The sequence below is a fragment of the Schistocerca cancellata genome, chromosome 2 (assembly GCF_023864275.1).
Source record: "Schistocerca cancellata isolate TAMUIC-IGC-003103 chromosome 2, iqSchCanc2.1, whole genome shotgun sequence".
Classification (NCBI taxonomy): domain Eukaryota; kingdom Metazoa; phylum Arthropoda; class Insecta; order Orthoptera; family Acrididae; genus Schistocerca; species Schistocerca cancellata.
In genome coordinates, this window is record NC_064627.1 from 147,798,064 (window position 1) to 148,951,496 (window position 1,153,433).

The window sequence follows — 1,153,433 nt, forward strand, 5'->3', positions numbered from 1 at the left end:
GATCTTTATCCGCAATTTCCTGTCGTATCGTACCTTCCGCGTGCAAGTCGCAGCCTCCTATAGTTCCACCCACGTCCAGGAGAACGGTGTGCCACAGGGTTCTGTTTTAAGTGTCTGCCTGTTTTTAATAGCCATTAACGGGCTCGCTGCGGCCGTGGGAAATTCTGTCTCTGCTTCCCTGTATGCTGACGACTTCTGCCTTTATTACAGCTCTACTGGCATTGCAGCTGTTGAACGTCAGCTACAGGGCGCTATCCGTAAGGCGCAGTCTTGGGCTGTAGCACATGGGTTTCAGTTTTCGGCAGCCAAGACCCGCGTTATGCATTTCTGCTGGTGCCGAACAGTCCATCCTGAGCCGCGGCTTTATCTTGCTGATGAACTCCTTGCTGTGGTGGAGACCCACAGGTTTTTGGGTGTGGTTTTCGATGCCCAGTTGACTTGGCTGCCTCATATCCGGCAGCTTAAACAGACGTGTTGGCGACATCTAAACGCTCTGAGATGCTTGAGCCACACCCGCTGGGGCGCCGACCGCTCTATCCTGTTGCGGCTCTACCAGGCGTTAATCCAGTCCCGTCTGGATTATGGGAGCCTGGCTTATGGCTCAGCGTCCCCATCTGCGTTACGGGTGCTGGACCCAATTCTCCACAGCGGGATACGCCTTGCCACTGGTGCTTTCCGCACCAGCCCTGTGGACAGCGTACTAGTGGAGGCAGGTGTACCTCCACTGCGGTTCCGGCGCCAACGTTTGCTGGCCGCTTATGCTGCCCATGTACTAAGCTTGCCCGGGCATCCAAATTATCTTGTCCTGTTCCCGCAGTCAGTCGTCCATCTGCCAGACCGTCGGCCCCGGTCGGGTTGTCCGATCGCCGTACGCGTCAAGGAGCTTCTCTGTGGGCTTGGGTTTTTCCCTGTTCCACCTCCTTTCCGGGCGCCTCTGCGTACACCCCCGTGGTGTGTTCCTCGCCCTTGCCTTCAGCTCGACTTGGCACAGGGCTCAAAGGATTCGGTCCCTCCAGAGGCCTTCCGCCGCCGCTTTTATTCCATCCTGGCCACGTATCAGGGCTCTGGAATTGTTTACACCGACGGTTCGATGGTTGCTGGTCGTGTCGGGTATGCGCTAACTCTAGGGGACCATTCCGAACAACGGTCCTTGGCGGCTGGCTGCAGCGTTTACACTGCTGAGCTAGTCGCCATCTTTCGAGCCCTAGAGTATATCCGCTCCTGCTCAGGTGAGTCCTTCGTTATCTGTAGCGATTCCCTGAGCGGTTTACGAGCTCTCGACCAGTGTTTTCCTCGTTCTCGTCTGGTGATGGCTATCCATGAGTCCCTGCATACTCTTGCGCGTTGCGGCCGCTCTGTGGTCTTTGTGTGGACCCCCGGTCATGTCGGTATCCCGGGCAATGAACATGTTGACCGCCTGGCGAAAGAGGCCACGAGTAAACCATCTCTGGATGTTGGCCTCCCAGAGGCTGATTTGCGGGCAGTCCTCCGCCGAAAAGTTTTTGCGCTTTGGGACGCTGAATGGCGCGATCGGATTACACCCAATAAACTCCGTGCCATTAAGGAGACAACGACTGTGTGGCGGTCCTCCATGCGAGCCAACCGCAGGGACTCAGTCGTCCTTTGTCGGCTCCGCATTGGCCACTCCCGGCTAACACACAGTTATTTACTGCGCCGGGAGGACCCTCCTGTATATCGCTGCGGGGCGGCTTTGACGGTGGCCCACATTCTGTTGGCCTGCCCCCTTTTAGCTGTGGTCAGGCAGACATTTGCGCTGCCTGATACGCTCCCTGCCATTTTATCTGATGACCCTGTTATGGCTGCCTTAGTTTTACGTTTTATTAGGGCAGGGAGTTTTTATTCTTTCATCTGAGTGTTTCTGTTTCATTTTATTTTTTGTGTTGATTCTGGCCTTTGGCCTATGATTTTAAACTGATCTTTTAATGTGTTTCTAAGTGGTTGGCTTTTCCTTTTTTATTTCTATGGTCGGCCAACCACTGTCACACTCTGTGTGGTTTTAGTTCGTTTTGTCTTGTCTCCGTTTCTCTTGTTCTGTATCGTCTGTGATCTATTCTGTTCCTCGTTTTTATTCTCTGTGGGTGTTCTTTGTATTTGGAAAAAGGGACCGATGACCGTAGCAGTCTGGTCCCTTTCATCCCCCAAACCAACCAAAACAGCAAAGTAATATTTGAAAACAAACTGTAAAAGTTTCTCCTTGACACCTCCTCCTATTCCGTAGAATAATTTCTTTTATTGTAATGAGTAGTATGTGATACATAGAGATTAATAATGCACCTGAACATAAAAGAAAGGTCATATGTGAATATGGTACTCAAAACAAGACAGCTGGAAAAAAGTAAGTAAAATGTTTATTATATTGAAAGTAATCACCATAACACTTACTCCATGCAAGATGATCACTGCCAAATGTCCCAAGTTGCCTACAGAACTATGATTGTACATTCATGGTTCCATAGGCATCTGCAAACATTTTTCCATGAAGGGTTTGACTATGTTATCTCATAGTGGGATAAATGTATTAACAGTTATGGTGATTACTTTTGAAATAATAAATAATTTTCTCACATTTTTTCCATCTATCTCATTTTCATTTGACTGCCCTTTATAATTATTTATTTGAATGTAAAATGATTGTTCCACATCCTTACAAATTTTTGTGAATATGATCCATTGAACAAGAGACAACTAAACAACTATAGGAGATAAACATCAGCTATTGTTCCACATCATTGTACATTCATCTTCATTTGTTCCACATCATTGAACATTCATTTTCATGATGAGATATATGGAACATTATGAATATATGAATGCTATATGTTTCCATAAAACTATCATGTAATGTAAGGCATGGAACATTAACTCACAAGGCAGGCAGTTGGTACAGCCTCAGGTCAAATATGCATCCTGGAGTAATGACGATTTGTCTGGTATGCCTGATGTCCCGGAAATCATTTATTCACTCACCACATTCCTTAAATATGTACAACAAATCAAGAAATGCCATAAAGAGGAGGAGTAAAACTGTTACTAACTACCATATTATATTTGTTTCTACACAGTCTATAAATGAACTTCGAATAGACAATATTCTGTCAGAAATATTAAGATCCTTAACAAATGAACCTCCTCCTGATATGCAGGATATGTAAATCAGGTAAAATAGTTTCAATCTTCAAGGACAATGTATTAGACTCAATACGTAAGAAAGTAGATGCTGACATGAGTGAGTACTACACACCATTAGTTTTATAAGATATGGTTGCAATATGCCAACACAAATTATCACATAATAATGGAACAATTGGCAGAAACTAACTTGAGAGAAGATCATTTTGGACTCGGGAGAAATTTAGAAACATGCCAAGCACACTCAAACCAACAATTATATTAGAAGATGTGTCAAAGCAAGACAAACTTACCTTCATAATATTTGTACATTTAGAAAATGCTGCCACTCCACCACTGGTAAAGTTTGCAGCAGCCACTTGAAGCTGGCTGACAGTTGCCAACACAGCTGCCGGGTCTTTACAGACAGCATTTGACTTCACAAACTTCTTTGTTTCATATTACTATCATGTTTGTGGCTTTAAGCTGTTATCTAATACATCAATGTTGGGTATAAGTAGTGTATTGAACAACTAATACATGAAACCAATTCAAGTAACACAAATTTGGTTTTATTCATAAACCTCTGAACAATAATGTAAATAAGCCTCTCGTGACTCCACAGGTAACAAGACAAAAGAATCATACAAAAGATGCAACAATAGTGATACACAGAACAAATGATGTGAGTGGTACAAACTAAAAGGCTTAACGAGAATGAGGGAGTCCTGCTCCAAGCATATATGGGCACGAGTCACCGGTAGACGCGACCGATGGTCTTTGTAGTCTGGTCCCTCCAACCCCCACAAACCCACAGGTAGACACCACAGTGGAGACTGTGCCATGTGTGCATTTCCAACAGGTGGCATGCACTGGTACAGTTGCTGGTTGATGTAAGTACACACAAGCTGCGACACTATGCTCAGCACACTCACACTCACTCACGTGCACTAGTAGCAAGATACAGCACACCTCTCCCTCATGCAAATAGGGCACCCAAGGGATGCCAGCGTTCCCGATTAGAGACACATCCATCAGATCCGAAGTGGTGGCAGCCGGTTCCAATGGCAATAGTAGGATGATTTGCCAGGCATGTACCGGAACATAGAACCAGAGCATGCGGAGACGCGGGCACGCTCCAGGCCAGTGGGCCCGCGAGGCACCCGACAACAGAACTGAGGAGGATGATGCTGTCACCACCTCTGCATCATCATCATCAGAAGCAGGCAGGTCCCAGTGTGGAGTAGGCAGGGCTGGACCCACTAGTGATGATGGATGAGGTGATGATGGTGAGAGGGTCTGTGGACATGGCCGGACCAGAACAGCAAGCTCTGGCAATGGAGCCGACGTGTGAAATGGACCGGTGCCCGGCACCAGGAAGCTCGAATCCAAAGGCGCTGTATGCGGAGAAGGCAGCCAACAGGAGGGGGCTGCATCTACAGCAGGTGATGACAGGCTTGAGATAAAGAGCAGTGGGACAGGCTGCAGTTACGGGGGCTGCACCTGCGAACCAGTAGCTTCCGGCAATGGACAGGGGCACAACTGATCAAAAAGGCATGCCACCAGCTCATCAGATGTATAGATGTCACAAAGACACTGTCTGTGGCACTGGACAACGATGGCCAGTATCCACTTGGGCTGGCAACCAAACCCTCAAGCTCAAACCAGTGATCCCAGTGCAAAATGTCCAGACAAACATGACAACAGCAGGTGCAGCACAGGCTGCAGAAGGTGGAAGAGTGTGCATGGCTGCCGGCTGTGAAGCAAATCACCCAGAATCCCTTCCCCCCTTAGGTGTGAAGGAATAGGTGCTCAGAAAACAGAGAAAGTCGTCTGCCAAGATTGCACAACAAACTTTTTCATTTGGGACTTGAATGTACAAGCTGGTCATCCTCCCTCTTCATTTGATTGATGGTGGAATAGCAGATCCATTACATGACAAATGCTGTGATGGGAACAAAACAATTGAAAGGTGTGAGAAACGAACTGTGGTCCATTATCGAACAAAACAATTAAACGTGGTCCATTATCGGAAAATAAGGTACAAGACAGTCCCTCAATAGGTAAAACCTTTGAAAGTGTACAAATAGCGACCTCAGCCGATGTTGACACACACAAGAGAATGTAAGGAACCTGAGAAAATGCATCCACAATCAAGAGCCAATAGGAATTCAAGAAGGGACCCACAAAGTCTACATGAATGCATTCCCATGGCTGGCGTGGAGTGGGCCAGGGGGACAGTGATGCCGTGAGAGGTGCATGTTTTCAGGCACACTGTTCACAAGCCACAACGAAACAGACAATTTTGTAATCAATCCCTGGCCAAAAAACATGTCTCCTAGCTAACAGTTTAGTGTGTGAAACTCCCCAATGGCACTACTGGAGAAGGCATAGAACCTCGCACCATAACACAGCATAAATGACTCCTCTGGGAGAGTGGTCTTCCATGGACAACAGCCATACACTACAAAAAACAGAGAACCGATACGGTAAGGAAAAATAGTGCCGAAGGGGGTCAAAGCCTGACCCAGCTGTTTATCTGCCCATCCCTGTTGAGGAACAAACCAAACCGCCTGGCAGAGATCTTTGTTGGTGGCAATGGCAGCTGCTATGAGTGAGCTTGTAATTGTGAAACCTCAATTGCGGCCTGCATTTCAGTATCAAGGAGGAAGCAAAGCAATTCTTCACAATCAAAGTTGGGATCAGGACCTACAGGAAGGTGGGAAAAGACATGTGCATTCACTTACTTCTGAGTGCAACACACGCTGATCTGACTTTCTTGATAACTTTTATCTGTGTATTGATTTAGCTCCATAACATTATTTTAATTTTTCCCTTAACAGTTACATTTTTTTGTAATTTGTTCTTGTTGGTGGTGGATAAAGCATAGATAAATCGACATTTGATTGTCCATTATTAAGTACCATGTGCACTGCCAAGACTAGGATTTAATCATTGAATTTGGCAGCCAGTTGTTCCAATATGTAATGATTTTTGTTGTGGGCATTGTTTGGTACCTCTCTTTTATTTACCTCACTTTTTTACTTCTATTTTGTTGAATAACTATACATATTGCGACACAAAGGAATTATAGACATAGGCTGTGAGCAGGCATTGATTGAAATTGACGGGGAAAGTTGAAAATTTGTGCTGAACCAGGATTCAAAGCTGGATCTCTTGCTTATTACGCAGGTGCCCTGACCACTAAGCGATCTGGGCAAAGCAGTCATTGCAGCTGCACACTCTAGCACACCTCCCATTAGACCCAAATTCTCAACTTATCCATACACTACTAATGTTGTGCCCATTGACCATAAGAGATCATTGGCCATCTCGCCTTAATTATGGTGTCTGTTCTTTCAGAGATGCCCGAATGTTGTATCATTAATATTTGACCATTAAGGCCAAGTATTGTTTTTACATCAAAGTCATAGAATGTAGTAGGATCTGTAATGAAATAGTCACTGGCTGTTATATTTTGCCGTTCCACATTTGCAAGCAAGTAAATATGTATTCGGCAGAAGTGTGTATTAAGATATTATGTGTAGTAGATAACTGCCTGTATTGAAGAGGTCTTTCTAAGGATCTTGGAATTCTTAAACTCACTTCCCAGTAGATCCTTAATGTTCTTACTAACGAGTCACTTTGTCAGTACACGGCAGATAGCACCCTGCCTAAAGTTACAAAAATGCTGTGTTTGAAGTGTCAGATAAAAACAGCAGTTGCATGGAGTAAGAGGTGGAGCAATAGCTCTGCTCAAAGTAGCTGTTCATTTATTCATTCATTCTGTCATAGTGTTCCATAGTTTCCATCAAGAATCAGAACCTTCAGGCATGTGAAATGGGTCCAGTTATACATAAAAAAGCCAAAGTCTATATGAAAATTATTTTTTATGCTGTATATTGTGATTGTGCAAATAATCATTCATTTCAAACTGATTTTTACTATCGGCATCAAAAAGCATCAACAAGTGAACATACTGGGAAGTGAGTGTAAGAATTCAAATATCTTTGGTAATAATCTTACAGCCTACTTCTGCTGATTAAAGAGTTTTTATGTATTCTTGTGCACTGGCCCAGAAGATAATACTGCAAGAGAACAGAGAGTTAACATATGCAAAATAAGCCAACACTATTGTTTTTAGTTCACCACAGTGAGAGATGCTGTACTTGTCAGATCAAAACATGCTGAGCTGACCTCCTTCGTTAATTCACCTATGTGTTGACTCCATTTTAATTTGTTATACCAGTAGAGGCTCTGCAATGCTTCTGCAAGGGCTCCCCCCAAAATAACATCAACCTAAGGTACAATGCATGTTGAGTCTTTTCAGACACTTCAGAAAAGTAACTCTTATAAATAACATGGTTTTATAAAAGTTATTTTTTCTCTCAGTATGTAATAGCTGAAAATGAGGTAACAAGCAGCTTAATAAATCTGCAGTAATGTTAAGGACAAAAACTACAAACAAAAGAAATTATCTTGTATGAGAAAGTGTGTGGTCACTCTATACTTGCTCTACACATGCATAAAATGGCCATGCTGATGCTTTCTCCCTCCCTCCCCCAACCTCCCTCCCTCTGTCTCCCTCACTGCTCACTGTCTTATCTAAACATGTTGCAAACATTCCATTATTCTCTCTACAGCTCTCTCTCATCCACAAAAACACCTCGAAGGATTATGTCACTTTGTTACTTACGCTTCACTGCCCAGGGCTATATAAAGCCACACTACACAGCACAGAATACAGTTCCTTCTCGAGTTTGCAATTGCAACACACAGTCCACTTCGGCACGGGGAATCTGTACACCGGTCTCGGACCACTGTATGTTCGATTTGTGTTTGTTATTGACTACAATGGTAACATTCATTATCTTGTGGTGACATTATTCTATGTGTGTCATATTGTATAATCAAACTGTTGATTGTAAGAGATAGAATGGACCATTGGCTTTAAGGTGTTGCATCAAAGTCTTATATCAAGGTTCAAAGTTGGTCCGGCTGCAGGATGAGGTATGAACCTCAGACTTTCCAGTCAAGATTGTGAGATTCAATAAAGTAATTAATGACTTCAGGTTCCATGGTTTCAAGCAGTAAATTATCTAATGACTCACTAAAGGTGGAAAAAGAAAAGCTGTATCAAATCTAACAACACTCCATTGTATTGATTCTAATGAATCACCTCTCTGCAGGTTATGTAGCAAGCTAGTTCTGAATAGTTACACAATACCTGCTAAAATGTGCTGACATTTAGATATTATACACCCCAATTTTAAAGACAAGAATGAAGAATTTTTTGTGTGTTAGGAAGAGTAATTACACACTTCAAAAAGAGTTTTGCGTCACTCCGGCTCCCAGAACTCCTGAATATAGATGTTGACTGTGGATATGTATCACAGACACAGTCCCTTTGAATGTTCAGAGATGTCACTAAAACAGCCCAAAGATGTAAACAACCATGCTTGAGCAGCGCCTATTAGACAGAGGGGGTCCGACAGCTGGTCAATTCCAGTCATTCCACCAGGAAGGAGGTACACAGCTTGTGTTGACGTAACTCAATCATGCCTAGACGGTCAGTACTGCAGTTCGATTGCATCCACATTATTACTTTGTGCCAGGAAGGGCTCTCAACAAAGGAAGTGTCCAGGCATCTTGGAGTGAACCAAAGCAATGTTGTTTGGACATGGAAGAGATACAGAGAGACAGTAACTGTCGATGACATGCCTTACTCAGGCTGCCCAAGAGCTACTACTGCAGTGGATGATGACTGCTACCTATGGATTATGGTTCGTAGGAACCCTGACAGCAATGTCATCATGTTGAATAATGCTTTTCATGCAGCCACAGAACGTCGTGTTATGACTCAAACTGTGCGCAATTGGCTGCATGATGCGCAACTTCACTCCCGACATCTATGGCGAGGTTCATCGTTGCAACCACTACACCAAGCAGTGCAGTACTGATGGGCCCAACAACGTGCCGAATCTATCATGAAGGATTGGAGAGTCGCATATGCCTTCAACCAGACAATCATTGGAGACGTGTTTGGAGGCAACCTGGCTAGGCTGAAAGCCTTAGACACGTTGTCCAGCAAATGCAGCAAGGTGGAGGTTTCCTGCTGTTTGGGGGTGGCATTATGTGGGGGCTGATGTACACTGCTGGTGGTCTCGGAAGGCGCTGTAAAGGCTGTACGATACATGAGTGCCTCCGACTGATAGTGCAACCATATTGGCGAGGCATTTGTCTTCATGGACAACAATTCGCGCCCCCATCGTGCACGTCTTGTGAGAGAGTTCCTTAAGGATAACGACTTCACTTGACTAGAGTGACCAGCATGTTCTCCAGACATGAACCCTATTGAACATGCTTGGCTGTGTCAACATAACAAATTCATCTTGAAAATGGATTAAGTCAAATGATGTTGCTGGACTGGCTCTCTTGCTGATAATTGCACAATATTCGTATATACATTCACTTAAAGACGAGTTGCATATGTGCACATCACTGCCAATGAACACTAATAGAAAAGAAATTTTTAAGTGATTTACATTTTAAAAAAACGTATTGTTTGGAATGGTTGTCTCAATATTTGTGCAGATGGGCCAAAACAGTGACTAGTGAAACAACAGGAGCAGTATCGTTAATGTAAAGTGAAGCGCCAAACTGTAGTTACAGCCATTGTATGCTGCATAATCGAGCACTCCCGGTTAAGATGATTTAACGATATGTAAAATCATTTCTCGCAGAAAAGGTAAAAATAATAAATTATGTGAAATCGTGCCCATCTTAGTGCCGATTATCTTCAATATTGTGGGAAGATGCAGACATAAAACCCTACTGCTCCACACCGAGGTTAGACGGTTGTCTTGGGTATGACCTTAACTAGATAATTTGAACTATGAGCTGAATTACAAGCTTTTGTGAGTGACCTTTTTTTTCTTTTTAATTAAAAGATATTTGTGCAATGTGACTTGGCAGTTATGACTAGCTTTTCTGTCAGATATATTTGGGAAAAAATCAGTGAATTAGACCTGTCTTTGAAAGGAAAACACAGAGGTTTTCAATATTAATAACAAAATAACTGTCTTAAAGAATAGATTTTTTATTGTTTCTGTTGGCAAGAGAGAACTAGAAAGCTTTTTTTAACACTGAATGTGCTAGTTGGTGTGACAGCGGAATTACCAATAAAAATATTTCAAGAACTGGTCCAGCGCCTTCATGATATGTACACAAGACGTATTTTCCTGAAGAGCAAAATACAAAAAAGTGAATTCATAGGTTCAGAATCCTTTTGCACCGAATTCGCAGAAACAGAAAATTTGTTGAACAAAATATGTGACTCATTTTTAGAAATGACATCAGATTCAAGCATGGAATCATTCAAAGCATCACTTAATGGTTCTTGATGCAGGGTTCGTGATGAATATTCACAACGTACCACACAGGCTCCAACTTCTTCTACTGTTTCTGACAACATACTTACGTGAAACTGTATTCTTAGCATCTGTAGCTACAAAGACAAAATTCTGCAGTAGATTGGACATTGAAGGTGATGTTTGTCTTCAGCTCTCTTCTGTCAAATGTGACATTAGACTGTTGATCAAAAATAAGAAAGAGCTTCAAACCTCCCAGTAAATGAAAACAATTTGATCAATTTACATTGGAATCAATACAGTGTTTTTTGTGTATTGTATTATTCTGTGTTGTTTTGTATATTGTTGTAGAAGTATTAGTGTATAATGTGCTATCCAAAGACGAAGTTGACACTCACTGCGGTGGCCGATGGGAGCGACTGTGAATGGGAAATGCCTTTATGGTTACTCCCATTAGCCACTGTGCTGAGTGTTACCTTTGTTTGCGTGAGCAGTACTGATTTTTTTATGGTTTTTATTAAATAATAATAATTAAAGAATGAACCTAAAACCAGCTTTTGTTTATTTTAGGGCTCCGTAAAATATTTAGTATTTCAAAAGGGTTTTGTCGGCAAAAAAGTTTAAAGTTGACGGTCAGGCCCAAGGAATTTTTCATGCAGTGTTTCATTTAATGAGTGACTGTTAAAGCCTACTTCTAATATTATTAAGTTTTTGTCGTGTGTTCAAAACTGCATAATATAAGACTTTGTGAGTTTAAGTCTCAGAATGCTTTCAAAGTAGTGGTTTAGCCTTATGTTTCACCCATACAGCTCAGCAACTTCTTTTAACAAGATGTTGCCATCATGGTTACAAACTAGTGATTTGGCTGCGTGATCAGCTGCGCCATTCCACTTCCTCATGGTTGGTCATAGCAGTTAAGCCACTTATAACCTTGCACACTCAGCTATTCACCACCTAGCTACAACAGCAGCTGTTCCCTTTCCAGATTACTCTTTGTGTGTTCTTTTGTGGTTTGATTGTTGGTCACGTGTTTTTTTTAGTTAAGTTTATTATTTTTTATGGCAAAATCCTTTCAATGTATGACTTTCGTGTATATAATCAGGATGTTACCTTACATTTAATAACCTCAAAATAGTCTCAAGTCTTTCCTCTATTAATATACTACTACTCACTTGTGTATTTTTCTTTGTTAGAAATGGCCACAGTGCAACACATAATTCACCAAAATATGAGATAGGCATTCTAAACCAGCTGCCTAAATTGATAAGTTTTACCTTAATCCCATTGAAAATGTAAAAGAAAAGTCTGTATTTTACACAAATTATTAGCATTGCAGGAATCTGGCACTTCTATTCAGTGTCTGTATTCTACTTCCAGTAACACAGCAAAAAACAGAAGCTCCTCATGAGTATTGATTTCAAAACTGGCTCACGTGAGAACACAGCACTCAGCAGAGAGATTCAGCCTTGCAGTTCAGTAACATGGCCAGCAGTTCAATTTCTTGGGTCTACTGCAAGGTACATAGGTATTTCAGTTGGTCAGCTGCACTGCTGAACCACTACAGCTAATCTGCTGCAAATTAGGTGTAGGTGTGTCCAGCTATCATCTGAGCTGTGTCTTTTAAGCTTGAGTGCACATCCATGAATTGTTTCATTGTGTCACCAACAACATTACAGTTTTTGAACACCTGTTAAAAGTCATTGGAGGATCACTTACATAAGTTGTGAACAAGAGACAACCCAGTATTGAGTCTTATGGTACCCCACAACCTATGTTCCCCCTTGTTGAAATTAGGTATAAGTACAACACGACCAATAGACTGAATATGGATTTATTCCAAGAAAGCATTAACAACTTGAACACAGTATTTAAGTAACATTGAGCAGGAACCAATTAGGTACATAAGAGCTGTAGCAATATACATAGAGAATGGAGGCCGAGCATTGCTAGACTGGCGCCCCAGGCAGGCTCTGATTTTATCTTTTTGACAGACTCTTTTTATTTACAATCTGCATTTTATATCCTCTCTTCTTTGGCCATTATCAGCTGTTCTGCTGTCCAAATAACGAAACTCCTGTACTATTTTTACTGTCTGATTTCCTAATTGAATTTCCTCAGCACCATGTGATTTAATTTAACTACATCCCATTGCCCTTGTTTTACTTTGTTGGTGTTCATCTTAACCTCTTATTAAGATGCTATCCAGTCTCTTCAACTACTCTTGCAAGTCTTTTGCTGCCTCTGATGGAAATATTGGTGCATGTAATCAGCAAACCTCAGACTTCAGAATTCCAGAGTGTATTCCAGGCAATATTGTCAACAGCTTTCTATAAATCTACTAATGTACTAAATGTACTTTTCCATTTCTTCAACCTACCTTTAAATAGGTCTAACACTTAAGATAGGTTGTATTGTCAGTATTGCCTCACACGTTACTACATTTCTCCAGGACCCAAACTGATCTTTCACAACATTGTCTTCTGGCAATTTTTTTTTATTTTTCTGTAAATGATTCATGTAATTGTCTTGCAAAAATTTCTAATTAAACTGATGCTTCAGTAATATTGACACTTATCAGCACCTGTCTTCTTTGTAACTGTAATTACACATTCTTCTTGAGGTCTGTTGGTATTTCACCTGTCTCATGTATCTTGCATATTATGGAGAATTGTTTTGTCATGATCAGTTCTCCAAAGGGTCTTAATAATTCTCAAAGAAGTAATTTAACACATGTCCCTTGTTTTCACTTGGGTGTTTCACTATTGTCAAATTATTCTCTCTGTCCCATATTTCCCATTTCGTCTACTACTTCTTCCGTTTCCATCCACAAACTATATCACTGTATAATTTGAAGATACTTCACAACAGTATGCCTATAATAGTGTTCGTATAGCAGTGAGAGAAATTTCATATAAAGGTTTTTCCATAGTTTCACGAAATAATATTGCAATCGTGTTGTGCCTGTATGGAGCTCATGAAAGCTAACAGTTACTAGATGACTTATATTTTAACAACATCTTGTTGTGATGGTTCTGTCTGAATTCCAAATCACACCACCTGACATATACACTGTGTGGCCAACTCATCTGACTTCTGGCTGCTTCTGGTAGATTGCAGCCAGAAAATATTCTTCTCAGCTGAAAGTCTGGCAGATTTCTCATATTGATGTATTTCAATAACATAAACACAAATAATTTCATTAATGTAATTCACATTGTTATTAAAATGTTGACATTCAAACAGGAAATTCCATTGAGTTAATTTGGATGGACTTTTAAGAACACATAACTCCAGTATTCTGGTTATTATTGCCTACTATGTGGCTGACACAATAACAGACTGCAGCAGACCGAAATGGGTTGCTTGAATAAACAATCTCATTTGGTTGCAATACAGTATGGAGTGCTACAACAGCCATTCCTATTATCAACAGTACACTGGTAACAGTCTCTTAATTGTTTCCATTGCATTTATTTAACTCTTTTCCAGTTCAAGTAAGAATACAGTTTTCCTAAATGTGTGAACATTTTATTAAAAAATGTCGAAGAAACCTCCATGCACATGACACTTGAGAGAAGAATGGTAAAAGAGGAAGATTAAGTAGGTGCCGACAGATACAAAAGTGTGATGTTTTTGTCAATGCTTTCTCAGGGTGAAGTATTTAGTACTGAGGTATCATTCTAAATCCGATAAGCAAGTGATAGGGGCTAAACCATTTTCTTGTGTTAGTATAAATTGAATTTTCAGCCTAAAGATCCATTAGTCACATCAGCTAGAACTGAGGCCGGAATGACTTTATTTGTGAGTATACATTTTGCTATGTGGTGTGTTAATCGTCTCAGTGAGCTGAGAAAATGTGTTTCCAAATAAATGATCAGAAAATACAATGCACAAAATGCTGTGAAGTGCTAAAACATTTAATATATATGTTCCCGTACAACTAAGAGGATTGATAAATCCTAGAATTTACTTGTAAAACCTAACATTTACCTTCATGGTGTAGTAATTGTCCGAAATTTCTTAGTATGTGCATGTAGTGCTACTTACTGTTAAGGTAACATATTAACTTGCATTCTGGCACAATTAAAAGTCACTTGCACATTAGCAGAGTCTTCATTATAAAAAGAAAGAGAAAAACACACACACACACACTTTCATTTATACAAACAAGCACATCTCATGCACACATGGCAATCCTCTTCGGCCTTAACAGTAAGTAACAATCTTCTTTTACCTTGCATTGTTGATATTCCAATCCACACTTTTCAATATTTGTTTCAAACTTTTACCAAGAGATGTTGATAAATCTTGGGATTTATCTCTGTAAACTGGCAAAACTGTATTCATTAATAAATAATCTTAACATTTATTGAAATAGTTTTTATTGACTATTCTTGCATTCCGTGTTACAATTTGTGACAAATGTTATAGTTCGACAAAAAAGTTATAAAAACAATGTTACCTTGTGAATGTTAATCTTTGTTACAACAGTGTTGACTGTTTCGGGGTTTATAATAAAATGGAACTCGATTTGCACAAGCATTTTTTAGTTGAAATTTTTTTAAAATAATTGCATATTTTGAACAAAAGATAGTTTGGCAACCACTTCTCGTACACTAATTTCATCTCTTTCTACTTTTTAAGTGCTGATAAAGTTTCCTTGCACAATGTTAATTGGTTCCTAGTGTACAGTGACTTCACTTTGCCAGCTTTAGTACAAAGTTGATAACATTTTTCATCCTGAATATTTATCGCCATTGGTATTATTTTCCATCAGTTTTTGTCAGTCTGCATCTGGTACTTTAATTCTTACATTCTGTCCATCTGAAGATTTTTTAATTTTGTTACATGAGGCTGCTTTCATTTTTTTGTTTGCAATTGAAGGTTACTTTGACAGCCTCTTGGATCCACTTCAATTTATTAACACTGTTTGAAGTTGTGAGCATCTCATTACAACCATCAGCTGGTGCTGGTGTCTCAGTGTTACGTCATCAAATCCTATGTCTCTGGTTCTTCTTCACCTGCTGCAACTGTAATTTCTACCTATGCTCCTTCTGTTCCAATATTTGATTCACTGGAGCCAATTCCTTGACTGCCATCTTCCCATTCTTGAGTCAGTTGTAGTGTTTAGCCTTGTTTCCAAATCTTCTTCAGTGTTTATATTTTCTTATTAAATCACATGGAACAACTAAGTAGACAATGACCATTTTTCATGGGTTTGTGTAGTGGACATCTGATCCCATCCCTTCATGATAAGCTCTATTTTTCAATACATGTACATACCTTAACCCTTCAAACCATTGTCTTTCGATTGATCACTGAGACTGACTGTGCCTCGGTTTTCTGTGGACTATTTATACCATTTGACAATGCACATAAATTTTGGATGACTACATTACAAAACTATCTACCATTATCGGAATGAAGGATAATTGGGGTACCAAAAGTGATGAAATGCTATTTCATCAACCCTTTTCGAAGTTAGCGGAGAATAACAAATGTTGTCAAATGACTCTACAAGTACAAACATCGGCTTATTGTTCGGGTTTTCCTGCATGTCGATTAAGTCAATTTGGCATCATGAATTCATTTCAGTGTGTATGATAGATTTCACCGCAACACCCCTTTCCATTGCTTTTTTTCCCCCCCTGACATGGTTCACATAACCTCAGATAAGTAACTACTGATTCGGCAGTCACGTTCTTGTACTTGATTCCATTCCATAATCACCCAAATTTGGCCACCATGCCCTAAAGCAATGTGGGTCTCCAGTGTTGGGTTAAACAGTTCATGAAAACAAACTTCAAACTTGATAATGAATTTCTTCTTTTTCAGCAGACAACAGTGCTATGAGTTTCTCTTCACCTTCAATGTGAAGAACATTATATTACTTCAAATTTCCGTTGGGAAGAGATTTTTTTTGTTGGCAATGGTTTTTGCATTTTTCACGTCACTTAACAGAATGTTACATCGCTTAGCAGTTACATAAAAATTGTTGTCCATATTCAGCGATTCATCATTTGTTCTGGTGCAAAGCTGCACAAGAAATAACACCACTAAAACACGTTACAAAGATGACAGCACATGTGCGCACAGTACTCAACACAGACTGGAGCTACATAGTGGTGAGTAGACTGAGAATAAAAGATTGCCAACAAAGAAACTTGTCTGAACCTACACAGTGGAGGTGGGAGCCTTCGATCCAACTTTTACCAGTCTGTGTTTGTAAATCCTAAGATTTACCAACATCTCATGGTAAAGTTTCAAGTCTATGAATATAAGAAATTTCAGATTGTTACCATACCGTGTTGGTAAATGTTGGGTTTTACCGATAAATTTTAGGATTTACCAATCATCTTACTTCTACAATAACATATCTACACTTTAAAATTTTGTTGCAAAATTATGTTAGTGATAGTTTTTGTAGCGTATTTGCAGACAGGAGCACTGACATTATTATTATTATGAAACAGCTAGGTATTTGTATTCTGTACTTCTCGGAAAACGAAGGGTGTGAAGTTTCAACATTGTTGGAACTGCTAGAGTTAATCAGGAGATGCAAAAACAAATGTAGGTGTGAAACCATATTAGCTGACTGTGAACTGAATCTGCAGAAAATGTGTGGTGTTGGCACAGATAACAGATCTATTATGGTGGGAAAAGACAACAGAGTTTGTGCTCTCCGTTAAGTGAGAAATTCCACACCTACCATATAGTTGGCCCTTTGTCAGGAATTACCAGCCCGTTTGGATTCATTTTTTCCGAGACATGCAATTGGTTTCATTGCTCCTCGATAAGGCTAAAAGCCTACAATGACCTGTGTAATACATTTTATGATAATACTACAAATCGCTGTAATGATGGATCTCAATTGAGCCCATCTGTGAATGTGTACTTAATCAGTGGGAGGCTCTAACTCAGTAGTTCAGGCAAGCCTCACTGAATGAACAGTGCTGTACTACTCAGAAACTATATAAAATTTAGAAAGATGATAACAACTAATTGTTTTTCATATTTCTGTGTGACCAATTCTATGACAGTGCAACATAGATAACAAGGTATACCAGTGTGGATCTGCTGACCCCACTGTTGCAAGATCTAATTATTTTAATCAGAATACTTGCAGATATGGTAATCATTAAAGGGTCTCAGAAGGATGCCTTTTTGAATGCTAAGAATTTTCTTCATCACAAGCCGCATGTGGGCTACACTTTTGAAAATGAGCAGGAATTGTATAGACCTGAATAGTGTGGTACTGGTGGGAATTCCAAAAATTTGCATTAACTTTATTGAACACCTTGTCAGTAGTCTCCAACCCTGCCTCACAAAGAATGTTGCAGTGCTATGCGCAGTGTCCTCTATAGCACCAGAAAACTACTTAAGAACAGAAGGTGCAATATAACATCATTAGCTTTGGAAACAGGTATCCGACCCGCCATCATATATCAATTTATCGTAGATCGCTGGAAGAACGTAAAGTACCTAGCGACTGGAAGAAAGCGCAGGTCGTTCCCATTTTCAAGAAGGGTCATAAATCAGATGCGAATAATTATAGGCCTATTTCGCTTATGTCAATCTGTTGTAGAATAATGGAACATGTTTTGTGTTCTCGTATTATGACGTTCTTAGATAATACAAATCTCCTTCATCATAACCAACATGGATTCCGCAAACAGAGATCATGTGAAACTCAGCTCGCCCTATTTGCCCAAGAAATTCACAGTGCCGTAGACACTGGCGAGCAGATTGATGCCGTATTCCTGGACTTCAGGAAGGCATTTGATACGGTTCCGCACTTACGTTTAGTGAAAAAAATACGAGCTTACGGAATATCGGACCAGGTTTGTGATTGGATTCAGGATTTCCTAGAAGAAAGAACACAACATGTCATTCTTAACGGTTCAAAATCTGCAGATGTAGAGGTAATTTCGGGAGTACCGCAAGGAAGCGTGATAGGACCTTTATTGTTTACAATATACATAAATGACTTAGTTGACAACATCGGTAGCTCCATGAGGCTATTTGCAGATGACACGGTTGTCTACAAGAAAGTAGCAACATCAGAAGACTCGTACGTACTCCAGGAAGACCTGCAGAGGATTAATGCATGGTGCGACAGCTGGCAGCTTTCCCTAAACGTAGATAAATGTAATATAATGCGCATACATAGGGGCAGAAATCCATTCCAGTACGATTATGCCATAGGTGGTAAATCATTGGAAGCGGTAACGACCGTAAAATACTTAGGAGTTACTATCCGGAGCGATCTGAAGTGGAATGATCACATAAAACAAATAGTGGGAAAAGCAGGCGCCAGGTTGAGATTCATAGGAAGAATTCTAAGAAAATGTGACTCATCGACGAAAGAAGTAGCTTACAAAACGCTTGTTCGTCCGATTCTTGAGTATTGCTCATCAGTATGGGACCCTTACCAGGTTGGATTAATAGAAGAGATAGACATGATCCAGCGAAAAGCAGCGCGATTCGTCATGGGGACATTTAGTCAGCGCGAGAGCGTTACGGAGATGCTGAACAAGCTCCAGTGGCGGACACTTCAAGAAAGGCGTTACGCAATACGGAGAGGTTTATTATCGAAATTACGAGAGAGCACGTTCCGGGAAGAGATGGGCAACATATTACTACCGCCCACATATATCTCGCGTAATGATCACAACGAAAAGATCCGAGAAATTAGAGCAAATACGGAGACTTACAAGCAGTCGTTCTTCCCACGCACAATTCGTGAATGGAACAGGGAAGGGGGGATCAGATAGTGGTACAATAAGTACCCTCCGCCACACACCGTAAGGTGGCTCGCGGAGTATAGATGTAGATGTAGATGTAGATCCTGTCTAACTTAGAACTCTAGTGGGAGCACGTGACAGACATAGTTGGATTGTGGTCTGGAGTATTGGTAAATAGAAGCCTTTTAGTGAACTCTACCTCTTGACAAAGATACTTCTAGTGCTGCCTTGGTCATATGCAAGCTTAGAGAGGTGCTTTATTAAAATGAATAGTGACAAAAGTTCATATAGGAACAGGATGGTAAGAGATGCTTTAGTAAAATGAGTATTGCCAAAAGTTCATATAGGAACAGGATGGTAATATATTAATTCTGTTCCGATGATTTGTGCTGGCGGTGTGTGCTGTCAAAACTTTCAATTTGAAGATACAGTTCTGAAAAAAATAGGTAAGATTTGAAATAATTGAATAACTGCATAAATTTATAAATGTTTACCATTTTCTACAAATAATTGAATAATTGCATAAATTTATAAATGTTTACCATTTTCTACACTACCATGCTTTGCACAATAAATATTGTGTGTTCAGTAGTTACCATCCAAGCGTATGGCAAGAGCAGGAGCATTAGCAGTGACAACCTGAGATCCCCAACATAACATAATTCGTGGAAAAAGAAATGGCTGATCCTGAAATACCCGTATTCACATGTTACACATTGGAAAAATATTACTTTGACATGAAAAAGTTAATGATCAGTAGCCTAAGAGAGAGATTATGCAAACAAAAGAACAGTGTGCCTTCAATATTCAGTATTTAGTATTTTATACAGCGTGAATCACCCAAAATTTGCACCGCAAATATTGCGGAAATGGAAAGTGATATTGATGTGTGGTGTTCACAGATTATATTGGTAGTCAGGGGTTTGTATTCTTCGCCGATTAACAGATTGTAAAAATGCTTATAAAATGTATTTCTTGTGCAAACATACACCTTTTTTAAATGGAACTCTGCTTATTGACATGAACAGACTAAAAGTAGGGTAAATTAGGATGTCTGAACAGACTAAAAGTAGGGTAAATTAGGATGTCTGTGGTGGTTGTTGGAGGATTCTAGTGTGAGTCATTAATGAGATATTGTATTTTGAAAAGTTTCCACACCAACTGCTTGTGCCATTCAACCTGCGCAGTTGTTAGGCATGCTATTGTAATGTTTGCTGACAGTGTGCTGCATATTCCTTGAATGCATTGCAGCTTGCTAGTCAGCTAGTGTGTGACAATCCAAGTAGTAGGTCACAAGTGGACGATATGATTTACCAGTGCAAAAAAGGCCTACAGGCTCACAGCATATGGAAAGTGTAGGAAGAATGCAGTTCGTTCTTGTACAGTGAATGCGACAAGATATCCCAATAGATGTCAACCATCGTGGCAGTTATTTATCAGCCTCATCAACCAGTTACGTGAAAGTTGTAGCGTAACACATAGACAATGTAACAGAAGGAAAAACAAGTGACTGCAGAAGAGGGGAAAATTAATATTCTTGCCGCTGTTGCAGTTGATCCGCAAGTTAGCTCTTGCGCAATCACACGAGGAAGTGGCATGATTCGGGCAAATAGTGTCTTACACATTCTTCATCGATATACGTCCCATCCCTATTACATCTCTCACCATCAAGAGCTGCATGGAAGTGATTATGAGAATCATGTTGACTTCTGTACATGGGCATTAAGACAGGATACCCCAGATGTATCTTGTTAAGTGAGGAAACCACAGTTACCACGTAAACCTCCGGCCGAAGTGGCCGTACTGTTCTAGGCGCTGCAGTCTGGAACCGCGAGACCGCTACAGTCGCAGGTTCGAATCCTGCCTCGGGCATGGATGTGTGTGATGTCCTTAGGTTAGTTAGCTTTAACTAGTTCTAAGTTATAGGGGACTAATGACCTCAGAAGTTGAGTCCCATAGTGCTCGGAGCCATTTGAACCATGTAAACCACCGAAACAGGTGCAATTGGTCTGTTGACAGTCCCCCTTTGGCTTCGTTAGGTGGAACGTCAGTGTCCATGGAGTGTAAACGTGTGGTGTAGGATATTGAACATTCAGCTCATAGGCCTGTTTTTCATAGACAGAACACTGGACACACTAAAGTATCAACCTCCTAACAGACCATCTTTCACGGATGCTAGAAGACGTTCCTCTACAGACTAGGAGCAACCTGGGGTGCCAGCATGATGGCTGTTCAGCCCATAGTGCATGAGCTACTACAACATGTCTTCACAAATTGTTTCAGAATGTTTGGTTTGGACACAGAGGACCTGTACCTTGGCCGGCCCATTCCACGGATTTGATGCTTGTAGACCTTTTTTTCTGTGGGGAAAGCTGAAAGACACTGTCGATAAGGACATACCAACTACACCAGACGACATGCAACGACGTTTTACTGCAGCCTGTTCAGACATCTCCGCTGAAATGCTTGTGCACCAGTTGTGCCATGCTAGCACTTGTGCACCAGTTGTGCCGTACTAGACCGGAATTGTGTATTGCCACTACTCATGGTCATTTGTAACATACACTGTGATGGTCATTTGTCGCGTTACTGGTCAGAATCAACATAACTAATTTATGCACTTGTGTTGTTCTTTTGTTTGTGCTACCACAGATATGTACAAATTCGGTGTGGGAACTTATCAAAATACAATATTTCGTAAACGACTCGCCTTAGAATCTTGCAACAAACACCACTGTCATTCTAATTTACCCTTCTTTTAGTTTGTTAATATCAGCAGACAGTTTTCCATTTCAAATAGCGTATGTTTGCACAAAAAATGCACTTTATAAGTATTATTGCAATCTGTTGATTGGCTGACAATACGAGCCCCTTGCTACCAACCCATTCTGTGAAAACCACACATCAGTAGCACTCCCTATTTCCGTAATATTTGCGGTGCAAGATTTTGGTGGTCCGCCCTTTATCTACACCGGGTGAACGTTAATAAACACCGACAAACTGTGGAGATGGATTCCTGACTGGAAATGGTGGAAAAAAGGTCATGTCAACATGTGTCCAGAAATGCATCATTGCCACAGTAGATGGCGCTAATGAATGATAGTTCGTCTGGACATGTACCTTGTGTATTGCAGGCAGTGTGATTCACACAGCATACTGTAAGCAGCAGAATGGTCCGGTATTCGTGTCGAAAACAAGCCGAGACGGTGTTTGTATACAGCTAAGCAGATGGAAATGGTCAAGAGGCAACATGGCTCTACCAAAACAAGTACCCTCACAGACACCAATCATATCACAGAACATTTCACGTGTTTGTGTGATCATAAGTCCTTTCAGACAGACAAACATGCAGGGTGGCAGCGGACTGTGTGTACGCTAGATTTGGTGGACCAAATTCTACAGGATATTGAGACGAACCGTAGTATAAGCCCCACCATCATGGTTTAAGCCAGTGTACGATTATGTGTAACATGCATGACAACCGCTACTACTCCTGTTACCTGCGACGAATGCAAGGATTACCAGCAGCAGATTTCCCTATACCGGAAGGATTTTGTCAATAGTTCTTGCATCAGACCATCATAATTATGGTATTTCTGTCATAAGTCCTCTTTACCACTGAAGCAACCTTTACCACAACTGGCATCATCAATCCGCGTAATCGTCTTCTGTTGGGTTACAGATAGGGCACATGGTCAGAGGAACTTCATTCATCAACTCCCTCTACTGTGCCAACGACATATTTCCAGACACATGGTCATAGGATTTTTTCCCCTCCATTTCAAGTCAGGAATCAGTCACTGCAGTTTGTCGTTATTATTAAATTATTATGTATTGTATATACCAAAAAGTAAGCATGTTCACCACATCAGTATTTTTTTTTTCTGGCCGAATTCTAGCAGATTTTGTAACTTGTTTAGCCGACATACGTCTGGCAGAGTTGCCAACACTTCATATGCATTATTTAGCACTGTTTTGTCTTTGGAAATCGTCATCTCTGCGTTTAACTACCCGCTTGTGTGCTCTACAGCGAGCCTTCAAAACGTCGAAGTGACTGTTGTAGCTTTTTATCTGTGCAGTAATGAAGCCTTTCGACAGAAAATATAACTCCCGCAGAAACAGTAGTGACAGGAGGAGAAAGGCTCGACAACTAAATTATTGACCTCTGTTGTTGAAGTCCAATGTCACGCCCATACAGACGGTGACAGTTCCTGATCACCGCATAATGTGTATTCTCCACTCCCCTGCAAATCCACCCGCCTTTGTTCCGCATACTGTAGTGAATTATGGACGCTGAAAAGAGCACATGCAAATGGTTGGTCTGCAACTACTATGGTATCGGGAAAACCATCTATTTTACTACATGTATTGTATTAGTTAGGTATCACACTTAACATTTCTTTTACTTATTTTACCTTTTTATTTTACTTATTTTATTTGAACCAGGCCCGTTATCGGAGTAAAAAAAGTACGTCATTATGCTGTAATACACTTCATTTAAATATTACTTCTCGTGATACCGGCACTGGCTTTGATACCCGGTGCAAGTTTCCTCAATCTGTGCAACTTTCACTGCAGTTGGAAACAGACGAAATCATATGATCAACGCTTCGTAAATGACAACATAAATTTAAACCGACATCTCAAGACAACTAGTACACTCGAAACTTGTGATATTTTTTCTGTTAGTAGAATGATGGTATCTGTATTTTTTGTGCATTAACTCTTTGATATCTTTAGCACTTCGTTTTATTTAAAATGAGACTGGGTCTGCGCGAATGTCTCCGATAATATACCTTTGCAATTTGACATCATTCTGACCAATGGTGTTATTTCTACAGCGTTTTGAAAGTTTAACTTTAATTGTAATTACCCTGTAGTATCGAGCTTGTTTGAACAGCCACGTGACAGTTGACTCGCACGGCGTGAGTGCAAGGGATGTGCAAGGAACTACGAACTAGCCGCAATAATAAGCCAAGTCTCTGCTTAAAATTTGACAGTTTCCTGAAACACTGGAGAAAATAACATGTCGCTTGGGGTCTGAGGCGATCCTCGGTTCGTATTAGCTGCAGGCGTAGGTGGTGAAGACTGCTGGCCTCTCGCGCTGGGTGCAAGCAGAACTCCCAGTTTGCAGCATCGTTGCCAGAGTTGATCGGGGTCCTTTGGTTTGGAGTCGAGTGGAGGGTCTCAGCCAGAGTCTTCGTCGACTATGCAGATTTCTAGACCTGCATTATCATGTGGGGATTTGTAGGACTCCTCTTCATAGGTCAGGGGTGCACTACACAAAGGAAGCCGCTGCACGGTTAGCAGAGTACTTGTGGAGTGCACATGAGGGTTTTTTTGGGCTAGTAGGCAGTAGTTTGAGGTGCTTTGATGAACACTCGCCAGTCGAGATGCAGCAAGGGAGATCAAACGGCGTTCAGAACAGAGATTCTTTAACTGTCACAATTTTATCAGTAAACTGTCGAAGTATTCGTAATAAAGTTCCCGAATTTACTGTTCTCGCGCTCAAATTATTCTTGGGACCGAGAACTGGCTGATGCTCGAAGTGGAAAGCTCTGAGATATTTAGCGAGTCATGGAACGTATATCGGGAAAACAGATTAGAGGCCGTAGGCGGGGGGAGTGTTCGTTGCAGTTGACAAAAGTACTGTCTGTATTGAGGTCAAACTTGAGTGTGATAGTGAAGTCATGTGGTCGTGTGTAACAGGTGTAGGTGAAATCTGGTTAATTGTTGGATGTTTTTACCGGCCACCCGGTTCTGCCGTGACAGTTATAGAGTCATTCAAAGAAAGTCTACGGTTAATAGTGCATAAACATCCAGATCGTGCAGTAATGGTTGGAGCGTCGACTTTTAACATACCCAGTGTAGACTGGGATGTCTTATGATTCATTGCGGGGGGGCACAGACAGACAGTCATGCGAAATACTTTTGAACACGTTTTGTCAAAATTGTCTGGAGCAGCTAGCGCGACAGTCCATACGCAATGGAAATATCTTAGGCCTTGTAGCCATTAATAGGCCGGGCCTTATCGACAATGTCAGTGTAGAAACAGGGATTAGCGATCATGATGCCATCATAGCAACTATGGTTACGAAAGTTAATGAATGAGTCAAGAAGGCTAGGAGAGCGTTTCTACTGGATAGAGCAGATAAGCTGTTATTAACAGTGAATTGGTATCACTTAATTCTAGTAAGATGGATGTAGAGGACTGTTTGGGCAAAGTGCAAGCAGATTGTAAATAGTGGTCTGGAGAGTTACGTGCCTAGGATGGAAAAGACTCACTATGGTTTAATAATGAAATTCGGAGGATACTGAGGAAGCAGAGGGTGTTGCACTCTCTGTTCAAAAGGAACGCATAAATGACAAGCAAAAGTTAATTGATATTCGTGCGTCTGTGAAAAGATCTATGCTCGAACCGTACAATGACTACCACCGTCACACGTTAGCAAAAGATCTGGCAGAGAACCCGAGAAAATTCAGTGAATTTTAAATCGGGTCTAAGGCTTCCATTCAGCCCTTCGTTGAGCAGTTCGGCATGGAACTTGAATATAGAAAAACGAAAGCTCAAGTGTTTTAAATTTCAAATTCAAGAAAACGTTCACACAGGAGAATCGTACAAACATACCATCATTTGATCATCGGACAACACTCCCGTATGGACGACCCAATAATAAGCATACCTGGCGTAGAGAAACAACTGAAAGATCTGAAAGTAAATAAATCACCAGATCTGGATGGAATCCCAGTTCGATTTTACAAAGAGTACTGTGCGGCATTGTTATCTAGCTTGCATTTAGCGTGAATCTCTCCCCCTGCGCAAAGTCCCAAACGACTGGAAAAAAGCGCAGGTGACTCCAGTATATTAGAAAAGTAAAAGAACGGACCTGCAAAATTACAGACCAATACCCCTAAATTCTGTTTGCTACAGAATCGTTGAACATATTTTCAGTTGAGTATAATAAACATCCTTGAGACTGAGAACCTTAGGTCCACGAATCAGCATTGTTTTAGAAAGCATCCTTTGTGCAAAACTCAGCTTGCCCTTTTCTCACATGCTATACTGAGAACCATGGATGAAGGGCACCAGGCAGATACCATATTTCTAGATTTCCGGAAAGCAATTGACACGGTGCCCCGTTGCAGGCTGTTAACGAAGTTACGAGTGTATGGAATAAGTTAACAAATATGTGAGTGGCTCGAAGACTTCTTAAAGAATAGAACCCAGTATGTTGTCCTCGACGGCGAACGTTCATCAGAGAGAAGGGTGTCGTCAGGAGTGCCCCAGGGAAGTGTGGTAGGACCGCTATTCTCCATACACGTAAATGATTTGGCTGACAGAATGGGGGGCAGTCTGCGATTGTTTGCTGCTGATGCCGTGGTGTATGGTAACGTGTCGAAGTTGAGTGACTGTACGAAGATATAAGATGACTTAGACAAAGTAGGAAGATCAAACCTGTAATGCTCGCATGTAGTATTACTAGTGTCCTGCTTGACATAGTCAGGTCGTCTAGATATCTTAGCATACGTTGAAAAGCGATATGAAGTGGAACGAGCATGTGGGAATTGTGATAGGGAAGGCGAATGGTCGATTTGGGTTTATTGGGAGACTTTTAGGAAAGAGTGGCTCACCTGTGAAGGAGACCACATGTAGTACGCTGGTGTAACCTATTCTTGAGTGCTGCTCGAGTGGGATCCGTACCAGGTAGGATTGAAGGAAGATATCAAAGCAATTCAGAGGCGATCTGCTAGATTTGTTACCGTTAGATTTGAATAACAGGTAAGTGTTACGGAGATGCTTCGGGAACACAACTGGGAATCCCTGGACGGAAGGCGACGTTCTGTTAGAGAAATACTATTGAGAAAATTTAGAGAACCAGCATCAGAAGCTGACTGCCAAATGATTCTACTGCCGCCAACAAACATTCCACGTAAGGACCACGAAGATAAGACATGACAAATTAGGGCTCGTGCGGAAGCATACAGACAGTCGTTTTTCCTTTGCTGCATTTGCGAGTGGAACATGAAAGGAAATGACTAGTAGTGGTACAGGGTACCCTCCGCCACACACCGTACGGTGGCTTGCGGAGTATCTATGTAGATCTAGATTGTGATCCTACCAATGCACAGGCTCCTGTGGTGTTTGAACAAATTTATAATACTAATCCTCATACAGTAGTGGTGTGTATGGATATATAAACATGTATGCTGAATTTTGAGTAAAAACGACAGACAAAGACGAAAATGTTGCCCTCCAGAAAGTGTTACTTGAATGAACCATGAATAATATTTTATTTGTTTATGAGAGGCGGTAATAATGATTAGCAGCTAGGTTGCAAATGAGCGCCCCAATCCCTGTTCACATAGTAAAGTAACATTACCATATTTTAATCATTCTGAAAACAAATTGGCAACATTCAGATGAAACAATCAAGACAGTTAATCGCGAATTAAGTGCCGAACTGACGAAATATATCGTATAAAGTGACTAATTTTTATCGCGAGAATAAATGACAGTTGTAAGATCCATCTTGGAGATAGTACCATCAGACGTTACTAGATCGAGGCACAAGCGAACACTCGAGATTTGGACAGAATCATGATTGCAATTTTTTATTTATTTATTAGTTGCCGTTGTTACTTATAACCTTGTTTCACAATTTATTTTATTATTAAAATCCATAATGTATTCAAAAAAGGCCAAGACGGGTCGTTGCGATAGTACCAACGAAGATGACTAGATCGCAGGCCAATCAAAAGACCGAACAGTACGCGAGATTTCCCGAATTGTTGCGTAAACTGTTAGAACAGTTCGAGTTGTGTTCAAATCGGCCCTACTAGTTAAGTGGAGTTGGAACGCCCTATCCCGACAATGTTAAATTTAGTGACTTGGCTTCCCTGTATTTCAGGAACCACTGTAGTTATGGACATGAAACTTTAACGGGACATTAAACTGTATGTTCTGAGCCTACTGAACAACAAGGTGTACAACGTTGCTTCCGCCGTTTGCCTATAGGTGGCGACAACGGTAAGTAGCGGTCGAAAGAAACAGATCGCAGACGTCAGGCAGTTAGCTTGGACCTCGGTCAACATAACCTCATTCAAACATTAGTCGATTTGTGTCTGCATCATAAAGTTGTTCTTGATTGAAAATTTCAGTTTACGAGCCTAACTCTCATCATTTGCGGGAAGAGTTACTGTTTTATTTCAGTATGAAGAAAACAGCGGCTAAGTCTAATCGAATGCTCTCAAGTACGTATGGTAAGGACGCTGTTAGTGAAAGAATGTGCCCTGAGTGGTTTCAACGCTTCAAGAACGGTGATTTTAACGCCGTAGACCGGCATAGTGGTGGAAGAGAGGACGTTTTCGAAGATGCAGAATTGGAGACATTGCTGAGTGAAGACTCGTCAAGCTCAAGAAGAATTGGCACGATTGGTGGGAGTGGCACAGCAAGCCATTTCAAAACGTCTCAAGGCTGTGGGCATGGTTCAGAAAGAAGGAACTTGGGTCCTGTGTGAGCTGAAACCAAGAGACGTTGAACAGCGTTTGTGTGTTTGTGAGCAGTTGCTTCAGAGGCAAACACGGAAGGGATTTCTGCATCCTATGTGTGACTGGGGACGAAAAGTGGGTTCATTACGATAACCCTAAACGCAAAAAATCTTGGGGATATCCCAGCCATGCTTCTACGTCGACGGCCAAACCGAATATTCACGGCTCCAAGATCATGCTCTGCATTTGGTGAGACCAGCTCGGCGTCGTGTGCTATGAGGTGTTAAAACCAAGTGAAACAATCACAGGTGCTCGTTATCGAACGCAAGTAATGCATTTGAGCAGAGCATTAAAAGACAAACGGCTGCAATACAGCGAGAGGCACGATAAAGTGATTTCGCAGCACGACAACGCTCGACCCCACGTTGCAAAAGAGGTCAAAATGTACTTGGAAACGTTAGAATGGGAAGTCCTACCCCACCCGCCGTATTCTACAGACATTGCTCCCTCTGACTATCACCTGTTTAGATCAGTGGTACATGGTCTGGCTGAGCAAACGCCTCCGATCTCATGAAGTAGTCACGGATTGGATTGATTCTTGGATCGCTTCAAAAGATGAACAATTTTTTCGACGCGGGATTCGCACACTGCCCGAAAGATGGGAGAAAGTAGCGGCCAGCGATGGAAAATACGTTGAATGATACATGTGTAACCAATTTGTTTCATTATAGCCTCAAATGTTGGGGAAAAACGGCTGGAAGGATAGTTGTACACCTTGTACAATAATTGCATTTCAACTACCGCTTTCGGAAATACAATTTTTTAATTACATGGTTAAAATTTTGTGTATTTTTTGTACGTTATCGTAAATAATTGTAATTATACGTAACATTATGTACTTCTTTTAGTTCAGTAGACTCAGGATATGTATGTTATTACTCCCTGAAAATTTGGGGACTCTACTCGAAGTGGTTTCTGAGATTTAGGGAAAAATGCAACAGAAAATTTAAATTTTCAGGAACGACTTGTAAAGTTTCAAAAGACTGTAACTCACTTAATATATGCTTATTTTTTATTTTTAGTCACTCAGAAGCACCCTGCACCATACTATATATCATCCTCTTGATCTTTTTCCAAGTTTTTTCTTCTTTCTGGACTCTTTCGTGGCCAACTGCTTTCTTCTTTCTGGACTCTTTAGTGGCCAACTGCGCAGCATAGTCTGCTTTACCAATGCGAACCTTGTCCATTCGTTCAAGTTCTCTGATGCAGTTTGCTCCAGGATAAGTTCCCATATGCTGAAGCACTTTCACCCTACCAATGTTGCCATCGTTGAAAGCAAATAAGACACGCGCCCCCCCCCCCCCCCACTTTAATGTCTTCATTCCAACAAAAACATTTTTTGGTAAGCGTGTCCATATAAGATTACTGAATGATTCATTTGGATTTTGAATCTGACCATGCAGACACTTCTTCAGAAAATCAGGGTTTGCCAGATCTCTGTAAATAGCTTTTATGATATCCGTGACTGCTGCTGGGATGTTTATGGCTCTATGAACTGGGAATTGTGATAATAGCACCATGAATCAAGTCCAGGAGGGCAAAGGTGGTGTACTGGTTTTTCATCATTTGACAGTCTGTGGTAGAAGGTAGCACATACTGCCAGCTTCGTTTTCAACAAATCCTCAGTATTATTTCCAATGGCCATCCCATAATACTGCTGTAGTTCATCAATCATTTTGTCTGTCAGCCTGCCTCTTATGGTTTTACCATCAGAAAGTTTCTTGTCTCTCAAACTTTGTTTCAACTTCCTCAACCTGGTGCCCATTCTCTTCTGGACATGACGTTTATAACACAGCAGTCAACAGCCTTCTATATAAAAAATCAGCGATTTGATTAAATCGTGAAGTAATGCATGTAAAAATTTTAGCATTTTCAACCAGTGCCGATTATATTTAATAAAATAAAATACTTCCCATGTGAGTTTATAAGTGATATCTACATCATTTGTTTCGGAAAATTGCAAATTTTATAATGAGATAAAAATCCGAAAATGTGAAGAACAAAATTCCGTTCTAACTCCCTTTAAGTGTCGCATGTGCGCAGTTGGTTACGTGTTCTGTGTCGTGCCGCCCACGTCAGTTTCCAATCCTGCACCACATTCTGCGTTACATAAGTTATGCACAGAAATGCATTGGGCGTTTCTATCCGAAAGTTAGGTACCTCAGAATCTGCCCCGACCGTAAACTAACATGGGGGCTTTAATTTTTTTTCCACTTTTCATTCCCTTCTCTGAGGGAGAAGGGCGGGCTGTTCGAGAGCTTGCTGTATGCCCTTTTCAGCCATAGGGTTTCACATTTTATTTTTATTTTACATTTATGTATGTGATGTGATTTAGTGCATATTTCATATTGATAATACGATTTTGTATCACATAATAGTATGATTTAAATATTTGCTTAATGCATTGATATTTCTGAAAATACTATTGCTTGATTAATACATTTCCTACAATTTAATAGTTGGAATTTTTAGATATTTTTATACAAGATATACATCAGGTCAGTTTAAATTTTTGAGTGATATTTGTATGGGATATATATAGGGTCTTATTTACTACTTACAATTTTAGTTTAATAGCTCCTAGAGAGTTTCTTGGTTGAATTTGAAATATATTTGTACAACATATACGTAGGGTAATATTTACAATTTTTTATATATATATAATTTTTATATAGTTTCATAGCTCCTTGAAAGGTTTTTGGTCTAGTTTGTAGTGTTGTGTGTGTGTGTGTGTGTGTGTGTGTGTGTGTGTGTGTTTCAGTTGTCTGTTCTCTCATCTAGGTGGGGATGAGTGGTGGAGTTGGCTGTCAGTGGTTCCAGGATTGGGGCTAAGTCTGGGAATGTTTCTGCAGTGTTTAGGGCTGTTGTACTGGAGGGGGTAATGTATTTGTATTTCGGTTTTCGACGGGTTCTGTGGTTGGTGGAGATGAGGTCTTCCGTGTCAGGTCTTTTGTTTAGCGCATGGCTGCCGTACCGCGCTCGAAGCTTGACCAGCCTGGTTTATAGTGGTTCAGCTTGAATTGTTCGGTAGACTTAGTTGCTGGGGGTGGTGGTTGGGAGTTTGCCGATACTGCATAGGAGTCTTCTCTCTGTGCTTATAGCCTATTTGCTACTTGAGCGTGTATTCCACCCAGGGGGGCTGGTGCATACTCCAGTACCGGTCTGACGAAGGTTTTGTAGGTGCGGACTGCAGTTTTTGTGCTGCAGCCATGGATGCGGCCTTCTACCTGTCGGATGAGGTGCTGTCTTTGTCTGGTTTTGTTCGGTAGGTAAGTTAGGTGGGTCTTCCAGTTTAGGTGTTTGTCCAGATATACCCCCAGATATCTGGCTGTATCGTTGAGTCTTAAGGGTGTGCCCCATCGTGAGAGTCTGATGTCGTCTTTATTTTGTTGGCGTTTTTTGGTGAGGTGTCTGTGTCCGAAAAGGACTGTCTGCGTTTTTTTTCGGGTTTGGTCGTATCCTCCATTTCTCCATCCACGTTTCTAGTCGTTGGAAGTACGACTGTGTCTTGCGTTGAATGGTTGTTCGTAGCTCCGTCACCCAGTAGGCCGTGTCGTCTGCATATATTCCTATCCTTTCGTTCTAAGTTGTTACCGTAGGTACGTCAGCTGTATATAGTGTATGCAGGGGGGGGGGGAGGACCAGGTGCCCCCCTGTGGAACACCGGCATGTGAGATGGTGGCTTCCGACGAATGATTTGATACATGCACTCTGCACCCCTACAGTACGCAAAGCCAGCAACGTTGGCAAGACATTGTCGCTCTATAACATTGTCGCTTTTGTCGGGAATAGAATGACAGCGCTTGACACCATTTGGTAGTCAAGTGGTAGTCACTCAGTACCTAGCCGTTCGGTCGAATTGGACCGACAAGTCCCTTGCAGCGACAGCAGATGGCTCCCAAATCGAGATATGAGGGGCACATATGATATTAGCACCCTCCCCCCCCCCCCCCCCCATCCACAGACATGTCTGCGCTCCCACCATTCATCATCGTTGAGTTGGCCTCGTCTTAAGTTACTTCGTCAAGCAACACACAAGGTTGTTAATCCTTAGCTCAGAAGGTAAAGTTTCTGTAACTAGATTTAAGACGCAAATTCTGTAAAAAAAATTTAATTTATACAACATTTATTTTTACAATTATTGAGGTGTTCTTTTCATACCCCTTAATGATTTTGTTGGACTAAATAACGCAGAAAATCATATTCTTTTGTGCGATTTTTTATTTAAATTGTATGTGTAAAGGAACTGTTAGAGAATTGAATTTTACATTCCGAAAAATTATAGGCTCTTGGTAGAAAGTGAATTTTCACACAAGGCTACGGTACAGAGATTAAACTTGCACATAAAAATTTCCCGCAGTAGGTACAGAAAGAAAGTCTACAAAACTGACTTTCAATGGTCGGATCTACATCATTGTCACCAATGAGAACACTTTTACGTATTTTATTGCAAAACAGAAAAGCCCTCATCATATTTGAATCGGCAGTTGGAAGAAGGAAATAACTCCATAAACCTGTTTGTTGGGAAATTAAAAAAAAGCTGTATAACTTAAGCATTTTTCATTGAACGAGGGTTTTTTTCACATACAGGACAACATTTCCATCCGTTTGCAGTGTTCGGACAATTTCCAGATGATTTACTTTGACTCGTAAAATTAAAAAAAGTTGGTGGATTTGTTTCCTTCTTCCAACTGATTGAAAATGTTACTAAAAATAAAGACGTAAGTCAATAATGTCTTTCAAATTTTGTTCAAAATTGTAAAAACATAACACTGTTGGCTATTGGAAAAATGTATATAGTTGAAAAGGGCACCAATTATTTGACCCCAAAAAGGCGCAGAAAGTTTTGGAGAAAAAAACTTGGACACAAAAATCAATCATCGTGATCAGCTGGATCTGAGGTGGTAGGTCAGGCCATTAATTTCTCGCAGAAGTCTTTCTTTTCTGTGGGTATATCTTCTCTACGTCTTGCATTTTTTTTTTTTCTCATTTATGGGCATTTCTCCTGTGTATGCAGAGTCTGTAGGAAGCATTATTTCATCCAATAACTTTGGTTTTGAAGGATAAATCTTGTCTGAACGATGCCATCAATGAATTCGGAGGCTATTACAGAACCCTTCGACACTCGTAACCCGTTTTTACAGACGCGCGCGGGGAGCTGCGAAGCGCCTTGTTACAGAGTTGACAAGGGGGCTAGGGCCACGCCCACCTCGCTCGTCCCGGCGCTGTGGTCCACGCCACGCACCTGCCTCCCTCGCAGTCGACCTTATGGGAAAGAGCGTCGCAGCTCCAGCCTCTTACCGCCGCCCTGTGACCGGAATTCCGCCGCCGACGACTCGGAGTGTGCCGGCGCTCTTATATCAGTTGAATACTGAAGGTGTCTGTGTTTAGAAATACAAAAGTTTGAATGTTTGTCAGTACTCTCCGTTGATTTCTTGAAGGACTTTGGCCACCAATTCTTATAGTTCACGATTTGTTCTGAAGTCACCTTTCTCACAGAATATCCAGATTCTCTCGATGTTTGTATCAACTCACAGTACTCGTCCGGAGTGTATATTCTGTCCATTTTCCTAATCTTACGCTTGGCGGTACCAAAGATCCTATCACACTGCAGGAACGAATGTCCACGAATAGGAAAATATTGGTGAATTGTAGCAAAACGGCAGAGTGATAACAAGGCAAGTAGAAACCTGACGACAGTAATATTTCGGTTTTGTCCACCGCAAGCGTCGCAAAAAATGTGAAGTTCTTTTACAGTTGGACCCATGTCCTAAATCTTCAGCCAAAGTAGGCTACATACCTCATCAGGGCGTCCTTTAGCCACACCTTCTGGATATGTGTAGAAATTTGCTGATCCTGTTTTCACAAAACGTACAACCAAACTTTCTTAGATAGAACGTCCCTTCACCGGAATTTTCGGCAGTGGAAGGTTTTGCATGTAGTCAAAGACGAGGCACCTTACATTCTTTTTTTTTTCATTGCATGGATGCAACACTTCTTTTTGTTTAGAGTAAAATTTCTTGGCACGACGTAAATAGACCATCTTTTCAGCGACTGGGACACGTTTTGCGGTGTCGTTGAGAACTGGTGATTTGATCTTTCGTTTCCAAATCCCCACATGTGCTACAGACGTCAATTTGGAGCCTCCAAAATCTATATCCGTGGTTCTCATTATAATATTTCCGATAAAAATCGTATTTGACACCAAATGCGTAATGCGGATATTTCTCACAAAACAGGCGGTGCAAAGATTTTATGTCCAACTCAGCACTTTATATTTAATTTCCTTGTTGCAGGAATGAGAATGGTGTATTGGGAACTCATTTACATGATCATCAATGGCACCTAGTATTTGTGGAGGTAACACATTACCCCGGTTCATATGTTTACCGGGCATATCAATTGCAGATTTTCCAGAAACAATTAAAGTAGTCAAACGGAAAAGCGCTTTATTTTTGATGGCATATAAAACGGAAAATGCACTTCTACGAACTTGAATTCTTTTGTTGGCATTGTTCAGAACGAAGAAATCGAAAACGTTGTCTCGTTTCTTAGGGTTTTCGTTCTTTGAACGGCGGCGTTTTGGATCACGTCGCATTATCACACCCATTAGGAATGTATCTTTTTCATTTTTGTTTCGTCCATCATATAAATTGTCTAGAAAATATTTCTTCTCTTCAGGAGGGAAGTAGTCTGTACATTTCAACTTTCAAGAAAACGAAATGTTGTGGTGTTTGATTTTGCAAGAATAGTATTACCTGTCGAGGTACTCACATATTGTTGACCAAGAAGACGCTGCCTCTTCTGTACTTCACGTTTATAGCAGTGAACATTGCGAACTCCATTTCTCCGCTTGTTGTTAAAAAGATATCCAGCAGATGGAGCAAGAACGAACTTGTTCCGTGCCCTGCTGCAATGTCTTGGCCATACGTGGCAGTAGTTGGAAGACAGAAATAAATACAGTCTTTGTTTCCTTCTTCCAACTTCCTGAATATTCAGACCTGATTTTCAGGGCTTGATGGGTTGGTTTTCGTTCCTTTCTTGTATTCTACAGTTGCGTGTACCCTTTCATGACTCAAATTCGGCAAAATCTCGATTTATTATTTTCGGTGCTTATTCCCGTCTTCCAACCACCGATTCAATTCTCCTGAAGTTCTTCCTCAGAATGATACTCCGCTAACATAACTGTGGTAACTGGCTATCGTAAAATCATCGGAAGTTTCATTTGCTAGAGAACTATTAGTAGCATTGTACCTCAAGAGTAACATCTGTAATCGATATTGTAGTGCTGTTGGAGAAGGATTCAAGAGGAGATGATCAGGTTGTCTTATCTGTGAGAGCAAACAGTTCCAATGTGTCAAAGGTTCAGTTGTGCATTTAGAATATATTTAATATGCAGTGGTGAAGGTCAGAAAACAGTCCGAGTAACGAGCAAACAACCGTCAACGTGTCGTTCTGTAATGAGAGCAAACCATTGGTACTGCCTAAGAGCGTTTTAAGGCACATGGTGTACATTACCCTCGATATTCTTTGTTGAAAAACCTTGTGTGTCCCATAACCGTATGGTAATGTGTCGTATCTTCGGGAATTCAAGATGCTAAATGCGTCGCTCGCAATATGACGCTAAAAGATCTGTGCCCCAAGAGTAGCATACTCCCAAGGGCACCCTCTTCCTTCTCCCCCCCCCCCCCATCGGCTGCTCCTACCCCCCTACCTTCTTTCCTCCCGTCCCCACCCTCTCCTTCCCCCACCTTTTCTCCTTTGGCAGGTCCCCGGACTCGTACACATACAGTGAACGTTCGCGCGCCTGAGATCATCGCCGCGCCGGAGATCATCGCCATCGGCTTTTTTGTGCCATCATGTTAGTGCCTTAGTATTTCACCGCCCACGCTCCATCGTTCACGTGTGTCATTTCAGTCGCCTATGTGCGTGTACCAGTGCTGAACGTTTATTATTTTACTACGCCTGTGAACGGCTCCATGTTTTTTTACTTTCTGTGTCTACTGTTTTTTGTCCATTTTTTTTCTATGTCTTTCTATGTTCTACTTGAAATATCTGTGGCCGAAGAGCGGCGTAGTATTGCCGCTGCCGGCTTCCTTGTATAAGGTGTTAAAATGACAACAAAGGAAAAGAATACCATTCGTAATAGACATTTTTCTTCTCTGGGAGAGGAGATGATTTAGAGTATATTTCATCTTCAGTGGATGAAGGGTTTGAAAGCCGTCCGACCAACGAGCAAGCAGTCGTCATTGCGTAGCTCTGGAATGGGAGCAAGCTATTGCTTCTGTATAATACTATACTGAGAGGCCTCTTGCATACCTTGCTCAGATACGGTAATCCGTGATTAGTCATTTCACTTCGTTAGATTTGAATTAGACCGGGTCTGCGCGAACGCAGTCCCGACTACCAAAAATTATGCACCCGAGTTACCCACATTAGGGGTAATCGCAGGGGTCAGCCCAACCGAAGTGCAATGGAAGAGCCTCGTCCTGGAGGAACCGCCTTCATGATCACGGTATCCCCTGTGCCAGGTAAGTATGCTTTGCTTTTCAAAAACTCGGTCCTTTATGCCATACGGACCGCATCACACGAATCGAGTGTGTAGCATTGTTCACATTACGTGGGGCCACTCCTGCAATGCACAAAGCCGGCAATGTCAGCAAAATATTTTTGTCGTCCTACAGCACTGTTCGTTTTGTCGGAAATGAGATGACAGCGCCTGAAGACACCATTTGACAAAAACTGCAGTGCCTCATCTCGGAGCTGTTCAGTTGAATTGGGCTGACTAGTCCCTTGCAGCGACAGCAGATGGCTCCCCAAGCGCTCACATGGCGATATTTGTTGCCCCCGCTCTACACTACCTGTCAACTGAGAAAATGTTGAGGGTAAGTTATTAAAGTCTGTCAATCACGAAGCCAGGCGCGTGATGGAATGTCTTGCCTGCTTTGTATGACGAACAAAGTGTACCTGCGCTTCCTCTATTGCACAACACTGAATTTCCCATCGTTTTCTGTAAGTTTTGCGGTTAAAAGGGCACAAGTTGGTACGAAATAAAGAAGTAGCATATGAAGAATAGTTGATTCGAACATTTTTCTTCATTGTATTTAGACAAGTTTTCCTGTCCGTCACTCACGATCATCAGTATCAAGAAGCAATACGCTGCTTCGAAAATAATTGTAGAATAATATCCACTTTCCCCAAAAATTTCGTTGACATCTATTATGTTTATAGGCTATTTACAAAACCTTCACTAACTATTGCGTCAAACACTAAAACGATGTTTTCCCATATCAACCAAGTGTCTTTTTTTCTGCAATTGAAGATCATGCTGCGTAAATTGACTTTGCCAGTATTAAGAATTTATTTGGCAACGAAATATCCCTTTGGGTTTGTAATTACATAAGGTATTTATAATATGCATGTTTCTTCTAAAGTTTGCACCTGTCGCTGTGTTGATCAACAAAATAATTATCTTGGGCATAATGATGATTTCTTTTATTTTACCACATGCAGTTGTAAAAAGTGTGAATACATTTGCAATAAAATAGTCCATAATGTCATAAGTTTCCGTGTTGTGAAGCATACTCTGTCACTATCACCACAACACACTTAGGCAGCACTCAGATATTACTCAGAACGTCATATGGCACGATAAAGATAATTTCATTCTTAAATTTTAAAACCTAACAGTAAAAGAATATATTTTAAAACCATTTCCATATTTGCATTAATATTAATGTAAAACTAAAAACTGATTATAAATAATATTCTAGTTTCCCTTCCAAGACCAAGAATAAATGAAATTTTCATTGAATCCACATTTGAGCAAGCAACATAAAGTTGTCCGCGAGATAAGTATGATCTCATGCTCATAGTGTAGTAAGTAATCAATAACTCTCCCTCCGAACAGTTTCAAACACATGATTGCTTTACAGATAAGTCTATTCGTTAAATATTGATGCTATGCATGTAAGTGAGAGAAGTTTAGAAAATGTTTGAAACTACATATAAAATTTTTTGGAAATCTCTTAATTCTCTCATTATCAAACACTAGTTGAGTATAGTCTGACTAACTCGCACTCCGTTTTAAGCAAAAGTTAGTTTTTGACTCATTTCATTGTTGATGATATCATATGTCCCAAACTACGCATGACACAATGTTACAATTGTATATGCACTTTCAGTGGTAGAGGCAGATGGGGTAAAGTGGCCACTCGAAAGCAAACTTAATTTTCACAAAACCATTGGAATTGATAGAAATTTTTGAATCTACATGTTATAAGGTATCACACCAAATATTTTTCAGTAAAAAACAAAATAATATATAGGAAATTTGTGCATTTTTCTGAAGGCTTACATGATAAACTTTTTCCTCTTTATATTGGGTAATGTGTCTAGTGTTATCACAACAGCATCCCATGTTTGTTGGTCCAATTTCTGTATGTTTGTATAAATTAATGAATTCTGACAACAATGATGGACTATATTAGAACTAGTTTGACCAGTTCTCGACACAGGCTGCAGGGCTGTTCAAAGTAAAAAATACGCAGTGTTCATTTTGTTGTTTGAATCTTGTTTCTAATTTAGTTAGTTTCTGGGGATCATTTCTGTAATTAATCATAATGATGTGGAGTGAGTCATTTTATATTTACATTACACGCTGGTACATAAATTTGGCTCGCTGCAGTCTGACCATTAACAATTTTTTTTGTTTTATTTATTTTATTTTCTTTAAATACAGTTGTGAGTTAGTAATTCCTACCCGTGATATCTACCTATGATCTACACATTACAAAAGTAGAAATTCTACTTCGGTATAGGATGAGTTGACAGGGAGAAACTTTTTCAGTATGTATTTTTAATTTTTGTGTGTGTGTCAGACGTTCTATTTCATTGGGTTAGTGATAAAAAAATTTTGTGGCAGGATTGTGCTTCCTTATTATGGCACAGACAACCTTAATGTAAAGTATTGAATGTCATTTTTTCCCTTTAGTATTGTAATTATGTACATCATTGTTCAAGAAACTTACAGAAATTTTTGACTGATGAACACTTTGTCTTAACAATGAGTTACCCCAGAATATTAAGCCATATAACATTACTGAATGAAAATACACAATATGTGTCAACTTACTGATTTGTCTCTCTTCAAGATCTGCAATGATTTTAAGTGCAAATGTGGCTCAAGTAAGTTGCTTTAGGAGTTCCAAAATGTGGTTTTTCCAGTTTCAGTATGGAAACCTACAATTTTTGAAGTTTCCACCATAGTTATTATTTCCTCAACATGTGTTACACATATTGGTGTAGCACCTTAGGTGTACGGAACTGATTTTTTTAAAATTGTGAATGAGACCATTCACAGAATACTGGTGTATGATACTTTCAAACACATTTCCATTCCTCCTGTTGCTGTATGAATGAATGAATGAATGTATGTATGTATGGATGGATGGATGGATGGATGGATGGATGGATGGGTGGGTGGATGGATTTGTTGTAGTACTAATGTTACCTGCAACAAGAACTAATTTTGCTTGTATGTTATATGGAAGATCATTCAAATATATGAGAATCGATAGGGGACCCCAAGATTGAGCCTTGGGGTAACCCAAACATCATCATTTCTTCCCAGTCAGAAGTATCTCCCTTGATTACATTGTTTGAGTGTCTGACTGCAGTTTTCTGTATTGTTTCTGTTAGATATGACATTATCAATTGGAAGGCTATTCCATCAATTCCATAAAAACCTCAATTAATCCCAGAGAATATTGTGATTCACACAATCAAATGTGATAGATAGGTCACAGAAATACCAACTGGTGCTATTTTGTTATTTAGTACTTGGAAAAGTTGGCTAGTGAATGTATAAATGGCCTTCTCAGCTGAGCAAATCTTCTGAAATCCAAATGTGATTTACTGAAAATGTTGCTGTTGCTCAGGTAGGAGACTATTCAACAAAAATGATGTTACTGATGTATTACATATTTCAGAGAAGACGATACATACTATATGGGAACAAGTCTTAAGTACTCTTTAGGAAACGCCATCAAATCCAGGTGACCTTTTAATTTTGAGAACATATATTTTTCTTCATTTCAGAAGGAGAGATAGGTGATACACCCATATGATTGAATTTTATAGAAGTTTTTGTTCGGCATACGCCATGGATTTTTCTTTTGCACTGCTCGTTTCTAAATTTTTTGTTACATTTAAGAAATGATTATTCAAAATATGTGCTACTTGTGATTGATCACTTATAGCCCTTCCATTTAAATTCATATTGATGTTATTTTACAATGACTTTTTTTTCAAATTTTGATTAGTTGTTGTAGTGTGCAGTGATTCCAGGATCTTTACTTGTTCTTGCCGACATTATATATATATATATATATATATATATATATATATATATATATATATATATATATATAGAGAGAGAGAGAGAGAGAGAGAGAGAGAGAAACATTCCACGTGGGAAAAATATATCTAAAAACAAAGATGATGTGACTTATCAAACGAAAGTGCTGGCAGGTCGATAGACACACAAACATACACACAAAATTCAAGCTTTCGCAACAAACAGTTGGGTCATTCCACGTTACAGAGACTTTGTGACAAAAAAATTAAAATGACAATATTACAAATATAACCTTAAAAATGCAAAGTTAAAAGTATATTTGTTCATTGCAAAATAATCATGAATATGAAGAAAATAAATTTCTAGCTTCACTAAGTGTTTAAAGTGCACTACTCTATGGCACCACAGAGAGGTATGTTTTATGCTATTTCCAGATGAGTATTAGTTGTGTTATCTATGGCTGATTGTTCTATTGTTGCAAAGAATATTGAAGTCAACTTTGTTATAGCTCATAATAATTCGTTTTGTTGAAGTAAGCTAATTGCATTTCTTCATTTTGTTAGTTTTATAATATATATGTCGCTTGTAACACCCGTAACAAAAAAGATACAAAAGTTTAATTTGTAATCTAGTAAATTTGTTCTGTACAATACCTTTCTGTAAAAGTGAGGTTATGCACATGTTTTACAATATCATACCATTACATGGCATTTTGAAATCTTATTTAACACTCTTAGAGCTGTTACGAGTGTTACTAATTTTTGTTTCGGGTGTTACTTAATACATACGTAACACCCGTAACTTGAATTGGAAGGTATTATGCCACCTTCATCTTTAGTAGGCCTAGGCCCTACATTTAAATTATAACCAAAGGGTATTATTATGAATGAAAAAAGTTTCTAACTATGTTTATTACATACAAAACAGTTTTAAGCATGAAAACTAAAATTTTTATTCCTCTGCATACATTTGTTTAAGCACTACACCTACGTTGTAAAAGTTAGAGCATTAACCTGACTCAACTGACGTTCTCCTAAAAAGTTAATTAAGCCCAAAATTCTTTAGATTAGATATAGTTTATGTTTTCCATTCTAACTTTTCCAAGAACAACAATATTGCTAACCTCAGTTTTAAATTTTATGTTATGCTTATCGAGGCAAATTCTAGTCATTCATAAGAGCCTATGTTTAACAATTTACTGTGCTGGGCAGTTCAAAAATAAATATACTTTGTCCAATCTATGTAATCTTGAGAGAGACTTTGGATTGACAGTTGAGTGGTATTTTTTTGCCAGTCCACATGGTAAAGGAGCCATGGATGGCATTGGAGGTGCACTGAAGAGGAGCGTGTGGACAGCTGTTAGATATAGGAAAGTTATTATTAACAACACAATTGACTTTTATGACTACACTCTGAAGAATTTTTCTAAAATTAAGGTACTATGGGTTGATAAGATAACAGCAGAGCATAACATTCCTATTTTGGATGAAGGGTGGAAAAATTTACAAGTGGTTCCTCAAATCCAGGGCTGCCATCACTTTTGTCCTTATAACCCAACTGATTTGCTGGTTTCAAAAACAGCAGAGTCATTAATGACAAGGGTGTCGGTATTTATTACTGAGGAGGCCAAAGTTAAAACATTATACGCAAAAAGATGCATAAACTTCTATGAAGTGTGCAGTTCTGATGATTCTGATCAGGAGACTGTTTCACTCTCTGAATCACAAGACAATATTGGAAGTGCTTGTGAGTTAAGCCTAACTAATAAAATTGGAAAGTCTGATTTAAAATTTGGGTTATTTGTCTTGGTTGACATTCCAAGTGACAAAAGGAGCCAACCCTATCCAAAATTTGATACTGTTACTTGGGAATCTGCCAGGGTATGAAATGAAATGTCGTGTGACGAGGGCCTCCCGTAGACCGTTCGCCTGGTGGAAGTCTTCCGATTTGACACCACTTCGGCGACTTGCGCGTCGATGGGGATGAAATGATGATTATTACGACAACACAACATCCAGTCCTTGAGTGGAGAAAATCTCCGACCCAGCCGGGAATCGAACCCGGGCCCTTTGGATTGACAGTCTGTCGCGCTGACCACTCAGCTACTGGGGGCGGACATCTGCGAGGGTGAGGTTGACAAAGAGGAGGATGTGAAAATAATGTTTCTGAAGTCAGTAGGAAAAAGTAAAACACTTTTTAAACTAGATGAAACTGATGTTTGTTTTGTGAAATTCAGTCAAGTACTATCTAAGGTAACAACACCAGAAATCAAACAACAAGGTAACTGTTTGTACTATGAGTTCAATTTTGAGTTGGATGTTGCTGAAAAAGATTATTAAATGAAGTTTTTAAACCTATCAATAATAAGAAAACATTTTTGTCATAAATTTATTAGGCCTACAAAATGAGGTAAATGTAAGTAATGATAACTTGGCCTAGTTGTACTATAAAATTGTAACAATATTTTTTGTGTAATAAGTAGCTTTATCCTTCAAATATGTTTCCTTAAGTTCATACTTTTATTCCAAATAAACTACAATACCTCTTTTTCTTTTTATGCAATTGTAAGAGGTAGATTTATTCCTTCAAGAATCAAATCTGATGCATCTATGTAACACCCGTAACAGCAAAAAATATATATATATACTCAGTTATGATGTCAAAAAAAATAAAAATTTATATTTCAAAATAAAATTTGGGGCAATACCTCGTAACAGTTGTTTTACAAGAATAAAAGTTTCATCAAGTTTGCAGAAATTAGAGAATTTCCTAACTCCTAACAGGGGCCAGGTCTACTTTTGGTAACACCCGTAACACTACTTTTTTTATTAATAACCAGAAGAACAATAAAACAATTCCAGTATCAACATTTCTAACATGAAATATAATGTAAGCCTTAAAAGTTTTCAATATTAAATTCAATAAATATTTTTCCTTACATTATTTTTCCTGATTTTAAGGTGTGTACATGTAACACCCGTAACTATGGAATTGCCCAGTTGCTTCATCAGGAAAGAGGGAAAGACGAAAGGATGTGGGTTTTAAGGGAGAGGGTAAGGAGTCATCCCAACCAACAAACACTGTCTGCCTGTGTCCATTCATGCGAATGGACAGTTTCTTTCTGGTAACCGCCCCCCCGGTGTAAAACCTGTCCTATGCACCCTCCCACCACCACCTACTCCAGTCCTGTAACCCAGAAGGTGTACACGATCAAAGGCAGAGCCACATGTGAAAGCACCCACGTGATTTACCAACTGACCTGTCTACACTGTGAAGCTTTCTATGTGGGAATGACCAGCAACAAACTGTCCATTCGCATGAATGGACACAGGCAGACAGTGTTTGTTGGTAATGAGGATCACCCTGTGGCTAAACATGCCTTGGTGCACGGCCAACACATCTTGGCACAGTGTTACACTGTCCGGGTTATCTGGATACTTCCCACTAACACCAACCTGTCAGAGCTCCGGAGATGGGAACTTGCCCTTCAGCATATCCTCTCTTCTCGCTATCCGCCAGGCCTCAATCACAGCTAATTTCTAATTTCAATTTGCCGCCGCTCTTACCTCACCTGTCTTTCAACAACATCTTTGCCTCTGTACTTCCGCCTCAACTGACATCTCTGCCCAAACTCTTTGCCTTTACAAATGTCTGCTTGTGTCTGTACGGATGTGTGTGTGTGTGTGTGTGTGTGTGTGTGTGTGTGTGTGTGTGAGTGTGAGTGTATACCTGTCCTTTTTTCCCCCTAAGGTAAGTCTTTCCACTCCTGGGGTTGGAATGACTCCTTACCCTCTCCCTTAAAACCCACATCCTTTCGTCTTTCCCTCTCCTTCCCTCTTTCGTGATTTCGCAACCGTTTGTTGCGAAATCTTGAATTTTGTGTGTATGTTTGTGTTTCTGTCGACCTGCCAGCACTGTATAGTAACACACTGTATAGTAACCAAGTACACCTAATACACGAAACCAATCCAGGTAATATAAACATAGCTTTATTCATAAACCTCCGTACAGTAACAGAAATAAGCCTCTCGTGATCACACATTATGAGACAACGGGTGTGAATGGTACAACTGGATAAACATAGAGACAGTCAGCACTGCTCTGTACAATGGCAGACAGCGTGGTGAAGATTACACTGTGTGCATGCCTCCCACACCTGGCTTCCAGGGGCTGGCCTGTGCTGATGCAATTGGTGGCCAATTCAGATACATGCACAACAACAACACACTCGGTGCATGCGCGCGCTCGCGCGCGCGCGCGCACACACACACACACACACACACACACACACACACACACACACACACACACACACACACAGTGCTGAAGGGGGAGGTGGGGTGAAGTGCTGGGCAGGTACTGGAGCATAGGGCTAGAACATGGGGTCATGCGCACGTGCAAGGACAGTGGTCCTGCATGTCGCCCAATGACAGCACTGGAGAGGAGGATGACATCGTCATCTTTGTGTCATCAGCAGCAGGCAGGTCTCAGTGAGGAGCAAACAGGGCTGGATCCACCGGTGATGAAGGCTGAGGCAGTGATAGTGAAGGGATCAGTATAGGCAGCTTGACTGCTACAGCAGGCAGTGGTATTGGACCCAAGCCTGGTGCCGGGAAGCAGGAACCCCAGGGTGCCGCACATGGAGGAGGCAGCCAATGGAATGGGGGCTCCACAGCAGGCAACCACAGACTTGAGACAGAGGACGATGGGTGGGCTGTGGTGATGGGGGCTGTACCCATGAACCCTTCCGATGGCAAGCGGAGGCGCAACTGATCAAAGTGGTGTGCCACCTGCCAGTAGGCCATATGTATGGTGTGAAGAAGGGTCCAAGGCAGCAGACGACAGTGGCTGATAACCACTTTGGCTGGCAACCAAAACCTTTCACCCACACCTGCGATCCTGGTGTGAAGCGGATGGATGAACCCAACCACTGCACGTGCAGCACAGGTCACAGAAGGTGGAGGAGCGTGCATGGCTGTCAGACATGAAGGAACTCAGCCAGGCTCCGCTTCCCTGGAGGTGTGAAGTGAAAGGTGCTCAGAAAACTGAGACGTGCATCATCTGGTGAAGAAACCACAACAAACTTATTCATTTGGGACTTGGAATGTATGCACTATTCTTTCTGCCTCGGCATTTGGTTGAGGGTTGAATGACAGAGTCGTAACATGACAAATGCCACAAAAGATATGAGAAATGAATTGGGGCCCATTATTGGAAATTAAAGGTTGAAGGCAACCCCGCAATAGAAAAATTCCCCCAAAAGCATATGAATTGAGACCTCAGCTGACATAGACACACACCAGAGAATGTAAGGAAACCAGGAAAATGCATCCACAACCAAGAGCCAATAAGAATTCAAGAAAGGACCTGCAAAGTCAATAGGAATGCATTCCCATGGTGGCAGGGAGTGGGCCAGGGGGGCAGGGACCCTGGAGCTGCCTATTGTCAGGCACACTGTGCGCAAGCCACAACAAAATCAACAGTTTTGCCATCAATCATTTGCCAAAAAACAAGTCACCCAGCTAACAGTTTAGTGCATGAAACTCCCCATTGGTACTGGTGGAGAAGGCATAGAACCTTGCACCATAACACAGGCGGAATGACTACTTTGGGAGAGAGGTCTTCTGTGGACAACAGCAAAACACATCAAAAACAAAGGGGAAATACTGTAAGAAAAAATAGTTGTGAAGGGGTCCAAAGCCCAACCTGGCAGTTTACATGAGCAGCCTTGTTGAACAAACCAAACCACCTAGCAGAGAACCGGTTCAGCGGCAACGGAAGCTGATGTTCACGAGCTCATAATTGGGAAACCCTCAACTGCAGCCTTTGTTTCACTATCAAGATGGAGCAAAGCAATTCTTCATAATTAAATTTGGAATCAGGACCCACAGGAAGGCGGGACAAGGTGGCCACATTGGCCAAATATGGCTTTTGTATTTGTAGTAAGACAAGATCAGTGCCCAGCATTGTAGGTGGTGTGCTGCCTGGTAAGGCAAGGAAGTGCGAGGGTTAAACAAGGAAACGAAGTGTTTATGGTCAGTAATAAGGTGAAACTTGGTGCCACACAAGAAAAATGTAAAATTTCTGGAGAGCATAGGCAATAGCCTCTTTCTCCAGTTGAGAGTAACACTGCTGGGCAGGAGTTAGAGATTAAGAGGTGAAAGCAACTGGTCCTTCAGAGTCGTTGGCACTTTGGTGCAGCAGGACTGCTCCAAAGTGGGACTGTTAGGCATCAGTCACCAAAACTATGTGCTGGTCCAAAAAGAACATAGCTAAACATGGGGCCATGAGTAGTTTAGATTTCATCATTTGAAAAGCATGTTTGTAATCTGGTCTCCAGCAGCTTGCATAACAAGGCATGCTACAGGTGGGCCAGTGTGAACACCTCATGCAGGAATTTATGGTAGTAGACTGTCTTCCCTACAAAGACCTGAAGCTCTTTCGTGGACAAGGGGCGAAGCAGAGACATAACATCAGAGATGTGGCCTGGTGGAGGGCTTGTGGACTGTACTGTATAAGACAGAAAACAGTGCACAATTTTTTCAAGTGATCAGCTGTGAATGAGCCATGACAACAATAGCATCCAGATAATTAATGCATCCCTGGGCAAAGCCTTTTTTCGTAAGCTTCCCAATCCTCAGCTGAATCATCATATTGGAGAAAAAGTGAGGAGTGCACTGGTGTTATGGTACACTGTCTGTTAAGGGAAGCCGACAAAGTGGTCACTGCTGAAATAACCTGTTGAATCAGTGGCGTCCATACTGATTAACTTGATGAAACTGCACTTACAGACTTCATATGCGGAAACCGATCCAAGTAACACAAATATGGCTTTATTTATAAATCTTTGAAATAAATCTCTTGTGAATGCACACATTACAAGACACAAAACATGGGTGTGAATGGTACAACTAGGTGAATGTAGAGAGGGGGGAGAGAGAGAGAGAGAGAGAGAGAGAGAGAGAGAGTCACTGGTAGATAGTGCGGCCTCCCACAAGGTGGCGTCTAGCAGCTCGCCTGTGCTGATACAGTTGACAGGCAATTCAAATACACACACAAGTGGGGTGACACCACACTCAGCACACACACTAATAGCAGGATGAGTGTTAGACACCTATCTTATTTATCATACTTATTACTCAATCATCTAATATCCTGAAGAAATCAGCTAACCTTGGTTGTCAGTGCAGTCTTAAGCATTTTGTGGGGTTCTTCTGTTACTGTAAGTTCTTTCACAACAGGCTGCATGAATCCTGCTTATAACCTAAAAAAAAAGGTACCCATTGGGAACCAGTAACAACAGGGATCTTTCTTTGCATGATGGTGCCCCCCCCCCCCCCATACACTTTCTGCAAGAAGCTCAACCGACCTGTCTTTTCCCCTCTTATTCAGGTTTAAGCTGTGTGTAGACTATCACCATCTCCCAATTGTAGTAACAGATGCTGCACTCAAATGCAGCTTTATTTCAGTCAGCAGCAGCCTCCTCAACTCTGTGTTCATAAGGCTCACAACTACGTTAACCGGGGGCTGGTAATAGCAGTCCAGGACCTCGGTAAAACTCACACTTCTATGTGAAGTCGCTACTCCTATTTCATATATACATTGAAGCACCAAAGAAACTGCTATAGGCATGTGTATTCAAATACAGAGATATGTAAACAGGTAGAATATGACACTGTGGTCGGCAATGCCTACATAAGACAACAATTGTCTGGCACAGTTGTTAGATCGGTTACTGTTGCTACAATGGAAGGTTATCAAGAATTAAGTGAAGTTGGTGTTATAGTCAGCGAACGAGCGATGGGACATAGCATCTCCAAGGTAGCGATGAATTGGGGATTTTCTCATATGACCATTTCACGAGTGTACCATGAATATCAGGAATCTACTAAAACATCAAATCTCCAACATCGCTGTGACCGGAAAAAGACCCTGCAAGAACAGGACCAACAATGATTGAAGAGAATCATTCAGTGTGACAGAAGTGCAACTGTTCAGTGCTGGGCCATCAACAAGTGTCAGCATGTGAACCATTCAACGAGACGTCATTGATGTGGGCTTTTGGAGCCAAAGGCCCACTCGTGTACCTGTGATGACTGCACAAGACAAAGCTTTAGGCCTTGTCTGGGCCCATCAACACCTACATTGGACTGTTGATGGCTGAAAACAAGTTGCCTGGTCGTACGAATCTTGTTTCAAATTGTATCAAGCAGATGGACGTGTGTATGGGTATGGAGACAACTTCATGAATCCATGGACCCTGCATGTCAGTAGAGGAGTGTTTTCAAGCTGGTGGAGGCTCTGTAACAGTGTGGGGCATGTGCAGTTGGAGTGATATGAGACCACTGATATGTCTAGCTATGGCTCTGACAGGTGACACGTGGGTAAACATCCTGTCTGATCACCTGCATCCATTCATGTCCATTGTACATTCCAATGGACTTGGGCAATTCCAGCATGACAGTGTGACACCAGTGTGCTGATGATGCAGTTGTGCACTGGAAAGTGCTGTTATTGGGAAGTCATAGAGTATTTGCAGAAAGAGTTGTTCAAAAGTTCCTTATGATGTAATGAAAGAGAACTCTTAATTAAATGTGGATAGATGTAAGATAATGTCTACAGCAAAGAGAAAGAACTGATAGTGCCTGACTGCAAAGCTAGTGTGACATCTTGAGTACATCAGATTGTGTAACAAGTACTTCAGGAATGGTGAAAATTACACAAACATCAAAAATCATGTAGCACGGTGTTACCATTTGGAATCCAAGAAATACTTCATCTCCCTGGGTGCCTTGACCCTGGCTTTCAGGTTATCTGAGAAAAATGAGAGTTGGGTTTTGTATGATTGATGTTTTCAGAATCAATGCTGGTTAGCATTAAGGAGGTTGTAGTGTTCAAGATAGCTCTTTATGTTTGAATTCAGAAAATGTTTGGCAATTTTGCAGCAGATAAATGTCATATTTATTGAGGGTAAATTTGTGGATCACTTCTGTTCTCCTACTTCGAGACAGATGTGACCTGTGCCTTTTTTCTTTCTTTCTTTTCAATTCCTGGATGCAGTTGTTTGTTCAGGGGCCAGTGGTACATCACAGTTGAGAGGAGGGCCTAATATATTTGTGAATTATGGACAGAATCTTATAGGGACTCCGTTGGACCCAGGGATGTGTTCAGTTTTAGCAGATTCAGTTGTTTCATAACTTTATTGACACTTATATTTGTATATCACTCATCTTTGCAGTGGTGTGAGACATGAGAATTAAACTGGTGCAGTCAGTACTTCTGGATTTTCCTTTGTAAAAGGCCATTGAAAAGTGGAGTTAGCATTTCTGCTTTCACTTTGGTACCCTCAGTTTCAGTTCATGCATCACCTGTGGGTGTCTGAACACTAATTTTTACGTCAGTGATAACCTTTACATAAGACAAGAACTCCTTTGGGGTTTGCAGGACATATTACAATGAGATCTTGCTACAGTAGTCACTGAATACTTCACGAATTGCCCATGTGACAGCCAAACACATTTCATTTATTACCACTATGTCTATACTCTTTAGAGCTCTTAGTCATGGCAAGAGTCTTGCCGCACCCATGGGAGAGGAGTGTACATTTGGATATCTGTGTAGTTGTGCATGTGAATGCGTTTACTAACTAGAAAAAGAGAAAGAGCCAGAAAACTAGTGTGAATGATATTTTCTATTACTTGTTTCTGTGCTCCACACTTCAATCTGCTGTAGATGGGCCCGCATCTCGTGGTCGTGCGGTAGCGTTCTCGCTTCCCACGTCCGGGTTCAATTCCCGGCGGGGTCAGGGATTTACTCTGCCTCGTGATGGCTGGGTGTTGTGTGCTGTCCTTAGGTTAGTTAGGTTTAAGTAGTTCTAAGTTCTAGGGGACTGATGACCATAGATGTTAAGTCCCATAGTGCTCAGAGCCATTTGAACCATTTTTTTGCTGTAGATGGGTGGTTGCCTCTCCCATATTTTATGTTTTGCTCCATTTAGGAAGTTCATTTATTGATGTCTATAATCTCGGACTGTGTTTTACAACTATTCTGCAGTAGTCTCTGTATTTTAAAGTTTCTTTGCAGAGAGAGACTGTTTGTCCTGAAGCATCCCTCTACTATGAACTATTTTACTAGGCACACATCTGGCCAGTGCTTCCACATCTACATTCATAGTTTGCAACCCACAGTCAAATGAACAACAGAGGATACTTCCCATTGGGCCATGGATTAGGGTTTCTTCCCGTTCTATTCACTAATGTAGCAGTGAAAGAATACTGCTGAAATGCCTCTTTGCATGCAGTAGTAAGTTTTCAACATTGTCTTCACAGTCAATGTTTAATAGTGAACTCAGTAAGCTGATAGCCATGGGATGGTTTTGTGTGTGTGTGTGTGTGTGTGTGTGTGTGTGTGTGTGTGTGTGTGTTTCCCCCTGAAGTGAAGTGCTCAGTTTTAATATTTCTGAACATTTAAAATAAGTGCCAATTGATGTACCACTGGAAATCTTAACAAAACCTTAATAAAAATTTATACAGCTTTTTTTTGTACTTAATTATAAACAACTGTTTCATCTGCAAAAACTCTTAAGATTATTATTGATATGTTCTGTTGGTTCATTAATATACAGTAAGAACAGCAAGGGTCCTAAAACGTCCCCTGAAGCCCATCTACATGTGTTGTTAACTCTCCATCCAGGATACATGCTGCTTCCCCCATAACCAGAAATCCTCAGTCCAGTCACAAATTTAATTTTATACCTCATTTGAATATGCATTGGTCTTTATTTTCTAGAATCAACTGGGCAACCCTCCGTTGCGTGCCGCAAATGATAAGTTAAATAATTATTCGGGACAAGCTATCCCTGTGTTAGGACAGTGCAGCCTTCTTGCAACATACAAGGGACAAACAAAACTTGTGTCATTTTACATACTTCATTCTTTTGCTGCAGTGAACTTGTTTGGTTTCGATTTATTTCAGTTGTTTAACTTGTCTATAGTAAATCAGGTCCTATCAGTGAACCAGACTGTGCCTTCAGCCAGTGTTTTTTGTGTATGTGAAGAATTTGCAGACATTTTTTCACCGTGCCTCGGTTGCGCTAAGAACTATAAAGCACATTTGGAACTGAAAGTAAACGCGCAACCGAAATTTTTCAGAGCGTGCAATGTTCCGCACGCATTGCTTGATGAGGTCGCAAAAACATTACACGATTTGGAATCTCAGGGTGTAATTGAACGTGTACAGGCTTGTCTCTGGGCATCACCCTTAGTAATTTTGCAAAAACCTTCCGGAAAATTGAGACTTTGTGTGGACTTCAAGGCAACAGTGAATCCACAACTAGTGACAGCAACTTTTCCTTTACCCCGCCCGGAAGATCTTTTTGACAAACTGTGCCCCGGTAAATATTTTTCGAAGTTGGATCTAGCAGATGCGTACTTGCAAATACCGGTGGACGAAGAATCCCATCGCGTTTTGGTGGTTAACACGCATCTTGGTTTGTACCGATTCAAACGACTGCCATTCGGGTGTGCATCCGCCCCTGCTTTGGTTCAGCAATATCTACAAACTGTTTCTGCGTCGGTCCCTACTGCAGCAAACTATCTGGACGATATTGTGATTTCCGGAAAGACGGAGAAGACCATTTAGCCAATGTCAGAACATTATTTTAGGTCTTGCGACAAAATGGTCTTCACTTGCAGAAGGACAAATGTGTGTTTTTTGCTCGTGATTTGCCATATCTGGGACATGTACTCAATGCTCAAGGCATACATCCCAGTCCAGAGCACCTCCGTGCCATACAAGACTTGCCTTCGCCGCAGAATTTGACGCAGCTACAGAGTGTGCTGGGAAAAATAAATTACTATCATCGCTATGTGCGCCACGCCTCTTCCATTTCAGCTCCGCTTCATCACTTACGCCGTAAAGGTGTTCTGTTCGTCTGGACGACGGAATGCGAACGCGCCTTTCGCCAGTTGAAATCGGCGCTGATTTCCAATACTTGCCTTATGCCATTCGATCCCCGGAAACCCCTTTTGTTGATGGTGGATGCATCGGATTTCGGGATCGGTGCTGTGCTTGCGCACAAAGATGGTTCGCACGATCGCCCTATTGCCTTTGCGTCCAAATTGCTCTCATCTGCGCAAAGAAATTATTCACAGATCGAGAAAGAAGCATTGGCTCTTGTCTTTGGTGTCACAAAGTTTCATGATTTCTTGTATGGTCGTCACTTTACCATCATCACAGACCACAAACCTTTGACATCGCTTTTTCATCCGACCAAGCCTGTACCTCCACGTACAGCGCAGAAATTCATTCGCTGGTCTATTTTCCTCTCGCAGTACTGCTACGATATCTTGTATCGGTCCACTGCTAAGCACGGAAATGCCGATGCGTTGTCCCGTTTGCCTGTTGCTGAGGATAGAGCATTCGATTCCTCTGAACTTGCTTGCATGTTCATTGATTCGGAAACCGATGACGTGGTAGAATCGTTTCCGATTGATTTTCGTCGTGTAGCTACAGCCACAGCTGCTGACCCTGTCCTTGCTACCGTTTTGTGTTTTGTTGCTACGCAATGGCCCTTGTCAAAGTCACGGATCGAGGATCCGTTGGTTCGCCGATTTTTTGCTCACAAGGAGAGACTTTTTGTATGACGTGGTGTTTTTCTGTTGCGTTCTGATAATGATCAGTCCAGGGTCGTGGTCCCACGTTCGTTACAGTCCTCTGTCTTACAGCTTCTCCACCAAGGACATTGGGGTATAGTGAGAACGAAACAACTTGCTCGTCAGCACTGTACTTGGTTCGGAATCGATGCCGTGATTACGACTATGTGCTCTTCTTGCATGGTGTGTGCCGAACAACAATCAGCACCACCGCGGAAATTCTTTGCATGGCCGAAAGCCACTTCCCCTTGGCAACGCTTACACATTGATTTTGCTGGTCCATTATGGAATGCTCGATGGTTGGTTCTGGTCGATTCCTTCAGTAATTTTCCTTTTGTTGTTTGGATGTCTTCCACGACATCTTCTGCCACCATCCAAGCGTTATCCGCTATCTTGTGCATTGAAGGTCTTCCACAGACTATTGTTTCCGACAATGGCCCACAATTCATGTCCGCAGAATTTCAGTCATTCTGCAAGGCCAATGGTATTCAACATCTGACGTCCGCGCTGTTTTCGCCACAGTCAAAAGGTGCCGCTGAACGATTGGTCAGGACTTTCAAGTCACAGATGTTGAAGTTGAAAGAGTCGCATTCTCGGGAGGACGCGTTATTGCTCTTTTTGTCCTCGTATCGCTCTCAGGCCCGAGATGGTCGCTCGCCGGCTGAGTTGCTTCACGGTCGCCCTCATCGAACCTTGATGTCTTTACTACATCCGCCGCATCAGGTTCCTGTGCAGCGGCAGCCACCTGCTTTTGCCCCAGGCGACGTTGTATACTATCGCAACTATCGAGGTTCACAGCGTTGGCTCGAAGGGTGCATTCTTCGCTGCCTCGGTCGTGCGATGTATTTGGTTTTGGGTGCCTCTGGTGAGGTGCGTCGGCATCTCAATCAGCTGCGCCTCTGTCATCACACAGGATCTGCTGCTCCCCGTCTGCTTTCAGCGGCGGTGCCGTCTGGTCAGCGCCCTGGGGACCCATCTCGTGGCTCGCCTCAGCCCCATGTGTTACCGACGCTGCCTTCCATTTTGCCCCATGGCGACGCGCCGCCGCCGCAGCCTGTTCTCCCGCCGGCGACGCCCGCACTGGACGCGTTGCTGCAACCGCCGGGCGCCTCCCTGGGTCACGCGCTGCCGATCACTTCCCATGAACCGTTGTCCTCCGCCATGGACTTCTTGCCCGCTCCGGACCACATGGCGTCTTTGCCCGTCGGGTGCCCCAACCCGATGGAGGTCGACCCTTCGGCCCCTCCTGTCACTATACGGGCGCATACGCCGCATGTTGGCGTGCACCCTGGACTAGGTTTTCAGGGGTTTCCTAGCTCACCTCGGACCGAATGGCAGGGTGCGGGTGGCACAGCCTCGCCTGTTGTTAGGCTCCCCACCTATTTATTAAAAACTTAAGCAAAATTGCGAAGCCGCTCCACAAGTTGTTAAAGAAAGGAGTGGAGTACCAATGAGACGAATGACAAAACAATGTGTTCGAACTGAAGGAGAAATTGATAAATCCTCCACTACTTCGTACCCAACTTTTATGAAACTGTTTATTGTCACAACAGATGTTAGCAACGCAGCTTTTGGGACAGTATTGTTGCAAGGAAAGAAAGTTGGTAAAGACTTGGGTAAGAGCACTGAATAAAGCAGAACTAAACAATAGCACTACTGAAAGGGGATTGCTAGCTATAGTATATGCAGTGAAACTGTTCCGACCGTACATATTTGGATGAATATTTACAGTGGTAACTGACCATAAGCTGTTAACTGGGATATTCAGTGTAAAGGGCCCAAGTTCGAGACTACTGAAATGGAGACCAAAACTCGAAGAATACAATCATGAGGTAGTATACAAACCAGGGAGGTTAAACAGTGATGCAGATCCTCTGAGCAGAATAAAGTCTGAAGAGAAGGAAGACATAGAGGCGAAACAGAATCTGGAGACAGTGTAGCAGAAGCAAGTGGGAAACGTTATCCCGTGAATGTGTGACAAGCATAGGTGTCACCAGAAATAGAAAAGGAAACAGATAGTGAAGAGGAAATTAGTCTTAAGGAGAAGGAGAACATACTTAAAGAAACACACAATAACCCCTTGGGAGGGTACCATGGAATGTTAGGACATTTAGGACGTTAGAAAGAATAAAGACTTACAAGCAGTGGCATGGAATGAAGCACAATATTGAAGATTAAATTCGGAGGTGTTCATCCTGTCAGAAAAATAAGCGCATGCAACTAAAAACGAGAATGCTTTTAGAAATTACTGTCACAGCTAAGTCAGTGTTTGAGATATGTTCAGTGGGCACTGTAGGTCCTCTAGGCTTATTAGGTTCAGGTAAGAGATACTTATTAACATTTCAGGAAGATTTAATTAAATTTACCCTAACAGTTCCACTTGAAAGGCAAGATGCCAAAATAGTAGCCAAAGCATTTGTGGAACATACAATATTAAGAATGGAATTCCATCAGTTCTTTTAACAGACCAAGAATCTAACAGTGCTGTGGAAAGAATTCACAGAACATTTGTTAAATATGTAAGGCACTTCGTCACAGGTGATCAAAGTTCATGAGACAAGTGGGTATCTTGCCCAGTTTTCGTGTTTAACAGTACATCACACAACAGCACAGGGTACACTCCATTTGAATTACTGTACAGGCGGAATGTAAATATTCCAGGAGTACTGCAACAGGAATCAATGCAAGTAAGTTAAAATTACAAATCATATGTTAATAGGCCGCGAGAATTCGAGAGAATCAGTAGTAAAAAATAAAACTAGCATAGAACAGTATGAAAGGAAACAAAATGTAAAAGAACTCAAGGTAGGAAATAAAGTGTTACTCTATGATGAATCTGTTGTGACTGTGCCCTCATGTAATGTTTGTCGTTCCTGGCTGGATGAGGAGATGGTGGTATGATAAGTTGGTTAGCTGGTTTCCACTCACAACAACACAAAATGCACACCTGGTTAAAATATACTTTATTGCAGGAACCAGTTGAGTATTTAATTTCAGTTATGTCCAAGCTGAAGTTGTTTGGTTAAATGACTAATGTTCCTTCACAGCTAACTAGGGAGCGAAGCGACGAGACTATCATTGTGGAAGACTAGCACAGTGTGATGTATTGAGGTGCAATGTGAACTGAGCCTCGATGCGACATACTGAGTTATGGAGATTGAGACAGAGGCAGCAGTGGCATATATGCATGCTGCCCAGGGGGTGTTAGCAGTGTGTAGCCTGGGGGCGTGTCTTGGTCTTCTCTTATCATAGGCATGCTTAATTCAGTGCCTGCTATGCAGTGTTTTCAAGTGCTGACCAGTATGCTGGTGAAGGCGTATGCCAGCACAGAATTGGTAAGAAGTGGTAGATCTAGAAAGCTAGATTCACTGTGATGAGGGTCATGTGGAATAACAAAGGTTGATACTTCGAATGTAGTTATAAAGATTAAAAGAAACAAAGGTACATGCAAACAGACTAAAACAATTCTTTTAAATTTCAGGTACGGCAATCAGGTGAAGAATTATCCAAGTCGTCATAGTGATAGCAACATACACCAAATCTGCATCAGAATATGCATTGAATGTCTTTCAAATGACATAATTTCCAAGTTCTTCAGGGTTATACTATGATAATATAGGACAAATAAAGAGATACAGCACTGCTTTGGTAATTGTTACCTATGTAAATTTGGATTCCATAACAGAAAGCATTAAGACAGCAGAAAGATACGATAAAGCAGTGGTACAAAGGTTCAGAGACACGTTACAACAATTAAATTTAGGTTTAATAGTGTGTTGTAATATATCATGTAGAGAAAATTACAGGTCTGCAGTGACTAGTACAACAGCTGACAAAGCACAAGACAAGAAGAAAAAGAGAAATCTTTAACTTTACAGGCTAGGTAAGTAAAATTATACTTTTCAGTACATTAGATGACACAGATGCAACATATTACAAGGAAAGAATAGATACTATGAAAATAAACTCATAAGGACTACTGAGGTTGATAAAAGTGCAAGTGGCAGTGATAAGAGCCACAGTGGCAGGTGTGAACAGGACTGTTTATACATTAGAATCAAATGAACATCTCAGAGACTGATATTGAAAGACTAGAATGTTTCATGAGAGCATATGTAAAAGAAACCAACATGGGATTTAAACAGGTAGCTCCCTTTGTAACAATAACAAAACAGGTATTATAGTTGTCAGCATTATTTGGCCAGATCGAGGAAAAATACAAGTAGATGGTAAATGCCATTGTAAATGCACATAAAGGCATACCACAGCCTCACATTATCTATCCTGTCCAAATTGTAAAGTATTTAAGTTTCATACATGATGAGCTAAAAGATGTAAAGTTTCCTGGTCCTGTAGCTGAAATATCAGGTTATATACTATTAAGAATAATTGACTTCACTGTTTTCATTTCTGCTAGTATATTATGATATTTAATCAACATACCATTGATATATAACAACAATTTTAACTTTTGTTTAAAGCACTTACACTACCGAAAGAGATGCTTGAAATGAAAGGAAAGTATGTGTACATACAGCTAGAAAAAGAGTTCTTGCTGATAGAGGAGTCCAAAAGGCAATATACAAAACTTTCAGCAGAGCAGTTAAACTTCAGAGAATTAAGTAAAAATAGGCGACTGTGCATTGTTATCAAGTTTTGATCATGTAGAGTGTGAAGCAAAATTGTTGCAACAGGTGAGAGAAATTATGAAAGATTGGGTACAAAGAACAGTTGCATTGAATCAGAGCATTTAAACAGTAATGAATGGTTATATATAGCTCCAAAAGAAGTATTAATCATTTTATGTGGGAGAGAAGCTTCTAAGGACACAGATTGTGGAAAAATACACATACGAAACACTGTTGTGAAGCAGTATCCTGAAACCAGTTTGGCTCAGAGACATTTCAATAGAGAAACTTACGTTGTAGTTATTTATAAAAGGTGTGCAAAGAACCAAGATGAGTCAGTATCATTTAGAAATAGATGTTAAGATGAAAAGAAATTGTAAAACTTAAGTAAAATGAAATTGTTAAAATAAAACAGTAAAAGATGACAAAATAAGTGAATTAAATGTACCCAAGCAATACACAAATGTAAAATATGAAATCAAATGTCTGTGTCAATGTTAATTATAAATATCAAAGTGTTAATGTCAATTATCCATGTTTTAATGTAAATGTGTTAATGTCAACATGCTGATGTAAATATAATTCAACCAAAATATGTAAAAGAAGCAAAACAAATGCAAAATGTATAGCATTTTTGTCAGAGGTGAATAAAAAACCTCATAATTGGTGCTACTCTGAAGAGTAATACCAATTCTGCTGGCAGGGAAGGTGTTATTACCATAGTCTGAATTACATTGTTAATAACAAGGAGACAACACAACAGGTGTGGCAAGAGGAGCCACAGGCCCTGAAGCAGGCTGACCGATGCCACGCTGATGGGCAGCTGTGTTTGATTATGAGGTAAAGGCTATAAATGCACAAAGAGGGCTGTGTGTACTTCTGATAACAGGCTCCTTGATAAAGATTGGAATTGAAGTTAATAGGCAAACAGCATTTCTGGTTAGAGGGGGGGGGGGGGGGCTCTGATGATAACAGCACTACGTCTTGAGAAGCCAGTACAGGGTTTAGGATCCCAGTGTGCGACCGCATTAAGATAGGTGTCCCTACTCTTCCACCGAGCCTCTGAAGAATTTTGCACATTTCCAGCCAATGAGGAGGCAAGTAGCCCTCGACTTTACGTCAAGGTAATAGCTGGGGTTCGAACAGGGAAAGTGGACAAAACTCGGCAGCAAGATATTCTGAAGTGAGGTGCTGTGGAAAGCAGCTGAGAGAGCCAGAGTTCATTGCAGAGTTAGCAACTGAAACTGATTTAGTCATGGGGGTGTTTGTCATTCATTGTCTCTGTATCAGACTTTGCCGCTTAGTGGAAATGTCTCAGCCAGAGCAGTTAGGATATTTCATTGTATTTCCGAATAAACCTCTGATTGTTAAACATTCATGACAAGTTATCACCCAGCGTTTCTACCTTTCACACCAGAGATACTTATTAGCTAGGTCGCATGTCTCCCTCTCATTAAGGCCAACTAGCTAAGGTGTGGTTTTGAACTGTATCATCCAACTTCAAATAAAACCCACGTTTGGGACACAACAAACAGCCATCTGTCCAATGGCCTGTGGTGCACTGCAGTTGCCTTAACACCAGTTTTTGGTATCATTTTTCATGCAAGTTATACTTTGACCACAATGGCACGCGAACAATTTTCAAATGTAGCTATTTCAGAAATGCTTCCACCCATGGGTTGAAAGTCTCCAAAGGAAATTATTTACAAATCACTTGTGCAACAGGTTTTAGAATATTCCTGAGGACTAAAAGGGGATGTTGAACGTATAGAGAAGGGTTGCACGAATGGTCACAGGTGTTTTTAGCTCATGGGAGAGTGCCACAGAGCTTCAGAAGGAACTGAACTGGAAGTATCTTGAAGATAGACAAAGTATCCCAAGAAAGTCTGTTAACAAAGTTTCAAGAACCAGCTTTAAATGACATCTCTAGGAATATACTACAGTCCCCTACGCATTGCTTCGTGAGGATAAGATGTGAATAATTACTGCGTGCACAGAGGCATTCAGTCATTCTTCCCATGCTCCATATGTGAATGGAATCGGAAGGTACACTATTAATGGATATAATGAGCTGTACCCTCAGCCATGCACCTCACAGTGGTTTGCAGAGTATAGATGTAGAAAGTCAATGATCATGCAGTTTGCCACATTAGATACATCACTCTTTTTCCACATTACAACAACTGTACTGTTTATGAATTCCCCCTTACATCATTTATATACCCTGCACTGCTAGTTCTGCCACCTGCTGTCTGAGTAGTTATTGCAAGTTGACGTCGAACATAGGCTGTGGTCACATTAATGTGACTGGACCGTATTTTATGATGATGAAGGCAATTAAGGGGAAGATAGGGGAACCAGGCTTGTTGTTTCTACAGTCATGCCAGTGTAATGGTTATTCCTGTGTTCTCAAACTGACTGGAAGTATTTAATCTGTAGGATACTTGATCACCAATTATCACACTCATACTTTTAGGTATGTGTTAAGTATAGTAAAAGGAGTGAAGTTTTATGCAAAGTAATCAAGAATCTCGTCAGATGCAGTACTGATGACGTTGAGAATGTGTTGCCTGCAGTGAGGCATGATGAGATGGAAAAGGATGCCCTTTTTTGGTGATGTTGCAGTCAGGTGAGAAGTAATGGCGAGTTGAAGTATTGAGGATTTATTGTGAGACGATGTGATTGTTATAATGTGTTAGGGTTTTTTGTGGTTTGTTATGATGATGATGATGATGAGGTATTATGGCAGGCTAAGAGATATTGTGTATTACTGAAACACCAGTATTATGAGAAACATCAAGATGACATTATAGTTATGGATTAATTGTTATATATAGTGTATTGTGTTGATTGAGTCATTTGGGATGTATTTACAGAGAAGTGCTGAGGTCCCATGGATACTGAGAAAATGATAAACATATATACATTCAGTGTTACCCATTGGTACACTTCACTACATATTAGCACACACACGATCAATAGAGATGAACCGGAAAATGAACAGAACGGCATGCGGGGAGGGGGGGGGGGGGGATTTAAAAACGGGCAAAGATAATATACACATAGCTCCCCACATATCAATATCATTTAAATGGGTTTGACCAGCTTAACAACCCCACTTCAAAACATTTAAATGATTTTCATACAAAAAATACCTAGACCCATACAGTTCTGAAAATCATAATGTTTTTCTTTCCTCAATCCTTTCGTCATTATATCAGCTGTTTGCAAGTTAAGAGTTTTCATAACTTTATTGGACACAGTTTCCTTATATAATGATATCAAACATCAATGTGCTTAGACCTTTTATGATTTAAAGGATCAACAGACAAATTCATGACACCCTGATTATCATTAAACAATGTGACACACATTTATTAAAGCTTATCAGTTCATGAAACAAGTTTCTTAATTAATGGCCTCCTGACGAGCTTCAGAAAGAGCCATATACGCAGCCTCTGTGCTAGAAAGAGCAACAGTTTTTTACTTAGCACTCTACCATGACATTACAGAACCACGTAGTTTAAAAATCAAACCAGTGAATGATTTTCTGTCTAAAGAACAATTTACCCAATCTGCATCCACATAACCACGTAATTCTAAATCTAGCTTCCTTCAGATATTTCAAAATTTTCGCTTAGCACAATGTTTTTCAGTATAAGAATTATACACAATAAACATACAAAAACTAATGGATGCAGAATTATTACGAATATTAGAAGAAAGCGATTCGGAAAGGAATTGGCCAGTGGGGAGGACGGGTGGGAATCCAGTGAAGAGTCTGACGGAGCTGAGTTTGCTTTAGATGAGACTGTAGAAACGGCTGTGGATCCAAGTGACAGGGTAAGGGCAGAAGGAGTGGTAACAAGTGGTAATGTAGCTGATACAAGTGTTGCATGGGAAAGCAAGCCAGTTGGAATGGTAAATTGCCCGTGTATAAAAAAATGAGGGTCTGCTAATTCAACTAACGGGAAACCCACCCTTAGATTATTTTCGTCTTTTGCTGACAGATGAATTTCTATTGAAAGTTGTAGAAGGAACAAATCAAAACACAACTGAATTATTCCTTTCTGTGGGAACCAAAGAACATTCACAAATAAATTGTTGGAAAGATGTGACATAGTATTTCACGAAATCGTTTTCTTCTAATTCTATGTGCATTGCATTTTTCTGAAAATCCAAAACAGGGTAAACCAAAACCATCTGACAGGTTGTATAAAATACATCAAGTTATCAATTTTTTCAATGAAAGGATGTACCAAATGTACTATCCTGAACGGGAACTGTCACTGGACGAATCAATAATCCTTTGGTGTGGAAGATTACTTTTCCACCAATACATCAAAAATAAAAAGTACAAATATTGCATAAAGCTATATATTTTGACAACTCCCACTGGAATGGTCCTAAAATTCACAGTATACACTGGCGTGTTGTACGATTTAGGAGGAAGAGGCCATGCGCAAAAAATTGTTCTTCATTTACTGGATGAAAAGTTGAATGCTGGTCACCACATGTACATGGAAAATTACTATAATAGCTTTGCATTGGCTAAGTTGCTCCTGGATAAGAAGACTCACTGCAAGGGAACTCTGAAGGTGAATAGGAAGGATACACCCAAGGAAATACTAAGGCAAAATTACGAAAACGTGAAGCCATTGCCAGTTTTGCGGAAGGAGTTATGGTAGGTAGGTGGCATGATAAGAAGGAGGTTTGCTACAATTCTAATGCATTTACAAAAGAAAGGTGTAGAAATCTAAGTCCTTGGCCATTGTAAACTACAATAAATTTATGTCAGGAGCTGATCGGCATGATCAGATGTCATCACATTGCTTTCGGAATGAAAAACCAGCCTTTCGGAACAAAAGCCCATACACTGGTACAAGAAACTTTTTATCCACGTTATGGAAATGATACTGACAAACACACATGCCCTACACAATAAATATTCTGGCACAAAAATGCCCCTCCAAGAATTCAGACTCAGTATTATAAAAGCACTATTGCTACAAAAGCATGTAGAACGGCCAGTCAGAAATCCCCAACATGTTGTGGTAAAACAAGAATCAACTGGAAAATCAAAAACACCAAGAAAAAGGTGCAGATCATGTGCCAGCCGAGGACAATGAACAGACATGATTTACGAGTCCGCAGATTGCCCAAATAAAGCAGGGTATTGTGATTCTTGAGTTTCTCCCGGCGTATTTGATAATCAAAATATCCACGGGTGTGCTGCCGGTCTATAGTGTCCAACGGGCACAATATTTCGGCGATCATACATGTCGCCATCATCAGGTGAACTGACGGACTGAGCTCCTGTGAACGTGCCGGCACGGAGATCCGTACGCTATGGCTACTCAGAGAGGGAACTGGGTTCGGTCGCGGCGGCAGCCGATTTAAATACCCTCCGCCCGCGGCGCGCTCCCTCCGCCGTCCGCGCCACGGTCGCGCGGTGGAACAGATTGCGATGGCGTCTGAGATGACGTCGGTGTGATGGCTCTGTCCGCCGTGGTTGTCACAACTATACGTTTGCTCGATTTACTCTTCATTAACCCAATCGCTGGTTCCCAAGCCTTGCTGAGATTATAGCCACAGTCACGATTTATGAGGTCGTCATTGGTGCGAATTTCGATGGCCTCTCTAACAACGCTGTCCCAGTATCTCGACGCCTGTACCAGAATTCTCGTCGGTCATACTCCATCGCGTGATTTTCCGACAAACAATGTTCAGCGACTGCCGACTTGCTCGGATACATCAGTCGAGTGTGCCTCTGGTGTTCACGGCATCGATCCTCGACGGTACGCATCGTCTGACCAATATACGACTTGCCACATTGACACGGAATCTATTACATGCCGGCCTTCCTCAAACCGAGGTCATCTTTGGCGCTCCCCACCAGTGCACGAGTTTTATTTGGAGGTCAAAACACAGTTCCGACCTGGTGTTTCTTCAGAATGCGGGCGATTTTCTCCGAGTGCGCGCCTGTGTATGGAATAAATGCAGTGCCTACCTCCTCCCTCGTGACTTCATCCATCTCAACAGGTTGTGCTGCAGTGGTTGGGCGGAGAGCACGTTGAATCTGCCACTCTGAGTACCCATTGTTTCGAAATACAGTTCTCAGGTGTTCCAATTCCTGGGGTAGACTCTCTGCGTCAGAGATAGTGCGCGCCCTATGTACTAGAGTTTTAAGTACCCCGTTCCTCTGTGAAGGGTGGTGGCAGCTGTCTGCGTGCAAATACAGATCAGTGTGCGTTGTCTTCTGATGCACCCCATGACCTAGGGTGCCGTCAGCCCTTCTCTTGACCAAGACGTCAAGGAAAGGTAATTCACCCTCCGTTTCAGTCTCCATAGTGAATTTGATGTTGGGGGTACCCTCGTAATACCTGACGGGAATATTAAGTAATTATGTGGGTAAATGCCCTCATCACATCCGTAATTCCGTGGATTTTGTTAAACGCCTTGATAGCTTCAGGTTGGATGAGTCGGATATCATGGTGAGTTTTGACGTCGTTTCCTTGTTTACGAGGGTACCCCAACATCAAATTCGCTATGGAGACTGAAACAGAGGGTAAATTACCTTTCCTTGACGTCTTTGTCAAGAGAAGGGCTGACGGCACCCTAGGTCATGGGGTGCATCGGAAGACAACGCAGACTGATCTGTATTTGCACGCAGACAGCTGCCACCACCCTTCACAGAGGAATGGGGTACTTAAAACTCTAGTACATAGGGCGCGCACTATCTCTGACGCAGAGAGTCTACCCTAGGAATTGGAACACCTGAGAACTGTACTTTGAAAAAATGGGTACTCAGAGTGGCGGATTCAACGTGCTCTCCGCCCAACCACTGCAGCACAACCTGTTGAGATGGATGAAGTCACGAGGGAGGAGGTAGGCACTGCATTTATATGAAATTTAGGTATCTTGTCCACATTTCATTATCAACATTGTGTAAAGTATACGCCATGGACTTTTACCTGTGCAAACTCTTCAAAATTGTGTGCAATGGTTTACTACATTTAACGCTGCACAATAACTGCGTTGAACATCGAAACAAAATTAAGTCATTTATGGGGGGAAGGTATCAGTCAAGAAGATGTGTAAAAAATCAAATTTTTGGGCCAAATAGTTCTTGTTAAGGGGAGTTGGAATGCCGGAAAATGGAAAAAATTCACATTTTCAGTTTTTAACCTTATAACTTAATTTGAAATTTTCTGCTTAAAATGGTGCAAAATTTGTTAAGAAATTCCAATTGGAAGTATTTTTATTTAATTTTTCAAAATTACATGTGCGCCCAGCAAAGTTACCCATCTTGTGATTTGTACACATTTAAATCTTCGCATTTCCGAAAACATTACATATAGAAGGCTGTGGATTTCACTCTTCAGTTGTAGAATCTTTGATCCTTCCATAGGTACCATTGTTTTTACGACTAGCTGTGTTTATTGTTCAGTTTTTGATCTGTGAGTGTTTGTTTTGAGCCTCGAGTTTAGTTTGTCGCTCATTTGGAGTTTGTTATCTGTCTTGTTTTGACTTTCAGTGGTGAGTGCGTAGTTTCTACGATGCCTAGGAGTGCATCATTATTTAAAAAGCGAAAGTTTCGCGGTAATAGATTTACAAATAACGTTTGTTCAAGTGATTCTGCTTCAGCACCTGTTGATGCTGGTGAAAGTTCTGACGTTTGTACAGCTGAGATGTGTGAAGGAGACACGCCCACCAGTGCATCAAAAAAGAAGTTATCAAACTGTGCAAGTGAAATTACAGATGAAGCTTCTAATGAACAATATGTTTTAGTCGACTTTCCTGTTTTTACTGAGTTTATGAAGAAATGTTTGTGTTGTAATCTTTGTGGAGGTTCTTTTGATATGAACATAACAAAATCTATAGGACTTTCCTGCAAAATTGCTATAGTTTGTGCCAGTTGTGAAAATGAGACCTGTTTTTGGAGCTCTAAAACATGCAGTAGCAATTTGTTTGAGAGTAATATCAGGCTAATGTATGCAATGAGAGCAATTGGTAAAGGACATACTGCTGCTCAAACATTTTGTGCCATAATGAATCTTCCACCTCCACCTGCTAAAATTGACAATTACACTGAAGTGATAGGAGATGCTGTTCAGTCTGTAGCAGATTTATCAATGAAAGCTGCTGCCAGTGAAGCAAAATATATAAATGAAGGAAACCCAGATATCCCTGTTGCTTTTGATGGAACCTGGCAGAAAAGGGGTCACACATCCAAAAATGCTGTTGCTACTGTTACTAGTGTGGACAGCGGTAAAGTTTTGGACTATGAAGTGCTCACTAAACATTGTTACCATTGTGCATCTGGTAAGATAGAAGCAGCTCACATATGTAGCAAGAATTATGAAGGTACGAGTGGAGGCATGGAGGCTGCCGCTGCTGTGAAAATGTTTAGCAGATCAGAAAAAGAACGGGGAGTATTTTACACAAAATTCCTTGGAGATGGGGACTCCAAGGCATACAAAAGTGTTACAGAATCCATGCCATATGTCAATAAGACAATAACTAAACTAGAATGTGTCGGTCATGTTCAGAAACGAATGGGCACTCGTCTAAGGAAACTGAAACAGAATCTGAAGGACAAAATTTTGTCAGATGGTAAAACCATTAGAGGTCGCCTGTCAGATAAAATTATAAATGAATTACAACAATACTATGGTATGGCAATAAGAAATAATGCAAATAATTTGCAGGAAATGAGACAAGCTGTATGGGCCACATATTTACATCGATCATCAACTGATGATAATCCTCAACATTTTGCTTGTCCAGATGGTCCTCAGTCATGGTGCAATTATAGAAAATCTCAAGCTACTGGGGATCCTTATCACCATAAAAATTATATTCCATTGGCTGTTATGGAAGTAATTAAACCAATATATAGAGACTTGGGGCATCCTGATCTTCTGCGAAAATGTCTTCATGGTTGTACCCAGAATCAAAACGAGTCGTTCAACAACCTCATTTGGACTCGTGTACCTAAGAATGTATTTGTTGGGATAAAAACATTGAAATGGGGAGTCAGTGATGCTGTTATTTCATTCAATGATGGTCATATGGGTAGGCTAAAGGTCATGGCAAGGCTCGGCATTGCTCCTGGTATCAACACCATCAGAGGTCTTCAGCTTCTGGACAGCGTGCGAGTAAGGAAGGCTCAGTATGCAGCTGAATTTAATACAAAAAAAGCAAGGGCAGCAAGGAGAAGAAAGCTTCTAGGTGAAGAAGAAGAACTAGAAGATGACCCTGATTACTCTGCTGGACACTTTTGATAATAGAATAAAAGGTATTTGTGAATTTTCATAATAAATTACTTTAATCGCATTTTCTGGCATTTGACATTTTTAGTGTTACATGTACCTTTATCTCATAAACCACTCAACCAACAACATTCAAATTTTCAGAAATGCTGCAAAACAGTTCAAAGAGGCCACTGAACTAGAATCATGACAAGAACTGGCTTATTCTCTGAACTAGGGAAGTTTATGTTATACTTTTTCCAATAAAAAATGGCTTAATGGTAAAAAATTCATAAATACTATACCAACAAAAAGAAAACATTGGTTCTAGTTCAGTGGGCTCACAATATATGCTGAAAACCTCTGCCAGAATTTCAAAGTTCTGAAGATAATAGTTCCAAAGAAAAAGGTACACAAAGTTAGCAAATTTAACATTGGCGAGATAGGGCATTCCAACTCCCCTTAAATCGAATGATAAGTGTGTCAAAGCAGTCGGAACACCATGTGTCTGCACAGACGAGCAGTGCAGTGATGACAAAATCGCGTACAGCGCGGAATGCGGGGAGCACGTCTTTGTAGCAGCGAAAGGGTTAATGAACAGACAAAGCACTACAAATTTCAAAAAATTACATTCAAACGAAAGTAAGACACTTCGACATTGTTTTTAAATAAAGAATATTAAACACCGCACAAGTTTTGAACTCATAACCTTTCGATTGGCAGCCCAACACCTTAACCGTTACGCTAACGCAACTCGTATGGCATTAAAACTCCTTGAGGACTCAAAAATGTCACTCAAAATACCGTCAAACAGTGTTGCTATAACTATGAATTACTCACACTTCTTCGAAGTACAATAGGAAATAAACAATTACTGCTTTTCTTTATTGCGAAAAAGCGGTTTGTGAGATTGATACAAACACCTTTCCTTGCTATCGCCTGAATTAGGAGGCTTATTGCTTGTTTGGTTTAATTAATTAATAGAATATGAAGTAATTGGTATAAAGAATGCTTTTTCCAAACTTTCTATAAAAGAAAGTCTGCTATCAAGACATTGCTTTTGTTCTATTACTTTATTTACGACTGAACGTTTCTAAAACTGAAGACACTCGTCCATGCTCTGCACTGCATTCGAGATCTGGCAACATCGTTCTCTGTTCATTGGCTGACTGTGTTTTGTGACGTCAGATGCACAGAACGAACCTAAACTCGGCCACCGTCATAAATGATGCGCACTATAGTTCTATTACAGCTTCTTAGCCAAGATCACTTGTGAACAACCTTTCTTGTCAGTTAACAGCTTCAGTCAGCATGAACGCATTCACACAATGTGGAGGTAACATTTAATAGCAAAACTATTTTACAACATACCTTGACAAAAGGTTATTATATGTCTTCTATACCAGCTGTACAAGTACGCTCGGTAAAAAATTGGTAGGTATGTGATGGACAAGATGAACAATGCATCAGGAAGTCAAGGTTAAAACCACAGTATACAGAGAACAAGACCAATTGCATGTACCCGTACCACACACTGCTGTGTACTTCATTGCAGCCAGGGCACTGCTAGACTGGCAGGTAGTGGCTGGCACTGACTGGAAAATTGACAGTTGGCACCCACATTCATGTATTTTAATTACAGCACGATGCCTGTTACATGTTGATAAGATTCTGAAATGCCTTTTTTTAATCATTGTAAAATAGTTATTTAAACAGAAGCTAAAAATTATTTTTATTACATTCACTTGCACCCGGCATTATTAAGGCACATTGTATTCAGAAGTCAACAAATGACGTGAAATCAGTAGCACTGGCAAAATATCACTAAGCTGCAGTGGTCGCAGCCTATAGAGATCAGCTTGGAAGAAGCTATCATTTCGGGTTAAACAATTTCCAGCACAAAATTTAATATTTTGTTTGGTCTAATTAACAAAGACAAAAGCTATCTATTGTATTAATTTACTGAGCAAGCCACACATCAAACATTCACGCTGGGTTACATATACAGTGAGGTAAGTAATTCACGACGTGACAAAAGGTAACATCATTAGATACTATGTAGGTGTTCCCTTGATTTCAAAACACGTGCAGTATGCCGGGGAAGCTGACATCTACACAGCTCATTTCAGAGTTAGCTGTCTCATGAAGTACGAAATATTTATTGTCAAAATATCTATGGAGTGAAGTAATAGCAGATTGAGTCGAAGTCCTAAGAGTAGAAGATGGCTAATCTACTGTAAGTAAATGCATACTTCTGTCAGTACAGAATGCAATTTTAATAGGCAGACCTATCGAAACTGACCATTAAGATAACTTAGGCTATTTTTACAACCTATTTATGTCTGTGAATCTTACTAGGGAGCTGATATTGTAGGATATCAGGCGCTATGTTGAAAAATTTTATGCCCGTAAGTCCTACCTGGTTGTTAAATATTATATTGTTGTGTGTTGTTTCTTATAAGGCTAACAATCAGTGAGCCCATTGATTCTCTTACATTGGAACTGTTGTACAAAAGAATGCAGTCCGTGAAAGTGCTGCATTAGGCATATGCCTGAGCATCTTGGATCATGCCTGTTGAAACTTTCTGAGTTAGATTACCATGACAGTTAATCATATGAGATCGCTAACATCGGCATCCAGTGAACTAACCAGTGGAATGAGATACATGTGGACAGCCACAAGAAATGATTTAATGACCAGATAGATTTCACTGATAATACATTTTTCAATGTATATCATGATATCCTACAAGTTAAGTTACATTCCATAGTGAAATCCCTTTTCCTTACTTTTTCCTAATAGGCTTCATATTTATTTTTTTTACTCACTGTTAAATGCAGTTCCTACCAATCAATATTTCCTTGAGCCAATATGTAGATTATGTGCTATGTCAGTGTGTAGTAACACTTAATGGTTTGTAATTGTTTGAGATATTTAGGAACTAATAGTAACCAGGATCTGTATGTACTAAGCTGTATTGGAATATCCCTCATGTACCTCTAATTACAGTTATATTAGATGCCATATGACACACGGCAGAAGCAGTTGTAAGCCTTGAACTTATGTATCAGGTCCTATTTCCGACACATTGTAGTACTCGTAATATGTCACATTTCGATAATAAGCAGTTGAAGATTATGGTATCAACCACATTTGTTTAAAAACATTATACATGAAACAGATTTTATGTTGATTTTGTCCAACCATATCTAATTCCGCAGATTAGTTCACTGGATACGTATATTAGCGATCTCGTATGATTAACGTCCTGTTAAGCTAACTCGGTTCCATAAGTTTCAAGGCAGGATCCAAGATATCTAGACCAATTCCTACACATCATCAGCCATGCAGCATGTTCAAAGGGAGCCACATTCGTTTTATCATGATTCAGACATAATAGAATTAAGGGTCTCACTGATTGGTAGCCTTATAAGAAACGACAAACAACATTAAAATACTTTACAACCAGGCAGGACTTACAGATTAAAAAATTTGTTAATTTAGCCTCTGATATCCTATAACATAGGCTCCCTAGTATGATTCACAGACATAAATAGGTTGTAAAAATAGCATATGGTATTTTAATGTTCAGTTTCAATAGGTTTACCTACCGCAATTGCCTTCATACTTACATGTGTATGTATGTAATTACAGTAGTTAGCCACCTTCTACTGTTACCAAACATATACTTCAAGCCACACTGTTATTACTCCCACCGAGAGAGGTGGCACAGTGGTTAGCACACTGGACTCGCATTTGGGAGGACGACGGTTCAATCCCGTCTCCAGCCATCCTGATTTAGGTTTTCCGTGATTTCCCTAAATCGTTTCAGGCAAATGCCGGGATGGTTCCTTTGAAAGGGCACGGCCAATTTCATTCCCCATCCTTCCCTAACCCGAGCTTGCGCTCCGTCTCTAATGACCTCGTTGTCGACGGGACGTTAAACACTAACCACCTCCTCCTCCTCTGTTATTACTCCACTCTATAGAGATTTTGACAGTAAATATCCTCTACTGTATGTGGTACCTAGCACTGAAATGAGTCACGTGTAGTTGTCAGCTCCCTCTGCAAACTGCACATTTCTTGAAATCAGGGGATCACCTATTTTGTGCCTTGTGATGTTACAATTTGTCGACTCATGAATTACTTATCTCACTATATACGTAACCCAGCATATACTTCATAGTGCCATACGTGTTGCTTGCTGAGTCATTAATACAAGAGATATGTTTGTATTTGTTAACTATATAAAAACAATATTAAATATTGTGCCAGAAGTTGTTTAACCCAAAAGATACGTCTTCCAAACTGATCTCTAATGGCTGCAACCACTGCAGCTTAGTGATATTTTCCCAGAGCTACTGATATTGTGTTCAGTGAACCAGTACGTATTTTGTATTTTTGTATGTGCTATTTGCTTAGCAGATTAATACAAGAGATCATTTTTTGTATCTGTTAACCAGATAAAATACAGCATTAAATTTTGTGCGAGGCGCTGTTGAAACCACAATGATGGCTTTATTCCAGCTGATCTCTACAGGCTGCGACCTTCGTGGTTTAGTTACATGTTCCCACTGCTATTGATTTCAGTTCATTTGTTGGCCTATGGAGATAATGTGCCCTAATAAGGTGCAGTGGTACCCCTACATACATAGACATTGGGTGACACATCTTTCCACACTCAACATGTTTCGGACATGGCATTTTCTTTCTTATCAACTAATGATGATAGGAGTTGTGGGCAGTGCAGATATATGCAGCTCATGGGGAGATACTGTTAACAGAACGTTATAGATGAACATTTTGTGGGTGTGTTATGCATCTTGCATGTGAATCTAATTTCTTCAGTACCTAGAGTTTTTTATGTTTTTCATATTCCTTTAACATGTTGTTAACTCATTGACTTTAGCCTATCCATTAATGTCATTGTGGCGAGTCTATATTTTTCAGTAGCAGATCCCTTTGACACAACATAGCCACAGATTGTACGAGGTGGAATCTAAAATTTTTCAGGACTAATGCTGCCATCTGGAAAGTAAGAGTAGTAGATCTTTGCACCGCTAGGTAGCGAGAGCTGCATATCTGATGAGTAAGTGTACAGAGTGGCATTCAGATGGGAGGACGCATTGCGTGTCCACAGTGTTTTCCGTAATACTCTGTGTTTGGTGTGTGGTGATTTTAGATGGATCCGTGAACAGAGCAGCGCGTATGTATCAAATTCTGTGCGAATCTCGGGGAAAAGTACTACGGAGACCCTTGCAATGATTCAACAAGTATTTGGGGGGAGAACATGAGCCGTATGTGTGTGTTTGAGTGGCATGCTCGGTTCAGGGCGCTGTACAGACATCGGAAATGATGCTTACATTGGAAGGTCCATTAGCTGCACAACGCCAGACATTGTTGCCAAACTTCAGCAAATGGTTCATGTCAACAAATGTTGACTGATGAATTGGGCATGCTTCGTGTCTCAGCAAAATTTATGCCAAGGATTTTGGCTGCCAATCAGGAGGCACAGCGTATTGAATTGTGCACGGACCTTCGTCAGACCACATCTGATGATCCAACCTTCTTGTCATGGGTTATCACCAGTGACGAGAGCTGGATTTAACAGTTATGACCCAGAGACAAAGCAACAATCGTCCCAGTGGAAGAGCCTTTTTCTTTCATACCAAGGGAATTATGCACAAAGAATTCTTCCCTCAACCAAACAGTGAATTCCGTATACTAATGTGATGTTTTGTGACGGCTCCATGAAAATGTGCAGCAACGACGGCCCGAACATCGGCGTCAAGGGAACTGGCTGCTGCATCACAACAACATGCAATGTCACACGTCCTTGCTCACCAGGACCTTTTTGGCAAAAAACAACATGATGGTTGTACCCCATACCCCACCCACCATACTCGCCAGATTTGGCGCCTTGCAACTTCACGCTATTCCCAAAACTGAAACTCATGTTGACAGGCTGTCGGTTCGACACTCTAGAGAAGATTCAAGAAGCATTGCTGGCGGTGATAAACACCCTCAAAGAACAGGACTTCCAGAAAACGTTTGACCTGAGGCAGAAGCACTGGGACCGGTATGTACGTGCAGATGGGAATTACACCGAGGGTGATGGTGACCATTAGCCCAAAGGTAAGGTTTCCAACAGATGGCAGCACCAGTCCCGAAGATTTTGGATAGCACCTTGTAGTTCTGATATGGGCGGTCTCACCATCTAACTATGTGAATTGAATGTGCACCCGCTATCACTGTAATTATTTTATTATTTGCATACATGGTAATTAATTAGGTTGTCATCTTCAGCATAGATGATACAGCAGAAGCCCACCTTGTAACTTCTGCATATTTTTATAATTTTACAATGATGTCTGAGATTTTTATATGCTACAGAATATTGTCATACAGCAGTTTATTGTATATCAGTTTGTAGAAATTGCACCCAGCTGTAAAGCAGCTTCCCCATAGGCGAACTTGTGCAAGTGAAGGTAATAACAATTACTTTTAGCTTCTGTTTCAATAGCTATTTTAAAATAATTTTTTTAAAAAAAGTGTTTAGGAATCTCTTATCAACCCGTAACAGGGATTGTGCTGTAATTGAAATACATAAATAATTTAAAGTAAGAAGTAAATGAAAATGCTAGCAATAGCTGCCAGTGTTAACTGTCAATTTTCTGGCCAGTGCTGGCCACTAACTGCCCGTTTAACAGTGCCCTGGCTGCAATGAAGTTCACAGTAGTGTGTAATGGACATGAGCATTTGGTGAATCATCAATACACTGTGTTTTAAATGTTGACTTGCTGATGCATTGTTCATCTCATCTCTCATATACAGGGTGACACATGGGAGACAGATGGTTTTAAACTGCCTAGTACTGAGGGCGTGGTGGTTGGACGTGGTCGTGGTGGGGATAGTTCTGATTCACACAAGACGCCATTTCATTTACTCAGTCACTATGGAATAGTGGGACTTGCAACATCTAGTGTTTTTCTATGACAGTTTCATGAAAAGTCGTGAGTCTATTATTGCTACACACCGATTGTTTCATGTGCGGTTTCATGTTGGTCGACATGAAGCTGTTCCGAGCCGTAACACAGTTCTCAGATGGGTGGAAAACTTCAGATCAACTAGAAACATACTGGATAGAAGCATCCTGGCCTAAAAAGACACAGAGTAACGACACCAGAAGATGTTGAATGGGTAAGGCAAGCGGCAGTCAGAAGCCCAGGACGGTCAGCTAGACGTCATGCTAGTGAGTTATGAATCAGTCGTGAATCAGATAGATGAAGTTTGCATAAAGAATTAAAATTCCATCCCTAAAAAATTCTCATTGTCCAACAACTTAAGGAAACTGATTTTGCTGTACGAGAAGACTTCGCTTACAGAATGCAAGTGATTTTGGGATAGAATGAAAATGAAATTTTATTGATGAGCGATGAAGCTCATTTTCATTTAAACGGGACCGTGAATAAGCAAAACCTATGTTACTGGACTCCAGAGCATCCACACCTTATCCGCCAGCGTCCTCTACACTCAGAAAAAGTAACAGTCTGGTGTGCTCTTGGCTCTGTTGGCATTATTGGACCTCATTTTTTTTTTAAGAGAACGGGACCACAGTTACTGTTAATTCGCTTCGTTACATTCATATGCTTGAAACATTAACTAAGAAGATGACTAATCCTTTTAAAATGCATTAGGTTCCAGCAGGATGAGGCATTATCGCACACCGCAAACACTTCAATGACAGTTCTTAGACACATATTTCCTGGCCGGATTATCTCACATTTTGGCAGTGTTCCTTGGCCTCCCAGGTCTCCCGACTTGTCAGTATGTGACTTTTTAAGAACTGTGTCTATAACCAGAAACCACGAAATTTGGAGGAGTTGAAGAATGCAATCATTCAAGAAATTGCTGCCATCCCTGCAGAGATTTTAGTCCATGTGATGGAGGTTTTTGAGAAGAGACTTGCGTCCTGCATTCAAAATGATGGACATCACCTTAACGACATTATTTTTCACAAATAACTTTGTTAACTAAAATGGCAAATAATGAGCTTTGATTTTGTGTAAATAAACATGCATTAATTTTAAAGTTGGCTGAGTATTATTTCATTAAAAACTGTTCGTCTCCCATGTGTCACCATGTACTTGGCAAAGTTTTTAGAAAGAGTACTTGTACAGCTGGTACAGAAGACATGTAATAATCTTTTATTGAAGTATGTTGTAACATTGTTTTGTTATTACACTTTTATCTCTATAATTTCACATTGTATGACTGCATTCACAGATCTGAAGATGGTAACCATGCTTCCTGAAGCCAGAATTTTGTACAACTTTTACTTCATTGTAAATAATACAAAATACTGGCACTGAAAGCACCATGCCTTCTCGAGAGATTATGTAAGTGACTGCAGCTGCAGCCACAACTTGGGAGTGCAGTTATGATGATTTATCAGGTGATTCATGCAAGTTGTTAATGGCAGTGAAAGTGTGAATTAGGTGACAGGAGTAAACAATGACAATTTGTCAGTATATTAGTGTAGGATCTTTTTATTTCAAAAAAATTATCTTGCAAGTATTGCTTAAGTATTCAGCATTGTCCAAAAAAGCAATGAAACCAGTACATATGCAACAAACAAACATAAACAACCGTGAACATCAGCTTTGAATTATTTAAGTTAAGTAATAATTATAAAAGTAATTGTTCCTGCTCTAAAACTTATATGATTAGCAACACTCACTTTTTCTGTCAAGGAAAATGCATTCTATAAATAAAACTTATCACTAAATTTTTAAATGTTGTTTGAGAGTAGGAACATTATGAGTTGCATAGCAGATCGTAATATTTGTCATGCAATTATCTGCAGAATTAATGTAATGACAATAACAGTGAGCTCAGATGTTATGTTTGTATAATCGCTGCTCATGAAATGAGAACTATGTTAACTCAGATTGTTCAAACTGGTGGGAGTTACAAGCAAGAGCTATTTTAATATCGATCTTGAGGTGTATTTTGCAAACAGCATTAGATTATTTAATTGTAATGTGAGGAATTTTTAATGAATCAGATAATATCACATCTCTTCCTTTTATCCAAGAAGTTTATCATAACTCAACTGCTTGGTACTAATAAGAGTTAGGCGTTTTTAGTTCAATTTTCTGCTTGTTCTTGTGGGAAACATGAGCAAGTACAGCAGAGTAAGTGTTCCTATTCATGCATCGATTTGTAGTGGATGCTAGCTTATGAAGGAGGATGAAGTAGAATGAGCTTAATTAGAGGTATTGCTCATAAGAGTTGACAACGCCACTCTGATATCTATCTCTAAGGCAGTCAGTGATAGATTGACTATGCCACCATTTTAATGCCATTCAAGCAGTTAGACAATGTAACAACACCTAATTCATTCAGCACCAATGACCACTCTGATCATACAGTGTTTTTGTCATCTGCTCACAATGATTATAATATTATTTATTTACCCTTATTCATCAAAGTATCATCTCATAATAGTATAGGAGCTCTAGGAAAATCTATGTCATAGTGGCTGGACATAGCAACTCCATCCTCCTGGCTGCACTGCCTCATTCTATAAGACCCTATTGTATGATGTTCCTTGATTCATACACAATTTGTTTCAGGTAACTTGCAATATAAAACATAGTTTTGTTCTTCACTGCTGCACACCCTAAGAACACCCACTAATGACTCCTGGACTGTTTACGTTAACTCGCAATACAAAACATAGTTTCACTCTTCATTGCTGCATACACTAAGACACTCACTGATGACTCTTTGACTGTGAAAATGTTGCTGTGCTGCTTGTATGAGCTCCAGACTTCATTCCCACAATATTCGACTATGCTCCTGAATCCATAGAAATTACTATCATTGATTTTATATCTTGACACATGATTTTCTTGTGAAATCAGAAAAACATCATGTATTAATCCATAGTGCCCAATTTACTTTTAGTTAACATATATACTGTATTTTTGGAAAACTGTGTCCTGCCAACCAAATTTATGGAAATATGAGGAAATTTTGTTCACTTGTTAACTAAATGTGAAATTTTTGGCCGTCTTCATTTGAGAACACTGGGTGCTTGGCAGTTGTTTTGTCATTACACTGCGTACTAGGAAAAAATACAGGGGATAAAGAAATTGGTTATAATGAACTCAACATTTTAATACTTTTATTTATTTTCCAATAAGTAACATTTACAAAAGTTTTAATCTAAAAATTATCCAAAAATGAAATTTCATGAAGGCCTGATATGATAATTGTGACAGCTTTCCATACGGCACAAAACATTACACTTTCCACAATATGTTCTCAGCTTTCCTTTGCAGTTCTCATACTGGTATTGGCTTTGCTTTTCATGCTTCTGAATGTCATGCAGCTTCTGATCATACTGTATACCTGGTACATTAATCCTGGAAGGTGAGAAGTTTTGATAGTCTTTCCTTAGCTGGCCTCCTTTCAAGACCTTTCTTCAGGTATGTTCTCAAAATCTGTCTTATGAATTCTTTCACACATGTCTTGAAAGCCAAGTATACATTCAAAACAGTCATATCTACCATCCTCGTAAAAAGTCACCAGTACGACTTTTTACCATGCACTGCAATGGTATGTTCCTCTATTAGCCGTTCGTGAAGATCGACGCCTCATATGGAATTCTTGTTTATATAGTCAATCCATTTAGTTGTGGGACTTTTTACCATGCACTGCAATGGTATGTTCCTCTATTAACCGTTCATGAAGATTGACGCCTCATATGGAATTCTTGTATATATAGTCAATCCATTTAGTTGTGGGACACTGGTCTTTTCTTTTTGGGATGAATTCCAATGCTGGGTTTTGACTGTTGGAAGTACTGTGTCGAAATTAGTTGCTAGTGTAACACACTCGTTGCCATTCTCAAACTTCCTTCTCTCTGTTATCACTTTTATGTTGTAATTTCATGTACTAGCACATTCCATGACCTCAGAGATTTGCTCCTCAATTTGGTCCTATGGAACTTGATGTGTAAATAAATAAATAAACAAAATTGTGGCAATTCTCCTGGGTTTTCCTTTGTAAAGGAGCATTTGAAAACCGAGTTAAGCATTTCAGCTTTTGCTTTGCTACCCTCAATTTCAGTTCCTGTCTCATCCGCTATGGACTGGAACTAACTTTGGTGACACTGACTGACTTTATAAATTATTATTTCTTTGTATTTTGTGAAGTGTCATTTGACAATATTCTGCTGTTGAAGGAATCTCGCATTGCTCTCTTGATAGCCAAACATGTTTCATTCAGCATCTCTCTATCTATAGCCCTATGCTTTGTTTTACACCTATTATGTTCATATCTACCTATAAATTCTTAAACCAACACCAGTTAACAACCGCACCACTTTCTGCAGGCTTTATGGCCACCTGTCTTAGGTTGTGAAAACAATTCACATAATATGTTGCCTGCACTTGGATCCTATATGCTTGTTTGCTTGTAAGCTATCTCATAAGAACATTTCATTCTTCCTCAGTCCTGATAAACCACACTGTACCCTCACTGAGCACAGCGCCTATCTCAACAATGCAGCTGGGATTGAGGTCCAAGGGTTTCCCATATGCCTTCCCATTCTTCAAAAACATGACTCGTAAACTGTGGATCATTGCAGTTAAAATTATTTTCCGTTTCCCAACATTTGTGAAGTAATTACGCATACAGTTCATCCATGTCTTTATGCTTAGTAGGATACAGTCTAATATTTTGACCAGCATTCCTAAACCACATGAATGTACATAACACATTCCCTACCCATCGGTAAAGGACTGTAAAACTCTGATGCTGTTAGATTACGTAAACCTTGTGGTAAAATAGGATACATCCTGTGATTAATACTATTATCTTTCTTAAATTTTTGACAAATTTGACATGTTTGTATCAATTTAATTATCTTCTTACTTAGCCCCTTATTCAAGTGTTTTATACATTTACATATACCAAAATGACCATAGCCTTTATGTATGAACATACCAACTCAGTTTACATGCTGAGGAAGACATAGCTTCCAATATTGTGTGTGCATTTCCTCTCCAAAATAACAGTCAGTCTAAAAGTGTCCATAATTGTTATTATGGTGGTAATGATCCTTTTTCATACTGTTGAAGATTACTTTTAAAACAATAGCCCTCCTGTATTCCTTGTCTCATGTGTCTTTCTAAGTTGCCTACTTCATTTGTGTTGTAGTTCAGGCTAAAAAAAAATCAATTGCAAAGGTTACTCCAGGTAACCTTGATAATGCATTTTTTGTGTACGCTGAACTGGTAAGGAGACAGTACCCATCTCATCAATCACCTATGCAGCAATCTACTTTCCATTAAAACAGTAAGTGCTTGATGATCAGTATGTACTATTAATTGTGATCCCCAAAAAACACTTTTATATACGTGAAACGATGCCTAATAATTCCTTCCTGGTTCTTGTATAGTTTTATTTCATGGTTCTCTAGGCTTCTTCGTGAAAAAGAAATGGTTCTGTGTTCCCCAATTTTGGTATCCCCCTGAAATAATCCTACCACTATACTATATTCTGATGTGCCTGTTCATTCATTACCAGATGTCATAATATTTGAGCACTTACTAATGCATCTTTTATGTTGGGAAAGGCTTTTGCAGTATTTTCATCCCAAATCCAAGTCACTCTTTGCTTTGATAAAGGAAGTCAGTACAGATCTTTCATTACTAGTCCCTGCATATATTGACAATGCATCTAGTCCCAAAAATGAACATAACTGTTTCACAGTATGTCTTCTTCTTCAGCAGTGCTACAGCCCTTGGTGAACCTTGGCTTCTTCAACAATCTTCCTCCACACTTCTCGGTTATTTGCTACTCTTTTCCACCGCCGGACTCCCATACTGGTGATATCCATTGTTATGTCGTTGATTCATCTTCTTCTAGGTCCCCCTTTTCGCCAAGCTGAATGTGTAACGTCCCCTTAGAAAAATTTCTGAATTACTGTGCTGATAAACCTCTTACATTATTTGCTTTTCAAACAGCTGAGCAAAACTGAATGTACTCAAACATTCACTAAAGTGACACACAATATTCTTAGCGCAACGCAATCTGACTTTCAAAAATCCCTACAAAAGAATGGCCCTGACTAACATTAACCTATACCTTTCACAAATCACTTACCTCACCAAATATCTTCGTTACTCGAACTACTGCAATACAGCGAGCACCACTACTGCCAGCTAAATAAAAGATTCAAACTACTGAAGGCACTAACTACTGATAGGCATAGTTAGCAAATGAAAGATTTTGATAGAGAACAAACAATGTATCTACCTTAATAGTGTTGAAAAATCATAATATACATAGCAGTTCATGACATCCAGTCTTACAAATTTCAAAACTCCACCATTTCTCTCCCCACATCCACCACTGCTGGCGGCTTACCTCCAACTGCACAACGCTACGCACTGTTCACATCCAGCTGCAGACAACAATGAAAACTAGCCACAGACTGCACACAGCACACCCAGTGATTTTCATACAGAGCGCTACGTAACGTTGCCAATAAGAAAACATAAACAGCCTACTTACATAGCCCCCATTCTCCCCACAAAAAATTTTACAAATTGTTTTGGGCAGTGGCCAATACAGATTTGAAAAAAATTTTCATAATTACAATAACAAAGAAATCAAATGCACACACTTATTGATACAATGTTGGTCAAAAGCTACAATTTACTCACAGTCCATAAAGACAGTCCTGATCATTCATCACAGTAAAATTGCAGTGTTTTTTTTTTCTCCCTCAAAGTCTGAGCAGTAAAAGAGAATGCACACGGAAGTAGTAGATTTCCATGCAGTCTTGAAGAAGTAGTGTTGTCCTTCCAACGGAAAGACAGTGCTGACTCTTGACATGCAGACAAGTAATGGGCCACAACAGAGCAAACCCACAGCAGAGTCAGTCGAAGTTTTGAAGAATATTGGTAGGTAGGTCATCACAGAGCAGACCCACTATAGTCCTGGTAGAGATTGTGGTATTGGTGGGCCACCAGAGGTGCAGACCCACTGCAGTCCTTGTAGAAATAATGGTACTGGTGAGTCAGCAAAGGTGTAGACCCACTGTAGTCCTTGTAGAAATAATGGTATTGGTGAGTCAGCAAAGGTGTAGACCCACTGTAGTCCTTGTAGAGATGGCCAGCAGCCATCTGTTGTGACTGCAGGTGCACAATCACCATTGAAGAGTCTTGCGGATAACATAGCAAGTCCATAACCACCACTTGTGCACTCACAAAGTTTTTGGAATTGTCCTTAGAACCAGCAATGCTGTTATCCAGTCCCTTGCTGAATTATTAACACACGTGCAAACACTAACAGTCCCTACTTCTCACATATTGTCCATATACTATGACCAACAGAAACGTGTGCAGTGAAATGGAACTTACAAGTTAATAATATGATGAACTGGTGTCAATTACAATTTTATAACATAAGGATACAATTACAAACGTACAAAATACATCATTAAAGAACATAACAATACAGATAACATTTGTAGTACAGGCTTTACAAAAGAATCGAAATAACATATACATCAGTGTTACAGGAATTATGACATGAGTACATACATAAAAGATCAGAATAACTTTCGAAACATTAACTTCACACATGAGCATTAAAACAGAACAGACTAAATAATGTCTAAACATCTTTACAAAGAAAATAACATATTATCAGAAAAATTCTACAACATAACTCTTATTAGCTAAACACATTAAGACAGGAAAAACACAAATTCACATAGTGTAATAGCACAAAAATACAGGACAGGGTTTGTTTTCAGTTGACATTTGGTACTGCAGTCCACCCCAAAACTTCATTCCGCATATCTTTCCTCTTATTTCAACATTTGTTTCCACCAAAAATATTCTATCCAAGCATGCTTTCTGTATTTAGATGTTCACACATTTCTTACCTCATTATTTATTTTCCATTATCTTACCTCATCATTCATTTCCAAGAAAATCCTACGTAAACCTGTTATCCCTAGACCCTACTTTTTTTGTTCATATCCTCTTTCAAAATACTTTTTTGGCTAAACCATTTTCTTATAGCTTCTCAATGCATTTCTTCCAATTCATCACAACTTGTTCTCTTATATGGCCTACCCCATCTTAAACTAACTTAAATCTACTGAGCTCAGATGCTAAACTAATGGACGAGGCAATGCAGCAGCACAAAACAATTAACACAAACAGCAATGACAAAAAAATGCAAATTGGCAAGCAAGCAGCAATATTACAACTAATATAAAGCAATGAGCAGCAAACAAGAAAAATAAATCAGTAGTAAAACTGGCTTAACAGAGTAATGTAAAGTGAAATTTAGTAGCACTATGCCTGGCAAACAGCAGCAGCAAATGCAATAACTTACATCTAAACATGACATAGCTCAAGCAGAAAAAAATATTACACCAAAGACAACAATGCAGACAATATTCACATCTTAATGTCTATGTAATTAAAGTGGTGCACCACAACTTATTCTACGAGAATTATTACCAAGTGGTTGAAAAGAAAATTATGCATGCAAATCCTGTGAAGGAAAACGATTATTTGTGCTCTTTTTTTCTAAGAAAGTACATCATAAACATATTCTTTACTGGGTCTGTAGACAGAAAATAGTGATATTAGTACATCTATTAAATTTTATTTTAACCAATGCTGCAGTGCAGCTAGAAACATGATATTAAACAAAATGAGCAAATATATATATAAAGCAACATATGAAACGTCATTCAGTAGGTAAATGGCGTCTCCAAAGGCAAAAAAAATTCTCTCAACTAGAAAGACAATAGATGTAAAATGTTTCTCATCATTTCATTAGGCATTTTAGTAAATATCATAAATTAAGATCTCCACAGTGTAATCATATGTTTTCAAGTTTGAGCGTGTTGTATTTGCGATGCTTTGTACGAAGGAATGTCAATAGCGAGGATAATGGCCCCTTTTTTTCTCCACCTGTGCCTCTGAAAGGCACACACTAATGGCTTTTTTCCAGGCGACTGTCGTGCAGCTGGGTGCCCACGACTCGTTACGTGAAGGTGGTCACTTAACTTTCTTACTGAAATATTTACGACACCAGTTCGCATTACAGTGACAGTCTCATATAAAAAATTTCACAGGTCGAGAATTTGCGTTGCAAATGTGTAGAAAAAAATGCTATGAATATAATAGTGTGCAAAAAATTTTCGCCTGCATTGTAATACATTCACGCATTTACACACATTTCATAACTCTTAAAGTACGATTCTTGGTTTCCAACATCCATTTTCACAAGTCAGAGTCCCTAACGGCTACTCATTATTCCTTACCTTATTACACATATACATATTCGTCGACACTTCTTCAATATTTCATCTTAATAAATACGTAGCATAATCAAATTCCTCATATAACATCAGCTTATTGATCATAAACATACCTCAACAGCATAATACACATCGTCGTCGTAAAAATAACATCATAACACCTCAGTCAAATCTCAAAAACGTCATAGCTTTTTGCAATAATGTCAAAACCTAAAAAGAATTCTCTGCTCATTTCAATAGTGTCATCTACCTCAAACGTACTTTAAAATCATGCTCCCTTACCAAATACATCATTCAAAGCTCTCATAGTATCACAATGGTTCCAAAAAAATATGAACAGTTCACAAAGTACAGACAAAATACATTTTCATAAGTGTGAAGTTACCCAACTGTGTAATTGCGTAAACATCTGTCACTGATGTAGTAAAAAAAAAAAAAAAATGTTTATCCCTCAGTTAAATGATCAGATAGCTGTGTAATTTGTGTGTTAGAGAAATATGGTACCGATGTGTAAAGTTGTATAAGCAAATACCACATTAGCTAGGGCTCCTTGTGCTTGTCAAACAAATGGTACACAAAGTAGGCATGTACCCCCTGAGGATTAATGTAATTATACCCTCAGGTGTTACAGATTACAGCAATGGAATGAAATATATCACGGAAAACCTTTGTATCATTGTAATTCAAAAATATTTAAAAATAAATGTTTTAAGTACAAAATTAATCACTCAAACGCGTTTCCTGTAGCACTAAATTGTGCGTCTTGTTGTAACATAATCTCTGTCATTACTTAACGGTAAAAAATGTGCCAAGTGTCGTAATTGTTGTCGTCCGTAAGCAAAGTTCTGTGGAAGACAATGTACTTACCTCATGATAAGCAAAAGTGAAATACTTTGCGTATAGGTATCTTACTTATTATGCTTATTGCCGTGATGAACAAAGTACTGTGCTGTAACGTATTGTTGTGCTACGGAAAAGGCTGTCTCATTGTAGCTATACCACAAAAGTTACTACTAGAACATGTTTTACTTTCCAGAATAATACAGAAAAACAGTGCAGATATAAAACAGATACAGTGCAAAAGCAATAATATGAATTGTGTCACTCATTAGTAGCGTCGTGATATAATCGTGTAGCTGTCAAAGAAACCAAATACTAAGTCATCTTTAATCTCACAGAAAAGTACTTCAAATAAAGAATGTCTTTTCAACTAAACCAAAATGTTGCATTAAAATCTCATTAACAGTATATGTTCCAAGTATGTAAGCCGTATATTTGTTACGTAATCGTGCAACTAACAAGGAAAAATGTACAAATAACAACACTGTGTCGTCTGTTCACTATAACAATGCATTCGTAGTTACTTGTCTAAGTTCCCTAGGTTCTTGACTGGATAGTTAACTTCAAAACATTATTGCATGATAACAGTTTCAGAGTGTGACAAATTATACTAGTAGCGTGAAGTGAAAAATTTTATAGGAAAGACTAAGTTAAAAGGCGGATTATCTCTCAATAAATGGTTTTACATGTGGAATGTGGTGCAATCCTTTACTCTTCCTAGTGGACAGAGTTTAAACTTCAAAGCAATTATCATGTTGTATACGTCGGTAAGGAATCCTGGAATTTTTCTCAATGTTAGCGTCTAAGTTATTTTTCTCTGAGCCAGCCGGCGCACATGGCTGCCTCCGGTGCGAGTCATTGTCTGTCTCTTTGTTGGCGCGTGTCGTTATTGGGATTAGGAGACCTAACTTCTACAAATTCACCTTGACGAGAAGGCCCTGCCCTGTTTGAAGCTCGCCAGTTCTGATGGAATTCAGGTCTGTCGTTTTGTTGGTAGTTTACATAGTTTCTTGTTTGTCGGTCATGTGGTGGAGAATTTCTCCCGGAATCATAACTGCGTGGTGGACCGTTGTGTCTGGAGTTATTCTGTCTCCCTTGATAATAATTATTTTGATTCCCATATTGTCTGTTTCTATGGTTGTCTCTGTCACATTCATTACTATGGAAAAGTGATCTTTCTCTGTAATCTGCCAACGGTTGTCATACGGGTGGTGTCTGTTTTGGTCACGATTTGTGTTGTGAGAATAGCCTTGTCGTGTCCAGTTATTACTTCTTTCATCGCGGAATTGCGACGGATGTGATCTGTAATTGTTGTGTTCCTGTTTCCGTGTTCCGTGATTGTCAGTGTCAATTTCCAATTCCTGTAACAGTCCCTGAAAAGCTTCAGTATCATCTTTGCAACGTCCTGCCAAAATAATACGTCGTAAATGTTCAGGTAGTTTGATTAAGCAAATGCGGATGAGTTCTGAGGGGCTGTATGGGTTTGACAGGTACTGATTCTTGTGCAACATGTCTTCAAAATATTTCACAAGACTGGAAAATTCAGATTGTTCGAAATGTTTCATCATTATGATGCTATGTTTTACTCGGTCTTGTGTAGCTTGAGACCAATATGCTGAGAGGAAGGCATGATAAAATTCTCCTTCACGGTGGCAATCGTGAATGACCGATTGCATTCTTACAGCTGGTTCATTCTCTAAATAGCCACACATAAATTCTAATCTGTGCTCTAATGACCAATTGGGAGGAAAACAATGAGAGAATTGATGGAGCCACGCTTGTGGATGAATGTCGTTGCCAGAATTCTTAAATGTTTTAAATTTACGTGTAGTAATGAACAGCTTATAGTCAAAATCATCATGTCTGCGAGTCACATATCGGTCATTGTTACGTCGTTTCGGCGGTTCCATTTCAAAATTCGTTGCACCTTGCCAATTTCTTTCATAATTTCCGAAATGCGCTGTGTTATTATTTTGTGGCTGTTCCGTATTTCTATGTCCCTCTTCCCATATTGGAGCGCGAGTGTCCTCTGAAATACGTAATTCTTGTATTACCTGTGTCAGCTGATCTTGTACTTACCAGATTTCTCTTTGGTGTTGCGTATTAATTTGATTCTGATTTTGTTTGAATTTCCTAATTTGTTCGCACTCTTCTGTGTCATAAGACTACCGGTTTTGTGTCATTCAGATTATCATCTACCTTCGTAGATAAATTATTTAGCTGATCCGAAAGTTCAACTACTTTCTCTGATAATGAACTAATTTCCTCCATGTGTCTTTCTGAACCAATTTTCAGAGTATCTACTGTGTCCTTTAAGTTTTCCTGAGTTTTTGCAAGTTGCGTAACCGAATCGGTAGATGCAACTGAGTCAATTTTAGCTTGCAAGGTCTCATGATTTTCATGAACAATAGTTTGCAGTTCTTTTATGGCTGTTTTGTGATTCTGTAATGCATTTTCATGCCGCGAAAAAATAGGTTGAAAATGCTCACAAATTTGTATTTTTACGTCATTACAGACTTTTTGACATTTCGATTCAATGTTATGTAACTCAGTAGTTAAATCTTAATGTGGAAGATTTTGTTCCATTGTGTCTAGCTTTTGAAGATTTTGTCCCATTTGTTTCTGATTTTGTTCAAGCGTTGTGTCTAACTTTTTTAGCCTTTGTCCCATTTGTTGCATTAACTGTAATAACAATGCCTTTTCGGCAGTGAATTTGCACTGGCAACATTCACATTTTGACAAGTAGAGAAAATGTGTCTTGACTTATTTGAGAAAACGGTGAGGACCCAAAACCTGAATCTACAGTATTTGCGAGATTGTGTCTTGTCATTTCGGATTCCTGAGGCGAGCTATTGCCGACCGATCGAGCGATAATGCTTCCCTGTTCACTAATTGTTTCACTGTCTACGCCATTATTTGCCGCCCGCTCCATTTCCCTATGCACAATTAACAAATTACTAGTTTGAACATTAGTTAATTCATTACACGGTGGCGCTAACACACTGTTTTCGTCTTCACTGTCATTTCTCAGTTTACTTTGGAGCCTAGTATTACGTTTTTCACACGCCATTATTGTCACAATATTTCACACGACAACACAGGAAACGCACAATTTGAAGAGCAAAATAAGAAAAGACATTAACATAGCACTGAAAATAATATCTAGTTAATTGCAAGCGCAGCTGCGAAATACTTGGTGCGAATCTACATGCATGCCACAACTGTTTTACTGTACAACAATGAAAGACTGCAACTACAAAGGTGATTCTCTCTACAATTATGCGCTAGCAATAAACAATAGCTACACTAATGACAGAAACTACAAGAAAAAATCAGAAGATTCCAGTGAGGCATCCTCGGCTAAGGGTCGACATATGTAACGTCCCCTTAGAAAAATTTCTGAATTACTGTGCTGATAAACCTCTTACATTATTTGCTTTTCAAACAGCTGAGCAAAACTGAACGTACTCAAACATTCACTAAAGTGACACACAATATTTTTTGCGCAACGCAATCTGACTTTCAAAAATCCCTACAAAAGAATGGCCCTGACTAACATTAACCTATACCTTTAACAAATCACTTACCTCACCAAAAATCTTCGTTACTGAAACTACTGCAATACAGCGAGCGCCACTACTGCCAGCTAAATAAAAGATTCAAACTACTGAAGGCACTAACTACTGATAGGCATAGTTAGCAAATGAAAGATTTTGATAGAGAACAAACAATGTATCTACCTTAATAGTGTTGAAAAATCATAATATACATAGCAGTTCATGACATCCAGTCTCACAAATTTCAAAACTCCACCATTTCTCTCCCCACATCCACCACTGCTGGCGGCTCACCTCCATTTGTGCAACGCTACCCGCTGTTCACATCCAGCTGCCCAACACTACAATGGCATCAACAATGCAAACGAGCCACAGACAGCACACAGCACACCCAGTGATTTTCATACAGAGCGCTACGTAACGTTGCCAATAAGAAAACATAAATAGCCTACTTACAAATGGATCACACCTTTCATCATTTTCTTTGGAATTATATCCTCTGCCATTCTCTCCAAGTGTCGTAGCCATTGTATTCGCTCTGATTTCACAAATTTTACTATGTCCCTACTCTTGTAATTCGGCATTGTAGCGTATTCTCCAGCCTTCTTCCTCCCTTATTGGCCCATAGATTTTGCATAGTATTTTCCGTTCAATGGTTCTTAGTGCATTTTTATTGTATTCTGTCCACATCCATACCCCTGACCCAAATGTGATAACTGGGCGGACTAGGGAATTATATATTAGCATTTCTGTTTTTCTTGTAACAAGGCTGTTTCTGAAAAGTTGCGTATTTGCAAAGTAAGCTGTTTCCTGCTTGTATTCTTTCCCTTATATCCTTTCCAGTAGTGTTATAATTTGTTTTTAGAGCTCTCAAGTAGTTAAAAAGAGGACACTCCTTTGAAGTATTTCCCATTGATGTTTAGGTTTTTAAGGGTTCTCCTGGTCTCAGATTGTGACATTACCATATATTTTGTTTTGTTTTCATATACTATGAGGCTAATTTTTAAGGCTTCTGTTTCCATTACCCAGTATTTTCTTGGAGTGTATTGATATTTCTTCCTACTGTAGCAAAGGCATCAGCGTATGCACGTATCTGGCTAGTTTTCATAAATATGGGGCCTTTTTAGTTGATTTTATTTACTAAACCATGCAGGGCTATATTGAATAGGACAGTGGAGAGACTATCACCTTGCTTCACGACTTTATTAAAGTCCCTCCCTGCCCTATGTTGTGGGACACACTTCGTCTGGCTCCTCAGTTGAGACCAATCCAGCTTGGGTGACTCTGCCAGTAGCTATTCTACCGCCAGCATAGCTCTCAACTTCAGTGAAGTACGCAAACCCTTCTGCCTTCCACTGAAGGTGCCTACTATAAGGCGCTGTCCCCTGGTTAGGGTTTCACAGTATGTGGTTCCGAACAATCTCTAATAGCTCTTTAATTTTTCATGGTCTGGCTTTATACCATTTATTCCCACTAGACACCCTAGAAACTGTAATTCTTCTTGGCCAACTTGTGACTTTGTTAGTTTTGATAGTTATTCCTTTTTCATAGAATTTATGAAAAGTCTTAGTTAACATGGTACAATGCTCCTCTCATGTCTTTGATACCAATAAAATATCGTCTACATAAATTAAAAGTTCTTTCAATAATCCACCCCCAACAGCTTGATCAAGAGCTCTAAGAAATACTGAAACTGAAATATTTAATCCAAAGGGTAATACCTTGAATTGATAAGGATTTCCATTGTATAAAAACACTGTGTATTGTTTATAATCCTCATTTAGTTTTACCTGCCAATAGCCTTCTATCAGAACCACCAAAGTAATGTATCTTGCATGTTCAAACCATGTCAATAATTCATCGATATTCATGGGTCTATCTCATTCCATTTCTATGTGCCTATTTAGTATGCATGCATCCAGCATGAGGCAAACCGAGCCTTAGCTATCTTAGCCACTAGTAATTGATTGTTGTTGTTGTCTTCAGTCCAAAGACTGGTTTGATGCAGCTGTCCATGCTACACTATCCTGTACAAGCTTCATCATCTCCGGATAACTAATGCAACCTTTTTAATTTTTCTAACCTACCTGCCCATTTAAAGGATCTGACATTCCACCCTCCAATCTGTAGAACTCTGATTTTGTTTCTCCTGATAACGACGTCCTCCTGAGTAGTCCTCATCTAGAGATCCGAATGGGGGACTATTTTACCTCCGGAATATTTTACCCAAGAGGATGCCATCATCATTTAACCTTAAAGTAGAGCTGCATGCCCTTGGGAAGAATTATGGCTGTAGTTTCCCCTTGTTTTCAGCTGTTCACAGTACCAGCACAGCAAGGCCAATTTGGTTGATGTTACAAGGCCAGATCAGTCAATCATCCAGACTGTTGCCCCTGCGACTACTGAAAAGGCTGCTGCCCCTCTTCAGAAACCACGTTTGTCTGGCCTCTCAACAGATATCCCTCCGTTGCGGTTGCACCTATGGTACAGCTATATGTATCGCTGAGGCACACAAGCCTCCCCACCAACAGCAAGGTCCATGGTTCATGAGGGGAATGAATTGTAATAGACACTTAAACAATGTTCTATTATTTGGTTGTCTATCATTTTGTTTATTTTTTCTTCTACTACTGATTTCAATCTTATAGGTACTGAGTAGGGTTTACAAAAAGGATGGTTCTCTGTTTTTGATCTTAAAACTGCATATGGAGCTACCTATGACACCTGGGTTGTCAGGAGAAACTGCTTCATAAGTACATAAAATTTGATATAACTCCTCCTTTTGTAGCTCTGTTAACACATCAGATTCATTGCCTTTTTGCTATATATTATCGAGAGACATTTGGTGTAAAGATTTTGTACCATCTTCATCTAATATTTTGGCACTATACCACCAAACATAACTTAGTAATATGCTTGCGTTGCTTACTGAAGGATTAGATTTAAAAGGTTCTGCAACATGATAATTATCTAAGCTATACTTTAACAAAGATGTACAAAAATCCAAAATCCCTCTGTACCTAAACCGCCAGCCTACACCTAATACTATTTGAATATTTAAATTAGGGACTACACATAATGTCTATATAAAGGAGCATATTCTTGTCCTGGTTTTTTGTTTAATTAATTTACCTTTTCTATCAGTAACTCCTACCATATAAACACCTGTAACTGGTAAAATAGGAAATAATTCCTTCTTTTTGCATGTAGTTACCAACTCTTCAGAGATCAAAGCAATCTCACTACCTGAATCAGAATAAATTTTTACTTTCTTATTCCCCATTTCTCCACTTACTATAGGTTTTGGTTTAATCTCCTCTGTTTGCTTATCCTCTCCTAACAACCATTCTGTCATGGGTATTTTATGACTATATGCAACCAGTGCATGTAACCGTACATCCTGGATTTTGGTCCATGATGAAGAATGATCTCCAATTTTCGTAATTGTAATGGAATAATTATTCTGAACTGTGTCTTTACTAGCAATAGTTATGTCTACATTTTTAGAAGTTGTGTTTGTGTTAGACTGTTCTTGAGATACAAAAACTTTTGAATGTATATTGTTTCTGACATTGCATCTTGTCTTGTTTGTGTTGTTAAGCACTTTACAATAATTAGTTTCTCTGTTCTTTACAAATTGACTACAGAAGTAAAAATCTTTAACATTTGTCCACCATCTGTATCATATCTCATAGTGCAGTAGCCATCTTATTAATACCTTGACTAAATGTGCTTCATCTAACGGATAATCTATTTAGCTTTCTTCCGAGGTGCCATTCGGTGTACTTCTTGTAAGTACCTCAAGAACTATTGTTATGTTTGGATCTAGTAGTTGAAGCGTTAATTTTTCCTGCATACTGGGTGACCATTACTTAGGTTTAAAACTTTCCTAGAAATCTTGACAAGATTTAAAATCTTTTGAATGAGTAGTTCCCCATTCAGCTGTGTCTCATGTTAAATAACCTAATGCAAAATCAATTCCGTTGAGGTCATCCCACCTGTTTGGTGATGATTGTGAAAATACTCTTAAAAAGTATACTGACACACTTCCCCATCTGGCTTAAATTTGGAAAACTGTTTTGACAAATTTAAACCACTCCCAATCTGCAAATCCTCCAAAAATTCGTTAGATACTCCTATATTGCCAGTAGTTTGTCTACTCTATAGTGGTTTTTAGTTTCTTCTAACATATCCTTTTGAAATTCCTGCAGTATTATCCACAGAAGTGGTGTTACTATTGGTTGATTCAGTGGTCTCATGTACTTTCTGTTCAATGAATGCTTGTAATCTTTCTTCCAAACTAGTCAAGGTAGATTCCTGGCTTAACACCCTATCTTCCTCTACTCTCTCATTCGTGCTTGAAATTTTGGTGCGCACTGATTTAAAATCTTGATTCACAGCTTTGCAGTATAACTTACTCATGACATACTACTGTATTATTATTATTATTATTATTATTATTATTATTATTTATTATTATGACAATGGTGAATGGTCAACTTCGGTGTGTTGGGAGAATTGTAGTTAAGTGTGGTTCATCTGCACAGGAAACATCAAATAGGACACTAGTGTGACCCATTGTTGAGTGCTGTTTTGAGTGTTTGGGATATGCACCATGTCGAATTAAGGGAAGACATAGAAGCAATTCAGAGGTAGGCTGCTGGGTTTGTTATCAGTAGGTTTGAACAACACACGAGTAGTATGGAAATGCTTTGGGAACTGAAATGGGAATCACTGGAGGGAAAATGACATTGTTTTCGAGGAGCACTATTGATAAAATTTAGAGAACCAGCATTTGAGGCTAATTACGGAACAGTTCTACCACGGGGGTGAAAGCTATATGGGAGAAGAGGCAACAAGACAGGTAGTTCCTTCCAGACCACTAGAGGCGCTATGGGTCAAACGAAGCTGCAATTGACCAATGAGAACTGTCCAATGGCGGTTACTGATATTATATCGTCTTGCTCTGTACTGAAGTCCACGGTTACAGTCGTCTTTGTATATGTTTCGTATTTACATACTACTCATCTTCATTATAAACAGGTTTATTACTTTAAATTTCATAAAGTTCACTGTGGAACTGAAGAGATTTCCTGCAGAAAAAGTGCCCGCAATTAATCCTATGGTAAGACGTTTAATTTTCAGTAAATAATCTCGTAGCCTATAAATGAAATGTATTCTCTTCTGTCGTGAATGAAGCTGTGTGATTTCTGTTTGCTTACTTAAATAACTTTGATATGTCAGTAGTAGTTTTATATGATGAAGAATTTTATGTTTTTCAGAACATTCAACACAACAAATTGATGTAGAAATACTCCTTTAAATTCCCTGGCTTTTCATATGGATATTACGTCGGTTCAATGGAGAAAGTTAGGAACAAGCATTTCAACAGATTTCCAAAACTACTTCAAGGATTGCTTCTGAAGCGGAAAAGTGTTTGTAAACTGTGACCTGATGTGAATTGTGCTACTTATTTTGTTTGTGAAGATCATTTTTTCGAGGAAGATTTTATGAATGAAACTAGGCATAGGCTAAACAGGGGTGAGTTTCCAAAACATGTGGCAGGTGTTCCATGTGAAATTGTTAATATCAGTAGTGAATCAGATGAAACTGTCGCTCATAGTGAAATTTTTATTGTGTGCTTAACAAATAAAAAGTAAGTTTTGTTTTCATTTCACTGTTTTTATCCACCTTTCCTATTTTTTGTACTTAATATTGATGTCTTCTTTTTGTGTTGAAGCGTTTACAGTTGTGAGATGTAGGAACTTTTTTACGAAATTAATGGTCAGTAGTGCACGTTTCCTGGGCAATTACTCAGAAATTACAGTCCTGAAACACAGTTGTAATAAATTTTAGAGTTCTTCATTAATTAACATTGTGACAAAGATTTCTTAATTGAGCCTCTTTAACTCCAATTAGTCTCTTAATAATAGTTTTTTTCTTCCATTGACCCCACAGCTTATAAGATGTCAAAGTATGACATTATTCAGGAGTATTTGTGGTCCAATTTATATGCAACAATTTTTATTTAGCTTGTAACAGTTATTTAGACTACCAGCTTGTTTCGACTTACTGTCAGTTTCAAGTATTGCGTCTAGTTTTTGTAATGCACCAAACGTCCTGGAGCTCTTATATGTTGATAGAAATCAATATAAGTGTGTCAGTTTGCAAGTCGATTCTTGATGTTTGCGCCTGACAGTTGCTGCTCAAGAAAAGATCATAGAAGCAGTGACTGTCAGGCGCAAACATCAAGAATAGACTTGTAAATTGACACACTTATATTGAATTCTATGAACATATAAGAGCTCCAGGATGTTTTGTGTGTCATAAAAACTAGATGCAACACTTTAAACTGACAGTAAGTCGAAACAAGCTTGTAGCTTAAATAGCTGAAGCTAAATAAAATTGTTGCAGCTAAATTGGACTACAAATATTCCTGAATAATAGGTTGTCACTGCTGTCTTGGAGTGTGCTATAGTTGTGCTTATATTATTTTATCATGATGCTAGCCGAAATAATTACATAGCACACCCAGAAAACTGAGATAAAAACAAAAAACAAACAAACAAACAAAAACAAAACAAAAAACCAGCGTACATAAGCTAGGAGGGATGCAACTCGCAATGTTTATCCTTTTTTTGTTCATCTCCATACCACTAGAGGCGCTACTATCGGTCAGTGTTGCCCTCTTTTAACTCGGGAGTTGCACTTCTCTTTTCTTGTTGTTCTACGAGTTCTACTGCCACCAACATAAGGGTGCTGAAGATAAGGGCAGAGGGATTACGGCTTGTACGGAGTGTACAGACAGTCATTTTTCCCTCACCCTGTTTGCAGGTGTAACAGAAAAGGAAACACTAGTAGTGGTGGCTTGCAGAATATGTATGTAGATGCACATGTATGTACCTTTGATGGCAGATTTTTCGTTGATAGATTAACTTTACGTTCTAATTCTGTTATTTTATTGTCCTGTATGTGAACTTTGACATAAATTCGGTCTTAATAGCCTCTTCTACTTTCTTAGTAATTTGTTCCTAGCATCTTGCAGCTCGTTATTAATGGTTTTCTCAGTCTTATTATTAACTCCCTCAACCGTATGATTAATATTTTCCATTTGGCAATTAATGGTTTCTTCATCTTATTATTTCTGTTCTCCTACATTAATGATAAATTTCCATTATTTTCCTTTTGTTTACTGTTAATGGTTTCCTCAAGTAATGTTCTATTATTGCCCATTACTTTTTTTTACTTTTGTCCATTGATTTTGCAAATACAGTCATTACATCAACTTTCTCCGCATTAGTGGTCATCTTGTGAGTTAACACAGGCATACACTTACACTTCAGTTAGCTTACTACTAAGTGGTTAACAATAAAATCAACCTTCAATACAATATCATTAAGTTTTGTTAGTTACAGGCAACAGTTTATATCTGAACTAAAAAACAATTATATTTCTCACTGATTATTTTTTTTTTTTTTTTTTTTAAGTTAGGTGTGAGTTGGTTGCAAACTGCCACTACATTGCCGACTTCTGCTTAGCTATAAGTGACTCCTGATGCAATCGCAGCTGAACTGGGAACGGAGTCGATGGCTGTGAGACAAGTGCCAATGCATTATGCACTGATTGCAACCACATCAGTTACCTTCCTCGCCAACCCTGCCCTAATCTCTTAACGTTTGCGAGGTCTTTTCGAAAAATTCCAGAATGTTCGTAATTTTGTGCCAATGGTGCATCAGAGCAAAATGTGGTTGGCATCCGTGCACATATCTGTGTTTAATGTGTACCTGCTGGTCTTTCATTGTTGTATGTCTGTTAGTTATTGTTCAGTGCTGTATTGAGTAGAACATTGAAACACAAAGTTTGCGAATTTTTGAGATGGTAGAGTTGGAAAAGTAAAGTGTTTGATTAAATTTTGCATGAAACTCCAGAAAACCTTTACAGACACACCAAATAATGCAGGAAGCCTACAGTGGTGAGTGCTTAAGCCATACTTGGTGTTAGGAATGGTCACATGGTTTACAAATGGCCAGACAGAAGTTAAAGATGACCCTCGTTCGGGACGCCCTTCAACGTGTACCGGCGACACTCATGTCAACAAAACTGTGTGTGCCAATTGAAGACTGACTGTCTGAGAGATTGTAGAAAAATGTAACATTTCAGTTGGATCATGTCATGAAATCCTGACACAGCATCTTGCTCATGTCAGGAATGTCAACAAAATTGTGTGTGCCAATTGAAGACTGACTGTCTGAGAGATTGTAGAAAAATGTAATGTTTCAGTTGGATTATGTCATGAAATCTTGACAGAGCATCTTGAAATGTGTCATGTTGTCGCCAAGTTCGCCCCACAGCTCATGAGTCAGGACCAGAAAGACCTTCGCCTCACAATCTGTGAAGAGCTTTTGGATCTTGCAAATGAGAACAAGATATTCCTTATGAGAATCAGAACTGGTGATTATACATGGGTTTATGGTTATAATGTTGGTACCAAGGTTCGGTCTTCACAAAGGGTTGGGATAGGTTCTCCAAGACCTAAAAAAGCTTGTCAAATGAGGTCAAATATAAATGCCATACTGATAGTTTTCTTTGACTTTGAATGGTTAATTGATCATGAATGCATGCCACAGGGACAGACTGTTAGTTGATGGTACTATTGGGACATGTTGTGACACCTGCGACAAAATGTGAGAAGGAAATGGCCTGAAATGTGGCAAGACAATTCATGGCTCTTGCATCACGATAATGCACCCGCATGTCCATCTCTGTTGGTGCAGGACTGTTGCACAACAACGATATCACTGTGCTGCCTCATCCTCCGTACCCTCCAGACCTGGCCCCTGCAGACTTTTGTTTTGTTTGCAGAGTTGAAAACCCTGTTGAAAGGACAAAGATTTGCAACGATAGAACAAAATTGGCAGATGGCACTTCACTTGATCCAGCAAGAGGTGAACCAAGACTGCTTCCGGAAGTGGAAATGGCTTTGGGAGCGGTGTCTCAATTGTAGAGGAGAGTATTTCAAAGGAGACCATGCACAATAAGTAAAAGGTAAGTGGAGAAAAATTTTGTGGGCAAAGTTCTGGAATGTTTTGAATAGATCTCATATGTGAATGCTTGGTGTCTGTTCGTTCAGACATTTTATTCAGTAAATGGCGAGCTTCTCAGCATCATCGCTTCTTTTTACTGGTCGTTTGCCACATACAGGGAAAAAGATGGGTTCACAGTGGCATACTTAAGCTGCTGTCTGTGCTTGGTACATTTTTACCGTGTCGTATCTGTCAATTACCTTTATAAATCTGACTGATGGATGGTCATCTTTAGAAATTGTTCTGGCAGTCCAGCTTCTCCGTCCCACCACCATGTATGAACCTCTTTTTCTTCTGGACTTCAATCCTTGGTGGATGATGCTGATATGTTAGATCACAATGACTACTCCAAGCTACAAAATAAACTCCGGCACTCATCTGCACTTCTGTATATTTAAAGTCTTCAAGTCTCTCAGTGACATGTCCCAATGACTGTAACTCAAAATAGTTTAACCAAACAGTAACACAGTCTGATACAGAATGTCTGACCCTTAGGCTGTGCGTAAGAGTTCTTTTTAATATAAAGCTGATTCATTTGTTTTGGGTCCCTATCGACATTATTGGTACTCTTACTCCAAGCCGTCCATGATAACACCAATGGGAACAATGACCTTGCTGTTTGGCCCTTCCCCCAAATCATCCAACCTACCAATACCACCAAGTCAGAGTGCAAAAGCATACATATAGCCTCTTACAGAAAGTGAACGCTACTGCTCATCATTGCCCTTGCTGTTATGACCCAACCCAGACGAGGGTGCCCAGTGTATTGGCTCCTTTCTTATACACTACTTAACAAATATCTGCTATCTTGATCATTTTTAGCTAGTACAAATACCCAAAGTGGACCAGAGTATGTGATAAAATGCTGTGTTACACTACAACTGCATCACGGCTTTGACATTCATGTTTGGATATTCCTGATCTCTGGAATTTGTCCCTCTTGCTGCTTCTTTTCTGTGTGATGTTGTCATTGTGTGTGTGTGTGTGTGTGTGTGTGTGTGTGTGTGTGTGTGTATGTGTGTGTGTGTGTGTGTGTGTGTGTGTTTGTGGATTTGGGGCTTGTGAGTTTTCCTGCACTCTAGATATGTTAGATGTATTGTGTCTGTTATTTATTGTTAAGTCCCATAGCACTCAGAGCCATTTGAACAATTTTTGATCTGTTATTTATTTGTTTTGATTGAGCCTATGTGCCCCAGTGTGTCATACCCATTATTCTTAGCTATTTGTATTGTTGCACTCAATTATTTTTCATAGTTTCTCTTGTTAAAAAAAATCATTTTTACACCATATAGCATGTGTCTGAGTGCAGCATACTTCTGGTTGTAGTAATGATTAGATGTGGAATTTACTATTGTGTCTATGGTCATTGGTTTTGCAAAAATATTAGCGTAATGTTAAATGTTTCTTTAATTACTGTTTTGTCAAGAAAACTTATTTGATCTTCTTTTTCGAGTGTGAACTTTATACCATTTGATGATTTCAGAAAAGAAGACAAAGTCACTGGCTTTTAAAGGAAAACATTCTGTGCAGACAAGAATTGTTATTAACAATAGAACAAACCAAATATTTTAACTATTTAGGTTGGACACAAATTTGCAATGTTTGGGAATATATATGGAACACTAAACTGATGTTTAAAAAATAAGTCAAGAAAGAAACAAGATTGAAATTTTATAAGAAATGCCAGTTTTTTACTGATGTGAATCATGCTTTGTAAGTAAACGTCATGAAACTTTCATACAAACAACAGAGATGAGGTTCTAAGGGCAGAAAGGGATGCACATAACCCATCAGATTTCAAAATTTGGTATATATTTAACATTGCTGATAAAAGATACAAAAATAGGACAAACTGGAATGAACAGCTTAAAAGAATGAGTGGAGAAAAGGTTACCTCTCCAAATAAGAAGATTTAAGCCAGTTGTTAGAAGAAATAGAGGAAGCAAATGGACACCATAACAGGCAAAACAAAAAAGGCCTAATGCTTGAAGAGCAAATGATTATGATGAATTATACAAAGATCTTGAAATCATAAAGTTCATTAAAATAAATCATCTGAAATGGGTGACCATGTTTGTCACATGAAACATGAGAACCCAATAAAAACAGCACTGCTGGAAAACTCAACAGGGCAAAGAAGCAGGGGAAGACCAAATATTTGATTCTTAGATGATCCATAAGAAGATCTAAAAATTATTGGTGTCAGAGGAGGGAATACAAGACTCTGGACAGGGTCGAATGGAATTATGTCCATCAAGCACTTTGGAGGGCCTGTACAAAAATTCAGTTACGATTAGTGAAATAGTCTTGCACTACATAGAATGATGTCACATTCAGAAGCTACAATGTACAATAAATGCAGGAGAAAACCAAGTCCACAGCTAATCATTCCTTGATTCAAATCTAGGTCCACTTATTGTATAATACTAGTATAGTGTGCCCCTGTAGGCTGCTATCTCCCAAAAAATATGAATGAAAAGCACTAGATAGAATGACGTCACATTCAGAAGCTACAATGTACAATAAACGTAGGATAAAACCAAGTCCACAGCTAATCGTTCCTTGATTCAAATCTAGGTCCACTTATTGTACTACACAAGTTTAGTGTACTCCTGCAGGCTGCTTTCTCCTCAAAAATATGAATGAAAAGCACAAAGTGACAGAAAAAATAAGTATTTTTATTTATACAATAATTTATAAAGGAATGCAAAAACATCTAGAGGTTTTAAACCAATTAATGACAAATTTACCTTAACAATATGAAAGGTAAAGACATACATTCATTTTTATGTGATAAATATCATTAAAATTCACAAATATGTGGAAAGTTTTTGCAACAGTATCTGAATAGCCTCCCAACACAATATTGAAATCTGACTAAATTTTCAACATTATAAATGTCAAGTGCAGCAACACTGCATTGGGAAAGCATCCATTACACTTATCAGTGCAGGCATGTTTGAAATCCTGCTCTGCTGTTTACAGTGCAAAATATGGCACAATGTAAAGCTTTCTACATGACTTTACTGGAGAGAACACTTGTCCAGTTCAAAGAAGAATCACTCCTCTGGTGACAGTCCACAGGGTCTGAGAAACTCCTGGCCTTGTTCGTGAAACCATTTATTGGAAACTGAAAAATAGGATATTATTTTTTTATCCAGATTGCATACACATGACAAACGGGAAAATGAAATATTCATGTGAACAGTCATATTAAAAAGTAAAATTTTAATATAATTGTGCACTTAAAGAAATCAGGAATAAGTACAGGGAAAAAGGCCTTTTATTCTTCCTAAACCATTCTTTCAGTCATATAAATGCCTTCAGTAATTTCACCAGTTTCCTTCTAAATCATGATTATTACAATCCATAAATCAATATCATTTTATTCTTGCCTTTGCATTGTATTCCCAACTCAGTATTTATCAAATGTCAAACTATGAATTTGGCCAAAAGTACTTGATAGCGACATAATTGTAAGATCTCTAAGTTCAACATAGTATTCTATATGTATAACGAAGATCATCTGTTTGCTTCTTTCCAGTTCATACAAATCTACAGGTTTATTCCACTCTTGAAGAAATTTTGCAGACTTTATCTTCAAGACAAGAGGTGGCTCATTGTCAACATAACATTTTGTAATCTGACTTGAAATGTATATGTATGTAACACACTGTCAGAAAAAATTAGTATACCTGGAAAGATGACAACGATTTTGATCCGCTGACAACAAATTCCACCTGGGAGATAGCACATGTACTGATAATGGTTTCAACATCATCTGCCAACAGATAGCATAGTGGCACAGCTACCAGAGGGCCATCGGTGACTACACTTTAACAGGGAATGCTGACATCAGAAAGCTGAGCATGGCACAAACTTGTGAAGCAAACAGGCAATCATGCCACAAAGATGCACTTGTGCTTCCAACAGCCTATTGAGTAAGATTGAAGGGGGTCCAATTGTGGCCATCCAAATGGCGGAATGGTCCATTCAGAGAATTGCCACACAGATTGGAAGTTCTGTGTCATTTGTGCAGTGATGCCGGTATCAGTTTTCACGTGAACATTCTCACACTTGTACATACAATTCTTTATGTCCACACAGCACAGACTCTGCCAGGGTCATCATATTGTAGGGGCATCAGTGGCAGTTCGTACAGCTATCGCAGCACAGATAAGGCTGCTTACGAGCTCAGTCATGTCAACATGAACTGTTGTGAATCAGCTACAGGCATGCACCCTCTAGGCTGTTTTCCACTTACACCACAGCATCGCATGGCTCAACTGGTGCTCTCAGAAGATCACTTATAAGATACAATGGCACAGCATGGTCTGCAGTGGTGAAAGCAGATTCTGTCTGCACAAATGTGATGGTCATTTGTGTGTACGACGTAAACCTCATGAGCGCTGTCTCATAGAATGCATTCATCCAAGACAGACAGGCTCCACGCCACGCTTTATGGTCTGAGTTGCAATAGACTACAACTCCAATTCACCTTTGGTATTTCTGGAGGGGATGCTACACAGCACTCAGTACATGCAGAATGTTGTTCAACACATTCTTTTGCTATTCTTGCAACAGGACAATGATGTGCTGTTCCAACAGGGTAATGCTCACCCACACACTGACCTTGAAAGTCAACATGCTCTACAAGATGTGCAGCAACTTCCGTGGTCAGTACAATCTCTGGACTTGTCTCCAATCAAGTACGTGTGGGATACAATGGGATGAGAAGTGACTCGTGTGACCCATCAACCAGCAACTCTTTACAGAACTATATGAATAGGTTGATCATGAATGGTACAAGGTATTCCAAGACAGTATTCGCCATCTGCATCAGCGACTGGACACCAGAGTCAGTGCCTACATTGACACCTGTGGAGGCTGCACCACATACCAATATGGGTATTGCAACATTAGCCGACACCTGGTACCTCACACCACCTTATGCTATTGATCTGTAAATGTAATCATTTCATGTACTCCACATGCACTGTTGCAGCACTAGATCTTGAGTAAATTGGAGACCTCTAAAGGGTGTACTAATTTTTCACTGGCAGTGTGTAAGGGTGAACATTAATAAAACCTACAAACTGCAGGGACGGATTACTGACTGGACATAGAGGAAAAACGGTACTGTGAACATGTGTCCAGCAATGCACTGTTGTCACAGTAGAGGGTGCTGATGATGACCATTCCTTTTACCATGTGCCATGAGTTCCTTGTGTTTTGCAGGCTGTGTGATTGATGCAGCATACTGTAAGCAGCAGAATGGTCTGGTATTCATGTCAGGAACAAGCCGAGATGACATTTGTGTATGGCCAAGAAGATGGAAGCAGTCGAGAGACAGCACAGCTGTATCACAACAGGCACCCTCAAAGACACCAACCACATCACACAACATTTCAAGCCCTTTTAGAGTGTTTGTGTGATCATGGGCCCTTTCAGGCAGGGAGGTGGCGGGCTGTGCATACACCAGATTTGGAGGACCAGGTTCTACAGGATATTCAGACGTATCCTAGTACAAGTTCCAGGCACATGGCCTGCCAACATGGTGTAAGCCAAAGTATGATTATTTGTATCATGCATGACAACCACTACTAAACGTGTATTTGATGCAGCTCTGTACTGTTCCCGGATGATATGTTGTCGTTACATGCACGTCATCCATTTCCAAACAGTGTTGTAGCACAGTGGTTAGCACATTAACTTGTCGTGTGGAAGGTTAGATGTTCGAATCTGGTAAAGTACAGCAAATTTTTTTCACTCCTAAATCCAGCCAAAAGCCTTTCATCATTACTTTTATGCAATTACTTGATTTCAATGTATTTTTTTATTTCTACTACTTTGCCAGGTCATTTTCATTATCGTAATGGCTTTTTTATTTGCTCATATTTCTCTATCATTCCTTTTTTGGTTGTAATCTGCTTGTATCACCTATAATCTACAACCAAGTGCCAAACAGAACTGCTCATTGGTTGATAAAGCAGCAGTTTGTGTAGCCAGTATGAGGAGAGTTTCAGGTAAGAAACAGAAATTATACTTTGTTTTGTAGTGTTGAAACTGAAATTTTTCTGTCTTGAATTTGCTTGTAGAGGTTAGTTACACTTGTCGTGAACAAAGTGATCGTAAAACTAGCTCTGACACTGATTGTTGACCCCTGTTTTCTCAGATACATTGTGTGGTTAGGTTAGGACACAAGTTTAAATTCAGGGCCACACAAGGCATCATCTGCCGCAGTTCAGTCACTACTCGCTTACAATCAGTCGTCGACAGAGAATCTTACATTTCTGTCATAGCTTATGACGACCACTTCCAACACTGCTCTGTGTTACACATTAACAGTATTTGTGAAGTCACCATCATCTTTGTATGTCAACTATAACCAAGCGGTAGCTGGCAGTGGATGTGGCAACACTGCAGCGGCTGATGACAGACACCAACTGTCAAGCCATTTTAATCAGACCATATATGATGTAATGTTATGTTTATTCATTCTATTGATAATTCCTTCTTTCCTTTATTCAAACTTCTGTTGATTTTAGGATGGTTTTGGTTACCTATCCCACCCACCCTTTTTTCCTAAATCTTTTTTTTACAAACTGAGATGAGGAAACAAACTGGATTATCAATAATTGTAATCTGTAATTTTTAGGTCATCATTATTGTGGTCTTATGTTCGAAGACTGGCTTATTGCTGCTCTCCACCCTAGTCTGTCCTGGGGAAGTGTCCATTGCTACATAATTACAGCAGCCCTCACCCATTTGAACCTGCTTACTATAGTGAAGTTTTAATATGCACCTACAATTTTTACCCCTCAAAGGTCCCTCCCTTACCAAACTGATGATTTCATGATGTCTCTGGACGTGTCTTTTCAAGTAATCCCTTCTTTTAGTCAAGTTTTGCTACAAATTTCTTTTCCCTAGACTTGAATTCAGTACAGTCTCAATATACCCACCTAATCTTCTGTAGCCCATATTTCAAAATCAATATTCTCTTCTCGTTTAAACTGTTCCATCATCCACATTTCTCTGTCATACAAGACTACACACTATACTCCACACAAAAAAATACCTCCAGAGAATACTTCCAAACACTTAAATTTATATTTGATGTTATAAAATTTTTCTTTTTCAGAAAAGTGTATCTTGATAATGTGAAAAATAGTAAATTGCACAAGGCTTCGGAATCTGCATTTTATTCTAAGTCCCCCAGTAAGTGGCTGGACAAGTCAGTCGGAGGAAGGCAACAGCATACTACCGAGTAAAGCACTACGGTGTTCAGACCAACCTTCGGATTAATGATATTTATTAGTTTTTTACTTTGGCCAAAATAAGTTATTTTGCTGCCTAAATAGTGAAACTTAGCTCCTACCTACAGTGTCTCATTTCCTAATTAATTTCTCCAGCTACATCTAATTTAATTTGACTACATTGCATTAACCTTGTTTTACTTTTGTTGATGTACATCATACAACCTGTTTTCAAGAGACAATCCATTCCATTCAACTGCTCTTCCTTATCCTTTGTTGTCTCTTGACACAATTTTGCATCCTCAAGAAATTCCAAAGTTTTTATTGCTTCTCTATGGATTTTAATCACATTTCCAAATTTTTCCTTGGTTTTGCTCAATGCACAGAGAGACAACCCTGCCTCACTCATTTCTCAACTACTGCTTTGCTTTGATGTCCTTTTAGCCCTAATTGCAGCCTCTTGTAGACAACCTTTATCCCTGCTACCTTCTGAATGTCAAGGCATGTATTGCAGAGACAATGTAAAAAGTTGAAGCTATCACAACCTTTTATATAAAAATTAATTTAGTGTCCATGTTATGAACACACAATTTTAATGCAATGGCACAATTATTATGGAAGGGAAAGCCTACCCCATTTAGATCCTGTGAGAACTGGGCATGCTGCATGTCTTGTGAGATAATCTCCTTCTCCATTCTTGTGCAGATTGTACCAAAAGGCAGCTGTGCCTTTCTTAGGCCACAGTGCCACTTTTATTGATGGAAATACTGTGCCACCACCCTGAGGCACATCACTCATCTGCAAAAGAAATATAATGGAAAGATTACAGAGAAACCTGTTTACTGCTATTGATTTCACAGAAATCTTTGGACACAATTCTTGGAAAACATCCTTCATGTAAAAGTGATTGTCAACAAGTCTCACTGTTGACAGCCACTGCAAGTCTTCCCTTCTCTTTAGACAGAAATAGTGGAACACAGAAGTAAATGCCACATTAAACAGCATATAAAAGGGCAATCAAATGAAAATGAGACACTCTGTTATTTCAAAAGTAATAATCATACTTGTTAACACATGATCCCACTGTGAGACAAGGTGGCCAATGCCTTCATGGAAAAATGTTTGCTGTTGCCTAGATACCCATGATTGTACCCAGGTGTGCACCTCTTCATCCAAAGCAAATTGACAGCCATGCCCATCTTTCTTCAGGTCTATAAAACGATAATAATTGATGGGGAAAGATTGGGACTACATGAAGGATGTGTGGGCCTGCACACTTGTTGCCAAGGTTGCTTCAACTATGGTGCACCAGTTTTGCACCATACAGTCCCGATATCTCCCCATGGCATTAATGCAATGGCACAATTATTATGGAAAGGAAAGCCTACCCCATTTAGATCCTGTGAGAACTGGGCATGCTGCATGTCTTGTGAGATAATCTCCTTCTCCATTCTTGTGCAGATTGTACCAAAAGTGCAGATTGTACCAAAAGGCAGCTGTGCCTTTCTTAGGCCACAGTGCCACTTTTATTGATGGAAATACTGTGCCACCACCCTGAGGCACATCACTCATCTGCTGAACCTGAAGAACGACATCTGTGGTTGTCTATTTGCTTCAGACGAAGACGTACATGCATGGGTACAATCATGGTTCTGTAGGCAACTGCAAACATTTTTCCATGAAGGCAATGACCATCTTGTCTCAAGTGCACACATATATCTAAAGAGATGGGAAGAAGAATTTGCTCTTACCAACAATTGAAGACTTGCAGCAGCAGTTAACAATGAAAACATGCAGGAACAAATTGCTTCAGAGACAGTATACACAGATGTCTTCATTATGAGGTCTGTAATTTTATTTTAATGGAGAGAATCTTTTAATGAATACTGCATTTTGATATATTGTTATTATGCATCAGATATTAATTAATAGGAAAAAGTGTAGACCTTACATACGTAGTCCATTTCATTGTTTTCCAGCCATGGAAGTAATTTCACCTAGAATTCACCGTAGAATAAATGGAATATATACGCAATTCAGTTTATGTATTGTTTCTAGGGTCTAATAGAAGCATTTTTATTTTTTATTTATTCACAATGGAATATGCAGAGCAGGAGAGAGAGAATGTAATTTAAACTTTTGTCCAGCATAACATTTTACATATTCAACAATTCCTTAATTTAATTTTGGTGCTTTGTAAACCATTGTTTGTCTTTCACAAAATGTTAGGAAGTATACACTTTATGGAAGAAAAAAGAAAAGAGTAGGGTGTGTAATGTAGCATTGACAACAAGGATATTAGAGATGGAACACAAGCTCTGATTGGCAAAATTGGCTGTCTTATCAAGGAACCATTCTGACGTTTGTCATAAGCAGTTTTGGCAAACAACAGAAACCTTAAATCTGGAGGAGGCTGGATGGGAAACTTATTAGAGTCCATGTACCTGAATGATTGACACCTTTCTGGACCAAAGTAAGTGACTTTAAAATCTCTGTGAAGATTATTGTTCTTCCATGGTTCTTGGGTGTACTGTCACATCCAATCATCAAAAGTCTACAATATTTCAATGGATTACCAATCTTCCATCTGGCTCAGTTGTCCACAAAAATATCATGAATTTTCAATGTATCAGATCCAGTAGTACACCCAAGAACCATGGAAGCAGCATACATACGAGGAAAGCATCAGGTCACAAGATTATTCTTATTTCTAGTACTGATTCCATGAACTGTGAGCTGTTGGTTTGAAAAATAGATATATATTTTAATGGCAAATTTGATTAAGGAATAAAATATTGGCAAGCAGTGGTTAGTATCCCTTGTTTCCTAAATAGGCCTCTGCAAGATGTTCTTGAGTTTTACCACTTACAATTCTTATAACACATTTTTGGACCTGGAAAACTTCAGTTCAGCTTCACGAGTTATCCCCTTTAAAATACATCAAATGACATTATGAAATGAAAGTACGCACAGTATGCTACCACTGCCCTCATGGTTGCAAAACCAGTATCTTACCAACTGGAGCACAATCCTCAGCTGCAGAACAGAAGTTCTTTAAACAATGTTAATACAAGATTGGTATCCTTTAAATTAACGAGAGAAATCTCAGTCTAAGCTCAATTAAATTAAATCATCCTTATTTCCACAGAGATGATTATTACATTCTTCAACACTCACTTTTCTTAAATGTCTAATGTTCTCTGAAGTATGCAAAGAGACAACACCAAAGACCACCAAAGATAATTATGTTACAAAAAGGTAATTCTGGAAACAATTGCACCAATAAACAGAGCCAAGCTATAGTTACAGAAATAAGTAGCTTGTGACCACTTTCATCTGTTCCATACAATATTGAATAGAAAATGCTTATCCTGACTGTCAGAGAATCCATTATCTTTTAATATGCTTCATTTATCAGTGTCATTATATCTTGATAATAAGCAGTGAGTAATGTTTTCTAGGAGTAGGACATACTTACATAGTACAACACAGTAGCTATTCTGTTTCCAGTCCCCAGGCTCTTGAATGCATTTGTTTCTTCTCTCTGAAAATGTAAAACAAACTTTTTAAGTCTTCATAAACAAGACAACTGGCAGGAGAGCCGAATAAAGAAGTAGGAACATAAGAATGGCCTAGAAACCTTCTGGTAAGCCAAATAATGTTTTCAAAACCTAAGTTTCCAACATGTCTTGAATGTACTAACAATTCCGACTGAGGCGTAGATGTTTAATGTAAAAAAAACCATTTGAAAACAGGAAAAGGGGGAATGCAAAGTGGTTAGTGAGCAATGGATATACACATATTAAGAATTACTAGGGGAGACAAGAAATCAAACAAATGGATAAGCTGAAAAAGATTTAATTATGACTTTAACGAATATAAAATTTTGTGGTACAATGGGAATTACCCTCCACTATACCCATCTCAGTGGTATACAGAGTATGGAAGCAGATGTAAACAGAAATAGATAGGATATGAAGGCAGACATTTAATAGATAGGTGAACCAAGAAAGCCCCTTGCTGGATTCCAAGGCATAAAAAAAGGGTGAGCTGTCAATATGTTGGAAGGTGGACAAAGAACATACAGAAACAGAATGGGTGTGTATTGCTGAACACCAAAATGTCTGAAGCAGCTGAGAGGCGGCTTTCTTCCAGTGATGGTCTTCAAATCATTGACACTGATCATGAAAGTGTTAGTAATCATCAAGACAGAGACAGTCCAAACAGAAACAGTTTCTCAAATGTGAATAGGTCCAATTAATATTATGATTATAGAAACTACAGGAAGAAAACAGTAGGCATTATATGTCAACATAAGATTCAAAAAAAGTTTATTTGCTTGTACGTACCCTTGCGAAATCAAAGTGAGGCTCATAATGACCACCAATACCATAATTGACCACCTGTAGCTCTTCTGCAGTAGAGATAGTAAGAGCTGCCATATCTTGTGCTCTCTGATTGACGGCTGCCACATGAGGGTGTTCTTCATCCTTGAGCCAAGCTGACTTACTGATGCGGTAAGTAGCTGTCTCCAGTTCGCCTGTCTTATAGTTTTGCACAGTTGCTCGCCGGAACTACATATGTTAAACGAAAACAATTACAAGTCATTTTTCAGAATCACACAGAAATTAAGTTGGTGATGCTTCTCTTACATCAGAATCATACATACAAATTGTGTAATGTTAAATTTATACCCCATACTAAAATTCGATATTAGATAATGAGAAACACAGACAGTGGTAGTTTTGCATACACTAAATTTGTTGTTAAATATTTAGTTTGTTGCATAGACTGAATGTGAAGAGATCTTTATGGAAGTGTAACAGGCCAGAACAATATCATACAGTACACATACAGAAATGAATGAATGCTCTTAAACCTCTACATTTTCCATCCATTTTAGTCTTCAGCATAAAGCCTGATCTGTCATAGTTCTCTACAATAGGCTATTACATGTAAGTCTGTTCCTCTCTACAAAACTACTGAAACCAACAGCCATTGTACTGCAACCTACAGTCATTAGAACCAGTTCACTGTATTGAAGTGTTGGTCTTTCTCTGTACAATTTTAACCCCACACCTTTCCCTCCATTGCCAAATTAACTATTACATGGTGCCTAATGACAAGTTCTTAAAACTTATAATTTCTTCTAGTTAAGTTCTGCCAGAAAGCTCTTTTCTCTATGATTCATCTCAGCACTCCTTTGTTAATTACCCAATCTGCTTGCCTAATCTTGAAAATTTTTCTGAGACCATATTTTAAAAGCTTATATTTCTTCTTGCCTGGACTATCTATTGTCCACATTTCACTTCTACATAAGGCTACACTCCAGGCCAATGCTTCAGAAAAGTTTCCTAAACACAAATTTAAATTTAATGGCAACATAATTTCAGATTCCCTAATAGAACTGTACATTTAACAGTAACATATTCCCCCTTTTCAGAATAACTTTTCTTGATGTTATCTCTCTGCATTTTAAATCCATTCCTACTTTTCCCATCATCAGTTGTTTCGCTGCCCAAATAGCAAAACTCTTCTACTACTATTAGTGACACATCTTCTAATTTAATTCACTCAGCATCACTTGGTTTAATTATATTTGTTTTACTTTTACTGAAGTGTATCTTATATCCTCTTTTCTAAACAGCATCCATTCTATTCAATTTCACAGTCACACGCAGGTCTCTGTAGATGTTCAAGATAACCTTCCACCTGAAATATTTAGTCCCTTATAACTTCGGAATTTCTGTGTCTGTTTTAGTCAACAATGTCAAAAGTTGTATAAACAGCATATAAAATAATTGTTTATCTACATCCCTACTATGCATGCCACTTTACAGTGTATCCATCACACTTATTTCATGAGATGTGTGTGGGAAGAAGTCAGATGTTGCCTGGCTCTCCTCGGAATTAGGGACAGTTCGAGAACATTTTTCCGTACAAGCGACTTATCATTTGGCGGTTTCCTTGCCCCCTTTTCCTTCACAACTTTACCTCATGTCTGTTTCCATTAATAATTGTGATATGCGCTGCATACAAATCTTGTACTTGGTTGGCCCTGCTGCCCCTCTCAGCTTGGTGCCCCAAGCATCTGCTACTATACTAACGGTGGTACATCCTGTATAGAAATATTAAAGCTGTGGCACCTCTGGCATCCGTCTCAGGTACGCGCCCAAAGCGGCCGATGTGTCACCTGGGTCACTGGCCATACTTCATTGTATGCTTTCAGAATTTCAACACAAACCTCTCCATGATACACAACACAGCAATGTTGAAGAATTCATCAAAGAAGTTTTCTGTTAGCCACTTCTTTTATGCATAAAGTACATTTCCTTAAGATTCTTCAAATGAGTCTCAACTAGTTGACTGATTTTCCTTAACAGGGTTCCCACCCTTTTCCTGATCTGAAAATTAAAGCCTTTTTAGGGCCTGTGAACATATGTGTTCTAAAGAGAAAACCTAAAGAAAAAGCTGCAAATTTAAGATAAAATAAAATATTTACTAGTCCATATAATTTTTCAATTTAGCTAAACCAATTAAAAGATATTATGAGTCACTTTAGACAACTAGCAATAAAAATTCTTACAATCTAGCAGAAAGTGTCAGACAAAGTCAATTTCAGCATCTGAAGACAAAAGCAGAGAGCAACTAAAATTACTCAGTAAATAAGTCAATGGCATTGGGCTCTGATTATAAACTGAACCGGTTGCATGTGAATGGAATAGAAAATAAAGCTAGAAAGTTTTAATTAACTGGTTATGGTGATACATAATAGCAACTGTGAAAAACATGGATTCTTAATTAACAGTTCAGCATGTTGCAACAATAATGATTCATAGTTTCATTTTTTGGCACATACAATGTTGTTTCCAACAGATTTCATATTTTTAAAATAAATTTTTTGCCCTGCAGTGGAGTACATGCCAGTACAAAATTTATTTCTGAGGGGAAAGTTTTGATTTGAGTACTGATCTGGCCCACAGCTTTAATTTTGTCTGAAGTTTCAACACAATCTCAATATTAATTACTTTCTCTTGTTATTCTTATGGCGCTCAAGAAAAAAGCAAAAGAAAATTTTAGTGCACATCTTATTTCATTTGTGACTTACCCTAGGTTGTGCAGTTTGTTTGATGGTCGCAATCTCTGAATCGTATATGACATCATGATAGATTACAATTAATGGTTTCAAGTAAGCTTCTTCCATCTTTAATCTAGCGAGTCGCAAGAAAGGAATGCCATTATCAACATAGCGACAATGTAACTTGGCAGCCACTGATGCTGGCAAATCCACTTCACCACGGCACAGCATCTCATACAGATCTCTTTCTGACAATTCATCTTCCTGTACTTCTAGTTTTTCTTCTGATATAGCTGGCTAAAATGGATTGAATTTAATCATATGAGTCCAGGGATTCATTATTTTGTCACAACACAAAACATGTGTGACCATGCAGAAACTTACAGTTGCATGAAAAACCAAATCCAAATCTCTTAACCATGCAACATATATCTTCAATATAAAAATCCATTTTTAAATCTATTCACACTTTAACACCAACATACAACACAAAAAAAATTACATCAGTGTCAACAAAAACTACATGTGAATGATGTTTATAATATGTATACTTGAGAAAAATTTGATACATGGTGTGTAAGTATAATGAAATTGAAATCTGTCACTATTAGAAACCATGAAAATTCAACCCTTTCATGATACCTGCTCAGCATGAATAGATCCTTGTCCATCATCTCCCTTACGTTTCAAACTCTCACTGTTTTCTATGTCACGTAAATAGTATGCTTTGTTACCAAGGGCTCTCTGATGACCAGGGACTATTTCCAGTAACTCATTTGTCAGTGATAATGCCCTTTGCACATTACCTATAAGCAACACAAATATAAAAACACACATTGATTACTTTTTTCTGCACAGTATACAAACAACTCAATAATTTTGTGGTTCTTAATCACAGTTAATAGTTTTAAAAAGAACCTTAGCATTTGTTAAAGTAAAAAGAAAGAAATAGCAGAAATAACAGCTGCTGTTCTACATGAATTTAAATAAAAAAAGGATAGGTGCAAAAAAGGTAAGAGAGCTTTGAAATATAAAAAAACAGGTCACAGCTAAAGATTGAGAAAGGTGAAACAATGACATCATTCTACCAGCATTTTCTTTTTTTAATTTTAAATTTCTGATCTGATTTGATTATATATAGAAAAGAATTTCCGATTAAAGGATGCATATAACTGTCACAATTATTATGTTTCTCAATCAATATATAGTTCCCTCAAGAAACAAAAAGTAGCCTGTTCTTTGAGAGCCCCAACGTTTCAATCACTCACATCACATAATATTTATTTCTGTCTGGCAACTGCACCACTATACACTGTGGGAGTAGAGGAAATGTAGAGCCACAGTCATAAAGTGGCTTTGATGGAAATTAATGACACCTGAGAGACACCTTGCAACAATGGATTGATTACGGCAGTGACAAAGATGGAAAACTGCTTTCACTAAATGTTAGAATACACAGTCAAGAAGTTTGTGAAATTTATTTGCAATTGCAGAATCTTTCTGAGATTAGCTGCATTTGGTATGAAGGATGTGCGCTCAGATAGCCAAAGTTGTTAAGGCAAGTGCAAGATCATCATCAGTGTCTGTTTCTTAAGAGAGTCGAGAAAGGCTAGAATTATAACTGCATGCATATTACAATATTTTAATATAGAGCAGGAAGAAAAATAAAATAGAATAATTATGTGGAAAATGCCACAGAGCCATTACCTTATTGCATTAGACCTTTGAAGTAAAATAACAGAGTGAGGACAGTGAACAGAGATTCGTGCCAACCACAATTCAGAGGACTACAAATGCTACCACAACCTTCCCTCTATGTTAATGCCTGTCTCCTCTCAATGAAAAAGTAGCCGAAGGTTAGCTTTCAGAAGTGCTATCCACAATTATGAAACAAAGACCAGAAACAATACAGATTTAGAATATCTTAGTTTAAGGAGATGCTGAAATAGTTTGAAATGTACCAGCATAAAGCTGTATAATAAACTATCCTTGACTTACTATACCAACTGCTTTGAGCAGTATTTTAACAACATATAAATCAAGAGATGTGTTTGAGATAGAAGAACTCTGTAATAGGAACGTATCCTAAATGTGATATGTAATTTTTAGTGTAAAATCTCGTTACTGCACACCAGCAACAGTGCAGTTATCAAAATGCTTATCCTGTACATAAAGAATGGTTGATGAATAAATGATGACAAACTAAACCAAAAAAGTACTGCAGTCATAATGGTAGTGGTATGAGGGTTGGGACAGTGTGGCATATATATATATATATATATATATATATATATATATATATATATATATATATATATATATATAAGAAAACATTCCATGTGGGAAAAAATATATCTAAAAACAAAGATGATTTGACTTACCAAACGAAAGCGCTGGCACGTCGATAGACACACAAACAAACACAAACATACACACAAAATTCTAGCTTTCGCAACCAACGGTTGCCTCGTCAGGAAAGAGGGAAGGAGAGGGAAAAACGAAAGGATTTGGGTTTTAAGGGAGAGGGTAAGGAGTCATTCCAATCCCGGGAGCGGAAAGACTTACCTTATGGGGAAAAAGGGATGGGTATACACTCGCACACACACACATATCCATCCACACATATACAGACACAAGCAGACATATTTAAAGACAAAGAGTTTGAGCAGAGATGTCAGTCGAGGCAGAAGTGCAGAGGCAAAGATGTTGTTGAATGACAAGTGAGGTATGAGTGGCGGCAACTTGAAATTAGCGGAGATTGAGGCCTGGTGGATAACGGGAAGAGAGAATATATTGAAGAGCAAGTTCCCATCTCCGGAGTTCGGATAGGTTGGTGTTGGTGGGAAGTATCCAGATAACCTGGACGGTGTAACACTGCGCCAAGATGTGCTGGCCGTGCACCAAGGCATGTTTAGCCACATGGTGATCCTCATTACCAACAAACACTGTCTGCCTGTATCCATTCATGCGAATGGACAGTTTGTTGCTGGTCATTCCCACATAGAATGCATCACAGTGTAGGCAGGTCAGTTGGTAGATCACGTGGGTGCTTTCACACATGGCTCTGCCTTTGATTGTGTACACCTTCCGGGTTACAGGACTGGAGTAGGTGGTGGTGGGAGGGTGCATGGGACAGGTTTTACACCGGGGGCGGTTATAAGGGTAGGAGCCAGAGGGTAGGGAAGGTGGTTTGGGGATTTCATAGGGATGAACTAAGAGGTTATGAAGGTTAGGTGGACGGTGGAAAGACACTCTTGGTGGAGTGGGGAGGATTTCATGAAGGATGGATCAAACCTCAACCACCTCTCATTGCACACAAACCCAGTCTCTCCCATGTACTTAATCTCCCACTTCCAGCTCCACTCCCTCCAAAACCTCAAAATTCCAATCAACACAATCTGGTACCACAACACCCTAATTCAGTAGTTAACCTTTCCTCCAAACCTCTCTCCTAATCCGAAACCTCTGTCCTATCCAAAGGCCTCACCTTCAGCCCCACTCCCAGATTCAACCAAACAGCCCTCGTCAAAGATTTACTGTCCTACAGTCGTACTCTCTGCTGGAAGTATCACTTTGCCACGAAGAAAAATGATCCTAATCCTACCCCTAATGATCCAACTTCCCAAGACACTATCCAAATTGAACCCTGCCTGGAACAGTTCCGTCCTCCGTCACAGCGGGACCCACCTCCTCTTCCTCAAAATCACCCTCTCCAAACCTTCCAGGAATTTCTGACTTCCAGCCTTGCCTCTCAATCCTTCTTAAAAAACCTTAATCCTACTCCCAACATCACCACTGCTGAAGCCCAGGCTATCCGTGATCTGAAGGCTGACCGGTCCATCGTCATTCTTCCAGCGGACAAGGGTTCCACGACCGTGGTACTTGATCGTCGGGAGTATGTGGCTGAGGGACTACGTCAGCTTTCAGACAACACCACATACAAAGTTTTCCAAGGTAATTCCATTCCTGATGTCCAGGCAGAGCTTCAAGGAATCCTCAGAACCTTAGGCCCCCTACAAAACCTTTCACCTGACTCCATCAACCTCCTGACCCCACCGACACCCCGCACCCCTACCTTCTACCTTCTTCCTAAAATTCACAAACCCAATCATCCCGGCCGCCCCATTGTAACTGGTTACCAAGCCCCCACAGAACGTATCTCTGCCTACGTAGATCAACACCTTCAACCCATTACATGCAGTATCCCATCCTTCATCAAAGACACAAACCACTTTCTCAAACGCCTGGAAGCCTTACCCATACCCCTAGAAACCATCCTTGTAACCATTGATGCCACTTCCTTATACACAAATATCCCGCACGTCCAGGGCCTCGCTGCGATGGAGCACTTCCTTTCACGCCGATCACCTGCCACCCTACCTAAAACCTCTTTCCTCATTACCTTAGCCAGCTTCATCCTGACCCACAACTTCTTCACTTTTGAAGACCAGACATACCAACAATTAAAGGGAACAGCCGTGGGTACCAGGATGGCCCCTTCGTATGCCAACCTATTCATGGGTCGCTTAGAGGAAGCCTTCTTGGTTACCCAGGCCTGCCAACTCAAAGTTTGGTACAGATTTATGATGACATCTTCATGATCTGGACTCACAGTGAAGAAGAACTCCAGAATTTCCTCTCCAACCTCAACTCCTTTGGTTCCATCAGATTCACCTGGTCCTACTCCAAATCCCATGCCACTTTCCTTCATGTTGACCTTCACCTGTCCAATGGCCAGCTTCACATGTCCGTCCACATCAAACCCACCAACAAGCAACAGTACCTCCATTACGACAGCTGCCACCCATTCCACATAAAACGGTCCCTTCCCTACAGCCTAGGTCTTCGTGGCAAACGAATCTGCTCCAGTCCGGAATCCCTGAAGCATTACACCAACAACCTGACAACAGCTTTCGCATCCCGCAACTACCCTCCCGACCTGGTACAGAAGCAAATAACCAGAGCCACTTCCTCATCCTCTCAAACCCAGAACCTCCCACAGAAGAACCACAAAAGTGCCCCACTTGTGACAGGATACTTTCCGGGACTGGATCAGATTCTGAATGTGGCTCTCCAGCAGGGATACGACTTCCTCAGATCCTGCCCTGAAATGAGATCCATCCTTCATGAAATCCTCCCCACTCCACCAAGAGTATCTTTCCGCCGTCCACCTAACCTTCGTAACCTCTTAGTTCATCCCTATGAAATCCCCAAACCACCTTCCCTACCCTCTGGCTCCTACCCTTGTAACCGCCCCCGGTGTAAAACCTGTCCCATGCACCCTCCCACCACCACCTACTCCAGTCCTGTAACCCGGAAGGTGTACACAATCAAAGGCAGAGCCATGTGTGAAAGCACCCACGTGATCTACCAACTGACCTGCCTACACTGTGATGCATTCTATGTGGGAATGACCAGCAACAAACTGTCCATTCGCATGAATGGACACAGGCAGACAGTGTTTGTTGGTAATGAGGATCACCCTGTGGCTAAACATGCCTTGGTGCACGGCCAGCACATCTTGGCGCAGTGTTACACCGTCCGGGTTATCTGGATACTTCCCACCAACACCAACCTATCCGAACTCCGGAGATGGGAACTTGCTCTTCAATATATCCTCTCTTCCCGTTATCCACCAGGCCTCAATCTCCGCTAATTTCAAGTTGCCGCCACTCATACCTCACCTGTCATTCAACAACATCTTTGCCTCTGCACTTCTGCCTCGACTGACATCTCTGCCCAAACTCTTTGTCTTTAAATATGTCTGCTTCTGTCTGTATATGTGTGGATGGATATGTGTGTGTGTGTGCGAGTGTATACCCATCCCTTTTTCCCCATAAGGATATGTCTGCTTGTGCCTGTATATGTGTGAATGGATATGTGTGTGTGTGTGCGCGCGAGTGTATACCCGTCCTTTTTTCCCCTAAGGTAAGTCTTTCCGCTCCCGGGATTGAAATGACTCCTTACCCTCTCCCTTAAAACCCAAATCCTTTCGTTTTTCCCTCTCCTTCCCTCTTTCCTGACGAGGCAACTGTTGGTTACAAAAGCTAGAATTTTGTGTGTATGTTTGTGTTTGTTTGTGTGTCTATCAACTAGAGATGGGCAAAACTGTTCTTTTCAGAGATTGGATCAGAACTGTTCACTCCCTGAAATGAATTAGCTCTTTTTCATGACTCACCACTCATTTACAATAGAAAGTAAATGGAAGGCACATTGCCCTTTAAATTTGGTTTATTCCAGTACTATACCTGTATTTTGATCTTATTTGATCCTATTTTGAAGTAACACAGATAATGAGTAAGAATTTTGTATTGTTTATTGAAATTTCCACGATATGACAAAGTTTTTGATTATTGATTTATTTTGCACTATCGTGGTTTTTTGGGTGATCGGAAAATGTTGTAACTTGAGATTTACATTAACAATATATTTGGCTATAATGTATTAAAATTTCATTAACCTCATACAAATACATCGCAAGCCATATATTTTTAAAGTGAACGTTTCCTTCCAAAGACGCCTAAAATCGCAAAATCCGTACCAGAATAAAAAAAATATAAATTTGACTGTAAAACGGAAGTGCTGCATATAGCCTTACGCAGAATAAAACAAGGAAAATATTGGTGTATCACATTTTGCGATACGTTTATCGGTTCGCTCGTAATTAAAGCGTAAATTCGAGTGTCCATAATAAAAATCTTATAGTAAGAGGAGTCATCAGGAACCTAATCTAATCAGTTTAAACAAATAAAAATAAAATAAAAACAATTGATGTATACATAACATAATAATGTCAGAAAAGACTGGAAGATTGGAATGACTCCTTACCCTTTCCCTTAAAACCCATATCCTTTTGTCTTTCCTTCTCCTTCCCTCTTTCCTGACGAGGCAACCGTTGGTTGCGAAAGCTAGAGTTTTGTGTGTATGTTTGTGTTTATTTGTGTGTCTATTGACCTGCCAGCGCTTTTGTTGGGTAAGTCTCATCATCTTTCTTTTTAAATATAACATAATAATGTAATATACATAGCGGTATTACTACGAAGAACAATATCCAGTAGAGACGGACTCCGATGCAGAGGCGCTGAGTCGAGTAGGTCGAGCCGCGAGCTGTATTACTGCGTGAGCTGAGACCGCAGAGACCAGCCGTGACACCTGAGTAGCTTTGCTCAACGCTCTGGCTAGAGTCGAGACGGTGGGGCGAGCGTTGAGCGGGCGAGTTCCGAGGGTGGGGGTAGCGGTGAACTCACCCGCTCTGAGACAAATAGTTCGTTCCCTTGCGAGCGGGTTTTTGCAAGTAGTTCCTATGTTATCCGCTAGGTGGCTCTCTGTCCTGTTGCTCGCATCAACTGCCCAGAGGGCAGGACGTGCGACTGAAACGATCGCCGACAGAGAGCGATGCGAAGTTACGCTGCGCCAGACACTGCAGGTGGCAGAGGACGCACAGAGACGGCACGGCATTTGTGAAACACAAAATCCAATGGGGCACTGCACAATGCAGGCAGCCAAGGTAGAAGCAGGGCAGAGGCCGGCGCTGGCTGTGTTGTGTGGCGTGCACTGTGCTCTGACCAGTAGAGGCGCTGCTGATATACTCCGTCTCTCTCTCTCTCTCTCTCTCTCTCTCTCTCTCTCTCTCTCTCTCTCTGCCGTGGGAAACGTTTGGAGCTACCGTTCTTTTTTTCTGAATCACTGATTGTTCACTCCTTTGAAAGATTGAACTCTATGAATTAGTTCAAGAGCGGATCCCCCATCTCTACTATCAACGTGCCAGCGCTTCCGTTTGGTAAGTCAAATCATCTTTGTTTTTAGATATATTTTTTCCCACGTGGAATGTTTCCTTCTATTATATATGTATATATATGTCTGAGTGTCAAAAACTAATTGGAAGGGAGTGATTGCATGTAACACATAGATCCAATTATTTCTGTAACACAGTAAATTCAAAATCACATTCACGAATAGCACAGATTTCAGATCTGAAAACTGATTTCATTATTGCCTTCAATATGAAATAGATTTCTGCAAAAGTATGAACCTCCCTTTGTCACTGAGTGTCAGTGACAAAAACTCAGGCGTAGATGGCGGGACAGGAGAAATCAAATTTCTTCGTGTAATGACTGCATGAGGATCTTAGCTTATTTTAGTGAGACTCTTGTGTATGTCATTTTCATCACCAGTTGTCCCATATGACACAGAGGAACCTTCTCCCTCTACTGCATAACTGATGCCCATAAGTTGTTCACAAGTTGACTTGCTGACAACAATGGTACTTTGTGCAATCTGATTCAGCAATACAGCAAATCAGTTTTAGAACAGGTTCAGTTAAAGGTCACTGTAAAAAATTTCCATGAATAATAAACTACTGCATAAAATAAGATGGTCCAGGGAAAACACAGAGATGTAAATAGGCTGGGGCAAATAGGACAATGCCCCAAGGCCCCCAGAAGCTATGCCCCGGGGCCAGCGATGACAAGGATCTCCCTGACGCCTACAAAATGAAAGAAAAGTAAACGAAAATTAATATGGAACAAAATGAAAAACAGGAAATATGGCAGCTATCAGCATATGTTCATGCGATAATTCACAGAGCAACCATCTCCACTTCAGTGGGCATCGGACAGCATCGATCCCACTGCCAACAGCTATTCACAGTTATGACTTGTCTCTGTTTGCCACATGGGGCACAGCCACCAGAGAAAGGCATTGCTGCAAACTCTGCCATGCATGGTGTCCACACAAGTGCCTTCCTAGCATCAGCCTTCACTATGGCCATCTATTTATGTGGCTGCAGCAAGCTGTTTGGTCTTTTTTGTCTTCGCTTGCAGTACTGTACAGGAACCGTTCTCTATGTATGAAACTATTTATTGTGATACTGGATTTATTCTTGTGGCTTGTTCTTTTGGGTTGCGTGCTATGTTTGTGACGCTTGTGTCAAACTTGAACTGTAAAATATATCAGTAAGCAGATTTGCCACACTATTATTTATGTTGTGAGTCCCACGAGTCCCAACATAAGTGGCAACAACACTGGTCAAACATACTGGACCGAGCATAGCATCAACTGCCATCCAGCTTGTGTACTGAAGTCATTCTTCAATAATTCTTGCAATAGCAGTTGGAAGGACAAAGCTGCTGGGAGGCCCCCATGACCAAACTGCTTTCAAATCAGACAGCTGCACATCCACTACCATTTCTGCCATACAATGAAATCCTGCCATATGATGAAACAGCTGAAGAAAGGGATGCATATGAGAAGTAGCTACAGCAGCATTTTGCTCCATTTAAGGTTACAGACCCCACAACAGTTAAATTGCTCATTTTGTCTTGGATTCTGCACAAACCTTTCAGCTGCTTTGCAGGCTTGCCCCCATCACTGATTTGGCACATCTTGATTTTTATGAACATTGTGCTCTCTTAAATGACCATTTTCACCAGCACTGCCATGTTATATCATCAAGAGTGGAATTCCATCAATGTCAAAAACAGCCCAACCAGTAAAACCAAGCTTAAATACTTAGGCTCAGTAGAAAGTGCTGTTCCATTACACCCAACTCTGAAGGAATGATATGCAGAAGTTATGATATGGGATGCCATTATTCACACATCCCCACCTAGGAACTACATCAAAAAATCATGCAATTTGATGATCCCACATTGGAAGAGGTACTAAAATTGGCTCAATCGTTCGAAGTCTCCCAGGCAGCTGGCCACTATTTAGAATCTTGGGCAGTCACTTCCAACCCAGGTTATGCATACAGCTTAGCCAACAATTAGGGAGTAGCTGCCGTAAAACATAAACACTGCCACCCTCTAGCTGCAACTTGCAAACAAGTGGCGAAGTCTCATCCCAACTGGCGCACACTTCCATCATGGCCGGACTGCTTTCGCAAGCATTGGCAGGATAACTGTCCCAAAAGGTGGGCACAATGTGTCACTTGCAATAAAAGATGCCCATTGCCTGTCGAGCCTCCTCCCTATCGGCAGGAATACATGGGTATTAATTTAATCACATCGGACTGTCAAAATGCAACGGTGGCATCTAAGAAATGGTTCATTACATTGCAATGTGCAATGTGAACTTTCCTATGGACCTCCAGCTTAGTGCACTATCATTAGAACAACTTCTCTCCACCTAGTGATATATAACAAGCAACAGATTCTGCTCAAAGGCCAATTTACCATTGTGGTGGTTCACAGTAATGTCATTACACACCTCACCTTCCTTGTAGACAGCGCAAAACATGACAAACATTTTCGGTTTAGATGCCTTTTCTGGTTTTGGGTTTGCCATCAACAATTCAGTGAACCTTGTCTCCCACCAAATACCCTTTAAGGCGTTAAAAGACATTTGGAATGCATGCCCAAACGTTTTTTCCGGAGCCCTCAGAAAAGGAAAGAACTTCACAACACATATCACATTAAAACAACCGGCACGCCCTCTTTCTTTCATACTTGGGCTGTATGCAGTAAAAGATGAGCTGGACAGAATGACAAACCTTGATGTAATTGAACCCATTTCTGTCAATGACTGAGCAATGCCTTTGAAAACTTTGGCTACGTAGTGATTTTAAGGTCACAGCCAACTCAGACTGAAATCGACACTTAACCAATTCTAAAGCCAGAAGAACTCTTTGGCACACCCTTGGGTGGGCAGTATCTTTCAATAACTGATCTAACCGAATGTTATTTGCTGCTGCTTCCTGATGAAGAATCACAAAAGGTACTGGTTGTCAACATGCCGCACAGAGTTTTATAATTTGAAGTATTTGGATTTTTGTACAGCTAGTGCCCCAGCGCTTTTTCAACCATTCCTTGAATGCCTGTGTACAGGTGCATTAATTAGTCAGATAATATAGTCAGTGAATCACAATGGAAGAATGTTTACAGAACCTTTGGAAATAGTTCTACACTCTACACCAGCCTGAAATATAATCTGAAAACTTCCATGGCCTTTCTAGTCAGTGGAAGATCTTTGTTACATCATCTGTCAAGACGGACTTCAGCCCACAAAAAAGCATGTGGAAGTGGTGCAGCACATGCCCACCCTTCCAACTTGAAGGAGCTACAGTCTTTCCTCAGAAAAACCTCTTATTATTGTAAATTCATGGACGAAGATAGATTACCTGAACCTTAGGAAGAAAGGCATCTCATTTTCCTGTTTGGCAGACAGCACATGGGCATTTCAGACCCTCAGAGAGGCGCCTTGCCTCGCCACTTTCCAGCCAGGGAAGCAACTGATGGTGGCTGCCGAAGTGTATGAAAGGGGCGCCTGGTCACTGTATTAGCACGTAGTAATGCCAAAACCTCTGAACACACGATAACGTATGCATCTGAAACTAACTATGCATCCAAAATTCCCAACACTGTACAGAAGAAGTAATCCCAGACTGAAATGGAAGCACTTTTGATCATATTTGCATTAAAAAAGTTCAACATTTTTCTCTATGGTGCCAAGTTCCACTTAATCACTAATCATAAGCCCTTGATATTGTACAGCCCAGCTGCTAAGCTGCCTGATCGAACAATCCCCCAGCTCCAGTAATGGCCTCTTTTCCACAGCAAACATAATTGTGAGATACATTTCCGAAACACTTCTCAGCAGACAAATTCGGATGCCTTGTCTCACCTCCCGATGGGTCCTGATCCAGAGTTCAATCAAGATGATGTACTTGGTTTCCTATTAGATGATGAGGCCCAGCAAGCTGTGGATGCTTTCCGATCACCAGATACCAAATCACGGGAACCATGGGCAATGATACCATATTACAGCAAGTGCGTTGCACCACCTTACAGGGATGGCCAGACCCAATCTCCTGTCAGAACTCTAACCACCTTTATCACTATTTTCACCTCCATCATAGGCTCATTCTTGTGAAAGGTGTCATTTTGTTAACACCAGACCAAAACTCTCCATGGGTGATGCTTCCAGAACCCCTCTGGCTGAATATCCTGTGTCTCCTGCAACATGGACACTGGAGTGTATGTCATAGCCAGTTGCTATCCAAGAGCTAAATGTACTGGCCTGGAACTGACAGGCAGATCGAGTGCCTCATCTACAGTTGTCCTAAATGCAAAGCATAGCAGGCAGCGCCTCATACATCATTGTCACTCTGGCCAGCTCCCTTGGAAAAGGTACTCACTAGAATTTTTGTCATATGAGGCCTTACCCACATGACTGCAGTTCAGCATGCAGATTTTTCACACTTTCTTCTGGCATGGCATTCAACACATCACGTCACCACAATTCCACCCCCACTCCAGTGGGGAAACTGAGAGACTGGTCTGCACTTTCAAAATCACCTGTGGATGACACTTTAATCTTTTTCTGAGTTCTTACAGGGCTACACCCATTGGAAAGAAGAGTCTAGTGGAGCTTATCTATGTCCACCTGCCTCATATGCTCCTACACCTCTTGCTGTTGACACCAGTTGTGCCACACACTCCACCATGTCAGTGCTGCATGCTGGGCACCCGCATGTGAGTGTGGGATTTTGAGAATCAGGACAAATGGATCCCAGTGGTCATCCAACAGCCTGTTCACCTAGGGTGTGGGTGACAGAACAGTGACCCACCATCAAAACCCCTTCTGCCTTTGGTGGGAGTGACCTTCCCTCATCACAATCTTGGGTGCTCTTCACAGTGATACCACACGACATTCCTCTACTTCCTTGTCTCTTTTCTTCCTCACTTCAGCTTGATAGTGTTTTCTTCTTCCTTCTCCTCTGCAATCCAGCATGCCACCTCCAGTTATGCACTCATTGCTCTCCCTTTCTAAACAACCCCATGAGACCAGACATTGGCAGAGCCACAGCATGAAACATCACCAGACTTTCTGAGCAGCATATCCAGTTGGGGCACACTCACAGTTTTGAGCCAGAAGTGGAAATGGAGTGCCCTCCAGGGCCCGGGCTCACCTGTGTGGGATGATTGGGAGGCAGTTGATGGGCACTGGACATCATCGATACCACCACCACCACCAGCTGTTCACAGTAACAACTCATCTTCTTTTCTGCCTCTGATTCTGCGAGGCTCAACCAATGGAAAAATTCACCCTGCTGCAAAATCTGCCCTGCAGAATGTCCACACAGATGCCCCCTCTAGTGCCATATGCACCAGGCTTCAATACGGCCATCTATTTATGTGGCTGCTACAAGCCGTTCATTGTTTTTCATCTTCACTCACAGTACTGTACATAGGTCATTCTCTATATATGAAACTATTTGCTGTGATACTTGTTGTTTTGGACTGTGTACTATATTTGTGACACTTGCATCAAACTTTATCTGTAAAATATAACAAGTAACCGACTTGCCGAACTATTATTTATGTTGTGAGCCACAGCACCTCACAAATGTCTTCAGAATGTTGATGGTCAACTGCTGTATTCCGGAACTAATCCATTAAATGTGTACGAAACAGATTTTTGGATGTTCAGATCACAGACAGCTGGTGAGATATTTATGGGCACTTCCACCAGTGCACAACCTCAGGAGGAAACAAGCACACTGCTTAGTGTACGAAAAATGTCCTTGAACTAAACAGAAAATGATTATGATATTCAAATAAACTTGACTATGATCACTGTCAGCTTTGCTACTTGTTTCCTGGAAAGAGTGTTGCAGGATCTCAGATTGTATTTAGCAAAGAGGGAGTAAGAGACTGAAAACTTGTATTCTAAGTGATTTGAAAGCATGAACATCAGCAGTAGGAAAAGACAGATTGCTGCTTACCATAAAGAAGAAACGTCAAGTTGCAGACATGCACAATTAAAAAGACACTTAAATAAAGCTTTTGGTCACAGCCTTCATCAGAAAAGGAGAGACACACACCATTCACATTCACATACATATGCAAGCACACATGGCCACCAATGCCAGCATCTCAGGGTGTGTATGTGTTAGAGAGAGACAGAAGAGAGATTCCCACTTTTGTGCAAGAGGACTCATATGGGCATCCAAACAAAAGATGGTCTTTGTACCCTATTCCACCCCAAGAGCAGAAGTGTGCTTTCATGATGTGTAACCCGTGCAATTGTGTGTAGAAACACACCTTAAAGAAGCAAGGCACTGAAAAACTTCCATGGAAGTTCATCCAGACTTGGATCTCTGTCCAAATTATAATACCTAACATGGCAGTTTGTCTACATAGTAAACAACTATATTACCAATAAGCCCAGAACATACGTAATACATGTATGAAGGTGCAGAAATAGAGCTCTTAGTATCACCATGAGTTCTGCCACCAGGCTGTCAAATTTAATGCCAAAATTGCACTGGAAAAGTTTGCAGGTTTGGTATACACAAAATGTTTTAATAAAATTTATAGTCCCCAAATAATTAAGGTGGATTAATCTTACACTTTTTCTTTGACTTTATAGACAACAAACAAATGTTTTAATGAAATTATGCTACCTGTAATTTCCTTGTTAACTTTGTGAACATAATCAAAAACGTAAGCTTACCTTGCATATATGTGGAGAATGCCAGATACTCAAGAATATCGGATCTCACAGCTGTTTTGTTGTATTCTTCTTCAAGCCTCTCAAGAGCTTCTTGCATCCAAAGTACAGTATGATAAAAGTCACCATTATTGTATGACTGTCGACCCAGTTCAAAGCAATCACCAGCTGTAAAACATAATGCTGGTATGAGCTTACACACACTTTCTTCCCACATTCATCAAAATGATGCCATTAATCCATTTCTGAAAATTCACTAATATCAAAAGCAAGTGCACTGCTGTATCAGCTGTACAAATGTTACAACAAATGTCTCTCAATGATGATTGTTTGTCTATATGACCTGTCTCAGAACACATACTGTAAATGTCCCCCATACTTCTTACTGAATTTCATATGCAAATTTCCTGCCTTACCTGCACATTTTCTAGGCCTTTTTAAAGTACATATTGTACTTGTCACAGAGATAACTTTGAATCTAGATACAGTAATCAGGCAATTTGTAGAAACAGTGGTTGATAAGGTACATTTCTAACTGTCTGTTGATTTTTGAGGAATTGCTAATTCTTGGCTTGATGTCTGATAACCTACTCAAGAATTTTGTTCCACTATACAAAACACCACAGTGATCCCACACTAGAAAGGAATGGTAATATGAAAATTATTTTCATGATTTTTATTGTTCAGTTGAAACAGATTATTATAATAATAATCATCATCATCATCAATAAATGCCATGTAGCAATAAATGTGCTGGAAAGTGAATATAACAATTCTTAGATCTTTGAATATGTGCAGTTATCTACACAATATCCTTAAATATGTTATTTGCTTTAGCTGTACAAAGTAAGAACGAAAGTACAACAATGCAAAATTAGGTCATCTCTGTATCTTCATGTAGCATAATAAGAGACAACTTGTAAGAGTGAAATACACTGAACTGAGCTTCTTGATTGAATTACCTGTGTGTTCACCTAACGTTAACTAAATATCAAGCTGGATGCCAAGCTTGCATACTGCGTATAATTTAGTCTATGACAATGAAAATCTGTTACGGTACCAGCTGTTTAGTTCTGTAATATGAGTCCTTGTTAGATATGAAAAATAAAAATTGTTTACTGTAAACATTTTTCAGGCATGTTCAGCTACCATCTGGTCTGAGTTTGATATGATTTAGTTAGGGCTACTGATTGGTATGCTTGTGTCATCACTGAACACTAAATATTATATCTTTTGAAGAGTACTTTAATCATAGAAAGGCCATTATTTAATGTTAGCACAGGAATGGACCTTGTAGGATGCAGTATCTTACGAAACCCCTCTGTTTCCTGTGATTAAGGGAGGTTATACACCATTCATGTAAGACATATTTCAACAATATCCTTAAACTTTTTGTTTACGAAGCAGATTTTTATGATTCACTCAAAGATCTTGGCAATATTTCTGAATACACCAATACGATAATTTTTCTTGTTTAGATTTTCATTCATTTTGAAGTTACAACACACTTGAGATATACCTATGTAACTCGATGCTTTTGTGAAGGACAAACATCACATGTGAGCTTCTCATACTGTATCAGGTGGTCAATTATCTCTCAGAAAACTGGATCATGTGACGAACACTAGCACTGAGGATGGCCACATTTGCAGATGGACATTAAGTAGCTTAACAAAATGTAAATAATAACTGTATCTTTCAGGAGTACTAAGGGCAGTCAGGCCATATTTATTATTACAATTATGAATGGAAATTGCAATACAAGGCAAAAAATGATACCAAGATTCCTTTAACTATTTCTGAAGTCTTGAATATTTGCTCTCCTGTTTCACTAGTTTGATTGGAAGGAAACTTTTTCTATCTTTTATTAAAAATGTAAGAAAATTAATTCTGCGGCACATTTTCACTCAAAAGTACAGAGTGTTCAAGATTTACTTCAGTTAAAATGTTGCTACTTGATCAATTAGCAAGTTTGAACTTACCAGACATTTCTGTACTGTACTGCACACCATTCAGTTCTCCACGAGCCACAGATGATGTGTCTAATTTATATGTATCTTGCAGTCTCATTAATGCCACAGCAGCTCCATTTAGATCCTCATCAGATGGGAACTTTAACACGTTCCTGTATTGTGTAATATTTTCAACAAATCCTGAAAGTTGAACCTTGCATTTAGAAAAACATTTAATGCTTTGAATAATTCATATACCATATCTCGCACATTTAATTTATAAAAATATAGTTTTAATAGGGAAACACTTCGCTCACATAGAACATATGAAGGTATTTTTGTGTTCATTACATACAGTGTTCTTCAAGTTATAATTTCTCGAACTTTCTGTGCACAATAAGGTATGGTAAGTGGCATAAAAAATGACTGCAGTCAGGACAGACATGCTAGAAAACAGGAGATACTAGTTTCAACAATAAAGATACCATGATGTGTTCAAACTGAAACACTGAAAAATAATGAAGAGTTAATCAAACCTGAAGTCTCAGATGATACCTTTTATTTCATTTGTCTAGTAAGGATTGATGCATACTACACGTGGTTTTCTCCCATACCCATTATCACATGTGTATTGATAAACCTACAGTTCACTACACCAAACTATTAACAACGACGAGTGAACATACCTGAGCCAACATCGTCAACCATTTGTGCTTCCACAGCTTTCCAGTCAGTAGTCAGTCGCTTAACAAGAAGATAAGCATTGATAGGGTTTGATAAATAACCTTGAATATCACGACTTGCATCTTCATGCTCCTTTGCATATTCAGCATAATGCCTGTAAAATATTAGAAATGGATTGAATTAAATGCACAAAATAGATAGATGCAGATGAAAGCAACAAAAATGAGATGACATGAAATTATATCAATACAAAAAGTTTAGAAATGCAGAAATGTACCTAGTATGTTGTGATAACTGAAAATTTGTGTCAGACTGGAATTCAAAGAGAAACCAAGAAGGAAGACTGGAGCTTAGCATCCCATCAACAATGAGGACATTAGAGAGTGAGAAAAACTCAAGATTGGGGAAAGGATAGGCAACGAAATTAACTGTGTCTTTTTGAACAGAACATTTCCAGCATTTTCCTTAAGGAAGTTAGGAAAACCATGGTAAACTAAAACCTAAGTGGTTGACAGGGATTTGATCACAATCTTTTCAAGTGCAAACCTAGTCTGCTAATAAGCTGCCACCTTGGTCAGTTGGGTCTCAAATAGGAGGAAACATCAGTGACAATGAAAGTTTGTATATATGAAGATGGTATCTGTTCTTTCGGACATGTCCGAAAGAACAGATACCATCTTCATATATACCGTATTTACTCGAATCTAAGCCGCACTTTTTTTCCGGTTTTTGTAATCCAAAAAACCGCCTGCGGCTTAGAATCGAGTGCAAAGCAAGCGGAAGTTCTGAAAAATTTTGGTGGGTGCCGCCACAACTAACTTCTGCCGTCGAATACATGTAGCGTGACACAGGCATGCTTTGTAGGCACAAAGATAAATACTGGCGCCAAAACCTCTGCGTCAGTAAATAAATTAAAAAAAAAAAAGAGAAAGGTGGAAGACGAGCTTTTTTTTCTCCGCCCCGAGTTTCGACCACTGCATTTTCATACATTATCCAACGAAGTAAATACAAATTCAGTATTTTTCATCTTCGAATGTAGCACAATTTCAGTGTACTACGAAAATCTGACTGGCAAGACTGTTTGGGATGTTTGTCAATATGGCCAACTCTACGTTCTGAATTTTTTCCTATCTGTGAGAAGAGATGGTTGCTAATAGGAACCTGACGAAATTTGAATCACATACAGTATTCTCTTCACCATAAGAATAATACGAATATAAACATTTTGCCATGTATTCTTTTGTGTTTGCTGCTATCTGATTTAAATCCTGTCTGCCTAATAAACTACGAAACTAGAGTGAGACAACAGCAAACGCGGAAGAATATACGTATCGTGTCATGTTTATATTCGTATTATTCTTATGCCTAATAATGATACAGTCTGAAATGAAGCACGGCAAGTGACTATATTTTTAAATCTAAGATGACTCTAATTTCTGTGCAGAATTTGATGTAATAAAGAAGCGGCCGCAAAGATTTTCAAACGGAGAAAAATTTTCGCCTAACTCTCGTTCAGAACATGTTCTATCATACGCAGTCTATTATTTGATTCTTGTTATCATTATCAAAGAAAGCAGCAGTGTAAGTAACAACAAATAGCAGTCTCTTGCCATTGTTTCGCTAATGAGACGATTCCTCTCTTTTTTTTTTTTAATTGTACGCGGCGGTAGCACGCACAAAAGCAAGCCATGCCGCGAGCTGCGACAGGCCGTAAACACACACTATCAGAATGCGACAAACAATGCATGACACAGTGCAGTAATGCATTTTCAGCTTAAGAGTGACGCAAACACCTATAACAAAGAGAACGGCACTTATCAGATCAAAGCAAAATAAGCAATCGATTCAAACCAGACGAAGCACGTGAAAAAGGAAGGGTACCCGTATAAATACGGACGGAGCGCCTGACGCATAGCAATGGCTATGTCGTAAAGCTTAACTGCTAAGCTTACGACTCGAACCAAACTACTGTAGCTGTATTGTCATTCATTCGACCTAAATTGTGTCTCATATTACAATGGACCAACTTTGTTTCGATTTGGAGGTGTGGCCTAAAACTTTTCTCTCCCCTTGAATTTCGAGTCTCAAATTTCAGGTGCGGCTTAGATTCGGGAAATTTGTTTTTCCTTGATTTCGAGTCTCATTTTTCAGGTGCGGCTTAGATTCGAGTGCAGCTTAGATTTGAGTAAATACGGTAGTTAAGGCTAACTGGCCATTGACCTTTTTCTTCTGTGCTGGATGCAAAATTGCCCAAACTCTTATGGGACTCGGTAAGATTGTCTGCCGCGAGTAATGAATGTAATGGGCACGGACACTACAAATGTAGTGAGTGGACAATAAGTTGGGAATGTGGGTCTCACGGGGGGGGAGGGGGGGGCATCTGTCATGTAAGCAGGAGATCCTGGGTTTGAGTTCCTGTCGGGGCACACATTTTCAACTGTCCCCGTTGATGTACATCAACACCTGTCGACAGCTTAGGGTCTTGATTTAATTATCATTTCAGTGAAAGTTTGAGTCAGTACCAGAGGTGGCTTCACATAGCATGTTAGGTGACTGTACATGAAAAGCAGGAATATGGGTTTGAACCCCATTTTAGCACAGATTTTCAAGTATCATGACATAATTCAGTTGAAATACAAGTACTCAATAAGAACTGTGATCACTGTGAAAAACTGTCATTCTAAAATCTCATTTACTGCAAATTTTGCTCATACAAACATGTAGTTAAGTGCTGGCATAAGTAGTACCAAATGTTCAGCAGCTTTTAACACACACGAAAACTGTCTTCAATACACAATTTTCTTCAGCAGGAATAAAGCTCACACAAATCTGATACACTTGGACACAAGTTAACATCTACAAACATAGTTTTTCTGCTTCAAGCTAAAGTTGTTCAGCAGGTTTCTATGAGATCAGCATGGACAAAATTTTCACTTAGCCACAACTTTTGCACAGACATTTCCTTCAGGAAGAATTAGAATAAGCAATTTTCAGTTACAGGATATGATTGTAATGTGTCTGAAAAATTGATAGTACATTTTTTTTGCCCCCCAGATCTAAGAAAGCAAAGGCAGCTTGGATGGGAAGTAGGGAACTCTTCCGTTGTCATCATGGTGGTTCTCCAAAAGTAGTGGGAAACTGTAGAAAAAAGTGTTTATGGTAATGTTCTATATTGGGCCTGGATTTATGTTGTGAGTGGGGGAAAAATTATATTTCCATGTGTGAGACCGTAAAAAAGCCAAGAAATCTTAGATAAAAGCATCTCACATGATGTCAGTGTTGAGATCAAATCCTCTGGAGAATAGTAAGACCACACAAACAGACAGAATCTTAGGAGATTTCTTTGGAACTTTTATTGAAAGGCTGCTAAGGTTGATTAGACTGCAAATAAAAATTATAGCTTAGAGAGCGCAGAGCATTGGAGAATGTTATGAAAATCACATATTAGCCACACAGTACTGAATATATAGTTATCAGTGCAAGCTGGACTGAAGAGTGTTTGAGGATCAACTCTCTTACATTCATTTTGGAACACAGCCAGGCAGGGGAGGGGTGCAAGTAAATATGAGAAACATGCTATCTAGGGTTTGCTTTGATTCCCCCCCCCAATACCTGAACTAGCATCTTGACAACAGGAATATAGCCTGAGAACCATCCCTTGAAGATTCTAGGTTATGATTCATGGCGTAAGACCCAGAAAACCCCATGAAATGCTAATGGCATTACCACAACATGTCTGCCACTGATCACATTTATGAAGAGGATGCCCCCCCCCCCCCCACACACACACACACACACACTACTCATACTGACGAAATTCCTCTGACCTCAGATGAAGAGAGGATTGCTCTCTTCTGTTGACATATATGTTGGCCTTGGGCTCTTAATTCTACTTCAAGGGGTGCTTCACAGACACATTTAGATGGGTATGAATTCAACAAATATATGTACAATTAATGTGTGTTATTACAATATCATGTGATGTTCACGCAAGAAAGAATGTGGCACTACAATGTATGTCATACATGTGCAAATACTTCTGGAATGAATTTGATTTGGCCCACGTCACTATAGTAAATGGTCAGATATAGAAATAAATAAATTTATTTTTCAAATTGTTTTGTGGAATTTCCTAATGAACAGTTGAATCATGATTTGCCAGGAAACATACCTCTACAGTGTAGACATTTCACCACAAAACTTTCACATCTTCTACTACCTTAATATCCACATGTATCATTTCATGGCTTAAATATTTTCACAATAGACCCTCTAGCCTCTAAATGAGAGAAATAGCTTAACAGCGATGTACATTTTTTTCTCCCTGTAAACAACATTTAAACTACATTTATTGATGACGATGATGATGATAATGATGATTGCTGTTTTACGGGATAAAACTACCAGGTCATTGGTTCCTTCAATGAAAAAAATTGTCCATAAACACATGCATTGAGTCACACAGTTACAAAAAAAAAAGTTTTATGTAGAATACATTTTGAGATAAATGGTCCCACTATCAGTAATATGTATTTGTAAAGAGAACATACAATATCACCCCAAGTTTTTCATGTAAGCAACACGAAACATTGAAATATGAATCGTGGGAAAGTTATATTAAGCAATTATTCAAACACCTGCAGCAAAAGTAGTTCAGCTGGACTTGAACAGCGTAATGTGAACATATTTGTTATACATGTTTAGGCTACTATGTAAAGCTACCTGATTCTGAGAAAATGTATTATAACCATCAGCTGTTCACTATAAATCTATATGTCTACCAGTTTCGGACCATCATCACTGGAGGCAAGGCACTAACAGATCACATGAAATCATATTACATGTTTCTTATGGGCTCATATAACAACAAAGTTATTGTGAAAGTTCAAAAACAATAGTAAAGAGCACCATTTACAGTATTAACACAGTTTCACAGTGATTGTACCATCACTATCATAATTTTGATGTTGTATGAGCCCATAAGGAACATGAAGTATGATGATCTATTTTCACCTTACCTCTTGTGATGATGGTCTGTGACCAAAACCAGTAGATACAAGTTTATAATGAACAGCATAATGCATTTTCTCAAGTACTTAACGTCTGCTGGGTGTCAGTTAATCAAACTGTTAACTACCTGATTGTGTGCTGATACTTAGCCACATATAGAAGTAGTAGTGCAATTATGCTGCTGGCATTTCACTATTCTAACAGTTTTTAGGCTGTTTAACTTTTACAAACAATAGTTGTTGGTACCTCCTGAGGCGCTGCATCTTCTCCTCCTGTGCCTCAATGTAGCCCTCGAGTGTGCGCATCAGCACGGCCTCTGTCTCTAACAGCTCCTCCATGTCAGCAAGCGCCGTAAACAGCTCTGCCTCCACCTCCCAGTTGCTGGCCAGCAACACCAGGAGCAGTACCGACACAGAGGCTCGCATGGTTGCAGCCATGCCTGGAACAAGAAAGACATCACTGACTGAACTGTCTGTCACTCATGGTGAGCAATGTTGCACATAGCAGCCTGCAAGCTGTGAGATTTAGGATCAGTTGCATAAATGAACAAAAGTTAACATTACTCAATAAAATGTGGACCTGTTTTCACTGCTTAGCTGTTCTGAAAAAAATGGAAGTAAATGTTTGTTGCTTCCTTCTGTGAATCTGTTAACTGCATGACATAGTTGAAGTTTACAGCAATTTGTGTGCCACAGTGTGATCAATTCAGACTTCTTTTACGACAACATTAAAGTCTCTTGGTTCAAGCTGCACCGGAGTCATATTGATGGGGTGGTGAGACAGGCCCCCTGTGAGGGAGCAGGCACAGAGGGGGTACAGTAAATGACTGAAAACAAAAGCAAGAAAGAAAGCCAGTTTAAGAATTAACCGGGAGATGTATCTGAGTTCTCAAAACCCTCCTGTTCCTATCTTCTGCTAAGAACAAGGAGCAGTTCCCCAGGACCACAAAGTAAATGCACACCGTTGTCGTACAGTAATTTCTACAGTGTTATCTTGTCCCAGCACTCTAATACACAAATTACTACCACCAAGCGGACATCTACCACTAGCACAGTAAGTGGCAAACGATGTGCTTGGTTCACATTGCTGTTGTCTACACACCTCAGTTAAATTCCGCAATGTGTTCGATTCATCTTTCTGTTGTCTACACAGCTCACTTAAATTCAACAATGGAGTTCTCGGTACTACTTGACTATCAAAACTTGGTGAGATGGCGCCAAAGCCGATAAGCTATTTGAATCAAGCTGTTCAACTTCTGCCTACTGAGGAGAAAAGTTGGAGGGCTTTTGTAGTTTACTTGCTCTTCCAGCCAGTATTTTTGCCGCTCCAAATTTTGGTTGATATGATCTGCTGTGTTGATAAGTAATACACTGCTGGAAAAAAATTTGTACGCCATTTTAAACATTTCCAGTTCACTCAAGATTGTTGCAACAGTGCATATATGGAGTACATGAAACGATTACATCTACAGATCAGTAGCTCAAGTGGTTCTGAGGTACCAGTTATTAACCCATGCTGAAGCCTCCACAGGTGACAATGCAGGCATTGACTCTGGTATCTAGTCAGCCGTACAGATGGAGAATACTATTCTGTGATACATTACGTCACACCTGCTCAACTTGTTCACATAACACTGTAAGAGTTGTTGGTTGATGAGTCGCACAAGTCACTTCTCTTCCCATCATATATTACACGTGACTGAGTGGAGACAAGTCCAGAGATTGACCAAGTGGAGAAGTCCGGAGATTGTAATGGCCAGGGTAGTAGCTGCACATCTTGCAGAGTACACTGAGTTTCAGTATGTGGGCGAGCATTATCCTGTTGGAAGAACACATCATCTTCCTGTTGCAAGAACAGCAAGAGGATGGGTCTAATTACATACTGAGCATACCGAGTGCTTGATACTGTCCCTTCCAGAAATGCCAAATGTGAATCAGAGTTGTAGCTTATCAGTCCCAGACCATAAGACCTGGGATGGGGCCAGTGTGTCTTAGACAAATGAACTCTATGAGGCAGTGCTCACCAGGTCACATTTTAGCTGGAAAAAAAGCATAATTTGCATGCAGGCAGAATTTGCTTTCATCACTGGAGGTCACAGTGCGCCATTCCATTTTCCAACTGATTCTTTAATGGCACCTGTCTTGTTGTGCACATCAATGCTACGGCATGAGTCGATGCTGTGGAAGATATATGTGTGTCCACAACCTCGTCTATGGGTGTGAGGATGTTCATGTTACCACAGATACTAGTATCATTGCATAACTGAAATACCATGTCCAACTTGTGTGGCAATTCTCCAAAAGCACCATCCCACCATTCAGAAGGCTTCAATTTGATCCCTTTCAAACTTACTCAGTTGGCTATAGGAAGGACAAGTGTGCCTCCCTGGTGTGGTTGCCTGTTTACTTAACATACTTGCATCACACTGAGCCTTCTGGCTGTGAGCATTGCCTATTAAAGGGTAGACACAGATAGTGCTCTGTAGCAATGCCACTACACTATCTGTTAGCAGATGATACTGAAACCATATCAGTACATGTACAATGCCCCAGGTGGCATTTGCTGTCATCGGATCAAAATTGATGTGATCTTTCCAAGTGTACTATTTTTTTTTCCAGTAGTGTATTACTTTGTCATCATGTCTATAAACATCTACACTAAACTCCAAGTTAAGTCATAGACAGTGATTGTACTCTGTTCAACTACATTGAACCATTATGTACTTGTAAACTAATGTATACTTTCACATTGGTCATCAGTTTCACTGCTCAAGTGTCTGGTGTCCGAAGACGAATGGAGCAAGATCTTATTTACGTATTAGGCATTTTTTTGTTATTCCAGTGTGCAATAATCTCTGATACATGCTACAGTAGACAGACTTGTGTTGCTTTCCTAATCACTATGCTAAATATTTAACCCAAGTAGTTCTTTTATCAAATCTTACTTGAGAGTACGTTTTGCTGTGCTTCATTTATATGAAAGCAAGCTACAGAATTAAAAAATTCGCTAAATCTCTGTAGAAAAAATCGCAGGACGGGCGTTTCACCGATGGGGCGGGGGCGGACAGGTTTGGCAATTCTGCCACAGGTACAGTATCACCTCTGTCAAACACAAATGATTTTCACTTGTAACAGTTATTCAACACACGAAGTATGAGTATTACATTTAATTTAAATGAAATTGATTATTTTGAAGAATGTTATTTCTTATAGAGAGAGAGAGAGAGTGTGTGTGTGTGTGTGTGTGTGTGTGTGTGTGTGCGCGCGCGCGCGCGCGCGCGCGGGGAAAAGATGTCAAGTTTCACCATGGTTCAGACTCCACGTTACACTTTTGTCCCCCTACAACTGGCTCGGTATGTCAGTTCAAAAGTGGGCGGAAGACAAGTTCATATCTGCTCCAGTAGGGTAATGCCAGCTGAAGTATTATGGTGTTCAAACCAACCATTGGGTTGGTGACAACTTTATTATTTCTATAATGCCAAATGACAATCCACAGTTCACGAGTGGTCAATAAGTCTGATCAGACGTGTTCAGTCTGAGGATTTTCCTATGATGGTATAGTATTGGATGAGGGTCAACTTATTCTGTAGGTAGTGGGACACTTTAACGGGAAGTTTCGATGAGTCCAGCATCCAAAAGTCGACATTAAAGGTGAAAAGAGTATTTCTCTAAAGGTCTGTTGTCTTTCGTCATCTTAGTCTGAAACTGAAGCTACAGTCAGCCGGTAGTATTACATGATAGAGCTCACACGGAACAACGCGGAAAGCATTCTCGTTCTGAGTCCTGGGAGATTCCATCTCTCTGTTTTGAAGGGAGCGGCCACCTCAGTTGAATTACTGGCTGTACTGACATAACCTGTTGAGATGACTTCCTACTCGCCAGCTGTATAGTATACCAAGTATGTAGACTGAATGAATGGAACTATCCCTATTCTCAGATAGTTAACGGTCGCTGACGCTGAATTTCATAGAACGGAGGACAGGCTAGTTTCTCAAACTGTGCTTCAGAGCACTTGGTGATCCACGAAACAGTTCCACGCGCTCCGCAAAAAGTTAAGGATTTTTTACTGAAATTATTATTTTTTGATTATTAAGAAAGAAATGGGGCAAAGATCTCAACAAAGCGCCTTTTTTCGCCCTTGAGCGGCGTGTAGAAAAATATCGAGCGTAGAAGAGCAGAGAATAATATTTTACTGTCTGCTACGTGAAACAGGTATTGTACAGAGATTAGTTGGTGTTCCGTTTTAACATTTTCGCCCGTCTGCTCCTTGGAACGAAAATAGCGGAGGGATACACAGCGCATACAGACAATTCGAACCGCTGCCAGAATGATACATACTGTAGGCCAGACTCAGTGTCTCGCCTGTGTGTGTGTGTGTGTGTGTAGCAGCAGACACACAGGCGAGACACTGAGCAGCGAGACGAAAGCCGCCTCTAGTGTGTTTCATTGCATACGAATCTGCTGTTCACGTGTTTCTGAAGTCAGTAGTTGATTATCATTTTTTCTAGCGGTTCAGTACTGAGAAATCGACGGATTAATTTTAAAAAGGGTTATATCTGCCAACTCTCCCTATTTCACACTTTTTCTTCCGCCTCCCGGTTCAACCAGATATAGAATAGACTCACTGTGCAAATTAAAACAGTCTCATCCTTTTCCAAAACCAAGTAACAGCTTGTAACAACGTCTATAAATACCTGTTCTGCTGAATTCATTCTTTAATCTTTCGTTTGCGCGATTTTTTTTCTCTCCGTGAAGTTCTGTGTAATGTGAAATTGGAGGATACAATAAACATCTGCTATGATTAAACTTAAATGTCTTGTATGCTTAAATTGTGAAACTACCTTGCGTCGTCAATAATACTGTCATTTTATTTACCAAACACAGTACGTATCTCGACATAAAATTTAATGCTCCGCCTTGAATTGCACATTTCAAAGGTGCTACGTGATTCAAAATGTGAGAACCCCTGATCAAAAGGATGTTCAAGAATTTACATCACATATAAGCTTTATTGGCTGTTTTCCTGCGGTGAATACTTGCGTCGAAAGTGCAGAATTTCCACTGAATTTTATTCCATATGCCGTTAATGAATATAAACATACAAAATAATAGAACTTTATGATGAACCTATCTATATCTGAAAGCTAAAAGGTTTGTTCACTGCGGATGTGCTAAGCACTTTACAAAACTCTATTCTGCATATCGGATTGTGTCAGTCATAAACACTGCCGCCAGGTAGTCATTCAGTTGCTTGCGTGTCCTTGCTAGGACTATACCCCGTTCCCTCCCCACCACCTTTCATTTGTCTTCAACCGATGATGTCTGAGTTTTCTAGGCGTGCAGCTCATTTTCGTGACAGGTCTGTGCAGCGAGCGAAAAAGAAGATCAAGACCGTTGTACGGGAGCGTGTTGTCTTGGGTGGCACACGCAAGGCCACGATCATTCTCATGTCAGCTGATTACAACAGAACTGGTATAAATGATATTGGGCGAGGTGTGCATTGCACGCGATTTCCAACTGTCAAAAAAAACCTCATTAATAATACTGTTTGCTGCCAGTCACATAGAGATGACTAATTCAATGGTTTACTACCGTGCTAGCTTCTTTGGGCTTGAACCCAGATACAGGTACCGTTATTCAAACGGTAAGTTACAAGTGCCACACCGGACGGTATTGCACTGCATGTTTAGGTAATCGGTCGCCTCCCATTCGTCCCAAACCCCTTTTTGTTACGTAGAGCGTGCATATGCATTCCTTTGAAAGACAAAACTTCCGTATTTTGTTTCAACATTTACATGTCTTATTCTTTACACTGAATATTAAGTTTTGTAATCATCATTTTTTTCTTCTGTGATTATTTTCTCAGTAAGTGGCACAAGATGTTAGTATCAGTCCTGATTTAAATTATTTAGTGCTTTATCTTCGCTAAAAATACCTCTGTTTTGGAATATAACCACCCCCTACGCCTGATTCTTTGAAGAAACGAGCTCATATATATATATATATATATATATATATATATATATATATATATATATATATATATATATATATAGACATTGGTTCCATTAGTTCGGAATACTCACCTATAGACTAATGAAAAAGTGGAAAACAAAATTAGTAAACTAAAATAGTGATAAGCTCTTTATATGTTCATTCAAGACCTTTAGCTCAAATAGTGCATAGTATCAAACCCTTTATTGTAGGCTTGACCATAGCAAAAGTAAGTTATAAAAGCAATCATTAAATTGCAATTTAAAATGTAATCTTATACTAATATTAGAGTATTAAGTTTGCGATTTAAGAGTCGAGTATGTTACAATAGGGGTGGACAAACTGCGGTTCAGCCGGCAGGAGTGGCCGAGCGGTTCTAGGCGCTTCAGCCTGGAACTGCGAGACCGCTACGTTCGCAGGTTCGAATCCTGCCTCGGGCATGGATGTGTGTGATGTCCTTAGGTTAGTTAAGTTTAAGTAGTTCTAGGTTCTAGGGGACTGATGACCTCCGATGTTAAGTCCCATAGTGCTCAGAGCCAAACAGCGGTTCGCGGGCAACATGCGGCCTGGTAAATGTTTTTGTGTGGCCCGCCACGCGAGTCAGAAATACCGAGATTTCCTTCCCATGTGCGACCCAGGATTTCCACTGGGACGGTAAAGTCAATAGGCATGTACACTGTGCATCGTAGAACGATGACAGTTCGCGCACGTCGATGCATAGAGGAAGCCTGCATTGTAGACGATTCCAAACGACAATTGCGGCACGCGCATGGCGTGCTTTCCGCTTGAAGAAGCGAATATCCCGCAAATTACGTCTCTCGCTTGCTTCTCATGTATTTATCACTTACAAGGGAACCTCCCCATCGCACCCCCCTCAGATTTAGTTATAAGTTGGCACAGTGGATAGGCCTTGGAAAACTGAACACAGATCAATCGAGAAAACCGGAAGAAGTTGTGTGGAACTATGAAAAAAATTAGTAAAATATACTGAGTAGTCCATGCGAAGATAAGCAACATCAAGGACAATGGGTGTCACGGAGCGCCGTGGTCCCGTGGTTAGCGAGAGCAGCTGCCAAACGAGAGGACCTAGGTTCAAGTCTTCCCTCGAGTGAAAAGTTTAAATTTTTATTTTCAGTTTATGTGACAAACTCTTATGTTTTCATCACTTTTTTCGCAGTGATTATCACATCCACAAGAAAACCTAAATCGGGCAAGGTAGAAGAATCTTTTTACCCATTCGCTAAGCGTACAAGTTAGGTGGGTCGACAACATATTCCTGTCATGTGACGCACATGCCGTCACCAATGTCGTATAGAATATATCAGATGTTTTCCTATGGAGGAATCGGTTGAACTATGACCTTGCGATCAAATGTTTTCGGTTCCCATTGGAGAGGCACGTCCTTTCGTCTACTAATCGCACGGTTTTGCGGTGCGGTCGCAAAACACAGACACTAAACTTCTTACAGTGAACAGAGACGTCAATAAACGAACGGACAGATCATAACTTGGCGAAAATAAAGAAAGTAAAATTTTCAGTCGAGGCAAGACTTGAACCAAGGACCTCTCATTCTGCAGCTACTCACCTAACCACGGGACCACGGCGCTCCTTCTGTTGCAATAGCCTTGATGTGCCATATGTTGCGCATGGATTACTCAGTTTGTATATTTTACAAATTTTTTTCATAGTTCCACACAACTTCTTCCTGTTTTCTCGATTGATCTGTGTCCAGTTTTTCAAGGCCTATCCACTGTGCCAACTTATAACTAAATCTGAGGAGTTGCGATGGGGAGGTTCCCTTGTTAGCACCACAATCAGCGTTGACAGTTCGCAACAAATGGAATAGAAACTCACTAAACAACTCGCTACGATCACGTTTAATGCGGGCTACGGCATTAACATAAGAGCGCGCTCACTATACTTCTGAACGCCCATTGGCTTTCGGAGAATGCTTGACGTAGGTGCACAAAGCAAGCCTGAAGTCGACCGCCATCGCTCGTGACTCAACAGCACAGAGTTAACACGACGCGGTGGGAACGACCACAAACGCATTTTCCGTTTACTTACTAACGTGCAGTCAGATCATACTGAGCAAGATATATTTAATGCTATGATATTACCTAACTTTTACAAATCTTTGTTTGCTGAAACTATATTTGGGTCTAAATATATATTGTGAACAATTTTTTTCTAGCTTTTAAGAACAACAAGGGTAAATATAGGCCACTAGATACTCTTTGACAGAAATTAACCTGCAGGCTGTGATGAGAATCTTAATAAGGAGTCTCACTGATGATGTAAAAAAAAATGTAGAAAAGATCGGTAAGATACATCTCTCTAATTTAATTGATTTTAAAATTAAATGTCCTTGAAGCTGTAGATGACATGAAACTAGCACAATAAATAAACTGATTAAAGCCGTCAGTATTTAATTTAATTTATATTTATTGGTTTTTATGGAAAATGTATACCTTTCCTAAATTGTAAAGTTAACTAATGAATGCAATCATTTTAAAAGATGCAGCCCTGCGCTAACCTCAGTTTTCGCAATGTGGTCCCCGAGCCAAAACAATTCACCCCTGTGTTACAACAAACAGTAAACAATAAACTATTTTCGCTTTATTATTTTGTGAAGCTGTAAGCGAGAAAAGTTCAGAAAAGGTTTGAAATTAGGTTTATTTAAAGTTTGTTGGAAGTTGCTAAGTGCTCCCGTTATGAAACACCAGATGAGTATAGTCTGGACAGTTTGCGAGCTGTTACACTGCCTTAAGAGATGTACATAATTTCTAACTTTAATACTTGATTTACTGTGTTAGTCCTTCGACGTAAAGTTAGATCTCGTAATGAGCAGATTATGAAACCATTTGAAAATTTTAAATTCAGTAACAACTATATTAAACTACTGTATATCAAAGTTTTGTTGTCCAGGAAGCCGTTAGATAGGTAACCTGCATTTGGATGGGGTAACCATTTTCAGCACCCCGTAGACGGTCAACAATATTGTGCAATATTATTGAAGTTCTTCCAAAACTATTCAATAAGATTGTGGTTTGGAATGTTGACGACAAAGACGCTGCTGCTGTGATAATTAATCTACTTTGTTGTAAGGAGAAAAAACAGTGGATGAAACGTTGGGTCAAGGAGCGTCAAAGATCACTCACGAAAACTTGTTGAGAGAATTGAGATTGGACGAAAAAAGTAATTATCATAATTTTTTGTGTATTGATGGTACAATATTTGATACATTACTGGAAATTGTTGTCAACGTACATGGGCGTCCCCGCAGATAGATATACTTGCCGCCCCACCTCCCCCAACCAGCCTCCACCACTGCCTCCCATGGAACCTGGAGTGCGGTGTTTTTATTCATAACAAAATTCTTATATGCTTCTAGAAGTGATTTCCCATGATCTCGCTAAACAGCTCGTTTAGCCAAATGTAGCGCTACGCGGTTGATCGCTGTGAGACAACGCTATGGTTTCAGCAATTGCTGTGAATCGTTTTGTTTGTTGTTTTAAGCATCGAAGTAATGTACGTGCAACAAATATTGAGTGTATAACCATCAATTCTCTGGAATATAATGCTTTTTGTGTCACCTATAAAATTTATGGCATGATACGTCTCAAAACTGACCACCTCATTTACATAAAAAACGGCAGTTTTAGAGTCTTCCCCCCTCCCCCCTCCCCTCTTTTCCACTGGATAAATTTCTGCGCACGTCTATATACCCATGATCAAGAAACAAATACTTTCATGAGAGACGTAAATTCCACCACGCCTGCTTTTACTTATTGTGCTACAATATCTTGCTACTCGCAGTAATTTCGAAGATGAAATTTACACGTGCAGTTTCACCTTCAAGTGTCTGAGACATAGTTATTGGGACGTGTCATGCAACAACATTATTGAAGTTCTCCCAAGATTATACGATTATACTCGTAGAGGGGGGGGGCAGCTATATATATTATTTATTTATTTTCGTTACAGCCATCTATAGGCAACGTTTACACAACTACCCTCACTTTCTAAAGTTCTATTCCTTCCTGCGTCAAGCGAACGTCTAGTTTTGTTCTATAAAAGTCTTCAATGGACGTACTGTTTCATGTTCTCAGCAACACTTGTAATTATAAAAACAGCTCACTACAACTACAGCGCAATTATTAGGTTACAAACGATGCAGTCACTTCGGAGGTCTGCGAAAATCAAGTTTTTTACAGTGTCTGAGAAATTTTCCGATTTAAAAACGTGTTTTGTTGTTTTTCTTTTCAGTCTCGTTGATTATACAGAATACATCCGTCGGAAGTCATATCTCACTATGTTATGACCGGCCATTAGACACCAGTACAGGATGACAGCCTGCTCTAAACTTTTGGATGCGATTCCGTCCTCAGCTATGCAAAAGCATGACGCTCTCGTATGTTTTCTAACGTCACGTACGCAACGGCTCTTTCATTTCTTATATGATCCATTAAAAAATTATGTATTTTATCTTTACTCCAGTTGTTCTTCAGCGTACGAACACACGTTTTTCAGGGACTCTTAATAAAGATTTTGTTGAAACTAAATCAAAAGCTTTGCTCGCAACTGTATGAGGGGGAATCAGATTATACGAATTGGCGGGGGACGTACACATACTCCTAAAATGAGTTTGCTCATCCTGTATGGAAATTAAAAAGTTTAATAACGCGTTGTTTCACGGCTAACTTAAAATCAATAAGCCGAAGCCCGCATATTATACCATTAATTAATTTTCCAGGAATTTCTACTCCTATGGTGCGACCTTCTAAACGCTAATTACTGGAAAACTTAAGAGCGTCAATGTTTTTTTATTTGCATGATATCTCAATATATGTGGTAGCTACTACCCTTGGCTTCACATTTTCGAGTGGTTCGTGCTCACTGAAGACAAAGCAACGTTAAGTTATTTACTCCACGCGGTAATAGCGAAACGAAACAGCACTTACCGAAAATGCTCAAGTGATCTCAACTAGCCAACAATATTGCCAAACATGGTCGAATCGTTGCAAGGCATTCATCAGATTGCATGGAATCTGCGAGCGATTAGCAATCCATCGCTGCGACATTCGATCTGGCTCCCGAGATATCTATTAAACCCTGCAAATAGACTGATTGCGTCATCTGGCGACAGACCGATCTGATTCGTCGCTAATATCTGGGTCCCTTTAGAACAGGATTTTTCTTACTGCCTTGGTCTAGGAACGAACGACACTCGGCTAACTCACATTCAGAGGAGAAGGGAAGTTTCGAAAAGGGGGGAGGAAGTAGGAAGAGAAATTAATCTTTACAAGGGAAACGACGATGAAGTTTGTTTCGACGCGTGTGGCCATTCAGTATGCCAGCGAGCCTAAATTTATTTTGTTGTGTGGGCGCGCGCGCGTCGTTGGATGATAGCGCTTTATCGCCAGCCTTGTGAGTATTTTCGTTCCGAATTTCGGATCGCACCAAACCGGACAGAAGCGCTTATCCCTGACAGAAGCGCTTGGGCAGTCTTGAGGTCAACGGACCAAGCAACTGCTCGTGGAAAATTGTTGCACTTTCGAGTACGTTGAGAATTCTGACATTTGATACGCGACATCTCTCAGTGCAGACTCCAGTTTGAAGATTTCGCCCGCAACCTGCGTTCTTTGGCCCGCGACAAAGCGAAAAAAAAAAAAAACACTGGACCGACCCACAAAATTGGGTTAAATGAAGGGCTAACTGCGAAGAGAGCGGAGCAAGAAGCAACACAACATGACCTCCATTTTCGACAACTGACGCAAAATCAACATCATAACTAAATTCAAAAAGAGCATTACGAGAAGAATGATAAAAACGACAGCTTGACACACGACAACAGCGACTGCGAGAACTCGTTCCCTTTTATGTACAGTCAGAATTCACCAAATTTCCTCACGATCGCCCTGTCTATCTGGCATGAAAAAACAGAGGTCTTTGGAAACAGAACACCGAATTTTTGCTTCAACACTTAGTGCGGCAATAATTTAAGTACACTGACCTAACTTCGCAAAGAAACCTGAATTACAAGATGGTATTGTAGAAAAATTAACATCGACAGCTAAATACTTCACGTTTTAGGCCTCTAAAATTTGATTAAACTTCATCCAAGACTGTTTTTATCCGTACAGCTAACAACAATCTCTGGAAAAAACCGCATGGAAATCTCCGTGAATCAAAATCTAGATAAGGCAGAAGAACCAATGTCTGTGAGCCTTGTGTAAGTTCGATTATTGTACATGGTCTCCTTAGAAATACTTTCCTCCAAAATTGATACACCGCTCCCAACACCGTTTCCACTTCCGGAAGCGGTCTTGGTACGCCTCTTGCTGGATCGCGCGAAGCGCTGTCTGCGAATTTTCTTTTATCTCGTCTGCCGTTGCATATCTTCGTTCTTCCAGTGGTGTTTTCAACTTAAGGAAAAAAAAAAAAAAAAAAAAAAAAACTCCGCAAGGGCCACGTCTGGAGAATACGGAGGACGGGGCAGCGACAGTGATTTTGTTTTTTGTGCAATAATCACGCCGGACAGAGACGAATGTGTGGGTGTGTTATCGTGATGCAAGAACCATGATTTGACTCGCCACATTTCTGGCAGTTTCCTTCCAACATTTTCTCGAAGACGTCGCAACACGTCCCGAAAGTACCATCGATTAACAGTTTGTCCCTGTGGTACGAATTCATGATGAACTAATCCTTTAAGGTCAAAGAAAATTATCAGCACGGCTTTTACATCTGACCTGATCTGACGAGCTTTTTTTGGTCTTGGAGAACTTTTTCCGACCCATTGTGAAGACTTGGTCTCAGCATCATAAGCGTAGAGCCACGTCTCATCAACAGTTATGATTCTCTTAAAGGTACATCTCGTTCTCATTTGAGCGATCCAAAAGCTCCTCACACACTGCGAGGCGGTCTTCTGGCCTTGACTCAGTATGCCGTGGAACGAACTTGGCGGCAACAATATGCATTCCAAGACGCTGTGCCAGAAGTTCACAGTGTGATCCAAATGAGATGTTACACTCCTCTGCACCCTCTCGAACAGTCTTGGATTGGCACGCTCAGTTTCGTTGACGTTCCTGGAGCGTCGTCGGTAAACGTCGAACAGAGTCCTGACCGAGGGTCATCTGTAACTTCCGTCCAGCCATGTTTAGACACCGAGCACGACTTCCATCTCTGATGTTTGTCAGTAAAGATTCTCTTGAGTTTCACGCAAAATTTAATGCAGACACTTTGCTCCTCCAACTCTGCCAGTTCGAAATTCGCAAACTGTGCGACACAACGTTCTACTGAATACGTCACTGAACAGTAATGGGCAGACAAACAACAATGAAACTTCCGGCAGTTACACATTAAACACGTGTGTGCAGGGATGCCAGCCGCATTTCGTTCCAACACACTATTGGCGTGAAATTTCGAATCTTCTGGAATTTTTTGAACAAACCTCTTTAGTCGCTGCTGGTGGGAACTAAATCACAAGACGCAATTGACACTTAACGAAGTAACAAAGTAACGCACAAAAAAACTGTGCAGTTTCTTCCGAAAATATGTAAGAACATACTGACTGATGGACCCTAAGTGAAGACGCTAATAACAAAAAAGTTACACAAAGAACTATCTGATAGCAAATCCTTCTCAAACAGAGGCTTGTACTTTCCACTTTAAAGTACAGACATGCGTCCCTCGAGCTCGGAAGGAAATTCAACTGTAGCAGTACGTCAAAATAATTGGTGATACTGTGGATCGAGGTCTGACTTACAGGAAGCACAGTGTTGGCTAACATCTCGTCAGCTACAGGATGAAAACAAAAAACAGGAAACTGAGTTAAATACAATACTCTTATACTCTTTACCGGTGTAGCAAAATAACATCACTGGTACTGTGTTGTGTAGCAGCGCGTGTCGTGTTCCGAGATAAATGCGAGGCAGTCGAAGTATTTTCGCTGTAAACAATCCACTCTGCTCTTCAGCTGGTACACAAATACGCACGAACTGCAAAAACGCAGTTAAACGAAAGTGTGGCTGTCGCGAATGTGCAATAACTAGCTGAATGGAACCCGCTTCTTTTGTTCTTTATTTCCATTTGCTTTCTGAAATGGAAAAAAGTGCAATGAATCATGTCATTCAAAGTTTATCCACATAAGCTACACTTTATAATTTCTTTCAGTTCAAAGACGAATAAGTTTTGTGGTTGTCCGTGCGAAGAAAACGATTTTGTTAAATTTATTCCGTAACAGCACAATTTTGTCATCGTGGTTTGATAATAGTGATATGGTCATACTATACTCTAACCTTAACGAAACTGTATTCTTTTAAGACTGAATGGTTATTGAAAACGAGTGGAAATCGTGGTATGAATACTGGCTCGCCTTTCTCTTTTTCGGTTAATATTTCCTCTTCAATGATATTGTTCAAAAGCTTTCTTGCGAACGCGTACCGGTAGCATAATGAACTTAAGGAGTTCCGCTTGGAAGTTGACACTTTTGTCTTGATTACTCATGGCATCAGTGGACTGAAATATATTTTCTCCTCTAGTTTGATATTCTGTAGACGCTGATATGCTTCTTGAACTAAGTCATTTTTTCTTTTCTAAAACTATTCACTCACATAATTAATCTTTGCTTACATAGTTTCTCTTTACAAGGGGATACACCTTTTCGATGAGTTGTTCCTCTGTCTTTACAGCACAACTCTTCGGTAAGACGTTTTTGCCGGAGTGCGGATCAATGCGACAGTGCCGTTCCAAGTTGTATTCTAGAACATTCGATAATATTCTAGAATATTCGAAAACATTCGTTAACATTCAAGGATATTTGTAAAACTTCGAGAACAATAACAAACAATCTCTACAACAGATACCACCGTACAACCACTGCAGTGCACAACAGGGAAGCGCCAGAGAAAAAACCAGTAATTGACGGTGGATGACTCACAAACGGTCTTATGGTACCTTCACACCGAAAACCAACTCCAACAAACAAAAACATACAACAGTTGTTAAGTTCGGCAAACTTGCAACTGTTGTGAGTTTGGCAAACTTACAACTGTTGACAACAGTTTAAAACTCTTGTAAACACACGTTCAGCGTTTTTATCTTTTGTTACAGAAAAGCAATGTAAATGGACTCTGACTGTGAAGATTTGCCATTTGTTATGGTGGGAGATGATGCTTTTGCTCTTTCAGAGTACATGATGAAACCATACGCAGGATGGCAAGAGAACGGCAGCCAGGAAAGAATGTTTAATTACCGAATATCTCGCGCTAGAAGAAGTGTGGGGATTTTTTTTGGAATATTGTAAACAGTTTTTCTGTGTGTTAGAACAACTATGCACTTCAGTCCTGAAAAAGCAACCTTAGTGACTTCTGCACCTGCGTCTTTGCACAGTTTTCTTAGAAGAAATACAGAAAGTGCACAGTTTACTCCCCACCTGGCAGTTTTGATATGGAAGATCCAGAAACAGGCAGATGTTCGGATGGCAGTTGGACGATATCTCAGCAAAATAAATGTCTTCAGAGAAAAGGGAGGCAGCGCAGGAAGAACCGCAAAGAATATAATTGCAATGTACTTTGTATCGGATGTTGGCAAAATGAAATGGCAAGAGAAATATGAATGAATACATATCGAGTGGGAAGACAAATGTAATTAAAAACTTCCGAACAAAACCCTTATAGCTTTAGTTATTAACAATGTAAGCCATTAATTTGCAAACTACTTCGTATCAGATTTTGACAAAATGATATGATAAGAGAAATAGATAAATTCCCGTGAAAACAGAGTTGTAATTACATAATTTCCGACTAACAGTCTTACAGTGAGTTACACTAGTAAATGACATTTTACTTACGATCGTAAATATTTTTCTCACTGGCTTGTTCACGTCTCCCAAATAATTCATATGCTCATAAATTATCCATTTCGGAACGTAGATCTCAGTTGACCCAGACCCACTTTTAGTTTTGACCATTTTACAATGCTCACCATTGTACTGTGTTTTCATATTTGCCCATTTCCTTTCACGCTCCACAAGTGGTACACCAGTTTTATCCTAAACTTCTTTCAACAAATCTTTCCTTTTATATCAGTCTTTATATGCAGAATCGGAAGAATCCTACAGAGATTTCCTCATTTCAATTTCTAACAAAAACTGAATTGTTGGATCTGTTGACGACTCGTGAGTTGCCATTGTCGAAAGAACCACAGCAGACGAAGAAAGAAACACAGCAGACGACACGGCAAATGCGCATGCACAAGTCACACAACTTTGCGTGTTTTTGATCACTGACCATAATCTACAAACTCGAGGCAAAACTTTCCTCAACTACTTGTTCAGACTCGCGACTGCAGACAACAGTTCAAAACTGAATCGAACTCTGAGTTGAAAACACTTGTCAACCGAGTTTGTTGGAGTTGGTTTTCACTGCAAAGGTTCCTTAAACAATACTCAGTTCATGGAACAAAAAAACTCCTTGCTCTCTTCGCAGAAGAAAGATGTCATAGTGAAAGTGGTGTCCTTATTACAATCGATTGTCGTTGTAGTTGCTTACTTCTTTTTCAATGTCAGAGAGCTGCTGAACTGTCTACGAAAGAAAGGTGAAAGGGCATTACTTCGAACTAGTTACCATAACGTCAGCTTTGAAATCCCTGTCGCTTTTACATGAGGCTAGCTGGATGTCTTTTTCCTGTTCTTAGACAGACAGGATAATTCTCTGCTAATGCGCCAGTGTGCCCGCATCTCGTGGTCGTGCGGTAGCGTTCTCGCTTCCCACGCCCGGGTTCGATTCCCGGCGGGGTCAGGGATTTTCTCTGCCTCGTGATTGCTGGGTGTTGTGTGCTGTCCTTAGGTTAGTTAGGTTTAAGTAGTTCTAAGTTCTAGGGGACTGATGACCGTAGATGTTAAGTCCCAAAGTGCTCAGAGCCATTGAAACAATGCGCCAGTGCCACCTCTTCAGAGTACGCTCTCCAGAAAAACGTAATGTGAGGGTTTCGCAAACGTTTCTGTCAACTAAGAGTAATGACTAATGAGTTAACGGAACTGAAACGTTACGAGAATAATCAAGCCTAGGGCACGAAATATTTCGCCTTGGGACTAAGAACGCGGTGAAGTCGCCTGATAATGGGTGCAAGAATTAAGAAAAATCAAGACACGTTCATAGGATCTGTCTAAGATGGTGGAAGATGTTCAAAATTAGTTTGAAAATAATCGAGAGAGAAGAAATAATTAAGAAGAGATAGCAATGAGAAAGTCTCAGAAAATGAAGCAGATCTCTGTTGGAGGGGAAGAAAACTGCTGCTTTATACCGTGAGGTATGTAGTCTTTCGCCCCTACTGTCCAATTTATGTTTTGAAGAAACAATCACGGAATAAAAGAAAAGTCCAAGAGTGGGATTAAAATTCAGGGGGAAAGGATATCAATGATAAGATTCGCCGATAACGCTTCTATGCTCAACGACGGCGAAGAAGAATTACAAGATCTGCTGAATGGAATTAAAAGTCTAATGAGTACAGAATATGGACTGAGAGAAAACGGAAGAAAGACGAAAGTAATGAAGAGTCGCAGAAATCAGATTAGCAATAAACTTAACATCAAAATTGGGGACCACGAAGTCGACGAAGTTAAGGAATTATGCTAATTTGGAAGCAAAAATACCACGTGACAGACGAAGGATTGAGGTCTTAAAAAGCAGATCAACACAAGTAAAGAGGGCATTACTGGCCAAAAGGAGGAAAGTAGGAAGGAGGGTTGGCTGGTTGATTTGGGGGAGGGGGAGCCAAACAGCGCGGTCATCGGAGCCATCGGATTAGGGAAGGATGGGAAAGGAAGTCGGACGTGCCCTTGCAAAGGAACCATCCTAGCATTTGTCTGGACGATTTAGGGAAATCACGCAGAACCTAAATCAGGATAGCCGGACGCGGGTATGAACCGTCGTCCTCCCGAATGCAGGGGCGGAGGAAGTATAACGTTCCGTCAGCTGTGCACTTTTCAAAGGAAACTAAATCTGGGTAGCCGGACAGAGATTTGAACCGTCGTCCTCTTGAATGCGAGTTCCGTGTGCCAACCGCTGCACCATGGGCGAAAGAAGTCTATCCGATAAGGACGCCTCAGAGAATGTACGTTTGGAGAACCAGAAAAGAGGAGGTGAAAGTGAGATGTGATGCTACAGAAAGACACTGAAAATTACTTGGACTGTTGAGATAAGAAATGAGGTTGACTGCAGAAAGGGACTTTGGAGAACACTGACAACAAGAAGGGACATGATAACACTGTAGGACACGTGTTAGGATGTCGGGGAATAACTCCTATGGCACTAGAAGCAACTGCAGAAGGCAAAAACTGTAGCGAAAAACAGAGAGTGGAATATATCCAAGAAACAACAGGATTCTGGAGGACTTCGTGATAGTCAAAAGACTGATGACTCAAAGAAGTGCAAAGAGGTCACTGGCCATTTCTTTCATGACGGAAATGCAATAATGATCAATACAGGGTACATGAGAATAGGTACTGGGGAGCCTCTCACCGAGAAAACTGCGTTGTTTTCTGGCTGCGCCCACAAAAAGAGTACACGACAAACTACCAATAACTGAACGTTTCACGCTGATAGTTCGAATCGACTTATTCTACATCTACAGCCATACTCCGCAAGCCACCTGGCGGTGTCTGGCGGAGGGTACTTTGAGTACCTTGTTTGTAGAGTGCCTGGAGTGTCTGTGTTAACTGACTGATTTCATATGCGACTCACTGATATTAAAGCCACAGTGTACTAGGAGTCTGCATTTTGTGAAGTGCACCACTTCTCAACACCTAAATCGGGTTGCCTAGTTTTGTACCAATTTCAAACCTCATCAGGCGGCCACAGGCAGCAACGGGTTCATGTTCGGCGTTGGTGTAGAACAGTTCTAGTACAGTTCGTAGCGACAGTTCATAGTGGAGATCAGCCCGTGAGACTTAATCTACAAGTGGAGTCGCTTCACATAGGTACAAGTGTTTACTACAAGGATTGATTTAGGTTCTGCCTAGGACGGACATAGTCTTTTTGACAAGCCACTGCTTAGTTGTTTCTGTCCAAGAGCACATCCAACGAACTGCTGTACATCTTATGTATTGTGTCACTAATTTGTTGCACTGTTACAGTTCTTCCCCCCCACCTCGGAGCACGTAACCCTAATATCATGTGTGCGAGCTGTTGTTCTACCCAGGCGACCTGTACACAGCACATATATTAAAAATATGTAGCGTATGTTCGTCCCAATGTTCATTAGAGTACTGCGTAAGAATTCGAAGCAGATCGGTCAAGAATTTTTATACTAATGTTATACCTTTCGGACATGTCCGAAAGAACAGATAACATCTTCATTATATATAGTTAAGGCTCACCGGCCATTTGACCATCCTCTTCTGTGCGGATGCACAAACAGTGCCCGAACTCTTACGGGAATCGGCAAAAAGCTGCGAGTAATGAGTACAATGGGCAGGGGCACTATGAATATAGTGCGGGACAATAAGTTAGAATGTGGGTCTCACGGGAGGCGTGCCAGAGGTAAGTCCCTGCAGTCGCAATATCCTCTGTGTCGTCGGTGGCTCAGCTGGACAGCTGGCACGGTAGCTCAGCGTGTACAGTCAGAGGGCTGCTCGCCCTCTGTAATAAAAAACTGAGTCGATCAACTTGAACGAATGTCTTGTGACGTCCGCCTAGACCATACGCGACGAACAACACGGGAAAAAAAAGAAAAAAAAAGGAGGGCACATAGAGCGCGTTGCCATGTAAGCAGGAGATCCCGGGTTCGAGTCCCGGTCGGGGCACACTTTTCAACTGTCCCCGTTGACTTATATCGATGCCTGTATGCAGCTGGGGGTATTCACTTCATTGTAATTTACATTTTTATACAGATACGGAGTGGAGACTTGACTACTAATCTGAAGCACTGCAAACAGTAGAAATGGGCTTCTGGACAAGATCAACAAGAATTTCTATAAAAGAGAAAATAAGAAACGACGAAATAATAAAGAGAAAGAAAGTAAGAAAAAGAATACATGACGTGATCGACAGAAGGAAGTTACTTACAATACGGGCATGTAAGAAAATGGAGGAAACCAGAATACCGAAAATCATTCTTGAGTGGGAACCGGAGGGAAAGAAGAGAAGAGGAAGCCTTATGACCACCTGGCTCCAAAATATACAATTAACGATGAGAAGACCTGGGCAGAGGAAGAACATACACAAGATCGAAACACCTGGACGGACATCCTGAGGAGATAAATTAAGATATTATGTGACAGATGTAATAATTTCCGGGTGTTATTTACAGCGGAGAAAAACCTTTGTATAGAGGAAAATCTCAATAAATAAAATAAAAATACAGATTTACCCTATAATTATTACATACATATTTATATAACACATGTGGCGCTCCAGCTGGTATATAAAACCACGCGCGTACTCAAATGCAACGTTGTGTCAAAATTTGAAAGCAATCGGTGAAGAGCTTTCGGAGGTATACGGTTTTGAACAAACATTTACAGGTAAAAATGTAAATGCCGTGTGAGTAGGGCCTACCGTCGGGTAGACCGTTCGCAAGTCTTTCGATTGGACGCCACTTCGGCGACTTGCGCCAGCCGGGAATCGAACCCGGGCCCTTATGATTGACATTCTGTCGCGCTGACCACTTTTTTTCATTCTGTTCGTTGTGTTTGGTCGTTGCGGACGTCACATGAGATCCGTTCAAGTTTGTTGTTGATCCTTTGACTCAGTTTTTTTTTTTATTACAGAGCCCTACCAACTCTCTGACCGAACACGCTGAGCTACCGTGCCGGCACCACTCAGCTACCGGGGACGGGCATTTACAGGTTTATTTATATAGAAGAAGATAAACAGCAGATCCCAACACATTTCCCTGGGACACACCTATAATTACATCTACCTCCACCGATGACTTCCCATAAAAGTTATCATACTGCGTCCTCAATCCAGTCAAATTTAGTATGTCATACGTCGTATTTTCGTTAGTAAGCGTTGAAGAGGCAATGAGTCACACGTTTTTCTAACGTCATGACAGAACAACAAGAGTTGCGATTCGCATGATCGATTTTTTCGTAATGCTGGTTGTCTGCCATGGAGGACGCCCATTCTGAATAGCAAAGAATTTGTAAGCGCTACGATCCGTCCCGCACAGAATAGGCAGTTGCAACTGCCCGGAGCAATCGACACGCCGCACCGGCCACCGTGACGTCAGAATTCAATTAACGAGCTACCACGCGCGTGCCTGACAACAGCGAAACGGCCATTAGCTTCCGTGGAACATCGGCAGAAGATCCGCTAGAGCAGCCTTCAAAGCCAGAAGAGCGGAAGCAGCGACACACCTGGCCAACTGCTCAGTGGCAGAACTGTAAACAGGCGGTGTTCCCACAATGCACCCGGAACTGATTCGGGCGAATAGGTAGCGGGTGTACCGGCGCAAGCCGTAAGGGCCCATGAATTCGATGTAGGTCATTACACAGAGAGCTCAAGTCGAGATAATCGACCGAGTGATATCTGAAGAAACCAACCCCTCTAGCACGGTCCCCAAGTTGTTTTGAAACACAGGAAAAGTATGGTAGGACGGAGATTTGACAACTGCCCCTTCCCAGTACGAGAGCACTGTTTTGACCACAGAGTAGTCCCGTTCACTTAGATGGCCGATATCAATTACTTGCCGAATGATTTTCATCACAAAGGAATCAACCCAACATCACACTGCGAGTGCACCAACTGTACAGAAGGTGAAATGAACGACATTCTGTTCGCATGCACAAAAATCGAAGGGATTGGATGAGTGTTTTGGCAAAATCTGTACCGCCTGAGAATAGAATTTGCCACAAGTTTTCGCACTGTAGTTTCTTTAGTCAACCCACTTTTCTTAAAAAAAAAAAATACAATCTGCCAAAATACCCATGTAACTATAACACATCATTTAAAATTAGTAACCATTGCTGAAGTGCGTGTAATATGATTGTAAATATTGTCTAAACATGCAGTAAAGAAATTGTATCATTATTACTTATTTATAATCTTATGCTGTTCTCGTCTTTTTTTTGTTTTGTGCCAAATAAGTGCTTTTAAATCTGCACTTCCATACTTACTTATCACATTATTCCATCACCGTATTTCATTTGCTGGCCAGAAAGCCCTTTCAATAGTCTGATAATTTTATTGATCTCAATTTCTATGTGTCCATTCATGTGTTTCATAAAATGATATTACGCTATCGCCTGCATATTTTAGGCAGAGACCAACCAAATAAATAAATAAAAATAAAGTGATAAGGATAGAAGCCGAGACCGGGACTTGAACCTGGATCTCCTGCCTACCGTTTTTTTTTTTTTTTTTTTCGTTGTGTTTGATCTGGGCGGACGTCACAAGACATCGGATTAAGTTGATCGTTGATTCCTTGAACCAGTTTTCTTTCTACGGAGAGCACGCAGCAGTCCTAACCACTACAGTACCGTGGCAATGTGGCTCACACTCCTGCACAGACTACTCTAGCCGAATGCACTCCCTAACACAAAGCTCAATTCACGCCGTCAGTCCATATTTCCATTCTTAAATCGTTTGTTTGGTCATGTACAATATTCTCAAATTGAATCAATTGATTCAACAGAGTAGTGCGAAAAGTAATCGTGAAAATGTTGGTCAAAATATAACCCTGTTTGTGAGAAGTGTGGCTATTTATTTAGCAGCGCAACAGAGAGAATTTGCGGAAGCGTTCCAGGAATCTTCACCGCAGTTGTCGCCAGGGAGGTGACACAGAAGTTTCCGGACCACCAAAGGTGATACTACTTTCATCTGGCGGTGTTTTGGGGTAGGCAAAATATTGCCCTGTTATATCGGCCAGGGACGCAACTTCCCGCTAGTGTTGGTATAAACAACAGCAGAAAAAGAAGGAAAAATACACCCCACTAGGAAACATGGACCAATAAACTACAGGTGATTCCTTACAAATCCAGCACAATGTATAATACAGACAGAACAAAATGGCTAGCCTAAGGACAAGGGAGCTACCGTAGCTATTTTACAGCCGTCCATTTTCAGTAAAAAAAAGAAAAAAATCAGTGTGGTTTGTGCCTTAGATATAGCCGACACGCACCGCTGGAGAGCACTACGGACGCACTTCATGATGAGGGGCACGTTGCTTGTGATGCACCAGCTCGTTTCTAAGCGTGCACTTACTGTGGCGGAAAGCACGTTCGTCGTGTTTCACGTTGACAAACACGTCCCGTATGAAGATGGAATGAGGGTATAATGAATATTTATAAGGGATTCTCAGATGGAAGCCCCTTTGCCAGAACTGAGTCTTGCTAGCACGATCATGGTTTTTCGTTTGCTTTTGTTTCAGACAGAAGGGGTTTCTTGTACCAACAATAGCAGAGCGCGTGCATTTTGTGGTACTCGTTAACGCTAACGAGATGCGGTAAATTGCAATACCCTGGCGCGCCGCTCATCACAGAGGGATAATTACGCACCCTTCGCCGCTAATTGCAGCTTTCAACTAGCATCAGAAAACGGCTGCAAGAACGGAAGGTATCAAAATGTTTGTTTTGTCGTCGCTTTCCTGCTGATTGCAAAATAAGGCTCGCATCACTGTTTTGTAAGAGAGCATAAAATTATGCTATCCTCAGATGTTTCTGCAACTGACATTCTTCTTAGCAAAGAAAATAAGGATCTGTCCTTCTAATCACTAAGTCCGTGTTAATCTCTGACAACGTTCCAGGTTACAGGATAGGAGACAATATAATGTACACCACCGTAATTGACGAAGCAGAAATATCTTTCTTTAGCGTGGAGGGAGTTTCTAGCCGGCGGACAGGCTTAACTAATTTTGAAAGGAAGCAGAGTTTTACATCTAGAAAACCATGAAAAATACAAAATAAACTATATCTGATTTTGGAGATGAAGTAAATAAATTGGGCAAATAGCGTTACAGCTCACTCAAAAGTGATGATAATATAATTTTTTTCTCCGTGCTGCGCTTCAGGAAAATCTTTGCAATTATTGAACTAATTAAGCTATTCACTAATTAGTGAACTAATTAGCCTATCTTCAATACTGTGTTGTTATTTTAAATCGTAGAATACCTGCAATGAAATTCAATTTCCCCCATTAGTTTCTGATTTACGACAGCAAATGAAAAACTATGTGTACAATTTTCGGAATTTAACAAGGGAAAACTATATGCAGATTTACTGGAAACGTATTAAAATGAGTAGATAGATCTGTTCCCTCTACGCAAGGGCCGAAACGTTATTTTGCGATATTAGTAATCGCCGCTGGAATTAACGTTCGATATTAGTCATTTGTGGCAGTCATTAATAACTGTCGGTTATCTGTGTTGCGGTTGGTTGACAGAGAACAGAGTGAGGAGATGTCATATTCCATTTCATCTATCTGAAGCCAGGGTAGCGGTTTCATTATTATAACTTGTGCGCAACGAAAAGATATTTCCAGCCACCGATGCATTAAAGAGCAATAAAGAAGCTTGTTCTTCTTTGTATGATTTCTTAAAACTGCAGAATGTGGTATATCGGTGTATAAAAGTGCTACCATTCTGGTACCTTACAGTGCCAGTGCAGATGAATGTCTTAGCAAGTATTACCCGTGAGAGACTACTAAATCAGTATAATTACTATAGAAAGTTTCAGAAAATAAATGGTGCAGTTATGAATAATTCGGAGGAGTAACCGTGCGTAAATATCTGTAGGTTGTGGTCGTCTCTAACTATTATGCAGTGTTTATGTTGTGGAATCGAAGATTTAAATTTCTGAATGGTATAAATTAATTTTCTGAACTGACGATGGAACATCGTCCAGAAGCTTCAGGGCAGTGTTGCCGCATTACATCTCGATGCATGTGCTTTGTAACACATTTGTGGCTAAAGGAATATCAGAATTGCAAAACATGATAATTACGATAGTAATTACAAAAATCTCAGAATGGGGCCCGCATTTTGTCACAATAATTATGAATAAGCTGCCTGTAAACAGAAAATATGAATATGAATTTGCAACAGGGTCCACAGCCAAAGCAAGTTTTCTAATTGAGTATGTAAAATACTGTTTGTCGTAACTTGGATTAGATTATCCTTTTATTTTGCATTTTCCGCTACTTCACAGTTTCAGCTGTGTAACCATGTTTAAGTACGCTGAGGTGGAAAAAGTCATGGGATAGCAATGCGCACACGTACAGATGGCGATAGTATCCCGATACACACAGTATAAAAGTGCAGTGCATTGGGCTGTCATTTGTACTCTGGTGATTCATGTGAAAAGGTTTCCGACGTAGGCCGCACGACGGGAGTTTACAGACTTTGAATGCGGACTTATAGCTGGAGCTATACGCACGGGGCATTTCATTGCGGATATCGTTGGGGTATAACCTCTCACGACGGACAACGCAGTGGCCGACGGCCTTCACTGAACGACCGACAGCAATGGCGTTTGCGTAGTTGTCAGTGCTAACAGACAAGCAACACTGCGTGAAGCAACAGCAGGAATCAATGTGGGACGCACGACGAACGTACGTATTAGGACAGGTGCGGCGAAATTTGGCGTTAGTGGGGCATGGCAGCAGACGACCGACGCGAACGCCTTTGCTAATAGCACGACACCGCATGCAGCGCCTTTCCTGGGCTCGTTACCATATCGGTTGGACCCTGGACGGTTGAAAAACCGTATCCTGCTCAGATGGTTCATATGGCTCTGAGCACTATGGGACTTAACTTCTGAGGTCATCAGTCCCCTGGAACTTAGAACTACTTAAACCTAACGAACCTAAGGACATCACACACATCCATGCCCGAGGTAGGATTCGAACCTGCGACCGTAGCGGTCGCGCGGTTCCAGACTGTAGCGCCTAGAAGCGCTCGGCCACCCCGGCCGGCCCTGCTCAGATGAGTCCCGATTTGAGTTGGTAAGATCTGATGGTAGGGTTCGGGCATGGCGCAGACCCCACGAAGTTACGGACCCAAGTTGCCAACAAGTCACTGCGCAAGCTGGTGGTGAACTGTACTGATACGGAATGGAGTGGCTCTTATAGTCGAACTGAACCGATCATTGACTGTGAATGATTATGGTCGCCTACCTGGAAGCCATTTGCAGCCATTCAACGATGGAATTTTTATGGATGTTACCGGGCCACAATTGTTCGCGATTGGTTTGAATAACATTCTCGACCATTCGAGCGACTGATTTGGCCACCCAGATGGCCCGACGTGAATCCCATTATGGACGCCTGACTTAATATTTCTGCATGGGTCTTTCAACGGCTTACTGAGTCCATGCCACGTCGAGCTGCTGCACTATGCCACGAAAAAGAGGTCCGACACAGTATTAGGAGGTATCCGATGACTTTCGTCACCTCAGTGTATGCAGTAAACCCATCAAACGGATACATTTGGGTAAAAAAAAAAGTACACTTAAAAACCGCTCACGCATTAGGCGTTACACGTGTTCCGATTGGCCGACTACTGCCCACAAGGTAGTACGAGGAGCGATCTATGGTCGTGGGACATGCGATCAACAAGACGCCAAGCCTTTCAGCCGGTAATGCCAGTAGGTGAATCTTGATCTTCTTCATTCAAGCAGCTCCTGATGTGTCCTCACGAGGCTGAGCAGACAGCGTTCCTGGCCTTCCTATTTCAGAAAAGAATCTGAGGAGGTATCGCGACTCGAGTCTGGGTCCTTCCACACCGAAGGCAGCAAAGTAAATCTTTTTTTTTTTTTTTTTTTTCGAAAATATTGCATTTATTCACAAACAGAGATTTTATCTTTCGCACTGACTTTAAATATTTCATTTCAATAAATTGTGGAAATGGTAAAAACTTTTCTTTTTTTCATTTATCGTTGAGGATTTACTTACTGTATTTCATTCATTGTGTCTTGTTAGAAGTCGTTTATGGACTCCCATACCTTGCTGAAGACGTAGTTTATAAAACAATTTATCGACGACGGAGGCGGACGACATATTTGACATATAGTTAAAACTTCCGTTGGTCATGCATCATTAAAATATTTTGCGGTGGCATGACGCCTACTGTATTTTAAACAGGTGCCAAGATATTCAGCTGCACTCACTTTGCATTCGGTAGTAAGATACCAGAATGGTAACTAGCCGAAAGTGGTCCAGATATGTACTTTTTATGGGTAATACTATATAGATGAAAATGGATACACAGCCGAACCTGCTACACAAGTTAAAAATCAGGCAATTTTTTCTGCAGTATGTCGAACTTGACTAAGACGGTGAAATAAGTCATCAGATGGCTGCCCCTTAACCGTTTGGAGAACCGAGATGAGAACTGAGAACTGTCAAATGTTCGAACTTACATTACCTCCACAGAATTACAATTTAACTATTAATAACTTATTCAGCATTTCAAAATGTGGGTTATATCACGAAACTGGAAATAACAACGGGTATCACTTATATTAAGTAATGTAATTCGCACTGGTATAACTACACTGCAGTCCACGTGTATCATTACGGAAAGAATCGTTTATTACCACGGAAGCAGAATATCTTAGAATCACCCATCGCGAGCCCTAAGTACGCAGTTCATCAAACAGATGGCGTGCTGTATCGGCAGTTATTAGAGTAACTTTAAGAAAATAATTTTCAAACGTTAGTGAGTAGACAACAGCACAGCCGAATAATCTCACCAGACAGAATGTTAGTCACAAACTTAAAAAAAATGGCTCTGAGCACTAGAGGACTCAGCTGCTGAGGTCATTAGTCACCTAGAACTTAGAACTAGTTAAACCTAACTAACCTAAGGACATCACAAACATCCATGCCCGAGGCAGGATTCGAACCTGCGACCGGAGCGGTCTTGCGGTTCCAGACTGCAGCGCCTTTAACCGCACGGCCACTTCGGCCGGCTCACAAACTTAAAAGAGCACACTGATCGCTACGCAGTTCTAGACGTGGTGTATAACTGATACGGGACGGCTATACCACCCCGTGCCGCTGCGTTAAGCCACCGCAAGTGGCGTGGTACGTGTTAACCGGTTGTATGGAATCAGCGCTGTAAAATGGGACGACGTGACAGCGGCAGAAGAGACGTGTAGTGTTTGGACGTGGTCAGTTTGCCGTATTTGTTGGTGTTCGACGTGCACTGTCCAACATGTCTACCAGGAACGGTGTCCCACTTGCAACAAAATAATACGGCATAAGATCAGTGAACGTACGAAGATTCCAACAGACAGGGCCCAGAGATGAGTGCCCCTTCTTGTCGATGACAACCGGCTTCAAACCCGACAGGAATTGCTCCTGTCAGTGAATACACGTCCATCTCAACCAGTTTCCGAGCGAACATTGACAAGGGAACTACCCAGAATGGACACTCGGAATCTGGTACCTCGTAAAATGTAAATGTCGTGTGACTAGGGCCACCCGTCGGGTAGACCGTTCGCCTGGTCTGGCTGTACGTTTTCAGTGAGTCAGACAATACACACTCCGTCTTCAGGCCACAAGTGGCCCATCGCGACCATCCAACCGCCGTGTCATCCTTAGCTGAGGATGCGGATAGGAGGTGCGTGTGGTCAGCACACCGCTCTCCCGGTCGTTATGAGGGTTTTCTTTGACCGAAGCCGCTACTATTCGGTCGAGTAGCTCCTCAATTGGCATCACGAGGCTGAGTGCACCCCGAAAATAGACAACAGCGCGTGGCGGCCCGGATGGTCACCCATCCAAGTGCCGGCCACGCCCGACAGCGCTTAACTTCGATGATCTGACGGGAACCGGTGTATCCACTGCGGCAAGGCCATTGCCGTTCAGACAATACACCCTGGAATATAACTGACTGGAGGCATGAGGTCTGCTCCGATGAGTCGGATTTTGTCTCTTTTCAAGTGATGCAAGGCGTCCAGTGCGCCGACGGCCTAATGAAGTGTTGAACCAGCAATCTTTGGAGGATATACATCAGCCCGGAAGTAGTTCTGTCATGTTTTGAGAGTGTTTCTGTACCACGACTTGACCCCACTCATTCAAGTTACCATGCACATGAACTGTGTGGTGTAATCATACCGGAGACATATTCTCAATTCTTCGGTGCCGATGGGTGTCGGTAGTTTCATCTTATATTACAGAAGTTCGTATAAAAGTATACCAAATAAAATTCATTATTTCATGCATATCTACTGACGTCTTATGTATTTAAACTAAATTTCTAAGTTTTAAGATAAAATCTTGAAGTTTTTTTATCAAATAAAAAATTTTCAATGTAAAAAAAACTTTTAACGCTTAGACCGTTCCTTAGAATTCGTTAATCACTCGTTCCGTTCATCTTGATGAACCGTTCCTTTGGACCTGTTAGTTCGCGAACGACCCATCTCTTCTGTAAACGTCTCGCTTTGGCCATGTTCACTACCGAGGGTTGGTCGGCTGGCTAAACTAGTTCTTCGTCGGCTCTCCCAACCCATTTTTGTGTTGCCTCGTAGAATATTGGTCCAAAGATTTTTCTGTACACTTTATTTTCGAAGAGTGAGTGTTTGTGCTTTTCTTTTTTTGGTCACTCTCCATGCTTCGGCTCCGTAAAGCAGTATTGGCCTGATGATTGCTTTGGAGAGTTTCAACTCAGATTTCCTGGTTAAGAGTTTGGAGGATAGAAAGAAGCCTTTGGAGGGAAAAGTAAACTTTGGTTAGGTATTTCACTTGTTTTCTATTGCAATAATTCATATTCACACCAAGATATTTGAAGTTGGGATTGTCTTGAAACTGCAGTTTTCTACGTGAAGGTTATGACGTTGTCCTGTAGTCATACTTTCCGTTCGTATATTCATGTGTTCTGCTTTTTCTCAATTAATTTTTAAACCTGTTTTCATGACCGTTTATTTAGCTTCTTGAACAGCGTTTCAGTATCACCACTGTTGTTTCCTATCAAAACTATGTCATCTTCACAGGCCACTGTATTAGGTTGTTTTATGTGATGTTTCCATTCGTTGTCCAATCCGTTGGTTGTGATGGTGTTACACGGTATTAATGTTGTTGTGTCGTGCAAAAGTTGGTGCCTCACGACGGCACCACATTTGCTGCCAGACGCAGCAACGAATCGGAGACGGCGCAAATACGCCCCCATGTGTTTCCTTACGCCGCCTCATCCTGAAATTTATTTGTGTGTTGTGTGTCGCTCAGCCCTGTCTCTATAACCAGCGACCACTCACCTGTAACCATAGTCTTAGCGCAGACCCGGCTGCGCGCTAACAGGACAATTAACTTAATATCAAGTTACAGACAACTGTACTCTGAAGTGAAACTATCATGCTGTAATGAACAAAGTGTTATATATGTAACTAGCAGCGACAGTATCAAATTCACATCATCTGTGAGGATAATACACTCCTGGAAATGGAAAAAAGAACACATTGACACCGGTGTGTCAGACCCACCATACTTGCTCCGGACACTGCGAGAGGGCTGTACAAGCAATGATCACACGCACGGCACAGCGGACACACCAGGAACCGCGGTGTTGGCCGTCGAATGGCGCTAGCTGCGCAGCATTTGTGCACCGCCGCCGTCAGTGTCAGCCAGTTTGCCGTGGCATACGGAGCTCCATCGCAGTCTTTAACACTGGTAGCATGCCGCGACAGCGTGGACGTGAACCGTATGTGCAGTTGACGGACTTTGAGCGAGGGCGTATAGTGGGCATGCGGGAGGCCGGGTGGACGTACCGCCGAATTGCTCAACACGTGGGGCGTGAGGTCTCCACAGTACATCGATGTTGTCGCCAGTGGTCGGCGGAAGGTGCACGTGCCCGTCGACCTGGGACCGGACCGCAGCGACGCACGGATGCACGCCAAGACCGTAGGATCCTACGCAGTGCCGTAGGGGACCGCACCGCCACTTCCCAGCAAATTAGGGACACTGTTGCTCCTGGGGTATCGGCGAGGACCATTCGCAACCGTCTCCATGAAGCTGGGCTACGGTCCCGCACACCGTTAGGCCGTCTTCCGCTCACGCCCCAACATCGTGCAGCCCGCCTCCAGTGGTGTCGCGACAGGCGTGAATGGAGGGACGAATGGAGACGTGTCGTCTTCAGCGATGAGAGTCGCTTCTGCCTTGGTGCCAATGATGGTCGTATGCGTGTTTGGCGCCGTGCAGGTGAGCGCCACAATCAGGACTGCATACGACCGAGGCACACAGGGCCAACACCCGGCATCATGGTGTGGGGAGCGATCTCCTACACTGGCCGTACACCACTGGTGATCGTCGAGGGGACACTGAATAGTGCACGGTACATCCAAACCGTCATCGAACCCATCGTTCTACCATTCCTAGACCGGCAAGGGAACTTGCTGTTCCAACAGGACAATGCACGTCCGCATGTATCCCGTGCCTCCCAACGTGCTCTAGAAGGTGTAAGTCAACTACCCTGGCCAGCAAGATCTCCGGATCTGTCCCCCATTGAGCATGTTTGGGACTGGATGAAGCGTCGTCTCACGCGGTCTGCACGTCCAGCACGAACGCTGGTCCAACTGAGGCACGAGGTGGAAATGGCATGGCAAGCCGTTCCACAGGACTACATCCAGCATCTCTACGATCGTCTCCATGGGAGAATAGCAGCCTGCATTGCTGCGAAAGGTGGATATACACTGTACTAGTGCCGACATTGTGCATGCTCTGTTGCCTGTGTCTATGTGCCTGTGGTTCTGTCAGTGTGATCATGTGATGTATCTGACCCCAGGAATGTGTCAATAAAGTTTCCCCTTCCTGGGACAATGAATTCACGGTGTTCTTATTTCAATTTCCAGGAGTGTAGTTGTTTTCAAAGTTAAGCATTTACCATTCTCAGGTGTTAATAACTGTTAATAATGTGTTTATGTGTTGCAATATCTACTCGACTTCCTCATGAAGTACTATGTATTGCTACAACTCGCCACGAATGTGGTTCCTCCTAGGACGGTTTCAACATTTAAAAAGGTCTTCTTCAGAAGGACAATATGGCTAACTGGATTACAAGTTGCTGTGGCAGAGGTATATTAAAACATAGCCGAATGGAGTCGTCAAAGCTAAAATTTCACTTCCATATTAAAATAAAACATGCACAACATAGTTGTTTTCATATGGTACTTCCTCGCCCATGTACAGTGCACTAGCGTCACTTACACAACGCTTGCGCTAAGGAAAGCTTCAGACAAGAGGGGGCACTAGTAGTATGCCCAAGGAGGGTGCGCGATAATGACTGAGACATTAAAAGGAAGATCATATTTAGCTGTCCACATATTTAAAATTAATTACGTCGCAACAGATAGTAAGTTACCATCTAAAAGAAGTGATTGTGGTAAAAACAGATTACGTAAAACTGATAGTGCAAACAGAAACAACAGCAAAAGGAACTAGGGTGGGAAGAGGGAAAGGGGGGGGGCGTGAAAGGGGAGACGAATGGGAGTAGAGAGAAGGAAGGAAAGGGGGGGGAGATGGAGGCAGATAGTAGTGGGGGACGGCAAAGATGGTAAAACGCGTATAACTCTAAAATACGACATATTTGAAAAACTGTGAACATCAAACCTCTAGAAACATACGTCACATCATAACAAAGAAGAAACACAAGTATCACTAGCATCAAAAGGCGAGGAAAGTGACATGTCCTACAGTCATATGGAAGATCGAGCAATTTCTCTGCTACTTTAACGAAAATAGGCCTCTGAAAATATCCAGAAAATTTCTATTTTTTGAGTTGCACCTGTTAATTTAAAATGCATCCATCCTTGTGAGTAGAATGTTTAAAAACCTGTAATTCTTCTAGCAAGTCAAGCCCTTAGCCTCTACTTTCTTTATGCAAACCCAGTGATGGGGGTGAAATTTTACAATTGACGACGCGTTACCGCTATATTTTAACGTTGCCGCTATATTTTTAACGTATCTCTGTCACAAGATGTAAACTAGTTAAGCCTGAATTTGTATTTGTATTCGTAAAGAGATATGATTTTGCCCGTATATATACTGGTACACACACACACACACACACACACACACAGTGTGTTTTCACTTTTAACTTGCTTAGGTTGCCCATATTTTCCTTCTGAAGAAGACGTTTTCATAAACGTCGAAACTATGGTAAAGGTGTTTTAGTAAACCTTCCAATTTGCATCTGATTGGTTGTTTACTGTTTTTACAAGAATATTTTATTCTACGGTTGCTGCTCCAGCCACGTAAAAAAAATTTAAAAGCATTCAAAGTATTTGTTACGGGCTACATTTTCTTGTCCAGCGGTTGACCTTCTTCAGAAGATACAAATTCAAACTTCTTATGAGATGTCAACGTAATTGTACTATTTCCTTAGCGTTTCCAGAAATTTCTCCTACCGTACACCATTGGTAACACACTTATGAGAGTAATTTAGTTGTTACATCTGTGACGAGTTGCGCCAAGATGAAAGCAAGAAAATAGCTCGCGGAGCGAAATTAGATGCGTTTTGAATTCACTGGCGCGTTTGTGGAGGTTAGCATTCTGTCCGTGTATTTTGCGATTGTGTCTACATGTATTGTTCTTAACGACCAATAACAAGCGGCGGTACTTCACTCAAGTTATTTGCACGAAACGGCAACGTCGTGAATGAGGAAAATTGGGTTACTCTGCCTTCAGACAGTTACGGCGTACTCCATAGGCTTAGTATAATTAGCACAAAGTGAAGACTTGAGGAATCAGAATGAAAGCTGAAGGGAAAGTCCAAAGGTCAAAACAAAGTTATCGTGACTGTGAGGGAAGCAATTACGTTGCGAATTTTCCATCTGTTTCACTACAGAAATGTATAAATGAAAGTTTTGGACAAATGAGAAGAAAGTTCGACTGCAGCTATTACAGTTCACAAACGACTTGCAGATCAGCTTCTACGAAGTGCACAAATGTTTCCTCGCAAAACAATTCGTGACAATCGTAGGTAACTTTCGTGCCCTTTGCGTTCGAAGAGTCATGTGGGGAAGTATTATTGTGACATTGTGAATTCCTGTGAGAAGCACAAAGATTTTATAAATGTTAGAAGGAATGTTGTTTTCAGAGGTCGGCAAGATACTTACAACATACAATAATCGTCTCCGACTGCCATTAGAACTTACCAAGGTTAGAAGCATTGCACAGAGCAGAGACATGTAACACATCTGAGAACTCCACAGATGTTCTGTGATTGCCAACTTTTATATACAACTAAACGTACTGAACCTTGTTAAAATGGTATTAATTTTCTTCCTTGTCGGTCGGTTCAACAGTATTCGATGCAGATGCATCTCTCCGCATGCCTTCATCAGCTTGCCTTGGTCACCATCGCGTTTTGCTACAAAACTAGTTCCTCTTCCCTGTGATTTTCGTAATACCTGAATACATTTTCCGCAGGTATATAATAAGGCAGTATCGTGCACCAGGAAGAAAAAATGCAAAGATTACTCCTTGATCAAGTGGAGAATCTCACATTAATACTCGGTTCAAAAATGGCTCTGAGCACTATGGGACTTAACATCTGTGGTCATCAGTCCCCTAGGACTTAGAACTACTTAAACGTAACTAACCTGAGGACATCACACACATCCATGCCCGAGGCAGGATTCGAACCTGCGACCATAGCGGTCACGCGGTTCCAGACTGAAGCGCCTAGAACCGCACGGCCACACCGACCGGCTTAATACTCGGCTAATTCTATGAAGAATGTTTTTATAGCCTGTCCGCAATATTTCTGAATAAAACAAAACTGTTACATAAATTAGCAATATCAACTACGTTGATCCCTCGCAAACATTGCTCAACCAATTTATGCAGATGATTCCAAAAAATCTGGAAAATTAGCAGACGGTAAATGATTCTAAATTGGATACTTTGAGAAAACAAAGGGCCTGAAATAAATATTTACTATTTTATTGATATAAACAACTTACACCTTCCAGTAATTATTTTTCGATTGCGACCGTCACTCCGAATTCATGCATTTACAATGGTTCACGCAGTTTGTCTGCCCTCTGTCAGATTTCGATAGTCTGTTGTACAGCGAGAGGAACAGCTGAGATCGTACAAACTAATTACTCTGCGCTTTCTACGTGAGTTTGTGATCTCTGTTGTGGACTGTTGTTTCCTCGTATTCTACCGATAAATCTAAGCTTACCATTTGACTTGATGGCGATGACTGCACAAAATTACGACTTGTCACTTACGGTGAGTTTAAATAAGGTATCCGATTTCATAGCTCCCAAATCTGAACAGGAACTTAGGCTCACTTTCCCATTTTCTCTCTACTCTAGTTCATTCGAAAGAGTTATATTGACTGTAATTCGTATTTGATTATACCTGGAAGCTTTGGAAAGTTATCGAGACTTGTATCCCGAAAAGCTATGAGACTGAAGCACAGCAAAAAATAACATAGGTTCTATAAAAGCGATTACACGCGTTGATTGACCTCCGCCATGCCAACCAGGACGGATTCCGAAAACAGCTGACTGAAGCCCAGCTCTGTCTCCTCTTGAAAGTCGCGGATAACGCAAAGAGATAGATGTACTATTTCTTGACTTCCTAAAAGCATCTGATGTTGTACCAAAGCAACGTTTGTTAATGAAAGTTCGATTACATAGTCTTTCAAACGAAATTTGTGATTTGATCGAGGATTTCTTAGAAAGGAGAACGCAGCTCATTATCTTGGATGGAGTCATTGGAAGATGTAGAAATAACATATGTTGTGCCTCGGCAAAGTGTGTTGGGACCCTTGATGTTCATGTTGTATATTAACTGCCTGCCACACTATAGTAACCTTGAACATTTTGCAGATGTAGTTAACTGTAATGAAGTATTGTCTGACGAAAACTGCACAAACACGAAGTTAGTTTTCAAAGTTGTACAAAGAGTGACAACAAGCTAAAAAATTAAATATGTGCAGTAGTTCAAGCCACCGTAAACTTGTGCATTTCATAGAATACAGAAGAGTAGAATCCTTTGACTACAATGCCAATGATTCACAATTGGAACCGGTGAAATACCTGGGTGTAATAATCTGTAGCGTCAACAGTAGGCGAGAAAATAGTACACTTTGTTCACCATCTGAGCACACAAAATGCAGACACTTTAAAACGGAAATTGTTTACAAAATATTCGTGCGAACCATCCTAGAATGCCGTCCAAGAGTGTGGTGCCCATATCAAAGAGGATTAACAGCGAATACTGAACGACTGGAGACAGTTTTGTTGACCCATGGGAGACTGCCACGGAAATACTGCAAAACTTAAAGTAGCAGACGTTTAAGGATACATACCGACTATCTCGTGACAGCTTGCTTATAAAATTTAAAAAACCAGTCAAGCGAGGCATCTAGGTATAACCGTCCCCGTTCCCTCCTCCCCCCACCTCAACGCCTGCCGCAACTTTATTAGAGATATTCTTCATCCCCCTATCCCCTTTCTGTCACTCCCGCATGGACCGCGAAGACAAGACTTTTGAACTACATTCAGTTTCATCGAAGCGCAAAACACCTCATTTTATTGCACTTTTGTAATTACACCAACGATCGTTATTTTTGCTGAAGTGTAAAGGATTATTTGCAATAAATTTCATTAGATTTACGTACTGTGATGCTGTAGTTAAAACATACGTCAGTGGATAGCACTTCGTTCTGCAATAATACTTTCTGCCGAATGTGTGTTATCCTTGGCTATAACTCCATGACATTGTTGAATGAAAATAAGCAAAGTATACTGTGTTACTGATTGACCTCTGTTTCTCTCTCACAGCGTGGCCAAGGTGTAGGAAAAAAAAGACAGCAGCAACAAAAATCATCCTTTGTTGACGAAGTGCATTTACGTTATACTCTACACGTGGATCCTTACTGAAAGTTTCATTGTTGCACGTACAATTGTTGGTAGAACTGTTCTACCTTAGATCACTGTGACAAACTTGTAGAACTGACACTTAACACAAATTAGTTCTTCTTCGCAGTACTAATAGTAAGTATCCTAATTTTGGCCGTCACACCTCATTGTGGATCGATTCAGTTATGCATTCACAATCTTCAATTAACTAACAACAATCATTTGTTTGGTCGTAAAATTCATGCCCGTGAGAGTATTAGCTGTAATCATCCTATGTACATAAATTTTATAAAATAACCAATGTAACACCAGATTTATTATAGCCTTACACTGAAAGTGAAGAATGAATAAGTAACTAAAAATAAAAATGTTTGACCCCGACGTGATTTGAACACGCAACCTTCTGATCTGGAGTCAGACGCGCTACCGTTGCGCCACGGAGTCGGATGCTCAAACTCTCTTGAGCAAGCGCTTAAATATATTCAACACGTGTATCGTATTTCCAGTTGAAATTTCCTTTATTAATATTTTATAACGTATTTCAGTGTGCGTCTCCTTAAAGTTTTTCATAGTTGATGTACAATATATCTGCACAATAACGCATCAACGGATACAAATGTCTCTATTTCACAAGTCCACGTCTACGGATTTATCCCGCATTTATAGTCAGTTATTTGTGAAGAATGATTTGTTAACAAGGTGCGAATCTTGGCAACGAAGGATTCTAGAAATGGCTGAATCAATCACAAAGCACAGTCCACATGACGTAATGGCGTGAAGGGCACACGTAGCAAGTCAATCAGTTGCAATTTCGCATTAACATTCTTTGGTGTCCACAAGTGGTGTCCACGCTGCTCTTCCAACCTAACCCTCACTATATGTCAGATGAGAAAAGGGGGGAAGTTGGCGCGAGTGTTGTCACAACTGATCGCTGTTCAACATCCTGGGGTTTCCACAGACAAATTTAATATTCGTGCTAACATTTAAACTTTTTGCAACCCCACTGACACTGGAAAATTCAAAAGCAGTTCAATTCGCGTTTACATAATAACACATTCATATTCGAGGTGATTGCTCTTACCTTACTGGTGTGTTGATCACCAAAGAAGACACTCTGCAGGATGGGTGACGGGAGCACCTGAATCGACAGAAATAGAATAAACTAGAGTGATATTCAATAAGCACTACCTGTTCGTTATCATGATTAGTTAGCGGACAGCACTGTTTTATTGCGTCTAAAATGACAGTAAGACGTCAAATTCTATTCCACATAACTTTCAACAACCGTTAACAATATTATTCTGCTGCCAATGTACACACAATAAACACACTGTTGTCAGCTTGCTTAAGTTGGCAGAAACTAAAAAGCGGTCAGTACCCGTCGAATTCACTCAACAGACCAAAGTTATCTTACCTAGCTCGTTCTTAGAAGCTTTTTTAAGAAGTCAACTTATCACAATGAGCGGTGGCATTTAAACAGTCATTCTTCCAGCGCACCATATTTGACTGGAACGGGAAGAAACCGAAATATCTGGTACCATCCAATGCACCGTCGGCCGTTCGCTCCACAGTGCTTTGCAGAGTACGTACGTATGTATGTAGATGTCGGTAGTAGATATGGCTTTTTGTAACGTGTCTCATATAACTCTTTTCTCAATTAAATTGGTTAACAGAACATGTAGTACACATACTTTCTGTTCCCACTCCGAACGCCTCTCGTTTTAACGTAGCTTGTCACGCTTCTCGTTTTAATGTAGCTTGTAAGCGTGAATGTCTTTAGATTAACTCACGCGGCTGACATGTAGCAGAGATCTCATGGAGTTGTTGACGGATGGTTGTGCTAAAATCATGCCTTTGGTGAGAATGTATCCGTTTGTTGAGATAGACAACGTTCTTGTTCCATCGCGAAAAACGTATTGCTCATCTATCTCTGAATGCCCGAGCAAGTTTTACTGTGGTGTAATGATTCTGTATAATAATAATAATTATTATTTATTCATTTCTATCGACTGAAACGAGTCTGTGGTAGTAACTGAATGAAAACAGTCTATATAGTCGGTTGTAATTATGCATACTGACTGAATTATTCATTCTTTCTACTGAAGTGAAACCAGTCTGTAGTTTTTCTGGCGATTGAATCATGTATTCGTATCTTCAACTGAAATCACGCTTTAATGATCTGACTGAGTGAGCTACACTCATTCATTCTTCTAAGTAAAACCAGTCTGTGGTACTTAGATTAGTTGATCCAAAGCAGTGGTATATACCGACGTACGCATACCCCCGTAATGGTAGCCCTATCGCCAATGATACGTGAAGATATCGCAGAGGGTGCGCCAGAGGTAAAATAAAGATTATACATTTTCATTTAATTATGTACTGAATGGACTAATTCTTCTTATCATAACTGAAAACTGAGTAATATATTGTTGTGAACAACGTTATTCTAGGGTAATTAACACGTAAGAAACTAAGCTGATGTAATGTTGGTACGAAGTAGACCATAAAAATTGCTTAGGGCAGTGATCGGGCCGCATGCGCGAATCAAGTATGAAAGCGGCCCACGATTCTAGGCCGTATTTTATAATGATATGCACCTAACAACTAACAGCCGAATAAAAAAAAAGTCAATTAACGTTAACAACGTCTTAAGAGTGTAGTTTTCCTGCTCAGTAACAAACACAAATACTTAGAGAGAGACAGTAATATTTAACGATGTACTTAATTTTCATTGACGCTGGTAAATTCTGCCGCGTACTAAGTTGGTCAGTGACAGAGGGTAAAGTAGTGGCCACTGAGTGGTTACATGATGTTCGTCTTCCAGTATCGACAACTCACGACTTGCGCGACACATACTGGTCTACTGCTATGGTACATATTTTGACACTGAAGTAACATGGATTGGTCAATGTGCTTCACACACACAGTCACCTGCAAACGCGGTATTTGTTTGTAGCAATGATCATGTCAATATATCAACTCTGTTGTGATACAATTGAGGGAAGAAAAAATACAGTTAAAACATTAGTAAACATTTCTAATCGCGTTTCCTATTGCAAAATGCATTTAGATACAGGTACAATTACTGTTATAATCAGTTAATAATCAGCTCACACAGATTACACAACACGTTATCATGCGATTACAGTGTGGCTGCGTTGCGCGTGGTGGCACTCTGAGCAGAGAACGGTAGACATGAAATGTTCCGAATAGGGCCGACTTTTAACGGTGAGCACCTGAGGGCAGGCAGTAAATATCACGCCCTTATTCTAGCTACTCTACTGAGAGCTCATAACGCACTGATATGTTGCTACAAAAACCAATTCTAGCTACTCTACTGAGGGCTCATAACGCACTGATATGTTGCTACAAAAACCAATCACAGCTAGAAACTTGTACATAATGCGAACGACAATCAAATAATTTATAATCAACGACGGTAAAATACTCTCTACTAAAGTTGAATGAAAGCAAAATCCGCAACGGCAGTTTATTGTGTTTTCTCTGTATGACGACCGTTTACATACCATGGAGGTATATCTTCAGGTCATGTAAAACTAGTACTTCGTGTGCCACGAATAACAAGGTACAAGTGCGCATAAAAACATGTCCCTCCTCAATAGAACCTTGGATGAAACGGCGGATGGACGTCCGATTCGAACCATGCATGATGGAGATGTATTACAGATCATGCACCTACATCTACATCCATACTTCGCAAGCCACCTGACGGTGTGTGGCCCAGCGTACCTTGAGTACCTCTATCGGTTCTCCCTTCTATTCCAGTCTCGTATTGTTCGTGGAAACAAAGATTGTCAGTATGCCTCTGTGTGGGCTCTAATCTCTCTGATTGTATCCTCATATTCTCTTCGCGAGATATACGTAGGAGGCAGCAATATACTGCTTGACTCCTCGGTGAAGGTATGTTCTCGAAACTTCAACAAAAGCCCGTACAGAGCTACTGAGCGTCTCTCTTGCACAGTCTTCCATGGAGTTTATCTATCATCTCCGTAACGCTTTCGCGATTACTAAATGATCCTGTAACGAAGCGCGCTGCTCTCCGTTGGATCTTCTCTATCTCTTCTATCAACCCTATCTGGTACGGATCCCACACCGGTGAGCAGTATTCAAGCAGTGGGCGAAAAAGTGTAGTGTAACCTACTTCCTTTGTTTTCGGATTGCATTTCCTTAGGATTCTTCCAATGAATCTCAGTCTGGCATCTGCTTTCCCGACGATTAATTTTATATGGTCATTCCATTTTAAATCACTCGTAGTGTCTACTCCCAGATAATTTATGGAATTAACTGCTTCCAGTTCCTGACCTGCTATATTGTAGATAAATGATGAAGGATCTTTCTTTCTGTGTATTCGCAGCACATTACACTTGTCTACATTGCGATTCGATTGTCATTCCCTGCACCATGCGTCAATTCGTTGCAGATCCTTCTGCATTTCAGTACAATTTTCCATTGTTACAACCTCTCGATATACTACAGCATCATCCGCAAAAAGCCTCAGTGAATTTCCGATGTTATCCACAAGGTCATTTATACACTCCTGGAAATTGAAATAAGAACACCGTGAATTCATTGTCCCAGGAAGGGGAAACTTTATTGACACATTCCTGGGGTCAGATACATCACATGATCACACTGACAGAACCACAGGCACATAGACACAGGCAACAGAGCATGCACAATGTCGGCACTAGTACAGTGTATATCTACCTTTCGCAGCAATGCAGGCTGCTATTCTCCCATGGAGACGATCGTAGAGATGCTGGATGTAGTCCTGTGGAACGGCTTGCCATGCCATTTCCACCTGGCGCATCAGATGGACCAGCGTTCGTGCTGGACGTGCAGACCGCGTGAGACGACGCTTCACCCAGTCCCAAACATGCTCAATGGGGGACAGATCCGGAGATCTTGCTGGCCAGGGTAGTTGACTTACACCTTCTAGAGCACGTTGGGTGGCACGGGATACATGCGGACGTGCATTGTCCTGTTGGAACAGCAAGTTCCCTTGCCGGTCTAGGAATGGTAGAGCGATGGGTTAGATGACGGTTTGGATGTACCGTGCACTATTCAGTGTCCCCTCGGCGATCACCAGTGGTGTACGGCCAGTGTAGGAGATCGCTCCCCACACCATGATGCCGGGTGTTGGCCCTGTGTGCCTCGGTCGTATGCAATCCTGATTGTGGCGCTCACCTGCACGGCGCCAAACACGCATACGACCATCATTGGCACCAAGGCAGAAGCGACTCTCATCGCTGAAGACGACACGTCTCCATTCGTCCCTCCATTCACGCCTGTCGCGACACCACTGGAGGCGGGCTGCACGATGTTGGGGCGTGAGCGGAAGACGGCCTAACGGTGTGCGGGACCGTAGCCCAGCTTCATGGAGACGGTTGCGAATGGTCCTCGCTGATACCCCAGGAGCAACAGTGTCCCTAATTTGCTGGGAAGTGGCGGTGCGGTCCCCTACGGCACTGCGTAGGATCCTACGGTCTTGGCGTGCATCCGTGCGTCGCTGCGGTCCGGTCCCAGGTCGACGGGCACGTGCACCTTCCGCCGACCACTGGCGACAACATCGATGTACTGTGGAGACCTCACGCCCCACGTGTTGAGCAATTCGGCGGTACGTCCACCCGGCCTCCCGCATGCCCACTATACGCCCTCGCTCAAAGTCCGTCAACTGCACATACGGTTCACGTCCACGCTGTCGCGGCATGCTACCAGTGTTAAAGACTGCGATGGAGCTCCGTATGCCACGGCAAACTGGCTGACACTGACGGCGCCGGTGCACAAATGCTGCGCAGCTAGCGCCATTCGACGGCCAACACCGCGGTTCCTGGTGTGTCCGCTGTGCCGTGCATGTGATCATTGCTTGTACAGCCCTCTCGCAGTGTCCGGAGCAAGTATGGTGGGTCTGACACACCGGTGTCAATGTGTTCTTTTTTCCATTTCCAGGAGTGTATATGTTGTGAATAGCAACGGTCCTACGACACTCCCCTGCAGCACAGCTGAAATCACTCTTATGGGACTGATGACCTCAGATGTTACGTCCCATAGTGCTCAGAGCCATTTGAAATCACTCTTACTTCGGAAGACTTCTCTCCATTGAGAATGACATGCTGCGTTCTGTTATCTAGGAACTCATCAATCCAATCACAAAATTGGTCTGATAGTCCATATGCTCTTACTTTGTTCATTAAACGACTGTGGAGAACTGTATCAAATGCTTTGCGGAAGTCAAGAAACACGGCATCTACCTGGGAACCCGTGTTTATGGCCCTCTGAGTCTCGTGTACGAATAGTGCGAGCTGGGTTTCACACGATCGTCTTTTTCGAAACCCATGCTGATTCCTACAGAGTAGATTTCTAGTCTCCAGAAAAGTCATTATACTCGAACATAATACGTGTTCCAAAATTCTACAACTGATCGACGTTAGAGATATAGGTCCATAGTTCTGCACATCTGTTCGACGTCCTTTCTTGAAAACGCGGATGAACTGTGCTCTTTTCCAATCCTTTGGAACGCTACGCTCTTCTAGAGACCTGCGGTGCACCGCTGCAAGAAGGGGAGCAAGTTCCTTCGCGTACTCTGTGTATAATCGAACTGGTATCCTATCAGGTCCAGCGGCCTTTCCTCTTTTGAGCGATTTTAATTGTTTCTCTATCCCTCCGTCATCTATTTCGATATCTACCATCTTGTCATCTGTGCGACAATCTAGAGAAGGAACTGCAGTGCAGTCTTTCTCTGTGAAACAGCTTTGGAAAAAGACATTTAGTATTTCGTACTTTAGTCTGTCATCCTCTGTTTCAGTACCATTTTGGTCACTGGGTGTCTGGACATTTTGTTTTGATGCACCTATCGCTTAAGACCAAAATTTCTTAGGATTTTCTGCCAGGTCAGTACATAGAACTTTACTTTCGAATTAGTTGAACGCCTCTCGCATAGCCCTCCTCACCCTACATTTCGCTTCGTGTAATTTTTATTTGTCTGCAAGGCTTTGACTATGTTCATGTTTGCTGTGGAGTTCCCTTTGCTTCCGCAGCAGTTTTCTAACTCAGTTGTTGTAACACGGTGGCTCTTTTCCATCTCTTACGATCTTGCTTGCAAGGTTCGGAAGGAAGGAAGGGAGAGTGGGTTCAACGTCCCGTCGACATCGAGGTTATTAGAGACGGAGCACAAGCTCGGATTGTGTCACGGATGAGATAGGTAATCGGCCGTGCCCTTTCGAAGGACCCATCCCGGCATTTACCTGGAACGGTTTAGGAAAATCACGGAAAACCTAAATCTGGATGGTCGGACGCGGATTTAAACCGTCGTCCTCCCAAAGCCAGCCCAGTGTGCTAACCACGACGCCGCCTCGCTTGGTATGGATTGTTCGGATCGGATTCGATGTGCCGTTTCATCCAAGGTTCCATCAAGGAGTGACAAGTTTTTATGCGCACTTGTACCTTGGAATTCGTGGCGCATTGAGTATTAAGTAGACTTGAAGATATATCTATAGGGTATGAAAACGGTCGCCATACAGTGAAAACACAATAAACAACTACTGCGGATTTGGACTTTCACTCAACTTTAATGTAGACTATTTTACCATCTTTGATTTAACATTATGATTTACATTGGATAACAAAGAAATAACAACAGTACCTATGCGGCCTGTGGTGTCGCCCCGCAATATCAGTATTGGCTCTTGTCATTTCCATAATAATAAAATAAGCAAATCTGAGAGTTGTAGGTGAATGTGCTCGTAAATGGGCTTGAGTCCTGAAACTTGTCGCACTTAACGGCAGAATAAAACAGCATTCTACAGCCGAGATGAGACACTTGTTTTACATATTAACGGCACCGCCACAGTGGCAACACTTAAATGGACCCTATATGCAGATGTCGACGCTGCGAAATGTAGAATGCTGACCCCTCTCATTCGTTAAATCCCTAGGGGAAAGAGATGCTTCGCGAAGCTCCAACAGCCAAGAACTTTTCTCAGCACTTGTTCTCACCCGCACTCGGATATTGCCCCCGGAGGCGCTGTGCGCTGGTGAACACAAGTGAGGCAGAGCTTAAAATACTCGCGCTTCCGGTACACATCGCGGCGTTCAGCAAGGAGACGCCGACTGCTCGCGTCAGTAGGTGTGTGCTCAGAATACTGCGTTGATGCCTCAGAATGTGACCTACCAACCACACTACTAGACACAAAATCAGTATCAAAACATCAGACTGCACATCCAAACTGGTTAAAAAGTTATATGACCCAAAATTTTCATCTGCTACAGACAAAGCCGAGCAAATTTTGCTAACGCCATTCCACCGTTTATATTTAACAATATATTGCGTGCGTTGGGAAACATTGATTATGTAACAGTAACGATGGATAGCTCAAACAGTCCCTTTAGTTGCACACGCCAGATCACTGTTATTTCCACCTTTGGCTTTGTGATCTTTAATATCACCCTTTCCTCTATGTGCAACGAAAATTCTCCAGTACGTGCGCAATAAACACGTTCATTGTTAACTGCCATTACACAGTTTCGAAAATTTATACTCTTGTAGCAAGTTAACGTTAAAAACGCACCTTTTTTCCTTATTGCTAAACGATACGACAAAAAAACGAATAGCGATAAATGACCAAAAACGTGTAGACAAGTTACTTCACACACGAAGCAAGCATAAACACACTGACCTTGTTCTGTCGCCAAAATGATTAAACGAAACGTTTTGGCGGAATCGATAGCTGACGCCTCCCCTTCGACGTTATCTGCTGTGTTTGCTTTAGCGGATGATGTTGCACCTGTATTGCGAAGTTACGGATACGTACCGCACAGAATTCGGTTTACGCATACAGGGAGAGAAGTTAAATACCAACATAATGGCTGAAGTAAGGAAGGCATTAGAAGCTCCAACGAAACAGCTTCCCGTAGCTTTCAAACCTCAGCCTTAAATTCAGCTGCACAAAACAGCTGCACAAGAATGGAAAACAGAGGGCTACATGAGAACTGCAAAGCAATTTAGAAACTACGAACACTGGAGGCAGTAATGCAATGGTGAAAGTAGCAGAAAAAGAAAGACTGAATTGCATATCAGTGGAAAACCTCGATCAGAAGGAGCAGCTCACTGAACGAGGCTTTCAGAAGTTCACAGGTCTTTTTCGTACATCAACAGTGGACCCTGAATGAATCTTGGATGAGCTAGCTATTCGCATATGAATCCCGCTTTTATAGACAGAGAAAGGAACCCTAGCGAACGAGGAATGTTGAAAGCATATACAACGTATCAGGCTAAAGATGCTATTGTGGGATAAAAAATGCCTAACCAGACGTAGCGGTAAAGAACGAAAATTTGTAAGAGATTAACGGGAATGGAACGGTTCTGCTAGTGTTCTCTATAGAACAAGCTTGAGAAGCCGCACCTGATCAGCGATTGTCGATGCAGTTTACATTGTTAAGAGGCATGTGACGTACATCGTATTTTGATATGGGTTAAAGGATTGTGGAGCGCGCGTCTGTAAATTAAAAGGTGAAATAAAAATAACGTGCATCATATGCATTGGTTTTGTAATAGAGTATACAGGGTTATTACAAATGACTGAAGCGATTTCACAGCTCTAAAATAACTTTATTATCTGAGATATTTTCACAATGCTTTGCACATACATATAAAAACTCAAAAAGTTGTTTTAGGCATTCACAATTGTTCGATTTGTGCCCTTTTAGTGATTCGGCAGACATCAAGCCGATAATCAAGTTCCTCCCACACTCGGCGCAGCATGTCCCCATCAATGAGTTCGAAAGCATCGTTGATGCGAGCTCGCAGTTCTGGCACGTTTCTTGGTAGAGGAGGTTTAAACACTGAATCTTTCACATAAACCCACAGAAAGAAATCGCATGGGGTTAAGTCGGGAGAGCGTGGAGGCCATGACATGAATTGCTGATCATGATCTCCACCACGACCGATCCATCGGTTTTCCAATCTCCTGTTTAAGAAATGCCGAACATCATGATGGAAGTGCGGTGGAGCACCATCCTGTTGAAAGATGAAGTCGGCGCTGTCGGTCTCCAGTTGTGGCATGAGCCACGCGTGAAACTTGCCCGCACGCGTTCAACCGTATCTTCGCTCACTGCAGGCCGACCCGTTGACTTCCCCTTACAGAGGCATCCAGAAGCTTTAAACTGCGCATACCATCGCCGAATGGAGTTAGCAGTTGGTGGATCTTTGTTGAACTTCGTCCTGAAGTGTCGTTGCACTGTTATGACTGACTGATGTGAGTGCATTTCAAGCACGACATACGCTTTCTCGGCTCCTGTCGCCATTTTGTCTCACTGCGCTCTCGAGCGCTCTGGCGGCAGAAAGCTGAAGTGCGGCTTCAGCCGAACAAAACTTTATGAGTTTTTCTACGTGTCTGTAGTGTGTCGTGACCATATGTCAATGAATGGAGCTACAGTGAATTTATGAAATCGCTTCAATCATTTGTAATAGCCCTGTACTTAGACTAAGCCTATCTAACATACAGCGCGACATTACGTTTCATTACGTATAGCTAGTATCTTAAGGCCGTCCGCACACGGAGCGACTGAAAAGGAACGCAAGGAGTTCCGCAAACGGTGCGATTCTGAAATGATAAACTGCAGTTGCTGTGTGGGAGCTTGAAGAAGAGGGAGTATTATTATTTGTCGCGTATTCGGCATGTCGAGTACAGTTATAAGCGCAGAGGAAGATATGCTTCTTTATTATTATTACACACGAATGAGAACACGACGAATATCTTTGATTCATCTGTAGATTCAAAGAAAGTACAATTTTGGTAAACATTTTTGGAATACAGTGATCCATAGCTTATTATATTTTAACTAAAGTTCAGTCTTGATCACAACACTTATGTCTCAATAACATAGGTGACTGGTTTCGGTTATATTTATAAAACCATCTTCAGACCCATGGTTTCCTTGGAGGATGGTAGGCCGAGCTCTCCTCAGCTGATCATCAGTTGACTTCGTGGCAGCTGAGGAGAGCTCCGCCAACCATGCTACAAGGAAGCCATGGGTCTGAAGATCGTTATATAAATATAACCGAAACCAGTCACCTATGTTATTGAGACATAAGTGCTGAGATCGAGACTGAACTTTAGTTGAAATATATCAAAGAAAGTACACTAATAAAAAAAAAAGTCTCAAGACCATGAAGGAGGTATGCGAGATAAACGAAAGTTGGTAGGTGTGTTTCTACATCTGACCTCAAACTTGGCGCCAGTTGCATAAGAGTGGCGGTAGTAGCGCCACTATGAGGATACAAACCAGGCTTGCTTTAAATACGCGCTGTAACGGTCGTGAGAGATGGTTCCGTCTGAGATTGGACGTGGTGAGCTGATGTTAGCCAAAATCCCTTTAAGATGACAAAGACGCCATTATCAACACTTCACTGAGTGCTTCTGCTATACTGGAGCGAATGTTAGGAATTTAGCCACTGCATATGACTGCTAGCAGCGGTGGTTACAGATATGTACTGTAGCAATAAGACCGGGCTCCGGACGGCCACATGGCACTACCGGGAAGGAAGACCATCGTGTTCAGCGAATGGCTCCTGCGCATCGTACTGCACCTGCAGCAGCAGTTGGCACCATTGACACAACGAACTGTTACAAATCGGTTACTTCAAGGGCAGCTCCGAACCAGACGCCCTGTAGCGTGCTTTCCCCTAACCCCAAACCTCCAACCATTTGCGACTTCATTGGTGTCACGCGAGAGCTCCCTGGAGGGCAGCGCGGAGGTCTGTTGTGTATTCTGATGAAAGCTGGTATTGCCTCGATGCCAGTAATGACGGCGTGTTGGTTAGATGGAAGCCAGTTAAGAGCCTTCAACCAAACTGTTTGTGTGCTAGGCATACTGGACCTACACCGGCAGTTATGGTCTGGGGTGCGATTTTGGAGTACAGCAGGCGCACCGTCGTGGTTGTCTACATCCATACTCCGCAAGCCACCTGACGGTGTGTGGCGGAGGTTAATTTGAGTACCTCGATCGGTTCTCCCTTCTATTCCAGTCTCGTATTGTTCGTGGAAACAAAGATTGTCGGTATGCCTCTGTGTGGGCTCTAATCTCTCTGATTTTATCCTCATGGTCTCTTCGCGAGATATACCTAGGAGGGAGCAATATACTGCTTCACTCCTCGGTGAAGGTATGCTCTCGAAACTTTAACAAAAGCCCGTACCGAGCTACTGAGCGTCTCTCTTGCAGAGTCTCCCACTGGAGTCTATCATCTCCGTAGCGCTTTCTCGATTACTAAATAATCCTGTAACGAAGCGCGCTGCTCTCCATTGGATCTTCTCTCTCTCTCTTCGATTAACCCTATCTGGTACGGATCCCACACTGGTGAGCAGTATTCAAGCAGTGGGCGAACAAGTGTAGTGTAACCTACTTCCTTTGTTTTCGGATTGCATTTCCTTAGGATTCTTCCAATGAATCTCAGTCTTGCATCTGCTTTACCGACGATTAATTTTATATGGTCATTTCATTTTAAATCACTCGTAATGTCTACTCCCAGATAATTTATGGAATTAACTGCTTCCAGTTCCTGACCCGCTATATTGTAGCTAAATGATAAAGGATCTTTCTTTCTCTGTATTCGCAGCACATTACCCTTGTCTACATTCAGATTCAATTGCCATTCCCTGCACCATGCGTCAATTCGTTGCAGATTCTCCTGCATTTCAGTACAATTTTTCATTGTTAGAACCTCTCGATATACTACCGCATCATCGGCAAAAAGCCTCAGTGAACTTCCGATGTTATCCACAAGGTCATTTATATATATTGTGAATAGCAACGGTCCTACGACATTCCCCTGCGGCACACCTGAAATCACTTCGGAAGACTTTTCTCCATTGAGAATGACATGCTGCGTTCTGTTATCTAAGAACTCTTCAATCCAATCACACAATTGGTCTGATAGTCCATATGCTCTTACTTTGTTCATTAAACGACCGTGGGGAACTGTATCAGACGTTTTGCGGAAGACGTCTTGCGGGTGGAGAGGAAGGGAGACACCAGGAGGTGAGGGGGATCGAGGCGGCGGACAATATATAGTGTGCGGATGTGTTCAAGGAAAAGGAGCGAAAACGTCCTCCGTTTCGTAATACATAGCGTACTGTAACTATTCTGCGCATGCGTCTAAAACTTGATAGATGAACCACACTGCCCGCCGGCAGCGCCCTCGCTGGCGGAATAGCGGAATTCAGTCCCCCTCTGCGTTGCTGTTTGCCACGGCCGTCGACGCACTCTGTCGACGTCGATTTGAGCAAATCGTGGAGATGATGGGATTCCATGCACTGTCCAGCTGGTAGCCGCTGTCACGGTTTAACAGATTTTCCGCCAGTCGTATTTCTACGGATTCTTTAATAATGGAGTCCCAGAAGGATGTTGCTGTGGACAAAATGATTGTTTTCTCATACTCCATTGAATGTCCAGTAGAAATACAATGTTCAGCAATAGCGGACTTGCTTGGCTGCAAAAGGCGGGTATAACGCTGATGTTCAGTGCAGCGTTCTTTCACGGTGCGTGTGGTTTGACCTATGTAAGCCATACCACATTGGCACGGTATCTTGTAAATTCCAGCCTTTGGTACAGATTGTCCTTAACTGATCCCACAAGGTCCTCAATCTTCGATGATGGGCGGAAAACCACTTTTACCTGAAATTTTCGGAGGATTCTTGCTATTTTAAACGAAGTGTTGCCAACGAAAGGAAGAAAAGTTAAAGAGGAGAACATGCCGGAACCGTATTAACCGACCAAGTGTAAACAGGCACGGAACTCAGTGCCACAGACCGACATCCGGTACCTGCACAAGACAACGCATGTACATTTTCATGTTTGCTGTCAATATTCTGGTGGTTACACCGGTATCACTGTACCTGCATATCACATTTGCACTGCCTTATATCGCGCTTAGGTTAACCTGTGAACTCAACAGCGTTTATCAGTTAAGTACGTAACCTCGACAAATGAATTTCAGAAATTTCATTGCTATACATTAATGATTTCTTGGATTTTGGATTTTTTGTGTCAGTGTAGATACACAACTGGCCATTAAAATTGCTACACCAAGAAGAAATGATAAACGGGACAAATATATTATACTAGAACTGACATGTGATTACATTTTCACGCAATTTGGGTGCATAGATCCTGAGAAAGGAGTACCCATAACAACCACTTCTGGGCATTGAGTCAGAGACTGGATGACGTGTACAGGTACAGGTGCCCATGCAGCTTCAACACGATAGCACAGTTCATCAAGAGTAGTGACTGGCGTATTGTGACGAGCCAATTGCTCGGCCGCAATTGACCAGACGTTTTCAATTGGTGAGAGATCTGGAGAATGTGCTGGCCAGGGCAGCAGTCGAACATTTTCTGTATACAGAAAGGCCCGTACAGGACCTGCAGCATGCGGTCGTGCATTATCCTGCTGAAATGTAGGGTTTCGCAGGGATCGAATGAAGGGTAGAGCCACGGGTCGTAACACATCTGAGATGTAACGTCCACTGTTCAAAGTGCCATAAATGCGAACAAGAGGTGACCGAGACGCTTAACCAATGGCACCCCATACCATCACGCCGGGTGATACGCCAGTATGGCGATGACGAATACATGCTTCCAATCTGCGTTCATCTCGATGTCGCAAAACACGGATGCCACCATCATGATGCTGTAAACAGGATTTATCCGAAAAAAATGACGTTTTGCCATTCGTGCACCCAGGTTCGTCGTCGAGTCCACCATCGCAGGCGCTCCTATCTGTGATGCAGCGTCAAGGGTAACTGCAGTCATGGTCTCCGAGCTTATGGTCCATGCTGCTACAAATGTCGTCGAACTGTTCGTGCAGATGGTTGTTGTCTTGCAAACGTCCCCATCTGTTGACTCGGGAATCGAGACGTGGCTGCACGATCCGTTACAGCCATGCGGATAAGATGCCTGTCATCTCGACTGCTAGTGATACGAGGCCGTTGGGATCCAGCACGGCGTTCCGTATTACCCTCCTGAACCCACCGATTCCATATTCTGCTAACAGTCATTGGATCTCGACCAACGCGAGCAGCAATGTCGCGATACGATAAACCGCAATCACGATAGGCTACAATCTGACCTTTATCAAAGTCGGAAACGTTATAGTACGCATTTCTCCTCCTTACACGAGGCATCACAACGAAGACTCACCAGGCAACGCCGGTCAACTTCTGTTTGTGTATGAGAATTCGGTTGGAAACTTTCCTCATGTCAGCACGTTGTAGGTGTCGCCACCGGCGCCAACCTTGTGTGAATGCTCTGAAAAGCTAATCATTTGCATATCACAGCATCTTCTTCCTGTCGGTTACAGCACGTCAAAAACCATTTCTTAATTTTAATTAGGGCTGGATTTACGTTTGTGTGAATGTGTATCCTAGGTGAGAACTGGCAAGCACAGTGCTTTTGCGGAAAGGACGTGTCAACACAGTGGCGACTGACAGCACCAGGATTTCACCGCCTCCATCATCAGCGTATTATGGATAGCGGAAGCAGTCCAGCCCGATCGCTGCCAAATGTCGGCTACTTTGAATTGGTCTATTGTTATGGAGGGGTACCGACAGCGTTTCTACCGCACTCCGCTCGAGCACGAAATACGTAAATGGGTCGGTGGACAGGATGTACCCAAGGAACACACCGTACGGGTTGCGGAATAGAGGCGTAGAAAGATCAACGGCGGGCATGACTCACAGGACGTGGCCACTGCAACTCAGGATTACGCAAGGAGGAGGGGGAGTAGGAAGAAGCGCGGGATGCGCCAAGGCAACGGCAGCTGCAGCAGCGTAGCCCAGCTAGTAGACCTTATTAAAGGGGCGGGCGAGGCAGCGACGTCGCGTCGCGTTGCGGTAACGCGCATTCCGCGCGGCTGGAAATGCCGGCGCGACAGATCTGGCCGCGCCGGCGCGTCCTTGGTCTATCTGCGGCCGTGACTCACAGAGGCTGCGGCCCGGCCGTCTCGGGCCGGGGCAGAGACGAATCCGCGGGTCGTGCCTGACGAAAGCCGCCTGCCGCACGACGCCGCTTTCCCCCGCCCACAGCGCCTCCTGCACAAGACCGGCTGCCGTTGCACAAGCCCAGCCTTCGCAAATCGTCGGCTCGTAACCAAAGATAACAGTTATACCGAGTGCCTTCGCCCAGCCTTCGCGAACCGTCGGCTTGTAACCAAAGATAACAGTTATACCGAGGGCCTTCGCCCAGCCTTCGCGAACCGTCGGCTTGTAACCAAAGATAACAGTTATACCGAGGGCCTTCGCCCAGCCTTCGCGAACCGTCGGCTTGTAACCAAAGGTAACAGTTATACCGAGTGCCTTCACAGATATCTGACAAGTGCCACGACTTTTTAATAGTGGGAGCACGCAGGCAAAGAAGACATTCCTTGTTAACGAGTTACATGTTCCATAGACCATCCGAACGGTTCCTTTATCGAATTGATGAGGAACGAGTCAGTTAACAGGATATACGCTACAGGCCATTAAAATTGCTACACCACGAAGATGACGTGCTACAGACGCGAAATTCAACCGACAGGAAGAAGATGGTGTGATAAGCAAATGATTAGCTTTTCAGAGCATTCACACAAGGTTGGCGCCGGTGGCGACACCTACAACGTGTTGACATCAGCAAAGTTTCCAACCGATTTCTCATACACAAACAGCAGTTGACCGGCGTTGCCTCGTGTAAGGAGGAGAAATGCGTATCACCACGTTTCCGACTTTGATAAAGGTCGGATTGTAGCCTATCGCGATTGCAATTTATCGTATCGCGACAATTCTGCTCGTGTTGCCCGAGATCCAATGACTGTTAGCAGAATATGGAATCGGTGGGTCCAGGTGGGTAATACGGAACGCCGTGCTGGATCCCAACGGCCTCGTATCACTAGCAGTCGAGATGACAGGCATCTTATCCGCAAGGCTGTAACGGATCGTGCAGCCACGTCTCGATCCCTGAGTCAACAGATGCGGACGTTTGCAAGAAAACAACCATCTGCACGAACAGTTCGACGACGTTTGCAGAGCATGGACTATCAGCTCGGAGACCACGGCTGCGGTTACCCTTGACGCTGCATCACTGACAGGAGCGCCTGCGATGGTGTACTCAACGACGAACCTGAGTGCACGAATGGCAAAACTTCATGTTTTCGGATGAATCCAGGTTCTGTTTACAGCATCATGGCCGGCCGGTGTGGCCGTGCGGTTCTAGGCGCTTCAGTCCGGAACCGCGTGACCGCTACGTTCGCAGGTTCGAATCCTGCGTTGGGCATGGATGTGTGTGATGTCCTTAGGTTAGTTAGGTTTAAGTAGTTCTAAGTTCTAGGGGATTCATGACCACAGATGTTAAGTCCAATAGTACTCAGAGCCATTCTGAACAGCATCATGATGGTCGCATCCGTGTTTGGCGACATCGCGGTGAACGCACATTGGAAGCGTGTATTCGTCATCGCCATACTGGCGTATCACCCGGCGTGATGGTATGAGGTGCCATTGGTTACACGTCTCGGTCACCGCTTGTTCTCATTGACGGCACTTTGAACAGTGGACGCTACATTTCAGATGTGTTACGACCCGTGGCTCTACCCTTCATTCGATCCCTGCGAATCACTACATTTCAGCATTTGCAGGTCCTGTACGGGCCTTTCTGGATACAGAAAATGTTCGACTGCTGCCCTGGCCAGCACATTCTCCAGATCTCTCACCAATTGAAGAGGTCTGGTCAATGGTGGCCGAGCAACAATACGCCACTCACTACTCTTGCTGAACTGTGGTATCGTGTTGAAGCTGCAAGGGCAGCTGTACCTGCACACGCCATCCAGGCTCTGTTTGACTCAATGCGCAGGCGTATGAAGGCCGTTATTACGGCCAGAAGTGGTTGTTCTGGGTACTGATTTCTCAGGATCTATACACCCAAACTGCGTGAAAATGTAATCACATGTCAGTTCTAGTATGATATATTTGTCCAGTGAATACCAGTGTATCATCTGCATTTCTCCTTGGTGTAGCAATTTTAATGGCCAGTAGTGTATATTGATCAGCCAGAACATTATGACCACATTTGTAATGTAGTCGGTATGGCCGCCTTTTGCATGGGTAACAATGGCGACGCGTTGTGGAATGGAAGCATTGAGCCGTTGGTAGGTCGCTGGAGGGAGCTGGCACCACACCTGCACATACAAGTAACCTAATTCCCGGAAATTCCGGGGAGGGGTTTGAAGAGCTCTAACACCACATTCAATCACATCCCAGATGTGTTCGGTCTGGTTCAGATCCGGTGACTTGGAGGGCCAGCACGTCAATTGGACCTCGCCACTTCGTTCCTTGAACTACTCTTTACACCGCTGGCCTTGTGACATTGCGCATTATCTTGTTGAAAAATGCCACTGCCGTCGGGAAACGTGAGAGTCATGAAGGGATGCACGTGGTGTGCAACCAGTGTACGACATTCCTCGGCCGTCATCGTCCCTTGCACGAGTTCCACTGGGCCGTGGATACGCACGTGAACGTTCGCCAGAGGGTAATGGAGCCGCTGCCAGCTTGTCTCCGTCCCGCAGTGGAGGTGTCAAGGAGTTGTTCCGCAGGAAAACGATGCTTTCGCGCCCTCCCATTGGCGTGACGTAGAAGATAACGGGATTCATCAGACCATGCAACGCTCTGCCACTGTGCCAGCTGCCAGTTCCGACGATTACGTGCCCATTTCAGTCGTAATTGCCGACGCCGTCGAGTTGACATTGGCCGTCGAGTTGACATTCAGATCCGGTGACTTGGAGGGCCAGCACGTCAATTGGACCTCGCCACTTCGTTCCTTGAACATGGGTCGCGGCTGCGGTGTCCAACCGTAAGGAATTTTCGGCGCACCGTGTGTTCGGACTCTCTTGTGCTTCGCCCAGCATTAAAATCTGGTGTTAGTTCCGCCACAGTTCGCCGCCTGTCCTGTTTTACCAGTCTGCCCACGTCCGACATCTGTAATGAGGGGTAGCTGCCCAACCCCACCACGTGTGGACGTGGTTTCATCGCGTGAGAAGGCACTCACCACAACACTCCTTGAACACTAGACAAGTCGTGCAGTTTCTGAAATCCCCTTGGCGAGTATCCAGGTCCTCATAATCTACCCTCGGTCAAAGTCAGACAGATCGCGCACATTCCCCGTTCTACACACGCATCTACATGCACCGCGCGCGTGTGTCTGGCTGGCAGTCATTCCTTGCCAGTTGACGCCGCTATCGTCTGGATTGGTTTATATTAGCTACAATATAGCAGGTCAGTAACTGGAAGCAGTTAATTCCATAAATTATCTGGGAGTAGGCATTAGGAGTGATTTAAAATGGAATGACCATATAAAGTTGATCGTCGGTAAAGCAGATGCCAGACTGAGATTCATTGGAAGAATCGTAAGGAAATGCATTCCGAAAACAAAGGAAGTAGGTTACAGTAGACTTGTTCGCCCCCTGCTTGAATACTGCTCACCGGTGTGGGATCCGTACCAGATAGGGTTGATAGAAGAGATAGAGAGGATCCAACGGAGAGCAGCGCGCTTCGTTACAGGATCATTTAGTAATCGCGAAAGCGTTACGGGGATGATTGATAAACTCGAGTGGAAGACTTTGCAGGAGAGACGCTCAGTAGTTCGGTACGGGCTTTTGTTGAAGTTTCGAGAACATACCTTCACCGAGGAGTCAAGCAGTATGTTGCTCCCTCCTACGTATATCTCGCGAAGAGACCATGAGGATAAAATCAGAGAGATTAGAGCCCATACAGAGGCATACCGACAATCTTTCTTTCCACGAACAATACGAGACTGGAATAGAAAGGAGAACCGATAGAGGTACTCAAGGTACCCTCCGCCACACACCGTCAGGTGGCTTGCGGAGTATGGATGTAGATGTAGATATCGATAGTAGGTCGGTGGCCATAACGTTCTGCCTGATCAGTGTATACAGAATGTCTCTCGTAAGAGTCGCCAGGCGCATTTTCTCCCGTGTAATAGCAGATATTTGCAATTTCGTTTTTGCATTGTGTAGCCGGAGTGAGACGAAACAAACAATGGTCATCACGTCTTTCAGGTGACGTCCAGCGTAGACGGAAGGCGTCGTCGGTTTGTTTCCCGTTACAAAGAAAATGATTTTTAAAGCGTAATTTTACGTGTCCATTCTACAGACCGCTTCGCAGATTAGTATAGCGCGATATTTGTTTTATGGTTAAGTATTAACAAGGACGGTAAAGTACTGGTTATTCTTCGTGGTTCAAAATGGTTCAAATGGCTCTGAGCACTATGGGACTCAACATCTTAGGTCATAAGTCCCCTAGAACTTAGAACTACTTAAACCTAACTAACCTAAGGACATCACACACACCCATGCCCGAGGCAGGATTCGAACCTGCGACCGTAGCAGTCCCGCGGTTCCGGACTGCAGCGCCAGAACCACTAGACCACCGCGCCCGGCTATTCTTCGTGTTTTATTGTCCCTATTACTACACTAGAAAACGCAAATATCGTACTAGTCCTACTCATATTGCACTTACACTTAAATACCAGACTTTTTTCTCAGGCTGTACCAGTTTTTAAATAGAATTTCGTCTTCGGAACAGAAAGAGTTGCCTAAGAGAAACATCTAAAACTTGCTTTTCTACCTATCAGTCTGTTTGATACGGCAAGTGATCAAAAATTTCCCTCCCATTCACGGTGTGATATTAAACGGTTATGATAATTTTTACTTCTCTTGCCCCACAATACACGCCATTCTTGAACAGCACTGATCAAAATTTCAGCCATTTTGAGATGAAAAACACACTGCAAATCGCGTCCACTTCGCGCGGAAATAACAAACAATTTGATCGCGTCCGCTTCGCCAAAATTGGCGTCGCACAGTCTCACAGTGCGCGCTCACACAGGACAACTTGACCGTTGGCCATTGTTTGATATTTCCGCGCGGTTGCCGCACCGCAGAGCGTTCGAAACAGTTCGCTCACTCAGGACGCCGCCCTAAGGTGGGCCGGGCCAGCCACCTGGCGACAGTGATCCATCATCCCAATGAAGTTCGCGCTGCGCCTACACTAGAAAGCTTCGCGTAAGAAAGGGCAAACAGCACCCGTAGACAGAATAAGTATTTTGCTATTCGGATAACCAGCGATTCCGTTAGCGAGAGTTCGGATAATCGGAGTTCTACTACACAAGCTATACTATCGCCATAAGTGTGCTTGTCTGTTCTATTCTCATAAAATTCATCATTTTTTTGTAATTTTAATTTTTGTAATCTTATGGTTCTGACAGCAAATTTTAAAAAATCCAAACAACGCAGCTATTCTGCCGGGCTAGGGCAGTGCCAGCTAATTCTGTAGTCTCCAGTGAATGATTATGTGTCTGGCGTAACGAATGAGAACTACAGTTAAGGTATGACACGTTGCGAAGAGGGGACGACGCAGACGGAGGAAGTGGGGGGCGGGGGTAGGGGAGAGTATTTGCGAGCACCAGAACCGGGACTTTAGATAAACTACTCTCGCAAAAGATTTATTGCAGCAGGTGCTCAGCGAACATGAAGATACCTGGATGCCGCCGACAAAGTTTCCGGGCAGCGGCGTCGAGACCTCCGTAATTGGAGTTGCAAACGACTGGTCCGCCAACCGCATCGTAAATTGTGCACGCGACTCCTACAAGGCACCATTCCCAACACAGCAGGAGAACCCGTGCGCCAACTCCGGACGCAAAATATCGCGTGTGTGACTCCGCAGCAGGAGGGTCGTTTGATATTTCACGGAACACCATCATCCTTGCTCTGTTTTCCCCCTTGCTTTTTTCTTCTCGTTTCGGGTAGGCCACCCAGGGACCTCGATATACGAGGGTCGTTCTGAAAGTAATGCCTCCTATTTTGTTGTGGTGACTTTGGACGTCCGCGCCAGATGACACTGGTGTAGTGCACGCTTGCACGTGCAATGCTTGAACCTTCCTCCTTCATTTGCAGTGTGGTTCCGTTGTTCTGCGGTAGCTGGCGTCAGCAGAGGAGTGTCCCAAAATGGAGTCTCATACGGATGCGCCTGTAGAACAGCGATGTGTGATTGAATCCCTCACTGCTGAAGAAATTGCGCCGATTGATATCCATCGACGCTTGCTAAAAGTGTATAGAGAAGATGCAATAAAAGTGAGCAACGTGAGGCGACAAACTACGGCCCGGTCGACCCTGCACAGCTGTCATCCCTCGCAATGAAGAGTCTCGATCAACTCATCCGTGGTGATCGGCGGGTATCGACCAGAGAAATGTGTGCAAAGCTGAATATCGGCTGTACAGCCTTGGAAACATTGTCGGGTTATTTCAGTAATCGCACAGTCTGTGCGAGATGGGTCCAGCGGATGCTTGGAAAAAAATGAAATGATCTCCCATGCTTCTTTACAGAGCGAGGGGAGCGATGCGGGAGACCCGCACCGCCTTACTAGGCAAGGTCCTAATGGAGGTGGTTTGCCGTTGCCTTCCTCCGACCGTAATAGGGATGAATGATGATAATGAAGACGACACAACAACACCCAGTCATCACGAGGCAGGTGAAAATCCCAGACCCCGCCGGGAATCGAACCCGGGACCCCGTGCTCGGGAAGCGAGTACGCTACCGCGAGACCACGAGTGGCGGACCCAGCGAATGCTTACAGAAGATCGAAAAACTCATCGAACAGGTATTTGTCGGGACCTGACGGACCAATATGAAGCTGAAGGTGACAATTTTCTTAATAGCATCGCCACCGGAGATGAGAGATGGTGTCACCACGGAATCAAAAAGACAGTTCAACGGAATGCCGATATGCGAATTCTCCGACGAAGAAGAAATTCACGACATAGCCGTCCGCAGGCAAAGCGATGTGCACAGTCTTCTGGGATAGCCAGGGTGTGGTGCTTTTGGATGTCCTGGAACCTGGACGTACTGTCAATTCAGCACGCTACAAGACGACACTGACTATGCTGAAAGACCGAATTTCCAGGTTATGGCCGGAGAAGAAGACCAACTGTCACCTGCAAAATGATAATGCCAGTCCCCACACCAGTTTTATGACCACGCACCTCACTGCAAAATTCGCATGGACTGTCTCACCATATCCACCGTACAGTTCCGATTTAGCGCTTTCAGACTTGACTGTTCTCAAAGCTACATCTACATCTACGTGATTACTCTGCTATTCACAATAAAGTGCCTGGCAGAGGGTTCAATGAACCACCTTCATGCTGTCTCTCCACCGTTCCACTCTCGAACGGCATGCGGGAAAAACGAGCACTTAAATTTTTTCCGTGCGAGCCCTGATTTCTCTTATTTTGTCGTGATGATCATTTCTCCATATGTAAGTGGGTGCCAACAGAATGTTTTCGCAATCGGAGGAGAAAACTGGTGATTGAAGTTTCATGAGAAGATCCCGTCGCAACTAAAAACGCCTTTGTTTTAATGATTGCCACTCCAATTCACGTATCATGTCTGTGACACTATCTCCTCTATTTCGCGATAATACAAAACGAGCTGCCCTTCTTTGTACTTTTTCGATGTCATCCGTCAGTCCCACCTGATGCGGATCCCACACCACACAGCAGTACTCCAGAATATGGCGGACAAGCGTAGTGTAAGCAGTCTCTTTGGTAGACCTGTTGCACCTTCTAAGTGTTCTGCCAATGAATCGCAGTCTTTGGTTTGCTCTAACCACAATATTATCTATGTGATCGTTACAATTTAGGTTATTTGAAATTGTAATCCCTAAGTATTTAGTTGAATTTACAACTTTCAGAATTGTGTGACTTATCGCGTAATCGAAATTTAGCTGATTTCTTTTAGTACTCACGTGAATAACTTCGCACTTTTCGCAGCTGTAAGGAATTGGATGGCCTCAGCTGCTTCCGATTTTTACAAGAGCGCCACGCAGGCTGTGGTTCATCGTTGGCAAAAGTGCATAACGAATGGTGGTGACTACGTGGAAAAATTATAGTCTGTAGGTGATATATTGCTCTGTTTAGCCGTGTTGTTGTTATTTATTTATGTCCTGTAGTGTCCATGAATAAAAATAGGAGGCATTACTTACGCAATGACCCTCTTACAACTTTTTCGCTCAGGACAGACCTCGATCTACGACAAGTAGTTGCGGACTCTGGCCGCGATGTTCTTTACTCCCTGGCAGGATAGAACAGGTGTGTCACGAAACACGTTTTGCTTCTGCTTCCATCCAAAAATACCCTTGATCTAAGGCGAAATCCACCGTTAACTCATGTAAATATTTTGCAGTATCTGTCAGCCGTGGTGGCTTCACCATGCTGTATTTCCAGTGCTCCGGAGCAGAGCTGGTCAGTCTCGAACGGTTCGTTCCTCGGTTATGCCTTAGACGTCGCAACCTCGTCTGTTATGTTTTTCCAGTCTGAATTTTGAGCTCCTGGTTGGGCGTTTCCCGTATTTTACCAGGTCTTTGAATTATCCCTACACCGTCCGTGCTGCCTTTGTCCCTCCTGATTTTCCAACTTATCTGTTGGTTATTTATTTGTTGGTTACTTATTTGTTGGTTCTTTTCCTTTCACGATTACAGCATTCCAGCACCTAATGAGTCTATGGATGTATGAGTGACCAGTAGTGCAGGAGTTTGGCGTTGCATGACAGACTTCTAATCAGCTAGTACATTGCCTTCAGCTTGCGTTATGTTTTATTGAATAGAAAACAATACTACTTCGTCGACAAAAGAACTCACGTAGTGTTTGGACTTGAATCGAAATAAACCTGATTTAATTTTTATCTCCATAAGTAAGAGGGAGAATCTCTTGCTACTTTTTGTCAGTTGATTCATTCTTCTCTTGTTAGCTGCTCTTATGGTCTCCTTCTTGCTTTTATCTGTACGGACATATTGTCCATGTAGGTCTTACTGAATAATAAGTAACGATAAATGAAATTCATTGTATTATGCTTCTTCAATTTAATGTCAACATTGCGTTTTAATAGCTCATCTCCTGGACCAAGCGGTGAGTTTTTGTGAATAGAATTAGCCAGCTTGGTTGATCTGGTTCAGACGTCATTGTGACCATCTCATTGAAATACTAGGGCTATTCCGAAAGTAAGTTCCGATTGATCGCGAAATGGAAACCACTTTGGAAATCAGAAATGTTTTATCTGCAACAGTTAGCTACAGCATCCAGCCACTGCTCTACATAGTCACCACTCCGACTTAGGCATTTGTCGTAGCATTGTACCAACTTTCCAGTACCCTCGTCATAGAAGGCAGCCGCCTCTGTTTCCCGCCAGTTCTCTACGCTCATCTATAGCTCGTTGTCTGCGCGAAAATGTTGTTTTCATAGCCAGTAGTTAGTGTGAGCAGAGATGAAACGCAGGGGGACCAATTACGGGCTGTAGTGCGGGTGATTAAACACTTCCCATCGAAAACATTACAGGAGCATTTTCATTGCCCCTGCAGATTGCGACCGAGAATTGTCACAAAGTAGGAAAAGTATGACAGTTCTGTAATGTCGGCTGCATAACATCTGCCGAAATCTCTCACCAGCACCTCATACTTGGCGGGAGAAACAATTTTCTACGCATCTCTATGTGCTCACCATGCGCTCAGAACTGAATAGAGCGAAGTGATGTAACGGACAGGCATACTAGAGACACTGTCGAACACATAGGTCTATGTGCAAAGCTTTATTAGATTTTCACAGTGGTTTCCATTTCCTGACCGATCGGAACTTACTTTCCGAATATCCCTCGTAATACTATTATATTTATTACGGGTACATAAGACCTGCTTGTTTCATCTTGGAAGTTCGATTTCCCAGTGCGAACAGTAATTGGAGGATTTATAATTTAAAATTTCACGGTCACAGGATTTTAACTAAGCCAATTAATTCCAGTTTCTTATTACGTAGTTACAGCCGTGAGCGAAATATATTTTACCGTAAAACATTTGTGACGAACAACTTAAAAATAGTCTTGTTTGATGTGATCTGAAACCATTATTCTCTAATGAATCGATCCGACTTTGGACATTATTTAATCTGAAAGATTTTTCGTATCTCTGCTCCGCTCAGATCGCACATAACGGTCGTTACAATATTCCAATTGTTAGTGCAGTTTCTCAGAGCCTGCTGCCAGTGGGCTATTGCGATTTCGCTCTGTTGTAGTTGTGGAGTACTGTTAAGAACATAAAGGTCTCCTCAACCCAGAAGGTTGGTTTGAAATCCTCGGTGCTTTACTATGCATGGTCCTGTTGGAGCTAGTAAGCCCTTCAGATTTTTGAAGGAACTTACTCAGGCAGTTACACGGAGCCAGTACTACCAACCACGTTGCAACAACGCTTTCTTCACGTACACAAATCATTTTCAGAGGCGAAAGAACGGTTAAGTTAAAAAAAAAAACAACAACCCTCATAGGTCCTGATGTGGATTGAAACCGTCTCGTCCTCACCCATTTAGCGACCGAAAAAATGGTTCAAGTGGCTCTGAGCACTACGGGACTTAACATCTGAGGCATCAGTGCCCTAGAACTTAGAACTACTTAAACCTAACTAACCTTAGGACATCACACACATCCATGGCACAGGCAGGATTCGAACCTGCGACCGTAGCGGTCGCGCGGTTCCAGATTGGAGCGCCTAGAACCGCGGTGAAAAAGATTATAAACAGTATATTTAAGCGATTAAATAACTAACCGTCAAGTGGGGTTTTCCAGCAGTTTATCCTCAGCTGACAGACGAATATCGGGATGTGAAATTTTACCAACCTGTAAAAAGAAACACATTATCAGTCTAGAGAAGTTATATAACAAAAACAAGTCAATATATGAAATAAACTGTGTCTCAAGAGAAAAAATGCAGAATTTCTGTCTTTAATTTCTGTCAACTGTCACAAACAAATTGTCTTCAGGCTATCAATTTCGGTCCATTATGATCATCCTCAGATCTGTCACGAAAAAGAAACAGAAAACAACTGCTAGACAGTCTGTATCTGTAAACAATAAACTATAACATTATAAAACGGTACTAACTTCATGCCTATTTTGATTTCAAAACATTTCCACGGAGAACCTCTCATACTGGCTTTTGATCTGGTTATGGACATCTACAGAAATTTATTGAAGGGAGGAGAAGGGGGTTAGGAAGGGGCAAGATTCTACAAATTTGTTTCTATAGCTGTGACAGTAATAATTAAATTTTACAGGAGGTACAGAACATGTATTGTAAATATTTATTGTATTTAGATTATTAGGACACCTAAAAGATACACATGAATCATTAGCATGTTCGCAATAAATCTTTTTATAATATTAAGTCGATTATTGATGTCGCCTTTTTTATCTCAGCGTTGTGAAATTATAGTCTCATTACTTCTCTGCGTTCGTAATTCCTACAACTTACCAAAAAAATGACCAAGAAGTCTCAAAATAAAGGTATAAAATATTCACAAATGGTAATTTTATTCACATCAGTAATGTCAGGTTGATAGGGAAAACTCAAAATCAGACATACGAAAACAGCAGATCAACTGCAAAAATTCTGACGGACAAAGAAGATTAGCCAGTTATGACGTGCAACTGGCTAGAAGCTCTCAGAAATGGAGGTGGAGGACGCAAAGCTTTGATTCTATGTACAAACTGTTTAAGAAATACATTTACAAACTTCGGGGTATACTCATAAATCTAAAATAAGGAAGAAAGGCAAAATGAACATTTTTTTCCAATTTTCCAACATTTTGAAGTTGTAAAGAAAGTATAAGGTCAATACATTCAAAGTAAAAATCCCCAGCTGAAGTCTTTAACAAATATCCAAAATAAGGCTAAACAAACAATAAATGAATATTTTATGATAATATCGATACAAGTCAGTCTGTTGCACTCATTGTATACTCGATGGCAATGTGTTGCTAGGGGGACATGTTTACATTTGGCACTTGTGTAATTTGATGTCAGTCTACCCTGAACGTTTCACCTGTGTCGTGCTGAGGCAACAGTTACGTGTTCCATTTAACCATGGAACGATATTCATCTTATGAACAGGCAAAAATGGTTTTTATATGAGTACAAGCATATGGTAATAAACGAGAGGCTGAAACAAAACGCTTTTTCCGGCAGAAAACACTTGCTTCATGCAACCTTAACCTGGTATTCACCGTCGCTTTACCGATATACGAATCGTAGCGACTGTGAAGATCACAGTACTTCTGATCTAGCTCGGCAACGAAAAGCTAGAAGAGACTAAACCTGCGATTTCGTAGAATCATAATCACTTCTAGGAATGGATGAGAATTCTGCACTGAATAAAAATTCTGTGTTCCAGATTCCAGACAGGGGCACGTGCCACCTCTAGCGGGCGCCTCTGCACCTGGTTTGCTGGACTTAACTCTTTCACACATACACATTGCTATTCACTCTTCATGTCTTTTCAGAGAAATGGCGCAGTACTTTTAAACATAATTGTTTTTTATTTCAGCGTTATAGCTGCATAAAAAATTACCTCATGGAACCATTTACTACTGCTAAATATGACTGTGACCTGATAAATTGATGATATACATAATTATCGCCTTTGGACAATGTTTGAAACAATGGTTAACTGATTATACGCATTGACTTATATTCTGTAGTTCCCTTTGAATAAATTAAAAACTTTTTTCGTAATAATAAAATTTAACTGTCTCCAGTTAGTTACGTGATGTGCAACAGAAGAACAATGAAAGCCTCATGTGCTCTCGGCAAGCAAATTCAGTCTAAGGTAAGAAATGAATAAAATTTGTCAGCCGGCCGTTGTGGCCGAGCAGTTCTAGGCGCTTCAGTCCGGAACCGCGCTGCTGCTACGGTCGCAGGTTCGAATCCTGCCTCGGGCATGGATGTGTGTGATGTCATTAGGTTAGTTACGTTTAAGCAGTTCTGAGTCTAGGGGACTGATGACCTCAGATGTAAAGTCCATTTGAACCTTTTTTTTTTTTTATTTGTCGGCCATGAGTAATTCCACCGTATTCAAACGTTGCAACTGACAGTGAGTTAAGACAAACAATATCGTAATCTCCACAGCAGTGTGGTCCGTTGTGTACACACGCTGAGGTGACGAAAGTCATGGGATACCTCCTACCATCGTGTCGGGACCACCTTTTTCCCGGCATAAAGCAGCAGCTCGACGTAGCTTGGACTCAAGATGTCGTTAGAGGTCGCCCGCAGAAATATTGAGTCATGCTGCCTCTACAGGCGTCATTAACTGCGATAATAATAATAATAATAATGAGCGTATGGCATTGGTGGCCGGGAGACCCCTCACGGTGCGGTTCGGCCTCCGCTCCACAAGTTCTTTAACGCCACTACGGCGACTTGCGAGTGAATGAGGATAAAGACACACAACACCCAGTCATCTCGAGGCAGAGAAAATCCCTGACCCCACCGGAAATCGAACCCGGGACCCCGTGCGCGGGAAGCGAGAACGCTACCCTAAGACCACGAGCTGCGGACATTAACTGCGAAAGTGTTCCCTGTACAGGATTTTATGCACGGACTGACCTCTCGATTATGTCCCATAAACGTTCGATGGGGTTCACGTCGAGCGCTCTGTGTGGTTAAATCATTCGGTCGAATTGTCCAGAATGTTCTTCAAACCAATCAGCTCGGTGACAGTGTGCATTGTTACTCATAAAAATTCCATCGTTGTTTCGGAACATGAAGTCCGATAATGGCTGCAAATAGTCTACAAGTAGCCGAACTTAACCATTTCTAGTCAATGGTCGGTTCAGCTGGACCAGAGAGCCCAGTCCACACCATTATGGATCTACCACCAACTTCAACAGAGTGCCGCGCGGAGAGGCCGCTCGGTTTGAGTCGCCATGTCACGGATTGCGCGGCCACTCCCGCCGGAGGTTCGAGTCCTCCCTCGGGCATGGGGGTGTGTGTTGTTCTTAGCATGAGTGAGTTTAAGTAGTGTGTAAGTCTAGGGACCGATGACCTCACCAGTTTGGTCCCTTAGGTCACCAGTTTGGTCCCTTAGGAATTCACACACATTTGAACAGTACATTGTTGACAGCTTAGGTCCATGGCTTTGTGGGATCTGTACCACACTCGAACCCTACTATCAGATCTTACCAACTGAAATCGGGACTCACCCGACCCGGCCATGGTTTTCCAGGACACTGCGTCGGTCGTCTGCTGCCATAGCCCATTAACGCCAAATTTCGCCTCACTGTCCTAACGGATACACCCGTCGTACGTCCCACATTGATTTCTGGGGTTATTTCACGCAGTGTTGCCTGTCTGGTAGCACCGACAACTCCACGCAAACGCTGCTACCCTAGGTCCTTAAGTGAAGGCCTTCGGCCACAGTGTTGTCTGTGGTTGGAGGTAATTCTTGAAATTTGGTATTCTCGGCACGCTCTTGACACTGTGATCTTGGAATATTGAATTCCCTAACGATTTCCGAAATGGAATGTCCCTTGCTTCTAGATCCAACTAACATAACGCGCTCAAAGTCTGTTAATTTCCGTCGTGCGGCCATAATCACGTGGAAAACCTTTTCACAAGAAGCAGCTAAGTACAAATAGCAAAAAAAAAAAAAAAAAAATAAAAAAAAAAAATAAAAAAAAAAAATAAAAAAAAATCAGTCCCTAAGCTTACACAATACTTAATGAAAATCATCCTAAGGACGAACACACACACCCATGCCCGAGGGAGGACTCGAACCTCCGCCGGGATCAGCCACACAGTCCATGACTGCAGCGCCCTAGACCGCTCGGCTAATCCTTCGCGGCGATCAGGTTACACTTTTGAAGCATTGTTTGGTATTAGAAGAAACAGAAGGGATAGTGAAAGAGGAGAGGATTGAAATGAAAGTGGCAATGGCTCCTAGGAAAAAAAGCAAATTTCAACAGACAACTCTGTAGACAAGGGGACGGAAAAATGGCGGGGAACGAAGGGTTGATGGGACTGAGTTGGAAAAGAGATAGCTATTGTGATAGAAGGTGGACCATTAGCTGCTTCTTGAAGTTTTGAAGGATTTTAATTGAGAAATATTGTTATAAAGTTGGGTTCCTGATGAAGAAAGTGATTTAGAGAACATGGCAGTATTGTGTAGTGGCAGAGAGAAGATTTTACTTTGTTGAGAACGAATATTTCTGCTGTGTTGCTCAGATAGCAGCTACTGGGTTGAAGATAAATAGGAAGGAGTGCAGTGATTGAGAAGACGATGCAGCAAACATGGGCTATGATAATTTCTACGCTTATTGGCACGTAGCCATGAAAATTCTTCATAGGCAGGACTGACATGGTCGAAATAGCGTACATCACAAATGTATCGCACACAAGCATTCATCACCAATTCTAGCCGACGTGAGGTGTCATACGAATGTCCATGGAGAATAAGGTGACCATAATCAAGGATGGGGAGTATTAGTGACTCTACGAGTTTCTGTTTAAGCTCGAGGAGGAAATACTTTTTTATATTTCTGTGATGAATGATGTGATGCTGACACTTTCTTACTGGCTGTAGTTGTGTGTTTAGTCCAGTCTAAGTGATAGTACAGGAGTATCCCCAAATTGTTTGAAGATGAAGTAATGTGATTTCTGTGCTGTTTAGGAGTAAGAGTGCAAGAAATTCTCTGAGTTGTGGAGTGATAAGTCTTTTGTGAGTGACTAAGTTTGCTTGCCTTTTAGATGGGTTAAATTTCAAACCTTTGTACTGCGCCCATTCTGATACAGCAGTTAAGTCAGCATTTATGTTCTGGATGGCTGTGCGCAATTTTTTTGGGCTTGCACTTAGATATGACTGGAGGCGATCATCATATAAACGATATTTGCAGTGGGAGATAATATTTGACATATCACTAACATACAACCAGAAAATTAATGGCTCCAATACTGATCCCTGTGGGGCACCTGATACTACATTCTTTTTTTTTTATGACCGCTTTGCGGGAGAAATCTGGCCAGAAAAGCGACGCAGCTGGGAGGAACATCTGCAAGTAGACTATTGGGAGGAACTGGAAACGTGGTCACCTGATCAGATTAGCGAGACCGAGATTGACATTTAGGCTCCGCAACGAGGGGCGGGAAGGAGGGAGTTAAGTGTGTAGTTGGACCATGCATAACAGCCTTTACTCTGGTGGCTGTTTTTTCCCTACGAGTAATGTAAATAAGGCTTGCAGCGGTTTGACCTCTCAACAGAGAGGATGTTACACCCTCAATCCGTGCCGCTCGAAGGATTTAATAGCCCCTTAAAACAGTCTCTCCGCGTCGGTGAGACTAAAATACTCTCACTTTTTTTACTTGTCTCAAAGTGGAATGCAGCCTGTAGCGCTGCTCTGGTGTGTCATCATCCACATGGGCGAGGAGTTGTAAACTACACACACAGACGCAAACAAGCTAGCGCTGCGTGAGATTCGCCAGCGAGGACGCATTATCGAAACCAGTTCAGACCGGACGCCGCGCCGGGGCGACCAATGTTGCTGTGTTGAGAGTGGTGGCTCAGCCGCATGCTGAAACTCAAATCACTCTGTTGAAAGGGGAAGTAGGCCGAAAAATACTCAAGAGAAAGTATGTCCGCCAGCGAAACATTTTTTCTAACTATGGCCTCCAATTATAGTAACCAAACGTTTTTTACCTCTATGTCTTTGATGAAGTCTGCCTGCGCAGCTGATTGGTGGGTGTGTCTAGGGCGCTGTGTTAACAGAGGGTGGTCTTGAGGCGCTGTCGAGAAGGTCCTTAGTTGGTCTTTGCTGAAAATTGTATACTTACGTTTCGAGAGTGAATCGTTAATAAGGTGCAGTTTCAGCTCTAATGGTTGTGCTACTTCAGCATTTCAGAACCACCTTTCAAAGCACATGTGGGTCTCGCATAGGACACAGCGCACAGTTCACGATGATAATGCGAGAATTGCCCCAATTTAATCCTCGCACCACAGTAAAGGTGAGTGAAATAAGTATTAGTGTCAGTGGTGTTGAGAAACAGCTGATATCGTTAAAACTGAACTAAGCTCCACGGCCTGATGGAATCCTTATCAGATACTGTAGTGAATCTGCGGCTGTCTTAGCCCCTCTATTAACTATAATCTATTGTACATCACTCGAACAAAAGACCTTGCTCAGTTCTTGAAAGCAAGCATAAGTCACATCTGTCTACGAGAGGGGTCTTAGAAGTGATCCACAAAACCACTGTCGTTGACATTGATTTGCTATAGAATCTTAGAACATATTCTGAGCTCAAACATAATTTCTTGATTTCAGAAAAGCATTTCACCCAGCAGCGCACCTACGTTTATAGTCAAAAGTACGATCATATGGGCTATCAAGCAAAATTTGTGACTGGATGGAAGATTTTTTTGTATGGAGGACGCAGCACCTTACCTTGGATGAGTCATCGTCAGATGTAGGAATAACTTTTGGTGTTCTCCACAGATCTGCGTTTGGGGGGGGGGGGGACGACGACCCTTGCTGTTCCATTCATATATTAATGACCTTGCGAACAATATTAATAGTAACCTCAGACTTTGTACAGAGGATTCAATTATTTATGTACAGTCAGATCTCGATAAGATTTCACAGTGATGCAAGGAGTGACAACCTACGTTAAATGTTCAGAAAAGTAAAATTGCGCATTTCAGAAAACGAAAAAAAAAAAAAACAACATAGCAACCTATGACTGATATCAATGAGTCACAGCTGGAATCGGTCAACTTATACAAATAGCTGGATGTAACACTTTGTAGGAATATCAAATGGAAAGATCACATAGGGTCAGTCATAAGTAAAGCAGGTACTAGCCTTTGGTTGATCGGTAGAATACTGGGGAAATGCAATCAGGCTACAAAGGAGATTGCTTACAAATCACTCGTGCGACCATTCCCGAATATTGCTCAAGTGTATGGGACCCGTATCAAACAGAACTAAACGGGAATATTGAACAGAAAAGGGCAGCACGAATGGTCTTCAGTTTGTTTGAGCCATGGTTCAAATGGTTCAAAGGGCTCTAAGCACTATGGGACTTAATTTCTGAGGTCATCAGTCCCCTAGAACTTAGAACTACTTAAACCTAATTAACCTAAGGACATCACACACATCCATGCCCGAGGCAGGATTCGAACCTGCGGCCGTAGCGGTCGCGCGGCTCCAGACTGTAGCGCCTAGAACCGCTCGGCCACTCTGGCCGGCTGACCCAGAGATGTTGAAGAAAGTGAATTGGCAGACTCTTGAAGATAGACCCAACTATCCTGAGAATGCCTACTTACAGAAATTTCAAGAACCAGCTTTAACTGATGAGTCTACAACCCCTTACGCATCATGCTTATAGGGATCATGAGGACAGGATTAGATTAATTACAGCACGCACAGAGGCATTTAAATAATCATTCTTCCCGCGCTCTATACGTGGATGGAACTGGAAGAAACCCTAATAACTGGTACATTGGGACGTATGCAGAGTGTAGATGTAGATGTAGACACATGGCCGCTGCGTATTCCGGTATCGGCCCCACGAGCGTCTTGTATACGATGGATCCAAGGCCCTCTGAGTTTGTGCTCTATTTACCCAACGCACGCGGCATCACACACTTGAATGTGGAAGGAAGAGTAGTCCCTACCAAGGAACTAGTTGCAGCTGTGAGATCTTTTGCAAGCATACAGCAGCCATATAGATGCGTTGCAGGGCTGTTTAGTGTTAGGTGATAGGTATGGCAAGAACAGACGGGAACACAATTTACCAACAATTTACAACGCTGTACTACTACAAGTTTTACAATACTTACCTGGAGTATGAAGATACATAGTTCAATTTTCACTTCCACTGATCTGCAACAAACACTAGCTTTACTTGTACGAGGAACGTTCCTAAAGTAAGTTTCGTCATTGTTTTTCACACGGAAACTTTATTGCCAAAAACAAATACACCATGGCACCATGAACTATATACCTTGCACTATTTTAGACCTAATTGCAACCGACGTTGAGACATTTGTCGTAGCGTGAAATCAGTTTGAAGATCCGCTCTTATAAATCTCGGTGCCCAGAGATACAAGAAACTGCCGCACAGCCTTATCGGCCTTAGCACTGGCTTGGAAGTGACTTCCCGAGAGTGGGGCTCACATGTTGAAGACACTTTTCGATAACACAAGACGTCATGGAGCATGTGATGGGCCTGAACACGGCCATTACGCAGAGTGGGTGCCACGTTTGCGCCGTTATGTTCCCGTCCGCTAACAGCGTGTCCTGTACTGTAGCAATGTTGTTTCCATTCGTGGATGTGGAGGGACGCCTACTTTGCCTTCATCCTCCACACAGTGCCTTCCTTCTCTGAACATGCAACACCAGCCACCAACCATTCGACGGGATTCGCCATACACAGTCTGTAGGCTTTCCTGGATGACAGGTACACTAGTCACACGTGCCCATTCAAACCGCACTTTGCGACCACGTTGTCGATATACGTCCGTCTGTTATCGTGATGTGTACTTGAATAACTGCCTTCATCCTCCACACAGTGCCTTCCTTCTCTGAACATGCAACACCAGCCACCAACCATTCGACGGGATTCGTCATACACAGTCTGTAGGCTTTCCTGGATGACAGGCACACAAGTCACACGTGCCCATTCAAACCGTTCTTTGCGACCACGTTGTCGATATACGTCCGTCTGTTATCGTGATGTGTACTTGAATAACTGCCTTCATCCTCCACACAGTGCCTTCCTTCTCTGAACATGCAACACCAGCCACCAACCATTCGACAGGATTCGCCATACACAGTCTGTAGGCTTTCCTGGATGACAGGTACACTAGTCACACGTGCCCATTCAAACCGCACTTTGCGACCACGTTGTCGATATACGTCCGTCTGTTATCGTGATGTGTACTTGAATAACTGCCTTCATCCTCCACACAGTGCCTTCCTTCTCTGAACATGCAACACCAGCCACCAACCATTCGACGGGATTCGCCATACACAGTCTGTAGGCTTTCCTGGATGACAGGTACACTAGTCACACGTGCCCATTCAAACCGCACTTTGCGACCACGTTGTCGATATACGTCCGTCTGTTATCGTGATGTGTACTTGAATAACTGCCTTCATCCTCCACACAGTGCCTTCCTTCTCTGAACATGCAACACCAGCCACCAACCATTCGACGGGATTCGCCATACACAGTCTGTAGGCTTCCTGGATGACAGGTACACTAGTCACACGTGCCCATTCAAACCGCACTTTGCGACCACGTTGTCGATATACGTCCGTCTGTTATCGTGATGTGTACTTGAATAACTGCCTTCATCCTCCACACAGTGCCTTCCTTCTCTGAACATGCAACACCAGCCACCAACCATTCGACAGGATTCGCCATACACAGTCTGTAGGCTTTCCTGGATGACAGGTACACTAGTCACACGTGCCCATTCAAACCGCACTTTGCGACCACGTTGTCGATATACGTCCGTCTGTTATCGTGATGTGTACTTGAATAACTGCCTTCATCCTCCACGCAGTGCCTTCCTTCTCTGAACATGCAACACCAGCCACCAACCATTCGACGGGATTCGCCATACACAGTCTGTAGGCTTTCCTGGATGACAGGCACACTAGTCACACGTGCCCATTCAAACCGCACTTTGCGACCACGTTGTCGATATACGTCCGTCTGTTATCGTGATGTGTACTTGAATAACTGCCTTCATCCTCCACACAGTGCCTTCCTTCTCTGAACATGCAACACCAGCCACCAACCATTCGACGGGATTCGCCATACACAGTCTGTAGGCTTTCCTGGATGACAGGTACACTAGTCACATGTGCCCATTCAAACCGCACTTTGCGACCACGTTGTCGATATACGTCCGTCTGTTATCGTGATGTGTACTTGAATAACTGCCTTCATCCTCCACACAGTGCCTTCCTTCTCTGAACATGCAACACCAGCCACCAACCATTCGACGGGATTCGCCATACACAGTCTGTAGGCTTTCCTGGATGACAGGTACACTAGTCACACGTGCCCATTCAAACCGCACTTTGCGACCACGTTGTCGATATACGTCCGTCTGTTATCGTGATGTGTACTTGAATAACTGCCTTCATCCTCCACACAGTGCCTTCCTTCTCTGAACATGCAACACCAGCCACCAACCATTCGACGGGATTCGCCATACACAGTCTGTAGGCTTTCCTGGATGACAGGCACACAAGTCACACGTGCCCATTCAAACCGCACTTTGCGACCACGTTGTCGATATACGTCCGTCTGTTATCGTGATGTGTACTTGAATAACTGCCTTCATCCTCCACACAGTGCCTTCCTTCTCTGAACATGCAACACCAGCCACCAACCATTCGACGGGATTCGCCATACACAGTCTGTAGGCTTTCCTGGATGACAGGCACACTAGTCACACGTGCCCATTCAAACCGCACTTTGCGACCACGTTGTCGATGTACGTCCGTCTGTTATCGTGATGTGTACTTGAATAACTGCGGACACAGCGTTCTGCTGCTACTCTCCTCTTCTTCGGCTGTGTCATTCGTTCTCCGCTGACTCCCCTTCCGTCGTTGAACTAGCAACGTGTGTGCATTCATACGGCATTTGTTTGTGTCACCTGTTTTACTATCTCCTTTTTCAAAAACAATGATGAAACTTACTCTCAGAACGTCCCTCATTGTTTGCTCCTGTGGTTTTCAGTCCAAAGACTGAATTCATGCAGCTCTCCATGCTACTCTATCCTGTGCAAGCCTCTTCGTCTCTGCAACCTACATCCTTCTGAATCTGCTTAGTGTATTCACCTTTTGGTTTCCCTGTACGATTTTTACCCTCCACGTTTTCCACCAATACTAAACTGGTGATCCGTTGATGCCTCAGAACGTGTCCTACCAACCCATCCCTTCTTCTAGCCAATTTGTGCCATGTATTCCTCTTCTCCCCAGATCTATTCAGTACCTCCTCATTAGTTACATGATCTACCTATCTAATCCTCAGCATTCGTCTGTAGCACCACATTTAAAAAGCTTCTATTCTCTTCTTGTCTAAACTGTTTATCCATGTTTCACTTCCATACGTGACTACACTCCATGCAAATACTTAAAGAAAAGACTTCCTGACACTTAAATCTATACTCGATGTTAACAAATTTCTCCTCTTCACAAACGCTTTCCCTGCCGTCGCCAGTCTACATTTTATATCCTCTCTTCTTCGAATAACTACGGACACGGCGTCATCAGTTTTTTGCTGCCCAAATAGCAAAACTCATCTACTACTTTAAGTGTCTCATTTCCTAATTTAAATCCCTCAGCATCATCTGATTTAATTCGACTACATTCCATTATTCTCGTTTTGCTTTTGTTGATGTTCATCTTATATCCTCCTATCAAGACACTGTCCATTCCGTTCAATTGTTCTTTCAAGTCCTTTTCTGTCTCTGACAGAATTACAATGTCATCGACAAACCTCAAGGTTTTCATTTCTTCTCCCTAGATTTTAATTCTTACTCCAAATTTTTCTTTGTTTCCTTTACTGTTTGCTCAGTCTACAGATTGAATATCATTGGGGAGCGGCTACAACCCTGCCTCAATCCCTGCTCGACCACTGCTTCCATTTCGTGCTCCTCCACTCTTATAACTGCCATTTGGTTTCATATAATGCCCAGTTTGGGTTTTCTTGGAGGCGACCGTAAATGAGTACAAAGACATTCGCCGACAACGTCTGGTACCGTCTGACGATTGCCCAACGGTTGGCTTGAGGTCTTATCTGCTGAGTGGAGTCGTGTGTTGGCTTATATTCTCGTTTAGCAGACTATCTGTGTGAGAGAAGGCTGATGCGTAACGTAAGTTATTGTCGAGTGCCCCCTCTCCAGAGTCTGTCCTTAACTACGTTGCGCCTGAGTTGTAGGCCAGGGAACTCAGCGATCTTATATGTAGGCTGTGTAACGTATCTTATGGAGGACACAACAGGTTGCGTTGAGCGTTAGATCGACACCCCCGGGATAACAAGGCCGCCCAGCAGCGTTAGTGACGTCACACTAAGCGGCCCATAGCCGACGCAGCAGTCCACGGACACCTCCGTACAGACGCGCCTGATGCTAACGATCTTCTGTCCGTCATACAGAAAGGAGCGAATTCGAACCGAAGACCAAATTATATATATTCTTGTAAACAGCATAAAGGTTCATGACGAAATACCGATTACATATACGGGCAGGAATAAGTTTAATCGATTGAGGAACTTTGCCACTATTTTATAATTGTCAGAACACTATTTAGCTTTAAAACTCGCATACAGGTGGTGACAAATGCCAACTGACAGCAGGACTTAACATTTTCAAGCTATTACACTGAAAGTAAATTATCTTAAACACTGTCATACATAGCAAAACCCTCACAACTTTCGTTTACAATAAGGTAACAAGAGTTCGCTTTATCTCATAAAACACATGACTATTGTGAATTTACTCATATGTTCATGGTGACAGCTCTTTTCAAGAATTTTTACAAATACAGTAATAAAGAATGGAAACAAAAGATAGATGTCAAATATTCTCCTTTTAACATAGACATCACTGAACACAAGATTCTGTCTTGCACTGTGATACTAAGGGTTCCTTTAAGAAAAGCCTGACAATTTGAAGTTCACTCTGCTATTGAAGATACACTTCTTGAAACAATATTAAAAATGTTATGAAAGGTAAGGAAATGAAAAACAACCAAGTGCATTACATGTAAGAATGTGAGCAATAGGCTGAGGCTCTCTTTACTTACCATTTTCAATCTCTCTACAGTTTATTTCCTTTTCCACGTAGAAATCACCAACTGCAAGTCTCATTATTGCTGTCTGTTACTAACAAAGTGCTTTTTTATTTAGAAAACCTGAGAATTGGATGTTCATTCTGGTACTGAAGATAAACACTTTTCAGAGGGGATCTAGAACCTATTCCTGCCAGTGTATGTAATCAGTATTTCGTTATGAACCTTTATGCTGTTTACAAGAATATATATAATTTGGTCTTTGGTTCGAATTATAGTTCGCTCCTTTCTGTATGACGGACAGAAGATCGTTAGCATCAGGCGCGTCTGTACGGAGGTGTCCGTGCACTGCTGCGTCGGCTATGGGCCGCTTAGTGTGACGTCACTAAGACTGCTGGGCGGCCTTGATATCCCGGGGGTGTCGATTAGATCAAGTAGGGCCGTGCGTGGTAGCCGTGCGGTCTAGGGCGCCTTGCCACGGTTCGCACGGCTTCCCCCGTCGGAGGTACGAGTCCTCCCTCGGGCATGGGTGTGTGTGTGTTGTCTTTAGCGTAAGTTAGCTTAATTTAGATTAAGTAGTGTGTACGCCTAGGAACCGATGACCTCAGCAGTTTGGTCCCATAGAACTTACCACAAATTTACAAGATCGAGTAGGGTCGGTCTCGAAAATATTTGTCACATCAGCTGATGTTATATTTGGGCGTCCCGTTAGAAGAGTATCTAGCAGTGGCACTCCACTGTTTGGTCTCCCCACACTGGTACTGCCATTGGCTGAGGGTCACCCAGTTGTAATCAGTGCTGTGAGCTACATCTACATGTATGGTGCACAAGCAGAGTGGCAGAGGGTACTTTGTGTACCAACCATTGTCAGTCACTTCCTCCCTTTCCTGTTCCATCTGCGAATGGTCGTTTCGCAAGGAGTACGGACCAAGACCTATAATGTCGACAGGATTATGCTGAGCGAGTGTGGGGAAGAGGATATGTTCAGCTTAAGAGTGGCAAGAAAATATTATTCCCGGAGGGACATTTATCATCTAGAAATAGAGAATTGTCTACCCAGGGCGGTGGCAGCTCAGTCGGGCCAATAGATGCAGACCCCATCGGTGGTAGCAGGTGCGAATGGTACGGCTCGTGTGGCAGCCGTTACGTCACGGCCGGTCAGTGCCCCAACGCACCGTAGCCGACGCGGTCGGCAGCAATCTGACCTCCAAGGCGCTTTCGTTGATGCTGAAGACGTGAGACGAGGAGACTCGTCCTCCAGAACTCTGCTCTCATACTCGTCTGCCCAAACGCGAAACTTGCGACTTGCGATATAAGTCTCCAGGATTTTTTTCGCGGTAGTGTGCTATCGTGTACCTGCTATCCGCTGGAATTACGTAAGATGGAAAGAAAGAAGGAAGAAATACCAGAATATAACAACGAGGAGGTCATAAGAGATCAAAAGCTCACGTTCGACAAGGACGAGGAATGAAATCTATAAGTATGGAACCTTTGTATACCAAAATACGAGTCCATTTCCTTAACGATTGCATTCGGTTTGAGCAAGAGATGTGAGGCAGATCTACCAGTTCTTGCGGATAACACTAGCCGACAGTAAAACACGATCGTGAACAGAAATAGAAGCTACCCTGCAAAATACACTCCTGGAAATTGAAATAAGAACACCGTGAATTCATTGTCCCAGGAAGGGGAAACTTTATTGACACATTCCTGGGGTCAGATACATCACATGATCACACTGACAGAACCACAGGCACATAGACACAGGCAACAGAGCATGCACAATGTCGGCACTAGTACAGTGTATATCCACCTTTCGCAGCAATGCAGGCTGCTATTCTCCCATGGAGACGATCGTAGAGATGCTGGATGTAGTCCTGTGGAACGGCTTGCCATGCCATTTCCACCTGGCGCCTCAGTTGGACCAGCGTTCGTGCTGGACGTGCAGACCGCGCGAGACGACGCTTCATCCAGTCCCAAACATGCTCAATGGGGGACAGATCCGGAGATCTTGCTGGCCAGGGTAGTTGACTTACACCTTCTAGAGCACGTTGGGTGGCACGGGATACATGCGGACGTGCATTGTCCTGTTGGAACAGCAAGTTCCCTTGCCGGTCTAGGAATGGTAGAACGATGGGTTCGATGACGGTTTGGATGTACCGTGCACTATTCAGTGTCCCCTCGACGATCACCAGTGGTGTACGGCCAGTGTAGGAGATCGCTCCCCACACCATGATGCCGGGTGTTGGCCCTGTGTGCCTCGGTCGTATGCAGTCCTGATTGTGGCGCTCACCTGCAGGGCGCCAAACACGCATACGACCATCATTGGCACCAAGGCAGAAGCGACTCTCATCGCTGAAGACGACACGTCTCCATTCGTCCCTCCATTCACGCCTGTCGCGACACCACTGGAGGCGGGCTGCACGATGTTGGGGCGTGAGCGGAAGACGGCCTAACGGTGTGCGGGACCGTAGCCCAGCTTCATGGAGACGGTTGCGAATGGTCCTCGCCTATACCCCAGGAGCAACAGTGTCCCTAATTTGCTGGGAAGTGGCGGTGCGGTCCCCTACGGCACTGCGTAGGATCCTACGGTCTTGGCGTGCATCCGTGCGTCGCTGCGGTCCGGTCCCAGGTCGACGGGCACGTGCACCTTCCGCCGACCACTGGCGACAACATCGATGTACTGTGGAGACCTCACGCCCCACGTGTTGAGCAATTCGGCGGTACGTCCACCCGGCCTCCCGCATGCCCACTATACGCCCTCGCTCAAAGTCCGTCAACTGCACATACGGTTCACGTCCACGCTGTCGCGGCATGCTACCAGTGTTAAAGACTGCGATGGAGCTCCGTATGCCACGGCAAACTGGCTGACACTGACGGCGGCGGTGCACAAATGCTGCGCAGCTAGCGCCATTCGACGGCCAACACCGCGGTTCCTGGTGTGTCCGCTGTGCCGTGCGTGTGATCATTGCTTGTACAGCCCTCTCGCAGTGTCCGGAGCAAGTATGGTGGGTCTGACACACCGGTGTCAATGTGTTCTTTTTTCCATTTCCAGGAGTGTAGATACTTTGATCACGAAACCTTCCCCAAAAATCCCTATTTTCTATAGTTTCCAAGATGATGTGGCTGGATGTTTCACTACTAGTTACCGATAAGCATCATTTTGACATTTCTGAAACTGCAATCAAAATTCCACATATTATACTGCGTGATGTTTCTTTCTGGTAATCTGAGTATATTGCCGTCAGCAGTCGCGCATCAGAAACTACAACTTGGTACAGACAGAGTAATTAACAAATCACTTGTCGTATCCGTCAAAACCCAGAGCCACATAAAAATGTTAGCAAGGGCACTTTCAAAGACCGGGACAGCACTTCTCAGCGCCTACTCAAGAAACAGCGGAGGAGTTTGTGGTGGTCCGAAATACTGACTCTGTTAAAACATGAACGTCTCAATAACGTTTTCATAGGTATCCAGACGGTAGGCTGGAATTCCGCTGTAGTTTGTAGACAATGGCAGAAAACTACAAGGAACTAGCGGAAAATCTTCTGCATTGCTATGATAAACTAGGGTGTAACATTTGTCGAAAGTTGAGACATGTTCCATACCCGCTGGGAGGGAGTTCCGAAAACTAGTGCTCTAAGTGACAAACTTGTTAAAGGTTCCCAGCATATTTTTGTTTTCGAAGGGCGACATAGTTCCACAACTGGCTTAGTATGAAACATGTCTTTACTCCTTCTAACTGCAAAGTTTTTCTATGTCAATATGTTGTTGTTGTTTTCAGTTTTGTTGTCTTCAGTCCGAAGACTGGTTTGATACAGCTGACCTCGCTACTCTTCAACTATTGCAACCAACATCCCTTTGAACCTGCTGATGACGATGTCTTGTTGCTACAGCATCTGCCCTATCAACCAATCCCATCTTTTCGTCAAGTTATGCCATAAAATTCTCTTTCCTTAGTTATATTCAGTACTTTCCCAGTTCCTCGATCTACTCATCTAATCTTCAGCGTTCTTCTGTAGCACTAGATTTTAAAAGCTTCTATTCTTTTCTTGTCTGATCTGTTTCTCGTTCACGTTTCACTTTTGAACAACGCTATACTCCAGACAAGTATCTCCAGAAAAGACTTCCTACCACTTCGATTTCATTATATATTAACAAATTCCCTTTTATTAAAATGCATTGCATGCTATGGCCAGTTTGCATTTTATACCCTTTCTACTTCCTAATCTAATTCCCTCAGCATCGCCAGATTAAATTCGAATAATTCCTTTATCCTTGTTTTTCTTTTATTGTTTCATCTTATAAAGTGCTTTCAAGGTACCGTCCACTCCATTCAACTGCTCTTCCACGTCCTTTGCTGTCTCTGACAGAATTACAATGTCACTGACAAACTTCAAAGTTTTTATTTCTCCTCCCTGAACTGCAATTCCCTCTCAAAATTTCTCTTTGGTTTCTCTTACTGTTCGGTTAATGTACAGGTTGAGTAACATCGGAGATAGGTCGCAAACTTGTCTTAACGCATAAGCTCGGATACAAGCCACACTGGTGAACGAAGCTATGCTAGCCAGGCAACTCAGAAAGTTGCAAATACTGGGAATAGTCACCAAGAAAGGAAACCAAAGCTATACACCTGTGGCGGTCATTAAAATTGCCTTTTGAAGCTGCCTGCTAACGGAATTGATTCGAACACAGCCACATTATTTAGACATCTTCTGTACACCATGAGCTGCACTGGAAATGTTTTATTTGCGAAAACCGGTTTTCGGATTTATAACAATCATCAGTGGCATCTGATACAGACGAACAAACAATTGTATGTGCATCGATTTCTACAGAACGTAACTGTACAGATATAGCAGTAATATAAGACTATTTGCATTCTGCGCTTCTACAGCAATTACATGCTTGTCGGTTAATACGACAGGATCTGAAATGTTTTCTATGAAATAGTACACAGTTTGTCATGTACATGACGACCGTCAAATTTCAGCAGTGTCAATACTTGATAATGTTTGACGTAACTGTTACATAAAGTAAACATGGAACTTACAGGTCAAGGTGTCTACATTACCTGCCTTTTGTTATTTCTAAAATCATATTTATATATGTCTATGACATGCATTAATATAACTATGTAACTTAAAATTTCTGACAATTGACATGTGAAGCTAGAGTATACAAGAGTTATAAGATTGCAAAATAATCCAACATATCACGTGAAATTAGACATTTTTATGTGCAGGACATAAACTCCGAACCAAAATTATTCGGTTAAAACACTGCTGAAAGTTTGCATACACATCTTATTCCATAACTATGTTTGTCCAATAAGTATCTTGTATAGTCGTGAATGAACAAGCAGAGTTACGGAATAAAATGTATGTACAAACTTTCAACAGTGTTTTAACCGAATAATTTTGGTTTCGAGTCTATGTACTGCACGTAAAATTGTGTAATTTTCAGTGATATGTTGGATTATTTTGCAATCTTATACTTTTTGTATTTTATACCTTGACATGCAAATTGTCATAAATTGTAATTTACATAAATATATGTTGCATGTCACAGACATATATAAATATGATCTTAGAAATGACAAAATACAGGTAATGTAGACTCCTTGACCTGTCAGATCCATGTTTACTGTATATGATACTTATGTAACATTATCAAGAACTGTCACTGCCCAAAATTTGATAGCAGTAACGTATATGACAAACTGTGTACTATGTTACAGGACACATTTCAGGTTCAGTCGTATTAACTGACAAGCATGTCATTGCTATAGAAATGCAGGATGTAAGTAGATTTATATTACTGTTACATATGTAGAGTTGTCATTTCGCAGAAATCGATACACATACAGGTGTTTATTCCCTGTATCAGATACCGCTGATGATAGGTTATAAACCCGAAAACCGGTTTTGGCAAATAAAGTAATGCAACTATTGGTGTGCAGACGATGTCTTTTAGTAAGTATTTGAAAGCTGTTGAGCACCAAGCATTCAAGATTTTTACATATTACTTAGAGTCTTAACAGCTGCATTACCTAAGAAGCTTTTATAAAAATTTTAAAACTAACATGGCAAATTACTGTTGATATTTGGTATCTGCAAGCTCGAAGACTCATTACTAAATACTCAGTAATATGCGTTTAGTTTTATTCATATCTTGCAGTAATGCACGTCACTACTCAAAACACAAGAAGTAAGATTAATTACCCCTTCAGTCACAAGTTTCTGTATATAATTAATTAAGCACACGATGCATTTCGAACCCTGTGGGTCCATCATCAGGTGCAAATCGTTTTAACGCATTTACTTCCTCTCTTGATCTAGGTGATGTGAAAAGAATGCTCTTTATTGCGAGAAAATTAGATGTTAAGTTTCGAAATTCACGAATCATATGACAGAAAATAAGATACGTTTATAAATGAGATGTCTTACCTAGCATATACAAAAAAAAAAAAAAAAAAAAAAAAAAGCAGAAGACTGGCAGGACTTTCAAAACCTGTTTTCAAGAATGCACGAATGCCTTCAGACCTTTTTAAAATAACAATCACTGCGCTGCTTATGCTGGAAATTAAACACATTTATCAACAGGACAGAAAACAAAGCATAATTCAATCGTATGAAACACGAACATTTATGAGTGAAGGTGTTCTTATTCAGACTTACTGAATATCCTTTTTCTTTTTTGGAAATTATTTAAAATATGGCCACCAAAAATAGGAACTCGCCTCTCTGCTGTACGTTCAGCGGAGAGCATTTCATCAGTCATTTTCTGCAGTTTTTTATTTTTGGTGACTAAGATAGAAAAAAATTGTCTAATATTCTTTTTGTGAACTTTCTTTCTTTGTAAGGTCTGTATGCTTTTGAAATATTAAAAGCCAAGAATAAGCCAGTTTGGTTGTAAACTCTGCTTCCTTTATTAACATGGACATGATTTTATTCTGACCTTTTAAATTTCCCTTCAACGTTGTCAGTTTAGTTCTCCTTACATGTGAATCAACAGGGAAGTCTTTGCTGAAACCACTGCGGTTGCTGTCATGATGACGTTTCAGATTATTGTCTTGAACTGTAGCAATGTCATCTGACACAAAGTATACACTTGTTTATCGTATCTATTTCAAACGAATTCTTCTTCCCAAAGTTTACTAAACCTACTCTCTTCTTCATATTTATGATTCTTACATAATATCGTAACTGTCAGGGCACTAGCAACAGTCATCATTTTACATCAACGAAGTTACAGCACGGAGAACAATAAGCATGTTACTCGTACAAGAGTAACTCACTAACTGATCTATTAGATTTCGAGAGCGCAGGCGTACGAACTCCGGTTCTTCAAGTGATATTTTGACCGTGCAGCTTTCGGCCATCTTCCGAGTGAGTGCTGTAGCTTCTGCGTAACTTAATCAGAAGACGACCGAGAGGTACACGGCCGCAATATCCCTTGAAGATGTGGAGTTCCTGCAGCTGCACGTCCGGAATCTGATGGATCAGTCAATACATCGCGAAAATATGAAGACGAATACTAACTGGCTATCAATGCGACAAGAAGGTTACGCATTGACAGCATTACCAACAACAGCTATGGTATGTTGAGGCGAGAGCCGTATGCGGCTCGCAAGCCGCGTTGTGGCCACTACCTACATCTGTGGTTCCCAACCTTTGTTAGGCAACTTGCCGATCAGTATACGATTGGCTGATAATTCGACGTTTCCAAATGTCTTTCGGAGAAGCAGGTGAACTTCAACTGACGCATGAAAACGGTTGAGTTGAAAGCGTCCCTCTCCTTTGGGAACGGTATGAAATGCTGGCGCAGCATACCGCAGTAACGCGCGCCAGCCACACTGCACGTCTTTGGTCCTTTAGCGCCAACCTGTTCAAAAAAGAATGGGCTAATGAAGGTAACCGTGAAGCCACACCATACGATGACACGTTCACGATACACAGGAACTTCATGCACAGTGACTGGAGGTGAAGATCCTCACACTCGGCAGTTCTGTGTGTTCACCTCTTCCGTCAGAGAAAAATAAGCTTCGACTGACCATAGGATGGTCCAGGAGCAGCCCTCGTCAACTTCAATCTTGCAAGAAAGTGAAGAGCGAAGTCAAAACGTCGTTGTGTGCCCTGTGGTGCAACCTTCTATACGATATGGGTCTCGTACCGTTTGAGAATAGTTCGAAACATCTTCCGTACAGTGGACCACGGGATGTTCAATTGTCCTGGCAAAGCAAGCGCACTGCCTGACGATCGGTAATTTCGCGCAGCGTTGTCTGCCATAGCAACAGTGATTTCATCAACCACTAGTGGCAACCGGTCGTCGGCCTCTTCCCAGAGCGACGTCCAGTTCTCCAGTTGATTCGAACTTCTTCATGATGTTCCGCACAGCAGGTGGAGAAAGAGGGACCCTTCCGTAATCCTTTCAGCCGGCGATATTCTCGAAGTGCAGCTGCAGCGTTACATTTGTTTTGATAACAGAGCTTCACCAATAATGCCCTCCTCCTTTTGTCCCAGCTCATATTGACACGTCAGCAAGAGCACTGTGACTGGTCAGGTGTGTGATACTGAATCACGATGACTGATCACGGCATCTGGCGGCCATAGTTGGAAGTGGACGCTGTCGCTGTGACACATGGCAATCATGTGCCCCATACTCTGCACATTAATGCTAACAAGTTGTAATATTTCTGGCTTAGTCAGCCATCATATTAGGCTCCAAGAAGCTGTTCCCAGAGCAGTGGAGATGCAAGAAGTATATAGATGACGAAATGTAATGTGAGGTACCTGTGACAGATGTTAGATTCGGTACCATACCAGTGAGAAAGACCGCCTGCATAATGCTACTGTTCTGTGATTGGCTGCTGTGTTCGGAGCAAGGGCGCCAAAACGTTAAAGTATAGTAATTAGTTAAACTACTCATTGGAATGACTTCACTTTTTAATATAAATATCTCTCAACAGTTGACTATCAATCAGCCATTTTAGAATTATTAAAAACAATTTAAATCACAAACAAAAGACTGACGAAATTGGAGACGAAGCACTTCGGAAGCGTTCGGGTCACGCCTTTTCTGGTATGGCGCGCGAAGTGTTTCGGGCTGTTCGTCACTCTGGATTAGGCAGTCGAGAATAACAGACATGTTGTCTGTCGTAGGATGTTTTTCCAATTTTTATTTAAGTTCGTGTTCGTCACTCTGGATTAGGCAGTCGAGAAGAACAGACATGTTGTCTATCGTAGGATGTGTTTCCAATTTTTAATTAAGTTCCTATTCGTCACTCTGGATTAGGCAGTCGAGATGTACAGTCATGTTGTCTGTGGCAGGACGTGTTTGCCACTATTAGTTCAAATGGCTCTGAGCACTATGCGGCTTAACTTCTGAGGTCATCAGTCGCCTAGAACTTAGAACTAATTAAACCTAACTAACCTAAGGACATCACACACATCCATGCCCGAGGCAGGATTCGAACCCGTGACCGTAGCGGTCACGCGGTTCCAGACTGAAGCGCCTAGAACCGCACGGCCACACCGCCCGGCTCGTTTGCCAGTATTCAGTATTAAAAGATACACTCCGGTAGTCATGAGCCACAGACACGTGTCACAAGTAGTGTAAAGATACATTTTCGTAAACATTGTGTTTGATCACGTACTTTGCTGTATCAGAAGGTGTTGTGCAAAGACTTCTCGTGTGTCTATATTAAAATACGCGAGTGGCATCCCAAAGAAGTGATACATTATTTCAGAACAGAACCTCGCTAAAAGTCAGTTTCAGCCTCAAGATACAGAACCTACGACCTGCGTGCTGTTTTCTGCGCTGGGGACATCAACTTGAAGACAGCAGGTTAGTGAACTATAACAGAACCTTCGTATTCCACACAGTGCAGTGGAAACAACTAGGCGCCTCACGTGTACTGCATGCACAGAACGAATGTGCTCAGTGACACGCCATCTGCAGGAGGATGATCGTTATTAACACCAACAATCAATTCATTCTTCCTCTCTTGCTGTAAAGTTTCGTACTCGCACGGTAATTAGTTTCCATGTTATAACGTGTTAAATAGGGAAAGTTTAGTTGTAACACCCAGTATATTGCCCTTTGTAAAGTTTTGTCGTTTATACAATCACAATGAACCACACGCTTTCGATAATGAAGCAAAGTAATACAGAAAATAAGCATTTGATGATGACCGATATCTTGAAAACAATGCGGTACATAGTTTACAAAATACGTAATTACCATGAGTGTAACTTCTCGCTCTACGTTTTATAATGACACTAGTGGAATAAATAACCGATATTCGTTTCTCTTCACTCACCATTTTACGATGGCAATGGCGCGATTGCATCCAGCTCCCCGTAGTAATTGTAGTCGAAATCAGTGTCAAAACCGTCTTCATGGTCGTCACCACAAACACAAATCAAATGAATGTCCTTGCCCACAGTTATGCGCAAGAATGACCTTCGAGCCCTAACAATATGCACCTTTTCTAACAAGACTTTGCGTACGTCTAGCGCTTTGTATCGAAAATCCGTACTTTTCAGTAAAAATTTTTGTGACTTTTCCCACACCTGAAAACTAAGTTTCTTTCAACGGGACTAACAACTCTGCTACTGTAGGATGGTCTTCTCTTCTGTAGTAAGCATAAATATACCTGCAAATTGCACCCGTCTTGAAAGAGTCGAAGTCAGTGCCACGGTGAGGCAGCTTTTTCTTCTTTCCAGGAGTCGCTAAAAATATATTATCTGATCCAGACGGCTCGAAATCGTTACGGCTGATGTCAACATCTCTCAACTTTTGCAGTAATACTCCCTTGCTTACATCTGTTCTTGCACTAACGCCAAGAGTTTTTGATGCGTGTTACATTACTTTACGGTAGGAAGTGATGACTGTCGGTGAATACTTGCGTATTCTTTCTCTGCAGGGGTTCCTGTAGTAACTTCCGTGCTTCGCTGCCTAGCGGCACATCTTGACACAATGGATTGTCACTAGGCAAAATAAGTTTTTTTTTCGAGTATCAGAATTTTCTAAACCACGGGAAGCAAAGCACAGTCCAACGCAAGCACAGCGTAGCAACCACACACGATGCAAGTTGTTTACGTTCACACCAAACAAAGCCGGCAACGCGGGAACGTTGACGTCACGACCGGCAGAGATTACCATGCTGGGATTGGTTCACGCCCCACGCCTAACGCCCCGCGCTTCTCTTTCACTTGTTAAACTGCTACGCTGCCAACTTGAAACGCGTATGTCAAGTGCCAAGTTTCAGCGACCTTGGTGTAAGAATCCGGTGAGAATGTACTTGGTGTGGTATTATTCGAACTACGATTTCGTTCGTGTGCTGCGTTTAAGTGGTGGCCGATGGACGGTAATTCAACGGCTAGGTCATGGCTCCGCAGTAAAAGTTCACCTCCAGAATCATAGCGGTCGCTAGTTGTACCATCGGTAGCCAATATTTGACCTAGTTCTATAAAGTGGATCACGCCCGGGTTCCCGGGTTCGATTCCCGGCGAGGTCAGGGATTTTCTCTGCCTCGTGATGGCTGGGTGTTGTGTGCTGTCCTTAGGTTAGTTAGGTTTAAGTAGTTCTAAGTTCTAGGGGACTGATGACCGTAGCAGTTAAGTCCCATAGTGCTCAGAGCCATATAAAGTGGATCTGCTCAGACTCCGCGTATTGTAAGTGTTTGTGGATTAATGATACTTCTATCCATTATGAGGTATTCTACATATGGTACTTGAATCCACTATGAGGTAGTGTATTCTACGTATGATAGACCATAAGGCCCTTACCTACCAGGCCGTACATTAGTACTGTGGATATTGATTTTACTGTTGTGTATGTGCATCTTAAACTGTGAAACCGAGCGGGCCTACATGTTTGGGGCCGCTCTGCTTAGTAACTTGCTTCCTTTTCGCGGGAAGATTAAAGCGCAAATTAGCCGGAAGAATAGTAACGAATCCGTCCTGGGGTGGGCTTGTCCAATTTTAAAAGCAGTGTGAGCGAGCCTACTTAAATTTTCTGGCGCTTTCTGCTACTTTTGTGCGCTCGCTTCTCTCGCGTTAAATTTTGTCATTAGTCTAACCTGACGTCTTTCTGGAGCTCCTCCTGGTTCAAATGGCTCTGAGCACTATGGGACTCAACTGCTGTGGTCATAAGTCCCATAGAACTTAGAACTACTTAAACCTAACTAACTTAAGGACAGCACACAACACCCAGCCATCACGAGGCAGAGAAAATCCCTGACCCCGCCGGGAATCGAACCCGGGAACCCGGGCGTGGGAAGCGAGAACGCTACCGCACGACCACGAGATGCGGGCAGCTCCTCTTGAGTCATTTACTATTCCTGAGAAGGAAAGACAGACAACATCCTAATTATTCATTGCGTTCTTCATTGCGTTTTTAGCCCGCGCCGGCCGGTGTGGCCGAGCGATTCTAGGCGCTTCAGCCGGGAACCTCGCGACCGCTACGGTCGCAGGTTCGAATCCTGCCTCGGGCATGGATGTGTGTGATGTCCTTAGATTAGTTAGGTTTAAGTAGTTCTAAGTTCTAGGGGACTGATGACCTCAGATGTTAAGTCCCATAGTGCTCAGAACCATTTGAACCATTTTTTCTTAGCTCGCTCACCTGGAAATTTTGTTTCATCGATGTGTCCTAAGCTGAATTGACACCCGACATTGCGATCGGATCCTTAAATAGGTATTTAATTGTGATGTGTATTTGTCAGAGAGTGTGCAAATTGAGGGGGATCACTGCTGTCAGCTGCTGGTGGACATTACGCGGAATCAGCGGCGATACCGCTTTTATCCAGTAACTGCCCTTGTTGACAAAGGTTTATTTTAACTTTCGTACAGATCCTGGAGCACTTCATATTTCCTTTTCTGTGTTTTTGATCAGTAATATTAATTACCGTTCGTGCAAAGTCTAAAAACTGCTGAATAATCCTTGTTAAATTGCATTCAGTTTGGACGTTGGTGTGCCATTGGCACTTCAGAATAGTTGTTTAATTGTTATTTCAAAGCTCTAACGAAGCCTAGAGGCTCGTGTTCTGTATTAATGGAAATATTGTTATCACTACTGAAATTGTTTTACATATTCTCTGCAGGTAACATTTCAGTCTTGTTATGTTGATTTAAATAAACTGTTTTATGTATTTTACGAATGGCGCTAAATTTTTTATTTGGATTCAATCCTTCCAACCCTTGAGCAATCAAGAAATTGCAGGAGGCGTACCAGGCTCTTTTTCTGCATTAATAAAATATTGTCATTTTTGTAAACACTCCTTGCCAGTTTTGTAAAGGCCTCGTCGATACTGCTGAGGAGACCGAGTTGCCACCGTTGTTACGGTAGGCCGCGTCTGTGAGTTCGCGAAGCGGCTTCTGGTGCAGTACACCGCTAAGACAACTTCTCCCTATCGCTATTGTACAGCTATGCCTCGGGTCAGGTAACAGGGTAGGAGAACGAGGGTTCTACAACACGCCGACAAAATGGTAACAAAGTCACAGTTACTTTAACTGTTTACTTATCTTTGTGACTAGTTGAATAAAGAAATCTGCAACACTGCCTGTAATATAACACAAAAAGGCCCTCAATGCCAAAGTGCAAACAATCGTAGATAAACTTCACAGTACATAGCAAAAGCAATTTACAACTGTCTGTTCACTTCTAAGAGTTCACTAAACGACGTTCCCTGCCTTTGTCCTAGGCGCTTCAGTCCGGAACCGCGCGACTGCTACGGTCGCAGGTTCGAATCCTGCCTCGGACATGGATGTATGTGATATCCTTAGCTTAATTTGGTTTAATTAGTTCTAAGTTCTAGGGGGCTGATGACCTCAGATGTTAAGTCCCATAGTGCTCAGAGCCGTTTGACCCAGTCTTTGTCAGCCCTGGATGATCTATAACCAAGGGGGCGAGAGCTGCTTTTCTATCTTCCGAGTAGGTTTCTGTCCGTTGTCGTCCAGTCATTGGCGGATTTTACTCGGCCGAAGCGAAGTCGATTCTTCATCCTCAGCGCCGCCCGTGGCGATGGTGGAACTCACGCAAGTGGCGAGTCTCTATGGCTCTGTCACCAGCTCACATCTTTGCGCCGGTGGTGCTTTTGCAGTGCCTGTGTGTTGTTCGGACGACACAAGAGTTATCACTGCTGAAATTGTTTAAGTATTCTCTGAAGATTACATTTCAATCTTGTTACATTGTTTCAAATAAATTATTTTATGTATTTTACGAATGGTGCTTGATCTTTATTTGGATCCAGCCCTTCCAGTCCTTGAGCAATCAACATATCGCAGGAGACGTACCAGACTGTCCTCTGTTTTCCGATGTGCCAGCTTAAGCGATCTATCAATACTGGCTCCTTCGAAGCGTTGCGAAATAGTGTTGCGTTGTGTAAGTCAATTGAGAAACAAATGGTATAAGGAGCATGTTTAAACGTAAACTTCTTTAAACTCTGCTTTCGTCAGTCCTTCTCACTCCCGTGTGTTAATCCCCGTCGGGCCAGCTGCTGATGGGAACGACATGAACGCATCCGTGGGTTGGCAGTACCGGCCAAGAAACAAGTGAACATTCCCTCCTCTCACGATTCCACTAGACGCGTAGACTATGTGATTCTTTCTCGGCTCCTCGCATGCCCTTGGAGACAAACCGCCTTCTTTCCGCAGAAGCACGAAAAAGGCTATATGCCAACAACAGTATCGATTATTGTACGAGAACTTTTCGAGCTCTGTCGGTCATGGAATTTGAACAGTACCGCACGGAATTAATATTAGTAGCAGTGATCATTGATGAAATATAGGGAGAATCAGGTAGTCAATGAGGGAGCAGGGACGATTAAAAAAAATGCTATAATACGGTAAAAACTAAACTCCGTCCGAACAGGCCTTGGAAGGCCCAACAGTACCGACCGGTCGCCGTGTCATCCTCACCCCACAGGCGTCACGATGCAGATACGGAGGGACCTGTGGTCAGCACACTGCTCTCCCGGCCGTATGTCAGTTTACGAGACCGGAGCCGCTACTTCTCAATCAAGTAGCTCCTCAGTTTGCCTCACATGGGCTGAGTGCACCTCGATTGCCAACAGCGCTCGACAGACCGGATGGTCGCCCACCCAAGTGCTAGCCCAGCCCGACAGCGCTTAACTTCGGTGATCTGACGGGAACCGGTGTTACCACTGCGGCAAGGCCGTTGGCCTATAATACGGCAGATACCGGGAAATGCGGTAGAATAGGTTACCCCATCATCATCCGGCATACAGCAACCAACTGTAGATGCCACAGCGGGCACTGGTGTTTAACCTTCCGCAGAGAACTGTAGTCTTCTCGTTTTTCATATGCCGCTATTGCCAAGAGTCCCGTAGAAGACACTTGGGACGAATTACCAGTACCGTAAGCATATTTAACTCGGCACGCGAGGGCTTGCATAAGAGCAGTCACTGGAGAAGAGTGAGTCCGCTTGCGTCACCTGAACGGCACGGCATTGGCCTTTTTAGCGCGCCGTTACTGGAGGCCGCGACGCGCGGCAGATGCGCCGTCTCCGGAGTTGAAGGCTGTCGTTGGCACGGGGTGGTGGAGGGGGAGGGAGATCTGGACGGCCTCCAGTGACCCCGCAGTGGGCGTTCCAAGAATGGTCTGCGACCGGTTTACCTGCCGCGGCGCGACCGCTGGTCCAGCTACTCGCGCCGCCTCCAGTTCGCGCTTTCTGGTCGCTGAGCACAGCCGGTGCAGCTCTGGCAAAATCAGCAGGCCAAGTGCCTTCACAAGCCTACCACAAATTACTCTATGAGGCCTTGTACTACCCAAGGCTGACTTGAATCCCTGCCAGCGTGGCAGCAACATAGTAAAGGAGGAGAGATTAGCGTTTAATGTACCGTCAATGACAAGGTCAGTAGAGGCGGAAACACAAGATCGGCAGCGTCCACATCAAGCGAAACAACAATTTGCTTTAATAGAGTTAGAGAAACCACAGAAACATAAATGTGGTTGGCCCGACGGGGAACTGAACCCCAGTCCGAGACCAGTGTGTTAACAAGTGGCCTATATCGCTGTGTATGGGCTGTTGTATTTATTGAGATACACTGACATCACCAGTGACCACCACGAGACTGAATGCCGCCTGGTGGTATGGTGGGGACATGATGCACTTAGGGAAGTTGTAACAATGGTTCCAATGGCTCTGAGCACTATGGGACTTAACATCTGAGGTCATCAGTCCCCTAGAACTTAGAACTACTTAAACCTAACTAACCTAAGGACATCACGCACATCCATGCCCGAGGCAGGATTCGAACCTGCGACCGTAGCGGTCGCACGGTTCCAGACTGAAGAGCCTAGAACCTCTCGGCCACTTCGGCCGGCGAAGTTGTAACACCTCGGTTCAGTTTACAGTGATAAAAGCTATAGAAAGAATAATTTAAAATTAAGAGTAGAATTTTTAGAGGGGAAAATAGTGTGGAATCAGCGTTCGGTAATTGCAGATCAAAATTATAGTATATCAGCAAGTAGTTTAACGTCTAAGCACAGCAAAGCCACGGAAGGCAGTGACGTTAAACTCTTGTGGTGGAAAACCTATAAAAAGGCCTGATCGTCATTATTGCCGCCTTTTTTCCTTGATTGTTTCGTTAAAGCGCGGGGAACCCGTGTCAGTCAGCGAGACAATAATTAGATTGGACTTTATAGTGTTAAGATTCACAATAAACTGTTAGAATATTACGGAGATTAAAAGCGATGTAGTGTACGATCTCTGACTGTTGGTAGCAACGGAGTATTAAGGGGATTTTAGGACTTTAGTGTTAGATTGGAACTTTACGGACATACAGACGACATAAACTCAAATTATCTGCTGATACGAGTGAATTCAGAGGTACCGGTATTCAGATATTAACGTGTGGACTTTTGAAAGTGTCGTGTGCCGTTAGTTGCGAATCTGGACGTAGAGCGCGTGCATATCGGCATTTGCGGACCATTTAGATTCCTGACAGGTTAGGAACCTTTTAAATAGACCATCATCCATCACCATCTTAATCCTTGAATATAGAGTGAAAGTGAAATACAGGAGTGTTGTACTTATTTCATTTACCTAGTACTAATCAGTGAAGCTTTTACTGGACCAAAGCTATTCAGCAGTAAATCAGCACCATCTAGCGGAAACCGTAGGCATTAACTAACACGTTAACTGAAGTGAACGTTTACGTGTTTTACAGACTGCTTAATATGAACTTTTGTGACTCTTTGACGTCCCCACCCCTCCGAAAGGTAGCGCAGGCTGTCTTAATCATAAAAGGGAAGAGTTTTAGCCGGGCAAATTACTAAATAAAAGCGATATTTACAAGACTCGCAGTAATAGCAAAACACAAGGCCCGCACCTCATCGGAGAGCCGTCACTGTCACGTCGGGAAGTAAAGCCGGAAAACCTACCGACGATACGTATCCACGAGCAGACGTCTACGTGGAGTACCTAAAAAGGGAACCACAAGAGAGTTGGGGATGCTTCAAAGTTCACTGTTCACTCACATTAATGTGACCATCTGTCGAAAGCTTGAATAACTTCCTGGGAGAGAGTCAATGAGGTTCTGGAAGGTACTGACAGGAATGTGGCCCCATACCGATTCCAGTTTTTGAGTGTCTGAACTGGCAGTGTCAGTAAATTACACTAACTATGAACTAACAAAGGTAATACTGACATTATTTGTACTACTGCAGTTGCTGCCACTAATAGATGTAACAATAATAATAAAAATAAAAGTATTAATGTTAATACTAACAATAAATATGACATTAATAACACTAATCATAATGATAGAAATAAGCAGAACTTACAGGTGTACAAAATACATAAAATAGCGAGTTGTGGGAAAAGGAAACTTAAGGAGACTGCATCGGCTAAGAATACTGGGAAGTGAGGTAGACAGGTCGGCAAAAGGGATGACCAAAGGTTAACGAGTGCGTAAGGGGACAATGATAATCCTTTGCGTACGGCGGTAATAGTAATCCTCATTGTTGCTTTAGCATATATGTCATTACCTGTAATTTGAAGCTGGGGATATTATTTAGTTCTCTAATATAATGCGAGAAGTTGTTCCAGAGTCGGTTTCCCGCTACTGAGATGTACTTCGAGAAGGTGGCTGAACGATGGAGTGCGATAGAAAGGATTTTGCTCTGATGGAAACGGGTGTTTCTGCCATGCTGTTCAGATAAGAGCGTTATAGTCGATGAGAGATATGTGGGGCAGTGTCCACTGGAAAAAAAAAATTAAAAAAAAAGCCCAGAGGGTATGGAAATTTCTGCGCTTATCTGCACGCATTCAGGACAGCTGTACATATGATTGTCAAATATGATCAAAGAGTCGAACACTGGCATTCGTAACCAGTTCCTAACGCCGTGAGCTTTCCTGAGAAAGGCCTTGCAAGATAACACCGCTGTAATCAATTAACTAGACGGGTAGATGGCTACACCTTGTTGATCGGAACTGGTGCAATCACCTAATACATAAAGGGAGAAGGGGAAGAAGAATTATAAAAAACTGACGGAGTACATCGAAAAAGTTCAAAGAAAGGCAGCACGTTTTGTATCATCGCGAAATATGGTAGAGAGTGTCACAGAAATGATACAGGATTTGGGCTGGAAATCATTAAAAGATAGGCGATTTTCGTTGCGACAGAATCTTCTCACGAAATTCCAATCACCAACTTTCTCCTCCGAATGCGAAAATATTTTGTTGACACCGACCTACATAGGGAGGAACGATCACCACGATAAAATAAGGGAAATCAGAGCTAGTATGGAAAGATACAGGCGTTCATTCTTTCCGCTCGCTATGCGAGATTGGAATAATAGAGAATTGTGAAGGTGGTTCGATGAACCCTCTGCCAGGCACTTAAATGTGATTTGCAGAGTATCCATGTAGATGTAGATTAAGCGGTCTAGACGGTTTTATTTAGAAAAAATGTCTCTTTTGTTGGTTCTATGCCACTGAACACTTTCGGTGTACGCCATTTGTCGGGGTATGGTGAGCCCCACTTTTTCCATCAACGCCTCCGCGACCACTTGTTACGTGAAGCAAACGACTACCAGTCTGTGCGTCGCTTGAACCCCCCTGCGGGTTTGCGCCGGCGCGGAAGAAGAGGTTCCCTCAAATAACAGCGTGCTAATTGCGACCCGCCGCAGAGATCCGCAATGAGAGGTCCTTTGCAACGCGTCGCTGGCCCATAAAGCGAGCACGTATCGGCGCTGCCACTGCAGTTATTGGGATCTGCAGTGGTCATTACTGCGCGCGGCGATTGGATTCCGCTGAGACAAGGGGTGGGGGTGTCGGGGAAAGGGGAGGGGGGGGGCGAAAGGGGGCGGGGCAGGATTGCTGTGTGCTGCCGCGCGGCTGACAATTCTGGGCGTGCATTTCTGCTCTGAAAGTTTGTCGGTGTATAAATCACGCCAGAACAGTGCGATAAACACTACCCTTTAACGATCAAATACAATTACACTATTCACAACGGCTAAGACAGGAGTAGCCAGTTTGTATTAAACAGTGTTACTATTCCACGTATACAATCCACTGACTCCTCCCCCCTCGTATCTCCCCACCACCATTTTTATGCCCATCAAGTTCACGACTTCCTTGCAAATCGAAGACAACTTCGTAATTTAGCAACAAAATTGTCTAAGTAAAATATTGCATATCAAGGAAGAAGTGAAGGTATTCATTCACACTATAAAAAATGGAGATAATATGTTTAATGCGATAACTGAATGCAAAAGCTCAAAATTCTTCAGCAGCCTCCAGCAGCTTCTAATGCAATGCGTTTAAGGTGTGCTCAAATGGCTCTGAGCACTATGGGACTTAACGTCTGAGGTCATCAGTCCCCTAGAACTTAGAACTACTTAAACCTAACTAACCTAAGGACAGCACACACATCCATGCCCGAGGCAGGATTCGAACCTGCGATCGTAGCGGTCGCGCGGTTCCAGATTGAAGCGCCTAGAACTGCTTGGCCACACCAACCGGCTAAGGTGGTGCCACTGTGAAACAAATGACAATCAAACTTTCAGCAGCGCGAGTGTCGCTGAAAAGAAGCGATAGTCGACAGTCATCTACACACTATAAGGCCACCCTATTGTACGAGGTATGTCCAAAAAGTAAATTCCGTTTGGTTATATAAAACAAGCGTGTGCAGATACAGAAAAAATAGTTATTGTACAAAAATCTACAACTGTTAAACTACTTTTTTACATAGCTTCCGAAATTTTGTAGGCACTAATCATAGCGTGGTACAAGTTTTTGTACGCCTTCTTCATAGAAGGTTGCCGCCTGCGTATTCAACCATGTGGTAACATGGGACTGTAAGGAGGATGATCAAACGCGTCCCAGTGAAATTCCTGTAAGAGTTGTTTGGTCACATTCGAGGTCAGGTGTTATCGTGGAAAAAAACAACACCTTTTGACAGTAATCCTCGGTGCTTTTTCTGTATTGTGCGGAGCAATTTCTTAATGGTCTCGCAGTAACCATGTGCACTGATTGTTTGGCCTCGTGGTAACAAATCAATCAGCAAAATGCCTTATGTATCCCATAAAACGGTGCACATGACTTTTAGAGGTGTAAAGATTTGCTTAGACTTAACCATTGTTGGGGATGAAGTGTGCCTCCATTCCATTGAGTGCCCTTTCGTTTCAGGGGTGCCGTACGATACCCAAGTTTCATTCCCCGTGACTATTCGAGAAAGAAAACCATCGCCTTCTTCATTGTAGAGTGTCAAAAACTGAAGTGCACTGCCAATCCGTTGTTTTTTGTGTTGTTCAGTAAGAATTTTGGGTACCCAACGTGAGCAGAGTTTTCGAAATTTCAGTTTTTCTCTAACAATTCCATGAATTATTGATCGTGAGATTTGCAGAACTTCCATAGCAAGTGCACTAAGTGTAAAGTTACGGTTGTGCTTGATCTTCTCTTCAATTGTGTGAACCAGTTCATCAGTAACCACAGACGGGTGTCCGCTTCGTTCTCCATCGTGCACTTGACACCTCCTTCATTGAACAGTCTGACCCATTTTCTAACCATTGAATCACTCATTTTGTCCGTAAACCTCGCAGATTTGCCGATGAATTTCCTTTGGTTTAACTTTCTTTGCATTTCTGCAGATCTGATTTCTCATGCGGCGGCGTTTTCAATTACGAATGACATTATAAAGAAGCACTACAAAGCACACGTCGGCAGCAGCGATCTGAAAATGGCATACATGTGTTCTCCTTGATTCAGAATAACTGCCGCGCATGCTCGGAACTGCGATCGTAGCGCTGCCGCGGATAAAAATAGAAACAGAACTAACTTGTGGACGACCCTCGCATTAAGTATAAAGCGTGTCCTAGGAGGAATGGACCAAACTCAGGGGTGTGACAGCAACGATGATCCGAAGTAAAAAAGTATAGTAAACATGGGCTCTAAAATGCATGCCTTAAGAGCTTCACTACTTCTTCATCTTCGATACTATGAAAGAAATCTCTTCTAACGCAAGCTCATTGATTTCCATATTTTGGGAGGAGATAATATGGCCCAAAATACTGAAAAATTGTCTAGCAAAAAGGGCTCTAAATTGCATACCTTAAGAGACACTTGAACAGTAGAAGAGACGTGTTTCACATTAGCGAAGATAAACAAGTGCTCGTCTTAAGCAATCAGTTCAGAGCCCACGTTTACTGGACATCTCTCTCTTATTATCGTCCATACCGCCACCTCTCACAATATGGAAAGCACAGAGCTTGCAGTAGAAGAGATTTGTTTCACAGTATCGATGATGGACAAGTGCTCATAGTGTTAAGGTATGCATTTTAGAACCGACGATTACTAGACTTTTTGGCTTCGAATGATGATTCCTATCATATCCCTGAACACTGAACTTTATTCGTGGGACACCCTATATACTCTTTACACCTATGTAGAAAGCCGGCCGAGTGGCCGAGCGGTTCTAGGCGCTTCAGTCTGGAACCGCTCGACCGCTACGGTCGCAGGTTCGAATCCTGCCTCGGACATGGATGTGTGTGATGTCCTTAGGTTAGTTAGGTTTAAGTAGTTTTCAAGGGGACTGATGACCTCAGATGTTGAGTCCCATAGTGCTCAGAGCCACCGTATGTAGAAACGTCTGGTGCAGTGAAATACGCCCAGGTCAGAGTCAGACTAAGCACTGCAATAATGTGATGTTACACAACACTTCCGCCAGTTTGCAAACGAAGCCAATCAAGCTTTTTGAGATCATAAACGTAAGTGAACAACTGACATATTAAAGGTGTATCATACGATTATCGCACCATAACAACTGAGCCGTGGCGACTCGGTTTGACTACCTCTGGCACCGGTATCGATAGTCACCTCCCTTGTGACTTATCTTTGGTTTTCCTGGTTGACGTGTGGAGGCTCGGCGCGGCGGAGGGAGTGGTGAACAGCACGTGACGGATGGGGGAGGCTGGAGAAGCAGTGCCAGGCGGCGTCGTTTGATTGGGCCGATTCGGGATGGACAATGCATGTGCCCAACCGGATCGCCGAGCGACTTGTCATATGTTGGGCAGCCGCTAAAGAAGGTGACGAAGGTCGGGCTCTGCTGACGGGGGCCTCCTTCTGTTATTTGAAAACGAGTTAAAATGATACAGCCTATGGATCTTCTGGCCCTCTGGTTTAATTTTTAAAGGAAAATTGGCGCAATATTACTGTCTTATTCAGTGAATAATATGTATTTGTTTGTTCTGCAGTATGCCTTGGCTTGAGAGTGGCCAATGTTTGTTAGTGCGTCTTCTTTCAAAAATGGTTCAAATGGCTCTGAGCACTATGGGACTTTACATCTATGGTCATCAGTCCCCTAGAACTTAGAACTACTTAAACCTAACTAACCTAAGGACGACATAAAAGTTTTCTGGGTTTGGTACCGCGTCATAATGTAAAAACTACTGCTATAGAAAAGCCAACGTTTCGGCCACGATTGCAGCGGCCTTCTTCTTAGACCCAGAAGAAGGCCGCTGCAATCGTGGCCGAAACGTTGGCTTTTCTATAGCAGTAGTTTTTACATTATGACGCGGTACCAAACCCAGAAAACTTTTATGTCGACTGACTCTGGCCGCGGAAGCCTACGCAATTATATTAACCTAAGGACGTCACACAACACCTAATCATCACAAGGCAGAGAAAATCCCTGACCCCGCCGGGAATCGAACCCGGGAACCCGGGCGTGGGAACCGAGGACGCTACCGCACGACCACGAGCTGCGGACTGCGTCTTCTTTGAAGGCACCTGATTCTGTTAATTGGTAAACCGCTTGTGTGCACCTGCTTGGGGTGCGATTTTATGAATTGAAGTGGTAACACCGGTGAGTGGCACTGTACCCGGTGGTAATGTCATTGTACTGGGTATGAATTTGAAATCTAATTGTGATTCAGTAAAGTGTATTTATTCTAACCAACGTTGATGTGTTTTAGTCATAACTGAGTTGCGTAGGGCTACTATTGAGTGAAATTTTCTGCCTTGCTTAAGGGTTAAACTGCAACTGCTCTGTTTGTACCTGCGCCTTCTTACTTACATGTACTCGCTTATCATCTTACCTAGACAGAGTCGTATGTATTTACTGTGTACATCAAAATCCATTTTAATTACCTCTGTCAATCTTGGCAGTTTCCCTTGATCTGATTAAAAGCCTCGTGAAGGCGTATATATATATATATATATATATATATATAAATAATTGGTGTTTTGCCCTGAAAGAGGGCAGTTGGACTAAACTACATGACTAGTTCCTTTTGCTGCCTTCCTTGCTGCCCAAACTTCCCTCATTCACTGTGTTTCTGTTTCCGGTCCTCTGTCCATGCTTCTTGTTGGCTTTGTATCTTCGGCTTCATCTTGATTGCCTTTTTAGCTGCCCATATTTCTTTCATCTTCTGGCTGTGAATTTGCTTGCGTTCTTCGGTCCATTTTACGCCTGTTCGTTTGTCACAGTGTATCTCATGTAGTTTACTTTTCTTAATGATGTTTCTGAATTTTATTCTGTCTTTTATTGTGTCTGCTGTTATGTTTAGTTGGTTCAGGTCGTTTTTTACCTCTGCCACCCATTTGTTGTTTCTAGTGGTTACCCAGTCAAAGGTCTGTTTGGCCAGTCTGTGTGGTGGCATTCTGTATAGGTGTCCATAGAATTGTAGTCTGAGTTTTCTAATCTTTTCTGTGATTGATCCATATTCCATTGTTGTTAGTTGCGCGGCTACTAACCGCTCCGATATATATATATATATATATATATATATATATATATATATATATATACGTTAGTTTATTTAGGTTTGGCTGTAACTAGTTGTTTTATCTTAGGTTACGAGTCGTATTCTCTTTGCTTAGGCGAGGCTCATCATTCGTGACTGTATCTCGTTATTGTTTGAAGGTGCTACCTCACGTGTGATTTATGTTCAGCTGATTGCTAAACACGTGAGTCTACCTCGGTGTTTGCAGCCGTGACTTCTGGGCCGCTACCTTGGCGGCATCCCGCCCAACGCCCGAGGTCTAAGTTATTGCCGCAGGAGGGCTTTGCCGCTTCGTCTGCCACACCTAGCAAAAGTTGAATAGTTGTCTTGTTCCTTGGAGCTATACCTGCGTTGAGCGACTGCCGCGAGGGTTGTAGGCTGTGAAATTTGGCGCAATTAGCCCCTGAACTTTGTAAATTACGATTCAGATTTTATTTTTACTGTTATAAACTCAGATGTTTTGTGTTTATTGAATACTGTTTCCTTTTGCTTGAATACTGTTTCCTTTTGCTTTTGAATAGTGGTTCCTTTTACACTGTTTTACTGCTCATAACAAATTTCCTAGTAATGTGCAGCAATGTACTATTACACGTAAAACTGTATAACGCACCACCTGTTTTTTTTTATTAATATCAGGCAGTAGGTGTACAAACATGCAATAAATGAAATGAAAGCCCCTTCCCTCCAAATACCCCAATAGCCATTCCATCACCAGATGTTAATTTAGATAAAGATACTTTAAGTGACATTTATCTGTATGCATAAACGCTCGATTGGCAAATCTCAGAAGTTGTCACTTTTTATGTCACTATAATTCTGATGGTTTCCATGTTATTAATCTGGAATTTAATTAATCAGTATATTTTACTTAAACAAATGTTGTTGTTGTTGTTGTTGTTGTGGTCTTCAGTCCAGAGACTGGTTTGATGCAGGTCTCCATGCTACTTATCCTGTGCAAGCTTCTTCCTCTCCCAGTACTTACTGCAACCTACATCCTTCTGAATCTGTTTAGCGTATTCATCTCTTGGTCTCCCTCTACGATTTTTACCCTCCACCCTGCCCTCCAATACTAAACTGGTGATCCCTTGATGCCTCAGATCATGTCCTACCAACAGATCCCTTCTTCTAGTCAAGTTCTGCCACAAATTTCTCTTCTCCCCGATTCTGTTCGGTGCCTCCTCATTAGTTATGTGATCTACCCATCTAATCTTCAGCATTTTCTGTAGCACCACATTTCGAAAGCTTCTATTCTCTTCTTGTCTAAACTATTTATCGTCCATGTTTCATTTCCATACATAGCTGCACTCCATACAAATATTTTCAGAAACGACTTCCTGACACTTAAATCGATACTCGATGTTAACAAATTTCTCTTCTTCAGAAACGCTTTCCTTGCCATTGCCAGTCTACATTTTATATCCTCTCTACTTCGACCATCATCAGTTATTTTCCTCCCCAAATAGCAAAACTCCTTTACTACTTTAAGTGTCTCATTTCCTAATCTAATTCCCTCAGCATCCATTTAATTCGACTACATTCCATTATCTTCGTTTGTTGATAACGACGAACTATCTAATGGATCTCCCTTCCACGTGTTGATCTTTGATCCTTTCCTATCCTCTGTTACCAGGGTTTCAACAACTGATGCAAAACTATTTCCATCCCACCTATGCTGTGGTATCAGTCACAATAAATAACGAGGCACAGCTCTTCATCTACAGACGACGCCACCGGACACTGTTTTCTGGCCCACACTACCACGTTTATTATTTTAACACTCCGTTCCCAGCAACTAATTTAATTTTCTTTTGAAAATGTTCAAATGTTTGTGAAAAACTTACGGGACTTAACTGCTAAGGTCAACAGTCCCAAAGCTTACACACTACTTAACCTAAATTATCCTAAGGACAAACACACACACACCCATGCCCGAGGGAGGACTCGAACTTCCGCCGGGACTAGCCGCACAGTCCATGACAGCTGCGCCTAGACCGCTCGGCTAATCCCGCGCGGCAATTTTCTTTTTAACACACTGTTTTACTGCTCATAACAAATCTTGCAAGTAATGTGCAACAATGTACTATTACACGTAACACTGTATAACGCACCAACGGTTTTTTTAAAATATTAGGGAGCAGGTGTATAAATCTGCTATAAATGAAATGAAAACCCTTTCCCTCCAAATACCCCAATAGCCATTCCAGCAGCAGATGTTACTTTAGATAAAGATATTTTAAGTGACGTTTATCTGAATGCATAAACGCTCGATGACGAGCAGAAGATACCTGAAATGCGATGCAGCATCTTCCTTAAAGAAATGTGTCTGACAGCAGAAACATACAAATAATTATCTTGTATCATGTTGATGGTAAAATCTTCTGAGTCGTTAAGATGCGTCAAATTCCCCGTCACACATTTCCAATGGTCACTTTTGGATCCCTGTACTAGGAAGGAGTGTTCAGTCAGCCGGCGACACCATTGGAGTCCTGAAGAATATCCCATCAGAGGATCGAAACGTGGAGCATGGAAGAAGAACGTGATGAGGCTTAACGACTCAGGAGAGTTTACAATCAATGAAAAAGGCCACGAAAACCAGCAGACATGAAGTTTTCCCGGTGTAATCAGTATTCCACGAAGTTCCGGAATTGCAGCCGAATGAGGTTGAAATCTTGCCACGATATTTCGACTGACAACCATTCAGCCGTCTTTTACACTGGAGATTGCCAGAATACAGAATGTTGTGCCACTGTGTCAAAACCTATAACTGCCAGACCACAATCACAGTACGAGGAACGTCCGCTGAACGTGATCACCACTCTCACTTTTCGCAGCCCAGTAATCAGCCATAGCCGAGCACTGTTTCCGCACATGACATTCTGTGGACTATTCTGCCACGGAATTATTGGCCCCGACGAGATCTTTCAGGGGTTCACTTACAGACGAATCTGTGGAAGACGTTTGCCAGAGGATCTTATTAATCGTGATGGCAGCTTTCAACTGGATTAGGCGTGCGAACCGATGACTTCTTTAATATCTTCAGAAAGAAAATATTTTACGCCTAGCGTCAGTTAATTTTCTTGTGTCGGTAGCTGAATTGTAACTATATGGACCCACAATTCGACAGAGGGAGGCGGGAGGGCTGGAAGTGCATGAATCACCAGATGGACAGCGAGAGCGAGAGCACCAGCAGCAGCACAGTACTGTTTGTATAAAGCGTTTATTTTGCATTTTGTTTACGACCTTCCACTAAGGAAGGGATTCTATTTGTGTTTATCTGCTCTGCATAGTAACTAACAGTTATTGATAAAACTTTACGTAGTTTTCGTGTTAGATTTCTTAGTGTTTTCTTGATCGTTTAGAACAGAAAGCGCCCTAAAACCGTCTTTTGTTTGTTTCGCGGCCGTTAGCCACTAGTCACTTGAATCAGCAGTTGTCTTGTGACAGCGAGAGCGAGAGCACCAGCAGCAGCGAGTACTGTTTGTATAAAGCGTTTATTTTGCATTTTGTTTACGACCTTCCACTAAGGAAGGGATTCTATTTGTGTTTATCTGCTCTGCATAGTAACTAACAGTTCTTGATAAAACTTTACGTAGTTTTCGTGTTAGATTTCTTAGTGTTTTCTTGATCGTTTAGAACAGAAAGCGCCCTAAAACCGTCTTTGTTTGTTTCGCGGCCGTTAGCCACTAGTCACTTGAATCAGCAGTTGTCTTGTGACAACCAGAGCGAGAGCACCAGCAGCAGCGAGTACTGTTTGTATAAAGCGTTTTTGTACTTATTTGCTGCGCTTAGCTTTTAAATAGTTTTTCTGGGAAAACCTAGCGTAGTTTTCGCGTCTCGTATTTCAGTGAGTGTTTCTTGATTATCAGAGTAGCTCATCAGAAGATTATCTTGGGAATTTGTCACCGTATAGGGTAGGGTAAACATAGTCATGTGTAGGGACTGTGGTTGTTGTGAGCGGACGCAAGGAGAATTGGCCACTCTTCGGGGGCAGGTGGAGGCTTTGTCTGTTAGGCTCATCGAGCTCGAGGCGCAGGCGTCGGCTCGTAGTGGCGTTGGGGCAACTGTGGTGAGACCTATGCCTACTTCGGTGGCCTTGGAATCACATGGAACCCCTGATGTCGCTGCGTCTTCCGGCAGTGAGCATCTTACCGGTCAGCCATCACTCCAGGGTGAATGGCGGACAGTGGTGGGCTCTCGCGTGCCTGGCCGAAAGGCGAAGGTGGGATCTGGCCGCGTGGCAGCTGCCTTACCCCTTTCCAACAGGTACGGGGTGCTTCCTAGTGGTGATGACATCGTTTCCGAGCCACCACAGGATGCCTCGCCTGTTGGGCCAGTGGCCGATTCTCCGGCAAGGTCCCGACAGTCACAGAGGGCGGGCCTATTAGTTATAGGGAGCTCCAACGTTAGGCGGGTTATGGAGCCCCTCAGGAAAATAGCGGGTAGGTCGGGGAAGAATGCCAGTGTGCACTCGGTGTGCTTGCCGGGGGGTCTCGTCCGTAATGTGGAGGAGGCCCTTCCGGCAGCTATTGAACGCACTGGATGTGACCGGCTGCAGATAGTAGCACATGTCGGAACGAATGACGCCTGCCGCTTGGGTTCTGAGGCCATCCTTGGTTCCTTCCGGCGGCTGGCTGATTTGGTGAAGACAACCAGCATCGCACGCGGAGTGCAAGCTGAGCTTAATATCTGCAGCATAGTGCCCAGAGTCGATCGCGATCCTCTGGTTTGGAGCCGTGTGGAGGGTCTAAACCAGAGGCTCAGACGACTCTGCGACTATAATGGTTGCAAATTCATCGACCTCCGTTATTGGGTGGAGAACTGTAGGGCCCCCCTAGACAGGTCAGGCGTGCACTACACACCGGAAGCAGCTACTAGGGTAGCAGAGTACGTGTGGCGTGCACACGGGGGTTTTTTAGGTTAGAGGGACCCCCCCCCCTTGGGCGAAACGATAAAATACCTGACGGCTTACCAGAGAGGACATTATCATCGTTGATAAAGAACGTCCGTCCTCAGAGACCAAAAACAGGAAAAGTTAACGTAATATTGGTAAACTGCAGGAGTATCCAGGGCAAGGTTCCTGAATTAGTATCTCTTATTGAAGGAAATAGTGCGCATATAGTATTAGGAACGGAAAGTTGGTTAAAACCGGAAGTGAACAGTAACGAAATCCTAGACACAGAATGGAATATATACCGCAAGGATAGGATAAACGCCAATGGTGGAGGAGTATTTATAGCAGTAAAGAATTCAATAATATCCAGTGAAGTTATTAGCGAATGCGAATGTGAAATAATCTGGGTTAAGCTAAGTATCAAAGGTGGGTCAGATATGATAGTCGGATGCTTCTATAGACCACCTGCATCAGCAACCGTAGTAGTTGAGCGCCTCAGAGAGAACCTGCAGAACGTCGTGAAGAAGTTTCGTGATCATACTATTGTAATAGGGGGAGACTTCAATCTACCAGGTATAGAATGGGATAGTCACACAATCAGAACTGGAGCCAGGGACAGAGACTCTTGTGACATTATCCTGACTGCCTTGTCCGAGAATTACTTCGAGCAGATAGTTAGAGAACCAACTCGTGAAGCTAACGTTTTAGACCTCATAGCAACAAATAGACCGGAACTTTTCGACTCCGTGAATGTAGAAGAGGGTATCAGTGATCATAAGTCAGTGGTTGCATCAATGACTACAAGTGTAATAAGAAATGCCAAGAAAGGAAGGAAAATATATTTGCTTAACAAGAGTGGTAGGGCACAAATCGCAGAATATCTGAGTGACCACCATCAAACGTTCATTTCTGAGGAAGAGGATGTGGAACAAAAATGGAAAAAATTCAGAAACATCGTCCAGTACGCCTTAGATAAGTTCGTACCGACTAAGGTCCAAAGCGAGGGGAAAGATCCACCGTGGTATAACAATCATGTACGAAAGGTACTACGGAAACAAAGAAAGCTTCATCATAGGTTTAAGAGTAGTCGAATCATAGCTGATAAGGAAAAGCTGAACGAAGCGAAAAAGAGCGTAAAGAGAGCAATGAGAGAAGCATTCAACGAATTCGAACATAAAACATTGGCAAACAATCTAAACAAGAACCCTAAAAAGTTTTGGTCATATGTAAAATCGGTAAGCGGATCTAAATCCCCTATTCAGTCACTCGTTGACCACGATGGCACCGAAACAGAGGACGACCGAAGAAAGGCAGAAATACTGAATTCAGTGTTCCGAAACTGTTTCACTGCGGAAAATCGTAACACGGTCCCTGACTTCAGCCGTCGCACGGACGCCAAAATGGAAAATATTGAAATAAACGATATCGGAATTGAAAAACAACTGCTATCACTTAGTAGCGGAAAAGCATCCGGACCAGACGAGATACCCTTAAGATTCTACAGTGATTATGCTAAAGAACTTGCCCCCTTTCTATCAGCAATTTATCGTAGATCGCTGGAAGAACGTAAAGTACCTAGCGACTGGAAGAAAGCGCAGGTCGTTCCCATTTTCAAGAAGGGTCATAAATCAGATGCGAATAATTATAGGCCTATTTCGCTTACGTCAATCTGTTGTAGAATAATGGAACATGTTTTGTGTTCTCGTATTATGACGTTCTTAGATAATACAAATCTCCTTCATCATAACCAACATGGATTCCGCAAACAGAGATCATGTGAAACTCAGCTCGCCCTATTTGCCCAAGAAATTCACAGTGCCGTAGACACTGGCGAGCAGATTGATGCCTTATTCCTGGACTTCAGGAAGGCATTTGATACGGTTCCGCACTTACGTTTAATGAAAAAAATACGAGCTTACGGAATATCGGACCAGGTTTGTGATTGGATTCAGGATTTCCTAGAAGAAAGAACACAACATGTCATTCTTAACGGTTCAAAATCTGCAGATGTAGAGGTAATTTCGGGAGTACCGCAAGGAAGCGTGATAGGACCTTTATTGTTTACAATATACATAAATGACTTAGTTGACAACATCGGTAGCTCCGTGAGGCTATTTGCAGATGACACGGTTGTCTACAAGAAAGTAGCAACATCAGAAGACTCGTACGTACTCCAGGAAGACCTGCAGAGGATTAATGCATGGTGCGACAGCTGGCAGCTTTCCCTAAACGTAGATAAATGTAATATAATGCGCGTACATAGGGGCAGAAATCCATTCCAGTACGATTATGCCATAGGTGGTAAATCATTGGAAGCGGTAACGACCGTAAAATACTTAGGAGTTACTATCCGGAGCGATCTGAAGTGGAATGATCACATAAAACAAATAGTGGGAAAAGCAGGCGCCAGGTTGAGATTCATAGGAAGAATTCTAAGAAAATGTGACTCATCGACGAAAGAAGTAGCTTACAAAACGCTTGTTCGTCCGATTCTTGAGTATTGCTCATCAGTATGGGACCCTTACCAGGTTGGATTAATAGAAGAGATAGACATGATCCAGCGAAAAGCAGCGCGATTCGTCATGGGGACATTTAGTCAGCGCGAGAGCGTTACGGAGATGCTGAACAAGCTCCAGTGGCGGACACTTCAAGAAAGGCGTTACGCAATACGGAGAGGTTTATTATCGAAATTACGAGAGAGCACATTCCGGGAAGAGATGGGCAACATATTACTACCGCCCACATATATCTCGCGTAATGATCACAACGAAAAGATCCGAGAAATTAGAGCAAATACGGAGACTTACAAGCAGTCGTTCTTCCCACGCACAATTCGTGAATGGAACAGGGAAGGGGGGATCAGATAGTGGTACAATAAGTACCCTCCGCCACACACCGTAAGGTGGCTCGCGGAGTATAGATGTAGATGTAGATGTAGATGGATGCACCAGATGGAGCAACATTTGTAGAGGGCGCTAAACTCGACAGAGGGCGATCATGTAACGCAGGGGTTCCCAACAAAATTTTCTCGATGACCCCCTCATCGAGCATGATTGGTACCTTGTCATATCACAGTACCAAGTACCTAAAAAAGCCAAATTAAGTCTTTTTATACGTTTTCTATTTTTGGTACTTAGAAAAAATTGACATATTCATTATTGAAAAAGTATTGAGCTTAAAACTTTGTCAATTTAGCCATCATTGTTTTTGTTAAATTTTTTATTATTGCTCAAAATCTTTGTCTTCAAATTTGGGTGTTTAGTATAACAGACTTCTTAAAAAATAAAAATTGAGTATCATACGAAATTTTTTTTAATTCTAATAGCATCTTGCGGACCCCTCTGGCATTGCTCGCGGACCCCTGGGGGTCTGCGGACCACGTGTTGGGAACCACTGATTGTAGCGCAACCCATGCGCAAGCGCCTCCATGTTCATTTTTCGTATAAACTTAGCGAGGTGCACTAGGCATTGCCCACTATAAAACACTCACCTGATGGCCGAATGGTTGTGAGCCGAAATATCGTGCCAAGATGTCGACGACATCCGGCTGCGATCCCAAAACTTCACGGTTTGTACAGTACATGTTTCGTCGCAATGACAAGCACACATCTTCTGTAGCATTCTCTGAGAAAGTTTTGTAAGCCCGTCAGTTGACCATGTTTAAATAATACGGGGCCCCAAAAAAGAGTCACCACCAATGCTAATCAGATGTGGAGGCAGAATCTTTATTAATAACGTCAATCTGCTGAGTGTCGTAATTTACGATCTGATCACAGTGAAACTGTGCCTCACCCGTAAGGAGCACAGTTGCACTTAAATAATGTTTAACACGTTGTTGAATAAACCATTTGCAGAATATACCCGTGTAAGGAAATGAGCTGGTGATAGTGCCTGTACGTGCGTGTAAATATCCTTACTATGGGCACAGCAGGGCAGCACGTACACTCGCCAGACAGTTGTGCCGTCATCGTGATGTGTTTCGCCTACTTGTCTTACGCTGACACTAGGGTCGCCGAGAACTGAATGAAGAGCTGCCTCATCCATTTGCTGTGTCGTCGTCCTTGTACGCCTATCATAGTCGCAAACGGCGGTCTCAAACGTCCCATGCTGTCTGAAACGATGATCGTTCTTCTATTCTCCCGTAGCGGCACTTTCCCTTCTCTGTGTAACTGTAAAGAAAGAATGAACGACACAGACGAACACAGCAGCTCGTGTACTGAATCGGAGCTCTTTTAATGCGGGTAACCGCAGCATGGTGTCGATAACTAATAAAAATAAGCTTGCAGCATGCTCCTGCATCTTGTCAAGTCGTATAAGTATTCACGATGATACGGAACGAATACATTAAGTTAACAGTAGACAACTCGACTAAGGTCTTATTTTCCTTTCAGGGATTCGGGGAGTGCATCGTGTCTTTTAAGGAAGCTGCATAGAATACTCTTGTTCAATATACACTCCAGGAAATGGAAAAAAGAACACATTGACACCGGTGTGTCAGACCCACCATACTTGCTCCGGACACTGCGAGAGGGCTGTACAAGCAATGATCACACGCACGGCACAGCGGACACACCAGGAACCGCGGTGTTGGCCGTCGAATGGCGCTAGCTGCGCAGCATTTGTGCACCGCCGCCGTCAGTGTCAGCCAGTTTGCCGTGGCATACGGAGCTCCATCGCAGTCTTTAACACTGGTAGCATGCCGCGACAGCGTGGACGTCAACCGTATGTGCAGTTGACGGACTTTGAGCGAGGGCGTATAGTGGGCATGTGGGAGGCCGGGTGGACGTACCGCCGAAATGCTCAACACGTGGGGCGTGATGTCTCCACAGTACATCGATGTTGTCGCCAGTGGTCGGCGGAAGGTGCACGTGCCCGTCGACCTGGGACCGGACCGCAGCGACGCACGGATGCACGCCAAGACCGTAGCATCCTACGCAGTGCCGTAGGGGACCGCACCGCCACTTCCCAGCAAATTAGGGACACTGTTGCTCCTGGGGTATCGGCGAGGACCATTCGCAACCGTCTCCATGAAGCTGGGCTACGGTCCCGCACACCGTTAGGCCGTCTTTCGCTCACGCCCCAACATCGTGCAGCCCGCCTCCAGTGGTGTCGCGACAGGCGTGAATGGAGGGACGAATGGAGACGTGTCGTCTTCAGCGATGAGAGTCGCTTCGGCCTTGGTGCCAATGATGGTCATATGCGTGTTTCGCGCCGTGCAGGTGAGCGCCACAAGCAGGACTGCATACGACCGAGGCACACATGGCCAACACCCGGCATCATGGTGTGGGGAGCGATCTCCTACACTGGCCGTACACCACTGGTGATCGTCGAGGGGACACTGAATAGTGCACGGTACACCAAACCGTCATCGAACTCATCGTTCTACCATTCCTAGACCGGCAAGGGAACTTGCTGTTCCAACAGGACAATGCACGTCCGCATGTATCCCGTGCCACCCAACGTGCTCTAGAAGGTGTAAGTCAACTACCCTGGCCAGCAAGATCTCCGGATCTGTCCCCCATTGAGCTTGTTTGGGACTGGATGAAGCGTCGTCTCACGCGGTCTGCACGTCCAGCACGAACGCTGGTCCAACTGAGGCGCCAGGTGGAAATGGCATGGCAAGCCGTTCCACAGGACTACATCCAGCATCTCTACGATCGTCTCCATGGGAGAATAGCAGCCTGCATTGCTGCGAAAGGTGGATATACACTGTACTAGTGCCGACATTGTGCATGCTCTGTTGCCTGTGTCTATGTGCCTGTGGTTCTGTCAGTGTGATCATGTGATGTATCTGACCCCAGGAATGTGTCAGTAAAGTTTCCCCTTCCTGGGACAATGAATTCACGGTGTTCTTATTTCAATTTCCAGGAGTGTATATTAATACAGAGGGGTCCAATAAAATGTATCCACTGTTTAAAAGTCCATAACTGGCAAACTAATTGACGCAGTTGTCTCATCTTTGGCAGTGTAATAGTTTGTAGTTCCGGCAATCGCCACACAAGCGTTGTATTGCGTTGTTTTGTTTTGTCAGATGACAGTCGCCAGATAGTCAGTGTTTTGTTCTTAGTTGCACCTAGTTACTGGAGTAAACATGGCTGGCGCAAGGCTTACATTCGATGAAAGGAAGTCAGTTTTGAAGTGGTATCTTAAGTACGAAAACATTAATGTGGTTCAACGGCAATGGCGAAATGAGTATCAAACAGAGCCACCGACACGTTTAACGATTCGTCAAATTCGAGACAAATTTGAAGCAGAAGGCTGTATTAAAGATGTACACCAACAGCAATCTGGACGACCTTCAACAGTAACAAGTCCAGCTAACTCCCGTCGTGTGTTACAACAATTCACTCGCTCGCCACAGAAGTCTGTGAGACAGTGTGCCCGTGAAACTGGAGTGAGTCGCTCAAGTGTTCGGCGAATTTTGAAGACAGCAAAGTGGAAGTGCTACATCCGACGATTGCTACGTGCAATGAACGAGGACGACTCAGATCGTAGAATGGAGTACTGCGAGCGGTTTATTAACATGGTGCGCAACGAGGAAGAATTTGTAGAGATGACTGTGTGGTCTGATTAGGCACAGTTCAAACTCAATGGTACAGTAAATCGCCACAATTGCATCTTCTGGGCCGCCGAAAATACGAACGTCCATGTAGACAAAGCCGTGAATTTGCCAGGAGTAAATGTGTGGTGTGGGTTGTCTTACCGGGGTTTGATTGGGCCATTCTTCTTTGACGGCACAGTTACCGGTGAGGTGTACCTTCATAAGCTTCAGACATCCATTTTACCTGCCATACGAGACTTGTATGGAGACGGAAGAGTTTACTTTCAACAAGATGATGCCCCAGCCCACTACCAAAATCGTGTTAGGGCGTATCTCGACGAAAATCTACCAGGAAGATGGATAGGCCGTAGAGGTGCTGTGGAGTATCCACCACGTTCCCCAGACCTAACTCCTCTGGACTTTTACCTATGGGGAACACAAAAGGACGTCGTTTATCGATAAAAGCCACGCACATTGGATGAACTTCGAGAATCCATCGTACATTCATGTGCAAATATCCAACTGTACACGTTGCTGCAGTTCGGCGGCATCGTTTGAGTGTGGACGTTAATGGTGCTCATTTCGAACACCTACAGTGATATCTTTAAGTAGGACTTTAAGCTACACTTTCACCAAAAATTAGACAACTCCGTCAATTAGTTTGCAAGTTATGGACTTTTAAACAGTGGACACATTTTTTGGACCCCTCTGTATACAGCTCTTTATACAGTTCAAAAGGTCGAGTACTTTACTGGTCGGAAGTGGTGGATACAGTCCTCAAGAAAGTGCAGTAAGTGTGGCAGGCATCCCAAACACGAAGTGTTATTGTGAAACTCTCTTGAGGTGTGAAGGAAAGGAAGATTAGGATATAACGCCAAGATGTATGTAGTCAACATAGAAAGGCTGTATTTGTTACAGCAGTCTGGACGAGAGCAACAAACAAACTGGCCACCATATTTTGTAACGTTAGGCACAGCCAATATTTAACTTAGGGAGATGCAACATATGTTGGAAAATCGTATAATTTTGTGGTCAAAATATAATTTAAAGGTATTCTTGTTGGCAATAAATTATGCTCAGTGTATGTTCAGAGCACAATTGTATTAACTGTAGTAATGAAAACAGCTGGAATGTCATACTTTAGCGAAATATCAGCGTCTTTTCTCTTCTAACATTTCTTATACGTGACTATGACATTTTTCTAACTTCCACATCGTATATTCGTTATCTTCAGGGTCATCTGGTAATCAGGCAGACAACTTTATTAAAGTACACCTCACTACTGCAGCTAGCGAGTCTCAGTGTATCTACAATATATCTGTTTGTTCAGAGAAGAATTACGTGTTAAAAAGTACTATGTCTATGTGTGTGTGTGAACATTAATTACGCTCACCTTTATATATTTTTAAAGAATTATTTTGACAAAAAGGTTCTAACACAACCATAGGTGACCAGTATAAGGCGGGAACCAGTGGCGGCTTAATGAGCGTAGGTATTTATGCTTATCTGGTCGTAGGGATTCTGGTAATTGCTCTTTTCCGAGAAACAAAAATCTTAACGCAATACGACATGACAGTCCTTCCTTCCATTAGAAATGCCGAAAGCCACATAAAAAGTCACGATGCTAGAACAAAAAACTCTAGCTCGCTTACCTGGAATCCTCGTCTAAAGTAACGGTGATTAATCCTTCGAATCGCGTATTAATATCTATCGTATGTTTTCTCTGTAAATACCAACGATCTACATAAATATATCTATTTGATAAATAAATAAGACAGAACTTCCTCGCGACACGTCATTCAAGTCAAAAGTGTAGTAACTGTAAGTAAAAGTTACAAAGAAATTTGCAAATATCTATATGGTAAGATACACCGGTAATTACACAAGTGCACGTGTTTATGTTATACTGAAGTCACCGGAATAATGCAACAAGTATAACGTCGCAAACATCGCGCTTGAGCTGCATAGTACACAGCAAACGCACTTCTCAGTGAGAATTATTTGCCGAAAAGCGTAGTGCGGGCAATAATTAAAGAAAAATCGAGACAGGTAGCGACAGAAGTTATTGTATAACAAACGAAATTGTACAGCTCCACGTTAGCAGGCAATTGGTATCACCCAACACGACCTTGCAAAAAGGGGCGGCGAAGTTTCCAATTTCCTTCAAATATGGCGGCGCCTTGGACATCCTATGTTGTTTATATAGGCTGTTGGCACAACGTTCTGTCGACGACGCACTTACAAGAAATGGAACATATTGACTGTTTATACAAAAATACGGAAGCAAATCATTCGTGTCTAGTTTCACAAGAACCATCACCATTCGTTCGAATCAATTTAGGCAAACCATGTAAAAATAAAGCTTGGGGGTAGGTCTTCACTTGAACCGCACTCCTCCCAATCACATGACGTCACCTCTCTAGGCGGCTTTTGGATGTGTGCAGAAAATCAAACAGTGTACAGGCAATGCGGAGAGCAATCAAAAAGGCTTTGTAACGTTTTCCATGTTGACCCTTATTTACAGCACGCTGATTGTAATATGCATGGAAAGTTTCAGTGATAAACCAAGTGAAAAATAAACATGCACTGGCATACTGAATATAACATTTTAGACAGTCTGCTTCTATCTCCTAAGTACATGTCCAGAAAATGGAGTCTATGAAAAAACAGTTTTTTGTTACATGAATATCATCCATTTCCAGCAGCACTTCTCTTTCAGCTGGCAGGTCATGTCTTTCTGGGCCGTAATGTGAACGCAAGAGTTTTTAATGTCCTTCATTGTCTTCCTCGCCTACACTGTCGTAAAGCACTATATGTTTCGTTTATTGCTTTATCACTTTTCTCCCGTTGTGATATTCTCCAGTAGCGAAGTCGAAACGACACGGCCTCTCTTCATACTGATAACCTGAAATTCGTGACATTTGCGCCAAGTTGCCATATGGTTAAAAAATGTCTCTGTGCACTATGGGACTTAACTTTTGAGGTCATCAGTCCCCTAGAACTTAGAACTACTTAAACCTAACTAACCTAAGGACATCACACACATCCTTGCCCGAGGGAGGATTCGAACCTGCGACCGTAGCGGTCGCGTGGTTCCAGACTGTAGCGCCTAGAACCGCTCGGCCACTGCGGCCGGCATGCCATATGGTACCTTCCTTTCGTTTTGCTTTGCAACGCCCACCAACGAACACTACGGGAATGCATACTTCTCTCAAGGAAGCGTCGAAATACACAGCTGAAGTGTTAGCAATTTGCGGTCTCCCAGCTAACCAAGTCATATGACTTTATTTTAGCACGTTTTTGGGTAGTGTAAACTTTCTTTCTTAAAATTTTCGTTGCCAAAAAACGGGCAGTAAGAATAATATAATCGGTAATAACATCAGTATAATGACAATAACAAAGACAATATAAATGGGCTCGCGAGAATTTTTTTTGTTCTTTGATATATTAATACACAGACATGGTCGCAGCTTTAGTAATGAAATTGTGTCGAAAGTCACATGGTAAAAGAACCATAATTTCAAAGTAACTCGTACCGGATTTTTTTTCAAAAGTCCCTCGACACCCAGAACAAACCTATCCTTTCCACCACAGATATTTTAAACAATCTAATTCCCAAGTATAAAACGGTATCAAACCTCTGATTACTATACGAATGAGTTAATATGTTAAATATTTAACGTTAAGTATGTACAATCTTCATTGTCTTTGGTGTTATTAGTTATGGATTGTTGATCCACATAGTAATGCAAAAGTTAAATTCAAAATGTTTAGAAAAGATTTGAAATTATTTACTTTTGAATACATTATAGGAGTGACAGTGATCAATGTGTTACAAATATTTACTATCATAAACAGTCTTGATCACAATTTATTTATTACGGTGACCGGTTTCGATCGACCACTACTGTGGTCATCTTCAGACCAATGAGTAAAAACCTCCTTCTCCTGGAGAATCACTACTGGATCCGTATAGTCTGGATAATTTGCACTTAATTTTCAGAAAATCTAGTTTTTCACATGGCTCATTGTTTATGACATCATTGAGTCCTGAACTATAGTAGTGATTCTCCAGCAGAAGGAGGTCCTTAGTCATTGGTCTCGAGATGACCACAGTAGTGGTCGAAATTGGTCACCGTAATAAATAAATTGTGATCAAGACTGTTTTTGATAGTAAATATTTGAAATTATGTTTAAAGTTTATTGGAACTCGCCAAGTACTCTCATTATCAAACACTGGATCCGTATAGTCTGGATAATTTGCACTTTATTTTCAGAAAATCTAGTTTTTCACGTGTCTCATTGTTTATGACATCATTGTCTCCTGAACTATATGCTATATGACTTTCTAATTTTCCAGGTGCTTTCAGTGTTATATGTGCATACTGTCAGCAAAATATGTTTGCTCGTAGAATTAGTACGAAAGAATGTAATAAATTAAAGCGTCGTACCTGATGCTGGTGTTTTACTGAATGAACAGCGAAAATGTAGCCAGCGAAAATGTAGCAAGCGGCAAGCTTTTATCCTTTCGTTATTTTGTGGGAGTTATCACCGAGAAGCTGAAGTTTGAAATTATGAGCAAAATTTGTTCGAAGTCGCTGAGTGTGCTCGTTCTCAAGTACTGGATGAGTATTGTCTGTGTTATTTGCGCATTGTGTGTTGTATGCTGACTTCTCTCATATACACAGTTTTAACGATGATGCTTGGGTTACTGTGTTAAACATTTTACGTAACATTATACATTTTAATGCGTGGATTAGACAGGTTTTTACATTCCTAAATTCGGTCAGTACTTTACATATGGCAACGGCCCTATCGACCATACGCTTGCTATAAGAGCATTTATTTGTGTCGAGTACACTGTTTGACATTCGGTATTGATGTTCGTCCTAGCTGTGTCTTTCTGCATTTTATTTCGCCGCATAATTCTGCGTCTTCCTCTTCGACTCGTTTCATCTATTGTTATGCAGAAAGCTACTCTCGGTCACTCCTTCATTCTTGCTACATGGTCTGCCCAGTTCAACTTTCTCTTATTTAGCACTTCGACGATATTACGGAGTTTGTACAGCTGTCTCAATCCTTCAGTTTTTCTTATACTCCATATTTCATGTTTTTCCGTAACATACAGATCCAATAATTTTCCTTAGTATTTTTCTTTCGAATATTTACAGTTTTTGATCATCTTTCTCTCTAAATATTAATGCCTCACAACGTATAATGTTATCTTTTACATAATATATTATACTTCTTAATGAGTGGATCATGACAAGATTTTACATGTGGCAAGGCCCCTATAGGTTGATACAAGCGCATTTAGAAGTTAGTATAAAATGTCCTCTTCTTTAAGTTTTTCCAAATACTTAAAAGTATTTTGTTTGCTGGTCCTGGATGGGCATTTATTTGTATATTAGTTCCACTGTTGTTCCTAAAAAGACTCCCTAACTAACTGAAGAGGTCAGCTGTCTTGAAACTGAATTCATCTACAGCCAAAGGTGTATAACTCGGATTTGCTTACTTATAACCATGTAGTCTGTCTTTTATTTACCAACACGTAATCCGTTTTTCTCAGTGATTTTTATAATAGCTCTGCTTCATTTAGACTAACTGTTTTCGAGCTGCATATTAATGCTACATCACCTGCACAGGCAAGTCTAGTAATATTCACCTCCTGCATCTGGATCCCTTGTGAACTAATTTTAATAAAATCTCTATCGATTTTCTCTAAAACGAGGTTAACTAAAATAGGTGAAATAGCGTCCCCTTTGTGTCCAGTGTACACCTTAAAATTTCCAGTTTCTCGTATGGGTATCTTCGGTCAATAATTATGTGAATCATTGAAAATCAAATTTTTGCTGCCTGACGCAGCCATTGGGGGGCTGGCTAACAGTTTTAGACGTTCAGTAATATAGATATTTTGTTTTCTGGGCAAAACAGGAGCAGTTTGTTTAAAGCTCAGAAGGAATCAGTAATTGCCATCGCTCATCCTCCAATAATTTCGAAACTAAAATTTGTCCTCTGAAAGAAGTTCTTGCTGAAGAAAAGTCGAGCTTCCCCTTTTCTCCCGTGTGCTCATGCGTTTTCCTTTTTATATCCTTCACTGCTACGACATATACTGCAGCGGGAGCACAGAAATTAATAATTGCCGACTTCCTCTTGACGCTCGACGCCGTGATAACAATAACGATGCGCGCCTTAATGGTGCGTTTCAACACGCACGATTTTTCCCAAAAGCTGTTACGCGCTCTATAAGGGTCGTGTGAACAGCACTACTGTTCAGTGCAAAACCAATCGCTTTCGCAGTCTTCCTCGCCCGAAGATGACGAGTAGCGAACTTGTTGAAACGTTGCTTCGACACAACTCATTCGCTCGCTGGATACAAAGAGACGACTTCATACGCCCTCCTTTTTCTCCTGAAAATCTGCGCTTACGCCGGCTACATTTTGCTGCAATGTATGGCCACAATATTGTTGGCGTCACTTTTACTGCGATGTATGGCCGCAGGAGTGTAGACGCCATATTTTACTGCAACGTGTGGCCGCAATAGTGCAGACGTCAACATTGGTGTAGTGTAGTTGCAACACACGCCAATACCGTGATATGGCCCGGAGCCACTGACTGCTGCAGAGGTAGCAGACGAGGTATGGCCGAGGTGGTCCAGGCATTGTGCACAAAGGGTGGAGAATATTTGGCAGAGAATATCTGGTATGGCCAGGCCATATGAATCTCTCACCTTGTCTGTAATTGATTCCCCCTCACTCTCAACCGTGCTTCTTCATTTTCGCGCCCAAAGCACTGCAGTGCCAAATCACATAATCTGAGCAGTGAAACAATATTAGGTGGTCTAAGCCGCTGCAGTCATGGACTGTGCGGCTGATCCCGGCGGAGGTTCGAGTCCCCCCTCGGGCATGGGTGCGTGTGTTTGTCCTTAGGATAATTTAGGTTACGTAGTGTGTAAGCTTAGGGACTGATGACCTTAGCAGTTAAGTCCCATAAGATTTCACACACATCTGAACATTTTTTATCGCTTTTATGAAATCATAGTTCTTTCATTGTACTAGTGACACAATAAAATATTATCATACACATTTAATTCATTGAGTTGCACGATAGTGTTCCAAAGTCTAGTACCAAGAGGCATATCCGTGAGAAGTATACTTTTAAAAAGCTTCATAAAGCTTGTGCACAAATCACCAGTAGGTAAAAAGCAAAGAGTAATAACCGATCTGGTTGTCAACTAGTATACAATTTTTCGTAGTGGTTTTGGCCTTACCAATTCTTGGACCAATTGCTGTTACAATAAATTTAAATCGTATTTCAATATTCTGGAAGAAGTGGATATCCATCATCATTTCTTGAGTTAGTGTCGGAGACAGTTCGGTTACTTAGAAAAGAAAACATCCAAAAAGCCCGATTTATCTTTAACTTCATAAATTTATTCGTTGAGCAGTGCAAATGCCGTAGCGTCTTATCAGTTCTAGTAGATCACTTTCATCTGTTGCGCAGCAGTAGTGTGGCTCATGTAAACACTTCTGGGCCGGAAATACATTACTGTAGACATTGCCGGGCGACACTAACCGGCAATATTGCTGACACTTGGCTGCATTTAGTGCCGAGATGTGGCTACATTGTCAGCAATGTGCTATTTCTATTGCACATGTGTATGATTATTTTTTTCCTATTACTTTTTTTTGTTTTTTTTTTCTGTTTGTGATGGGGCTTTGGGTGTTTCTTTATAAGGGCAATGTTGCCAGGTTCAACAGCCAACTAGAGATAGGTCACTTCCTGGCAAATTAAAACTGTGTGCCGGCCCGAGACTCGAACTCGGGACCTTTGCCTTTCGCGGGCAAGTGCTCTACAATCTGAGCTACCCAAGCACGACCGCAGGAGAGCTTCTGTAAGGTTTGGAAGGTAGGAGACGAGATACTGGCAGAAGTAAATCTGTGAGGACGGGGCGTGAGTCGTGCTTGGGTAGCTCAGATGGTAGAGCACTTGCCCGCGAAAGGCGAAGGTCCCGAGTTCGAGTCTCGGTTCGGCGCACAGTTTTAATCTGCCAGGAAGTTTCGTATCAGCGCATACTCCGCTGCAGAGTGAAAATCTCATTCTTGAGATAGGTCGTTCGCGAACTAACGGATACAAAGGAACGGTTCACCAAGATGAACGGATCGAGCGAGGAACGAATTCTAAGGAACGGTCTTTCGTAGTTCACTTCGGTCGCGGCTTTCTACTTATAGTTACCGAGAACGGGAAGCGGTCGGTCTCGTTCCCGAACGGCACGTCGGCCGGTCTCGCTCCAGCCTGTCTCGGTATCGGTCTCGCTCGGCCGGGCTCGTCCTTCTTCGCGTGGCCACTGGCAGTTCCACTGCCGACTGCTCATAGTTCAGTATCGAGTTGTTGTTCGTTTCGTTCGCTTCGAAAGTCTGTTCTGTTTAAAACCTGTTTTGAACTCTGAACTTCAGGTTCTTTTCGTATTCTATTCAGCGGCCACGACCGGTAATTAAAATGTATTTTACAATTACGTAAATTACATAAAAATTACGTGGTATGTAATACATACAACTTTTCGGGTAACAAAACGACGTATCACCTTACTTCACTATTTCGATAAACAGCAGAAGAAATACTTGTAACAAGGCAAGATTTTTTTGTTATTACACATGCAAACACGAGTGGTCATTTTCCGTCTTTTTTTTTTATCCAAGGTAAAACAGCATGTTCATTGTTATGGAAGGCAGACCGACTTACAACCGAATGAAGCCCGCGCTTCGTAATCGTGTGTATGGTGCCACTTTTTGTAAAGAGAATATGATGACTCCCTCAATATTATTTCAGTAGTACGGGGTGGCGCACGAATAATCGGCCCCGAGTACTAGACTGCTCATTGGCGCTTACCAATCGTCATCTATCGTTTCGAAGTTGTTCGCATTACCTTATTTGTTATTTCTCCACTGCCTATTTATTACATGTTTACCTATTCTGCTCGTAGCGGTCAACAAATCGTGCATAATTGGCGAGCAGTCTGTACTCGGGGCCGGTTTTTCGTGCGCCACCTTGTATTATTTCACTGCGATCGGCCACATAACGCTACAGTTGGCTAAACGAGATGTTTTGCAGAATCACGAAAATTACAAGCGTGTGAGAATTCTGTTATGAATAAAAACTCTGTACTCCAGGGGGGAGGCAAGTGCCCCCCTCTTGGCGCCTTCCATCTTCAGTCAGCTATGCTACTAATTTGCAATTTTTCATAAGAACCATATACCAAGCACAATGAACGGTGAACGAGTAAAAATGAACGGTTCCCAAAAAAAGAGCGATCACCAGTGAACTGGTTTCCAAGGATGAACGACTTTACCCACTCTACAGCCAACGTCCAGTCCCCCTGGCTAGCCGGCCGCGGTGGTCTCGTGGTTCTAGGCGCGCAGTCCGGAACCGTGCGATTGCTACGGTCGCAGGTTCGAATCCTGCCTCGGGCATGGATGTGTGTGATGTCCTTAGGTTAGTTAGGTTTAAGTAGTTCTAAGTTCTAGGGGACTGATGACCACAGCTGTTAAGTCCCATAGTGCTCAGAGCCATCCCCCTGGCTACAGGCAACTTGCCAGATGGGCCGACTCGGAAGCTCCTCGAAGCACCAGCTAACGCTTCGCCGCCACCCGGCCTTGTGTGGGCCCACGCGTGACGCAACGTCCGCATGTGTGTGTGTGTGTGTGTGTGTGTGTGTGGTCTTGCGGAGGCCGCAGAGACTTCCCCGCCGTGACGTTAGTGCCACGTTTCGTTTCGCGCCGGGCAGCGGCCGACATTCGCCCCAGTGCGCTAGGCACGTACTCCGTCAGCTTTGCCTCCTACGATTATTGGCCGCCTATCAAAACAATTAAAAGTACAGGCTGTCAGCTTGACGACTTCTACACACCAGTCAGCATGAGGCGTTTACTGAGCAGTGGCTCGAACATGTTTCCGGAGAGTTGAGCAGGTGACTGAGCGAACGTACGTTATAACTACCGTTCGCGTGTTAGGGCAGATGTTAGACGAACCTGTTTGTCCCTCGTAAACACATTCCTTACGAAAATATTACCACTGGTCACAACAGTACGTTTATGACAAGATGGATATAAAGACTGTGATGTTTCTCTACTCACTGGTACAATGTTGTTGAGTGTATGAACTCATCACTTAGTCCAATCACTGTTCGAATCACTGCGCTGGTGACTGAGCGAACGTACGTTGTAACTACCGTTCGCGTGTTAGGGCAGATGTTAGACGAACCTATTTGTCCCTCGTAAACACATTCCTTACGAAAATATTATCACTGGTCACAACAGTACGTTTATGACAAGATGGATATAAAGACTGTGATGTTTCTCTACTCACTGGTACAATGTTATTGAGTTTATGAACTCATCACTTAGTCCAATCACTGTTCGAATCACTGCGCTGGCAGTGTTATTACCCGCCTGAAATACATTTATCGATGACAATTACTGCAGTTAACCAACCTCACGGAATCGTGGAAACACGTACTAGTTATGATAATAGTAATGGTTTTTGTTCTTGTTGTTTTATTCATTCGTTGATCGCTTAGAAGCTATCAGGCGGGTCGTGATGTAACAGTTAAAGAACAAAGAATGTAAATCATATACAGGGTGAGTCAGTACCTATTGCCACCTAGAACAACTCCGAAAGTATGATAGTAGCTGAAAAGTTTGTGGGACAAATGCTGCATAGGACAACGGGGACATAATAGGAGGTTGGTGTTTTGTTTCTATGTGGGGTCGCATCAGAGATATGAAGGTCATCTTTGTTTTTTTTAAATGAGATGCTAGAGTTTGGTACTTCTTTTCTGATAGCGGCTATCGAGACGAATCCAGTGATGTGTAACAATAAGGTCAACGAAGGTCAAAAAGGTGGCATGAACGTCCATTCACAGAAGGTGTTCGAAGTGATGACCATTGGCATCAATGCAGTGCTTCAATCTTCTTACCATGGACTGAGTGGTATTCTTTATAACTTCGTCACTTATCCTTACAGCTGTATTATTGTTCTTACAGTTCATAATGCTACCGATTTCAGAGTCTTATTGACTTCGTCTATAGACACCTGCTACAAATGCATGGCTTGGTCATCTTCCGCGGACTATATCTTCCGGAACCTTATGTTGTGTGTTCATCGACTGAAAGTGAGCTCTTTCTAACAGGATCAGGCCGAAAAGGTCCTCAGAAGACAAATAGCACAATTTTTTTGGTCAGTACCAACGAAACAGTGTGATTCGATGGCTCCGTGTGAAATTACACATCCAAAGGTTTTGGGTTCAGTCTCCAGTCGATCCTAGCGTATTTTATTCTGTCAGTCGCTTTTTCCCCTCTCTCAATGCTTTGTTAATCAACCACTAGTCCACCGTTCATTGCCATGTGGTTGTATACCATCCTCACTACCTTCGTGGTGTACACCTAGCCACTGGCTGAGGCTGTGAGAAAAGTCTCTGAACACACTTCTTCTGCTGTCCTATGACAAGACACAACTGTCATAGCCACAAATAGAGCAGAGCTCACGCGCTTACTCGGCGTATTGCAATGCACCGAGCCAGTATTTCGTTCACAGCAGAACAGCAATTACCCTCTTACGTATGGCCAGACAGGTGGTAGGAGGAAGGAGCCAATTATCTGCCTACGTACATACTCTGCAAACCACTCTGAAGTGCATGGCAGAGGGTACTTAGCATTGATTTCTTCCTGTTTCATTCGGATATAGAGCGAGGAAAGAATGACTGCTTAAATGCCCCTGTGCGCACTGTCATTTTCCTAATTTTTGCGGTCCCTTCGGCAGTCGTACGTACGTGGCTAGAGTTTATTTCTAGATTTATCACTCGATATTGGTTCTTGAAACTTTGCAAGGATGCTTTCAAAGAGTAATTGGCTATCTTGTGAGTCAAAGGAACCTGTGACCATTCTTACCGTCCTTCAGCATCCCCTGTTGGTCCTATTTGGTATGGGTCCCATACACTTGGGCAGTATTCTAGGATTCGTTGCAATGAGTGTTTTACTACAAAGGGAGCGCCACCAGCTGCATGGCTGCCATGTACCGTTTAGACACCACCAGCCCATGCCAGGTCGATGTGAAAGCCCATCTGCCTTAGGGCTCTCCATGGTACCATCTACACGGCTTCCAAACAAATCTGTTCGAGCGTTTTCATATTTTTCCCCACGTCAAGTGAAACAACAGTTGTCTCAGTGAAAAATGAAGCCGAAATATGTGACAATTTGCCCTTAGGTGCACGAGTGATCTGAATAAAAGATGCCGCCCGGGGTAGCCCCTCGTCGGAGGCTCGAGTCCTCCCTCGGGTAAGGGTTTGTGTGTTATCCTTAGCGTAAGTTTAAGTCAGATTAAGTAGTGCGTAAGCTTAGGGACCGCTGATCCCAGCAATTTGATCCCATAAGACGTTACCACAAATTACCAAATTTGTATAAAAATTGAATACTATGTGTGAGCTTCAACGTAACATTAAACAATTCTGTATACCTGTTACAGAAACTTAGGACTGAAGTGATTTACCATGCGGGTGATTCTGTTTGCGTGTGATATGATTTCATACTCTGGTGTAGACACGAGGCAGTTTGTAGAAAAGTAGGACATATCGCTACAACAAGAAGATAATCGCTACATTCATTTTGAATTGATCTGTATAAAACGAAACATACTCCTATGCGTTCTCACTGGTAAATGTTCAATTACGCACAATGATGCGTGAGAATACTGTACTAATATTAAAGATGTTCACACACATTCCAATTTCCAGTCCCTTAGTTGATTTCGTGCGAGTAGTTTGAAATGTGGGCTAGATTTGCGTTGTGTTTCCTCAAACAAGTTTTTGTGCTTGTTCATAAGGATGTTTAGCAACCGCAGGTTTACCTAGATTCAGCGGCACATCAGCTATAGGAATCTAGATAAAATTGCTGTTGACGAATACAGTCTGACAATGGCTGGGAGTTTGCTGTGCTGGGCTGATGCTCCTCCCCATCCTTTCCTAAAAATGGTTCAAATGGCTCTGAGCACTAAGGGACTTAACATCTGAGGTCATCAGTCCCTTAGACTTAGAACTGCTTAAACCTAACTAACATATGGACATCACACACATTAATGCCCGAGACAGGATTCGAACCTGCGACCGTAGCTGCAGCGCGGTTCCGGATGAAGCACCTAGAACAGCTCGGCCACGGCGGCCGGCTCATCCTTTCCTAATGACACGGTGTGGCAGAGGAAGACACGGCGGTCGGTCAACATCACTCGTTCGCTATATATTTATCTGTGCCAGAGATTCACAAACTTTATGTAGGCGCTAGACGTGCTCAATTTGAATCGCTGTCGTTTTCGGATACGACTCGCTGGTTGCTAAGAAATACACTATTGGCCATTAAAATTGCTACACCACGAAGATGACGTGCTACAGACGCGAAATTAAACCGACAGGAAAAATATGCTGTGATATGCAAATGATTAGCTTTTCAGAGCATTCACACAAGGTTGGCGCCGGTGGCAACACCTACAACGTGCTGACATGATGAAAGTTGCCAACCGATTTCTCAGACACAAACAGCAGTTGACCGGCGTTGCCTGGTGAAACGTTGTGATGCCTTGTGTAAGGAGCAGAAATGCGTACCATCACGTTTCCGACTTTCATAAAGGTCGGATTGTAGCCTATCGCGATTGCGGTTTATCGTATTGCGACATTGCTGCTCGCGTTGGTCGAGATCCAATGACTGTTACCAGACTATGGAATCGGTGGGTTCTGGAGGGTAATACGGAACGCCGTGCTGGATCCCAACGGCCTCGTATCACTAGCAGTCGATATGACAGGCATCTTATCCGCATGGCTGTAACTGATCGTGCACCCACGTCTCGATCCCTGAGTCAACAGATGGGGACGTTTGCAAGACAACAACCATCTGCACGAACAGTTCGACGACTTTTGCAGTAGCATGGACTATCAGCTCGGAGACCATGGCTGCCGTTACCCTTGACGCTGCATCACAGACAGGAGCGCCTGCGATGATGTACTCAACGACGAACCTGGGTGCACGAATGGCAAAACGTCACTTTTTCGGATGAATCCAGGTTCTGTTTACAGCATCATGATGGTTGCATTCGTGTTTGGCGACACCCCGGTGAACGCGCATTGGAAGCGTGTATTCGTCATCGCTATACTGGTGTATCACCCGGCGTGATGGTATGGGGTGTCAGTGGTTACACGTCTCGGTCACCTCTTGTTCGCATTGACGGCACTTTGAACAGTGGACGTTTCACTTCAGATGTATTACGACCCGTTGCTCTACCCCTCATTCGATGCCTGCGAAACCCTACATTTCAGCAAGATAATGCACGACCGCATGTTCCAGGTCCTGTACGGGCCTTTCTGGGTACAGAAAATGTTCGACTACTGCACTGGCCAGCACATTCTCCCGATCTCTCACCAATTGAAAACGTCTGGTCAATGGTAGCCGAGCAACTGGCTCGTCACAATACGCCAGTCACTACTCTTGATGAACTGTGGTATCGCGTTGAAGCTGCATGGGCAGCTGTACCTCTACACGCCATCCAAGCTCTGTTTGACTCAATGCCCATGCGTATCAAGGCCGTTATTATGGCCAGAGGTGGTTGTTCTGGGTACTGATTTCTCAGGATCTATGCACCCAAATTGCGTGAAAATGTAATCACATGTCATTTCTAGTATAATATATTTGTCCAATGAATACTCGTTTATCATCTGCATTTCTTCTTGGTGTAGCAATTTTTATGGCCAGTAGTGTAGATTACAGAAACTGCAGGCTCTTTCTGTCAACTTAATTAAACTAAGCATACACACTGCCTTGACAAAAGTCATGGGGTACCTCCAAATATCGTGTCGACCTCACTTTGCCCGGCGTAGAGCAGCAACTCGTCGTGCGCTGCAGAAATATTGAGCCATGCATCCTCTGTAGCCGTCCATAATTTGTGGAAGTGTTGTCGTGTGGGATTTTGTACACGGACTGACCTCTCGATTATGTCCCGATCTGGGTCACCAGATCGTTCGCTCGAATTGTTCAGAGTTCTTCAAACCAATCACGAACAGTTGTGGCCCGGTAACGTGGCGTATTGCCATCCATAAAAAATTTCATCGTTGGTTGTCAACATGAAGTCCATGAATGCCTACAAATGGTCTCCAGGTCGCCTAAAAAAACTGTTTCCAGTCAACTATCGGTTCAGTTAGACCACTGGACAGCCCACACCATTGTGGAGCCACCACCAGCTTGCACAGTGCCTTTCTGAAGGGTACTTGGATCCATGGCTTCGTGGAGTCTGCGAAACACTCGAACCCCACCGTCACCTCTTACCAACTGAAATCAGGATTCATCTGACCATGCCACGGTTTTCCAGTCTTCAAGGGTCCGATACGACCAAGAGCCCAGGAGAGGCGCTCCAGCCGATGAAGTGCTGTTGGCAGAGGTACTCGCGTCGGTCGTCTGCTGCCATAGCCCATTAACTCCAAATTTCGCCAAAATGTCCTGATAGAAACATTCGTTGAACGTCCCACGTTGAGTCACCCAGTGAATTTCAGTTAGTGTTGGCTGTCTGTTAGCGACTCTGCGCAGTCACCGCTGCTCCCGGTCGTTAAGCCGAGCGAGGTGGGGCACTGGTTAGCACACTGGACTTGCATTTTGGTCTTATGTCAAAGGTCGATCACAATAAAGTGTTCAGACACTCTGTGACCAAAATGGTAATGAAACAGAGGATGACACACTAAAGGCCTAAATACTAAATGCCTTTCCAAAGCTGTTTCACAGAGGAAGACTCCACTGTAATTCCTTCTCTAGATTGTCGCACAGATGACAAAATGGTATATATCTAAATAGATGACAGAGGGATAGAGAAACAATTAAAATCCCTCGAAAGATGAAAGGCCGCTGCACCTGGTGTGATATCAGCTCGATTTTACACAGAGTACGCGAAGGAATTTGCGCCCCTTTTTGCAGCGTTGTACCGTAGGTCTCTAGAAGAGCGTATCGTTCCAAACAATTGGGAAAGGGCACAGTCCATCCGCGTTTTCAAGAAAGGACGTCGAGCAGATGTGCAGAACTATAGACCTATATCTCTCACGTCGATTAGTTGTAGAATTTTGGAACACGTATTATATTCGAGTATAACGACTTTTCTGGAGACTAGAAATCTACTCTGTACGAATCAGCATGGGTTTCGAAAAAGACGATAGTGTGAAACCCAGCTCGCGCTATTCGTCCACGAGACTCAGAAGGCCATAGAAACGGGTTCCCAGGTAGATGCTGTGTTTCTTGACTTCCGCAAGGCGTTTGATACAGTTCCCCACAGTCGTTTAATGAACAGAGTAAGAGCATATGGACTATCAGACCAATTTTGTGATTGGGTTGAAGAGTTCCTAGATAACAGAACGCAGCATGTCATTCTCAAAGGAGAGAAGTCTTCCGAAGTAAGAGTGATTTCAGGTGTGCCGCAGGGGAGTGTCGTAGGACCGTTGCTATTCACAATATACGTAAATGACCTTGTGGATAACATCGGAAGTTCACTGAGGCTTTTGCGGATGATGCTGTAGTATATCGAGAGGTTGTAACAATGGAAAATTGTACTGAAATGCAGGAGGATCTGCAACGAATTGACGCATGGTGCAGGGAATGGCAACTGAATCGCAATGTAGACAAGTGTAATGTGCTGCGAATACACAGAAAGAAAGATCCTTTATCATTTAGCTACAATATAGCAGGTTAGCAACTGAAAGCACTTAATTCCATAAATTATCTGGGAGTAGGCATTAGGAGTGATTTAAAATGGAATGACCATATCAAATTAATCGTCGGTAAAGCAGATGCCATACATATTTATTGGAAGAATCCGAAAACAATGATGATGATGATGATGTTTGATTGGTGGGGCGCTCAACTGCGTGGTTATCAGCGCCCGTACAATTACCCAATCTTTGCTCAGTCCAATTTCGCCACTTTCCTGGATGATGATGAAATGATGAGGACAACACAAACACCCAGTCATCTCTCCGAAAACAAAGGAAGTAGGTTACAGTACACTTGTTCGCCCACTGCTTGAATACTGCTCGCCGGTGTGGGATCCGTACCAGATAGGGTTAATAGAAGAGATAGAGAAGATCCAACGGAGAGCAGCGCGCTTCGTTACAGGATCATTTAGTAATCGCGAAAGCGTTACGGAGGTGACAGATAAACTCCAGTGGAAGACTGCAAGAGAGACGCTCAGTAGCTCGGTACGGGCTTTTGTTGAAGTTTCGAGAACATACCTTTACCGAGGAGTCAAGCAATATATTGCTCCCTCCTACGTATATCTCGCGAATGAGGCCTTGAGGATAAAATCAGAGACATTAAAGCCCACACAGAGGCATACCGACAATCTTTCTTTCCACGAACAATACGAGACTGGAATAGAAAGGAGAACCGATAGAGGTGTGGTGTCACAGCCAGACACCACACTTGCTAGGTGGTAGCTTTTAAATCGGCCGCGGTCCGCTAGTATACGACGGACCCGCGTGTCGCCACTGTCAGTGATGGCAGACCGAGCGCCGCCACACGGCATGTCTAGAGAGACGTACTAGCACTCGCGCCAGTTGTACACCCGACTTAGCCAGAGATGGATCACTGACAACTACGCTCTCATTTGCCGAGACGATAGTTAGCATAGCCTTCAGCTACGTCATTTGCTACGACCTAGCAAGGCGCCATAGCATTTTATATTGAGATTATAACACGTGCCGTCAAGAGCGATGTACACCAATTGTGGATTAAAGTTAAGTATTATATCAACTACGTACTTTATTTGCTACTATTAATTCCCTTAACTGTTCCAGACCTCACGCCAGTCAGCGTGTAATTAGACGCGTGCATTTCGGCCTCCTATAGCAACACAGTGTTGGCTCTTCTGCCAACACTTCAAGAGGTACTCAAGGTACCATCCGCCACACACCGTCAGGTGGCTTGCGGAGCATGGATGAAGATGTAAATGTAGATGTAGACGACGGTTCAAACCCGCGTCCGGCCACCCGGATTTAGGTTTTCCGTGATTTCCCTAAATCGGTTCAGTCAGATGCCGGGATGACGCCTTTGAAAGGGCGCGGCCAACTTCCTTTTTTAATCCCATGGGACCGATGACCTCGCTGTCTGTTCCTCTCCCCCAAATCAACTGATCGGTCGTTAAGTAAAAGCCGTCGGCTACCACGTTATTCATGGTGACAGGTAATGCCTGTAATTTGCTATTCTCGGCATACTATTGACAATGTGGATCTCGGAATACTGAATTCCCTAACGAAGAGGTATGTCCCATGCGCCCAGCTCCAACTACAATTGCCCGTACAGAGTCTGTTAATTCCCGCCGTGCGGCAATAAGCAAGCCGGAAACATTTTCACGTGAGTCACCTGAGTATGAATGACATCTCCGCCAGAGCACAGACCTTTTATATCTTGTGTCCGCGGCACTTCCGGCATCTGTATGTCTGCATATCGCTATCCCTTGACTTCTGTAATCTCAGTGGTTTGTCTCTAGTAACTGCCTTTCCAGATGAGAAAACGAATACATAGCACCTTACACATCGATTACGATTCTCGCCCTTGCCTGGCACTCAATATCGTTTCTCATTTGAAGAACGTTTTTCAGTGTGTGAAGGTACGTAACGAATAAGCAGCAATGCGCGTATTTACTGTTTAACACCAATTCTTATTTTATTTCTACACTACTGACCATTAAAATTGCCACACCAAGAAGAAACGCAGATGATAAACGGGTATTCATTGGACAAATATATTATACTACAACTGACATGTGATTACATTCTCACGCAAATTGGGTGCATAGATCCTGAGAAATCAGTACCCAGAACAACCACCTCTGGCCGTAATAACGCCGGCCGCGGTGGCCGTGCGGTTCTGGCGCTGCAGTCCGGAACCGCGAGGCTGCTACGGTCGCAGGTTCGAATCCTGCCTCGGGCATGGGTGTGTGTGCTGTCCTTACGTTAGTTAGGTTTAAGTAGTTCTGAGTTCTAGGGGACTTATGACCTAAGATGTTGAGTCCCATAGTGCTCAGAGCCATTTGAGCCGTAATAACGGCTTTGATACGCCTGGGCATTGAGTCAAACAGAGCTTGGATGGCGTGTAGAGGTACAGCTGCCCATGCAGCTTCAACACGATACCACAGTTCATCAAGAGTAGTGACATGTGTATTGTGACGAGCCAGTTGCTCGCCCACCATTGACCAGACGTTTTCAGTTGGTGAGAGATCTGGAGAATGTGCTGGCCTGGGCAGCAGTCGAACATTTTCTGTATCCAGAAAGGCCCGTACAGGACCTGCAACATGCGATCGTGCATTATCCTGCTGAAATGTAGGGTTTCACAGGGATCGAATGAAGGGTAGAGCCACGGGTAGTAACACGTATGAAATGTAACGTCCACTGTTGAAAGTGCCGTCCATGCCAACAAGAGGCGACCGAGACGTGTAACCAATGGCACCCCATACTATCACGCCGGGTGATACGCCAGTATGGCGATGACGAATACATGCTTCCAATGTGCGTTCACCGCGATGTTGCAAAACACGGATGCGACCATCATGATGCTGTAAACAGAAACTGTTCATCCGAAAAAATGAGGTTTTGCCATTCGTGCACCCAGGTTCGTCGTTGAGTACATCATCGCAATCGGTCTCGTCTGTGATGCAGCGTCAAGGGTAACCGCAGCCATGGTCAATGACTGTTACATCTCGACCAACGCAAGCAGCAATGTCGCGACACGATAAACCGCAATCGCGATAGGCTACAATCAGACCTTTATCAAAGTCGGAAACGTAATGGTACGCATTCTCCTCCTTACACGAGGCATCACAACAACGTTTCACCAGGCAACGCCGGTCAACTGGTGTTTGTGTATGAGAAATCGGTTGGAAACGTTCCTCATGTCAGCACGTTGTAGGTGTCGCCGCCGGCGCCAGCCTTGTGTGAATGCTCTGAAAAGCTAATCATTTGCATATCACAGCATCTTCTTCCTGTCGGTTAAATTTCGCGTCTGTAGCAAGTCATCTTCGTGGAGTAGCAATTTTAATGGCCAGTAGTGTATTTAAGAGAAGATTACTTTGCACAGTGACTTACGTATACGTTATTTTACATTTTGCAGTGAACCGTCAGACAGGATAGGCAATCACAATACGTATGTTACTTTTTCCTGTGAATACATATGCACATTATAGCCGGTACCTGTAGTTGGCACTGCACTGACGATGTGGTTGTTGGGGTTTTTTCGACCTGTAATTGAGCAAGATATCGGTAGAGGCCAGGCCAGTACTACGTCGTTCACGGCACTGCCAACCTCAAGAGAAATACGCCGTAGCCGTTACGAAATGCTTTGTGTACTCCGCTTTGCTTTGAGATGTGTGTTGCTCGTTACTTTCCTATTTTGTGTTGAGTAAAGGTGTTAAACCTGATCTATCATGGGGTTCGAGGGCGACTCCAATGACACAAGAATGGACTGGCGATCGCTGTGACCGAATGTCGTGTTCTGCTTTCCGTAGAAGCACAAATAACAAGTGCCAACTCTGCGAGAGGTTGGTTGGTTGTTTTTTTGGTAGGTAATCGGTACCATCGGATCAGGGAAGGATGGGGAAGGAAGTTGTCGGTGACCTTTCGAGGGAACCATCCCGGCATTTGCCTAAAGTGATTTAGGGGAACCACGGAAAACCTAAATCAGGATGGCCAGACGCGGGTGTTAACCATCGTTCTCCCGAATGCGAGTCCAGTGTGCTAACCACTGCGCCACCTCGCTCGGTCCTGCGAGAGAGTTATGCCCCAGCGCTGCCCTTCTATCCCTGCCGTTTTCGGTCGTTCATGATCGGTCGACTGACACGCTCCAGCGTCCGCACTATCTTGTAGTCTCCACCATTACCTACGCTCTCGCTCGTAATAAGCGAGACCGTGAAGAAACGTGCTACTCTTCTTTGGATCTCTGACTCCTGTATTAATGTTACATGGTAAGTTCCCAGACTGACGAACAGTACTCGTATATCGTCCAAACATGTATTTTCAGCCATGTCTTTCGTGGGTGAACTGTGTTTGTCGAAGATTCTTGCAATGAATCTCAGTCTGGTCTCTTTTTCCTTACAACTGTTTTAACATGGTCGTTCCATTGGAGATCATTCGGGAACGTTACTCCCAGATATTTTACAGTTCTTTCCGTTTCTAAAGTTTTATCTCCAATACTACATTCAAACAGTAATAGATCCTTTCGCCTATTTATGGGAGATAGTGTCGGAAGTTCCATGCGGCTTTTCGCGGATGATGCTCTAGTGTACAGAGAAGTTGCAGCATTAGAAAATTGCAGCGAAATGCAGGAAGATCTGCAGCGGATAGGCACTTGGTGCAGGGAGTGGCAACTACCCTTAACATAGACAAATGTAATGTATTGCGAAGACATAGAAAGAAGGACCCTTTATTGTATGATTATATGATAGCGGAAAAAACACTGGTAGCAATTACTTCTGTAAAATATCTGGGAGTATGCGTACGGAACGATTTGAAGTGGAATGATCATATAAAATTAATTGTTGGTAAGGTGGGTGGCAGGTTGAGATTCATTGGGAGAATCCTTAGAAAATGTAGTCCATCAACAAAGGAGGTGGCTTGCAAAACTCTCGTTCGACCTATTATTGAGTATTGCTCATCAGTGTGGGATCCGTACCAGGTCGGGTTGACAGAGGAGATAGAGAAGATCCAAAGAAGAGCGGCGCGTTTCGTCACAGGGTTGTTTGGTAAGCGTGATAACATTACGGAGATGTTTAGCAAACTCAAGTGGCAGACTCTGCAAGAGAGGCGCTCTGCATCGCGGTGTAGCTTGCTGTCCAGATTTCGAGAGGGTGCGTTTCTGGATGAGGTATCGAATATATTGCTTCCCCGCTACTTACACCTCCCGAGGAGATCACGCATGTAAAGTTAGAGAGATTCGACCGCTCACGGAGGCTTTCCGGCAGTCGTTCTTCCCGCGAACCATACGCGACTGGAACTGGGAAGGGAGGTAATGCAATGGCACGTAAAGTGCCCTCCACCACACACCGTTGGGTGGCTTGCGGAATATAAATGTAGATGTAGATGTAGACCACGCAGTATTTATTTCCGTTCCGGGACAGTGCCAGTTCCTGCACTGAAATGTGCCTCATGCAGATTAATGAACCTGCGAATAATAAGCCAGATTGCGGATGTTTTAATCAAGACTTTTCCCACAATTATATGGGAAAACGTTGGTCAAATTGTCACAGCCCCAAGCTTGTTGAACCACAACACAACGATGATACTGTCGTGGGTGAGTTTTAGTTATGTGAGGAATCTCTTTAAGACCAGAAGAAAATAAAAAAAAATTCTGCGTCTCATCTGGAAGATCTGATTCTAGAGTTATGTTCAAGGCTGCTCTTGGTTTGCAGTAAGCAAATTAGATTCATCAGAAAGAGACGAGAAAGAGTCGATTTATCATGTGTATTTGCAAACTAGCTTGTCTGTCTCGCCATATGCGTTAGCCTCTGCATCAAAATGCTGCTTTAAAATTCATGAGTGGTGAGGACGCCCTTGAAAAGACAAATCTGTGCTTCAGGATATGATGATGGAGAGATAGCGTCCGACTGCATGTCTACAGCTCTGCCAGTTGTAGTGAGAACCTAAGGATTTCACGAAGTTATAGAAAACAAAAAGGACGTTGTCGACTGAAGGGGATACGTTGTTACATTTGTGATAGTGTTGTTTTCTAGTTTTGAAACATAAAAGTCAGGTATGAAAAACACGACGATCTTGAGGGGATGGATCAACGTTTGCTTTCGAATGACTGACAAAGAGATTCCACACAGGTCTTGAGTGCAACCAGCGCACTGATATGTAAGGCTTCCCTGATCGGCTTCTGTCATAAGACTTAATGAAAGTGCAGGTGCGTAAAAGGCACATGAGTCGAAAGGCACTGCTCGACAGAAGTAAAAGACCGGTCACGACGAAACTTCGTCACTTGACTAAGCTCAGTTTGTAGACCCTTAACTACTGGATTCACTAGTTTTGAAACGGTGTCAGGCGAAAGCCTTTGGGCAGCTATTGTGTCTTACTACTGCCGTCCTGAGAGATCTAATAATAACAACACTATATGGAAATTTGAGCTACAGAATCACAAAACTGAACCAATAATTCTGGGAAGGAAATCCATTGCAGACGAATTTGCAATCTTTTCAGAAAATCTGACAGAATCAGTTAGTTAAATAACTCTTTTGAAAAGAACAGCGAATAGTACTCATTTCAGAATTTCAGCTAAAAAACACGTTAAATATCAAAAATACACAAAAAAATACAGGGTGGTCAGAAAGAGACTGAAATGCTTGTATGGGTAGATTATGCTGAGAAATAATTGATAAAGATTCCATACGTTGCGCCGTTTCTAAGATAATTAGCATTGTAGTTAGCCAATTAGGCAGTTGCACGCGCAGTTCAAGCGGTCCGGCAGACACAATTTATCTCAGTTATTCTCATAGCGTGGCTGGCAGCGCACGAGATAGTTCAGCCTGTGGCTCGGATTCGTTTGTTACTACCAGCCCATGTCCAACTTTTGTATCGCTCTCTTGTTCGATTGATCGATTTTAGGAAACCAAACGAAGAACACGTTTGGCGACAACGTCTCTAGCGGACCGCTTGAAATAGCGCTCGCAGAGGTTTTATTGGCTAACTTCAATGCTAATTAACTCGCAAATGACACAATGTCTCAAATTTTTTTCTTAACTATTATTTCTCGGCACAACCTATCCTGCTACACCCTTAAAAGCTTTTCAGACTGTTTCTGACCACCATGGTTATGAGACAGTTAGCTAAAATAGAGCAAGTTAGTAGACTCAAATATCTTGTAAAACCATACAGCAGAACGCACTAGAAATATTTGCAGTAGATGTAAGAGTTAATAAAATGGAAAGGGCATATGGTCTGACAAAAAATATCTACAACAAGAAACGCATATCTTGGAAAACTAACTAAAATGCTATACCAAAATGGTAATTCCAGACTGTTTACATGCATATGAATGGTTAGCTATGAACTACAAGCTGGATGCTTTATTAAAAAAATAATGGTTGCAACACAAACTGTTTACATGCATATGAATGGTTACAACACAAACTACTGATGCTTCAGAAACGAGAACTAATGACGATACTTACAAACTTACAAAACTTACACAGAAAATACCAGAAGTAATGGCAAAACGAAGATTAATCTTCTTCGGGCATATCTGCTTTAAAAAAAAAAAAAGTGAAGAGGTTAACGAAACAAATATTCCCGTATTTCTGGAAAAATAAATCGACGATAGCATGGATTACGAAAGTAAGAAAAGAACTAGCAAAAAACAACATCAAAGAGCCGAAATAACAAGAAGAAATCTTCTTAAGGATAAAATACTAAATTTTAGAAAGCTTTCTAGACAGAGGAAATAAGAAATTGGGAACAACACCTACAGAAGAAAGTGAAATACATGGGGAAAAGATGAAGTACTCGAAAAATACGAAACAATAAAGCGAGTGAAGTTGTCACGTGATTATAGATTTTAAAAAAGCCACAGTGTTTGGCACCCCTTTAATCTGGCGTTTGATGCTCTTTGGCAATTGCAATGTATCAACAGTAAGATATAAACGAGTAGTAAAGCAAAGAAAACGAAAAATTAAAAATCGATATCCAATTTTTTTCAGCCACTGAATTGCTTTAGAGCCGGTCTGTCGCAGTTCCTCCAGAAATCCGGCAAAAGCACGCAAGGTGCAGTCCTGGACGATATGTGGCACCTCGCTGCAGCCACGACTTTGATGCCTCGCCACCCCAGATGTGCATAGTAGAAGCTGTTTTCCGTGTCCCACATGTGATACGACTGAATTTTTGCCAGGTGTCGTAAGAAAGGGTCAAACCTTGGAGTTTGATAGTATCGTTTCCGATTCGCAAGAAGCTTTGATGGATTAAAGACAACAGTTCCGATTTCTAGACAGCCTCCAGCTTGAAAGCGCTAGTTAACTGCCCCATGTCAGTCCCCCAGGCTTGTTAATGAGATTTCAATGGGATTATGAAACCTTCCTGAATGTTTCCATTCGTGGGAGTGACTGTTTTTTCTGAATTTTTGTCCATAAACAAACGACAGTGATGCTGCCTCGCACCGTGTGCCACTGAACAGGAGTATTTAGAAATGTGATAGGTACAATGCGCTTGGCTGGTCGAAGCTGAATGTCCACTAGGCGGAATTGGGAACTTCTCAGTAATCAGCTGATGAATAAATTTAAGCCAGTGCTGCTCTCAAAATATTTACATCTGCACTCCAATTACCTTTACAATAAATTGTTGCGGCTTTTCTCTTTTTCAGCAATTTTCTGAAGATGGTGCCAATAGGTAAGTGATCCATAGTAACTCCTAGGCATTATAGACTGGTGCTGCATTGCAGTATACTGCAGTATACTGTCTCTGAATATTACCTGCAGACAGTTTGCATATTTGTTGCTCAGATGGAGTGCTATAACTACTGTTATCAGTGGTATCCAATAAGGATACGATCTTTAGTAATGAAGCAGCCATTGTCTATTGAAAGTCGTGTAGTTCTGTCGCTGTGTGTTGTTTCGAATTGAGTGATGAAGTATTTCTGGATACAGCACAATCTCTACCGTACCTATGTCCTCTCAGGTAAGCATTCGGTACTTCCATGAGTCTCATCTGCTTTGGAACTGATACTCGGTATAAAGCCAAAACGCCCATTGTACTGCCAACACTGCTTGCAGATTAACACCATCCAGTAGTCGATGTCCTGATCAGAGCTTGCTTCCCCCACTTCGAAAACCCCCTTCATCTTGTCAGTCATGTTCTGACAGCGAGGACAAATACAATGAGGCATCTAGGACAGAATTATCTCCTCCATGCCAATCAACATGGACTCCGCAAAAATCAGGCATCCTGACATTATGAGAACCAGAGATCAAGGCAGTCAGATAGAGGCAGAATCTCTTGACTTCCGAAAAGCATTTGACAGTACTTCACCAACGATTACCTACAAAAGATCGAGCCTATGCGGTACCAAACGGACTGCGGATTTCTTGTTAGGGGAGGATGCAGCATGTTATCTTGGATTGAGAGTCATCTGAAGGTGTAGAACTAACTTCAGGCGTGCCTCAGGGACGTATGTTGGAATCTTTGTTCTTCATGCTTTGAATTAATGACCTTTAATAAGCATTCTCCAAGTTCTTGCATGTAATGCAGTTATATAAATGAAGTGATATCTGAATTAAGCTGCAGAAATATCCAGTCATGCCTAGATACGATTTCAATGTGCTGTAAAGATTAGCAACTTGCTCCCTAAATGTTCAGAAACGTTGAATTGTGCATTTCCCAATATGCAACAAAAACATTGTATCGTATGAGATGCAATCTACATCTACATCTACATTTATACTCCGCAAGCCACCGAACGGTGTGTGGCGGAGGGCACTTTACGTGCCACTGTCATTACCTCCCTTTTCTGTTCCAGTCACGTATGGTTCGCGGGAAGAACGACTGTCTGAAAGCCTCCGTGCGCGCTCGAATCTCTCTAATTTTACATTCGTGATCTCCTCGGGAGGTATAAGTAGGGGGAAGCAATATATTCGATACCTCATCCAGAAACGCACCCTCTCGAAACCTGGCGAGCAAGCTACACCGCGATGCAGAACGCCTCTCTTGCAATATAATGAACCACAATGGGAAACAGTTCACTGATACAAATACCTACGTCTAGTATGAAATGGAACGATGACATAGACTGTTGTGGGTAAAGCTTTGGTTACTGGTAAAATATCGGGAAAATGCAATTTGTCTACAAAGTGGTTACGAAACACTCGCGCGATCCATTCTATAATATTGCTTAAGTGTGTGGGTCTCCTACCAAATAGGTTAACACTGGATAATGAACGTATACAAAGAAGGGCTGCATGAATGGCGACTGGTTCACGGGAGATCGTCACTGAAATACTCATGAACGTGGGCTGGCAGACCCTTGAAAAGAGACGTCAGTTATGCCATGAAAGCCTAACAAGGTTTCAAAAAGCAATATTAAGTGAGGACTGTAGGAATACATGAGCCACCATTGTATCGTAGGGAAAGTGAACATTAGATGAGAGCGTGTATTTGAGCAGATATTCTTCCCACGCTCCATACGCGATGGAAACACTAACACGTGGCACAGTGGGTACTGCACCCTTTCGTGCGCTCCACAGTGGTTTGTTGAGTATGGATGTTCCTCCTCAACTTCTTCTCCAAACCTGTAGCTTCTGCTGGGATCTTCCTCAACAGGCATATGATGCCCCGAGTGATTGGACTTGTTGGAAAAGCAGTGTCAACCTCTCCTGTCAAAGGAGGTTTCCCCCTTTTTTTCCGAAGAAGGCGTCCGTAAGGGGGAGAATTGTGGGGGGGGGGGGAGGGAGGGGGGAGGTTTGCGTCAGGTAAGAGATCTCCCTGTAGTCTATAGAGTACAGAATTGTTATTCATTACACAACCATTGTACACGTCTAGATCTGATGTCCTGTGATTCTGCTAAAACTGCCGTTTATCCAGTTGCAGCATTACGTGGCTGATCACTGTGAGACAATACTCATTTACATCAAAAAATGGTAATCTTGGAGTCTTGGCGCCCCTCCCCGGCTTGGACCACCGTCACTGGATAGGAAATGATACCTGGTTTTCAAAGAGAGGGGCAATGCCGTGCCGGCGAGGTGAATTCCCGGTAGTTGTTTGTATTCCTCACGCGCCTTGCCTAAGCAGTTACTTTCTTGAAAGCCACAAATTCGGAGGTCAGCAGTCGTCATCTCGTTCGAAATTACTCTCATCCTTAGAGAACACGATTGTTTCTCGGAATTTTCGGGGGCACGAAAGCTTGCAGAAATGTATACAAATAAACAATTTTTTTCAGCCTTCAGTTGCAAGGTAATTTTACTCGTTTACCTAGGTTTCGATTCCAGTAATGGAATCTTCTTCAGAACCTGTTTTCAGGATTTTATACACTATGTCCATATATCTGTTAGCTGCTTTACTTGCCTCGGCAGGTACAAATTTACAAATCTTTAACATATTGCAGCGTGTCAGCAACTGTGAAATGTACAGCAAATAAACAATTTTTTCAGCCTTCAGTTGCAAGGTAATTTTACTCGTTAACGAGTAAAATTTTACTCGTTAACGAGTAAAATTACCTTGCAACTGAAGGCTGAAAAAATTGTTTATTTGCTGTACATTTCACAGTTGCTGACACACTGCAATATGTTAAAGACATTAACGCTCTCAAGTTCGGTACTCGTACGGTAATTATTTTCCGTGTTATAACGTGTTAAATAAGGAAAGTTTAATTATAACCACCGAGTATTTAAACTGTTTTAAACAACAATACAAAAGCGAATGAAGCGTTTCGGAGACTGGCGAAGTGTCGCAATTGTTTACCCCCCCCCCCCCTCACTCTCCTTCTCTCTGTCACAAGCACACCGCTCGTTTAATTTTTGGCCCGTTCGTGCTCGCGCGTTCAGTTGTTGAAAGTGTTGAAACTGAGTAGTGCAGCCAGAATTTTAGATGGCGCACTCACTGCTCCATAATGGAAATTCGTTCTGGAAGCAATTACCTTGCTGTTTATCTCGATTTCACGTAATTAGTCTCGTACACAAAAATTTTGTTTCATTTACCCCACAGCAGACAAAAAAATTGGCCGGGTGCAAGTAGAACTCACGCACTGATGTTTCTGTACAAACTTAACTATGAACAGTTCATCCATTCCACGAATCCAGAATCTCGACCATTTATGCCTATTATCGACATTGATAGTGGCAAGGTATCGATCCCAGGGATTTCAAGATTTTTGGCGAATGTTTGTATTTCAATAACATAAAAATGACTTAGTCACGCTAGCGGCAGGTGACTATTATAATAATAATCAGTAGTTCTCCATTCAGGCTGACTGGGTCGCAATGGTAAAAGTCAAACATCAGACAAGGAATGACTTTATTGCTCATATGATGAGTTTCGGGTTTTATCCATTATCAAATATCTAGGAGCGATTACTGCACGCACAGACAACAAAATGACCCTATTAGAGTTCCGTTATTACCGATTGAGGTATGGAACCTTAAAACATGATCTTCAAAGGTTGAGTATACAAGTATATCGCTAATGTCATTAACACGATTATTCTCCGTTTTATTGTCTCCTTTTGGGAAGGAACCCGCCGGGAAAGACGAGCTCGTTGACGCGCCGCTTCCGGGATTCGCGGAGGCAAAACTATCCGGATCGAATACGCCGTGCGGATTAACGATAAAGACTGGTGAGGCGGCCAGTTAGGACGTGGTTTTTCTAGGCGGTTTGTAGGTAAATACCGAGTTGTTATCAACGTGAAATACACTCTACGCAGACATTAAAAAAGAAAACTATTGACCTGATGGAATTACATTTTCATGGAGACATATTGGGCCTCAACTATATGTTCGATAAGAATAGAAGCTGAAGGAATGAATTAAGATTTGTGCAAAAGCTGGAACTCGTGTCGTTTCAACTCGCGTCTCCTGCTTAATGGGCAGAGGTGTTATCCACTACACCACCCTGGCTTTATGGCTAACAGAGCTGCATGAATTACCCTGGTCTAATGCCCTGCCTAACACAAACTTCAATTCACACCTCAGCCCATGTTGATTTTCCCTTCTTAAATCGCCAGTACTGCTGAAGTCCTCCGATTTTGGAATAGCATTCTAACTGTGTACATAATGAGGAAATCCTGCAAGACACTGGGGTTCAAGTTCCAGTTGGAAAATTTTAAATAATTACTTCAGCTTCTGTCCATAATGAAGATAATGTTGAGGCTCAATATGTCTCCAGGAACATGTAATTTCATCAGATCAATAGATCACATGCACCTGAAGTACAGCCAGGATTTCGCTATTATATAAAAAGCTGGGGTGCTGTTCCAATATCGGATTGCCTCAGCAATACTGACGATTTTAGATGGCGAAAATCAAGATTGGCAGAGGTGTGAATTGAGGTTTGTGTTATGGAGAGCGTTGGACTAGAGTAGTCCTTGAAGCTGTGTTATCCAGAATGCCAGGGTGGTGTAGTGGATAGCAAATCTGCATAGTAAGTAGAGACCTGGGTTCAAATCCTGGCCTTGGCAAAAAAATTTAATTCATTATTTCGGCTTCTATCCCTAACTAATTTTAGAACACTTTCTCAAACATAGGATTTAAGCTAGACACAGATGGATGGTAGTCCACTTATTTCATCTTGGGGGGGGCAGTGGTGGTATCAGAAGGGCATCCGGCCACAAACAGTCCTTAAAATTACCAAAATCCATATAAACATGCAGATCCTGCAGAGAAACGGAAAAAGATAAGGGAGAAGAAGAAAAAGAAGAAGAACAAGATGAGTTCACCTTGGGGAAGGGACTCGATAAAAACCGCAGAGAGAACGAGCAGGTGCACCGTAGCTGTACCTGCCAGTGAAACCAGCTCGTGGTGTATCCGGCTGCCAGATTCTGGGAAGATGACCTTTAGCTACGCCGCTCGGTCAGGCGACACGCCATCTGGCTTCCTCCTCTACCAAGTCACGTACTGCGGCGCCGCAACTCTGAATCCAGAGGACGTGCCTCCTCAGAGACAATGGTGCGGTGCGCACGCTACCCAGCTGCGCACAGTCTCGGCTTTGAGAAGGTCGGCATTGCATTCAGTGTGCACGTAAGAAGTCACTACCAGGGACCAGGTGTCGGGCCAAACGCTAGAGCTATGATGACACATCTGCCCTTCTTTGTTTGGCAAGTTCAGTACATGTTTTCCCTACTTAGACGGAGTCTTTTCTTAGCACCGTTTGTCATCTCCGTATCCTTAACTCCACTTTGTCGTGATTCTATACGTCAGCAGTGTCCCCAGACACCGCATCATATCAAACACACTGCTGGAACGTGTTGTGTTCTCGTATTACATCCAGAAGCATGCTAGTTCGCTATCCTGTGACTTTGCGTGCTCCAGAAACAAGTGTAGATGTAAAATAATTAGACAAGTAGTGTTTCTCTGACCGTGTATTCTTCACTGGGTTAAGTCCGTACTAACGAATATAGTTTATGTAATGCTCTATTATCTATCTCTATAGTAAACTGAAGTCACCCTCAACGTTTTTGCGTCTGTACGTGAAGGGTAACCTCTTATCAAGTATTATAAGGTTTTTGGTATAGTTGGTATAGGGGCATGAAAGGGAAGCAGTGGTTGGGAAGGGAGTGAGACAGACCTGTAGCCTATCCCCGATGTTATTCAATCTGTATATTGAGCAAGCAGTAAAGGAAACAAAAGAAAAATTTAGAGTACGAATTAAAATCCATGGAGAAGAAATAAAACCTTTGAGGTTTGCCGATGACACCGTAATTCTGTCAGAGACAGCAAAGGACCTGGAAGAGCAGTTGAACGGAATGGACAGTGTCTTGATAGGAGTATATAAGATGGACATCAACAAAAGCAAAACGAGGATAATGGAATTAGTCAAAATAAGTCGGGTGATGGTGAGGGAATTAGATTAGGAAATGAGACACTTAAAGTAGTAAAGGAGTTTTGCTATTTGGGGAGCAAAATAACTGATGATGGTCGAAGTAGAGAGGATATAAAATGTAGACTGACAATGGCAAGGAAAGCGTTTCTGAAGAAGAGAAATTTGTTAACATCGAGTATAGATTTAAGTGTCAGGAAGTCGTTCCTGAAAGTATTTGTATGGAACGTAGCCATGTATGGAAGTGAAACATGGACGATAACTAGTTTGGACAAGAAGAGAATAGAAGCTTTCGAAATGTGGTGCTACAGAAGAATGCTGAAGGTTAGATGGGTAGATCATATAACTAATGAGGAGGTATTGAATAGGATTGGGGAGAAGAGAAGTTTGTGGCACAACTTGACTAGAAGCAGGGATCGATTGGTAGGACATGTTCTGAGGCATCAAGGGATCACCAATTTAGTATTGGAGGGCAGCAAGGTGGGTAAAAATCGTAGAGGGAGACCAAGAGATGAATACACTAAACAGATTCAGAAGGATGTAGGTTGCAGTAGGTACTGGGAGATGGAGAAACTTGCACAGGATAGAGTAGCATGGAGAGCTGCATCAAACCAGTCTCAAGACTGAAGACCACAACAACAACATAGTTTTCACTAATAAAAAGACATATTCATGAGGAAGGTTTGTGTGTATAACTTATAATTATAGCAATGATGACTGTTTAATATATGTATTGTTATCTGTTCCATATTTAACTGGCGTTTGGAGTGACATCCTGTCACCATGATGGGAGTTACAAGTTGGTCAGCTACAGAGGAGGTGGTATCTAGTGGGAAAAGCGGTAAAATACAAAGCCACTGCAACTTCGGACAGCACCGGAGCTTGACCGGAATATATACATATACAAGATGATTCAGCTGCCCGTACTGCTCGGTTTTATGAAACCTGCAATACTTTCAAACACGCCGCACAAGACTTTCATATTCTCTCGCTTGCTACACCCAAACTATCAGTTCTACAGAAAAAATGAACTGGACGTTTTTGTAGGAAGTTTAATGTGGTTTAATTTTCTACTGTGATACGTTTCCGCTAGAGGCTGTAGTTTCGATCATTCAGGAAAAACGTACAAAAGTGACCTCACTTTAAAGGGTTTTTTTCTCGAATAACTCGAAAAACGTGGCCTCAACAGAAAATCCATCCCTGTGCAGAATTTAATTACATTAAATTTCCTACAACAACGCCTTGTTCACTTTCCTGTAGAACTAATAGTTTGCGTGTAGCGACGAAGAGAATATGAAAGTTTTGTATGTGGTTTTTGAAGGCATTGCGGGTTGCATAAAACTGATCGATGGTGGCAGCTGAGTCACCCCGCCATGTTTTTCGGTCTGTAAATAAAGGCTAATCTCAGGAACTACAGTAGGAATTCTGATATGGTTTTCAGTAATAGATAGACTGATTCACGATGTAGGTTTGGGTTCACAATTTACTATCGCTAACCTAGACAAATCGTTTAGTTGTACTTACTTAGTGCTACCGGTGCAAAGCCTGGGTCACTAGTACAGGATAAACAAGTGAAGACTGAGCATGGTGGCCCAATGATTAGCACACTGGAATCGCATTGGGGAAGACGACGGTTCAAACCCCTGTCCGGCCACCCTGACTTAGGTTTCCATGATTTCCTTAAATCGCTTCAGGCAAATGGTTCCTTTGAAAGGGCATGGCCGACTTCCTTCGCCATCCTTCACTAATCAGATGGGACCGATGAACTCGCTGTTTGGTCCCCTTCCCCAAATCAACCAATCAACAAATGTGAAAACGAAGATGAGTGAAAATTTTAATTTTTTATTTTCAGACAATTATTATCTGTCCGTCCGTCCGTCCATCCGATGTGAGGTAACTGCGCCGTAGTATGGGGACGCTACACCTAAACAAACATCGAAATACACGTCCTTTCGTCTACTAATCGCACGGTTTTGGGGTGCGGTCGCAAAACACAGACACTAAACTTATTACAGTGAACAGAGATGTCAATGAACGAACGGACAGATCATAACTTGGCGAAATTAAAGAAAGTAAACTTTTCCCTCGTGGGAACCAATGACCTCTCGTTCCGCAGCTGCTCACGCTAACCACGGGACCACGGCGCTCCTGAGCTCACATTATCCTTGATGTTGCTTATCTTGCGCATGGACTACTCAGTTTGTATATTTTGCTTATTTTTTTCATAGTTCCACACTACTTCTTCCTGTTTTCTCGATTGATCTGTGTTCAGATTTTCAAGGCCTATCCACTGTGTCAACTTATAACTAAATCTGAGGGGGGTGCGATGGGGAGGTTACCTTGTCAGAGAGCATTTCGCATTCGATTCGAACTTGACCGCCAAGGTTCTATTCCTGATAGAGAAACTACCCGAGTTTGGTTGTCAGACTTTAGAGGATCAGGTTCTGCACTGAAAACAAAATCTACTGGACGGCCTTCGACTGTAACAAGGCCAAAATTGTGACGCGTGTGTGAGCACCATCCAGCAATCTCCAAAGCGCTCAGTATTTAAACATGCAGCTGCCTTGCAATTGCCTAACAGGACTGAAAGAAGAATGCTGCAGAGAGATTTCAAATACTCCCATACTAAATGATGGTTACCCAAGAATTAAACGACAGAGATTTTGAAACTCGCAGAGCTGTTTGTCACACAATTCTTCAGAGCATTCAGCAGGCGTTGGTTTGATTTCTTCTCAGGTACTGTAAATAAAATTTCAGCTACTGGACAGCAGAAAACCCTCATTAACTTCACTGTCACATGACAGAGACCTTCCTCCGACTTCAGTAGAACCACTTTGCTGGGGACATGTAGAGGGAGCTGTTTGGATCAAACAAGACGGAGCCACAGCTCACACTTATCGGCATTATCTAGAAGTTTTGAGATAGTTGTTTCTTAGACGTCTTCGCTCTTCGCGAGGACAAACCGCATCGCCCCCAAACTCACCCGATTTATCATCTGGCAATTTTTTCTTTGCGGACACTTGAAGACTTGAGTGTACAATAACCGCCTCACAACCCTGTAAGCACTAAAGGAGGCAATCACCCAGGAAGTTGCTGCCATTCTATCGGAAATGGCACGAAGAGCTATGGTCAGCTTTTGGGAAAGGCCCTGTCAAGTTGTTAACAATGGAGGACGCCATTTACCGGATATAACTTTAAAAACTAGCTAATGTAAAATGACGTAGTATTCGTAGTCCACAAATAAAAGCATTTTCTCTGAATCTTTGTTTGTTTGCTTGAAATTACTTTTTGAAATATGGGAGGTGTCTTTGCCGCACACTGTGCCTGCCAACTTTCTGGATTAATCGTGCTACTGGCCAATAAAATGACTTTCGACATTTTTGGGACTTAAATTGCAGTTCTTTCAAAGAAAATGCCTTTTTCATGCTGCACATCGAAATTTTTATTTTTATTTGTGCACCCAGACGCGTTTCGCCTTTTTTACAAGGCATCTTCAGTGGGTGTCCTGAAATATTACATGATTTGTCCTTTTTACACATAGGTTATGGTTTCACATCTATGTTATAGATGTTTTTTTTTACGAAATGGAAAGGTACTTACAGGTAACTTCTAATTCACTGCATCTAAGCAAACTGCTTTTCCTCATCTGGCAACCAGGTGGACATCTTAAGAGTTCACTGTTTTCGTTACACATCACTGCAGGCGCCATCTTTTTAATACAGAGATTCATTTGTTTTTCTAAGTGTTACGAACTGTTTTGTGAATGTATGTATGTGTGTGTGTGTGTGTGTATTAGAGAGATTTCTCCTTCTTCTGACCTTTTTTTATTTAAAAACAAAATAATAATAATTATTTTTAAGAATAAAAAAAGGAGAAATTTCTCTCCCTCTCTAATACACACACACACACACACACACACACACACACACACACACACACACATACACACACATACATAAAAACATTCACAAAACAGTTGGTAACACTTAGAAAAACAAATAAATCTCTGTATTAAAAAGATGGCAGTTGCAGTGATGTGTAACGAAAACAGTGAACTGTAAGATGTCCACCTGGTTGCCAGATGAGGAAAAGCAGTTTGCTTAGATGCAATGAATTAGAAGTTACCTGTCAGTACCTTTCCATTTCGTAAAAAAAAAAAACATCTATAACATAGATGTGAAACCATAACCTATGTGTAAAAAGGAAACGGGAAATTTCGAAGTAACGTGATTTCCATGAATAAATTAATAAAACTAGTAATTTATTAACGAAAGTGAATGTATTCAGTATGCCATTATTCAGTATGTCTTTACAATCAAAATGTCCAAAAGTGTCTCTTTACTTTTTAAAGATGACATCGGAAAGATGTGCTCCCATTCGGCGTTCACACTCTAACAGCCTGTTATGGAAACTCTGGAATGCGCGGTGTAGCAAATCTTGGGGAATGGCAGTGATTTCGTTTTCAATGTTCTCCTTCAGTTCATGGATTGTTGCGGGACGTGACCTTGCCTTTAAGATATCCCCACAGGAAGAAGTCGCACACACTAAGAGCAGGGGATCTCGCAGGTCATGCAATGTCACCGTTACGTGAAATAATGCGTCTTCCAAACAATTGACGAACGGCTGCCATCGATTGTCGAGCAGTGTGTGACGTGGCTCCGTCCTGCTGAAACCACATGTTTTCGACGTTAAGATGAAGCTCGTACAGTCTCGGTATAAAGAATGTTTGAAGCATTTCAACATATCGAGCGGATGTTACTGTCACTGCACTACCATCCTCACGTTCAAAAAAATAAGGGCCGATAACACCGTGACATGATACAGCACACCATATTGTGACCTTGGCGCTATGTAGTGGTCGCTGGTGAAACTCACAAGGATTGTCCTGTGCCCAATAACGAAAATTCTGTTTGTTCACGAATCCGTTCAGGTGGAAATGGGCTTCGTCTGATTTCCATAAGTTACCAAGGAAATTCGCGTCCTCGTTGATTTTAGCCAATATCTGGCTACTAAACTCCATACATGACGCTGGGTCTCGTTCATGTAAGTGTTGCACAATCTGCAACTTATAGGGATGGAAGTCTAATTCGTGCAGTATTCTTTGTCAGCTTCGTCGTTTAATACCTAGCGAAGATGCATGCCGTCGAACGGAGCGGCGAGTACTTCTCTCGATGGCAGCTCTAGCAGCTGCAATGTTCTCTGGGGTACGTACCGTTGGAATGTCACCTGGAGGTTTGTTTTTCAAGGCAGATCCTGTTTCTTCAAAATTATGCACCCACGTTGTAACCGCATGCGCAGATGGGACACGTCCATGACGCCCAAGCTGGTAATGCTGTCGAAATGTTCTCTGCGCGGCAGTCGCACTATCACCATTTTTGTAAAACGCTCTCACAGCTACTGCACGTTCCGCACCAGTCCAGTTCTCCATGATTACTAAATGGCAATGCGTTCACATCAATTGTGCAAAGTTTCGAACATCTGCCGGCGCTACAGTGCTGCCAACTGTAAAGTTCAAAATTTCCCGTTCCCCTGCGCCACCCTGTATTTCAGGACACCCACTGAAGATGCCTTGTGCAAAAGGCGAAACGCGTCTGGGTGCACAAATGAAAATAAAAATTTCGATGTGCCGGATGCAAAAGGCATTTTCTTTGAGACAACTGCAATTGATATACAGCTGCTGCGAAAATGGCCACTACAAGAAAAGTGTTTTTGGGACTAGCATGGTTTTCCATGTCTGTACTTCATTTGTTGTTCGGGAAATACGCAGTTCATGCACTAGGGCCAGAGGACCACCAACAATGAAGTTCTGTCAATGGCCAGTCATCACTACCTCATAATGTATACAGTGGCCACGGAAATAAAAACATGGAAACATTTTTAACGGTGAACTGACAGCACTTAAATAAGATTATAAGCGAACAGCTAACTAAAACTGACAGCTCCGAAACTTTTGTCGAATGTGCTCTCTCTCGCCAAACGAACGGACTCAGCAATCTTCTGTGCTTTCCCGATTACGTCACATGAAGACGACCGTTGCGTGGTTACCAACGACAGTTCTGCTGCCACGCTAGCTGAGTTGGCAGTTAATTTGCCTTCTTTTGACACATTTGACGTTGGAGACTCAACCAGTTATCTCCAGCAGCACGAGGCGAAACATCAGACAGAAAAAAAAACGACTTGGAGCGCTGCCAAAACAGAGAAGAAAAAAAGGAACTATTTATCACAAAGGATATAAACACCGACCACGCAAGCTGGCGCAGTTTGGTTATGTGAGGGGCTTCAGTAAGTAAGTTACACGTTATTAAGGCAAGCGAAACAACGTGTATTGAATGCTGCACTACATATCTAAGTCACGGAAACGTGACACTATTTTTCAACACAGTCACGGAAACGTGACACTATGTTTCAACACAGTCTGTAAAACAACGGTAAGAACGTTCTACTAAGTTCCCCGATTACCTGGACATTGTCATCCACGCTCGATGTCAAAAGGCTTCTTTCACCCACGACAGAGCAGAAATTGTGTCGAATTATTGACACCATTTCACTGCGGCTGGACGCGAAACTGCATTTCGTCCATTTACTGCCAGAATTTCACCGAATATCAGTGTGCAGCTTTTAAGTTTTTTCTCGCAAGACTCGTACTATCCTGCGTACTTCATCTCTGGAGTATATTTCCAGTTGCTCGCACCTGTTACTCGTACCGCAACACAACAGTGAAGGAAATCGGGAACTTGCACTGTCTTGTGACAATGCGGTACTCTCATTCGGCAATGGTCTTGGCGACGACATGTGTAACTCACTTACAGAAGTCTCAGCGTCACTAACCGCAAAGCGCGTCGTAGATCCGTTTACTATCGACTGACACAGGCTTCAACTGTCACCTGTTATTTAAATACCTTTTATTCTTTTCTACGATAAAGCGTTTACGGGCCATAATCAGTGGTATGACAAATAATGATAATAACGTAGAGACTTGATGATGCTGGAGTGAACCAGCAAAACCGGTAACATTTAAACAGAGAGATATCGAGATGCGATTCGCATTGTTATTATTATTTATCATATATTGTATTCATTAGCTGTTCTCCCACTTGATAGCCGGCCGCTGTCGCCGAGCGGTTCTAGGCGCTTCAGTCCGGAACCACGCGCTGCTACGGTCGCAGGTTCGAATCCTGCCTCGGGGATTGTAACATTATGTGATTGTCTTATCATTTTAAATCATTCACTAATCGAGCAGTCGCTCGGCAACAGCTACAGTTAGCAAATAATGTTGCGAGAATGTAAAAGGTGAACGACCTGTGACGTAACTTGTTTATTGTCGAAGCGCCGTCAGAGATGCAATGAGTTATTGACTTTGAAAACCGCGGCGCGAAAAACGGACAGAAGAAGAACACTTTTACACATTTTTTTTTTTTGAGGTACGAGATATTCTCGATGAACAGTTACTCATTCTTCTCTTGTCTCCTGTAACTTGTGTCGGACGCGCATGTCTTGCCGCCGTATTATTATTGTTAAAATTACTATTGTTCTAGTGTAAAGTAAATGTGTAATACTAAAAGTGCCTAGCAGTAGATTTATTGTGCGACGTGTATGTGAAAACGTCAGAGGAATTGTTTTCATTAAGAGAAGTGCCAGTCAAAACGGCATCCATGTTAAATCCGTCATTGCAGTGTAAGTTTGTCTATTACTTGCCATAAATTTAGAGTTAAATGGAACTGGTGTATGGACTATTCATTTACTATAGAATCTATGTCGCACTTCTTCATGAAATTATTTAATTTTCTATATGTTTCTGCCAAATAGAGAGTTCACAGTCACGAATTCTTTCGTCGAGTTCGGACGGAAGTTGCATGCGGCGAAATATTTTCTCCGCGCCATATTCTACTGGTAAATGCATGATAAACTACGGTCCCTTAGGAAATTCATGTTGAGCTATCCAAAATAATTATATTTTGAATAGGCATTTACTCTCCTCTGCAATGCAACTTTCGACTGATCAGACGATCCAACAAGAAACAGCCGCACACGGTCGGCGTTCGCAAATATGTTTCCACCGCTGATTATAGCTATATGTTACAGCACAAAAGTAACATATTGTTATAATTAGAGACTACGAACGGGGACATTTATAACTGTATGTTTATGTATACACATTACGTAAACATATCGTTATAGGATGGATGTTTATGATGTCCTTAGGTTAGTTAGGTTTAAGTAGTTCTACGTCTAGGGGACTGATGATCTCAGATGTTAAGTCCCATAGTGCTTAGAACCACTCTCCCACTTGAGGCTGAGGATGAATGAAAAAAAAAAAAACCACGCGTATGACACAACTAGAAAGTCCAGTCACATTAATGTGAGCGCTGACTACGTTCGACGTCAGTCGGCAAGAACCACTCACAGACGACAGGTGGGACCACTAGCAGAGGAGAGTGTATAAAACATGTCGAAAGGGACGCGGAAACAGCGAATTGGGTCCAAAAGGGCTGATCATTGGCTTTCGACCCAAGGATGAAAGCATTTCCGAAACGGCAAGCTTCAAAAATGTTCAAATGTGTGAAATCTTATGGGACTGCTAAGGTCATCAGTCCCTAAGCTTACACACTACGTAACCTAAAGTATCCTAAGGACAAACACACACACCCATGCCCGAGGGAGGACTCGAACCTCCGCCGGGACCAGCCGCACAGTCCATGACTGCAGCGCCTTTCACCACCTAATATTGTTTCGCTGCTCAAATTATGTGATTTGGCACTGCAGTGCTTTGGGCGCGAAAATGAAGAAGCACGGTTGAGAGTGAGGGGGAATCAATTACAGACAAGGTCAGAGATTCATATGGCCTGGCCATACCAGATATTCTCTGCCAAATATTCTCCACCCTTTGTGCACAATGCCTGGACCACCTCGGCCATACCTCGTCTGCTACTTCTGCAGCAGTCAGTGCCTCCGGGCCATATCACGATATTGGCGTGTGTTGCAACTACACTACACCAATGTTGACGTCTGCACTATTGCGACCATACGTTGCAGTAAAATATGGCGTCTACACTACTGCGGCCATACACTGCAGTAAAAGTGACGGCAACAATATTGTGGCCATACATTGCAGTAAAATATGGCCGGCGTAATCGCAGATTTACAGGAGAAAAAGGAGGGTGGATGAAGTCGTCTCTTTGTATCCAGCGAGCGAATGAGTCGTGTCGAAGCAACGATTCAACGAGTTCGCTGCTCGTCATCTTCGGGCGAGGAAGACTGCGTACGGGGCCCGCATCTCGTGGTCGTGCGGTAGCGTTCTCGCTTCCCACGCCCGGGTTCCCGGGTTCGATTCCCGGCGGGGTCAGGGATTTTCTCTGCCTCGTGATGGCTGGGTGTTGTGTGCTGTCCTTAGGTTAGTTAGGTTTAAGTAGTTCTAAGTTCTAGGGGACTGATGACCATAGATGTTAAATCCCATAGTGCTCAGAGCCATTTGAACCATTTGAACTGCGTACGGGCTGCACGAGAACATGGACTGTATCAGGTTTTCGCACGGTAAGGCCATGCATCCTGCTGTACGGCGCTGAAGCGATTGGTTTCACACTGAACAGTAGTGCTGTCACAGGACCCTTATAGAGCGCGTAACAGCGTTTGGGCAAAATCGTGCGTGTCAAAATGTATCATTAAGGCGCGCATCGCTATTGTTATCACGGCGTCGAACGTCATTAGGAATTCGGGAGTTCTTAATTTCTCTGCTGCCGCTGCAGTACATGTCGTAGCAGTGAAGAATATAAAAGGAAAACGCATGAGCACACGGGAGAAAAGGGGAAGCTCGACTTTTCTTCTGCAAGAACTTCTTTCAGAGGACAAATTTTAGTTTCGAAATTATTGGAGACCGCTCGACTAATCCCGCACGGCAAACGGCAAGTTTGCAAACCGTTCGCGTGCCGCGTGTTTCAAGTGTACCATTGATGATAAAATGGAGCTATCCAAAACTGGTGCCGACGTAAGTGTGGTATTACAGGCCGTATATGACAGAGGTGAGCGAAGGCTGTGGAGACGTGTACGGGGGAATAGACGTGCAAATGTCGAGCAACTGGCCGCCCAGGTGAACCAAGGTGCTACCAACTGTCTCTCCTCAAGGACCGTTCAGCGAACGTTTCTGCGCATGCGCCTCCGTAGAAGAGGCCATCTTCATGCACCCATGCCGGCTGCTCTTATCGGCAACGAGGGCGAGAATTTGCATGCCAATACCGCAACAGGACGACGACAGAGTTGCAACAGGTGGCCTTTTCGAATGCATTGTGTTTTATGCTCCATCGGGCAATAATCATCAGAGGGGTTCAGGCCAGAGAAGGGAGAATTATGATGTGGGGAATGCTTTGTGGCTTTCCACGGGCGATCTAGTCATTGTGCAAGGCACCATCGGTCAGCACAAGTATGCATCCATCCTTGTGGACCACGTCCAGTCCTACATGCAGAATGTTTATGCTCGGCACGAAGGCATCTAACAGCCAGACAATGTGACGTGTCACACAGCTCGCAGTGTATGAGTGCAGTGTATGAGATTACCGTACTCCCCCGGCCACCCAACTCCGCAGTGGAGACTCTGTGGGAACACCTTGATGGGGCTATTCGCATTGTGGATCCTTGACCGAGAAACCTAGCACAGCTGGCCACGTCACTGGTGTCGGCATGGCTCCATATCCTTGTCGATACCTTCCGGAGCCTCACTGACAATCTTCATGCTCGTCTCGCAGTGGTCCAGATTCAAATGTCTCTGAGCACTATGAGACTTGACATCTAAGTCCATCAGTCCTCTAGAACTTAGAACTACTTAAACCTAACTAACCGAAGGACATCACACACATCCATGCCCGAGGCAGGATTCGAACCTGCGACCGTAGCGGTCGCGCGGCGCCACACTGAAGCGCCTAGAACCGCTCGGCCACAGCGGCCGGCTCGCAGCGGTCCGCACTGCGGAACTTGGTTATTCAATTTTGGGAGGTGATCATATTAACGTGACTGGACAGTGCATAAAAGGCTATTTGTTCCTGCCACTTCCCAGAGAAAACGTCTCCATACCTGAGGGTACTAATGAACGAGTGTACAGTAGAGCTTGATACAGAAGTTGCCGGTTAAGATCCAGGTGTTGGAAGAACTACTCAGCACTCATATTTGTCCGGCAAATGGAAGAGAAATGATGACTACCAGTCACTTATCACCGTACTTTTCGCCAATATTCGGATGCAATACAAAACCTATCCGCAGTGTCTCATGAAGTGAGGGCATGTTAGTGTAAATGCTGATCCGCCAATAGGACGGGGACGTTAACCTAGGTGGCTCGACTGGTGCCATTCGACAGGTTGGTTCAAATGGCTCTGACAAGGGAACCTCTCCATCGCACCCCCCTCAGATTAAGTTATAAGTTGGCACAGTGGATAGGCATTGAAAAACTGAACACAGATCAGTCGAGAAAGCAGGAAGAAGTTGTGTGGAACTATGAAAAAAATAAACAAAATATAAAAACTGAGTAGTCCATGCGCAAGATAAGCAACATCAAGGAGAATGCCAGCTCAGGAGCGCCGTGGTCCCATGGTTAGCGTGAGCAGCTGCGGAACGAGACGTCCTTGGTTCAAGTCTTCCCTCGAGTGAAGAGTTTAATTTTTTTATTTTCAAGCAATTATCAAAGTTCAGCCACTCACACATAATCAACTTCGCTCTCCAAAATTCCAGGACATGTTCAGATTTGCTTGGACATATGCAGGATTTGACGGTCTACACACGGAAAAATTGGAAAACGTTAAAAATATATGTTTTGACAGAGCACAGGGAAAACTGTGCGACTGTGAAACTGTTGCATTCGTTTGCTGCAGTTTATGTGACAAACTCTTCTTATGTTCTCATCACTTTTTTGGGAGTGATTATCACATCCACAAGAAAACGTAAATCGGGCAAGGTAGAAAAATCTTTTTACCCATTCGCCAAGTGTACAAGTTAGGTGCGTCGACAACATATTCCTGTCGTGTGACGCACATGCCCTCACCAGTGTCGTATACAATATATCAGACGTGTTTTCCTGTGGAGGAATCCGTTGACCTATGACCTTGCGATCAAATGTTTTCGGTTCCCTTGGAGAGGCACGTCCTTTCGTCTACTAATCGCACGGTTTTGCGGTGCGGTCGCAAAACACAGACACTAAACTTATTACAGTTCACAGAGACGTCAATGAACGAAGGGACAGATCATAACTTTGCGAAAATAAAGAAAGTAAACTTTTCACTCGAGGGAAGACTTAAACCAAGGACCTCCCGTTCCTCAGCTGCTCACGCTAACCACGGGACCACGGCGCTCCTCAGCTTACAGTCTCCTTAATGTTGCCTAGTTTGCGCATGGACTACTCAGTTTATATATTTTGTTATTTTTTTCATAGTTCCACATAACTTCTTCCTGTTTTCTCGATTGATCTGTGTTCAGTTTTTCAAGGCCTATCCACTGTGCCAACTTATAACTAAATCTGAGGGGGGTGCGATGGGGAGGTTCCCTTGTGAGCACTATGCGACTTAACTTCTGAAGTCATGAGTCGCCTAGAACTTAGAACTAATTAAACCTAACTAACGAAAGGACATCACACACATCCATGCCCGAGGCAGGATTCGAACCTGCGACCGTAGCAGTCACTCGGTTCCAGACTGTAGCGCCTAGAACCGCACGGCCACTCTGGCCGGCTCATTCGACAGGAATAGACTATGTGTCAGCACTGGCTTTTATGCTCTTATCACTAACATAATCATCATCATGATCACGATCATCGCCATCGTAATCAACAATAACAACAAGAAAACCAATAACAACAATAACTGCTACAAGATAAACGGAACATCACACTACATGCAAGTCAGTTACACTATTTAGTCGAGACAGTCACAACTGTGACACGATTTTCACGCGTCGCGACAGAAAGGTGTCATTCTAGTCAGCGAAAAAGGACTTCCCATTTAGGCTGCTGACCTTGCTCTTTGGTTTGTCCCAGCCAACAATACCTCATGAGTATTTCTTTTTCGATTACCTCACAGAAAACTGGCATTCTACGGATCGGAGCGTGGAATGTCAGATCCCTTAATCGAGCAGGTAGTTTAGAAAATTTAAAAAGGGAAATGGATAGGTTAAAGTTAGATACAGTGGGAATTAGTGAAGTTCGGTGGCAGGAGAAATAAGACTTTTGGTCAGGTGAATACAGGGTTATAAATACAAAATCAAATAGGGGTAATGCAGGAGTAGGTTTAATGATGAATAAAAATAGGAGTGCGGATAAGCTACTACAAGCAGCATAGTGAACGCATTATTGTGGCCAAGATAGACACGAAGCCCACGCCTGCTACAGTAGTACAAGTTTATATGCCAATTGGCTTTTCAGATGATGAAGAAATTGATTAAATGTATGATGAGATAAAAGAAATTATTCAGGTAGTGAAGGGGGACGAAAATTTAATAGTCATGGGTGACTGGAATTCGCTAGTAGGAAAAGGGAGAGAAGGAAACGTAGTAGGTGAATATGGATTGGGGCTAAGAAGTGAAAGAGGAACCCGCCTGGTAGAATTTTGCATAGAGCACAACTTAATCGTAGCTAACACTTGGTTCAAGAATCATAAAAGAAGGCTGTATACATGGAAGAAGCCTGGAGATACTGACAGGTTTCAGATAGATTATATAATGGTTAGACAGAGATTTAGGAATCAGGTTTTAAATTGTAAGACATTTCCAGGGGCAGATGTGGATTCTGACCACAATCTATTGGTTATGAATTGTAGATTAAAAGTGAAGAAACTGCAAAAATGTGGGAATTTAAGGATATGGGATCTGGATAAAATGACTAAACTAGTGGTTGTACAGAGTTTCAGGGAGAGCATAAGGGAACAATTGACAGCAGTGGGAGAAAGACGCACAGTAGAAGAAGAATGGGTAGCTCTGAGGGATGAAGTAGTGAAGACAGCAGAGGATCAAGTAGGTAAAAAGACGAGGGCTAGTAGAACTCCTTGGGTAACAGAAGAAATATTGAATTTAATTGAGGAAGGGAGAAAATATAAAAATGCAGTAAATGAAGCAGGAAAAAAGGAATACAAACGTCTCAAAAATGAGATCGACAAGAAGTGCAAAATAGCTAAGCAGAAATGGCTAGAGGACAAATGTAAGGATGTAGAGGCTTATCTCACTAGGGGTAAGATAGATACTGCCTACAGGAAAATTAAGGAGACCTTCGGAGAAAAGAGAACCACTTGTATGAATATCAAGAGCTCAGATGGAAACCCAATTCTAACCAAAGAAGGGAAAACAGAAAGGTGGAAGGAGTATATAGAGGGTCTATACAAGGGCGATGTACTTGAGGACAATATTATGGAAATGGAAGAGGTTGTAGATGAAGATGAAATTGGAGATACGATACTGCGTGAAGAGTTTGACAGAGCACTGAAAGACCTAAGTCGAAACAAGGCCCCCGGAGTAGACAACATTCCATTAGAACTACTGACGGCCTTGGGAGAGCCACTCCTGACAAAACTCTACCATCTGGTGAGCAAGTTGTATGAGACAGGCGAAATACCCTCAGACTTCAAGAAGAATATAATAATTCCAATCCCAAAGAAAGCACGTGCTGAGAGATGTGAAAATTGCCGAATAATCAGTTTAGTAAGTCACGGATGCATAATGCTAACGCGAATTCTTTACAGACGAATGAAAAAACTGGTAGAAGATCAGTTTGGATTCCGTAGAAATATTGGAACACGTGAGGCAATACTGACCTTACGACTTATCTTAGAAGAAAGATTAAGGAAAGGCAAACCTACGTTCAAAATGGTTCAAATGGCTCTGAGCACTATCGGACTTAACATCTGTGGTCATTAGTCCCATAGAACTTAGAACTACTTAAACCTAACTAACCTAAGGACATCACACACATCCATGCCCGAGGCAGGATTCGAACCTGCGACCGTAGCAGTCGCGCGGTTCCGGACTGAGCGCCTAGAACCGCTAGACCACCGCGGCCGGCCAAACCTACGTTCCTAGCATTTGTAGACTTAGAGAAAGCTTTTGACAATGTCGACTGGAATACTCTCTTTCAAATTCTAAAGGTGGCAGGGGTACAATACAGGGAGCGAAAGGCTATTTACACTTTTTACAGAAACCAGATGGCAGTTATAAGAGTCGAGGGACATGAAAGGGAAGCAGTGGTTGGGAAGGGAATGAGACAGGGATTTAGCCTCTCCCCGATGTTATTCAGTCTGTATATTGAGCAAGCAGTGAAGGAAACAAAAGAAAAATTCGGAGTAGGTATTAAAATCCATGGAGAAGAAATAAAAACTTTGAGGTTCGCCGATGACATTGTAATTCTGTCAGATACAGCAAAGGACTTAGAAGAGCAGTTAAACGGAATGGACAGGGTCTTGAAAGGAGGATATAAGATGAACATCAACAAAAGCAAAAATGGAATATAGTCGAATTATGTCGGGTGATGCTGAGGGTACTAGATTAGGAAATGAGACACTTAAAGTAGTAAAGGAGTTTTGCTATTTGGGGAGCAAAATAACTGATGATGATCGAAGTAGAGATGATATAAAATGTAGACTGGCAATGGTAAGGTAAGCGTTTCTGAAGAATGGAACTTTGTTAACAGCGTGTATAGATGTAAGTGTCAGGAAGTCGTTTCTGAAAGTATTCGTATGGAGCGTAGCCATGTATGGAAGTGAAACATGGACGATAACTAGTTTGGACAAGAAGCGAATAGAAGCTTTCGAGATGTGGTGGTACAGAAGAATGCTGAAGATTAGATGGGTAGATCATATAACTAATAAGGAGGTATTGAATAGGATTGAGGAGAAGTTTGTGGCACAACTTGACTAGAAGAAGGGATCGGTTGGTAGGACATATTCTGAGGCATCAATGGATCACCAATTTAGTATTGGAGGGAAGTGTAGAGGGTAAAAATCGTAGAGAGAGACCAAGAGATGAATACAACAAGCAGATTCTGAAGGATGTAGGTTGCAGTAGGTACTGTGAGATGAAGAAGTTTGTACAGGATAGAGTAGCATGGAGAGCTGCATTAAACCAGTCTCAGGACTGAAGACCACAACAACATCACTAACATAATCATCATGATCACGATCATCATCATCATCATCATCATCATCATCATCATAATCAACAATAACAACCAGAAAACCAATAACAACAATAACTGCTACAAGGCAAACGGAATATTATACTACACGCAAGTCAGTTACACTATTTACACGAGACAGTCACAACTGTGACACAATTTTCACGCGTCGCAATAGAAAGATGTCATTCTTGTCAACGAAAGAGAAGAACTTCCCAATTAGGCTGCTGACGTTGCGCGTTGGGTTCTCTCAGCCAACAATGCCTCCTGAGTATATTCTTTTCGATTACCTCACACGAAAATAAATACAGAAAAGCAACGGTGTCATTTATTTTATAAGGCATGTTTCCTGTACTGCAGATGATAATCATATTCACTAAAAATGACAGTGATTCACTTCAGTGAGTATAGTATACTCTTTTCATCCCATATTTCACACCATAGCAACTATATTTCTTGTCGGAGAGAGAGCTTCAGTTTCAATTGAATCCAGTTGCTGCTGTAATGAGGAGAGATGATAAAATCTCGTTTAATACTGTCTTGGAATAAGTCTTCAATGTCGCTTTGTGTGCGGTGCACATCGCAAACAAGTCTAACAGAGCTTTCGTTTCTCGGTAAAGGTGGGCTACGCTATTCAGTCTCGTCCAATGTATAAAGCGATATATGGCTGAAGGCAGATGCCAACGATTTGTTGGAACAATTTCAAACAACTGTGTATCACGCATGAAAGAAGCCGCTTCCAGAAACTTCGTTCTAACAATTCTTGTTAATCAGGCTCCGACTTTTATCTAGTAGGATTTTTTTTTTCCATACTCCGCAAGCCACCTGACAGTGTGTGGCGGAGGGTACCTTCAGTACCTCTATCGGTTCTCCCTTCTATTCCAGTCTCGTACTGTTCGTGGAAAGAAGGATTGTCGGTATGCCTCTGTGTGGGCTCTAATCTCTCTGATTTTATCCTCATGGTCTTTTCGCGAGATATACGTAGGAGGGAGCAATATACTGCTTGACTCTTCGGCGAAGGTATGTTCTCGAAACTTTGACAAAAGCCCGTACCGAGCTACTGAGCGTCTCTCCTGCAAAGTCTTCCACTGGAGTTTATCTATCATCTCCGTAACGCTTTCGCGTTGCTAAATGATCCTGTAACGAAGCGCGCTGCTCTCCGTTGGATCTTCTCTATGTCTTGTATCAACCCTATCTGGTACGGATCCCACACTGCTGAGCAGTATTCAAGCAGTGGGCGAACAAGCGTACTGTAATCTACTTCCTTTGTTTTCGGATTGCATTTCCTTAGGATTCTTCCAATGAATCTCAGTCTGGCATCTGCTTTACCGACAATCAACATTATATGATCATTCCATTTTAAATCACTCCTAATGCGTACTCCCAGATAATTTATGGTATTAACTGCTTCCAGTTGCTGACCTGCTATTTTGTAGCTAAATGATAAAGGATCTATCTTTCTGTGTATTCGCAGCACATTACACTTGTCTACATTGAGATTCAGTTGCCATTCCCTGCACCATGCGTCAATTCGCTGCAGATCCTCCTGCATTTCAGTACAATTTTCCATTGTTACAACCTCTCGATACACCACAGCATCATCTGCAAAAAGCCTCAGTGAACTTCCGATGTCATCCACCAGGTCATTTATGTATATTGTGAATAGCAACGGTCCTATGACACTCCCCTGCGGCACACCTGAAATTACTCTTACTTCGGAAGACTTCTCTCCATTGAGAATAACATGCTGCGTCCTGTTATCTAGGAACTCCTCAATCCAATCACACAATTGGTCTGATAGTCCATATGCTCTTACTTTGTTCAATAAACGACTGTGGGGAACTGTATCGAACGCCTTGCGGAAGTCAAGAAACACGGCATCTACCTGGGAACCCGTGTCTATGGCCCTCTGAGTCTCGTGGACGAATAGCGCGAGCTGGGTATCACATGACCGTCTTTTTCGAAACCCATGCTGATTCCTACAGAGTAGATTTCTAGTCTCCAGAAAAGTCATTATACTCGAACACAATACGTGTTCCAAAATTCTACAACTGATCGACGTTAGAGATATAGGTCTATAGTTCTGCACATATGTTCGACGTCCCTTCTTGATTAAGGCAAAAGTGAGTGTGAGTCTCAAAGAAAAGTTACACACGATTCTTCCCGAGTTTATTAGTACAGGGTGTTGTAGAAATTCTCAATAAACGGCAATGGAAGGCGCAACTATAGACCAAGGTGACAAAAGTCATCGGACACCTCCTAATATAGTACTGGACCTTCTTTTGCGCGACGTAGTGGAGCACTCGACGTGGTATGGACTCAACAAGTCGTTGGAAGTCCCTTACAGAAATGTTGAGCCATGCTGCCTCTATAGCCGTCCATAACAAACCTACTACACCGATCGGTATGAAAGATACAGAATAGGGCCCCTGGCCGTCCCATTCGGCTCTTACTAATGTCTACTGACAACACCATTCTGCTCGCTTTCCTTTATACTGGCTGGTCCGCCTCTAGTGGTCTATTCCGCCCGAATAACAGAGCGGTGTTCGGATATTTTTGATCAAATAATGTATAGGTCACGTAATTACCATGGCGTTGAAATTGCAGTAACTGACATACTGATCAACATCGACAGTCTTTCTATCTGCAGACAAAGTGTAGAAAGTTTAACAGCCATTGAATCTTATACCAAATCATTCACCTATGCATGTCTCTGAATAAAATTGCCATCGGTATACTTGGTCTGTTCACGTCAGGTGCGGCCGCTGCTAAGCGGAATCACGCGTTGAGTCCTGGGCCAGAATTAATGTTCTTTGCGTCACACCACCACTAACGGAGAAAGCGAGTGGGAAGCACCCAGATAATAGTTTGTAACGTCAGCCGAAAGACAAGCAACTACGGAGAAAGTGACATTAAAACACACGGCCTACAAAGCAAAGGGAAGAAGTAAATGTTTGTTTACTCCGTAGCCTAGAGCTTACCATGAATCCATTATGTTAAATACTAGTCTACAGACAAACAATGCGGGTGAAAGCGTTATTAACATACTCGACCTACACGTAACGCTTTTAACAACAATAAATTTTCCTTTTCTGGGAGGTGGAGAACATACGAAGGCTATTCGGAAAGTGAGGTCCTATCGGGAGCGAAATGGAAACCGCGGCGCAAGTCCGACGAGGTTTTGCATACATGTGTTGGACAGCGTCTGTGGTATGCTTGTCGATCGCGTCACGTCGCTCTTTTCGGTTCTGAGAGCACAGCCAGCACGTAAAGATGCCTGGAAAATAGTGTCTCCCGCCAGGTATCAGGGCCTGGTGAGAGATTTCGCCATACGTCATGCAGCCCTCGTAACGTAACTGTCATGCGTTTCCTTCTTCATGACAATAATTCTAATCAGCACACTGCAGGGGCAAGGAAGACGCTCCTGTAGCGTTTTCCATGGAAAATCTTTGATCGCCCAGCATACAGCCCAGACTTGGCTCCCTCTGATGTTCATCTCTGCTCTCACGAAGCGCTGGCCATGAAGACAACATTTTGGCACTGTGTGGATAAGTAGCTGGAAGGTGTAGCTAACTGATGAAAACAAAACGTTTTTGATTTCCACAGTGGTTTCCATTTGGCGACCGATCGGATCTTAATTTCCGAATAGGCCTCTTAATTATAGCACGTTCATTCTATTGCTCGTTCCACAGACACTTAGTGACAACGCATCGTTGAATGTAGTACATGTGATAAAAACAAATTACAGAATAAATATTGCACACAAGAAATTACATAGTTTTAGGGATATGGAACACGCAAACACGATTGAAAAAATTTCTATTTACAAATTTTTATACAGCAGCTGCCATAAATATGTGAATACAGTTTATTTACAACAGTTGACGGCTGCTATACCCAACCAGTGTCAAATGAGACGAATGAATATTGACTCCTATACTGATCACGTTGTTGCACCTTAACAGAGCAGATGTTGACGTTTCTATAGAACTCACATAATCTGACGTCAGCAGCTTCTGCGAAACAGTACGATGATGGAGAGGACGGACTTGGCCTTTGGTAAATCCTTCCCACTTTCTTTAATCTGCACCTTGCTGGTAGCTGAACGTTTTTGATAGCTACAAGTGATTGAGTTCCAGAGCAATATTTGTATTTATGTAGAGTGTTCTTTAATCTGCACTTTATTGGTAGCTGGACGTTTTTGATAGCTTCAAGTAATTGAGTTCCAGAACAATTTTTCTATTTATGTAGATTGTTCTTATTTGTAGTACTGCTTTCGGGAAATTAGTAATCTGTTGAGAAATGTACCCTCCACCACACACCGTCAGGTGGCTTGCGGAGTGTGGATGTAGATGTAGATGTAGAAAAATGGTATACTGAGAAATAAGGACACTAAGAAGCAGTATTTACGCATCAAATACTGTCTGAGCTGCCTACGTTTGAATTCACATTACAGATAATTCATACAAATAAAACAGTTGTTTATTTTCCCACTATTCGTTTCGATGGCTCACACCATTATCTTCAGGTGGACAACTATTTAGTGCCACAGCTAATGTTGGTGATGAGTACAGATGTCTTTCAACAGTCGCAGAGCAAAGGCAGTGTAGGTTATTTTGTGTCTTTTGAGGGACAATAGAGTTGTAAAGGGTCTGCATACTGTTGCCTAATGTATGTCCTCTCCCCTGACCCTGTAAGTACAATTCATTGTCAGAAATTCATGTTTTTTAACCTCTAAAGAGCCTTTTCTAAATCAACAACTTTTATCATTAGAAAAAGACGCAAAATAACTTACACTACCCTCGGTCTGCCACTGTGAAAACACGTCTATACCAGCCATGTAAACAAACAGTTCTCCACCTGACGATGAAGATGTGAACCATCGAAACGCATTGTGACAACATAAACAAGCGACTGACGCAGAAACTGTTTTATTTGTATCTATCAACAGTCGCAGCATTCATAATGCAGTTCCTTATGGACGAAATATTCACAAATAATTCGTATTACGCACTTATGAGTAGGGAAAAATATATCTTGAGGACGTATCTTAAAATGTAATAATCATGGAATGAATGCAAACTACGCCAGCTTGTTTTATTTATTTTTATCTGGCCTCTCTCTGATTCCGTTCGTGAAATTGATAATAATTCAGCAGTTCCATATTATACTCCTCCCTACAACTTTTTTTATAAAGTTGTAATCTTAAGAATTTCCCGCTGTCAGCCCTTTCACTAGACATTTCTGGTACACGCAGAATTAACTACTCCAAAGAAGCTGCAAATATTGACATCTAACTAAAAAATTATTTTCACAAACTGCGAAATGGTCGCATTTGAACACAACATGATCCACGAGGTATATAACTTTGTTTCCAGTGTAAGATGACAAAATGTTGTCCCCAGATATCGACTTCAGCCAATGACCATCCTCACATCTGCGTCTATAGTCCGAATAACGCTTCAACAAAATCGAGAATTGAAGCAAATTGACGTCTTTACGAAAAAAATACGCAAGCCCTTTTAGCCATACTTGAAAAACTAAACACATATGGTCTACCAAGATCGCAGAATAACAGGAAACATCACGTGAATGGCATGGGTAAATATGATCACAGTTCATGGACTGAGAACAATATATAGTAATTAGGAACGAAGGAATTATTGCTGAAGAGATCGAGTAAGGACTATGTACAATAATCGGCTTACTACTAGATCATAAACATTCAGAGAAAAATAAACCCAGCGTAAGGAGATTCGTTCATTGTGGAGAATAATAATATCAACACGTTATTTATCGAGTGTAACAGTTCATGGGATGCTAGATGTACTGAAAAAGATCCGTCCTCACGCTGAACGCATCGCTAAGACCAACTGTCAAACGACGATTCCCACCATTATGCTCGGCATGGTCTTGCATCTGAAATAAACGACAAAGCACATTTCAAGGCGCAATGTGTGTCATACAATTAGCATGTGAGCTGTTCTTTCGACTGTTAATCAAAGGTAAACTACTTCCGTGCATAAAAACACAAGGTTTAATAAGAGAATAATATCCAACTCATTTGGTCAATACGAAACTGATTTAATTCTTGAATCAGGTATAACCGTAGCCTGAGTGAACTCATACAACGCATTTAGGACTTGCTTACACTACCATCCAGCGAACACAACAGTTTTTAAATATTTATGACGTCTTCAGATATAAGACTCATATACTGTATCAACTTATCACGACTGATATTCGCATTTTTCAGTTGTATTCTGTCTCTCACTTGAAGCTCTAAGGCATCGTCGATTATAAGTTATTTTCTAATGAGTAAATAGGAGAGACACTGTAATTTTAAATCCAAACGCACGTTCAGAGGTACACGTCATCTGAGAGTATTTCATTAGGAGCGTATATCATGTTAAACCATTAATGACGAGCTTGCCTCTTGAAAGCTACCGGCAAGTCTAGAATCTGCACAGCAGTCTAAGAACAACGGTTGTACAGATTCCACACATATATTGCATTATTGTGCAGCGAAAGCATAACGATACTGTAACAGATGAAAGAAGTTTCGTCTCCTTCATTTTCATTAACTATACACTATAATGAGGTACGGATCGACACGAGTTCCTCTCTGAAGACAAAGAAGATCAAGTTGAAACTTTTAAAGTGAAGTTTATCTCCTCAAAAATTGCTGTGGCGGGAATGTGACTATGTATGAACACATAGGAAACATATTATCGATGTCGAGTTTTGCACGTCCGTCTTCAGACGACAGTTAGTAACTGAACGATAGAATGTTCTCGAACACCGTCGGAAACCTAACACCGTGTCTCTTTCGTCGCGACTGCTACGAGGACGAAAGGGAAGCCGAAACGCTTAGCGAATAAGTAAGGAACACACTGGCTCACCGCCATCAGAAGCGAAAGGTGGCTGCGGGTGAAGCGTCCCCCCCGCCGGTCACTGTACTAGGCAATTCGCAATAACAAAAATGACAGGGAGCACTGCAATCATCCCGCGTAAAATTCGGCGGATACTCTGCTTTTCAACTTGGCGTGGCTGTGTCCCGTTCACCAGCATCGATAACCACCTGTCAGCTAGGATCGAACAGCGGACACTCGAGTACAGCGCATGCGCAGAAGCTCAGGCCTGTGCCGCCTACCTGTTGGTCAGATCGCGCAGATGAGCTCCACGAGAGAAACGGACGCCGGCGTGTAAGAACACAGCCTCCGCGGGCACGCAGACACGAGCCGACTGATGAGCCGCTGGCCTGTGCAGCTGCTGCACCAGGCGGTTTGGTCAAGGGGCAGTGCGGGGGGGGGGGTGAGGAGGTGAGCGGGAGAGGGGAGAGGGGACTGGGGAGGGAGGGGGAAACGGGGATGGCACAGGCCGGAGAAAGCTCAGGCAGGATGCTGTGTGCGTTAACTCGCGCTCTGTTAAAAGCGGCCGTCTAGATAAGGACACCCGGGGCGCGTGTTTTATGGGTGCCGCGCCCGCAGTCTCAGCAGCTACCGGCGACGATGTGTCTTGGAAGACGGTCACGATCTGAAGACTCACATTACGCAGTGACACGACGGGAAAGCGGGGCGAGAGGTCCTCATTTTCACCTGCACACCCGGAATGCACAGCACAGACCGATACGAAGCATACTATAGTTGACCGAACTGCATCCTTTAATGCCGTAACTTCAACACCGCTTCAGTTATTCGACTTAGAGCGCATGAACTTACACCTGTAAATTATTTCTATATCTCCAGCATGCTGGAGTTGAAACAGGTATGCAGTTTCTATGTGGTTACAGGAACCGTCTTAAATTGCGTGGGAGGGTTTTATTTATTTACTGATGACTTGTTTCGGACGGCTTGCCCATTTTCAAATCATCTTGAAGGAAAAAAGACAGTGGATGTTACGATACATAGCAATTAAGACTAAGTATCTTACGGTATCCCCGTAAGATTTTGACTATGCTACAAATATAGCTCCATTCTTATCCGTCATCTGTCAGAAATCATTGAATCGGCGGGAAGTTCCACGGGACTGGAAGAAGGCCCAGGTCATAGCAATCTATAAAAAGGGTAGAAAATCGGAGGCGTATAATTACCGGCCAATTTCACTGACATCGATTTGTTGTAGAATCATGGAACATATTTTGTGTTCAGACATAATGACCTTTCTAGACTCTGAGAAGCTCATTTGCAGAAACCAGCACGGTTTTAGGAAACAGCGGTCATGCGAGACACAGCTGGCCCTCTTTGTGCATGATATACAACAGACTCTAGATACTGGCTCCCAGGTTGATGCCATATTTCTCGACTTTCGAAAGGCGTTCGACTCAGTTCCGCACTGTCGCTTGCTGCAAAAAGTGCGCGCTTACGGTCTATCCAATGACATTAAGCGGTTGGATAGAAAGTTTTTTAACAGACAGAGAGCAGTATGTCGTCCTGAATGGGGTAAGTTAAACAGAAACAAGTGTAACTTCAGTTGTGCCCCAGGGCAGCGTAGTAGGTCCTCTGCTTTTTACGATCTGGTTGATGGTATTGACAGCGGCATTAGACTGTTTGCCAATGATGCTGTAGTCTACAGGAAAGTAGTATCACACGAAAGTTGTGAACAAATCAATGAGGATTTGCAGAAAATAAATGCGTGGTGTAATGACTGGCAGGTATCTCTCAATATTAGTAACTGTAACCTACTGCGTATAACAAGGCGAAAATCCCCATTAATGTATGAGTACAAAATAAATGATCAGTCTTTGGAAGCGGTAACATCAGTCAAGTGTCTGGGTGTGACTATTCGAAATTATCTCAAATGGAATGATCAGATTACACAAGTAACAGGTAAGGCGAAAATAGCTTACAATACGTTAGTTCGTCCAATCTTAGAGTATTGTTCATCTGTATGGGACCCTTACCAGTTAGGTCTGATTCAAGAGATTGAGAAGGTCCAAAGAAGAGTGGCAAGATTCGTTACTGGTACATTTAGCCATCGCGAGAGCGTTACAAGTCTCATAGAAAGTTTGAAGTGGGACACACTTGCAGATAGACGACGCGCTAAACAGAAAGGGCTGCTCTCTAAATTCCGAAATCCAATCTTCACCGAGGATGTAGAGCATATATTATTACCACCACTTGGTGGCTAGCGGAGTGTATATGTAGATGTAAAAAATAGCAAATCAGTTCGAAGGCAGCTGACAGGCTGTGTACGTACATAGCAATGAACACTTCACAAGACTGCAAAACTGTTCTAAGATAGATAACATACCATACACGTAAGTCTCGCATTACAACCAGAGGTGCATGTAAGTTACTGGCCACAAAACATGTAAACGTGACGATGTACAATGTAGCGTCCAGATATGAACATGGCTTTACGTCAAAACGTACACTGATATTGAGGGGTACCTGCAGCGACCATGTAAGCTAGGCCATAGGCCACTAATGGCAACGTTCGTGAAAGAGTTGGGGATTTTTATTCCAATAGACATACAGTTAACAAAAATCACCGGTAAAATACAGTCTCAACAAATTGCGAACAATCTACATTACTAAAGCGTTGCAAAATATAAAAATAGAAGTACATCAGGTACTACGACGCCACACGCGGCGTACTCTTAGACTATCACAAAGGGAAACAAGAAAAGAACTGCCACACCAGTAATTCATGAGGCGCCCTGTGGAGGTTCGGTATAAGTTCGTGAAACACCCTTTAGTTCAAATGGTTCAAATGGCTCTGAGCACTACGGGACTCAACTGCTGTGGTCATAAGTCCCCTGGAACTTACAACTACTTAAACCTAACTAACCTAAGGACATCACACACATCGATGCCCGAGGCAGGATTCGAACCTGCGACCGTAGCGGTCGTGCGGTTCCACACTGTAGCGCCTTTAACCGCTCGGCCACTCCGGCCGGCCACCCTTTAGTTGCTTCTTGTGAGGCAGTGGGGTAGAGGGACTCGGGGCTCGCCTGCTTGGCCTTCAGTTGGAAGACTGATGAAGGTAGGAAGTGCTGGACAACAGTATGGCAATCTACCGCCCCTCGCGTTTTTCCCCTCGCCTCCCCCTCCCCCCCCCCTCTACACTTATGACACCCCAGACCACAATTTGTTTCATAATACGGTTCTGTCATACTTATGCTGGGTACAAACATAGGATATTTGTTCTTAATCTACTTCATTTAACACTAATCATTAAATTTATACTATTAATGCAGTATTTCTAATGACAGCGATTTTTCCATCCGGTGAAATGCGGATACAGTTAGTCCTAGAGAAAATACGAATAGGACCGTTCCTGTAGAGTATTTAATGTAGTTCAAAGTTCTGCCTGAAAACAGTTTCCCTAGAAGCTGCGGTTTTCATGATATTAAAGAAAAACGTAAAAAAATGAGATTTTAAGGACCCCTGCACTTTAACGCTCACACCCTACCGGTCAGGATTGTTGTTCATGACTCTCCCCCTACCACTGTACACGAATTTGTGACTATACGAATTTTTCTCCGAATCGTTTTTCTACATCTACATCGTCGGTTTGCAGTATGGTTTTGGAGCATATACTGTATTTAAACATTATGAATCACCTCGAAGGGAACGATCTGTTGATACGTAATCAGCATGGTTTCAGAAAACATCGTTCTTGTACAACGCAGCTAGCTCTTTATTCGCACGAAGTAATGGCCGCTATCGACAGGGGATCTCAAGTTGATTCCGTATTTCTAGATTTCCGGAAAGCTTTTGACACCGTTCCTCACAAGCGACTTCTAATCAAGCTGCGGGCCTATGGGGTATTATCGTCTCAGTTGTGCGACTGGATTCGTGATTTCCTGTCAGGAAGGTCGCAATTCGTAGTAATAGACGGCAAATCATCGAGTAAAACTTAAGTGATATCAGGTATTCCCCAGGGAAGCATCCTGGGACCTCCGCTGTTCCTGATCTGTATAAATGACCTGGGTAACAATCTGAGCAGTTCTCTTAGGTTGTTCGCAGATTATGCTGTAATTTACCGTCTAGTAAGGTCATCCAAAGAGCAGTATCAGTTGCAAAGCGATTTAGAAAAGATTGCTGTGTGGTGTGGCAGGTGGCAGTTGACGCTAAATAACGAAAAGTGTGAGGTGATCCACAAGAGTTCCAAAAGAAATCCGTTGGAATTCGATTACTCGATAAATAGTACAATTCTCAAGGCTGTCAATTCAACTAAGTACCTGGGTGTTAAAATTACGAACAACTTCAGTTGGAAAGACCACATAGATAATATTGTGGGGAAGGCGAGCCAAAGGTTGCGTTTCATTGGCAGGACACTTAGAAGATGCAACAAGTCCACTAAAGAGACAGCTTACACTACACTCGTTCGTCCTCTGTTAGAATATTGCTGCGCGGTGTGGTATCCTTACCAGGTGGGATTGACGGAGGACATCGAAAGGGTGCAAAAAAGGGCAGCTCGTTTTGTATTATCACGTAATAGGGGAGAGACTGTGGCAGATATGATACGTGAGTTGGGATGGAAGTCATTAAAGCAAAGACGTTTTTCGTCGCGGCGAGATCTATTTACGAAATTTCAGTCACCAACTTTCTGTTCGGAATGCGAAAATATTTTGTTGAGCCCAACCTACATAGGTAGGAATGATCATCAAAATAAAATAAGAGAAATCAGGGCTCGAACAGAAAGGTTTAGGTGTTCGTTTTTCCCGCGCGCTGTTCGGGAGTGGAATGGTAGAGAGATAGTATGATTGTGGTTCGATGAACCCTCTGCCAAGCACTTAAATGTGAATTGCAGAGTAGTCATGTAGATGTAGATGTAGATGTACATAGATACTCCGCAAGGGACCGTAAGGTGCGTAGCGGAAGGGTGACTTGTACCACTATTTGTCATTTCCCCTCCTGTTCCATTCGCAAATGGAGCGAGAGAAGAACGATTGTCTGTACGCCTCCGTATGAGCCCTAATTTCTCGTGTCTTTACCTCCGTAGTCCTTACGCGTGATGTACTGTTATGTTGGCGGCAGCATTATCGTTTGGCAGTCAGCTTCGAATGCCGATTCTCTAAATTTTCTCAACAGTCTTTTGCGATAAGAACGCCGCCTTACCTCCAGGGATTCCTGTTTGAATTTCCGAAGCATCTCGGTAACACTTAAGTGTTATTCGAACCTACCGATAACAAATCTAGGAGGCCTCCTCTGAATTGCTTCGATGTCTTCAGTCCGACCTGGTAAGGATCCCAGAGTCCTATATGCGGTATCCTTCGCAGGTGAACCAGTCTTTCCTAAAATTCTCCCATTAAACCGAAGTCGACCATTTGCCTTCCCTACCACAGTTTTCACATGGTCGTTCCACCTCATACCGTTTTGCAACGTTACGCCCGGATATTTAAAAGACGTGACTATCTGAAGCTGGACAATAGTAATACTGTATCCGAACATTACAGGTTTCATCTTCCTACTCACCCGCATTAACTTACAAAAAATGGTTCAATGGCTCTGAGCACTATGGGACTTAACATCTGTGGTCATCAGTCCCCTAGAACTCAGAACTACTTAAACCTAACTAACTTAAGGACATCACACACATCCATGCCCGAGGCAGGATTCGAACCTGCGACCGTAGCAGTCGCGCGGTTCCGGACTGAGCGCCTAGAACCGCTAGACCACCGCGGCCGGCCATTAACTTACATTCTTCCGCATTTAGGGCTAACTGTCATTCATCACGCCAATTGGAAATTTTGTCTAAGTCATCTTGTATCTTCCTACGGTCGCTCAGCTTTGACACCTTACAGTACACCACGTTGGCTGGACTGTTATGAGGAATGTAATGCACATAAAATATGATTAAAGAAATGTGAAATGTACATACGACCTGTGACACAAACTGACATCCGTCACCTACACAACACGATGCGTACATTACTTAAGAGAAGAAGAACTTCTTGGCAGAGAACGTTATAAATCTACAATAAAGTTATTTTATAGCGATCTCGACTAAGAAGTTGTTGTTCTCCTACGTAAAGATCGCCCCTTCCAGCTCAACATGAGTAAACTAATGCCAATGCATGCACGTTTGCATGCTTGCATTTAACAGTCAGGCAGTTACACCAGTCACTAATGTACCAGCATTTCATATTTGCAATGGCTTATCTTGCGCTTATTCTAACCTTTGATCTTCCAATGTTAATCACTTAAACGCGACTATTTTACCTAGACAAAAGTATTCCAGAAATTTTATTAATCTACACTAGCATTTGTAGACTTAGAGAAAGCTTTTGCCAATGTTGACTGGAATACTCTCTTTCAAATTCTAAAGGTGGCAGGGGTAAAATACAGGGAGCGAAAGGCTATTTACAATCTGAACAGAAACCAGATGGCAGTTACAAGAGTCGAGGGGCATGAAAGGGAAGCAGTGGTTGGGAAGGGAGTGAGACAGGGTTGTAGCCTCTCCCCGATGTTATTCAATCTGTATATTTGAGCAAGCAGTAAAGGAAACAAAAGAAAAATTCGAAGTAGGTATTAAAATCCATGGAGAAGAAGTAAAAATTTTGAGGTTCGCCGATGACATTGTAATTCTTTCAGAGACAGCAAAGGACTTGGAAGAGCAGTTGAACGGAATGGACAGTGTCTTGAAAGGAGGATAGAAGATGAAAATCAACAAAAGCAAAACGAGGATAATGGAATGTAGTCGAATTAAGTCGGGTGATGCTGAGGGAAATGAGACACTTAGAGTAGTAAATCAGTTTTGCTACTTGGGGAGCAAAATAACTGATGATGGTTGAAGTAGAAAGGATATAAAATGTAGACTGGCAATGGCAAGGAAAGCGTTTCTGAAGAAGAGAAATTTGTTAACATCGAGTATAGATTTAAGTGTCAGGAAGTCGTTTCTGAAAGTATTTGTATGGAGTGTAGCCATGTATGCAGTGAAACATGGACGATAAATAGTTTGGACAAGAAGAGTATAGAAGCATTCGAAATGTGGTGCTACAGAAGAATGCTGAAGATTAGATGGGTAGATCACATAACTAATGACGAGGTATTGAATAGAATTGGGGAGAAGAGGAGTTTGTGGCGCAGCTTGACAAGAAGGGACCGGTTGGTAGGACATGTTCTGAGGCATCAAGGTATCACAATGTAGCATTGGAGGGCAGCGTGGAGAGTAAAAATCGTAGAGGGAGACCAAGAGATGAATACACTAAGCAGATTCAGAAGGGTATAGGTTGCAGTAAGTACTGGGAGATGAAGAAGCTTGCACAGGATAGAGTAGCATGGAGAGCTGCATCAAACCAGTCTCAGGACTGAAGATAACAACAACAACAACACTAATTACATTGTGGTGTTGCTGATTTTCCCGTCGTGTAATTTCTTAAGAGAGCAGATAGCTTGATCCTGGGTAAACCACTAAAATAGTACCGATACATCAGCCTTGTAATCACAGCTCTCTCAAACATAAGTAACGAAAGTTAATAGATCTTTCGTGTGTTTTCACTTTCAATTAACGTCACAAATAAGATCTGCACTTGCTTAATTGCAAGGTAATTTATTGTTCTTTTCCTTTTTAATAGAAACAATTACAAAGCTTGTGCTAATTCAATCTTTTCCCGCCTGATGCAAGCACCTGATGAATTTATCGGCTTTCTCACGTCCCCAGAGGGAGCTTTGAGTGCTTCGACAGTTTTTTTACGAATTATATTTGTTTTCCTTCAGCATTTGTGCTGTCGATCTCTTGGGTCCCATAAGTACGTGCAATATCTACATTCTTCCGCCAACAACATTATATTATCTTCCGACACCCCATCGCTGACGCAACTCGTGGCAAGAACAACAAAATCAGACAAGGCAGCAGACGAAAGGTTTCTGTACTGTTAGCGCAGAGGCTTACAGGACTTGAACTTCCTTACATTGTTCGCTAAAAGACCGACAACGAGCGGAATACGAGCGAACACGAACAGCGCACGGCTGAATGCAGTTTGCTCGTGTTACCACCAGAGAGAATTCTAGTTCGCTGTTCCTCACGTTCGCTTGTGTTCGCTTTGGTTGTGAACTAGCCTTAAGCGGTATTACACTATCAAATTTCTTTGTCAAAGATTTGATCAAAGATGTGATCAAATATTCAGTCAAATATATTTGACAAACATCTTTGACGTAGCGCTAGAGGGGTATTACACTGTCATCATATTTTTCGTCAAAGTTCAAGATAGCTGACAACAACAACTTGTTATTAACCGCAGCAGTTGCGTGTACCACAATTGTACTGTGTGCACTTGCGGATGAGAAGCGGGGGAAAAAAGGGAAACATACCTTGGTGAAGCCGTGGGTTTTACGAGGAGACGATAAAAGCACTCAACAAGACTTGTTACGTGAGCTTATAGCGGAGGACGTCAAGTCGTACATCAATTACTTAAGAATGGATGAGCATACATTTTTGTATGTGCTCAGTGAAGTGTGTCCTCATATCACAAAGCACAATATTTACTTAAGAACTGCTACATCTGCAGAAGACAGGCTCACTGTAACACTCAGATTCCTTGCTACAGGAGAGGGTTAGGTTATGTTAGGTCAGGTCTCCAATCTCCTTTATCCGTTTTTGTATTCATGGTGCCTCACGTTGTCATGCGCCTCATCAGCTTCATACATCTCTATTAATTTTGTAGTTGTCGGCACACACCAATTATATTTACCGGCAATGTTTATAAAAACACTATAGACGACAGAACGCTGCAGCGATGCTAGCTAGCGCTCCATGTGGTAACATGGCACATTGCAGTGAACAGGAGACAAGCGACTTCTTTGATCAAATCTACAGCGAGGTCCTAGATTTGATCAAATATTGGACGACATTTGACAAAGTTCCCTATTACACCATCAAATACCTTTGACAAAGAAATTTGATAGTGTAATACCTGCCTTAGGAACATCGGAATCCTCCCAGCTCAGTGACTCCTCCCTCCCTCCCCCTCCCCCCCCCCCACTTCACAGGAGCGTCCCGGGCGTAAACACGATGGTACTGCCACCTTGGCCGGAATTCAGGTCACTCTGTCGTGTAATACTTCGATTGTTAACGCATCGTCGCTTTTCTTAAGTCATGACAAATACTTGCCTACAGAACAAATTAGTAGAAATACGCGCAATTATTTCGCAGCGTCACTATGCGTTTCGTGATGAGCGCACCCTCTCTCCGTTTCTCTCGTCCTCTATCCCGCAATCAATATACGCTCCCTTCCGTTTTCTCGTACCGCAGGCTCACTATAGGCTCTCTCGCAGCCTCCCCCCCCCCTCTGTCACCCCACCCGCAACTCCCCCTAACCCCCCCCCCCCCCCCCCCAGATCGCACGCTCAATATCCGCTCCGTCTGCCTTTGTCGTTCATTTCTTGTCTATCGTCCCCTCGTAAGCTCGTGACTCACTTGTTGCGATTATTTTTTGCCTTTAGCCTTTTTGTTACAGTATGCATAGGATTACGAGTGCAATGGGAATTCAAATGTTGAATGCAGAGGTGAGAGCGGCGAGGTGGAAAGAGTGCTTTGAAGGGGGATGGCTGTTTGATGGCGTGACAGAAGAAACTGAAGTCGATATGGAAGAGATAGGGGATCCAATACAGGAGTCAGCATTTAAAAGAGCTCTGGAAGAACTGAGATCAAATAAGATAGAAGGGACAGGCAGCATTCCATCGGAGTTTCTAAAATCATTGGAGGAACTGGCAAACAAACGGCTACTCAAGTTGGTGCGTTGAATGTATGAGACTGGCTACATATCGTGAGAATTTCGAAGATAGCGAGAGCAGCTAAGTGCGAAAACTACTGCACAATCAACTTAACAACTTATGCATCCTAGTTGCTGACAAGAATGATATACAGAAGAAAGGAAAACAGAAATGAGGATCTGTTAGAAGGTCATTTTAACTTTAGGGAAGGTAAAACCACCAGAGAGGCAGTTCTCACTTTGCGCTTGATGATGGAAGAAGACTGGACAAAAATCAAGGCACGTTCACAGGATTTGTCAACCTACTAAAATGGTGTAAGATGTTCTAAATCCTCAGAAAAACAGGAGTAATCTGTAGGAAAAGATCGGTAATACACAATACGTAGAAGTACCAAGAGGGAGAAAGAAGATTGGAAGACCATGAACGGAGTGCTAGGATTAAAAAAGAGGGTAAGACAGGCATACATTTATGCCACTACTATTCAATCTATTCATCGAAGAAACGACGACGGAAATAGAAGAAAGATTCAAGAGTGAGATTAAAATTCATGGTGAAGTATATCAATGATAAGATTCGCTCAGGACATTCCTATCCTCAGTGAAGGTAAAGGAAAGCTACGGTTTCTGATGAGGTAAAGAAAAATTACGGTTTCTGCTGGATGGAATGAACAGTCTAGTGAGTTCAGAGCAGGGAGTGAGTGTAAACTGGGGAAAGATGAAAGTAATGCGAAGTAGCAGAAATGAGAATAGCGAGAAGCTTAACATCATAATTGGTGATCACGAAGCAGTCAGAGCTGTGGAATCCTGCTACCTAGGCAGCAAAATAACACATGACAGACGAAGCAAGAAGGACATAAAACGCAGACTACACTGGCAAAGAGGGCATTCCTGGCCAAGAGGGGCCTGCAAGTACCAAATACCGATGACAAGACTTCAAAAATAAATGTTATTCAATAAAATACGTATACAAATCAAGACACAGGGAAGAAGCAAGCCCTACACCTGAGAGGTGGCATCCCTTTACGATGCACACAGTGACTTGCCCCCTCTCATATTCATATCTTACTCTAAGTAATTCGATTTGGGGAAGTATGGCTGAGTATTGTCATTACAAGGCTAGTATTGAGAACTCAGAAGATATGAATATTTTCCTCTCTAATTGCATGTGGTGAAAAGTTGCTATTGCTTCACACAGCGTCTCTCGTCACCCGGGTGGTCCGGTGACAGGCGGGTTCTGCTGATCTTGAAAGGGTTAAGCCGACAGGTGTGAGGGAGTCGAGTGGATGCTGTCCAGATGCCGACATTGTCATAAGAGTGGGGGCGACACGCCCACAGGGGCCTGAAGGAGCGGCTGGGGCTAGAGATTCCGTTACTACGCAGAAACTTAGTGAAAACACTTTCTGACGGGCTACCAACGAGGCGTGGGAATGACTTGTGTTCCCAGGCAGTCTTGGCGGGCAAATTCCCACATTTTCTGCAAAATCATAACTGTGATTGGCTTGCTCAGGGGATAGCTCCGTGACGCAGCAAAATCGGCACAGAAATTGGCGGCAAGTATCTCCATTGGTGGAATAGTAGTGCTGGTTTTCGAGTTGCTGATTGGAACGTTTAACCACGGCCACTATCATGTGGGCGGGAGTGTTCTGCGTTCGGCTTGTACGTGTGCTCTTCAGAGAGTCGGCTATCGCCTTTCGGTCGGAGTAGGTTACAAGACTGAGCTCTCGCTGCTCTGGACAGCCTGCCTTCCGTTGGCTATCTAATATACTTTCATTTAATTGTAACTGTTTGACGAAGTTGCTGAAGTTTTGACTTCAACGTAACTTTCCGAGTACAGCTGGCAATTGAGCGTTCTGCATACAAGCGGCCTATGTTGTCTGTCTTGAACAGTTTTGGCTAAAGTTGACTGTATCGGTGTTACTGTGTGACTTCGCTTGTTAAAATCAATCACTGTACCGTCAGTGATTGTGTGGTGGGCCTTCTTTGTCTCCCTCAGAGGCGCATTTGTATTGCTAGGAAGTCTTTAGTCTGGAACAACCAGACCGGGATAATTTGTTTCGAGCTATACTCACGACATTATCATCACCACGACGGGACGTCGAAGCAACCAGCCATCGCCTCCGGTATGCAAGATCGTGTCCTTGCATTTAAGAAGACAGCTTGGTAATGTATGTCCGCAGCACCGGCAGATTAGGGAATTTAGCTGTGTGACCATCAGAGCTCAGCAGAACGCGCCTGTTCCCGTCTTTTCTAACGTGGTTCTGTCTTGGGTGTTCATTGTCTGAGTTCTCACTACAGTAGCAGCAATTAATGTTGAGTTGGCTGGGTGTTTCTCTTAAGATTTGAGTTGCAAGGAATTGGCTCCACATACCACTTGGTCATAAATGTCACAATCTAGTTAATGGACATCTTCACCTTCACAGCATTTATTTGAGTATCCAATTTGACGTATTGTAAATGTTTCATGTGTTTTGTTTATTATTTTGAGTTTAGTCATAATAAATCACATTGTTATTTTGGACAGAACTTTCATTGTGTTGATCGGTAAATGCAGGTGCCAAACTCTTTTGTACTCCACTTGCAGGGTCGATTAGTCAGTTCGCGTTTCTTCTTAGTCCATGTGCAACAGCAAAAGTCGGAGTTATAAAAGGGGGGGGGGGGTTAAAGCATCATTTCCATATGAAGATTGTAGAAGAATTTAGTGTTAAATACAATGCTAGCCCCGGCACCTCGCACACCGAACAAAAGAAAGAAACAGTCCAGTCAAATACACACACACACACACACACACACACACACACACACACACACACACACACACACGGAAAACCAGAGAAAAATGAAAGAATTGCCACGGAGCAGGTAGTATACCAATTAGACTGCAAATTGTGTACCTGTAGATGACGGGTAGAACTTTAGAAAAACAGTACAAAAAATACGTGCAGAACATTTAATAAAGCTTGGCCATGAGCCATGAAACATGGAGCAAGATATGGAATTTAATAATAAACAACCAAATTACGAACCTGTTTACATTACAGTAAAATTTAAACATACAAAATGATCTTGTGAGGAATAATTAATAAATGACCAAATTAACATAGATAATACAGTAATACTCAAGGGTCTGGGAATAAATCGAATCTGCCAGACAAAGAAGGCAGGAAAAATTAATGTGAACTATCTGGTGTTTCCTATTGATCCGTAGAATTAGAAAATTCACAAGAACTAACCACATAAAGCAAACCCTTGGAGAAGATTGCCAGCCAAACAGGACTCGGGATTACAGTGCAAGAGACCAAATCTGTGACAAACAACAAACATGAATCAAATTTCCTTCAAACAAATATAAGTCAATTGAAAATGTCTAGAAGTTCAAGTATTTGGTGATAGTGTATAGGAGAAGAGACCAGATAAAGTAGCTGTTGGAGACCGAATCCTAAGATGGAAAGAGCATCTGGATTGACGAGAAATATCTACAAAAAGACGCGAATGTCCTTAAGTAGCAAAATATGGCACTACAACACCAACGTCAAGACATGAAGTCTCTGCTATGCCTCAAGATGAACCGCACATGGAGAAGTATAAGAAAAACCATGGGCGCAGTTTTGATATAAGACGAACTGAATCTGAGAAGTGATAGAAGTCAACCAGGACGTGGAAAGAATTTGGGGGATTGTGCGGAAAAGGAAGAGGCTCACGGTTTTTGCACGACTGTACAGAACAGATGTTGAACCATCATTGGCAGGAAGAAGGCACTACAACGTGGATTAAGGAAGCTAGGAAAGATTTAAAAATGTCGAACATCACAGAGTTTCAGATGTTGGAAACACGTCCATTTAAGAGCAAAGAGCAAAATTTGGAAGCATTTCGAGGGAATGAAGACCAAAGCAGTGTGGACAAACTTGGATAGAACAACAAAGGAAAATCAGCGGAAACATGAAAGATTACTGGAGACATGGGAAACTCAAGAGGAAGACATAATGATATGGCGCATTCCTAACTGATCATTTCGCTTGTAGTATCAAAAGTTTCTTCATTGACTGTGTTAGTCACTGAACAGTAACGAACTGAAATGTAGAACAGGGTCTTACGCTACTGGCCATTGAAATTGCTACACCAAGAAGAAATGCAGCTGATAAACGGGTTTCATTGGACAAATATATTATACTAGAACTGACATGTGATTATATTTTCACGCAATTTGGGTGCATAGATCCTGAGAAATCAGTACCCACATCAACGACCTCCAGCTGTAATAACGGCCTTGATACACCTGGGCATTGAGTCAAACAGAGCTTGGATGGCATGTACAGGTACAGCTCGCCATGTAACTTAAAAAAAAAAAAAAAAAAAAGGTTCAAATGGCTCTGAGCACTATGGGACTTAACTTCTGAGGTCATCAGTCCCCTATAACTTAGAACTACTTAAACCTAACTAACCTAAGTACATCACACACATCTATGCCCGAGGCAGGATTCGAACCTGCGACCGTAGCGGTCGTGCGATTCCAGACTGTAGCTCCTAGAACCGCTCAGTCACTTCGGCTGCCCATGCAGCTTCAACACGATACCACAGTTCATCAAGAGTAGTGACTGGCGTATTGTGACGAGCCACTTGCTCGGCCACCATTGACCAGACATTTTAAATTGGTGTGAGATCTGGAGAACGTGCAGGCCAGGGTAGCAGCCGAACATTTTCTGTATCCAGAAAGGCCCGTACAGGACCTACGCATTACCCTGCTGAAATGTAGGATTTCGCAGGGATCGAATGAAGGGTAGAGCCACGGGTCGTAACACATCTGCCGTCAATGCGATCAAGAGGTGACCGAGAAGTGTAACCAATGGCACCCCATACCAACACGCCGGGTGATACGCCATTATGGCGATGACGAATACACGCTTCGAATGTGCGTTCACCGCGATGGCGCCAAACACGGATGCGACCATCATGATGCTGTAAATAGAACCTGGATTCATCCGAAAAAATGACGTTTTGCAATTCGTTCACCCAGGTTCGTCGTTGAGTACACCATCACAGGCGCTCCTGTCTGTGATGCGGTTTCAAGGGTAACCGCAGTCATGGTCTCCGAGCCGATAGTCCATGCTGCTGCAAACGTCGTCGAACTGTTCGTGCAGATGGTTGTTGTCTTGCAAACGTCCGCATCTGTTGACTCAGGGATCGAGACGTGGCTGCACGATTCGTTACAGCCATGCGTATAAGATGCCTGTCATCTCGACTGCTAGTGATGCGAGGCCGTTGGGATCCAGCACGGCGTTCCGTATTACCCTCGTGAACCAAACAATTCCATATTCTGCTAACAGTTATTGGATCTCGACCAATACGAGCAGCAACTACGCGATACGATCAACCGCAATCGCGATAGGCTATAATCCGACTTTTATTAAAGTCGGAAACGTGATGGTACGCATTTCTCCTCCTTACATGAGGCATAACAACAACGTTTCACCAGACAACGCCGGTCAACTATTGTTTGTGTATGAGAAATCGGTTGGAAACTTTCCTCATGTCAGCACGTTGTAGGTGTCGCCACCGGCGCCAACCTTGTGTGAATGCTCTGAAAAGCTAATCATTTGCAATCACAGCATCTTCTTCCTGTCAGTTAAATTTCGCGTCTGTAGCACGTCATCTTCGTGTTGTAGCAATTTTAATGGCCAGTAGTGTATTAAACAATAAGACACGCAGACTCCCCACAACTTACCTACTGACTACAAGAAAAAGACACCATAAATTGACATAGAAACTAATATTAACGACTTTCTCCAGCCAACAGCCCCCCCCCCTCCCCCCGCGCTACCATCCTTTTTCCGCCAGCGCGTCAGTACAGCTAGCAGACACGCGGTTACACTACAAACAAACGAAAACTGAAGACTGTATTGCCACAAGCACAAACAAAAGACGACAGGACACCCTGCGAAAGTTGGCAGTACTACCGTTAGCAGTAAACATACGACTTCTTTAAAAAACACTCAAGTGACACACGTGGAGTTGGATGTAATGGAATGTATACTGTACACCAGTGTCCACAACAGGCCATCCTGGACTGCAGAGGATAACTAGTACAGGTACAGCGAACACAAAAAATTGTAAAAAAATATGTGCTATAAACGTTGAGCACCTGTGTGCTGAAAGTTGTTTTCAATCTAACAGTCATTTATTCCATCATTGCCGAGACGACGATCGTTAGAGAAGCCATTCAGAACTATTTAGCGGATAATAACGGTGTTTCAGAAGGCTTGAAAGACTCATCTAAGGAAATGGGTCGTTTCTGTGCGTATGTTCTCGTTATGACGCCACGACCCCCGTAAAGTGGGAATGTCGGGCGGTTGCAAACTCACGTATGCGGCCGACACTAATTGTCGCAGTAAAACTAAAGGATTTGTAGTTCGGCCTGACGACTCAGTCACACGTACGTGAGCGTCACTCCTTCCTGAACACTGACTGAGGCATATATGTTAGCATGGCAGATAAGATTATGAAGCCAACGTGTAACTTCCGTATGTTTCCACTTTACAACTACACGACACCCAGCCGCACTGTCAGTTGCGCACGGAAGCGACAATGTTCTTCCGGCTTAGCGTTTGTGATAGCGATAGCTCGCAAACATTGCTTTGCGTGAACAATGGTACATACACAAAGAAGAAAAGTAGATGACAAACGGGTATTCATAGGACAAGTATATTTTACTACAATTGACATGTGATTACATTTTCACGCTATTTGGGTGCATAGATCCTGAGAAATCAGTACCCAAAACAACCACCTCTGGCCGTAATAACGGCCTTGGTACGCCTTGGCATTGAGTCAATCAGAGCTTGGATGGCTGCCCATGCATCTTTAACACCATACCACAGTTTATCAAGAGTAGTGACTGGCGTATTGTGACGAACCAGTTGCTCGACCACCATTCACCAGACGTTTTCAAGTAGTGAGAGATCTGGAGAATGTGCTGGCCAGGGCAGCGAACATTTTCTGTGTCCAGAAAGACCAGTACAGGATCTGCAACGTGCGGTCGTGCATTATCCTGCTGAAATGTAGGGTTGCGTAGGGTACAGCCACGGGTCGTAACACATCTGAAATGTTACGTCCACTGTTCAAAGTGCCGTCAATGCGAACAAGAGATGACCGAGACGTGTAACCAATGGCATCCATACCATCACGCCAGTAAGGCGATGACGAATACACGCTTCCAATGTGCGTTCACCGCGATGTCGCCAAACACGGATGCGACCATCATGATGCTGTAAATAGAACCTGGATTCATCCGAAAAAATGACCTTTTGCCATTCGTGCACCCAGGTTCGTCGATGAGTACACCATCGCAGGCACTCCTATCTGTGATGCAGAATAAATGGTAACCGCAGCCATGGTCTCCGAGCCGATAGTCCATGCTGCTGCAAATGTCGTCGAACTGTTTGTACAGATGGTTGTTGTCTTGCAAACGTCCGCATTTGTTGACTCAGGGTTCGAGACGTGGCTGCACGATCCGTTACAGCCATGCGGATAAGATGCCTGTCTCGACTGCTAGTGATATGAGGTCGTTGGGATCCAGCATGGCGTTCCGCATTACTCTCCGGAACCCACCGATTCCATATTCTGCTAACAGTCATTGGATCTCGACCAACGCGAGCAGCAATGTCGCGATACGATTAACTGCAATCGCGATAGGCTACAATCCGACCTTTATCAAAGTCGGAAACGTGATGGTACGCATTTCTCCTCCCTACACGAGGCATCACGACAACGTTTCACCAGCCAACGCCGGTCAACTGCTGTTTGTGTATGAGAAATCTTTTGGAAACTTTGCTCATGTCAGCACGTTGTAGGTGTCGTCACCGGCGCCAACCCTGTGGGAATGCTCTGAAAAGCTAATCATTTGCATATCACAGCATCTTCTTCCTGTCGGTTAAATTTCGCGTCTGGAGCATTTCATCTTCGTGGTGTAGCAATTTTAATGGCTTGTAGTGTAACTATGCGATTCCTTTCTACATCATCTATACGTCATTTGATGTTCTGTGCAATAGGAAAAGTCGTCTTGTGTAACGTGCAGTGTACCTCATACGCATTGCTCCTCAACCGTATGTCTTCAGTAGCATTTATGTACGTATCTTGTCAGTGCAGGATGATCTAACGAAATAATCCAAACAGGATGGAAATAGTCGCCACCACCGTAGTCGAGGTCGCTAACGCACCCTTGTTGCGTTGGTACTGAACTCAGAGGTAAGCTTGTTCAAATCCTGAAGGTGATAAATTTTCAGTACCGGTATTTGGCTCGCGAGGAGAGATGGGAGCAAGAGGTGGCGGAATAAAGTCTTCGCGCCAATGTCCTGAATTAAATTTCAAACCTCTCCGCAGAGTCTCCTGAAGGAAGGGCATGCGACATTGGTGATGCTGATCTGTCCGTCGGATGGGCACGTTAAGCTCGGCGACTCTGGAGACCGAAAATCTCCTCTGTGGGAACCAACATGGGTTCCGAAAACAACGACATATGTAACCCAGGTCGCTGTGTTCGTCCAGAGACCCATAAAGCAGTAGATACAGGCGTCCGGATAGAAGCCGTGTTCCTTGACTTCCGGTAAACATTCGTTACTGTTCCGCACTGCCACCTAATGAACAAAATACATGCGTACAGAATATCAGACCAACTGTGTGATTGGACTGAAGAGCTTTTGGCAAATAGAACACAGCATGGCATTGTGAACGGAGAGACGTCTTCAGATGTAAAAGTAGCTTCGGGCGAGCCGATGGAGAGTGTTATAGGATCATTACTTTTCATAATATGTATAAATAACCTAGTAGATAACGCTGCAAGTTCCATGAGGCTTTTCCCGGATTATGGTGTTGTATACAGTTAAGTCGTGATTCTAGAAAATTGTAGTGAAACGCAGGAAGACCTGTACAGGATCAATGCTTGGTGCAGGGAGTGGAAAATGACCTTCAATATAAACAAATGTAAAGCACTGCGAATATATAGCCAGAAAAACCCTTTATTGTATCATTACATAACTGCAAATCAATCACTGGGCAGTTACTTCCATAAAATATCTAGGAGTATGCCTACAAAACGATTTGAAGTGGGACGTCCGTATAAAATTAATCGCAAGATTTAAGTCAGATTGAGATTCATTTCCTCAGGAAATGTAGTCCATCAACAAAAGAGGTGGCTTAAAAACACTTGTTCTTCCAATACTTAAATAGTGTTCGTCAGTACGGGATCCACACCAGATACGACTGACAGAGGAAATAGAAAAGATCCAAAGAAGGAGAGCACATATCGTTACGGGTTCGTTTAGTAAATGTGAAAGCGCCATGCGGACGCTCAGTCAACTCCAGTCGTAGACGTTCCAAGAGACGCGTTCTGTGTCATAATATACTTTTAAAGTTCCTACGAGTGGTAACCAATATGTCGGTTCCTCCTCCGTGTTGTTGTTGTTGTTGTGGTCTTCAGTCCTGAGACTGGTTTGATGCAGCTCTCCATGCTAATCTATCCTGTGCAAGCTCCTTCATCTCCCAGTACCTACTACAACCTACATCCTTCTGAATCTGCTTGATGTATTCATCTCTTGGTCTCCCTCTACGATCTTTACCCTCCACGCTGCCTACCAGTAATAAATTGGTGATCCCTTGACGCCTCAGAACATGTCATACCAAGCGATCCTTTCTTCTAGTCAAGTTGTGCCACAAATTCCTCTTCTCCCCAATTCTATTCAGTATATCCTCATTAGTTACGTGATCTACCCATCTAATCTTCAACATTATTCTGTAGCACCAAATTTCGAAAGCTTCTATTCTCTTCTTGTCTAAACCAGTTACTGTCCACGTGTCACTTCCACACATGGCTACATTCCATACAAATACTTTTCAGAAAGTTCTTCCTGACATTTAAATCTATACTCGGTGTTAACAAATTTCACTTCTTCAGAATCACTTTCCTTGCCATACATTCTACATTTTATATCCACCCTGCTTCGACAATCATCAGTTATTTTGCTTCCCAAATAGCAAAACTCATATACTGCTTTAAGTGTCTCACTGACTAATCTAATTCCCTCAGCATCACCCAATTGAATTGGACTACATTGCATTATCCTCGTTTTGCTTTTGTTGATGGTTCAAATGGCTCTGAGCACTATGGGACTCAACTTCTGAGGTCATTAGTCCCCTAGAACTTAGAACTAGTTAAACCTAACTAACCTAAGGACATCACAAACATCCATGCCCGAGGCAGGATTCGAACCTGCGACCGTAGCGGTCTTGCGGTTCCAGACTGCAGCGCCTTTAACCGCACGGCCACTTCGGCCGGCTGCTTTTGTTGATGTTCATCTTATATCCCCCTTTCAAGACACCGTCTATTCCGTTCAGTTTCTCTTCCAGGTCCATTGCTGTCACTGACAGAATGACAATGTCGTCGACACACCTGAAAGTTTTTATTACTTCTCCATGGATTTTAATTCCTACTCCAAATTTTTCTTCTGTTTTCTTTACTGCATCCTCAATATACGGGTTGAACAACATCGTGGACAGGCTACAACCCTGTCTCACTCCCTTCTCAACCACCGCTTCCCCTTTCGTGCCCCTCGATTTTTGTAACGGCCATCTTTTCCTGTACAAATTGTAAATAGCCTTTCGCTCCCTGTATTTTACCCCTGGTACCTTCAGATTTTGAAAGACAGTATTCCAGTCAACATTGTCCAAACCTTTCTCTAAGTCTATAAATGCTAGAAACGTAGGTTTTCCTTTCCTTAACCTATCTTCTAAGATAAGTCGTAGGGTCAGTTTTTCCTCGCGTCTTCCAACATCTCTATGGAACCCAAACTGGTCTTCCCCGGGGTCGGCTTCTACCAGTTTTTCCATTCGTCTGTCAGGAATTCGCGTTAGTATTTTGCAGCTGTGACTTATTAAACTGATAGTTCGGTAATTTTCACCCCTGCCAACACCTGCTTTCTTTGGAATTGGAAATATTATATTCTTCTTGAAGTCTGAGGGTATTTCACCTGTCTCATACATCTTGCTCACCAGATGGAACAGTTTTGTCATGACTGGCTCTCACAAGGTTATCAGTAGTTCTAATGGAATGTTGTCTACTCTCGAGGCCTTGTTTTGTACAGTATCATATCTCCCATTTCATCTTCATCTACGTTCTCTTCAATTTCCATAATATTGCCCTCAAGTACAAAGCCCTTTTCCTCCTCCGTATAACTCGAGAAAAGAGCAGCAAGATAAAATTAGAGAGATCAAAGCTTAGAGTCTGACCAGCAATCGTTCTTCTCGAGAACCATGTGCGACTGGAACAGGAAAAGGGGGAAGTGACACGGTGCACTAAGTACCCTGCACCAAAAGTTGCAAGATGGCTTCCAGAGTAAAGATGTAGATGTAGACACCACAAACCTAACACTGCACTGTATCAGCACTCATCCATACGCCATAGATACACACAAGACACTTCGTCACCGGGCAGGAGAAGGAAAATGGCAAACGACCTCCACTAGGTTCTAGCTCAGGACGACAATACAGGATTCCTGGATCTGTTCCCCAAATCATTCCCTGAGTATGGGGCTCTGTATTATGTTATGGATGTAAATAACATGTTTTATTTGATAATGATCTAAGCCGGAACACCGATCAGATAACAAAATTATTTAAACCCAACACAGGCCCTTCTACGCAGATAAGATGTCGTTCATGATATGCGTATTGTTCCATTTTTGCTCTGATGTTGCATAATATGATTTCAGTTCACAAGAATTCCATTTTAAAAGACGAACATGAAGTATTATAGAATTCTTTTGAAGCTCCTTGATAAAACCATGACATATTACGAATGACAAAAAAGACCATTATGTATGTTACCCTGTATAACACAGTTTGTGTTTTTTTATGAAAACTATTGTAAGAAATTGCATCTTTGTTACGGATAGCTATAGTCAGCCGATGTTCGTCGGGAGTGTGATCGTTCAGATCCGCGTACGACCATCCACATTTAGGTTTCCCGTGATTTCCCTAAATCGCTCCAGGCAAATTCCGGGTTGGATCCTTTGAAAGGGAGCGGCTGATTTCCTTCCCCATCCTTGAAACCATCCGAGCTTGCGCTCCGTCTCTCATGATTTGGATGTCGACGAAGTTTTAAACTCAAATCTTCCCTCCTTTTTTCAATTAATATTCGTGTTAACTCTCTCCGCCCTGAACACTTTCACGTAAATGGTAAATGAAACGGAATTACCTGGATATTTTGACCTGTTAGCGTCGACTGAAAACATGAACGAGAGAAATGTGTTGCGTGGAGTCTGCACAAACATTGCACGTCAGTTGAAAACTTGTGCGCCCGCAAGAGGAAGTAAGAGGAGATGGGCTGGGAGAGGCAGAAGGAGGGTAGAGTGGAGATGAGGGTATTTTATCCCCGTCTGGATTCTGCATCTACACACTTCCTATTTATAATTAAATTTTTCATGCGTTTCTTGCAGTGATTGTCAGGGGTTTTACTAAACCGCAGATTTTGCGCTGCTGAGCGAAAGAGGAAATCCTATGGCTTTGGCAATTACTATAGAGTTTGGATTTATTTGGTTTCAGACTGTTCAGTGTGTGAGGGTAGAGTACCCTTCATAGCTGTACCCTTACATAGTATCGATCATACGCTCTACGCAGCGATCATAAACTAAAGCGAAGACTGCAGTGCAATCAACAATTTGCGGGTGGGTGAGCGGGAGTCGAGTGTTAAAAGAGTCTGTGAGTGGAAGTCGGGTGTGCGAGAGGCTTGAGACGGTTGCTCGGTAGCGAGGCCGGAGATTAGTGGCAGAATGTAGATGTGATGGCACACAGTATTTGATTTCTGATGATTGTTTATAAATGTTGGTTTTCAAAAGGGTGTTTTAATTAATAAAATCCAGTATTTGAGAAAGGACCTATTGTCATTTAGTATGCCGGCCGCGGTGGCCGTGCGGTTCTAGGCGCTGCAGTCCGGAACCGCGTGACTGCTACGGTCGCAGGTTCGAATCCTGCCTCGGGCATGGATGTGTGTGATGTCCTTTGGTTAGTTAGGTTTAATTAGTTCTAAGTTCTAGGGGACTGATGACCTAAGATGTTAAGTCCCATACTGCTCAGAGCCATTTGAGCCATTTGTCATTTAGTAGTTTTCCTTAGATTTCACAATAACAGAAGGACACGACAATGAGTTTGATGCAAAGGAGCTATTACTGATTATGCTAAATTAATTAAATATAACTTCATCTTCAGCGTAATCGATGCGAAACTTGAGGGGGGGGGGGGGTTATAAGTAGATATTACGCCGTTTCCAAGGCGCGGCGACGGCTTCGGCGCTATCACATAACTAAGGCGGATGATCACCTTGACAGAACATTGCCCAAATAGAGTCCTCGTGTTTCGTCTCTCACTGAGCTGTAGTAAAGGGTCGCTCCAACACAGTGGCATGTGTAGTTTGGTGAAAATTCCAATAAGGACATTAACTTGGCTGCAGCATAACCCTGCAACGTCCGTCCCAAATTCCTATTAGGGTGTCCGTTCCCCAAGAGCCACAACAGTAGTTAATCGATTGTCTGTGGACAAAGAAGATCCCTAAAGGCTTGCTGAGTCTACATTCAGTTGTACTCGGCGGATCTGTTGTAGTAGACTGAAAACACATCCGTACACCCATGGACCCAAAACGCATCAATCGAGAAGAGAGGACCAAAGTACGAAATTTCAGAATAGAAACGATGCCCTCTGCAGGAACTGTGGCCTTTTCGAAGCTTTCGGGTTGGAACGTAGCGCAATATGCAGTCACAGAGTTACGAATCCTGCAGTCCACGGCTCGACAATGATGAGTCAATGATTTTCAGAAAAAACAAGTTCACAAGAAAAATTGACACTAGAGTTATTAGAACCTAAGTACTATAGTAGTTGACGGGGTACATATAAGAAGTATATTGGGTGGCATCTGACTAGGTGAAAGTATTTACACTCATGCTCATAAATTAAGGATAAGCTGATACCTGGTGAAACAAAGCTTTGGTTTTTTTTTCCTTTATTGAATTTCGATTCCCCCCGAAGGGGGCGGGCTGGCAGCAGCTTAGTACGCTGCTCTGCGGCCTACAGACTTTTTAAAACGTAATGAGAAGATGAAATGAAATGAAATGTGCGACGAGGGCCTCCCGTCGGGTAGACCGTTCGCCTGGTGCAAGTCTTTCGATCTGACGTCACTTCGGCGACTTGAGCGTCGATGGGGATGAAATGATGATGATTAGGACAACACAACACCCAGTCCCTGAGCGGAGAAAATCTCCGACCCAGCCGGGAATCGAACCCGGGCCCTTTGGATTGACAGTCTGTCGCGCTGACCACTCAGCTACCGGGGGCGGACAATGATAAGATAAGAAACAATAAAAGCAGGCGATAAAACGGTGACTTAAATTGTAAAACGGCGGAAAATTGTGGAAAGATAAAACATAAAGCAAAGGGTTGGCAATGCTAATAAAATACACAGGAAGCAGACAGGTAACATAGGAGACAGACAATTAAAAAACATGGCGACAGTCTGGTTTCTGTTCGCAAGAGATATAAAAAATCACACCCAGCGACAGTATGTTGTCTGTTCGCAACACTTCGGAAAAGACACACAACACTGAACACTCACAGTAAACACTGCACTAAAATGTCGGCACAAAGATGACACACCATAGCCAAGGGCAGATGCGGGGGGGGGGGGGGGGACCTGGACAGATGAGGGGGAAAACAAGAAGGGAGGAGAGGGAAAACGGAAGGGGGGGAACCAAAGCAGGGACTCATAAGGGGGGGGGGGGGGGCAGGGCAGACGCGAGAGGGAATGGGAAAAGGCAGAGGAGGGAAATGAAAAAGGACTCAGGGCAGAGAAGGGGGGCAGAGAAAGGGTAGGTGGGGAAAAAAGAGGATGGAATTGGGGGGAGAGGGAGCCCAGGAAAAAGGACGGAGGAAAGGAGGGGGGTACGCTCTGGTAGGCGGTTTGCGGTAGGCGGTTTGCGGCTTTAAATCACCTCGTGGTATGACTATGCGGTGCAGCTGACCTGCGGTCGTCGCACGGTGGCGCTGGCGGCAGTCCACATACGCAGAGGTGTGTTGGTGCATGTCAGAGTATAGTGCAGCGAGTAAGTCTGCAGACGTTTTCAGACGTGCTAATGATGACTGTGTGTTGAAAATGGCTCAAAGAACTCATATTGATGACGATATGAGGGATAGAATACTAGGGCGACTGGAGCCTGGTCAAACATAGTGGGTCGTAGCACACACGTCACAGATCTGTAAGTCCACGGTATTGGTGATAAGTTGAGAAAACTGTTCCGAAACACATGTGCTACAAAACGCCACTGTTTCCTGCGCATGTACCCCGACATCGGTATGGGATATGATCACCATGCATACGTACACAGGCTGCACAACAGGTTGGCATACTGTGGATCAGGTGGTAGAGCAGCTGCTGGGGTATAGCCTCGCATTCTTGCACCAGTGCCTGGCGGAGCTCCTGAAGTGTCGTAGGGGTTTGAAGAAGTACAGAGATACGTCGACCGAGAGCATCCCAGACGTGCTCGTTGGGGTGTAGGTCTGGAGAACAGGCAGGCCACTCCATTCGCCTGATATCTTCTGTTTCAAGGAACTCCTCCACGATGGCAGCTCGGTGGGGCCGTGCGTTATCATCCATCAGGAGGAAGGTGGGATCCACTGCACCCTTGAAAAGGCGGACATTCTGGTGCAAAATGACGTCCTGATACACCTGGCCTGATACAGTTCCTCTGTCAAAGACATGCAGGGGTGTACGTGCACCAACCATAATCCCACCCCACACCATCAAACCACGACCTCCATACAGGTCCCTTTCAAGGACATTAATGGGTTGGTATCTGGTTCCTGGTTCACACCAGATGAAAATCCGGCGAGAATAACTGTTCAGACTATACCTGGACTCGTCTGTGAACATAACCTGGGACTACTGTTCCAATGACTATGTACTGTGTTCTTGACACCAGGCTTTAAGGGCTCTCCTGTGACCAGGGGTCAGTGGAATGCACCTTGCAGGTCTCCAGGCGAATAAGCCATATCTGTTCAGTCGTCTGTAGACTGTGTGTCTGGAGACAACTGTTCCAGTGGCTGCAGTAAGGCAAAGCAAAGCTACCTGCAGTACTCCGTGACTGTCTGCGGGACTGATGGTGAGATATCGGTCTTCTTGAGGTGTTTTACACTGCGGACGTCCCGCACTGTAGCACCTTGACATGTTTCCTGTCTGCTCGAATGTTGCCATAATCTTGAGATCACACTTGTGGCCCACGGAGGGCCCATGCTACGACCTGCTGTGTTCGACCAGCCTCCTAGTATTCTACCCCTCATAACGTCATCAATATGTGTTCTTTGAGCCATTTTCAACACACAGTCACCATTAGCACGTCTGAAAACCTCTGCACACTTACTCGCTGCACCGTACTCTGACAGCCACCAACAAACCTCTGCGTATGTGGATGCTGCCAGTGCCACCGTGCGACGACCGCAGGTCAGATGCACCGCATGGTCATACCAAGAGGTGATTTAAACCCGCAAACCGCCCACCAGAGCGTTGCTTCACCATTTATCAGCATTATCCTTAATTTATGAGCATGAATGTGTTAAGAAGTGACGCTTTGAAAATAGTTTTGTTCAATTTTAATTATGCTAGAGAACATTAAATAATAGAGGGCATATAAAGAAGGTGTGCTCCGATGTAAAGTTTTGTGAGCAAGCAAAGTGTTACAGATGGCATCACTCTTGAATAAGCATCTTTTTTAAAGGTGATTTCTGTTTCTACACTATGAGGAGATTAACATAATGAAACTACGCTTCAGTTGCCAGTAATTTCTTATTCATTACACAACCAGTTTCGAAGCCTAAAGCGTCATCCTCAGGTGCCACCAAATAATTATGGAAAATAAATGTGTGGCAGTCGGGACAGTAAGTCGTGAGGGATGACACCCACGGCAATTAAAGGCAATTAAACCAGCAACCAGGGCGCCCAAATCGACAGCAAGGCATTTTTTGCTAGTTACTTTTGTTGCCATCAGACAGGATTTTACCCATCATTCTAATATTTTTTCTCTTTCAGATTGGCAATTTTCTGTATAAATCCTATTCGTAAATAAGTACAAAAATTTTTTGTAAATATTTCGTTGGAAGAAGAATGCAGTTTCAGATAAATGAGTAAACAAGTAGGCATTCATATTCACTTTAACGATATACAAAGATGAAATTAGCATACAGTAAAGAAATATGCTTACTATTTAGATAGCAACATACCTTTAAAAAATACTGATTGCATACACATTAATCGTTTGCGAAGTTTCGTGAACTTCTTGTTAATTCTAGTTCTTGGGACATGTCACTTTTAGAATTTTGCCTCCTCTTGCATAAATTTCTGCGAAAGTCCATGGTTGGAAGCAAGGCAAGGGGCTTAGTTCGGCGCGAAAAAAAAATAAAAGCCACATGTGCACGAACATGCGGAGAACATCTTCCGAGGTGAGTCGACTCACATAATGAAACTACGCTTCAGTTGCCAGTAATTTCTTATTCATTACACAACCAGTTTCGAAGCCTAAAGCGTCATCCTCAGGTGCCACCAAATAATTATGGAAAATAAATGTGTGGCAGTCGGGACAGTAAGTCGTGAGGGATGACACCCACGGCAATTAAAGGCAATTAAACCAGCAACCAGGGCGCCCAAATCGACAGCAAGGCATTTTTTGCTAGTTACTTTTGTTGCCATCAGACAGGATTTTACCCATCATTCTAATATTTTTTCTCTTTCAGATTGGCAATTTTCTGTATAAATCCTATTCGTAAATAAGTACAAAAATTTTTTGTAAATATTTCGTTGGAAGAAGAATGCAGTTTCAGATAAATGAGTAAACAAGTAGGCATTCATATTCACTTTAACGATATACAAAGATGAAATTAGCATACAGTAAAGAAATATGCTTACTATTTAGATAGCAACATACCTTTAAAAAATACTGATTGCATACACATTAATCGTTTGCGAAGTTTCGTGAACTTCTTGTTAATTCTAGTTCTTGGGACATGTCACTTTTAGAATTATGCCTCCTCTTGCATAAATTTCTGCGAAAGTCCATGGTTGGAAGCAAGGCAAGGGGCTTAGTTCGGCGCGAAAAAAAATAAAAGCCACATGTGCACGAACATGCGGAGAACATCTTCCGAGGTGAGTCGACTCACATAATGAAACTACGCTTCAGTTGCCAGTAATTTCTTATTCATTACACAACCAGTTTCGAAGCCTAAAGCGTCATCCTCAGGTGCCACCAAATAATTATGGAAAATAAATGTGTGGCAGTCGGGACAGTAAGTCGTGAGGGATGACACCCACGGCAATTAAAGGCAATTAAACCAGCAACCAGGGCGCCCAAATCGACAGCAAGGCATTTTTTGCTAGTTACTTTTGTTGCCATCAGACAGGATTTTACCCATCATTCTAATGTAGTTGAGAACGAAACGTCAGAGAGAAGAAGTTCGACAGTTCGACCACGGCAACTTAGTCCGGAAGTGTTTACTGATGAAGACGCCGGCCGTGAAAGCCTACATGGGATGATTCGAGTCAATAATGTTTTGGTCCACCTCTGACCTTTATGCAAGCAGTTATCCGGCTTGGCACTGTTGCCAGAGTTTCTGGATGTTCTCCTGAGGGACATCGTGTTAGATCGTCAAAATCCCGAGTGGGTTGGAGGGCCCTGCCCATAACGCTCCAAACGTTCCCAATTGGGGAGAGATCTGGCATCCTCGCTGGCCAGATAGGACTTGGTGAGCAGGCAGACCAGAAATATCGCCCTGTGCGGGAGTGCATTAACTTGCTAAAATGTGAGCCCAAGATGATTGCCATGAAGGGCAACAAGACGGGAATTGAGTGTCGTGGACGTGCCGCTGTGCCGTAAGGGTGCAGCGGATGAGAACCAAAGGCGTCCTGCTATGAAAAGAAACGGCATCCCAGACCAGACCAGGCCGTATGGCGGGGAACTGAGCCCTGATGACTGGCGAAAACTCTGGAGACAGTGCTGGGATACCAACCTCACTGTCGCCTGCCATACGGCCCACAACCACGAATGATGGTCTCGGGTGTCATTTCTTTTCATACCAGGACGTCTCTGGCTTTTATTCGCGGCATCCTTAACACACGTAGCTGTACATCAACAATATTCTACGCTCCCCTAGATGGCAAGCCACCCTGGACTTACATTTCAGCAAGATAATGCCAGCCTGCACATGGGGAGAGTCTCTACCGGTTGTCTTCGTGCTTGGCCAGCAAGGTCACCGGTTCTCTGCCCTTCTACGAACGTTTGGAGCAGCTCGGGGATTTGAGGATCTAACACACCAGTTGGGCAGAATTTGGCACGCTGTCCCTGAGGAGACATCAAACAACTCTACCAATCAATGACAAGTCGAACAACTGCTTCCATAAGGGGCAGCAGTGGACCAACGCGTTATTGACTTTTTCAGTTTGTGAAGCTCTTTCTCTTGCATAAAACATAAAACTTTTCTCAAATGGCCGGCCGTCGTGGCTGAGCGGTTCTAAGCGCTTCAGTCCGGAACCGCGCTGCTGCTACGATCGCAGGTTCGAATCCTACCTCGAGCATGGATGTGTGTGATGTCCATAGGTTAGTTAGATTTAAGTAGTTCTAAGTCTAGGGGACTGATGACCTCAGATGTTAAGTCCCATAGTGCTCAGAGCCATTTGAACCATTTTTTTCTGATATTGTAATAATTTGTTTGTCTGTAAACGTACATCACATCTATCGATTTCCGTCCCATTCGGATAATTCCATCGTGGTGCGTCGGCTTTTTTACCTTATTTCTTAGAGTGTATTTTTGACCAGCAAGAGCATAATTGTCTACTATTTGCTGTGTCTGTCTTTCGGTGTACAATGCAGTCTCCTTCATGGATGCACGCATGAGTGCAGGATGCGGACTTTCAGTAACAAAAATGGGGTTTTGGTCGGTCCTGGAGCCGTGCTCGGGTAGCCGAAATGATTAAGGCGACCTCTTGGGTTAAGCGAGAAATCCAGTTTCGGGTCCCGGTCTAGCACAAATTTTGATTTGGCACTAAAAAATTGTGCAGCTGCACTCTAATCTTATACGCAATTCCGAATACATTTCTTCTAATGTGGTTGTCATAGCTGCTCGTGAGTTTCCTGCCTAACCCTCGGAAATCGCGACATATTGGGAAATAAACCGCCAAATATTTCACATGCAAGAATACAAGTGTCACTACTGCACATTTCACTCGCAGCAATGTAAGCTATACTCTTAGATTCCTGTCTAATCATACCCTCGGAAATCGCGAAATATTTGGAAAAACAGCCAAACATTTGTGACAAGCAACATAACAAATGTCGCTGCCGGTCGTTTCACTTGCAGTAATTTCATCTTTCGTTTTTTAATGAGACTGAAGTCAAAATTCAAATGGCTCTGAGCACTATGGGACTTAATATCTGAGGCCGTCAGTCCCCTAGAACTTAGAACTACTTAAACCTAAGTAACCTAAGGACATCACACATATCCATGCCCGAGGCAGGATTCGAACCTGCGACCGAAGCGGTCGCGCAGTTCCACACTGAAGCGCCTAGAACCGCTCGACCACAGCGGCCGGCAGACTGAAGTCACAAAAGCGAAGAAACTCATTCCCGAGATGACGCGGTCTTCTACGTAAATAACACTGACTACAGCAGAATATACTTCTATTACAGTAGCAAAAACGTCAGACTCCGTCAGAAACGCGAGGATGAAAAATAAGAAAATCAGCTTATAGCGGGACGCCTTTGAGGGCGTAACATAACGTTTATAACAATGAGACCACAATGAACTGGAGCAACTCTCAACGATATTTTCATTCATCTTAGTATGCCCTGAAGGTTTTTACGGCCAATATGTCATTAAATGACATTTATTTATAACAAATCGTACCAAGAGTGCCATTGTTGTGATAAATCTTTAACGACCCGTTGTCTTGAAACTGGAAATACCGGGAATAAACCAGCAACGTAACTTTTAAGGGCAAGTGATATTGCATTCTGCTTCTTTGCGATAGGTGTCACAGTTCAGATGGACCCGATTTTTGGTAGTTTTCGGTATCATACGGCACTTTATAGTATTACAGAGCCTGACGTACATTTTTGCACTGATAATCTTGCAAAATGACTTGACAGTACGCTAGTACTTTTGCAAGTGGCCGAAAAACACCGAATTTCCCACACATTAGCGATTATATCCCGGCTAATTCCTCCTTTTTTTCCTGCTATTTCTGCGTATTTATTTTCTCGCTTTTGCGACCTAAAGCACAATATTTCTTACTGGTGACACTTTGAAGTATTTATTTAACGCATTTTACGTACTTCCTCCCAGGTTATTAAATAAATAGTGGACTGAGTAATCTATATACATAATCGACAAGTCACTGATAAATGCATGCAGGATAGTATTTGCTGAAACAACTAACCATTGCCTTTCCTGTTCCACTAGCAAATTTACGAGAGGAAGCGATTGTTTGTAAGCTTTTGTACGAGCCGTAATATCTGTTATATAGTCATAAAATCGTAGAAAAATAGGTCTACAGAATCAAGCCTTAATTACAATGCGTCTAGAAATTTTTAACATATACAGTGTCTCTTACTAATATGATAACTGTAATTAGAGCTAAATGGTATGTACCCATGAAAAGTTACTATCCCTCCTTTCACATATTTTTCTCTGCATCCGTAGCAAATGGCTCTGGTTCTGAGCACTATGGGACTTAACATCTGAGGTCATCAGTCCCCTAGAACTTAGAAATACTTAAACCTAAAGACATCACACACATCCATGCCCGAGGCAGGATTCGAACATGCGACCGTAGCGGTCACGCGATTCCAGACGGTAGCGCCGAGAACCTCACGGCCACACCGGCCGGCCCTGCATCCGTAGCAACAACAGTAATTCACCATCGCTACTACACTATCAACAAACGGTGGAACACAACAAAAACTCTTGATATTATAAACTTCAAACGCTGCGGAAAGCACACACGCACAGCGAAGTCCCGAGAGCACGTGACAATCCTGGTTTAATGTTGACAACATGCGCAGAACGCAATGCTCACTCCGGAGATATTTACTCTGCGGATTTTCCCGTTCCGCCATTTTAAAACGGCAAAGAAGTGTGGACAGAGAGATACCTAAGGACTGCCAGGCTGCCAGCACTGCTTTCAAAATGCCACCCTGCTACTCCATCTGAGTCCTCTGCTACACGTCGGATTTACGTGAGTGCCGCTGAGAGTGTTGAGCCCTTCTTTCAATAACTCGCGCTTACGCTGGGAACAGCAAAGTGCGTGCCCAAGCTTTTGCCTGACCCCCCCGGGGATTATCGAAACGTCCGCTTGGGTGCGCGCGTGATAGTAGCAGGCATGCGGAAGACAGCAGGTGCTGGCCACGTGCCGGCGGTCTCCAAGCTCCGCAACACGTGCGGAATGCGACCGCGAGCGATCAGCCGGGCTCGGCAACGTCGTACCCACATGTCTCGGACGAATTTCAGGCGCCCAGAATCACCGTAAGTACAGGCTACAGACAACGCTCAATCGGCTCTTGATCAATACGGACCACCACATTACGTAGAATTTTCTGCGTCAATACTTCGCCAACGGCCAGAAAGCGGCTGTGGTTAAAGGCGCGCAAGGACAAAAGAAATGCTATCCGTACCACATTCGCAAGTCCCTTACCCGCGTCAGCGGATATTAAAATTACGTAAACCACTTTAAGGCCGGGGCCACAGAAGCGGAATATTTGCGAAACGGCAACTGCATGGGAAACAGACGCACCGCTATGGCGCATAGGGTAGATGCAGGCGGAACGTCTGCAGCTGCGCAATTTCGCCGCCTGCCAGACGCATCGCTCATAGCGAGACGGAAATCGCGCAGCGGCGGCCGTAGTGCTATATGGGCCACGAGAATAGGGCAATTCACATGGGCGAAGCGGCGGGCGTGCGAAGATGAACCCCAGACAGCAGTCAGTGTTGGGAACGGAGCTGCCAGTTGACAGCAGGAAGTCTTGCGTGTTCCGCTGCGTATGTGGGACCATAGAGTGACTACCACAGCCGGCCGTTGTGGCCGAGCGGTTCTAGGCGCTTCAGTCCGGAACTGCGCGTCTGCTACGTCGCAGGTTTGAATCCTGCCTCGGGCATGGATGTGTGTGATGTCCTTAGGTTAGTTAGGTCACATAGTGCTCAGAGCCATTTGAACCATTTTTGACTACCACAATGGGTCTTCTAGACGTGGAGAAAATCGACAGGGAGGTAATGGAGGTGGAGAAAAGGCCGTGTATTTGGTGTATACGGACGGAGAAGTAGAAGGATTGAAATAAGAAAGATACTGCATGGCATGAAATCTATGGTGCGTTTTATTTATTTATTTTGTGGACTACATTGGACCACTTTAGTTAATATTATGAACTAGGTTCTTCTGTTTTTTGTTGACCCAACACTTTTTCATTCTTTCACATCGTGCCCTTTTCTCCTCATCCGAAATCACCCTTCCCATTCTCTGTTTTTAATTTTTGTTAGTAGTGTGATATGTTCATCTTGAAGTATCTTGAGTGCGTCTGTCTTACCTTTCAAATCCTCCATCGTAATCTGTAATTTGATCATGTTCTCCTTGATCTCTGCGATCCATCTAATACCAGTCTTACCATTCCATATCGTCTCAATTATTTACCTGCTAATTATGTTTTCTGTTGTCCTCATCAAATGTTCTAGGAAAGAGATCCGTTTCTTTTTCATTGTACTTGTCACTGGTTCTATTTCTTTATAAACTGTTTCATTTGAAGCTATTCTCCAAACTCCATCTTTTTTGTATTTTTTATTATTACATGCTCTCTGTTTCTTTCTATTTTGAGTTATCTGTCTAATGCTACAGTGTTGGTTGTTTTAATATAGTTTCGCTAGCATATGTTATTTGCGGCTATTTGACTATTTTGTTGTGTTTCAGTTCTGTGACTATTGAGAGGCATTTTTTGTTATATGTCTTCTTGGTAACATGATGAGTTTTAATGAATTTATCCATTCCACTTCGCCATGATGGTTTCTCATTCATGTTGTCTGTTATTATTTCTGCAGTGCATTATTTCATGAGTTCGCAGATCATTCAATTACAGAGTGAAAGATCTGTTGGCAAGTTTTTCATTTCACTTCTTCATTATTGTAGTGGGGGTCGTCGTTGCTTCACGTCCGTGCGTTTAACATCAAAGTGCCCCACACGTCGGGGGTACCAAGAAAGGAACAACGTTGGCCGCTGGACCCTAAGTTTTCCTTCAGGATATCCCAGCAACTGGAAGATACAGCAACATGACTCAAGCTCAAAATGGCCCTCGCCAGAGCACCGTTTTAGACCTCGACCATACATTAAGAGTTTTACAACTCAATACAGGAGTAAGCCGATCAAAAAGTGAATATTTAGCAAAATTACTGTCCAACCACAGGGTGGATGTTATCCTGCTGCAAGAGACTCACTGCGAAAATGAAAATCAGCTCTATGCAAGATTCCAGGATATAGCTTGCTTTTAATGCAACTAGTCACAGAAGTTATGGTACTGCAACGTACGTAAAAAACAACACAGATGAAGCTGAAACAATAAGTACAAATGTGAACAATAACATGTTTGCCTCCAAAATGAAGATCGCAGGCATTGAAATTACAAACATCTATAAGCGTCCATCACAGCTTTGGATCTCGAACGAGGACATCCAGAACATCCAACATCCAGCTGTAATCGTCGGAGATTTTACCAGCAAGAGCACCTACTGGCGACACGATTATACCGACAAAGAGGGCCAAGACGTGTCAGAGTGGGCCGATGTTGAAGACCTCTTTCTGTTGTACGATGCCAAAGAAAAGGGTTCCTTCCATTCTGTTAGATGGAACAAGGACTATAACCCGGATCTATATTTTGTCTCAAAGAACTCATCCGGAGGACCTCTGAAGTGCAGCAGGAAGATTGTAGACAACTTCCCACGAAGTCAGCACAGACCACTACTCGTCAAAGTCGACATGGAAGTGCCTGCCATCAGATCAGTCCCATTGTCACGCTGGAACTTCACCAAAGCCAACTGGTCAAAATTCACTAGCGAACTGGAACATGATATACAGTTGATCCCATCTAAAATACAAAATTATAAGAACTTTACGGGATTAGTATGTGCCATCGCAAAGAAACATATACCAAGAGGATACAGGAAGGCTTATGTCCCTGGCTAGAATCTAATATGTACTCTAAGGTCATGGGATAGCGATATCCGCATAAACAGATGGCCGTAGTATTGCGTACACAAGGTACAGGGTGAGGCAGTGAAACGGCACGATTTTGTAAAACCACCAAAGATTTATTTACAAGTAAAGTCATAATAGTTGAACATGGATCTCAAGTACAAGAGTGGAAATTAAAGATTTAACTTAAAAACAATCATTTTTTAAATATGGTGTCAGTGAGGTGTCGTCCTAGGTTTTGCACACATTGTCTAAGCCTGAGATGAAATTGTCCCATGACGTTTCGTAGCATCTGTACTGGAATGTTGTTAATTTCCTGTCGAATTCGCTCCTTCAGGTCTTCTTTTGTTCTTGGTGGATTTTCCTGGAAGACTTTGCACTTGAGGTAGCCCCAAAGAAAAAAGTCTGATGCCGTCAGATCTGGTGAACGGGCAGGCCAGGGGAAATCGCCATTCCTGCTGATTAGACGTCGTGGAAATGCAAGTCTGAGCAATTCCATTGAGACATTAGCAGTATGGCTTGTTGCACCATCTTGCTGGAAGAGTGTTTCAGCATCTGGATCATGTCGATCAATTCCAGGCAGACCAAAAATGGTCAACATGTCAGCATAACGTCCAGAGTTTACCGTCACTGTGTTGCCATCTTCATCTTCAAAAAAATAGGGCCCCACGATTCCACGAGATGACATTGCGCACCAGACTGTTACTTTTTCAGAATGGAGAGGTTTTTCATGAAGTTCGTGCGGGTTATCTGAGGACCAATATCTGAAGTTTTGCTTATTTATGTACCCACTAAGATGAAAGTGGGCTTCATCACTCATCCATAAGTTATGCACTCTTTCTTCATTTCGTTCAATAACGTTAAGCATTGACTGGCAAAAGCGTATACGGTTATTGTAGTCATTACGTTTAAGGGCTTGCACTACCTGAATTTTGTATGGATGATAGTGAAGGTCACTCTTCAAAATCCGTCTTACTGATCGATTGCTGAGACCAAGTTCTGCGCTGTGCCGTCTCGCGGATTTTCGCGGACTTCGTCCCAACGCTTCGCGCACACGATTAATGTTCTCGGGTGTCCGGATTGTTTTTGTGCTGCCGCCTCTTTTCTTTGTTGTGCTAGCAGTAGCTTCAAAGGTTTTAACCCAAAGGAGAATGGCTTTCCTTGATGGCACGGGAGCCCGTGGCGGCAGGTTGAATTCATGACGAAAGGCGCGTTGAGCACCAACCACACTATCCGCGTTTTTGTAATATGCCTTTACGGCATATGCACGTTGCGCACTCGACCAACGCTCCATGGCTACTGAAACTTCCACCACTCTAGACGCCCAAGGTCACTTCCCCCACTCTCGCAACCCCCCTCCGCGCCCGACAACCACTATCGAAATCGTGCCGTTTCACTGCCTCACCCTGTATAAAAGGGCAGTGCATTGACTGAGCTGTCACTTGTACTCAGGCAATTCATGTGAAAAGGTTTCCGTTGCAATTAAGGCCGCACGACGGGAAATAACAGACTCAGAGCAGAATGGTAGTTGGAGCTGGACGCATGGGACATTCCATTTTGGAAATCATTAGGGAATTCAATATTCCGAGATCCACAGGGTTAAGGGTGTGAAGAGAAATACCAAATTTCAGGTATTACCTCTCACCACGGGGAACGCAGTGGCTGACGACCTTCACTTAACGACCGAGAGCAGCGGCATTTGCGTAGAGTTGTCATTGCTAACAGACAAGCAATACTGCGTCAAAAAAGCAGAAATCAATGTGGGACGTATGACGAACGTATCCGTTGCGACAGTGCTGCGAAATTTGACATTAATGGGCTATGGCAGCAGACGATCCGACACGAGTGCCTTTGCTACCAGCACGACATCGTCTGCAGCGCCTGTCCAGGGTTCGTGATCATATCGGTTGGATCCTAGACGACTGGAAAACCGTGACCTGGTCAAATGAGTCTCGATTTCGGGTGGTAAGAGCTGACGATAGCGTTCGAGTGTGCCGCACACCCCACGAAGATACGATCCCAAGTTGTCAACAAGGCACTCTCGAAGCTTGTGGTGGCTCCATAATGGTATGAGCTGTGTTTACTGGGTCCTCGGATCCAAATGAACCGGTCATTGACTGGAAATACACTGCTGGCCATTAAAATTGCTACACCAAGAAGAAATGCAGATGATAGACGGGTATTCATTGGACAAATATATTATACTACAACTGACATGTGATTACATTTTCACGCAATTTGGGTGCATATATCCCGAGAAATCAGTACCCAGAACAACCAACTCTGGCCGTAATAACGAACTTGATACCCTGGGCATTGAGTCAAACAGAGCTTGGATGGCGTGTACAGGTACAGCTCCCCACGCAGCTTCAACACGATACCACAGTTCATCAAGAGTACTGACTGGCGTATTGTGACGAGCCAGTTGCTCGGCCACCATTGACCAGACGTTTTCAGTTGGTGAGTGATCTGGAGAATGTGCTGGCCAGGGCAGCAGTCGAACATCTTCTGTATCCAGAAAGGCTCGTACAGGACCTGCAACATGCGGTCGTGCATTATCCTGCTGAAATGCAGGGTTTCGCAGGGATCGAATGAAGGGTAGAGCCACGGGTCGCAACACATCTGAAATGTAACGTCCACTGTTCAAATTGCCGTCAATGCGAACAAGAGGTGACCGAAACGTGTAACCAATGGCACCCCATACCATTACGTCAGGTGATATACCAGTATGGCGATGACGAATACACGCTTTCAATGTGCGTTTACCGCGATGACGGCAAACACGGATGCGACCATCATGATGCTGTAAACAGAACCTGGATTCATCTGAAAAAATGACGTTTTGCCATTCGTGCTCCCAGGTTCGTCGTTGAGTACACCATCGCAGGCGCTCCTGTCTGTGATGCAGCGTCAAGGGTAACCGCAGTCATGGTCTCCGAGCTGATGGTCCATGTTGCTGTTCGTGCAGATGGTTGTTGTCTTGTAAACGACCCCATCTGTTGACTCAGGGATCGAGGCGTGGCTGCACGATCCGTTACAGCCATGCGGATAAGATGCCGCCATCATCTCGACTGCTAGTGAGATGAGGCCGTCGGGAGCCAGCACGGCGTTCCGTATTACCCTCCTGAACCCACCGATTCCATATTCCGCTAACAGTCATTGGATCTCGACCAACGCGAGCAGCAATGTCGCGATACGATAAACCGTAATCGCGATAGGCTACAATCCGACCTTTATCAAAGTCGGAAACGTGATGGTGCGCGTTTCTCTTCCTTACACGAGGCATCACAACAACGTTTCACCAGGCAACGCCGGTCAACTGCTGTTTGTGTATGAGAAATCGGTTGGAATCTTTCCTCAAGTCAGCAAGTTGTAGGTGTCGCCACCGGCGCCAAGCTTGTGTGAATGCTCTGAAAAGCTAATCATTTGCATATAACAGCATCTTGTTCATGTCAGTTAAATTTCGCGTCTGTAGCACATCATCTTCGTGGTGTAGCAATTTTAATGGCCAGTAGTGTAGTTATGTTCGGCTACTTTGAGGCCATTTGCAGCCACTGATGGACTTCATGTTCCAAACCACAATGGAATTTTTATGAATGACGATGTGCCATGTTTCTGGGCCACAGTTCTTGACCACTGGTCTGAAGAACATTCTGGGGAGTTCGAGCGAATGATTTGGCCCCAAGATCGCCCGACGTGAATGCCATGGAACACTGTGAGATATAATCGAGAGGTCACTTCATGTGCAACATCGTGCACCGGTAACACTTTCGCAATTATCGACGGCTATAGAAGCAACATGGGTCAGTATTTCTGCAGGGGACTTCAGCGATTTCTTGGCTTAAAAACACTATGGGACTTAACATCTGAGGGCATCAGTCCCCTAGCCTTAGAACTACGTAAACCTAACTAACCTAAGGACATCACACACATCCATGCCCGAGGCAGGATTCGAACCTGTGACCGTAGCAGCCGCGTGGTTCCAGACTGAAGCGCCTAGAACCGCTCGACCACAGCGGCCGGGCGATTTCTTGAGTCCTTGAACGTCGAGCTGTTGCGCTATGACGGGAAAAGGTAGGCATCCCACGACTTTTGCCACCTCACTGTACGTCCAACAAAGAATCGAGAACGTTTGGTGTAGGTGCTACTCTGAGATGAGATTGCCACGAGAGAGGCAGTCGTTTAGGTCCACATCAAAGAGATCCGAAAACTGATGGAAAAAGGAAGGCTATGGTGCGGAACTGCATTCCAGAAATCAAGGAACACCGTTTCATGCGAGCTCCGCTAGTAGGATAATGATGCGGAAGAGGGTAGGTACTTTTGCGTCATAGAGTAGGGCTCCGTAGTATGAAGTTGCGGCACTGCGGAAACAGCGCTACCTCCATTACGACACATGCCGAGCGCACCCACACACACACACGTGCGCGCGCGCACACACACACACACACACACACACACACACACACACACACACACTTACACATTCACCTGCTGGCTTCGCAGTCGCGCGCGGCATTTCCACTGGAGCGCCAGCCTGCTGTGGCTTCATTAAAAGGGCCGCCTTAATAGCGGAGCACTTGCAGCTGCCGTGGGAGAAGCGCAGCTCCCAAAACGCGCGGCGCCGTTAATTAAAGAACGGGCCAGCGAGCAGCGGGGGAAGTGGAGCACCTGCCGGGCATCCTGCATCTCACGCCCCGGCAATCCGTGTCATCTCGTCGGGTCGTGTCGCGTCGTATTGCGTGCCGGTCTCTCTTCCTGAGGACCCGAAAGTGCGCGTCCTCACACTGCTAGGGCTCTCGGAGACGTTTATTGCGCGGGGACGCCAGTGCTAGGTAAAAGGGGCGGAAGAGGTCGGTGCTTAAGTGGCTGATTGGCAGTGAAGAGGAGCAAAGAACGAGGCCACCGGCACAGAGCTCGTTGCCACGTTTAGTGTTTCGCAGTGGGGATGAAAAAAAAAAAAAAACCACCAGTTAAAACAGATACCGGCATTTTTGTTGTGAACAACCGGTATTTTTCGATGTTTATCAGGTATCAGTTGTAACAGATTTGAGTGAAACTTCCTGGCAGATTAAAACCGTGTGCCGGGCCGAGACTCGAACTCGGGACCTTTGCCTTTCGCGGGCAAGTGCTCTACCATCTGAGCTACCCAAGCGCGACTCACGCCCCGTCCTCAAAGCTTCACTTATGCCAGTACATCGTCTCCTGCCTTCCAAACTTTACAGAAGCACTCCTGCGAACCTTGCAGAACTAGCACTCCTGAAAGAAAGGATATTGCGGAGACATGGCTTAGCCACAGCCTGGGGGTTGTTTCCAGAATGAGATTATCACTCTGCAGCGGAGTGTGCGCTGATATGAAACTTCTTGGCAGATTAAAAGTGTGTGCCGGGCCGAGACTCGAACTCGGGACCTTTGCCTTTCGCGGGCAAGTGCTCTTACCATCTGAGCTACCCAAGCACGACTCACGCCCCGTCCTCACAGCTTCACTTCTGCCAAGTTCGCAGGAGAGCTTCTGTAAAGTTTGGAAGGTAGGAGACGATGTACTGGCAGAAGTGAAGCTGTGATTTGTTATTAATAACCGGGTGTAATGGTACTTGAATTACGTAACCATTTTGGCACCTCACCTCAACCTCTCGATACCAGCAATATTCTACTGTGTTTCCGTAGAATAGTTAACATATTTCTGTGACAACATTCAGATTTGATTTCATTAATGTAGAGGTACTTTGATACATCGATATGTTTATATTGCAATGATATTATTCTTATGTGTATTCTTTCTTTTGTCACTATGATCTTTGACGTACTTGTAACTCTGATTTTTGGGCGCGTAAGCGGTTATTAGGGAGTCAAGTCTTGGCCGTCATGTTGAAAACACGAAAATTGTAGTCAGTTTATGAAATGTGAACTTTAACAGTGAGGAAGATATTTTCAAGTATGTTTTATATTGTGAAGTGATGGTGCAACAAAAGTAATAGAAAAAATAAATGGTTCAAATGGCTCTGAGCACTATGGGACTCAACTGCTGTGGTCATAAGTCCCCTAGAACTTAGAACTACTTAAACCTAACTAACCTAAGGACATCACACACATCCATGCCCGAGGCAGGATTCGAACCTGCGACCGTAGCGGTCGTGCGGTTCCAGACTATAGCGCCTTTAACCGCTCGGCCACTCCGGCCGGCAGTAATAGAAAAGAAGTGTAACTTAAATTCGGAGTGATGATTACTTATCACCATTGTCCTAACTTGCAAAAGTTTAATCTTCAAGAATGGTTTATGAAATACATCTATAAAACTTTTGAATATCGCAGAATAACACCTAGGCCTCTTTGCATCCGAGCTTGGAATCATCACCACCTAGATTTTCGACGATTGAGCCATGAGTTCACAACGAGACCAGCGTGGGAAACACGAAAAGATGAGTGCCTAGTTTATCTATTATTTCATGAAATGACTTTATTAACTGTGCTCTAATGACACCTGCCACATAATATAACTTTGTTGTTGCCCGAAAATGCAATATTCAGCAGCGTGAGCAACACTACAATCATAATTAATTTTTCACCTTTGTGATGGCAGGGTTGTTAGACGGGCAAAAAACAGCTCCATCAATTCGGCAAAGAAATGGTGCTAAAATTTTTGATTTCTACATAACACTCCTTTAAGAAGCGTAATTTTTATTCATGAAATTTCCATTGTTTTGAAACGTTCATTATTATAGAAAACGGGGAAAACGATCAGAGCTATTTTAATAACAATTGCGACAGGAACGAGAAATAAACACGTGATATAAGAATCGATACAGCACTGCTGAGCCAGTAATGTATCTGTTGTCCTTTGTTACCCAGAAGCAGTGACCCTTTTATTTTCTGCGAGGGGAGTCTAATATGTATACCAGACTTATGACTTGTAGCCCAAAAATGTTTATCGTTGGTAGGACCTTCTGTGTCTTCTGAAGGATTGGTATCGGCTCTGAATGATAATCTTTCTGATAAAAGGAGGCGACTTACAGATCAACACATTATAGGAACGAGTGTTTATAAACATATCGGACAATGAATATGGACCAATGGATTAATTCATTTCTGAAATTTTGCCTGTTGCCATGTAATTGTTCTTGGCAAATGTTCTATTTTGTCTGCTATCTAAATTATTCATTTGAATTTTTTGAAAGAGCGTTTTTAGTTTTCAGTTGTATTCAAATTCTTGTAATAAAGTAAATAAATATATGACACTACAAAACAGGTTATCATTCAAAATTACGAAAGAAAAAGAACGCTACAAATTTTACACAAAAGCTTATTATTGGTCTTCCATTTCTATAAAATAATAGAGAAAGAAACAAAATTAAGGCAGCAGTTGTAAGTCAAAATTTAACCATTCATTCATTCGTTATAATAAAAATAGAAAGCTGATCTGATGCCTGTGTCTACATAGCATGCCTTTGTCTGATTGTAGCCCTTGGAAACGTACGACTTCACACGAAAAAATAGTTCTCCAATCTCAGTGTTCATCCTTTAACAGTGACTATTCGTAATGCCCAAATAGTAGTATGATCCGCCATTACAACATGATTTTTAAGCAGAGTTTCAAATAATTAGAATCAGTAGGAGAATACTGCTGATTTTTTTATGGCACCTTAATTACTTTTTGAGAAAAACAACGAAAAGTTTATGGACTACGTTTTCTTTATGTACCATCTGATTTTCATCCGTTTCCAAAACTCAACGAAGGCTTTCGAGGACATCACCTTGACGGCGATGAAGCGCTGCAAGAAAACAGGTCGTGGCTCCGTCAACAAAGTCAAACATGCAACAATTAAGATACAAACAAACTGGCTTCTCGTTGAGAGAAATGTGATCTTCGCCAGGGTGATTATGTTGAGAAATAAATATGTAGACATGAAGAGTAAAGACGTAGAATGTCAATAACGTTTGTTTTATTTAAACAGCCTTAGCCCTCTACTGCCTACCGTGACTCTGAAGTCACGTCAAATTTCATCATTATATTTCCCATTAGGAGCGTTATTCCTTTCTCGACCAGTGTGACTTGAGTGCTACAATTTGGCTACTTTTTATTTACGTTCTTTGCACAGACACAAATATAATATTGTCTTTGGTAGGTAGCATTGAATGTAGGGCTGCACTCATTTGTCAGCTTCCTGTGCTAGTTTAGTTATTATTTACAGTGATTCTGTTTTCGTTTTTAAAGAAACAAAAATACTTATTAATAAATGTAAGTATCATTCTTCATTATTAAAACACTGCAGCTCATCTAATGTTGCCTGTTTATGATGGAATATAGGTCCGTTTCTCTGAAGTAACGTTGAGCAATAATGGAATCATAAACCCACTTTGTTACAGAGTAATGGATCCCAGAAATTTTTATGGAAAACGGAAAAAAGGTGAATATGAAGTTAGGCCTATTCCTAGGTATGAATCAGAAGGTTCTGTCTTAGCTTCAGATAGTGAGGACGATTTTGAGATAGCAGAAAATCGTCAAGGTAATATAATTATAGCCGAGAGTGATAATGGTAGTGTACAGGACAGTGATAATGGTGTACTTGTACGTAACGAAAGTGATAACGAGAACTTAGTGATGAAGTTCAAGTCAATAATGGCCGGAGACGTACTACTCATCGTATTATTCGTCCTGTTCAACCATGGAAGAGTTCTCTCCCTTGTGCACCGGAAGAGCCTCGTCAACCTGTTACCTATTTCAGGCAGTTGTTAGAGGAAAAAATTGTGGAAAATGTTGCTTCTCAAACCAACTCATGCGCACTACAGAAAGACATTTCGAAACCAATGAACACTGATAAAAATGAAATTGAACAATTTTTTGGTTATTGTATGCACATGTCCATTTATGGACTTCCATCATCTCGTATATACTGGAAAACTACAACTCGGACTCCAGTTGTTGCTGAGATAATGAGCCGCAATAGGTGGCAGCAGCTAAAATTAGGACTCGATTTCAACAATAATGAAAATATAGATCCAGCTGACAAATTGTATAAGATTAGGCCCTTTCTGGAGCCATTGGTTGGAAATTTTCAAAGTATCCCCATGAGTGAAAAGTTGTCAGTAGACAAACAGATGATTCCTTTCAAGGTAAAACATAGCTTGAAGAATTATGTGACAAGTAAACCTAAAAAACGAGGTTATAAAGCACTTGTCTTGAATGATACAAAGGGAACTGCACATAATTTAGAGATATATACAGGGAATCTGAAGCATGACCCTTCCTTGCCTGATGTTGGTGTGAGTGGAAACGTCGTTCTTCGCTTGGCTTCTGTGATACCTAGACACCTGTTTCACAAACTGTATTTTGATAATTGGTTCTCAGGAGTTCGGTTAGTAGTTGAACTGGAAAAAATAGGTATTCAGTCTTTAGGAACTGTGAGACCTAATCGGCTCAAAGATTGTACGTTCACGTCTGACAAAGAGAATGAAAAAAATCGGTCGAGGGAGTTATGAGGGCCATTTATCTAGAACTGATGGCGTTACGTTTGTGTGCAGTAAAATGTTATGACAACAAACCTGTTTATGTGCTCAGTACTTTTTCTGGTGCTCATCCAACATCAGTAGCGGAGAAATGGGACCGTACAAAGAAAGAAAAAATAAATGTTGAATGCCGCAGTATTGTTCACTATTACAGTCAATGCATGGGTGGTGTTGATCTGTTGGACTCGCTGATAGCATTGTATCGCATCAAAATCCGGTCGAAGAAGTGGTATTTAAGACTTGTATTTCACTTGCTTGATCTGACTGTAGTCAGTGCTTGGCTATTATACAGAAAGGACTGTATAGAGTGTAAGGTGGGAAAACTAAATCAGCTCAGCCTGTTGGACTTCAAAGCTACTGTTGCTGCTTGTCTTTGCAAACAGAATAAGGACGGATAGAGAAAAGGGGGAAGACTTAGTAGTTCGTCAATTGAAACTGCAATTCACTTGAAGAAGAAAATTGGATCAGCTGCACCACTACCTGAAAAAGAAGCGAGGAAGGATGGAATGGGCCACTGGCCTCAGTTTTCAGAAAAAAGAGGACGTTGCGAAAAGCCAGGATGTAATGGTGCACCAAAAGCGTTTTGTACAAAATATAAAGTGAATGTTTGCTTTACACCAAACTGTAATTTTTTTATTTTCATACTAAATATTTCATAACAGAAGCTAAAAATAAACCTGAAAAATGATGACACTAAAATAAATTGTTAACTTTGTATTTATTAAAATTATTGTATTGTCTGTATTTTTGCCTGTAATTAATTGTTATCCCATTATTCTTTACTTACTTCCAATTTTATTGTAACATGCAGGTGCATTCTTGTCTTGTAGTAGAAATACTCCAATATTCTTACAAAATTGAACAAAAAGTTCAACTACCCACTGTAACCTCAGAGTCACAGACCTATTTTGAAAATATAAATAATTTTAAAAACAAACATTCACCTTATATGTGTTAAATATATTATTCTTTAACATTTTGTGCACATAAATATTTTTTCTACAGTAAATAATAATTAGGACAGTAGAGGGTTAAGAGTTTTCACGCAGAAAATTCGGTAGCACTACTTTTCAGCCCACCCTCGTAAATGGAGCTAATTTCACAACATTGTTTCTACATTCGTTTATAGGTTAGGGAGACACATGGGTTGGAGCTGTAATAGTTGCAACCATTTACTTCCAACTTATGTAAAGTACGAGGTCTGTCTAAAAAGTATCCGACCTTTGATTTTCCCGTGCAAAATAGAGGCAATAGCGCGGCGCCACTGTACACAGTAAAGGAAGAGACTATTATGCACATGCGTGAATTTTGTCCCCGCCTTCCATCGCACCAGTCTCTGCCTGTCGGTCGCTGAGTAAGGTGTTACACAATGTGTTCGTCGGATTACCGATTCTCTCAAGATGACTGAACGTGTTGAACAAAGATACTGCATCATATTTTGTCAAAAGCTTGGTGATTCTCAAAGCGAAACAATTCATAAGATTCAGCAGGTGTTTGGAGAAGATGCGATGGGTGTAACACAAATTAAGGAGTGGTTCAACCTATTCAAAAATGGCCGCACATCAGCGGAGAGTGACCAGCGTTCTGGCAGGCCACAAACTGCTCGAAGTGCATTTGTTGTTGAGAGAGTGCAAAATCTGGTGATGACAGATCGTCGTTTGACCGTGCGGAAGATTTCCTAAGAGGTTGGAGTGAGTAAAGATTCTGCACATGCAATTTTGCGTGATGATTTGAACATGCGCCGTGTGGCTGCGAAATTCGTGCGCAAGTTGTTGTCGCCCGAAAAAAAGGCCCTCCGTTATGAAGTTGCACAGGACCTTCTGGACACCACCAACACTGATACTGGGTTTCTGAATACCGTGATAAATGGAGATGAGTCATGGATGTACTGGTACGACCCAGAAACAAAAAGACAGTCGTCGAAATGAAACCATCCCGAATCTCCAAGGCCGAAGAAAGTGCGGCAGGTGCGAAGCAAAATCAAGGTGATACTGACTTTTTTTGATGTCCGTTGAATTGTGCATCACGAATATGCACCGGAAGGACAAACAGTGACAAAGGAGTACTATCAAGATGTTCTCCGGCGACTCTGAGACGCAGTTCGGCGCAAGAGACCAGACATATGGAAGGCGAAAAACTGGCAACTGCATCACGACAACCCCCCCCCCCCCCCCTTGCAATTCATCCCAATTGACCCAAATTTTCTTGGACAAACATGGAATTACATCCGTTCGCCAACATTCCTACTCCCAGACATGGCTCCTTGCGACTTCTGGTTGTTTCCAAAATTGAAGACGCCACTGAAAGGATCCAGTTTTGAGAGTAGAGAAGAGATAATGCGGAACACGACGACGGAGCTGAACACCATTCCAAAAGATGACTTCCAGAAGTGTTTCCGGCACTGGAAGGATCGGTGGGCTAAGTGTGTGCGTGCACAAGGGGTTTACTTTGAACGAGAGTAGGGTACCAACCCCGTCAGGTATTCGAAGTATTTTTTCTTTCTTAAGGTCTGGTACTTTTTAGACAGGCCTCGTAGATGCACGTTTCAGAGTTTTACTGCTCTTAAAAGCAGTCAGTAGCATTGCATATAACTCGCTGCCAGCGGTATGGAAGTAATGTAGTAGGAGACCCTTAGCAGCGCCACTTGTAATAATATTTCGAGTGGCGGTCTATCACCCGACGAATCTTTGTAACGGTTCTGAAGCGAATGTCACGAAATGCTCCCTTCAGTTCAGGAGTCAAGTTGAAGTCACAGGGCTTAAGGTGGGAGGGTGCTGGGTGGTACAGTACTTGCCAGCCCCATCGGTCGAACAAATCAGCCACAACCTGTACTCGCATTCGGGAGGACGACGGTTCAATCCCGCGTCCGGCCATCCTGATTTAGGTTTTCCGTGATTTCCCTAAATCGCTCCAGGCAAATGCTGGGATGGTTCCTTTGAAATGGCACGGCCGACATCCTTCCCCAATGCGATGAGACCGATGACCTCGCAGTTTGGTCTCTTCTCCCAAACAACCAAACAGCCTGTACCTGATGAGCAGGTACTACAAAAAGTACCGCCGCTTGTTTCTCCCAGCTGGTCTCAGGCTGTTTTCCAAAAATGAACAGCTTAGAGAAGGAAGCGGCGGCAATTTTTGTAGTACCTATCCATCATATTGCAGGACAATGCTTGGACGCAAATGGCACGAGTTTTGGCTGATTTGTTTAACCGGTGGGGCTGGGAAATGCTGTATCACCCACCACACTGCCCGGACTTCATCCTGATTCCTAAATCGAATGAAGCGCTTCATGGCATTCGTTTCAGAATAGTTAGAGATTCGTCGGGCAATATACCGCTTATCAACCCAACTGGCGCTGCTAATGATACTCTGCGACTTCCAAATCGCTGCCAACGGGTGTACACAATGCTGCTAACTGCCTTGAATGGCAGTAAAACTCTGAAACATTTATCTATTTTGTATAAGTTGTAAATAAATGGTTGCCACTATTAAAGTTCTAACGCTCGTATTTATTAATAATATTCCATCTTCAGTCACAATATTTTTATTTTATAGTTACAAGTTTTTTATTTTATTTCGTCGTTCTATGTAAATGGAAATAATACGATATACAGTACTCCATGACATCACTGTAACACAGGTTAAGTATGCGCCATTTGGGTAAGGTAGCACTCTCATAAACATCTTAAATCGTTCAAAATGTAAGTGGAAACGTGTAAGTTTTTCACCAATGTAGAACACGAATTTTATGATTTCAAACTCAGATAATATGTTACAGTAGTTTAGTTCTCACATTTCTCTCTTTAACCCAGTCGGAGTAACTTTTCTCTTTAAATCTAACAACTGTATCGTTCTGTTACTCTCAGATGAAAAACTGAACCCCGTTATGGCCAGACTTGAAAACCTCTGGCTCCGAAACGCATTGAACAGTACTCAATATGCAGGGTGATTCAAAAAGAATACCACAACTTTAAAAATGTGTATTTAATGAAAGAAACATAATATAACCTTCTGTTATACATCATTACAAAAAGTATTTAAAAAGTTTTTTTTCACTCAAAAACAAGTTCAGAGATGTTCAATATGGCCCCCTCCAGACACTCGAGCAATATCAACCCGATACTCCAACTCGTTCCACACTATCTGTAGCATATCAGGCGTAACAGTTTGGATAGCTGCTGTTATTTCTCGTTTCAAATCATCAATGGTGCTGGGAGAGGTGGCCCAAACACCATATCCTTAACATACCCACATAAGAAAAAATCGCAGGGGTAAGATCAGGGCTTCTTGGAGGCCAGTGATTAAGTGCTCTGTCACGGGCTGCCTGGCGGCCGATCCTTCGCCTCGGGTAGTTGACGTTCAGGTAGTTACGGACAGATAAGTGCCAATGTGGTGGCGCTCCATCCTGCTGAAATATGAATTGTTGTGCTTCTTGTTCGAACTGAGGGAACAGCCAATTCTCTAACATCATTCTGTAGTCCAGTTACAGTAGCACCTTCGAAGAAAAAGGGACCAAAAACTTTATTGGCTGAAATGGCACAGAAAACGTTCACCTTAGGCGAGTCACGTTCATAATGAGTTGTTTCCCGCGGATTCTCAGTGCCCCATATACAGACATTGTGACGGTTGACTTTCCCGTTAGTGTGGAAAGTTGCTTCATCACTAAACACAATCTTTGAAACGAAAGATTCATCTGTTTCCATTTGAGCAAGGATAAAATCACAGAAATCGATTCTTTTAATCTTATCAGCTGCAGACAGTGCTTGAACCAATTTCAGACGATAAGGTTTCATAACTAACCTTTTTCGTAGGACTCTCCATACAGTTGATTGTGGAATTTGCAGCTCTCTGCTAGCTCTGCGAGTCGATTTTCCTGGGCTGCGAACAAATGCTTGCTGGATGCGTGCTAAATTTTCATCATTCGTTCCCGGCCGTCCAGAACTTTTCCCTTTGCACAAACACCCATTCTCTGTAAACAGTTTATACCAACGTTTAATACACCACCTATCAGGAGGTTTAACACCATACTTCGTTCGAAATGCACGCTGAACAACTGTCGTCGATTCACTTCTGCTGTACTCAATAACACAAAAAGCTTTCTGTTGAGCGGTCGCCATCTTAGCATCAACTGACGCTGACGCCTAGTCAACAGCGCCTCAAGCGAACAAATGTACAACTAAATGAAACTTTATAGCTCCCTTAATTCGCCGACAGATAGTGCTTAGCTCTGCCTTTTGTCGTTGCAGATTTTTAAATTCCTAAAGTTGTGGTATTCTTTTTGAATCACCCTGTATATTATAAAAGTAGGTGTACAATGTGTGTGCCGCTAAAACAGAAATGAGTCCCGGTCCGATCTAGGGAGTTATATTGTGTTGTAGCCCTCTATCCCCCATCCATCAAGAAGATTCTCGTTTTTACCTCAAGGGCTTGCTTTTTAAGATATAAGGGCTGGTAAGTTTCTCCCTCTAGAAATTTCTGGAACATTTCAGAACATTCGAGAGTGTTCGAAAACATTCCAGAACAGTCTAGAGCATTCGAAAGCATTCCACACCATTTCAGAATGTTCCAGAATGATTCGGGCTGTTCTGGAATGCTTGGGAACAGTCTGGAACATTCGGGAAGATTCCATAATGTTCGGAAACATCCCGAAACGTCCCAGATCATTGTGAAACATTCTGCAACACTCCCAAATGTTGTGGAATGTTCGGACCATTCGGAGCGTTTTGGAATTCGCCGCTGGAGGGGCTACCCATTGGTAATGGTAAATAAAGCAAGACCTTTCGCGCGTACGAATGTCAGTTTCTTATCAGTGACGAAGATGGGAAGTGAAAAAGTAGTGCAGTGAGTGAATAAAAACAAACAGCGAAGTGTGATTAGTCAAAGTGATACAACGAATGGATATAAATCGAAAATAAATTGTGAAAAGTATGTAAAGTGTACTTAGTGTATTGGTTAGTAAAAAGTTGGCTTGATATGTATTTTAGACAAACCCCAAATATAAAAGAGGAGGAGATCTTTCCAGTTCTGCAGCAAAACGACAAAAACAAAAAACCGCGAGAAAACGAAACAGACGAAGAGCGCGAAGCACCTTTAAGTTCCCAACGAACGAGAATGAGCACCGAGAGAAGCAGACAAAGCGAAGATAAACGAAATGAACGGATTTAAGAATCAAGAATTACGACACAATCTTATAATAAAAGACTACCAGCTCAAGTCAGCCATGAAAATATCACGCCGGCCGCTGTGGCCGAGCGATAATAAAAGACTACCAGCTCAAGTCAGCCATGAAAATATCACGCCGGCCGTTGTGGCCGAGCGGTTCCAGGCGCTTCAGTCTGGAACGGCGCCACTGCTAACGGTCGCAGGTTCGAATCCTGCCTCGGGCATGGATGTGTGTGATGTCCTTAAGTTAGTTAGGTTTAAGTAGTTCTAAGTTCTAGGGGACTGGTGGCCTCAGATGTTAAGTCCCATAGTGCTCAGAGGCATTTTTTGAAAATATCACCCTACTACAAGCGCTGATGAGGACAAGTAAACTGTACAACCTAACAAATGAAGCATTCCACTACGACCCCACGAAAGAATATAACATACACGTCGTAATCGTAAAAATATATAACATATGCCAATTTTGCAACGCGAAAATATTCAGTAGAGAAACATCACGATTCTGTTTCATGACTGGACAAATTCGATTACCAACACTGGAAGCACCTCATCAGGAATTTTTACATTACATGAGCGGGAAAACTCCAAATCAAAACACTTTCTTCGAAATATAAAAGCGTACAACGCCTGCTTCCAAATGACTTCTTTCGGTGTCACTTCAATCAACACTAACAATGATGAAATCGATTATGTTTTTTTTCCATCCAAGGACAAATCTATCACAACATGGGACCATTACTACTACTACCCAACGTAGACCATAAATTTATGCAAGTATATTTCATCGGAAATGTTGTTACTGTTGTGGTCTTCAGTCCAGAGACTGGTTTGATGCAGCTCTCCATGCTACTCCATCCTGCGCAAGCTTCTTCATCTCCCAGTACCTACTGCAACCTACATCCTTCTGAATCTGTTTAGTGTATTCATCTTTTGGTCTCCCTCAACGATTTTTACCCTCCACGCTGCCCTCCAATACTAAATTGGTGATCCATTGAAGCCTCAGAATATGTCCTTCCAAGCGATCCCTTCTTCTAGTCAAGTTGTGCAACAAATTTCTCTTCTCCCCAACTCTATTCGATACTTCATCATTAGTTATCTGATCTACCCATCTAATCTTCAGCATTCTTCTGTAGCGCCACATTTCGAAAGCTTCTATTCTCTTCTTGTCTAAACTATTTATCGTCCACGTTTCACTTCCATACATGGCTACACTCCATACAAATACTTTCAGAAATGACTACCTGACACTTAAATCTATACTCGATGTTAACAAATTTCTCTTCTTCAGAAACGATTTCCTTGCCATTGCCAGTCTACATTTTATATCCTCTCTACTCCGACCATCATGAGTTATTTAGCTCTCCAAACAGCAAAACACATTTGCTACTTTAAGCGTCTCATTTCCTAATCTAATTCCCTCAGTAATACCCGATTTAATTCGATTACATTCCATTATCCTCGTTATGCGTTTATTAATATTATATCCTCCTTTCAAGACACTGTCCATTCCGTTCAGCTGCTCTTCCAGGTCCTTTGCTGTCTCTGACAGAATTACAATGTCATCGGCGAACATCAAAGTTTTTATTTCTTCTCCATGGATTTTAATTCCTACTCCGAATTTTTCTTTTCTTTCCTTTACTGCTTGCTCAATATGCAGATTGTATAACATCGGGGAGACAACCATGTCTCACTCCCTTCCCAACCACTGCTTCCCTTTCATGTCCCTCAACTCTTATAACTGCCATCTGGTTTCTGTGCAAATTGTAAATAGCCTTTCAATCCCTGTATTTTACCCCCACCTTCAGAATTTGAAAGAGAGTATTCCAGTCAACATTGTCAAAAGCTTTCTCTAAGTCTACAAATGCTAGAAACATAGGGTTGCCTTTCCTTATTCTATTTTCTAAGATAAGTCGTAGGGTCAGTATTGCCTCACGTGTTCCAACATTTCTACGGAATCCGAACTGATCTTCCCCGAGGTCGGCTTCTACCAGTTTTTTCATTCGTCTGTAAAAAATTCGTGTTAGTATTTTGCAGTCGTGGCTTATTAAACTGATAGTTCGGTAATTTTCACATCTGTCAACACCAGCTTTCTTTGGGATTGGAATTATTATATTCTTCTTGAAGTCTATGGTTATTTCGCCTGTCTCATACATCTTGCTCACCAGATGGTAGAGTTTTGTCAGGGCTGGCTCTCCCAAGGCTATCAGTACTTCTAATGGAATGTTGTCTACTCCCGGGGCCTTCTTTCGAATTTCAGTGCTCTGTCAAACTCTTCACGCAGTATCATATCTCCCATTTCACCTTCATCTACCTCCTCTTCCGTTTCCATAATATTGTACTCAAGAACATCGACCTTTTATAGACCCTCTATATACTCCTTCCACCTTTCTGCTTTCCCTTCTTTGCTTAGAACTGGGTTTCCATCTGAGCTCTTGTTGATGCAAGTGGTTCTCTTTTCTCCAAAGGTGTCTTTAATTTTCCTGTAGGCAGTATCTATCTTACCCCTGGTGAGACAAGCTTCTACATCCTTACATTTGTCCTCTAGCCATATCTGCTTAGCCATTTTGCACTTCCTGTCGATCTCATTTTTTAGACGCTTGTATTCCTTTTTGCCTGCTTCATTTAATGCATTTTTGTATTTTCTCCTATCATCAATTAAATTCAATATTTCTTCTGTTACCCAAGGATTTCTATTAGCCCTCGTCTTTTTTTGCCTACTTGTTCCACTGCTACTTTCACTATTTCATCTCTCAAAGCTACCCATTCTTCTTCTACGGTATTTCTTTCCCCCATTCTTGTCAATCGTTCCCTAATGCTCTCCCTGAAACTTGGTACAACCTCTGGTTCTTTCAGTTTATCCAGGTCCCATCTCTCCAAATTCCCACCTTTTTGCAGTTTCTTCGGCTTTAATCTACAGTTCATAACCAATAGATTGTGGTCAGAGTTCACATATGCCCCTGGAAATGTCTTACAATTTAAAATTTGGTTCCTAAATCTCTGTCATACCATTATATAATCTACATGACACCTTCCAGTATCGGAAATGAAGAAACAGATATTGATCAACGATGCACGAACATCAGTGGATTGTCCGCAGCTCGTGGTCGTGCGGTAGCGTTCTCGCTTCCCACACCCGGGTTCCCGGGTTCGATTCCCGGCGGGGTCAGGGATTTTCTCTGCCTCGTGATGACTGGTTGTTGTGTGATGTCCTTAGGTTGGTTAGGTTTAAGTAGTTCTAAGTTCTAGGGGACTGATGACCATAGATGTTAAGTCCCATAGTGCTCAGAGCCATTTGAACCATTTTAACATCAGTGGATTAGAGGAGAAGTTGTCCGAGATGTACATAGGATATTACACGAATACAAGAAACTGACTCACATATTCAAACCAGCACTAGACCGAATGATTTCCGATGACTATAAATGCACCCCGGATAACAAAATGAAACACGTTGTTTATAAACAGGTATTGTAAAGTGTTAGAATATGGTCTCAATAACAAATTTTTACCTCTTACACTTTAAAGTTTATGCTTTTATTCCAACTACCACGCGCAATCCCATATCATCTCCGCTAAAGGTACCCCAACTAGTTATAAAATAAAAATATTGTAACTAAAGATGGAATACTATTAATAAATATAGCTCTAACCTTGAATTGATTTACAGTAAAACTTCGTTTATACGTTTTTCAACGGACTACAGAAAAAAAGGTATAAGTGTGAATCACGTATATATGAAATATAGCACCATATTATCAAATTAATTGGTAAACACAAATGAAAAGTCCAGTAAATAAAAAGTTACATTCTAAAAAACGTTATATAGCCTTACTAGGTACCATACTTAAATAAAGATATAAAGAAAAATGTAAACTTCTACACAGAAGAAAACGTCATTTCGTAAAAAAGTGCGTAATTTTTGCTTGTTTTTTCTTTGACATGGCAATAGCGTACAAAAAAAGAAAAATGGCTCTAAGCACTATGCGACTTAACATCTGAGGTCATCAGTCTCCTAGACTCAGAACTACTTAAACCTAACTAACCTAAGGACATCACACACATCCATGCGCGAGGCAGGATTCGAACCTGCGACCGTAGAAGCAGCGAGGTTCCGGACTGATGCGCCTAGAACTGCTCGGCCACAGTGGCCGGCGAGCAAGATCATTCTGTAGGAATAATATGCGTTGCTCACACACGATCATCCTGTAGATATCTATTTAAGGAGTTGGGCATTCTGACTACTGCTTCACCGTATATTTATTCCCTCATGAAGTTTGTTGTAAAGAATCCACTACAGTTCAAAAGGAACAATGACGTACATAACTACAATACCAGTAGGAAAAAATGACATTCTTTATTTCACGTTAAGATCGTCTTTAGCACAAAAATGTGTGCACAAAATTTTTGATCCTTACCCAGTGATGTAAAATGTCTGGATGCAGTCATATGAACAAATTAAATTACGACTGACTGTAAAACGACTCGTTCCACATCGTTACGATCCATTGTGCAAAATCAGCCATACAGCTAACTAACCAACTAACTAATTTTATGGATTCAGTATGTTACCAACGTGACAAAGTTGTCTTTTTCGCCAGCGTCCTGAAAACGTCACTCTGGCTCAATGCTAGCTTGGAAGCGTAATCTTTTTGCTTGGCGATACACTTGGATCAACGACTACAGAGAGATAACTGAATTTACCGTCATTGCCTAACCAGCCTTTCTTTTTCTTTTTGTTTTATAGTCAAATGATACACACGCAGCCGCCTTTGATGTGGCACAGTTTGTGAAAAACTTGTACATCACTAAGGCTGCGTCACACAGAGTCGCTTTAACGAAACGTTGGAGTAAAGTTACGCCCCGAAAACGAAACGTGGGCTAGCTATTGGTCTAGTCATTCAATAGTTCGAAAGTAAAATGTGTGTAATTAACGCTGTGATAATCGACGAGGTCCCTTAGCGTGAATAACGTTCAGCGTTCTTGCCACCTCCGAACTCCGAATGTCGGGCGACCACACGAGACAATAAGAAAAATTGAAGACCTGTAAGAGCCAAGCAAAAACACGAATGGATACTATCTTCGGAGCTTGTTAGCCTACTGGCGAAGACAGTGACAACGTGAGCTTCAGGAAAAACTATCAGAAGTGATTGCAGAAAATAAAAGCAAAGAAAGAAACGATGAAATTAAGAACAAGCCCAGTGGCCATCGCAATGGACAGACGTATGTTTCCAGAATGAGATTTTTACTCTGCAGCGGAGTGTGCGCTGATATGAAACTTTCTGGCAGATTAAAACTGTCTGCCGGACCGAGACTCGAACTCGGGACCTTTGCCTTTCGCAGGCAAGTGCTCTACCATTTTTTTTTTTTTTTTTTTTTTTTTTTGCGTTTTGTTCGTTATCGATCGTTGTGTTTGGTCGTTGCGGACGTCGCAAGACATCCTGTTCAAGTTCCGTGGTTGATCCTTCCACTCAGTTTTTTTATTACAGAGGCCAACCGGCTCTCTGGCCGAACACGCAGAGCTACCGTGCCGGCAGCTGAGCTACCCAAGCACGATTCACGCCCCGTCCTCACAGCTTTGGCTCTGAGCACTATGGGACTCAACTGCTGTGGTCATAAGTCCCCTAGAACTTAGAACTACTTAAACCTAACTAACCTAAGGACATCACACACATCCATGCCCGAGGCAGGATTCGAACCTGCGACCGTAGCGGTCGTGCGGTTCCAGACTGTAGCGCCTTTAACCGCTCGGCCACTCCGGCCGGCCCTCACAGCTTTACTTCCGTCAGTAACTCGTCTCCTACCTTCCAAACTTTACAGAAGCTCTCCCGCAAAAGGCAAAGGTCCCGACTTCGAGTCTCGGTCCGGCACACAGTTTTAATCTGCCAGGAAGTTTCAGACGTATGTTATCTACATTATATGATCAATCAATCTATTAGTGGACATTAGTATGTGAACTATCCACCTTTCGCCTTTACGACGGCTTGAACTCTCATGGGAGTCACTTCCAGTGAGGTGTCTGAATGTGTTTGGAGGAATGGTAGCCCATTTGTTCCTCAAGAACCGTAACCAAGGATGGTCGACCTTTTAACTCATCTCAACGGTGTTCCGTTGGAGCCACAACTAACTACAAAACACACATCCATACTTTAACAGCACCTCCTCCCGTACTTCACCGTCGGGAATACACATGTTGACATGTAACATTCTCCAGGCATCTGCCAAACCCTTGCCACAGGGTATAGTGTGATTCATCACGATAAGTCACTCGTTTATATTCATCCACTATCCAGTGGCGTTGCACTTTACATTGCCTCAAGCTTAACTCAAAATTGGCATCAGAAATATTAAGCACTCCGTTTTAAGGCCACAAGTGGCCCATCGGAACCATCCGACCGCCGTCTCAGCCTCAGTTGAGGATGCGGATAGGAGGGGCGTGGGGTCAGCACACCGCTCTCCTGGTCGTTAGGATGGTTTTCTTTGACCGGAGCCGTTACTATTCGGTCGAGTAGCTCCTCAATTGGCATCTCGAGGCTGGGTGCACAACAGCTAACGGCGGCTGGATGGTCACCCATCCAAGTGCCAGCCACGCCCGACAGCGCTTAACTTCGGTGATCTCACGGGAGCCGGTGCAGCAACTGCGGCAAAGCCATTGCCCGCGTCAGAAATATGGGGATTATGAAAAGGTGCTCGACAACTGTACCTCATTTTCTTTCTTCTTAAGCACAACTATTTGCTAGATGGACTGCTGGTGACTCTTTGCAACTCACGAGCGATTCTTTCCGTCCATTTCAAGCGATTTTTCCAGCCATCCTCCACAATGCTCGACAGTCCCTATCTGTCAGTTCATCTGCTGTACCTGGTCTTGGTGTACCTGTGGTTGTGCCTCCGCGTTTCCACTTCATAGTCGCACCACTACAGTCGATTTGGGCAGCTTTAGGAGGGTTAAAAAGTCCCTGATGGGTTTGTTACTCAGACAGCACACAGTGACTAGTCCACGTTCGGAGTCACTGAGCTCTCGTGGCCGACCCATTCTGCTGTTTCTGCTTTCACAGGGTGGTCCATTGATAGTGACCGGGCCAAATATCTCACGAAATAAACATCAAACGAAAAAACTGCAAAGAACGAAACTCGTCTAGCTTGAAGGGGGAAACCAGATGGCGCTATGGTTGGCCCGCTACATGGCGCTGTCATAGGTCAAACGGATATCAACTATGTTTTTTTAAAAATAGGAACCCCCATTTTTATTACATATTCGTGTAGTACGTAAAGAAATATGAATGTTTTAGTTGGACCACTTTTTTCGCTTTGTCATAGATGACGCTGTAATAGTCACAAACGTGTAAGTACGTGGTATCACGTAACATTCCGCCAGTGCTCACGGTATTTGCTTCGTGATACATTACCCGTGTTAAAATGGACTGTTTACCAACTGCGAAAAAGGTCGATATCGTGTCGATGTATGGCTATTGTGATCAAAATGCCCCACGGGCGTGTGCTCTGTATGCTGCTCGGTATCCTGGACATCATCATCCAAGTGTCCGAACCGTTCGCCGGATACTTACGTTATTTAAGAAAACAGGAAGTGTTCAGCCACATGTGAAACGTCAACCACGACCTGCAACAAATGATGATGCCCAAGTATGTGTTTCAGCTGATGTCGCGGCTAATCCGCACATCAGTAGCTGACAAATTGCGCGAGAATCTGGAATCTCAAAAACGTCGGTGTTGAGAACGTTACATCAACATCGATTGCACCCGTACCATATTTCTGTGCACCAGGAATTGCATGGCGACGTCTTTGAACGTCGTGAACAGTTCTGCCACTGGGCACAAGAGAAATTACGGGACGACGACAGATTTTTTGCACGCGTTTAATTTACCGAAGAAGCGTCATTCACCAACAGCGGTAATGTAAACCGGCATAATATGCACTATTCGGCAGCGGAAAACCACGATGGCTGCGACAAGTGGAACATCAGCGACCTTGGCGGGTTAATGTATGGTGCGGCATTATGGGAGGAAGGATAATTGGCCCCCATTTTATCGATGGCAAGCTAAATGGTGCAATGTATGCTGATTTCCTACGTAATGTTCTACCGATGTTACTACAAGATGTTTCTTTCTGTGGGGAAAGTCGAAGTATATTTGCTATCGTGATTAACCGACAAGGCCTGACAACAATGCGTCAGCGCATTGTCAATGCATGTGCGAACATTACGGAAGGCGAACTACTCGCTGTTGAGAGGAATGTTGCTACACGTATTGCCAAATGTACTGAGGTTGACGAACATCATTTTGAGCATTTACTGCATTAATGTGGTATTTACAGGTAATCACGCTGTAACAGCATGCGTTCTCAGAAATGACAAGTTCACAAAGGTACATGTATCACATTGGAACAGCCGAAATAAAATGTTCAAACGTACTTACGATCTGTATTTTAATTTAGAAAACCTACCTGTTACCAACTGTTCGTCTAAAATTGTGAGCCATATGTTTGTGACTATAACAGCGCCATCTATCACAAAGCGAAAAAAGTGGTCCAACTAAAACATTCATATTTCTTTACGTACTACACGAATATGTAATAAAAATGGGAGTTCCTATTTAAAAAAAACGCAGTTGATATCCATTTGACCTATAGCAGCGCCATCTAGCGGGCCAACCATAGCGCCATCTGGTTTCCCCCATCAAGCTAGACGAGTTTCGTTCTTTGTAGTTTTTTCGTTTGACGCTTATTTCGTGAAATATTTGGCCCGGTCTCGATCAATGGACCACCCTGTGTACTGATTACACAATACTCCCTTCCTGCTCGTATACTGGCGGGTACGTCACTTGTGGTATTTAACAGTAGATTCCACAATACAAAGCGGTTTTGTAATACAGGGTGATTCAAAAAGAATACTTCAACTTTAGGAATTTAAAACTCTGCAACGACAAAAGGCAGAGCTAAGCACTATCTGTTGGCGAATTAAGGGAGCTATAAAGTTTCATTTAGTTGTACATTTGTTCGCTTGAGGCGCTGTTGACTAGGCGTCAGCGTCAGTTGATGCTAAGATGGCGACCGCTCAACAGAAAGCTTTTTGTGTTATTGAGTACGGCAGAAGTGAATCGACGACAGCTGTTCAGCGTGCATTTCGAACGAAGTATGGTGTTAAACCTCCTGATAGGTGGTGTATTAAACGTTGGTATAAACAGTTTACAGAGAATGGGTGTTTGTGCAAAGGGAAAAGTTCTGGACGGCCGAGAACGAGTGATGAAAATGTAGCACGCATCCAGCAAGCATTTGTTCGCAGCCCAGGAAAATCGACTCGCAGAGCTAGCAGAGAGCTGCAAATTCCACAATCAACTGTATGGAGAGTCCTACGAAAAAGGTTAGTTATGAAACCTGAACGTCAACTACCCGAGGCGATGGATCGGCCGCCAGGCAGCCCGTGACAGGACACTTCATCACTGGCCTCCAAGAAGCCCTGATCTTACCCCCTGCGATTTTTTCTTATGGGGGTATGCTAAGGATATGGTGTTTCGGCCACCTTTCCCAGCCACCATTGATGATTTGAAACGAGAAATAACAGCAGCTATCCAAACTGTTACGCCTGATATGCTACAGAGAGTGTGGAACGAGTTGGAGTATCGGGTTGATATTGGTCGAGTGTCTGGAGGTGGCCATATTGAACATCTCTGAACTTATTTTTGAGTGGAAAAAAACCTTTTTAAATACTCTTTGTAATGATGTATAACAGAAGTTTATATTATGTTTCTTTCATTAAATACACATTTTTAAAGTTGTGGTATTCTTTTTGAATCACCCTGTACTATTGATGAGATGCTGTAGACACAAGCTGCACAGAAACGTTTTGTACTACTCTTATATCTACAAATATGTGTTGTTAACATTCGGATGGAGCAAGCAGAGAAAGAATAAGCCGTATGAAGCTAAAAAAACATAAAAAACTTTATTGTGAAATAAAAAACAAAGCTATAATCAAAACAATGGCAGTGCCATCGACACTGGACATCTCTGTACATCTGTGAAGTCAAAATCTGGTGACTGCTAACTTTAAATAATGTAATGTCTCATCCCGTGCTCTGTAACATTCTCGGTCTGCGCGCTGTTCACAAACTGGTCGATACGTTGCTGTGAGCCTGTTCCACTTTGCGGTGGGCGTCCAGTGTATGAGGAGGGTTCCTCTGAAGACGCAGTTTCAGTTTCAGTTGGCCTAATCTCGCTCATTCGAGATCAGGTCAGCAGATGCCACAGGCTTTTCCATTCAGTTGACTCCTGTGCATCGAACAAGGTATTCACGAGTTGGATGCCGTGAGCCTCGCGCATTAGCCTCTTGAAAGAGAAACTCGTTGCCGAAATGTTGACTTCAAGGCTAGACAGTAGGTGGGAGGATACTGTCCAGTTCTAAAACTACCCTGGATGCCGATGAGGAGAGTCTGGCATCCGTACAGGAGGCGCCCCAAAATGAGACAGACCCACTTCCCTGTCGAACTCGAGGCACGTGCGTTGGTACCAGGCCATCTCCATCCTCTTCTACGATGACTAGCAGACGTCGGAGAAACTCTGATTCACAGCTGAAAAAAGCTCATCATCAATGGTCCAGGTTCCTTTCCAGATGTTCCCTTGCTCACCTTCTTCGTGCAACACTGTTGTTTGTAACGGACGCCTAGGGGTCACATTCACAGTGTAAGGATGAACTATGTTGTACTCACCAAACGGTCTTGCCGTCGACGATGTAAATGTGGCAGAAAGAGTAGTTTCTGTTCATTGAGGTGTCTTGCTTACATGCAGCAACTATGCAGCCTACTCACTGGCCCAAATAGTGTTAGACAACGTTTATAGCATAACGATGGTGACACACACAGTGGTTACGGTTACTACAAGCCACACCACAAGTTGGGAAACGGGGCCAAATTTCTAGTAGTTTACTTTCGGGTTGAGATTTTCACGAATGTTTTATTCGTATCTTACACATACTAGCAGTACGGCAATAAACAGCCTTTTAAAACACGCCGCTAACGGCAATAAACAGCCTTTTAAACATGCCGCTAACGGCAATCAAGTAATTTATAGCAATACAACAATTTTTAAAAAAATTAAAAAAAAAACACAGAAGCTAGCAACAGGGCAATAAACAACCTTTTAAAACACGCCGCTAACGGCAATCAAGTAATTTATATCAATACAAGAGTTTGAAAAAACTTTTTTAAAGAATATTAGTAAACAGGCTACTAAAGTAAATGCAGAACTTTGTTAATACAGTACGGTGAGGTAGTGAAGCTACCAACACGGCGATTAAAAAAATTAAACAGGTCTCAGCAAACACACGATTAATAGCGATAAAAGGAATTTACAAACTTGGAGGAATTTAAAAAATTTTAAACAAAAGTGTCCTGGAATATCATTAGAACATAACAGATATGATGGACCCCTGTAACACGGCCACAAATCACCCACTCAGGGATGCTCGGGCTAGACAGAATACTGACCAATTTAAATACGCCCGTAAACACAATTGCCACTCTCAGGCTGATCATTGCACCGACTTTAAGCCAGCGAAAACTTGTTATAAGATAGCTTAACTTGCTGACAGAATTAGAGCTAACCTCGTGCAAGGAAACATTACACCACACAGTCCTGAATGAGCGACCACATGATCAACCAACAAGAAACATGAATTTACTCATAACCCAAGACAGAATAGCGAAACAATTAAACTGCCAAAACTACACCTCCCATCGGACAGTAACGAGAGGAGGAGGGAAGGTCACTGTCTTCAATTACACCGATGCCAGCGACAGGAAACGCGGTCGCCGGAGGCCACAAGGCAAAAGAGACCCTGGTTACACAAAATGATTGCTTAATGATTAAACTTTCCGCGAGCTTAACTTGCAGTTATGCTCGAACAGGCAGTACACGACCTCCGATGGCAAGGATCCACGCATCCGACCGCGCACGCGTCGCCAGCGTACCCGACACGCCACGGTCACGCGACAACACGTTCTGTCACCGGAGTTCACGTCTTCTCTGCAACGTTGACGGGCAGTGACCGCTCCTTCATGGTAGGTGTCTCCTTTTAAACTCCAGTGTTGAAACGGAGGATTTAAAGAAGCTTGTTAACGTCCCACCAAGGCGAAATGAACAGCAACTACTCGTGGGGCGATTCTGTATACAACCAACACGCGGGGAGCTCTTCCGCCAACTCGACCCGCTCGTTACACACAACCGGCATACATCACGTGGCGACTCGGTACAACCGACCACGCCTCCTTCGCGCTGCAGAGCCACACTGCCCTCCCGTGTCCACCACACTTCCTGCGCGCAACGCCCCTACTTCCTCGCCACCACACGAGGTTACAACCGGTCAAAGATCTCACTTCCTGCATAGCAGTTTCCTGGAAGCAAAAACGCAGATATCGATACAAGAGGGAAAAGACAACCAAGCAGCCACTTAATGACAGATAACGTATGAAACAAACATGTCAGGGGAAGAAAAGGAAAACCAATGCAATCTAAACACAAGGTGTAGCACGAGTCGATACACGGCTCAGATGGCAACACAGATTTGCAACAATCTACAGGAATTTATTAATGGAAATTTTATAGTATTCAACTGTAGTATGAAGACTGCGTGGCAGAAGGTCAGTGCTCACTCGCACTTAGACCTGCCTTTAGCTCTGATCTAGTCCTGAATCCAGAGAATGATAAGTATGAACACTTGTAGAATGTCCAGCTGGCTGTTTTTGGCGTCGACTATAGACTGTAGACACTGTCGTAATGTTGTCATGTGGTGTGTATTGTACTGTGTATTGAACTGGGGACACAGAAACGACGGAGAGGCTTCGTCCCGCCGTAGCCCTCAGTGGTTCACAACCCCACAACAGGCCACAGAAGTCATTCACCCCACCGCCGCCTCACACCGAACCCGGGGTTATTGTGCGGTTCCGCCTCCAGTGGACCCCCCACACCCCCGGAAACGTCTCTTACCAGACGAGACGAGTGTAACCTCAAATGTTTCCTTGGTAGAGTAATAATGCTGTACGCGTATGTGGAGACAGTGTTTGCGCAGCAATCGCCGACATAGTGTACCTGAGGCGGAATAAGGGGAACCAGGTATTCGCCGAGGCAGATGGAAAACCGCCTTAAAAACCGTCCACAGGCTGGCCGGTACACCGGACCTCGACAGTAATCCGCCGGGCGGATTCGTGCTGGGGATCGGCACGCCTCCCCGCTCGGAAAGCAGCGCGTTAGACCGCGCGCCTAGCCGGGCAGGCTGGAATGTGGTACTGTTGATACTGTGCGATGTTAACTGTTGAGTGGAGTTGTATGTCCACTTATATCGACATTTTCGGATGGATTTTCTCTTGGGAACTGAGTGAGGTGTGGCGGAAGCACAAAATTGTCCTGTGATTGTACACCCTCTGCTCGAGGCTCGCCTTAACACAGCTGCCCCTGAGTGTTAGGCACCTCCGTGCTCTTCTATGTAAGACTATGGTCCATAATTTCTACAGGATTGCGACGAATAATCCGTTGATCACGGGTAATACACAGCCCAGTGGCATTAATGCGACCACCCCCTATGTTCGACGTCAATGTGCAATAACCATACACAGAAAACAGGTAGCAGCACTATCAGTGGAAAGTCTACAAAGCACCGGGATGCAGAAAACAATCCGGTCCTTGTGGTAATGCAGAAACGGTGTGATTTATCTGACTTGCAAAAGGAGATGGTTATCGGCGTCCGGTTCAAATGGTGCAAATGGCTCTGAGCACTATGCGACTTAACTTCTGAGGTCATCAGTCGCCTAAAACTTAGAACTAATTAAACCTAACTAACCTAAGGACATCACACACATCCATGCCCGAGGCAGGATTCGAACCTGCGACCGTAGCGGTTGCTCGGTTCCGGACTGCAGCGCCGGCGTTCGGGCCAGGATGGAAGCAATTCCAAAATGGCTGTTCGTAAACTCATTCCGTGCTGACTTGGTTAAAGTATACCATGCATGGCGAAATGGCGCTATCGAAAAACGGTGTCAAGGCTACTGCGGCGCACCACCAGCTATAGATGGCAGGGTGAACGACGGCTGCGGAGATGTGTAAAGGCGAGTAGTTGTGCAACTGTAGACTGACTGACTGCCCAGATGAACCAAGGGACTACCAACAGTTACTCCTCAACGACCGTTGCTGCATATGGTCTTCATAGCAGGCACCTGGTTCATGCACCTATACTGACTGCTGTCCACTGGCGACGGAACCTAGAATTTCCACACCAGTACGTCCACTGAGTAGGTGGTCTTTTCAGATGAACCACCTTTTATATTCCATCGGCGTGTAACGTCTGAAAACAAAAACCCTGCAACAACAGTCGGAAGAGTTCGGGTCGGAGGAGGGAGCACTGTGATCTGGGGAATGTGGCATTCCCTGGGTGATCCCGTCATTCCGTGAGGCACAGCGAATCCACACAACTCTGCATCTATGCTCGGGGATCATATTCACCCCTACGTGCATTTTGTTTCTCCTCGGCACGATGGCTTCTACCAGCTGGACAATGCAACGTGTCACAGAGTTCGCAGTGTACGTGCGTGGTTCGAAGAAGAGCAGGATGAGTTTACCGTACTCCCCCGGCCACCAAACTCCCCAGGTTTAGGCCCAGTCGATTTGTGGGACCACCTCGATCGGGCTGTTCGCGCTGTGGTTCATCAACCGAGAAACGTAGCGCAGCTGGGCACGGCACTGGAGTCAGCATGGCTTCACACGCCTCTTGGTGCCTTCCAGAACCTCACTGACACTCTTTGTGCAGGTCTCGCAGCAGTCTGTACTACAAAATGTGGTTATTCGGGCTTTTTACAGGTGGTCACATTACTGTGACTGGACAGTGTATCTGAAGACTTTTCAGTTCCAACAAATTATTGGGTCGCTGATATCTAAAATTATTTCCATACAGGACGTGAAATACCACAGAAATAATTCGAATTACTGCAGCACTTTGTTTGTCAATTTACAATGATGAGCCAAAACATTATGACCACCTATTTAATAGCTTGTGTGTCCGTCTTTGGAACGAAACACATAACTGATCCGACAGTATGTTCGTAGATTTGCGGAGGTATGTGACCTTAGATGTCTACGCACAGGTCATGCAATTCGCGTAAATAACGGACCCCTGATTTGCGTACATCTACATCTACAGGGTTACTCTGCAATTCACACTTAAGTGCCTGGCAGAGGGTTCATCGAACCATTTTCATACTACTTCTCTACCATTCCACTCTTGAATGGCGCGTGGCAAAACGAACACTTAAATATTTATGATGTTGCAATCAAGGCCGAATCTCCACAATGTGTCGGGAATGGTACCCCTAGACCAATAAAATATCGTCATGTCAGGTCAAATGGCGAAGCCATGGTGACAGTTTTCTTTGACTTTGAAGGATTAGTTCATCGTGAATTCGTGCCACAGGGACAAACTGTTAATCGATGGTACTATCGGCACGTGTTGCAACGCCTGCGAGAAAATTTGACAAGGAGACGGCCTGAAATGTGGCGAGACAATTCATGGCTCTTGCATCACATAACGGACCCGCACATTCACCCCTGTTGGTGCGGCACTACCGCACAAAAAAGCGAAATCACTGTGCTGTCTCATCCTCCGTACTCTCCAGGCCTGGACCACGTAGACATTTTTTATTTCCAGGATTGAAAACGCCGTTGAAAGGACGAAGATTTGCAACGATAGACGCATGGACGTGTCCCACCAACGCTGCACTGTGACCTGAGATTGGTATCGATGGCCTCCCGCGTGATTTACAGGGTGTGATTAAAAAGTTTCAAGACTTAACTCAGAACTATGGCCGGTACACCGGACCTCGACAGTGATCCGCCGGCCGGATTCGTACTGGGGACCGTCACGCCTTCCCGATCGGAAGGCAGCGCGTTAGACCGCGTGGCTAACCGGGACCATCCGACCGCCGTGTCATCCTCAGTGGAGAGTGCGGATAGGAGGGGCGTGGTGTAAGCACACCACTCTCCCGGTCATTATCATGGTATGCTTGACCGAAGCCGCTTCTAATCGGTCGAGTAGCTCCTCAATTGGCATCACGAGGCTGAGTGCACCCCGAAAAATGGCAACAGTGCTTGGCGGCCTGGATGGTCACCCATTCAAGCGCCGACCACGCCCAACAGCTCTTAACTTCGGTGATCTCATGGGAACCGGTGTATCCAATGCGGCAAGGCTGTTGCCACATTTAAGTAAAGCGGACTAAAATTCTTCAAAATATGATCCTTCAGCATCAACACAGCGCTGCCAGCGCGTCTTCCACTGTTCGTAGCCCTTCTGGAAGACCTCGGGCGTCATGCTGTCAAGGGCTCTAGTCGAAGCCTGCTGGATGGCGTCGATGGAGTCGAATCGCTTCCCTTTTAGGCCTGTCTTGATTCGGGGAAAGAGGAAAAAGTCACTTGGAGCCACGTCGGGGCTGTAGGGTGACTGGGGCAGTGTTGTCACGTTGAACTTGACCTAAAATTCGGCGGCGGCGCGCGACGTGTGAGCGGGCGCATTGCCGTGGTGGAGAATCCGGTCGCCCTTGATCGCCGGGCGGATGCGGCGAACTCGATTCCTCAAGCAGCGGAATACTCACACTACGACGATGGTCATTGTTTAAAAGTTCCCGCACTCTCTCCACATTTTGATCCGTTCATCTTGATGATGGCCTCCCAGAACGGTCGTCTTCTTCGACATTCCCGCGGCCATCTTTGAAACGTTTGTGCCACAAGAAAACCAATGCATGGGACATGGCTTCTTCCTTAAAGGCCTCTTGAATCATACCGTGAGTCTCCGTGGCGGTTTTGTTCAGTCGCAAACAAAACTTAATCGCATAACGCTGCTCCAAGTGCTGCTCCACTTCCGCCTCTCTCATTTTTCGACCGACGTCTATGACACGCACTCATGCTGCAAGCGCTGCGCACTTTCCAGGGTTCTGGAGGCAACTGACGCAGCGTCAGTTCGTTCCTTGAGACCCCCCCACTACTTCCCACACCCGGCGGAACCGGTCCGCGCGCGCTCACCTACTCAGAAATGAATCAGTCTTGAAACACACCTTGTATGAGTCGTTCTTTGGGTAGCATGAAAAAAACGGACTACAGCCAACAGAGGGGCAACATCGTCGTGACAGCGAAGCAAGTTTAACTACAGTTCGTCAGGTGTTCCGTCGAAACAAAGGGGCGATACCTAGGTTAATGGAAAAGAACCAATAAACCCCCTGTTCTTTCAAGAAACTAACTTCCATGTATAAAGCAGCTTCAGACTTCTGATTATGTGTTAAATGTTTGACATGAAGCATGTAAGCGAAAAAAAGTTTAGAAAACGCTTGAAATTTTAGTTAAAGTTTGTTGGAATTCGCTAAGTGCTCTCATTATCGAACAGAGCATGAGTACAGTCAGGGCAATTTGCATTTAGTTCTAAGTAAAAGCTACACTACTGGCCATTAAAACTGCTACACCAAGAATAAATGCAGATGATAAACGGGTATTCATTGGACAAATATATTATACTAGAACTGACAAGTGATTACATTTTCAAGCAATTTGGGTGCATAGATCCTGAGAAATCAGTACCCACAACAACCAACTCTGGCCGTAATAACGACCCTGATACGCATGGGCATTGAGTCAAACAGAGCTTGGATGGCGTGTAGAGGTACAGCTGCCCATACAGCTTCAACACGATACCACAGTTATCAAGAGTAGTGACTGGCGTATTGTGACGAGCCAATTGCTCGGCCACCATTGACCAGACGTTTTCCGTTGGTGAGAGATCTGGAGAATGTGCTGGCCAGGGCAGCAGTCGAACATTTTCTATATCCAGAAAGGCCTGTACATGACCAGCAACATGCGGTCGTGCATTATCGTGCTGAAATATAGCGTTTCGCAGGGATCGAATGAAGGGTAGAGCCATGGGTCATAACACATCTGTAATGTAACGTCCACTGTTCAAAGTGCCGTGCCGTCAATGCGAACAAGAGGTGACCGAGATGTGTAACCAATGGCACCCCATACCATCACGCCGGGTGATATGCCAGTATGGCGATGGCGAATACACGCTTCCAATGTGCGTTCACCGCGATGTCGCCAAACAAGGATGCGACCATCATGATGCTGTAAACGGAACCTGGATTCATTCGAAAAAAAAAAAAAGACGTTTGCCATTCGTGCAACCAGGTTCGTCGTTGAGTACACCATCGCTGGCGCTCCAGTCTGTGATGCAGCGTCAAGGGTAACCGTAGCCATGGTCTCTGAGCTGATAGTCCATACCGCTGCAAACGTCGTCGAACTGTTCGTGCAGATGGTTGTTGTCTTGCAAACGTCCCTATCTGTTGACTCAGGGATCGAGACATTACAGCCATGCTAGTGATACGAGGCCGTTGGGATCCAGTACGGCGTTCCGTATTACCCTCCTGAACCCACCGATTCCATATTCTGCTAACAGTCATTGGATCTCGACCAACACGAGCACAATGTCGCGATACGATAAACCGCAGTTGGGATAGGCAACAATCCGACCTTTATCGGAGTCGGAAACGTGATGGTACGCATTTCTCCTCCTTACACGAGGTATCACAACAACGTTTAACCGGGCAACGCCGGTCAACTGCTGTTTGTGTATGAGAAATGGGTTGGAAACTTTCCTCATGTCAGCACGTTGTAGGTGTCGCCACCGGCGCCAACCTTGTGTGAATGGTCTGAAAATCTGATCATTTGCGTATCACAGTATCTTCTTCCTGTCGGTTAAATTTCGCGTCTGTAGCACGTCATCTTGGTGGTGTAGCAATTTTAATGGCCAATGGTGTAAGTTTTACAGGCACCGCAATGTTCATGAACTCAAACCTCCTGAATCACGTATCGCATAATAATTTTGGAGGGATATTCAGTGGTGTCTGTCGATAGCTTCTGTAAAATGTGTTGTCAATAGAGTTTGTAGTAAAGAAGTAGTAAACTAAAACATGATGCCTCATGCAACAATTTTACTGCGTGAACACCGAAAATTTAGTAATCGATAAACCTTTTCCCTTTCATAATTTTGTGGACTGGGGGAGTGTATCACAGAGAAAAGCTTTCGTAAAGTTTGGTGCAAGTCACAAATTGCTCTCATTCTCCAGTACGGGATGCATATGGTCTTGGTTCTAACGCACGGTGAATTACGCTGCCTAAAGACAAATACACAATATTTTACCGTGATTCCTGTCTTACTATGTGAAACCTTTAACATCATATTATACCTCTTAATGAGTAGATTAAGACACTATTGAGCCGCGCGTGGCTCGTGTTCATGCCGTTTATTCCTTGTCATCTTGTCTTTACCATACTGCTACCTCATTTCTTATTCGATTTACTGGCGTCACTAAGTTGCTGGCTTCCCTGCCCATGAGTGGCAGCACAGCGTTTATCGATAAGAGCATCATCGTATTATCTTTGGAGCAACCGCTAGTATTTCCCGGTCGTCGTGTGTCGGGAGTTCAGTCGTGATGGAGCACCAGTGGGCCGGATGCGAGTACTCGCCCGACCGTTTCCGGGCCCCTTCAGTTGGTCATCTTGCGTGACGTGGGTCGGTTCCTTGCTGGTGCGGAGATGTTGGGTGGCCAATGGCCAAGTGTTCCCTCTGCATGTTTGGGTCCGAGCCAGTATCTCTGGGTCGGCATGCGTCTGAAGGGAGTCGGGACGCAGCACCAGTGAAGTCCAGACAGCCATGACTCGCCCAGCTGTTGCCGACGCACATTACTTGAGTGGGATGACCTTGGTTGGTCGTTCGGTTGGTCATCTTATCAGACGACGTGTATTTGGTCATTGACAGTTTCTGTGTTTTCTGTGTGTGTGTCGATTTGTGATTCGTCCTTGTTATTCCACAGTCACTGGTTTTCGTATTGTTCGAGTTGTTTGTGGAAGTGTTTCCACAGAACCGTCTGTAGCTTGCGTTTTGACTGATCGGTTATTGTAACGCTGCCTGCTTGTTGGATGCAGTGAGTCGGACGGAGCAGCAAGCAAGTCTCCGCGGCCGCTGGCGGTGTGCACACGCTGTTGGATCGTGAGGCGCTAGCTGTGAGAGCGACAAGTTCATTGCCCACTGATCCTGGACGCTGAAGTTGAGTGATCAGCTAACCTGTTACGAAACCTCAACTATTCTGACATCTCTTCGTTCATTTGCGGATTGTTGCCTCCTCGGTCATTCATGCTAGCTGGGGGTTGGGGTTGGGTTGTTTGGGGGAAGAGACCAAACAGCGAGGTCATCGGTCTCATCGGATAAGGGAAGGATGGGGAAGGAAGTCAGCCGTGCCCTTTCAAAGGAACCATCCCAGCATTTGCCTGGAGCGATTTAGGGAAATCACGGAAAACCTAAATCAGGATGGCCGGACGCGGGATTGAACCGTCGTCCTCCCGAATGCGAGTCCAGTGTGCTACCACTGCGCCACCTCGCTCGGTCATGCTAGCTGCATCGTATGATGTGTTGGAGTCAGCGAAATCTTGCAGCCGTCTCCCTATATTGTGATTAATTATTAAATTGACTGTTATTTATCAGTGAAGCGCACCAGCAGTATTTTCTGCCCTGTGGCCGTAAACGCTCCTGTTACTTGCCCTGGTCGTTAGGGTAGTTTGTAGGCAGAGTGCCTTTTCCTCGTCGTGTTATTACTGTCCAGCACAGCATATAGTTCACAGCCTTTTAAGTTGTATGGTTCATACTTGCTTAGAGTGGTTATTGTTCCCCTGGCTGTTTTTAGACGCCAATTTCTGAGGTCGCAGTGCTGTTCGTATTCTCGTCCTCGGCCGGTATTCTCCATCGTTATGCTGTTGGTCGGGCGGAAGGAAATTGGTTAAATTGTTGGTCGGTCCTTGGACCGTCTCTAGTTTGGGTTGCCATCCGATTACCTAACTTCAACTCTTGGCTGCCTGTCTCACCTCACCTTGTGTTTGAGCTACCTTCCCAGTCCGACCCTTGGAACGCTTCTGAGCACCACTTGTTCTGTTTGTTTTAAATGGTGATTTTCATTTTAGTTGAAGTATTGTGCAAAGCCTATGGCCGCGTATTATTTCAGTTTTTTTAAAAATTTCACATCAAGGCCTTCAGCTGTGTTAAATTAAAAATGTTGAGCATTGATTGTTTTAGAAAAAAAAATTGTTCTTAGAAATTGTTCTGTCTGAAATTGTTTGTAACCCAGGCCCTTAGTCGTTAGTTGTTCCATGTGTTACGTGTGGCCTTCAGCCGAGGATTTGCGTGAACCCCTTAATAAGGTTGGTTCAAATGGCTCTGAGCACTATGGGACTCAACATCTTAGGTCATAAGTCCCCTAGAACTTAGAACTACTTAAACCTAACTAACCTAAGGACATCACACACACCCATGCCCGAGGCAGGATTCGAACCTGCGACCGTAGCAGTCCCGCGGTTCCGGACTGCAGCGCCAGAACCGCTAGACCACCGCGGCCGGCCCTTAATAAGGCCTTCAGCAGTGTGTATACTCTAAAGGAAAAATTTTAATAAGAAGTAAGGGGTTTGTTCTAAATTATTTGACTTGTTGTTCAAGTCTTCAGCCTTTGTATCAAATTTGGTTGTGGCCTTCAGCTGCGAAATAAGTTAATCAGGCTTTGGCCGTTCTGTTGTAAGTTTAAAAGAAATTTTCTTGCTAAGGAAAAAATATGTTTATTAATGTGCCTTAATTATAGTTGCGCTTCAGATGCGTAGTGTAGGCCTTCATCCGCTAATTGTTTTCACTGCATGTTTTTTTTTTAAAGGAGAATTTTTACGTTCTATTTTTAATTGCTTTTGATTTCTAAGCCAGGCCTTCAGCCTTGCTTGTGTTTGCTGTATAGTTTTGGGCCTTCAGCCCAGAAAGCATTTAAGTTTTCTTTAACTACGCTTTCAGCCGTATTGTTTGATTGTGATCCTTAAGTCAACGTGTAAATAAGTGGTTTTTAGAAAAATAAAGTTGTGTGTTTGATTGTGCAACTCACAGTAACTGTTCACGGCCCCATCCACAACCTTAACCTTATCTTGTGCGCTCTCTGACTACCTACCAATCAGGTCTCAACGATTTTAAATGTTTAAATTCGGTCAGTAATTATATAAAATTTAGACAATCAAATTTTATTCCCTCTGGAAGCAGTTACATACGCACCCTGCAGCTGGTATTGTGTGAACTGGCCTGTCTTTTAGAAATACAGATGTGCGAGGATAATTCGAGTAGTGAAGTCAGCCATAAAAAAATACGTTCCCTAGAAAAAAGTTTTTATAGGTGGTTTGTTTTTATAGGTGGTTTTATTTTCCTACAAAATCTACATCACTTTTTCATGCACTATGCGAGCAATCCAAGGGGTTTGCAGTTACAACCGCTCCATCAGCCACCGCGCCGAGTGGCTCCTTGAAACGCGTGAGGCCGCTCACTTTTACGCACTTTTCGTAGCGAACCAGTTAACAATGACGCTTTTCAGTCTCTCCTCGTCTTCGAACCGTTGTTTATCAAGCGATTAATGACTCTTGTAAACAATCACAAACTCTCTGAAAGACGTCAAACGCAAGTCTTCGTTTGACGGGTTAACAAGTACAGGAAAACTGACAAATTGTTTTATTGTGTACAGGGGTCTTCAGATCATAGATACATACAGACAGCACGCTTGAGGTTTAAAAAGTCACGTGACGGATGGAATGAATCCGAGCTTCTGTCATTACACACTATGAGGTGCTATCAGTCACATTTTTTAGGATTTATAGCTGAAATAAAGCACTGATTTTTAACGCTGGTGTGACTTCTTGTTATTGGTATTACACATATAGTCCAACAATTGACCTAATTTCTCCGAGACTACCAGTATTAATCTGATGGTTACGGTTTTAACAATCGGCTACGTGCAAGCTAAGAAAGTTTGAAACATTGTGTTAACTGTTCTTTCCACGTATGGTACTTATGACAGTATTTTGATAATTCTGGTAAAAAATCAAGAAAAATGCATGTTTCTTAAACAACTCACCTTACTGGAATGAGATTTTCACTCTGCAGCGGAGTGTGCTCTGCTATGAAACTCCCTGGAAGATAAAAACTGTGTGTCGGAGTGAGACTCGAACTCGGGACCTTTGCCTTTTGCGGGCAAGTGCTGTCCCAATTGAGCTACCCAAGCCCTGCTCACGCACCCTCCTCACAGCTTCATTTCTGCCAGTATCTCGTCTCCTTTACAGAAGCTCTCCTGCGAACCTTGCAGAACTAGCACTCCTGAAAGAAAGGATATTTCGGAGACATGGCTTAGCCACAGCCTGGGGGGTGTTTCCAGAAACACTACTCGAATATGCCTCGCACATCTGTTTTTCCAGAAACACCCCGCAGGCTGTGGCTAAGCCGTGTCTCCACAATATCCTTTCTTTCAGGAGTGCTAGTTCTGCAAGGTTTGCAGGAGAGCTTCTGTAAAGTTTGGAAGGTAGGAGACGAGGTACTGGCAGAAGTAAAGCTATGAGGACGGCGGGTGAGTCGTGCTTGGGTAGCTCAGTTGGTAGAGCACTTGCCCCAGAAAGGCAAACGTCCCGAGTTCGAGTCTCGGTCTGGCACACAATTTTAATCTACCGGGAAGTTTCAACTCACTTTAATTCTCGACATAGTTTCATTTGAGGGGTATACATTCGGTTCAGCGTTCCTCTAGCTGTTTCATCCCATCGGCAAAATAGGTTCTGTCGCACTCTGCAAAATACACGTTGACTACAAAAATCATTTCTTCATTTGGCGAAAATTTCTTCTCATCAGGCCAAAGTTTTAAGTTAGGGAAAACTAAGTAGTCACCTGGGGTTAAGTTTGGTGGATAGGGTGGATGAGGACCCAGTTCATGCACTTTCCCCAATGCTCTCGCTGATGTGTAAGATGGTGAAAGAGCACATTTTTTCGTTGCGCCTTGGTTTTTATTCAGCCAATGGAAGTTTCAGACGATCCAGCAATGAAGTATAATGGGGTCCAGTTATGGTTCTGCCTTTTGCCAAGTATCTATGAAGATTATTTACTGGGAACCGCAAAAATCAGTGGCCATCACCTTATCAGACACACACTGAATACATGCGTACCATTACGTCGTCTTTTCAAACGAGTCCCGGTTAAGGATGGCGGTTATCGCTGAATCAGCTGTTTTCGTTTATACCGGTTTCTTACTTCTCCAATTTACACGACTGCTAAAACCGCCCAAAATAGCCGTTTTATGAAATAACCTATTTTCCATTTCTCATTTCATTTATTAGCAGTAAAGGCTGAAAAATTCTAATGAAGGTGAAGGAAATCTAGACTGGCACTGAGTTGTGTCTGTAGCAGAACTCGATCTTACCGTCTCCAGCAAAGACGGCAGATTAAAACTATGTGCTGCTCCCCGACTCGAACTTACGACCTTTGCGTTCCGCGGGCAAGCGCTTACCGACTGAGTTACCCAAGCACAACTCAGGATTCGTCCTCACAGGTTTACTTCCGCCCGTACCTCGTCTCCTACCTTACAGACTTCATAGAAGCACTCCTGCGAAAGACCGCGCTAGCTTTATTGCCCGAAATTAATAGCACGTCAATAAAATCACAGGTATGTCAATCAAATTTACCTTCGTTTCCAAGGAAAGTTGTGGATGGTTTCTCCTTATTTTATGTTATAAGTTTGTTGTGCTTCCTGCAGTTTTTAATCTTTTAAAGCAAATGGAGCATTGTACTACACTTCTACCACACTTCGTAAAATACTTCCAGATGGTGCCATTCTTCAATACAACCCATGTCCGAGGTCGACGGTGAGAGCCTAACGAACAGCCCAGGGCAGGTCTTGCACACTGCACGTATTCGCGAACGGTCTGACAGGGCACGCCACACAGCAACAGATACATTATTGCCTCAGCAAACGCTGGAAGGATTCTTATCTCACGTGTCTGTTGTTAGTTTCTCACATCTGGTGTTACAGTGGGGGATGCTACTGGGTACACAACATTATCACTTATGGTTTGTATAGCTGGCAATCTGGCCAACAAGTGTTTCTCCGGCGTTGTGGTAGGTGGATGTGACTTATCTTCGAGGTCTCCGTGACGTTACCTTTTCACCAACATAACCAAAGACCGCTTGCTTCCCACGCTTCCCTGAAATGTGTAAATGCTTATTTTAAGGTTTGTCTTTAATTATTTTGAATAATTGTTTGGGCCTTCAGCCGTCAAGATATTGCAAGTTTTCTTAAGATAGTTTTTTGTTGTACTGTGTAAATTCTTGTCTTTAAAGGTTGCCTTTTATTATGTTGAAGTATTATTGGGCTTTCAGCCGAGGAATTAATTTAAATTTTCCTTAATATGGCTTCTAGCCGAGATTTGTAAATGCTTGCCTTTCAAAGAATTTCCTTTGCTGATCTGAAATATTATTTGGGCCTTTAGCTTAGCAGATATTTTAATTTCACTTAAGTAAGTCCTTCAGCCGTTTCTCTAAATCCTTGTGTTTTTAAAAGGAATTATTTAAACTTTATTATTGAGAAGCTACTTGGGCCCTCGCCGGCCGGTGTGGCCAAGCGGTTAAAGGCGCTACAGTCTGGAACCGCGTGGCCGCTACGGTCGCAGGTTTGAATCCTGCCTCGGGCATGGATGTGTGTGATGTCCTTAGGTTAGTTAGGTTTAAGTAGTTCTAAGTTCTAGGGGACTGATGACCTTGAAGTTAAGTCCCATAGTGCTCAGAGCCATTTGAACCATTTTTTTTTGAACTTGGGCCCTCAGCCGTGAATTGATCCTTGTTGTTTTAAAGACAAAACTGTACATTGGTTTTCGAGGAATAAAGTTGTGTGTTCTTGTGTAACTAAGAGTAACTGATCTTGGCCCCTTTCTACAATCAGGTTTCAAGTTTCGCGAATCTTAACAGAATAAATAACAGCATAAAATTCGTCAGGTCTTCTGACTGCGAAACTCTATGCTTGAAAGAATCGAGTTTGGATCGATCGTCAATATAATTAGTTTTAGAGTAACGTTCACAAAAGTCGCTTTTCTTTCATTGCCCTTACGGGCACGTTTAAATTAATAGTGTTAACGAAACAGCTAACTACGCTGGTGGCGTAATAGCCCACTCAATGGAAACCAAAAAAGTCGAATATCGAAAGTCGTCCGTGCGGTCGGAAAATTTTGTACAGCGATGAAGCGATTGGCACGAACAACATACTACAAATCCTGACTGGAGAGGGATAAGCGTGGGATGGAAGTGCGTTTGAAGGTCACCTTTGTTCGCTTTCCTTGAATGATTCGGAAACCGTGGCCACCAGCGAAAACCTAGTACAAAATTGAAGTACATTAAATTTTCTATTAAAAAGTCCTGTTCACCTTTTATGTAGACGTAATAGCTTAAGAAAATCTCGTACGTGGTTTTTCAAGGACAGATATAATATCGCGGGTTCCCATAAAACAACATCGGTAGGGGCAGCTGAATAACCCTGTATATAAAGTGAAAGAATGTATGTGAGAGAAACTATTTCTCTGATGGTTTAAATGTCCTGCTATTGTAGTTAAAACGAACTGCGGGAAAGAAAACAAAACTGCACATTTTCACAGCACAGCATTTTCTTTCTCGCAGTCGGATTTAACAGAAAACCTGTACATTCTTGTTTAAGAAAATATATAATTCACATCTGTCCGTAAGTTTAATTAGAGTATCTTGTAAACATTTGAAGTAAATCGGTTGAGCCGGCCGGTGCGGCCGAGCTGTTCTAGGCACTTCAGTCCGGAACCGCGCTGCTGCCACGGTCGCAGGTTCGAATCCTGCCTTGGGCATGGATGTGTATGATGTCCTTATGTTTAAGTAGTTCTAGGTCTACGGGACTGATGACCTCAATGCTAAGTCCCATAGTGCTCAGAGCCATTTGAACTAAATCGGTCGAGAACTTTTCGTGGTTTTTGGTAAGAACGTTGAACAACAACTTGTCTTTGTAGAGTAGCCTACACTGACACAATCACAAAAACCAAAATATGAAGATGATGACTGTAGACGCGCGGAATAGCCGAGCGGTTTGGGGCGCCTTGCCACGGTCAGGGCGGCTGCCCCCGTCGGAGGTTCGAGTCCTCCCTCGGGCAAGGGTGTGTGTGTGTTGTCCATAGCGTAAGTTAGTTTAAGTTAGGTTACGTAGTGTGTAGGCTTAGGGACCGATGCCCTCAGCAGTTTGGTTCCTTAAGAATTCACATACATTTGAACATTTGACGACTGTATGACTGAAACCGGGTGTAATGTGAAATGTGCTTCTGACTGTGTCAGTCTCTCTCTCTCTCTCTCTCTCTCTCTCTCTCTCTATATATATATATATATATATATATATATATATATATATATATATATATGGAAAAAAGAACACATTGACACCGGTGTGTCAGACCCACCATACTTGCTCCGGACACTGCGAGAGGGCTGTACAAGCAATGATCACACGCACGGCACAGCGGACACACCAGGAACCGCGGTGTTGGCCGTCGAATGGCGCTAGCTGCGCAGCATTTGTGCACCGCCGCCGTCAGTGTCAGCCAGTTTGCCGTGGCATACGGAGCTCCATCGCAGTCTTTAACACTGGTAGCATGCCGCGACAGCGTGGACGTGAACCGTATGTGCAGTTGACGGACTTTGAGCGAGGGCGTATAGTGGGCATGCGGAAGGCCGGGTGGACGTACCGCCGAATTGCTCAACACGTGGGGCGTGAGGTCTCCACAGTACATCGATGTTGTCGCCAGTGGTCGGCGGAAGGTGCACGTGCCCGTCGACCTGGGACCGGACCGCAGCGACGCACGGATGCACGCCAAGACCGTAGGATCCTACGCAGTGCCGTAGGGGACCGCACCGCCACTTCCCAGCAAATTAGGGACACTGTTGCTCCTGGGGTATCGGCGAGGACTATTCGCAACCGTCTCCATGAAGCTGGGCTACGGTCCCGCACACCGTTAGGCCGTCTTCCGCTCACGCCCCAACATCGTGCAGCCCGCCTCCAGTGGTGTCGCGACAGGCGTGAATGGAGGGACGAATGGAGACATGTCGTCTTCAGTGATGAGAGTCGCTTCTGCCAATGATGGTCGTATGCGTGTTTGGCGCCGTGCAGGTGAGCGCCACAATCAGGACTGCATACGACCGAGGCACACAGGGCCAACACCCGGCATCATGGTGTGGGGAGCGATCTCCTACACTGGCCGCACACCACTGGTGATCGTCGAGGGGATACTGAATAGTGCACGGTACATCCAAACCGTCATCGAACCCATCGTTCTACCATTCCTAGACCAGCAAGGGAACTTGCTGTTCCAACAGGACAATGCACGTCCGCATGTATCCCGTGCCACCCAACGTGCTCTAGAAGGTGTAAGTCAACTACCCTGGCCAGCAAGATCTCCGGATCTGTCCCCCATTGAGCATGTTTGGGACTGGATGAAGCGTCGTCTCATGCGGTCTGCACGTCCAGCACGAACGCTGGTCCAACTGAGGCGCCAGGTGGAAATGGCATGGCAAGCCGTTCCACAGGACTACATCCAGCATCTCTACGATCGTCTCCATGGGAGAATAGCAGCCTGCATTGCTGCGAAAGGTGGATATACACTGTACTAGTGCCGACATTGTGCATGCTCTCTTGCCTGTGTCTATGTGCCTGTGGTTCTGTCAGTGTGATCATGTGATGTATCTGACCCCAGGAATGTGTCAATAAAGTTTCCCCTTCCTGGGACAATGAATTCACTGTGCTTATTTCAATTTCCAGGAGTATATATATATATATATATATATATATATATATATATATATATATATATATATATATATAGGGAATGTCCTGACTGACTCATCATCACCCAGCTCAAACCGCTATGGATAGAAACATGAAATTTGGATGTTGGGTGGATCGGGTTCGACTCCCGGTCGGGGAGTCCCCCTTGTCCCCCTTGAAGTATATCAACGCCTGTCAACAGTGTAGGGTCTTGATTCAATTATCATTTCATTTTATACTGTAGGCGTCGTTTAAGAAAAGATTTTTCGAAATACCAACACTAAGGTGGTGAAATAGCGGATGAGTTTTTTTTCGCTATTAACGCAATTTCGGAGCTAGATCTACAAAAGTGGTATTTGGTTTCTCGGTCGGAAATAAAGAAATAAGTGTTTCAGAATTTTTGGGAATTTAACCCTATGGGGGTAAAATAGCGGAGGAAAATTTTTTTTGAAAATATATCATTATTAAAGAGCTACTAAAGTATTTTAAAGTTACACCAATAAACACTGCTATTTGACTTGTCGGTTACAACTTAAAAAATATATGTTTCAGTGTTCTGACAAACTGAACACCTAATGGGTGGAATAGGGGATGAGATATGTTGTGAAAATATTTTATTATGGGAACATTTTAAAGCTAAATCAATGAAAATTTAAATAAGGCTTCTCCGCTAGAAATAAAAAATACGTGTTTCACTGTTTTTCGAAATTCAACCCCTTTGATTGTGAAATGAGGGATGAAAATTTTTTGGAAGTATTTCACTGTGAAAGTATTTTTGAAGCTAAATCTGTAAAAATTTGTATTTCGCTTCTTTGTTAAAAATAAAACATGCATGTCAATGTTTTTGGAAATTAAACCCCTAAGAGGGTGAAAAGTTTTATGAACATATTTGCTTGTGAAAGCATTTTTAAAACTAAATATTTGAAAACTGATGTTTGGCTTCTCGGCTGGAGAAGAAAAAAAAACGTGTTTTACTGCTTTTGGAAATTGAACCCCTAAGGGAGTGAAATATGGTCAGACTCATTCATTGCCTCATCATCGCCCTGCCCAAACCGCTAAGGATAGAAAGTTGATGTCTCATGAGGGTGTGGATCTTATACTATAGGCATCGTTTAATAAGGGATTGTCCGAAATTCCACTCACTATTAAAGGAATTTTGAAGCTAGAACTACGAAAGCTGGATTTGGTTTCTCAGTCAGAAAACAACAAAAAAAGATAGGTACGTGTTTAAGAATTTCTGGAAATTCAGCCACTAAGAGGGTACAATAGTGCAAGAAAGTTTTTTTTGAAAATAAATAATTACCAAGGAACTCTTAAAGGATTTTTAAGCCTGCATCTACAACCATCGGTATCTGACTTCTCGGCCAGAAATTTAAAAAAAAAACGTGTTTCAGTGTTTCTGAAAATTCGACTCCTAAGGGCATGAAAATTTTTAAGAAAATATTTCGTTACATTAGGAATTAACTTCTTGGTTAGATATAAAATAATATTTGTCAGGGGATGACAGTTGCTATGGAAATGTCTCTACAAGAACGCAAAAGGCATGATTAACTCCAGCCAAAAGAATCGGTTTTCGGTCAGAAGCATATACGGAAAATACCGTGCTTACATGGCGTTAATCAGCGTGAAAAGCTTAGAAGATGTTGCAATTAGTGAACAACATAAAAATTCGATTAAAGAGAAACAAAAAAAAAATCTCTACAGGCCATACAGTCTACGGGAGCAAAACAGCGAGCGCTAAGCTAATAACTGAATAAAGGAACTTATGTCGGTCATGATTTCTGAAAACTAATTTTCCATTAGTTGTTTTCACGTACTTTCTCCGCGTTTACTTCTAGGATGCGCAATGTAGTACAACCTACACATTTAAAGTAACACATTTCTGCATGTCACGGTAGTTAACTGCTGCATTGCAGCGGCATGTCCTGCATGCAAACATAACATATCGAAGGCTATAGTGTAATCATAATACACTCCTGGAAATGGAAAAAAGGACACATTGACACCGGTGTGTCAGACCCACCATACTTGCTCCGGACACTGCGAGAGGGCTGTACAAGCAATGATCACACGCACGGCACAGCGGACACACCAGGAACCGCGGTGTTGGCCGTCGAATGGCGCTAGCTGCGCACCATTTGTGCACCGCCGCCGTCAGTGTCACCCAGTTTGCCGTGGCATACGGAGCTCCATCGCAGTCTTTAACACTGGTAGCATGCCGCGACAGCGTGGACGTGAACCGTATGTGCAGTTGACGGACTTTGAGCGAGGGCGTATAGTGGGCATGCGGGAGGCCGGGTGGACGTACCGCCGAATTGCTCAACACGTGGGGCGTGAGGTCTCCACAGTACATCGATGTTGTCGCCAGTGGTCGGCGGAAGGTGCACGTGCCCGTCGACCTGGGACCGGACCGCAGCGACGCACGGATGCACGCCAAGACCGTAGGATCCTACGCAGTGCCGTAGGGGACCGCACCGCCACTTCCCAGCAAATTAGGGACACTGTTGCTCCTGGGGTATCGGCGAGGACCATTCGCAACCGTCTCCATGAAGCTGGGCTACGGTCCCGCACACCGTTAGGCCGTCTTCCGCTCACGCCCCAACATCGTGCAGCCCGCCTCCAGTGGTGTCGCGACAGGCGTGAATGGAGGGACGAATGGAGACGTGTCGTCTTCAGCAATGAGAGTCGCTTCTGCCTTGGTGCCAATGATGGTCGTATGCGTGTTTGGCGCCGTGCAGGTGAGCGCCACAATCAGGACTGCATACGACCGAGGCACACAGGGCCAACACCCGGCATCATGGTGTGGGGAGCGATCTCCTACACTGGCCGTACACCACTGGTGATCGTCGAGGGGACACTGAATAGTGCACGGTACATCCAAACCGTCATCGAACCCATCGTTCTACCATTCCTAGACCGGCAAGGGAACTTGCTGTTCCAACAGGACAATGCACGTCCGCATGTATCCCGTGCCACCCAACGTGCTCTAGAAGGTGTAAGTCAACTACCCTGGCCAGCAAGATCTCCGGATCTGTCCCCCATTGTGCATGTTTGGGACTGGATGAAGCGTCGTCTCACGCGGTCTGCACGTCCAGCACGAACGCTGGTCCAACTGAGGCGCCAGGTGGAAATGGCATGGCAAGCCGTTCCACAGGACTACATCCAGCATCTCTACGATCGTCTCCATGGGAGAATAGCAGCCTGCATTGCTGCGAAAGGTGGATATACACTGTACTAGTGCCGACATTGTGCATGCTCTGTTGCCTGTGTCTATGTGCCTGTGGTTCTGTCAGTGTGATCATGTGATGTATCTGACCCCAGGAATGTGTCAATAAAGTTTCCCCTTCCTGGGACAATGAATTCACGGTGTTCTTATTTCAATTTCCAGGAGTGTATGTAGAAGCACTTAGTATTAGAAGAAGATGCAAGCTAATACGAGCCGGTCGTGCATAAACTGATTGCATTCTGCTTTGAGAACGGGTAGTTTCGTGACTGCGTGCTCGTTACTTAGCGCAGGGCCCCTAATCATTTACCCAGAATTTTGTACGCTGTTGAAATGTGATTTTCTTTAATCGACTGAGTTTACTATGTCAGGTTAAGTGCAGTTCCCACATGCTGGTTACAAATCAAATGCGAAGGTACTTAAAAAAGTACGAGTAACTTAGGCATTATTATGGCAGGCCAAGTAACTTTTATCGAGTGCTGCACCACACTTCATAGTGACACAGATACAAGGCACTATTTTGCAACATAGTTACCTTGTCCCTGTAAACAACCGTCGGAGCGTTTTACCAATTGCAGAATTCCTCGACGATAGAAATCCGCTCCTTGGTCATGGAGCCATTCGAAAACTGCTGCGTGAATGTCTTCATCGTTGGAAAATCTCCCCCCCCCCCTCCCTTCCCCGCCCAGGTGTTCTTTCAGCTTGGCGAAGTGAGTGAAATCGCTTAGTGCAAAATCTCCACATCTCGTGAACAGTATCAGCCACGTCAGTCGCACCTCGGACAAATTGTTGGCACCAGTTTACTACTGCTGGACGCAACGTTGCACATGGTCCATATAACGAGCTCCTCGTCCAGGCCGTGAGGGCCCAAGCGGATGCTGTACGGAGGGGCATGTGGTCGGCACATCACACTCCCAGCCGTTTTGCCGACTTTCCAGACGGTGGAGCCAGATACTCGGGCAAGCAGCTCCTCAGCTGACATCACGAGGCTGTTTGCACACCGCATCAGACATCTTAGCAAGAAAAAATCGTTCGCAGTATCGACCAATTTGGATCATATACTAAATATGACCATGAGTCTGTGTACAATTTTCGTACTGTCAAGCGTACTTCAACTTTCTAGTGTGTTTCCAACTGTAGTACCTTTATTTGTATTGCAGCAGAACTGTTTCTGCAGCAAATCCAGAACGTATACGAGTACGTCCTCTTGACAATGCGCCACTCTTGTTACGCAGTGGTCTTAGCGACTTATGTGTAACTTACTTTCTTAAGTCCCTACCTGCGAAACACTGTAGCAAGGCAACAATACTTTCCACAACCTGCAAACGAAATACGTTGAAATAGGCACACTTTCAAGCAGACTTATTAACTACGACCTTTAATCAGAAATGTCATCATTTCATTAGTGTCGTCTAATTTATCTTTTAGATATCATGAAGCTGTCAAGAAAAAGGAACGAAATGAAAGATAACAACAGTTTTTATTGTTATGCGACAACGCAGTCAATATTAATGTAAAGAAATTTCTTCTGAAGCCAAGATCGCTAACTATTATTTATTTCATGATGATGGGTTTCGACAAAAGCTTCCAGTCGTCTGCATAGAGAACTATCAACTTTTTCTTCAGAAATTTCAAGTGCATACATATGAATCACGTATCGGGAACACATTCAGCGTCAGTAGATCGTTTGGTCAGTGATAATAAGATGAAAATATAAGATACATTAGCGCCAGCACATTCCCTGAAGTGACATACGTGTAAAATCTCACATCATAAAACGACATCAAGGTAGGACTGAACGCACGTGCAGCTCAGGGCGGAGGGTGTACTTGCAGAAACTGTCAATAGGTGGCACTAGTAAACCTATACATCGTTTTACTTATACCCAACATATTAAGAAATTTACTGGCATCAACGTGTAATATAAACGATGGGAAATACTATTTCGGATCTAATATGAACCAACACGGTATTATTAACGAGTTACTGACAGTTTAGTATAATTATCAGCTGTAACTTATTTTCTAAAAATTGATTAGAACAGTATCCGTGAGCAGATGAACAAATATGATAATTTTGCCATCGACAGTTGTTGTGTACATAGTTCCGTGTAGTCAGCGCGTACACAACTTCCCCACTAGAGCGCGCCCCGCTAAGCACAACAGTGCAGGCGCAGCGCTTGTCCGTCTCCGCACTACGAGATGGCGCTGCCTTAGAGACGGACCAAATTCTGCTTCCGCCGATCGGCGTATTAATATGTAACGCAGCCAATGAGATCGCTGCTAACATAGAACCTTTTCTCCTCGCGGACCACACTCGCGCAGTGATACCTGAACGCGCGAGGCATTATAACGAGTGTACAGACCTCCGATTAGTCAGTCTGCCTTAGTCTGCATTTGTCTGCACCTGTCTGTACCAGTCTGCATTTGTCTGTACCAGTCTATAGTCAAGTTTCAGTCTGCACCTAAGAAGATTATCATATTCCTGTACATAGCCATGAAGATAAATGTATAGACACTTTGTCAAGTATCAGAGATATGTGAAATAAGATTAACGTACCAAGACCAAAGGAACTTCAGATTGTCAATTGTAAACAGCATCCAGAATCAAGTTACGTAATGTCTATGCTATTTATTATTTTAATAAATGTGTGTGAAAATTAATCAAGTTCTGTTTAAAGTTGGTCACCGTCAATCTGCTACTCTAAGCGTGCAAGTGGCATTTCTATCGTCTGACCTAACGGCAGAAGATAAACACGCCACCTTAAGACCACGAGACATATTGCTGACACTCGCCTACTTCATTAGATCGACAAGTCAAATAATCTGATGGTGTGTGTACTGAAGGTCTTACAGTATGCACACCACAACAGTTAAGGCCAGGTTCATATGTATGCGCTTTAAATTTCCGAAGGTATGTAATTTATTTTATGATATACTACCCAAATTCTGGAAAAAGTTCTTTTACAGTGTTACAAAATTTGCCTAGAAACGTAATTTATCATTTGTTACGTTTGTAGTCCAGAAGATGACAGAACGCTTGTGTCGAAACCCGCCATTGTGAAATAAATAATATTAGCGATCTTGGCTTCACAAGAAATTTTTTTCCCATTAAATCGACAGAGCGCTCCTGTCACATAAACATGTCTAACCTATATGCAGTCAATATTGCAAAAAATTAAAAAGAATTTCTTTTTATTCATAGCCATTCAGTGCATTGCATGTTATCTTCGCAGGGAACTAAGATGCTGTTCACCATTCAACGGAAAAGTTACAGCGGAAACACTGAAAGGAAAAATAAAAAAAAGACTGCGTTCTTCTGTTACACATTTACACATTCCACCTGCGCGACCTCATATGGTTCGTCACACTTCAAACATATGCTGAACTCCCAAACAGCTCCATATGTAACATCTAAAGTATCTTTCATTAACATTTGAATGGGATTGAAATGTGAGAAAGGCGTTTCAAAACAGATCATATTAATTTGGTGGTGAAAGAAGATGAAAATGAATGAGTATACAATTATGTCGACCCGTTTATGCGTTAAAACTGTAGTATTTTAATCTCACACGCATGAGCCTACCAAACTACAGCAGACAAGAAGGGATATTTCAACACCATCAATATTGAATTCATCGACTCAAACTCACGTTCAGGCAAATTCAGTTGCCACATGAAATGTGCCACTGATGAGAATCATTTTATCAATTACTGTGAAAACAAAGTAAATGTTTCAAATGGTTCAAATGGCTCTGAGCACTATGCGACTTAACTTCTGAGGTAATTAGTCGCCTAGAACTTAGAACTAATTAAACCTAACTAACCTAAGGACATCACACACATCCACGCCCGAGGCAGGATTCGAACCTGTGACCGTAGCGGTCGCTCGGCTCCAGACTGTAGCGCCTAGAACCGCACAGCCACTCCGGCCGGCGTAAATGTTTCACTTATCAATGTTGTCTACACTGAAGCGCCAAAGAAAGTGGTATAGGCTTGCGTATTCAAATACAGAGATACGTAAACAGGCAGAATATGGCGCTACGGTCCGCAACGCCTATATAACACTACAAGTGTTTGGCGCAGTTGTTAGATCGGTTACTGCCGCTACAATGGCAGGTTATCAGGATTTAAGCGAGTTTGAACGTGGTATTATGGTCGGCGCACGAGGGATGGGACACAGCATCTCCGAGGTAGCGATGAAGTGGGGATTTTCCTGTACGATCATTTCACGAGTGTACCTTCAATACGAGAAATCCGGTAAAACATCAAAACTCCGACACCGCTGCGGCTGGAAAAAGATCCTGCAAGAATAGGACCAACGACGGCTGAAGAGAATCGTTCAACGTGACAGAAATGTTACCCTTTCACAGATTGCTCTAGATTTCAATGCTGGGCCATCAACAAGTGCCAGCATGTGAACCATTGAACGAAACATCATCGATATGGGCTTTCGGAGCCGAAGATCCACTCGTGTACCCTTGATGACTCCACTAAACAAAGCTTTACGCCTCGCCTGGACTACATTGGATTGTTGATGACTGATTACATGTTGTCTGGTCGGACGAGTCTCGTTTCAAATTGTATCGAGCGGATGGACCCTGGATGTCAGCAGGGGACTGTTCAAGCTGCCGGGGGTTCTGTTATGATGTGGGGTGTGTGCAGTTTGAGTGATGTGGGACGCCTGATACGTCTAGATAGGACACTGACAGGTAACTCCTGCAAAGGCATCCTGTATGATCACCTGCATAAATTCATGTCCATTGTGCATTCCGACGGACTTGGGCGATTCCAGCAGGACAATACTACACTCCACAAGTCCATAATTGCTACAGAGTGGCTCCAGGAACACTCTTATGAGTTAAAACACGTTTGCTGGCCACCAAATTCCCCAGACATGAACATTATTGAGCATATCTGGAACGCCTTGCAATGTGCTATTCAGAACAGATCTCCACCGCCTCGTAATCTTACGGATTTATGGGCAGTCCTGCAGGATTCACGGTGTCAGTTCCCTCCAGGATTAGTAGAGTCCATGCCACGTAGTGTGGCGGCACTTTTGCGTGCTCGCGGGGGCCCTACACGGTATTAGGCAGATGTACCAGTTTCCTTGGCTCTTCACTGTACACTCATGCTCATAAATTAAGGATAATTGCAGCATGTGGTGCCACACAACTTGGCACTACACTAAACTGGCGCTAATAGCATAGGCACATAAGGAACACACACGACACAGTTCTGTAAGTCCACGGTATTGGTGATAAGTTGAGAAAACCATCCCGAAACACATGTGCTACAAAACGCCACTGTTTCCTGCGCATGTACCCCGACGTCAGTATGGGATATGATCACCATGAACACGTACACAGGGCGCACAACGGGTTGGCTTACTCTGGATCAGGTGGTCGAGCATCTGCTGGGGTATAGCCTCCCATTCTTACACCAGTGCCTCTCGAAGCTCCTGAAGTGTCGTAGGGGTTTGAAGACATGCAGCAATACGTCGACCGAGAGCATCCCAGACGTGCTCGATGGTGTTTAGGTCTGGAGAACAGGCAGCCCACTCCATTCGCCTGATATATTCTGTTTCAAGGTATTCCTCCACGATGGCAGCTCGGTGGAGACGTGCGTTATCATCCATCAGGAAGAAGGTGGTACTCACTGCATCCCTAAGGAGGACATACTGCTGCTAAAAGATGTCCCGATACACCTGACCTGTTACAGTTCCTCTCTCAAAGACATGCAGGGGTGTACGTGCACCAATCATAATCCCATCCCATACCATCAAACTATGACCTCCATACAGATCCCTTTCAAGGACATAAGGAGTTGGTATCTGATTCCTGGTTCACGTCAGATGAAAACTTGTCAAGAATCACTGTTCAGACTATACCTAGACTCGGACGTGAACATAACCTGGGACCACTGTTAAAATGACCATGTACTGTGTTCTTGACACCAGGCTTTACGGGCTCTCCTGTGACCAGGGGTCAGTGGAATGCACCTCGAAGGTCTCCGGGCGAATAAACCATGTCTGTTCAGTCGTCTGTAGACTGTGTGTCTGGAGACAACAGTGGCTGCAGTAAGGTCCCGAGCAAGGCTACCTGCAGTACTCCGTAGCCAACTGCGGGCACTGATGGAGAGACATTGGTCTTCTTGTGGTGTTGTACACTGTGGATATCCCGTACTGTAGTGCCTGGACACGTTTCCTGTCTGGTGGAATCGTTGCCATAATCCTGAGATCACACTTTGTGGCACACGGAGGGCCCGTGAAGCGACCTGCTGTATTTGACCAGCCTCCAGTCGCCCTAGTTCAAAAAATTGTTCAAATGGCTCTGAGCACTATGGGGCTTAACATCTGTGGTCATCAGTCCTCTAGAACTTAGAACTACTTAAACCTAACTAACCTAAGGACATCACACACATCCATGCCCGAGACAGGATTCGAACCTGCGACCGTAGCAGTCGTGCGGTTCCGGGCTGAGCGCCTAGAACCGCTAGACCACTGCGGCCGGCAGTCGCCCTAGTATTCTACCCCTCATAACGTCGTAATTATGTGTTATTTGAGCCATTTCAACACACAGTCACCATTAGCATGTCTGAAAAAGTCTGCACACTTACACGCTGCACCGTTCTCTGAAATGCACCAACACACCTCTGCGTATGTGGACTGCTGCCAGCTCCACTGTGCGACGACCGCAGGTCAAATGCACCGCATGGTCATACCCCGAGGTGATTTAAACCCGCAAACCGCCCACCAGAGCGTTGTTTCACCATGTATTAGCATTATCCTTAATTTATGAGCATGAGTGTATTTCAGAACCACTACGTCGAAGAAAGGAAGTCTGTACAGCTGATGGCTCAATTGGAGTCCACCTGGGGCGAGGGGGGGGGGGTGACAAATAACAATACAGAAAAGAACAACAACTAACTGCGGTAACGGAAGACACATTTCTGGTTGTGCGGCATGGTTGACGTTTTCATTAGTCTGCATGACCGTCGTACGTTGTAGACAAAATACCGTGCAACTCAAGGGAACCATCGCACTGGCTCAACATCTGGAAATATATCTGACGTCTTAAAATCGGCAATAATAATTTTATTTTCAATGTATCGTACATAAGAGGCGATCAAAAAGTTTCAGTTCAAAGACCGTACAGTCCAGAATCGGTATGCCAATCAGGTAAAATTGCCGCGAGCACTGAGGCAATCATCCCATCGACGCACCAGCTTGAAGATACCTTCTTGCTAAAAGACCGTATCCTGCTGCGTGAATAAGTCCGTAGCTGCCTGCTGCACATCCTCGACTGACTGGAATCGTCGGCCCTTTTTCCAGAGACTGAAGACTTGATAACAGCATGGGGACAGATTAAGACTTCAGGGCGGGTGCTGGAGTGTCTCCCGCTTGAATTGGTGCAGTTCTGCGTTACGACATTTGCGATAAGGGGACGTGTGTTGTATACTAGAGATGGATCGTTCGCGACCTAACCGGTACAAAGGAACGGTTCATCAAGATGAACGGAACGAGGGAGAGACGAATTATAAGGAACGGTTTTTCATAGTTCACTTCGGTCGCGGCTTTCTACTTGTAGTTCCTGGGAACGGGAAACGATCGCTCTCGTTCCCGCAGTGGCACGTCGGCCGGTCTCGTTCCAGCCTCGGTCCCGTTCCCGTCTGTCTCGGTCTCGTTCTCGCTCGACCGGACTCGTCCTTCTTCGCGTGGCCGCTCGGCCCCTCGTCGCGGTTCCACTGTCGACTGCTCATAGTTCAGTATCGAGTTGTTCGTTTCGTTCGCCAGCGCACGCAAAGTCTAGATCTGTTTAAAACCTTTTTTGAACTCTGAACTTCTGGTTCTTTTCGTATTCTATTCAGCGTCCACCACCAGTAATTAAAATGTATTTTATATCTGCGTAAATTAGATAAAAATTACGTGGTATGTAATACATACATCTTTTCAGGTAACAAAACGGCATATCAGCTTACTTCACTATTTCGATAAACAACAGAAGAAATACCTGTAAAAAGATTTTTTTGTGATTACACATGCAAAGAAAGTCTGCACGGCACACACGAGTGGCCATTTTCCGTCTTTTTTTGATCCGACGTAAAACAGCATGTTCAATGTTATGGAAGTCAGCGCTCCATAATCGAGTGTATGGTGTCACATTTTGTAAAGAGAATATGATAACTTCTACAGTATTATTTTAGTGGTGCAGGGCGGCGCATGAAAAATCATCCCCGAGTACTAGACTGCTCATTGTCGTCTATTGTTTCGAAGTTGTTGTTTGCATTAGCTTATTTGTAGTTTCTTCACTGCCTAATTACCACATGTTTATCTATTCTGCCATAGCGTTCAACAAGTAGTGCGTAATTGGCGAGCAGTCTGTACTCGGGGCCGGTTATTCGTGCGACACCTTATGTTATTTCACTGCAGTCAGCCACATAACGCTACAGTTGGCTAAACGAGAGGTTTTGCAGAATAACGAAAATTACAAGTGTGTGAGAATTCTGTTATGAATGAAACTCTGTACCCCAGGGGGGATGGCTAGTGCCCCCTCTTGGCGTCTTCCATCTTCAGTCACCTATGCCACGGTCCGCCCCCCGGTAGCTGAATGGTCAGCGCGACAGAACGTCAACCCTAAAGGCCCAGGTTCGATTCCCGACTGGGTCGGAGATTTTCTCCACTTAGGGACTGGGTGTTGTGTTGCCCTAATAATCATCATTTCATCCCCATCGACGCGCAAGTCGCCGAAGTAGCGTCAAATCGAAAGACTTGCACCTGGGGAACGGTCTACCCGACGGGAGGCCCTAGTCACACGACCTATGCTACTAATTTTCAATTTTTGATAAGAACCATTGTAAGTAGGCTGTTTAGGTTTTCTTATTGGTAACGCCACGTAGCGCTCTGTATGAAAATCACTGGCTGTGCTGTGTGCAGTCTGTGGCTAGTTTGCATTGTTGTCTGCCATTGTAGTGTTGGGCAGCTGGATGTGAACAGCGCGTAGCGTTGCGCAGTTGGAGGTGAGCCGCCAGCAGTGGTGGATGTGGGGACAGAGATGGCGGAGTTTTGAAATTTGTAATACTGGATATTATGACCTGCTATGTATATTATGATTTTTCAACACTATTAAGGTAAATACATTGTTTGTTCTCTATCAAAATCTTTCACTTGCTAACTATGCCTATCAGTAGTTAGTGCCTTCCGTAGTTGGAATCTTTTATTTAGCTGGCAGTAGTGGCGCTCGCTGTATTGCAGTAGTTCGAGTAACCAAGATTTTTGTGAGGTAAGTGATTTGTGAAACGTATAGGTTAATGTTAGTCAGGGCCGTTCGTTTGTAGGGATTTTTGAAAGTCAGATAGCGTTGCGCTAAAAATATTGTGTGCCATTTTAGTGAATGTTTGAGTACGTTCAGTTTTGCTCAGCTGTTTGAAAAGCAAATAGTGTAAGAGGTTTATCAGCACAGTAATTCAGAAATTGTTCTAAGGGGACGTTTCATATGGCGACCCTGCCAGGATACCTCACTGGAATCTTCTGATTTCTTCTTGTAGTTTGTGCAATTAGTGCAGCCTTTGTTTATTGCTAGCGCGTAATTGTAGAGAGAATTTCCTTTATAGTTGTAGTTTTCCATTCTTGTACAGTAAAACAGTTGTGGCATGCATGTAGATTTGCATCAAGTATTTCGCAGCTGCGCTTGCAATTAACTAGATATTATTTTCAGTGTTATGTTAATGTGTTCTCTTATTTTTGCTCTTCAAATTGTGATTTTCTGTGTTATCGTGTGAAATATTGTGACAATAATGGCATGTGAAAAACGTAATACTAGGCTCCAAGGTAAACTGAGAAATGACAGTGAAGACGAAAGCAGTGTGTTAGCGCCACTGTGTAATGAATTAACTAATGTTCAAAGTAGTAATTTGGTAATTGTACATAGGGAAATGGAGCGGGCTGCAAATAATGGTGTACACAGTGAAACAGGTAGTGAACAAGGAAGCATTATCGATCGATCGATCGGCAACACCTCGCCTCAGGAATCCGAAATGACAGAACACAATATTGCAAATACTGTAGACTTAGGTTTTGGGTCCTCACCATTTTCTCAAATGAGTCAAGACACATTTTCTGCTTGTAAAAATGTGAATGTTGCCGGTGAAAATGCAGTGCCAAAAAGCATAGAGAAACAGATTCCAGACACTAATACATTATTATTGCAATTAATGCAACAAATCGAACAAAATCAGAGACAAATGGGACAAAGGCTTCAAAAGTTAGACACAATGGAACAACACCAGAAACAAACACAGCAACAGTTAGACACAATGGAACAAAATCTTCAAAAGTTAGACACAATGGAACAAAATCTTCAAAAGTTAGACACAATGGAACAAAATCAGAGACAAACACAGCAAAAGCTTCAAAAGTTAGACACAATGGAACAACACCAAAGACAAACACAGCAACAGTTAGACACAATGGAACAAAATCTTCGGAAGTTAGACACCACACTTGAACAAACACGTGAAGATTTAACTACTGAGTTACATAACATTGAATCGAAATGTCAAAAAGTCTGTAATGACGTAAAAACACAAATTTGTGAGCATTTTCAACCTATTTTTTCGCGGCATGAAAATGCATTACAGAATCACGAAGCAGCCATAAAAGAACTGCAAACCATTGTTCATAAAAATCATGAGACCTTGTGGGCTAAAATTGACTCAGTTGCATCTACCGATTCGGTTACGCAACTTGCAAAAGCTTAGGAAAACTTAAAGGACACAAAAGATTCGATTTCAACACAAATGGACACTCTGAAACTTGGTTCAGAAAAACACACTGAGGAAATGTGTTCACTATCGGAGAAAGTAGCCGAACTTTCGGATCAGGGCACTAACTTATCTACAAAGGTAGATGATGATCTGAATGACAAAAGACCCGTAGCCTTTACTGACACAGAAGAGTATGAACAAATTAGAAAATTCAAACAAAATCAAAATCAAATCAATACACAGTACAAAAGAGAAATCCGGGAAGTACAAGATCAGTTGACGCAGGTAATACAAGAATTACATATTTCAGAGGACACTCGCGCTCCAGTACGGGAAGAGGGACACAGAAATATGGAACAACCACAAAATAATAACACAGGACACTTCGGAAATTATGAAAGAAATTGGCAAGGCGCATCGGATTTTGAGATGGAACCGCCGAAACGAAGTAACAATGAGCGATGTGCGACTCGCCGACACGATGATTTCGACTATAAGCTGTTCATTACTACACGTAAATTCAAAACATTTAAGAATTCTGACAACGACATTCATGCACAAGCATGGCTTCATCAATTTTCTCATTGTTTTCCTCCCAACTGGTCATTGGAGCACAGGTTAGAATTTATGTGTGGCTACTTGGAGAATGAACCAGCTGTAAGAATGCGATCGGTCATTCACGATTGTCACAGTGAAGGAGAATATTATCATGCCTTCCTCTCAGCGTATTGGTCTCAAGCTACACAAGACCGAGTAAAACATAGCATCATAATGATGAAACGTTTCGAACAATCTGAATTTTCCAGTCTTATGAAATATTTTGAAGACATGTTGCATAAGAATCAGTATCTTTCAAACCCATACAGCCCCTCAGAACTCATCCGCATTTGCTTAATCAAACTGCCTGAACATTTACGACATATTATTTTAGCAGGACGTTGCAAAGACGACATTGAAGCTTTTCAGGGACTGTTACAAGAACTGGAAATTGACACTGACAATCGCGGAACGCGAAAACAGGAGTACAACAATTACAGGTCACATCTGTCACAATTCCGTGATGACAGAAATAATAAATGGACACGACAAGGCTATTCTTACAACGGAAATCGTGTTCAAAACAGACACCACCCGTATGGCAACCGTTGGCAGAGTAGTAATAATTACAGGGAAAGATCACCTCTCCGCGGTAATGACTATCACAGAGACAATCAGAGAAACAGACAATATGGGAACCAAAATAATTATTATCAAGGGAGACAGAATAACTTTAGACGCAACGGTCCAGTGCGCAGTTACGACTCAGGGAGAAATTCTCCACCACGTGACCGACAAGAAAGAAACTATGGAATCTATCGACATGACGACAGACGATATGATCGTAACGACAGACCTGAACTGCATCAGAACTGGCGGGATTTAAACAGGGCAGGGCCCTCTCGTCACGGTGAATTTGTAGAAGTTAGGTCTCCAAATCCCAATAACGACGCGCGCCAACAAAGAGACAATAGGCAATGACTCACATCGCTGGCAGCCACAAAAAGTACTTATGAAACTGATGACGCAGCTGCCGTAGCTAGTAATTACGTAAAAATGGAAGACATTAGGGACATCTTACTCCAGGAACACGACGTACAACTTAACAACATTGCATATCCTGTGATTCACATTACTGTAAATGACGTAAAATTTACGGCAGTACTTGACTCTGGCAGTCCCATTTCAGTAATTAGTGAAACAGCTTTTAGCAAGTGCAACAAATCGAACGATTGCCCCACACTTCCATTACGTAAGATTAAATTACAAAGTGCAATCTTTGGAAAAAGTGTAGATGTACGCCAACAAACCAATTTGGAATCCTTTTGCCAAAGCCACAGCTTCTCTATGAACTTTCTTATTGTTCCATTATTGTCAATGGAAATTATACTGGGAGTAGACTTTTTGAATGAATACAAAGCAATCTTAAGCTTTCACGATGCTGAAATAAGTTTAGAGGAAGAAGGTAAGTCAATAGCTTTGAAATTTGAAGACTGGCTCTCAAACCATGACGAGGAAATTAATCGGCTTTACCTTCTGTTAGATAACAGTTCGGAATTTTCTACGGAACTAGACACTAACAATCACTCTTCAAGTACTGACAGGGATGACATCGACGGCATATTTGAAATTAATGAGTTAATTCAGAATAAAATTCAAACAATTGAGAATTGTAATGACACTGATAGGCAGGACCTTTTTGAGATTTTACAAGCGCATTCCACAGTTGTTACTCACAAAACAGGAACAATCAAGGGATTTCAATACCAATCTCGTGTTCGTGAGCATACTAAATTTTGTGTTAGACCATACGTAATTCTAGCACATTATAGGGACCGTGTTAGAACAGAAATACAATCTATGCTTGACGAGGGCCTTATTGAGCCTGCAGTAAGCTCATACAACAATCCGTTACATGTTGTTGAGAAGAAAAATGGATCGATCAGGCTTGTCTTAGATTCGAGACAAATCAATACTATCATTATTCCTGAAACAGACAGGCCGCAAACGTTGGAAGAACTTCTTCAAAATTTTAATGGTGTAAAAGTGTTGTCTTTCATTGATCTCAGATCCAGCTTCTATCAGATCGAACTTCATCGAGAATGTAGAAAATACACAGCTTTCCTTTGTTTCGGCGTTTGTTATCAGTTTCGGAAACTTCCTTTTGGTTTGAACATTTCTTCGGCAGCATTCATTCGCGGGCTAAATTCCATACTACCTGAGTTCTTAAAACGTCACATCACCTTATATGTGGACGATATTCTAATAGCAGAAGCTTCATGGGAACAACATAATCGCATCCTCAACAGTTTGTTACGTATTTTTGCAGAATCTGGAATTACAGTTAACTTGGAAAAGTCTGAATTCGGTAGGTCAAAGGTGAGGTTTTTGGGACATATTATTTCTTCTGAAGGCATTCAGCCGGATCCTGAAAAGTTAGAAGCAATCAGAGCCATTCCAGTTCCAACCACAAAAAAACAAGTCCGCAGTTTTCTAGGTCTTGTAAATTTTTACCGTCGTTTTCTGAATATGCAAATTCTAGTTACATCAAAACTTTGTTCTCTCACTGGAAAAAATACTATTTGGAACTGGGACGAACAAGCAGAGTTGGAATTAAATTCTTTGAAAGAATCGCTACTTAACGCGCCAATACTAGCTGATCCAGATCTGTCACAAGATTTCTGCCTTAGCACGGATTCTTCTAAAGTCGGTCTTGGTGCACATTTATTTCAAGAAGCCACAGAAAATGACACTACTGTTCAGAAAACCATTGCTTTTGCTAGCCGAGTGCTAACAAAATCTGAAAAAAATTATTCCGTTACTGAATTACACTCCTGGAAATGGAAAAAAGAACACATTGACACCGGTGTGTCAGACCCACCATACTTGCTCCGGACACTGCGAGAGGGCTGTACAAGCAATGATCACACTCACGGCACAGCGGACACACCAGGAACCGCGGTGTTGGCCGTCGAATGGCGCTAGCTGCGCAGCATTTGTGCACCGCCGCCGTCAGTGTCAGCCAGTTTGCCGTGGCATACGGAGCTCCATCGCAGTCTTTAACACTGGTAGCATGCCGCGACAGCGTGGACGTGAACCGTATGTGCAGTTGACGGACTTTGAGCGAGGGCGTATAGTGGGCATGCGGGAGGCCGGGTGGACGTACCGCCGAATTGCTCAACACGTGGGGCGTGAGGTCTCCACAGTACATCGATGTTGTCGCCAGTGGTCGGCGGAAGGTGCACGTGCCCGTCGACCTGGGACCGGACCGCAGCGACGCACGGATGCACGCCAAGACCGTAGGATCCTAGGCAGTGCCGTAGGGGACCGCACCGCCACTTCCCAGCAAATTAGGGACACTGTTGCTCCTGGGGTATCGGCGAGGACCATTCGCAACCGTCTCCATGAAGCTGGGCTACGGTCCCGCACACCGTTAGGCCGTCTTCCGCTCACGCCCCAACATCGTGCAGCCCGCCTCCAGTGGTGTCGCGACAGGCGTGAATGGAGGGACGAATGGAGATGTGTCGTCTTCAGCGATGAGAGTCGCTTCTGCCTTGGTGCCAATGATGGTCGTATGCGTGTTTGGCGCCGTGCAGGTGAGCGCCACAATCAGGACTGCATACGACCGAGGCACACAGGGCCAACACCCGGCTTCATGGTGTGGGGAGCGATCTCCTACACTGGCCGTACACCACTGGTGATCGTCGAGGGGACACTGAATAGTGCACGGTACATCCAAACCGTCATCGAACCCATCGTTCTACCATTCCTAGCCGGCAAAGGAACTTGCTGTTCCAACAGGACAATGCACGTCCGCATGTATCCCGTGCCACCCAACGTGCTCTAGAAGGTGTAAGTCAACTACCCTGGCCAGCAAGATCTCCGGATCTGTCCCCCATTGAGCATGTTTGGGACTGGATGAAGCGTCGTCTCACGCGGTCTGCACGTCCAGCACGAACGCTGGTCCAACTGAGGCGCCAGGTGGAAATGGCATGGCAAGCCGTTCCACAGGACTACATCCAGCATCTCTACGATCGTCTCCATGGGAGAATAGCAGCCTGCATTGCTTCGAAAGGTGGATATACACTGTACTAGTGCCGACATTGTGCAAGCTCTGTTGCTTGTGTCTATGTGCCTGTGGTTATGTCAGTGTGATCATGTGATGTATCTGACCCCAGGAATGTGTCAATAAAGTTTCCCCTTCCTGGGACAATGAATTCACGGTGTTCTTATTTCAATTTCCAGGAGTGTAGAAGCTTTAGCTATCGTTTGGGCATTTAACAAATTCCGTTTCTTTCTTTCTGGTAAGCACGTAAAAGTATACAGTGATCATCGTGCATTACAATTTCTTATGTCTTCAAAATTAAATCATGATAGGTTAAAACGTTGGCCATTGTTTCTGCAAGAATTCCACTTCACAGTAGTCTACATTCCCGGCAAGGAGAACATTGTTGCGGACGCACTGTCACGCGCACCGGCTGGGCTTGAGAAAAGTAACACAGAAGGCAATCTCGAGAAAAATTTCAGTACTCTTTACATTCAGAAAGTCGCCTTTGAAAACTTCATCACCACATCTTTAAATGACATTGCTCACGAACAAGATAAAGATCCGATTTGGAAAGACATCAAAAGTAAATGGCATGAAAAGACACACACTCAGATTCGGCATTATTACCTGGTTAGAAACAACATACTCTTCAAACGCTGCACTGTTGATGACAAGCTATGGGTACTTTGCATTCCAGACGATTTTGTTAATAAGCTCATTTGGTACATTCATTTCAGCTACGCACATTTTGGTCCACGAAAATGTTATCATATTATTCGAACGACTTGTTATTTTAACAATATGGAAAAGCGAATTCGAAGAGTCTTGTCTATTTGTAAACTTTGTCAAAAGGCGAAACCATCTACTATCTCACATCGTGCTCCGTTGTTTTCTATTACTCCTTCTAAATAAAAAGAATTTGCTGCTGTTGATCTCTTGGGACCCCTTGTCAGAACATCGAATGGATTTTCGTACGTTCTAGTCGCTGTTGAACTTACTTCAAAATTTGTTTCTTTCACTCCGTTACGTAAAGCCACTGAACGGTCTGTATCCAACGCCTTTGTTAAAAATTTCTTACGTGAAGTTGGCCACGTTGCTAAAGTCATTTCAGATAACGGACCGCAATTCAGATCTGCTGTTTGGTCACGCATGCTTCGGAATCATGAAATCAAACCTGTTTTTATTTCATTGTATTCACCACATTGTAACCCCTCCGAACGGATTATGAAAGAAATCAATAAGCTTTGCAGACTTTATTGTCACAGAAAACATCAGCACTGGGACAGATATTTACACTTATTTCAAAACGTGCTGAATGAAATGCCTCATGACTCCACTGCTTTACCACCTACTCTTGTACTGAAGAATGAAGAACCACCGAACAGAATCAGAGAGCTTGTACCATTCCCGAATACACGTAAACTTCGACACAAAGACATAATTGATTTGGCTCTTAAAAATATAAAATCTGCAGCAGCCAAAAGGAGAAAACTACACGGTAAAGCAAATGCAAAGAAATTATATATTGGTCAGAAAGTTCTCATTAAAGCTCATTCATTGTCACATAAGAAGAAACACTTGAGTCACAAATTCTTTCTAGTTTACAATGGACCTTACAGAATCCGACGTATACCACATGATAATTGCGTTGAAGTTGAAACTCTGCGTACTAGGAAGAGTAAAGGTTTACACCACATTTCACATGTAAAACCGTTTATTGAAAGATAATCTGCTTTTTAACTTTGTCTTTGCCATAAAATGTTTCACTTCACGTTACTAGTATGCTTTAGAAACTGTTACCATGCAACAATGTTTGAAGTTAAATATCCAGTCAAGAACCAAGAGAACTTATTTAAACAGAAATTACGAATGCATTGTTATTGCGAACAGACGACACAGTGTTATTGTGTGTGTACATTATTGCTTGTTAGTTGCACGATTACGTAATGTAATATTAGTAATTTTCGCCTCACAAACGTTAATATACGCTCAATAGTAAACGCCTGATGGCCTAAAGTTATCGAACAATTGTAAAGTAAAAGAAATGAACCATCGCATAGCAGCGACAGAATCAATTATTCTTTATCTTTGCCGTTCTTGCGCGGTGCCAGTAAATCTCTATGTACATGTATCGATTAATGGTTAAAAAAGAATTCTGTTGTTTCAAGACAAATGAGGCTTTTGGCGCCTCACCTTTTACTGTTGGTATTCCATGAGAGGCGGATGCGGACTTGCTGTGTTCCGCAAATGTATTTTATATTCTATGTGAAAATATTGAGTGAAAATGCTAAATGTTATTTTTTTCAATCAGAAAGCATGTAGATTCTTGTAACTGATTACGAACAGACAGCATCAAGAGGACATTTTGACTGTTATGTATAAAGTATTTAACCACTATGGTCATCTATTGTAATGTAATATGAAAAGGTACGTAGCATTAAAAAAAAAACGTGTGTTAAAGATAAGTGTGCTTATTTTCGTAAATTAACCTTGATGATTCCATCTCCTTATTTACCTGAATGATAATTATTTTGTGTTACTTCATCATCAGAAATTACGATCACGCTGATGGGCCGAACGCAGCATGAGGCAGAAGGAACATTATCGTTTTCCTATTATTTCTGAACCAACTTTTTTGTGTAGTGTTGCATTTCTTTCAAAGTCTATAAATCTTCTGGTCCCTTAGTGTTGATCTGGATATGACTACATCGCGACTATAAAAATGCACAGAAATGATAATGTTTCTTCCAAACGATCTCAAATATATATCAATATGCTGCTCTTATTCAGGTATTTAATGCTCAACGTATGTTATTATAATAGTGTAATCAATCCCTGATTCTGTTGCCAAGTGGCCCACCAAAATATTCACTTTATCGACATTAAAAAAAAGTAAAAAATTCGTTTTATTTTCGTCCCCCAAGAGCAACGCTACAGTAACGACTATAAGGCTCACATACTTAGAACTTATACTGGTACTGCTAATGATATTTTAATGCAACATTTTGGTTTACTTGAAAATACATTCTGGATTTAAAGTACTTTCTGTGAAATACCAGATGACACAGTGGTTAGTTTATGTGACAGCTACACAATTATATCATGACGCTACTAATATGTGACACAGTTTACATTGTTGCTTTTGCAGTGTATCTGTTTTATATCTGCACAGTTTTTCTGAATTCTTCTGTAAAGTAAAACGTTTTAGTAGTAACTTTTGTGGTATAGCTACAAGGAGACTGCCTTTTCCGTAGGACAACAATACGTTACAGCACAGTACTTTCTTCATCACGGCAATAAGCGTAATAACTAAGATATCTATACACAAAGCATTTCACTTTTGTGTATCGTGAAGTAAGTACATTGACTTCTGCAGAACTTAGCTTTTGGAGGACGATAACTACGACACTTCCACAGAGATTATCTTACAACAAGACGCACAGTTTAGCGCTACAGTACACGTATTTGAGTGATTAATTTTGCACATAAAACATTTATTTTTAAAGATATTTGAAGTACAATGATACAAAGGTTTTCCGTGATACATTTCGTTCCATTGCTGTAATCTGTAATACCTGATGGTATAATTACATTAATCCTCAGGGGGGTACACACTTACTTTGTGTACCATGTGTTTGGGAAGCACAAGGAGCCCTAGCTAATATGGTATTTGCTTATACAACTTTACACATCAGTACCATATTTCTCTAACACACAAATTACACAGCTATCTGATCATTTAACTGAGAGATAAACATTTTTTTTTACTACATCAGTGACACATTTTTACACAATTACACAGTTGGATAACTTCACACTTATGAAACTGTATTTTGTCTGTACTGTGTGAACTGTTCATATTTTTTTGGAACCATTGTGATACTATGAGAGCTTTGAATAATGTATTTGGTAAGGGAGCATGATTTTAAAGTACGTTTGAGGTAGATGACACTCTTGAAATGAGCAGAGAACTTTTTTTTAGGTCTTGACATTATTGCAGAAAGCTACGACGTTTTCGAGATTTGACTGAGGTGTTATGATGTTATTTTTATGACGACGATGTGTATTATGCTGTTGAGGTATGTTTATGATCAATAAGATGATGCTACCATATATGAGGAATTTGATTATGCTACGTATTTATTATGATGAAGTATTGAAGAAGTGTCAACAAATACGTATATGAATAATGAGTAGTGGTTAGGGACTCTGATTTGTGGAAAAGTATGTTGGAAACCGAGAATCGTACTTTAAGAATTATGAAATGTGTGTATATGCGTGAATGTATCACAAAGCTGGCGAAAATTTCTTGGACACTGTTATATTTATAGGATTTTGTTTCTACAGATTTGCAATGCAAAATCTTGACCTGTGAAATATTTTTATATGAGACTGTCACTGTAGCGGAAACTGCTGTCGTAAATATTTCCGTAAGAAACTTAAGTGACCACCTGCATGTAATGCGTCGTGGGCACCCAGCTGTGTCAGACGCCTGGAGAAAAAGCCATTAGTGTGTGCCTTTTCAGAGGCACAGGTAGAAAAAAAAAGGGAGGCCATTAACCTCGCTATTGACATTCCTTTGTATCAAGCATCGCAAATACGACACGCTCAAACTTGAAAACATATGATTATACTGTGGAGCTCTTAATTTATGATATTTACTAAAATGCCTAATGAAACAATGAGAAACATTTCACGGCTATTGTCTTGCTAGCTGAGAGAAATGCCATATGGCTTGCTTTATGTATTTATTTACTCATTGTGTTTAATATCAAGTTTCTAGCTGCACTGCAGCATTGGTTAAAATAAAATTTAATAGATGTACTCATATAGTTATTTTATGCCTACAGATCCAGTCAATTATAAATTTATGATCTACTTCCAAGAAAACGAGGGCACATAAATAGACATTTCCCTTCACAGGAATTGCATAAATAATTTTTTTACGATTTGGTAACTTATCTGCTAGAGCAAGTTACAGTGATGCATCACTCTAGTGTCAAGATGTGACATAGGTATTAAACATGGCCATTTTTACTGTAATATTTTTTCTGCTTGAGCTTTGTCATGTTTAGATATAAGTTACTGCATTTGCTGCTGCTGTTTGCCAGGCATAATATTACTGAATTTGACTTTGAATTACGCTGTTAAGCCAGTTTTACTATGGATTTATTTTTCTTGTTTGCTGCACAGTGCCTTATATTAGTTGTAATATTGAAATTGCTTTGCCAATGGGAATTTTTTTGTCATTGCTGTTTGTCTTAATTACTTTGTGCTGCTGCATTGCCTCGTCCCTTAGTTTAGCATCTGAGCTCAGTAGATTTAAGTTAGCTTAAGATGGGGTAGGCCATATAAGAGAACAAGTTACGATGAATTGGAAGAAATACATTGAGAAGCTATAAGAAAATGGTTTGGCCAAAACAGTATTTTGAAAGAGGGTATGAACAAAAAAAGTAGGGTTTAGGGACAACAGGTTTCGGAAGAATTTTCTTGGAAATAAATGATGAAGTAAGATAATGGAAATTGAATAATGAGGTAAGAAATATGTGAACATATAAATACAGAAAGCATGCTTGAATATGATTTTTTTTTGGTGTAAGCAAAGGTGGAAATAAGACGAAAGATCTATGGAAAGAAGTTTTGGGTTGGACTGCAGTACCAAATGTTACACTGAAAACAAACCCTGTCCTATCCTTTTGTGTTATCCCACTATGTGTTTGTGTACCCTTGTGTATTTGTTTTCTTCCTGTCTCTGTGTAGTTTCATAGAATTTTTTCTTCTTCTAATACTAAGCTACATTCACTATGATGAGGAATACTGTTATCCTCAAATATAATTGGCATTAATAATATGTCATTTACCTTGTAAATATGCTTAGACATTATTTATTCTGTTTTGTTTTAATGCTCATGTGTAAAGTTGATGTTTCGAAAGTTATTCTGGTCTTTTATGTATGTACTCATGTCATAATTCCTGTAACACTGATGTATATGTTATTTCGATTGTTTTGCAAAGCCTGTACTACAAATGTTATCTGTATTGTTATGATCTTTACTGATGTATTTTGTACCTTTGTAATTGTATTCTTACGTTATAAAATTGTAATTGACACGTTCATCATATTATTAACTTGTAAGTTCCATTTCACTGCACACATTTCTGTTGGTCATAGTAATGCACAATATGTGAGAAGTTGGGACTCTTAGTGTATGCACGTGTGTTAATAATTCAGCAAGGGAGTGGATAACAGCATTGCTGGTTCTAAGGACAATTCCAAAAACTTTGTGAGTGCACAAGTGGTGGTTATGGACTTGCTATATTATCTGCAAGACTCTTCAATGGTGATTGTGCACCCGAACAGTCACAACAGATGGCTGCTGGCCATCTCTACAAGGACTACAGGGGGTCTGCATCTCTGATGGTCCACCAATATCATTATTTCTACAAGGACTACAGTGGGTCTACACCTTTGATGACTCACCAATACCGTAATCTCTACCAGGACTACAGTGGGTCTACTCTGTGAGGACCTACCTACCAATATTCTTCAAAACGTCGAATGACTCTGCTGTGGGTTTTCTCTGTTGTAGCCCATTACCTGTCAGCATGTCAAGAGTCAGCACTGTCTTTCCGTTGGAAGGACAACACTACTTCTTCAAGACTGCATGGAAATCCACTACTTCCGTGTGCATTGTCTTTTACTGCTCAGACTTTGAGAAAAGAAACGGCAGTTTCACTGTGATGAATGATCAGGACTGTCTTTATGGACTGTGAGAAAATTTTAGCTTTTGACCAACATTGTATTAATAAGTGTGTGCATTTGATATTTTTCTTACTGTAATTATGAAAAAAAATTTCAAATCTGTATTGGCCAGTGCCCAAAACAATTTGTAAAATTTTTTGTGGGGAGCATGGGGGCTATGTATGTAGGCTGTTTAGGTTTTCTTATTGGTAACGCCACGTAGCGCTCTGTATGAAAATCACTGGCTGTGCTGTGTGCAGTCTGTGGCTAGTTTGCATTGTTGTCTGCCATTGTAGTGTTGGGCAGCTGGATGTGAACAGCGCGTAGCGTTGCGCAGTTGGAGGTGAGCCGCCAGCAGTGCTGGATGTGGGGACAGAGATGGCGGAGTTTTGAAATTTGTAATACTGGATATTATGACCTGCTATGTATATTATGATTTTTCAACACTATTAAGGTAAATACATTGTTTGTTCTCTATCAAAATCTTTCACTTGCTAACTATGCCTATCAGTAGTTAGTGCCTTCCGTAGTTGGAATCTTTTATTTAGCTGGCAGTAGTGGCGCTCGCTGTATTGCAGTAGTTCGAGTAACCAAGATTTTTGTGAGGTAAATGATTTGTGAAACGTATAGGTTAATGTTAGTCAGGGCCATTCGTTTGTAGGGATTTTTGAAAGTCAGATAGCGTTGCGCTAAAAATATTGTGTGTCACTTTAGTGAATGTTTGAGTACGTTCAGTTTTGCTCAGCTGTTTGAAAAGCAAATAGTGTAAGAGGTTTATCAGCACAGTAATTCAGAAATTGTTCTAAGGGGACGTTTCACCATTTACCAAGCACTCATGAACGAGTAAAAATGAACGGTTCCCAAAAAACAGCGATCATCAGTGAACTAGTTTCCAAGGATGAACGAGTTTGCCCATCTCTATTGTGTACACTCATCGGAGTCTCGCTGCGTTACATATACGCTGCAGCAACGGCCTCAAACGGAATATTTCTGATCAACCCTTATAATTATTGACCGAATTTAAACATTTAAAATGCCGTCGTAATCTCTTAAACATTTAACACTATAAGTCAAATATTAAAGATGTGTATAAGTCTTAGGCGGCGTACTTCACGGCGTGTAAATTACCTATTACTCAATCATCCAGCGCCTGCCAATGAGAGTCTTACTGATTTTCAAGAAACTTTAAACATAATTTCAAAGATTTTCTACATTTTTTCTCTCCTAGAGCCCCACATACAACCATTTTGGTTTTGACTTCCACATTGGTGTGTGGATGAACAATCGGCAACTAATAAAAGGAACATAATTAGGATTCTGCCCCTTAACCCATAAAGGTATTACATGCTTAACGTCGAGTATTTAACTCGTCAATACATTCGTATACCAATCTGACATCTGAAGCTGTTGTACACTTGGGAGTTCGAATCCTTAAAGAGTGAGGGGTAGGGATTAATGGTCTTATTCGAATCACGCTGGTAGGACGTCAGAAATATCAACAAACAGAACAGGCGTGATGCCTCAACTCTCACCTATTATACAGAGTAGTTTCACGTACGACGTAGGCGCTGTCTCACGTGTTTCGCAGATATTTAAACTAGCGTACGCGGTGACCACCGCATGACGCTCTAGGAAATTGCTCGGACTGTGTAGCAATTTGCTACTTGGGAGCGTTGAGAGGATGGTTGGAAAAAATCGAACGAAACCACCGGAAGGCATCACTCGTGAGCTGCAAAGTGCTCCCAGCAGTCCAGCTACCACGATGACTGTACGTAGGCAGTTAAACATAATGAGGTACAGTGCTCGAGCAGATCCTCAAAAGCCAGGTATTTTTGCAGTCAGTGCTGAGCGACGTTTGAAGTGGGGTAAAGAGCGACACCACTCGTCAGCGGATAACTGAAAACAAGTGATTTGGAGTGACGAATTACGCTACACCCTGTGGCAATCCGGCAGAAGGATCAGTGTTTGCCAAATGCCTGGAGTACATCTTCTGCCATCATGTGTGGTGCCAACAGAGAAGTAAGGAGGAGGTGGCGTTACGGTATGGAGATGTTTTTCGTGGTTAGGGTGTGGCCTCCTTACTACTCTTAACAAAAACGGGGGAAACATATGAACACAGTTTACAGTTTTGTGCACTGACCACAGTAGCGGAACCGTTCGGATACGACGCTTGTATCAGCGTGACAAAGCACCCTGTCATAAAGCAGTATCTGTGGGGCAATGGTTTCTGGACAGTAACATTCCTCAAATGAACTGCCCTGCCCAGTTACAGTCATAATTCCAATAGAACATGTGACGGCACGTCACATAAATATTGACATTTTTATCGGTTGTAAACCGCAGTTAAAGTATTTTATGAATATAATTAGTGTAAAAGGTATAGTTAATGTTCTTGAAACAACTGATATGCAGCGATAATTTAAGAGTAGCATCTTTATTTAATGTCTATGAAAATAAAAAAGGATCGAAAGAGACGCGATTGCACGACCGAGGAGGAAGGACGTATTTTGTTGTAGACACACTGTTTTGTTTCGCTATACGGAAGGCAGTCATTGAGAGGCTACACATATTTTGTGTAAGTTATTCGTATTTATTGCTAAAATAAAATTGTTATTATTATCACAAAATGAATTTCTTTGTAATAGGTGTCACCTCAAATGCTCGCAGTGGCTAATTATTTTTAATAAGCATTTTTTCAGTAATTTGCGCTGCGATAAACTAATCTTCCGATGCAGCCTCTGGTCGGCCATTACGCGCCGAAGTAATAATTTATTTTTCAAAGTGTTAACAGTAAATGTAAATGCGAGAGATTTCGTTATAAGAACCTTTTTAAATTGCAACAGATAATTAATTTACGTTAAAGTTCATTTTTTAAATTATACAAATTCCATGAGTTCAGTAAGTTTTATCTTGGCCGCTCCACGGCAACAATCGAAATTCTCTCGAGCCTTGCTTTGCAATCAATAAATAGAAATTAACAAATTTACATTCAATTCAGTTAACGGCAACTATATTTCAGTCATCACGTTCAAAATCTAAAGTTGGTACATGAATAACAGCGGCCCTTCAAGAACTCGTTTCATATTTACTTATGCACGTAAGTAAAAGTGATAAGAAAAGATAATATCCCTGAGAGAAAGAATCATGCTCTAACAAAAGAAAAATTCATGCTGATAAATTATATATATATATATATATATATATATATGTATATATATATATATAATAATTTTTATATATAACGTAACAAATGGCACCGACGTCACAAACACTTCTGCGATGAGTTAGAACGACTTCGCTCCAAACCGCAGCGTCCAACTTCACCGTCATCTATGGTTTCGTCTCTTGAGGAAAAATGGGCTGCCATTCGCCCACAGACATTCAGACACTGAAAGTGTCCCCAGCACAGTTCAAGCTGTCACAAAGGCAAAGTGTGGACACAGCCCATATTAAAATTCACTAATAGCTGTCCAAAGCTTTAAATCAGATAATGTATATTGTTCAGATTCCTATCTAGAATTGAAAAATGATCGTTCCAATAATTTGTGTTGCACTAATTATACACCAGACTACTGTTCTGACATAATGCAAGGGCGCTGTATTTCCATCTTTTCAGAGATGGTTGCGAGATTCGGCTGTCCAGTACAGAATGTCAAATCAAACACCTTTCAGCCCTTTCTTTCTTTCTTTCTTTCTTTTGCTACTGCCTTTATCCCGCATTGTGCGCAGGGTTGGCAGGGTTAAGGACGGAATTGGCATGGTTAAATTTAAGAGGTGGCCGGATGTCCTCCCTCCCGCCACCCCATACCCCCTGGGACGGAAGTAGTGCACCCCAGCTGTCTGCATCTAGTGTAAATCGTAAAATGGTGTGAATGTGTTTCAAATGTTTGCGAGTCGTGTAACTGAGGCGGGACGTGAGGACCAGCCCGGTATTCACCTAGTAGGATGTGGAAAACTGCCGAAAAACCACATCCAGGCTGGCCGGCACATCGGTCGTCCTCGGTAATCCGCCGAGCGGATTCGATCCGGGACCGGCGCGCCTACACGAGTCCAGGAAGCAGCGCGTTAGCGCTTTCGGCTACCCTGGCGGGTAAACACCTTTCAGCCCTCTAGTTTCCGAACTAATTTCATTGGGCTACCAGGTTCGGCGATATATTACGCCATCTTCAGACCCACTGACTGACGTGTAGGAAGATTCCACCTTCCGCTCAGGTCAAAATAAGAGCCATCATTCAAAGATTGGTATCTGTAGATTTCTGCTTGATACAGCGATCACTATAGTGTGTGAAGTGATCGATGTATTAAGCAGAAATCTACAGATACCAATCTAGGTTAGAATCCTGCCTGACTGACGTGTAGGAAGATTCCACCTTCCGCTCCGGTCAAAATAAGAGCCATCATTCAAAGATTGGTATCTGTAGATTTCTGCTTGATAGAGCGATCACTATAGTGTGTGAAGTGATTGATGTATTAAGCAGAAATCTACAGATACCAATCTAGGTTCGAATCCTGCCTCGGGCATGGATGTGTGTGATGTCCTTAGGTTAGTTAGATTTAATTAGTTCTAAGTTCTAGGCGACTGATGACCTCAGAAGTTAAGTCGCATAGTGCTCAGAGCCTTTTGAACCAAGCCAAAATAACAGTTTGCAAACTAGAGGGCTGAAAGGTGTTTGATTTGACATTCTATAATGCATGGATTGTTGACGTAACTGATGAGAATTTCCAGAACGCGATTCCATTACATGTACCGCGATAAATACTGCCCAGCTTCATCAGAGGGAAAAATAACAATGAAAAAGACTACGGTATTTCGGGATGAATCTCTTCATCACGCACAAACTGTAATAAGCAGTTGCAAGTAATGACATACAGGAACAGTATTTGGATTATGTGGCCGATGCATTAGCGTTACTCTGTAAGGTTTCAGTTTGAGTTCATGAACAACTGTCCGCAGCTCGTGGTCGTGCGGTAGCGTTCTCGCTTCCCCCCCCCCCCCCCCCCCCCCCCCCCCGGGTTCGATTCTCAGCGGGGTCAGGGATTTTCTCTGCCTCGTGATGACTGGGTGTTGTGTGATGTCCTTAGGTTAGTTAGGTTTAAGTAGTTCTAAGTTCTAGGGGACTGATGAGCATAGATGTTAAGTCCCATAGTGCTCAGAGCCATTTGAATCATTTTGAATTTGAACAACTCTGAGAGCAGTCTGAAGTGGTAAATGGGGCCACGAGTATCTCGCACTTCTTTTCAAGGTGGCTCCTAACGCATGTATGTTATTCTCGTCTAAAACTGAAACGCCACTTGCGACACTATCCCAGCAACGAGCTGGAGCATCAGGCGGTGTTCAACGCCGCCCTACGGGAAGTACTGGCTCCAGCGCAACGCCTCAGGCAGTGGTGGTGTCGTACGCGAAACACGCTGCACTTTACGTCAAGTTTAATTTCCACTACGCTGCTCACGACCGATGTCGCTTTAGCGTTATCTCTCTACTGAATAATGGCAGGTGCGTCTATCTGTAGCTTCATCTCACCGCTGTGTACAACGGACGAGGGCATACAAAACAAGCGGAGAGACAGAGAGAGAGAGAGATTGAGAGAGAGAGATTGAGAGAGAGAGATTGAGAGAGAGAGAGAGAGAGAGAGAGAGAGAGACAGGGACAGAGAAAGAGCGAGCGCTGTCCGTGACACGACAGCGAGTGAAACCGCGGGCGTGACTTATTAATTCCAGTTGGAGGAAATGCTAAGCAGCGGCATTAGCAACCAGCCGCCGCCGCCGCAAAGAGTTACTAGGGGGAAGGCCGAATCCGGGATGCAAGGTGGAGTGTCTCTTCGAGGAAACAAACACTCTGACTTACCACGAGAGGTCGTACCCTGCTGCACACCGATTTCAACGAATTTCAGCACACTAGGCGGGAGACAATTGAATGTCAACACGCTTCGGTTAGAAAAACACATCGATGTCGAAGGCCATGGCGCTTCGGAACAGGTGAAATCGTTAAAAATCCTCGAAATAATCCTCTTTTCTACGATACACTACGATCTTCAACCAGTTGTGAACTTTAGACTTCATGTTTCCATCTTCTTTTCGGTCTACGCATTCTGCAACACCCCTAGGCTTATGTCTGTTTATTTACTTCCATCATGCTGGTTGGCAAAAGGCAACAACCTCCTTACGGCAAGAAAGGATGAATGAATTGATTGTTGGTGTTAATAACGATCATCCTCCTGCAGATGACGTGTCACTGAGCACATTTGTTCTGTGCATGCAGTACACGTGTGGCGCCTAGTTGTTTCCACTGCACTGTGTGGAATACGAAGGTTCTGTTATAGTTCACTAACCTGCTATCTTCAAGTTGATGTCCCCAGCGCAGAAAACAGCACGCGGGTCGTAGGTTCTGTATCTTGAGGCTGGAACTGACTTTTAGCGAGGTTCTGTTCCGAAATAATGTATCACTTCTTTGGGATGCCACTCGCGTATTTTAATATAGACACACGAGAAGACTACATGATCTTAATACAACACCTTCTGATACAGCAAAGTACATGATCAAACACAATGTTTACGAAAATGTATCTTTACACTATTTGTGGTACGGTCTGTGCCTCATGACTACCGGAGTGAATCTTTTAATACTGAATACTGGCAAACACATCCTGCCACAGACAACATGACTGTACATCTCGACTTCCTAATCCAGAGTGACGAACAGGAACTTAAATAAAAATTGGAAACACATCCTACGACAGACAATATGTCTGTTCTTCTCGACTGCCTAATCCAGAGTGACGAGCAGCCAGAAACATTTCGCGCGCCATACCAGGAAAAGGCGTGACCCGAACGCTTCCGAAGTGCTTCGTCTGCAATTTCGTCATTCTTTTGTTTTTGATTTAAATTGTTTTTAATAATTCTAAAATGAGTGATTAATAGTCAGCTTTTGAGAGATATTTATATTAAAAAGTGAAGTCATTCTAATGAGAAGTTTAACTAATAATAATAACTATACTTTAACGTTTTGGCGCCCTTGCTCCGAACACAGCAGCCAATAAAGAGCAGTAGCATTATACAGGCGGTCTTTCTCACGGGAATGGTACCGAATTTAACATCTCTCACAGGTACCTCAGACCACATTTCGTGCATCTCCACTGCTCTGGGAACAGCTTCTTGGAGCCTAATATTATGGCTGACTAAGCCAGAAATATTACATGCTACGATTCATTAACATTACAAAATCGTCACAGTTGCACACAAGTTTGTTTTTATTTAAATGGCAACCAGTTTTGGACTTTTGTAAACGCTATCAAACCACATCACAGTTTCGATATGTCGCTTCTCTCTGGCACGAGGACGAGAATTGATCTTAATGCTAGGATGGCGAGCAAGGGGTTCATATAATTCATGATCTCCTCCAATACTATACAAGAAGAATTTTGTTGGCGGGTCCTTAGCTGATAAAGAGTATTTGTTTTGGAAATAGATGTTCCATAGGCAAGTACTCTACCATATGAGCTACCCAAGCACGGCTCACGACCCGTCCTCACAGCTTCAATTCTGCCAGTACCTCGTGTCCTACCTTCAAAAGTTCACAGAAGCTCTTGTGCGAACATTGCAGAACTAGCACTCCTGGAAGAAAGGATATTGTAGAGACATGGCTTAGCCACAGCCTGGGGGATGTATCCAGAATGAGATTTTCACTCTGCAGCGGAGTGTGCGCTGATATGAAACTTCCTGGCAGATTGAAACTGTGAGCCGAACTGAGACTCGAACTCGGGACGTTTGTCTTTCACGGGCAAGTGCTCTACCATTTGAGCTACCCAAGCACGACTCACGACCCGTCCTCACAGCTTCAATTCTGCCAGTACCTCGTCTCCTACCTTCCAAACTTTACAGAAGCTCTTCTGCGAACCTTGCAGAACTAGTGCTTCTGGAAGAAACGATATTGCAGAGACATGGCTAAGCCACAGGCTGGGGGATGTTTCCAGAATGAGATTTTCACTGTGCAGCGGAGTGTGCGCTGATATGAAACTTCCTGGCAGATTGAAACTGTGTGCCTGACCGAGACTCGAACTCGGGACCTTTCACCTTCTAGTTTCGGGGTCGCAGCCCCATTTCCAAGCAGTCACTGCTGCCACTAACCAAATCGTCAGGCTGGGATCCAGAGTCACCAATGGTCACACACAGGATAATTTGTGAATGCGGCTGTTGTTATTTTGGAAGACGGAAGTGTCCCCAGCATACTTATCATGAAGATTCTCCAAGAAAGGGCTACATTTGGTCACCGGCAATGTTTAAATAAACACCCTGATTAATTATTTTCGTTGAAATCCGTAATATTTCGTTGGGCAGCGACCGCTGGACTTTCAGGAAGGAAGAACAGCGCTCACCAGCGAACAACCTGAATTTTATTGCAGATCAGTTTCAACTATGGAATAGGCATCACCAGTGCATAAAACATCTAGTGTCGTCACATTGGCATGAAGTTTAGGTGCAGCTTTAATGCGGAAATATATATAGCGATAATTATAAAAGATACAGCCAGTGGAAGCAAAGTAGTCGAAGTTTAATACAATACTGAAAGCTTTCCAGGTTTGTATCAGACTTCGACCACTTTGGCTCCACCGGCTGCATCTTTTGTAATCAGGTTTGTATCAGACTTCGACCACTTTGGCTCCACCGGCTGCATCTTTTGTAATGAGTGCTAATGGATTAGTGCGTAAGTTCATAGCGTTTTTCCATAAGCTAAATTTCGACAACACATACACGTAACGGAGACTTGAACCATGAATAAGATATGCTCCTTCACTCTTTACAACAGGCGGCCAACGGTGACGTAACTTTCCGATTCCGCGACTGTAGAAATCACGTGGTTTTGAGGCGAAGAACTCGTCGAGCAACGTTCGGAGCGCATTTTCATCAGCAAGGGAAGTTCCTTGACGGTTGTTTTAAAAATGGCTCTGAGCACTATGGGACTTAACTGCTGAGGTCATCAGTCCCCTAGAACTTAGAGCTACTTAAACCTGACTAACCTAAGGACATCACACACATCCATGCCCGAGCGGTTCCAGACTGTAGCGCCTAGAACCGCTTGGCCACTCCAGCCGGCGACGGTTGTTTGACAGACAGCAGAAGAGGTGGAAATCTGAGGGCGAAAAATCAGGCGAATGAGGTGGGTACGGAATGGAATGACTACCCAATCCAAGCCCTGTACGGTGTTTTAGAATGCAGGCGGGCGTTATCGTGGAATAGCACCACTTCACGCAGTTTTCTTGGTCGTTGTTCTTGGACTGCGTCTGCAAGACATCTCATTTGCTGACAATAAATCTCAGCAGTGATGGTTACACTTCGGGGAGCAATTCGTAGTAACCACACATTATCTTCTGTAGATGCGCGCAGGTTTCTGCAAGGAGAGTTGCTGCTTTATTTGCCCTCAACCATCACTTTTTTCCTTATTTTAGCATAAAGACACCATTTCTCGTCATAAGTAACGGTACAAGATGATAAAGGTCGGTGGGGTTCACGAGGCAATTGATGACGTGCATGCAGAGGTGCACATACGGTCACCAGGAGATTTTTATGATATTGACTCAGAGTATACGGTACTCATACACCCGACGTTTGGACCTACACCACTGCATGCAAATGTCCACTGTGGTGGAATGACTCTGAACGTCTTCCTGAACGTGGAGAGTCACTAAAGTCAAACCACTTTCTTGCAGTGCTCTGTCCAGTGACATTATCCCCATGCACGGCGCAAATGTTTCTGGTTGCCTCCGGTGCTGTCACCCCTCTATTGAACTCAAACAGAAGAATATTTCGGAAATTTTCCGATTTCTCCACTTGTCACTCCATTTCCTAGCGTCCACAGCTCCACTCGCTGTCTCTAAATGATAAGATGACAATACGTGAACTCAAATGGTAACAATGAGCTAGAAATAAAAAAAAATACAGTCGATAAATAAACACAGAGCAACCGGAATCCATACGAAATAAGGACGCTATGAACTTATGCACGCCCTTAATATACACTACTGGCCATTAAAATTTCTACACCAAGAAGAAATGCAGTTGATTGGACATATATATTATACTAGAACTGACATGTGATTACATTTTCACGCAATTTGGGTGCATAGATCCTGAGAAATCAGTACGCAGAAGAACCACCTCTGGCCGTAATAACGGCCTTGATACGCCTGGGCATTGAGTCAAACACAGCTTGTATGGCGTGTACAGGCACAGCTGCCCATACGAAATAAGGACGCTATGAACTTATGCACGCCCTTAATATACACTACTGGCCATTAAAATTTCTACACCAAGAAGAAATGCAGTTGATTGGACATATATATTATACTAGAACTGACATGTGATTACATTTTCACGCAATTTGGGTGCATAGATCCTGAGAAATCAGTACGCAGAAGAACCACCTCTGGCCGTAATAACGGCCTTGATACGCCTGGGCATTGAGTCAAACACAGCTTGTATGGCGTGTACAGGCACAGCTGCCCATACAGCTCCAACACGATACCACAGTTTATCAAGAGTAGTGACTGGCGTATTGTAACGAGCCATTTGCTCGGCCACAATTGACCAGACGTTTTCAATTGGTGAGAGATCTGGAGAATGTGCTGGCCAGGGCAGCAGTCGATCATTTTCTGTATCCAGAAAGGACCGTACAGGACCTGCAACACACGGTCGTGCATTATCCTGCTGAAATGTAGGGTTTCGCAGGGATCGAATGAAGGGTAGAGCCACGGGTCGTAACACATCTGAAATGTAACGTCCACTGTTCAAAGTGCCGTCAATGCGAACAAGAGGTGAGCGAGACGTGTGACCAATGGCACCCCATACCATCACGCCGGGTGATAGGTCAGTATGGCAATGATGAATACACGCTTCCAATGTGCGTTCACCGCGATGTTGCAAAACACGGATCCGACCATCATGATGCTGTAAACAGAAACTGTTCATCCGAAAAAATGAGGTTTTGCCATTCGTGCACCCAGGTTCGTCGCTGAGTACACCATCGCAGGCGCTCCTGTCTGTGATGCAGCGTCAAGGGTAACCGCAGCCGTGGTCTCCGACCTGATAGTCCATGCTGCTGCAAACGTCGTCGAACTGTTCGTGCAGTTGGTTGTTGTCTTGCAAACGTCCCCATCTGTTGACTCAGGGATCGAGACGTGGCTGCACGATCCGTTACAGCCATGGCGATAAGATGCCTGTCATCGTGACTGCTAGTGATACGAGGCCATTGAGACCCAACACTGCGTTCCGTATTACCCTCCTGAACCCACCTATTCCATATTCTGCTAACAGTCACTGGATCTCGACCAACGCGAGCAGCAATGTCGCGATACGATAAACCGCAATCGCGATAGGCTACAATCCGACCTTTATCAAAGTCGGAAACGTGATGGTACGCATTTCTCCTCTTTACACGAGGCACCACAACAACGTTTAACCAGGCAACGGCGGTCAACTGCTGTTTGTGTATGAGAAATCGGTTGGAAACTTTCCTCATGTCAGCACCTTGTAGGTGTCGCCACCGGTGCCAACCTTGTGTGAATGCTCTGAAAAGCTGATCATTTGCATATCACAGCATCTTCTTCCAGTCGGTTAAATTTCGCGTCTGTAGCACGTCATCTTCGTGGTGTACCAATTTTAATGGCCAGTACTGTACGTATTTCTGTATTCAAACTGGGGTCTGCATGCAGCTGAACTTCATGTCAGTGTGACGACACCAGGTTTTTTTTGTGCACTGTGGATGACTATTCTGTAGCTCAAATCGATCTGCAATAAAATTCAAATTGTTTGCAACTGACTGCTGTTCTTTCTTCCTGAAAATCGTGGTTAATGTTCACATTGTCCTGAATGAGGGAGTTGAAGTCATGACACGAAATGCCTACACGTCACAGAACCAGCCCCAGTCAGATCAACAGTCTACACGCATTACGAGTTATATTTGTCACTGGGTCATTGGTGCACTGTACGCCTTGCATCATTTGAAGAAGGCAAAGTGGAGATACGTCGGACCACGCTAGTAGCATCCATTCAGATACTGTCCAGATTCTGCATTGTTTGGCTCGATGAAGACGCGCAACTTCATGTGTCACTGTGAGCAATGGCCATTTGCAAAGTACTCGATCTCATTGTCCGTAGCACGCAAGTCCTTTCGCAGTGTTCGGTGGGAAACTGCTTGAGACGGATCTGCATTCAATGACAGCCGCAATTCCTGTCGCAATTGAAACCGATTGTCCTTGACGAGGCTTTACGTTCGTCTGCGATCACTGTGACTTAGGAGCTTTTACGACCACTTCTCTTACGCCATGCTAATGGTACATCATTCCCAGTAGACACATTGGACAGTTGGCACTGATACACCGACAAATCGGGTAACTTAATTCACTGACGTGTGGGCACGTCCAAACACGACAGCTCCTTTATGCCATTCTGTCATGTCCACACGTCAACCATCTTACTACGCTCGTTCTGTACAAGCACTGGCGCATACACACCACCTCATTGCCGTGACTTATGTCAGAGGTGGAATGTCACATGGCCACCTACGTTTGATCGTCTGAGCGACGTGGCGCTTCAAGTCAGAATCTCTATGATGTTGTTGTAGAGCAGCGAAATCGGAATGTCAGAAAAATGTAGGACGACTTGCTGAGCATAGATACATGTGCAAGCATCAGCTGTCGACCCTCAGTGTAAATAAATGTAACATACTTGAGGTAAGTAGGAAGAAAGAGCTATTAATATTTAAAACTTGGCGACCAGTTACTACAAAATATGGTTGGCGTAAGACATCAAAAAGTTCGCCCCTGGGACGATTTACTGGTAAACAATTCATCCAGCTAGCTCACAAATGTTAGGTAAACCGATTCTTAAGTATTGCCTGCCACTGGTAGTCCCTTACCCGGTAGGATTAACACAAGTGGCACACAATATACGCTGCCTGACAGAAAAATTGAAGCATCCAGGAGGAGAGAAAGAAACGAAACGTCCCGTGTTAGGGAGGGTATGTGATATTATTTCAGTCACTGCAAAATCCAGTCAAATTTGAGCCCGCTTATTAGTACCACATTACACTACCTCTGGCATGGGTTCATGCACTTATTCGCTTGGGAATGGTTACTAAGGCCGTTGTAGTCCATTCTATGACAAGCTAGGCTGTAACTGTTGTAACTGGACGTCGATACACTTGGGTATAGTTGACGTTCCAGCTGATCCCATACATGTTCTATAGGAGACAGATCTGGTGATCTTGGTACCACGGGAGTACGTCAACATTCCTCAGACATTGCATAGACACATGTGTCGCGAGCTGACGAGCATTGACCTTTCGAAAAATGGCATCACGATACTGTCACCTGAGAAGCAACAAATGAGGACGCACACTTTTCGTGGCGTACCGTTCTTCCGTGAGAATGTCCTCAGTAACTACCAGCCGTGACCTGAAACATTAACATACGGCTCACCAGTACACGACGCCAGGAGTAAAACCGCTGTGCCTCTCCAAAATATTGGAAGAAGGCGGGGCTCTCCCAAGGTCGCCGCAAAACTCACAGGCGATGGTCATTCACGAAAGTGCAGAACCGCGACTCATGACCGGTTCATGCCATCCGGTCAGAGCAGCACTTCAAACGCTGCCATTTGTGTTGTGGTGTTAACGGCAGCGTACGCATGGGGCTGTAATTGCCTAGCCCGACTGGCTGCTAGTCTCTGACTAATGGTGCACATTACATAGAATGTTACATTACTGTTATCGGATGGTAGGTGTAGATCTGAAGATTTACGATTTGCTTGAGGCATACTACAGCGACACGTGTTGAGGTGGTAACACATGGCCGACTGGAACCTTGACTATGGTATGCCTGCCCTTACGTTGCCTTGCAGTTCAACGTCGAGCCATTGTTACACCGAATGTTCCACAAATCTAGAAATTGCACGATTCGAACAGTCGGCTACACGGAGTCCCACAGAGAGACCACTCTCAAACTCTTGTCAGGTGCTGATAATGCTGTCTCAAACGGGCACGCACCATCTCCATGTCTATCACAGTGGTCACTCAACATGTGACGCCGTTCACGCACCATACAGATATACCAGGCCTGGTAACAACACTAAACACGAAGAACACTAATGAACTTTCGTGGTCCTTCTATCTCTCACAGATAATCACAGCCCTGATCATTTACAGACACACAAATATGGTGTGTACGTTTACGAAGTTGCTTTGATATCCGACCATGTCTTTTAGGTGCTTGAACTTTTTTTTTTGGACAGACAGTGCACAAAGAACATAACCGTGTATCGCGATATTAGAAAGCGCGAGAGCTTCACGGACATTTTCCCATCGCTCTAGTGGCAGACTCTACAAGAGAAGAATTGTGCATCATCGAGAGCTTACTATTAAACGTCCGAGAACGTACGTTCCAAAATGAGTCAGTCACAGTCTTCTAGATGATGACGACGATCATCATCATTGACATCAAGCATCTGGCATTCACTGTTAGAAAAAGGCCTTTTCTGGGCTTTCATATTCTTGAGAATGCGCAACTTTATTTCTCCCCTAATTTCATATGCGCACCATTCATTAAGTCGCCATCTCTTTTATTATCTCTTTCAATCCAACAAAGAAATTACTTGATCCATCTACTGACCAATTGCCTGGTCACATGTGCTGATCAACAATTCATTTTCATTACTGTCATGATTAGATCTTCTGCTTCAGTCCGTTGCTGATGCATTCGTTTTCCAGCCTCTATTAGCAATTCTCAAGAGGAATCTCTCAAATACTCACAGTTCCCCTTCCACTTCTAAATATTTTTCGCATTAAATGCCCATCAGTCACTGCCATACATCGGAACTAGTAATATACACCGAATAGAATGCGTTTCAGAGTCATCAAACTCAATACTATGAAATATATATAAAGATGGTATCTGTTCCTTCGGACATGCCGAATAGAATGCGTTTCAGAGTCATTAAACTCAATACTATGAAAACTATATATATATATATATATATATATATATATATATATATATATAGTTCAGGCTCTTCTTCTGTGAAGATGCACAAACAGTGCCCGAACTCTTACGGGATTCGGCGGTAAAGCCGCGAGTAATGAGTATGATGGGCAGGGACACTATGAATATAGTGCGGGACAATAAGTAGTTGCGAATGTGGGTCTCACGGAAGGCGTGCCAGAGATAAGTCCCTGCAGTCGCACTATCTTCTGTGTCCTCGGTGGCTCAAAATATGGTTCAAATGGCTCTGAGCACTATGGGACTTAACTTCTGAGGTCATCAGTCCCCTAGAACTTAGAACTATTTAAACCTAACTAACCTAAGGACATCACACACATCCATGCCCGAGGCAGGATTCGTAGCGGTCGCGCGGTTACAGATTGTTGCGCGTTTCCAGACTGTAGCGCCTAGAAGCGCTGGCCATCCCGGCCGGCTCGGTGGCTCAGATGGATAGAGCGTCTGCCATGTGAGCAGGAGATCCCGAGTTCGAGTCCCGGTCGAGGCACACATTTTCAACTGTCCCCGTTGACTTACATCAACGCCTGTGTGCAGCTAAGGGTATTCATTTCACCGTAAAACTATATCTGACCAAAATGATCCAGACACCCCTACGTACCGTTCAGTTGGCCACCACGTGTCATGAGACGCGGATCCGCCAATATAAAAGGAGACAGGGAGTATTGTGTTGTCTGTAGAGAAGCAGTAACAGAAGAATGAGTCTGTCAGGAAAACTCAATGACTTCGAAAGTGGTCTAGTTATTGGATGTCAACTGAGTAACAAATAGTCTCCGCCTTTTTTGGTGCAGATTCTCACTTGGTAACCCATTGTTTAGATTGTTGTTTCGTCTCAGGAGTATAGTAATGTATCCATGTTTCATCCACAATGGCCAAACGACGCTTAAAATCCTGTAGATTCTTCCTGAACAACTGCAAACCATCCTTGCAACACTTGACACGATTCCGTTTTTGGTCAAGCGCGAGCAATAGCGGAACCCATCTTGCGGATAGCTTTTTCATGTCCAAATGTTTACGCAAAATATTATGTACCCGTTCATTCGAGATGTCCACAGAACTAGCAAACTCACGCACCTTAACTCTTCTGTCATCCATTACCATATCATGGATTTTATCAATAATTTCTGGAGTCGTAACCTCCACAGGGCGTTCAGAGCGTTCAGCATCACTTGTGCCCAAATGGCCACTCCGAAAATTTTGAAACCACTTATAAACTGTTCTAATCGAAGGTTCAAAGCCACCGTAATGTTTATCAAGCTTCTCATTAGTCTCCTAAAGCGTTTTGCCTTTCGTAACGTAACGTTTAATCACCACACGAAAGTCTTTTTCGTCCATTTTTTTACAATCACTCGACTTTCTTGATTCACACGAATGCTAAACACAAAGAAATCGACCAATATGGCTTAAACTTGGTGTGCGTTCTTTCCAAAGATGCTACTAACTAAACATGACCTCGATACGCGCCGGTGGTGCCATCTCTCGGACCTTGCCCGGACTTTTGAAACGCTGCTCGTATATATAGCGTTTCGGCGGGGGGGGGGGGGGGGGAGGGGGTGTCAACAGTAGAGTTGTTGTGTTTTGGTATTGCGGAAACGAAGCGATTTATCTTACATCCCCCTTGGCATGATCTTTAGCTTTCGGGACAAGGGTGGAAGCGTTTCCGGAAGGGCTAAGACTAAACTGTTCGCGTGCCGCCTTGGTTAAAGTATACGAGTACCATGCACGGCAAAATCGCGCTTTCCAAAACCGGCACCGAGGCAACTGTAGTGAGAGAAGTAAACGACGGCTGCGGGGATGTGTGCTGGCGAACAGACGTGCAACTGTTGAGCAAGTGACAGCCCAGATGAACCAAGAGGGTACCAACAGTGTCTCCTCAAGGGTCATTCAGCGAACATTGCTGCGTATGGGCCTCCCCAGCAGGCGCCTAGTCCATAAACCCCTGTAGACTTCTGTTCATCGGCGACGAAGACTGGAATTTTCACGTCAGTATCACAACTGGATGTTCACTGAGTGTCGACAGGTGGTCTTTTCATATGGATCACGTTTTATGCTCCACTGGAATGAAAGCAAGCAGCTTGCAGCCATTAGGGTCCACACCAGAGGATGAAGCTTTATGATCTGGGGAACGTTTTCGAGGCACTCCCTCTCGACGGCACAGTGGATCAACACAAGTGGGCCGCGTGCAGCTCGCGTTGATGCCGTTCATAGCTTCGCGTCTTGTAATAGCGATAGTGCCGTCTCGTTTTCTTACAAGGGAACCTCCCCATCGCACCCCCCCCCCCCCTCAGATTTAGTTATAAGTTGGCACAGTGGATAGGCCTTGAAAAACTGAACACAGATCAATCGAGAAAACAGGAAGAAGTTGTGTATAACTATGAAAAGATAAGCAAAATATACAAACTGAGTAGACCATGCGCAAGATAGGCAACATTAAGGATAACTCGAGCTAAGGAGCGCCGTGGTCCCGTAGTTAGCGTGAGCAGTTGCGGAACGAAAGGTCCTTGGTTCAAGTCTTCCCTCGAGTAAAAAGTTCAATTTTTTATTTTCAGACAATTAACAAAGTTCATGCATAATGAACTGCGCTCTCCAAAAGTCCAGATGTTCAGATTTTCTTAGACATATGCAATATCTGACGGTCTACACACGGAAAAATTTGAAAACGTTAAAAACATATGTTTTGACAGAGCACAGGGAAAACTGTGCGACTGTGAAACTGTTGCATTCATTTGTTGCAGTTTATGTGACAAACTCTTATGTTTTCATCACTTCTTTGGGAGTGATTATCACATCCACAAGAAAATCTAAATCGGGCAAGGTAGAAGAATCTATTTACCCATTCGCCAAGTGTACCCCGTTAGGTGGGTCGACAACATATTCCTGTCATGTGACGCACATGCCGTCACCAGTGTCGTATAGAATATATCAGACGTGTTTTCCTGAGGAGGAATCGGTTGACCTATGACCTTGTGATCAAATGTTTTCGGTTCCCATTGGAGAGGCACGTTCTTTCGTCTTCTAATCGCACGGTTTTGCGGTGCGATCGCAAAACACAGACACTAAACTTATTACAGTGAACAGAGACGTCAATGAACGAACGGACAGATCATAACTTCGCGAAAATAAAGAAAGTAAACTTTTCACTCGAGGGAAGACTTGAACCAAGAATCTCTCATTCCGCAGTTGCTCAAGCTAATCACGGGACCATGGCGCTCGTGAGCTCACACTTTTCTTGGTGTTGCTTATATTGCACATGGACTACTCAGTTTGTATATTTTCCTTATTTTTTCATAGTTCCACACAACTTCTTCGTGTTTTCTCGATTGATCTGTTTGCAGTTTTTCAAGGCCTATCCACTGTGCCAACTTATAACTAAATCTGAGGGGGGTGCGATGGGGAGGTTCCCTTCTTAGTATGTTTACTGGCGCCACTACGTTTAGTCGCCTTGTCTGTCCGTGAGTGGCAGCAGCAGAGCTTATCCATAGCGCGTACAGTGGTACAATCTTTGGAGCGGCCTCTAGTATTTCCGGGTCGTCGTGCGTCGAGCGTGTTGAGTTGGGAGGGAGCAGCAGTGAAGTCCAGACAGCCAGTACCCGCCCGACCGCTGGCGACACACATGCACAGTCCGCGAGAGTTCACGGCCACGTCAAGGACCGGATTCAGCGAGTTTTAGTTGAATGGACCACGATATTCGAGTAGCGCAACTTTCACTTGTGTGTGTGTGTGTCCGCCCGTCGAAGTGACCTCATGGCAATAAGTGGTCACTTGACGATTTATACGGGGATCTTTCTAGTGCCTGACTTGAGTGGCGACGACTGTTGGTTGGTCGTTCGTTCGGTCGTCGCAGCGGACGACGTGCATTTGGTCTTCCGACCGCTTCTGGCTTCTATGTGTTTGTGCTGACTTATAATTCGTCCGTGTTGTTTCACAGTGACTGGTTTTAGTATTGTGAATTGTTGGTGGAATTGTTTTCCCGGATCCGTGTGTATCTTGTGCTTTTGAATGTGCAGTTATTTTAGTGCTGTCTGCGTACTGGGTTTGGCGGAGAGTTGCGAACGGACATCAGGTCGGTTGGGGGCGCAGCAGCGGGCTGGTCCGTGCAGCGTGAGGGCAAGCGGGGGCCGCTGGCGGCGCGCTGCCACTGCCGGATGGAGGAGGGCCAGCTGCGAGAGCGACGACTTCGTTGCACACCGTACCCTGGACGTTTGAGTGAAGAGTTGACTGCTAATGCAACCTCGACTATTCTGAGAGCTCGCCTTTGGTCTGAGGGTTGTTGCTCCCAGGGTCGCTGAGCCTGGCGGCAATGAGGGAAGCGTTTCGAGGCGGTGAAATATTGCAGCCGTCTTTCTCTATTTGTTATCCATCATTGAATTTAGTATTATTCTTATTAGCGAAGTGCGACCAGCGGTATTTTCTGCCTTGTGGCCGCTAACGCCCCAGTTACCTTCCCTTGAGGTTAGTGAACTTTTCCGGCAGTGTACCTTTCCTCGTCGTGTTGATGCTGTCCGACATGGCGTGTAGTTCGACAGCCTCTTGTATTGTACTGTGCATTTCTTTTTTTTTGGGGGGTGGGGGTGGGGGGTGGGGAGGGGGAGGTCTACCTTGGTTCCTTGGTTCTAGTGTTTCCTCCAGTCTTGGGTGTTTTCTGAAGACATAGTGCTGTCTGTCCCTTCGACCTTGCCTAAAAATATTCCGTCGTTGTACCTGTGATCGGACATTATGCGGATTGGTTAGTCAGTCGGTCAACACTTAAGCTGCCCCTAGTTTGAGTTGCCATCTTGTTACGTGATTACAACTCTTGGCTGCCTGTCTCACCTTACCTTATGTTGTTACCTTCCCAGGCCGACCTTTGGAACACTTGCTGAGAACCGCTTGTCCTGATTCCTTAGATTGTGATGTTTGTTTTAAGGATATTTGTAATTTTCTAATTATTGTTGGTGTGACCCGCAGCAGAGCAATAATTTCACTTCTTTGGTAATAAGCCCTTCAGCTGTGTCACAGTAAGTTTTATTAAGGCAACTTGTTTTAAAAGCAAGAGATCTATTTTAGAAGTGCTATTTGGAATTGTTTTCCTAACTACTAAACCAGGCCTTCAGCCATTTGTTATTTGAAATTGTTTGTGGCTTTCAGCCGATTAATAATTTTACTTCTTTTATAATAAGGCCTCCAGCTGTGTTATAGTTTGTTTTAAAACGAAATATTTATCTCAAATTGTGCTATTTGAAATTGTTCTTATGACTTCTATTTCAGGCCTTCAGCCGTTTGTGATTTGAAGTTGTGTGTGGCCTTCAGCCGAGCAATAATTTCACTTCCTTCATAATACAGTCTTCAGTCGTGTTGCAATGTTCTTTTTTTTAAGAAAACTTGTTTCAAAAGCGAGCTATTTGTTGAGATGTGTGCTATTTGGAATTGTTTTCCTGACTTCTAATTCAGGCCTTCAGCTGTTTGTTATTTGAAATTGTTTGTGGCCTTCAGCCGAGTTATAATTTCACTTCTTTTATAATAAGGCCTTCAGCCGTGTTACAGTTTGTTTTAAAACGAAGTATTTATCTTAATATGTGCTATTTGGAATTGTTCTTCTGACTTCTAATTCAGGCCTTCAGCCGTTTGTAGTTTGAGGTTATTGTTCGTGCCCTTTGGCCCTAAAATTGTGGAATTTTTGGTGATAAGACCTTCAGCCGTCATACAGTCAATTGTGTTTTTTTAAAAAGATTGTTTTAAAATTTTAATGTTTTTAAACAATGTTGACATATTGTTGTGCAACCGAGAGTAATTGATTACGGCCCCATCCACAATCGTAACCTTATCCTGCCCCATTCTGAGTGACCAGCTCTCAACAAGTATGCATCTACCTTTGGTGGCCATGTCCACACCTACACGCAGTTTGTCTCCCTGGCATCTACCAGTAGGACGATGCAACGTGTCACACAGCTCGCAATGTACATGCGTGGTTCAAAGAGCACGAGGATGATTTTATCGCACTCCCCTGGCCACGAAACTCCCTGCCTTTAAACCCAGTCAAGACTGTGGGAACACCTCAATCGGGCTGTTCGCCTCAACGATCGTCGACCTAGAACTCTAGCGCACTGGCCACAGCACTGGGTCGGCATGGCTCCACATCCACTTCGGTACCAACAGTTGGTAACTTTTCCTGCACGTCTCACAATCGTCCGCGCTGCAAAAAGTGGTTTCTTAGGCTTTTGACAGGTGTTTACGTTAATGTGACTGGACAGTATACATGACGGGCAAATGTTTAAAAGACATTCTCAATCGAGCAACTCTTCTGTAATCCAGAAATGTACATCTGTCAGTTAATGTCCGTACAAAGTGGAAGCCATATGTTTACTTTGTATATGAACACTAAAGGCAGCGACAGACTAGCTCAGCAATACTTCAGCGCTTGCACAGACATACATGCATCAGAGAGAAAGTGATAAAACAGTGAGGTATGATGTGTACAGTGTAAGGCGTCCAGTTTCTCACTCACCTTTCTCCTTTTCGTCGGTCCTCGGAACACCGGCCGCTGCAGCTGCAATCAAAGGGCAAACCTTTTAATAACGCAGAGAAGCGGATGCAGTCTGGAAATACCGTGACAACCAATGAGTAAATACTCGACTGCTAACACGTCCTTGCGTAAGAAACGTGGGGGAGAAGGAAATGTTTGCTCAGTCCACAAGCTCAGGGAAGCGGCTGTCACACAACATGAGGCAGCGCTTTTCGCAAACTTGCGACGACGTCGCACCATCTCAGGTACCAGACTGAGGTGACAAAGAGCCCAGAACCACGCCGCAGCACAGGGCACGTTGCAGATTTCCACAGTGGAGCATCCCCCAACCTCCGTGCCATTTGCCGGAGAGTGAACCCTATCGCGCGTTTGAAATATGTTTCAAAGTGTGTCGCCAGGCACATTAATTACCTAGACACTAGTGCATATTGTAGCGAAAGTGATTCCGAAGAGATTAAACCATCGAATTTCGAACGTGAAAATGCCTACACTCACTGCGCAACACAATTAAAGGGCAACTTTTTCGAAACGTCTTAATTGTCTCCCATTGTGACGCTACGTTTGAAATTTGGCTCAAAGGTGCCTACAAGCTTCCTCTGTAAGGGAGCATTAGGGTGAAGCCCTGCGACGTTCCGCACGGGCTCCATGACGCCTCAGACAGCAAGGTGTCGACACATGCGAAAAAAGGCCAGAGCTTAGAAGCTCATGCGAGGTGTAGGGTTAGTTAATTATGTCACACTGCCATAAAATTTCAGCACAATTCTCCCAACGCCGCCGTGGACTTGATGGAAAGATTGTCACAGCCGTGACGCCCATTGTCTAAAATACACGGTTTTCTTACACATTAAAGACACACTGCCGCTCAGAATGGACACGAAAATGTCTTAAGGGGTGGCTTAATGGGCGTCAATCAAACCATCCCTTCTCTTGGCCGAAAAGGACAGTTCGCAGCGCGATAAATAACAGGGCATAGTTCTTGACAATTCTGGATACTGCTGTCACCTGCTGGACACTTCAACCGTTCTCTATCTCAGGTCAGCAACCCCACTGAATGTGACCGCACTCCTTTGCATTGCAGTGCACCCGCAGTTTTGCTGTGGTGTACAGAGTGGAACCGTTAGGGAGCGTTCAAAATTATTCGACGAAATTTGAACGTTTCGCGCCCTCCTGTGGCGTGATCACGGAGGGGTGTGACATTGAACACATGCATGGATACAACGGCAAAGGGCCCCTCTAAGACTCGACGCCCCCCCCCCCCTCACCCCCTCCGAGTTCAGCAATACCCTTAGTGGCAGCTACCCACATTTTTTGAGAATTTGAAAAATGTGCATTTACAAAGAAAACCTGCAAAGTAGCACTTCGCGCCTGCAGACAGGCAACCTCCTGACACTTTTAAGATTCCAGTTACCTGCCTGGAGTGGTCCTTTGTTTTACGCACTGTATTTAGCTCAGAACCGTAACGATGTAACATTTAATCATTTGAGAGCTGGAAAAGCATATTTCAACACCAAAATTAATTTAACAGTCAAGTTTGCAGTTAGTAAACCAAACTACAAAAAATATAAATTACAAAACCTTATGAATATCTCTGTAAAATAATTCAAACATTTGTAATACTGCTCAGAGATAGTTTTCTGATCAGTTAGATTCAGAAACCTAATGACAGATGCCACAGTGCACTCAGTTTTACAGATTGCAACATAGGAAAACAAGTAAAATTGCCAAACAACATCTATGAAAACACAAACGCCAGAGTACGGCCCCCGAAAGATACACTGACAGAAAAAGATCGCAACATCAAAAAATTATCAATTTCCAGTAATGAAAGTTCAGTAATACAGTTCTATAGGTAACATACTTAAGTGATTAACACTGCAAGGTCACAGGTTAATGTGAACGCGAGATAAGCCACGGTAAACGTGAAATAATGATACAGGAGTAACCGGTGTAACTCCCAGAATGTTGAATACAAGCATGCAGATGTCCATGGATTGCGTTGTACTGGTGCCGGATGTCAGTTTGTGGGATGGAGTTCCATGGCTGTTGCACTTAGACAGTCAATACAGGGTCAGTTAAGGCTGTCTATTGATGGCGTTGGAGTTTCCAGAATGAGATCTTCACTCTGCAGCGGAGTGTGCGCTGATATGAAACTTCCTGGCATATTAAAACTGTGTGCCCGACCGAGACTCGAACTCGGGACCTTTGCCTTTCGCGGGCAAGTGCTCCACCATCTGAGCTACGGAAGCACGACTTACGCCCGGCACTCACAGCTTTACTTCTGCCAGTATCTCGTCTCCTACCTTCCAAACTTAACAGAAGCTCTCCTGCGAACCTTGCAGAACTAGCACTCCTGAAAGAAAGGATACTGCGGAGACATGGCTTAGTCACAGCCTGGGGGATGTTTCCAGAATGAGATTTTCACTCTGCAGCGGAGAGCTTCTGTAAAGTTTGAAAGGTAGGAGACGAGATACTGGCAGAGGTAAAGCTGTGAGGGCCGGGCGTGAGTCGTGCCTCGGTAGCTCAGATGGTAGAGCACTTGCCCGCGAAAGGCAAAGGTCCCGAGTTCGAGTCTCGGTCGGGCACACAGTTTTAATCTGCCAGGAAGTTTCATATCAGCGCACAATCCGCTGCAGAGTGAAAATCTCATTCTGGAAACATCCCCCAGGCTGTGGCTAAGCCATGTCTCCGCAGTATCCTTTCTTTCAGGAGTGCTAGTTCTGCAAGGTTCGCAGGAGAACTTCTGTAAAGTTTGGAAGGTAGGAGACGAGATACTGGCAGAAGTAAATCTGTGAGGGCCGGGTGTGAGTCGTGCTTCGGTAGCTCAGATGGTAGAGCACTTGCCCGCGAAAGGCAAAGGTCCCGAGTTCGAGTCTCGGTCCGGCACACAGTTTTAATATGCCAGGAAGTTTCATATCAGCGCACACTCCGCTGCAGAGTGAAGATCTCATTCTGGAAACTCCAACGTCATCAATAGACAGACGAGTACAAGATAAATGGCCAGTCTTTGGAAGCGGTAACATCCGTCAAGTACCTGGGTGTGACTATTCGAAATGATCTCAAATGGAATGATCAGATTACACAAGTAACGGGCAATGCGAACTCTAGATTGCGGTTTATTGGTACAGTCCTGAAGCGAAGCAGTCCTTCAACAAAGGAAATTGCTTATAATACGTTAGTTCGTCCAGTCTTAGAGTACTGTTCGTCTGTATGGAACCCTTACCAGTTGGATCCCATTCAAGAGATTGAGAAGGTCCAAAGAAGAACGGCAAGATTCGTGACTGGTATATTTAGCCATCGCGAGAGCGTTACAAGTCTCATAGAAAGTTTGAAGTGGGACACACTCGCAGATAAACGGCGCGCTAAACGGAAGGGGCTTCTACACTAAATTAAAAAATCCGATCTTCGCCGAGAATGTAGAGCATTATTATATTATTACCACCAACAAATCGCGTAATGATCACCATTCAAAGATAGGGGAAATAAGAGCTCGTACTGAGGCGTTCAGACAGTCGTTTTTCCCTCGCGCGATCCGTGAGTGTAACAGATGGGGGGAATCTGACTTTGGCACGAATTGTGCCCTCCGCCACACACCGCTTGGTGGCTAGCGGAGTTCATATGTAGATGTAGACGTAGATACGAAATCGCACCCCAGACTGTAACTCCAGTTATAGGTCCAGAATGTGTAAAACGCTGACAGGTTGGTTGCAGGTTTTTAAGTGACCTCTTTCTAACCAATAACCATCACCTAGGCAGAACCAGCTCACATCAGAAAACACAACATACCTCCACCCTGCCCTCCAACGAGCTCTCGCTTGACACCACTCAAGTAGCAAATGGCAATAGTTCTGGGTGAATGGAATGCGCGCTACAGAGCGTCCAGCTCGGAGCTGCCCTCGAAGTAACCGACTGTAACAGTTCGTTGTGCCACTGTGTTGCCAATTTATGCTCAGATTGTTGCTGCAGATAATGTACGATGCGCCAGAGCCATACGCCGCACACGCTGGTCTTCGGTAGTGCCACGTGTCCATGCGGTGCGTGGTTCTCTTGCGACCGTGCATTCTCGTCTACAGTGGCTACACTCCTGTCAAGTCATCGTGCAGTATCGTAGAAGGAACATCCAGATCCTTGTAGCCCTATTACACGAACTCTTTTAAACTCAAGTGAGGTGCTGATAATGGCGTCTTTGTCGCCTTAAAGGTATTCTTTACTAACATGAACTCACCACGTCCAATCTCAAAGGTAACCAACGCTCATGATAGTTACAGCGTGTGTTTGAACCAAACGCAATTTGCATCCTCATAGCGGCTTCACTCTTATGCGACTGGCGAAATATTTTAATAGACACCATCTTTCAGATGTGGAAACACGCCTACCAACTTTCGTTCAAGTCGCACAACTCCTTCGAGGCGTTCAGATTTTTCTTCCCGACTGTGTATGTAAAGATACGTATAGACATGGCGGCTGCCAAGTGGTTTACAGCGAAAATTGAAATATGCGGTGACACCATTTACCATTACTACACAGGCAGATCACTGCGTCCGACTATTAGCGTGGGTCATGCTTCAGTTGTTCGCTCACACTGAACAAAACTTATTGGCAGTCGAATGGTGTAAGTCTAAATGATCATGGGAGTGAGGTCTACTACAACCACCAGATAACGGAAAACGGAATAGATTTATGGTTTACGAAATGCAACGTTGTGATTTTCTGACAATGGCCTTAAAGAGTGCATCACAAAGAGGAAACGTGGATGCTGGAAATGAATGCAACTGGCTGATAATGCGTCATATCAGATACGTTAAAGCGCATGGAAGATTGCTTTTTACAAATAAATCCTCAATAATAAATCTGAATTTGTGGAGCTCCATTTGAGACAAGGGTGTATTTACAGACACAGTGCTGGATGCCGGTCAATGAGCTTTGTACCGTGTCAGTTTCTGACAGTTTACCTTGATGGAAAACTCGTCACAGAAGTGAAGAAAGAACAAGGCAGAGCTATTCAGCTTAATTAACCACTTGCCAGCATCATTTCTTTCTCAGCTTGAAATGTGTGTGTGTCAACGTTTTAAACAGTGACGGACAATTTGATGAAACTATAACATCAAAATAAAAACTTTGACTGAATTTTATTTTGTGTTGACAAAAAATAATGGTTCTGATTTTTGAGCATAACCACTTGCCAGTGTCATTTCTTTCTCGGCTTGAAATGTGTGTGTGTCAACCTTTTAAACAGTGACGGACAACTTGATAAAACTATAACATCAAAATAAAAGTTTTGATTGATTTTCATTTTACGTTGACAAAAAATAATGCTTCTGGTTTTTGAGCATGTTTTTGAACTTTTATTTAAGGCCATTCCCCTTCCCAAATCATTTTTTAAGATAATGATTTTAGAAAGTCCTAGTTTTGAGGTTCTTAAAATCTTTCAACAATAGATTCATACATTACAATATAAAGTTTACTTTTACAAGTTATTGCCGTGACAAAAGTTGCTCAAGATATGTGTAACTGTGACCTGCAAATTTTTTTACTCTCCAGGCAGTTGAATTTCGGATATACCCCACTTTATAGCCAACTCGCTATTACAGTGGGAAAAAAGGTTAAGTCGGCAAACAGTAGCGGTAGAGAAATGGTGTGGCTAAGAATCAGATCATGAATGTTTGAAGTTAGTTGCTATGGAGCTACGTTTATGGGAAAGCGTGTATTTGATAAAGTCAATGAAAATAAAATTACACGAGTAATTTTTGGAATGGCTTTCAGTCTTTGCGGAGGGAGAGCTTTATGGGGAAGTAGAATTACAAAGTTGCTTATCTGTGCGTGATGGATGATGTCGTCCGATGTCTTCAGCAGATAGGTGGCAGCGGCAGCGGCAGCGGCGAAATTGCAGCAGGTCCATTAACGTCAAACTACAGCCCCCTGACGCAATGCATCACGCATTTGGCTCTGATAACATTCCTCCGTCTACTCGCACTGGATATAGCCTGGACAGAAGCAGCTGGTAGGGTACTTTATTTACGTTCGCATTTGCACTGCGGTGACATTTCTGCCAGATAATTAAATTATTACTGTTGAGTTCACAATTTTCACAGTGCGCACAATCACGTCAATTAGCCGAACATGAGAACGCAGCTTGTCCATTTTCGCCACACGTATCACACCGACGAACTCACTGTCTGCCGGATAACATACATACACAGAAAGTCGTTTAAATGTTTAAAAAAATGGTTCAAATGGCTCTGAGCACTATGGGACTTAACTTCTCAGGTCATCAGGACGCAAGGAACGGACTGACAAAGCAGCGATTATTGGACTTCGCCATGTACAAAAGAAATATCATCTGTAAGTCATGCATTTATTGTGTACTTGTCAATGAATGACCATTCGAAGCAAAAAAGCCCAGTAAACGTGGGCTCTAAAATGCATACCTGAAGACGTATGAGCACTTCTTCGTCTTCGATACTGTGATACAAGTCTCTTCTGCTGCAAGCTCTCTTGCTTCTATATTTTGGTAGGGAGTAGTTGGACCAAAACAATAAGAAATTGTGTAGTAAACATGGGTTTTAAAATCCATAGCTAAGGAGCTACTAGCACATATTCAGTAGAAGAGATGTGTTTCACAGTAGCTAAGATAAAGATCACAGCTCTTCAGGTACGCAGTTCACAGCCCATGTCTGCTGGATATTTTTTTCTTCCTTTGGTTCATACTATATCCCAAACTATGGAAAGCAAACAGCTTGCAGCAGAAAAGATTTGTTTCATGGTACCGAAAATGAAGAAATGCCTTTAGCTTCTAAAATATGCATTTTAGAGTCCTTGTTTACTAGCCTTTTTTGTTTAGAATTCTCATTTCTGTCACACCCCTGATTACTGATCATTCCTCCTGGGACACCATGTACGTAACATTGTAGTACGTAAATCAGATATTGTTTAACCTGTTGAAAAGTACTGAAAGTAAAACAAAATCTTATTCTTTATGGCAGCTGGTGAACATCCCACTTTCGAAGCATTGGTGTGTGTGAAACATTCATTCGTGCTAGAACAACAACAAAATACCTAATACACTATGAAATCAAAAGTATCCGGACACCTGGCTGAAAAAACTTACAAGTTCGGTGCGTCCTCCATCGGTGATGATGGAATTCAATATGGCGTTGGCCCACCCTTAGCTTTGATGTCAGTTTCCACTCTCGCAGGCATACGTTCAATCAGGTGGCGGAAGGTTTCTTGGGGAATGGCAGCCCATTCTTCACGGAGTACTGCACTGAGGAGAGATATCGATGTCGGTCAGTGAGGCCTGGCATGAAGTTGGCGTTCCAAAACATCACAGGGGTGTTCTACATGATTCACGTCAGGACTCTGTGCACGCCAGTCCGTTACAGGGATATTATTGTCGTGTGACCACTCCGCCACAGGCCGTGCATTATGAACAGGAACTCGATAGTGTTGAAACATGTAATCGCCATCCCCGAATTGCTCTTCAACAGTGGCAAGCAAGAAGGTGCTTAAAACATCAATGTAAGCGTGTGCTGTGATAGTGGCATGCAAAACAACAAGGGGTGCAAGCCCCCTCCATGAAAAACACGTCCATACCATAACACCACCGTCTCCGAATTTTACTGGTGGTACATCACACGATGGCAGATGACGTTCACTGGGCATTCGCCATACCCACACCCTGCAATCGGATCGCCACATTGTGTACCGTGATTCGTCACTCCACACAACGTTTTTACACTATTCAATCGTCCAATGTTCCTTACACCAAGCGAGGCGTCGTTTGTCATTTACCGGCGTGATATGTGGCTTATGAGCGGCCGCAAGTTTTCTCGCCTCCAACCTGTCATAGTATCTGCAGTGGATCCTGATGTAGTTTGGAATTCTTGTGTGATGGTCTGGATAGATGTCTGCCTATAACACATTACGGCCATCTTCAACTGTCGGCGCTCTCTGTCAGACGAGGCCGGCCTGTACGCTTTTGTGCTTTACGTGTCTCTTTACGTTTCCACTTCATTATCACATCGGAAACAGCAAACCTAGGGATGTTTAGGACTGTGTAAATCTCGCATACAGACGTATGACACAAGTGACACCCAGTCATCTGATCACGTTCGAAGTCCGTGAGTTCCGCGGAGCGCCCCATTCTGCTCTCTCACGATGTCTAATGACTACGGAGGTCGCTGATATGGAGTACCTGGCAGCAGGAGGCAGCGCAATGCACCTAATAGGAAAAACGTATGTTTTTGGTGGTGTACGGATACTTTTGATCACATAGTGTACATAACTACGAGGGTTATTCGGAAAGTAAGGAACGTTCGGTCGCGAAATGTAAACCACAGTGAAAATCCGATGAAGTTTTGCACAGGTGTGTTGGGCAGTGTCTCTATTATGCCCGTCGATCGCGTTACATCGTTCATTTTAGTTCTGAGCACACAGGGAGCGCATAAAGATACATAGAAAAATAGTGTTTCCCGCCAAGTACGAGGGCCTGGTGAGAAACTTCGCCTGAAGCTATGCAGCCAACATTACATAATTGTCGTGCGTTTTCTTGTTCAAGACAATTCTCAGCCGCATTCTGCAGGGGCAATGAAGGTGCTCCTGCATCGTTTTCAGTTGTAAATGTTTGATTACTAATACAACCCGTACTTGTCTCTCTCTGAGTTTCATCTCTGATCACATAAACCGCTGACTATGAAGACATCATTTTAGCACCGACAACGAGCTATAGGAAAGCGTAGAGAATTGGCGGAAAGCACTGGCGGCTGCCTTCTATAACGAGGGTATTGGAAAGTTGGTACAACGCTACGACACACGTCTAAGTCGGATCGGCGACTATGGAGATAAGTAGCTGGGAGTTGTAGCTAAGTGTTGCAAATAAAACAAAAAAATGGTTCAAATGGCTCTAAGAACTATGAGACTTAAAATCTGAGGTCATCAGTCCCCTAGACTTAGAACTACTTAAACCTAACTAACCTAAGGACATCACACACATGCATGCCCGAGGAAGGATTCGAACCAGACCGCAACAGTTGCGTGGTTCCGGACTGAAGTTCCTAGAACCGCTCGGCCACAGCGCAAATAAAACAGTTTTCATTTTCTCTGTGGTTTCCATTTCGCGACCTATCGTTCCTTACTTTCCGAATAGCCCTCGTAAGGTCTACATCCAGTGGCCTTACGCAAACATATGCTTGAGCAATGCAACTGATGACCAATGGCAGAGCCCAGTTATTTTACACGCGCGTTCAACACAGATGAGCAGAGTATATAAGCACTACATTGGCTTTCAGTTCGTGTGTTCGTGACTACGAGCATGCTAAGACAATCACGACTTCGTGTTCCTCCGGCTACATTATCGGCAGGTGGCATGGGCACTTTCACGAGACGATGTATCTGTCACCAACGAAAGAGTGCACTTGGAGTTCAAGCGAAGATAAAGGCGACAGAGTGCGTGAGTATTTCGTACGGAGCCAGCAGCAAGCGGTGTGTGGAGCCAAGCGACTGTTGCAACAGGGAGCAGAGTTCTTTGGCAGCGAATGCATTGGGCGGGGTACAAACTGTAGGTAACATCCACCAGACGACCAGTGTAAAGAATTTATTTTAAATTTTACATCATGAAATCCTCCTCGTCATCAGAACTTTTGGCACCACAATCACTTCCATTACTTTCTCACTCCATTCTCTTACTCAGCGCCCGAAGAGCCCTTCATACAGTGGTGAATTACGCTGAATTCTTCGGTCTTCTTGTCGATCCATGATCGACTGCTAGCACTAGATCTACATGTTATCGACTGCTTCAGCTACGACGATCTTTGTTCATCATAATAAAACGTGGTTCTGATTTAATATAGCAGATACTTCTGGCTATATCAACAACTTTCTTGAAACTGTACATGTGCAGGGAAGGGGGAGGAAGTTTGCGGCATCCGGCTTATTACGACAATGCAGTGGAGGTCGAGCAGTCAGAACATGTGAGTGGGCATCCAGGGCTGCCGTTAAATGACATAACAGGAAATTAGGTAAAATGGAGAGAATATATTTAAATGTATGACGTAAAATGGAGGGGTAAAATGGAGAGAATATATTTAAATGTATGACGTACAAGCCTCCCCCCATGAACCATGCACCTTGCCGTTGGTGGGGAGGCTTGCGTGCCTCAGCGATACAGATGGCCGTACCGTAGGTGCAACCACAACGGAGGGGTATCTGTTGAGAGGCCAGACAAACGTGTGGTTCCTGAAGAGGGGCAGCAGCCTTTTCAGTAGTTGTAGGGGCAACAGTCTGGATAACTGACTGATCTGGTCTTGTAACACTAACCAAAACGGCCTTGCTGTGCTGGTACTGCGAACGGCTGAAAGCAAGGGGAAACTACAGCCGTAATTTTTCCCGAGGGCATGCAGCTTTACTGTAAGGATAAATGATGATGGCGTCCTCTTGGGTAAAATATTCCGGAGGTAAAATAGTCCCCCACTCGGATCTCCGGGTGGGGATTACTCAGGAGGACGTTGTTATCAGGAGAAAAAAAAAACTGGCGTTCTACGGATCGGAGCGTAGAATGTCTGATCCCTTAATCGGGCTGGTAGGTTAGAAAATTTAAAAAGGGAACTGGATAGGTAAAAGTTAGATATATTGGGAATGAGTGAAGTTCGGTGGCAGGAGGAGCAAGACTTCTGGTCAGGTGAATACAGGTTTATAAATACAAAATCAAATAGGGGTAATGCAGGAGTAGGTTTAATAATGAATAGGAAAATAGGAATGCGGGTAAGCTACTACAAACAGCACAGTGAACGCATTATTGTGGCCAAGATAGACACGAAGCCCACGTCTACTACAGTAGTACATTTTTATATGCCAACTAGCTCTACAGATGACGATGAAATAGATGAAATGTATGAGGAGATAAAAGAAATTATTCATATACTGAAGGGAGACGAAAATTTAATACTCATGGGTGACTGGAACTCGACAGTTGGAAAAAGGAAGAGAAGGAAACGTAGTAGGTGAATATGGAATGGGAGTAAGGAATGAAAGAGGAAGCCGCCTGGTAGAATTTTGCACAGAGCACAACTTAATCATAGCAAACACTTGGTTCAAGAATCATAAAAGAATGTTGTATACATGGAAGAAAGCCTGGAGATACTGGGAGGTATCAGATACATTATATAATGGTAAGACAGAGATTCAGAAACCAGGTTTTAAATTGTAAGACATTTCCAGGGGCAGATGTGGACTCTGACCACAATCTATTGGTTAAGAACTGTAGATTAAAACTGTAGAAATTGCAAAAAGATGGGAAATTGAGGAGATGGGACCTGGATAAATTGAAAGAAGAGAGCTTCAGGGAGAGCATTAGGGAAATATTGACTAGAATGGGGGAAACAAATACAGTAGAAGAAGAATGGGTAGCTTTGAGAGATGAAATAGTGAAGGTAGGAGAGAGTCAAGTAGGTAAAAAGACGAGGCCTAATAGAAATCCTTGGGCAACAGAAGAGATATTGAATTTAATTGATGAAAGGCGAAAATACAAAAATGCAGTAAATGAAGCAGGCAAAAAGGAATACAAACGTCTCAAAAATGAGATCGACAGGAAGTGCAAAATGGCTAAGCAGGGATGGCTAGAGGACAAATGTAAGGATGTAGAGGCACATATCAGTAACGGTAAGATAGATACTACCTACAGGAAAATTAAAGAGACCTTTGGAGAAAAGAGGACGACTTGCATGAACATCAAGAGCACAGATGGAAACCCAGTACTAAGCAAAGAAAGGAAAGCAGAAAGGTGGAAGGAGTATATAGAGGGTCTATACAAGGACAAAGTTCTTGAGGACAATATTATAGAAATGGAAGAGATTGTAGATGAAGATGAAATGGGAGATATGATACTGCGTGAAGATTTTGACAGAGCACTGAAAGATCTGAGTCGAAACAAGGCCCCTGGAGTAGACAACATCCCATTAGAATTAATGACAGCCTTGGGAGAGACAGACCTAACAAAACACTACCATTTAGTGAGCAATATGTATGAGACAGGCGAAATAACCTTAGACTTCAAGAAGAATATAATAATTCCAATCCCAAAGAAAGCAAGTGTTAACGGTTGTGATAATTACCGAACTATCAGTTTAATAAGCCATGGCTGCAAAATACTTACAAGAATTCTTTACAGACGAATGGAAAAACTGGTAGAAGCCGACCTCGGGTAAGATCAGTTTGGATTCCGATAAAATGTTGGGACACGTGAGGCAATACTGACCCTACGACTTATCTTAGAAAATAGATTAAGGAAAGACAAACCTACGTTTCCAGCATTTGTAGACTTAGAGAAAGCTTTTGACAATATTGAATGAAATACTCTCTTTCAAATTCTGAAGGTGGTAGGGGTAAAATACAGGGAGCGAAAGGGTATTTACAATTTGTACAGAAACCAGATGGCAGTTATAAGAGTCGAGGGGCATGAAAGGGAAGCAATGGTTGGGAAGGTAGTGAAGCAGGGTTGTAGCCTATCCCCGATGTTATTAAATATGCATATTGAGCAAGCAGTAAAGGAAACAAAAGAAAAATACGGAGTAGGTATTAACATTCACGGAGAGGTTCGCCGATGACATTGTAATTCTGTCAGAGACAGCAAAGGACCTGGAAGAGCAGTTGAACGGAATGGACAATGTCTTGGAAGGAGAATATAAGATGAACAGCAACAAAAGAAAAACGAGGATAATGGAATGTAGTCGAATTAAGTCAGGTGATGCTGCCGGAATTAGATTAGGAAATGAGACATTTAAAGTAGTAAAGGAGTTTTGCTATTTGGGGAGCAAAATAACTGATGATGGTCGAAGTAGAGAGGATATAAAATATAGACTCGCAATGACAAGGAAAGCGTTTCTGAAGAAGAGAAATTTGTTAACATCGAGTTTAGATTTAAATGTCAGAAAGTCGTTTCTGAAAGTATTTGTATGGAGTGTAGCCATGCATGGAAGTGAATCGTGGACGATAAATAGTTTAGACAAGAAGAGAATGGAAGTTTCCGAAATCTGGTGCTAGAGAAGAATGCTGAAGATTACATGGGTAGATGACATAACTAATGAGGAGGTACTGAATAGAATTGGAGAGAAGAGAAATTTGTGGCACAACTTGAACAAGGGATCGGTTGGTAGGGCATATTCTGAGGTATCAAGGGATCACCAATTTAGTGTTGGAGGGCAGCGTGGAGGGTAAAAATCGTAGAGGGAGACCAAGAGATGAATACACTATGCAGATTCAGAAGGATGTAGGTTGCAGTAGGTACTGGGAGATGAAGAAGCTTGCACAGTACAGAGTAGCATGGAGAGCTGCATCAAACCAGTCTCTGGACTGAAGACCACAACAACATGACGTACAAGGGGCGAGCCTACGGTTGGAAGTTACCACGTGTAGGCCAGTCTAGTAGGTCGAACAACTAAATATGTTTGCAAAGGAAGGGGAAGCGGTTCATGTTAACTTACGTCGGTGGCCGGTCGTGGAACGCAGAGCCAGAGGCTTTGCCTCCCAAGAAAACGTCTATTCTGCTCGAGGTCTGGTTCACAAGAGAGCGAGGCAACTTTATTCTACACTGCGGCACGCTCCAGCGGCCAAACACGTGACCTGTATCCGACGCACGCTATTGGCTAAAACCGATGGCGTGAATTCACTAGCAATTTCAGCGTAGAGCTCAAGGCGTCTCTTGTCAGCAGTTTTAACAGGAGAGTTACCATTGATGTGTTGGCCACCCAATTCGGAGGGAGGGGGGGGGGGGGGACGATGAGCTCTGTCACATCCCAGACGTGTTCGTTCGGTTTTAGATATGGCGAGTTGAGGTGGCCACCACATCAGTTGTAGCTCACCATTCTGTTCTGCCTCGGTTCTGAAAGACAGGCAACTTGCGGCACGTAGGCACAGCGTAAGTTGCTCTGGAAGAAAACTTGTAAAGATTTTACTGGCTCTTTGAAATAAATTTTTTAAATCAATTCCCTAAAATATTCCTTGACTGGCTGGCACCCTGTACAATATTTTCTACTGAGAACTCTTTGGTTTCCACATTTCTGGAAGCGGTTGTTTGGGCCACACCAAGAAAAACAAATATCCAGTAAATTTGGACTCTAAACTGCATACCAGAGGAGCTACGGACACTTGTTCAGTAGAAGAGATGTGTTTCACAATAGCGAAGATGAACAAGTGCTCACGACATAGCTCTGTTTTTGTGTATTTTTAAACCCTTCTATCCTCAAGCCAAACCGCTTCCATCAGTATGTTATAAACATCATTTACTTGCGAACGTAACCGATAATTGTGAGTGTATCGCAATTCAGTTTGGTTGCGTAGAATCTTCTTTAATATTTGATTTCAGTGTAATTTAAAACTGTATAAAAGATAATCTGATTCAAAAGACATTTTGTAATTCTGACGTATGGCTTGGCTTATTCCATAATAATGACGTCACACGCCACGATTACAATTCAGATGCCTCAGCTGAAGGCTTGCGGTGGTGGGCAGTTGCTACAGTACGGCAGTACCGACTGCTGGTGATTGCTATGGAAGCAACAGCCGTGCGCCACTTCAGATGGCTCTCCCAGTGTTTTCGTTTCTGAGCAATGGCGTGGTGACAACGCTGATTCGAATGGCTCCGAGCACTATGGGACTTAACATCTGAGGTCATCAGTCCTCTAGACTTAGAACTACTTAAACCTAACTAACCTAATGACATCATACACATCCATGCCCGAGGCAGGATTCGAACCTACGATCGTAGCAGTCGCGTGGTTCCGGACTGAAGCGCCTAGAACCGCTCGGCCACAGCGGCCGGCTGACAACGCTGATGACGGCTATATTCGAGTGTAGCAGACAGCAGTTTTTATTTGTGCTGGAGGCTAAAGACAAGAAAACATTACGTTAAGTTGCTGATTATCGGCTTTCACACCTTTAAGATTACTTTAGACATCATACGCAGTCGTGGACCTAAAACTCTGGACGAAACGACATTAGTAAGACAGTATGTCCACAGGTGTTGTCAGTTTGAGAAACTACGGTTGGGGGTTCCGTTATTATACGGCAGAAAGTAAACATATGAGCTCTAATTTCTCTGGCTTTCCGATCGTGGTCATTCTGCGATACTGATCAGCCAGAACATTACCTGTCTAATAGCCGGTATGTTCACCTTTGGTATGGATAACAGCAGTGAAGCGTCGTGACATGGAAGCAATGGAGAACATTATGACTGCCTATCTAATAGCCGGTATGTTCACCTTTGGTATGGATAACAGCAGTGAAGCGTCGTGACATGGAAGCAATGGAGAACATTATGACTACCCATCTAATAGCCGGTATGTTCACCTTTGGTATGGATAACAGCAGTGAAGCGTCGTGACATGGAAGCAATGGAGAACATTATGACTGCCTATCTAATAGCCGGTATGTTCAACTTTGGTATGGATAGCAGCGGTAGCAGATCGTGGCATGGAAGCAATGGGGCCTTGGTAAGTCGCGGAGGGCAGTTGGCACCACATCTGCAGACACCAATCACCTAACTCCCATAAATTGTGGGGTGGGGGGCGATGAGTACTGACACCACGTTCAGTCACATCCAATATGTGTGCGATCGATTTGAGATGTGGCGAGTTGGGGGAGGGGGGGGCACCACATCAATTGTAACTCACCACTCTGTTCCTCGAACAAACCCCTCACGCTCCTGCCCATGTGACATGGCGCATTATCTTGTTCCCGTCGGGAAACATGATTATCCTGAAAGGATGTACGTGGTTTGGAACCTGTGTACGATATTCCTTGGCCGTCATGGTACCTTGCACGAGCTCCACTGGAGCCATGGATGCACACGTGAATGTTGTCCAGAGAATAATGGAGCCGCGGCCAGCTTGTCTCCGCACAGCAGTACAGGTGTCACGGAGCTGTTCCTCTGGAAGATGACGGATTCGCGCCCTGCCATCTGCATGACGAAGAAGGTATCGGGGTTCATCAGACCATGCAACGCCCTGCCACTACGCCTACGTACCGATGGTTCAGTCGTAGTTGCTGATGTTATGCTATCAACATTGGCACATGCGTGGGTCACCATCTGCGGAGGCCATCGTTCGGAATGTTCGGTCCACTGTGTGTTCGGACGTTACTTTTACTCTACCGAGCAATAAGGTCTGACGTTAGTTCTGCCACAGTTCTCCGCCTGTCTTGTTTTTTACTTGTCTGTCCAGCCTACGATGTCTGACATCTGTAATGGAAATGCTCGCGCTTGCAGAAATGCAAAGAACTGAGACTTGAATACAACTAATGTAGTGGGACGCGAAACTGAAGCGTCACCCATCCACCAGTGTCAGCCCAGTTTGCAGGTGAATATAAGTTTAATTTAGTTTTTTTTCTTATGTATTTTTGTAATATTTGTAATGGTTGTGAATTGTCTAAAGTTTTGTATTTATTTTTTATGTTTCATGTACGGAGAGGGCGGCGCAACGAACGGAGACAGCATCTTCACTGCCGGGACCAGAGAGAAAATTGCTGGCCACTATACGTCGCGGGTCGACAGCCAAAGAGCAACAGAAGATCCTGAAACGGAGTTGTTGCGTCGTGCTTCTAAAAAATGGAAAAAAATAAGAATTTGTAATGTTTGTACAACAATGACGTCATAGAAAGTTTAATCATGTTGTAAATAGTTAGTTCTGTCTTGTCAAGGCTCAGGTTCACGTCTTTATGTAGTAAGATAACAAATTAGTGGATGGTACAAAAGTTGAAATACGTGTTCCGAGAATTTATTTATGAAGAATTATGTGCATGAATTAATAATATATTTGACAAGATTATTAATTTTTGACAACATTCATCGCGAGTTTGAATCTCGAAAGTTTATTCAATGTGGTTCTAATCTTTATTAAATCAGATAACGTGCATTAATATAATTTCTGAGGAGAAACAAACGACATCTAAATTGAAAAAGTTTGCGCAAACCAACTGGACTGAGTGACGTAATTCGGCGCATACGACTCAAATGATGTTTTACAGTTTCGTTCAAGAACCATTCTGAGACAATTTAAAAAGAATATAAATAATTTTGAAGTGTGTTGTAACTGACGTAGGTGACGAAGTCTACACATGGTCATATGTCAAAAGAAAATCATTTATAAAGAACTTACGTCGTTACACTACACTAACCAGACTGGCCCAACCCAACAACGTCTGGACGTGGTTTCATCTAGGTTTCGCCACGTGTTGAAGAGACTCACCACAGCACTCCTCGAACACCTAACAGTTCGAAAATTGCTCGTGCCGAGTCTCCGGGCCGTCACAATCTGCCCTCGACCAAACTCAGATAGATCGCGCGCCTGCCCCATTCTGCAAACGGGCATTACACTCACTGATACTACATGCACCGTGCGTTTTTCTGACCAGCAATCATTTCTCATCATGTGACGCTGCTATCGCCTGGAGGGGTTTACATCGATAGCAGGTCGTTGGTCATAATGTTCTGGCTGTTCAGTGTATGTGCGGGAAAGTAAAAAGCTTCATCTACTCTTCTCGGAACGTATGCTCTCGGAGTTACGACAGAAACACATTTAATAAGCGACGTCTCTCTTTTCTGCTACTGGAGCTTGAGGAGCACATCTATAACGCCCTCGTGTTCAATGAACGACGAAACACGCCGCTCTTCGTTGGATCTCCCCTGTCTCCTCTCTCTATCCCTTGTGACAAGGTTCACAGATAAACAAGTACACTACTGGCCATTAAAATTGCTACACCAAGAAGAAATGCAGATGATAAACGGGTATTCATAGGACAAATATATTATACTACAACTGACATGTGATTAAATTTTCACGCAGTTTGGGTGCATAGATCCTGAGAAATCAGTACCCAGAACAACCACCTCTGGGCGTAATAACGGCCTTGATACGCCTGGGCATTGAGTCAAACAGAGCTTGGATGGCGTGTGCAGGTACAGCTGCCCATGCAGCGTCAACACGATACCACAGTTCATCAAGACTAGTGACTGGCGTATTGTGACGAGCCAGTTGCTCGGCCACAATTGACCAGACGTTTTCAATTGGTGAGAGATCTGGAGAATGTGCTGGCCAGGGCAGCGAACATTTTCTGTATCCAGAAAGACCAGTACAGGATCTGCAACATGCGGTCGTGCATTATCCTGCTCAAATGTAGGGTTTCGCAGGGATCGAATGAAGGGTAGAGCCACGGGTCGTAACACATCTGAAATGTAACGTCCACTGTTCAAAGTGCCGTCAATGCGAACAAGAGGTGACCGAAACGTGTAACCAATGGCACTTCATACCATCACGCGGGGTGATACGCTAGTATGGCGATGACAAATACACGCTTCCAATGTGCGTTCACCGCGATGTCGCCAAACACAGATGCGGCCATCATGATGCAGTAAACAGCACCTGGATTCATCCGTAAATGACGTTTTGCCAATTCGTGCACCCAGGTTCGTCGTTGAGTACACCATCGCAGGCGCTCCTATCTGTGATGCAGCGTCAAGGGTAACCGCAGCCATGGTCTCCGAGTTGATAGTCTATGCTGCTGCAGACGTCGTCGAACTGTTCGCGCAGATGGTTGCTGTCTTGCAAACGACCCCATCTGTTGACTCAGGGATCGAGACGTGGCTGCACGATTCGTTACAGCCGTGCGGATAAGATGCCTGTCATCTCGAGTGCTGGTGATACGAGGCCGTTGGGATCCAGCACGGCGTTCCGTATTACCCTCCTGAACCCACCGATTCCATATTCTGCTAACAGTCATTGGATCTCGACCAATGCGAGCAGCAATGTCGCGATACGATAAACCGCAATCGCGATAGGCTACAATCCGACCTTTATCAAAGTCGGAAACGTGATGCTACGCATTTCTCCTCCGTACACGAGGCATCACAACAACGTTTCACCAGGCAACGCCGGTCAACTGCTGTTTGTGTATGAGAAATCGGTTGGAAACTTTCCTCATGTCAGCACGTTGTAGGTGTCGCCACCGGCGGCAACCTCGTGTGAATGCTCTGAAAAGCTAATCATTTGCATATAACAGCATCTTCTTCCTGTCGGTTACATTTCGCGTCTGTAGCATGTCATCTTCGTGGTGTAGCAATTTTAGTGGTCAGTAGTGTATTACCACAGAAAAAGTCGAACTAGCGTCTTGTAAGCCACTTCTTTCCTTATGATTCCTTCAGTAAACCTCTGTCTGTCATACAGTACCTGATCAAAAGTATCCGAAATCCTATTAACGGGGTGTATCCAGCCTTTGCCTTTTCAACTCTTTGAACTCTAGTCGGCGCACTTACAGTGAAGTCTGAATGTCTGTGGGGAAATGGTACACCATTCTTCCATAGGAGTCGAAATCAGACAGGGCAGTGATGTTGGACTTCAGGGTCTGTAGCGAACGCGACGATCCAACTGATTCCAAAGGTGTTCCATTGAGATCAGGGCGGAACCACGGGCTCGCCAGTCCGTTTGAGGAATGTTATGTCGACCAACTATTGCCACACAGACGCTGCTTTATGACAGGATGCACTGTCCCGCTGATGTAATCATCATTTGCGAACTGCTACTCTACTGGAAGCAGTAGACAATGCTGCAAAATGTGTTTATTGGCTTCCAGATTTGGCGGTTTTTGAATGCAATCAGACGGTCACACACTAACCACGAAAAACACCCCACACTGGCACTGCTAGTCCCCAGACCAAGGGCCGATCCATTGCTGGTCTCTAGTTCCTCTTCCGGGTACTGCGAGAGAATTGAGATTAACGTCATGATACTTTAACTTACTGCCTAGTGAGCACCAAATATACAGTCATGTTCACAAAAAACAGAACATCTTGAACGACCAGAGATAGGACGTTCATACTCACAGGACATGTACATTAGTATGTTTTGCAGAAATGATTAGCGTTTGAACCACGTCGGCTCGCGTGTTCTAGGCAAACATCGATATCGCGGTGCACATCGTCTATTGGTAAAACGTGCCTGCGGTTCTCGTTGTCGTTATAAACCGAAGGTAATGGATCAGTGTGCACGATGCCTCGCAGATGTATGCGCGAACCGTAGCGTCAAATCAGTGAGTTTGAAAGAGGGCACGTTATTGGAATTAGAGAATTTGATAATTCATCTGGGAAGTTACTGCTCGTTTGGGGCGAAGTGTTTCGGCAGCGCAACAACTGCGCCCAGAATGGCCCACAGAAGGCCGTAGAACACGAGGAGATGGGTCAGCTCGCACTACCCATACCAACATCCCCCCCCCCCCCTGACCCCACCACCACCACCCGTGAAGTCGACACCTCATCCGAATGGCAGGGCTGAACTGCCTCTTCCTCGGCTCTGGCGCAACTGTGGAACACATCGTACACTATCAGGGGTACAGCCCATCGCCATTTATTACGGCATAGGTGCCGTACGCATCGTCCACTTCTCCGCCTACCTTTGACGAATATGAAGAAACCAAAAACATGATGGACGCCAATGGTGTATGGAACGACGTCACTGGGGACAGGAATGGCATCGAGAGTGTTTTCGGACGAATCCAGGTTATGTTTGCTTGAAAATGATGGCAGTATTTTGATTCGCCGCTGACAGGGCGAGCGGCTTCAGAGACACCGTATTCGCACAAGACATACAGCGCCAACTTAGTGCCTTATAGTGTGGGGTGCTGTTGGTCACAACAAGAAATCACAGCTGGTTCATGTCCAGGGCAATTTGACCAATGTGAGCTACTTGAGTGACATCCTGTGACCCGTCGCCGTACCCTTTCCGCGAAACACTCCAGACGCCATTTCTCAGCAACATAATGAATGAACACACGTTGCTGCACGAAGCCGTGTCTTCCTGGTGTCATAGGATGGCAAACCCTTTGCCCTGGCATCCTGGATCACCAGACTTGTCGCCAATAGAAAATATGTGGGATATGGAGAAATGATGGGTGCAGCACTGTGATCCCTTGCCAATCAACACAGATGAACCTCAAACCAGGTGAATTCAGGACGGACGTCATTCGTGACGTATACGCGTCGATGCCATCAGGCATGGAACAGGGTATCAGGGCCCACGGCGGACCCTGTGCCTACTAGGCAACAGGAAACATGCGAAACCGAGGTGACTGAAATGCTAATCATTTCTGCTGAACATACTAATGTGCACGTCCTGTGAATATGAATTTCCTATCGCTAGTCGTTCAAGGTATTCGTTTTTTTGTGAATATGAATGTACAAACACTTCCTCTTCCTTAGTGGCAAAATATCCAACGAGGAAAAATCGATATCATTTGTGGTTTAAGCCAGAGGAGAGCTGCCTGCTCAAAGGATCACTCCACTCCTTCACCCTTCACGACAAGTCGACCATTGGGAGCCAGGCGTAGGTTACGTGGAAGAAGGTAGCGGAAAAGGCGTTCTATTGTAAGGTGGGCGAAAGCAGTTACATGACATTTGCCGTGGGCTTGGATTTGCAGCCTCGTACGTATGCTTCAACCAGTCACGTAAAGCGATTTCGTGTACGTGTCTATGACAACGCCTCATTGTTGCCGCAGCTCTATAGAAAGACTATTGTTTCGCCTGCAGCCGTTTTCGCTTAGCAGCTCAAAGCAGGTAACAGCGTTCCCAGCTGCCCATGGGATTTTGTTTCGCCGACTTTACTATAGACGCTAGGCATACCTGCAGAGCCATTTATGGAGTGGCCAGACGTCAGACGGCGTGCATTTCTTTTCCAAACTGCGCGGGAGGGGGATGGTTTAGATACACACAGGGCTTACTCAGAAGTGACATCAAAATGATGCGTTCTCAGTGCGATAGACGCCAAAAAGATTTTGTGTTATAACTTGCACTGTGCTATTTCAAGGCAAAGTTGTCTGGAAGATGTATCACAAACATGTCATCCTTAGTACGATTTCTCAGAATTGATTGTCAGTTAATGAAGTACAGATGGTAAAAGCCTTTGAGACATACTATGATGAACAACACTGATGTTGAAAGTCGTACGTCTTTGGCGTATTGTATTGGTTAAGAACGTGGATTACAGAATCGAGGGAAGTAGGTATGCGTCCTGTAATACGGTAGTACCTTTTTCTAATTAGGGTTTCTAACACATTAAGAGGCTTTCTTTCGAATGTACACTGTAGCGCCAAAGAAACATTCAAAAAAATGTTCAAATGTGTGTGAGATCTTATGGGACGTAACTGCTAAGGTCATCAGTCCCTAAGCTTACACACTACTTAACCTAAATTATCCTAAGGACAAACACACACACCCATGCCCGAGGGAGGACTCGAACCTCCGCCGGGACCAGCCACAAAGTCCATGACTGCAGCGCCTCGACCGCTCGGCTAATCCCGCGCGGCAAGCGTATTCAAATACAGAGATACATAAACAGGTACAATACAGCGCTCCGACCGGCCACGCTTATGTAAGACAAGTGTCTGGCACAGTTGTTAGATCGGTTACTGCTGCTGCAATGGCAGGGTATCAAGATTTAAGTGGGTTTGAACGTGTTGTTATAGTCGGCGGATGAGCGATGCGACACAGCATCTCTGAAATAGCAATCAAGAGGGGATTTTCCCATGCAACCATTTCACGAGTGTACCTTCAAATCTCCGACATCGCTGCGGTCGGAAAAAGATCCCGTAAGAACGGGACTAACGACGACTGAATACGATCATTCAACGTGACAGAAGTGCAACCCTTTCGCAAACTGCTGCAGATTTCAATGCTGGGCTATCAACAACTGTAGCGTGCGAACTATTAAACGAAAATGGGCTTTCGGAGCCGAAGGCCCATTCGTCTGCCCTTGATGACTGCACCACACAAAGCATACGACTCGCCTGGGCGCGCCAACACCATTAGACTGTTGATGACTGGAAACGTGTTGCCTGGTCGGGTATCGTGTCAAATTGTATCTAGCGGATGAAAGTGTACGGGTATGGAAGCAACCACATGAATCCATGGACCCTTTGTATCAGCAGGGGGACTGTCCGAGCTGGTGGAGGCTCTATAATAGAATGGGGCGAGTGCAGCTGGAGTGATATGGGACCCTTGATATGTCTAGATACGACTCTGACAGTTGAAACGTACGTAAGCATCCTGTCTGATCCGCTGCATCCATTCTTGTCCATTTTGCCTTCCGACGAACTTGGGCAATTCCAGCAGGACAATGCGACACCCCAAAAGTTCAGAACTGTTACAGAGTGGCTCCAGGAACATTCTTCTGAGTTTAAACACTTCCGAGGGCCACAAAATTCCCAGGATATGAACATTATTGAGCATATCTGGGATGCCTTGCAACGTGCTGTTCAGAAGAGAACTCCACCCCCTCGTACGTGTCAATTCCCTCCAGAACTACTTCAGATATTAGTCGAGTCCATGCCATGTCATGCTGCGGCACTTCTGTGTGCTTAGGTGGTCCTACATGATATTAGGCAGGTGTAAAAGCTTCTTTGGCCCTTCAGCTTAATATAAGTACGATCCTCAGTATTCGATGTTATTTCCGTATAAAAACACGCTTTCCCAGGAATGAATTCCTTCGATTTTACGACTGACGTCTGATTAGAAAACGAAGGATGAAATTCCTGCAAGTGAAATGAGCAGCAACGACATTCATACTCCTTGTTTGTCTCAAATATTTGGCTCTTTATTTCCGAATGTGCTGCGAGCGTGTGGTTCGGCAGGAACCAAAGAGGACAGCTTAAATTGCTGCGAGTGAAATATTTAGCTGTTTCTGCGATTTCCGAGGGTCTATTCACCCGTAGGAGAAGCTGGTGTCAGTGTCACGTTAGCATTCGACAAGTGTGCTGCACATTTGTGACACACACGGGCGGCTTACTCGTCATTTTGACGTCACTTTCGAGTAAACTTTGCGTGTATCCAAAGCGTCCCCTTGTTAGACATAGAACTACGTAGCCACAGAATGTGACGCGCTGTCGCCTATCGACAAACAAAACATTGATCTGGCAAGCGAAATCTAAGCAGCGATTTTAGCTTGTTATTTGGAACGTTGCTCAAGCGCATACCATACATTTAATGTGGAGCATACTGCGGTCTGGTATGAAGCTCGGTATACGTCAGACGACAAGAATAGTGAAATATTAGCCATTTATGTAATAGGAATAGGAACTGAGCAGATAAAACATATATGTTCATTTTCAAGTCATTGTAGCTTTCCCTGCTGGGATACTCGTATTTTAATGACTCATTTGTACTGGGTAAATCCAGAAAACGTAAAACGCGAACATTTAGAAAAGTTAAAACACAAAGAAACACAGAAACAATTTCACAGTAGCTCATTTTAGAAAACGAAACGTCTATAGATGACCAAGAAATTTGCTCGCGTGTGCTGCTCATGCAGATGTCCCGATCTGTCTCACCCGAGAGCACACACTCCATCTTCAACCCCACTCTGTCTGAGCAGGAGGAGGACGAAGGGCCTCAAATTGCGCAAGCGCCATATGTAGCTTTATTTCACACATCCCAACAACATAGGTCAAAAGCAAAACAAATTATTACTATTATTTAATTATTTTTGCATAGTGAAGATATAATATATTAATATATGGCACAAATTATCAGCATATGGACGGATGCAGAAAGTTTTGCTGATTTTCGTCATTCAGGTTGCCACGTACTCGTAACTTACTTAGTTCCATAATCGAAAAATGCCTTTAACGCACATAGGTTGTCTCCTCATTATGGAGACGTTGAAACCCTTCCCGAGAAAAACAACGCAAACTCCTGGACAGGTATGACGTAAAAGAATTTCTCTTTTAAACGGGAATTACATTGCAGATCGACCCGTTCCATCTGCAGACGCACAGGGGCTCTTCGATCTGAAATCGCAAACGGTTTCGGAAATTGCTCAAAAACAGATGTAAGACTTGTAGAGTCCTCAAACGTTTAGAAAGCTATTCCTGTAATTCTTTCGACGCCACAACGGATTGTTCAAAATTTGTGTTTTCGTTAACGCCAGTGAGGTCAGGCAAATAGACGGTATTCCTCGTCAGAAGTTGTCCCTTCCACAGTGCGATTTTCTTTTTAAGTACGCCGCGCGGTCTAGGGCGCCTTGTCACGGTCCGTGCGGCTCCCCCCGTCGGAGGTTCTACATCTACATCTACATCTATACTCCGCGAGCCACCTTACGGTGTGTGGCGGAGGGTACTTATTGTACCACTATCTGATCCCCCCTTCCCTGTTCCATTCACGAATTGTGCGTGGGAAGAACGACTGCTTGTAAGTCTCCGTATTTGCTCTAATTTCTCGGATCTTTTCGTTGTGATCATTACGCGAGATATATGTGGGCGGTAGTAATATGTTGCCCATCTCTTCCCGGAATGTGCTCTCTCGTAATTTCGATAATAAACCTCTCCGTATTGCGTAACGCCTTTCTTGAAGTGTCCGCCACTGGAGCTTGTTCAGCATCTCCGTAACGCTCTCGCGCTGACTAAATGTCCCCATGACGAATCGCGCTGCTTTTCGCTGGATCATGTCTATCTCTTCTATTAATCCAACCTGGTAAGGGTCCCATACTGATGAGCAATACTCAAGAATCGGACGAACAAGCGTTTTGTAAGCTACTTCTTTCGTCGATGAGTCACATTTTCTTAGAATTCTTCCTATGAATCTCAACCTGGCGCCTGCTTTTCCCACTATTTGTTTTATGTGATCATTCCACTTCAGATCGCTCCGGATAGTAACTCCTAAGTATTTTACGGTCGTTACCGCTTCCAATGATTTACCACCTATGGCATAATCGTACTGGAATGGATTTCTGCCCCTATGTATGCGCATTATATTACATTTATCTACGTTTAGGGAAAGCTGCCAGCTGTCGCACCATGCATTAATCCTCTGCAGGTCTTTCTGGAGTACGTACGAGTCTTCTGATGTTGCTACTTTCTTGTAGACAACCGTGTCATCTGCAAATAGCCTCACGGAGCTACCGATGTTGTCAACTAAGTCATTTATGTATATTGTAAACAATAAAGGTCCTATCACGCTTCCTTGCGGTACTCCCGAAATTACCTCTACATCTGCAGATTTTGAACCGTTAAGAATGACATGTTGTGTTCTTTCTTCTAGGAAATCCTGAATCCAACCACAAACCTGGTCCGATATTCCGTAAGCTCGTATTTTTTTTTCACTAAACGTAAGTGCGGAACCGTATCAAATGCCTCCCTGAAGTCCAGGAATACGGCATCAATCTGCCCGCCAGTGTCTACGGCACTGTGAATTTCTTGGGCATGGGTGTGTGTGTTGTCCATAACGTGAGTTAGTTTAAGTTAGATTAAGTAGTGTGAATGTTTAGGGACCGATGACCTCAGCAGTTTGGTCCCATAAGACCTTACTACAAATTTCCAATAAGTTTTTAAGTGTCTCCGCTTTCGCCATGAAATCAGAAATAAGTTGCTCCTCACCTTGCAACATTTTACTGGGGGCAACCTGCAGTCAACTCTCTTTCACATGCGAGCTCTGCGATCTATAACGGATATTCTAATTTTCGTTCTTGCTTTCCTTTTCCGTTCATAAACAATAGCGGGTCTTGAATCGAAAATTCGTTCCAGGCACATTCTTTGGCTTATCCAACGTACCTGGCAGTAATATACAACTTGACCATACTGTTCGTTCAGTTCTACCAAAAACTGTTGCAACTGAAGATGCAATGAAGCGTACGACTTCAGAAAATTTACTATCATGGCACCGATTCCATCATGTTTCAAACTCTGCATATTTAACACAAAGTTCAACTTGATGTATAGAGCGATGAAGCCCGTATAAATCGTCGGATAATTTTTAGCTCTTTCATTATCAACAAAACCTTTAAATTCTTTCTGCATGCTGCTGTAATGATATTTCGTAGCAAATTTACGGTACCTAAGTAACAGATTCTGATCCTATTTCTCTCTGGTTCCCATTCATCTTTAAAGAATTGTGACGACAGATCTCTAGACTGTCTTCTTTTGCGCACACACCCACTGGACCTGTGAACTTCCTTTGTACCATGAACAAATAGCGAAGGGTAAAAACAGCGCTTACACCACGATCCTGCCGAACTGAAGAAAGTCGTGTGGACCAAAACAAGCCGCATCAAATGCTGTAGGAAAGTGTCGCAGTGCAGTGATAAACGAAATGCCGATCTATTCCAAGAAACCCCGAGCAAAGCTGAGGCAGACCGAACCTCAGATCGCACGCGGACAGCACATTGTGGACGAGTGAAATTTGCACGCTGTGGCCGATCCCGATTTATAGTTTCTAGACTGACATGCACGGATCGGTCACATCAGTGTGACCACCGCATATATTCAACGTCGACGTGTGATAACATCTCACTCACGGCAGGTGGCAGCACTAGCAATGGAGAGTATATGAAGCGTATTGGTGGGGAACGCTGAAAACAGTGCCGGCGTTGTAGTAATGCGGAAACGGAGATATTTGGTAGACGTCCGTAAGGACATGATCATTGGCTTTCGAGCCAAGAATGGAAATATTTCCTAAAGAGCTAAGTTTGTAAACTGTTCGCGTGCTGCTTTGGTTAAAGTAGACCGTGCATGGCGAAAAAGCGCTATCCAAAACTGACACTGAGACAACCGTGGTTCAACACGAGCCGTACATGGCAGGAGTTGACGACGGCTGCAGATATGTATACAAGCAAATAGATGTGCAACTCGTAAAGAAACTGGTTCTCTACTTCTGAAAAAAAAAACCTTTTAAATAATAAAACATGACCTATACAAGGAATCTGACTACCCCTGTTAGTCATGGACGAGAAAAAAAATTTGGCATAGTCTTTGTCAGAAGGTGCAGAATCTTATGTGGGGCCAATAAGACGTCAATTTTAATCTCAATATAGTATGCCAATGTTTTCACAATAAAAAAATAAATTAGGTAATTCAGTACAATTATTATATAGATGCGATAAATCACTTTAACGGGGGCCAGATAAGCAATTAAAGTCAATATAATTCCAGTAAACATGCAAAAGTAAAAAAAAAAGATTGTAGGGGCCTACACAGACATCGCACATCTGATAGATGACCACGAAATACGTAATTTTGTTTTGAAGCCAATGAGAAAATAGGTGCAAAAATACTATTGGTCAGTTTTCAAGCAGTAAAAAAAAATACTATTGGTCAGTTTTCAAGCAGTAATGGCGGACAGCATCAGCTGGTAATATACGTAATTTTATGGTAGCTAATTTTACTGCGCAAGAAAATAAAATATGTACTCCCTCCAAAAGAAGTTACACTCAAACATTACAATAAAATTATGATGAGCACCAAAATATCTGAGAAGAATTTTGAATGAAAATTATTAATTGAACTTTAATTTGGCGGGTTTTCAACACTGTCAACAAGACGAAATAATGGAAAGAATATTTATTGGAACTAAACAAAATTCAACCTTGATATTGTGACACTATTTTTAAAATAGATAATTTAACTGCAATTGTCTTTAATTTTGAAATGAGAGAGAGTGTAATAATTTTCTTTTAATGTCTTAACTGTTGCTGCAGGCAGTGCGATGACGTCAGCGGTGGTCCGCGCGGCCGATGTGTGAAGTTAATCCTAGTTCGTGTCGTGAAGATAATGATGGATCCTCCTGTTTCATTAATATTCCAGTTACGGCAGTGGTCCACGTCTCCATTGTAATAGAATCAGCTGGCAGCACTGGCGCGATAGTAATAGTTCCAGTGTGTGCGTTGTCGTTACGTGCGCGACGTTTTATTATTAAAAGTTTATTAATCACGGGGTGGGGGTAGGTCGAAATTATGCAATGTCTTTAGTATTTACGATATAATGCTGGTTAATGGCAATACTTCGCACAGTTCTTTCACCGTGTTGCCACAGGAAAACAGTCACATGTGTTTATCACTATAACAGTCCGTTAAACATCAGTTCAATTTACGTCGTCGTCTTTAAGACAGTTTGTATGATGTAGTAAATGTTTCTTTATCAAATCACAGCACTGTTCTTTTACTTAACATTTTGGTTTGTTCCACTTTCACGCAATTCTAACAGTTAGTGTCTCCACACAACAATGGTGTCTGGTTCACTGCTAATTGTCACATGTTCACACAGTATGTAGAATCGTCACCGCAAACACTCGATATACTTTTCAGGTTTTACTGTTCACTTAATAATGCACGACCTCCTATTAACACAGCCGACGCACTGTAATTAATTGTTCCTCCGCGTATCACCGTCTTTCACGCCGAACTTTGCAACGTTTCTCCACCCGCGAACCGGCCACGATACCACAACAACTCGCACGCTCTCTATCGATAGTCATTCGCTCTCTCTTTGACACAGTATTTCTCCTAGCCTAACCAAAGATTTACAAAGCATATAAAACCAGAACATTCGTATTCGTACAATATGAAATATAAAACGGTAGCAAAATGAATGAAGAAACAATGTGACGTATTAACAAATAAAAAATAGTTGAAATAAATGATACATACGTACTATGACAAAGTAATGCACAAAAGAAAAAAAAATATTATCGACTTTCTGGGAAAACAATGTCTTCACAAACTGTAGAGGAACTCATCCGGATGAATCTGAGCTTGTGTTGGTTCGTGCACCCTTGCTGACTGCTGTTCATTGGCGCAGAAGGTTGCAATTTGTACGCCAGTACCATAACTGAAGTCCACTAAGTGGCCTTTCCAGATGAATATTTGTAATCCATCGGGTAAATGGCCCTTCGCGTGAACGGCATTAAACGTTTTAGAGCAAACACCCTGCATGTGTTATGGTCTGGGGAATCTTTGCGTGGAATTCCCTGGGTAATCTCGTCGTTCTGGAAGGCACAGTGGATCAACACAAGTTCACAACTACACTACTGGTCATTAAAATTGCTACACCACGAAGATGACGTGCTACAGTCGCGAAATTTAACCGACAGGAAGAAGATGCTGTGATGTGCAAATGATTAGCTTTTCAGAGCATTCACAAAAGGTTGGCGCCGGTCGCGACACCTACAATGTGCTGACATAAGGAAAGTTTCCAACCGATTTCTCATACACAAACAGCAGTTGACCGGCGTTGCCTGGTGAAATGTTGTTGTGACGCCTCATGTAAGGAGGAGAAATGCGTACCATCATGTTTCGAACTTTGATAAAAGTCGGATTGTAGCCTATCGCGACTGCGTTGGTCGAGATCCAATGACTGTTAGCAGAATATGGAATCGGTGGGTTCAGGAGGGTAATACGGAACGCCGTGCTGGATCCCAACGGCCTCGTATCACTAGCAGTCGAGATGACAGGCATCTTATCCGCATGGCTGTAACGGATCGTGCAGCCACTTCTCGATCCCTGAGTCAACAGATAGGGACGTTTGCAAGACAACAATCATCTGCACGAACAGTTCGACGACGTTTGCAGCAGCATAGACTATCAGCTCGGAGACCATGGCTGCGGTTACCCTCGACGCTGCATCGCAGACAGGAGCGCCTGCGATGGTGTACTCAACGACGAATCTGTGTGCACGAATGGCAAAACGTCATTTTTTCGGGTGGATCCAGGTTCTGTTTACAGCATCATGATCCGCATCCGTGTTTGGCGACATCGCGGTGAACGCACATTGGAAGCGTGTATTCGTCATCGCCAAACTGGCGTATCACCCAGCGTGATGGTATGGGGTGCCATTCGTTACACGTCTCGGTCACCTCTTGTTCGCATTGACGGCACTTTGAACAGTGGACGTTACATTTCAGATGTGTTACGACCCGTGGCTCTACCCTTCATTCGATACCTGTGAAACCCTACATTTGAGCAGGATAATGCACGACCGCATGTTGCAGGTCCTGTGCGGGCCTTTCTGTTTACAGAAAATGTTCGACTGCTGCCCTGGCCAGCACATTCTCCAGATCTCTCACCAACTGAGAACGTCTGGTCAATGGTGGCCGAGCAACTGGCTCGTTACAATATCCAGTCACTACTCTTGATGAACTGTGGTATCGTGTTGAAGCTACATGGGCAGCTGTACCTGTACACGCCATCAAAGCTCTGTTTGACACAAAGCCCAGGCGTATCAAGGCCGTTATTACGGCCAGAGGTGGTACTGATTTCTCAGGATCTATGCACCCAAATTGCATGAAAATGTAATCACGTGTCAGTTCTAGTATAATATATTTGTCCAATGAATAACCGTTTATCATCTTCTTGGTGTATCAATTTTAATGGCCAGTAGTGTATCCTTGGCGACCATGTCCAGCCCAACCTGCAGTCCGCTCTTCCCCAACACGATGGCATTTACCACCAGGACAATGCATCGCGTAGCACAGTTCACTGTGTACGTGCGTGATTCGAAGAGCACACCAGGACGAGTTTACCGTACTCACCTGGCCACCAAATTCTCGTCGTTTATACCCAATCGAGTATTTGTGGGACCACCTCGATCGAGATGTTTCCACCAGCGATTCTCAACCGAGAAACCTCGCGCAGCTGGCCACGGCATTGCTCCGCATCCTTGTCGACACTTTCGAAAACCTCATCGACTCTTTTTCTTGCACGTCTCGCAGAGGTTCGCACTGCAAAAAAGTAGGTATTCTGGCTTTTGACAGACGGTCACATTAATGTGGCCGACGTTGTTATTATGCTACGGACCTCCAACAGCGCCGCCCACACTGTTCCATCCACAGTAACCCCAAGGCAGGTAAACACGTGGCGTCCTTAGCACTCAGCCAATACCGGTATCACTGTTCGTCAGCCCCACCTCCCTTCCTCTCTCTCTCTCTCTCTCTCTCTCTCTCTCCCCTCTCTCTCTCTAAGTAGGCTCTCTAGGCTCGGAAGTCTTGGTGCGTGCGGGCAACTGCCGCCGCTATCACCACAGGCCCTGCTGACCTGACTCTGCTTATCGCCCCCCCCCCCCGCCCCGCTCACCTTCACCGCCGCCGCCGTAGAGGGCAGCCTATGCGCCGCACCTGTCGCAGAGAGCCCCCTCGAACAGTGCTGTGTTCCAGCTGGTGCGGTCGATAGGAATACAAATTACTCGATGATTTCTTAAAGTAGCAGTTTCAACATACTGGAGTGCAAAATTAAAGCAACAAACCCCTATGTCCCCGTAATGTGTCTGAGAACCGATATAATTAAACAAACTGTCAACCGATGTCCGTACGATCGCGTTCCGCACGGAAGCCATCCGGTCAACGGACAACCACGCCAGCGACGATGTCAGAGCACTCATCAAACGGGGTAATATTTGTCGCGTAGTCTCATATCCACAATAACTGTGTACGCCGTCACAGATAGGAAGAACGGAAGCAGGGCAGTCGCAAACTGATATGGCCCGATGGCTTGAAGTGAACCGTGCTGTTGTTTCTCGGATGTGGGAACAGTTGACAGAGACCGAAACTGTTTTCCAAAGATCAGGGCAGCGCCGACCACGTGTGATATCAGAAAGAGAAGACTGTTTTTGGCTGTAAGGGCAAAACGGAACCGCCTTAGTACTGCACGACAACTGGTATTTGACCTCGCTGCATCCACTGGACGTGTTGTATCGAGGCAAAGGGTGTAAAGAAGACTTTGGCAGAGTGGTCTTTATTGTCGGAGACCTGCAGCTGGTGTACCTCTCACGCGTCTTCACAGAGCGGAAAGTTTAGCTAGAGTGGAGCCGTCAACATACCACCTGGACGCTCGAAGAGTGAGCCAATGTTCTTCTCACAGATGAGTCCCTAATTGGTCTGGACAGTGAGTCTCGACGGATTCACATCTGGAAGGAACGTGGAACTCGATTTCAGGGCACAAACATTGGGAAAGAGACCGATAACGAGGAGGATCCCTAACAATGTGGCAAGGGATTATGTTGACCACTCGAATACCTCTTCATGAAATTGTACAGGTGAATCGGCGAGGTTTAACTGCTGTTAGGTATCGTGACAATATCTTGACACTTCATGGGGGTTTTTTTGCGAATTGCTGTGGGCCTGGACTTCGTATCGAAGGACAATAATGCTCGACCTCATAGAGCGTGGGTTCTTGATGTTTTCCTGGAAAGAGAAGATTTTGCACCCATGACGTGGCCTGCTCGCTCTTCTGATTTGAATCCCATAGAGCATGTCTGGGATCACAACGAAGACGGGTTGCGTCACGTCAGCATCCACCAACCACTTCTCATGAGTATGTGACAAGCACATCGTAAGGGATGGGAAAGAGCCACCGTGGTACAACAACCGAGTTAGGAAACTGCTGCGGAAACAAATGGAACTTCACAGCAAACATAAACATAGCCAAAGGCTTGCAGACAAACAAAAATTACACGAGGCGAAATGTAATGTGAGGAGGGCTATGCGAGAGGAGTTCAATGAATTCGAAAGTAAAGTTCTATGTACTGACTTGGCAGAAAATCCTAAGAAATTTTGGTCTTCTGTCAAAGCGGTAGGTGGATCAAAACAAAATGTCCAGACACTCAGTGACCAAAATGGCACTGAGACAGAGGATGACAGACTAAAGTCTGAAATATTAAATGTCTTTGTCCAAAGCTGTTTCACAGAGGAAGACTGCACTGTAGTTCCTTCTCTAGATTGTCGCGCAGATGACAAAATGTAGATATCGAAATAGATGACAGAGGGATAGAAAAACAATTAACATTCCTTAAAAGAGGAAAGGCCGCTGGACCTGATGGGATACCAGTTCGATTTTACACAGAATACGAGAAGGAACTTTCCCCCATTCTTGCAGCGGTGTACCGTAGGTCTCTAGAAGAGTGCAGCGTTCCAAAGAATTGGAAAAGGGCACAGGTCATCCCTGTTTTCGAGAAGGGACGTCGAACAGATGTGCAGAACTATAGACCTATATCTCTAACGTCGATCAGTTGTAGAATTTTGGAACACGTAATATGTTCCAGTATAATAACTTTTATAGAGACTAGAAATCTACTCTATAGGAATCAGCATGGGTTTCGAAAAAGACGATCGTGTAAAACCCAGCTCGCGCTATTCGTCCACGAGACTCAGAGGGCCATAGACACGGGTTCCCAGGTAGATGCCTTGTTTCTTGACTTCCACAAGGCTTTTGATACAGTTCCCCACAGACGTTTAATGAACAAAGTAAGAGCATATGGACTATCAGACCAATTGTGTGACTGGATTGAAGAGTTCCTAGATAACAGAACGCAGTATGTCATTCTCAATGGAGAGAAGTCTTCCGAAGTAAGAGTGATTTCGGGTGTGCCGCAGGGGAGTGTCGTAGCACCGTTGCTATTCACGATGTACATAAATGACTTTGTGGGTGACATCGGAAGTTCACTGAGGCTTTTTGCGGGTGATGCTGTTGTATATCGAGAGGTTGTAACAATGGAAAATTGTACTGAAATGCAGGAGGATCTGCAACGAATTGATGCACGGTGCAGGGAATGGCAATTGAATCTCAATGTAGACAAATACATTTCTGCGAATACATAGAAAGAAAGATCGTTTATCATTTAGCTACAATATAGCAGGTCAGCAACTGGAAGCAGTTAATTCTATCAATTATCTGGGAGTAGGCATTAGGAGTGATTTAAAATGGAATGACCATATAAAATTAATCGTCGGTAAAGCAGATTCATTGGAAGAATCCTAAGGAAATGCAATCCGAAAACAAAGGAAGTAGGTTACAGTGCACTTGTTCGCCCACTGCTTGAATACTGCTCACCAGTGTGGGATCCGTACCAGATGGGGTTGATAGAAGAGATAGAGAAGATCCAACGGAGAGCAGTGTGCTTCGTTACAGAATTATTTAGTAATCGCGAAAGCGTTACGGAGATTATAGATAAACTCCAGTGGAAGACTCTGCAAGAGAGACGCTCAGTAGCTCGGTACGGGCTTTTATTGAAGTTTCGAGAACATACCTTCGCCGAGGAGTAAAGCAGTATATTGCTGCCTCCTACGTATATCTCGCGAAGAGACCATGAGGATAAAATCAGAGAGATTAGAGCCCACACAGAGGCAAACCGACAATATTTCTTTCAAAAATGGCTCTGAGCACTATGGGACTCAAGTGCTGTGGTCATAAGTCTCCTAGAACTTAGAACTACTTAAACCTAACTAACCTAAGGACATCACACACATCCATGCCCGAGGCAGGATTCGAACCTGCGACCGTAGCGGTCGTGCGGTTCCAGACTGTAGCGCTTTTAACCGCTCGACCACTGCGGCCGGCCAATATTTCTTTCCAAGAATAATACGAGACTGGAATAGAAGGGAGAACCGATAGAGGTGCTCAAAGTACCCTCCGCCACACACCGTCAGGTGGCTTGAGGATTATAGATGTAGATGTAGAAGACTGCGAGCAGCTCTGCAGGAAGAATGGGCGTTATTGCCTCAACATGAGACTGATGACATCAGTCACAGCATGTCCCGTCGTTGTCAGCACTGTACTGGTGCCAGAGGTGGTCACACCCCATGCTGAGCACAGTAATCAGCTGTCGGAATGTGCGTGCAAATCTGTTACGTTGAAAAAAAAAAACGAAAAACATTTTTGTCTACCGTTATGCACTTTGAAGTTGTTTACGTTATGTATTCTTTACACAGTTTCTACATTACTGCCAACTGTTTATACTGTTTTGTGGCAAAATAAACGTAACCTTGCAAGATGTTCGTTTGTTGCTTTAATTTTGGACACCACTGTACGTAGAAACACACTCTTGTTATTGCCGAACAAGTGCATTGAGGACCTAGCCAGGTTGGCAGCACCGTTGTGTTTACATCTGCACCTGTAATCAGCAGGCCACCTTACAGTGTGTGGAGGCGGGAACCGCTATCACTTTCCCACTTCCCCGTTCCATTCGCGAACGGCGTGTGGGAAAAAAGGCTGTAGATAAACTTTCGCACGAGCTCTAACTTTCTCTGATTTTGTTTTTCGTCTTGGTCATTTCGCGGCTCATATTAGGTAATATGTTAGCCAACTCTTCTTCGAACGTACGCTCGCACTATTTCGTCAGCAACCTTCTTCATGTTACACAACGCCGCTCTCATAGCGACTGCCACTTGAGTGTGAGCATCTCCGTAGCGCCCTCAAGCACTGTAAAACGATCTCGTGGAAAAACGTGCCACTCTTCGCTATCTCTTCTGTTAATCCTACTTTGTACGGGACCCATGACTAATGAACACTACTCAAGAATCGCTCCAACAAGTGTTTTGTAAGCCACTTTTTTCGTGGATGAATTACATTTCCTTAAGATTTTTCCTACGAATCTAAGCCTGGCATCTGCTTTTCTTACTGTTTGTTTTATGTGTGTATTCCACTTCAGAGCGCTCCGGATACAAACTCCTAGGTATTTTACAGCTGTTACAGTTTCCAGAGATTTTTCACCAACAGCGTGATCCAACAATATTGGCTCGCTTTACCTATTTTACCTGAATACTGTTACATTTATCCATGTCCAGAGTCAACTGCCACTCACGGCACCCATCCATGTCCCACTGCAGGTGTTTCTGCATTTCGCTGCCGTCTTCAGGCGTTGACACCTTCTCGTAAACAACAGCATCGCCCGCAAAAAGCCTTGTTGACATTCTGACGTCATTCACTAGATAATTTTTACATATTGTAAACTATGATGGCTGTATGACACTCGCTTCGGCCACTCCTGAAATTACCTTCACATCTGTCGATTTCATCTTGTTAAGAGTAATGCCCTGACTTCTATCTCTTAGAAAGTGCTCAATCCACTCACAAATCCTATTTTTACGACCCAAAATCACATAGGGGAGGTAGTAATAGCACACAGCATGTTCTGCACTAAAAGGTGCCATCGCAACATTGTATAAGGGTATCCGTGAAAATCGGTCTTCGTCCATGAAACGAATAATTATAAGTGAACTACACAGAAAATTTCGTCGCCAGGATGTAAATGGCCAAAGGGCTGTATTCGAAAATAAGATGAGCTTGCTGTTAAAGTGGCAATAAACAGTGATGTAACCATCAGTTCTTCATGAGAAGACTCTTCTTGTTACTTAATTTTGATGAGGCAGCTTTAGAGAGTAACAATCTGCAACCCGTAGAGTGCAGAGAAATTATATATTCAAGTTTATGATGCTACTGCATCTCCCATATCACGCGCTGGAAACAATGTTTGACACATATACAGGGTGGTCCATTAGGTTGTGACCGTGCCAAATATCACTCGAAATAGGCGTCAAACGAAAAAACTACAAAGAACGAAACTCGTCTAGCTTGAAGGTGGAAACCAGAAAGCGCTATGGTTGGCCCGCTAGATGGCGCTGCCATAGGTCAAACGGATATCAACTGCGTTTTTTTAAAATAGGAACCCCCATTTTTATTACATATTCATGTAGTACGTAAAGAAATATGAATGTTTTACATGAACCACTTTTTTCGCTTTGTGACATATGGATCACAATTTTAGACGAACAGTTGGTAACAGGTAGGTTTTTTAAAGTAAAATACAGAACGTAGGTACGTTTGAACATTTTATTTCGGTTGTTCCAATGTGATGCACGTACCTTTGTGAACTTACCATTTCTGAGAACGCATGCTGTTACAGCGTGATTACCTGTAAATACCACATTAATGCAATAAATGCTCAAAATGATGTCCGTCAACCACAATGCATTTGGCAGTACGTGTAACGACATTCCTCTCAACAGCGAGTAGTTCGCCTTCCGTAATGTTCCCACATGCATTGACAATGCACTGACCCTTGTTGTTAGGCGCTGTCGGTGGATCACGATAGCAAATATCCTTCAATTTTCCCCACAGAAAGAAATCCGGGAACGTCAGATACGGTGAACGTGCGGGCCATGGTGTGGTGCTTCGACGGCCAATCCGCTTGTCATCAGATATGCTATTCAGTACCGCTTCAACAAAAATGAAATAATAAAGAAATCACTATTTCGTATTGCCACCTGGAATGTTAGGACCATGTGACCAAGGTACATTGACGTTGCCCAAGAGGTTGATTTAAGCCGTAAGACTGCCGTAATTGACAGAGAGCTCCATCGTTTGAATGTAGACATCGCGGGACTGCAGGAGACGCGGCTTCCAGACGCGGGCTCTATCAGGGAGGATAATTACACATTCTTCTGGCAGGGGAAGTCTCAAGACGAGTCATTACTTCATGGCGTAGGATCTGCTGTTAAGAACGCCCTCCTGGACTGTACTGTGCCACCATCCGGTGGAACAGAGCGAATTATTGATTTGAAAATATGCTCCTGAAGCGGCACAGTCAACATCCTAAATGTGTACGCTCACACCTTATCATCCAGCATGGAAGAGAAGGATCTGTTTTATGACTTACTCAGTGACAGAGTAGCCACGGTACCTAGCACCGAGACACTGTATATTCTACGGGACTTTAATGCTAGAGTTGGATCAGATAACGACATATGGCCGAATTGCCTGGGACATCATGGGGTGGGAAAAATGAATGAAAATGGCCATAGACTGCTTGAAGTTTGCTGCTTTTATGGACTCTGTATCACAAACACATATTTCCAGCTTAAGGATCAGCACAAGGTGTCTTGGAGACACCCGCGCTCTCATCACTGGCATCAACTTAGTCATAGCTAGGCGTACTGGTCTCAAAAATGTGCTACTGACACGAAGTTATCATAGTGCTGATTGCAACACAGATCACGCCCTAGTGGCGTGCACATTGAGGCTCACTCCTAAGAAATGTCACCACGCTAAACCGAGAGGTCATCCCCATATCAACACAGATCATGTTCATGACACACAAAGAAAGCAGGATTTTGCCAGTAATTTTGAAAGTGCTTTCCCAGGAAACGTGCAAGCAGAAAAGAATGTTGATAAGAAATGGGCAAAACTCTCGTGTGCAATCTACAACTCAGCAGTATTGGCCTATGGAATAAAAGGAAAAAGAAATAAGGACTGGTACGAGCAAAATTTGGAAGAAATGGAACCAGTCACTGAGGCTAAACGGAAGGCCCTGCTTGCTTACAAAAGAGACCCAAATGAAAGAACTCGAGATGACCTACGAAAAGCAAAGAACAGGGCACAGCAAACATCCAGGAGATGCGCAAATACCTACTGGCTGAATTTATGTGCAGGTATACAGAAAGCGGCCGATTCTGGGAATGCTAAGGCAATGTACGATGGTGTTAAGAAAGCAATTGGACCAACTGTCAGAAAAACAGCTCCTCTGAAGTCCAAGACGGGTGAAGTCATTACTGATGATGGCAAACAAATGGAGCGCTGGGTTGAACATTACCTCGAGTTGTTTGCAGTCGAGAATGAAGTTAGCAAGGATGCATGTGACGCCATCAAACAAATGCCAGTTATGGAACAACTAGATGCAATGCCTACTAAGGAAGAACTTAGTAGAGAAATAGATTCTCTTGTTAACGGAAAGGCCCCAGGTGAAGATGGGATCCCTGCAGAGGTTATTAAGTATAACAAGTCTGTTCTTCTCAAACATTTATATTCACTTATCACAACCAGCTAGGAAGAAGGTTATGTCCCGATGAGTATGCGGAATTCGAGGATAGTTACTCTATATAAACAGAAAGGGAACAGAAGTGATTGTAACAATTACCGAGGCATTTCATTACTAAGTGTAGCCGGGAAAGCTTATGCAAGAGTCATCCTAATGCGATTACAGATCTTAGCTTCCAGAATCTACCCAGAATCTCAGTGTGGCTTCAGACCCGGCCGATCAACCGTGGATATGATCTTCTCCTTAAGACAGCTACAAGAGAAATGTCGTGAGCAGCAGAGGCCACTTTATATTGCTTTCATTGACCTTGTTAAAGCGTTTGATTTAGTGAGCAGAAATGGGCATTGCAGAAGATTGGATGCCCACCTAAACTACTACAGATAATTGTCTCTTTCCATGAGAAAACACAAGCAACAATTTGCTTAAACGGTAAAACATCAGAAGCATTCCCTGTTAATAGCGGTGTGAAACAGGGGTGTGTGTTAGCTCCTACATTATTTGGGATTTTCTTTTCCCTTCTGCTCAGATTTGCCTTTGAAGACTGCGAGGAGGGAGTGTATCTACAGACGAGGTCTGATGGAAATCTTTTCAACATTGCTCGCCTCAAGGCCAAGACCAAAGTAAATACAGGGTTATTACAAATGATTGAAGCGATTTCACAGTTCTACAATAACTTTTATTATTTGAGATATTTTCACAATGCTTTGCACACACATACAAAAACTCAAAAAGTTTTTTTAGACATTCACAAATGTTATATATGTGCCCATTTAGTGATTCGGCAGACATCAAGCCGATAATCAAGTTCCTCCCATACTCGGCGCAGAATGTCCCCACCAATGAGTTCGAAAGCATCGTTGATGCGAGCTCGCAGTTCTGGCACGTTTCTTGGTAGAGGAGGTTTAAACACTGAATCTTTCACATAACCCCACAGAAAGAAATCGCATGGGGTTAAGTCGGGAGAGCGTGGAGGCCATGACATGAATTGCTGATCATGATCTTCACCACGACCAATCTCCTGTTTAAGAAATGGCGAACATCATGATGGAAGTGCGGTGGAGCACCATCCTGTTGAAAGATGAAGTCGGCGCTGTCGGTCTCCAGTTGTGGCATGAGCCAATTTTCCAGCATGTCCAGATACACGTGTCCTGTAACGTTTTTTTCGCAGAAGAAAAAGGGACCGTAAACTTTAAACCGTGAGATTGCACAAAACACGTTAACTATTGGTGAATTGCGAATTTGCTGCACGAATGCGTGAGGATTCTCTACCGCCCAGATTCGCACATTGTGTCTGTTCACTTCACCATTAAGAAAAAATGTTGCTTCATCACTGAAAACAAGTTTCGCACTGAACGCATCCTCTTCCATGAGCTGTTGCAACCGCGCCGAAAATTCAAAGCGTTTGACCGTCATCGGGTGTCACTTGGTGGATTTTTGTTGAACTTCGTCCTGAAGTGTCGTTGCACTGTTATGACTGACTGGTGTGAGTGCATTTCAAGCACGACATACGCTTTCTCGGCTCCTGGCGCCATTTTGTCTCACTGCGCTCTCGATTGCTCTGGCGGCAGAAACCTGAAGTGCGGCTTCAGCCGAACAAAACTTTATGAGTTTTTCTACGTATCTGTAGTGTGTCGTGACCATATGTCAATGAATGGAGCTACAGTGAATTTATGAAATCGCTTCAATCATTTGTAATAGCCCTGTACAGTTGTTATCCGTGAGTTTTTATATGCGGACGATGCAGCTCTAGTAGCGAACACAGAACATGAGCTGCAGTATATAATCAACAAATTATCAAATGACTGTGAAAAGTTTGGTCTACTCATCAGCCTTCAAAAGACTAAGACCATGGCGCAGAGCACTACCAACCTTCCATTTCGTTAGCATTGATGGCAAACCTCTCAGTTGATGACTTTACCTACTTGGGATCCACAATATGTAGCAACTTGTCCATGGACACTGAACTTACTAACAGAATCGCAAAGGCATCATCCGTCATGGCTAGATTGAAAAACAGAGTGTGCTTACCACAAAAACAAAATTAAAAGTCTACAGCGCTTGTGTTATAAGCACCCTTCTCTATAGCTGTGAGACATGGACAACTCTTTCTAGGCATGAATCTCGACTCAACAGCTTCCATCTCCGCCGTCTCTGGAAGATCCTTCAGATCTCTTGGAGAGATAGAGTACCCAACACCGAAGTCTTTCATCGTGCAAGCACAACCAGCATCTTTGCACTCCTGAGTCATCGACGTATAAGATGGTTGGGACATGTCAGGCGCATGGATCCTGAACGGATACCGAAACAGCTGCTGTACGGCGAACTTCAGGAAGGTGTGAGGCCAGTGGGACGACCGCATCTTCGTTTCAAGGATGTCTGCATGAGAGACCTGACCAAGACCACAATCAATCCAAGTCGCTGGGGAAGCATTGCAGATGACCGTGTCAAGTGGCGAGTAACTGTGCGCAACGGCGTCAAGCTCTCAGAGGACGAACGCACACAGGAACAAATCAGGAAGAGGAGAAAGCGAAGAGACAGAGCGGCTTCTGTTCGAAGTCCCTCAAATTTCACATGTCCAAACAGCAGTAGGGACTGCCACTCTCGAGTGGGACTTTTTAGCCACAGCAGACGCTGCAGACTCTGAACCAAGCATGCTACACCATCATCCCTCAAGGATGGACGGATGCCATTATCATTACCGCTTCAACCGCACGCGAGCTATGTGCCGGACATCCATCATGTTGGAAGTACACCGCCATTCTGTCATGCAGTGAAACACCTTGTAGTAACATCGGGAGAACATTACATAGGAAATCAGCATACATTGCACCATTTAGGTTGCCATCGATAAAATGGGGGCCAATTATCCTTCCTCCGATAATGCCGCACCATACATTAACCCGCCAAGGTCGCTGATGTTCCTCTTGTCGCAGCCCAACAGTGCATATTATGCCGGTTTACTTTACCGCTGTTGGTGAATGACGCTTCGTCGCTAAATAGAACGCGTGCAAAAAATCTGTCATCGTCCCGTAATTTCTCTTGTGCCCAGTGGCAGAACTGTACACGACGTTCAAAGTCGTCGCCATGCAATTCCTGGTGCATAGAAATAGGGTACGGGTGCAATCGATGTTGACGTAGCGTTCTCAACACCGACGTTTTTGAGATTCCCGATTCTCGCGCAATTTGTCAGCTACTGATGTGCGGATTAGCCGCGGCATAAGCTAAAACACATACTTGGGCATCATCATTTGTTGCAGGTCGTGGTTGACGTTTCACATGTGGCTGAACACTTCCTGTTTTCTTAAATAACGTAAGTATCCGGCGAACGGTTCGGACACTTGGATGATGTCGTCCAGGGTACCGAGCAGCATACATAGTACACGCCTGTTGGACATTTTGATCACTATAGCCATACATCAACAAGATATCGACCTTTTCCGCAATTAGTAAACGGTCCATTTTAACACGGGTAATGTATCAGGAAGCAAATACCGTCCGCACTGGCGGAATGTTACGTGATACCACGATACGTTTGTGACTATTACAGCGCCATCTATCACAAAGCGAAAAACGTGGTCCAACTAAAACCTTCATATTTCTTTACGTACTACACGAATATGTAATAAAAAACGGAGGTTCCTATTTAAAAAGAAACTCAGTTGATATCCGTTTGACCTATGGCAGGACCATCTAGCGGGCCAACCATAACGCCAACTGGTTTCCCCCTTCAAGCTAGACGAGTTTCGTTCTTTGTAGTTTTTTCGTTTGATGCTTATTTCGTGAGATATTTGGCCCGGTCACTATCAATGGACCACCCTGTATACACAAAAGCGTGCGGATACCTGCCTAATAAACATCGAACTTAATTTAAGGAAGAAATTTCTGACAATGTACATGAAGGAAGTTGAAAATTGCGAGGGCTAGTCAGACAAAAAGGCAGAAGGTTCTCTGGAGACTCGACGAAAGAAAGGAACATAGAGAGGACGCTGACAACAAGAAGGGACACGATGACAGGACAACTGTTAAGACATTAGGGAATAACTTCCATGGTACTGGAGGGAGCTGTAGAGGGTAAAACCGTAGGGGAACAAAAAGACTTGACCACGTGTAACAAATAATTGAGGATTTAGGGTCCAAATGTTACTCTAACGAGGGATGTGCGTGATCTTTAAGGCCCAGAACCGCAGGAAAATGTGCTTAGAATGTAAATCAAATCACTCATCGAAAAACAAGCAGTGGTGTGAGCCGTTCATATCCACACAGCGCCTCTATCATGATATCCATTTGATTGATCACCAAATCAGTGTTTAAGAGAGGAACTTTGGTAAAGCAAAGAAACAAAATACCTATATAATAGAAAGGAAAACACACACATTTCAGCATCGTGACATATTGCTATAATTCCCTCAGTATAAAATAATAACAGTATCTGAACAACATATTCTTACAGTGTTGAGGAGCTGTTCAGTCGTCAAAGTGCAGACGTGAGATTTCAGTGAAGAGGTCAAAGCAAAATGGAACAGACAATTATTCACATCTAGCTAAAGCCACTTTTTCACGTTCAGCGTCATTTCTGCATTGAAGTAATGCAATATCAAACGCTACACTGTTTACATTTTGAAACTATAATACGGAAGTAATGTTGATGCGAAAAGGGTCTTTACTCAGCTGTGGATTTTTTTTCTGTTCCGCTTTACTTTGACCAGAAATCCGACACCTGCGGTCTGAAGACTGAATGGTTGTGCAACACTGTCAGGTGAGTAGAATAAGTTTGTGGATCATATAGCGTAATCATTTTAAGTATTGAAAATGTAGCAGTAAAGACACAACAATGTATTATTTGTGTTTTTTAACCTTTTACAGGGTGTCCGTAAAGTCATGCTAACATTTCAAAATCATAACTTCCTAAGTATTATACAATCAAGCTTTGTTACAAAACGTTAAGCAGCTCTCACAGTTATTTTTCCTTTGTTGCATATTTGACTTGGAGTGCAACAAAATGGTGATAGACCAGCAGAATGCGCAATGTGTCGTCCGGTAAGCAGATTCCAATCTATGACAACGGTACTTCGAAATTATGGACATTAGTATGGAAGGGCACCACCGCCAAAGACAAGCATAATGAAATGGCTAAAAAGCTTTAAAGAGACGGACAGTGTCAAAGACCTTCGTCGACGTGAATGCCCCCCCCCCCCCCTCCCCTGCGTCTCAAGCGCATGTTGACAGACTGCAAGGATAATGGTGCATGGTGGAGTCTGAACGTCCGTGATGTGCTGGTTGACACATTTCCTGAGAGTTGGATGGATCGTGGGGATCCCATCATATGTCCCCCGAGATCTCTCGTTGTCACGCCGTTAGGCATCTTTTTGTGAATTTACGTCAAGGATCGCGCGTACACAACACCACTCAGTAAGTCTGCTATCCTTCGTGCACGGGTCAATAAAGCAATCAGAACTATTAAACTTCCTGGCAGATTAAAACTGTGTGCTGGAACTAGACTCGAACTCGGGACCTCTGCCTTTCGCGGGCAAGTGCTCTACCATCTGAGTTACCCAAGCACGACTCACGCCCCGTCCTCACACCTTTACTTCTGCTAGTACCTCGTCTCCTACCTCCAAAATTTTACAGAAGCTCTCCTGCGGATCTTGCAGAACTAGCACTCCTGAAAGAAAGGATACTGAGGAGACATGGCTTAGCCACAGCCTCGGGGATGTTTCAGAATGAGATTTTCACTCTGCAGCGGAGTGTGCGCTGATACGAAACTTTTGCAAGGTCCCCAGGAGAGCTTCTGTAAAGTTCGGAAGGTAGGAGACGAGGTACTAGCAGAAGTAAAGGTGTGAGAACGGGGCGTGAGTCGTGCTTGGGTAGCTCAGATGGTAGAGCACTTGCCCGCGAAAGGCAAAGGTCCCGAGTTCGAGTCTCGGTCCGGCACACAGTTTTAATCTGCCAGGAAGTTTCATATCAGCGCACACTCCGCTTGTAATGGTATTTGAATTACGTAACCATTACGGCACCTCATCTGAACCTCTCGATACCAGTAATATTCTACTGTGTCTCTGTAGAAGTAGTTAACATATTTATGAGAATACATTCAGATTTGATTTCATTTGTGATACATCGATATGTTTATATTGCAATGATATTATTCTTATGTGTATTCTTTCTTTTGTCACTATGATCTTTGACGTACTTGTAACTCAGATTTTTGGGCGCGTAAGCGATTGTTAGTTAGTTGTTAACTTGTTAGAGAGTTGGACCTTGAGAAAGTCAAGTCGTGGACGTCATGTTGGGAAGACGAATATTGTCATCAGCTTAAAAAATGTGAACTTTAACAGTGACTGTGAGGAAGATGTTTTCAAGTATGTTTTGTATTGTGAAGTGATGTTTTGTGTGTTACGTGATATTGCAATAAAAGAAATTAAAAGGAAGTGTAACTTAAATTGATTATTTTTTTACATCACTATTGTGCTAACTTTGAAAGGTTTAATCTCCAAGACTGGTTTCAGAAGCGCATCTACAAAACTTTTGAATATAGCGGAATAAAACCTTGGCTTCTTTGCATCCGAGCTTGGAATCATAATCACCTAGAGATTCAACGATTGAGCCATGATAATACGAGACCAGCGTGGGAAACACAAAAAGATGAGTGCCTAGTTTTTTGGTTATTATATGAAATAACTTTATTAACTGTGCTCTAATGACACCTGCCACATAATATGACTGTTGTTGTCCGAAAATGCAATATTTAGCAGCGTGAGCAACACCACAGTCGTTATTAAATGCTGACCTTTGTTGTGGTAGGGTTGTTAGACGCTGCAGAGTGAAAATCTCATTCTGCAGTCAGAACTGTTGTTGCTGCTTTGCTGACCCGTACATGGGCAGAACTCCAATATCGCCTTGTTATGCTACCAGCGACGAGTGATGCATACACTAAAATTCTGGAATAACAGAAACAAAACTTTGAGAGCTGCTAAACTTTTTGTAGCAAACAACGATGTTCTTACAGATTACAAGTTGTGATTTTTTGAAATCCCAATGGAGCTTTATGGACACACTGCATATATCGATATTTTGTTTCTTCTCATTACCAAAGTTCCTCTCTCAGGTGCCGGCCGGAGTGGCCGAGCGGTTCTAGGCGCTACAGTCTGGAACCGCGCGACTGCTACTGTCGTAGGTTCGAATCCTGCCTCGGGCATGGATGTGTGTGATGTCCTTAGGTTAGTTAGGTTTAAGTAGTTCTAAGTTCTAGGGGACTGACGATCTCAGCAGTTAAGTCCCATAGTGCTCAGAGCCATTTGAACCATTTTAAGCTGTCTCAGGTCTTGACTAGGTGATCATTCAAATGGCACTCGTGGTAGGACGCACTGCTTTGCATACGGATGTCTCATACCATGTTATTGGGATGAGCGATGTAGAGTATAAACGCAGTTCGTGCGGTTCTGAGCGTGCTAAGACACGCGCTTCCGTTCTAAGATGAAGAGATTGGCACAGGAAAGAAGTCGTGCAGGGCTGCCTGCATCAAGCCAATCAGAAAACTAATGACACCCTCATCCAAAAAAAAAAAAAAAAAAAAAGGTTACAAGACTGTCAACATTGGACTGTTTACATGATCAACTTTAACTCAATAGCAGGACTCGCGCGATCCGCGTTACTCGGCTGTACGTGCGTGCAGTTTCCAGTTCTCCACTGTGCCCCCGTGGTTCCACGGGGGCACAGTGGAGAAGCGCTTCTGCGACCCCGTTCCGACTCTCCCTCGGCAAGCTGATGGCCACGCGATAGTTTCGCATCCTCGCAGAGAATTGTCAGAGGTCTGCACGCCAGCCCAGGCAGCAGGTAATGCTTCGGGGAAAGTCAGACGGGAGTCTGAACCTCGCTGACCCCTGTGCCAGCGAGACGCGTGGTCGCTGCTGAGGATGGGCGCTCTCCCACCGGAACCTGCCGCACTCCCCTCTCTCTGCCGTACGAGCGCGTCCCACCGTGATGCAACAGGAAATTAGTCGACGCGCGCCGTTTGGTAATCCGTGAGAACGAAAAAACTGGCCTCATGCTCCGACTATCACTCCCGCAATCTGGAAACGGGTGCTCGTTAGGGAGGAATTCAGAATACATTAGAGATCGCAGTCGTGGATGTTTTCGGGCACCACGCCGCCATCTTACACTATATGATCAAATGTATCCGGACACACCCGAAAACATACATTTTTCATATTAGGTGCATTGTGCTGCCACCTACTGCCAGGTACTCCATATCAGCGACCTCAGTAGTCATTAGTCATCGTGAGAGAGCAGAATGGGACACTCCGAGGAACTCACAGACTTCGAACGTGGCCAGGTGATTGGGTGTCACTTGTGTCATACGTCTATACGCGAGATTTTCACACTCCTAAACATCCCTAGCGAAGTGGAAACGTGAAGGGACACATACAGCACAAAAGCGTACAGGCCGACCTTGTCTGTTGACTGACAGAGACCGCCGACAGTTCCAAAAATGGCTCTGAGCGCTATGGGACTTAACATCTGTGGTCATCAGTCCCTAGAACTTAGAACTACTTAAACCTAACTAACTTAAGGATATCACACACATCCATGCCCGAGGCAGCATTCGAACCTGCGACCGTAGCGGTCACGCGGTTCCAGACTGAAGCGCCTAGAATCGCACGGCCACATCGGCCGGCTCCGCCGACAGTTGAAGAGGATCATAATGTGTTATAGGCAGACATCCATTCAGACCAACACACAGGAATACCAAACTGTATCAGGATCCGCTGCAAGTACTTTGACAGTTAGTCGGGAGGTGAGAAAACTTGGATTGCATGGTCGAGTGGCTGCTCATAAGCCACACATCACGCCGGTAAATGCTAAACCACACCTCGCTTGGTGTAAGGAGCGTATACATTGGACGATTGAACAGTGGAAAAACGTTGATTGGAGTGACGAATGACGGCACACAGTGTGGCGACCCTGATGGCAGGGTGAGGGGTGGCGAATGCCAGGTGAGTATCAACTGCCAGCGTGTGTAGTGCCAACAGTAAAATTCAGAGGAGATGGTGTTATGGTGTCGTTGTGTTTTTTATAGAGGGGACTTGCACCCCTTGTTGTTCTGCGTGGCACTATCACAGCACAGGCCTACACTCATGTTTTAAGCACTTTCTTGCTTCCCAGTGTTGAAGAGCAATTCGGGGATGGCGATTGCATCTTTCAACACGACTGAGCACCTGTTCATAGTGCATAAAGTGGTTACACTACAATGACATCCCTGTAATGGACTGGCCTGCACAGAGTCCTGACCTGAATCGTACAGATCACCTTTGGGATGTTTTGGAATGTCGACTTCGTGTCAGGCCTCACCAACCGACATCGATACCTCTGCTCAGTGCAGCACACCGTGAAGAATGGGCTGCAGTTCCCCGAGAAACATTCCAGCACCTGATTGAACGTATGCCTGCGAGAGTGGAAGCTGTCGTCAAGGCTAAGGGTGGGCCAACACCATACTGAATTCCAGTATTAACGATGGAGGTCGCCACGAGCTTGTAAGTGATTTTCAGCCAGGTGTCCGGATACTTTTGATAACATAGCGTATGTTCATAACATGTAATAATACGCCGGGGGTTGGAGACGTCGATTATGGAGTGGTAACTGATGAAAAAGTTGTCGTGCAAGTAAAATTATTTCATTTAGATCTACATCAATACTCCGCAAGCCACTTAATGATGCGTGGTGGAGGGTACTTCTGGTACCCGCAAATTGATCCCCCCGTATCATATCCCTCTCGCAAATGGCGCGTGGCAAGATAGGTAAGCGTCTGTATTGGCTTCAATTTCTCGAACTTTCTCGTCGTGGCCATTACGAGTGATATATGTGAGAAGAATTAATATGTCGTGCGACTATTCCCAGAAAGTGCTATCTCGAAATTTCAACAGCAAACCTCTCCATGATGCACAACGCCTCTCTTGTAACGTCTGCCAATGCAGTTTGTTGAGAATCTCAGCAACGCTTTCGCGCCCACTAAACGATCACTGAACGAAACGCGCCGCTCTTCGTTGGGTCTTCTCCGTCTCTTGTATCAGTCCTACCTGGTAAGAGCCCCAGTGTTACGAACAATACTCAAGAATCGGTTGGAAAAGGGCAAGTGCCTTGTAAGCCAATTCTTTCGTGGATGAATTAAATTTCCTTAAGATTCATCCTATGAATCTGTCTGGCATCTGGTTTTACTACTAATTGTTTTATGTGGTCATTCCACTTCAGGTTTGTCTGAATAGTTATTCGTAGCTACTTTACGGCAGATGCTGTTTCCAGCAGGCTGTGATCAAAATTGTAGTTGTAGAGTAGCGGCTTTTTTTTTATGCGCAACATGTTACATTTATTTACTTTCCGTGTCAACTGCCAGAGCCTTCATCAATCCTCTGCAGACCTTTCAGCAAATCGGTACTGTCTTCTGGCGTTGCTTCTTTGTTGTAGACAACGGCATCATCAGCGAACAGTATGAAAGAGCATCTGACGCTTTCTACTAGATCATTTATATACATTGTACACGATAACGGTCGTATCACATCTCCTTGGGATACCCCGGAAATTACCTTCAAACCTGTCGATTTCGTTCCTCTAAGAGCGACGTGTTGAGTTCTGTCTGCAAGGAAGCCTCGAGTCCAGTCGCAAATCTGGTCCTGTACTGGATAAGCTGGTATTTTTTTCAATAAACGGCAGGGCAGGGCTGTGTCAAATGCCTTCCTGAAGCCAAGGAAATCGGGATCAACCTGAGCGCCTTTGTCTACAGCAGTGGTTTCCAACATGTGGTCCGCGGACCCCCAGGGGTCCACGAGATATGCCAGAGGGGTCCGCAAGATGCTATTAGAATAAAAAATACAGGGTGATTCAAAAAGAATACCACAACTTTAAAAATGTGTATTTAATGAAAGAAACATAATATAACCTTCTGTTATACATCATTACAAAGAGTATTTAAAAAGGTTTTTTTCACTCAAAAACAAGTTCAGAGATGTTCAACATGGCCCCCTCCAGACACTCGAGCAATATCAACCCGATACTCCAACTCGTTCCACACTCTCTGTAGCATATCAGGCGTAACAGTTTGGATAGCTGCTGTTATTTCTCGTTTCAAATCATCAATGGTGGCTGGGAGAGGTGGCCGAAACACCATATCCTTAACATACCCCCATAAGAAAAAATCGCAGGGGGTAAGATCAGGGCTTCTTGGAGGCCAGTGATGAAGTGCTCTGTCACGGGCTGCCTGGCGGCCGATCCATCGCCTTTCCACAAACACCCATTCTCTGTAAACTGTTTATACCAACGTTTAATACACCACCTATCAGGAGGTTTAACACCATACTTCGTTCGAAATGCACGCTGAACAACAGTCGTCGATTCACTTCTGCCGTACTCAATAACACAAAAAGCTTTCTGTTGAGCGGTCGCCATCTTAGCATCAACTGACGCTGACGCCTAGTCAACAGCGCCTCAAGCGAACAAATGTACAACTAAATGAAACTTTATAGCTCCCTTAATTCGCCGACAGATAGTGCTTAGTTCTGCCTTTTGTCGTTGCAGAGTTTTAAATTCCTAAAGTTGTGGTATTCTTTTTGAATCACCCTGTATATTAAAATATATTTCATATGATAATTTTTATTTTTTTAAGGAGTTTGTTGTACTAAACGCCCAGATTAGAAGACAAAGATTTTGAGCAATAATAAAAAATTTAACAACAACAATGATGGCTAAATGAAAAAAGTCTTAAGCTCAATATTTCTTCAATAATGAATATCTCAATTTTTTTCTAAGTACCTTAAATAGAAAACGTATAAAATGACACTTATTTTGGCTTTTTTAGGTACTTGGTACAGTGATATGACAAGGTACCAATCATGCTCGATGAGGGGATCCTCGAGAAAATTTTGTTGGGAGCCCCTGGTCTACAGCGCTGCGCTGGGACAGAACGAGCTTAGTTTCTCAAGATCTCTGTTTGCGCAATCCATGTTAATTTTTACACGGGAGAATTTCGTTCTCCAAAAACGTCATAATTCTTGGGCATAAAACGTGTCCCATAATTCTGCAACAGGTTGACGTCAACGATATAGGTTTTCGTAATATTGTGTGCATTTGTCCTGCTTCCCTTCTTGAAAACGGGAATGATCTGCGCCTTTTTTCCAGTCACTAGGTACCCTTTGTTGCTCCAGCTATCTACAATAAACTGCTGCCAAAAGGGGAGCAAGTTCTTTCCCGTAATCTTTGCAGAACCTTATAGGTATATAATCTGGTCCTGCTGCCTTTCCACTACTAAGCGACTGTAGTTGCTTTTCTGTTCCGCGATCGGTTATCTCAATAAGCCTATCTGCTATTTCGATGCTCGTAAGATGCTTGAAAGGTGGAACAGTCTTACGATCTTCCGCTGTGAAACAGCTTTGGAAGACTGAAAAAAATTGGAAAAAGATCAAGAGCATGATATACACTATGGTTTAGGGTGCTTCTGACAAGGGAACCTCCCCATCGCACCCCCCTCAGATTTAGTTACAAGTTGGCACAGTGGATAGGCCTTGAAAAACTGAACACAGATCAATCGAGAAAACAGGAAGAAATTGTGTGGAACTATGAAAAAACTAAGCAAAATACACAAACTGAGTAGTCCATGCGCAAGATAGGCTTATTTTTTTCATAGTTCCACACAACTTCTTCCTGTTTTCTCGAGTGATCTGTCTTCAGTTTTTCAAGGCCTATCCACTGTGCCAACTTATAACTAAATCTGAGGGGGGTGCGATGGGGAGGTTCCCTTGTGAGTGACTAAAAATAAAAAAAAATTAAGCATATATTGAGTTACAGTCTTTTGAAACATTAGAAGCCATTCCTGAAAATTTACATTTTCTGTTGCATTTTTCCCTAACTCTCACACAATATTACGAAAACCTATATCGTTGACGTCAACCTGTTGCAGAATTATGGGACACGTTTTATGCTCAAGAATTGTGACGTTCTTGGAGAACGAAATTCTCAGGTGTAAAAATTAACATGGATTGCGCAAACAGAGATCTTGAGAAACTAAGCTCGTTCTGTCCCAGCGCAGCGCTGTAGACCAGGGGTTCCCAACAAAATTTTCTCGAGGACCCCCTCATCGAGCATGATTGGTACCTTGTCATATCACTGTACCAAGTAGAGTATTCAGATTTTCAGGGAGTGGTTTCGTACATATACTGAGTCTACTCAACTAAAAGAAGAACATAATGTCACGTATAACTAAAATTCTTTAGGATAACGTACAAAAAAAGTACACAAAATTTTAACAGTGTAATTAAAAAATTATATTTCCGAAAGCAGTGGCTGAAATGCAATTATTGTAGTTCAGTAGACTCAGAACATACAGTTTAATGTCCTGTAAAAATTTCATGTCAATGGCAACAGTGTTTCCTGAAATACAGGGGAGCCAAGTCACTAAATTTAACATTGTCGGGATAGGGCGTTCCAACTTCCCTTAAGCATGTGGTCATAATGTTTTGCATCATCAGTTCATTTTCATGTTATAACTCGCATGTTATGAAAGCTCACCGCTTACGGCGACGGTACATTGAAGAGTCATCAAAAACGCGTCGGTTTTGGCAGGATTCGTAACAAAAAAAAAGCCAGTTAACAATAAATCGGCGATTAAAGCCTTCAGAAGATCGTAAAATAAAATATAAAGTCATTGACAGCAGAAATTCAGTGTAGCGTAGTCGGCAGAGACACCATGTTATCAAACAGTGGCTAGTTTGTTAGCGTCTATCTGCATGCAGATTACTTTTCTTTTTTTCCATCTTCGCATCATGTAAAAGGCTGAGGGACTTCCTTATTAAATTAATAGAAATTATTTCAGTGATATCTGATGTTACGTAAATATAAGTGCGTTCCTTGTAGGGAGTGGCTTTGATCCTTTTTGTTTTGTTACATGTTGATACGTATTGAAGCTTTTATTTATGTATACTTCAGACAGAACATCATGACTATCAAATGAATAGGGAGGAAATGCGCGTTTTAATAGAACAAACGTAGGAATTTTACGCGCGTTCATTTCCGTAAACTAACTGTGTGTTTTGCGAGCCAAATAAATCCGACAATTGTCGCTGGAAACCTCTGACAGCCCAAAATCACATTAAACACGGCGCTATGTCTCGTGACTTTCGATTTCCCGTCCGGGTCCACGTCAACGTTGGCTGCATAGTCCCGTGTCTCGACGACATAGCTATGGATGCGATAAACTGAAAGAGAAAAACCTGATGCTGGCGGTTTCGTCTCTCGAATTTTTCCGTTCAGCAAGTCCACCTCTACCTGGTTCCTGGTACCAACTCAAGCTGGGATGACTTGAGAGAACCACCGCCGACTCTACCCTAGTGTAGGCCAAGAGTGAGCATACCCTACAGTTGGCTAAACGTTGTGAAGTAGCGCAGAAGGCAGTACAGAAGTATTGCATCGGGGTCCTTGAAGCCAGGCTGTAGGGACTCTTAACGGACAAAACTGGCGCCCTTACTAACGGCCTAAGGTATCTGAGGCAGTCTGCCTGCCATTATGTGCAACTTAACAGTGTGCTCAACTAAATGACGCACTACACTCTCGTACCTCAAGCGACGAATGGAGAAAGGGGAGGTAATGTAGTGGGGTGACCAGCTGCTCTGGCAATTTACAATTGATAAATTCAGCTGTCAGATTAATTTCGATATTTAAGCTATAAAACTGCTGCTCTTCCGCACCCGTCCCATAAACGAAGTGCTACATATTGTAAAATACCAAGTGAGCATCCGGCGTTGCCTGAGTACGTATTTATTCCAGTCACAATTTAATATGTACGGTTTTATTGGTGAAGTGACTATTTGACACTGTGCGATATATGTAGGGATCTAAGACGCTATAATCTTGCAGAGAGATATGAACAATAATATCATCTCTGATTTGTATATAATTTTTGTTGTTATCTGGAACGTTAATTATTCTCACTATTGTTCTTCGGACTATTGCCCTCGTTAAGATTATCTTGAAACTACTACAGTTCTATATCATCATCATCATCATCATCATTTAAGACTGATTATGCCTTTCAGCGTTCAGTCTGGAGCATAGCCCCCCTTATACAGTTCCTCCATGATCCCCTATTCAGTGCTAACATTGGTGCCTCTTCTGATGTTAAACCTATTACTTCAAAATCATTCTTAACCGAATCCAGGTACCTTCTCCTCGGTCTGCCCCGGCTCCTCCTACCCTCTACTGCTGAATCCATGAGTCTCTTGGGTAACCTTGCTTCTCTCATGCGTGTAACATGACCCCACCATCTAAGCCTGTTCGCCCTGACTGCTACATCTATAGAGTTCATTCCCAGTTTTTCTTTCATTTCCTCATTGTGGACACCCTCCTGCCATTGTTCCCATCTACTAGTACCTGCAATCATCCTAGCTACTTTCATATCCGTAACCTCAACCTTGTTGATAAGGTAACCTTAATCCACCCAGCTTTCGCTCCCATACAACAAAGTTGGTCGAAAGATTGAACGGTGCACAGATAGCTTAGTCTTGGTACTGACTTCCTTCTTGCAGAAGAGAGTAGATCGTAGCTGAGCGCTCACTGCATTAGCTTTGCTACACCTCGCTTCCAGTTCTTTCACTATGTTAGCATCCTGTGAGAATATGCATCCTAAGTACTTGAAACCGTCCACCTGTTCTAACTTTGTTCCTCCTATTTGGCACTCAGTCCGTTTATATTTCTTTCCCACTGACATTACTTTCGTTTTAGAGATGCTAATTTTCATACCATAGTCCTTACATTTCTGATCTAGCTCTGAAATATTACTTTGCAAACTTTCAATCGAATCTGCCATCACAACTAAGTCATCCGCATATGCAAGACTGCTTATTTTGTGTTCACATATCTTAATCTCACCCAGCCAGTCTATTGTTTTCAACATATGATCCATAAATAATATGAACAACAGTGGAGACAGGTTGCAGCCTTGTCTTACCCCTGAAACTACTCTGAACCATGAACTCAATTTACCGTCAACTCTAACTGCTGCCTGACTATCCATGTAAAGACCTTTAATTGCTTGCAAAAGTTTGCCTCCTATTCCATAATCTTGTAGAACAGACAATAACTTCCTCCTAGGAACCCGGTCATATGCCTTTTCTAGATCTATAAAGCATAGATACAATTCCCTGTTCCACTCATAACACTTCTCCATTATTTGCCGTAAGCTAAAGATCTGGTCCTGACAACCTCTAAGAGGCCTAAACCCACACTGATTTTCATCCAATTGGTCCTCAACTAATACTCGCACTTTCCTTTCAACAATACCTGCGAAGATTTGACCCACAACGCTGATTAAAGAGATACCTCTGTAGTTGTTACAATCTTTTCTGTTTCCATGTTTAAAGAGTGGTGTGATTACTGCTTTTGTCCAGTATGATGGAACCTGTCCCGACTCCCAGGCCATTTCAATTATCCTGTGTAGCCATTTAAGACCTGACATTCCACTGTATTTGATGAGTTCCGACTTAATTTCATCCACCCCAGCCACTTTATTGCACTGCAATCTATTGACCATTTTTTCCACTTCCTCAAATGTGATCCTATTTCCATCATCATTCCTATCCCATTCTACCTCGAAATCTGAAACATTACTGATCGCATTTTCACCTACATTGAGTAACTCTTCAAAATATTCCTTCCATCTGCCCAAGGCATCCACAGGATTCACCAGCAGTTTTCCTGACCTGTTCAAAATACTTGTCATTTCCTTCTTACCTCCCTTTCGAAGACTGCTAATTACACTCCAGAATGGTTTTCCAGCAGCTTGACCCATAGTCTCCAACCTGTTTCCAAAGTCTTCCCACGATTTCTTCTTCGATGCTGCAATTATCTGTTTGGCTTTGTTTCTTTCTTCAACATAACTTTCTCTATCTACCTGGGTTCTGGTATGTAGCCATTTTTGATACGCCTTTTTCCTTTTACAGGCTGCCTTGACTGTATCATTCCACCAAGCTGTTTGCTTCATCCTACTTTTACACACTACTGTTCCAAGACATTCTTTAGCCACTTCTAGTACTGTGTCCCTGTACCTTGTCCATTCCTTTTCCAATGACTGTAATTGACTACAGTCAACTAACTGGTACCTTTCTGAGATCGCTGTTATGTACTTGTGCCTGATTTCCTTATCCTGAAGTTTCTCCACTCTTATCCTCCTACATATGGACCTGACCTCCTGCACTTTCGGCCTCACAATCCCAATTACACTGCAGATTAAATAATGATCAGTGTCATCAAAGAATCCCCTGAATACACGTGTGTCCCTCACAGCCTTCCTGAATTCCTGATCTGTTATTATATAGTCAATGACAGATCTGGTTCCCCTGCCTTCCCAAGTATACCGGTGAATGTTCTTATGTTTAAAAAAGGAGATTGTGATTACTAAGCCCATACTGGCACAGAAATCCAAGAGTTGTTTCCCGTTCCTGTTGGCCTCCATATCCTCTCCAAATTTACCCATAACCTTTTCATACCCTTCTGTTCGATTTCCAATCCTGGCGTTAAAATCACCCATGAGCGGAACACTGTCCTTGTCCTTTACTCTAACAACTACATCACTGAGTGCCTCATAAAAACTATCCATCTTATCTTGATCTGTCCCTTCACAATGCGAATATACTGACACAATCCTAATTTTCTTGCTAGACACTGTCAAATCTATCCACATCAGTCGTTCGTTTACATACCTTATTGCAACTACGCTGGGTTGCATTTCTTTCCTGATGTAAAGCCCTACACCCCATTGTGCTATTCCTGCTTTGACTCCTGACAGGTAGACCTTGTATTCTCCCACTTCCTCTTCTTTCTCACCTCTTACCGGAATGTCACTAACAGCTAAAACGTCCAGCCCCATCTTACTTGCAGCCTCTGCCAGCTCTACCTTCTTCCCAGAGTAGCCCCCATTGATATTAATAGCTCCCCATCTCATTACCATTTGTTTGCCAAGTCGTATCTTAGGAGTCCCTGGTTTGTCAGTTAGAGGTGGGACTCCGTCACCTCCAAAGGTCCGGGGCATTTTGCTCTGATTATTGCCAGCATCATATTTAAAGTACCAGGAAAGCAGGTTGCTAGCCTTACTTGCCCCGAGTCCCATTGGGTTTTACCCTTAACGGCTGAGGGACTAACCGGTGGATTTGGTAGTCTTTGCCGTATGAGCACAAAGGTGACCACGACTCAGAATATGTCCGAGATGCCCAGCCTTATTCCAAAGTAACTGGTATACCGACTGTCGGGACCACTTACTTGGCCACTCATACGTTGCCCGTGGTTCATGAACTAGGACATGACTACAGGAACCCACACCATGAACCACCACAGTTCTATAGATATATTGAATTGCATCAGAAGAAACAAAAGAGCTCATCTCAACTGATTAAAAGATGAGATTCTAAATTAATTATTCTCGTACAATTACATTCTCATAAATATCTATAGAGTTCCAGTTATCTATGTTGACGCGCATTTAGAGAGATGCTGGAGGCGTGGCGAAAGAATCTGCAATCACACGGCGATTCTTTACAGACTGAAGAACTCGCAATTAAATAGTGCTTTACCAAGATTTCATCACTCAACATACTGCGCAAAAGATGAGTTTAGTTAACAGTACAGCACTTAAAATCCACAAGTACAAACCAAAATCTCGTGCAAATAATACTCCAACATGGCATCAAATAGAATAACATTCTATTAGTCTGTCTTCTCTCTCTATTTGATCTTTCACCAATTCTCTCTGCATCTCCTCCTCCCCTTTGTCCACCTCCTCACCCCTTCTTCCTGTTCATCTCCTCCTCTTTAATTTCCCTGTCCATCTCCTCCTCTCCCTTATCTGTCTTCTCATCTTCCCTTTCTCTGTCTATTTTCCCCTACTCTTGTCTCTGCCCATCTCCTCTGCCCTCCGTCTGTGCCTATCACCTACGTCCTCTTCACTGTCTGTCCATCTGCTCTTCCCCCTTCTCTCTCCATGCTATCACCCTCGCCCCAGTAGGAGGCTGGTGATTCTTATTGCCACAGTATTTCTTTCCAGAAAATAACTAATACGTGTACCAAATTTGGTGGAAGTCGTGCCAGAGGTTTACGACGAGTTCTTACCCGCGGCTTTTTCAGCGCACGCACATGCCAAACATACGCTGCTGGCCATTAAAATAGCTACACCACGAAGATGACGTGCTACAGACGCGAAATTTAACCGACAGGAAGAAGATGCTGTGATATGCAGAGCCTTCACACAAGGGTGGCGCCGGTGGCCCCGCAGCAGACGCCTGGATCATGCATCCACGCTGACTGCTGTTCATGGCGAAGAAGTCTAGAGTTTGGATATCACTGCTGCAACAGGAAAGCCCACTGAGTGGCGACAGGTGATATTTTCTGATGAATCACGTTTTGTACTCCATCGGGCATATGGCTGTTGGCGCGTACGGTCCGACAACAATCGGCGGAAGGGTCGAAGCCGGAGGAGGGAGCGTCATGGTCCGTCGAATGTTTTTGTGGCGTTCCCTGGATAATCTTGTCATTCTGAAAGGCTCAAAGAATCAATGCAAGTACACTCCTGGCCATTAAAATTGCTACACCAAGAAGAAATGCAGATGATAAACGGGTATTCCTTGGACAAATATATTATACTAGGACTGACATGTGATTACATTTTCACGCAATTTGGGTGCATAGATCCTGAGAAATCAGTACCCAGAACAACCACCTCTGGCCGTAATAACGGCCTTGATACGTCAGGGCATTGAGCCAAACAGAGCTTGGATGGCGTGTACAGGTACAGCTTACCCATGCAGCTTCATCACGAGTAGAAACTGGCGTATTATGACGAGCCAGTTGCACGGCCACCATTGACCAGACGTTTTCAATTGGTGAGAGATCTGGATAATGTGCTGGCCAGGGAGCAGTCGAACATTTTCTGTATGCAGAAAGGCTCGTACAGGACCTGCAACATGTGGTCGTGCATTATACTGCTCAAATGTAGGGTTTCGCAAGTAACGAATGAAGGGTAGAGCCACGGGTCGTAACATATCTGAAAAGTGACGTCCACTGTTCAAAGTGCCGTCAATGCGAACAAGAGATGACCGGGACATGTAACCAATGGCACTCCATACCATGACGCCGGGTGATACGCCAGTATGGCGATGACGAATACACGCCTAGAATGTGTTTTCACCCCGATGTCGCCAAACACGGATGCGACCATCATGATGCTGTAAGCAGAACCTGGATTCATCCGAAAAAATGACGTTTTGCCATTCGTGCACCCAGGTTCGTCGTTGAGTACACCAACGCAGGCGCTCCTGTCTGTGATGCAGCGTCAAGGGTAACCGCAGCCATGGTCTCCGAGCTGATAGTCCATGCTGTTGCAAACATCGTCGAACTGTTCGTGCAGATGGTTGTTTTCTTGCAAACGTCCCCATCTGTTGTCTCAGTGATCGAGACGTGGCTGCACGATCCGTTACAGCTATGGGGATAAGATGCCTGTCATCTCGACTGCTAGTGATAGGAGGCCGTTGGGATCCAGCACGGCGTATCGTATTACACTTCTGAACCCACCGATTCCATATTCTGTTAACAGTCATTGGATCTCGACCAACGCGAGCAGCAATGTCGCGATACTATAAACCACAATCGCGATAGGCTACAATCCGACCTTTATCAAAGTCGGAAACTTGATGATACGCATTTGTCCTCGTTACATGAGGCATCACAACAACGTTTCACCAGGCAACGCCGGTCAACTGCTGTTTGTGTATGAGAAATCGGTTGGAAACTTTCCTCATGTCAGCACGTTGTAGGTGTCGCCACCGGCGCCAACCTTGTGTGAATGCTCTGAAAAGCTAATCATTTGCACATCACATCATCTTCTTCCTGTCGATTAAATTTCGCGTCTGTAGCACGTCATCTCCGTGGTGTAGCAATTTCAATGGCCAGTAATGTATGTATAAATCCTTGGGGAGTGTTACGACTCCTACGCACGCTTTGTGGTTCTTTAGCAAATATAGGAGCGAGGAAAAGTGCCATTCATGAATAGAGAATTCAGATATTAATTTATTCTACATGTAATTCCAAATAATAAAAATAACGGAGAACTTCGTTGCCGTAGTTGGAGCCCCCAGTAGCTAAGAGTATCTGTGAATGATGGAACATATACAGATAACGCAGATTTACAAATCAGTCAGTCTTCAACACAACAACTATTCAGCAGATCACAAGCCCTGGCCATTTGAGAGTCTGTAAATGTTATTCAACTGGCAAACACGCAAAACGGGCTCAATGCATAAATGTTAGATCTTAAGTAAAGACCCCGCTGGAGCTCCACACAGGGGATGTTTGCATCTAATTTGCAGCGGTATAATAGTTTGTGGCGACGCTCTTATGCCGCGTAGGCGGATGTAGGAAACGCGGCAGCGTAACTGACAGCGCGCGTATTTGAAAGTTCGGTCGACAGGAATGCGGCCGATACCGCAGGGACAATGTCCACCTCTAAATGCAGTCTGTTCTTTTTCATCTGCACGATAGTATCTACCAGCAGCAGCATTCATGTTACACAGCTTGCAGTGTATGTGTGTGGTTCGAAGAGCACCAAGATGAATCTGGCGTACTTCCCAGGCCACAAACTCCCCAGATTAAAAACCAATCGCTACCACTCCAATCAGGCTGTTGGCGCCATTGATACCTAGGGCAACTGGCCGCGGCAAGGGAGTTGGCATGGCCCCATATCTCTATCGATACCGTCCAGAGCCTCATTGATTCTTTTCATGCACGTCCCCGCTGCAAAAGGTAGTTATTCAGGATTTTGACAGGTGGTCACATTAATGTGACTGGACCGTGCACATCCTCGAAATAAATATAATTCTCAATTGGGAGAGGGGGGGGGGTCGGGAGGGAGGGAGGGAGGGAAGACGCATTTCTTTAATACTGTGCACTAGCAAAATAAATCGGCCTAGTTAGTTTGCATCTACATCTACATCTACATCTACTACTCTGCAAGCCACCTTATGGTATTTGGCGGACAGTACAATCATCTCAGTTCCATTCGTGAATGGTGCATGGGAAAATCGACTAACTGACGTAAGGGCTTTAATTTCTCTGATTTTCTGGTCAAGTTCATTTCACATGGCATATGGACCTTGCCGCTGGTGGGGGGCTTGCGTGCCTCAGCGATACAGATAGCCGTACCGTAGGTGCAACCACAACGGAGGGGTATCTGTTGAGAGGCCAGACAAACGTGTGGTTCCTGAAGAGGGGCAGCAGCCTTTTCAGTAGTTGCAGGGGTAACAGTCTGGATGATTGATTGATCTGGCCTTGCAACACTAACCAAAACGGCCTTCCTGTGCTGGTACTGCGAACGGATGAAAGCAAGGGGAAACTACAGCCGTAATCTTTCCCGAGGGCATGGACCTTTACTGGATGGTTAAATGATGATGGCGTCCTCTTGGGTAAAATATTCCGGAGGTAAAATAGTCCCCCATTCGGATCTCCGGGCGGGGGCTACTCAGGAGGACGTCGTTATCAGGAGAAAGAAAACTGGAATTCTACGGATCGGAGCGTGAATGTCAGATCCCTTAGTCGGACAGGTAGGTTAGAAAATTTGAAAAGGTAAGTGGATAGGCTATACTTAGATATAGTGGAAATTAGTGAAGTTCGGTGGCATGAGAAACAAGACTTCTGGTCTGGTGAATACAGGGTTATAAAGACAAAGTCAAATAGGGGTAATGCAGGAGTAGGTTTAATAATGAATAAAAAATAGGAGTGCGGGTAAGCTACTACAAACAGCATAGTGAACGCATTATTGTGGCCAAGATAGACACGAAGCCCACGTCTACAACGGTTTATATGCCGACTAGCTCCGCAGATGACGAAGAGTTTGATGAAATGTATGATGATATGATGAGATAAAAGAAATTATTCAGATAGTGAAGGCAGACGAAAATTTAATAGTTATGGTGACTGGAATTCGAGAGTAGGAAAAGGAAGAGAAGGAAACGTAGTAGGTGAATATAGATTGGGGGTAAGAAATGAAAGAGGAAGCCGCCTGGTAGAATTTTGCACAAAGCACAACTTAATCATAGCTAACACTTGGTTCAAGAACCATCAAAGAAGGTTGTATACATGGAAGAAGACTGGAGATACTAGAAGGTATCAGATAGATTATATAATGGTAAGACAGACATTCAGGAACCAGGTTTTAAATTGTAAGACATTTCCAGGGACAGGTGTGGACTCTGACCACAATCTATTGGTTATGAACTGTAAATTAAAACCGATGAAACTGCAAAAAGGTGGGAATTTAAGGAGATGGGACCTGGATAAACTGACTAAACCAGAGGTTGTACAGAGTTTCAGGGAGAGCATAAGGCAACAATTGACAGGAGTGGGGGAAAGAAATACAGTAGAAGAAGAATGGGTAGGTTTGAGGGATGAAGTAGTGAAGGCAGCAGAGGATCAAGTAGGTAAAAAGACGAGGGCTAGTAGAAATCATTAGGTAACAGAAGAAATATTGAATTTAATTGATAAAACGAGAAAATATAAAAATGCAGGAAATGAAGCAGGCAAAAACGAAAACAAACGTCTCAAAAATGAGATCGACAGAAAGTGCAAAACGGCTAAGCAGGGATGTATAGAGAACAAATGTAAGGATGTAGAGGCTTATCTCACTAGGGGTGATAGATACTGCCTACAGGAAAATTAAAGAGACCTTTGGAGCAAAGAGAATAACTTGTATGAATATCAAGAGCTCAGATGGAAACCCAGTTCTGACCAAAGAAGGGAAAGCACAAAGGTGGAAGGAGTATATAGAGGGTCTATACAAGGGCGATGTACTTGAGAACAATATTATGGAAATGGAAGAGGATGTAGATGAAGATGAAATGGGAGATATGATACTGCGTGAAGAGTTTGACAGGGCACTGAAAGACCTAAGTCGAAACAAGGCTACGGGAGTAGACAACATTCCATTAGAACTACTGACAGCCTTGGGAGAGCCAGTCCTGACGAAACTCTATCATCTGGTGAGCAAGATGTATGAGACAGGCGAAATACCCTCAGACTTCAAGAAGAATATAATAATTCCAATCCCAAAGGAATCAGGCGTTGACAGATGTGAAAATTACCGAACTATCAGTTTAATAAGTCACACCTGGAAAATACTAACGCGAATTCTTTAGGGACGAATGGAAAAACTGGTAGAAGCCGACCTCGGGGAGGATCAGTTTGTATTCTGTAGAAATATTGGAACACGTGAGGCAGTGCTGACCCTACGACTTATCTTAGAAGAAAGATTAAGGAAAGGCAAACCTACGTTTCTAGCATTTGTAGACTTAGAGAAAGGTTTTGACAAGGTTGACTGGAATACTCTCTTTCAAATTCTGAAGGTGGCAGGGGTAAAGCAGATGGCAGTTATAAGAGTCGAGGGACATGAAAGGGAAGCAGTGGTTGGGAAGGGAGTGAGACAGGGTTGTAGCCTCTTCCCGCTGTTATTCAATCTGCATATTGATCAAACAGTAAAGGAAAGAAAAGAAAAATTCGGAGTGGATATTAAAATCCATGGAGAAGAAATAAAAACTTTGAGGTTCGCCGATGACTTTGTAATTGTGTCAGGGACAGCAAAGGAGTTGGAAGAGCAGTTGAACGGAATGGACAGTGTCTTGAAAGGAGGATATAAGATGAACATCAACAAAAGCAACACGAGGATAATGGAATGTAGTCAAATTAAGTCGGGTGATGCTGAGGGAATTAGATTAGGAAATGAGACACTTAAAGTAGTAAAGGAGTTTTGCTATTTGGGAGGCAAAATAACTGATGATGGTCGAAGTAGAGAGGATATAAAATGTAGACGGGCAATGGAAAGGAAAGCGTTTCTGAAGAAGAGAAATTTGTTAACATCGAGTATAGATTTGTCAGGAAGTCGTTACTGAAAATATTCGTATGGAGTGTAGCCACGTATGAAAGTGAAACATGGACGATAAATAGTTTGGACAAGAAGAGAAGCTTTCGAAATGTGGTACTACAGAAGAATGCTGAAGATTAGATGGGTAGATCACATAACTAATGAGGCGGTATTGAATAGAATCGGGGAGAAGAGGAGTTTGTGGTACAACTTGACTAGAAGAAGGGATCGGTTGGTAGGACATGTTCTGAGGGATTAAGGGATCACCAATTTAGTACTGGAGGGCAGCGTGGAGGGTAAAAATCGTAGAGGGGGTCCAAGAGATGAATACACTAAGCAGATTCAGAAGGATGTAGGTTGCAGTAGGTACTGGGAGATGAAGAAGCTTGCACAGGATAGAGCAGCGTGGAGAGCTACATCAAACCAGTCTCAGGACTGAAGATCACACCAACAACAATGTGGAAGGAAGTAATATGTAGTCGAGGCATCTCGGAAGTTATGCTCTAGGAACTTCGACAGTTATCTTCTCCTTGATACACAGCGGCTGCCCCTGTACATTGTTGTACATCTCCATGTTGCTCTCGAGCTGACCAAACGATCCCTTGATGGAACGCGCCGCTCTTCGCACAATCGTCTCTGTGTCCTGTTTGGTAAGGGTCCAAGACTGATAAACACTACTGAAGAATCGGTCGAACCAATGTCTTGTACGCCACTTTTTTCATGACTGAATTACATATCCTTACGATTGTTCCAATGACTGTCAATCATGATGTGCTTTCCCTACAATTTGTGGTACATCGTCATTCTTCTTAATGTCGCTCTGGAACGTTACGTCTAAGTATTGTGAGGTTGTTTTCACCAGTAGCGTAATCCAACCGAAACGGGTTATATAATACTGCAGCTTTGATTGTTGTACTGTTAAACATACTTTGGATATGGTCTTTCCAGCTCATCTACATCTACATCCATACTCCGCAAGCCACCTGACGGTGTGTGGCGGAGGGTACCTTGAGTACCTCTATCGGTTCTCCCTTCTATTCCAGTCTCGTATGGTTCGTGGAAAGAAGGATTGTCGGTATGCCTCAGTGTGGGCTCTAGTCTCTCTGATTTTATCCTCATAGTCTCTTCGCGAGTATACGTAGGAGGGAGCAATATACTGCTTGACTCCTCGATGAAGGCATGTTCTCGAAACTTCAACAAAACCCCTACCGAGCTACTGAGCGTCTGTCTTGCAGAGTCTTCGACTGATCTATCATGTCCGTAACACTTTCGCGATTACTAAATGATCCTGTAACGAAGCGCGCTGCTCTCCGTATCTCTTGTATCAACCCTATCTGGTACGGATCCCACACTGCTGAGCAGTATTCAAGCAGTGGGCGAACAAGTGTACTGTTACCTACTTCCTTTGTTTTCGGATTGCATTTCCTTAGGATTCTTCCAATGAATCTCAGTCTGGCATCTGCTTTACCGACGATCAACTTTATATGATCATTCCATTTTAAATCACTCCTAATGCGTACTCCCAGATAATTTATGGAATTAACTACTTCCAGTTGCTGACCTGCTATATTGTAGCTAAATGATAAGGGATCTTTCTTTCTATGTGTTCGCAGCACATTACCCTTGTCTACATGGGGATTCAATTGCCATTCCCCGCACCATGCGTCAATTCGCTGCAGATCCTCCTGCATTTCAGTACAATTTTCCATTGTTACAACCTCTCGATATACCACAGCATCATCCGCAAAAAGCATCAGTGAACTTCCGATGTCATCCACAAGGTCATTTATGTATATCGTGAATAGCAACGGTCCTACGACACTCCCCTGCGGCACACCTGAAATCACTCTTACTTCGGAAGACCTCTCTCCATTGAGAATGACATGCTGCGTTCTGTTATCTGGGAACTCTTCAATCCAATCACACAATTGGTCTGATAGCCCATATGCTCTTACTTTGTTCACTAAACGACTGTGGGGAACTGTATCGAACGCCTTGCGGAAGACAAGAAACACGGCATCTATCTGTGAACCCGTGTCTATGGCCCTCTGAGTCTCGTGGACGAATAGCGCGAGCTGGGTTTCACACGATCGTCATTTTCGAAACCCATGCTGATTCCTACAGAGTAGATTTCTAGTCTCCAGAAAAGTCATTATACTCGAACATAATACGTGTTCCAAAATTATACAACTGATCGACGTTAGAGATATAGGTCTATAGTTCTGCACATCTGTTCGATGTCCCTTTTTGTAAACGGGGATGACCTGTGCCCTTTTCCAATCCTTTGGAACGCTACGCTCTTCTAGAGACCTACGGTACACCGCTGCAAGATGGGGGACCCTTCGCGTACACTGTGTAAAATCGAACTGGTATCCCATCAGGTCCAGCGGCCTTTCCTTTTTTGAGCGATTTTAATGGTTTCTCTATCCCTCTACCGTCTATTTCGATATCTACCATTTTGCCATCTGTGCGACAATCTAGAGAAGGAACTACAGTGCAGTCTTCCTCTGTGAAACAGCTTTGGAAAAAGACATGTAGTATTTCGGCCTTTAGTCTGTCATCCTCTGTTTCAGTACCATTTTGGTCACAGAGTGTCTGGACATTTTGTTTTGAACCACCTACCGCTTTGAAATAAGACCAAAATTTCTTAAGATTTTCTACCAAGTCAGTACATAGAACTTTACTTTCGAATTCATTGAACGTCTCTCGCATAGCCACTACATTTCTCTTCACGTAATTTTTGTTTGTCTGCAAGGCTTTGGCTATGTTTATGTTTGCTGTGAAGTTCCCTTTGCTTTCGCAGCAGTTTTCTAACTCGGTTTATGTACCACGGTGGCTCTTTTCCATCTCTTACGATCTTGCTTGGCACATACTGATCTAACGCATATTGTACGAAAGTTTTGAACTTTGTCCATTGATCCCCAACACTATCTGTACTTGAGACAAAACTTTTAAACTTTTGTGTTGAGCCATCAGGTACTCTGAAATCTGCTTTTTGTCACTTTTGCTAAACAGAAAAATCTTCCTACCTTTTTTAATATTTCTATTGACGGCTGGAATCATCGATGCAGTAACCGCTTTATGTTCGCTGATTCCCTGTTCTGCGTTAACTGTTTCAAATAGTTCGGGTCTGTTTCTCACCAGAAGGTCTAATATGTTATCGCCACGAGTCGGTTCTCTGTTTAACTGCTCAAGGTAGTTTTCAGATAAAGCACTTAAAAAAATGTCACTGGATTCTTTGTCCCTGCCACCCGTTATGAACGTTTGAGTCTCCCAGTCTATATCCGGCAAATTAAAATCTCCACCCAGAACTATAACATGGTGGGGAAATCTACTCGAAATATTTTCCAAATTATCCTTCAGGTGCTCAGCCACAACAGCTGCTGAGCCAGGGGGCCTATAGAGACATCCAATTACCATGTCTGAGCCTGCTTTAACCGTGACCTTCACCCAAATTATTTCACATTTCGGATCTCCGTCAATTTCCTTCGATACTATTGCACTTCTTATCGCTATAAACACGCCTCCCCCTTCACTGTCCAGCCTGTCTCTGCGGTATACATTCCAACCTGAGTTTAGAATTTCATTACTGTTTACATCTGGTTTCAGCCAACTTTCTGTCCCCACTACTATGTGGGCATTGTGACCGTTTATTAATGAGAGCAGTTCTGGGACCTTTCTATAGACGCTCCTGCAGTTTACTATTAGCAGATTAATATTGTTATTCCCTGTTGCATTTTGCCTACTCCTACCTTGCCGTGTCTCAGGAGGCGTCTTGTCGGGCCTAGGGAGGGGATTATCTAACATAAAAAACCCACATGTGTACTCCACACGTACTCCGCTACCCTTGTAGCCGCTTCCTGCGTGTAGTGCACGCCTGACCTATTCAGGGGGACCCTACATTTCTCCACCCGATAGCGGAGGTCGAGAAATTTGCACCCCAAATCTCCGCAGAATCGTCTGAGCCGTTGGTTTAAGCCTTCCACTTTGCTCCAAACCAGAGGACCGCGATCGGTTCTGGGAACGATATTACAAATAGTTAGCTCAGATTCCACCCCGCGAGCGAGGCTTTCCGCGTTCACCAACTCCGCCAACCGCCTGTACGAACTGAGGATGACCTCTGAACCCAGACGGCAAGAGTCATTGGTGCCGACATGAGCAACAATTTGCAGTCGAGTGCACCCAGTGCTCTCTATCGCTGCCGACAGGGTCTCCTCTACATCTCGGATGAGGCCCCCCGGCAAGCAGAGAGAGTGAACACTGACTGGCCTTCTTCCCCGACCTTTCCGCTATTTCCCTAAGGGGCTCCATCACCCGCCTAACGTTGGAGCTCCCAATCACTAATAAACCCCTTCCCCCGTGTGCCTACTCGGATCTTGCTGAAGGAGCGGCCACATGTCCACTCACAGGCAGAGCGGGTGATGCCACACGGCCAGCCTCCACATTGACCCTCCGCCTCGTGCGCCGCGAACGCCGCTGAACCCGCCACTCCCCTTGGGGAGAGGGTGGCCCAACCGCGCCCGGTACCCGCGAAGATGTCTCGACAGCAGGGACAGTGGGTGAAGCATGTAACAGCTGGGGTGTACCATGCGACGCACCAGACTCCCCACTGCCGCTACACTCCGAGGCAGCAGGCTGAAGACGGCTGACCGCGGCCATCAACACGTTCAGCTGTTCGCGAACAGTGGCCAGCTCCTCCTGCGTCCGTACATAGCAGTCACACATCCTATCCATCCTAAGAAATCAATTTACTGTAGAGAGTTAATCAACTTTTAACTAGACTGCTAATTCACTAAAGGCGACTGATAGTTGACTAAACTGTGGTTACCAGACACTTCTTGTAGAAAACAATGAAAATAGCACTACCTGTCTCTGAACTGTATTCAAAACAAACACTAGCACTAATGGAACTATGGCTGACTAAAGGGACTCTCTCTGAATGTATTCAAAACAAACACGAAATCTATGGAACACTATTACTAGCACTCGCCAATTAAAGCTTCCTAAAAGCAAAAACACACGGAAGAAGAAGTGACAAGTACAGTCTGTAATTTTTCAATCACAGTTGTCATGAATCTTAAATTTATTCCTTGTATAATGTTTGTCTTTCTTTGTGGTCCAGTACTGAATATGCCGCTACAAAGTGCGGAAATTTGCTCTATGATGATTCGATTTATTGAAACTGATATGTTACCGTCCAACATATGCAATCATACAGCAGAAAGGCAAGCCTATTACTCTATAAAGTTTAATTAATTTTCTTTCCGTATACTTTTTCGTTTCAATATATGTTCTATGTTCAACAAATACGTCTAAATCTGGCCACTTTTAGGTCTACATCACATTAGTTAAAATCGTACACTAAATATTTGAAGATTCTTACTTGTTCGGTTGTTTGCCCATGTTTAATCATTTTGGCTCCTATGGTTTTTCAATCTTTGAAATGCTGTCACTTTTGTTTTATCTGTCTCGTTCCGTATTTAACGCCAATTTTACTCTACTTGTGTAAGTTACTGAAATTTGAACCTTTTTTAATATTTTCCTATTGTAAACTGATCATCGGCAAATAGCAGCGTGATGCAATTAAAATTATCACTCTTTAATGTGCCATTTAACAGAATCAACCATTTATGAATGATATCGTCAATATAAACAGTGAAAAGTGTGGGGGACAGTGGGTAACAATGTCTAACTCCCTGATTAATACTCGCATATTCTCTCCCATTTCTCACAGTATTGATTCTTATTCTACTATTTTTCTATAAGACTGAACTGCCGTAACCAGATCTACTGCAACTCTCATTGTCTTTAGTGATTTGTAAAACATTTCAGTTTCAATTTGACAAACGCTTTATCGTGATCCAAAAAATATACGAAGTCGGTAAACTGAATTTCCCTCTTCTCTCAGTTATTTGTGCCAAATTGGAAATACAATCAGAACACGACCTACCTTTTCTAAAACCTTGTTGTAGCTGTAACATAATTATGTGCTTCCGTTACTGGTATTAATCTCTTACTTATAACTGTAGGATACAGTTTGTAACGGGAATTTGGCAGCTTATTCCGTGGTTCAAAAATGGTTCAAATGGTTTTAAGCACTATGGGAGTTAACATCTGAGGTCATCAGTCCCCTAGACTTAGAACTACGTAAACCTAACTAACAAAAAGGACATTACACACTGAGCCGTGTATCGACTCGTGCTACACCTTGTGTTTAGATTGCATTGGTTTTCCTTTTCTTCCCCTGACATGTTTGTTTGATACGTTGCCTGTCGTTAAGTGGCTGCTTGGTTGTCTTTTCCCTCTGCTGTCGATATCTGCGTTTTTGCTTCTGGGAAACTGCTATGGAGGAAGTATGATCTTTGACCGGTTGTAACCTCGTGTGGTGGCGAAGAAGTAGGGGCGTGGCGCGAGAGAGTGTGGTGGACACGCGAGGGCAGTGTGGCTCTGCAGCGCGAAGCAGGCGTGGTCGGTTGTACCGAGTCGCTACGTGATGTATGTCGGTTGTGTGTAACGAGCGGGTCGAGTTGACGGAAGAGCTCCCCGCGTGTTGCTTGTATACAGAATCGCCCCACGAGTAGTTGCTGTTCATTTCGCCTTGGTGGGACGTTAACAAGCTTCTTTAAATCGTCCGTTTCAACACTGGAGTTTAAAAGGAGACACCTACCATGAACCTATCAGCGTTGCAGAGAAGACGTGAACTCCAGTGACAGAGCGTGTTGTCGCGTGACCGTGGCGTGTTGGGTACGCTGGCGACGCGTGCGCGGTCGCATGTGTGGATCTTTGCCATCGGAGGTCGTGCACTGTCTGTTCGAGCATAATTGCAAGTTAAGTTCGTGGAAGGTTTAATCATTAAGTAATAATTTTGTGTAACCAGCGTCTCTTCTGCCTTGTGGCCTCCGGCGACCGCGTTTCCTCTCCGTGGCACCGGTGTAATTGAAGACAGTGATCTTTCCTCCTCCTCTCGTTACTGTCCGATGGGAGGTGTAGTTTTGGCAGTTTAATTGTTTCGCTATTCTGTTGTGGGTTATGAGCAAATTCATGCTTCTTATTGGTTGATCATGTGGTCGCTCATTCATGACTGTGTGGTGTAATGTTACCTTGGACGAGGTTAGCTGTAATTCTGTCAGTCATCTTATAACAAGCGTTTGCTGGCTAAAAGTCTGTGCGGTGACCAGCCTGAGAGTGGCAATTGTGTTTACGGGCGTATTTAAATTGGTCAGTATTCTGTCTAGCCTCAGCATCCCTGAGTGGGTGATTTGTGGCCGCCTTACACGGGTCCGTCATATCTGTTATGTTCTAATGATATTCCAGGACACTTTTGTTTAATTTTTATTTAAATTCCTCCAAGTTTGTAAATTCCTCTTATTGCCATTAATTGTGTCTTTGCTGAGAACTGTTTTAATTTTTTTTTAACGGCAGTGTTGGCAGCTTCACTATCTCACCGTACTTTATTAACAAAGTTCTGTATTTACTTTAGTAGCCTGTTTACTAATGTTGTTTAAATTTTTTAAAATTGTTGTATTGCTATAAATTACTTTGATTGGCGTTAGCGGCGTGTTTTAAAAGGCTGTTTATTGCGGTACTGCTAGCTTCTGTGTTCGTAAAAAAATTTTTTTACTGTTGTATTCCTATCAATTACTTGATTGCCGTTAGCAGCGTGTTTTAAAAGGTTGTTTATTGCCGTACTGCTAGCTTCTGTGTTTTTCTAATTTTTTTTTAAATTGTTGTATTGCTGTGAATTACTTGATTGCCGTTAGCGGCGTGTTTAAAAGGCTGTTAATTGCCGTACTGCTAGTTTTTGTAAGAGCCGGCAGGAGTGGCCGTGCCGTTCTAGGCGCTACAGTCTGGAGCCAAGCGACCGCTCCGGTCGCAGGTACGAATCCTGCCTCGGGCATGGACGTGTGTGATGTCCTTAGGTTAGTTAGGTTTAATTATTTCTAAGTTCTATGCGGCTGATGACCTCAGAAGTTAAGTCGCATAGTGCTCAGAGCCACTTGAACCATTTTTCTGTAAGATACGAATAAAACATTTGTGAAAATCTAAACTCGACAGTAAACTACTAGAAATTTGGCCCCGTATCCCAACTTGTGGTCTGGCTTGTAGTAACCGTAACCACTGTGTGTCACACATATCCATGCTCGAGGCAAGATTCGAACCTGCGACCGTAGCAGCAGCATGGTTCCGGTCTGAAAGGTGTGTAGTGCCTGACTTCAGTAAACAGGAAGGAACAACTCTTAAACGTTTTTTAGAAATCGTGTTTGGAAATATCAGGCCTGCTTATAAACTTTGCGTGGTCACAAATGTTCAAGCAGTCTGCAGCCGATCGAGAAAACGCGTAATCTCATAAGCGCAAGGTCTCAGCATCGAATCTCGCTGCTGTTACTTTTTTTTTAAATTTCGACGTAGGCCTAATTCTAACAAGAGATTTATTATGACTATGTAAAATATCAATATTTAATGATTAATTTATTACTTAAATTGTAATATTTACAATGACAAAGGGGACAAAACGATTTTCGTAAGGAGATTGGAAATAAAAGGGACACGAGAACTTTCAATCATATCGGTGTAGTCATTCCACATTGTATCTACATTTGTGACAAGTCTAATTTGTAACATGTGAAGTACTGCACGAATCGGGATGATACTCATCAAAGAAACTGTGCACCCCTAAGAAACTGACTGCACTCCGACCAGCGCAGCGCCGCGAAACGGCACCAAGAAGTCGCTGACCCGCGCGCCAGTGGAAAGAGCGGGTAGCGCCACACCTCCAACAAAACAGAGTTCAGCGCCCCCTGTCAACACTGATGTAACCTGCCGCACACCCTGGTCATTGAGTTCGGTCGCAGACTTCGAGAGCATCAGTTCTAAGTAATAGGAAGGCGATACTTAGCCTGCGTTCTGAGAGTGGTAAGAGTGTGTAAACGTAATTGCGTGTAGGAGGCACTGCACGCACGTCAAGCCACCTCATAACGAGAAGTTATGTTTCTTTCCTTTTTTATAAATAAAGTGTTCTATTAATCTGTAACTTTTATGTACTGGTAATTTTGTATTCTTGCCACCGGCCATTGCAACTTCTCTCCTTCCTTGTTTGTGTCGACACTGACTCCCACAATAGCCGACGCAACAGAAACATGGAAAACAATAGTTATTGCGACATACAACACAAGTGGTGAACTCCGAATTTCTGCATTGCAAGACAAATTTGGTTTACATCATAAACGGTTCTCGCTCATCACGCAGTTTAGTGGCGTACCGCACATATCGAAGTATGTCGACGAATATTAATACAGACGACTGATGGTATAAGACTGATTAAATTTTTATGCAGTCGCCTCTAGAAGCTATCTCTCTACTCCGCTCGATCATGTATGCGCAGTTTTGTAGTCGTTTTACAAGGTTCTTCGCCTGCATGTAAAAATAAGGCAGCAGCATGGAAGCACATTTGAGAGGGATTACTTTAATGCTGCACGTTGACAGCATAACATGAAAATGAGAGGACAAAAGGACCAGTAGTCAGATTCGATTCAAGGATCTCGCGCTTATTAAGCTGACCGCTTTCTCGCTCAGCGGCAAAATGCTTGTGCAAAGCGGTTGAGAGATGCGTCTTGCTGTCTACGTAAGTCCAAGTTATACTCGTTCAAAAAAAAAAAAAAAAAGGCTCTAAGCACTATGTGACTTAACATCTAAGGTCATCAGTCCCCTAGACTTAGAACGACTTAACCCTAACTAACCTAAGGACATCACACACATCCATGCCCGAGGCAGGATTCAAACCTGCGACCATAGCACATAGCAGCATCGCGGTTCGAGACTGAAGCGCCTAGAACCGTTCGACCACACCGGCCGGCTTCTACTCGTTCGCTAAACACCTTGACAATATCTGTCAAATCAGTGACGGGAAGTCTTACGGTGTCCTTGTCAGTAACTTTGGAAGGAGCGTATACTTTGTTGCAGAGTGAGTTCCTTATTCTTACAGGGTGACAATTATAAGTCTATATGAAGGAAACATAAATTAGTTACAAACCACGGCGTGCACCCATTTTATCCACCATGTAAACGTCACGACAAATATTCTGAGTTAGGTTATGACACGTTCGAATGCCTGTCATCATTGGCCATGATGTGTCGCAGGCGAATAGTGAAATTCTGCATCATCTGCTGCAGTGTCGGATCATCGATGCTGTCGATGACCACCTGAATGGCTATTTTCGGCTCAGAAATGGTTTTGGGGTCATTGCTGTACACCAAGTCTTTAATACAGCCCTACAAAAAAGAGTCGCATGTGCTCATATCCGGAGAATATGGCGGCCATTTGAGGCCCATGCCAGTGGCCTCTGGGTACCCCAGAGCAAGAAAGCGTCCCCAAAGTGCTCCTCCAGGACATCAAATACTCTCCTGCTTCTATGGGAACGAGCTCCGTCTTGCATGAACTACATTTTGTTGAAATCAGAATCACTTTGGATAATGGGGATGAAATCATCTTCCAAAACCTTCAAGTAACGTTCGGTAGTCACCGTGCCATCAAGGAATATTCGCACCGATTATTCCGTGAATGGACATTGCACACCGCTCAGTCACCCGTTGACGGTGAATAGATATCTCGATTGTGAAATGCGCCAATTTTGCTTATTGACGAGCCCAACCAAATAAAAGTGGGCTTCGTCGCTAAGCCAAACCACGCATGCGCATATTAATTCCCATCATGTACCGCGCCAAACCGTGCAGTTTCAACGTGCTAACGCAAGCTGTTCAGAAGTTATGACTACTTTATTTCATATAGTTCAATAATTATCACCGTGTGCGTTCCAAACTGACAGCTACAGCTTGATTTTTAAAAGCAAGATTTCGCAGTTTATAAACCGTTTGCCGTTGGAGATTTTTTAACATTTCCGCTAGTCCACTGCCCATTCGTGCCGGCTTCCTTTGTATAAATTCAGAAAGGAAGATTAACTCGATATGGGGAAGGATGGGAAAGGAAACCGTCACTGTCGTTTTCAAAGGAATCACCCCAGCATTTGCCTTAAGCGATACAAGAAGACAAAGGATAGCGTGACTGGACGGACATATGAACCGTTATCCAGACGAATGCTTAGCATTACACCGCTCCACCAGGAAAATGATCAGCTGTTGATGCAGACTGCCGCACTGTCTTACCTGTAACAGACTCCATGCAAGCACTGCGTGCCTCTCTGGCAAAACTCGACAGCTGTCGTGGGCTCGAAATAAACATGGTGCAAAACGACACCTTTTATGTCGGCACAACTATACGGATATAACAGCCTATGCAAAACAGCTGCAGGAAAAAAATGTCACACTGCAAACTTCATTCTTGGGTATCTTTTTGTGTAGACGAGACGTAACAAGCTGTGTACAGATTTCGTGCACGACAACAGATTATTCACAATCATTGAAAGTGTTGCGGCCTTCTCAATAAGTTAAAGTGCTGACGACACCAGGTCTGTTCTGTTTCAGCCAGCCATGTACGTGCCGCGTGTTGCAGACGAAGAAAACTGACATCACGCGGCTGTTCTTCCGTATTGATAGCTCCCATAATAGATTTTGATGTTACTGAACAGCAATTCCTTTTGATGCTCTTTTCTTGGTGGCTTTTCGGAAATTAATCTTTGCGACATCTGATAAAGAGAGGAGGACCCTCGAATGTAGTCATGACTTAAATAAATGATATGACACTGAGTGGGAAAGAAATATACACAGTTATCAGATTCAGCGAGCGTGACCCAGTTCCAGATTAATCATTATAATAAGTTCAAATGACTCTCAGCACTATGGGACTTAACACCTGAGGTCATCAGTCCCCTAGAACTTAGAACTATTTAAACGTAACTAACCTAAGGACATCACACACATCTATGCCCGAGGCAGGATTCGAACCTGCTACCATAGCGGTCGCGCGGTTCCAGACTGAAGCGCCTAGAACCGCTCGGCCACAACGGCCGGCCATCATAATAAGTAAATTATGTTTATTTATTAAGAAACAAGCAGTCTTGGATGCAGTGTTAAAATTTTTATTGTTTCCCATTAATGCGGTTCACCTTTATTTATGCATCTTAGAATTGGCTAATATTTGGTAGCGATGGATATTTGGGATATCGCGCTTAAAATATCCAAGCATATAAATGCCCCTTGTCAAAGCTGCAAAAACAAGGGGCTATTACCTGCTGGGATATTTTATGCCGCGGTATCCCACGTACCCATCGCTATCAAATATCAGCCAATCCGAAGATGCCTGAATAAATGTGAAACACGTCACTGAGAAATAATAAAAAATTTAACACTACAACCAAGACTACTTGTCTCTTCATTTACACACTGGTTGCTGTACCAACCCCGTTATGAACTGGAAAAAGTGTTATGTTCATTTAGGATGTTATTCATCTTCAAAGTGTTGGTTCATTCCCGTGAATAAACGATTCATTCTCCTAATTTTATTTAAAAATCGACAGACATGAAAGATCCAATACAACAATACCAAGCGTCGTTATTTAGGTTTATTTCTAGGCTACCAGTTTCGACGATGCCCTACGCCATTTTCAGGCCTGCTTCAATCGAGTAACCTTCGTGTTACAAAATACAGCAGCACTTTTAACTGGTCTTGTACCGATTATTAGGGGAATGCGTGCTCGTTGGACAACTGTCAGCAGAAATGTCCAACGAGCACACATGCCCATAATAATCGTTACAAGACCAGTTAAAAGTGCTGCTGTATTTTGTAACACGAAGGTTAATTGCTTGAAGAAGGCCTTAAGATGACGTAGTGCATCGTCGATACTAGTATCCTAGACGTAAACCTACACTACTGGCCATTAAAATTGCTACACCAAGAAGAAATGCAGAAGATAAACAGGTATTCATTGGACAATTATATTATACTAGAATTGACATGTGATTACGTTTTCACGCAATTTGGGTGCATAGATCCTGAGAAATCAGTACCCAGAACAACCACCTCTGGCCGTAATAACGGCCTTGATACGCCAGGGCGTTGAGTCAAACGGAGCTTGGATGGCGTGTACAGGTACAGCTACCCGTGCAGCTTCAACACGGTACCACAGTTCATCAACAGCATTGACTGGTGTATTGTGACGAGCCACTTGCTTGGTCATCATTGACCAGACGTTTTCAGTTGGTGAGAGATCTCGAGAATGTGCTGGCCAGGGCAGCAGTCGAACATATTCTGTATCCGGAAAGGCCCGTACAGGACCTGCAACATTCTGTCGTGCATTATCCTACTGAAAGGTAGTGTTTTGCAGGGATCGAATGAAGGGTAGATCCACGGGTCGTAACACATCTGAAATGTAACGTCCACTGTTCAAAGTGTCGTCAATGCAAACAAGAGGTGACCGAGACGTGTAACCAATGGCACCCCATACCATCACGCCGGGTGATACGCCAGTATGGCGATGACGAATACACGCTTCGAATGTGCGTTCACCGCGATGTCGCCAAACACCAATGCGACCATCGTGATGCTGTAAACAGAACCTGGATTCATCCGAAAAAATGACGTTTTGCCATTCGTGCATCCAGGTTCGTCGTTGAGTACACCATCGCAGGCGCTCCTGTCTGTGATGCAGCGTCAAGGGTAACCGCAGCCACGGTCTCCGAGCTGATAGTCCATGCTGTTGCAAACATCGTCGAACTGTTCGTGCAGATGGTTGTTTTCTTGCAAACGTCCCCATCTGTTGTCTCAGTGATCGAGACGTGGCTGCACGATCCGTTACAGCTATGGGGATAAGATGCCTGTCATCTCGACTGCTAGTGATACGAGGCCGTTTGGATCCAGCACGGCGTTCCGTATTACCCTCCTGAACCCACCGATTCCATATTCTGGTAACAGTCATTGGATCTCGACCAACCCGAGCAGCAATGTCGCGATACGATAAACCGCAATTGCGATAGGCTACGATCCGACCTTTATCAAAATCAGAAACGTGACGGTACGCATTTCTCCTCCTTACACAAGGCGTCACAACAACATTTCACCAGGCAACGCCGGTCAACTGCTGTTTGTGTATGAGAAATCGGTTGGAAACTTTCCTCATTTCAGTACGTTGTAGGTGTCGCCACGGCGCCAGCCTTGTATGAATGCTCTGAAAAGCTAATCATTTGCATATCACAGCATCTTCTTCCTGTCGGTTAAATTTCGCGTCTGTAGCACGTGATGTTTGTGGTGTAGCAATTTTAATGGCCAGTAGTGTATATAACGGTGATTGGTATTGTTTTATTGGATATTGACCAGCCGTAGTCCCATACTCCAGCTAGAAGATGGAGTTACATTCATTGACATGAAAGGTAATCGGCAGTAGAGAAAGGAACGACATGGGGTTGTAGCTCCCCTTCCTATTTATGGGCCCCGGCCATAATGCTCCAGACGTTCCCAACTGGGGAGACATCGAGCGACCTTGCTGGCCAAGGTAGATTTTGGCAAGCACAAAGATAAGCAGTAGAAAATCTCGCCCTCGGCATTATCTTGCTCAACTGTAAGTTTAGGATGCCTTGCCATGAAGGGCAACGAAATGGGGCGTAGAATGTCGTCGACGTACCGCTGTGCTGAAGGGCTGCCGCGGAGGACAACCAAAGGCGTCCTCCTATGAGAAGAAATGACATCCCAGACCATCACTCCAGGCTGTCGGGCCGTCCTCGCTGGTCATCGTGCCTCAGTTCGAAGCGGGACTTATCTCTAAAGACAATTCTACTCCAGTGAATGAGATTCCAGGCCGAAGACGTGTCTGGAGACGCCCCGGACAATGGTGGGATACCAACCTGTCTGTCTCCCTCCGTGTGGCCCGAGAACCAGGACTGGTCTCGGGTGCCTTTTGTTTCCAGAGGAGGACCCCTTCTGTTGGCAGCCGCGTCACCTTTAACAGCACATAGCAAGCCATCCTGCACTTACATTTCAGCAAGAGAATTTCTACTGCTCGTATCCGTGATTGCCAAACCCTACCTTGGCCAGCACGGTCGCCGGATCTCTTCCCAGTTGAAAACGTTTGGACCATTATAGGCAGAGCCCTCGACCATCTCGGGATTTTGGCGATTTCAAGCGCAATTGCACAGAATTTGGCATGACATCCCTCAAGAGGATATCCAACAAATGCGTCCATGAACGCCGAGCCGGATAACTGTCCATATAAGCGCCAGAGGTGGAGCAACGTGTTACGGGCTTGCTCAATTTGTGAAATTCTTTCCCTTGAATAAGTCATACATTTTTTTTAAAATTGTACTCATTTGCTTGTCTGTACATGTACTTCACGTCTACCGGTTCCCGTCCCAGTTGGGTGGGTAGTTATTTTTTTTCTTTCTTCCTTTCTTCTTACTATGTACTTCGAAACGAGACACTAAAAGCAGAAGACAAGTTTTGCTGTTTGGGGAGCGAAATTATTGACAATGGCAGCAGCAGAACGAATACAAACAGTGGGCCCGCATAGCGAAAAAGCTTTTCAAAAAAGAGAAACATGGTAATATCAAAAATATAATTTACCCTTCTACAGAAGCGAAAAATAGACGATATCTAGTACTGACTGGAAGAGAATATAACCTTTTAAAATATTATGTTACAAAGGAATTTTGAAGGTTACAGTTAAGTGGAAATGGCGCCTTCGTTCGCGCTTAGGAGCTTTCGCGGCGTCGTCCGAAATCACACTCTAGGCGGTGCGCGGCACACCAGAGAAACTGCCTGACGTGCTGTTACGATTTATTCAGAAATGTTTATCAGCGGGCCCGTATTAATTTTCTGTTCTTCTACAAGAGTAAAATCAATCCACATAAGGGAAGCTAGGCTTGCTCTGGTCCTCAAGACAGGGTTAAACTTTTCACTGCTTCAGTGTTAACCATTAAAAGCCCTGTAGCAATACAACCACTTTCAGAGAGATTATGATATCTGATCGCTGGACTGGAATGTACAGGGTGGTCCATTGATCGTGACCGGGCCAAATATCTCACGAAATAAGCGTCAAACGAAAAAACTACAAAGAACGAAACTCGTCTAGCTTGTAGGGGGAAACCAGATGGCGCTAAGGTTGGCCCGCTAGATGGCGCTGCCATAGGTCAAACGGATATCAACTGCGTTTTTTAAAATAGGAACCCCCATTTTTTTACATATTGGTGTAGTACGTAAAGAAATATGAATGTTTTAGTTGGACCACTTTTTTCGCTTTGTGATAGATGGCGCTATAATAGTCACAAACATATGGCTCACAATTTTAGACGAACAATTGGTAACAGGTAGGTTTTTTAAATTAAAATACAGAAAGTAGGTTCGTTTGAACATTTTATTTCGGTTGTTCCAATGTGATCATGTACCTTTGTGAACTTATCATTTCTGAGAACGCATACTGTTACAGCGTGATTACCTGTAAGTAGCACATTAATGCAATAAATTCTCAAAATGATGTCAGTTAACCTCAGTGCATTTGGCAATACGTGTAAAGACATTCCTCTCAACAGCGACTAGTTCGCCTTCCGAAATGTTCGCACATGCATTGACAATGCGCTGACGCATGTTGTCAGGTGTTGTCGGTGGATCACAATAGCAAATATCCTTCAACTTTCCTCACAGAAAGAAATCCGGGGACGTCAGATCCGGTGAACGTGCGGGCCATGGTATGGTGCTTCGACGACCAATCCACCTGTCATGAAATATGCTATTCAATACCGCTTCAACCGCACGCGAGCTATGTGCCGGACATCCATCATGTTCGTAGTACATCGCCATTCTGTCATGCAGTGAAACATCTTGTAGTAACATCGGTAGAAAATTACGTAGGAAATCAGCATACACTGCACCATTTAGATTGCCATCGATAAAATGGGGGCCAATTATCCTTCCTCCCACAATGCCGCACCATACATTAACCCGCCAAGGTCGCTGATGTTCCACTTGTCGCAGCCATCGTGGATTTTCCGTAGCAAAATATTACATTCCGCAATTGGTAAACGGTCCATTTTAACACGAGTAATGTATCACGAAGCAAATACTGTCCGCACTGGCGGAATGTTACGTGATACCACGTACTTATAAGTTTGTGACTATTACAGCGCCATCTATCACAAAGCGATAAAAGTGGTCCAACTAAAACATTCATATTTCTTTACGAACTACACGCATATGTAATAAAAAATGGGGGTTCCTATTTAAAAAAAACGCAGTTGATACCCGTTTGACCTATGGCAACGCCATCTATCCGGCCAATTATAGAGCCATCTGGTTTCCCCCTTCAAGCTAGACGAATTCCGTTCTTTGTAGTTTTTGATGCTTATTTCGTGAGATATTCGACCCGGTCACTATCAATTGACCACCCTGTATACTCCATTAACAGCTGAAGGTTGTCTGAGAATGATCGGAGAAAAAGGGAGAAGGTTTCCGAAAGGGTCAACTGAAGTGTAATGCTGAAATTTTTGAAATGTGTGGATATAGACTGGAAAGATAGATGGTTAACAAAGGAGATGTATGAAAAGCAAAACGTTACAGAGAAGGGAATGAGCAGACGGTAGAGATGAGCACTGAGGCAAGGAAGCTGACTGTTACCGAAGCCGTTCACTATACGAATGTATGGAGAAGTACTGACAGGTAAGGTCACAAAGGAAGCAAGACGCATTGTGACTGAAGGAAAAGGATAAGGACAGAAAAATGCGCTGGTGATGAAGCAACGTTGGTAGTACCAGGAGAAGCTCTGAGCACTATGGGACTTAACTTCTGGGGTCATCAGTCCCCTAGAACTTAGAACTATTTAAACATAACTAACCTAAGGATATCACACATCCATGCCCCAGGCAGGATTCTAACCTGCGACCGTAGCGGTCGCGTGGTTCCAGACTGTAGCGCCTAGAACCGCTCGGCCACTCCGGCTGGCTAGTATCAGCAGAGGAGCTACAGGAGATACTGAAGAGTATTGCAAGGAGGAGCGAGGAGTATGGATTGAAAAATACAAGAAAAACAAAGCAAGAAGGAAACTCCAGTTGAAATATTCCTATATGGACTACAGATAGAACAAGTAAAATTCTCTCTGTACCTTGCACAATTAATGACATGGATGAATGTGGCTCAGAAGAATGTTCAAATGTGTGTGAATTCCTAAGGGACCAAACCGCTTAGGTCATCGGTCCCTAGACTTACACACTACTTAAATTAATTTAAACTAACTTATGCTAATAACAACACACACACACACCCATGCCCGAGGGAGGACTCGGACCTCCGACGGGAGGGGCCGTCTCAGAAGAAATGAGGAGGAGGGAAGCTATGGGAAAGAGCGTTTGAACATCTAGAAGAATGCCAATGGAGTTGAAGAAATGATTTGCTAAATGTTATTTGTAGAGTGTAGTGTTATACAGCAGTGAATGACGGAGAGTTAAAAAGAAAGACGAATGACATTTAGAAAGTTTTGAAATGTGCTTATGGGTAAGAATGGTTGAGGTGAAGTGCACTGACAGACGTAAGGATGGAGGTGTCATGAAGGAAATAGGGAAAGAAAGAAGACTACTGGTAGTGATAGGAAAGAGGAAAAATGGTTGGAATATATACTGCGCAGGAATTGTCTGCAACAATAAGTTATGGAGGTGAAAGTTGAAGGAATGAGGGGAAGAGGTAGTAGGAAGAGAAATGTATTGATGGATGGCATTAGAAGAGGACGAACATACAAATAGATGAGGGAAGATGCACCGAACTGGACACGATGGGGAGCCTCCAGGATACATCTCATAAGACAGATACACTAATGACGAACAGTTCATATACCGCCTCCAGTTGGTTCATGAAAACACCCACCGTTAGTTTGCGCAAAAAAAAAAAAACAGGAATTCCGTTCCGTGCCAAAAAATGAAAAGTGTCACATAAACACAACACTCGAATTTCCACTGAAACTAATAAATATATTGGCTTCAATGAAAATCTAGCCAAGTCCGTCTCGTGCAAATTTGTGGTCTGTGCAGGGCTTGGCCAGAAATGAGAGTAACAAAAGCGGTAGACCCAGATTGCCAAGCGTTTAGAAAAAAACAGCATTTGTTTTGCGCGGGGTGGGTGAGGCATGAGCCATTTACGTTAGCGCAGCTTGTATGGACCGGGTGGCACAGCGGAAAGATTAAACAATGGTAAAGTGACGGTCGTGAGCTCGAGTTTTTTTTTTTTGTACCTAGGTGGAATTTTTTTTCTTTTTTCTTTTCTACTGATACGATACTTACACTGCAAATATATCGAAATAATCCTCAGCATATTGTATTTGCAAGATGAAGGAAGACTGTCCTCGTGCAGTGTTAACGTGATTTCCCCACATATGCACTCCCTTGGTGCAACCCTACGATGTAAAGAATTTTCCCAAAATGCTTCATAACTATGCTTAGGTAATCGAGAGAGAAAAAGAAATCACATCTCGAGAAGACTGCATCAAAATACATACCACTGTACATCAACAGCTACCTTCGCCAATATTGGGCAAAATGATGCATTACTCTTAGGTTCCTCCGAAAACTGTACGATGGGAGAGAACGTTTGATGAATGTAAATCAAGTTCGTCATTCTATAGAAACTTTAAAACAATCATGCAATTGTAAAAATCTGGCGTTTATAACGTGTGCAAGATGCCGAGAAAATTACTACTTCCAGTGGTTGTGGGATGAACATCGCTCAAGCACGTGTAAATCATCACCCGTAAAATAATAAAAGTTCTCATGTACGCCTTGCAATATATTGCTGGATATTTACTTGCAATCCCAAATTAGGTTTGCTTTTCTTATCACGCTTTTTATGAAAATATTAACAAATACAGAATTCTGAGAACTATTTCGGTTTATCTACAGTATAAGTAACGTAAAAAGGCACAATAAAAAATTTTAGAACAGGGACCCCGACCCCACATCCCTCTGTACTTTTTCCGCTTTGCCAACCACTTTTTGGAAACTATGCTATAGTAAATGGCTCACGCTCGCCCGATCCCCGCCAAAAATGTAATATTTTTCGAAACGCGTAGCTATGTGGAGCTCTCACTTCTGTCACTTTCATTTCTGTCCAAACCCTGCAAATACCATAAATTTGGAGAAGTCAGTGCTGACGAGTAGGCGCTGTCTCATTATAAGTACACACATCAAAAAAGAATAGAGGCATGCATCAATGCAAGAGCACGTGCTACTGAGTATTAGAGGTACGGGTATGTACAGCAGTCTGGACCACGACCTGTGAAGGTCTCGCTGTATGGTGGTACAACATGCAATGAATGTTTTTCATGAGCAATAAAAAGGGCGGAAATGATGTTTATGTTGATCTCTGTTCCAGTTTTCTGTACAGGTTCCGCAACTCTAGGAACCGAGGTGATGCAATACTTTGTGTGTTTATTTGGTTCCACAACCGAACATGAAGAGTCTGCCACTGGTCGTCTGCACACTCGCTAAGCGGCAACATTCGCCTACAAAACGAATCCACACCTACACACGGGAACCCACGTCCAGAAACTCTCCGTTTTCCATACAGCAAAGAGCACGAAGGAACACGTTCTCCCGACTACGCAATTACACGAAGTAAACACAACCTGCGGCCTACAGGGTACACGACATCTATAGACAAAGAGGACTGTTGGCCGTCTCCCCGATTTCGCGAGTTCCCGAAACGCCTTTAGTCACTCGCAATCAGGAGTAGAACGCAGCCGTTTTCATTGACCATTTCCTGCAACCGCTAATACAGCACTTTCAGAAATTTGTCTGCAACCGCGTCGGAAACTAGCAGCATTGGAAATCGCAAACCTGTAAGCCAAGCACGTAGGCAGCAGCCACATCCCATTTAGGGATTTCTCCACCCTGGAGAACGCCTCCATCCCCCGGTACTGGCTCTGGTGAGGACAGAGGCGCGGCCGAAAAATGAAATGTTAGGAACTGTTCCCCGCGTCCCATTATGAAAACAAATACGACAGCCAAAGGTAATCATTTCCAGAGCGTGGAAAATTTTACTATCGCTCACTGATCTGCAACATGCTTGGTAGAAAAGCAGTATTAGTGAACTGAGTGGCAAGTTTGTAGGTACAAACTCTGAATTTAGTGCCGCTGAAGGTTGACAGTTTTCCTGCTGCAGTGTGAGATGGAAGGTTTTCTCTGATATCACCCTGAGCCCAGGGTACAAATGAAGGTCGCAGCAGCCGAAGATAGCATCGACACGATCCGCCTGCTATTGACATTGCCCCAGAGTGCCCTTTGTTCGACTGCTTTCACGCAATCACGAAATGGAGCAGAGCCGTCACGAGCAGTGGATCTGCTAAAGGGATAACAACGGCATATAGGCTTTCACTTCCTAGCGTGTGTAGGCTCTGACGTGCTAATAGATCTCTACTTAATGGATCATATTTCGAAGCATACATTTCACCCAGCGCTGCCCTGTCGTGACTGAGGAACTGGATGACGTGGGAGGACTCTGTGAAAGTAACTTCTGGGGAACCCCAGGAATTATTTTTTTTCTTTATTGTCATTTTCATTCCCCTCGCCCAACAGTAGCGGGGGGAGGGGGGGGGGTGTGCTGTGATGCTGTGAGCGGATACAATTCACCGCTCTTCAGCCATACGAGAGTAAAAAATTTGACATACGCCTACTTTAAAATTGGACACGGCAGTTAACAAAATGAGTGTTTAACATAATAAAAAGACATGGTTTCAGTTGCATAATTTAAAATACAGTTTAAGAGACGGATTTGTAGATCAAATAAAAGTTTGGTACAGATGAATTGGCAAATGAATGTTTCACAAAAGATAAAAGACGCAGAATAGTTGCATATGTTAGAAAAAGTAAAAATCCAGTGTGTTGACTGGTTGAAATAGATACACATATGAGCGAGATGACGACTGGCCCTAGACTGTTGGGTTAAGGAGTATTCTGGGAATTTAGCAGTTCAAGTACTGCGTAAGAGGATGTTTGTGTGGGCGGATGTTAGGAGGAGGAATTCGGGAGAGTGGAGAGGGTTGCCGCTCTGGACCAACCCTTAGGATGTGGGTGGAAAGGAAGGGAGCCATCACTGTGGGAGGTAGAGTGGGATCCCCAAGTTCATCCGGTTAGCAGCTTCAGTCACATTAGTCTATTGTGGGCTCACTGTTTAATGGCTAGTAGATGAAGCTTGAAACGTCCCCTTTGAACAACTATATAGGACTGTGCTTAAACTGACACACAATATTTTTAGCGCACCGCAATCTGACTTTCAATAATTCCTACAGAAGAATGCCCCTGACTAACATTAACCTATACATTTCACAAATCACTTACCTCACAAAAATCTTGATTACTCGAACTACTGCAATACAGCGAGCTCCACTACTGTCAACTAAATAAAAGATTCAAACTACTAAAGACACTAACTACAGATAGGCATAGTTAGCAAATGAAAGATTTTGATAGAGAACAAACAATATATTTACCTTAATAGTGTTCAAAAGTCATAATATATATAGCAGTTCATGACATTCATTCTTACAAATGTACTGTTTCTGATGGACACACGTCCAGATCATCCACTCTCAAAACTCCGCCATTTCTCTCCCAACATCCACCACTGCTGGCGGCTCACCTCCAACTGCGCAATGCTACGCGCTGTTAACATCCAGCTGCCCAACACTACAATGGCAGACAACAATGCTAACTAGCCACAGACTGCACACAGCACAACCAGTGATTTTCATACAGAGCGCTACGTGGCGTTACCAATATAAAAACCTAAACAGCCTACTTACAAGCTTCCGTGTCAGTCGGCGATCAAGTGATAGTCCGAAGTATTTTAGTGGGTTGGTTAACTGGATAGGACGGTCGTAAATGGTAAGGTAAAAGTCGTGGGAATGGAAGCTGCGGGTGATGCGGCCTTTAATTGTCGCCTTGGTTTTGGTAGGGCTGATTTTGAGGAGCCACTGGTTGCACCAGGAGTTGAACTGATTGAGCCCGCATCTCGTGGTCGTGCGGTAGCGTTCCCGGGTTCGATTCCCGGCGGGGTCAGGGATTTTCTCTGCCTCGTGTTGGCTGGGTGTTGTGTGCTGTCCTTAGGTTAGTTAGGCTTAAGTAGTTCTAAGTTCTAGGGGACTGATGACCATAGATGTTAAGTCCCATAGTGCTCAGAGCCATTTGAACTGATTGAAATGGAGCTGGAGAGATCGCTGGAATTTCTGCAGAGTAGGATAGAGGGCGAGGAATGCAGTGCCATCGGCGTACGGGAACCCTAAGAGACTACATTGCTGGCCATGAAAACTACAACTCTATGAAGGCAGTAAACTATAAACGTCACACTGGAACGAAAATGATTAGCATTTCAGAGCAACTGCACAAAGACGCTATGAGTAATGCTATCTACAGCGTGTCCAGAGAAGGAGTCCCTGATTTCAAAATGAAATATCGCAAAAACTAATACGATATCAGTGTTTAACGTCCCGTCGACAACGATGTCATTAGAGATGGAGCACAAGCTCGGATTAGGGAAGGATGGGAAAGGAAATTGGCCGTGCCCTTTCAAAGGGACCACCACTGCATTAGCCTGAAGCGATTTAGGGAAATCACGAAAAACCTAAATCAGGATGGTCCTCCTAAATGCAAATCCAGTGTCCTAACCACTAAGATCGACAGACGAGTGCACACACGGTACGTTTATTCTGAAAGCTGTAAGAACTGTATACAGAAGTTATGCACATGTTTCAAAATAGTTCGAAAAGCTGCTAGCAGATATTGTCGTAATCGCACTACTGTCTGTAAATAGTGCGCCCCAGCTCAGAGCAATCAGTTCCGCCACTGAAATGTGAAAAGCGGCTAACTTTCTGAGGGAAGAGTCTGCAATCATGTATTACAATGAACAACGTGTTTTCTGAAACTAGATTACCACAGGTTAGAACACAGTTCCATGGCAACAAAGCGCAGTTTTCAAACACCACTTAATGTTCTGAAAGTAATTCCAACGGACAAGCAACGTGGCTGATGATCTAGCAGGGAATGTTGGCCCCAGGCAAACTGTACTTACTCCTGGAAATGTCGCCATGGTTTCTGGAATTATTTAGCGACGTCCAACGATATCCGTGTGAAGAACTGCAGCAGAGTCTGGTTTGAAGCTTTCCAGTACGCAGAAAACACTACGACAGAGCCTACACCTGAAACTTTCTGGCAGATTAAAACTGTGTGCCGGACCGAGACTCGAACTCATTACCTTTGCCTTTCGCGGGCAAGTGCTCTACTACTTCAAAACTAGAGCACTTTCCCGCGAAAGGCAAAGGCCCCAGTTCGAGTCTCGGTCCGGCACACAGTTTTAATCTGCCAGGAAGTTTCGTATCAGCGCACACTCCGCTGCAGAGTGAAAATCTCGTTCTAGAGCCTACACATGTTGGCATTCAAACTCGAAAACCACCGAGCCGCACCTGTACAAGTTCTGTGACAGAAGGCTGACTCTGCGAACCAGATTCTCACAATGGTCGAAAACGAGGATTTATTGTTGGTTGGATCTGGTTCAAGCACACTTCCACATGAATGGAGTCGGGAATAAGCAAAACTAGCGACTTTGGTGTTCAGCAGTCACAGTAAGTATTGTATCACTTATCGATACCAAACCCTTGGGCGTCATAAAGTTGGCAATGGAACTGCAAGTTTCCATCAAACACCGATAGCGGTCGTACCGGATCCAGTGAACCGGGTGGAGCACGCCCGCTGAGCTCCAGCAGTTGTGGACTATGAGATGGGACAGCCGGCAACAGCCACACAGCCCTCTCGCACTTGGAGTCTCCTCACTATGTGATGCTACACAGACACTGCCTTCAAAATGGCGGTCGCGCGGTTCCAGACTGTAGCGCCTAGAACCGCTCGGCCACCCCGGCCGGCAGACGCCGCCGCCTTGTCGCGGCTCTGACACAATCGTTCATGCTTTAGTTCAGAGAGCCTCATGCTTCTTGCTATTGTAGCAGATGGACCACTATTTCTTGCTGCAGTATTTGTAATAAGTCTTCGTATGCTTGGAGAAATACAACTAAATCTTCTGTTTACTGGTTTAACTCGTCCGTTAATCATTTCTGCTCCTGTCCATCTTTCCTATGACAACATTTGCCTCAAGAATCTGTAGCTCACCTGAAATCAGGGGCTACTTCACTGGACACCAAGTACATTCTGAATATAATGGACGATTACGCGCTGGGTTTCTCATTCAGAAATCCTATTCGAATGTTGGTTGTATGTGAGAAGATCTGCTAAGTCCAAGGAGGAGAAATATCTACCAGCATGTGTCTGACTTCCACAGCCTTCTGAGGCTGCAGTTTGCCTTTCTGCGATGTTGTTGATCAAGTTGATCTGGATCCCACGAGTGTCATACAGGTATGGAATCCATAGCTTCAGGAGGGCCATTACACCTTGTAGGATCTCAACAGCCCCATGTAATTAGCGCCCGAGACGACAGATATATTGCTTACTGTGACTGTAAGTAGGCTGTTTATGTGTTTATATGTTGGCAGTGCTACGTAGCGCTCTGCATTAATAACTGTGACAGCGCTGTGGGCACTCTGTAGGAGACTCTGTGGCTGGTCGGACTTAAAGTTGGAAGTTAACAGTCAGTGGTGATGGAAGTTGGGAGGTGAACAGCCAGCAGTGGTGGAAGTTAGACTTCAGTAGTCAAGCAGTGATGGAGGTCGGAGGATAATAATTAGCAGTGTCGGAAGTTTGCAGTATTAGCGCGAGCGAACGGTCTGAATGTATATCCGTCACTGAGATTTATTACTAGTGATTATACAATTTTTGAACTGGTTGTCACATTCTTAAGGTAAATACATTGTTTGCTCTGCAACAAAATCTTGCCTTTGCTAACCACATGCCTATTAGTAGTTGGAGCCTTCAGTAGTTAGAATCGGTGCTTGCGGCATTGCTGTAACTGTAATGAAGATTTTTAAGTGACTTATGAAATGTGTAGGTTATCAGGATTTCTTCTAATTCAGTACCATACTTTTGTATTAATTATTTGAAGCCGGCCAGCGTGGCCGAGCGTTTCTAGGCGCTACAGTCTGGAACTGCGCGACCGCTACGGTCGCAGGTTCGAATCCTGCCTCGGGCATGGTTGTGTGTGATGTCCTTAGGTTAGTTAGGTTAAAGTAGTTCTAAGTTCTAGGGGACTGATGACCTTAGAAGTTAAGTCTCATAGTGCTCAGAGCCATTTGAACCAACTATTTGAAGTCAGGTTATCAATTTTAAAGCAGTCAGTTCGCGTTATCATTGAATGTTGTGAGTAATTAATGAATAGAAAAAGTTTGAGTTCTGTTTGTAAGCGCAAATTCTGTAGGTCACTGTTGAAATGATAAAGAATGGTAAAGAGACAGTATGTCAGTTTCACTCAGCAGTTTCAGAATTAAATTACGAAGTTTCATCTTCTCAGTTATTGCCGTTTAAGTAAAAACATTATAAACAAAGAAGTTTCATGACGTGCAGGATCGTAGAGCCACGTCACATACCTTGACTCAAAAAGCGTGCTTGGTTACATTGAGACATCTACTTGGAGTGTGCGATGGCGTTTGGAGACCCGTGGACTGGAAGCACAGCAACCATTGTTATTGCTTCACTTGACACGGTGGCAGTGTTAGGCTTACCAATCATCGATGCACCCGACAACAGTACTGTACACGTTACTGGCACCACGTCGTCTTTGTGGACGAGTCCCAGTTTTGAATGCAGCATAACAATGGGCATATCGTATGTGGAGGCTCCGCACAGAACGAAAGTCACTAGACTGCAACAAACAGGCAGAGTACCATGCGTGATGTATGATGCACCATGGGGTACACAATATGATCTCCTCTGGTTTACACAGCCGATTATTTGGACAGCAGACATTTAATTTTAGAAGTTTTAAGGCCAGTGGGTGTGCCTTATCTCCGAGGTCTCTCTCAGTAAAATGCAAGATCGCATGTTACCCGTTCTGTCCTGATAGCTGACTGTTGGCCCAATCAGCAAGTTCTGCAAATCCCTCCTTCTCTTTCTTGCTTCTCTCCTAAGTATTAGCCCTGTTGGTCGGTTGTGACTTCAATCCATCTTCACTTGGGTCGACTGCAGTCCACCCTCTACTGGGTCTACCAGTGTTTGTACTTCCTTCTGAGATTTACTGTACCATTGCTTTCAGTATGTTCACTGCCCATTCTTTCCCTATATGTTCTTCCCATTCTTGTCTCTATTTTTAACCTATGTTAGTTTTTAACTCCTACATTCCTCCTGACGCTCTCGTACTTTGTCACTTTTTGTTACTTTCTGGACTCTTATCAAAATCTCATCTTGGCTCTGTTGGATTCTACTACGGGTTTAGAGCCCGTAGGTCACAAGGAACTGCCGTAAATTTATAACATTTTAGCACTATGTCCTTTTGTAGTTTTCCCCTTAGCATTATTTTGCCAGTGCCACAAACCATATGGAATCTCTCAATATTTTTCAATATTCTCTTCGCCAAGTTATGACCAAGAATCTGAATCCATTAACTTGTTCAATAGCTCTGTCATCCAATATGTATTTATACTGAGCGGTAATGGGCGGGTTGTGACGTCCTGAAAACATTCTACACTACTGGCCATTAAAATTGCCACACCATGAAGATAAAGTGCTACAGACGCGAAATTTAACCGACAGGAAGAAGATGCTGTGATATGCAAATGATTAGCTTTACAGAGCATTCACACAAGGTTGGCGCCGGTGGCGCCACCTACAACGTGCTGACACGAGGAAAGTTTCCAACCGATTTCTCATACACAAACAGCAGTTGACGGCGTTGCCTGGTGAAACGTTGTTGTGATGCCTCTTGTAAGGAGGAGAAATGCGTACCATCACGTTTCCGACTTTGATAAAGGTCGGATTGTAGCCTATCGCGATTGCGGTTTATCGTATCACGACATTGCCGCTCACGTTGGTCGAGATCCAATGACTGTTAATAGAACATGGAGTCGGTCAGTTCAGGAGGGTAATACGGAACGCCGTGCTGGATCCCAACGGCCACGTATCACTAGCAGTCGAGATGACAGGCAACTTATCCGCATGGCCGTAACGGATCGTGCAGCCACGTCTCCATCCCTGAGTCAACAGATGGGGACAATTGCAAGACAACAACCATCTGCACGAACAGTTCGACGACGTTTGTAGCAGCATGGTCTATCAGCTCGGAGACCATGGCTGCGGTTACCCTTGACGCTGCATCACAGACAGGAGCGCCTGCAATGGTGTACTCAACGGCGAACCTGGTGCACGAATGGCAAATCGTCTTTTTTACGGATGAATTCAGGTTCTGTCTACAGCATCATGATGGTCGCACATTGGAAGCGTGTATTCGTCACCGCCATACTGGCGTATTACCCGGCGTGATGGTATGGGGTGCCATTGGTTACACGTCTCGGTCACCTCTTGTTCGCATTGACGACACTTTGAACAGTGAACGTTATATTTCAGATGTGTTACGACCCGTGGCCCTACCCTTCATTCGATCCCTGCGAAACCCTACATTTCAGCTGGATAATGCGCGACCGCATGTTGCATGTCCCTGACCAGCATATTCTCCAGATCTTTCAGAAATTGAAAACGTCTGGTCAATGGTGGCCGAGGAACTGGCACGTCGCAATACGCCTGTGGTATCGTGTTGAAGCTGCATGGGCAGCTGTACCTGTACACGCCATTCTAGCTCTGTGTGACTCAATGAACAGGCGTATCAAGGCCTTTGTTACGTCAAGAGATGGTGGTTCTGGGTACTGATGTCTCAGGATCTATGCACCCAAATTGCGTGGAAATGTAATCACATGTCAGTTCTAGTATAATATATTTGTCCAATGAATACCCTTTTATCATCTGCATTTCTTCTTGATGTAGCAATTTTAATGGCCAGTAGTGTAAGTTCGGAGTTGGCGTAGCCGCGCTGGGGCCTCTCGGCAGGTGGCGTGGTGTCGAACGTTAGCCGGGGTCCGAGCCGACCACGTGGCTGGGAATTGCATGTTAACGCTGTGTCGCGGAATGGGCTTTGTGTCGATGAAGGAGATTTGTATGCTGCGGAGTGCCAGAGATGGCGGACTTTGTAAAACCATAGTGGCAGACATTATACAGCTCATGTAGAAATTAATAATAGCCAGAGGAACCATGATACCTTAAAAATAAACATGTACATTACCATTATTTGCACGACGATTCTGATGGTGTAATCATATTTTCGATATCTTTATTAGTTTAAAGTTTAGTATCTGATGATAAATTAGACACTTAACACCCAGCAACGAATTTCCAAAATCGAAACGGTTCATCCGATTTTGTCTATCGACGCGTCTTTAGAGAGCTATTAGTGTAAACCTGAATTGGTATAAATTTATAAATTACAAGCATCTAACTTGAATATTACACGAGTTATTGGACGTCAAAGTGGCCAATTACTATCGATCGCGTCAGGCCATAAGTACTCCACAGTTACACGAAAAAACGGTAGTAGGATGCTTATAAATATATTTATTCATCTGTGTTTCTATCCGATATATACTATTCATGAAGAAATTGATCAATTATTTACTGTGTTTTAGAAAGCACAAGAAACATTAGGCTACTGGCTTCCTTCTGTTCTATTCCTTTGATAGATGTTTATTTAATTTGTGTATAATGTGTGTTAGAGCGTGTTTATGGTCCAGCTGTAGGGATATTTATTTAATTTCAAGTTATTTAAATGTAAATCCAGTACTTCGAATGTGTTTCATTATGTTTGTGAGTGTCCGTTGGCTTGGAGACAGGGCGGGAGCGCTCTAGCCAATCATAGCGATCGTTCCAAAAAGGACATATGGAGAGACAGTACAGTAGAGGACATGGGAGAGTCCTGGACGGTACGGCACAACGGACGGGCGGTCGCAGAAAAGACTAGGAGAGTTGAGCAGTTTTGCTCGTGGTCGCAACAGATAGAAATATTTCGTAGTGCCGACCTGTGCACTTGTGAGATTTCCATGGCTTCTGCAGTGAAGACGTAGAATGCGTTTAGAAGTGAATATCTCGCGAGCTATGTTGTTGCTCATAACTCATAACTCATAGGTGAAGTAGGAATCTATTGCTTCCATGTTATTCAACTTATATTTTATTTTATTGCTGGACCATCGACACCAATAAGTGTATTGCAGTAATAAATGGCATTGATAAAGGTACTTCTGCTATCGTACTCATCATTTAAAGTCATTAAAATAGTGCCTGAAGATTTTACTTAACTGCAATCTTTCATTTATAAATTTCTGTATAACATTCAAAATTCGCAATTGCCGAGTGGTAGGAACCTTCGAGCATTCGATTCATGTGCATATTGTTATTTTATAGTGTAGATTCAGCAGTATTCGGCTTGTAATGTGGCAACTACGTATCCCAGGCCCTAGACAACGAAGCCAGCCGAAACGTTTAATATTTCAACTTTGAGTCAGAGGCAACGTAGTTGAGGGCCACCACACCATATCATTCTGATCTGAAAGCTCGCAATATATTACGTAATGTGGATGTGGAGGGGGGTGGGGGGTCGGACGGAAAGGCTAGGGAAGTAAGTAATGATATCAGCTGGTGTGCCGGACTGGAATTGGAATCCAGGATCGCCTGCTTACTAAGCAGTTGTGTTAATCACTGTGCAACACACACACAGTGTTTATTGCAAATATGTGGACCACCTCAGGATGATGCTCAGCTGACTCACATTCCCACTTAGCGCCATTCACATCTAGGTCCACCTTCGGACATGTCCAAAGGAACAGGCATCACACATTCATATGATCGATTCGCCACAATGGACAACAAATCGACAACTTTCAATGCGGAGGTTCATTTACATTTGACCTCCAAAATCGGCAAACATGCAGGACATGGATGAGGACTGCGGACAGATGGCACAAAGTGGGAATGTAAGTCGGCCAGGGAGTGTGCCGAGACAGTCTGTGCATTTGTGATAAACAGTGTGTCCAGGTCGTGCAATGGTTAACGCAACTGCCTTGTAAGCAGGCGATACTAGGTTCGATTTTCACTATTTGCAGCTGGTTCCACGTAAAGTCCCAACGTAGCTGACATAATTAGTTCCTTCCCTTTTCTTTGCTTTCTCCCTCTCCACCTCTGACTTAGATAATATGTGTTGTGGGTTGGCAGGAGAGCCAACACCGTGATATTAGAGGAAGCCGAAAGGCACCCGTTTTAGCTCACGCAGGCTGGCGTGAGGTCATGGAACAGGTCAAGGAAATTAGAATTTAGAAAAACGGACGTAGCTGGTGGAATACTTAACTTTAATCCATAAATGGTGAACGTCGCTCTTGTCTGTACATTATTTACAATATCAATAGTAACTGAACATAGCGCCTTGCTAGGTCGTAGCAAATACGTAGCTGAAGGCTATGCTAACTATCGTCTCGGCAAATGAGAGCGTATTTTGTCAGTGAACCATCGCTAGCAAAGTCGATTGTCCAACTGGGGCGAGTGCTAGGAAGTCTCTCTAGACCTGCCGTGTGGCGGCGCTCGGTCTGCAATCACTGATAGTGACGACACGCGGGTCCGACGTATACTAACGGACCGCGGCCGATTTAAAGGCTACCACCTAGCAAGTGTGGTGTCTGGCGGTGACACCACAGTATGTATCCTAGCTGCGGACTTTTCAAGGTGTCTGTTCGTTCGGGCATGTCCGAAGTAACACACACCATGCATTCTTATAATGAAGTTCCGTGTTAGAGATTGTGAGACGTGGTGTGCCATGGACATGGTTTTCTTTGTCGATATGCTTAAATTACGTCGCTTTAAATAAAACAACAAGTTTACTGTTACCAGTCACCGTTTTATTTATTTCCACGACGCCTTTCAAAGGTTTAAACCTCCATCATCAGGTGGATTTACATTAGTTAGTATGACATTTGTGTGTGTGTTGTATTACGATTTTTTTTGGAGGAACTTGTGGCACTGCCTAGTGGAGAAACAAGACACTCTTTCAGAACATGGTTTTGGATTTCTTCTGACAAAAAATATAAACTGATATCTAATGGTAAACATAAAATAAGTAAACTAGAGTACCTCCAGTGGTCACAGGTTCCTTTCGCTGTCGTAACACATCACATGTATACTGTCACATTTGTAAACAAACATGGCGCCTGGAGTTCGTATAGCAGAAGAGAAGTCATAAACGCAAAGTGCAAAGAATATACATCATAACAACGTTATTACAGAATAATTGTTTAAAGCATTTGGAGGTGTTTGTTTTGAGGTGTCGAATATATGTGTGTGTACTTCAGGTAGCATATAAATCCAATTTGACAAGTTAAAACAGCTTAACATTCGTACTCGTTTATACAATCAGGTGAAATGTTACAGACTTGAAGTACAATAATCATATTGGCTACAGCAGTAAAATCATACATAGATGACACTATTTGATTGGGATTAATAGATCTGAGAGGCTGGAGGCAGAAGTGGAGAGAGAGAGAGAGAGAGAGAGAGAGAGAGAGAGAGAGAAAGAGAGAGAGAGAGAGAGGGTGGAAAGAGTGATTATATGAGAGCATACATTTACATGGCAAGGGGTCTTAAGATTACATGTTACATATATTAGCTGCCTAAATGTTGGGGTAATACATTGGTTAATGCTATAAAATATGCAGATAGATATACAATTTGTGCCAGTAGTTGATGTACAAACAGTTTCAAGCTGACAAGGGGTACAAGCTGTTGGTGTGATGAATTATCTGTAAATGGGGTCAATCTCTTGTACTCTTGGTGGCTGTCAAGGTGTGTGCATGTATGTGTGTGTGTGTGTGTGTGTGCGTGTGTGTGTGTGCGTGTGTATTTTTTAGTGTTTCGAGGATGTTTTAGTTTTCTGCCTTTTGGTTGGATGTGTAGGATGCTAATATTTGTGTTGTTAACATGGTGTTTTGTTTCATGCAGGTGGGTAGCTATTACTGATGTGTGGAATTTTTTGTTTTTTAGTGCTGCCATGTGTTCCTTGAATCTAATGTCAAATGATCTGCCTGTCTGGCTTATGTAGAAGCAGTCACAGTCCAAACATTCAATTTTGTACACACCTGTGCGATGAAGTGGGTTTCGTGTACCGACGTTGTGGGGTAACTTCTGTCCAATCTTGTTGTCTGTTGTAAAGGATATGCTTATGCCTTTTCGTTTGAAGACATCGGCAGTCTGGTATGAAATGTTACCTAGAAAGGGGTGACTGGTAACAGTAAACTTGTTTTTTCATTTAATTTCAATAACATTCACGGTAAAGCCTAACCTAAAAATGTTCGCATTTAAAGTTACGTTGCTTTGCTACTTCATATATTTCATGTAGCGCTCTATGAGAACTATCGTCGTTATCTCCATCTAGAAACAGGTCAAACGTAAGAGTTCTGATAAGCTGTCCTCCGTATCGCATAATGTGCTGTTTCTATACCCTCACAACATTGTCCAAAAATAAATTAAAAAGTATTAGTGGAATACAACCCCCTCGTCTGACCAGTTCATTAATACTTACTTGTGTGACATTTCGATATAGTTCCGATAAATTCGATCAAATGTAGTGGTATTCCATTTTTCCGTAATATTTTACAATCTTACTCTGTGTACACTGTGAAAAGCTTTATTATAGATTACAAAAATTATGTACGTTTTAAAGTGTATTCTTTTTTCCATTATTTGTTTTAATGAAAAAATTTTACCTGAGCAAGATCTTCCTTTCCAAACATCTGTTTGTTCTGCGAGTAATATGCTGCCAACGGTCTGTGACGGTACGTCACATAGATATTGACATTTTTATCGGTTGTAAGCAGTAAACAATACTGTGAAGTGTTAAGGGCGAACTAAAAATTATTTGTAAACACTTAACGTATTTTATGAGCATAATTAGTTTAAAATATACAGTTAATGTTCTTGAAAAAAACTGATATACAGCGATAATTTAAAAGTAGCATCTTTATTTAAAACATGCCAATGAAAATAAAAATGGATCGCTAAGAGACGCGATTCTATGGCCGAGGGGGTCGGACGTACTTCATGGTACACACACTGTTTTGTTTCTCGATACGGAAGGCATCCATTACATATTTTATGTAAGTTATTCTGTCTTCTGCAAAAATAAACCAATTATTGTTATCACAAAATGAGTTTCTTTGTAATAGTTGTCACCTCAAATGTTCGCAGCGGCTAATTATTTTTAATAAGCATTTTTTTCAGTTATTTGCGCTGCGGGAAGTTTATCTTCCGATGCAGCCTCTGGTCGGCCATTACGCGCCGAAGTATTAACTTATTTTTCAAAGTGTTCAAAAATGGCTCTGAGCACTATGGAACTTAACATCTGAGGTCATCAGGCCCCTAGAACTTAGAACTACTTAAACCTAACTAACGTAAGGACAGCACACATATTCATGCCCGATGCAGGATTCGAACCTGCGACCGTAGCGGTCGCGCAGTTCCAGACTGAAGCGCCTAGAACCGCTCGGCCAAGCCGGCCGGCTTCAAAGTGTTAACAGTAACTGTAAATGCGAGAGATTTCGTTGTAAGAACCTTTCTAAATTGTAACAGATAATTAATTTAACGTTAAAGTTCAATTTTTAAATTACACAGATTCCATGAGTTCAGTAAGTTTTATCTTGGCCGCTCCACGGCAACAATCGAAATTCTCTCGAGCCTTGTTTTGCAATCAATAAATAGAAATTAACAAAATTACATTCAATTCAGTTAACGGCAACTATATTTTAGTCGTCACGTTGAAAATCTAAAGTTGGTACATGAATAATAGCGGCCCTTCAAGAACCCGTTTCATATTTACTTATGCACGTCAGTAAATGTGATAAGAAAAGATAATATCCCTGAGAGAAATAATCATGCTGATAAATTAAAAATAAAATATATATAATTTTTTTATATATATAACGTAACAAGTGTGTCTCATTCTATCCATACATATTACATACGTATATAAACTGCTGGAAAAAAAATTACTACATTCTTTAGAGTTTTGCAGTGCATTCAGTTTTTATTGTTGCAACAGTGCATCTGGAGTACATACAATGGTTACATTTACAGATAAATAACACAAGCGGTTCTGAGATACCAGGTATCGACCCATGCTGAAACACCCATATTAGTAGGTAGTGTAGCCGTCACAGGCAGCAATGCAGGCGCTCGCTCTGGCATCCAGTCAATCGTACAGACGGCGAATACTGTTCTCGGATACAATATTCAAGGCCTGTCAGAAGTGCTGGCTGACGATTCGCACAGGTCACTTCTCGTCGCATCATATCCCATGCGTGCCCAACTAGAGACCACGCTGACCAGGGAACCTGCTGGACCTCTTGCACAGCATACTGACTGTCACAGGCAGTGCATGGGCGAACATTAACCTGTTGTAACAACATCATCATCTTCCTGTTGCAAGAACAGCAAAACAAAGAGCCTAACAACATTTCGCACGTACAGAGTGCTGGTTAGCATACACTCCAGAAACACGGAAGGTGAACGAGAGTTGCAGCTTATCGCACCCCGGACCATGCCAGTGAGGCCAGTTTGTCTCGAATGAATGCACCCTCTGAGACAGCACTCACTAGGTCCACGTTGCACGCACAAACGACAATCACTTGCATGCAGGCAGAATCTGCTTTCGTCCGCAGCTCGTGGTCGTGCGGTAGCGTTCTCGCTTCCCACGCCCGGGTTCCCGGGTTCGATTCCCGGCAGGGACAGGTATTTTCTCTGCCTCGTGATGACTGGGTGATGTGTGATGTCCTTGTTTTAAGTTCTAGGGGACTGATGACCATAGATGTTAATTCCCATAGTGCTCAGAGCCATTTGTACCATTTGTGAGAATCTGCTTTCAACTGCTTAGCACCAGAAACACGAAAGGTGAAAGAGGATGTTAAAAAAATGTATCGGCTCAACCACTTGTTTATACTGTCGTGTTGGCTACGTGGTGTGTGGTATCAACGAAGATGCATGGGCGGTTTACGACGATAGAGGAGAGAGCCATGTGGTTAGATGTTGAACACCATAGGTGACACCATTTTAGAGTTTTTTATATTTTGACGACTATGTGGAGATGCACCTTGGAAGACACAGCTGCAACAAGAGAAGTAGCCACGATGTTTTAATTTTAATCAATTTTATTGTGCCTGGTGCATGTACCATTTTAGCGAGTTTTAACAGGTTCTTTTACTTTTTATTATTCTGATGATGGAAGCTTGACTTCCGAAACGCATCAATCTTAGTGTTGTTCACTATATACAAGTGGTTGAGCCGATATATTTTTTTAACTTTGACGTTCACACCCACGACCTCTCATCCAGTATGGATAAAATCAAAGGTGAAAGAGGGTTGCAGCTTATCGCACCCTGGACCACAAGGCCTGGGATGAGGCCAGTTTGTCTTGAACGAATGCACCCTCTGAGACAGCACTCGCTAGGTCTACGCTGTACACACAAACGATGTACACACAAACGAGAATCACTTGCATGCAGGCAGAATCTGCTTTCAACGCTAAGGACCGCGGCACACCATTCCATCTTCCAAGTGGTCCTCTGACGGCATCAGTCGAGACATGCACGACGATGCTGTGGCAAGAGTGGAAGACAGGGTAGGAATGTGCTTGCCAGTAGTCCCATTGGAAATAATTGGTTAGCAGCAGTTCGTGTTGACACATCTGGGCTCACAAGCCCTCTTATGGGTGCTGTGATAGCTGTACGATCTGCCACAGCTGTCCTTAAGATGCGACGATCCTGGCGGGAGTCTGTACTGTGTGTTTGTTAGTTAGTTAGTTGGTTGGTTGGTTGCGTGTTCCATTGATAAATCCCACGATACGGTAGCCGTTATGATGTGGAACGAGTCAAGTGCACAAGAAATGCACATATGAAACAAATTTTTAATATATATACTCCTGGAAATTGAAGTAAGAACACCGTGAATTCATTGTCCCAGGAAGGGGAAACTTTATTGACACATTCCTGGGGTCAGATACATCACATGATCACACTGACAGAACCACAGGCACATAGACACAGGCAACAGAGCATGCACAATGTCGGCACTAGTACAGTGTATATCCACCTTTCGCAGCAATGCAGGCTGCTATTCTCCCATGGAGACGATCGTAGAGATGCTGGATGTAGTCCTGTGGAACGGCTTGCCATGCCATTTCCACCTGGCGCCTCAGTTGGACCAGCGTTCGTGCTGGACGTGCAGACCGCGTGAGACGACGCTTCATCCAGTCCCAAACATGCTCAATGGGGGACAGATCCGGAGATCTTGCTAGCCAGGGTAGTTGACTTACACCTTCTAGAGCACGTTGGGTGGCACGGGATACATGCGGACGTGCATTGTCCTGTTGGAACAGCAAGTTCCCTTGCCGGTCTAGGAATGGTAGAACGATGGGTTCGATGACGGTTTGGATATACCGTGCACTATTCAGTGTCCCCTCGCCGATCACCAGTGGTGTACGGCCAGTGTAGGAGATCGCTCCCCACACCATGATGCCGGGTGTTGGCCCTGTGTGCCTCGGTCGTATGCAGTCCTGATTGTGGCGCTCACCTGCACGGCGCCAAACACGCATACGACCATCATTGGCACCAAGGCAGAAGCGACTCTCATCGCTGAAGACGACACGTCTCCATTCGTCCCTCCATTCACGCCTGTCGCGACACCACTGGAGGCGGGCTGCACGATGTTGGGGCGTGAGCGGAAGACGGCCTAACGGTGTGCGGGACCGTAGCCCAGCTTCATGGAGACGGTTGCGAATGGTCCTCGCCGATACCCCAGGAGCAACAGTGTCCCTAATTTGCTGGGAAGTGGCGGTGCGGTCCCCTACGGCACTGCGTTGGATCCTACGGTCTTGGCGTGCATCCGTGCGTCGCTGCGGTCCGGTCCCAGGTCGACGGGCACGTGCACCTTCCGCCGACCACTGGCGACAACATCGATGTACTGTGGAGACCTCACGCCCCACGTGTTGAGCAATTCGGCAGTACGTCCACCCGGCCTCCCGCATGCCCACTATACGCCCTTGCTCAAAGTTCGTCAACTGCACATACGGTTCACCTACACGCTGTCGCGGTATGCACACCGGTGTCAATGTGTTCTTTTTTCCATTTCCAGGAGTATATATATATATATATATATATATATATATATATATATATATATATATATATATATATTACAATACAGGGTTAAAGATTAATATTTCTATTATTTACCCCATTCCTTTAAATTGCACAAAATGCATATACTATATTTACAGATTTATTTATTTATTCCTATTCAAGAATTCATCTACAGAATAGAAGGAGTTGTCAAGGAGATACGATTTCAATTTATTTTGGAAGCTATTACTGCTGTCTGTCAGGCACCTTATTTCATCTGGTAATTTGTGGAAAAATTTTTATAGCAGCATATTTCACCCCTTTCTGTGCCAAAGATGGGTTGAGCAAAGGATAGCATAAGTCTTTCTTTTTTCTGGTATTATAATCATAAATGTCACTTGTTTTAAACTGGTTATAACGGATCTTTTACGTTGGGATAAATTTATTTTATTTTTTGTTAGATGTTTTCGTTAAATAGCTGAATAAATTGTAATCAGGAATAATTTAATTAATCAGAGTAGAGAAGATAGTCAAAGAGATGTTCATTTGGGCGGACATTGTCGTAATGTAACGTCATTGCGTTGTTCGGTTGTTAAAACAAGTCGTTTGTGTTCCGTTCTGCTGTTCGGTCGTGCGCGTATCTGAAAGGAATTAATTCCGGGACTAGAATAACCTTTCACATAATAGTTACCATTCGACGTTCCGACAAAAGGAATTACCGTCAGTGTTAATTTGAATTGTGGGCGACAGGATTAGTTTTGACAGATATGTGAAAACGGACGTAACGAAAGTTGTTCACATATCATCCTTGAACGTGACTTTTTATTTAATTAACGATTGCGGGCTCATTAAAAGCTATTATCTCATGATTAGGATCAATTCCTTTTTCCTCCTAGATCGTGATTATTCATTAACATTTACGTCATAAGAAAAAGGATTATTAATAAAAGTGATGTTAAATGACAATTACGTGTTATTCCGTTAGTGTGGAACCGACGTATTATCTCTGAAATGACATTGATATATAATTTGTGTTAAATACTGAACTGAGATAGGAAGTAAATTGAAATTAGTGAACATTTGGTACTGATACTATAGAAGCAGAAGCGCTTAAGGTTTCTCTTCTCTAAAATGGCAAAATAGGTACGAACTTTAACTCAATAGTCGACATTATGTATTGCAAAGACATTAGCATTTCATACTTATTTTGACGACGCGCTGTTAAACAAAGGGACGTTGAGTCTCTGTACGAGTAATAAAATTAAATCTGAAAACATAATAATGTATTTAACAAACTGTATTGCGTGTCGTCATCGGGCAATAACTGCTCAACCCTGGAGACATGTGTGGTGAAATTAGAAGTTGGGCATATAAAACAAACGTAGAAATCCATTCAAGCTACAGTGGAGTCGGCACAACACGACGTGGGCAGTTATATGGTCCATGTTGTTGAGAACAAATTTCATTAGTGAGTAGGTGTATTGTGAGGCTGTTGTAAGAATTCCCAATCTTTTAAAAAGATGCCTACAAGATGTGCGACTATGAAGCCCACACATTATTCTAACCACTCTCTTTTGAGCAGTGAATACTTTTTGTCTAAATGTTGAGTTACCCCAAAATATTATTCTATATGACATCAGAGAGTAAAAGTATGCAAAGTCTGTTAGTCTACTAATTTCTGTATCCTCAAAATTGGCAATTATCCTGATCGCAAAAGTTGCTGAACCTAGTCGCTTTAGGAGATACAAAACATGAATTTTCCAATTAAGTTTCTCATCTATATATACACCCTAAAACTTAGTACGCTCTACCCTGTCTACATACTTCTGCTGATGTGTTACATTTATTGAGAGAACTGTACTTTTTCCAGCAGAAAATTGGATGCACTGTATTTTTTCAAAGTTTAGAGCAAGCCCATTTGCAGAAAACCAATTAATGACTTTTCCAAAGATCTTATTTCTATCATTTTCAATTGCACTTTCTTTTAACGGATAAATTGTACAGTCTAGGTGGGTTTTGAATTCACGACCCTCCATGCAACAGTTTAGTATCATAACCACTAAACCACAGTACACATTCAGAACCTCGTCTAAAGGTGTGAGAAAGTTCACGTGACCATTGATAATAGCATCGTTGCACAACTGGCGCAGCACGTCCAATTTGTGTGACAATTCCCCGAAAGGACCATCCTGCCACTCGGAAGGCCACAGTTTGGCACCTTCCAAACTCGCTCAGTTGGCTGTAGGAAGCGCGAGTGCCTCTCCGCAGCATGGTTGCTTGCTTGCTTCACACATCTGCACCACATTGATCCTTCTGGCTGTGAGCTTTCCCTATTAAAGGCCAGACACAGATGGGGCTCTCGTCACTACGCCACTATGCTATCTGTTGGCGGACGACGCCGAAACCATTATCAGTACATTTACTATCCCCCAGGTGACATACGCCGTCATCGGATCAAAATCGACGACGTCTTTCCAGCTATACTACTTCTTTTCCGGCAGGGAATATATGTATGCGTGTTCCACTTCTAAGCGTTGCAGTCATGGACTGTGTGGCTGGTCCCGGCGGAGGTTCGAGTCCTCCCTCTGGCATGGCTGTGTGTGTTTGTCCTTAGGATAATTTAGGTTAAGTAGTGTGTAAGCTTAGGGACTGATGACCTTAGCAGTTAAGTCCCATAAGAGTTCACACACATTTGAACATTTTTTTCCACTTCTAAACAATTGGACCGATTTCAACCAAACTCGGCACTCACTTCACTTACTGACTGGAAAGAATCGCTGTGGGCTTAAGAACCACCTGCCTATCAAAGGGGGTGGGTGTTGGGGTGAAAAAGTAGTGTAGACCATGACGCGAGACTACCCACATTTTAGTCGTCCAGTATTTGAGAATAAGAGCACTTCGTCACTCGAAACGAACTTTACACAGAATTTCAAAGCTTTACGAAACTCTTTCTCGCTGACAAACACCACAAAATAATGAAAGGAAAATATTTTATCGCTTACTACATTTTCGGTGTTCATGCAGCAAAACTGCCGCATGAAGCACGACGTTTTAATTCACTACTTGTTTACCATTAACTTTATTCGCAACACACTTTGCAGACAGTATTTACACACACTGAGATGACAAAAGCCTTGCCGGCTGTTGTGGCCGAGCGGTTCTAGGCGCTTCAGTCTGGAATCGAGCGACCGCTCCGGTCGCAGGTTCGAATCCTGCCTCGGGCATGGATGTGTGTGACGTCCTTAGGTTAGTTAGATTTCAGTAGTTCTAAGTTCTAGGGGACTGATGACTTCAGATGTTAAGTCCTATAGTGCTCAGAGCCATTTGAACCATTTGACAAAAACCATGCGATGACTCCTAATATCGTGTCGAACCTACTTTTGCGCGGCATAGTGCAGCAACTCGACGTGGCATGGACTCAACAAACGCTGAGTGCCTCTGCAGAAATACTGAGCCATGCTGCATCTATAGCCGTCCATAATAGCGGAAGCCATGCCCGTGCAAGATTTCGTGCACGAACTGGCTTCTCGGTTACGTCCCATAAATGTTCGATGGGATTCATGTCGGGCGATCGGCGAGGCCTAATCATTCTCTCGAACCACCCAGAATGTTCTTCAAACCAGTCACAAACATTTGTGGCCCGGAGACAAGGCGCATTGTAATCCATAAAAATTCCATCTTCGTTTGGGAACAAGAAGTCCATGAATGGCTGCAAATGGTTTCCAAGTAGCCGAACATAACCATTCCTGGTCAACGGTCGGCTCAGATGGACCAGAGAACACGGTTCATTGCATGTAAACACAGATCACACAATTGTGGTGTCACCACCAGCTTGCACAGTGCCTTGTTGACAACATGGATCCATGACTTCATGAGGTCTGTGCAACACTTGAACGCTACCATCGGCTCTTACCAACTGAAATCGGAACTCATCCGACCAGGCCACGGTTTACCAGTCGTCTAGGGACCAACCGAGGCTCAAGAGAGGCGCAGCAGGCGATGTCGTGCTGTTGACAAAGGCACTCGTGTCGGTTGTCTGCTGCCATGGCCAGTCCGCCGCTCGTGGTCTCGCGGTAGCGTTCTCGCTTCCCGAGCACGGGGTCCCGGGTTCGATTCCCGGCGGGGTCAGGGATTTTTCCCTGCCTCGAGATGACTGGGTGTTTGTGTTGTCCTCATCATTTCATCATCATCCAGGAAAGTGGCGAAATTGGACTGAGCAAAGATTGGGTAATTGTACGGGCGCTGATAACCGCGCAGTTGAGCGCCCCACAAACCAAACATCATCATCATCATCATCAGCTGCCATGGCCCATTAACGCCAAATTTCGCCGCACTGTCCTAACGGATACGTTTCTCGTACGTCCCACATTGATTTCTGCTGTTGTTTCACATAGTCGTGCTCGTCTGTTTCCACTGTCAACTCTACGCAAACGTCGCTGCTCTCGATCGTTAAGTGAAGGCCGTCGACCACTGCATTGTCCGTGGTGAGAGGCAGTGCCTGAAATTTGGTGTTCTCGGCACACTCCTGACATTGTGGATCTCGGAATATTGAATCTCTAAGATTTCCGAAACCGAATGTCCCATGCGTCAAGCTCCTACTACCATTCCGAGTTCAAAGTCTGTTTATTCCCCTTGTGCGGTCACAGTCACGTCGAAAACCTTTCCCCGTGAATTACCTGAGTAAATACACTCCTGGAAATGCAAAAAAGAACACATTGACACCGGTGTGTCAGACCCACCATACTTGCTCCGGACACTGCGAGAGGGCTGTACAAGCAATGGTCACACGCACGGCACAGCGGACACACCAGGAACCGCGGTGTTGGCCGTCGAATGGCGCTAGCTGCGCAGCATTTGTACACCGCCGCCGTCAGTGTCAGCCAGTTTGCCGTGGCATACGGAGCTCCATCGCAGTCTTTAACACTGGTAGCATGCCGCGACAGCGTGGACGTGAACCGTATGTGCAGTTGACGGACTTTGAGCGAGGGCGTATAGTGGGCATGCGGGAGGCCGGGTGGACGTACCGCCGAATTGCTCAACACGTGGGGCGTGAGGTCTCCACAGTACATCGATGTTGTCGCCAGTGGTCGGCGGAAGGTGCACGTGCCCGTCGACCTGGGACCGGACCGCAGCGACGCACGGATGCACGCCAAGATCGTAGGATCCTACGCAGTGCCGTAGGGGACCGCACCGCCACTTCCCAGCAAATAAGGGACACTGTTGCTCCTGGGGTATCGGCGAGGACCATTCGCAACCGTCTCCATGAAGCTGGGCTACGGTCCCGCACACCGTTAGGCCGTCTTCCGCTCACGCCCCAACATCGTGCAGCCCGCCTCCAGTGGTGTCGCGACAGGCGTGAATGGAGGGACGAATGGAGACGTGTCGTCTTCAGCGATGAGAGTCGCTTCTGCCTTGGTGCCAATGATGGTCGTATGCGTGTTTGGCGCCGTGCAGGTGAGCGCCACAATCAGGACTGCATACGACCGAGGCACACAGGGCCAACACCCGGCATCATGGTGTGGGGAGCGATCTCCTACACTGGCCGTACACCACTGGTGATCGTCGAGGGGACACTGAATAGTGCACGGTACATCCAAACCGTCATCGAACCCATCGTTCTACCATTCGTAGACCGGCAAGGGAACTTGCTGTTCCAACAGGACAATGCACGTCCGCATGTATCTCGTGCCACCCAACGTGCTCTAGAAGGTGTAAGTCAACTACCCTGGCCAGCAAGTTCTCCGGATCTGTCCCCCATTGAGCATGTTTGGGACTGGATGAAGCGTCGTCTCACGCGGTCTGCACGTCCAGCACGAACGCTGGTCCAACTGAGGCGCCAGGTGGAAATGGCATGGCAAGCCGTTCCACAGGACTACATCCAGCATCTCTACGATCGTCTCCATGGGAGAATAGCAGCCTGCATTGCTGCGAAAGGTGGATATACACTGTACTAGTGCCGACATTGTGCATGCTCTGTTGCCTGTGTCTATGTGCCTGTGGTTCTGTCAGTGTGACCATGTGATGTATCTGACCCCAGGAATGTGTCAATAAAGTTTCCCCTTCCTGGGACAATGAATTCACGGTGTTCTTATTTCAATTTCCAGGAGTGTATGACAGAACCGCCAAAGCACTGCCCTTTCATATCTTGTCTAAGCGAAACTACCGCCATCCGTATATGTGCTTATCGCTGTTTCATGACTTCTGTCCCCTCGGTGCATACAGTTGAATGTACCAGCAAAATTATATAATTGTACGACACATAGTTCAGGAGATATGGCCCTAAATATTGAGAAGTGCGAAAAACTGCAGCATCATGTATAACGTTTTCATAATAACATAATTCGCAACAAATTTCGCAGACTGTGTCTACATACGCCGCTGAAAGTACGTAGAAAAATATATCATGGTGCAGCACGTAGTTCAGAAGATACGTCATAAAGATTGGGCTGCGCGAAAATGAAACTGCAGAACGAAATTCGCTAGAGATATAGGTCAAGTATGTGTACAAATACGTGTGAAATATGTTACATATATGTGAAATGTGTTTGACATGTGCGAGTGCGGGTAAAGTCAAGTGGAAGAAGCTCAGCCTAAACTCCCTGAAACGATTTCAACCAAATATGGTATACGTATTAGTTACTATCTGGAAATAAATACTGTAGGGTAAGTACCACCACCCTCCAATTGCGGTGAGCGTGATAAAGTGGAGGGAGAAGGGTAGGGGAGGAGATTGACAGATAGCTATGCGGAAGGTGGAAATGGACAGAGACAGGAGAGGACAGAAGCGGAGACGGACAGAGACAGGGAAGGTTCAAATGGCTCTGAGCACTATGGGACTCAACTGCTGTGGTCATAAGTCCCCTAGAACTTAGAACTACTTAAACCTAACTAACCTAAGGACAGCACACAACACCCAGCCATCACGAGGCAGAGAAAATCCCTGACCCCGCCGGGAATCGAACCCGGGAACCCGGGCGTGGGAAGCGAGAACGCTATCGCACGACCACGAGATGCGGGCGACAGGGAAGGAATAGACAGGCAAAGATAGGGGGCTGAGGAGATAGATAGGGAGGGGAAGGAGGACAAAGGGGTGAGGGGGGAGGCGATGGAATTAGGAGGGAGAGGGGCGAAAGAAGATGGACAGAGGGGAGAGAGCATATGGACAGAGGAGATGGAGGGGAGAGAGCATATGGACAGAGGAGATGGAGGAGTTGGACAGAGAGGGGATGAGGGAGGAGAATGACAGATAGTGGCGGAAGGAGAAATTGACAAATAGACTGGGATAAATACATACCCGAGCAATGCCGGCTACTCGGTTAGTGTACTATAAATAGCCTATTATGTGTTGGCGAGACATTAGCGCCCAACCGCTTGCCAGATACTATGACTGAAGCAGCATGGAATGAAATACCCGAATCTATCGTCCGCGCTCGGTTAGACTCACTGCCGAGCAGTGTTGCTCTCAGAAGTGGCAATTCTGTGTGCTGTATTTAAGACGCCGTATACCCCAAAATCGCCTAAAATTTTTATGATGCCTTTTTCCCACTATACTCAGTGCAAGATTAATAAAAATTCGTTATTTACAGCATTTTGTAGTGTTGCTGTTTTTGAAGGGCGTCAGTTTATTTATTACGGAGGACGAAATAGCTGACTATGCATGTACACTATCCGGCGGTTGAAGTCGGAAGCGGCTGTCGTACATGAGAAAGTTGCAACGACCGAAGATAGTAGCTACTAATGTGGCTTACGTATCAGTGGTTTCGACCGATCCACGTCAGCCTTGAGCCCTTTTAATGTAGGATTTATAGTGAAGATCCTAAGTTCGACGGTGTATATCATCAGGCGATCATTTAGCAAACACAAGACCCAGTGGCACGTTCTACATGAAATGTATTGTGTATTGTATTAAGGAGAGATTTACTGTTAAAGTTCTGAGGGCGTATGTTCCAAGAAGTTTGGGGCAGCAATTTATTGTGTCCCGCATCTCGACGCCATGGAAGTCAGGGACGTTTTTGCTCATACGGATGTAGCCCATAGTCGCTCTTGACGCTGACCATTCGCGAACGGGACAGGAAAAAACAGAACGACAATGGCACTGGAACTATCCTCTACCACAGGCCATAGAGTAGATAGCGTGTTATTCAGCACAGTTCAGAGCAGGATAGCTAGACGTCGAATGTAGCGAAATTGTGGAAAATTTTCCAATAACCACAGTCGTTGTGGAGCTACGGCCGTTAAATGACGGAGAATCAGTGACATGCGCCATGTGACGTCCTGCAAGCGAAAGGTTTGGTTGTGTCTAGCAGAACAGTTTTATCCGACTAAGCTGCTGCCGTTCATCTCAGCAGATCAATGGCATTACCTTACTTTTAGCGCAGTCGCTTCAATAATCAAACTAAACATCACACAAAATTCACGCCTCTTGTTTGATGTGGTCCGCCACGAATTCCTCTCCGTGCCAACCTCTTCATCTCACATTAGCTCTTACACCAAACGTCCTCAGTCCTTTGTGCTGTATACCTCAGTCTCTGTGTACCACTACGGTTTTTACAGTCTGCAGCTCCCACAAGTACAATATAAAGTTACTCCTTGGTGTCTTAGCATAGCCCTATCATGCCCCTTTTTGTTAATATTTTCCACGTGTTCCTCTTCTGCGGAGAAACTCGTCGCTTTTATCAGTCTACCTAATCTTGAACATACTTCATAGCACCATATCTCAAACGCTTCGATTTTCTTCTTTTCCCGCTCTCATTATCACTTCTACACAATGATGTACTTCAAAGGTACAATCACCCTTCCTCAAATCAAGGCCAATGTTTGACAGCAGTAGATTTCTTCTGGCCAGGAATGCCTTCTTTGGCTGGACTAGTCTGCTCTTTCTGTCCTCTTTGCTTCGTGCGTCATGTACTGCTTTGTTTCCAAGGTAATTTGTTCAATTTTATACTTCGCGACCCCCAATTATGATGTTAAATTTCTAGCTGTTCTCATTTCTGCTACTGGCTTCTTCAGTCTACTCTCAGTCCATAGTGTGTACTCTGTACTGTTCATTCCCTTCAACAGGTCCTGTAATCCTTCTTCACTTTCACTGAGGATAGTGATGCCATCAGTGAATCTTATCATTCACATCCTTTGACCTTGTCTTTTAATCCCATTCTTGAAACTTTTCTCTATTTCCGTCGTTGCTTCTTCGATGCACAGACTGATCAGTAGGGGTGAAAGACTGCATTCCTCTCTCATATCCTATGTAATCCAAGCACTTCCTTTCGCAAGTAACCAGCTGTGGATAGGAATTTAAAGTTTGACTGGGTTTGACTATTTAGCTGAAAGCATTATCTGTTGTGACTTGGCAAGACAGCCAAGCCACTATGATTGGTAGCTGAAAGGCACGCGTTAAGCTCACGCAGGCTGGCGTGAGGTCTGGAACCGTTAAAGGAGTTGAGTCTAGTAAAAATAAGTACGTAGCTTCTGGAATACTTAACTTTAATCCATAATTGGTGAACATCGGTCTGACGGTACATGCAAGATAAATAGCAAATGATAATGGCGCCTTGCTAGGTCGTAGCAAATGACGTAGCTGAAGGCTATGCTAACTATCGTCTCGGCAAATGAGAGCGTAATTTGTCAATGAACCATCTCTAGCACAGTCGGCTGTACAACTGGGCGAGTGCTAGGAAGTCTCTCTAGACCTGCCGTGTGGCGGCGCTCGGTCTGCAATCACTGACAGTGGCGACACGCGGGTCCGACGTATACAGTACTAGCGGACCGCGGCCGATTTAAAGGCTACCACCTAGCAAGTGTGGTGTCTGGCGGTGACACCACATTATCTGCAGCTATCTAATTAGTAAGTGCGCTCTTTAGCTTAACTGTTATTAATTAGGGTAAGTTAGTGTACATGCACACAGCTCCGCGCGCTCGTCGCTGATTGGCTGTACTTTTACGGCGTAGCTCCACAGTGGTGCATATTCCTCTCCATGATTATTTGGATATTTTGCTTGATTCTGTATTTTCTACACTGTCCTGGCGTTATAAGGTTCTTTTTTTTCTTTTTTTTTAATTTTAAGCCTGCTTAAATCACTTGCACACAGAACTTACACAGTCTCCGATCGAGATAGTTTGACGAAAGAATTTGAGTTAGGACAATACAGATATTCTACTCAGCAGATTGACACGGCACCATCAGCTAAAGCCAAAACGCAGGTATAAGATGACGAGAAGAGCAAGCTGGCAAAATCCCTAGCTTTTGTTCCCTTTGTTGTCAATATATCACTCAAGATTGCCAGAATACTCGAAAAATTTCAGTTCAAAGCGGTTTTTCGGCCACCATCTAAGATTTTAGACCTCCTTGGATAAATGAAGGACGATTCATTATTGCGTAAGGTTGTAATTTACAAAATACCTTACCAATGTCGTATGGGCTACATAGCTCACAGCACACACATCATGAAAGAACGCTGCACCGAACATCAACGCTGCGCTCGCCTTTTGCAGCCAAACAAGTCTGTTATTGCTGAACATTCTATCTCTACCAGTCGTTCAATGGAGTATGACAAAACAATTATTCTGGTCGCAGAAAAGCCTTTTTGGGACCCCACCATCAAAGAATCCGTGGAAATAGACATGGCCAAAAATCTGATGGACCGTGACAGCGAGAACAACTGGACAATGTGTGGAATACCACCATTTCCACGACGTTTTCCAAATGAACATGACACTATATGCCAATATGTAAATCTGTCTGTACCAAGTGGTACTTTTAATATTCAAAGGCAGTTATAAACACGCAGAACATTTCTGTGGAAATGGATTGTACAAAGTTAAGTACCTCTTCATATCTATATTGCAATAACGAGAAGTAATATTTTAGATGTTACAGTTCCGCTCAGTCTGCTCCTGGAGCAAACCAAAGAACCCACCCTTGTGCTGGGGAGTGTATTAACGTATGGCACAACAGGATGCCGGGACGGGAACTGAATTTCATCCCTTCCAAAAGCAAGTCCACTATCTGACCGCTGTAGCTTGAAGGGGTGAGGTGGAGAAGAGTCTGAGATGCGGAACTGGCTCTAGGAGTGCCACCGACGGACTATCGGCTACTGCGGATGGCTACTTCGAAGCAATCTAGGAAGGCGATGGCAGCCAGTGTTTGTGGGGATGGAGGCGATCAAAATGTAAATTGCTGGTAATAGGGCACGGAACTCGGACGAGCGCAATTCCCTTCCCTTGCCGCGCGTCGAAACACAATCTGACACACCCACACCCACCCACCCACCCACCCACCCACACACACACACACACACACACACACACACACACACACACAAACTTCCTCTCTCTCTCTCTCTCTCTCTCTCTCTTTCTCTCTCTCTGCAAGAGTCGTTGTTTCACTTTTCGTTAGGAGGGACGGTGAGAAAACTTTCTCTAACTCTTCACTCAAGAAATAAATTATTTACCTGGTTTATTTGTTCGTTAATTTATTTATTGTGGCAAAAATTAGGCTCAATGGACCCCCTTTTAGAACTAAGCAAACATTCTTCATATTTTAAATCGCTGTCATTACATGTTACAGGGTGACCCGAAGTCAGTTAACATTTGAAAATTCAATAGTTGCCGGAATAATGAAGGTAGAGAGGTAATAACTGACAGACATGTTTGAAATGACGTTAGGTTTTACTGAAACAAAAAAGTGTACAAAATGACCAACCGATTGCGCTTCGTATGATACAATAGCAATAACTAGCGTGGCAATTGATTTTTAGGAAGACGATGTTCCTTATAACTATGGTCAACAAGTCGGTCGTCATTCAACAACGCATGTAGCTGAAGGACAACGTTATGAACAGCACTGTACAGTATATCTGTAGGAATGATAAAAAAAAAGCTCTCGGATGTTCTCTTTCAGCATTCCTAATGAGATCGGACGATCGCGCTAGACCTACGATTTCAGGAAACCCCCCGACCAATAATCACACGGATTATGGCCTGGGACCTGGGAGGCCAAGAATGACTGGTGTGTTGGTCCAGCACTCGATCCTCACCAAACGATATACACAAGAGATCTTTTACACATGTAGCAACATCGGATGGAGCGCTATCCTGCATAAAAGTCGTACCTTCCAGCAAATGTCTTATCTGCCAGGCTAGGCATGATACGAGTCAGTAACTTATTGGCGTATCTAGTACCCGTTATGTATTTCCTCGAAGAAAAACGACCGATCACGATTAATATGGTAAATGCACACCAAACTGTGACTTTCTCGTTATGCAATAGAGATTCAATGACAGTTCTAGGATTACCGGTAGCCCAAATTCTGCAGTTGTGGGTGTCGGAGTGTGAAATGGGCTTCATAGGAACATAGCGCTCGACAACCAGTGGTCATCTTTCCCCGTTTTTAGAAGTGCCCATACTGCAAATGCTCTCCGCGTCACAAAATCGGTGACTGAGAGTTCATGATGATGCTAGATTTTGTATAGATAGCATTGGAGGGTACGCCTTAGCACTGACCAAACAGTAGTGCGTGGAATGCTAGTGCGACGTGCGACATCACGTGCGCTGACTTCACCATGCGCAGATGAACCCGTTAAAGTCTCCATTTCTTCCTGAACTCTCCGAGCAGCAGTAGCACTTGCGTCTGGACGCCCAGTACGGTTCGACAGTCTAAACAACACATGGCTTCGAACTTCGTGATCATTTTCTTCACAGCAACACTTGTTACAGGGCTATTACCCATTCCAATACCCTTCTTACGGCGATAAGGTCGTAAACCCGCAGTACAGATTCTGCAGTCTGATATTAAAACTTCACTAACAGTGCCTATTCTGGTAAAGTCAACACACCGCTACTGCTGGAGCACCTGACTCCCTCTCTTTTTTTTTCTTTATTGTTATTTTAAACCTGTACAACAGGCAGGCTGTCAGCAGCATTCTACGCTGCTCTTCAGCCCTAGGATACACAATGAGAAAAAAACACTGAGAAGACACATAAGTTACAGAACGGTGGGCAATAAAACAGGAGACACATAAAGATAAACACGGAGCCGTTCACACTCGACGATAATCCACACTGCAAACTGTTGATACGACACACAAACACTGAAGAAGACGATGGCACTGGTGAACGATGGAGTGTGACGGTGAACACTGAACACTAAACATGACAGCACACACGAGACACTGATGGCGGTGATCTCCGGCGCGCGAATGTCCACTTAGCGTGTGCGAGTCCGGGGACCTGCCAAGAGGGAAACAAGGGTGAGGTGGGGGAGAGGGGAGAACAAGGATGCCAATGGCTGAGGATACGGGGGCAGGAGGAGAGGGACAGGAGAGGGGAAGACCGGGGGAGGAGCGAGGAGAAATGGAGGAGGGAGGGAAAAGGGAGAGAAGGGAGGGAGGGTGCCCAGAGGAGCAAGCACAGGAGGAGGGTGGGAGGATCAAAGTTGGTAGGAGGGGTAGATGGAGGGGAGGAGGGCATCATCAGGGAGAGGGAGCTGGCGGAAGGCACCTTGGGAGAGGGTAAGGAGGGTGGAGAGATGGAGACCGGGTGGGACGTGGGAATACAGGCGCGGCAGAGGGGTGGGAGAGGATCGGGGAAACGAGTGGGTGAGGAGGATCGAGTTTACGGGAGGTGTACAGGATCTGTATCCTTTCAAAGAAAAGGAGGAGGTGGGGTAAGGGGATGAGATCGTACAGGATCCGCGTGGGGGAGGGGAGACAGATGCGATAGGCGAGGCGGAGAGCATGACGTTCAAGGATTTGGAGGGATTTATAAAAGGTAGGGGGGGGGGGGGCCGAGATCCAAGCCGGATGGGCATAACAAAGGATAGGGCGGATGAGGGATTTATAGGTGTGGAGGATGGTGGAGGGGTCCAGACCCCACGTACAGCCGGAGAGGAGCTTGAGGAGACTGAGTCGGGAGTGTGCCTTGGCTTGGATTGTCCGGAGGTGGGGGGTCCAGGAGAGTCGACGGTCGAGGGTGACGCCAAGGTACTTAAGGATGGGGGTGAGGGCGATAGGACGGCCATAGATGGCAGGTCCCCGGACTCGCACACGCCAAGTGGACATTCGCGCGCCGGAGATCACCGCCATCAGTGTCTCGTGTGTGCCGTCATGTTTAGTGTTCAGTGTTCACCGTCACAATGATCGCCTGGGTTTTGGAGGGATGGACCTTGAGCAACCACTGGTTGCACCAAGCGGTGAACCGGCCAAGATGGGATTGGAGAAGGTGTTGGGAGCGCTGCAGGGTGGGGGCAAGGGCAAGGAAGGCGGTGTCATCGGCAAACTGGAGAAGGTGGACGGGGGGTGACGGCGGCGGCATGTCCGCCGTGTACAAAAGGTACAGAAGGGGGGAGAGGACGGAGCCTTGGGGCACACCGGCGGAGGGGACAAAGGTGTAGGAATCTGTGTTATGGATGGGACTCCCTCTCTCACTACAGTTCATTTTATATACGATTTTCATGCGCCGTTAATCACGTGTTGCTGTCCAGCGCCATCTGCTGGCCGGTTTTTGGACTCGGTTTTGGTTTCAATATAACCTCAAGACTTTTCAGGCACGTCTATCACTTTTCACGTCTCTGCATACATTATTAGGTGAATTTGTGCATTTTCAGATCTTAACAAACTTCTGGGTCACCATGTCTTATAGCTAGTAAAGAATCAAAGCGAAAAAACGCTTAGGTACCAACAAAATGGTGGAAACAGTTATAGGATAAAAAATGCAGGTGAAATTCGTTTGTGATAAGTATAAGAAGACGACCAGACAAAATGTTAGTCACCCCATTAGTCACTGGTCGCTCTGGAGAGTTCTAGACGGTACCAGGGCGACCGTGTGATACTCCACCGCTGACGGAAATCGTTACGATGAAATGGTGTGAATGTGCGAGTCGGTTGTATGGCATCAACGCATTTCTTCAGTCGGACATGAAGATAGAAAACACAAAACACCTATAGACTATAACAGTGTGAACTTCTTGAGGCAGCGTAACTAACAGCGCGCAAATTATTCGGACTATATTCAACCAGTATTTGAAACTAAGTGACGTGTAACAAAACTCACACATAATCTCAAACCTTCACGAAACTTTTTCTAGCTGCGCCCTCCGCAAAACGATGAAAGGAAAAATTTTATTGCTTAATACACTTTAGCTGTTCATGCAGCATAAGTACAGCATCAGGTTTGATGTTTTAATTTATTTCTTCTTTGCCGTTAACTCTATTCGTAAAACATTTTGCAGGTAGTAGCGAGATAAATTACTGAAGGTAGCTGAAAAATAATACATTGTACAACACACAGTTTAGGGATATGACGGCATAAACTTTGAAAAATACTTTTGCTTAAAACAGAGCATAAATTACCCGGACTATACTCATCCACTGTTTGATATATGAGCACTTAACCCAAACCTCCAGATGTTAGACACTCAGATCTGGATCAAATGTAGCATGTCGTTAGAGTATCAACCAAAACACCAATTTAGTTCATACTATGTGCTTTCCTCCAGCAGAATGGGCGTAAACGTTAATTAAAAGTAACACCAGAACTACGGAGCACAGGAAAAACATATCTATGTGGGAATCTCCTACACCCATGGTCTACATGGATGAGTTAGTAGATCTTTCGATCGTCGTACCTAAAGTCCCGGGTTCAAACCCCATCAACTGTTTAGGCGTGAAACAGTTACATGGGACAAAATTTTCCTGGCTTGCAAAAAGACTTTTCGCAGTTTGTTGAAACGATCTTTTGGCAGTCTGCATTCGTTTCGTTAGTTGAAAGTAGCAAACCTATAAACTATACTTGTATCTGCAGTCAATTATTATTATTACTATTATTATTATTACTATTATTAATGCTTCCACACTTGCGATACAGTTGTTTTTTTATTCTGTTGACCCATTGTTTACGTTTATTCTGTGAAACTACAAATGCACTACCTGCTATATCACGACTCGTGTCTGTTCTGTCGCTTATGACCGACAGAACACCACGCCTATCTATACAAATGTTCTCTATAGGTTTACTACTTTCAACTAAAGAAGCGAAAGCAGACTGGCAAAAGCACATTTCTGCAAACTCCGAAAAGTCTTTTTACATGTCAGGAAAATATTCTCCCATACAACAGTTTCACGCATAAACAGTTAAAAACAATTGTCGTTAGTGTGATTTGGATCACATACCCTAGGTACGACGATCAAAGGCTCTGCCAACTTACGCACGGAATCCATTAATATTACTGATTACCAGATATGCTTTTCATGCTCCGTAGTTCTGGTGTTACTTTTAATTAACGTTTACGCCAGTTCTGCTGAACGACAGCATACAGGACGAACTAAATCGGAGTTTTGGTTGAGACTGTATCTACATACAACGTTTGGTACTGATCTGAGTGTCTGACATCGGGAGGTTTGGATGTTAGCGAGTTTCAAAAAATTACAAACATAATTTTAAACCTTTTCTAAACGTTTTCTCGCTTACATACCTAACGACAAATATTTAAGGCATTAGCTCATGCATAAAGTAATGTGGGATTTGAAGCTATTTTACACAGGGCCTTAAATAGATTAAAGTGTAGCCTATTATTAGAGGTGGCAGTAACCATCGAAACAAAAAAAAGTATAACAAACAAGGGCTATAACAATCATTCCTTAAGAGTCATGAGCACTTGTTCTATTCGATACTTCTTCCACTGCAAGCTCTTTGTTTTCCGTATATTGGGAGGTGGTAGTACGGATCACAACAAGAAAAAATAGCCAATAAACATGGGGTGTTCAATGCATATCTTAAAAGCTACGGACTTGTTCAATAGAAGAGATGTGTTTCACAATAGCGAAGATGAACAAGCGCTCATAGCTCTTAAGGCATGCAGTTTAGATCCCATATTTACTGGGCGTCTGTTCGTGTTCTGATAGTTATTACAAAATCTCAAAATATTCGACACTTTTTAACGCCATATATATGGGAGTTCGATTCTTTATTGAATGAATTCAGGGGGGTTTACTAGTGAAGATACTAACCGACAAGGACTGGAGACTAGTGTCACGGTTTGTCGATGACAACCGGTTTCAAACCCGACAGGTATTGATACTGTCAGTGGATGTCAGTGGATTCACACGATTACGATTCACATCTTTGGGAATATATTCCGAAACTTCCGGTCAGTGTAGAGTGAAATGTAAACCTTCTTGCACGTGCCTGCAGTATTTTCTGTATTTGGGATGAGCATTCAAAATTGCAAGCCAAATTCTTCGCAGTTTTATGATACGGTAGTGGAATACCGTCGAAAAATAAGAGGCAATTACTCATAGAATTCAAAACTTATTCACTTCTGATGAAATACTAAAATTATTTGGGACCTCTCTGCATTTAGTTCAGGTCCCAGATTTTGTGACGAACTGAAAACTGAAACAGATCGCCGTTCATCTGGATGATGTTAGATACCTTCTGGCCTGAGACTTGAGTAAACTGGAGGTTAACAGCATAGAAATGATATTTAGGGGAGGAGGGAATTTATGAGATGTCATTAACGTAAAAGGAGGACAACAGTGGATCCACAACTGACTTCTGTGGCATTCCTGAGAGAATTTTCATTCCCACAGACAACATGTTGCCTCTTCACTGTATCATCGAAATATTTTAGCTGTCGCATTTCTCTCAACAGCAAGCTGACTGTATCAAATGCTTTGCTGTCAGTTCGTACCCTGTGGCCTTACGGTTGTCTATACTGTGTGATATATTTCAGATCATCAACTACCTTTGTGAGTAATTTGATTGTGGTATGGTGTTTAGTTAAAAACATGCAAAACAAATCCCATCTCCACTGACAAACTTTCGGATGTCGCTTGGTTGCTGCATATTTGGGGCTCGTTACAGAGTACATCGTTTAGTTTGTTGCCCCGTTTACCTTTGTAGCCGTACTGTACTGAGAACAGCAATACTGCAGTGCAGATGTGTGTAATACAGCATGTGTGTCGTGTTTCTAAGGAAATCGTTTACGTTACCGCAAGATACTCGCAAATGTCCGTTTCTTTTACGCTTCAGACCTGAATTTTTTCTGGAGGAAGGAAAATTCCTTTTTATGCCCTTAGGTGATTTTTTAATGATTTTAGATGCAAAATTTATATACATACATGTGGCCGTTTTTAAAATATCCTTTGTACACTTGGCTTCTTTTTAAGGACTAAAACAATTAGTTTTGAAATATTCACTGTTGTAATAAATAAACATCAATCAAAATTACCATGAAAAATAACAATAATAATTCAATTATACAGTGGAATATAACTAACCAACCACTTGCGTGTATTTTGGCGCCCACAAGCTGCTGCGTACTGCTTCAGTCAGTTGTTGATACTTTTATAGTTACGCCCAACACCTGGCAATACTTGTGCATGGTGACATTGTGTACATGAGATTTTCATTGAGGAAAAATATTTATGTTGCAGCTAGGGCACAGCGAACATTAATATATACAATTGTAGGCAGTGGGTCTCAGAGGGTTAAATACTGCTTTTGTTTTCACCGCCCATCGCCAAAGTATTCCAGTGGGTTATGTTGGCTCTTAGCTGCTGCATCCGCTGCAAATGACCTGATGAGTCTGATCAAATCTCTCTAATTTTGCCTTCATGGTTTTTCGCGAAACATGGTGGTCAGAAACAGTCAAAAAGCCTGTAAGAGAGGTGACTGTTAAGAAAAAGATTCGATACGTTGCGCTGTGTTCGAGTTAATTAGCACTGGAGTTAGCCAATCACGCCATTGGGCGTGTAAATTCAAGAAGCCCGACTGATACAATTACTGTAGGAAATGAAACGCCTGCAGCCGTCCTTATGGTCTTATTTAGCTACCAGTTTCGGCACTTCAATCGGTTATCTTCAGGACGTAATTAATGCTGAAGGGATTACCACGATCCATATATACACTGCATCAGTGGCGAACGTAACTGGGTTACGCAGAGCATCTGTGGTGTCAGCACTCCAACCACCGGTAGTCTGCGTAAGTCAGTTATGTTGGCCACTGACTCAGTGTATATATGGATCGTGATAAGCCCTTCAGCATCAACTATGGCCTCAAGATGGCGCACTGAAGCGGCCAAACTGGTAGCTACATAATAAATAAGACCATAAGGGCGGCTGTATGCGGTTCAGTTTCTTACAATAGTGAATGGCCGTGATCCCCAAGACCTCCAGTCAAAAGTATGGACACACAAAAACTGATACAATTACTGTCAGTTGTTGTCCTTATTTAGATGACAGCGCATGAGACTGCTCAGCCTTTGGCTCGGTTTAGATCCTTACTATCACCCCACGTTCAATTTTTGTGTTGCTTTCTTGTTCTGTTTTAGGAAACCAAACGATGAACACCTTTGATGACACCGTCTCTGATGGGCCACTTGAATTTGTGTGCCCAAAGGTCTGATTGGCCAACTTCAATGCCAATTAGCTTGGAGACGGTAATGTGTCTTATTTTTTTCTTAACAATTATTTCTCTGCACATCCTACCATGGAAAACCCTTACAACCTTTCTTACCACCCTGTATTTAGGAGGACATACTACGTTGATCGACTCTTCTAGGAACGCGAGCTCTCAGAATTTAAAAGTGAGCCACACTGTGATTCTCAACGCCTGTCTTGTAACGTCTGTCACTGAAGTTTGACATACATACTCTGCAGATCTCTATGAACTGCACGGCAGAGTGTACTTCTCACGGTCCCACTCGCCTATGGCACGTGGGAGAAATGACTGCTGTGCGTTGTGTAGTTTTATCTCCACATTCCCTGCGGGTGCGACACGTACAAGGGCTGTAGTACCTCACTTGATACTGGTTTTTGAAACTTCCCGGGACGGTTACCGTCTATTGTCTGCCAGGTTCTGTGACCTCTGCTGTTAGACAAACAAACCAGTGACCGTCTGGACTGATCTTCTTTGTATACGTTCTATATCACCATTCACTTGTATCATGTCTCATACAGAAACAGACTCATCAATGCTAATTACTTCGCATCCTGCCTGGAATACATTCACCATCCCACATGTTCCCAACTTTGATTACTTGATGGATCCCTCTGCGTATGATCATGTAAACATAGTTGTCTTGTCTCTCTCACCAAACTTCCAGCACTTACACAAACGCCATGAACAGCCTAAGACATAAAAAAACACTCGCTAAAGAGCGAAGCAATGCTCGTAGTTGCCTACTGCAAACTCAAGGACTGTCCCAGAGCATGCCACGAAATGACTGCCATTCTTTACAAGACCGTCCATTCCACACACAAGAGACTACCCAGAACAGTGGAAAACACCTCAAGTCCTGCCCTTACTGAAATCTCATCCTAGGGAGCTCTCAGTTTTCAGCAAAATCCTTGAAACCTTTCTTATCCAACATATCAGTCTGAACCTTGAAACCCACCTACTAATCTGCAACACCCAATGTGGCTTTCGTCCAAATCATTCCACCCTCACGACCAACTTCTTTACCTTACCCACTTAATCTCCCATTAACTCAATAAACAGGAATCCGCCATATTTGCGCCCCTCGATACCCAAATGGCTTTGACCAGGTATCGCATACTAGATTTCTCTTCAAGCTACGAACGTATGCACTTTCATTTGACATTCGTCCTAAATCATCCTTTCTTAATCGTCATCCTGCATACAGCACAATCAACTACTCAGCTCATTGCAAGTGTGCGTCAAGACTGATATTTACCACCTCCCTTATATCCTGTACACTGTAGACATTCCCAGACAACCACTCCTACCACCTCCTGCAATAAGCTGACTACACCGCCTACATAGCCATTCACCGACCTTCCAATCTCCCATTCCTCACTCCAGCGCCACTTCAGTCGCCTGGTCGAGTGGTGTAATATGTGTAACTTCAAGTAAACCCACAGGAAAGACCTGCCATCATCTTTGGCCGCACATTTCGGTACGACAGATTCCCATCTCTCCATCTACATTCAACCGATCCCTATGACTAACAGAGTAAAGTATTTATGACGAACCCTTGTCAGAAAAAAAACGTGGACTGCACACATCCTTAGGATCCAGCAAAAGTCCAAAACCTACTAAGACTACTTACAGACCCCACCTGGCAGTGGGGCAGCAGGTGGAAAATAAAAAATTATTTCTATTGCATTATTTGTTGCCGTTCTCAACACAGGCTCTCTAACTACAATGTTGGCAACCAGAAAGTGATTAGCAAAAACGTGAAACCTGTAATTAGAGTTCACTGTGCCCACTCTGTTGGAGAATTAAAACTATTGATTATTGAAGTTCATTACTCTGAGGATTTAGGATGATGTCTGGGATTCATAGAAAATGCAGCTTCCTATAACAATTTTCACTATATTCTGAAAATGATAAAGCGTAAAATTCCAGACAAATGATCACCCATATCAGCTATTGTACTATCAGAGCTGTTCAGAGTCTATTGCGCAGATCCTATTATCCCTATATAACGAAACTGTTCAATAATCGTTATCGATGTAAATGTTCAAAGTGAATGCTCGCCAAAACTTGATGTTAATACGCATCAAACGCCACGCTAGTAATGGTAGAAAGTCTGTCCTGCGACAACACTTGAAAATACGACATATGCAAACAGAATAAACCACTGGATTCGTCCCATTGTTAACTCTTTACCCCAATGGGAACTCATTGTTACGTACATGCCGAGTTACATAATATGGCATCCAAGGCTCTTCCTAGGGGACTGATGACCATAGATGTTAAGTCCCATAGTGCTCAGAGCCATTTTTGAGCTCTTCCTGGCAACTGCACAAATGCGACGCGGCTTCCGACATGGAGTGCGCGCTGATACGAATCTAGAAGAGAACTGGGGCCTTGCTCTAGCTCGCACGCTCTATTTATATAGCCGAAGGAGCAGCCGACAAAATGGTTCAAATGGCTCTGAGCACTATAGGACTTAACTTCTGAGGTCATCAGACCCCTAGAACTTAGAACTACTTATACCTAACTAACCTAAGACATCACACACATCCATGCCCGAGGCAGGATTCGAACCTGCGACCGCGACCGTAGTGGTTTCGCGGTTCCAGACTGTAGCGCCTAGAACCGCTCGGTCACCACGGCCGGCGCAGCCGACAAGATTTGCCTTACTGACCAGCCGCTCAGGCTAGTAAAACACCACTTCAAGTTACTAAATAATTAATTGCTTCATTCGCCGAAGGTCAGTGAAGCTCTCGATTTAATTGTGCAATCAGCACACAAGTAAGTATCTATAATAAAATTCTAATGTGGCTAGATTAAATACTTTTGGCAAGAGAATTATTTTGATTGCACTACACACAATAGATGAGCCCTGAACTTGCCGTTTGGAGAGACGTTAAAGCTATAGTTTTATAGCTACCTCTTTGAAACTTCTCACATCTTTGTTATTATAGCGTATCTCAGTTCTACCTAAATCTAAACATTCTAGCTTTATCTAATCACTTACTTCATCTATCTTGCTTCCGAACTTTTAGGACACAAAAACAGAAAATCATGAATTTCAATCAAAATATTACTTTGTGAGATCCAGCATGCTGTTTCCATTAAATTACAATGAAAAAGGAATCTGAACATAAATTTCGAAGTTTCTAGCTCCTTCCTGTTGCACCGATGGTTTTTATGTAAAATGTACAAATTTCGAAAGCTGTTTAAGTTACGAAACTGAAGCTTAACACATTATTATTTTAGCATCACTCCTCACATGCTATTAACTTTTCAGATTATTTACTTTATTTTTAAGGTATTGCGCAACATTTGTGACGTCATAGATAGTTACAGCGGGCTAGGCTGACACACAATGGAAAGCATATGAATTCTATATGGCGTGAGTAGGCTGCTTTCCTACAACGGGTCTACACCATTTCACTATTATCCTCACGTAAAAATCCCTTATCCTAACATATGCCAATATTGCCTGGATCTCTGCCACCCCAAAAGTATACAAGTCCCAGAAATCGTGGAAAGACATTAACTCAACCTCGCCTTCCACATCCGCCTACTTTCCCCAACTCGCGTTCTATACCAACTCATCTACTTCCCAAACTTTCTTCCCTTCTTGGAACATCTTCAGATCCTTTACAATAAATGCAACACTCACCTGGCACCCAATATCGTATCGACCAATCTCCAATCCAGGTACCCTGCTGCGCCACTACATCCGTATCCCATCTTCCATACACATTCATCACTTATCCTTTCTTTCCCGCCGGAAATTCCATTACCCAGAGATTAAATCCGTCCAGAAACACACCCTCCTTTCCAACTCTAGTCGCAACACCCCATCTCACAGAATGTTTTCACTTTCCTCCCTCCCCCTTAACGATTTTTGATAGCTGTTTTCAAATCCACAAGCGTCCATAGCCACTCGCATTCCACCGGCATCTACAACTGCATGACTGCTTTGCAATTCACACTTAACATCGAACACTTAAATATTTCAGTGCGAGTTCCGTTCTCTCTTACTTTATTAAAATATAATAATAATAAGCATTCCGTCTTCAGGCCACGAGTGGCCTATCAGGACCGTCCGACCGCCGTGTCATTCTCAGTGGAGGATGTGGATAGAAGGGGCGTGGGGTCAGCACACCGCTCTCCCGGTCGTTATGATGGTATTCTTGACCGAAACCGCTACTATTCGGTCGAGTAACTCCTCAACTGGCATCACGAGGCTGAGTGCACCCCGAAAAATGCAACAGCACATGGCGGCCTGGATGGTCACCCATCCAAGTGCCGACCACACCCGACAGCGCTTAACTTCGGCGATCTCACGGGAACCGGTGTATCCACTGCGGCAAGGCCGTTGCCGCTTTATTAAAATATAGTCACCCAAATCGCGTATCATATACGCGACTGTCTCTCTCCCCTATTTCACGATGAAACAAAACTAGCTGCCCCTCTTTGAACATTTCGTTGTCCTCCATCAATCTTATCTGGTGAGGATCCCATACTGCAGAAGAAGCAGACGACGGACAAGCGTAGTGTCGGCGGCCTCTTTAGTAGAACTACTGGTTCTTCTAAATATTGTAACAATAAAAGTCTTTGGTTTGGCTTCTCCGCAATGTTATTTATGTTATCGTTCCAACTTAAGTTGTTCGTATTTGTAATTCCTAGGTAGTGAGCTGAATTGACAGCCTTTATATTGTGTGACTTATTTTGTAACCGAAATAATGATTTCCTTTAGTAATCATGTGGATGACATCATTCTTTCCATTGTTTAGAAGCAGTTGCCACTTTTCATTCCACACAGATATCGTATCTAAGTGATTTTGCAACTAGCGTGGATCTTCTAATGACATTACTAGACGGTAAATGATAGCATCATCTCCAAACAGTGTAATCTACGACGAACATGATGATTTTCATTCACCACCAGCACCATTATTATATTATATCGAAGTAGCATTATAGTCATCATATTTTAACTGTAATATAATTCACCTAGAAATTTAAAAATTATCCACCAAAGTCTATTTAAAAACACTTTATTTATTTTCATCTGCTTTTTATATATTTTAAAACCTATATTAAATGTGCAAAACCTTTGGTTGAAGAGCGGTTAGAGGCGCTGCTAGTCCACCCCTTCGTGGGGAATCACCGAAGTCAATAAGACCTGCTTGAAGCTAATAGCCGGCCGATGTGGCCGAGCGGTTCTAGGCGCTTCAGTCTGGAACCGTACGACCGATACTGTCGCAGATTCCAGTCCTGCCTCGGGCATGGATGTGTGTCATGTCCTTAGGTTAGTTAGGTTTAAGTAGTTCTAAGTTCTAGGGGACTGATGACCTCATATGTGAACTCCCATAGTGCTAAGAGCCAATTGAACCATTTTTTTTTAATCTAATCGTTGCGAGCCAGTCGGCTATTGTCGTGATTTCTCTTGTTGTGTTCTATGGAAGACTGTGTCTGGCATATGACGACTTTGGCGTCTTCTTATCTGTTCTCCACGAGGTGCTCTGGCCACTACTTGGTCGGTGTTTACGTTCCCAGTGTTCGCAGCTCCTCTTCCTACGCTAGTACATGAAAAATTTTAAATGATGCACTTAGTGCGCTACCAAAGAAATATTTGAAACATTTAAAGTTGCTGATATCCTCACTGTATATGAGCAATCAGTTTTCACATTGTCTCCTGACTTAAACCATATATGACGCAATCCATCAATGAACTATGTTGATAAACTGAGAATTAATAAACACTTATCTATCAACCCAAGCTTAGTGCTGAATAACCACAGTTCCCTTACTCGCCACTTACAACTGCAGATACTACTCAGGCCATGTTGTAAATTACCCCTCTTACTCACGTGTCCCATTTTCCTTTCTTTCATTACTATAATTTCTCTTGTTGTGTTAAAAAAATTACTTTGCATAATCTCACCTGCTTCACTTACCCGCTTTATTTCACTAGTATTTCTTATCTGTTTGTAATTTAGGACATATTAAAGACAAGATGATTTTGTTCAGTCACACCTTTGGATCGAGTCACCAAAGTTTATTGTTCAATTTATTTTCTCCTACGAACAACTGTTGTAATTTGTATATAGTTAATTAGTTACTGCGCCACATATTTATCATAAGTAAATAATCACGTCGCATTTACACTGAACTAATCCCTTTTGTTTTATTCCTAAATAATGTTTTTCCTCTCTGGAAATGGAGTTAGGTTATAGATCGACTAGTTCTTTGCTTCAGCAAAATGTCACTGCATCACATACATATCTTTGTGCCTGATGATGCTTAATATCTGAAAACTGGTTTGTGAAATAAATAATAAATATTGTACAATATTACAGCAATGGGGTGCCGCGCGGAGTGGCCGCGCGGTTTAGGGCCCCATGTCACGGATTGTGCGGCCCCTCCCGCCGGAGGTTAGAGTCCTCCCTCGGGTATGGGTATGTGTGTTGTTCTTAGCATAAGTTATTTTTAGTAGTGTCTAGGGACCGATGACCTCAGCAGTTTGTTCCCTTAGGAATTCACACACATTTGGACCATTGTTGTGTTTTTTCAATGAGAATTCATTTCACCTAATTTGCTCTACAATGAAAGAATATTCACGAAGACAGAAAGTTACTTTCATACTAGATGGCGCACTTTAAACGTAAAGGTGGAGTTTCGTAGTATAATGTCGAGTAAACTATTCGACATAGCCACGTTCGTGAGTTTGAAGAAGTTTAACTACTGTCAAGAAGACGGAACAATTCACAGTCAATTTACGAGGTCAAAGGCGATATTGTCGGCGACAGAAATAATGTAAGCAGCAACGATATCTCATTGTAAAGTACTTACCGATTTCTCGTTGCTATTAAATTCTTCGTAGACAGACACAGTCGCCAGAAATCTGCAAATAAACAATGCGTGATCAGATAGCATTCGTTTATGTAGAAAGAACAATGGAAATTTAAAGGAATTTAAGTTTAAATACAAAATAAGGTGCAGTAAAAGTGGATGGCGGATTGAAGAAAGGTTTACTGCACTTTCGAAGCAAACTACTTACATAGTTACTGTGCGACCCACGGGTGAATACTGCCCCCTTGTACACATTTCCTGCAAATACGACCTACATTCATAAGGGAGAAAACTTATTGATCAAATATTGAGAATCACAAGTTCTAATATACTACAACAGAGTTGCGGTTACTCTAAGATACATAAGGTAGCCAAAAATCACGTATAGCTACGTCTGCATCTATTCTCCGCAAGCCACCTTATAATTTATGGCAGACGGTACTTTGTGTATCATCTGAAATGTTCTTTCTCGTCCATCCTCGGAGCATCCATAGTGACGCGAGACGATAGATTCCTCTTTGAGAGATAAATAACGCGACATACCGCTCCATAGATTTATTGGGAAACGTTTGTTTGGAGGCTCGGATTAATTCTCTGCACCACTTCTCATATACTATAAATCTTATTAAGAGACGCCAGCCTCACTTTGACTTGCGAGACAAGATTATAATTTCACTACTCCTATACCCGTACCAGCCCTCTGTAGCAACAAAGTGTCTTCAAAAGACTCTGAGATCCGACCACTTGATGGGAAAACGAGCACGCAGTCAGTCATAATACCGTCTAACCTCTTCCATAAACAGAACTATATAACAATATGAAGATAAATAATACACCACACTTCAGATTCATACCGGGACAAACGGAATTCATTGTCTCCAGCTAGTTAGTTGCTCCATTCCGCCTTCAAGGCGATTTCGAATTATCTTGACAACACAGAGGACGCCTTAGCGTTCTTCTGTGACATCAGCGCTACTGATCATCCGAACAATTAATTTGTTTCTTTGTTTACTTCTTCTTTGCATACTTCGCTTCTCAACTAGCTCCACAGGTAAAGACCAAAAGAAGTGAGGACTGGGTACCTTAATCATTTCTGTAGAGGCATCCTCTGAAGAATATTTGGTTTAGATGATGTCACCTGACGATTAGATTGTGCATTGTGGAAGAACATACCCATCTTTGTAAGCGAAGGAACCTTTTCCAATAACGCTCGAAGTTCGTTTTGGAGAATTTTTAAATAACAGGACCCTATAAGATGATGTTTAAACGATGCATGGTGGAAGAACATACCCACCTTTGTAATCAGAGGAACCTTTTCCAATAAGGCTGGAAGCTCGTTTTGAAGAATTTCTAAATAACAGGACCCTGTAAGATGATGTTTAAGCGATACACAAGAATTCGCCAAAAAATCGCAATCACAATCAAAGCAGAAAAATTCAGGCACGTAAACTAACTTCAAAATAGTCACGACTATTGATAAATAAACCAATGGCAACCGAAGAAACAGCACGCGAAATAAAATCTTATCTCTGTAACCAGCTGTCTCCCCGTATACAGTAAATACTGGACAAAGGTTACATGGAATATTTTATTAGAATTACTCTACACTATCACCTCCTAACATATTTACTACCAACTTTTCACCAACGGCGTAGCACGCATACGTCTATTTCACATATACTGCACACAAATATGTCTAATTCTCTCCATAGACTCCCGATTGGGTGTTAAATTTATCTGTGGTATTCATCCGTGAGCCATGTGCTATTGTCTCGAATCTCGATGACAAAATTATTGGCTCAATACAGTGTCCATTTTCGCGACCTGGTTCACGCACTGAACCGTACAAGTAAGAGACAAATTGCACTTCATACTTTTAAAAGTATTCCAAGCCAACCAATTACAGGTAAGAAATATCAACAGGTCGTTTTAGAACATTTTTCCATCTCATCCCCTTCTCGTCCCTCCCCATCTCTAGCGGTGTCTCACTCCCAAAGCACTTTTATACAAACAATGTAGGATGTATGTATCAAATGTCACCTTTCTTTCCATGTTGCGCATGATATGTGTGCACCTTTTGGTAGAAACTGCTTAAGGCGTCACAGAGATGAACTGATCTGTAACAGTTTTGGCACCCCCCTCACCCCCCCCCCCCCAACCACACACACACACACACACACACACACACACACACACACATACACACACACACACACACACAAAGCTAGGGGCGAAATGTCAGCAGGACTGTCACCAATGAGCCTAGACATCGCAAAAACTATGGACTCAACACTAGTATTGATCGTCGTCGAATATTTGTATATGCAAATAAGTGGGGGTATATTTCCCACGCAATATTTTTATACATATAATCATTTATGTACGAGGTGCATTGAAGTTCTAAGGCCTCCGATTTTTTTTGTCCGGACTGGAAAGAGATAGAAACATGCGCATTGTTTTAAAATGAGGCCGTGTTCATTGTCAATACGTCCCAGAGATGGCAGCACCGTATGGCAGATGGAATTTTACCGCCAGCGGCGAGAATGAGAACTGTTTTAAATACTTAAAATGGCGACGTTATCCTTCCTTGAACAGCGTGCAATCATTCGTTTTCTGAATTTGCGTCGTGTGAAACCAATTGAAATTCATCGACAGTTGAAGGAGACATGTGGTGATGGAGTTATGGATGTGTCGAAAGTGCGTTCGTGGGTGCGACAGTTTAATGAAGGCAGAACATCGCGTGACAACAAACCGAAACAACCTCGGGCTCACACAAGCCGGTCTGACGACATGATCGAGAAAGTGGAGATAATTGTTTTGGGGGATCGCCGAATGACTGTTGAACAGATCGCCTCCAGAATTGGCATTTCTGTGGGTTCTGTGCACACAATCCTGCATGACGACCTGAAAATGCGAAAAGTGTCATCCAGGTGGGTGCCACGAATGCTGACGGACGACCACATGGCTGCCCGTGTGGCATACTGCCAAGCAAGGTTGACGCGCAACGACAGCATGAATGGGACTTTCTTTTCGTCAATTGTGACAATGGATGAGACGTGGATGCCATTTTTCAAGCCAGAAACCAAGCACCAGTCAGCTCAATGGAAGCACACAGATTCACCGCCACCAAAAAAATTTCGGGTAACCGCCAGTGCTGAAAAAATGATGGTGTCCATGTTCTGGGACAGCGAGGGCGTAATCCTTACCCATTGCGTTCCAAAGGACACTACGGTAACAGGTGCATCCTACTAAAATGTTTTGAAGAACAAATTCCTTCCTGCACTGCACAAAAACGTCCGGGAAGGGCTGCGCGTGTGCTGTTTCACCAAGACAACGCACCCGCACATCGAGCTAACGTTACGCAACAGTTTCTTCGTGATAACAACTTTGAAGTGATTCCTCATGCTCCCTACTCACCTGACCTGGCTCCTAGTGACTTTTGGCTTCTTCCAACAATGAAAGACACTCTCTGTGGCCGCACATTCACCAGCCGTGCTGCTATTGCCTCAGCGATTTTCCAGTGGTCAAAACAGACTCCTAAAGAAGCCTTCGCCGCTGCCATGGAATCATGGCGTCAGCGTTGTGAAAAATGTGTACGTCTGCAGGGCGATTACGTCGGGAAGTAACGCCAGTTTCATCGATTTCGGGTGAGTAGTTAATTAGAAAAAAAATCGTACGCCTTAGAAATTGAGTGTACCTCGTACATAAACAACTTGACTGAAAGTGCTGTAGACAGTCCTGATTTATGCTTCTATATCACCCCCTTACCACCCCCACCCCACTCCTGTGAGAGGCAGGTTGCTCTTGTTCAACCAGTACTTTGTTGCAGTAGCCCCCGATGACGACATACGCCACCTGTGGGATAGCAGATGTACTGATAATGGTTTCAACGCCGTCTGCCAGCAGAGGACGTAGTACCATAGCAACCAGAGCACCAACTGCGTCTGTTCTTTAATAGGGAACGCTCACAGCTAAAAGGCTCAACGTGCGAAGCATGTAGGCAACCATGCCACACAGACGCATTAGGGCTTCCTACAGCCAACTGAGCGAGTCTAAAAGTGGTCAAATTGTGCAATTCCGAATGGCAGGATAGGCGTTTCGGAGAATTGCCACACAAGTTGGACATGCTGTGTCATTTATGCAATGACGCTCATATGAGTGGTCACATGAGCATTCTCACACACGTATGATGTTCACACATAACAGTCGCCCACCAGAATAATTGTATAGTAAGGGCAGCAGTGGAAGATCATACAGCCACCACAGCACAGATATGACGGCTTGTGAACCCAGATTTGTCAACACGAACTCCTGCGGGCCAGTTACTAACAGTGAGACTACAGGCACATACACCTCTATCCCATCTTCAACTCATGCCACAGCATGTGCACAGATTGACTGTTGCAATCAGAGGACCACTTGGAAGATGGAATGGCGTGACGTGGTCTTCAGTGATGAAAGCAGATTCTGCCTGCAAGCAAGTGATGATTGTACAACATACACCAGGTGAACGCTCTCTCGTAGAGTGCATTCATGCAAGACACAATAGCTCCACCCCTGGCATTATGACATAGAGAGTGATAAGCTACAAGTCTCTATCACCTTTGAAATTTCTGGAGTGTACACTAACCAGCGCTCGGTACATGCAGAATGTTGTTAGACCTGTTCTTTTGCCGTTATTGCAATAGGAAGGTGATGCGCTGTTCCAACAGGATAACGCTCACCCACACACTGCCCGTGAAACTCAATGTGCTCTGCAAGATGTGCAGAAACTTCCCTGGCCAGCATGATCTCTGGACTCGTCTCCAATTGAGCACGTGTGGAATATGATGGGAAGTGACTTGCGCGACTCATCAATAGCTTGTGCTATTGATGTGTAAATGTAATCACTTCATGTACTCCTCATACAAACCGTTGTAAGAATAAATCTTTAGCGAACTGGAAACCTCTAAAAGTGTGTGCTAATTTTTTCTGGCAGTGTATGTATCAAGTTTGGTTGAAATCGTTCCGCTGGTTTAGGAGGAGATGTGGAATATACATACATGTACACATACATACTGAGCCGAGCAGACTCCTATCGATCCTTTTTTTTTTCACAAGAATGTTGTCTCTGCCTGAGAGCCACGCACCGAGAGCTAGAGGTCGCCCTCAGAAGATGTGTGGTTAGCTGCTGTCTAGTCCTCCGGCCAGCAGTGAGGTAACGACTGCTCGGCCAGACGCCAGGAAGTGAGGAGCGATTCGTTGTAGAAACGCGGCGAGCAGGGGCCAGTTATTGTGCGGGGGCTGTGGCCAGCTGGCTGCCCGGTATCGTAGATGGAGTCACCTGCATCGTTATTGGGATGTGTCGGGTGGCCCCCATCGGTGAAACGCCTGTTACCTGTAGATTTCATGGACCTTAATGTCAACTGCCTTTACTGGGACTCTGGATGGATTACATATATTTTTATAACATATGTAGATTCCTCCTGAAACACCACGTGTAATCGTTAGTGTATATTTGTGGTACTGCAACTGTGTTCCTTTGTTGCATGGAAGTACCTTCCTTGGTTGGTTGATCTACCACATCGTTACCATGAATTCTAATATAGAACAGTTTCCACTGAAAGTTTACTTCTTTTCCTTCATCTAACAATAAGTTTACACGAAAGATAACTTTGACGACAGTAATATCAGATCTTGTGGTCCTGTCGTTCTCAGTTGCTTATAAAATTGCAGTCTGTTGACAAGTATTACACTGGAACCGTCTAATTACAACTGAATCAAACACAATTTTAGTTCCATACACGTTTCGCCTTTATTGTTTGTAAGGCATGTTCAGTGTCCTGGACTGTCTACATATTTTTGTTTGTACTAGATAGCTTGCATTTAGGGCGTTGTATACAGGGTGGTCCATTGGTCGTGACAGGACCAAATACCTCACGATATAAGCATCAATCGAAAAAACTGCAAAGAACGAAACTCGTCTAGCTTGAAGGGGGAAACCAGATAGCGCTACGGTTGGCCCGCTAGATGGCGCTGCCATAATTCAAACAGATATCAACAGCGTTTTTTTTAAATAGGCACCCTCATTTTTTATTACATATTCGTGTAGTATGTAAAGAAATATGAATTTTTTAATTGGACCACTTAGTTCTATAACTTGAAAAGTCTTCGACCAGGCCGGCCGTTGTGACCGAGCGGTTCTAGGCGATTCAGTCCGGAACCGCGCTGCTGCTACGGTCGCAGGTTCGAATCCTGCATCGGGAATGAATGTGTGTGATGTCCTTATGTTAGTTAGGTTTAAGTAGTTCTCAGTCTAGGGTACTGATGACCTCAGAAGTTAAGTCCCATAGTCCTTAGAGCCATTTGAACCATCTTCGACCAGTCACATATCTGTAAACCTGTTCCATACGCCCATACTTTCGTTAACAGATTGCAATGGGGCCTCGTGTCAAATGCATTCCAGAAATATAAAAATATGGCATCTGCTGTTACTCTTCATCCATAGTTCGCAGTGTATCATGTGAGAAAAGGGCAAGGTGAGTTTTGCAGGAGCATTGCTTTCTGAAACCATGCTAATTCATGGACATGAACTTCTCGATCTCAAGAATATTTATTATATTCGGACTGAGAATGCGTGCATGGATTCTGCAGAAAACCGAATTTAAGGATATTTGTCTATAATTTGTCTGATCCGTCTTTTTACCGTCTTTATATACAGGCGTCATCTGCGCTTTTTTCCAGTAGCTTGTGATGTTGCGCTGGGCGATAGATTGGCGATAAATGCAAGCTAGGTGAAGGGCCAGTGCAGTAGAAGTACTCTTCGTAAAACCGAATTGGGATCCCAACCGGACCTGACAGCTTATTTGTTTTTCAATTTCTTTCAGCTGCTTCCGTACGCCACAGATGCTTATTACCATGTCGTAAGTAAGGGAGTCTGTCCGATGGTCAAATAAGGGTAAGTTCCTCTCCCATATAGTATCTATAAGTGTATCGTCGTGACTAAAGAGCGAAAACTCTAAATCTTTCGCTGTAATTGTGATTTTTTCCTTGCGTTTATCAGGAAATTAAATGTAAAAGCTTCTACACAAAAAAGACAGTTTTAAAATCAAGTTTCACTTCAGCTCAAAGCAGACTGTTGAAGTCTGTTCCGCTGAGAAAGCATCTATCAGAAATCTTTTAACTGAGTCAGTTCTGGTGTAAGCGCTGCAAGATGCATGAGCACTATCGTGTTTTTTGTTTCTGTAACCTTCAGCTGTCCCAGCTCTTCTCAAATGACTTGCATTTACCAATCCATATATCCCTTCCCCACTAACGTTACACTGGTCACGTAATAATGCACTTAAGAACTGCAAGTAAGTACTCACTCAACAAAATGAAAAATATCTCTACTGTATACACACGAACACAGTGAAGCTTTTTTGTCTGTTCACATAAAAAATCTGGACGGAAAATGGTGAGGAGGCAGGGAGAGAGTACTGGGGGGGGGGGGGGGGGCGACTCCCACAGGAGGGAAGTTCTAGACCGCACCCTAGATTTCCAGAAGGCTTTTGATACCGTTCCTCACAAGAACTATTAATCAAATTGCGTGAATATGGAGTATCGTATCAGTTGTGTGACTGGGTTCGTGATTTCCTCTCAGAGAGGTCACAGCTCTTAGTGATAGACGGTAAATCATCGAGTAGAACAGAACTGATATCTGGCGTTCCGCAAGGTAGTGTCATAGGCTCTCTGCTGTTCCTGATTTACATAAATGACCTAGGTGCTAATCCGAGCAGCCCCCTTAGATTGTTTGCAGATGATGCTGTAATTTGCCGTCTAGTAAAGTCAGCAGACGATCAATTCCAATTACAAAATGATCTAGAGAGACTTTCTGTATGGTGTGAAAAGTGGCAATTGGCACTAAACAAAGTACCCACATGGGTACTAAAAGAAATCTGATAAATTTTAGGTATACGATAAATCGCATAAATCTAAGGGCTGTCAATTCGACTAAATACCTAGGAATTACAAATACGAGCAACTTAAATTGGAAAGACCACGTAGATAATATTGTGGAGAAGGCGAAACAAATACTGCGCTTTGCTGGCAGAACACTTAGAAGATGCGACAAACCCACTAAAGAGACAGCCTACATTACACTTGTCCGTCCTCTGCTGGAATATTGCTGCACGGTGTGGGATCCTTACCAGGTAGGATTGACGGACGACATCGAAAAAGTGCAAAGAAGGGCAGCCCGTTTCGTGTTATCGCGCAATAGGGGTGAGAGTGTCACTGATATGACACCTGAGTTGGGGTGGCAGTCACTGAAACAAAGGCGGTTTTCTTTGCGGCGAGATCTATTAACGAAATTTCAATCACCAACTTTCTCTTTCGAATGCGAAAATATTTTGTTGACACCCACCTACGTAGGGAGAAATGATCATCATAATAAAATAAGAGAAATCAGAGCTCGAACGGAAAGATTTAGGTGTTCCTTTTTCCCATGCGCCATTCGAGAGTGGAATTTCAGAGAAGCAGTATGAAAATGGTTCGATGAACCCTCTGCCAGGTACTTATGTGTGAATTGCAGAGTAACCATGTAGATGTAGATGTAGACACTGCTTTCCTTCACGCTTCCACCTTGCACGCCCCCCTGCCCCACTTTTCCAACTCGTCCCATCCGCAGAACACAATTTGTCTCTTAACACAGCGCTATTGCACTTACGTGTGTTACAGACATTTAATATCTGGCCGTAACCCACTAGATTTAACAATAAACATTAATTTCATACCATTAAAGCGATATTTTTAATAATCTGCAATACTTCAATCACCAGCATCGCGTTAACTATTGCTCACAGACAAAAGCTCTTTTGTAGGCCATTTAGTGTAGTATACTTTAGTACTGCGTCACGGTTTCGATAGACGAGTGGATTTCGAGTTATTCCGGCAAAACGTAAAAGAGTGACTTTTAATCGCCTGGCCCTCACACACCCCAGCGGTCAGAACTTTTAGTATGTTGTTCATGGCACTCCGTCCTACTACTGTACAAAAATTGCGACTACATCTCTTTAGGTCTTCACTGAGCGCGCTGCTGGTGTTTCAGTAGCATATGCTCACAGACTGTATACAGGCGAACTCAAACCTTGCAAAGTATCGGTAGTGCATCTTCTGACCAATAGAGATCCAGCTTCTGGACGTCAGCGCGCCAAATGGTCACTGCAGTCTGTGCATTATGAAGAGGTTACTACTGAAAACGCTCATTTATTGTGATATATCTCGGCTGCATTTCGTGACATATTTTCATAGGCGACAATCGATTGTTAAAACAAAGTCGGTGAGACCAATAGCATCAGACTGTTTGATCATAACGTAAACTGATATTGCCTAAATTCTATTTTTTATACATAAGAGATGTTTATAACTGCATGCATTCCTAATTGTTTTCTGATTGCATAAATATCATAAAGACCTTCTGAAATTTTAGTTTAGGATTCATGTAAGAACTCCATATTTTAAATTTATCAGTCCATATTTTGCTATCATGAATCAAGGATCCATAAAGACTACAGATCATAATAGGACAATATGTTTCATCGGGGACCTATACAGTTGGCTAATTCCAAACTAGTGACAAATACCAACGAGAGAATTTAGGATGGAATATTAAAATTCGGTTAAACGACTGTTTTCAAAAGTAACGTTCACTCAACTGGTGTTACAGAACAAAAAATGTTTCAGACACACTACTGTAACCTAAACGCAACACGTGAACTAATATCAATAAAATATTAATCACAATATTAAATTCTGAATAACTTCGGAAATATTACAGACTCGCGAAATATAAGACCAATTGTGGAATCTGCACAAAATATCGTTTAAGACAGGACATTTTACACATCATTTTACGATCGTTTTAAATTTCGTAAAAATTACATTTTAAATTTTTTTAAGAAGACAGAACGAAGTTTTGAAAGAATAGTTGACTCCAACATTATCGCTATCACGCAACTGTACATTACGATTAATTTAATATACAGAGGTCAAATTATTTTATGTAAAAACTAATATAAATTAAAACAGTGTTAGCTATCAGGCAGCTAAATTCTACTATGAAATAACAGTATACTTAGACTTCGTGTTAGCGACCTCACATCTCTTAAAATGGTGGTGAGACGCATGTCCATATACAGATTTTTAAGAGAAGTCAGAGGCAATTCAGGGTGAGCTGGTGTTGAGGTAGCTCGTTACACTCCAGTACTTTAATTTTGTAATTCCCTATCAAAGTAAGGGTGGCAACACTTTGAAAGCATGGCAGATGCCTGTTGATATTGCGACTGTTTTTGTGAACTGTGTTTGCGTAGTTGTACAAAGACATGTATTGACTTATTGCTTGATACGTGGAACCAAACTCCTGGAATGGACTGCAGCCGCTTTGATTAATTCGTTATAAACTGTTGATAAAATTCATACTATAGATTTAAGGTGTAATGGAAGGGGGCTAACAGTTTAATCGTTTATTGACCTCGAGTTTCAGAAACGCCACATTTTGTCGGTCCGTAACACAAAAAACGCCTTGTAACATTGTCATAGAAGCGTTGATGGCATGTGGCCGCGCGGTTTGAGGCGCCATGTCACGGACTGCGCGGCCGCTCCCGCCGGAAGTTCGAGTCCTCCCTCGGGCATGCGTGTGTGTGTTATTCTTAGCTTAAGTTAGTTAAAGTTAGTTTAAGTAGTGCGTAAGTCTAGGGATCGATGACCTCAGCAGTTTGGTCCCTTAGAAATTCTCAGACATGTACACTCCTGGAAATTGAAATAAGAACACCGTGAATTCATTGTCCCAGGAAGGGGAAACTTTATTGACACATTCCTGGGGTCAGATACATCACATGATCACACTGACAGAACCACAGGCACATAGACACAGGCAACAGAGCATGCACAATGTCGGCACTAGTACAGTGTATATCCACCTTTCGCAGCAATGCAGGCTACTATTCTCCCATGGAGACGATCGTAGAGATGCTGGATGTAGTCCTGTGGAACGGCTTGCCATGCCATTTCCACCTGGCGCCTCAGTTGGACCAGCGTTCGTGCTGGGCGTGCAGACCGCGTGAGACGACGCTTCATCCAGTCCCAAACATGCTCAATGGGGGACAGATCCGGAGATCTTGCTGGCCAGGGTAGTTGACTTACACCTTCTAGAGCACGTTGGGTGGCACGGGATACATGCGGACGTGCATTGTCCTGTTGGAACAGCAAGTTCCCTTGCCGGTCTAGGAATGGTAGAACGATGGGTTCGATGACGGTTTGGATGTACCGTGCACTATTCAGTGTCCCCTCGACGATCACCAGTGGTGTACGGCCAGTGTAGGAGATCGCTCCCCACACCATGATGCCGGGTGTTGGCCCTGTGTGCCTCGGTCGTATGCAGTCCTGATTGTGGCGCTCACCTGCACGGCGCCAAACACGCATACGACCATCATTGGCACCAAGGCAGAAGCGACTCTCATCGCTGAAGACGACACGTCTCCATTCGTCCCTCCATTCACGCCTGTCGCGACACCACTGGAGGCGGGCTGCACGATGTTGGGGCGTGAGCGGAAGACGGCCTAACGGTGTGCGGGACCGTAGCCCAGCTTCATGGAGACGGTTGCGAATGGTCCACGCCGATACCCCAGGAGCAACAGTGTCCCTAATTTGCTGGGAAGTGGCGGTGCGGTCCCCTACGGCACTGCGTAGGATCCTACGGTCTTGGCGTGCATCCGTGCGTCGCTGCGGTCCGGTCCCAGGTCGACGGGCACGTGCACCTTCCGCCGACCACTGGCGACAACATCGATGTACTGTGGAGACCTCACGCCCCACGTGTTGAGCAATTCGGCGGTACGTCCACCCGGCCTCCCGCATGCCCACTATACGCCCTCGCTCAAAGTCCGTCAACTGCACATACGGTTCACGTCCACGCTGTCGCGGCATGCTACCAGTGTTAAAGACTGCGATGGAGCTCCGTATGCCACGGCAAACTGGCTGACACTGACGGCGGCGGTGCACAAATGCTGCGCAGCTAGCGCCATTCGACGGCCAACACCGCGGTTCCTGGTGTGTCCGCTGTGCCGTGCGTGTGATCATTGCTTGTACAGCCCTCTCGCAGTGTCCGGAGCAAGTATGGTGGGTCTGACACACCGGTGTCAATGTGTTCTTTTTTCCATTTCCAGGAGTGTAGATGGCGTGTGCTGTTGCATTGTCCTCCGAGTAAGAACTGTAGGACCTTGAATTATTCGTTAGTTCTCTGAATGAAAAGTGACGGTACACTGTCGATACACCTATGAGAAGTGACGGTTTGGTGAAAAAAGAGCAGTCTAATAATTCGTGTTTCAATAATTGCACACCAGTTTTCGTTTACATTCGATACAGAGGCTCTTCATATAACTAATGATGATTTTTTAGAACACTGGGAGTTCGCGTATCCCTATAAATACAGCCATGCTTCTTCTAAAGAGCTGAGCCTTTCAGGATGAACGTTTTCATCATGAACATCCAGGTGCCGTCTTTATGTCGAGAAACAATATCTGGTCCGCAGATGCTCTGCCGTTACCTTGTGGCCGTGAGCAGATCTTGTTCACAAGTCAGTCTAAATAGCCCAGTGAAAGAAGATCAGAAAATGCCGAATAGGGGAATTCGTGCAATCGCAAATTTTAGTACATTGGTAGAAGGGAGAGCCATGAGCGGCCACAGACTGCAGTGGCAGATGGTGCTACGGTTTTCCCGGACGTCTTGCCACGGTTCGGCGTAACTCGTCCAATTCAATTATGCCACTGGCACATTATAAGAGCAACAAGCCATCGTACGTGAAATACACTGCGTAGCATCTTACAGAGTCATCTGTTTAAACATGGAGCCAATCGTCTGACGAGTATCAGATTTAATGTCTATGGAGATGGTTCTTAACACATCCACACTGACATATTTTCTCAAATGTCGATTTCAATGCATATTGGTGGACGAAGTGGAGGTATCAAGCTTTCTGTTTCTACAGTCGGGCTAGAATCATGCCTTATTGTTTGGAATACCTTTTTTGTGTTTTCATGTATCTTGGATGTCTCGTATAATCCGACTAATAACTGTCTGATGATAATCTGATGATAAGGCGCGAATATTTGTTACTCACGATTAAGTCGCCATTTTGTGTATGGAGACGTTAAAAATCTTGTATTCTGGAGCATTACAAAAATCACTGATACTATTTTATTGACCTTAGCCTTATTACTGATGTGTATTTAAGTTGCGGCGTAGGATTTTTATTGGTTTCATTAAATATGAAGACAGATGCGCAAAAAAAGAATCTCATTCTAATATGCTATGTATTTCTAAATAAAATGATTAAAAAAAATTATTTTATCCATGCTGGATTCGTGATCTTCGGGACAATAAAGCATTGTTTGTGAGGAAAGCAGCCAGTCACAAATACTTTTAAAACTGCAGCATTTGTGCATTGTCCTGAAAAACCATAAGGTCCAAAGCAAGAAGAGGTGCCATCCACTGGAATATACGCGTCTACAACTGTTTCACCTTATACGAGGGCTGTCCACAAAGTACATTACGTTTTGGAATTAAAAATAAATAAAGTATTGAAAATTTTTTAAATTATATACAGATGAAAGCCACACTTAAATACTACTTTTCTACATAGTTGCCATTTAAATTAAGGCACTTATCGTAGCGATGGACGAGCTTGGAAATTCCTTCGTCGTAAAATTCGGCCGCCTGCGCCTTCAACCACGTGGCGACTGTCTTTTGGGACAGAAAAGGTGTGATTTTTGTGGATTTCCTGGAAAGAGGCACTACAATAAACTCTCAAAGGTATTGCCAAACTCTGCACAACCTCAGAAGAGCAATGCAAAACAAGCGCAGGGGAAAGTTGGGCTCAAAGACCTTGCTGATTCACGACAACGCCCGGGCCCACACGGCAAATGCCACTCGTGAAGTTCTCGAATCTTTTAAGTGGGAGTTGTTTCCTCATCCGCCGTACAGTCCCGACCTGGCACCGAGCGACTTCCACTTATTCCCAGCAATGAAGAAGTGGATGGCTATGCAGCGTTTTGATGACGACGCACAGCTTCAAGAAGAGGTAACCACATGGTTGAAGGTGCAGGCGGCCGAATTTTACAACGAAGGAATTTCCAAGCTCGTCCATCGCTACGATAATTGCCTTAATTTAAATGGCAAATACGTAGAAACTATTTAAGTGTGGCTTTCATCTGTATATAACAAAAAAAAAATTTCCAATACTTTATTTATTTTTAATTCCAAAACGTAATGTACTTTGTGGATAGCCCTCGTATCTAATCGAATGCAGGCATGTGAGGATGTTAATGAAAACATCCTCGGCCACGGGTTTGAAAACCGCCACTGCTTAAATTTTGATTAATAATCAGCATTGGCGGCTGAAGACTTCCGGCGTAAGAAATCCCGTTCATTCTGCCAGCGGCCTTGCCGAAGAGGGCGGAGGGCACTCTCTTGTCCTTGAGCTGGGAAACTGGCCCTAAAGGGGGAAGATTCAGCAATGATCAACGGCATGAGGTTGTGGAAGGCACTGCGTTAAAGACACGAAAACGTATATCGACAGGACATGTCGCCTGCAATTTAAAAAGTATCATGATGATCTCTCCATTAGCAAAAGATCGCGGAATAGCTCCCCATTCGGATCTCCGGAAGGGGCTGCCAAGGAGGAGGTGACCACGAGGAAAAGACTGTATTATCAACGAAAGGATGACCTTCTACGAGTCGGGGCGTGGAATGTCAGGAGCTTGAATGTGGTAGGGACGCTAGAAAATCTGGAAAGAGAAATGCAAAGGTTCAATCTAGATATAGTAGGGGTCAGTGAAGTGCAATGAAAAGAAGACAAGGATTTCAGGTCACATGAGTGTAGGGTAATATCAACAGCAACAGAATATGGTATAACGAGAGTAGTACTCATTATGAATAGGAAGGTAGGGCAAAGACGGTGTTACAGAGAATAGTTCAGTGGTAGGGTTGTGCCTGTCAGAATCGACAGCAAACCAACACCGACAACGATAGTTCAGGTATACATGCCGACTTCGCAAGTTGAAGAGATAGACACAATATATGAGGATAATGAACGGATAGTACAGAACATAAAGGGAGATAAATTCTAATAGTCATGGGCGACTGGAATCCAGTTGTAGGGAAAGGAGTGGAACAAAAGGTTACAAGAGACTATAGGTTTGGGTCAAGGAGTAAGAGAGGAGAAATACTAATTGAGTTCTGCAATAAATTTCAACTAGTAATAGCAGATACTCTGTTCAAGAATCACAAGAGGAGGAGGTATACTTGGAAAAGACCGGCTGATACGGGAAGATTTCAGTTAGATTAAATCATGATCAGACAGAGATTCCGATATCAGATATTGGATTGTAAGGCGTACTCAGGAGCAGATATAGAGTCAGATCATAAATGTAGTAGCGATGAAGAATATGTTGAAGTTGAAGAGATTCGTCAGGAAAAATCAATACGCAAAGAAGTGAGATACAGTAGTAGAAATGGATGACGAGACACGCTTGAAGTTCTCTAAGGCTATAGATACAGTCGCCAATCACAGAAGTTGGAAAGAAACACATACGTACAAAGAAGGTAACTGTGAAGAAACCGTGGATAACAGAAGAAATACTTCAATTGATGGATGAAAAAAGGAAGTACAAAAATGTTCAGGGAAATTCAGAAATACAAGCCGCTTAGGAATGAAATAAATAGAAAATGCAGGGAAGCTAATTAATGATTTCGGAAGGATTGACTCAGCATATAGAAAAGTCAAAACAACCTTCGGTGACATTAAAAGCAAGGGTGGTAACATTAAGAGTGCAACGGGAATTCCACTTTTAAATGCAGAGGAGAGAGCGGATAGGTGGAAAGCGTACATTGAGGGCCTCTATGAAGGGGAAGATCTGTCCTATGTGATAGAAGAAGAAACAGGAGTCGGTTTAGAAGAGATAGGGGACTCAGTATTAGAATCAGAATTTAAGAGAGCTTTAGACGACTTGAGATCAAATAAGGCAGATGGGATAGATAACATTCCATCGGAACTTCTGAAATCATTGGGAAAAATGGCAACAAAATGGCTATTCACGTTGGTGTGTAGAATGTAAGAGTCTGGCGACATACCATCGGACTTCAGGAATAATATCTTACAGACAAATCCGAAGACTGCAGGAGCTGACAAGTGCGAGAATTGTCATACAATCAGCTTAACAGCTCATGCATCCAAGTTGCTGACGAGAACAATATACAGAAAAAATAAAAATAAAATTGAGGATGCGTTAGATGATGATCAGTTTTGGTTTGGAAAAGGTAAAGGAACCAGAGAGGCAATTCTGACGTTGCGGTTGATAACGAAAACAAGTCTACAGAAAAATCAAGACAAATTCATAGGATCTGTCGACCTGAAAAAAAGCGTTCGACAATGTAAAATGGTGCAAGATATTCGAAATTCTGAGAAAAATAGGGGTAAGCTATATGGGGAGACGGGTAATATAAATGGCTCTGAGCATAGGTCATCAGTCCCCTAGAATTTAGAACTACTTAAACCTAACTAACCTAAGGACATCATACACATCCATGCCTGAGGCAGGATTCGAACCTGCGACCGTAGCAGTCTAGACTATAGCACCTAGAACTGCTCGGCCACGCGGCCGGTGACGGGTAATATGCAATACGAACAAGAGCCAAGAGGGAACCATAAGAGTGGACGACCAAGAACGAAGCGCCCGGATTGAAAAAGATGTAAGACAGGAAGGTACTGTTCAATCTGCACATCGAAGAAGCAAAGACGGAAATAAAAGCAAAGTGAAAGGATATCAATGATACGATTCGCTGATGACATTGCTATCCTGAGTGAAAGTGAACAAGAATTACTTGATCTGCTGAATGGAATGAACTATCTAACGAGTACAGAATATGGATTGAGAGTAAATCGAAGAAAGAAGAAAGCAATGAAAAGTAGGAAAAATAAAAACCAGCGAAGAACTTAGCAGTAGGTTGATGGTCACGAAGTAGATGAAGTTAAGGAATTCTGCTACATAGGCAGCAAAATAACCAGTGACGGACGGAGCAAGGAGGACATCAAAAGCAGACTAGCAATGGCAAAAAGGGCATTCCTTGTCAGGAGAAGTCTATATCAAACATAGGCCTTAATTTGAGGAAGAAATTTCAGAAAATGTACATCTGGAGCACAACATTGTATGGGAGAGAAACATGGACTATGGGATAACCAGAACAGAAGAGAATCGAAGCATTTCAGATGTGGTGCTACATGCGAATGTTGAAAATAGGTGGAGTAATAAAGTAAGGAATGAGGAGGTTCTGCGGCGAATCGAAGAGGAAATGAATATGTGGAAAACACTGATAAGGAGAAGGGACAGGGTGATAGGACATCTGTTAAGACATGAGGGAATGACTTCCATGGTAGTAGAGGGTGCTGTTGAGGTTAAAAACTGTAGAGGAAGATAGATATTGGGACACATCCAGCAAATAATTGAGGACGTAAGTTGCAAGTGCTACTCTGAGATGAAGAGGTTAGCACAGGAGAGGAATTCGTGGCGGGCCACATCAAACAAGTCAGAAGACTGATGTTCCCCCCCAAAAAAGCGGCGCTAAATGTTCAAATACTCTTGTGCAAGTGCACAAGCGGACGCCATGGATGTTTCATCTAAAAATTTAATTTTTAATTTTGTAATTGTTTGTGTGCCTTTTATGATCGTAACTGATTTGTTGTCAGCTCCAAATTCTGTTAAGGTATTGAATAACGTTTCTTTGTCAATCGAATCATATGCCTTTCTGAAATCTACAAATGTTATATGAATGCGCGTACATCAGCGACCCACCTCGACGGAAAATGACATCCTCAGTGAAAGTGTGGCACACCATAAACGAAGCAGCTCGATCAATGCCTAATGGCCGCCGCACTGCAGACGTGAAGGACGTAGAATTTCACCAGGCAGAAGCCATACTTCTCAGAGTACGGCTTCGTTCCACGCACACGAAACGTAATGCGATAAACACAGCGATGGTCGAGGTTCAGGTTTGACGACGCTCGTATTTCCCCATCCATCCCCTGCCGCGCACACACACACACACACACACACACACACACGCAGGAGCCGTGATTAATTCTATGTAACGCTTTGGATACACATCGATATCAATTAGATTGGCAAGTCAATGCCTAATAGAGGTCACTGTTCAGTAATTCATTATTTATTTTTAAGCCGGACGAAGTGGCCGTGCGGTTCTAGGCGCTGCAGTCCGGAACCGCGAGACCGCTACGGTCGCAGGTTCGAATCCTGCCTCGGGCATGGGTGTGAGTGATGTCCTTAGGCTAGTTAGGTTTAAGTAGTTCTCAGTCTAGGGTACTGATGACCTCAGAAGTTAAGTCCCATAGTCCTTAGAGCCATTTGAACCATCTTCGACCAGTCACATATCTGTAAACCTGTTCCATACGCCCATACTTTCGTTAACAGATTGCAATGGGGCTTCGTGTCAAATGCTTTCCAGAAATATAAAAATATGGAATCTGCTGTTACTCTTCATCCATAGTTCGCAGTGTATCATGTGAGAAAAGGGCAAGGTGAGTTTTGCAGGAGCATTGCTTTCTGAAACCATGCTGATTCATGGACATAAACTTCTCGATCTCAAGAATATTTATTATATTCGGACTGAGAATGCGTGCATGGATTCTGCAGAAAACCGAAGTTAAGGATATTTGTCTATAATTTGTCTGATCCGTCTTTTTACCGTCTTTATATACAGGCGTCATCTGCGCTTTTTTCCAGTAGCTTGTGATGTTGCGCTGGGCGAGAGATTGGCGATAAATGCAAGCTAGGTGAAGGGCCAGTGCAGTAGAAGTACTCTTCGTAAAACCGAATTGGGATCCCAACCGGACCTGACAACTTATTTGTTTTTCAACTTCTTTCAGCTGTTTCCGTACGCCACAGATGCTTATTACCATGTCGTAAGTAAGGGAGTCTGTCCGATGGTCAAATAAGGGCAAGTTCCTCTCCCGTATAATATCTATAAGTGTATCGTCGTGACTAAAGAGCGAAAACTCTAAATCTTTCGCTGTAATCGTGATTTTTTCCTTGCGTTTATCAGGAAATTAAATGTAAAAGCTTCTACACAAAAAAGACAGTTTTAAAATCAAATTTCACTTCAGCTCAAAGCAGACTGTTGAAGTCTGTTCCGCTGAGAAAGCATCTATCAGAAATCTTTTAACTGAGTCAGTTCTGGTGTAAGCGCTGCAAGATGCATGAGCCCTATCGTGTTTTTTGTTTCTGTAACCTTCAGCTGTCCCAACTCTTCTCAAATGACTTGCATTTACCAATCCATATATCCCTTCCCCACTAACGTTACACAGGTCACGTAATAATGCACTTAAGAACTGCAAGTAAGTACTCACTCAACAAAATGAAAAATATCTCTACTGTATACACACGAACACAGTGAAGCTTTTTTGTCTGTTCACATAAAAAATCTGGACGGAAAATGGTGAGGAGGCAGGGAGAGAGTACTGGGGGGGGGGGGGGGGGGGGCGATTCCCACAGGAGGGAAGTTCTGGACCGCACCCTAGATTTCCAGAAGGCTTTTGATACCGTTCCTCACAAGAACTATTAATCAAATTGCGTGAATATGGAGTATCGTATCAGTTGAGTGACTGGGTTCGTGATTTCCTCTCAGAGGGGTCACAGCTCTAAGTGATAGACGGTAAATCATCGAGTAGAACAGAACTGATATCTGGCGTTCCGCAAGGTAGTGTCATAGGCCCTCTGCAGTTCCTGATTTACATAAATGACCTAGGTGATAATCCGAGTAGGCCCCTTAGATTGTTTGCAGATGATGCTGTAATTTACCGTCTAGTAAAGTCAGCAGACGATCAATTCCAATTACAAAATGATCTAGACAGACTTTCTGTATGGTGCGAAAAGTGGCAATTGGCACTAAACAAAGTACCCACATGGGTACTAAAAGAAATCTGATAAATTTTAGGTATACGATAAATCGCATAAATCTAAGGGCTGTCAATTCGACTAAATACCTAGGAATTACAAATACGAGCAACTTAAATTGGAAAGACCACATAGATAATATTGTGGAGAAGGCGAAACAAATACTGCACTTTGCTGGCAGAACACTTAGAAGATGCGACAAACCCACTAAAGAGACAGCCTACATTACACTTGTCCGTCCTCTGCTGGAATATTGCTGCACGGTGTGGGATCCTTACCAGGTAGGATTGACTGACGACATCGAAAAAGTGCAAAGAAGGGCAGCCCGTTTCGTGTTACCCTGCAATAGGGGTGAGAGTGTCACTGATATGACACCTGAGTTGGGGTGGCAGTCACTGAAGCAAAGGCGGTTTTCTTTGCGGCGAGATCTATTAACGAAATTTCAATCACCAACTTTCTCTTCCGAATGCGAAAATATTTTGTTGACACCCACCCACGTAGGGAGAAATGATCATCATAATAAAATAAGAGAAATCAGAGCTCGAACGGAAAGATTTAGATGTTCCTTTTTCCCATGCGCCATTCGAGAGTGGAATTTTAGAGAAGCAGTATGAAAATGGTTCGATGAACCCTCTGCCAGGTACTTATGTGTGAATTGCAGAGTAACCATGTAGATGTAGATACTGCTTTCCTTCACGCTTCCACCTTACACGCCCCCCTGCCCCACTTTTCCAACTCGTCCCATCCGCAGAACACAATTTGTCTCTTAACACAGCGCTATTGCACTTACGTGTGTTACAGACATTTAATATCTGGCCGTAACCCACTAGATTTAACAATAAACATTAATTTCATACCATTAAAGCGATATTTTTAATAATCTGCAATACTTCAATCACCAGCATCGCGTTAACTATTGCTCACAGACAAAAGCTCTTTTGTAGGCCATTTAGTGTAGTATACTTTAGTACTGCGTCACGGTTTCGATAGACGAGTGGATTTCGAGCTATTCCGGCAAAACGTAAAAGAGTGACTTTTAATCGCCTGGCCCTCACACACCCCAGCGGTCAGAACTTTTAGTATGTTGTTCATGGCACTCCGTCCTACTACTGTACAAAAATTGCGACTACATCTCTTTAGGTCTTCACTGAGCGCGCTGCTGGTGTTTCAGTAGCATATGCTCACAGACTGTATACAGGCGAACTCAAACCTTGCAAAGTATCGGTAGTGCATCTTCTGACCAATAGAGATCCAGCTTCTGGACGTCAGCACGCCAAATGGTCACTGCAGTCTGTGCATTATGAAGAGGTTACTACTGAAAACGCTCATTTATTGTGATATATCTCGGCTGCATTTCGTGACATATTTTCATAGGCGACAATCGATTGTTAAAACAAAGTCGGTGAGACCAATAGCATCAGACTGTTTGATCATAACGTAAACTGATATTGCCTAAATTCTATTTTTTATACATAAGAGATGTTTATAACTGCATGCATTCCTAATTGTTTTCTGATTGCATAAATATCATAAAGACCTTCTGAAATTTTAGTTTAGGATTCATGTAAGAACTCCATATTTTAAATTTATCAGTCCATATTTTGCTACCATGAATCAAGGATCCATAAAGACTACAGATCATAATAGGACAATATGTTTCATCGGGGACCTATACAGTTGGCTAATTCCAAACTAGTGACAAATACCAACGAGAGAATTTAGGATGGAATATTAAAATTCGGTTAAACGACTGTTTTCAAAAGTAACGTTCACTCAACTGGTGTTACAGAACAAAAAATGTTTCAGACACACTACTGTAACCTAAACGCAACACGTGAACTAATATCAATAAAATATTAATCACAATATTAAATTCTGAATAACTTCGGAAATATTACAGACTCGCGAAATGTAAGACCAATTGTGGAATCTGCACAAAATATCTTTTAAGACAGGACATTTTACACATCATTTTACGATCGTTTTAAATTTCGTAAAAATTACATTTTAAATTTTTTTAAGAAGACAGAACGAAGTTTTGAAAGAATAGTTGACTCCAACATTATCGCTATCACGCAACTGTACATTACGACTAATTTAATATACAGAGGTCAAATTATTTTATGTAAAAACTAATATAAATTAAAACAGTGTTAGCTATCAGGCAGCTAAATTCTACTATGAAATAACAGTATACTTAGACTTCGTGTTAGCGACCTCACATCTCTTAAAATGGTGGTGAGACGCATGTCCATATACAGATTCTTAAGAGAAGTCAGAGGCAATTCAGGGTGAGCTGGTGTTGAGGTAGCTCGTTACACTCCAGTACTTTAATTTTGCAATTCCCTATCAAAGTAAGGGTGGCAACACTGTGAAAGCATGGCCGATGCCTGTTGATATTGCGACTGTTTTTGTGAACTGTGTTTGCGTAGTTGTACAAAGACATGTATTGACTTATTGCTTGATACGTGGAACCAAACTCCTGGAATGGACTGCAGCCGCTTTGATTAATTCGTTATAAACTGTTGATAAAATTCATACTATAGATTTAAGGTGTAATGGAAGGGGGCTAACAGTTTAATCGTTTATTGACCTCGAGTTTCAGAAACGCCACATTTTGTCGGTCCGTAACACAAAAAACGCCTTGTAACATTGTCATAGAAGCGTTGATGGCATGTGGCCGCGCGGTTTGAGGCGCCACGTCACGGACTGCGCGGCCGCTCCCGCCGGAAGTTCGAGTCCTCCCTCGGGCATGCGTGTGTGTGTTATTCTTAGCTTAAGTTAGTTAAAGTTAGTTTAAGTAGTGCGTAAGTCTAGGGATCGATGACCTCAGCAGATTGGTCCCTTAGAAATTCTCAGACATGTACACTCCTGGAAATTGAAATAAGAACACCGTGAATTCATTGTCCCAGGAAGGGGAAACTTTATTGACACATTCCTGGGGTCAGATACATCACATGATCACACTGACAGAACCACAGGCACATAGACACAAGCAACAGAGCATGCACAATGTCGGCACTAGTACAGTGTATATCCACCTTTCGCAGCAATGCAGGCTGCTATTCTCCCATGGAGACGATCGTAGAGATGCTGGATGTAGTCCTGTGGAACGGCTTGCCATGCCATTTCCACCTGGCGCCTCAGTTGGACCAGCATTCGTGCTGGACGTGCAGACCGCGTGAGACGACGCTTCATCCAGTCCCAAACATGCTCAATGGGGGACAGATCCGGAGATCTTGCTGGCCAGGGTAGTTGACTTACACCTTCTAGAGCACGTTGGGTGGCACGGGATACATGCGGACGTGCATTGTCCTGTTGGAACAGCAAGTTCCCTTGCCGGTCTAGGAATGGTAGAACGATGGGTTCGATGACGGTTTGGATGTACCGTGCACTATTCAGTGTCCCCTCGACGATCACCAGTGGTGTACGGCCAGTGTAGGAGATCGCTCCCCACACCATGATGCCAGGTGTTGGCCCTGTGTGCCTCGGTCGTATGCAGTTCTGATTGTGGCGCTCACCTGCACGGCGCCAAACACGCATACGACCATCATTGGCACCAAGGCAGAAGCGACTCTCATCGCTGAAGACGACACGTCTCCATTCGTCCCTCCATTCACGCCTGTCGCGACACCACTGGAGGCGGGCTGCACGATGTTGGGGCGTGAGCGGAAGACGGCCTAACGGTGTGCGGGACCGTAGCCCAGCTTCATGGAGACGGTTGCGAATGGTCCTCGCCGATACCCCAGGAGCAACAGTGTCCCTAATTTGCTGGGAAGTGGCGGTGCGGTCCCCTACGGCACTGCGTAGGATCCTACGGTCTTGGCGTGCATCCGTGCGTCGCTGCGGTCCGGTCCCAGGTCGACGGGCACGTGCACCTTCCGCCGACCACTGGCGACAACATCGATGTACTGTGGAGACCTCACGCCCCACGTGTTGAGCAATTCGGCGGTACGTCCACCCGGCCTCCCGCATGCCCACTATACGCCCTCGCTCAAAGTCCGTCAACTGCACATACGGTTCACGTCCACGCTGTCGCGGCATGCTACCAGTGTTAAAGACTGCGATGGAGCTCCGTATGCCACGGCAAACTGGCTGGCACTGACGGCGGCGGTGCACAAATGCTGCGCAGCTAGCGCCATTCGACGGCCAACACCGCGGTTCCTGGTGTGTCCGCTGTGCCGTGCGTGTGATCATTGCTTGTACAGCCCTCTCGCAGTGTCCGGAGCAAGTATGGTGAGTCTGACACACCGGTGTCAATGTGTTCTTTTTTCCATTTCCAGGAGTGTAGATGGCGTGTGCTGTTGCATTGTCCTCCGAGTAAGAACTGTAGGACCTTGAATTATTCGTTAGTTCTCTGAAAGAAAAGTGACGGTACACTGTCGATACACCTATGAGAAGTGACGGTTTGGTGAAAAAAGAGCTGTCCAATAATTCGTGTTTCAATAATTGCACACCAGTTTTCGTTTACATTCCATACAGAGGCTCTTCATATAACTAATGATGATTTTTCAGAACACTGGGAGTTCGCGTATCCCCATAAATGCAGCCATGCTTCTTCATAAGAGCTGAGCCTTTCAGGATGAACGTCTTCATCATGAACATCCAGGTGCCGTCTTTATGTCGAGAAACAATATCTGGTCCGCAGATGCTCTGCCGTTACCTTGTGGCCGTGAGCAGATCTTGTTCACAAGTCAGTCTAAATAGCCCAGTGAAAGAAGATCAGAAAATGCCGAATAGGGGAATTCGTGCAATCGCAAATTTTAGTACATTGGTAGAAGGGAGAGCCATGAGCGGCCACAGACTGCAGTGGCAGATGGTGCTACGGTTTTCCCGCACGTCTTGCCACGGTTCGGCGTAACTCGTCCAATTCAATTATGCCACTGGCACATTATAAGAGCAACAAGCCATCGTACGTGAAATACACTGCGTAGCATCTTACAGAGTCATCTGTTTAAACATGGAGCCAATCGTCTGACGAGTATCAGATTTAATGTCTATGGAGATGGTTCTTAATACATCCACACTGACATATTTTCTCAAATGTCGATTTCAATGCTCATTGGTGGACGAAGTGGAGGTATCAAGATTTCTCTTTCTACAGTCGGGCTAGAATCATGCCTTATTGTTTGGAATACCTTTTTTGTGTTTTCATGTATCTTGGATGTCTCGTATAATCCGACTAATAACTGTCTGATGATAATCTGATGACAAGGCGCGAATATTTGTTACTCACGATTAAGTCGCCATTTTGTGTATGGAGACGTTAAAAATCTTGTATTCTGGAGCATTACAAAAATCACTGATACTATTTTATTGACCTTAGCCTTATTACTGATGTGTATTTAAGTTGCGGCGTAGGATTTTTATTGGTTTCATTAAATATGAAGACAGATGCGCAAAAAAAGAATCTCATTCTAATATGCTATGTATTTCTAAATAAAATGATTAAAAAATTTTATTTTATTCATGCTGGATTCGTGATCTTCGGGACAATAAAGCATTGTTTGTGAGGAAAGCAGCCAGTCACAAACACTTTTAAAACTGCAGCATTTGTGCATTGTCCTGAAAAACCATAAGGTCCAAAGCAAGAAGAGGTGCCATCCACTGGAATATACGCGTCTACAACTGTTTCACCTTATACGAGGGCTATCCACAAAGTACATTACGTTTTGGAATTAAAAATAAATAAAGTATTGAAAATTTTTTAAATTATATACAGATGAAAGCCACACTTAAATACTACTTTTCTACATAGTTGCTATTTAAATTAAGGCACTTATCGTAGCGATGGACGAGCTTGGAAATTCCTTCGTCGTAAAATTCGGCCGCCTGCGCCTTCAACCACGTGGTTAATCAGTAACACGGTAGAAGCGTTTTGATGACGACGCACAGCTTCAAGAAGAGGTAACCACGTGGTTGAAGGCGCAGGCAGCCGAATTTTACGACGAAGGAATTTCCAAGCTCGTCCATCGCTACGATAAGTGCCTTAATTTAAATGGCAACTATGTAGAAAAGTAATATTTAAGTGTGGCTTTCATCTGTATATAATAAAAAAAAATTCCAATACTTTATTTATTTTTAATTCCAAAACGTAATGTACTTTGTGGATAGCCCTCGTATCTAATCGAATGCAGGCATGTGAGGATGTTAATGAAAACATCCTCGGCCACGGGTTTGAAAACCGCCACTGCTTAAATTTTGATTAATAATCAGCAATGGCGGCTGAAGACTTCCGGCGTAAGAAATCCCGTTCATTCTGCCAGCGGCCTTGCCGAAGAGGGCGGAGGGCACTCTCTTGTCCTTGAGCTGGGAAACTGGTCCTAAAGGGGGAAGATTCAGCAATGATCAACGGCATGAGGTTGTGGAAGGCACTGCGTTAAAGACACGAAAACGTATATCGACAGGACATGTCGCCTGCAATTTAAAAAGTATCATGATGACCTCTCCATTAGCAAAAGATCGCGGAATAGCTCCCCATTCGGATCTCCGGAAGGGGCTGCCAAGGAGGAGGTGACCACGAGGAAAAGACTGTATAATCAACGAAAGGATGACCTTCTACGAGTCGAGGCGTGGAATGTCAGGAGCTTGAATGTGGTAGGGACGCTAGAAAATCTGGAAAGGGAAATGCAAAGGTTCAATCTAGATATAGTAGGGGTCAGTGAAGTGCAGTGAAAAGAAGACAAGGATTTCAGGTCACATGAGTGTAGGGTAATATCAACAGCAACAGAATATGGTATAACGGGAGTAGGACTCATTATGAATAGGAAGGTAGGGCAAAGACGGTGTTACAGAGAATAGTTCAGTGGTAGGGTTGTGCCTGTCAGAATCGACAGCAAACCAACACCGACAACGATAGTTCAGGTATACATGCCGACATCGCAAGTTGAAGAGATAGAGACAGTATATGAGGATAATGAAAGGATAGTACAGAACATAAAGGGAGATAAATTCTAATAGTCATGGGCGACTGGAATACAGTTGTAGGGGAAGGAGTGGAACAAAAGGTTACAAGAGACTATAGGTTTGGGTCAAGGAGTAAGAGAGGAGAAATACTAATTGAGTTCTGCAATAAATTTCAACTAGTAATAGCAGATACTCTGTTCAAGAATCACAAGAGGAGGAGGTATACTTGGAAAAGACCGGCTGATACGGGAAGATTTCAGTTAGATTAAATCATGATCAGACAGAGGTTCCGATATCAGATATTGGATTGTAAGGCGTACTCAGGAGCAGATATAGAGTCAGATCATAAATGCAGTAGCGATGAAGAGTAGGTTGAAGTTGAAGAGATTCGTCAGGAAAAATCAATACGCAAAGAAGTGAGACACAGTAGTACGAATGGATGACGAGACACGCTTGAAGTTCTCTAAGGCTATAGATACAGTCGCCAATCACAGAAGTTGGAAAGAATCACATACGTACAAAGAAGGTAACTGTGAAGAAACCGTGGATAACAGAAGAAATACTTCAATTGATCGATGAAAAAAGGAAGTACAAAAATGTTCAGGGGAATTCAGAAATACAGGCCGCTGAGGAATGAAATAAATAGAAAATGCAGGGAAGCTAAGAAATGATTTCGGAAGGATTGACTCAGCATATAGAAAAGTCAAAACAACCTTCGGTAACATTAACAGCAAGGGTGGTAACATTAAGAGTGCAACGGGAATTCCACTTTTAAATGCAGAGGAGAGAGCGGATAGGTGGAAAGCGTACATTGAGGGCCTCTATGAAGGGGAAGATCTGTCCTACGTGATAGAAGAAGAAACAGGAGTCGGTTTAGAAGAGATAGGGGACTCAGTTTTAGAATCAGAATTTAAGAGAGCTTTAGACGACTTGAGATCAAATAAGGCAGATGGGATAGATAACATTCTATCGGAACTTCTGAAATCATTGGGAAAAATGGCAACAACACGGCTATTCACGTTGGTGTGTAGAATGTAAGAGTCTGGCGACATACCATCGGACTTCAGGAAAAATATCATACAGACAATTCCGAAGACTGCAGGAGCTGACAAGTGCGAGAATTATCATACAGTCAGCTTAACAGCTCATGCATCCAAGTTGCTGACGAGAACAATATACAGAAAAAATAAAAAGAAAATTGAGGATGCGTCAGATGACGATCAGTTTGGGTTTGGAAAAGGTAAAGGCACCAGAGAGGCAATTCTGACGTTGCAGTTGATAACGAAAACAAGTCTACCGAAATATCAAGACAAATTCATAGGATCTGTCGACCTGAAAAAAAGCGTTCGACAATGTAAAATGGTGCACGATATTCGAAACTCTGAGAAAAATAGGGGTAAGCTATATGGGGAGACGGGTAATATAAATGGCTCTGAGCACTATAGGACTTAACTGCTCAGGTCATCAGTCCCCTAGAATTTAGAACTACTTAAACCCAACTAACCTAAGGACAATATACAGAAAAAATAGAAATAAAATTGAGGATGCGTTAGGCAGGAGGCAGGAGGCAGGATTCGAACCTGCGACTGTAGCAGTCCAGACTATAGCGCCTAGAACTGCTCGGCCACTGCGGCCGGTGACGGGTAATATGCAATACGAACAAGAGCCAAGAGGGAACCATAAGAGTGGACGACCAAGAACGAAGCGCTCGGATTGAAAAAGATGTAAGACAGGGATGTACTGTTCAATCTGCACATCGAAGAAGCAAAGACGGAAATAAAAGCAAAGTGAAAGGATATCAATGATACGATTCGCTGATGACATTGCTATCCTGAGCGAAAGTGAACAAGAATTACTTGATCTGCTGAATGGAATGGACTATCTAACGAGTACAGAATATGGATTGAGAGTAAATCGAAGAAAGAAGAAAGCAATGAAAAGTAGGAGAAATAAAAACCAGCGAAGAACTTAGCAGTAGGTTGATGGTCACGAAGTAGATGAAGTTAAGGAATTCTGCTACATAGGCAGCAAAATAACCAGTGACGGACGGAGCAAGGAGGAATCAAAAGCAGACTAGCAATGGCAAAAAGGGCATTCCTTGTCAGGAGAAGTCTATGAGTATCAAACATAGGCCTTAATGTGAGGAAGAAATTTCAGAAAATGTACATCTGGAGCACAACATTGTATGGGAGAGAAACATGGACTATGGGAAAACCAGAACAGAAGAGAATCGAAGCATTTCAGATGTGGTGCTACATGCGAATGTTGAAAATAGGTGGAGTAATAAAGTAAGGAATGAGGAGGTTCTGCGGCGAATCGAAGAGGAAATGAATATGTGGAAAACACTGATAAGGAGAAGGGACAGGGTGATAGGACATCTGTTAAGACATGAGGGAATGACTTCCATGGTAGTAGAGGGTGCTGTTGAGGTTAAAAACTGTAGAGGAAGATAGATATTGGGACACATCCAGCAAATAATTGAGGACGTAAGTTGCAAGTGCTACTCTGAGATGAAGAGGTTAGCACAGAAGAGGAATTCGTGGCGGGCCACATCAAACAAGTCAGCAGACTGATGATCCCCCCCAAAAAAGCGGCGCTAAATGTTCAAATACTCTTGTGAAAGTGCACAAGCGGACGCCATGGATGTTTCATCTAAAAATTTAATTTTTAATTTTGTAATTGTTTGTGTGCCTTTTATGATCGTAACTGATTTGTTGTCAGCTCCAAATTCTGTTCAGGTATTGAATAACGTTTCTTTGTCAATCGAATCATATGCCTTTCTGAAATCTAAAAATGTTATATGAATGCGCGTACATCAGCGACCCACCTCGACGGAAAATGACATCCTCAGTGAAAGTGTGGCACACCATAAACGAAGCAGCTTGATCAATGCCTAATGGCCGCCGCACTGCAGACGTGTAGGACGTAGAATTTCACCAGACAGAAGCCATACTTCTCAGAGTACGGCTTCGTTCCACGCACACGAAACGTAATGCGATAAACACAGCGATGGTCGAGGTTCAGGTTTGACGACGCTCGTATTTCCCCATCCATCCCATGCCGCGCGCACACACACACACACACACACACACACACACACACACACACACGCAGGAGCCGCGATTAATTCTATGTAACGCTTTGGATACACATCGATATCAATTAGATTGGCAAGTCAATGCCTAATAGAGGTCACTGTTCAGTAATTAATTATTTATTTTTAACACGCTCTGTTGGGACGCAAATGTGTATCAGTACGTGAATTCCATATTTTCCTGCGATGTTGCTTGTGTAGATAAATATATGGCCGTCATTTACACCTACACGCACTGCAAATGCGGGAACTGATATACGTGGTTTGCTTCCTTTACAGCAACATTCGAGTCACTGGCTTTCTCCGAGGTTGAGCCCTAGGTATTAGGGGACCATAAAATAATTTCATTTCTCCACTTGTCGATATTCATCGTTATTTATAATCTCAAAGTCGTGCCTAAGGTTACAGTGTCTTGTTTACTAGTAAACAATTATATCTTAAGTTGTGTTTTGCAATTGGTGAAACGGCCATCCCAATACGAGAAGAGATACATATCCGGTATTGTACGCCTTTTGAGTTTCGCAAGGGTAATAATGCAACAGTTTCTACCAAAAAACTTGCGATGTTTATCCAAGTGCATTAGACATTTGAAAATGCCAAAGGTGGTTTTGTAAGTTCAAATCCGATAATTTTGACCTTTCTGACTCGTATCGGCCAGGAAGAACAGTAACATTAGACAATGACATATTAAAGGCGGAAGTGGAAGCAAACATGTCAGACAATTAAGGAACTGTCAAACACCCCTACGAAACCTTGGTCGACCATCCACGAACATTTGCTGCAGACAAACAAAGCTAACCGATCCACCAAATGCAACTTATTACTTTAGAGGCACAATACAGAAGCATTTTTGATCGCTTGTTCACAGAAGATGACACTTGGGTCCCTTATGATAATCCAGAACACAAAAGACATTGGCTCTCTCCGAATGCATAGCCACGAAGCACAGCTAAGCCAGGTTTACATTGCAAGAAGGCGCTTTTGTGTGTCTGATGAAAAATTCACGGGTACATTCCCTTTAGAAGTGCTGAAACCTGTACAGACTATAAATGCAGACCTGTACTGTCAACAACAGAATCGATTAAATCAGTCTAACTGAAAAGCGCACGGCGATCGTTGTAGCATTTTCTAAGTATCACAAAATCTTAAAATGTGGCTAATGTCCAAAATGCTATCTTCAGTTAGTTTGTAATTTTTGTCGTTCTGGCATTGAAAATTTGCACAGAAAATGGGAAAATGATGATTACATAATCAACTAAAAATATAATCTTGTGACGATTAATCTGTTTGAATTTAATGTGAAAAGGTTACGGTTCCTCTACTACTTATGTTGGGCTTGTCAAAGCATCCTAAAATAAATGTGATATGACATTTCAGTGTTGCAACTAACGACCAAGTCCAAATTCTCTTCGAGACGCCGGCGGAATGTACCTGCTCATCTGTATCTACTGTTTGCAACATATAGTAGTTCAGACAGGGAGAGAAAAAGAGAGAGAGAGTAATTTTTACGCGATTGACTTTTCCTGAACCTCAACTGATTCTTCGAGAGAAGCTCGTTTTATTATTTGCATTCAAGTTTGGGCCCTAATAGACCTCGCGATGTATTATCAGAGCTATCTCAGAACGGGCACTTTTCCGTTCCTGTATTTTTTAGTTTTTCTGGCAGGCCAACTGTCCGGTCGCGTATTTTCCGCCAGAGAATTTTTTCTGTCAGCCACATCAGATTCTGTCATTCCAGCTTCCGTGAGACCCTGCGTTTGCTGCACCGATCTATTTTACAGTTTCAATTTCAGCTTCATTGCGGTTTTCGTAGCGTTCCACAAGCTGTCTAGTTACTCTGGTCGGTTCCATTCTTTTAATACGCCCATAGAATTTTGGCCAGCTGTTTTTCATAACCGAATACATGTTGGCACACTTTTCAGTTTCTTTACATGCCCCTAGTCTGTACGTTCCCTCTTCAGTATAATTAGGCATACAATTTTTGCTCTCTCTTGCAGATTTTTTCAGTGCCTCATTTTCTGTTTCAAATGCGTGTCTCAACCACATAAAGAGACACTGATGACTGTTGTCGTGTCTCAGTTCGGTGTATTTTAAGCCGAGCTTTTTGTTATTCATGTCTCTTGTTGGTCTGGAAACTGTTCTACATCTACGTCTACACGGATACTCCGCAAGCCACCGTACGGTGCATGGCGGAGGGTACCCTGCACCATTACTTGTCATTTCCCCTGCTGTTGGACTCACAAATAGAGCGAGTGAGGAACGACAGTCTGTACGCCTCCGTATGAGCCCTAATTTCTCGTAACTTATCTTCGTGGTCCTTATGTACTATGTATGTCGGCAGCAGTAGAATCGTTCGGCAGTCAGTTTCAAATGCCGGTTTTCAAAATTTTGACAATAATGCCGCCTCCTCTCATCCGTTTGCGTTCCCGACACATCTCCGTAACACTTAAGTGTTGTTCGAACCTACCGGTAGCAAATCTAGCAGACCGTCTCTGAATTGCTTCAATGTTTTCCTTCAATCCGATCTGGTACGGGTCCCAAACACTGGAGCAGTACTCTTATTAGTAAACGGTCACAATGCCCATATACACTCCTGGAAATGGAAAAAAGAACACATTGACACCGGTGTGTCAGACCCACCATACTTGCTCCGGACACTGCGAGAGGGCTGTACAAGCAATGATCACACGCACGGCACAGCGGACACACCAGGAACCGCGGTGTTGGCCGTCGAATGGCGCTAGCTGCGCAGCATTTGTGCACCGCCGCCGTCAGTGTCAGCCAGTTTGCCGTGGCATACGGAGCTCCATCGCAGTCTTTAACACTGGTAGCATGCCGCGACAGCGTGGACGTAAACCGTATGTGCAGTTGACGGACTTTGAGCGAGGGCGTATAGTGGGCATGCGGGAGGCCGGGTGGACGTACCGCCGAATTGCTCAACACGTGGGGCGTGAGGTCTCCACAGTACATCGATGTTGTCGCCAGTGGTCGGCGGAAGGTGCACGTGCCCGTCGACCTGGAACCGGACCGCAGCGACGCACGGATGCACGCCAAGACCGTAGGATCCTACGCAGTGCCGTAGGGGACCGCACCGCCACTTCCCAGCAAATTAGGGACACTGTTGCTCCTGGGGTATCGGCGAGGACCATTCGCAACCGTCTCCATGAAGCTGGGCTACGGTCCCGCACACCGTTAGCCGGCTTCCGCTCACGCCCCAACATCGTGCAGCCCGCCTCCAGTGGTGTCGCGACAGGCGTGAATGGAGGGACGAATGGAGACGTGTCGTCTTCAGCGATGAGAGTCGCTTCTGCCTTGGTGCCAATGATGGTCGTATGCGTGTTTGGCGCCGTGCAGGTGAGCGCCACAATCAGGACTGCATACGACCGAGGCACACAAGGCCAACACCCGGCATCATGGTGTGGGGAGCGATCTCCTACACTGGCCGTACACCACTGGTGATCGTCGAGGGGACACTGAATAGTGCACGGTACATCCCAACCGTCATCGAACCCATCGTTCTACCATTCCTAGACCGGCAAGGGAACTTGCTGTTCCAAAAGGACAATGCACGTCCGCTTGTATCCCGTGCCACCCAACGTGCTCTAGAAGGTGTAAGTCATCTACCCTGGCCAGCAAGATCTCCGGATCTGTCCCCCATTGAGCATGTTTGGGACTGGATGAAGCGTCGTCTCACGCGGTCTGCACGTCCAGCACGAACGCTGGTCCACCTGAGGCGCCAGGTGGAAATGGCATGGCAAGCCGTTCCACAGGACTACATCCAGCATCTCTACGATCGTCTCCATGGGAGAATAGCAGCCTGCATTGCTGCGAAAGGTGGATATACACTGTACTAGTGCCGACATTGTGCATGCTCTGTTGCCTGTGTCTATGTGCCTGTGGTTCTGTCAGTGTGATCATGTGATGTATCTGACCCCAGGAATGTGTCAATAAAGTTTCCCCTTCCTGGGACAATGAATTCACGGTGTTCTTATTTCAATTTCCAGGAGTGTAGTACTAGGGACAGAAAGTTGGCTGAAACCAGACGTAAACAGTAATGAAATCCTAAACTCAGATTGGAATGTATACCGCAGAGACAGGCTGGACAGTGAAGGGGGAGTCGTGTTTATAGCGATAAGAAGTGCAATAGTATCGAAAGAAAATCCTAAGAAATTTTGGTCTTATGTCAAAGCGGTAGGTGGATCAAAACAAAATGTCCAGACACTCTGTGACCAAAATGGTACTGCAACAGAGGATGACAGACTAAAGGGCGAAACACTAAATGTCTTTTTCCATAGCTGTTTCACAGACGAAGACTGCACTGTAGAGTGTCGCACAGATGACAAAATGGTAGATATAGAAATAGACGACAGAGGGATAGAGAAACAATTAAAATCGCTCAAAAGAGGAAAGGCCGCTGGACCTGATGGGATACCAGTTCGATTTTACACAGAGTACGCTAAGGAACTTACCCTCTTCTTGCAGCGGTGTACCGTAGGTCTCTAGAAGAGCGTAGCGTTCCAAAGGATTGGAAAAGGGCACAGGTCATCCCCGTTTTCAAGAAGGGTCGTCGAACAGATGTGCAGAACTATAGACCTATATCTCTAACGTCGATCGGTTGTAGAATTTTGGAACACGTTTTATGTTCGAGTATAACGACTTTTCTGGAGACTAGAAATCTACTCTGTAGGAATCAGCATGGGTTTCGAAAAAGACGCTCGTGTGAAACCCAGCTCGCGCTATTCGTCCACGAGACTCAGAGGGCCATAGACACGGGTTCACAGATAGATGCCGTGTTTCTTGACTTCCGCAAGGCGTTCGATACAGTTCCCCACAGTCGTTTAATGAACAAAGTAAGAGCATATGGGCTATCAGACCAATTGTGTGATTGGATTGAAGAGTTCCTAGATAACAGAACGCAGCATGTCATTCTCAATGGAGAAAAGTCTTCCGAAGTAAGAATGTTTTCAGGTGTACCGCAGGGGAGTGTCATAGGACCGTTGCTATTCACAATATACATAAATGACCTTGTGGATGACATCGAAAGTTCACTGAGGCTTTTGGCAGATGATGCTGTGGTGTATCGAGAGGTTGTAACAATGGAAAATTGTACTGAAATGCAGGAGGATCTGCAGCGAATTGACGCATGGTGTAGGGAATGGCAATTGAATCTCAATGTAGAACAAGTGTAATGTGCTGCGAATACATAGAAATATAGATCCCATATCATTTAGCTACAAAATAGCAGGTAAGCAGCTGGAAGCAGTTAATTCCATAAATTATCTGGGAGTACGCATTATGAGTGATTTAAAATGGAATGATCATATAAAGTTGATCATCGGTAAAGCAGATTCCAGACTGAGATTCATTGGAAGAATCCTAAGGAAATGCAATCCGAAAACAAAGGAAGTAGGTCACAGTACGCTTGTTCGCCCACTGCTTGAATACTGCTCAGCAGTGTGGGGTCCGTACGAGATAGGGTTGATACAAGACATAGAGAAGATCCAACGGAGAGCAGCGCGCTTCGTTACAGAATCATTTAGTAATCGCGAAAGCGTTACGGAGATGACAGATAAACTCCAGCGGAAGACTCTGCAGGAGAGACGCTCAGCAGCTCGGTACGGGCTTTTGTTGAAGTTTCGAGAACATATCTTCACCGAAGAGTCAAGCAGTATATTGCTCCCTCCTACGTATATGTCGCGAAGAGGCCATGAGGATAAAATCAGAGACATTAAAGCCCACACAGAGGCATACCGACAATCTTTCTTTCCACGAACAATACGAGACTAGAATAGAAGGGAGAACCGATAGAGGTACTCAAGGTACCCTCCGCCACACACCGTCAGGTGGCTTGCGGAGTATGGATGTAGATGTAGAATTGGTCGAACCAGCGTCCTATATGCTGTCTCCTTTACAGGTGAACCACTCCTTCCTAAAATTCTTCCAATAAACCGAAGTCGGTCGTCTGCCTTTCCTACCACATTTTTCATATGCTTGTTCCAGCTCATATCGCTTTGCAACGTTATGCCCAGATATTTAAACGACTTGACTGTGTCAAGGACGGCACTAGTAATATTGCCTCCAAACGTTACACGTTTGTTCTCCGTACTCATCCGCATTAAGTTACATTTTTCCACATTTAGGGGTTGCTGCCATTCATCACATCAACTGTAAATTTTGTCCAAGTCGTGTTGTATCTTCCTACAGTTACTCAACTTCGACAGCTTACCATACACCAAGGCATCATCAGCAAACAACCGCAGACTAATGCCAACCCTGTCCGCCAAATAATTTATGCATATAGAGAACAAGAGTGGTCCTGTCACACTTCCCTGGGGCACTCCTGACGATATCCTTGTCTCTGATGAACACTAGCCGCTGAGGACAACGTACTGCTCCTGGTCAATGGAAAACTATTTAAAAATGCATGTTCTAAGAGCATTTCTGTGAACCGTAAAACACATAAAGATTATGAAACGTCCCCTTAGAACAACGGTACTCGACTGTGCTTAAACTGACACACAATATTTTTAGCGCAACGCAATCTGACTTTCAAAAATCCCTGCAAAAGAATGGCCCTGACTAACATTAATCTATACCTTTCACAAATCACTTACCTCACCAAAAATCTCCGTTACTCGAACTACTGCAATACAGCGAGCGCCACTACTGCCAGCTAAATAAAAGATTCAAACTACGGAAGGCACTAACTACTGATAGGCATAGTTAGCAAATGAAAGATTTTAATAGAGAACGAACAATGTATTTACCTTAATAGTCATAATATATATAGCAGTTCATGACAAATTTCAAAACTCCGCCATCTCTCTCCCCACATCCACCACTGCTGGCGGCTCACCTCCAACTGCGCAACGCTACGCACTTTTAACATCCAGCTGCCGCTGCCCAACACTACAATGGCAGACAACAATGCAAACTAGCCACAGACTGCACACAGCACAGCCAGTGATTTTCATACAGAGCGCTATGTAACGTTGCCAATAAGAAAACATAAACAGCCTACTTACATAAACAGCCTAAAGAAAACATAAAGTGCCTACTTACAATTAAAACGAATTTGATCTGTAATTTTTCTCTAATTTAAACAATCTTTTACAAAATATGGTTATTTAGAATTTATATTTGCTATGAAAACAGATTTTTGTGTGCAATGTGGAAAGGAAACTGCATACAAGATGCCGGATTCTAGAGTAACCAGTACATTGTGATATTCACTATTTTTGGCTTAATTAAAATAGCAAATTCAGCCAGAAGGCAAATACTTGTTTATAAAGAATGATTAATATATAATAAGGTGTCGCATAGCGACGGTGGAATTTTCTAAATAATGTAATTTGTCGTCTTTGGGCGGCAATATAAACAGGAAAATACGGATAGGTATGCGATCCTTCACTATTTTGTTCGCTGGAGAACAAATGAAGCCTTGAGCGCTAAAAAGACTTTTACTGTTTTTCTCGAGTAAGACGGACGCAGATTTGTGGCGGTCCGATCTAATTATTTTTACTAAATAAATAAAAACGTGTTCCGTCTAAGTTTTGAGTGAAGTGTAGGAAGAAGAACTGTGGTAACTTACCGTGACGAAGCACGAGCGACTCAAGAGGACAATGGCTATATAAAAGAGCGCTCAATGGACATGATATGGACATAAAAATCTACCGTCATTGTAGTATTAAGCTTAAGGTACGATATATGTTTTAGTTATAATAAATATTTGTTCTGGGAATACTGAATCATTTAGCAGTGCTCATTTCTATTATCTCCTCAGTATTATTTTCATTTTAATTATGCATTTTGCTAATATTACAGACTCCAAGATCAGCAGTCCAATGTGCGTGTTACATTGATAAAAAGAAAACTGTTTTATCGTCTTCTTGCATCAGCTTTAATATTGGATTTCCCTTTTGTGTGATGTTACAGTTGTTTTTGCGCCCTTAAGAACTTTCTGGTCCCTTAGGAAATTGTTTTGTGATAACAATAACTTCACAACCGGGTATGATCGTATCTACGATCATGAAGTAATTAGAAAGACGATAACGCAACTTCTTAGTCAATAGCACGCTAGTTGTGACTGCCTCAAGCCACGCGAAACCGCAAGTAAAAACTATTCACATCTCATAATGCAATATTTTATGACAATGGTCAATCCATGATTCTTACGCCAATTGTGATTGATAAAACAGTTAGTTAAATCTCAATTTCCAACTTTCCATTGAATAACAACATCGCTTCTATTTTGTAACGTCACACTTGGCGCCCGAACAGGGACTTGACCAAAAATTAGTTCAAATTCTTGGAAAATTTTCTATGTGCTTGTGTTAATAAATGTTCTGTCGTTTCATGTACACATCGTCTCTCTGTGAGAATAACGGTCAATATCGTAGTTTAATTACCGAGAGAAAAGAAAAGAAAGGAGACGTGAATTTGCTGAGACAACATAGCGGTAATCAAGCCATCAAAAAGTAAGTCAGAATTTTGCATACGCAGTGTAGTGCTTCAGTAGCAACGTTGCTTTTCCAAGTCGATCCACATCCTTTCTATCTCCTTCCCGCTATAGAAAATCTGCTTTATTTTATCTTTCAAAGTAAAATTCTTCGTAGTCTGATAATAGAAATTATTTCTCCCCATTGTTAGTATACCTGTATTGCATTTTCAACATGGTGGATAGCGTGCGCAATTTGCAGTGAAGAGCATCTTCATTCATTTGTCTGAAACGGTTAGGTTCCATCTTGTCTTCTTGCCAGATAGAATTTCATTTGTTGCTCACGTGAGAGCGGTGCTCTTAGCGGACTCACCACGTCACTGACAAACGACGAAAGCCTTGCGTAGCACCTGATTTACTGACGAAAATGGCAGATAGTAAACAGAGACAGGTGACAACAGGAGACGGGAGTGAAGACGTTAATAGTATTCCATACCCTTTACGATCGCGAACGGTAGGTTCCCGTGTGGAAACTGAACTAACCATGTCTGTAACAGGGGAAAGTGACCCTAAAGTCCAAACTCTTCCCGCTGCAGCTACAAATGACCTCGGTGTGTTAATGGAAATGCTGAAACAACAGTTTGACGCAGTAAACGAGAATATAAAAACACAAAATGAGACTATAAAAACACAAAATGAGACTGTTAACGCCCGACTAGATGCTGTAAGCGAATCATTAAAAACAGAGCTAGGCACAATCAAAACAGATCTGCATAAAGAAATTACGGCTGAATTAAATACCCATTTGGGTGAGGTGCAAACTAAGATCAGTGATCAAATTCAGAAAATGCAGAAACAGGTGAAAAGTGAAATAGCTGAAGTATCTGGAACATTAAACACAAAAATTCAGGCAGCTACCAAAGAAATAAACTCAGTTAGAAATGCAGTATCTGACATTGAAGGTGTAGTGGAGGATCTGTCGAGGCAGATAGACTCAATCAATATTGAAGAACAGGTTAAGAGCACCGTGAAAGCACACGCAGAGGCATTGTCGGAACACTACGGTGAATGGATAAAGGGTAAAGATATTTTTATCGAAAAGAAGGTCAGGGAGGAGCTTAGGGAGACTGTCAAGGATGTAACTTATGAAATCTTAGCTGCTCCTGGTAAGTCGGGAGACACAGTAGTTTCTGAATTGGGACAGATTCGGAGGACACTTACACGGGATCTTCCCGAGTGGAAGCAGCAAGTAGTGGACGAAGTCAGAATGCTGAGAAACTGGGTAGAAAATCCGCACACACATACGCAAACTATAGGGAACAACTCTTTAGACGGCGACGAATGTCAGTCAACTCCTTATCGTTCACCGCCTGATTACATGCAAAACAACAGTCCTGTTGAGTCCCGAGTAGGGAAACTAAATGATCCGCCCACAATTGTGAGTTTAATGCAAGAGGAAAGTGTGATTAAGCATCGCACTTTTCCTGTTTTTCATCCGCAGAAGCGAGAAATACACCCCATCGTGTTCCTAAAGAATTTTTCCGGCATATTTCCCAGGAGCTGGACAGACAGACAGCGTATTCAGTTCGTCACTGGCTTTATTTCTGGTGATGCAGCATTATGGGGAACGGAAATGGTAGACACGTGTAGGAATTATGAAGAGTTTGAGAAAATGTTCTTGGCAAAATTTTGGAGTAATGGGGTACAGCAAAGATTAAGGAAGGAGGTGTATGGTGCGGAAATTTTCAATGAGAAGCATGGAAGTCTCCGGCGATACTTCGAGAAGTATCTAGCAAAAATTAAATTCTGGGATTCTCCGATTTCTTCCAAGGACGTAATTATGATTCTCAAAAGCAAACTCCCTGTGTCTATTAGAGAGAAATTAGTAAATGTGTCCGAAGAAGACACGGATGTATTCCTTTCTGTGCTAGATTCCTTAGATTTAATTAGCGAGGATGTGCGCTCCAAGGTTGGCAGCGGCAAATTCTTCCCTGACAGCCAGCAGAATGCATCGCACGCGGACAGGCCCCCACAACGGCACGAGTGGTCGACTGTGAAGAGCGGACAAATTGAATAGCTGGCCGGCGGCCATTAGAGTGGTAAACTGACGCGCGGATTTCGAATGTTTATACATCGCTTTTGGTTACAAAATGCCTTCCCTAGAGTTAGGTCACAAACATAATGCCTCATTTAAATACGTTACTACAATATACTTTTTAATTTATGAGCAAACAGCAACTAGTCACTGTTTATGAATTTATGTTACATAGTACATGGAATCTGCCGTAGCTAAAAGTTATGCACTGGACCCCTAGCATTTTTCGTAGTTCATTTACGATAGATGTACGCAAAATGCATCAAAATACTCGAAGATTTGCCCACTATGTTAATAGATATTTTCTGACTCTACCTTGCTTTAGATTTTATGACGAAAAGTGCGTTATATATGGCGTAGTGCTTTGGCAACCTACGACCAAATTATCAAGTTTCAACCTAACCTAGACCATGAAAACACTACCGATCAGCCAGCTACAACAAACAAGACTTCAGGCAGGCATCCAGTATCGCATTAGTCACAATATTTACTTTCGAAGATGTACACTTCAGTTTATATGTGTGGTTTTTTCATATAATACATAAAACTCAACAACTGTTCCATCGAGAGAAGTTGTGAAATCAGATTACAATTACACACATTCAGTTGCATTTTATAACGATAAAAAGCCTGCTAACTCAAATTTCGTGTTGCTTGAAACTCAACTTTTATAGATACAATAAAATGTGGTTCACAAAGAAAAATTTATCTTCTGCTGTATATAGTCTGGAAAACGAAAGATGGTTCAAATGGCTCTGAGCACTATGGGACTCAACATCTTAGGTCATCAGTCCCCTAGAACTTAGAACTACGTAAACCTAACTAACCTAAGGACATCACACACACCCATGCCCGAGGCAGGATTCGAACTTGCGACCGTAGCAGTCCCGCGGTTCCGGACTGCAGCGCCAGAACCGCTAGACCACCGCGGCCGGCCAAAACGAAAGATGGATGGAACAGCATCATCTTTCAGCTTTCTGCGATTTACGTAATTTTCAAGGAAGCAACTTTCTTCAAAATGATCGGAACATATAAAATGGTATTCTGTCGGTCGGAAATCTTGCCTCCTGACAGCGTGTAGCCATTTTTGTAACAGCTGTGGTTTTGAGAAAGGAAACCTGCAAATATATGCACAGACATTATGCTAATACCGTGTTACAAAAACATTTACTAAGCAAGTGCACTGACATACAAAACAACTTAAAATATTCACATACCTGTGAAATGTAATATTCGTTCCTTTCTCGAATTTATTTGTACAATTAATCGCTGCACAACTCTTGACCATTGTACTTCTTTTGATTGGAACGTACAGACAGTAGAATTACGAGTAACAAATACTGTATGTACGCCCCAAGAAATATACAACGTTGAATCAGGGTCTTCATAAACAACAGTACTACACAACACATCAGACTACAACCACTATAATGGCGTCCAGTGGAAGGTTCAAATTATCCCGCGACTGCAGCGCCATCGGTGAGTCTAGTTATTTTTTACAAGGTCTTTGCACGCGGACAACAATGCGCCCAAGGAGAGAGCGAGCTACTGTGACCGCTGTTACCAACCTGCCAGCGGTTATCAAAACGCAAACGGCAACAACTTTAAACGGAAGCAGAAAACCAATTACAGTAATCAGCAGAGATACCACCCAATTTACAACCACCAGGTACAACATCAGTACGGAAACCCACCCTTTAATTCTGCGCCTGAGCAGTACGGAAATTCTCCACAAACTAGTGGTAATTTTTCAAATGGGCCAGTGTACAATCAAAGTTATAGGTCGAAAAATAGCAAGTGGCATGGGCAAGGCGGAGGCCACCCAGCACAACATAAGAACAACTTTTCACAGGATAGAGGACCACGGAACAATTTTCAAATGGCACCAAATGCGAACTTTCCTTCACAAGGAAATGGTTTTGCCGGCAACCAAAAGATCGGGCGACATCAGCCTTCTCAAGTATTCTATTCACAAGTGAATGCACCAAGTGGATTTGACCCCTTTACACCGGCATTTGTACCACATAACCAGCACCAATATGAAACGGAACAAACACTTAAGGCCATGAATGACAAACAGGTTAAACATCCTGCGGAAAATTAGAGGCAGCGCCTTTCAGCCTCCTAGAGGTCGCTGCCGGTTCCAGTGGGGGTACTAACGAATACTCTGATTCTGAGTATGTTAATGCGATACGGTACGACCATGAGACCGACTTACGAGATGACCTTGCACCTGACCTAGAAGCTCAAGACATTAATGACATTTATGATGAACAGGTCCAGGCTTCGATTAAGATTTCTATTGCTAACATTCCTGTCACAGCCATTGTTGATACAGGAGCAAACATCAATGTGATGTCATCATGTCTTTTCAGACAGGTGTCTTCTGTTTCAAAAGTTTTATCATTGCCGATTCAGGGTTGCTCCATATCGGGAGCGATTGGTCCATTGAAACAGAGAGTTAGTTTACAGACGCAGCTAGAACTGCAGATAGAATCTGTTTTGGTTTTTTGCCACTTTCTAATAGTAAAGAACTTGTCAGTTCCATGTCTCTTGGGGATGGAGTTTCTTCGACAAACAAAAGCAGTGATAGATATTGAATCTGGAGTGTGTACCTTTATCGTAAATCAACAACATGTTGTTGTTAACTTGTTAAGGAGTAAGGTGAAGGCAGTGTTGACATTGCATCAGGTTTGGAGACGGCAGAGGACAGGCAAACCGTGCTTTGATCAGACAAATGACCTGACTAAATGGGATGACATAAATGACAATGAGTATGAAGACTTACTTCCTGACAAAGACGAGATCGATGCTAAAGCCAAGGAATCGACTGAACTCAGGGGGGAGCAGAAATATGGGTTGTTCCATTTATTAGTAAGTTACAAGAAAATCTTTTCAAAGAAACCAGGAGTAATAAAAGGGTTTGAGTATAAAATGGAAGTGCTTCCCCACTCAACGTTCTGCAAAGCAAGCTATTCAGTACCCTACGCCCGACGAGAAGCTGTAAAGCATGAGATTAGGAAAATGCTGTGTTGGGATGTTATCGAGTTATCGAATTCGCCGTACTCAAGTCCCTTGTTGTCCGTACTTAAACAGGACGGTAGTGTCAGACTAGTACTGGACGCCAGATCAATAAACAAAATAATTGTACCGATAAGGACTCGACCTGAAGCACTTGAGGAGCACTTGCAAAAATTTCATGGCGTTAGATGTTTGAGTACACTTGATTTAAGAAGTAGCTATTGGCAGGTGAAATTAGCCAAGGAATCCAGAAAATATACTGCTTTTATATTTGCCGGCCGCTCATATCAGTTTAAGGTCATGCCTTTTGGTTTAAATGTGAGCTCGGGAATATTTATTTCTGCTCTCGATTTTGTGTTAGGACCTGAACTTCTGGATGAGGTAACTGTTTATGTAGATGACGTGTTGATAGCCACTAAGAACTGGGAAGATCATTTAGCTATTCTACGAAGGGTGTTCCAGAGATTTCAAGAACATGGTGTTACAGCAAATCTGAAAAAGTCAAAATTTGGAAAAGGTGAGGTAAAGTTTTTAGGTCATGTGATTACACCTGAAGGGATTAAACCCGACCCGGAAAAGTTGTCTGCGATTAAGAATTTCCCTACACCGGTAACTAAGAGGCAACTAAGAGGATTTCTCGGTCTTTCGTCTTTCTTTCGACGATTTCTGTCTGGTCAAGTAATGAACAATCCCGCTTTGCACAATCTTCTCAAGAAAAGTACGCATTGGATTTGGACACCAGAGTGTCAGAAAGCTTTTCAGGCAATTAAAGATGGTCTTTTAAACAATAACATTCTCTGTCATTGACAAATGGACAAAGAATTTTGTATCACCTCAGACGCTTCGTTTGTTGGAATTGGATCTTGTTTGTTTCAGATTGAATTAGTAGACGAAACAGAGCAGATCAGAGTGATTAGTTTTGCGAGTAGGGTCTTAACAGAATGTGAAAAGTCCTATTCAGTTACTGAACTGGAGGAACTTGCAGTTATTTGGGCCTTCAAGAGGTTTAATTATTACATTTTTGGCAGAAAGATAAAAGTATTTACCGACCATCAAGCACTTTCGTATCTTTTGACCTGTAAATTACAACATCCGCGCCTGACCAGGTGGTGTTTATTTTTGCAAGAATACGACTTTGATATTGTGTATATAAAGGGCAAGGATAACATTATTGCAGACGCACTTTCTCGTTCACCAGAAGGTCTGCCTGAGACAAGTGAGTTGGTAGAACAGATGTCGAATTACAAAGTTCTTCTTATGCAGGATCCCATTCATAGAAAATATTTCTTGGAACTGTGCAAGCAAATCCAGACACTACAGAGCACAGATCCTAAGTGGGGAAAAATAATCAGACTTCTTCAAGAAAATCCAAACCATAAGTTGTCCAAATTCTTCAAGATTCATAATCAGGTATTATTTCATCGTACCTCTGTGTCATCAGACAACTGGCTTGTTTGTATACCTAGCAGTTTTGTCGAACATCTTTTGTGGTATACCCACATTTCTTGGGGCCACTATGGTCCAGAGAAGTGTAAAAAGAAGATTGCTACTTACTGTTATGTGCCCAACCTACATCGTCGGATACACAAATTGCTAAAATTCTGTGTCATCTGCCAAAAGGCGAAAGCTCTGAATATTCCTACTTTAATTCCATTGAATCCGATCATCGCAGAAAGACCTAATCAGCTCATTAGCATTGACCTGGCTGGCCCTCTACCGATGGGTAGGGGAGGTGTCAAATACCTCGTTGCTGTTCTCGACAACTTCACAAAATACGTTCGAATGTATGTTATGAAGACATCTTGTGCTCCGCCTATTATACGCTGTCTTGAAAATGACTATTTCCCTCGATTCGGAGTCCCTGAATCTATACTTTCAGATAATGCATCCAACTTTACTTGCCGCAAATGGCGTGAGTTTTTGGCCCATCACAATGTCAAGCAGATCTTAATATCACGTTTTAGGCCTCAGTCGAATTTGACTGAGCGGATCTTCAAGGAGTTTAACAGATTTGTTTGGACGTACATTCCAGACAAGCAAACACGTTGGGTTGATTTTGTGACACCTTTTGAGGAGATAGTTAATAATTTGCCACACACTTCCACAGGTTTTACTCCACACGAGCTGATATCTCGAAAGAAGGAACAGAATGAGTGGGTTGACCCTCTTCCCAAGATACCTAGCCCTGAGATAGATCTAGATGTCAAAATTCGAGAAGCTTTAAGTTCCATTACCACCAATGCTCAATTAAGGAAGAAAGTCTATGATAAAAAAGTAAACAAAGTTGTAAATTACCATGTAGGTGAAAAGGTATTACTTAAGACTCATTTCAAGCCATCCTTAATATGTAAAAAAAATCGCAAGTGGCAACACATGTACCAAGGTCCTTACCTTATTTTAAGGAAACCGCACATAGGGAGTTATTTATTAACTGACCCGGCTACGGGGAGAGTAAAAGGCTTATTTCACCACCAAGACTTAAAGAAATTTTATAATGGTAGTGGTTAAATACTGTCGTGGAAATGAATTCTTGCTTACTGGAAATTCCCTTGTGTGAACTGTTAATGATAAGTATTGTGTTGAACAGCGCACTGACTACATGGTAACGGCTACTACATGTCATCTTTAAGTATTAAATGCTATGTATGGAAAAATTGTTTATAGTGATGGAATGAACTGATATTTCTTCAACAAGCTGAAGCAGGAAATTGAGGTTGCACCAAGAATTTCAATTTAATTTTAAGTTAGTATTAAGAAAAAAAAAGTGCTTGCGAGGTGATTGCCCGGAGCTAAATAAAATATGTAAAGGTGAGAAATGGAGGAGGATGCGTAAATAAGCACTTCTCTCAAGGTACAAGAATATTTATAGATTTATTTTTAGTAATGTAAGTACTTGAAGTTCTGTTGTAAAAGCCCAAATTACCTGCTTAAAAAAAAAGGTACATGTTCAAACAGTCCAGACAGTGGACAGGAGTAGAAGAAATAGCTTAAAGTTCAGTTAAAGCGTGCTGTTAAATGGAAAGACAAGTGGTAACCCGCATGTGTTCACGCAAGGAGACAATAAGCTGTAGTAAACTAAGTTAGGTGAAATACAGTACAAATAGAGGCAAACCATGAAGCATCAATAATGTAGCGTAAGTACTCCACGAGGCCACTAATTGCTATGAAAGTAAACTATTTCCCTGTGATCTGAGCCCAATGTAAAGAGTATATGAGGAATGTTAGCTGACGAATTGATTTCAGTAGAATCGAGGTATTAAATAACCACACAGCAAGCCCCCTGTATCATAAATGAGTCCAAATAAAGATCTTCAGAAGATTTGTAGTGTAATCTAGCGACCATTCAATACCCTAATTGAAGGCTAATCTAAAGAACAAGCAATGCAGTGATATTTAAACTTAATATTGACTATAACCAGAGTAAGACGTAGAAGTAGCAAAGCATGCTGTAATGAAAGAGGTTGAAATTTATATATGTGCCTATGTTTATTAAGATAATTTTATTTACATGCAGATTTTATTGCAAAAATGTCTCCTAAGACACTCCTCTTATGAAATCCATTTTCCTTGTGCCCGTTCCTTTTGATCCTGGTTCATTAACCCAGACCAAGGGTCGACTTGTAAAAGGCACGTGTGCTTCGAAGCAAAGCAGTGCTTATGAGAAATGAGACACGTAGCGTGATGAACTTCGCTAGCTTTGGTAATGTTTGTTATGGACCGGTTGCGTAAACCCAGTGAACTGTCGGTAATTCCATTCGTGCAAAAAAAAATAGTAGACACGCGTTACCCTATTTTTTTTTTAACAGAGAACGATTGCTGAGTACATGAAGCGAAGAGGGAGAACTATTGTTATCCAGTCTGCCCTCAAATATAAAAAAAAATTTGGCAAGTACAAGGGAAAGCACAAAAAGAAAAAAAAAGATTCAGCGTTAAATGTGTACTCGTTAAGTAGTAGATATGCTGCGTGGCAGTAGAAAATGATCTTGGGTGCACTAAAGAATAAATGCAACGAGTGTTGCGAAACCTGTAGTTTTCATAATGAGGAGATGAGCACTTAAAAGAAAGTTTGAAAGAATATTTTAAGGTTCACTAGTGAAAGCAAATCTTGAGATATAAAGAGTCCATTCATAAAGCAGTTGTTCACTGGACTTAACAAAAGGAGTGACCATTAATTGTAAATATTAGCTCGTAAGTGATATTTTGTAAATAGTAGAATATAAGTCTTTCTATACCAGTGGAGGAAACGTGCAAAATTGATTGTTTTGTAAATGAACTCTATCGGCGAAGGAACTAAGCACGAATGCTGTGTGAAGATGCACACCAAAGTGCGACGTGCATAATAAAAATAACTGTTCACTGTATACTAGTGGTAGTGTTGTACTGCAAGTGTAAAAAGAAGTCAAGGCTACGACAACAGGTGCAACGCAAGGTTCAGTGTTGTTCTAAGTGCAGCGACAGCTAAAACATTCGTCGTCACTTACCTGTGAGCCTCATGGGAGGCAGTTGACCGAGAAGTATGGAGGCAGCTTCAGTGTCCGGCTCCTCCGATGGAAAACGCGCGCGAGGTGTTTGTATCGATGCACTCGTGTGATACGAAGTTCACAAAAAAAAAAGGGAGCAATCGACGACCAGCAGCTCTGTTACAGTCTGAGCGCGAACGGATACTAAGTATTGGAGCTCACGCAACACTGTGCAGCCGCTGTGAGTGGCTGACGTGTGGGTGACGAAACAATCCAAACTTTAAACTGCTAACCGCCATGACTTCAATCGTACATACTGGAGGAAAGACATTTGTACACTTGTGTGACTACATTTTCATATGTAAATTAAGCAATTTTCTTGAGTTGAAGTTAAGATGAGTGAGAAGTAGATTGTTAGATTACTCAGGCCTTAAAGCCATTAATACCGGCACTCCTGAACACTGCTAAAATGAATTATAATCCTGTCCCTTGATGGACAAAGAAAATGAATGTGCACTATAGGAAGACCCTAAACTCCAGACCAGTCCCGATCCTTAACAAATGTATCCAATAGGTTGTAAGTTATACTAATAATTTTCCACTTCTTCTGTTTCATATTGTAAATAAAAACCCGGGAAGCCACTTGAATTCCTGGCACCACAGTGGAAAGGACAGATGTACTGCATGATGAACGCCGTAGACAGCTAACACAGAAAGTGAAAGCATCACGAAGTGTAGTGCTACGTTATTAAACTGTAATTGAACCACAAGGAGTCAACAGATGCTCGAACATTGTCCACTCTAGTTTAGTGAAAATAAGCATTCACTGTACTCATGTATTAGTTGTTAAGCTCAAGAGAAAGTAATTTCTGAATTCTATCCCCTGAAGTGCGAAATGAACGTTCACTTATTGTTATAAGCAAATATGGACCAAACTTAAATATGCACATAAATGTTAATCTTGGTATTGTGGAATGAAGTGACTGATGAACAAAGAATGAAAACTTTATTTTGAAAAATGATAAATATCTGATATATGTTTATAAATGTAATTTCAATTTATGTACTTTGTACGCCAGTAACATTATGTAAATGTCAACAAAAAATCACGAATATCTCATGAGGACATGAGGATCGAGGTAATCCTTCGGCATTCCCTCTCTCCTCATGGGAGGCAATGTGATATTCACTATTTTTGGCTTAATTAAAATAGCAAATTCTGCCAGAAGGCAAATACTTGTTTATAAAGAATGATTAATATATAATAAGGCGTCGCATAGCGACGGTGGAATTTTCTAAATAATGTAATTTGTCGTCTTTGGGCGGCAATATAAACAGGAAAATACGGATAGGTATGCGATCCTTCACTATTTTGTTCGCTGGAGAACAAATGAAGCCTTGAGCGCTAAAAAGACTTTTACTGTTTTTCTCGAGTAAGACGGACGCAGATTTGTGGCGGTCCGATCTAATTATTTTTACTAAATAAATAAAAACGTGTTCCGTCTAAGTTTTGAGTGAAGTGTAGGAAGAAGAACTGTGGTAACTTACCGTGACGAAGCACGAGCGACTCAAGAGGACAATGGCTATATAAAAGAGCGCTCAATGGACATGATATGGACATAAAAATCTACCGTCATTGTAGTATTAAGCTTAAGGTACGATATATGTTTTAGTTATAATAAATATTTGTTCTGGGAATACTGAATCATTTAGCAGTGCTCATTTCTATTATCTCCTCAGTATTATTTTCATTTTAATTATGCATTTTGCTAATATTACAGACTCCAAGATCAGCAGTCCAATGTGCGTGTTACATTGATAAAAAGAAAACTGTTTTATCGTCTTCTTGCATCAGCTTTAATATTGGATTTCCCTTTTGTGTGATGTTACAGTTGTTTTTGCGCCCTTAAGAACTTTCTGGTCCCTTAGGAAATTGTTTTGTGATAACAATAACTTCACAACCGGGTATGATCGTATCTACGATCATGAAGTAATTAGAAAGACGATAACGCAACTTCTTAGTCAATAGCACGCTAGTTGTGACTGCCTCAAGCCACGCGAAACCGCAAGTAAAAACTATTCACATCTCATAATGCAATATTTTATGACAATGGTCAATCCATGATTCTTACGCCAATTGTGATTGATAAAACAGTTAGTTAAATCTCAATTTCCAACTTTCCATTGAATAACAACATCGCTTCTATTTTGTAACATCACAACATCCACGATTCGCTATAGACTCAAACTCCCATGTATAAATGTATAAAACAAGTTCAGACGTCTGGTTATTTTGAAGGTAAACACCACGCACGAATTAGGCCTTAGTTTGTTCCGACTGGCCGACTACTGCCTAAAACGCAGTGCTAGGAGCGATCTGTGATCGTGGGATGTGTGGTCAGCAAAGCCACTAATCCCTCTAGCCGTTATTGGCCGTAGATGAATCCCGGAGTTACCGTTCCTTCTTTATACAAGCAACTCCTCATTAGGCGCCACATGGGAGTGGACCTCGTGCCAGTGTCCCCTATCTCGGAAAAAGATCTCAGGAGATACTGGGAATCGAACGCGCGTCCATCCGCACCGAATGCAGCAAGGCTACAGAGGCGGTCTTGATTATTTTATAAATGAATTAATGTCTCACATATTTGACATTCAGCATGTAAGTATAGAAAAGGTTTGAAATTACGTTTGGAGTTTGTTGGAAGTTTACTTACTGCTTACATTATATAACAGTGGATGAGTAGTCTGGCACCTGCACTCTATTTTAAGCAGAAGTTAGTTTTTCACGCATCTCAAGGTTTATATATCATAGCTCCTGAACTAGGTGTCGTACAATGATATAATTTTGGAGGTGTATTCAGTAGTATATATAGATACTGTCTGCAAAATGTGTCACGAATAGAGTTTGTACTAAAGAAGTAATAAATTAAAACTTACTGAAACAAAAAAAGGAAAAAAAAACAGAATTCAAAATCGATTAAATTAGTGAAGTAAAACAAAAGCTAAATACACTCTGACGCAACAAAAAATTAAAATTCGCATTAACACTGATACAATGCACCTGTAAATAAAACTGAATCAGTACTGCTTAATACATTTAATAATTAACTTTTTAATACTAAATTAAAAACAAGTCTCGTAATTATTAGTGATTCTCTCGGGCCTCGATTGCACAGCAAAGATTTTCAAAAGAGTGTTTCATATTAGAAATAGACACTCTGCGTTTTTCTTATATGTTTAGCTGAGAACTATATTTTGTCCCCAATGCAGCCAATGCAGAAAGTTCGGTTTCACAAAGGTAGGATGTTGATGTTGTAAGAGTACACGAATTGTTCTTGCTTTTGGAGCAGATAATTCATCAATTCATCCCTGCCCAAAATTCAAAGAGCGATTTCTTACTAAATTGCCTTTGATTTAGCCATTTGCCGTGGAACTGACTTTACTTCGGCAGTTGACAGATCTTACAGAGTGTTTTCGTGAGCTATTGTAAGATTAGAAGGTCTGATAAGGTAAGGGATGAGGAAGTTCTGCACAGAATCGGAGAGGAAAGGAATATGTCGAAAACACTGAGAAGAAGAAGGGACAGGATAGTAGGACATCTGTTACGACATCACGGAATAACTTCCATGGTACTAGAGGGAGCTGCAGAGGGTAAAAACTGTAGAGGGAGACGGAGACTGGAACACATACAGCAAATAATGGGAGAAATTGGTTCCATGTCCTACTCTGAGATGAAGAGGTTGGCACAGGAGAAGAATTCGTGGCGGGTCGCATCAATGCAGTAGCAGATAGGTGTTACGAAAAAAACTACTTATTCTTGGTAATTTGTAAGGTAAGGTTTGTAGCTTTACTGTCAAAATAGTCAGACACACACACACACACACACACACACACACACACACACACACACTCACAAATATATGGTAGTCAGAAATGATTTAAGAAAAAAATTCGATCCGTCGCGCAGTTTCAGAGTTAATTAGCATTGGCGTTAGCAAATCAGGTCGTTGCCCATGCAACTTCAAGTGGCTCGGCAGACACAGTAATTTGAGTCAGCGGTTCTCATAGCGTAGATCAGGGGTCTCCAAACTTTTCAGTCCGCAGGCCACATTGACTCCTCCACGAAGTCATAGGGGCCAAGTGGGATTAAAGCACCCTAGCACTCCACGATCACCGTAATGTAAGGCTAAAGGAAAGATGAAATCGCAAAAATCTAAGGTTGTGGGAATAGGTAGCACTGAAACGAACTACGACTTTTATTTAATTACATAATTTTTATTGGTGGACGTACCTGACCGAAATTCTGGCGTATTTTATTTTGGCAAATTTCACCGACAAAAAAGTATGTCACTGCACATTCTTCACGAAAGCGTCCTGCAAAGTTAACGAAATCTCAAAATCATTGTTAGCAACACTACTACTGCAAGACCTAACAGAGGTAGAGTATGTCAACGCCTTGTTATTACAAGCGGCGCAACAATAAGTTTAGTTATGTAGTCTTGTAGCGAGTAGCAGAGCCAATGTGTATTGGTCGCGACAGGCCTCGAAACTCAATTGTTGGCAGTACAGGTACCACCTCAAATATTTGGCGGGCCGGGTACCGGGGATGTCCGGCCATCTAGCGGCCCGCAGGCCGTAGTTTGGAGACCCCTGGCGTAGATGACAGTGCACGAGCCGGTTCAGCCTGTGACTGGGGTCCGGTCCTTACTATCGTCCCATGTCCAATTTTTTACCGCTCTTGTCCGGTTTTAGGAAACTAAAAGAAGACGTTTTGCGACACCCTCTCTCGTGGGCAACAGCCTGATTGGATAACTTCAATGCTAATTAACTCGAAAACTGTGCGATGTATCGAATTTTTTCATCAACGTTATTTCTCAGAGCAACCTATCCTGTGACACTCCCACAAACTTTCCAAACTGCTTCTGCCCACCATGTATACGTAACTACAATTAAACATGCGAATGACACGGGTTTAGAAACGTTGTTGTTGTTGTTGCGGTCTTCAGTCCTGAGACTGGTTTGATGCAGCTCTCGATGCTACTCTATCCTGTGCAAGCTTCTTCATCTCCCAGTACCTACTGCAGCCTACATCCTTCTGAATCTGCTTAGTGTATTCATCTCTTGGTCTCCCTCTACGATTTTTACCCTCCACGCTGCCCTCCAATACTAAATTGGTGATCCCTCGATGTCTCAGAACATGTCCTACCAACCGATCCCTTCTTCTAGTCAAGTTGTGCCACATCTCCTCCCCAATTCTATTCAGTACCTCCTCATTAGTTATGTGATCTACCCATTCTTCTGTAGCACCACATTTCGAAAGCTTCTATTCTCTTCTTGTCTAAACTATTTATCGTCCACGTTTCACTTCCATAAATGGCTACACTCCATACAAATACTTTCAGAAACAACTTCCTGACGTTTAAATCTATACTCGATGTTAACAAATTTTTCTGCTTCAGAAACGCTTTCCTTGCCATCGCCAGTCTACATTTTATATCCTCTCTACTTCGACCATCGTCAGTTATTTTGCTCCCCAAATAGCAAAACTCCTTTACTACTTTAAGTGCCTCATTTCCTAATCAAATTCCCTCAACATCACCCGACTTAATTCGACTACATTCCATTATCCCTGTTTTGCTTTTGTTGATGTTCGTCTTATATCCTTCTTTCAAGATACTGTCTATTCCGTTCAACTGCTCTTCCAAGTCCTTTGCTGTCTCCGACAGAATTACAATGTCATCGGCGAACCTCAAAGTTTTTATTTCTTCTCCATCGATTTTAATACCTACTCCGAACTTTCCTTTTGTTTCCTTTATTGCTTGCTCAATATACAGATTGAATAACATCGGGGTTAGGCTACAACCCTGTCTCACTCTCTTCCCAACCACTGCTTCCCTTTCATGCCCCTCGACTCTTATAACTGATATCTGCTTTCTGTACAAATTGTAAATAGCTTTAGAAACGTAGCTGGTTTGAAGTGTCACGTTACAATGGCGCCAATATTTCTTACAAAAATGACGTGAAATGTGGAGCACAACAAACGCCTATCCGCCTGGGGAGGCTAACATATTCATCCATGCCGGAGCCAACAACAGGCCTTCCGGTTTCGCCAACGTGGGCGGCACCGACCTCGCACTGTATCTCGTATACACTTGCGGGGTTAAAAGCTTTTACTTCATCCTTAGCGGATCCTACCAAATACTGGATTCTGCGGCCACTCTGGAAGACATATGATGAGTCCATGGGCGAAGAACCTTGCCTACTCGATTACTGCTGCCCGTAACGAAAGCTGTTCTTTGCATTTTCTGCCAACAATACTCTGTAGCTCTCCTTACTGTTTTATCGCCCTATTCGTTAGCTCGGATGGTTTTAAGCAGCTCCTTCAATCCTTGTTTGATAGATTTCTTTTCTTTCTACTGATGTAATTGGCTCGTACTGTCATCGGATGTCCGCCTGCTTAGCTGGGTGGTAACGTGCTTGCCTCCTATGCAAGCGGGCCCGGGTTCGATTCCCGGTCGCGTTGGAGATTTTCTCCGCTCGTGGACTGGGTTTTGTGTTGTTCTCATCATCATTTCACCTCCATCACCGGCGCGCAAGTCGCCCAGTGTGGCGTCCAATAAATAAGACTTACATTTGGCGGCCGTACTTCCCCGAATGGAGCCTCCCGGCCAACGATGGCATACGCTCTTTTCATTTTCAATTGTAGGATGGTACACTTCTGAGCTGGCTGTCGATGGAATTCGGCGTGTAGGTGCCGGATGATGTGCGTAGATTTCCGGTAGATCTTGTGTCCCAGTTTTCCGTTGGGAGTTCTGTAGTCTTCCACATACAGGAACGGAGTCGTACTGTTACTTTCTTGCTCTAGCATGAACTGGATGGTCTTCGGCGGCTGTTAAAATGCTGATGAAACTTACGCAGCGGTGCTTCTCCGTGCGATTAAATGGCGAATGTATAGGTGTGCCACAACCAACACCGTGGAGGCAATTCTGCGGAGCTTAAGGCAGTTTGGTCAGATGCGTGCGTAAAGGTGTTTGCTACTAGCGGAGAGAGGGGGGGATCCTGTTACCACTTTGTCTTCTTCCTTGTTTTCTTCTTCTCCTTCTTTGCTACTATACCCCTTGATCAGATATGGCCTCATCAACAGTCTGCCTCCGCCCACTTCTGTTCTCTGCCTTTCTCTTCCATTCTCGAATCTCCATTCTGGTGTTAGCCAACACATCGTCCAACCATCTAGCTCTTGGTCGGCCCTCCTTTCTGATGGAATATCATCTACCTTTTATTATTCGTTTGGACGTGCTGTCATCTGCCATTCTCTTCATTATATCCTAACTTGCTTATTACTAGAAATTTGATAACTTTTACCATTTACTTCCCTTTTGTAAGATGTTTTATTTCGTGATTGTACCTTACTCTCAAGCTCGCAGCGTTTCTCGCAGGCCCTTAAAGTCTTGCGCGAATTTTCTTTCAAATGCTTCTGTCATTGTTCACATTTCTCATCGATATGTAACAGCTCGTCATACAAGGGAATAGTATACTCTTAACTTGGTTCTTCTTGCAATTAGAGAGTTCTTAAATACGTGCGTGTTCAAATAACAAGCTCTGTTTCCTACGTGTATCTTTCCTCTGATACATATTCGTTTGGACGTGCTGTCATCTGCCATTCTCTTCATTATATCCTAACTTGCTTATTACTAGAAATTTGATAACTTTTACCATTTACTTCCCTTTTGTAAGATGTTTTATTTCGTGATTGTACCTTACTCTCAAGCTCGCAGCGTTTCTCGCAGGCCCTTAAAGTCTTGCGCGAATTTTCTTTCAAATGCTTCTGTCATTGTTCACATTTCTCAACGATATGTAACAGCTCGTCATACAAGGGAATAGTATACTCTTAACTTGGTTCTTCTTGCAATTAGAGAGTTCTTAAATACGTGCGTGTTCAAATAACAAGCTCTGTTTCCTACGTGTATCTTTCCTCTGATACATAGTCTCATAACACTATCGCTGGTTGAAAGGGCAGCTTCATGATAGAAGCAGGTGACAGTTTTAAAATATTCATTTGGGCCCTTCAGATCATATGGTGGTCTTCTAGCGTTATACCTGGACATTACCATGTATTTTATCTTGTTTTCGTTTAAAGCAAGTCCAATTTTTGCCCCTTATGCTTCTGTTATTTAGCATATTTGTTTAAGGCTGTTTACATGTCTTGACAAAACTGCAGTATTATATGCATATGGACATATCTGACTAGATTTCACCATTACTGTACTACTGTTGTCTACTTTTTTGTACCAGAAGATGTAATTCTAAGTTAAACAGGACAGCAGAGAGACCATCAGCCAGTTTCACTCCATCTGCCAAGTTAAAGCTCTTGCTCATTTTGTTGTTCATCTTTACTTTCGCCTTTGCGTCCATCATTGTTAACGCAACTAACCTTCTTAGCTTGTCACAGATGCAAAAATTTTTTAGTGCTTTATGCAATGTTGGCATGTTAACATAATCAAAAGCTTGTTTAATATCAACAAACAGAAAATGAGGAGCTATGTCACACTCATTAATTTTTTTCATTATTTGTCTAATAACAAATAGTTGCTCGTAAGTGCCTCTATTTGGCCGAAAACCACACTGGTATTCTCCGAGGATATTTTCAGCCCACTTTTTTATCCTTTAGTTCAGTACCTCTGAAAATATCTGGCAGGCCCTATAGATTTCACAAGCTAACTTTTTCCTTTCAAATATGCAAGAAATATTTGTGTAGCTTCCTAGTCCTCTGTCACGCTTTCATTTTCACACAGGATATTTATTAGTTTCTGTATTGCACGTATTTTATAAGTTCTGACATTATCTCATCACCATCGCTTAAAGTAATATTTTTCCATTTTGATATGACATCGATTCCACCTCTCTAGCAACGTTGGTCTTTTTGCTGCTTCTCTTTCATCTTCTGTTTCCCGTATATTCGCCTACAATTCTTGTGAATCTCTTGATACCTGGTGTCAATTGGTATTGAGCACATTTCCAGAATATCTTTCCCATCTTTGCGATATTTCTTTATTCGTTTCGTATTATCTTACATTTCTGTTTTTACACGGACTTTATATAGCTTGGATGTTTTACCTCATTTTCTTATTGCATGATAGAATTGTGTTTCATTCGGTTCCTTTAGTCCTTGTTATCTTCTGAAGTTTTACACCCGGCCAGTCACTTGAATATTCCCATTTTGAGAAGACCGAAGGAGCGATCGTTTTTATTTGCTAAAAACATTCAACAGCCAAGATCGCATAAATATTTCTTTATTTAAAACAACCGGTGGAGGCAGACTTTGTTGTCGTCTTCAGGTCTTAAACAATTTTTTTGTTATGAAACGTGTTCATTTTACGTTGGATCTCATGCCAAGTTCTCATGTGAATAAAAATCAGCCATACCTTTTTCTTTTTCCTAAACATCCCATTACCATTATAGCTTAATTCTTTACATACCTCTACATTTCTTCTTGTCTTTCTCTCTGTCCAATCTTCAATCTTGCTGCATTTTTATATTCTACTGAAAGTCTGCGTTCGTCGTCAAACGATTCCTTTCTTTCTTTGCTTCTTATCACAATTTTTTCTTCTGCTGTCTGTTTTACCACTTTACCGAGCCTGTTCCACCTATCTATTCCTATTGTTTCCTCGCCTGCTGTCAGAACATCTTTAATTTTATATGGTTGTTTTCACATTTCAGAATCATTCAGTTCTTTCAGTTCGCTCTTTCTTCCTATAGTATAGTTAACTTCTCTCTCACTACGGCTTTTACACCGTAGAGGTCTGAACCACAGTTTGGACACCTACAGCGCCGTACATCTACGTCTGACGAGGATGGTCTATCTGGTTAACACCACAACTTACACTTGATTTCCATGTTCCAAGATGTATTCTTCCGAGTGGAAAACAGGTACTCTTAATAATTATTTCTAGCTACAAACTAACATAGCTCCACTCTCGTCATTTTCTTCATGCAAAGTACCTGTCTTACTGATGGAAATTTGTGTTAGTTTTACACTAACTTCAGTTTCAAAATGTATTAAATTTGTAACTGTTTTTTGGTAATATTGCGTCTTCATCTGATTGGACTTACTGATTATTTGTGTGTGGTACAGTAATAATGTAACAGGCAGTCGACTACATAAAGTATTGACAAGATTTTCTCGATTGCAACAATTTTAAGCATCAATAGAATATTTTTTTCTAGGTACATCACCATGTCGTATCTTGTAGCATGTTTTCACATTTGGAGTAACCTTAATTTTCCGTAGTATTTTTGGTAATTTCAGAAAACGTGTCATGATTAAGAATGAAAAAGGAAAATGTATTAATCTCCTATTACACGGCTGGCTAGAGACGGAAGACTGAAAACTGTTCAAGCCCACAGCACTCTTCCATATTTTATGAGGTGGCGCGGCAATACACCCGAGAGCCTACGTACTTATAATAAAGAATACGTTGATCGGTAGCACGTTACCGTTCGGGACAGTCGCGCAGATATAAACCATACCGATATTTGGAAAGCAAATAACAAACAAGAGAGAATAATAAGGCACTGCTGAATATTGAAGTAGGAGGAACTAAAGCACGGGACACAGCAGTTGGCTCCCGGAAGTGCGCAAACGAACTAAAAAAAGAAAGAAAAGAGAAAAACTACATGTCGGCACATTAGCAAATCGACGAACTGGCGCCTCGAACAGATCGACTGAATTAGTCATGAGGATACCGCTCGCTTATTGATGCAGGACACGATTCGTATGGACAGCACACATTTTCCCTGTCTATTTCTTTTGCCGGACTTATCAGTTATCTCTGCATATGGAACACCTGCGCTTTATACGAAACGGATCACTTTGCAATCTCCGGGCGCAGATTTCTTTTAAAGCGATGGGAGCTGGAGCTGCAGCTCCTTTAAGCACTTAAAATGCGCGGATGTCGTGAATGTACATCCGCAGAATGCAAACAACTGTGAACTGCAGGTCTTAAGGTTTCTTCACGTTCCATTTGCGTACTGTGCTGGAATAATAACTGTATAATGTCGCAAATAAGTTTTGACAGTATTGACTGGAATACTCTCTATCAAATTCTGATGGTGGCAGGGGTAAAAGACAGGGAGCGAAAGGCTATTTACAATTTGTACAGAAACCAGATGGCACTTATAAGAGGAGGAGGAGGAGGATATTAGTGTTTAACGTCCCGTCGACAACGAGGTCATTAGAGACGGAGCGCAAGCTCGGGTGAGGGAAGGATGGGGAAGGAAATCGGCCGTGCCCTTTCAAAGGAACCATCCCGGCATTTGCCTGAAGCGATTTAGGGAAATCACGGAAAACCTATATCAAGATGGCCGGAGACGGGATTGAACCGTTGTCCTCCCGAATGCGAGTCCAGCACTTATAAGAGTCGAGGGACATGAAAGGGAAGCAGTGGTTGGGAAGGGAGTGAGACAGGGTTGTAGCCTAACCCCGATGTTATTCAATCTGTATATTGAGCAAGCAGTAAAGGAAACAAAAGAAAAATTCAGTGTAGGAATTAAAATCCATGGAGAAGAAATAAAAACTTTGAGGCTTGCCGATGACATTGTAATTCTGTCAGAGACAGCAAAGGACTTGGAAGAGCAGTTGAACGGAATGGACAGTGTCTTGAAAGGAGGATATAAGACGAACATCAACAAAAGCAAAACGAGGATAATGGAATGTAGCCGAATTAAGTCGGGTGATGCTGAGGGAATTAGACTAGGAAATGAGACACTTAAAGTAGTAAAGGAGTTTTGCTATTTGGGGAGCAAAATAACTGATGATGGTCGAAGTAGAGAGGACATAAAATGTAGACTGGCAATGGCAAGAAAAGCGTTTCTGAAGAAGAGAAATTTGTTAACATCGAGTATAGATTTAAGTGTCAGAAAGTCGTTTCTGAAAGTATTGGTATGCAGTGTAGCCATGTATGGAACTGAAACGTGGACGATAAATAGTTTAGACAAGAATAGAATAGAAGCTTTCGAAATGTGGTGCTACAGAACAATGCTGAAGATTAGATAGGTAGATCATATAACTAATGAGGAGGTATTGAATAGGATTGGGGAGAAGAGAAGTATGTGGCAAAACTTGACTAGAAGAAGGGATCGGTTTGTAGGACATGTTCTGAGGCATCAAGGGATCACCAATTTAGCACTCGAGGGCAACGTGGAGGGTAAAAATCGTAGGGGGAGACCAAGAGATGAATACACTAAGCAGATTCAGAAGGATGTAGGTTGCAGTAGGTATTGGGAGATGAAGAAGCTTGCACAGGATAGAGTAGCATGGAGAGCTGCATCAAACCAGTCTGGACTGAAGACCACAACAACAACAATGTCGCTAATGGAGCGATGCGCAATATGGTAGAGTATACAGGATGTTAAAAAAAGTTTGGAATATTTACAGTTTCTCTAGTCATGCGTCCCGCCACGAATTCCTCTTCTACGCTAATCTTCTCATCTCTTGCACCCTACGTCCTCAATTATTTGCCGCAGGTATTCGAATCCCTGCCTTTTCAGGAGTTTTCACCCTTTACAGTCCCCTGTAATACCACGAAGGTTATTCCCTAATGTCTTAACAGATGTCCTGTCATCCTATCCCTTCTCCTTCTGGGTGATTTCCATATGTTCCTTTCTTCGCTGATTCTGCGGAGAACCCCCTCATAACTTCCCCTCGTCAGGTTACCTGATTTGCAACATTCTTCTGTAGCACCACATACCAAACGCTTCGATTCTCTTGCATTCCCCTTTCCCACTGTCCATCTTTTCTTGGTCAGAAATGCCCTCTTTGCTTCTGCTTAACCGCTGTTTATAACCTCCTTACTTCGTCATTCATGGTTTATTTTGCTTCCAAGTTAGCAGAACACCTTAACTTCGTTTACTTCGTGACCACCTATTCTGATGTTACGCCTGTCGCTGTTCTCACTGCTACTACTTCTCATTACTTTCGACTTACTTCGATTTACTCACAATTCATATCCTGTACTCATTTAACTGTTCACCGCATTCAACAGGTCCTGTAATTCTTGTCATTGATATTCTTTCACCTTGAATTGTAATCTCATTTTTTAACCTTTTTTTAATTTCTGTCACTGCTTCTTCGATGCAGTAAGCCACTGTCAGGCAACTGCCAGATTATGTTTTTCAGTTCAGTATTTGTGACGACGATCTCTCGTAATTCAGACAAATCTGACACCATTCGAGCAACAGTTTATTTGCCAACATGATGCACCAAGATGCAGGGACCAAAGACTACATACCTGTTTTACACCCTTTTTAATTCAAGTACTTCGTACGTGATCTTCCACTCTTATTGTTCCCTCTTCGTACTTGTACATATTATACAGGGTGGTCCATTGATCGCGACCGGGCCAAATATGTCACGAAATAAGCATCAAACGAAAAAACTACAAAAAACGAAACTCGTCTAGCTTGAAGAGAGAAACCAGATGGCGCTATTGTTGGCCCGCTAGATTGTGCTGCCATAGGTCAAACGGATATCAACTGCATTTTTTAAAATAGGAACCCCCATTTTTTATTACATATTCGTGTAGTACGTAAAGAAATATGAATGTTTTAGTTGGGCCACTTTTTTCGCTTTGTGACAGATGGCGCTGTAATAGTCAGAAACATAAGGCTCACAATTTTAGACGAACAGTTGGTAACAGGTAGGTTTTTTAAATTAAAATACAGAACGTAGGTACGTTTGAACATTTTATTTCGGTTGTCCCAATGTGATACATATACCTTTGTGAACTTATCATTTCTGAGAACGCATGCTGTTACAGCGTGATTACCTGCAAATACCACATTAATGCAATAAATGCTCAAAATGATGTCCGTCAACCTCAATGCATTTGGAAATACGTGTAACGACATTCCTCTACATAGCGAGTAGTTTGCCTTCAATAATGTTAGCACATGCATTGACAATTGCTGATGCATGTTGTCAGGCGTTGTCGGTGGATCACGATAGCAAATATCCTTCAACTTTCCCCACAGAAAGAAATCCGGGGACGTCAGATACGCTGAACGTGCTTGCACGACCAATCCACCTGTCATGAAATATGCTATTCAATACCGCTTCAACCGCACGCGAGCTATGTGCCGGACATACATCATGTTGGAAGTACGTCGCCATTCTGTCATGCAGTGAAACATCTTGTAGTAACATCGGAAGAACATTACGTAGGAAATCAGTATTCATTGCACCATTTGGACTGGCATCGATAAAATGGGGGCCAATTATCCTTCCTCCCATAATGCCGCACCATACATTAAACCGCCAAGGTCGCTGATGTTCCACTTGTCGCAGCCATCGTGGATTTTCCGTTGCCCAATAGTGTATACACTCCTGGAAATTGAAATAAGAACACCGTGAATTCATTGTCCCAGGAAGGGGAAACTTTATTGACACATTCCTGGGGTCAGATACATCACATGATCACACTGACAGAACCACAGGCACATAGACACAGGCAACAGAGCATGCACAATGTCTGCACTAGTACAGTGTATATCCACCTTTCGCAGCAATGCAGGCTGCTATTCTCCCATGGAGACGATCGTAGAGATGCTGGATGTAGTCCTGTGGAACGGCTTGCCATGCCATTTCCACCTGGCGCCTCAGTTGGACCAGCGTTCGTGCTGGACGTGCAGACCGCGTGAGACGACGCTTCATCCAGTCCCAAACATGCTCAATGGGGGACAGATCCGGAGATCTTGCTGGCCAGGGTAGTTGACTTACACCTTCTAGAGCACGTTGGGTGGCACGGGATACATGCGGACGTGCATTGTCCTGTTGGAACAGCAAGTTCCCTTGCCGGTCTAGGAATGGTAGAACGATGGGTTCGATGACGGTTTGGATGTACCGTGCACTATTAAGTGTCCCCTCGACGATCACCAGTGGTGTACGGCCAGTGTAGGAGATCGCTCCCCACACCATGATGCCGGGTGTTGGCCCTGTTGCCTCGGTCGTATGCAGTCCTGATTGTGGCGCTCACCTGCACGGCGCCAAACACGCATACGACCATCATTGGCACCAAGGCAGAAGCGACTCTCATCGCTGAAGACGACACGTCTCCATTCGTCCCTCCATTCACGCCTGTCGCGACACCACTGGAGGCGGGCTGCACGATGCTGGGGCGTGAGCGGAAGACGGCCTAACGGTGTGCGGGACCGTAGCCCAGCTTCATGGAGACGGTTGCGAATGGTCCTCGCCGATACCCCAGGAGCAACAGTGTCCCTAATTTGCTGGGAAGTGGCGGTGCGGTCCCCTACGGCACTGCGTAGGATCCTACGGTCTTGGCGTGCATCCGTGCGTCGCTGCGGTCCGGTCCCAGGTCGACGGGCACGTGCACCTTCCGCCGACCACTGGCGACAACATCGATGTACTGTGGAGACCTCACGCCCCACGTGTTGAGCAATTCGGCGGTACGTCCACTCTGCCTCCCGCATGCCCACTATACGCCCTCGCTCAAAGTCCGTCAACTGCACATACGGTTCACGTCCACGCTGTCGCGGCATGCTACCAGTGTTAAAGACTGCGATGGAGTTCCGTATGCCACGGCAAACTGGCTGACACTGACGGCGGCGGTGCACAAATGCTGCGCAGCTAGCACCATTCGACGGCCAACACCGCGGTTCCTGGTGTGTCCGCTGTGCCGTGCGTGTGATCATTGCTTGTACAGCCCTCTCGCAGTGTCCGGAGCAAGTATGGTGGGTCTGACACACCGGTGTCAATGTGTTCTTTTTTCCATTTCCAGGAGTGTATTATGCCGCTTTACGTTACTGCTGTTGGTGAATGACGCTTCGTCGCTAAATAGAACGCGTGTAAAAAATCTGTCATCGTCCCGTAATTTCTCTTGTGCCCAGTGGCAGAACTGTACACGACGTTCAACGTCGTCGCCATGCAATTCCTGGTTCACAGAAATACGGTATGGGTGCATTCTCAACACCGACGGTTTTGAGATTCCCGATTCTCGCGCAGTTTGTCTGCTACTGATGTGCGGATTAGCCGCGACAGCAGCTAAGACACCTACTTGGGCATCATCGTTTGTTGCACGTCGTGGTTGACGTTTCACATGTGGCTGAACACTTCCTGTTTGTTTAATAACGTAACTATCCGGCGAACGGTCCGGACACTTGGATGATGTCGTCCAGGATACCGAGCAGCATACATAGCACACGCCCATTGGGCATTTTGATCACAATAGCCATACATCAACACGATATCGACCTTTTCCGCAATTGGTAAACGGTCCATTTTAACACGGGTAATGTATCAAGAAGCAAATACCATGGGAACTGGCGGAATGTTACGTGATACCACGTACTTATACGTTTGTGACTATTACAGCGCCATCTATCACAAAGCGAAAACAGTGGTTCAACTAAAACATTCATATTTCTTTACGTACTACACGAATATGTAATAAAAATGGGGGTTCCTATTAAAAAAAAACGCAGTTGATATCCATTTGACATATGGCAGCGCCATCTAGCGGGCCAACAATAGCGCCATCTGGTTTCCCCCTTCAAGCTAGACGAGTTTCGTTCTTTGTAGTTTTTTCGTTTGATGCTTATTTCGTGAGATATTTGGCCCGGTCACTATCAATGGACCACCCTGTATATTACCTGTCTCTCCCTATAACATAATCCTATTTCTCTCACAATTTCGAACTTTTGTCGTTTTTCTAGGTCAACAAGTCCTATGAGAGGTGGTAATAACCATCAAAACAAAAAAGAAGCCCAATAAACATCGGCTCTAAAACCTATGCCTTCAGCGTTATGAACACTTGTTGAATACGAGAGGTGTGTTTCACGCTGGCGAAGATGAAGTGTTTATAGCTCTCAAGGCGTATATTTTGCAGCCCATGTGTACTGGACTTTTGTTCTTCGTTTGATGATTACTAGCACCACTCAAAATATTAGACTTTTTTTTAAACCTATACGCCCAGATTCCTCTTCTAATCCCAGTTCTTGGCACATGGTAAGTAGGCTTTCGGGTGTAGTTAAATTACACTGCCAGATTACGTTTTTCAGTTCAGTATTTGTAACGACGCTCTCCCGTAACTCAGACAAACTTGACACCATTCGCGCAATAGTTTTACTGATTATTTGCAAACATGGTGCACCAAGATATTAAACTGATTGTGAGTTACGCCTAGCTCACTGAAAATTACTAAACATTTGCGCCTTAGTTCTTGCTGCATCGTAATCCCAAAACAAAAATAATATACAAAACTCGACGGCTACTTTGCCATCGTTCTCATTTAATTCTCCTAGTCTAAAAAAGTGAAATGAGTCACTTTTCTGGAATTTGCACTAATAACCTATATTCCCATTCGTATATAAATCTTCAATAAAATATCAGCGCAGCAAAAAATCTCGTAATTTTCTGACAGTACAAAAGCGCTCTACCTATTGAAAAATTATTTAAAGGAAATAAAATATTTACGACATCCGATCATTGCAAATAAAAGTACGCCTGCTTCACAGCGATTCTAAATAGCAGACTGTAGCCAGCTAAAAGTACAGTTACAGCAATATAAAGTCATCGCCTGCGAAAATTTTCACCCTTTAACCACGCTGGGCTGTTCAGGGCGTTCTTCAGCTTTATATGACAACACGAGTTTACAGTTTTAGCAACTACAATGTCTGCGTTATTATTGGTGTTCGGCTGACATCGACCGATTAAATACGACGCGAACGTAAACATTAGGCTATGCTACAAGTCAATCTGTCGATGTCTTAACCAATTCACAACCAAATTACCACCTTAAACCTAAACTAAACGTCGGGCTACGATACGTATCAATCTGTTACCACAAAGAAACCAACGGATTTCAGGCGAAATTTTGTTGCTGGCGCTGCAAATTTCTGGCGTACTCGATTTTAACTTTGAAAAATCTAGTAACACACAGCAATAAACATAAACCTATGTCATGGATCTAATTCTTATGCAGGAAATTAGATTACATCAACCAGTTGCTGCTAAATAAACGTTACCATGTGCTATGAGGAGTGACGCGGGATGTGGGCGTTGTTTTGTATATACGTACAGTGTGGAAGATAAGCAAGTGCGGCAATGTTTAGGAATTGATGTCGTCAAGTCAACAGTGTACTAATCTTTTAGTGGAATAACAATACCATGTTCAGAACAAAACCGCATAAATATGTTCTCCCTAAAGACAATTAATTTCTTAGTTAAACTTGACTGTCCAGTATTTTATATGGTGACAGTCATATGGTATTTATAAGTCTACTACTCTGCGAAAACAGGATTAATGCTAAAGTGCTGATCGTCTTGTTCTTCATTTCTTGTGGTTTGGAAAACCGAACAGCCTACGGTTCTATGCTTTAACGATGCTTACCTTTTCTTTTTTTATTGTAAATGCTCCAAATGGTTTAAGGTATAATACACAGAAATCTAAATTTCTATGTTTATAGAACAATTATGACCGAGGTTGAGAAGAAAAAACCAAAAAGGTAAGTAAAGTATACAGGGTGTTTCACAATTCTTATTGCAGGCTTGTAAGGGTTGTAAATGGGATTTAATAAATGAAGTTTTGATAAGGAACCCATGTCCGAAAATGTACCGTTTGTATGTAAAATAAGTCTGTAAATTAGACTACTTTCAGATCTCCCAATTCACGGTTTTCGTTAGTGAACTCTCTGTGGTCAGATAGGAAAAAAAGACAAAACCAAAAAGGTAAGTAAAGTATACAGGGTGTTTCACAATTCTTATTGCAGGCTCAATAATGAACTACGACGTGTGTACTCTATAGGAGCACAAGGCTGGACGATGTTTCGAGTATTCGTCGCCAGGTTCCCGTCTACGTCACGAAATATGTCCTTTTCCATGTAATAGTACTTCGCAGCTGTTGTAGTCGGACATAAATGATGCGTGATGTCTTAATTGAAACTGGGATTGACGACGCCTCCCTCTTCTCATTTTCTCTGCAGGGCGTGAAGTGGGAGATTTCAAAGTTATCTGACCGTCAAATTTATTGTATACCCAAATGGTACGTTTCGGGACATGGGTTCCTTATCAAAGCTTTATTCATTAAGTCCCCTCTGCAATCGCTAGAAGCTTGTGATTGGAATTCTGAAACACTCCGTATACGTATTTGAATTTCGAGAAAAGAGATTGTGAGTCCGAACCACAGGATTACTAAGAAGGACAAACTCCATTTTCTTCAAAAAGGTTTTCACTGTTGGTGCTAGTTTGTTAACTGTCGAAAATTGTCTTAAACAATGATAAACATTCCTTGTGGTACAGGTGAGTTACACTGATTATTAAGATTATCGCTTATTGAAAAAAACAGCATCAAGTCTATCTTAAACCAAATAATGAACAGGATATCAAACACTTCCCTCAAAGATATCTTAATGATTCGATCCACGGTGCAGTATGATTTGTACTCTATTATCTTGCGGTTCTGGATACACAGATGTTCCTTCAATGCCGACATTACAATAATGTAGAAGTTCAAAAGATTTACAATGGATTCTCTGCCGCGACAGTTCAAATAAACCAATGGTACTGCAACAGAATTCTTTATAGTAACAAGAATTTGCAGACGAGACTAATTTCAAGTTATCTTTAGCTGATTTTTCTTTATGAAAGCTCACATTTGGTGTTTAGTGTTTTCTTTAACAATAAATTTTGTTTCGAAAGATTCAGCCTACAATAAAACACAGTTCCTTGATTTTTCTTCACCCACATATATTATACGGATGTTTCACCGGCATCCGTGAGTTTCCCTTTATTTTACCATCCAACACAAGTAAATATTACATGGGAATTCCTTTATAAAGCTCAAAGCAATAAAATAGATGCATATCCAGTAAAAATGCGTTCTCTAATCATGATGTACAGTTAGTTAGGGAAAATAAAATACTGGTTTACAGTATGGATACTCCTCACTGGAAATCACATTGAACAATTAATAATTCCAGAACCAAAGATAATCTGGGATGAAATTCATAATAAACCAAATGTTGATATAAAATGTAATCTATTGTCCGCAGCTCGTGGTCGTGCGGTAGCGTTCTCGCTTCCCGCGCCCGGGTTCGATTCCTGGCGGGGTCAGGGATTTTCTCTGCCTCGTGATGACTGGGTGTTGTGTGATGTCCTTAGGTTAGTTAGGTTAAAGTAGTTCTAAGTTCTAGGGGACTGATGACCATAGATGCTAAGTCCCATAGTGCTCAGAGCCATTTGAACCATTTTTTGAACAATTCACAGAACAGGATAACATCACTAAAAATTTAAATGTAAGACTACAAATGATCGAAGACAGGTAGCAGATATCTTTAACAGTCATTTCTTAAATGTAGTAGAAAATATAGGGACACACAGTTCAAGAGAAAAATCAAAAGAATATGTTAAACCAGCAACGTAAACAAAATTCAATCATAAGGATGTCTCATTCGCTTCTCCTTCTGAAATTAAGAAAAGTATGTGTTCTCTTGAAAATAAAAGTTCAACTGGATCTGATGGTGTTCCCAGCAGAATACTAGAATTGTTCCTATGCAGTAAGCACTGTCTTTTCTGAAATATGTAATTCGTCTCTAATTCAAGGCATTTTTCCAGAGATATTGAAGTATGTCACTGTTAAACCAACCAACCCATAAGAGGGGTGATACAAGTGATGTCAATAACTACTGGTCTGTTTTGTTATTGACATAATTTTACAAAAATTTTCAGAAGATCATGCAATCTAGAAAAGTATCTTACCTAAGCAACAATAACATTCTCATTAAATCATAGTTTGGATGTCAGAAGAGTTGCTCAACTGAGAATGCTATTCACACATCACTCACCAAGTTTTACAAGCACTAAATAACAAAGCAGCAGTCGGTATTTTCTGTGACATATCTAAGGCATTTGATTGCGTGAATCACAGTATTCTCCTGGATGAGCTGAGGTTTTATGGAACTGATGGTATAGGCAACCAATGGATAACATCATAACTAACCAAAAGAATGCAGGATGTTATACTCAATAATTCAACCAATTTAAACAGGGGAGGTTCTCCTAACTGGGGTAAATTACTTATGGGGTTACACATGGTTCAATATTAGATCTGCAATTGTTGCCCATTTATGTAAACGACCTTGCATCTAAAACACGACAAGCAGAATTGGTTATTTTTGCACATGACGCTAATATTGTAATCAATCCAAACACACATATGCAACAGAAGGAAAGATAATGTTATAAGAATTAAAACTGGGTGATTCTGTGAGAATAATCGCATCCTGTTTCAAAAAAACACAACATATTCAGTTCTGCACATCTAGGGGTACTATACGAATAATAAGTGAACACATGATGAGGAAATAATAAATAGCGTAGAAACTTCAAAATTCTTTGGTGTCCATATTGATCAGAATCAAAACTGGAAAAAGCACATCTTGGAACTCACCTAGTTCAGCCACATTTGCACTTAGAATCATTGCAGATCTTGGAGAGATAAATCAGTAAGTTGACATATATTGAATATTTTCATTCAGTAATGTCGTATGTAATAAAGTTCTGGGCTAACTCATCTTTAAGGAAAAAAGTGTTCATCGCTCAAAAATGTGCTGTAAAAATATGTAATGTTCACCGACGATCAACTTGTAGATATATTTAAGGAGTTAGTTATTTTGAGTACTGCTTCACAATATATTTATTCCCTCATGACGTTTGATGAAAACAATGCACTGCAGTTCGAAAGGAACAATGATGTACATAATTACAATAATGGGAGGACAAATGGCATTCATTAATTCACATTAACATTGTCTTAGCACAAAAAGACATGTATAATACTGCCACATAAATTTTTGATGACTTAACCGATGAAATAAAATGTCTGCAGACATCAAAGTAAATTTGAATCCAGATGAAAAAGTTTCTCTATGGCAACTATTTTCATTTTGTACAAGACTTTCCATTTTTGTAATGCGTAAAAGATAGTCGGTTGGAACCACTAACTCTCAACTGTATCAAAAATAAACGTAATTGGTCAGCACATAGTCATGTTTGCAAACTAATTTGTGAAGTGAATGTAAAATGACTCGCTGCACATCATTACTATTAATCGCACAAATGATCCATGGAGCATGAAAGTAATTACCTAAGTCACTATATTTTGAACTTTCGCTAATCATATCGTTTTAAGTATAATATTTACCTTAATAATACACGATTTTGTTCGGCTCGGTGCCTCTCTTCCGCAATGCACCTGACATTGCGATATGGTTTGCCATTTGAAACTAATTAATATTTTCTGTAAGTTTGTACTTTGTATAGAACGAAACAAAACTGGACATAAAATAAAGACGCTAGTTTTGTTTATTTTGCGCTTTGATACTCTTTTTGATTTTCTTTGTTTTCTCTGTTGTTAGCTCTGCTATGTTAATTATGTTTATGGTTTGTTTTATAGTTACTGCCATTGTTTTTGAAGAAATGGGTCTTATTGTGTTTGAGAGGACACCTTAATGATGAATGTATTTTGTAAAATTCGTGTGATGGTGTTTATAATTAGTTTTAACTTACTTTTTGTGATTTACACGTGTCAAACCACTTTGAACTGTATTAACAATACACACTGAATCACTTTTTATGATGTAAGATGATCAGTCAGAACATTATGACCACCATCGATATCAACCTGCCTGGGCGACAGCAGCGTCACCTGGACAGGAATGACTGATGGTCAGAGTCACGAACAGTGCATTTCGTATAAGGGACCGTACTGTGCACGTGTAGAATGGGGACAATGCACGATCCATCTGAGTTTGACCGAGGCCCAGACTGTGATGGCCTGGAGGCTCGGCACCTGCAGTTCACAACCTGCACGACACGTCAGGTATTCGAGGAGCGCTGTGGTAGGTGTCTTCAACACATGGCGAAACCACATCCAGACATCGTCAGGTTGGGCGGCCACCTATCACTATAGATGTCGGACGTCGTAGGCTGCGCAGTCTGGTAAAACAGGACAGGCAGCGAACTGTGGCGGAATTAACATAAGACTTTAATGCTGGGCAGAGTACAAGTGTATCTGAACAAACAGTGCATCTAACACTCCTAACGGCAGGCCACCACAGCCAGCCCCCCCCCCCCCCCCCACAGCCGATGACCCGTGCATGTGCCAATGTTAACACCATGACATCAGCAACTACGAAGAAATGGGCATGTGACCATCAGCAATGAATGGTGGCACAGTGGTGGACAGTTGCATGGTCTGAAGAATCCCGATACCGACCTCATCACGCCAAAGGGAGGGCGCAAATCCATAATCTTCCAGCAGAACAGCTCCTTGACACCTGTACTGCAGGATGGAGACAAGATGGCGGCAGCTCCATTATGCTCTGGGGAACACTCGCCTTGACGTTCAGTGTCCAGTGGAGCTCGTGCAAAGCATCTTCACGGCCAAGAAGTATCGTGCACTGGTAGCAGACTCAAACACTCCTTCATGACCACTGTGTTTCCCAGTGGCAGTGACGTTTTTCATCAAAGTAATTCGTTATGTCACAAGGCCAGAAGTGTGATGGAGTGGTTCGAGGCACACAGTGGCGAGTTCCAATTGATGTGCCACATCTGGGATGTGATTGAACGTGGCATCAGAGTTCATCACCCCCTCCCCGGAATTTACACTTGTGTGTGGAGATGTCGTTCTAACTCTTCCCAGCAGCCTACCAAGGCCCCATTGCTTTCATGCCACGACGCGTCGCCGCTGTTATCCGTGCCAAAGGTCGACATATCGGCTATTAGATAGATGGCCATAACGTTCTGGCTGATCGCTATTAGATAAATAAATAAATGTCGTGTGACTAGGGCCTCCCGTCGGGTAGGCCATTCGCTTGGTGCAAATCTTTCGATTTGACGCCACTTCGGCGACTTGCGCGTCGATGGGGATGAAATGATGATGATTAGGACAACACAACACCCAGTCCCTGAGCGGAGAAAATCTCCAACCCACCGGGAATCGAACCCGGGCCCTTAGGATGGTCATAACGTTCTAGCTGATCAGTATATTCATTAGATGCAGATGACAAAATGTATTTAAATACCTGCTGCCCTGCAGAAAACACACTGACATGTGGTTTTACAGTACATACCTTGAATATGGTGATCACAATTCTAAATCGTAATGTCTACTTTTTGTTGAACAACAAAATAAAGGAATTATTTATTTCAAGTTTCTGCTACCAGTAATTATTTATTTTATTCTTAATCTAACATAATGCAACGCGTTTCGAACATGTTCTGTTCATCTTCAGGCGTTTATACATACATACGTACATAGAGAAATGTTACTTAAAAATAGACAGTCTTAAACCAGATTAATCTAGAATACTTTGTCCATTTTTGGTGTTGCATTTGGGTTGAAGGAGGGGGGCAGTGTATGGCTAAAAATCGAAATCAGTGACGTGTTCTGCTGGTTTTCTTCTTTGTGGTTGACTATGTATAACACAGCCTGTATAGGATGCAGATAGATTTGCATCAGTTATGTGTTACGAGAATAGTGTGAAAGGCTTTTATATGACAGTTGATCACTTACAATTTCATAATCTTCCTGCTTCACTCGCATCACTGGTGTAATGGCGGAGCTGTTGATTGACATTACACTATTGCACATTATAATTATGTCACTAATTGCTTCGATGTTATACACACAACACAAGATGGCGGACTGTGGCATGTGAGTCTGTATCGATTATCGAGGTTTTGTATCGATATTCTTGGTACTGACAGATATAAAAGCCTTTCACACTATTCTCGTAACACATAACTGATGCAAATCTATCTACATCCTATACAGGCTGTGATATACATAGTCAACCACAAAGAAGAAAACCAGCAGAAGACATCACTGATTTCGATTTTATACATTGCCCCCCTCCTTCAACCTCAAGTGCCACACCAGCAGCTAAAAAAAAAAAAAAAAATGGATAAAGTGTTCTAGTTTAAGACTGTTTAATTTTAAGTAACATTTCTCTATGTACGTACGTATGTATAAACGCCTGAAGATAAACAAAACATGTTCGAAACGCGTTGCATTATGTTAGATTAAGCGTAAAATAAAAAGCGACTGGTAGCAGAAACTTGAAATTAATTATCCCACACAGTCACGGTTCACAAACATAGCCATTATGGCTTACAAGCATGTAAGGGAAAAAAAAGCTAATTCTGTTCTGCTCAAGACATAATTTTTCAAAACGTACTTTTGTACGTCCTTGAATAAAATATCCAACCTGAAACTTGCCTAAATCAATTCGCGATTAATACAGTTTATTTCCTTCACTCTGTTGACTCTCCTTGTCAAATATTTACGCACTTTACTTTTAGAATCGTCCTTTTCTTCACCTGAATAACGACTTTCGTGCCGGTCGTGTTTGCAGCGATAGACTTTCAAATGACGGAGTACACTGCTGAGTCTCCCACGAAAAATCTACAGACGCGCAGGTGCAAACAAGCGGGCTATCATCTGCGGCACGTCTGCAGGGCTGCGTTGCGAAGCGTTTGGGGCCTGAGCGTGACTTCCTGGAGAGAGTGGCGTTGTAATTTCAGGAGCCTCGGGGTGCCGAGACCCCGAGAAGGCCGTGCAGCGGGCCGCAACATGGTTCTCATTCACGTCGCGGCCTTGCGGCCTAGCGGTAACGTTACGGCGCCATCTGTGCCGTTCATAATTAATGCGCCGGCGCAAGTCGCTTCCTTGAGGACGCAACGCACTGGCGGAAAGGCGGGCGTTCCTCTGCAGTTGTCCAGAAGCACCTGGCCATGCTGTCCCCTAAAGCGAGGATGCTGCAGGCATCCTGCCGATCTTGCACACGCAAACAGCAGTTTCCCCCATCACATCTTCTTTCTGTGCAGGAAATAATGGAATGATGCTCGAATCTTTCATATTGTTTAGTTTCGTCCATATTCCGCAACTGATGACACGAAGCATGAATAACAACAATTTTTTAACATCGAGTATAGATTTAAGTGTCAGGAAGTCGTTTCTGAAAGTATTTGTATGGAGTGTAGCCATGTATGGAACTGAAATGTGGACGATAAATAGTTTAGACAAGAAGAGAATAGAAGCTTTCGAAAGGTGGTACTACAGAAGAATGCTGAAGATTAGATCGGTAGGTCACATAACTAATGAGGAGGTATTGAATAGAATTGGAGAGAAGAGAAATTTGTGCCACAACTTGACTAGAAGAAGGGATCGGTTGGTAGGACATATTCTGAGGCATCAAGGGATCACCAATTTAGTATTGGAGGGCAGCGTGGAGGGTAAAAATCGTAGGGGGAGACCAAGAGATGAAGACACTAAACAGATCCAGAAGGATGTAGGTTGCAGTAGGTACTGGGAGATACAGAAGCTAGCACAAGATAGAGTAGTATGGAGAGCTGCATCAAACCAATCTCTTGGCTGAAGACCACACACACACACACACACACACACACACACACACACACACACTTTGAACACCTGATAATAACTCACCTAGAGTCTATCCTGTCACGCCTCTAATAGAAACACGTACGTAACAATGTTCTACCGCGATTTTCAATACGAGCGCTTTCTTTGGCGGGACTAGAAACACGGAAACCTCTGTTCGAATGACAACAGTTCCTCAAAAGTTCCTAGGTCGACATACCGTATATCTGTCCAGCGTAGTCGACAACCACTTCCCGTCTTCTTTATCCACGACGGTGACCCTCGATCCACGTGCCTACCTTGACACAGACCCGCTGCCGGCCCCTGCACAGAGTCCAAACACTGTCTCGTCTCGTCCACCTCGCCTGCAAGCCCGCCCACTCCACAGTACACTCCCCCCTGGTTGCGCGTGCAACGGGACTCGCCGTCGATGACCAGAGGCCACACTCCAACCGATACTGACGGATCTCTCTCAACGTTGGAGCCAAAATACAGCGATTACATTCCGCTCTCCACAGCGAATGTCTTTGGGAGAATGTCGTTGGAGACGCCTCAGGTAAGTTTGGCTCTGAGCACTATGGGACTTAACATCTGTGGTCATCAGTCCCCTAGAACTTATAACTACTTAAACCTAACTAACCTAAGGACATCACACACAACCATGCCCGAGGCAGGATTCGAACCTGCGACCGTAGCGGTCACGCGGTTCCGGACTGAGCGCCTACAACCGCTAGACCACCGTGGCCGGCCCTCAGGTAAGTTTAAAAATTAATCTACCATATAACGTGCTCCATTATTACCTAATAAAAAGTAAGCAGAAATATATTTTCATTTGCCTGTGTAGTGAGACTACTGGTGAACACAACAGAAAATACTCCTTGGCGCAGTTGTATCAGTCCAGGTGAAGTAAAGGTTAGATAGACCAACTGAGGACGAGTGCTCACGTAACGGCGTTCAGAAGTCAGCTACAGCTAATTCCAACGACCTCATTGTCGATGAGAGACAGAGAGGAGGATAGTAAAGATGCGTGACTAACTAAACGGGGAGTTTTTGACGCAGCATTGCGGACGATCGCCTTCAGTGATTCCGGAACGGGCTACGGTATAAGAATCTAATGGACTGTTGTAAATCTCTGACGCAGTTACCATGGAATCGTTCGTTACACGTAGGAGATGACAAACGAGGCAGCGCTGAAGGATTCATCCTATTGCAGTAGTTTCTTACGTCTGTCTATTGAAAACAGTGAAGCTGTCCGCTAGTAAAGTGCCCATCTATATTTTACTGGTAAATGTAGCGTAGTTTCTAATCGGGAATCAGTCTTTTGGATTTCGCAGCTTTACTATTCAATTTCAAATATACCTTAAGTAACAAAAAAAAAATGTTCAAATGTGTGTGAAATCTTATGGGACTTAACTGCTAAGGTCAGCAGTCCCTAAGCTTACACACTACTTAACCTAAATTATCCCAAGGACAAACACACACACCCATGCCCGAGGGAGGAATCGAACCTCCGCCGGGACCAGCCGCACAGTCCATGACTGAAGCGCCTAAGACCGCTCGGCTAATCCCGCGCGGCTTAAGTAACAAAGAAATTCGCCAAACAACCATGCAAATTAAGAAGTTATTTTATTTCATTTTCGCTACTGGTTCCGGCAATTCAACATGTCTTCAGGCCCCATATACACCTCTCAAAAATTATCGATACTGGCATACTGGGGCGATCTGTTTCTGGATGTCGTGAATTCTCAAGTGTTTCCTTCGAAGATTTAACTTGCACGCTCCCAAAAGAGATGGCGCAGTGCTTGAGACATTGGCGGGGAACGGGATTCGATTCCACGTGCGATCATCCGGACGTAGGTTTTTTCATGGTTACGTCAAACTGATCAAGGTGAATGCTGGGATGATTCCTTTTGAAAACGACACGGCCGATTTCCTTCCCGATCCTTTTCCTATCCGAGGTAATGTGGTAGAAAGTTCGATAGGACCGCTCTCCGACGGAAAGGGCGAGCACCAACCTGCGGTTGTTTGCTGATGACACTATAAAAGTACTGGAAAGTTTCATCTTTGAGTAACTGTAGAAGGATACAAGATGACTTGGATAGATTTTCTTGTTTGGTGTGATGAACCACAGCTTGCTGTAAATACGGAAAAATGTAAGTTAATGCACATGAGTAAGAAAAACAATGCTGTAAAGTTCGAATACGGTATTAGAAAATATCTAGGTGTAACGTTGCAAAGCACGTGAACCGATACGAACAAGTAAGGTTGGTTGTAGGGAAGGCGAGTGGTCGACATCGGTTTACTGAGAGGATTCTAGAAAGGTGTGGCTCATAATCTGTGATTTACAAAGTGCAGGAAAAATGGTTTGAAACGTAACAAAACACTGAGAAGATTGGAAGTCGTGACGAATCCGGCGTATGCAAACAGAAAGTCATAACCAAACGATACGAGCCAGCGGCAGCAGTTCATGTCATTATCAGTGAACTCATATATTAAAATATAATGGTTTGGTACAATACGAGCTGTGCCTATAATCGTCAAAAGCAGAGTTACAAGCTCGTGCTCCTTGTTCTGCCAGACCATCAAGTGCCCACTATGCGAAGTCACATCCGCCGACAACACACGGTGCGTTCACTAGCCTACTGTAATTTAAAGTACATCTAAGACCAAGTTGGTGCATGTTAATTCTCAAATATAGCTACCAGAAGCCAGTGTCGTATCAACTTCAAAACTGCCACACCATTTGTTGCTTACAAAATTTTCGCACTATAGGGTAATTGTCGTCCTCACTTTCCTAGACTCTGCAGTAAACAAGTCGTTTCTTGAGATGGCAGACCAGACGATCAAGACGTGGTTAGTATCCTACTGCGCTCCGTATTCGCACAGTAGTCGTTCTGTCCATTGTTATCAACAATGGTGTTGTCTAAAAATGCTGTGATTACAGTGGCGGCTGAACAGTATCGCGAGAATCTTGCTGTGATTCATGCCAAAGTCGAACCACGATCATGATGCAATATTTTATGAGTTTCCCCAACGTCGATTAATGAACAAAATTTAAGCTTACAGAATATCAGACCAGTTTTGTGACTGCACTGGACTGTTCCTCACACATGGGAGAAAGCCTGTCATTCTCAACAGGGAGAAATCTTCAGAGGTAAATACCTATAGGCACACCCCTAGAGAGTGTTGTATGACAATGTTTACAATGTACACTGTGAACCACAACTCTACTGAAAAACTTTCGGGAGAAATCTTCAGAGGTAAATACCTATAGGCACACCTCTAGAGAGTGTCGTATGGCAATGTTTACAATGTACACTGTGAACCACAACTCTTCTGAAAAACTTTCTGAGGTTGTTCACAGATACCTTCTGAGAAGCGTCTGTGCAAAATACCGTGGCCGGTAGATGCGCAGTAGGCAGGGCACGTGTGGGGAGAGCGGTATCAGTTTGGGTTATGGGCAGGCTTTGTGGGGCAAATGCCGAGCGCTGGACGGGAAGCGCCGTTCTACGTTGAGGCTCACATTTTTTGTAAATATCAAGTGGAGCCCCTTCACAACCACACTTGCACGGTGACCATACAAAAAGATCTATCGTCTCTGCTTTGGTTAGTATCTAAAAAGAACTCCGCTGAAAATGCAGCAGTTTATTTTCGCCTGATTTGTTCACCACTTGTAACTTTCAGTGAAGTGTCATGAGTGGTGAATTTTGAGTAAAACTGACACATTTCTTTTGTTGCCATGTTAAAATTTTCTTCTTTTGCCAAAGCACAGCAGAGTTTACGAAATGTCACCTCACCAGCATCTTGTGCAGACAACTGCGAGAAAATTCTGAAATAGTGGTTTATTAAGTTTGTTAACCGAGGAAATGAGGAAAGGTAAGGTCAATAGTGTGGCGTTCGCTGTGTTATTCAGTGGTTTGGCATTTAACTAATTTGCAAATGACAACGATAATGTTATTTCATTACAGTGAGTAATTACAAAATAATTTTTTTCTCCCGGCCAAAGATTTGGTCAAGTTCCTAAAGAAATCCAAGTCAACGTTGTGTTAAAGTGTTGCCTGTAAGTTGTGTAAGTGTCACTAAATCACAGTTCATACAACAGATTCTACACAACTATTGATTATGATGGAAACAGTTATCTTCAGCAAAATGATCATTAAAACCACCGAATATCAGCCGCGCACAACACTGACGTATGTTACCTGAAACAATATTCTTCGCAACTCGTGCGTAATTAATTTCTGCTCCATACATCAGCTAGAAAAAGTCTGTTATATGGATCATGCTATGAGCACTGCTTTTAAACAACCAATCTGATTCAAATTATTTTCATTAAAGTGAGTTCGGGACCACCGGTGCACATTTATTTTTACACATTTTTATTACCTTCGGTATTTATGTCTCCAGAGTTGCGTAATTTGAATTTGCCGCTGAGATAATTGTTAAGATGGCGGCAGACAATTGACAGAGACTTTCTGCTGTTAGAGCAAATTTCCTTTTAACAGGATAAGTATTTCAAGTAATGCTTATTAAACTTTACTTTTATATTGTGCACTATTTAGACTAATTTTCATCAAGCAAACTTTGATACTTTCGTAAGAAACACAGATAAAAATGCGATACAAATCGCTATCATCAATGGCTGAGCTCCTTGCAGCGGAAAGAAATAATTTACACAGATAATGCTTATTGAGAGAGGACTTAAAGTTACAAATAATTATTCACTTATATTTATAATAATAATGAACTCTATTCTCAAGTAATAATTAACAAGTAATTACAGTTTCTTAACATACCTCAGTTTGATATGCGTCTTGCGTCCGCAAACTACAAAAGCCAACCAAAAAAAGGTAAAAACAAAGGAAGACGAACGGAGATCATAAAAGGAATTTACAATTATCATTGTCTTTGTATGATACACATCGATATGTCCAATTAAATCATAAAATATTATATAAATAATTAATATTTATCATCGTTTTGTTTTATTTCACTGTTTTTCTATATATCGGATAGATAATGTTTATAACTGTTAGAGGCATAATTTCCTCTCGTCGCACTGTAGCTAAAATTTATCTCGTGGATGTTACAGTAGCTTACAAAACGCCCATCCTCAGTAAAAAATAAACATGTAATGTCTTCAGTTATGTTGTTCCTAAATCTACAGCATTTATCGTTTCACTAGCTATTGATGACCCTTGAAATTAAATTTTTTCATTAAAAATCTGTAGTTACTGCAATAACACAGTAGATAATGAAGTTTTTCATGAAAGAACACATGAAAAATACTCTCCTCTTTGTGTGCTATCATTTGCCACAATCTCTTTTCGATAGCTGAAATAGTTTATGAAATATGAGAAATGTTGTGAATATTTCACTATGGTTTTATCGTTGGAGCGGCACGATCGCAGATGAGAGTGTTACATCCGATCTATTTCCGCAAAACTGGTGACAGACTCAGGTCTCTACCGAAGTCTAAAGAAACATTCGGTATGTTAGGTAAATTTCATATGCAGCAACATATTACGTAATATGCACCAAATGCAAAATCATAGCGACCCCTACTTTTCATTGCAAACTTCTTGTGAATTTGTCGCAGTGTCTTACTTCCACATATATATTACAATAACTACGCCCATTAACGAAATGATGGTCAGATCATCATGAACCAGACGTATAAAGCTATAAATAAAATAAAAATGAATTTTTGTTTGCCGAATAGCTTCCGTAATATCGTTTGAGAAAGATTGCTGGGCGTGCGCCTCGATTCTGTCAACGCTGACTAACAGAAGGGTGGCAAACACTGTCGGCGTCGCCTTCTGAACAAACGAATGCACTCGCTCAGCGGTTTGGACGAAAATTGTTCACAGCGCATCGGTCACCGTATCCTGGGCGGACTATATGTTGGTGCAAGGGACCTGCCATCTCCGGCCGCTCGTTGCTAACTTGTTGCGTTCCGTTTGGTTTTTTGCCCCCAATTAGCTTTATATTTCTATTGTACTGTAAACAATGCACGACAGCGCAGATGTCGACGCTATGCGTTGTGTGTTTTGTTTCCATTCGCTCACGGTGCCTGCTGATAAGAACAGTAGTGCACTCCTGTCTTCGTTGCCCTCAAGTTTCAATTCAGTATCCCACGGTTCGGTCTAGAGTTTTGTTTTCTGAGAGGCCGATACATAGCAGTAGTATGGGCAGGTTTGCTGATAAAGTGTTGGCCGATATGCACCTCGTGTATGGGTTCACTGAAGGTTAAGAAAGAGCAGCACAACGCACTATGCTGATTTGTTACCGCACTGACGGCGACACCGTCACACTACTTCTTCATCCGTACACGGACGCCTACGAGACACTGAATCCTTCAGAGTTAGAATGGAAGATACCGGCAGTGTGAGGTATGCCAGAACACCCGATATGGAAGAGAAGGTGTTATTCGCGATTGGTAACAATTCTGCCTCTAGCAGTCGGCGCGTTACACGAGCTCTGAACACAAGGCAGTTGAATGTTTCGAGACTCTTGCATGAACAACAATTGCGCCTTATAATCCACAGAAAGTGCTGTCATTGCAGTCAGCGGATTTCGCATTTCTAGTGGCGTTTGAAAATTGGTTCCTGCAGCAATGTACTGAAAAACTCTACTTTCCTGCTTTCGTGTTGTTTATACACGAGGCCATGTTTACAAGAGAGAACATGTTCAGCAGTAGGAATAGGCACCTACTGTATGAGGAAAATCAGCATGCTCCGGTGTGAATGTCTAGGCTAGTATTGTCAACGATACTGTGGTTGTACCTGACCTGCTTTCTGATACAATGAACGGAGTAGTGTATAAAACGTTCCTTCAACATGTCCTCCAACAGCACCTAGAAGATGTACCGCTGAGGATTCGTCAGGTTCTAGTGCAGGCTTGGTCACACCGGGCAACCCGGCTACATGGGTGGCGAGCGGGCAGAATAGTCGCTTGTTGTAAGCTTTCGCTGCGTAAACAAACCTATTGGCTCGCTGCGTTGACAACTGGTGCTAGAACATGGATTCAGGTGACAGAAGACCAAGCTGTAGTGCAAATTGAGCGCAACAAGAATCCCAAAGAAAATTGTAGTGTTTTTTGTGCATACTGGAGAAAGTGCTACATGTTTAATATGTTGACAATGTTATACCAAAAAACTATAACGTTGAGCGACACTACAGTTCCAAACATCGTGGCTGAGTAGGGGTAAAACCATTGAATCTTGAATGTTTCCTCCTTTTGCTTGTTCTATGTTTTTATGGAATCGAAACGTAGGTCAGTTCCTGAGTTTTCTGTCCCTCAGTGTGTTTTTAACCTAGCATTTGTTAGAGCCAAAACTAAAGTGCGCGTCACTTATGACAGCGGCCGAGTTTAGGTTCGTTCTGCGTATCTAACGTCACAAAACACAGTCAGCCAATGAACAGAGAACGACGTTGCTAGAGCTCGACTGCAGTGCAGAGCACGGACGAGTGTCTTCAGTTTTAGAAACGTTCAGTCATAAATAAAGTAATTGAACAAAAGCAATGTCTTGATAGCAGACTTTCTTTCATGGAAAGTTTGGAAAAAGCATTCTTTATACCAATTGCTTCATATTCTATTAATTAATTAAACCAGCCGGCCGCAGTGGTCTTGCGGTTCTATGCGCTACAGTCTGGAGCCGAGCGCCCGCTACGGTCGCAGGTTCGAATCCTGCCTCGGGCATGGATGTGTGTGATGTCCTTAGGTTAGTTAGGTTTAATTAGTTCTAAGTTCTAGGCAACTGATGACCTCAGAAGTTAAGTCGCATAGTGCTCAGAGCCATTTGAACCAATTAAACCAAACAAGCAATAAACCTCCTAATTCAGGCGATAGCAAGGAAAGGTGTTTGTATCATTCTCACTAACCGCTTTTTCGCTATAAAGAACAGCGGTAATTGTTTATTTCCTATTGTACTTCGACGAAACGTGAGTAATTCATAATCATACCAACAGTGTTTGTCGGTATTTTGCGTGATAGTTTAAAGTCCTCCGGGAGAAGCGTATAATGACGAGCTGCGTTAGCGTAAAGGTTAAAGTGTATGGCTGCTGAGCGAAAGGTTCTGAGTTCAAGCGTGGTGTGGTGCTTAATATTTTCTTTATTTAAAAACAATACCGAAGTTTTGAATGTAATTTTTTGAAATTTCTAGTGGCAACTAAAATCGACCATACGGAAAGTATACCCATGGACTTTTACCTCTGCAGACTCTTCAAAATTTCGTGCAATGGTTTACTACATCTAATGCTACACAATAACTGCGTTGAACATCGAAACCAAAATTAAGTCATTTATGGGGGGAAGGTATCAGTCAAGAAGATGTGTAAAAATCAAATTTTTGGGCCGAATAGTTTTTGTGAAATCGAATGATAAAGTGTGTCAAAGCAGTAGAAACACCATGTGTCTGCACAAGCGAGCAGTGCAATGATGACAAAATCGCGCATATGTCTCTGTAGCAGCGAGAGGGTTAATGCGGCCGTGGTGGCTTTACTTCATAAACTGCGCGCTCCCCCCTGAACGTAAGTTTGCGAACTTCTGCTTCTCATGGCGCGTACAACTGGCAACGCAGCAATCTCCCGCATCTGGGCGGGCATGCGCGAACCGCCAAGATAAAAGAATTGAACTATAGTCATTTCAGTATCTCAGTACTGCGTTGTAGGGAAAAGGTCAGTTAACAGCATCTCTACTTCCTACAATTCGCGGAATGCAAATGAAATTGGAGATATGGAGAGGTCAGTTTCAGGACCGTAATTTCACGCATTTTCCGAATGAGGCGCGATTAGCGTTTATATCTGTATTTTCTACAATTCGCGGAAATGCCAATGAAATTAGAAATATGGAGAGGTCAGTTACAAGGCCGCAATTTCATGCATTTTCCGAATGTGATGAGATTAACAGATAACTTTACTAACGATCTTGTTGCGAAGAGTTTGTTCAGTCCCTCGATAATCTGGCTGCAGCATTCGCAAAACGATTCGAAGATCAGAGGAAACTTGAGCCAGATTTTGATATCTTCATTGCACCAAGCTCGGTGGACGTCAGAACTGTATCCGCAGAGGTGGAACTAGAACGACCATTTTGCGAGTGTACCGTGAATATGAGGAATCCGGTAAAACGTCAAATCTCCGACATCGCTGCAGCCGGAAAAAGATCCTGCAAGAACGGGACCAATGACTCAAGACAATCGTTCAGCGTGACAGAAATGCAACCCTTCCGCAAATTGCTGCAGAGTTCAATGATAGGCCATCAACAAGTGTCAGCGTGTGATCCACTCAACGAAATATCATGAATATGGGCTTTCAGAGGAGAAGGCCCACTCGTGTACCCTTGATTACTGCACGACACAAAGCTTTGCGCCTCATCTGGGCCCGTCAACACAGACATTGCACTGTTTATGACTGGAAACTGAAACTGGTCGGACGAGTCTCGTTTCAAATTGTATCGAGCGGATGGAAGTGCACGGGTATGAATCCATGGACCCTGCATGTCAGCAGGTGATTGTTCGAGCTGGTGGAGGCTCTATAATGGTGTCGGGCGTGTGCAGTTGGAGTGATAAAGGACCCTTGATACGTCTAGATTCGATTCTGACAGGTTACACGTACGTAAGCATCCAGTCTGATGATCTACATCCATTCGTGTCCATTGTCATTGCGACGGACCTGGGCAACTCCAAAAGGACAATGCGACATCGCACACGTCCAGAACTGCCACAAAGTAGCTCCAGGAACAGTTTTCTGAGTTTAAACACTTCCGCTGGCCACCAGACTCCCCAGACATGAACATTATTGAGCATATCTGGGATGCCTTGCAACGTGCTGTTCACAAGAGATCACCAACCTCTCGTACTCTAAGGGATTTATGGACAGCCCTGCAGGATTGATGGTGTCAGTTCCCTTCAGCACTACTTCAGACATTAGTCGAGTCCATGCCAAGTCATGTTGCGGCACTTCTGCGTGCGCCGGCCGGGGTGACCGAGCGGTTCTAGGCGCTACAGTCTGGAAGGGCGCGACCGCTACGGTCGCAGGTTCGAATCCTGCCTCGGGCATGGATGTGTGTGGTGTCCTTAGGTTAGCTGGGTTTAAGTATTTCTAAGTTCTAGGGGACTGATGAACTCAGAAGTCAAGTCCCATAGTGCTCAGAGCCATTTGAACCACTTCCGCGTGCTCGCGGGGGCCGCACATGATAGTAGGCAGGAGTACCAGTTTCTTTGGCTCTTGCTCTTCAGCGTACATTTTGTAAGTAATAAAATAGTATTGCGGTACATTTAACCTGCTGCCAATGAAACCTTATCACCGCAGGGTTGTATTTTATGTCCAGCATGTACTTAACCTAATGTAACCTAGCGCGGCACGCCCGAGAGAGGACTCAAACCTCCACGCAGCTTTCCATCACTTGGCGACAGCCGGCCGGTCTCCCGCTTGGTCTCGCTGCACTGTGACGTATGCCTGCTGGGGAGCTGCCCGCAGTTACGCCACGTCTGCCCGGCTGCATCGGGCTACGTTAGAGCAAACGGGAGCCCAGCTGACCATCCTGTTCTAGTGTTTTAACAAGACGGGGCGCCGACATAATTGTCAATCGACGTTAGGAACCACACTAGAGTCCAGTTTGGACGACAATGAATTGGTCGCGGTGGTCCTTTCCCGTGGCCAGCTCGGTCAACAGACAGGACGCCAATGGACTTCTTCTTCAGAGGGCACGTAGCGAGCCTAGTTTACGAGACTCTGTTCGGTACTCAAGCGGACCAGGTTGCTAGTAATATGACTGCCACGGAAAGTAGCACGATAAACTCCTGGATATCTTGAGCATGCAGGACAGTCGATGGTGCATCACTGTAACTCTGCCGTAGTCATGGTGGTCAAAATTCTGAAAAACTCCTGTAAGCGTAAAGTTCTGTATTTGGCAGTCTGTGGCTGGTTGGCATTGTTGGAATATTTGCTATTGTAGTGTTGGGTAGGTGGATGTGAACAGCGCGTAGCGTTGCGCAGCTGGAGGTGAGCCGCCAGCTTTGGTGGATGTGGGGAGAAAGATGGCGGAGTCTTGAGAGCGGATGATCTGGACGTGTGTCCATCAGAGACAGTAATTTGTAAGACTGGATGTCATGAACTGATATACACTCCTGGAAATGGAAAAAAGAACACATTGACACCGGTGTGTCAGACCCACCATACTTGCTCTGGACACTGCGAGAGGGCTGTACAAGCAATGATCACACGCACAGCACAGCGGACACACCAGGAACCGCGGTGTTGGCCGTCGAATGGCGCTAGCTGCGCAGCATTTGTGCACCGCCGCCGTCAGTGTCAGCCAGTTTGCCGTGGCATACGGAGCTCCATCGCAGTCTTTAACACTGGTAGCATGCCGCGACAGCGTGGACGTGAACCGTATGTGCAGTTGACGGACTTTGAGCGAGGGCATATAGTGGGCATGCGGGAGGCCGGGTGGACGTACCGCCGAATTGCTCAACACCTGGGGCGTGAGGTCTCCACAGTACATCGATGTTGTCGCCAGTGGTCGTCGGAAGGTGCACGTGCCCGTCGCCCTGGGACCGGACCGCAGCGACGCACGGATGCACGCCAAGACCGTAGGATCCTACGCAGTGCCGTAGGGGACCGCACCGCCACTTCCCAGCAAATTAGGGACACTGTTGCTCCTGGGGTATCGGCGAGGACCATTCGCAACCGTCTCCATGAAGCTGGGCTACGGTCCCGCTCACCGTTAGGCCGTCTTCCGCTCACGCCCCAACATCGTGCAGCCCGCCTCCAGTGGTGTCGCGACAGGCGTGAATGGAGGGACGAATGGAGACGTGTCGTCTTCAGCGATGAGAGTCGCTTCTGCCTTGGTGCCAATGATGGTCGTATGCGTGTTTGGCGCCGTGCAGGTGAGCGCCACAATCAGGACTGCATACGACCGAGGCACACAGGGCCAACACCCGGCATCATGGTGTGGGGAGCGATCTCCTACACTGGCCGTACACCACTGGTGATCGCCGAGGGGACACTGAATAGTGCATGGTACATCCAAACCGTCATCGAACCCATCGTTCTACCATTCCTAGACCGGCAAGGGAACTTGCTGTTCGAACAGGACAATGCACGTCCGCATGTATCCCGTGCCACCCAACGTGCTCTAGAAGGTGTAAGTCAACTACCCTGGCCAGCAAGATCTCCGGATCTGTCCCCCATTGAGCATGTTTGGGACTGGATGAAGCATCGTCTCACGCGGTCTGCACGTCCAGCACGAACGCTGGTCCAACTGAGGCGCCAGGTGGAAATGGCATGGCAAGCCGTTCCACAGGACTACATCCAGCATCTCTACGATCGTCTCCATGGGAGAATAGCAGCCTGCATTGCTGCGAAAGGTGGATATACACTGTACTAGTGCCGACATTGTGCATGCTCTGTTGCCTGTGTCTATGTGCCTGTGGTTCTGTCAGTGTGATCATGTGATGTATCTGACCCCAGGAATGTGTCAATAAAGTTTCCCCTTCCTGGGACAATGAATTCACGGTGTTCTTATTTCAATTTCCAGGAGTATATATATATATATATATATATATAATGGCATTTGCACACTATTATGGTAAATACATTGTTTATTCTCTATCAAAAACTTTCATTTGTTAAGTATGCCTATCTGTAGTTAGTGCCTTCAGTAGTTAGAATCTTTTATTTAGCTGGCAGTATTGGCGTTCGCTGTATTGCAGTAGTTCAAGTAACGACGATTTTTGTGAGGTAAGTTATTTGTGAAAGGTATAGGTTATTGTTAGTCAGGGCCATTCTTTTGTAGGGATTATTGAAAGTCAGATTGCGTTGCGCTAAAAATATCGTGTGTCAGTTTAGTGTTGATCAGGATAAATAAAGAGCGAAACGTCTGAGTACGTTCAGTTCTGCTCAGCTGTTTGAAAATCAAATAACGTAAGGGGTATCCAAGCACAGTAATTCATAAATTTTTCTAAGGGGATGTTTCACGTGCACTAATGTACACTGACAGAACAGACTGAACACAATGTAATAGAGTGTACGTCTTTCGTCACATGGTTGTTGCATTATTCTGTTACTCCGTTTACGTGGGGCTCCGAAAGCCGCATTTTGTACACCGATTTCTCAATACCGCTTCTGGGTGGTCTTGTAAATACTTCAAAATCGATTCTGGAAATCCGCTTCTAGCTGCCGGTTTTCCAATTCCGCAATAGATTTTCGCTCCCACGTCAGCGCACCCGTTTTGAAAGCTTCTTGGGCTGTCAAGTTTCGTCGCGTTTTTAAAAATTTTCTACTAAAGTGGAAGGAGTGGATTTTTTCGCAGTGAAGGATAAGTTCAAATATTAGGCTGTGGCCATTTACACCTCACCTTCTTGAAGAGAAATAGCGATTGTGCTGATAAAATCAGAAACTGTAACAAATGTTTTTCAGGCGCCATGTTTAACTGGGCTAGAAAATCCGCTTCAGACTTTAACATATAGACATGACAGCAAAAAACGTTTTCCGAAATTCGGTTTTCGTCTTTCAGGAGATGTGTCGCATGCAAATGATGTTGTGTACTGTGTGGCGCACGTTTTGGTTATGGCATATTACCGGCTTCTTCACTGTCGTGAAGGTATTTTCACAGAATATGGGTAATTACGATAACAAACGGAAAATATCATAATTACATTATTGCTGTAACTAGCGGCCAGAAACACTGCATCCCTCATAGCAAAATAGTCAGAGGGTGTCCCTGAATGTTGGAGGATTTCTGGTTCAGCCTTCATAAAGGCAGTCCCAGGAAGAATGGTCAGTATTTAGGGATGTGACAGGAACAGTCGTTCGAAGCGAAAATCACTGGTAAACATGAGCTATAAAATACATTCCTTACAGCTATATATATATATATATATATATATATATATATATATATATATATATATATATATATATATTGTTATAGCCCAAAATAATATCTCTAAAAATATGGAAAGCAAGGAGCTACCAGTAGAAGAGATTTGTTCCACAGTGTGGAATATTGAAACGTCGCCTTAGAACAATTGTACAAGACTGTGCTTAAACTGACACACAATATTTTTAGCGCAACGCAATCTGACTATCAAAGATCCCTGCAAAAGAATGGCCCTGAGTAACATTAAACTATACCTTTCACAAATAACTTACCTCACAAAAATCTTCATTACTCGAACTACTGCAATACAGCGAGCGCCACTACTGCCAGCTAAATAAAAGATTCAAACTACGGAAGTCACTAACTACTGATAGGGATAGTTAGCAAATGAAAGATTTTAATAGAGAACAAACACTGTATTTACCTTAATAATCATAATATATATAGCAGTTCAGTTTCAAAACTTCCGCCATCTCTCTCCCCACATCCACCACTGCTGGCGGCTCACCTCCAACTGCGCAACGCTACGCGCTGTTCACATCCAGCTATAGCAGTTCATGACAACAATGGCAGACAACAATGCAAACTAGCCACAGGCTGCACACAGCACAGCCAGTGATTTTCATACAGAGCGCTACGTAACGTTGCCAATAAGAAAATATAAACAGCTTACTTACATAGCCCCCATGCTCACCAAAAAAAATTTTACAAAATATTTTTGGGCAGTGGCCAATAATGATTTGAAAAAATTTTTCATAATTACAATAACAAAGATATCAAATGCACACCCTTATTTATACAATGTTGGTGAAAAGCTAAAATTTTCTCACAGTCCATAAAGACAGTCCTGATCATTCATCATAATAGTAATTACAGTTTTTGTTTTTAACAAAGTCTCATTAGTAAAAGAAATTGCACACAGAAGTAGTGGATTTCCATGCAGTCTTGAAGAAGTAGTGTTGTCCTTCCAACAGAAAGACAGTGCTGACTTTTGACATGCTGACAGGTAATGGGCCACAACAGAGCAAACCCACAGCAGAGTCATTCGACGTTTTGAAGAAGATTGGTAGGTAGGTCATCACAGAGCAGACCCACTGCAGTCCTGGTAGAGAGTATTGGTATTAGTGGGCCACCAGAGGTGCAGACCCACTGCAGTCCTTGTAGAAATAATGTTATTGTTGGGTCATCAAAGATGTAGACCCACTGTAGTCCTTGTAGAGATGGACAGCAGCCATCTGCTGCGACTGTGCAGGTGCACAATCACCATTGAAGAGTCTTGCGGATAATAGAGCAAGTCCATAACCACCACTTGTGCACTCACAAAGTTTTTGGAATTGTCCTTAGAACCAGCAATGCTGTTATCCAGTCCCTTGCTGAATTATTAACACACGTGCAAACACTAACAGTCCCTACTTCTCACATATTGTCCATATACTATGACCAACAGAAACGTGTGCAGTGAAATGTAACGTACAAGTTACTTAATTAGATGAACTGGTGTCAATTACAATTTTATAACATAAAAATACAATAACAAAGGTACAAAATACATCATTAAAGAACATAACAATACAGATAACGTTTGTAGTAATAGGGGCTTTACAAAAGAATAGAAATAAACATATACATCAGTGTTACAGGAATTATGACATAAGTACATACATAAACGATCAGAATAACTTTTGAAACATCAACTTCACACATGAGCAACAAAACAGAACACGTAAATAATGTCTAAACATCTTTACAAAGAAAATAACATATTATTAATGCCAATTATATTGGAGGATAACAGTATTCCTCATCATAGTGAATGTAGCTTAGTATTAGAAGAAGAAAAAATTCTACAACATAAATCTTGTCAGATACACATATAAATACAGGAAGAACATAAATACACAAGGGTACACAAACATATAGCGGAATAATACAAGGAAAGGACAGGGTTTGTTTTACTGCAGTATTTTGTATGGAGATCTCCCTTCGTTCATCATTATTCCCAAAAGTCCTATCTCAGCCTGCTTTCTGTATTCTGTTCACATCCTCTGTCAAAAATAGTTTTTCTCCACTGTACACTACTTTTTTTTGCCAAACCTTTTTCATATAGCTTCTCAATGCATTTCTTCCAATTCATCATAACTCATTGTCTTATAGGCTACCCCCTCTTAAGCTAACTTAAATCTACTGAGCTCAGATGCTAAACTAAGGGATGAGGCAATGCAGCAGCACATAACAAACCAACACAAACAGCAATGCAAAAAAAAATGGAAAATTGCAAAGCAAGCTACAGTAAATCTAAATTACCAAGCAATGCAACATTACAACTAATATGAGCCAATGTGCAGTAACAAGAAAAATAAGTCAGCAGTAAAACTAGCTTAACAGAGTAACACAATTTAAAATTCAGTAGCACTATGCCTGGCAAACAGCAGCAGCAAATATAAAAAATATAAAAAATATAAAACTTATATCTATATATGACAAAGCTCAAGCAGAAAAAATATTACACTAAAATGGCCATGTCTAATACCTATGTCACATCTTAACACTAGAGTGGTACATCACGAGAACTTACACTAGCAGATAAGTTACCAAATCGTAAAGAAATTATTTATGCAATTCCTGTGAAGGGAAATGTCTATTTATGTGCCCTCGTTTTCTTGTAAGTAGATCATAAATTTCTTATTGACTGGATCTGTAGGCATAAAATAACTATATTAGTACATATATTAAATTTTATTTTAACAAATGCTGCAGTGCAGCTTGGAACTAGATATTAAAGGAAATGAGCAAATATGTACAAAGGACGGCATGAAACATCATTCATTAGCCATATGGCATTTCATAATGCAGTAAAAATTCCCTCAATTCTAGAGAAAGACGCTTGTCATAATCAGGTGTGCAGATGTAAGTATCTTTCCAAGTAATGAGGGTGTCGCATTTGCAATGTTCTCTCTAAAGGAATGTCAACAGCGAGGTTAATGTCTCTTTTTTTTTCTCCACCTCTGCCTCTGAAAGCACTAATGGCTTTTTTCCAGGCGTCTGTCGCACAGCTGGGTGCACACAACGCATTACGTGCAGGTGGTCACTTAACTTCCTTACGGAAATATTTACGACAGCAGTTTCCGCTACAGTGACAGTCTCATATAAAAATATTTCACAGGTCAAGAATTTGCGTTGCAAATGTGTAGAAACAAAATCTTATGAATATAACAGTGTCCAAAAAAATTTTCGCCTGCATTGTGATACATTCACGCATTTACACACATTTCATAACTCTTCAAGTACGATTCTTGGTTTCCAACATCCTTTTTCACAAGTCAAGAGTCCCTAACTTCTATTCATTATTCATATACATATAAACAAGTAATCACATTCCTCATATATGGTAGCATCATCTTATTGACATAAACATACCTCAACAGCATAATACACATCGTCGTCGTAAAAATAACATCATAACACCTCAGTCAAATCTCAAAAACGTCGTAGCTTTCTGCAATAATTTCAAACCATAAAAAATATTCTCTGTTCATTTCAATAGTGTCATCTGCCTCAAACGTACTTTAAAAATCATGATCTCATACCAAATACATCATTCAAAGCTCTCATAGTATCACAATGGGTCCGAAGAAATATGAACAGTTCACAAAGTACAGACAAAATACAATTTCGTCAATGTGAAGTTATCCAACGGTGTAATCACGTAAACATCTGTCACTGACGTAGTAAAAAACATGTTTATCTCTCAGTTAAATGATCAGATAGCTGTGTAATTTATGTTTTAGAGAAATGTGGTACCGATGTGTAAAGTCGTATAAGCAAATACCATATTATCCTTGTGCTTGCCAAACACATGGTACACAAAGTAAGCGTGTACCCCCCTGAGGATTAATGTAATTATACCCTCAGGTGTTACAGATTACAGCAATGGAATAAAATGTATCACGGAAAACTTTCTTTGTAATTCAAAAATCTTTAAAAATAAATGTTTTAAGTACAAAATTAATCACTCAAATACGTGTCCTGTAGCGCTAAACTGTGCGTCTTGTTGTAAGATAATCTCTGTGGAAGTGTCGTAGTTATTTTCCTCCGAAAGCTAAGTTCTGCAGAAGCCAATGTACTTACCTCATGATAAACAAAAGTGAAATGCTGTGCGTATAGATATCTCAGTTATTACGCTTATTGTTGTGATGAAGAAAGTACTGTGCTGTAACGTATTGTTGTGCTACGGAAAAAGGCTGTCTCATTGTAGCTATACCACAAAAGTTACTACTAAAACATGTTTTACTTTCCAGAATAATTCAGAAAAACTGTGCAGATATCAAACAGAAACACCGCAAACAGATTCTAAGTCTGACAAAGCATACTAGTAATGTAAAGTAAAAAGTTATATGGCAAAGACAAAGTTAAAAAGCAGATTATTTTTCAATAAACGGTTTTACATGTGAAATGTGGTGTAAACCTTTACTCTTCCTAGTACGCAGAGTTTCAACTTCAACGCAATTATCATGTGGTATACGTCGGATTCTGTAAGGTCCATTGTAAACTAGAAAGAATTTGTGACTCAAGTGTTTCTTCTTATGTGACAATGAATGAGCTTTAATGAGAACTTTCTGACCAATATATAATTTCTTTGCATTTGCTTTACCGTGTAGTTTTCTCCTTTTGTTTGCTGCAGATTTTATATTTTTAAGAGCCAAATCAATTATGTCTTTGTGTCGAAGTTTACGTGTATTCGGGAAAGGTACAAGCTCTCTGATTCTGTTCGGTGGTTCTTCATTCTTTAGTACAAGAGTAGGTGGTAAAGCAGTGGAATCATGAGGCATTTCATTCAGCACATTTTGAAATAAGTGTAAATATCTGTCCCAATTCTGATGCTTTCTGTGACAATAAAGTTTGCAAAGCTTATTGATTTCTTTCATAATCCGTTCAGATGGGTTGCAATGTGGTGAATACAATGAAATAAAAACAGGTTTGATTTTATGATTCCGAAGCATGCGTGACCAAACAGCAGATCTGAATTGCGGTCCGTTATCTGAAATGACTTTAGCAACGTGGCCAACTTCACGTAAGAAATTTTTAACAAAGGCGTTGGATACAGACCGTTCAGTGGCTTTACGTAACGGAGTGAAAGATACAAATTTTGAAGTAAGTTCAACAGCGACTAGAACGTACGAAAATCCATTCGATGTTCTGACAAGGGGTCCCAAGAGATCAACAGCAGCAAATTCTTTTAATTTAGAAGGAATAATTGGAAACAACGGAGCACGATGCGAGATAGTAGATGGTTTCGCCTTTTGACAAAGTTTACAAATAGACAAGACTCTTCGAATTCGCTTTTCCATATTGTTAAAATAACAAGTCGTTCGAAGAATATGATAACATTTTCGTGGGCCAAAATGTGCGTAGCTGAAATGAATGTACCAAATGAGCTTATTAACAAAATCGTCTGGAATGCAAAGTACCCATAGCTTGTCATCAACAGTGCAGCGTTTGAAGAGTATGTTGTTTCTAACCAGGTAATAGTGCCGAATCTGAGTGTGTGTCTTTTCATGCCATTTACTTTTGATGTCTTTCCAAATCGGATCTTTATCTTGTTCATGAGCGATGTCCTTTAAAGATGTGGTGATGAAGTTTTCAAAGGCGACTTTCTGAATGTAAAGAATACTGAAATTTTTCTCGAGGTTGCCTTCTGTGTTACTTTTCTCAAGCCCAGCCGGTGCGCGTGACAGTGCGTCCGCAACAATGTTCTCCTTGCCGGGAATGTAGACTACTGTGAAACGGAATTCTTGCAGAAACAATGCCCAACGTTTTAACCTGTCATGATTTAATTTTGAAGACATAAGGAACTGTAATGCACGATGATCACTGTATACTTTTACGTGCTTACCAGAAAGAAAGAAACGGAATTTGTTAAATGTCCAAACGATAGCTAAAGCTTCTAATTCAGTAAAGGAATAATTTTTTTCAGATTTTGTTAGCACTCAGCTAGCAAAATCAATGGTTTTCTGAATGGTAGTGTCATTTTCAATGGCTTCTTGAAATAAATGGGCACCAAGACCGACTTTAGAAGAATCCATGCTAAGGCAGAAATCTTGTGACAGATCTGGATGAGCTAGTATTGGCGCGTTAAGTAGCGATTCTTTCAAAGAATTGAATTCCAACTGTGCTTGTTCGTCCCAGTTCCAAATAGTATTTTTTCCAGTGAGAGAACAAAGTTTTGGTGTAACAAGAATTTGCATATTCAGAAAACGACGGTAAAAATTTACGAGACCTAGAAAACTGCGAACTTGTTTTTTTGTGGATGGAACTGGAATGGCTCTGATTGCTTCTAACTTTTCAGGATCCGGCTGAATGCCTTCAGAAGAAATAATATTTCCCAAAAACTTCACCTTTGTCCTACCGAATTCAGACTTTTCCAAGTTAACTGTAATTCCGGATTCTGCAAAAATACGTAACAAACTGTTGAGGATGCGGTTATGTTGTTCCCATGAGGCTTCTGCTATCAGAATATCGTCCACATATAAGGTGATGTGACGTTTTAAGAACTCAGGTAATATGGAATTTAGCCCGCGAATGAATGCTGCTGAAGAAATGTTCAAACCAAAAGGAAGTTTCCGAAACTGATAACAAACGCCGAAACAAAGGAAAGCTGTGTATTTTCTGCATTCTGGATGAAGTTCGATCTGATAAAAGCTGGATCTGAGATCAATGGAAGACAACACTTTTACACCATTAAAATTTTGAAGAAGTTCTTCCATCGTCTGCGGCCTGTCTGTTTCAGGAATGATGATAGTATTGATTTGTCTCGAATCTAAAACAAGCCTGATCGATCCATTCTTCTTCTCAACAACATGTAATGGGTTGTTGCATGAGCTTACTGCAGGCTCAATAATGCCCTCATTAAGCATAGATTGTATTTCTGTTCTAACACGGTCCCTATAATGTGCTGGAATTACGTATGGTCTAACACAAAATTTAGTATGCTCACGAACACGAAATTGGTATTGAAATCACTTGATTGTTCCTGTTTTGTGAGTAAAAACTGTGGAATGTGCTTGTAAAATCTCAAAAAGGTCCTACCTATCAGTGTCATTACAATTCTCAATTGTTTGAATTTTATTCTGAATTAACTCATTAATTTCAAATATGCCGTCGATATCATCCCTGTCAGTACTTGCAGAGTGATTGTTAGTGTCTAGTTCCGTAGAAAATTCCGAACTGTTGTCTAACAGAACGTAAAGCCGATTAATTTCCTCATCATGGTTTGAGAGCCAGTCTTCAAATTTCAAAGCTATTCACTTACCTTCTTTCTCTAAAATTATTTCAGCATCGTGAAAGCTTAAGATTGCTTTGTATTCATTCAAAAAGTCTACTCCCAGTATAATTTCCGTCGACAATAATGGAACAATAAGAAAGTTCATAGAGAAGCTGTGGCTTTGACAAAAGAATTCTAAGTTGGTTTGTTGGCGTACATCTACACTTTTTCCAAAGATTGCACCTTGTAATTTAATCTTACGTAACGGAAGTGTGGGGCAATCGTTCGATTTGTTGCACTTGCTAAAAGCTGTTTCACTAATAACTGAAATGGGACTGCCAGAGTCAAGTACTGCCGTAAATTTTACGTCATTTACAGTAATGTGAATCACAGGATATGCAATGTTGTTAAGTTTTACGTCGTGTTCCTGGAGTAAGATGTCCCTAATGTCTTCCATTTTTACGTAATTACTAGCTACGGCAGCTGTGTCGTCAGTTTCATAAGTACGTCTCGTGGCTGCCAGCGGTGTGAGTCATTGCCTATTGTCTCTTTGTTGGCGCGCGTCGTTATTGGGATTTGGAGACCTAACTTCTACAAATTCACTGTGACGAGAGTGCTCTGCTCTGTTTGAATCTCGCCAGTTCTGATGCAATTCAGGTCTGTCGTTACGATCATATCGTCTGTCGTCATGTCGGTAGATTCCATAGTTTCTTTCTTGTCGGTCACGTGGTGGAGAATTTCTCCCTGAGACGTAACTGCGCGCTGGACCGTTGCGTCTAAAGTTATTCTGTCTCCCTTGATAATAATTATTTTGGTTCCCATATTGTCTGTTTCTCTGATTGTCTCTGTGATAGTCATTACTGCGGATAGGTGATCTTTCCCTGTAATTATTACTACTCTGCCAACGATTGTCATACGGGTGGTGTCTGTTTTGGTCACGATTTGTGTTGTGAGAATAGCCTTGTCGTGTCCAGTTATTATTTATTTCATCGCGGAATTGCGACGGATGTGACCTATAGTTGTTGTGTTCCTGTTTTCGCGTCATGCGGTTGTCAGTGTCAATTTCTAGTTCTTGTAACAGTCCCTGAAAAGCTTCAATGTCGTCTTTGCAATGTCCTGCTAAAATAATATGTCGTAAATGTTCAGGCAGTTTGATTAAGCAAATGCGGATGAGTTCTGAGGGGCTGTATGGGTTTGACAGGTACTGATTCTTGTGCAACATGTCTTCAAAATATTTCACAAGACTGGAAAATTCAGATTGTTCGAAATGTTTCATCATTATGATGCCATGTTTTACTCGGTCTTGTGTGGCTTGAGACCAATATGCTGAGAGGAAGGCATGGTAAAATTCTCCTTCACTGTGACAATCGTGAATGACCGATCGCATTCTTACAGCTGGTTCATTCTCCAAGTAGCCACACATAAATTCTAATCTGTGCTCCAATGACCAGTTGGGAGGAAAACAATGAGAGAATTGATGGAGCCACGCTTGTGGATGAATGTCGTTGGCAGAGTTCTTAAATGTTTTGAATTTACGTGTAGTAATGAACAGCTTATAGTCAAAGTCACCGTGTCGGCGAGTAGCATATCGGTCATTGTTACATGGTGTCGGCGGTTCCATCTCAAAATTCGGTCCACCTTGCCAATTCCTTTCATAATTACCGAAATGCCCTGTGTTATTATTTTGTGGCTTTTCCGTATTTCTAAGTTCCTCTTCCCGTGTTGGAGCGCGAGTGTATGTAATTCTTGTATCACCTGCGTCAACTGATCTTGTACTTCCCGGATTTCTCTTTTGTACTGTGTATTGATTTGATTTTGATTTTGTTTGAATTTTCTTATTTGTTCATACTCTTCAGTGTCAGTGAAGGCTACGGGTCTTGTGTCATTCAGATCATCATCTACCTTTGTAGATAAGTTAGTGACCTGATCCGAAAGTTCAGCTACTTTCTCCGATAGTGAACACATTTCCTCTGTGTGTTTTTCTGAACCAAGTTTCAGAGTGTCCATTTGTGTTGAAATCGAATCTACTGTGTTCTTTAAGTTTTCCTGAGTTTTTGCCAGTTGCGTAACCGAATCGGTAGATGCAACTGAGTCAATTTTAGCTTGCAAGGTGTCGTGATTTTCATGAACAATAGTTTGCAGTTCTTTTATGGCTGCTTCATGATTCTGTAATGCATTTTCATGACGCGAAAAAATAGGTTGGAAATGCTCACAAATTTGTGTTTTTACGTCATTACAGACTTTCTGACATTTCGATTCAATGTTATGTAACTCAGCAGTTAAATCTTCACGTGTGTGTTCGAGCTTATGTTCCACTGAGCCTACTTTTGAAGCTTTTGTTCCATTGTGTCTAACTTTTGAAGATTTTGTTCCATTGTGTCTAACTGTTGCTGTGTTTGTCTCTGATTTTGTTCCATTGTGTCTAACTGTTGCTGTGTTTGTCTCTGATTTTGTTCCACTGTGTCTAACTTTATAAGATTCTGTCCCATTTGTCTCTGATTTTGTTCCATTTGTTGCATTAATTGCAATAATAATGTATTAGTGTTTGGAATCTGTTTCTCTATGCTTTTTGGCAGTGCATTTTCACCGGCAACATTCACATTTTGACAAGCAGAAAATGTGTCTTGACTCATTTGAGAAAACGGTGAGGACGCAAAACCTGAATCTACAGTATTTGCAAAATTGTGTCCTATCATTTCGGATTCCTGAGGCGAGCTGTTGCCGACCGATCGATCGATAATGCTTCCCTGTTTGACTGTCTACACCATTATTTGCCGCCCGCTCCATCTCCCTATGCACAATTACCAAATTACTACTTCGAATGTCTGTTAATTCACTACCCAGTGGTGCTGATAAGCTACGCTCGTCGTCACTATTATTTCTCAGTTTAGTTTGAAGCCTAGTGTTACGTTTTTCACACGCCATTATTGTCACAATATTTCACACGATAACGCAGAAAAGCACAATTTGAAGAGCAAAAAAAAAAAGAGAACACATTAACATAGTGCTGAAAATAATATCTAGTTAATTTCAGCTGCGAAATACTTGGTGCAAATCTACATGCATGCCACAACTGTTTTACTGTACAACAATGAAAGGCTGCAACTACAAAGGAGATTCTCTCTACAATTACGCGCTAGCAATAAACAAAATCTACACTAATTACACAAACTACAAGAAAAAAAAATCAGAAGATTCCAGTGAGGTATCCTCGGCTAAGGGTCGACATATGAAACGTCCCCTTAGAACAACTGTACAAGACTATACTTAAACTGACACACAATATTTTTAGCGCAACGCAATCTGACTATCAAAGATCCCTGCAAAAGAATGGCCCTGAGTAACATTAAACTATGCCTTTCACAAATAACTTACCTCACAAAAATCTTCATTACTCGAACTACTGCAATACAGCGAGCGCCACTAGTGCCAGCTAAATAAAAGATTCAAACTACGGAAGTCACTAACTACTGATAGGGATAGTTAGCAAATGAAAGATTTTAATAGAGAACAAACACTGTATTTACCTTAATAATCATGATATATATATATATATCAGTTCAATTTCAAAACTTCCGCCATCTCTCTCCCCACATCCACCACTGCTGGCGGCTCACCTCGAACTGCGCAAAGCTACGCGCTGTTCACATCCAGCTATAGCAGTTCATGACAACAATGGCAGACAACAATGCAAACTAGCCACAGGCTGCACACAGCACAGCCAGTGATTTTCATGCAGAGCGCTACGTAACGTTGCCAATAAGAAAATATAAACAGCCTACTTACAATATGAAGAAGTCCTCATAGCGCTTAACGTACACGTTTTGGATCCCATGTTTACTACACTACTGGCCATTAAAATCGCTACACCAAGAAGAAATGCAGATGATAAACGGGTATTCATTGGACAAATATATTATACTAGAACTAACATGTGATTACATTTTCAAGCGATTTGGGTGCATAGATCCTGATAAATCAGTACCCAGAACCACCACCTCTGGCCGTAATAACGGCCTTGATACTCCTGGGCATTGAGTCAAACAGAGCTTGGATGGCGTGTACAGGTACAGCTGCCCATGCAGCTTCAACACTATACCACAGTTCATCAAGAGTAGTAACTGGCGTATTGTGACGAGCCAGTTGCTCGGCCACCATTGACCAGACGTTTTCAATTGATGAGAGATCTGGAGAATGTGCTGGCCAGGGCAGCAGTCGAACATTTTCTGTATCCAGAAAGGCCCGTACAGGACCTGCAACATGTGGTCGTAGAAGGGTAGAGCCACGGGTCTTAACACATCTGAAATGTAACGTCCACTGTTAAAAGTGCCGTCAATGCGAGCAAGAGGTGACCAAGACGTGTAACCAGTGCACCCCATACCATCACGCCGGGTGATACGCCAGTATGGCGATGACGAATACACGCTTCCAACGCGCGTTCACCGCGAAGTCGCCTAAAACGGATGCGACCATCATGATGCCGTAAACAGAACCTGGATTCATACGAAAAAATGACGTTTTTCGATTCGTCCACCCAGGTTTGTCGTTGAGTACACCATCGCAGGCGCTCCTGTCTGTGATGCAGTGTCAAGGGTAACCGCAGTCATGGTCTCCGAGCTGATAGTCGGGGTGCTGCAAACGTCGTCGGACTGTTTGTGCAGATGGTTGTTGTCTTGCAAACGTCCCCATCTGTTGACTCAGGGATCGAGACGTGACAGCACGATCCGTTACAGCCATGCGGATAAGATGCCTGTCATCTCAACTGCTAGTGATACGAGGCCGTTGGGATCCAGCACGGCGTTCCGTATTATCCTCCTGAACTGACCGATTTCATATTCTGCTAACAGTCATTGGATCTCGACCAACGCGAGCAGCAATGTCGCGATACGATAAACCGCAATCGCGATAGGCTACAATCCGACATCTATCAAAGTCGGAAACGTGATGGTACGCATTTCTCCTCCTAACACGACGCATCACAACAGCTTCTCATCAGGCAACGCGGGTCAACTGCTGTTTGTGTATGAGAAATCGGTTGGAAACTTTCCTCATGTCAGCACTTTGTAGGTGTCGCTACCGGCGCCAACCTTGTGTGAATGTTCTGAAAAGCTAATCATTTGCATATCACGGGATCTTCATCCTGTCGGTTAAATTTAGCGTCTGTAGTACGTCATCTTCGTGGTGCAGCAATTTTAATGGCCAGTAGTGTATATTCCTTAACCACTAAGAGCACTTGTCCGGATGACGGCATGCTTCAAAGTAGCGAAGATGCGCAAGTGCTCATGGCTCTTAAAGTACGTATTTCAGAGCCCATGTTTAGCTCTAAAAATATGGAAAGCAAAGAGCTACCAGTATAAGAGATTTGTTTCACAGTATGGAATATGAAGAAGTGCTCATAGCCCTTAACGTATACATTTTAGAGCCCATGTTTGATAGACTTTTGTTACCTAGCATAGCCCCGAGAGTATTGACCCTGCCGCCTCGGTCATCCTGTATACACGACGTAGTGGGTAACGTCAGAAACTCCACGAGGCCGTTCGCGGATGATGCTGTTGTATACAGAGAAATCCCAATTTTAGAAAATAGTAGCAAAATACAGGACGAGCTGTAAGAGGATCGAGGCTGGGTGCAGAGGTTGGTAGTGAGCACTGGAAGCAGTCACATCCATTAAATATCTTTGACTATAAGTACGGAGAGGTTTAAATTGGAAAGATCACGTAGAACTAATGACACGAAAGGCAAATCCAAGACTGTGGTTCATAGGCGGAATCCTCGGGGAGTGTAGTCCACTCACCAAGGACGCAACTTACAAAACCGTCGTTCGAAAGATACTTCAGTATTGCTCTTACTCTAAGATCCTTACAGTCAGGATTAATAAATAGAAAATCCAAAGAAGAGCAGAGCATTTCGTGATAGATTATCTTAGTACACGTGGAAGCGTCAGCGAAGTGTTAATCCAACTCCAGTAGGAGATGCTAAACGAGAGGCACTCTACATCTCGACGTAATTTACCGTAAAATTCCTAAAGCGTACGTTCCTGGAAAAGCAACCAATATATTGCTTCCTCCCACGCATGGATTGCGTTCCTGAAAGAGTCAACCAATATATTGCTTCCTCCTACACGTATCTCGCGAAAAGACCACGAAGGTAAAAACAGAAAGATTCGAGCACACCCAGAGGCTTAGCAACAAACTTCTTCCCCGCACATCACACGCTACTGCCACTGGTTACCGAGGAACAAAGTACCCTCTGTCACACGCCGTAAGGTGTCTTGGAGAATATAGAGGTAAATGTCAATGACATAGAAATAAGTTCAGCCGGCCGGAGTGGTCGAGCGGTTCTAGGCGCTAGTCTGGAACTTCGCGACAGCTACGATCGCAGGTTCGAATCCTGCCTCGAGCATGGGTGTGTATGATGTCCTTAGGTTAGTTAGGTTTAAGTAGTTCTAAGTTCTAGGGGACTGATGACCTCAGATGTTAAGTCCCATAGTGCTTAGAGCCATTTGAACCAAATAAGTTCGGTAGACAGTCACAAAAATCTTCGATCACTTCCCCATTGATATAAAATGTCTGACACGCATCAGAATTTCAATCTGATAGCAAATGTAGCCAAGAACTTAATTTATGAAGTGACAGGTTACGTTAGTTATACTGAAAACTAATATGTTGAGTCTCAATAACAGAAAACTTCCTTGTATGCCCGTCTTCTTCATTCCGCCTATTTTCGAATTTTTACAACCTGTCTCGGAATGATGGGACGCCCAATGTGCTTAACCTTTGCCGTAAATGATATGAAAACAAATGTACCGGAAGATGCAACTGTAACGTCGGTGAAACCGGTAGTACTATTTGAGGATCATATAACAGCTGTTTGTGGCTTATTTTCAAGAATGCATTATTAATCAATGTAAGCCAGTGTGCCATGTAGTAACCTGTAACTGGTCAGCATCTAGCCATACTCACGTACAAATCATGTTTACATAGCATCTCCAACTGCCTAGTGCCACATAATTCCGGCAAAAATGGTGCACATGATTACGGGATATGCAGCTAAGTAACAGCAGCGGTGGATTTGATTAGTGCAGTGATAAGAGACTGCACTTGCGATGACCTAACCTTCCTCCTCCTTGCAGTGGACCGGCACATCTTGCGGTAAGTGAACCAGAACGAGGTCGCGTCGCGGCGTACAATGTCCTCGTAGCTCTTCGTGGATGTCAAAAAAGGGCAGTGTTACAAGGCCGCGAGCCATCTTCGCACCGAGCGACCTTCAGGGACTGCTGACAAAAAACGGCAACCGTATGCAAAAGTGTTTTGAGGATAATTTTCTTGTTCGCAAGTGTTTAGCTCCAGCTTTTGAGTCTGCGATCGCTCACGCACACTAGCTGCGATGGTGTTCATGCCGAAAACAGCTGGTTCCAAACGCTGCCGGTGGAATGAATGTTCGGCACTACCGCATGGTTGGTAAGGAGAGACGCGTTCCCATCTCTCGCCATGTGAAACTACGTAATGCATCTAAGAACTCTGTCGTATGTGATCGTTTTGGTGGTCCAGGTGATACGGTGTAGGGAAGCATAATGTTGCATGGGCTTACTGACCTTGAACAAGATACACTCACCGATCAACGTTATTGTTACGCAATACTCTTTCCCTATGTGCGTCGTTTCACGAGTGCGTTTGGCCCTGGCTTCATTTTTATGGAGGACAATACGCAACCGCATCGAAGAGCAAAGGTGGAGGAGTTCTTGGCCTATGGAGGAATGGGAGCTCTATCTGTAACAACTCCTTACCAAGGAATGCATTGCCGTCCGTGGCGGTTACGCACCCTATTAAAAACCATGTCCGGCCTTTTGTAAAGAGCAGGGGAGCATCATAAATCGCGATGACTTCAGTGTAATTACGGTCTTTGAATAAAGGACTTCGTCTCACCTCATGTTTCTTATACTTATCTTCTGGGCCAAATTTTTAGACAACATAGTTGTGTGGAGATAACAGCGATTGGTTTACTTATATTATATTATTCAAAATGACTGCACAATGGCATTATTTATTTTGCCGCCAACCGGTTTCAACCCGCGATGGGGTCATCTCCAGGGCAATTTACACCATTTGGTCACTCGATGGAGTCGTCACCCTGGTAACTAGTTACCAACCGTGCACAGGTAGGGTGACGACTCCAGCGAGCGACCAAATGGTGTAAATTGCCCTGAAGATGACCCCATCGCGGGTTGAAACCGGTTGGCGGCAAAATAAATAATGCGATTGTGACTGTCATTTTGAATAATTGATCTTCTGTACTACACTGCAGCAGTTCTTTCTATGCACGGTGCAAGTTCCATTGAGCTACTTGGCAGTAACACATCATGTGCAGATACCTTTCGTCCTTACTCTTGCACGCCAATGTAGTACCGCGAAAGAGGGGAGAGAGTGTGACAAATACGATAAGTGAATTGGGGTAGTGATCGTTAAAATAAAGGTGTTTATCGTTACAGTGAGATGATTTCACATAATTTCAATCACCAGCTTTCTCTTCTCAAAGCCAAAATATTTTTCTTGTCTCCAATATACACAGAGGGAAATGACCGTCGTAATAAAATAAGCAGGAGAGATTTAGGTGTTCATTTTTCCGATGCGCTACTCGAGAGTCGAACGGCAGAAAAATAGTCAGAAATTGGTTGCATGAAACCTCTTCCAAAAACCTAAGTGTGAAAAGTTTTTGGTCGCTGAACAACAGTTATACAATAATTTTTAAATTAACACATCGCCATTTTACTGTGTTGTTGTTTATTTAATTACGACCCAGTTTTCGGCGTTTACGCAATTTTCAAGTGAACTTTATGTCATTAACTCATTGCGCATGACATATGCCAGATACGAAATCTAAAACTAAACTAAACTCCGTCCGAACAGGCCATGAAGGCCCAACGGCACCGACCGGCCGCCGTGTCGTCCTCACCCACAGGCGTCACTGGATGCGGATATGGAGAGAGACGTAGTCAGTACACCGCTCTTCCGGCCGTATGTCAGTTTACTAGACCGGAGCCGCTACTTCTCAATCAAGCAGCTCCTCAGTTTGCCTCACAAGGGCTGAGTGCACCCCGCTTGCCAACAGTGCTCGGCAGACCGGATACTCGCCCGTCAAAGTGCTAGCACAGCCCAACAGCGCTTAACTTCTTTGATCTGACGGGAACCGGTGTTACCACTGCGGCAAGGCCGTTGGCAGATACAAAATCTACATCTTGTAAAAAGATCAGTAAATAATAGTGGGAGCATGTAAACCTGTTTTTATTAAATATGACGCGCTCCCACTAATATTTACTGATCTTTTTCCGAGATGATGATTTTATATCTGGCATTTTGTGGAGAGCGAATATTTTTCTTAATTTATGGCCAATTTCGAGCTCGATGTCCTGCAGTATGTGTTAATGAAATAAACTGCACTTGAAAATGGCATAAAGGCCGAAAAATGGGTCGTAATTAGATAAAGAACAATACAGTCAAATGGCGGTATGTTCATTTAAAAACCCACGTGTGAATTCCAGAAAGCGGTGTCTCTGTCCTTCGCCTATATGGCACCTGAACTCTGCTGTGGGTACTTTCAATAAGATGTGTGAATGTCTGTGGGCGAATGGCAGCCATTCTTCCTCAAGAACCGAACCACAGATGGTACTGAGGTGGTCGCTGGACTCTGGATCGAAGTCGACTTTCTGGCTGACCCAAAAGGTGTTTCACTGAATTCAAAATGGTTCAAATGGCTCTAAGCATTATGGGACTTAACATCTGAGGTCATCAGTCCCCTAGACTTAGAACTACTTAAACCTGACTAACCTAAGGACCTCACACATATCCATGCCCGAGGCAGGATTCGAACCTGCGACCACAGCAGCAGCGCGGTTCCAGACTGAAGCGTCTAGAACCGCTCGGCCACAGCGGCTGGCCACTCCGGAGTTCAGGAACGTTATTCTTCGCAAATTATTGCCTCACAGATGCTCATTTATGAGGGGACAGTGTCGTGCTTACACAATCGATCATCGACTCTGAACTGTTCCTTCAATATACACAACACACAGTGCTGTGCAATGTATTCATATCCTTCCACATTAAACGTTTTCTTAAGCGCAGTGAAGGGACCACACCCTAATCATGACAAAAAATCCTCCTGTCGTAGCACCATCTCTTCCGTAGTTCTCTGTTGCTACGGCACACTATGGGAGGTATCGTTCTCCAGGCATTCGTCAAACCCAAACTCTTCCATGACGATACTGTCATAGAGTGTCATATATTCCTGGATATCGTGAATTCAACACCGTATCCCAAGTGCTTCATTCGAAGACTTGATTGCAATCAATTCTTCGAATGAAACACCTGGGATACGTTTTTGAATTCACGACATATAGACACTGTATGACAATATCGTTTAATTTTGAGAATTGTATATGAGGCCTGAAGATGGCATAGTGGAATGCCGTAACCAGTAGTCAAAATAACATAAAATAGCACACCAATTACACGGCTGTTGGTGAATTTCATTGATAATTACCCTGTCTGTATAATTCTACCTTGATGTAGGATTTAAGGTTATGGTTTTCCGCCCCGTCGAGAAAGAAGGTATTACCAGACGAAGCGCAAGCTCAAACTACATAACTGTGGGGAAGTAGACTGTCAGTGTCCTTTTCAAAGAAAATATCCCAGTATTCGCATTTCTGGAATAGTGCTTGCCAGTGTGATAGCAGACGAAGGCGTAGGTATCTGCCGTTCGGAAGGGTCCGGCGTCGTGTCAGCAGATGGGATAACTTTCATGATTTCATAAGAAAAGCAGTTTGGTTGTTAGTACGAACTGATATGCGTTCCTGATATTTTTGCAGTTTGCTCACGGTACTGTGTCCCTTCGTAGAGGTAAAATTCAAGATGAATTACGTCACGAAGTATTAGTTTAGCAAATTTTCAGATGCAAGTGTCGCACATTAAATAGATCTACGAAGCTTCTTGTTGCCACCAGTAGCATCGCATGTCGTAAGAGTTTTCGTTGTGCATTTGACTTGGTCATATTTTTTATTATATTAAATTAGATGTACTTGTCGTTCCAATAGTGTGGAGACCTCCGCTCAAGCGCCAAAAAAACTGGTATACGCTTGCGTATTCGAGAACAGAGTTATGTAAACAGACAGAATACGGCGCTGCGGCCGGCAACGCCTATGTAAGACAAGTGTCTGGCGCAGTTGTTAGATGGGGTACTGCTGCTACAATGGCAGGTTATCAAGATTTAAGTGTCTTTGAACGTGGTGTTACAGTCGGCGCACGAGCCATGGGACACAGCATCTTCGAGGTAGAGGTGAAGTAGTGATTTTCCCGTACGATCATTTCACGAATGTGCCGTGAATACCAGGAATCCTGTAAAACATCAAATCTCCGACATCGCTGCGTCCGGAAAAAGATCCTGCAAGCACGGGACCAACGACGACTGAAGAGAATCGTTCAACGTGACAGAAGTGCAGCCCTTCCGCAAATTGCTGCAGATTTCAATGCTGGGCCATCAACAAGTGTCAGCGTGCGAAGCATTCAACGAAACATCATTTATATGAGCTTTCGGAGCCGAAGGCCCACTCCTGTACCCTTGATCACTGCAGGACACAAAGCTCTAAGCCTCGCCTGTACCCGTCAACACCGACATTGGACCGTTGATAACTAGAAACATATTGCCTGGATGAGTTTCGTTTCAAATTGTATCGAGCGGATGGGCGTGTACGCGTATGGAGACAACCGCATGAATTCATGGACCCTGCATGTCAGCAGGAGACTGTTCAAGCTGGTGAAGGCTCTGTAATGGTGTGGGACGTGTGCAGTTGGAGTGATATGGGACCCCTGATACGTCTACATACGCGTCTGACAGGTGACAGGTACGTAAGCATCCTGTCTGATCACCTGCATCCATACATGTACATTCATTCCCATGGAATCGGGCAATTCCAGCAGGACAATGCGAACCCCACACGTCCAGAATTGCTACAGAGTGGCTCCGGGATTTTTTTTTTCTTTTGCTACACAAAGGATGGGGCCTCTCCACGCCCACACCAACGTGGTGACCAAACCAAAAGTTCTACTGTCACCTCCGTATAACATGTTAGTTTTTGAATCAGGAGTCACAGGATGCGGGCTGTGATGTTGTTCATGCGTCTGAGTAAGATTACTCATTAACATGGTACATCAGGAGATAGAAAGTGGACGAAAGCGATAGAAGGGTAGCGGTTGTAAGGGCAGAGGAAAAAAAGTGCCAAGGCAAGCGCCAAGGGAAAAAAAACCTCTGCGGGTAGTAAGGGAGTAGCGGCTTGCTATCTGCGACAGTGCATGCAAGGTGTGGTTATGTTAGTGCGAGGTATCGTGCATCGTTACCTTTGCTGGAGCTCGTTGCGGGGCTTGCTGCAGTTGCTGCGTCCCTGCAACAGTTCAAGGTCGTTGTACATTAGTGGGCGATCGGTCATACATCGGCTCACAGACAGTGTAGGGGGTGTGTGTGGTTGGTTTGCGTGCTGTGTACAGTACGGTTTCCCTGCGGTTGCCTGTTTTTCGGCGGATCGAGCATCTGGGGTTACCAGTAGTATCTGTGTTGCAAGGGCTCGCCAGTACTGTCGTGTTAGCGTGCTATGGACCATAGATGTTTAGTTCCTAGCCAATAGTGGCTCCGGGAACACTCTTCTGAGTTTAAATACTTCGGCTGACCACCAAACTTCCCAGACATGAACATTATTGAGCTTATCTGGGATGCCTTGCAACGCGCTGTTCAGAAGAGAGCTCCACCCCGTCGTACTCTTAAGGATTTATGGACAGTCCTTCAGGATTCATGGTGTCAGTTCCCTCCAGCACTACTCAGACATTAGTCGAGTTCATGCCACGTCGTGTTGCGGCACTTCTGCGTGCTCGCGAGTAGCCTGTGGGGTATTAGACAGGTGTATTAGTTTCTTTGGCTCTTCAGTGTATTTCATTCCGTAGAACTCATGCAAGTACGCAACAAGGAAGTGGGAGGTTTTTCAATTGCGAAGTTAGAATAGGCAGCAACAGTTTCCAAAATTGCTGTGAAAGTGCCACTTGAAGATGTAACGAGCTGCTGCCTGCAGTGTAGGTGCTACTAGAAGATTTAACAAGCTGCTCCTGTGGAATTATTACCTCAGTGTAGGATCACGATAATCTGACGGCTGAGACATCGATTTGTGCACGACCTAGCTGCCTTGCTAAGACATCGCGAATGTTAGCTGATCAGCAACTGCGATGCCGGTCTGGACCGAAATGCATGTGTTGCAGACAGGTCCTCGAGCCCAGGCGACGCAGGTTGCAGAACGCAGACTGCAGAGTGAGGTGTGGAACGCGCAGTCAGCGCCGGAGCTGGCGGCGGTTAGCGGGCAGGACACAGATTAGCCGCTAGGAAGCGGCAGTCCGATAAGGAGCGCCGGAAGCCCGCGTGCTCTGCCTCCATAGCCCTCTCCGAGCTCTGCAGATGGCGTACTCATCCAGCACAATTTTTGCTACTTCGTCCATCATGCTTCCAAGGTAGCAAAACTGCTTAATTTCATCTGCTTCGTGATCACCAGTTCTCATTTTAATCTTCTCGCTATTCTCATTTCTGCTACTTCTAATTACCTTTGTCTTCTCCCGGCTTAATCTCAATCTCAATCTTAATCTCAATCACTGAAATGTTCTTTTCAGTCAACCTATCCCGTAATTCTTCTTAACTTTCACTAAGGGTAGCAATGTCACTGATATCCTTTCACCTTCAGTTTTAACCCCACTCTTGAAATTTTATATCCGCCATTACTTCTTGACGTATAGACCGAACAGTAGGGCAGAAAGTTTTATACCGAGTCTTACACCCTTCTTAATCCGAGCACTTCGTTGTTGGTCGTTCACTCATTGTTCCCTCTTGTTTCTTGTAGATATTGCGTATTAACCGTCTTTCCCAACAGCTTACTCTTATTTTTCTCAGAATTTCATTGCGCTCTTATATTCTGTTTAACGCTTTATTGTAACTCAACGAGTTCTGTCAGCGTATCTTGATTTTTCTTCAGTCTAGCGCAAAGTCAGAATTGCCTCTCTGGTGCCTCGACCCTTTCTAAAGCCAATCTGATCGTCATCTAACAGATTCATAATTTTTTTTTGCATTGTTTTGTTGTTTTATTCTTGTCAGCAGTTTGGACGCACGAGACCTTAAGCTAATTGCGCCATTGCTTTCGCACCCGTCTGCCCTAAATATCTTCAGAATTACTTGTTTTGTAAATAAAACTGCCTTTTCCTGCTGCTAGTAACTTTATTTATCCCATAAGCGTTTCGCCTTCTCCTGTTCTAAGGCATCATCAGTGGGATCTATAACGATACTGGTTTGTTAGTTTCAAATTATTAAGCAGTTCACTTCCCGATTTTTTCCTAAAAAAGTGATTACTTACGATTTGCTGATCTGCGTTTTCTCACATCTGGTCTGGAGGTCGCACTACCACTGTTATTACGGCCATATAATGACATCTTTGTGTTCTCGCCTTCCACACACTGTTCACCATGTTTCTCACTCTTTTTTGTGGAAATCTGGAATGCAACGTCCACTGTTCAAAGTGGCGTCAATGCGAACAAGAGGTGACCGAGGCGTGTAACCAATGGTACCCCATATCATCGTCTCGGGTGATACGCCAGTATGGCAATGACGAATACACGCTTCCAATGTGCGTTCACCGCGATGTCGCCAAACACCAATGCGACCATCATGATGCTGTGAACAGAACCTGGATTCATCCGAAAAATTGACGTTTCGCCATTCGTGCACCCAGGTTCGTCGTTGAGTACACCGTTGCAGGCGCTCCTGTCAAGGGTAACCGCAGCCATGGTCTCCGAGCTGATAGTCCATGCTGCTGCAAACGTCGTCGAACTGTTCGTGCAAATGGTTGTTGTCTTGCAAACGTCCCCATCTGTTGACTCAGGGATCGAGACGTGACTGCACGATCCGTTACAGCCATGCGGATAAGATGCCTGTCATCTCGACTGCTAGTGGTACGAGCCCGTTGGGATCCAGCACGGCGTTCCGTATTACCCCCCTGAACCCACCAATTTCATATTCTGCTAACAGTCATTTGATCTCGACCACCGCGAGCAGCAATGTCGCGATACGATAAACCGCAATCGCGATAGGCTACAATCCGACCTTTATCAAAATCAGAAACGTGATGGTTCGCATTTCTCCTCCTTACACGAGGCATCACAAAAGCGGTTCACCAGGCAACGTTGGTCAACTGCTGTTTGTGTATGAGAAGTCGGTTGGAAACTTTCCTCATGTGAGCACGTTGTAGGTGTCGCCACCGCCGCCAACGTTGTGTGAACGCTCTGAAAAGCTAATCATTTGCATATCACAGCATCTTCTTCCTGTCGGTTAAATTTCGCTTCTGTAGCACGTCATCTTCGTGGTGTAACAATTTTAATGGCCAGTAGTGTATGAGAAAAATAAAGTAACTAGCAGCAGGGAAAGGCAGTTTTATTTACAAAACAAGTATTTATATGCTTGCTGCGGAAGACGGCCACACAAACAAACTTGATCTTCAGAATTGTGTGGATGATATATTTCCGAAAGTCTGATAGTACGTCGCCAGTCTCACAGATTCTACACACCATTTGACTACTCGTTTGATTGCAATTTCCCCCAATGATTTCAAAATTATGATGCAGTGATTTCTATCCCTTCTGCTTATTTGACATCAAGTCTTCCGTAGCTCTTTTAAATTCGGACTCTAATACTGGAGCTGAATGCACCATAGAGAAGCTATACTGACACAGTGTGGCCAGTACACTGCTGGCGATCTCTATTCGAACCAGTTCTCTACACGTCGTGTGAAATCATGAAATCGCGTTCCGCGTGTGTTACGTTACTTCCTGCTTACCGTGCCTAAAACATCGATTCACCTAATACAAGATAAGAGAGTCGGGCTGTTTGAGACGTGGCGCTGTGGAAATATACTACAAACGGATCGAATGATACGAAATGAGGAGGTGCTCCGCAGAATCAGCGAAGAAAGGAACACATGGAGAACAGTGACAAGACGAAGGGAGAGGAAGACAGAACATGTTTTAAGATATCGGGAAATGACTTCCATGCCTTTGAAAAAGAGACAACCAATTTTCTTTTCCACAATTTTTCAGTTTGTGCTTGCACTTCGTCTCTAATAATTCCCTCGTCGAGAGTATGTAAAATTCCTTCCTTCCTCAAGATTAAAACTGTCCTCAACTTAGAAGTCGGTACGAACACCAGACTATAAGTGTCTTACTAGGCTTAGTTCTACTAGATGTAGGTGGTATGCTCTTGCACGACTCCGACCTACGAGGTATGTTGTAAAAGTAAAAGGAAGAAGATTAGCTTTTGAAGTACCGCCGACATCAAGGTCATTAGAGACTGAGCACAAGCTCGGACTGTACTCTCCGTTCTCTCTCATCGTCATCGCCAATACAAATGTGAAACTGACTGCACGCACGTATCACAACTCCCTACACGTAAAGGTACCACCCCTCCCCAAAAGAATGCAATAGCCACCTTTCGCGAAGGAAAGACGGCATTGTGTGCAAGGGGAGAAAACTTTCCGATTAGGTGACTGAATAATCCGTCAGGGTACCAAAGTCCACAATACCATTCAAGAATGAGATTTTCACTCTGCAGCGGAGTGTGCGCTGATATGAAACTTCCTGGCAGATTAAAACTGTGTGCAGGACCGAGACATGAACTCCGGACCTTTGCCTTTCGCGGGTAAGGTCCCGAGTTCGATTCTCGTCCTGCACACAGTTTTAATCTGCCAGGAAGTTTAATACCATTCAATTTTACTTTATCAGACCTCCTCCGCAGATATTTCCAAATGTCTGCGACACACGAGAAACATTTTGTATGGAATGGTAAGAAGGCTGGGAGAGAAGTGTTTTGCGCATTAATGAAGACATACATCGGGAGCTTAACGGGGGATCGTGAAAACAAACGATTTGTTTACTGCTTTTTCTTTCTCTGTTAGGGCTAGAGGACGCAGTCTTCGTGAAAAAATAAAATTATACTTCCATTTGAGTCACCGTCATTTGTTGAAATATGCACGAAGTCATGGCTTAAGCCTTATTAAACTTATAATAAGAAGCCATTATACCAATTATTTCTAGGTAGCTTGATGAGAGTTAAAGGGAATGAGACGATATTTCGAAACTAACCTTGGGAACAACTGGTTTTTGTAGATAACTATTTTAAAATCATATCAACAAACTAGAGAACAATACAAGTCAAGTGGTGCCCGCGCACGCACACGCACACACACACACACACACACACACACACACACACACACACACACACACGATTACCTCAGTTTCCGGCCGGCCGGTGTGGCCGAGCGGTTCTACGCGCTTCAGTCTGGAACCGCGCGACCGCTACGGTCGCAGGTTCGAATCCTGCCTCGGGCATGGATGTGTGTGGTGTCCTTAGGTTAGTTAGGTTTAAGTAGTTCTAAGTTCTAGGGGACTGATGACCTCAGATGTTAAGTCCCATAGTGTTCAGAGCCATTTGAACCTCAGTATCCGAATAAATAGAGGCTTGCACACAAATCACAGATAAGATGGTAATCAATCATTCTTGTTGGAGCTTTCGTACGTCACAAAGTGTTTCCGTGAACGTTCTCCTTCATCATATGAGACAGTGGATTCATTACCTCTGACATAATTTCGCCACAAAAAGGTGAAGGATGAGGCACTACTTTAAAGCAATTGGGCAGTACAAAATGAGAGCAGTATACCGACCGAGTACGCCCCGACGCGTCTTGTACCCAAAGAAAGCAACGACTACTGTACCCGGCCGACATTTCATAGCGCAAGGAAAACATCATAAACTAGTCGACCGACCTCGTTCGCTTCTCGCGCCTGTGTAGATTTTGCTTCTCTATGTAAGAGCAACTGATTGCTTGGTAGCAGTAGCACAGCCAAGGAGCAGAACGTGGTTGTTCTGAACTTATAAGCAAACACATGCCAGCAGATATACCTCTCCTTGTAATGCGTATCAGCTTTTAAGCGGACAGATGTACGTATAAATGTACAGCGTGACACTTCCTATATCGCGGAAAGCACAGTTTGCGACTGATATAATTACGAAAAAACAACGCTAGGACACGAGTCATTATGTCTGAAATATTTACATCCAACTAACAGAACAGCCAAGTCAGAAAACCCGGAATCGCGGAAACCTTAAAGCCGTCCGATTTCAATTTTATCAATCAAAAATCACGGCATGTGTGAAATTAGCTGAGAGCTCTGGTCAATCAATGGTATGCTCTCGCATTTTAACTCGTGTAGTTAAACAATATTCTGCAGATGACTCACTTGTCGCCCTAAAGCAAACCAGTTCTCTACCAGGTTCCCACGACGTACACCTGACAACGTATGTGCCAGTGCAGGTAAGAGATGCTGTAACCTCTCTTTAGCAACGTACTTTTTTTTTTTTTTAATTTTCTGCTACAGTCCGAATCGTCTTCACCGTTTACCATTTTGGCCGCCTCAGGCAGCATATTCAGATCACAAAAATAAAAGTGGAAATAAAAATTTCTGTATGTCACATGTAAAACAGATTTACTATTATGAATTAATCAAATAATAAAATTCTCATGCCAAGTTTCTGCACAGGAAATCATGCGTTGTCTCTAACGTAAAAGTATTCAGTTGCAGTTTATGTAACGGAATCGAAGAATAAAAGTAAAAATCCATGCACTATCGACATCTGGTACTGGTTACAAAAAGATTAAAGGTACATTACGTGTGTTAAACTGTTTCATTCTTTTATTATCACACACATGATTCTCACTTCTTTCGCAATATAGGGGCGCTTCCTCTTCGACTATTGTCAGCATCAGGAGGGGTGCTCCGAGGCAGATGGTATGCATTGCTTAACTGGATAGCTTCACACAGCAACGGGTCGTTATAAATACTGAAATACATGTCTGTGATGAATTCATTTCGTCTAGTCTGTAATTTATCCGGTTCTTAGCTGTTTTGTCCCTGTAAATTTCCAGCTCCTCCAATAACTACAAATAACTTCCCTTGTTGCCAGTGTACAAAATTTAGCTTCTTAATCGGTGTTTGTAACGCTATATTTTTCATATGCAAAGAGAAAACCACTGATGTCTTGTTACCAGCGCATATTCAGTAGTCTGAAAAGCTTAAGGGGACACGGAGGCAGTCTTGCACTGATATCTTTGTAAATCCATACCTCTGTAATTTTTTGTTGAATCTCACTGAAATTTTTCACATTTAGGTATAGGGATCCAGTACGCTTCAAATATTTTTTACAGAATTTTTAATAAAATTTAAATGCTCTGAGAGAATTTTTAATTTTTTGTTACATTGTTATTTTAAGGTACACTTTCTCATTATTTCCACGCAAATTTGCCCAAATTTTTTGTATGGTAAAGTCATCTACAATAACAAATGTACAATTAAGTACAGCAACTTTTTTACAAATTATTTCTATTATTTTCCGCGATAATTTGGATTTGAGCGTTTTTTTTTTACGGACGTATTTTCCATGTAGACACATCAAAAAAAGTTTTGTATCACGGCGGTTCCCAGACCTCCTGAAGATAGACGTTGACTGTGCATATTGTATCACAGACACGGTCCCTTTGACTGTTCACAAATGTCACTAAACCCGACCAAAGATGTAAACAACCATGCATGAGCAGCGCCTATTAGACGGAGGGGGTCCAACAGCCGATCAGTTTGAGTCATTCCACCAGGAAGGAGGTACACGGTTCGTATTGTCTCTAGCTCAACTACGCCTAGACGGTTAATACCGCGGTTGGATCGCCTCCGCATTGTTAATTCGTGCCAGGAAGGGCTCTCAACACGGGAAGTGTCCAAACGTCTAGGAGTGAACCAAAACGATGTTGTTCGGACATGAAGGAGATACAGAGCGACAGGAACTGTCGATGACATGCCTCGCTCAGGCCGCTTAAGGGGTACAACTGTAGTGCATGACCTCTACCTACGGATTATAGCTCGGAGGACCCCTGATAGCAACACCACCATGTCGAATAATGCTTTTCGTGCAGCCACAGGACGTCGTGTTACGACTCAAACTGTGCGCAGTAGGCTGCATGATGCACAGCTTCACTCCCGACGTCCATGGCGAGGTCCACTTTGCAACCAGCGCGGTACAGATGGGCTCAACATCATGCCGAATGGGCCACTCAGGATTGGCATCACGTTCTCTTCACCGATGAGTGTCGCATATGCCTTCAACCACACAATCGTCGGAGACATGTTTGGTGGCAACCCGGTCAGGCTGAACGCCATAGACACACAGTCCAGCAAGTGCAGCAAGGTGGAGGTTCCCTGCTGTCTTGGGGTGGCATTATGTGGGGTGGACATACGCCGCTTGTGGTCGGCTGTACGGTACGTGAATGCCATCCTCCGGCCGATAGTGCAACCATATCGGCAGCATATTGGCGAGGCATTCGTCTTCATGGACGACAATTCGCGCCCCCATCGTGCATACCTTGTGAATGGCTTCCTTCAGGATAACGACATCGCTCGACCAGAGTGGCCAGCATGTTCTCCAGGCATGAACCCTATCAAACATGCCTGGGATAGATTGAAAAGGGCTGTTTATGAACGACATGACCCACGAACCACTCTGAGGGATCTACGCCGAATCGCCGCTGAGAAGTGGGACAATCTGGATCAACAGTACCTTGATGAACTTGTGGATAGTATGCCACGACAAATACAGGCATGCATTAATGCAAGAGGACGTGCTACTAGGTGCTCTGAAAGTCTCGCTGTATGGTGGTACAATATGCAATGTGTGGTTTTCATGAACACTAAAAGGGCGGAAATGATGTTTATGTTGATCTCTATTCCAATTTTCTGTACAGGTTCCGGAACTCTCTCAACCGAGGTGATGCAAAACGTTTTTTGATTTGTGTATTATCAACCAGAGTGGCCAGCATGTTCTCCAGGCATGAACCCTATCAAACATGCCTGGGATAGACTGAAAAGGGCTGCTTATGAACGACGTGACCCACGAATCACTCTGAGGGATCTACGCCGAATCGCCGCTGAGAAGTGGGACAATCTGGATCAACAGTGCCTTGATGAACTTGTGGATAGTATGCCACGACAACTACAGGCATGCATTAATGCAAGAGGACGTGCTACTAGGTGCTCTGAAAGTCTCGCTGTCTGGTGGTACAATATGCAATGTGTGGTTTTCATGAACACTAAAAGGGCGGAAATGATGATTATGTTGATCTCTATTCCAATTTTCTGTACAGGTTCCGGAACTCTCTCAACCGAGGTGATACAAAACGTTTTTGAGTTGTGTTTTATCAACCATAAAACTTTTTAAAATGTTTAGATTAAAATTTTGTTCTACTTAAGTATTGCTTCCGTATAAAAGGATAAGTGTGCCAAATTTCATCGAAATCCTTACAAAAGTCTCGGATATGTGTGTTTCTGAAGGGAGAAAACCTTAAATTGCAGAAAAATCGTTTTAAAGTTTGGATGAGATGTTTTAAAAACTTTTTTAATCCTACGTTAGCTAAAACTGCCCATATCCATATTCCAATTATTCCTCATCATCATCTGCACTTCTTTTAGCTTCTCTGCTCCTTTGCCTATCAATTTGTTCTATATCCTGTACTGAAGCCTCTGCCTTCGCTATTCGTTGCTCATCGATGATCGCAGTATCTGTCCAGTGAAGATTCCAGCTATAAAGGCCAACTTTCTGAGGATGTGAAGTCTTGCCACATTCCCGTCATTAAATACTGCTGCAACTTCCAGAGCAGAAATCTTCACTACTAGATTGGGAACAAACGCAGTCTTTGGACATCTCTGCCAGATAAAGAGTTCTGAAATGTTCGTTCGGGTTATGCGTTTTGCCTTGCAGACATTTTTCTAGCAATTCTGGTGACACCAATGCTCGAAAAGTTGGTTTAATGGCAATTGCAACGTCATAAGGAACTTTATTTTTATGGCTGTGAGCTTTCCCACTTTCCTTGCTTTACGGAAACTTGCACCATTCAATAGAACATAGGCGATTTTGAAGTGTAGTGTCTGCCGACAAGTAATTAAACCAAATGGCTCATATTACCTTCCTCATACTATCCAAACCTGTGAGATTATTTCTAATTGCAACATCATAATAGACTTGTAGGCAGTCAATTCCGTTCTCTGTTAGCCTTTTTTTACCTCCCATTTGCTTCCCATGCTCTAGTAGCTTGCCTTTATTGTCTGCAACAAGTCGTCTCCGTTGTCCACCCATTCTCTTCTGAATATGGCCTAAGCACTCTACTTTATCAATAGTGCAGTCTTCTCCATAGGGCCGACTTTTAATTACATTATTGAAAGCACTAGAGTCTCCATCTCCTAAATACTGTGTTATCTTACCCCATAATTTCGCAAAGACCTATGGAAAATGAGTTTCTTAACAGCAGCTTCCATCCCACCACTGGAGCCTACATAATTCCTCCTAAATCCAGCTTTCTGAGCTTCTCACCATTATGCTTCTTTACCTGCATCGTTATATTTCTTGTGCAAGGAACGTACAGAACAATATTTAAACATCACCCATAAGTGTCAACACTAATGACTAGTGAAACTCCATGCAGTGAAGTATGCCCTCTTTTCATCCAGGAACTGTCACAGGAAACTGCTATATCTTTGATATTAGCTCCAGCACAGTTTTCTTGAATTGCCTGTGGACTACCATTTTCATGCATTCTTCACTTACTTCTGCAGCTGCATTGAAGAGAGTAATATTCATTTCAGTTAATTTTAGGGGAGGATCAGGATGTTCATAATACCTCATAAAAGATTTCCACCATCTCTTGCACTCCCTATACATCTTAGTCCATAAGCAAATCTCATATTGGCTTCATACATTCTACTACTGGCCTTCGATGTCTTGAATAGTGTATCAGCATCAAACTTTTGACATAATACGTGTAATGTGCAAACCAAACCTTCTTTCTTTCCATCATCCACCAAATTCACATTTCCTCCACAAAAATAGCACTTGCAGGCTTTTCTAAGTGCCTCTGCCACCAATTCCAGATTCACAATTCTGAAACCTGTACTTCTGTCACAATTTTTTTTTTCTGGCACAATACCTTTCCCAAGTTTTAGTTTACTTGCACTTGGAGACAACCTAATGTTTGCACCTGCAGGCCCAACCCTAACACCGAGCGAGGTGGCGCAGTGGTTAGCACACTGGACTCGCATTCGGGAGGACGGCGGTTCAATCCCGTCTCCGGCCATTTTGATTTAGGTTTTCCGTGATTTCCCTAAATCGCTTCAGGCAAATGCCGGGATGGTTCCTTTGAAAGGGCACGGCCGATTTCCTTCCCCATTCTTCCCTCACCCGAGCTTGCGCTCCGTCTCTAATGACCTCGTTGTCGACGGGACGTTAAACTCTAATCTCCTCCTTCTCCTCCCCAACCCTAACCTCAGCATCAGTTTTTCGCTATATACTGTAAATATGGAACTTACTATATTTTTTAAATAATTTACCAGATCTAAGCATTGTAAAAAACGATCAGTATATTCAATCTTGCACAAACAATGACACGATACACCCAACTTCACTCTGATTCCACTAAACAGCACAAAACTTGTTTACAATGCTCCACTGCCTTCTATACCACACTGCTTGGACCACAAAATGGCTCCACAGCCTTCTATACGACATTGCCATGTTGTATGCAACAAAATAACAGCCTTCTAAAGCTATATTTTTCAGGTACACAAGCAAAACTGAGCAAGAAAATTTTTCCTCCACTGGGTAACTTGAAAAGTGAGTGTGGCGCATTACACTGCTTCCGCTTTTAACTTTTTTATACCACTCGTAGTTCGAATTTTAAAGAAAAAGATAGAACAACAATTTCAATCATATGTACTTTCAAACAATAAAAAAAAAATAATAAATATGCCCGCATCTCGTGATCGTGCGGTAGCGTTCTCGCTTCCCACGCCCGGGTTCCCGGGTTCGATTCCCGGCGGGGTCAGGGATTTTCTCTGCCTCGTGATGGCTGGGTGTTGTGTGCTGTCCTTAGGTTAGTTAGGTTTAAGTAGTTCTAAGTTCTAGGGGACTTATGACCACAGCAGTTGAGTCCCATAGTGCTCAGAGCCATTTGAACCATTTTTTGAATAAAAAAATGATATTTTCATGATTTCTGTCGCCGTCTCCTCTTAAGAAACAAGCTAACTTCTGCGTGATGTGTTTGTACCAAGTTACAAAGCTCGGTGAAACTTGGATCAATGCAGAGAGAACTGCTACACTATTGTGCAAAAGGAAACAGAAAGAAGCTGCAACGAGAGAAACATAAATGAGACTTTTATTCAAACACAGTAATCAAACTGAATTCATAGAGATTTATGGTACTTCCCTGGACATTACGAAAGTCAGGACACGGTTTTTAAAAGGGTGTGTGATTACCACGGACGAAAATGCTTCCATGCTGGCCACAAGATTCGTACGGAATCCTTCTGATAGGGCTTTCCATATCTCCACCAGCGCGTTTCACACCTGCTGGATGGTAGTTGGTGCAATATGTCTCCTCAACTCTACCTACATGTGTTCGAAGGGACTTCAGTCGGAGGAACGGAAAAAATGGTTCAAATGGCTCTGAGCACTATGGGACTTAACTGCTACGGTCATCAGTCCCCTAGAACTTAGAACTACTTAAACCTAACTAACCTAAGGACAGCACACAACACCCAGCCATCACGAGGCAGAGAAAATCCCTGACCCCGCCGGGAATCGAACCCGGGAACCCGGGCGTGGTAAGCGAGAACGCTACCGCACGACCACGAGATGCGGGCGAGGAACGGAAATGTCCTCACGTCCCTAGAACTCCTCCCCCCGCGCTAATCGATGCGGTCTCGTACTCACACCCACAAGAAAGAAGTAATGGACGAATGCGCCCCCGAAAAGATGCATATGGCGAGTGTCATAGTAACGTTGGCCTCTGAGTGTACAAAGATTCGGAGGTCAAAGCCCACATCCGACATTATGCCTACCCATACCATAGTACACTACAGTCCATTAAAATTACTACACCAATAAGAAATGCAGATGATAAACGGGTATTCATTGAATAATAATATTATACTAGAACTGACATGTGATTACACTTTCACGCAATTTGGGTGCATAGATCCTGAGAAATCAGTACATAGAACAACCACCTCTGGCCGTAATAACACCCTTCGTACGCCTGGGCATTGAGTCAAACAGAGCTTGGATGGCGTGTACAGGTACAGCTGCCCATGCAGCTTCAACACGATACCACAGTTAATCAAGAGTAGTGATTGGCGTATTGTGATGAGCCAGTTGCTCGGCCAACATTGACCAGACGTTTTCAATTGGTGAGAGATCTGGAGAATGTGCTGGCCAGGGCAGCAGTCGAACATTTTCTAAAAAAAATGGTTCAAATGGCTCTGAGCACTATGGGACTCAACATCTTAGGTCATAAGTCCCCTAGAACTTAGAACTACTTAAACCTAACTAACCTAAGGACATCACACACACCCATGCCCGAGGCAGGATTCGAACCTGCGACCGCAGCAGTCCCGCGGTTCCGGACTGCAGCTCCAGAACCGCTAGACCACCGCGGCCGGCGAACATTTTCTGTATCCAGAAAGGCCCGTACAGGACCTGCAACATACGGTCGTGCATTTTCCTGCTGAAATGTAGGGTTTCGCAGGGATCGAATGAAGGGTAGAGCCACGGGTCGTAAAACATCTGAAATGTAACGTCCACTGTTCAAAGTGCCGTCAATGCGAACAAGAGGTGACCGAGACGTGTAACCAACAGCACCCCATACCATCACGCCGGGTGATAGGCCAGTATGGCGATAAGGAAAACACGCATCCAATGTGCGTTCATCGCGATGTCACGAAACACGGTTGCGACCATCATGATGCTGTAAACAGAACCTGGATTCATCCGAAAAAATGACGTTTTGCCATTCGTGCACCCAGGTTCGTCGTTGAGTACACCATCGCAGGCGCTCCTTTCTGTGATGCAGCGTCACGCTGCTGCAAACGTCGTCGAACTGTTCGTGCAGATGGTTGTTGTCTTGCAAAGTCCCCATCTGTTGACTCAGGGATCGAGACGTGGCTGCACGATCCGTTACAGCCATGCGGATAAGATGCCTGTCATCTCGACTGCTAGTGATACGAGGCCATTGGGATCCAGCACGGCGTTCCGTATTACCCTCCTGAACCCACTGAGTCCATAGTCTGCTAACAGTCATTGTGTCTCGACCAACGCGAGCAGCACTGTCGCGATCGATAAACCGCAATCGCGATAGGCTACAATCCGACCTTTATCAAAGTCGGAAACGTGATGGTACGCATTTCTCCTCCTTACACGAGGCATCACATCTCTGTTGGGACTATATATAATGTTTTTCAAAATTATCGTACGTAATATTATACACATTGAATGTGGTAAACTTACAATTTCTAATTTTCATGTCGTGTCCGAGACGAACTTTTAAATTTCTATTGCACTGAAAGCAACATTATGAGTATTATTTTCGAAACTTTCGCTCTATTTTATCGGATGTATTTTATGCTATGGCTAGTACGAAGGCAACTCAAATCCACCGAGGCAGTAATTGAAGCTGCATGTGAGAGTGTTTCGGCAAGACTCATTACCAGTGGTGGGCATAAAATGATAACTGGATCCTTCTACCGCCCACCATACTCATCTCCTGATGTAACCGAAAACTTCAGAGAAAACCTCAGTTCACTTGTACGTAAGTTCCCCAATCATACTGAAATCACCGGTGGAGGCTTTAATCATCCAACAATTAATTGGTAAAATTACTGTTTTGTTAGTGGTGGGCATAATAAAACATCCTCTGCAACGTTACTAAAGGAACCACACTCCAGATGGAAATGTATTGCATGTAGTGGCAACAAATAGAACTGATCTCTTTGAGGATGTTCACATCAAAACTGGTATCAGCGACCACGACGCGCTTGTGGCAATAATGATTACCGAAGTACAAATTAAAACAAGCAGAAAGATATACGTGTTTAGTAAACTAGATAAAAAATCTGTAATGTCATATCTCAATGAGGAACTTGAAAATTTCAGCACAGGGCAGGAGCGTGCAGAGGAATCGTGGCTCACGTTTAAAAGAATAATTGAGCATACGCTGGACAGATATGTATCCGATAGAACAGTTCATCATGGGAGGGAACCTCCATGGCATACAGTCGATGAAAGAAATTTCTAAGGAAAGAGAGATGACTGCATAATAGGTGTAAAACAAAGCGTAGTGCTATAAACAGAGAGACGATGAATGAAACGCGTCCGGCTGTCAGGAGAGCAATGCGTGATGCCTTCAATGACTACCATAGCACAATATTGTCAAATGACATTTCACAGAACAAAAGAAATTTTCGTCGTATGTAAAGGCTGACATTGGTACCAAAGTAAGTGTACAGTCCCTAGTGAATGAAACAGGAATTGCAACTGAAGGCAGCAAAGCAAATGCTGAAATGCTTAACTACATTTTCAAATGTTCCTTTACAAAGCAAAAACCAGGAGAACTGCTCCAATTTAATCCTCGTGCCACTGAAACGATGAATGAAATAAATATTAGTGAAATTACAATGAAATGAATACCCCTAGCTGCATACAGGCGGTGATTTAAGTCAACGGGGTCAGTTGAAAATGTGCGCCCCGCCCGGGACTCGAACCCAGGATCTCCTCCTTACATGGCAGACGCTCTATCCGTCTGAGCCACCGAGGACAGAGAAGATAGTGAGACTGCAGGGACTTATCTCTGACACGCCTCCAGTGAGACCCAGATTCGTAACTTATTGTCCCGCACTATATTCGTAGTGCCCCTGCACATCATACTCATTACTCGCAGATTTACTGCCGATTCCCGTAAAAGTTCGGGCACTGTTCGGACATGTCCGAAAGAACAGATACCATCGGACATGTCCGAAAGAACAGATACCATCTTCATATACAGGGTGGTCCATTGATAGTGACAGGGCCAAATATCTGACGAAATAAGCATCAAACGAAAAAAGTACAAAGAACGAAACTCGTCTAGCTTGAAGGGGGAAACCAGGTGGCGCTATGGTTGGCCCGCTATATGGCGCTGCCATAGGTCAAACGATATTAACTGCGTTTTTTTAAAATTTTTATTACATTTTCGTGTAGTACGTACAGAAATATGTTTTAGTTGGACCACTTTTCTCAATTGTGATAGTTGGCGCTGTAATAGTCACAAACGTATAAGTACGTGGTATCACGTAACATTTCGCCAGTGTGGACGGTATTTGCTTCGTGATACATTACTCGTATTAAAATGGACCGTTTACCAATTACGGAAAAGGTCGATATCGAGTTAATGTATGGCTACTGTGATCAAAATGCCCAACGGGCTTGTGCTATGTATGGTGCTCGGTATCCTGGACGACATCATCCAAGTGTCCGGACTGTTCGCCTGATAGTTACATTATTTAAGGAAACAGGAAGTGTTCAGACACATGTGAAACGTCAACCACGCCCTGCAACAAATGATGCTGCTCAAGTAGTTGTTTTAGCTGGTGCCGCGGCTAATCCGCATTTCAGTAGCAGACAAATTGCGCGTGAATCGGGAATCTCAAAAACGTCGGTGTTGAGAATGCTACATCAACATCGATAGCACCCGTACCATATTTCTATGCACCAAGAATTGCATGGCGACGACTTTGAATGTCGTGTACAGTTCTGCCACTGGGCACAAGAGAAATTACGGAACGATGACAGATTTTTTGCACGCGTTCTATTTACCGACGAAGCGTTATTTACCAACAGCGGTAACCTAAACCAGCATAATATGCACTATTGGGCAACGGAAAATCCACGATGGCTGCGGCAAGTGGAACATCAGTATGGTACGGCATTATGGGAGGAAGGATAATTGGCCCCCATTTTGTCGATGGCAGTCTAAGTGGTGCATTGTATGCTGATTTCCTACGTAATGTTCTACCGATGTCACTACAAGATGTTTCACTGCATGACAGAATGGCGATGTACTTCCAGCCAGTGATGGGTGAGGCGGGGATTATGGAGGAAACAGCCGCTCCTCTTGCCCACATCGCGCCACCCAAGTACGTGAACTGTGTCATTGGCCGTCACAAAAATGTTTACCTTGTTAGTAGATTTGAATGTAACCACTACGCGTCATTTTGTTCTTCGGTTATGGTCTCAAATTTTCATTTTTTTCGCATATCCACTGAAGAAGGGGAAAATTCAAGTGAAACTTGAATGCGGCCATCACATCCACTGACGAGAAAATCCTGCCATTGGCTGTGTTTTAAGTGAATAAAATGAACCGTTTATCACAACGGAAATATGGAAATACACATTTCGGAAGTTGCATGCAAAATTTGACCGCCATTATTTCAGAAATATCAGAGCAAGGATGACCAAGTGGCATTTTTTAGAGCAGCGCATACTAGTCTTTGGAGACCACGTCACCGTACCTGTAGCCGCATTGCTACCGCGCACATTCGTCTCGGTTGCAGACGCCGCCCTAGAACGCGGAAATTTCCATCGCTGCTGGCGGGCTGGTGGGACGAGGGAGGGAGGAGACAGTGGACGATTTTCTGACACGTCATCAGCGTCCTGTGCTTGCATGCGAGTCTGTCCTACCAGATACCAACTACATTCTTTTCGGACGCGTTTGGATAATACCTAAATTACAAGAAAGTACCGGCCGATTTTATGACCATGTGCCGTGGTTTTTGCAGCATAATAATTCATGAAATATTTTGTTTCATGAGTATTAGATACAGGACAAAATTCATTCGGTATGAAATATTTTGTGAGAGTAAACCGATTACAATTGAAGAGTAAGACAGATGTAATATGAGACCTGGCGTATAAAATTTTCAAGCAACTTACGGGAATTCAACCAGGTAATATTTTCAGCGCCGGCCATGTGGCCGAGCGGTTCTAGGCGCTTCAGTCTGGAACCGCGCTACCGCTCCGGCCGAAGGTTCGAATCCTGCCTCGGGCATGGATGTGTGATATGTCCTTAGGTTAGTTAGGTTTAAGTAGTTCTAAGTTCTAGGAGACTGATGACTCAGATGTTAAGTCCCATAGTGCTCAGAGCCATTTAAACCATTTTGAATATTTTCAGCGACCGCCGATATTTCGTTGGGAGTACACCCCGCCATTTTCAAGGCACAATTGCAACGTACAGGCGATGTACAGGCAAATTTAAAACCTCGGTTCTTGGACTAATGCAAGAAATATAACACACACGCTGAACGGAGGGACAGAGTCAATGTTACCTCACCTGCTTGTTCGTAGTCTCACTATCGGTATCTCTGACTTTGGTCATCTTTGGTGGCACTAGTGTTCAGTATGTGTGTTATATTTCCTGCATCAGTGCAAGAACCGAGGTTTTAAATTTGCCTGTACATCGCCTGTCCGTTGCAGATGTGCCTTGAAATTGGCGGGGTGTACTCCCGCCAAAATATCGACAGTCGCTGAAAATATTACTTGGCTGAATTCCCGTAAGTTGTTTCAAAAATGTTGAAATGTGTGTGAAATCCTATGGGCTTAACTGCTAAGGTCATCAGCCTCTAAGCTTACACACTACTTAACCTAAATAATCCTAAGGACAAACACACACACCCATGCCCGAGGGAGGACTCGAAACTCCGCCGGGTCCAGCCGCACAGTCCATGACTGCAGCGCCCTAGACCGCTCGGCTAATCCCGCGCGGCTAAGTTGTTTCAGACGTAATACTTTGTAATACGGTGGGCGGGTACTGGTCTCTGGTGTGGAGCACCACTGACCGAGAGGCAAAGTAGAACTCGTCACTGTCCTCTCATCTTCGCGGAAATCCATCGCGGAGCACCGGTGTGGGAGTGGTGAGGGGGGGGGGGGGGGGGGCAGTCAGCTGCCAGCTCGGTGTCTCCGCCCCACGTGCGACGAGCTATAATGATCGATTGGGCTGACTGCTCAGATGGTTGGTGTACTTCGGCATCCTCGTTCAGGTAAAATAAATAGAGCGACCATGGTCAGTATCATATGGTAACTTATAACTTGGTACGCGGCCTCCATAGATGTGATCGGTAGTAGTCGGCAATAGCCGGGAGACTTTGTGTCGTACTGATTTGTAGATGTTCGTTGGAACTGTGCAGCGTACCAGAAGCCTTCTTTAACTAAACTGCCGTCTGCTCTGTTGCTGAGGTGTAATGTCACTGTCTGTGTTTTGTTGCGCTTTCTTTATTGTGATTTCTTTCGAAAATGAGTGATGATGCGATTGCTGGCGCATTGCAGGGTTGCTTCTACTCCAGTTCAGAAAAGGAGCTCGTGGAAGCTGAAAATACAAGTTTCTGTTCCTGCACTTCCTACCTACAGCACATAGAGGCGGAGTTTGTTTCCCCCCGCGTCACATCTTCCCCGCACCATCACCTACCTGCTCTTCCCGCTCCCCGCAACCCCCGCTCGTCAAATGCCAATTTATAGTTCACCAGCAGTAACGAAGACAACATTTCGGTTAACGACGAGCAATAAATTTTAAATATCCCTATTTGAAAAGTTTAGTGAAAACATATTGTGTGCTGCTGACGACAATATGAGGTCTGAAAATTTTTGTTTGTACCAAGCGAACAGCAATGTGAATAACGTGAAAAATCCAATCACAAGCAGTTATTCCAGTGCAAAAGAGACAATGTGTTGACGATCTACAGCCGTATTCAATTAAGAACGAACTCGCAAACTGCGATTATGGTTCCTCATTAGCTGAGTTCATTCTTGACAAGCAGTTAGCTGAATATAAAATGTCTCAACTGTGCATAATTACGTAATACAGGATCTGAAAAGTCTACAAATCAACTTCATTACATGACACACAGCTTTCTTTAATTACTCTAATTTAAAGTTTTTTACACATGTCTCCCTCTTTCCAACCAGTACATCTGTGTGGCTTTCTCTCGTATCTTCCACTAACTGATGGTCTACACGAAAATTAGCTGAATATAAAATGTCTCAACTGTGCATAATTACGTAATACAGGATCTGAAAAGTCTACAAATCAACTTCATTACATGACACACAGCTTTCTTTAATTACTCTAATTTAAAGTTTTTTACACATGTCTCCCTCTTTCCAACCAGTACATCTGTGTGGCTTTCTCTCGTATCTTCCACTAACTGATGGTCTACACGAAAATTAGCTGAATATAAAATGTCTCAACTGTGCATAATTACGTAATACAGGATCTGAAAAGTCTACAAATCAACTTCATTACATGTCACACAGCTTTCTTTAATTACTCTAATTTAAAGTTTTTTACACATGTCTCCCTCTTTCCAACCAGTACATCTGTGTGGCTTTCTCTCGTATCTTCCACTAACTGATGGTCTACACGAAAATTGTATTGTCACCGGAAGCCGGCAGATTCACACCTGGTGAAAATGTTGCTTAAGAAGAACAGTGTTACGAAAGAGGAAACTGTAATAGATGTAGCTGCAATCTAAATGAAACACACAAAGTCTTCGTGTTCTTCCCCACTCTCTCAGAAGATACGAAAGAATCCAAGGACAATCCAGATGACATTGCCTAAAATTAAATATTGTATAGGTGGTGCACGATTTTGGTGATTCGTATACGGTAATTAATTTCGTGGGGTATAGGGTAGTCGCCATTTTCCTCAGACTCCGCATGTAGCTCACAATAGACATTGGTCCCGTACGGTCGCCGTCAGGTACAACCGTCACCACAAGAGATCACTGAATATATCAAAACCTTCTCCTTGCCCAGGGCGACTTGAGACTCTTCAGAAAACGACCTCTGAATGAGCACGACTAACTGTAACGGCTAGTGAGGAAAACTCTGAGTGAAATAATTTGAGAGACATAATTCAGCGGTAATGATTACGCCGGTGTGCTTTTCACTAGAAATCTGAGGAAACTGAATTGCATCCCGCAAAAGAACCAGCAAAAATTACATCGTGATGACAGTAATTCAAACGACGAAGGCTACTCTGCATATTTCGACGCGACGTTGTGAAAATTGTAAATAAGGGGGATCGAAAGACAGAGAAAGTCAGCCGCTGACCTTCAGTGCATCACGAAAGGACACACTACAAAGGAAGCTGCGCTCTTTGTAAACTGCGTGCGTAAGTCATGTGTGTTCGGTGTTGGCAAGGACATTCAGAGGGTATTTTAAACACAGCTGCAGGTACATCGACATTCAAAGGCACTGACACCTATCTCGGGTTACGAAAGACTACTACAGCAAAGTCATAGGTTGTCGAGCTACACTTTGAGATCTAATGTATGCAGACACCCCTACGTAACGAGGAGTTGACCACCACGTGTCACGAGAGGCGGGGCCGCCAGTATAAACGGAGGCAGGGAGTATTGCGATGTCAGCAGAGAAGCAGAATGGATCGGTCAGTAGAGCCCAGTGACCTCGAAGACAGTCTAGTCACTGGATGTCACCTCAGTAACAAATACATCACGAACATTTCAACCCTTCTAAAGCTGCCCAAGTCGACTGTTGGTGATGTGACTGTGAAGTAGAAACGCGGAGGAACAACCACAGCTATAAGACCAGGAGGACCTTATGTCCCAGTGTGTAAGGACCGACACACATTGCGGAGCGTAGCTGTAAATAAACGCATGAAAACAGTGGATGGAATTATTCAAAAATGGTTCAAATGGCTCTGAGCACTATGGGACTTATCTGAGGTCATCAGTCCCTTAGAACTTAGAACTACTTAAACCTAACTAACCTAAGGACATCACACACACCCATGCCCGAGGCAGGATTCGAACCTGCGACCGTAGCAGTCGCTCAGTTCCGGACTGAAGTGCCTAGAACCGCTCGACCACCGAGGCCGGCTGGAAGGAATTATTCGTGAGCTCTAAAGTGCTACCACCAGTTCAGCTAGGACAATGAATGTGCGCACTGAGCTAAAAACAATGGGGAATAATGATAAAGCAGCTTCTCACAAGCAACGTGGTTCTGTAGTCAGTACTAAGCGCCGCTTGCGGGGGCGCACAATGCGACGCCACTGGACACTGCATGATTGGAAACGAGTGATGATGAATCGCGCTACAGCCTGTGGCAATCCGGTGAGAGGGTTTGGATTTCGCGAATGCCTGGAGAAGGTTACCTGCCGCCGTGTGTAGCGCCAACACACAAGTGGGGAAGAGGTGGATTACTACAAATGAGTTACTTTGCATGATGATCACGCTATACCCTGTGGGTATCCCATGGAAGGGTTTGGGTTTGGCGAAATGGCTGGAGAAAGTTACCCTACTGGCCATTAAAATTGTTACACCGAGAAGAAACGCAGATGATAAACGGGTATTCATTGGACAAATATATTATACTAGAACTGACATGTGATTACATTTTCACGCAATTTGGGTGCATAAATCCTGAGAAATCAGTACTCAGAACAACCACCTCTGGCCGTAATAATGACCTTGATACGCCTGGGCAAACAGAGCTTGGATGACGTGTACAGGTACAGCTGCCCATGCCGCTTCAACACGATACCACAGTTCGTCAGCAGTAGTGAATGGCGTATTGTGGCGAGCCAGTTGTTTGGCCACCATTGACCAGACGTTTGCAGTTGGTGAAAGATCTGGAGAATGTGCTGGCCAGGACAGCAGTCGAACATTTTCTCTATCCAGAATGGCCCGTACAGGACCTGCCACATGGCGTTGTGCATTATCCTGCTGAAATGTAGGGTTTCGCAGGGATCGAATGAAGGGTACAGCCTCGGGTCGTAACGCATCTGAAATGTAACGTCCATTGTTCAAAGTGTCGTCAATGCGAACAAGAGGTGACCGAGACGTGTAACCAATGGCATCCCAAACCGTCACGCCGGGTGACACCCCAGTATGACGATGACGAATACACGCTTCCAGTGTGCATTCACTTCGATGTCACCAAACACGGATGCGACCATCACGATGCTGTAAACAGAACCTGGATTCATCCGTAAAAATGCCGTTTTGCCATTCGTGCACCCAGGTTCGTCGTTGAGTACACCATCGCAGGCGCTCCTGTCTGTGATGCAGCGTCAAGGGTAAACGCAGCCATGGTCTCCGAGCTGATAGTCCATGCTGCTGCAAACGTCGTCGAACTGTTTGTGCAGATGGTTGTTGTCTTGCAAAGGTCCCCATCTGCTGACTCAGTGATCGAGACGTGGCTGCACGATCCGTTACAGCCATGCGGATAAGATGCCTGTCATCTCGATTGCTAGTGATACGAGGCCGTTGGGATCCAGCACGGCGTTCCGTATTACCCTGCTGAAGCTACCGATTCCATATTCTGCTAACAGTCATTGGATCTCGACCAACGCAGCAATGTCGTGATACGATAAAACACAATCGCGATAGGCTACAATCCGACCGCTACCAAAGTCGGAAACGTGATGGTACGCATTTCTCCTCCTTACACGAGGCATCAGAACAACGTTTCACCAGGCAACGCCGGTCAAGTGCTGTTTGTGTATGAGAAATCGGTTGGAAACTTTCCTCATGTCAGCTCGTTGTAGGTGTAGCCAACGACGCCACCCTTGCGTGAATGCTCTGAAAAGTTAATCATTTGCATATCGCAGCATCTTATTCTTGTCGGTTAAATTTCGCATCTGTAGCACGTCATCTTCGTGGTGTAGCAATTTTAATTGCCAGTAGTGTACTTGCATCATGTGTAGAGCGAACAGTGAAGCACGGATGAGGTCATCTTAGGGTATTTGGATGTTTCTCTTGATTAGGTTATGCCTGCGCTTACGAAAACGCTACATGTGGAGGGATATGAACACAGTTACCGAACTATGTGACGTGTACATTTGAGGAACAGTTCCGAGATGGCGACAGTTTGTATCATCAAGGCAATACACCCTGTCATAAAGCAGCATCTGTGAGGCAATGGTTAGTGGACAATAACATTCCAGAAATGGACTGGCCTGTCCAGAATCCTCAACGCAAAGAAACATCGTTGGAACGAGTCAGAACGTCGACTTCACTCCAGACATCAAACACCACTATCTTTTCTGGTTTCATCTTCTGAAGAAGAATGAGCCTCCTTTCCTGCACAGAAATACAGACAACTCACTGAAAGTGTCCCCAGCATAGTTAAAACCGTCCTAAGGGCGAAGGGTGGACACACTACCACGTTAGTCCACTAGTAGGCGTCCACATACTTTTGTTCAGATAGTCTACTTCGATACAGTTTCCTTTATCGCTACAATCCTCTTTTGCGACACCGCCCTAAGTGGAGCAATAGGTAAGACACATTCCACTCATTTTCTCATACAATGATAAGCCAAAACATTACGACCTCTGCCGACTGCGACGGTGGATGCCGCCTGGTGGCTTTGCGGGACCGTGACGCGGTAACAAAACGGTATAACCGTAGCAGACACGGACGAGGGATCACCCTAGCGAAGATATGCGCTGCAGATGAGGAAATCCATTAAGATCATTAAGATAAACAAGTTTGACAAAAGGCAGATTACTGTGCAAAGCCTGTGAACGTGTATTTTAAAACGAGGAAGATGGTCCAATGTTCACGTACTACTGTCCAGGGTATCTAGCACTAGGCGCTAAATGGTTGGACATCCACGAGTCTTCACAGAACATGGGTCTGGAGGCTTGTCTGCTCTGTAAAGTAGAATAGATGGTGGTCTGTGGCATCCATGCCGAAATACACTCCTGGAAATTGAAATAAGAACACCGTGAATTCATTGTCCCAGGAAGGGGAAACTTTATTGACACATTCCTGGGGTCAGATACATCACATGATCACACTGACAGAACCACAGGCACATAGACACAGGCAACAGAGCATGCACAATGTCGGCACTAGTACAGTGTATATCCACCTTTCGCAGCAATTCAGGCTGCTATTCTCCCATGGAGACGATCGTAGAGATGCTGGATGTAGTCCTGTGGAACAGCTTGCCATGCCATTTCCACCTGGCGCCTCAGTTGGACCAGCGTTCGTACTGGACGTGCAGACCGCGTGAGACGACGCTTCATCCAGTCCCAAACATGCTCAATGGGGGACAGATCCGGAGATCTTGCTGGCCAGGGTAGTTGACTTACACCTTCTAGAGCACGTTGGGTGGCATGGGATACATGCGGACGTGCATTGTCCTGTTGGAACAGCAAGTTCCCTTGCCGATCTAGGAATGGTAGAACGATGGGTTCGGTGACGGTTTGGATGTACCGTGCACTATTCAGTGTCCCCTCGACGTACACCAGTGGTGTACGGCCAGTGTAGGAGATCGCTCCCCACACCATGATGCCGGGTGTTGGCCCTGTGTGCCTCGGTCGTATGCAGTCCTGATTGTGGCGCTCACCTGCACGGCGCCAAACACGCATACGACCATCATTGGCACCAAGGCAGAAGCGACTCTCATCGCTGAAGACGACACGTCTCCATTCGTCCCTCCATTCAGGCGTGACGTGACACCACTGGAGGCGGGCTGCACGATGTTGGGGAGTGAGCGGAAGACGGCCTAACGGTGTGCGGGACCGTAGCGCAGCTTCATGGAGACGGTTGCGAATGGTCCTCGCCGATACCCCAGGAGCAACAGTGTCCCTAATGTGCTGGGAAGTGGCGGTGCGGTCCCCTACGGCACTGCGTAGGATCCTACGGTCTTGGCGTGCATCCGTGCGTCGCTGCGGTCCGGTCCCAGGTCGACGGGCACGTGCACCTTCCGCCGACCACTGGCGACAACATCGATGTACTGTGGAGACCTCACGCCCCACGTGTTGAGCAATTCGGTGGTACGTCCACCCGGCCTCCCGCATGCCCACTATACGCCCTCGCTCAAAGTCCGTCAACTGCACATACGGTTCACGTCCACGCTGTCGCGGCATGCTACCAGTGTTAAAGACTGCGATGGAGCTCCGTATGCCACGGCAAACTGGCTGACACTGACGGCGGCGGTGCACAAATGCCGCGCAGCTAGCGCCATTCGACGGCCAACACCGCGGTTCCTGGTGTGTCCGCTGAGCCGTGCGTGTGATCATTGCTTGTACAGCCCTCTCGCAGTGTCCGGAGCAAGTATGGTGGGTCTGACACACCGGTGTCAATGTGTTCTTTTTTCCATTTCCAGGAGTGTAGTTACAATGCTGGTGCGCGCACAAGTGTTCCGCAGCACAACGTTCATCATACATTGTTGAACATGGAGCTCCGCAACAGACAACCCCATCTTGTTCACATGTCTACCCAATGACATCGTGAATTACTATTCCAGTGGGCACAGGACCGTCGGGGTTCGAACGTCGATGAATGGAAACGTGTCAGCCCTTCGGGTGAACCACATTTTTGCTACATTAGTCGATGGTCGTCTCCACAAACGCCGCCATCGAGGTGAAAGGCGGCCCGGAACGTTCAGCGTGCCATGGACACAGGTTGGTGGGAGCAGTATCGTGTCACGGGAGACATTTCTCCTGCGCTTGCTTGGGAGCTGTGGTAGTAATGAAGACACGCTGACGGCTGAGAACCACCTGCATCCCTTTACGCTTGATTGTACTGAAATGCAGGAAGATCTGCAGCGAATTGACGCATGGTGCAGGGAATGGCAATTGAATCTCAATGTAGACAAGTGTAATGTGCTGCGAATACACAGAAAGATAGATCCTTTATCATTTAGCTACAAAATAGCAGGTCAGCAACTGGAAGCAGTTAATACCATAAATTATCTGGGAGTACGCATTAGGAGTGATTTAAAATGGAATGATCATATAAAGTTGATTGTCGGTAAAGCAGATGGCAGACTGAGATTCATTGGAAGAATCCTAAGGAAATGCAATCCGAAAACAAAGGAAGTAGGTTACAGTACGCTTGTTCGCCCACTGCTTGAATACTGCTAAGCAGTGTGGGATCCGTACCAGATAGGGTTGATACAAGACATAGAGAAGATCCAACGGAGAGCAGCGCGCTTCGTTACAGGATCATTTAGTAATCGCGAAAGCGTTACGGAGATGATAGATAAACTCCAGTGGAAGACTCTGCAGGAGAGACGCTCAGTAGCTCGGTACGGGCTTTTGTCAAAGTTTCGAGAACATACCTTCATCGAAGAGTCAAGCAGTATATTGCTCCCTCCTACGTATATCTCGCGAAGAGACCATGAGTATAAAATCAGAGAGATTAGAGCCCACACAGAGGCATACCGACAATCCTTCTTTCCACGAACAATACGAGACTGGAATAGAAGGGAGAACCGATAGAGGTACTGAAGGTACCTTCCGCCACACACCGTCAGGTGGCTTGCGGAGTATGGATGTAGATGTAGATGTAGATGTAGATGTCTTATCCGACAGCGATGTTATGTTTGAGCAGTATAACTGTTCGTATCTCGGAACCAGGACCGATGTTACAGTGGTTTGTGGAGCATTATAGTAAACTCTCGTTGTGGTCTTGGCGATGAAATTCGCCTGGTGTAAATCCCATGGCACCCGTATGGATCGGTACTGGGCGCCATCACCACGTACACAAATGAACGGCCCGTTATTTACGTGAATTACATGACCTGTGCGTCACACACCTTCACAAACCTACCAACAAACTGTCGGATTCCTGAAACGCAGAATCAGTGATGTATTTCGTTCCAAAGATGGACAAACAAGCTATTAAGCAGGTGGTCATAACGGTTTGGCTCACCAGTGTATCACGAGCGAATTACACTAACTGTTACATTTTCTCCAAATTACAGTTCCGCTCCCAGTTCCCCTTCCGGATTCATAGATCATCGAACTAGATAGTGAAGTAGTTACGACGCTGGACCTGTATTCGGAGGGATGGCGCTTTACGTTACCGTCCAGCCATTCAGATTTAGGTTTTCCACAGATTTTGAAACCAAGGAGTGGAAAACTGATGTGTAAGAGGACATTTTTCAGGTTTTCGCTTCTTGCCAGTTCTCTAATAAAAGTTTAATAGAGTTTCTTATTCCATTTTAAATGATGAAACTCACTTTTTATGTGCTGAATTTTTCTAATATTATAAAATATATTCAAATATTGAAGTTTTTCCATGCTATAACGTGGTCATGTACATAGGAACAAATATTCGACCGAATGTTAAAATTGTTGCAATCGAGAAAATCTTGCCAATACTGTATTTAATAGTACATCTGATACATTATTACTCTACTGCACACTAATATCAGTATTGTATTGTATTGTACTGTATGTTAACCGGGGGCTTAGAAACGACGGCGAGGCTCCGTCCCCGCCGCAGCCGCAGTGACTCAAATGGTTCAAATGGCTCTGAGCTCTATGGGACTTAACATCTGAAGTCATCAGTCCCCTAGAACTTAGAACTACTTAAACCTAACTAACCTAAGGACATCACACACATCCATGCCCGAGGCAGGATTCGAACCTGCGACCGCATCGGTCGCGCGGTTCCAGACTGAAGCGCCTAGAACCGCTCGGCCACACTGGCCGGCGCCGCAGTGGTCAACAAACAGACGATGACTACCGCAGTCCACTTCACCCCTCCGCCGCCCCACACCGTACCATTTTTGTAATAAGAAATCTTAATTTTGTAGGACACCAAAACAAGTATGACAATTAAAAACATAGAAAGTGGAAAAGAAACGAGGGGTTTGATTGGGACGGGGGAGGGTGGGGGGTGCTGGAAAAGGGGGCAGGGGACTAGAGCACCACTGTTCGTAAACGCGCCACACTTTCTTCACACGCTCCCTTTTGTAAAACGTATTGCGTAAGCCATCGTAAACGATACGATCCGCGATCATCAGATGCCTCAGTCAATAGTACGGCTTTCTGGCCATTTGGTGCGCTGCTATCGCACTGTTAGACTGTGGTTTGATGAAAAGCGCTGTAGGTTTCCGCAATATCTGTGGTATTGAAGCGACGAGACCGGAGCCACAGGTGAGCCCGTTTATCTGTGGGCTCAGCTACAGCTTTGTCGGAACAGCCCTTCCGGCAATTGTATTCGCCCCGCGAAGCGTTAATCCCGCCTGCCCGGTGTGTATTGCGCCTCGTTACGGCAAACGAACGCCAGGGCGAGGCGCCCCTAAGCTCCTGGCTGCCGTCTGGGTACGACAGGACTTCTGCCGTCCAAACGCTGGGCTCGCCCAGAGCTCGCGTCTCTCGCGAGTAGAGAGAACAGAGAGAGAGAGAGAGAGAGAGAGAGAGAGAGAGAGAGAGAGACAAACAGGAACAGACGTGCATAGCGGACGCTTTGTGCCGTGGCAAGGCGCTAATTGGTTCCGCTTTGTACTGCTTAAATTACCTTTCCTCCTTCTCTCTACTCCCTCCTCTGCGTTCCCTGTTATCTTTCTTTCATCCTCTGTCAGCCTGTTTGCGTGCGTGCGTGCGTGCGTGCGTGTGTGTGTGTTTGTGTGAGTGTCGCGAAGCTATATAGCTACACTAACGCTTGTGATAACTGGATAACCCAAAATGACGTATGTGTGATGATTTTTATATTACAGATTACGTATATGATAACACGCACGTGTTTAACATCACAAAACTGTACACGATATGTGGCTTTGACAGTTAGTCACAAGTACTCCAGGGTTTCAAAAGATGACTGCACAAAAACCCCAAGACATACAGAAAAGTTATTTATTTCAAGTTCCTGCTACCAGTCGCTTTTTATTTTATGCTTAATCTAACATAATGCAACGCCTTTCGAACATGTTCTGTTCATCTTCAGGCGTTTATACATACATACATACATATAGAGAAATGTTACTTAAAATGAACAGTCTTACATTAGATTAATCAAGAACTCTTTGTCCAAATCTGTCAGTACCAAGAATATCGATAGAAAACCTCGATAATCGATACAGACTCACATGCTACAGTCCGCCATCTTGTGTTGTGTGTGTAACATCGAAGCAATTCGTGCAGTGAATTACGTTGGCAATCAGTGACAAAATGTAATGTGCAATAGTGTAATGTCAATCAACAGCTCCACCATTACACCAGTTATGTAAGTGAAGCAGCAAGATGATGAAATTGTAAGTGATGAACCGTCATATAAAAGTCTTTCACAGTATTTTCGTAACACATAACTGATGCAAATCTATCTGCACCCAATTCACGCTGTGATATACGTAGTCAACCACAAGGAAGAAAACCAGCAGAAGACATCACTGATTTCGATTTCTGGCCATACACTGCCCCCCTCCTTCCCCTCAAATGCCACACCAGCAGCTACAGTAAAAAACAATGGACAAAGGCTACTAGATTAATCTACTTTAAGACTGTTCATTTTAAGTAACATTTGTCTACATGTATGTATGTATAAACGCCTGAAGATGAACAGAACATGTTCGAAACACGTTGCATTATGTTAGATTAAGCATAAAATAAAAAGTGACTGGTAACAGAAACTTGAAATAAATAATTATCCCACACAGTCACGGTGCACAAACATAGCCATTATGGCTGAAAATAATACAGGAAAGTGTCACACATCAGTGGATGGAGCTTCTCTGCACGTTTAGATTCTTAATAGCTGCTGTGGCGCAGCTGTATGGTGCACCATTGGCAGACAGGCGTGTCAGAACATATATAGACAAATCTTCGGCTCCGTATTGTCGAGCCGGCCGAGGTGGCCGTGCGGTTAAAGGCGCTGCAGTCTGGAACCGCAAGACCGCTACGGTCGCAGGTTCGAATCCTGCCTGGGGCATGGATGTTTGTGATGTCCTTAGGTTAGTTAGGTTTAACTAGTTCTAAGTTCTAGGAGACTAATGACCTCAGCAGTTGAGTCCCATAGTGCTCAGAGCCATTTGAACCATTTTCGTATTGTCGTACTGAATTAGTTCGTATAAAAAAAAAGAATTAATTCATGCCTGGAGGTAGGCAACCCCACGAACAGATTTTCAAAGCAGGTTCTGTCGTTGCTCATTCAGGGATGTTAATGAATTACACGCGCATACTGACGCTTGGCACATCACATAGGTGCCTGTACTGAGCGCCTACAATGTGAATAAGAACTTGGACAGATATTTCATCCACTGCTATGAGTCAGTTTTCTGACTGACCTGATGAACGTCTTCTGGTATCCTATATGTACAAGGCTTGGAATTTTAATAGTGGCAACTATTTGTCTACATCAATAAAATTCTTCAGGGTATCAGACCGCATCGTCATAATTTAAATTATGACGATGCGGTCTGATACCCTGAAGAATTTTATTGAAGAAGACAACGGCCGCGGAAACCTACGCTTATATTTGTCTACAGCTCGTGGAAAATAGACACGTGTTCCAAAGTTTTACTGGCCTTCAAAGTAGTCACCAGCATTGTGTATAACCCGTTGCCAGGGATGTGGAAGTCGTAGGATATTCTTAGCAGTGCCAGTTGTGTTGACAGTTCAAGCAGGGCAGTCTACTGCCCGGCGAATTTAATAGCAGTTCTGAAGCGAACGCCGTGAAGTGTTTCCTTCAGTTTAGAAATCGAACTCACGAGGGCGTAAGTCAGACGAGTGTAGTAGGCCTTTAGCTGTCTCATCAGTCAAAGAAATCAGTAACAGCTTGCACTGTACGTGCTTGAGCAATGTCCTGCAAAATGATGGTCATGTTCTGCAGAAAGTGTCATGACTTCTCTCTCTAAGCTGGTCGTAGGTTGTGTTCGAGAAATGAACAGCATAGAGACAGTAGTGATCACACTTTCTGCAGGATCTGACCATCATTTTGCAGGACAATGCTCAAGCACGTACAGTGCAAGCTGTTACAGATTTGTTTGACTGATGGGGCTGCTAAGTGCTGTACCACCTACTGCACTCCCCTGACTTAAGCCCTCTTGAGTTCAACTCGACTTCTAAACTGAAGGAAACACTTCACGGCGTTCGCTTCAGAACTGCTATTAAATTCGTCGGGCAATAGACCGCGCTGCTCGAACTATCAACACAACTGGCACTGCTAAGAGTCTCCTACGACTTCCACATCGCTGGCAACGGGTTATACACAATGCTGTTGACTACTTTGAAAGTCAGTAAAACTTTGAAACACGTGTGTATTTTGTACGAGCTGTAAATAAATAGTTGCCACTATTAAAGTTCCAACTCTCGTAATTGTAAATAACCCCGTATATCTACAGGGTGTCCCAGAAATGTTCCAACAAGCTTCGACGGGTTTTAGAGGGTGTCTTGAGCTACAAAGGAAGGACATGAGCCCGTGTCCAGAAACGTCATCCAACGCTACAGAGCGTCGAAGTTACAGACGCCGGCGTCTGCCACTAGGCCATCCCTCCGTCAGCAAACGCGACTTTGTGCTTTGCCGAACCGTAGGCGGAACGTCTCGCCATGTCGTTTGTTATTCGACGATCGCGACTGATTGCCGCGATCACCCGTGGAGAAGAGGGAGCTAGCCGCTGCGTGGACAAAGTTTGTCTCTTATGAATACGATGCTCGGTTGCCTTGGCCAATGAAATGTAACTGTGATCCCTTTATTGTCACAAGCTTGTTTGCAGCATTAAAACAGCATCGTTAGTTGAGAACACTGCCACATTAGCGCACCACGACGCGCCCAACGTTTGTAGTCAAAAATTAAACCCTCTGAAGAGGGCAAGTCGTCAAAATAAGTAATGCAGGACATCAGGTGTGTACCTGAGCACCTACCGTGCTGTAAGCTTGCGAGCACCACAGATGCGCCACTGCACTATTCGCCCCGATGTCCTGTTTTATACATTCAGATGACTTCCACTCTTCAGGGGTTTGATTTTTGACAACAAACGATGATGATGATGATGTTTGGTTTGTGGGGCGCTCAACAGCGTGGTTATCAGCGCCCGTACAATTACCCAATTTTTGCTCAGTCCAATTGCGCCACTTTCCTGGATGATAATGGAATGATGAGGACAACACAAACACCCAGTCATCTCGAGGCAGGTGAAAAATCCCTGACCCCGCCGGGAATCGAACCCGGGACCCCGTGCTCGGGAAGCGAGAACGCTACCGCGAGACCACGAGCGGCGGACGACAACAAACGATGGGCGCGTCTTGGTACACTGTCACACTGTTTTCATCGGTGGACACTGTTTTGATACTGCGAAACCGGTTGTCACAGTAAAGAAATCACCAATTACAGCTGTCTTGCGGTTCATTCGTTATGAAGAATCACAGATACTGGATGAGACGTAATCAAGGTAATACTCATCAGCTGTACAAGAAACCCGTGCACTGTGACCGTGTGGTGCACAATCTAGTTCAAAGATTATGTTTTAAGATTCTACAACGACTGTCTATAAAGGATATTGGACAGTAGTTTTGTGGATCACTTCCGCCGGCCGCGGTGGCCGCGCGGTTCTAGGCGCTCAGTCCGGAACCGCGGGACTGCTACGGTCGCAGGTTCGAATCCTGCCTCGGGCATGGATGTGTGTGATGTCCTTAGGTTAGCTAGGTTTAAGTAGTTCTAAGTTCTAGGGGACTGATGAGCTCAGATGTTAAGTCCCATGGTGCTCAGAGCCATTTGAACCATTTGATCACTTCCGCTACCCTTCTTGTAGATGGGCGGGACATGGCTTCGTTTGGCAACCTCGGTCCATACTTTTTTTTTTAGGATCTTCATGGTCGTACAGTAAAAGTTACTAACGATCGCTGTGCCCAAATGTAAAATGACATCCGCCTTGCAAGGCTGAAAACGGCATACTGTCCAACAGTATGGGTCTACAGTACATGCCGCCGACCAGTCCACGAATGTGTTGCAGTGTCATTGGTTCAATTGGTTTCTAGAGTTGGAGATATTCATTAGCCAGCACGATCACTCGATCTGAGTGCCCCTGACTTATTCTTATGGGGGTACTTCAAGAGTCAAATGTATACTACACGTCCTCATTCTGTGGCTGAACTCGTGGATGATGATGATGATGTTCGATTTGCTGGGCGCTCAACTGCGCGTTTGTCAGTGCCCGTACAAATGCCCAACCTTTGCTCAGTCCAAACTCGCCACATTCATGGTTCAAATGGTTCAAATGGCTCTGAGCACTATGGGACTCAACTGCTGAGGTCATAAGTCCCCTAGAACTTAGAACTACTTAAACTTAACTAACCTAAGGACAACACACACATCCATGCCCGAGGCAGGATTCAAACCTGCGACCGTAGCGGTCGCGCGGTTCCAGACTGTAGCGCCTAGAAACGCTCGGCCACCAGCGGCCGGCTCGCCACATTCATGAATGATGATGAAACGATGAGGACAACACAAACACCCAGTCATCTCGAGGCAGGTGAAAATCCCTGACCCCACCGGGAATCGAACCCGGGTCCCCATGCTCAGGAAGCGAGAACGCGACCGCGAGACCACAAGCTGCGGACTTGAACTCGCGGAAAGGCAAAGTACAACTCTGGAGGAGACCCCACTGAACATGCTAAATCGGGTGATGCATGCTTTCGTTCACCACCTGAAGGGATGCACAGAACGTGGCGGCCGTCTGTATGGTGTTATACGGGCTGTTCAAAATGTCTCTCCGCAGTGCCGTATGATTGTTGGCCGCAAGTGCCGTATCCCGCATTGAATATACCGAAATAAAATGAAATACAAGTTATTAATTTATTGAATATTCATTTTTACTTACAAATTTTCACATTAAATGTTGGAAGTGTCCCTCCTGTTGTTGAATACACAATTTAGTTCGTCTAATCATGTTTCCAAACACAAGCTGTAACATTTCTTCTGTAACAGAAGCAGTGAAAGTGGATATTGCAGTTTTCAATTCATCGATGGATTTTGGACGGTTTTTATAGACAGTTGCTTTCGCTGTATCCCAGAAGAAAAAGTCAGGTGGTGTTAGGTCAGGCGATCGTGGAGGCCAAAGTCACTGTGAAATTATGCGATCACCAAAACCATCAGCAAGCACTGACATTGAAACGCGAGCTGTATGCGCGGTTGCACCATATTGTTGAAAATAACCGTTCAGTATTTCACTTAACACAAGTTCTCCTATGAATGAGTATAGAACATCACTGCAGTATCGTTGTGCGTTTATTGTTTCGTTGAAAAACATGTGACCCACAATCCGACGTCTCGAAATTGCAATCCAAATTCCTATTTTCACAGAATGAAGTGGTTCCTCATGAAAACACAATGGATTTGCAGTACTCCACATATAAGAATTTTGCGAGTTCATGTACCCGGATATATGAAACCACGCCTCATCAGTGAAAAACGTTTCATTAAGAATATCCCTTCCATTTTGTTGAACGAAATTTTTGAACCATTGACAAAAATGCAGTCCCTTGCCATGATCAGTATTTTTCAGTTCTTGCACGACTGTCACTTTGTATGGGAAAAATTCTAACTTTCCGTTACAGCTGTGTGGGCCGTTCCGACACTAACATCGCTTTCCTGGGAGAGTTTTCTTACTGGCTTGTTCGGACCCATGGACATTTGATCGGAAATATCGAATAGTTTATCCTCAAACAAAACGCTAGGACGACCACTTCTCGGTGCATCAGTCACTGAATCCGTACTTCGAAATTTGTTAATCAAATCTCGCACAGTGTCGCGATGTGGGAATGTTGTATCCGGGAAAACTGAATTAAATGTTTGACGAACTGAAACTGTGTATTTACCGCCAGCTTTGAACACTTGTTTGACTAAAACACACGTTCTTCAATGGATAGCATTTTAACAGTGACAAAAACGAAACAAACGAACAAAGGAAATAAACGTTCACGTCCACTCGTAACGACACACACCAATGATACTACCGACGCTGGCTGAGATAAACGATACAGTGGAATGTTGGGAGAGTCCACTTGAAGGGAAGTAACCCAGGCAGGCAAACAATCATACGGCACGCGCGGCTGACAATCATACGGCACTGCGGTGAGACTTTTTGAACACCCCGTATTCAAAATGAAGTAATGGGATATGTGATATCATCATCACAATTTCAAGAATTAGGCCGTTTGACCTGCTCCGTCTCAGAATTATTCACGCTTTCTTTTTAAGGGGCGATCAACGTTTCTCTTTCCTGTAAAGTTGTACAGCACTGCAGTTTTAGCTGTCCTACCGTTAAACATACGTTGAACGTGACTTACCACTTTAGTCTGTTTTTTTCAGTTATAGCTTTAGTGCGTTCAACATTTAGTTCTTGTCTAATACCACTGTTTCTTTTATCGTCCAGCAATGAATATCGCACTACGAAACGGAGAAACTTCATCTCTGACGTCTGGCAGTTAGTGGGCTTGTTACTGGAAGTTATGGAAGCCAGTTGATTTAGGCTCCGCTGCACTGGACCTTGTTGGTTGCGCATGCTGGCGTAACAAGCTTTTTAAGTTGCACTTTTCACATGTTGGTGGCAGATTACTCTTGGGACCTGAAGATGGCGCTTTTTCGCGTCGAAATTGGTAGCGTCTCTTCAATAAACGACGTCTGAATTACATTATAGCACCTGGTTTCAGTTTTCATTACCGGCTGCTGTCCCCACTGTCCTAAATACGTTACCAGAGAAGTCTGGTAATGGCCAGCTTCGCTGTAAGCTGACCGGCCTTTGCCCGATGTTTTCTTGATTTTGGGATCAGGCCGATCAATTAGCGAAATGCCATTAGAGCTATCGGCCGAAGTCGGAAGAAAAAAATTGAGCCGATCTGAAGAATCTGTATAATTTCAAAGTTTATACAAGCTATTCATTTTCTCTGTCTCATTACTACAATCTGTCATCATTTAAACTACAACATGAACTTTTGGAATTGCACTACTGTTTCGATATTTGATGAGTATATATGATTACAAGCTTTATGCAATCCATTCAGTTCACCAATCTCATTTATCGCAATTAGCCATTACTTGTTGCAACAAGATGAAACATATACGAAATTTGGAATGGCACAACAGCTTTTCATTTCTACATTGGCAATGACTTGTTGCGTATCTAGTAGAGCAAATCCATCGAGTGTACCCTTGGCCACCGATCAGTAAATATTTTTCTTAAGTAACCACGGATGTCAGCCTGAGCAGTTTCTCGTGCAGAATGGAAAACTCATTACTGGAACACAGCTGCTTTAGAACACCATTCTCTGTCCTTGCTTGTAGAAAGCAGCCTGGACGTTCATGACCTGCAAGAACGCATCTGGGATCATTAAGACCTCTGTCAACATCTAGTATACGGACGCGAACATTGTCTCCAACTTTTACTGGTGGGAATTCTGCCCCTGAAATTTTAAGCATTTTCGCACATTCTGTTTGCAAACAGACATGAGCTTCTGATTCTCTTTTTCCTAATTTCTGTTTATGCTGAAATAATCTGCATGTAATTTTCTCCCAGTACCCTTCGTCCTCTTCGTTCCTTCATCTCACAAATTATGTGGGAATCTTTGCCGCAAGATACACAACAAATGGTTCAAATGGCTCTGAGCACTATGCGACTTAACGTCTGAGGTCATCAGTCGCCTAGAACGTAGAACTAATTAAACCTAACTAACCTAATGAAATCACACACATCCATGCCCGAGGCAGGAGTCGAACCTGCGACCGTAGTGGTCGCTCGTCTCCAGACTGTAGCGTCTAGAACCGCACGGCCACTCCGGCCGGCGATACACAATAATGGACTGCACTAACTCTGATGCACCACACAAAATATTTGCGCGTTGTTATGGTCAGACGTCTGTAGATTCCTGTGGTTCCACCACCACGACGGCAGCTTCATTTGTAAGGGGAGGGGGGGGGGGGAGTTATGCATTTACTGCATCCTCCAATTCTTGTTCAACGTTCTCAAGATCTTCATCTGTCACTACGTAATCCATAACCTCTCTGGGCAGATTTAAGGTACACAGAACCACTTCTGCTTTGCAGTCAAACATGGCCTCATATAGCGATTGCTTAATGCCTTGATGAAAAGAACGTCTTTTCATTAATTGAATGTGTTGATTCCTTCGTCAGCATTCATACCATTGTCATATTCAGAACATCCTGGATGGCGGGATCGATGGAGCCGGGGATCTGGCTGCATCTATGGTTTCGGTGTGCCAGTTTGAGTACAGGCCACATATTCTTTGGCTCATTTATAAATTGGCTCGGAAATTCTCTCCCTTTATCTGACGGAAGCGCACTTGGAGCACCTTTCGTGATGAAGACATCAACTACCTGGTAAGCAACTCCTTCTGCTTTTTTGCTTTCCAGGGGTCACACTAATATACACGTGGTTAAATCTGGTAACTGATTATAAATTTGTGTTTACCGTCAGGGCTACTTTCCAGATCTATCACCTCTACCCTGCTTCTTGAGTTAAATTCTTTAAATATAAAAGGTTTGAAAACTAGATCTGTTTTGGGATTAGACAATATAGTATTGACAACAGTTACATAAGCGGTATTACAATGTAATGACTTCTTTGGTGACACTTTTGTATTTAGTTTGTAGCTCTTTTTTCTATCCATGTGCGAGCTCCATGTCCAATTTTGAAGTGAATATCATGCTGTATGTTGAACAATTGTTCTGTATGCACGTAGTACAAAATAACGCTGTTGTCTTCCGTTACTGGTACACTAAGTTTTTCTATCCTGTCGACTTCACTAACATCATATTTTCTTAGCAGATAATAGTTATAACTTTCTTTTCTTTGCTTTGGCTTCTTTAACGTCATCTATCTCTGGTGAGGATTCCGCTATTACTAACTTTTTCTTGCAGCAGAGTATTCAAAGTGTCCGAGAACCTGCTTTTCACATCAAATGTTGGTTCCGCATTAGCAAGTATGCTAACTTCGCCCTGCTGATTACTTCCATGTGAAATAGACATGGCACAGCCTAGACTTACCGTTAGATGGGATAGTCGTAGAGGCCATATAATTACGATCGGTCAGGAAAAGGCTCTGAGCACTATGGGACTTCTGAGGTCATCAGTCCCCTAGAACTTAGAACAACTTAAACCTTACTAACCTAAGAACATCACACACATCCATGCCCGAGGCAGGATTCGAACATGCTACCGTAACGGTCGCGCAGTTTCAGACTGAAGCGCCTAGAACCGCTCGGCCACTCCGGCCGGCTCTGTTGGTAGAGTTGACACACTCGTCCACCAGTCGGGGCACTCAAAGGTTGTTGCTTTTCAAGCTAATTTAAGACTCAAGGTGAAATTAAATAAAAAATAAAAAAACACAAGGCAGAAGGCCTTATCTTCAATTAGGCTGAAGGCCCCAAACAGTCTGATGCTCGAAAGACACAGATCCTTAATTTAAAAACGGCTGAAGGCCCCCATGACTTAAAACCCAAGGTCAAATAAATTTGAAAAACAAATCCTTATCTTAAATTAGGCTGAAGGACCCAAACAATCTAACACTTGACAAGCAAGGAACTTTAATTTTAAAACGGCTGAAGGCCCATGACTTCAAACACAACTAAAATAATTTTTATTAGGCAAAAGGCCCAAGGCTTTATCTTTAAACAATATATTAATCTGGCTGAAGGCCCAAACAATCTAAAATTTGAGAAGCAAGGAATTTTAATTTTAAAGTGTCTGAACACCCATGACTTAAAACACCACTAAAAAACAACTCAACTTTAATTCAAGACCATCGGCTATAAGCCGTACAAATACACACAACAGAAAATAAGAAAAGGCAGTGAAGCTAACGGCGCTCAGAAGTTGCTGGGGTCGGCCAGCACTTGAAATATTAACGTTCACTTAGGTGAGACAGGCAGTCGGCTCAACCATTCTCGATCCGACGACAACCCAACCAACAGACAGTCAACGGACCCACCGACAAGCTAACTTGCGCTCCACTTGACCAGCACACAACCGGGAGTTCAATGCAAACGTAAAATGCATGGGCGCCCACAACCGAACATACATTAAGCTGTCGAACTACACACCGTGCTGGACAGCGACTACACGGTGAGGAAAGGACACTGCCTAAATTTACGTCAACGGCCAGGGCAGGTAACCGGAACGTTAACGGCCACAAGCCAGAAAATTCCGCTGGTGCACCTCAATTGCAAATAACCAAATACAGGTAGACTCCACCGGACGGTGGCTAAACCTTCACCAACTCGAACACAACGAGAACCAAACGGCACAATGTGAACAGTCTTGACCTGCTGGTAAACTAAATCCAAACTCGATTTCGTGTCCAGGGTGGGTTAGCCACGGACCTCATAGCAATGGGAACAGCCGCACACACTCCGACACTGCCTCGAGACCGCCAGCGGGCCCGGCCAAACTACGCCCCACGGAGGTTTCCCCGCTGCTCCACGCCAACCGATCGACTGCCGCACATCAGCACGGAGACAGCACTACAGTAACTGAGCAGTCGACATCACAAGCTATACACAGTTCCACGAACACTTGCACGAAGGACTAGACAATACTAACGGCAGCCACTGTGCAATAACAAGGACGAATCACTAGTTGGCACACATAGGCAACCCATAAGCTATCGCCGACCAACATACACGTCGTCCGACAAGACGACTGACCGACGACCAACCAAGGTCCACACCCAAGTGATATGTATCGGCAACCGTCGGGCGAGTTACGGCTGTCCGGACCTCACTGCAGCCGCGCCCCGACTGAACTTCTGCCGCGTCTTAAGTCAAACACTGCCAGGTCCGAACTGCAACGCTAGCGCCTCCCAACGCACTGGCAGATCCGAACTAACTCCGGACACACGACAACCGGGAAGTAATAGCAGTCAGCAAAGATAATACGCCAGGGATTATATCGATAATTGCCGCTGCTGCCGCTCACGGGCAGGCAAGGCGGCAACTCAGGGTCACCAGTAATTGAAATTAACACAACGAGGTGGTAGTACAGTAAAAACAGGATGTCCAATGAGATATGGCACAAACACGACCCACGCACGGCTCAAAGCCGATTTGTCAGAAGAGAACAAGTCGCAGTCTCAGAATTGGGGCTTCTCCCAAAAGCAGCTGCTGCCTCGTGCACGGCACGCTTAACACTGAAAGCGGAAGGAATGCTGCCTCCCGGACATTGTTGCAGCAGCCCAGATATTTCCAGACAATGCGCGAAATGGCCTGTAGCGTATACACTGTTTAGAGTAATCGGACCTCGGCCACACCTCCCAGTCAAAGCGCGAAATGGCCGGCCAATTCGGGAACTGGCCGCAGTTCCCCTTTTAATGTGATCCACGGACGATGGCGATTCGCGCGTGTCGAGACACGGACGGGATTGCATTATTGACGACTCCAAGCGACAGTTGCGGTACGCGATTGCGCGTGCTTTCCGCCTGAGGAAAGCGTACATCCTGCGAACTATTTCTCCCGCTTGCTCATGCAGAATTTATCACCCACCACCACAATCAGCGATGGCAACTCGCAAGAAATGGAACAGAAACTCCCTAAACAACTCGCTATGATCAAGTTTAATGCTCACATTAGCTACGGCATTCACAGCAGAGCTCTCAGAACATGATTGGCTGTCGGAGAATACGTGACGTTGGTGCCCAGAACAAGCTTAAACTCCACTGTCACCGTTCGTGACGCCAACTACAGTACGTCCGATAAGGCGATGCTGTAAATTAATGGTCCCTACAAGTGCTGTGACTGACTACAATAGGTACTTGGCAGCCGCTAACGGCGCGCTCAACTCATGTTTTTATGTAGAGGAGACAGACAATGAATGAGAGCCCGCCGAACAATAGTGGTGAAGGAAGTACAGTAAGGAATTGAGATCCCAGACAACGGGACGCGCAGTGCAATAATTGCTATACAGACGGAACTCTTCCGGTACCGGGAATACATTCAACGCATTGTGACGAGATACTACTGACAGGCTGGGTTCTTGAGAGGCCAACAGTAAGAGTGTGCCGCAACTGTAGTGCCTCACGAGGTTTCTCAGTTCGTGCCCGCCTGCTGAGGTGAAAGGTCGTTCATTAGCGAGGGCTGCTGCATGGCAACTAGTTCTCTACACGGTCTTTGCAAGTGGGGAAGGTCGTTTTGCATACGTAATGGAATCTTGCCGTTTGGAGGCGCGCCCGGCAGAGAAGTAATCCTCTGGATATGGTAGGAATTAGGGCTGTTGAAAAAAATTCGATATATCGGCATTTTCCCTAGAAATTTCGATATATATATATATATATATATATATATATATATATATATATATATATATGTGTGTGTGTGTGTGTGTGTGTGTGTGTGTGGTGTTATAAAAAGGTACGGCCAAACTTTCAGGAAACATTCCTCACGCACAAAGAAAGAAAATATGTTATGTGGACATGTGTCCATAAACGCTTACTTTCCATGTTAGAGCTCATTTTATTACTTCTCTTCAAATCACATTGATCATGGAATGGAAACACACAGCAACAGAACGTACCAGCGTGACTTCAAACACTTTGTTACAGGAAATGTTCAAAATGTCCTCCGTTAGCGAGGATACATGCATCCACCCTCCGTCGCATGGAATCCCTGACGCGCTGATGCAGCCCTGGAGAATGGCGTATCGCATCACAGCCGTCCACAAAACGAGCACGAAGAGTCTCTTCATTTGGTACCGGGGTTGCGTAGACAAGAGCTTTCAAATGCCCCCATAAATGAAAGTCAAGAGGGTTGAGGTCAGGAGAGCGTGGAGGCCATGGAATTGGTCCGCCTCTACCAATCCATCGGTCACCGAATCTGTTGTTGAGAAGCGTACGAACACTTCGACTGAAATGTGCAGGAGCTCCATCGTTCATGAACCACATGTTGTGTCGTACTTGTAAAGGCACATGTTCTAGAAGCACAGGTAGAGTATCCCGTATGAAATCATGATAACGTGCTCCATTGAGCGTAGGTGGAAGAACATGGAGCCCAATCAAGACACCACCAACATTGCCTGCCCAAACGTTCACAGAAAATCTATGTTGATGACGTGATTGCACAACTGCGTGCGGATTCTCGTCAGCCCACACATGCTGATTGTGAAAATTTACAATTTGATCACGTTGGAATGAAGCCTCATCCGTAAAGAGAACATTTGCACTGAAATGAGGATTGACACATTGTTGGATAAACCATTCGCAGAAGTGTACCCGTGGAGGCCAATCAGCTGCTGATAGTGCCTGCACACGCTGTACATGGTACGGAAACAATTGGTTCTCCCGTAGCACTCTCCATACAGTGACGTGGTCAACGTTACCTTGTACAGCAGCAACTTCTCTGAGGCTGACATTAGGATTATCGTCAACTACATGAAGAATTGCCTCGTCCATTGCACGTGTCCTCGTCGTTCTAGGTCTTCACCAGTCGCGAGTCATAGGCTGGAATGTTCCGTGCTCCCTAAGACGCCGATCAATTGCTTCGAACGTCTTCCTGTCGGGACACCTTCGTTCTGGAAATCAGTCTCGGTACAAACGTACCGCGCCACGGCTATTGCCCCGTGCTAACCCATACATCAAATGGACATCTGCCAACTCCGCATTTGTAAACATTGCACTGACTGCAAAACTACGTTCGTGATGAACACTAACCTCTTGATGCTACGTACTGATGTGCTTGATGCTAGTACAGTAGAGCAATGAGTCGCATGTCAACACAAGCACCGAAGTCAACATTACCTTCCTTCAATTGGGCCAACTGGTGGCGAATCGAGGAAGTACAGTACATACTGACGAAACTAAAATGAGCTATAACATTGAAATTAAACGTTTCCGGACACATGTCCACATAACATCTTTTCTTTATTTGTGTGTGAAGAATGTTTCCTGAAAGTTTGGCCGTACCTTTTGGTAACACCCTGTATTTTCGAGATTTTTCTTCCCCGACATATCGATATGTCGATACCAAAATGGCAATAAACTATTCCGAGAAAGCCCACTTAAAAAAGTTTCAAGAACAGGCTCTCAATGATGACTCTAGGAATACACTACAAGCCTGTAAACGTCAGCTCACGTAAGGGTCGTGAAGATAAGATCATATTAATCACAACACGACAAAGGCATCTAAACAGTCCTTTTACCCGCGCTCCACAAATGAACGGAATGGGAACAAGCCCCAAACAGTTGGGGCCGTGTAGGGTAGCCGTGCGGTCTAATGTGCCTTGCCACGGTCCGCACGGCTCCCCCAGTCGGAGGTTCGAGTTCTCCCTCGGGCATGGGTGTGTGGGTTGTCCTCAGCGTGAGTTAGTTTGTTAGATTGAGTAGTGCTTAAACGTAGGGACCGATGACCGCAGCAGTTAGGTCCCGGAGTCCTCACCACATAGTTCCAATTTTTCCTAACAGTTGGTGTAGTGGGACATACTCTCCGCCATGCACTTCACAGTCATTTGAAGAGTGTAGATGTAGATGTCGATGTCGACGTAGATGTCTCTGACGGTTACGTCAGTTATTTGAATGTTTATACTGAGCCTCCGGGTTTGTGTGTTTCACTTACATACTTGTTAAGCCTTTACAGTTACACATGAACTATGACTAAGACGAATGACGTACCATATTTCAAGAAGAGGTAAATATAGTGAATTTCTAAAAATGAAGTATTTACAAATTTATACGTCTTCTTGATTACGAATTTATCGCACTTCTTTCATTTAACAACTTCTTTCTGTTTCCATACACTACTGGCCATTAAAATTGCTACACCAAGAAGAAATCCAGATGATGAACAGGTTTCATTGGACAAACATATTATACTAGAACTGACATGTGATTACATTTTCACGCAATTTGGGTGCATAGATCCTGAGAAATCAGTTCCCCAGGCCGTAACAACCCTGATACGCCTGGGCATTGAGTCAAACAGAGCTTGGATGGCGTGTGCAGGTACAGCTGCCCATGCAGCTTCAACACGATACCACAGTTCATCAAGAGTAGTGACTGGCGTATTGTGACGAGCCAGTTGCTCGGCCACCATTGACCAGACGTTTTCAATTGGGGAGATATCCGGGGAATGTGCTGGCCAGGGCAGCAGGCAAACATTTTCTGTATCCAGAAAGGCCCGTACAGGACCTGCAACATGCGGTCGTGCATTATCCTGCTGAAATGTAGTGTTTCGCAGGGATTGAATGGAGGGTAGAGCCACGGGTCGTAACACATCTGAAATGTAACGTCCACTGTTCAAAGTGGCGTCAATGCGAACAAGAGGTGACCCAGACGTGTAACCAATGGCACCCTATACCATCACGCCGGGTGATACGCCAGTATGGCGACGACGAATACACGCTTCCAATGTGCGTTCACCGCGATGTCGCCAAACACGGATGCGACCAACATGATGCTGCAAACAAAACGCGGATTCATCCGAAAAAATGACGTTTTGCCATTCGTGCACCCAGTTTCGTCGTTGAGTACACCATCGCTGGCGCTCCCGTATGTGATGCAGCGTGAAGGGTAACCGCAACCATGGTCTCCGAGCTGATAGTCCATGCTGCTGCAAACGTCGTCGAACTGTTCGTGCAGATGGTTGATGCTTGGAAACTTCCCCATCTGTTGACTCGGGGATCGAGACGTGGCTGCATGATCCGTTGCAGCCATGCGGATAAGATGCCTGTCATCTCGATTGCTAGTGATACGAGGCCGTTGGGATCCAGCACGGCGTTCCGTATTACTCTGCTGAACCCACCGATTCCATATCCTGCTAACAGTCACTGGATCTCGACCAACGCGAGCAGCAATCTCGCGATACGATAAACCGCAATCGCGATAGGCTACAATCCGACCTTTATCGTAGTCGGAAACGTGATGGTACGAATTTCTCCTCCTTACACGAGGCATCACAACAACGTTTCACCAGGCAACGCCGGTCAACTGCTGTTTGTGTATGAGAAATCGGTTGGAAACTTTCCTCATATCACCTCGTTATAGGTGTCGCCACCGACGCCAACCTTGTGTGAATGCTCTGGAAAGCTAATCATTTGCATATCACAGCATCCTCTTCCGGTCGGTTAAATTTCGCTTGCGTAGCACGTCATCTTCGTGGTGTAGCAATTTTAATGGCCAGTAGTGTATATGAATTATCCTTGCAGATACCGCACTGAATGTTTCTTGAGGGGTCACTTTCTATCCGGTAATATGATTTTTCTGTTTTTCACACTAACAAGTGTTTCCACAATTTTCTCCAAAGTTCACTGTTAAGTGCACGAAAAAATGAAATGAAAGCTTCTTATTGGTAATGAATAAAAAGCAAATACCCTATAATAACAGTAACGTTAGACTACAAGAGTACAGTCTATAATATATTTAACAACACCAAAATAATTGATTGGTATTTTTGCCCTGGCTGTGTCTTCTTCGGACGACACAGAGAACAGTATGTGAATGTGAATAGTACTACATCATTCCCATGAAATTGTAGACAACGTACATTCTACAGGCTGTGACACGTAAACAGGTTAGTAAGCATGTGTGTGATTTACAAGTAAGTAATCTGTGACGCAATTTTCTGTACAAAATATTAACCTTTCACACGGAAACAAATTAATAAGCGTTTACAGGCCAGATTCGCATGATTTTTAATCAACAGCTATCACACCTTTTCAGTACAGCAAAGCACAAACTGTCTCTAAAATTTAAAATGTTCCTCCCTAAGGGAGCTTTTACGTTAGACTTTCTACCCCCGACCATACACAAGTTTAAATAGTTATGCAATAATTACGTCTGGATCTACTTAATCCACAGCAATATATTAAACAGTTTTAAATGATGAACTGGTCTATTCAATACATAATTAAATAAAAATGTGTAACGCTTATTGTAACTCTGGTGTACCTCCTATCCCAGTTGTACACCACTGCCTTCGTTCAAGCAATGAAAGTACTGTATACACTGGTTTCACTCAGAAGAATGAATGGCTACCTCAGCCAACTAAAATACTAAAGAATGATTTCAACTGAAGCAACCAATACATGCTCAATCGACAGAGAAACCACAGACTGGTTTCATCTGAAACTAAAAGAATTTAGTTGTTATCACGCATTTCAGAAAAATCTAAGACACGGAAATAAGTGGACAGCATTGTTAGCCGGAGATTAGGGACGCCAAAAAGTCGCAGTTCCGACTCTCCTATAAACTTGCATAATACCGACTTTTAAATAATTTTTTGAAACAAAAATATCTGACTAAACTATGCATTTTCTCTTCCCAGAGAGCTCGACAGCTCATCTGTACACTTTCAAGTTGTCTTGTGTGCATCTTTTCTGACACCGCCAGTACATAAGACGCCTCTGCACATTCAGTATTTATTAACAATACTATACTGGAGGAAATGGGATCACTTTTGCGATGGCAACTCCCGCAAATGCTTCGTTGGAACAGCTGCAAGTGGGTCAGTACGTGGCATTTAGATACGATAAAAACTGGTACATAGGGCACATTTTTCAGGTATCATGTGACTTTAAAGATGTTGAGCTTAACTGCACGATCCCTGCCTAATTACAATTCCTATATGGCCCTGTAGGAAAGATGCTGTTTGAGTCCCCTTCTCCAATGTTATATGTAAGGTGGACGTACCATCATTAAAAAGTTACAGTGCACGATTGTGTAAGTTTGACAAGAAGTGCTGTCAAAAGAACTTATGTAACACCTTTAAGTGAAATTATTTCGGTTCTAGATCAAGATGTAATGAGAAACAATGTTATATGCAAGATGGAAGAGTTTAAAATATACGAGGGTCTTTCAATAATCGAAGAGACAAATTGGTCTGGGGAAAAAACTGTTATTAGGGAAAGTTTGGTACTTTTATGGGTTTAAGTTGGCATCACTGGGATGAGCCCCTGGTCAGCTGATGTATCAACTCTGTTTTGTATGTAACCTCAAAAATACATTTCAAGGTGGCTAGCCCGTTTGAAACGTCCACATTAGTTGGACAACGTTCTGTTACCCTTTTTTTACTCGCTCAAGGCGAGAAACCAGTGAATATATACTGTAGAATGTCTAAAGTTTGTGGCGAAGGTTGTATGAATCCTGAAAATTTTTACAAGTGGGTAGAACGTTCAAAAATGGTCGCGACTCAGTGACTGGCGAACACCGTTCTGGACGACCAGTTGCAGTTTCAACTCCCTCACTTGAAAGTCGAATTGATAACATTATTCGTGCCGACCACCGTGTGGCAGTGGAAATGATAGTTCATAAGGGTCAAGTAAGTACGGGCACAGTTCATAACACTATCTGTAACAAGCTGAAGTACCCCAAAACATGTGCAAGTTGAGTCCCAAAGGAGTTGACGCTACTACAAAAGGAAACAAAGTTGAGAGTGTGCACAGAGCTCAAGAAACGTTATGAAAGAGAAGATGAGCACTTGCTCAGCAAAATTTTAACTTGTGATGAAATTTGGGTTCAGTATATGAGCAAGAATAAAAAAAAAAAAAAAAAAAAAAGCATGGAGTGGATGCACACCAACACAACTGTCAAGAAAAAATGCAGAAACCAAACATCAGCAGGAAAAGTGATGGTGACGGTGTTTTGGGATTCTGATTATCTCGAAGAGCAGCGTACAATGAACAGCCAATACGACTCTGATTTGCTTTTAAACAAGGTGAAGCCTGCCATGAGAGAGACGTCGTGGATCTCAGAGGAGAGGGTGATTCTCCAGAAACACAACGCACGTCCTCATATTGCTCAACTAACCCGTGAAACCATCGACAAAATGGGCTGGGAAGTACTGCCTCATCCCCCTTACAGTCCTGATTTCGCACCTAGTGGTTTTGATTTGTTTGGTGCACTGAAGGAGGCATTACATAGGAAGAGGTTCAAATGGTTCAAATGGCTCTGAGCACTATGGGACTTAACATCTATGGTCATCAGTACATAGGAAGAGGTTCGAGGACAACGAGGACGTGAAAACGTTTGTAGGAAATTGGTTCAAACATCAAGATAAAGAGTTCTTTGCAGCCGGAAGAAAAAAGCTTGTAGCCCGTTGGAAAAGTGCATAAATGTTCAAGGGGATTATGTTGAAAAATAGAAAAAGTATTGTTTTGTAAAAATAAACGCTTTTTTCTCCAGATCAATTTGCTTCTAATTACTGAATGATACTCGTACAATTTCCTCATTTATATTTCAATTTGTGTATGAAACTGTCCTTTGTAGAATTTTTATGTCGATATATAAAGGTATATACGTAATACATTATTAATGTATCACTTTATTGCTTGCATATTTTCTTTCATTTAACTGAAGTTGTCTTTTTAATTTACAGTAACAGAATAAGAATACCCGAAGCTGTCTCTTGTAATTTTTTACACTGAAAAGATCTAAGAGTGAAATACATGGTATACGTTGAGAAAAATGATTGATAACTGTTTTCAGCTCTCACCTGTTACAGTTCTGATGTACACGTCAATCATTAATACTTTAGGAACAGTTTTTTAAAGAATGGACACAGCTTTTATTTAGCAGTTCCCTGTAATGTTGAATTTGAATTGTATGTGTAAGTGGCATTTTCATTTTATTCTTTGAGTAAGTGTATTCTTCTTTGGACCTAAGATTGCCACTAGATATGTAAGCATTTCAGCAAAAAAAATCCAAGTTGGGATTCAGCTGTCTACGTACAACCCCCCCCCTCCCTCCCCCAGACCTTTGAAGTTCGTCAAATTCGACGTTTTTTTCCGATGGAGTCATCTTCAACGCCAAACACTTTTCATTATACTGAATACTAGGGCTTAAGTGCTACAGTGCACACGCTGAAGTCTGTACTGTTTCCCTGTACAAAGTTATAATTTTTAAAAAAAATCACGAATTTTCAGTAAATGCCGTGTGACTAGGGCCTCCCGTCGGGTAGACCGTTCGCCAGGTGCTAGTCTTTCGATTTGACGCTAGTTCGGCGACTTGCGCGTCGATGGGGATGAAATGATGATGATTAGGACAACACAACACCCAGTCCCTGAGCGGATAAAATCTCCGACCCAGCCGGGAATCGAATCCGAGCCCTTAGGATTGACATTCTGTCGCGCTGAACACTCAGCTACCGGGGCGGGACACGAATTTAAAGTGCAACATGGAAATGTGTTTTTTCAAAACTTTTCGTAGAAACTCTGGATGATGTATCTTACTTTTTGTACATTATATCTTCTTTGCGTGCTACATACTAGATTCCAAAGAATCGAGGACTGTAGATCAACTCATTACGAAGTAGTGGACCTCTGAATGTAGGGAAACTAATAACCCAGTACACACCCTTGAGCACTTAAACCTGAATTTATCAAAAATGGTTACAGTTAGGACAGTACTATTGGGCAGTTTCACTATTAAGACACGTAGGTATCCATGTACCAAATATGACTAAATTCTGAAATGGTCACCTTAGGATACGCCAACATTTCTGTGAGTTTACATGGTATGATTCATTTGCACTTTTCTTATATGTCATCCTGAAAGCCATGGACAAAGTCAGATAGATACAGTATTTCTCTATTTCCGAAAAGCATTTACTCCGTCTCACATAGACGCTTACTATAAAATGGTACAATTTTATGAGATATAAAGCGAAATTTTTTACTGAATAAAGGATTTTTTGGTATGGAGGACAGGGCAAGTTCTTAGATGGAGAGTCGTTGACAGATGTATGGTGTGCTCTAGGAACTGAACTGGACCGCTTGCTCTTCACTTTGTATATTAATGTTCTTGTAGGCAATATTAACAGCAATCTCAGACCTTCTAAAGTGAAGTACTGTGGCATCAGTCATCGCATAAAATTACCTGGATGGAACACATTGTATAAGTATGAAGTGGAACAGTCACATAGGCTCCGTTGTAGGTAAAGCATATCGTGAAAGTCTGTTCGCCTGTAGGATAATAGTGGAATCCGTACCAAATAGGACTAGCAGGGGGTATTTAACGTATGCAGTGAACGACAGCACTAATTGTCACTGGTTTGTTTGACCTGTCGAGCAAATGTCACAGAGATGCTAATGTAACTCAACTGTCATACTATTGAAAATAGACGCAAGCTATCCGTAAAAAGCCCGTATCTCGTGGTCGTGCGGTAGCGTTCTTGCTTCCCACGCCCGGGTTCCCGGGTTCGATTCCCGGCGGGGTCAGGGATTTTCTCTGCCTCGTGATGGCTGGGTGTTGTGTGCTGTCCTTAGGTTAGTTAGGTTTAAGTAGTTCTAAGTTCTAGGGGACTGATGACCATAGATGTTAAGTCCCATAGTGCTCAGAGCCATTTGAACCATATCCGTAAAAAGCCTACTTCCAACCTAGCAAGGACCAGCTGTAGATGATTTCAGGAAAACACGGCGACCCTGCATGGGTCGCATGGACAAAACTGAATTACTGCACGCTCAGAGCATTTTAAGGCTCATTCTTCCCACGCTTCATACGTGGACGGAACGGGAAGCAGCTGTAATAATTGATACAGTTTGAAGTTCCCTCTGCCATACGCATCACATTGGTTTCCCAAGTATGGCTGTAGATTTAATCTACGATCGGAAACAGGCTCGTGTCATTGTTATAAGGAAATGATCAAATAGTTCGGCCGAGGAAAAGTAATATCCATATACAACATTTTAAAACGAGACGTAATTTTGATGTATTCGTGCTAGCTGCAAATTAAATAGAAACTATGTGTTCCAAGATAAACCGAAAGAAAGGAAAGTGGTTCCTTCTCGAAATACGATTGCCAGGTCCAAAACTAGAAAAACCGGACATGGCATATTCATCCGGGCATTTTGGCCTAAAAGCCGGACTATGTATTTTAAATAGAAATAAAGCCAACTGAATATTTTTATCGTTTATTAATAACCAATCAGTCAATTTTTTTTACGAAATCAATCTTAAACGTGCTTAAACTTAAAGAAATTTTAAACTGCCTTAAATATTGGCAGTTATACTAGCAACTGAAGTTAATATGCTTAAACTCGGTAATTGGAAACACTGTGTGCCAAAACCTCTCGCTAAAAACGTTAGAGTAAGTACTTTTAAATTCCGATTACAGTGTCGACAATCTTATCTATTATTAGGCATAGATATCCTACTTTTGAATGTGAACATTACCTAAGTAAATCACTTTCAATGTATGTGATACGAATTAATCTAAACTAAATCTACTATTTGTAAATGAAATTAAATACAAAGAATGGTTATCAATAATGTGCAAAATGGTTTTCTCATCAAATAATCACATACAGTCATGTTGGGAAACACATCTACTAAATTACATGAAAATTTTGCAAATGGGCACAGATTCTAATTTCATTTCAGAAGGTTCGTTTAGATTCTACAATTGTTTCTTTCCTGTGTAACGGGTAACTAAGCTGTGTTCTGTCTGCATACTGCTGGGATATGAATTACTGGACTGCATGACCGTGAAATAAATCACTGCGTGGCTCTTTCCCTTATCTTACATAAGACTGCTTTGCAAACAAGACCTTTGTTATCTTTCTAAAAAATGCAGCTAGCTGTCCACGTGATAATGAAGGTCTCACAGTACAGTAGAATTATACTTCTCATTCAAACATTGAGGGTAAGGTTCAGCCAAATATTTGCAGGTGAATAAAAGAGTATTTTGAAATTATACTGAATTCCTTTTCATAGCATATATGTGAGTCACACTAACATGACCTATGGTTTTCTCCTAGCACTGCCACACACCGTAAAAATTAACTCTGACAAACAATATTTAAATTACGTAAAATTTACTTTTTGCTTTTCTATTGACCTCCTTTCCACTGGAGGTGGGGCATGAAGAGTGATATTTAAGATTCTGAACTTGTTAAACACAATTTAATATTTACTCTGCGATAATTACTCGTCTGGTGCTTGCAGCAAATGAAACTCAATGCATATTACCTCTTGTCCAAAAGTGTCATTCTACAAAATCATATCAAAAATCCGTCCTCTATATTGTCAGACCAGGCAGCATGTCCAATAAAATCCATTCTCTGTATGACAAGTTCGCCATCATAACTTCGCATTCGGCGGCGATTCGACTGAACTCCCTCTCTGTGCAATCGACTCACTCACTCGTGCTCTACTAATAACACAACCTCTGGCAGCCAGACAGTACGTATCAATGTGTTCAGCATCCAAAGACGCTTATAATGGCAAACTTTTCACACAAATTCTATTTCTCATGAATATACATCTTTCGCAACTAAGGCTCATCTTTCTTTACTGTTGAATCTGTTTCTTAAGATAATCTTATGTCAAAATAAACTAAACGTTCTTCAGTAAACAAAGTAACCAATTTATCTTTTATTCAGGGACGAAAAATGTCAGTGCTGAATAAAGTTGGCCATTTCAATTAGACTTTTAATCTGCAATATTTTAATATTTCTCATTTGAACCTTTCACGAGTAAAAGAATTTCTGGTTTTGATAATACAGCGATAATGGCAGACGGCGTCTACTTGTGTAGCAGGGGCTGTGTGGCGTGGACTGGGCGGTTTTTTAGTTAGCGGGTTTCGGGAAAACACAAAAAGGCCTTCAGTCACAAAGGGTGCAGGCCTAGCACACGAAGAAAGTAGATACACGAACCATCGGTATAACAATTGTAAATTGTCGTAGCTGTGTTAGGAAATTACCAGAGCTCCAAGCGGTAATAGAAAGCGTTGACGCTCAAATCGTTATAGGCACTGAAAGCTGGCTGAAGCCGGACGTAAGTTCAGCCAAATTTTTTGCGAAGAGCATAACGGTGTTCGAAAAGGATAGGCTAAAGGTTGGATTCCTATGCAGCGTCTGACGCATGCGGCCGCCGTTGTGCGTCTGCCGCACTGTACTGCTACAGATGGTATTAAACGGGACTGTGTCCCATGTTGCGTCAGCTGTGCGTCAGCAGTAGTGGAAGATGAGAAACTGGTAGAAATGGTTTTTAAATTTCCTTGTATCTACTATGTACCGTTACCAGTATACAAGGACCAAACTTTGAAGGATAATGGTTGGAGAGAGATAGCGGAATACGTGGAAAGAACAAGTAAGACAAGTACTATATACTTTCTGTTTCTTCATAATATTTATTACTTAGTTGTCAGGCAAATAATGCATATTGTAATAAACAAGAATAAGTAGCATCGTCCCACCTAATATTCAGTTGCCGGCCGGGGTGGGTTGGTTCAAATGGCTCTGAGCACTATGGGACTTCACTTCTAAGGTCATCAGTCCCCTAGAACTTAGAACTACTTAAACCTAACTAACCTAAGGACATGACACACATCCATGCCCGAGGATGTGTGTGATGTCCTTAGGTTAGTTAGGTTTAAGTAGTTCTAAGTTCTAGGGGACTGATGACCTTAGAAGTTAAGTCCCATAGTGCTCAAAGCCATTTTTTTAATATTCAGTTATAATAATAATAATAATGAAGTGTACACAAAGTGAATACCAAAAGCTGACGTATGTCATAAAAGTTCAATTTGTTGTAATGTTAATACAAATTTTTAAAGATAATTCAGTAATGCTAGGGAGTTCAAAGCCTACTTAGTTCTGCTAACGTGATCACTTTGCCACGGTGTCATCCCTGCACCTGCACCGCCACTCCTTGCTAATGCTCCAATATTTTCAGTAAGTAGTGGTTTACTTCTGTTTAATTCAAAATGAGGCTCGTTATTTTTCTCTAAGAATGCATCTCTAAGTAAATTGTGTAAACAGCAAGCAACAATAATCAAATTATCAGTCGTTTCTGGCTTCAGACTGATTTGAGGATAAAATATGCGAAATACTTGACTTAACAGAGCGAAGGCATTTTCAGAAACTCCACGAGCTCGTGAAAGGCGGTAGTTAAAAATAGTTTTTTTTTTTTAGCAACTCGAGGAGAGAAAGGGTTCATCATGTTTGGATGTAATCGAAATGCCTCGTCACCTACAAAAAATATGGCACTATTATGTCCTAATTCGGCAGCTTAGCTGGCGGAGGAAACATCTTACCACTTCAAAACATTTTCCCGATATTACTTTTATCAAAAATTCCACTGTCACCTTCCCCATATGACCCGACATCGGATGTGTTTCAGCGTTTCCCTCACATAGCTGAAGCTGGATTTCTTCATCTTCAATGTCTTCTAACGTTAGATAAAACAACAAATCGCGCTCACTCCTTTCGGCACAGACCGGCAGACCAACCAAACACTGTGCGGCCGCCGCTCTATTAGGAATCGCCAGCTATGCGTCAGCCGCACTACGTCGTTTATCTTGTAGCGAAACTGAAGTGGATAGTTCCCGTGAGTTAGTATGGGCAGAGGTCATTCTTGGCAACCGGAATAAAATAGTAACTGGATAATCTTACCGACCTCCCAATTCGGATGATACAATTCCTGAAAGGTTCAAAGAAAACTTGAGTTTGCTTTCAAATACGTACCGAATCATACGAATATAGTTGGTGGTGACTTTAATTTACTTTTGATATGTTGGTGAAAATACATGTTTAATTCCGGATGTACGCATAAGACATCCGAAATTGTGCTAAACGCGTTCTCTGAAAAATATTTCGAGCAGTTAGGCCATGAGCCCACACAAATAGTAAGCGGTTGTGAACACATACTTGACCTCTAAGTAATAAATAATCCTGAGCTAATAACGAGCATCAAAACGGATACAGGGATCAGTGAACACAGAGTTGTCCCAGCGAGACTGAATATTGTAAACCCGAAATCCTCGAAAAATAAACGAGAAATATACCTATTGAAAAATGCAGATAAAAATTCACCTGACGCTTTCCTGAAAGACAATCTCCACTCCTTCCAAATTAAGTGTAAGTGTAGACCAGATGTGGCTTGAATACAGAGAAATAGTGTCGGCAGAAATTGAAAGATAAATTAACAAAATAAAATATGGCGTTTCAGTCTTCGATCGCTATTCTTTATTTTCAATTACCGGTTTCGGGCTAGCTGCCCATCTTCAGATCTGTTAGACAATGTTAAAAATGTAATTAATAAGAGAGATACAGTTAATGATAAAAATATCTTAATTTACAAAAAGAAATTTTGGAACGTATTAAATGCCAACATACCATGTGTTGTAGTTACAGAGTAACTTGTCCGTACAGAACACATAGTTCACTGTCATAAGTAAAGTAAATTTCAATCTGTTAAAACATTATATCGCAGTATTTAAGAGTAACCTGATTGGTAACAGTAAAAAGTGCCCTCTACCTATAACAATTGTGCATCTGTTACTATTTCGCCGTATATATTAATGGCGAATATTCTTTTTAATAAAACAATTTTTTAAGGTAATAACATATGAATAATCTTTTTGAGTGGACCATGAAACGAAAAATTTTTTTACATTAATTTAAAATTTCTTTCTAAAGAAACATAAAATATAATTAAAATGTAGATATTCTTCCGAAAATGTGCGTTTGCTCTTCTTTGTTTTTGATTGGTGGTGGAGTGGATTTCCCTACGTCAGAAGGTATACAACGCCACGCCGAGTCGTCTTGCGCCGCGCCCAATTCACCTCGCCGCCAGTACGCTGAGGGTCGTTCCGCTGTAGCTGTTTCCTACTGGGGCGTGCTGTTGCATTCAAGAGTAAGCCTAAAACAGGTCTTTAAAAATCTCATAATAATTCCTGTGCATAAAATCACTTTGTTCATTAAGTAGTAGGCCTGGGGTTTTTCTTTGATGTGCGTATATTTCAATCTCTTCGAGCACGTTGAGATAGAGACTTTTCGGAGCTTTATGTAGCACCTCCATTTGTTCATTTATATTACTCACTTCATGTCTATTCTCTTTTACATGTGTTCCAAATGCTGTTCGATTGCTATGACTGCAATGTTCCCTGTATCGAATTTCAAAATTCCGCCCTGTTTGTCCTATATAATAACTGTCACATTCAGCACATTTTATCTTATATACTCCGGAATTATTGTATTTCATTTGTTTCGTCGTTGCTGGTTTGTGTCTTAATCTATGTGCCATTTGCCCTTCGTTCTGAAATGGTGACCAAACCAAAAGTTCTACCGTCACCTCCGTCAACATGTTAGTTATCTAGTAAGTGGATCACAGGATGCTGGGCAGTGATGTTATCCGTGCGTCTGGCTAAGACTACGCATTAACACGGTCCATCAGGTGATAGATAGTGGCCGAAACGTGAGTTGGACCCCCTCCGTATAATTCGTGCTGCTCATGCTAGGTTCTTTACATCTCTGGGCGGGTTTACTGACATCTCTGAACAGTCAAAGGGACTGTGCCTATGATACAATATCCATAGTCAATGTCTATCTTCAGGATTTCTGAGAACCGGGGTGAATCGAAACTTTTTTTGATGTGTTTATAAGCACTTATTCACATCAAGACTTATTCCCTTTCGAGAAAAAAGTCGATCGTCATTTTCATTACCTCAGAATCTGCTGAATTGTTACAGATCACACTATCCCAAAAGGTGGTGACAGAGGTGTCTTCGAGTACAATTCGTTTTCCTTCGTTTATGTTTTGCTTTTCAAACAAACCGACCAAACTCGTTCCAAATAGGTATTAGCTGAAGTCCCTACCATTGATGTAACTTCTCATAGCGTGCGTCCAGCAGTGTTCATATTAACAACGCTGCAACATATAATTTTCATGTTACGAACATAATGTATGGAGGAGGATGAGCAGAGCTGAATTTTACAGACGAGGTCCCCCTAACCATCTCGCTTCTTTTCGCCTTTCATGACTCTCTTTGCGAATTTACAAACAATGGAAAATCTAGGATGGAATGTAACAACATTATGAAAAGAAAAGCTGCTGCTTACATAGTAGCGGAGATGCTGAGTCGTAGATAGGCACAACAATAACGCTGTCGGAATATAAGCTTTCGGCAAACAAGGCCTTTGTCGAAAGCCACTGAAGTCACTTCAGCTGCCAGAAGCTGCAGTTGTGTGTGTGTGAGTTGCGTTTGCTTGAGCGTGTGCATATGTGTCGTCTATTTTCGACAAAGGCCTTGTTGGCCGAAAGTTTGTATTGTGACATTCTGTTGTGCCTATCTCCAACTCAGCATCGCCGCTATATGGTGAGTAGCAACTTACCTTTTCATAATATCTTTCCTTTTCGCCGGTTCTGTCCTCTATTTCCTCGTTTACGAATTTTGGAAGCTCCATTCTGCCATCATAACGCCTCTCCAGTGTTAACACCAATAATGTCACTTCCACTTCCAACTCTACCACCACTGTTGCCACGCATTTCAACGCTTTCATTCACCCTTGAATAGTCGAGCGAGTGACATACGTCATTCACCAATTTTTTTTAATTTTTTTTTGTTGTGTTATCGCTCGTACGTGTTGACCACAGACGTGAATTTGTATAGCTTCGAGTTCCACTTTAAAGACCAGTATTTCTCCATTGTTATCTGAATGTGGCTCTCTGTTAGGGAGTGTAAAAATATGTTTATCCACAATGACGGCTGTGGTTGACACTTGTCACCCACGCTATTTCTGGTGCTTCCATTTCAGTCCCAATTCCTACAAGTAAGCTATTTATTTTTTAGTGTTTAATTCAATAAAAATGAAAATAACTCAAGGAAGAGAAGTTCTTTACCAACCAATACTGAATGGGAACTTGTTGATGTGGTCTTCAGTACAGAGACTGGTTTGATGCAACTCTCCATGCTGCTCTATCCTGTGCAAGCTTCTTCATCTCCGAGTAACTACTTCAACCTACATCCTTCTAAATCTGCCTACATCCTTCAGAATCTGCTTAGTGTATTCATCTCTTGGTCTCCCTCTACGATTTTTACCCTCCACGCTGCCCTCCATCACTAAATTGGTGATCCCTTGATGCCGCAGAACGTGTCCTACTAACCGATCCCTTCTTCTAGACAAGTTGTGCCACAAATTCCTCTTCTCCCCGATTCTATTCAGTACCGCCTCTTTAGTTACGTGATCTACCCATATATTCTTCAGCATTCTTTTGTAGCACCACATTTCGGAAGCTTCTGTTCACTTCTTGTCTAAACTATTTATCGTCCATGTTTCACATCCATACATGGCTACACTCCATTCAAATACTTTTAGAAAAGTCTTCCTGACACTTAAATCTATACTCGATGTTCACAAATTCCTCTTCTTCGGAAACGCTTTTTTTTGCCATTGCTAGTCTACATTTTACGTCCTCTATACTTCGACAATCATCAGTTAATTTGCTTCCCAAATAGCAGAACTCATCTACTACTTTAAGTGTCTCATTTTCTAATCTAATTCCCTTAGCATCACCTGATTTAATTAGACTACATTCCATTATCCTCGTTTCGCTTTTGTTGATGTTCATCTTATATCCGCCTATCAGGACACTGTCCATTCCGTTCAACTGCTCTTCCAGGTCCTGTGTTGTCTCTGACAGAATTATAATGTCGTCGGCAAACCTCAAAGTTTTTATTTCTTTTTCACGGATTTTAATTCCTACTCCAAATTTTTCTTTTGTTTCCTTTACTGTTTGCTTAATATACAGATTGAATAACATGAGGGATAGGCTACAACCCTGTCTGACTCCCTTCCAAACCGCTGCTTCCCTTTCATGCCCCTCGACTCTTATAACTGCCATCTGGTTCTTGTACAAATTGTAACCCCTGGCACCTCCAGAATTTGAAAGAGGGTATGCCAGTCAACCTTGTCAATAGCTTTCTCCAAGTCTACAAATGCTAGAAACGTAGGTTTGCCTGTTCTTAATCTAGCTTCTAAGATAAGCCGTAGGGTCAGTATTGCCTCACATGTTCCAACATTTCTACGGAATCCAAAATGATCTTCCTCGAGGTCGGCTTCTACCAGTTTTTACATTCGTCTGCAAAGAATTCGTGTAAGCATTTTGCAGCCGTGACTTATTAAACTGATAGTTCGCTAATTTTCACATCTGTCAACAGCTGCTTTCTTTGGTATTGGAATTATTACATTTTTCTTGAAGTTTGAGGGTATTTCGCCTCTGTCATACATCTTGCTCAGTAGATGGTAGAGTTTTGTTAGGACTGGCTCTCCCAAGTTTGTCAGTAGTTCTAATGGAATGTTGTCTACTCCCGGGGCCTTGTTTCGACTTAGATCTTTCAGTGCTCTGTCGAACTCTTCACGCAGTATCATATCTCCTATTTCATCTCCATTTACATTCTCTTCCATTTCTATAATATTGTCCTCAAGAACATCGCCCTTGTATAGATCCTCTATATACTCCTTCCAACTTTCTTCTTTCTCTTCTTTGCTTAGAACTGGGTTTCCATCTGAGCTCTTGATATTCATACAAGTGGTCCTCTTTTCTCAAACGGTCTCTTTAAATTTCCTGTAGGCAGCATCTCTCTCACCCCTAGCGATATATGCCTCTACATTCTTACATTTGCCCTCTAGCCATCCCTGCTTAGCCATTTTGCACTTCCTGTCGATCTCCTTTTGAGATGTTTACATTCCTTTTTGCCTGCTTCATTTACTGCATTTTTGTATTTTCTCCATTCATCAGTTAAATTCAATATATCTTCTGTTACCCAAGGATTTCTACTATCCCTCGGCTTTTTACCTACTCGATCCTCTGCTGCCTTCACTATTTCATATCTCAGAGCTACCCATTCTTCTTCTACTGTATTTATTTCCCCCATTCCTGTCAATTGTTCCCTTATGCTCTTCCTGAAACCCTGTACAACCTCTTTCAGTTTATCCAGGTCCCATCTCCTTAAATTCCCACCTTTTTGCAGTTTCTTCAGTTTTAATCTACAGGTCATAACCAATAGATTGCGGTCAGAGTCCACATCTGCTCCTGGAAATGTCTTACAATTTAAAACCTGGTTCCCAAATCTCTGTCTTACTATTATGGTATAATCTATCTGAAACCTTCCAGTGTCTCCAGGTCTCTTCCACGTATACGAACTTCTTTCATGATTCTTGAACCAAGTGTTAGCTATCATCAAGTTATTCTTTGTGCAAAATTTTACCAGGCGGCTTCCTCTTTCATTCCTTATCCCCATTCCATATTCAGCTACTACTTTTCCTTCTCTTCCTTTCCCTACCATCGAATTCCAGTCCACCATGACTATTAAATTTTCGCCTCCCTGCACTATCTGAATAATTTCTTTTATCTCATCATACATTTCTTCAATATCTTCGTCATCCGCGGAGCTAGTGTCTACAATAATGCGTTCACTACGCTGTTCGTAGTAGCTTATCCGCGATATCTAACTTTAATCTATCCATTTCCCTTTTTAAATTTTCGAACCTAAATGTGCGACTAAGGGATCTGACCTTCCTCGCTCCGATCCGTAGAACGCCAGGTTTTCTTTCTCCTGATAATTTCGTCCTCCTGAGTAGTCCCCGCCCAGAGATCAGAATGGGGGACTATTTTACCTCTAGAATATTTTACCCAAGAGGACGCCATCATCATTTAACCATACAGTAAAGCTGCATGCCCTCATGTAAAATTACGGCTATAGTTTCCCCTTGCTTTCGCAGTATCAGCATAGCAAGGCTGTTTTGGTTAGTATTACAAGGCCAGATCAGTCAATCATCCAGACTGTTGCCCCTGCCACTACTGAAAAGGCTGCTGCCCCTCTTTAGGAACCACACGTTTATCTGGCCTCTCAACAGATACCCCTCCGTTGTGGTTGCAGCTACGGTACGGCCCCAAATAGAAAGGAGATATCAAGCACCGAAGGTTCCTAAGGAGAACAGGAGGGGTAGACTTCCAGTGCGTGGAATGGAAGAGTCTGTAAACAGGCCGCAAGAGGAAAGTAAAGGGAATAGAAGATATTACGAGTGTGGTAAATCACGGGACAAATCATTCGAGAACTGGTGTGTTAGGCGCAATAAGCGGACCTGTCCTGACCATTTGATGGAAGGTTGTGTCAGTTGTTTGGACAGTACGCTCTGAAAGAACACGTGTCAGAAAGTAATTTTGGAAATATTGGTTTAACTATTGTATTTGTGAGGCTCATATACAGGTAATTCAGTGTGTGGTTCACAGATTAGACTTATTACTTATTTTTACTGCAATGTAGGTTCACTTTTGTTTGTTTTCATTAAAATAGGTTGTATGTGGATAATGTAATATGTGCAGCGCGTTGATGTGTGGAGTTCAGTGATTAAATGAATTCTGCATCACGTATGTATGTATTGAACCTAGAAACGACGGAGAGGCTTTGCCCCGCCGAAACCCTCAGTGGTACACCGCCCCACAACAGGCTACAGCAGTCCACGCACAAAACTTAAAAACCATCCACAGACTGGCCGGCACACCAGACCTGGACACTAATCCGCCGGGCGGTTTCTTGGCGGGCACCGTCACACCTTCCCGCTCGGGAAGTAGTGCGTTAGACCGCACGGCTAGCCGGGCGGTCATTCTGCATCATTATGGAGGTTGTTAAAATAAAACTGAAAGCAATGGTGGGTGACAGCTGTCACCCACGCGACCAACAATGTAACAGAAACTAACGCGACTAATGCAGTGTTAAAATGTTGTTGATGTTTCACTTTGACAGTTAATATTAGTGGTACTGTTCGGGCGGTTCAGATTTTTATTTTCACGCTTACAAAAATATTCCCCAAACTTTTAGATTAAACGACGCCTTTTTTTTCTCGTTCAGTAGTTACTTTCCTTTTTTATGCGCCGCTTTGCTTCTTCTCGTTAGTAGTGCTGGATAAACCAACACGTGCAACGACGGCAACTAGTGTTGCCAGACATCCCGAGTTTCGCGGGGTGTTCCGATTTTATGGGTGTCAATGACCCGTCTTGCCTATGTCTCAGCTGGCCGATGTGGCCGAGCGGTTCTAGGCGCTTCGGTCTGGAACCGCGCGACCGCTACGGTCACAGGTTCGAATCCTGCCTCGGGCATGGATGTGTGTGATGTCCTTAGGTTAATTAGGTTTAAGTAGTTCTAAGTTCTAGGGGACTGATGACCTCAGATGTTTAGTCCCATAGTGCTCAGAGCCATTTGAACCATTTGAGCATATGTCTCATACGCGCGTTATTTATTGCGCAATACTTAGGAGAACGCAAAACCCAAAAATACTGATGCTCACTCAATGTTATTGCGCATTATATTGTACCGTGTACGTTACGCAAAAACAGCAGCTCCGACAGAGAAAGAGATGAAATTCAGTTCCCTCTGAACGAATTTCCGCAAAGAACTGAAAAAAGCAAATAACAAAAGATCAGAGAGCGTGCTGGACGATTTATGTAAAAGCACCATGTGGCACTGTGAGTAACGAAATTCCTGACTGTTTAGGAGACGCCAGATAGCTTGTTGTCCACAGTAGTTGAGGAAACAATGTCATGGTGTCATGGCAGTACGCAGAAATGTTTGTTTTACATGTAGCGGTTTTCAGTATTGGAAAATACAATGTCAGGTGTCCAGTGAGCATACATACAACGGACAAACGCTTTCAACCGGTTAGCAGTAAATAATTCTTTTATTTCGCCTGCAAAAGTTATTGCAGAGAGAAGTACATAACCTAGCAAATGTACGAGAGGAACTATACTGTTTACTTGTTTAATTTGTCGTTCGCTGTTGTGGTTTATGAAGCTATGGCGCAGTGAATGAGCGCCTACTCCATTGAAATGTTTACTGGAAGCTTTTCACGCTCATTTCATCCATCCTTCATAATTTCTCCTTATATTTTAGGCAAGCAGTTCAGTCACAATGTATACGACGAGTTCCACGTCGTCGAGCGGTGACTTGCTCGCTACGAAGGCAGAATTCTAGCTGACGTGTCCCGGGCTAAAATATGGCGTAATAATATTGTGTCGTCCGTGGCCTCGTAGTTTCGCGCAGTATACTGACACAATATTACGGTGTGCCTGGAAGGCTCGGCCAACCGATGAATTAAAGGGATGTCTCAGCGTACGCACTAACCGTATAAGTCGACAACAGTTTTACTGGACCTGGGAGTGTGGGCGCTTCAGTTGGCTTGTCGTACGTTTTTATTGTGATTTTTTACGAGGACACGTTGAACTGCTTGATCGTATAAGCAAAGCTGTCTTGCAATCATTCACATTGCGATGTGTTTTCCTCTGTCACTACTGTATTATTTAATGTAATGACATCGCATATTTCCGGTAGCGAGCACGGTAGGCAAAGCGCTATAACATCGTGGTCGGGTAATACATTTCGAAAACACCGAGCCACGTGGCTTCCAGTGCTGCATTATTACGGCCACGCCGATGATTTCTGACGTTTCAACTCCCCCCTCCCCTCGCCTGACGAGCCATCGACTGACGGCGACGTACCTTGGCGCATAAAAAAAAAGTTCAAATGTGTGTGAAATCTTAAGCGACTTAACTGCTAAGGTCATCAGCCCCTAAGCTTACACACTACTTAACCTAAAGTAACCTAATGACAAACACATACAACCCATGCCCGATGGAGGATTCGAACCTCCGCCGGGACCAGCCGCACAGTCCATGACTGCAGCGCCTTAGACCGCTTTTTTTTTTTTTGTTCGTTTCGGACGTCACATGACATTCGTTCAAGTTCGTTTGTTGAGCCTTCCACTCAGTTTTTTTATTACAGAGGCCAACCAGCTCTCTGACCAAACACGCTGAGCTACCATGCCGGCAACCGCTCGGCTAATACCGCGCGGCTTTGGCGCATCAATTAGTACAGCATACAGCCCTTTCTCCCTGAACGTTTATTCGTTCCGTGCTTTCAGGGGGAAGAAAAGCGGCAGTCAGGTGACTTAGGCTTCAGGTTTCTGTACAATGCCCGTGGACAGTGACGACAGGTGAGTAATTTACAGACATGTCAACAGATACTGTTTCGAAAGACAATTCGAATGAAGCTACATGGTAGTTAAATATATTAAGTAACTACACTATAAGCCTAAACATCGATCGGTCTCACGTTTTAAAGATTCATTAGCATTTTTAAAAAGCGCAAAGCATACATTCTTTACTATGCGTGTCTCTTCACTTTTTAAAACTTTTGTGTACGGTTCCTTTCTTGTATTAAGGATGTTTTTGACGAGGGTGCGAGTCAGAGATGTCAGGAAGACTAATGAAAAATCGAAATTTTTTCCGTAAAATACGGCAATTTTTATTTACATTGCACATGTGCAAAGGTGCACAACGCTATGAATTTCCTTGCGCTGTTACAAATTAGAACGATAAACAGTGTGCATCTCACAATTCTTATCGTTCCTCCGACCGATTATGTTTCCACAAATTTGGGAATAAGTGTGAATTTCACTATGTACTATCTAGCCCCGACAACGTCTGCTACGAGAAAAGCATTCTTTCTCAATAAACAGGATGTTTTCAGAATGAGATTTTCACTCTGCAGCGGAGTGTGCGCTGATATGAAACTTCCTGGCAGATTAAAACTGTGTGCCCGACCGAGACTCGAACTCGGGACCTTTGCCTACTGTAGGTAGAAACGAAAGGAGCGAGTAGGGGACAATACAAAGCAAACAGTCCTGAAGTGCTACGACAAATGAACAGGTGCAGTCGTGTCAATGTTACAACACTTTATGTCCAAAATTACATTTACTTCAGAACACCACTAGTGAGGTGTAAATTACAAAGTGATAAACTGATCTCGTTTGAGTTTTGTCATCACTCCAGCTAACTAAGTTCTGATAAACAGCGCCGGCCGCTGTGGCCGAGCGGGTCTAGTCGTTTCAGTCCGGAACCGCACTGCTGCTACGGTCGCAGGTTCGACTGCTGCCTTGGGCATCGATGTGTGTGATGTCTTTAGGTTAGTTAGGTTTAAGTGGTTCTACTTCTAGGGGACTGATGACCTCAGACGTTAAGTCTCATAGTGCTTAGAGCCATTTGAACCATTTTGGTAAACAGCGTTTCGACAACAAGTGTTTCGGTGATCTTGCAGTTCTCTAAGAATGAAATTACAATGAAATCCAGACCATTAGCTGCTTAAAGGCGTTGATAAATATCACCAGGACAGCTGAAAATGAGTGCCCCGCCTTGGCATCTCCTGCTTACATGGCAGACGCTCTATCCGACCGGGCGATCGAAGACACAGAGGATAGTGCGACTGCAGAGACTTATCTCTGGCACGCTCCCCTTGAGACCCACATTTCCAACTTACTGTTCACACAATACAACTATTAGTGCCCCTGCCCACTATACTCATTACTATCTACCGATTCCCGTAAGAGTCTGACAAAATGTGAGTGCATCTGCACTGAAGAAGATCATCGGCCGGTAAAGAACAAATAACACCGTCATATAGATAAGCCTTACCGGCCAATGATCTTTTCAGTGCAGATGCACACACATTTTGTCAGACTCTCATGGGAATCGGTAGACTGACTTCCGTAAGTAATGAGTATAGTGGGCAGGTGCTCAGTCGGATAGAGCGTTTGCCATGTAAGCAGGAGATCCCGGGTTTGAGTTCCGGGCGGGGCACACATTTTCAGCTGTCCCCGTTGATACTTATCAACGCCTGTAAACAGCTAATGGTCTGGATTTCATTGTAATTTCACAAGTGTATCGGTCGTGGCTCGCCCATACCGTGACCTTACAGCTGTCGTGACCTGAACCCGCTGGGTTTCTGCATTCGGAACAACCTGGGATTTTTGAACTTGTACAGACATTGATGAGGACACATGCTGAAGGATGTGCTGAGCTGAGAGGGGACAAAATGCAACACTTAGTAAACACTAAAAATTATTTTTGTTACTACTAGTTCGGCTTTTTCTACGTTAAATTTTTGGTAAAAGTGATTGCATGTTGCAAACTACAAAATACAACGAATGCATAATTCTGCTTTTACCATGTCGATACACTATGTGCTTCCAGCGTCAGGGCCCGCAGCTCGTGGTCTCGCGGTTGCGTTTTCGCTTCCCGAGCACAGGGTCACGGTTTCGATTCCCGGCGGGGTCAGGGATTTTCACCTGCCACGAGATGACTGGGTGTTTGTGTTGTCTTCATCATTTCATCATCATTCATGAAAGTGGCAGATTGGACTGAGCAAAGGCTGGGAATTTGTACTGGCGCTGATAACAGAGCAGTTGAGCGGCCCACAAACCAAACATCATCATCATTATCTAGCGTCAGACCATAATGATTTATGTGACTGAAGACACTTTCCACATAGGCAGTGCTGCATGGAACCGCCAGTATCCTTCTGATAATGTTTCCTTTTTTGTTAGGCATTACTTCTAAACAGTATGCGGTTATAGAATTTTTGACTGTTGAAAAGTGACTCCTAGTAACATCCATAGTCGTTTAAAGGCTCTTCATGCTGACGATGTTGTTAATAGGTCTACTGTAAATCGATGGGTAATAAAATTTTATGGTTGCCAGGCTGGAAAATCCATACATCTACATCTACATACATACTCCGCAACCCACCGTACGGTGCGTGGCGGAGGGTACCTCGTACCACAACTAGCATCTTCACTCCCTGTTCCACTCCCAAATAGAACGAGGGAAAAATGACTGCCTATATGCCTCTGTACGAGCCCTAATCTCTCTTATCTTATCTTTGTGGTCTTTCCGCGAAATGTAAGTTGGCGGCAGTAAAATTGTACTGCAGTCAGCCTCAAATGCTGGTTCTCTAAATTTCCTCAGTAGCGATTCACGAAAAGAACGCCTCCTTTCCTCTAGAGACTCCCACCCGAGTTCCTGAAGCATTTCCGTAACATTCGCGTGATGATCAAACCTACCAGTAACAAATCTAGCGGCCCCCCTCTGAATTGCTTCTATGTCCTCCCTCAATCCGATCTGATAGGGATCCCAAACGTTCGAGCAGTACTCAAGAATACGTCGTATTAGTGTTTTACAAGCGGTCTCCTTTACAGATGAACCACATGTTCTGCCTTCCCCACAACTGCCATTACATGCTTGTTCCACTTCATATCGCTCTGCAGTGTTACGCCCAAATATTTAATCGACGTGACTGTGTCAAGCGCTACACTGCTAATGGAGTATTCAAATATTACTGGATTCTTTTTCCTATTCATCTGCATTAATTTACATTTATCTATATTTAGAGTTAGCTGCCATTCTTTACACCAATCACACATCCTGTCCTAGTCATCTTGTATCCTCCTACAGTCACTCAACGACGACACCTTCCCGTACACCACAGCGTCATCAGCAAACAGCCGGACATTACTATCCACCCTATCCAAAAGACCATTTATGTAGATAGAAAACAACAGCGGACCTACCACACTTCCCTGGGGCACTCCAGATGATACCCTCACCTCCGATGAACACTCACCATCGAGGACAACGTACTGGGTTCTATTACTTAAGAAGTCTTCGAGCCACTCACATATTTGGGAACCAATCCCATATGCTCGTACCTTAGTTAGGAATCTGCAGTGTGGCACCCAGCCAAACGCTTTCCGGCAGTCAAGGAATATGGCATCGGTGTGATACCCTTCATCCTTGGTTCGCAAGATATCATGTGAAAAAAGGGCGAGTTGCGTTTCGCAGGAGCGATGCTTTCTAAAGCCGTGCTGATGCATGGACAGCAACTTCTCTGTCTCAAGGAACTTCATTATATTCGAACTGAGAATATGTTCGAGAATCCTGCAACAAACCGATGCTAAGGATATTGGTCTGTAATTTTGAGGATCTGTCTTTCTACCCTTCTTATATATAGGCGTCACCTGCGCTTTTTTCCAGTCGCTCGGGACTTTACGTTGGGCAAGAGATTCGCGATAAATGCAAGCTAAGTAAGGAGCCAATGCAGTAGAGTACTCTCTGTAAAACCGAATTGGAATCCCATCAGGACCTGGCGATTTATTTATTTTCAACCCATTCAGCTGCTTCACAACCCCAGGGATGTCTATCACTATGTCCTCCATACGGGAATCTGTACGAGACTCAAACAGCGGTATGTTTGTACGATGCTCCTGCTTGAAAGATTTCTCAAATGCTAAATTTAAAATTTCAGCTTTCGTTTTGCTGTCTTCCGTTGCCAGGCCAGACTGATCAGTGAGTGACTGGATGGAAGCCTTCGACCAGCTTACCGATTTTATGTAAGAACAGAGTTTCCTTGGGTTTTCAGCAAGATAAAATCTGATGAAACTCGCAGCGGACCTCTGATCTCCGCCACAGACAATAAACATCGTAAACTCGTCGACGATTTGATTCAAAATGACCGGCGAATCACTCCAAAGTTAATCAAATTTCGTACTAGAATTATTAAACAATTTGGATACTGTAAAATCTGTGAACGACGGGTACCACATCGTCTCACAGACGAGAACAAACAGCGTCGATTGCAATGCTGCGAGTAACTTCTGAAGCGCTACCGTGACAAACGAGACGGCTTCCTTTTGAACGTTGCACCCGGAGAAACACAGCGGTGAATATCGACATCCGTCTTCTCCACAGGCGAAAAAGTTCAAAACACAACCATCCACAAAAGAAAATTCTTTTGACTGCGCTTTGGGATGCTCAGCCAGTTTATGTGACCGATTATCTGATACGAGCGGCGAAGGTAAACTGTTCTCAGAACATAGAAACTCTAAAACACCCCAACGTAGAGTCTGTCGTGTTAGATGCAGCCTGGCGCCAGTAATCTTGCAACATGACAACGTTCGTCCACACACCGTCCTCTCGCTTGAAGAGGCTCTGCAAAATCTGAAGTCTGAACCGATTCCACAGTCTTTTTAGTCACCCCATTTTGCGCCTTGCGGTTTTTTTTTCTCTATTCAAAAGAGAGACCTCAAGGGTGCTAATTACACATTGGACGATGAGGTAAAGGTACCTGTCGGATCCTAGATTCGAGAAAAGTCGGAAGAATATTTCGACAACTAAACAGAAATACTTGTTACACGTTGGGAGAAATGTGTTGATCTTAACGGTGAATATGATGAAAAATAAATATATCATTTTGATGCTTAAGAACTGTACTTGAATGTACTTTTTGCCCGGTCGGTCTTCCTAGTTGTTTTTTTCGTGTTTACTACATGAATGTGTGCATTACTTTTCGGGTTACCCTCACAGTATACTGACCTCTTCGCCTAAACTGTCTAAATTAGTGACATGAATGGAGTTCTAAAATTACCGATCCACTCACACATCGGAACCGAACTTCGAAGAAGGGAATGAAATATGGAAAATTTCGGTAAAAAAACCCAACTTCTGGCAAGCTTGGTTGTAAGGTATTCAAAAATGGCTCTGAGCACTAGGGGACTTAACATCTGAGGTCATCAGTCCCCTAGAACTTAGAACTACTTAAACCTAACTAACCTAAGGATATCACACACATCCATGCCCGAGGCAGGATTCGAACCTGCGATCGTAGCGGTCTCGCGGTTCCAGACTGAAGCGGCTAGAACCGCTCGGCCACACCGGCCAGCTGTAAGGTATTCATTTATTGTCAGTCGCAATAATTATATCAATCTGGGAACTACGTATTAGTTTCCGGACCTATGTGCAGTAGGATTATGCGATTGTTTCATTGTCCTGTACTCAGTCCTTTCGTTTCTACCTTTAATAGTCAAAACAGCTAGTTCAAAAATGGTTCATATGGCTCTGAGCACTATGGGACTCAACTGCTGTGGTCATCAGTCCTCTAGAACTTAGAACTACTTAAACCTAACTAACTTAAGGACATCACACACATCCATGCCCGAGGCAGGATTCGAACCTGCGACCGTAGCGGTCTCGCGGTTCCAGACTGTAGCGCCTAGAACCGCAAGGCCACTCCGGCCGGCAAAACAGCTACTACATACTTTTTTTTAAATACTACAACTTCTCACAAACAGGGGCTATAAGGAGAGGCTATATTTTGCCTGTAAGTGTAATTATACCATTCCACCATTTTTTTTCATAACGTGCCATTAATTCCATTGGGAACCGTGTGCACCACAGCCGTATTATTGTCAATACATTTTGCATAAATGGCAGCATCGGTCGTAAAGATTGAAATCCTATATTTTACATACAGATTTCGGTCACTGTGTGACCATCTACAGTGCAAACTATTCGAACCTTATAGGCCCATATCATAATAACACAACATTTTATATGAGGTATAACATGTACTGTGATGATTACATACACACTGTATCTGGTAAATAGAAAATGTGTTGTTATGATATGGGCCTACAAGGTTCGAATAGTGTGCACTGAAGATGGTCACACAGTGGCCGAAATCGATCTGTAAAATAAAGGATTTCAGTCTTTACGACCGGTGCTGCCATTTATCCAAAATATATTGACTTTTCTGCTTGTTGGATCTGGCAACGCTAATGACAACTGTGAAAGGTGGCTACACTGAGTCACAGCGCCAGAGATTGCGCCAAAGATTATTATTCCGCCGCCTCCACTGGGCAGTAGTAGTTCAGAGGATGTCAGGGGCAGTTGTGGTTCTGTTGGGCGAGAGAGTAGACGCAGTGCGGTTGGTGTAATGTATACATGGAAGAAGTTGCAATTGTGAGAATATATTTGAGAAAGGGGATGGGCTTTAGATTTATGATGCTGGTGTAATGGAATATTTTCGTCAATATATAATGACGTAAAAAGGTATTACAGTTTTCTTTAATGACAATCCCTCTTGCTCACAGGTACAGTCAACAAAGCATCTGGCTCGTGTTCAATTGTTAGACTTGTAATTCTGGTTTCTATGTGCAGTTATAGTATTTCTGGTTTTTCAATTAGTTCATTGTAAGTGGTGTTTAAAATATTTTGTCGTATTGAGAAAGAACCGAGCCAGACAGATGTACGTTGAGTCACAGTACCACACACAGAACAGATACACTTGTGCTTTGTTGTTTCGTAGCTTTTATAGTTGCAGGGGACTTAATTAATCAATTGTGTTAATGGAAATACCTTGTCATTCTTTATTTTTATATTATGCAGTCAGATTGCCTGCTAATACTAGTCAGGGCCAACCGGTTACGAGACTTCGTAACCGGTCACACAGCTACTAAAATTATTGCATTTATTCATTAATATTAGTCTTTTCTTTTTAATTAAGCCCCCATGCAACTGATAACCAAAGCAATAACAACATTTACACGAGTCGATACCAAACATTATACACAGCAATTCTGCCAGCGACATTAACAATGGCCCTCCAGTCCCAATTGCACTCAACAATGTACCAAATGCTAAACTAGAAACAGTGCTGCTGGCGAAAGAATCGTCGGGGATAACGTTTCGGTTGTAATTCTCAGACGGCGACAGTAGAAGAAACCTGTTAGGAGCAATACCGTAATGGTCGTTACTGAACCGGTAGGTCGGGACTGTGGGCTGTTCCTTGACGCGGCCCGTGCTCTTCCCGCGCGAGGCATGTTGGCCCGTTGTGTCAGCCAGCGGGTGAAAGGCGACATGCGTGAAAGGTCTCGTGTCGAAACTGAGCGCCGCATCCGACCGCCGGAGCTGCAGCTTCTGCCTCCATGCCGTCCACAGAGCCCGCGCCGAAGGCTGCAGCGACTATTAGCTGATGCGAGCCCTAGCCAGTTGCCACACCGCGACCGCTGCTGGCCGGAACAGCTTCAGAGATCTGCCGGCGTGACGTGACTCAGCCCAAGCACCGCCGCTGCAGTCCTCGCAGCGTGGCACAGGCTGCCTGGGTGAAGCCTGGTCCGCACGCACCGTTTTGTCGTCAGTCTTGCATGGACATGCCAGATCTGTCAAATAAAACTTTTCGTGTGTGCACGGAAGTTTGACAGTGTTGCATGAACTGAACGGAGTTTGATGGGCTGGAGCTTTCAGTACACGCAACGCTGCCGATAACTCTTTGCATACAGGTGCACGTCAAACGTATCGCTCAAACCTAGCTCCGCTGCCAGTCTACTATTTTTCCACGATAAGGCTGAAACAAATGTACCACTGGAACGCCTAAACACATATATTTGTCACCACCAGTCACGGAAGTGCAACACGAATTTCCCAATTTGTTTCATCAGAGAGGAAAGCCGAATGGCAGTACAGCGTCTTTAAAATTTAGGCCATTTTTAATGTTACTGTAAACATTTTGGTATACTGTTATCGAATATTATTTTGATGGTAGCCCAGACAAGAGAAGTTCGAAATTTGCACTCTGAAAGTTTTTAATCCATGTGAAGTCCTCTGATTTTAGCTCATTCAACAGTGTTTCTCGATAACATCAATACGCACTCCATTGTATCCATTTCTTCAACCAAACGTTTCTTGTTTTCTCTTTCTTCATTTTTGTGTTTCATAATGATTTTTATTCATTAATAACAATCCAACAACGTTGGCCACTGCTCTGGTTTTTAAGCACCATACCGTAAACTCTCACATGTCTACCTCACAACAAGATTGTAGTGGAAACACTTCTGCAACCAATACTTAACAGCGAGTTCCTGAAATTAACTTGCTCCAACGGCTTCAATAAGTAAGTTTCTGCTCTAATGTAAATACCTCAACAAACGCTTGCAGAAGTTATTTTCTGGTGGACACAAGCTTTTCAATGTGTACAGTTCATACTGTGCTTCTAGGGGCGGTTTAACGTTGGCAGCACTCGGAGGCAATTGAACATCTTTCCACTAGCGCCAATTTGCTCCGCTTCTGGCAGCACCAGCGAAGTCGTCAAGTTATCGTGGAGAAATAGTACTCTCGGTAACGCTAGGTGGTTAGAACTGTTATTTTATTGCGCCTTCTTTCTCGATTTCTGGGGTTACAAGCGCTAACAGTTTACAGTAAGTTTCTATGTCCATACGTAAGTAATTGCGCCAGTTTCCTGCCTCCTACTGTAGTTCTCGGAGAAGATTCACATGGCAGAATGTCCCTCTCTTCAATAACCAGTCTCGGGTCTATGGTGACCGATGTGTAGACTTTGTCTTCTTGTTCAGTTTAGAGTGCATAGTGTAACTCTCGTCTCTAGCAGTGTTTCCTCCATGGTGATTTCGGAACGACTGAGCAAAAAACTGAGCTGAAATTTGAATGGTGTCGCTGTGCGATTTGTGTCAGTCTTGTCTGTCTTGTATGATCTTGCAAGACTCACGACAAAACGTTACATGTAGGTTGAAGGTGTGGGGACTGGATATTGACAATATCCTTCATTTTTGGGTACTATTTCACTGGAGATCGGCCCTGTACGACATCTGCTCATTTTTACTAGCCGGCCAGTGTGGCCGAGTGGTTCTAGGCGCTTCAGTCTGGAACCACGCGACCGCTACGGTCGCAGTTTCGAATCCTGCCTCGGGCATGGATGTATGTGATGTCCTTAGGTTAGTTAGGTTTAAGTAGTTCTAAATTCTAGGGGACTGATGACCTTAGCTGTTAAGTCCCATAGTGCTCAGAGCCATTTCAACCATTTTTTTCATTTTTACTCATTCATTGTTCCTTTTTTTATCTACTTATTTAATCATGGCTATAAGCAGGTATTTTTCTACGGGAGTGGAGGGTGTCACGGCTTTAAAATTGTAATTTTTGATTAAAATGGTTGGTGAGTTTCGAGATTGTCAAGGCATATGAACCAAATTTTATAGGTGAGACAAAAGATTTATTATATTCCATACAACTGAAGGTTACTCACTCAGTAGATGAATAAAAATCTGTACTCATAATTCCAGGAGTTGGAGAGAGGAGGGCAAGTGCTACTCTTATGCCCCCACCCCCTCCCCCACCCCTGGCGGCGGTGTATGTGTGCAATTCTGTATGGGTCGTAAGAAAAGTCAAAAGAGAAAACTGGAAGTATTATACCCCATAACAATACAGCGAGTGGACAAAAATAAGCAAACACAAAAACCACAATGTATTACCAAGCCTAACAAGGTGTAGGAAAAAAGTTGCGATTCAAAACTGCTTCAGTTGAATGGATAAATACAGGTCCTGTAGGGTTTTCAAGGGAATCTTAAACCATTGTTCTTGCAAAACAGTGTCAATTGTAAGTGCCGATGATGGAGGTGGAAAGATCACGCATCCTTCTCTCCAAAGTAGACCACAAAGGCTCAGTAATATTGAGATCGGGCGACTGTGATAGCCAGCGGAGATGCAACAATGTATCCTCGTGCTCGCATATCCAGTCCTGGGCGATGCGAGCTGCGTAAAATGGGGCCCTCTCGTCTTGGAACACATCATTTCCATTGGGAAACAAACATTGTGCCACAGGATGGACTTTATTACCTAATAATCCTTAGCAGTAATGCAGCCTTGGACGGTAAACATGGAGCCAAGAAATAGTAGGATATGGCTGCCCAAATCTTCACCGAAACTTCGTCATTCTCACTCTTGGGACGTAAATTGGAATCAGTGCGAAACAAGACTCATCCGCCGAAATGACTTTCTTCCGTTGCTCCATTGGCCAGTTTATATGACTTCGGCACCACGGTTTCCACGCATTTGCAACACTCGTTACCGGTTTTCGAATTCCAACTCATTTTGAGATTCCCTGCTTATGGAACTGTCTTCGTCTTGTTTGGGCACTGACAGCGTTCGCCAATGCGACATTCAGTTTGAACATGTGTGTGAAATCTTACGGGACTTAACTGCTAAGGTCATCAGTCCCTAAGCTTACACACTACTTAACCTAAATTATCCTAATGACAAACACACACACACCCATGCCTGAGGGAGGACTCGAACCTCCACCGAGACATTCAGTTCCTCTGTGACTTTTGGTTCTCTCATACTCTTATTTTTCGTGACAATTTCTTCAATGACCATCCGTCACGATAACCCAGCACAAACTTTCGCCCGTGTTGTGAATTGGCGGATCATGTTTTTCCACTTTGACTGTGTCCAATATAAATCTCCGATATTGTGTCTCTTGAAAAACCAAACACTTCGGCTGCCTTGGCTGTGGAAGCACTCATAATAGGAGCACCAACAATTTGCCCATGTCCGATTTCACTTACCTCAACATAATGCACTCACAAGTAAACAGAACACTGTTCTGAACACGATTTACACATGTAACATACTGACGACATTGCACACGCGCCGTTCATGGTCAAACACAACAGCAGCACCTACATACGTGTCTAGCATCTGCACTTACAGTCAAGCATGCATTTCACTCGGGGTTTCCACATTTTTGTCCAAAACCGGTAGCTTATCGAGGATCTGCGCCAAGAGGAGAGTAACTTACATTATTGACCATTAAAACTGCTAAACCACGAAGATGACGTGCTACAGACGCGAAATTTAACCGACAGGAAGCAGATTCTGTGATATGCAAATGATTAGCTTTTCAGAGCATTCACACAAGGTTGGCGCCGGTGGTGACACCTACAAGGTGCTGACATGAGGAAACTTTCCAACCGATTTCTCATACACAAACAGCAGTTGCCGCCGTTGCCTGGTGAAGCGTTGTTGTGATGCCTCGTGTAAGGACGAGAAATGCGTACCATCACGTTTCCGACTTTGATAAAGATCGGATTGTAGCCTATCGCGATTGCGGTTCTCGTATCACGACATTGCTGCTCGCGTTGGTCGAGATCCAATGACTGTTAGCAGAATAAGGAAACGGTGGGTTCAGGAGGGTAATACCGAACGCCGTGCTGGATCCCAACGGCCACGTATCACTAACAGTCGAGAAGACAGGCATCTTATCCGCATGGCTGTAACGGATCGTGCAGCCACGTCTCGATGGGGACGTTTGCAAGACAACAACCATCTGCAGGAACAGTTCGACGACGTTTGCAGCAGCATGGACTATCAGCTCGAGGACCATAGCTGCGGTTACCCTTGACGCTGCATCACAGACAGGAGCACCTGCGATGGTGTACTCAACGACGAACCTGGGTGCACAAATGGCAAAACGTCATCTTTTCGGATGAATCCAGGTTTTGTTTACAGCATCATGATGGTCGCATCCGTGTTTGGCGACATAGCGGTGAACGCACATTGGAAGCATGTATTCGTCATCGCCATACTGGCTTACCACCCGGCGTGATGGTATGGGGTGCCATTGGTTACACGTCTCGGTCACCTCTTGTTCGCATTGACGGCACTTTGAACAGTGGACGTTACATTTCAGATGTGTTACGACCCGTGGCTCTACCCTTCATTCGATCCCTGTGAAACCCTACATTTCAGCAGGATAATGCACGACTGCATGTTGCAGGTCCTGTACAGGCCTTTCTCGATACAGAAAATGTTCGACTGCTGCCCTGGCCAGCACATTCTCCAGATCTCTCACCAATTGAAAACGTCTGGTCAATGGTGGCCGAGCAACTGGCTCGTCACAATACGCCAGTCACTACTCTTGATGAACTGTGGTATGGTCTTGAAGCTGCATGGGCAGCTGTACCTGTACACGTCATTCAAGCTCTGTTTGACTCAATGCCCAGGCGTATCAAGGCAGGCCGTTATTACGACCAGAGGTGGTTGGTCTGGGTACTGATTTCGCAGGATCTATGCACCCAAATTGCGTGAAAATGTAATCACATGTAATTTCTAGTATAATATATTTGTCCAATGAATACCCGTTTATCATCTGCATTTCTTATTGGTGTAGCAATTTTAATGGCCAGTAGTGTAAATCTCCGATATTTTGTCTCTTGAAAAACCAAACACTTCGGCTACCTCGGCCGTGGGAGTACAAGCAATTTGCCCAAGTCCGATTTCACTTACCTCAACATAATGCACTCGAAAGTGAACAGAACACTGTTCTGAACACGATTGACACATGTAACGTAGTGACGACATTGCACACGCGCCGTTCATGGCCAAATACTACAGCAGCACCTACATGCGTGTTTAGCATCTGCACTTACATTCAAGCATGCATTTCACTCAGGGTTTCCACATTTTTGTCCAAAACCGGTAGCTTATCGAGGATCTGCGCTATGAGGAGGGTAACTTATATTAGCCTACAGTGAATGGCGCATAGTTTTCAGATTTCACTAGAAGCAGTTCCGGTACGTTTTCCACTATTCAGTATCCATTAGATGTTCCTCCTCACTTCAAAGTGATACAGAATTAATAGGTCTGATTGTGTGTCGGGGCATGATGCGAGTTCCGTTTGTGAACATCCATTGTGTTGTAAGAGTGGGGTGAGGTGGGTAGGGGGTAGCAGCTGGGTACGTACATACGTACCCTGTAACCAAGATTAACACTACTGAATAGAAAACTATAGCAGATTTTTTAACGAAAATTCGTACATTTCTAATGAAAACACTTTGTCCCATGACAGTACTCTGTTCAATGAAAAACAAGTATACTATCCGATAAGAAGAATCCGTAAGTTCTTGTGCAGTGCAGAATTGACCACTAGATCTCGCGAGAGCAGAATCCGGCAGAATAGAAGGAGGCGGGGAGTATTGTGTTGTCACTAGGAAGCAGTAACAGCAGAACTGACCGGTCATAAGGTTTTAGTGACTTCGAACCTGGGCTAGTCATCGGACTGTCAACAAAATTCTTCTGAGTTTGAGGCCTCATTGTCATCTGTAAAATTCCGACGTTTCGGCGACTGTTGCAACACCCTTCCTCAGGGTGTATTGCTAACTGCTGAATGAGCATTAGTTTGGATACTTATACACTATGGAGGAGTGCTGTCATTGGATGCGAGGGTGAGGAGGAAGGGCGTTGGGAGTCCATTTTATTGGTCTTTGCATTGCGTGTTGTCATAGGCGGAAATGGGCGTTTTCCATTGGAGTTTCCTTTACTGCTTGCCATTGGTGGAAATCGGCGAATGAGAGACAGAACGGCAACTACAGCTTAGTGTTGTTTACAAACAGCCTAGTATCGACTAGGCCGCGTCAGCGCTCTGGGTACGCTCCACCGCTGTGGCCTACCGTTCGCCTGTTGCTCTGCGAGATTTGTCCTTCCGCAAAGCTGTTGTAACGTCCCTTTAGAAAAATTATGAATGACTCTGCTGATAAACCTCTTACGTTATTTGATTTTCAAACAGCTGAGCAAAACTGAACGTACTCAGATAGTTCTCTCTTTACTTATTCATCACTAAACTGACACACCATATTTTTTTAGCGCAACGCAATCTGACTTTCAAAAATACCTACAAAAGAATGGCCCTGACTAACAATAACCTACACCTTTCATGAGTCACTTACCTCACAAAAATCTTCGTTACTCGAACTACTGCAATACAGCGAGCGCCAATACTGCCAGCTAAATGAAAGATTCTAACTTCTGAAGGCACTAACTACTGATAGGAATAGTTAGCAAATGAAAGATTTTGATAGAGAACAAACAATGTATTTACCTTAATAGTGTTCAAAAGTCATTATATATCGGTTCATGACATCCAGACTTACAAATTTCCTTTTCCTGACGGACACACGTCCAGATCGTCCGCTCTCAAAACTCTGCCATCTCTCTCTCCACATCCACCACTGCTAGCGGCTCACCTCCAACTGCGCAACGCCATGCCCTGTTCACATCCAGCTTCCCAACACTACAATAGTGAATATTCCAACAATGCCAACCAGCCACAGACTGCACACATCACAGTCAGTGATTTTCATACAGAGCGCTACGTGGCGTTACCAACATAAAAACCTAAACAGCCTACTTACACTGTCACTGCTGGCAGCCAAGACGCTGGAAGTCGGCTGTTTCGCCAGTACGCAGGCCTTTCGAAATTCAATCTTCATCCTGCACTGATCCTGATGTTCTGCCACCGCTGATTTGTTTCATTGTTTGAGGCGGATATACCTCCTGCGTTCAGTTAACCTTGTGCTTATTGGACGCACAGTCTCACCTACGTACACCAGTCCACATTCGCACCCGATTTCATACACTCCAGCGGCATGAAACTTGTCAATTGTATCTTTCGTCGAGCCCAGAATGTCTTTCATTGCCGGTCGGTGTGGCCGCTACTCGCTTCAGTCTGGAACCGCGCGACCGCTACGGTCGCAGGTTCGAATCCTGCCTCGGGCATGGATTGTGTGATGTACTTAGGTTAGTTAGGCTTAACTAGTTCTAAGTCTAGGGGACTGATGACCTCAGTTGTTAAGTCCCATAGTGCTTAGAGCTATTTGAACTTTTTTTTTTCATTTTGTTGTTGGTACGAAAAATCCACTTAATGCCTGCCCCACGGAGAATTTTTCCCAGACGTTCAGTAACCCCTTGTACATATGGTAGCTCGACGGTGTTCTGTGCTTAGTTCTGCGTTTCCCTGTTGCCCTACTCCTTCAGCGCCTTGGTTTTGTGTATTATTCTCATTTCGTAGCCATTGGCTCCAAAAATCGGATGTTATCTAAGTAACAAGTCCATTAGGGACAATTCAGTCCTTCCGAAGATGACCAAGTCGACTGAAGGCGATGTGATTGTGAGGTGGAAACGCGGAGGATCGACCCCAAATAAATCAAGGCTATGCGGTCCTCACGTTGTGACGGGTGGGGACTGTCGATCTTTGCGGAGAGTGGTTGTAAAAAATACAGTGCAGTCATTTGCAGGAATAACTCGTGAGTTCCAAAGTGCTACCAGCCATCCACATAGCACAAGGATTGTGCAGAGGGAGTGAAAAATAATGGATTACAACGGTCGAGCAGCTCCGCATAACCCACACATTTCTGTAGTGAATGCTGAGCAGTGACTAACGAGGTATAAAGAGCGGCGTCACTCGACAATGGATGGAGTGGTTAACCACGCTACACCCTGTAGCAGTCCGATGGAACGGTTTGGGCTTGGCGAATACCTGGAGAACGTTACCTGTCAACATTTGTACTGTCGGCAGTGAAGTACGCAGGAAGTGGTGTTACGGTATGGAGGCGGTTTTCGTGGTTGGCGTGTGGCCCCGTTATTGTGCTTAAGAAGCTAAAGGCATTAGGGTACGAAAAAAATTTTTAAAGCGTTGTGTACTGTGTACAGAACAGAAGCAGTTACGAGACGATAAATATTGTACCATCATGACGAGGCAGACATTATAAAGCCGCATCTGTGAGGCAATGGTTTGTGGACAATAACATTACTGAAATGGACTGGCCTGTCCACAGTCCCGACCTGAACACAATGGAACACCTTTGGGAACATTGTCGATTTCGCCCCAGACCCCAGCGTCCAACATCACCACCTCCTCTGGTTTCGACTCCTGAGGACGAACGGACTGCCATCCCTCCACAGACATTCACACACATGTCACTGAAACTGTTCTCAATACAGCTGATGCTGTCAAATGGCGAACGGTGCACGCACTCCCTATTAATATCTAGTAATAGGTGTCCGGGAACTTTCGATTGGGCAGAACATGGCCATTAAAACTGCTACACCAATAAGAAATGCAGATGATAAACGGGCATTCATTGGACAAATATATTATACTAGAGCTGACATGTGATTACATTTTCACGCAGTTTGGGTGCATAGATCCTTAGAAATCAGTACCCAGAACAACCACCTCTGGCCGTAATAACGGCCTGCCTTGATACGCCTGGGCATTGAGTCAAACAGAGGTTGGATGGCGTGTACATGCAACTTCAGCTCATCAAGAGTAGTGACTGGCGTGTTGTGACGAGCCAGTTGCTCGGCCACCATTGACCAGACGTTTTCAGTTGGTGAGAAATCTGGAGAATGTGCTGACCAGGGCAGCAGTCGAACATTTTCTGTATCCAGAAAGATCCGTACAGGACCTGCAACATGCAGTCGTGCATTATCCTGCTGAAATGTAGGGTTTCACAGGGACCGAATGAAGGGTAGAGCCACGGCTCGTAACACATCTGAAATGTAACGTCCACTGTTCAAAGTGCCGTCAGTGCGAACAAGAGGTGACCGAGACGTGTAACCAATGGCACCCCATACCATCACGCCGGGTGATAGGCCAGTATGGCGATGACGAATACACGCTTCCAATGTGCGTTCACCGCGATGTCGCCAAACACGGATGCGACCATCATGATGCTGGAAACAGAACCTGGATTCATCCGTAAAAATGACGTTTTGCCATTCGTGCACCCAGGTTCGTCGTTGAGTACACCATCGCAGGCGCTCCTGTCTGTGATGCAGCATCAAGGGTAACCGCAGCCATGATCTCCGAGCTGATAGTCCATGCTGCTGCAAACGTCGTCGAACTGTTCGTGCAGATGGTTGTTGTCTTGCAAACGTCCCCATCTGTTGACTCATTGATCGAGACTTGGCTGCACGATCCGTTACAGCCATGCGGGCAAGATGCCTGTCATCTCGACTGCTAGTGATACGAGGCCGTTGGGATCCAGCACGGCGTTCCGTATTACCCTCCTGAAACCACTGGTTCCATATTCTGCTAACAGTCATTGGATCTCAACCAACGCGAGCAGAAATGTCGCGATACTATAAACCCCGATAGGCTTCAATCCGACCTATATCAAAGTCGGAAACGTGATGGTACGCATTTCCCCTCCTTTTACGAGGCATCACAACAACGTTTCACCAGGCAACGGTGGTCAACTGCTGTTTGTGTATGATAAATCGGTTGGAAACTTTCTCATGTCAGCACATTGTAGGTGTCGCCACCGGCGCCAACCTTGTGTGAATGCTCTGAAAAGCTAATCATTTGCATATCACAGTATCTGCTTCCTGTCGGTTAAATTTCGCGTCTGTAGCACGTCATCTACGTGGTGTAGCACAAAATATATATATATATATATATATATATATATATATATATATATATATATATAGAGAGAGAGAGAGAGAGAGAGAGAGAGAGAGAGAGAGTGAGGGAGAGGGAGAGAGGGAGGTAATAAAAAAGTTACGTTTTAAAAAAGTGAATACGTGGGTATTTCTTACATTACCTTCATACTGACGGGACCACGCATGAATTACGGGAAACTGTACAACTCTCTCTCTCTCTCTCTCTGTCTCTGTCTCTCTCTCTCTCTCTCTCTCTCTCACACACACACACACACACACACACTCACTCATACACACACACACACACACTTCAAAGAATCGTCGAAAATTACGCCCTTGACGATTAGATTATTTTCGAACTCTGTTAATTAAAAACGTTTCCAGCACATCAACATAGCTGCCGGTAGCTGATCAGAAGAAAATACGAGTTTTCAAAATTAATTAAAGTCCGGTACAAAAAATGGCACACATCAAATATAGAGTGAAATACTTTTTCGTTCTACAATTGATCAATATTACTGGCGCACATATTTTTTTCATTTGACAATGAAGCACCTCCCATGTCTTTATCAGATTTTAATTGTTTTCATATGACCAATAGTTAAAATTAAAAAATTCTTTTTACTGAAAATTATAATCATCTCCATTTCTCAATAATATTGTTATTGAAATAAAAGCAAAAAATTGTTACTGCAAGTTAGATTCGAACTAGTGAATGTACAGTCACCAAACGTCTTCACTACACAATCATAGTCCGATCCGCGAACGATGGTAGTCCGCGAATGTCGAGGCACAGATGGGAATTGTGTTGCTGACGATTCCAAACGACAATTGTGGTACGCGCATGCGCGTGCTTTCCGCATGGAGAAAGCGTATATCCTATAAATTATGTCTCTCGCTTGCTCCTGCAGAATTTATCAGTTACCACCACCATCAGCGACGACTGTTCGCAACAAATGGAATAGAAGTTCACTAAACAACTCGCAACAATCACGTTTAATGATCGCATTAGCTACGTCAGTAAAAGCACAGCGCTCACAATACTACTGAACTTTCATTGGCTTTCGGAGAATGCGCGACGTATGAGCGTAGAGCAAGCCTAAACTCAACTGTCATCGTTCGTGACTCCAATTGTAGCTACCGGCGACTACATTAATAAGTTGCAATTGTTTCGTAGCTAACAGAACTCCGAATTCCATTATCTCTAAAGACCGATTTTCCAGGTTTTTGGGAACTGCTTCGTAATGCGTCTGGGTACTGACCTCACAATGCTATAAGAATGAAAAAATCGAATAGAGCCTATCCGTAAGGTACCCTTGTAAGATAAACACTGTATAGACATCGAACTCAAGTGGACTTAGAAATTTTCGAAATCCGAACTACACTCCTGGAAATTGAAATAAGAACACCGTGAATTCATTGTCCCAGGAAGGGGAAACTTTATTGACACATTCCTGGGGTCAGATACATCACATGATCACACTGACAGAACCACAGGCACATAGACACAGGCAACAGAGCATGCACAATGTCGGCACTAGTACAGTGTATATCCACCTTTCGCAGCAATGCAGGCTGCTATTCTCCCATGGAGACGATCGTAGAGATGCTGGATGTAGTCCTGTGGAACGGCTTGCCATGCCATTTCCACCTGGCGCCTCAGTTGGACCAGCGTTCGTGCTGGACGTGCAGACCGCGTGAGACGACGCTTCATCCAGTCCCAAACATGCTCAATGGGGGACAGATCCGGAGATCTTGCTGGTCAGGGTAGTTGACTTACACCTTCTAGAGCACGTTGGGTGGCACGGGATACATGCGGACGTGCATTGTCCTGTTGGAACAGCAAGTTCCGTTCCCGGTCTAGGAATGGTAGAACGATGGGTTCGATGACGGTTTGGATGTACCGTGCACTATTCAGTGTCCCCTCGACGATCACCAGTGGTGTACGGCCAGTGTAGGAGATCGCTCCCCACACCATGATGCCGGGTGTTGGCCCTGTGTGCCTCGGTCGTATGCAGTCCTGATTGTGGCGCTCACCTGCACGGCGCCAAACACGCATACGACCATCATTGGCACCAAGGCAGAAGCGACTCTCATCGCTGAAGACGACACGTCTCCATTCGTCCCTCCATTCACGCCTGTCGCGACACCACTGGAGGCGGGCTGCACGATGTTGGGGCGTGAGCGGAAGACGGCCTAACGGTGTGCGGGACCGTAGCCCAGCTTCATGGAGACGGTTGCAAATGGTCCTCGCCGATACCCCAGGAGCAACAGTGTCCCTAATTTGCTGGGAAGTGGCGGTGCGGTCCCCTACGGCACTGCGTAGGATCCTACGGTCTTGGCATGCATCCGTGCGTCGCTGCGGTCCGGTCCCAGGTCGACGGGCACGTGCACCTTCCGCCGACCACTGGCGACGACATCGATGTACTGTGGAGACCTCACGCCCCACGTGTTGAGCAATTCGGCGGTACGTCCACCCGGCCTCCCGCATGCCCACTATACGCCCTCGCTCAAAGTCCGTCAACTGCACATACGGTTCACGTCCACGCTGTCGCGGCATGCTACCAGTGTTAAAGACTGCGATGGAGCTCCGTATGCCACGGCAAACTGGCTGACACTGACGGCGGCGGTGCACAAATGCTGCGCAGGTAGCGCCATTCGACGGCCAACACCGCGGTTCCTGGTGTGTCCGCTGTGCCGTGCGTGTGATCATTGCTTGTACAGCCCTCTCGCAGTGTCCGGAGCAAGTATGGTGGGTCTGACACACCGGTGTCAATGTGTTCTTTTTTCCATTTCCAGGAGTGTATATAAAGCAGCTGCTGTATTGCGTGAACGATAGATCAGAATGGCTCCAGGTAATCCAACTGACCTTTAATCGTTTCAACCGATTATCTGCATCATAAGCTGAAAAGTGAATATGGTACAGGTAACTGTTTTGATAAACTCATTTAATTTCATTTTAAAATGTTATTTTTTAACAACCTTTAGAACAAATATATCCCACTGCTCTAGATAAGTATTACTTGTATAGACATTAAGGGCACTTTGTTTTCAAAACCATACAGTAATAAATCAAAAAACGAGTTCCAGCGAATCGAGACTTCTTGTTTCAATTTTGATATTTAATTATAACGAAGTTACAAATTACTAGTCATGGACTATGACGACGTACACAAAATACTAAAAGTCGAGATTTCGAGGGTAGTTTGAAATTGAAGAAGAATGGGAGAATACAATAAACGAAAGGCACTACAACTGAACGAACAAAGGTGGTGGTAGAACGTGGAACGATTGGCGCTCGAGACAGAACGAGACAAACAAGACCCTGGCGGGAACGAGGAACGGCGGAAGTGCAAACGAGGAGAGACACCGAACAGAAGGGAACCGTCAACGACCATTTCATAAGTTGTTCCTCGGTCCTTCATTTAATGAACCATTCCTCTGGCCCCGTTCCTTCGTAAAGAAGGCACCTCTGCTGTAAACTCGAAACTGGATATCTGTTCAAATAAATTAAAATGTAACAAAGTCTGTGAATTCCACATACACTTGTTTGAAAATGGCGATCATAATTTCGATTTATATGTGTACTCATCCAGCATTTACTTATCGCCTGAGATTAAAATGAAGAGTAACCCACTGAAGATGGTGTAGCATCACCGAAACAATACGGGTGACATATACATGAATGATCTGGTGGACAGGGTAGGCAGCAATCTGCGGTTGTTTACTGATTATGCTGTAGTATACGGAAGGTGTCATCGTTGAGTGACTGCAGGTACATACAAGATGACAGATAAAATTTCTAGTTGGTGTGATGAATGGCAGCTAGATCTAAATTTAAAACAAAAGTAAGTTAGTGGCTATGATCAGGAACAACAAACCAGAATACAGCATTAGTACTGTTGTGCTTCACACAGTCGTTTAAATATCTGGTCGTATCGTCGCAAAGTGATATGAAATGGAACGAGCATGTAAGGACTGGTCCGCAGCACGTGGTCGTGCGGTAGCGTTCTCGCTTCCCACGCCCGGGTTCCCGGGGTCAGGGATTTTCTCTGCCTCGCGATGACTGGGTGTTGTGTGATGTCCTTAGGTTAGTTAGGTTTAAGTAGTTCTAAGTTCTAGGGGACTAATGACCATAGCTGTTAAGTCCCATAGTGCTCAGAGCCATTTAGACCATTTTAATGTAAGGACTGTAACAGGGAAGGTAAGGGAAAGTATGGTTCATCTGCAAACGAGACCGCATATAGGACCCTAGTGCGACAAAGTTACGAGAAATTAGGGTTCATGCGAAGGCATATTGACAGTCGTTTTTCCCTCGCTCTATTTGCGAACAGGAAAGAAAATGGCTAGTAGTGGTACAGTGTACCAATGTAGACGCAGAAATGGGAAAAACAGAAACTGTGACAGAAAATGCCAAACATAGTTGCTGTGCAGGCGAACTTGTGCGGATAAACCGCAGCGTGTGTGGGGCATTTAAGGCTCAGCTTAACGATCGGCAACGCAAGCGCTTACATGCAACAAGTTCACTGAATACATTAACGTCAAGTTCGTAAGTTTACAGCTCCTGCGGCAAGCACGGATGGGTTCTCGGCATGCCAAGGCGACATTATATTATCGTTTATATCTGGCTATGTACAGTGCAAGCACCGGGATAATAAACACTGGCTACGTACAGTGCAAGCACCGGGATAATAAACACATCAGTCGAATATCTAAATGCAAACGTCATTGCAAATTTAGATCGCCAATCAAGGAAGCATGTACTGAGTATATGCGCGATTCACGCGAATTGCGTGTTGTAATGTCTCACATACTACTTTGTTGATAGTAGCACTGTTTGACAGTTAGTGTCGTCAACAGCCACACGTCAATTAACACAGCAATGTTATCCCCTTTCTAGTTTTATTTCATTCCTCTCTGCAGGTGAATTCGCTAGCTAGTAATCCCCGAATATGGAAAAAAAGAATGTACATTAATTTGTTTTACTCCTACAACTCATATTATTTATTTTGTTGTATTTTAACACATTTCGACACGTGTTGAGAATGTTTTCCTCGTCTTCAGGCGTTCCTTTTTTTTCATTCATATGACAAAAAATTGTTACTCTACGACTAACTATGCGATGAATTACAGACTATGGCCGCAGTTATGTTGATGCACTCGCTTCTCGTGAGAAAACGGGGAAAAGTAGAAATATTTCAAGGAATTCTATGTATCGCTTGCGACTTTATGCCGCGGCTGCGCAGGGTCGACGTGGTTAGGTACGGATTTGGCAATGTTAATGTTAAGGAGTTGTCGGATGCCCTTCCTCCCGCTACCACGTACCCCCCAGCACGGAATGAGTGTACCCCAGATGTCTACGTCTAGTGTGATCCATGGAATAGTGCAAACGTGTTCAGTTGTCTGCGAGTTCTGTAACTGAGGTGGGACGTAGGGACCAGCCCGGTATTCACATAGGGGGATGTGGAAAACCGCCTAAAAACCACATCCAGGCTGGCCAGCACACCGGCCCCCGTCGTTAATCCGCCGGGCGGATTCGATTTGGGGAGAGAAATATTTCGTGAATTAATAAATAGCTTGGAACATTGAAACCATAACTCATATGTCTGACATTCTGAGAGCGTGTTAAATAATTGCTCTAACATAGTGGCTGATGCTAAAATATCGTCATGCGGCTAACGCAAGTAATACAGGAATTCACGTTTATCACGACCACACTAAATAACCTTCTGTCAAGAAGCAAAATAAAAAAAAAAAACGTATGGGGCAAACGTTGATTAGTTACCAGGGAGACATTAACCAGCGTGACTGTCTTATTTGTAACTTTTTTCCTTACGAAGACATGAACGTCGTGTTTAAATAGCACTATATAATTTTTGTCAGCAGTTCACTTTCTCTCCACGAGACCTGTTCAAACATGACGTCATTAAAAACGTAACACAAAACTGATACTGATTCCTCTGTACCAGCACATATCACAGGTACACGGGCATACCTAACTCGTCCAACTGCTAGAGTTGACAATAAACAAACGCAAATACATGGAAAAGGCGCGATACTGCAGTGCCTGTTTTATTCCGAATTACGGTGCAATGTACCTTCGGTTATGCATGACATCAGATTAGTGTTCTAAACGTAGGATCCTACGCATACATGACTGGAGGAGCAGGCACTGTGGCGACTACAGCCGTTATGAAATACAAGTAATGTATTCGCAGTTGCGAATATGAATAACCATCACCTGTTTAGTGAGCGGAATGAGGGCAATGAAAATTAGTCCCGGGCCGGGACGTGAACCCGGATTTACCGCGTATTGAGAGTGGTGGCCTTACATTTGGCTATCCGAGCACGGCTCACGACCTTACCCAAACTTCGATAAGTCGTCAACCATGTGACTACAACCTATACGCCTAGAACCGCGAGACCACCGCGGCCGACAGTGTCGCTCAGTGTCGGCGGATAATTTTGATGTCGCGTCCTCTGGACAAGAAATTATTTTGTGTGGTTAAGATAAGTGGGACATAACTGGACGTCCTCCACCGCGTTTTCCCACACGAAATGACTGCACCAGCGTTACAGAACACGTAGTTTATCATACAGTAATAGTTTAAATTATTAGCTTCTGTTGTGATACGCATGAAAATAACTCCTGATGAGCAAAACATAACCGAAACGCTTCGCACTCTATAACCTGGTGGCATCATATTAGTGGTCTAAATGTGAGACCCTATCCTCTGATGTTTACAGATCATTCAAGGCATCTTGCACTGCGTGAAAGTGAAGCCTGATCAACAATATCAATTTTTTTTTCGTTGTTGTTATTTCATTTCCCAACGCCCCAACGCGGGTACGGGGTGGGGGGTGGAGGGCTGGCAGGTGTACAAACAACCTGCTCTTCAGCCAGTTGAACATGCCTATAACGTAGGCGGTAAGACAAAAACAAAACAAGGAGACATATGTACTATGAATTAAAATTATTTTAAAAGGCAATGTTAATGGGAGAAGATAAGTAATATAATCCAGTCTTGACAAATTGTTTGTAAATAGTGATAAAAATGTGGACAGACAGCACATTTAAAAACACTTCAGAAACACTTGAAGGACACTAAACACTTGAAAAAAAAAACACTTGAAAAAGAAACACTGAACATGACAGAAGATACACTGAGCATTAAAAACGGTGCAATGTACACTTTCACTAAAACTGGAGAAGAACCTGCCCTGGGACGGTAGGTTGTAGTAGAACGGAATGATGGGTACAGAGGGAGCATAGGGAGTGTTGGTGATGAGAAATGAGGACTGGTAAGAGGTGGGAACGAGACAGGGGTGGCTCTGAGGAATAGAGAGAGGGGGTGAGCTGGTATTGTGATCTATAGAGTTGAGAAGAAAAGGGGGTAGGGGGGACGACAGGGAAGGGAAACAGAGGAGGTGTGGTATGGGGAGAGGAGGAGGAGGAGGAGGGAGCCCCTAGGGGCGGGGATGAGAGGGCAGAGTGGATTCAGAGTTGGTAGGACGGGTATATGTCGGGGCGGAGCTCATGGTCCAAGAGAGGGAGACAGTCGAAATTTCTTTGGGAGAGGACGTGGAGGGTATGCAGGTATAGGCAGAGGCACAGCAGCACACTAGGATCAGAAAGGAGAGGGGACATAATACAATTGTCGGAGTCAAGGTTATTCGGAGGTGTTCAATGTGAGTGAGGAGAGGTGGGAAGTTAATGCGTTGATTGATGAGAGGAGGAAGTACAAACATGTTCCGGGAAATCAGGAATACAGGAATACAAGTCGCTGAGGAATGAAATAAATAGGAAGTGCAGGGAAGCTAAGACGAAATGGCTGCAGGAAAAATGTGAAGACATCGAAAAAGATATGATTGTCGGAAGGACAGACTCAGCATACAGGAAAGTCAAAACAACCTTTGGTGACATTAAAAGCAACGGTGGTAACATTAAGAGTGCAACGGGAATTCCACTGTTAAATGCAGAGGAGAGAGCAGATAGGTGGAAAGAATAGATTGAAAGCCTCTGTGAGGGTGAAGATTTGTCTGATGTGATAGAAGAAGAAACAGGAGTCGATTTAGAAGAGATAGGGGATCCAGTATTAGAATCGGAATTTAAAAGAGCTTTGGAGGACTTACGGTCAAATAAAGGCAGAAGGGATAGATAACATTCCATCAGAATTTCTAAAATCATTGGGGGAAGTGGCAACAAAACGACTATACACATTGATGTGTAGAATATATGAGTCTGGCGATATACCATCTGACTTTCGGAAAAGCATAATCCACACAATTCCGAAGACGGCAAGGGCTGACAAGTGCGAGAATTATCGCACAATCAGCTTAACAGCTCATGCATCGAAGCTGCTTACAAGAATAATATACAGAAAAATGGAAAAGAAAATTGAGAATGCGCTAGGTGACGATCAGTTTGGCTTTAGGAAAAGTAAAGGGACGAGAGAGGCAATTCTGACGTTACGGCTAATAATGGAAGCAAGGCTAAAGAAAAATCAAGACACTTTCATAGGATTTGTCGACCTGGAAAAAGCGTTCGACAATATAAAATGGTGCAAGCTGTTCGAGATTCTGAAAAAAGTAGGGGTAAGATATAGGGAGAGACGGATCATATACAATATGTACAACAACCAAGAGGGAATAATAAGAGTGGACGATCAAGAACGAAGTGCTCGTATTAAAAAGGGTGTAAGACAAGGCTGTAGCCTTTCGCCCCTACTCTTAAATCTGTACATTGAGGAAGCAATGATGGAAATAAAAGAAAGGTTCAGGAGTGGAATTAAAATACAAGGTGAAAGGATATCAATGATACGATTCGCTGATGACATTGCTATCCTGAGTGAAAGTGAAGAAGAATTAAATGATCTGCTGAACGTAATGAACAGTTTAATGAGTACACAGTATGGTTTGAGAGTAAATCGGAGAAAGACGAAGGTAATGAGAAGTAGTAGAAATGAGAACAGCGAAGAACTTAACATGAGGATTGATGGTCACGAAGTCAATGAAGTTAAGGAATCTGCTACCTAGGCAGTAAAATAACCAATGACGGACGGAGGATGATGATGATGATGTTTGGTTTGTGGGGCGCTCAACTGCGTGGTTATCAGCACCCGTACAATTACCCAATCTTTTGCTCAGTCCAATTTCGCCACTTTCCTGGATGATGATGAAATGATGAGGACAACACAAACACCCAGTCATCTCGAGGCAGGTGAAAATCCCTGACCCCGCCGGGAATCGAATCCGGGACCCCGTGCTCGGGAAGCGAGAACGCTACCGCGAGACCACGAGCGGCGGACAATGACGGACGGAGCAAGGAGGACATCAAAAGCAGACTCGCTATGGCAAAAAAGGCATTTCTGGCCAAGAGAAGTCTACTAATATCAAATACCGGCCTTAATTTGAGGAAGAAATTTCTGAGGTTGTACGTCTGGAGTACAGCATTGTATGGTAGTGAAACATGGACTGTGGGATAACCGGAACAGAAGAGAATCGAAGCATTTGAGATGTGGTGCTATAGACGAATGTTGAAAATTAGTTGGACTGGTAAGGTAAGGAATGAGGAGGTTCTACGCAGAATCGGAGAGGAAAGGAATATGTGGAAAACACTGATAAGGAGAAGGGACAGGATGATAGGACATCTGCTAAGACATGAGGGAATGACTTCCATGGTACTAGAGGGAGCTGTAGAGGGCAAAAACTGTAGAGGAAGACAGAGATTGGAATACGTCAAGCAAATAATTGAGGACGTAGGTTGCAAGTGCTACTCTGAGATGAAGAGGTTAGCACAGGAAAGGAATTCGTGGCGGGCCGCATCAAACCAGTCAGTAGACTGATAACAAAAAAAAAAAAAAAAAAAAAAAAAAAAGGGTTCTTGTGTGGAAAGGTAAGTGGATGCGGAAAGCGAGGTGGAGAGCATGGCGTTCGAATATCTGAATGGACTTATAGAACTTAGGAGGGGCAGAAATCCACTCAACATTTGCATAGCGAAGGGTGGGAGTGGTTAAGGATTCGTACTTGTGAAGGACAGTCGAATGGTGTCGTCTCTATGCTCAACCAGTTAGTGAGTTTAGTCTACTGTGGGCTTCCTGTTGGATGGTTAGTAGGTGAGGTTTCATGTTAGCTGTCGCTCGAAGTTTAGTCCATGGTATTTTAGCGTGTTAGTTAGCTGGGTGGGACGGTTGTAAACGGTGAAGTAGAAGTCATGGAGGTAGAAGGTGTAGGTTGTACATCCAATAACTATTGCCTAGGTTTCGAAAGGGTTAATCTTAAGACGCTATTGATTACACGAGGAGATTGTTGGGGTTTCTGAAGCGCAGGACAGAGGGCAACAAAGCCGTGTCATCAGCATACTGAAGGGGGTGGATGGGACGAGATGGTTTGGGCATATCATAAGTGTGTAAGAGGTAAAGGATGGGGGAGAGGACTGAACCTTGGGGCTCTCCTGCAGTGGAGTGGAGAGTATGGGAACTGGAGTTGTGAACAATGACTTGGGATGGGCGATTGGAAAGGAAGGGTGCAATAAGGTGGAGATAATTGATGGGAGGTGAGTAAGTCTGGAGTCTGAAAAGGAAGCTGGAATGCCATACGCAGTTGTATACTTTCTCCAGGTCAAGGGAGACAAAGAAGCAGATTTACAGTTGTTGAGCTGTTGGGATAGGGGTGAGAGAGGTTCAGGAGTTGATCGTCAGCAGGGAAGGAGGGACGGAAGCCACACTCGGTAACAGGAAGCCGATGATGGTGCAGATGGCGATGGATGCGACACGAGAAAATGGATTGAAAGATCTCGCTAAACACTGAGGTGAGGCAGATGAGGCGGTACGAAGAGGTATTAGAGGGACGTTTGTTTGCTTTGAGGAAGAGCAGGATTTTGGAGGTTTTCCACAGGTCACTGGTAGTGTTACACAGGGTGAGCAATACCACATGAGCAGTTTCCTTTTGAAGAACCCTCACCACATCTCGCATGGGGAATAGTTCTATGGCTGGCAGAAAGTACAAGCATACTTCTTCCTTTACATTCTACAGACTTGTTGTAAACGGAAAAGTAGACGGAAAGCTATTTAGCGTCTGGGTATCCAACTTTATATAGAAATTATGGTCAGGCTGCGCCTTGCAGGATTTCAGTTGTTAGTAGTGTTAGTGTCATGATTTTGCCTTTAGGCACCGGTACTAATACGGCGACGTAGGGTTGAAACTCAAGCTTCAGCGTGCATTACAGTTGCAGACAGTCATCATGGACTTGGACAAGGTGAGCAGGGCTTACTCATAAAGCTGTTTTAACAAACCAACAGCAATCCTGCTGTTGCTCTTCGCAAGTATCGATGCGTTAAAGCAATACGGAGAGGTGCTCTTTCTGCACCGGAGTTGAAGAGCATGATTCGGAAGTTCGAATTAACTGGCGGTTTAGGAGTTGCTCCTGGGAGAGGCCGACGGCCAATTGCGCCACAAACTGTTGCCATGGCTGAGAATGCTGCACGCAGTGTGCGATCTTAAAGCGGTGCCGCTGTGTCACGACAGTTGGACATTCCGTGGCGCATTGTTCGGAAACTGCTGCAGACGATTGTGAAATAGTATCTCTAGTGCGATTCCAGGCTTTCGTGGAAGCAGATGGTCGTCACAAGGAGAAACGTTTTTGCCCAGGAACGTAAACTTGTTACGGAGTTAACACATGTTACCCTATCAAAACGTGTTCCTTTCAATTGTTTATTCGTTAGTTTTCTTCTGCGTATCCTTACAAAATGTTTCACAGAGTTTCATTGTCCTACGATCACTCATCTTTCATAGGGGCCCTTCTCAAGAGGCAGAAATTTAATTATAACCGCCCTACACATCTAGTAAGATTGCTGTTGTTGTGGTCTTCAGTCCTGAGACTGGTTTGATGCAGCTCTCCATGCTACTCTATCCTGTGCAAGCTTCTTCATCTCCCAGTACCTACTGCAACCTACATCCTTCTGAATCTGCTTAGTGTATTCATTTCTTGGTCTCACTCTACGATCTTTACCCTCCACGCTGCCCTCCAGTACTAAATTGGTGATCCCTTTATGTCTCAGAACATGTCCTAACAACCGATCCCTTCTTCTAGTCAAGTTGTGCCACAAATTTCTCTTCTCCCCAATTCTATTCAATACCTTCTCATTAGGTATGTGATCTACCCGTCTAATCTTCAGCATTCTTCTGTAGCACCACATTTCGAAAGCTTCTGTTCTCTTCTTGTCCAAACTATTTGTAGTCCACGTTTCACTTCCATACATGGCTACACTCCATACAAATACTTTCAGAAACGACTTCCTGACACTTAAATATATACTCGATTTTAACAAATTTCTCTTCTTCAGAAACACTTTCCTTTCCATTGCCAGTCTACATTTTATATCCTCTCTACTTTGACCATCATCAGTTATTTCACTCCCCAAGTAGCAAAAATCCTTTACTACATTAAGTGTCTCATTTCCTAATCTAATTCCCTCAGCATCACCCGACTACATTCCATTATCTTTGTTTTGATTTTGTTGATGTTCATCTTATATCCTTCTTTCAAGACACTGTCCATTCCGTTCAACTACTCTTCCAAGTCCCTTGCTGTCTCTGACAGAATTACAATGTCATCGGCAAACTTCAAAGTTTTTATTTCTTCTCCATGGATTTTATTACCTACCCCGAATTTTTATCTTGTTTCCTTTACTGCTTGCTCAATATGCAGATTGAATAACATCGGGGAGAGGCTACAACCCTGTCTCACTCCCTTCCCAACCACTGCTTCCCTTTCATGTCCCTCGACACTCATAACTACCATCTGGTTTCTGTACAAATTGTAAACAGCTTTTCGCTCCCTGTATTTTACCCCTGCCACCTTCAGAATTTGAAAGAGAGTATTCCAGTCAACATTGTCAAAAGCTTTCTCTAAGTCTACAAATGCTAGAAACGTAGGTTTGCCTTTACTTAATCTATTTTCTAAGATAAGTCGTAGGGTCAGTATTGCCTCACGTGTTCCAGTATTTCTACGGAATCCAAACTGATCTTCCCTGAGGTCGGGTTCTACCAGTTTCTCCATTCGTCTGTAAAGAATTCGCATTAGAATTTTGCAGCCGTGACTTATTAAGCGGATAGTTCGGTAATTTTCACATCTGTCAACACCTGCTTCCTTTGGGATTGGAATTATTATATTCTTCTTGAAGTCTGAGGGTATTTCGCCTGTCTCATATATCTTGTTCACCAGATGGTAGAATTTTGTCAGGACTTGCTCTCCCAAGGTTGTCAATAGTTCTAATGGAATGTTGTCTACTCCCAGGGCCTTATTTCGATTTAGAGCCCTGTCAAACTCTTCACGCAGTATCATATCTCCCATTTCATCTTCACCTACATCCTCTTCCATTTCCATAATATTGTTCTCAAGTACATCGCCCTTGTATAGACCCTCTATATACTCCTTCCACCTTTCTGCTTTCCCTTCTTTGCTTAGAACTGGTTTCCCATCTGAGATCTTGATATTCAAACAAGTGGTTCTCTTTTCTCCAAAGGTCTCTTTAATTTTCCTGTAGGCAATATCTATCTTACCGCTAGTGAGATAAGCCTCTACATCCTTACATTTGTCATATAGCCATCCCTGCGTAGCCATTTTGCACTTCCTGTCGATCACATTTTTGAGACGTTTGTATTCCTTTTTGCCTGCTTCATTTACTGCATTTTTATATTTTCTCCTTTCATCAATTAAATTCAATATTTATTCTGTTACCCAAGGATTTCTACTAGCCCTCACCTTTTTACCTACTTGATCCTCTGCTGCCTTCACTATTTCATCCCTCAAAGCTACCCATTCTTATTCTACTGCACTTCTTTCCCCCATTCCTGTCAATCGTCCCTAATGCTCTCCCTGAAACTCTCTACAACCTCTGGTTCTTTCAGTTTATCCAGGTCCCATCTCCTTAAATTCCCACCTTTTTGTAGTTTCTTCAGTTTTAATCTACAGTTCATAACCAATAGATTGTGATCAGAGTCCACATCAGCCCCTGGAAATGTGTTACAATTTAAAATTTGGTTCCTGACTCTCTGTCTTACCATTGTATAATTTATCTGATACCTTCTAGTATTTCCATGCTTCTTCCATGTATACAACCTTCTTTTATGATTCTTGAACCAAGTGTTAGCTATAATTAAGTTATGCTCTGTGCAAAATTCTACCAGGCGGCTTCCTCTTTCATTTCTTACCCCCAATCCATATTTACCTACTACGTTTCCTTCTCTTCGTTTCCCTACTATCGAATTCCAGTCACCCATGTCTATTAAATTTTCGTCTCCCTTAAGTATCTGAATAATTTCTTTTATCTCACCATACATTTCATCAATGTCTTCGTCATCTGCAGAGCTAGTTGGCATAGAAACTTGTACTATTGTGGTAGGTGTGGGCTTCGTGTCTATCTCGTCTACAATAATGCGTTCACTATGCTGTTGGCAGTAGCTTACCCGCTCTCCTATTTTTTTATTCATTATTAAACCTGCTCCTGCATTACCCCTATTTGATTTTGTATTTATAACCCTGTATTCACCTGACCAAAAGGTAACTGTTAAAATCAGCGTTCTGGGTCACTTTATACTCCAAATAATGATGTTGAACGTTCGGTAGCTGAACCGTAATTTTTCGTAATGACAGTAGTTTTCCAATTGTTTGCCAAGGGGTCGGAGGTAGCAAAGACGTTCCAATACTAGACATCTTCTGCAACAGTGACGGATACGAGAGGAAAAACAGAAACACATCGACGTACTCCGTCACTCCAAAACGTTTCGAGATCGATTTACAAAAAGTAAAAAGTTAAAATAGTGGTTCATGTGTTCTACACAGTCTCTCCCCTCTTGGGTACAACGCACAGAACGTTCATACAACCACATTAAACTTAGTAAAGGTCTTCTTTGAGACGTTCAACTCGCGCTTCATCTTGGCTTGCATGCCGACTATGTCGTCAAAGCGTCGCCCGTTAATAAGAATTTGTGCGCTTTATCGTTCTGTGGTTGGTTTGTATTCATAGCACCAGTTAATGACTTTTCCCGAAACAATTTCATAGCTCTTGTATGTGAATCAAGTCGCTGCACGGGTCCACGCGTTGTCGTTTTTGTTTCGAAGTCGCGGTGTACGGGGGCAAATTTTGCACACGCTTTTCTCTTTTTGTAAGGAGTATCTTCACGAGTTGATTTACAAATGTTGCTCTACTGCGATTTGCTACAGAAGAAGCACGACCACACGTCCACTACTTAACAGTGCCTGCTCACAACTCTGGTCGAATGGACACCCGTTGTTTACAGTTGTTAGTTCAAGCTGCCATCATAGCTACTGCGTTGAAGTCGCTTGTGCGCCGAGAGCCAAATGGGTCAAATGGCTCTAAGCACTATGGGACTTAACATCTGCGGTCATCAGTCCCCTAGACTTAGAACTACTTAAACCTAACTGACCTAAGGATATCACACAACCGGCCGGAGTGGCCGCGTGGTTCTAGGCGCTTCAGTCTGGAACCGCGCCACCGCTACGGACGCAGGTTCGAATCCTGCCTCGGGCATGGATGTGTTTGATGTCCTTGGGTTAGTTAGGTTTAAGTAGTTCTAAGTTCTAGGGGACTGATGACCTCCGCTGTTAAGTACCATAGTGCTCAGAGCCTCTATTTGACATCACCCACGTCCATGGTCCGCCAAAAATAACATCTGGAGCTTCTGTGAACGGACTATGGAAGTTAAGCTATGTAGCACTCACTTCTGCCTGCCGTAATACGAAAAGATACGATCAGCCACATTACTACAGCCACCACCTATGCTGCACGTCAGCGTTCAGTAACCACTCATAGAGAATAGCAGCAGTGGAGGGTACATAGAGCTTGTCTGGGAAAGTGGAAAAAGTGAAATCGTAGCCACAATGCGGAGCGATTTATCTGACATCCAAAAGGCCATGATCATTGGCTTTGAGGCCAACGGTAGAAGCATTTCCGAAGCGGCTAAGTCTGTAAACTATTCGCGGGCGCCGTGGTGAAACTATACATCGTGCATAGCAAAAAGGTATATCCCAAAACCGGGGTCAACGCAACTGTGGTGCACCACGGGCTGTAGATGACAGCCGGCCGCTGTGGCCGTGCGTTCTAGGCGCTTCAGTCCGGAACCGCGCTGCTGCTACGGTCGCAGGTTCGAATCCTGCCTCGGCCATGGATGTGTGTGATGTCCTTAGGTTAGTTAGGTTTAAGTAGTTCTAAGTTCTAGGGAACTGATGACCTCAGATATTAAGTCCCATAGTGCTCAGAGCCATTTGAACCATTTTGTAGATAACATGGATGAACGACGGCTGCGGAGATGTGTACAGGCGAACAGACGTACAACTGTTGAACAGTTGTCCGCCCAAAGGAACCAATGGTCTATCAACAGTATCTCCTCAATGACCATTCAGCGAACTCCGCTGCGTACGAGCCTCCGCAGCAGGTGCCTGGTACACGCACCCATGCTGACTACTGCTCATCGGAGACGAAGACTGGAATTTGCACGCCAGTACCGACTGGACATCCACTGGAGGGACGATTGATTGCCTTTTCAGATGAATCGCGTTTTATTCTCCATTGGACAGATTGCCATTGGCCTGTACAGCGTGAAATGTCTGCACCAGTTATGGTTTGTGGCATTCCCTGGGTGATGTCGTCTTCTGGAAGGCACAACGGATCAACGCGAGTATGCATCTATACTCGGGGACCTGGTCCACATCCTGTTTGTTTTTCCTCTACACGACGCCATCTACCAGCACGACAATGCACCGTGTCACACAGCTCGCAGCTTATGAGCATGGTGCGAAGAGCACCAGGATGAGTTTACCGCATTCCCCTAGCGACCGGACTCCCTTCATTTAAACCCAGTCGAGAACCTGTGGGATACCCCGATTGGGCTGTTCACGTCATAGGAGGGGCGTTTGAAAAGTCCGTGCAAAAATAAAAACTACTTATGTGTTTGGGGTAAACCTTTTTTGTTTTTCGACGTAGACTTATACGTTTCCTCCAACGCTGTTCTAATTTGTTGATCCCTTCCGAATAATAGGAATTGTCCAAGTCTGCAAAATAGCTGTTAGTTGTTGCAATCACCTCCTCGTTTGAGTAAAATCTTTGTCCCGCCAGCCATTTCTTCAAATTGGGGAACAAATTGTAGTCCGAGGGAGCCAAGTCTGGAGAATATGGGAGATGTGAAACGAGTTAGAATCCTATTTCCATTAATTTTGCGACCACAACTGCTGAGGTGTGTGCTGGTGCATTGTCGTGTTGGAAAAGGACATTTTTTGCGGTCCAATCGCCGGAGTTTTTCTTGCAGCACGGTTTTCAAACGGTAAAATAACGATGAATGAAATGCACCTATAATGGTTTTCCCCTTTTCCAGATAGTCGATGAGGATTATCCAGAATGAGATTTTCGCTCTGCAGCGGAGTGTGCTCTGATATGAAACTTCCTGGCAGATTAAAACTGTGGGCCGGACCGAAACTCGAAATGGGGACCTTTGCCTTTCGCCGGCAAGTCCTCTACCATCTGAGCTACCCAAGCACGACTCACGCCCTATGAAAATCTCATTCTGGAAACATCCCCCAGGCTGTGGCTAAGCCATGTCTCCGCAATATCCTTTCTTTCAGGAGTGCTAGTTCTGCAAGGTTCGCAGGAGAGCTTCTGTAAAGTTTGGAAGGTAGGAGACGAGGTACTGGCAGAAGTAAAGCTGTGAGGACGGGGCGTGAGTCGTGCTTGGGTAGCTCAGATGGTAGAGCACTTGCCCGCGAAAGGCAAAGGTCCCGAGTTTGAGTCTCGGTCCGGCACACAGTTTTAATCTTCCAGGAAGTTTCATATCAGCTCACACTCCGCTGCAGAGTGAAAATCTCGTTCTGGAAACATCCCCCAGGCTGTGGCTAAGCCATGTCTCCACAGTATCCTTTCTTTCAGGAGTGCTAGTTCTGCAAGGTTCGCAGGAGAGCATTTGTAAAATTTGTGAGGTATGAGACGAGGTACTGGCAGAAATAAAGCTGTGAGGACGGGGCGTGAGTCGTGCTTGGGTAGCTCAAATGGTAGAGCACTTGCCCGCAAAAGATGAGGATTATCCCTTGCGAATCGCAAGAGACAGTCGCCATAACCTTTCCGGCAGAAGGAATGGTCTTCGCCTTTTTTTTGGTGCAGGTTCTCCCTTAGTAACTCATTGTTTAGATTGTTGTTTGGTCTCAGGAATATAGTAATGTATCCATGTTTCATCCACAGTGACGAAACGACGCTTACAGTCCTGCCTATTCTTCCTGAACGGCTGCATACAATCTTTGCAACACTTAACTCGATTCTGTTTTTGGTCAAGCGTGGGTAATCCCGAAAACCATCTTGCGGATAGCTTTCTCATGTCCAAATGTTTATGCAAAATATTATGTACCCGTTCATTCGAGATGCTCACAGCACTAGCAATCTCCGCACCATAACTCTTCAGTCATCCGTCACCATATCATGGGTTTTACCAATGATTGCTGGAGTCGTAACCTCCACAGGGCGTCCAGAACATTCAGCATCACTTGTGCCCATATGGCCACTCAGAAAATTTTGAAACCACATATAAACTGTTCTAATCGAAGGTGCAGAGTCACCGTAATATTTATCAAGCTTCTCTTTAGTCTCCTGAGGCGTTTTGCCTTTCATAAAGTAATGTTTAATCACCACACGAAATTGTTTTTCGTCCATTTTTCACTCGACTTCCTTGATTCACACGAATTTCAAACACAAAGAAATAGACCAATATGGCTGAAACTTGCTGTGCGTTCTTTCCAAAGATGCTACTAACTAAACATGACCTCGATACGCGCCGGTGGTGCCATCTCTCGGACTGCACGGACTTTCCAAACGCCCCTCGTATATCCTCAACCATGAAACCTTTCGCATCTGGCCACGGCACAGGAATCGGCATGGTTCTACATCCTTTTTTTTTACCTTCCAGAACGTCACTCACTCTTGCTACACGTAGCAGCGGCATGCGCTGGAAAAAGTAGTTATTCTAATTTCTGACATATGGTCACATGAAAGTGACTGGCCAGTGTATATATAAGAAACGTACATGTTTCTTGTTGAAGAAAAACATGAGCACGTCAAGAACATTGTAGGAATGGGTTTTTAGTTAAACTTGTATTCGTGTGTTATATCAGTGCCGTGCTGGACACGGCACCATTACAGTGGTGCCGGCATGGCATTTGAATTTCACGGCGGCAGTGTCGCGTGGCACTGCTGAGCCACGTAGAGGGCGTAGTTGTCCCTGTACTGCTCAAGAGTGAGGGACACGCTCTGTGGCCACCGAGTTTGGATGCTCGCTGTATGCAACACGAACCGCCAGACAGGGGTGCTCGTGATTGCTTGTGATCGAGGGATACCAGTTTTACCCAGCAGTCGACTTGGAAGTGTTGACAAAAGTAGTGGGTCTCCACCACGACAGTTATGCACGTCCCGTGCCGGGTGTTGTAACCAGCTGTGGCGTAGCTATTAGCAGCACTCCATCCCCCCACCTTCTCCTTTTCCTTGAACACATCTTCACCCTATATATTGCCTGCCACCTTGATCCCCCTCACCCCCTGGTGCCGCCCTTCTTCTCCATCCCCAGGCCATTGCTGCGCCTTTACTGTTGTGTCCCACCCTCTCTCCATCTCCACACCCTCTGCCTCCTTTCCCAACGCAACTTTCAACACCTACCCCTCCTGGATGATGAGCTTCGCCATGACATCTACCCTTCCTACCAACTGTAACCCCACCTTCTTCCTGCCTCCTCCTCAGGGCTCCCTCTTCTCCCCCACCCTTCTCCTGAGCGGCTTTCCCCTCCTACTCCCCCTCCCTCTTCTGTGCTCCCCTTCAGTATCTCTGAACTCCCTCCTGCCTTGTCTTCCCCCTTCATCTCCTGCCCCACCTGTCTCCTGCCTCTTGGTGCACCCGCTGATGCCCCTATTTTCATCCCGCCCCCTCCCCTGCTGCACCTTGCTCTCCCCTCCTTTTCCATCCTCTCAGGTCTCTCCCTCGGCAGGTCCCACCTGGCAGTTTTATTCTTCATCATGTGTGCTCCAAGTGGGTTTAAAGTGTGTTGTTCAAAATGTTCAAATGTGTGTGAAATCTTATGGGACTTAACTGCTAAGGCCATCAGTCCCTAAGCTTACACACTACTTAACCTAAATTACACACCCATGCCCGAGGAAGGACTCGAACCTCCGCCGGGACCAGCTGCACAGTCCACGACTGCAGCACCTTAGACCGCCCGGCTAATCCTGCGCGGCAAAGTGTGTTGTTCTGGAGTGTTTTTAATACTGAGGCCAACTTTTAACCTGTGCGTGTGACTTCAGTGTCTTTCTTGTGTTCTACGAATCACCAATTGTGTTTTTTAACTTTATGTCTTTTTTTTTAATTGTCCCCCCATGAACGTCTCCAAGTCAGTGTATTTTTACCTCCATTATCTCCCCTTACTCTGTTTTATGTCCCCCTTTTTTTATCGTCTTTAGATGTCACATTTTCTTCTTGTGTTGCCTGTCATATCACTCGGCTGAAGAGCATCGGTTTGTGCCGCTGACAGCCCATGAGGGGCAGGGGAATGAAATCACAATTAAGAAAAAAAAAAAAAACTCTTCATCCGAGTCATTTTTAGGCCAGTTGTCTTTGTAGAACAATTACTGGGAGTGCAAAGTGTAAGTAAGTTAAAAACAACCCTCGTGTTATAGGTTGATACTAGCTGAGAAACCTGGCATTGCTTGAGACTTCATATGCGTGGAATTTATTTAGGCCTTATAGAGATTCTTTGTATAAAACATTTGAAGTATTATGACCGCGGACAGTAGCGCACTAACACAGGAGAGAGCCCCAAAAAACAACAGGCACTAAGGTCCACATCCGTAAAATGCAATATTGGCCTTGAGATTTTTTTATGATTATGGCATAACACAAGCTCACTGGAAACAGTACACGTTTAAAGCGAAATGATAAATTGTTGGGTATAAGTGGGATTCAGAATGTGAAAACTCGCTTGACTACGCCACTTTCCGCCAAAATTTCCGCTTCTGTGATTTTACATAGGAGAGAAGTAGCTTTAAGCCTCTGTGAATGAAGGGATCCGAACAGTGAGATAACATCACGCTCTCAGAGTTACGCCACACCTAGCTTTCGGAAGGCATTTCCACAGAGCGAGTCACAGCCTGGTGTTCTCGAGTTGCACCAAGCTTCAACACACGATTTTCATTGGATTCTTGATACCGCATTTTCCGCACTCTTTTATCTGTTATGGTGTATTCAGAAAGACTCGAGCGTTTCCTAGGCATTTTTATTCGTAAAGAAAATGAATGAAATCAAAATGTGACTCATATCACAAAGCAAACTTACTAAATTCGTTTTTCCTAACAAGCAATATAAATAAAACCTATCCACAGAAGCCAATCAATGTCATTAAGTTTTTAATACACAAAGCGAAATCAGTGAAACTATCTATCCTAGCCAAGTGAAATCAATGTTAAATTGCACCCATAAAGATAAGATGGCGGTACTTAATTCTGTCACTGACGTAAGCTTTCCAAAATAAATCTATCACTGAGCTAACAGCGCCATTTATTCTTTCTGTGATGTAATACGAAATTAACAGCGCTATCTATTGTTCTTTGGTGCACTACTTCATGATGATTAAACATCCGAGCTACTACAGACGATTTTAGATAAAACTTAAAATTACGATATCTTTTTTCGGTGATCCGATTTTGATGAAATGAAGTCTATATGTTACCCAAGCTATGCTCAAATTACCTGTGAGAACCAGATGAGAATTCGTCTAGTAGTTTCGGAGATTAGCATGTTCAAACAGGCAGACACAACAGTTTTGCAATTTTATTAGTAATATACATACAGATATATGTATTGTAATTCGAACAAATATTTTAATTCTCTCTGGTGCCTTATGTTTATTGAATGTTTAAGAATACTGTTTTTAATAAAAACAGTGAAACATAGAGCACATAATCAGCCCAGTCCTACCAATCATGTAGGACTGTCAATGAAAAATTATATGTGTTGATCTCTCCGTGCAAGGACAAAGTACGCACATTTTCAATTTAAGACAAAAGATTTCAGATTTCAGATTTCAGAAAAAGTAAAACCATGGAAAATAAAAATTAATGAAGATGATATCAACGATTGTTTCTTTCTTCTTGCACCATTTTATAATCTCCGATGAAGCTGATTTGCGCTTCAACATAAGACCTGTTTTTGGAGATCACAGCTTATCAAATAGTTCGAAAAATCTTTCCAAACAGATAACACTGCCACATTCACGTGGATTCAAAACTCGTTTAAAACCAAACCTGCATACGAATTTCCTTCTTTAGAAGAAGAAAATCTTATAGAGTTGTCTTGGGACGTTACATTCAAGACAAAATTTGACCACGTGGTCGGTAACACAGCTCAAAGGAACATTAATTCCATTTGCAACATCCCATTTGTGCAATGCTTTGTTTTCGGCAACAGCTGTAAGAAAATTATCGTTCAAAGATGAATGTGGAACTTGAAAAGAAGATACCAATCGTAAGTCTGATACCGAGATTTGAAAAACGTGTGTTTCGAACAAGGCGCTCATCTATCGTATATTAATGATAACTCTTCACAGCAAATTGTTTGGAAACTTAAAATACGTTTTTCATTTATTATTGTACGTATAAAATAACCTAATTCCACACTTACACGGAAAAATCACTCCAGTATTATAAATTCCCCTTCCGCGTTTTTCTGCCTGTATGTGCATGTTAATCTGAGGCATTACTGTAGGGATTTTGATGCGATTCTCACTAGAGATAGAATGGCTCACGAGGGAAGTTTGTGAATACAATTTATAAATATTTCGTGTAGATTGTCTGGACTAGATGATGGTTTCTAGTAAGGAAAATCGCCAAACAGGAGTGCAATTTTAGAAGTTATTTTACTTTATTTTAACAACCAGTTTCGGCAATTCAATATGTCATCTTCAGACCCCATGTGCACTTCATGTGTAGACACTCAAACGTATCGATACTAGCCCACTGGAGGCTTCGAAGGAAGCACTTGAAATACGAATTCATGACTTCCAGGGACGGATGGCTCCAGTAGGCCAATAATGATAAGTTTCAGTGTCTGTAGATGTGGTGCATATGGGGCCTGAAGATGGCATACTGAATTGCCGAAACTGGTTGTGAAAATAAAATAAAATAGCATCTCAAATTGTACGACTGTATGGTGATTTTACTATTAAACTGTCCCGCGCCCACAATGTATCAACAAAGATAGAATGATGATGATTGTCGATTAAGTCGCGCCTCGTGAGAACTTTCCTCCTGTGAGTTCTTTAAATCGTTTAAGGTGTAGTAGAAATTGGCAGTTAATATTCATTTACCCTACGTTGTTCCCTGAATTTTAATCATGACTGTACGCAGTGGGCCGTAAACAAAGTAAGCGCTACGCCAGACAAGTCTTCCTGACGTAGATAGCGTTTACCCCTGTGGAGCTGGAGCGGGTCGTTGTTCTTGTCAAGGTGCTGGGAACCGTAAAGTTGGGACACATCCGCCTTACGATATTCAGTAGAAGATAATGAGATACGAGGGTTGGAGCTTCAATAGTAGCAATTATTTATTTACAGCTCGTACTAAATAGATACGTGTTTCAAAGTTTTACTGACCTTCAGAGTAGTCACCAGCATTGTGTATAACCCGTTGTCAGCGATGTGGAAGTCCTAGGATACTCTTAGCAGTGCCAATTGTGTTGGCAGTTCGAGCGGCGCGGTCTATTGCCCAACTAATTTGTAGCAGTTCTGAAGCGAATGCCGTGAAGTGTTTCCTTCAGTTCAGAAATCGAGTTGATCTAACGAGGGCTTATGTCAGGGGAGTGCAGTAGGTGGTATAGCACTTATCAGCCCCATCAGTCAAAGAAATCAGTAACAGCTTGCACTGTATTTGCTTGAGCATTGTCCTGCAAAATGATGGTCAGGTCCCGTCTCTAAGCTGGTCGTAGGTTGTGTTCCACAAACGAAGAGCATAGAGACAGAAGTGATGACACTTTCTGCAGAACCTGACCATCACTTTGCAGGACAATGCTCAAGCACGCACAGTGCAGACTGTTACTGATTTGTTTGACTGGTGAGGCTGCTAAGTGCTACACCATCCACTGCACTCCCCTGATTTAAACCCTCGTGAGTTCAACTCGATTTTTAAACTGAAGGGCTAGCCGTGGAGACCGAGCGGTTCTAGGCGCTCAGTCCCGAACCGCGCGACTGCTACGGTCGCAGGTTCGAATCCTGCCTTGGGCATGGATGTGTGTGTTGTCCTTAGGTTAGTTAGGTTTAAGTAGCTCTAAGTTCTAAGGGACTGATGACCACAGATGTTAAGTTCCATAGTACTCAGAGCCATTTGAACCAATCTAAACCGAAGCAAACACTTCACGGCATTCGATTCAGAACTGCTACAAATTCGTCGGGCAATAGACCGCGCCGCTCGAACTGTCAACACAACTGGCACTGCTAAGAGTATCCTAGGACTTCCACATCGCTGATAACGGGTTATACACAATGCTGGTGACTACTTTGAAGGTCAGTAAAACTTTGAAACACGTATCTATTTTGTGCGAGCTGTAAATAAATAGCTGCCACTACTAAAGTTCGAACCCTCATATTTTGCTGTTATGAGCGCGTGAAATGCCTTTTGAGTAGACAGGTAACAAACATTACCACATAGATTGCTAATTTTATAGCTCCACATAGTCACATGATTCAGCGTTAAGTAATTAAAATGCGAAAGACTACGGCCAACGTTGGCAGCAGAGGTAGCGAATGCCGCGTTGCGAGCCGAGAGGGAATTCCTGTTATGCAAATCGCGCGGGATCAACGGCCTCCTTCCTCCCTTCCTATATTTCTTGTATCCTTTCGACATTGTACACTTGATATTCAGCACGTAGAGTCCTTCATCCTTCAACTCGTCACTAATTGTTTCTACGCACAGTCGGCTTTAATACCCAACATATCGGGTAGCGAATACAAAGTGAAAAAAGAACGAAATGATAGGATAGAGACTATTAAAGAGATATACGGGTAGGGAGAGACTGGTGACAGAGTAGGGGAGGGGGAGGGAGAGAGAGAGAGAGAGAGAGAGAGAGAGAGAGAGAGAGAGAGAGAGAGAGGACTCTGATAAGTGGTGTAGTATAACTACAGCAGAGACAATCTTCTCCTCCTCAGAAGTGCATGTAGATGTTGGTGTGTTAGTACTGTGCATATCTGTTTCACATGCGAAACGACATTGTCATTCAGATTTTCCGCGGTTTCCCTAAATGTCTATTGTGAATAGCCAACTGACTATGTCCTTACCAGTTTGAACAAGTGCTTTGTCTTTAACGACCTCAATATCGACGACACGTCAGACCTAACCTCCCTGCTTTTTGTAACTGACTTGTGGTCAAGTTTAATAAGGTGAGCCATCATAAAACGGGAGTCCGTCATCTGTAAAAAGTCTAAGAGGGGAAACTAATGCTACCCCCTATTCATCATCTTCAACAGCGAGGATTAAACCATATGTGGTTTGTTGCACCTTCAAGTACTTTTCCGTCTGCGTTTTATCTTATATCGACCGATCTTTCTTCTTCCTGTTTTGGCTTACACTTGACCTGCGAGATCTGGTTTATGGCGTTCTTGTTGCTTGCTTTTCTTGCACTTCACTGTCTTTTCATTCAGACTGGTGGTGTACAGTCCGGAGACTGGTTTGATGCAACTCTCCAAGCTGGCCTGTCCTACCGCAAGCTGCTTCATCTATGCTTAACTACTTACCTATGCCTTATAATGCATTCGTAACTGTTTTATTATATCGACCTAGATTAGGCGCACTGTGTAAAATAATCGAAAGATTATTGTATTCCAACGTTTAGAAGACTTCATGAAGTTGTGTCGCATGCAAACGTGGTGAAGGGACCCTCTGTCATACATGCTCTTTTATATCTATGTTGCCGATGTCATGAATAAATGGAAAAAGTTATTACCAAAACACATTAAAATAAATGATGCTATAGAATACCCTTAGCATACGTCCAAGTGGTTTTAGCTGAATCAGAGGATGATCTGTAATTTCGCAAGCACGAACGGCTGACATTGTCAAAGCTTCGCCCTCCATTGCTATTGGTGCAATGGAGTCGATCTCGCGGCCGCAGATTATATGTACCTGGCGCACCAACGTCCGAAGGATTTTCCGTAGTCTTTACCGCTATACTTCTCACCGTGCTACCTGCAACGGTCGATCACTGCAGCACGGGAATCCAAGGTCTGTTCACATTGAGGTTTTTCTTTTGCAGATCTCTTTCAGCTCGTCCTTACGCTCTCCAGTTATTCTTTCTTCGGCGAGCTTATCCTCTGTCATTCTTCTTTCCTGATAAGTTCTCTTCGTGCCTATTGTCGTAGCACCTTTTGAAAGACCATGTTTTTAAACATGTTTTAGTAAACAGCGGATGCGGGTCTACATGAGACTGTTTTAAAGTGACATACTGTAATAAAACTAAAATCCTTCTCCTTTTTGGAACGATAGTTTTATTGCAAGAGAAATGATGATCGTTTCTTCTTCATGAAAAATACTTTAAAATGTTCTCTTCTATTACAAAGAGGGACTTCATTTATATAACATAAAAGATCAGAAGAGAGACAATAAAAAAAAGTCGTCTTCTAAACAGGTAAGGCTGATAATTACATGACGTAAAAAGAAATTACATGTGGCAGATAAAGACATTTAAAAAACTAAATAAATAAACTGTTAACCAATAACTGCTGCTTTTTTTTTTCTTTATTGTAATTTGAACACCCCATACAAGGTGGGCTGGCAGCGGAAAAGTTTACTCCGCTCTTCAGCCATAAGCATTAGAATAAAAAAGAAAGGGAGATAGATAAGCAACAGACTGGCGGTTTAAAAAACAGTAGATACAATAATTAAAAAACATGAAGCCGTTCACACTCGACGAAACAAACAAGAAAACTGTCGGCATTGTGCACAAACACTGACGAGTTAGACGACACATGTGAACAAAGGAGCGTGGACGGCGGAAAACACTGATACACAAACACGACGGCACAGACACTAAACCGAGGGCGATGAACTCCGGCGCGCGAATGTTCACTATGCGTGTGCGAGTCCGGGGACCTGCCAAGAGAGGAGGAGGAGGAGGAGGAGGAGTGGGAGTGGGAGAGCGAGAGGGGAGAGCAGAGACGCCACGGGCAGGGGAGAGAGGGAGGAGAGAGGAAGGGGGAGGGGAAGCCCGGGGGGAGAGGGGTGGAGGGAGGAGACGGGGGAAAAGGAAAGAGAAGGGAAGGGAAGAGAAGGGAGGGAGGGTGCCTAAGGGAAAGGACACCGGAAGTGGGGGGGGGCAGGGTCAAAGTTGATAGGAGGGGTAGATGGAGGGGACGAGGACATCATCAGGGAGGGGGAGCTGGCGGAAGCCACCTTGGGAGAGGGTAAGGAGGGTGGAGAGATGGAGACCGGTTAGGATGTGGGAATACAGGCGCGGCAGCGGGCGGTGGTGGGAGAGGATCGGGGACACGAGCAGGTGAGGAGGATCAAGTTTACGGGAGGTGTACAGGATCCGTATCCTTTCAACGAAAAGGAGGAGGTGGGGGAAGGGGATGAGATCATACAGGATCCGCGTGGAGGAGGGGAGACGGATGCGATAGGCAAGGCGGAGAGCATGGCGTTCAAGGATTTGGAGGGATTTATAAAAGGTAGGGGGGGCGGAGATCCAGGCTGGATGGGCGTAACAAAGGATAGGGCGGATGAGGGATTTATAGGTGTGGAGGAATGTGGAGGGGTCCAGACCCCACGTACGGCCAGAAAGGAGCTTGAGGAGACGGAGGCGGGAACGTGCCTTGGCTTGGATTGTCCGGAGATGGGGAGTGCAGGAGAGGCGACGGTCGAGGGTGACGCCAAGGTACTTAAGGGTGGGAGTGAGGGCGATAGGACGGCCATAGACGGTGAGATAGAAATCAAGGAGGCGGAAGGAGGGGGTGGTTTTGCCTACAATGATCGCCTGGGTTTTGGAGGGATTGACCTTAAGCAACCACTGATTGCACCAAGCAGTGAAGCGGTCAAGATGGGATTGGAGAAGGCGTTGGGAGCGTTGCAGGGTGGGGGCAAGGGCAAGGAAGGCAGTGTCATCGGCAAACTGGAGAAGGTGGATGGGGGGTGTCGGCGGCGGCATGTCCGCCGCGTACAGAAGGTACAGAAGGGGAGAGAGGACGGAGCCTTGGGGCACACTGGCGGAGGGGAAAAAGGTGTAGGAATCTGTGTTATGGATTGTGACATAGGAAGGACGGCGGGAGAGAAAGGAGCCGATCAGACGGACGTAGTTGATGGGAAGGGCGAAGGTTTGGAGCTTGAAGAGGAGACCGGAATGCCAGACGCGGTCATAAGCGCGTTCGAGGTCAAGGGAGAGGAAGATTGCGGAGCGACGGGAATTTAGCTGTTCGGAAAGGAGATGAGTGAGGTGAAGGAGAAGATCGTCGGAAGAGAAGGACGGCCGAAAGCCACACTGGGTAATGGGAAGGAGGCGGTGCTGGCGGAGATGCTGGTGGATGCGTCGGGTGAGGATAGATTCCAGGACCTTGCTGAAGACCGAGGTAAGGCTGATGGGACGGTAGGAGGAGACGGCGGACGGCGGTTTGCCAGGTTTAAGGAACATGAGGATACGGGAGGTTTTCCACAGGTCGGGGTAGTAACCGGTGGACAGGACTACATTGTAGAGCCTGGCCAGGGTGGAGAGGAAAGAGACAGGAGCTTCACGAAGGTGACGGTAGGTGACACGATCGTGACCAGGAGCAGTGTTGCGTTTTGTGCGGAGTGTAGCAATGAGATCCTGTGTAGTGATAGGGGCATTGAATTCTGTGTGTGCAATGCTGTCCAAGTACTGGAAACCAGGAGCGAGGGGAGGGGAAGAGGTGTCAGTTCAATCGCGGATATCCGGGAAGAGGGAGTAATCGAACTGGGGATCATCGGGGATGGAAAATACATCGGAGAGGTAGGAGGCAAAGTGATTGGCCTTACTAAGGGAGTCAGGGAAAGGGTGATCATCATGGAGAAGAGGATAATAGGGGGAGGGTTTAGTTCCGGTAAGGCGACGGAAGGCTGACCAGAACTTGGACGAGTTGATTGGTAGGGTAGCATTTAAACGGGTGCATGTCTGTCGCCAGTCCCAGCGTTTCTTAGCGGCAAGCAAATTACGAACGTGTCGCTGGAGCTGCCGGTGGCGTCGTAGTGTGTCGGGGTCACGCGTGCGGAGGAAGGCATGGTAGAGACGACGGGATTCACGGAGGAAGAAAACGGCCTGTGGGGGTAAGGTAGGACGGTGGGGGTGGATGGCGACAGTAGGGACGTGGGCCTCCACGGCCTCAGACAAGGTCTGCTGGAGAAAGGAGGTGGCATGGGTGACATCGTCAGGGTGGTGGTAGGTGAGAGGGTGGCTATCAACCTGGGTGGAAAGGGTATCCCGGTAGGCATTCCAGTCGGCTCGGGAATAGTCGTGGACATACTTAGGGGGAGGATCAGTACGAGGGTCGGGGCGAGGGCGACGACCGTCTGAAATGGTGAGGAGGACAGGGAGATGGTCGCTACCAATAGGCTCCAGGACATCCACCGTTATGCGGCCAAGGAGGTTGGGGGAGGATAGGATAACATCAGGAGTGGAGTTGGATTCGGGACGGGTGTGCTGGGGGATGGGAATGAGGTCGCCTTGAAGGGAGGAGAGGAACCGATGCCACCGCCGTAACTGGGCGGCGGAACGACTATGGATGTTGAGGTCGGCGGCGATCACGTAGGAGGAGAAGGTACGGTCAATGTGGGAGAGGAAGTCGAAGGGAATAGGGGCGTTAGGGCGGACATAGATGGTGGTGCAGGTAACGGTAAGGCCAGGGAAGAAGAGACTAAGGATCAGGTGTTCGGTGGGGTCGGGAAGGAGAGGTTGGAGCCGAACGGGGATCTGGCGATGGTGCCCAATGGCTACTCCGCCACGCGCAATTGGGAGGGGATTATCGGAGCGGTGGAGGAGGTAGGGCGAAGTGTGGATGGTGTGGTGGGGTTGGAGGAAGGTTTCATTAAGGAGGAAGGCATCCACGCGGTGGGTCGCAAGGGTATGGAGAAAGAGGTTCTTGTTGGCAGGAAGGGAGCGGATGTTGTTGAAAAGGATACGTTGCTGTCGCGCCATGACAGGGATTTAAACGAGGGTGTCAAGACGGGAGAAGGTGAAATGGGCCTGGTTGTTAGAGTAGGTGGCGTACATTTTGAGGTGGAAAACGGATCGGGCGGGGAGGGAGATCTGTTGGAGGGTGTGTGGGCGCTGAAAAGGATGTACATTCTGCAGGACAATGGTGAGGAATCGGATGATGTCCTCAGCGGTAGGGGGTGGGCGAAGGGAGTTGCCGGGAGGGGTGGGGGCGTCCGGAGGGTGGACAGGAACGGTGAGTGCAGGAGTGGTAGGAGGGGGTCGGGCCTTACACTTCTGGGAGTAGGTGGGATGAGGGAGGTTACAGGTATTACAGGAGGGGGGGGGGGGACTGGAGATTGGGGCACTGCCGTAAAAAGTGGGCTTGCCTACAGTGCGGGCAGGTGGGGGCCTCGCGGCACTCTGATGTTGGGTGCGCATTATATCGCAAGCACCTTTGGCAGCGGAGGGATTGAGGAGGGGAACGGGAGGGGTCAACTTTATAACGCTGGTATAACTGCTGCCTTATGGTCTACCTTTTGTACTTCGTCACATAACGTTCTATATGAGCGTCGAACGTCTTACCTGGCTGTCATTTTTTGTCTTAGTCAGCATAATACACTACTGGCCATTAAAATTGCTACACCACGAAGATGACGTGGTACAGAAGCGAAATTTAACCGACTGGAAGAAGATGCTGTGATATGCAAATGATTAGCTTTTCAGAGCATTCACACAAGGTTGGCGCCGGTGGCGACACCTACAACGTGCTGACATGAGGAAAGTTTCCAACCGATTTCTCATACACAAACAGAAGTTGACCGGCGTTGCCCGGTGAAATGTTGTTGTGACGCCTCATGTAAGGAGGAGAAATCCGTACCATCACGTTTCCGACTACGATAAAGGTCGGATAGTAGCATATAGCGATTGCGGATTATTGTATTGCGACATTGCTGCTCGCGTTGGTAGAGATCCAATGACTGTTAGCAGAATATGGAATCGGTGGGTTCAGGAGGGTAATACGGAAGGCCGTGCTGGATCCCAACGGTCTCGTATCACTAGCAGTCGAGATGACAGGCATCATATCCGCATGGCTGTAACGGACGGTGCAGCCACGTCTCGATTACTGAGTCAACAGATGGGGACGATTGCAAAACAACAACCATCTGCACGAACAGTTCGACGACGTTTGCAGCAGCATGGACTATCAGCTCGGAGACCATGGCTGCGGTTACCATAGACGCTGCATCACAGACAGGAGCGCTTGCGATGGTGTACCCAACGACGAAGCTGGGTGCACAAATGGCAAAACGTCATTTTTCTGATGAATCCAGGTTCTGTTTACAGCATCATGATGGTCGCATCCGTGTTTAGCGACATCGCGGTGAACGAACATTGGAAGCGTGTATTCGTCATCGCCATACTGGCGTATCACCCGGCGTGATGGTATGGGGTGCCATTGGTTACACGTCTCGGTCACCTCTTGTCCGTATTGACGGCACTTTGAACAGTGGACGTTACATTTCAGATGTGTTACGACCCGTGGCTCTACCCTTCATTCAATCCCTGCCAAACCCTACATTTCAGCTGGTTAATGCACGCCCGCATGTTGCAGGTCCTGTACGGGACTTCCTGGATACAGAGAATGTTCGACTGCTGACATGCCAGCACTTTCTCCAGATCTCTCACCAACTGAAAACGTCTGGTCAGTGGTGGCCGAGCAACTCGCTCGTCACAATACGCCAGTCACTACTCTTGATGAACTGTGGTATGGTGTTGAAGCTGCATGGGCAGCTATACCTGTACACGCCATCCAAGCTCTGTTTGACTCAATGCCCAGGCGTATCAAGGCCGTTATTACGGCCAGAGGTGGTTGTTCTGGGTACTGATTTTTCAGGATCTATGCACCCAAATTGCGTGAAAATGTAATCACATGTCAGTTCTAGTATAATATATTTGACCAATGAGTACCTGTTTATCATCTGCACTTCTTCTTGGTGTAGCAATTTTAATGGCCAGTAGTGTATGACGTTGGGTAGTGAGGTATATCCGTTAATCTTCTTTCAGTTATTTCTCTCTTTTCAAACAAAATAAGCCGTGTGTCTTTTAACCCAGTTAGCTGCACTCTGTTTTGCTGTTGGAAATGGTACCACGTCTGGGTTTAGGAAAGCTGTTGGCTTTACGGCTTTTGGGACATTCTATCGATAAGGCGAGTTTTTGCCTTGCGCAGAACCATATTGCGTCCAAAATTTTGCATACAGATATGTGTTCTTCAGTGCCAGTTAAGTTACAGTGGGAACACATATGTAAATGCGGTACATGTATGCTGTGTAGTTTTCAGATCTTAGCTGTTTTCCTGTTAATCGAGAAATACCTGGTAGATATCACTTTAAATGGTAGCTCACAACTGCTGAGGTTTTTCCGGATATTCACTATGCCTGACTGCTTTTTATTTACTTTTGCTCCTGACCCGAGTCAAAATATGGATATTTCTGCCTTCCATTACGTTCATGTACTCGTATATCTCTATCACTTGGCTCTTTGCTTTTCTGGAGTTATAGATGAAAGAAACTATATTCTATCAAGAAATGTTTAAGGAGAAAAAGTACATTGGGTATGTGTTGAACATTAATTCGGGGATGCAGACTAGCTGAAAACACCTCATTGAGTTGAAACGTCCCCTTTGAAAAATTATACTAGACTGTGCTTAAACTGACATACAATATTATTTAGCGCAACGCAATCTGACTTTCAAAAATCCCTACAAAGGAATGGCCCTGACTAACATTAACCTGTACCTTTCACAAATCACTTACCTCACCAAAAATCTTCGTTACTCGAACTACTGCAATACAGTGAGCGCCACTACTGCCAGCTAAATAAAAGATTCAAACTACTGAAGGCACTAACTACTGATAGGGATAGTTAGCAAATGAAAGATTTTAAAAGAGAACAAACAATGTATTTACCTTACTAATCATAATATATATATCAGTTCATGACATCCAGTCTCACAAATTTCAAAACTCCTCCATCTCTCTCCCCACATCCACCACTGCTGGCGGCTCACCTCCAACTGCGCAACGCTATGCGCTGTTCACATCCAGCTGCCGCTGCCCAACACTACAATGGCAGACAACAATGCAAACTGGCCACAGACTGCACACAGCACAGCCAGTGATTTTCATATAGAGCGCTACGTAACGTTGCCAATAAGAAAACATAAACAGCCTACTTACATAAAGAAAACATAAACAGCCTACTTACATAGCCCCCATGCTCCCCACAAAAAATTTTACAAATTGTTTTGGGCAGTGGCCAATAATTATTTGATAAAATTTTTCATAATTACAATAACAAAGATATCAAATGCACACACTTATTGATACAATGTTGGTCAAAAGCTAAAATTTTCTCACAGTCCATAAAGATAGTCCTGATCATTCATCACAGTAAAATTTCATTGTCTTTTTTTTTTTTTTCAAAGTCTGAGCATTATAAGAGAATGCACACGGAAGTAGTGGATTTCCATGCAGTCTTGAAGAAGTAGTGTTGTCCTTCCAACAGAAAGACAGTGCTGACTGTTGACATGCAGACAGGTAATGGACCACAACAGAGCAAACCCACAGCAGAGTCAGTCGAAGTTTTGAAGAATATTGGTAGGTAGGTCATCACAGAGTAGACCCACTGTAGTCCTGGTAGAGATTGTGGTACTGGTGGGCCACCAGAGGTGCAGACCCACTGCAGTCCTTGTAGAAATTGTGGACAGGCCCACTGTAGTCCTGGTAGAGAGTATGGTATTGGTGGGCCACCAGAGGTGCAGACCCACTGTAGTCCTTGTAGAGATGGCCAGCAGCCATCTGTTGTGACTGTGCGGGTGCACAATCACCATTGAAGAGTCTTGCAGTTAATATAGCAAGTCCATAACCACCACTTGTGCACTCACAAAGTTTTTGGAATTGTCCTTAGAACCAGCAATGCTGTTATCCAGTCCCTTGCTGAATTATCAACACACGTGCAAACACTAACAGTCCCTACTTCTCACATATTGTCCATATACTATGACTCCCCACATTCACCACTGCTGGCGGCTCACCTCCAACTACGCAACGCTACGCGCTGTTCACATCCAGCTGCCGCTGCCCAACACTACAATGGCAGACAACAATGCAAACTGGCCACAGACTGCACACAGCACAGCCAGTGATTTTCATATAGAGCGCTACGTAACGTTGCCAATAAGAAAACATAAACAGCCTACTTACATAAAGAAAACATAAACAGCCTACTTACAGAGTAAATGGGCCGTTAAGCTATTTGGTGTCTTTTTTGTGACTATTGCATACATCGCTCTTGATTTATTTAAGATATCGGTGAGATGAGTGTTAATGTGACGTATTTTATTTTAAATTGTGGGCTCATCTCACAGAATGACCTATTGCTGAGATGGCTCATTTCGCTATGCCCTGGCATGTCTTTTCCACACAGTTAATTCTGATATTACGTAAGAATTTTTTGATATTATGTGAGAAGTGCCTTTCGGATTTCATCTAGTCTCCTGTCACTGAGTCCTTGTATACATACCCGTACGTTAGTTAACATTTTCTTATAATTTACATCAACGGTGTGCCGAATGTTACTTCTGAATTCGATACCTAGGCACTGCATTTTCGAAATTTTAGCTAGCTGATCTTCATTACCTGTTTCTATGCCCTTTCCGATGTTCATTATGCCTCATTGTGTTTTATTTACTTTTGCTCCTGACACGAGTTCATAGTTGTCTGTAGCCTCTAGAGTTGCCTGTACTTCACTTCGGACCAAGAATCCAATGTCATCGGTACACACATTACACAGAATTTTTCCCGTTTACATGCAGACCTTGTAATTTTTCCGTTGTAGTGGCGAGAACGCTTTCCCCAAGGATAGGGAGGTGATTGTACACTTTATTTGACAAGTTTCTGTGGTTCATATTCTATGTCTGTATTCGCACGTATTATGGAGTAGTTTCCAACATTTCGTGTACGGAGTCGGTCTAAGGAGTAAGTAACAGATAAAAATCCTAGGACCGACCGTGGATCGAAACAGAACTTTGGACTCATTCGTACATTACTGCTGATTTATTATAAAACGAAAATGTTTCAGGGCGATGCACCCACAAAAACACAATCTCTCAGAACGGACGATATTGTGGCAGTACCTGTCAAATACGGTACAAGAGGTCATGCTAAACATACAGACCACACTGCAGCAATGCCTCAGTAATAATGAAGGGCATCTGTCAGATGTAAGAATTGTGTTTGTTCAAAATGGTTCAAACGGCTCTAAGCACTATGGGACTTAACATCTGAGGTCATCAGCCCCTAGACTTGGAACTACTCAAGCCTAACTAACGTAAGGACATCATAAAACATCTACGCCCGAGGCAGGGCATCGAAATAAGTGTCCAAGGAATAGAAAAGCAACTGAAATCACTCAACAGAGGAAAGTCCACTGGACCTGACGAGATACCAATTCGATTCTACACCGAGTACGCGAAAGAACTTGCCCCCTTCTAACAGCCGTGTTCCGCAAGTCTCTAGAGGAACGGAAGGTTCCAAATGATTGGAAAAGAGCACAGGTAGTTTCAGTTTTCAAGAAGGGTCGTCGAGCAGATGCGCAAAACTACAGGCCTATATCTCTGACATCGATCTGTTGTAGAATTTTAGAACATGTTTTTTGCTCGCGTATAATGTCATTTCTGGAAATCCAGAATCTACTCTGTAGGAATCCACATGGATTCCGGAAACAGCGATCGTGTGAAACCCAACTCGCTTTATTTGCTCATGAGACCCAGAAAATATCAGATAAAGGCTCCCAGGTAGATGCCATTTTCCTTGACTTCCGGGAGGCGTTCGATACAGTTCCGCACTGTCGCTTGATAAACAAAGTAAGAGCCTACGGAATATCACACCAGCTGTGAGGCTGGATTGAAGCGTTTTTAGCAAACAGAACACAGCATGTTTTTCTCAATGGAGAGACGTCTACAGACGTTAAAGTAACATCTGGCGTGCCACAGGGGAGTGTTATGGGACCATTGCTTTTCACAATATGTATAAATGACCTAGTAGATAGTGTCGGAGGTTCCATGCGGCTTTTAGCGGATGATGCTGTAGTATACTGAGAAGTTGCAGCATTAGAAAAGTGCAGCGAAATGCAGGAAGATCTCCTGCGGACAGGCACTTGGTGCATGGAGTGGCAACTGACCCTTAACACAGACAAATGTCATGTACTGCGAATACATAGAAATAAGGATCCTTTATTGTATGATTATATGATAGCAGAACAAACACTGATAACAGTTACTTCTGTAAAATATCTGGGAGTATGCGTACGGAACGATTTGAAATGGAATGATTATATAAAATTAATTGTTGGTAAGGCGGGTGCCAGGTTGAGATTCATTCGGAGAGTCCTTAGAAAACGTAGTCCGTCAACAAAGGAGGTGGCTTACAAAACACTCGTTCGACCTATACTTGAGTATTGCTCATCATTGTGGGATCCATACCAGGTCGGGTTGACAGAGCAGATAGAGAAGATCCAAAGAAGAGCGGCGCGTTTCGTCACAGGGCAGTCGTTCTTCTAGCGAACCATACGCGACTGGAACAGGAAAGGGAGGTAATGACAGTGGCACGTAAAGTACCCTCCGCCACACACCGTTGGGTGGCTTGCGGAGTATAAATGTAGATCCGATGTAGATTCGGACCTGGGACCGCAGCAGCAGCGTGGTTCCGAACTGAAGCGGCTAGAACCGCTCGGCCACAGCGGCCGGCAGTTGTGTTTGTACTGTACCTCTTTTGGCCATTCTTTTTCTTTCAATTTAAATGTAATAAAATATAAAAATTAATTCAGAAACCATGTACTTTTTGAAATCGTCCAGTTTCTTTGGCAGATTCTGTACTACAGGCACAATATAACTTTTGCAGGGGATGCTGAGAGCGTAAGTATGCGATCGTCCCTTAGCTTAAGGGCTACTAAGGCTGCTGCATGGGGGCGTGGTAGTGATGACAGATGAAGGGGGGACAAGCGTTCTTCTTTCTCGCACGGCAGCAGCATCCTGGAATCAACATTGCATTCACAGTGTCTACTGGAGACTCACCGGATAGCGGTGTGATACCACAGAGCTCTCAGGGGTATGAGCCAACACCATTTCGGCTTCAGAACTGGCAGATCAATAGATAATGCCATCAACCAGGCCCTGCACATAGTTAACACCACAAAACAGAAATACGCCATGGCAATAATGATTGACAGATTAGATTAGATTAGATTAGATTAATACTAGTTCCATGGATCATGAATACGATATTTCGTAATGATGTGGAACGAGTCAAATTTTCCAATACATGACATAATTAAGTTAATATAACAACCTTTTTTAAATTTTTTTTATAACTTTTCTGTTTGGTTTTTCTTTTTTTTCTTAATTTATATCTAAAAATTCCTCTATGATGTAGGAGTTGTCATTCAGAAACTCTTTTAATTTCTTCTTACATACTTGTTGGTTATCTGTCAGACTTTTGATACTATTTGGTAAGTGAGCAAGAACTTTAGTGGCAGTATAATTCACCCCTTTCTGTGCCAAAGTTAGATTTAATCTTGAATGGTGAAGATCATCCTTTCTCCTAGTATTGTTGTTATGCACACTGCTATTACTTTTGAATTGGGTTTGGTCGGAGCATTTGATAATCTCTGTTGGCCTGCACTGTTTCAGAGGCTAAGACATGTGGAGGCACCGCAGTCACTGTACAACAGTTTTCTAGACTACTGTAAAAACCGAGTAGTCGAATGGCAGATGGACAGCCGGAAAGTAATTAAAAGAATTACCAAAGGCTGTCCTCAAGGGTCGATCTGCGGCCCCATCTTCTGGGACATAACAATCTAACCCCTCCTACAACTTCTGGATGGGGATGACAGGTCAGATGAAATTGTCGCCTATTAGTTGTAGTCACTGCAAACAACAGAGCCCAGTTAGAAGAGAAAGCCAGTGGAATACTACAAACAATTACTCAGTGGTATCACAACAACTAACTCAGGATAGCCGAGAACAAAACAACATACACTTTACTGAAAGGATCACTCCAAAGAAATCCTTCGGTTAAAATTGGAGACAAACATCAAACGAGCACACATTATGCGCTATCTTGGGGTACACATAGATGAAAAATTGAATTTCCGCGAACACATAAGGCTAACAACAGACACAGCAGAAAAAATACTACACAAACTGGTGACGGTAAATTCAAAACAGTACAGACTACCTCTACCAGACATACGTACATACCACTGTGCGCTCTTCGAATCAGAACTCAGCTTCGCAGCTAGCACGTGGGCACATAGACTGAACGTGGTCACCAACAAAGCATCCGTCAGACGAGGGCAGAGAAGTGTCCTACTTAGGCTATCTGGAGCCTTCGGTACCACCTCAGCGGATGCACTGTGTGTGGTGCTCGGAATATGCCCCATAGATATCACGATCAAATACAGTGCTGCAGGGTACTGGTTAAAGCTGGGGAGACTAGACAAGGTACACACAATAACCGGTGTGCCGACAGAGACGATACGTCACCTTAAAAGTTGGCGTTTGGATACATGGCAAGGTGAGTGGGATGTAAGTGATAAGGGACGTAGACTACACGACTTCCTCCCTAACATAAGGCAGCGGTTGAGCATGAGACATATCGATCCCAGCCGCTGTATGGTACATTTCTTAACCGGACACGGACCTTATCCCACGCACTTAAACCGCGTGAGTCTGAGGCAGACACCTACATGCACATGCGAGGACAGAATTCACTGTCTTTTTCTGCGGGCAATACGCGAACAATAGACATACACTACACTTAGACTACACAGATACAGACATAGATATATACACAGCAATAAGAGACGAAGAACAATGGGCACATTTAAACGCACTGACAAACAGTATTTCAAAAACAACACATGAAGAGTACATGCGGATACGACATTACAGACATGCCTACGTGCAGCGTAACAACAATCTCCAAAGGATGGACAGCGATACCCACAGTGACAGCGAAAATAGTGACAATGAGGAGGAACAGGAGGAGGAAGCTGAGATGTGACAGTAAATAAGCAAAAGTGCTGGCGATCTAGCCAAGAAAATGCCAAATACAGTACATGGATGGGCTCCTACAGTAGTTAATACACAGTATTAGTAATAAATAGGATAAGCAACATTATTTCTCTACTAATAACCATTTGTGTGTGTGTGTGTGTGTGTGTGTGTGTGTGCGTGTGTGTGTGTGTGTGAGAGAGAGAGAGAGAGAGAGAGAAACTGGCGGTCAACGGCTCGCAGAAACCATTCCAAGGTATTCACCGTCAGTCACATTCGGTGATGGTACTAACAAATCTCTCCTCTATCCTATCTTCTTTCTATATTCTTCTTAAAAAACAACAAAATTTTATTTACATTTCAACCTTAAATTATTGTTATATTGAAAAGCATCATTCTTTGTAATTGTTGTAGATAAAACAAAAGAAAAGAAAACTGTAAAAAGATGAAAAACGAAAATTGTAAGATGTACGACCTGTTTTAAACATCAAGTAACAGGTCTATAATTTGGCAATAAATAAATACCAACCTGTCGCCCGCCATACGGCGTAACAACCGGAAGTGATGGTCGTGGGTGCCGTTTCGTTTCATAGCAGGACCCTCTCGTTGTCACCCTTACAGATCAGCGGTACGTTGACGATATTCTACACCCCACCTTGTTACCCTTCTTGGAAAGCCATTCTGGGCTTAGATTTCAGCAAGACAATGCCCCTCCGCACACGGAAAGAGTTTCTATTGCTTGTCTTGGTGCTTGCCAAACCCTACCTCGGTCAGCAAAGTCGCCGGATGCCTCCCCAATTGAGAACGTTTGGAGCTTTATGGGCAGGACCCTCTAACCAGCAAAGGATTTTGACGGTCTAAGTGCCAGGATATCAATGATACGATTCGCTGATGACATTGCTACCCTGAGTGAAAGTTAAGAAGAATTAAATGATCTGCTGAACGGAATGAACAGTCTAATGAGTACACAGTATGGTTTGAGAGTAAATCGGAGAAAGACGAAGGTAATGAGAAGTAGTAGAAATGAGAACAGCGAGAAACTTAATATCAGGATTAATGGTCATGAAGTCAATGAAGTTAAGGAATTCTGCTACCTAGGCAGTAAAATAACCAATGACGGACGGAGCAAGGAGGACATCAAGAGCAGACTCGCTATGGCAAAAAAGGCATTTCTGGCCAAGAGAAGTCTACTAATATCAAATACCGGCCTTAATTTGAGGAAGAAATTTCTGAGGATGTACGTCTGGAGTACGGCATTGTATGGTAGTGAACCATGGACTGTGGGAAAACCGAAACAGAAGAGAATCGAAGCATTTGAGATGTGGTGCTATAGACGAATGTTGAAAATTAGGTGGACTGATAAGGTAAGGAATGAGGAGGTTCTACGCAGAATCGGAGAGGAAAGGAATATGTGGAAAACACTGATAAGGAGAAGGGACATGATGATAGGAGATCTGCTAAGACATGAGGGAATGACTTCCATGGTACTAGAGGGAGCTGTAGAGGGCAAAAACTGTAGAGGAAGACAGAGATTGGAATACGTCAAGCAAATAATTGAGGACGTAGGTTGCAAGTGCTACTCTGAGATGAAGAGGTTAGCACAGGAAAGGAATTCGTGGCGGGCCGCATCAAACCAGTAGACTGATGATAAAAAAAAAAGTGCCAGCTGGATAGAATCTGACACGATATCCCTCAGGAGGACGTCCAGCAACTGTGTCAGTTCCAACCGAGTAACTGCTTGCATTAGGACCTGAAGTGGACCAACGCGTTATTGACCTGCAGAGTTCCTGAAGCTCTTTCTCTTGAATAAATCAACCAACTTTTCTGAAAATCCTATACTTTCCGACAAGTTTGACGTATCCATGTACACTGGGCCGCTGTTGACCAGTCCTTCATTTGTTGTTGTTCTTGTTGTGATCTTCTTCCGAAGAATAGTCTGATGCAGCTCCCTACGTTACTCTATCCTGTGGAAGCCTCATTATTTTCGAATAACTACTCCATCTCTTACTCTATTCATCCCTTGGTCGGTCTACAATTTTTACCTCCTACACCTTCCCATTCGAAAAGTGACCATATATTAACGTTCCAGGATGTGTCCTATCAACCAATCCCTTCTTTTAGTCAAGTTGTGCAATAAATTTATTTTTTCCCCATTTCTATTAATTACCTCCTCATTAGTTACTCGATCTACCCATCTAATCTTCAGCATGTTAATGTACCACAGCTATTCTCTTCTTGTCTGAACTGCTTATCGTCCACGTTTGACTTCCGTGCGAGGCTACTTTCTAGGCAAATATCTTAACAGTCTTTTTTATCTTTGCTCTCCCTCTCTCCTCATTACCTCACAATTTTTCGCTTTATTCGTCCACCTTATTCTTTCCGTCCTCCACTATGTCCACGTCTCAAAAGTCTCCACCCTTGCTCATCTTCCTCCCTCAGTGTCCACGTTTCAGCACAATACAGGACACTCCATACAAAACATTTTATTAGTCTTTTCCTAATGTCTTTGTGTTTATATCAGATGTTAAAAAATACTCTTTTCAGAAATTCTTTTCGCGTTTTAGCCAGTCTGTATTTTATATTCTCTCTACATCGGTCACCATAAATTACTTTACTGCCCAAAGAGCTAAATTCATTTTGTGTCTCATTTCCTAATCTAATTCCTTCAGAGCCGGCCTATGTGGCCTAGCGGTTCTAGGCGCTTCAGTCCGGAACAGCGCTGCTGCAGGTTCGAATCCTGACTCGGCAATGGATGTGTGTGATGTCCTTAGGTTAGTTAGGTTTACGTAGTTCTAACCTAGGGGACTCATGACCTCAGATGTTAAGTCCTGTAGTGCTTAGAGCCATTTCACGCGTCTGTTTTATTTCCTGCACTAAAAAGGAGAAGACCACAGACACTGCGTGTTGGCGTATTATTTTTACTACAACAATTTTCAAAAGAAGTAGTAAACGGTTAATCTCTCACTCGTAACTTAATTCTGTCGCTGAGCAACAATGCTCTCTACATCTCTCTAGTCTTTTTACTTACAAGGCAAACGCTTCAGACACAACCATATCTGGCTAGTTCCACTAAATTTTGGCTCAACACCCCCCCCCCCCCCCGTCCGACCCGCGCTATTGAGAGAACCACCCCTAAAGTTCATCACGCGCATCGACTAAGAACTGCCAAGATCGGTTGATAATTGAAACCTGAGCGTTTTTCATCTGATGATACGGTGTCTGCAAAGACATATTTTCAGAGAAATCGAGGAAAGAAACTTTTTTGACTGCCGCTTATGTTCACATGGCTCTGAGCACTATGGGACTTAACATCTGAGGTCATCAGTCCCCTAGAACTTAGAACTCCTTAAACCTAACTAACCTGAGGACATCACACACATCCATGCCGGAGGCAGGATTCGAACCTGCGGTCGCGCGCTTCCAGACTGAAGCGCCTAGAACCGCTCGGCACACCTGCCGGCGCCGCTTATATACCCACAAGGTAAACGCCGTCCATCGAAAGCGGCAACAGAGAATCTGTGATCGATTGCCAAATGCATTCATTTTGTTTTTCGTTTCTATTTTTATGGATTCGAAATTGGTAAGAATAGAAGGGTTAATAAGCTAATTAGGTCAATAAGAAATAATTACAAGATAGGCAAATAAATTTGAAACCAAGTGTACGGCCACTACTACCGCTGCTGAAGAGATGCTTTAAAAATACTCTGTTGCCCTCAGTTGTTGCATAGTGTAACTGTATGACGCAATGCTTTTATGTTGCGCCAACTCTAGATTATTTATTGAATTGCATGTTATAAATAAGCAAAGGATAGGCAGCGATTTTCGAAAAAGTTTTAGGATATAGCGCAAACGTGTCACTCAGTACTTTGTCGTTGTTAGTAGTAGTTTAGAGATATTTCAGTGAGAATATTGCAGTGTGATGAGTTTTTTTTCTTTTCTTTTTGTTTTTCTTTATTGGATTTGAAACACCTTATACAAAGGCGGGCTGTCAGCAGCACAATACGCCGCTCTTCAGCCTCGAGTTTGACAACAAGTAGTACATAAAGGTGGCACAGGTAAGACAGTCAAAACGGTGGGCAAAAAATGTAGACACTAAAAATCGAAAAAACATGGAGCCGTTCACGCTGGACGAGAAACAGCACTAACACTAGGCGACACGGTGCACAGAACATGGATGATGGCGACGGCATGTGAACGGTGGCGGCGTGACGGCGAACAACACTACACACAAACGAAGGCACACACACGAAACACTGACGGCGACGATCTGCGGCGCGCGAATGTTCACTGAGCGTGTACGAGTCCGGGGACCTGCCAAGAATGGAGGAGGAGGAGGAGGAGGAGGAGGGGAATGGGAGAGGGGAGAGCAGAGATGCCATGGGCAGAGGAGAGAGGGGGAGGGAGGAAGGGGGAGGGGAAGCTCGGCGGAAGAGGTGAGGAGGAAGGGGGGAAGGAAAGAGAGGGGAAGGGAGGGGAGGGAGGGAGGGTGCCTAAAGGAAAGGACACAGGAAGGGGGGAGGATCAAAGTTGATAGGAGGGGTAGATGGAGGGGAGGAGGACATCATCAGGGAGGGGGAGCTGGCGGAAGCCACCTTGGGAGAGGGTAAGGAGGGTGGAGAGATGGAGACCGGGTGGGACGTGGGAATACAGGCGCGGCAGCAGGCGGGGGTGGGAGAGGATCGGGGAGACTAGCGGGTGAGGAGGATCGAGTTTACGGGAGGTGTACAGGATCCGTATCCTTTCAAGGAAAAGGAGGAGGTGGGGGAAGGGGATGAGATCGTACAGGATCCGCGTGGGGGAGGGGAGACGGATGCGATAGGCGAGGCGGAGAGCATGGTGTTCAAGGATTTGGAGGTATTTGTAAAAGGTAGGGGGGGGGGGCGGAGATCCAAGCTGGATGGGCATAACAAAGGATAGGGCGGATGAGGGATTTATAGGTGTGGAGGATGGTGGAGGGGTCCAGACCCCACGTATGGCCGGAGAGGAGCTTGAGGAGACTGAGTCGGGAGCGTGCCTTGGCTTGGATGGTCCAGGAGAGGCGACGGTCGAGGGTGACGCCAAGGTACTTAATGGTGGGAGTGAGGGCGAGAGGACGGCCATAGATGGTAGTGTGATGAGTCACTTGATAATTAATATATAGTGCCACTTTTATTTATTGTGAAGAATAATTACGAGAACTAATCTGAACATTTATGCCTTGGAATTCATTGAAACTCTTAGGATTTCCACATTGGGAAGAAGGTCTTCTTAATATGCATATATACGGGGTGGTCCATTGATAGTGACCGGGCTAAATATCTCACGAAATAAGCATCAAAAGAAAACACTACAAAGAACGAAACTCGTCTAGCTTGAAGGGGGAAACCAGATGGTGCTATGGTCGGCCCGCTAGATGGCGCTGCCATAGGTCGAACGGATATCAACTGTTTTTTTTTTAAATAGGCACCCCCATTTTTTATTGTGTATTCGTGTAGTACGTAAAGAAATATGAATGTTTTAGTTGGACCACTTTTTTCGCTTTCTGATAGATGGCGCTGTAATAGTCACAAACGTGTAAGTACGTGGTATCACGTAACACTCCGCCAGTACGGACGGTATTTGCTTCGTGATACATTACCCGTGTTAAAATGGACCGTTTACCAATTGCGGAAAATGTCGATATCGTGTTAATGTATGGCTACTGTGATCAAACTGCCCAACGGGCGTGTGCTATGTATGCTGCTCGGCATCCTGGACGACATCATCCAAGTGTCCCGACAGTTCGCCGGATAGTTACGTTTTTTAAGGAAACAGGAAGTGTTCAGCCACATGTGAAACGTCAACCACGACCTGTAACAAATGATGATGCCCAAGTAGGTGTTTTAGCTGCTGTCGCGGCTAATCACCATATCAGTAGCAGACAAATTGCGCGAGAATCGAGAATCTCAAAAACGTCGGTGTTAAGAATGCTGCACCCGTACCATATTCCTATGCACGAGGAATTGCATGGCGACGACTTTGAACGTCGTGTACAGTTCTGCCACTGGGCACAAGAGAAATTACGGGACGATGACAGATTTTTTGCACGCGTTCTATTTAGCGACGAAGCGTCATTCACCAACAGCGGGAACGTAAACCGGCATAATATGCACTATTGGGCAACGAAAAATCCACGATGGCTGCGACAAGTGGAACATCAGCGACCTTGTTTAATGTATGGTGCGGCATTATGGGAGGAAGGATAATTGGCCCCCATTTTATCGATGGCAATCTAAATGGTGCAATGAATTTCCTACGTAATGTCCTACCGATGTTAATACAAGATGTTTCAGTGCATGACAGAATGGTGATGTACTTCCAACATTATGGATGTCCGGCACATAGCTCGCGTGCGGTTGAAGCGGTATTGAATAGCATATTTCATGACAGGTGGATTGGTCGTCGAAGCACCATACCATGGCCCGCACGTTCACCGGATTTGAAGTCCCGGGATTCCTTTTTGTGGGGAAAGTTGAAGCATATTTGCTATCGTGATCCACCGACAACGCCTGACAACATGCGCCAGCGCATTGTCAATGGATGTGCGAACATTACGGAAGGCGAACTATTCACTGTTGAGAGGAATGTCGTTACACGTAGTGCCAAATGCATTGAGGTTGACGGACTTCATTTTGAGCATTTATTGCATTAATGTGGTATTTACAGGTAATCACGCTGTAACAGCATGCGTTCTCAGAAATGATAAGTTCACAAAGGTACATGATCACATTGGAACAACCGAAATAAAATGTTCAAACGTACCTACGTTCTGGATTTTAATTTAAGAAACTTACCTGTTACCAATTGTTCGTCTGACTATTACAGCGCCATCTAGCACAAAGCGAAAAAAGTGGTCCAACTAAAATATTCATATTTCTTTACGTACTACAAGGATATGTAATAAAAATGGGGGTTCCTCTTTTAAAAAACGCAGTTGATATCCGTTTGACCTGTGGGAGTGCCATCTAGCGGGCTAACCATAGCGCCATCTGGTTTCCCCCTTCAAGCTAGAGAAGTTTGGTTCTTTGTAGTTTTTTCGTTTGTCGCTTATTTCGTGTGATATTTGGCCCGGTCACGATCAATGGACCACCCTGTATACGATCCACATTAGTGTGGCCTCCACGCAAAAGGTCGTGATCATTGGCTTTCGGGCCAAGGGTGGAAGGATTTTCGAAACGTCCTAGTTTGTAGACTGTTCGCGTGCCGCCATGATTTAAGTACACCATGCATGGGGGAAATGGCCAGGCAATCATCATAGGCCGCACCACTCGCTCCTTTCGCCTCCATGATTTCTACCTCACCCTTTATGGTCGTCCTATCCAACTCACCCCCACCCTGAAATACCTTGGCCTCACCCTTGACCGACACCTCACCTGGACCCCTCATCTCCTGACCATCCAGCAGAAAGCCCATTCCCGCCTCCGCCTTCTGAAATTCCTGTCTGGCCGGACATGGGGATTGCATCCTTCTACCATCCTCCAACCTACAAATCCCTCATCCGTCCTATCCTCTGTTATGCCAGCGTTGCCTGGATCTCCACCCCCACCCGCTTTTACAAGGCCCTCCAAATCCTTGAACGCCATGTGCTCCGCCTTGCCTTCCGTAACCGCCTTCCTTCCCCCACACGGCTCCTGTATGAACTGATCCCCTTCCCCCACCTCCTCCTGTTCCTCCAACATCTCCGCATCCATTACATTGTTCGCAGGCTTGATCCCCCCCACCCTCTGGTTTCCTCCTTCCTCTCCACCCCCCGCCCATTGCCGTGCCTCTATCGCTGTATCCCTCCCTCTCTCCACCTCCACACCCTCCATCTCCTTCATCAGGGCCATTTCCAACGCCTCCCCCTCCCGGATGACGAACTTCGCCATGACATCTACCCTTCCTTCCAACTATAACCTGGCCTTGTTCCCCCCCCCCCTCCCCAGGGCCCCCTTTTCCTCTTTCCTCCTTCTCCCAGAGCGGATTTTCCTCCGTCCCCCCTCCCCTGAGACCCTGCACCCCATACTTGCCTCTCTCCTTCCCACATCCCTTCCTACCTGGCCCTCTTCCGCGCGCCCCCCGCTTACCTCCCCCATCTCTTCCCCTCTCTCCCTTCTTCAGGTCTCCCTCATCTCCTAGCGCCTGGAAGAACCTCTGTATTGATCATCATCAGTGTGCCACATCAGTGTTGTGTTTAGTGCTGTTGCTCGTGTGCGTCAAGAGGTGTGATTTTAATTGTGTCCTGCCTTGAGGTTCGCCGTCAGTGTTACGTTATGTGCTATGCCATCCGTCGCTACCTTTATGCTCCAGTCATACTGTGCCTTGTGTTCTTTTAACCGTCGCAGTGTGTTGCTTTTTGTGTGTGCTACTTTTAAACAGTTTTTTATCTCCATTTTACAGTCACCCCGTTTTTTGTCTATTGCCTTCCATGCTGTTCCCCCTTTTTTAAATCTATGTTCACCTTATTCTCTCCTTTGCTGTTTTTAAATGTCTTCTATTGTTTTGTTCTATGTCTTTCGGCTGAAGAGCAGCGCGTATGCTGCTGCCAGCCCGCCCCGATGGGGAATTGAAATACAATAAAGGAAAAAAAAGGGAAATGGCGCTATCCAAAGCCGGCGCCGAGGCAACTTGTGGTGCACCACAGGCCATAGATGACAGGGGTGAACAACGCCTGCATAGATGATATGGGTGAAGACATGTGCAACTGTTGAGCAACTGATCGCCCAAATGAACCAAGGGGCTATCAATAGTGTCTCCTCAACGACCATACAGCGAACTTTCTTGCTTAGGGACCTCCGCAGCAAGTGCTGGTTCATGCATCCTTGCTGACTGCTGTTCAAGGCCAGTACTGCAACTGCGCTTCCACTTACTGGCGACAGGTGGCCTTTTTAGATGAATCACGCTTTATGCTCCATCGGACAGATGGCCTTTGGCGTGTACGGCGTGAAATGTCTGAATGCTTAGGGTCCAGGCCAGAGGAGGGAGCGTTATGATCTGGGGAATGTTTTCGTCGCATTTCCTGGGAGACCTCGTCATTCTGGAAGGCGGTATGGATCAACACTCCCACGCGACCCAACATCGAGAACAATAGGGAAGACATCTGAACTCTCAGGTGCTCTTCGGTGGAAGACAATGAAGTCAAGAATCTTCTCCCAGAGGCACCTAGACCACGTACCCACCTACTGCTTATGCTTTGCCGAAGACCCACAAGTAAAGACGCCAATCCGCATCATCGTATCCACGGCTGGTCCACCAACATACGAGCTGGCGAAGTACTTGGCCAATTCTTCGCTCCACTTGTGAGACATTACGAACATCATATTAAAAACTCAGCAGATTTTATCAGCCTTATTAACCGTTTTCGACTTAGTGAGGATGTCATTAAGGGCAGTTTTGATGTTATGGCAAAGTTTACGAATGTGCCTACAAATTTTTTATTTTTATTTACACGTCAAGTTCTGTAGGACCAAATTCAGGAACAAATCTCCAAGGTCATGGAACGTGTCAGTACATGAAATTACAACATAAAAGTAATAACAGATAAAAATAAAATGTTTAAGAAATCGAAAAAACCCAGTCCATTAAGTTTAAGTAAACGCAATCAAGAATACAACAAGAATCAGCTTAATTTTTCAAGGAACTCCTCGACAGAATAGAAGGCGTGACCCGTAAGGAGACTCTTCAGTTTCGATTTGAAAGCACGTGGATTACTGTTAAGATTTTTCAATTCGAGTGGTAGCTTACTGAAAATGGATGCAGCAGTATACTGCACACCCTTCTCCGCAAGAGATAAGGAAGTCCGATTCAAATTTAGGTTTGATTTCTACCGAGTATTAGCTGAGTGAAAGCTGCTTATTCTCGGGAATAAGCTAATATTGATAACAAGAAATGACTGTGAGAAATAGATATATTGAGAGGCCAATGTCAAAATACCCAGTGTAGTGGGACGCGAAATTGAAGCGTCACCCATCCACCAGTGTCAGCCCAGTTTGCAGGTGAATATAAGTTTAATTTAGTTTTTTGTTTATGTATTTTTGTAATATTTGTAATAGTTGTGAATTGTCTAAAGTTTTGTATTTATTTTTTATGTTTCATGTACGGAGAGGGCGGCGCAACGAACGGAGACAGCATCTTCGCTGCCGAGACCAGAGGGAAAATTGCTGGCCACTACACGTCGCGGGTCGACAGCCAAAGAGCAACAGAAGATCCTGAAACCGAGTTGTTGCATCGTGCTTCTAAAAAATTGAAAATTAAGAATTTGTAATGTTTCTACAACAATGACGTCATAGAAAGTTTAATCATGTAAATGTTCAGTTCTGTGTTGTCAAGGCTCAGGTTCACGTCTATATGTAGGAAGATAATAAACTAGTGGATGCTACTAAAGTTGAAATACGTGTTCCGAGAATTTATTTATGAAGAATTATGTTACGTAATTTATTTGACAAGATTATTAATTTTTCACAACGTCCATCGCGAGTTTGAATCTCGAAAGTTTATTCATTGTGGTTCTAATATTTATTAAAGCAGATCACTTGCGTTAATATAATTTCTGAGGAGAAACAAACGACATCTAAATTGAAAAAAGTTTGCGCAAACCAATTGGCCTGAGTGACGAAATGCTGCGCATACGACTCAAATGATGATGTTTTAATTACAGTTTCGTTCAAGAACCATTCAGAGACAAATTTAAAAAAGGATTTAAATAATTTTGAAGTGTGTTGTAACTGACGTAGGTGACGAAGTCTGCACATGGTCATATGTCAAAAGAAATTCATTCATACAAAACTTACGTCGTTACACTACACGAGACTCGTGAACAGGGGTCGGCAAGAGGTTTATGAACTTACACCACTTATTGCCCGAACCGCCAGTTTCTGAGCCAAAAATATCCTTTTTGAATAGGAAGAGTGACCCCAAAATATAATACCACACGAGATAAGCGAACGAAAATAAGCAAAGTAGACGAATTTCATGTCGAACGATCACTCACTTCAGATACCGTTCGAATAGTAAAAATGGTAGCATTAAGTCTTTGAAAAAGATCCTGAACGTGGGCTTTCCACGACAGTTTACCATCTAACTGAACACCTAGAAATTTGAACTGTTCAATTTCACTAATCATTTGCCCATTATAAGAAATTAAAACGTCAGGCTTTGTTGAATTGTGTGTTGGAAACAGTAAAAACTGAGTCTTACTGTGATTTAGCGTTAGTTTATTATCTGCAGGCCATGAACTTACGTCGTGAACCGCACTATTTGAAACCGACCCAATGTTGCACACATCTCTTACTACCAAGCTAGTGTCATCAGCAAACAGAAAGATTTTAGAGTTACTCGTGATACTACGGGGCATATCATTTATATAAATAAGGAACTGGAGTGGCCCCAACACTGATCCCTGGGGCACCACCCACTTGACTGCACCCCACTCAGATCCCACATCACAGCCATTCTGAACATTGTGAATAATGACCTTTTTCTGCCTGTTGATAAAGTAAGAGGTTACCCAATTGTGAGCTACTCCCCGTATTCCATAATGGTCCAACTTCAGGAGTAATATTTTGTGATCAACACAATCAAACGCCTTAGTTAAATCAAAACGTGTGCGTAGCGTTGAAACCTTTTGTTTAACCTGTCCAGTACCTCACAGAGAAAAGATAATACAGCATTTTCCGTTGTTAAACGACTGCTAGAGTCGAACTGTACATTTGGTAGCAAATCGTGTGATTTAAATGATCAATTTTCCTTACATACACAGCCTTTTCAATAACTTTAGCAACCACTGATGGCATAGAAATAGGTCTAAAATTATCTACATTATCCCTTTCTCCATTTCTATAAAGCGGCTTTACAACTGAGTACTTTAATCGTTCAGGAAACTGACCATTCTTAAAGGAAAAATTACAAGTATGGCTAAGTGCAGGGGTAACGTGCGCAGCACAGTACTTTAACATTCTGCTAGGTACTCCATCATATCCATGAGAGTCCTTCGTCTTCAGTGATTTAATTACTGATCCAATCTCCGCCTTATCAGTCTCACAGAGGAGCATTTGAGAAGTCAGTCTCGGAAAGGTATTTTGCAAGGGAGGTATTTGATTCCCTGTAGAAACTAAGTTTTATTTAATTCACCAGCAATGCTCAAGTGGCTCTGAGCACTATGGGACTTAACATCTGAGGTCATCAGTCCCCTAGAACTTAGAATAACTGAAACCTAACTAACCTAAGGACATCACACACATCCATGCCCGAGGCAGGATTGGAACCTGCGACCGTAGCGGTCGCGCGGTTCCAGACTGAAGCGCCTAGAACCACTCGGCCACAACGGCCGGCAGCAATGCTCAGAAAGTGACTGTTAAGTACTGTACATATATCTAATTTATGAGTAACAGAAATATTTTTACTACGAACTGACTTAACATCGTCGACCTTTTGCTGCTGACCAGACACTCCCTTCACAACTGACGATATGGTTTTATGTTTATCCTGTGAATTAGCTATTCTATCCGCGTACCACATACTCTTTGATTTCCTAATAACATTTTTAAGCGCCTTACAATACTGCTTGTAATTGGCTACGGTAGCTCGACTGTGACTACTTCCAACATTTTGATAAAATTCCCACTTTTTTCTATATGATATCCTTATCCCACTAGTCCGCCACCCAGGCTGCCGTTTACTGTTAATACTTTGTTTAGGACGTTCTAATGGAAAGCAACTTTCAAAGGATGAGAAATGTGTTAAGGAAAGCATAATATTTGTCACCTATGTTATCCGCATTATAAACATCCTGCCACTCTTGTTCCTTACCGACGTCTGAAAAGCTCCATTACCAATGAATTGGCTTTTCTATACAGTTTGTAATTATATATAACATTTGTTTGAGTACAACACCTTTTAGTGTAAAAATTTGTGCATCATGGTTTGAAAGGCCATTCACCTTTTTACTAGCAGAATGGCCATCGAGTAATGAACAATGAATGAAAATGTTGTCTATGGTTGTGCAACTGTTCCCTGCAGCCAGGTTGGAAAATCACAATCCGCATCAGATCATATGAATTTAGGAGATCATTCAACATCCTATTTCTTGCACAATCACATACAAAATTAATATTGAAGTCACTAGTTATAACTAATTTTTGGTACTTCCTATAAAGTGAACCAAAAATCCTCTCTAGCTTGAGCAGAAATGCTCTGACATCAGAGTTGGGGGTCCTATAAATAATAGGAATTAGAAGTTTAGTTTCGCTAAATTCAACTGCCCTGTACAACATTCAGATACCTACTCAGTGCAGTGCCGTGATACCTCTACAGACTCAAATGGAATACTGTTTTTTACTTACATGGTCACTCCCCCACTCCACAAGGAACTCTTTCAAAAACAGCCAGCTAATCTGTATCCTGGTAAAGGAAGCCTCTGAACAGTAAAATTATTGAAGTGGTGCTCCGCTATGCCAATAATGTCAGAGTCAACATCTATAAGCAGTTCACTAACTTAATCCCTCTTTTATTTTGATGAGATATGCTAATTCCTTCACCAATTGGATACCTGACCACCTGTGAAGGTGATTCCTTTGTTAGAGGGGCTTCCTTTAATCAGGGATACCTATCAGCTGACTTCAATCTAGAAAAGGTGCAGCTCTAACACCAACTACTAAAGGAATTTTTCCATGAGTGACCCCACCACCACCCACTACACAAACATTCTCATACCTACTGCGTTACAGGCCATGTCTAGTTACACCCGATCTATTGATAGACTCAACTGGCATCACTGCAGTTTGAGTCATGCACTCTGTCATCAGTGCCTTCTCCAGCCCCATGTTAATACGCCTAACAGCAGCATTAAGATGAGGCCGATTATAACGCTGAAACAGTTGTAATCTCCTCCTCACTTATCGACCTTAATGACAGTGAAAAATAAAACCGCATGTACCTAATGGAAATTTGGGAAAAGCAATCGTCACCGAAGTTAATCTGTCGGTAAAGAGGGAGGAAAGGGTTACATCTAAATGAAAGGAAAAATGCAAATGAAACTGGTGGAAATTAATTTTGAAAAGGGGTAAAGTTAATAAAGAAAGTAAATGTGCGGCCGTTACGTTAACAATTAACTAGCGGTAATTAGATATTTGAGATTTGGGGGAAATTACGGTCGCCAGTCCTATGGACAATTACTATAGTAACTGAAAAAGAAAGGTTATTACACATATAATTAGCACTAGAAGCGTGGCAACTGAAGGTTGACACGTGTAGTGTGAAAACTGAAAGTTTGTCAGAAGTAATAAATTTCGCTACACTCTGACTTAATTTAGCAAAAGAATTAATAAAACCGGAAAATTCAAAGTTAATTTAGTGACTGAAATTAATAGTGAGCTTTGTTTCTGAAGCACATCGAAATTCAGTAAAATACGGTTAGTCTTGGGCTACCTCAACAATCATTTCAAAAGCTACTTGAATCTACGCAATTTAGAAATAAGAGATTTAACTTTGAACTTGAATTAAATGATTCTGAACAATTAACAATAGTAAAATTTAGTACGTACCTAGCTGAGCTGCAGTCACAGGTAAGCTAAAATAAGGTAACAAAACTCGCACTCTTAATTTGTGCTTGTGTAATCTAAATATTGTAGCCAGCTATGAATACCTTAACTGAACTTTGAAATTAAAGCAGTGAAATCGAATTATATTACTTTAATGCTGGCGTTTGAATTTCAACGACACTCTGGTTCATTCCGGAAAAGGAAGGGACCCTGCTTGGTAATGCAATTGGGACAATGAGCAACAAAGGTTCATGCTACGTTGCTGTAATTTAGTGAGAAAAATTTAACAGTTTGAAAAGCTGAGGTCTGCCATACAGTTCTAAAACTTTACGTGCTACCAGTCTTCCTTGTTGGTTGATTGAAGGTCTGAAGTCGTCGATCGAGGAGGTGGCGACAGTCACTCATTGTCGGCCATCGCTGTTGCAGAAGCTGGATGATGGCGCGCCTTCTTCTCGACACGGTCTCCAGCCGAAACGAGCTCTTGATGTGTGCCAGCTAACGCTCCCGTCCGCGACACCATGTCAGAAACTAACATAGCAAGTCGAGCGCAATTACATGCTGCCAAACCCCGAAAGCGCGGCAACTCGCGGGAGCGTCACACAACACACCTGCTCCACTGCCCTCCCCCAGCCAGACTCCCTCTGCTCTGCCCGCGCTCCACGAGGCAGAGTTAACACTACCAAAGATCCTAAACACTTTGGTTCTCCACACGACCTATCGATGTATTCGTTCGACAGCATAGTTTTCCCTAGGCAAGACTCAGCGTAAAATACAAATAATATTTACAAAACAAACCAATTATACATCGACATAGATGCATAAATATATATATATATATATACAAATAGTAAAACAATTACAATATATAAAGGCACAGAAATGTCATATATTCAGGTAACAAAATAAGGAAAAAATTTATAGTACAATAGATGGAAATAGGAGGATATGCATTTCCGGCATTACACAGTTGCACGAAGTGCACATTTGTGCCACCAGTTGGAGTAGCTATTTTTACCAGGTGACAACTTACATCGTACTCCCCGTCCCTAACAATACTATTGCCAGCTCCACCCACAGTCACTACCTGATCGTCTTTCGCAAAACTCCTACATAACTCGCTATGTTTACAGTCACCTGAGCCAACCCTGCACCAGACTTCTCAATGCTGGTGACCTAGTTCTCACTCGCCAACACTTCCTGCAACCGCTGACCCACAACTTCTTCATTCTGCTAGAATTTGCAACTGACTTATGCTCCCAAACTGCTGAGGACTGCTGCATGTTTCCTACACCTACAGCTACAGCTACAACAGGCTCCTCTCCACTAAACCCTGACAACTGGTCAATTCTATTGGTTATAGGCAAAGTACAACTGTCTGAATATCTTCTCTTCCTAGCTGCCTTCTTACCAACTGGTAGTTCCCAGTCTTCAGTGCCCTTCACGCACATCATCATATCTAATTTTGCGTTTTGTAACTGCAGCTGAGGGCACAGATCTTAGGCCGCTGCTCCTCTATCAACTTATTTCTGCTATAGATTTCGCATTTCCAGGAGAGGATCTCGCTCGAATGCCCAACGGCTTATCCACTGCATACCCCCAATGAAAATACTTTGAACAAATCTCACACAGTAACCCACGACTCACAAATCTAGGGCAAAGCCCACGCCTCTGACTAATAGTAAAATGTTAACAGTTACTGAAAAAACTAAACGTCTACGTCATCGATGATCAGTTACTACAGTAGGGCTATTTAATAAACTAACAACACTGATCTCGGATTTCGCTCTCAATTTTATTGTACGTGTCGGTGATTTCTTGTGATCCTCAAATATTTCGTCATATAATTCAGATTTTGCTTGTCCGCCCCAGGAGTCAATAATTAAGTAAAAACTTTATTTAATTGTATACATGGAAGAAGCCTGGAGATACTGACAGGTTTCAGATAGATTATCTAATGGTAAGACAGAGATTTAGGAACCAGGTTTAAAATTGTAACACATTTCCAGGGGCAGATGTGGAGTCTGACCACAATCTATTGGTTATGAAATGTAGATTAAAACTGAAAAACTGCAAAAAGGTGGGAATTTACGGAGATGTGACCTGGGTAAACTGACTAAACCAGAGGTTGTACAGAGTTTCAGGGAGGAGAATCAGGGGCCAATTGACAAGAATGGGGGAAAGAAATACAGTAGAAGCAGAATGGGTAGCGTTGAGGGATGAAGTAGTTAAGGCAGCAGAGGATCAAGTAGGTAAAAAGACGAGGGCTAGTAGAAATTCTTGGGCGACAGAAGAAATATTGAATTTAATTGATGAAAGGAGAAAATATAAATATGCAGTAAATGAAGCAGGCAAAAAGGAATACAAACGTCTCAAAAATGAGATCGACAGGAAGTGCAAAATGGCTAAGCAGGCATGGCTAGAGGACAAATGTAAGGATGTAGAGCTTATCTCACTAGGGGTAAGATAGATATTGCCTACAGGAAAATTAAAGAGTCCTTTGGAGAAAAGAGAACCACTCGCATGAATATCAAGAGCTCAGATGGAAACCCAGTCCTAAGCAAAGAAGGGAAAGCAGAAAGGTGGAAGGAGTACATAGAGGGTCTATACAAGGGCGAGGTACTTGAGGACAATATTATGGAAATGGAAGAGGATGTAGATGAAGATGAAATGGGAGATATGATACTGCGTGAAGAGTTTGACAGAGCAGTGAAAGACCTGAGTCGAAACTAGGCCCCAGGTGTAGACAACATTCCATTAGAACTACTAACGGCCTTGGGAGAGCCAGTCCTGACAAAACTCTACCATCTGGTGAGCAAAATGTATGAGACAGGCGAAATACCCTCAAACTTCAAGAAGAATATAATAATTCCAATCCCAAAGAAAGCAGGTGTTGACAGATGTGAAAATTATCGAACTATCAGTTTAATAAGTCACCGCTGTAAAATACTAACGCGAATTCTTTACAGACGAATGGAAAAACTGGTAGAAGCCGACGTCGGGGAAGATCAGCTTGGATTTCGTAGAAATATTGGAACACGTGAGGCAATAATGACCCTACAACTTATTTTAGAAGCTAGATTAAGAAAAGGCAAACCTACGTTTCTAGCATTTGTAGACTTAGAGAAAGTTTTGACAATGTTGACTGGAATACTCTCTTTCAAATTCTGAAGGTGGCAGGCGTAAAATACAGGGGGCGAAAGGCTATTTACAATTTCTACAGAAAGCAGATGGCAGTTATAAGAGTCGAGGGACATGAAAGGGAAGCAATGGTTGGGAAGGGAGTGAGACAGGGGTGTAGCCTCTTCCAGATGTTATTCAATCTGTATATTGAGCAAGCAATAAAGGAAACAAAAGAAAAATTCGGAATAGATATTAAAATCCATGGTGAAGAAATAAAAACTTTGAGGTTCGCCGATGACATTGTAATTCTGTCAGAGACAGCAAGGGACTTGGAAGAGCAGTTGAACGGAATGGACAGTATCTTGAAAGAAGGATATAAGACGAACATCAACAAAAGCAAAAGAAGGATAATGGAATGTAGTCGAATTAAGTCGGGTGATGTTGAGGGAATTTGATTAGGAAATGAGGCACTTAAAGTAGTAAAGGAGTTTTGCTATTTGGGGAGCAAAATAACTCATGACGGTCGAAGTAGAGAGGATATAAAATGTAGATTGGCAATGGCAAGAAAAGCGTTTCTGAAGAAGAGAAATATGTTAACATCGAGTATAGATTTAAGGGTCAGGAAGTCGTTCCTGAGAGTATTTGTATGGAGTGTAGCCATGTATGGAAGTGAAACATGGACGATAAATAGTTCGGACAAGAAGAGAATAGAAGCTTTTGAAATGTGGTGGTACAGAAGAATGTTGAAGATTAGATGGGTAGATCACATAACTAATGAGGAGGTATTGAATAGTACTGGGGAGGAGTTTGTGGCACAACTTGACTAGAAGAAGGGATCGGTTGGTAGGACATATTCTGAGGCATCAAGGGATCACCAATTTAGTTTGGAGGGCAGCGTGGAGGGTAAAAATCGTAGAGGGAGACCAAGAGATGAACACACTAAGCAGATTCAGTAGGATGTAGGCTGCAGTACCTACTGGGAGATGAAGCAGCTTGCACAGGATACAGTAGCATGGAGAGCTGCATCAAACCAGTCTCAGGACTGATGACCACAACAACTTTATTTAAAAGTCGCTACAATTTTTGAAACAATTAAAAAAAATTGACCCTACGATAGGCCTTAACTTGGATCGCCCGTGTGGCAAGCGAGCCCACTATAGGCGCAACCAGAGTGATGCCAGAGTGTATAAACTGATCGATGTATGAGCTGCGCGTAAAACCTTGTGGGGTCCTTTTTCCCGGAATCTTCTGGCTAGTGCGCTTTACAGCTTTTATGGACGGACACCCACGAAGTATACTACTAACAGAGGTGAGTTCCCGAGACCGTAAGGTCCCCTTGTAAGACTATAAACGTACTTCTTTAACCTGCCTTGTAGGATGGGTATGGACCGAGAAACGCCTAATTTCCCTATGACGTAAGCCCTTCAAAAGAATTGACTGAAGGCGCGACTTTTCAATAGGGGCGTGTGGATGACACAGCGCAGCTCGAGCGTCTGGAAGGCAGTGTGACTAATAGGGCAGTGGAAACTTGCTAGTCATCGGCAGGTGCGAGTTGGTCACAAGCATAGAGCCCGGCGCCATTTGACAAGGGAACCTCCCCATCGCACCCCCCTCAGATTTAGTTATAAGTTGGCACAGTGGATAGGTCTTGAAATACTGAACACAGATCAATCGACAAAACAGGAAGAAGTTGTGTGGAACTATGAAAAAAATAAGCAAAATATACAAACTGAGTAGTCCATGCGCAAGGTAGGTAACATTAAGGAATATTTGAGCTCAGGAGCGCCGTGGTCCCGTGGTTAGCGTGAGCAGCTGCGGAATGAGAGGTCCATGGTTCAAGTCTTCCCTCGAGTGAGAAGTTTACTTTCTTTATTTTCGCAAAGTTATTATCTGTCCGTTCGTTCATTGACGTCTCTGTTCACTGTAATGAGTTTAGTGTCTGTGTTTTGCGACCTCACCGCAAAACCGTGCGATTAGTACACGAAAGGACGTGCCGCTCCAATGGAAACCGAGAACATTTGATCGCAAGGTCATATGTCAACCGATTCCTCCACAGGAAAACACGTCTGATATATTCTATACGACACTGATGACGGCATGTGCGTCACATGACAGGAATATGTTGTCGACCCACCTAACTTGTACATTTGGCGAATGGGTGAAAAGATTCCTCTACCTTGCCCCATTTAGGTGTTCTTGTGGATGTGATAATCACTCTCAAAAAAGTGATAAAAACATAACAGTTTGTCACATAAACTGCAAAAAATGAATGCAACAGTTTCACAGTCGCACAGTTTTCCCTGTGCCCCGTCGAAACATATGTTTTTAACGTTATCAAATTTTTCCGTGTGTAGACCGTCAAATCCTGCATATGTCCAAGCAAATCTGAACATGTCCTAGAATTTTGGAGAGCGAAGTAGATTATGTGTGAGTGCCTGAACTTTGATAATTGTGTCAAAATAAAAAATTAAAATTTTCGCTCAAAGGGAGAATTGAACCAAGGCCCTCTCGTTCCGCAGACGATCACTCTAACCACGGGACCACAGCACATGTAATCTCAGGAAGTCCTTGATGTGGCATATGATGCGCATGGACTACTCAGTTTGTATATTTTGCTTATTTTTTTCATAGTTCCATACAACTTCTTCCTATTTTCTCGATTGATATGTGTTCAGTTTTTCAAGGCCTATCCACTGTGCCAACTTATAAGTAAATCTGAGGGGGGTGCGATGGGGAGGTTCCCTTGTGAGATGGCGTCTTCTCTGTGCGCGGCCCATTAGGCAACACACAGCTACACACATTAGCTACACACAGCAGAACGCGGCGCTGAGCTGCCCGGCTCGTGCGCTGGTGGCTGCCTTGCTGGCGGGTCGCTGACCGCGCATGCGCCGTGTGACCCGCGGCTCTGTCTGCCCCCACCACAGGAAGCCGACCGGCCTTGACTGCGACGTAGCCTCGGCTGGGTGTGTCTGCAGCCACGCTCCTTCAGCTGAACACTCCTATCGAGTCCGTCGTAGCCAGTGCGGTCTTGCTGTTGCTTCACAAGCAGAGGAGTGGGTTATTATATCCGTACAATCATAATTCGACCGCGTACTTCTCGACGTACTTCACCATCAGAGCTGTAATAACTACTTTAAATCCAAAATACCGGCTGGTATATTAAAGTGCAGCTATTCACGGAGGTCAATTGTGAGTTCTAATTCCCGTAGGACGCTGAAGCTTGGTACGTATGCTAACGCGTTCGTGCAAAATCTACTTGCGCTGAAAAAAAAAAATTGTTCAAATTTTGGCCACCAGGTGCAAATCTGGCGCTTTACAGCATCTCGTCGACGTCTCTGGTGTTGATATCGAAAAAAATGTATAAGTGACAGTTAATAATAAAATCAAAATTTGCCTTTCTCACTTATTTGACTTTTCTGCCCACGACCCATTCCTAATCCATTACATATGGAAACGTTTCTATAAATCTTCAGTGCATTCACAGGCGCTAGACTCCCACCTGGTGGTCAAAATTGGAAGTAAATTTTTTCCAGCGTAAATCAGTGCCGCACTAACGCATCAGAATGTTTCGCTGCCATACGATAATTACAGTCCACACTGGACCTCTCTAAATAGCTCCATTTTAATTATAACCACCTTATATGTTACCTCTAACACATTTTAGGAATAAAAAATGCATACTTCCATCTTAAAATGCAATATACTGTACTTTCCTATGCTTTAGAAACACTGATAACTAGGGCCCGGATTTTAATCACAAGTCATATTTTTTTCCTGAACTCTAGGGTGAATTTTACGATTTTACGTATTGTAGTATGGGAAAATGTATTTTTATTGTGCATATTAAGTCCCATTTACACCTTGTTTAATAACAGGACATATTTCGCACTACTTTTGCAATAATGGGTCATATTCTGGTTAACTTATGCAAAAAATGCAAATGTTTGTCGCGTCATTAAGGGCACAAGAATAAAAACTTGAAAATGTTGCTCATATGACAATATTTTGTCAGAAATAACTGCAACAATTACTATAAGGCTTTATTTGTCGGGACCATAGTAGACAAGCAGCATAACACACTAGTCGGTTCGCTGACGTACGACTTTGTTGCACGGCGTCGACAAAACGCTCTGGGAGACAACGAAGGCAGTTTCCGACGTCCTAAACATCGCACACTGGCCACACTATTCAGTCTGCATGCAAACTCAGTGTGATTCAACGTCCCGAAAGTAAACTGCTCGAACAGTATGCAGGTGCGACGTTTTGTTATTGTGTAGAGACGTTCAGCACTGACGGGGAAATAAATTGTACACTGTGCAGTGGCGGCTCGTGAGTATATATTCTGGCTGTTAACAAATTTTTAGATTCGGATAAATAGGAGAGTGTTAAATTAATAGCATTTGTTGCATAACAGTTATCCTTATCAACATATTTACACAACTACAGGCACTGCCAATAATAATAATAATAATAAAGCCGGCCGTTGTGGCCGAGCGTTTCTAGGCGCTTCAGTCTGGAACCGCGCGACCGCTATGGTCGCAGGTTAGAACCCTGCCCCGGGCATGGATGTGTGTGATGTCCTTAGGTTAATTAGGGTTAAGTAGTTCTAAGTTCTACGGGACTGATGACCTCAGATGTTAAGTCCCATAGTGGTCAGAGCCATTTGAATAATAATAATGATAATAATAATAACAATAACAGTAATAATAATAATAATAATATGGATAACTTGTCTGAACAAAGAAAGAGCTGTTTTTGTGGAACTTTGTTGTTTTATACATAAGTAAGTACTGTTTAGGGCAAGAACGAAATAACGCTTTAGCTTTCGCTACTCTCCGTTTTGCATTTTTGTGTAAGTGGGAGTTTTCGCGCTTTTTTATCTTTTGCCACAAACGTACAAGTTCCCTAACACACGCACCGGGTAAAGAATTAACTTCCACGCTGACAATGAGATATTCTTAGGTCGTACCTACGCAAGAACTCGCTCTTATTGTAAACGTGCTTGTTAAATGTTCGCTTGTAGTGGAGGTTTTTTTATTTTGTAATTTTCTCAGTTAGAGGATCTGGTCTGGGAGACCCTAGTTCCCTTGCGGCTAACTTTTCCCGGAATTTTCTTTTCTGTTAGCACTTAAAACAGATTCAACAGAGTTCATGCCGATACTCGAATGCCGATTCCTGCACTGTAAACAACCAACTCCAAACACTAACTGCCGCTTGTGAAAATGATTAAATTCAAGCACTAATATCTACCAACATGGTCACTCCACCAGAATACAAATAAGGCACTGAGGCTGTAAGGGCCAAAAGCACAGCGTCGTCGAAACAGCACTGAAGTGAATATCAAAGAAACAAGTGAGGCAGCTTTTCGTGAACGTTCATATATACGGGGTGTTCAAAAAGTCTCTCCGCAGTACCGTATGATTGTTAGCCGCGCGTGCCGTATGCCGCAGTGAATACACCGAGATAATTAATTTATTGAATATTCATTTTTACTTAGAAATTTTCACATTAAATGTAGAAAGTGTCCCCCCCTGTTGCTGAATACACAATTCAGTTCCCAGGCAGGCGAACAATCATACGGCACTCGCGGCTAACAATCATACGGCACTGCGGAGAGACTTTTTGAACACCCCGTACAATGTTGGCCTACAGAACTGGTTAACCTGACCCACCAAATGATCAACCGATGTCAGAAGCATGAATATATGCAACAGCCTCACAATCGACGATGGTTCTATGGTTCTCAGCGCCTCAGTATGACAAAATCCAGAACTTTATATACTATATCGCATTTTACAGTTTACAAAACCAGAACCTAACCAGGACTCTGAACCCCCAACACACGAAGAATTAGTCAAAATAATAAAATCATTGAAAAATATCAGAGCACCAGGAGAAGATGGAATGATTGCAGAATTATGGAAATTAGACCACGAAAACTTTACACCCAAAATACAGAGAATAATCAAAAACATCTGGGAAACAGAAAATGTGCCCGAAGAACGGAAGTCAGCCCTAATACACCACGTCCACAAGAAAGTAGACAAAACAGACCATAATAACTACAGAGGAATCTCGTTACTGCCTGTGACACACAAAATTCTATCCAGAGCTGTGTTAAATCAACTAGAGCCTCAGATCCACATATCGGAGAGTACCAAGCAGTGTTCAGGAAGGGACGATCGTGCAGTGAACAGATCAGGTGTTTTAGAACAATATTAACAACGAGAAAGTCCAGAAACACCATAATAACCTTCGTTGATTTCAAGAAGGCCTACGATTCCATAGAAAGAGAAACACTTTTCAATACACTGGAAGAAATGAAGGTGGACAACAAGACCAGAAACGTAATCCATGAAACATTAACAAATACAAAACCTAAAGTGTTCATGGGAGAGATCTCGGAACCATTCGAAATGAAGACAGGAGAGAGACAGAGCGATGGCCTGTCGCCCATTTCATTTAACGCAGTTCTAGAGAGAATAATCAAGACATGGGAGAAAGGAGTCAATGGGGTAAAGATGGCGAGACACAAAAATAGAACCATCGACATAAAATGCCGATGAAATAGCCATCGTAGCAAATAACAGAAATAAGGCCAAAGAAGCCCAACAGACACTACATGAAATCGCAGCTACAGCAGGACTACAAATTTCGTATGAAAAAACCCAGTACATGGACACAAAATCAACAGACAGAAACCCATTGATAACAAAGTATGGAAAGATAGCACAAGTAGAAAGTTTCAAATACTGAGAGAGATTATACAGAAAACAGGATTAAACTCGACAGCCAATGATGAAAGAGTTACAAAGCCACAAAAAAGCTTACAAACTTACGATGGAACCATTACAACAAAAGAAGTATTTCCGTTAATGCCAAATTAAAACATTACAAAACACTAGTCTTACCAGAAGCCTTATATGCCTCAGAAACGACAGTAATCAGGGGAGGAACAAAAATCAAGGAAACGGAAAAGCAAGAGAGGAAAGTTCTGAGAAAGGTCTATGGGACAGTTCAGGGACATGGGATCTGGATAAAAAGACCGATAAAAGACCTGTACAAACAGACAGAGACAATTACAAACAACATCAAAAAAAGAAGCGCTAAATTCTATAGGCACATTTATAGGATGAACGAAAATAGGGTGATCAAGAAGATTTTTAACAGGCTGATGAGTAATAAGATGAATACTAAAAAACCATGGAAGACCTAAGAAATAACAAACAGAGAAAAAATCAGGAAACAGAAATTCAAGGAAACACCAAAAGAAAAGAAACCGTGAAAGAAGTGGACAGAAGAGAGGAAGAAGAAATACAGTGAATATATGAAAGGTTTTTGGGAAGAGAAAAGAAAGAGACAAAAAAAGTGCCATGAAAGTTGGTTGTGTTTTAACGCTCTCGTAAATTGTGAACTAACGATAATAATAACAATAATTACTATATCTGATTCAGAGTCCGCATAAAATAGGTTTTTCTATCATATACTGAGTATTGACAGTCATACGAAACGAAAGTAGAAGTTGTTATGATGTCGCAAATTCTTTCCTTATTCGAATTTGAAATACAAGTTTGGACTGAATTTTCTCATATTAAGAACTCAGAAGTAGCGATCTGTGTTCTACTTGGGAGAAACATAAACAGCCACGATCACACAAACTAATTTTACTTTATAGTGAGTGAACTATCTGAGGAGTGCGCTACCGCCTAGCGGGATTTATGCCAGGCGGACAAAAGTGTGTTGGAGTGTGCTACATCTGGAGGCACTGACGTAAACTTTTAGGTGAATGCACGCCGTTAACAGTGCACGTTGTTCATCAATACCGTGTGTATTTGGCTGGTAGGGCTATTACGTTACGCCGATTGCTCATGCACAAAACCCCCTTAAAAGGTGCACAACCAAAGCTGTGCTCGCTACACTGATGCCAAGTTTCGTGGAGTAGCAATATACACTACTGGCCATTAAAATTCCTACACCAAAAAGAAATGCAGATGATAAACGGGTATTCATTGGACAAATATATTATACTAGAACTGACATGTGATTACATTTTCATGCAATTTGGGTGCATAGATCCTGAGAAATCAGTACCCAGAACAACCACCTCTGGCCGTAATAATGGCCTTGATACGTTTGGGCATTGAGTCAAACAGAGCTTGGATGCAGCTTCAACACGATACCACAATTCATCAGGAGTAGTGACTGGCGTATTGTGACGAGCGAGTTGCTCGGCCACCATTGACCAGACGTTTTCAATTGGTGAGAGATCAGGAGAATGTGCTGGCCAGGGCAGCAGTCGAACATTTACTGTATCCAGAAAGGCCTGTACAGGACCTGCAACATGCGGTCGTGCATTATCCTGCTGAAATGTAGGGCTTCGCGGGGATCGAATGAACGGTAGAGCCAAAGGTCGTAACACATCTGAAATGTAACGTCCACTGTTCAAAGTGCCGTCCATGCGAACAAGAGGTGACCGAGACGTGTAACCAATGGCACCCCATACCATCACGCCGGGTGATACGCCAGTACGGCGATGACGAATACATGCTTCCAATGTGCGTTCACGCGATGTCGCCAAACACGGATGCGACCATCATGATGCTGTAAACAGAACTTGGATTCATCCGAAAAAATGACGTTTTGCCATTCGTGCACCCAGGTTCGTCGTTGAGTACGCCATCGCAGGCGCTCCTGTCTGTGATGCAGCGTCAAGGGTAACCGCAGCCATAGTCTCCCAGCTGATAGTCCATGCTGCTGCAAACGTCGTCGAACTGTTTGTGCACATGGTTTTTGTCTTTCAAAAGTCCCCATCTGTTGACTCAGGGATCTAGACGCGGCTGCACGATCCGTTACAGCCATGCGGATAACATGCCTGTCATCTCGACTGCTAGTGATACGATGCCGTTGGGATCCAGCACGACGTTCCGTACTACCCTCCTGAACCCACTGATTCCATATTCTGCTAACAGTCATTGTATCTCGACCAACGCGAGCAGCAATGTCGCGATACGATAAACCGCAGTCGCGACCTATATCGAAGTCGGAAACGTGATGGTACGTATTTCTCCTCCTTACACGAGGCATCACAACAACGTTTCACCAGGCAACGCCGGTCAACTGCTGTTTGTGTATGAGAAATCGGTTGGAAACTTAAGTCATGTCAGCACGTTGTAGCTGTTGTCACCGGCGCCAACCTTGTGTGAATGCTCTGAAAAGCTAATCACTTGCATATCACAGCATCTTCTTCCTGTCGGATAAATTTCGCTTCTGTACCACGTCATCTTCGTGGTGTAGCAATTTTAATGGCCAGTAGTGTAGGATAGCGCAGTACATTTAGTGTCGTGTTTTTCAGATTACCTCATCTACATTATGTTGAACAGCATTCAAAGAAAAATAAGCAACATATCCGCAAAATGTCAGAAGTTAGGGTGTTCACGTGCTGTTGTGTACTTACACAGCAGCCGCCACTGAAACAGTGTGAAGTTAAAATTACTGCAGAAAGCTGCTGTAAGAACAACTACACTGTAATGCCGCCAAACACAGCAGCCGCGTGAAGAAAAACGCTGAAAATGACAGCAGACAAACGCTGTTATTTGAGCAGACTGGTCCATCTTCAATCGTGGAACCATTCTTCAAGGATTTGTGTGAGATGTGGCGTCTTGCAACAGCCCGTTGGAGAAGCTGCAGAATCCACGCTTCAGACAACACCAGTTGAATCTACATTGAGAAAGAACTGTTTATTCGTGTGCTACGAGGTCGTTGCGGGTGGGGCGTTATGTTGCAAATGTTGTTGGTGTTCTAAAACTTGACGCGGCTGGAGGAATGAGCCTCTTAATGAGCGAAGCTCTCGAAAGAGTATACAAATCGACAGTTGCCATTCTGTTTGAGTGCTCTATGAACCGGGTTCCCGGGTTCGATTCCCGGCGGGGTCAGAGATTTTCTCTGCCTCGTGATGACTGGGTGTTGTGTGATGTCCTTAGGTTAGTTAGGTTTAAGTAGTTCTAAGTTCTAGGGGACTGATGACCATGGATGTTAAGTCCCATAGTGCTCAGAGCCATTTGAACCATTTTTGCTCTATGAAGCTGTTGTGGCCGGGAGGTGTGAACAGAGACAAAGTTTTGCTGTTAGCAACAGATAGTGCTTCGTAGATGGCTTAAGCAGCCAAGAGCTTTCAGATTCTCTACCTCAGTATGGTATACGTCACTTACCTTGCGCATATGTTACACAGAGTTGCAGAATAGGTGTACCAGATTACCCTGATATGGACAAATTAATTACCTGTGGCAAGAAAATGCATATTAATGCTCCACTACAAGTGCAGCAATTCAAGGAACAAACTCCTTTACTGCACCTCCCACTTCTGCATGTTCTTACACAGTGAGGTTGTTGGGCTACTGCTGCTGAGTATTACTGAGCCAATTATACCATCACAAAGACAATCTTTTATGAGCTTGACAGCGACGATCACGTGCTATCAAAGCTGTGAAAGCGGTTTTTACAGATACCTTGTTCATATGTCAACGCCAACTTCTCAATGTATCAAAAGCCATCAAACGACTGGATGCTGTTGCTACTCAACTACGTATCGCTCTGGATATTGTGCAACATGTACAGAGTGAGTTGGGTCGAGCTCGTGGTCATGCGACTGACAAAGTGAACAATAAATGGCAAAGTGTTCTCCAGCGGATCATGGATATTCTACAATGTGAAAAATTAGTGACAGTCTTTCTGGGAGGCCGCAACATTTGAATACAATGAGCCAAAGCCGCGTTCAGATATGCTCCTAAGACATCCTGTGATGTGGAGAGGAGCTTTTCCAGGTAAAATGATATCCTCAGGCCAAACCGTCGATGCCTGAAAACGGAAAACCTGAAAATGCACCTTGTGATCCAGTGAAACTCTGCAGGAGCTGTATGTAGTGGACTGACAAGACAGCCAGTCCACAGTGACGGGTAACCGAAAGGCACGCGTTTAATTCACGCAGGCTTGCTCAAGTCTGAAACAGCATACGTAATGAATGCTATAAAGAAAAGTACGTAGCTGCTGGAATACTTAACTTTAATCCATCATTTGTATACAGCATTCTGGATGATACAAGTGAGACTCTCTCTAGAAATGGTTAATGGCGCCTTGCTAGGTCGTAGCCATGGACTTAGCTGAAGGCTATTCTAACTATCTCTCGGCAAATGAGAGAAAGGCTTCGTCAGTGTAGTCGCTAGCAAAGTCGTCCGTACAACTGGGGCGAGTGCTAGTACGTCTCTCTAGACCTGCCGTGTGGTGGCGCTCGGTCTACAATTACTGGCAGTGGCGACACGCGGGTCCGACATGTACTAATGGACCGCGGCCGATTTAAAGCTACCACCTAGCAAGTGTGGTGTCTGGCGGTGACACCACACTGTAAATGACAAGGCGTGGTAACTAATTTGGAATACAGGGTGATTATAATTGATCGTAGGACAATGAAACTTTGTGGAAATATTTGTTAAGACTTGCGGAACTGAAATTACGAGTAACCCCTTGAAAAAAACATATTTTAGTTTCACGCGATAAGGTTCAAATATCGTGATCGACGAACGATTCGCTTTGCTGCTGGGAGAACCCAACGGCTCATTACGCCACAAATTCTTGAATAAGTTAGTGATGTCAAGGATGAGAATGCTGAACACAATGTGCGACCTCAAGCGCACGAAAGCTAAACATTTCCCGGTTCACCGTTGGGGAAATGTGCTGCGAACAACTGTGAAATGGTATCCGCACAAACTTCACATAACTCATCAACTTTTGCAACGTCACGCAGACATTAGAGCAGACTTAGCTTTTATGTTTCTTGCACGGGGTGAAGTTGACGACATGTGGCCTTGGATCACTGGGGTAGTGAACACTCAGAATTGTCGCATTTGGGTATCGTCAACGCCGACGAACGTTCATGAAGTTCCTCAGCAGTGTGAACGCGTCGGTGTGTGGTGTGGCTTTACTGCACGGGTCATGACTGGTCCATTTTTCTTTGAGGGACTCGGTCCTCCAGGGTCAAGGACATGCAACGCGAGTGGCACACATTAACTGCGATCGGCTTCGCCAACATGTGATGCCAGCTCTACAGGAGAAAGGTGCTTGAACTCAACTGTTTTGATGCACGATGGAGCTCCAGCTCACATTTCTCATGCGGTCACTCGGTTACTCCGTAAAACATTTGGAGATAACCGACTCGTTGGTCGATCTACGTAACCACCAAGATCGCCAGATTTGTGCCCTCTCATTTGGAATTTAAAATGCATTCCTTTCAAAAATTCTTTACTTCTCTTCCGCATTTCCTTACAAATGTTTACACGAAGTTTCATTTTCCTGTGATCATTCTTTTTCCATGGGGACTCTGTCACGAAGCGAAAGTCAAATTATAACCAACCAGACTTTAAACAAGTGGTGTGCACTAGTAAAAACATGGTTTTTATTGTTTGAATAGGTGTTATTGTTTTCAGTGTACTTCGTTCTTTTTTTTTTGGACACATACGAACATGTCAAAAATGAATCCTAGTTAGTTTCATATCAAAAATAAGTGCTAGTTGGTTTCAAACACTGCAAAAAGTAAGTACTGTACTCACAATTTGCTGAGAAGAGAATACTGTATTACATGGTAAGGAAATATAAAAAAAATCAACAAGAACGTTTTGAAATAAACTTATATAACGTCATAGCACTCCGTCTTCAGGCCACGAGTGGCGTACCGGGACCATCCGACCGCCGTGTCATCCTCAGAGGAGGATGCGCATAGTAGCGGCGTGGGGTCAGCACACCGCTCTCCCGGTCGTTATGATGGTATGCTTGACCGAAGCCGCTACTATTCGGTCGAGTAGCTCCTCAATTGGCATCACGAGACTGAGTGCACTACGAAAAATGGCAACAGCGCATGGCGGCTGGATGGTCACCCATCCGAGTGCCGGCCACGCCCAACAGCGCCTAACTTCGGTGATCTCACGGGAACCGGTCTATCCACTGCGGCAAGGCCGTTGCCTATATAACGTCATATTTTATGTTTTAAAGTCATATTTATATAACTTTTAGGATATAAATGCTTGCATATGTTTTTAGATCATTAAAATACGGTCCTATTGATAACTCATACTAATCGGATATGTTAACGATTACGCATTCAATTTCAATATCAATCTCAAAAATTCATCTAGCTCCGGATTTAACGTTTATCTATCGTTGACACAGTATATCATTTCTTGGGAAGTCTGCGCATCTCCAGGGAAGGATTGCTTTCCATACAATAAAAAAAAAAAAATGTTCAAATGTGTGTGAAATCTTACGGGAATAACTGCTAAGGTCATCAGTCCCTAAGCTTACACACGACTTAACCTAAATTATCGTAAGGACAAACACACACACACAAACACACACACACCCATGCCCGAGGGAGGACTCGAACCTCCGCCGGGACCAGCCGCACAGTCCATGACTGCAGCGCCTTAGACCATGGAATCCTTACTGCCGAGTCCGTGCAGGCATTTCCTGTCGCTAAGTCACCGCGCCGCTGTCTGCATCTCCATCTGGATCCGTACTCAGGCAGACCACAATCAATTGCACGGAAGAGGGTACACCCCATTGTACCAGTCATTAGGGCATTCTCTCGTTCCATTTATGTACGAATCGCATGAAGAATGGAGGAGGAGATTAGTGTTTAACGTCCCGTCGACAACGAGGTCATTAGAGACGCAGCACAAGCTCCGATTAGGGAAGGATGGGGAAGGAAATCGGCCGTGCCCTTTCAAAGGGATCATCCCGGCATTCGCCTGGTATGATCGAGGGAAATCACGGAAAACCTAAATCAGGATAGCCGCAGGCGGGACTGAACCGTCGTCCTCCCGTGAAGAATGACTGGTTAGATGTCTCTGTGCTTGCTGTAAATACTGTAACCTTGTCTTTGCGACCACTATGTGATCAATACGTCAACGGCTGTATTGTATTCCTAGACTTATCACTTGCAGTTTATTCAACAAAAATTTCTAAGTAGATTGTCGCGGGGCAGTTTGCGTATATCTTCAACCGTCTGTCAGGCGAGTTCAATTCTTTCAGCAGCTTCGTGACAATCTTCCAAGGGTCGAACAAACCTGTGACCGTTCGTGCTGCCCTTCTCTGTATCCGTTCAATATCCCTTGCTAGACCTACTTGGTGCGGATCTCACACATTTGTGTAATATTCTACGATGGGTCGCACGAGTGTTTTGCATGCAGTCTCCTTTGTAGACTTTCCCTGGATTTCTACCTATGAATCACAATCTGTTATTAGCTTTGCCTTGCAACTGAGACTACATAATCGTTCCATTTCATATCCCAACAAAATGCCACACCCAGGTATTTGCATGAGTTGATCAATACCAGCTGTGACTTGTTGGTAGGGTAGTCATACGATACTACGTTTTTCGTTTTGTGAAGTGCAAAAATTTTAAACTTTTGGACATTTAAACCAAATTGTCAATCCTTACACAACTTTGAAATCTTTTCAATACTTCGTTATAGTTAACTGCATCGCCGGCCGCGGTGGCCGAGTGGTTCTAGGCGCCTCAGTCGGGAACCGCGCGACTGCTACGGTCGAAGGTTCGAATCCTGCCTCGGGCATTGATGTGTGTGATGTCCTTAGTTAGGTTTAAGTACACTACTGACCATTAAAATTGCTACACCACGAAGATGACGTGCTACAGACGCGAAAATTAACCGACAGGAAGAAGATGCTGTGATATGCAAATGATTAGCTTTTCAGAGTATTCACAGAATGCTGGCGACACCTACAACATGCTGACACGGGGAAAGTTTCCAACCAATTACTCATACACTAACAGCAGTTGACCGGCGTTGCCTGGAGAAACGTTGTTGTGATGCCTCGTGTAAGGACGAGAAATGCGTACCATCACGTTTCCGACTTTGATAAAGGTCGGATTGTAGCCTATCACGATTGCGGTTTATCGTATCGCGACATTGGTGCTCGCGTTGGTCGAGATCTACTGACTGTTAGCAGAGTATGGAATCGTTGCGTTCAGGAGCTTAACACGGAACGCCGTGCTGGATCCCAACGGCCTCGTATCACTAGCAGTCGAGATGACAGACATCTTATACGCATGGCTGTAACGGATCGTGCAGCCGCGTCTCGATCCCTGAGTCAACAGATGGGGACGTTTGCAAGACAACAACCATCTGCACGAACAGTTCGACGACGTTTGCAGCAGCATGGGCTATCAGCTCGGAGACCATGGCTGCGGTTACCCTTGACGCTGCATCAAAGACAGGAGCGCCTGCGATGGCGTACTCAACGACGAACCTGGGAGCACGAATGGCGAAACGTCATTTTTTCGGATGAATCCAGGTTCTGTTTACAGCATCATGATGGTCGCATCCGTGTTTGGCGACATTGCGGTGAACGCACATTGGAAGCGCGTATTCGTCATCGCCATACGGGCGTATCACCCGGCGTGATGGTATGGGGTGCCATTGGTTACACGTCTCGGTCACCTCTTGTTCGCATTGACGGCACTTTGAACAGTGGACATCACATTTCAGATGTGTTATGACCCGTGGCTCTACCCTTCATTCGATCCCTGCGAAACCCTACATTTCACCAAGATAATGTACGACCGCATGTTGTAGGTCATTTTCTGCATACAGAAAATGTTCGACTGCTGCCCTGGCCAGCACATTCTCGAGATCTCTCACCAATTGAAAACATCTTATCAAGGGTGGCCGAGCAACTGGCTTGTCACAATACGCCAGTCACTACTCTTGATGAATTGTGGTATCGTGTTGAAGCTACTTGGGCAGCTGTACCTGTACACGCCATCCAAGCTCTGTTTGACTCAATGCCCAGGCGTATCAAGGCCGTTATTACGGCCAGAGGTGGTTGTTCTGGGTACTGATTTCTCAGGATCTATGCACCCTAATTGCGTGAAAATGTAATCACATCTCAGTTCTAGTAAAATATATTTGTCCAATGATTACCCGTTTATCATCTGCATTTCTTATTGGTGTAGCAATTTTAACGGCCAGTAGTGTATTTGCATGAGTTGATCAATCCCAGCTGTTACGTGTTGATAGGGTAGTCGCAGGATACTACGTTTATCGTTTTGTGAAGTACAAATATTTTACATTTTTGGACATATAAACCAAATTATCAATCCTTACACAACTTTGAAATCTTGTCAATACTTCGTTACATATAACTGCATCACCGGCCGCGGTGGCCGATCGGTTCTAGGCACTTCACTCCTGAATCACGCGACTCCTACGGTAGCAGGTTCGAATCCTGCCTCGGGCATGGATGTGTGTGATGTCTTTCGGTTTAAGTAGTTCTAGGGGACGGATGATCTCAGATGTTAAGTCCCATAGTGCTCAGAGCCATTTGAACCTTTTGGTATCTGCATCGCCTGCGAAAAGTTTATTATTAATATTGTTCGGAAGGTCACTGATATACAACAAGACAAGCAAGTCTTCTAGCACAGTTCTATAGGGTACACCGGAAATTACGTCTACATTTGACGATGACTCTCCATCTGCTTCCGCCCTATCAAAAAATTTTCAGTCTAGTCGCAAAATTCGCTTGATGCCCCACACGATCGTACTTTTGATAATAAGTGCAGATGTAGCACTGAGTCAGATGCTTTCGTGTGACAGAAGTGCGAATAAAATGTCGCACGATAAAAACACGCTTCGTCCCTCAATATGGCTCACCAAATACACAATAAAAAAACCAACGCACAATATCTGCACATTTGTATTATACACTCCTGGAAATGGAAAAAAGAACACATTGACACCGGTGTGTCAGACCCACCATACTTGCTCCGGACACTGCGAGAGGGCTGTACAAGCAATGATCACACGCACGGTGTAACCTCCCCACAAAATTTTACGTGACAATGTTATATAGAAATGGAGCCAAGAAGCAATATCGTCCCCACAGAAATATTTAAATAAAAAATATAATAATAATTGGGACCCAAGAATAACCTACCTGCAATGAAATGTACTGACAAAGGCAACAAAAATGTGAAATTCGCAATCTGACTCTGGTGTAAGCTCCCACAAAAATAATGAAAAACAATTCAGTGCTAATGAAATCTCAGTGATAATGAAAATTCAATTAAACCGAAATATCGGTCTTTGGCCCTGTGCAAATCAGAATTAAATTCTTACCTCATTGTAACTGCTAGTCAAAGTTCTGCTCTTATTGTTGCCCACGGCTTGGAGGAAATTCATCGCAAATACAAATTTGAATTTAAGGGAAACTTTTCTTTAAGGAAATGCAAGGGAGATATTATTTCAAAAAGGATTGTTTGTTAAAAATGCTTAGTTTGAAAACAAAATTATTATTGGGGCCTTTGTTGGAAATTAATTACAATAAATGAACTTTACATTATCTGATGATTACCTTAATTAACAATATACCTCATTGAGCATCTTGACCAGAATGCCGTATCGACGCTCCCCGACTGCGTCCCGCTCGCGACCGTGACAGGACCAGACCACTACTGAACTGCTCTCAACGACTACTAACAGAGTACTGCCCTCAACTAGACAGAGCTACAGACTCGCAACGACTGACTGACAGACTGAGAACCGCTCGCAACACTCGCGCGGTCAAGCGCATACTCTCTGGTCACAGATGCTACAATGCCTCGCCATCGCTGCTATGTTACATACGTGTTTCATAACCCTCCACTGGGGGGGCAAAAATTTGGCAGCGATGGTGAGTCATTTGGACTTGCCAAGCGCGGCAAAATTTTTCTTTAATTAACAAACTTCTACAACTTACAGAATATTTAGATGTAGTACATGAATTAAATGTTGTGCACACGCACTAAGTACAAAATATATCAGACAAAGACAAAATGTGAGTACAAAACATAGTAGCAATCAGAAAAATGTATATACAAATTATTTGACAGATAACAAAGTGCACAGGCACTGAAAAAATTCTTTAGCATATTCAGAACAAATAAACAGACTGGGAAAAAATATTATGTTGACAAGTGACGTGAGTGCACATGCACTGCAGTTGAGAACATGTCAGTAAATGATGAAATGTATATACAATTAGTAACAAATGACATAAGTGCATACGCATTGAAGTATTGAATATACAGAATAGTACAAATCATATTGAAAAATGAGAAAAGTGCACAGGCACTGGAGTTCAGTAGAAAACATATTAATACACAACATAAGTGCACATGCACTGTAGTTCAGAACATATCATTAAAATAAAATACTAAAAAAAATGTATATACAATATAAAAGACAAGAGTGCACACACTGTACTTGAGAACAAATCGAAAAAATGTCTTAGGTATTTTTGCAATAAATAAACATAATGGCAAAAATCATATCGACAAGTGACATAACTGTACTCGTACTGGAGTTCAGCGAATCAAAAAAAAATGTATAGTCATGAACATAAATAATGTTAGCAAAAAAATGATTTTCACTATGTGACAAGAATTAGGATAGGAAAGGGAAGGATCGCATCATGGTTGTAGCACTTTAGATTGCACACAGCTGTTCTGAAAGTCCATATCTTTCCACAGAAGTACAACACCAAGTGACACAATTTGCAGTTCTTTTCCCATCAGAATTCATCAGTGTAGCCAAGACACCGAAGTCTCGTAGTAATATTTCATGTTCTCATTTTGGCAGTACATTAGGTACACCAAACAGTGGAACCATAATAACGTCTTCATCGCTCATGGTGGTGGACAGCATGTCGTGTCAACACCACGCTTTTACAAGGCACACCAACGTAGAAGTAGTGCAAACCCAAAGGTAGTGCTCCATGATCACTAGGATAGACAGGACAAATGGACATTGCAGTTATTCAGGGTAGTTAGCTCATGAGGTGAAGGACATTAAGTCACATAATATTGACAATTACAGTTTTCATTTGGGGCATTCATAGCCCAGTGTTGAACATTTCTGTACCATGAATGTAGTATTACAGAAAAATGTTCACAAAATTAAATTATTGGCATCATGGGTAATCGTATTACAATAAACAGTGGCAGTCCTTGGACGGTTACAAAGCATATTTAGTATGACAGAATAATGTTAATTATTGGCACTCAGTGGCCAGCAAGTATTGAATATTACAGAACATTACACTCATTCTTGGCACTCAGTGGCCATCAAGTACTGAATAGTACAAAACATTACACTCATCATTGGCACTCAGTGGCCCAGCAATTACTGAATAGTACAAAACATTACACTCATCATTGGCACTCAGTGGCCCAGCAATATTGAATAGTATAAAACATTGTTCCTCATTCAGTATTATTCAGATCATTAAGAAGTAATAACAATTCATTGAGTGACATTCAGATCATTACGAAGTCATTATTAAAAATCAGCTAATTACAGTCATAGCATTAATAATCATACACATTATAAGTAGTCTCATTACAATAAACAGTGGCAGTTATTAGCCAGTTACAAAGCATTATTTTATACATATATTTTTTTTGTATCTTTACGAAGTCATTACTGAAGTGACATACTATTCAGAGTTGATCAGTATTATTCAGAACTTTCTCAAACTGGTATCACTATTTGGGACTGGTAATACATTTTTTTGTTAGCAATGCATTGCGTTTGGTAATTATAAGAGAAAGCAAGAAGAGAAAAAAAAGAAAAGAAAATTGGTAGTGGGTTGTTCCTGTAAATCAAAAATGTGTAACGTCATTCGTCATGAGTCAGCTGTAGCAAGGTTATGTAACAAGGCAGTATATGTGATCACATTTATAAATGATAAACACAAATGGGTTCAAAAATATGCAAGTACTAGAACAGGTATAATAAGTAACAGGTTTAGTAAGTATCATGAAAAACTTCTCCCGGAAAAAATACAAAATGGATTATTGACCTGAAAGAAGAAACACACACTATGCTGAAAAGTAGTGAACTTCGAATTAACAAGTAGTGAAATGTGTATAAACATGTGTTCCATAGCTGTCCTTTCCAAAACTTTCCGTCATCCTACTATGCAATATAACACCTGCTGTCAAAACAAACTGCAACAAATACTTAAATAACTATGTAGCATAAATACATAACTTCAACATTATCCTCATCTGTAAAGAAAAAACTTCATTATCAATCACTTCATTATCCATAACTCCATTATTATCATCACCTGTAAAGAAAAACTTCATTATCCATAGTAGCATATTCTTCATCATTATTCATCAGTATTCATTATCATCTGCAAAAATATCACTTCATTACTCATTATACAACTATTCCTTATCTCTAACATATTTCATCACTAAAACTAAGATGTGTAGTTCTGTCTGACAGCCTGCATCAATCACCTTGTATTCTGAAAGAAAAAATTATTTAAGACTGCTATTCTACGATGAGTATAGTATATTCTTGTTAATGCTTGTTAATCCTGATCCATTTACTCTTCCTCATAAGGTTTTTGTATCCTCTTTCGTCTATTCCGTAGTTGAAATTCCCATTTCTGTTTAATTTATTTCCTTTACACGTTATTTCTTTCTGAAAATGATGAACAAAGATTAATGTCTTGCATTTACATTATATACCCACTAAGTAATTACTGATTAACGGTAACAGAATCAAGCATACAGCATAACGTGACAGAAAACGTAATATGTCAAAAGCATAGACAGTGTTCAAAGGCAAAAAATGTACACGGAATATCACAATGCAGCAGCAAAAAATTAAAGTAGTCACGATGTTGAGATATCACAAAGCAAAATGTCAAAGTCAACTGGTGTTTGCTATATCTTAACTATTTCACAGTGCATATAGACAAACTGGAATACAATCGTACATAAAAAGTGGAAAATGTGCATGCTCTGATGTGTAACGACAAGAAAAGCGACCTGCTAACCTTACCTTGCCGAGCAGGTGAAATAATTGCATTAGTAAATGGCATCATAGCATGTTACATTATAAAGTGATTTCATTCAATAAACGGTTTAATGTTTGAGATATGGTGATTGCCTTTCGATTTTCTGGTTCTCAAAGTTTCGACGTGTACAACATTGGGGTGAGGGATGCTGCGAATCCGATATGGACCTGCGTATAGAAGTTCAAATTTACTGCACTTACCTTTTAATTTGCTGGATAAATAGTGTGTACGTACTAATATTTTCTGTCCAACGTGAAAGTCGCGGCGTGTACAAACCTGTTTTTGCTGTCTTCTCCGGCGCTCTGCGGCACGTTTGATGTTGTTCAGTGCAATGTCGATTATTTCGTGGTGTCGTAAGCGACGAGATGTAGGAAAATTTATAAATTCTTTAATTTTGTTTGGTGGTTCAACGTTTTTCAGTATAACAGACGGAGATAGCATAGTGGATTCATTTGGAATGGAATTAATTACATCTTGGAATGAGAGTATGTGTGTGTCCCAATCAATATGTCTTTTGTGGCAGTATATTCTACACAGTTTACCAATTTCTTTCATTAATCGTTCACAAGGATTCGAAGAAGCATGGTACTTGGATATATAGATCGGAGAAATGTTTCTGGCTCGTAACATGCGTGTCCATATGCTACTACGAAATTGAGATCCATTGTCAGAAATTACTTTCATCACATGTCCTACATGAAATAAAAAATGTTTTACAAATGCTTTCGAAACAGTTTTAGCAGTAGCTTTGCGTAACGGAGTGAAAGTAACAAATTTTGAAGTGAGCTCAACAGCGACAAAGATGTAGCAAAAACCTCTATTAGTTCTAGGAATCGGACCAAAAATATCTACTGCGGCCATGTGTCTTAATTTAACAGGTACAATGGGATATAAAGGAGGAATATGTGAAGTGGTGTCTGATTTAGCTTTCTGGCAAATTTTACATGACGCTAAAACTCGTCGTATACGTTTCTCCATGTTGTTAAAATAACAGTTCTGTCTCAGTATAAGAAAACAATTTCGTGCTCCGTAATGTGCGTAACTTAAATGAGTGTACCAGATTAATTTGTTAACAAGTTCGTCAGGGATGCATAATAACCAATTGTTGCTGTCAGGATGAGAACGGCGAAACAGAATGTCATTGCGTACAGTGTAGTGGTTCCTAATCGTAACATTTTTCCTATCTTGCCAAAGGTGTTTAATTTCTTTCCACACATTGTCTTTATTTTGTTCTTGTGCTATGTCCTGTAATGACGATGAAATAAAATTTTCAAATGCTACTTGCTGAATGTACATGACACTGAAATTTGTTTTGCAGAAGTTGGTTGCTACGTCTTGCTGATTGTTGCAAAGAGAACGGGATAATGCGTCTGCTATAACATTTTGCGTACCGGGAATGTGAACTATTGTAAAATTAAATTCCTGTAAATAAAGTTTCCATCTGCTTAACCTGTCGTGAGTGAATTTAGCTGAAAGTAAAAATTGTATCGCTCTGTGGTCTGTGTACACGGTGGTATGTCTGCCATAAAGAAAGTGCCGAAATCTCGTAAAAGCCCATACAACACATAATGTTTCCAATTCTGTAACGGAATAATTTCGTTCAGCAGGTGACAAAATGCGGCTTGCAAATGCGATGTTTTTAATTACTGTAGAACCATCTTCTTCAATTTCCTGAAAAATATGTACGCCTAAAGCTGTGTTGGAACTGTCGGTGGCAATGGAAAAATTTTTGGTAAGATCTGGGTGCGATAAAAGTGGAGCATTCAACAAGGCTTCTCTCAGTTTCACAAATTCAGAATGTGCTTGCTTATCCCAAGACCAAATAGAGTTTTTACCTGTCAGTTGACATAATCTAGGTGTGTCTAAAGCGGAGTGATGAATAAATTTACGAAAAAAGTTAATTAAACCCAAAAAGCTGCGTAATTGTTTCTTCGTCGTAGGAACAGTAATGTCACGTAAAGCTTGAAGTTTTTCCGGATCAGGCGCAATGCCTTCTGCTGAAATTACGTGTCCAAGAAATTTTATAGAAGTTTTGCCAAAGTGCGATTTACTTAGGTTACCTGTGAGTCCTTGCGCATGAAAAGTTTGCAACAGTCGTTCTAAAATCAGATTGTGTTCAGACCAGTTAGCTTCTGCGATAAGAATGTCGTCTACATACGTCGTAATTCTGTCCTTAAGTTCTGTCGGAAGTATAGTGTTCAAACCGCGAATAAAAGCTGCAGAAGAAATAGTTAAGCCGAATGGTAATTTACAAAATTGATAACAGTCGCCGAAACAGAGAAAAGCTGTATACTTTCTGCAATTCGGATGAAGCTGAATTTGCCAAAATCCCGATTTCAGATCTAATGTAGAATAAATTGCAGTACCGTGAAATTTCTGTAAAAGTTCCTCTAGTGTCTGTGGTCGATCTGTTTCATTAATAATAATGTCATTAATGTGACGTGAATCAAGTACGAGGCGAAGTGAGCCATCTTTTTTCTTAACAATATGTAGCGGGTTTATGTACGGACTAACTGCTGGTTCTATAATTCCTTGGTCGAGCATATCCTGCAATTCTTTTTTAACTTGTTCTCTGTGAATATATGGAATGGGATAATGCTTTGCTTTAAATGTGTCGTGCTGTTTCACTTGAAATTCATACATAAATCCGGACATAGTACCAGGAATGTTGTCAAAAACTGGAGCTTGCTGTAAAAGAATTTTGTGTAATTGCGTACGTTCGTCGTCTGTAGTTGCACTGCTTTGTCTAACTTTATCGGAAATCATTTGCATCACGTCGTAGTCAGCTTCGTCTGGAGTATTACCGTTGTGTACGTACGTATCCGTGAACAATGTGGGATTACAGTCTATGCCACGTGATACGGAAATGACCTCTGTGCGATTAATTGTTTGTTCTTCCGCAGATAGTGAGTACTGAAATTCTAAAGCCAATTGTGCATCCTCATCCTTTAACATTAAAAAGGAATTTTGAAAATCAATAATAGCGTCGTGTTGTACCAGAAAATTATTACCTAAAATTACGTCTGTTGTCAGTAAAGGAACAATCCAAAAATTAGAGTGGAAAGTATGACCTCCAATACAAAATTTTACGTGACAATGTTATATAGAAATGGAGCCAAGAAGCAATATCGTCCCCACAGAAATATTTAAATAAAAAATATAATAATAATTGGGACCCAAGAATAACCTACCTGCAATGAAATGTACTGACAAAGGCAACAAAAATGTGAAATTCGCAATCTGACTCTGGTGTAAGCTCCCACAAAAATAATGAAAAACAATTCAGTGCTAATGAAATCTCAGTGATAATGAAAATTCAATTAAACCGAAATATCGGTCTTTGGCCCTGTGCAAATCAGAATTAAATTCTTACCTCATTGTAACTGCTAGTCAAAGTTCTGCTCTTATTGTTGCCCACGGCTTGGAGGAAATTCATCGCAAATACAAATTTGAATTTAAGGGAAACTTTTCTTTAAGGAAATGCAAGGGAGATATTATTTCAAAAAGGATTGTTTGTTAAAAATGCTTAGTTTGAAAACAAAATTATTATTGGGGCCTTTGTTGGAAATTAATTACAATAAATGAACTTTACATTATCTGATGATTACCTTAATTAACAATATACCTCATTGAGCATCTTGACCAGAATGCCATATCGACGCTCCCCGACTGCGTCCCGCTCGCGACCGTGACAGGACCAGACCACTACTGAACTGCTCTCAACGACTACTAACAGAGTACTGCCCTCAACTAGACAGAGCTACAGACTCGCCCTCAACTAGACAGAGCTACAGACTCGCAACGACTGACTGACAGACTGAGAACCGCTCGCAACACTCGCGCGGTCAAGCGCATACTCTCTGGTCACAGATGCTACAATGCCTCGCCATCGCTGCTATGTTACATACGTGTTTCAACGGCACAGCGGACACACCAGGAACCGCGGTGTTGGCCGTCGAATGGCGCTAGCTGCGCAGCATTTGTGCACCGCCGCCTTCAGTGTCAGCCAGTTTGCCGTGGCATACGGAGCTCCATCGCAGTCTTTAACACTGGTAGCATGCCGCGACAGCGTGGACGTGAACCGTATGTGCAGTTGACGGACTTTGAGCGAGGGTGTATAGTGGGCATGCGGGAGGCCGGGTGGACGTACCGCCGAATTGCTCAACACGTGGGGCGTGAGGTCTCCACAGTACATCGATGTTGTCGCCAGTGGTCGGCGGAAGGTGCACGTGCCCGTCGACCTGGGACCGGACCGCAGCGACGCACGGATGCACGCCAAGACCGTAGGATCCTACACAGTGCCGTAGGGGACCGCACCGCCACTTCCCAGCAAATTAGGGACACTGTTGCTCCTGGGGTATCGGCGAGGAACATTCGCAACCGTCTCCATGAAGCTGGGCTACGGTCCCGCACACCGTTAGGCCGTCTTCCGCTCACGCCCCAACATCGTGCAGCCCGCCTCCAGTGGTGTCGCGACAGGCGTGAATGGAGGGACGAATGGAGACGTGTCGTCTTCAGCGATGAGAGTCGCTTCTGCCTTGGTGCCAATGATGGTCGTATGCGTGTTTGGCGCCGTGCAGGTGAGCGCCACAATCAGGACTGCATACGACCGAGGCACACAGGGCCAACACCCGGCATCATGGTGTGGGGAGCGATCTCCTGCACTGGCCGTACACCACTGGTGATCGTCGAGGGGACACTGAATAGTGCACGGTACATCCAAACCGTCATCGAACCCATCGTTCTACCATTCCTAGACCGGCAAGGGAACTTGCTGTTCCAACAGGACAATGCACGTCCGCATGTATCGCGTGCCACCCAACGTGCTCTAGAAGGTGTAAGTCAACTACTCTGGCCAGCAAGATCTCCGGATCTGTCCCCCATTGAGCATGTTTGGGACTGGATGAAGCGTCGTCTCACGCGGTCTGCACGTCCAGCACGAACGCTGGTCCAACTGAGGCGCCAGGTGGAAATGGTATGGCAAGCCGTTCCACAGGACTACATCCAGCATCTCTACGATCGTCTCCATGGGAGAATAGCAGCCTGCATTGCTGCGAAAGGTGGATATACACTGTACTAGAGCCGACATTGTGCATGCTCTGTTGCCTGTGTCTATGTGCCTGTGGTTCTGTCAGTGTGATCATGTGATGTATCTGACCCCAGGAATGTGTCAATAAAGTTTCCCCTTCCTGGGACAATGAATTCACGGTGTTCTTATTTCAATTTCCAGGAGTGTACATACTATTTATGTTATTATTTTGTTCCATAAGTGACACTTGTTGCGAGTATCATGCGACGACGCCAGATTGGTGACTTTCAGCATCTCGCGAAATCTGTGGGTTATGCGAAATTTGTAATTTTGCCCGTTCCCATGTAAGAATGTCATAAAACTGAGGGGTAGCAGTTTTCCAAAATTGGTAACTAGATGCTTCACATTCTTTGTCAGACAGAGTATCTATCACGCCCACTTAATTGTTTATAACAATGCGCAGTGATGTTCGGACCAAGCTTCGAGTTGGTGATAGCTTCATTTTCTTGGTTCACGATGCCGGTTACCTCCAAAGACGTTGGTACACATCTATCTTCCTCCGAAAAGTAGCGAGATGACGTCACCTATGCTACAGGCCAATTGACTGTCATGGACAGTTAAACTGGTCACAGAAGCCAACAACACTCACGGCCGTTGCCTCGTAAGCACCTAGTTACGTCATATTATATTACGAGAGTCGCCTAGATGTAAGTGGAGGTAAGTGCAGTTTCCGGGTCTGTGGCGAATAGTATAGCACTGAGCGATTATCAGTGTCTTCTGTTGACAAAATAAAGAGGATAAAATCCGAATACAGCGGGGGAGCTGAAAGTAGCGACAGAAGTAAGGACTAGGTCTGATTTTAACTGCCTTACTTGGAGGAGGAGGCATCTAATTACATAGCCGAATAGTTCGTCAATTTTTGCACTATGATCTGGAAGTAATAAATATGGATGCTGATACGGACTCTGAACTTGAATAACAGGGGATTAAGAGCATAACGGACCTTTATTTGTATTTTCGTTAATACCTGCTAACAGCGTATTGTCTGCTCTACATTTAGCAGCTTATTTTCTTCTACAATCACTTGTTATCACTGACTCATGTGCCACAGCAAAGTTATACTTGTGTTCTGAGGCGCATTTCAGCTTCGTCTCTTCTTCTCAGCATTAATAAACAACAGGAAAAGTTGGTACACAAACTGAAGCAGAAAAATTCTGTGAAAACGAAATCATTATTTCGTTTTGTATTAAAACGGAAGAAAAACGCGCTGAAGCTCAGTTATACTTATCTGAAATTGCGAGCTCATATTTAACAACGCCCACACTCACATTATTTGAAAGTTATTACTGCAATGACCGATATAAAATGCACAATAAGAGAAAAATATCTTTTTTCGAACGGCGAATCTTTCATTTATTTTCATCTGGTCGTAAAAAACACTAACCGTTTCGTTCACGTTGTAACAAATATATGCATCTACTGGTACTAAGGTAAGTCCATACGCGTTATCTGCGCTAATGCCACTCGTGTGAGGTATGAACTTCTATAAAATTACAGGGCTGCCACCAACCCAAGCCCTTCTTTACATGAAAGATCAGTCCGAACTGGAAAATTTCATATTATTCGATAATTTGAATTTTCTCTGGTTTAATTTAACTCAATCAAACCGTGCAAGAAATTAATGAAGTGTGAGCTAATTCCGTCACAGCCTGTTCCAGGCCCGGGAGCTCATCTCGCAAGTGTTGAGGATGGAGGAGGAGCAAAACCACGTAAAAGAAACCTGGGTCCATCTAGCTCCGGATGCTAGCACCAGGTGAAACCTGCTCAACGCTCTAAAAGGCGGAAGAGGAATCCTAGCTGCAACAGGCAGAGAGAGCGGAAAACCTAATGGAGAAAACCACGAAAAATCGTCATTTAGGAATAACAATCCGATCTTATCTTGGAATTTATTTCCTAGCATGTACAATGTACAATTTCAATTGCGGAATGGAAAATCCGATAAAAGTAAGTACTGCCCCACATGGTTACTCGAAAGAGGAATCCACCATTGCTTAACGCAATGCATCAGTACCTAGGGTTCCGAGGGTTCACATGTGCAGTCGGGTCATTCTTGGTATCCTTCCAAACTCAAGTTCAACAGGAAATTCTTCGCAGGCTCCGTGAATGTAAACTCATTACTAAAAATTGGTAAACAGAAGGAACTTAAAATTCTCTTAGATAAGCAAGAAATACAAATTTTAGCAGTACAAGAAACAATATTTTTGGACCAAAATGTTACAGGAACCAAAAACCACAGAATCTTTAAGGGTAAACTAGAACTAAAAATTATGAGAGGCATTCCAATACTTGGTACCGCTTTCTATATTCTAAAAAATTTAGTAGATGACGTTACATAATTCATATCCAGTTCAGAAAGATTCTCTCTTCTCACAGTGAAATGCAAAAATAAACAGTATACCTTTGTCAATTGCCATGCTCCAATTAATGATGACACAAAGAAAATTCCAAGTAAGGTAGAAGCATTCTGCTAACTTTTGGAAGACGAAATATCAAAAATTCAAAAATCGAATGTTGTGATACTTCTCGGGGATTCTAACTCACAAATAAGAGGGGGAAAAACTCTTCGAAAAATAATAGGAGGATATTATCTGACTAAAATCAAGCTGAAACTTTTCCCCAATTAAAACCAAAATAGATAGCAAAAATTGATCAAATATAACACATACAGTCTCAACATACAAAAGACGCAATAAGACATTTTCAAGAACAAATTAAAATAGCTAAACGAGGGAAATGGGAAAATTTATCCAAAGCAATCAACAGGGTAGCGAAGAATGTATCTGGATCAACAAAAATGAAGGAGAAAGTCTGGTGGAATGAAATCTGTGAAAAAGCAGTTGCAGAAAGAAGAAAATTGTGGAAGGATTGGAAATGTTCTGGGAAGACTGAGCACCTTGATGAATTTAAAATACAAAGGAAAGAAACAACGCCGCGCGGGATTAGCCGAGCGGTCTCAGGCGCTGCAGTCATGGACTGTGCGGCTGATGCCGGCGGAGGTTCGAGTCCTCTCACGGGCATGTGTGTGTGTTTGTCCTCAGGATAATTTAGGTTTACTAGTGTGTAAGCTTAGGGACTGATGACCTTAGCAGTTAAGTCCCATAAGATTTCACACACATTTGAACATTTGAACAAAGGAACAACAAGATTAATAAAGAGTGCTTAACGATCTTTTGAGAGATTACGACTTCTTGACATACAAAAGAGCTTTGTTACAAATAATGTCTGGAATTTCTATCAGATGTTTAAAAATCATGTGAAGGTTTACCAAGCTCCAAGTATTTGCCTCAGACATGAAAATGTGAAATAATTAAGAAAGTACTTTGAACATCTATTAAACTGTGAAGAATCGAATTGTAAGCTAGACCTCCAGATCTTCATGAAAACACAGAAGCAGATCCACCACCTACAGCGGAAGAAATTAAAAAAGCAATAAATACTCTGAAAACCATAGTCGGTGGAGAAGACTGTATTATAGCTGAACTTATAAAATGATCTCAGCCAAAAATTACAACTAACCTTCAAATCATGTCTGAAGAAAAATTGGAAAGTGAAAAGCTTCCAGAAGACTGGAAAGTGGCTCTTATCCATCCCTTGCACAAGAAAGGTGACAAGCGTGATGTAAATAACTGCAGAGGTATATTTCTGTTGCCACAGAGCTATAAAATATTTTCAACGATGTTACTAAACAAGGTAGAAGCGATACCCATTTGGGAGACTATCAGACAGGATTTAGAAAGGGCAGATTTTCAACAGATTTTCAACCTAAATTCCGTAATCAGTCACACACTTACTAACTCTTAAAGACATAGTTATAACACTTATTGTTTTTAAAAAGGCATTTGATTCGGTTGACAGGGAAACACTAGATAAAGTGATCCGAGAATTTGGCATTAAATCTAAACCCGTAAATCATATTCGTGAAACACTCACAGACACCAAAACGAAAGCAAAGTTTCGGCCATTCAAGACATTCAAAATAAGAAAAAGGTGCGGCCTGTCTCCTCTTCAGCTGCGTCCCGTGAAAAGTGCGAGAGAATAGAACAAGAACCAAAAGAACATAAGTTATCACCAAGAAGACTGGGGACTAAGGACGAAGGTATTGAAATTCAGTGTTTAGCATTTGCAAATGATTTTGGCTTTCTTTTTTAAAACTTAACAAATGCAGAAATACAAATCAGTCTCTTAGAACGAATAGTCAAAAAAGCAGACTTAAGAATTTCTATAGAAAAACAAAATTTATGACAAACATAAAAAAAAGCTCCAGAAATCCTAGTAACAGATACTGGACAGATAAAGAGGATTACTAAATTTAAAAATTTGGGAGAAATGAGTCAAGAAAAAGGCTTAGAAAAACTCGCTGTAGAATGTGGTATAACCAGGAACATTTACATCAAAAGATCACTGTCTAAAATTCTGAAAATACAACACAACACAGTAGCAAAATCAGAATGTCTTTATGCAAGTGAATGTTTAGTACTGAATTACAAATTACACAAACTTGAAGCCGTAGAAAGAAGAAGCACTCGAAAAATGCTCGGTCCGTTAAGAAATACGGAGATATGGAAATTAATACGTAAATAAGAAATACATCGCAACATAGAAAATAATGCCGAATCGTCACGGAAGAGCTGACTGCTCATTTTGGACATTTATACAGAGTGAACGGCAATAGGTTAACCAAACAGGTTTTTAAATATGGGTGAAGAAATCAACAACAGCCTGGATTCAAGAAGTTAGGAAAGATGTGGAAAGAAACATCGTAAGTGAACAAGATGCAAAGAAAGAGAGATATTTAAGAAGAAAGTGTTAAAAATGGAAGGATTCCAAGGCAGGAGGGAGAAGAAAACGGATCAGAATGGTCTGAGGAGAGAAAAAGGATACATAGTGAGAAGTTGAAAGAATACTGGAGGAAGGAAAAAGAAGAACAACGGAGGAAGCATTGAAATTGGCGCGTTGTCCTTAGATGACCCAAATGGAAAAAGAAAAGGAAGAAGAAGTGTGAGCTATGCACTTCAGTGATGAGAGCTCTTTTTCAAATTACGTTTCGTTTCTGTTGCTACCCTGTTTATTCAGCTAGCAAAAACAACACTGAAATACCCTCAAAACACACAATCATTCGTCCTACTGTATTTTACAATGGTGGTGACCGAGTGATAACTTAAAAAAAAATACGACAGGCCACAAAATATTAATTTTAACTAAGAACATTTATTCTTAATCTGACATAGTATTAATAAAAAAGCGGAACATCCTAATCAAAAGCACCAAACCACATTAAATAATACAACTTAGTTCATGTTGATCAATGATATGGGAAGTGGAAGGGGAGGAAAAGGAACGTATAGTCTCATGCACTCAAATATAGACTCATCCACTCAAACTGGACTCACACATGAAGATAAAGTTCAGAGAGAAGTTAAGTATCACTATAAGCATGGAATTACGGCAAAGCGATCAATACCGACTTCACAACTGAAACAAATATAAGACACGGGAACTTGGTGTCGACAATTCAGATGATGAAAGTGAAGGAACACATGGCTGAATAAATTACTCGTTGAGCAACACGTTGCTGAAACAGATAAAAATCACGAAACTACATGGAAAAGAATACCCTACTACGAAAGTTAGATCATGAGGAAACTGCGAACAGATCAACGTGACGAGGAAAGCTGAAGGCCCCATTAGTTCATGGAACACGTGGGCCCAACAGAGAAAGGAGGTTTCTAAAATCCCACAAAATTATGAAAATGTAGGTGCTCAAATAGCACGGTAGGCGCTGGTCATTTAATCTAACTAGGATAACACAATGAAATACAGAAATTCGAGCTAAGAGTTTGAAACACGTATGTAACATAGCAGCGATGGCGAGGCATTGTAGCATCTATGACCAGAGAGTATGCGCTTGACCGCGCGAGTGTTGCGAGCGGTTCTCAGTCTGTCGGTCAGTCGTTGCGAGTCTGTAGCTCTGTCTAGTTGAGGGCAGTACTCAGATAGTTGTCGTTGAGAGCAGTTCTGTAGTAGCCGTCATGCAGAGCAGTCGGTCAGTAGTAGGAGCCCAGTGCGGTTGTGTGATGTAGTCTGTCGGCAACACTGGTCAAGATGCTGAATGAGGTATATTGTTAATTAAGGTAATCATCAGATAATGTAAAGTTCATTTATTGTAATTAATTTCCAACAAGTGCCCCAATAATAATTTGATTTCAAGCTAAGCATTTTTAATAAACAATTCTTTCAATAATATTTCCGTTGCATTTCCTTAAAGAAAAAATTTCCCTTAAAGTAAAAAAAAATATATATATATATATATATATATATATATAACAATTATATTTGCGATGCATTTCCTCCAAGCTGTGCGCAACAACAAGAGCAGAAATTTGACTAGCAGTTACAATGAGGTAAGAATTTAATTCTGATTTGCACAGGGCCAAAGACCGATATTTCGGTTTAATTGAAATTTCATTATCACTGAGATTTTCTTATCACTGAATTGACTTTGATTTTTTTTTGTTTGTGAGGAACTCATACTTGGGTCAGATTGCTAATTTTTGTTTAATTGTCATTGTCAGTAGATTTCATTGCCGGAGGTTACACTTGGCTCCCATTTTTATTAAGTATTGTCATTTCTTGTAAATTTTTGTGGGGAGGTTACACTTGGCGACACCCAGTCCAGGATCGTATTTCGTTGAGAATCTTTTGAACAACAGTCAGATATCTGCTCTTATTTGCTTAGATATAATTAGGATTTGGCGCAACGCTTTTACTAATCTTGTGACTTTCTTTCTACAGGTCAACGGCAATTCGTTGCTCTGTTGTATTTGTGTGTTGCTTTTGCATTGTGCTTATTTATTTTGTGAAAAATTGTGACTATTGTAAAAATGCCGCGAAAGACTGTGAATAGTGTATCGCGAGGTATTATGAATGAAATTACCGACTCAAACAACTTTACCGATGGGACTTGTGACACGCAGTATAATGATGACAATCCTGCGTTCACTGACGATCAGTGTGTTCCAACCTCTAATGATGATTATTATCTTACTGATGAACAAACGAACTCAATTGTCTCCTCTGTTAATTTGACGACAATTGATGACGCGGGACGCTCTGTTGCAATGAGCGCTGCCCAGCTTAACACACCCGGTTTGAAAAATTCAAGTAAAGTACAGACAAATTTTTCTAATGAAAATGGACAGTGCACACAAAGTAGGACAGATTTATTTAATTCCGAGGTAGTTACTAGCAGTGCGCATCCGATTAGCAGGCAGGATCAAATTATAGCATTATTGCTACAAGTTCTTGAATCGTGCAAACAACGTAATGAAAGTTTCAAACAATTGATAAAAGAACAAGAAAAGTTTTCCAAAAAACTTGATGAACAGCACAAACATCTTAGCGAAATGATTGATGAAAGTTTCGACAACCATTTCAAACAACTTAGCGAAACGATTGATGAGAGTTTCAAACTGACGAACGAAAAACAAGACAACCTTAACGAACAGAACAAACAAGTTAGTGAACAGATTACAGCTGTTACCGTGCAATGTCAGGACACTAAAAAACAATTACGTGAGGATACTAAGGTTTGTGCTAAAAACAGTAATAAAGAAGTTGGCACTGTTGCACAAGAAGTGAGTAGCACACGCGTAGGTACAACAGAATCACATAAGGACAAGATTAATGTAGTCACTGAACAATGCCGTAAAAACACAGTACAGATACGCGACGAGTTTAATTTAGAGTCAGTGGAAGTTTCACACACTCCGAATACGGAAGTTGACGAGAAATTTGCACGACACAACAACCAAATTGACGAAAGTATTACAGTAACAGAATTAACAATTATTTCAGTCACAAATACGTCACAGAACCCGCCACGTTGCGAGCATTTGTCAGACTCGCGCAACGCGTCTAATGTGAACAATTTACAAAAACTACGCGAATTAAAATCCGAAAAGCCACGTGACTTAAAATCTGAAAGGCTACGCAACTTGAAATCCGAAATGACACAGACAAATAGATTCTCACACAAACGTGAACGTGTCCTCAAATTCAGTGACGAGAATGTTGATTACGAGCAATTTTTATCCGTAAGAAAAACTAAGGAATTTAATAATGACAGAGCACAGATACACGATTTGAACTGGATACGTCGATTTATTTTTGTACTTTCACCGCTATTACCTGTAACGCAGAAACTAGCTTTGAACTGGATACGACAATTTGCTCTTGAATTTTTACCAACATTTCGTGTAATGCAAAAACTTGAATTAGTATGGATACAGAAATTTATTTCAAAATTTTTACCGCCATTGCGTGTAACACAAAATCTGAAAAGTATTTGCAGTGCATAATTGACCTCAGGGGATTCATTACACTTTAATGAATATGTGCCGTAGCGAGCATAGGGCCCCGAGCTGTAGTAGTGCTGTTTCATCTTTAGTTTTCTGCACTGCTGCCTTCTCTTCTACTATCCTTTATATCTATCAAAACCGCTCTTTAACTATTGCTCTATTTAGAATTAAGAATATGTAAAGAAAACCGGATTTGACAAGTTATACCGAAAGTGACAATTTTTATCAGACACTCCCGAAATGACAACTACCGCCGTAATTATAATAACTGACAAAATTTTAATCATCAGTACGTGTAAAATTATCAGTAACAGTAAACACATTTTGTAACAATAGACATTTTCCACCGCAACAGCATGAAAGTCAACCGGTTAGCATACGTAACCAACAATGTAATGCACAAGGTCAACCAGGCTTTAATGTTCCGCCGCGTGCACATATAGTCACAGATCCAACAAATAGTAACGCACGACAGCAAGGAAACAACTACGTACAAAGAAGACAATATTTCAATTCCTATCGCAATGTACCGTATAGAAGTGACTATCACGACAGACGTAAAATTAATGAGCACAATTTTCAGCGTACATTTAATAACAGTCGATCTTTTCAGCAGCAAGAACTTCAGCAATAACATATTATCATGAAGGAACTAGACAATAGGTGTCATCTATAGCGTAATACGTCAGGAAGAACTAACAGAACAGTTCAAATAGTCAAAATTCCACAGTGTCCTCCTGAAAATAGTAACACGTCAGATAGAATTTGATTAAAATACAGTACAGGTTGCATATTCCATTAATGTAAGCAATACTTTTGACACACAGAATCTTGTCCACGAAGATGTTATTTGAAATACGCTTTGTTGAATGCTCCACTTTTATCGCACCCAGATCTTACCAGAAATTTTTCCATTGCCACCGACAGTTCTAACACCGCTTTAGGCGTACACATTTTTCAGGAAATTGAAGAAGATGGTTCAATAGTAATTAAAAACATCGCATTTGCAAGCCGCATTTTGTCACCCGCTGAACGAAATTATTCCGTTACAGAATTGGAAACATTATGTGTTGTATGGGCTTTTACGAGATTTCGGCACTTTCTTTATGGCAGACATACCACAGTCTACACAGACCACAGAGCGATACAATTTTTACTTTCGGCCAAATTCACGCACGACAGATTAAGTAGATGGAAACTATATTTACAGGAATTTAATTTTACAATAGTTCACATTCCCGGTACGCAAAATGTTATAGCAGACGCACTATCGCGTTCTCTCGGCAACAATCAGCAAGACGTAGCAACCAACTTCTGCAAAACAAATTTCAGTGTCATGTACATTCAGCAAGTTGCATTTGAAAATTTTATTTCATCGTCATTACAAGACATAGCACAAGAACAAAATAAAGACAATGTGTGGAAAGAAATTAAACAGCTTTGGCAAGATAGGAATAATGTTACGATTAGAAACCATTACACTGTACGCAATGACATTCTGTTTCGCCGCTCTCATCCTGACAGCAACAATTGGTTATTATGCATCCCTGACGAACTTGTTAACAAATTGATCTGGTACACTCATTTAAGTGACGCACATTACGGAGCACGAAAATGTTTTCTTATACTGAGACAGAACTGTTATTTTAACAACATGGAGAAACGTATACGACGAGTTTTAGCGTCATGTAAAATTTGCCAGAAAGCTAAATCAGACACCACTTCACATATTCCTCCTTTATATCCCATTGTACCTGTTAAATTAAGACACATGGCCGCAGTAGATATTTTTGGTCCGATTCCGAGAACTAACAGAGGTTTTTGCTACATCTTTGTCGCTGTTGAACTCACTTCAAAATTTGTTACCTTCACTCCGTTACGCAAAGCTACTGCTAAAACTGTTTCGAAAGCATTTGTAAAACATTTTTTATTTCATGTAGGGCATGTGATAAAAGTAATTTCTGACAATGGATCTCAATTTCGTAGTAGCATATGGACACGCATGTTACGAGCCAGAGACATTTCTCCGATCTATATATCCAAGTACCATGCTTCTTAGAATCCTTGTGAACGGTTAATGAAAGAAATTGGTAAGCTGTGCCGAATATACTGCCACAAAAGACATATTGATTGGGATACACACATACTCTCATTCCAAGATGTAATTAATTCCATTCCAAATGAATCCACTATGCTATCTCCGTCTGTTATACTGAAAAACGTTGAACCACCAAACAAAATTAAAGAATTTGTAAATTTTCCCACATGTCGTCGACTAAGACACCACGAAATAATTGACATCGCGCTGAACAACATCAAACGTGCCGCAGAGCGCCGGAGAAGACAGCAAAAACAGGTTTGTACACGCCGCGACTTTCACGTTGGACAGAAAATATTAGTACGTACACACTATTTATCCAGCAAATTAAAAGGTTAAGTGCAGTAAATTTGAACTTCTATACGCAGGTCCATATCGGATTCGCAGCATCCCTCACCCCAATGTTGTACACGTCGAAACTTTGAGAACCAGAAAATCGAAAGGCAATCACCATATCTCAAACATTAAACCGTTTATTGAATGAAATCATTTTATGATTTAACAAGCTATAATGCCATTTGCTAATTTTATGATCACGTATGCAATTATACTCTCATGAATACTTACTGATGATTATCGTATTTTTTCTTGGCAAGTGCCTGGCAAGGTAAGGTTAGCAGGTCGCTCTTCTTGTCGATTACACATCAGACCGTGCATATTTTTTTCAGACGAACTTACACATTTTATGACCACTTATGCAATTATATTTATATGATTACCTACTGATGACTGTCGTATTTTTCTTGGCAAGTGCTCGGCAAGATAAGGTTAGCAGGTCGCTCTTCTTGTCGTTACACATCAGACCATACACATTTTTTCCAGATGAACTTACGCATTTTTGACCACTTATTGCAGTTATATTTAAGTGACTACTTATTAATGATTATCGTATTTTTTCCTGGCAAGTTGTCATCATTTGTTTATGTATATATGATTATTTTCCTGTTTTGTTTGTATGCACTATGAATTAGCTAAGACATAGCAAACACCAGTTGACTTTGACATTTTTGCTTTAAGATATCTCAACATCGTGACTATTTTTACATTTTTTGCTGCTGCATTGTGATATTCTCTGTACATTTTGGCTTTGAACACTGTCTATGCTTTGACATATTACGTTTTCTGTCACGTTATGCTGTATGCTTGATTCTGTTACCGTTAATCAGTAATTATTTAGTGGGTATATGATTTAAATGCAAGACATTATTCTCTATTCATCAATTTCAGAAAGAAATGATGTGTGTAAGAAATAAATTCAACAGAAATGGGAATTTCACCTACGGAATAAACGATAGAAGATGCAATAACTTTATGAGGAAGAGTAAATGGATCAGGATTAACAAGCATTAACAAGAATATACTATACTCATCGTAGAATAGCAGTCTTAACTAATTTTTTCTTTCAGAATACAAGGTGATTGATGCAGGCTGTCAGACAGAACTACACATCTTAGTTTTAGTGATGAAATATGTTAGAGATAAGGAATAGTTGTATAATGAGTAATGAAGTGATATTTTTGCAGATGATAATGAATACTGATGAATAATGATGAAGAATATGCTACTATGGATAATGAAGTTTTTCCTTACAGGTGATGATAATGATGGAGTTATGAATAACGAAGTGATGAATAATGAAGTTTTTTTCTTTGCAGATGAGGATAATGTTGAAGTTATGTATTTATGCTACGTAGTTATTTAAGTATTTGTTGCAGTTTGTTTTGACAGCAGGTGTTATATTGCATAGTAGGATGACGGAAAGTTTTGGAAAGGACAGCTATGGAACACATTTTATACACATTTCACTACTTGTTAATTCGAAGTTCACTACTTTTCAGCATAGTGTGCGTTTCTTCTTTCAGGTCAATAATCCATTTTGTATTTTTTCCAGGAGAAGTTTTTCATGATACTTACTAAACCTGTTACTTATTATACCTGTTCTAGTACTTGCATTTTTTTGAACCCATTTGTGTTTATCATTTATAAATGTGATCACATATACTGCCTTGTTACATAACCTTGCTACAGCTGACTCATGACGAATGACGTTACACATTTTTGATTTACAGGAACAACCCATTACCAATTTTTTTTTCTTTTCTTTTTTCTCTTCTTGCTTTCTCTTATAATTACCAAACGCAATGCATTACTAACAAAAAAAAAATGTATTACCAGTCCCAAATAGTGATACCAGTTTGAGAAAGTTCTGAATAATACTGATCAACTCTGAATAGTATGTCACTTCAGTAATGACTTTGTAATGACACAAAAAATATATATATATGTATAAAATAATGCCTTGTAACTGGCTAATAACTGCCACTGTTTATTGTAATGAGACTACTTATAATGCCCATGATTAACAATGTTTTATTCTATTCAATACTTGATGGCCACTGAGTGCCAATAATTAATGACAATCAATGAATTAGGTTATTAATTATGCCATTAATTAGCTTGTTTTCAATGTTGATACTTTGTAACAGGAAAAGAATATGATTGTTTCATAATGTTTTGTAATTAGGAAAAGGCTAATTATTCTTACTATATTGAAATGACAAATGATTAATTAACTATGCTGTACTTTGTAACTGGAAAAGAATGTGACTGTTTAATAATACTTTGTAATTAGGAGAAGGCTAATGATTATTACTATATTGGAATGACACATAATTAATTAACTATGCTATACTTTGTAACTGGAAAACAATGCGATTATTTAATAATGCTTTGTAACTAGGAAAAGAAGGTTACTGATTCTATGTAAAACAATTAATGAACATTTTCTGTAATACTACATTCATGGTACAGAAATGTTCAACACTGGGCTATGAATGCCACAAATGAAAACTGTAATTGTCAATATTATGTGACTTAATGTCCTTCACCTCATGAGCTAACTACCCTGAATTATTGCAATGTCCAATTGTCCTGTCTATCCTAGTGATCATGGAGCACTATCTTTGGTTTTGCACTAATTCTACGTTGGTGTGCCTTGTAAAGCGTGGTGTTGACACGACGTGCTGTCCACCACCATGAGCGATGAAGACGTTATTATGGTCCCACTGTTTGGTGTACCTGATGTACTGCCAAAATGAGAACATGAAATATTACTACGAGAGTTCAGTGTCTTGGCTACACTGATGAATTCTGATGGGAAAAGAACTGCAAATTGTGTCACTTGGTGTGGTACATCTGTGGAAAGATATGGACTTTCAGAACAGCTGTGTGCAATCTAAAGTGCTACAACCATGATGCAATCCTTCCCTTTCCTATCCTAATTCTTGTCACATAGTGAAAATAATTTTTTGCTAACATTATTTATGTTCATGACTATACCTATTTTTGATTCGCTGAACTCCAGTGCGAGTACAGTTATGTCACTTGTCGATATGATTTTTGCCATTATGTTTATTTATTGCAAAAATACCTAAGACATTTTTTCGATTTATTCTCAAGTACAGCATGTGCACTCATGTCACTTGTCAACATAATATTTTTTTGCCAGTCTGTTTATTTGTTCTGAATATGCTAAAGAATTTTTTCAGTGCCTGTGCACTTTGTTATCTGTCAAATAATTTGTATATACATTTTTCTGATTTGCTACTATGTTTTGTACTCACATTTTGTCTTTGTCTGATATATTTTGTACTTAGTGCGTGTGCACAACATTTAATTCATGTACTACATCTGAATATTCTGTAAATTGTAAACTTAATTAGTTACAAAAAAAATTTTGCCGCGATTGGCAAGTCCAAATGACTCACCATCGCTGCCAAATTTTTGCCCCCCCAGTGGAGGGTTATGAAACACGTATGTAACATAGCAGCGATGGCGAGGCATTGTAGCATCTATGACCAGAGAGTATGCGCTTGACCGCGCGAGTGTTGCGAGCGGTTCTCAGTCTGTCGGTCAGTCGTTGCGAGTCTGTAGCTCTGTCTAGTTGAGGGCAGTACTCAGTTAGTTGTCGTTGAGAGCAGTTCTGTAGTAGCCGTCATGCAGAGCAGTCGGTCAGTAGTAGGAGCCCAGTGCGGTTGTGTGATGTAGTCTGTCGGCAACACTGGTCAAGATGCTGAATGAGGTATATTGTTAATTAAGGTAATCATCAGATAATGTAAAGTTCATTTATTGTAATTAATTTCCAACAAGTGCCCCAATAATAATTTGATTTCAAGCTAAGCATTTTTAATAAACAATTCTTTCAATAATATTTCCGTTGCATTTCCTTAAAGAAAAAATTTCCCTTAAAGTAAAAAAAAAAATATATATATATATATATATATAACAATTATATTTGCGATGCATTTCCTCCAAGCTGTGCGCAACAATAAGAGCAGAAATTTGACTAGCAGTTACAATGAGGTAAGAATTTAATTCTGATTTGCACAGGGCCAAAGACCGATATTTCGGTTTAATTGAAATTTCATTATCACTGAGATTTTCTTATCACTGAATTGACTTTGATTTTTTTTTGTTTGTGAGGAACTCATACTTGGGTCAGATTGCTAATTTTTGTTTAATTGTCATTGTCAGTAGATTTCATTGCCGGAGGTTACACTTGGCTCCCATTTTTATTAAGTATTGTCATTTCTTGTAAATTTTTGTGGGGAGGTTACAAGTTCACCGAACGAAGAACAAGTGTAAATAGGAAGATTAAGGCACGCGCGGAAATTGATACAACTAATCACACATCAAGCTGAGGCAGGAACCGACAAATGAAAACACACGCACACGAAGACACAATTATTCTCATATTCACACAAGGTAAGATCGCCCTATCTTGGCCTAATCATCGCGCGGTGGCGAACATTTCACACCACAATGTTCTAAAGGGACAGCTGAAACCCGGACTACCGAATAAATCGAAAACCCTAACGTTAGAGAAGCATTATTGCTTTTAACTGAACACGTCCTGAGAAAGGAAATAAGACGTTTCTGTTAGGCTGAAGAACTTACTCTTTCATAACAACTTTACAATAGCAAGACCGCGCTTAAGAAGTACGAACGATCTCACCAACAGCCAGCCGCAGAATAGCTCTCTAGCGATAGCATCCAGAGGACCACCCAGATGAACGGAAAAAGCCAGAGGGGTCCTTTCCGGCTCCAACATATCAGACAAACAAGACACGGACAGTGGGCACAGACTCCTTTCCCCAGTAAAAGGAACACTTGATGCTGTTACACTGCCCCCAGACGGAAAGCAGTTAGGCTACTACACAGTATCGGATTAGCCATGTAGCAGATTAGCGGGGCCCGCGCCTGGTGGAAAAAAAAAGAAAAAACATGCAGTTAGATGGAATGCCTGCCGTCCAATGGAAAGAATGTGGTGTGCAAGTCTACAATCAGTAGCAACAACTGTAGCTCATTTCTAAAAAATGAGCAGTGCCCAGAATACTCATTATATGTCGTAAGATAAAACGTACAGGGGAATTCGCAGATCAATTATGATAGGGTTCTATTGCTTATCAATAAGAAAGTAATTAATGGATGCCATATTTATTTTTGCAAATCCACTATTACATTCGTCCACTCCTTCTACACTGTATTTACTTTTCTTACAGAGCTATTGATGGAAGCCGTCTGGAGTGAAGATCGCTTATTGCTGTATAATGGGTTGCAGTTTCGCGGTTCTTGCGTTTATTTTTTGTAGTTATTTCTTTGCTGGTTGCTGTGGACTAATCGGATACAATACAAATATTTAACAACAATAATGATATTAAGGAACTGAAATATAGTTTTATCTACTGACTACGAAAGTTTTATACAGGAAACGAGAAGCACTGAAGAATAAGGCAAGCTTATTTGTTATGCTAATATACGCTACCAAGTAAAAAAAATAAAAAAAGTACATTCTATGTGCACCATACAGAGAAAGTGACAAATGTAATGGGACACTCTTAATATCGTGTCGGACCTCCTTTTGCCAAGCTTAGTGCAGCAACTCGACGTGGTTTGGACTAAACAAGTCGTTGGAAGTCGACTGCAGAAATATTGAGCCATGCTGCCTCTATAGCCATCCATAATTGCGAAAGTGTTGCCGGTGTAGGATTTTGTACACAGGCTAACCTCTGGGTTATGTCCCATAACTTTTCTAGGGGATTCATGTCGAGCGACATAGGTGGCCATATCATTCACGTCGGGCGATATAGGTGGCCATATCATTCATGTCGGGCAATGTAGGTGGCCATATCATTCATGTCGGACGATGTAGGTGGCCATATCATTCATGTTGGGCGATGTAGGTGGCCATATCATTCATGTTGGGCGATGTAGGTGGCCATATCATTCATGTCAGGCGATGTAGGTGGCCATATCATTCACGTCGGGCGATGTAGGTGGCCATATTATTCATGAAACTTCCTGGCAGATTAAAACTGTGTGCCCGACCGAGACTCGAACTCGGGACATTTGCCTTCCGCGGGCAAGTGCTCTACCAACTGAGCTACCGAAGCACGACTCACGTCCGGTACTTACAGCTTTACTTCTGCCAGTACCTCGTCTCCTACCTTCCAAACTTTACAGAAGCTCTCCTGCGAAACTTGCAGAACTAGCACTCCTGAAAGAAAGGATATTGCGGAGACATGGCTTAGCCACAGCCTGGGGGATGTTTCCAGAATGAGATTTTCACTCTGCAGCGGAGTGTGCGCTGATATCAGCGCACACTCCGCTGCAGAGTGAAAATCTCATTCTGGCATATTATTCATGTCAGGCGATGTTGGTGGCCATATCATTCGCTCGGACTGTCCGCAACGCTGTTCTCTGACAACTCTGCGCGAAAGCCTCTGCTCTCGGTCGTTAAGTGAAGGCCGTCGGCCATTGCGTTATCCATGGTGAGAGGTAACGCCTGAAATTTTGTATTCTCCGGACACTCTTGACACTGTGGACCTCGTAATATTGAATCCCCTAACGATTTCCGAAATAGGATGTCCCATACGTTTAGCTCCAACTACCATTCAGTGTTCAAAGTCTGTCGTGCTGCCATAATGACGTGGGACAACTTCTTACCTGTACCATCATACTACGAATGACAGCTTTGCCAATGTACTGCCCTTTTCTACCTAGTGTACGCGAGACTATCGCTATCTGTGTACATGCATGACTTCTGTCACTTCAGTGTATGAACAGTGCAGGCGTCAGCTATCGGTGTTTGATTTGATAGTAAAACTTTGTCGTTAGAATTTGTTTACTCCCGAATACAGTAAAGATTAATTTGCCACTGAGACACCGGGAGTGGAACTGACTTTTTGAAACCATACGTACAGTGATGTAGGATTAGGCGCCAGGTTTCACACCGTGTAGCCACCCGCCCCGTCGATGCTGGTTTGTGAAAATGTTACGAAAATAACTTCTAGTGAGACACTAAACCGTTAAAAACGAGATGAGTTTATCCAGTGGCTGCACAGGCTATAGGCTGGTAATCTAAGGATCACGTATTGGATACTTAAGGACGATAATGATTTTAAAATCGTTATCAAAAAAATGTGATTTTTATTTTTTTCGTTTAACTTGGTTGTAAATATAACTACTTTCTTAACTTTACTTACGATCCTGGAGTGCTTTATTTCAGTCGTTGTATTAACTATAAAATTTTTCATAAATTTAAAGAAGTGAATTTGTAGTAAAAGGTTTGACTGTAGTAAGGTAGCGTTTGTGTTTTCTCATGGTGCGAAAATAATTTATGTTGTAAGTGTTTGCATGGCGATAACCTTAAAAGAAAATGTACACCTCATTGTGGGATCACAGAGAGGTGCTGTTTTTAGATTTCCGTACTTTAGTCGGTAAAAACGGAACACTTACAGGATCACTTTATTGTCCGTACGTCTGTCTATTTGTCTGTCTGCCTGTCAATCCGCCCGACTTTTCGAAACCGTTTTCTCGGCAACAGTCACACCTATCAAGTTGAAATACTTGTCACTTGCTAAGATCAATCGTACCTTGGCGAGGTAAAAAAAGTTAGCTTCTAGGTCAACGCAATCAACAGATACAGCCATTTATGTCACATGTTTTAATACTCGCAAACTCACTCATCAAAACCTACGGGATACTTACCATTGAATTTGCCAAGAAGAAAAATTGCTAATTTTCAATTATATTATATGAAAAAAATTTTGTCATCTGTTATCAGAAAAGCTCTCTTTTTTCTCAGGAACGAATAGACGTTTCACGTTGACATTTATGTCACATGTTAAGGTCTATGGACTCTTGGGCGGTGCAAAAAAGTGATGCTTCTAAGTCCACGCAATCGAAAGATACGGCCTCATATAATATATTTTGATTCTCGCGATCCCACACATTAAAACCTATAAGATATTTCCCCTTCTCGTAGAATCATCAAATTTGACAAAAAGAAAGGCTTCACACTACAAGTAAAGGGGAAAAAATCAGAAAAGTGCTAATTTGTAAATATATCGCAAGGAGAAACATTCTGTTGTCATTTATCATCCGACTTCAAACTAAAAACCCGCGAAAGGCAAAGGTCCCGTGTTCGAGTCTCGGTCGGGCACACAGTTTTAATCTGCCAGGAAGTTTCATATCAGCGCACATTCCGCTGCAGAGTGAAAATCTCATTCTGGAAACATCCCCCAGGCTGTGGCTAAGCCATGTCTCCGCTATATCCTTTCTTTCAGGAGTGCTAGTTCTGCAAGGTTCGCAGAAGAGCTTCTGTAAAGTTTGGAAGGTAGGAGACGAGATACTGGCAGAAGTAAAGCTGTGAGTACCGGGCGTGAGTCGTGCTTCGGTAGCTCAGAGGGTAGAGCACTTGCCCGCGAAAGGCAAAGGTCCCGAGTTCGAGTCTCGGTCGGGCACACAGTTTTAATCTGCCAGGAAGTTTCATATCAGCGCACACTCCGCTGCAGAGTGAAAATCTCATTCTAAAAATTAAAACATTCTCGATAATCTTGGAATCCCTGGGGTCGATGTCTTGCCAGTATCAAGGTCGATAACAGGCAGAAATCGTCGTGATTCTCGATTCCGGAAAGAGATGAACTGTCTATATACATAATTAAGTTTGAACGAAATTCTCAGTTCGCGAGTCCTACTCGCATCTGCCCATCCTTAACTTTGAGACCTAAAGCAAACTAAGGCCTCTTCTTAGCATTTGCTACGGCCCCCTCTGTGGGGACACATATAAACCAGAAGAGACACATATACTGTCTCCTTCTTTCACATAAAAGGCAAGGAGAAGGAGGAAATATGATGACATAAGATGTCATTTTACAAATAATGGTGTGGATTACACAGGATGAGTAATGGAAATATTTAATATATAAACTTTGTGAAGCAGATCACAGATTACTTGCATCTAAAAGTCAGATAATTCATGGATTTATATCAATTCCACAGCTCAGTTCCTCTGGGCGAGTTTGAAGAAGTTCACTGCGGATAAGCGTTGCAAAAAACGCGACTGCAACAAGAAAAAATAGGTCAAATGTCTTATGAAACGATTTTATAGAAGCGTTTCAATATATGCATTTTAGATGATTTACGTTGTTTCCAGAGACGGTTATGTAAGTTGTTTAAAACTCATATCTTAGCTATAACATCGTATCCAACAGTTGTGTAAGAGGATGTACGAACAATTGAAAGTACAGCAATCGCTCTTGTTTTGTATCTGATCCAAGACAGCTTAATTTAAAAATATGCTGTGCCGGATACTTATTTCTACCTTCGGTAATTGAATTAGCTTTGTTGTAGCAGTAATGTTCGCAGGTGAGAATAGCTGCCAGGATCACTCCTACATTATTAAAGAGAAATGGAATTTTGTACGTATACAGGGGCGAGATGATTTTATTTTACGGAACGGAAAAGTAGATTACAGAGAGACGGAGGTCCAAGCGGCAATGTGTCATAGTTCAACAATCGCATATACAACAGGAGTATTGCTCAGTAATCTATATGGTATGTTTTGCTTATCAGAATTCCTTTCTTCTGAGCGAAAGACTGGAAGTAGTTCACTTTGTTGTGATTCAGCTTCATGTTGGTAGTCTGAGTAGTTTAAACTGAAGCATAACATATTTATGCATGTTCCACGCAGGTCTACTTGCTTTGTGTCGTTTCAAAACTCTCAAAGTAATGATCTAATGTTGCACTACAAAATCTGCGGTAATGATGTTGTCACTCATGATGTAAAATCTACATGCCTCCCCCCCCCCCCCAAAAGCTGGGCAAAAGTGTGAAAGTTTGATACATTGTACTTTTAACAAGCGACAGAATTATCCTTTCATGTTACCTTGTGCATCATCTGGTTCACTGTTCAGACAGTGGTGGAAGAAAACATATAATCTGCTAGGATGCATCTAGTTTTCAGACGAATGCTCGAAAATACGTTAAATCTTTTATGCAGTTATCAGAAATGTGTTTTTACAAACTACGTCTTCTTTTACATGAAATAGGCATTTGCGTTGTGTTTCTTTTATTCAATCCAGATTTTGATAAATGCTATTTATCAAGAAAACTAATCGCAGTGAGTCAGGTAATATTAACAGTTTGCCGCCTCAAAATCTTCCTCATTTAATAGGGTTTGAACCAGAGGATCAGCATAAATCCCAAGTTACTTTATCAATATAATTCAATAAAATTTTGGCACAAACATTGAAACTTCTTTATTTAAATGTATGTGTCTGTACTTAAATTGCTGAATGACTGAGAAGATGAAACTCCTACGTTATTTGATTCTGAAACAGCTGAGTAAAACTGAACGTACTGAGCCTACTTTCTCTTTATTTTTTATTATGATGTCAACACTAACCCACAATGTTCTAGCGCAACGCAATCTGACTGCTCAAAAAAATTACAACCCGATTTCAAATAATTAATACAAAAGAATAGCCCTGAATAAGAAGCAATTCTGACAGTAACCAATACATTTCATTAAGCACTTACCTCACAAAAATCTTACTAATAGGCATGTGGTTAGCAGAGGAAAGATTTTGTTGCAAACCAAATAATGTATTTTTTACCTTAATAATGCGACATTCAGTTCAAACACGAATATAAATCGTCATTCACATCGAGTACAAAGATATATAATCATGAATAATTTTCAATTTCCAAGTCGGATACTTCCAGATCGATAGCCTACGCTAACACTTCAGACCTCTGCCCCCCATCAATGCTAACTTCTCACGTTTAACATCCATCACTGCTGGCTGTTCACCTCCAACTGCCCAACAGTACTTCCATCATTGCTGGCGACTAACTTCCAACTGCCCAACAGTACTTCCATCATTGCTGGCGACTAACTTCCAACTGCCCAACAGTACTGGCGATTAACTTCCAACAACGCAGCCACAGAGTCTCTTACAAAGAAAGCGCAGTCAGAGATCCAATGCAACGCGCTACACAACGCTGCCAACACAGAAGCAGCCCACTTACAACATTTACAAGTATATAGTACGCCACACCCTGCTACTACAGTTTTCCTCCCAGTTCCCTGACTATTAATGGGTTTATATTAGTTATAATTGCAGCTGTTGTTCAGCAACACTAGCCATGGTACTTCTCACGCATTGCCAGTGTGCTTAGGCTTTCGTGGCCGCTTGTTGATGTATTGCCTGTCTGCTTCTGTCTGGAATCTTCGGCCGACGTCTGTAACGATTTCCCTGACGTTTCCCCAGCACGAGTGGTTGGCGTCGTAGAGGTTCACCCTCCATTGCTAATGGCGTAAGGCAATGCGCACAGAAAAGATATTTCAATCGGCACATCACAGGATCCTTTTGCTACGACAGGGATTTTATAAGTAGGCGCATTCCGAATCGCAAAGTCGGCCGACAAAGATGTCTGTAGCAAGTCACAAAACTATCGGCCTAACGACGTCGACGGACAGAGTGACTCATACGGTACTGCCTACTGCTATGGACATTTGTTGTTTTCGCATGGCTGATTACTGCACAATGTGAAAGTTTCTAAACATAAAAAATATGAAGCACGCAACCGGCTCTTACAACGCTTTTACAGAAATTTGGATTTGTGCTGAATTGTCGGTGTAGTAGGCCTAGTCTCCAATTACTTGCGAGAATGCCAAAAGCAGTGTTGACCGATTTGCAAAAGCTTCGTGTTAGCTACTGGCCGAGAAAAACCGGCCGATCGAAAAACTGTTAATGCGCGCCTGGCCTTAAGAATCATTGGCCGCTGACACCGACACAGAAGCCAACGGCTAATATGTTCGTGTGGATTGGTGTACATACTAAACCAAATATCAGCTTCTTCTTCTTCAGTAGCGCTACAACGCTTGGTGAGCCTTGGCTTCTTCAACAACCTTCCTCCACACTTCTCGGTTATTTGCTGCTCTTTTCCAGCCCCGGACTTCCATACTGGTGATATCCATTATCACGTCGCCAATCCATCTTCTTCTGGGTCTCTCTTTTCACCTAGCTGAATGGATCACATCTTTCATCGTTTTCTTTGGAATTCTATCCTCTACCGTTCTCTCCAAGTGTTCTAGCCATCGTATTCCCTGTGATTTCACAAATTTTACTATGTCCCTGCCTTGTACTAACGCTTGTAATTCGGCATTGTAGCGTATTCTCCAGCCTTCTTCCTCCCTTATTGGCCCATAGATTTTGCGTAGTATTTTCCGCTCAATGGTTCTTAGTGCATTGTTATCGTGTTCTGCCAACGTCCATACCTCTGACCCGTATGTGGTAACTGGGCGGTCTAGGGAATTATATATTAGCAGTTTAGTTTTTCTTGTAACAAGGCTATTTTTGAAAAGTTGCATATTTGCAAAGTAAGCTCTGTTTCCTGCTTGTATTCTTTCCCTTACAGCCTTTCCAGTACTATTATAATTTGTTATTAGAGGAGCGAAAGGCTATTTACAATTTGTACAGAAACCAGATGGCAGTTGTAAGAGTCGAGGGGCATGAAAGGGAAGCAGTGGTTGGGAAGGGAGTAAGACAGGGTTGTAGCCTCTCCCCGATGTTATTCAATCTGTATATTGAGCAAGCAGTAAAGGAAACAAAAGAAAAATTCGGAGTAGGTATTAAAATCCATGGAGAAGAAATAAAAACTTTGAAGTTCGCCGATGACATTGTAATTCTGTCAGAGACAGCAAAGGACTTGGAAGAGCAGTTGAACGGAATGGATGGTGTCTTGAAGGGAGGATATAAGATGAACATCAACAAAAGCAAAACGAGGATAATGGAATGTAGCCGAATTAAGTCGGGTGATGCTGAGGGTATTAGATTAGGAAATGAGACACTTAAAGTAGTAAAGGAGTTTTGCTATTTGGGGAGCAAAATAACTGATGATGGTCGAAATAGAGAGGATATAAAATGTAGACTGGCAATGGCAAGGAAATCGTTTCTGAAGAAGAGAAATTTGTTAACATCGAGAATAGATTTAAGTGTCAGAAAGTCATTTCTGAAAGTATTTGTATGGAGTGTAGCCATGTATGGAAGTGAAACATGGACGGTAAATAGTTTGGACAAGAAGAGAATAGAAGCTTTCGAAATGTGGTGCTACAGAAGAATGCTGAAGATTAGATGGGTAGATCACATAACTAATGAAGAAGTGTTGAATAGGATTGGGGAGAAGAGAAGTTTGTGGCACAACTTGACCAGAAGAAGGGATCGGTTGGTAGGACATGTTCTGAGGCATCAAGGGATCACCAATTTAGTATTGGAGGGCAGCGTGGAGGGTAAAAATCGTAGGGGAAGGCCGAGAGATGAATACATTAAGCAGATTCAAAAGGATGTAGGTTGCAGTAGGTACTGGGAGATGAAGAAGCTTGCACAGGATAGAGTAGCATGGAGAGCTGCATCAAACCAGTCTCGGGACTGAAGACCACAACAACAACAACAACAACAACAACAACATTAGGGCTCCCAAGTAGTTAAAAGAGGACACTCCTTTGAAACATTTGCCATTGATGTTTAGGTTTTTAGGAGTTCTTCTGGCCTCAGATTGTGACATTACCACATATTTTGTTTTGTTTTCATTTACTATGAGGCCAATTTTTAAGGCTTCTGTTTCCATTGCCTGGTATGTTTCTAGTAGTGTATTGGTATTTCTTCCTACTAAAACAATGTCATCAGCGTATGCACATATCTGGCTAGTTTTCATAAATATGGCGCCTCTTTTGTTGATTTTATTTACTACGCTATGCAGGGCTATATTGAAGAGGACAGTGGAGAGACTATCACCTTGCTTCACACCTTTATTAAAGTCAAAGCTTTCACTTGTTCTGCTAAGGACCTTTACTTTTGCTCTTGTCACTGTCATTGTCTTCTGATTAGTCTTATTAGTTTAGCACATACACCGACTTCTTTCAGTACTCTGTATAGCTCTTGCCGATTTATGCTGTCAAAGGTTTGTTTGATGTCGATGTATAGGAAATGCAGATCTATATCATATTCATAGAACTTTTCCATCATTTGTCTTATCACAAATATTTGATCAGTTGTTCCTCTGTCTGGTTGAAAGCCACACTGATATTCCCCTAGTATGCCTTCTGTATACTTCTGTATCCTTTCGTTTAATATACAGGGTGTTTCAAAAATGACCGGTATATTTGAAACGGCAATAAAAACTAAACGAGCAGCGATAGAAATACACCGTTTGTTGCAATATGCTTGGGACAACAGTACATTTTCAGGCGGACAAACTTTCGAAATTACAGTAGTTACAATTTTCAACAACAGATGGCGCTGCAAGTGATGTGAAAGATATAGAAGACAACACAGTCTGTGGGTGCGCCATTCTGTACGACGTCTTTCTGCTGTAAGCGTGTGCTGTTCACAACGTGCAAGTGTGCTGTAGACAACATGGTTTATTCCTTAGAACAGAGGATTTTTCTGGTGTTGGAATTCCACCGCCTAGAACACAGTGTTGTTGCAACAAGACGAAGTTTTCAACGGAGGTTTAATGTAACCAAAGGACCAAAAAGCGATACAATAAAGGATCTGTTTGAACAATTTCAACGGACTGGGAACGTGACGGATGAACGTGCTGGAAAGGTAGGGCGACCACATACGGCAACCACAGAGGGCAATGCGCAGCTAGTGCAGCAGGTGATCCAACAGCGGCCTCGGGTTTCCGTTCGCCATGTTGCAGCTGCGGTCCAAATGACGCCAACGTACACGTACCGTCTCATGCGCCAGAGTTTACACCTCTATCCATACAAAATTCAAACGCGGCAACCCCTCAGCGCCGCTACCATTGCTGCACGAGAGACATTCGCTAACGATATAGTGCACGGGATTGATGATGGCGATATGAATGTGGGCAGCATTTGGTTTACTGACGAAGCTTATTTTTACCTGGACGGCTTCGTCAATAAACAGAACTGGCGCATATGGGGAACCGAAAAGCCCCATGTTGCAGTCCCATCGTCCCTGCATCCTCAAAAAGTACTGGTCCGGGCCGCCATTTCTTCCAAAGGAATCATTGGCCCTTTTTTCAGATCCGAAACGATTACTGCATCACGCTATCCGGACATTCTTCGTGAATTTGTGGCGGTACAAACTGCCTTAGACGACACTGCGAACACCTCGTGGTTTATGCAAGATGGTGCCCGGCCACATCGCACGGCCGACGTCTTTAATTTCCTGAATGAATATTTCGATGATCGTGTGATTGCTTTGGGCTATCCGAAACATACAGGAGGCGGCGTGGATTGGCCTCCCTATTCGCCAGACATGAACCCCTGTGACTTCTTTCTGTGGGGACACTTGAAAGACCAGGTGTACCGCCAGAATCCAGAAACAATTGAACAGCTGAAGCAGTACATCTCATCTGCATGTGAAGCTATTCCGCCAGACACGTTGTCAAAGGTTTCGGGTAATTTCATTCAGAGACTACGCCATATTATTGCTACGCATGGTGGATATGTGGAAAATATCGTACTATAGAGTTTCCCAGACCGCAGCGCCATCTGTTGTTGAAAATTGTAACTACTGTAATTTCGAAAGTTTGTCTGCCTGAAAATGTACTGTTGTCCCAAGCATATTGCAACAAACGGTGTATTTCTATCGCTGCTCGTTTAGTTTTTATTGCCGTTTCAAATATACCGGTCATTTTTGAAACACCCTCTACTTGTGAAGATCTTATAAGCTGTGCTTAGGAGTGTTATACCTCTATAGTTTTCACATGCTGCTCTGTCCCCTTTCTTATAAATGGGGATTATTATTCCAATTTTGCAATTATCTGGCATAGTTTCTGTTTCCCATATATCTGATATTAATGTGTGCAGTCCCTTTATTACAGCCTCACCACCAGTTTTTATTAATTCAGCGATTATGCTGTCTTGCCCAGGGGCTTTATTGTTTTTTGACTTGTGCACAGCCTGGGAGACCTCTTGTAGTGTTGGCTTTCCTGCCTCATTGGTTTCATTGTCTACTTCCAGCTCCACTCTTTCCTCCTGTGCGGCTGTCTGTTCATCTTCTAGGCTGGTGCTTAATGTATCTTTGAAATACTCTGCCCATCTTCCCACTATCTGTTCTTCCTCGCTTATCATTTTCGCATCTTTACTGGAACAGGCCATTGTTTTTGGTTGGAATCTATTCTTCATTTTGCCTGTGACATGATAGAACTTTCTTATTTCACTCTGTTCCTTTAATTCTTCTAGTTATTGAAATTTCTTCTTATTCCCTCTCTCTTTTCTTTCTCTTGCTCAGTCTGTTAGCTCTACTCCTTAATTCTCTATATTGTTCCACATTATTTCTGGTTTCTCTCTGTAGCACTTTTGTTCTTGGTCTGCTCTTTTCCTCTATTGCTAACCTGCAATCTTCATCAAAACATTCCCGGGTTCTTCTATTCCTTCTTATGCCTATTATTTCCTCTGCAGCATCCTTAATGGCTTTTTAAATCCTGTTCCACATTTCATCTACTCCTACTGGGGTCTCTTCATTGCTCAACTTTCTGCTTAGTATTACTTGGTATTTTTTTACTTCGTTAGGGATGTTCAGTTTGTCTGTATTCCATTTCATCATCTTTCCTATTCTGTTGCCATTTGTTAGTGACAGTTTCTCTCTCAAGACTGATTTTATCCCGAATCACAGTTTGGTCCTCTGCAGCTCCGTACTTCCGTAACTGACGTGAAATCACTAAAATAAGGTCAATCTCATTTACTACTCCATTGGCTGCAGACTTCCAAGTACCCAGATGGATCCTTTTGTGTGGAAAGCAGGTATTTTTAATAATCATATTATTCCTTGCTGCGAATTGGCATAGTAAGTCTCCATTCTCGTTGTTTTCTTCATGTAGTGAATATTTTCCAGAAACTCCATATGGATGTTCATTCCTCCCTACTTTGGCATGAATTCCCCTTTTACTAGCATCAGGTCATGTTTAGGTACTGCGCAGCATACTTTTTTCAAGTCTTCGTAGAACTGTTCTTTAATTATATCCTCTTTTTCCTCTGTTGGTGCATGTGCATTAACTATTGATATATTCCTTAATTTCCCCCTTAGTCTGTGTCTGCACATCCTTTCATTTATGGGTTTAAATTCTAGAAGGCTTTTCCTAACTTCCCTAGTTATTATAAACCCTGTTCCAAGTTGGCCTGTTCTTTCTTCTTGTCCACTATATACCAATGAGTACTCAGGTTTATCTATCTGCCCGTTCCCTTGCCATCTTATTTCCTGTAGCCCTACGATATCATATTTGAATTTTAAAATTTCATTGGCTATTTCTTTCATTTTTCCAGGCTGAAGCATTGTTCTAACATTCCATGATGCTACTGTCAGATCCTTTATCCGTTTCCTCTGCCGGGGTTGTGATAAATGCTTTCCATCCAGTTTCCGAGATTTCCGTTGAATTTCCGTAATATTCTTTTTTTTACAGTATGGGGTTATCAGCCCCATGCCCAGCCCCCAACCTGGAGAACCAGGGAAGCTGGCTTCACTACGCCTCTAGAGCCCTCCCTGCCCTATGTTGTGAGACACACTTTGTCTGGCTCCTCTGTCAAGACCAACCCGGCTTGGGTGACCCTGCCAGTAGCTATGCTACCGCCGGCATAGCTCTCAACTTCAACTAAGCACACAAACCCTCCCGCCCGGCACTGAAGGTGCCTACTATAAGGCGGTGTCCCTGGGAGCTTATTTGGGCTCAAATAGAATGAGACACTACATTTTGACGACTGAAACTTGCGCGGAACACCTTCGATAAAGTTATATATTAAATGCATTTTGTCTTTCAGTGACCAATGCAGATTATGCTTTTTACCTATATCCCTGCAGTGCTGGCTTTCCCTTTTCTTCCCTTCGGCACCGATACTGAGCTTAACAAGAATCCTCTTGATCTGTTTTTCTTTCGATACCAGAGGCCTGAATGTCAAAACATTGAGGAGAAAAATTTTTCTGTAACGCTTTATATTGTCTCTGGCTTTAAAATTCAATTTTCAAATGGGTACTTCATACATTATATCGTAAATAAAGAATAAACTGTTACAGATAATGCTGATTACGTACAAAGAATCTCGTATCGTGGAAAAAAGTATTAGTATTTAATAAATTTTACATGTGCTTTTATGAAACCCATAAAATATAATTGACATTGCCAATAATTGCCTAAAGTGTGCAAACGAATAAATATTCTGAAACATAAGGGCATTCGCATCTGATTTGTAACGATATCATACCTTAACTCCAACCTGTAAGAGACATCATTGATTTCACAAAATGTGTTGGAAAAATATGGGTGTTTTTAAAACAACCTTACTTTCTTTGATATACGAGGGCTGGAACTTAAATAGTGGCAACTATTTATTCACAACCGATACAAAAGAGTTACACGTTTGCACCTGTTACTGTCCTTCAAAGTAGTCACCAGCGTTGTGTAGAACCCGTTGCTAGCGATGTGGAAGGCGTAGTATACCGTTAGCAGAGCCTGTTCTGTTGATGGTGCGAAAGGAGCGGTATACCGCCTGTCGAACCTCTGAAACAGTTCTGAAGCGAATGCCACGAAGTGGTTCCTTCATCTTCGGAATCAAATCAAAGTCACAAGGACTTAAGTCCTCGGATTATGGTGGATCGTACAGTACTTCGCAGTCCCATCGACCGAACAGAGCAGCCACAGCTTGCGCTGTATGCGCCCGTGCAATGCGTGCAAAATGATGGGTGGATTGCGTAGAAAGTGTCGCCGCTTCTTTCGAAAAGCTGGTCGCAGGTGGTGCTCCAAAAACGAACACTAATACTGTGCATTGACGGGGCGTAAGAAAGCCTCTCCGCGCTCATAGCGCTCCAAGTGCGTCTGAGTAGCGTCGTAACGCACCCATTTCTGCATTTCCATCAAGTCATGCGGAACCCATCGTGATGCAATTTTTCGCATGCCCAGGCGTTCCTTCCGGGTGCGAAGCACAATCGTATGCGTTAATTCGGTTTCGTGTGCGAGTTCATGAATCGTATGGCGTCAATCACTGTCCACTAACGCGGCAACAGCATGCACTTCTTCTTCAGAGACGCTATGACGACCAGCCCGATGCATGTCTGCCACAGTTTGCCGACCTTCGTTGAAGGCTTTTACCCAACGTGCCACTGTTCTGTACGGCAATGCCGATTCCCCACACGCCTCTTGAAGACCTTGATGACACTGTCGTGCCGTACGACCTCTGGCATATTCGATCTTCATCCAGCTCCGTTGTTCCCGTTTGGAAAACTTAGTGATACCGTTACGTTAGACCGCTCGCTCGCAAGTGGTTGTGTTTCCCTCGATTGTGCGCACTCCGGTGACGTGGGACGGGCGAGTCCGTTTGCTCGGAGGTAAGGAAGGTATGTGAACAACGTGTGCTATCAGCGACAATAGTAGATTCCACTGCATAGTGTCTTCACAGCAGTGTTGCCACTATTTAAGTTCCAACCTACGTATTTTTCTATGTACGCAGACAATGCACAACACTAGTTTTTATCTTGGCCAAAAAAATGAGAAAGAAATTAACTTTACTCGTCGAGTTGCCTGCAACTGGTATCCACCCGTCAGATGATCGACATGTTGGTTTCTCTGTAATGACGTCATGCGCTGTCTCCAAATCTATGGTCAGATACTTTGCTGTGCACAAATCAAGCGAAAAATAGCAGACTTTATTGTTTTTTCCGTATCATCCAGTTAATGGCGGAAGCTAAAATTTTCCAAAATTTTCTCGTGACGTTGGCTACTAATTGAAAAAAAGGAAGTATATTTCGATACGACAGGTGAGATCATTCCCTTGTCAATTAACAAACTGAACTAAACTGTCCAGAATATCTGATCCCTAAATCCCGTAATGCATATCGTCTAGCTCTAATTTAACTGTCTTTGGCCAGAAACTAATTATAATTTTTTACTGAAAGCAATTTTTTTCAACACTACTTGCACGAGAAGTTAAATTACACGAACAGTTGCCGTCAAACGTTTTTCAATCTGGCTGTAACGCCGTTTTTACTTCTATCAGGTGTATGGAAGCGGACTGCCGTTTCGACAGGATCGAAAAAAAGCGATGCAGCGACAGATGGACAGGTGGCAGTTGAGCTGAGCCATTAGTTCGCACAGTGGCCTGTAAACCAGTACACATCTGCAGGCATTCACAGTTCTATTAAGTGGGAAGTTTGCCTCATGCGTTAGCAGGGTGATAACAACCTTTCTGCATTATTTTACGTTTGTACAAGCCAGCAAATCTGTTTTATAACGCGCAGCAGCTCTGTATGATGCGAAAATAGGCGATCGACCCTAATAATGAATTACAGGATAAATCAGTCAAATCTAAAGTCCGTAAATTCAACTAAATACTTGGGATTTACAATTACGAACATCTTAAAATTGGAAAAAATACACTATGCTTTTCCGTCCTCTTTTGGAGTACTGCTGTGTGGTCTTGGATCCTTACCACATAGGATTTACGGAGTGCACTGAGCAAGTTCAGAGAAGAGCACCACGTTTTGTAATATCGCATAATAGGAATGAGAGAGTCACTGGCATGTTACGGGATTTGTGGTGAACATCATAAAAACAAAGGTGTCTTTCGTTGCGGCGGACTCTTCTCACAAAATTTCAATTACCAACTTTCTCCCCCTACGCGAAAATATTTTGCTGACGCCGACCTACACAAGGAGAGGAAGAAACGCTCATCATAATAAAATTAGCGAATCAGATTTAAGTGTTCCTTTTTTACGCGCGCTCTTCGACATTGGAATGATTGACAATTATTGTGAAGGTGAAACTTCCTGGCATTTTAAAACTGTGTGCCGGGCCGAGACTCGAACTCGGGATCTTTGCCTTTCGCGGCCAAGTGCTCTACCATCTGAGCTACCTAAGCACGACTCACGCGCCGGCCTCACAGCTTTACTTCTGCCAGTATCTCATCTCCTACCTTCAGAACTTTACAGAAGCTCTCCTGCGAACCTTACAGAGCTAGCACTCCTGAAAGAAAGGATATTGCGGAGACATGGCTTAGCCACAGCCTGGGGGATGTTTCTAGAATGAGATTTTTACCCTGCAGCGGAGTGTGCGCTGATATGAAACATCCTGGCAGATTAAAACTGCCGCGCGGGATTAGCCGAGCGGTCTAGGGCGCTGCAGTCATAGACTGTGCGGTTGGTCCCGGCGGAGGTTCGAGTCCTCGCTCGGGCATGGGTGTGTGTGTTTGTCCTTAGGATAATTTAGGTTAAGTAGTATGTTAACTTAGAGATTGATGACCGTAGCAGTTAAGTCCCATAAGATTTCACACACATTTTAGATTAAAACTGTGTGCCTGACCGAGACTCGAACTCGGGACCTTTGCCTATGAAGGTGGTTCGATGAACCAACTGCCAGGCATTTAAGTGTGATTTAGATTATTTGCTTCCTTACTGGATTAGATCAGTCAAATAAGGGTACTCAAATGGTTTAGAAATTTACAGAGATGGATAAAAAAACTCATATCAGTATGTCTTGGGCTGTGCAGTTGCTCGCACCAACTCGAAACTGGGTTGCCAGTATGTACTGCACAACAAAACTACCGCTATAAAAGAAGCACCGATTTTGCGAGGCTTGCTGGGTATCTTAATCTATTAACTACATCTACTTCAAAGAGTGTAATACAGTTGTTAGAAAATTCAAACTGGGTCGGTGAAATTAACTGCCGTATAACCGGCATTATGCATGAAGCCGTGGAACATAATTGGAGAGGAAAAACATGCATCTTTTTGTGGATTCCAGCTCATACTGGAATGGAAAGGCCGACCATTTGGCAAAAAAACCCAAATGCTGGAATTCTCAGACATCAAACCTTTCCCCAGTCCGATCTTCTACTGTCGTTAAAAAAAACGAAGCCGGAGAGCTTAATAAAGAAAACTGGAAGTATACTTATAGTGCAAACGTCAAGTGGTGATGCCTCCAATCCGACAGGAGTTCCTCTAAAATGGTGCTTCACTGCCCACAAGATTAGAAAAGGCTTCTCTAAAGTCTGACGAGAAATAGGTTCAGTCGCAGCTGTTTGCCAGCTCATTTGTTCAGAATCGCTGTTGTCAATAATAGTGGATTCAACTGTGGCGATCGAGAGACGAAAATAATATATTTCTGCATATTCTAAATGATCACGCAAAGAAAGTCATAGCTGCAGAAATAATGAGTCCAAATTTCTTGTGGTATGTCCAGCATGTTGTTCCAGAACAATGTGCACATACACGACCCATTACAGAAATTAATCACTACGTGTCAATCTGTAGCTTGTAGTTGTTTTTGTACTCGCAATATGCCCCTTGATGGTTGACAATTAATCACACAGGAATTTTCGCAGGGAAGGTTCAGCGCAAGAGCTTAGCCACGGCCACATATTACCAAGTTTATCTCGAGTACGTTGCAGAATTTTCGTTGGTAAGACCTTACACATCCTTCACGGAGTCCCAATCTCTTCCTATGCGATTTCCATGTTTCTGGAATCCTGAAGAAAGACATTCGTCTACGTCGATTTGCTTCGGACGAAGAGATAAACGCCTGGATACGATCGTGGTTCCGCAGGTAACCGCAAACATTTTTCCATGAAGGTAAAATCCATGAATGTACGATCATACCTAGACTACTAGAAAAAACGGGCTAGAGAAATATAAAATCAACTGTGGATTCGGTTCCACACTCTCACACTTTCAAGTAAGCAACATTTTAGTTTAACTAGGAGTGTCAGGTCGCACATTCAGTTCCCACGAATAAAATCACATATTAAAGATACGAAATATGTCAATATACAACGTGAAAGCTGTAATGAAATTTGTGATATCTCTGAAATTGCAGTAGAGTACACGTTTATAGTTCTGCTTTTGAAGCTCATTGGTGCAGATGGATTTGTTAGTTTATTTTGATCCAGGATTTTCTTCCATCATCATCACCATGTACATTTTCGGGTTAGACATCTTTGCAATTTTCGAAACCAAGCATATAACGCTCATCCACCATCTTCTTCGTGGTAGACCTATCCTTCTTTTACCCTTGGGTCTGTGGTCATAGGTTTTTCCTTGGTATCCGACTTCGTCCGTAAACAGTAGATGTTTATACGGTTCCCTTGTAGACTGGTACATCTTTGCTAGTATTCCTAGAACATCGAGCCCCTCTCTTACCTCGCTATTCCTCTTCTGACCTTCTGATTTGTATCCTGGGAAAGGTCTTCAGGGATACCCGTCGTCTAGGAGTAGCGTCTTCGATACATTATCAAAACGTCCTCGGTTCCGGGTCCTAAACCCAGCACGGCTTAAATTTTGATTAATAATCAGCATTGGCGGCTGATGACTTCCGGCATAAGAAGTCACCCTCATTCTGCCAGCTGCCTTGTCAAAGAGGGCGGAGGAGAGCACAGAGGTTCACGGCACTCTATTGCCCTTGGTGTGGGAAACCGCCCCTAAGCGCCGAAGAATCAGCAATGATCAAATGCATGAGGATGCAGAAGGCAATGGAAACCAACTGCATTAAAGACAAACAACGTGTATCCACAGGGCATGTGGCCTGTAATTGAAAACGTGTCAAAGTGATCTCTCCATGGGCAAAAGATTCCGGAATAGCGCCCCATTCAGATCAGGGGATTGCCGAGTAAAGGTGATCAGGAATAAAAGATTGAATAATCAACGAAAGGATAGCGTTCTACGAGTCGACGCGTGGAATGTCAGAAACTTGACTGCGGCAGGGAAGCTAGAAAATCTGGAAAGGGAAATGCAAAGGCTCAACCAAGATATAGCAGGGGTCAGTGAGGTGAAATGGAAAGAAGACGAGGATTTCTGGTCAGATAAGCATAGAGTAATATCAACAGCAGCAGAAAATGTTATAATGGGTGTAGGATTCGTTATTAATAGGAAGGTAGGCAGAGAGTGTGTTACTGTGAACAGTTCGGTGATAGGGTAATTCTTATCAGAATCGATAGCAAACCAACACAGGCAACGATAGTGTAGGTACACGTGCCGACGTCGCAAACTGAAGATGAAGAGAGAGAGAAAATATATGAGGGTACTGAAAGGGTAATACAGTGTGTAAAGGGATATGAAAATCTAATAGTCATGGGGGACAGGAATGCAGTAGTAAGGGACGCAGTAGAAGAAAAGGTTGCAGCAGAATATTGGCTTGAGACAAGGAATGAGAGAGGAGAAAGGATAATTGAGTTCTGTGACAAAATTTCAGCTTGTAATACGAATACTCTCTCCAAGAATCACAAGAGGAGGAGGTATACTTGGGAAAGGCTGGGTGATACGGGAAGATTTCAGCTAGATTACACCATGGTCAGACATAGATTCCGAAATTAGGTACTGGATTGTAAGGCGTACCCATGTGCAGATTCATAATTTAGTAGTGATGAAGAGTAGGCTGAAGTTTAAGAGATTAGTCAGGAAGAATCAATGCGCAAAGAAGTGGGGCAAGGAATTACTAAGGAATGACGAGATACGCTTGATGTCCTCTAAAGCTGTAGATACAGCAATAAAGAATAGCCCAGTAGGCAGTACAGTTGAAGAGGAATGGACATCTCTAAAAAGAGCAATCACAGAACCTGGAAAGAAAAACATAGGTACAAAGAATGTAACTGCTAAGAAACCATGGGTAACAGAATAAATACTTCGGCTGATCGATGAAAGAAGGAAATACAAAAATGTTCAGGGAAATTCAGGAATGCCGGCCGCGGTGGTCTAGCGGTTCTAGGCGCTCAGTCCGGAGCCGCGCGACTGCTACGGTCGCAGGTTCGAATCCTGCCTCGGGCATGGATGTGTGTCCTTAGGTTAGTTAGGTTTAAGTAGTTCTAAGTTCTAGGGGACTGATGACCATAGATGTTAAGTCCCATAGTGCTCAGAGCCATTTGAACCAAATTCAGGAATACAGAAACACAAGTCTCTGAGGAATGAAATAAACAGGAAGCGCAGGGGAGCTAAGACGCAATGGCTGCATGAAAAATGTGAAGAAATCGAAAAAGAAATGATAGTCGGAAGGAATGGCTCAGCTTATAGGAAAGCCAAAACAACCTTCGGTGAAATTAAAAGCAAAGGTGATAGCATTACGAGGGCAAACGGAATTCCACTGTCAAATGCAGAGGAGAGAACGAGAGAGCGGATAGGTGGAAAGCGTACACTGAAGGCCTCTATGAGGGGGAAGATTTGTCTGATTTGATAGAAGAAGAAACAAATCGATTTAGAAGAGATGGGGGATCCAGTATTAGAATCAGAATTTAAGAGAGCTTTGGAGGACTTAAGATCAAATAAGGCACAAGGGATCGATAACATTCCATCAGAATTTCTAAAATCATTAAGGGAAGTGGCAACAAAACGACTATTCACGTTGGTGTGTAAAATATATGGGTCTCGCAATATACCGTCCAACTTTCGGAAAAATATCCTCCACTCAATTTCGAAGACTGCGAGAGCTGACAAGTGCGAGAATTATCGCACAATCGACTTGACAGCTCAGGCATCGAAGTTGATGACAAGAATAATATACAGAAGAATGGAAAAGAAAATTGAGTCTGTGTTAGATGACGATCAATTTGGCTTTAGAAAAGGTAAAGGCACTAAAGGGGCAATTCTGACGTTGCACTTGACAATGGATGCAAGACTAAAGAAAAATCAAGACACGTTCATAGGATTTGTTGACCTAGACAAAGCGTTCGACGATGTAAAATTGTGCAAGATGTTCGAAATTCTGAGAAAAGTGGGGGTCAGCTATAGGGAGAGACGGGTAATATACAATATGTACAAGAACCAAGTGGGAATAATAAGAATGGACGGCCAAGAACGAAGTGCTAGGATTAAAAAGAGTATGAGACAGGGATGTAGTCTTACGCCCCTACTGTTTAATCTGTACATCGAAGAAGCAATGAGGGAATTAAAAGAAAGGTTCAGGAGTGGAATTAAAATTCAAGGTGAAAGGATATCAATGATACGATTTGCTGATGACATTACTGTCCTGAGTGAAAGTGAAGAAGAATTACATGATCTGCTGATTGGAATGGACAGTCTAATGAGTACAGAATATGGATGGAGATTAAATCAGAAAGACGAAATTAATGAGAAGTAGCTGAAATGAGAACAGAGAGAACATCCGGATTGATGGCCACGAAGTAGATGAAGTTATGGAATTGTGCTACCTAGGCAGTAAAATAAACAAAGATGGACGGAGGAAGGAGGCAATCAAAAGGAGACTAGCACTGGGAAAAAGGGCTTTCCTGGCCAAGTGAAGTCTTCTAGTACCAAACATAGGTCTTAATTTGAGGAAGAAATTTCTGAGAATATACGTTTGGAGCTCAGCATTGTATGGTAGTGAAACATTGACAGTGTGAAAACCGGAACGTAGAAAATCGGAGCATTTGAGATGTGGTGTTACCTGACGAATGTCGCAAATTAGGTGGACTGATAAGGTAAAGAATGAGGAGGTTCTGCTCAGAATCGGAGAAGGAATATGAGGAAAACACTGACAAGGAGAAGAGACGGGATGATAGGACATCCGTTAAGATATGAGGGAATGACTTCCATGGTACTAGAGGGAGCTATAGAGCGCAAAAACTGTAGAGGAAGACAGAGATTGGAATACATCCAGCAAATAATTGAGGACGTAGGTTGCAAGTGCTACTCTGAGAAAAAAAAATCTTAGAAGTCTCATTTCTATCGCTTCAGTTCTCTGTAATCGTTTGGTAGTTAAAGTACCTGTTTCGGATTCACAGAGCAGTAAAAGTTCAGTCACAGTATTATAAAATGTAAGTACTGTTCAGAGGGAGCTATAGAGCGCAAAAACTGTAGAGGAAGACAGAGATTGGAATACATCCAGCAAATAATTGAGGACGTAGGTTGCAAGTGCTACTCTGAGAAAAAAAAATCTTAGAAGTCTCATTTCTATCGCTTCAGTTCTCTGTAATCGTTTGGTCGTTAAAGTCCCTGTTTCGGATTCATAGAGCAGTAAAAGTTCAGTCACAGTATTATAAAATGTAAGTACTGTTCAGCAGCGTTCTCTTAATCGTACCTAACATATGTAAGTACCTTCGCAGCTTCTTTCCAGGACCATTGTCATAAGCATAAAAAGTATCACAGTCCATGTGGTAGGATATGTGGACTTTTTCCAATATGTTATTCTCCATTATGGCTTTAGCTCTAAGACGTTCTTTGGTACAATAGGCCATAGTTTTAGTATTTTTTTATGGAAATGGTTATACACCACTGTACGTAAGGACCGTACAGCTCTTTATAGACCGTCTTCCGTAGCTGCCAGTACAACCTGATTATCTGCTGCGAAGAGGAGTGAGTTAAATACTGAAATACTGCATATCTCGGAGGGCAGCTATCTATCATTTTCTTTTGCCATTTATTGACGTCATTTATTTTATATAATCACATTTATTATTTATAACAATATGGAGTAATTGCAAAATTTACCATCAATATTCATAAAACAACTAAATACGCCAGCTGTAGGAATGTAGTCAGAATACTTTACAATCACATTTATCCATTAAAATACCCTATATCGGTTACAATTCCCGTTTGATAAACTTTTCTGACAAAATTAATACTTACCATCACACATAAAAAAATACAAAAGTAAATGTTCCCATTGTGTTACTGTACATCGTTTTCGAAGGCGATAGATATTACTCTAGACAAAATGGAGAAGTGACACGCGGGGTATTGCACGATGTATTTCATTACCACGCTTTGCAAGGATTTTGAGCTGCTGGTGTGAGGTTCGTGGCATAGAGCAACCAAGCTATAAGTGTTTCTTAGCACCAGGCGTGAAGGTGGCGGCCAAGTTGCGTTCAGCATCCGGAGTGGCTCAGCGCCTGCCAATGACGACTTCGTTTGCTGACAGCCATCGGCTGTGAGCATAAGCAAAGTGTAGCACGTTATTTGAGCGTACGTTAATGTGTCTTACTTCAGCCTAACATTAAAGTGTCCAATGGAAGGAGATTTCTCCCCTAGTTCTGAGCAAAGTTTACCTTGTCTGCAACTTACGTCACAGCTGATTGGCCAGCTTGGATTCTTCATCTCCCTAATTGATTTATTTATTAGCAACTTTCCCTGCAGCTGAGTGACACCCCGTATCCGCTTCTCATACTAAAGGAAACAAACACACTTCAAATATATTCCTTCGTAAAATCATTCTGTATAATTTTGAGCAACATTTAGGTACACCATATCTGGAAAACTCCCGTGCTGTTGATTAAAAAATATTATCCTGAGACTGGTCTGTTGTGCCTCATCGCTGAACTATGCAGACGCAACGTCTGTCATCGGAGCTAAATGAATATCTGGATCAAGAAATACGCCTTTATCCACTGGTCAAAAGCTTGGTGAAAAAGTAATTCAGTAATGGTATGAACTCAAGAAAAAGGAATTTTGTAGGTAGATGCAATTATCTTTTACCATCTCACCTAAATTAGTTACTTCGTTAGTTTCACGTTACATGTATCATTTGTACGGTTAATCATAATGATGTGGAGTGAGTCACTTTACATCCAGTTTATACACTGATACGTAAATATGACATGCTGACCATTTACAAATATTTTATATTCTTTCTTTCCAGTACTTTGTGAGTTAATGACTCCAACTAATCACCTTTTACACATTACAAAAATTGAATATCTTCGACGGAATAGGAGATGTCAGGGAGAAACTTTTTCAGTTTGTTTTCAAATTTAACTTTGCTGTCAGATTTATGTATCGTTAGCTAAGTGATCAACAATTTAGGTGGCAGCACCGCAAACCCCTCTTCGTGTTAAGCATAAGCTAAATGTGGTGAAATTAAAGTCATTTTTTCTTCTGGTATTGTAATTACGTACATCAGTGTTCTTTTTGAACTGCAGTAGATTATTTACAACAAGTTTTATAAGGGACTAAATATACTATGAGGCAGTAGTCAAAAGATGTCTACAAGATGATCGTGGATGAGTACCATATATTATTCTTACAGCACGTTTTTGAGCAGTAAACACTTTCTTTGTTAAAGCTGAGTAACCCCAAGAGATAATTGAATAAAAATACGCACAGTATGTCAGCTTACTGACTTGTCTCTTCCTATGTTTTGTAAGTGTAAATTTCGCTGAACTAACTTGTTTTAGGCATTCAAAAGTGTGTTTCTCTAGTTTAAATTCTCATCAGGCTGGATACCTAAAAAGTTTACGTTTTCGTCCTATTTATTATTTCCTCACATGTCTTACACAGGTGTAAGACCTCTAGATTTACAGAACTACATAAGTTGTCTTTTTGAATCTGAGACAGACCATTCGCAAAAACCTACCCAGTAACACTTTTAAAAATATCATTTACCATTTTTCTGTTGCTGTCTGTATGTTTGGACTGATATAATACTGATGTCATCCACGAAAAGATCTAATCCTGCTCGTCTGTTAGACGGAAGGTTGTTTACGTATATAAGAGAAATAACACTGGACCTACTATTGAGCCCTGTGTAACCCCAAACGTGATTCATTCCTAGTCATAAGAATCTCCCCTGCTAATATTGACTGAATTATTAAGTATATCTTTCTGCATTCTTTTAGTTACATATGTTCCATAAAACGTCAGTCCATCTAGCAGAATATTATAATCCATGGAGTCAGATGCATTATAGTACAGAAGGTCGTTGACGTATATAAGAAATAATAGTGAACCAAAGACTGAGCCTACAGGGAGACCCATTGTATCCTTTTATTCATCCTTGCAGGGGAATAAATTGTATGAATAAGCCAAAGGGAAGGTGTAATCTCATATGCATATGCAGACGATATTGCAATAGGAGCAAAGGGCATTGCAAAGTTACAAGAAGCGATAAACGATATGGAAGATTGGTATGTCGAACACGGCTTCGAAATCAATGTGGAGAAAACAGAAATGATGGTACTCAGAAATGGAAAGAAGAGCGCTTGCATCAGCTGAGATCTTCATACGGGAGAGAGAACTGAAGATTGTTCCAGACTTCAAGTACCTATGGGTCACAGTAAAAACAGCTGCAAAATGCTTCACGAAACACGTGTGAGAAAAAAAAAATGCAAGCAATACTGGTAATCCATGAAATACAATACATCAGTTCGCTTACCGTAGAGACATCAGTGGCACCACTCAGAGCAAAAATCTTCCCACTAACGACATACGGCATAGAAGTTATCGGACCTGAAAAACCTTACAACATTAGAAAGAGTGAAGGCGAGCTATATCAAGAAAGCAATAGGAGTGTCCAAAACAACACGATCCAGACTTGTATACCAGCTGGAGAGGGAATCCTTCTTCATTGAAGACCTACAGACAAACCTGATGCTATCCAACAGCAGCGCTCTGGAGAGTCTACTTAAAATTCTGAAGGAAAAAAGAGAAGACATACCTTCAGAATTTTACAGCACAGGTGCCATGATTGACCGAACATGGACAAAGGAGAACTTCGAAATAAGACACGTGATCATCATAATGGCAGTCCATGGTGTCCACCACATTATTTGCAACAACACTTCATATAATGAACCAAAAGAAATGCGAGAGTGTAAATTGTGTCATCTAATAGGCAAACGTTGCCATACAAAGCTCTGTACTAAAACGACACGGTAAATAAGTGACAATGCAATTTGAATTTCTAATTTCTTTTATTATTATCATTATACTGTGAATTTGTATGGCTATTTGGCTGCAATAAACTTATTATTATTAAAGATTGGGCCTCGTGGAACCCCAGAAGTGACTTCTTCCTGGTCATAAGGATCTCTCCTGCTTATATTGGCTGAATTATTAAGTATATCTTTCTGCATTCGGTTAATTAGATATGACATTATCCTTTGTTTTACCATACCATAAAAAGTCAGTTCATCTAGCAGAGTATTATAATACATGCAGTCAGATGCATTAAGGCAAAGAAAATAGTCAGTGCCACTATTTTGTTATTTAGTGATTGTAAAATTTGGTGATTCAAGGTGTAAACGGAATTTTCAGTTGAGCAACTCTTCTGGAATCCAAACTCTGATTTACTGAGGATATTATTGTTGCTCAGTTAGGATACTATTCTAAAATACATGGCAGATAACATTAGTAGTGAAACGGGTCGGTAGCTATTCACATATCTATTACACACTTTTTATAGAGGGGGTTTAACAACGCCATACTTCAGTCTAGTGATGCATTACATATCTCATAAATGACAGTGCTTATTATATGGGCACAAGTCTTTGATACTCTGTTGGAAACCCTTTACAATGCAGATGAGTTTTTATTTTTGAGAGAATACATAATTTTCTTAATTTTAGAAGGAGAAATGGGTGAAACAATCGTATCATTGAATACTATGTATGATGCTAGGTAAACATGCTCTCGATTTTTTTCTTGAACTGTTTGTCTCTATATTTTCTACTACATTTAAGAAATGACTGTTCAACATATCTGCTACAGCTTACATGTGACAGATCAGTTATAGCCCTTCCATTTAAATTAATAGTGATATTACCCTGTTCGGTGGCTTGTTCTTCTGTGTTTCATACAGACTTAAGTCTGTTGACGAAATTACTGTTTCCTGACATAATGTGCAGGTTCCTGCTTTTTTAATAACTAATTAATAATTTCGAGCACTTTTTGAAGTGTGCAACTACTGCAGGATCTTTACTTGTTCTTTTCAACAGATACCATTCCCTTTTCGTTCCACAAGGTACATTAATCACTCTAGTGATCCACGGTTTTTTAAATGGCTGTTTAATGTCCTTTCTGATTAGCTTGTGTGGAAAGCTATTGTCAACTAACCTAATTAATTTTCAACTAACCTAAATAATCCGTAGTTTCAAGTGAGATACCATGTGATAGTTAACTGCACCCACAGACGGTGATCAAATCCCTCTGCAAATTCAGAGCGAAGTCTATAGGAACAACACAGCGAATGATAATAGTGTGTTCTGATTACTCCCGAGCTTGCGACAAGGTGATTACATCATTCAGGACCTAGCACATTCAGGTAAGCTGTCCAAGTTTTCCGATTCGTTACGACGGAGCAACCGTACCCCACACCCTATACACTTCGACCGGGGCGCCATGCATCGACTGATCGCACATCTGCATGGGAAACGGTTACGAACTAACAACCAGGTGATGATGAGTGGTTTATCGACAAACCTCCAGAGTTTCACTGATGTGCTTTCTTGCTGTTATAGGCATCACATACATCAAATGAAATTAATTCAATAAAACGAATAGGATCAAGGGAACGAATTCAGTTAAAAGCAGTAATATGATATAATATCAGTTAACTCCGTTCAAAAACTTCGAGCCTTCAATGTAACAAACATGATGCGACAAATGAAAATATGTCCCGAACTGGGATTCAAATCTTTATCTCCTGGTCTCTGCAAATAGTCACCGTAAACAACCATACGAGCACCACCCAAAGGTATCTGGGAGTCATTAACGATTCTCACTTAATACTTCCAAACGCTACAGCCCGCATCTCTGCTGATGTTGGTTTCGTAAACATCTAACATGTACGTGGTTTGCGTCCAGTGTACGATACTCTTTGCCGTCAAGGTGCCTTGCACGAGCTGCACTGGACACGTGGATGCCCACGTGGATGTTCCCCAGAAAGTCTCATTGAAGACTCGGAGTTTTTGAATGGAGATAATGCACTCACACCTACGCAGAACATTGTTCCGATAGCGAGTAACACTTGCAACGTATACAGGACACTGCACAGGGGTCATTCGTGGTCAAATACAGCAGCGCAACCTGCAGGTTTGGCTAACATCTGGATTTGTACTATGTGACCAAAAGTATCCGGACACCCCCAAAACATACGTTTTTCATATTAGGTGCATTGTGCTGATACCAGGCACTCCATATTAGCGCCCTCAGTAGTCATTAGAGATCTTGAGAGAGCAGAATGGGGCGCTGCGCAGAACTCACGGACTTCGAACGTGGTCAGGTGATCGTATGTCACTTGTGTCATACGTCTGTACGCGAGATTTCCACACTCCTAAACATCATTAGGTCCATCGTTTCCGATGTGACAGTGAAGCGGAAACGTGAATGGACACGTACAGCACAAAAGCGTACAGGCCGAACTCGTCTGTTGAGTGACAGAGAGCTTTGACAGTTGAAGAGGGTGGTAATGTGTAATAGGCAGCCGGCCGCGGTGGCCGAGCGGTTCTAGGCGCTTCAGTCCGGAACCGCGGGACTGCTACGGTCTCAGGTTCGAATCCTGCCTCGGGAATGGATGTGTGTGATGTTCTTAGGTTAGTTAGGTTTAAGTAGTTCTAAGTTCTAGGGGACTGATGACCTCAGAAGTTACGTCCCATAGTGCTCAGAGCCATCATCTGTAATAGGCAGACAGCTATCCAAACCATCACACATGAATTCCAAACTGCGTCAGTATCCGCTGCAAGTACTATGACAGTTAGGCGGAAGGTGAGAAAACTTGGATTTAACGGTCGAGCGGCTGCTCATAAGCCACACATCACGCCGGTAAATGCCAAACGACGCCTCGCTTGGTGTAAGGAGCGTAAACATTGGACGATTGAACACTGGAAAAACGTAGTATGGAGTAACGAATCACGGTACACAATGTGGCGATCCGATGACAGGGATTGGGTGTGGCGAATGTCCGCTGAACATCATCTGCCTGCGAGTGTAGGGCCAACAGTAAAATTCGGAGGCGGTGGTGTTACGGTGTGGTCGTGTTTTTCATGTACGGGGCTTGCACCCCTTGTTGTTTTGTGTGGCACTAACACAGCACAGGCCTACTTTGATGTTTTAAGCACCTTCTTGCTTCCCACTGTTGAAGAGCAGTTTGGGGATGGCGATTGCATCTTTCAACACGATCGAGCACTTGTTCATAATGCGCGGCCTGTGGCGGAATGGTTACACAACAACATCCCTGCAATGGACTGGCCTCTACAGAGGCGTGACCTGAATCCTATAGAGCACCTCTGGAATGTTTTGGAACGCCGACTTCGTGCCAGGCCTCTCAGACATACATCGATACCGCACCTCAGAGCAGCACTCCGTGAAAAATGGGTTGCCATTCCCCAAACAACCCTTCCAGCACCTGATTGAACGTATGCCTGCGAGAGTGGAAGCTGTCATCAAGGCTAAGGGTGGGCCAACACCATACTGAATTCCAGCGTTACCGATGGAGGGACCACGAACTTGTAAGTCAATTTCAGCCAGGTGTCCGGATACTTTTGATCACATAGTGTATGTTCAAGCATGCTTTCCTCGTTGTATTTCCATATTTTTGTCCAAGCCCTATAGTTTAAAAGTACTGCTGTACTGTACTATATATATGAAAACATTATTGCAATTACTGCTCTGCTAGCTTACATTCACAATAGGTGAGTAGCATCCCTGCATTCTCTTCGTTGGTGTGCATTGCACCCACGCAATCCTTCAACTGTAGACCGTTGATTGACTGACTGGCATGTATTTTCGTTATGCTTCCATCTGCTTTATGTCAACTCCGGTAAGTTGGAGAGTTACGTTATCCTGAGCACCTACACATTGTGCTGAATGGGAGAGGCAATGTCAGTTTTGGTTACCTTTTTAACAACGTCATATTTGCGTGAATGGTACACTGTGCTGAACAGGTCTTGAGGAAAAGTGGTAGATCCCCAAATAAAAAAAATTAACGTACTAATAAAAAAGAGACATTCCTGTCCATATCTTCGTAACGAACGAAATTACAAGAAAGACACAGTCATGCTGGTCAAAGTCCTCATGGTAGTTAAACAATATTTGGTGGAAACAGTTTCTACTTTGCTTCCGGTAAAAAAATAAAATTTTTGGGACTGGTATAGATAAAGGGCCAGCCAGTACGCGGCCACACTTGTTCAGCTTGCTGCAGAGAACATCTCGGAGTGCACCTCGGCGGACTTGGCGTGTGCTGGACGGACGCTGGCGCAAACGCCGCCTGCAGCTGCCTCAGTTGCGTCAGAGAAGCCGCCATAAAGCAAAGCACTCTAGAAAGAGCTGCAGGCCAGAATCTACAGCTGCAGAATTCATCACGCGTGGCAGGATTTTCACTCATCATGTTACTTTCTATTCGGAAAGTGGGTGCAGTCCGTACCTGTTATATGGCTTATAAATTATAGAGTGCAGTTATCAGTCGTCATTTCTTAGATTTTATTACGCAAATCCAGATTTCGGCTAGTGGCTAGCCATTCTCAATGCACTATTTTCTAGTCTCGATGCATGTTAGACCCTGTTGTTCAGGCTTCAGTAGTATTCAAAGGAATGTGACTGACGCCCGAACGACAGAGACTTATATCCATCGAGACTAGAAAATAGTGCATTGAGAATGGCTAGCCACTAGCCGAAATCTGGATTTGCGTAATAAAATCTAAGAAAGGACGACTGATTGCTGCACACTATAACTTATATTTTCACTCATGTTATTTGCGTGGATATACAGGTGGTCGTATGGACAAAAAAAAGGTCTAGTAAACATGGGCTCTAAAATGCATACCTCATGAGCTATGAGAACTTGTTCATCTTCGCTACTGCGAAACACCTCTCTTCTGCAGCAGAAGGCCGTAAACAAATGAGGACACATTCCTCTATTGACGACCACTGGGACAGTATGCGGCAAACATCTGTTAAGTGTTGTTACTGTAAACCATATTCACAGTTGTAGGCAAGTGCAAAGCATACATTAATTCTAACGGAACCAGTTCGCCTTTTGGTAAGTTTGTAAAATGTTTTTACATTGTAATTCCATCTTTGAACTGATTAGCGTAATCGAAGCCTATTATTCCCAATGGAAAACGGCAGATATAATATTCCGTTAAGTATGGCAAATGGAAGCAACCGTCTCGAGCCCATGTCTTGTATTCTCAAAAGTATCCAGAACACAGGTTACCATTCAATACTTCTAGATTTCCGAAAAGCATTTGACACGGTGTCCGACTGCATACTGTTAACAAAGGTACGAGCGTACGAAACAGGTTCCCAGATATGTGAGCGGTTGGAATTCTTAAGCAATAGAACCCAGAATGTTGTCCTCGACGGCGAGTGTTCATCAGAAACAAGGGTATCGTCGGGAGTTTCCCAGGGAAGTGTGACAGGACCGCTGTTTTATATAGCAGACAGGGTGTGGAGAAACCGGTGGTTGTTAGCTGATGATGCTGTGGTATACGGAAATGTGTCGGAGTTCAGTGATTGTAGAAGGACGCAAGTTTGCTTAGACAAAATTTCTAGTTGATGTGATGACTGGCAGCTACGTCTAAATGTATTGCAATGAGTGGAACGAGATCCTGGAACTAGGGTACGTAGAATTTCAGCATCTATCGCGGTTAGTCATCTAATAGTCTGGGCGCTCCTCCATGAACAGCTGCTATAAGTTAATGCAAATGAGTGGGGAAAACAAACTCATAATGAAACTTCCCGACAGATTAAAACTGTGTGCCGGACCGAGACTCGAACTCGGGACCTTTGCCTTTCGCCGGCTCTTGCTAGTTCTGCAAGGTTCGCAGAAGAGCTTCTGTGAAGTTTGGAAGGTAGGAGACGAGGTACTGGCGGATTTAAAGCTGTGAGGACGGGTCGTGAGTCGTGCTTGGGTAGCAGTTTTAATCTGCCAGGAAGTTTCATATCAGCGCACACTCCGCTGCAGAGTGCAAATCTCATTCTGCAATCTCATAATCTTCGGATGCAGTATTAGTAGTGTGCTGCTAGACACACTCACGTCTTTTAAATATCTGGGTATAACGTTGCAAAGCGATAGGAAATGGAAAGAGCATATGAGGGCTATGGCAGAGAAGACGAATAGTCGACTTCCATTTATTGGGAGAATTTTGGGGGTAGTGTGGTTCACCTGTAACGGAGACCACATATAGGACGCTAGTAGTGTTCGAGTGTTTGGGATCCGTACTAGGAAGATATCGAATCAGTTCAGAGGCAGGTGCTAGATTTCCTACCGGTAGGTTCGAACATAACGCAAGTATTACGGGAATGCTTTGGGGAATGCTGAGTTGAGTTGACCATCGTTTAGCGATGGCTCACCAATGCCGATCGTATGCAATAGCAAGCAGAGAACATACTATTCTGTTCTCATTTGTTTATTCATTTGTTTACTGCATTCTGAAGGGCGTTCGTAAGAGCAGAGAGCTTTCTGTAGAAGAGATGTTTTCCACAACAGCGAAAATAAACAAGTACTCATAGCTCGCAGGGTACGCATTTTCGTCTACGGAACAGTTTTGCTCATTTTGGTCGATACTATCCACCTCTACAGTAAGGAATATTTTTTTAACTCCCTGTAAACATGGCGTTGACCGAACTTCACATAGCCCCAAAACTGTAATCTGAGAAGTGATGCAATAAATCTAAACTTCGTTGACGGCTCGTGGTCCATACGTCTGTTAGTGATGTTTTCTATCGCATTACAAGTATTTGAAGTTTGGATGCATTATACTTACGTTATACTTTATTAATTCTGACGCCTGTGGATCTTCAGAACAATGTTTGGTAGGTTCGATTATTTTAAAAGGCAGAGGGGTTGGCTGAAGTTAGATATAGAGGAAAATTAGTCAAGTGTAGTGCCAGCAAGAACAGAAAAACTGTCTGGTGAGTGCAGAATTATCAGCACAAAATCAAACAGGGGTAATGGAGGAGTACCCCTAATAGTAAATAATAAAATAAGAACACGGGCAAGCTACTATGAACAACGTTGTGAACGCATTACAGTAACGAAGACAGACACGAAGTCAATTACTACCAAAACATGACAGGTTCGTATGCCTTGTGGTTCTGCAGATGATGAGACAGATACGAAGCCAACACCTACCACTATAGTACAGGTTCATAGGCCTACTAGCTCGGCAGATGATGAGACTCGAAGAATGTATAATCAGATAAAAGAAATTATTTGAATAGTTAACCCTCCACCGTTCGCACATTGCATTCCGTACAACAGCCAGACACATGCTAACTAAATTGTTTATATACCCGTAATAAAGGCGGAGGAGGGGGGGGGGATGCAGGCGGCAAGAGTACTGTCGCGACGAATAGGTGACGCTAAAATTCCAAGAAGCTGGCGAGAAACGATGGGCAGTTAAAATAAACCACTTGTTATACACAATACAACGGCGCGATTGGTGGAGGGTAAAAGGAGACGAAATTTTAATTCTGATGGAAAATTGGAATTCGATAGTAGGAAAAGGGAGAGAGAGGAAGATAGTAGGAGAACATGGACTGGACTGGATAAAGAGTGGATGGATAAAGAGTGGTGGAATTTTACACGGAGCACACTTTAATCTTTGCTAACACTCCGTTTAAAAATCATGGGAGTAGGTCGTATACGTGGAACAGACTTGGAGATAGAGTAAGGTTTCAAACAGATTACACAATGGTAGGTTTCGAAACCAGATTTTAAAGTGCAAAACATTGCCAGGGCCGTATGTGGACTCTTACCCTAATTTACCTGCAAATTAATACAGAAGAAATTACAGATAGCAGTAAATTTAGAAGATGGAATCTTCATGAGTTGAGAGAACCAGATGTTATTGACAGTTTCAGAGGGAACATTAGGCAATGTTGGATTGAAGCAGGGTAAATGAATTCAATAGAAGACGAATAGGTAGTCTTAAAACATGAAATAGTGAACGCAGCACAGTATGTAATAGGCGAAACGACGAGGACTAGCAGAAATATTTGGATAACGCCTGAGATATTGATCCTACATGACGAAAGAAAAAATTTAAAAATTTAAGAAGTGAAGCAAGGAAAAGGGAATAGAGATATACAAAAAATCAGATTGACAGGAGGTGTAAAATGGCAAAACGCAAATGGCTACACGAGTACTCCAAGGCTGTAGAAGCACGCATGACTAGTGGAAAGGTAGATGCAGACCATGGGAAAATTAGAGAGACCTCTGGAAGAAAGAGAAATATCAGACAAAGCTCTTGAGCTGGAATACACTCTCTGAAATTCTAACGGTAGCGGGCGTAAAATGCAGAGTGCAAAAAGTTATCTACAACGTGCACAGAAACCATACTGCATTTCTAAGAGCCGAAGGACATGAAAAGGAAACTAGTGGTTGAAAAGAAAGTGAGACAGGATTGTAATCTATCCCTCATGTTATTCAATTTGTACAATGAGCAAGCAGTAACAGAAACCAAGGAGAAACCTGGAAAGGGGTTGCAATTCTGGGAGAATAAATAAAAACCTGGAGATTTGCCGACGGCATTGTAATTCTGCCAGCGACTCGAGCAGCAATCTCGCGATACGATAAACCGCAATCGCGATAGGCTATAATCCGGCGCTTATCAAAGTCGGAAACGTGATGGTACGCATTTCTCCTCCTTACTCGAGGCATCACAACAACGTTGCACCAGCCAACGCCGCTGAACTGCTGTTTGTGATGATGATGATGATGTTTTGTTTGTGGGGCGCTCAACTGCGTGGTTATCAGCGCCCGTACAATTATCCAATCTTTGCTCAGTCCAATTTCGCCACTTTCCTGGATGATGATGAAATGATGAGGACAACACAAACACCCAGTCATCTCGAGGCAGGTGAAAATCCCTGACCCCGCCGGGAATCGAACCCGGGACCCCGTGCTCGGAAAGCGAGAACGCTACCGCGAGACCACGAGCGGCGGAAGAACTGCTGTTTGTGTATGAGTAATTGGTTGGAAACTTTCCTCATGTCAGCACGTTGTAGGTGTCGCCACCGGCGCCAGCCTTGTGTGAATGCTCTGAACAGCTAATCATTTGCATATCACAGCATCTTCTTCTTGTAGTTAAAATTTAACGGCTGTAGCAGGTCATCTTCGTGGTGTAGCAATTTTAATGGCCAGTAGTGTAGTTCCTTAAAATGCAAACGCTGTTGCGGAATTTCTGGAAGGACGGCCTACATTTGGAATAAGGATCTCGGAATAATGCATTTCTCTACTTTTCATGGCCCGTCCGCCAGTAGCCGACTTAATATGGGGAATATCATCGAAGGCTGTGTGCTGTTTTTGTAAACATCAGTGCGAGAGAGGGCAACAGAGGCAGGGAGGTCGTTGGCTTGCATTGGACGGACCGATCTATTATGAAGCGCTGTCCAGTGGATTAGCTCCGACGTGTCCTGCCTAAGTTCAGTGTACTCCGCGACATTCAGGACGCAGGCGTCCTATTTCAGCACCTAGCGGACACTGGCGTGCGATGTGCACAAGTGGCATCTTTTCTAGAGAGGCTTTTCAAGTTTTCAACCGCGCGACATATCTAATGATGTGGCGCAGGAGTTACGAAATATACCCGTATTAGAGAGGAACTAGCTTTAACTCTCCGTCCGCCAGTTAAAACTTTTGTTTTAAAACTTTTGTTGTTTCCCCTTTACCACTAGACGCGATTTTCCCTTGGTCCTACAGATAAGACCACCGCTGATTTCCACTGATCCTTGCCCAATTAGACTTATTGTATTTACGTATATGGAACAAACCTGTATGCAGTAATGCAGGCTTTCAGCGACAGAATTTAAATCCATGATGACACTGGTTTCGTTCCCATTAGGCCTGTTCCTTTGCTAACGTTTCGTCGCCCCCTGCAGGACTCATCGTCGGCAGTTATAAATACGCAGCGGTTCTAGACGCTTCTGTCTGGAACCGCGTGACATCTACGGTCCCAGGTTCGAATCCTGCCTCGGGCATGGATGTGTGTGATGTCCTTAGGTTAGTTAGGTGTAAGTAGTTTTAAGTTCTAGGGGGCTGATGACCTCACCTGTTAAGTCCAATAATGCTCAGAGCCATTTGAACCATTTTTATAAATACGCAGTCATTTTCCAAACGTAAACATGTTCAGCTAGCCAAACGTCTAGCTAGCTAAGCAAGTTAAAAAGCTTGACAAATTAACTAACTACGTATTTAGAACTTCCGAAGATGATTTTAATAGTGGGAGGTGAAACGTTAGCACAGAAGCATGCCTTAAATCAGGGCCTAATGGTCACGAAACCAACGTCACGAGGGGTACAAACTGAAACATTTTTTGCGACATCAAGCAGTTTTTATCAGCAGCTGTAAGTCTTTTTCTTTTATCTTCTTTCAAAACTATTGGTGGTTTTCTAAATAACTGCCTAAAATGTACGGCATAAAGTTATGTGCCTCTTAAGCCCTTATTCCACTGCCAAAGATCTTTCACAAATATTTTATAAAAGCTAGAACCACGTCCCAACTTTTACAAAAGATGTCAGGTATTTCGTAAAGCGTCTTTTATAAAAGACTGCCGACAAAAGTTGTTTTTTAGTGCAATATGCGCGTTTTAAGTACATTGTGTTAGCTTAAGCTTACAGCGTGCGTCCTGGGACGCACTAGAACAATATTGATATTGAATCTCTGATACTAAATTAAAATGGCTTGATTCTTGCTCACTTGCCGGTAAATAGAATGGAGCAGTTACATGCCCGTGAAAGAGCGGTCCGACCTGAAATAAATTTACTCTTGCTACGTATCGTAAGAGGAAAGAAAAATGGAATACGAGACTTGTCACTTGTAAAAAATTTATAACCGAAGCTGAAAACGGATTCAGATATGGGAGGTGAAACGAGTACTGTACTACAGCTGTACTCTGATGCCCGAAAAACGAAAAAAATTCAACCACTAGAAAGCAGTTACCTTCAAAGAGAAAAGTTACATAGTGGAAGTGCTGACCTCGACAATCAGAACAGTATGAAAGTTTGTATAGAATATAAATTTCACAAGACGAAAACTACGGTCTCAACTATTCGCATGAAAAACTGCACGCCTCACCGCAGGAGGCATTTGAATCATCGCCTATTCAAGGTCTGGTAATGCGAAAAAGCAAAATATCGATACAACAGGACTAAAAACACATGTTTTAGTGTTGTCACTTATTGCAACATTTCCCCCTACTTAAAATAGTTACGCTAGCTGAAAAAAGAAACTTCTTCTAGTAACTAAGCGCCACATTAATTATATTTTCAAACGACGATATTGGACTACCTGAATGCAGAGAAAAAGTGCATATTTTTCTGTTCCATTATGCTTTGACCACTTCAATGAAACCCCACATCTGCACTTTCAATACTGAACAGCTGTGCACTACTATCAGGTCAGTAGAAAAAGTTTGTTGTTTATCGTTTTGTTGTTGTGCATTATTTTAAACACACGAAAACACAGCACTAAGTCAGGACATTGAAATAGTGTCTTTTCGGTCTTGTAGTATCGATATTTTGTTCCTCCGCGTTTTCCGAGTTCCTTTCTTAGACTTTGACTTGGTGACCATTCAAATGGTTCTCGTGGTAAGATGCGCAGTTTTGCACGCGAATGGGTCATACCACTGTTTCAGGGAAGAGCGATTCTTATTCAGAGCACATTTTCTCGCGTTTCTGAGTGTTCGAGGGCACGCATTTCTCTTGTCACTGAAAACAGTGTGATAAATATACAGTTATTCAGCAAGTTTTGGTGTTGACATATTGGGCTTCCAAGTAACATACAAGCCCTGTGATCGTACATAGAACTTAATACGAGAGCCACTCCAAAAGATGCCACACTATTTTTGTAAAAATACTGTTTTCATTCTGCATGTGTGAAAGTTTTACAGTGTGTAGATACATCCTTCCCGCTTGTTTTCAAACTTAGTTCAACCTGTTCCCGTGGGTGGCGCCATCGCAGCATGTCTTCAAGATGGCTGCTACACTTGACGTTCGTCAGAAGCAACGTGCTGTCATAGAATTCCTGTGCTGTGAAAACGAGACAGTGGGAAACATCCACAAGAGGTTGAAAAATGTGTATGGAGACGCTGCTGTCGATCGCAGTACAGTTAGTCGGTGGGCAAGCAGGTTACGCGATGAAAGCGGGCACGGCAATATTGAGGATTGTCCTCGCAGCGGCAGGCCTCGTACTGCACACACCCCAGACAATGTGCAGAGAGTTAACGAACTGGTGATTGCTGACAGACGCATCACAGTGAAGGAATTGTCACGCTACGTTGGGATAGGGGAAGGAAGTGTTTGCAGAATACTGGAAGTATTGGTGTTAGAAAGGTTTGTGCCAGGTGGGTTCCCAGGATGTTGACAGTGGCTCACAAAGAAACAAGAAAAACGATTTGCAACGAACTTTTGGAACAGTACGAGAAGGGTGGGGATGAATTTCTTGGAAGAATTGTGACAGGTGATGAAACATGGCTCCATCATTTTTCACCAGAGACGAAGAGGCAATCAATGGAGTGGCATCACGCAAATTCACCCAAGAAAAAAAATTCAAAACCACACCTTCTGCTGGAAAAGTTATGGCTACGGTGTTTTTCGATTCCAAAGGATTCTTGCTTGTGGACATCATGCCAAGTGGAACCACCATAAATTCTGATGCATATGCGACGACACTGAAGAAACTTCAAGCTCGACTGAGTCCTGTTCGACCACATCGGCCAAAGCAGGATGTTTTGCTGTTGCACGACAATGCACGGCCGCATGTCAGTCAAAAAAACCATGGAAGCGATCACAAAACTCGGATGGACAACACTGAAACACCCGCCTTACAGTCCTGACCCGGCTCCATGTGACTATCATCTCTTTAGGAAACTGAAAGACTCTCTTCGTGGAACAAGGTTTGAAGATGATGACTCCCTTGTGCACGCTGCCAAACAGTGGCTCCAACAAGTTGGTCCAGAATTTTACCGTGCGGGTATACAGGCGCTGGTTCCAAGATGGCGCAATGTATTTGAGAGGGATGGAAATTATGTGGAGAAATGAAAATATTGTTCCTAAAGGATGTATCTACACACTGTAAAACTTTCAACATGTAGAATAAAAGATGGATTAAAAAAATAGTGTGCATTTCTTTTGGAGTGACCCTCGTATTTTTACATACTTAGTGGGGTTTAGCAAATATAACGTTATCATCTATTTACAACCAGCACACACAGAGAAGGAATATCGGTGGAGTCAGTATTTGACGCGCAGAATAGAGTATTTGCAGCCAGAAAACATTGACTTCAGCAGTCACGTGGTATGGTGCGGTGTAAATGTTCGTCCGTAAGCGCCCTGCAGTCTGTGAATGCTATTATATCGCTAGTACAGACACATGCCATCCAAGGGTACCGTTAGTTACGTATACACATTTCATGGGCATCTTGACCACTTGCATTCGATATCTGGAATGAACTACGCTGAAAGCTGCCAAACGACAAATGCAAGCGAATTTCCCTTTTTCACGGCAAGTGTTACGGCTTGTATGCTGCGAGATAGTAACCTAATAGATAGTGTCGGAAGTTCCATGCGGCTTTTCGCGGATGATGCTGTAGTATACAGAGAAGTTGCAGCATTAGAAAATTGTAGCGAAATGCAGCAAGATCTGCAGCGGATAGGCACTTGGTGCAGGGAGTGGCAACTGACCCTTAACATTGACAAATGTAATGTATTGCGAATACATAGAAAGAAAGATCCTTTATTGTATGATTATATGATAGCCGAACAAACACTGGTAGCAGTTACTTCTGTAAAATATCTGGGAGTATGCGTGCGGAACGATTTGAAGTGGAATGATCATATAAAATTAATTGTTGGTAAGGCGGGTACCAGGTTGAGATTCATCGGGAGAGTCCTTAGAAAATGTAGTCCATCAACAAAGGAGGTGGCTTACAAAACACTCGTTCGACCTATACTTGAGTATTGCTCATCAGTGTGGGATCCGTACCAGGTCGGGTTGACGGAGAAGATAGAGAAGATCCAAAGAAGAGCGGCGCGTTTCGTCACAGGGTTATTTGGTAAGCGTGATAGCGTTACGGAGACGTTTAGCAAACTCAAGTGGCAGACTCTGCAAGAGAGGCGGTCTGCATCGCGGTGTAGCTTGCTGTCCAGGTTTCGAGAGGGTGCGTTTCTGGATGAGGTATCGAATATATTGGTTCCCCCTACTTATACCCCCCGAGGAGATCACGAATGTAAAATTAGAGAGATTCGAGCGCGCACGGAGGCTTTTCGGCAGTCGTTCTTCCCGCGAGCCATACGCGACTGGAACAGAAAAGGGAGGTAATGACAGTGGCACGTAAAGTGCCCTCCGCCACACACCGTTGGGTGGCTTGCGGAGTATACATGTAGATGTAGATGTAGGAAAAGAAGGGATAGGTACAGCTACGTTTTTGGGTTTTGTACTGCATTTGATCGTACTGCCGAGTCAGTGCTTTAATAAATTATCCTCCTGAGTCCTGGAACAGAAAAGGGAGGTAATGACAGTGGCACGTAAAGTGCCCTCCGCCACACACCGTTGGGTGGCTTGCGGAGTATACATGTAGATGTAGATGTAGGAAAAGAAGGGATAGGTACAGCTACGTTTTTGGGTTTTGTACTGCATTTGATCGTACTGCCGAGTCTGTGCTTTAATAAATTATCCTTTAATAAATTATCCTCCTGAGTCCTGATGAATGAAAAGTTTATGTTGGTGGTCAGTTCACTGTTCTAGGACAAAATGTGACTAAAATTCTAAATTCAAAATATTCGTGTGATTCGCCATATTTTAGGAATGTTCAATGTGAATAACACTTATCTCAGCAAGTAACTGATTATGTGCAAGATTCAGAAAACACAAACACCTAAAAAATTACGAGAACAATGCTACTGGAATGTGAATGTATGGGTCGTTGCCGAATGTAGAACCAGTGATACAACGGCAAAATATACTGCTATTTTGCTGTGGTGAAGTAAACCATCAGATTTGATAAAGTATGGCATATTAGCATGATATAGAACATTCTAAACACATTCTCAGCCAAAATTACTGTAAACAGCTTTTTTCAAGCAAATACTACCACCTTCCGTAAACATGCAGAAACGACAACAAGTGACGCACAGAAATCACACGGTGTAAATAGGTTGCATGCTACAATCCGGCACGTTAAGTTTAATTTGGGACATGAAATTTATTCGCAGTTACGAATATCAACCATTTCCAGCTGTATAATGGAATGATGACAATGACAATTTGACAGGGACTCGAACCCGGATTTACCGCTTATAGCGAGCGGTCGCAAAACCAGTAGGCTATCCGATCACGCTTCACGCCATATCCAAGCTTCCACCTCGTCAATCATGTGTCTACATCCATTGTGTATATTCCTATACAGCGCATACATTTTAATTGATAGTCGCTTGCCAGGTGTCGGCAGATAAATACGATTCCTCAGTGCCTGTGTTGTTCAGAAGTACGATGCAGTTGTTCCCTCAGACATGCAGGCACGAGCTAGAAAAAAATAAAAGCTGGTTGTATCATGTATTCTACATAAGGACTGAGAAGTTTAAGCTACGGTACCATCGCGAAATTTATTCCCCTTTGAAACTTTTTTAAGGATGAAATTCTTGAGTTTTTGCTTTCTGGTTCCATTATTTTAATCTTCGTCCATCCTTAAGGGATTTGCTCAGCCGACTGCAGTGGCAGACCCTGCAAGAGAGGCAATATGCATCACGGTGTGCTTTTCTATTAAAAGTTCTGAGGCGCAAGTTCCTAGAAGAGTCAACCACCATATTGCTTCCTCCTACGTCTACCTCACAAATCGATCATGAGGATAAAATTAGACAGCTTCGACGTCACCGATAGGTTTACCAGGAATCGTTTTTTCCTCAAACCACTGCGACTGGAACAGGAAAAAGGAGAAGTGACACATAAGGCAGTTTCCGGAGTACAGATGTAGATGTCGATGTACTTATTCTTCACGTAGTAGCTACTGGTAGTATAGCTTCCTGCTGTGACTATTTTAAAATGTACACAATCTGTATAATACAGAGGAAATGACTGAACTGCATATGGACATTGTTCGAAATATGAATACATTCAACAGCTGTACTGGCAGTATATCTAGCATTAGCTTCGTAAATAAATGGCAATATAGTCGGATAATTTTGCCATGTCATTTTACGCCTTCAGTTTAAGCGCCTCTTACTGGCATGATTACAATAACTAGACATCTGCCGCCGGCCTGAGTGGCCGAGCGGTTCTAGGCGTTACAGTCTGGAACCGCGCGACCGCAATACAGTCGCAGGTTCGAATCTTGCCTCGGGCTTGGATGTGTGTGATGTCCTTAGGTTAGTTATGTTTAAGTAGTTTTAAGTTCTAGGGGACTGATGACCTCAGAAGTTAAGTCCCATTGTGCTCAGAGCCATTTGAACCATTTTGACATCTGCCGTATTTATCGTCAGAAAGTAACTTTTCCTCCTTTGATGAATTTCAGTTCGCATCGATAGCGTCAACAAGTCAGCATAATTACTGCTACTAACAAGTAAAAGTACAAAAACACAGCAAATATGTACGATATTGTTTTCGGTCTTAGCGCAAAATATAAACAACAATGCCATACCAACGTCATATGGCAATTTCGGTTTGGCGACTTGCGCAGTAGCTATGGTCGCTTCACAGATACTCATATTATATGAAACACACACACACACTCATACATACACACGCGCGCGCGCGCTCGCTTGGTGATAATGGTTTTACTGGCACTGTTAGCTTCTTCTTCTTCTTCTTCTTATCGTTACGTGCTTTACTGCCCACGTCTCTTGTGGGGTCGACACTCCTAGTCATTCTGAAAGTATTTATGTCATTTCAAGATGCAAACCCATCATTTTAGGGCCATTCTTTATGGTCCTACTCCACGTATTCGTTGGGCGTCCGGTGACTGCTTTACGGTTCTTTTATGTCAAGTATTCTTCATGTTATACGGTTTGGTTCGCGGTGCGTGCCGTGCTCGTACCAGCGTACGCGATTCTCTTGAAGCCTTCCCGCTGTGACCTCTTTACGCAAAATGAAGCTGTTGTTGTTGATGTTGTTGTAGTCTTCAGTTCTGAGACTGGTTTGATGCAGCTCTCCATGCTCCTCTATCCTGTGCAAGCTTCTTCATCTCCCAGTACCTAGTGCAGCCTACAACCTTCTGAATCTGCTTAGTGTATTCATCTCTTGGTCTCCCTCTACGATTTTTACCCTCCACGCTGCCCTCCAATACTAAATTGGTGGTCCCTCGCTGTCTCAGAAAATGTCCTACCAACCTATCACTTCTTCTAGTCAAGTTGTGCCACAATCTCCTCTCCTCCCCCGTTCTATTCAATACCTCCTCATTAGTTATGTGATCAACCTATCTAATCTTCAGAATTCTTCTGTAGCACCACATTTCGAAAGCTTCTATTCTCTTCTTATCCAAACTATTTACCGTCCATGTTTCACTTCCATACATGGCTACACTCCATACAAATACTTTCAGAAATGACTTCCTGACACTTAACTCTATACTCGATGTTAACAAATTTCTCTTCTTCAGAAACGCTTTCCTTGCCATTGCCAGTGTACATTTTATATCCTCTCTACTTCGACCATCATCAGTTATTTTGCTCCCCAAATAGCAAAACTCCTTTACTACTTTAAGTGTCTCATTTCCTAATCTAATTCCCTCAGCATTACCCGACTTAATTCGACTACATTCCATTATCCTCGTTTTGCTTTTGTTGATGTTCATTTTATACCCTCCTTTCAAGACACTGTCCATTCCGTTCAACTGCCCTTCCAAGTCCTTTGCTGTCTCTGACAGAATTACAATGTCATCGGCGAACTCTAAGTTTTTATATCTTCTCCATGGATTTTAATAGCTACTCCGAACTTTTATTTTGTTTCCTTTATTGAATAGCATCGGGGAGAGGCTACAACCCTGTCTCACTCCCTTCCCAACCACTGCTTCCCTTTCATGCCCCTCGACTCTTATAACTGCCATCTGGTTTCTGTACAAATTGTAAATAGCCTTTCGCTCCCTGTATTTTACCCCTGCCACCTTCAGAATTTGAAAGAGAGTATTCCAGTCAACATTGTCAAAAGCTTTCTCCAAGTCTACAAATGCTAGAAACGTAGGTTTGCCTTTCCTTAATCTTTCTTCTAAGATAAGTCGTAAGGTCAGTATTGCCTCACGTGCTCCAATATTTCTACGGAATCCAAACTGATCTTCCTCGAGGTCGGCTTCTATCAGTTTTTCCATTCGTCTGTAAAGAATTCGAGTTAGTATTTTGCAGCTGTGACTTATTAAACTGATAGTTCGGTAATTTTCACATCTGTCAACACCTGCGTTCTTTGGGATTGGGATTATTATATTCTTCTTGAAGTCTGAGGGTATTTCGCCTGTCTCATAAATCTTGCTCACCAGACGGTAAAGTTTTGTCAGGACTGGCTCTCCCAAGTCTGTCAGTAGTTCTAATGGAATGTTGTATACTCCGAGGGCCTTGTTTCGACTCAGGTCCTACAGTGCTCTGTCAAACTCTTCACGCAGTATTATATCTCCCATTTCATCTTCATCTACATCCTCTTCCATTTCCATAATATTGTCCTTAAGTTCATCGCCCTTGTATAGACCCTCTATATACTCCTTCCACCTTTCTGCTTTTCCTTCTTTGCTTAGAACTGGGTTTCCATCTGAGCTCTTGATATTCATGGAAGTGGTTCTCCTTTCTCCAAAGGTCTCTTTAATTTTCCTGTAGGCAGTATCTATCTTACCACTAGTGAGATAAGCCTCTACATCCTTACATTTTTTTGCAAAAACAGACATAATGTCTTACGGGATAACCGCAATCAGTGATTTTATAATGTTACTTAAAATCCGTCTTGATTGCAATCAAGACGGATTTTAAGTAACATTATCCTTACATTTGTCCTCTAGCCATCCCTGTTTAGCCATTTTCACTTCCTATCGATCTCATTTTTGAGACGTTTGTATTCCTTTTTGCCTGCTTCATTTACTGCATTTTTATATTTTGTCCTTTCATCAATTAAATTCAATATTTCTTCTGTTACCCAAGGATTTCTACTAGCCCTCGTATTTTTACCTATTTGATCCTCTGCTGCATTCACTATTTCATCCCTCAAAGCTACCCATTCTTCTTCTACTGTATTTCTTTCCGCCATTCCTGTTAATTGTTCCATTATGCTCTCCCTGAAACTCTGTACAACCTCTGGTTCTTTCAGTTTATCCAGGTCCCATCTCCTTAATTTCCCATCTTTTTGCAGTTTCTTCAATTTTAATTTACAGTTCATAACCAATAGATTGTGGTCAGAGTACAAATCTGCCCCTGGAAATGTCTTACAATTTAAAACCTGGTTCCTAAATCTCTGTCTTACCATTATATAATCTATCTGGTACCTTTTAGTATCTCCAGGATTCCTCGATGTATACAGCCTCCTTTTATGATTCTTGAACCAAGTGTTAGCTATGATAATGTTATGGTCTGCGCAAGATTCTACCAGGCGGCTTCCTCTTTCATTTCTTAGCCCCAATCCATATTCACCTACTATGTTTCCTTCTCTCCCTTTTCCTACTCTCGCATTCCAGTCACCCATGACTATTAAATTTTCGTCTCCCTTCACTACCTGAATAATTTCTTTTATCTCATCATACATTTCATCAATTTCTTCGTCATCTGCAGAGCTAGTGGGCATATAAACTTGTACTACTGTAGTAGGTGTGGGCTTCGTATCCATCTTGGCCACAATAATGCGTTCACTATACTGTTTGTAGTAGCTTACCCGCATTCGTATTTTCCTATTCATTATTAAACCTACTCCTCCATTACCCCTATTTGACTTTGTGTTTATAACCCTGTAGTCACCTGACCAGAAGTCTTGTTCCTCCTGCCACCGAACTTCACTAATTCCCACTATATCTAACTTTAATCTATCCATTTCCCTTTTTAAATTTTCTAACCTACCTGCCCGATTAAGGGATCTGACATTCCACGCTCCGATCCGTAGAACGCCAGTTTTCTTTCTCCTGATAACGACGTCCTCTTGAGTAGTCCCCGCCCGGAGATTGTAGTGGGACGAGAAATTGAAGCGTCACCCATCCACCAGTGTCAGCCCAGTTTGCAGGAGACTATAAGTTTAATTTAGTTTGTTTATATATTTTTCTTATTATTGGTAATAGATGTGAATTATCTAAATGTTTTGTATTTTTTTTATGTGTTTCATGTACGGAGAGGGCGGCGCAACGAACGGGACAGCATCTTCGTTGCCGCGACCAGAGAGGAAATTGCTGGCCGCTATACGTCGCGGGTCGACAGCCGAGGAGCAACAGAAGATCCTGGAACCGAGTTGTTGCGTCGTGCTTCTAAAAATTAAAAATGAATTTGTATACTCTTTTTGTACAACAATGACGTCATATAGAGCTTAATCTTGTTGAAAAGTCAGTCCTATTCTGTTAAGCCTCAGGTTCAGAACGTCTGTATGTAGGAAGCTAATAAATTAGTGGAGGTTACTAAAGTTGAAACACGTGTTCTGAGCATTTATTTATGGAGAATTATGCGAACTGATTAATAATATATTTGACAAGATTATTGGATTTTGACAGCGTTCATCGCAACTTCGAATCTGAAAAGTTTAGTCAATGTGTGATTCTGATATCGATTACGTCTAGATAACGTGTGTCAATATAAGTTCTGAGGAGAAACAAACGAAATTTAAATTGAAAGAGTTTACGCAAACCAATTGGCCCAAGTGACGAAATTCTTTGCTTACGACTCAACTGATGTTTTACAGTTTCGTTCAAGAACCATTCTGTGACAATTTAAAAAGAATATAAATCATTTTGAAGTGGGTTGTAACTGACGTAGGTGACGAAGTCTGCACATGGTCATATGATAAACGAAAGTCATTCCTAAACAAAACCTATACGTCGTTACACTACACCGTGGCGACCTTAGAAACAGGACTCGTGTGCAACTAAGGCATACAGGTACGAAACAAAGCATCAAGAGTCCTTCGGAAGTCAACGCGAGTTTTCGTGGAGCCTTCACCAGCCAGCGGCGACTTCGCGGGTGTGGGCATCTGACGGAGCGCAGCCAAGCAGTACGGTCACGCAGTTGTTCCACGAGAAGGCGCATCTGTTGGGCAGCAGCTGAACGCTGCAAACCCCGACAACCTTTTGTCTCCCTAAACTAATAGGCCCAGTACGTCAGCTGCGGGGCGTTCCTCCGGCTGGTATTAGAGGTGTTGCTGAGGGCTTCGCCTGTCTACGGCGGTGCCGGGCGTGGTTGCAGCCAGTGACGTCTCCGGTGTTCGACTCAGCGTCCTTCCGGTTCCGGAAGCGGGGTCGCAGCATCTCAGCGGCTGCATCGACGGCTATTATATCTGCAGCCCATAGCAGCACACTGATCACCGAGAACTACAAACTACAATATTAGTGTCCGGTGAGTTTGTTTCAAGTTGGAAGTGCAGTGTTGTACATAGGGAGTGTGCTTTTACGGGATTGTTGATTACAAGTCTGCGTGTGTAACTTGTTAATATCTTACAATAATGTCGGGAAGTGAAATCTCAGACGAAGAGCAGTCTATGTCCGATAGGAGCATGAGATCCCTTTTTAGGGCGATCGCTAAATTAAAACAGTCTAACGAAGAATCTACTGCTAGATTAAAAGAGGAACTAAAACAGGAATTAAAACAGTCTAACGAAGAATCTATGGCTAGATTAAAACAGTCTAACGAAGAATCTACTGCTAGATTAAAAGAGGAACTAAAACAGGAATTAAAACAGTCTAACGAAGAATCTATGGCTAGATTAAAACAGTCTAACGAGGAATCTACTGCTAGATTGAAAGAGGAACTAAAACAGGAATTAAAACAGTCAAACGAAGAATCTATGGCTAGATTAAAACAGTCTAACGAGGAATCTACTGCTAGATTGAAAGAGGAACTAAAACAGGAGTTAAAACAGTCTAACGAGGAATCTACTGCTAGACTTAAAGGGGAGCTAACAAAATCTACGGACAGGTTACAGGAATATCTTAATGAAACCAGTCGAGAATTAAGTGATAAAATAGAGTCTTCTAAAGTTGAAATGCAGGAAAAATTAGTAGGACTTAGTAATAAGATTGCTGATAATTGTAAAAGGTTAGAAGAACATATCCAGGAATCACGAGAGGAAAAAGCTCGTATGCGAAACGATATTACTGACTTAACCGAGAGACTAGATAGTGTCGATATCTTAGTTGTAAATGAAATACAGAAAAATAACGATATGTTACGAGATGAATTTTCTATGCAAACGGAAACTGTTCGTAGAGAATTATTGAGATCTATTAAAGAGGTCTCTACCAAACCTGTAGAGATTTTTTCAATAGATAATGTAGAATTAGAGACATTAACTCATCAAGTAGAAAAGGACCATACCGAAATCGAAAACATGAAATTTTTAATTACTGAAATATGCAGTAACCTTGAGACTGCCAAAGATAATAATATTGACGAAGGTACAGAGCGTTCACATCGTGAACACAGTGAAGAATCGATATTAGCTAATCGCGTTTCCAATACAGAAATGCGAATACAGGAAGTTACTAAACGGTTATCGGAATTAGATAATAACGAAAACCTTTCAGATAGCAGAGGTAATAACATAATCAGAGACAACAGTCGCATCGAATTTGCTAGCTCGGACGACAACAATATGAATAAAGAAATCACGGCAAGCCAATCCGATGCAACTCCGTCTCCGCAATCTAAACAAAATCCGACTATTTCTCTCGCAGAATGTCTGGATGATATAACGACAAATTCAAATGTGGCAAGTCGATTTCCTGTATTCAAACCAGGAGGCGAACTTCACCCTATAATCTTTATAAAAGCTTTTGAAACTTCATTATCTCCTAAATGGAGTAATGAAAAAAGGATTCAATTTGTAATAGGACATTTAGAAGCAGAAGCTGCGGAGTGGGCAGTACTGCATAGAAATGAATTTAGGGACTGGGATGATTTTGTTAAGCAGTTTAAACAACATTATTGGTCAAGAGGAAAACAACAACACTTACCTTTAGAGTTGCTAGACCCTCATCCATATTCTAAACGGTGGAGAGGTTATAGGAATTATTTCGAATGGCGTTTAAACCGTGCTAAATTAATTGGAGAACCAATTATTGAACTTCATCTAATACGAGTCCTAATTAGTGGATTACCGTATTATGTAAAGGAAAGGAAAATGTTATTCTACGAATTATACGTGAGCCTTTACTAGCTGCTTTACCTTGGCCACCAGCAAATGAGATCCAACAGTGCATCCCAGACGAAAAAGTTTGCGAACAGATTATTGAAAATGCCGAACGGAGAACTAAAAGTTATAATCAACATGCTATAGAACCCTCATTTCAGGTAGGAGATCTTGTGCTAGTACGATCTCATCCTAAAAGTTCTAAGATCGGTAAGGAATGTAGAAAATTCTTCTTTATCTTTGAAGGTCCATATGTTGTACATAAGATTGTACATCCCAAAGCGTTACTTCTTATGGAACCTTCATCAGGTGTAATTAAAGGATTATATAGTGTTGACCAAATGAAACCCTTCATTCCTAAATAAGTTAATATTTAGTATATGTTACATACGGAAGAGCGTTCATAGTTTATTCATTAGAAGTTTTCGTGATAGTTGCGTGTTATTTTAAAGAAATACTAGAAAGCTTAAACAAGTGTTCTACAATAATCTACTGGTACTTCAAAAAGAGAAAGATAACCAAAAGGGGGATTTATATGGAAGAAATTTTGTTATTAGGTCAGAAGGAATTTTGTATATTTTATATTTACTCGGATAGTAGGAACCAAACGGGATGGTCAATAATTTTAGGGACCATGGGCGTCCAGAGCTATATGGCTCACGAGAGCATAGCAGAGTGCCTTTAATAGAGGTTTGTAATAGTGTTAATATAGAACACACCAAACGGGGCTCTCTCGCATGTTTCTCCTAAATAAATTGCCATTACTCAACAAGGTGTCCGAAGGTAAAGAAAGCCGTACCGAGATTCTAAAGAAAGTTTTGCTTGATTTCTTCTTGACCTCAGGCATAAATAAGGTATTAGGGAAAAGAATGAAGTAAAGTAAGTACTACTATTAGTTATTGTGAGAAACTAATCAGTAATGTACAGTTTAGGAAAGAGTAACTCTAGTAAATGAATAAAACTGAGACTAATTTACCACAATTTGAACGCTCTGTCCTAATGTAACAACGTTAAAGAACGTACTAAATTAGTATTTACTAGCAACTATTAAATGAAGAGGAGTAATCTCCATATATTCGGTTATGAATTACCACAATGGCACAATTAAGAGTAAATGACAAATAGTCACAACAATATCGTATTAAAAGGATTAAATCTATCTGAGAACAAGGACTCTAGATTACGTAAAATGTGAGGAAAATGTATTAACAGTTAAATATGGTATATAGAAAAGGTCTTATTTTCGGTTAAAAACCTGACAAACTGAGCTTGTGGGTGGGGTATGTAGTGGGACGCGAAATTGAAGCGTCACCCATCCACCAGTGTCAGCCCAGTTTGCAGGAGACTATAAGTTTAATTTAGTTTGTTTATATATTTTTCTTATTATTGGTAATAGATGTGAATTATCTAAATGTTTTGTATTTTTTTTATGTGTTTCATGTACGGAGAGGGCGGCGCAACGAACGGAGACAGCATCTTCGTTGCCGCGACCAGAGAGGAAATTGCTGGCCGCTATACGTCGCGGGTCGACAGCCGAGGAGCAACAGAAGATCCTGGAACCGAGTTGTTGCGTCGTGCTTCTAAAAATTAAAAATGAATTTGTATACTCTTTTTGTACAACAATGACGTCATATAGAGCTTAATCTTGTTGAAAAGTCAGTCCTATTCTGTTAAGCCTCAGGTTCAGAACGTCTGTATGTAGGAAGCTAATAAATTAGTGGAGGTTACTAAAGTTGAAACACGTGTTCTGAGCATTTATTTATGGAGAATTATGCGAACTGATTAATAATATATTTGACAAGATTATTGGATTTTGACAGCGTTCATCGCAACTTCGAATCTGAAAAGTTTAGTCAATGTGTGATTCTGATATCGATTAAGTCAAGATAACGTGTGTCAGTCAATATAAGTTCTGAGGAGAAACAAACGAAATTTAAATTGAAAGAGTTTACGCAAACCAATTGGCCCAAGTGACGAAATTCTTTGCTTACGACTCAACTGATGTTTTACAGTTTCGTTCAAGAACCATTCTGTGACAATTTAAAAAGAATATAAATCATTTTGAAGTGGGTTGTAACTGACGCAGGTGACGAAGTCTGTACATGGTCATATGATAAACGAAAGTGATTCCTAAACAAAACCTATACGTCGTTACACTACAAGATCCGAATGGGGGACTATTTTACCTCCGGAATATTTTACCCAAGAGGACGCCATCATCATTTAACCATACAATAAAGCTGCATTCCCTCGGGAAAAATTACGGCTGTAGTTTCCCCTTGCTTTCAGCCGTTCGCAGTACCAGCACAGCAAGGCCGTTTTGGTTAGTGTTACAAGGCCAGATCAGTCAATCATCCCCTGCAACTACTGAAAAGGCTGCTGCCCCTCTTCAGGAACCACACGTTTGTCTGGCCTCTCAACAGATACCTCTCCGTTGTGGTTACACCTACGGTACGGCTATCTGTATCGCTGAGGCACACAAGCCTCCCCACCAAAGGCAAGGTCCATGGTTCATGGGAGAAGCTAGCTCGTTACATTCACAATAATTTAAGCAGTCCTCCTAGGTTCCTGCCTACCACATAATCGAAAATCCCCACCTACTCAGATATAACAACAAAATGTTTGTTGACAAGTAAGAATATGAACGTTACCGCTGCTTGTTTCAGTCGCAGCGATTTCAGCTGTCCTCTTAGATGCCTGCCTAACAACACACTAGGAAATCGCCCAATATTTATTTATAATCAGACGGAAGTTACAAAATCGAAGGAACTCATTCGTCAGAGAACGGCACTTATTTGTAAATAACATCGAGTATAGCAGAACATATTTGTATTACATTCATAAGAGCGTCACAGAATGTGTTAAAAACGCTAAGATGAATAAAGGGTATAAGGCGGAACGCGATCCTGTTTCCTTCAACTATAATTCACGTCCTCATTCATTACACTGCCCTGAATATATTGCGATTTACAGCTTTTGTGTCGGATATCATTGTGTCTCTTGAAGGCTTATATCTTTGATGCGTCGTTAACTGACATTTAATTATAAGGGTGATAAGTTTGTGATAAATCTTTAATGTCCCGTTACCTTGAAACAGCGTACTGCAAGTTATAATACAAAATAGCTAAACACGCCAAAGTCAATATGGCGACTGCCGTTTCGACTGACACGTCATTTTGACGTCACTTCCGAGTGAGTCTCTGGTCCTAAACAGAAGTGGTGTAATTCTGCTGTTAACGTTTATTGAGATTCTCCTATTAGAACAATGTCGTCAGCGTATAAACGTGTCCAAGGCGTTGTTGTTTGCAGATATTATGAAACATTATTCACGACCAGAATGAATAGCAGTGCACTCAAAGATGATCGCCGGTGGACCTTAACTTTTACCTAGAATTCCTTGGTGAACTTGACAGTCTTGATGTGCTCGTACACTTTCTTGAGAACGTAGATGTAGTACTATGGGACATCCTGTAAGTGAAGAGCCTGCCACATATGCTTTCTTGCTGCTCGATCAAAAGCTTTTTCGTGGTCAGCAAATACAAGATGGAGGCCTTTCTTGAGACCCATGTATATTTCCATCAGGATTTTGAGGATTTTAATAGCGTCTAGTGTGACTACATTGCTGGTAAAACAACATGACTGGACTTAGTTTCATTACCGTGTTTAATCTGTTTCCAAACACTCTTTTCCACACCTTCAGTGTTTGTGATGAGTCTGCAATACTTTTCAAATCAGTCACATCGCCTTTGTTTTTGTGGTACGGGATTCGGTTACTTCGTCTCCAGTCATCAGTATTCTCCCATCTATTGAGGTAAGATAAACAGTTTGGTGAGTCACCATATATTATGGTTATTAGAGGTAGTGAACATATATTAGACTTCCCAGAGTGGAGCCTAAAAAAACCATGACTGCAATTTTTAATGTATTCTGAATTCCTTCCTAAGGAGTACCCGCTTCCAGATTACTCGTGTGATGGACAGAGCGGGTGGCCAGTTTCATCATTATCACAGGTTACCAAACTGCGCGCGCCAACTAATTTCCTGTTGCATCACGATGGGACACGCCCGTACGTTAAAAGAGAAGAGTGCGAGAGATTCTCGTTTATTTTGTGTCGCGCTGGAATACATGACAAACTGTTAATATTTGGATAACAGTACACGTCATCCTTAACGGTTTGTTTTCTTCTTAATTGCAATTTAATGTAAAGAGAGTGCATCGTTTTCCTTCACTGGTACTGTTTATTGACGGACATGACAGCAGGGTATGGCGGAGATTTGTGGACACGACCTTCATCAGGTAGTGTGGGCATCCATTCCTCAGGACGAGGGGTTGGGATTGGGGTGTTTGGGGGAAAAGACCAAACAGCGAGGTCATCGGTCTCATCGGATTAGGGAAGGACGGGGAAGGAAGTCGGCCGTGTCCTTTCGAAGGTGCCATCCCGGAATTTGCCTGGAGCGATTTAGGGAAATCACGGAAAACCTAAATGAGGATGGCCGGACGCGGGATTGAAACGTCGTCCTCCCGAATTCAGGACGAGGAAGGTCTTCCTCGAGGTGGCTGTGTCTGCGAATCTCTGCTTTCGATCCGACGTGTCCGCATCCTTCCGACACTATCATTACATTAGTGGACTCCGCACGATCAGTATTTACTAATAACACTAGAAGTATATTGTAAGTCGTCCAACATGCTGAAGTCATTATGACACCATCAATCGTGAAGTCAGTATTTTCACTTGGAAACGCGATTTCAAGAAGGAACGAGCTCGAAGAACGATTAAGCGTTTGTTCCTATTTTATTAAGTATGAGCGAAAAAAATAGGGGGATACCTGTGTCGTGACCAGGCGAAACTACTTTCGTCTGGCCTCAACTGTGGGCTCTTTGATTGCTCTGTGAGAAGTCTAACCATACTAGGACACATGAAATATTACTTCACTTTATTACATTAATGAATAAAAAATTTACTTAACTTTGACACAGTTCTTTGTCACAGGACTACTAGGTAAGTTACAGCTTAAAGCACCACTTGATGCACAGGTTAACAAACTGTTCTCTTGCGGTACAGTGTTCCACATTTAAAGGAACAAGTCCATCAGAAACTTTAACTGTCACATTGGTCCTATTCTGTCCTGAGTTGATTCCTTCAGCTGAGGTCTCGAACTGGGGCAGAGCTCTTGATGGCTCGACACTATATTGGCCTCAGTGTGAGGGCGCTGCTGTGCTAAGACGAGAGGTGTGGTGTTAAGGAGTGCCTCCCATACGTCGTTGCGAATTACAGCGAACCCTCGCTAATATCTGTGGTATCGATTCGTTTCCCCAACTTTAGAGTGCGGCACCGCGATTTCTGGACAGTGCCACAACATGAATGGTTACGAAAAAAAGAACGACATATTCCACGTTAATGGGCTTACTGAGATCCTATATCTCTTAACGACTTATTCCATGTTAATGGGCTCATTGAAATCCTGTATCACTTGTGGCTTATGAAAACTTATTAATGACGTCACGAGACGAAGTAGAGAAAGAAAACATGGTAATTAGAGAGGAAACTGCAGCTTAGACAAGATTAGGAATAACTGAAATTTCTGGCAGTAGGAAGGTCCTTTGAATGATGTTTAGTGTTGTAATATCAACACAGAATTGTCACGAAAACTTGAAAAGCAGTTATAAAGTCGTGCAAAAACATTTTTAGCCAGTTAAAGAACAGTAAAGAAACTATTTTTTTTGTCTTGAGATTATTATTTCTTGTGGCATGAAGATCAATGCTACTGCACAGTAATACGCAATTACAAAGAAACAGGGGTAAAATTCTTAAATACATACAGATTTAGATTTTCATCTGCACGTAACTAAGTACTGCTACAGCTAGATGTCCAAATTGCTTACTCATCGGTGGTAATTTCGTGAGGCTGATGTGTATTTTACAGACACTAAGTTATTGTACAAATGTTCGAAGTGGAAGCAGTTTTCCATATCCAAAGTGGACTACTTCTGTAACTCAGTTCGACAAACTATAACTGTGTTTCAATATTTAAAATGGATGCAATGTTCGAGAGACTCATTTACAAACCACATTCCGAAATGTTACAATTCGAGCGCGGTTTACAGGTTTTATGCCTATGTATTATAAATTCTAAATAATGTCCCTCTTTCAGATATTACGGAGCAAGGTGAAGTAAGGGTTAGCACGCTGGAGTTGCATTTGGGAGGACGACGATTCAAATCCCCGTCCTGGCCCCCCAGAATTAGCCATTCCGTAGTTTCCCTAAATCGCTCCAGGCAAAAGCCAGGATGGTTTCTCTGAAAGAGTACAACCGGGTTCCTTCCGCGTCCTGCCTCAGTCCGAGCTTGTGTTGCGTCTCTAATGACCTAGTTGTCGACAGGGCATTAAAACCTAACCTTCCTCCCTGTCTCTCAGATACTGGCTCTCATGCACATAGGAGAAATATTAAGTACTCCTGGAACATTCGTTTGACGCATTCAAAAATCCTATCGCAGTGTGATTGGCTTCTTTTTTTCGTGTCTGACGTTTCTGTTTCACAATAACAACGCTGAAGGGCGCTACACACTAGCGATTATATCTCTGGCAATATCAGTTGCGATACCGCCTGCAATAGGTAGGTCTTGTCGACCCCGCGACACACGAGCGATTTGCAATTTGCTACACCATTTCACCCGGTATTTCGAACACATCTGCATAAGTGAAGTCTTCACGGGTTGTCAGCCGAGTAGCATCGTCGTCTCGTAGCAACGTTTCGATGGAATGCGTGTCCATCATCTTCAGGCGAAGTGCGTCTCTATCATCTTCACTTCGCTTGAAGATGATGGAGACGCATTCCATCGAAACGTTGCTACGAGGCGACGATGCTACTCGGCTGACAACCCGTGAAGACTTCATATATGAAATTCGCCGAGAAAGCCTGCACTCGCATATAACATCTGCATAAGAACTTCTGCTATGGAAGATTAACTGTTACGTTCAGAGCAGTGGTAGTTGATTTGCGTACATCTACATCTACATACATACTCTGCAATCCACCATACGGTGCGTGGCGGAGGGTACCTCGTACCACAACTAGCATCTTCTCTCCCTGTTCCACTCCCAAACAGAGCGAGGGAAAAATGACTGCCTGTATGCCTCTGTACGAGCCCTAATCTTTCTTATCTTATCTTTGTGGTCTTCCCGCGAAATGTAAGTTGGCGGCAGTAAAATTGTACTGCAGTCAGCCTCAAATGCTGGTTCTCTAAATTTCCTCAGTAGCGATTCACGAAAAGAACGCCTCCTTTCCTCTAGACTCCCACCCGAGTTCCTGAAGCATTTCCGTAACACTTGTGTGATGATTAAACCTACCAGTAACAAATCCAGCAGCCCGCCTCTGAATTGCTTCTATGTCCTCCCACAATCCGACCTGATAGGGATCGCAAACGCTCGAGCAGTACTCAAGAATACGCCGTATTAGAGTTTTATAAGCGGTCTCCTTTACAGATGAACCACATCTTCCCAAAATTCTACCAATGAACCAAAGACGACTATCCGCCTTCCCCACAACTGCGATTACACGCGTGTCCCACTTCATATCGCTCTGCAATGTTACACCCAAAAATTTAATCGACGTGACTGTGTCAAGCGCTACACTACTAATGGAGTATTCAAACATTACGGAATTCTCTTTCCTATTCATCTGCACTAATTTACATTTATCTATATTTAGAGTTAGCTGCCATTCTTTACACCAATCACAAATCCTGTCCAAGTCATCTTGTATTCTCCTACAGTCACTCAACGACGACACCTTCCCGTACACCACACTATCATCAGCAAACAGCTGCACATTGCTATCCACCCTATCCAAAAGATTATTTATGTAGATAGAAAACAACAGCGGACCTACCACACTTCCCTGGGGCACTCCAGATGATACCCTCACCACCGATGAACACTCACCATCGAGGACAACGTACTGGGTCCCTCTATTGACCGATCAAGTGCAACAGTCATGGAACTCCACCCCACAAACTGACACCCGGCAGCTGTACAACGCAATTCAGGCAATTTTGCATGCTTGCAATCAACATTTTGGAGGTTACATCGGTTATTAATGTACCAGCATTTTACATTTACAATCGCTCATCACTCGCCTACATTAACCGCTGATCTTGAAATGTTTATCACTTAAATATGTTACCATATTATCTCATTCTTTTTCGAAGTTAAAAAGTTTAAAAGGTATCACACTGTGTGATGTACACGCATCCGCCAGAAGCTGGAGACCTGTACACTGTCATCATTACCATTAATTTTGTATGAATATCCGCTTCTGTAGTCCAAGGTTCAAAATGATCATCACTCAAAAACCTGAGATGTTTTTATATTTGTGTCTCTTCTTAATACATGTGGCAACTTCATCATCATCATCATCATAATCATCATCATCACATCTGCATTATCATCCTCATCACTTTCACGGATTAGATGTGACGCCTTCTTTGTTGGTCATAATAACATATGCCATCTTTTTTGGGTCTTGGAAGACTATTTTCTTCGATGGAGGACATTTTACAAGGCTTATAGCGGTAATACCCGCTCTGACATCCTTTCCACGTGATCCTTCCATTTAAACCTAATACATCAGTCATTGGCTCAACATTTAGCTCTTTTCTAATATGTACATTTTTTTATTTTATCCATTTTTTTAATCTTTACACAGTGCTTTGCAATCTAATTTCAAACGCTTGAATCTTATTTCTCTATCGTTTGGGAAGTGCGTTTGTGTCATTGCTGCAAGGAACTACAGGAATACCCATAGTTCTATAAAATTAAATTTTAGGGTCTTTCCTCACCATAAATTACAATTCCACACATGTATTGTAGTTATACAAATTTTTATTTATATCTCGAGTTTCCAGTTATTTGCTTTCTGAGATACTTCAAACTTGTTACCTGTTTTATTATCTTTGATCTTAACGAGTCCTCCCAACGCCATTATTTTTATCAGCATGGATCTTTATATGTATATATACTTGGCACAGTAAGCTCAGCTTGTGGACATGAGTTTATAGTTTATCTCAACGGCTCCCTTCTTTTAGTCCAGTTGTGCCACAAACTTCATTTTTCGCCAGTTTCGTTCGGTACCTCCTGATTAGGGAACGTCCATTAATTATGTGAATTCCTGTGCCCCCCTTGAAAGATTTAGTGACATGCAGTGGAGGTTTACGTCGTAGTCGGATAAAAATGATTTTTTTCCGCTTGTATAAAACTTTGATTAAAGAACTTCACTGAAAACAAGTTTTAATTTTCTTTACTTTATTTAACAACGTTTCCTAAGACTTGTTTAAAAACGCTTTATTTTAAACATGCTAGCCGTGAGTGGTATTCGGGCGGACAGACAGAGATGGACAAAATAGCTTCACGAAAACAGTGTCAACCATTTCAGTGTCACAGAAACTTTACTTACTTTACAAATGCAAGACCACATTGTGCGGTACTTTGAAGCGTATCGTTATGAAGCTTCTCAGTCTCTTGATTTATACGATCAGTAAGAGAGCTATTGTAGGTTTACTTCAGCTTAACTTCCTTCCACGTACAATTAACTTTCTGCTCGCATGTGTGTGTTTCGACTTGTTGGCATGTTGCTTAACGTACGCATTGTAAAAGTTTTGATAAAAATTCGTGTTGAACACAATAACAGCGGTCTTATATGCGCTGCATAGTATTACAACTGACCCATTGACTGACACGCAGTGATTTCGACCAGCACGGCAGGGAACTCCCCGAATGAAATCTGACACTCGGACGGCACTTGCTTCAAATCGGAGAATCGCAGGCAGGCAAACGTTTGTAAAGCATTCGGTTCAGAGAGACCATAAATATTGATGGGTACTGTAATATTGTCTATGCTCGGGATTAATTTTATAAAACAAAATGTTGTGCATTATAATAGTCCACACTTTGATCTCATGTAATTAATGGGCGTCCCCTTAGCGTTACTTATTCGATCTATCCATTTAATCTTCAGCAATTTTCTGTAGTACTTCATTTCAAAAGTTCCTTTTCTCTCCTTGTCTCACTTGCTTTCCGTCCATGTTTCACTTACGTACTGAAAAACACTCTAGATACATATCTGAAGACAAGATTTGCTAACACTTACATTCATAATGAGATTAATTCCTCTTTCTCAGAATTGATTTACATGCTATACCCAGTCTGCATTTTGTATCTTCTCTACTTCAGCCGTTACGAGTCATTTTGCTGCCCAAAAAGCAAAACCTATTGACTACTTTTAGTGTCTCATTTCATAATCTCATTCGTTCAGCATCACCAAATTAAATTCCACAACATTCTTACTGTTGTTTACTTCTGGGTGATTCCATGATTACGGATGTAACATTTGTACAACTGACATTGATTTATTAACCTAAAAATAAAAAAAAGATAGGTCTGAATATGAACAGTGTGCAACGAAGATCTGATGAAGCGATCTGCGTTCATTTGCCACTGTACAGAGGAATAGGAAGTGTTCCAGACGTAAGAGAACGTTTACTTTTAATGGACTTACCCTTTGGTTGGTGTTACTCTTATAAGCTTCTCTCAAGACGCTATCCATTACGTTCAGTTGCTCTTGAAAATACCTTGCTGCCTCTGATAGAATTACAATGCCTTCGGCAAACCTTGAAATTTTTTATTTCTTCTTCCAAAACTTTAATTCCCTCCCAAAATTTCTCCTCGATTTCCTTCACTGCGTGCTCAAGGTACAGATTAAATAACACCGGGAATAGGCTGTCTCACTCCCTTCTTAATTGGTGTTTCTCTTTTATGTCCTACTTCTATAACTGAAGTGGTTTCGGTACAAGTTGTATATAACCTTTCGCTCCCCGTATTTTATCCCTGCTACCGTCTGAATTTCAAAGAGTGTATTACAGTCAACATTTCAGTCAACCCCATCATAATAGTTCACAAATACGGTGTATGTTTCATTATTATACCCGTAATATCTTCTTCTCTCTCTCACTTGTTTTATAATGAACACTTCATCGGTGCAACGGCTGTCACCAGTAAAACTATCATGCTCGTCTCAAAGAAGTGCTTCATTTACCTATTATTTGTTCTGTTTTACAGAATATGTGGCTTATATCTTATATGTCATATCTAAACAGCTTTTACTTACAGGTCAAGAACACAATGAAATACATCTCCAAACCAAAAACCCAAAAGCAAAAGGAGAAGATCGGCTTATAAAAGATGGTGTTATGTTTCTGAAGTTTAAGATGATGCATTTCTATTAATACGTGCAGCTTACAGAGAAAACTAAGCCGATTGGAGAAATACCATTATTATATTCCTCTTCAAATAGAAAAACAAAAATAGTTGCGGAAATTGCAAAATTACACTATCACTCTTAACAGCTACAACTAGACAAAAAGGTCGTAGACAGCAACACAGTTTGCAACACATGGGAGAATCGTCGCAGGCGATTCATTAGATTGCTTCTTGGGAATTACGAGCGATCAGCCGTCCACCTTGCGACTTGGCGCACACACATGCTGTCTACGGACAGATCACGAGATATGGCGACCTGCTGCTACGATCCATCGCTAGAGTGTGGGGTCCTACTGTATTTCCAGCACAACTCCTGTATGTGGTTACTTGCGAGCATACCTCGGCCATACTCAATCATTTCACTGACTCTTCCCCTAAATATTGTCGGATGCGAAACTCTATAGCAAACAGAAGTTAGGGAGGTCAACGGCTTCTTCTGGACATAAAATACTGTTACTAAATATGCGGTAGTTTTAATATAGTCAGCAGAGAGACAGATACTGGTATGATTCTTTCGATTTCGCACTTACTTTTTCCTGTAATTTTCGTTTTCATGTTCACACGGACAGGATGTATAAGAAGACCGATTGTGAAGCCTGTTTCTGGTTGTCAGTCAACTATTCTATTTGAAAATGTCAGCTATATTTACCGAAAACAAATTCGTTTTATAGTCGCAGCGTTGCCAATATACTTACATATGTGCAGTCTCTACAGGTGTTCCAAGTCATCCAAGATAATTAAATGGTTGGCGCTGTTTCCTCCTTCATTCTTGTTCGATACTAACTTCCCGTCGATTCTAGAAATCTAGCAAAATCCAGCGTATTGCAGTACCCATTATACCGGCAATAACGTCAAACTCCGCTATAACTTTCATCAAGGTGCAATCTGTCTAGTGTAGGTTAATTATTTCCACTTAGTAGGGCTTGCATCCCCACGATCAGTTCACAGTTGTAAGCAAGTTCCAGAAAGAAGACAATTTTTAGCTCTATTGCTGTTAAGAAGTAAACGTTAAGAGTAAAGAGTAAGCGAATATACAGAAAGATGCGTTTCTGAAACACAGGTTAATTTATAAAATATAATAAAAACAGCTTCTCACACTGTTAATAATGTTATTTAATGAGAACAAATAGATTCGGTACCGGTTCTTAACCGACAGGTTTGTGATCAGACAGCTGTTCATATTTAAAATTCCATATAGCTTCACAAACGCTTGTGTGGCCGGAATATTTAGCTGTGAGGTACTCTACGCTATCTGTGTCCTCAAAGTTCAGGAAAAGGTTAAATCTTATCTGCCTTTCGGTGGAATATGCACTTCTTCAAAAGCGGATAGAAGACGCAGTGTTTCCGATGACACCACCTCTCCAAGGAACTTTCGTTACAGCGAAAAGCTGTTGAACTATCGCACGTACATCGTAAGCTGTATGGAATTTTAAATGTCAACAATCGGCTAATGATGAACCTGTCGGTTTGAACCCAGCAATCGCGCTGTTTTTCTAAATAAATTGCGTTATCAACAATGACCGGTTACCGTTTTTATTTTGTGAGAACTAACCTGTATTTTCTTACAGCCACAATATTACAATGACAGTTTTCGACAAAATTGCATCTTTTCTTGAATTTTTTCATAGGGAGAGGGAAGCAAACTTCTAGAAAAGCTTCAGTACTAAAAAGGAATGAACACTAAACATACAAAATAAATCCTCCGGGCCGGATTCGAACCAGCGACCTATGGATATCTGCTACATGTGCCTCTACAGTCCACCGCTCTACCAACTGAGCTACCAGAGGACGCGCAGGAATTGACGTAGTATATAATATTAGATACGATATTTTACTATTCACCGTGGATTATATATATTCTCATTGTTTAAGAAAACAAGTATAATTTTTGGTTAACTTATGAATAACTAGAAATTCATTTTCAAAAGTCGCTGTCAGTGAGCAATTTCTAAAAGGTGTGTATAGAACTATAGCTAACCAGTGATACGACGAAACTGGCTAAACCGTTTTGAAAAGACACTAAGCGTTTTGTTATAATTAATGTACGTATTTCAAACGAGCTCACACTGCAATCCATGCATTGGAAGTGAAAGTGCCGGAAAAATATGTTTACTAAAACGCCGACACATCGTTAATCACATGTTATTTTACACTATTGGCGGCATTATAAGTCACTAAAGTAATATTACTAATTCAATACGGTTTGAAGTGCATATTGAGTCATATATAATTAAAAAATCATAGCTTGCAAAAGTGCTATGAAAATGTGACTTGAGGCTTATATAGCAATTTTTGACACAGACGAGCGTTGGACGCAATAGAAACTAAATGTACTTACTCTTATAACTTCAAGAATATACGCCTTGACGGCAGCAAAAGTTCACAGGCGTGTTTTAAAAAATATTTTGACAGCTCTAAACACAACGCAATGTTTCAAACACAGTTCACAGCGTCATTTGCAGTGTTGTGGCTAGCCTGCTAACCGTAGGCATGGCTAAACAGAACGCTGCTGCCATCTATCGGAATATGGAGGAACTACGACGACAGAGCCGTCCGTTGTACTTGTTTACACCCAGTTAAAATGTGTTAAAACTCGTATGGGTTACATACATACAATTTGCTAATAACGGCCTAAAGCCGTGAATCTTTCCGTACGTTGCAGAAACGAGTGAATAATGATATGAATCAAGACTTCCGATTTACGCTAAAAGTTATTTCTAGCGTCGCTAAGAAAGGCGTCAAATTCGTGCTGCAACCTTCCATCGGAATATCAAGTATGGATTTACAAATTCAGTTTCACATCGGTGTGCCTTCTGTGAGTTTAAATTCGTTGTTTTCTGAATTATTTGATGGCAAACTTAAAAACTAACGACAAAATCAATAAGTAAAAGATGTTAGACTGAAAAACAATTTGCTCCTTTTGAATGAAATAAAGACTGTCTGATATCTGGGTTGCTGGGTTGTGGCTTTATTCTGCTTCGCGACAGTGCGTTTATTGTGTTTCAGTTAGTCAAGTGAACAGTCTCACAGACCTCTCTATTTTAATTTAAAGAAATCAGTTCAAATAAGCCAATATTGACTGGTACTGGAATAACTTTATTTTATACTTGAAAACCTAATGAAGGGAAAGTACGACGCGGATATTAAGGATGCAAGAAGCAACATAACCATCGAAGACTCCGTTTCATCCTGGCCCTATCCGGTATCTCCAGCGGTCGGTATTTTTTTACGGATTTGCCAGTGTTAGAGGGTGGCCAGATGCCGTTCATGACAATTCAGATAGCTGACGTATTGATGCCAAGTTGTTCAGTTTCCTCGCATTTATCGACAAAACTAAAGCAGCACTTACTAAAATAAAAAAAAGCTGCCATGTCATTGTCAACCGACGTATTTCAACGCCTTACTGTCTGAAGCCCAAAGGTAAGCTGTGTTTTGGCTCCCAGATCGACGAATTCCTGCAGTGTACAATCCTATATAAGCCTTCAATTCGCTCATGCTCACTTCCTTCATGTAACAGTGGTTGGGAACCACTTCACAAGCTGCTTTTCTTTCTGTAATTTGCAAGTTTGCCTATGTCACGAAACTACTAACAAGGGAATGGTCAGACTTGTCATGTCGAAACCTGTGTTGCTTTTTTTACCACTGTGAGTTAACATTGCAAGAAGTCTGTATGCAGAATTTTAGCTGCTGACATGACCTGGAAGTCTGTAAACAATTTTATGAAGTAAGACATTATTGTCGCATGGTTTCCACGCTTATAACTGCCTCTTGTACAACCCTGACCTCTCTCGCTACGTTATACCAACCCCATCTAGGGACAAGGTGGCGTTAGCTACGCGCCGCTCTCTTGCCACAGCGGTGAGAGAGCTGATTCCCCCAGTGAAAGCGATCGTATGATAATTAAACATTCGTTGACAAATATGGCTGATATGTTATCTACGACATTCTTTCCAAATAGCTATGAAATAGACACAAATAAATATAGGATTTAGAACACGTCCAAATTTTATTTCTTGTAATTACCGCAAAAATGCGAAACATTGATACAATGTTCAAAACATAGGTTTTTTGTGCACCAAGAACATACAAGCAAAGACGACATATGACAGCCTTGCGCATCACAGACGTTGTTAAATGTCCGTAGACAAAACTGGGCTGGTGTTAGGAATGAATCAGGCCTAATATCAGCATATTTCAAGGAGTGCCACGCATATTTAATCAAATTCTGAAATCGTGGAGAGGAAAATTGATAATGTACTACTGATTGCAGCTTGAGAATACTGTCACGGTGATAGACAGTAAATTGCAGTGATCAGCACACAAAAAATTTTTCTGTTAGTTTTCTGTAAAATGCCTTCCACTGGCGGAAAAATTCTCTGTCTAAAGGTTGAATTACGTTGGTCGTGCCTGGTGGAATCTGAAGCATCTCTACTTCTTTGTCAGGGTGGGCTCCAAATACAGCTTTTAATGAATCAGACCTTTTATGACCTGACCACGAATCTAGAAGGAGAAGAGATTTGTTCCCGCAGAACGGAAGAAAAGCATGACGCATGAAAAGTGTAACGTTTTCGTTTCCCATTTTTCCAGACTTCGATACTTCTACTACAAGACTGTTTGCGTAGAACACTGTTCTTTTGACACGTGGTCCAAAACGTCCAGTTGGTTCTTGAAGACACACATATATTTTAGGCAGCAATGAACCATCCAGACTAATTATGGGCATTATAGTGTATGAATGGGTGAGTGCAGTCGTGGACTGCGCAATCGCCTCAATATGTTTTTCCCCTTTGAATGACAGTGTTCTTTCCGCACGCATTTCTTTTTGAAAACCCGATTTATCTGCACTGTATACGTACGATTCACTAAAACTAGCGATCTTATTTTTTTACATTCGTAAGAAAAGCTTCTATCATTTCCATTTGTGTCACTTCATTTTCCGACCTGTTTCTCGATACAAATTTTGTTATTTTTCTTGCCACAATTTTATGTGATCTTTTGAAGTGACTAATCCAACTTTGAGAAGCTGTAAATTCTTTAGCGCCTATCGCGTTGGCAATCTCTAACGCCCAATCACGCAAAGTTGTATTGCTCACACCAAATGACTGTTGTCTGGCATCGGTAAATAACTCAAAATGTCGCGGTTTTTTCTCCGTCGCAATTTCCAGTCGACTATTACGTCGTCGAGCGACTTGCTTTTTCCATCTATACAATTCACCTTCAGAACGGACAAAGCGATACTTATTTTGAACAGTACTGACACGTAGGCGTTTCTTACCACTTTCGTTCAAGCAATACGTCACCGCTTTTTCTTTGTCTGATAAGGTGATTGTAATTGCTGGTGTTACTTTCGGAGATAATTGATGATGGTACGTGGCACTATCACTCGAAGAGTCTTCATGAGTGCAACTTTCGTCGGTGTCTTCGCCGTCTGTAGAGTCACAATCTGCAATATCGAGTGTTCCAGTTGTTTCTAGCCACATGTTTGCGCCATTTACATGCTCGTCTAGAAGTTTAACAACCATGTCGCACAACACATAGTCTTCAAGCGTGTTTTCTGTTGATTGCTTCATTTGGCGTCTGTGGTATATCTCCATGGCAAGCAGCAAAACATTTACAGGGTTCGCCATCACCTGTGAGGGGAGATTGAATGTTCACCGTAAAGTGGCTTGCGGAGTACAGATTAACATGTACAGAACATCTTTCATATCTCTAACCAGTTTCAGGACAGTATGTTTCGAAATACCTACCAGAAATTAAAAGGACGTGCATGCCACAGAAACGAATATTCGTTTCCCCTTTCCACCAAAACCGTGCAGCGATATTCCTCTTTAGTGAACGCCGCGATAAGACGGCCGCACTTCCCGACCATGCGCACAACGCTCGCGACTCGCCATTTCCAGGGGTGGCCAGCCGTCACTGCAAGCGCCAAGTAGGAAACACAGCCATGTTCGTGATTCTTTTTTAGGGACTTCCAGTTCATGTCAGCAGCTACAATTTTGCAAACGGACCTTTTGCACAGTTAAATAACAGTGCTAAAAAAATCAATACATGTTTCGGCATGACAAGTCTGACCATTCCCTTGTAAGTACATTTTAAATGCAAAACAGACTCCAGCGTTCAAGATCTGGCTATGCCGATCTTGTTATCGGACTGATGATATTTTCAGAGCGGGTCCGAAATTGTTGAGGTGGATTTCTTCACCTTTTAGTTCCATCTTTAGCAAAATAAAATGAAATGGGTACCTTACTTGCCGGTCGCTCATTATTTCTGTTAACATTGAGTCCTCGGTAGTGTTTTGCAACTCAGGTAGTGGAATATAGCATTCACTCTGACGGTCATCACTTGCATCTCGCACAGTGTCACCACTGCAACTGTGCTCATTTACAGGATTTCCTTTTCGCTGCCACCAGTCACAAAGTCTTCTTCATTGTCTGCCGCCTCCGCCTGCGCACGACGTCTACGTTCAGCCTCCCGTTCTTCGTTGTCCATTTTGACCAAATATATCTAACATTGCAAAACATTCATTGAAAATAATAAATCAAAAAGTGGCACATTAATATCATGTGGAAGTGTTCGCAACGTCTATCTCCTTGCGTGGGCGGCTGTCGATTGACAAGGGAACATCCCCAAGTGTCAATAAACGATCTTGATGAAACTTGGCGCATGTGTTGAGAGTAGGGTTGCCATTCGTCCCGATATATCGAGACCATCATCGTTATGGGCCTTCTTGTCCCGACATCCCGATAAGACACAATTTGTGCCGATTTTGCAAAACACCGTTACGAGTTTGGCGCAAGTGCTGAAGTTACACCATCTGTTTGCGCAGCACGTAAATGCAGCCTCAGTTAGTTTTATTTACGTCAACAAGTTTATGTTGACAACGTCGTCTCACAGATGGCGTTGCATGTTGTGTCTCCTGTATCGACGATGCAAACACCCTCTAGATCTAGCGCCATCATTCGAGAAAATACCAGACTTCTCCTGTAGTACAGAGCTGGAACAGCGCCACGTGGAAGAACAGGTTCCATATACCCGTGTTCTAAATAAAAAATTATTACATCAAATAAACTTTTTCTTCATTTCTACACTCCCATCTGAGAGTGCCCCGACGAGGTCCCGCTAGATATGGCAAACCTAGTTGAGAGTGCAAAAATAATGTAATACGAATTTTTTTGTTTGTACCCAATTTCGCCTATAAGAGATAAAACACATCCAGACAGGTAATTTGGCATATAAGGTTTAGTGGGAACATCTTCGAAATTATGATAGGTACACAAAAAATGTTTTTCATATAAAATTTGATATGTAGTTAACGTTGCTGAAAACTATATAATAAACTTTTGAAATAATTTGAAATTTTTCAGAATACTCCATCACCATTATTTAATTTGGAAAAATCAGAACTTTTCTTACAACAGAAATTAAAGAAGCTTTCAAGTTACATACGTACCCTACCTTTCAGTCAGAGCTTTTAAATAAGAACATATTCGCATTTTTTGTACTCCGATAGCAGCGTTTCTCCTTCGTTACTGTTGTATTTGTGAGTTTATAGAACCGGTCCCAGCGATGATCTGCTGCGTTCAAAAAGTTCAACTTCACGTAGAACGTTTATCTTATATTGGCCGATCTCTGAGATGATATTAACTGTGTATGTGGCGCCGAATTGGGTCTTGTGTGAAAGGTTCCAGTAGTGATTCGTTAGTGCTGTGACAGAAAGGTACGTATTTCATTAGCATCGTTGAGTGTGTGTGTGTGTGTGTGTGTGTGTGTGTGTGTTATAATGTCTGATGAAATGCGAACTAAAACGAGCAGGCCCAGGAATTGGAATACAAAATTCCAAACACATGAAGAAAGAAAGCTCCACAAGGAATTGCAAATGAACTGACGAAGTATTGTTGCAGGTTGGCAATGGCGAGCAGGCCGCCCATGTCGTTGACAGCTTTGTTTGGAGGAAACCAGCTTGAGGGCTCAAAGTATCAGCCAACAAGCAATTTTAAGCAGACTGTAGTATTATCGTTTGTGCAAATGTGAGAACGGTTTTCTAAATGTTTGCGACTTGTGTAAGTGACACGAGACGTGGATACCAGCCCGGTATTCCCCTAATCAGATGTAGGAAACAACCTAAAAATGACATCCAGGCCAGCCGGCATGCGACGAGCGTTTGATCCAGGACAGGCGCGCCTCCTGTGTCCTTTAATGCGCTCGCCTACAACCGGGCGGGTGTTCCGAGCAACGACTGTAGTACCAAAAATCAAGAAAGGAAGAGAGAGACAAACGAAAAAAAAAGAAAAAGAAACGAGTTTCTCTGTATGGAGCGTTCGTTTGTCACAGCTAGAGCAGACAAACACTATCATTGAGAGATCTGTTAATCCAGAATTTTCGTATTCATATTCATAGACATTGCAGCACTAATACAAAATCCATATTATATCAATTATGCTTAACTCCGTATAGCGGAGATGAAGAGTCGCAGATAAGCACAAGAAAAAGACTTTAGCTGCCAGAGGCTGCAGTCATGTGTGTGTGAGTTGGTTTGCTTGTGTTTGTATTTTCGACAAAGACCACGATGGCCGAAAGCTTATACTGTGACGATCTTTTTGTTGTGCCTGTCTGCAACTCTGCATCTCCACTATATAGTGTGTAGCAATTTTCCTTTTCATAATATTGTTACATTCCAGCCTGCATTTTCCATTGTTTGATTTATGCTAATAATCTTTACTTGTTGACGGCTTCGTAACAAATGTCGGTACATGCAATGATTTTCCGCAGTTATTATAAAATTTGGAAGTTTGTCGTAAGGTCTTATGGTACCAAACTGCTGAGGTCATCGGTCCCTAAACTTACACACTACTTAATCTAACTTAAACTAATGCTAAGGACGACACACTCTAGTATAAAAAAAGAAAAAAAGATATAAGTTAAATATATTTCCAGTTTTTTTTCAATTTTAAACTGAGGGTGTCCCAGCTATCTTGTCCACCCAAAATATCTCTGGAACAATAACAGCTATAGGAAAACGACTTTCACCGGGATCAATGTAGGACTGGGGACCATGAATGTACATATTTGGAAACATTCTAAAACGAAAGCATATGTGTTTTTTAACGCAAACTTATGTTTTTTTAATAGACCTCCTGTATTTTTTATTCAGCAATCCATAGCATGACAAAGCACATGCACAATGGCGTTGATTGCATCGCAATATTCCCATTACATCCCGAGATATTAAGACGCGAAGTTGACGCTTGAAACACCCGACATGCGCTGCTAGCGTACGTCCTGAGGCTCAGGCGTGAACCCCATGCTGCCCGTAATCGCGATGTGATTGACATGCGTAATCACACTTCCATACTTATCAAGAGGTCCGAAACGAATAATACGGTCTGCTGCCATCCTGCATTAACGTCGTACATTCCAGCAGGTATTTATCCCATAGGCTAGGGGTGATGGGGTTCTGTAACATATCTGTGTACCGCAACGTTAGTCACAAAGTTAACTTCGCTTATCCCGTTACTAAAAAGGTAATGCCGTTCAACGTTAAAACTTTACTTTACTGTAGATCTAGCGCAAGTGACAGTTAATCATTCACTCGTAATAGTAAAATTCATGTTGATGGTTTTAGTGAAACGAGCAAGTAGACTAAAAGTTTTACCGTTGTTTAGGTAAAAATGTTTTGATTTGGGAAGTTCAGGTAGGACATACAACATGAATGTAAACATGTTTAACCAGTTAGTTTTATTATCACATAATTATCAATGTTATGTTTATCTAATGCGTTAAATGACAAATTGTTGCAAACAAATGTTTCTTAACATCACTGGGTAAAATGGCCCTTTGTAGAAACTTCCATCACATAATTATCAATGTTATGTTTATCTAATGCGTTAAATGACAAATTGTTGCAAACAAATGTTTCTTAACATCACTGGGTAAAATGGCCCTTTGTAGAAACTTCCACTGTGATACCAGCACTACATACTAAACATAGCGTTCACATCTCATGCTCAAAGTGATGCCCATTGGCTTGCATACATAGGGTCACTCTGCGGATGAAGGATGCCCTACTTCGTGCTACTGTTTCCTCTTTGATGGCTGCACAAGCATCAATAATGCGTTGCTTCACGTCCTCTGGTGTTGTTGGTTCATGTTGGTAAACAGCATCCTTCACTGCTCCCCAAAGAAAATAATCCAGCGGTGTAAGGTCCGGAGATCGGGCAGGCCACCTAACTGGGCCACCTCGTCCAATCAACCTACCAGGGAACGTACGGTTCAGAAGTCGTCGTGCTTGTAAGGCGTTATGTGCAGGGCATCCGTCATGCTGATACCACATGACCATTCTCCGGTTCAGAGGTACGGTGTCCAAGAGAACAGGAAGATTGTGTCGTATAAATCTGAAGTATTGTCTGCCATTTTGGATGCCATTTATAAAGAAAGGTCCGATAATGGTATCTCCAATAATTCCACACCAAACATTAACTTTCCACGGACGTTGATGCTCTACCTGACGGAGCCATTTTGGATTGCCTGCGGACCAATAATACATATTCCTCATATTGACAATTCCTTTGTTGGAGAATGATGCCTCGTCGGTAAAGAGAACATCTGCAAAAAAATTTGGATTAGTCAGAAGTTTTTGCTGAGCCCACCGACAAAATGTTACCCTATTGCGGAAGTCATTTCCATGAAACATGGCTCTGAGCACTATGGGACTCAACTGCTGTGGTCATAAGTCCCCTAGAACTTAGAACTACTTAAACCTAACTAACCTAAGGACATGACACACATCCATGCCCGAGGCAGGATTCGAACCTGCGACCATAGCGGTCGTGCGGATCCAGACTGTAGCGCCTTTAACCGCTCGGCCACTCCGGCCGGCTCATTTCCATGAAGATCCTGGTGTAAATGAACATGGTAAGGATGAAATTTATGACGTTTAAGAATACGCTGTGCACTTGATTTCGACATACCAACTTCACGTTCAATTTGACGTGTGCTGATTTGAGGATTCACAGCTATGGTAGCGAGCACAGCAACTTCATCACGTTCATCTGTGCGTGTTCTAGGACGATATCGAGGTCTTGGATTTAAGCTTCCCGTTTCACGTAGACGAGATGTGAGACGACCAAACATCCGGCGCGAAGGCGATGGACTGTCAGGGAATCGTCTTCTGTACAGTCGTTCTGCCTGAACAGCATTTCGTCCACCTACAACAGGGTACAGTTCAGGTATGTAGAGTAGGGTAGAAAACAGACATATTAACATAATAATCATAACGTTCGCTAACAGTACTATCAACAAACAAGCAATCTCATAACGTATTTCCCGTCAACGTACATTCTCCATAGATCATCATCATTTCTACCATACCTTCATGTGTGTACATTATACTGTACTGTACAGTATAAGTTCCACAACACAACGTTTATTCACAATGTGTACTACCTCCGTGCCGTCACTAGATTACTCTGATGCACGACTACACTGACAAACGGTGTACTGCACGCCAAAGCAACAACAAATGGGATGCTCGGAGGGTGGTGGAGTACAGGAGTTTGCATGGGTCGCAAATCATAAACAAGGCGAAGTGGTAACTGTGGCAGTAGTGGGAACTACGTTGGACACTTGACTAGGTAGAGCCAGGCCCTGCGCGACAGGCACAATGGGTCATATAACGCATTATATAAACCTTATTTTGGGTGTGCAGGATAAATAAGACAACCTGACGGATGTACACCGATCGGTACTGGTTCATATTGTGTACGCAGAGACGTAAAACGTGCAAGAGGGAAACCATTTTGTACTTATGAGAGTTGATGGCAGCAGACCGTATTATTCGTTTCGGACCTCTTGATAAGATGTCAATCACATCTCGATTACGGGCAGCATGGGGTTCACGCCTGAGCCTCAGGACGTGCGCTAGCAGCGCATGTCGGGTGTTTCAAGCGTCAACTTCGCGTCTTAATATCTCGGGATGTAATGGGAATATTGCGATGCAATCAACGCCATTGTGCATGTGCTTTGTCATGCTATGGATTGCTGAAGAAAAAATATAGGAGGTCCATTTAAAAAAACAAAAGTTTGTGTTAAAAAACACATATGCTTTCGTTTTAGAATGTTTCCAAATATGTACATTCATGGGCCCCAGCCCTACATTGATACCGGTGAAAGTCGTTTTCCAATAGCTGTTATTGTTCCAGAGATATTTTGGGTGGACAAGACAGCTGGGACACCCTATATATATATATATATATATATATATATATATATATATATATATATATATATATTGTGTTTCATACTAGAATGTCGTGTTCTCAGTTTGGCACAGCTTTGCCACAGGAAACACGAAAGCGGTCGAAGACGTCCGTCTTCTGGTCGGCTCCTGATCGTAGTCACAAGGAGACTAGTTTTTGATTTCGCAAAGGCTTCTATTAGTTGGAAAAGAGCAACCCGAATTTCTTTACGTAATCAGTATGATGTTTATAATTACCTAAGGGACCTTTAACGATGAACAATAAAAAAAATTGCATTTGCAAATGAAATCATTAATAAATGGGGCAGCTATGAGTTGTACAGAAGACAAGGAGCGGCCTTCTGTCTACGACCAGGATGCCGCAGTATTCTCTGCTGTAGTAAAGGCTGTTTGACATTTACAAAAATAATATGACATGGAGGTAAAAAAAATAAAGGTAAAGAATAGAATACGAAATCTGGTAAACACTAAATATATTCAAATAATTCTCACAGGCAATTAGGGCTTATTTATAAACAGTATAAGTTACATCAGTAGTTTTCTGACTGTATGGTGCGATCAGATTTCAGCCTATCCTGTGCTAAGTTATTGGTTCACGTTTTTGTCACAAATTACAGTCATTACTTTTCTCCTTCCTTCGAGACAATTCTTGCACAGTTCAACACCTTCATAGCAATAACTTGCCGATTTGCTGTATCAAACATAAATTACTTGAATTTTATTACTCAGTAACTGTTGTGTGCACGATGGCAAGACCGCTCACTTTTATGGCTTAAAGACGACCTTCTTTCCGCTTTCACATTACAAGAGGAGGTACGACAAAATCTGAAGATCTACAAAAGTTTTTACCGTCATATTTTTATTTAGATTGAAGCGGGACGCTCAGATCAGCTTCTGTTAAAATGTTTCTTTGACTGCGCAATCGATGTATTAGCGTTCGCGCTAGATGCTCATCTTTACAGTTACGTAAATTATGTATTCAAAGAATAGGTCTCATCTCATAAGTTGAGCATTTAATACACAGCTAGGTGAATGCCTTTCCAAGGGTACTCACAGCTTTTGTACGACGGAAAGCCCAATAACATTATAACACACACCCATGCCCGAGGGAGGACTCGAACCTCCGACGGGGGAAGCCGCACGGACCGTGACAAGACGTCTAAGACCTCGCGGCTACCCCGCACGGCAGTTATTATGATACCTATTGTTATTCATCTTAGTCCTCGAGAGGTGATTTTGACGTAATGTTTTAGTCAGGAAGTAACGTTTTATGTGTAAATCATGGATCTGTAACAGCGACCATCGAGTATCCATGGACTCATTGTCCAAAGGTTGCCGGCTAACTATGAAATGCGAGTAAGGAGGGACAAAGATTTTCCATTATTTTCGTATCTGGGAAGTACGCGATTTTCTAACACGTTTCTAACCACTGGTGAATCGACAATGACCCCAGCACGATGTTAAAAGCTGAGCCAACTCAACGGTCTACACGAGAGTATCTTACGCACATTGTAGCTGCGCTAGACTTTACAGATTGTTCCGAATAACAGAATCATTAGATTTTTAAGTTAATCATTAATGTATATTCCACTAATTGCCATTCAGTATTCTGAATTTTAGTGTTTGTATAGCTACATACTGACAGGAAGACAATTCTGAAAACTTAACTAAATCTCTCTGCAACGCTGATTTTTCTAACTGATTTAGATTAAGACCGACACATTTCTGAATTAAGATCCATTTCAACGTTGCTTAAATAAAATTTCTGTTTGTTTGTAGGTTATTCAATTGTAGTACACTGATTTACTGCCTACTATACTGAAGTTCTGTTTCCACAGCTGCACAGCAACTTTGTGTACAACAAAAGTTGCGTTTCCCAAGTGAAGCCGTTCAAGAGAGAGCTACAAGTAAATTCTGGTAATACCTCTGCACGGGAAACCTGTGTATTTGGTATTACGTAGTGACACGTAACAGCTTCTTGACGCTCCAGTAACATTACAATGTCCCCCTTCCGAGGACTGTGCAAAGACAAAAGGGGCATGCTTTCATCCGTTTCAGGGAAACTGTGATTGCAAAATGCAGATTACTGGAACATTCACTTGCTGCTAAAAGCTCACTTGATATGAGATGAACTACACATATGGTAGATATGCAGACTGATAGTTAAGTAGACACTAAATGGAAATGCATGTTTCTACATTTCTGCACATGACCCTGGCCGAATAATTACATCACCAACATTAATATGCTCCCAGTAAGTGTCTAAAACATGACGACAACAAGATAGCTGGCAGTACTAAATTAATATGAAGCCAAGCTAAAGTTTTCCGAATTTAAAAATGTCTAACAGGAATTGTTTGTGGTGAGAACTCATGAACGTCCTGCCAAAACCCATTCAAGAAACTAATTATTTCTTCCCATTATATTTATTCCTTAAATAATTGTATTAATAATGTGTCTCTTACACAGATCAACAACTCAGTTCATAGAGTGAATACTAGAAACAAGAACAATCAACAAACAGATTTCAAGTCACTTACATCGATCCGGAAAGATGTCAATTATTAACGAACACACATTTTCTATAACTTGTTAGGTGCCATAAAAAAATTTAGCTTCCAAAGAAGCTCAGTTTAAGAGATTCCTAAAGGATTTATCAGTGGCCAACTCCCTCTATTCCATTGAAAAATTACATAGTTGAACCATTTGATTATATTTTTAATAAAATCAAAGATGGTAATTTTATGCGAAATCTCACTTTCGGATATCTCCAGGGCAGTAATGTGATCAACGTAAATAAGTGTTGCAAACCTATGAATCCTAGGCTAGGTAATAATTCACACACATTGCCCTGTTCAATAATTTCGTTGACGAATATAAATTGGAAACGGTTCGTATGCTACCCACTTCTAGAACCACCTTGTAGCTTAGTTTGATTGAAATCCAAAGTTTTCTTCGATCTGACTGGTGTGCAACTAGTCCTCCCTTTATTTGTTACTGATCAAGCACATTGAAGCGCCAAAGAAACTGGTATAGGCATGTGTATTCAAATACAGAGATATGTAAACAGGTAGAACACTGCGCTGCGGTCGGCAACGCCTATATAAGACAAGTGTCTGACGCAGTTGTTAGATCGGTTACGGCTGCTGCAATGGCAGGTTATCAAGATCGAAGTGATTTTGAACGTGTTGTTATAGTGGGCGCACGAGCGATGGGACACAGCATCTCCGAAGTAACGATAAAATGGGGATTTTCCCGTATGACTATTTCACGAGTGCATAGTGAATTTCAGGAATCCGGTAGAACATCAAATCTCCGACATCACTGCGGCCAGAAAAATATCCTACAAGAACGGGACCAACGACGACTCAAGAGAATCATTTCATGTGACAGACTTGCAAACTTTCCGCAAATTTCTGCAGATTTCAATGCTGGGCCATCAACAAGTGTCAGCGTGTGAACCATTCAACGAAACGTAATCGATATGGGCTTTCAGAGCCGAAGTCCCACTCGTGTGCCCTTGATGAATGCACGACACAAAGCTTTACGCCTCGCCTGGGCCCGTCAATGCCGACACTGGACTGTTGGTAACTGGAAACATGTTGCCTAGTCGGACAAGTCTCGTTTCAAATTGTATCGAATGGATGGACGCGTACGGGTATGGAGACAACCTCATGAATCCATGTACCCTGAATGCCAGCAGCGGACTCTGTAAAGGTGTGGGGCATGTGCTGTTGGAGTGATATAGGACTCCTGATACGACTAGACTCTGACATGTGACACGTGTCCTGTTTGATCACGTGAATCCATTCTCGTCAATTGCAAATTCCGACGGATTTGGGCAAATTCGGCAGGACAATGCGACACCCCACACGCCCAGAATTGCTACAGAGTGGCTCCAGGAAAACTTTTCTGAGTTAAAACACTTCCGCTCGTCACAAACTCTCCAGACATGAACATAATTCAGCGTATCTAGGATGCCTTACAACTTGCTGTTCAGAAGAGATCTCCATCCTCTCGTACTCTTACGGATTTATGGACAGCCCTGTAGGATTCATGGTGTCAATTTCCTCCAGCACTACTTCAGTCATTAGTACAGTCCCTGCCACGTAGTGCTGCGGCACTTCTGCGTGCTTGCGGGGCCCTACACAATACTAGGCCGTTACATCAGTTTTTTTAGCTCTTCAGTATATAAGCTTAAGTTCAACAGTGGTTTTATCCAATACTCCCCAATGACCCTAAAATTATTCTCACTGGGAAATTGGAATCATCGTATGGCATTATTATACAATGAGTTGACAAATGTCATAGGATAGCGATATGCACATATATAGATGGCGATAGTACTGCGTACACGAGGAGTGAAAAGGCAGTGCTTGTTGGAACTGTCAATTGTACTCGGGTGATTCAGGTGAAAAGGTTTCCAACATGATAATGGTCGCACGACGGGAATTAACAGACTTTGGGACATTCCACTTAGGAAACCGTTAGGGGATTCAGAGATCCAGTGTGTCGATAGTGTTCCGGGAATACCAAATTTCAGGCATTATCTCTCACCACGGACTGAACTACCGTAATCTGCGGCATTTGCGTATTGTGGTCAGTGCTAACAGACAAGCAACAATGCATCAAATAACCGCAGGTATCAAAGTGTGACATACGACGAATGTATCCGTTAGGACAGTGCGACGGAAATTTGTGGTGTGCCTTTGCTAACACCACGAAATCACCTGCAGCGCCTCTGCTGGCCCTTGGGCTCGTGACCTTACTGCTTGGACCGTATAGGACTGTGAAACCATGGCCTGGTCAGATGAGTCAGAGTTTCACTTGCTAAGAGCTGATGGTACGGTTCGAGTGTGGGACAGACCCCACGAAGCTACGGACCCAAGTTGTCAACAAGGCACTGTGCAGTCTGGTGGTGGAGCCATAATGGTGTGGGCTGCGTTTACATGGAATGGACTGGGTCCTCTGGTGATAGCCTTTTCATAAATAATGTCTGCAGGTTCAGCTAAAAGGCAACCTGCTCTTCTTGAGAGTGTTAGACAGGGATGCCACTTGTGAATCAAAGTAAACGGACGACATTGTCAGCAACAACTCTAAAATAATTACCATCACATGGCAGTTTGAACTTCAGCCACCAACAACCACTAGCGTCAAAACATTCAAGGACGTCGCGCCTGTGACATTTTTGTCACATAAAAATGTGTTTTTTTTTACATTCTCTAAACAGTTTAATATTTTTTGTACGTAGTGTTTGTTACAGTATACGAGTGCATGATTACACTTCTTTGATCGGGTCTCCTCTCCTCGTATTGTGACAGTTCGACTAACGTGGCTGCGTGTCGTTGAACCCAATTTTTTCTAATTTGTTTTCTGGGGTAGTTACCTTATTTCATTTGTTTTCCTTTTCCCCTTGAAGCTACACATAGGGCCAGTGCATTACATTCGGTATTGTTAGGCTCGGTGATGCTTCTGTTTTGTACACACATCAAAAAAAGTTTTGCATCACCACGATTCCCAGAACTCCTGCAGATAGACGTTGACTGTGGATATTTTATCACTGTCACAGTCCCTTTGACTGTTCAGAGATGTCAGTAAACTTGCCCAAAGGTGTAAACAAGCATGCATGAGCAGCGCCTATTAGAAGGAGGGGATCCGACAGCCGATCAGTTCCAGTCATTCTACGAGGTAGGAGGTACACGGCTGGTGTTTCTGTAGTTCAACCATGCCTAGACGATCAGTACCACGGATCGATCGCGTTCGCATTGTTACTTTGTGCCAATCCACATTGCTACTTTGTGCCAGGAAGGCTCTCAACAAGGGAAGTGTCCAGGCATCTCAGAGTGAACCAAAACGATGTTGTCTGGACATGGAGGGAATACAGAGAGATTGGAACTGTCGATGACATGCCTCGCTCAGGCCGCCCAAAGGCTACTTCTGCAGTGGATGACCGCTACCTACGGATTCTGGTTCTGAGGAACCCTGACAGCAACGCCACCATGTTGAATAATGCTTTTCGTGCAGCCACAGGACGTCGTGTTACGACTCACACTGTGCGCAATAGGCTGCATGATGCGCAACTTCACTCCCGACGTCCATGGTGAGGTCCATCTTTGCAACCACGACACAATGCAGAGCGGTACAGATGGGCTCAACAACATGCCAAATGGACCGCTCAGGATGGGCATCACCTTCTCTTCACTGATGAGTGTTCCATGTGACTTCAACCAGATAATTGTCGGGGACGTGTTTGGAGGCAACCTGGTCAGCTGAATGGCATAGACACACTGTCCAGCGAGTGCAGCAAGGTGGAAGTTCCCTGCTGTTTTGGGGTGGCATTATGTGGGGCCGACGTACGCCGCTTGTGGTCATGGAAGGCACCGTAATGGCTGTACGATACGTGAATGCGATTCTCCGACCAATAGTGCAACCATATCAGCAGCATATTGGCGAGGCATTCGTTTTCATGGACGACAATTTGCGCCCCCATCGTGCACGTCTTGTGAATGACTTCTTTCAGAATAAGAACATCGCTCGACAAGAATGGCCAGCATGTTCTCCAGACATGAACCCTATCAAACATGCGTGGGATAGACTGAAAAGGGCTGTTTACGGACGACGTGACCCACCAACCACTCTGAGGGATCTACGCCGAATCGCCGTTGAGGAATAGGACAATCTGGACCAACAGTGCCTTGATGAACTTGTGGATAATATGCCACGACGGATACAGGCATACACCAATGCAAGAGGACGTGCTACAGTGTATTAGAAATACTGGTGTGTACAGCAATCTGGACCACCACCTCTGAAGGTTTCGCTGTATGGTGGTACAACATGCGATGTGTGGTTTCCATGAGCAATAAAAATGGCGGAAATGATGTTTATGTTGATCTCTCTTCCAATTTTCTGTACAGGTTTCGGAACTCTCGGAACCGAGGTGACGCAAAACTTTTTTTGATATGTGTATTTTGATAGAATTTGTCATACGGCTGTCTCTTTAAAACTTTTGTACTTTCTGTCTCCATTCAGGCGTGGCTACAGAGCTGAGTCTAGGTGTGTCTGTGTGATACACAGTTGCACTGTTACCTGTACGCAGAAGGGATCCTGTTTCCGCAAAAGAGTATATGTAACAGTATTTGTGGATACGTTGTTTATCATGTTATTAGTTAGCGTGAGCCTTCAGCTCCTTTTAATAACTGTCAGGCATCAGGCGCTGTGATGCCACTACCAGATTGTGAAATAGGCTATATAAACGGTGTCCCATGAAGAAAGTAACTTTTGAAATGGCTCCAGTTTCTGATGCAGTATGTTGCCAGCACTAACACTGCACGATTTTCAACTGTTTTCCTTGTGATTAATAATGGAGCAGATCATGACGGAACAGTGAAAATGTATTACAAATGTGGTGAATGTTGCGATGAGAATATTCGCAAACTCTGAAAAATGGTTGGTAAATGTAATGTACTGAATACGATGCCTGTGATGAGACTGATTGCTAACTCTGAGGCAGCCGGATCTGTTGTGAACATTAAAGCCTCGGGACGTCCTCGTGTTAGTCGTTCTACGGAAAACATCAAACATCGGCTTTGAGAGCGGTGAAATCTATTCGACGACGTTCACAACAATTCGATATTTCCATAACCAGAACACAACGAGATGTGAAGGAAGATCTGCACCTTTCCACCTATAAAATCCAATTGACACAAGGACTGAATTCAAACTATGACGAAAAGCGCCGAGCCTTTATCCAATGGGTGTCTGCAAAACAAAGAGTGGACTACAAATTTCATGTCCGCCCCCGGTAGCTGAGTAGTCATCGCGACAGGATGTCAATCCTATGGGCCCGGATTCGGTTCCCGGCTGGGTCGGAGATTTTCTCCGCTCAGGAACTGGGTGTTGTGTTGTACTAATCATCATCATTTCATCCCCATCGACGTGCAAGCCGCCGAAGTGGCGTCAAATCGAAAGACTTACAGCCGGCGAACGGTCTACACGACGGGAGGCCCTAGTCACACGACATTTATTTATTGGCGAGGCGCGGTTTCTGTTGAATAGCTCCTGAATACTCAAAATTTCAGGATTTGGGGCACAGAAAACCCTCGAGCGATTGTGGGGAAGCTATTAAGTTCACAACGAGTAAATGTGTGGTGCGGCATATGGACTGACGCCGTTACTGGGCCGACTTCTTCGTAGGTAGCACCGGAAACGCGTTACCAATGGGCGGCAAATGCTACCGTGATATACTAAGAGAGCTTTTATGGTCTAAACTGGATTGTGTGAATGCTGAAGAGGTTTGGTTTCAATAAGATACCATAGATTGCGACAGTGGACTGTTAGGAGAGCGATTCCCTGTCCAGATGGTTTTTCACAACGGTGACGTCAGCTGGCCACCCAGATCTTGCAAGTAGCCACCATGTGATTTCATAATGAATTTTTCAGTCTGCAGCGGAGTGTGCGCTGATATCAAACTTTCTGGTACATTAAAACTGTGTGCCGCACCGAAACTCAAAATCGCTATCTCTGCCTTTCGCAGTCAAGTGCTCTGCCAACTGAGCTACCCAAGTACGACTCACGATCGGTCTTCACAGCTGTACTTCCGCCAGTACTTCATATCCTACCTTCCAAACTTGAAGTCCTCCTGCTAAACTTTCACGAGGTGCCGAGTGCGAGTCTTGGTCCGGCACACAGTTTTAATCTGCGAGGTAGTTTCATGTGAGCCCATATTTCGCTGCAGAGTGAAAAATTCTTTCTGTAAACATCCCCGCGGTTGTGATTAAGTCAGGTCTCCGCAATATCCTTTCTTCCAGCAAATTTCGCAGGGGAACTTCTCTGATGGTTGGTGTGTATGATAAGAGGTACTGTCGAAGGTAGAGCTGTAAAGACGGGTCGGAAGTCGTGCTTGAGTAGCTCTTTTGGTAGAGTACATGCCCGCGATTGGAAAAGGTCTCCTTCGAGTCTCGTTGCCAGGAAGTTTCTTTTATGTGATGGTATTTGAAATTCCGTGTGTTCACCGACGAAGAATGACCATTTCCACAGCTTAACGCTGAGATTCAGTGTGAAATTTCAGAAGTAGAGATGCAAAAACGCAAAAAGTTGTGGATTATTTCATCGAAAGAATGAGAGCGTGCCTGAGTGGTGAAGGGCATTTGAGTAATGCCATATTATCAAAATAACAAATTTCAGAGAATAACAGATTTCAGGCGCTACCTCTCACCGCGTACAACGCAGTGGCGGACGACTTCTACTTAACGACCGAAAGCAGCGGCATCTGAGCAGAGTTGTCAGTGCTAACATAGAAGGAGGACTCCATGAAATAACCGCAGAAATCAGTGTGGAATGTACGATGAATCAATCTGTTAGCAGAGTGCTGCGAAATTTGGCGTTCATGGCTGGTAGCAGCAAACGCCCGAAGCGAGTGCGTTTACCAACAGCACAACATCACCTGCAGCGTCTCTCCTGGGACCATGACCATATCGGTTGGACCCTTGATGATCGGAAAACTGTGGCCTGGTCAGATGAGTCCCGATTTCAGTTGGTTAGAGCTGGTGGTAGGATTCGAGTGTGGCGCAGACCCCACGAAGCCGTGGACTCAAGTTTTGAACAAGGCACTGCGAAAGCTGGTGGTGGCTCCATAATGGTGCCGGCTGTTTTTACGTCGAATGGACTGTGTCCTCTGCGCCAACTGAACATTTGCAGGCATTCATGGACTTCCATATTCCCAAACAACGATGGTATTTTTGTGGATGACAATTCGTCATGTCACTGGGGCATAATTGCTCGTGACTGGTTTGAAGAACATTTTGGACACTTCGACGAAATGATCTGGTCATCCATCGAACATTTACGCGACATAACCAAGAGATCACTTGGTGCAGAAAATGATGCACCAGCAACACTTCGGCAATTATGGACGGCTATAGAGGCAGCAAGGCTCAAGATTTCTGCGGGGGGCTTCCAACGACATGTTGATTCCATGCCACGTCGAGCTGCTCCGCTACGCCGGGAAAAAAGGAGGCCGACAGGATATTAGGAGGTATCCCATGCATGACTTTTGTGGCCTCAGTGTATATGCATCCAGCATTTGAGAATCACAGCACTTAGCGACTTCGAACAAACTTTACACATAATTTCAAACCTTTTGAAACTGTTTCTGGCTGACATTCCCCCACAAAATCTTCTTCTTCTGTAGTGGTCAATCCAAGGATTGGTTTGCAACAGCTACAGTGGCAGCTTGTCTCCATTCTGTGCGTCTTTCAGCTTTTCTCTTCATTTCTTTATAGGTGTTACATCCCACGTCTTTCAGATTTGATCCATGTACCTCAGCAGTGGTCTTCCTCTAGGTCTTTTTCCCTCGACATATCCCTCTATGATTGTGTTCAGGAGTCCATTATGTCTTAATAGATGGCCTGTAAATTGCACTCTTCTTTTAACAGTGAAACTCCAGAAGCTTCGCTTCTCACCTGCTCTTTCCAGAACCAGTTCGTTTGTGACCTTGTCGATACATTTTATTTTGAGCATGCGTCTATAGCACCACATTTCAAAAGAATTTAGCTTCTGGTCTTCCTCTGTCCCGAGAGTCCATGTTTCACACCCATAGCATGCCACGCTCCACACATATGATTTTGAAAATCTTTTTCTGATTTCAAGGCTGATGGTCTTAGATGTTAAGATGTTTTTCTTCTTGTTAAAAGCAGCCTTTGCTTGAGCAATTCTACTTCTCACTTCTGCCTTGCTCCTTCCATCCCTTACAATATTACCGCTCAGATAAGTAAATTTATCAACTTGTTCAAGCAGTTCATTGCCTACATGAACTTGGACTTTCACTTGATCTTTTTTGTCGCATGCCCTTACTTTCGTTTTTGGTTTATGAATTCTCATATTATATTCTTCCCCCATAACTTTATCTATTCTATTCAGTAGGACTACAAGATCACAAAGTAATGAAAGGAAAAACATTTATAGCTACTTTTTCGCTGTCCATGCGGCAAAACGTCAGCATCAGGCATAAGATTTAAATTTATTACTTCTTTACTACTAACTTCATTCGCAACACATTTTGCAGAGTGTCTCCATAACATCATCGTACAACACATGGTTCATAAGATATGACGTCATAAACATTCAAACTTAACTTTTTCTTAAAACGGAGCTGTTTTATGCATGGAGCTCGATTCTTCCATTCTTTAAAGAATCTGATGGAAGGGCATGCCTGTGACAGTGGGATACATGTTCCGGTAGTTTAGTTGCTAAGATTGTAGGCCAGGCAAATTTAAGAGACGGTAGTATGGACCAAAATAAAGAAAAGAAAGTCTGGTTCTAAAACTCAAATCTGAAGACCTATGACCACTCGATCACCTTCGATGCTGTGAAACACATTTCTTCTTCTGCAAGCTCTTTTGGCTTCCATATGTTTGGAGCAGGTAGTAAGGACCAAAACAAGAACAAACAATCCAGTAAATAAGGGCTCAAAAATGCACAGCTTGGAACATGTAAGCGCACAGTAGCGAAGATGAACAAGTGCTCATAGTTCTTAAGGTATGAATTTTAGAGCCCGTGTTTACTAAGCAATTTTATTCTTGTTTTGGTTATACTTATACCTCTGAATTTTGCGTATCCTAGAATCTCAGTAACAACTATACAAGTACATACATTCTACTGTCAGAGATGTTGTTGTTGTTGTGGTCTTCAGTCCTGAGACTGGTTTGATGCAGCTCTCCATGCTACTCTATCCTGTGCAAGCTTCTTCATCTACCAGTACCTATTGCAGCCTAAATCCTTCTGAATCTGCTTAGTGTATCCATCTGTTGGTCCCCCTCTACGATATTTACCCTCCACGCTGCCCTCCAATACTAAATTGGTGATCCCGTGATGCCTCAGGACATGTCCTACCAACCGATCCCTTCCCCTAGTCAATTTGTGCCACAAACTCCTCTTCTCCCCAATTCTATTCAATACCTCCTCATTAGTTATATGATCTACCTATCTAATCTTCGCCGGCCGCGGTGGTCTAGCGGTTCTGGCGCTGCAGTCCGGAACCGCGGGACTGCTACGGTCGCAGGTTCGAATCCTGCCTCGGGCATGGGTGTGTGTGGTGTCCTTAGGTTAGTTAGGTTTAAGTAGTTCTAAGTTCTAGGGGACTTATGACCTAAGATGTTGAGTCCCATAGTGCTCAGAGCCATTTGAGCCATATCTAATCTTCAGCATTCTTCTATAGCACGACATTTCGAAAGCTTCTATTCTCTTCTTGTCCAAAATATTTATCGTCCATGTTTCACTTCCATACAAGGCTACACTCCGTACAAATATTTTCAGAAACGACTTCCTGACAGTTAAATCTATACTCGATGTTATAAAATGTCTCTTCTTCAGAAACGCTTTCCTTGCAATTGCCAGTCTACATTTTATATCCTCTCTACTTCGACCATCATCAGTTATTTTGCTCCCCAAATAGCAAAACTCCTTTACTACTTTAAGTGTCTAATTTCCTAATCTAATTCCCCCAGCATCACCCGACTTAATTCGACTACATTCCATTATCCTCGTTTCGCTTTTGTTGATGTTCATCTTATATCCTCGTTTCAAGACAATGTCCATTCCGTTCAACTGCTCTTCCAAGTCCCTTGCTGTCTCTGACAGAATTACAATGTCATCGGCGAACCTCAAAGTTTTTATTTCTTCTCCATGGATTTTAATACCTACTCCGAATTTTTCTTTCGTTTCCTTTACTGCTTGCTCAGTATACAGATTGAATAACATTGAGGAGAGGCTACAAATCTGTCTCACTCCCTTCCCAACCACTATTTTCCATTCATGTTCCTCGACTCTTACAACTGCCATCTGGTTTCTGTACAAATTGTAAATAGCGTTTCGCTCCCTGTGCTTTACCCCTGCAACCTTCAGAATTTGAAAGAGAGTATTCCAGTCAACAGTGTCAAAAGCTTTCTCTAAGTCTGCAAATGCTATAAATGTAGGTTTGCCTTTCCTTAATCTATCTTCTAAGATAAGTCGTAAGGTCAGTATTGCCTCACGTGTTCCAAAATTTCTACGGAATCCAAACTGATCTTCCCCGAGGTCGGCTTCTACCAGTTTTTCCATCCGTCTATAAAGAATTCCGCGTTAGTCTTTTACAGCCGTGACTTATTAAACTGATAGTTCGGTAATTTTCACATCTGTCCCAACACCTGCTTTCTTTGGGGTTGGAATTATTATAATCTTCTTGAGGTCTGAGGGTATTTCACCTGTCTCATACATCTTTCCCGACAAATGGAAGTTTTGTCATGGCTGGCTCACCGAAGGCCATCAGTAATTCTAATGGAATGTTGTCTACTCCCGGGTCCCTGTTTCGACTCTGGTCTTTCAGTGCTCTGTCAAACTCTTCACGCAGTATCATATCTCCCATTTCATCTGCATCTACATCCTCTTCCATTTCCATAATATTGTCTTCAAGTACATCGCCCTTGTATAGACCCTCTATATACTTCTTCCACCTTTCTGCTTTCTCTTCTTTGCTTAGAACTGGGTTTCCGTCTGAGCTCTTGATATTCATACAAGTGGTTGTCTTTTCTCCAAAGGTCTCTTTAATTTTCCTGTAGGCAGTATCTGTCTTACCCCTAGTGAGATAAGCCTCTATATCTTTACATTTGTGCTCTTGTCATCCCTGCTTAGCCATTTTGCGCTTCCTGTCAGAGATATCAGAACAATTTACGCTTATATGCTTCGGTTCGGGCATCTCCGGAGGAGGATCCCTTACCTCAGATTAATACATTTACTATTCCCCATCATTCCTTAATGTTTATAACGTCACGGAACCACGGACTAGCGCGCAGATGTCCCTTTTGCGTTAATGTAAACTTACGACATTTTCAACGACTCTAAAACAATTTTTTTTTTTTTTTTTTTTTTTTTTGCATCCCGTAAAACGAAAGGCTCAAACATTCCCTGTCAACAAGACGCAGGCGCCTACAACGGGAAATTGGGAAATTGACGATAGAAATTTAGACGGTACAATATCAACCACAGCTCCGAGTTAATCTTGATTATTCGTGAGCGGTACTCGCTGAAAAGGCAGCCGCCAAACAGCTTTATCACTCACTTGGCCCAAATTGCCGCTCACCTTATCCGAACTTAATGCATCCTCCACAGAAGCTCCAAGCAGAGCTGCAGCCGTAGTTGTTGAAGTGAAAAGGATTGTTTCTTGCATGATTCACACTCCAAAAAATGAAAAAATGTCTCCCAAACATGCAGTGGTTGGAACAATAAGGCGATTTCTTCTTCAAAGTTTCACTGCCGATCAGTGTCGAGTTGTTACACACACACACACACACAAACACAGACACACACACACATACACTCACACACACGCACAAAAAAAGAAACAAATTCCAAATATAACGCTTGTATGCTTCACACATTAGCTGCGATGAGTCCTTTAACTTTACGAAAGTGGCTCCATGTAGTAGCTGAAAACAAGGCACAAGTTGATGGTAGGCAATGAAAACCTCATAACTCCATTTGTCCGTGAAAACTCGTAATTCCAGTAACCAGTAATTCCTAATCAAACAGATATTTACAAGTGCACAGATTTTTCTAATCTGTTAATAACTGCCGGCCGCTGTGGCCGAGCGGTTCTAGGCGCTTCAGTCTGGAACCACGCGACCGCTACGGTCGCAGGTTCGAATCCTGCCTCGGGCATGGATGTGTGTGATGTCCTTAGGTTAGTTAGGTTTAAGTAGTTCTAAGTTCTAGGGGACTGATGACCTCAGATGTTAAGTCCCCGGCACTCATGTGTAGAAAAGCAGAACACCTTGAACGACACGACATTCATATTCATAGGACACGTACATTAGCATTCTGCAGAAATGATTAGCAGTTGAACCACGTTGGCCAGCGGGTTCAAGGTCAACATCGATATCGGGGCGCAACACCACCTACCGGTAAAATGTGTCTGCGGCACTCGTTGTCGCTATAAAGCGAAGGTAATGGATCAGTGTGACATGAGAAGACGTGCAGGATGCCTCGCAGACGTATGTGCGAACCGTACCGTCAAAGTAGTGTATTTGAAAGAGAGTGCATTATTGGCATGAGAGAATGTTTAGCATCCATCCAAGAAATTGCTGCTCATGTGGGACGAAGAGAACGAGATAGATGGGTCAGGGCGCATACCCGTACCAACCTCCCGAGAAGATCGACACCTCATCCAAATGGCATTGCAGGATAGATCTGTGTTCTCCTTGCGTCTGGCACAACAGTAGAACAGTGTAACACGTCGTACACTATCCGAGGTGACAGTCCGTCGCCGTTTATTACAGCATGGTCTACGTCTTTGACGAATGTGTAGAAACATGCTAGATGGCAATGGTGTATGGGACGAAGTCACAGGGGACAGAAATGTCATCAGATAGTGTTTTCGGACGAATCCAGGTTCTGTTTGTTAGAAAAAGTGTAAGTAGGCTGTTTATATTTTCTTATTGGCAACGTTACGTAGCGCTCTGTATGAAAATCACTGGCTGTGCTGTGTGCAGCCTGTGGCTAGTTTACATTGTGTCTGCCATTGTAGTGTTGGGCAGCGGCAGCTGGATGTGAACAGCGCGTAGCGTTGCGCAGTTGGAGGTGAGCCGCCAGCTGTGGTGGATGTGGGGAGAGAGATGGCGGAGTTTTGTAATTTGTCATGAACTGCTATATATATTATGACTATTAAGGTAAATACATTGTTTGTTCTCTATTAATATCTTTCATTTGCTAACTATCCCTATCAGTAGTTAGTGCCTTCTGTAGTTTGAATCTTTTATTTAGCTAGCAATAGTGGCGCTCGCTGTATTGCAGTAGTTCGAGTAATGAAGATTTTTGTGAGGTAAGTTATTTATGAAAGGTATAGTTTAATGTTAGTCAGGGCCATTCTTTTGTAGGGATTTTTGAAAGTCAGATTGCGTTGCGCTAAAAATATTGTGTGTCAGTTTAAGCACAGTCCTGTATAATTGTTCTAAGGGGACGTTTCATATGTCGACCCTTAGCCAAGGATATCTCACTGGAATCTTCTGATATTTTCTTCTAGTTTGTGTAATTAGTGTAGCTTTTGTTTATTGCTAGCACGTAATTGTAGAGAGAATTTCCTTTGTAGCTGCAGTTTTTCATTCTTGTACAGTAAAACAGTTGTGGCATGCATGTAGATTTGCACCAAGTATTTCGCAGCTGCGCTTGAAATTAATTACATATTATTTTCTGTGCTATGTTAATGTGTTCTTATATTTTTGCACTTCAACTTGTGCTTTTCTGTATTATCGTGTGAAATATTGTGACAATAATGGCGTGTGAAAAACGTAACACTAGGCTCCAAAGTAAACTGAGAAATAATAGTGACGACGAGCGTAGCTTATCAGCACCACTGTGTAGTGAATTAACAGACATTCGAAGTAGTAATTTGGTAATTGTGCATAGGGAAATGGAGCGGGCGGCAAATAATGGTGTAGGCAGTGAAACAGGTAGTGAACAAGGAAGCATTATCGATCGATCGGTCGGCAAACGCTCGCCTCAGGAATCCGAAATGATAGGACACAATTTTGCAAATACTGTAGATTCAGGTTTTGCGTCCTCACCGTTTTCTCAAAAGTCAAGATACATTTCTGCTTGTCAAAATATGAATGTTGCTGGTGCAAATGCACTGCCGAAAAGCGTAGAGGAACTTCCAGACACTAATGCTTTGTTATTACAATTAATGCAACAAATGGGACAAAATCTTCAAAAGTTAGACACAATGGAACAGACTCTTCTGAAGTTAGACACAATGGAACAAAATCAGAGACAAACACAGCAAAAGCTTCAAAAGTTAGACACATTGGAACAAAATCTTCAGAAGTTAGACACAATGGAACAACACCAGAGACAAACACAGCAACAGTTACACACAGTGGAACAAAATCAGAGACAAACACAGCAAAAGCTACAAAAGTTAGACTCATTGGAACAAACTCTCGAACAAACACGTGAAGATTTAACTGCTGAGTTACATAACATTGAATCGAAATGTCAAAAAGTCTGTAATGACGTAAAAACACAAATTTGTGAGCATTTCCAACCTATTTTTTCGTGTCATGAAAATGCATTACAGAATCACGAAGCAGCCATAAAAGAACCGCAAACCATTGTTCATGAAAATCATGAGACCTTGTGGGCTAAAATTGACTCAGTTGCATCTACCGATTCGGTTACGCAACTTGCAAAAACTCAGGAAAACTTAAAGGACACAGTAGATTCGATTTCAACACAAATGGACACTCTGAAACTTGGTTCAGAAAAACACACTGAGGAAATGTGTTCACTATCGGAGAAAGTAGCCGAACTTTCGGATCAGGTCACTAACTTATCTACAAAGGTAGATGATGATCTGAATGACACAAGACCTGTAGCCTTCACTGACACAGAAGAGTATGAACAAATTAGGAAACTGAAACAAAATCTGAATGAAATTAATACGCAACACCAAAGAGAAATCCGGGAAGTACAAGATCAGCTGACACAGGTAATACAAGAATTACGTATTTCAGAGGCCACTCGCGCTCCAAGAAATACGGAACAGCCACAAAATAATAACTCAGGGCACTTCGGATATTATGAAAGAAATTGGCAAGGCGCATTGGATTTTGAGATGGAACCGCCGAAACGAAGTAACAATGAGTGATGTGCTACTCGCTGACACGATGATTTTGACTATAAGCTGTTCATTACTACACGTAAATTCAAAACGTTTAAGAATTCTGCCAACGACATTCATCCACAAGCGTGGCTCCATCAATTCTCTCATTGTTTTCCTCCCAACTGGTCATTGGAGCACAGGTTAGAATTTATGTGTGGCTACTTGGAGAATGAACCAGCTGTAAGAATGCGATCGGTCATTCACGATTGTCACAGTGAAGGAGAATTTTACCATGCGTTCCTCTCAGCATATTGGTCACAAGCTACACAAGACCGAGTAAAACATAGCATCATGATGATGAAACACTTTGAACAATCTGAATTTTCCAGTCTTGTCAAATATTTTGAAGACATGTTGCACAAGAATCAGTACCTGTCAAACCCATACAGCCCCTCAGAACTCATCCGCATTTGCTTAATCAAATTACCTGAACATTTATGGCATATTATTTTGGCAGGACGTTGCAAAGACGACATTGAAGCTTTTCAGGGACTCTTACAAGAATTAGAAATTGACACAGACAGTCGCGGGATGCGAAAACAGGAAAACAATCACTACAGGTCACATCAGTCAAAATTCCGTGACGACAGAAACAATAAATGGCCACGACAAGTCTATTCTTACAACGTAAATCGTGACCAAAACAGACACCACCCATATGACAACCACTGGCAGAGCAATAGTTACAAGGAAAGATCGCATTTCCGTAGTAATGAATATGACAGAGTCAGTCATAGAAACAGACAATTTGGCAACCAGAACTATTATTATCACGGGAGACAGAATAACTTCAGACGCAACGGTCCAGCGCGCAGTTACGATTCAGGGAGAAATTCTCCACCACGTGACCGACAAGAAAGAAACTATGGAATCTACTGACATGACGACAGACGATATGATCGTAACGACAGACCTGAATTGCATCAGAACTGGCGGGATTCAAACAGAGCAGAGCACTTTCGACAATGTGAATTTGAAGAAGCTAGGTCTCCTAATACCAATAACGACGCGCGCCAACAAAGGAACAGACAATGACTCGCACCGCAGGCAGCCGCGTGCGCCGGCTGGCTCAGAGAAAAATAACATAGAGGCTATCCTTGAGAAAATTTTTGATATTCCTCACCGACGTATACCGCATGATAATTGCGTTGGAGTTGAAACTCTGCGTACTAGGAAGAGTAAAGGTTTACACCACATTTCACATGAAAAACCGTTTATTGAAAGATAATCTGCCTTTTAACTTTGTCTTTGCCATATAACTTTTCACTTTACATTACTAGTATACTTTGTCAGACTTAGAATCTGTTTGCGGTGTTTCTGTTTCATATCTGCACAGTTTTTCTGTATTATTCTGCAAAGTAAAACATGTTTTAGTAGTAACTTTTGTGGTATAGCTACAATGAGACAGCCTCTTTCATAGCACAACAATACGTTACAGCACAGTACTTTCTTCATCACGGCAATAAGCGTAATAACTAAGATATCTCTACGCAAAGCATTTCACTTTCGTTTATCGTGAGGTAAGTACATTGACATCTGCAGAACTTAGCTTTCGGAGGACAATAACTACGACACTTCCACAGAGATTATCTTACAGCAAGACACACATTTAGCGCTACAGGACACGTATTTGAGTGATTAATTTTGTACTTAAAACATTTATTTTTAAAGATTTTTGAATTACAAAGAAAGTTTTCCGTGATACATTTCATTCCATTGCTGTAATCTGTAACACCTGAGGGTATAATTACATTAATCCTCAGGGGGGTACACTCCTACTTTGTGTACCATATGTTTGGCAAGCACAAGGAGCCCTAGCTAATATGGTATTTGCTTATACAACTTTACACATCGGTACCATGCTCTTCTAACACATAAATTACACAGCTATCTGATCATTTAACTGAGAGATAAACTTTTTTTTACTACGTCAGTGACAGATGTTTACGCAATTACACAGTTGGGAAACTTCACACTTATGAAATTGTATTTTGTCTGTACTTTGTGAACTGTTCATATTTTTTCGGAACCATTGTGATACTATGGGAGCTTTGAATGATGTATTTGGTATGAGATCAGGATTTTTAAAGTACGTTTGAGGTAGATGACACTACTGAAATGAGCAGAGAATTTTTTTTAGGTTTTGAAATTATTGGAGGAAGCTACGACGTTTTTGAGATTTGACTGAGATGTTGATTTTGTTTCTACACATTTGCAAGGCAAATTCTCAACCCGTGAAATTTTGTATATGAGACTGTCACTGTAGCGGAAACTGCTGTCGTAAATATTTCCATAAGAAAGTTAAGTGACCACCTGCACATAATGCGTCGTGGGCACCCAGCTGTGTCAGGTTCCTGGAGAACAAGCCATTAGGGTGTGCCTTTTCAGAAGCACAGGTAGAAAAAAAAGGGAGGCCATTCTCCTCGCTATTGACATTTCCTTGTTGAAAGCATACTGTGGAGCTCGTAATTTATGATATTTACTGAAATGCCTAATGAAACGATGAGAAACATTTCACGGCTATTGTCTTGCTAGTTGAGAAAAATGGCATATGGCTTGCTTTATGTATTTATTTACACATTTTGTTTAATATCAAGTTTCTAGCTGCACTGCAGCATTGGTTAAAATAAAATTTTATAGATGTACTAATATAAATATTTTCTGTCTACAGATCCAGTAAATACTAATTTTGTAATAAATTTCCCAAAAATGGGGGAGCACAAAGACATTTCACAGTAACTGCATACATAATTTTTTTTCAACTACTTGGTAATTTTTTTTTGGTAGAGTAAGTTTCTGTGATGCATCACTCTAGTGTTAAGATGTGACTTAGGTATTAAACATGGCCATTTTTACTGTAATATTTTTTCTGCTTGAGCTTTGTCATGTATAGATATAAGTTTCATATTTTTTATATTTTTTATATTTGCTGCTGCTGTTTGCCAGGCATATTGTTACTGAATTTGACTTTGTAGTATTTTGTTAAGCCAGTTTTACTAATGATTTATTTTTCTTGTTTGCCGCACAGTGCCTTATATTAGTTGTAATATTGCAATTGCTTTGCCTATTTAAATTTTTTGTCATTGATGTTTGTGTTAATTGTTTTGTGCTGCTGCATTGCCTCGTCCCTTAGTTTAGCATCTGAGCTCAGTAGATTTAAGTTAGCTTAAGAGGGGCTAGACTATATAAGAGAATGAGTTGTGATGAATTGGAAGAAATGCATTGAGAAGTTATATGAAAAAAGTACAAAAAGCAGGTATAGGTAAGATAATGGAAAATAAATAACGAGGTAAGAAATATGTGAACATATAAATACAGAAAGCATGCTTGTATAGGATTTTTTTGGTGGAAGCAAAGGTTAAAATAAGACGAAAGATCTATGGAATGAAGTTTTGGGTTGGACTGCAGTACCAAATGTTACACTGAAAACGAACCCTGTCCTTTCCTTTTGGTGTTATCCCACTATGTGTTTGTGTACCCTTGTGTATTTGTTTTCTTCCTGTCTCTGTGTAGTTTCATAGAATTTTTTCTTCTTCTAATACTAATCTACATTCACTATGATGACGAATACTGTTATCCTCAAATATAATTGGCATTAATAATATGTTATTTACCTTGTAAATATGCTTAGACATTATTTATTCTGTTTTGTTTTAATGCTCAGGTGTAAAGTTGATGTTTCAAAATTTATTCTGATCTTTTATGTATGTACTTATGTCAGAATTCCTGTAACACTGATGTATATGTTATTTCGATTCGTTTGTAGAGCTTGTACTACAAATGTTATCTGTATTGTTATGTTCTTTAATGATATATTTTGTACCTTTGTAATTGTATTCTCATGTTATAATATTGTAATTGACACCAGTTCATCAAATTAAGTAACTTGTAAGCATTCATTTCACTGCACACTTTTCTGTTGGGCATAGTAATGCACAATATGTGAGAAGTGGGAACTCTTAGTGTTTGCACGTGTGTTGATAATTCAGCAAGGGACTGGATAACAGCATTGCTGGTTCTAAGGACAATTCCAAAAAATTTCTTGAGTGGACGATTGGGGGTTTATGGACTTGCTATATTGTCTGCAAGACTTCTAAGGACAATTCCAAAAACTTTGTGTGTGCACAAGTGGTGGTTTATGGACTTGCTATCTTCTCTGCAAGACTCTTCGATGGTGATTGTGCACCTGCACAGTCGCAGCAGATGGCTGCTAGCCATCTCTACAAGGACTACAGTGGGTCTACACCTTTGATGACCTACCAATACCATTATTTCTACAAGGACTGCAGTGGGTCTACACCTCTGGTGGCCCACCAATACCGTAATCTCTACCAGGACTACAGTGGGTCTGCTCTGTCATGACCTACCTACCAATATTCTTCAGAACTTCGAATGACTCTGCTGTGGGTTTCCTCCATTGTGGCCCATTACCTGTCAGCATGTCAAGAGTCAGCACTGTCTCTCCATTGGAAGGACACCACTACTTCTTCAAGACTGCATGGAAATCCACTACTTCTGTGTGCAATTTTTTTTACTAATGAGACTTTGTGAAAAAAAACTGTAATTACTATTATGACGAATGATCAGGACTGTCTTTATGGACTGTGAGAAAATTTTAGCTTTTGACCAACATTGTATCAATAAGTGTGTGCATTTGATATCTTTGTTAGTGTAATTACGGAAAAATTTATCAAATCATTATTGGCCACTGGCCAAAACAATTTGTAAAATTTTTTGTGGGGAGCATGGGGGCTATGTAAGTAGGCTGTTTATATTTTCTTATTGGCAACGTTACGTAGCGCTCTGTATGAAAATCACTGGCTGTGCTGTGTGCAGCCTGTGGCTAGTTTGCATTGTTGTCTGTCATTGTAGTGTTGGGCAGCGGCAGCTGGATGTGAACAGCGCGTAGCGTTGCGCAGTTGGAGGTGAGCCGCCAGCTGTGGTGGATGTGGGGAGAGAGATGGCGGAGTTTTGTAATTTGTCATGAACTGCTATATATATTATGACTATTAAGGTAAATACATTGTTTGTTCTCTATTAATATCTTTCATTTGCTAACTATCCCTATCAGTAGTTAGTGCCTTCTGTAGTTTGAATCTTTTATCTGGCAATAGTGGCGCTCGCTGTATTGCAGTAGTTCGAGTAATGAAGATTTTTGTGAGGTAAGTTATTTGTGAAAGGTATAGTTTAATGTTAGTCAGGGCCATTCTTTTGCAGGGATTTTTGAAAGTCAGATTGCGTTGCGCTAACAATATTGTGTGTCAGTTTAAGCACAGTCCTATATAATTTTTCTAAGGGGACGTTTCAAAAGATGGCCGCATTTTGATTCGCCATGGGCTAGGAGAGCGACGTCAAAGTGACAGCTTTCTCACAGGACATACAGCGCCAACTCAAAGCTTTAAAGTGTGCGGCGCCATTGGGTACACCCAGTTTGCAGGTGAATATAAGTTTAATTTAGTTTTGTTTATGTATTTTTCGTAATATTTGTAATGGTTGTGAATTGTCTAAAGTTTGTATTTATTTTTTGTGTTTCATGTACGGAGAGGGCGGCGCAACGAACGGAGACAGCATCTTCACTGCCGGGACCAGAGAGAAAATTGCTGGCCACTATACGTCGCGGGTCGACAGCCAAAGAGCAACAGAAGATCCTGGAACAGAGTTGTTGCGTCGTTCTTCTAAAAATCGAAAAAATAGGAATTTGTAATGTTTTGCACAACAATGACGTCATAGAAAGTTTAATCTTATTGTAAATGTTCAGTTCTGTCTTGTCAAGGCTCAGCTTCACGTCTATATGTAGGAAGATAATAAACTAGTGGATCCTACAAAAGTTTAAATACGTGTGCCGAGAATTTATTTATGAAGAATTATGTTAAGTAATTCATTTGACAAAATTATTAATTTTTGACAGCGTTCATCGCGTATTTGAGTCTTGAAAGTTTATTCAATGTGGCTCTAATATCTATTAAAGCAGATAACCTGCATTAATATAATTTCTGAGGAGAAACAAACGACATCTAAACTGAAAAAGTTTACGCAAACTAACTGGACTGAGTGACGTAATTCTGCGCATACGACTCAAATGATGATGTTTTAATTACAGTTTCGTTCAAGAACCATTCAGAGACAATTTAAAAAGAGTTTAAATAATTTTGAAGTGTGTTGTAACTGACGTAGGTGACGAAGTCTGCACATGGTCATATGTCCAAAGAAAATCATTTATACAAAACTTACGACGTTACACTACACAGTGTGACCTACGTGAATGACATCCTGCGACCCGCAGCCACATCCTTTCTGCACTAAACCCCACACGCCATTTTTCACCAAGACATTGCACAACCATACGCTGCTGCACGAGCACGTGTCTTCTTGGTGTCACAGGACGTCAGCCTTTTGCTCTGGCCCGCCAGGTAACCAGACTTGCGGCCAATCGAAAATGTATGGAGTATGGTAAAATGACAGGTGCAGTCGTGCGACACAATGCCAACCACCACACATAAACTTTGGAGCCAGCTAAATGCAGCTTGGATGGCTATGTCATACGACTCCATTCACACCTTACACGCGTCGATGCCATCACGGTTGGAACAAGTTATCAGGATCCATGGCGGACCCTGTGTCTACTAGGCAACAGGGTACGCGTTGAACCGAGGTAACTGAAATGCTAATGCTTTCTGCAGAACACACTAATGTACTTGTCGTGTGAATACGAAGGTCCTATCTCAAGTCGTTCAAGGTGTTCTGTTTTTTGTCTGAACATTAGTGCATTTGTTAAGAAAACCTTTTGCTTCAGCTGCAAAATTTAACAAAATACAGGGTGATCAAAAAGTCACTATAAATTTGAAATCTTAATAAACCATGGAATAATGTCGATAGAGAGGTAAAAATTGACACACATGCTTGGAATGACATGGGGTTTTATTAGACCAAAAAAAAACGAAGTTACAAAATGTCCGACAGATGATGCTGGACAGCGAAACGTCAGTGACTGCGCATGACAATCGTGTATAAAAGGAGCTGTAATGAGAGAGAGAACAGATGCGCCAGCAGTCGCAGCATGTTGACGTTATCTGAAAAGGCGCTTTTAGTGAAGCTGTATTATCAGAATGGGGCATGTGCTAGTTCAGCGTTACGATCCTTTCGCCATAGGAAGGGGGTTCGAACGGGTAAAGGTCCGTTGACAAATGCAGCTGTGGCGAGAATAATTTCGAAGTTCGAAGCCACGGGTTGTTTAGACGGTAGACCCCATAGTGGCCGACCGAGCACAAGGCGTAAAGCTTCTGAGACAGTTCAGGAAGAAATGGAGAGTGTAGCGGGTTCGTCTATGCACGGGGGAGTCAGCGCTCGTGCAGTCGCACGTCGCACCGGCATTCCATACAATACTGTTTGGTTGGCACTGAGGCGTACCATCCGATGTTATCCGTACAAAATCCATCGGCATCATGAACTGTTACCTGGTGATTTAGTGAAGCGGAGGGCATTTGGATGTGGGCGTTTCAAAAGATGGCGAAAGATGACGATTGGTTGAGTAATGTGTTGTGGACCGACGAAGCTCATTTCACGCTCCGAGGGTCTCTCAACGCCCACAACTGCAGAATTTGGGCTACCGAAAATCCTAGAACTGTCGTGGAAACTCCATTGCACGACGAGAAAGTCACGGTATGGACTGGATTTACCACATCTACCATTATCGGGTCTTTTTTTCTTCGAGGAAATGCGTGATTCTGGTTTTGTAACTGCTACCGTGACGCGTGAGAGGTACGCCGATATGTTACAGAATCGCATCATCTCCAGCCTGGCTGATAAACACCTGTTGGAATGTACGATGTTTATACAGGATGGCGCTCCACCCCATGTTGCTGGACGCCTGAAAAATCTCTTGCGCGAGTCGTTTGGTGATGATCTTGTGCTCAGCCGCCACACTCGTCATGATTGGTCTCCCAGGTCCACAGACCTCAGTACGTGCGATTATTGGCTTTGGGGATACCTGAAGTCGCAGGTGTATCGTGATCGACTGACATCTCTAGGGATGCTGAAAGACAACATCCGACGCCAATGCCTCACCATAACTCCGGACATGCTTTACAGTGCTGTTCACAACATTGTTTCTCGACTACAGCTATTGTTGAGGAATGATGTTGGACATATTGAGCACTTTCTGTAAAGAACATCATCTTCGCTTTTGTCTTACTTTGTTATGCTCATTACTGCTATTCTTATCAGAAGAAGCGCCATCTGTCGGACATTTTTTGAACTCTAGTATTTTTTTTGTTCTAATAAAACCGCATGTCATTCCAAGCATGTGTGTCAATTTATACCTCTCTATCTACATTATTCCGTGATTTATTCAGTTTTCAAATTTATGCTGACTTTTTGATCACCCAGTAGATTACAAGGTTTTCATTGACTACCACCGATATGTCTCTGTGCCAGGAGGGTTATGTAGGTTCACCCTGAGACGATACATTATGCGATGCGACACGTTGCAAACAGGCAGCGCAACGCGACGCTTACCGGTGTGACGATAATGCAATATGATATGCAAAGCGACCTATGCTACGACAAGCAACAAGACAGCACGACTCACGTTTCTGGCCTAGTTGCAATCATGAGCTCTGTTGAAGAGGACGTTATTTGGGCGTAAAATTATTCAAAGCTCAAAAAACTGCTCAAGAAAAGGAAGTACTAGGTGCTTCCATACAATGTTGTTGATATAAGTACTGAGAATTTTATGCATTAGGCGTCAAACTCGTGAAATATGCTGCTGCATAAAATTCTCAGTACTAATACACGAGACAGCTAAAAGTTGGCTTCGCAACAGTTAAGCTATTAATATCAAATATAGTTCGGCTGTGGAGTTTCGTCAGCTCTCTCAACAGAAATACAAATTCCACGAATTCTACAGAATGAGTCCATGTGGTTTCCACTTTTTGTAGCCACTTGTATCAGTTACTCTGATAAAGCGGTACACAAATTTTTGGCTTGCTATTTCCCTCTCTGAGGATATAAGTTGGTAAAAATGTGTGATCATTGAAAATTTAATTTCAGTAAGACAACCTAGTGTGATATGTTATTCTTCTTCTTCTTTCGAATAACCAATTTGGAGGGTACGATGAATCAGCTTTGGCTACTTTTCATTGTATTTCATTTCCTTAGTTTCCAAATTTAGTTCATCCTTTTAGAGTGTTGTTCTCTTTCTTCTTGATTCCACTTTCGTCTAGTTGTTTTCTTTGTTTCCAGAAATTCTGCTCTTTGAACTGCCTTTCTGAAATGCGTTCTGTTTTCTATTGTGTCTAACATAATTCCAGTGTTTTCCACGCCCTTTTCAGTCTCTATGAACCAAGCGGGCTCGGATTTGTAGCTATTGAGTAATGTGAATATCCGCTTGGCTAGTCTGTTGTTATCCATTCTGAATATATGTCCAGAAAACTGTAGTCTTCTTTTCATCACTACATCAGTTAGTTTTTCAGTTTTCAAGTATAGCTCTCTGCTTGGTCTCAACCTGTATTCAGCATTATCGTTTCTTTTAGCTCCCAGTATTTTCCTTAAAATTCTTCTTTCGACCTTCTCTGGTTCTTCAAGATCTCAATTTCTTGTTAGTTTAAAAGTTATAGCCGTATACAGAGCTTCAGGTCTGGTCACTGTTTGGTAGTGTCTTAATTTCATGTTCCAGAAAAGGATTTTTTATTATAAATGTTTTTGCTCATATGAAACACTCTTTCCATTTTGTGCACTCTGGTTTCTATAGCTGTCTTTTCTTTTGTGTTGTATGTAATCCACTCCCCTAAGTATTTAAAGATTCAGCTTTGTGCATTGTTTTGTTGCCAACTGCAATATTTTGAGGAGCATCACAGATGTTTGTCATGAACTTTGTTTTTTCAAAGGATATTTGTAGTCCTATTTGTTTTTGCAGTTCTCTTATTTGTTCTTGGGCATTGTCTAGCGAATCTGTAGTCAATGCCATGTCATATGCGAAGGATAAACAGTCGACAGTGATCTCGTTTGGGTTTCTTCCTAGTTGAATCCCTTTAGTATTGATGGCCTTCCTCCTTCCTCGAACTACCTTTTCTAACACACAATTGAAAAGCAGAGGTGACAAATCATCTCCCTATCGGACGCTTGACTCTATTTCAAACGATTTTGTGAGGTCTCCCCTAAATTTTACTTTCGATTTTGTATTTGCCAAAGCTCCTTTAATTATTTCAGTTGTTTTAGCATCGAGTCCCAATTCCTTTAAGTTGTCAAGTAGTGTATTTCTGTCAATTGAATTATAGGTTTTTCTAAAATCCACAAAAGTAATTACATATTTTAAGTTCCTGATTATCCTCATTTCTATTGTTCTTTAAGTTCAATATTTGTTTTGCACATGGCCTTCCCTTCCTAAATCTCCTAGTTGTTTGTCAACTATTTCTTCTGCTCTTTTTAAAAGTGCCTTAGACTTGATCTGGTAAGAGAAAGATTCCCCTACAATATTTATTGCTTGGGTCTGTTTTCTTACCTTTTTATGTAATGGATGTATTAGAGCAGATGTCCAGTCTGGTGGTAAGCTGTGTGTTGTGCAGATTTCATTGACTATTTCTGATAGACATTGTATCATGCTGTCACTAAAGTACTTCCATAGTTCAGCAACTATATTATTCCCTCCAGGTGCTTTAATATTTTCAAGGTCTTTTATGATTTCTTTTATTTCTTCTGTGGTTGGTGGCTTTTAGTCCGGTGGTGTTGAGTTTACAATATGGAAATTAAATTTTTCTTTCTGTGAATCACAGTTATGTAGTTCTTCAAAGTATTTGGCAAGTATTTTTCATTTATCTATGCTATTATATTCAGTTCTTTAAACTACTTTTGAAAGTTTTGTAAAAGTCCCTAGCATTGTTCTGTTTGAAGTCTAGTGATGCTAGATGGTCTTTCATCTATTGTACTTTGATCTTTTTAAGGTCTTTTGATTCTTGCTTCCAGTTTTCTTTCACGGAGTTCCTATGTTTATCAGTTTCATTTGCATTCCATATGTTCCAAGCTCATTGTCTGGTCAGGATTAGTTCATCACACTCATTATTCTACCAGGCATGTTTCCATTTTTGGTAAGGAGAATGGTTTCTTCTGCTGTCTGTACTGTGTCTTTTAGAAGATGTGCCCATGTTTCTATTTTCCAAAAGTATCCTGAAATTATCTTCCTTAGTTAATTTCTAGTGTCAGACTTTCTAGGTTAATAATGACTCTTTCTTTTATAGTATATTGACCTAATTTTGAATTTAACGATAGATAGTGATCTGAATCTAAACCTGCGCACTTAGCAACTTTTACATTGAGTATCTCTGATGTAGACTGTCTGTTTATAGCAACATTGTGAAGTTGTTTCTCCCCACAGACTGGATTCGGGGATACCCATGGGAATTTGCCTACTATGGATCAGTGATGACGTTCTTTGCCAATTTGAGCATTACAGTCTCCTAGCAATATTAATGTGTAAATATGGTCTAAGGTGTTTGACAGTTCCTGCCAAAAAAATTGTTTGTTCTTTTTGTGTTCTGTTTTTCTCATTTGTTAGTGCATGTGTATTTACAGTTCATTTACTGATTTGAAGGTTAATTTTGAAAGTCTTTGATTGATAGATTTAAATTCTACTATAGAGTTTAATATATTTTGGTTTACAATGATTCCTGTTCCAAATTGGGGTACATTCCTCATATCTTTTTGCCAGCTTCCCTTTGAAGATTCTGAGTCCCTCTGAATCAAATGAATGTTCAGCAGTATACCTTGTTTCTTGGAGTGCTGTTATCATTATATTTTTCTGTTTTATAAGATTTATTAATGTTTCAAGTTTTCCTGTTTTTAGAAGTGAGCTTACATTGACAGTGGCCAAATAGTTTATATTTTTGTTTAATTTTATTTGTTGCTTGCTTAAGGCAGGTTTCAGGATGCTCTTCTCTTGTATGGTGAGGCCTCAGGCTTGGGACTGGCACAGCAGAGTTGGTATTTTATTCAGTGTAGTATTTTATTCAGTGTAGAGATAATGGTTGAAATTAAAAAACCATCAAATGGTCAATGGCTCAAGGTAGAATGTGATCCAGCTTCAGATGCATTCACAAGAAATGTTGCCAGATTTGGAGTTAGATCAGTCATCATCAATGTCGCAACAGTGGCTGGTGAATTCTGTGTAGTCACAGACATTATGTTTGAAATGGAAGAAACCGATGATGAAGAAAATTTCAATGTCTCCTACTCGGTTTCATCCAGCTGCTCATTCTAAAGTAACAACAATTTTGCCTTTAGAGCTCTTCCATACCAGTCACTAAGTTTTTTGAAATCAGGGAGCAAGGATTAAAAAAAACAACAAGTCAGAATCATTAGCTGATGACCCCTGGTGTCTTTTCATTTCATTAAGTTTTTTAGTTTCTAGCCTGTCAGCAATTGCTTTCTCAGCGTCACTCTTGCTGGCTTCAGCTTTTCTTTTGAGGCAAGATGGTTGCACTACTACTCTACATTCAGTCACATCACTTTCTTCTTCTGACATTTGACAACTTTCACTCCCTGAGGGTCTGTGGCAGACAGCGTTACATTAACCCTTAGCTTCACATGTCACTTTTTTGTCACACTCTGTCCCAAGTGTGGCCTGACAGACTGCTGTGTTTAAATAGCTATAAAAATTGCATTCAATAGTTTCAGTGAAACAGTTCAGTTGTTTATGTAAAAGGTTACGTTAATACCACAAAAATATGTATGTGCATGAATTTTAAAGTTTATTTTTACAAAAACCAAAAACTGCACAAAATGAACATAATATTACATGTTAATGTTAATGCTATGAAAACTGAAATACCCTGAACTCTAAATTTTACTTTTTCCTATATTATAATTGCTTATTACCCATGTAATAATAAAAACATACAAGGCTCCCATAAAAAATCCAAAAAATGAAAATTACAATAGTAACATAAGACATGTTTCTCATCTTTCTTGCTTCCCTGGTGGAGCATGATCTGCATTTCTCCAATAGTTCTACAATGACTTCTACTCTTGGTTCTGCTAAACCAAAAACAAGGTGAATGGATACACGAAGTTCAAAGGCTATGTGATAGTTGTTGAATCGTTTTCTGTCTATGGTAGCACCAACGAATTTGCAAGATTCTTGAGAAAATTAAAGTGGCTCATGTGACTATCATTTTTGTAAGAATTATGAAGGACACTGCATTTACCCCCCTTATGTCCAACACGCAGAAACATAATGCCACTGGTGATCGTTGGGAGAGGCTTCGACGACCAGCGATATTTGTATAAACTAATTATATTTCTAGCAGGAGATTTAGTTGAAGATTCAGTCTCTACAATTCTGTCTTCACCACTTTGATCACTTGTTTCATTCTACGATTTCGCAGATGGCAAAACATCTTCACTTTTGCACTGTTCCTGATCTGCATTATGGTCACTTTCAATCTAGTTGTGACTGTGTAACCCATCATCACTCCCTAAAATTTCCTCAAACCATTTTAAAATAGTATCCTCAAAGTCAGGGTCTGTTACACGAACAACAGTTGAAGACTTGGCTGCTGAATCCCTAACGCTAAGTCCCAGGTGGGGTTTCAGAGACCGACAGCATATATACATACATTAATCCTTGTTCTGTAGATCATGAATATGACATTTCATAAAGATGTGGAATGTGTCACTTTAACATAAGCCGTCTTTACATAAAATAATTAATTAATAATTTTTTTACAATTACTACTTCATACCTAAGAATTCATCTATTGAGTAGAAGAGTTGTGATTTAGAAATTCTTTTAATTTACTTTTAAATGTTGCTTGGATATCTGTCAGGCTTATAATAGTATTTAGCAAATGACCAAAAATTTTTGTGGCGGCATAATTCATCCCTTTCTCTGCCAAAGTGAGACTTAATCTAGAACAGTGAAAATCAACCTTTCTTCTAGTGCTGTAGCTATGCACTTCACTGTAATTTTTCAATTGCAATGGATTGTTAATGACAAATTTCATAGGTGAATATATGTATCATGAAGGTATTGTGAATATCCCAGGTTCCTTAAACAAATGTGTGCAAGGTGACCTTGGGTGGGCTCCAGCTATTATTCTGATTACACACTATTGTGCATTGAATACTTTCTCTCTTAATGACGAATTGCTCAAAAAATGCTCAAATGTGTGTGAAATCTTATGGGACTTAACTGCTAAGGCCATCAGTCCCTAAGCTTACACACTACTTAACCTAAATTATCCTAAGGAGAAACACACACACCCATGATGGAGGGAGGACCAGTTGCACAGTCCATGACTGCAGCGCCTTAGAATGCTCAGCTGATCCCATGCGGCTGACGAATTGCCCCAAAATATGATGCTATATGAAAGCAATGAATGAAAATAGGCATAGTGGGTGAATTTACTGATATTTTTATCACCAAAATTTGCAGTAACCCTAATAGCATAAGTAGCTGAACCTAACTGTTTTCAGACAGGCATAGTACATCTACTCTACCCTCAGTTTCTAAATCTTCTAAACAAACAAGAAGCTCATCTACTTTGTGTTTTAATCCCATGGTATTCTGATGCAATATATTAACATTATTTTCCACTGTGCTTTTATGTGAATCTTGTGCCATACTAACATTATTTTTCACTTTAGTGTTATGAGAATCTTGTGATATTTTCACATCTCTGATACCTGCCTCTCTGAACTTCTCATTAAGCTTAATTTCAATCAATCTAAGGTGATTGGACACTGATCTTAGCCTAGAAAAGTACTCACATGAGTTTGTGTCCCTCATAAAGGTTTTGCTATCATCCCAGGCAGTTTACCATTCCCTTTCCTATGAGATGCTGGCCATGTCTTGTGAAGTCCCACCTGCCAATACCATCAACAGGAACCAAACCTATGCCTGACAAAGTAGCCACCTAAAGCAGCCGATATAGCTCCATATTGACCCTCCTGAGAGAGCTGTTCAGTTGGGGCCGATCATACTGCATGAAAGAAGCCAACATCTGTATGGTTCGTTGCAGATGCTATTTTTACCAGGTCACACCCAATATTATAACACTGATCCCTATCAATACTGTTTCCCACTCCACTTACTACCACAACATGATCCTGCTTTGTAAAATCCTTGCACAATGATCCCATATCTCTATCACTTGGCTGAGAGATGCACTGCACTGGTACCTGTCACCTAATTTTTCCTACAAAATCTGGCCCACACCTCTTCTGTGGCTACTACCTAATAACAGAACTTTCCTCCTACTTTCCACGTTTTTTGCAACTGTTGGTTTCCTAATGAAAGTGTGTTGAGTGTTGACTACACTTACATGTACTTGAATCTCTTCCGTAGTTGACTGAGGTAACAAGGCAAATCTATTGTTTGTGCCAACGACGAAACTGTCAGATACTTCTCTTTCTGTGGCCCCTGTTCCTTACTACCACTTCCCACCGGTCTTCACCCTTCTCCCTCCTTAACCTTATCAGTTCCTCCCTAGCACTATCATTTTTCAGCCTGAATGGCTCTAATCTTCCCTTCCTGTTCCGCTATTTTCCTAACCCTTGAACATAATCTGCAATACCATGTAAGAGACCTATTTACTTCCCCGATTTCCATGCCACTACATTCACCCCAATGTAACCATCTGCCACAACAGCTGCACAGAACCCCAGAACTGCCTTTCCTACGGCAGCTCAAACACTTCTCGCTCATCGTTGTTTACAAAATTTACCTAGGCAATAACAGTAATATTCTATTAACTACAGATCACAAAAGTCGCAAATGTTATGTGGAACACTAATATACATGTATACTATTAATATAGTAGCATAATGCAGTTAAACTAACGTTTAAAATCAAAACTTGTATACCCGAAAAATTAAGCCTAAGATCGTGTATGCACGGTATGTACTTTACACGTCTTACAAGGAAATAAAAGATATAACTTAAAACCTTTAATTCCTCAAGTAGATAGGGTACTAATAAATATATGTGTACTGAAAACAACCTAAATTCTTCACTTAATACTTAAAGAAGTGTCTTAATGTTATATGTAAACCTACGTCTAAAGCACGTGGAAGCCGGCCCTTAGGTTATGTTTTCGTTGTTTTTTTTCTTCGAGAAATACTTTTAAATGAGTGAATCCCTCAATAGATAATATTAAACAGTCTCTAATTAATTTCGTTATGGTGTAATTTTAACTTTACTGAAAGTTATAATAGAATTAATTACTTATCTTCACAAGCTTAATATTCAAACAAGTGCGATCTGCACCAGCGCTGCCAATACTCTCCAACACTCCAGCACGAAAGAAATAGTAATGGTATATGTTCATGTGACATTAAAGTGGCTACTGACAAAGGAAATCACTGCATCTTCAGGAAAGAACAACTAGACAAAGCTGTAATCACCTACCCCATCAACAATAGCAACAGAGTAACAGTAGTGCTATGTGAGAACGCACCTTCGATGTACAGCGTTAAAACTGCCATGCTGTCTTTTTTTTCTTCAAGTGGAGGCGCATGTACAGACGAGGGAAACCCCATTCATGTAAAGGTAAAGAAATGACAGGTGGGAGGCCATAGAATATGGTTTCTTGCCTGTAGACAAAGTTCATTCGAAGCTGCATGTTAAAATGTACTGAAACTGATGCTGGCTGTTTCTAAACCTGCAGTTAATGTTATCAGAACATTAAACAAGGGCTCCTCCATAACAGTAGCCGCTGCATTTTTCGCTGTATATCTTATTTTCCAAGTTTCTTGTTCTGGACATTTGCATTGTATAAGGATTTTTCTTTCTATCTTGCAATAATGTTTATATTAGTTGTTATATGACTCATTACAGTTATCACAGAAATATGATGATCCAAAAAAGGTGTTATACTATTAATTACATCAAAATGGTTTTGGTATTTATACCGATATATCTTTATTTCTTTCTCAGGACCACTATAGATAATTGAATTGAAATTCTCAGCACTCACAACGTTTATATGAATGTTCAGAAATTCTTCAACAATTGTAATCTCCTCTGGAGTAGACCCTACTTCATTGTATTCAGCCAACTGATTATATAATATGTCAGTTAGCTGTTTTGTAATTTGTATTTATCTCTTTCTCTAATTTTGTTAATATCTTTGCACTTAGTTTGAAACGTCCCCTTTTGAAGAATTGTATACGACTGTGCTTAAACTGACACACAATATTTTTAGCGCAACGCAATCTGACTTTCAAAAATCCCTACAAAAGAATGGCCCTGACTAACATTAACCTATACCTTTCACAAATCACTTACCTCACAAAAATGTTCATTACTCGAACTACTGCAAAACAGCGAGCGCCACTACTGCCAGCTAAATAAAAGATTCAAACTACGGAAGGCACTAACTACTGATAGGCATAGTTAGCAAATGAAAGATTTTTGTAGAGAACAAACAATGTATTTACCTTAATAGTCATAATATATATAGCAGTTCATGACATCCAGTCTAACAAATTTCAAAACTCCGCCATCTCTCTCCCCACATCCACCACTGCTGGCGGCTCACCTCCAACTGCACAACGCTACGCGCTGTTCACATCCAGCTGCCGCTGCCCAACACTACAATGGCAGACAACAATGCAAACTAGCCACAGACTGCACACAGCACAGCCAGTGATTTTCATTCAGAGCGCTATGTGGCATTACCAATAAGAAAACATAAACAGCCTACTTACAATTTCTCAGCCTAAAATATTATTTGTGTGGTATGTTGGTGCCACAATAACTGCTCTAGGACAACACAAATTATCATCATTTTTAATTCTTGTGATACATCTTTTAGCCTTTTTTCTTCAGATATATTTATTGTTTTTTTACCTTGACCACCTTGGCCTCTTGGAACTGCTATCATTTGAGTACTAAATGCAGTATCTGTTACATCAATAGTGTCACCAGATAATAATATATCTCTAATTTTATTGCACAAAACTTGAACAAATTCTCGAGTATTGCCTTATGCTTTGTATCTTGTAGAAATTAATAAAACATTGTTGGATTTTTGGATGCGATATTCAATTTATCTCCTTTTCTAAAATTAGTTCTTTTTTTGCTACTTCTACCACAGAACTGAGTGCTTTCGTTATGTTTCCTCACTAATGATATCGAGTTTAGCACTCTTAGCACCATTAAAGACAATTTTATACTCAACAGACCAAGCTTGAAATTTTCTTTACATCTCGAACTTATTTCTTTTATCTAAAATAAATCCTTCTTAGATGGCTCGTGTCTTTGTTTGCTCAAATCGTTGGTTGAATTTGATCTAGTATCACCATTTTTCTTGTCTCAGTGGTTGAGGTTTTTCAGTAACATCGTCATCAAATCAATAAATAAGTTATATTAGGTTTTTGTGTTGATCTAGTTATTTCGAATAATTCTGTTTGAAATTTAAAACTTCTGTAATGCAATAGCACTAACTAACTCTGTTTTCTTTATTTTACTCTCGGCTCTAATACTAAGAATTTAGCTCTAGTTTTGAGATCACTCACTTTCAAACTATCTAAAGTTCTTGTAGGAGGAGGTAAATTATTTGGAATGATTAAAATAATTAAATAATCCTTTCTAAATCTGCTATACACTCATAAATTATTCTTTCTGCAATAATCGCAGAGTTGAGCAACTGTAAACTCTCTAAAGCCTCAGACATTTTTTTAGGATAAAAAGCATTAGGTCTGCAAAAATGAGAAGGGAAAAAAATTGAAAAGCCTTGTTCAGGTAGTAATTAATTAAAATTTTCCTTCAATTAATTTTATATGCTTGACTGTCACATCATTTGTGATCATTTGTATTTATTTCTTTTCCACATTTACACCTAATTTTTCTTTTTAGCTTCTCTTCTAGCTGGCATATCTTACATTAACTTGAGACTTTGTTCCTAGATGAACAAAGTAAAAAGCAACTAAAATCTTTGATTTATTCACAGCCTATACGTTTTCTTGTTGAATTATCACAATTGCCACATTTCACAGATAACAATATTCTAGAATTCCCATCACACGAAATTTGTTTTAAATATTTCTTCTAATAATTGGATGAAATATATTTTCCACACACACAAAGAATTTTAATACTCCTGTTTTTGTGATAAAGATGATCACATTGTTTAGAGATATGTGAATGCTTTTCCTTTGTGTATATGTGTGAATAAAAATTATCAATCGACTTTTCTTCTTCTCATATTTTACACTTCTTCAGCATCTCAGTTTATAAAGACAATTTTTCATTAGATTAATTAAAATTTTTCTTTAATAAATGCTTCCAAACTTCTTGTTGCTGCAGTATAGATAGTTGTGTAGATAAAGTATTTACACTCTTAATTTTCTTCCTATCACTAGCACTTTTTCTGTGTATTTTTATTTCATTTATGAATTTGCAGTACAATACACATTTTATGAAAAATAAATCATAATCTATAATGAAACACTATTACGGAAATAGCAGTATTAAATTTTAGATGGAATTCCAGGTGTAAAGACCTGACACCTGATAAATAAATTGAATGTTATAGAATTGTAATTTATTTAATACATTTTTATACTATGTAACAGCTAATACATGTACTACTGTTGTTGCATCATCTATCATGAATATATTTGAAAATATTAACCATAAAGATTATCATTTAAATGTGGGTACTTGGTTTAATGACATATGGTTTCCTTTGTTTGATCAAAAGAATATTTTAATTACAATTGGTATTTTATGTTTTATTGATGGAATTTCAGTGTCTGTGAGGTGAGACCATGAAAAATAAGAAAGAATAAAAACGAATTACAAAATTCTTTTAAAAAATTATAATCTTGATTATGCAGAAACAAAATATGGTAGTCCACAAGATATAGAATATGAATATATCTAAAATGAAATAAACACTTTAACACAAAATAATTTAGTGCAAAAGACATGGGTTATAACATTAATCAGAAATTTTTAAAAACTTGTAATGAATTTTAGAACGAAGGTTGCTAATGAAATTAAAGATTACTGTATTGAAGAAATATTTCATGATTACTATACAAAAGAAGGTAGTATCATTCAATCCCAAAAAATTATCGAACAATAAGCTATAGAAATACAAGCAAAAGAAAAACAACTAAAAGAAAAGGAAAAAAGGTCTATATTAAAAATATTTCGTACAAGATGTTGTGGAAATGAGGAGAAAACAAATTATTTACATTGCCACATCCAAGCAATATGACAAGAAAAATTATTTTAAAGTTGGTGGTGCATTGTTCAAAAATCATCTTACAGGACGATTATCCAGTTATAATAGTGGAAGATCTATACAAGATAAAATATTTTGTGTCAGAAAATATGAATGTGCAGTTTATAAATTAGTAGAACATATCCTTAATATTTACTTTGGCATACTCAGAGTTGATAAAGGTAAAGAAATGTACAATATTCATTTTAACAGTCTGTCTCATTTTGTTGAGAAATTATGTGATAATTCCTATGATGAAACCAATGAGAGGAGAAACAATATTTAACAAACAAATTTTGATTGTGCCCACTATAGAACATTAATTTATCTAATAAATATTTATTCTGCTTAAATGGAATCAATCATAGAGCTTGTTAATAACAAGCTTTCGTACAATAGTAAGCAAGTATATGTGATTATTGATGAAAATAATAATTTGTGACTTAAAGCAAAAGATGTCACTCAAATATTAGAATATAAATAGACTGACTAAGTGATTAGACATCATATTGATAAATAAGATAAAATTATATTTGAAAATTTAAACCCAGAGGCCACCTTGGCATTATGAGGTAATGAAAAATCATCATTATTTATTAATGAACCTGGCTTATATTATTTAATTTTTAAATTGCAAAGACAAGAAGCGAAAGCATTCAGAAAATGGGTTACACATGAAGAATTACCAGCAATTCGCAAGCATGGTGCATATAAGATTAGAAAACAAATGATAGATTCCTACAGTAATCAAATAGAATTAAAAAATTATTGTGTAGAACTACCAGAGAATATAAATAAATTGGCTGAAAAAGAGTAGGAAATTCGAGATAAACTGTTGATATGGCCTTTGGTTTAATAAACAGAAAAATGAAGATATAAATACATTAATATCTCTTGTTGTTCCTCAATTAAAGCATAAAAGTTTAAGAGACACATTTGTCATTTTAAAGATTATATGATTTTTATTATGAATATTATATTATTTGAGCACAATTTAAAAATGTACAAAATCAAATAGATATTATCTACATCTACATCTACATCTACATCTATACTCCGCGAGCCACCTTACGGTGTGTGGCGGAGGGTACTTATTGTACCACTATCTGATCCCCCCTTCCCTGTTCCATTCACGAATTGTGCGTGGGAAGAACGACTGCTTGTAAGTCTCCGTATTTGCTCTAATTTCTCGGATCTTTTCGTTGTGATCATTACACGAGATATATGTGGGCGGTAGTAATATGTTGCCCATCTCTTCCCGGAATGTGCTCTCTCGTAATTTCGATAATAAACCTCTCCGTATTGCGTAACGCCTTTCTTGAAGTGTCCGCCACTGGAGCTTGTTCAGCATCTCCGTAACGCTCTCGCGCTGACTAAATGTCCCCATGACGAATCGCGCTGCTTTTCGCTGGATCATGTCTATCTCTTCTATTAATCCAACCTGGTAAGGGTCCCATACTGATGAACAATACTCAAGAATCGGACGAACAAGCGTTTTGTAAGCTACTTCTTTCGTCGATGAGTCACATTTTCTTAGAATTCTTCCTATGAATCTCAACCTGGCGCCTGCTTTTCCCACTATTTGTTTTATGTGATCATTCCACTTCAGATCGCTCCGGATAGTAACTCCTAAGTATTTTACGGTCATTACCGCTTCCAATGATTTACCACCTATGGCATAATCGTACTGGAATGGATTTCTGCCCCTATGTATGCGCATTATATTACATTTATCTACGTTTAGGGAAAGCTGCCAGCTGTCGCACCATGCATTAATCCTCTGCAGGTCTTCCTGGAGTACGTACGAGTCTTCTGATGTTGCTACTTTCTTGTAGACAACCGTGTCATCTGCAAATAGCCTCACGGAGCTACCGATGTTGTCAACTAAGTCATTTATGTATATTGTAAACAATAAAGGTCCTATCACGCTTCCTTGCAGTACTCCCGAAATTACCTCTACATCTGCAGATTTTGAACCGTTAAGAATGACATGTTGTGTTCTTTCTTCTAGGAAATCCTGAATCCAATCACAAACCTGGTCCGATATTCCGTAAGCTCGTATTTTTTTCACTAAACGTAAGTGTGGAACCGTATCAAATGCCTTCCTGAAGTCCAGGAATACGGCATCAATCTGCTCGCCAGTGTCTACGGCACTGTGAATTTCTTGGGCAAATAGGGCGAGCTGAGTTTCACATGATCTCTGTTTGCGGAATCCATGTTGGTTATGATGAAGGAGATTTGTATTATCTAAGAACGTCATAATACGAGAACACAAAACATGTTCCATTATTCTACAACAGATTGACGTAAGCGAAATAGGCCTATAATTATTCGCATCTGATTTATGACCCTTCTTGAAAATGGGAACGACCTGCGCTTTCTTCCAGTCGCTAGGTACTTTACGTTCTTCCAGCGATCTACGATAAATTGCTGATAGAAAGGGGGCAAGTTCTTTAGCATAATCACTGTAGAATCTTAAGGGTATCTCGTCTGGTCCGGATGCTTTTCCGCTACTAAGTGATAGCAGTTGTTTTTCAATTCCGACATCGTTTATTTCAATATTTTCCATTTTGGCGTCCGTGCGACGGCTGAAGTCAGGGACCGTGTTACGATTTTCCGCAGTGAAACAGTTTCGGAACACTGAATTCAGTATTTCTGCCTTTCTTCGGTCGTCCTCTGTTTCGGTGCCATCGTGGTCAACGAGTGACTGAATAGGGGATTTAGATCCGCTTACCGATTTTACATATGACCAAAATTTTTAAGGGTTCTTGTTTAGATTGTTTGCCAATGTTTTATGTTCGAATTCATTGAATGCTTCTCTCATTGCTCTCTTTACGCTCTTTTTCGCTTCGTTCAGCTTTTCCTTATCAGCTATGATTCGACTACTCTTAAACCTATGATGAAGCTTTCTTTGTTTCCGTAGTACCTTTCGTACATGATTGTTACACCACGGTGGATCTTTCCCCTCGCTTTGGACCTTAGTCGGTACGAACTTATCTAAGGCGTACTGGACGATGTTTCTGAATTTTTTCCATTTTTGTTCCACATCCTCTTCCTCAGAAATGAACGTTTGATGGTGGTCACTCAGATATTCTGCGATTTGTGCCCTATCACTCTTGTTAAGCAAATATATTTTCCTTCCTTTCTTGGCATTTCTTATTACACTTGTAGTCGTTGATGCAACCACTGACTTATGATCACTGATACCCTCTTCTACATTCACGGAGTCGAAAAGTTCCGGTCTATTTGTTGCTATGAGGTCTAAAACGTTAGCTTCACGAGTTGGTTCTCTAACTATCTGCTCGAAGTAATTCTCGGACAAGGCAGTCAGGATAATGTCACAAGAGTCTCTGTCCCTGGCTCCAGTTCTGATTGTGTGACTATCCCATTCTATACCTGGTAGATTGAAGTCTCCCCCTATTACAATAGTATGATCACGAAACTTCTTCATGACGTTCTGCAGGTTCTCTCTGAGGCGCTCAACTACTACGGTTGCTGATGCAGGTGGTCTATAGAAGCATCCGACTATCATATCTGACCCACCTTTGATACTTAGCTTAACCCAGATTATTTCACATTCGCATTCGCTAATAACTTCACTGGATATTATTGAATTCTTTACTGCTATAAATACTCCTCCACCATTGGCGTTTATCCTATCCTTGCGGTATATATTCCATTCTGTGTCTAGGATTTCGTTACTGTTCACTTCCGGTTTTAACCAACTTTCCGTTCCTAATACTATATGCGCACTATTTCCTTCAATAAGAGATACTAATTCAGGAACCTTGCCCTGGATACTCCTGCAGTTTACCAATATTACGTTAACTTTTCCTGTTTTTGGTCTCTGAGGACGGACGTTCTTTATCAACGATGATAATGTCCTCTCTGGTAAGCCGTCAGGTATTTTATCGTTTCGCCCAAGGGGGGGTCCCTCTAACCTAAAAAACCCCCGTGTGCACGCCACACGTACTCTGCTACCCTAGTAGCTGCTTCCGGTGTGTAGTGCACGCCTGACCTGTCTAGGGGGGCCCTACAGTTCTCCACCCAATAACGGAGGTCGATGAATTTGCAACCATTATAGTCGCAGAGTCGTCTGAGCCTCTGGTTTAGACCCTCCACACGCCTCCAAACCAGAGGACCGCGATCGACTCTGGGCACTATGCTGCAGATATTAAGCTCAGCTTGCACTCCGCGTGCGATGCTGGTTGTCTTCACCAAATCAGCCAGCCGCCGGAAGGAACCAAGGATGGCCTCAGAACCCAAGCGGCAGGCGTCATTCTTTCCGACATGTGCTACTATCTGCAGCCGGTCACACCCAGTGCGTTCAATAGCTGCCGGAAGGGCCTCCTCCACATTACGGACGAGACCCCCCGGCAAGCACACCGAGTGCGCACTGGCATTCTTCCCCGACCTACCCGCTATTTTCCTGAGGGGCTCCATAACCCGCCTAACGTTGGAGCTCCCTATAACTAGTAGGCCCGCCCTCTGTGACTGTCGGGACCTTGCCGGAGAATCGGCCACTGGCCCAACAGGCGAGGCATCCTGTGGTGGCTCGGAAACGATGTCATCACCACTAGGAAGCACCCCGTACCTGTTGGAAAGGGGTAAGGCAGCTGCCACGCGGCCAGATCCCACCTTCGCCTTTCGGCCAGGCACGCGCGAGCCCACCACTGTCCGCCATTCACCCTGGAGTGATGGCTGACCGGTAAGATGCTCACTGCCGGAAGACGCAGCGACATCAGGGGTTCCATGTGACTCCAAGGCCACCGAAGTAGGCATAGGTCTCACCACAGTTGCCCCAACGCCACTACGAGCCGACGCCTGCGCCTCGAGCTCGATGAGCCTAACAGACAAAGCCTCCACCTGCCCCCGAAGAGTGGCCAATTCTCCTTGCGTCCGCTCACAACAACCACAGTCCCTACACATGACTATGTTTACCCTACTCTATACGATGACAAATTCCCAAGATAATCTTCTGATGAGCTACTCTGATAATCAAGAAACACTCACTGAAATACGAGACGCGAAAACTACGCTAGGTTTTCCCAGAAAAACTATTTAAAAGCTAAGCGCAGCAAATAAGTACAAAAACGCTTTATACAAACAGTACTCGCTGCTGCTGGTGCTCTCGCTCTGGCTGTCACAAGACAACTGCTGATTCAAGTGACTAGTGGCTAACGGCCGCGAAACAAACAAAAGACGGTTTTAGGGCGCTTTCTGTTCTAAACGATCAAGAAAACACTAAGAAATCTAACACGAAAACTACGTAAAGTTCTATGAAGAACTGTTAGTTACTATGCAGAGCAGATAAACAAAAATAGAATCCCTTCCTTAGTGGAAGGTCGTAAACAAAATGCAAAATAAACGCTTTATATAAACAGTACTCGCTGCTGCTGGTGCTCTCGCTCTGGCTGTCACAAGACAACTGCTGATTCAAGTGACTAGTGGCTAACGTCCGCGAAACAAACAAAAGACGGTTTTAGGGCGCTTTCTGTTCTAAACGATCAAGAAAACACTAAGAAATCTAACACGAAAACTACGTAAAGTTCTATCAAGAACTGTTAGTTACTATGCAGAGCAGATAAACACAAATAGAATCCCTTCCTTAGTGGAAGGTCGTAAACAAAATGCAAAATAAACGCTTTATACAAACAGTACTCGCTGCTGCTGGTGCTCTCGCTCTGGCTGTCACAAGAAAAGACATCTAAATTCTGAAGAATTTTTAAGAATTAATTATTTACCAAATGCAGTAAATTTATATCATAACTTTAAGAATTAATTGCCATCGAAATTGTTTCAATACTGCAGATAATTATTCACAGCATGGAGTGCTTAATGATATAATGAATCTTCTTCACGAACATTCAAGTTAAAAAACGTCGGTGTGGCAACATTTGCCACTCTGAAAAAGTAGTAGTGATTATAAATCTGTTACATCTACAATGCATATTTTATCAGACTGAAATAATGTAAGTCCGTTTTTTAAAGTATTCATAGATAATACAATTTTCTTCTCCTTTGAGAAGAAGAAGTAATTCACACTTTCATCAGTTAATTGATGTTTGAATGTTGAGGTCTCTTCATTTGGATAACATAGAAATAGTGACAGTGCAAATTTTACCATTCTGCACATACACTTTTACATAGAAAAATTTTATCAACATTTTATAAATTTACGTTTGTTTCATTTACCCAGGTATTATGTGGATAATCAAAATCCAACCATTTAACATAAAATTTATTTCCATTCTTCCTCAAAACTTTTCAACAAGATATACATCAGGATTTTTGTTTTCTGTAGTTGTTGTTCATAAAAATAATCATTGATATCTTTCAATTTGTATGTGATTGGATTAGAATAAATAACTTCAATTTCAAACTTTTTCTGTTGTCCAGTATGTTGTATATCCTTTTTCAAAACGTTCTTTAAGTATACTGATTCTAACATTATCATCAATTTTAAATTTTGCTTTTTCATTAGACACAAAAGTAGTGAGCTTATGACTATTTTCATTAATTTGTGTTGGTTTCATTTTTATAGAGGAATGGTTTGTGTTTATATTCATCAATGAATTTTGAAACTAGTTGAACTCATTTATAATTTCCATGAAGAACAAATTTCTTCCACATCTTTTCTTTCAATGTTCTATTTGCCATAGATCACCTTAACCATGTGAAACCACATTTCTACTTTAAAAATTTTTCCTCATTGGTTTATGTAATTCATTAATAATTTCTTCACATGTATTTATTTCTTTGTCCTACAAAGTAGTTGTATTGAATTTACTCTTTTGAGTTTTCTATGCTGTACAAAGTGTCTTTGTCTTCCATCATTAGTTGTTAATTTATGACGATTATGCATTTCAGAAAACGTTTTACACTTCAAATAGTAGATGTTATTGTGATTATGCATTTATATAGAATAAAAACTTGATACGATTTAATGTATTTCACGAAATATAATTAACTTTACATCAACTGGAACAGTTTTAATAGAATATTTCAATATTATAGGGAGAAAACTTGATTTATTTACTATTATTGACTGAGTAGTAGGAGTTACTTCATAAAGATTGATGCAAACACTTACTGTAATATGAAAATCATTATAACATAATTATTTATTTATATTTCACCAACAACACCAATTTAAAAAAATTGTGTATTTTTGTATTTCCTTTTATGTAAAGTAAAGAGTAGTTTTACTGGCATAATTATACAACTGTTTTAAACAATTGAATATTTACGTTTTGTAACAACATTTGATAACTCATTCTGTAAATAATGTTTGTTCACTGCATCCTTTGTATCAACTAGGTCATTTACATTCTCAGTTCTTCTGCTTTTAAGCTAATATAAACTCTAGTTACTTTAAAAAGCATTAAATTCTTTCTAAAATTGTTTAATTACATTATTTATTTTGGAATTATTGGTGATTGAAAATCTTTCTCTTTTGATTGAAAATCTTCAAATTTTGAAATTAATTCATTATTAATTTTTGGATGTAATGATTGATAATCTAAATCATTATTGAACTTATTTCCAAAAATATTTATTTTTTAATGTCCAAATATCATTAAACTTACAATTACCTGACAATTATAATACAAATCGACAGAAACGACCACAAATTACATTATTAATATTTTGTGTTCTCTCAGCATTGAAGTATGGATCACTTTTCCCAAATAGTTACATAGTTAGCTAGTATATTACCACCAAATAAATAAAAAAATTTATTTCTTGATTCTCATAGTATCAAATCCAATGAGAACCAGCATGACCAGATTTATCTCAATTAACCATTGCAGTTTCGTATTCTCTAGGATGACTTGGTAATTCAGCAATCATAAAAACACAACAAACATTTAATTTTTAATTGTTTAACTAATTTTTCTATATCGAAATTACTTAATGCATTAGGATAGAAATTTTTTCTAGATCCAGAGCCTTTCTATTCCATTGCTTCATACAGTGTTTTTTGTTCTTCCACTTCTGCATCATCTTTTTTCTTGTTTATTACTACATTTGCATTTGCTACACTTCCAGAAGCATATGAGCCAGCAGTTGCTAGCTATGGTAATGCAGCTACTAGTAATTGAAGAAATCCACCTTCATGTTGTGTTAGTCCTTTTCCTTCTTTCTTTTTTTTTTAGATATTCAATAATATTTTTCACAGTAGGAATACCTAATGTAATATGTAAATTTCCACCACGTTTTTCTATTTTTATCTTTTTTGTGTTTTGGTTGAAAATGATTCAATACAATCTAATTATTAATTCTTTAATTTAACTTTAATTGTTAATCGTTTAGTCTCACCACTTGGTAGCAAAGTATAATCAATTGAAAGTTATTCATTTTTATAGATTAAAAATTTATAAGAATTAATATTTTTACAATCCCAAACCATTTTAGTCAACATCAATACCCACTCCTAATTTTCGTTTCCATACATAATTCCTCTAATACAGTTACTGCTAATTTTTCTCCTAATGAAACACCACTTACATGCATTCTTTTTTTTACAGTTAATTGAAGTTCTTTATCAGCTTCATGTTTAGATTCTATATTTTTATGATCTCTATATGCAATACAATATTTTTAAAGCTTCATCTAATTTATTTTTTCTGGATCACCAGGTGCTAATCTATTGTCTACTTCAGTAAAAGGCCCACAGTATGAATGTCATGGTAGATGCATTTCTGGCATTGGTAAATTATTTAAAGCCCAATTTAATAATCCTTTACCATGCTTTTCACTTACTCAAATGAGTGAGGAAGATTATTCAAAATTCTGATCAGATATGGAATTCCTTTTGGATTGTTGATGGTGAACTCACTAAATTTATTTGTCAACATTTGCATTATTCCCACTTTTTCAATGTGATAATTTTTATTTCCAGTTAATTTTTCACCATTGATTACTGCTAATCTATCAGTTAACTGATGGACATCATTCACCCAAATATTGTTTTTCTGTTCACTTTTTTACCAAGCGTTCACCAAATTTTTCTTCGTGACTTTGCAATGAATCATTAGAATTTTTGTGTCTCAATTCTGGAAAAAGGCATCAACAACTTCTTTTATCAAATATTTGTATTTATTTCCATTTTATTTTATTTGGATTATTACCAGAATACAATGCTCACAAATGGTATAATATATCTGCATAATTTTATAAATCAGACCTTTAAATAGTGTATTCACATCTTAAACAGATATCTTTTTTTTCGTTAAAAGATTCATTAATCTAGCAAATACTTCATCGTCTTTTCACCAATTGTTAATTTATCTCCATTGAATTCAATTAGTAATTTACCAACAAATTGAAATGAGCCAACAGGTCTTCATCCAAAAACCTTATCTACACTTTGATTAATATATTTTATCATCCTTTCACTTACATTTACTTTTTAAACATTTTTATCCCATTTTTGTCTTTTCTCCACACTTCCTCAATAAATCTTGTATTTCTGATTCACTGAAAGTATAGTCATACTGTTGACTTTCATATTGTGTAATTTGTGGTTTATCATTAAATTCTTCTTCAAACTGATAATGAGAATAAGGAACTATTTGTTTTTCAACTTTTCTATTTTCTTCAATATCTTTCAAAACATTATCACCTAATCCTTTGATTTCTTGTTAAATTCTTCAATTGCATCAATAACTGGTTGATTCTTTTTATTTTTTTATATTATGTTTGCGGATGTTCTTTCCATTTTTAAATTCTTCTTTTACCTTTTATTTTGCCTAGCTTTCTGGATCATACTTTGCAAGTATTTATTAGAGATGAAAAACACATTAACTAAACATTTATTAATGTTTATGGTGTTGTGAAATTCTATATTTTATTTCTGAACTTACCTTACAGTACACAGCCTACCCGAAGATCAAGCAGAGGAAATAAGGCAAGAAGTGTCGCATACATTACGTCGGGCTCGACCACCGCGGGATAACATCTCTTCCGCAGAGAGGGCAGCCATTCGTTCCCTTATGAATGATGACGAAGTAGTAGTTTTACCGGCTGACAAGGGGAATGCCACAGTCGTAATGACGCGGGATGATTATGTCCTAAAAATGGATTCACTTCTCAACGACACGGCGTACAGAAGACTATCTAATGACCCCACAGAAAGGATCAAACGTAAGACACTTTCACTGTTGAAAAAGAGTTCGTTGTCAGATGATTTACGTAAAAAACTTCATCCTGGTGCTGCCGTTCCACCTAGGTTGTATGGTCTGCCTAAGTTGCATAAGGAAGGGGTTCCTCTACGCCCTATTGTTAGTAATTTGGGTGCACCAACTTATAACTTGGCAAAGTACTTATCATCTGTCCTCAGTCCATTTGTTGGCAAGTGTGAGCACCATATATCCAGTTCCGTGGATTTTATTCGACGATTGGGATCTTTGAAGTTGAGTCCTTCAGATCTGTTAGTGAGTTTCGATGTGGTCTCTCTATTTACACGAGTTCCTCTGGAAGAGTCCCTTAGCTTGATCAGTGAAAGACTGGATGAAGAGCTGGTGAAGCTTTGTCGTCATGTGCTGACCTCCACGTATTTTTTATTTAACGGTAACATTTTTGAACAGAATGACGGAGTGGCTATGGGTAGTCCTTTGTCACCCATAGTCGCCAATTTATTTATGGAGGACTTCGAGGCCATGGCACTGAGGACTTCAGCTTTGCAACCAACGTGCTTTTGGAGATACGTGGACGATACATTCTTCATCTGGTCGCATGGACGTGATGCTCTTAACAGATTTTTGGACCACTTCAATTGTCTTCATCCCCAAATCAAATTTACTATGGAGGTTGAAAATGATGGGATGCTTCCATTTTTAGACGTAATGGTTTATAAAAAACCAGATGGAACTTTGGGACACAGTGTTCACCGAAAGCCGACACATACAGATTGGTATCTGCACCCTAAGAGTTTTCATCCACCATACCAACGTAGTGGCGTCCTTAGGACTTTGGTACGGAGAGCATATGCCATTTCCGACGCAGACAGCTTAACCCAAGAACTTGAGCATTTGATGACTGTTTTTAAGGAAAATGGATATACCGAGAAACAGATTCGTCGGGCTATGGAATTTGGACCATCTCCGGAGGCGTACAAAGAGGAACATAGGTCTGTGGCCTTTCTTCCTTATGCTGGAGGCTTATCGTTTAAGATTGGACGAATTTTAAGGAATTTTAACATTAAGAGTGTGTTCCGTCCACCTTCTAAGATTAGGGCTCTTCTCGGCTCTGTGAAGGATGATTTGGGACTTAGGAAACGCGGAGTGTATTGGATCCCGTGTCAATGTGGGAAAGCTTACGTTGGCCGTTCTATTCGCACAGTGCATGACAGGTGTGTGGAACATCGCCGTCACACGAGGCTACAACAGCCGGAAAAATCGGCCGTAGCAGAACACTGCCTAAATGAGGGACACAAAATGAAATTTGAGGAAACTGTTGTGATTGCCAACATTTCCGGATTTTGGGATAGTGTCTATAAAGAGGCGATTGAAATTTGGTTAGCTGATAATTTAATCAACAGAGACAATGGGTTTCCTCTTAGCAAAACGTGGAATCCCGTATTATCTCGCATCAAAACTGAACGTTCTTCGGTTCGGCATGGATTGCGATATATCGCTGCCAGCAATGTTTCACCAAGGGCGGCGCCACCTCCCTGTTTTGAAAGGTAGAAACCGTGATGGGCGGCGCATGCGCCGTGTACTGAACGGTGGCCTATATAGGACGTTGAATTGTAATCTTGCGTCAGTTCTCAGCGGGACTCATCAGCAGAAGCAGCATTCCTGAAGATGGCGAACAGTTGGATCGCCGAAATATCGAGTCAAGTTGATTTTAGGATCCGGCAGCAAACCCGAAAAGATTTTCAAGATATAAGTTATACTTATTCCCAGTGAATTATAAGACTAAAAATAATCAGAATCTTCCCAACAAATTCACAGGTATTTGTATAACTATTGGAGATGGATGCATTAATCCAAATCACACACAATTATATATGAGTTTTAGTGTTGTTGGAACTGATGGCATAGACTATCCATCATATCATGGAAAATCGAATAAAAAGTTAGTTGCTAACTATGTGGCAAAGTTGTTAGAGGTCATCACTACAAAAAAGGAAACAATATTGTTTCTAGAAAGTAACATTCATTTATTTCTTCATCTGTCCTTATGAGATTAACTTCGACTATAGACTTGTGAGTTAACTATGGAAGGTCATATCCTTGATAACAGTAAGATAAAAAGTAAGAAAAGTGAAGTATTTTTCCACTAGAGTTGTTTGGTGGATTTTTCAAAGAGATTAAACAAGTGACATAGGAAGGAGATATAACAGTAATTTTTACTTGGAATTCAATTGCTGGAGATGGTATTCTTAGAGCTAGAAGAAGAAAGATTAAAAACTCCAAAAATTCAAATTTGTTTCTTTGAATCACAAACAGTTGAAATAGCCAGATTAGAAGGAAAAAGGCATTTTGAGTTAGATATTACTAATTATTATAATCTACAGAATTTGATATGCCTTACTTTATTTCCATTGTTTTCCAAACTAATTGAGAAAATTATCAACTAATTGATTATTCTTTATTTGATCATGTTAAATTACAAAATATTTATGTGAAATATGGAAGTAATGAAGTTTTTACTCAAGAATTATGTAATCTTTTTCCACCAAATAATTATCTGAAAGTATATGATGCTTTCCTCAGTTTTAAGAGAGTCGCTCAGTTGAATGATGATATCACGTAAAGCCCTTCAGTTTTGTCACAACTTACCCTATTTGTGAAATAAGTATGTCTAGGAGAGTGAATGTGCCAGCCACACAGAAAAATACAATGAAATTAGTTACCTCTTTTAATCATAAAATTATGAACAATACAATTGCCTACATAGTCATGTACAGTATTCAAAATTTAATGTATGACACTCAGCATAGAATTTTGAGTGAAAATTTTTAATATTATTATTTTTTATTCTGTATAAATGGATACTCCACTAAAAATCTTAATAATGCAAGCAATTCTAATTTGATTTGTGAGCTAGAAGTAAATAAATTGTATTAAATTACTGGGTGTGAATATCTAAAAACTAGATATGGGGAGAGAATTTGAATAGAGCTTGATAATGAATTTAAATTTTTTTGGCCAGACAGGTTTAATAAAATAATAACTATCTGGGACTTTCAATTTTTGGAAGATGGTAATATTGTACTGAAGAATGAAGGAATGAAGAGAAGTAAAAATAATTATAACAAATTTCACAATTTAGAGTTCATTGTTTGAATAATCTTTTATTTATTTAATTTTTTATATCTAATTTTTGTGGTTAAAAGGGTTTGATCATTAAATTTTCTCCTAGTGCACTCAATCTGCCCACTTACTACTGGCATGTGCTCTCCAGGCTCGATTGTTCTGTGTTTTGGAGATATATTAGTGACCATGTATGGTTGGTATCAGATGCCCATTTGCCATTTCGTGCAGGGTTTTAATAGGGAGTGACATGTTTTTGCACGCACTTGTACCTTGGAATTCGTGGTAACTGAAGTATTTGTTTTGTGACCACATTGCTTTTCTGTCTATTTTTTGGCAGGTTATGTTGATTACTAGTGCTATTAATTATATAGTTTTATTCTATATGCAGATACGACCTGAAACTATACCTCCTGGGTATGAAACCAGTCGTCATGTAGTGAATATACAGTAGACAGCTATTGCGGATTTGGATTTTTGTCAATCGTAATAACGATTAGTTTACCATCTCTGATTTTAGATTGATTGTCCTTCACATTATATACAAATATATTTAGTTATGGCACATATGGTCCCTGACAGCAATCTCTGATGCTCTAAAAGATTTACACAGAAGGTAGTTTAACATGGTAATTAGAAAAATGGGATTCACAGGAACTGCTCAAATGCGTATATTTAGTTGAGACACATATGGTCCCTGATGGCAATCTATGATGTAGGAATGATTTATGGAGAAGGTGGTTTAGCATGATAATTACAACAGTGGTATTCACAGGAACTGCTCGAATGTGCAACCATTGGCCTATATGCACGCAGTACATCGTCGGACCATTGATTGTCCTGTTTGTTGGAAGATTCCTGGCATGTCCACAATGGTACCATCAGCTACGGAAATTCCAGTGACGAGGTTTTTCTTCTGTTTCCGATCGGTTTCGTGCACCAGCTGCTTTATCTGCCCCCAAAGGAAGAAATCCAGGCACAAACGTCAGGATGGCCAGGCTACAGGGATACCACGGCAGGTACATTGATTCATGAAACAGCTCTCAGTAATGCTGAAATGGGCTGGTGCCGCATCGTGCTGGAACACATTCAAAAGTGCATCCTCCAGCAGTTCTGGCTAGACAAGTTCCACAAAGATACGGTATTTCTGTCCATTTACAGAGAATGGAAGAATGTACGGACCAATCAAACTATAACTGAGAATGCTGACCCACATATGAACACCAAAACGCTGTGAATGTGTTAGAGGTCGAGAACTTCGTGGACGCACATGTTCACAAACATGCGAATTGTGGATACTGAAACAGCTTTCACGTTTAAGCAAAGCCCCACCAGTGTACAGGACCTCAGCCAGGAATTAGAAGTGTGTTGTGAAAACCATTGTGCGAATTACACGCATTGGGGAAAATGCTGCCAAGAAGGAAAGGATGAAGCTGCTAGTCATGTAACACATCACACACAGGGCTTCATCTGACGCCAACGATGTGTGCAAAATGTAGTGTACTTGTAGATGGAGAGTCCTCATCATGACACACGATGTCGTAATCCATTTCGGGAGTATGCACTGTTCGATTCCGACCTGTACCACGCATACTTGTACGGAAAGTGTCTGTTTCACGTAGAAGGCAATGCAGACATCCGGGTATTTGGAATTGTCGAATCCGTTGCTTTGGTAAGTGCTGTCAGTCAGGTCGTCCATTTCTATTCACAGGCCCGTAAATCAGAAGCATGTCAGCCATTTTAGGATAAGTAAACTGCTCTGTCTTCACTGTTGTTGTCCCAACGCGGTAATGATCACGACTAAGCCAGTGTGTTTACAAGAAAACCACCGTTGTTGTCACTAGTCGTTGATGCTTTGGCATGAGTCGCTGTATTTCCAAGCATATCTGAGAGCCGACCATCCGTACATAGAGCAGTTTTGAATGTCAGTACACATTCCCAGTCACCAACAGTGAAAAGTGGATTGTGTCAGAGCCACTTTCAAAATGTTCCCTAACATTACAAGTTGACTTCAGAGACTATATATTCCACGTGATGCTCCCTACCTCCTGTATTAATATGAGCTTTGAAACTTCCCCTTTGAATGTAAAGAATGACTGTGCTGGTAAACTTCTAAGTTATTTGATACTGAAAGAGCTGAGTAAAACTGAACGTATTGGCCTTCTTTCTGTTTACTTATTCTCATCATCACTAAACTGACACACAATATTTTCAACACAACGCAATCTGACTTTCAGTAATCCCTACAAAAGAATAGCCCTGACTAACAATAACCTATACACTTCATGAATCACTTACCTTACAAAAATGTTCGTTTTTCGAACTACTGCAATACAGCGAGTGCCAATACCGCCAGCTAAATAAAATATTGTAACTACAGAAGGCACTAACTACTGATAAGCATATAGTTAGCAAATGAAAGATTTTGATAGAGAACAAACAATGTATTTACCTTAATAATGTTCAAAAGTCATTGTATATATATATATATATATATATATATATATATATATATATATATATATATATATATATATTTCCTGTTTTCTGACGGACACACGTCCAGATCGTCCTCTCATGTTAACATCTCAAAAACTCTGGCATCTCGCTCCCCACATCCACCACTGCTCGCGACTCACCTCCAACTGCTTAACGCTACGCGTTGTTCACATCCAACTGCCCAACACGACACTAGCGAATAATCCAACAATGAGTCCAACCAGCCACAGACTGCCCACAGTGCAGTCAGCGATTTTAATACAGAGCGCTACGTGGCGTCACCTAAACAGCCTACTTACAACTTGAAGTTTCGGAACTCACTGTATACAGGTTGCACATTAACAAAACCGAAAAATTGCAGAGACAGTTCCAGACTTGAGGAGAGAAGGAGAGAAGGTCTTATGAAAATTTGTCCGGAAATGCATTGTTGTAGATGGCGCTGGTGAATGACAGTTCCTCTGACCACGTGCCGAATTTCATTGTTGCTGGAGGCTGTGTACTGACGCAGTATACTGTAAGCAGTAGAATGATCAGGTATCCGTGTCAGGAAAAAGCTGAGATGGTATCTGTGTACGGCCAATCGGATGGAAATGATCGAGCGACAGCACAGCTATAAAATGGTTCAAATGGCTCTGAGCACTATGGGACTTAACATCTGAGCTCATCAGTCCCCTGGGACTTAGAACTAATTAAACCTAACTAACCCAAGGACATCACAAACATCCATGCCCGAGGCATCGCGCGGTTCCAGACTGAAGCGCCTAGAACCGCATGGCCACTGTGGCCGGCGCATGGCTATAACAAAACAAGTTCCCTCACAGGCACTAACCACATCACACAACGCTTCGAGCCCTTTTAGAGCATTTGTGTGATCATAGGTCCTTCCAGACAGCCGAACGTGAAGGACTGTGTGTATACCAGATTTGGAGGACCAGGTTCTACAGGATATTGAGACGAACCCCAGTACAAGCTCCAGACAAGTGGCCCACCAACACGGTGTAAGCCAAAGTACAGTTATGTGTATCCTGCATGACAACTGATACTATTCCTATCACCCGCAATCCCGTTGAGGCTGCTTTAAACGTCTGTGTAACGTGGATACGATGCAGCTCTGTACTGTTCAGGGACGATTTGTCGTTGCATGTGCATTGTCCATTTCCGGACACATGTTCGTAGGATCTTTGTTCCTCCATTTCCAGTCAGGAATCTGTTCCTGCAGTTTGTGGGTTTTATTAATGTTCACCTTGTATGCCCTAAAATGCACCAAACGTAAACTAGTCAACGAGTACATCTGTCACTGCAATTTTTTTAAAATATTGTAATACGTCCGACGGTGGCCGCTTTCGCCAACTCGCCATGAGCGACTGAGGAGGAGGAGGAAGCCGGAAACCCTGCGGCGAGCCCCTGAGGAGAGGACGCTACAGTCATTTTGCAAGCACACGGCAGAAAGCTGGGCGGACGCCCTCGCCTCGCTTAAGGAGGGACACACTGCGACGGGCCTGTCTGACAATGAGAAGCGTGCCTAGGACTGACGGACACCTGCAGCCTAGGAGAGAACGCCAAGAAAGTATGCGTGAAAGCATCTCAGTTCTTCTAGCCCGGCGGCAGTCATTTTCCTTGCCTTAGAAAGCAGGAATGTGCTGACGATTCCAGCACCTCACGGGCACAGGGAAGAGCGTAGCCGGCCGTGGTGGCCGAGCGGTTCTAGGCGCTACAGGTTGGAACTGCGCGACCGCTACGGTCGCAGGTTCGAATCCTGCCTCGGGCATGGATGTGTCTGATGTCCTTTGGTTAGTTAGGTTTAAGTAGCTCTAAGTTCTAGGGAACTGATGACCTCAGATGTTAAGTCCCACAGTGCTCAGAGTCATTGGATTGGAAGAGCGTACGCAAAGCGCGAGGAATTGGCGCAGGGAGGTGTGTGAAAGGAGTTAGCATTCTTAAGAAGATGTGACATTCCTTATAAATCACGGACGCTGGCAGATTCTGAGACGGAGCCCAAAGATGAGTCTGTCCAGGCATCATGCAGAGAGAGCGGTTATAAAGAAGTGTTATGTAGTTACTCTCACAACAGCCTCTGAATGCAGGGAAACATTGTAAGAATGTGAAATCATGAGAAAGAAGCCGATTCACGAGGCACACACCATTTCACGCCAAATAGGAAATTTCCATCCCGCACGGAGAGGCGTGGCAATGAAACGGCGATCTTTCATTGGGCTGCATTGAAAATTTTGTCCACCAATGACAACGCCGAGAATGAAGAATATCTCGAAGAGGAGTTTAACTGAGAGGGAGGAGAAGCGAGAGAGACACCGCAGAAGCTAGAGGACATGGGCACTCTTCCATCCATAGCCAACATATGCCTTCCGACATCGTGGTCGCACAGCTTCGGCCACGCGACCGACAACTGTCGGAGATCGAAACTGGGTCGCGCCGCAAAGCCGCGATTGCTGACGATGGCAGCCGACTCGCGGCGCACAGCTCCGAGGTGACCCGCCGAACCGACGAAGCGCCTGCCGCCGACAGCAGTACACGACGAACGATAACGAAGAATGGTGAGACGATTCGTCCCCTCCTCCTTCCCCTCAATAACTGAGTCATGACCATAGCCAGTCAAATCGGCCCTGAGGTTTTAATTTTGTTTTGGTTTGGGTAAAGCACTCTCTGTCTTCAGGCCACGAGTGGCCTACCGGGACCATCCGACCGCCGTGTCATCCTCAGGGCAGGATGCAGATAGGAGGGGCGTGGGGTCAGCACACCTCTCTCGCAGTCGTTATGATGGTATTCTTGACCGAGGCCGCTACTATTCGGTCGAGTAGCTCCTCAATTGGCATCACGAGGCTGAGTGCACCCTGAAAAATGCCAACAGCGCATGGCGGCCTGGATGGTCACCCATCCAAGTGCCGACCACGCCCGACAGCGCTTAACTTCGATGATCTCACGGGAACCGGTGTAGCCACTGCGGCAAGGCCGTTGCCCTTGGGTAAACAGGACGAAAATACATTCATTTCTTTCATGTTTTGATAAGCAACCTCTTACATTCACACGTGAACCCCTCAATTTGATATCTTTATGTTTGATTTCATTTAGTTATTGACATGTATTAATTGTTGGCTCGTAACTTAGGGGCAATCTCATCAGTCATCTGTTCGCCATTTTTATGTCCAGCAGAAGATAGAAGAATCCACAGTTCACTACATAGATCATTACAATATGCACAGTTATTACTTCGCCGTATCACAAGAACTATTGGTAACAACGAAAATAACCAGTTCACTATCAAACGTGCTACAGACTATAGGATTTGAAAAAAATCAATTTTTTTTACTGCATAGTTTTCTCAAAATCTAATGAGAAAGATTGCTTTGTGAAGAACACGCATGAAAAGAAAAACGGTAGTTTTTATTTCTTATGCAAAAGGTAAAACTTTTACTGAGAAACTAACTATAGAGACGGATGTAGCTTTGCTTCATTTACATAAAACAGTTTCCTTAAGCCACATCGGATGACTTGAAATTTCCCTTCACATGTATCGTAAGATGCCAGTTGCATGGAGCGACCAGCACCACTTGTGCTGGCCAGTCCCACAGAGATAAGTATCGTTGTCGTCGCAGTGTACACCACTCAAGTCGGTTTCAGTATGTTTCTACACGTTCCACTGATACAGGTTGCTTCTTCATCGCACCACATGCCGCATCACGTATCGTATCGCATACCGCATGAACTCAGTGTGAACCGCGCCTTAAAGAGGCTACACATACATTATGTGATCAAAAGTATCAGGACACCCCCAAAAACATATGTTTTCCCTATTAGGTGCATTGTGCTGCCACCTACTGCCAGATACTCCATGTCAGCGACCTCCGTAGTCATTAGACATCGTGAGAGAGCAGAATGGGGCGCTCCGCGGATCTCACGGACTTCGAACGTGGTAAGGTAATTGGGTATCACTTGTGTCATGCCTCTGTACGCGAGATTTCCACACTCCTAAACATCCCTGGGCCCACTGTTTCCGATGTGACACTGAAGTGGAAATGTTAAGGGACACGTACAGCACTAAAGCGTACAGGCCGACGTCGTCTGTTGACTGACAGAGACCGCCGACAGTTGAAAAGGATCATAATGTGTAATAGGCAGATATCTACCCAGATCATCGCACAGGAATCCCAAACTGCATTAGGATCCACTGCAAGTGCTATGACAGTTACGCGGGAGGTGAGAAAACTTGGATTTAACGGTCGAGCGGCTGCTCATAAGCCGCACTTCACCCCGGTAAATGCCAAACGACGACTCGCTGGTGTAATGAGCCTAAGGATTGGACGATTGAATAGTGGAAAAATGTTGTGTGGAGTGACGAATCACGGTACACAATATGGCGATCCGACGGCACGGTGTAGGTATGGCGAATGCCCGGTGAACATCATCTGCTAGTGTGTGTAGTGCCAACAATAAAATTCGGAGGCGGTGGTGTTATGGTGTAGTCTTGTTTTTCATGGAGGAGGCTTGCACCCCTTGTGTTTTGCGCGGCACCATCACAGCACAAGCCTACATTGATGCTTTAAGCACCTTCTTGCTTCCCACTGTTGAAGAGCAATTCGGGGATGGCGATTGCATCTTTCAACAGGATCGAGCACCTGTTCATAATGCGCGGCCTGTGGCGGAGTGGTTACACGACAATAGCATCCCGGTAATGGACTGGCTAGCACAGAATCCTGACCCGAATCCTACAGAACATCTTTGGGATGTTTTGGAACGCCGACTTCGTGCCGGGCCACACAGACCGATATTGTTACCTCTCCTCTGTCCAGCACTCCGTGAAGAATGGGCTGCCATTCCCCAAAAAACCTTCCAGCACCTGATTGAACGTATTCCTGCGAGAGTGGAAGCTGTCGTCGAGGCTAAGGGTGGGCCAGCACCATATTGAATTCCAGCATTACCGATGGAGGGCGCCACGAACTTGCAAGTCATTTTCAGCCAGGTGTCCGGATACTTCTGATCACATAGTGTATAACTGCGTGGTTGACAAGCATGCACGGGAAAGAGTGCTTGCGGAAGCATTCATAAGTTCCTCGGGGCTCTATATGGCTTAAGGATGCTTGTACAAGAATCAGTTTATTTACCAGAAAATGTCTAGTGTGTAATGCAGTTTTTTTCCTTGTGTTAGGAAGAAAACAAAAGAGAAAAACTGATATGTGAGTTAAGGTGTGCTACCAGCGGTTAAACACTTACTTATAAAAAAGTGTCGGGGTATGATTTATTCCAATATTCTATGAGTCCATGTCCTCCTTCGACCCGCACTTTGTCCACCTCTCCCTTGCCCCTCTATGGCCACCTCCTCCAGCTTCCCCTCTCTTTCGATCTCCTCCTACTCCTCTATCTCTCCATCTCCTACTCCTTCCAACTCCTCCTCCCCCAATCTGTGTGCGTCTCCTCCTTCCACTCTCTGTCCATCTCCTTCCCCGTCTTCCTTCTCCAGGTTATCACCTTGTAAGGTAGCAGTATTTGGCACCTTACTGTAATATAATAATTGTTGCAAAGATGAGTTAGATATCTGTTATTATGTTATTTATCAGGCAATCAGCCTATTGAAATTAATATAGGGAGTATTAGACGGCATAAGACACATATTAACTTTAAGAAATTAGCATGTTGCACGAAGTCGGGGTTCAGGTGATATTTTCACGGAGTTTGGCTGGAGGGGACGAGAGGCACTGCTCAAAGGCAGAGCAGAGGGCTGCGGAAGTTTACAACCGACCATTACGAGTCGGCATGCGAAAGCGTCCCACTGGGGGAGACGCGCCGCCGGAGCAGGTAGGCACCCCTTGCGTGCACAACAGAGGCAGGCCTTCGAGGGACGACGCCACTATGTCGAGATGAGCTGGCGCCTAAGGGAGCCTTCCCACGAATCTTAACGTTTTCTGGGGCTTTCTAAGAAACGCGGTTAAGTTAGTGCAATGACCTTTTCCCGCGCGAGGGCGAACAGAGAGACACAATTGATGGGTTCAATTTTGAACGGAGTTTCAGTTTGTTGCAGAACATTCTAGGTGCAGTAAGGCGCAGAATGTTTTAATTGGCCGGAAGAAGCCAGGAAATAATAGTGGGAGCGAACTGTGCTGGTCTAGAGCCACGGGATTGGCCAGCTCGAAAAATAGCGTGGGGGTGCTGATTTTGCAGAGGGAACCTTTAGGAGCTGTTATCGAGGAGAAGCGTCTTAGCTCCTGTAGCGAGCGGACGTCGTGCTTTCGGCTCTGCTGTAAGAGAGTAAATCCTTTCAGTGTGCTGTGCAGAACTTTGAATAAGTCTGCCGGCCGGAGTGGCCGAGCGGTTCTAGGCACTACAGTCTGGAACCACGCGACCGCTATGGTCGCAGCTTCGAATCCTGCCTCGGGTATGGATGTGTGTGATGTCCTTAGGTTAGTTAGGTTTAAGTAGTTCTAAGTTCTAGGGGACTGATGACCTCAGAAGTACCATAGTGCTCAGAGCCATTTGAACCATTTTTTTTAATAAGTCTGCCAGCTGCAACTGCTACTAGTATTCAGTTAGGGCTACTGTCATGTTTTACTGTTAGAGACAGGCTGATTACGCTAATTACGGTTGGGAATACTGTCCCACAGGAAGCAGACAGGAGCAGAGCAATTTCCTTGAGCCACACTTTATTAAAGACGTTACTGGATTCCGCCTTTGGACTGGTGAGTCCCGTCTTAACGAGTGCGAGACGACTGCAAAGAAAGCAGAATTAGCTTTTGAACAGGAGTTTACGAACTGGAAGCCTGTTCGCGAAAATAAAATCATTTTTGTTGCAATTGAGGCTCCTCGACGACTCAGACGCCATCGGCAGCTTGCTAACCTGTCCACGATGCTGCATTTGCTAACGTCATGCTCAGTTTCGGCATTTAATCCGATATTACGCACGCCTGTGATTACCAGAGCTCAGTTTTCCAGCCACGCTCTTATTGAGAATTTGTTAATTGCAGTAGATTTGTCTGACGTATTTTATGCCGCCTGACAAAGGGAGAGAGTAGAAAATAACAAGTACAGATGCGTTATCCGACATTAAGAGTTACTTTTGGAATTTAAGGGCCATTGCCGTTACTAGCTTAATTTTATCACTTATAAATGTATGTCATACTTCAGTTTGATGCTAGGAAGACTGTTGTTCAATAAATGTGTTCAATGCTATCTTTGTTTGTTTAGTAGTGATCAGTTTCCTGAACACTATTTAGTTATTAAATATTAATCAAAATTAGTGAAGGGGTAGTTTTAATTAACAGGTTGGGCCTCATAACAGGCCTTCAGCCAGAACCAACGACCCCATCCAGTAGGCGAAAGTGAACAAGTAAAAGCATTCTTGTTAACCCCCCCCCCCCCCCCCCCCCGACATTTGGCTGACCCGCCTCGGGTCCCTACTCGTCATTTTATAGAAAGAAACCCCTTCCAACCTCAACAGCAGGCTGGTGCTACTTATCCCCACAGCTCTTCTTTCCAGATCGTAAACAATTGTAAATCAAATTAGGCTGAAAACGTTCCAGGGGTTTAAGGTGAGCTTCTTATCCGTGGCTTTGCCCGTGTACGCAGATGTCAAATATATTTCACATGTACTTAACGTATTTCACGCGTATCAGTACACGTATTTCACCTGTATCTATAGCGAATTTCGTCCTGCAGCTTCATTTTCACGGAGCTCAGTGTTTATGACGTCATCTCTGTGGGTCGTACTGTGATATAATATTGCTGGTACATTCAGTGGTATATGTGATTACTGTCTGCAATGTACGTCGCGAATACAGTTAGTAGTAAAAAAGTAATACATTAAAACGTCATGCTTTATGCAGCAGTCGTACTGCATGAACAGCGGAAACGTAGTAAGCGATAAACTTTTTTCCTTTCATCTTATTGTAAAGGTTGCCAGCGAGAAAAAGAGTCATATAGGCACAATATTATGTGCAATGTTTGTTGCAAATCACTAAGTGCTTTCATTCTCAAATAGTAGATGAATGAAATACGGGAAGCTGCGTATTACGGGATACATTTATTTTCCACTCCCATCCATTTCGTAAGGTAGACTATGTGTTAATTCAGAGTACAAATTTCATCCAAATCCGTCCAGCCGTTTCAGCATGAAGAAGTGACAAATGGTTCAAATGGCTCTGAGCACTAAGGGACTCAACTGCTGAGGTCATAAGTCCCCTAGAACTTAGAATTACTTAAACCTAACTAACCTAAGGACATCACACACATCCATGCTCGAGGCAGGATTCAAACTGTAGCGCCTAGAACCGCTCGGCAACCCCGGCCGGCAAGAAGTGACACACCAATACACACATACACATATGCACACACACAAACGCACAAACTTTTGCATTTATAGTTCTAACATTCTGCGTGATGTCTGTCTGTTCTATTTCATGTCTCCCTACCACTTTCGCGCAACGACGCTCTGAGCATGTTTTTCAGGGAATTGACTAATTTGAACCTGGGACCTGTTGCTGGTAAGGAGACGCCAGACCACACATGACATGTAGAGTTCAGAATAGTTCAGTGAGACTAGCGATGATATAATCAAATACTTAATGATTTCAGCGTCAGGTCCACTGAACTCCCTGTAAAAGAATCTTAATACTAACTAAATTTAGTGGAAGGGGTTCAAGGCTTTCCTATTTTAGTTAGCTTGTAAAATAACGTCGAAAAAGCAGTTAAGTTTACCGTTGGAATTTTTATTCTACTCACAAAACATTGCTTATAAATTGTACTATTGATAAAAGGACTATTGATAAAAGGAAATATTTTAATACAGGATGATAAAGAGCAACTGCGTTCAACAAAAAATGTGAACAAATGTTCCCTGAATGGATTTCCAAGTTCAATAATGGATCGAAGGATGACCTATGCCATATCACATCTATAATCTAGGTTTAAATTAAGTTTCATAAAAGAGAAAACTATCAAAAATGGTCTACAGTGACCCTCAATTATCTTTAATTACTTATTTAACTTTTTGTAAATTACAGTGGCTGATGTGACTTCTCAATAATGATATAACAGAATAATCATCGCGTTTCAGATTTTAACTCCAAGTAGCAAATGATAATACCACGAAGTTTATTTGACGATCGACACTAGTATAACGTGAAAAGGGGATGTAGCAGATGAGATTTTTGCAGTTCTGAGTGAAGCCTTATGCGCTCTTATGCGGCATCGCGTGTGTTCATTACCTTGTCGGTGGTTAGGCAGCATCAGGGGCAGCGGGTGGCGCAGCTCCACACACCTTGCCGTCTCGGTAGCAACTCTCACGAACTTATCCTTACTACTGTTTACCGAAGTTGGTTTAAGAAAAAGGTATCTGGCTGTGTTTTCAATTGACCAGTCAGCATCTCAGTGTTAACCTTAAGCTCCACCTACATAAATTCTGTCTATCCAATGAGAAACGTTATACTTTTCGTGGTGGGGCAATGTTTTTAATGTTTGCTACGTAACAGGAATGCGTATAGTCTCACGCTAAAACTTGCAGCTACTGTGGCCCTTTTAGTGTTATCGTAAGATCTATACTGTTTTTCTGGAGGGCTCTATCTTTTAACATGGGCTGGGGGATGGACCTCCTGGCGGTCGGCCGGCGATGTTGGTGTCCCATCGTAGGGTCTCTTATCGTAGGTGCCTTATCGCAGGGCCTTCTAGCCTACATGGCTCTGCTCTCGGCTTCTGTTCTCGTTTCTCCCCTCGGAACTGTGTCTGTTTCACAGAGGGAAGGTATGACATGCATTTAGCGTTCTTGTGTTAGTCTGTGTTTTTTTTTTTCATTTGCTCACTCGTTGATCGTATTACTTTGGTTAATTTAATGCCAAGATTTATTCGGAGCTATGTGACATATTGCCGGATTTGCTATCATGTCAGGGTTTTCATGGAAGGTGTTGGATTTGCCTGACACCTTACATAGGAAATAGGATGGTCAGAGAAAGTCTGAAAAACTTATAGTGGCGTTGCAGGGTAGGTCATGCTGTGAAATAATTGCGAAGAAAAAATTTCGATACGTTGCGCATTTTCCTAGTTAACTGGCATTGAAGTTACCCAATCAGGTCGTTGTGTGCGCAAATTCATGTGGCCCCTCAGAGGCTGTGTCGCCAGACCTGTCCTTCGTTTGATTTCCTAAAAGCGAACATGAGAGCCACAGAAAAACTCGACATGGTACGGTAGTAACGATCGAACCCGAATCAAAGGCTGAGCAGTCTCGAGCGCTGCTATCTACGCTACGAGAACAACTGACACTAATATTGCTGCTTGAATTTGCGCGGACTACGTCCTGCTTCGCTAACTTCAGTGCTAATTAACTCGGGATCAGTGCAAAGGACCGAAATTTTTTCTAAACAATTATTTCTCAGCACACCCTTACAAGCTTCCTGTTTCTGACCATCCTATATGTAAAATTAACTATTTGCAATAGACACGCTGCAGATGCTGTCTCACATTACTGCTGTTTTTCTTCTATTTCTTTCAAGTAATATTACACTCTTTCACTTACCTTATACTGCTGTACAATCTTTGTACAGAATGTGATTTAGCAGCGACAAATAAATAATAAATCAAATAAAATCACTGTCGAATGTTTGCACAAGCCTCCCTATTCAGGCATGCATGCAGTCAGGCTTGAACGCTTGCACAAGCACGCATAATCGAAATTCCATCACGGATCAAGATGCTTGTGCAGTCCTGATGATTGCGCAGATCTAAACACACTAGTGTATGTGTGCTTGTCAATCATGCAGTTACATGTGTAGCCAAATTTATGAAACTGTTGCTCCCACTCAACTTCATCTCCTCCCTTTTTTTTGTGGCATCCAATATATTCCCTTCTTCTTCTTCTTCCTCTTCTATCCCTACCGACTTCACTCCTCTTCTTCCCCACTCTTTTTGCCCCTCTTCATTGCTTCTGGCTGCCACAAAATCCGGCTGTCATACCTTAGCTACGTCGCTGCGTGTACTCGAGCAACAAAACGTTCTGGCGTGCCGCACAGACAAAACCGCCCGCATCTCGTGGTCGTGCGGTAGCGTTCTCGCTTCCCACGCCCGGGTTCCCGGGTTCGATTCCCGGCGGGGTCAGGGATTTTCTCTGCCTCGTGATGGCTGGGTGTTGTGTGCTGTCCTTAGGTTAGTTCGGTTTAAGTAGTTCTAAGTTCTAGGGGACTTATGACCACAGCAGTTGAGTCCCATAGTGCTGAGAGCCATTTGAACAGACAAAACCGTGAATGATCACTAAATTAAGAGTGACCCATGGGACGTAAGAAATTTTTAGTTGGTTGTTTTACGGTTTAGCGAGTATTTACACCAGTATAACTTACAGATTTCTGTTCTACATTCGTTACTGAAAAAGTAACACAAATTATTATTTATGAAGTACATCCCACGAATCACTTCCATCACTGGTAATTCATTGCTGAAGACGTTTACGGAAGTTCGTCTTTACATTCTCAATCATTTCTTGAGGAATGTCCTCTGTCTCTTCCCTGACTGAGCTTCCAACTCATGAGTATTGTGGAGTCGCCGCAACGCGTCTTTGTTCTTAAGATGACCGCAGAGAACAGAATCAGGGGCTGAAAGATCAGGAGATCTCTCCAGACACCAAAAATGGATGCCAGACTGAGATTCATTGGAAGAATCCTAAGGAAATGCAATCCGAAAACAGAGGAAGTAGGTAACAGTACACTTGTTCGCCCACTGCTTGAATGTTGCTCACCAGTGTGGGATCCGTACCAGATATAGAAGATCCAACGGGAAGCAGCGCGCTTCGTTACAGGATCATTTAGTAATCGCGAAAGCGTTACGGGGGTGACAGATAAATTCCAGTGGAAGACTCAGTAGCTCGGTACGGGCTTTTGTTGAAGTTCCGAGAACATACCTTCACCGAGGAGTAAAGCAGTATATTGCTCCCTCCTATGTATATCTCGCGAAGAGACCACGAGGATAAAATCAGAGAGATTAGAGCCCACACAGAGGCACACCGACAATCTTCCTTCCCACGAACAATACGAGACTGGAATAGAAGGGAGAACCGATAGACGTACTCGAAGTACCCTCCGTCACAGACCGTCAGGTGGCTTGCGAAGTATGGATGTAGATGTAGATCACCGAATCAATCAGTAATCGATGAGGAAAGTGACGCCGCAGTGTAGTCACTGAATTACGGGTCGTATGGGGTGTGTAACCCATCTAGCTGACACCATGATGATGCGTTTAGGCGGCAATGTATCTGCAGCTGTGAAATGAAGAAATTGTTAGTCATGGCCGCATACTGCCCGGAATTCACGCTCACTGGTCGCCGTTGTTGTCTTCAGAAAACTATGACCCAACGATTCCAATGTCCAATCGCACATCAACGCCGACGCCCTTTAGGCTACCCTAGGAATAGCAGTTGTCGCAGAAACAACTGGTTTTCGATTATACCGTTTTTTTGTCTACAGTTTATATTAACATTACTGTTAAACCCGCTCAAAGTACTCTACTTCTGAAATTACCGAGTTTATGTTATTTATTTCTGTTATTTCCAGTAATAAGGGTAACTTTAGAACAGAGATTGAAAACTTTAATGAACGTAAAGGAGTGTAACAATACCAGAGAAGGAAAGTTGCTACTCACCATAGAGTGGAGATGCTGAGTCGCGATAGGCACAACAAAAACATTCACACGATTGTAGCTTTCGGCCATTAAGGTCTTTGTCAGCAGTAGACATACATTCACACACGCACACACACACTCACGCAAACGCAACTTGAACACGCGTCTGCAGTCTCAGAGAACTGAAACTACACTGCAGTTCTCTGAGATTGCAGACGTGTGTGCAAGTTACGTTTGCGTGAGTGCGTGCGTGCGTGTGTGTATGTATGTCTACTGCTGACAAAGGCCTTAATGGCCGAAAGCTACAATGTGTGAATCCTTTTGTTGTGCCTATCGCGACTCAGCATCTCCGCTATATTGTGAGTAGCAACTTTCCTTCTCTGGTATTGTTACATTCCATCCTGGATTTTCCATTGTTTGAACGTAAAGGAGTGGTAGATCACGGTCGACATGGAGTTAAGGAGGGGACAAAAATCAGTCTCAGTCAGCAAACATGGCGAAGATGAAGGAGGGCGACGCGGCGAAGGCATGATGATTTCCCAGTATCGTCACTTTCGGATGATATTAATTTTTCACGCCTAAGCAGCCACAAAATGAAGGCTTGCGTTATTATCGCAAATCTGTAGCATGAAAATAAAATTATGAACGTATCAATCAAATTTAGCTTCTCTTCTAAGGAACATTGTAAATGTTTTTTCCTCATACACTGAAGAGCCAAAAGAAACTGGTACACCTGCCCAATACAGTGTAGGGGCTCCCGCCGCGCGGGATTACCCGAGCGGTCTCAGGCGCTGCAGTCATAGATTGGCAGCTGGTCCCGGTGGAGGTTCGAGTCCTTCCTCAGGCATGGGTGTGTGTGTGTTTGTCCTTATGATTATTTAGGTTTAGTAGTGTGTAAGCTTAGGGACTGATGACCTTAGCAGTTCAGTCCCATAAGATTTCACACACATTTGAACAGTTTTTGCAGGGCTCCCGCGCGCACGTGGAAGTGCGAAACACGGCGCGGCATGGACTCGACTAATGTCTGAGGTAGTGCTGAAGGGAACCGACGCCATGAATCCTGCTGGGCTGTCCATAAATCCGTAAGAGTATGAGGGGGCGAAGATCTCTTCTGAAGAGCACGTTGCAAGGCATTCCAGTTATGCTCAATAATGTTCATGACCTGGCAGTTTGGTGGCTAGCGAAAGTGTTTAAACTGTCAGAGGAGTGTTCCTGGTGCCGCTCTGTAGCAATTCTAGACGTGCAGGGAGTCGCATTGTCCTACTGGAATTGCCTAAGTCAGCCGGAATGCACAATGTACGTGAATGGATGGGAGTGATCGGACAGGAGGCTTACGTACGTGTCACGTATCAGAGTCGTATGTAGACGCATCAGGGGTCCCATATCACTCCAACTGCTCACGCCGCGTACAAACTTCATAGGCTTAACAAACGACTAATTCCGACATAAAACTAGTCTTACAACCATAGCATACTGAAACGATAAAACAACTTGTAATGTTCTGTAATGGCGACGGACAGATCGTTGTGGACTTCGTTGCAGAGATGCACGAACTAGGGATAGTGGCTATACCTGAAACAACCTGTTTTCTGTTACATCAGTTTTTCCTCGACAGTTTATACCGAGTGTTCAAAACGCTCAAAATAACCTGATCAATTACTAAATTTGCTTGTTTATTAAATAATAAATACGCAAAATAAAAATGAAAGTTCTAGAAAAAAATAAAGAAAAAACTTAATGAACAAATAGAAAACAAATAACCGATTTTCAGTTTTTTTGTTCCTGTTACTTCCTGTGATAAATGTAAAGCTGGAACAGAGATTGAAAAATTTTGACTCCAAGTTTTGAGATATATAGAATCAAAATGTTAAATTAAATACAAAGCTCAGTCCGTTCACTGTTTGGTGTTTATAACGAAAAATGATAAGTGATTGAATACTAGAACAAATCACCATTATTCTCCTATTAAATGTAATGCTCTGCTCAAAAATCATGTTATAATCGGGACCCGTACCACTATTTGTGTATTACGAATAGTCAGTGCTGAAGGATGAAAACTGAGGGCGAAGAACTCTCTTTCTCGTGTTAATTTGTCCGTTTTGATGGGGTACAAGCAGATGTAGACACAGGCAGAAGATCAGGTACTTTCTATTTTTATTGCGTTCTGTGAATGAATTTTTGTTAAGTTTTTAATTTATTACTTTTACAATAATTTTTCCCTCTTTTATTATTCCTAAAAAAACTTCTGATCTTTTAAAACTTTGTTACGAAAATAGCACTGATCACTTTTCTCATTTTCTGTAATAACGTGATATTTCAAACCAATGCAAATCTTATCTATAAAATTACTCCTTTTTCAAAAAGCGTTTGTTTAAAACTGAAAAGTTTTGGCACTGCTGCTGCGGGTAATGGATACTTAATTTTTTACTTGACGCTTAGTAAAAAATAAAAAAAGAACCTGTTATAACCGAGACCAAAGAAATACCGAAAAATACCGATTGTACAGAACTAAAATACCGGTATCAATTTTCACCGGTCTGTTTTACCAGTCCCTAGCACGAACTCGTTTGATATTTTCCGCCTTTCGAACTGTCATTTCATGTCCCTTATGCTTCGGATTGGTTACAGTAACCCGTCTCATGCCGTTAATTTGTTCACCGGGACATTGTCCTGTCCGGAACGCGGAAATGGCGGTGTCTCTACGCGCGCATTGCGGGTCTGACGCCAGTAACGCTCTGCGCACGGCAGAACTCTTCCACTACCTCAATAAACTCCTGCGCGGCTCGACGTTACATACTGAATTGACGGCACACTATTTGGGTCAGATTAGATGCGCTAGATGAAACGAGTAGATCTACAGGGTGATTATAACCAAAATTAAAATTTCAAACCGCTGTGGAAATAACACCACTAGTCAGAATGACGTCAAATTGCAATGGCATATTATGGAAGAAGGGAGAAAACATATGGCAGAAGAAAACTAAATAGTTACAAAATGTAGCAATAGATGGCGCTGTAAGTATCATAGTTTAATAGTGGTCAACTAGAAATGAGAAATGAATCATACGACAAGCCTAAGGTGTACATCTGACGTTGAACAAAAGTGGTTCAAATGGCTCTAATCATTGTGGGACTTAACATATGAGGTTTTAAGTCCACTAGACTTAGAACTACTTAAACCTAACTAACTTAAGGACATCAAACACATCCATGACCAGGGCAGGATTGGAACCTGCGACCGTAGCAGCAGCGCGGTTCTGGACTGAAGCGCCTAGAACCGCTCGGTCACAGCGGCCGGCCTGACGTTAAACAAACTGTACTACTCAGTGTGCATGGGTGTACAGGTGTGATACTGTCAATTACTTAAGCCCATCCGTCACAGCAAGGTCATATCACATTCGATGGGGGAAATCGATTTTTAATTGTTCTGAGGACAAAAACCGCATAAAAAGCATCAATAACATCGGTTTTTGTAATTGTCCTGAGACCAAAAATTACATAAGAAGCATCAATCAAAATCAAATCAGATTATTAATTTCCTTGTGACTGGCGCAAAACATGTTCAATATGCTGTCCACCGTTTTCTGCAACAAGTTGAAATCGAGAAACAGCATATTACACAAGTGACCGAAGTGTTTCCGGGATCACGTTCCGAATGTGTTGCGCAGTGCGTGCCCTCAATGCAACTAAGTTTGCAATGGGAACACTGAACACGATATCTTTCAGGTAGCCCCACGGCCAGAAGTCATACGGATTAAGATCAGCTGATCTAGACGGCCAGGCTGTAGGGAAATGGCGGCTGATAATTCTAGCATTTCCGAAATGGCGCTTCAGCAGCTGCTTAACTGGATTTTCAATGCGCGGAGGTGCGCCATCTTGCAAAAAATAATCCCATCCACACATCCACGCTGCTGGAGAGCTGGAATGACGTGGTTGCGTAAAAGACACTCATTGCGCTTACCAGTGACGGTACAGCTAACAGGACCAGAAGCACCTGTCTCTTCGAAAAAATATGGCCCTATGATAAATGATGCCGCAAACCCGCACTACACAGTAACCTTTTCAGGATGAAGTGGTACTGGTTGATGTGTATGTGGATTTTCCGTCGCCCATATTCGACAATTCTGTGTATTGACATACCCTGACTGTCTGTCCACAAAGTCTTCCACGGCCAATCATTGCCCACTTCCAAGCGAGCAAGAAATTCTCTTTCTGGCAGGTCAACAGGAAGCAACTCGTGCACATGGGTAATTTTCAATGGATAGCAAAAAATGGCTCTGAGCACTATGGGACTTAACTGCTGAGGTCATCAGTCCCCTAGAACTTAGAACTACTTAAACCTAACTAATCTAAGGACATCACACACATCCATGCCCGAGGCAGGATTCGAACCTGCGACCGTAGCGGTCGCCCGGCTCCAGACTGTAGCGTCTAGAGCCGCTCGGCCACTCCGGCCGGCTCAATGCATAGCAAAGACGGGTGTTTCGTAGGATTTTACGCACCGTGCCCACGGGTATGTCCAATGTTCGGGCAATTCTACGTGCACTACACATTTGCACACCACCACTCGTCTCCTCCTGTGTTTTGTAAGCCACCTCCTTTGTTGATGGACTACATTTTCTAAGGACTCTCTCAATGAATCTCAACCTGGCACCCGCCTTACCAATAATTAATTTGATATGCTGTGGCCACTGCTCCCACTGACGTTGATCAATTCGTTTCCTCCCTCTACCAGGTTGCACACCAAAACAACCCGACTTTTCGAATTTCCGAATCATTTTCTCCAGACCCACGGCAGTGATCGGACCAATGCCTTTTTTTCAAACCCTTCAGTGCCCGGAACTTCTGCAGAGCGACGTGTGCACAGTCATCATTCTTGTAATACAGCTTTACAAGCAGAGTGTGATCCTGCATTGAGACAGCCATGGCGAACGTCGCAGACGCGAAAGCAGGAAAAGCCGTGTACCCGGCGTGTTTACACCAACTTCAACGGGTCGTGCGCATGACAGGTGTTTTCATTGACGTATTGTGACACATACAGCACCATCTGTTGATCAGTTTTCACACTATTATTTTTTTCTTCTGCCACACGTTTCCGCTCTTCTCCGATAATATTCCGTTGCAATTTGATATCATTTTGACCTGTGGTGTTAATTCTACAGCGTTTTGAAAGTTTAATTATAATCACATCTCCATCTACATGTACATTTATACTCCGCAAGCCACCCAACGGTGTGTGGCGGAGGGCAGTTTACGTGCCACTGTCATTACCTCCCTTTCCTGTTCCAGTCGCGTATGGTTCGCGGGAAGAACGACTGCCGGAAAGCCTCCGTGCGAGCTCGAATCTCTCTGATTTTACATTCGTGATCTCCTCGGGAGGTATAAGTAGGGGGAACCAATATATTCGATACCTCATCCAGAAATGCATCCTCTCGAAATCTGGACAGCAAGCTACACCGCGATGCAGAGCGCCTCTCTTGCAGAGTCTGCCACTTGAGTTTGCTAAACATCTAGGTAATGCTATCACGCTTACCAAATAACCCTGTAACGAAACTCGCCGCTCTTCTTTGGATCTTCTCTATCTCCTCTGTCAACCCGACCTGGTACGGATCCCACACTGATGAGCAATACTCAAGTATTGGTCGAACCAGTGTTTTGTAAGCCACCTCCTTTGTTGATGGACTACATTTTCTAAGGACTCTCCCAATGAATCTCAACCTGGCACCCGCCTTACCAACAATTAATTTGATATGATCATTCCACTTCAAATCGTTCCGTACGCATACTCCCAGATATTTTACAGAAGTAACTGCTACCAGTGATTGTTCGGCTATCATGTAATCATAGAATAAACGATCCTTCTCTCTATGTATTCCCAATACATTGCATTTGTCTATGTTAAGGGTCAGTTGTCAATCCCTGCACCAAGTGCCTATCCGCTGCAGATCTACCTGCATTTCGCTGCAATTTTCTAATGCTGCAACTTCTCCGCGAAAAGCCGCATGGAACTTCCGACACTATCTATTAGATCATTTATATATATTTTGTGAAAAGCAATGGTCCCATAACACTCCCCTGTGGCACGCCAGAGGTTACTTTAACGTCTGTAGACGTCTCTCCATTGAGAACAACATGCTGTGTTCTGTTTGCTAAAAACTCTTCAATCCAGCCACACAGCTGTTCTGATATTCCGTAGGCTCTCTCTGTGTTTATCAGACGACAGTGCGGAACTATATCGAACGCCTTCCGGAAGTCAAGGAAAATGGCATCTGTCTGGGAGCCTGTATCTAGTATTTTCTGGGTCTCATGAACAAATCAAGCGAGTTAACAAATGGTTCACATGGCTCTGAGCACTATGGGACTTAACATCTATGGTCATCAGTCCCCTAGAACTTAGAACTACTTAAACCTAACTAACCTAAGGACAACACACAACACCCAGCCATCACGAGGCAGAGAAAATCCCTGACCCCGCCGGGAATCGAACCCGGGAACCCGGGCGTGGGATGCGAGAACGCTACCGCACGACCACGATATGCGGGCGCGAGTTAACAGCTCATTCAGCACCCTGTACACCTTACCCGCGTGGCCAGTTGAAAATGTACTGTATGCCACATCCTACGGTAGCGCGAAATTATGGCCGTCATTTACGACGTAACTAGAATCTGCAGTGGAGATACGAACAATTGCCGGACCTATCGGTGTGCAGTTCGCCCTGTGGCGTGCGGGCGTCCGCTAATTGTAGTGGCATTCACATCACTGTTCGCAGAGCGGCGGCAACCGCTGTGGCTGGCAGTAACGGCGTTACTCGGACAGACGGCCAGCATCTACACTTCCGGCAACCGCCCAGACGGCGCGTGGGCGCCCTTGCTATATCCACTGCCAGAAGCAGAGGACGAGGGAAACGTCCGTACAATGGGAGAACTGCGCTATTCAGCGGAAATGCCGTCTATTATCCCACAGCACAACTAAACGTGCCCTTTAGGATTAGGTAAGGGCTAAACTATTAATATGATCAGTAGGTTAGGTCACTGGGGGAAGCAGCAACGAAACGACTATTCATGTCGGTGCGTAGAACTTACGGGGCTGGCGATATAGCATCAGACTTTCGGAGGAATATTATCCACACAATTCCGCAGATTGCGAGAGCCGATAAGTGCGATAATTAACGCTCAATCAGTTTAACAGCTCATTCATCCAAGCTGCTGACATGAATGGTATACAGAAGAATAGAAGAGGCTGTTGAGGAGTTGAGAATGTATTAAATGAGGGTCAGTTTCGCTTTAGGAAAGGTAAGGGCACGAGAGAAACATTTCCGACGTTGCGGTTGATAATGGAAGCAAGACTGAAGATAAATCAAGACACATTCATAGGATCTGTCGACCAGGAGAGAGCGTTCTGCAATATCAAATGGTACAAGATGTTCGAAATTCTGAGAAAAATAAGGATAAACTGTAGTGGAAGACGTGTAATATACAATGTGTAGAAGTGCCACTAGGGAGGAATAAAGGGGGGAAACCAAGAACAAAGTGTTCGGATTAAAAATGGTGTAAGACAGAGACGCAGTCTTTCGTTCATATTGTTCAGTCTATACATCGAAGAAGCAATGACGGAAATAAACGAAAGGTACAAGAGTAGAATTAAAAATCAAGGTGAAAGGATATCAATGATGCGATTGGCTGATGACATTTCTATCGTGAATGTAAGTAAAGAAGAATTACAGTATGTTTTGAATGGAATCTAATGAGTACAGAGTATGGACTGAGAGTAAATCGAAGAAAGGCGAAAATGATGAATGGTTCAAATGGTTCTGAGCACTATGGGACTTAACATCTGAGGTCATCAGTCCCCTAGAACTTAGAACTACTTAAACCTAACTAACCTGAGGACGTCACACACATCCATGCCCGAGGCAGGATTCGAACCTGCGACCGTAGCGGTCGCGCGGTTCCAGACTGAAGCGCCTAGAAGCGTTCGGCCACTCCGGCCGACGAAAATGATGACAAGTAGTAGAAATGAGAACACCGAGAAACTTAATATCGGGATTGGTGATCAGGAAATAGACGTAGTTAAGGAATTCTGCTAACTAGGCAACAAAATAACTCTTGACGGTCGGAGCAAGATCATAAAAAGCAGAGTATCACGGGCAAAAAGGGCATCCCTGGCCAACAGAAGTCTACCAGTATCAAACGTAGGCGTTAATTTAAGGATGAAATTTCTGAGAATGTAGTTTTGTAGCACAAAATTATATGGTAGTGAAACATGGATTGTGGAAAAACCAGAACAGAAGAGAATCGAAACATTTGAGACGTGGTGCTACAGATGGGTGTTGAAAATTAGATGGACTGAATTGGTAAGGAATTAGAAGGTTCTCCGCAGAATGGGCGAGGGAAGGAGTATACGGAAAACACGGACAAGAAGATGGGACAGGATGGTGTGACATCAGGGAATATCTTCCTCGGAAGAGGAGGGAGCTGTAGAGGGTACGAACTGTAGACAAACAGAGAGAGTGGAATACATCCCGTAAATAATTGAGGACATACGCTGCAAGTTCTCCTCTGCGATGAAAATGTTGGCACAGGAGAGGAGTTCGTATTGAAGTATTTTCAGTCCAACCGTTAGCAGATTCTAGAAATGTACTACATATTTAATAAGTTTCATGCAGTCCTGAGGTGCACTGAAACCAGCGAAATAAGTATTACTGTCAGCAGTTTGGCTGTGGATAGATGAAAATATGGTTGGCTGCTCTCCCTTCAGATGTTTTCTCAGCTTACACTCCCTTTGAAACAATGTTTGACCGCAAATACTGCAATGTTGCAATTTAGTCTGTCAGGCCACATAAATAAATCACCATTATTCGTTGTTGAGACAAATAAGCACCAACACACAAAACTGAAAGTAAATTTCCTGTACTTCACTTTCATATACAGTACTGTTTGTAAAAAGTGAAACACTCAGAAGCAATGTTCTGCAACACGCCACTAAGAGGACGTTTAGAACAGCGGAAACATAACAAGTGCTTTAAATGGGAGAGAGGCGACGTGTACAGTGTGTAAACTTTTAGATGGCAGACCTCTCCCCAGTCCTGAATCGGTAGACGTCGGTAAACGTCGGGAGGCTTCGGTAGGCACGCAGTTTCGACTGCTGCCAACATTATGTAGCTGACTGTGTTATACAAGGTAGCCATTGTCGTCTGCTTCGTTTTTGTTTTGCGCTATACTGTTCTGCGTGTTTTTATTGTGCAGTTGAGCTAAACATCATCAAAATGAGTGAAGAGGCAGTTGCTGGCCCATCTCGGGAGTCGCCAACAACCCCTACTGGTAGGCCTACAGTTATAAGGAAACCAGTATTACGTAGCGATGCTCGCAAAATTATATTGCGTGTGATTGAATGCTACGAAAGGGAAAGGGAGCAGAAAAAATTGCTTCAACCCATTTACAAATCTTCAGTGAGAGCTGCTACATACACAGGACAAAGCATGCGTAGCATTGGAAGATTCAAACAGTTTTGCAAGAATCATCCTGGCGTATCACCACAAACGCCTGGCAAGAAAAGGTGAGTTTCCATTTCAGATATTTTGTTCGCGATCACTTTGAAGGAGTCCCCTGTTTCGTCTGAATTACCTTATATTTCATTTTTCCTTGCTGCTGTATTGCTTTGTATGGAAACACCACTGGTTACTGTATTATTTCGAAACACATTCATATTACAGTACATTTCCAAATTCAAAAAAATACATTCAGTGCAGAAGGCATTTTCTTGTAAGTCTTCCTCTCTCTTTTAACTTAGGAAAAGAAGTGGAGAAATCGAAGTAATGATCGATGATTTCATTGCATTGGGATAAAGTGGTTTGTGAGCGCATACATACATTCATTTTTATACATATAGATTTTAATGTACATGACGATTTCAGTTTCGTTTACGAACAACATTTAAAGCGAGTTTTACTTCCAAGCCTTTCGTCTGCTTTCGTGTAAGCAAGAAGCGCAATTTGTAGTGCCAGCACTGCAACTGGTAGGGGTGCCTTGTCCCTCCCCCCTCCCCCCCCCCCCCAACGGCTCCTCACCCCTCGCCAGCCAATGCCTGCTTCCTCCTCTCCCCGCACTCCCCTCACAACTCTGCCGTCTTACAGTAACACACTGTAGGCAGGCCCATCAGCGTCCCCTTTTGTGTGACTTGACAGGTCAGTGTTGTGCAACGGTCAGTTGGTACGGAGCAGCCATACGAAGTGGAAAAGTGTAACCAAGTGCCAGTATGCCTCACTGATATCTCAGGGTGGAATATCGCCTTGTGAGTGCGTTCGAATGGGGCACAGTAGTTGTCTCCGGGAGGCGAGTCTGCAGTTCCATGACACTGAGGTACCTACAGGGCTCGCTGCTTCAACAGTGAGGCGTGTGTGGGACCACTGGAGAGAAGACGGCTGTACACAGTGCCGGCAGGGTACAGGACGACACAGCGTGACCTCAGGGCGAGGTGACCGCCATTTTGCCCGGTTGGACAGAGCAACTTTGTCCACAGTTTTGACACAATGTTGGAAAAGTGCGACGGGTACGGACATGTCTGCGTCACCGGTTCAATGACGTCTTTTGCAGGCTGGACTGGTGGCAGACACGCCATTCTGGCGGCTTCCATTAACCAGAACCCACCAACAAAAATTGTTTAAATGTGTGGGAAATCTTATGGGACTTAACTGCTAAGGTCATCAGTCCCTAAGCTTACACACTACTTAATCTCAATTATCCTAAGGACAAACACACACACACCCATGCCCGAGGGAGGACTCGAACCTCTGCCGGGACCAGCAGCACAGACCATGATTGCAGCGCCCTAGACCGCTCGGCTAATCCCGCGCGGCTGAACCCACCAACACCACGACTGCAATCGCACGTTAACGCCGACACTGGCATGCTAAGTAGCAAAATGTAGTGTTTTCGGACGAGCCCCGCTTCAACTTGTCCTACAGTGATGGCCGCATACACGTTCGAAGCCGCCGTGCTGAACACAATCGGGCAGAGTGTATTATTGAGCAACATAGCAGATAAACGCCAAGTGTGATGGTTTGGGTCGCCATTGTCTATAACATGCTATGTTGCCTCCTATATCCTGAGGGAAATCTGTACGGCTACTACATCAGGGAGGTTTTGCATTATAAGGCACTGTCCCTCCTGAGGGCCATTCTACTTACGATATTCCAGCAGGTCAAAGTCTGGCCGCAGGTGGCGAGAAATGTGCAGGCCTTCTTTGAAGAACGACGGGTACCGCTGCTTTCACGACCTGCACGTTCGCCGGACAAGTCGCCCATCGAACACGTCTGGGATATGTTCAGTCGGCAACTTGTTCGTTCAGGTCCTGTGCTTTGTGGACGCACCTACAACCTGCATGGCAAAGGATTCCTCAGCAGCATATTCAGGCGCTCTTTGATTCCATCCCACGACTGAGCTCTGACTGCAGCACATAATGGCGCTACTCTATACTGAATTTCACGATCACAACGCATGTACATGTCTGTAATGATAATAGTGTATACAGGGTGGTCCATTGATCGTGACCGGGCCAAATATCTCACGAAATAAGCATCAAATGAAAAAACTACAAAGAACGAAACTCGTCTAGCTTGAAGGGGGAAACCAGATTTCGGTTGTTCCAATGTGATACATGTACCATTATAAACTTATCATTTCTGAGAACGCATGCTATTACAGCGTGATTACCTGTAAATAGCACATTAATGCAATAAATTCTCAAAATGATGTCCGTCAGCCTCAATGCATTTGGCAATACGTTAACGACATTCCTCTCAACAGCGAGTAGTTCGCCTTCCGTAATGTTCGCACATGCACTGACAATACGCTGACGCATGACACCTGTCAGGTGTTGTCGGTGGATCACAACAGCAAATATCCTTCAAGTTTCCCCACAGAAAGAAATCCAGGGTCGTCAGATCCGGTGAAAGTGCGGGCCATAGTATGGTGCTTCGATGACCAATCCACCTGTCATGAAATATGCTTTTCAATACCGCTTTAACCACACGCGAACTATGTGCCGGACATCCATCATCTTGGAAGTACATCGCCATTCTGTCATGCAGTGAAACATCTTGTAGTAACATCGGTAGAACATTACGTAGGAAATCAGCATACATTGCACCATTTAGATTGCCATCTATAAAATGGGGGCCAATTATCCTTCCTCCCATAATGCCACACCATACATTAACCCGCGAAGGTCGCTGATGTTCCACTCGTCGCAGCCATCGTGGATTTCCGTTGCCCAGTAGTGCATACTATGCCGGTTTGCGTTACCGCTGTTAGTGAATGACGCTTCGTCGCTAAATAGAACGCGTGCAAAAAATCTGTCATCGTCCCGTAATTTCTCTTGTGCCCAATGGAAGAACTATACACGACGTTCAAAGTCGTCGCCATGCAATTCCTGGTGCATTCCTGTAGCATTCTCAACACCGACGTTTTTGAGATTCCCGATTCTCGCGCAATTTGTCTGCTACTGATGTGCGGATTAGCCGCGACAGCAGGTAAAACACCTACTTGAGCATCATCATGTGTTGCAGGTCGTGGTTGACGTTTCAAATTTGGCTGAACACTTCCTGTTTCCTTACATAACGCAACTATCCGGCGAACGGTCCGGACACTTGGATGATGTCGTCCAGGATACCGAGAAGCATACATAGCACACGCCCGTTGGGCATTTTGATTACAATAGCCATACATCAACACGATATCGACCTTTTCTGCAATTGGTAAACGGTCCATTTTAACACGGGTAATGTATCACGAAGCAAATACCGTCCGCACTGGCGGAATGTTACGTGGCACCACGTACTTACACGTTTGTGACTACAGCACCATCTACCACAAAGCGAATAAAGTGGTCCAACTAAAACATTCATATTTCTTTACGTACTACACGAATATGTAATAAAAATGGGGTTTCCTATTTTAAAAAAACGCAGTTGATATCCGTTTGACCTATGGTAGCGCCATCTAGCGGGCCAACCATAGCGCCATCTGGTTTTGACCCTTCAAGCTAGATGAGTTTCGTTCTTTGTAGTTTTGTTCGTTTGATCCTTATTTCGAGGGATATTTGGCCGGTTCACTATCAATGGACCACCCTGTATAGTGTCATGTCCCTAATCGCTGGAATAAATTTCATCGTGATCATACGTCTCGATCTTGGTGTTTCACTTTCTCCAAGCAGTAGTGTAGATTATCACGTTAGATTCATATGCAAATGGTCAAGAACGCAGAACTCATTCGGAACTGTAAATGTGTCACAGCTTCCGTGTTGGAACGGTGGCTCTTCTTGCGCAGTGGAATGAATCTGCGCCTGGCAGGCTGCGGGAGAACTTTCCTAGCGTACTCGGAAGTGAAGTCAAAATGGCGTGTCACTCACTGTGACCACAAAACTTCGTAGCAGTCGACTCAGTAAGCCACCAGTGACAGCACTTTCTCCCCTGTATGAGTGAGTGGACTCTCGGAAATGGCAACGTACTCGGAGTAAAAGCAGCTACAGAACTGTGACGAGGACGAGTATATATGTAATTGCTGCTCGTTTCACTTGCAGCAGTTTAAGATAGCCTTGTAGGCTCCTGCCTAATCACACTCTCGGCAATCGCGTTATTCGGTAAAACAGCTAAATGTTTATGACAAACACGAATACAAATTTTCTTCTTTGTCGTTTAACTCACAACAGTTTCATGTTTCGTTTTCCAGTCAGACAGAAGCTACAAAGTTGAAGAGAGCTATTACTGAGAGAGAGAGAGAGAGAGAGAGAGAGAGAGAGAGAGAACACTCTTATATGTAAATAAAATCGAGTATTGTAGAACATGCTTTTATTACGTTAATACGGAACTCCCAGAATTTGTTGTAAATGCTAAGATGAAAAAAAAAAGCTTTCAGCAAATAGGGGGACGCAAACTAACCTCCTTCGATTCCTCAACTCCATATCTCTACCACGAGACCACGTTGAACACACACAACTCTTTGTAAGAGGTCCATGACTAAGGAATTTATTGCTAGCGCACTCGAGCAGATGTAATTTCGATGGATTGCTCACGCGCTGCCTGCGATATATAAGCTATAAGAGAATCTCAGACCAAAGAGCAAAGAGTAGTGTTGGCTGCAGTAAGAGCAGTGTGGTAGTAGGAGTAAGTAGTAGCGAGCAGTCTGGTGTATCGAGTTGGCTGGGCCGGTCGTGGGGAGCGATGGCGGTGCCTGAACGATACAGTATAACAACGCATATATACTATTGTTATATGAGGTCCCATGTAAATGTTTTTATAAAATCTCTTAATAATAATCTTATAAAAATTAACTTTTGACAATCATTCATCTCAATTTAAAGAATTCACTAATTTCTCCAATCCATTGTCATCTCGATTATTGTAAAGAAAAGTCAGTTGTTTCTTTTTATACATGACAAATCTATCGGCCAGCATTGCACAGGGCTGTGCCAGAAAAATTTCTTATAGGAGCAAATATATATACGCGTTATCCGGCGACATCATTGAGGTAAGATTTTTCAATTTATTCAGAATGAATTTTCAGCACCATGATGCAGCACTGCTGACGTCCAAAATTTACCAGTTTAAATTCACAATCAGTTATTGAAAGGTTATAAGTGAGCCACAATTTTATTGAGAGATTAGTCACATTTTATTATTGGTAGGTTACGGAATTTATGTGTTGGTAGGTTACACTAAATGTGAATGTTATATAATTATTTTATCACTTGGGAGGTTACACTAAATGTGAATGTGAATGAATTATATAATTATATTTTTTATCTGTGGGGAGGTTACATCTCAACAGTGGTAACCAATATTATCATTCATCTTAGAATCTCCTGAAAGCTTTTACCGCCAATGTGTCATTAACTGACGTTTATTTATAACAAATCGTACCAAGAGTAGCGTGTCTGCATTTCGCCGTTGCCTTAAAACGGCATGAAAATGTAGACTGGCAATGGCAAGGAAAGCGTTTCTGAAGAAGAGAAATTTGTGAACATCGAGTATAGATTTAAGTGTAAGGAAGTCGTTTCTGAAAGTATTTGTATGGAAGTGAAACATGGACAATAAGTAGTTTGGACAAAAAGAGAATAGAAGCTTTCGAAATGTGCTGAAGATTAGATGGGTAGATAACATAACTAAAGAGGAGGTATGGAATAGAATTGGGGAAAAGAGGAGCTTGTGGCACAACTTGACTAGAAGAAGGGATCGGTTGGTAGGACATGTTCTGAGGCATCAAGGGATTACCAGTTTAGTATTGGAGGGCAGTGTGGAGGGTAAAAATTGTAGAGTGAGACCAAGAGATGAATACAGTAAACAGATTCAGAAGGATGTAGGTTGCAGTAGGTACTGGGAGATGAAGAAGCTTGCACAGGATAGAGTAGCATGGAGAGCTGCATTAAACGAGTCTCAGGACTGAAGACCACAACAACAATAACTGTGATAAACGCAACTTATAGTACGAGCACAATGAAATACACTCTAAGACAATCTAAAAAGTAGGAAAAAAGAAAAAGACGCTCCGCGAAGGAAATATCCGAATGGGACGGAAGTAGGTAGACGTAGCGTACATGTAGTAGCAAACAAGTGATTACACTTTCAGAAATAATGGATGATTTATTCAAGAGAAAGAGCTTCAGAAACTAAACAAGTCTGTACCGCGTTGGTTCACTTCTGGCCCTTATGCAAGGCGTTACTCGGTTTGGCATTGGCTGACAGAGTTGCTGCACGGCCTTCCGAGGAATACCTTGCCAAATTCTGTCCAGTTGGCGAATTAGATCGTCAAAATCGCGTCTGGTTGGAGGGCCCTCCCCATAAAGCTCCAAACGTTCTCAAATTGGGGCGACCTTGTTGGACAAGGCAGGGTTTGGCAAGAACGACGACAAGCAAAAGAAACTCTCGCCGTGTTAGAGCTGGCATTGCCTTGCAGAAATGTAAGCCCAGGATGACTTGCTGTAAAGGGCAACAAAACGGGGCGTAGAATATCGTCGACGTGCCGCTACGCTGTAAGGGTGCGGCGGATGACAATCAAAAAGGGTCCTGCTATGAAAAGAACAGGCACCCCAGTTCATCACTCCTGGCTGTCAGGCCGTAGTCCGCAGCTCGTGGTCTTGCGGTCGCGTTCTCGCGTCCCGAGCACGGGGTCCCGGGTTCGATTCCCGGCCGGGTCAGGGATTTTCACCTGCCTCGAGATGACTGGGTGCTTGTGCGGTCCTCATCATTTCAGCATCATTCATGAAAGTGACGAGATTGGACTGAGCAAAGGTTGGGAATTTGTACGGGCGCTGATAACCGCGCAGTTGAGTGCCCCACAAACCAAACATCATCATCATCATCATCATCATCTGATAGCCCACCGTTGCTTGGGGTGTCTCCAGATATGTCTTCGCCGGTCGCTTCTAATTGGGATTCATTACGGAAGACAATTCCACTCCAGTCAATAAGATTACAGTTCGAATGTGTCCGACACCACTGCAAACAAACTTGTTAGCGCACAGAGGTCAGTGGTAGTCGGCGCGACGGCTCATCTCATACCGGCACTGTTAACTTGTGACATCTTCGACAACCGCCGATATTTCGACAGGTGCACACCTACGTCATTTTCAAGACACAAATGCAACAATAGCGCTGTTCAACGAAATTTGAAACCTTTGATGGTGGGGCTATGTCGACCGACAACGACAATAACGCATATGCAAAAAACACACACACATGCAAACAATCTCTCTTTCTCTCTCTCTCTCTCTCTCTCTCTCTCTCTCTCTCTCTGATGACCAAGTAGCAGTAACTCTGTCCATCTGAGTTTGACCAGGAAGCATAACGCGACACAACGATGCATACGGAATCAAAATTTACAGTCCCTGGAACATCATTTCACCCAAACACTTATAAACACACACATTAAGGTCAATATTGCACAGGACAAGTAAAACATCTTTCAATCGAGCTGGCCGTGGTGGTCGAGCGGTTCTAGGCGCTTCAGTCCGGAACCGCGCGGCTGCTACGGTCGCAGGTTCGAATCCTGCCTCGGGCATGGATGTGTGTGATGTCCTTAGGTTAGTTCGGTTTAAGTAGTTCTAAGTTCTAGGGGACTGATGACCTTAGATGTTAAGTCTCATTGTGCTCAGAGCCATTCGAACCATTTTTGATCTTTCAATCGAGAAAACATGAAACAAGAAATAAATATAGTGGATTAGATTGGAGTTCCCATTTTCTTTGCTGCAATGATTCACTCTATACTGGGCAAAATAAAGAAAGGAAGTGATACAAACTGCGATATAGAGTATAAAGATAAAAAAACAGATGTACCGTATATATGGCATCGCATACATTGGCAAAAATCACAAATGAATGCTGATATCTGCAAAACACAGAAGATAGAAATTGGATTTTTCAGACCTAATAAACTGCAACAGCAGCTAATATGTAATGTAAGGTTTGACTTTGACTGTTTTTCAGGTTCTGGAATATATAAAATAATGACAGGAACATTCCCTTCTCTAAATAGGACAAAATGGGCGAGATTTTCACACTAGGTTATACTGGGTGATCAAAAAGTCAGTATAAATTTGAAAACTTAATAAACCACGGAATAATGTAGATAGAGAGGTAAAAATTGACACTCATGCTTGGAATGACATGGGCTTTTATTAGAACCAAAAAGAACACCCCATATTGTTAGACACGTGAAATATCTCTTGCGCACGTTGTTTGGTGATGATCGTGTGCTCAGCCGCCACATTCGTCATCCTTGGCCTCCCAGGTCCCCAGACCTCAGTCCGTGCGGATTATTGGCTTTGGGGTTACCTGAAGTCGCAAGTGTATCGTGATCGACCGACATCTCTAGGGATGCTGAAAGACAACATCCGACGCCAACGCCTCACCATAACTCCGGACATGCTTTACAGTGCTGTTCACAACATTATTCCTCGACTACAGCTATTGTTGAGGAATGATGGTGGACATATTGAGCATTTACTGTAAAGAACATCATCTTTGCTTTTGTCTTACTTTGTTATGCTCATTACTGCTATTCTGATCAGAAGAAGCGCCATCTATCGGACATTTGTTGAATGTTTGTATTTTTTTTTTGGTTCTAATAAAACCCCATGTCATTCCAAGCATGTGTGTCAATTTGTACCTCTCTATCTACATTATTCCGTTATTTATTCAGTTTTTAAATTTATACTGACTTTTTGATCACCCAGTACAAAGCATATTAGAGCCTACACACACAACAGACGCACTGTATCAGCAACAGCCACACATACACAATATGCATGACATCCATTCAGAAAGACAGAGACAAATGTTAGCGTATTCTATGTACTAAAGTGGATTGGATGCAATGACTGGAGATATATTAACATTACAGAAAGAAAAATATGAAAATAAAATACTGAATGAAAAACTCAAATGTGATTCTGTTAATTTTTTCAGGTGTTCTGATGGATAATATTCTTAAACAATCAAAAGAAAATAGTGGAACACAGAAACAAGTAATCTTGCAGTGGATATACAAGTAAATAATGATGTTACAATTTGATTATATAACGACGCTGTCGTCAACACTTTCTTCTGGGTCATCATTCACCTGTTTGGTTTGATACGGTGTGTCAGGACTTCCACTTCTGCGCAGACCTCTTCATCTCGGAGTAGTACTTACACCCAGCATCCTCAGTTATTTGTTTTGTATACTCCAATTTCGGTCTTCCTCTACACTTTTCACCCCCTGCAGCTCCCTCAAGTACTGTAGAAGCTATTTTCTGATGTATTAACACAAGTCCTTCTTGTCAATGTTTTCCACAATTTTTATCCTTACAGATTCTGGGAAAACCTCATTTCATATCTTATCAATAACCATAATTCCCAGCTTCCTTCTACAGCACCTCATCTCAGATTGTTTGCTTCCTTCTCGGTGTCCGCCACTGCCCATGTTTCATTATCATGCAGTACTGCGCTACAGATGCGTATCCTCAGAATTTATTCGACAGATGAAGGCCTATGTTTGTTACTAATAGTCTTCTTGTCGCCAGGAATGCCATCTTTGCCTGTCCTCCTTGCTACGTCCGTCGTAGGTTCGTTTCCTTCCAAGACGGCAGAATTTCTTCACTTCGTGTGCTTAGTGGTCCCAAATTTTGATGTTCATTTTATCTGTACTCTCATGTCTGCTGCTCCTCATTACTTTCGTTTTTCTGCGCTTTATTCTCATTTCATATTGCGTGCTCTGTAGATTGTCCATTCGTCCAGCATGTTCTGTAATTCTTTCTCGCTTTCATTGAGGACAGCAAAATCATCAGCGAATCTCATCACACTGATTTATAAGCCCCATACAGATCCTACCTTTTATTTCCGACATTGCTTCTAATGCACTGATTGAAGAACGGGGGAGAAAGGCTACATCATTGGCCTACACTTCGTACTCGGTCTCCATTCTTATAGTTTGTTCTCCGTTCTTATACCTGTTGTGTGCTACTCGTTTTTCGCTACTGCTTGCACCCTTTTTACCTATGCGCTAAAGCATAGCATATATACGTTATGAACGATCTGAAACATCAGATCTGTTTATGTGTGTCCCTGTCTTTAACTTTAACATCGGACTGGGAACTCTGTAAGCGATGTACACTGACAAAAAAATCGCAACATCAAAAAATAATTAATGTAGAGTTACGAAATTTCGGCAATACATTCGTCTAGGGAACATGTTTCAGTGATTAACGTTGTAAGAACGCAGGTTAATCAGGTTACCTTCCATTCGGGAAGCGGTTGCACTCAGCGACTTATATTGATTTGTAAATTATTGATTGCAGCAATCAGTCGTCCTTGCTTAAATTTTATTATGCAGATCTAGATTTCAGCTAGAAGCTAGCCATTCTCAATGCACTATTATTTTCGCTCAAAGCAGGTAAGTCCCTGTTGTATTCAATGAACTGTGGGTGAAGCCCGATCAACAGGGACTTACATGCTTTGAGCGAAAATAATTGTGCATTGAGAATGGCTAGCTTCTAGCTGAAATGTAGATCTGCATAATAAAATTTAAGCAAGGACGACTGATTGCTGCAATCTACAATTTTCACAGGTTAATGTAAGAGCGCGATATTCCATTGTAAATACGAAATGCTGGTACATTGATAACAGGTGTAACCGCCAGTATTTTGAATGAAAGCATACAAAAGTGCATGCATTGTGCTGTACAGGTGCTGGATTTCAGTTTGTGGGATGTAGTTCCACGCCTATTGCACTTGATCGGTCGAGACTGGGGCGGTTATGCTGTCTGTGGATGACACTAGAGTTGTCATCCGAGGATATCGCATTTGTGCACGATGATCTAATAACTGAGCGGGCTAAAGCAACGTGTCGACATTATGTAGACTATTAAAGGTTGCAACAGCGATAGGCGGGGGAGCGTTATCCTGTCGTAAAACACCTCTTGGAATGCTGTTTATTAATGGCAGCGCAGGTCGAATTACCAGATTGACCTACGAATTTGTAGTTATGGTGCGTGGGATAACCACGACAGTCATATAAAATCACACCCCAGTTGTAGCTCCAGTGTGTCTAGCGCACAGAGAAGTTTGTTGTGGGCGCTCGACTGGCCCCTTCTAACCAACACACAGCCATCACTGGCACCGAGCCAGAAGCAGCTCTCTTCAGAAAACACAACAGAGCTTCACCCTACCCTCCAAGGAGCTCTCGGTTGCCACCACCCACGTCTCAACTGGCGGTGGTTTGGGGTCAGTGGGATGCTCGCTACAGGGCGTCTGGCTCGGAGCTGTCCTTGTAGTAACCGATTTCTTACAGTTCGTTGCGTCGCTGTGGTGCCAACTGCTGCTGCAGGTGCAGTACGATGCGCCAGAGCCACACTCCGAAAACGATGGTCTTACCTCACGGTATTGCCATGTGGCCATCTGGAGTCCAGTCTTCTTGCGACCGTGCATTCCAGTGACAACGGCTGCCAGCAGTCACGTACAGTGGTTACATTCCTGCCGAGTTTTTATGCAATATTGCAGAAGGAACGTCCATCTTATTGTAGCCCTATTACACCATCTCGTTCAAACTCAGTGAGATATTGATAATGGCGTCTTTGTCGCCTTAAAGCAGTCCTGACTGGTGGGAACGAACTTTTTCACCACGGTACTTATATGTAAAACATTTTCGGTATTCTTGCCGCGTCAGTTCTGGATAAAATCTCGAGCTTTCGACGATTACCTCCATCGTCATCGTCAGGAGCTGACTGTCTTCACTGCTGCTGTGGTAGCCTTTTTTATAGCCCGCGGACGGCTTCTGATTGGTCGGCTTATGATTGGTCGGCGCAGAAGCTCTCGAACAATTCATGGAACACAGGAACAGCAATCATTCCAACATCCAGTTCACTGTCGGCATGGAGAAGGAAGGGAGACTGCCTTTCTTAGACGTTTTAGTACAACGACAGGCGGACGGGCGTCTCGGCCACTCTGTATACCGTAAGCCGACGCATACCGATTTATACCTGAACGCACAGTGTTTCCATCATCCTGCTCAGAAGAGAGCCGTTTTGAACACGTTGGTATATATAGCAAAAACTATTTCTGACGAGGACCACTTAAGGTCAGAGATTAACCATCTGAAGTACGTGTTCCGAAAGAATGGCTATGGTGTACGCGATATAAAGGCAGCGTTCTCCAAAAAAAGGGAACGTGAAAACGCTGCACACTCACAGGATGAAACACCGATTGCGGTTCTTCCTTTTTGTGGCGCGATTTCCAGCAAAACAGGAAGAGTCCTGCGTAGAAAATGTATAAGACCGATTTTTCGTCCTCCTAAGAAAATTAAGGAGATGATGCGCCCTGTTAAGGACAATCTCGGCCTCAGGGTCCCTGGAGTTTATAATATACCCTGTGAGTGTGGAAGCAGTTATATAGGTCAGACGATTTGTACCGTTTCCGACCGCTGTGCAGAACACCAACACCATATTAAAAATAGGGAACTGGAGAAATCGGCAATTACGGAGCACAGCCTCACGAACAAACATAAAATATTGTTCGATGAAACAAAAATTCTGTCCCATGCCTCCACGTACTGGGATTCTGTTAATAAGGAGGCTGTTGAAATAAGAAGCCGAAAGAACTTTAACCGTGATAGCGGATACCATATGAGCTGTGCATGGAAACGAGCACTTGATGCAGAGAAGCAGCAGAGACGTTGTTTCCAAGGTTTACGTTCCAACAGAAGCGGTGGCGCCACCGGCGCACACAGTGACACCGTTTGCGACAGCAGTTCGGAATCGCCGACCAGTCATAAGCCGACCAATCAGAAGCGGTCCACGGGCTATAAAAAAGGCTACCGCAGCAGCAGTAAACTAACATACGCAAACAGCGACAAACGTCGGTAAGCCCCTGCATATCAGCAACACTGACTGGCAACTACCAGCTGCTATTACAGCCGATCAACAGGCCACAGCAGGGACACCGACGAGCTCGCCCACAGACGCACGAACAATCTGCCAACACTCTCTCACACTGTGCCTCCGGTATATGACCTATCGGTCACAAGACCGATAACAAACCTAACTGTTGCAGGTTGCAGGACGCTGAACGAGGACTCTGTACCAGCACCCAGCGCCAGCCGCCGAGCAGCACAAACGCACAACATCAAGGTATCGACATGCATGATACCCACTACTAACAAAGCCTTTCCTTGCACAACCTATCGCAGGCAGCAAGAGAACCGCTACTGCTCTTGCCGCCCGACCTAACTTTCGCAGAGGTTTTTTTCCCTTGGCTCTTGCCTTGGCACTTATTTCCCTCTGCCCTTCAAACCGCTACCCTTCGTCAGATTTCGACCAATCTATCTCCAGATGAGCGCGTATTAATGGTTAATCCTAACCAGACGTACGCAAACATCGCAGTACCCACATCCTGCGACACCTTATGCAGAGATGGCAGTAGACCTTTTGTGTTGGCCATCATGCCGGTGTGGGCGTGGAGGGGCTCCACCTCTATTTAAAAAGCAGTAAGACAGTCAGCTCCTGACGATGACGATGCAGGTAATCGTCGAAAGCTCGAGATTTTATCCAGAATTTGTAATCTCCCCACGGAAAATTACCCTCTACCACGCAATAATTAATAATGGTCAATCAAATCATCCACATTTATTTACGTATGAAAAATATCTGAGCAGATTTTCTAGTAATATATGCGCCGACAGCTCGTCGACGCCAAAGTATTTTTCGAGTACGTTTATTCTTTGGAACAACAGAGGTACACAGGTGTATGCTCCATGGTCATTATAGTTATAGAAGGAGAGATAGAAAGAGAGAGAAAGGAACAGCTTCGGAAAGTATCGGTTGGAAGATTTTCGTATTCCAAAAGGAGATTTATTTACTCTTCTTCGCGATAAAGCGAGGCAGGAAAGTTTGTGCCGCTAGCGGGGTAGACAAAGAGAAAGAAGGACTTGTAAAAGTAAATTTCATGAGACTAAAAATCCACGGAAACGGAACATGTACGGAAATGGATTCAATATACAATTTTCCTCAGAAATAAGGTTTGTGACCATTTCGTTTTAGAGTGAATGACGAATGCGTTCTCTGTCTGAATTGTTGATGATTGTCTGGGGCCTGTAATTAATTGGGAAGTTTCAGCTGTGACGAAGAGAGCCTGCAATCTCTGAGTTTTATTGAAATCGTCCAAAAAGGCTTCGTCCACATCTGAAATTTTAGATCTATCGTAAACTGAACGAAGTGTTCAAAACGATCGATTTTTTCCCAACTGAATGCAGCGCTTAATAATAATAACGTATGTGAAGATCTTTTCTAGCAAGCCAGCCGCTGAATATTAAGAAGGGCTCCACCAGAGATTTTAATAGGCTGATTTCATGTAACTTAAGACTTTCAGCAAAATCGATTTAAGTAGTAAGGGCATTCATTAGAAACTGACGCGGCAAGAATACCGAGTGTTTTACATATTATTGACTGGTATCAACTCAACATATCCAGTCTCAAAGGTAACTATCGCTCACGACCGTTATTGCATGTTTTTAAAGCAAACCTGATTTGCATTCTCGTAGTGGCGCTACTCGCGCCACACTTATGCGGATGGTGCGAAATTTGAGTAGACTTAATCTTTTAGATGTAGTAACACGCCTGCCAACTTTCGTTTTGTCGCGCGACTTCTTCTTCGTATTGCGATATTTTAACCGACAGTGTGTAACTTGTGTGAATATGTACGTAAGCCAACAACAATAAATCTGTAAGTAAAATCTACCTCCAAATTTGACGTTGTCTATGAGGAAATATGTATCAATAATTACGAATTTGCAAGTGTTCACATTACAGCGTTGTCACCAGTCACTTAGCGCAAACGTCGCGCTTAAAACTGTGGCAGTAGGGACCGTATACTAGAAATGTCGATAATAGGAATCTTTTTTCGTAACGTGATGTGTGGAAAGTAAACAAAATTGCGAGTGCCAGCTGCAGACCGAGTAACAAACAAAACCATTCTTATTACTTAAGCGGGAACTGTGCCTACTACTGTTGCACCTCAACAATCATAATTTTGTTTCAAATACCGACAGGGAAAGCCATCTCCCACAGAAGAGATATCTTCGAAATCAGAGCGCGCCAAGCTGACAGACGTAGGTATCTCTTCAGCGTCAGTTTGAAGAAAGCAATATGTAATGGGTGCTGAATAGTAGCCAGTGCACCCAGAGTCGTGATGAAATGTAATTGTTTTATATTTAAATATTTCAGAACGTAAGATATTAGACATTTACCGAGGAAAGTGACTATGTGTGTTCATGCTGCCAAGAAACAGAACGTTTCGGCGAAATAAAGTACCCAGACAAATACACTACTGGCCATTAAAATTGCTACACCACGAAGATGACGTGCTACAGAGGCGAAATTTAACCAACAAAAAGAAGAAGATGCTGTGATATGCAAATGATTACCTTTTCAGAGCATTCACACAAGGTTGCCGCCGGTGGCGACACCCAAAACGTGCTGACATGGGGGAAGTTTCCAAATGATTTGTCATACACAAATAGCAGTTGGCCGGCGTTGCCTGGTGAAACGTTGTTGTGGTGCCTCGTGTAGGGAGGAGAAATGCGTACCATCACGTTTCCGACTTTGATAAAGGTCGGATTGTAGCCTATCGCGATTGCGGTTTATCGTATCGCGACATTGCTGCTCGCGTTGGTCGAGATACAATGACTGCTAGCAGAATATGGAATCGGTGGGTTCAGGAGGGTAATACGGAACGCCGTGTTGGATCGCAACGGCCCAGTATCACTAGCAGTCGAGATGACAGGCATCTTATCCGCATGGCTGTAACGGATCGTGAAGCCACGTCTCGATCCCTGAGTCAACAGATGGGGACGTTTGCAAGACAACAACCGTCTGTACGAACACTTCGACGACGTTTGCAGCAGCATGGACTATCAGCTCGGAGACCATGGCTGCGGTTACCCTTGACGCTGCATCACAGACAGGAGCGTCTGCGATGGTGTACTCAACGACGAACCTGGGTGCACGAATGGCAAAACGTCGTTTTTTCGAATGAATCCAGGTTATGTTTTCAGCAACATGATGGTCGCATCTGTGTTTGGCGACATCGCGTTGAACGCACATTGGTTACACGTCTCGGTCACCTCCTGTTCGCACTGACGGCACTTTGAACAGTGGACGTTACATTTCAGATGTGTTACGACCCGTGGCTCTATCCTTCATTCGATCCCTGCGAAACCCTACATTTCAGCAGGATTATGCACGACCGCATGTTGCACGTCCTGTACGGGCCTTTCTGGATACAGAAAATTGTCGACTGCTTCCCTGGCCAGCACATTCTGCAGACCTCTCATCAATTGGAAACGTCTGGTCAATGGTGGCCGAGCAAGTGGCTCGTCACAATACACCAGTTACTACTCCTGATGAATTGTGGTATCGTGTTGAAGCTGCATGGGCAGCTGTACCTGTATACGCCATCCAAGCTCTGTTTGACTCAATGCCCAGGCGTATCAAGGCCTTTATTACGGCCAGAGGTGGTTGTCCTGTGTACTGATTTCTCAGGATCTATGCACCCAAATTGCGTGAAAATGTAATCACATGTCAGTTCTAGTATAATATATTTGTCCAATGAATACCCGTTTATCATCTGCATTTCTTCTTGGTGTAGCAATTTTAATGGCCAGTAGTGTGTTTATGATTGTATTTAGCCACTTGTGAAACTCGTTAATTCATTGCAGAAATACCTAAGAAATATTTTTATGCAGGAATATGTAGTTCCAAAATTTTGAAGAGCATGATATTAGTTCTTTATACGACCTACTGAATTGACCTTTCTGCTGTCGTGTACATGTAAGTAATATTTTGGAAGCCGTTTTTTTCTGTCCTACGTTTATAAGAAGAGCGTATACCTCGGAATCACTTTGAAGTTCATTTTATGTCAACTGCTGACGGACCAAAAACTCGACCGATTTACAACAGCTCCATGCCCGCTATCAGCCAACTAAAGCCAAGGAGAAGAATAATTAGACTTTAATCTCCCATCAACAACGAGGTCATTAGAGACGGAACACAAGGTCGGTTTGTGGAAGCATGGAAAGCGGAAGGGGACGTGCCACTTCGAAACAGCCGTTCTGGTATTTCCCTTAAGCGATTTAGGGAAATAACGAAAAATTTAAATCAAATGGCTGGCCGTCGGTTTGAACCGTCGTCCTCACAAATGCAAATCAAATATGATGACAACCACGCTATCCCGCTCTGTCGACTAAAAATCGATCTATCGAAAAGTCTTTCAAGCGCGCCTAGCCTAACACTTCCTTTTCTGTAGAGCTTCCGGCATCTATTACGAGGTGCATTCAAGTTCTAAGGCCTCCGATTTTTTTTCTAATTAACTACTCACCCGAAATCGATGAAACTGGCGTTACTTCTCGACGTAATCGCCCTGCAGACGTACACATTTTTCACAACGCTGACGCCATGATTCCATGGCAGTGGCGAAGGCTTCTTTAGGAGTCTGTTTTGACCACTGGAAAATCGCTGAGGCAATAGCAGCACGGCTGGTGAATGTGCGGCCACGGAGAGTGTCTTTCATTATTGGAAAAAGCCAAAAGTCACTAGGAGCCAGGTCAGGTGAGTAGGGAGCATGAGGAATCACTTCAAAGTTGTTATCACGAAGAAACTGTTGCGTAACGTTAGCTCGATATGCGGGTGCAATGTCTTGGTGAAACAGCACATGCGCAGCCCTTCCCGGACGTTTTTCTTGCAGTGCAGGAAGGAATTTGTTCTTCAAAACATTTTCGTAGGATGCACCTGTTACTGTAGTGCCCTTTGGAACGCAATGGGTAAGGATTACGCCCTCACTGTCCCAGAACATGGACACCATCATTTTTTCAGCACTGGCGGTTACCCGAAATTTTTTTGGTGACGGTGAATCTGTGTGCTTCCATTGAGCTGACTGGTGCTTTGTTTCTGGATTGAAAAATGGCATCCACGTCTTATCCATTGTCACAATCGACGAAAAGAAAGTCCCATTCATGCTGTCGTTGTGGGTCAACATTGCTTCACAACATGCCACACGGGCAGCCATGTGGTCGTCCGTCAGCATTCGTGGCACCCACCTGGATGACACTTTTCGCATTTTCAGGTCGTCATGAAGGATTGTGTGCACAGAACCCACAGAAATGCCAACTCTGGAGACGATCTGTTCAACAGTCATTCGGCGATCCTCCAAAACAATTCTCTCAACTTTCTCGATCATGTCGTCAGACTGGCTTGTGCGAGCCCAAGGTTGTTTCAGTTTGTTGTCACACAATGTTCTGCCTTCATTAAACTGTCACACCCATGAACGCACTTTCAACACATCCACAACTCCATCACCACATGTCTCCTTCAATTGCCGATGAATTTCAATTGGTTTCACACCACGCAAATTCAGAAAACGAATGATTGCACGCTGTTCAAGTAAGGAAAATGTCGCCATTTTAAGTATTTAAAACAGTTCTCATTCTCGCCGCTGGCGGTAAAATTCCATCTGCCGTACGGCGCTGCCATCTCTGGGACGTATTGACAATGAAAGCGGCCTCATTTTAAAACAATGCGCATGTTTCTATCTCTTCCAAGTCCGGAGAAAAAAAATCGGAGGCCGTAGAACTTGAATGCACCTTGTATAATGTGCTGATGTTACTGCGTATCTGCGAAGATACCCAGTACGATCGTGTGCTGATTACTGAGTCGAAGACGTGGTACTGCGCCGAACGCCGCTTGACATCCAAGGAGATAAAATCAACCTTTTCTCCTGTGTGTGCTCTTTGCTTTTGAATAAAGCAAACTGTGTTTCGCAGTAGTGGGTTTTCCTGATTCCTTGCTGACTCTGCAGCAGATGCGTCTTAGCCGCCGCCAATGATATATGTAATATTTGAGTTCAGAAAATGGTACAGAATCGTGCAACAAACTGACTTTAGCAACGCTGCTTTTTAATTCCATGCAGCCGCTCTTAAAGTCTTTTGTCAACAAGAATGGCATGCAGTATTCCGAAAAATTCGGGACTGTTGCCTGTGTGAAAGCTTCCCGATAAATAAGAGCCAGGAAGAAGAGATAATTTCCCAGGATACTCAGTGTGGATTGTTATCTAAAATTCATTAGGAGCTGGTGTCTAGTTCGCTTGTTCAGTTTTAATTTTTTCCAAAAACCGGAGGTGCTTATTTCAATATCTCTCAACCGTGATTGCATGCGGCAGTTTTTTTGAAATGAATGCTTTCGTTTATATGTTACCGGCAAACTGTGGAGCCAGCATTTTGAGGACTGCACAGGCAATAAGTCGAATACCAAAAACTATCAGACAGGGTACGAAATGTTTCTTATTTAAGCCTTTGCCTTGGGATTTAGTGAAATGTCGGTTACGTTTAGGCGAAGTCTGAAAGAAAGTTACTGTTACAAGTTTCTCAGACATCATTGTCGTAACAGTCTCATTCCAGTTAGTTGCGTCGCGAAAATGGAGGCTGCACGCACGTGGAAAATGTATTTGATGACAGTGTAAATGCAATAAAACGAAGATTTTATAGAGTTACAGATAATGGGGAGTAAGTCTTCAAGAAATGTTGTTTTAACTTCCATTAAATATAGAAGTTTCTAGTCTGTACATGTTATTTAATTGTAATTTCGTATTTTGTCTGTGTCGATTTCACATTTTTAAAATATCTAGGCGTTTTATAAATTCACTAGGAAAAACATTAAATAAAAATTATATTAAACACCCAACAAAAAAGTTCTGGTCATTTCGTACGGCTGGCCGGGGTGGTCGAGCGTAGTCTGGAACCGCGCGGCCACTAGTGTCTCAGGTTTGAGTCCTGCCTCAGGCATGGATGTGTGTGATGTCCTTAGGTTAGTTAGGTTTAAGTAGTTCTAAGTTCTAGGGGACTTATGACCTAAGATGTTGAGTCCCATAGTGTTCAGAGCCATTTGAACCATTTCGTACGAATCTCTTACTGGATAAAGGAAACTAGTCTGAAATTTATAAATTTCCGTATTTGACGATTATGATTCTTAGTGGATCAATACATCATTTACCACAAAAAGGAAACCTGGTTGCACAATAAGAAGCGTCTGGCAACGCCTTCAATTTTACGGATAATGCAAATAGAGAATTAGTACGGGACCTGTTGGTGGAAGCAGGAAACATAATGTGCAGAGGATGACGTTGTTGAATTCAGAAAACTTTCATAAAAAACGCTAACAAGTTTTCCATTGCTCAAATGAAGCTGAATTCTTTTATCGACTACATTTCCTAGTGGCCTACATTCTATAACAGAACCTGCCTGAGCAATGAATCTTATGGTGAAGTCGTTCCTAAACACCTGAAAGTGGTTTTCAGTGTTTCAGAATACCGTGAGATGACCTTTTCTGCTGAAAATTCGTATAGTGTTAACGTGCAACACGAATGTTGCTGGCTTGACGATGGGCACTTCTAGGTTGCGAGAAGCTATACAACCTAATGCACTCTTTTCAAAGAAAGACTGCATATCTACACTGCCAACATATAACAACAAAATGGGCGACATAAAGAAATCTTTGGTCGACATCTCTCAAGGGAAGAACCAGTTTAGGTATTCAATTATGGCCGACAACGGCAGTTTGCGATGTACAGGAAGATAACTGTATAATGCAGCTATGCAAAATGTAAAATATTATTCAGAAATATGAAAAACACAATGTATATTACAATAAAAGACGTTTATATGCAGAATTTTATTCTAAAACAAGGAACTTATCATTAAAATTAATTTGAAAATCATTTGTACTACAGAAAGGGAACATGTCCATCATCAACAAAGTCCTGTTCCCCTGATGTCATACTTATGAATATATATAATATGAAAGTATACGTTTATCAAGAAACTAGAAATACGTATCAGGACGTAAATTACATTAAAACGGTTTCATTCAGTTTTTTTGTCTTTACTACAAAAGTACTAAAAGTGGACATGTCTTTCTGCAGTAACCGATTCATTGACTGACACAAAAAAAGCAAAAAAAGGGTAGAATAACGAAATTTCGGGAAGATATTTGTCTAGGTAACATATTTACGTGATTAACATTGCAAGATGACAGGTTAATGTAAGTGCAAGATATGTCACTGCAGATTGGAAATGAAGGTACATTAATAATTGATGTAACCGCCACAAACGTGAATGCAAGCCTGCAGACGTGTGTGAATTTTGTTGTTCAGATGGCGGGTGTCAGTTTATGGAACGGAATTTCATGCCTGTTGCACTTTGTCAATACAGGGACGGTTAATGCTGTTTGTGGATGACCCTAGAGTTGTCGTCCGATTATGTCCCATATACGCTCGACTGGAGACATGTAGTGGTCGAGCAAACCAAGGCAACATGTCGATACTCTGTAGAGCATGTTGGGTTACAACAACTATATGTGGGAGAGTGTTATCCTGTTGGAAAACACCTCCTGGAATCATCATCATGAATGGGAGCACAACAAGTCTAATCACCAGGCTGACATTCAAATTTGCAGTTTGGGTGCGTGGGATAATCACGAGACTTCTCCTGCTGTCATACAAAATCGCATCCCACCTTAAGTCCAAGTGTCGGTACAGTGTATCTAGCACACAGACTAGTTGATTCTAACCAACACACAGCCGTCATTGGCACTTAGCTAGAACTAGTTTTAGTCATAAAACACAACAGACTTCCAGCCTGCCCCCCAATGAGCTCTTTCTTGACACCACTCTGGTTGCAAATGGCGGTGGTTTGGGGTCAGTGGAATGCGTTTAGTTCGAAGCTGTCAAAATAACCTATTTGTAACAATTCGTTGTGTCACTGTGGTGTCAGCTTCTGCTGAAATTGCTACAGCAGGTGCTGTACGATGCGCCAGAGCCAAACGCCGAACACGATGGTCTTCCCTCTCGGTATTGCCATGTGACCGTTTTGAGCCCGGTATTCTTACGACCATACATGCCCTTGACCACCACTGCCGAGAATCATGTACAGTGGCTCATTCCTGCGAAGTTTTTCTACAATATCGCAGAGGGAACACGAAGGTTGTCGTAGCCCATTACACGACCTCGTTCAAACTATTGAGGTGTTGATAATGGCGTCTTTGTCGCCCTAAAGGCATTCTTGACTGATATCAACTCACCATGCCCAATGTCAAAGGTAAGTAACGCTCACGACCTTTATAGCGTTTTTTTAAAGCACCTGATTTGCGTCCTCCTAGTGACGCGACTAGCGCCATTCTTATGTGATCAGGGCGAAATTTGAATAGTCTTCACCTTTTAGATGTATAAACACACCTGCCAAATCCGTTTATGCCACACGACTTCTTCTTGGTATTGCCTAGGTGCTGTATATAATGACTTGATTTGACACTTTGCCAGTAACGTAAACAAAAACTAGCCCAGGCTTAGGCCGGTTTTACACTATCAAATTTCTTTGTCAAATATCTTTGTCAAAGATATTTGATGGTGTAATAGGGAACTTTGTCAAATGTCGTCCAATATTTGATCAAATCTAGGGCCTCGCTGTAGATTTGATCATAGAAGTCGCTTGTCTTCTGTTCACTGCAATGATACATGTTACCACATGGAGCGCTATCATCGCTGCAGCGTTCTGTCGTCTGTAGTGTTTTTATAAACATTGCCAGTAAATACAATTGGTGTGTGCCGACAATTACAGATGGGCGGGGTGGTCTCGCGGTTCTAGGCGCTCAGTCCGGAACCGTGCGACTGCTACTGTCGCAGGTTCGAATCCTGCCTCGGGCATGGATGTGTGTGATGTCCTTAGGTTAGTTAGGTTTACGTAGTTCTAAGTTCTAGGGGACTGATGACCATAGATGTTAAGTCCCATAGTGCTCAGAGCCATTTGAACCATTTTTTTCGACAATTACAAAATTAATAGAGATGTATGAAGCTGATGGGGCACTTTACAACGTGAGGCACCCTGAATACAAAAATAGATTAAGAAGATTGGAGACGTGACCTAACCTAACCTAACCTAACCTAACCCTCTCCTTTAGCAAGGAATCGGAGTGTTACAGTGAGCCTGTCTTCTGCAGATGTAGCAGTTCTTAAGTGAATATTGTGCTTTGTGATATGAGGATACACTCTACTGAGCACATACAGAAATGTATGCTCATCCATTCGTAAGTAATTGATGTACGACTTTTTTGTTGAATGCTTTTATCGTGTCGTCGTAAAATCCACAGCTTCACCCAGGTATGTTTCCTTTTTCTTCCCCGCTTCTCTTCCCCATGTACACACAGTGCAATGGTGGCACATGCAACTGCTGCGGTTAATAAGTTGTTGTTGTCAGCCATCTTGAACTTTGACGAAAAATACGATGACGGTGTAATACCCCTTCTAGCGCTACGTCAAAGATCTTTGTCAAATATATTTGACGGAATGTTTGGTAACATCTTTGATCAAATCTTTGACAAAGAAATTTAAAACCGGCCTTAGAGTAGGTAGGACTAAGTATCTACGACGAGACGATTTGTTTGGCGTAATGACAATTTTGTTAATGGCGACTGCGTAGAGCTATAATTAAAAATCAGGGAACATTAGGTAAGTGAATATCTTCCATATAAGTTAAACGATTTAAGCAGCACTCGCCACTTGCTGTTGCACTACCGCGCCTAAAGGGGTGACCACATTGCCCAACCGCAAGCTGCTAACAATGTGAGCCGTGCATCAAAGGCGCCGTACCCACTGACGACACGAGCGGATTTTAGTGACGGACCATGGCTATTTCCGACGGATTCTGCGAAGCCCGCAGACTTCGCCTGTGCTAGAAGGCACGGCCCCTCAGACCGTCACTCGCTCTTCTCGGAATCCACCCAATATGTCAGCAGGGTGGTAGCGACAGTCCGCCGCGAGTATCAATATCCATACAGTTTTTCTTGAGAGTAGCCTTCACATACAGACATAAAAATGTGTCGGAGGAGTGAAATTCAGAATAGTTCAGCCAACTAGCACCAGATGCTTATAAATTATATGAACGAATCTTCTTCTTTAATCATGGTATGCATTAGTAAAAACATTATAAAAAACGCACAGCAGTTCCGGAGTTTAGCGTTCACATACAGGCAGAGGAAGGAGGAGGGGGGGAAATTACACTGAGGTGACAAATATGATGGGACAGAGATATGCACATATACACATGGCAGTAGTACTGAAACGTACCCTCAGAAAAATTACGAATGACAATGCTGGTAAACTTCTACGTTATTTGATTTTGAAACAGCTGAGTAAAACTCAATATACTCAAACAGTTTTCTCTTTACTTATTCTGATCATCACTAAACTGGCACACAATATTTTAGCCCAACGCAATCTTTCAATAACCCCTACAAAAGAATGGCCCTGACTAACAATAACCTATACCTTTCATGAATCACTTACCTCACAAAAATCTTCGTTACTCGAACTACTGCAATACAGCGAGAGCCAATACTGCCAACTAAATAAAAGATTCTAACTACTGAAGGCACTAACTACTGATAGGCATAGTTAGCAAATGAAAGATTTTGATAGAGAACAAACAATGTATTTAACTTAATAAAGTTCAAAAGTCATCATATATATATATATGAATTCATGACATCCATATTTACAAATTTCCTTTTTCTGGCGGACACACGTCCAGATCGCCCGCTCATTGTAACCTCTCAAAACTCTCTCTCCACATCCACCACTGCTGGCGGATCACCTCCAACAGCCCAAAGCTACGCGCTGTTCACATCAAGCTGCCCAACACTACACAAGCGAATATTTCAACAATTTCACACAGCGCAGTCAGCGATTTTCAAACAGAGCACTACGTGGCGTTAACAACATAAAAACCTAAAGAGCCTGCTTACAGTACTTCGTACACAAGATATAAAAGGGCAGTGAATTGGTGGAGCTGTCAGTTGTACTCATGTTTCCGACTTGGTTATGGTCGCAGGACGTGGAATGATAGTTGGAGCTGGACTCATGGACATTCCATTCCAGAAATTGTTAGGGAATTCAATATTTCGAGACCCACAGAGTCAAGAGTGTGTCGAGAATAGCAAATTTTAGGCACTACCTCTCTCACCACGACGACCTTTATCGATCGAGAGCAGTGGCGTTCGCAGAGAGCTGTCTGTGCCAACAGACAGGCAACGCTGCGTGAAATAACCGCAGAAATGAATTTGGGACGTACGACGAATTTATCCGCTAGGACAGTGCGGTGAAATTTGTCGTCAACGGGCTATGGCGGCAGACGACCGACTTGGTTGAACAGTACTACATCGCCTGCAGCGCCTCTCTTGTTCTCGTGACCATATCAGCTGGTTCCTACACGATTGGAAAACCGTGGTCTCGTCAAATGAGCCCCGATTTCAATGTGTACGAGATGATGGTAAGTTTCGGCTGGGGCGCACAGCTCACGAAGCCATGGACTCAAGTCAGCAACAAGGCGCTGTGCAAGCTCGCGGTAGCTCCATAATCTTGTGGGCTATCCTCTGGTCAAACGGAACCCAGCATTGACTAGAAATAGTTATGTTCGACTACATGGGGACAATTTTCAGCCATCCATGGGCTTCATATTCGCAAACAACGATGGAATTTTTATGTATGACGGTGCGTCATGTCACCGGGAAACAGTTGTAAGCAATTGGTTTGAAGAACATTCTAGACAGTTCGAGCGAATGATTTGGCTTCCCAGATCACCCGACGTGTATCCCTTTGAAAATTTATGGGACATAATCAATAGGCAAAATTGTGCACAATGTCCTGCATCAGCAACACTTCCACTATTATGGACTGCTATAGAGGCAGTATGACTTCCAACGATTTGTTGAGAACGTGACATGTCGAGTTGCTGCACTACGTCGGGCAAAATAAGATCCGACACGATATTAGCAGGTGTCCCTCGACTTTTGTGACTATAACATATGTAGAAGGAGAATGTATGTATAGATTCTGGTAATAAAATTTCGTGTGGTTCAGTGTACTGGTCCAAAATCTTCCAATTGGACGTCATTTCGACTAATGGCGTCTCCCTGGACAGTTACTGAAACAGGGAAAGGCGACCTGCAGCTTAACTTCGCTTCTGGTGAATCTCCAAATCAGTGAGAGATGATTGCTAGGTTAAATAAAAAAGATAAAAAGATATATTGCCTGACTGGTATCGACCCCACGGCTTTCGGCTAACAAACACTTGTTTTAGCGCTAGACCACCAAGCCAGACTTCACTTCTCCTCTGGGAAAATAAGACCTTCAGTTTAGGGTAGAATCATGGAATCCGAGACACGTTTCGCTTCTGGCGAATGTCCACATCACCGAGAGGTGGATGGTAGGTTAGAAGGCTGTGAAAACTCCTTGGTTTGACCGGGATCCGATTCCGCCACCTTTCAGTTTTCAGGCACTACCTTTAGCTCTAGAGCACCAGGCCCTATTCGTGTGCTGCTCAAGCTTCGCTGTTGTCTGAAGTTGCAGCTGCTGTATCGCTAGATGGTGCTGTCAAAATTTTCAGAGTGGCGGAGGGCTCTTAAGTCATCACAGCTCAGTCAGTTTCCACGAAATACTCATAATGTACACGAACCTTCCTAATGAATCAATCCATCTATTAAAACCGGATCAAAACCCCTATGGGGGTCCTTGAGTTTATCCCGAATGTATGCATAGAAGATATAGAGGGAATAGGGAACAGGATATTATGTATTCAGTTTTAATGTGCCTGTCGAACTCAAATGGCTCTGAGCGCTATGAGACTTAACTGCAGTGGTCATCAGTCCCCTAAAACTTAGAACTACTTAAACCTAACTAACCTAAGGACATCACACATATCCGTGCCCGAGGCAGGATTCGAACCTGCGACCGTAGCGGTCGCGCGGTTCCAGACTGTAGCGCCTAGAACCGCTCGGCCATTTCGGCCGGCGATGTGCCTGTCGCATGGATGGACAGACAACATTTCCCGATACTATTTCTAGTGCAAAGTCCCACCTTCAGTCAGTTGCCGGACTGGTGTTGGCTACGAGGTAGTTAGAAATAGAACACAAGTTTTGATGGGTCAGAGATGGATAAGTTAATCGGTTGTGGCACTTTCAGGGGAGCGGTCTCGGCAATAGCTATGAGCAATTTATTAGAACCATTGAAAACTTCAATCCCTGTGGCCATGCAGGGGTTCGAATTCATATCCTCCCATACGTGGGTCCATTGCTTCAACCACTGAGTGACATTTCGTGGTGACTCATCGGAGAGCAATAACTGCCACCAAGCAGCTACACACTGCTGCAGCAGAGATCCCTAAAGCCGTGCGGTAACGCTCAGCTTGGAGGCAGCCAGGTTGGAATTCTGGTGACAAAACAGTTTTCAGCGACAGAATTTGCCGAACGAGGCGAGGAGATATAATGACGTATAGTTCCTGATCAGGACACTGTGACAAGTCCTGGATTGGGCCGGCCGAAGTGGCCGTGCGGTTAAAGGCGCTGCAGTCTGGAACCGCAAGACCGCTACGGTCGCAGGTTCGAATCCTGCCTCGGGCATGGATGTTTGTGATGTCCTTAGGTTAGTTAGGTTTAACTAGTTCTAAGTTCTAGGGGGCTAATGACCTCAGCAGTTGAGTCCCATAGTGCTCAGAGCCATTTGGACAAGTCCTGGATTAAATTCCAAAGCTCTCCACAGTGTCTCATGCAGTGGCGGCATGTGACACTGTTTACATGTCCAACGGATTGGGATGTCAGTCTCGGCTGTCCCTTTGTTGCTATTCTAGAGGAGATGGCTGTGTGCGGGCATAGGTTTTCATCCTCTCCCTTCTCTCGTCATCATCAGCAGAAATAGTAACAAAATACACATGTAATAGTTACAGTTACATTCGTCCGGAGTGTAGCCTTGGACAGAAGCCATGCGTGGACAATAAGCCGTACAGACAAGAAGAGAACAGTTCCTTTTAAAATGTGGGGACACAGAAAAATACTGCAGATGGTACGGTAAGTGAAAGAGAAAGAGAGAGAGAGAGAGAGAGAGAGAGAGAGAGAGAGAGAGAGAGAGAGAAAGTGAGAGAGAGCTTGTTAGGGAGAAGGATTTACGTGTGTGTGATAAATCCCTTTCCTCGAAAATTTCCTTCCTTCATCCCTCCTCTGTGTTACCACAAATGACGTGTCACTGATCTCGTTTGTACTAAGACTGCAATACACGTGAAGTGCCTTGTTGCTTCCACCTCCCCGAGTGGAATGCATAAGTTCTGAATAACGTTCACCAACTTGCAGTCTTCCATGTCCCTTGTAAAGTAAACAACACGCAGGTCGTGAATCCGTTACTTTGAGACTGTAATAAACTCATGGCAAGGTACTAGCATTGTATAAATAATTAAATTTTCAAAACGTTTGTTTATACGGGATGCCACTCACTTTTTACTAGCAGAAGACGATAAACTGCACAGTTATATTCCACTTTATGAATCGCAAATAAATTCCACTCTCCACACTTTCATAGAAAATAAACAAATTAATGAACTGCGTATTACCGTAATTACTATCAAACTGTTCTCAATGACATGTACAAATAATCAGAGATTGCTAATTAAATTCTTAGCCGATACCGACCATGGCAGACAACATGTCTGTCCTCCGAGATTGCCGAACCATCTCTGGTCTTACAGCCCAACCATTTCGCCCGCAATCCAAGTTAGGCGCGATCCGTAGCTCTCCGAGGTGCTTCGTCTGCCTTCTCGTTCAGCAGTTCTTTATTATTCTGCTGGAAATTAACACTTTTCAAATAATGGAATGATAGTCTTCTATTGAGAGATGCTTTTATATGAATGCTAAGTAAATTCACTGTTTAGTTTTTCTAGTATTGACAGCAGAAGTTTATCATTTTGGCGCGCTACTTTCGAATGCAGCAGCCATCGCGTAGAAGAACCACCAATTAGGCGGTCTTTCTACGATACACATACCGAGCAAACCATTTGTCACCGGTACCTCAGACCACATTACATCTTCTCCTGCTGCCTTCTCAACTGCTCTAAGAAGAGCTTCTTGTAGCTGAATATGATGGCTGTAAAGCCAGAAATATTACACATCCCCTCCCTTTTGAGATTTGCAAAAATTGGAATGTTCTTACGGACAGCATTTAATTTTGGAAGCAAGCAAATTTTGGGCCGAATTTTTATAATTGTTTCAGTTGTCATCTCTCAAGAGCCATACTATTCCGCTATAGTTGTGATTTGTTATTATTTCTCAAAACTTGAATCTACTTTATATTTTTTCATTCTCAAATTATTAATTTATTTATATAGACCTGATCTATATAGACCTAATTATTTTGTGGTTGGAAAAAGCTAATTGTACCCTCAATAAATTCTTGTATAATCTTACATCCCAAAATAATAAGCTTTTAGTTACACTCTCCATACTAATTAATTATTCTTTTAATACTAAAGATTTAGAAAGTATCATTATTCTGCATCTTTATGCTGTTGCTGGTCTTTTGCTAACTTGCAATCTATCATTTCTGCTAGAATACTCTGTAGCAGTTCACTATTCCTAACCGAGTTTCAGTCAAAAAATTTTATACTGGTGTTACGCTACTACCGGCGCATTACCGTCCATTAAATTCAAGAAATTATTTCTCGCGAGAATTTAAATTGGTATTTACTTTTGGCGTATTGTCGTTCTTTAAACTGATCAACTATTCGTCATAAGAAGTTACACTGCTGTACAACTACTATCGGTGCATTGCATTGGCGTCCTATCAATTCGATGAAATATTTGCATTATCAGATGCCTTAATCATGCCATCCTTTACAATTTTCCTCACCATTATGTCGGCACCATGCCGTTCTGCAGTTAATCGTTTTTGAATGCTTTATAAAGACGTCCACGTCACATGGTTACAATTAAAACAAACAACACCTATACAATTCACAAATCCGTGAAAACAGAAAAACATTACACTCACATCTTTTACCAGAACATATGCAAGCAGCCTACAACAGCAACCCATACAGCTGACACAGTCGTTGTCCCTGATATGGTTTTATATTGTGGAACTCCAGAATATTCCAACTGTCATTCTATCCTCCCATCTCCAGCCGAAGCGTACAGCTCCTTCACATTCCCATGTAATAATACAAAATGCCTTAAATTAGTTCCCTAATAATTTAAACAAATTTTAAATAAACCTATTTCCATACGCTATTACAATATAAATACATAGAGTCTACTGTTTTGTTTTGATTTGGGCTGTTTATAAACAATATCACAGTTTACATGCTACCACGAGAGTGGTTCACCATTGTTTTCGTTTTTATCATAGCTGTAGCCAATGTTTAGGTGCAGCTGGGGCATTGCCCTTTGCCTTCTTAACAACTCGATGCTTGCTCGTGCCGTCTGTTACAATTGATTAATGACTCACACCGCTACCTGGCGTCTGCTACGCTAGTTAAATCTCACATAATGAGGCTTACAACTGCGATTCACAGATATATTGGAGAGAACCTTTTAGAATCTTGGTTAATGCACAAACACTCATTTACGAAATCGTTGCTTTATTCCACAATATGAGGTGTCATTTCGTGAGAAGATTCTGTCGCAACGAAAAAACGCCTTTCTTTTAATGATGTCAAGCCCACAAAATTCTGCATCATTTCTGTGACAATCTCTCCCATATTTCGCGATAATACAAAACGTGCTGCCTTTCTTTGAATTTTCTCGATGTACTCCGTCAGTCCTATCTGGAAAGGATCCACACCGCAAAGCAGTATTCTAAAAGAGGGCGGACAAGCGTAGTGTAGGCATTCTCCTTAGCAGGTCTGTTACATTTTGACACAATCTGTACATCACTTAGTTATTTCCATTATGTTTACCATCATGACTTCTTTTATTTACGTTGTCATATTCACTTGCCTGGTTTAGCATCGCTCTCTTTTTCTGCTGCCTTCAGCTTATTTTTTATGCGTTATTTCATCTGTGATATACATAACAGACCTCGTCTTCCCTTCCTGTTCTTAAAATATTTCTAAACACAGAGGTTCCTTTATCACTGTCGTAAATATTTAAAAATCCTTCCATTAAATATTTTGTTTATGTTATGTGTCCTAATTTGGTACTGGTATCTAGTTCTTACTCTATTGTGCTTTCTTTTGCTGGGTATCTGTAATCCTATACTTCTTGTATTCTGGCATGTCCACATAAATTTCACCCGAGCTATGCAGTTATTTATTCTGCTGCGTTACTTTGTCTTGTCACAGCTTGTGTCTTTCTTGTCGCATTTTGAGTAAGGACACTCTCTCATTTTAATCCTGATTGTGAAGAACGTTAAAGAAGACACATATAGTTAAGAATGAAAGAACGGGAAGAACTAACAACAGGAAAAGTGTAACTAGGCTGTGTAGGTTTTTTTATTGGTAACGGCACGTAGCACTCTGTATGAAAATCACTGGCTGTGCTGTGTGCAGTCTGTGGCTGGTTTGCATTGTTGTTGGCTATTGTAGTGTTGGGCAGCTGGATGTTAACAGCGCGTAGCGTTGCGCAGTTGGAGGCGAGCCGCCAGCAGTGGTGGATGTGGGGAAGTGAGATGGCCGATTTTTGAGAACGGATAATCTGGAGGTGTGTCCATCATAAACATTACATTTGTAAGAATGGATGTCATGAACTGCTATATATATTATGACTATTAAGGTAAATACATTGTTTGTTCTCTATCAAAATCTTTCATTTGCTAACTATGCCTATCAGTAGTTAGTGCCTTCAGTAGTTTGAATCTTTTATTTAGCTGGCAGTAGTGGCGCTCGCTGTATTGCAGTAGTTCGAGTAACGAAGATTTTTGGTGAGGTAAGTGATTTGTGAAACGTATAGGTTAATGTTAGTCAGGGCCATTCTTTTGTAGGGAATTTTGAAAGTCAGATTGAGTTGCGCTAAAAATATTGTGTGTCAGTTTAAGCACAGTCATGTACAATTTTTCTAAGGGGACGTTTCATATGTCGACCCTTAGCTGAGGATACCTCACTGGAATCTTCTGATTTTTTCTTGTAGTTTGTGTAATTAGTGCAGCCTTTGTTTATTGCTAGCGAGTAATTGCAGAGAGAATTTCCTTTGTAGTTGTAGTTTTTCATTCTTGTACAGTAAAACAGTTCTGGCATGCATATTTGCTTATACAACTTTACACATCGGTAACATATTTCTGTAACACAGAATTACACAGATATCTCATTATTTGACAGAGAAACAAACATTCTTTTTCCTATGTCACTGACACATGTTTACGCAATTACACAGTTGGATAACTTCACACTTATGAAATTGTATTTTGTCTGTAGTTTGTGAACTGTTCATGTTTTTTCGGAACTATTGTGATACTATGAGAGCTTTGAATGATGTATTTGGTATAGGATCATGATTTTTAAAAGTACGTTTGAGGTAGATGACACTATTGAAATAAGCAGAGAATTTTTTTAGGTTTTGAAATTATTGGAGGAAGCTACGACGATTTTGAGAATTGACTGAGATGTTATGATATTATTATGACGACGATATGTATTATGCTGTTGAGGTATGATGATGCTACCGTATATGAGGAATTTGATTATGCTACATATTTCTCATAATGAAATATTGAAGAAGTGTCAATGAATATGTATATGTGTAATAAGGTAAGGAATAATGAGTAGTGGTTAGGGACTGTGATTTGTGGAGAAGGATGTTGGAAACCAAGAATTGTACTTTAGAATTATGAAATGTGTGTACATGTGTGAATGTATCACAATGCCACTGAAAATTTTTTGGACACTGTTGTATTTATAGGAATTTGTTTCTACACGTTTGTAACGCAAATTCTCGACCTGTGAAATTTTTTATATGAGATTATCACTGTAGCGCAAACTGCTGTCGTAAATATTTCGGTAGGAAAGTTAAGTGACCATCACGTAATGCGTGGTGGGCATCCTGCTGTGCGATAGTCGCCTGGGAAAAAGCCATTAGTGTGTGCCTTTCAGAGGCAAAGGTGGAAAAAAAGGAGGTCATTATCCTCGCTATTGACATTCCTTTGTAGAGGGCATTGCAAATACGACACGCTCATTACTTGGAAACATATTGTACTTTGTGCTACTTACTGAAATGCTAATGAACTGATGGGTAATATTCTAACATCTGCACACCTGATTATGACAAGTGTCTTTCTACGAGAGTTGAGAGAATTTCTACTAACTTATGAAATGCCACATGACTATTGAATGATATTTTTAAGCTTCGCTTTAGATAGTTGCTTATTTCATTTGATATCTGGTTTCCAGCTGTGTTACAACATTGGTTTTATAAAATAAAATTAAATGCATTTGCTAATGTGAAAACTTTCTGTCAACAGATCTGTTAAATAATAATTTTATGATCCACATTCTTCAAAAAAGGAGCACTTGGATAGGAAAGAACAATAAGAAGGGACTAGTAACAGTAACTGCATACATAATTTTCTTTTCAAGTACATGGTAATATTTTTTTTACAATAAGTTGTTGTCAGTTAACTGTGTGACCTGGTAATCGCCAGTTACCTAGCAATACAAAGAACGTTACTGTCCCCTGAGGTTTAGTTGTCTTAATATTTTTTAAATTTCGTTGATCAACATTTTATCCAATAATAGTTGAGGCAGTATTTCCGTGGTAGAATGAGGCACATCATTCACAAATTTCTCATATTTAGCCACGTAATTTACTTACACAAGATACTTCTTAGAACGGAACTGGTAGCTCTGTCTCCCATAGACGAAGGCAGTATACATTTCACCGTTTTTTGCTACAGTCCCTGACAGAAGCCAGTTGTCAAGCCTATGTTTATTGATGTCTTGACGCCACTGAACTTCGGTACGGGACCTTCTAGTACCTTACTCCTGTTCATTTGTGGCATAACGACACTTTCATCGCTTAACCTTATGTTTACAACTACTTCAACTCTAGCTCTGTTTTGAGTGCTGCAAGGCCAATATTGATTCAAAAATAGTTGAACAAATTCTTTATATGTTTTACATGTGTTACTGATCCTTGTTCCCCATGATATTGCTTCTCCTTCTAACCTACTGACCACAAATTTGATTTTTTGTTGTTCTGTTATGTTTTCAGGAATTATGTCATCAGACTGCCTAATGAAGGCTACTGGGTGTATAGTTCCCTTACTAGAGAAATGGTGGAATTTATACACATAGCGTAATTTGCTACGGCACTTACATAAGCAATACCTTTCTTTCTTCCTAGTTCACACCAAATTTCTAATTTTTTGTTGTACTTCATTTTCTATTCTGTCTTGCATTTCAGTAAGTACTTTTTGCTCCATTTCTCTCAGATTACCCTGAATGGCACTTGCGTTGCCTTTACAAGAGGATTATATATTTGAAATATTATGACTAAGTATTTCATGGTTATTACTTCACTGTACCTTACAGTTATCATTACATACTTTGATAGCATTGCCTTGTTATTACTTTACATTAGTTATGTCCTTAATTTTTGTTTGTACTACCCTAACCCTTATTTAGCTTCCTCATTTCTCGTTCAATCTTTTGATTTATTTCTCACAAACTTCTAATTTTTTTATCCATTCTCTTTTTCGTAATCTGTTTTCTTGCAACATCCCTCAGTTTAAGCTTCAATACTTTAACTTCTTTTAACCCTTTCTTAGTTTCTTTTTGTGCTTTTCTTAATTTCTCCTTATTTTCTTTTCTTGCATTTCTTAATTCCTCCTTACATTCTTTTTAGCTTTCTTAATTCATCCTTTCTTCTTTTCTTGCCACTTTTTGTTCCTGCAAAATTAATTTTAGGATAGACTTCATATCCTGATGCTGATGCTGTAGCATGACTTAATGTACCTAAATCATTATTAGTTAACGCTACATTCCCAGTGAAATCATTCATGGCTGCTTCAGAATTCACAGTGAATTTACTATTTCGGATTCATCATCAAAGTTTGAATCTACATTTTCACTTGGGTTATTTGTGACTAAATTTGACATGTCATTAAACTCATATCTGACTTCACTACCATTTATTTTTATCTGACCCACTGGACTGCCGCTAATACTACTGTGAGACTGACAGCGTATCTCACTTCCTTTTCCCAAGACATTTCACTAATACTAATGTTCCAGTTACAAATACACTCCTGGAAATGGAAAAAAGAACACATTGACACCGGTGTGTCAGACCCACCATACTTGCTCCGGACACTGCGAGAGGGCTGTACAAGCAATGATCACGCGCACGGCACAGCGGACACACCAGGAACCGCGGTGTTGGCCGTCGAATGGCGCTAGCTGCGCAGCATTTGTGCACCGCCGCCGTCAGTGTCAGCCAGTTTGCCGTGGCATACGGAGCTCCATCGCAGTCTTTAACACTGGTAGCATGCCGCGACAGCGTGGACGTGAACCGTATGTGCAGTTGACGGACTTTGAGCGAGGGCGTATAGTGGGCATGCGGGAAGCCGGGTGGACGTACCGCCGAATTGCTCAACATGTGGGGCGTGAGGTCTCCACAGTACATCGATGTTGTCGCCAGTGGTCGGCGGAAGGTGCACGTGCCCGTCGACCTGGGACCGGACCGCAGCGACGCACGGATGCACGCCAAGACCGTAGGATCCTACGCAGTGCCGTAGGGGACCGCACCGCCACTTCCCAGCAAATTAGGGACACTGTTGCTCCTGGGGTATCGGCGAGGACCATTCGCAACCGTTTCCATGAAGCTGGGCTACGGTCCCGCACACCGTTAGGCCGTCTTCCGCTCACGCCCCAACATCGTGCAGCCCGCCTCCAGTGGTGTCGCGACAGGCGTGAATGGAGGGACGAATGGAGACGTGTCGTCTTCAGCGATGAGAGTCACTTCTGCCTTGGTGCCAATGATGGTCGTATGCGTGTTTGGCGCCGTGCAGGTGAGCGCCACAATCAGGACTACATACGACCGAGGCACACAGGGCGAACACCCGGCATCATGGTGTGGGGAGCGATCTCCTACACTGGCGGTACACCACTGGTGATCGTCAAGGGGACACTGAATAGTGCACGGTACATCCAAACCGTCATCGAACCCATCGTTCTACCATTCCTAGACCGGCAAGGGAACTTGCTGTTCCAACAGGACAATGCACGTCCGCATGTATCCCGTGCCACCCAACGTGCTCTAGAAGGTGTAAGTCAACTACCCTGGCCAGCAAGATCTCCGGATCTGTCCCCCATTGAGCATGTTTGGGACTGGATGAAGCGTCGTCTCACGCGGTCTGCACGTCCAGCACGAACGCTGGTCCAACTGAGGCGCCAGGTGGAAATGGCATGGCAAGCCGTTCCACAGGACTACATCCAGCATCTCTACGATCGTCTCCACGGGAGAATAGCAGCCTGCATTGCTGCGAAAGGTGGATATACACTGTACTAGTGCCGACATTGTGCATGCTCTGTTGCCTGTGTCTATGTGCCTGTGGTTCTGTCAGTGTGATCATGTGATGTATCTGACCCCAGGAATGTGTCAATAAAGTTTCCCCTTCCTGGGACAATGAATTCACGGTGTTCTTATTTCAATTTCCAGGAGGGTATTAGACGGCTGTATGAAAGCGCAACGCTTACGCTATTTTTCCTCTTCGACACACTGCCACTGATTCTCGGCAGCTGTGGGAAGCACCTCTGGCTGCAAGTCGGCTCTTGTGCTGAAGCCGACACTTCAAATGCTCTCTGTACTGCTGACTGTGCTGGCCTCTGCTTGCTGCCGCCGCAGCTTTTGCCAGTGGCTGCCTCACCCTGATCTGCACGCTGCGCCGTGTCCTAGCATGAAGAATACAGAAGTGATGATTTATAACGTAATCCCATGGACCGCGCGAACAACGTTAGCTTTTATTCTCGTAGCACTTCAGCAATTCCTATTCCTGGGGTACACGGATACTACTTTCATGGCAACAAAACATTTTATCTTGCGGCACCAGTTATTAGAGCTCAAGAGAAGTTCAAAACAGTTAAACGTAGTTCAAAGCCTACTTGTAACAGTTCTCTTGCATTTCTCTGGTCATTTACAGTTAACACGAACGACAGTCCTCACACAGTTCGCTGGTCGGTTACAGTTCACAATTCTCGCTAGTAAAATCTCGCCTCATAGTTCCAAAGCACTTCGACTTCTAAGATATACCGCAAGGGGTGCCATGTACGGAAAGTGGAAGAGAGGGAGAGAGAGAGAGAGACAGAGAGAGAGAGAGAGAGAGAGAGAGAGAGAGAGAGAGATTGTTAGTGAGAAGGATTTATGTGTGTATGATTAATCCCTTCCCTCGAAAATTTCCCTCCTTCATCCCTCCTGTGTTTTACCACAGATGACGCGACACTGATATCATTTGTACTTAGACTGCAGTACACGCTAGGTGCCTAATTGCTTCCTCCGCCCCGACTGGAATGCATATGTACTACAAAACGCTCACTAACTTGAAACTTCTATGATTGTTGTCCCTTGCGCAAAAAACGTCACGTAGGTCGTGAATCCGTTATCTTAAGGCGGTAACAAACTCTTAGCAAGGAAGTGGAATTGTATAAATAATTAAATTTTCAATAAATTTGTTTATACGGGACGCCACTCGCTTTTTGTTAGCAGAAGACGAGAAACTGCACAATTATATTTCACTTTACGAATCACAAATAAATTCCATCTCCACACTTTCATAGAACATAAACAAATTGATGAACTGCATCTTAGTGTAATTACTACCAAACTGTCCTCAGTTGCGTGTCCAAATAACCAGAGATGGCTAATTAAGTTCTCAACTGATACCGACGACGGCAGACAACATATCTGTCCTCTGAGACTGCTGAACCAACTCTGGTCTTACAGCCGAACCACATCCCCGAAGTCCAAGTCAGGCGCAATCCAAGTACCACCAAGGTGCTTCGTCTGCCTTTTCGTTTAGCAACTGTTTACTATTCTGCTGGTAACTAAAATTTGTAAAATAATGGTTTGATAACCTGCTATTGAGAGATCCTTTTATATGAAAGGCAAGTAAATTCACTGTTTTTTTAGTATCTATAGCAAACGTTTGTCCTTCCGGCGCTGTACTACCGCACACAGCAGTCAATCGCGGGCAAGGACTACAATTTAGGCGGTCTTTCTGACGATACACGTACCGAATAAACCATCTGTCACATCCACCTCACACCACGTTACGTCATCTTCCCCCTGCTGCCTCCTCAACTGCTCTAAGAAGAGCTTCTTGTAGCTGTAAATTGCATGATGGCTGTAAAGCCAGAAATATTGCTATGGGTAGATCGGACAACTTGAGGGCGCAGAGCGCTGTTAGCGATATTAACACTGTCTATAGCGCAGCCAACATACAAACAGGCTACTTACATAGGCCTCCCCCTCCCCCTGCTGCCCTCAAAAAACTTTACAAAGTATTTTGGTCAGTGGCCAAGACTAAGTTGTTAAAATCTTTATATTAGCAATATCAAATAGAGCATATGCACACAAAGCTTAAGCAATATACTGTTGGTCAATAAAGTAAAAATTCTCCTCACAGTCCCTAGAGACAATCCCAATAATTCGTCAGAAGAGAAGTCTACACCACTTTTACCCACAAAGGCTGAGCAGTATTTTAAAATGCACAAGTAAGTACTGGACAACTACACAGTCTTGAAGAAGTTTTGTTGTTCTCCCCACAGAAACACAGTGCTGACTCTTGACATGATTGGCAATGGGCCATCACAGAGCAGCCCCACAGCAGTATCAGTCGAAGTCTTGAAGAATATTGGTAAAACTGGTGGGTCACCACAGAGCAGACCCACTATAGTCCTTGGAGAGATGGCCAGCAACCATCCACTGAGACTGTGCGAGTGCACATTCACTACTGAAGAATCTTGAGGACAATATAGCAAGGCCAAGAACCACCATTGTCTAGTCGGTATTAATACATATTACAAGTCCCTGAGTCACCACGTGTGCATCACTAGTAATTTTTTTGCGGTGTCCTACCAACCAGCAATTCTTTTCACCAGTCCCTTGCTGAATTATTAACACGCATGCAAGCACTAACACAGTCATATAATATCTGAGATTTGATGCATATAGTATGACCAACAGACAAATGTGTGCAATTAAAAGAATCCCTACTATTTACCTAACTTTAGGAACTGGAGTCTCTACGATTACAATTTTACAGCATAAGAATACAATTACGAATGTAAAGAAAACATCGTTATAGTAATGAACATCATAATACAAATAATATTTGTAGTAATACAGGTTTTACAAAAGGATAGAAATAAGCATATATACGAGTATTACAGGAATCATGACTTAAGTAAATAAATGAAAAATGAGAACACCAGTAGAAGCCTAACAGATTAAATAATGCCTGAAAATCTTCCTAAAGTAAAGAACATGGAACAAAAACGGAGATTAGGTTTGGGGATAACAGTATTCCTCATCATAGTGAATGCTGACTAGTATTAGAAGTAAAAAATTCTACCAAATTGAACTTATCAGGTAAACACAAAGAGATGGGAAGAACACAGAGACACAAGGGTACACGTAAACATAGCGGAATAATATAAAGAGAAATGACAGGATCTGTTTTCAAATGTAAATGTGTCAAAGTATAAGTGTAAGTGTAACATTTGATACTGCAGTACTTGTGGTGAGTATTTTATACCGCTGTTTCATTTTTCTCATTTCAAGAATATCTTTCATGCACGTTTCTACTTTACTTTCAACCAAAACTACTTCATTTCTAACCAAAACTTCATTTAATTCTCGCAGACCTCTCTTACTTCAACATTTGTTTCCACAAAAAATATCCTGTCTCAGCACGCTATCTGTATTTATACTTTCAACCAGTGCTTATACTTCCGAATTTTTCTTACCTCATCATTCGTTTCCAAGAAGATCCTACCTAGACCTGTTGGCACGATACCCTACTTATATCTGTTCATTTCCTCTTTCAAAATAGTTCTTACTCATTATACAATACTCTTTGGCCAGACATTTCCTTCATAGCTTCTCAATGCATTTCTTTCCAACTCATCACAACTCATTCTCTTATATAGCATACTACCACTTAAGATAATGCAGCAACACAAAAAATTAACAGAAACAACAACGAAAAAAACGCAAATTGGCAAAGCAAGCAGCAGAATATCTAAATTAGCAAAGTAAATGAAACGTTACAACTAATATAAGGCAATATGCAGCAAACAAGAAAAATGAATCAGTGGTAAAACTGCCTTAGCATGGTAATACAAAGAAAAATTCAGTAGGATATTGCCTGACAAAGAGCAGCAGCTAATGCAATAACTTATACCTAAACATGACAAAGCACAAGCAGAAAAAATATTACAGTAAAGACAGCAATGCAGATAAGGGAAATATATGTGCAAGGTTACAATAGCATGTGTGCGCCTGTGATCATGAAAACTATGCAACACGCCAGCACAAGGAACAAGATCTATACTATCTCCCATGTAAAATGCAATGATTCTATGTCACATCTAAACACTAAAGTGATGAACCACAGAAACTTATTCTACCAAAAAAATTACCAAGTTCTTGAAAATAAAATTATGTCTGCCGTTCCTGTTACTAGTCCCTTCTCCTTCTTATTGTTCTTTGCTTTCCAAGTACTCTTTTTTTTAACAATGCGTATCATAAAATTATTGTTTAATGAATCTGTTGACAGAAAGTGTTCACATTAGGGTATGCATTGAATTTTATTTTATAAAACCAATGCTGCAGCGCAGCTAGAAACCAGATATCAAATAAAATAAGTAAATATGTACAAAGCAAAACACAGAAACATAATTCCATAACCATATGGCATTTTATAAGTCAGTAAAAATCCTCTCAACTCTCGAAGAGAGTCAGTTGTCATAATCGGGTGTGTAAACGTAAAAAATATTTCTCATCAATTCATAAGAATTTCAGTAAGCAGCTCAAAGCTCAAACTCCAAAGTGTAATCATATGTTTGCAAGTAATATAGTATGTCGTGTTTGTGGTGTGTTCCGCAGCGGTATGTCCATTACAAGGTCAACGGCCTCACTTTTCTGCAGCTATGCAAGCGACTGCAGGAGTGCAGCTAGCTTAAAAGCGGCTTAAGCGTCACCAGTAAAGTTGAAAGGCGACACAACAACAGGGTATTTCAAGGAGGCTAGCGCGGAGCCCAGCACAGCAGAGCATTACGTCAAGGTCGCATATCACACTGGTGCCGAAAATATATGTGAACAATTCACAGAATTCAGACAAAGTACATCTTCATAGAAGAGAAGTACTTCAACTGTGTAATTACCTAGACATGTATCAGAGACATATAAAAATATGTTCATTTTTCTCTGTTAAATGACCAGATAACTGTGTAATTCTGTGTTAGAGAAATGGTACCCAAGTATGAAACCGTTTAAGCAAATGCTGTGTTGGCTAGGGCTCCTTGCGCTTGCCACACACGTGGTACACGAAGTAGGCGTACACCCTTGAGGGATAACGTAGTTATACCTCAAATCTTACAGATTAAAACTGTGGAATGAAATGTATCACCGAAAACCTTCTCTGTATCACTGTAGTTAAAAAATTGTAATAATGTTTCAAGTACAAAATGTAATTACTGAAATGCATGTCATGTGGCGCTAAACTGTACATCTTGCTGTAAGAAAATTTCTGTCATTGCTTAACGCAAAAAATCTACCAAGTGTCGTAGTTATCGTCGTTCATAGGCAAAGTTCTCCAAAAATCAATGTAGTACCTTGTCATATACAAAAGTAAAGTGCTATGCGTATAAATGTCGTAGTTATTACGTTCATTGCCGTTATCTTGAAAGTACTGTACTGTAACGTATTGATGTGAGACTGTACAGACATAAAACAGATACAGCGTAAAAACAATAACGAAAATTGTGTCACTCATAAGTATCTCCACAATATAAGCGTGTGCCTGTCAAACAAACCAAATACTGTGTCATCTGTGATCTGTCGGAAAGTAGATTAATTGAAAATGTCTTTTCAAGTAAACCAAAATGTTGCACTAAAACCTCATCAGCACTATATGTTCCATGAATGTGAGCATTATAGTCGTGGCGTAATCGTTCAGTTGACAAGCGAAAATGTACTCACAACAAAAGTGTGTCGTCTGTTCCCTATAAAAGTGTACTCGTAAAATTACTCTCTTAATGTGTTCCACAGGTTCTTGTCTGGGTAGTAGACTCCAAAACATCGCTGCATGCTAACAGTTTCTAAATGTGACAACCAGTAATAGTAACTTGAAGAGAAAAATTTTTATAGCGAAGACCAAGTCAGAAACCGAATTATTTGTCAATGAACGGTTCTGCATTAGAAATGTGGTGTAATTCTGTACTTCTGTTAGTACGCAGAGTTTCAACTTCAACATAGTTATCATGTGGTATATGTCAGATCCAGTAAGGTCTATTGTAAATCAGAAAGAATTTGTGAGTCAGATGAATCAAATGTGTCTTCTTATGTGACAAATAATGGCCTTTAATGAGAACTTTTTGACCAATGTGTGGTTTCATTGCATTTGCCTTACCGTGTAGTTTTCTCCTTTCGTCTGCAGCAGAATTTATATTTTTAACAGCCAAATCAATTATGTCTTTATGTCGAAGTTAACGTGTACTTGGAAAAGATACAAGCTCTCTGACTCTGTTTGGTGGTTCCTCATTCTTCAGTACAAGAATAGGTGGTAAAGCAGTGGAGTCATGAGGCATTTCATTCATTTTTAACAAAGGCGTTGGATACAGAACGTCCAGTGGTTTTGCATAACGGTGTGGAACAGACAAATTTTGAAGCAAGTTCAACAGCGACGAGAACATATACGAAAGTCCATTCAATGTTTTAACAAGTGGTCCCAGAAGATCAACAGCAGCTAATTCTTTTAATCTAGTAGGAATAATAGGAAACAATGGAGCACGATGTGAGATGATAGATGGCTTAGCTATTTGACAAAGTTTGCAAATAGACAAAACTCTCCTAATTCTCTTTGCCATGTTCTTAAAATAACTAGTCGTCCAAAGAATATGATAACATTTTCGTGAACCAAAATGTGCGTAACTGGAATGAATGTACCAGGTGAGCTTATTAACAAAATCGTCAGGCATACAAAGTACCCATAGCAGGTCATCAACAGTGCAACGTTTGAAGAGTATGTTACTCCTAATCAGATAATAATGACGAATCTGTGTGTGTATCTTTTCATGCCATTTACTTTTAATACCTTTCCAAATTGCATCCTTCTCTTACTCATGAGCAATGTCCTTTAAAGATGTAGTGACGAAGTTTACAAAAGCTACTTTTTGAATGTAAAGAATACTGAATTTTTTTCAAGGTTAGCTTCTGTGTTGTTTTTCCCAAGGCAGGCCGGTGCACGTGTAAGTGCGTCCGCAATAATGTTTTCCGTGCCAGGAATGTAGACTATTATGAAACGGAATTTTTGAAGAAACAATGCCCAACGTTTCAACTTGCCATCATGTAATTTTGAAGACATAATAAATTGCAATGCTCGATGATCACTATAAACTTTGACATGTTTGCCAGAAAGAAAGAAACGAAATTTGTCAAATGCCCAAATGATAGCTAAAGCTTCCAATTCAGTGATTGAATAATTTTTCTCAGATTCTGTTAGCACGCAGCCAGCAGGAGCGATGGTTTTCGTAACAGTAATGTCATTTCCTATAGCTTCTTGAAATAAATAGGCACCAAGACCAACTTTTGAAGAATCCGTGCTAAGACAGAAATCTTGTGACAGATCTGTGTGAGCTAAGATTGGCGCTTTAAGTAGCGCTTCTTTCAAACAATCAAATTCCAACTGTGCCTGTTCGTCCCAGTTCCAAATAGTGTTTTTGCTAGTGAGAGAACAAAGTTTTGGAGTTGCTAGAATTTCGTTTATTCAGGAAACGACGCTAGAAATTCACGAGACCTAAAAAACTGCGGACTTTTCCTTTTGTGAATGGAACAGGAATAGCTCTGACTGCTTCCAACTTCTCAGGTTCGGGCTGAATGACCTAGGAAGAAATAATGTGACACAAAAACTTCACCTTTGTCCTACCGAATTCAGATTTTTCCAAGTTAACTGTAATTCCAGATTCAGCAAAAATACGTAACAAACTGTTGAGGATATGATTATAATCAAAATATCCACGGGTGTGCTGCCGGTCTATAGTGTCCAACGGGCACAATATTTCGGCGATCATACATGTCGCCATCATCAGGTGAACTGACGGACTGAGCTCCTGTGAGCGTGCCGGCACGGAGATCCGTACGCTATGGCTGCTCAGAGGGAACTGGGTTCGGTCGCGGCGGCCGATTTAAATACCCTCCGCCCGCGGCGCGCTCCCTCCGCCGTCCGCGCCCCGCGCCACGGTCGCGCGGTGGAACAGATTGCGACGGCGTCTGAGATGACGTCGGTGTGATGGCTCTGTCCGCCGTGGTCGTCACAACTATACGTTTGCTCGATTTACTCTTGATTAACCCAATCGCTGGTTCCCGAGCCTTGCTAAGATTATAGCCACAGTCACGGTTTATGAGGTCGTCATTGGAGCGAATTTCGGTGGCCTCTCTAACAACGCTGTCCCAGTATCTCGACGTCTGTACCAAAATCCTCGTGCGGTCATACTCCTTGGCGTGATTTTCTGACAAACAATGTTCAGCGACCGCCGACTTGCTCGGATACATCAGTCGAGTGTGCCTCTGGTGTTCACGGCATCGATCCTCGACGGTACGCATCGTCTGACCAATATACGACTTGCCACATTGGCACGGAATCTGGTACACGCCGGCCTTCCTCAAACCGAGGTCATCTTTGGCGCTCCCCACCAGTGCACGAGTTTTATTTGGAGGACAAAACACAGTTCCGACCTGGTGTTTCTTCAGAATGCGGGCGATTTTCCCCGAGAGTGCGCCTGTGTATGGAATAAATGCAGTGCCTACCTCCTCCCTCGTGACTTCATCCATCTCAACAGGTTGTGCTGCAGTGGTTGGGCGGAGAGCACGTTGAATCTGCCACTCTGAGTACCCATTTTTTCGAAATACAGTTCTCAGGTGTTCCAATTCCTGGGGTAGACTCTCTGCGTCAGAGATAGTGCGCGCCCTATGTACTAGAGTTTTAAGTATCCCGTTCCTCTGTGAAGGGTGGTGGCAGCTGTCTGCGTGCAAATACAGATCACTGTGCGTTGTCTTCCGATACACCCCATGACCTAGGGTGCCGTCAGCCCTTCTCTTGACCAAGGCGTCAAGGAAAGGTAATTTACCCTCCGTTTCAGTCTCCATGGTGAATTTGATGTTGGGGTGTATGGAGTTTAGATGTGTAAGGAAGTCAAGGAGTTTATCCATACCATGTGGCCAGATGACGAACGTGTCGTCCACGTAACGGAAAAAGCAAGTAGGTTTCCATACGGATGACGACAGGGCTTCCTCCTCGAAGTTCTCCATGTATAAATTCGCTACCACTGGTGAGAGTGGGTAGCCCACGAATGAATCCTGCCGAAGAAATGTTCAAACCAAAAGGAAGCTTCTGAAATTGATAACAAACGCCGAAACAAAAGCCGTATATTTTCTACATTCTGGATGAAGTTCAGTTTAATAAAAGCTGGATTTGAGATCAATAGAAGACAACACTTTCAAGCCTTTGAAATTTTGAAGACGTTCTTCCAAGGTTTGCGGCCTGTCTGTTTCAGGAATGATTATGGTATTTATTTGTCTGGAATCTAAGACAAGTTTGATCGATCCGTTTTTTTCCCTCAACAACATATAATGTAGTGTTGTATGAGACTATCAGTCGTTCAACAATGCCCTCGTCAAGGATAGATTGTATTTCCGTTTTAACACGGTCACTATAAGGTGCCAGAATTAAGCATGGTCTGACGCAAAATGTTGTATGCTCACGAACACGAAATTTGTACTGAAATCCTTTAAGTGTTCCTCTTTTATGAGTAAAAACTGTGGAATGTGTCTGTAAGATGTCAAAAAGGTCCTCCCTATCAGTGTCATTACAGTTCTCAATTGTTTGAATTTTTTTCTGAATAAAAACGTTAGTATCTACTAAGTCATCAATATCATCCCTGGCAGTATTTGCAAAGTGATTATTACTGTCAAACTCCGTCGAAAGTTCCAAACTGTGATCTCACAAAAGGTAAAGCCGATTGATTTCCTCTTCATGGTCCGAAAGCCCATCTTCAAATTTCAAATCTATTGACTTACCTTCTTTCTCTAAACTTATTTCAGCGTGATGAAAGTTTAAAATTGCTTTATACTCATTCAAAAAGTCTACACCTAATATAATCTCCGTCGACAATAATGGAACAATATGAAAATTACTAATAAATCTGTGGCTTTGACAAAAGAATTCTGTTGGTTTGTTGGCGTACATGTTCACTTTTTCCAGAAATTGCTCCTTGTAATTTAATTTTACGTAAAGGAAGCGTGGGGCAATCGTTCGATTTGTTGCCTTCACTGAAAGCTGTTTCACTAATTATCGAAACTGGACTGCCGGAGTGAAATACTGTCAGCGTCTGTCGTCTCGACGCTAATTTTTGTAATTTCTTTCTTGTCGATTAATTGATGGAGAATTTCTCTCTGAATCGTAATTATGAGGTGGACTGTTGCGTCTGAAATAAGTTTGTCTCCCTTGATAACAATTATTCTCATTCCCATATTGTCTATTTCTACGGCTGTCTGTCATAGTCAATACCACGGAAATGTGATCTTGCTCCGAAATTATTGTTTTTCTGCCAATGGTTTTCATGCCCGTGGTGCCTGTTTTGGTCACGACTTGCGTTATAACAGTAGACTTGTCGTGTATGGTTATTGTTTCTGTCGTCACAAAATTGTGATGGGTGTGACCTGTAATTGTTGTTGTTTTCCTGTTTTCGCATCATGCGATTGTCCTTCTCGATTTACAGTTTTTGCAAAAGTCCCTGGGAAGCTTCGATATCAACTTTACAGCGTCCAGCCAATGTCTTAAGTGTTCAGGCAAATTAATTAAGCAAATGAGAATAAGTTCCAAGGGAAGTACGGGTTTGACAAATACTGATTCTTGTGCAACATACCTTTAAAATATTTTACGGGGCTGGAAAATTCATACTGTTCAAAATGCTTCATCATTATAATACTGCGTTATACTCGATATTGTGTAGCCTGAGACCAATATGCAGAAAGGAAGGTATGATAAAAGTCTCCTTCTCTGTGACAGTCGTGAATAAACGATCGCGTTCTTACAGCTTGTTCATTTTCTAAATAGCCACACATTAATTCTAATCTATGCGCTAAAGACCATTTAGGAGGAAAACAATGAGAAAAGTGATGAAGCCAAGCTTGTGGACTTATGTCATGACTAGAATTCTTGAATGTTTTAAATTTACACGTTGTGATGAAGGGTCGCAAATCGGTCATTGTTACGTCGTGACAGTGGTTCCATCTCAAGGCTCGGTGCATCGTGCCGACTCCTTACAAGATCTCGAATATACTATTATTACTGTATGACTTTTCCGTATTTCTAAATCCCTCGTCCCGTGTCGGAGCGCGAGTATCCTCTGAAATAAATAATTCTTGTGTCACCTGTGCCAACTTACCTTGTACTTTACGTATTTCTCTTTTGTTTTGCGTATTAATTTGTTTCCAACCCTGTTTAAATTTCCTAGTACTCCTCTCTGTCAGTAAAGGCTACCGGTCTTATATGATTCAGAATCATCATATACCTTCGTAGATAAATTTGTTAACTGATTCGAAAGTTCGGCTACTTTTTCCGATAATGTGCTGATATCCTCCGGTGATTTTCTGAGCCAAATTTTAGAGTGTGCATTTGTGTCGTAATCATATCTACTGTGTCCAAAAAGTTTTCCTGATTTTTAACAAGTTGCGCGACTGTATCAGTAGATGCAACAGAAGCAACTTTAGCCTGCAAGGTGCCGTGATTTTCGTGTAGAATGATCCGCAGCTCTTTCATTGCTGCTTCATGATTCTGTAATGTGTCTTCATTTCGCGAAAAAATAGGCTGAAAATGCTCACAAATTTGTGTTTTTACATCTTCAGAAATATTTTGATATTTCGATTCGATTTAGTGTATCTCAGCGGTTAAATCTTCACATGTTTGTTCAAGTGTTTCTTTAATTTCTTCAATTATGTCTAACTTTTGAACTTACTGTGTTTGTTTCTCTGGTTGATCAAATTTTTGAATTAATTGCAATGGCATTACCTTAGTGACTGAAACATTTTCCTTTGTGTTTTTCGTCAGTGCGTTTGCAGCGGCAATATTCGTATTTTGAAAAGCAGAGAGTGTGTCTTGATTTAATTGATAAAAGTATATTGATGCAAAACCTGAATCCACGGTATTTGCAAGATTTTGTTCCTTTATTTCACACTCCTGAGGCGACCTGTTACCGACCGATCGATCGACAATAGTTCCCTGTTCACTGATTGTTTCAGTTTTTACCCCATTATTTACTGTCTGGTCCATGTCCCTACGTACTATTACCAAATTATTGTCTTGAACATTTGTCAGTTTGTTACTAGGTGGTGCTAACAAGCTATGCTCGTCGTCACTGTTATTTCTCAATTTGCTTTGCAGCCTAGTGTTACGCTTTTTGCTCGCCATGATTATCACACTATTTTACACAATAACACACAAAAACAATTCGAAAAGCAAAAATAGAAAAAAACACTAAAATAGTTCTGAAAATAATGAATATCTAATTAGTTGCAAAAGCGACTACTCGTTACGTAGTGCAAATCCACATGCATGCCACAGCTACTTTGCTCATGACAATACAGTACAACAATAAGAAACTACAACTACAAAGGAAATTCCATAAAGACAATTAGGTGCTAGCAGCAATCAATAACTAATATCTAATCATGCGCTAATTATCCAGCTACAAGGAAATCAGAAGATTCCAGTGAAATATCCTTGGCTAAGGGTCGAAAGGTGAAACAACTTAGTCTTTACTTATTTTTATCATTTAAACACTAACCTACAGAATTTTCCCTGACAAAACCAACTCAAGCTTAACACATTCATTTATTACCCATGATATACAAGCCAAACGCAATGTGACTGCTATACAGTGACAACATGACTTCCAATAATTAATACAAAAGAATGAGCCTGAATTGCAAGAAATCCTAACAATAATACAAATACAAAAAATATGAATTTAAAGAAATATGAAATACCTCCAACCCTGTTAATTACCCAAACTCATTTCAGTCACGAGCCCCATTTTTTTATAAGTCATTTACCTAATAGAAAATCTTCATAACATGAACTACAGCAATTACAGCAAGCAGCAACTACAGCCAGCTAAATGAAAAGATTCTAAATACTATAGAGTCTAACTACCAGGAGGCGTATGGTTAGAAAAAGAAAGATTGTGTTGAAGAGCAAACACTGAATTTAGAAAATGTTACCTTAGTCATATGACAACCAATTCCAAAAAGTATACAGTTGTCAATAATTCCACTACCCAAATACCATCATCCTACATTTCCTTGCGTCTCACTTCACAACGCGTACCTTATCAACACAGAGACTTTACTAAGGAAAACATGTCCATATACTTCTCTATCCACTCGGTAACTGCTAGTCCGTCCAACCACAGAATCACTTGCCCTAGGGCGCAGGGCGCTGTTAGCGATATTAGCACTGTCTATAGCACTGCCAACATACAAACAGTCTACTTACAGACTGACTGCTGAAACTTACTATCAATTTTAGATGCCTTATAACAATACTGTTCGGTTAACTGAGCTGTTGATGTAGAAAGAAGTCAAATTGCTTACTGGTTACACTGATTAGCATTGTAGTTAGTCGCCCATCCACCAAATGGATGGACGATCACCTTATATATCGATGTGATGTTGAGCTTCAAATCCTTAATTTTAGTTCCGTCACGACTCGATTTCACCAAAGACACAGGTAAACAGTTCGCACATTTTACCAATATAAAAATACTGTTCACTTTGCTCGAAACCTAAAATTCATTATCCCTCAGTTGTGACAGCAGTTACAGTGTTAAGAAAGAAGTACCTACATCACATGGGACATCTTAAGTTAGGTGTCGCATCTTGAAAGCGGATATCATAATAGTAACTTGAAGAACTTTCTTTCTACGATATCTTATACGAGATGTGCCGACGATGCTACCCGAGTGAATGGTTTTGTTATGCAATAAATTATTTTATGGATATTAGATAAACTAAGCTTTAGATGTTTGTGTGTTATTTTTCTTGTAAGTCATATGCCTCTTCAAGGAATTAGACGTTTTAACTGCTTCTTCGTAATAAGTGTACTCGATAATGAAATCCGTAATAATTATTTAATCACAAATTCGGAAGCATAGAAATTAAAACAAATCTAAACGACTAGAAGAAAAGATGGCCTTTATTACACATTACTGAAGCAGATAACGGCCCATAAAAGATGTCAGTACACATCCACAAAAATCTTTCACTGTTTGCCCAATAATGTAATATGTCTAACCGGCCTAAAATAATTTCTTTTAGAAAGCGCCATCTGTTTCAAACGCACATTTTATTTTAAAAAGATATCGTGCGTAGTAATAAAGAACTAAATTTACGTGTATCCTTTGTACCAAAATTAGCAATAAACACTAAGTGGTTCATTGTTATTCAATGTCAGCTAGTGTGGTACTTTGTAAGCTGTAAACAGCTAATATGTACTCATATTCAGAAACAAATCATGCATACGAATCTTTTAAGCTGACTCGTTCCACATCATTTCGAAAAAAATCCTCAAAATGATATACATAACATTTAACTTACTAACCATAATTAGCTGAGAATGAAATATGTAGATTAATTTTTTCATGAAATGTATCTACAGCACTAAACACCTCTCCCATAGCATCTAAGTTTAGATTTTATATATGACTGTAATAAAGTAAATTAAAATAGAAATAGTAGAGAATGGAGGCTGAAACTTGTGTAATGATGGAAAAAGAGTCTGTCTGTATAGAAGAGCGAACCTGGAATTGTACACCTAGATTGAGAGGATCTCGGGCACCAGCAGGAAAATAATGACCATTTTATTCGGACACATCTCTAGAACTGACCACAGGAACTTGAAATACCAGTATACATTCCTGGCACGGAAAACATTATTGCGGACGCACTTTCACGTCCACCGGCTGGTCTTGGGAAAAACAACACAGAAGCTAACCTTGAAAAAATTTCAGTATTCTTTACATTCAAAAAGTAGCTTTTGTAAACTTCGTCATTACATCTTTAAAGGACATTGCTCATGAGTAAGAGAAGGATGCGTTTTGGAAAGATATTAAAAGTAAATGGCATGAAACGATACACACACAGATTCGTCATTATTATCTGATTAGAAATAACATACTCTTCAAACGTTGCACTGTTGATGACCTGCTATGGGTACTTTGTATGCCTGACGACGAGCGTAGATTGTTAGCAGCACCTAGTAACGAATTGACAAATGTTCAAGACAATAATTTTGTAACAGTACGTAGAGACATGGACCAGGCTGTAAATAACGGGGTAGAAACTGAAACACTCAGTGAACAGGGAACTATTGTCGATCGATCGGTCGGTAACAGTTCGTCTCAGGAATGCGAAATAACAGAACAGAATCTTGCAAATACCATAAATTCAGGTTTTGCATCAATACACTTTTATCAATTAAATCACGACTCACTGTCTGCTTTTCAAAATACGAATATTGCCGCTACAAACGCACTGACGAAAAACACAAAGGAACATGTTTCAGTCGCTAAGGCATAGTTATTGCAATTAATTCAAAATTTGATCAACCATAGAAACAAACACAGTAAGTTCAGAAGTTAGACATAACTGAAGAAATTAAATAAAACATTGAACGAACACGTGAAGATTTAACCTCTGAGCTACACAAAATCGAATCGAAATAGCAAAACATTTATGAAGATGTAAAAACACAACTTTGTGAGAACTTTCAGCCTATTTCTTCGCGAAATGAAGACACATTACAGAATCAAAGAAGCAGCAATAAAAGAACTGCAGATTATTCTACACGAAAATCACGGCACCTTGCAGGCTAAAGTTGCCTCTGTTGCATCTACTGATTCAGTCGCGCAACTTGTTAAAAACCAGGAAAACTTAAAGGACACAGTAGATACGATTACGACACAAACGCACACTCTAAAATTTGGCTCAGAAAATCACACGGAGGAAATCAGCACATTATCGGAAAAAGTAGCCGAACTTTCGGATCAGTTAACAAATTTATCTACGGAGGTAGATGATGATTTGAACTATACAAGACCGGTAGCCTTTACTGACACAGAGGAGTACGAGGAAATTAGGAAATTTAAACAGAGTCAGAAACAAATTAATACGCAGGCCGCAAGTGGCCCGGGTAGGGATGGCGGATGTGGCGCCAAACACGGAGACCAAGGGAATGTGGTTCGTGTAGAGCGAGAACCGGCGGCCTTAGATGAACTCGTGGAACTTCTTGAATGTCTAAGGCCTCCTTCTCGATGTGGCTGTAGTTACGCCGTGCATGTTATAGGGTTTTCAAGGCGAAAGCCACTAAGTGCTCAACACCGTCAATCATATGAGACTACACAGTGCACAGACCTTAAACCGACGCATCAGTGGTCAAAATAGGAGGCTTGGTGGGGTCTTACGAGACGAGGCACGGTGGAGCGAGAAAAGCAGATTTGAGCTGCTGGAAAGCCCGATCACATTCCGGCGACCATTTCCAGGGAACATTCTTGTGAAGCATGTGATGCAGAGGCTCCGCCAATAATAGTTGAGAGGACGCAAGACTGATTTGATCTGGGAAACATTAGTCGGAGTCAGGAGCCGCTGAATGACCTCGAGGTATTGTGGCATTGGGCGAATTACCGCAGTGCTAAAGACGTGTCTGAGATAGATGACTTGTGGCACAAAAAATTGGCCCTGTTGCACTGCAAACCTGCTGCCTGCAGAACCTCAAGAAGTCGCTGAAGATTCCGCTCTAAGCCCGGCCTGAGATCCCTGGAATGAAGATGTTGTCTAAGTATGTGGTGGTGCTGTGGACCTCCTTAGTCACAGACTTCAGAAAGAGTTGAAACATGGCTGGAGCACTGGCGATCCCAAAGGGCAGGCGGTTGTACTGGAAGAGCCCAAATGGAGTATTGATGATGAGGATCTCTTGACAGAAAGTGTCGACCAGCAGCTGGAGGTACGCTGTCCGAAGATCAATCTTGGCGAAGATCTTTCGACCCTCCAACTTGGACAGAATATTATAGACGTTTGGGATAAGAGTCAATGCCCCCACGCCCCTCTGCCCCCAATGACTCCCATCCTATTGACAAGAATGAGGGAAACAAATACAATAGAAGAAGAATGGGTAGCTTTGAGAGATGAAATAGTGAAGGCAGCAGAGGATCAAGTAGGTAAAAAGACGTGGGCTAGTAGAAATCCTTGAGTAACAGAAGAGACATGAATTTAATTAATGAAAGAAGGAAATACAAAAATGCAGCAAATGAAGCAGGCAGAAAGGAATACAAACTTCTCAAAAATGAGATCGACAGGAAGTGCAAAATGGCTAAGCAGGGATAGTTAGAGAACAAATGTAAGGATGTAGAGGCATATATCACTAGGGGTAAGATATATATCGCCTACAGGAAAAATAAAGAGACCTTCGAAAAAAAAGAGAACCACTTGCATGAATATCAAGAGCTCAGATGGAAATCCAGTCTGAGTAAATAATGGAAAGCAGGAAGGTGGAAGGAGTGTATAGAGGGTCTATACAGGGGCGATGTTCTTGAGGACAATATTATGGAAATGGAAGAGGATGTAGATGAAGATGAAATGGGAGGTATGATACTCTGTGAATTTGACAGAGCACTGAAAGATCTGAGTCGATACAAGGTCCCAAGTGTAGAAAACATTCCAATAGAACTACTGATAGCCTTGGGAGAGCCAGCCCTGACAAATCTCTACCATCTGATGTGCAAGATGTATGAGACAGGCGAAATACCCTCAGACTTCAAGAAGAATATAATAATGCCAATCCCAAAGAAAGCAGGTGTTGACAGATGTGAAAATTAGCGAACTATCAGTTTAATAAGCCACGGCTGCAAAATACAAACACGAATTCTTTACAGACGAATGGAAAAACTGGTAGAAGCTGACCTCGGGGAAGATCAGTTTGGATATCGTAGAAATGTTGGAACGCGGGAGGCAATACTGACCCTTCGATTTCTCTTAGGAAATAGACTAAGGAAAGGCAAACCTACGTTTCTAGCATTTGTAGACTTAGAGAAAGCTTTTGACAATATTGACTGGAATACTCTCTTTAAAATTCTGAAGGTGGCAGGGTAAAATGCAGGGAGTGAAAGGCTATTTACAATTTGTACAGAAACCAGATAAAAGGGAAGCAGTGGTTGAGAAGGGAGAGAGACAGGGTTGCAGCCTATCCCCGATGTTATTCTGTTTGTATATTGAGCAAGCAGTAAAGGAAACAAATAAAAATTCTGAGTAGGAATTGAAATCCATGGAGAAGAAATAATAACTTTGAGGTTCGTCGATGACATTGTAATACTGTCAGAGACAACAAAGGACCTGGAAGAGCAGCTGAACGGAATGGACAGTGTCTTGAAAGGAGGATATAAGATGAACATCAACAAAAGCAAAACGAGGATAATGAAATGTAGCCGAATTAAATCGGGTGATGTTGAGGGAATTAGATTAGGAAATGAGACGCTTAAAGTAGTAATGAGTTTTGCTATTTCGGGAGCAAAATGACTGATGATGGCCGAATTAGAGAGGATGTAAAATGCAGACTGGCAATGGCAAGGAAAGCGTTTCTGAAGAACATAAATTTGTTAACATCGAGTATAGATTTAAGTGTCAGGAAGTCGTTTTTGGAAGTATTTGTATGGAGTGTAGCCATTTATGGAAGTGAAACGTGGACGATAAATAGTTTAGACAAGAAGAGACTAGAAGCTTTCGAAATGCGGTGCTACAGAAGAGTGCTGAAGATTAGATGGGTAGATCACATAACTAATGAGGAGGTATTGAACAGAATTGGGGAGAAGAGAAATATGTGTCACAACTTGACTAGAAGAAGGGGTCGGTTGGTAGAACATATTCTGAGGCATCAAGGGATCACGAATTTAGTATTGGAGGGCAGCATGGAGGGTAAAAATCGTAGAGGGAGACCAAGAGATGAATACACTAAACAGATACAGAAGGCTGTAGGTTGCAGTAGGTACTGGGAGATGAAGAAGCTTGCACAGGATAGAGTAGCATGGAGAGCTGCATCAAACCAGTCTCTGCACTGAAGACCACAACAACAACAACAAGAGTCAATGACAGACTGGGTATTGATGGTAACCTTAAAATCCCCACATACCAAAGGGACCCATTTGTTTTTTCGTGAATGACAATGGGCAAAGCTCAGTGACTGTGGTGAACGGGCGTCAGAGCTCCCACCTCCTGAAGGTGATGCAGTTCCTTGTGCAGATCGTCTGCAGAGCGAAAGGCACTGGATGAGCCTTGTGAAACTTTGGAACCGCCGAGTGAAGTATTTCGATGTGTGCTTCAAAACTGGAAACCCCCAGAGAAGAATCAGAGAAGATATCAGGGAAGGAATCGAAAAGCTCCTGTAAAACAGCGTCAGGGGACACAGTTTGCACAGCTGGGGCAGAATCATGGATCTCAACGCCAAGAGAATGAAAAAGATTCATCCCAACAGATTAGTGGTTGTGGGGGCGGATAGGACCAAAACTCGAGCAGTAATCTCGTGAGATAGATACCGCACCTGTGCCAGGAGCCACCCCTGCACACAGATAATGTCATAACTACAGCTGTTCAGTGGGGGGTGGGAAAGGGCAGAGCGTTGGAGGACCCAAGTAGCTCTGAGAGTCGACGTCAATAATAGTAGCCGAAGACCCTGTGTCCAACTAGAAATGGTGAGGAGTCCTGTTGATCTGGACCGTCAGAGTGATAGATTCCACCATGTGAAGGAGACGCTCAGCATCTGGTCAGAATCCTCTAAGACCGAGTCTGGAGGGTCCAACGCCATGAGGTCCACCTCCTTTGATGAAGAGGGCGACAAAGGTCAGCCCGATTACCCTTCGTCCTGCACGAGGAACAGACCACCTGCCAGAAACAACGATCTTGGTGCTGTTGCGTAACAAGGGATTGACGACAGGATGTTGGGGAGCCCAAGAACCGGTAAGCTGGTCGGGAGGAGGACGCGGTAGTGGGGCACCCGCTGTGGGCCATCGGCGTGTTCACTGCTCCAGCGATGGTGGCTCCCGAACGACAATGGGGCGGCAAAGACGTGTGGCGTGGCATGGAGCGCCGCAGACGAATAGGAAGACTTTATATGGGTACAACTGATCGACAGATATGTGTCCAAATAGGGATCCTTCAGCTTCAACAGATCCAACCACAGGGCATGGTCAGGAGCATGGACCGGAATCATCTCGTGAACGAGGGCAAACCATAGGATTGCTTACACCCCTGGTTGTCATAAGAGAACCGGCAGTACTGGGAGAGACCTTGAAGGCAAACGATCCACGCCTTGTGAGACTGTGATGGAAGCTTTTGACAGCTGAAGAACTTGTGGCGAGCTGCTATGATGTGGACCTGGCCATCAAAATACTCTGCTAAACTGGGGGCCAGCTGTTCGTAAGGGAGGGCATGGGGTTATGCCTCTGGATGCAACTGCTGCGTAAGATGGCAAGAACTATGCCCCATTAATGAAGTCATTAAAGATCACCAAACTCACGTTGAGCGAACAGTAGGGCTGAACAAAATTGACTGACAAGGCACAATGCATCTGGTAGAGGTTATAGTATGGACATATTGGAATAATTAATGTTGGTGATGGTTTTAAAGTAATTCACACGATGTGAAAACTTTGTGGAAACGCGTCGATTTACTGGAGGCTAATTTATCCCAGGGAAGTAGTCAGAGTTGACTGCGGCAGAGTGGTGGCAGGCGGTTGGGGAGCGGCGAAGGAAAGCGACAATAGGCAGCTTAGGGTGGCTCAAACTCTGAGAAAGCGTTAACGGGGCGCGGCCTCCAGCCGCCTTAAGATGACTGACAGTGAGGGGGTGGTTGACCCCATGCTGGTGTAGCAGGAAGCAGTCGGAGAACTTGTGTGCCTGTTGATAAATGTCCGTCGTCCCATTTTCAGTGAAACATGTGAGAAAGCCGTGCAAAGCTATGGTGGAGCAGTCAACAGAGGCCGAAATATGCGTGTTCATGACTATAGCAACCGTTACACTGAATTCACAGTCCACAGAGTCTGAAGTAAATCAGGTGAAGAGCAACAGAATGAAATACGCTGGCCTCTGAAGGGAATCTAGGACCAAGGAATTTGAAGTACTCTCCTGGGAGTCAGAATTTCGGAAAAATTGTTGTTTTATGCAGATGCTAACCTTGATGTGTGGCCTGGGAGGAGCTAAATAGCAGAAGTTGAGAGGAAGGGAAATTTTGTGGTAATTTGTTCACTTCCCAGAGCAGGCATTGCTTCACAACGATGCATAACTAACGAGACTTGCGCTGCAATTGGCGTCAGTGATTTTGCTGGAGGGGAAACCGAGGCGAAGAGTGGACTCGCTGAAGTCTCCATAGAGGTATTCCATTCTCAGCTTGCCTAGAGTGTGGATGTGGCGTTCTTTACTCAGCTTGCCTTGCAGCACTACGAGACCGGCCGACGTCTGCACAACGACGCTGCCCCGTCACGCTGAATTCGGTGATATTGCGCCCGCTCCAGCTTGAGTTAGGCCACTGATTAATTCGTTGGATCACGCTGGCAAAGTTTCCACAAGGGTTTCATGAGCCGTGTATTGTAGAATTCTTCTCGCACTTCGCATTACGCCTGGGTCAGTCGATAGGAATTAATTTTGATTTATCGCGTTTTACTCCACGTAAACGCAATTTATTCCCACAGCCTATTAGGAGAGTCATTTAATGTGATGATTGAAGGTCGTGAGTTAAAATAAATTTGTGCTAATAGACTGCGTCTGTTTTCAGTCAAGTAGTTGAAATCCCAAGACACTTTCTTAATTAATTTTATGTTCAACATTTGCATCTGGTGTTCAATAGCTGAATATAACATCAATGTGCACCCCTTTTTAATTAAAAGGGATCAATTCTGAATTAATTAATGTCAACACTGCCACTGCTGATCAATCAAGAGTCACATGGCCTTATTACTTTGTTTGCGTTATCCGATATTGCGGCAGTTTTGCACTCTCTGTTGATCTGTTAGTCAATTAGCTGGGGTGAACACATGCCAAAACCAGATAAGTGATGGGTGAGGTGTTACAGCTGCACTAAGCGATAAACGTCAGGACCCACACAGGCAAGAAAAGACGCACGACACTGGCCGTGTCGATGATCCCATGGGCAAGGAAATGCTGTTTCAAGCGAGCCGCATAATTACTCCATGGTTCAATAGACTTGTCAAACAGCGGGAACGCTGCACGAGTGGCCGAATCCATAACCCCCAGAGGAACATTAGTCAGAGCCTGCAGATGCTGAATCGGATGTTCATTCATGTGTTGCATACGATCCAACAGCTCAAGGACGCGAGCCAATGGCGCATCTAAACCCGGTATATCTTCAGCCATACCAACAAACAATGGACCAACACAGGAATCCTGCATTGACGTCTTAGGCAAGATCCTAGTGGAGGTCCTCTGCCCTTATCTTCGTTCGACCTGTTATTCTGTTATGAAGTGTTACGTGTGTGTCTATGTAGTGTGGATGACTGCGATGAGTGCTTCTACAGAGTAGTGGGTAAAAGGAAGGGAGAGGGCGAAACCCATTGCCGACAAACAGCCTACTCCTCTTGAACATCACCAAGCGTGCCGCCGAGTTTAACGTTCCCATCTGACGGACAGATCACTATCATTTGTGTTACATGCCCTCACTTCATGAAGCACTGCAGTCAAGGTTGGAACTTAATACAGGACACTGGTGCAAAGACTGATGATCATGGACTTTACACAACCACATCTTTTTCCTCCCATTTCCAGCCAAATACCAATTCCAGGGAAAATTTTCTACCACCAGGATTCGAACTGCGTTACTTCTGAGGCGAGTGCCATGGCACAGGTTCGCGTAAGCGACCTCTGCGACAGAGGCAAAAGGCGAGGAAAACAAAGCTGATCCAAAAAGCTGTGGTGAAAACGAAAAGAAGAAGAAGAGAGTGCTGTTCCAAACTGGACATAAAATAAGTGCTACTGAAGTGAATTTTTTTCAAAAGAAGAAAATACTTCAAATTTTTGTTGCAGTTAGATGAAAGGAATGTTGAAATCTGGTTTCACAGAACAGAGTGGACCAGGTTGTGGAAAGGGGCCCAAATCAGTTGCTGCATGTTTATAAACATACAAACTTTATTTGCTAAAAACACTTAATCATACATGCCATTGAAAGAGTTCAGAAACAATACGGCTGAAGCCCAGAACACAAGTTATTAAAATTGCTTTAACGAATACACATGGCTGAAAGTCTTAGTTACATAACAGAAGAACTGAGGGCTTAAGGCCTGGATAACAAGAGCTCCAGTAAGGAAATTTTGAAGGTTTTAGACAAAGACCTTTCAAATTTTAATTTAAGCAGACTGAAGGCCTAATCTTAAAATATTTCAGATAAGGTTCGGCTGAAGCTCACATACTGGATATTAAAACAAACTAAATTAATACATGGCCGAAGGCCTCGCACAGCACTTGAGACAAAAGAAAATCACAATCCCAAACAACAGAGCAGAACCGGAACGTTAACGGCCACAAGGCAGATGATACCGCTGGTGCACTTACAATCATTCCAATAGTTAAACACCATACAGGAAGACGGCTGCAAAATTTGCCGACTCCAGCACACCATACGTTGCTGCACGCAGGAAAAGCGCAGGAAGCAACAACCAGCAATGAACGAAGCGATGTCACAGCAGTTGAGGTTTCATAACAGATTAACTGATTACTCAACTCCAGTATCCAGGGTCGGTGGGCGACGAACTTTGCAACTCTCGCAGCTAGTGCCTCACAACTCCGACCGCCGAGCACGCTGCCAGAGTCCCCGGCCGGACCACACGCTGCGGAGACTTCCTTGCTGCTCTGTCGCAACCGACCGACTACTCACACACATCACCGAAAATATAGCTGTCACAGCAAAGATGGTGCAGCAGTACTAGTATCGACAAACGCTGCTGCTGCCACTGATGGAGGCAAGTGAGCAACTCGTTCAGGTAGTAACTGAGGGAACAATAAGGCGCCACTCGACGGTGAGAAAATGCCAAAAAGAAAAAAACGGCACCAGCGCGAGCCGGCCACGGCTCAATCGTGGTTGTGAATCTGTAGCTGTGAGAATTAAACCAGCAGCTGTTTAATGTGGCCTGTAAGATATGAATTGTAATTGAGCGTCGCTTTTGTCTGTGTAATAAAGAATGGGACTAGAATACCCATAATAAATAAATGTGTAGAGACCAGATATTCAGACACTTCATTAGATGGAACAGCTTTCAGTTGTTTATCTGGTTTGTTTCCAGAATAATAAACAGCAGTCCCAGCGTTCGTCCCTTCCTGAAACCACCAAGACGCACTTTGAGCGCATCTCTTCACGCCTCCCTTTCGATAAGTCTCGTACTGCTTTGCATATTTTTACTTTCAGAGCCCGTTCCACGTGTTTGAATTTTATGAAGTTTAAATAAAACTGAGTTCTAGGCGCCAACCAGGTTCCAGACAAGTAAGGGAATGTCTTCATGCTAAGCTGACCAAAGACCTCATTATCATCGGTGCGTGGTAACAACACGTGCATGTAAGAAAGACATAAAATTTATTTTGCTCTCCGCTGTCAATTATCATGAATTTTGACAACAGAATTTTTTTTATGCAAACAGTAACTCAAATTGAAGTAAACGAAGAAAAATAGAGAGTAGTCTCTCGCAGTCTGTCATTACGTTTCACACTTTAACAAGTGCAGACATGAGACCTAACTTGATTAGTGCTGAATTATGCTAAAGAAGGGAAGAACAAGATAAATTCCAAGGGGAAAATGATAAAACTCTTAACAAACTACATAAAAATCAATAGCTGTCATACGTATATCATAATTTGCTGGTTGTAATGAAACAAGATTAAAATTCACACTGTAACTTTATGTGCAGTAATTTGTCGCTTATGGTTTCGATTTAATTTTCTGAGCTATTTATGTGTGTGAATTGATTTCTCAGTATTCAGAAACAAACTGCATTGGTGTTCACAGCTGAATATTTTATGTGACTCGAGTGTGTTTAATCCTACTCCATTATCAGGCTGATGACAGAGACATTTCGACGCAGATATAACTGTATGAGATGATCACTATGAGCCTCGACATACATATGAGAATCAGCATTAGACATTGAACACAGAGGACGCATTACTGTTTACGACGTCGTAACATCTGGTAGCAAGACCGCACGCCGCTCGTTACCGCCTAAGTGCCATAGTAATCAATGCTTTGCTTCACACATTCAGCAGCAACATTCTTACTTAGCGATATCAGGACAGGATAACTAAAGGACAGCAGCCATTGATTCCTATCGTTATTAATCTGCAGCTCAGTTTTATTACTGTACTGGGTTCTTCAAGCATATTTATAACGTTTTATGCAGGTCTCTATGCTAGTACCTAGCAGAAAAGTCTATGTCCGACAGTCCTACAGTTAATACCATATTACCTTATCTCAGTATGCCAGTCACCATCAGTAAATATATGCCAGTTAAATATCTCAATTAATTACAATTACATGAGGTTTTAGTACCCTTACAGGTTTAAAGTGAACCATATATCAACAAAAAATTACATGATTATTACCTCCGGCAACATTGTGAACGGCTATTTGATTTCTGTCTTTAGACAAAAACATATCAGTTATTCTAATTATCACTATTTGCTAGCGGGGCTTAATTACAGTACCAACATTCCGTTAATAGCAATACTTTCAAAGGACATTAAATTTCTAGGTTTATCGAAGACGATTTCTATACGTTTATTCAGTTACTATATCATAATGATGTACGGGTTGTAATGGTTCTTTATTTACGTGACCATTACGGCACTTCAACCCCAGTTCCCGATACCAGTAATATCGTACTACTTTTCTGCGAAGTAACAGACATATTTTTGTGACAATATTCACATTTGATGTTATTAATGTATAGGTACTCCGATGTATCGATATATTACAGTGATATGGTTCTTGTGTGTATTCATTTCTGTGAGACTGTCATAATCTTTGACTTACTTGTAACCGTTTTGGCGCGAATGCGCACAGAGCAGTCTTTGTTTCACTTTGCAGAAGTTATTTCGCTTTCTAAAAGAACAGTAAAGTCTTGTGTTTGGTTAAAGTGGAAATTAAATACATCAAGATTGATACAAAATTGTTTTCTTGATTATGTGACAATTAAGAAGAATATTATGTGAATTTACAAGAAGTTAAATAAAAATGTGTATTGTGAACACCAAGTCAAAAATTGTTTCTACCATGCCATTGTTCTGATCTGGGGTTGTTTGATCATTAAGAATTTCCTGAAAAACGCATTTGTTAGGTCTTCAAATATTGCTAAAATACAGATCTGGACCTTTTAGCAGTCAAAGTGGAATCACCATAGAATCAACAAGATGCGCCATAACAACTTCGACGAAATCTACTTGGGACTCCATTCAAGATAAGTGCCAAAATTAATGACTTTTTTACAGTGACTTCATTATTCCCAGTCTGACGATACCATCCACAGTCAAAAACTTTGTTGTTGCCTGATAAAGCGAACATAATGCTGCGTGAGCAATATTATTAATCTGATCTCTAACCTACTTTGCAAGTGGTGGTATTATTAGAAGGTCTTATCAACAATATTTATTGCGAAAGCAGAGAGGGCTCCATCGCCTATTTAAAGCGAATTCAAAGACTTGTTGACAAACAAAAGCTCAGCGCAGTCATTGTGAGCGTAAGGAGAGGTGTCGATGAATTCGGAAGTGAAATGTTGCCGACTGATCTGGCGAAACACCCAAAGGTGTCTTGGTCTTATAGAAACGCGCAAATGGGTGGAAATCATCGATTCGTTTGTCGTACCGGCACTGAGACGGAAGATGACAGACATGGGAGCGAAATACTGAATTCCACCTTTCCGAAACCGTTTCACTGATGGAAGTAGATCCAACTTATGTATTAGATATATTATTCCTATGTCATTGTAAATGCGACTTTCAAGACATTCTGATCTATTAACAGACACAAACGTTTTTCTTAAATCATAATTTAGCTACGTAATTTTTATTTCAAAAATCGTGTACAGTCATAGTCTACGTAAACGCTACTTGTGCTCTGATTGTTTCGCTTTTAACACTTACTGTGAAAATGGATGACACTGCTTCACACCTTTAATTACGAGAAACACGTTCTTCTTAATGTTTTTCACAAGCTTACAGAAAGAAATCTGCTCTGGTGTATTTCAAGAAACTCTATGTAATACGTATTCTAAATTATAAGCGTAGACTGATCGATAGCATTGTAGAATTATAGTTGTATATACGTTGAGGCGACAGTTCGAATCTCGTTGTAATCTATAATTTTTGTTCGGTTTGAATGCTAGATCATTTAAATATGAAATTCATCAAATATATGTTAATTAAATCGTACTTAACCATCATTTTTCAAGAAAAATGCCCGTATTGTAGTTTCTAATTACATATCGCACCCAAAATTCTGGTTTTCATTGCAAATATAAATTCTTAAGTATCGATATTCCGTAAAAGAGTGTTAAAGATTGCTGAAGTTAAGAAAACATTACACAGTCAAATTCTTCGGAGAAAAATAAAGAATCAAATACTCTTTGTTGGAAAATGCCCATTGTTTTGTAGGACAGATGTTGTCTCACTCTGCACAAATCTGCAGTTTTACAGTTGTCACCGTACCAATGGTATCTTGTAACGCCGCAAATGCATATCCTCCTATTTTCACCTATTGTATTATAAATTATTTCTTTATTTTGTTACCTGAAGATATGAGATTTCTGTGCCTTTATGTATTGTAATTGTTTTACTATTTTATTTACTATGCATTTATGTCGATGTATAATTGGTTTGTGTTGTAAATATTATTTGTATTTTTACGCTGGGTTTTGCCTAGGGAAAAGTATGCTATCGAACGAATACATCGATAGGTCGTGTGGGGAAGCAAAATGTTTTGGATCTTTGGTAGTGTTAACTCTGCCGCGTGGATCGCGGGCAGAGAGAGAGTCTGGCTGGAGTAGTGCGGTTGAGCAGGTGTGTTGTGTGACGCTCCCGCGAGTTGCCGCGCTTTCGGGGTTTGGCAGCATGTAATTGCGCTCGACTTGCTATGTTAGTTTCTGACATGGTGTCGCGGACGGGAACGTTAGCTGGCACACATCAAGAGCCCGTTTCGGCTGGAGACCGTGTCGAGAAGAAGGCGCGTCAACATCCAGCTTCTGCAACAGCGACGGCCGACAATGAGTGACTGTCGCCACCTCCTCGATCGACGACTTCAAACCTTCAATCAAGCAACAAGGAAGACTGGTAGCACGTAAAGTTTTAGAACTGTATGGCAGACCTCAGCTTTTCAAACTGTTAAATTTTTCCCACTAAATTACAGTAACGTAGCATGAACCTTTGTTGCTCGTTGTCCCAATTGCATTACCAAGGAGGGTCCCTTCCTTTTCCGGAATAAACCCGAGTGTCGTTGAAATTAAAACGCCAACATTATAGTAATATAATTCGATTTCACTGCTTTAATTTCAAAGTTCAGTTAAGGTATTCATAGCTGGCTACAATATTTGGATTACAGAAGCACAAATTAAGAGTGCGAGTTTTGTTACCGTATTTTAGCTTACCTGTGACTGCAGCTCAGCTTGGTACGTACTAAATTTTACTATTGTTAATTGTTCAGAATCATTTAATTCAAGTTCAAAGTTAAATCTCTTATTTCTAAATTGCATAGATTCAAGTAGCTTTTGAAATGATTGTTGAGGTAGCCCAAGACTAACCGTATTCTACTGAATTTCGATGTGCTTCAGAAACAAAGCTCACTATTAATTTCAGTCACTAAATTAACTATCAGTTTTCCGGTTTTATTAATTCTTTTGCTAAATTAAGTCAGAGTGTAGCGAAATTTATTACTTCTGACAAACTTTCAGTTTTCACACTACACGTGTCAACCTTCAGTTGCCACGCTTCTAGTGCTAATTATATGTGTAATAACCTTTCTTTTTCAGTTACTATAGTAATTATCCATAGAACTGGCGTTTGTAATTTCCCCCAAATCTCAAATATCTAATTACCGCTAGTTAATTGTTAACGTAACGGCAGCACATTTACTTTCTTTATTAACTTTACCCCTTTTCAAAATTAATTTCCAGCAGTTTCATTTGCATTTTTGTTTCATTTAGATGTAACCCTTTCCTCCCTCTTTACCGACAGATTAACTTCGGTGACGATTGCTTTTCCCAAAGTTCCATTAGGTACACGCGGTTTAATTTTTCACTGTCATTAAGGTCGATATGTGAGGAGGATGTTACAGTCTGAACCCAATGAAGCTGATCTACAGCCAAATTACGGGGCTTGTCGCTAGAAATAACAAGACATTTAAGCTACCAAACCTACTGGAACTAATGCCCGAAGATCACATCACTGCCGGAAGATGGCGAAATGCAGAACAGCACGTCATAAAAAGAGGAGGAGGAAATGTCGACTTTTTGGTGGCTTGGGATTCTGTTGCTTATAGCCTCATAATCAACGTAGTCGTACTGAAATGTATTCTTCGAAGTCTGATGTGGAAGGAGTTCAGAGATTACCAGACGACTGACTGTAATACCGTCAGTGGCTTCAATAAAAGCTACATGGGAAATCAGCGGTGTGCTTTTATGCCACGCGTGGCTCATGCAGAAAAATTACGCTTGTTGAAGTTAGAAATTTTCATCTCTCTTGTTTTTAATTACAGTACTGCGTCAGCTCAGATGGAGGGCATTTTATGTTTTCCTTTAGGTCACGTAAGAAGAGTATCGCCTGTGTTTGCCATATTTAGTATCCTTCTGTTTAAAAATTAAATGATATTCAAAGCAATATTGTTATCGGCTCGTCTCGTCTTACGTCTTTACTGCAACAGTTGGCATCACTGCAGGTTAGTTGGACCACATGCACGGCCAGTGCTGCACAAGTTTAATGCGCCGTTAAAGCGATTGTCCCGCATAAGGCATGGGACAAAACGTATCGTCATTACAGTACTTGACTGTCCTCGAGAAGGCGTTCGTCCCTCTCCGATGCGCATGAAGTAAATGCAGAAACATGAACTATGGTGACATTGTTACCATATGCATCCAAATAGGACCTACGTTCTGTTATTCTTTCCTTGGCTGCGGAAGAACAAACACTGGTAGACGTCCATTGGAGAATGAAGAATGTGTATGGCGTAGCATACCGCTTCTGGACCGTACAGCCTTCGAAAGGAAACTTTTTGATCGCCCATTATATTTTGGTTTTCAGTCATACGACGGAAAAGGGATACGAACTATACTCAACAAGGCCATCGATAGGTTTAAATTATTAGCACTATTGGCTATTGCCCATCCTCACTTTAGCCAAGACTAGCCATTGTACATTGTTGGCCTTAATTGAGTTCAGTTGTTGTTTTGTTATTCAGTTCATTTCTTACTTTCAGCTGAATTTAATATGCGAGTAAGTACTGCAGTTTATTGTTTTTAGTTGTGCGTTTCTAATAGTTTCTAACTATGGATAAGTTTGTGACAACAAAGAAGAGGAATACCGATTTTGATTCGCCCACTAGCGTCATGATAAGTTAAAAATATATACGCAATATTATAATAGCTTAATTACCTACGTATGTATAGCAGGCTAATATTAAAACTGGAGTCGTTATTCGGAGACGGGTAGAACTCTGGGGCTGCCACATTTCAATATTCCATAAGGCAACGGAGCGGTAAACATCATTGCAAATAACATTAAATTAAAATCAGTGGATAAAAATCCAATGGGATTTACGTGTCGCCCAAAAATCACGTTGATTAACAAAAATATCGCCTGAGTGTCGATGGTAGCATTTCTTTAAAAAATTTTGCTCAAAATTATACCATTATTAGCCCAAATGGCAAACTATCGCCCAATCTTGTCGGCCAGGGGGTACTCGACTATGAGAACCGGTTCTGATACGCAACGATGAGGAGGGGTTTGTGGAGAGCGTTCGTTTGTTTCTAAAAGATTTTTTTCATTAGGCTACTTGAATTCGTTCGAGCCGATTGCATCCCGTATCACTCCCCTACTTTCGTCCAAAATCTATTCGCTCTTGCAGTACTACAATAAATGAAGCCACGAATTCCCTGTACAATTATAATTAAAATATCCATCCATTCATACACTATCAAATGACGAAACATGCACGATTAAAGGAAAAATATGCAGTATTAGAATTACATCCTTTGTTGTGAGGCATTTTATTTTATTTGAAAACGATATGCAACAATCAGATTTTTTTTTAAATTATCCACCTGCTTCCGCTCTGCGACAGTGAACCTGTGTTTTGTTAGCAAAGGCGCAATACATTGTATTCGAATTTTAATTCGTTTGGCAATAGAGTGAAGTTACCGTATTGCCAAACAAAGAAATATTTAATTGCATATTTGGGTATATATAAACTATGGGTAATGTATATTATACTTCTTCAAGGAAAACTTTCCTTGCTTTATTTGCTGGACGAAATACTATTTGTATGAAGGCCCTCTGAAAGCAAATTATGCAATAAAATTAATAAATAAATGTGTGTACTTTCAGCATAAAATGAAAAGCATGAACCTTTTTACGATAGCCTCCTGTGGGAAAATCTGCCTAAACTGTGCATTAAAACATAGTAACAAAAACGTAATTAGCGTGGGCAAGGATGTGGCAAAAAAGCCAGAAGGGGAAAAGGCATCTGGATTTGGTCACCAAACTGTACATTTATACACATATTAGACGAAAGAACTTGCTTTCCTTCTACGAGTAGATCGTTCGAGCAACAAATGGTACCAGGCGTTTGAACGAAAAAAAAACGAAGGTCAATGTTGTTTTCAAGAACGGTGTCTATCGCTGACGTCCATCTGCTGTAGAATTTTGTGGCACTTTTTATGTTCACGTATTATAACTTTGGGAAAACGAGAACATCGTCTGTAGAAATCAGCAAGGACAACACCAGTAGAGATGTTGCGAAAATCAGCTCTCCCTGTTCGTCCATGGTCGATGCCGTGTTTCTTGGCTTTCGGAAGATCCTCGATAGAGTTCCGAACCTTCGTTTAGGCTGCAAAACACGAGGTAACAGAGTATCGGACCAGCTTTGTGACTGGATACAGGACTTGCTAGTAGACTGAACTCAAGATGTAATTTTTAATGGGAAGAAAGTGTCAGATGTGACGACTTCTGAGGTACCCCAAGGGATCGGCACAGAAGCTTTACTGTTTACCTATAAGTAAATAATCCAGTGCATAGCTTCGGGCGAGAGCTTGATGGGGCTCTTCTCGGACTATGTTGTTGTGCACAGGAAGATTGCAAGAGAGGAAAAACTGTAACGCGATTCTGGAAGATCTGTAGAAGATCGACGAATCGTACAGTGACAGGCACTTGTGCCTCATCGTAAATATATTTACCGATTTTGCGCACAGACAGGCAGAACGCGCCACCACTGTTCGGTACACTATTGTCGATTAACTATTGGAAACAACAGCAACGGTAAAATACTTAGGACTAACCTTTCATGAGCGACATAAAATGGAGCAGACACACAAAGGTTATACAAGGCAGACATGCGGCTGAAATTCCTCGGAAGAATCTTCAGGAAAATATATCTCATCCTCGAAAGAAGTGTCTTACAAAACTGAGCCTTCCGCCACTAGCGGTAGTAAATCATTTTTGCGATGGTTTTTGCTACAACTTCTACTTCGGTTGTTCTCTCGAAACTTCCCGTCAGAGGATTCCTTGTTCAGAGAGCAGGAGGCTATTTGGCCGCGTGCGCGTTACCGTTGCAGAGACGGGAATTGCAACGCCTGGTTTGTCTGGTGGCTCCCGCGAAGTGCCGCGAGTAACGCGAAGTGTGATGACCAGCCTTGCCAATGCCAATATTCCAAATTCCCCGAAAATCTAGGTGATATTTCCCAAATTTGGGGAGAAAAATTCCCGATTTCCCGCAAATTCTCCACATAACAGTGTATTTGAGTGTTTTCTGGTACTCGTCTTGAGTAAATGACGGTTTACCTTATTTCATACTCATAATATGTTTTTATTCTTCATTAATTAAAGTACTTACAAGAAAAAAAAAAACAGAAATATGACACCGCCTTCCTAGCTCTCTATCGTACCCTTCAACGGCCCCAACGCACCCTCCAAGCCCACCTTAACCAGTTCATCACTTGGTGTACCAAGTGGTTCCTTCATATCAACCCTTCCAAAACCCAGGCAATCATCATAGGCCGCACCACCCGCTCCTTCCGTCTCCATGATTTCTGCCTAACCATTTATGGTCATCCCATCCAGCTCACCCCGACCATGAGATATCTTGGCCTCACCCTTGACCATCACCTCATCTGGACCCCTCACCTCCTGAGCATCCAGCAGAAAGCCCATTTCCACCTCCTGTCTGGCTGGACATGGGGATTGCATCTTTCCACCGTCCTCCACGCCTACAAATCCCTCATCTGTCCTATCCTCTGTTATGCCAGCGTTGCCTGGATCGTCAGCCTCCACCCCCGCTTTTATTTTATAAGGCCCTCCAAATCCTAGAAAGCCACGTGCTCCACCTTAACATCTGTATCCACCTTCCTTCACCTACATGACTCCTGTATGGTCTCATCCCCTTCGCCAACTTCCTCCTTTTCCTCCAACATGTCCAAATCCTTTATACTGTCTGCAGTCTTGATCCCCCAACCCCTGGTGTCCTCCTTCATCTACACCCCCGCCCGTTGCTGAGCCTCTATCACTGTATCCTTCCCTCTCTCCATCTCCAAACGTTGCTCCTTGCTTCTCCTTCATCAGGGCAATTTTCAGCACCTCTCCCACCCAGATGTTGAACTTTGCCAAGACATCTACCCTTCCTACCAACTGTAGCCTTGCTCTCCCCCTCCTCCCCAGAGCCCTTTTCCTTTCCCCTCATCCCAAAGCGTATTTTCCCTCCTCGACTGTTTCTCTCCCACGTCCTTCATTCCCTGGCCCCCTTCGGCACGCCCCCTGTCCGTCTCCCCTCCCCTCTCCCCCCATCTAGCACTGTTCCTCACCCCTTTCTTCCCTTCTCCCTCGTCTCCATGCCCCTGACAGATCCTCTCTGTTTGTTCATCATCAGTTTGCTACGTGAGTGATGTGTTTGATGCTCTTCTCCTGTAACATCATGAGCTGTGATTTTAATCGTCTGCTGGACTTGTACATAGTGTTGCTGTCAGTGATTGTTATATGCTACGCAGCCCATCGCTACTTTTATGCTTCAGCCGAACTTCGCCTTGTGTTTCTTTTAATCGTCACAGTGTGTGGTTTTTTGTGTACTGTTTTTAGATTTTTATCACCATTTTTACAGTTACCCCTTTTTCACGCTATCTTCCAGTATGTTTCCCTCTTTTTATGTCTGTTTCGCCGTATTTACTCCTTTATGTTGTTTTAAATGTCTTCGTATTCTGTACTTACTGTCTGTCTTTAGGCTGAAGAGCGGCGCCTATGCTGCTACCAGCCGCCCCATATCGGGCACTGAAATACAATAAAGAAGAAAAAACAAAGAAACAGAAATTTAAGTAATTCCAAAGGCCACAAAAGCGTTTTTTATGTGGCGTGATGCCTATGTCGTCCTGATTAAGTACGCTCTCACTAAAGTCGTAAAGTCGCTTCAAATAGCACACTATTTTGGAATGTATGTTGTGTAAAAGAGCTACAAATGATGTGTACCACATTGAAGAAATGTGCACACGCTATATAAGCTGAAGTGTTGCGAGAGCGTACCGTAGCCGGTTGCCGCGATGTTATCTCTATTTCGTCTTGAAGTGCGGTAGCTCTCTTTCTCCGGGTTCTCCAGAAACCGGTGAGAATTATTGTGCTTATTACACTGTTCTCGCGCCCTGGGTACGTCTGAAATCCGAGTAATGTGCTTACTCTCCTGCCAAGTTTTGAACAATGTGGTGACCTCAAGTTGGTCGCCTTTCGTTACGTTTTAATAAGTAACTTATGTGTAACAGATACCACTAATTTGGTCTTTGTTTAACATATCAGCGCTTTGCCTTATGTTTTATGTAGCCGGTCGGGGTGGCCGAGCGGTTCTAGGCGCTTCAGTCTGGAACCACGCGACCACTACGGTCGTAGGTTCGAATCCTGCCTCGGGCATGGATGTGTGTGATGTCCTTAGGTTAGTTAGGTTTAAGTAGTTCTAAGTTCTAGGGGACTGATGACCTCACAAGCCATTTGAACCTTTTTTTACGTGTGTGGATTGCTTGTGGTAACAAATTTATCTTTCAGGATTTCTATCCAAGTGTTCTGATCAGTATAATGCATTTTAAAGTCCACATTGGTGTCCGATGTTTTAAGAAACTCACAGGGCACTTATTTGACAGTTGGGCTTGTACATGTTTGCTATTACTTGGGGCCAGACTCTGAAGTTAAGTAACCTGGTTTTTTAACTTGTCAGCCTGTTGCATTGTTGTCATTTGTAATAATTACTTTGCTATTGAAGTTCTGTGTACTGTGGGGACTATTAGTTAGAGAAATTAGCGATTTAGTTCCGAGCTGTCATTACTGTTTTTTCGTAGTGTCTGATTGACTTAAGTGCCTTATAATACAGTAAATCGGATTATATAGGTAGATAACATTTTGAAAAGGCTTTGTGCACTTGATTAAGGTTATTTTGTATTTGTGTATTCAGGCATTAATTTTTAATACTTGTCCACTAACTGTCGTTGTTTCTATACTGTTGCGTGTTTTTTTTTAATTTGTTCACAGCTCTGAACTTTGCCATGACGCCATTTACAAGGTTTAATAATCTTTGTTATAGCTGCAAGTTCATTATAGCTTGATCAGGTGAAAATATTGTAACTGGATTACGACAAAATTTCGTAAGATCAATTACATTGCTCAACTCAGGGTTTAACTTACACTATGGTGTCAAAAATGAGAGCAACTAACCGCTATTTCCCTATCTCTTGTCTAATTGACCGCTTAATCATACAAACTATCAACATATGTCTTTCAAATCGTGTTCGGAACGGAAAATGGCATTCCGGTCCATTGACAACCACGTCAACGATGACGTTAGGGCACCTGTTAAACGGGACAGTGTTTGCTGGGTAGTTCCACATCCACAATAATGGCTCTGAGCACTATGGGACTTAACATCTGAGGTCAGCGGTCCCCTAGAACTTAGAACTACTTAAACCTAACAGAAAGAGAGGACCCTTATTTTTCTGTAAGGGAATTATGGACCCTTCTTAGTACTGCATGCAACTGGCATGTGACCTCGCAGCATCCACTGGACATGTTGTATCGAGGCAAACGGTGTGCAGAAGGCTTCGGCAGAGTGGCCTTCATTGTTGGAGACCTGATGTATGGTATGTGTACCTCTGATACATTTTCACGGAAGGGGACGTCTAGAGTGGAGTCGTCAACATGCCACCTGGACGGTTGAACAGTGGGCCAAAGTCCTTTTCACAGATGAGTCCTGACTTTCTTTGGAGAGCGACTCTCGATGAATTCGCATCTGGAGGGAATGTGGAACGCAATTTCGGGACCCAAACATTGAGGAAAGAGACCGATATCGAGGAGGATGCCTAATGTTGTGGGCATGGATTATGTTGACCATATGAACACCTCTTCATGAAACTGTATTTGTGGATGGGCGAGATTTAACTGTTGTTAGGTATCGTGACGAGATCTTGGGACCTCATGTACGGTTGTTGCGAGTTGCTGCGGGCCCAGAATTTGTACTGATGGACGATAATCATCGACTTCATAGAAAAAGAGCGGTTGTTGTTTTGTTGGAATCGGAAGATGTTGCACGCACGGCGTGACCTGCTCGTCCTCCCAATTTTAATCTCATAGAGCATGTCTCGAGCGCACTAGGGAGACAGCGTGCATTATGTTAGCAGCCACCAAACACTCTCCAAGACTTGCGAGCAGCTCTCCAGGAAGAAAGGACGTTATTGCCTCAACATGAGAGTAATAATATAATTCATCGCATGCCCCGTCGTTGTTAGGCCTGTGTTGTTTCCAGAGGTGGTCACAACCCATACTGAGCACATTAACCAGTTGTCGGAATGTGTGTGCAAATCCGTTGGAATAAAACGAAGAACGTTTTTGTCTACCATTATGCATATTGCAGCTGTTTACGTTCCGTATTCGTTACATTGATTCTGCTTTACTGATTTGCGGCAAAATAAACACGACATTGTAAAACTTCCGTTTGTTGCTTTAATTTTGGGCACCAGTGTATATCAAGTGGATCTGTTGGTATCTCCTTGATTTGGAGGAGGGGACCAAACAGCGAAGTCATCGGTCCCATCGGATTATGAAAATATGGAGAAGGAAGTCGGCGGTGCCCTTTCAAAGGAACCATCCTGCCTGAAGCGATTTAGGGAAATCATGGAAAACTTAAATCAGGATGGCCGAATGCGGGTTCGAACCGTCGGCCTCCTGAATGCAAGTCCAGTATGCTAAACACTGCGCCACCTCTCTCGGGGTGGATCTGTCATTTTATAGTTGTTTCTGAAACTCATTTGAGGTTTGGCATCTTCTCATTTCCTGAGAGATAGTCAGTGTGTAAAATTCGTGGTTGCAGGTATGTTCCATGTGGATCACCATCCGGCAAACTGTTTTTTCCTTAGCATGTTGTCACCAGAAATTGAAATATGAGGTAGAGAGCTCGTATTATTCAATCTGTGAAAGTTGAAACAATCTTTTTGGATTTTAATATTGAAGTTGCAACTTCAGTGCAGTAAATTATCTTAAGCAGATGTTTAATGTAATGTCGGCCCATAACCTAAACACTTCTTCACCGCTCCTACCACTTCAAAAGCACCACTTCAACCAGGACTTGAGTACGGCTCATCGATCTGGAGCCGCTACCATGTAAGTTTTGTAGAGGAGACAGAACTGATACAACGAAGTTCGGCATGTTTTGTCACGTTTTCAGGGAGTCATCATCATCATCATCATCATCATCATCATCATCATTTAAGACTGATTATGCCTTTCAGCGTTCAATCTGGAGCATAGCCCCCCTTATACAGTTCCTCCATGATCCCCTATTCAGTGCTAACATTGGTGCCTCTTCTGATGTTAAACCTATTACTTCAAAATCAATCTTAACCGAATCCAGGTACCTTCTCCTTGGTCTGCCGCGACTCCTCCTACCCTCTACTGCTGAACCCATGAGTCTCTTGGGTAACCCTGTTTCTCTCATGCGTGTAACATGACCCCACCATCTAAGCCTGTTCGCCCTGACTGCTAAATCTATAGAGTTCATTCCCAGTTTTTCTTTGATTTCCTCATTGTGGACACCCTCCTCCCATTGTTCCCATCTACTAGTACCTGCAATCATCCTAGCTACTTTCATATCCGTAACCTCAACCTTGTTGATAAGGTAACCTGAATCCACCCAGCTTTCGCTCCCATACAACAAAGTTGGTCGTAAGATTGAACGGTGCTCAGATAACTTAGTCTTGGTACTGACTTCCTTCTTGCAGAAGAGAGTAGATCGTAGCTGAGCGCTCACTGCATTAGCTTTGCTACACCTCGCTTCCAGTTCTTTCACTATGTTGCCATCCTGTGAGAATATGCATCCTAAGTACTTGAAACCGTCCACCTGTTCTAACTTTGTTCCTGCTATTTGGCACTCAATCCGTTTATATTTCTTTCCCACTGACATTACTTTCGTTTTGGAGATGCTAATCTTCATACCATAGTCCTTACATTTCTGATCTAGCTCTGAAATATTACTTTGCAAACTTTCAATCGAATCTGCCATCACAACTAAGTCATCCGCATATCATATGCAAGACTGCTTATTTTGTGTTCACATATCTTAATCTCACCCAGGCAGTCTATTGTTTTCAACATATGATCCATAAATAATATGAACAACAGTGGAGATAGGTTGCAGCCTTGTCTTACCCCTGAAACTACTCTGAACCATGAACTCAATTTACCGTCAACTCTAACTGCTGCCTGACTATCCATGTAAAGACCTTTAATTGCTTGCAAAAGTTTGCCTCCTATTCCATAATCTTGTAGAACAGACAATAACTTCCTCCTAGGAACCCGGTCATATGCCTTTTCTAGATCTATAAAGCATAGATACAATTCCCTGTTCCACTCATAACACTTCTCCATTGTTTGCCGTAAGCTAAAGATCTGGTCCTGACAACCTCTAAGAGGCCTAAACCCACACTGATTTGCATCCAATTGGTCGTCAACTAGTACTCGCACTTTCCCTTCAACAATACCTGCGAAGATTTTACCCACAACGCTGATTAAAGAGATACCTCTGTAGTTGTTACAATCTTTTCTGTTTCCATGTTTAAAGATTGGTGTGATTACTGCTTTTGTCCAGTCTGATGGAACCTGTCCCGACTCCCAGGACATTTCAATTATCCTGTGTAGCCATTTAAGACCTGACATTCCACTGTATTTGATGAGTTCCGACTTAATTTCATCCACCCCAGCCGCTTTATTGCACTGCAATCTATTGACCATTTTTTCCACTTCCTCAAATGTGATCCTATTTCCATCATCATTCCTATCCCATTCTACCTCGAAATCTGAAACATTACTGATCGCATTTTCACCTACATTGAGCAACTCTTCAAAATATTCCCTCCATCTGCCCAAGGCATCCACAGGATTCACCAGCAGTTTTCCTGACCTGTCCAAAATACTTGTCATTTCCTTCTTACCTCCCTTTCGAAGACTGCTAATTACACTCCAGAATGGTTTTCCAGCAGCTTGACCCATAGTCTCCAACCTGTTTCCAAAGTCTTCCCACGATTTCTTCTTCGATGCTGCAATTATCTGTTTGGCTTTGTTTCTTTCTTCAACATAACTTTCTCTATCTACCTGGGTTCTGGTATGTAGCCATTTTTGATACGCCTTCTTTTTCCTTTTACAGGCTGCCTTGACTGTATCATTCCACCAAGCTGTTTGCTACATCCTACTTTTACACACTACTGTTCCAAGACATTCTTTAGCCACTTCTAGTACTGTGTCCCTGTACCTTGTCCATTCCTTTTCCAATGACTGTAATTGACTACATTCAACTAACTGGTACCTTTCAGAGATCGCTGTTATGTACTTGTGCCTGATTTCCTAATCCTGAAGTTTCTCCACTCTTATCCTCCTACATATGGACCTGACCTCCTGCACTTTCGGCCTCACAATCCCAATTTCACTGCAGATTAAATAATGATCAGTGTCATCAAAGAATCCCCTGAATACACGTGTGTCCCTCACAGCCTTCCTGAATTCCTGATCTGTTATTATATAGTCAATGACAGATCTGGTTCCCCTGCCTTCCCAAGTATACCGGTGAATGTTCTTATGTTTAAAAAAGGAGTTTGTGATTACTAAGCCCATACTGGCACAGAAATCCAAGAGTTGTTTCCCGTTCCTGTTGGCCTCCATATCCTCTCCAAATTTACCCATAACCTTTTCATACCCTTCTGTTCGATTTCCAATCCTGGCGTTAAAATCACCCATGAGCAGAACACTGTCCTTGTCCTTTACTCTAACAACTACATCACTGAGTGCCTCATAAAAACTATCCATCTTATCTTGATCTGTCCCTTCACAATGCGAATATACTGACACAATCCTAATTTTCTTGCTAGACACTGTTAAATCTATCCACATCAGTCGTTCGTTTACATACCTTATTGCAACTACGTTGGGTTCCATTTCTTTCCTGATGTAAAGCCCTACACCCCATTGTGCTATTCCTGCTGTGACTCCTGACCGGTAGACCTTGTATTCTCCCACTTCCTCTTCTTTCTCACCCCTTACCCGAATGTCACTAACTGCTAAAACGTCCAGCCCCATCTTACTTGCAGCCTCTGTCAGCTCTACCTTCTTCCCAGAGTAGCCCCCATTGATATTAATAGCTCCCCATCTCATTACCATTTGTTTGCCAAGTCGTATCTTAGGAGTCCCTGGTTTGTCAGTTAGAGGTGGGACTCCATCACCTCCAAAGGTCCGAGGCGTTTTGCTCTGATTATTGCCAGCATCATATTTAAAGTACCAGGGAAGCAGGTTGCTAGCCTTACTTGCCCCGAGTCCCATTGGGTTTTACCCCTAACGGCTGAGGGACTAACCGGTGGATTTGGTAGTCTTTGAGGTATGAGCACAAAGGTGACCACGACTCAGAATATGTCCGAGATGCCCAGCCTTATTCCAAAGTAACTGGTATCCCGACCGTCGGGACCACTTACTTGGCCACTCATACGTTGCCCGTGGTTCATGAACTAGGACATGACTACAAGAACCCACACCATGAACCAGGGAGTTCTGTAAAGAAATAACACTACGCTGTTAAGCAATGTAACGTACGATAATAGGATATTTGGATTAATTTCTGGTTTTGTAACATTTCGTCGTCTGTTCCTGTACACGTATTAGTGTCCTGGCATTATCAGAGTGAAGACGATACATAACTGTGTTGCCAATACTGAGGGCCTACGTCCAGTGGAAAAATTTTGTTTACAAATACTACACATTCCGCAATACTGATAGATGCACTGAAGTACGAATATTCCCATGCCGATAGAATATTAAAGGCAACTGTAGTAACACGTCGAACGAGTTCTTCTGTAAAGTGTCACTGGGGAAGGAAAGGAGATTTGGGTTTAACGTCTCGTCGACGACAGGATCATTAGAGACGGAGTAAATGCTCAGATTGGGGAAGTAAGTCGCTTGCGTCATTTTCGAGGGAACCATCCTGGCATTCGCTTTAAGAGATTTAGGAAAACCAGGGAAAACATAGCTGGGTGGCGAGGCGAGGATTTGAACTGTTCAAAATGGTTCAAATGGCTCTGAGCACTATGGGACTTAACATCTGTGGTCATCAGTCCCCTAGAACTTAGAACTACTGAAACCTACCTAAGGACATCACACACATCCATGCCCGAGGCAGGATTCGAACCTGCGACCGTAGCAGTCGCGCGGTTCCGGACTGCGCGCCTAGAACCGCTAGACCACCGCGGCCGGCGATTTGAACTGTATTCCTCTCAAATGGAGGTCCAGTGTCTTAACCATTACACCACCTCAATCGATCAACGTCGGACACCAAGGAATTCAAATCTTGCTCTACCTCTTGAATTCCCTCACCTTGTCCCTTTCCCCTGCAGCACTTCCCTTCACCATCAACACGACAATTCCTTGATGCCTGAGGATGTGTACTGTCAATCAATCCCTTCTTCTGAGGAAATTGTATCACAAATTCCTTTTCTGCCCAAATCGATGCAGTACTTTTTCATTAGCTATCAGATCTGTTCTTCTAATTTGATAATCGTCAAACTTTTTTGTTTAGGAACCAATTTTAGGACAGCACATCGGGCTGCATAGGAAAGTGCGTCACTTGCTGGGTGATTTGGAGGAGGGGTGGGGGTAAATTAGTTATCAAAGATTACTAAACCAAGGCTATTGATTGAAGCTTGCCACTTACACATTCTCAATCTACGTATTATATCACACAAAACATTGAGGGAAAAAGGAAACAATGTATTAGAATTAAGGGTAATTTTTAAATACCTAAGCGGGTACTGTAGCCAGTGCCACCGAAGCAGGATCCCATGTTTGTTTTTCTGATTTCCGGGCACATTTTGTAGGCTTTTCCACGCCCTACTATCTGAAAGAATACCAAGCGGCTGCAGCAGATTGTTTTTAATCGTCCTTTTGTACGACGTTAAATATAACGGGGCAGAGACTTTTTCAAATAATATAACTTAATTAATTCAAAATTGTCGCAGACGGATACAATGGCGGATGATAGCTTCGCATATAAAAGATTTTAGAAGTCTGTTTTATCTGTTGTGTTAAGAGTGTTTTTTGGAAGCAATTGACTGTTATTGGGATGAGAACCATGCTCATTTTTCCCGACGAGTAGCTTGGCCACTTCTCTCGATCGGACGCCATACCGACATTAGTGATACACAGAAGAAACTGTGAAATTGACATAAATAACAATGAACTATATCTGAGGGCAAGAAGATGTTATTTGAGCATTTGGTATTTGTAACCGCCCTGTTAAAATAGAAAGTTAGTCAGCCGGTGTCGTAATTTTGAAACGAGAGTTAGTACTTACGATTGGCGCGTAATAAATATTTCGCGTGAAGCGCCGTTACAACACAGGCAAAAGTCAGTTGTGGAAACTAAGTTACTGAATATTAAAAGTAATGTTATTAAGGAATACACCCTATTGACTACTCAAAATAAGAGAGCACTTACATTCGCGAGCGAGTGGTTAAAAAAAAAAAAATTGGTTCAAATGGCTCTGAGCACTATGGGACTTAACATCTGTGGTCATCAGTCCCCTAGAACTCAGAACTACTTAAACCTAACTAACCTAAGGACATCACACACATCCATGCCCGAGGCAGGATTCGAACCTGCGACCGTAGCAGTCGCGCGGTTCCGGACTGAGCGCCTAGAATCGCTAGACCACCGCGGCCGGCGAGAGGTTCAAAATAAGAATTAATACTGTAAGGGAACTGGGTCATAAGTATAATTACGCCGGCACACACTCAGTTGTATGCGAACGTACGATCGGGATAGAGACACGTACGTTCTAAGTACTATCATTCGCCGTGGTCTGGGTAAAAAGAATTGTGGTTAAATGCATGTATTCATCTGAGAAAAAAAAATGGGTAAAAAGAATTGTGGTTAAAATACAGGTATTCATCTGAGAAAGAAAATAATCGGACTTCATAATTAAATGAAAAGAAAGATTACAGGATCTGAAAGTAGCGGCAAATATGACCTAAATATTGAAATTGTCCTTGGCGGCCGCGAAGGGAAAGAGATGAACACATTCACGTAGCTCTATGGTTGAGTAGCGCCGTCGTGAAGATCGTCGCCTCCATCTAAATTCTCCATCCAAAATTAAAATAATGATAATTTCCCAGAGTTACAGGAGCTGGGATCCATGGTATCGTAAATGGGAACGCCGTATTGTTTCGGACGTTGCTTTCATTATTTACCACAATTTCACTTACAATTACGGAGCACTACGTCTTATCACAAGGACATGAGAACAACGACAGGTAGCTATTACTAAAACTAATAAACGAAGAGCGTAAGTCTTCTTTACTGGAATACTCTCTGTCAAATTCTAAAGATGGCAGGGGTAAAATACAGGGAGCGAAAGGCTATTTACAATTTGTACAGAAACCAGATGGCAGTTATAAGATTCGAGGGGCATGAAAGGGAAGCAGTTGTTGGGAAGGGAGTGAGACGGGGTTGTAGCCTCTCCCCGATGTTACTCAATCTGTATACTGAGCAAGCAGTAAAGGAAACAAAAGAAAAATTCGGAGTAGGTATTAAAATCCATGGAGAAGAAATAAAAACTTTGAGGTTCACCGATGACATTGTAATTCTGTCAGAGACAGCAAAGGACTTGGAAGAGCAGTTGAACGGAATGGACAGCGTCTTGAAAGGAGGATATAGGATGAACATCAACAAAAGCGAAACGAGGATAATGGAATGTAGTCGAATTAAGTCGAGTGGCGCTGGGGGAATTAGATTAGGAAATGAGACACTTAAAGTAGTAAAGGAGTTTTGCTATTTGGGGAGCAAAATAACTGATGATGGACGAAGTAGAGAGGATACAAAATGTAGACTGGCAATGGCAAGGAAAGCGTTTCTGAAGATGAGAAATTCGTTAACGTCGAGTATAGATTTAAATGTCAGGAAGTCGATTCTGAAGGTGTTTGTATGGAGTGTAGCCATGTATGGAGAAGAATGCTGAAGATTAGATGGGTAGATCACATAACTAATGAAGAGGTATTGAATAGAATTGGGAAGAAGAGGAGTTTGTGGCACAACTTGACAAGAAGAAGGGACCGGTTGGTAGGACATGTTCTGAGGCATCAAGGGATCACAAATTTAGCATTGGAGGGCAGCGTGGAGGGTAAAACTCGTAGACGGAGACAAAGAGATGAATACACTAAGCAGATTCAGAAGGATGTAGGTTGCAGTAAGTACTGGGAGATGAAGAAGCTTGCACAGGATAGAGTAGCATGGAGCGCTGGATCAAACCAGTCTCAGGACTGAAGACCACAACAACAACAAGTCTTCTTTTGTCCGTCAGTGTTAAATACTTTTCAAATTGATCTTTGGTATGAGAGTCGAATAATTATCTATACATTTATCAATAAGAAAAAAATTATTAAGTTCCTTTATATATTTAAAAAAATTACTACTCACCAAGCAAGTGGGGTAACAAGAATAATATAAATAACCTATCGTTCGTCAGACGACTGAAAAACAAAGTTTTTACTGAAATATCACGCAACGAACTTCCTCTGTCAGTCTCATTGACAACAGTGAATTAGTGTGACAACCTCTTGGCAGACAGCAGCGCTGTTCAGAGAAAAAAAATGCACTTTTCCCTTCCTGGCCACTTTACCACACCTTTACCTACCGGTCTTACTATTAATTGGTAATATACGTAAATTCATATGTTACATTATTTAATTACAGTAATTCCACTGGGAGACGCGATTACAAATGTTAGCTACAGACTATGGTGTCAATTTTCTTTTATTCATTGCACTGTACTACAATAGCCTTAATTTTATTTGATATTATTTGCGAAAAACGTATAGGACATTTGAAGATGACCATCTCTGTAACGCTCTTTCACGAATCCGCTTGCGCTTGACGTTTATACCACGGCAGCTGGTCGGTGCTAGATGTGCACGCTCGCGAGTTGTTAGCAACGAAAGCCAAACAATAAAATACTGTATTCCCCCTGTCACTTCTATTAACCTCGCCGTGGCCGCGCTACATGCCACTCTGCCCCTGACGTAAGCGGCAACTTCACTTAGCTCACGACCGAATTCACCAACGTCAATTAAAATTAAGTGCATCTTAAAATATTACTGTCTCTGTAAGTATTTTTGCTTGTTACTGAGCAAGAAATACACAGTCTTAGTGGACTTCTTTGGGTTCTGCTGTCAGTTGCTATATGCTGGACGCATATTATTATAAAATACCGCGGTTTCCACGAAGACTCAGTTCGGGCCGCAGTTTGACGACCACTGGTCTAATACACTCCTGGAAATGGAAAAAAGAACACATTGACACCGGTGTGTCAGGCCCACCATACTTGCTCCGGACACTGCGAGAGGGCTGTACAAGCAATGATCACACGCACGGCACAGCGGACACACCAGGAACCGCGGTGTTGGCCGTCGAATGGCGCTAGCTGCGCAGCATTTGTGCACCGCCGCCGTCAGTGTCAGCCAGTTTGCCGTGGCATACGGAGCTCCATCGCAGTCTTTAACACTGGTAGCATGCCGCGACAGCGTGGACGTGAACCGTATGTGCAGTTGACGGACTTTGAGCGAGGGCGTATAGTGGGCATGCGGGAGGCCGGGTGGACGTACCGCCGAATTGCTCAACACGTGGGGCGTGAGGTCTCCACAGTACATCGATGTTGTCGCCAGTGGTCGGCGGAAGGTGCACGTGCCCGTCGACCTGGGACCGGACCGCAGCGACGCACGGATGCACGCCAAGACCGTAGGATCCTACGCAGTGCCGTAGGGGACCGCACCGCCACTTCCCAGCAAATTAGGGACACTGTTGCTCCTGGGGTATCGGCGAGGACCATTCGCAACCGTCTCCATGAAGCTGGGCTACGGTCCCGCACACCGTTAGGCCGTCTTCCGCTCACGCCCCAACATCGTGCAGCCCGCCTGCAGTGGTGTCGCGACAGGCGTGAATGGAGGGACGAATGGAGACGTGTCGTCTTCAGCGATGAGAGTCGCTTCTGCCTTGGTGCCAATGATGGTCGTATGCGTGTTTGGCGCCGTGCAGGTGAGTGCCACAATCAGGACTGCATACGACCGAGGCACACAGGGCCAACACCCGGCATCATGGTGTGGGGAGCGATCTCCTACACCGGCCGTACACCACTGGTGATCGTCGAGAGGACACTGAATAGTGCACGGTACATCCAAACCGTCATCGAACCCATCGTTCTACCATTCCTAGACCGGCAAGGGAACTTGCTGTTCCAACAGGACAATGCACGTCCGCATGTATCCCGTGCCACCCAACGTGCTCTAGAAGGTGTAAGTCAACTACCCTGGCCAGCACGATCTCCGGATCTGTCCCTCATTGAGCATGTTTGGGACTGGATGAAGCGTCGTCTCACGCGGTCTGCACGTCCAGCACGAACGCTGGTCCAACTGAGGCGCCAGGTGGAAATGGCATGGCAAGCCGTTCCACAGGACTACATCCAGCATCTCTACGATCGTCTCCACGGGAGAATAGCAGCCTGCATTGCTGCGAAAGGTGGATATACACTGTACTAGTGCCTACATTGTGCATGCTCTGTTGCCTGTGTCTATGTGCCTGTGGTTCTGTCAGTGTGATCATGTGATGTATCTGACCCCAGGAATGTGTCAATAAAGTTTCCCCTTCCTGGGACAATGAATTCACGGTGTTCTTATTTCAATTTCCAGGAGTGTACTTCTGTAGCAACACATTCCAAAAGCTTCGGTTTTCGTCTTATCAGCACTGTTTACCGTTCATTTAATGTTCACTCAAATGTATTAGTAAAGGAAGCAATCGATGTTGTAAAAAATACGTTCTAAAACTCAACAAAAAGAGAAGTAATTAGGGCTCTAATGAAACTGCTGAAGCTGGTGCTCTCAGACATACAAATGTCCTAGCTTCCAGAAAGGAATTTTCTGACACAAGTCAGGAGTGGTTATTAAAAGTGGCTTAGCTAGCATTATTGCCATTGTACCTATAGATCGGTGGTTCACAACCTAGAGCTAAATGCCCCTGAGCGGTAAAACTAAATTTTCTGAGGGGTAAAAACAAAAATGTTAAATTGTGTTTCGGTCACGAAACTGAGTTTTTGCTATAGCAGGGGGCAAAGACTCGCGTGGGGTGAAAACCCTCACGGAGTTTTTGAAGTGTATGCCATCGATTCTGGAATAGGGCTGTCGATAAAATGTCGAAATATCGATATACACTATCTGATCAAAAGTATCAGGACATCTGGTTGAAAATGACTTACAAGTTCGTGGCGCCCACCATCGATAATGCTGGAATTCAATATGGTGTTGGCTCATCCTTAGCCCTCATAATAGCTTCCACTCTCGTAGCATACGTTCAATCAGGTGCTGGAAGGTTTCTTGGGGAATGGCCGCCGATTCTTCACCGAATGCTGCACTGAGGAGAGATATCGATGTCAGTCGGAGAGGCGTGGCACGAAGTCGGCGTTCCAAAACGTTCCAAAGGTGTTCTATAGGATTCAGGTCAAGACTCTGTTCAGGCCAGTCCATTACAGGGATGATATTGTCGTGTTATGAACAGGTGCTCGATCGTGTTGAAAGATGCAATCTCCATCCCCGAATTGCTCAACAGTGAGAAGGAAAAAGGTGCTTAAAACATCAATGTAGGACTGTGCTGTGATAGTCCCACGCAAAACAACAAGGGCTGCAAGCCTCCTCCATGAAAAACACAACCACACCATAACATCATAACATAACTGTTGGCACTACACACGCTGGCAGATGACGTTCACCGGGCATTCGCCATACCCACACCCTGTTATCGGATCGCCATATTGTGTACCGTGATTCGTCACTCCACATAACGTTTTTCCACTGTTCAATTGTCCAATGTTTACTCTTCTTACACCAAGCGAGGCGTCGTTTGGCATTTACTACCGTGACGAGTAGCTTATGAGCAGCCGCTCGACCATGAAATCAAAGTTTTCTCACCTCCCGCTTAACTGTCATAGTTCTTGGAGTGGATCCTGATGCAGTTTGGAATTCCTGTGAGATGGTCTGGATAGATGTCTGCCTGTTACACATTACGACCCTCTTCAACTGTTGGCGGTCTCTATCAGTCACAGGCGAGGGCGGCCTGTACGCTTTAGTGCTGTACGTATCCCTTAACGTTTCCACTTCACTGTCACGTCGGAAACAGTGGACCTAAGGATTTGGGAGTGTGGAAATCTCGCGTACAGACGTATGACACAAGTGACACCCAATCAGCTGACCAAGTTCGAAGTACGTGAGTTCCGCGGAGCGCCCCATTCTGCTCTCTCATGACGTCTGATGACTGCTGAGGTCTCTGGTATGGAGTACCTGGCAGTAGGTGGCAGCACTACGCACCTAATATGGAAAACGTATATTATTGGGGGTGTCCGGATACTTTTGATCACATAGTGTATATAGGCGATATTATTCGCCCGATATGTCGATATATCGACAACAAAACGGCAGTATCTAGTGCCGATATTTTTATTTCATTTTTTTCACAATTTCTGGAAAATATTACAGTTGTTATTTTGAAATTGTGGTGGAACATAATTTTACTTTCACCGTGTGAAGGAGTCTTACTACTTTTTGTGCTTCCATGACCTCCACTCTTTCTCTTTGATTGTGTGAAGCAAGTCTAAAAAAAAAATGTGCCACAGGGCACAAAAAAAGAACTTCGATTACACTAGGGGGGGGGGGGGGGGGGGAGTTGGCCCTGTGAATAGAAAAAAAAATTCCGGCGTGAAGAAAGAGCTCACCAATTGCGTTAAAAAACAATTTGCTAGGTCGCTGGCATTTGCAAAAGTGAAGAAACGGAGAATTCGACATGAAGTGTTCAGGATAAATTCGATATGAGACGAAATCGAACGATGGACCCATCTTACAACTATTGTTCTGCCACTTACATGCGGTTACCATTGTTAGCAAGTCCTTTCAGTTTTTGCTTAAAGATGGATAGGGAGGCTGTTAGTTTGTTGATTTGCTACAGAATATCTATAAATCAATACTAAAAAATACTGCTCTAAAACCTGCGGTATATTTACAATGAGCAGAATGGCTCTGAGCACTATGGGACTTAACATCTGAGGTCGTCAGTCCCCTAGAACTTAGAACTACTTAAACCTAACTAACCTAAGGACATTACACACATCTATTCCCGAGGCAGGCGCGTCCCGCCATCCTGCTTTAGGTTTTCCGTGATTTACCTAAATCGCTCCAGGCAAATGCTGGGATGGTTCCTTTGAAAGGGCACGGCCGACGTCCTTCCCCATTCTTCGCTAATTCGCTGAGACCAATGACATAGCTGTCTGGTCTCTTCCCCCAAACCCCCCCCCCCCCCACCCCCCTGAGGCAGGATTCGAACCTGCGACCGTAGCAGTCACGCGGTTCAGGACTGAAGCGCCTAGAACAGCTCGGCCGGCTACAATGTGAGGCCCATATTTTTATAGGCAAGTACGTCGATAATTCTTTCACCAATATACTGATATATCGACACTTCTTTCCGTTGCATCGTGAGCCGATAACAATATTTTGGAGACATCGATAGACATATTCGCGATATTTTAAAAAAATTTAAACACTCCTAGTCTGGAGTTGACAACCAGGTGGTAGGTTTGTCTTATTGTCACTTATAGTTCCATGAAACGTCGTCCAACGGGTCGGTCCAGAGATGAGAAAATGCGGTAAGTATGTTTTCTACTATTTACATGTAACTTTTTTGACGTTTTACTTGAACTTTTTATAATGTAGAGTTTGAAAAGAAGAATCAGCAGATTACTCGTTGGCACTACTGGATTTAAACTTCACTATCGCAAGAAAATAATTGTTTCAGATAATCCCTCAAAATCAGCAACGGTGACTTTGTCAGAAAATTGATTGCATGCTGCAAATCTCCGCAGATCATCATTAATTAAAACTTCCGGGCTAAGAGGCCGTGGTCGAATAGCAGAAATTATACCTCCTGACGTTTCGTTGCCAATTGCGGGCAACGTCTTCCAAGGTGTTTTGGGTTAAATTTCCAAAGGTCCGACAATGTGACGACAATTCATCAATGGCAACTCTCGCATAAGATGGCATTCAAACCAAACTACGTGAGATTATCTCAAAAGAAGATATAATTCCGCTGTCTGAAATAAAAATGTTGGGAAACTTTCTAGCGAAGCATTGAAATATGTGATTCTAACGTCGACATCCAGTAAAGAACGAATAGAAGAAGAATGAATGGTGAAAGGAAAGCTTGCTACTGAGAAGGAAAGATGTACCAAAGAAAAAAAGAGAATGTGTCACAGAAACGAAACGGCGTTGGCTAGATTCCATTACACCAATACCAAAGAAAAGGAAGCAAACAGATAATACAGCCAGCCAGTTATTCTTCAGATTCTCAGGCTTTTCACATAATGACAGAAGCCCAGTTCTAGATGAGGAATCCGCTTCTTTAGCTGCGCGATTAGTTCGGCGGACTGCTAACTGAAAGGGCCTGGATTCGATCCCTGGCCGATTTGAAGATTTCTCTGGTCAGGGACAGTCTGTTGTGTTGTCTTTACGTTCGTATCGTCATGACTGACATTGCATTGTGGAGACATCTGTGTAGACACATCCCGAAAGTCACTAAAAATTTTAGATATGGACTTAATTATTACGCTGAAAAGTATCAGAAGAAGAAGTACTGGAGCCTGGAACTTTAAGGAAGGATCAGAGGAACTAACGAAGTACACCATTTACTAAGTACCTAATTTTGATATCATGTGTCGATACCACCTCACAGGCTTCAGACAGTTGGCAACGGAATTGCAAGTTTCCATCAGATGGCCGATAGTGGTCGTGGAGGTTCCAGCAGAACCAGTGGAGCACGCCCATTGAGCCATGCCTCCATCAGCTCCATATCACGAGGCCCTCTGCCGCCGCAGTATAGCACAGCAGGCGCTAAGCCCTCTCACACTTGGAGCCACTTTGCTCTGACTCCATCGTTTGTGCTTTAGTAGAAACAGTCTCTTCCTAGTTGCTGTTGTATGAGCTGGACTCTGTCTCTTACTGCATTATTTGTAATGAGGATTGACATGCTAGGAGAAATACACTACAAGTTAAGTAAATCTTCTGTTTACCACCTTTGCTTGTTCATTAACCGTTTGTGCTCGTATCTAGCTTTCCTACAACAAATTGCCACGTCACTCTGTAGGCCACCTCTGCTTACCGCTGTGTACGAAGTCGTACACAACACAAATGTGATACCAGCAGTAATTCAGTTCTTTCAGGTTACCATACTAGTCCTCCTTTCGTTGCGAAGAAAATGTGATTTTTGTACAAGCGTTTTTAAGCATTAGTTTCAAATTTACGAGACGTATCAGCTGAGAATTTTGTTGGGTTACTTGGCTGCAATGCAACTGTATTAAAATGGTTCAAATGCCTCTGAGCACTATGTGACTTAACTTCTGAGATCATTAGTCACCTAGAACTTAGAACTACTTAAACCACACTAACCTAAGGACATCACACTCATCCATGCCTGAGGCAGGATTCGAACCTGCGACCGTAGCGGTCGCGAGGTTCCAGACTGAAGCGCCTAGAACCGCTCGGCCATTTCGGCCGGCCAACTGTATTACAAAGGGTTATTTTAAGTGTTTTTATTATGGAGTCATTCATTTTTATCCATGATTATCTCAAATGGAACAAAGACGCGCACTACACAGTTTTACCACATTTTGTGTAAAACTCCACTATTTTTATTTTAGCTAAACTGTAAATTTCTCTTTAATTAAGAATTAGACAGAGATGGAATTTGGGTTGGTTACAGGTAACGACCCTATGGTTGACGACAATATTAGAACACAGAAAGTAGCGGGGTTTTACCGCCACCTACACTATAGCTTTTGAAACGAATATGTATGAACATCCCATTTCTCACACAGCCCACCCGCTACACACATGCTTTGTACCATCCAAGTATGCTAGTAATACTGACACATATACATGTCATATGCTAAAACATCCCACAAAAATTTCCGAATAGACCAAACTTGCTTCGTTATTGATTACACAAAAATAAACGATATAACTGACAGTTCAGCTCGATTGTAACTTTGTAGTGGCTACTACAGTGCTGGGGGGCGTACGCATTGTTATTATTATTAGTATTAGTAGTAGTAGTAGTAGCAGTGGTCAGACACAAAGCATTGGCAGTGTGAAGTCTTTCACATCCTGCCAGTTTGGATGTAAGGAGTCCAGCAGCCAAGTGGCTTAAAAAGAGTTAGTATACCATACATTGTAACTTGGTTGATTTTAAGTAAGGGTGCAGGGTGTGGGTGAAGCAAGTGTGAATAACTACCTTTCATTTTTGAGAATCAGGTGCAGGTATCGCTCTTGATGGACTGAGAATTGCTTCATCCTTCTGTAAAACACCGTTAGAAATAAGCAGTACCAATTTTCTCGCTGACTCATTGGTTTGGGGTTTTGTGAAACGCCTACAGAAACTAGTTATCGTTTATCTTTCGTGTTTTTGACAGCATGTATTCAAAGGAAATTCTTTTTCTTTCTAAGGTCTAGTTAACCGCTAATGTTGATGACTTGGGGGGGGGGGGGGTTTACAAGCTCGTATCTGATTACACTCTGTGTTAATGGTCTCAGAAAGGTTGGAAACCATTGCTATAGATTACTATAGATTATAAGGAAACAAATTTCTTTCCAGAACTACTGGTAGAGAAAACCATTTATTATCATCAGAACGTCAATGGTGTGGTCATGTTATGCGATAGAAGATAAGAGTTAACAGAGTAAATATTTACCACTTGCGAACCCTGCAATGCTTCACGACTGCTTAACATGTATGGCAATTAGGTATATGTCCTACACTCCTTTTCACTCCCTCTCTCTGTCCATCACCTTCCCCCCCCCCCCCTCTCTTTGTCCATCTCTTCTTCCTCCCTCTCTCTGTGTCCATCACATTTTCCCTTCTCTCTGTCCATCTCCTCCTCCTCCTTCCATACCCATTTACTCCCTCTTTTCTGTCCATCACCTCTTTTCCCCTCTTTCTGGTCTTGAGCCTTGTTTATCGTTATTACCAACGAATCCTTGATTGGGAATTGAAGTCGCTTAAAATGAGTGGATAAACCACTTCGAATCATTAGTATAGGGGTTATGAGACATCTCGCATGCTGCTTCAATGACAGTATTTCGTATAGTTTTAATCTGCCAACAGATAGGATTACAAAGTTTCGGACTATTCAGATTCCTTACTGGTTTCCTAATCTTGCTGATAAGCCGTAAGTATAATATTCCTGTTGTTCTGTACAACTCTGTACACAGTGGCTACAGAGTGGTGTGGCAACTGTCGTAGGAAAGCTGGACAGGAGCAGAGATGAGTAGCAAAGAAGTTAACAGATTAAACATTACACTTACATAACTTGAATTTCTCCATAAGAATGAAGACTCATTACAAGTACTGCAGCAAGAACCGATTCCAGCTATCACACTGACAATCAGGTTGAGACTCTTTGAACAAAAACATGAACTATGGTGTCGAAGTGACGTGGCTTCAAGTTGAGTGAGCTGAGCGTCTGCTGCCAGCCACTGTGTATCGGGTAAAAGAAGGCTCTCGTGGTACAGAGCTGATGCAGGTGTGGCTCAGCAGGTGTGCACCATTGGGTCCACTCAATACTGGGCAACCACTACTGGCATCGAACTGAATCTTGTAATTCCATTAGTAGCGTAACAATGCCCGTGGGATGATACCACACCAGTTTTCAGTTAAAACCGATGGTGAGGGAAAAAACAAAACAGCAGGTAATTGTGTATGCAATTTTGTTTAATATTATATATGAGAAGATTAAAAACATATAGTGCATGTCCGTTCAAATGTTTATTAGAATATCATATAAAAATTTGATCTAAACTGGTCAAGAACTAATCGAGATTTTTGGTGACAATCTTAAACAACGACTTTTCTTTGTGTAATAGTATGGATTTTATATTCACATTTACAAACTAAAAATATTTTTAAAAATGTAGCCGATGTACGCCCTAACGTTTATTGCAATATCGTGCAAAAATCTGAAGTAAATCGGTAAAGAGTTTTCGCGATTTTGGGTAACAACATTGAACAACCACTTGCCTTTACGTAACAGTCTAGATGACATAATTAATAAAGATATTTCACTTGCAGCTGACGTTGTCTACAGCTGATACATTCCAAACGATATTAAAAGATTAGCTTTAGCCTATCGACGATACGCAACACTCATAAACTTTTATTGCCGTTCTCATAATTGTATTTTCATGGCTTGGTTTTATTTTCTCCGTTTATCCAAAACGATTCTGCGACATACGCTGAATAATTGATGCAACTTCGGGCATCCTGTACCACAGCAGAATGTCAGCTCTAATTACACAGCAAGAGAGATCGACTTACACCGCAGCCATTTCTGAGTCTTATCGCTAACAGCGACTGAGCGGGCATCGGGTCCGCGGCGAAAATGGAGGCCTGTATCTGCTCGGTGGCGATAACGCTAGGCAAACATTTGCACGGCCTGACCGCTCCTCGATAACAATCCGATCAAGCGGCAGTTAATTGCGCGCGTGGCAGATAAATACTGCCACTGACCAGACCAGCCGCGGCGTTGGATTAAACACACCGCTCGAACTTCGGCCTCCACAGGGAATACAACTCCGTTGTCCCTCCAGGCAGAATACATTCACATTTTGCTGTAGACCAAATGGAAGATATGCTTAGAACAGAACACCTATGAGTAAACGAGAGGAAATACTATCGGATAACATCCATGTTCAGAGCCTATATGAAAACGATTCCCTTGTGAGGATGGAGTCCTACCTTGGCAACGGAAAGCAGAGGAGCGTATTTAAAGGAGAAAACATAACTCGGATAAAATCTTCTCGGTTTTTAAGCCGCGTCAATTCCAATAAAATTCTCGAGCCTTCGATGACTATCTCGCCATCGTCGTCAGGAGTAAAACTCGGAATTGGTGGATCATATAATGTGGGGTCCTGCAAGGCTCAGTAGTGAACCCACACTTGTTGTCAACTTACATAAATATCTTTCCAAAGCCCATAACGAATTTAAAAAATATAATAGGATTGGTTTCTTTTGGCATGACCAGTCTCCTGACTGGTTTAATGCTGCCCACCACGAGTTGCTCTCCTGTTCCATCCTTTTCACTTCAGAGTAGCACAACCAACGTCCGCAGTTATTTGATGCAATATTCCAGTTTTTATCGTCCTCTACCATTTCCGCTCTCTGTAACTCCCTCTACTACCATGGATGTTATTTCCTGATCTCTTAACAACATGACTTATCATCCTGATCTCTTAACAACATGACTTATCATCCTGTCCTTCCTTCTTGTATGTGTTTTCCACATATTCCTTTCCTCGCCAATGCTGCGGAGAACCTCCCCGTTTCTTTTCAGTCCAGAAAGAATGCATATAGCTGCACTTAGCAAGACAGCCAATATAGTCTGGGAACATAAATCTGACTGGGAGAAATCACATACAGGGTTCCTCAGGGCTCGATCTTAGGTCCTCTATTATTCCTCACATATGTAAACTGTAGTGTCCTGCAGTCGGCAGAAAAAAATAGCGATCGAGTTTGAACACACTTTATTTAACTAAAATGCCTTCTTGGCGTACTCTAATTTCCAAACACAAGAACAACAAGAGTACAACAATTCTTGCGGTGGCAAAAACCAGATAAGAGTACAAGGCAGTGAAAAGAAATAATAACCCAACTACTACGCTATACAATTACAAAATAGTGTTATGCCAAACAAAATACAAGTTTCTACTGAGCTGTCATAGCTATAGGTACACACTGATGGTCTAACTCTGCTGGTGTGCTTATAACACCGATTCAGCAGAGTGCTATGCATAGTCACATTAAGTTCCAATTGGTGGAGCTCCGTCACATGGCTTTTCACGAAGTAGTGCCGTGTTTATGCGGAAAGTCTGTTGATGTTTACATCCACTGGCGATGTTTTGATCTGAGCTCTTGAAGAGAGGTGAGCAGTCCACCTTGCTTGTCTGTTGTGTGGATCCTCTAACTGATAAGGGGCGGCTACGACACAAACGGTATACTGTGAAGTACACAACAAGCAGAATTAGTTTTTTAGCAGATGACACTAGTGTTGTGGTCAATCCAAGTGTGTACACAGAAACAGAAGAAATGGTAAACTATGTTCTTAAAAGTATCACCGACTGGTTTTCTGTGACTCAGTTCTAAGAAGACGCAACATGTTCAGTTTTCTAGATCCATGGGTACTACACCAATGATAAGTGTAACACACAGTGAGGAAATATTAAGTAGGGTAGAAACTTCAGAATTCTTAGGTGTACATACTGATCAGAATTTAAACAGGAAAACTTAGTTCTACCACATTTGCACTTAGAACCAATGCAAATCTTGGGGACAGACCAATCAGTAATTTACCGGTCGGAGTGGCCGAGCGGTTCTAGGCGCTACAGTCCGGCACCGCGCGACCGCTACGATCGCAGGTTCGAATCCTGCCTCGGACATGGATGTGTGTGTTGTCCTTAGGTTAGTTAGGTTTAGGTAGTTCTAAGTTCTAGGGGACTGCATTAGCAGCTAAGTCCCATAGTGCTCAGAGCCATTTGAACCATTTGGACCAAATCAGTAATTTGGCGTATTTTGCATACTTTCAATCAATAATGTCATATGAAATAATGTTCTAGAATAACTCAGCTTTGATAAAGAACGCCTTAATCTCTAAAAACGTGCCATAAGAAAAGCATATGGTGCTCACCTATGATCACCTTGTAGACATCTTTTTAAGGAGTTGAGCATTTTGACTACTGCTCCACAGTGTGTTTATTCCTTCATGAAGTTTGTTGTAAATAATCCACTACAGTTCAAAAGGAGCGATGATGTACATAATTACAATACGAGGAGGAAAAATGGGGTGCATTGCTCAACACGAAAAGGCGTGCACAATGCTGCAACAAAAATTTTTGATCTCCTACCCATTGATGTAAAGAGTCTGACAGCAAAGTCATATTTGAAAATAAACTTTAAAATTGTCTCACTGACATCTCCTACTTTTCTGTAGAAGATTTTCTGTTATTGTAATGTGAAAAATGTGTTGGTTGGGAATTACTAACTCACATCTGTACATAAAAAAAGCCCTTAGTAATGTTCAGCATGTAACCACATCTACAAATTAATTTTCGATGTGAATGTAAAACGACTCGTGCCACATCATAAGGATTTATCGTGCGAAATAATCCATAGAACATGAAACTACCTAAATAACTAACCAAATTTTGAACAGCTTCTACAGCGGTACATCATAAATACTTCGATTCTTTTCTATTCCGGTTATCCCACTGGCCATGGGTCACTGCCATACCATGCAGTGCTCCAGGCGTCAGTTCTCTTAAACGTTCTTCCTCAGATTAACTCATGTGTTTGATACTTGTAGACTTCGATTCATCAGGAAACATCTGTTTGGCTGCTCCAGTCTACTTTTTATGTCCTCTTTGCTTCGTCAGTTATACGCTATTCTCCATCCAAGGTAGCAAAATACCTGAACTTCCTCTATTTCTTGGTCCCCAGTTTTGATGCTAAGTTTTGTCACTAAATTCATTTCTGCCATTCCACGTCACTTTCGTCTTTCTCCGGTTTACTCTCAGTCCACATTCTGAATTAAGTAGACTCTCAGTCCATTCAGTATGTCCTGTAATATTTACAGATGACAAAAACATAGCACTCAACGATGCAAGCTCAGTTGTACACAACCCATTTGGTAGATAGACAGATCCACAAACAAGTGGAAGTCTTAATTTCGAGAAAGACTCGTATTACACAATCTGAAACAAACAAAAAGGACCATTTTGTACGATGGAAGTACTCATACGCTAAACGGAACACTGCATCTGAGGTCCCTTGGGAATCTAATAAATAACAAGCTACACTGTATTGAAGACATGGATAAAGTGATCAAAAATCTCACTTCAACATGTTTTATACTTAAAAGTGTCTCACACCATTCTGCCTTAAAGACAAGGGTATTAGCTTTTTTTCGTAGTTTCACCCCCTCGTGCTCTACTGAGCTATTTTCAGAAGACAATACACAAGAAGTAAACAAAGAATTTGTTCGCCAAAACAAACAGTAAGTTCGTTGTATGAAGTAGACAGCAGTACATCTTTCAGACACCTCTTTGAGCACCTTGGTTAACTTATATTTTCAAATTCATTACTTCCATTAATAGTCAGTAGCCAATAAAAATATCTGCTTGGGTCAGCCACTTTCAGCACACACACAAAAATATTTTCTTCTTGGAATACAGATTAACATTATTCAGTGTGATGCATATATTACACATATATAACTTGACTGCAGGTAAAAGTAATCAAACTTTCAATTTCTAGAGATTCAAACAAAAGTTGCAACTATTTATTGCCTTCCACAAATTATCTATTTAAATTCAGTGTTGAAATTCATTATTATGAGCATGACAAGTAACAATGTTAACTCTAAATATTCCTCTGTTGTTATTGTAAGAAAGTGAAAATTCTAGCCCCTGATTACTGAAAGTAAGTAGTCAAATAAGAAGAGTGAGCGAAATGCTCGTTGCTGTCATAAGATAACACATAAAACCAAATTGTACTAATGCAAGATGGGCGACTGCAATGTTCGTTGCTTTAAAAAAAAACCATGCAAATTATCCTTATATTCGAGTACTGTGCAGAAGGGTATACTCGTCACAGTGAAGTGAACCAATTGGATCTATTTTTTTTAAAATTTATGAGTCACCCGTCTTCTGACTGGTTTGATGCGGCCCACCACGAGTTCCTCTACTGCGCCAATCTTTTCATCTCAGAGTATCAATTGCACCCTACGTCCTCAATTAATTCCTGGATGTATTCCAATCTCTGTCTTCCTCCACAGTTTTACCCCCTACAGCTCCCTCTAGTACCATGGAAGTTATTACCCGATGTCTCGAAAGATGTGCTATAATCCTGTCCCTTCTTCTTGTCAATGTTTTCCATATATTCCTTTCCTCTACGATTCTGCGAAGAACCTCCTAAGTCCTTACCTTGTGCGTCCACCTACTTTTCAGTATTCGTCTGTAGCACAATATCTCTAATGTTTCGATCCTCTTCGTGTCTAGTTTTCCCAATGTCCATGTCTTACTACCATAAACTTCTATGCTCCAGACATACATTTTCAGAAATTTTTTCCTCAAATTAAGACCCTTGTTTGATTCTAGCATATTTCTCTTGGCCAGGAATGCATTTTTCGCCAGTATTCGTCTGCTTTTGATGCCCTTCTTGCTCCGTTTGTGATCCCCAATTGTAATTCAAGTTTCTCGCTGTTCTCATCTCTCCTACTTCTCATTACAATCTGCTTTCTTCGACTTATACTCAGTCCACATTCTATACTCATTAGACTATTTATTCCATTCAGCAGATCATGTAATTCTTCTTCACTTTCACTCGGTATAGTAATATCATCAACGAATCGTATCATTGATATACTTTCACCATGATTTTTAATTCCTCTTCTGAACCTTTCTTTTAAGTCCATGATTGCTTCTACGATGTACAGATTGAACAGTAGGCGCGAACGACTACATCCCTGTCGTACATCCTTTTTAATCCGAGCACTTCGTTCTTGGTCGTCCACTCTTATTATTCCCTCTTGGCTTTTGTACATATTGTATATTACCCCTTTCTCTCTATAGGTAACATCCATTTTTCTCAGAACTTCGAACATTTTGCACCATTTTACACTGTCGAAGGCTTTTTCCAGATCGCCACATCATATGAACATATTTCGATTTTTCTTCAGTCTTGCTTCTGTTATCAACATTAGCGTGAGAACTGCCTCTCTGTTGTCTTCACCTTTCCTAAGGTCAAACTGATCGTCGTCTAGAGCATCTTCAATTTTATTTTTGATTCTTCTGTGTACTATGCTTGTCAGAAACTTGGATTCCTGAGCTGTAAAGCTGACTGTGTGATAATTGTCACACTTCTAATCGTCTGTATTGTGAGGATGATATTTTTCCGAAATTCTAATGCTATAATACCAGTCTCCTATAGTCTACATACCAACGTGAATAGCCGTCTTGTTGGTACTTCCACCAGAGACTTTAGAAATTCCAATGGAATGTTACCCATCCTTTCTGCCTCATTTGATCTTTACTCTCCCAAAGCTCTTCTAAATTCTGACTCTAATACTGGATCCCCTATCTCTTCTAAATCGACTCCTGTTTCTTATTCTATCACATTTTCCCCCTCACAGATACCTTCAGTGTACTCTTTCCACCTATCCGTTCTCTCCCCTGCATTTAACTTTGGAATTCCCATTGAACTCTTGTAACCTCCCCACAAAAATTTAAAAGAAAGGACATAAATATTTAATAAAATGGAGCCAAGTGTAACCTCCCGCAATGAAATTTACTGACAAAGCCAACAAAAATTTGAAATTCGCAATCTGACTCTGGTGTAAGCTTCCGCAAAAATAATGAAAAAACAATTCAGAGCTAATGAAATCTCAGTGATAATGATAATTCAATTAAACCGAAATATCGGTCTTTGGCCCTGTACAAAAATCAGAATTAAATTCTTACCTCATTGTAACTGCTAGTCACATTTCTGCTCTTATTCTTGCGCACAGCTTGGAGGAACTGCATTGCAAATAATAATATTCCTTTTTTTTTTTTAATTTAACTGAGACTTTTGTTTAAGGGAAGTGGAACTTCAATTAAATAAATTTTTTTTGTAAAATTGCTTTTGAAATCAAAATTATTATTGGGGCACTTGTTGGAAATTAATTACAATAAATAAACTTTACATTATCTGATGATTACCTTAATTAACAATATACCTCATTCAGCATCTTGACCAGTGTTGCCGACAGACTGCTCTGCATGACGACTACTAACAGAGTACTGCCCTCAACTAGACAGAGCTACAGACTCGCAACGACTGACCGACAGACTGAGAACCGCTCGCAACACTCGCGCGGTCAAGCGCATACTCTCTGGTCACAGATGCTACAATGCCTCGCCATCGCTGCTATGTTACATACGTGTTTCATAACCCTCCACTGGGGGGGCAAAAATTTGGCAGCGATGGTGAGTCATTTGGACTTGCCAAGCGCGGCAAAATTTTTCTTTAATTAACAAACTTCTACAACTTACAGAATATTTAGATGTAGTACATGAATTAAATGTTGTGCACACGCACTAAGTACAAAATATATCAGACAAAGACAAAATGTGAGTACAAAACATAGTAGCAAATCAGAAAAATGTATATACAAATTATTTGACAGATAACAAAGTGCACACGCACTGAAAAAATTCTTTAGCATATTCAGAACAAATAAACAGACTGGCAAAAAATATTATGTTGACAAGTGACATGAGTGCACATGCACTGCAGTTGAGAACATATCAGTAAAATGATGAAATGTATATACAATTAGTAACAAATGACATAAGTGCATACGCATTGAAGTATTGAATATACAGAATAGTACAAATCATATTGAAAAATGAGAAAAGTGCACAGGCACTGGAGTTCAGTAGAAAACATATTGACACACAACATAAGTGCACATGCACTGTAGTTCAGAACATATCGTTAAAAAAAAATACTAAAAAATGTATATACAATATAAAAGACAAGAGTGCACATACTGTACTTGAGAACAAATCGGAAAAATGTCTTAGGCATTTTTGCAATAAATAAACATAATGGCAAAAATCATATCGACAAGTGACATAAGTGTACTCGCACTGGAGTTCAGCGAATCAAAAAAAAATGTATAACCCATGAACATAAATAATGTTAGCAAAAAATTATTTTCACTATGTGACAAGAATTAGGATAGGAAAGGGAAGGATTGCATCATGGTTGTAGCACTTTAGATTGCACACAGCTGTTCTGAAAGTCCATATCTTTCCACAGAAGTACAACACCGAGTGACACAATTTGCAGTTCTTTTCCCATCAGAATTCATCAGTGTAGCCAAGACACTGAACTCTCGTAGTAATATTTCATGTTCTCATTTTGGCAGTACATTAGGTACACCAAACAGTGGGACCATAATAATGTCTTCATCGCTCATGGTGGTGGACAGCATGTCGTGTCAACACCACGCTTTTACAAGGCACACCAACGTAGAATTAGTGCAAACCCAAAGGTAGTGCTCCATGATCACTAGGATAGACAGGACAAATGGACATTGCAGTAATTCAGGGTAGTTAGCTCATGAGGTGAAGGACATTAAGTCACATAATATTGACAATTACAGTTTTCATTTGGGGCATTCATAGCCCAGTGTTGAACATTTCTGTACCATGAATGTAGTATTACAGAAAAATGTTCACAAAATTAAATTATTGGCATCATGGGTAATCGTATTACAATAAACAGTGGCAGTCCTTGGACGGTTACAAAGCATATTTAGTATGACAGAATAATGTACATGATTGGCACTCAGTGGCCAGCAAGTATTGAATATTACAGAACATTACACTCATTCTTGGCACTCAGTGGCCAGCAATTACTGAATAGTACAAAACATTACACTCATCATTGGCACTCAGTGGCCAGCAATTACTGAATAGTACAAAACATTACACTCATCATTGGCACTCAGTGGCCCAGCAATTACTGAATAGTACAAAACATTACACTCAATCATTGGCACTCAGTGGCCCAGCAATTACTGAATAGTACAAAACATTACACTCATCATTGGCACTCAGTGGCCCAGCAATTACTGAATAGTACAAAACATTACACTCAATCATTGGCACTCAGTGGCCCAGCAAATATTGAATAGTATAAAACATTGTTCCTCATTCAGTATTATTCAGATCATTAAGAAGTAATAACAATTCATTGAGTGACATTCAGATCATTACGAAGTCATTATTAAAAATCAGCTAATTACAGTCATAGCATTAATAATCATACACATTATAAGTAGTCTCATTACAATAAACAGTGGCAGTTATTAGCCAGTTACAAAGCATTATTTTATACATATATTTTTTTTTGTATCTTTACGAAGTCATTACTGAAGTGACATACTATTCAGAGTTGATCAGTATTATTCAGAACTTTCTCAAACTGGTATCACTATTTGGGACTGGTAATACATTTTTTTGTTAGCAATGCATTGCGTTTGGTAATTATAAGAGAAAGCAAGAAGAGAAAAAAAAGAAAAAAAATTGGTTCTAGGTTGTCACTGTAAATGAAAAAAAAATGAGTAACGTCATTCGTCATGAGTCAGCTGTAGCAAGGTTATGAAACAAGGCAGTATATGTGATCACATTTATAAATGATAAACACAAATGGGTTAAAAAAAATGCAAGTACTAGAACAGGTATAATAAGTAATAGGTTTAGTATGTATCATGAAAAACTTCTCCTGGAAAAAATACAAAATGGATTATTGACCTGAAAGAAGAAACGCACACTATGCTGAAAAGTAGTGAACTTCGAATTAACAAGTAGTGAAATGTGTATAAAATGTGTTCCATAGCTGTCCTTTCCAAAACTTTCCGTCATCCTACTATGCGATATAACACCTGCTGTCAAAACAAACTGCAACAAATACTTAAATAACTACGTAGCATAAATACATAACTTCAACATTATCCTCATCTGTAAAGAAAAAACTTCATTATTCATAACAGCATTATCCATATTATCATAACTTCTTTATTATCATCACCTGTAAAGAAAAACTTCATTATTCATAGTAGCATATTCTTCATCATTATTCATCATCACTCATTATCATCTGCAAAAAATCACTTCATTACTCATTACACAACTATTCCTTATCTCTAGCATATTTCATCACTAAAACTAAGATGTGTAGTTCTGTCTGACAGCCTGCATCAATCACCTTGTATTCTGAAAGAAAAAATTAGTTAAGACTGCTATTCTACGATGAGTATAGTATATTCTTGTTAATGCTTGTTAATCCTGATCCATTTACTCTTCCTCATAAAGTTATTGCATCTTCTATCGTTTATTCCGTAGGTGAAATTCCCATTTCTGTTGAATTTATTTTCTTTACACGTTATTTCTTTCTGAAAATGATGAACAAAGATTAATGTCTTGCATTCAAATCATATACCCACTAAATAATTACTGATTAACGGTAACAGAATTAAGCATACAGCATAACATGACAGAAAACGTAATATGTCAAAAGCATAGACAGTGTTCAAACGCAAAAAATGTACACGGAATATCACAATGCAGCAGCAAAAAAAAGAAAAACGTAAAATAGTCACGATGTTGAGACATCATAGGGCAAAAAATGTCAAAGTCAACGGGTGTGTTATACCTTAACTATTTCACAGTGCATATAGACAAAACTGGAATACAATCGTACATAAAAAAAAATGGAAAATGTGCACGGTCTGACGTGTAACGACAAGAAAAGCGACCTGCTAACCTTACCTTGCCGGGCACTTGCCAAGAAAAATACGACACTCATCAGTAGGTAATCATATAATTGCATAAGTGAATGGCATCATAGCATGTTACATCATAAAGTGATTTCATTCAATGAACGGTTTAATGTTTGAGATATGGTGATTGCCTTTCGATTTTCTAGTTCTCAAAGTTTCGACGTGTACAACATTGGGGTGAGGGATGCTGCGAATCCGATATGGACCTGCGTATAGAAGTTCAAATTTACTGCACTTACCTTTTAATTTGCTGGATAAATAGTGTGTACGTACTAATATTTTCTGTCCAACGTGAAAGTCGCGGCGTGTACAAACCTGTTTTTGCTGTCTTCTCCGGCGCTCTGCGGCACGTTTGATGTTGTTCAGCGCAATGTCAATTATTTCGTGGTGTCTTAGTCGACGACAGGTAGGAAAGTTGACTAATTCTTTAATTTTGTTTGGTGGTTCAACGTTTTTCAGTATAACAGACGGAGATAGCATAGTGGATTCATTTGGAATGGAATTAATTACATCTTGGAATGAGAGAATGTGTGTATCCCAATCAATATGTCTTTTGTGGCAGTATATTCGGCACAGCTTACCAATTTCTTTCATTAACCGTTCACAGGGGTTCGAAGAAGCGTGGTACTTGGATATATAGATCGGAGAAATGTTTCTGGCTCGTAACATGCGTGTCCATATGCTACTACGAAATTGAGATCCATTGTCAGAAATTACTTTCATCACATGTCCTACATGAAATAGAAAATGTTTTACAAATGCTTTCGAAACAGTTTTAGCCGTAGCTTTGCGTAACGGAGTGAAGGTAACAAATTTTGAAGTGAGTTCAACAGCGACAAAGATGTAGCAAAAACCTCTATTAGTTCTAGGAATCGGACCAAAAATATCTACTGCGGCCATGTGTCTTAATTTAACAGGTACAATGGGATATAAAGGAGGAATATGTGAAGTGGTGTCTGACTTAGCTTTCTGGCAAATTTTACAAGACGCTAAAACTCGTCGTATACGTTTCTCCATGTTGTTAAAATAACAGTTCTGTCTCAGTATAAGAAAACATTTTCGTGCTCCGTAATGTGCGTAACTTAAATGAGTGTACCAAATTAATTTGTTAACCAGTTCGTCAGGAATGCATAATAACCAATTGTTGCTGTCAGGATGAGAGCGGCGAAACAGAATGTCATTGCGTATAGTGTAGTGGTTCCTAATCGTAACATTTTTCCTATCTTGCCAAAGGTGTTTAATTTCTTTCCACACGTTGTCTTTACTTTGTTCTTGTGCTATGTCCTGTAATGACGATGAAATAAAATTTTCAAATGCTACTTGCTGAATGTACATGACACTGAAATTTGTTTTGCAGAAGTTGGTTGCTACGTCTTGCTGATTGTTGCCCAGAGAACGCGATAGTGCGTCTGCTATAACATTTTGCGTACCGGGAATGTGAACTATTGTAAAATTAAATTCCTGCAAGTAAAGTTTCCATCTGCTTAACCTGTCGTGAGTGAATTTAGCTGAAAGTAAAAATTGTATCGCTCTGTGGTCTGTGTAAACTGTAGTGTGTCTTCCATAAAGAAAGTGCCGAAATCTCGTAAAAGCCCAAACAACACATAATGTTTCAAGTTCAGTAACGGAATAATTTCGTTCAGCAGGTGACAGAATGCGGCTTGCAAATGCGATGTTTTTAATTACTGTAGAACCATCTTCTTCAATTTCCTGAAAAATATGTACGCCTAAAGCTGTGTTAGAACTGTCTGTAGCAATGGAAAAATTTCTGGTAAGATCTGGGTGCGATAAAAGTGGTGCATTCAACAAAGCGTATTTCAAATAACATTTTCGTGGACAAGATTCTGCGTGTCTAAGGTATTGCTTGCGTTACTGGAATATGCAATCTGTACTGTATTTAATCAAATTTTATCTGACGTGTTATTGAATGTATGCTGAAAATTGTGCTAATTAATTTTACGTATGTCGTGATAGTCATTTCCATACGGCGCATTGCGATAGAGATTGAAATACTGTGTTTTCTCTACGTAATTATTTCATTGCTGCCGTGCGTTACTATTTGTTGTAGCTGGGACTATACGTGCACGCGGCGAAACATTAAAGTTTGGTTGACCTTGTAGACTGCATTGTTGGTTACGTATGCTAAGCGGCTGACTTTCATGCTGTTGTGGTGAAAAACGTCGATTGTTACAAAAATGTGTTTACTGTTACTGATAATCTTACACGTACTGATGATTAAAATTTGTCAGTTATTAAAATTACGCTGGTAGTTGTGGAGTGCCTAATAAAAATTGTCACTTTCGGTATAACTTGTCAAATCCAGTTTTCTTTACATATTCTTAATTCTAAATAGAGCAATAGTTAAAGAGCAGTTTTGATAGATATAAAGGATAGTAGAAGAGAAGGCAGCAGTGCAGAAAACTAAAGATGAAACAGCACTACTACAGCTCGGGGCCCTATGCTCGCTACGGCACATATTCATTAAAGCATAATGAATCCCCTGAGGTCAATTACGCGCTACAAATAAATTTTAGCTTTTGCGTTACACGCAATGGCGGTAAAATTCCAAAAGTAAATCGCTGTATTCTTGCTAATTCAAGTTTCCTCATTACAGGCAATGCTGATAAAAATGCAATAGCAAATTGTCGCATCAGGTTCAAAGCTCGTTTCCGCATTACAGGTAATGGTGAAGGTACAAAAATAAATTGTCGCATACAGTTCAAAGCGTGTACCTGTACGCTGTCATTATTAAATTCTTTACATTTTCTGGCGGATAAAAATTGCTCGTAATCTACGTTCTCGTCATTGAATTTGAAAACACGTTCGGGTTTGTGTGTGAATCTGTTTGTCTGTGTCATTTCGGATTTCAAGTTGCGTAGCTTTTCAGATTTTAAGTCGCGTAGCTTTTCGGATTTTAATTCGCGTAGTCTCTGTAAATTGCTCATATTATACGCGTTGCGCGAGTCTGACAAATGCTCGCAACGTGGCGGATTCTGTGACGTATTGGTGACTGAAATAATTGTTAATTCTGTTACTGTAATACTTTCGTCAATTTGGTTGTTGTGCCGTGCAAATTTCTCGTCAACTTCCGTATTCGGAGTGTGTGAAACTTCCGCTGACTCTAAATTAAACTCGTCGCTTATCTGTACTGTGTTTTTACGGCATTGTTCAGTGACTGCATTAATTTTGTCTTTATGTGATTCTGTTGTGCCTACACGTGTGCTACTCACTTCTTGTGCAACAGTGCCAACTTCTTTATTACTGTTTTTAGCACAATCCTCAGTATCCTCACGTAATTGTTCTTTAATATCCTGGCATTGCACGGTAACAGCTGTATTCTGTTCACTAACTTGTATGCTCTGTTCGTTAAGGTTGTCTAGTTTTTCGCTCGTCAGTTTGAAACTCTCATCAATCGTTTCGCTAAGTTGTTTGAAATGGTTGTCGAAACTTTCATTAAGCTGTTTGTAATGGTTGTCGAAACTTCCATTAAGTTGTTTGTACTGTTCACTAAGTTCGTTCTTAAACTGTAGCATTATTGTCATAAATTGATTCAAATCAAAAGTAGCAGTTGCATTCTCAGTGCTCTGTGATGGAGTACATGCCATTGTCACGCTCTGTGTGACCATTTGGTCATTCCGTAATTTGCAATAAGATTTGTCAGTCGAACGTACACTGTCACTCACTATTTCGGAATTAAATAAATCCGTCGTACTTTGTGTATCCTGTTCATTTTCATTAAAAAAATTGGTCTGTACATTACTTGGATTTTCTAAATCGGGTGTGTTAAGCTGGGCAGCGCTCATTACCATAGTGCGCTCCGCGTCATCAATTGTCAAATTCACAGAGGAGACAATTGAGTTGGCTTGTTCATCATTAAGATAAAAGTCATCATTACTGATTGGAATGCACTCATTGTTAGTGAACGCAGGATTGTCATCATTACACTGCGTGTCACAATTACTATCGGTTACATTATTTAAGTCGGTAGTTTCGTTCATAATACCTCGCGATACGCTATTCACAGTTTTTCGCGGCATTTTTACAATAGTCACAAATATTCACAAAACAATAAGCACAAATGCAAAAGCAACACACAAATACAACAGAGCAACGAATTGCCGTTGACCTGTAGAAAGAAAGTCACAATATTAGTAAAAGCGTTGCGCCAAATCCTAATTATATCTAAGCAAATAAGAGCAGATATCTGACTGTTGTTCAAAAGACTCTCAACGAAATACGATCCTGGACTGGGGTCGCCAAGTGTAACCTCCCCACAAAAATTTAAAAGAAAGGACATAAATATTTAATAAAATGGAGCCAAGTGTAACCTCCCGCAATGAAATTTACTGACAAAGCCAACAAAAATTTGAAATTCGCAATCTGACTCTGGTGTAAGCTTCCGCAAAAATAATGAAAAAACAATTCAGAGCTAATGAAATCTCAGTGATAATGATAATTCAATTAAACCGAAATATCGGTCTTTGGCCCTGTACAAAAATCAGAATTAAATTCTTACCTCATTGTAACTGCTAGTCACATTTCTGCTCTTATTCTTGCGCACAGCTTGGAGGAACTGCATTGCAAATAATAATATTCCTTTTTTTTTTAATTTAACTGAGACTTTTGTTTAAGGGAAGTGGAACTTCAATTAAATAAATTTTTTTTGTAAAATTGCTTTTGAAATCAAAATTATTATTGGGGCACTTGTTGGAAATTAATTACAATAAATAAACTTTACATTATCTGATGATTACCTTAATTAACAATATACCTCATTCAGCATCTTGACCAGTGTTGCCGACAGACTGCTCTGCATGACGACTACTAACAGAGTACTGCCCTCAACTAGACAGAGCTACAGACTCGCAACGACTGACCGACAGACTGAGAACCGCTCGCAACACTCGCGCGGTCAAGCGCATACTCTCTGGTCACAGATGCTACAATGCCTCGCCATCGCTGCTATGTTACATACGTGTTTCACTCTTAATGTTACCACCCTTGCTCTTAATTTGACCAAGGCTGTTTGCAGTTTTCTGTTTGCTGAATCCGTCCTTTAGACAATCATTTCTGTTCCGATTTATTCACATTTTTCATTCAATCATTTCAACTTAGCGTCCCTGAAAGTTGTATTTATTTCATTCATAACTGACTCGTATTTCTGTATTCCTGAATTTCCCTGAACATTTTTGTACTTTCTTCTTTCTTTGGTCAGCTGAAGTATTTCATCTGTTGTCCATGGCATACCTCTTCGTCTTGTCGTTCTTGAATAGAGTATTCGCTATTACTACCTGAAATTTACTGCAGAACTCAGTTAGTCTTTGTCCTTTCTGGTTTCTATTACCAAGCCCATATTCGCCCTGAACCTTTTCTTCTACTCCATCCTCTGCAACTGCATTCCAGTCCCCAATGCCCGGAATTACGTGTTCAGCATCCTCGAATACTTCCTCCATTTCTTCATCCGCTTGGGACGTCGGAATGTATACCTGAACTACTGTTGTCGGTGTTGGTCTGCTATCACTGAATTCATAGTAACTCACTCTCTGCCGTACCTTCCTATTTATAACAAATTCTACCCCGGTTATACCATCTTCTGCTGCTGTTGGTATTATCCTATAGTTGTTTGACCAGAAATTCTCATCTTCTTTCCATTTCACTTCTCTGTCCTTTTTCTACTATTTCACTCTCTATTTTCAAAAATACTACTCAGGGGAAAGACACCATGCTGTTGCCAATGTGCGGACGAGTATTGTTTTTAAATTCAAGAAAAACTTGGGAAACCTGCACATAACTTTCCTCCTACCTGTAAAAGACGCTCATTTTTAAACACAAAGTTGGTAATGAGCCAAACCAGTGTCTTCAAGATTGATCAACCTTATATGGCAAGAACACGGTCCAGAGCGATACGGTACTATTGTACTGGCTGATCCAAATTCTTAGAGCGAACGCAAGTGACTCTCTGCCGCTAGTCGGACAGTGTTGTGGAACCAGGGACTCTTTGGAGTACAAACAGAAAGGCAAAAATGAGCTCAGTCATTCTCTGTGGGCCGCAGCGCGGCCGTGGTATATTCACTGACCAGAGGCGCATGCGAAGCATTCAGTAGCCACGGAGTGGGTCGCTTCCTCATTTCCGCTAAACTGCCCGTATACCCAAACGAGACCCTCTTGACCAATGAGATTCACAGACTGTCCTCTGATGACAAAAGAGGAGACAGGAGCGTTTCCGGCATCACACCATCCCAGCGTGGCGAGCACAAGGGAGCCTTCCGGACCACAATGCTACGGTATCCTCACTAAAATAAGTGAGAAACAGCCACAGAAAATTAATCCATATCATATAAGAAATAACTGTCACACCGTGACAGTAAATTTACAAAACATGTGTTATTGGACGTGTTAAAAAGTATTGGATGAACAGGAATAACCCGTTGTAACTGTGGAAACAGCACCTTTTTATTCAGAGTCGTGCATCTACATCTACATGGTTAATCTGCAATTCACACTTAAGTGCCTGGCAGAGGTTTCATCGAACCATTTTCATACTACTTGACTACCATTCCACTATCGAATGGCGCGTGATAAAAACGAACACCTTAATCTTTCCGTTCGAGCTCTGATTTCTCTTATTTTATTATGATGATCATTTCTCCCAACGTAGGTGGGTGTCAACAAAATATTTAGTGTCAACAAAATATTTACGCATTCGGAAGAGAAAGTTGGTGATTGAAATTTCGTAAATACTGTAGAACTCGCGGCAAAGAAAACCGTCTTTGTTTCAGTGACTGCCACCCCAACTTGCGTATCATGTCAGTGACACACTCACCCCTATTGCGCGATGACACGAAACGAGCTGTCCTTCTTTGCACTTTTTCGATGTCCTCCGTCAATCCTACCTGGTCAGGATCCCATACCGCGCACCAATATTCCAGCAGAGGACGGACAAGTGTAATGTAGGCTGTCTCTTTAGTGGGTTTATCGCGTCTTCTAAGTATTCTGCCAACAAAGCGCACTCTTTGTTTCGCCTTCCCCACAATATTATCTATGTGGTCTTTCAAATTTAAGTTGCTCGTAATTGTAATTCCTAGGTATTTAGTCGAATTGACAGCCCTTAGATTTGTTCGATTTATCGTATACCCAAAATTTATCGCATTTCTTTTAGTACCCATGTGGATGACCTCGCACTTTTCTTTGTTTAGTGCTATTTGCCACTTTTCGCACCATACAGAAATTCTCTCTAGATCATTTTGTAATTGGAAATGATCGTCTGATGATTTTACTAGACGGTAAATTACAGCGTCATCTGCAAACAATGTAAGGGGGCTACACAGATTATCACCTAGATCATTTATCTAAATCAGGAACAGCGGAGGGCCTATGAGACTACCTTGCGGAACGCCAGGTATCACTTCTACTCGATGATTTACCGTCTATCACTACGAACTATGACCTCTCTGAGAGGAAATCACGAATCCAGTCACACAACTGAGACGATACTCCCTATGCACGCAATTTGATTAATAGTCGCTTGTGAGGAACCGTATCAAGATGGCTGTTCTACTAGTTATATTGCATTCATTCTTGTTCTTCTTTTTCCGCATTACGTCATGTCTTCTCAACTTTTGCATTGGCTCCCAACATCTCTTTACCATTTCCACATAAATTTCTTAACTTAAATAGAAATATTTCTTCACCCATTCTCTGCAAGTGTGTAATCTTGTATTTTTATTTGGTTTTTCTCGTACACTACAGATGAAAAGTTCTTTCCTAATGCTATCATTATTTCCATTAAAATATTTAGTAACTGAGAAAATTTCATATCTGCTTTTTGACTATATCTTTCTTGTTTCAAATCATTAGTGAAGACAATTGTACTCCAGCCAATGAGATTCCAGGCAGAAGACGGCGGTGGGATACCAACCTGACTATCGCCCCCCACATGGCCCAACAACCAGGAATGGTGGTCTAGGATACGATTTCTTTTGATAGCGAGAGTAGCCCAACCGAACAACTACTTGCATAAGGGCCAGAAGTGGACCAACGCTTTATTGGCTCTCTCAATTTGTAAAGCTCTTTCTCTCGAATAAGTCATACAATTTTTCTGAAATTGTAATTACTTGTTTGTTTGCACATCAACCGATTTCCGTTTAAAAGCTGTGACTGACTGAGTACACCTTACTCCAGCCCCATGATTTAATTGGAATATTCTGTTACATAATTATGAACCAGTTTTGGTCTTGTATTTTTATGTGTGTATATATTAAAAAGTCTGACTGACTGAGAATGCCCTTGTCTGGCCCCCTGATGTACTTGGATTATTTTATTACATAATTATGAACTAGTTCTGGCCTTGTGTTTTTATGTATGTCTTCCATTACGTATGTCTTCCATTGTATTCCAGAGAAGCTATCTATTCCGTTAAGTGCCTTGTTATCGACTATAAATGCTACATGGCTTTCATTGGTATTAACCTCTTCTCCCAGTCAGCTGTTTTGTAATAAACACATTGTCGGTGCAAGACAGCCCTTTCTAATAGTACTGTGCTCCTCTGAAAGCAGTCCTTTATTTATTACTCTTGTACTCTTCAACAGAACATTCTGGTTTGTATCTTGTGCGTCTTATCTACCAGACTTACATCTCTCTAATTTCAGCATTCATTTCGATTTAGTTTTTTGATGAAAGACGTAACAATACCATCCGTCTATTCATCTTGGATTCTTCTATAATCAGCACTTACTGTAGAAATGCTGTGTCTCAAGCTTCAGAAGCATGCCAATATATTCTATCAGCTCTGCACTGAGTCCGTCTTCTCTTGCTGTTTTTATACTTTTTGCTTTGGAAAGTGCTTCACAGAGTTCTTGACGTGCAGGTAACTCTCCTACATAAGCCTCTTACGTCCTACGTCACAATGTTAAGTCCGCTCGTTTTACCAAGTTTGTTACCCAGTAACCTCAAGTTATTTCTGTACACTTTGTTCACAACAGCGATTTCCTTAATGTGCCATCTTTAATTTATTGATATGCAGTGAAGGGCATCTGTCGGTGAAAGATCTGGCACGCTTATGACAGTTGAATAAATATTTAATAAATAACTTGGCCATGTTTACCTGTTTGCACAACGGATAGCAGTAGGACGTACAATGGAAGTTCGTAAGAGAAAACGTAAGCATGTACTCTGGTAGAAATATCACGTTTATTCAGGAACTGATGAACAAACTAATAAGGTAAACAACTAATAAATGAGTGATGGTTGCTGTTTCATAACACAGTCGGCTGAATTACGAAGTCACATTTACGACTGCGTCTTGGAGACCCCAGCATGATTTATCATTAATTATTAATTATGGAAGGGTGAGAAGAATCTTTCAATTGTGACATTCACGCACATATACACATATAATAGATATTCAGGACAAATATAAGAATAAATAAAAACTTCACCAGTTTCCACGTGGTCGTTCCCTTGGCTTGAATACAAGAAGCAAGTGAACAAGAATTCACCGATAAGAATAAACTGTTAATAATTGCACAACAGAAGATGTTCTGAAACTGATTTGGAAGTTTTGCTCTGAGAATCAGTAACCGTGATCAGTACGCACGTGGTCGTCACAAACAGAATTTCTGGATAAAATGAGTGCTAAAATTCAGAATAGCTAAGCAAATTGGACATGATATGTTACTGTGAGACATGATCTACGAATTTAAGGCTCTCAGATCCATACTTAACACGTGGTGAGACGACAAAGACACGTGGAAACTGAAATCTACGAGGGTCACTCCAAAAGAAATGCACATTATTTTTTTTAAAAATCCATCTTTTATTCTACATGTTTGACAGTTTTACAGTGTGTAGATACATCCTTTAGGAACAATATTTTCATTTCTCCACATAATTTCCATCCCTCTCAACTGCCTTACGCCATCTTGGAACCACCGCCTTTATACCTGCACAGTAAAATTCTGGACCAACCTGCTGGAGCCACTGTTTGGCAGCGTGCACAAGGGAGTCATCATCTTCATACCTCGTTCCACGAAGAAGGTCTTTAAGTTTCCCAAAGAGAGGTTAGTCACATGGAGCCAGATCAGGACTGTAAGGCAGGTGTTTCAGTGTTGTCCATCCGAGTTTTGTGATCGCTTCCATGGTTTTTTGACTGACATGTGGCCGTGCATTGTCGTGCAACAGCAAAACATCCTGATTTTGCCGATGTGGTCGAACACGACTCAGCCGAGCTTGAAGTTTATTCAGTGTCGTCACATGCGCATCAGAATGTATGGGGGTTCCTCTTGGCACGATGTCCACAAGCAAGAGTCCTTCGGAATCGAGAAACACCGTAGTCATAATTTTTGCAGCAGAAGGTGTGGTTTTGAATTTATTTTCTTGGGTAAATTTGCATCATGCCCCTCCATTGGTTGCCTCCTCGCCTCTGGTGAAAAATGATGGATCCATGTTTCATCACCTGTCACAATTCTTCCAAGAAATTCATCTCCACAATTCTCGTACTGTTCCAAAAGTTCGCTGCATACGGTTTTTCTTGTTTCTTTGTTAGCCACTGTCAACATCCTGGGAACCCACCTGGCACAAACCTTTTTTAACGCCAACACTTTCAGTATTCTGCAAACACTTCCTTCCCCTATCCCAGCGTAGCGTGACAATTCCTTCACTGTGATGTGTCTGTCAGCAGTCACCAATTCGTTAACTCTCGGCACATTGTCTGGAATACGTGCAGTACGAGGCTTGCCGCTGCGAGGACAGTCCTCAATATTGCCGTGTCCGCTTTCATCACGTAACCTGCTTGCCCGCCGACTAACTCTACTGCGATCGACAGCAGCGTCTCCATACACCTTTTTCAACCTCTTGTGGATGTTTCCCACTGTCTCGTTTTCACAGCACAGGAATTCTATGACAGCACGTTGTTTCTGACGAACGTCAAGTGACGCAGCCGTCTTGAAGACATGCTGTGACGGCGCCACTCACGGGAACAGGTTGAACTAAGTTTGAAAACAAGCGGGAAGGGTGTATCTACACAATGTAAAACGTTCACACATGCAGAATGAAAACTGTATTTTTACAAAAATAGTGTCATTTCTTTTGGAGTGACCCTCGTAAATTAACAACGGTTTATAAATCTGTACAATTACACTCTACTCGTGAGATCAACAACGAACTAAATTAAACTGGACTGGGAAGATACATCACGAGTCCACGTGTTTGAACAGAGTAGAGCAGAACAATGGCTTGCATGCGTAGCCAAGTGCAACTGGTTGTAACGTTCCGAAATTAACCAGAAAAATTCCGTATATCACTTAACGAGCAATGAGCGACGAGAGCAAGGCGTTAATTTTGAGTAGGGCTGAAATCTACAAAAATAAGGGGATGAATTAACTGCGAATAGGCACACTGACACTTAACTGGTGCCGCTCGTCTCGCGTCTCCCACCACACTGCCGAGCAAACTCTTTAGGAAACCACGCGTTCCGTTCTGCCGGAAGTGCCCAGAGGGCTCCCTATTGTGTCGTGCCAACCTGTACAAGAGCTTCGTTCAAGGTGAGCAGACACGTCTTTGCTACCTGGTACGTGCTTTATAGGGTTGGCTGTTCTGCCACAGTAGCAGACTACTTTTACTCCAACAGATCTAGACACTGAAATATACTTTGTACACTCTCCTTCATGCTTTTCATTCACCAGGTGAGAGGAGGAAAATATGTATAGATGTGCGACAATAAAGTAATGAGACTGAAGTGAAATAAATATTGCTTCCCGTTGTAGTCAAGTTTAGTGTTGTCTCCTTCAGAGTAATTCCCTTCTGATTGCATACACTTTTTCCAGCGTTTCTGCCTTTGATGGTAACATTTCTGGAACTCATCTTCTGTAATATCCTCCAAGATCCTCGACACAGCTTTTTGGACATCTTGTGTTGTCTGAAAATAGTGTCCCTTGACCTCCATGTTGACTCATGGAAATAGAAAAAAATCCCACAGTGCGATATCTGGTGAATAAGGTGGCTGTGGTAGTACTGAAATTTGTTTTGAGGTTAAAAATTGCCGTACTGACAGAGCAGTATGGGATGGCGCATTATCGTGATGCAGAATCCAATTATCATCAATGTTGGCATGGAGAAGAAGAACTCTTTTAGGAAGTCTTTCTAAAATTTCTTTGTAGTGCTGTTGGTTAACTGTTTGTCCAGGAGGCACCCACTCTTTATGAGCAATTCCCTTGGAATCAAAGAAGCACACAAGCAGGTTGATGGTCGTGCACTGCAGCCTTCATCTTCAACATTCGTTCTGCCTTCACTAAACATTTTATGTCAACGAAATACTTGAGCTCTCAACATAACCTCCTCTCCAAAAGCCTTCTGAAGCTTACTGTAAGCTGTTGTCAGGTTTTCACCCAATTTAACGCAAAAACAAATGGCATATCGTTGCACAATATTATGCGGTTCCATTTTCATGACGAGAGACACAATCACATGTTAACTTATTACAGCACAACTCACGACTGACCAGTTGCATCAATGTGCCACTTGGACTAGAAGCAGCTTATAGACCAAGGTCAAAGATGTTGCGCCTACACAAGCCTGCAGGGTTGCCACATCTTGCAAAGAAAATCAGTCTCATTACTTTATTGTCGCACCTCGTATACTGACGTACTGCACATAGATATATTGAAAATGCATGTGGGCCTCCGATAATTGCCAAGAATCTTAGTAGCATGTGAGGTGAAATTAAGGTAATATACCTTGTGGCCACTACCGACACACTCAGCTGCTCAGTCTCTCTCTTTTTTATGTAGTTTACAGTTTGTGCCCAGAATTGAGGTGCCAGAGGTGGGTACATTAAGTTAAATGTTAAAATGATGAGGCTCGTGTAGCGACCACTCAGCGATTTATATTGGATGTGTTCTTTATTACTTTGCTAATATTTTTCTTTGCTTTGTAGGCTATTGTTTGTCTTCCATGAAAGTCATTTTCAGTATCAATAATCTTAAAGAATCTTAATTTGCTTTATGTTAGGATTTAGTAATTATGTGCATGTTAATAGTTCCGCATATGATACTAAACTTGGTCAATGAAAATGGTTTACCGGTTTCTTATTTAATAATAATAATTTATATTCATACAGCATTTGTCTCCGACGTCAAGACTTACGTTTAGTGTTACTAGTCGATATTTTTTTACTGTATTCTGTTCATATTTGCTTAAGTTCACGTGCTGTTTGGTAGTCATTCGCTTTCCTAGAAATCAGGTTGAGGTGATCAGTGTAAAGAAGTGAATTAAGTAGCGATGGAAATGGAAATGAGCGTTTGGCGTCATTGGCCGGGAGGCCCCTCGCGGGGCAGGTCCGGCCGCCTTGGCGCAGGTCTTATTACATTCGGCGCCACATTGGGCGACCTGCACGCCGGATGGGGATGAAATGATGATGAACACAACACAACACCCAGTCCCTGAGCGGAGAAAATCTCCGACCCAGCCGGGAATCGAACCCGGGCCCGGAGGACGGCAATCCGTCACGCTGACCACTCAGCTACTGGGGCGGACTAAGTAGCGATGAGTCATTGTGTTTAACCCATCTGTTATTTACAAAATCCCAGCTACATCTATTTACATATTCTTCCAATCAAACCTGTTTAATTTCTTACAGCATGTATGTTAAACTTCTGTATGGGATTTTAGCAGCATACCTTCAATTCGATGAATGTCTACTGGGAAGCCTACTTGATGAGGACTCTAATCGGTGATGCAGTACTCTAGAACTGGTATGCTATTTCTTTTGCAGGTGTACTGCACATTCACAGAACCGTACGAACAAATTTTCTTCCGTTCTCCTTCCCTGCTGCTGATCTACTGTTGACCTGATTTCGTGTCGTGTCTTAGTACTACCCACAAATACAGGGTGTTTCACATACAACGACTCTGGAGTAGCGCGGGAAAGAATAAGCTGTAGGCAGGCTGCGGTCGTCGCATGACGCACTGGCTTGTTGCTGGGAGTGATTGGCAGGTGGCGTATCGATTTAATATACATGTCTATCCAGATGGTTATTAACCTGAGTCATGTTACTTCTGATAGGACCCTGGTACGATTGCTAAAATCTAACTTAGCTTCATAATTGTAAGGAAAATGTTGTCTAATTTATCTGAACAAAGTCTGTCAGGATTAGTAAGAGCTTGATAAATAATGAAAGGTTGAGCAAATTTGGAAGGGTTTCTGTTAAGTTACTGGTCAGTCTACCCATGCATATAATTCGCTCTCTGTCCTGATTAGTAACCGACAGGTAATACTGTAGTGGAGAAATAACTAAATGCAAGTATTTATTAATAAAAGGTATTATAATTTGAATAGAAGCAACAAATATTTGTCTCCTTTTAAAAACGTATATGATTATACGCAATACGTTTAACTACAAAAGCATAAAAAACTGGTATTGTCTTTGTCAGATTAATTTTATACGTTAAAACTTCTCCCTTCGTTGAAAACAGTACGAGTATTTATAATATTACTTATCAACCTTTTACTTTCTCACTATATGTGTCTTTAGTACAAACATAAATGCCATTGAATGTGCGAACTTGTGAAAAAGCCACACATAGGGGAACTCGGGGGAGAACGGGATAGCGGGGCACAATGGGAAATTGCTCTTTTCTAGACTGGACAGTGTTGCATGTAACTATTTCTCCGAATGTAAGGGAAGTGAGGGCAGCCATTCTGATTTAGTTTGAAGTGCGAGATCTAAGTGAATTGTTGTCCGTCACGTTACCGCTTGCGTTGTTCTAACGTTTGGTGAATTTCAGCGCCAGGTAAGCTGTTAATTGTTAATTGTATACCATAAAATGACAAATTCCCTAAAAGTGCATGGCATTTGTTATACCTTAGTTATTTACTGCGTTTAAATACGTCAGTTATTACACTCCATAAAAGTTGTTAACCTCAAAAGTGCTCTTGGGGGGGAACGGGACGGGGCAGAATGGGATAGTGTCCCGTTCTTCCCTGTCACATTTTGATGCAAGTAGAGAGCAAACCCAGCCTGGATGTTCATGGATTCCATACTCTCCCAACCAGCTATGTTCGCCGAACAACTCAGCTTTCCAGATAAAGCCCGAGGCTGTCATTCTAATACCACTAATCTGTCAAAACACTCGGCGGACTACAAGACGAAAAGGAAAAACCGTCGTATTAACAGATTCTCCTTGTAAGAAGGAACTGCAGAAAGCTGTCGCACGTAAAGCAGGCCTACAGAAAGGAGGAGAGTGCACAAATATAAACAATGTCACGACAGAGACGTCAGGTGCAATGAAACTTAAGGCAAAAATATCAAACTGTACACCCAAAAAACCAAAACAGAGGACATCAAAGACATTAAGAAAAATAAAAGGAAGAAGATGATGGAGAAGAGAGAATCAGAGAGAGAGGATGCTGAGTGTCCCTACTGTGGGGACTTCTACTCCGTTTCTAATGAGGGCTGGGTCGCATGCCAGGGTTTTTCAAGTGGGCACACAATTCATGTGCTGGCATAGAGAGTGAAGATGAAGAGGAAATACTGATTTGTGGCTATTGTCGAAAGGGCTAGTAGTTAGTGGTTTGGTGGTTATTAAGCATTGCACATTTTTCAGAAGGACATTAAAATATTTTATTATTTTGAAAAATGACTTTTTAATTGTTTAAATTACACATTCCTTGGTCTGAATTGCCTGTTATACAACATTTTGTCATAGTTTAATACGATATTCATAATTCAAATTCAACGTTTATGCAATAATTTAACAAAAATACCCTTATCCCATTCTGCCTCGTGGGTGGGGCGGAACGGGAAATATGCAGGACTTTCTCTGAAAAATTGTAAAAAATGCAAAATATATTGTTTTAAGTGATTTTAAAATAAGGTACATTAGGTTACACTACAAGCTGTTTTTTTATCACTTTAAGAAGTGTTTCCTTGTGTTCCCTTATTTCATAGAAATTGTTAAACATGAAGTATCCTGTTCCGCCTCGAGTTCCACTACTAAATGTCCAAGCGAAAAAACAGGCTCTGTAAAATACGATGCTGCACTTCGAAGCGTATGTTCTTGTGATTCATTAACGGTAATAGCGAAGGAAACTTTTATTTCGAAATGTTTTCTTATCCTTTGGAAAGACATGGTAGAATCGGAAGGTGTGAGGTTAATGCGGTGTATAAGCACAGTTTTATCGGAGTCAATGAATTTAGCTGTGATGACGCACTCGCCTAAGTGTTACCGCTAATTTTGAACTTTTTATTAATCCTTGATTAGTGCTAAGATTTCTAATCACTATAATAATAGCATTTTTCCTTAAAGGCAATTGATAAGGTGGCAAACTGGACGGATTTAAGGAGTTCAAGTATTCTAAGGGGTACAGCTGAAAGTTGTTCATTTGTTCAAGTTGGAATGAATCACAACTCAGGTAAACCTTTGCATCTCCAGTTAAGTAACTGGATATGACAGATTCATTAATTGTTGTTCAGGCATCATATTGTGTGAAGTGTTGGCAGAAGCGCCAACACTGTGTTGCTATAGGAGGCCGAAATGCACGCGTTTAATTACACGCTGACTGGCGTGAGGTCTGGAACAGTTAAGGGAATTAATAGTAGCAAATAAAGTACGTAGTTGATATAATACTTAACTTTAATCCACAATTGGTGTACATCGCTCTTGACGGTACAGGTTATAATCTCAATATCAAATGCTATGGCGGCTTGCTAGGTCGTAGCAAATGACGTAGCCGAAGGCTATGCTAACTATCGTCTCGGCAAATGAGAGCGTATTTGTCAGTGATCCATCTCTGGCTAAGTCGGCTGTACAACTGGGGCGAATGCTAGTACGTCTCTCTAGACGTGCCGTGTGGCGGCGCTCGGTCTGCCATCACTGACAGTGGCGACACGCGGGTCCGTCGTATACTAGCGGACCGCGGCCGATTTAAAAGCTACCACCTAGCAAGTATGGTGTCTGGCGGTGACACCACATTTTGCACATAGGATCGCCATCGAATAGAAATTGCGGAAAATTTTGTTCAAAGCTTTCTGTGACACCGAATATGGTGGCGATAAAACTATCGTAATTATAATAATAATGTTTAGAAATTTTGATATCTTCATCGAAGAAAACGGTTTTATTTTGTAAATAATCGCTACCCAGTTTAAAGGTAACCATTCAGTGAAAACGCTATCACTATTTTCCGTTATGTTTTCAGTCTACTTATGAAGTTGAACATGAGACCATAAGGGTTATCATTTAAGCGTAGTTTCAGCAAAGGCTGTTCCAATGGCACATCAAACGCCGAGTAGTACTTGCCAGAAATGTTGATCACACAGAGTTATTTTCGAGCTTAAGGGAGGTTACTATTCAGGATGTCAGACAGACAACGCTTTGTGTACCAATGAAATCCCCTCGCAAATGAGAAAGTCAGAGTCACGTTGTGTGTGAGAGAATCTTTGAGACCGATGAATTCAAGATGGGTATAAGCAGTTAGAAAATCGAATGTGATGTTCGTCACCTGGTAGGAGATTGGCAGCAATGTCTGTACTGGACGCGCAAACTAAGTAGACACTCAGCGTGGCGCCTGATGGCAGCGACCGTATATGCATTTTCTATTTACAGTCGCTCCCATCAGTCACCGCGCCAAGTGTCAACTTGGTTTGTGCGTATAATAGATGCAACTGGCAAAACAATATATTCAGGTGCCTTCTAAATCCTTTACATCGGCATGTATGATTTTTTGACGAATACAATAACTTCTAGCTGTTTGTGTAGTTTTTCCTTTATTAACGGTAAACTAAATCTTGAAAGTGGTGTCTAAATAAATAATTCTCAATAATAAATTTTGATAAATTAATACGGGAGATATGGCATATCGACAAAAAACACTATTGAGAAATAACACATATGACTGCACAATTTTGAAACAGACTTTGATATTTATGAAAAGTTAATCATTTGTTTGTAATTATCTTCACTCTATCATCATTATCAACAAACATTTAAGATAAATGGTCAAATGTTTAGCATTTCATTGTTTCGTAAGTGTGACAAGTTACTTGAGCTAATGGAATTTCTTTGTAAAGAAAGTAGGTTCGTGGGCTGTCTCCCATGCCAATTTTAAATGTTGCTTTATTCAGATCTATCCAGTTACTTCCTTAGTTGTTGATGTGAGGGAGTGATTTTTTTGTTAATTAGTGGTTCAAAAATGGTTCAAATGGCTCTGAGCACTATGGGACTCAACATCTTAGGTCATAAGTCCCCTAGAACTTAGAACTACTTAAACGTAACTAACCTAAGGACATCACACACACCCATGCCCGAGGCAGGATTCGAACCTGCGACCGTAGCAGTCCCGCGGTTCCGGACTGCAGCGCCAGAACCGCTAGGCCACCGCGGCCTGTTAATTAGTATCCGACAGGAAAGATCTAAGTCCGTACTATAGAAGAAAGTTCGTTCGATGAAATAGTTTTCTCATGACAAAGGTAGTGAGGAATTTTCATTAACTATTGTAATATTGGATTCAAATATTCGAGTTCCTTGTTTACTAAAATATATGTCCGAAATAAAATGGCTCGAAGCACTATGGGACTTAACATCTGAGGTCATCAATCCCCTAGACTTAAAACTACTTAAGCCTAACTAACCTAAGGACATCACACACATCCATGCTCGAGGCAGGATTCGAACCTGCGTCTGTAGCAGTAGCGCGGTTCCGAGTTGAAGCGCCTAGAACCGCTCGGCCACAGTGGCTGGCTATATGTCCGATTTGGGCTGCGACCGTAACATTACATTGCTACAGCAATCGTTTTGTGTGTCCTAACAGGAAAATTTTACAATCTTTTTTTTTGTATATTAGTGACGGTGAGTTTCGGAGACGAATAAATAACTTTTACTCCCATTGCGTAAATTAGTAATACGATCATGATCAAATTCAGTAAAATAGAATCATGTGACCAAAAGAGTTGTGAGATGGTGTTATATGTACCTGTGCTGCAGCTAAAGAAAACATTAATATTGTGACATAAAAGGTTGCGAGGTGTTAATTAAAACTCTACAATTCATTCTGAAATACTGGAAGAGTATTCCGGGAACACTCCCATGCTTCTGCAGTTGGCAGTGAAACCATGAGAATTCGTTTCTTGTGCAAGTAATTGTAAGAACCCACCGTATTCTGTTTCTTGTTCTTCATTTTTTAAAGGGACAATAATTTAAAACTTTCTTTCATTTGTCCACGGTCCATTTCTCTGAGACTGTTCTGGGTTGCCTATAAATGAATGAAATGAAAAGCGTTGCAGCCAGCTGCGCTGTGCACAGATTGATGTGAAATTGTAATCGTGAAATCGCCATGACGGCGCGGCATGAACACGGTGCCATTTAGACGACTGTCTGACAACAATCAAATAGGCAGTCCTTGCGGAAGACAAGGATTCGATTTTTAGTACTGCCCATAATTGTCTTTGCCAATATGTTTTCAGATGGTGGTTCCTTACAGCTCGTAAATGTTTCAAGAACGTGATGATTTAACGCCGAGAGCTGCTGACAAAATTTCTTTGTTCAACGAACAGTTTCTTCAGATTCATAAACGCGTTTACGACGTCGTACTAGGTGATATAAAATTAATAGCGTCGGATAATAAAAGCCAGGAATTCCTCACTGTTTTCACATAGTAACTAATCAGACTACATTGTTAATCATAAAATGTGCCAGACAGTGCTCTCCTTCATGGTACTGGCTGCTTACAATGGAAGTGTAGCTACTCTCGGAGGGCCGGTGTCGTCTGATATTGTCGCCTGGCAGCGAAAGCAGTGTGTTAATGTGGAATCGATTTACGCTGGGAGAAATGACAAAGCTGGTGTACACTGTTTGTACGGCTGTATGGCATCAACGCTGTTATTTGACAAGCCATAAAGTAAGGGAATAGTACGGATATCGAGAGGAGAGTACGTGTGTTGTTAGTCAACCTGTTTTATGTGAAGGACAGCAATTACAGTGCTGCATTGAAAGAGCATCGACAACTGAAAGGCCTTCGAGTAGAGGTCAGATGTCATTAAATGGTTTAAAGAAGATGGTAACCAAATTCCAAAACACGGGTAAATTTGGTGTGACACCTAGAAGAGGATGGCGTCCTGTATCGGTGGAATTGGTTGACGATGTTGCTGTTGCTGTAATATCATGAAACGAAACGCTGGATAATGCTAGTGTTCGTGTAGTGTCAGGAGAATTGTCCTTATCGTGGTCAACAGTTTTGAGATCTATTTTACACTGGTTCCTGTACAAGATCCAGATGATGCAACAAATGAAGCCTTATGATCTGCAGCAATGTACAGAATTTGCTCTTCGGTCTCTGGCATAGATCGAAGTTGATGTGGAGTAACATTGCACGTTTTACACTACAGGGCGCAGTGAATACACAGAACTGCCGGATTTGGGGTACATTTAAACTATGTGTTGTGCACGAAGAACCATTGCACTTGCCGCATGTGTGGTGTGGATTCACGAGCACCTTTATTCTCGGTCCGTTCTTATTTCAAGAAGATACACCCAGAGCGCCTGTCAGGTGTATTGTAACGTCGGGACATTATCGAGACCTCCTTGGACAGCACGTGATTCCTGCTTCGGAAGAGCGCAACTGTGAGGAAACCACACTCACAACAGCACTCATGGAACACCCGACAAGTCGTCCAGTTTCCGAAACACTCGTGTCGAGCCTCCGGGCCATCACAATCTGCCCTTGGTCAAACTACGAAACATCGCACACCTCCCCATTCCAAACACGAACAGCACGATTACTGGCACTACATGTCTAAGTTTTTTTTAGTAAGGTAAACATTCAATGTATTACCGGACGTTATGCTTCTTGGCGCCAATTCTGAGCAAGTGTTCCTCCTACATGGCGTCCCTGAAGGACAAAGCATCCTACATACATTCAGAGCTTTACCACACTCCAGCGCAAGATAAAGTCACCCTCCGTCACTCGTGGGGTAGATTACCTGTCTTTCTACTGCACTGATGGGTACGGCTGATCTGGCCCGCGATTGGTTTCAGTCTGGTCCACGGAAGAAATTCGTGGGAGAAAGAAAGAACCAGTGCAGAATTTTACAAGTTTTTAAGAAAGCTATTGTAAAACGTCGCAGCTAATGAAACACTTTTCATCATGCATGAATAAATTTAATCACCTGCAGATGGGGTGAACATACGAGGGTTGACTGAAAAGTAATGCCTCCACCTTCGTTAATTGGCTTTGGATGGGAATATTTTAATAAATCAAATGCAGAAGTAATCGTCAGAATGCTTCGCTTCCGCCTTAATCCCACATTCTCCACAGGGTCAGCATTCTTACAGCGGAATTGGCAAGGTTAGTAGAAAGGGGGGGCTGGATGCCCTTCCTGCCGCCACACTGTACCCTGTGGGATGGAATCAGTGTACCTCAGCTGTCTGCATTTAGTGTAAATCATGAATTAGAGTCAACGTGTTTCAAATGTCTGCGAGTTGTATAACTGAGGCGGGACCAGGGAACCAGCACAGTATTCAACTAGTGGGATGGGGAAAACCACCTGAAACCACATCCAGGCTGGCTGGCACACCGGCCCTCATCGTTAATCCGCCGGGCGCATTCGATCCGTGACCGGCGCGCCAACCCGAGTCCAGCAAGCAGCGCATTAGCGCTCTCGGCTAACATGGCAGGTCGAAATAATCCTTAGAATATGATCTAAGCCAATTGGTTACATTGCTGCCAACGATGAACAAGTTTTCTGAAGCCATTATGGAAGAAGTCAACACTCTGTTTCCGCAACCACAGTCTTACAGTTCTCTCAAGGTCTTCATCAGAAGCATAATGATAACACAATTGAATGGAGAAAAGCGTCACCTTCATTCTCGTAACGCGAGAGGAGTTCCTGGCAAATTTCAAGTCTGCGCGCTTTCATTTCAGGAATGACCATCTGGGTACCCATCGCGCACAGATCTTCCGATAGCCAAGCAAAGCAAGAATGTGACCCACAAGTTCTTGTGAAATACCGATTGTGCTTGCAGTTTCTCTCTGAGTGATACGGCGATCGTCTTGAATCAATCTGTCAACATTTTGCTTGTGAAACTCGGTGGTTGCTGTCACAGGACGTCCAAATCTTTGTTTGTCACGCAGTTCAGATGTTCCCGCCTCAACATCTTTAAACTTACTCGCCCAACGACGCACAGTACTCACATCAACACAATCACATCACCATAAACTGCTTTCATTCTCTGGGGTGACACCTTCTGCTGTCAAGAATTCAATGACTGCAAGTTGCTTAAGTCGCAGTGACCGACCCTCTGCGCAGGGTTCCATACTTTACACTAACAACACAGACATTCAATGCTAAGGCTTCCTGCCAACTGGGGCTGTAGAGTATACCTGCGGTATACCAATGCTGCCAACTGTTGAAGAGTTACGAAGGTTGACGCATTACCTTTCAGTCAACCCTCGTACAATGAATATACTCTCGAAAAGGCTTGTTTTAGGGCTTAGTTGTTTGACGTGGCGTGTAGGGAAACGGGTGCCATTCATGTTACCCATTAACATTAATATCCCGGTCGCTACATTTAGAATTCATGTGCCAAGAGCCCTTCTGTCGCGTCACGTGGCGTGGCTGGCCGTGAGTTTAAGAAAGTTAGTGAATCAGGACCGTGGGTCATCTCCAGTTGCCCATTCCTGCTCTACCGGATCGCACGATTACAGCAACGAGTACAGTTATGTACATCACGAAACACCATAACCCGCACTGTGGCATAAACGTCACATCATGTTTGGAAAGCACGTGCTACTTCATGTTGAAGTGCGATGTATGCTTAAGTAGAAGGATCGTACAGTGGTCTGCCGTATTGAGCGTTTCTATTGGCGTGTCCTCGGAGTTTTGTCGACACTGTACTGCACTTTCGACTGCTAAGCAACTTACGATCATACTTCACACTTAAGGTGATTAGCTCGAAGAACGTATACTACTGACCGCTAACTCGCTGTATTGTTCATGGTGTTCATGGTGCAGGTTGCCTATCTAACGGCTTCTAGGGGCAGTAAAAGTTTCGTTTTCGGTACTGCATGTAATTACTGACCGAATTTAAACTTTTAAATTGCTGTAGTAATCTGCATGGATAGAGGTATAATCTTACGTTAAAGTTTAACACAATAATGTAGTCTTACTGCTACCATTAGAAAGATGTTGAAATATCTTGCAGCAGCAACTCACGGAGCGCAAATTACCCAGCCTGCATTCATCCAGTTTGAGGACGAGTGCACTTAGACACTTCCAATAAACTTTATACACAATCTCAACCCTTTATGAAACTTTTTTCTGGGGATACCCTCCACAAAATGATGAAAACAAGTTTATCGCTTACTATATTTTGCTGTCTGTGCAGTAAACTTCAGAAGCATGCATGATGCTTTAAGCAGTTACATCTCTACTACTAACGCTGTTCGCAACACCTTTTCCAGTCAGTGTCTAATTATATCACTAATTTACCTGCACAAAATAATATTATTTTATGACGTACAGTTCAGGAGATATGAGGCCGTAACGATTGAGATTGAAAGGAAACCGCATATAGAACACGAAAAGAGCAAGTCATGTAGAAAGGTGGCCCAATTTTCAGCCGTTCTACGGATCCCCCTCCATTAACCACTATATAGCAGCCAGTAAGATTCATTTTGAACGGCCAGTGTCGGTTGGTCACAGTCAGTGTGCTCCCTGCCACCGTTGAATAAGCAGCTGCAGCGGCAAGTGGTATACTCCTAGCTCACTCATTTGTTACATAGTTTAATTCTTAATTTTTTGCGTGTTTTTGGTACTTGCATTGTTTAATTCATAAATTTCGGGCGTATTATAGTATTTGAGAGTTGTAGCATCGCGTTTTAGTACCTGAATAGTATAAAATCGCGTAGTCTCCTTCCGCCGCCGAGCAGTGTGTCAGCAGTGCGCAAGTAGCAGCATTACTGTATTTACTAGGCAATCTTGTATTTAAATAACCATTTAAATTTTGTGTCGATTTGTTTGCGCTCTTTTTTGATTAGTTCAGACGTTCTTTGCACAACAGTTTTTAGCATGGATAGGGACTGCAACTGCTGTGTTCGGATGCAGGCTGAGTTGGCATCCCTTCGCTCCCAGCTTCAGGCAGTGTTGGCTTCGGTCACACAGCTTGAGGCTGTTGCCAATGGGCATCACTGTGGGGGTCCGGATGGGGGTTTGTCGGGGACGGCCAGCTCGTCCCAAGCATCCCCCGATCGAACTACGACTGTGGTTGCCCGGGATACTGCCCGCATTGAGGCTGATCCCTCACCTGTGGTAGAGTGGGAGGTCGTCTCGAGGTGTGGCAGGGGGCGAAAGACATTCCGGACGGCTGAACGGAAGGCCTCTCCAGTTTGTCTGACGAACCAGTTTCAGGCTCTGTCTCAGGCTGATACTGATCTTCGGCCTGACATGGCTGCTTGACCTGTTCCAGAGGTTGCCCCTCAGTCTGCAAGATCCGGGCGGTCGCAGAGGGTGGGCTTACTGGTAATTGGGAGCTTCAACGTCAGGCGCGTAATGGGGCCCCTTAGGGATATGGCAGCAAGAGAGGGGAAGAAAACCAATGTGCACTCCGTGTGCATACCGGGGGAGTCATTGCAGATGCCATGAAGGGTACAGGGTGCACCCGTCTGCAGGTGGTCGCTCATGTCGGCACCAATGATGTGTGTCGCTATGGATCTGAGGAAATCCTCTCTGGCTTCCGGCGGCTATCTGATTTGGTGAAGACTGCCAGTCTCGCTAGCGGGATGAAAGCAGAGCTCACTATCTGCAGCATCGTCGACAGGACTGACTGCGGACCTTTGGTACAGAGCCGAGTGGAGGGTCTGAATCAGAGGCTGAGACGGTTCTGCGACCATGTGGGCTGCAGATTCCTCGACTTGCGCCATAGGGTGGTGGGGTTTCCGGTTCCGCTGGATAGGTCAGGAGTCCACTACACGCAACAAGCGGCTACACGGGTAGCAGGGGTTGTGTGGCGTGGACTGGGCGTTTTTTTTAGGTTAGATGGCCTTGGGCAAATACAGAAAGGACAACAGCCTCAACGGGTGCGGGGCAAAGTCAGGACATGCGGGGACCAAGCAGCAATCGGTATTGTAATTGTAAACTGTCGAAGCTGCGTTGGTAAAGTACCGGAACTTCAAGCGCTGATAGAAAGCACCGAAGCTGAAATCGTTATAGGTACAGAAAGCTAGCCGAAGCCAGAGATAAATTCTGCCGAAATTTTTACAAAGGTACAGACGGTGTTTAGAAAGGATAGATTGCATGCAACCGGTGGTGGAGTGTTCGTCGCTGTTAGTAGTAGTTTATCCTGTAGTGAAGTAGAAATGGATAGTTCCTGTGAATTATTATGGGTGGAGGTTACACTCAACAACCGAACTAGGTTAATAATTGGCTCCTTTTACCGACCTCCCGACTCAGCAGCATTAGTGGCAGAACAACTGAGAGAAAATTTGGAATACATTTCACATAAACTTTCTCAGCATGTTATAGTCTTAGGTGGAGATTTCAATTTACCAGATATAGACTGGGACACTCAGATGTTTAGGACGGGTGGTAGGGACAGAGCATCGAGTGACATTATACTGAGTGCACTATCCGAAAATTACCTCGAGCAATTAAACAGAGAACCGACTCGTGGAGATAATATCTTGGATCTACTGATAACAAACAGACCCGAACTTTTCTACTCTGTATGTGCAGAACAGGGAATCAGTGATCATAAGGCCGTTGCAGCATCCCTGAATATGGAAGTTAATAGCAATATAAAAAAAGGGAGGAAGGTTTATCTGTTTAGCAAGAGTAATAGAAGGCAGATTTCAGACTACCTAACAGATCAAAATGAAAATTTCTGTTCCGACACTGACAATGTTGAGTGTTTATGGAAAAAGTTCAAGGCAATCGTAAAATGGGTTTTAGACAGGTACGTGCCGAGTAAAACTGTGAGGGATGGGAAAAACCCACCGTGGTACAACAACAAAGTTAGGAAACTACTGCGAAAGCAAACAGAGCTTCACTCCAAGTTTAAACGCAGCCAAAACCTCTCAGACAAACAGAAGCTAAACAATGTCAAAGTTAGCGTAAGGAGGGCTATGCGAGAAGCGTTCAGTGAATTCGAAAGTAAAATTCTATGTACCGACTTGACAGAAAATCCTAGGAAGTTCCGGTCTTATGTTAAATCAGTAAGTGGCTCGAAACAGCATATCCAGACACTCCGGGATGATGATGGCTTGAAACAGAGGATGACACGCGTAAAGCTGAAATACTAAACACCTTTTTCCCAAGCTGTTTCACAGAGGAAGACCGCACTGCAGTTCCTTCTCTAAATCCTTGCACAAACGAAAAAATGGCTGACATCGAAATAAGTGTCCAAGGAATAGAAAAGCAACTGGAATCACTCAACAGAGGAAAGTCCACTGGACCTGACGGAATACCAATTCGATTCTACACAGAGTACGCGAAAGAACTTGCCCCCCTTCTAACAGCCGTGTACCGCAAGTCTCTAGAGGAACGGAAGGTTCCAAATGATTGGAAAAGAGCACAGGTAGTCCCAGTCTTCAAGAAGGGTCGTCGAGCAGATGCGCAAAACTATAGACCTATTATCTCTGACGTCGATCTGTTGTAGAATTTTAGAACATGTTTTTTGCTCGAGTATAATGTCGTTTTTGGAAACCCAGAATCTACTATGTAGGAGTCAACATGGATTCCGGAAACAGCGATCGTGTGAGACCCAACTCGCTTTATTTGTTCATGAAACCCAGAAAATATTAGATACAGGCTCTCAGGTAGATGCTATTTTTCTTGACTTCCGGAAGGCGTTCGATACAGTTCCGCACTGTCGCATGATAAACAAAGTAAGAGCCTACGGAATATCTGACCAGCTGTGTGACTGGATTGAGGAGTTTTTAGCAAACAGAACACAGCATGTTGTTCTCAATGGAGAGACGTCTACAGACGTTAAAGTAACCTCTGGCGTGCCACAGGGGAGTGTTATGGGACCATTGCTTTTCACAATATATATAAATGACCTAGTAGATAGTGTCGGAAGTTCCATGCGGCTTTTCGCGGATGATGCTGTAGTATACAGAGAAGTTGCAGCATTAGAAAATTGTAGCGAAATGCAAGAAGATCTGCAGCGAATAAGCACTTGGTGCAGGGAGTGGCAACTGACCCTTAACATAGACAAATGTAATGCATTGAGAATACATAGAAAGAAGGATCCTTTATTGTATGATTATATGATAGCGGAACAAACACTGGTAGCAGTTACTTCTGTAAAATATGTGGGAGTATGCGTGCGGAACGAATTGAAGTGGAATGATCATATAAAATTAATTGTTGGTAAGGCGGTTACCAGGTTGAGATTCATTGGGAGAGTCCTTAGAAAATGTAGTCCATCAACAAAGGAGGTGGCTTACAAAACACTCGTTCGACCTATACTTGAGTATTGCTCATCAGTGTGGGATCCGTACCAGATCGGGTTGACGGAGGAGATAGAGAAGATCCAAAGAAGAGCGGCGCGTTTCGTCACAGGGTTATTTGGTAACCGTGATAGCGTTACGGAGATGTTTAACAAACTCAAGTGGCAGAATCTGCAAGAGAGGCGCTCTGCATCGCGGTGTAGCTTGCTCGCCAGGTTTCGAGAGGGTGCGTTTCTGGATGAGGTATCGAATATATTGCTTCCCCCTACTTATACCTCCCGAGGAGATCACGAATGTAAAATTAGAGAGAGTAGAGCGCGCAAGGAGACTTTCAGACAGTCGTTCTTCCCGCGAACCATACGCGACTGGAACAGGAAAGAGAGATAATGACAGTGGCAAGTAAAGTGCCCTCCGCCACACACCGTTGGGTGGCTTGCGGAGCATAAATGTAAATGTAAATGTAAATGTAAATGGGTGGTTTCGACAGCGATGTTTTAAGGCGCTCCATGTGAATGGTGAGTATCCAATATCACAGTGATGCGCGAGCAAATAGGCTTCAAAAATAGTGCTTCGTCAATGTAAAGAATTTTAAAAGACATTGGTTTCAAACACGTCAAGAAGACAGTTTTTCGTTGAAAGAAGTGACATAGGTGGAGCACCAACCATATCCCTTATGAAGATGCACATACAAAAGAAGGAGTCAGTTCAACATGTATTACCTTGATGAAACGTAGCAAAATCAGAACCATTCCAGAAGATCCTGCTGGAAAATGAGTGATGGTACCGGCGGTTTTAAAGTTCTCATAGGAATAGATTCTCGGATAATATTCTAGATCTTCCTTAATTTTTGTTCCTGAGAGTAAACTTGTACTTAGGTGGAAGAAAGCAGTGACTACCAGTCGGAAATGAACGTTGTCACTTTCTTGGAGTGTTTCACTGAAAAATTCTTGCCCTGCCTTGCTTGGAAGTCGGTCTTTGTAACGTAGCATGCTAGTACACCAAGTACAAACACCAGAAAAGCAGATATTTTATCGTGGCTTAAAAATAGAAATATTTCACACAATATAAAACAAGACCCGTGTGAGGTTGTTAGATCCTCCATCGGGCGCATCTCGAGATGGCAGAAAGGGGAAAGCCTCCCAGATACTGGTGGCACTGAGGAAATGAAATACCCAACGCGGACCAAATACTGACACAGGCTTCAACCCATTACTGGCTGTACTGGCATCCAGAGGCTGGTGGTCAGCATCTGTTCACCTATTTGGTTCGCCTGCTACACATCCACTACTGGCCATTAAAATTGCTACACCACGAAGATGACGTGCTACACAAGCGAAATTTAATCGACAGGAAGAAGATGCTGTGATACGCAAATGATTAGCTTTTCAGAACATTCACACAAGGTTGGCGCCGGTGGCGACACCTATAACGTACTGACATGAGGAAAGTTTCCAACCCATTTCTCATACACAAACAGCAGTTGACCGGCGTTGCCTGGTGAAACGTTGTTGTGATGCCTCGTGTAAGGTGGAGAAAGGCGTACCATCACGTTTCCAGCTTTGATAACGGTGGGATTGTAGCCTATCGCGATAGCGGTTTATCGTATCGTGACATTGCTGCTCGCGTTGGTCGAGATCCAATGACTGTTAGCAGAATATGCAATCGGTGGGTTCAGGAGGGTAATACGGAACGCCGTGCTGGATGCCAACGGCCTCGTATCATTAGCAGTCGAGATGACAGGCATCCGCATGGCTGCAACGGCCCGTGCAGCCACGTCTCGGTCCCTGAATCAACAGATGGGGACGTGTGCAAGACAACAACCATCTGCACGAACAGTTCGACGACGTTTGCAGCAGCATGGACTATCAGCTCGGAGGCCCGTGACGCTGTATCACAGACAGGAGCGCCTGCGATGGTGTACTCAACGACGAACCTGGGTGCACGAATGGCAAAACGTCATTTTTCGGATGAATCCAGGTTCTGTTTACAGCATCATGATGGTCTCATCCGTGTTTGGCGACATCGCGGTGAACGCACATTGGAAGCGTGTATTTGTCATCGCCGTACTGGCGTATCACCCTGCGTGATGGTATGGGGTGCCACTGGTTACTCGTTTCGGTCACCTCTTGTTCGCATTGACGGCACTTTGAACAGGGGACGCTACATTTCAGATGCGTTACGACCCGTGGCTCTACCCTTTATTCGATCGCTGCGAAACCGTACATTTCACCGGCATAATGCACGACCGCATGTTGCAGGTCCTGTACGGGCCTTTCTGGATACAGAAAATGTTCGACTGCTGCCCTGGCCCGCACATTCTCCAGATCTGTCACCAATTGAAAACGTGTGGTCAATGGTGGCCGGGCAACTGGCTCGTCACAATACGCCAGTAACTACTCTTGATGAACTGTGGTATCGTGTTGAAGCTGCATCGGCAGCTGTACCTGTACACGCCATCGATGCCCAGGAGTATCAAGGCCGTTATTACGGTCTGAGGTGGTTGTTCTGGGTACTGATTTCTCAGGGCCTATGCATCCAAATTGCGTGAAAATGGTATCACATGTCAATTCTAGTATAATATATTTGTCAAATGAATACCCGTTTATCATCTGGTGTAGCAATTTTAGTGGCCAGTAGTGTACATCTTGATCTCAACAATCAAGTCTTTAACAACTGTGACCTCCGACTGAGGTCAACACAACCACCTTGAAAAGTCATGATGGGACAACGGGAAAGATACCCACTACCACAGGCCCCAGAGAATTTACTGGCTTTACCTCGTCATCAGATTCAGGGGGACCAGGAACGTCATGAAATAGAGAAGAGTTGGAGCATCTCGAAACCTGTTCGCAAACATTTTATTGGCACACTCGACACCATTTGACTGGTTAAGATAGGCAAACATAAGCAGCTTAATGATGAAGTAAAAAAATTTCACATCAAAATCCTCGCAATACAAGAGACGCGTCTTACTGACAAGAACCCTTTCAACATGGAAAACTACAGGATATGCAGAGAAAAACCTACTGTCAGGCGGGGAACGTCAACAATGTATGGCACAGGGTTTGCAGCACATGAATCTGTCATAAAGAACATCATAGAATTCATTTCAGTATCAGAAAGAATCTCCACAATAACCTTCAAGTCAGGAAACAAAAGATACACACTTATGCACATGCACTTACAAATGATCACAACAGGAAGAGACCAGAATAAGTCGAAGACTTTGGGAAGACACGGAAGAAATGACAAACAAAATACCAGAAACACACGTCAAAATTGTACCAGGAGATTTCAATGCACAACTAGGCAAAGAGAAGAAGTACAAGCGAATCACAGGCCCACATACAACAGACGAACGCAGAAACAAGAATGGGGGGCATTTCATAAAGTACTGTTAAAATTTTAACTTAAAAGTTATGTCGACACAATTTCAGAAACCAAGACGAAAACTCACAAGAGGAAAATGCCCAAAAACATATGGGAAGCATTCCAAATAGACCACATAGCCATAACAAGTAAAAATACAAGTGAAATTCTAACTGTGAGAACTCGCAAAGGATTCTTCGAGTCCGACCATCACTTGCTACAAGTAAGGATTAGGCAAATTCCAAGGAATAGAAAGACAACACGGAACAAAATTATAAGACCAGATCCAGAATACATAAAGATAAACAAAGACAAAATTATTGAAGAAATTAATCAAAATACAGCAGAGAACTGGACAGACCTGGCGAAGAAAATTCAGAAGGCAATGCGTTGGGGTCAGCCTCCGAGGAAACGCAAACATTGAGGGTGAAATGCAAGTTGTTATCAGGAAATTGAACGAAGAGTTAAGGCATGGAAGAAGTTGAGCAGCAACAAAACTACAGAAACATAGCAGGAGTTCCACAATGCCCAAAAACAATCCTCGAAAGAAAGAAATTAGTGCACTGAAAAGGACAGACAACAAAAATAGAGAAACTAAAAAAAAGAAAATTAATACGAGAAATACAGAATATTAAGGGAAAATATGATGGGTTATCAGCCTTCAAAGAAGAAGAAATGGATATCTAGAAACAAACACTAAAGAAAATTGCAATATTCTTAAAGGATACTTTGATAAACGCCTCAACTGTGAGAAGCCCAAAGAAAAATTACACTTCACGAAAACGCTGCCAAATCCAGACTCGAAGCCGCCTACAATCACGGAGGTAAAGGAGGTCACAAAACAACAAGAACAACAGAGCCCCAGGGGAAGATGGCATTATCGTAGAGGTCCGGAAACTCACAAACCAAAATAGTACAAAGGAAATTCATAAAATTCTCTTGGAAATATGTACAGAGAAAATTCCACGGAAATGGAAATGAGCACTGAATCACCCAATCCACAAAAAGGGATACTGGATGGACCCTAATAACTACAGAGGGATTTCATTATTAGCGTCCACTTACAAAATTCTGTCCAAGGTGTTACTGAACAGACTGGAACCACAAGTGGATATAAAAACAGTTGAATACTAGGCAGGGTTCAGAAAGGGAAGATCCTGTATTGAACAAATTTCGAACCTGCGAACTCTTTTAAAGGTCAAGCAGGTGAACAATACTGTGGTTACATTTGTGGACTTTAAGAAGGCCAATGACTCCATTGACAGTCATTAGAAGAATATGAAATAGACAGGAAAACTAGGGCACTGATAGAGCAGACGCTCACAGACACCACATCCAAAATAAATTTTATGGGAGAAATCTCAGAGCCATTTGACATACATTCAGGGGGCAGACAAGGAGATGGTACCTCACCACTTCTATTCGACATAGTCCTGGACAAAATTATCAAGCAGTGGGAAGAAAAAGTAAAAGGAATTTATTTAGGAAGAACATGTGCAAACAAGACAATCATAAAATGTCTAGTATTCACAGATGGCTTGGCAATACTCAGCAACAACAGAGAAGAAGCATAAGAAGCCCTGGAATATTTACATGACGTCTCTGCTAAAACGGAGTTACAGATATCCTACGAGAAATCACAATACACTCCTGGAAATTGAAATAAGAACACCGTGAATTCATTGTCCCAGGAAGGGGAAACTTTATTGACACATTTCCGGGGTCAGATACATCACATGATCACACTGACAGAACCACAGGCACATAGACACAGGCAACAGAGCATGCACAATGTCGGCACTAGTACAGTGTATATCCACCTTTCGCAGCAATGCAGGCTGCTATTCTCCCATGGAGACGATCGTAGAGATGCTGGATGTAGTCCTGTGGAACGGCTTGCCATGCCATTTCCACCTGGCGCCTCAGTTGGACCAGCGTTCGTGCTGGACGTGCAGACCGCGTGAGACGACGCTTCATCCAGTCCCAAACATGCTCAATGGGGGACAGATCCGGAGATCTTGCTGGCCAGGGTAGTTGACTTACACCTTCTAGAGCACGTTGGGTGGCACGGGATACATGCGGACGTGCATTGTCCTGTTGGAACAGCAAGTTCCCTTGCCGGTCTAGGAATGGTAGAACGATGGGTTCGATGACGGTTTGGATGTACCGTGCACTATTCAGTGTCCCCTCGACGATCACCAGTGGTGTACGGCCAGTGTAGGAGATCGCTCCCCACACCATGATGCCGGGTGTTGGCCCTGTGTGCCTCGGTCGTATGCAGTCCTGATTGTGGCGCTCACCTGCACGGCGCCAAACACGCATACGACCATCATTGGCACCAAGGCAGAAGCGACTCTCATCGCTGAAGACGACACGTCTCCATTCGTCCCTCCATTCACGCCTGTCGCCACTGGAGGCGGGCTGCACGATGTTGGGGCGTGAGCGGAAGACGGCCTAACGGTGTGCGGGACCGTAGCCCAGCTTCATGGAGACGGTTGCGAATGGTCCTCGCCGATACCCCAGGAGAAACAGTGTCCCTAATTTGCTGGGAAGTGGCGGTGCGGTCCCCTACGGCACTGCGTAGGATCCTACGGTCTTGGCGTGCATCCGTGCGTCGCTGCGGTCCGGTCCCAGGTCGACGGGCACGTGCACCTTCCGCCGACCACTGGCGACAACATCGATGTACTGTGGAGACCTCACGCCCCACGTGTTGAGCAATTCGGCGGTACGTCCACCCGGCCTCCCGGATGCCCGCTATACGCCCTCGCTCAAAGTCCGTCAACTGCACATACGGTTCACGTCCACGCTGTCGCGGCATGCTACCAGTGTTAAAGACTGCGATGGAGCTCCGTATGCCACGGCAAACTGGCTGACACTGACGGCGGCGGTGCACAAATGCTGCGCAGCTAGCGCCATTCGACGGCCAACACCGCGGTTCCTGGTGTGTCCGCTGTGCCGTGCGTGTGATCATTGCTTGTACAGCCCTCTCGCAGTGTCTGGAGCAAGTATGGTGGGTCTGACACACCGGTGTCAATGTGTTCTTTTTTCCATTGCCAGGAGTGTATATGGAAAGAAAGAACAACAATACATGTCATGCGCAGAAAATACGGATTGGTCAACAGAGTGGAAAAATTCAAGTATCTCGGAGAATACGTAAAAACGGGAGAATCAAACAAGGCATCCAATACACAACGGACAGAAAAACGTCAGAAAGGGTACAAACTTACATGGACGCACTGCAATAAAAGAAGCTTCTCAAGATAGGCGAAACTAGGCACTACAATACAGTGGCACTACCAGAAACGACAACAATCTGGGCATCAGGCATCGCAGAGACAGAAAAGATAGAACGTAAATCCTTCGAAAATTTTTAGGAGTAGTACGTAGAAATTGTATATGGATGAAGAGGCCAACCAACGAAACATGCGAACATAAAGGCAGAGTCACAGACACAATCAGAAAACGTCGATTTACATCTTTGGCACATACACAGAATGAACAACAGCAGACTCACAAAGAGTATTTTTGATGTAGTCAACAGCAGGAATCAATAAAGAAATGATAGATGAAAGAGACAAATTCAGAAACAAAATTATGAACACAAAATCTGAAGTAAAAGAAAAGAAGAGACTGGGAAATATATGGTCAGAACAAAGGAAACACGAACACAGTCAAAGAATGAAGACGTTTTGTGAAAAGAAAAAGAAGACAACAAGAGAAAAGGGGAAAATTGAGTAATCATGTGATATTAAAATTCAACCACTGTCTTAAGGGCATAAACGTATAATAATAATAATAATAAAACCAGACTCGTGTCGAACTCGTGCAGCTCATTCATTTATATACGTTACGAGACAGAATGACACACTTGATTTTATTACACTTGAATGTGGTCACAGAGTTTTGCATTTGCCTTCATATCACTGTCAGTATAATGAAATGGAGTTAATTTGGGCAAAAGTTAAATGTTATGCGGGAGGAAAAAACAAATAATTTAAGATAACAGACACTGAATCGCTTGTCCATGAATCAACAGACAACGTAGCTCCTTCAGTGAGGGCACAATCTTTGCGGCATGCTGGAAAGCTTAAGGAAAAATAGTTTGATGGCGAGGTGAAGATGGATATATGGGATTAATCTATCTTCGTAAATTTATAGTCAGATGGTTCGAACACAGACTCAGATAACAGTGACTATGGCATTACGATATAGACTTTGGAACAAAGTAAAGTAATAATATTTCTTAGTTTTAAGGACTCATAGTTTAAAAGATGTGTTTGTCAAGATATCAGTTGCATACATAGTATATGAGAACTTCCTAATCTTTGTTGATTATGAATTTTTGTCCTATGAAGTGTGCAGACTGTAATGTTCAACATATTGCCCAAGGAGAAGTTAAGCTTTTCCCAGAGTGTTGTATGCTCTAATAATTCGAGAGAATGCAGCCGTATAAATCGGACAAAAATTCAGATATTTCCACACGTAGCCCTTGTCATTTTTAAAGCACGAATTGCAATATACCTTAAAATGACAAGGACGGTTGCCGATCGAGATATAGGATGTTTTCGATGTTATGTTTCAGCATTCTCTCGAGTTATTCGCAGAAGATGGTTAATTGTTGGCCTGTTCAATGGGTTATAAATGCCGTCTCCAACTGTAATGTCGAACGAGTTAGTTTACATTCATAATGCCCGTTGATAGCGAGAAATATGACAACATACTGACCATTTTCACAACAGTTTCTTATATTAGTCTTTTCTACCAGTAATTCTGTTTATACACAGCGATTACACTTCACTACAGTAAACAAAAAAAATAAAAATACACGCCTTATACACATTTTTAAAAATTCTATGGGGTAGAAGCAGTTGTCAAGCAAATATAAAGATTTCGCTTTGCGCTTGAAATTCATTTTGTTGTGTATTACACTTTTACTTACAATATTGCAAGGATTTTCAATGACACTGCGTTAGACAGTTGCAATTTTGAGAAAAATTGTACTCCGTGTCTTCACAAAGCTGTGTAAGCTGTTCCCGCCTTCCGACATCATGCGGACTAAAGCAAGCTGTGGAGCAGTGGACGCAACGTCGTCAAAACGTGAAGTAAGCTTTCTCTCAAGACGAATCATCGAAATCGGCTTTAAAATTTATAATTCCTGTCGTAGACCGAAACGTATAATACGATGTACAGGGGGCAAATGAACCTGATTGCTGCCCACAGCAACACAATTCGGCAACGTGGACTTTGTCCGCTCTATGCTGCCCTCCGCCTCCATGGGCGCTATCCTACGTGACCTTGGTACAACATTGTTGAGTGTTGTTAAAGTGTATGGAATCCACACCAAACCGGATTTAAGGAAGACATCGAAGCAGTTCAGAGATTTGTTGCCGGTAGGTTCGTACAACACGCAAATACGAAGGCTATTCAGAAAGTAGGGAACGTTTCCGTCTGACGCCGCTAGGCGCGCGCCGATCGCGTATATTTTGGTATGTGCGTGCTCGGCAGCTCAGTCGGTATTCATCCGTGACATTGCGAACGTCTCTGCGCCTCTGATTTTCTTGATATTCGAATTTTAAATGTGCGCTGCAATCTAAAATCCCGCCAGTTGTGAGGTGCCATCTGTGATACGGTTTTTGTTGGAAAAAAACCTAAAACCTAAAGAAATTTACCGTGAACTGTGCAAAGTGTACAGAAACAACGTAATGAGTGAAAATTCGACAAAATTATTTTTATTAAATAATTAAATAAACAAAAAATAAATATTATAAAATTAATAATCAAGACATCCGAGCACTCGGTTTAAAAATGGCCGAACCAACGTTCATGATGAAGAGAAGAATGGACGCCCGAGCATTGTGACTGACGATCTTGTCGCTAAAGTTGATGAACCGATTCGTCAAAACCGTCGCTTCACAATAACGGAGCTTTCGCGTTCTTTTCCACAAGTTTCACCGACTTTGTTGTTTGAAATTTTCACTCAGAAGCTAGGCTACCACAAATTTTGTACATGATGGGTGCCCAAAGTGCTTACAGAGCACCATAAAGGACAGCGAATGGGGGGCAACGTTGACATTTTTGGAGCCCTATCACAAACACGGTGATTCATTACTGGATCGAATCGTAACCGGTGACGAGATCTGGGTGAAACATGTCAATTGCGAAACAAAATTGCCGTCCATGGAGCGGGGGGCACAAAAGGTCCCCCCAAAAATCAAGAAAATGTTTGCCAACCTTGTCGGCAAGGAGGTTGATGGCGACAGTGTTTTTGCACATGCAAGGTGTGCTTCTTATTGATTTTCTCGAACGTGGAGCAACCATAAATTCTGCCCGGTACTGTAAAACTTTGCAGAGCATTAGAAGAGCAGTTGAAAACAAACTCCGAGAAAAGCTGACGTCCAAAATTTTGTTTTTGCGCGATAGTATCCAACTTCACACGGCAAACCACACTAAAGAACTCGTTGTTGTTGTTGTTGTTGTTGTGGTCTTCAGTCCAGAGACTGGTTTGATGCAGCTCTCCATGCTTCTCTATCCAGTGCAAGCTTCTTCATCTCCCAGTACCTACTACAACCTACATCCTTCTGAATCTGCTTAGTATATTCATCTCTTGGTCTCCCCCTACGATTTTTACCCTCCACGCTGCCCTCCAGTACTAAATTGGTGATCCCTTGATGCCTCAGAACATGTCCCACCAACCGATCCCTTCTTCTGGTCAAGTTGTGCCACAAACTTCTCTTCTCCCCAATCCTATTCAATACTTCCTAATTAGTTATGTGATCTACCCATCTAATCTTCATCATTCTTCTGTAGCACCACATTTCGAAAGCTTCTATTCTCTTCTTGTCCAAACTATTTACCGTCCATGTTTCACTTCCATACAAGGCTACACTCCATACAAATACTTTCAGAAATGACTTCCTGACACTTAAATCTATACTCGATGTTAACAAATTTCTCTTCTTCAGAAACTCTTTCCTTGCCATTGCCAGTCTACATTTTATATCCTCTCTACTTCGACCATCATCAGTTATTTTGCTCCCCAAATAGCAAAACTCCTTTACTACTTTAAGTGTCTCATTTCCTAATCTAATTCCCTCAACATCACCCGACTTAATTCGACTACATTCCATTGTCCTCGTTTTGCTTTTGTTGATGTTCATCTTATATCCTCCCTTCAAGAAACCATCCATTCCATTCAACTGCTCTTCCAAGTCCTTTGCTGTCTCTGACAGAATTACAATGTCATCGGCGAACCTCAAAGTTTTTATTTCTTCTCCATGGATTTTAATACCTACTCCGAATTTTTCTTTTGTTTCCTTTACTGCTTGCTCAATATACAGATTGAATAACATCGGGGAAACGCTACAACCCTGTCTTACTCCCTTCCGAACCACTGCTTCCCTTTCATGTCCCTCGACTCTTATAACTGCCATCCGGTTTCTGTACAAATTGTAAATAGCCTTTCTCTCCCTGTATTTTACCCCTGCCACCTTTAGAATTTGAAAGAGAGTATTCCAGTCAACATTGTCAAAAGCTTTCTCTAAGTCTACAAATGCTAGAAACGTAGGTTTCCCTTTCCTTAATCTGTTTTCTAAGATAAGTCGTAAGGTCAGTATTGCCTCACGTGTTCCAGTATTTCTACAGAATCCAAACTGATCTTCCCCGAGGTCGGCTTCTACTAGTTTTTCCATTCGTCTGTAAAGAATTCGTGTTAGTATTTTGCAGCTGTGGCTTATTAAACTGATTGTTCGGTAATTTTCACATCTGTCAACCCCTGCTTTCTTTGGGATTGGAATTATTATATTCTTCTTGAAGTCTGAGGGTATTTCGCCTGTTTCATACATCTTGCTCACCAGATGGTAGAGTTTTGTCAGGACTGGCTCTCCCAAGGCCGTCAGTAGTTCCAATGGAATGTTGTCTACTCCGGGGGCCTTGTTTCGACTCAGGTCTTTCAGTGCTCTGTCAAACTCTTCACGCAGTATCGTATTTCCCATTTCATCTTCATCTACATCCTCTTCCATTTCCATAATATTGTCCTCAAGTACATCGCCCTTGTATAGACCCTCTATATACTCCTTCCACCTTTCTGCTTTCCCTTCTTTGCTTAGAACTGGGTTTCCATCTGAGCTCTTGATGTTCATACAAGTGGTTCTCTTATCTCCAAAGGTCTCTTTAATTTTCCTGTAGGCAGTATCGATCTTACCCCTAGTGAGATAAGCCTCTACATCCTTACATTTGTCCTCTAGCCATCCCTGCTTAGCCATTTTGCACTTCCTGTCGATCTCATTTTTGAGACGTTTGTATTCCTTTTTGCCTGCTTCATTTACTGCATTTTTATATTTTCTCCTTTCATCAATTAAATTCAGTATTTCTTCAATTACCCAAGGATTTCTACTAGCCCTCGTCTTTTTACCTACTTTATCCTCTGCTGCCTTCACTACTTCATCCCTCAAAGCTACCCACTTGTTAATTCATTCAAATGGGATCTTTTCCCTCATCCACCCTACAGCCTTGATCTTGCACCCAGCGACTTCCACTTGTTTCCCAAGATGAAGAACTGGCTTGCAACACAGCGCTTAGATGACGACGCGGAACTCCAGGCGTGCGTGACTCACTGGCTGAAGTCTCAGGCATCAGAAGTTTATGACGAAGGTATTTCAAATCTTGTCCACCACTATGATGAGTGCCTCAATGTGTTTGATGACTATGTGGAAAAGTAGTATGTCAGTCGCTCTTTCAGATGATCAAAAAGTCAGTATAAATTTGAAAACTTAAAAAAATCACGGAATAATGTAGTTAGAGAGGTAAAAATTGACACACATGCTTGGAATGACATGGGGTTTTATTAGAACAAAAAAAAAAGGAAGTTTACAAAATGTCCGACAGATGGCGCTGGACAGCAAAACGTCAGTGTCTGCGCATGACAATCGTGTATAAAAGGAGCTGTAATGAGAGAAAGATTTTTAGTGCTGTTTCTCCTGTGCGTCAAGAGGTGTGATTTTAATTGTGTACTGCCTTGAGGTTCACCATCAGTGTTTGTTATGTGCTACACCATCCGTCGATACCTTTCATGCTCCAGTCATACTGTGCCTTGTGTTCTTTTAATTGTCGCAGTGTGTGACTTTTTGTGTGTGCTACTTTTAAACAGTTTTAACAGTTTTTTATCTCCATTTTACGGTCACCCCGTTTTTTGTCTATTGCCTTCCATGATGATCCCCCTTTTTTATATCCATGTTCACCATATTCTCTCCTTTGTTCTTTTTAAATGTCTTTTATTGTTTGTTCTATGTCTTTCGGCTGAAGAGCAGCGCATATGCTGCTGCCAGCCCGCCCCGATGGGGAATTGAAATACAATAAAGAAGAAGAAGAGAGAGAATCAGATGCGTCAGCAGTCGCAGCATGTTGACGTTACCTGAAAAGGCGCTTTTAGTGAAGCTGTATTATCAGAATGGGGAATGTGCTAGTTCAGCGTTACGATCCTATCGCCATAGGAAGGGGATTCGAACGGGTAAAGGTCCGTTGACAAACGCAGCTGTGGCGAGAATGATTTCGAAGTTCGAAGCCACGGGTTGTTTAGACGATAAACGCCGTGGTGGCCGACCGAGCACAAGGCGTAATGCTGCTGAGACAGTTCAGGAAGAAATGGAGACTGTAGCGGGTTCGTCTATGCACGGGGAAGTCAGCGCTCGTGCAGTCGCACGTCGCACCGGCATTCCATACACTACTGTTTGGTTGGCACTGAGGCGTACCCTCCGATGCTATCCGTACAAAATCCATCGGCATCATTGGCGTCGGATGTTGTCTTTCAGCGTCCCTAAAGATGTTGATCGATCACGATACACTTGCGACTTCAGGTAACCCCAAAGCCAATAATCGCACGGACTGAGGCGATTTAGTGAAGCAGAGGGCATTTGCGGCGTGGGCGTTTCAAAAGATGACGGAAGATGACGATTGCTTGAGTAACGTGTCGTGGACCGACGAAGCTCATTTCAGGCTCCGAGAGTCTGTCAACGCCCACAACTGCCGAATCTGGGCTACCGAAAATCCTAGAACTGTCGTAGAAACTCCATTGCACGACGAGAAAGTCACGGTATGGGTTGGATTTACCACATCTACCGTTATCGGGCCTTTTTTCTTCGAGGAAATGCGTGATTCTGGTTTTGTAACTACTACCGTGGCGGGTGAGAAGTACGCCGATATGTTACAGAATCGCATCATCCCCACCCTGGCTGATAAACACCTGCTGGAACGTACGATGCTTATGCAGGATGGCGCTCCACCCCATATTGCTAGACGCGTGAAAGATCTCTTGCGCGATTCGTTTGGTAATGACCGTGTGCTCAGCTGCCACTTTGTCATGCTTGGCCTCCCAGGTCCCCAGACCTCAGTCCGTGCGATTATTGGCTTTGGGGTTACCTGAAGTAGCAAGTGTATCGTGATCGACCGACATCTTTAGGGATGCTGAAAGACAACATCCGACGCCAATGCTTCACCATAAATCCGGACATGCTTTACAGTACTTTTGACAACATTATTCCTCGACTACAGCTATTGTTGAGGAATGATGGTGGACATACTGAGCATTTCCTGTACAGAATATCATCTTTGCTTTGTCTTACTTTGTTGTGCTATTTATTGCTATTCTGATCAGATGAAGTGCCATCTGTCGGAAATTTTTTGAACTTTTGTATTTTTTTTTTGGTTCTAATAAAACCCCATGTCATTCCAAGCATGTGTGTCAATTTGTACCTCTCTCTCTACATTATTCCGTGATTTATTGAGTTTTAAAATTTATACTGACTTTTTGATCACCCAGTGTTATTTATTGAGTTTTCAAATTTATACTGACTTTTTGATCACCCGGTATATAATAAAATGTTTTCTTGTATTTAGTTTTTTATGCAAAAACGTTCCCTTCTTTCTGAATAGCCCTTATAGATGCTTCGGAAACTCTAATGGGAATCACTGGAGGTAAGGTGACGTTCATTTCGACGAACACTATTGAGAATATTTAGACACCGGCATTTGAGGCTGAGTGCAGAATGATTCTTCTGGCGCCATTGTACATTTCGCGAGAGGACTGTGAAGATAAGATTAGAGAGATTAGGGTTCGAACAGAGATATATAGACAGTTGTTTTCCCTAGATCTTTTTCCATGTGGAACAGAAAAGAAAATGACTAGTGTTGTATAGGGCACCCGTCGGCACCCACCATGTGGTGACTTGCGGAGTATGTATGTGGAGGTAGATGTAGATGTAGATATGCGTGGTGATGTGTGAAAACTGACGTTTTCTTAAAATGAAGCGCAAATTACGCAGAGTATTCTCATCCAGTGTTCGATAACGAGGGCACTTGGCAACTTCCAACTAACTTTAAGTATAATTTCAAAACTTTTCTTAACTTTTCTCGCTTACATGCTTAACGACAAATACTTAACACCTTAACTCTTTTGTAAAGTAATCAGAAGCCTGAAGCTGTTTTATACACGGACGTTTCAATCTTTTAATGGAAAATAGCTAATATTGTCCACATGGCTTGTGGTGTGTAGATGTAGACGTAGACGTATAAGGGAAGACGTAACGGCGCGCGTTCAGCGGAATGCGCTAAAGGTAATATATACAGTTAATGTTGATATTTAAGAAACGTCAAAGTAGATGATGGCTAAATGTGTCAGTGAAATGTATTTATGGCCAGGAATGTTGAAGAATGAAAGCTTACCGTTCGGTACTAGAAACTGCCTTACATTCAGGAGTGCGCGGCATCCACGGCAAATGACGCGTTGGGTAAGCGGGGAACAATTTTGCTTGAAACTCTTGTTGTGTGAATACGTTTGAGACAACGTTGACAACAATAAACGGACTCATAACAGAGTGTTTCGAGTTGAGAGTAGCCCTTCATTAAACAATTTGCTCTCTTGCGTAAGTCCCTGACAGAAACCTCGAGTTGAAGCTAAACTTGTAAACGCCTTCCGAAGGAACGACATAGCATATGAGGTGTAAATTCTGAATTTGAAAGAAATACTTTCCAATGGATTTTTTATTTAAAACTCTTCTCAATAAAGGTCTTCCCCTACATTTACAAATGCCGGACTGATTCAGGATATAAGCAACAGATCTTTAGGAACGAAGAGTCACGGAGGGTACTGTTACGTTAGATCATATCATTATGCAAGGATGACATTATCCTCTAACGTAGACAATAGCACGTGTAGCATGCGTGTTAATTTCTGTGTGAGGAGAGTTGCAATACCTTGAGATCTAAAGAGGAGGACAGCCGAAGAAGGAGAGTGACGCACACACACATACACACAACACAAACATAAACACACACACACACACACACAGAGAGAGAGAGGGGGGGGGGGGGGGAGAGAGAGAGAGAACATAAAATGATGTTGACGCCCGTAAAACTTGAAAACGGGAGTAAATATTGAAAAGCATTGAGCTAGGCATGAGGAATGTAACTGTAAAAGTAACTTTATTATTATGATTCTCAATAGTTGAGCGCTATTGGGCCACGCATTTCCTTTTGTCCTTATTTGTCCCCTGTTATTTTCATTCTACTGGAATTCGCTGCCTCGCTATCCACATGCTAAGTGATTTCTTGTGTTCTCGGGTGTTTTATGTCTGGCCACCGGTCCGGCTATGAACTTTCTGCTCAATTTTTTTTCTAATCACTTTTCATTTTATGTTCTTTCAAGTCTTCTTTTACCTGCTCCAGTGCATTTTATTGTCCCAGTTTTAGCTTTACTACAACTTCCAATATGTGAACATCTCTAGCTAATCTGGTTGGTCCCTTAGAATATCTGTAAATACTGATGTACGTTTTAGTTATCCTATGTACTTCCGCTCTTTGTGTGCTTTGTTCAGTATTTTGCACTTAAATTTCTGTTTTTCTGATTATTCAGTCTCATAAAGACACATTGGTCTGAAAATAGTGTTTGAGTGTTTGTTTCGTGAATTTGGCGTTAAATTCTTTGCTGCAAATTTCTTTTGTCACCCTGGATGCCGCTTCTATTTTGCTACGACGAATTCCATAACTAGTCTTTTCCAGGCTAATTTTTCTCAAAGTGTTTCAGCTAAACACTGAAAATGGGAAAGTCTCTGTTTTTCCCTGCTTAGTTTTTTCTTTCTGAAATAAGGTTTTGAGATCAACTCTTTCTCTTGTTCCCTTAAGTATTTCTCTTTCATGCTGTTTGAATATCCTGGTGCACAGTGACCACGTTGTTTGCACAAGCTGAGTGGTCCACCCTACTATTAGTCACCCTAATTTGGTTTATTGGCCAGTCTGAAGACCTGATTTTTAGACTCCGCCACTCTTCGATTACATGCTCTCACAAGCGATTGCAAAGAGATGGATAGAGTCTATCGACTTGTCAGCAGTATTTTTATTACCTGAATTATTTTTGCCAAAATTGCAGTCTTTCAGAATTTGTTCACTAAGAGATGGTGCAGAATGTCACGTAATACCCACCGCGCTTTTGACTTTATATCCAGTTTATATGGTATAATATTTTAATTAACTTTTTATTGCTTATTCTTGCGAGCACAGCAGATAAAATGCGATTCTCACTATTAGTTTCTGCAGTTGAAAATATTTTAACATTGTGCACCTTGATCTATTACGTGGGGATTTGCACAACACTAAAAGATTTCTGTTGTGTACGTATGATCTTTAATTTGCAAACTATTTTTCTATAACTCCGATCTGGCTAGAAATGGAACATAGTATCGTTCCTGTAACTAATTATGAAATTAATTATGCCCTTCGCTATTTTCATCTCTGAATTGCACTGAAAATTACTCTTATTATATGTACAGAAGTTATGTTCGCTAAACGTAAAATCTACAGTGGATTTTTAAATATATGAGCACTATTGATTGCCACGACTAACACGAGAGCATGAAACTAAAAATGAAATTTGGTTTTTGTATTATTAGCCAGAAAAAGTTTCATCTCAGCATTCTTTGGTCTGATCTATTTAAATTATTTACGTCCCTGATATTGTAATAGCAGCTGCCCATGTCCACCTGAAAATGACATAATAAAATCCACCATTCACCTCTGAGGTCTCCGGGAAGCTGAAAGAAACAGTTTTAATGTAGCGTTACCTGCCCGCTTAATTGCGGGAAAACTGCTTTCATTCAATTTCATTTGAATTTGCCGCGGCAGCGGCTCCTGCTATCCCTGCACAGCTTTGCGTCATGAAAAATTCTAAATATCCTGAAAACGGTTAAAAATGTGGAATGAAATACTGGGCAAGCTAATAATAAATTGTTACAAGAATTTTGAACAATTTCTATATCAACATAAATTTAAAGTACACACCGTTTTCGATCATCAGCTTCCAATGGCGTCTTTCTCGAACAGGGAACAAAAGAAAGCTAACCAAGCATTCAATCGAGCGTTACAAGCTCTTACAACTTTAACGGCTACAAGAAGACAGAGAGAGTAACGTTTTAACATCCATTATTTATAGACAATTTAATATGCATCTTTGTTATCTTTTTTAAATATCATTGTCTGCTTCGATTTCTATACTCGCCGACCACAGACGTTATTTGCAAAATATAGACACATAATTATTGCACAAACATAAAAATGAAAAAATATTATATCTTTTTTTACAGAGTCTACATAATCGACAACCGTTCACACAGAAATGAAATAATAATAATACTAATACAGATAAGTGTTTCTTTTTTTTCACCTATGTTACAACGATTTTGTTAATGTCTTGCCAGGGACATCACAAAACCATATCTAAAGCTATCTTAAAGTCAATAAACATTGCATAAAACCAAACTTCACTACTTGCTGCCTCTTCAAGAACGAAAAAACTTTCGCTGCTTGCAGAAACTATGTACATTCTTACAGAGGAATTGTTCCATATTCAGGAAAGTCATCAGTTACGACCAAAAAAGGAATTTATATGTTATGTAATGCTGTATCAAATTAGCGTGGATGTGCTAAGCCAGAAGTCCTGTGCATCTCTCTGGCGATCCTTCTTACACATTGGGACGACGACCTACACGCTTCATAACACAACTACCTATACGATAAACGTTATTAGATTTCATAAACTGTTCAGAATAACGAAGCAAACTAACTGCAACGCGAACACTTTGTAGACACGAAACACGAGTTTGATAAATCATGGTTGCAGAGTATTGTCACAAATTATCTACAGAAGGGTGAAGTGAATGTTAGAAACCGCCCTGATACAAGAACAATTTGGGTTCGGGAGAAAAGTGGGAAGACAGGTTAAAGAAAGGTAGACACACATTTAGTGCTTTTATGGATTTAGAGAAAAGTAAAATACGGAGATCTAAAGGCTATCTTGTACAGAAACCAGACTGTAGTTATAAGATTCGGACACGAAAGGGAGGCAGTCGTTGTGAAGGGAGAGAGAGAGGGTGGTAGCATATCTACCACATTACTCAATCTGTCCATTAAGCAAGCAGTGACGAAAACCAGCGAGAATTTTGGAAAAGCAGAAGATCAATGAGAAGAAATAAAAATTATAAGGATTGCCGATGGCGCTATAATTCTGTCAGAGACGGCAAAGCATTTGGAATACACACTACTGCCAATTAAAATTGCTACACCAATTCATTGGACAAATATATTATACTAGAACTGACATGTGATTACATTTTCACGAAATTTGGGTGCATAGATCCTGAGAAATCAGTACCCAGAACAACCACCTCTGGCCGTAATAACGGCCTTGATAGCCGGAGCATTGAGTCAAACAGAGCTTGGATGGCGTGTACAGGTACAGCCGCCCATGCAGCATCAACACGATACCAAAGTTCATCAAGAGTAGTGACTGGCGTATTGTGATGAGCCAGTTGCTCGGCTGCAATTGACCAGACGTTTCCAATTGGTGAGAGATCTCGAGAATGTGCTGGCCAGAGCAGCAGCCGAACGTTTTCTGTATCCAGAAAGGCCCGTACAGGCCCTGCAACATACGGTCGTGCATTATCCTGCTGAAATGTAGGGTTTCGCAGGGATCGAATGAAGAGTAGAGCGACGGGTCGTAACATATCTGAAATGTAGCGTCCACTGTTCAGAGTGCTGTCAATGCGAACAAGAGGTGACAGAGACGTGTAACCAATGGCACCCCGCAGGTGAGTACACCATCGCAGACGCTCCTGTCTGATCCAGCGTCAAGGGTAACCGCAGCCATGGTCTCCGAGCTGACAGTCCATGCTGCTGCAAACGTCGTCGAACTGTTCGTGCAGATGGTTGTTGTCTAGCAAACGTCCCAATCTTTTGCCTCAGGTATCGAGACGTAGCTGCACGATCCGTTACAGCCATGCGGATAAGATGCGCCTCATCTCCACTGCTAGTGTTACAAGGCCGTTGGGATCCAGCACGGTGTTCCGTATTACCCCTCTAAACCCAACGATTCCATATTCTGCTAACAGTCATTGTATCTCGACCAACGCGAGCAGCAATGTCGCGATACGATAAACCGCAATCGCGATAGGCTACAATCCGAACTTAATCAAAGTCGGAAACATGGTACGCATTTCTCCTCCTTACACGAGGCATCACAACAACGTTTCACCAGGCAACGCCGGTCAACTGCTGTTTGTGTATGAGAAATCGGTTGGAAACTTTCGTCATGTCAGCACGTTGTAGGTGTCGCCACCGGCGCCAACCTTGTGTGAATATTCTGAAAAGCTAATCATTTGCATATCAGAGCATCTTCTTCCTGTCGGTTAAATTTCGCGTGTGTAGCACGACATCTTCGTGGTGTAGCAATTTTAATGGCCAGTAGTGTAATAGTCGCTGCGTGCAACACCCTCCTGAATGGAAGGTAAACCGATAGAGAGAGAGGAGGTATGGATTTAGTTGCACGTCATTGGCCTGCGTTTCCGCTGCACAGATTTTGTATTCGGTGTCCGCCCGTATATATTTTGATTCTAAGAATCTCTCAAGGCGAAAGATGCCATTATTCCCTAATAAAAGCTTGGCCTTTGAGATAGTCTTGTCAACCTTCATTGGGAATATTATGCCAGTTTCACGTGATGATAATTGCAACTTGTTATCTCTGTTCCAGGAAACAAACTGTTAGCTGCTTTGACGCTGGAAATTTTCATCATCGGAGATGAAGGTTTCCCTCCAGGCACATTGGTTTTGATAGCTTTAAAAAAACGTTCATATGTTTCTCTCTTGTTATTTGGCAGCAAAGCGTAAACAACTGGGATGGTGTTGTTCCCTCCCTAGAACTATGTATAAACGTCGGCGTGGAGTATGAAGAACTGTTCAAACTGGTTGCTCGAACTCTTAAACGTCTCATCCACAAAGAATTATTTGGTGTTTGATAAACTTGCTTTTTCCTTTCGCTGTCAAACTCCAAAAATGGTTCAAATGGCCCTAAGCACTATGGGACTTAACATCTGAGGTCATCAGTCCCCTAGACTTCGAACTATGTAAGCCTAACAAACCTAAGGACATCACACAAATGATGCCCGAGGCAGGATTCGAACCTGCGACCGCAACAGCAGCTCAGTTCCGGACTGAAGCGCCTAGAACCGCTCGGCCACAGCGGCCGGCGTCAAACTCCAGTATTATGTCATTCGGCCCCCTGTTATCACCTGCAAGTAAAAAACTGCTACCATTATTCAGCAGCAAATTATTTTCTTCAAACAATATTCTTCCAGATTCGATGGGATCGTGTGTAGTTAGCATCTATTTTCGAGTAATGCGATGTAACGATTGTTTCGCACTTCTGTGTGATGGTAACGATATTACTAAGTCGTAGCCTCGACTGAAGTGTGTATAGATACATAAGGAACAGCCCCAACAAGCTAAGACAAAAGTTAAAAACCAATGATAATAAACACTAGCGCGATCGCTGTAAGCGTCAGAAAATATGTATTTTGCTACGCCAGAAGGCGAATGACAAATGACGGAAAGTTCGTTAAATTTTTCTGTCAATTATTTAATAGAGTCTGTATTTAGTCCTCGTAGGGAGAATACGAATTCTTGTGAGAAGTGTGTAGTAGCCATTGTGTTATCTGAGCAATAATTTTTATGGAAGTATGAAGTGCGAGGATTCTCATTAGAGCAAAACCACGGAAGTTCTCATTTTCTTCCGCGCATTGTGCTAACATCAGGTCACTGTGCCGGCCGAGGTGACCGCGCGGTTCTAGGCGCTACAGTCTGGAACAGCACGACCGCTACGGTCGCAGGTTCGAATCCCGCCTCGAGCATTGATGTGTGTGGTGTCCTTAGGTTAGTTAGGTTTAAGTAGTTCTAAGTTCTAGGTGACTGATGACCTCAGAACTTAAGTCCCATAGTGCTCAGAGCCATTTGAACCATCATGTCACTATAGCTGCCTGCATCTGAAGAGGAAGTCCGATAAGAATCAGTATTGTATTCAAGGTCAAAAATGAGAAGTATTTATAGCGGAAGAAGAAGCATAGAAGTAAATTGCGTAAATCTCAACGGCGCAGAGAACGCAAAAATCGACGTAAGTTCACGCTACTACTGACTTACAATTTACAAGATTTGTAAATTAAGACTGAAAGACAATTCATTCACTTCAAAATTTATAAAAATCAAATTTGATAATATTGTAATTAATTCGATTAATAATAATAGTTATTATTTTTTTTAAATATATTTGCACAAGTGCTGCCCTATTTCTTCAACGTAAACTGATGAAACTATAGCGTGTGTTTCTTTTGTCCGATTCTTTGCACTGACAAAATATTTTTACACTTCAATTGTTGCTTCATCTGGCATACAAACATGGCTACCTTCCCCTAAAAGTGGGTTACTTTTTTATAGTCTTCCTTTGCATTTATTTTTAAAGTTTACACAATGCCAGTAAATCAGTTCTTGTTTGTTTGTATAGTCCACTATATACTGATGCCCCTTGTAAATCAGTAAGGGCTTGCCTTTGGTTGTCTTTGTGAACTCCATTATCTCAGCACTATAACGCGTAACACTACTTGTCAGTCAGAGGCCGACTGCAGTACTGAAATCTGGGAGAAAACCATGCATACTATGAAAAGCGGGAACAGGGAACTTTGTGCAAGAAATGGGCTTTGGCCTTTCCCAAAACACGTCGCTGGTAGCGGTGGACAGGCTGGTGTATCCTACTTCTGGAACACCCTGTCCGACTGTGTTGCCACTTTGGCTGCGCGAAGCTTTGTGACTGCCAGTTCTTGGAGAGCGTTTGCAGTAGGAAATTTTTGTATCTTTTACTTTCTCATGCTGTGCGATATGCGATTAAAGTCAAAAGAGTGGCGTACGGGACACACGATATACCATGCATGAATTTCAGAATTACATTGGTCTCTCATTCTGAAGGACGACGGTTCAAACCAGCGTCCGGCCATCCTGATTACGGTTTTCCGTGATTTCTCTAAATCGCTCTCGGCAAATGCTGGAATGGTTCCTCTGACAGGGCACGGTCGATTTGCTTCCTCATCCGTGATCCAGTCCGAGTTTGGCCTCCGCATCTAATAACCTCAACGTAGAGGGGTCGTGAAAACCTTCCTTCCTTCGAATTTAAGAATTTTAAGCTATTCTTTGGGTTCCGTGCCACAGTATGTAAACACGGAACCCTTATAGGATAGCTTTGATGTCTGTCGAGTTCTTCTCCTGTGCCAACTTCTTCATCTCAGAGTAGCAGCTGCACCCTATGTCCTCAATTACTTGCTGGATGTATTCCACTACTTCTACACAGTTTACCCTCTACCGCATGCTCTAATACAATGAAAGTTATTCCATTGTCTTAAGAGATATCCTATAACCCACACCTGGCCGGCCCCGGTAGCTGAGTGAATGCCGGCACAGTAGCTCTGCGTGTTCGGTCATAGGGCTGCTCCCCCTCTGTAATAAAAAAAACTTAGTAAAGGAATCAACGGTCAACTTGAACGGATGCCTTGTGACGTCCGCCCAGACCAAACGCAACGAACGATAACGAACAAAATGAAAAAATAAGTGCTCAGTGCGACAAAATGTCAATCCTAAGGGCCTGGGTTCGATTCCCGGCTGGGTCGGAGATCTTCTTCGCTCAGGGACGGTGTTGTGTTGCCCTAATCGTCATCATTTTATCCCCATCGACGCTGAAGTCGCCGAAGTGGCGTCAAATCGAAATACTTGCACCTGGCGAACGGTCTACCCGACGGGAGGCCCCCATTACATTTATGCCCACTCCTTCTTCTTGTGAGTGTTTTCCATATTTTCCTTTCATCTCTGATTCTGTGAAGAACCTCCTCATTTCTTACCTTTCCAGTCCACCTAATTTTGAACATTCCTCTGTAGCACCACTTCTCAAATGCTTCGATTCTCTTCTGTTCCGGGTTTCCCACAGTTCATGTTTCACTACCATCACTGCAAATCAAGTTCAGAATTATGTGACATATGTAGGCCTATGGTCCTTTAGCGGTGTAAAACTTTTAAGCTTCTAAGGCAATTCAGTCAAAAGATACGGCCATTTATGTCCCCTATTTTGATACTCAAAAACTCACTCATCAAAACCTGTAAGGTACTTTCCGTTGACCTAGAATCATGCAATTTGTCAAGAAGCAAGGTTTCACAGTACAAGTAAAGAGAGAAGTTCGGTATTGTTAATTTGTAATTACATAACACGAAAAAATATTTCTTTCGTCATCTACTGTTGAAATTAAAAAATTCACGAATGTCTTCGAATCAGGTACCGATATACTACCTGTAGCAATGTCGATAACGGGAAAAATAGTCAATCCCTCGATTCCCGGATTGGATGAACTGCCTATGTACATAATTAAGTTTGTACGGAACCCTTAGTTCAAAAATGGTTCAAATGGCTCTGAGCACTATGGGACTCAACATCTTAGGTCATAAGTCCCCTAGAACTTAGAACTACTTAAACCTAACTAACCTAAGGACATCACACACAAACCCATGTCCGAGGCAGGATTCGAACCTGCGACCGTAGCAGTCCCGCGGTTCCGGACTGCAGCGCCAGAACCGCACGGCCACCGCGGCCGGCGAACCCTTAGTGCACGAGTCTTATTCTTACTTGGCCAAGAATTCCATATGCGCAATGTGGGACAGCGAAGTATATTATTCCCGAAGACATCAGGATGAAATCAAAACAAGTGTTTTGTATTAATACGTAATTTTATTATCAATCTTTTTAATACATCGATTACGCAGAGTAATATTGTGGTTATAGAGTAGATAACTCAAGTTAATTGAATATAACAGGAGTCTGTGGTACCTCAAGTAGCACACGTACACCTTACACTACATCAACTTTGTGTCTAGTGAAGATTGTATCGATGTTGTTGTCACCGAGTGTTGCAACGGCTGGAATCGTCACAATTATCGTAGCGATCTGCGTGAGGATGAAGTCATTCTGCACAGTTTTATCGCTGTTGGTCTTAAGTTTAAAGTCTCTTTCGAGGACAAGGGGCATGTGTATGAAGTCTGTACATCTACGTCTGTATTATCGCTGTGTTGTTTGGGTCGCCGCTGGTTCCTGTGTGGCCCATGGGCTAGCTACTTCATCGCTTTGTTCCATTTTCTCGTTTCCTTTTCGACGCTGCTGTATCTCTCAAATCGACTCTGCACTGGGCTGTTAGGCTTTTCGGATTCCTTTCGAGCTGCATTTTCTATCATTCCGAGCGTATTTACGAGTCTTATGAGCGATATTTCATTATCTGCCAATCTTCAGTTTAATACTGATTCTCATTTACATTCCGGGGAGTATTTTTACTGTCTCATTTTGGGTGCTAGTAGCGATCCGGAAGCTCTTCACAACCACAACCAGTGTCCTAGCTAAAAACGTTTCCACGCAACACCAATGTTTAACTTTACACAAAACTAATTCGTGCCAGTCTCGCGCATGCATCTACAGGGATGATGGCCCTGTAATTTATTCCCTTTACTCTCCACATCGACCAATCAAACCATGTGCCACACGGGCACGAAGAGGTCATAAGCAAAACAAATATTGCGTGACAAAAACGTAAAGACATGATCAGCCGCTTGTAGGCTCAGTTATTGTTTGCGCTTTATTAGTTTCTTAATTATTAGCCATATAGCGTACTGTAGACGATTTTATTGTCAATTACGACGACATGAACGTAAGGACAACACAAAACCCAGTCCCCGAGCGGATAAAATCATCATGCCGGCCGGGAATCGAACTCGGGCCCCTTCAGTTAACAAGCTGCCGCCAAGACGGCGCACTTACCGAGGTGGCCAAACTCAGGAATTTTCGACCAACGAGCGAATAGACATTTTCACGTCACAAATTATTATCTGTACGTTTGCAAGAAACATGTAATTCATGTGAAGTGTTATACAGTGTAAAGCTGTATTGAAGTGGCGTGGCATATGGCTGAATTGCGAATCAACGCAAATCTGAAAGACTTTAATCAACCTAATTAGAATTATATTAATACCTTCAGCTGCTGACGGGCGTTGAAATGTATCAACGGGGACAGGTGAAAATGTGTGCTCCGGCCGGGACTCGAACCCGGGATCTCCTACTTACATGGCAGACTCTCTATGCATCTGAGCCACCTAGGGCACAGAGGATAGTGCGACTGCAGAGACTATCTCGCGCACGCCTCCCGCGAGACCCACATTCTCACCTTGTATGTCCACACACTACGTTCGTAGTGTCCCACCCCAACACACTCATTACTCGTGGAAGACATTCTTACCAAGTCCCGTAAGAATTCGGGTAATATGTGTGCATCCGCACAGAAGAAGAAGGTCATGGTCGGAATTGCCAGAACTATATACTTATATGGATATAGTGTCTGTTCTTTCGGACATGTCTGAAAGTTCAAATGGTTCAAATGGATCTGAGCACTATCGGACTTACCTTCTGAGGTCATCAGTCCCCTAGAACTTAGAACTACTTAAACCTAACTAACCTAAGGACATCACACACATCCATGCCCGAGGCAGGATTCGAACCTGCGACCGTAGCGGTCTCGCGGTTCCAGACTGTAGCGCCTAGAACCGCTCGGCAACGCCGGCCGGCTTATGTCCGAAAGAACAGACACCATATCCACATAAGCATTTAATCAACTGTGTTTGAATGACATTCTCTTGAAATTCGGTAGGCTTACTCACTATCCAAGCGCGTTTATTAGCGCAAAGGGTACTTACAAGAGGTGAACAAACCTGTATCCATCCATGCGAGATTCCCACAAAAACTGATTTATTCCTGATATCTATCTATTCACAAATGGTGTTTGAGGACTAGGGACACCTTCCAGCCGGCGGCACGCAAACGAACAGTGTAGTGTCGTCAGAGCTAGCAACAACTCACATCTACGAGGTGCATTCAAGTTCTAAGGCCTCCGATTTTTTTTCTACGGACTGGAAAGAGATAGAAACATGCACGTTGTTTTAAAATGAGACCGCGTTCATTGTCAATACGTCCCAGAGATGGCAGCACCGTACGGCAGATGGAATTTTACCACCAGCGGCGAGAATGAGAACTGTTTTAAATACTTAAAATGGCGACGTTTTCCTTACTTGAACAGCATGCAATCATTCGTTTTCTGAATTTGCGTGGTGTGAAACCAATTGAAATTCATCGACAGTTGAAGGAGACATGTGGTGATGGAGTTATGGATGTGTCGAAAGTGCGTTCGTGGGTGCGACAGTTTAATGAAGGCAGAACATCGTGTGACAACAAACCGAAACAACCTCGGGCTCGCACAAGCCAGTCTGACGACAGGATCGAGAAAGTGGAGAGAATTGTTTTGGGGGATCGCCGAATGACTGTTGAACAGATCGCCTCCAGAGTTGGCATTTCTGTGGGTTCTGTGCACACAATCCTGCATGACGACCTGAAAATGCGAAAAGTGTCACCCAGGTGGGTGCCACGAATGCTGACAGACGACCACATGGCTGCCCGTGTGGCATGTTGCCAAGCAATGTTGACGCGCAACGACAGCACGAATGGGACTTTCTTTTCGTCGGTTGTGACAATGGATGAGACGTGGATGCCATTTTTCAATCCAGAAACAAAGCACCAGTCAGCTCAATGGAAGCACACAGATTCACGGCCACCAAAAAAATTTCGGGTAACCGCCAGTGCTGAAAAAATGATGGTGTCCATGTTCTGTGACAGCGAGGGCGTAATCCTTACCCATTGCGTTCCAAAGGGCACTACGGTAACAGGCGCATCCTACGAAAATGTTTTGAAGAACAAATTCCTTCCTGCGCTGCAACAAAAACGTCCGGGAAGGGTTGCGCGTGTGCTGTTCCACCAAGACAACGCACCCGCACAACGAGCTAACGTTACGCAACAGTTTCTTCGTGATAACAACTTTGAAGTGATTCCTCATGCTCCCTACTCACCTGACCTGGCTCCTAGTGACTTTTGGCTTTTTCCAACAATGAAAGACACTCTCTGTGGCCGCACATTCACCAGCCGTGCTGCTATTGCCTCAGCGATTTTCCAGTGGTCAAAACAGACTCCTAAAGAAGCCTTCGCCGCAGCCATGGAATCATGGCGTCAACGTTGTGAAAAATGTGTACGTCTGCAGGGCGATTACGTCGAGAAGTAACGCCAGTTTCATCGATTTCGGGTGAGGAGTTAATTAGAAAAAAATTCGGAGGCCTTAGAACTTGAATTCACCTCGTATACTCGTGGCGCTTTGACCGAGTAGCAAGTGATCAAAACGAATAATAATAGCAGTCTCCCCTCAGGGCTAAATACTAGCCGGTCGACCACCGTACAAGTGAATGAACCAGTCAGTTCCAGAAGTTGTTGGCTGGTATTCAGTTGCAGTGATTTTATCTCTGCTGTGCCACGATCGACTGATAATACTTTTCTGGGTGTACTAGTACGTGGATTTCCAGCATGCTGGATTAACAGGACAGCAACTTGTGTTAACCAGTTTCATTTAGAAAACAGCCAAAGCTGTTCTTTTTATTTAATGCATTACCAGTTTCAGATACTAGAACCCATTCTCAAAGCACCCAAACAGATAAAAATGCTGTATTGCGTGATAACACGCAAAACATGTTAATATTGTACATACATGTGTCTAAGTCAAGTTTTTCAGTACCCATTGGCAGTACAAACGTACAACAATGTCTTTAGGTTGTGTGGTTGTCCTGCTACTGGTCACTGAAAAACATAACTTAGACACAAGTATGGTATGCGTGCTATCACAGAAGACACCATTTTTTTCTGTTTGGATGCTTTGAGGATGGGTTCTGATATCTGAAACCGGTCATCAGTTAAATTCAAAGAACTGAATTTCTCAGCTTATATGTGGCCGCGTTTCTTTTTTTTGTCAATGTTTGTGTTTTTTTCTTTTTTTTTCTTTAAATATTTGATTCTTTTATTTTTTTCTTAATTTTATAAATTTTCAAATTTCTTATTTTTGTTTCCAAAAGTTTTATTCTTGCTTGTTTATTCACTTTTTCTTTGTATTATATGTAAGTTTCGTTAAACTAAATGTTCTTTTTGCAGTAATTTGATTTAATTATCAAGTGATTTTGGATTTAGCAATTGATTTAGTATCGTCAAAGTAGTAGTACAGTACGTGGTTCGATTATGTTTTGGACTTCTCACGTTGGTGAGTGCTTTGGTCTGTGCCATCTGTCGTGTCTGCTAATAGCTTTGACCTAACCTTTGTACCCCTGACGAGGAGATGGCGCAATATAGACATACTTATTCAGGTTGTCAGTATGAATACCGTTGCGCTACGTTTACTAATTGTGAAAATTCTTCCACCTGAATTACAGAATATAAGTATTGTGAAGAGACTACATTAATGTGACAGCAGCGTATATGGAGAGCACTTCCAACAATCGTTCGTTGTTACAAAACACAGTAACCAATATTTGTGTAAGCTAGGCACAATCGTTTAAAAAATTAACGCATCTGTAACTCTAATTAATACTGAGATTTTGTACCAGCTTCGAGACACTATAGAGATCCATGCCATACCCCAAGTTCGTATTTTTAGTGTCCCGCACCTCGCTGGATAAAAACAGAATAATTAAAGAATCATTTTGGTGTCCGTCTGTCCGCATGTCTGTCCCACTGTGAAAAACACTTTTCCTCATGAATAGGTTGACATTTCAAGTTGAAATTCATGTCACAGCCACACATCAAAAAAAGTTTTGCTGCACCTCGGTTCAAAGAGTTCCGGAACCTGTACAGAAAATTGGAATAGAGATCGACATAAACATTATGTCAGCCATTTTTATTGCTCATGAAAATCACACATTGCATGTTGTACCACCATACAGGGAGAGCTTCAGACGTGGTGGTCCAGACTGTTGTATACACCGATACCTCTAATACCCAGTAGCACGTCCTCTTGGATTGATGCAAGCCTGTATTCGTCGTGGCATACTATCCACAAGGTCGTCGAGGCACTGTTGGTCCAGATTGTCCCACTCCTCAACGGCGATTCGGCCTAGATCCCTCAGAGTGATTGGTCGGTCACGTCGTCCATAAACAGCCCTTTACAGTCTACCACATGCATGTTCGATAGGGTTCATGTCTCGAGAACATGCTGGCCACTGTAGTCGAGCGATGTCGTTATCCTGAAGGAAGTCATTCACAAGATGTGCACGATGGGGAAGCGAATTGTCGGCCATAAAGACGAATGCCTCGCCAATACGCTACCGATACGGTTGCACTATCGGTCGGAGGATAGCATTCACGTATCGTACAGACGCTACAGCGCCTTCCATGACCACCAGCGGCGTACGTCGGCCCCACATAATGCCACCCGAAAACAGCAGGGAACCTCCACCTTGCTGCACTCGCTGGACAGTGTGTCTAAGGCGTTCAGCCTGACCGGGTTGCCTCCAAACACGTCCCCGACGATTGTCTGGTTGAAGGCATATGAGACACTCATCGGTGTAGAGAACGTGATGCCAATCCTGAGCGGTCCATTCGACATGTTGTTGGGTTCATCTGTACCGCGCTGCATGGTGTCGTGGTTGCAGAGATAGACCTCGCCATGGACTCGGAGTCTGAGTCCTAACACGACGTCCTGTGGCTGCACGAAAAATATTATTGCTGTCAGTGTTCCTCCGAGCCATAATCCGTAGGCAGCGGTCATCCACTGCAGTAGTAGACCTTGCGCGGCCTGAGTGAGGCATGTCATCGACAGTTCCTGTCTCTCTGTATCTCCTCCATGTCCGAACAACAACGCTTTGGTTCACACCGAGACCCTTGGACGCTTCCCTAGTTGAGAGCCCTTACTGGCACAAAATAACAATGCGGACGCGATCTAACCGCAGTATTGACCCTCTAGGCATGTAAAATTTGAAAATTTCCCTGCGAATCAACTGTTCAAAAACATTTGGGGCTTGCAACCGGTCGTCGTAAACTTCATTGCACGATATTTCGGCTGGACAACTGCCAGGCATCTTCTGGTGAGCCGAACGAGGACTCAAGAAGACTTTTCTTTTTAATTTATTGTGATTTCATTCCCCTGCCCCATATGGGCAGGGGAGGGCTGTCAGCAGCACAATCCGCCGCTCTTCAGCCGAATGACACGACAACTAAAACAAGAATAAAATAATACATACATAAATAAATAAAAAAGGGGATCATAAAAGAGAGTAAGGGGAGAAAATGGAGGTAAAATATACTGACATGTAGAGGTTCATTGGGGACAGTTAAAAAAGTCACCAGAAAGTTAAAAAACACAGTCGGCGATTCTAAAAACACAGAGAAGACACTGGATGCGCATGCACAGGTTAAAAGTTGGCCACAGTATTAAAAACACTCCGAAACAATACACTTAAAACCCACTTGGAGCACACACGACGAAGAATAAAACTACCAGGTGGGACCTGCCGAGGGAAAGGTCAGAGAGCATGGAAAAGGAGGGGAGAGCATGGTGCAGCTGGGAAAGCGGCGGGATGAAGAGAGGAGGGGCAACCGTGGGTTCACGAAGAGGCAGGAGACACATTGGGCGGGAGAGGAAAAGGGAAGACAGGGCAGGAGGGAGCGCAGAGACACTGAAAGAAGGCACAAGAGATGGAGGGGGAGTAGGAGGGGAAATCCGCTCAGAAGGAGGGAGGGGGAGGAGAGGGAGCCCTGAGGAGGAGGCAGGAAGAGGGGTTAGAGTTGGTAGGAAGGGTAGATGTCAGGGCGAAGCTTGTCATCCGGGAGGGGTAGACGGTGGAAGTTGTGTTGGGAAAGGAGATGGAGGGTGTGGAGATGGAGAGAGGGAGGGACACAACGGTAAAGGCGCGGCAACTGGTTGGGAGTGGTGAGGAAGGGAGACACCAGAGGGTGAGGGGGATCAAGACGGCGGACAATATATAGTGTGCAGATGTGTTCAAGGAAAAGGAGAAGGTGGGGGAAGGGGAAGAGGTCATAGAGGATGCGCGTGGGGGACGGAAGGCGGATGCGGAAGGCGAGGCGGAGTGCATGGCGTTCGAGGATTTGGAGGGCTTTATAGTACCGGGGAGGGGCGGAAATCCAAGCGATGCTGGCATAACAAAGGATGGGGCGGATCATGGATTTGTAGGTGTGGAGGATGGTGGAAGGATGCAGACCCCACGTCCGGCCGGACAGGAGTTTCAGGAGGCGGAGGCGGTTGTGAGCTTTGTTTTGGATGGTAAGGAGATGGGGAGT

General features: G+C 42.6%; 1 protein-coding gene, 3 non-coding genes and 3 pseudogenes across 13 annotated transcripts; all 7 read right to left on the bottom strand.

The window, feature by feature from the left end:
• Nucleotides 1-37,168: 37,168 nt before the first annotated feature.
• Nucleotides 37,169-37,331, bottom strand: LOC126163266 (U1 spliceosomal RNA). The gene has a single exon (XR_007535185.1). It is a non-coding gene; the product is annotated as a U1 spliceosomal RNA (small nuclear RNA).
• A 62,858-nt stretch (nt 37,332-100,189) lies between these two features.
• LOC126161441 (prolyl 4-hydroxylase subunit alpha-1) lies at nt 100,190-906,989 on the bottom strand. Of its 10 annotated transcripts, XM_049917247.1 has the most exons (15): nt 664,478-664,558; nt 663,707-663,750; nt 555,731-555,782; nt 427,090-427,131; nt 197,477-197,547; nt 134,213-134,405; nt 128,959-129,110; nt 128,303-128,473; nt 126,324-126,488; nt 112,509-112,672; nt 111,897-112,163; nt 109,138-109,362; nt 108,267-108,332; nt 105,421-105,586; nt 100,190-100,662 (listed from the first exon to the last, which is right to left on the bottom strand). In XM_049917247.1, exons 1-15 carry the CDS (start codon nt 664,513-664,515, stop codon nt 100,592-100,594), a joined length of 1,887 nt encoding a protein of 628 aa, XP_049773204.1. In that variant the 5' UTR covers nt 664,516-664,558; the 3' UTR covers nt 100,190-100,591. The 10 variants fall into 10 exon arrangements, with proteins under 10 accessions (XP_049773204.1, XP_049773208.1, XP_049773209.1 ...); XM_049917251.1 differs by lacking the exons at nt 427,090-427,131; nt 663,707-663,750; nt 664,478-664,558 and adding exons at nt 171,855-171,911; nt 906,879-906,988; XM_049917252.1 differs by lacking the exons at nt 197,477-197,547; nt 663,707-663,750; nt 664,478-664,558 and adding exons at nt 171,855-171,911; nt 906,879-906,988.
• On the bottom strand, nt 162,647-162,764 carry LOC126164196 (5S ribosomal RNA; annotated as a pseudogene).
• On the bottom strand, nt 171,146-171,217 carry Trnaw-cca (transfer RNA tryptophan (anticodon CCA)). Its single transcript has one exon. It is a non-coding gene; the product is annotated as a tRNA-Trp (tRNA).
• On the bottom strand, nt 225,577-225,694 carry LOC126164179 (5S ribosomal RNA; annotated as a pseudogene).
• Nucleotides 553,138-553,255, bottom strand: LOC126163700 (5S ribosomal RNA; annotated as a pseudogene).
• Nucleotides 906,239-906,328, bottom strand: Trnay-gua (transfer RNA tyrosine (anticodon GUA)). Its single transcript is given in 2 exon segments — nt 906,239-906,274; nt 906,292-906,328. It is a non-coding gene; the product is annotated as a tRNA-Tyr (tRNA).
• Nucleotides 906,990-1,153,433: the final 246,444 nt, after the last annotated feature.

Excerpts from the sequence above, each read along its gene's own strand:
- LOC126161441 (XM_049917247.1), bottom strand. The coding sequence starts at position 664,515 with ATGTCTCAGCCGTCAGATTATCGTGATCCTACACTGAG. Across the intron at positions 663,751-664,477 it reads TATCGTGATCCTACACTGAG|GGACGCAGCAACTGCAGCAA; the intron begins GTAATAATTCCA and ends GAACTGTTGCAG. Across the intron at positions 197,548-427,089 it reads GACCGACGAAAAGGAGAAAG|GTTGGTAAAATTTCACATCC; the intron begins GTGAGTGAGAAA and ends TTCTTTTTACAG.